This window comes from Lepidochelys olivacea (assembly GCF_965140295.1).
Source record: "Lepidochelys olivacea isolate rLepOli2 genome assembly, chromosome: 2".
Lineage (NCBI taxonomy): Eukaryota > Metazoa > Chordata > Testudines > Cheloniidae > Lepidochelys > Lepidochelys olivacea.
The window spans coordinates 108,437,014-109,590,446 of record NC_140412.1 but is presented as its reverse complement, the minus strand read 5'-3'; the positions used below and the strand labels follow the sequence as shown (position 1 = coordinate 109,590,446).

The 1,153,433-nt window shown below is 41.6% G+C and overlaps 5 protein-coding genes and 3 long non-coding RNA genes across 11 annotated transcripts; 5 read left to right on the top strand and 3 right to left on the bottom strand.

The window, feature by feature from the left end:
* The first annotated feature begins 80,896 nt into the window (after positions 1-80,896).
* LOC311517162 (uncharacterized protein) lies at positions 80,897-82,456 on the top strand. The gene is made up of 2 exons (XM_084621733.1): positions 80,897-81,342; positions 81,919-82,456. The coding sequence occupies exons 1-2, from the start codon at positions 80,937-80,939 to the stop codon at positions 82,437-82,439; spliced, it is 927 nt and encodes a 308-aa protein (XP_084477859.1). The 5' UTR covers positions 80,897-80,936; the 3' UTR covers positions 82,440-82,456.
* Positions 82,457-88,417: 5,961 nt separating this feature from the next.
* Positions 88,418-179,262, bottom strand: MBOAT1 (membrane bound glycerophospholipid O-acyltransferase 1). Its single transcript, XM_084620976.1, has 13 exons — positions 178,774-179,262; positions 140,459-140,604; positions 139,662-139,739; positions 135,443-135,538; positions 117,534-117,589; positions 113,806-113,860; positions 112,377-112,560; positions 110,515-110,707; positions 102,861-102,964; positions 97,604-97,668; positions 95,973-96,105; positions 94,341-94,492; positions 88,418-90,573 (listed from the first exon to the last, which is right to left on the bottom strand). The coding sequence occupies exons 1-13, from the start codon at positions 178,861-178,863 to the stop codon at positions 90,438-90,440; spliced, it is 1,488 nt and encodes a 495-aa protein (XP_084477102.1). The 5' UTR covers positions 178,864-179,262; the 3' UTR covers positions 88,418-90,437.
* Positions 179,263-223,363: 44,101 nt separating this feature from the next.
* Positions 223,364-280,264, top strand: E2F3 (E2F transcription factor 3). Its single transcript, XM_084621996.1, has 7 exons — positions 223,364-224,161; positions 265,065-265,176; positions 271,820-272,039; positions 272,443-272,603; positions 275,317-275,429; positions 277,070-277,208; positions 278,034-280,264. The coding sequence occupies exons 1-7, from the start codon at positions 223,862-223,864 to the stop codon at positions 278,297-278,299; spliced, it is 1,311 nt and encodes a 436-aa protein (XP_084478122.1). The 5' UTR covers positions 223,364-223,861; the 3' UTR covers positions 278,300-280,264.
* A 9,334-nt stretch (positions 280,265-289,598) lies between these two features.
* Positions 289,599-952,957, top strand: CDKAL1 (CDKAL1 threonylcarbamoyladenosine tRNA methylthiotransferase). 3 transcript variants are annotated; one of them, XM_084618214.1, is made up of 16 exons: positions 289,599-289,716; positions 291,715-291,757; positions 308,587-308,753; positions 312,903-313,015; positions 420,860-420,944; positions 517,546-517,642; positions 527,964-528,012; positions 554,139-554,259; positions 583,569-583,672; positions 692,921-693,087; positions 746,586-746,731; positions 785,556-785,736; positions 812,789-812,851; positions 912,719-912,802; positions 917,177-917,341; positions 951,116-952,956. In XM_084618214.1, exons 3-16 carry the CDS (start codon positions 308,587-308,589, stop codon positions 951,308-951,310), a joined length of 1,737 nt encoding a protein of 578 aa, XP_084474340.1. In that variant the 5' UTR covers positions 289,599-289,716; positions 291,715-291,757; the 3' UTR covers positions 951,311-952,956. The 3 variants fall into 3 exon arrangements, with proteins under 3 accessions (XP_084474340.1, XP_084474341.1, XP_084474339.1); XM_084618215.1 differs by lacking the exon at positions 291,715-291,757 and having other exon boundaries at positions 289,614-289,716; positions 951,116-952,957; XM_084618213.1 differs by lacking the exons at positions 289,599-289,716; positions 291,715-291,757 and adding an exon at positions 307,392-307,487 and having other exon boundaries at positions 951,116-952,957.
* Positions 445,088-462,155, bottom strand: LOC311515265. Its single transcript, XR_014710092.1, has 3 exons — positions 461,828-462,155; positions 455,944-456,031; positions 445,088-445,361 (listed from the first exon to the last, which is right to left on the bottom strand). It is a non-coding gene; the product is annotated as an uncharacterized lncRNA (long non-coding RNA).
* A 6,922-nt stretch (positions 952,958-959,879) lies between the features above and the next one.
* On the top strand, positions 959,880-1,100,074 carry LOC311516176. Its single transcript, XR_014710355.1, has 4 exons — positions 959,880-959,954; positions 972,497-972,611; positions 1,066,948-1,067,030; positions 1,099,868-1,100,074. It is a non-coding gene; the product is annotated as an uncharacterized lncRNA (long non-coding RNA).
* On the bottom strand, positions 1,022,517-1,147,185 carry LOC311516175. Of its 2 annotated transcripts, XR_014710353.1 has the most exons (17): positions 1,146,852-1,147,185; positions 1,146,299-1,146,404; positions 1,142,706-1,142,887; positions 1,139,200-1,139,325; positions 1,135,901-1,136,015; positions 1,100,945-1,100,985; positions 1,099,580-1,099,649; positions 1,090,354-1,090,466; positions 1,085,567-1,085,620; positions 1,083,489-1,083,544; positions 1,082,360-1,082,422; positions 1,071,573-1,071,669; positions 1,071,113-1,071,217; positions 1,059,143-1,059,209; positions 1,044,382-1,044,427; positions 1,043,764-1,044,158; positions 1,022,517-1,023,335 (listed from the first exon to the last, which is right to left on the bottom strand). It is a non-coding gene; the product is annotated as an uncharacterized lncRNA (long non-coding RNA). The 2 variants fall into 2 exon arrangements; XR_014710354.1 differs by lacking the exons at positions 1,022,517-1,023,335; positions 1,043,764-1,044,158; positions 1,044,382-1,044,427; positions 1,059,143-1,059,209 and adding exons at positions 1,081,020-1,081,541; positions 1,088,260-1,088,361.
* A 513-nt stretch (positions 1,147,186-1,147,698) lies between these two features.
* Positions 1,147,699-1,152,003, top strand: SOX4 (SRY-box transcription factor 4). The gene has a single exon (XM_084619928.1). The coding sequence runs from the start codon at positions 1,148,231-1,148,233 to the stop codon at positions 1,149,542-1,149,544; it is 1,314 nt and encodes a 437-aa protein (XP_084476054.1). The 5' UTR covers positions 1,147,699-1,148,230; the 3' UTR covers positions 1,149,545-1,152,003.
* The last annotated feature ends 1,430 nt before the right edge of the window (positions 1,152,004-1,153,433 follow it).

Genomic DNA, 1,153,433 nt, shown 5'->3' with positions numbered 1-1,153,433 from the left:
TTTGCGCCTGAGACCTGACATAACCGCAAAAGCACTTTTTTGTGTGTATAAGCTGCACCTACAGTAAGAAGGTTTTACCAGTGTAGTTATGAGGATATAGCTAGCCCTGCAAAACTTTGAAGGGGAGACTAGACCTAAGAGTGATGATTTCTGGTTCCAAACATTACCCAGTTAAATCCTGGACTGCCACTCTCTGCAAGGAGCCCAACGCAGATGCCTGCTTGCTCCCTTTAATATTTTTGTGGTCGTTAATGGAGGAAGTTCAATGAACTTAGATCCATATCAGATTCAGAGTTTAAGTCAGCAGAGGCAAAACAACAGCTTTAAAATGCTGATAACAGCACTTGCTATGTCATTTTCATGGATTTTCTTCACAAATTATCCTGCTGTGTTTTCACAATTCAACTTCATTGACACATGGACCTCTTTCCTTACTAAAACCAATGTTAGAAGTTCACTAAGTACCACCAACCAAATGATGACTTTAAAGCCAACACAGGGTGTTTACCTCAGGATAAACTTTGCTGCCATCAATAATCAGCCATCCTGAGCAAGTCCCACTGTGTCCCATTGTGGTCAAGTATCCATTTCCTATCTAAGAGAATCCTACCTATTGCCACTGCTCTGTAGCATTAAACAATTTTGATCTCTGGCTAGGCTACCAACCAGTGCTTGTAATCCAAACAGAAAGAATCCAGCAGCTTTCATCACCCAAACAGAGGCTTTCGTTTAAAAAGTAATGCCTTTCAATGTCAGCTTGGCCACCAGCTGCTTCTAGAAGATTAGAGCTTTTCTCTGCCTTCCCTGGCAACTGGCATGGATTTGTTTGCCTAGTTTACATTGTAGTGCATTATTCAGCTATCTGTAAGCATGATCAGTGCTGGCTTCCAATATTTCAAAGCCTGTGGCATCATCATCTAACACTGATTATGGAAAAAAGCTTCTTCTAAGAAGCAGCAGTTGAATTTCTAAGAGGTGCATTTTGTACGTATGTACTTCATCAGTGAGGTTCAATGTGTTAAAGCTCCTGGGACACAGTGCTTCTAAATTAAAACAGAGGCATTACTTCTGTCTTATCAATATTAGGTTTTTTCCCTTGTGAAATGGTATCTAAAATGACACCTATGTATCATGGTTATAGAGGCTCCTTAGAAATACCTAAGTTAGAGAGAAATAACATCTCATGGTTGACCTCATTCCTTGGTAGACCCATCTATTATTTCCGATATATCTAGCCATCTTCTGCTCCACAGTGGCTGCAGAAAGTAAATTATTGGAATTGGACTGCTAAAGTGGCATTTAAGAATGGAAAAATCATGCAAACAATATTAGCAACCTTAACATGCTTTAGCTTCACACTCAGAGATATTGCTACCACATGATCACCAGCACTTGGAGCACTCCTGTCACATTCTCCGGGAGGAGTAGGCAGAACAGACTGAGGCACACAAAGTCCCAAACATTTGTGCCTAAGGTTAGGCATCTAAATCTGTATTTAGGGTCTAAGTTATCTGAACTTTGGAGCTGCTGAGTACCCATAACTCCTGTTCACTTCACACACAGCTTTCCCTGCCTGGCTTCTTTCACTAGAGCTTTTACAGTCCCATATTGCCTGGCCTACTTTCCTTAGCTTGTGTGTTAACCTGTGAGTGTTGACATATGTACTTATATAAGGATCACTTCATCTCAAGGGTGGACCGCCAAGTCTAGGTCACCCTGGCAGAAACATGGAATACCACAAATCGCTGTCACTTTACAGTTAGACAAGATACCCACAACAATACAAGCTTCCCTTAAGTCCAGCCTGTGTCACAACAAAGCTTTACAGCAAACCATCTGGCTTACACACAGCTCATTCAAGAAAACATTCCTCAACTTGCAGAAAATGAACAAACCTGTTGAATGTGCTTCTTTGGCAGAGAATTAATGTCAGAATATCAGCTTCGTTGTGATTCTTACAGTTCATCCCCATCTTGGACAGCCATTAAAAGTGGCTAATTTGCAACTACAAGGGGAACATGTTGCGCAGTAGGTATAGCCCATCATGGGGTGTCATGTCATGTGTGGTCAAAAGAAAGGGCAGAGGCGGTACCGCAGCCGGTTGGGTCCTATGCTGATGACTTTTACTATAAAATGTGGTGATATTGTCCAGTGACTGGAGTCAATAAAGTCACCCTTCCCCGCAGGACAGCGTGGCCTAATAGCTGGAGTCAGTAAAGGCAGATCTTCCACTCAGGGCAGCGTGGCCTAAAGGCCAGAGCCAACGCTTCTGGGGTGCCATGTGGCCTATTGGCTCATTGGGGAAGTAGGGCACCACCTAGGAGTGTGTGGCACCGAGGGTAGGGGGACTGAGGCCCTCCATGCTCCTCGAGTCTCAGCCCAAGGCCCTGGGGGTTGTGGGGGGGCTCATCACCAAGTCAGTGGGGAGCCTCCCAAAACACTCTGACTGGTTCACCAGTTCACTCACCAAAGAAAAGTCTAAGTCCTCTGGGCTGCTTCCTACCCATTCTCCCTCAGACATGCTCCATGGTGCCTTTGGATCTCTGGGGTCCCCAGGTGGCATAGCTCCTGCCAGTGAGGTCTCTTCTCTGGGCTCATCAGACAGCCTGGAGTCCATCTGGAGCTCTGCATGCCATGGCTCTGTAGTTGGGGCCTGTAGCAGCTCCCAGGAGACAGTCTGCATCATCCCCCCACTCCCCTTCAGCAGCCTGCCCAGACTGAGTTGGGCTGCTTCCTTTTATACTCTACCTCCAGGCTGAGCATGCCCAGCAGAGTCGGAGGGGCGGGGCTTCCTCAGCCTGAAAAGCACAGTTAACCTTTTTGGGGCTGGTCCTATTGGGAATCCAGGACGTGGGCGGGCAGAGCTCGTCCACTACAAAAGGATCCCCCCCCAGCCTAAGGGGGGAGATCCACAGGGCCTGGAGAACCAACTAATTACGGGGGACAACTAATGAAAAACAGGGACGGGAGTGCGGTCAAAGGGCAAACGAAGGGAACCAGACGGGGACACCGAGCAGAGAACCCCGGACAGCGCCCACCGCTCCTCAAAGGCGTCAAGGGAGTCGGTGGACGCCGCCCAGAGGAACTCCGCTCGGAGGCGTGAACGGACAGAGGATCGGAAATAGGCCCCGCAGTCGCAGGAGACTCCATCGGCCAACCTCCTCACCCTGGTTTTATAGATGGCCACTTTAGCCAGGGCCAGGAGGAGGTTGACCAGGAGGTCCCGCGACTTAGTGGGGCCACGGACAGGGAGTGCGTAGATGAGAAGGTGAGGAGAAAAGTGCAACCAAAACCGTAACAAAAGATTGGTGAGGAGCCGGAATAGGGGCTGCAACCTGGAGCACTCCAGATAGACGTGCGCCAGGCTTTTTGGGGCTGGTGCAAGGTAGATACACCCTGTCACGGAACAGTTACATGTATGTGCATACAAGGTACTATCTATTCTGCACATGCAAAGGCAAGAAGGAAGAAAACACTTCCATGCCCACATTTGAAAAATAGGCCCTATATAATGCCTGGTCCTCCAAAACAGGAATTTTCTTTTTTGGACAGAAATCAAATGACATGTTGGGGTGACATTTGTCCAGAAGTCATAAGGCTCGTCATTCCATTTTCCTTATGCTGTGTGGTACTATATCTGGCTCATGAAGACACCCTGTAAACCATCAGATTCGGACACAGGTGTTGGAATATTGTAAATCAGCCAAGGTCAGCATTAACCAGCTTTAAAGTTAGAATTCTAAAGCCTATCTCCATAGCCCAAAAGGTAATCAAATCCCTTTTCGTATCTCCGTAACCATTTCTATGGCCAGTTGTTACTGTGGTGACAGATGCCTTATCAAAAGCTGAGGTAGATGGTCAGACAAAATGGAGCTCATTCAGGTAGATCTGTGCATCACCACTTCAGAGATCTTTTTACAGCATACAACCTCAGTTCAAAGCAGTGGGAAGAATTAGGGTCTTTTAAACACTTCCTCTAGGAGTCCTCTCCAGGAGAGTTTATTTGGATGCTGAGGCCTGTCACATGTTTTCATAACAGATAATTTTTAGGCTTTTTTTAGGTTGGTTGTTGAAAATTATCAACAGCTGACATATCAGGAAGTGGGCTGTGATGAGCCAGAATAAAATCAGTGTGAATTATCTGATCTCCACCATAACTAAGTGGAGAAACATTATTATTTCCCTAATAAAAAAAAATGATATTCCAAAACCAATCCTATTAGTTTAACAAAAGGTGGAAAAATTACCAAATAATAGCATGCAGACCGTGTCTATTTATCATCTATTTCCATGTGTTTGCAAGGCAGCTGAGATTTTTCTTGTCCTTGCAGTTACTGCATTTGGAGATGTGTCAAGAGTTTATTTAAAATCTAAAATAAGCACTGAAAAGCACAGAAGCAAATGGTGCACGGCCCTCTGTTTTGTCATGTGCTGAAGTAACTGCCAGCAATGGGAAAGAAAGGAGTAGGAATAGAGTCAGGGATGGGAGAACCTGTGGCCCACACTGTTTGGCTGTATTCTACTCTGTAGGGTACATCAATTTGGTATCTAAGATTAAGTGTGCTAATCATTCAGAACCAACCAGGGCTTCTCTACGAGTAAACTGACTTGCAAATGTCCTAAATATTCAGCCAAAAGTTTATCTGACAAGGTGTGATACCCTGGCACAAAGGAAGGATACCTCCTTATAAGGATATGTTAGGATATGTTTTGCACAAAGTATGCCTTGTGAGATATCATTCTAAAAGTTTTAATCTGCTAGACATTAATATCTCATTGGAGTATATGTGCTAATCATTGTCTGTGAAGTTATGAAGTTCAGCTATGTATATGTTACTGAAACATGTTGTGAGGTTGAAAACACCCACAAGCAGCCTTTCAGGTACAACAGTAAAATGGCCAAACAATGTTAATGGCTTATTGAGGAAATGCACACAAGCACAAGGATTGCCCCAGAAACTGTGTACAGTAGAAACCTCTCAGATATAGCACTACACAATGGGAGCTGTTTGATCCAGGGCACAGCAAGTGGGAAGAAGATATAAAAGGGGGAAATGACATCATGATGGTACCTCACTCTCACTACAACAACACACCTGGAAACACCTGAGAAACAACGACTGAACTGGGGGAAGTGACGGTCCCAGGCTAAAGGGATTTCTAGCCTGTGTATGAAAACCTGGGAAACCCAAGCTGCACAGCAAAGGCAGCTTGTGCCTTAAGAAGAAGCCTGCCTGTTTATCACTCAGGGTAAGAATTTGTTAATTCATATCCTACCTATCTAGTATGTTAAGCTCAGTTTGCATTTTTGTTTATTTACTAGGTAATCTGCTTTGATCTGTTTGCTATCACTTAAAATCTATCTTTTTGTAGTTAATAAACTTATTTTATGTTTTAATCCAAACCAGTGAGCTTTGACTGGAGTGCTTGGGGAAAATCTCTGCTTGGTTACCACAAGTGTGCATTGTTCTGTTCACATTGAGGGAGAGGCAGACCGGGTATTAAACCCATATACTGGCCAGATTTGACCAGGGCAGGATGGTACTGCTCTGGGGTCCTAGGCTGGGAAGCTGGTGATTAGAGAGCCTGCATGTAATTGCAGCTACATGTGTCCCTACCTGTGTGAATGCTTGTGAAAGTGCAGGCTGGAGGTTTTTTGCAGCTTGTCACGGCAGCACAGTATGAGAGGGAGTCCAGGCTGGTGGGTCAGACGGCTCAATGGTACCCCAATTCCAGTTAGCACCCTGGGGGGAACCCGTCACACAAGGATTTCACAAATTTGATATTCCAAAGTAAAAATGTCAACATGGCTGAGATAACACCAAGTCAAGCAACTGTCTCAGTCCTGTAGAAGCAAAGTGGTTAACCACCACTTGTTGTTCACAGAGTTACTATGAATTACTGCATGGTACTGCTGCCTCCGTGTAACTAGGCTGTAAGTTTAAGGTCAACAGTGAAAAACAGTGGCAACTAACTACACAGTGCTGTATAGAAATAGTATTCAGTTGTCTCTAAATTGCTGCAAATAATAGTTTGCTAGGAGGCTTCTTCCAGGGCAGCGCACAGTAATTGCTGCCAGACTCAGTGCAGTATCAGAGAACTCCAAAGATAAAAACAGTCAAGTGAGAGGGAGCTCATTGAAGGAGAGCACCCAGCAACAGAATTTTAGGTGTGCTTTATGTCAGTCTTCTGCAAGTATATCCACAGTATGAAGAGAGTAAGCATATTTGATATGCAAGACAAGGGAAAAATTACATTCTGTCCATCACAACTCCTTCTACAGCTGGGAAACAGCAAAATGTACAGTTGCAGACCTCATTTTAAGAGAGAAGGAAACTTTGAAAGATGAGTTAGTTCTTATAGCAAAAAGAGGGAAAGGTTATACTGACGATTGGGGGAAAAGTACCTTGGTAAAAATAACTCACCCTTTGCATTTATAAGTGTCAGTAGAGTTTGGATAAAGGAATGCTTGCTAAAAACAACAACTCTTAAAAGATTATAGGCCAGATTCTGAACTGTAGCCAGCCTCAACAGCAGCCAGCTGAGGAGGTGCTCAAGGGAACTGGTTGCATCTCCCTGAACTTAATTCTATGCAGGCCCTAGCATAGATCAGACAGCCTGGAGACTGCTTTAATCTGCGCCATCTGGCGATGGCCTCCAAGGGGCCATTCGCCAACTAGTAGTGCTCTGACAACATATCCATCACAGTTAGTCATACCCCCTATGCTGTGAGCTGAAAGGAGAAGGTGTAGGAGCCATCTAGGTGTGTCCCACACCCACCCACTGGGGATCCTGCCACACACCAGTGGCAGCTTTTTACTTCCTTTGTGCCATTGAGGGAGTAGAGGTGGCTAGAAGAACTGGCTTTCAGATTTCTATGCACCTAACCAAATGCTCTGTAGCCTAGTAATGCAGGAGCATCCTCTTGACTGAACACTAGTTGTTTAAGGAATAAACCTGCATTTCAAAGTAAAACATTTTGAATTATACAGTCTTCAAAATGATAGAAGGAGCCATTGTTTCCTGCTCTCCTAAAGGGATAAGGTCCCCTTTGAAGGGATTTGGTTTTGCTGATGAGCAAATAGGCATCCCCCCACGGTGAAATATCTTAGTATTGTAGTCAAAAATGCAGTCTGGAATATATCCAAGGATTTTAAACTGTGCCTGTGAGAATACAAGGAAAAGGTTACTTGAAAAATCTTGAATATCACATGTAAAGAGTGAAAGTTGTTCTGTAGATCTAGACGTAAGAACATAGTGTTAGTCATACCATATCAGACCAATGATCCATCTAGTCCTCTGACAGTGACCAGTATCAGCTGCTTTAGAGAAAGGTGTAAGAAATCCTACAGTAGCTAGCAATGGACATAACATCTCTCCTCATTCCCCCACCCCCCTTTCATAAGGCTAAATATTACAACTAGCCAAAAAGAAAGAAGGACTGGGGGAAGGGTATGAGTCAACACAGAGTAAAAATGTAAACTTCTTTAACTTATTTAGCTTAAGTACTCTAGGGATATCTGAATAGTTGGTGACTTTACATACATTACTGTATGTGCTGCAGTACTGAGGCCAAAGGACCTACATCAACAATGGGGTTTCAACCTTCACTCAGAATTGTCCTGGCTTTTAGTGGTTTAAGACAGATCTATAACTTTATTGTAACAGGATTTCTGTATTTAATTTTTACTGTTTTGCAACACTTTTTTGTTAAAAAGGAAAATAAATGGTCTTATAGAAACAAATGCAATGCCTCTAGCTGAAGTTTCATGTGTTGGTTTTGTTCTCATTTGAAAGTCTTACAAAGAGTTGGACAGTTTGAATTCTGTGAGGCTGCCCAGGAACCTCTCTCCAGCTCATGTAGTTAAGTTAAGCTCTTATTAAACTCAGTTGTTATTTTTCTAACGAATTCTTAATTACTACTTTTTGAAACAACAATCATCCTACACTTCACATTCACTTTGTCTTTCCCCCCCCTCTTCCGGCAGTGCATTCCTGCCACATATGGGCAAAGCGTGGGAGGCTCTGAGATGTCAAGCAACTGAAAATTTATGTCACACTTTCAAATAAAGGAATGATCCTTATTATAAAGGGGAAAACAAAGTAACACACTGAGATAAACAAAGAATCACAAAAATGCAAGGAACCTAGTATTAGCAGATGTTGAGCTAGCCATTAATTCTCTGTTTTACATTTAAATCTATTGCTGGAAAGCAAGTGTTGGAGCACCAAGGAACAAGAAGGAAGCAAGGCAGCTTCTTAGCATTTTGTATTATCTCCCTGTATTATAACTTTTGAAAAGGGAACATAGTGCTGGCGGAAATGCTCATTTGATGCCCCAAGAAAGCAAAAGGCTCTGTTTCCAGAACAGGTATGGCCAGGAGTACCAATTTCCTTTTAAGGTGCCACAAGTACTCCTTTTCAATTTCCCTTTGCGGTCACACACCAATGCGCCTCAGACTGAGGCCTGGAAGAAATGACTTGAGGAGAGGGTATTTCCATCTTTGCCCTCATTCATTCCTTAGCCTTTCTACTGAGCATGCCATGAAGAGACAGGTGGGTCCACTCTGGGGAACAGCACTGACACCATCAATTCACAAAAATGGCCCTCTGGTGGTAACTGTTTAGTTGCTGCAGATTTGAAATGGGGCTATAGAGGTGCAATGCTCAATATCCTGGTTATAACCAATCCCAGGAGCCATCTATTCTCCCCAGTTTATCATAATTTACAGAGAGAATATTTTTTGTGGGGATTTCCTGTGAAAATTCAAGTTTCTATAGTGCCTAACATATTTTTATTTGTGAGGTGTGGGGTCTGCTAGTTGCCATTTAGGCTGCACTCTACAGGTAGTGCAATATGCTGTGAGGAAACCTATACTTGTTGCTTGATCTGTGTATAGTTATTTGTTTCTCCATTTATATCTAATATCTGTAGGAGGGTAATACAGTTTTAAAAATGCTCTTGATGTTGTTACTCATTTTTCCCTGCAGAAAGACAGAATTTTCAAAACTGTGAATATGAAAATATTCAAGTAAAATGTGTGTGCCATGCACATCAGGTTCCCTACTGAACAATGATTTTAATAATGCTGGCCTATTCTTGGGACAAGAACCTATCAAACTTTAGAGTGTTAACAGGGTATTCTTAAGTAATCGAGACAATTAATACACAATACACAGATCATGCAACAAGAGTTCTGAAAAATCAAATCCATAGTTACTTGATACATCCTTGGCCATTGTATCTTAGGCACCAATTTTTGCAAATATCTGTGTGTGAACAGAAAGTCATGTAATGTCAAAGGAAACAGAAAGCAGATATGTGCTTTGAATATTGCATTCACCATAATGTAATAATACAGTGTCTGCAAGCCATAGCTGTGAATGTTACAATGTGGTTGTGATAATTAGGATAATAGTGCTGCATCCACGATATATTAATTACAGATGCATTTGTACAGATCCTTTTTTCCCACCACTTTTGCTCCCAATTTTAGAGATAATTAGTGAAAGTACATAAAATTAAAAAATTATACAAGTGAAAAACCAGTAAAGGCACTTAAAATGATGCAAAAAATGATCAACTGTCTAAAAGAAAATGTAAAAATCATTGCTGTTAAAGTTTGCAAATGACACAAATTGGTGGAGTGGTAAATGATTTAGACAGAGCAATCTGGATTGCATGGTAACCTAGGGTCACTTAAACATGTTTTAATATAGCTAAATCTGTCTTGGAGAAACGAATGTAGGTCACACATCGAGAGTGGTGGACCGTATTTTGGAAAGTAGTGACTTGGAAAAGGACTTGGTAGATAATCAACTGAACATGAGCTTCCACTGTGATGCAGCAGCTGAGATAGCAAATGTACTCTTTGGCTGTATAAGCAGGGGAATACTGAGCAGAAGTAGGAAGGTATTATTACCACTGTCTACAGCATTAGCAAGACCAGAAAGCTTCAAAAACAGACTACAATGAGAAATTGCTGAGCTTGAATTAATATGTAAACTAGATACTATTAACTTGGGTTTGAATAGAGACTGGGAGTGGCTGGGTCATTACACATATTGAATCTATTTCCCCATGTTAAGTATCCTCACACCTTCTTGTCAACTGTCTAAATGGGCCATCTTGATTATCACTACAAAAAGTATTTTTTCTCCTGCTGATAATAGCTCATCTTAATTAATTAGCCTCTTACTCCACCTTTTCATATTCTTTGTATGTATATAACTTCTTACTACATGTCCCATTCTATGCATCCGATGAAGTGTAGCTCACGAAAGCTTATGCTCAAATAAATTTGTTAGTCTCTAAGGTTCCACAAGTACTCCTGTTCTTTTTGCGGATACAGACTAACACGGCTGCTACTCTGAAATACTGGAATATAGTGTCCAATTCTGGTGTCCACACTTAAAAAATGATGTTGACAAATTGGAAAGATTTAGAAAAGAGTTACAAGAATAAGCCACGGCCTGGAAAACATGGCTTATGTGAGACTAAAGCTCAATGTATTTTGTTTACCCAAGAGAAAGTTAAATTGTAACTTGATCACAGTCTGTAAGTACCTACACAGGTACTTTCATGTAGGGACTGTCCAGTTTGGCCGATGTACATAGCAGAGGGGCATTGCTGGCACATGATGGCGTATATTACATTGGTGGACGTGCAGGTGAATGAACTGGTGATATTGTGGCTGATCTGGTTAGGTCCTGTGATGGTGTCGCTGGTGTAGATATGTGGGCAGAGTTGGCATCGAGGTTTGTTGCATGGATTGGTTCCTGAGTTAGAGTTACTATGGTGTGGTGTGTAGTTGCTGGTGAGAATATGTTTCAGGTTGGCAGGTTGTCTGTGGGCAAGGACTGGCCTGCCTCCCAAGGCCTGTGAAAGTGAGGGACTGTTATCCAGGATGCGTTGAAGATCACTGATGATGCATTGGAGAGGTTTTAGCTGAGGACTGTATGTGATGGCCAGTGGAGTTCCGTTGGTTTCTTTCTTGGGCTTGCCTTGCAGCAGGAGGCTTCTGGGTACACGTCTGGCTCTGCTGATCTGTTTCCTTATTTCCTCATGTGGGTATCATAGTTTTGAGAATGCTTGGTGAAGATCTTGTAGGTGTTGGTCTCTTTCTGAGGGGTTGGAGCAAATGCGCTTGTACCTCAGCGCTTGGCTGTAGACAATGGATCGTGTGGTGTGTCTGGGGTGGAAGCTGGAGGCATGAAGGTAGGCATAGCGGTTTTCGGTATAGGGTGGTGTTAACGTGACTGTCACTTATTTGCACCATGGTGTCTAGGAAATGGATCTCCCATGTAGATTGGTCCAGGCTGAGGTTGATGGTGGGGTTGAAGCTGTTGAAATCGTGGTGGAATTCTTCCAGGGTTTCCAGGGTTTCCTTCCCATGGGTCCAGATGATGAAGATGTCATCAATGTAATGATTGTGAGTGGAAGAGAGCTGAGGAAGCGTTGTTCCAGGTCAGCCATAAAAATGTTGCCATATTGTGGGGCCATACGGGTGCCCATAGTAGTGCTACTGCTCTGGAGGTATATATTGTCACCAAATTTGAAATAATTGTGCATGAGGATAAAGTTACAGAGCTCAGCAATCAGTTGTGCTGTGGAATCATCAGGGATACTGTTCCTGACAGCTTGTATTCCATCTGTGTGTGGGATGTTTGTGTAGAGAGCCTCTACATCCATTGTGGCTAGAATGGTGTTTTCTGGAAGATCAGCAATGCATTGTAGTTTTCTAAGGAAATCAGTGGTGTCACGGAGATAGCTGGGAGTGCTGGTAGCATAGGGTCTGAGTAGAGAGTCCACATATCCACACAGTCCTTCAGTGAGAGTACCAATGCCCAAGATGATGGGGCGTCCAGGGTTTCCAGGTTTGTTGATCTTGGGTAGTAGATAGAATAACCCCAGTCGGGGCTCTAAGGGTATGTTGATTTGTTCCTGTGTTAGTGTAGGGAGTGTCCTGAGTAGATGGTGCAGTTTCTTAGTGTATTCCTCAGTGAGATCTGAGGAAAGTGGCCTGTAGAATTTGGTATTGGAGAGTTGTCTGGCAGCCTCCTTTTGGTAGTCAGACCTGTTCATGATGACAACAGCACCTCCTTTATCAGCCTCTTTGATTATAATGTCAGGGTTGTTTCTGAGGCTGTGGATGGCATTGCATTCTGCACAACTTAGGTTATGAGGTGAGCAATGTTGTTTTTCGACAATTTCTGCCTGTGAATGTTGGCGGAAGCATTCTATGTATAGGTCCAGACTGTCGCTTAGACCCTCAGGAGGAGTCCATGTGGAGTTCTTCTTCTTGTGCTGTTGGTGGGAGGGTATCTGTGTATCAGTGTGCTGTTCAGTGTTATCTTGAAAGTATTCTTTGAGTCGGAGACGGCGAAAGTAGGCTTCCAGATCACCGCAGAACTGTATCATGTTTGTGGGGGTGGCGGGACAGAAAGAGAGTCCCCGAGATAGGACAGACTCTTCTGCCGGGCTGAGTGTGTAGCTGGATAGATTGACAATATTGCTGGGTGAGTTAGGGGTACCACTGTTGTGGCCTCATGTGGCAGATAGGATTTTAGACAGCTTACAGTCCTTTTTCCTTTTTAGAGAGGTGAAGTGTGTAATGTAGATCTCCTGTCTTATTTTAGTAAAGTCCATTTGTATGGAAGGTTGGTTATTTATGAGAGTCTCCAGGTTGGAGAGCTCCTTTTGGATGTTGGTTTAATGGACACAAATCAGATATTAGGAATGGCAATATACAAAAACCTGTAGGAGAACACTTCAACCTCCCTGATTCTCACTTGCATGTTTATACCTGCCTCTGGAAATTTCCACTACATGCATCCGACGAAGTGGGTATTCACCCACGAAAGCTCATGCTCCAATACATCTGTTAGTCTATAAGGTGCCACAGGACTCTTTGCCGCTTTTACAGATCCAGACTAACACGGCTACCCCTCTGAAGCTTCGTGAAATTGTATGCCCTGTTTTATACAGGTCAGACTAGATAATCATTATCATCCTTTCTGGCCTTAATATCTACACATTTATGACATATGTATCAGTAGAACAAGTGATATGAATTATTCTAAGACATAGGGCCTGATTTCCCTCTCACTTACAATGGTGCCAACCAAGAGAAAATCCTGGAGTTACACCAGTGTAAAACTGGTATAAATAAGAGAAGAATCAGTCTCATATGCTGCATGAGCAAATTAGAAGCCATTGTAAAGGTCTGCAAATCTCCTTCTTACATTTCAGTGGATGGTAAAACACCTGCTAGCAAGCAGGTTTCTCACATTTGAAGGTAGAAGAGCTGTTTTATATAGTCTCTCTCGTTATTTATATTATTATAAAAGTCCTTTGCTTAACTCTCAACATCTTCAGAGCATTGATGTGGAATGAATGGTCAGAATGGCTAGCAATTAGCAGTGCATAGAACTCCCAATGTTGTGGAAATAATGCAAAAAGACTTCTATTTCATGAATCATTTTAGGTACACTATCCCATGTTTCTGAGGTTAATAAAGTACAGTATTAAAAGATGGAACAACACCAACATTACTCTGAGAGATGTAATTTAACTTTCATTATAAAAATGGGCAATTGAAAGAGGAATAGATTTTTATAAAGCTCTGCTATGATAAGTATTAGCCTATTCAATCTCTCTCCTTTTCCTCAGGCCCCACGAACAAATACACATACCTATATTTCCTGTTGGATGAATCGAGGAGCTCCTGGATAAACTGCACACACTGAGGTCTTCAGATCAGTTTAATGAGGGATCATGACTAAATTTGGCAGGACTTCCTGTCTTGCTTCTTTGCTATGTCTCAAACTGTTTTGATCTATGTGTAAGAAATTCAGTTTTGGCAATTGAAAGTCCTTTATCACTGTAACTAATCTCCACGCTGACACATTCATTCAACCAGGATAAATCCAGTATTGACATTTGTATCTTGGAGAAAAGAGGTTAAGTACTAGATGTAAAATAAACTCCTGGACCATGCCAAACACTGTACAATATCTAAATCAGGTGCAGGCTTATTTTAGTCTTTGAGAACACAGATGTTTCTTGATCACATCTGGATTCCACTATTAGTCCACTTAATCAGCCAAATGAACGCTGTTGTTAACATCTATTAGTGTCTGTGATAGTCTAATTCAGCTGTTCCAGCTTTTTTGTGGTCCACGGAGGACTGGCAGTTCACATGCTGCTTACTCTGTTCCTTGTTCCACGAGCTAAATGGCATTAAAAGACAGCTTGAAATACATTAAATACTGTCTTAGTGTTAATTTTCCATGTAAGCATTTACTGTTGTTGCCACAGGGATGGTTTGTAATCACCAGAGGGAGATACAATCATGAATGGGAGGGATGAGGTCCATGAGACAATCTCCTTATTAAAATGTAATCCTCATACGTGTCTCCTCCACCTCTTTTTAATCCATTTATCCAATTTCTAGAGGTGTACTAACAAAGGGCCAAATTTAATTACTGTTGCATACTGAATAGTACCTTCATCCATGGGTAATCCCAATGACTGGGCCTATTCTGCGAGATAAGATATTATTCAGCTTGAGTAAAAGTGGCAGAAACTGGTGCAAAATAAGTAGAGCAAAAACTGTGGAATGTACTTACAGGCTGCTTTTGTTTGAGTTGAAGGGTAAGGGAGGCATATAGGGAGATATTATACTGATGATGACACTATACTAATATCATACTGTTCTAATATAGAATAAGTTAAGACTGTGTTAAGGAATAAGTTTATGTATATCCACACAGGGATGGGAAATTTTTTAGGGGATGGTCACAATATTCAAGGCTAAGTTCCACCATTTCTACCCTTTGTTATGTTTTACTTTGTGAGTGGTCCCATTGAAAGTACCAGGACAACTCAAAGAGTATGGTACTTCTCAACAGGAGCCAACGTCGCAGAATAGGACATTCAGTTATTACCAGTATAGGCTAGATTTGAACCTATTACGAAGCGATGTAAAGGTCTTTATTTCATTTCAAAACATCTGAATGAACCACACACAAGTATTTTATGCCTTGTTTGACATTAGAAAATGAATATATCTAGGGACTTGGTACTGAAAGAACAGTCACTGCTTCAGATTTAACCAGGTATAGACAAAACCTGAAAATAAACCAAAATTGGGGAATATGTCAAGATGCATTGTCACTGCTTGTTCTGACCATCTGATAAATAGAAACCAATCGTCTGCATACAAAGCTAATTTTGTAACATGAAAGCTACCTCTTTACCATAAACCAAGAAGCTCATCTATCATTAATAAGAACATTAGATATGCTATTATATAGACCATCTTTCCACAAGTTGAACTATCCACTCACACTGAACTTGAACTATTTGCCTAACTCCTTTTTTAAACTATTGACACCAGCTGCCCTAAATACTACCTACGTTATGGTTTGTATATTGGACACAAAGGTCTTATCCTAACAGAATGCAGAAGAAAATTAAGTTAGTAATGCTGTTTTGACCACTATACTATCTTGAGTAAATAGGAAGCTGGGTTAGAGAGACAACAAAGAAAATAGCGGTGAGTATAAGAAAAGTCCTAAGATCAGATACAGAATTAATGATAAAGAAAACAAACATCCTCACACCCATAAATTTGATTTCCATAATGGAGAAAATACTGGCAATATAAATTAGAGCTGGAGTAGTGGACTACATATTGAGACTGTCTGATCCAAAATAAGCAGCATATCTTTATTAAAGAAACACTGTGCCTAACAAGACTAATCAATTTGTCAAGGAAATAACACCAAGACTCAACAGGGAAAGCTGTGGGCATTATTTACCTAGCCAGCACCACATTAAAGCTTTTGATCCAGTACCACACAAAAGACTGATTTACAATAGCACATTATGACAATTTACACAAGTGAATTTTTTTAAAATTCTCATGTGAGAGTGATTTAACTGAGTACCCAAAGCATGAGCATGGAAGCCACAGAGTGCCAGCCTTTCAAGATGGAAAGAGGTGACAAGGGGATGCCACAAGGATTTCTATTAAGACTAGTTCATTGCAGCTCATTTGAATATATCTTGGACAATAGGAATGAGGAGAAAGCTGATCACATTTGCAACACACGAAGGGAGTGGAAATCAAAATTTTAAATGATTTAGATAAAATACCATGGAGCCAGGGCAGTTAAGTAGTTTATAGAGATTAATGCATAGGGGGTGTGAGGTAATCCTGATATTAAGGATAAAAAACTAATAGACCACATACTTTTAAGGGTATTTTACTGCTAAACACTAGTGAGGAAATGGAATCAAGGTGAAACTGAACAGAACAATGAAACCTTGGCAAAAAGCTTTAAAAAAATAGTAAAATGTAAAGCACTACATAATATGGTAAGTGGGAGTTATGCTCACGGAAGAACCACAGAGATTGGGCCCAAAGGTCTTCTCTTCATGGACATTAACAATCCCATGACAGTTCTCATAAGAGTAGACGTCTGCCCTGGCGACAATGGCCATACTTCCCCTTGTCCCACACAGCAAATTGTGAATCAGATGATTGCCCCATCCACTGCACAGGGGGTGACTTTTCAGTTATCCTTTATAAATATGTAATTGTAAAGTACTTTGTGATCTTCTGGGGTGAAAAAACCTATATAATTATTATTATAAACAGAAGGTTTGATTTAAAGTCAAAGGAAATTTTTCTAGCACTATAGTAGCAAAGGAATCATGTGTGGTACTTTAATACTGGTCTCCTTTAATGTGAAGGGTATTCCAGAGACAGGGAAGGGCAGGCAGACAGAATTATTCTGAGTCCTTAGTCACTCAAGGCTACTAGAACTATACTCTTTAGAAAGGATGAGAATAAGGCCTATACTGTCCCAGAATTTCCCTTAAATCAGGATGCAACTTTAGCTTTTCTCCACCTTTGATGTACCTTTTTTGTTTGCAATGAGCATTTTCCACTAGCAGTGCCTTCAAAATTCTGGAATGGAGTCCATCTGGGCCTGTTGCCTTCCCAATCTTCATTAACACTAATGTCATTATCACCTATCCTGCAGTGACCCTGAGTTCTTTCAGCATGTCATTTCCCAGGGGAATTTCAGTCTCTGGTCTGCCTTTGTGATCCCAGAGGCAAAGAATTCATGTCAGTAGTGTCCCCTTTATAGGTCACCAACCTGGACACCCCACACTGTCTTAAAAGCCTGACTGACTCCTTCACTCATCTTTTTTTTCCTGACATATGTTTTTAAAAGCTCTTAAATATATGTATTGCTTCTGTACTCTTCATTGTATCCCCTATGCTAGCATTTCTCAGATCTATATACTGCTTAATTTCATCCATTAAACTTCCCAGTCCTCACCCTCCTTTTTCTAAGCTGTTTAGTCTTTCTCAGATGTCTATTTCATGAATCAACAACGGATTTTCCAGTTAATTATTCAAACTCTTCTCATCTCTCTTTCCTTCAAACAAGAGCATCATTCTGATGGGCTCACAATGACAGAATATCACAAGGCAACAAAACAAACTGAACTGAGGCCATTCCAGCTTTACAGGGGTATCTACCAAAAAGCTCAGAGGCCCCACTGGTTGGAAAGAAAAAAGTTTCAAATAAAACCAACTCCCTCTCCTGTCAGCAGTAGGGGATGTTGTCTTCTGATAACATGGCAGGGCAATAACATTTTATTTCTGTCCTGTACCTAACTAATGGGAGTATTTGGCACTAAGCAGAAACAAACTAAGAAAGAAAAGTGGGGGGAGATTCTTTCTTTAGCTCTGGGTCTTTGACAAACATGTGAGGTAATAAACAGGGAGTTTTATGGGCTAATTGCATTTTAATCAATTTGAGCTCTTAACTGCATTGGAGAGGCTGCTAACTTATATTAGCATCATGTGTGGTTTTCCATGAGTCCCCACCAATCACAGGTTTATTATAATGAAGTTACCACTGCTACCATCAACATAGGCTATTACTCCTGAGGAGTGTGCAAGTGAGAAAAACTCCCCTGACCAAAAACAAAAAAATTTTTTATTGCTTAAATAAAATAGAATGATTGTGCTTCTCAACAACATGAGCTCAAAGGGGAAGCACAGCTGCTGCCAGCAATCCCACACCCATAGAGCTCGGGAAAAGAGAACGTGGCAAAACACATTTAGAAAAATATTTATCTGTTAAAATGTAATTGTCCTCCTATATAGTCTTCAAGCAGACTTTCTTTCCAGGCCTTGTTCTTAAGCAGTAGATGCAGGAAACTCTCTCCTCGTGGCTGTGTATGTATGTATGCATCCCTAAGAATATGTTTAGCCTTTGAATGAACAACACTTGGCTGTGAAACAGCAGCTATGGCAATAGTCAGATATCTATAGATATAAATTTGTATACTGTATGTACAAGCAACATAGAAAAACTGTGTCTAAACTGGACTGGCAGCTGCTTGAAATTTTCCCTTCTACTTTCCCTAAGGTCTCAGGTGTGGGATTCATGAGCCAGGGTCTCAGCTAGAACAGGTGTCTATCGCTGTGTAAATAGCAATTAGGCCCAAATTTCAGACTTTTTTCAAATCCCTATCTGAGGAAAAGCCCAGGAATAAATAGTTGCTGTAACGGCCAGGGGTATTGTGTAGCATTATAGCCTCCAGCTGGGCTATTACATACTATAGACGGGTGAAGAATACAAGCACCTGACAGATGTGTTCTGTTAGCTTCATTAGAAAAGAAACAAAGAAACTCCTCAATTAATAGCAGTGGAGCCGAAGGGAAGGGGGGGGGGGGAGAGGAATCATAGCCTGTTATTTAAACAGAGTTAGGGAGCCTTTCACTGGTGGCTTAATATGATTCATTAATAAAAACAGCTTTTTGAATGCCCAGTTTAAGTCAAAAGAAATCACTAGCATTTTTTTCCAGAAAAGGAAGGGCAAAATGACAAACTCCAGTTGTTAAATTCATTTCATATGGGATTGGTCCTTCTCAAAGATCTCTTTGAACAGGAAGGCTGGGTGTTTCTCACATTAAGAGGTAGAGCCGTCCTCAGAAATTGAGTGGGTCACATCAGGCTTCCAGATGAATGGCTTGCAGGGGTAATATAGTCATTTCCCAAGTCTTGACCAGGAAGCATTTACTGTTGCTTATGTGAACAATGGATCTGGAAACCACTGAAATGGAGCTCTTAATATAATGGAAATAAATCTGTCCACAGAGTCAGAGACCCCTTTTTTAAAATTATTGTAATTCCTGCTTTGAGGATTTGGAATACGGGTAAAGTCATATTTAACTGTAGTTCTGGGTAACAGCAATAGACTTCTGAAGCTCTTGTTTATTTAATACAATTTATATTAAAATACAGATAGATGTAGAATGTATTATAATCCCTCCTATACACACACCCCCTTATATTAAGTGGAATGGAGTTCTACAGCCAGATATATAAATTGTCTCTTTTGTTCTTTTCCAAACATGAAATTGGGTAAAGCAGTAAACCTGTTTTTATCATAATGGCCCCAATTTCAAAAGCAATGTAATTCAGCTACAGTGCTTACTGCTATCAGTGAGCTACAAAGAATAATCAGTCCCCTATCCATTTGGAGGAATGCATGTGAGCACATCTTGAATCTATTCAAATGTTGTGAGTGTGAAGTTCAATGCTGACAACACAAATGATGCTGGAGCATTTTCAATACAGAGGAGTCATCCTAGGATTTCTTTAGCTTTATGTATAACAAGAGGAAAAATGATGTTAAATAGGGGAGGAGAGGGGAAGATTTCATAACTCAGTACACATAAAAAGACCACACCCTGAAGCAAGAGAGAACACCCTGTGCAAAGAAGGTAATTTAAGCCCTGATACTGCAAGCTGATCCCACCTGCAGAGCCTCATTACATTTATTGGGACTTCATAAAGGCACGGGGGGCTCTTCACATGAATCTCCCTACAGGAACAGGGTCTTAAAGTATTGGGGGATACATTTAACCAAAGATGCAGCAAATGTAAGTGTGGGTTGATGGGTTATTTTAATACACAGAAATGTAACACTGGAATTATTAGGAAATAGAAAATACCTATTAAAGTAATCTTGTCCTTTTTCCTACCAATTGTTCCCTGCAGTATATTTATTAATATTTTGTCAAGCCTAGCTGTAAATGTACCAAATGATGGGTCTTCCATCACTTCCCTTGGGAGACTCTCCCACAACCTGATAGATCTTACTGTCAAGAAGATTTCCCTTTTATATTCAGCCTAAATTTTACTATTCTTAATTTCATCTCATTAGTCTTTGTTAAAACCCCTTGTATTATCTTAAATAATTCACCTCCCTCTGGAGTTTACACCCTTCACATATTTGTAGACCTTTATTTTGTTCCTCTGCAGTCTTCACTTAGTTAAGCTTTCTATATTTAATTTTTTAAATCTTTTCTCATAAATTAATCCCTCCAGCCAGGAGGAAAAGGACATATTGGAGATGCTAATGCTGGTTAATTAGGATGATCTGTTGGTTTCTAAAGCATGGCAAATGACTGGATAGAGTCCTAAACGTTCAGTTAAAAAACAAGGTCCCTATCCCTTTTCTGTACTATGTAGAGGTGTCAGTGGTATTTCTGAAGAAAAACAAAGAAATAAAATGCACAGCTCATCCACCTCCTTTCCTCCCCACTACTTTGCTGATCCTCTGTATTTTTATCCAATAACCCTATGACACAGAGACCCCTTGGTCTCTGTGTCAGCAACTCTTGTCAGGCCTGACATACTCTCTACACCTAACACGTGGTTGTCATAATATATACCCAAAAGGTATCTATCCTCACCAATGTAATATATCATTGGAAAACTAAAACTACTAACTAATTAGTATTCTTGCATGATGTATCTACGGTCAACCCACAAGGGATTATACAGATGTGCTGGAATTATGACTAAAATTGTTTGAACCAGCTATGTCAGGGGAGTGGATAAACAGGGTTTTTCCAGACAAAGAAATGCAGTTCTGCCTGCTTGGATGTGTCTTTCATGTAAATTGAGCAAGGTGTGCCAAAGAAAAGCATATTTGTATGACAGGCAAACAAAGTCCTCAGAAAAGCAAGTGGGGGAAAAGTGATCACTTTGCAATCTCGAGGAGGAAAGGAAACTGCACCCCCAGGAAGCCTTCCTGCTTCTTGAAGCATGGTCAATGAACTTTGAGAGAGATACTTTTCAATGGCTTGATTATAAAGAGAGAGGCAGAAAACCCCTAAGTGATCCTTCACCTGAGGAGACAAGGCAGACCAGAGCCTGGGACTCTGTGGGGATCCTGACTAAGAGTTAGTCAGTCATTGCTGGAAAAGGAAGATTGGAGAGAAAACTACCTTGAACAAAGAGTGTAGCTTGTTAAATTAGCTCTTAGCCATTAGAAAGCACATTTTTACTTTTGCATGTTTGTAATCCTTTCTGTGTTTATCCCCTATACTTTAACTCGCATGAACCCTCTCTCTTTTTGATTGAATAAATGTCTTACTTTTTATCTAAACCAACCCAGTGCTTTGACTGAATTGAAGTTATTGTTAACACCTGTCAAGATAACAAGCTGCCGTTTCTATCTCTTTAAAGGAGCAGCAAATGTAATAACTTTGGAGTACTCCAGAAGAGGGCTGGACACTGCAGGGAGACAGTTTGGGGAAAATTCAGGACTAGAGAGGTGCTGTTAGGGTCATTCTCCATACTCAGTGGTGGAAACCTGTCTGCTGGCTGTTAGTATCCCAGCTGTGAGTCACAGCAGCATAGCATTTAAGGCACCCAGAGTTTCAGGGCAGGCTGTGACAAAACTCCTTGCTGGTCTGGGTTGAACCCCAAGATGTCACAAAGCAGCAGCCAGAGCTCTTAACTCAGTGACCAGCTCTGCAATTTTTTCCTTCTTCCACACCCCATCAAAGTCCTGTATCAAGGATGAGAGGTAGGATGCAGACCAGTGGAGCTACTTTATACAACAGGCTACTCTAAAAAAAAAACCCAGCACATTATAACCCATACATGGATTGCTTGTGAAGTGTAGCTTTCCCCACTAACATGTCTCCACAATGTTGTGACACAGGCTAAAAAGGTTGTTTAACTCCCATTCATTGCCTGGCTTCTCTGTTGAAACAATTAGTGCTACGTGTAAGGATAGTTTTTCTTATGTGGATAACTGCCCATGGAGCTGGACTGAGACCACTATCTCTTTTCACATAGTCTGCTGTAGAGGCATCAGAAGGTAGCAAGTCTTGGTTATCACTAGCCTGAGCCAGATGTGAAGTAATGAGTTAAAGGCAAAATCTTATGCCAGACTCAATCCCCTGAATTGTGTTTTACCCAACAGAGCCATGTCTTAGGCTCCCTATGTGCTGCTTCATTCATACTGCCTTTTAAATGTGCCTCCTGGAAATGAGAGAAGTGCAGGTAACTAATCAGAGACTGTGTGCTCATATTAAAACTTCTAAAGGACAACGTTAATATGTCACAAGATGACTCGGGCCCCCTGAACAGCATCCCTATGGGGCAATATCAGCAGGAACTTTAAAAGTCGGGCAAAGTCCTGCAATAGAAAGGATTATAACTCTAGAGAAACAGATAGGCTTTTCTTTAGAAAGGAATGCAGATTTGGTTCTAGTGAGCTACCTAACCAAAAAAACCAATCCACCTTCCCATGCACTAATTGGAAGCAAATGGTCTGAAGAGCCTATTTCTAAGAGCAAACAGCTGGAGTGTGCTCAGCTAACTTTGCAACAAAACAAGGATATTATTTGTCTATATTTTTGTTATTTAAACATTCCTTCCTATCAATAGGAATTTGGAGGATGGGTTAGGGGAGACTTCTCTCTTTTATAAAAACAAAGCATGCTTTTTTTCCCTTTATATTCATGTGTTGCATAGCATTGTGGGATCTGGAATGTTATAAAGCCCTGTCTCAAAGGCAACTGAAGTCAATCTAAGTTTACAATCTAAGTTTAAAACGTTAGGACTAGGAGGGGCATGTATGTGCAGTGGAGAGGTGAGAGGTTTTTTAGTGAGCGTGTAGGAGAGTGTTTTAGCAGCTCCTTATGTTGTTTTTCTTGGCTGAGCTTACAAAGGCTTTGCACTCAACTCAGCAGAATTTCTGTCTGTAATGCAATAATTTTTAATACTATATCTGATCAATTCCAAAATGTCAGGGAATGTTGTAGGCAGTAATGGGCAGAACCCTAATGACTTGGGGGAAAATCAGTAAATCTGAAGGGGAAAAATGGGAGACATAGAATATCAGGGTTGGAAGGGACCTCAGGAGGTTATCTAGTCCAACCCCCTGCTCAAAGCAGGACCAATCCCCAATTTTTGCCCCAAATCCCTAAATGGCCCCCTCAAGGATTGAACTCTCAATCCTGGATTTAGCAGGCCAATGCTCAAATCACTGAACTATCCCTCCCTCCTTGAAGCCTCTCATCATCTGATTAGCAGAGCAAAAGCTTTCAGCATCTTTGCGATGATCTATAGATCAAAAAACTGGTGGTTGGCACCCATTAATCCCTTCCAGCACAATAATATCCCATCTCATCCCTGCTTATCCTCCCAAGAGAGTTTAACATGTTGAAACTGTGAATGACACCAAACATGGCTGATTGCTGTTATCTCCAGAGTCCGTTAACACACAAGTTTCAGCCAGAGGACATCACTCAGGAGCTAGGAAAGACAGCCCCTCACATTCAGCACCCCAGGATCAAGTCCCCATTATAGTATCACACAGGATTTGAAATTTTTGTTTCAAGAGAGGGGAAAAGGGTTAAGAGGCAAATTTTCTAGAAAATGCTAATAACAGAGCCTTCGTTCACGTGTTATGTTTATGGGTCAGCTTTGGTGCAAAAAGAGAATTTATATAGCCTGAAAAGTCTATTTTAATCTCTAGGTTTGTTATACTTTCCTCTTTCATCTTTTCATCTTACTGCATTGCAAATGATTCTAGTTCTATTTCTCTGGCGTATTAAACTAGAGCATTGCCAAGTCTCAGCTCTCCAGTCAGGTTCTGGCATCAAAGCCTTAGGCCAATTTTATTTCATTTGTATTTGCTGTCAGAGCAATGTCTTTATTCCAAAATGCCCTTCTCATATCACTTCTCAGGTAGCTCGATGGAAGTTGCAAGCGGGAGGAGGAAAAAACATTTCCCCTCTCCCCTCTTTTGATACACATTATTGCTTTTATGTTTTTCTCTCTGACCATGGAATGCACAACACACTTAGTTAAATGGCATCCTGACCTCCATTTTACAAATGAAGACTATGGGTTTTTTTAAAACCTCTGTAACAGACCTGATTTCATGTAAGCCTTTGTAAGGACTTTTTTATTTTGTGTGTGTGTATTCATGTTATTGCTCTGCTCTACATTTTTAAGAGCATAATTTATTTCAGACTGCCGGTTGACACTTAATGATTCAATTTTATACAAAATTCTAGCAAAATAAAAAGTAAAAATCATTTAGACAGCTGACAAACCTATAGAATTCCATTATATCAAATTAATATCTGTAGCATTAGTACAGTGAAGCTGAGGTTTTTCCTTGGGGTTAGCAAACTGTAAGATCTATACACCAGAGCATTTTTTTAGTGGGTGGGTGGAGAAGAGGTGATATAAGCTTGGTAGCAGGTAGCTCAAAAAGTGTTGTCACAGTAAAGACTGCAAAGAATCCATCTAAGAATGACAGTGATCATTTCTAATACACAGAATTATAAGGAGTATGTCCAGAATTAAGCAAGCCACACTGTTAAGAATCAGAGTAAACTAGAAGTTTAAACCTAAGGATGAGGGGAGACATGGGAAAAGCTATAGTTTGACATTGTGTTTTAATCAATAAGTATGACTGATTATTTTGCTAATACTCTAGTAAAATATCAAACAGAACCAGCAATGAACATTCAAATGCTGCCATCTGTGTCTGTCAAACAAAAGAATGGAAACAAGGTTTCTGATATATACATATGTATATATATATAAAATATCACACACACATCATCACACATTAACTATACACATGCATACACATCTGCAGTATCCGTACATCCATGGCACTATGTACAGTGAAATCTCCCTACTGTCAATGGATCAGTTTATTACTGCTAAGAAAACCTTCATTACTAATAACACAATCCGTGGTGACTTTGCACTTCTCTAAGTCTACAGTTTTCTCAAGCAAGTAATTTATCCTTTTTCCTCTCTGTAATTTGAGCTGTATAGGATATACAGCGAAACACACACTTCCCTAGAACATAATTTACAGCTTAATAAAATTCTTACTGTTGGATGGTTTAGTCTGTAGCCATCACACACCTACAGCAGACTAACGAATACCCAAAATCTGGGATGTGCATATGATGGAATCAGATTAGATTTCTATGCTCTGCACTAAATCTTACCGATGGGCTAAAATTAAATCAAATATGCAGACATCACTGCTGTTCCTACATCTAGGAACCTATCGAGTTTTATGTCATATTTACCAGGACATTTCATAAAGTTACTAAACAACCACATTATACCAGCACCTAAAACCTTAAAACAAGAACTTCCACTGATTATATCAACAACTGAAGCCACAGCATGACTGCTCTTATATAAGCAATTATTCTTATTCGTAGAACTGGTCAGAAAATGGCAACAATCTTTTTGCAAATATTCTCATAATCATTGTTCCTTTTCAAAACCTTTTTGCTTGAAAATTGTTTTAAAAATTTGTGCTTTGGTGGGTTTTTTTTGTTTTTTTTTTTTTTACTTTTTTCAACTTTGTCCTGTTTTTTCTTCTTTCTGCTTGTTTTCTTTGTTCAGTTTTGCTATTAGAAAAAGGTGGAGGGAAAGGAAAAAACAAAAATGGAAGAAAGGAAGGTTTTTTTAAGACTTCAGTCAAAAACTGAAAACTAGAAAAACGAAGTTGGGGGGACATTTTTCATTTTCATTTTCAAAAAGACCACTTTTCAACAGCAAAATGTTTAATATAAATAACACTAAAACATAAATAATGTTAGTAACAAAAAGTTTAGAAGATATAAGCAAAGTTTCCTAGAATCTGAAAAGAGTGAAGAGCAAGAACCTCTATGAAGTCTACTTGGATGTTACCATCCAGATAAAGTTTTACTGTTTATTGTTTAGATGGATATTATAGAAAAAGACAGATCTTTGCAAAGTAATTTATCTTCTGGTATCCTTACATGGAACAAGCTTTGGAAGTGCAAATCATTTATTTATTTAGATTTCTAGAAATACTAAAGTGGCACCTCTTCCTGCTACAATTTATTTATTTAGTATATTACAAAAACTGTATTTTGCTTTGCTGCAAACTGTATGAAACTTGCAATAATAAAAAAATCCATCCACTCATTTGTTTTCATACGTTGATGTGTCAAAAAAAAAAACAACCCCAGACCCTTGTACATTCTGCATACTAATAGAGAAACATCCATCCCTCATTAGTCTCAAGAATTTTTCCAGTGGCCAGCAGAGAGCTTGCTTCTAGCTCTCATACCCTGCAATGTAGAGAATATGCTTCTGAAGATGCTTCTCCAGCCAGCTCCTCACAAATGTAGCACCCTTGGTCACACAGGCTCTGGGCCTGATGGTAAAATTCCTCTGTTCTGTCTTTGGAATTCTCACTTTTCATTTGGAGATATTCTTAAGAGGAAATTTGCATAATCTGAACTGTTTGTGTCCTTAGAAAGATATTACCATAAAAAATTACCTCATAAATAAAACTATTGAACACAGTCGCCATCACTTTAAATGGCTATAGCTGATACATTTTACTGGCATCATTGCATAAATTAGTGGAAACAATATATGGATAATGCAAACTTTCCGTTGTTATGCTGCCAGTCGAAAACCTCATTATGCATACGCTCAGTTTCATGCCTAGCAAACTTTCCTGCCTCCCTAGCAGGTTAGACATAAATTTGATGTACGCAGAACTAAGCTTTGATTGAAAGCTACGTTGTTTGGAACTTTTCAAAGGCCATTTTACATAAAATTCATTGATGCCAGAACCATGGCTTTTCTAGAAGCCAATTTTTATTCAGTTCAAGTGTGACATTTCTTGATTGTAAGCATCACTGCATGCTTGTTCCCGCTCCTTCCATAGGCATTTACACAAGGCCAGATCCTGATCAAGCAAAATGCAGAAGAAACCAACTAATAACGGCAGTCTCCACTGCTAGCTTGTCATTATCATCCTCCTGCTCCTAGTGGGGTAAGTGGGGCCCTGTAACTTGCCTTAGCTCTCCATGTGCTTATTAAGTGCTGCGTGGTGGCTATCCAGTGACACCTTAATGCTAAGCTTTGGAGTCTTCTGCCTCTGAAGAAATGGGTTCCATAGCAGCTATGCCTGGGCCAAGCCTACATCTATTACATTATCTGCTGTAAACAGAGCAGAGAATTGCCCCTTCCGGGCCATGGGAGCCAATATTTGGGAGATAACCTTCTCACCACACAGTTCAGATACATAGAAGGTTTTGGAGGAACCAGAATGTTAAGAACTGTTATAAAGAGCTGCACAAAGGAAGTCATTCGCAGTGCACAATTGGTCCTACAAAACCCATAAAACCAATGTGTGTATTTTCTTGAACGCCCCCTTAATTTTCTATTAAGTATTTACATGCATACAGACATAGAGCATTCTTGCAACAACAGGGAGATCCAGGGTTATTGTGGGAGGTACTCATGGGCCACTGAGGCGGGAAATTATTGTGGGGAAGGAGTCTGGCAGGGGGGTTGCTATGGGTGGCAGAGAGCCTGGAGCAATACTGGACCAATGGGAGAGCTTGGCACAAGCTGGGAGAGTGGCTGAGGGTATAGGGAAGAGCTTACGAGAGTTGCTGAAAAGCAGCTTCCTTCCTTCTGCACCACTCACTATTCTGCCTCTTCCCCTACCCCTTTCCTCTGTCCTCTCATACTGTTCTCTTCCCAACATGCTGAGGCTCCATTTCGGGGAGCAGAGAGAAAGGAAGAAGGGCTGCACTACAGCAGGCCCCAGCAGCTGAGAGGGAGGGAGTGCAGCATTGTGCCTGCAGCCCAAGCAAACGTCTGTAGGAGTAACTGCACTGCCAGATGTGTGTCACATGAGTTGCATGATATTTGGTGGGTAGAAGCTGTCTTATCCACATGTCTGTCAGTGCGAAAAATCTTTCCTCTAACCTGGTGAGGTTACCATGTGCTGTGGTGACAGAACCCACTGTAATCCTACCATGGAGAAGAGACTCTGTTCTGCTCAGGCTACTTACTCTGGATCTGACGAGACAACCGAAGAAAAAGTGTGAGAGAGAAGATGAGGTGGGAGCAGAATGTAAGTGGCAAGTCTCAGCCTTCATTCTTTCACTTGCATCTCTCTAAAAAAGTGAAGTTAATGCTGTTTATGGGATCAAAAAATTCTTCCGTGGCTAGTGTTCTGCAAACCCTCAAAACACTGAGTTTCCACAGCTTTGTTTGTGGCTGCTGCATGGGCTCTCCCCAAATAGCTTGATTTGGCAGGAGACAGGAGTTAACAACTTCCACCCCAATTCAAACATTTTATGTGTTTTGCTGTCTGAAAATTACAGATTTCGAAGCAATTTAGTGACTGTAAATTACTATTGATCTTTTATTAGACTGTGAGCATCTGGAGATGTTTAAGATGGTTTGATACAAGATATTTTACACATTTCTTCAAAAATAAAATATATATACACAAATCTAGCATTAGATTTCTCGAGACATCTTTTGAACTTGTTTCACTCTGTGGAGTATGATGTGTGTAAACCATTAACAGACAATAATCAGTTATCAGTAAATAATCTGGTCCCTAGCCATAAACTGGTGGTGATGATAATTTTCTCCTTAAAGGGGGTGTTTTGAAGATTAATTAATATTTTAATTGACTATAATTAATTGAAATAATGGGAGGATCTGGGTCTCAGATATAACAGTTAGTGAAGCCAAGTCAGTTCTTAGGTAAACTACACACATCATATACATGATTTTTCATCTATGACAGATATAAATATATAGATCATTTTATTTAATTGTTTCAGATGTATTTATACTTCTAATGTGCCCATACCAGGGTGTCTGTGCATCAAATATACAGATTAATGGTATTACTAAACATAAGGGCTTGGGTTCTGAAAAATGTTTAATTTTTAATTCCTGTTGTTTTGTATCCCTTAAGTTTCACTATTAATTTCATTTGCTAATTAAAATGAACCAAAAACTCAAAGCAAAAATCAGCTAGAACCAACAATATTTGTCTGGTTTATTGTTGGAATGTTGCAAAAATCACACAGTTTCTCATGATTGCTACCCAAAAATCACAAATTAGTGACCAGGTTCACTTAGAACTCAACCAAGTCCCACCAAAAGGGTCATGACTCATAGAAAATGTTTTGGGGAATCTTGCCCCAGTTTGGGGTCATAATAAAACCTGAATTTGTTAGCTTTTCTGCTTTGTTGGAAAATTTGCACATTTCTGCTCAAGACAAAAGATAGCCAACAAAGCCTGTTGATCAACAGTACCACAGACAGCAACAGGGCTAAATGAATCGGCATAGACACTGGATCTTCATCAACAAGAGATCATCAGCCAGTGAAATCGCTGTTTTATATTGGAATTGGAAAAGGTTCAGAAAAGGGCAACAAAAATGATAAGGGGTATGGAGCGGCTGCCATATGAGGAATGATTAATAAGACTGGGACTTTTCAGCTTGGAAAAGGGACAACTAAGGCGGGATACGATAGAGGTTTATAAAATCATGACTGGTGTGGAGAGAGTAAATAAGGAAGTGTTATTTACTTCTTTTCATAACATGAGAACTAGGGGCCACCAAATGAAATTAATAGGCAGTGGATTTAAAACCAATAAAAAGGAAGTATTTTTTCACACAACGCACAGTCAACCAGGGGAACTCCTTGCCAGAGGATGTTGTGAAGACCAATACTATAACAGGGTTCAAAAAAGAACTAGATAAGTTCATGAAGGATAGGTCCATCAATAGCTATTAGCCAGGATGGACAGGGATGGTGTCCCTAGCCTCTGTTTGCCAGAAGCTGGGAATGGGTGACAAGGAATGGATCACTTGATGATTGCCTGTTCTGTTCATTCCTTCTGGGGTGCCTGACATTGGCCACTTGCGGAAGACAGGATACTGGGCTGGATGGACCTTTGGTCTGACCCAGTATGGCCATTCTTATGTTCTTATGTACTATTCCCGGACCAAACAACAAACTGACTGACTGGGTTTGTGGGCGACCGGAGGACTCCAGATATGATGGTGTTGCCTGCCCACAATAGGAAGATTAGAGACAGAGTGATAATTGGTGAGTTTGTCAGCAGCAAGAAATGATTTATTGAGAAAGGGTCTAACAATTGCTGCTTTCAAAGAAGCTGGCATCTTGCCCTCCCTAACAGTGAGGCTTACAATCAGCTCCCAAAATAGACCAAGCACATCCCTCCTGGCCTTCACCAGCCAGGAAGAGCACAAATCTAACACATACATGTACCCTGAACGCATAATGCTTGATATAAAGTGACAATTGATAGTTGATAGTATTGACAGACCCCTCGTTGAAGATAATTACTTAACAGGAAACTTCCTATATCAGTGAATCATTGCATAACTTTAATTTTTTGCTACATCAAGGCTCAGATAAATAACTCGTGGGTTTTTTTTTTCAATGAATTAATCCGGCAAATTTCTGTCAACAATTCTGACTATTTTAGTCAAAATGGATAACCTAAAAATTCAAAACTCACAATTAAGCCATATTTGCTCTGCTACATTGGCACACTACTATGATTCAGATAAGTAATAAATAAACAAACCAGGCTTTTTTCTATCCAGGATACTCTGTGGACATACTTTGTACCTTTCAAACTTTGCTCTCATGGTTGGTATCTCCAATACCCTTTGATGAAATCTGTAAGTTTTTTTTCTTAAAATTCGTGATTTGCCTAACATTTGATGTACTTTTTCCCCAATGTGAAAAAGCATTGTTTCCTGTATATCAGATATATTTATCACTATAACCATTTACATACACTTCAAGTTAACTTGCTTTATAGTTACTCTAGTTACCACAGAGAAAGCACAATTCATACCTATCTGGCAGATGGACTGGACAGCCCAATACACTGCTAGCCCTTTTCCTATCTAATCATCCAGAAAATGTGGCCAAGCAATCCACTCCCAGTCTTGTAAAATTTTAATCTGAGGTTACAGCACCTTATAACTCATTGCTTGCCTAAATACCAAAAATGCCTGAGAGTGTATAGAAGGTCAACATAGTTGTGGTGAAACCCAGAAAAGAGGTCACTTGATCCCATGACCACCCTGCTGCCACTAGAAGATAGAGTGAACCCAACCAATTCAGTTGATGGAACTCTGATTCCATCTTCTATGCCAGTACAGTTTAGAACATCTTTGAACTGGAGGAGTTTGGCTGATGGAGCTTACATTTTCCACCACTACAGCTGTATACCAGCTCACCTTCTAAACTCTGCCAGACCTGGGGCCAAATTTATAGATTCAGCTGCGACCTGACTGAGTATTTTTAACATCAAATGTCAATAAGATACAAGTCCTAACATCTCCACCGTAGCCTCGTTTCTGAAGTCCTTTGTACCAGATTTTATCTTATATTCAAGAACAATACAATTTTAAGGTTTCTAGAACAAGCCATTTTTCAGAAATGGATTGAAAATGCAGGGAACCTTTCCCAAATATGAATTGCACTTCATTTTACAAAGTCCAGTCCTATGCAATGCTTTGTCTAATCAACCTCAACCTTTCCAAAACAATTCTACCCTTGTTTGCTAGCAACCACACTGTACATTTTCAGGTAGAAAGGAGTTTTTTCCAGGAAGTTGGACATAAGGAATATCAAAAACAGGCTTAGAATAGAAAGTAACTTACAACCTCAGCTGTGGAGTTACTGCTGTGACTCCATTATACACAGTATAAATATGCTTGTAAACATTCATTTTTGGTAAGAGCTGACGCTATAAATGTTAAGACAAACTTAAATTCAGAGAAGGAGGGGCTTATTGGATTTGGATGGGACCAGATCTATAAAGGTTAGCCTCCACTTTACCAGCCTGTTCAAAATAGATAAGAATAGTGAAACGTGATGGAATTTGTTTCCTGCTTTCAGAATTCTAGCAGCAGAACTCTGCATTAGCTACAGGGTTTGGTTCAGACTTCCCCAGATTGGCTTACAATTGTCATTACAATAGTCCAACCAAGCTGTTTTTCCAAAACCACAAATTAAAGTTTTAATGCCACGTATTCAAAAGGAAGAGAGAGGTACAACAGAACAATATTCGTAGCATGTTTTATTAGGGAGACTGATGCCAAGGTGTTTCTCGAAATGCCACCAAAACATGGTGAGACACACAGACTTCTTGTTACAACAGTAGGTATCTTTGATCAAAAGACTTTTAAATAAATGTATTGGATCTTGATTTAGCTTCCTTATGAACCACAATAAACAAAGCTCAGCCACGTTCCTTACTTCCCCTCCATTTTCTTTTGCATGGTCCAGCATCAGCAACTAACAAAACAGATGAACTGGAGAGTAATATGTATTATATAGAACTGCTGTTTTAGTCACACTATAGTTTTCAGTAATAGTGATGAAGCTATGGTACTTTATCATAATTTCATCCTGAAAGAAAAAGGAGATATTTTCCAATACACTTCACTTCCAGAAAGTGTATTGCTCAGCATTTTGATATTACACTTATGTTGTACTTATTTTATAGAGGAACATCCTTCAGGTACTTTAAAGTGGTCCCAAAAAGTACAAATTAAATACAGAATAATGTCCCGCCACTGATTTTTATGCTGAGTTCTTTATTATCAATTTTAATGGGGAGTGCCACATGGACATCAGTGGCAAAATATGGCTCTAGCAAGTAAAGTGCATGGTAAGTGCATAAGAATGATACATTGATACACTTTTCACATATATTTACAGAACAGAGCACCATGTACCTTTTAATAAAGGTTTGTTTACCGAGAGCCCACTGAGGTTGAAGAACACAGAAACATAGGAACTGCCATGATGAATCAAACTAGTGGTCCATCTTCAGAAGAAGGTGCAAGGAAAACAGTAGTGAACAGTTATAAAATGACATGCCCATTTGGAAAATTTCATCCTAACCCAGGCAGTGGGTGGTTGGGTTATGCCTTGAAGTAGAAGTGTTTATAGCCTTATATATATTTATCCTATCAAATGTAATGGTGAATGTTGTTAGCCATATAAATGTCTGACCCTTTTTTGAAACCTACTGAGTTTTTGCCTTCAATGACACCATGTGGAAATTAGCTCCATACGTGAATTATGTGTTGGGTAAAAAGTATTCCTCTGGTCAGTTTTCAATTGGTTGCTCTTCAGTTTCATTCAATATCCTCTTGTCCTTGGATTATGAGAAAAAGTAGACAGGAGCCCCCATCTACCTTGTCTAACCTATTCATTGTATTTTATACTGCTGATGTCCCTGTTGTTCATCTCCTCTCTAAACAAGAAGGCCTGGTCTTTTCACTCTCTCTTCATATGGAAGTCTTTTCTATGCCTCTAATAATTTTCATCACCCATCTCTGGACCTCTTCATATTCTGATCTTTTTTTGAAATGTGGTGAACTGAACACTGAGGACACCAGAGATCTGTATGACTATTAAAATATTTTCAGTACTATTTTCTATCCATCCTAACATTGTTTGCCTTTTTTTTTTTTTTTTACTACACAGAGTGAGTGGAGGTTTTCATTGAGCTGTCCATAATGTCTTTTTCCTGATGGTTAAAACCCAGTTGTGTGTATGAGTAATTCAAATTATTCCCTGAATTTCATCTGTTCTTGTGTAACCTATTCACTTAGCTTTGTTGGGTCCCTCTGGAGTTCCTCACGGTCTTCACTAGCCCTGAATAACCAAATAATCTGAGTTTGTGAACAGCAGAGAGTTTTCATTTCCCAGTACAAGAGGGCCTCTAAAGCACAGGAGTCTAACAAGAAGATTCCACTAGGTTAAGTGAAACAAACAGACAATCTCAGACCAAGCAAAAACAGGCAAAACTCAAGGGAAGTCACTGGTGTTGATGTTAAGCCCTGCAAAGAGATTCAGTAGGTTGATTTTATGCTTATAGGCCCAATGATTACCCCAGGGATATCTTGTTGCGTGAATTGCTATGGTTCTTATCTGGAGAATCCACTGAATCCAACAGCTTGTAAAGTTACTTCCCCTTTCAAATTGTTCAAATCTACATAAGGGCTTGTCTGACTTACTGCTAAGCACTGAGTAATGGGGGTGACATGGACTGCTGGGCCACCCCAAATGATACCACATAAAATTCAAGGTTACAGGCTTATCTTCAAGGGTGTGGCATATTGCAAAGGTTATCTAAAGCTCCAGGACAAGGACCACAGTTGGCAGCTCTGCTCCTCAGGCACAATGTAACTGTCCAGCACAAGGGCAAAGCTCATCCGTGCGCGACAGAGCTTTCACAGCACCAGTCTGAGACTGTGGGATGAACACGTACAGGAACCACAAATCTCAGCACCTTCCATGCCAAGTGCAAGGCGCACTTCAGCCTTGCTTTTTCTGATATAACCCTAATGTGAACAGTGCGCAGATCATACATCATATTTAAAATTACAGTTTCTCCTTAGGGACAGGAAGCGGGAGAGAACTAATCAGTTTACTCAAGACACTTCTGAAAGGTGCTCAGATACTTCAGTGATGAGGATGGTACAGGAAGCAGAAAAGAATAGAATAAAAGAGAGTAGAACTAACGCTCCTTCTGCCTTCCCACTATACAATTGCTAGACATGGATAAGAGCATGCCAGACAAACAGTTATACTGGACAGACACAGCCTTTAAAATCATGTAGAAAAGAATGGAAAGGAAGTAGTGCAAATTGTCCCATCTGGACAACAAAACAAAAAAAGTACGGATAGAAGCCCTATATCCCTTCTGTCTTTCACCCTGTCCCGCCCAGAAAAATAATTCTATCCTCATTGATACACAGGCAGACACAAAGGGTTCAGTGTGAGCTGCCTGGATATAAATGAGAGCAGAACTTCACCCACAGTATTTATAAGATCTACTGCATTGCAGGTTATTGCCTTGATTTATTATGGCCCATTACAGGTTTTAGCTTCATCCTCTAGACAGTCAAATGATTTCAATGTCATTAATAAAAAATGACCACTAGTTGCACAAGTTCTGAGGAAAATGGGCAATGGAAGAAGATCAGCAAAGGGTTTCTTTTTTCCGCCCACCTATCTGTCTCAAATAGGAAAGCAGCAAAGAAGATAAAAATTGGGTCTGGAAGTTCCTTTTGAATTACAGTGTTCATAGGGATGCAAGTTAAAGCAAAATCAAAAAATACTTCCAAGCCCTTTTTGTGCAATGTTCCTGAGCCCCGGCCGCAATGGGACTGCAACAGAAAGATGACAGTGAAAGAGGCCACACGCGGAGTGACAGCACAAGATCATGAAATCGAAATAGGCAGTAATAACAGCAAGCAACGCAAAATCTCTCTTAGAAAAGCAGTCGGAAAAGCCTTTCTTTCACTCTGCATCAGTAGCCGCACAATTCGGTGTTGATGTTCTCTTTTTTGTCTGGGTGCGCACGTATCCTGATTCCCCCCCGCTTCCTCCTGATAAAAGAATGGATTCAGCACCGGTGGTAGCAGTGTTGGCACCAGCAGCCCGAGGGGTGGAATGATGAATACAGAAATGCAGTATCAGCAGCAAGATTAGGCTGTCAGCCTCCAGAGCACTTCCCTGCAAGAGAGCAGATAAGAGGGAAAAGGTGAATGAGAACACTTGTCACAGCAGATGGTGGGTTCGATTTGAAGAAGAAAGAGGAAAAAAGAGGAAGGGGGAGGTGGCGGGGGGAGGATGCTGCGTTAGACCTGATCTTTGCTGCACCACTGAGTGGCTGAGTCCTTGTCCTTGACTACTTGCATGTTACCTAGGACAGTGGCTCCTGACATGAAGCGTGCATGTATATTCTGTACATGACGGGTCCTTGGAAAACGGCAGAAGCCGTTGGAAGTGGGTATGCTCTGTTGACTACTGTTTAGCACAGACTTTGGTTCCGGGACTATAGCAGCACTGGAGACAGGTGCTCTTTTAAACCAATGGTAACCCTGCATCCGACCTCTCGCCGCTCGGCTGGTGCTTCAGAAGTATTTATTGACCTTTTCTGTTCACTTAATAAGACAAAGTAGAGGGGTTTGGTAATCCTGTCGACATTATACATTTTATTAACATTATGCTAATTAACTGAAAAGCCACCCATTGATTTTCTTGAAAGGATCAAATATCCATGAACAGAGCTAGCAAAACTTAATCTACTAATGGATTTAACTTAAGAGAAATAAAAAGAGAAATATGATTGTTTGGGGGCTACTTAATTAGCACTTATATTTAAAACACTTCTATAGAAGCAAAAGGAAATGTGGCTGTATTTTAAAACACACATTTGGTTAATAGCTCTGAACAATGTGTTTCTATTATTTTTTGTATGCAGTTGATAGAGACTAACTCAAATGTTCTATTACGTGAATACTAGACCCCAAGCAGGGCCATCTTATAGTAGTTGGTATTAGCTACAGGGCATTTCTGTTACGAGTTGGGGGTCAAATTTTCTGTGTTTCCAGTATTTTAATGGTGTTTTGTCTATTTACACCAGCAGAGGATTTGGCCCTTAGTCTTTTCATGCCCAAGGGCAGCATTCAGTTTTTAGGCTACCCCTTCAAACTTAGCAATTCTATCTCAGATTATTATTATTGTTGTTTGTATTACTGTGGCAACTAGAAGAGAGCCCCGGTCATGGACCAGAACTCCATTGTGCTAGGTGCTGTACAAACACAGAATAAAAAGACCATCCCTGCCCCACATTGCTTACCATTTAAGTATAAGACAAGACAGAGCAAGTGGATTCAGACAGATGGGGTAGCACAAGAACATAATCAGATAATATTGGTCAGCATAATAGGCAATAGTCTTAGCACACCAGCTACCTAGACAATGCCAAATTTTTGTAGACATTACATCAAAAGAGTTTTAATGTGGGATTTGAAGGAGGATAAGGCAGTTTTGCCGATGTTTATGGGGAGCTCCTCAGAAGCATGAGGAGCAGTATAAGAGAAAGCACAAGGCACTTATTTGACAATTTAATGAGTGGGCAATGGAGTCTGGCATCACCGGCCAACTGGAGTTCGGAGCTGACATTTTGAGAGCATACAAACAATGATAGGTGGGCTGTGAAGGCCTTGAAAGTGAGGACAATTGGTTTACGTTTGATGCAATGGAAAAAAGAGAAGCCATTGGCAAAATGGGAAGAGAGGGCTGACATGGTCAAAGCAATGAAAAACTGAAATTCTAATGATTTTCAATTCTGGGGGATCCATGCTGATGAACTGATGGGTGACGGAGGGTCCCTCTCTGAAATTCCATGAGGCTGCAGAGTCCCCAAGTTATCAGAATTCTGGGATAAAGAGTGCCAACTCTTGGGAGTACCTCCACTGAAATTATTTCAGTGTAGTTACACTGGAAACAGATTTGGCCTACCAAGGTACAAAACCATGTGAGGTGTGTGTCAAGGGCACTAAATTAAAGTGAAGAGACACTTCAAGTGTGATTCTACCATAAAAAGTGACTGTAAGCATGGCCTTGTGGAGTTCTCTCCCTGTCACTTTCTCTCATTAACTCCAAATAGAATGTGCCTAGTTTACCAGTAAAATGATAATTCTTCTAACTGCCAGTCCTGCAAACTTGGCTTGGGATCAGAAAGTCACACTGAGTTCTTTCTGGTTCATGCATCATCAGCAATTAAAGTTCTGCAACTGGAAATCAATTGACAATCCTGGGGATTATGCCTGTGCCAGAACAGAATCAGTCTCCCAGGGTGTAGAATAAATATGAAATTAAAGAATTAGAGTTATCTTAAATTTGGTTAAGGAAATATAGGTGCTGTAAAGACTAGCAAGTGAAAGAAAGGCCTTGAAAGTAATAAGTTATAAGGCCAAAAGGAATGAAGCAGGGAGGATGTCTGGTTCAAAGAATAACTAATGAGATAAGGGGAAGTTTCTAAAAAGAAGGTCTCTGACCGACTGGGGTGACTGCAGATGGTTTGAAATAAAAGAAAAGAGAATCTATCATAGAAGGAATCAATGTGGACCTTCCCACCCCACATCCGAGTATTATTTTTAAAAGTAAGGCCTATGTGAGCCTAGGTGCAATGAAAAGGCTATTGGTCAGCAGGAAGAAGACGACTTGGGGATAAAGGTGGTCGTAAACCATATCTGAATTAAGACTGGACATAAGGGTGAACTGTCTCAAATCAGTTGTTGGATATAGTAGAAATTGGCTAGGATACCATTTGTTTGTTGAAGGGTATAAAAAGAGGCATGAATTTGAGAGTTCTTTGTCAGACACTACCTGATCATGCTGGAGAATGCCAGGATGAGATGGTTTCCCTTAGGTTTGGCCTATTTGTAAGAATACTGATCATGTGCTTATGAATACTTTGAAACGGTATTGGGTATAGTGACTGCTTATTCTTTAGGCTGTTACGCAAGTTTAGAGCAATTGTATAAAATATCATTTGGATTTTGGACTTAATAAAGGAATTTATGGTTAAATCATTATTGTGGTAATAACTCTGTATTATTAATTAATAATAATAATTAATAATTCCAAATTATTACTAATACTTCCAACACTGGACTGTGTTGGTTTTAGATGTTCTTAGGAGTAAGCGGAGTAGACATTGAATTTTAGTCAGCAAAGTAAGCCAATATGACTGAATACTCACCAGGGAGCAGAACAGTTGGGTAAGTGTAAGAAGGTACCACTTTTTACATTATGGCTTTTCTAGATACAACCCCCCGCCCCATGCAAAAATCCAGAGTACACATGCAAATTGGAGTGCACATGATGCTAATGAGGGAGATAGTATGACTGTTTGGGATGCACTGCCATCAAAATGCTGAAATACTCAGCTCTACAACTCCTGTTTCATTGGACCCAAACTTTATAGTTATTTGGCTTTCCCAGTAGCTATCTGAAGTCTGGGCTTGGAATACAAGTAGCTGATTGAGGCAACCCAGTTTACAGAGCGATGATGGTAGGACAGGAAAAACTACCAGCTGAGATGGCAAATGTTATGTTGACACCCCTGTAGTTGAAGATATATCCCTGCCCTTTGTTGCCAAGATACGCAGTCCAAAGGTCCTGTTGGATTTCCAGCTGCTTTTTGGTGTCCGGGTAGCAAAAATGGCGAAGGGTGCTTTTTTCATCTCATCTGTCCTTGGTGAGGACATCACAGCCTGTCTTCTTGGACTATATCAACAATGTCTATGCTTTTATCAGCTCCAGATTGAATATTATCATATGGTCTGCTTAGCACTGTATCTGAGGACCACTCTGAAACTTCAGCTAATTGCAGAATGCAGCTGTCTGCTTTCTTAGCAGTGTTTCACGTGTAGATCACATAGTACACAGATGGCCCATAGACTGCACCAGTTTGCCATTGATTTCTGGGTGCAGTTTCAGTCTTGGGTTGGATTTCTAACTCTCCTTATGATGTAAGTCCTCCATACCTTAGAGATTGCCTCTCTCTGCATACTTTTTGTTAGGAATTAGGCAATATTGCCTAATGGTCAGAGCAGTGATGGTCAGGCCTAGCGATCAGGGCAGTGGCAGTCAGAAGCCAGGAACAGCAATGAAGCAAAGAGCCTGGAACCAGGCATCCAAGCCGGAGTCAGGAGTAGAGCCAAAAGTCAGAGCCAGACTTGGGAATCAAGCCAAGGGTCAGAGTCAGATGTCAGGAGTGAGGCATAGGGCAGGAACCAGAGATGAGGCAAGAATAGGCACGGAGCAGGGCAGGAACACAGAATGAAGGCAAGAGTGAGACAGGAACCAGGAACAGGTCAGACTCAGAGCAGAAATCAGGATCAGGGTTGGATGTGATCACAGGAGCCAGGCAAAGAGCAGGGTCTGATGCAGCCGCAACAGGAAGTCTGCATGGTTGCTTGGACAGCCCACCCACATCACTTCCTGTCTTAAAAAGTAGATAAGAGGCAATCAAGTGACCCCTCCCCCGCCCAAGCCAACAGGAATTCCTGTAGGGCCTGACCTTCCAGGATTAGGGAGCTGCTGCTTCGTCTGTCTCCCTGGGAGTGTTGGACACCTAGGGCCTCCACAGAGTCACACTGAAGTAATGCATAATACTAGAGTCATGTAGTGGTGAATCAGGCCCTGTTTCTTGAAGAGGTTCCTTGGGATTGCAACCTTCCCAATCTATGAGGTACTGGAGGCAACCTCGTCATAGGCAGAAGTCAAGGATTTTCTGCACCACATATTCTTCATGCTCCTGAAGCTCAACTGGTGGAGGGGGTTGTTGAGACTGAGATGGAAAGGAATTCTCTATGTAAGGCTTGAAGAGCGATGCATGGAATAGTAGGTGGATGTGGAGGAACTGTGAACATTGCAATTTAAATAAAACTAGGCTGACCTGTTTGTAGATTTGGAAAGGACTGCGAAACTGAGGGTCCAAATTCTGAGAAGCCTGCTCATCCTAAGGTGTTTTGCAGTGAACCATACCATGCCCACCGCAAACACTGAACTTTCTCAGTGGAAACAGGGGTAATATCCATAATTTCAAAAGAAGGGTCTCTGCCCTGGGGAGATGTGAGAGGCATTATTGTAAAAGAACTCAGCATATGGTAACAGGGAAACCCAGTTGTCTGGATGGAAGCTAATTAAGCATCACAAGTATTGGACAATACTTGACTGATCCTTTCTGACTGCCTGTCAGTCAGGGAGTGATATGCAGTAGAGACAGACTCATGAACATTCAGTAGGTGGAGTGTCTTCCCCCCAGAAGTGAGACACAAATTGTGGGTCACAGATTATTTGGTCTGGAAGCCTCTGGAGATGGACAATGTGAACCACCAGTAGCTGGGGCATCACTTCAGCCAAAGGCAGATGTTTTCAGGGAATGAAGTGGGCCATCTTAAATGGGTGGGTGAAGTGGGTCTATGACTGTTAGAACTATGTTGTGACCCTCAAAGCTTGGGAGCTCCACAATGAAGTCCAGAGTGAATGAGTTCCAGGGTCAGGAAGAGTATCCGGGAGTTTTAGGGTCTCAAGAGATTTCGCGTGAGGTGTCTTAGTAAGGGTACAGGAATCTACATAGGCCCAGACTTCAGCAAGCATATGGGGCCACCAGAAAAAATGAGCAATAGTGCAAAAAGTCTTGAGGACACCAAAGTGGCCCACAAGATGGGCATCATGGCAAAACATAGCATCTCTAATGGGGCACGCCCTGGCAGGATGTATATGTGTTGACAGTTTTGACAAGATCTGGTGTGCTCTTGGGCTGGGTTGGATGAGGTGTGAACTACCTTGGCAATGATTAAATTGTCTGCAGCCCCAGAATCAATCAGGGCCCATTTGAGGGGAATGGGCATCACCAGATCTAAGATGCACACTGTCTCAAAACCTGGAGATGCGGGGAAATCCCTTGGGTCTCACGTCCCATCTGGGTGGCTGGTCAAGAGGCAGCAGCAGGGCGTGGAGAGTTAGCAATACCCAAGCTGGCTCCCCTTACAATGCCTGGGCCCATTTGTTTCCTGGTGGCTTTCTGATCAAGCGGGGGTAAGGGTGTGTCCAGGTGCCCAGCAATAGAAACACAAATTCTCGCAACATCATCTCTCTCTTTCTTCCAGGATCAGGTGATGGGTGAGGTCAATCTGCATCAGCTCAGGGGCTGGTATGTAGGGCTTTGGTTTAATATACAATCATGTGGACCCGCACTGTTCTTCTCCTCCTTTCTCTCTCATAATCAGGCATCAATGAGGAGGACTAGGTCGATGAAAGCATCCAATCGGGAGGGGCTCTCAAGACAGGTCATCAAATATAGCAGAGAATGCCAGCAAAAAGGCATCCCAGTTGGTCAAAACTAGACTGTCCTGCTCCAAGAGGGGCAAAATCCAGTCCAACACTTCCTCTGTAAGTAGACTCATCACCTTCACCATCACCGGGGTACATGTGAGGATGGCATAAGAAAGGCAAAGAGCACCAATTCAGAAATCCCCTAAACTGCTGGCAATCACCATCAAAGGGTACAGGTAGGGGGACTGCAGGACCCTGCTCAGAAGAGGGAGGTCCTCTCTGAGCCTGGAGTGCAGCCACTTTTCCCTGTGAGCAAGCAAGTTGATTGCAAAGGGACCACACCCCAGCTGCAAGCTGAGCCACCTGTGTCCACAGCACTTGGTTTGGTGTCTGTTAACTTATTCCTGCAGATCTCGTGCCAAGGAAGGCGGGACTGCTAGATACTGGCAAGCCCGCCTCCTCCATTCCAGCCCTGCCAGGAGGAGGTCGTAAGTGGGTCCAAGCAACTGTTAGAAACTGGGATGTAGATGGTCTGGCCTTCTGGTCCGACACCAGAAACAGCACTGAAAGTCCGAGTCAAGAGTTGAACCAAAGTTCATTACTGGAGTTGGAGTCAGGAGTTGAACCAAGGGTCAGGAGTGAGGCATAGGGCAGGAACCATACCTGAGGCAAGGATTAGGCATGGAGTGGGATTAGAACAGGAATAGGGAATGAGGGTAGGCGTGAGACAGGAACCAGGACTGGATGCGATCACAGGAGACAGGCAGAGAGTTGGGTCTACCACAGCAGCAACAGGTAGTCTGTATGGTTGCTCAGACAGCCCATCTGGCTCACTTCTTGGCTTAAGTAACAGGTGCGAGACAATCAGTGACCCCAAACTGACAGGACTTCCTGTGGAACCTGACCATCCAGGATTAGTGAGATGCTCTGTCATCTTTCTCCATTGATGGTGACAAAGGAGGGTCAGAGACCCAGGGCTCCTGCAGCCCTGGATTCTAGACCCACTCTGCTGGATCGTTACACCCTTGGTCAACAGTTAATATCAGCTGCGGCATTTGAGTTGACAGTTCACAGTGGAAGGCCCTAAGCTTTTGTAATATTTCTGCTCTGATCAACCTCCAGAGCATTTTCAAAGCTTGTCTCTTGCATCAAATGTTAGCGTATGATACTACGGTAGTCTAAGTGGGGATCTTTTGAGGGGGATTCTTTTAGTTTTGTTGTCCTTGTGTGGCAATGTAATTTGATGGGCAACATGGGTCTTTAACACTTAGTTAGTTCAATCAGAGATTCTACATAGCGCATAGTCTAAATTAAATCCGATCAATAAATAAAATAACTCCTGGACACTCCTGGATACCTAAGCATGAGATATTAAAGAAGAAAAAGGGTGTTGCTAAAAAAATATGGGAACGCAATGCAAACCACAACAGCATTAGATCCCAAAGACCATGTTGTCACTGAATTATCTTACCTTTCTTTCTCCTTCTCATCTTGGTTTTCCCCCTCCCTTTGTGTGGCTGTCTCAGCTCATTTTCTCAGGTTCTTTTCAACTAGTACATTGTGGATTTGAACTCAGCAGTCAAACTGAATAATGCTTGAGGAGGGGAAGAAATGAAAACACCTAGAGAGAAGAGAGACAGATTGTTAGGAAAAAAATCAAGAATCTCAGATGATATGGAATAAGACAAATTCTCTTTAAAAGCTTAATATATATATATTAAATGGACACTAACCAAAAAAAAAAAAAACCATTCTGCCTAGGCTAGTTGGTTAAAAATACACCCACTCCTTTTGTGGGCAGTTACATCTTCCGAGCTATAGATGTGTGTAGTTTAAAGTAGTCACTTCTCATGTCTACCCATGGGTATTTAATGCAGGATTTAAGTGTCCAGTTTAGACACCCACATGTGAAAGGTTATAGAGCTGACTCCCTGCTTAGAACTCACAAAGGTGTGCATGAATGAACAACAAGGCAGGCCTATCATTGAAACAGTGGTGGAAGCAGTATTATCCTACCTCTGTGTGTATCGCACTTGGGATGCTAGGGGGTCAGTTGGTGCAGGGAGGTCTACACCTTGGGTGAATTTGGCACACATAGTGATATGGAGAGGGATTACATTTTGGAAGTTTCCTAAGCCACTGAGGGGCTTTGCAAATTTGCAAATATTTCATGTTTATTTTCCATGTGACCTGGAATTTTTTAGAGATTGTTTCCGCTTCTCTCTGTTCAGATCTGGAAGTGGAGCCAATTCAAGCTTTCCCAAATTCCAGGAGGGTTTTTTTTGGATCCCTTATATTTTGGGCATTTCGCTTATAATGAATATGTTGCATTTATACAACATTGTTCACCACCAAAGGCTCTCAAAGTGCTTAACAAACATACTGCATATGGATATGTACATAGGGATATGTACATTATCACATGCCCATTTCCCTGGAATCCACCCTAATATTCCAAATCCCTCAGCATCCTCAAACAATCACCATTTTTTATAAAAAGATCTACCCATCAAATAAAAGTTTGTCCCTCTATCCCCATGGACTTTTCCCGCAGGCAAGATTCAGTCTTTGGACCAGTAACAGCTTTTCTAGTCATAAAAATGTCTCAGCATTAAATTTCATTATCTCAGCCTTGCAGGGCTCTAAATGGGACTTTATATCACTGGGCAGGAGAGATTTCCAGTTTCCCAAAGGGATCTAGCACTTGCATTTAGCCCAGGAATGACCTGAGATATCAGACTTTAAAGCTGTGACATTTTTATGTTTGGAAAGTGTCCTGGGTCCTTTGTGCTTAAGTGGCACAATGGGGACTTAAAGCTGCCTTCATGGGCGGTGCGTGAACTTCCCATTGGGGGGAGGCTAGCCACTGGCCCTGCCCCTTCTGCCCGAGGCCCCTCCCCTCCTGAAGCCCAGAGCGCCCCACCCCCATGGCCACTTCCTGTCCATCCCAACCCCCAGGCCACCCGAGTGCCCCCAGCCCCGGACCACCAGCGGCCAGCAAGGCCCCAGCCCACCTGGCCCCAGCGCCCCCAGCAGGCAGCACAGCACTGGCCCTGGCCACCCCAAGTCCCAGCTGTAGGCAGCCCTAGCCCCAGGCAGGGGGGAGAGCAGGAAGCTGGAACGGGCCTGGGGGGTGAAGTGTGAGCGGGGCCACATCAGGCTGTTTGGGAAAGCTTAGCCTCTCCCGGCCTGTGATACCTGCACCCCTGGCTGCCTCAAACAGGAAGCAGAGGTTTCCTCTAGTGTGGAGACCGGGGTAGAGCTGGCAGAACGGGCTTTACACCACCCAGTTCCCACTTTGGATGAAAAGGGTGGGGAAGGAGCATAGCTAGGGCAGCGCAGGCCCAGAGCACCAGCCAGTACAGTGGTCCCTATGATAACACTCTAGCCATCATCATTTAGAACAAGACTTAGGGGTGGGCAAACTTTTTGGACCGAGAGCCACATCGGCATTGCAAAACTGTTTGGAGGGCTGGGTGGGGAAGGCTGTGCCTCCGCAAACAGCCTGGCCCCTGCCCCCTGACTGCCCCCCTCAGAACCCCTGACCCAGTAGGGGAGGGGCCGGGGGCTAGCCTCCCCAGTGGGAGCTCAAGAGCCAGGCCGGGCAGTCCTGCGGGCAGATGTAGCCCATAGGCCGAAGTTTGCCCACCTCTGATGTAGGGGCTGGTTTGGCCCCTGGCATTCCTAGGATTGGGGGAATAGAAAATATATTGGAGGCAATGTTCCATCCCTTCCTCAGCTGTGCCAGGCATAAGCTTGGTGCAGCTGAGGATCAATCATATTGGTTTTAGTTTTTCTCACCTTCTGATCCCCACACATTTAGAATCAGGTGGTACCGAAGACACCTGGATTTATAAGCAAAGAGATTTACGATACAGCCAAAATATAATTTTCAAACATTCTATAAACAGTTTCTCTGTAACATATTGTGACATAGACAGAATACCTAACAGTGTGAAGGTTTTAATTGGCATTCATTTGAGACAGCCTCACCACTCCTGAGTAACGTAACCATCTCAAACTCATACCAATAATCCTTTATGCCGCTTCAACAGGCATTCTCACTAGAACTAAAGTATAATCTGCGTGTAGATGTATCCATGTGTGTGGACATGCATGTATGTATGTATATCAATATGTTTGCTTTCACAGGGTTTCTAACATTTGTGGGTTTTGAGTAAAACCACTATATTTATTTGAAGAGATTTTTGGCTGAAGTAACTGCTCAAGCCTTTGAGCTTATTTCTAAGTTAACATTTTTTTGTCTGAGAATTTCCTTAGGTTTTTAAGTATTCAAAAATTTCTCAGTGGCACTAGTCCGTGTAGGTCTTGCATGATGTATGCGGACTGTGCTGGGCCTTTAAGCTATGCAGAGACTCTAACAGACCTTGCAATCCACTAAGACATGGATCTCACTTTTTTTCAGAAAGTCTCCCATGTTCCTGTCTTGCTCTTCATTTCCCATATCTGACGGCTTCTCCCCTACATGGCATTCCCTCTGCTGCTCCTGCCAGGCCAGATCTACAGGTTCCTACCTTTCCTTTACCATGGCCACCTGCATCTGGGTTATGCATACTTTGAAAAGTTCCCACCTGCTCAGGCACACGTTGTAAACTGGGCATCAGACTGATGAATGTATATAATGCACAGATCAAGATATTTGCTAGGTACACAGTCAGGTTGCACTTTTGTATGCTCATGAAAATAACTTCAATTGACTCAGTATTTCCAACTGGTAACCCCTTAAAAAAACACTCAAAGGCACCTCTGCTTGTTAAGCCTAGTGAGAGAAGTGCACTTTTTTTATTTTACAGCAAAGCTGTTTTGGAGACATAAAGAGACAAATCAACATTAGAAAAATCACTCAAAAATGAACTCAGGATAAATATTTAAGCTTCTATATCGCCAAAAAGCTGTCTCTAGTTTATCCAAAACTTTGTAGATGAATTCTGCCCTGGAGTAGGGTGACCAGATGTCCTGATTTTATAGGGACAGGTTCCGATATTCAGGGCTTTGTCTTATAATAGGTGCTTATTACTCCCCACCCCCGTCCCAGTTTTTCATGTTTGCTATCTGGTCACCCTGCCCTGGAGTGAGTCGTGGTTTGTGACATTCTAGGGTGACTGGTTTGAAATTGGGGTGATGGTGTTGTCAGTCAGGCTTGTTATGGCAGGAGTGGTGCAAACACTTATACAATACGAGTATTTTGTAAGCAGAAATCATATGACCTCTGCAATTCTGTGACCATGCCAGTGCAAAGCCAACAACCAAGGCAAGTGCAGGAAGCATTTACTGTGTGGAGGGGAAATCACAGCCTGCATAACACTGACTACTGCTGCTGCTGCTGGGTGGTTCTCTGTGTTCATACCTGACCGCGCTGCTATGGCTGCTAGTTTAATCAAAGTGGCACATGTCCAACCTAAGCAGAAGTGAATGGCTGTCTCAAAATCATTTCACCATATACATAAAAGATAACAAAGAGCAAGTAAGGAAGCATAACACATAATGGAGGTCTTCCTTGATGACAAAGCAAACTGTTTCCAGCTTATATATACATTTGTGCCACCAAACTTGTCAAAGGTGTATTCTTTTGTGTTGGACCCTTACTGCCTAAATGGAGGGAGAATAAAACAAATCCCCAAGAAACAAGTGAAAGTATTGCAGCTTTGGCAGCCAAGGACCTTGTCTGGAGGTTGATATGCGTCAATCAGAGTTTGGGAGTTTGTTTTGTTTCGTGTGTGTGTGCGTTTTAACAGAGTAGCCTGTCAGCCCTCGATTTTCAATGATTCAAGTCTCCCCTAACTGATAACAGTCTAAATAACAGGTGAGTGACTCCTGGCAGGAAGGAGATTGTCTGACCTCATTGTTTGCCTTTTTCCCCCCCTCTTTGTTCTTCACAAATAAAGGTTTTTTAATAAACTGAAAGGTCCTCCGCTCCTGCTTGATGATAAAATGAAAGGAACCAGTGAGGTATGGTGCAACGTGGCAGCAAAAAAAGAGAAGCTCATCAGAAAATAACAAAGGTGCAAGTTAAAGATAAGGCAGCTGTCAGAGATTAATCCTGCCGGCCTGATTGTTTTCTTTAATACCGAGGCCTGCAATAGCAAGCGATAAGTTTGCTGAGTAATTTGGTTTTTGGTGAGGAAATAAAATTCAGGTAGGCCTCATAATTGATTTCCTTTTCTTTAGGTTTCTAAACATTAAACACCCCCCCCCACTGCCGCCCCCCAAAAAAACCTGCTTCTCTACACTTTCCTTTTTTTCAGGCAGGCTCCCAAGCTGCGTGCGCACTGCTTTCCTGGCTGGGCCTGCATGAAGGTTAGGAAGTTAGATTTGAGGGGGAAAAGCACCCTCTCTTTCAACTGCATTCACATGGGAATAGTTTTGTTTGCTTCTAAAATGAATCCACAGCTTTTAAACGGAATCAATCTCCCTGAAGTCAGTTTCACTTTAGCGTCCAATATGCTCTTCATGAAATGCAAGGTAGAGGAGAGGGTCACAAAGTAAGCATCAAAGAAGCTTTAACTTATCACATGCCATCAGTCGGCTACACATAATTACGACAATAGGCCCAATCCTGCTCCCACTGAAGTCACTAGGAGTTTGGGCATTGCCATTAGTGGAATCGGTACTGCGCCCAACACATACCAAGGAGCCAGTTGTGCAATCCTTATTGAGGTAGGGGAGCAATTACTCTTGCTGGCAGTCCCATTGAGATCACTAGGATTACCCAGGTGAGTAAAATTGGGATTACTCACCTGAGTAAAGCTTGCACAATCAGACCCAAAGAAACTCTCGATCTCTTCACTAGGCTACAGACAGTAGACACTGGCTATACAGAGAGGTAAAGTTTACTGGATGGGATTTTCAAAAGCACTTGGGACAATGGGACTTGTCCTCCAAACTCACTTAGGCACTTTTGAAAATCCTGCCCATTACCTGTAAGTGTCCAAAAGCTATCTACAACAGAACCTCAGAGTTATGAACATGTCGGGAATGGAGGTTGTTCGTAACTCTGAAATGTTTGGTAACTCTGAACAAAACGTTATGGTGGTTTTTTCAAAAGTTTACAAATGAACATTGATGCCATACGGCTTTGAAACTTTACTATGCAGAAGAAAAATGCTGCTTTTAACCATCTTAATTTAAATGAAACAAGCACAGAAACAATTTCTTTACTTTGTCAAATTTTTTTTAAACTTTCCCTTTTTTTTTAGTAGTTTACATTTAACACAGTACTGTACTGTACAGTATTTGCTCCTTTTTTTTTTTTTTTTTGGTCTCTACTGCCTGATGGCATACTTCCGGTTCCAAACAAGCTATGTGCTTGACCGTTCAGTTCGTAACTCTGAGGTTCTACTGTATTTGATTGCTTGCATAGCTACAGCACCACATATGGCCCCGGAAAGTTCAAATGGCTTTGCAATCGTCTAGCAATTAAAACTGACAGAGAAAAAGTTACACAGGGAAAACCTTTTTTTTTTCCATGAGAATCTGTAGCAATGAGGCAGAGCGACTCTCAGCTGGAAAGACTGTGTGTGTGTATGTATATACACACATACACACACACACGAGGCAGCAGCAGAGTCTTATTTATTGTGACAAAATGAACAGCCCCCAGGATGCTCATTGAGCAGCTAATTTCTCATCTTATCTATTATGTGAATGAGATGGGAAAACAGTTTCCTGTTTTTCACAGATATCGCTAACATGAAAGATACAGAATGAATTCCCTTGAAAGCCATGCAGTCAGATCCATCCTCAGACTCATTAGTTTCAGTGGGAAGAATTAATGCAGGCAGGGCTGCTCATTGATGGGAAACAAGTCTATAAACCTGTCTATAGAAGCAAACATGTTAACACCATCTCTAAAACAGCTGAAGAGCTTGGCAGACGCTTCTCTTTATATATATGTACACATATATACGTTTGTTTGTTTGGGGACTGAAAATACTGTTGCTGTTTCGCTAAGGGGAAAAAAAAGTCAGAATGCAGTTACCTTGGTTGAGAAGGGGAATTTACACTGTGGGGTTTCCTCTAGTGAAGGAATCCTTTATTTCAATTTTGTCAGGGGAAGAACTAGTTAGGGGAAAGATAAGAAATTGTGGGCACAATGTTATGAGGTCTCAGCACTCTGGGTGTATAAGCGGGGCTTAAAAAAGCCACATGTCAAGGGCATTTTTTCATGCCATCAACTTCTGCAGAAGCTCAGCTTTCATTAAAAAATCCTTTTGTCTGGTATATATTTAAAAATAAACTTCCTATGTCTGCAGATGGGCAACTGTAATGACTCTGTGGCTGTTCACGGCTCTCCTGAGCTGCAGCAGAATGATAACTAAGTAGAGTCTTGGCAGCTTTTAGGGTATTCAGTCTATATTACTCTGCTTTGCACCTCCTTGCATTTCCCAGAAGAGGGAAGCATTATTATTTATAATTATTTCTATTACCGTACTGCCTCGGAGCCTTTGGGCATGTCTACACTTACCGGCAGATCGGCACTACTGCAATCGAGCGAGTGTCGATTTAGTGGGTCTGGTGAAGACACGCTAAATCGATGGGAGAGCACTCTGCCATCCATTTGTGTACTCTACCTCCCCGAGAAGCATAAGGGAAGTCGACGGGGGACACACTCCCATCAACACAGCGCAACGTAGCCACCACAGTAAGTGGATCTAACTACTTCGAATTCAGTTACATTATTCACGTAACTGAAGTTGCGTAAGTTAGATCGATTTACCACAGTAGTATAGACCAGCCCTTAGTCATGGATCAGGACTCCCCCCCCAATGGATGCTGTGCAAACACAGAACAAAAATATGGACCTAGGGGATACATAAGAGGAGAAGACATCTGTCTTGATGCAGAGAGCAATAAACTTGGAAATATCAGTCTTATGACAACTTCTGTACAGTGATCCCTTTCCCAAAAATAGATATTGTCAGTGACTCACAGTAAATTGTGTAATATAAATGAATTTTTTTGAGTCATGCACAGCATAAGAACAATAGATCCAGAATAAGCAACGGTAACAGGAGAAAAAAGGCAAAGCAGTCACTTCAGAATTATTCAGTAAACTTACATACTGACACAGTAGGCATCCTGTTTATTATTATTTTTCTTAGAGTGGATCGCTTCGGTGCCCCTATCTTATTATTACAGATCTTACATCAACCATCAGAAATAGAGAAGGCCAGATTCTCAGAGAATGCTGAGTGCCAACAGTTTCCATTGACATTACTGTAGCTGTGAATGGCTCTGAAAATCAGGCCTTTTCAGAAGTCCTTTACCCAAGATCTACAGAGGGGAAGTAAACTTTCTTTTTGCCTTCTTTCTGCCTCTAACACTGCTAGGCGGTATTGGAAAAGACTTAAGGGGGAGATTTTCAAAACCACAAATGGGACCGGGACACGCATCTCCTATTGACTTTCAATAAAAGCTGGGCACCTATCTTTCTTAAGCTCCTTTGAAAATCTCAAGCTGAAGCAGAGGCTCAATGGAGGCTGGAACTGAAGCACTGTTCATTCTTTACCATATCAGGTCAAAAAGAAAAGGAGTACTTGTGGCACCTTAGAGACTAACCAATTTATTAGTCTCTAAGGTGCCACAAGTACTCCTTTTCTTTTTGCGAATACAGACTAACACAGCTGTTACTCTGAAACATATCAGGTCAGACGTTGCAGGAAAGTGCCAAGCCAGAATACACATTTTATTTCATGCAGAAATCCACTTCGGGCTCTTTTTCTCAACTGTTTCAAATGGATTCCTAGGGCCAGATCATGGCCTCACTGGAGGAAATGGCTCTGCTCAGTGTCCACATCTAATTCCCTCATTTTAAACTTTTGACCCCCCCACTCGCATTCCTATTTATCATTTGTTATCCTATGAAATCAGTTGTTTTCTGGGCTCTGTGGCCCCTGCCTTGATTGAGGGGCAGGCCTTTTATCCTAGGTGGATACCCTCCCCAAATGCAAATAGGCTGGACGAAATGGCAAAACACCAGTGAGATTAGTATTTGACCCATACACTTGAAAAAGTTATATTGCAAAGCAACCCTACTGCAGCATACTTCCTTAGCTGATACATTTTCATCTTTGACAGTCACTGGACTAATCCCAGGTTATAAACTGTATCTGGTTCTACTTGGTGTCTGGGTAAATATTAGAAACAAATGAAGAGAAGAGGAAGAAGAAAGGGGGAAATAAGGTTAAGGAGATAAAATGAAAATCTCCATTCTGGTACACTAAAAACAGAAACCTCAGTACCATTGCAACAAACCACCCTGCAAATGTAGGAGAAATGAAAATAAATACATCTTCAAAGTCCAATGAAGACAATTCCAGAGTGTGTTGAGACCTTACCTGATATAAATGAGGATCATTATCTTCACTATTCAGCTCAGCATAGGACAAGAAGTGTGGAAAGAGGAGGAGATCACTGGGGATGTAACTGTGTGAAGTACAGCCTTGTCACTGGGAAACTGTCCCTTGACAAAGAGACTTATTTGAATGTCCAGTAATACAATCCTGCATGGACCACGAAAGCTGAGAACATCTGCACACTTCCAGCTGACCCAGTATAAGGAGAAGGCTTTCTGGATCTCACAGTAACAGAAGGAATGGTTCCTCTCTGGAGGAATTAAATTAGAATGGCTTTGTGCTGTTCTCACATACATACTTCCAGATCGCTGGCCAGCTGGACAGCATTAGAGAGCTGCTAAGGAAGCTTGTTCAGCCTCAGTAATCTTCCTCTCCTGTTCCTTACCTACTTATGCCTTTATGGTCTGTCAATGTCTCGGTGGAGTTTTGATTCAGCACTGGTAGCTCAGAAAAAACGAGTAAACAAGGAGCCTCGGGGCTTACAAAACAAAGCACTTATAATTTATTAAAAGTAAGGCTTTATTTATTGCTCAGACTGTGGGGGAATTTGGTGCACATGAAAGTGAAGAATCTATTATACTCCCAGGTCCTTATTTGTAAGAATGACACCACACATCCTGAAAAAGTTCCAACCAGTGCAAAATACAACAGTCCATCTTCTTAACAACACAGGCCTTAACATCATGCCAGCGCTCCACTCTTTGCACAAGCTCCCCACTGAATACAAAAACTAGTTCAAGGTCTCTGTCATTTATGGGATTAATCCCCACCCACCTGAGAGATCACCTCTCCCTCTGTGATTCTCACTTCCCATGACAGTACCGTTCCACTGTCAGTCAACGAGGGAGGCCTGTGATTGCAGTAGACAAAACGACGTCAAACCTTACCGCATTCAGAACGAAAAGCAAACTCTTTTTTTTCTTAGCTTTCCTTCAGGAAGTTCTTTTCACACCCACTGCTAAGATGATGGGCACTGTAACAGGGTGGCAGGGTTTTCCCATTGCTCCACTCTGTCAGTAGATGTTAGAACCCTTTGGCATGGTTCTTTGAGGCAGGTGTGGCTCATTAAACTCCATTCTGGCTATAAGAAGCGTGTAGCCCTTGGCTAAAGGGAGCTGGGCACCAAGACAGACAGAAAAAGTATGTCTTCACTTCAGCGTTAACCTCAGCTCTTACTCGGGTGTAGACTTTAACCCAGCTCCTGTCCACTCAAGACCTGAGTGCAGTGGTTGTGGTACTGTCTCTTTAAAATTAGTCATGTGTAATGTGTACAGTAAAATGGCTACTTTTAAGTGATCTGTTTTTATCTGCTCCTGAGGCTTTCATGTAGATGTGGAAGCATTGCTCCCATCTCCAGTTCTCAGCAGAATTACGAACTAAAGATAAAGGTGGGGGTGGCTTAGCCATGTTCCCATTTATTTTTCTTTTAATGCTGTATTCTAGTTTAACTGTTTACTTTGGGTTTCATTTGTGTGTGCTACTTACGGTGTCCTGTGTCTCACTGCTCTGTTCCTTTGGCTGGGATCCGGCTGGTCTGTTGACTGCAGTTTCTTGTCTGTGTCACGTGTTGCAGTTTGCACCATTCACTGACGCATTGTGCCCCTGGCAAAGCAGCTGCCACTTGCCTCATGCATAATGTGGTCACTTTTGACACCACATCTTGCTGTCTAACACAGCAGCCAAGAGTGTCTTCTCATTAGTATGCTGCAGCCTCTGTGCTTCAGGAACTCAGAAAGAGACCAGGGCCATACATTTCAAACCACAACTCTCTAGATTAATTACATGTCAAGGTGGCTCCTACAGACTGTGCCGACATACTCAGGGTTTGCATGCTCAGAGTCTGTAGGAGCCATCTTGTTATGTAACTCATAAAGAGAGCTATGGTTCAAATTTTATATCCTTGGTCTCATTCTGAGTTCCTGAAGCACAGAGACTGCAGCATACTCAGGAGAAGCCACTGTTGGCTGCCTGTGTTAGAAAGCACGACAGTGGAGCATTACCTGATTTAGCTGGCCCAGCCTGAAGAATAGGCCGAAAGCCCATGTGATGCTTACCCTTAGGCTGGTGACCCATCCACTTTACAGTGCAGCTAAACCACTTGTGTACTGATTGTCCTCCATTGCCTTCCTACAATTCCCCTCCCGTGCCCAACAGGACAGATAAATTTCCCCATAATTCACTGGGAAAGGATCGTAGAGCGGTTCAGTGTTCTGCAGTGCTAAGGACCATACCGCAGTGCTATACCCCCAGATGTCCCAGAGACACACACATGTAAGTGCAGCACCAGCATAGATGCAGTTGAGTGGACACCCTTAGCTATGGCCTTGCAGTACTGCTGTTCACACCCAAGGTAGGACAACCCATGTGCTCACACGGTGCTGATCACCCACATTTAACTGCAGTGAAGAGTACCCTTAATCACAAGGAACAGGGTTAGGCTGGTGTTCATGTTGGATTTTGTTTTAAATACAGTTTTATCAGTAAAGTCAGAACAAAAGAGGAGTGGCTTTTTGTCTTTACAACAAACATAGAGGTTTAATTTGGAGTCTGATGGGGGCTCCTACATTTTACAGGGGTTATATAATTACCTAGACAGTCAGATAACTTGGCTAGAACCAGGTACGGGTCAGGCAAGGCCTATGCAATTTGACTTTCAATGCTACACACAATACTACTGACTCTCCTGAGCAGTAATTGTTCACTATGCCAGGGGGGTTTAGGGAAGTGTGAACAAGTCACCGGGAGGTACTAGGATGAAACCACAAAAGCCATTTGCACTTATGATGCAATCAAGATTATGAACCCAAGTCCCGGGTAACTTGATGTGACCCAGCTTTTGAAGCAATTCAAGAAACTGCCTCGCTAGCAGGCTCACACATCTTTACTACTTGCAATAACCTTTCTGGAGCATATTTCTGAAGAGATTTTCTGTAGGTGCTTGTACAAATCCTATTTACCAGCACTCTGTGGAGCTGTTAGCAGACCTTGAAGATCAAGCCTCTAAAGATCCATGATAATCAGTGCTAAAAGATCACAATGATCCAGAAATACAAGCTTGGAAAAGGAGATCCATGTGGACAAAGCCTTAGCTGGCATAAATCAGCATAGCTCCATTGAAGTCAGTGGAACTATGCTGACTCATAACAATTTACAGTCTGACCCTTCAGACTGGACCTCACAGCCAGCATGTGATGTGAGGCCCTGCAGTGGCAGGAACCAACAGGGCTGCTGAAAGCAGAAGTTCACATTCAGAACAAGGTCTCTACATTCTGACCTCTGTTTGAACGTGACTTTGGTTTAGTTTTAAATAAGTGAAAGGCAAATTTGCAGCCTACTTAATGAGAGCGAACCACACTGAGAAGAAAGGAAGAAGGGAGATGTCCAGTAAAGACCAGAACACGTTATTTTATTAATTATTGATATAGTTCCATACAGGTACATGGTAATTTACAAATATAGGAAGACAAGGTTCCTGCCCTGAGGAGCTTTATGATTTAAATTGGACAGAGACAGCACAAACAGGTCTGGAGAACAAGAACATCAAGAGTTAAAATAGTAAAAATTAGAGTGCGGGAATGAAAGGGATACGAACACTCATGCTTCAGGGCACAAGCCAACCTTTAACTAATGGGTTAGGAAGAAATTTTCCCTGGGGTAGGCTATTTCAGAATTGCTTATTGCAGAAGGTTTTGCATCTGGGACTGGCTAGTGTTGGAGGCAGGACCAGCTGTTCTGATCCGTGATGGCAATTCCTCAATAAGATTCAGGTGTGACTAGACTAGAACAGGGCACTGGACTGGGCTCAGGAGACCTGGATTCTGTTCCCAGCTCTGCCACTGACTTGATGTCTGACCTTGGACAAATCTCTTCACCTTTCTGGGCCTCTGTTTCCCTTCCCATCTTTTGATGGTCTTGTCTGCATAGCTTATGAACTCTTCAGGCCAGGGACTGTCTCTTGCTATGTGTCTGTATAGCATCAATCACAACAGGGAGCTGATCTTGGCTGGATCTCTGGGGCTACTGTAATACAAAATTATAAATACTACCCAGTAAGGATTCAGATATATATAGAGAGAGAGAGAGGCCACTGGACTTCAGCAAAAGATTTCATCCTCAATGTTGCAATCAACCAGTATCAGCAACATGTATAAAACACTCTGGGTGGGTGTTGTGTATAGACAAAAACATTGTACAGACCTTTCAAGCTACCTGTAATACTTGAAGGTTTTTTAAGTTGAAAAATTGCCTTTTTCTAAAAAATTTAAAGTTTTTCATTAAAAATTTTAGATTTTTATCAAAATTTTCCAATTTTTGCAAACTTTCTCACTATATTTTTACTATAATTGTTACTGTAAATTTTTGCTTACTGAACTCTGGGTTTTCAGTAAATGGAAAATTTAAAAAATGATTTTGATACAAATTTCAGTGAAAAATATTGTGGCAAATTCAAAAGAAAATGGAAAAATAGACCATTTTGAACCTTGTAAAATTGGAAATAATATCAAAATTTCAAAGTTTTTCACAAAATCATTTTCCCATTTTTGGTCCAGCTCTGTTTTTCTTGTTGTGCAGATCAGGGTTAGATGAGAAGAAAATTCAGTTTCCATGATCCATCCAATGTCTTGTCTCTCTAAAGATTAACGAGCATGTCACTTATAGTAGCAGGTGGTATGGACACCTGTCCAATAGAAACCGGACTGGAGACTATCAACTCATTTCACATCCAGCCAACAGGTGGTAATAACTATATAAGCATCCTGAGCTATTTTTGGACCAGTGACTTGATTGTAGAGTCTTGCAACCTGACAGGCTTTGGGTCGGAAAACAACCTGATGCTCTCAGGCTGGGCTCGCTTTGACTCTTCTTACCTTCTCCAGCCCGTGTGGTTGACATGGCAGTGGCCGCTTGCCCCACTCCTGCCAGCCCCTGCCACCTTGCTGTGCTGCAGGGTGCACGTGTCAGTGAGTCACCGTGCCTCTCGCTCTGCACCACACACACAGAGCAGCAGGGGGTGATGGACCACGGACGTGAGGCGCACAGCCACCACTACGCCAACCCCAGGGGGAGGAGGCGGCAGCACTGACAGGGTTGGCGGGGAAGGATCGGGGTCGGGTCAGAAAATGGCTCACCCTCTTTGGCGTGGGTCGGTTGGGCTGGAATCCAGACAGGCCTCTGCAGACCTCTGCTTGGAGATGAAAACTTCCATGCCATTATTAAATTCTGAACCCAGTGTAGTCCCTCTGCCTTTTAAAATTGTTCTGTGTAATTTCCAGGGGATTAAGTAGGCTTCCAGGCAATGTAATACAAAGTCATTTCAGAGTGAATCCATCGCTAAGGACAATGGAATTAACCCAGGACTGAATCTGGCCCTCTCTTTCTGCAATATACTTTTTCCAGTGTAGAAAAAAGTTATGGGAGTGAAGTACAATATGTGCTCCTTCATTCGTCTGTCATATTTCATACAATAACATCAATACAAAAACCTTCGCACCCCATGTGAAACTACAGATGAATTTCATGTGTGTACAAATCCCACCCATATTTCCTGGCTACTCTCCAGAATACAAACCTGTCTCACTGTGTAGCAGAAACACAGGATAAACAAGAGTAAATAAGTATTGTGTGACAAATAAGACTAAGATACAGCCACCAATTTTAATGTATCTATGGGACTAATCCCCTCAGACAGTTTCCTCCAGTTTAGGGCTACACCAGCAGTTGACATTGTTGACTTTGGCAGCCATTAGACACAGCATAACAATCAGGAGATTCTAATGTGAAATAAGAGCCACGTTCTTCTTCTGTTATCAACTAGAAACAATCTGCTTGATTTAACAATCATTGCTGTTGTTCAACCAACCACTCCCCCGTCTCCGCTTCCTATCAGCAATCCCCACTTCACTGTTCATAGGACACACAAACTGCTGAGCAACATATAACATGGAGAGACCGAGCCAGCTCACACCTGCTGCTTTTGCCATAGCTCAGTATGGCTACCCCCAATCAAGAAATACTTTAAATCCCAAACTTCTGCATGGTAAACAAAATACTTTCTTAATTTAAATATTATATATCCCTGAGAAACATGAGCAATCATGGTAAAAGTTGAGGGGCTAAATTCAGCTTCTGAAATGCAGATGAGTAAGTTTCTCAACCCAAATCAGAATTTCTTAGCATTGTTCTGATTATTTAAATTTAGATTATTTTACAAAATGTTCTAAGAGAAGACTGGAGAGTCAGGGGATTGGTAATGACTGATATGGGGATGGAACCTTTCATCTCTGAACCTCTGATATGAGTTCAACCTACAATGCTAGTGACAAAAAGCCATTGCCTTCTGATGGCTGGTCAGTGACCTGTATGGAAACAATGGGTGGCCTCAGTCCAGTTCATGACTCTTGTCAGGTAACCGTATCGTTAGGCCACCATTACAATGACACGAACTGGAATCCTTGTTTGTGGTCTCAGCAAAGCGGTCCAGGAATCAATGATCAGGAAGACTAAACTACTTTCTTGTCACCAGTTGTGTGCCCTCCAGGACACATATTTGCCATGCAGTGTGAGGGAGCTTCTATTGCTACTATGCTGGCTTTGAGAATAAATAGAGGGCTTTAGTCTTCAGGGCTACATTCAGCAGGGAGAAAAAAGAGACTATATTAAATGTAGGTTAGGTGGCAAGGTCCTTTCAATCTTGTCTCTCACAGATGTTTGTCATCCTCAAGAAACCTTCTGGAGCAGAATTTACCATGTTTGCGTTACCAACAGACCTGACACTAAGGTAAGAATCACGTAAGCTTATGCTCAAATAAATTTGTTAGTCTCTAAGGTGCCACAAGTACTCCTTTTCTTTTAATCAGAAATTAGGGCATCATCATAGGTGTGCAGAGGAGATTACACAGCCCCCACTCACATTATGCCAGATACCATTATCTAATGCCATCAGCATTTCACTTTCACACGTACAAGTTTCACACACACAAACACACAAACACACACACACACAGAAAAACTGAAATGCAGGAAACTTCCAGGTAAACAATCTTAGAAAAAAATTCCGATACACTAACGTTTTCCAGTGCTGTTGAATAGGAACTCAAATATAGCCTTGGCATTTGAGTATTGCTTGAATGAAGCATTCAGATGTGTTTTGTAATCTAGACAATTTTCACTGTTCTCTTTTTTTTTGCTTCATCTTATTAAAATGCCTCTACCCCCTTTAAGCTTTCTTTTTAACCTTGACTGCACAAACAAAAAAGTAAAGGACAAAAAAAGCACCCAAAATTCACCCCAAAAAAACAAAAAACCAACCCTTTCCACAAAAAATACCATGAGGTTTACATGAAGCTAAACAATCTCTGTGACTGGAGGAATTTACAGAAACAAACACAGTAGCCCCAGTAAATTTACCAGTAAATAAGCCTAGACTTAAAGTGAAGTATTATAAATACCATTTCACAACACCCTCCAAGAAATAGATTGATTGTATTTTATCTCCCTGCCAGTTTGCAACTCTAAGACATTTAAATACATGTTATATCTAATATGTTACTGGGCTGACATTCTGCTAAATAGAAAGATGAAAACTCTTTATTTTATCTGTCAGAACAGGAATAAGAAACAAAAAATGGGGTCCCATGCTCTGCCTTTATTATTTTTTAACTGTATCTTGTCATTTTGTTTCTGAATTTTAGTACTCTTCAAAATTCTTTAGGAAGTACTGCCACCTCCTGGACTACCCGCATAGCAGCAGCATCTAGAATTGTATCAGGGAACACGTAGTCCAATTTACATTGATTAGTACAGATGCAGGTTTGCTGTGGCCTGTTTTTTAATTATGCCTGCACAACATCAATATTTTACAGATATCTTTTACCCAGACAGCATCAAAGTATTAATTAGAAAAATAATGATACTACTAATAAATAATAATAGTAATAGTATAATACGGAGTACTTTGACCCAATTACGTGAGCCCTTCATTAGGAAAATATTTAATCCCCTCTGACAAGGATGGCCAGATGTCTGGTTTTGATTTTTTTTTCCAATCTCAGACTTCCTACAGCCCAGAGTAACTGTTCCAGATTTCACAGTAATATAAGTACGTCTTCCCCTTCCTTCAAGGAGAGACATGTTTCTTCTATCTTTTGTTTCCTTCCTACATGCAATTCTGATTTTGTTAGGTTACATTTCCCCATATTTTCCTTGTTTTCTATGAAGCCTTGAATATCTTTGTAGTGCTTTCTACTGGTGAGAGTAGAACTGATCAGATACTTCTGGGATGGGTCCTGTAAGCACCTAAATAAATATATGAGCTTGAGCATCTGCTGCTGCCGCTGAACCACAGCACCTATAAAATAATATTGTATTATGCCTCCCTTCCAGTCTGTAGGTGACAGAATGGCCCTAATCCAGATTAGGCTTCAGGTTGGGGAACAAAATGTAGGATTGGAAGATTAAGGTTATGTTGGGCCCTATGAAATATAGAGCAAAGCGTGTATGGCAGAGGAATGAGTATAGCTAGGACCCTCTCTTTTACTTTTATCATCCACCTATTCAGCAACGCTCTCTGTTGAAACCCTGAGTGTAGGCTGGCATGCTACTGCATATGCAACTGAATACAATTTTTTTGTTGCCTTGGGGAACATTTCTTAGAGTAGCTAGCAGGTTCTCAATTCCCACCCCCGCAAATCAGCTACTCTGCTAGCTCTCCACATCACACTGCACCACTGGAGTAGATGATGTAACGTCCTGGATGTACGCAGTGTAAATGGATGAGAGAATGATGTTGCTCTGTGGTGGCCGGCCCACAAAGAGGATACTATACCTCCTACAACTTTTAGTTCCCTTTCAGTTCAAGTGGCAGAGGCTTGCATTGGAAGAAGTAGGACAAGAGTTCTAAATCCAGCTTCACGCGTGTGTGTGTTTCGGGGTAGGTAACAGAACAGTCAGTGGCAATATACATTTTGATTATGCTAGCTTCCTAGCTTCACCGTTGATTTATAAACACAACATGAAACATCAACCAGCTAGCACCAACTCAGTGGATTAAATATAAAATGATAGCTGAGATGACTGAAAATAAAATGTATACTTTTTAAAAGCTCTCTTTTTCGGAGTTGTTTAGCCTCTGGTATGGACACACACACACACACATTCGTGCCCCATCGGCACTGCGCTAATCCGGGCCTGGAGGTGCTAAATTGATGCATAGTACTGCAGACGCCCAGGGGCAGATTATCTAAGGAAGGAAGGAATTAATCATTGCTGCACCGCCATGCCAACCTGCATAAAGACTATTGCTCAGAGCAGCGATGATAACATGAACAATTCTAACCTTCCCACTGACCACACACAAAGAATCCCCCAGACACTTCGTGTCATTGTGCACTCTCTGTCTGTGTGTGCGGGTGAGTGTGTATGCACCCACACACATGTGGGTCTTTGAAGCAATCCTGTGTTTCAAAATGGGTGTCAGATAGTTATAGGGTACGCTGAGGAAAGAAAGAGGTCTGCAATCATTATAAACGGACGTTCTCAGCAACAACAACAAAAAAAGCTTTCAGGGAGAAACAGAAAATAATGTTTTGCAATTACAGTCCACAGCTGCTGCAGTTCCAGTTTTCTTGCTATACACAGGTGCAGCCATTATAACAATGAATAGCACACATTAAAGGTGCCATCCATAAGGGAAATAATATGAGGGTTGAAAAGGTGTTTTCATTTGCAGCCTGATATTAGGAGAGGAAAAAAATATCCAATAAAATAAAGCATTTCACAGCCAGCCCTACTGGCTCAGCGGCCACACACCAGACCCATGTCTCAGCCTAATCTCAGGCTCTGGTATATTAGGTGAGCAGGTAAGTGCTGGGAATGGGTCAGAGGTGATTCCTTCAGCAGCTGCGGGAGAGTGAAACCTAATGACTCACTCCCAGCCCAAGGGATGCTTGAGAGGCATTAGCCAGGCTAGACCTACTGGAAATATTTGATGTGAAAACTTGTCCCATTTTTCATCATCAAAAATGTTGAAATTCGGAAGTTTTTCCAATCACTTCTGTGTCAGGCCCTGAGACTCCTGTACCTTGCACCGGTGTTACTTCATTCACAGCTATGGAGTTGCTCCTGGCTAACACAGGGACTAAGGAGAGAATCAGGCCCAAGCCCACCTTCCTGCCTATGGAATGTGCATAGGAAAGAGGGAGGAAACTTACGGAGTGAAAGAAAGGAAAGCCAGTGTATGAAGGGTGCCTGAGAACTCTATAGATCTGGCTCACCATTGTGTAATCACTGACACTGGGCAAAGTGGCTGTGAAACATTGTCATTCTGGTCATTTGCGGATGATACTAAACTGGGAGGAGTGGTAGATACGCTGGAGGGGAGGGATAGGATACAGAAGGACCTAGACCAATTGGAAGATTGGGCCAAAAGGAATCTGATGAGGTTCAATAAGGATAAGTGCAGGGTCCTGCACTTAGGACGGAAGAACCCAATGCACAGCTACAGACTAGGGACCGAATGGCTAGGCAGCAGTTCTGCGGAAAAGGACCTAGGGGTGACAGTGGACGAGAAGCTGGATATGAGTCAGCAGTGTGCCCTTGTTGCCAAGAAGGCCAATGGCATTTTGGGATGTATAAGTAGGGGCATAGCGAGCAGATCGAGGGACGTGATCGTTCCCCTCTATTCGACATTGGTGAGGCCTCATCTGGAGTACTGTGTCCAGTTTTGGGCCCCACACTTCAAGAAGGATGTGGATAAATTGGAGAGAGTCCAGCGAAGGGCAACAAAAATGATTAGGGGACTGGAACACATGAGTTATGAGGAGAGGCTGAGGGAGCTGGGATTGTTTAGCCTGCAGAAGAGAAGAATGAGGGGGGATTTGATAGCTGCTTTCAACTACCTGAAAGGGGGTTCCAAAGAGGATGGCTCTAGACTGTTCTCAATGGTAGCAGATGACAGAACGAGGAGTAATGGTCTCAAGTTGCAGTGGGGGAGGTTTAGATTGGATATTAGGAAAAACTTTTTCACTAAGAGGGTGGTGAAACACTGGAATGCGTTACCTAGGGAGGTGGTAGAATCTCCTTCCTTAGAGGTTTTTAAGGTCAGACTTGACAAAGCCCTGGCTGGGATGGTTTAACTGGGAATTGGTCCTGCTTTGAGCAGGGGGTTGGACTAGATGACCTTCTGGGGTCCCTTCCAACCCTGATATTCTATGATTCTATGGTTTTATATCCATTTGGCTCTGGTGTAAATGGTGACACCAGGGACAAGGCAATGGTGAATTGAGCCTCCTACCTGCAGCTTGTTCTGATTCCTTGAATTCCTGCCTCCCAGGCAGTGGGAGAGTCTTTGATACACATACTAAGGAGGAGGAAAGCCCATGGGCTTCAGCACCACTCTGTCACCAAAAAAATGATTTCCAGACCAGTTTACCTTACATATGGTGGCCTCCATTAGATGCTGGAGACATTAGTAAAGGGCTTACAAGTGTAAACACTAGAAAAAGGGAAGGAAGGGGTTAATCAGCACATTCCTGAAATCTCCGCCCCCTCCCCCCTGCCTTGGTCAGCAGCAATGCAGCCTAAGCTAGATTTCACTGATTTTTTTTTTTTTTTTTTATCATTTAGCATACAACAGAAGCAGTTTTCACACTTCAGGATATATCCACATGTGCAGCTCCTAATAAGACATACTAGTCATGCTTGTGGAAGGGAGAAATAATCAAAGACTTTATTTAACTCCTTACAGCCTGTTTAATAAATCAATCAAGTTTTTTATTCCCCCGTGTTAATTATATCTTTAATTCATGAGTACCTCACAAACATTGACAGGTTTCTCTGAATAACAGCCCTATGAGGTAGGGAACTATTATTGTCCCCATTTTAGACATGCTAGCTGTCCAAAGGCACAGAAAGACTTGCTCAAGGTCATGTAGGAAGTCTGTGGCAGAGCTGAGAACAAATGCCAGTCTCCTGAGTTTCAGAGTAGCAGCCGTGTTAGTCTGTATCCGCAAAAAGAAATGGAGTACTTGTGGCACCTTAGAGACTAACAAATTTATTTGAGCATAAGCTTTCATGAGCCACAGCTCACTTCATCGGATGCATGCAGTGGAAAATACAGTGGGGAGATTTTATATACACAGAGAACATGAAACAATGGGTGTTACCATACACACTGTAACGAGAGTGATCAGGTAAGGTGAGCTATTACCAGCAGGAGAGAGGGGAAAAAAACAAAAACCTTTTGTAGTGATAATCAAGGTGGGCCATTTCCAGCTATTGACAAGAACGTGTGAGGAACAGTAAGGGGGGGAAATAAACATGGGGAAATAGTTTAACTTTATGTAATGACACATCCACTCCCAGTTTTTATTCAAGCCTAATGTAATGGTGTCCAGTTTGCAAATTAATTCCAATTCAGCAGTCTGTTGTTGGAGTCTGTTTGTTAGTCCAGTGTCTGAACTGCAAGACCAACCTATTCAAGACACTGCATAAACATAATTAGGGATAGTGACTTTTGTGAAAGAGACACTGTAAAGCTAAATCTAAAAGCCTGTGGTGCATTTGATTCCCCTTGGGGTTTTGGAGGGGAAGATGGGTTTGAATTTTATTGCAGATAGTTTCAGAAACTATATAAGTAACAACTGAAAGCCCTGGCTCTGGAAGCAAACGGAGGAAACAGTTAACCACACAGCATCAGCCAATCTGCAAAGCTGTATTCTGGACTCATGAACAGGCCCCAGTTCACCAAGGTAGGCAGAATCAATACCTTTTTACAGGCCTTAAAAGTGAGGGAGGCATTAAAATTAATTTGAAATTTCGCAGGAAGCCAGCATAATGAAAACAAAAGTGGACTGATGTGCTGGCTGGCATACCCAAGCCCTGGGAAAGATCTTAGGCAGCTGAGTTCCAGATAGGCCAGTGCCTGCCGGAAAAAATACTGCTCAAGGAAACCTCACAGACAAAGCAGCAACATAGAAGAAATTATAATCATTAATATAGAGCCTGACGTGCCAGGAACTTCACAAAAGATAGAAAAGACTCAGGGCCCAATCTTCCATTGCCCTGCATCGCGTGTAGTTATTTATACCAAGGTGAGCATAAAATGCTACTAAAGCAGAATTGTAGTTTTGTACACCCCCTTTCACTCACTTTGTCCTGGTGCAGATGATAACATACTGCCCAGGGCAATGGCGAATCAAGCCCACAGTCCCTGACCTCAGGAGTTCGCCATCTGTGTTTGGACGTAGACAAATGATAACAGACAAAGGTAGAGTAGGGAGAAGCATGGGACCCTCTTAGAGAAGCAACCACATTTACCTGGATGAACCAAGGTTTGGGAATAAGAATAAATCAGGGGCACAGACCAGCTACCAAAGAAGAGATAGATAAAAGAGTTACGGAAGCTACATTCCAAAACACACGAGTCAGCCACCCAAAAATTATGACTTAAAACAAAAAAGATTATATTGTGGGTTTTTTGGTGTGTCTTTTGATTTTTGTGCCTCCCCTTCCCTCCGCCCATCCTCAGTGTGTGTGAGAAAGAAAGAGACAAATCCAGTTCACCTCATTTTATTGGGTTAGGTGATTCTGAACCCTGCTGCAGGTGTTTTCTCTGGCTGCCTGTCGGTGCCAAGCTTCCAGTCTCCCCAAACCTCAATATTCAAACTAATTATTTCAGTGTCCCCCAAACCCAGATCCGTCCATCCCCCTGCCCAGCAATTAATTCTGCTCCGCCAATTCCCAAATCAGTCCTGCCCCCCGCCCCTCTCAGCACTCATGTCAATTCTGCCCCCACCCCAGCTCTCACTGCAGCTCCTTCAGCTCTTCACCCCCATCTCCCAAGCCAGGGACAGGTCCCTGCTGCTCCTTCCCAGATGGGGTGTGGATGGGGGATGGAAGGGGAGGAGCTGTCCTATTGTTCTTAGGAGGGGAGGGAGCAGAGCTGCTGGGGTCTTCCTGATCCCCGCTCCCGTCCTGTGAGAATGGTGCCTGCTCCTAAGGGACCTCTGCTAGCCTCCTGAAGCAGCTCTGACAGGCTGCTCTACCTGAGGTGGTGGACAGATGGGCAAAGCACCCAAGCAGAGCGGGGTTTGCCCCCAGGCAGGCTTGAAACTTCCCAGAGGACTGGAGATTTGTGTCAGCCCAAGACTGGCTCCAGCCCTGGTCAAACTCAGTCACTTGTGAGAGTTGGCAACACTATCCAGTGGCTCTAGTCCTGCTTTACACTGGTGTATGTTAGAATTGGGCTCGGTGCCTGTTACTTGTTGTCTTGCTTTTATTAACTTGTTTACATGTAATGAAATGATTTGCTGGAGCTAAGTGGGATAAATTTTAGGAAGCTGCTCTAGCTTGTACAAGGTGGCTTCCCAGAGCTACCTGTGTGCTGCTCTGCAGCCTACAATACTCAGAATGCAGAGTTTGTGGGCCACAGCCCCAGCGTTCACCCGACATCTCCCCTCTGACTGGCCTCACATTGGTGGAAGAATCTTTGAGGAATGCCCCGCTGGGGAGCTCCAATTACTCCAGCAGCATAAAGGGCCTGAAATGCAGCAAAGAACTGGGGCCACTGTCTCCACTACTGAGCAAAGAGAAGCGTGTGTCTTCTGTTATAGGCTGGAACTCCGAGAACAAAATAGGTACTGTCTCTACACAGGCAGATTGCTTAGCAATGTAAAGGTGCCGTGTGCAGAAAGCTATGGCATCCATTTCATGGTTCCATACAGCGCAACAACGAAGAGTGGCATTGGCACCAAATTTGGTAAGTTGCCAAAATTTCCGATATATCAGTCAATGAAGTTACCATAGTGTAAGAGAGAGCAGACTCAAACTGAGTAGCCAATAAAGCAGCATTTGATTAGCTAGGAGCTCCTGCCCCACCAGCACAATTGATCCTGTATATGGAAAAAATGAGCTAATGTTGCAAAACACTGAGAGACTTCATGCTGCTTTTCTAACTGACCAGACTTTGGTGCCTTCTAAGATTTTTGTAACATAACATATATATAAATACATTAAATACTTACAAGTTGGATGTTTACCAAAAAGCAATCATAATTACTTTAAAACATCTACATAATCTTATAACCCTTGTCCTTCCATTCATCTACCCTCCTATTGTGTGTTGTCACATGCTAAATCTTCCATTCTCTTAGACACCAGAACGGCAAATGCTTTCACATCTGGTTAACTTTAACCATCTGACTGATTGGCCATTGATTTTGAATTCCTCATATGCTTAAAGTTAAGTATTGACACTGTCAAAATTTAGGTTGCAATATCTTAAGGACGTGGGCCACATTCACCATTGTCCTGTCCCTTTATGCGAGTGTACAGTGGGCCAAAAATGAGGTCCTCCCAAATGAGAATGTAAGCATTCTGTACTGGTAAATGCTTGCACAGTGCTCAGAGCAACAGTAAATTGGGATCAGTCTCTTCTATATGTTCTGTAAGGCACCTCCTATATTTCAAGTGCTGTCATTTCTCCAGAATTTAGGTTGTAACCAGCTTCCATTTTAAAGATTTATTTTACACTCCCTATATATTTTTGCTTTGGAAAACTTGTTTGGCCTGGAAGTTGCCAGATTTGCATTGAATGAAGGGAGACTTTTTCTGCAAGGTCTGATTATTGGATCTTCTTCTCACGGTAGCGCCACTGAAGTCACAGTGTCCATTATTATATTATATACACCAGGTTAGGAAGGTCAAGCTGATTTGCTGACTTAAAACTAAGATGGGCAAATTTCCCTTAGTAAGTGTAAAATCTACTTACATTCTGATTTGTACATGATCTTCGTTTTTATGTGAAGTCCAGAGCAGTTAAGTTTTGCATGTTGAGGTTTATTACCACAACAGATAGGGTTAATCAGAAACAGATCTGGTCAATCTATGGATGGCAAAACCTCCAAGGAAAACACAAGTGCTAGAAGACAGTGGCAAGAGGACCTGACCTCTTCCCTCGGGGTCAGGACTCAGCCAGTGCCCAAACATCATGCTGCTGGATGCACTATTCTTTGGCTGAAATAAAAACCTAAGATCGGATACTGTGCGATCATTAATAATCCCATGGCACTTTTCTCAAGAGGAGGAGAGCTCTGGGGTCCTAGTCAAAGTGTAGTTCTGGTAGCTACATTCTACCTATTCAACTCTTCTGCCTATAGTTTCAGCTAGACATAAGTATTCCTCACTTCTTGTTTTTCAATTGTACTGTAACTTTGTTATGCATTGTTAAACAGATGCCATAGTTCCCTCCAGAGGTGGCTGCCTTCTAATGATGGCAAAGGAATTTCTATATATTTGAAGTCTGGGATTAAAGGTCCGATATAAATATACAGTAAAATGTGTTATCACTCTATAGTAAAGCTATGTCTACACTTAAAATGCTACAGCTGCACTTCTGTAGTGCTTCAGTGTAGCCACTCATGACAACAACGGGAGGGGGTTGTCCCATTACCATAGTTTAATCCACTTCCTTGAGAGGCAGAACCTAGGTCGATGGAAGAATTCTTCCGTCGACCTAGCGCGGTCTACACCAGAAGTTAGGTCAGCTTAACGACGTCACTCAGGGGTGTGGATTTTTCACACCCTTGAACAATGTAACTGGGTCAATTTAACTTTGGAGTTTAGACCTGGCCTAAGATACTATATTATTGCTATGCCCCCTTTGGCCAAAGGTTTATAACAAAATTTAAATGACCAGTGCCTGAGGGAACAAGGTAACCCTCATTCCACTAAAAATACCAAACCAAAAAACCTACATATTGGGACAAAATATTAGACGTGGAATTTTTGAAGTAGAAGTGGGAGGCTTGACATGCACATACCAGCATGCTTTTCCGGCTCAGAAGTGTCTATAGAATCACAGTAATGTAGGGCTGGAAGGGACTTTGAGAGGCCATTTAATTCAGCCCCCCCACACTGAGGCAGGACCAAGTAAACCTTGATAATCCCTGAAGAGGTGTTTGTCTAAATTTTTCTGAAATCGTCAGAATGACAGGGATTCCACAACCTCCCTTGTTAACCTATTCCAGTACTATCCTCATAGTTAGAAAGCTTTTCCCAAGAACTAACAATCTCATTTGCTACAGATGAAGCCACTCGTTTGTTGTCCTACCTTCAGTGGACTTGGAGAACAACTGATCACCACCATCTGCTATGTAACAGCCCTAAACATATTTGAAGACAGTTATTGGGTCCCCGCTGAGTCTTCTTTTCTCAAGACTAAGCATGCCCAGTTTTTTCAACCTTTTCTCATAGGTTAGGTTTTCCAACCTTTTTAGCATTTTTGTTACTCTCTAGATACTTACATGGCTATTTAGCAAGTGTTACTAGCTAGATACGTAAATGGCTCTTGTCACCATAGCATCTGAATGCTTCACAATCATGAGTGAATTTTACCCTCCCTACATCCTTGGGAGGTAGAGAAATATTATCCCCATTTTACAGATGGTAAATTGAGGTATATAATAGACTAAGTAATTTGCCCAAAGTCACACAGCGAATCTTTGGCTATGCTAGGAATTGAACCGTCTCTTGTGTAAAGGCCACTTCCCCATCCATTCATGGCAGATAGACACCAAGTGGGATTTTCAAAAGCACCTAAGTGAGCTAGGTGCCTAACTCTCATTGAAGTCCCAATAGGAGTTAGGCACCTAACTTGTTTATGCACTTTCGTAATCCAACTGGGTGCCGATCTGCATCTTTAAGTGCCTAAATACCATTATACATCTGGCCCCATCCCACCCTTTTGTGCGCTAATTCAGCCTAAAGTTAGTTTCTAAAACCAAGGAGCAACCTGAAAAGCGCACGTGTGCAAGGCTGTTCCTTTGCCCTCACAAAGATGACAAAATTCTATACTATGGCCATGGGAAGCAAATTATTTTTCCATTCTGAGACTATTTTAACATCAAGCATTGGCAACCGGAGTTCTGGGACTGAGGGAATTAGTCTACCTGGACCACGTGTTTACCAGAGAAGAAATTAAGCTCAAGATATGTTCCCTCTCCTTCTCCTAGCCGCCTTGCCCCCCTACCTCATATCTCTTGAATGCAGTTTTTCAAATAATTTAATAATATTCACTGGGACATTAGATTAATTGGATTTTAATTCCAAATGACCGTGAAAGCAGAGAAACGAGTCACCAGTCCATGCTAATGAGAAGATCTATTAAGGACCCTTCTCTGATAGCCACACAGAGCAGGGTTATAAATATTTCATATTCAATTAATTGAATTTGCCCCCGTATATGATGCTGCCTTGGAACATTAATCAACTGGGACCAAAGCTAGAAAGGAAGGAAAAAAATCTAAGAGAAGCTGGAAGACTCTTTAAACAATATCACACACACCCCCCAAAAAAGTCTCCCAATTTCCACACTGCTTGTAGATTACAATGGAGGCTTTAATACTGGGTGCATCCAGTTCCACACAGTGGGTAAATTAATGTTAATTAATCAGACGGTCATTTTATGAAGGGCTGTGTGCAGGTTATTTGAATCCTGCTGCAAATAGATTTATAGGAATAATTGCCATGTTGAATGACCCTTGTATACATAGGCTCATTAAACTGGCCATCAGTCAAAAAGTCTAATTGAAGCAGGCCAGTAGCATGCCATTGGGACTGCATGGCTTTCTGCAAACCAACCTACACTGCAGAAGCTTACTTCCTGCAAGGTTTAGACAGTGCTACTTTCTATCCATTAGGCAATTTGGACCACGCTTTGCTATGCCAATGTAATATCTTTTCATGAAGGAGAAAGGAAAGAAGAGCCCTCCCACCCCCCGCAGCCCATCATTTCTTTCCATCATTTACGAAAGAGAACAGGGGACTGACAGGTTACCAATTCTCATGATTTTTTTAAAGGCTTCTAGCTCTTATGATTGAAAAGAAAAGTTTGAAAACATGTACCCTAAAGGCAAATAAAAAGAACCCAAAGTTTACTGTGTTTTACATTTCAGGATTTCTAAGACAATCTCATAATTTTGGGGGGAGGTGACTCATGTCTTTAAAAACTCTGGGTTGGAAATATTGGAACTGCACATGAGTCACTTTTATAGTGGCAGATGGATCTTTCTGTGGTCAAACAAGAGATGATCTGGTAGTTAGGGTACTGGCCTGGGCCTGCATTCCATTCCTGTCTCTGCTGCAGATTTTGTGCATGACGTTGGGCAAGTCTGTCTTAAGCCTTAAACTTCTGGGTGATAGGAACTGTCTCTTACTCTGAGCATGTACAGTGCCTAGAACAATGGGTGCCTCATCTCAGTAAGGCCTCTACGAGTCAACTAACACAAATAATGGCCAGTTTTCAAAAACACTTGGGACCAAATCCTCAGATAATGTAAATCAGCACCATGAAGTCAGTGGAGACCCTGATTTACACAAGCTGAGACTCTGGCCCACAATTTTCTGAAACCACTGTACACCCAAACATGGAAACTGACATGGAAAACAGAGAGAGAGAGAGAGAGCAGTATTGCCAAGCTGCAGTCACTCAGAATTCATGAGTGAGGCCCCCCACTAAAACATGAGACTGTTTTAAAAATCATGAGATTTTAAAAATAATAGGTAGGAGCTCTGTTTATTTGTTTCTGGCCTTTGAACCTTAACAGGTCACATTTTCAAGCTTTTCTCCACAGCCATGAGGGCTAAAACCTTAGTATTTATTTAAATGACAGCTGACATTCTATTGGAGTCATATGACTCCGGGATCTAAGGCTTTAAAAAAAAAACACAAAATACTGCAAGACTTGTGATAAAAATCACAAGAGTTAGCAACACAGAGAGATTCATTCTCAATAATTATTTTTTAAAAGTGTCAAAAGAGCTGGGAATTAGGGGTACACGACAAAATTCCGCATAGAAAGGAGAGAGAGCGCAAGAATGAGCAACAATATGTAGAGTAAGAGATACAGCTTTGCAATGCAAATTAACTGAGTAAGAGACCATGAACAGATGCACGGAGATCTCTCAAATGCATTTACACACACACACACACACTTTGATGCCCACCAACTTCCTACTTCCAGCTATAAAGAACCATTGGAGATGGAAGTACCAGGTATATTTCTCTAGGATGCCAATAAAGAATATTTCCTCCTGATTTCCCCAAGGAAGCAGCTGGAGTGACTGAGTGAGAAGGAAAGATTAGAAGAACTAATGCAGAGTGTATAACTTGGTTAATAAGGAGAGGTCCAGCAATGCTGTCAGTTCTCATGAGTGTTATGATTTGGGGGAGGCCTATTGTGCTTCTGAGATAAGACAAAGGCAGCTCAGGAATTTCACTCATGTCACTTTCAGTTTTCCCTTTAGGCTGCTAGAGATCGCTGTGCAGCAGGGGGCACAGCCCTGGAGCAGGCATAGCATTTGGGACAGAGGTGGGCAAACTACGGCCTGCAGGCCCCATCCGGCTCACGGGACTCTCCTGCCTGGCCCCTGAGCTCTGGCCGGGGAGGCTAGCCCCCGCTGTCCCCGCTCCCCCACCGCCACGCGGGCAGCGCTCTGGGCGGTGGGGCTGCGCGTTCCTGCAGGGCAGCACGGCGGCGTTTCTAGCTCTGGCTGGGCGGCGCAGCTGCCGGACATGCTGCTCCGAGTGGCGTGGTAAGGGGGCCGGGGCCGGGACCTTGGATAAGGGGTGGGGGATCCCGGGGGACAGTCAGGGGACAGGGAGTAGGAGGTGATTGGATGGGGCAGAGGTTCTGTGGGGGCAAGGCTAGATAGGGGGTGGGGTCCCAGGGGGCGGCGGTCCCAGGAGGGGGCAGTCAGGGGACAAGGAGCGGGGGGGGGGTTAGATTCTGAGGGGGGAAATCAGGGGCCAGGGGCCAGGCTGTTTGGGGAGTCACAGCCTTCCCTACCCGGCCCTCCATACAGTTTTGCACCCCGACCTGGCTCTCGGGCCAAAAAAATTGCCCACCCCTGATTGAGGAGGCACCAAAGCTATTCATGGATTTGCAAAGAGTTTCAGCGAAAAAAAACACTATTCCGACCTTTCTTTTCAAATTAACAGTTCCTGAAGGAAAAGTCCAGTTGATCTGGCCTTTTCAAAATGTTTCATTTTGAACCAAACAAATCTGAGGGGGGGTGGGGGTCATCCTGGCAAGAAAAAACAAAAAGTAAAAATCAGTTTAAGTTCTAAACAAACTGATTTTTTTTGGAGGCGCCAAACCACAAAAATCAGCTGTTTGCTCAGCTCTAAATGGGATGATATTAAGGAAAGGGAAATTTCGGCTAAGTATCTAGGATATTTCAAAAGTGTGTGATGTGCGGTAATTATTTTTTATAATTAAAGCATTTATGTGGAGCTCTAAATGTGCACTGCACTTTACAAGCACATATACCCAACCGTGAAGGACTTTTCCAAAGGAAATAGTGGGTCCTCATAACTTAAAACTATACAGGACACAATACAGCAAACCATATGGTAGGAACCAATCCTTCACTGACAGCTGAAATGGCTTCGATGTCAGTCTACTCTTTTCCATCTTGAACTTCTGCATATTCACCCTAGATGTCGCTGCTCCATACATTTGCAGAGCAAAGACTCAGTAGGACAATAAACCTGATTCATACAACATTAACGCAGTTCAGGTATCAAGAGTTCTAGTGAATCTGCCACATGTTTAGAAGTATAAAAAAGTATCTCCCATGTCAATGACATGTCTACTGCCAGACAATCTAAATCACAATACACACAGAACAGCAGTAAAAAGCCCAGGGTCTGGCCACTGTCAGGGGAGAGTTCACTGCTGGAATGAAAGAAGTGGCGGTTAATGATGGGAGAAGGAGAAGAAAGGCTCTTGACATAGGATGTGGGATGCTGAATGAAAGTACAAAATTAAGAGAAGACAAAGGAAGCAGATGTGAGAGAAGATAAAGAGGGAACATAAGAAAAAAGGGAATCTTAGGGTGATGTGACAGCCAAGGTGTAAGTGGGGCTGGAATGCATGATTTTATTATAAATTGAGACTGTGACTATTTTTTTTTTAAAAATGGCCTACAATCATTATGAAGTGCAGCGTTAATGCAGCAGGATGCAGACACAGAATAGGAGACTGATGGAGGGCATTTTGGTGGTAGCTAGTGGCCCTCAGAAGGTGGCAGTGGCAGATCTTGGAAAGGAGATTATGCAGGCTAGATGCTGCCACGGCAGAGTGGAGACAGGTGATGCTAGTTGTGAAAACTGTGGATTCCCTCGATGGGGACTGTGCTTGTGGTCCTGCACCAGAACTACCAGCATGGTCGGACTGCACTGTCATGCAGAGCTGGGCTGGGCTGGGCCAGAGGATGCACCAGAATTTTTGCATGAGGAAGGCCACCTTCATGGAGCTGTCTGAAGTCCCTTCACCATCTGGACACATAGAGGAGGGAGGCCATGCCAACCCAGAAGCAGGCTGTGATTGCAATCTGGAAGCTGCTGTAGTTCAGAGGCTGACCAATTTGACATTGACACGTCAACTGTCAGTGCTGTGGAGGTTTGTGAGGTGACTATCACTGTGTTTACCCAGCGGTGGTGGACATTGCTAATGTTCCCAAAATAATAGCTGGTTTTGACAGAATAGTGTTTCTGAACTATGCTGGGGACATTGATTGCATTCACATGCCCATTGCTTGCCCACCATAAGGAGCTCATTACTATGTCAACCATAAAGGATACTGCTTCTTAATTGTTATGCAGGCCTTGGTTGACCAAAAAGTTTGGTTCATGGACCTCAAATGTGGGATGCACGGTAGCGTGCACGTTGCTGGAATGTTCAGGAGATCGGTGTTTTCCTGTTTCACCAGGAATGGGCTCAAGACATTGTTCGTTTTCAGGCCTTGTTCAGACAATCAGAAAGTGCACCTCTGATAGCTGGGGCTGGGTCCAGGACAGCAAGAGAAGCCTTGCGTGCCCACATCCTTGGATTACAGGGGGAGACGCATGGGGAAATGTCATGCTGTGATGGGGAAATGGCACGCTGTGTAGTGTTTTAGTACACATCACCATTTGCTATTGCTTTTACGTGGTTGTGGGTGACCTATTAAAAGCTTCGGATAAAATTTCACGCCTCTTCCTTTTTTCCTCAGGCACTCACACATCTGTGCAGTGTACAATCACAACCTTTGTTAAAAATAAATGATCAAAGTAATAAAAAGTACTGTATTAAGAACCAATACAGGCAGCCCAGCTGCCAGGAGGTGAAGTGTGCAAATGGCAACAAAACTGAAAAGTGCTATGTGCAAGAAAAACTAACAGTGGTGCCAATCAGTGCAGTCTCACTGGTAATGGAATTGTACATTGTCAGCATGCCTTGTCGCCTTATCCCACAGTGGCCCAGAAGTTAAGTGAACAGGGTACATCTGCTCAGGCACACTTCCATGCCAGGAGAGCATTGACTGACTCATAGCCCACCCTGCCCCAGAACTGTCCCATGCTTACCATGGCTGCAAGACATGATAGTGTAGAAGAAAATCGACTGATGCTAGATACTTCTGTTGCTGTCAGTCATGCTCAAGGTAGTCCACCACCAGTTTTTGTCTCCCTCTCCTGCTCCAGCTGTTGTGTGTGGAACTCAAGGTGCCTGGCTGGCCTACATCCAAAGTCATTATGCATTTCTTGCAGCAGGTTGTCCATGATCTTGTTTCTTTTCCCTGATAGTTCAGGGTTTTCTCCCCAGTAGGCCTTGGAGACTGAGTCACCCTAGCATAGGTGGAAGGTCCTGCCAAGATAATAAAAGAATAATTTGTAGTTTTGACCCTGGAAAGAAATAAAAAATCGCCCCTTTTACATTCTGTATCACAGCAAGGCCACAAGTTAACGTGTTTATGTACTTGGTTGCCCTTATTTTATCTCAACCCATTTGCCTAGTTAGAAGCAGCTGCATGCCAGGTTACCAGTCCTCAGAGACTATGGTAGGTATTTCATATTTCATCTATTTAAAACATTTTAAGAAATGTTTTGTGGGCCTGATTGGGGGATTATGATCTTAATACTATTTCAGACAGCAGTAGCATTGGAAGGTTGCAGGAGATTCCCCCAGACTGGAAGAGGGAAGAATTTTTCCAGGCTCTGGTTTAAAAAAATAAAATAAAAAATAAACCCATTTAGGAGATAGTCATCACCTGGTGACTGATCAGCAAATCAATGACTGGAGTGGGCTAGTAAGCTACAGGGGCAGGCATGGGAAGTTTGCCGATCAACCACCTTGAATTTCTCAACATGCATTGAAGATGTGACGTGCTATATAAGTATATGCTAAATACTGTTAATGTAATTTTCCCCTCTTCATCCAGCACCATTCATCTCACGCATTAAAGCTGATTGGCTGACTGAGATTGAGTGAACTAGGACTCAAAAGGGTATGTCTACAAGGCAGAAATTGTCTTGAAACTGATTCAGCAAAAACAAGTCAGACCACTTTAAACTGCCTAATCAATTCACTGAAACTTTCATCCATTTTGCATTGCTTCACTCACAGTATTACCACGTACAAGTAACTTAAAAGTTGCTTTAAAAAAAATAGTTGGCTTAAAGCAATTACTTTGCAAGACAAGGTCAGTTTCAAAACACATTTGGTGAAAATTGGAGTCATGCTGCTGTTTTTTTTCAGTCCACCATGTTTATTGACGTACCTTCTGCTGCTGTTTTACTCAGCATATTCATTAATAGATGAGTTCAGGGAAGATGAGGGATCACAGACGAGCAGAATGAAATCACACACCCACATTGAGTGGGGAGTATATTCTCAGCTTTCAGCCAACGGATATGCAATGTCAGTTAAAAGGTCTAAACTAGGAACTATCTGTTAGGTGCTGCTTTCTAAAATGAACCATGCCAGGATGGTACGTGAAGCAATGAAAAATGAATGGGGCTCAAGTATTATAGAATGATGAAAAACATACTGCCCACCATCACATACACTGGAAGTGAACTGCCAAGTGCCTTTTGTCTTTAAGAAGCTAAACTGCACTATCTTAATAAGAAACAAAGCACTTGGTTAGACTCCCCATTAAAGAAAATTGATCAACTGTCACAGCTGTTCACTGTGCTAAGAGCATAACAGGTTCACCCTGTGAATGAAGAAACACACACAAATATTAATATATTGAAGATAGACCTTTGCAACTTTGTTCCTGCTTTCTTCAGTGCATTAAATGAGAAAATCATAAACATATATCTACAAGAGAAGGTTGCTTTGCAGTTTTGGGATTTATTTTAGAAATCTTCTTGAATATATATACCATCTCCAGCAATGGAAGATGTCACTTCAAAATTACATGGCAACAAAACACCTGAATCCCCAAGAAAGGTCAGATGGGGGCAGGGTGGGGGGGAGGTTAGTAAGAAGGAAAATCAGTTATTATTGTTATCCCTTTTTGAACCAAGCCGCTAGTCAAAGTTCAGAACCCTGTAGGTTGGTACAGCTGGGAGTAGAAAATGAGGAGGGAATCTGGTATTTTCTTTGATGCAGTCTTTTTTATTAAAAAGGAACATGGTTTCTCCTGCTTCTCCAAAGCAGGGAGAACTTCTTTGCTTATAGTCCGAAGGCTCTTTAGCCAGCATCAGATCAGAAGATCTTTCTGTAGCTTCTTCCAGGGTCATACATCATGCTTGGTCAGGCTGTTCCTCTGCCTGTCTCAGTCTTGTCTGCGCTATACACACTGCACTCCTGCTTTTCTCTCTCTCTCTCTCTCTCTCACACACACACACACACACACACACACACACACACAGTCAAAAGAATACCCAATGGAACCCTCTGCTCACCTGGTGCTATTTTCTGAGCATTTTGCCTTGTTTTAGTTTACGGCCCTTCGCTGTCTCTTACAGCTGTCTTAAATGAATGTGTTCACGCCCATCAGTTTAACAAGGTTTAACCTAACCTCAAAACAGGCATCTCAGAACATACTGCACAACAGTGAATAGGTTCCTCTGTTGACCTGACACACACACACTATGCCATTTTTTATCTTTAATTAGCATCCACTCACATCGTTTGTTAATCAGATAACAGACAGTTGCACAGATGGTTGTCGTTTTTCTGTAGAACAAAGAAAAAACTGAATAACCAAAGCTAAAATTTTACAATATGGAATCAAGTAAACCTCACTGCTTACAGTACCTTCAGAATACCTTTTGCATATCAATGGAAGTTTTGCCTGGATAAGGGCTGCGAGATTGGGCTCATCTCTGAGCTACCAGGTGACAAACATTTTTTATTCCGAATTCAGTGATCCTCATGAACCTTGCAAATTCAAGCTGTAGAGGGAAATAGGTTAACTTGATCTCCTAACTTCAGAACTGATTAGTTTATCTGATCAAAACTGAATCCAGTGCAAAATCTGCAAGATGTTCTACATTAGCTCATGGAAGATAGGAACTAAGCTCAAAATAAACTTTTTCTTTTAAATAAAACCCAATAAATGTGTTTCAAAGTAGCAAAGTATTCAACATTCAAAAAAATTTCTGGACAAGCATGCCACTAGACGCTTTCCCTCACAATTTGGGCCATTTTAGATGGCCCAGGCTGAGTCTCTCTCTCTCTGTCTCCCTGTCACGTCTCAGTAATGGCTGGTTCAAGCTCAAAACATTCTCAGGTCTGTCCCTGGTGCCTCAAAACACATTGACTCCATTACCACAATGGTAGTCGAGTGAAGCAGAAAATAACCAACACCACAAGTTTCCTGTACAAACTAGACCAATGGTTTTCAACCTATTTATCATTGTGGGCTGCATATGTGGCCCACAATGTGTTATCTAGGCCGCAGGTTGAGAACCACAGCGCGCCCCCTAGAGCCTTATGCGCAGTGCCTCCCGCCCAGAGACCCCTCCACAAAGTGGGGCCAGGAGTGGAGCCCAGGGTGGGAGGGGTCCTGGACCCCACTGCGCAGGGCCAGGCAGCAGTCCCGACACTGAACTCAGCCACTTGGGTCTGGGTAGCAGGGCAGCCCCAAACCCTGCTGGACCCTGCAGGGCTGGCCAGGCAGCAGCCCTGACCCCGCCGCACACCACCACACGGGGCCAGCTCGTGACCCCTGCCGCACTGCACCCTGCCAAACCAGGCAGCCCAGACCCCGCGGCACAGGGCGGCCAGGCAGCCGTTAACCTGGCCCCATGGCTTTTAGCACACAGCTGGGCTGCACCTGTGTGCTAATTGGGCCGCATGCGGCCTACGGGCCACGGGTTGAGAACCACCGAACTAGACAAACACACACTTCCCTTTAGATCAATGGATAAGATTGTGAACATATTCCCTTTTGTGATTACTGGAGTAGCTTTCACATCTAACTGTCCCCCATAGCAAAAGATTGCAAAAATCCTTTACATAGAAAACATATGTGAAAACCACTCTGACTGCACTATTTGCTTGGTTGGATAGCTGCAAAATCATTCCTGCTTGATTTGCTGGGGTCACCCACTAACAACTAGCCAGGGTATTTGAGTTTCCACTTGTACACAAAGGCCCCTATTCACAGAGGTCACTTACAGGCATATTTCCACTTTATTTAATTTCAGCACAAGATTAGATGGGTAGGCAGTTTTTTCCAAGAACAAATTCAAATACTCTATATTATCATTGTCCTCTCTGGGAGGGAAGAGAGCAGTTGTCTGATGGATATATCTGAGAATTCATTTGAAACACATACTGGATTTTTATTGGACTATGACTGGGCCTGTTATTTTTAGCAGTTTTTGAGTTTTATGTAGAGGTAAAAAAATTGGTGGTTTTCAGGGCTCTCTCTTTTATATACTGTAAAGACAATATACATTACATTTATTATATACATTACTCATTACAGCAGTATATACAGTAATGAGTCATCCCGTTGTAATGTTCCCTAAAGTGCTTTAACTTAATACTGTTTCAAAGAGCACTACATTAAAGTGCACTGGGAAACCTTTTGTGTGCACCAGCAGGATCTACCTGAACCAATTAATGTGAAGACATCAGTCCACTTTAGAAATCACACCCTTGTAGAGCGAATTACTGTTTCAGGTAGACAAGATACACATAACAATTTCTGGTGTTTTTCTGGGGTGTATTAGATAAACTCTGATTTGTTTTTTTTTCTTGTTGTTTTGTTTTAAAATTGGGGTGCTTTGGTTAAAACTGAAAACAAAAAGCTCTAACTACAGCTATTGAGAAAATCAGACAGGAACAGCTTTGTGTGAGCCCTGGTCTACACTAGGACTTTAGGTCGAATTTAGCAGCATTAAATCGATTTAAACCTGCACCCGTCCACACAGTGAAGCCCTTTATTTCGACTTAAAGGGCTCTTAAAATCGATTTCCTTACTCCACCCCTGACAAGTGGATTAGCGCTTAAATCGACGTTCCCAGCTCGAATTTGGGGTACTGTGGACACAATTCGATGGTATTGGCCTCCGGGAGCTATCCCAGAGTGCTCCATTCTGACCGCTCTGGACAGCACTCTCAACTCAGATGCACTGGCCAGGTAGACAGGAAAAGAACCGCGAACTTTTGAATCTCATTTCCTGTTTGGCCAGCGTGGCAAGCTGCAGGTGACCATGCAGAGCTCATCAGCACAGGTGACCATGATGGAGTCCCAGAATCGCAAAAGAGCTCCAGCATGGACCGAACGGGAGGTACGGGATCTGATCGCTGTTTGGGGAGAGGAATCCGTGCTATCAGAACTCCGTTCCAGTTTTTGAAATGCCAAAACCTTTGTGAAAATCTCCCAGGGCATGAAGGACAGAGGCCATAACAGGGACCCGAAGCAGTGCCGCGTGAAACTGAAGGAGCTGAGGCAAGCCTACCAGAAAACCAGAGAGGCGAACAGCCGCTCTGGGTCAGAGCCCCAAACATGCCGCTTCTATGATGAGCTGCATGCCATTTTAGGGGGTTCAGCCACCACTACCCCAGCCGTGTTGTTTGACTCCTTCAATGGAGATGGAGGCAATACGGAAGCAGGTTTTGGGGACGAAGAAGATGAGGAGGAGGAGGAGGTTGTAGATAGCTCACAGCAAGCAAGCGGAGAAACCGGTTTTCCCGACAGCCAGGAACTGTTTCTCACCCTAGACCTGGAGCCAGTACCCCCTGAACCCACCCAAGGCTGCCTCCTGGACCCAGCAGGCGGAGAAGGGACCTCTGGTGAGTGTACCTTTTAAAATGCTATACATGGTTTAAAAGCAAGCATGTGAAAGGATTACTTTGCCCTGGCATTTGCAGTTCTCCTAGATGTAGTCCTAAAGCCTTTGCAAAAGGTTTCTGGGGAGGGCAGCCTTATTTCGTCCTTCATGGTAGGACACTTTTATCACTCCAGGCCAGTAACACATACTCGGGAATCACTGTAGAACAAAGCATTGCAGTGTATGTTTGCTGGCATTCAACCAAAATCCGTTCTTTCTCTCTCTGTGTTATCCTCAGGAGAGTGAGATATAATTCATGGTCACCTGGTTGAAATAGGGTGCTTTTCTTCAGGGACACATTCCTGCTGGGCTGTTTGCCTGTGGCTGAACAGAAATGTTCCCCGCTGTTAGCCACGGGGAGGGGGGAGGGTTGAGGGGGTAGTCACGCGGTGGGAGGAGGCAAAATGCGACCTTGTAACGAAAGCACATGTGCTATGTATGTAATGTTAACAGCAAGGTTTACCCTGAAAGAGTGTAGCCACTGTTTTATAAAATGTGTCTTTTTAAATACAGCTGTCCCTTTTTTTTTCTCCACCAGCTGGATGTGTTTCAATGATCACAGGATCTTCTCTTTCCCAGAGGCTAGTGAAGCTTAGAAAGAAAAAAAAACGCACTCGAGATGAAATGTTCTCCGAGCTAATGCTGTCCTCCCACACCGACAGAGCACAGATGAATGCGTGGAGGCAAATAATGTCAGAGTGCAGGAAGGCACAAAATGACCGGGAGGAGAGGTGGAGGGCTGAAGAGAGTAAGTGGCGGGCTGAAGACAGGGCTGAAGCTCAAATGTGGCGGCAGCGTGATGAGAGGAGGCAGGATTCAATGCTGAGGCTGCTGCAGGACCAAACCAGAATGCTCCAGTGTATGGTTGAGCTGCAGCAAAGGCAGCTGGAGCACAGACTGCCACTGCTGCCCCTCTGTAACCAACCGCCCTCCTCCCCAAGTTCCATAGCCTCCACACCCAGACGCCCAAGAACGCGGTGGGGGGGCCTCCGGCCAACCAGCGACTCCACAACAGAGGATTGCCCAAAAAAAAGAAGGCTGTCATTCAATAAATTTTAAAGTTGTAAACTTTTAAAGTGCTGTGCTTAAAGTGCTGTGTGGCATTTTCCTTCCCTCCTCCACCACCCCTCCTGGGATACCTTGGTAGTCATCCCCCTATTTGTGTGATGAATGAATAACGAATGCATGACTGTGAAGCAGCAATGACTTTATTGCCTCTGCAAGCGGTGATTAAAGGGAGGAGGGGACGGTGGTTAGCTTACAGGGAAGTAGAGTGAACCAAGGGGCGGGGGGTTTCATCAAGGAGAAACAAACAGAACTTTCACACTGTAGCCTGGCCAGTCATGAAACTGGTTTTCAAAGCTTCTCTGATGCGTACCGCGCCCTCCTGAGCTCTTCTAACCGCCCTGGTGTCTGGCTGCGCGTAACCAGCAGCCAGACGATTTGCCTCAATCTCCCACCCCGCCATAAACGTCTCCCCCTTACTCTCACAGATATTGTGGAGCACACAGCAAGCAGTAATAACAGTGGGAATATTGGTTTCGCTGAGGTCTAAGCGAGTCAGTAAACTGCGCCAGCGCGCCTTTAAACGTCCAAATGCACATTCTACCACCATTCTGCACTTGCTCAGCCTGTAGTTGAACAGCTCCTGACTACTGTCCAGGCTGCCTGTGTACGGCTTCATGAGCCATGGCATTAAGGGGTAGGCTGGGTCCCCAAGGATACATATAGGCATTTCAACATCCCCAACAGTTATTTTCTGGTCTGGGAATAAAGTCCCTTCCTGCAGCTTTTGAAACAGACCAGAGTTCCTGAAGATGCGAGCGTCATGCACCTTTCCCGGCCATCCCACGTTGATGTTGGTGAAACGTCCCTTGTGATCCACCAGAGCTTGCAGCACTATCGAAAAGTACCCCTTGCGGTTTATGTACTCAGCGGCTTGGTGCTCTGGTGCCAAGATAGGGATATGGGTTCCGTCTATAGCCCCACCACAGTTAGGGAATCCCATTGCAGCAAAGCCATCCACTATGACCTGCACATTTCCCAGGGTCACTACCCTTGATATCAGCAGATCTTTGATTGCGTGAGCTACTTGCATCACAGCAGCCCCCACAGTAGATTTGCCCACTCCAAATTGATTCCCAACTGACCGGTAGCTGTCTGGCGTTGCAAGCTTCCACAGGGCTATCGCCACTCGCTTCTCAACTGTGAGGGCTGCTCTCATCCTGGTATTCATGCGCTTCAGGGCAGGGGAAAGCAAGTCACAAAGTTCCATGAAAGTGCCCTTACGCATGCGAAAGTTTCGCAGCCACTGGGAATCGTCCCAGACCTGCAACACTATGCGGTCCCACCAGTCTGCTTGTTTCCCGAGCCCAGAATCGGCGTTCCACAGCATGAACCTGCCCCATTAGCACCATGATGCATGCATTGGCAGGGCCCATGCTTTCAGAGAAATCTGTGTCCATGTCCTGATCACTCACGGGACCGCGCTGACGTCGCCTCCTCGCCCGGTATCGCGTTGCCATGTTCTGGTGCTGCATATACTGCTGGATAATGCGTGTGGTGGTTGATGTGCTCCTAATTGCCAAAATGAGCTCAGCGGCCTCCATGTTTGCCTTGGTATGGCGTCCGCACAGAAAGAAGGCGCGGAACGATTGTCTGCCGTTGCTCTGACGGAGGGAGGGGCGACTGACGACACGGCTTACAGGGTTGGCTTCAGGGAGCTAAAATCAACAAAGGGTGTGCCTGTACATCAAGGAGTATTTCAGGCAGGACTGCACGGAGGGTTCCAATAAGAAATGGTGCACCAAAGTTATCGTTGTTATTGGAACAAGGAGGTTAGCCTGGCCTCTGATTGATACATGGCTAGATTAACCTCGCTGCGCCTTCTCTGTGACTGACTGCAGTGTGATCTAGACAGGGGAGGAGGAAAATGAGTCCAAAACAAATCTGGTCTATTTCTTGTTCTGACCCACTCCATCGATCCTTTACATCTTTGGCTGGCAGCAGACAAAAAAGGCGCGAAATGATTGTCTGCCCTTGCTTTCACGGGGGGAGGGAGGGTGGGAACGGGGTCCTGACGATATGTACCCAGAACCACCCGCGACAATGTTTTAGCCCCATCAGGCATTGGGATCTCAACCCAGAATTCCAATGGGCAGCGGAGACTGCGGGAACTGTGGGATAGCTACCCACAGTGCAACACTCCAGAAGTCGACGCTTGCCTCGGTACTGTGGAAGCGCTCCGCCGAGTTAATGCACTTAATGCACTTAGAGCATTTTCTGTGGGGACACACACACTCGAATACATAAAACCGATTTCAAAAAAACCGACTTCTATAAATTCGACCTAATTTCATAGTGTAGACATACCCTTAGGGTGGAATGGCTCTCACAACATCCTGTGTAAGTAAGTGTGAGGTGCACTGTTTCAAGTTGCCTTTGGGAAGCTTTAAATACATGCTGTACCACACTACTCAAGCAAATGCATTTCCTTTAATATTCTCTTCAATGTTAGTCAAAAAATTACCAGCAAATCAAGCCAATGTTGAATGGTGCTCACAAATATGAGATACATAGACAGGAAGGTGGTAAGTGCCTGGCCCCATGAAGTTAATGGGAATTTTTCCATTGACTAACTGGTGCCAGGATTTCACTTGATATTTCTAAAATAGAAGATGGATCCATTTCTTAGTTATAGCACCCAGACAGTCGCTGTGTTTCACAAGCACTTATCAGTAGGGTGAAATTTAAAGGATTTTAAAATCTGAAGTACGTGGAGCATACACATGCAGAAAGAAGCACTCAGAACAGGAGAGAAATAAGCATCACTTTTCTCCCACAGCATTCTGCCTTCCTGCCCTGGCATGCTACAAGAGAGCAAACACAAGTGGGGAGGGGAAAAAGGAAACATGCATATTGAATGGTAAATGAAGTACATTCGTGCCTCTAATATAGTGAGGAAATTGTTTCAGAAAAGTTAATTTCTTCCAGAAATGCCAGTTCCACAAGATTTTTATTCATGAGGCTATTTTTTTAATGTTCAGTTTACTGAACTTAAATGTCAGTTTCAGCCTTTTTTCTCCCTCCCCCTCCTAAGCATATCCCAGTTCTGTGCTAGATTTTATGTAGAAGAGCATGTACTGATGAATAGCAGTTGGAATTTGGGCTCCATCTAAGTTATTCATGAATAAGAACACTTGCTCATCCTCTAGGATCTAGTTTCTCTGTCTCCATTTCAGGGCTCCATATTTCTCTTGCTCTCCTACAAGTATCATCTGTCTCTGTCTTGAGGATCTCTTTGCAATATCCATCTCTTTCTGCTTCCAGCACCAAACTGAGCCTAAAGAGTGATTACAGGCTACTAAAATATGACTTAGATCATAAACCTATTTAACAGCAGTATTTTTAAGACCACGCTCAATTTACATCCTTCTAATTAGAGACCAGCAATGCAAAGCCAATAACTACGTTCAACAGATTTTCCAGTATTGTGCATTAATGATCTGATTCTCTACTGCCTTGCATATCATGCAGTAATTTACACTTGTGCAAATGGGGCATGAATTGCTAACTAAATGAGAATTCTCCACTTATTTATACCAGTGGTAGCCTTTTACATTGATTTGGCACAGATGTAAATGACAACAAACTTGCAAGGCAATGGAGAATCGGATCCTAAATCCGTAACCTGAAAAGAAATTAGGGAAGACAGAACGCACTGTATTTTTAAGGCTATTTCCAGGGCCAATAAAAGTTCCTTTCAGCATGTATTAAAAAGGCAGATCTTACAGAACTATAAATCCACAGCTGGGTTAGCCATATCACATTGGTATGCTGAGCCAAGTGATCTGGCTAGTCTAGAGAGAATAACACAGCAGAGAAAAAGTTGTTTAAATGATTTCCAAGACATCATTCTTTTTGCTTTGCAGCTCTTGGACAAAATTCATGCAGCAAGGTTGCTTGCTTGTAATTCAACATTTTGAAAAGAACAATACAATTTTAATTCAGGAAACATATCCGAGGTAATCTCAAACCCACATGAATATTTTTCAGTAGAAGTGAAACCCCAGGGTTCAAGTTTTAGTCATGGTGCTGAATGTCTGAGGATGGACTATGACAGGAGAATGATGGTTTACGCACTAGCAAGAATACAGTGAGAAAGTAGTAGCAGATAAGCATTAGAGTTAAACAGCTTTTGCTTCATGAAGTGCTGAAAAAACCCAATGTGTGGTATATAGCATGCATTGAATGCTGAGTGAGATAAGGAGTATGGAACAGAGACACAGGGCCCTGAAGAGAGAACCCATTGCAAGGAGCATCAAAGGCAAACGAGGCAGTAGGCCAGCTGTCGAACTTCTTATTTATTTTTGAAGGACTTGGGGTGTTAAACTAACCTGTTTGGAAATGTTTACTCTGATCTAAGCCCAGTGCTTCCAAAAACTTTACCGGTTCTGTAAGCGTTTGCATTGATCCCGCCCCAAAGCCTTTCTAGGACTTAAGTGCAGGTGACACGTAATTTACTAAAATACTTCTTCTATATTCCCGTTAGTATAAACATCTCTCAATATGAACACAAAGCTTCAAAAAGGTAGACCCTCATACCAGGTATGTACCTAGGAGGGTCAGGCACGATGGTAAACCTAGGCTGGCTGTGACCCTGCAGCCATGCTGCTATATTTAGCATGCTAGATCAAGCATAGAGAGCATATGTATGTCCACCCATGCTGGGAGCACCCTCCCAGCAGCTGTGTGGACGTATTCAGCCCTGGATCAGCCCTATGTACTTACATCCTCCCTTTCTAGTGGGTCCTGGGCTAAACCCCCTGTAAGCTGCGTGGCCGCGTAGCTGCCTATTAGGCACCGTGCAGGCACTCAGGGCTGCAGTCCCAGACTTGCTGTGGCACCTAAGCTCTCTCCAAACCTGCCACGGCTGAGGGACAGGCACCCCTCTCCAAGCCCCTCCCCAGCCCGGCCTGGAACTGCCGTGGCCAGGGGACAGGTGCCCCCAACCCAGCCCAGCCCCAGACCTGCCACAGCCAGGGGACAGGCACCCCTCCTCCAGCCCTTACCCAGCCCAGCCTGGACCTGCCTTGACTGGGGGACAAATGTCTCTCCCCACAGCCCAGGTGCTGCTGTGGGGAGAGAAAACTAGTGGGGAGGGCGTCCTTTCTCTCCCCACTGTAGCCCCGAGGAGCCCCACTGAACCCCAAACCCCTCATCCTCAGCTCCACCCCAGAGCCCGCCCCCCAGTCGGAGCCCTCACCCCCCCCTGCACCCAACCCTCTGCCCCAGCCCCCTCCTACACTCTGAACCCCTCAGCCCCACCCCACATGTGAATTTTGTTATGTGCACCAATATGGAGGACACATCACCTCCATATTGGCACACATAACAAAATTCATTCCACACTTGGGTGGGAAAAATTAGAGGGAACACTGGTGGGGCCAGCTGCAGCAGCCCTGTCAGTGCAGCAAATTTGGAGTCATACTGCCAAGAAGCAGGAAGGTGAAGATCTGATGGGTATCCAGAAACCACACAAGGACACAGGGCCTCTGTAAGGATTCACCTTGTCTTCCTGCTTACTGGCTGGTTTTTGAGCTAGGACCTTTCTTACTTCCACAAATGTCACCCCCTCCCTGACAGAAGAATGCCGAGGAAACTTTGCAAGGAGAACATCCTAATTCCTGTAGGGGTCTGATCTAGCTATGTAGGAATAGATTCACCACACCACAGAAATGTCACAGCAAGTTCTTAAATAAACAGATGTAATACTGAAAAACAGAACAAAAAAAATGACAAAAAATAAACCAATTTAGGGATGAATCCTGCTCCCATTGAAATAAATGGGAGTTTTTAGCATGGATTTCAATAGCAGCAGCATCTGAACCTCGCTGTGTTTGTAAAATGCGAGACTGAGAGATGTGATTAGTTCCCACCGTATCTGTAATGATCTTTCACCTTGCTCCAGGAGACACAGGCCCATTCTCTCCAGATTTTCATACTTCCCTCCCATTAATAAGGCCACACAGTGACAAAAAACAGTTCGTTTATTCAGACCAATCTTAGTAATCCATCTCTTCTCCAAAAGAAATCACCAAATAAACTTTCCCATGAAATAGACACTATGCTAAAAGGCTGTTGGGGATTTGGAAGATGGTGGTGGAGGGGAGAAAAGCAAAATCAGTCCATCAAGAAACATAAAGTGTAACTGTTTACATTCTTCAGTTTTGGTTTCTGACATTTTTCTCCCCAAAGAAGGGATTCTGCAAAATTTGAATTTATTCTGATACAAAAACTAAAATAAAATAAATGTGGTAGACTCTTTGTTCATTTACACTTCAGACAGATTAAGAAAATCAATGGTATGTAAGGGAACTGTTTCATTTCTAAATGATTCTGAGAAAACCAACTTAGAAAACATTTAAAAATATTTACAGAATTATTTGGTGCACATTTTCATGTGTTCCTTTAAGAGGTCCTCTCTGACTAGATTTAGTTTTTAAACTTACATAGCACTTTTTATCCTGTTCTCTTAAAGCGCTGTGTAAACGTTAATGGAACCTCACAACACTCCTGCGAGGTAGGTAAGTATTATTATCCCCATTTTACAGATGGGGAAACTGAAACATAAGAAGGTTAAGTGACTTGCCCAAGATCACACAGTGAGTCAGAAGCAGAGCTGCTGATTCTCAGTCCCTTGATCATAATCACAATCCTTCTCTTGTATAGTTCTCTTTTAATTTTATTTTTAATGGATTGTTATCCTTGTGTGAACAAAATTCCTACTTGCCAATACATAATATTATGAGAAACAAGTTGATCTATTCCCAACCCTTCCTCCAGCTTTCGATCTGTGACTGACAGTTTTAAAGCACTAAATCTGCAAGGTTTCCCTATTGCTACATTATATTCATGATAAAAGTATCACATCAAAACATATCACTCCAAAGCTGCAGGGTAGTGCTGAACATCAGTCACATCCCAATTATCTTTGTCTCTCAGGCCTGGTCTAAACCTAAAACTTAGGTCAACCTAGCTATGTCACTCAAGGATGTGAAAAATCCACACCCTTGAGAGACGTAATTAAGATGACCTAACCCTGCTGTAGACACCACTATGTTGACAGCAGAATTCTTCTGTCAACCTAGCTACTGCCTCCCAAGGGGCTGTATTCACTACAGCAGTGGAAACCCCCTTCCGTCGCTGTAGCAAGTACCTACACTACAGCGGTTAGCTGCAGTGCTGTAGCTGTGCCATTGGAGCACTTGTAGTATAGACGTAGCCTCAGCTAGAGAAGTTCCAATCTGCATATCATAGGATAGGATATTTTGATTTTTTCTTTTTTTAATATATATAATTTATTTATTTTTTATATTTTAGTTTGGCCAATCCAGTGGTCGATGTTCACAGAAATCTACTTGAATGGTTTCCAAGTCACTAATTTGCCCTCACACCAGCAGGTGTCACTGAGAGCAATTAGGAGTCTCCAAACTGCTGAACTCGGGCAGCAGGTCCCTGGTTCAGGACCACATGGGAAGCACTTGCACCCTGCGCTTTGGCCCTCCTCCTCCGCTGGAGTCAATGCCAACAGTCTCAGGAGCCAAGGTTCTGTGGTTCTACACCCCGGAGCCCCTCTGGCCATAGCCAGGATAGGAAGCCAAAGACTCAGAAGCCTAGAACACCCGTCTGCTAAGCTGCTGAGCTGACTCTTGCTAGGTTTTTTTTTAAATGATTAGTTTCTTAATCTCAAAATTTTTGTTTATCAAATGTACATTTCTGTAAAAGATCAAAAACATCTGTACATGTGAAAAAAATTAAATATATAAAAACACGCCATAAAAATAGTCCCTGTATTTATAAAATCAGAAGCACTGCTCCTCAAGCCTGTAAATCTTTGTTACTGGGTCATCTGGAATACAGTCCACCAAGCTCCAGTCTGTCCTTTCCAAAGCGTTTTAAATTAAGCAATAACAATGCCATTATCTTTTTATTTTCTCCCTTTTGTTTTTGGTATGACACTTCACTTCCCAATATCAGTGGTTTTTCTTTGAGGTATCATTTTTCTTTCTTGTGTTTAACAGAGCTGTGTGTCACTTGATTCTGAAGCTGCCTCATGGCGTGGTCTTGAGGTTTGATTGGTAGGACCAGCAGCAGCAGGAGGCTTAGAATGTGCATGTGAAAGTACATTGACCTAGCAACGAAAAGAGAAAGAGATAACAGGCTTGTTAGTAACATATGAATGCTACAAATTGTATTAGTTCAGCACTACAACCAGCTCCATCTGATTCAAGAGGTTTAGACATAAAACAAAGCACCTGATAGTCATATACATGACAGGCTTTTATGCCCTGGGATTTTACAAGGATTTTACAGCAGTATGTCACACTATAATATGGCGACATCCAACCCACTGAAGTCAATGGAAGTTTGGCATGGATTTCAACAGGGCCAGTATTTTCCCGTATATTGTAACATCAGACAAGGGGCCAAACCAAGAACCCTTTTCCCAATCCCTAGCCCCAAACTTTGACAATTCAGGTGAAATGGACTCAGAGGTGTACTACCCATGATTATGGTTTGAGAAACCCAACCCTGGCCTTCTCAGCTTATCTCCCACTGTTCAAGAATATACAGGGATACATTCTCAGAAAGCCTCCCTTTTGTGCAAGTACAACTTGTGCCTGAAAAAATGGCACCAGCAACTGAAGGACAGAAGAGTTTCCAGCCAAACTTCTGGTTGCTTATCTGAAATTAATTAAAACTCTGAACATTTTTTAGATTTGCTGATCATTAATAAAATAATAAAATATAATCATCATCATAAAATACATCATGATCGGAGAGACAATGGCACAATGTTAAATAAAGTAAAGACATCTTCCCTATATTTACTTCTATAACTGATAGTGTTCAGGGTCAACAGCTAGTTAAAATGGAAAATGGGATACCTATTTTGGTGGGCCCATAGCGTATGGGTTGAGGAAGGCCAGGGAGCTGTGCATGGGTCCAGCACCTGACCACTTAGCACTCAGTACCTGACCATCCTGGAATGGCCTAACTTTTCAGTGCCCCTGCTATGTTCCTTCCCTCATAGTTCTAAAATCCCTGGAAGGTGCCTGAACCCACAGACGTGTCCACAATGTCCTACTCCAAAGGCACACAGTCACCTTGCACTCAGCTCAAGTCGCCTTGTTTGAAAATCCCATGAATTCATACATTACCTTCCTATGCTCAGGCAGTGAAACACACAGAAATCATAGAATCATAGAATATCAGGGTTGGAAGGGACCTCAGGAGGTCATCTTGTCCAACCCCCTGCTCAAAGCAGGAACAATCTCCAGCTAAATCATCCCAGCCAGGGCTTTGTCAAGCCTGACCTTAAAAATATAATAATATGCTTCTCTGGATAATGAATTGAACATGTGGGGGATCCAGTGGGGAGTGCAAGATTTAAAAGACTGTTATACTGGGAGGTGTTAATGGCTACCATCCAGCTGTCTTTGATCCACGGATCAATCACAGACCTGATTAAAGTCAATAGGTGGGTAATTACCCTTCTTCAGGGCTAAAGGAAAGAAGCAATTAAGCCCCTTCATGGAGTGAGATAACTGGAGGCAATAGAAGCTATTTCCCAAGGCAATCTGTTGCATGGCAAAGCTTAAACAGGGTTAAACTGTGTAGTCGGAGGGATTTCCCTTGGACTGATTGCAAATGCAGGATCTAGAGCAGTGGTTTTCAAACTTTTTTTCTGGCAACCCAGCTGAAGAAAATTGTTAATACCCATGACCCAACGGAGCTGGGGATGAGGGGTTTAGGGTGTGGGAGGGGCTCAGGGCTGGGTCTGGGAATGAGTGGTTCAGGGTGTGGGAGGGAGCTCTGGGCTGGGGCAGGGGGTTGGGGTGTGGGAGAGGGTCAGGGCTCTGGGTGCAGACTCTGAGGTGGGGCCAGGGATGAGGGGTTTGGGGTTCAGGAGGGGGCTCTGTGTTTGGGGGGGCTCAAAGCTGGGGCAGGGGATTGGGTCACGGGTTGGGGTGCGGGCTTACCTCAGGCAACTCCCAGTCAGTGGCACAGCAGGGGTGCTAAGGCAGGTTTCCTACCTATCCTGGCACTGCGGACCACTCTGCGCCCCAGAAGCAGCCAGCAGCAAGTCCAGCCCCTAGGTGGAGGCACGCAAGCAGCTCCGTGTGGCTCTCGCCCATAGGCACCGACCCCCTCAGCTCAGTGCAGAGCCAGTGCTCGGGGTAGGGGCAGCACACACAGCCCCGTGCCCCCTTTCCCTCCCCCCCGCCTAGGAGCCGGACCCGCCGCTGGCCACTTCTGGGGCGCAGCACGGTGTCTGAACAGGTAGGAGCTATCCTGCCTTAACTCAGCAGCACCACTGACAGGACTTTAACGGACAGGTTGGTGATGCTGGTCAGAGCCACCGCGACCCAGTGCCTCCATATCATGTTGCCTCTATACAAATCCATGGTACGCCCACATCTTGAATAGTGTGTGCAGATGTAGAAGCCCCATCTAAAAAAAGATATATTGGAGCTGGAAAAGGTTCAGAAAAGGGCAACAAAAATGATTAGGGGTATAGAACAGCTTCCATATGAGGAGAGATTAATCAGACTGGGACTTTTAAGCTTGGAAAAGAGACGGCTAAGGGGAGATACGATTGAGGTCTATAAAATCATGATTGGTGTAGAGAAAGTAGATAACGAAGTGTTGTTTACAACTTCTCATAACACAAGAACTAGGGGTCACCAAATGAAATTAATAGGCAGCAGGTTGTGTAGGTACCATCTATGGTCAGAGCTGTGCTAAACTAAAACTGACAGTTTTTCCTTCGCATGTATTGCATGGTAACTGCGATCTCTTTACAAGTATTTATTAACGGAATTTAGGTTAAGATGTTGGTATTTTGTCACCTCAAATGGCCTTTGGTGGCAAAAAGGGCAAAATTTTGCGCTTTGAGCAAATTCATAAGTGTTCATGAGTTTGTCACATTCAATATTTTTACACTGAGATAGCCCTTATCTTTTTTTATTTGTTGCTGTTGCTAAAGACAGAACAATGAGACATTAAAATGGCAGCCAGAAATGAATCTTGCCAACATTGATACAAGCTTCAGATTGGTGTTGGCATTTTAATAGTTTTGTTTAAGTAAGGAGAAAACTTATCTAAACATTTTCATTTTTTTATAAAAAAAGGACAGCATTCAAAACCCCTCAAACAGACTCACTCACAGCTGCTCTTTTGACTAATAGTTTTCAGTCTTTTATGATCAAGTAATGGAATGTCTCTTTTTTCAGCCAAAAACTGTTATTCTGTGTTAGACAAGGTTGACCATAAAATGGAAGAAAAGTAAAGTAATTTAGTCAAATCTCTCTTTTCAACTCATTTTATGCTTCACTATACATAATCTTCAGAACTACCCTTTTATCTCATTTTTAAAATACTTAGAGAAGTAACTGCACATAAAATAAGAGTGCAAAGCAACAAAATTATTTTAATATACAATGAATCAACCATGTATCTTTATGCCCTGCTGATCAATTCAGAATCCCTTCTCATGAGCATTTTACAACTGGAAGTTAGTTGTTTTCTCACCTAGACATTTCCCAATATAAGGTTAATTTCATTCCTACCCACCCCGTCCTTTGGTCTTGTTAATAATTGGTACTGGGATGCTCTGAACAGGGCAGCAGCCAACGCATGGAAAGTCAGGTCAAACACGAATTTAAAAAAAAACCCCTAAACTAAACTGAGAAAGAAAAGGAAAATTATTCTAGCATGGTTAAATGAATTCATCAAGTTATACAGATGAAATCACTCCTGATGTTATTAAATAACCTGTTGGATTCCCTCCAAATGATGGCAAAATTCTAATCAGCTCCCTTGACAGGTTGGCTTATTAAACAAAGCCCCCTGGCTACAGGTTTAAGGTATAAGAGTTAAAAGGAGGAAACTTACTTGTATAACTTAATCGTGGGCTCAACAGCCAGCATAACAAAAGGTGCAACAGTATAGCAGACAGCCAGTTGAGTGACAAACCATGTGACAATGTCATAGACCACCTTGAGCGACTTTGAAGACAGGAAGTAATGTCTGTAATTGTTCCTTATCTACAAATCAGGGAGAAGAGGATTAAAAAAAACCCCAACCCTAGATTTCTTAGTAAACACACGCAGACTCACTTCACATCTATAAAACTCTTCATCCATTATTATTTATATTGTATTATTTGTATAACAATGATACCTAGAGGCCTCAACATACCACATACTTATGCTCCAAAGAATTTATGGTTTGGATAGACAGGACAGACTAAAAGTGGGAGAGGAAATGGAGGCACACAAATGCTCAAATGACATGCCCAGGGTCCCAAAGCTGGTCAGTGATAGAACTGGGAATAGATCTCAGATCTCCTGAGTTCTATAACTACTGGACCAGGCTGTCTCTCCAATGGGCATCTATTGGCAATTTTGTTCTTTTTTGGATGAATCGGACCACTGCTTATAAAATGTACAACAGAGAGGAGTTACACTCTCTAGCAGTTGCTTATGCCTGCAAGCATTTTGGATTTCTACAGATGCTGTTTTATTTGGAGAGGGTTTTTTTAATATTTTTTTTGGGGGGGTATTTGTTTTAATCTGTGGAATGCATCTTCACAAGGAAGGGTCAAATTAAGTGCAAAGTATTATTGTGGTACAGTATTATGGTAACTATTATTGATTGCCAGCTTTATTCACTTATGGAACTTAGTCAAACTGATATGGATATATACCCAACGTCAGACTATAGGTAAAAGTGATGGTGCTCTCCAATCTCTTCACAGTGGATGTTTCCACTAGAATGACCAGCAGTGATACAGTTAGTAATGCTGTAAAATTAAATTGTCATCATTAGGATCCAAAGTTAACATTCTTCTGCAACAAATGGGGCCAGTTCAAAGTTCTCAGACATACTGTTTTGTGTGATCTATCTGCAGATTTAGTCAACAATGCACTGCGGTCCCATTCAGAATTCTTTTTTTGCAACCATAAAGGTCAGAAGCTTTTCTTTTTTTAAAAAATGAAAGTACATAGTCTGGAGAAACTGGTGTGGTCTACAAAGACATGCCTATACAGCCTGCAGCCAACTGTTGGCTCAATCCAGTCTATGAGGTCTGTACTTTACACAGAATAATCACAATACACAGATGAGATGGAGGCTCTTTCTACCTGACCAGGTCAATTATGAGACAAATGAACCTATGCACAAAGTGTATGACTGACCACTAGCATTTTGCATAGCCCCTCACCTCTCTCTCTAGGACTGTAGCCAAGTCCAGCATCACAGTCCCTGCTCAGCTGAATCAATAGGAACAATGGCTGGTTGTAATTATAGGAAGCACCTACAATTATTGCAGTATAGATCAACATTTCAATGAGGATCATCTCAACAGAAAAAGGTGTTACATGGATTCATCCCTCGTGTACAGTCAACGGTGTTGTACCAGGGATGAAAATGGCTCAGTATGTCAAAGGTATATAAACACCCAGCACTGAAAGCTTTACAGTAATCTAACATAAGCCTCTGAAGAGAACAATAAAGGCTACGTACTGCTCTGGATGCTAATGTCATAAGGATTCCGGTAATGAATGTAAAGTAATATCCAGGATAAACACCATGCCACAGGGCTGACAGGATAAATGTTAAGGCTGTGGGGTACCATGGAGCCCTGTCATAGCAAACACTGGGAAGAAATGAAACAAACAGAAAACAGCAGATTGAACAATACAGATCTCCTTGAATCTTAAAGATACATTTCTGATCTCCTTTATGTATCAGGGGCCCAGTCCTGCAAACCTTCATTTACATGAGGGTCAACTGGATTACTTGCACGAGTAAGGCATTCTCTTGCGATTTAATTAATCATCATGGAATTTAAACTTATATATAGGCATGGTAAATGAGAACCCGCCTTATGCCATATTATTTATGCCCTCTCTATATATCAGAGAGAGCATAAATAATATGGCATAAGGCGGGTTCTCATTTACCATGCCAGCATTTTCCCATCCAGAACTCTGTATGTATCCTGAGAAACTTGACTGATATTCAAGAGTGGGTGGGAGTTTGAAAGCAACATACTCACAGTTCCTTTTCTATTTCAATATTCTTTAGGCAGAATATTATCAGCCACTGCCCGTACCCTACATCACAGCCAGCCAGTTCCTTAGCTAGTGTAAATCAATGGACCTATGCTGACTTAAACTAGCAGCTAAGGAAGACGTAGCTGAATGGTTCCATGTGCGTAGTTCAGAAACACAGCAACAGGACCCTAAGAATCTTGCAACATCTGAGTTTTAACTCAGAATGCAATGGTCCTAAGAAATGATCATGGTAGTTTATTTACCCAAAAACATTGTTTACTTCACTCACGAAAAACAATAGAAACAGATTTTTCAGATCCATATTTTTACACCAAAAACAGTTAGGACAAACAGTATATAAACTCCTGTATTTTGGAGGTCACATCAGTTGACTTGAACCAGACTTTTCACATACCAAAGCATTGTTTTCACAGTACCAGAGACAGGACTGAGCTACAAAATTTGGATTAATATTACTATTTACAGTAAGCCATAGTGATGACAGTCTGAAATCAAATTCCCTAGTGTTGGACAAAATTTACTTTGTGCTTCTCAAGTTGGCATATTATAAAGACAGACCTAAATTGGCACCTGAAGTATGTGGTGACTGGTGCCTGTGCAACAGATTATATTGAGGCTACGAAGTTTGAATCAGGACCCAAGATTTCCCAAAGTTCCAACTGGAGAACGAGTTTAGACCCAATTCAGGCCTATCTCCAATAATAATAAATCAATTTCAAGTGCAAGGGAGAGAGAGATAAAATATGATAAACTCCTAGCAAAATAATACAGATGGGTAACGAAGACAAAATATGGACAGTGAGAGGTGCTATAAAAATGTTATTTAGGAAGACCTGTATAGCTCACTCATGGCTTTGCTGCTCTTGAGTAAATGTGGTCATTCCAAACATGTAGCAATAAGAACTTCAGAGCACCAAAAACATTGTAGCACACAAGTTCTTACAGTCACAGGGAGAAATGAAAGAGACCGAGAGGCTGTTGTACATTTATCAGATTCACCAGTTAGAATTACTAGCCAACAGTACCACCTAAAAGTAACTGCGTCTCATGAGCAATTGACTGTTTTACTGTTCTTACCGCTTTAGCCAGGCAGCTGTCTGAATGTTCCAGTTTTCAATGTACATTTTGAAACTTGTTGCAGTCTAGGAGAGAGAAGAAAGTTAACATCTCACACTGGCTTTGGAATGTACAGGACAATGCCAGTCTCTACCTGGATTTTAAACTGAGAGGTTTACATGCAGTATGCTAGTAGTAGTAGCTAGCTACAGTCAAGGGTGTGTCAACATTTCCATTATAAACATGTTTTGGGGTTTATAACTCAGCCATAAGAACTTACTCATGGCTGACACTTGCCACTCAATTTAAAAATCTCACTTTTTATTATAAAACAAAACAACAGTGTTTGGCTATCTTTCAAATTATGGAAAAAGCCAAAAAAGGTTTTCTAATTTCAGATATTCATACCAACCCAATTCTTCAACTTACAAACAACTGCTTTTTAATCTTTAAACCTTAGGTGGACTGGAAATTAGGTGAACTGGAAATCCCTAGAGTGCTATGAAAACAAAAGGTTTCTAAAATAAATGCCTTCTTGAGGGTAGGGAGACAGATAAATGAACTTGTTCTCAAGAAAAAATGGAAAGTATTTTTAGTACATGAACTTAGGGCCAAATCTTCAGCCCAGAGTGCACCTTGAGAAACTGAGCCGGGCTGTAGGGAGATACCAATGGGGAAAGGGGAGGCAAGCCCACAGAGCAGTTACATAACCACTCTGCAGTGACTACTTCAATCTGTTGACTCAATAAGCCCTTTATGCCCCTCTCATGGTTGGAGGACCACAGGAAATAAGTGGAAATTATATAGTGGAAATTAAACAGAGAGAAACCATACTAGAATGGGTTTAAGGTAAAGAGACGAATTAGGAAAAGCCAGGATATTCAGAGTTAAGACTGAAAAAGTCCAACTGTAACTCACCTTATTGTGATTAGATGTCAGAGAGGTCTCCAAATAATGGGTGATCTAATATACCAGACAGGCTGCCATACTTTAGCAAAACTGGCTGAGTTAAGCATGGCGTTTCAGTTTTGCTTTGTCGTTTAGGTTCATGTCAGAACTTGGAGGTTATTTATTTACTGTAGTTTCCTGGTGGCTTACTGTAATGAGAAGTGTACCCTTAAGGGAAACTCGCTCCAGAAACAACGCTCCAAGTGAATTTTGGATCATTTTAATGTGTGCTATATTCTCAGTCCAGTTTTTCCTTTGTAATAAGTTGATAACCTAACATCCTGAACAAACCTTAAAGGTTTGCTTTGTTAATAAAAAGCACCAGAGAAGTCTCTTTACTGCTCACTGCTTGAATGCACTCTAAAGTGCAGCCCAGACTAAAAGGAGTGAAAGTCTCCCTTAGAAGTAATCCGACAGCACCAATGAAAATGCTGTGAAGTGGTTCTCAATATGGGCTCTCCAAGGGAACTGCTGCTTTCTAGTTGCAAACATAAATCACATGAGGAGGTGGCTTTCTGCACCAGAGCTTCATAGATTCCAAGGCCAAAAGGGACCATTGTGATCATCAAATCTGATCTCCTGTAGAACACAAGCCATAGAATTTCCCTAAAATAATTCCTAGACAGATCTTTTAGAAAAACATCCAGTTTTGATTTAAAAATTGTCAGTGATGGACCATGCCCCTGGTAAATTGTTCCAATGGTTAAGTACTCTCACCGTTAAAAAATTATGCTTTATTTTCAGTCTCAATTTGTCTAGCTTCAATTTCCAGCCATGGAGCTTATTATACGTTTCTCTGCTAGACTGAAGAGCCCATTGTTAAATATTTGTTCCCCATGTAGATAATGAAGTCACCCCTTAACCTTCGTTTTGTTAAACTAAACAGATTGAGCTCTTTGAGTCTATTACTGGAAGGTATGTTTTCTAAACCTTTAATCATTCTTGTGGCTCTTCTCTGAACCCTCTCCAATTTATCAACATCCTTCGTGAACTGTGGGCACCAGAAATGGACACACTATTCCAGCAGCATTTGTACCAATGCCAGTATAGGGTCAAAGGGCTCTTCCAAAGCTCACAAGGTCTTCTAAGAGACCCAAGGGAAGTGTGAACTGGAGTAGGGCAGGAGAGGGGCCCAAAAGTACTTGAGTGCTTTTGCACCTCAGTCCAAAATACTGGAGGTTAGAGCAATCTTCATCAGTGTTCTAAGAGTTAAATTAAAATAACCCTAATTGACAGACACAACTTAATTGCATTATAGTACCAGCTAGAGAAAGGAACTGTATTTCCTTGCTTCTATCAATGTTGTCCTTTTTCACTTGACAAGCGTTGATTTTTTCCCCTCTGTGTTTCCAAGAGAGCAGCCAGTCAAGCTGGCTGTCAAAATGGAAAGCTCCCTGGCAGGGTTCTCCTCAAACCTTCGGTTACAGATATTGCAGCCACAAGCAGTATCTTTTGGGGACTACTGTATTACCTTTGTGAAGGTTATACGGATCATTGTGAGCTAGGAAGTGTATTCCACTCCATGCAGAAAGGTTACAAAAGCGCCTCCAAAAACTAAAAACACTGGGGCATAATTACTGCAGTTCTTCGGACTAGAAATAGCTCCAGAGAAATACCACCCCCGGGAGTGGTTTGCATATACTGGATCAGGCAAATGCCAGAGGCAAGAGACACAGAAAGGGCCTTTGATGTAAAAGACTGAGTTTATCCTGACAGAAGAGCCTTGTTTTTGATTCAACAAACAGACAGGAGCCTTTTGTCCAAAGGGGACCCCGCCCTGCTGAAGGGTTGGAAGGATTCTGATCTGCCAGACTCCCCCCAGGTACCCTTAGTATGTATTAGATCTTTTTATGTTTTCATCCTCAAATGTACTCTGCTGTGAAGGATCCATCTGCAACATATAATCCCTGGCCATAGCCCTTGGAGAGAAATCAAGTGCGGAGGCTGGACCTTTGGTCAGATCTGCTGAAGAGAATCACAGTGACCGCAAGGGGGCTGCTAACCTAAATCCCTGGTCAGAAGGGAGATGGATGTGGGTTTCTGCTCAGAGAGAGGTTCTGGCTACAGCCTGAGCGGGCATTCTTTGGGCAGACCATAGAGGGGATCAGTGATGAAGTTACCTCAAATCTTTGATGGCTTCCACACATACTTAGTCTTTCATTGTGCCTAAAAGACTTCACAACACTTCCTAATTGACAGTCTGCTACCTGCACTGAGTGTATTTTCACCTGGCCATGATCAAATGGTGCCAGCAGCAGCCACATTTAGCACTCGGCTCAAATGCAGAAGTGCTTTACACACGTAGGTGGCTCTTACTATTTGACATGTATTGTACAGTACCTAAAAGAATCCCCCTCAGGAGGGGGTTTCCACGGTGACAGGTGACATACAAATATTCAGGAAAATGCTGTCCCAGCCCTGAAGAGCTCACAGTCCCATTAAAGGCAAGGTGCAACAAGTGAGCATTACAAACCAAAGGCAAGAAGCAAAAGGGAGGACTAGTAATGAGAGGACACTTATTTAGACTAACATCAAGAGCAATTAGGTGTCTTCTGAATCATTTATCTCCTCCCCCACCATAACCCCCAAGTCACCAGCTTATAAAAAAATCAGCCTTTTAAAATTTCCTATTCAACCACAATCCCATGGGCCCGTTTAATATTTAACCCTGCCTGCCCCACTCTGGGGGAAAAAAAATGAGCCTGCACCTTGTGGCCTCCCGTCGTTTCAGACCTCCCTCCATCCACCAGGGCCTCCCCCCGTGGGACTCTTCCTACAGGTTGTGCTCTTAGAGGAGCCTTCTCCATAAGGACAGCCAGACCAGACAGCATCAGTTCAAAGGGAAGTTCAAAATGGAAATGAGGCTGTGGCATCACAGAGGTTCTGGGGCTGATATGGCCTCATTGCTCCTATCCTGCCAAGGGAGTCCCCTCTCCAGACCCTCCCCCATAGCCCATATGACCCAGAGAGGGGAAGGGTGCATGAGGTCTACAGGATAGGCGAATGGGTTAAAGTACTGGGGAACTCACAGCTTCTCTTGCTTAGCGACATTCCTCCCCAGTTTCTCCTCCTCTCTGACTGATACAGTGAGCACTCCCATTCCTGTTTTCAATCTATTTTAGATTCCCCACTCAGGTCCTGGGGGCAAGGGGGAAGCTGAGTGCATTTTCATCTGCAATTGGCTGCGAGTGCTTCTACACTTGAGCTGTGCAGCCACTGTGGGTGCTGCAAAAAAGGAGCAAGGAAAAATACTCCAAGAGTGATGGATGCAAGCTTGGGCAAGGGCTAAGACAAGCATAAAAAAGGGAAGATGAAAGGGAGAGGGTATAGTGATGGTTCTCAACTTTTCCACTGAGAATTATAGGGGCCCCTAAAATTTAGAGATGAGTTACCAGACTGTGTCTTTTGATAGATCACTAAGCTACAATGCAGTTAACTCATTGGTTTCCTCTGCTTTTCCTTCTAAAATAATAAATCATGAATTGTAGATGGAGAGCTCCTGTTATTCTGTGAAAATAAATCTGTAGAAGGAGAAATTGGGAATGGCCTATTCCAGACTCCTAGACATTTTCTCATGCAATTAGCACTCAGAAGATATTTATCCTAGGCGACAAACTAACAGGAAATAAGTTGGTCACACTTTATGGTAAGGGTACCTTTATAAATATTTTGTAAGGGACTAATGCATGTTAAAAGCATGCCACTGACATGAAGAATACATTACAGATGTTCTGAGAAACAGTGTGGTCTAATGGAAGGGAACTGAGGTAGGAGTAATTCTTAATTCTATTTCTGTCTCGTTCCTTGACATATTCTGTGACTTTGGGCAGGTCACCTCACCGTTCTGTATCTGTTTCCTCTTCTGCCCTTTGTCTGTCTTTTCCATTTAGAACATATGCTCTTTGGGGCCTGCCCTGTCTCTTACAGTGTATTTGTACATCACCTAGCACAGACGAGCCCTAATCTCAGGTGCGTCCTCTACCTGCTATTGCAATACAAATACTAAAAACAGTAAAAACAGATTGTTACAAGCGCATAAATAGAAGATGCTATCATGGTTATAAATCATTGTTATAAGCAATCTATTGACCTGCTGAACTCTACAATAATTAATGGTTTATTAAAACATTATTAGCTCTTTAGAAACTATTTACAAATGTAACCTTCCTATGAAGTGTGACCAATACAATTTATATGTCCAAAAGATAAAATTCAAAATCACTAATTCTAGACACACCTTTGGCAGAGAAAAATGTATCCCTGTTACTAATGAACCACATCATAATCATCACTCCATAATTATACCATGATTTTGTTTCTTTTAACTCACCTCAATGTTCCATATATTTAAGTTGGATAGCAGATCCCAATGGAAATTGCCTTGCTCATCAACACCACTGAACCCATAGCCAGCTGCATTGTTGACTGCATCAGCTGTAACATCAATGCAAACTATTCAAATTAGACTGTGGCAGGCGTCATTTATTTTTACATGTCTGTCAGACACTGAACACAATGACAATGCTCAATAAACAATAAGAAAATTCTTAGGGTGGAAAAAAAATCTAGTAAAGAACAATGAATAGAAAGGGTTTTTCTAATTATTATGAAACTAAAACATACACATACCAGGGTTGCATTAAAATTAGGGCTGTCAAGCGATTAAAAAAATTAATCGAGATTAATCGCGCTGTTAAACAATAATAGAATACCATTTATTTAAATGTTTTTGGATGTTTCCCACATTTTCAAATATATTGATTTCAATTTCAACACAGAATACAAAGTGTACAGTGCTCACTTTATGTTTATTTTTATTATAAATATTTGCACTGTAAAAATAAAAGAAATAGTATTAAGTGAACTGAAAAATAGAAGTACTGTAGTACAATCTCTTTGTAAGTTCAACTTTCATGATAAATGTAGAATTATGCACAAAAAATAACTGCACTCAAGAACAAAACAACGTCAAACTTTAAAGCCTACAAGTCCACTCAGTCCTGCTTCTTGTTCAGCCAATCGCTCAGACAAACAAGTTTGTTTACATGTGCAGGAGATAATGCTGCCCAATTCTTGTTTACAGTGTCACCTGAAAGTGAGAACAGGTGTTTGCATGGCACTGTTGTAGCCGGCTTTGCAAGATATTTATGTGCCAGGTGTGCTAAAGATTCATATGTCCCTTCATGCTTCAACCACCATTCCAGAAGACATGCGTCCATGCTGATAATGGGTTCTGCTCAATAAAGATCTAAAGCAGTGTGGACTGATGCATGTTCATTGTCATCATCTGAGTCAGATGCCACCAGCAGAAGGTTGATATTTTCTTTTTTGGTGGTTCGGGTTCCGTAGTTTCTGCATCAGAGTGTTGCTTTTTTAAGACTTCTGAAAGCATGCTCCACACCTCATCCCTCTCAGCTTTTGGAAGGCACTTTAGATTCTTAAACCTTGGGTGGAGTGCTGTAGCCATCTTTAGAAATCTCACATTGCTGATGTGACAAAATGCAAAGAAGGTACCAGTGAAAGTGTTCTTAAAACGAACAACATGCTGAGTCATCATCCGAGCCTGCTCTAACATGAAATATATGGCAAAATGCGGGTAAAACACAGAGCAGGAGACATACAATTCTCTCCCAAGTAGTTCAGTCACAAATTTAATGAACTAATTATTTTTTAACGAGTGTCATCAGTATGGAAGCATGTCCCCTGGAATGGTGGCCAAAGCATGAAGGGGCATATGAATGTTTAGCATATCTGGCATGTAAATACTTTGTGCTGCTGGCTACAAAAGTGCCATGTGAATGCCTGTTCTCATTTTCGGGTGACATTTTAAACAAGAATCAGGCAGCATTATCTCCTATACATGTAAACAAACTTGTTTGTCTGAGAGACTGGCTGAACAAAAAGTAGGACTGAGTGGACTTGTCGGCTCTAAAGTTTGACATTGTTTTGTTTTTGAGTGCAGTTATGTAACAAAAAAAATCTACATTTGTAAGCTGCACTTTCAGAACAAAGAGATTGCACTACAGCACTTGTATGAGGTGAACTGAAAAATACTATTTCTTTTGTTTATTATTTTTACAGTGCAAATATTTGTAATAAACATAATATAAAGTGAGCACTATACACTTTGAATTCTGTGTTATTGAAATCAATATATTTGAAAATGTATACAAACATCCAAAATATTTAATAAATTTCAATTGGTATTCTATTGTTTAACTGTGTGATTAAAATTGCGATTAATCGCGATTACTTTTTTTAATTGCGATTACTTTTTTTGAGTTACTCGTGTGAGTTAACTGCGATTAATCGACATCCCTAATTAACATGTATCAGTATTTGCCACATAGTGCAGTATCACAGATACAACCATTTCCTTATACTTGTGGGGAGGAACTACTGCAGTGTCTCAAATTCAAGTTTCTGGTTTTTTTATTAAGATTTGGTAAACGTTAAGTTTTAGTGATGACTTTTGAACACCCCCTATACAAGGTTCTGTGTTGATCTCACAGCTCAGTGCCTCACTTAATACCAGACTGTCTCTGCACATCAAATACTGAGATGTACAAACAACCTACAGAAATGGAGGCCTGGTTCATGTCAGGTTGGACACTCACCCAGCCCATCTTCACACACTATGCTCTTCCTAGAAGACTCATTGTTCTTCCTTATTCAGGAAGCCCAGTGGAATTCCATGGGCAGCAGCTCTTGCTGCATTCTTTCCCACGGAGCAAATCAGGGTTCTGTCTTGCTCTGGAACCCCTCTGAGAATTGGGTCTGGATTTCAAAGATCCTGCTTTTAATCTGCCTCTGTCAAAAGCCCTTTCTCTGTGCATACTGAGAAGACAGGAAGGACTCATAACCTTTAGGTCTCTAAATACAGCCAAGCCTATAAATATTGGAAGGAAAAAATGAAAGTATAAACACTGCTAGATTTTTCTGCCTAGTTCCATTATAAATGACAAGCCTGATCAAGAAAACTGAAGATAAAGCTGAGCTTTTCATTTTTATAAAATGAAGTCAGCATTTCTGTCTCGAGATTCAAAATTGGTCTTGGTCTCTCTTACAAAGTGTTATGAGATTAGGTACAAATTCAGGGATAACCCTGAAGTACAACTCAGGGATGCAGTCTAATCTAAAAGCAGTATTCTAACCAGAAAAATATGGACCTTTCCCCTAACCTTCCACTTCACTGACAAGCTCCTGGAAACAGAGGCTTCCAAGTCTTGGTTTCTGATCCTAACAATCTAAAAACAACTCTGCTTGTTGTTTTACTTCTTTTATTGAACAAGAAAGTGTCTGCTACTAGATCAATAACAAGTGCTCACTGCTGGTGCCAGATTGCTAGAACTAAATAAGAAAACTTATATTTAGTCCCTTCTTGCCTTAATGTCTACTGCTGTTCGGGCTTTCTACATGCTACAATACCTTTCGGCTGCATGCTACAATACCATAGGCCCAAATCGTGAGATGAACAGCCAGCCCAGGTTGCTGGCTAGGTGTTAAGTATGTCCGCAGGAAGGTCACAAATGTCCTTCCACAGGCTGTGGAGTTGACATGCCTGTAGACAATGGCTGAAGTAGCCTCTTTGCTGCCAGTGTATGCACAGGACCAAGAACTGGAAGATCTGTATAGCCATAAATCTTCTGGCCCCATCCTGCCCTCTACGCTGCAGCCAGGGAACCCCTTAAAGAACTGTGCTCCATGCAATAGGGAATCAACTCCCACACATACACTTCAAACTGCAATGCTACTTCTTGATCCCAACACAATGCTGAGACCTTTAGTCTCCACAGGCTGCAACGCCTAATTAAAGGCAAAGGTGGATAAAACCTGCATTCCAGTGTTTAGTATTAAAACAGGTCTGTTAGCCCCAGTGCAAAAGTGGTTTGGATGCAGCATAAAGTAGTCTGGAGTGCAGAAGAATTGCCACCTTTCAGTCATCAAATTACTGATAAAATCCTGGACCTACTGAAGTCTAATGGGAGGTTTGCCATTAACTCTAGTGGGGCCAGAATTTAACCCTATTTGGTTAGTTGCTTATGTGGGATCCACCCCGTCTATCAGATTGTGGAATTCAGGTCTAAATGGTTTTTAATAATACATATTTTAAGTCTTAGTCAAGTTTACAGCTAAGTTCCAGTGTTTAATGCTCCCAACCAGAATGCTTGAATTTTCTATCTTTTCATGAATCTGGAGGAATTCTGCAATGTGCCTCACACAATAACATGACTGTCCTTTTCTGGAAACAGCAACTGCTTATTGGCAGTTTTAGTAAATGATTATATAATGCCCTATTCCACACAACAGACAGCTTAACTGAAAAGGGTGGGGAGGAATCATGCCATTTTGTTGCTTGGATCTGCAACATAGATAATAGAAGCCTCGCTCACCACTAGACAGAGCATGCTTTCCCAAAACTCACTTACAAGATTTTTCCGCAGTCTCCAAGATTAAGTCACGTCATAAATCCAAAGGCAGTTTTTCTCTCTAATAATGTGTTTCTAGTTTACTACCCACATTTTTCCAGTTTTCTAATAATCTAAATCTATATCCAACTAAAATAAATTATTTCTCTGAATTATTTATTATCCCAAAGCCGTTTCTATTCCACATATACCAATCCCAACTATTTTCTTCCACTTATTATTTTCCTGCACTTTATCACAGCTCTAGTCTGAATGCTCACAGTCCCTTTTCTAGCCCCTTCCATGATGCTCCTCTTCCATGTCCAGGTATTTGTGCCTCTGTGTAGCAGCCTCCAAACACTGGTGTGAGGTGGACAGGAATATGATCCCCACTTTTACATATAAGGAAGCTTTTGGTGATCTTCTCTATTCAGCAAACACAGTCTTTCTCACCCTTTCATTTCAGTATAGCCTGCCAAGGGATCGCCTCTGACACACAAATGAAGAAGATTAAAGAAAAGAAAAGTATATGTGGGGGTGCGGGCAACAGAGTGTCAGTCTGAAGTTATTTTTGGAAGTTACTTTTGGAAGTTATTATTTAAGAAACACATTCCCCACCCTAAAATCCAAGCCATTTACTACTTTCTTTTCTATAGGCCTCTCCAGCCTGCTCCCTTCTGGGAATGTTTGATTCTCCCTTTCCTTGCAGAAGTGTTTTAGATCCCCCTATCTTCTCCTAAGATTTCATCCCTCCCTCTCCCCACACCATTATCCATCCTATGCTTCCTTTGTGTGTGTCCTGCCTCATTTCCATATATATACCTAGCAGCAACACTGAAAGGACTTGTCTGTGCTCTTCCTGTGGCCCACTAGATGTGAAGACTGAAACCCACTGACTGATATCAGTCCCACTTGGGAGCTGTTGTTCCAGTCAATGCTGTTGTTTCTATCCAACCACAGAGAAAGATGGTATCCATTTTTCAGGGGGAAAATAAGAACACTTGTTTCACATTCTCACTCAGTAAGAATGGTCAGAACAGGTTTAACTATCGATACATTAGAAGAGTTGGTAGAGAGTGATCTCAGTATAATGGTGTTTGCATTGCTGCATGGGGATATGAGGATTATTGTAATATTTTGCAACACAGGCTACTTTTCTTTGGTGAACAGTCAGAAAACCCCTTTGCTTTTACTCTGCCTGGGATCTGCCCAATAGCCCTAAAGGCTAATGTCATTTAATAGAAGGAAGTAGTCTGTGGGTTAGAACCAAAATTTAGGTTTTGTTAAAGGAAACAATTTTAGGTGCGTGAATTGGGAGGGGGGTTCTTCTGTGGGCAGTTTACATAAAATTTAATAGAGCTGTTTTTTTATTTCCTTTTAAAATATCATTGGAAATATGGTTTGGTTTCAAACACTCCCTAGCTGTGTTTGCACTTCAGTAGGGTAGCACTGGAATAAGGTTGTAAAAGAACAAGCAAGAACAAATGGTCTATTTTCATCATCCAAGAGTAAAGTGGGGGGGGGGGTGGAGGGAGGAACCAGTATAGTAGTGAAATAGTAAGGATGCTTTACACTTATAAAGTTCTTTCCATCTGAGCATCTCAGTGAGCTTCACTTCACTTAATTTAGCCTCCAAACACTGGTGTGAGGTGGACAGGCATATGATCCCCACTTTTACATATAAGGAAACTTAGCCACAGTAATAAGTGCTTGATTTTAAAAGGCTGAAGCCCAAGGTCTGCACAAATTCTTTGGCTGCACAAATTGCTGTAAATATGCACTAGGGCAAGCAAATGCCCAATTTATAGTAATAACTGGTGTGCACAAACACATGCAGACAATGGGTCTCAACCTTCTGAATAATCATGAGTGACTTGCTCAAGTTTATACAAGAAGTCTCAAGCAGAGCTGGGAACAGAGTCCTCCTGAGTCCAAGTCCAATGCCTGACCTACAGGATCAATCTTCCTCACCCTAATTGTTGGAAATTAAATTGTATTAAATATTCTCCAATTCAACAACTTAAGGTGTTACTAAGTAACACAGAGAGTTTCTTAAAAGCCTTGTATGTTTAGAGTAGCTCAAGGTTTGTAAGTGTATTCAGATACTGTCTCGCACCTATTGTTTGTCCCTATTATTTCCTTCTCTCAGTGTCACCTGATATTTTCCTCTTTGCGGAATTTTCTCTCAATAAAGACAAAACTGGAAGAAATATATTGAATATAGCCTTGCAAAACTGTTACAAGTAGAACAAGTCAGAGTTACGAACACCAGAGTTACTAACTGACTGGTCAACCACACACTTCATTTGGAACTAGAAGTACACAATCAGGCAGCAGAAAAAAGAAAAAGAAAAAGAAAAAAGCTAATACAGTACAGTACTGTGTTAAAAATAAACAGGTGAGTGGATGAGAAGAATTTTACAAGACTGATTAGCCAGGAAGTTTTACACCTGAGCAGCTGACAGTGCTACTCCTCGTCCCATGCAGGAGAGCTCTCTCTTCAGTATAGCGGACCAGACTCTTTTTCTGCCTTATGGCTGCTCTGTACCCAAGTGAATGGGGAGGGCAGGGTTAGGGGTCAATTCACCCAATCCTGACCATCCTTATCTCCGCCCACACCCTGCTTCCCTTTCTCCCTTGCAAGTAAGTGTGTAGGATTGTCATCCACAGGAGATGGGGACTGAATGTGACTAGGACCACTACAGATTTTGTACCAGTATAATTGGCAGTTAGGGGTGTGATTTTTTTTTTTTACCAATATAGTCATACCAGTAATATGGGTGCAGCTATACTGGTATAAGGCGCCTTATGCTGGCATAGCATATTCCCTAGTATAATTAAAGCGGGACAACTTTCTAGTTACAGACAAGTCCATAAGCATGGTTGGACAGAGATTCCCAGCTTTGGATAGGCTGGTTCACATCTACAACGGCCTTGTAACTACTAGGGTGATCACAGGCTCCATAAGCCCCCATCTGCCCCACAAAAGTACAGGACTGGGGCCAGGGAATACAATCAGGGCACAAAGGATACAATCTTTTCTTCTTAAAGTATTAAGAATACCAATAAAAGTAATTTAGGTACAATTAACACGGTGCAAGTGTAAGGGCGAGGTGTTACATACACACACCCATACTCACATCAATGATATTACACATCTAGATTCCAGAGGTCACATCCTCCTCACTGAGTTCAATGGAGTTATAATAATTGACATCAGCTGAAGATCTGCCCCCAGGTACGGGGGAGGAGGGACATTTGCTGCCAACTGACAACAGTTTTAAAGTAGATCAAACTTCTGGCCTACACTATTTGACAGTGTCCTTTTGAGATTTATAGTCAATATACCCACAGCACCCCAAATCTCTTTCCTTGTGCAACTAGCAGGGCACAGACGGACTGTGCACCCACACTGGTTTCAGTGGGGCTCTGCTCACATGCAGGGGTGCTGTGGAAATTGCAGGATTGGGCCCAAAATTAAAAAAAAAAGTAATTGTTTTATGACAATTTCATACACCCCACTGTTTATGTATTAAATTTATCTGGACACAAAATAAGCCATTTAGTCATCCTTACCTAATGTCCATGCAAAGTAATATTTTGGCTTCGATGCTTGCATAACGATATACAGGTAGCCAAGTCTTGACAAGAAGGATGTATTATTGATAAACTGGCTATCAACAATGTATGTAACAGGATAGGTCTTGGTAAGTGTCAAGAACAAAAGGAGAGATACAAATGTGATACACAGTTTGTATATCACAGCCCCCTGAAAAGCATAATGAATAATAAAACATTGATGTGATCATTTATCAGAATAGACTAAAGCAAAATAATGCTTCCCACTTACAAAAATAAATTGACTAAAGACCCAATAAGACTGGTAACAGCTAATTATAGCTTCTTTTTCCTCATAATTAATTTGTAACAAGGACCAGCTTGTATAATGAATCAGCTGATATATTTTCCTAATTAATCTTACAAATAGAAATTAAATAATTATTCAGAACCAAAATGGGCCATGGTCCTTCACCTAAGCACCACACATGAACTGCTGGATGTGCCCTGAGGAGAACACAGAAGTAAGATGGGAAACAGAGAGTTTCCCCATCTGTGCAGTTAAGCACAGGAACTGATTACTGGATTCCTGCTGGAAGCACCAAATATTCTGATTTCCAGTACAATCAGACTGTTATAGATCTAGGTTCTTCCATCACATCCATCAAGGTGTCTGAAAGTGCCTCTCAAAATGACTTAGACAGATACTGTCCTGCACCTAACCTAACAAATATATATTTTAAAAATGTGTAGTTAGTGCCCTAGCACTCCAGAAATCATAATTATAGGTGTAAGCTATGTGAATGCTTTGTAACTGGCTTTCACATATCCATCGTGAGTAAACAGATTCACTCATACGTTCATATTGCAAACAGGTGAATCCATAAGAGTAGACTCCAGATATCAGGAGCATAAAAAATATACCATTTATTATTTAAACACTGATGTAACTAACTCACTTTTAGCTCCTAAATATTTTTTTTCACATGCACTGAATATACACAGAAAAACTTTAATGTTTAATGTCATTTTAAAGCTTAACTTTTTAAAGAAAAATACTAATTTGTCTATCCTGCATATATATATAATTTATGCAAGTGACACAATGTGGGCCTGATTCTGACTTAACTTACACTGTCAGCAGATTACACCAGTGAGAGATCAGGATGAGGCCCTGTATACATACATATTCCACATTACAAAGAGAATATGCAGAACCAAATTCTGCTCTCAGTCAGTTACAAAGGTATAAATCCAGAGTCACTCCAATGTAACAGAGGAATCTGGCCCATGCATTTTTCTGCAATACATGAATGCCACTTGTGGGAGTATCAAGTTAATATTTAATAATACAAAACAAAAATGATAAAGTCCTTGCAATGGATTTATCTTTTTCAGACTTAAAAGATAGCTTCAAAGATACCTTAAGACAGTCACCAAGTTTCCTTGAAATGCATCTGGGCAACTTACAGTATTTAATCAATTATGATTCCTGCATCTAGCATGTCCTCTACAGTACAATAGTTTTTTCAGCTTTTCTCTTTTGTAAAATGTTCTCTCTCTTTTGTCTAAATCTGAATTACAATTCATAATAATCAGAATCTACAGTATGTTCCTACTGTGAACGGAGAGACTTACACATATGGTGTTCACCAACCAATGAGCCACTATGTACTCTTCTGAACAAAGGGATGATGCCAACTCCCTCCCCCCTAGCTTTGTTATCAACACAAACAGCAGAAAACAGATATATTTGCTGGCACAATACCCCAAGCAGTTTTCCTTGTTTGGTTTTAAACCAGGTGCCTTTATAGGAGTCAGACATGCAAAGCAGTATTCTCTAGCCCTTTGCAATAAATACTTGGCTTTTCACAACTTACAGTTGGAGAAGGATCAGGAAGTCTGTCATAACCCTTTTGCTTCCAGTTCACTTCTAAAAGTTTCATATGCACATGCCTCCCTTCAATGAAGGCTATATAGTCCTTGTAATTGCTGCAAGGTCCAGCTATGACACTCATAAAATTGAGGAGATAGCTCAAATACTCCAGTAAGGAAGGTCTTATTCTGTCAAAACATCCACACACAAAACAAAACAAGGTAAAATATAGCAAAAAGTTTCATGAGTACTTTTGATAAGTTTTGGAATTACACAGTGTAACATACTATTTAGCCAGTTCTATCGAGTGTATTTAAAATTTTACATACAACAGAACCTCAATCATGAGTACTCTACATTTTTACAGCCAGCTGTGTACTAAATGATAAATGGAGACACAAAGCAATGGGTCTCTGTAGAAATGTTATATAAACCTCTCTACAAACTTTAGTTTCTCAAGAGATGACAATCATAGTTCCATCATCTAATAATTAGGTAAATTTTCCAATGGCTCACAGTTAAACCTTGAAAACTGAGGAACTAATTATTTTGCCTCTAAGCAAAGTTTCAAATGTATTAAGCTCGAGGATCAAAGTTAGTGACTGCTGTAACTTTCAGCCTATTCAAAAAAGATTTAACTTTCATTCCATAATTAGAGTGGAATTAAAACAAGATTGGGTGGGGGGGAATGCTTGTAATAGATAAGCAGCATCAGTTGTCTTTTGGTAAACAGTATCAAAGTAGTATCAAAGTTTGTACTTGGAAGATTAAGAGTTGGAGGAGAAACATGCATCAGTGTCCAGAAACTGCTGATAGAGGGTTTTTTTTAAAAAAAACAGCAATATTTGAAGTGTCAGGGGCAAACTTCAGCCTTGCAGTTTTAACATGGATTAGTGCTTTGATGTAGTTATTGATGAGGGGCGGGGGGAAGAAGTATTCTAATGTGAAAAATAGCAGACCACAGTGAAAAGGTAGACGAAAACCTGAAGATCCAAAGAGCACAGCTTTATTAAAGGACCTGGTTCAGCAAAACACATAAGCAGTTGCTGAACTATAGGTACCCATTAAAGTTAATGGGATTTAAGCATGTGCTTAAGTACTTTGCTGAAACAGGGTCTAAACCCAGCCTTGGGGAAACGAGGGCTCTCTTGGTGTATGGTTCAGTCAGGGGGAAATGAAGAACTCATGTGTGGATGGTTGGGACGCTAACTTCAGAACAAGAATTACCTTAATAAGTATTACAGTATCCACCTTTGGCACTGGGTGGATTGCAGGCAGTACCTACATTAACAATGATTTTTTTTAAAAAAGTCGCACATGACTGGGGAAAATCTGACTCCTGGTAATGACTCAGGGAGGAATTAAAAACCCCACAGACCATTATTACTTAGATGAGGTTAAAGACACACTGAGTGGGAGAAGTAAATTCTTACTTTACGGCAAGCCGATTTTGCTCAGCAGTGAGGTCCTCAGGTCGTCGGCCTATTCCTAGCAAGAATAAATAATAGGCATGACAGAATAAAATCAAATTAGACTCTTCCAAAAATAACTGCAGAAAAGTATCCCAAGCTCAGAGGTTATATGCTGTCGGCACTTTTTGGAGATTTTAAAGTCACAGGCCTTCCTGTGTTTCATTGTTACCAACAGTAATAATTTTATTCATTTTTCCATCCTTTAAGTCAAGCATGCTCATCCTCAGAAGACTGCACTGAAGTACTGAGAATGGGTACTTTAGGATAGGTTCCTCCCCCCTCTCCCTACAAGGCTCTCCTCCTCCTCTGTATCCATCTCCCTTCCTCATTCTCTCCTCTTCAACATGAGCTCTCCCCCATCTCACCTTCTCTGTACCTATTGAAACAGCTTTCCAAGTAGGCAGTGAGCTGCATAATACCCATCCACCAGCATACATCCCCAGTGACTATTATTATAGCTCTGTACCAGGAAATCCCTGTTCCCAGAAGATGCTGGTCCCCTTTGCCACAAGCTTCCTCCTTATTCCTGTGTGAGGAAAGGGGCAATTCACAGCAAGAAGACTGGCCAAGGGAGAGGAACTGGCTGCTGGCATGGGAAAGAAGGAGTTGCTCAGGTCTCGACTATAGTCGAGAGTTCCAACTGAGTTTCCTTCTGCCCGGGCACTGCACTCTAAACACTCAACTCCTGGGCACTGACTATACCCACCATTGTAAAACAGACACTTGACACTTGAGTAGTGTGCTTAAACTCTCTTTCTTATGTAAAAGCCCTGTGTGATTAACAGAACATTAATTATGTTATTTTGAACACTCAAATGCAAAAGTTAACATTAACTATGTAACATTGTATAGCCTGTATATTTCATAGCATGCATTTAACAACAAACACTGATACATTTAAGTGAACACCCATCATGGATGCACCAGCATATTTACCCTCTTTTTTCCTTCTATTTTTGGAGAGGTTGGGGGCAGGGATTGGTTTCCTTTGGAAGGGAGTTGTATGTATTTTCTACAGATAAAGTCACAACTACTTGAAAATGGAAACTGCATCCATTTTATCCACTCCAATAGTATGACAGGTTTCAGAGTAGCAGCTGTGTTAGTCTGTATCCGCAAAAAGAACAGTAGTACTAGTGGCACCTTAGAGACTAACGAATTTACTAGAGCATAAGCTTTATTCAAGTGACACCATCATAGGACCTAATCTCATCAGCCATGCCATCAGGGGCTCGTTCACCTGCACATCTACCAATGTGATATATGCCATCATGTGCCAGCAATGCCCCTCTGCCATGTACATTGGCCAAATCGGACAGTCTCTACACAAAAGAATAAATGGACACAAATCTGACATCAGGAATCATAACATTCAAAAACCGGTAGGAGAACACTTCAACCTCTCTGGCCACTCAGTAAAAGACTTAAGGGTGGCAATTTTGCAACAGAAAAGCTTCAAAAACAGACTCCAACGATAAACTGCAGAGCTTGGATTAATATGCATATTAGATACCATTAACTTGGGTTTGAATAGAGACTGGGAGTGGCTGGGTCATTACACATATTCAATCTACTTCCCCATGTTAAGTATCCTCACACCTTCTTGTCAACTGTGTAAATGGGCCATCTTGATTGTCACTACAAAAGGTTTTTTCTCCTGCTGATAATAGCTCATCTTAATTAATTAGCCTCTTACAGTTTGTATGGCAACTTCCACCTTCTCTGTGTATATATCTTCTTACTATATGTTCCATTCTATGCAGCCGACGAATTGGGCTGTAGCCCACGAAAGCTTATGCTCTAATAAATTTGTTAATCTCTAAGGTGCCACAAGTACTCCGTTCTTTTTAATAGTATGAAAGCTTGTAAGGTAATAAGCACTTACCACTACAATTAATCTGTAGGACTTTTTAAAAGATTAATTTCAAATTCATCCACCTCTGCTGTTACCAAGTCCTCCCCCGTCATGTGTCTATTTACACTTGTTAGATATTACCTAAATCCTAGATTACTACTCTCCTGAAGCAGAGACTGTCTCTGTGTTATTTGTTTATACAGTGCTTAGCGCAGTGGGGCTCAGATCTCTGCGTGGAGTCCCCAGGTGAGGTTGCCAGGCGTCAGGTTTTCCAACGAAATGCCCAGTCGAAAAGAGACCCTGGTGGGTCTGGTCAGCATGGCTGACTAGGCCATTAAAAATCCGGTAGGCAGTGCAGCGGAGCTAAGGCAGGCTCCCTGCCTGTCCTATCTCCGTGTGGCTCCCGGAAGCAACCAGCATGTCCATGCGGCCTCTAGGCGCAGGGCCGGCTAGGGAAGCTCCATGCGCTGTCCCCGCCCCAAGTGCTGGCTCTGCAGCTCCCATTGGCCAGGAACTGCAGCCAATGGGAGCTGCATGAGCAGGGCATGCAGGCGAAGGCAGCACGCAGAGGCGCTTGGCTATCCCTGTGCCTAGGGCCCACAGGGACATGCTGGCTGCTTCCAGGAGCCGCCTAAGATAAGCGCTCCCTGGAGCCCACATTCCTCACCCCTTCCTGCACCCCAATTCCCTGCCCCAGCCCTGAGCCCCCTCCCACACCCAAACTCTCTCCCAGAGCCCCCTCGCACACCCAAACTCTCTCCCAGAGCCTGCACCCGGCACCCCCTCCCACATCCCAACCTCCTGCCCCAGCCCGGGGCATCCTCCTGCACCCCAAACCCCTCATCCCCAGCCCGGAGACCCCTTCTGCATACCACACCCCTCAACCCCAGCCCCATGCCAGAGCTCACACCCCAGCCAGAACCCTCACCCTAACCCCTTGCCTCAGTCTTGTGAAAATGAGCAAGGTTGAGGGAGAGTGAGTGAGGGAGGGAGGCAGGAGGGAGTGGGGGGGAGCCTTGGAGAAGGGGCAGGGAAGGGCCTCGGGGCAGGGCAGGAGCAAGGCAAAGGTATTCGGCTTTCTGCAATCAGAAAGTTGGCAACCCTAGTCACATATGCAACTGCTATAGAAATAAATAAATAAATAATAAATAATAAAACACTAATTACAATTGCAACATTTGAGCCTTTTATTGTACTGGAGGCAGGCATCTTTCTGGAAAATGATGCCATTTGTGACACTAGCAGTGTCAAAGAGACTTGGGCCAGGTAGGCATGGGCCCAGTTTGGGTCAGGGTCAGGCCAAAAAATTAGGCTCAAGCAGACTTCTGGACTATGCAGACAGTTAGTCTGCAGCAGGCTAGCACAGGGTAGATTCATACCCCAACTTGCCACAAATTAACTGTTTGTATAGACAAGTCCTTAAACTCATGCCTTGATCTCGCAAAGATTCAGGACTGAACATATTAAGTCATTGGGCCTGATTCTGATCTCACATCAGCAAGAATCAAGAGTAACTTGAGGGAAGTCTATGGAGTTACACAGGTGTCAAACAAATATTAAATTTGATCAGACTTAGGCCCATGGACTCCAAACCAGTGTAATTTCCAATGCCCTGGAGGTAATCTTCTCTGAGGTATAAAAGCATCTTTATTATAAAAAGAAGGTTTAGAATCAGGAAAAATGCAGCAAAATCTGTCTGTTTCTCCAAGCAAGGAAGGGCAGTGCTTTGAGAAAAACACACTGAACTAAATTCATCCCTGGGGTAACTCCACTAAAGACAATGGACTGGAATGGAAATACTCCCTTTAGGATATCAGGAGGCTTGTTAGCTTACCATCGTGCACTTGGAATGCAAGAGTTGTGATCTTCTGTGTAATAATCATCAGTGGGCTATAACGTAAAGATATAGAAAGTGATGAATGCCTTTTCATAATACAGTGCAAATCCTTCCTTCTTATTTTTATATGGATTATTGGATTGATTGATTGATAATAATAATGTTACACTTATATAAGGTCTTTCAGCTCAAAGGATCCCAATGCACTTAGTTAGTCAATGAAATGCAACCACCTCTGGGGCAAAAGGTATTGTTGTAACAGTTTAGAACAAAAAGTGGAAAATGCCATATAAACACCAAAATTGCATGAGGAATTTAAGTAGGCAGAACATAATTATCCATGGTAGAAACTGGGCCAAAACAGCAAAGTTAACAACCCTACAGTAGAGTGCTGTGAAACCTTGAATTACCAAATGCAGTCAGAACCTTATTGTAGGTCTCATCCAAAAAACGGTACCTCAACCAGTACAGCGTACACTATACTAAGGGTGTCATTCTGGAATATATAATACCTCAGTATGAAATACCATCACCCTTGCTGCAGCTCATCTGGTTTTAATCTCTTTGGAGTGGGGACTGTGTCTAGCAAACATTTTTAGGCAGAATAAAACTACCACCTAGTTCTTATATGGAGCTTTTCATCAGTAATTCTCAAAGTGATTTATAAAGGAGACAAGCATAATTATTACCATTATCCAAATGGGGAAACTGAGGCACAGAGGGGATGTGACTTTCCCAGGGTCACCCAGTAGGCCAGCGGCAGAACAGAGAACAGAACTCAGGTCTCATGAGTCCCAGTTCATTGCTCTACACCAGGCAACACTGCCTTCCCATATGAATGTAATTACAATAATAATCATCATGGAAGTTGTATGTGACCGTGAAAATATATAATTACTTTAACAGCATTATTTATCATGGATATATATGGTGTTAATGATACAGAAGAAGTCTGGACTTAAGACAACATTCCTAGGTTTTATTGTAAATCAGTATTAACAAAGGACAAGTGTTACAGAGGACAAGTTTCCAGCCCCATTGCAGAGTGCTTCTTTTTGCTACAAAAGTGCAATCTCTCCACACAGTTTCAGACACCATTGCTATATAAATTATGGTTGATGTTAATAGGCAATTGCTATTACCAGATTTTGACTGGTATATAGAACTTTCATACATATCTCAGTCAGTACACAAACATTTCTGGAAAAGAAAAAACCTACATCGAACTAGATGACTACTCTAAACAAAGCTTTTTGCTAGTTTAAAATGTTTCATCATATTTAACTGGATGTAATGAAAGAGGGAACAGCTGAATTTCTTCAGCTCAGTCCCTGCATCTTCCAATCCAATTTCTGCCTGAGGTAGGGAAAATGTTATTTTCCAGTGATATCGTTAGCTAAAATAAGCAAGTATTACTTTTCTCCATGAATTTTCCAAGAGATTCTGGAATGTATTGTTTCAGACTGTGCTGGTAGTTACATTACAAATTAAGTATTCAAAAATCTCCCAACTCAAAATCAGACCTGATGGTTAAGATTAACTATTTGCCTTTTGGTTGCCTCAATATAAAAGTTTGTGATTTCTAAACACTCATTGTGTTGAAAAAAGTGTCTAAGGTACAGTAGAATTCCGATTATCTGAACCACTCAAAAGATTATGTTCACATAATCAGGTTTCAATAGACCAGGGAGTTATGATGGCAGTTCAGTAGACTGAGAGGTTTAGATACTGTAGATTCAGATTTCTGGAATTCAATTGTATTTTAAACCCTAAATGTATATCCATATCACTGTCATAATTTTATACACAAAGAATATGCTTTATCCTCATCCTCATCAGACATTGACATCCAAAGGGAATCCACAAGCAGGCACAGTTATCTGCAGTTAGTGGAAATCATAGAATCATAGGACAAGATTCGAAGGGACCTCGAGAGGTCATCTAGTCCAGTCTGCTGCAGAACTAAATATTATCTAGATCAGGGATCGGAAATCTTTAGCATGCCCACACTGCTTCCCACAGCCCCCATTGGCCTGGAACGGTGAACCGCGGCCAGTGGGAGCTGCGATCGGCCGAATCTGTGGACGCAGCAGGTAAACAAACCGTCCTGGCCCGCCAACGGATTTCCCTGATGGGCCGCTTGCCAAAGGTTGCCAATCCCTGATCTAGACCATTCCTGACAGGTATTTGTCTAACCTGCTCTTAAAAATCTCCAATGATGGAGATTTCCACAACCTCCCTGGGCAATTTATTCCAGTGCTTAACCACTCTGACAGAACGTTTTTCCTAATGTCCAACCTAAACCACCCTTGCTGCAAATTAAGTCCATTGCTTCTTATCCTAGCCTCAGAGGTTAAGAAGAAAATTCTTCTCCCTCCTCCTTGTAACAACCTTTTATGTACTTGAAAACCGTTATCATGTCCCTTCTCAGTCGTCTCTTTTCCACACTAAACAAACCCAGTTTTTTCAATCTTCCCTCATAGGTCATGTTTTCTAGACCTTTAATCATTTTTGTCACTCTTCTCTGGATCTTCTCCAATTTGTCCACATCTTTTCTGAAATGTGGCACCCAGAACTGGACACAATACTCCAGCTGAGGCCTAATCAGCATGGAGTAGAGCAGAAGAATGACTTCTCGTGTCTTGCTTACAACACTCCTGCTTACACATCCCAGAATGATGTTTGCTTTTTTTGCAACAGCTTTATATTGTTGACTCATATTTAGCTTGTGGTCCACTTCCACCAGATCCCTTTCTGCAGTACTCCTTCCTAGGTAGTCATTTCCGATTTTGTATGTGTGTAACTGATTGTTCCTTCTCAGTGGAGTACTTTGCATTTGTCCTTACTGAATTTCAACCTATTTACTTCAGACCATTTCTCCAGTTTGTCCAGATCATTTTTAATTTTAATCCTATCCTCCAAAGCACTTGCAACCCCTCCTAGCTTGATATCAGTCGCAAACTTTATAAGCGTACTCTCTATGCCATTACCTAAATCACTGATGAAGATATTGAACAGAACAGGATCCATGTGGGACCCCACTGGTTATGCCCTTCCAGCATGACTGCGAGCCACTGATAACTACTCTCTGGGAACCAGTAGTGTAAGTAAAATCTATGTCTTACTGATATTGGGGGAGGGAGGGGAGCACATGACCTCCCCATGTGACCCTCCATGTGACTCCTCACTGCCCTGCCCCCAGCCCAGGGCCCCCACGCTCTCCCCGCCCCCTCCGCACATCCATCCCATGTTAGCTGGGGTGGGGGGCTCTGTCCTCCTCCTGCTGCGCCAAAGACAGGGCTGGGGAGGGGGAAGTACAGCTGCCAGAGGAGCTGTCAGCATTCTGCTTCTTTCCCTACTGCTGCCCCTCCCAGCGGAGAAAGGAGCAGAACTCTCAGCCTCAGCCCCACCCCCCAGCCCTCTCCTCCAGCAGGGCTGCTGCTGTGGTACACAGACAGAGTGTACCACAGCTCCATGGAAGGGCAGGAGGCAGGGCTGGGAATTCTGCTCCTTTCCCTGCTGGGAGGGGCAGCGGGAAAAGGAGCAGAACCCCCAGCCCTGATCCCAGCCCTCGTCTCCGGTGGGGCTGCTGCTGTGTCTTTCCAGTATGCCATACCGGCTATAATTAGCTTGCTAGTACGGTGTACTGGAGCGTACCAGCTTACTTGCACGGCTGCTGGGAACGGTTTTCCAACCAGTTTTGCACCCACCTTATAGTAGCTCCATCTAGGTTATATTTCCGTAGTTTGTTTATAAGACGGTCATGCGAGACAGTATCAAAAGCTTTACTAAAGTCAATTTATACCATGTCTACCACTTCCCCCCTATTCAGAAGGCTTGTTACCTTGTCAAAGAAAACGATCAGGTTGGTTTGACACGATTTGTACTTGACAAATCCACGCTGACTGTTACTTATCACCTTATTATCTTCTAGATGTTTGCAAATTGATTGCTTAATTATTTGCTCCATTATCTTTCCAGGTACAGAAGTTAAGATGACTGGTCTGTAATTCCCTGGGTTGTCCTCATTTCCCTTTTTATAGATTGGCACTATATTCGCCCTTTCCAGTCTTCTGGAATCTCTCCTGTCTTCTATGACTTTTCAAAGATAATTGCTAATGGCTCAGATATCTCCTCAGTCAGCTCCTTGAGTATTCTAGGATGTATTTTATCAGGCGCTGGTGACTTGAAGACATCTGATTTGTCGAAGTAATTTTTAACTTGTTTTATTCCTATATTAGCCTCTGATCCTACCTCATTTTCACTGGCATTCACTATGTTAGACATCCAATCACCATCAACCTTCTTGGTGAAAACCGAAACAAAGAAGTCATTAAGCACCTCTGCCATTTCCACATTTTCTGTTATTATTTTTTCCCCTTATTGAGTAACGGTCCTAGCTTGTCCTTGGTCTTCCTCTTCCTTTTAATGTATTGTGGAATGTTTTCTTGTTACCCTTTATGTCGCTAGCTAGTTTAATCTCGTTTTGTGCCTTGGCCTTTCTAATTTTGTCCCTACATACCTGTGTTGTTCATATTTATCTTTTATAATTTGACCTAGTTTCCACTTTTTGTAGGACTATTTTTCTTTTTAGATCATTGAAGATCTCCTGGTTAAGCCAGGGTGGTCTCTTATCATACTTCCTATCTTTCCTACACAGTGGGATACTTTGCTCTTGTGCCCTTAATAATGTGTCTCTGAAAAACTGCCAACTGTCTTCAATTGTTTTTCTCTTTAGACTTGCTTTCCATGGAATCTTACCTACCAACTCCATGAGTTTTTCTATAGTCTGCCCTCTTGAAATCCATTGTCTTGATTTTGCTGTTCTCCCTCCTACCATTCCTTAGAATCATGAACTCTATCATTTCATGATCACTTTCACCCAAGTTGCCTTCCACTTTCAAATTCTCAACCAATTCCTCCCTATCTGTCAAAAGGAAATCTAGAACAGCTTCTCCCCTAGTAACTTCTCCACCTTCTGAAATAAAAAATTGTCTCCAATACATTCCAAGAACTTGTTGGATAATCTGTGCCCTGCTGTGTTATTTTCCCAGCAGATGTAGGAATAGTTGAATTCCCCTATCACCACCAAGTCCTTTGCTTTGGATGATTTTGTTGGTTGTTTAAAAAAATCCTTATTCACCTCTTCTTCCTGGTTAGGTGGTCTGTAGTAGAGCCTACCATGACATCATCCTTGGTTTTTACCCCTTTTATCCTTACCCAGAGACTTTCAACAAGTCTGTCTCCTATTTCCATCTCAGCCTCAGTCCAAGTGTATACATTTTTGATATATAAGGCAACACCTCCTCCCTTTTTTCCCTGCCTGTCCTTCCTGAGCAAGCTGTACCCATCTATAACAATATTCCAGCCATGCCTATTATCCCACCACGTCTCTGTTAAATGTTATCAGAGTAAAAGCAAGTCAAAATGCAAAAAATAAAAATAGGAAAAAGACAGATAATTTCTTTAAAAGTGACATCTGTTTTTAGATAATATGTGGCAGTATCTGGTGCATTTCTGAACAACACATTTAAATGTGCATAAGTGTATGGTTATCTGCATTTTTTTTAACCAAAAAAAGTAAATGTGCAAAAACAACTGTCAACTACATCCTAGGAAGTTATCTTCAGGTATCAGCTAATTTCATTAAAACACCTACACATAAAATGCAAAATAAACCCAGAGTTGGGATCTAATCATGCTAAAGGAATCATGTAGATTTTGCATAATCACTATCATTAAAATATCTAGGCCACTGACTCTACCTAACAGATTGTCATTATGGGATTCTTTCATTTTCAGGAGAGCACTAATGGCCTGAAACACCTCTTATTAAATTTTATTCTATGAAGTTCTCAACGGTATGAAAAGTTTCTCTTCCAATAGGGAGGGGAGTACGTTTTCTTGAACATCCTATGTCTTAGGGTAGTTTTTCCCCTTGTGGCAAAACTGCAGTCTTCCTTTCAAATATATATAAATCCCAGGGCTTTAAGCAGACAAAGCAGCAGACTCCTTAAAAAAAAACTCCTTAGGAGAGGCAGTGATTTGCAATGAAGAAGCAGGTCTACAATCATACAGAATTCTACTGCCATTGTTTGAGCCTTTCATTTTATGTGTGAACTCCACCAATTTGTTCATGTTGGTTCAGCAACAATTTTTCCTTTTAAAAGGCATGATTCTTGCTAATGACAAAACTGATGTGTTTTATTCTAATGTTTAAGTAAGTAACTTTAAACCAGAGAATCAAAGCCAAACTGATGTCCCTTTAATTGCCTGCAGATAGGCACCTGCATTTGAAAATTGTAAGCCAGTGAGTTGTACTGCTGTAAGCCAGTGAGCACTGATATGCAAACAATTCAGATGGACTGATTAGGTCATGCACAAAACCAGCCTGCATTACAACACTACTATGATACATGAATGTAGAGAAAAATAATGATTATTTATATCTATATTAGGTATTTATAGAGTACTCATCATAATATCTAGCAACCAAGTATAATTCTTAAATCTTACATACCATTTAATCTGAAAAAACTAACATTCTCTCCCTTCCTTCCCAAATTTGAACTCTAAATAAGACAGAAAGATTCACAGAAATGACACTCCTGCAGACAAATACAACATATCATAGAATCATAGAATATCAGGGTTGGAAGGGACCTCAGGAGGTCATCTAGTCCAACCCCCTACTCAAAGCAGGACCAATCCCCAATTAAATCATCCCAGCCAGGGTTTTGTCAAGCCTGACCTTAAAAACTTCTAAGGAAGGAGATTCTACCACCTCCCTAGGTAATGCATTCCAGTGTTTCACCACCCTCTTAGTGAAGAAGTTTTTCCTAATATCCAACCTAAACCTCCCCCACTGCAACTTAAGACCATTACTGCTTGTCCTGTCCTCTTCTACCACTGAGACTAGTCTGGAACCATCCTCTCTGGAACCACCTCTCAGGTAGTTGAAAGCAGCTATCAAATCCCCTCTCATTCTTCTCTTCTGCAGACTAAACAATCCCCGTTCCCTCAGCCTCTCCTCATAAGTCATGTGTTCCAGACCCCTAAACATTTTTGTTGCCCTTCGCTGGACTCTCTCCAATTTATCCACATCCTTCTTGTAATGTGGGGCCCAAAACTGGACACAGTACTCCAGATGAGGCCTCACCAATGTCGAATAGAGGGGAACGATCACGTCCCTTGATCTGCTCGCTATGCCCCTACTTATACATCCCAAAATGCCATTGGCCTTCTTGGCAACAAGGGCACACTGCTGACTCATATCCAGCTTCTCGTCCACTGTCACCCCTAGGTCCTTTTCCGCAGAACTGCTGCCTAGCCATTCGGTCCCTAGTCTGTAGCTGTGCATTGGGTTCTTCCGTCCTAAGTGCAGGACCCTGCACTTATCCTTATTGAACTTCATCAGATTTCTTTTGGCCCAATCCTCCAATTTGTCTAGGTCCCTCTGTATCCTATCCCTGCCCTCCAGCGTATCAACCACTCCTCCCAGCTTAGTATCATCCGCAAATTTGCTGAGAGTGCAATCCACACCATCCTCCAGATCATTTATGAAGATATTGAACAAAATGAGCCCCAGGACAGACCCCTGGGGCACTCCACTTGACACCGGCTGCCAACTAGACATGGAGCCATTGATCACTACCCGTTGAGCCCGACAATCTAGCCAATTTTCTACCCACCTTATAGTGCATTCATCCAGCCCGTACTTCTTTAACTTGCTGACAAGAATACTGTGGGAGACCATGTCAAAAGCTTTGCTAAAGTCAAGAAACAATACATCCACTGCTTTCCCTTCATCCACAGAACCAGTAATCTCATCATAGAAGGCGATTAGATTAGTCAGGCATGACCTTCCCTTGGTGAATCCATGCTGACTGTTCCCGATCACTTTCCTCTCATGTAAGTGCTTCAGGATTGATTCCCTGAGGACCTGCTCCATGATTTTTCCGGGGACTGAGGTTAGGCTGACTTGCCTGTAGTTCCCAGGATCCTCCTCCTTCCCTTTTTTAAAGATTGGCACTACATTAGCCTTTTTCCAGTCATCTGGGACTTCCCCTGTTTGCCACGAGTTTTCAAAGATAATGGCCAATGGCTCTGCAATCACAGCCGCCAATTCCTTTAGCACTCTCAGATGCAACTCGTCCGGCCCCATGGATTTGTGCACGTCCAGCTTTTCTAAATAGTCCCTAACCACCTCTTTCTCCACAGGGGGTTGGCCATCTACTCCCCATGTTGTGATGCCCAGCGCAGCAGTCTGGGAGCTGTCCTTGTTAGTGAAGACAGAGGCAAAAAAAGCATTGAGCACATTAGCTTTTTCCACATCCTCTGTCACTAGGTTGCCTCCCTCATTCAGTAAGGGGCCCACCCTTTCCTTGGCTTTCTTCTTGTTGCCAACATACCTGAAGAAACCCTTCTTGTTACTCTTGACATCTCTTGCTAGCTGCAGCTCCAGGTGCAATTTGGCTCTCCTGATTTCATTCCTATATGCCCGAGCAATATTTTTATACTCTTCCCTGGTCATATGTCCAACCTTCCACTTCTTGTGAGCTTTTTTTTTATGTTTAAGATCCGCTAGGATTTCACCGTTAAGCCAAGCTGGTCGCCTGCCATATTTACTATTCTTTCGACTCATCGGGATGGTTTGTCCCTGTAACCTCAACAGAGATTCCTTGAACTACAGCCAGCTCTCCTGGACTCCTTTCCCCTTCATGTTAGTCCCCCAGGGGATCCTACCCATCCATTCCCTGAGGGAGTCGAAGTCTGCTTTTCTGAAGTCCAGGGTCCGTATCCTGCTGCTTACCTTTCTTCCCTGTGTCAGGATCCTGAACTCAACCAACTCATGGTCACTGCCTCCCAGATTCCCGTCCACTTTTGCTTCCCCCACTAATTCTTCCCTGTTTGTGAGCAGCAGGTCAAGAAAAGCTCCCCCCCTAGTTGGCTCCTCTAGCACTTGCACCAGGAAATTGTCCTCTATGCTTTCCAAAAACTTCCTGGATTGTCTATGCACTGCTGTATTGCTCTCCCAGCAGATATCAGGAAGATTAAAGTCACCCATGAGAATCAGGGCGTGCGATCTAGTAGCTTCTGCGAGTTGCCGGAAGAAAGCCTCATCCACCTCATCCCCCTGGTCCGGTGGTCTATAGCAGACTCCCACCACAACATCACTCTTGTTGCTCACACTTCTAAACTTAATCCAGAGACACTCAGGTTTTTCTGCAGTTTCGTACCGGAGCTCTGAGCAGTCATACTGCTCCCTGACATACAGTGCTACTCCCCCACCTTTTCTGCCCTGCCTGTCCTTCCTGAACAGTTTATAACCATCCATGACAGTACTCCAGTCATGTGAGTTATCCCACCAAGTCTCTGTTATTCCGATCACGTCATAATTCCTTGACATCACCAGGACCTCCAGTTCTCCCTGCTTGTTTCCAAGGCTTTGTGCATTCGTATATAAGCACTTGAGATAACCTGCTGATCGCCCCTCATTCTCAGTATGAGGCAGGAGCCCTCCCCTCCCAGACTTTCCTGCCTGTGCTTCCACCCGGTATCCCGCTTTCCCACTTACCTCAGGGCTTTGGTCTCCTTCCCCTGGTGAACCTAGTTTAAAGCCCTCCTCACTAGGTTAGCCAGCCTGCTCGCAAAGATGCTCTTCCCTCTCTTCGTAAGATGGAGCCCGTCTCTGCCCAGCACTCCTCCTTCATGGAACACCATCCCATGGTCAAAGAATCCAAAGCCTTCTCTCCGACACCACCTGCGTAGCCATTCGTTGACTTCCATGATTCGATGGTCCCTGCCCCGGCCTTTTCCTTCCACGGAGAGGATGGACGAGACCACCACTTGCACCTCAAACTCCTTTATCCTTCTTCCCAGAGCCACATAGTCTGCAGTGATCCGCTCAAGCAGTATCATTGGTGCCCACGTGGAGAAGCAGGAAGGGATAGCGATCCGAGGGCTTGATGAGTCTCGGCAGTCTCTCCGTCACATCGCGAATCTTAGCCCCTGGCAAGCAGCAGACTTCTCGGTTTTCCCGGTCAGGGCGGCAGATAGATGACTCAGTCCAAGGGACTGAGTCTATCTATCTATGAGAGGTATCATACAAAGCCAATTTTGAAAAACCAGTAGGAGTCTATTTTCCTCCTGGGTTCAATATGCTTCATATACAATGTCAGCAAGAGTGGGAATTAAGGATGCTAGAGAAGGAAAACAGTGGCATAGAATAACAGCTCAGCTAAAGTCTCCAATATTCAAACAGACTCAAATTGTCTAGTCTATTCTGTAACCTTCCTCAGGAAGGCGGAAAACTGTCTTGCAACGTCCCCTAAGCAGAAATCTGCCTATATCCTGTCCCAGCCAAGAAAAGAATCAGTCACTGTGGGCTCTTATGGGATATCAGCCTTTCCCATACGCACATGTGAAAGCACATGTCCATATTTCTGTAGTGCCTGGTACTGTAATCTCTCCTCTGGCTGTAAAAGTAGGATGAACAGGTCCGTTGTCCCTCTGCCCCTCCCACCCAGCCACCGACTTCATCTTGATGTCAGCTTAGGAAATTTACAGCTAATACAGAGTAACTGGAAACTTGGCATGTTTCACTTTGTGCCCTGAAATCCAAGTGCTTCACCTACATCATATGCTAAACCCTTCTGGCTTCCAACCTTCGAATCCATATGGTGCTCACACATCCTGGTGAGAGGTACCACATAGATTGACACTCAGTTCCCAGAATGAGAAATCCTAACCAGACACCTAACTTGGCATACGGCAGCACATTATGCAACTTCTGTGTTATATGGGTCCACTATAGCACCTGGACAGACACTTCATACCTTCCTCCCACCTAAAATAGTTCTCTGTTTTAAAGCTGAAATGCTGAGTCAGGAGATGCTGGTATATTGAGATTTCAAGCTTAGTAATAAAATAGACAGTACAGCAGAGATCAGCAATCTCTCACTCTTGACACATACAGAGCTCTTTCAATGTGTTCTTGAAGATCAGCTTTGCAGGTAATGCCAGAACATTGTGTCCAATATCTGTCAGCCTCCACTGTGTGTGATTAGTTGCCAAGTTAGATGTATGATTTGGATATTTAAAGTATTAAAAAGAAGCGTTGCCAACTCTCAGGATTTTATTTCAGGTGTTACAAGATTTGATTTTTTTTTAAACCCAGCTCCCTGAATCATGTGATTATATGAGAACCTCAGCTTTTGTTGTTTATTTGGTTTTTTAAATAAATTCCGAGTCCTACTGACTGTAGAGAAAAGTTTGAAAACATGAATCCTCCAAGCTCAAAAAACAGAGCCAAAATAAAAAGAACCAAAAGCTTATTTTTAAAATCCCATGATTACTAAGTCAGACTCAGGATTTTTGAACACTTAGGAGTGGCAATACCGAAGGAATAAATTGCTATTTTTTTAAGCTTTCAGGGAACATCTAATTATAAATGACACAAAAATGTTGACTAAATTAGCCTGTCAAACATGGTGCCCATGTCATGCAAGGTCAAACGTTTCTGACATATAAGTAGTAAAAATGTGGCTCAGTTTGAGAAGGCTGCAGAAGGGTGCACAGAAATAGATCTTAATAAAATCTACTGTATACTCACAAGCCAAAGTCAGAATCTATTATTTTGTTCAAAATGTTGACAAAATGTTGACACAGTTTATTGAAAAGGGACGAAGAAGTAGGTAGACTTTAAAAGAAAATCACAATATTCCATGGGAATAAAGCCTACAGATGATACTTACATTTACAGAGGAAACCTAAAGGAAAAGATTTGAAATAAAGCCATTTATTCCCAAACCCCAGATCATTTGAGTTCTGTTTAACTGTGACTAAAAAGAGCTCCTCATGCTTTGTGGCTGCAAACTAAAGGATATTCACAGATTAGGCATTGTGGAATAATATCATACAAAATAAAACACCAACACTATTGCTAAAACCAGACCAGAGAAACAGAAACTTAATTTCCCCATGCTATGATTTATTTCTAATAATTTTGATACTTGTTGTGAATTCATTTCCTTGGTCTGGACATCAGTGTGGAAAACCTCACATGATTAAAAGCTCTGTCATAAAAATAAAGGGAAGGGTAACCACTTTTCTGTATACAGTGCTATAAAATCCCTCCTGGCCAAAGGCAAACCCCTTTCACCTGTAAAGGGTTAAGAAGCTAAGATAACCTTGCTGGCATCTGACCCAAAATGACCAATGAGGGGACAAGATACTTTCAAATCTGGAGGGGGGGCAGAACAAACGGTTCATCTGTCTGTGTGATGCTTTTGCCTGGAACAGATCAGGAATGCAGCCTTACATCTCCTGTTAAGTTAGTAAGTAATCTAGCTAGAAATACGTTAGATTTCCTTTTGTTTAATGGCTGGTAAAATAAGCTGTGCTGGATGGAATGCATATTCCCGTTTTTGTGTTTTTTTGTAACTTAAGGTTTTGCCTAGAGGGATTCTCTATATTTTGAATCTGAGTACCCTGTAAGGTATCTACCATCCTGATTTTACAGAGGTGATTCTTTTACCTTTTCTTTAATTAAAATTCTTCTTTTAAGAACCTGATTTTTCATTGTTTTTAAGATCCAAGGGTTTGGGTCTGTGTTCACCCGTACAAATTGGTGAGGATCCTTATCAAGCCTTCCCCAGAAAAGGAGGTGTAGGGCTTGGGGGGATATTTTCATAGAATCATAGAACCATAGAATATCAGGGTTGGAAGGGACCTCAGGAGGTCATCTAGTCCAACCCCCTGCTCAAAGCAGGGCCAATCCCCAATTAAATCATCCCAGCCAGGGCTTTGTCAAGCCTGACCTTAAAAACTTCTAGGGAAGGAGATTCCACCGCCTCCCTAGGTAACACATTCCAGCGTTTCACCACACTCCTAGTGAAAAAGTTTTTCCTAATATCCAACCTAAATCTCCCCCACTGCAACTTGAGACCATTACTCCTTGTTCTGTCATCTGCTACCACTGAGAACAGTCTAGAGCCATCCTCTTTGGAACCACCTTTCAGGTAGTTGAAAGCAGCTATCAAATCCCTTCTCATTCTTCTCTTCTGTAGAGTAAACATCCCCAGTTCCCTCAGCCTCTCCTCATAACTCATGTGTTCCAGTCCCCTAATCATTTTTGTTGTCCTCCGCTGGACTCTTTCCAGTTTTTCCACATCCTTCTTGTAGTGTGAAGCCCAAAACTGGACACAGTACTCCAGATGAGGCCTCACCACTGTCGAATAGAGGGGGACGATCCTGTCCCTCGATCTGCTGGCAATGCTCCTACTTATACATCCCAAAATGCCATTGGCCTTCTTGGCAACAAGGGCACACTGTTGACTCATATCCAGCTTCTCGTCCACTGTAACTCCTAGGTCCTTTTCTGCAGAATTGCTGCCGAGCCATTCGGTCCCTAGTCTGTAGCGGTGCATTGGATTCTTCCGTCCTAAGTGCAGCGTATTTACCTCTCCTCCCAGTTTAGTGTCATCTGCAAACTTGCTGAGGGTGCAATACACACCATCCTCCAGATCATTTATGAAGATATTGAACAAAACCAGCCCCAGGACTGACCCTTGGGGCACTCCACTTGATACCAGCTGCCAACTAGACATGGAGCCATTGATCACTACCCGTTGAGCCCGACAATCTAGCCAGCTTTCTATCCACCTTATAGTCCATTCATCCAGCCCATACTTCTTTAACTTGCTGGCAAGAATACTGTGGGAGACCGCGTCAGAAGCTTTGCTAAAGTCAAGGAACAACATGTTCACTGCTTTCCCTTTATCCACAGAGCCAGTTATCTCATCATAGAAGGCAATTAGATTAGTCAGGCATGACTTGCTCTTGGTGAATCCATGCTGACTGTTCCTGATCACTTACCTCTCCTCTAAGTGCTTCAGAATTGATTCCTTGAGGACCCGCTCCATGATTTTTCCAGGGACTGAGGTGAGGCTGACTGGCCTGTAGTTCCCCCAAAAGGGAAGAAGGAAGATCCTGGGAAGACGTCTCCATGTGGTCTCTTTCCCTGTTCTTTGTTTAAAACACTTGATGGTGGCAGCATACAGTTCAAGGAAAAGGCAAAGTTTGTACCTTGGGGAAGTTTTTAACCTAAGCTGGTAAGAATAAGCTTACGGGGTCTTTCATGCAGGTCCCCACATCTGTGCCCTTGAGTTCAGAGTGGGGAGGGAACCTTGACAGGCTCTCATAAAATTATCCAGATTGTCTAAGTTTTTTATTATTGTACTAGAAACTCCATATCTTAACTCTCTTGCTGTATTTTGTTACTTCTGTTTTCAACAGAAACCAGGAAGTGCGGCAGCACACAGAAGAAGATACAAAACTGAAATTTACACACCTCAAATCAGTTTCCAGTTTGTTTCGTGTTTAGGCAGAAATGAAGTCACTTCCTAACTTAAAATCAGAACCACTTGCTTCACCCATCCCCATCTAAACAATATGTTCAGTTGGTGGCGTCATTACATAACTATTCTTTAGTGTTGAAAGTTTTCATTCAGAAAAATGTTTCTTTCTGAGGGAAATGCATGGGATATTAATGGGATATCAAGCTTTTCAACTCTGATTCACTGGTTTGAATTTCAGCTGATTGGTAGTTACCACCACGGTTCTTTATCAGCTTATGTGTAATCAGTTAGGGGTGTCCAGTTTCAAGTGGACAAATACTAAGCAGAGTAGTCAAGCAATGAATGAGTGTGTAGTGAATGAAAAGAGTGCTATCTTCACACTACAGAACAGAGGCTTATTGGCAGAGCCATGTCTTGCTCTACTACTACCCATGTTGTACCTGGTCTGTGGATACACAAAGGACTTCGGTCCCCAGAACTGTCATCCCATCACTTCCATTGCCAAAAAAGAATTTCCTTACTATATTTCCAAGGAAAACAAATGTTTCCATCTAACTCTTTGGAGTGCTTAATACTTCTGACTTTGTTCTGAATTGGTATAACAGTAAAAGAATACATCTAGGTCAGTTTCCATTGTCAAATGTATTTTCTTTTTACAAATTGGCTATTCTACCATTGTTGCTAACTTTGGGGACTGAAATAAAACCACCAGGAGGAAAGAAAACACAGCAAAGCATTAAGCATTAGAAGATAAATCACTGCCTTCAGTGATGCTCCTTGCTAAAAAAATTGCTTATAAAGCTTTTCTAGATTTCACATTTGATTATGTTCATTTTTAGGGTGGTTTGCTAGAAATGATGCCAATTTTCCTTTGGAGTAAAGTTAGTGTTGATGAAATGTTTTAGCCCAACAGCCCTAGAGAATGAAGTGCTCCATTTATCTACAGCAGAAATATGGCACATGCAGTAAAAAGTGCAAGATTGTGTATCTGTCAGCCAAAAGGCCCCGATTTACACATGGAAAACACCACCTTTCAGGGTGAAAAGGTGGGTCAGTCTCCAAGCCAATTCAAGCATTTGCCTCTCATATGAGACTATTAATAAGGGTGGGCAATTGGTGCCAATTTTATGATGATTTTTGTGCTGTGAATTTTTCCACTAGGAAAAGTGCAGAGGACCCTAGCATTTCACATAAGGCATCTGTGTCACCCACAGGCCTTCAGTGAATATTCTTCAAATGGTACTGTTTTTTGCTCATAACAAACTGGCTGAACTCAAACCCATAACCAAAAAATGAGAGGCGCCGTGGCCCCAGTCCAGCAAAGGATTTAAGCTTGTGCATAATTTAATGCACATGAGTCGTCACACTGACTTCAATCATACTGTTTACGTGCACAAAGTTAGGCACACGTTTGAGTGGTTTGCTGGATTGGGACCCATGCCCATTACCAGCCTCCTGAGCTATCACATTCCTTTGATTTTTTCTTTTCAAACTAATCCATTTCTGGTAAAAACTATAATATTACTGCACTGACAGTCTACGTATGCTATAAAAGAAGATGATGTATTATTAGTAGTGCCATTCTTATAAAGTATTAAAAAACACCAAAAATCAACTCACCAGCATAATCCTCTTAGCATCAAGAAGAAGGAAAAAAATATGTAATTGGGGAAGAAAGAATTAAAAAACACTAAATAATCCTAAGAACAGTTTATAAATGCCAAAGCAAAGCAGTCAGAAAAGGACTTATAATAAAACATGCATGTTTCACTCTTTCAAAAATGGGATAAAACAGCTTTGCTGGTAGCTGGCCCTTTAAAGCTGGAAGAAACAACCAGCTACAGCTATTCTGGAAGCTCTCTCCCTTTCAGAGGGAGAGGGGCAGATGAAGGGTGACCAGATGTCCTGATAAAATCGGGACTGTCCCGATATTGAGCAGTTTGTCCTGCGTCCTGACCGAAGTATGGTTGGGATGCCATTTGTCCCGATATTTTGTTTGGGGCGTGTCTTTCCCCGCCCCCCACCTTAGGCGGCAGTGACAGGCAGGGGGCATGCCTTTTTAATTGTTACACTCACCCTGCACATCCAGCTCTTCGGCAGCAGGTCCTTCAGTTGCTGACAGACTTTGGCAGTGGGTACTTCTTTCTTCGGTGGCAAGATTTATTTCCCACCGCCAAACGTGCCAGGTGAGTGTAACAATTGAAAAGGCACTCCCCCTGTGGCGGTCCTGATATTTTGTATTTAGCATCTGGTCACCCTAGCCAGAAGGCTCCTTTCACATTGTTTTCCCAGCTTGGCAAGAAAGGGCTTTGGGATAATCCAAGGACCGTCTCCCCAGAGTAGAATCAGAATGAGGAAAGAGAAGGCTTGGGGCCACTCACCGGGACTGGTCTATTGCACTATCAAGAAAGGAATAAAGAGAGCAACAGTCTACCCCACCCAACCAGACAAACTTAAGGAAGAAGCAGCTTGGGCCAACCTGGCTTGCTGCTTCCTTGGACACTGAGGGATTGGCAGATAGGAAGATAACCTCAGACCCACTCTACCACCAAAGAGTAACTTTAGAACTTACTCCCCCAACCCCACTCAAGGTGAAGAAGGAGATAAGTAGACCCTCCCCACCTCTGGCAAGTTGCTGTTGTGCAAGAACACACACAGGTACACCTCACTGGCTAATGGAAATACTGAGTCATTCTAACATCATGTATTATTTACTTTGAACAAGTACTTCTTGAAAGATTAAGTAAACAAGATTGCAAGACAACCCTTTGTGGCATTCTTTTAATTGTATTAAATTACAGTCCTAAAATAATTTAATAATAAATTATAATAATTGTTAGCCAATACATATATGGTAGGCTTAGTGTTAATATAAGTATTGGGAAGCTATGTCAACTGAATGTATTATACTCTCCCTACAATTCTGTCCACCCATGTCAGGTATCCCATAAGATGATGCACTAGTTGAAGTAAGCTTTGGCTTAAGGAGATAGGAAAACGGTCTGGGTCGGGACATATGAGTATTTTACCATATTAACAGGTAGGGAGTTATTCTCACAACTGAAATTTCCCAAAGGAAAAGGACAAGACATATGAATATTCTACCCTGGCATAAACCTAAGAGGTTCCTTCATGCTCCTTGGTACCTGGAGTGCATGCGTTCAGAACAATGAGATAAGGGGTACATCATGTTACTGAAAAAACAAGGTAGAGGGCAGATTGGTTAAATCTAGTTTCAGATGATGTGCACAGTACCTTTTACTTGTCAACGGTTAGGGGATAAAAAGATGGCTTTAGAAGTATAAATTTGGGAAGCACACCTTCTGTGTAAAGTGAAGGTAACAATACTACATGAGGTGGCTTCCCAGAACCTGGTATCATATTGAAAGTTTTTCCCTGTTCTTTATTATTATTGGCTTATATCGATAAACCTGAGTGATACTAGTTAATTTGCCTCTTGAATATATTTCATAATGAACCAAAGTGTGATCAAACAATTGACTATACAATTTATCAACAGACATAGTATATGAGCTGGATACTCACCCAGAGAAATCTGTAGTGAGAATACCATAATTAAATATGTAAATTCGGCTAATGTGACACAATGTGAGGTATCCCATGGCTACCACAAAGGAGTACCTAAACAGAACATACAAACAAACAGAACAGTTACCCACCGAAGCAGAGTCAAGACTTTACATTCAGTTCATACAGGCAAAACAAAAAACGAGGGTAAATTTATACATCAGAATGATAATCAAAATTGAGACACTCAAAATTACTAGTCACTTTGGAAAATTATGTCCTAGAATTCAAGTATTTGAAGCCAGATAACATTTAACATACTGCTGAGATTATCCATTCTCCTTTCTGTTCTGTGTACACACACACAGACCAGAAATACTTGAGACTCTCATATTGCAAATCTGTAGGAACCAGGGAGAGAGAGAGAATATAATTATGCTTTAAGAGTACATAGTAGCTGTGCATTGTTTTCAGTGACATTTGGAAGACAATTTATTTTGGCTTTACATGCTCAAATAGGCTGTTATGCAAAGCTCTGCACCCAGGAAGTATTCTTTAACTAGGGTTTGAAAAGTCCACTCTCTGGTTTGTGTCCTGAATGAATGTAAAATTAGGTTAGGCAGGATGGCTACTGGCACCCCGTATTCTGACATTCTAATGGTTTAAGGCAGTGATACTCAGACCTCAGTGGTTCAGGAGCCAGATTGGCAATCAGCAGTACCCAAAAGAGTCACAGTAGCATGAATTCATTGTTTCATTAAATATGAATAGTACTATAGTAAAACAGTATGAGAGGGGAAATAGTTCATACTACTGTGGCTCTTTTGGGTACTGCTGATTCCTAATTTGGCTTCCGAACCACAGAGGTCTGCCATATCTATAATTCTTACAGCAAATAAGTTAGTAGCTTAGTGCAAGTTCATAACTTATTGGTTAATAACATAGTAAAAGCATCCTGATTGGTTAACAATTAAATCACACTGTGTTTTGGTATCATGTGCTGCAAAGATATGCAGGAGACACGTTAAAGAGATCATGGGCCACATGGGAATGCGGCTCATGGGCCGCAGTCTGAGTATCACTGGTTTAAGGAGTGCAGTGTTGCAGATCCTTGGTGCAGCACAAGGAGGGGTGATACTCAAATCCTGTTACTTCCTCTACCTCTCCTCATTATCCCCATCCATAACAGAACAGGAAAGAGGCTGCTGGCAGAGGTAGGTTGCCAATGAGAGCCTGGAGACAGAGAAGAGCAGGAAGAAGACCAACAGAACCAAGATTCAGCAGAGCAGAAGGGAGCAGCAGAGCACCAGGAGGCTGAAACACCAAACTGAGAAGAGAACAGCAGGTGATCCTAAGAGCCGATCTAGAACTAAGGTCTTCAGGGTCCAACACCACATCAGCAAAACCAGCCAGCTGGAGACCAGGACCACAGAGCCCAAGGGGGCAGGCAGGAACCTAATGATTGGGAAATCAAGGCCTTCACACCCAAACAGCAGTGGCACAAACTGACCAGCAGAAGACCAGGCAGGCAGACTGGCAAGTGTGAGGCTGTAGCCACCAGGCCCAAGTCAGGATGAACCAGAATGGGGAACAGAACAGAAGATGATATGACAAAAGAACTGGCCAGCTGCGGGGGTGGGGGGGGGGGCAGGCCTTTGTCCATTTAAGGGAGGTGCATTTAGGCTCACCAGTGACTAATTACTTACCACCCAGGTGATGAGTTTCAGGTGAGAGATCAGGTGACAGCCTGCAGGCTCACCTGGTTCTCAAATAAAAGGTCAGCAAGTAGCTTCAATAGGGAGAGAGACCTGCATGTAGCAGGACGGCTCCTGTAGGAGACCCAGTGTTAGGATGAAAGTCCTGGAAGGCGATTCTCCACACCAGCTAATTGTAAAACCTGGCTGGAGACACCTGTTGTATGAGCAGGGCAAGAAACCTTATGTGGAAGAGGCTTTATGAGGAGCCAGGCAGCAGGACCTTATTTATCGGTTTTGAGTATTGATTTTAAAAAATAAACCTGTCCCTGGGTTTGACCCACTACAGCCCTCCTGGCTCAAACCAGTAGAGGAAGGCAGAACACCAGCTGTGTCGGGGTAGGCAGCCTATGCAGAAACTGGACTAATGGGGAATAAGAAGGGTGTAGATTAGATTCATTCATGTATTCATACTTTCGTTATTTCCCTTAGTCTCCTTTTTACCTCACTCCATGAGAAATCTCTCGCCCGAGAAAATATACTTTTTTATATTCCTATTATTAATATTCTTGTACATTGCTGAAGGAATGGGGCAAGGCTTGGGGACCCAATGTATTAAAACTGTATGAATAGGCTCAGTCTTTAAACCAGCCGCTGTTGGCTACATTTTTCAAGCCCGTTTTAATCCATAACATTTATCATTTAAGTTACTTTTCACGTTACCTCAATTAATTTGAACATGCTATGTTTGAGCTACAAAACTATTGCTAAGAGTGGGGAATGGCTCTGTTCCAACTTCCCCAGCCCTGCTAAGATTTTCAGCATGTTCCATCACAATTTCAAACCAATGCAGTTCAAAGTATGACTCACTACTGCACTCCAATAGCCAACAATATTATGTAAACTGCCTTCATTTGTGCTGCAACATATGCTATTTTTTCCATCATGAATAATTGGCTAAACAGTAAGAGTGAGAGGAAAATCCTTTAACTTGAATGTATGCCAATTTCTTCTCATTCTCCTATGCAGGCATGAATAAATATTGAATTTCTAGCTGTAGATTTGGTTTCTACAACTTGGTCCACTGATCCAGAACAATAGATTGCTCCCTTCTTTCCCCAAGACACAGGCACCAGTACTGATCAAGAAAGAAACAAAGCGTATTTTAGCATCTTTTCTCTCTGGTCCCTTTTCACACAGGCAGTGTAGTGCTAGTTATCAACTACATCAGGATTTCTGGGTTCTAGTTCTGGCTCTGCCTTCTGAATGTGCTAGGTAAACCCTCAGAGAGCCCCTACCAAATTATAAGCAAGCACAGGGATTCTGTCTTCAGGTACAACTGCAGTGACCACGGGCGTATGTCTAAGCCAATGAAGGTGAGTTCTAAAACTTGCACAAAGAGAGTAGACAAGAGGATATATATTACAAACCAACACTAGACCTAATGGGAGCATTAATCCAACAGTCTAAGCAATGCCCAAGTCAACCCAAAACAAAAAGGTGGAATAACTCTCAGGCTGCCAGCTGACCTGTTCCTCTGGATTACTTACATAAACCACTTTTCCAGGTAACATTACTACCTCCATATCTTCAACTAAGAGCTCAAAATAACAGCAAGTGAAAAGCAATTCCACATGCAGAGAGAGAAGGGATGAACACTAACAAAGAACTATCACTTGAAGAACTCTGAGACAATACATTATCTGTGATTATGTTTTGCAAAATATTGCAAAGAGAACTACTCTACTGCCCTGTAAATCTCTTCTACTGATGCTTCCTATCTTCGTACAAGAATCAGCTATGGTTTCAACACAGTTTGCCAATTCTGATCAAGGTACCATCTGCCCAATAAGGTTCAGTGAGACACTAAACATACACCTGGCTAAGGTAGTTTCAGAAACTCTAGGTACCTTTCTTTTTGACCCTAGCATAAGGAATAAATAAAATCTGACAGTCTATAACTTTTACTTTTGGGCTGGTGATGGTTCAATGCTCTCTTGTCATCAAGGCAATGGCATTTCCTGTATTTGCAGTTCTGGGAAGCTCTGTGTTCAGTACCAAAATACTGACTTGTTTCACAAAACACAGATTTTGAACTGCCTGTGATCTTATTCTGACTGCCTAACTAACTCAGGGATAAATGGGAAATGCATAAAGGCCAAACAGCAAGAGGGAAAAATTAAAAACAGGTTTTTTTTAAAACCCATCCTCCAGGACACAATACTGAAGAGAGTGTGGCTTGACATAATCTCCAACAACAACTTAAAGACAAGAGGTCTCCATGTAAATTGCTGAAGCTGCAGGAGGCTAAACTGGGCAAAGTACAAAACACCCTCCCTCTCTTTGGTACAGATGTGATACACTAACTAAAAATTCACAAAATTTAGACAATACAGTGGATACTCTAGTTAAATCCATAAAACTGCTGCAACTGAGTGGAGATGGTGAGAACAGACAGATAAGATACAAAAATGAACTTCTGGGTTGCTGCCAGCCTCTGGATGGAACAGGGTAATTGAATTCTTGTCCCCATGTAACTTTACCTGTGGATGTTGGGAATACTCGCAATGTTCATGATGCCATAGCTCATTATCACCAGTACAAAAATATGGATTGAGTACCTTGAAAACAAAAAGATAAACATTTAGATAGTCTAAAAGTAAGACTGCAGGGCTGATGGGAAAAAAAATCCCTTTTCTGCCATGTAACCTAACTAAATTTGAAATACAGCTGGTAAACATGGAACCACCCCACAATGCAGTTTTTACAGAGTGACTAGAACAGTGCTTCGAATAAGAATCCTGTCAACCAGTTTGGGTCTAAAATGTTCTTTTTTTAAAATAATCAAATTGAATACTCAACAATGGATGCATCTCCTCTAATGAAGATATATGTTTATGTCTTCTTAGGCGATGGTGTCTCTTTGATGCCTGCAGTAAACTTGTCATAGATAAATACAACATACATCTACAAGAGAGACAAGGGAATATCTTTTATTGGACCAGCATCTGTTGGTGAGAGAGACAAGCTTTTGAGCTACATAGAGCTCTTCTTCAGCTTGTCTCTCTCACGAACGGAAGTTGGACCAATAGCAGATATTACCTCACCCACCTTGTCTCTCTAATGTCGTGGGACCAACAGGGCTACAACAACACTGCAAATATACATCTGCAAGTCATTACAGTTTGTTCTGGGCTTTGGGGCGGTTAGGTGGTGGTTGTTTTGCAGGACTGCAACACACAAGTTGTCTCAGGACTGAACACAAATGATCTAGGAAAACTGACATGAAATAAAACATAATTGCTAGCATAATTTGTTTATCTGAAAGTTAAATACTCACCATCCAAAACAGAAAACAGCAAAGTATATTCCAAAGAGAGTGGCAAATGCATGACGAACAACAGAACTGACATTGCTGGGGCTCAAATAAATTCGAAACCAAAAAGCAGCGAACAAGGCAAACAGCTGACAGGCTACAAAATTGACCTAAAACAAAAACAAACAAAAAAAGAAATTTGGAATGTTACTTGGCCATAGGCTTCATTGTTGGAGATCACAACAGCTTCCTCTTGTGACTCTGGAAAAAGCTATATAGAATTTCTCACCTATGACAAGAAACCAGGGTAGATCCAGGAGGAAAAAGAATAAAGGAGTTGACCTTGTTTCATGGGCAAAGCTCCCAGTAAAGTCCCTTTGAAATGGGAGCTTTGCTTGACTAAGGCCAAAAGGATCAAACCCTATGGGCCAGAATGTGGGTCATTTAACAGTCCCATCCAGGAGTAACAGCAGCCCCTGCATGGCTGTTTTTTTATCCTTCCACACAGATGGGCAGGGATGGAAGTGGGTAGAATCTTGGTTCTTCCCCCCACTCACCATAATGCACCAACCTCCTTGAGGCCTCTCCTCCCGGTGCATGCCCAAACAGCAGTGGCTGGAAACAATAAGGCCCATAATAAGGAGTTCTGCTAATTAAAACAGAAATTAGCCACGGTAATGGGTACTGCCAACCTCAAGAAAGAGGCTTGTGAGTGCAGGAGACAGAGCCATCAAGTGGAATTCACTCTCAGAATAGCCACAAGCCTCCGTGCATTCAAAGCAAAACACAAAACTTGCTTCTGCCACTGCCCTTCCCCTCAGTTGCCCCCCAAAAACCCCACAGAGTTAAAACAAATAAAGCTCTTTTGTTTTTTCTAATAAATGTGTAAGGTGCTCAGATACCTCAGTGATGGACAGGATATGGAAACCTAGACAGATAAAATTAGATTTACTTTATTTTGCTGCACTCGTTTTCTTGAACATTCACCTCAGGCTCTTTGGCAACGTACTAAGCTGTGAATCTAGACCAAGTTAGCATATCACATTGGGAAATCCTTTAAACTAAGGCTGCCTAAGCACTGCTGGGTCTGACTTATTGTCCACATGAAAGTCACATATTAAATAAATAATTCAGGGATGTCGTTTCTTACGGTATGTCTACACTGTAAAGTAAGCCCAGGGTTAGTAGAACTCAAGTTAGTAGACCCTGGGTTTGTTAACCTAGGGCTTGAGCATCTACACTCATTTGTAACTTCAGATTAGGAATTGTTGAACCCTGAGACCCAACCTGGGGCTCCAATATCTACACCTCATTATGCATGCCCATCTCCAATCACCCATATCCCAGCCTTCCTAGCATCTCCCAAAATGTGGCCACTCTAGCCCTTTCTTTGTGGTACAGTGTGGGGAAACTTGACTGTCCAGAGAACAAAGAAAGTTGGCTTGTGTGGTTGTGAAATAATTTTGACAAACTCCCAGACTCTGAGTCCAATAGGGCTGTATCTACGTTGCAAATTCCTGGCTCGACTCAGGCTCAGACCCTCCACCCCCATGGGGTGCCAGGATCCTGCTCCAAGCCCTGGGCTAACACTATTTGTGTGTATACAGAAGGGGGGTTAGTCCTGAGCCTCAGTTTGAACCCTGGGCTTACACTGCAGTACAGACATATCTTTAAGGTCTTTGGCATGGCAGAGCACATTCATATTCAGCATGGTCCTGTTGCAGTAAAAGCAGTCTGTAAATATTTTTTGGTTCAGTTATTAAACAAAACTATTTATTTCAGTATTGATAAAACGGAAATTGCTGCCGCTCTAAAGTTCAAAACATGTAGGATTTCAGCCTCAAGCTCTTTGGAGCAGAGCCAGTCTCTTCTTGTGTCTTTTGCAACCTCGTAATACAGTCAACACTTAAACAATAAAAGGCATCATATGATTACGACTCAGGAGTAAATAGAGGAGCTTTCTCCCACCATGACAATACTTTAAGCCTGTCTGAATAAGGGAATTACTCCTCCCATCTGTATCAAGCATTAAAAGCAGATGTAAAGAGCATCTCAGAGAAAGCCATTTGCAGTGCACAACAAGATGACTTTATTGGTCGTACAAAACCCAGGAACTATTGTACAATTCTTGAGCACAGGTTGCTGTCACATTATGTATTAACAGACTGTTTAAATTTAGAGCACCAACCTCACATAGTCAGGCTTAGCACAGTGCGGGGGTCCAATGAGATCTGGAAGCAGAGGAGGACATCTGTTCCACAAGTCTGTAAAGTGGCAGTATAGCCACTCCATGGCCACTGCTACAGCCCAAAGGCTCAGGTTGTGCCCCATGTATGTGGGACCACATGGGTATGCCTACTTGGCAATGTACTTGCCCTCAAAGCCTGCCCCAACCCCTCTCGTTTGGGGCTGTACATAGGTAAGCTTTGATGGAGCTAAGCTGCATGGCAGGCTGGAATGCTGAGCCGCTATGCAGGCTTCTCAAAGCCCACCCCACCTACCCACAATGGACAGAGAGGGAGAGAACGTGGACTTTGACCTGCGTATCTGTTTAAAAGACAAAACAACAACACCCTGTTTTGTGGGAGCAGTAGTCATGGAAAACTCACCAGGAAAGGCAACAACAAAAAACATAGTATTTACTTTTCCCCCACTTTACTATTTCATTGACCATTCGATCCAAGATCTTGGTTGTGCCTTAGACCTTCAGAGTCACAATTCCCTCCCTGTGCTGCTTTTGGGGCAGTACAGCTACATGTTGCTCCTTACACTGGGATAAAAGTAAAAGCAAATTCCAGCCCTAACTTTCATTCTACTTTCAATGCTTAAAGGCAATTTCTTTATAAGAAACTCCAGTGCCATAGATCTAATTTACATGGAGAGTGATAATCTTGGAACTGTAATTTTCACTTAACCCTCTTGCCCTGAATTAAACTAACAGTAGCCTCCAGCACCATGGTTACAACATGCCATTAACGCAGGAAATCTAATTTAGAAAGCTAACAATTTAGAAGTAATTTACAGTACCTGAAAAGGAAGGTTAGAGTGAGGGAATCAAAGAAGAACAAATTGAAATAGCAGCGCCCCTGAAAGTCATTTTGAAAGTAAATGACTAAGTACTACTCTAAAGGGAATGAGAAAGCAGTATAAATTGGCATGGTTTTCAAGATCAAACACTGTTTTCTAACTGTTTCACAGAAGCAGAAGGATGTGGTTTACAATGCTAAGAAACTGCCTCTTCACTGACTGAGGGCACACTCACCCCTACCCTGGTCATCTCCTCCTTCTTCTCACCGGCTATGACCCAAACGCTAATGCGCATTCAACATCCTTTCCTCCACATCCTTATCCAACTGATAAAGATACTCCAGCAAGAATATGCTTTATTTATGTATTTTTGTTTCATTTTGTTTAGTGCTAATGGGCATAATTATCTAAAATCTGTTCCTTACAGGTTTTCTATCAACCAAGAAACGAGTGTGCCTAAATTACGCTTGAACCATTTTCTTCTTCTGCATCTTGGGCAATATGTAATGTGATGCCTTAAATATATCCATGGTTTTTCACCCCCTAACTATACCATGATAAGACATAACACTAAGCATTGTTTGCAATTTTATTAGAGAAAACACCCATGCAATTTATATATATATTTAATACAGTAGAACCTCAGAATCACGAATGCCTCTGGAATGGAGGTTGTTTGTAACTCTGAAATATTTGTAACTCTGAACAAAACATTATGCTTGTTCTTTCAAAAGTTTACAACTGAACATTGACTTATTACACCTTTGAAACTTTACTATGCAGAGGAAAAATGCTGCTTTATCCCTCCGCTCCCTTTTTAGTAGTTTATTTTTAACACAGTACTGTACTATATTTGTTTCTCCCCTACCCCACAGCTGCCTGATTGTTTTACTTCCAGTTCCAAATGAGGTGTGTAGTTTACTGGTCAGTTCATAACTCTGGTGTTTGAAACTCTGATGTTCTACTGTACCTACACGAGTATGCACAACATGGTGTGGTATAAAGGTTTTATTCACATTGCAGGATCAGGGCCTTAGTTACCATAAGATTAATTTTCAGAGGTCCTGAATGCTCACAGCTCCCACTGACTGCCAGTGGAGTTGCAGGTGCTCAACACTTCTACAAATCACTACCCATAAGTTCAGCTGTGCAAGGCTCAAAAAAATCTAAACATTTATCCACAAGTCTTTTCTAAACATAAAATTGTCACAGATTTAAAGTCTTTTTTCACAGGATCTTCCAGGGCCTGATGCAAATGCTGGCCTCATTGGAAAGCTTTTCCCAGTGGTATAAAATTCCCATTTCTAACCATGTAGTGTGGTTTAAAGCTGCAGCTTTTTATTGTCGAGAAAAATTGGTTTTCATGACAGACCAAATCTTGTCCATTCTCTGCATCAGGGAAACTAATTCTGAGGGAGGGGAGAATTCTACATCTCAGGAGAAGAGGAAAAGAAACAGTCAACAGTACATAATAAATTATCATATGCATATCATATGTTGTGTGTGTGTGTGTGTGTGTGTGTGTGTGTGTGTGTGTGTGTGTGTGTGTGTGTGTGAGAGAGAGAGAGAGTGAGAGAGAGAGAGAGAGAGAGGGTTATAACACAATAAGCATACTGCAGTTTATTATGCAGATTCCTTTGGGACCTTTTGCTTACCATACATATTTGAGGTAGTTAAGTAAGGTTGCTATGAAGAACAAACATTTCCCCTAATTTTCAAAACTGAGCACATGTCTATGCTTTAAAGTAACTTTATATGATACAATTTGTGTGCACTCAATGCTGGATCACAAAGAAGGAAAGTTCATTCCTTCTCCCTGATCCCAAAATCCCTGGCTGTGGGAATTGCCACATTGGCAGAAGAGCATAAAACCACCCTCCTTTTGATTCATACCATTTCTGTTGTTGGTGTTGCTAACAGCACAGTGGAAATAATGAATTAGGGGATTCTGAATGTTGACTTAGGAAAATAATTATTCACTTATCTTAAAAATGATCCCTTCCGTTTCAAGCCTACAATTATTTGTATATTATATAACCCATCTTTTAACTGCTCATGCCCATTCAATGTTGCCTTCGGATCCTTTCATTTCAAACTTCTTCAGCCTTGACAACATGAAAGAAATGCATTGGCTTTCTACAAAGCCGATTTCTACTGAATAAGATACAATAAATGAACCATCAGAGCACATAGTACGCCGCCAAGGCCAGCCTTGGAAAGATACCACCATCCCCTCAGTTTTCATTATTCAACTTGTCTCTTGGTCCATCAGTCAGCTGGTGAAGGCAGCAATATAATGCAGCAGCAAGGCACTCTGCCACTGAAGAAAGAGAGAAGTTGGGGCAACTCCAACCATGCAGTTAATAAAGGAATGGTACTGGATGGACTGCTACTGAGAGCTCCTCAACCAGAGAACAGTAGCTGCAAAGTTAAGCCTTAAGTCTGGGGAACCAGGTAGCTGACATAAGAACGGCCATACTAGGTCAGATCAAAGGTCCATCTAGCTCAGTATTCTGTCTTCCGACAGTGGCCAATGCCAGGTGCCCCAGAGGGAATGAACAGAACAGGTAATCATCAAGTGATCCATCCCCTTTCACCCATTCCCAGCTTCTGGCAAACAGAGGCTAGGGACACCATCCCTGCCCATCCTAGTTAATAGCCACTGATGGACCTATCCTCCATGAATTTATCTAGTTCTTTTTTGAACCCTGTTATAGTCTTGGTCTTCTCAACATCCTCTGACAAGGAGTTCCACAGGTTGATTGTGCATTATGTGAAAAAATACTTCCTTTTGTTTGTTTTAAACCTGCTGCCTATTAATTTCATTTGGTGACCCCTAGTTTTTGTGCTATGAGAAGGAATAAATAACACTTCCTTATTTACTTTCTCTTTGACAGACCAAGGGAATCCTCACTGCATAGTGTTGTCGGTAGCTACCGGTGTGGGGCTCTGCTCTTGTTTGATGATGATAACAGTTGGCTGCGTGCATGTTCCCTCTGTGTGCTGTCCCAGCTCTGCGCAGATAGCTAATACAGCAGACCCCGAGAGAACCCCCAAAAACCACAGACTCTAGTAAGGTACGAAGGAACCTGAGCCAGGTTTATTGTCAAACGAAGCACAGTAATAGTTCCCTGTAGACTCTACAGGGCATACTACGAATTTGTGCTCCCTGGCAATGGACACAGCTCAGTCAGTGGCGGGACACTCCACTGCCCCCTAGGCTGGAAAACGATGTGTGCTCCCGGACCTATTTCTATACAGTTGCAGGACAGATTACTCATCATAGTTCAAACGAATCTACCCATCATGTTGTCTTTTTGACCCTGACTTTAAGATGCACCTGCCTGTTGCTTGTTATGTCTGTGGAGTGTTCTGATGCTGTCTTGGCGCAAGTTCCTCTCATTAGCACTTATGTGCATGTGCACGTGCTTCTAACAACCTTTTCTTGCCAACTTCTGTGAGTGGGACCTGCCTCTGGCTCACAGCCCAGCTTTGCTTAACACTGCCTGGAAGTACTTTGGTTCAGGCTTCAGGCCTCAGACTGGGCCTCTGATACAAGAGTTTATGTTTCAGGGCCTCCTCTTACTACACATAGCATGGATGGTGAAGAAAGGAATTAAATTTCATGTTTTTTTTCTATAGTCATTCTATTTTTCCTCATGAACAATTACTTATTGCGTTTGTCATAGGGCCCTGAAATCCAAACTGCATCTGAAAACCTCCTAACCAAATCAAACCAAGCGACCAACAGCCCACTGTCTGGACTCTGTGAATGACATTATCTAAACATACTCCTATTGATTATATGATTCTCCTGTACTTACAATACTGTAGGTAGGTCATCATTACCAAAAAGAGGTCACCTTTAAAGGGCCCAGTCATCCCCACTTTATTTTTAATAAGAGGAGACAGTGATCTGGCAGATGTGGCTGATCGGCAAAAGGGGGAGAAGTGATCACTTCCAGGCATCAGCCCCCGACCCCCAGGTTTCAGAGCCCCTACGTGGGCATGTCTGAGAACAGAGAGGGCCTATGATGCAAGAGGGCCACTCCCCACCTTATCATTCCCAGACACTCCGTAAGATAAAGCTGACCCCTTTTGCGCTACCCTGTATGTGTTTCCCTTACATTCAACACCCACAGCAGGACGCTTTTAGGGACAGCAGTCAATGGGCAGGGAGCCAAAAGGAGGGTCCAAGACAGCAATGTGCAAAGACCCTGGCCTCAGACAGGTGTCCCAAGATCTCTACAGACCTCAGGACATTGGAGGATGTAGTAAACGGAACCTGCTGCCTCTCCCACCAAGAAACAAACCCAGCTCGCCCAATGGAATGATGAAATTGAAACAAAGCTAGAGGGAATCCAAAGTTTCCTGTTCCCTGCACAGTTTTTTCCAAAGTAGTGGACAAACTGGCCCCATGACCAGAATATTTAGTGATTCATCACATTCCTACAACAGGAGGAAAGCAACAGAAAGGTATGACAGCTCCACAGAGAAGTAAATAGTGTGTTGTCCTCTCTCTTGAAAACTATCATCGAAACCACAGAAAAACCTATATAGAAGAAGAGAGAAAATACTTTCCCTTGCTCGGAAATTCTTGGAACATTTAGAGTCAGGACACAGATGATTTAGAGCTGGTAATTCCCTGGCTTCACCCTTATAATAAATCACTAAAAATACTCCTGGTCACTGCTTCACCCAGGTTGTATTGGGTTACTCACCTCTCGCTTTAAAAAAAAAAAAAAAAAAAAGAGAGAGTTTCTTTCCATTGATCCTGCAATAATCCTAGCACATGCAAAATCGCCCACAAGTCTGACCACAAAATACCTTGCTTTTCCTTTATTATTCTTTCCCCTTATACTTGCTCAAAAACTGACCTCACTTGCCAAAATGTAGGAGAATGGACTAGATTGACAATAATTCTCTCCAAACTCAAAATGGCAGCACATAGTGGCACGTCTGGATAGAATCTGAACTTCAGTGATCTCTGGCTGCCAAAACAGTCCCAGCTAAACAGTGGCAATTAACTTTCAGGCTGGAGTCTGCTCTGAACTGGCCCAAGATTACAGGAATGCAAAAGTGGCAATAAGTCACTTTTACTTCTTGCCCGAAGGTCCTGTGCTGAGCAGTATTCAGCCAGACCTGAAGATCAGGCTCTAAATCTGTTTTACTTACTAAGCAAGTACAGCACAGTCAGCAGCAGAGCTGCCAGTATGCCTTCATCCTCAGGACAAGCAGGTAATCAAAGCTTCAAGACATATATATTGGCCCTGCCTACAAGGGAGCTATTTAGTCCCAAGTACTATGTTGATACCTGTCAACTGGAACCAGCATTGAATCTAGCAAGTAATTTCTCATAGGCCACCAAACAGATGTTCTCAGCGCTCAGGAAAGCATTAAGGATCAGTGATAGTGAATAAGACTAAAGGTTGCAGGGATTCATTCTTAACTCAAACTCCAGGCAGCATTGTTTGGTTAACATTTTAACAAGTGGCCCCCATAGAAATTTCCCCATTAGTCAGACATGTGTATTTCTGCAGAGGAAAAGAAAGAGATTTGGAAGTGTAATCATTTGTTTTCTCCATAAGGCTTATTATATACATAACCAAGAGTGCCACTTGGCAAACAAATACAATTAAGTGCACTTTGCTGAAAATGTTTATACTTTGATTCTGAAAATTAAACAGAATATTTTGATAGCATCGAACAACAGCCAAATTGTGATGTTTGAAATTGGATGTGTGTGCACATGTCTGTGGAGTTACTATTGGGGGTGAGAGTTGGGAATATACCCAAAAGGAATTTCTGAAATATACCTGACACTTCCTGGAATCTGGGCCATTCCAAAGGCAACATTTTTGCTCTTCTGAAGCATTTTTATGAAGTCAAAGGACAAATTCTCTCCGGCAGGGATGATTTAACTCTATCCAGGGAGAGGGTGAACTCCACCCAAAGCAGGAAAATCACCATATCTGCCCCTGCTACTGGGAGGGGCAATTTTAGGGCTGTGTGCACTAACAGGAGCTGTACAACTTATCTCCATGCACATCTCTCAAGAATATTGAACTGTGATACTGTTTTCATGAGTAAATTCTGCTGATTTCCTACTTACAGGGTAAATAATCTTTGTTGTTTACACTCTAAAGTTGAAACAGATGTTCTTTCTGGATTACCTTTAAGAAGCCATTAAAGGAATAATCACTAGTGGGACATGTGATATAGCTGTGGAATAGATTAAATCTGTAGTCACTGGAAATTTAGAAAGGAAAATAATTAAATGAAAAGTAGTCTTGAAAAATCTAACCTGTAACTTAATTCTAGGTTAGAAATCATGCAAGCCTGTATGCTTACCTTTAACGGCTGATTGATCCACGGCTCTATTTTGCTCTCAGCAACTCTTATACTGAACTGTAACTATTCTGTATACTGCACAGATGTTTAAATAGTGCTCAGTTATGAGCAATGATGTTCTGCCACAACCCAGTTCTCTCAATGGATAATACCAGTAACTTCCTATGATAGATACAAAGGAATTCCGAGATAGCCAGGAGTACTTAGAAAACTTCAGTAATTCAGGGGTTTTCTAATCACAACACCTTAAGAGATTAGCTATGAAGCACATTAGTAGCCCAGACTGTAATAATGCCAATGTTTTATACTGATAATAGAAACTTTCATCTTGAAAAGTGCTTTACAAATAAAATAAAATAATAACAATAATAAAAAAATAATATTAATTCCACGCGTCTCTGAAATGCTGCCACCTCTTATGGCAGATGTTTAAGAGCAATACTACAAGCCAATCCACAACACAGGATAGAAAGTGAACAATACTTGAAGGAATAACATAAGTGAAATATAATTATCCAAACTGGAACTGTGCCAGGAAAACAGGACTAACACCCTTACTTTTGCAAAAAGTGCTATAGGATTGTTAATGACCCCCCCCCAAGTGATTGGGACCTTGATTTCACAAATCACCTGAAAGATGGCATCTCCTGCCTTCCTAACCATGGTGCTGGAACACTGGTTCAATGCTGAATCAGAGGGAAGTGCGCTACCGCCACTGGCTTTTCTCTGTCAGTCTCCTTTTAAAGTACTGATGACCAGACTTACCCTGCTTAAATGATGATGTGTAAATTGAAGTGAAATGGTTTTGGAATTGTGAAAAGGAAAAGAAAGAAGTGACGACTCAAGAGGATGTATCTACTTAGAAACGGCTCAAAGACTGCACCAGTGGCAGTCCTTGTCTTTCCAGAAAAGGAGAAGCTTTAATTTTACCCTCTTGGTAGTCACTTCCCCACCTTGCTAACTTAAAATTCATAAGCACCCACATCTAGCAACCCTGACCAACAAAACACTTGTTATACAATATTTCATTTTACAACATAGTTTAGCTAGGTCATGAAAGCCCTTTCATCACTAGAAATGCATCTGAGTTGCATGAATGGAATTACAATGCCTGCTGAGATAGCCTTTCCCTAAATAACCTGAAGTACCAAATTTGAGTTTTAACCAAATTGTCCATGTTGTATTACAGAAATCCAAATCTGAGCCAAAGATTTAGAGAATATTATAGTAACCAACATACGTCTGAGAATCAGCATTTTTATCTATATACTTGCTTACCAGTAGAGCCCAACCCATGCCTCCTGATTAACAAGGATTAAAATACTACTACCAGGAAGCAATCAAAAGAAACATTGGGAGGTTTACTTTGTGGTATACACCCTGTAAATAATTCCTTTAAGTAAAAGGGCACAGAGCTTGGGTGGTGTGACAGGGCCTCCCAGCTATGTGGATCCTCGGGATTCAGAAGCAAGAGACAGCTGCACTGCCAGCAGCCCATGTGTAGTGCTCTGTTGCCCCTCATCCCCTCCCCGCACCACCAAGGCAGCCTGGAACCCCCTCTTACTGCTCAGTAGCAATGCAGAGGAGATTTGTTCCAAGCTCTAACTTCTAACTGGTGGAAATCTAGGGGCTCGCAAGAGATAGTAACGTGAAGAGCAGTCAACTCTGCCTTGCCCCATCCTCAGTCTTCTCCAAAATCCCCCAGAGAATCCCGTGTGCTGGACAAACAGTGCCACCTTGTTCTTTTCCATGTGGTCAGAGGCAGACTTATGCAGCAGCTGACGCTCTGACCCTTAGGGCTTGACTACACTGGCAAGTTTCTGCACAGTAAAGCAGCTTTTTGCGCTCAAACTGCAGACTTCTACACACTGCCATGCCACTTTGTGCGCAGAAACTCCTCAGTTGCAGCACTGCAAAAAAAACCCACCTTGACGAGAGTCGTAAGGCTATTCGCACAGAGGCTCCAGTGCTCTATTGCCAGTGTAGACACTTGATTGCTTTCTGCGCTGTAATTGGCCTCCAGAGCTGTTCCATAATGCCTCAAGTGACCACTCTGCTCATTGTTTTGAACTCCGCTGCCCTAGAGACATGCACCCCTCCCCTTTCAAAGCACCGTTTCCGACAGCCATTGAGTGCTGTTTAGAGAGATTGGGCAGAGAGCCCAGGGAGGGAGGTGGGGGCTGATGTCATGGTTTCCCCCTTCCCCTGCCTCAGTTGCTTTCTGACACTGTCTGAACTTAGAAAACAGCATGCGGACACACACGGTCCCCCCCACATACACACTCCTGTCACACACTCTCCCCCCACCCACTTCAGTTGAAAAGCAAATGGCAATCTAGTAGGATGCCCATGGAACAATGGGATTGGGAAACCTGCATCATGTGATGCTGTGCCTGCCCCATGAGGCATTGCAAACTGATCCCAAAGCACCCTGCCGCCAGTGACACAGTGGGAGAGCTACCACAGTGCCCTGCTGTCTTTGTCGTTGCAAGAGCTGCTAATGTGGATGCGCTCCAGTGTCACAAGGAGCACAGTGTGGACACGCAACAGTGGTTTAATTGCAGCGTTTTAATAAAAGTGGTATAACTTGTGGCACAGAAACTTGCCAGTGTAGGCATACACTTAAGATTACACAGGTCCTGGCTTGTTATAAAATTAAACAGATTTACCAGGCCATTTCCTATAAGTGAATACCTGGCTGGTAAATACAGTGCCTGAGTGGTCTCTTCACACCTTATAAGGTCTCCAACAAAGCAAAGGGCTTTTATCTTCATAGGAATCCTCAAAAGTGTTTACTTAATCCTGTTTCTCCATCACCACGGCCACAGGAGCCATCGCAACCAGGCAGCATTCAGTCCTGGTCTACACTACACAGATCCAGATTCAACCCAATTATGTCAGTGTACACACTACAGTCTTGTTCCGTCCATGTAAGTGACATCATAACTCCACCTCCATGAGAGGCATAGGGCATATGTCAGTGTACTTAGGGCAATGCAGTGTCTGTGTAGACACTGTATTACTTATAGGGGCTGTTGGCTGTCTTGTCAATTTCACGGCTCCATGCTAGAAATTGACAAGGAAGCCAGGTAGCTAGAGCCCAGCTGCCCCCAGGCTCCCCACTTCAAGCTGGGCTGCTGCCTGGAGGCTCCCCACTAAGGGAGGCAAGAAGCCAGTGGGCAGCTGACCCACAGTTCCAGCTGGGAGTAGGGAGGCAAAAGCTGAAGAGACAAGGCAGCTGGGCTCCCAGCAGGGAGTCCTGGCTCTCAGCCCCCTCTCCCCGCCTCTCATCAGACAGTGGAAGCGCTCCTGGTGAGGACGCACACCACCAACAGAAGAAGGGTAGTGTGGACATCAGCTATTGCAGTAATTAACACAGTGGCTGTACTTAGGGCTGTAGTGTAGTCATGCCCTCAATAATGAAAGGGAAACAGGCAGCCAAGCACTAGCTAGATATCTTGGACAGGTTTTGTCAGGTAAGGGCTTGACACAAGACAAACAGACTGAAGCTTCTTTAACTCCTAGAACCTAGAACTCTTGCCAGCCATACAAGTCCTTGGGAGGATTTTTATCTAAATACAGCCTCCAGAGGATTACCCTCTATGGTTTTTATTTTCTCAAGATTCTTTTATAAACAGTTATAAGTAACAATGCACTAACGTGGTAGTGCAAAAGAGATCTGCAATGTTTGTTCAGTATTAAGGGTTTATTTCGGACAGCAAGTTGGAGTTCGGCAAGTCAAATATTTCCTTGTAATATCTGACTATGCCACTCAGACAAGAATACAGCATACACTTCGATTTTCTTTCAGAAGTGAACAACCAACATGCATTTGCCCCTCCCAGTTGGGGCCCATTCCTTTAGTTATGACTCAAATTAAATTCCCCAGGCACCAATGGGAGATACAGGTAAGGACTGCACAATCTTCCAAGTAATATTAGGCCCCAGTTCAGAAATGTGCCTAATTTTAAGCATATGTATAGTCTTATTGATTTCAATGAGATTATTCACATGCTTAAAAAGTTTAACCATAAAGTACATTCCTCAGCTGGGGCCTAAGTTGGTAAGTCTAAAGTTTTGTCTCCCATTTTCCTGTATTGCATCTGTTTTCAAAGTCAATGTAATTCTATTTGAATTTTTCTTCCTATAACAAATACTTTAATGTTCTTTAAAAAAAAACCCAAGAAACAACCACCAACGACCATCAATACCCAACACAGCAACACTCATTATCCTCCCTGCAACAGCCAACATGTGCACACAGCAGAGAGATCAGTAGAAAAAGCAGCATATTCAAGAGGTTGCTCTAAATCAGAGGTGGGCAAACTATGGCCCGAAGGCCGCATTCAGCCCGCCAGCCATTTTAATCTGGCCCTTGAGCTCCTGCTGGGGAGCAGGGTCTGGGGCTTGCCTTGCTCCAGTGCTCCAGCTGGGGAGCAGGGTCAGGGGCTGCTCTGCATGGCTCCCGAAAGCAGCGGCATGTCCCCCTTCTGGCTCCTATGCGGAGGCGCAGTCAGGGGGCTCCGCATGCTGCCCCTGCCCCAAGTGCTGCCCCTGCAGCTCCCTTTGGCTGGGAGCTGTGGCCAATGGGAACTGCGGGGTGGCGCCTGTGGACAGGGCAGCGCGCAGCAGAGCTGCCTAGCCACACCGCCGTGTAGGAGCCAGAGGGGAGACATGCCGCTGCTTCCAGGAGTCGCTTGAGGTAAGCACTGCCTGGAGCCTGCACCCCTAATTCACCTCCCCCTGAACCCCAAACCCCTGCCCCAGCCCCTGACCCCCCTCCCACACTCCAGATCCCTCAGTCCCAGCCCGTAGCACTGTCCTACTCCCCCAAACCCCTCATCCCCAGCCCCACCCCAGAGCCCACACCCTTAGCCAGAGCCCTCAGCCCCCCGGTCCCAGCCCGGGGCCCCCTCACGCACCCTGAACTCCTCATTTCTGGCCCCACCCTGGAGCCTGCATGCCCAGCCAGAGCCCTCAGCCCCCTCCTGCACCCCGACCCCAATTTTGTGAGCATTCATGGCCCGACATACAATTTCCATACCGAGATGTGGCCCTCGGGCCAAAAAGTTTGCCCACCCCTGCTCTAAACTGTGTAAATGATCTAAAATGATGAAGCTGTTGTCACTGTGTAAAATGTAAGCACACCATTCTGGAAAGAAAGTTATTTGATGAAAAATAAATCTCTGAGATGTGGTAAGGCTAGTAAATATGGATTTGTGAATCTGACTTTGGCTGTTGTTGTTTTCAAACCTTGGTCACAGTACATCAATCAGAAAAATGATGACTTTTAATTACTTAAAACATCAAGGAGAACGTTGCAAGAGTTAGCTGCTTAGAACACATTTTAAAGGGCTCAAGAGGGCTACACTCAAGGAAGGTTATAACACACTGCATGTGTGTGTGAGCATTAACAGAAGCAAGGGAAGCAGCCACATTCTGCAGCATATTTCTTCAACTAAAGTGTGAGAGCAAAGATTTTCAGAAGTGACTGGTGATTTGGGGTGTCTCAATTTGGGGTAGTCAAACTGAGATACCTTAAAGGGGCCTGATTTTTCAGAGGCTGGTACTTTGCGCTTTCTAAAAATCAGGCCCATTTAAGGTATCTAAAAGGGCACCCAAAAATTGAGGAACCAAAATCACTAGTCACTTCTGAAAATCTTATCCAAGATAGCTTTGTCATGTGTTTTAAAATGTTCTGATCTGGTGGGTGTAGTCTACATGATCAACTTCCTGCATCTGCAATGAGGCGGCTTTGGTAAACCTCTAGCCTTCCTGTTCTCTCCACCGTTTCAATAGTCTTACTCCCCCAAAGACACAAACCAACAGAGTTTATGGAAGAAGCAGAGGAGAACTCTCTTAAACAATGGTTTATAATTGAATTTTAAAGGCTGATTCAGAAATATTCCACAAAGAAGAACATTCTTGAAAACAGGGATTAAAATTTTACCAAACACCTTTCTAGCCTCAGAGAGAAAGCTTCTAGCTAGAAGCACATATGGACACAAGGGTATGGAGGAGCCTCCAGAGAGGGCCAGAGATAACATTCTAGTAAGGAGTGCCGCCATCCAGCCACAGGCGTAAGAAAGGTAAGGGCTATTGGTATTTCTGCCAGGGTCTTGTGATTCTGTTCCACCCTCATAATTCTAGTACATACCTTTGCTGCTGATTAGAGCCTTCCCAAAGTAGCAATGGGAAACAAGTGAACCTTGGCAGTTTCAATGAGGCCTTCAAAATGCTGAAAAGCAGCAGTAAAACTAACGTCAGACTTATTAATTTCCCTCTGCTGCACATGGCAAAGCTAAGAGCAAAGGCACCTGAGGTGTCTGGCATGCAAACTCCAAACGTCATACATCAGTTAACGTTTGGAAGGTTATCTTGGCAAACATAAGGGCTAGTAACTTTTTTTTAATAACGGAAGCTTAAATTATCCCTAAATTGATGGTGCAGACCCTCACGCTCACTAAAGAAAGCTGCCTGCTCACCATTGGCAAGTTAATTTTTTCAAGTCTTGAGTGCAAGCTTCTCTCTCAACAGTTTAACCCTCTTTTGAAGGGCCTCTTACATATCCTAGCAGCCATAGCTTTGTTTCATGCTTCCAATGTGATGGTGACTGTTCAGAATTAGTCAGCATCAGATGTCAGTCATAACTGCCAACATCAAGCAAATGTCTACAGAAGTGCTGGATAAAGCATCCAGGGTCTTAAAATATTACCCTTTCCTGTTGTCCTCTGGCTTAAGGATAAAATTATCTTGCTACTGCACTTAAAATGATACATCTTTGTTTATATTTTACTTATGCACCAGAGTTTACTTATGTACCAGTTTAACTATTTTTTTTTTAACTCCTTTAGTACCATAGCGAAAAAGAAACCACTACAGAAGATGTGAACATCTGCAATATCCTGTTGTGGTTGGGGTTGTTTGGTTTTTTTTTTCTTTCCTATTTCTGCTCATGATCTGACATTGCCAGCAGCATACCTTTCTTTTCTGGGCACACTCAGACTTTACAGCAGTTTACTCTAGATCTTGGCCCATCTTAGGGTACATCTACACTACCCGCGGGATTGGCGGGTAGCAATCGATCTATCGGGGATCAATTTATCATGTCTAGTGTAGACACAATAAATCGATCCCCAATCGCTCTGCCATCGACTCCTGTACTCCACCGCAGCAAGAGGCAGAAGCAGAATCGACGAGGGAGCAGTGGCAGTCGACCCCGTGCCATGAGGACGTGAGGTAAGTCGACCTAAGATACGTCGACTTCAGATATTCTCGCAGCTGAAGTTGCGTATCTTAGGCTGATCCCTGCCCCTAGTGTAGACTAGGCCTAAGATTCCTGAGCTAAATTCAGTTAATAACTATAAACACATTTACAATCCATCATTCTACCAAAAAAATAGGACAAAAAAAGAAAGGCTTAAAAAAAAAAAAAAAACAGAAGAAAAGAATTTCAGAAGTGAATAGGGTTCCTCCACTTTTGGGTGCCCAACCTGATACACCTAAAAATAACCGGACTTTCACAGGCAGGTGCTCAGCTCTTTCTGAAAGCCAGGCCTCTTTTATGTATCTCAAGTTGCCCATCTCAGAATTATGAGTTGCTTTTGAAAAATCTTGTCTTAAATTATTTGTAGAATCTTACACAAAAAGATTTGTTGTTGTTGTTGTTTAGGCAAAGAAAAAATCCACACTCTTTTCTGGTTTCAAACTTAGTAACCAAAATCATAGAGAAAAACAGGAAAACACACATCATGGGCAATAATCAGAAGCTGTTGGAGCGCAACAGCATGAAAAAAACAACTTAGAAATCCACATTTTATACTCTAAATTTGAAGGAAAGGGATTATTTTGCTTTTCATTTCTTTGACTACTTTAAAAATATGTTTGCACCTTGATTATCCATTGAATCACAATACAGCACAGGCACTGATTTATAATAAAAAACACCACCACCTATCTCTTGTCTAATATTTTCAATCGGTAGAACTCAAAGGCGGTAAGTATCATGATCCCCATTTTGCAGATAAGGAAACTGAGGCACCGGGACGTGAACCAACACACAGCAGGCCAGCGGCCAAGCCAGGAATAGAATCCAGGTCTCCCAAGTCCCAGTCCAGTGCTCTACCTACTAGATCACACTGCCTCCCTAAAAACAATACTCTGTACTTTTTATTTGTAATATGGCATAGCTTGAAGGTTACAACCCCAATATTGTACTTGTCAAATTAAAAATTGCCATATCAGTAAAAAAATATCAAAAACAAAGGTGTAGGTCTTTGCCTTTAGTGCAGTAGTGTACTTTTTCAAGGGGGACGTTATCTTTGCCACGTTTATCCAGATATAGAAGAAGCTATGCTCTCTTTTCCTTTGTATATGAACCAATCTCATTTTCTATTTCATGACTATTGAAGAGTAAAAGATAACCCTTAAGTTTTAGGAGTACTTTTAAAGTGACCACTCTTAACCATTGAATAAAAACAACCTGTCCTGCCATGAACACACCAACAACATATGTACTAAGAGAAGGGCAGTCTGAGTCTATATTTTAGAAAGAGAAAACGTTGAAGGTAGTATTAGGATTCAACATCACAAACTCAGAACTGTACCTTTCCACTTCTTTCCTCAAACTATATCAAATTTGAACATATTGGAGAGAAAAAAGTATTGGGAGAGGAGTTTGTTATGCTTTAAGTTGCATGAATGATTTTAATGTTTCCTTCAAATAAGTCTTATCCACAATCATAAAAATATGCTTTAGAAGAGCTGGGACATCTCCTTTCTAAATACTTGGGTTGCCAACTTGAATTCTCTCTGTGTTTCCTTGTATAATAAGGCTTTAGACCAGGGATCGGCAACCTTTGGCACACGGCCTGTCAGGGAAACCCGCTAGCGGGCCAGAACAGTTTGTTTACCTGCAGCATCTGCAGGTTTGGCCGATTGCAGCTCCCACTGGCCATGGTTCGCCATTCCAGGCCAATGAAGGCTGTGGGACACAGTGGCTAGCACATCCCTCGGCCCACGCCGCTTCCTGCAGCCCTCATTGGCCTGGAACTGCGAACCGCGGTCAGTGGGAGCTGCGATCGGCCGAACCTGCGGACACAGCAGGTAAACAAACCGGCCCGGCCTGCCAGCGGATTTCCCTGACAGGCTGCGTGCCAAAGGTTGCCAATTCCTGCTTTAGACCAACACCATCCAGTTATGACAAAAATTCCTTTTAATGGAATAATTCAGTTTTGATCTACAGTATAGGAATCTTTTAAAAGAGCCCTAAAATAACATGGACAAAATTTGCCATTGCTGAAAGGCTAACATAAGTATAGATTTGGGCCGCTACTTCAGTTTTTCCTACCATCCCTAAAATCAGTCTGAGCTGATTATATAACTGGTAAAATAGGTTTTTGTCATCAGGTGGAGACAGGAATTTGAGAAGTTCCTGCTTCTAGCTCCAGGATGATAAGCCAAATTTTTGAGTTCACTCTGGCTGCTCTGGGCCATTCCAATGGCACAAAGTAGCTGAGAACTAGATGATCTAGATGAACTTTGAACTTGAGCCGCCCATCCTGCAATCAGCGATCAATAGTCTCCCACACAGCCAGAAAGCAATATATATATAAAAATCAGATGAAGCGGCAAAGATCATCCTACTGTGAGGGATGTGACCTTACTAGAAGGTACACAGAAATAGCCACTGTAAGAACATAAGAGCTGCCATACTGGATCGGACTCATGGTCCAATATCCTGTCTCCAACAGTGACCAGCACAAGAAGCTTCAGGGGAAGGTGCAAGAAATAATCAGCCCTTCATTAAGGTCTCAACCTAATCACCAATATGAAGTTTTATGTCCTTCCCAATACTCTTTTTTTTTTTGCATTAGCTAGTATAACTGGATGGTCTTGTTATCCCTCTTTGAATCCTGATAAGTCCTTAGCCTCAGTGACATCCTGTGGAAATAAGTTCCACATTCTAATGGAGTGTTGTGTGGAAAAAGCACTTCCTTTTATCATGATTGCATTCACAACCTTTCAATTTCATTAAATATCCCCACATTCTTGTGTTATGAGACAGGAAGAACAGAAGTTCCTGGTCTACCTTTTCTACACCATTCATTATTTTATATAATTTCATCCTGTCCCCTTTCATTAGTCCCCCTTCTAAAGTAACAATCCCAATCCTTTCAATCTTTCTTTCTATGGTTAAGTAAAAAAAAAGTTTCCCATGTAATTGTTCCTCTTTTTGTTTACGTTGATTGCCATAAAAATGAAATTTAAAAAATACGAAATAGGATATCAATTATTGTCATCTTTTAACTGACACTTCTGAAGAAAACAGTGACAGCTAGCAAAAATATCACCTTCTGAATAATAATACTGTTTCCATAGCTGACTGGAAAAAACTCTCTCAGAATGTAAAGAATGAGGATGCAAATCAACCCTTGTGTACCAGTTACAGCTCTGTTTGGTTTAATTATTACATCTTGACTTGCTCAACCAAATACTCCCAACTACATGAAGGAGAATTCAGCTGCTCCTTCAGAATGGAATGTCTTTCCTGAGCTGATCAGCAAAACCACCACCCTCTCCTCGTCCAAAATGCTCTGGAAGTCCCACATCTTTTGTGATGCCTATAAAAAATTAGCTAACGAAGTTGTTGTTATAAAGCAACTGGGGATAGTCTCCATGTGTTTAAGTGTTTTCAACTACTACATATGTATGTGTAACCATGCATGGCTAAACAGATATAAAAATAATATCATTGAGACATGCCTAATCCTCAACTTGACCAGTTTCCTTCTATATTGGACCCATTCTTCTTACCCTTTGTCTTATGTCTGTCTGCTATTTGCATTTACTTGTTGCATGAGTGATCCTTTCAAATGTCCTTTTCTTTCTGAACTACTAACCCTACTTCCTTCCCTACATCATGGGTCTGCAAGCAGGAAGTAGAGCCCACAGTGGAAAAAAAGCGTAAAAAGGTTACACTTAAATAAAAACCCCACAAATTATTTAATCTCTTGGAAGCCTATTAAAGTTAACAGTGTAGGTAGGGAATATGACTAAATGTTAATATATTGCTTAGACTGTTAAAAGTACAAAGTAAACATTGAGTATAGTGTGGCCAAGTTAATGTTGTTGTAAGAATATTAGGCCAGATTTTCAAATCAGTGGTCCCAATTTAGCCAGCAGAGAATTATGAGAAAAAAGCATGAATGAGTTGTAGGTGAATAATAGTGCCCCCAATTCATTGTGAGTTCAAAAACTCTGCTATCAAAAATGGAGGCTTCCCTTGAAGACTCAAAAATGGAGGCTTCCCTTGAAGACTAGGCCCTTCAAATTTCCAAATCACCTGACTTTTCTGCATTTAATTTCCTCATCCCTAGTGCTACATTAGTGTACAGTTTTTGCATTTAATGCAGTTTGCAGAGCATTTTGAAAGACTCTTCAGAATGAAAAGTGCTATGTAAAGGTAAGATAATTTAATGAAGTGAGAAGCTGCAGTACCAATGGGAGTTGCAGGGAGGAAAAATAGTGGTGGTAACATATAATCCCGATCGATGAATCACAGCTCCTCAGACTTGGTGTGAATGCTTACTACCAGCCTCAACAGGCTAGTGATAAGAAATAGTATGTATGTGAGAGATAAAGAAAGTCAGCATTGAACTATTCTTTAACACTCCTTGTGTCCATAATGGGGGGACACATATATTGGGGGGGTGGAGGGGAACTACTCTTTAAAAGTACAGTTATCTGAGAAGATTTAAACTGATCATTAACCACATCTGTCTAAAAAAATTTTTTTTAAATACAGTGGAAAAGATATATATGAATGTCAATTCATGGAAGTTGTATTAAAAATGGTTCTTAAAAAATGTCCACTTTCATACCTCCCTACATCTTCCACATTGCTATCCTATGTACACACCAATGCCAAACACAGCCTTGGACAAGAGAATGGAAAAAAGAGCTCAGGTCCGATTAGAGCTTTCATCATGGGTCTCGGACATGCAGCGCATGGAAAATGTACACAACCAGTGGCTGAAGTTCCTTTCTGGGCCTGAATTAGCTACTTTTAATATTTTGTGTTTAAGCCAAACTCTGAAACAAATCCAAACCAGTTTTGTTAGATCATTAATCCAGATTCCTCAATTTCCATTTCAGCAATTTTATTTCCACTTATATAAAAACACCCCCTTCACTAAGAAGCCTGCCACACTGGCAGGCAGTACAGTGCTCAGTTTCACCGAGACCTGGAAATGCTACTGAGGCTCATTCCCAGGGGACAAGGAGCACTTTATTTCACACGTCAGAAACCCTCTCTCCCCAGCAATTAAAGCAGGTTTGACTGGCCCAAGAGGAAATCAGCAGCCCTCCTCAGAAAAAGGGAGAGTGGCCTGAATGTCTGGTCTGGGATACAAAGAATACAAGAGAATGTTTTCCGGGAAGAAAATAAAGACTCACTAGAAAAATAATCCATTATGATGTCACAAAGCTACAAGCCTTCACGTATGGCTTTCAATGTAAAAAGTTTCATTCTCTCGCTAAGAATTCTTTTAAGCTGTTTAAGATCTCAGGCAACCCAGATGTAAAAATGGGCTAAACACAGGAATTCAGTGAAAAATGCAGATATGGAGGACAGGGTTACATTTAAAATGGAACTCTATAGTCAAAGCCCGCACTAGGGTTCAGGGTCTCTCTCTTTTTTCATACCACACGTGTCATAAATATAAAGGGAAGGATAAACCCCTTTGAAATCCCTCCTGGCCAGGGGAAAGCTCCTCTCACCTGTAAAGGGTTAAGAAGCTAAAGGTAACCTCGCTGGCACCTGACCAAAATGACCAATGAGGAGACAAGATACTTTTAAAAGCTGGGAGGAGGGAGAGAAACAAAGGGTCTGTGTGTCTGTCTATATGCTGGTTTCTGCTGGGGATAGACCAGGAATGGAGTCTTAGAACTTTTAGTAAGTAATCTAGCTAGGTATGTGTTAGATTATGATTTCTTTAAATGGCTGAGAAAAGAATTGTGCTGAATAGAATAACTATTTCTGTCTGTGTATCTTTTTTGTAATTTAAGGTTTTGCCTAGAGGGGTTCTCTATGTTTTTGAATCTAATTACCCTGTAAGATATCTACCATCCTGATTTTACAGGGGGGATTTCTTTATTTCTATTTACTTCTATTTTTATTAAAAGTCTTCTTGTAAGAAAACTGAATGCTTTTTCATTGTTCTCAGATCCAAGGGTTTGGGTCTGTGGTCACCTATGCAAATTGGTGAAGCTTTTTATCCAACATTTCCCGGGAAAGGGGGGGGTGCAAGTGTTGGGAGGATTGTTCATTGTTCTTAAGATCCAAGGGTCTGGGTCTGTAGTCACCTAGGCAAACTGGTGAGGCTTTTTACCAAACCTTGTCCAGGAAGTGGGGTGCAAGGTTTTGGGAAGTATTTTGGGGGGAAAGACGCGTCTAAACAGCTCTTCCCCAGTAACCAGTATTAGTTTGGTGGTGGTAGCAGCCAGTCCAAGGACAACGGGTGGAATATTTTGTACCTTGGGGAAGTTTTGACCTAAGCTGGTAAAGATAAGCTTAGGAGGTTTTTCATGCAGGTCCCCACATCTGTACCCTAGAGTTCAGAGTGGGGGAGGAACCTTGACAACACGTAAGAACTGTAATACACAAGGGCATCATGGGTCACGAAGCGCCTAGTAAAACTTCGGAACAAGGGGCGGAGCATTTTCAGCAGAGGTCCCTTGCTCTGGAGTTTCCAGCCACTGGAAGCTAGGATATGTCTATGGGCCCTAAAAGAGAGAAAGCCGAACGAAAGATAAGCGCACAGGCCTCCCTCAAGTAGGAAGAAATAATATGGCCACTGAGTTTCTCTCTCCACCCACCCCAAGATGTCTTCCTCCACAACAACCCACAGATCTTTGATGTAACTGAGTGAAGACTGGAGAGAACAGTCTGATTCAGAACAGCAACGATGCTTTTTATAGTTTCTGTGTTTGGTGCTTAAATGCGTGGTGATGCTCACGGTCACGCTATATATAGACATTCTGATCAACCAACTCAGGGCTCCTCCAGCAAATCAAGCAAACTAAGGACTAGAGCTAGTTTTTCAGCTAAATGTTTTTTAATTGGAAAATGCCAATTAGTTGAAACTGAAACTATGTAAGGAAAAGGTAACTTTCCTGATGCAAAAAAATTATGAACAAAGTTTTGAAATTGTCAAAACACCCTATACTGACATTTTCAAAATGTCAATATTTTTCTCTTTGAAATTACTTTTTATTTTGAAATTTAAGTTAGTTTATACTAAAAAAAATATAAACAAATGTTTAAAGGTCAAAATCAAAATATTTTCTAACGTTTCTATTGACCCAACACAAAACAAAGTTTTGGATTTTTGTGTCATGAAGATGCTTGAGATTTCAAATTTTCATCCCAATTTAGGATGGAAAAAATATTTTAAAATTTTGAAAATTCTTGTAGGATAAGAAAACCATTTCCCCACCTAGCTCTAGTAAGGGCACAACATATTTCAAGTGAGGAAAAAAGTAAAAAAAAAATTTTCTTTTACAGTTTGAGTTTGTCCTTGTAGCTCAGAAGTGGCAAATTCAATTTTTTGTGCCTTCATTTTTGCTTCACACTTCACCTATACGATTGCAGAGCAGTTTAAAAATGTCCTAAGCCACAAAAGCAAGGATTACAGAAACAGAATTTTTCAAACTAAGATCAGCAATAGATTAGAAGAGCATGACTGGATGCCCTCTTGCTCTGGGGCAGGAAACATCTGATCAAGAGATTTCCCTGTAGTCATTTTTCAAAGTGACCCTGCAAATTGACAGTAAATTGCACAAGATGGGTGGACCAAGTGAAACAATTTACAGGAGAGAGACTGAAATCCACCAGGTTGACAGAAGTAAAGTGAAAGATCAGCCAGTGAAATATTCTGAAGAAAGAGCTAAATGAATGTCAGAGGCGTTACTGAAGGACAATGGCAGCTTTCGTGCCAGAATATAATTGAACTTCTAGAATGTTAAGCATGCTCTTACAATTTAAGTACGCTTGATAGACTAGCTGGGCAAGGAGAAAGGGATCTAGTAAGCTTTGCATGTAAATAGTTTCCAGTAATTTTAAAACCGATTAGATCATATGGTACATTAGACATTGAATAGGCTTTCAGTTCCAAAAGAAAATCTAGTTTGTTGACATCAAGTTTGTACCTTGCAGCTGATTTTGTCGTTTTAGATAAGGATGGCGGGCTAGAGTCATCGCTGCACTGGTGGAGACCCTGGTGCAGGACCAGACTTGCACCTCCTTTATCCTGGGACTACTGGGAGCCAGTTTGGCTATGCTATTCTGAGAGCTGCCCATCCATATGGGTCTTGCAGAACCTGGGGATTAGGAGCATAGAAAAGCCACAACCAGGCCTCTTCCTGCACCCAACAAGTCCCCAGTATTGGCATCTCCTGTGGAAGTGGAGTGGGGAGCAGGGAAGGTATAGACAGCACTGTGCTTGTCACAGAGGCCCCTAGACTGAAGTAGGCTGTAGAGTGGCTTTGGGGCTACTTTGCACTGGTGAATCAGTCCCACTATGATTAACGTAGAGAGAAAACTTCAGGAAATTCTATACAAAATCCCTAACGTTTATTTTTCCAGATCTTATATAATACAAATGAGAAGGAAAGGAAAGTGCACAAAGTAGGAAAATTTATGAGAGGCTGTTTCCCAACTGCAATTTTATCCCCTGCCAAATGGAAAATTTATCAGGACAAAAACTTTGTTTTCAGTTAACAAGGAGATGTAGAAATACTTACTGCATAATATCAAGATGCTAAGAACTCTGAGGCCAAAATTGCCATCTGAATGAGAACAATGTAGAGATGGGGCACATATTTCTAAGCCAGAGAGAAGTTTGTAATATTATTACCTTATTATTACATCCTTCTCAAACTCATATTGGTGCACAGAGTGGAAATTAGTCTCTTCCATTCCTCTCTGTCATTTGCTGCTGTTTTCATCACCTCTGTGGTGTTGATATTGACTGTTATGCCCTCCCTGATAAGAGCTCTTCTTAAGGTTTCTCTTAGATGCCTTTGTTTCCTCACACCAGTTGGGTTTCCACTTGACAGGTTCATGCTGGAATCTGTTAATGTGTCTACACTGCAATTAGACACCCTTGGCTGGCCTCTGCAAGCTGATGGGCTCACAGGGCTGAGGCTAAGGGGCAGTTTAATTGCTGTGTAGACAGCTGGGCTCGGGCTAGAGCCGAGGCTCCGGGACCCCATGAGGAGGGAGGGTCCCAGAGCCCAGGCTCCGGGACCCCATGAGGAGGGAGGGTCCCAGAGCCCAGGCTCCAGCTCAAGCCTGAATGTTTACACCGCAATTAAAGAGCCCCTTAGCCTCAGCCCTGCAAGCCCGTCAGCTGGCACAGGCCAGCCGTGGGTTTTTAATTGCATAGACATATCCTGTGTGTTGGCATACAGAATACATAGCTCAAATAAATCCACCTTTTATCTCCGATTCTGGTGGAAATGAGCTTCTAGCTGGTGATTTTTTGTATCTCTTTGATGATGATTAAATCTTTCCAACAAATGCCCAGAATCTTCCATAGGCATTTATTTTTAAAGGCTTCTAGTCTTCTGTATAACATTTTATAACATTACAGAGGATTATATTGGCCTGCATAGGGAATAATGCTCAGGTGGTAACCTCAGTCCATGGCAGGGAACATAGCTTCATTCTTCCTGTAAAATGTTATATACCTTTATGGCATCATATAAACAATTAAACAATACTTCCATTTTAACTACATTAAAATAGCATCAAAAGTTAAAGTTGTCCCATGAATGCTTAGCTGTACCCCTCTGTGAATATACATGCAGGATACAGTCTTTAGATTACATTAGCACAGACTGTTCCTCAAATAACTGAATATCAGACAACTTTTCTATAGCCAGTTCAGTGTGAGTCTTGCAATGAGGCAATAAATCTAACAGGGTGGATTTGATTTAAATCAAATTGATTTAAATCACTAGTCAGGAAGACTTGATTTAATCATGGTTTTCTACATAAAAGTCCATTCTTGTTGGTTGTTATAACCTTAATACATATTCTTCACAACTCAGAGATAGATGTAGGTTTCATTTTTAGAAGATACACACTATACATTTTTAAACAGTGATTTATTTTGAAAACTTTTCAGACTAGTTTTATAGCTATATCAGAAAATGAATGATTGTTTGGTTATTTCATTTACCAAATGTAAGTGAAGCAGGTATTTATGAAGTCATTGGAAGGTGAACTATCATTAATATTAACTATCTTTAGATAGGATTTTTCCTCAAAAAGCATTTTATCAAAAAAATACGATTTAAATTAAAAAAATCTGATTTTTTTTAATCATTGATTTTTATCCTAAAATCTAACAGTGCTACTGCTATTCAAAATAACAAATCAAGTTTTCATTTTCAGAGTGCAGCACATTAAAGAATTAAATGAAATGTAACAGTTCAGGACAGACATTAACAATTATTCCTGTATTTAAAAAAACAGCATTAAAATTTGTGTGTGGGCCATCTCATTCCCACTTGCACCCATTACAAAAATTTAATTTCTAGCCACAAAATGTAGTTGTATGTTTCAGGTTAAAGTCATCTACTAACTCACTTACTTCTCTGTCAAAAATCCTTATCTGTTTAGGATTCTAAAGACACAAGGTGGGTGAGACAATTTTTATTGGACCAACTTCTGTTGGTGAAAGAGAGAAGCTTTCAAGCTACACAGAGCTCTTCTTCAGCTTGTCTCTTTCCCCCAACAGAAGTTGGACCAATAAAAGATATTCCCTCATCTACCTTGTCTGTCTAATATCCTGGGAACAACCCTCCTACAACAAGACTAGAGTCCTAAACTCAGTTAATTTGATCAGTAATAAATTGTTGCATTTTTCTCGATTTACTCCTTGTTATGATACACAGCATCCCAATTAAGATTATTTTAGATTCATTTAGGAAAAAGAATCTCTAGTGGGTCATCTAGTCCATTCCATGGTATTAAGGCAGGATTCATTTCATTCTGCTCTATGCTACACAGCCTGGAAGAAAAATCTAAACAAATTAGTGACCGATGAACCTCAGAATATGGACAGTTCAGCTTGAATTTCAACAAACTTACCAAAGATTCTTACCCGGTCTCTTAGACCTGATTCTTATCTGGTCTCTTAGGGTATGTCTACACTACGAAATTAGGTCGAATTTATAGAAGTCGGTTTTTTAGAAATCGGTTTTATATATTCGAGTGTGTGTGTCCCCACAGAAAATGCTCTAAGTGCATTAAGTGCATTAACTCGGCAGAGCGCTTCCACAGTACCGAGGCAAGCGCCGACTTCCGGAGCGTTGCACTGTGGGTAGCTATCCCACAGTTCCCGCAGTCTCCGCTGCCCATTGGAATTCTGGGTTGAGATCCCAATGCCTGATGGGGCTAAAACATTGTCGCGGGTGGTTCTGGGTACATATCGTCAGGCCCCCGTTCCCTCCCTCCCCCCGTGAAAGCAAGGGTAGACAATCATTTCGCGCCTTTTTTCCTGAGTTACCTGTGCAGACGCCATACCACGGCAAGCATGGAGCCTGCTCAGGTAACCGTCACCCTATGTCTCCTGGGTGCTGGCAGACGCGGTACGGCATTGCTACACAGTAGCAGCAACCCCTTGCCTTGTGGCAGCAGACGGTACAGTACGACTGGTAGCCGTCATCGTCATGTCTGAGGTGCTCCTGGTCGCCTCTGTGAGGTCGATCAGGAGCGCCTGGGCAGACATGGGCGCAGGGACTAAATTTGGAGTGACTTGAGCAGGTCATTCTCTTTAGTCCTGCAGTCAGTCCTATTGAACCGTCTTATGGTGAGCGGGCAGGCGATACGGACTGCTAGCAGTCGTACTGTGCCATCTTCTGCCGAGCAGCCATGAGATGTGGATGGCATGCAGTCCTTCTGCACCGTCTGCTGCCAGCCAAAGATGTAAAAGATAGATGGAGTGGGTCAGAACAAGAAATAGACCAGATTTGTTTTGTACTCATTTGCCTCCTCCCCTGTCTAGATCACACTGCACTCACTCACAGAGAAGGTGCAGCGAGGTAAATCTAGCCATGTATCAATCAGAGGCCAGGCTAACCTCCTTGTTCCAATAACAACGATAACTTAGGTGCACCATTTCTTATTGGAACCCTCCGTGCAGTCCTGCCTGAAATACTCCTTGATGTACAGGCACACCCTTTGTTGATTTTAGCTCCCTGAAGCCAACCCTGTAAGCCGTGTCATCAGTCGCCCCTCCCTCCGTCAGAGCAACGGCAGACAATCGTTCCGCGCCTTTTTTCTGTGCGGAAGCCATACCAAGGCAAGCATGGAGGCCGCTGAGCTCATTTTGGCAATTAGGAGCACATTAACCACCACACGCATTATCCAGCGGTATATGCAGCACCAGAACATGGCAACGCGATACCGGGCGAGGAGGCGACGTCAGCGCGGTCCCGTGAGTGATCAGGACATGGACACAGATTTCTCTGAAAGCATGGGCCCTGACAATGCATGCATCATGGTGCTAATGGGGCAGGTTCATGCTGTGAAACGCCGATTCTGGGCTCGGGAAACAAGCACAGACTGGTGGGACCGCATAGTGTTGCGGGTCTGGGACGATTCCCAGTGGCTGCGAAACTTTCGCATGCATAAGGGCACTTTCATGGAACTTTGTGACTTGCTTTCCCCTGCCCTGAAGCGCATGAATACCAAGATGAGAGCAGCCCTCACAGTTGAGAAGTGAGTGGCGATAGCCCTGTGGAAGCTTGCAACGCCAGACAGCTACCGGTCAGTTGGGAATCAATTTGGAGTGGGCAAATCTACTGTGGGGGCTGCTGTGATGCAAGTAGCTCACGCAATCAAAGATCTGCTGATATCAAGGGTAATGACCCTGGGAAATGTGCAGGTCATAGTGGATGGCTTTGCTGCAATGGGATTCCCTAACTGTGGTGGGGCTATAGACGGAACCCATATCCCTATCTTGGCACCGGAGCACCAAGCCGCCGAGTACATAAACCGCAAGGGGTACTTTTCGATAGTGCTGCAAGCTCTGGTGGATCACAAGGGACGTTTCACCAACATCAACGTGGGATGGCCGGGAAAGGTGCATGATGCTCACATCTTCAGGAACTCTGGTCTGTTTCAAAAGCTGCAGGAAGGGACTTTATTCCCAGACCAGAAAATAACTGTTGGGGATGTTGAAATGCCTATATGTATCCTTGGGGACCCAGCCTACCCCTTAATGCCATGGCTCATGAAGCCGTACACAGGCAGCCTGGACAGTAGTCAGGAGCTGTTCAACTACAGGCTGAGCAAGTGCAGAATGGTGGTAGAATGTGCATTTGGACATTTAAAGGCGCGCTGGCACAGTTTACTGACTCGCTTAGACCTCAGCGAAACCAATATTCCCACTGTTATTACTGCTTGCTGTGTGCTCCACAATATCTGTGAGAGTAAGGGGGAGACGTTTATGGCGGGGTGGGAGGCTGAGGCAAATCGCCTAGCTGCTGGTTACGCGCAGCCAGACACCAGGGCGGTTAGAAGAGCACAGGAGGGCGCGGTACGCATCAGAGAAGCTTTGAAAACCAGTTTCATGACTGGCCAGGCTACGGTGTGAAAGTTCTGTTTGTTTCTCCTTGATGAAACCCCCCGCCCCTTGGTTCACTCTACTTCCCTGTAAGCTAACCACCCTCCCCTCCTCCCTTTAATCATTGCTTGCAGAGGCAATAAAGTCATTGCTGCTTCACAGTCATGCATTCGTTATTCATTCATCACACAAATAGGGAGATGACTACCAAGGTATCCCAGGAGGGGTGGTGGAGGAGGGAAGGAAAATGCCACACAGCACTTTAAGCACAGCACTTTAAAAGTTTACAACTTTAAAATTTATTGAATGACAGCCTTCTTTTTTTTGGGCAATCCTCTGTGGTGGAGTGGCTGGTTGGCCGGAGGCCCCTCCACCGCGTTCTTGGGCGTCTGGGTGTGGAGGCTATGGAACTTGGGGAGGAGGGCGGTTGGTTACAGAGGGGCAGCAGTGGCAGTCTGTGCTCCAGCTGCCTTTGCTGCAGCTCAACCATACACTGGAGCATACTGGTTTGATCCTCCAGCAGCCTCAGCATTGAATCCTGTCTCCTCTCATCACGCTGCTGCCACATTTGAGCTTCAGCCCTGTCTTCAGCCCACCACTTACTCTCTTCAGCCCTCCACCTTTCCTCCCGGTCATTTTGTGCTTTCCTGCACTCTGACATTATTTGCCTCCACGCATTCGTCTGTGCTCTGTCAGTGTGGGAGGACAGCATGAGCTCGGAGAACATTTCATCGCGAGTGCGTTTTTTTTTTCTTTCTAAGCTTCACTAGCCTCTGGGAAAGAGAAGATCCTGTGATCATTGAAACACATGCAGCTGGTGGAGAGAAAAAAAAAGGGACAGCGGTATTTAAAAAGACACATTTTATAAAACAGTCGCTACACTCTTTCAGGGTAAACCTTGCTGTTAACATTACATACATAGCACATGTGCTTTCGTTACAAGGTCGCATTTTGCCTCCTCCCACCGCGTGACTACCCCCTCAACCTTCCCCCCTCCCTGTGGCTAACAGCGGGGAACATTTCTGTTTAGCCACAGGCAAATAGCCCAGCAGGAATGGGCTCCTCTGAGTGTCCCCTGAAGAAAAGCACTCTATTTCAACCAGGTGACCATGAATTATATCTCACTCTCCTGAGGATAACACAGAGAGATAAAGAACGGATTTTGGTTGAATGCCAGCAAACATACACTGCAATGCTTTGTTCTACAGTGATTCCCGAGTACGTGTTACTGGCCTGGAGTGGTAAAGTGTCCTACCATGAAGGACGCAATAAGGCTGCCCTCCCCAGAAACCTTTTGCAAAGGCTTTAGGACTACATCTAGGAGAACCGCAAATGCCAGGGCAAAGTAATCCTTTCACATGCTTGCTTTTAAACCATGTATAGCATTTTAAAAGGTACACTCACCAGAGGTCCCTTCTCCGCCTGCTGGGTCCAGGAGGCAGCCTTGGGTGGGTTCGGGGGGTACTGGCTCCAGGTCTCGGGTGAGAAACAGTTCCTGGCTGTCGGGAAAACCGGTTTCTCCGCTTGCTTGCTGTGAGCTATCTACAACCTCCTCATCATCATCATCTTCTTCGTCCCCAAAACCTACTTCCGTATTGCCTCCATCTCCATTGAAGGAGTCAAACAACACGGCTGGGGTAGTGGTGGCTGAACCCCCTAAAATGGCATGCAGCTCATCATAGAAGCGGCATGTTTGGGGCTCTGACCCAGAGCGGCTGTTCGCCTCTCTGGTTTTCTGGTAGGCTTGCCTCAGCTCCTTCAGTTTCATGCGGCACTGCTTCGGGTCCCTGTTATGGCCTCTGTCCTTCATGCCCTGGGAGATTTTCACAAAGGTTTTGGCATTTCGAAAACTGGAACGGAGTTCTGATAGCACGGATTCCTCTCCCCAAACAGCGATCAGATCCCGTACCTCCCGTTCGGTCCATGCTGGAGCTCTTTTGCGATTCTGGGACTCCATCATGGTCACCTGTGCTGATGAGCTCTGCATGGTCACCTGCAGCTTGCCACGCTGGCCAAACAGGAAATGAGATTCAAAAGTTCGTGGTTCTTTTCCTGTCTACCTGGCCAGTGCATCTGAGTTGAGAGTGCTGTCCAGAGCGGTCAGAATGGAGCACTCTGGGATAGCTCCCGGAGGCCAATACCATCGAATTGTGTCCACAGTACCCCAAATTCGAGCTGGCAACGTCGATTTAAGCGCTAATCCACTTGTCAGGGGTGGAGTAAGGAAATCGATTTAAGAGCCCTTTAAGTCGAAATAAAGGGCTTCATTGTGTTGACGGGTGCAGGTTTAAATCGATTTAACGCTGCTAAATTCGACCTAAAGTCTTAGTGTAGACCAGGGCTTAGACCTTTTCAAAAGCTGGGCTACAAATGTCACATAAACGGGCTTGTGGATGATAATTCAGCTCACTCTCTTCTTCCTGGTTCTTGCCAGGACTAGAATAGGGCAAAACTGAAAACAGATAGCTACAGATTTAACTGAAGTTTTCTGAGCTTCCACAAAGATTTGGTATTACATTTGAGACCAAAGTTTAGGATGATTTATACTTTATCCAAATGGAAAATCTCTATCACACATCCTCCTCACAACTGATGCCTAAGCAGTTTTAGTGCAAAAGCCATTCAAATCACTGTCAGTAAGACGTCCCCAATACATTTTGTTCAGAGACTTAGATGAAAGTGTGCTTGGCCTGTAATCATTTGAGTGAGTGTTCCATTTAAACTGCTGCCAAGACACAAACATGAAGTCCAGCTGCAGTGAATGAATTCAAGTAAAAAATAGGTGTGTTAATAACCATGTATAACACACATAGAAAACATCAATCATTCATAGATACTAAGGTCAGAAGGGACCATTATGATCATCTAGTCCAACCTCCTGCACAACACAGGCCACAGAATCTCACCACCCACTCCTGCGAAAAACCTTTCACCTATGTCGGAGCTACTGAAGTCCTCAAATCGTAATTTAAAGACTTCAAGGAGCAGAGAATCCTCCAGCAAATGACCCGTGCCCCATGCTACAGAGGAAGGCGAAAAACCTCCAGGGCCTCTTCCAATCTGCCCTGGAGGAAAATTCCTTCCCTACCCCAAATATGGCGATCAGCTAAACCCTGAGCATATGGGCAAGATTCACCAGCCAGATACTACAGAAAATTCTTTCCTGGGTAACTCAGATCCCACCCCATCTAACATCCCACCACAGGCCATTAGGCCTATTTACCATGAATATTTAAATTACCAAAATCATGTTATCCCAGTATGTCCCTCGGCCCGCGCTGCTTCCTGCAGCTCCCATTGGCCTGCAGCGGCAAACCGCAGCCAGTGGGAGCCACGATCAGCAGAATCTGCGGACGCGGCAGGTAAACAAACCAGCCCTGCCCACCAGGGGCTTTCCCTGTACAAGCGGCATCCCAAGTTTGGGAAACACCGCCATAGATAAAGGGACACAGTCAAATCCTAAACCGTTTGAACTCTGGCTGAAAGATCATCTTGCTTCCCTTGTGATATCACAGAAATTGCAGATAATGGAGGTACTCAAGCTAAAAGGCCCCTGGTTTAAAAGGGAGGGGAAGCTGTGGGAGTGCATTCTCTCTGAAGAGGCCTTGACACTGTAACTCACTTTGCTAAAAGTCAACAAATCCAGGCACTGTCAAACTAAGTTGGGGGCATGCTAAAACGCTCACCAGGGAGGATTAAACTGAGGTTTTGAGATGGGCATTTATGGTGGGTGGAGGGGGCTGCTGAAAAGGGAATTTGGGTTATCAAATAGACTATGCTGTGAAGGAGCCTTGAGTGGTAACGTTTTTTCTAATTTCAGAGTGGTAGCCATGTTAGTCTGTATCAGCAAAAACAAGGAGTCCAAGGACTCCTCGTTTTTTCTAATAAGATATTTATCTTTTGTTTGTATTTGTAACATTTGTACATGGGTTAAGCATTGTACATGGATAAAAATACACAGTCAAGTCCTTGCAGACATACATTTAACATACTTGTACAGTGCAGTTAAGCACATCTACTTTTATAACTTAATATTGTCTAAAAGATTTCTATTACTCCAAGTCTGCTCTTTAATTTGTTGTATCTGACTCCAATTTACGCTGCGGGGCTGTGGTAGAACTGGTGACTTTGAGCATATCAGGTGGAAGTGTTCTTTTGCCTTATATTACTGGAGGTGTATACTGTGGTGAGCCAATATTTTTAAAACAGAAATCAGCTATTCAAGGCTTGCTTTACTGGCTATAATGATGTCCTAAACACTGTATTATTTTTATCCTCTTTTGCATCTGGTACTCTTGCAGCTAAAGAAGTACTGCCACAGAATCATGCTCCAATTAATGAAAGGTTTGTTAAATAGAAGGATATGTTATCTAATGGAAACTTACAATTAAAAAAAGAATATATACCATTTATGTGGAGACATGGCAACTCTTTACTATGTATGTAAACCAGCAAACCTTGCTAGCATCTCATATTAATATAATGTTTGGTCAGTAATAGTTTTAGTACTGTCTAATTTCTAGATGTGTTGACTAATTAGATGCTCTTTAGAACTCTGCATTATTTTGAAACATGATTCATCTTTTCATTTTTAAAAAGGAGGAAAAAAACTATGTAAAAATGTCATTCTCTTACTCTACACATATGCTCCACGCACTTGTTCAAGATGATTATTTTACCTACATACATTTTTCCCCTATTGTTGTTACAGCAGAGCCAATACAGCTATGAAAGAACATGCCAGATTCTATTTTAACTCAGGCTTCATCAACAGAATGGCCAGCTGAGGGCAGACTGCAGAATCTTTATTAGGAGTCATGTGAAAGTTAGAAAACAAACACATACAGCTTGATTTTTACATCCCCAGCTCAGCTTGTGGTCCTGGCATTTATCGCAGGGTGAAATTCTCCCAGAGGCAGATGGGCCAGGGAAGAGCCGCAATATAAAGAAACTATCACAATTCCATTGTGCTCTGGTGGGTGGATGCACAGCAGGCATGCAGGGTACTCCCAGAGCCCTTTTTAGTAGCAATGCTGAGCTCCAGACAGGCACTAGGGGAGCAGGATGGGTGTGGACAGATTTCAAGATCTGCACTGAACCCATAGCCACAGATGCATGTAGACTAGAGGACACATAAGGTTAATTTCCCTTATAACAGGCAAGAGCCTGATTTAGAAGCCATGGAGGGACCATTAATATTTTAATAAAGGATTCCTACAAGATGTTTCCCTTTATACGCACGATTTATAATAAACGCTATGTTCTTTTAGCCAGAGAGGCAAGTTCTGCATAAAAAAGGGATTAAAAACTGAACAATCCATATTTATTTTTTCATTTAAACAAAAACCCTCTCCCCCACCAAAGGAAGAAGGCAACACCACCTGGCAAACAAGCTTATATTTAGCACAAAGGTTGGAAGTGTTTGCATTTTGTTCCTATCTATATTGACACTATTGCACAGAGCTTAATCTATATCATTTGAAGAGAGGCTAGGTGTGTAAAGCTCTTGTGGGGAGCTCTGGGCATGTCCTACCTCAGGGAAATCTGAAAATCTTTGACACTTGGCACAAGCTGGTGCATTCCAAAGGCAAAAAAAAAAAAAAAAAAAAAAAAACAATCAGATCTTAGAAGTATTCTTATGAGTCCCATGAATCAGTCTTCTTGCAGAAATATTTAAGCAGATTCCATAAGAGGAAGGCACATCACCCCAATCTTTCTGAAAAATTCTGGAGGAATTATAACACAGGGCTTTCATAACTGTCACGAGCCCCTCTCATTACAGCTGACAGGGTGACCACCCAATTCCTTATTTAAAGGGACACTGACCATTTTACACATTCATTTGAAGCTTATGATAACTGCATTGTATTTTTCTGTTGCCCTAAAGTATATGCTTGAGAGACAAGTATATGATATGCTAAGAGAAATAGAGTGAAATAAAGTGGTGTTCCTTATTTTTCATGCGTTTTTTCTCTTATTTCCATCCAACAATTGTGGTCACCCTACCTGCTACCCCACTCCCTCTCGTGTGTATGTGTGTTTCATTATGTCCACTACAATCCCTATAAAGTTCCCTAAACAATGACCATTCAGGCTTTGGGCAATGAGGGGGATAAGTGGTGAATTTTGTCCATAGAGAATATAGTCTTTATGTCATCTTCACTGAAGGGAGGAATATATTTTTGAAAGCTATTCACTTTTCAGTCAGTCTGTCGAATACTCTTTGTACTGTACACTGATGTATGCCGTCCCGGCCAATACGTACTGTTTGTATATGGTTCCTTTAACACTGTTTTAAAAATGTTTCCATCCCATAATACCTTTAAAAATAAGAAAGGAAGAAAAAGAAAAAAACTCTTTGTCCTGCCTCTAAAGTAAGCAGACTGGACTAGCAGATACGTTCACAGATAGGTTTACAGGTAGAATTTACAATAAATCCTGTTTTTTCCTGTAGTTACTAAATACTAGAAATACCAATCTTTTAAAAATATTATTTTTTAGTAAAAAAACCCCACATTATCTGTACGCATGCACAAATTTAAAGTTGCATGTATAGCCTTAGGAGTTTAAGTTGAGGGGGAAGGGAGCAGGGGCTGAAAATTTCTTTTTTATTATTAATTTATAAAAACAATAGCCAAAACGGTGCATAGATCCTGAATGAGTAAAAGAGAACAAGTCAATCTTAATATCCTGGTTTTTGTTGATTTCAACACCTACTCTAAATCTTTGTTGTCTTGGTTTATCTCACAGCACAATCTCAACTACTGAACACATCAGTCTGCTGATATAGCAAACTTCCAGGCTGAACTTCCTCATTGCTGAAAGAATGTAGAAAGGGCAGTAGGTGTGTGTATGCTTGAAAAATGATAAAGAGAAAAGACCAACCGATGTTTTCTCTACCTTTTAGAGGTCAATTTCACAATGAGCCTACAAATGAACATGTGATAGCACAACCCCATATATCATGCCATGCATGAGTGCTCTGAACACTCTTGCATTCCTGTAAGATGCTTTTCTAATATTTTTTTTATTTTGAGAATTGATTACACATCTCAGCACAGGTATTTTGGGGATCAACAGTCCCTTATTATTACGGAAGTCCCTTTTCCTAATCTCCCTTCCAAGGAGGTATAGTCTGGAACAACAGCTGAAGTAATTGGCTACAATTTTATGAGCTACAACACTCAACCCCTGTCCCCTGACACAAAATGTATTCAAATAGCTGCTTTGGTTAGTCAGCTGCTAAGTGACTATGAGGCAAATACCACCATCACCATCCCCCAAAAAAGTGTTAAACTTTCCCTTATTTAGTTCAATATCACTACTTGTAGCAGCATTAATCCCTAAAGAATACTATGACTCTGAACAGTGGGAAGAGCCATGTATAGCTACCTAAGTAATAATAGCTCAAATAAGTGCTAACAAGACAGATAACAGAATTTATTTTTAAATATAAACAAAAATTGTGGAACTAACAAGACACCTGCCAAACTTCAGTGCTTGCTCACTTTGCTTTCTACTACACAGCATCCCCATCTTTCATTCGTACATATCTATTTACCCTGTAAAATCTTCAGCGCAAGGACTTTGTCTTCAGGCTGTCTGTAAAATGCCTTTAACACATTTGATGTCATATAATTATAGTTGTAATTTATAACTAATAAAGCATCCTGAGTTCCTCAAAGTCTACACAGGTTATGCCAGGGTTTTAAAAGTATGTTTTTATGCACGGACAAGAAATATCTTTTAAAATACAAACTGAATTTCAGAATCTAAAGCCATAAGTGGAGAAAAATAGTAGTGTCTGCTCTGCAATCTGTACACATGTTGTGCCCATTTTCCTTTTTTCTTAAAAATAAAATCACAAAGATTCTTGACTTTCTGATCTCTTCTGGCTGCCCTTTCAAATTAACCTTATCTGTCTTTTAACATATATGCCCATTACAAGTTATCTGATCTGTGCATTTTGACCTTGCCTAGGTTTGTTTCTTGAGGTACCGAGACAGACCACCTTTGCAAAATGTCATACGAAATAACTGATCTGTGGCAAACCTCCTCTCTCACATACAGAGCCCTATGTAAAATATCCCATGCAATGTATCTAATAGGTCGCAAATTACTCTTGTACGGCGTGGTCTGACACACATGTACTGATACACATATAAGCTTGCAAAATAAGCCTGGTCTAGCCCAGATCTCCAGTCCCGTCGCATCATACTGAAGGTTATTAGTTCCTCCCAACGTCTTCTCCCTCCCGTTCCCCAGGCACAACCGGCCCCTTGCTGGGGCACCCCTGATCCCCGTCATCTGTGTCGGTTTTACCTGGTCCAGCGGGATGCCCAGCAGCTGGCTGAGCGGGTGCAGCAAGGTGGAGCCCGTGGTTCGGTAGGGGACGCCGGGTGCCTCTGCCATCCTGCATCCCTCCCGCCTGGGCCTCCCTCCGCTCCTAGCCACCGCAGCGCCGGGGCCGGCCGGAGCCCCGCACACACACACACACACACACACACACACACACGTGCGCCCGGCCGATGCAGCGGCGGCGGCGGCGCTTAGGCTCTGCCCCTCCGGCGGCCGCGGGTTGGTTGCGATGCCCGCTCCCGGCTTCCTACTCGGCGGGGGGAACTGGGCGGCGGCCGAAGCAGCATCCTCCAGGCGGAGCCTCAAGACAACCGCCCGGGGCTGGAGGGGGAGCTGGCTGGCGGCCAGACCCCGCCCGCTCGCCCGCCGGAGCCAGCGGGGACGTGCCCATAGGCGGAGCCGCCAGTCACTCGGCGCGCTGGGCGGAGGCCGGAGCGGGCGGGAGCTGGAGTCAGTGGAAGCGCGCGGAGGGCCGCGGGGGCCGCTGGGTGCGCGCGGGAAGCGAGCGGAGCCCCTGGGCGCGGGACACTCGCCGGGCTCCTGCCCGTTACTCCGCCCGCTGAAACGTCACCTGCGCCGGCCCGCTTACTGCTGCGGGGGCTGCGCCCGCCTCTGGGGAAGCACAGACACTCCCGCCCCCCCCCTCCCCCCCGCTGGCAGGGGCTGCCTGGCAGGCGTCTCTGGGCAGCTGGTCCGCACCTCGGCAAAATGATCCTGGAGCAGCGGGTGAGGGGTGAAGCGAGGGGAGCCCTTCACTTGGAAACTGGCATCTAATGCCCCCGCATCCCGTGTGAAACACCGAGTCATTAAAAAAAACCCAAAAACCATTTTCTAGGGCTAATCATGCCCATCACAACTTTATCAAGAATAAAACACTGGGGGAAGAGAGGGGGTGTCCCTGCCATATAAGGTTGTCCCATGCTGTTCGTACAGTTCTCTTTTTTTCTCTTGAAGGGTAAATGCTCACCTTGCAGCTGCCCAGGTTTGTGTCTGGCAAAAATCCCTAGGGAATGTGGGACCTGTAGAAACTGTCACACAATTTAGGTATATACGGCTGAAGAGTAGTCTTTCAGGATGGGAAATTGTACAAAAAATGCCAAGGGATTCCATTTTTTTGAATGGCATGGATAGAATAACCAGGAAGAGCTATCTCCCACTTCTGCAAAAGTTAGTCGTTGTTGGTGTTTATTCATACCTACTGTCAGATGCCACTTCTACTTTTTGGGAAACAGCTGACACATTATGTATTTTTCTTGTTATTTCTTGTTACCCCTGACCTTATTAATGACACTAAGATTGTACTGATAAACAGCATGTGATCCACACATTCAACCCAGAATATAAATACAATTTTCAGCACATCTAGCCTATAGGAATGTAGGGCTGGAAGGGCCCTCAAAAGGTCATCTAGTACACACGCACATGCTGAGGTAGGACCACGTACACATACACACCACCCCTGACGTGTTTTTCTAACCTGTTCTTTAAAACCTCCAGTGATGGGGATTCCACAAGCATCCCTTCTTCAATAAACTTTTCTAGTGCTTAACTATCCTATAGTTAGTAAAAGCTTTCTAAGGAATATAGTTTCCTCTTCAGCTTAAGATAAGCTTTAGTACAGAGGTTCTCAAACTGTGATCCGTGGACCACCAGTGGTCCGCAAGCTGCATTCAGGTGCTCCAGGGATAGTTCCCTCCAAGGTGCACACCTGGGTGGCCGCACACGAGAGAATGAAGGGCCAGCCACCTAATTAGTGGAGCCACACAGGAGTGGTTCCACTAATTAGGTGCCTGGACCCTAGAGAAGACGCACATGTAGGTGAGGTGGTGGCCTTGGGGGGAATAAGGGGTAGGTGTGAGGTGGCAGTAGGGCGAGAAGAGAGGTTGCGGGGGGGGGGGGGGGGGATTTGGGATGTGCAGGGCTGCGGCGGCCAGAGAAAGAGGCAACTTTCCCCAGCTCCGGGGCTGCGGCTGCTGGGGAGAGATGCCCCTCCTTCCCAGCCTCAGCTCTGTGGCTGCTGCACTGGGGGAGAGAGGGAGAAACCCCCCTCCTTCCTTGCCCCAGCTCATGGACTGCCGCAGTGGGGGAGAGAGGCACATTCATTACATTAGAAAGGTAAGACTACTGATATTAAAATATGAGTTGTATGCTTTTATTTGTAGAACAAAAAATGTTAATTACGAAGGGTTTTTTTATATAGCGCTTTTATCCAAAGTGCTTTACAATAGTTAGCTAACAGTACAGACAACATTTCGAAAGATCATTAAGTGGTCTGCCGAGACCCTCAGCAATTTTCAAATTGTCTGCGGAAAAAAAAGTTTGAGAACCACTGCTTTAGTATACTTGGTCAGACATATCAATGTATATATCAAATATCTTCTAAGTGCCTGGTCTCAGCAGCTATTTCCCCAAAGAAATGGCATAGCTTTTCCTCTCAAGTATTGCCTACTCTCCAGTTCTGTTAGCTCTCTAAATCTCAAATGAATCTGTATCAGCCACACTTTAGAATTCTCAAACAGCATATTTGAGGCAAGTCCTGTTAGCATGTTAAATGTGCAGTCACTCCATCTGGTTCCCTAAAACAAGAAGTAACAGCAATGCACACACACTCTAACTGTAATAATAACTATATACATAATAAAATAGTAATATTGTATCGGAAGTATGGTAGGCACATTACGGACATATGAGGAGAGTAATTGAAGGCTGCATAGTTTTGCATTGCTTTGACTGGCCAATGAACTCTTCCAGGCAGTCTCATTAATATATAAACCTTGTCTTTATTCAGACATTTAATCACTTAAACACAATTTGTAACATTCAAGTTAGGTGGTGCAATGTTGATCATAACTGACAGAGAGGCAGGATGATCCAGTCATTAGGGTGCAAGCATTGCACATATAGGGCTTGAGCTAAATTCCTTTCTCAATAAGTCTGTGTGACCTTGGGCAAGTCATTTACTGTCTGTGTGCCTCAGTTCTCCATTTGTAAAATAGGGATACAGTAGAACCTCAGTGTTAAGAATACCAGAGTTACAAACTGACCAGTCAACCACACACCTCATCTGGAACGAGAAGTATACAATCAGGCAGCAGCAGAGACACACAAAAAAAGCAAATAAATACATTGTGTTAAACATAAACTACTGAAAAAAAAAAGGGAAAGCAGCATTTTTTTCTGCATAGCAAAGTTTCAAAGCTGTGTTAAGTCAATGTTCAGTTGTAAACTTTTGAAAGAAAAACCATAATGTTTTGTTCAGAGTTATGAACATTTCAGAGTTACAAACAACCTCCCTTCCCCAAGGTGTTGTTAACTGTAGTAGCACTTCACTATCTCACAGGGATGTTATGAGGATAAATACATTAAAGGTTGTGATGTGCTCAGATACTACGGCGTCGAGGGCCACATAAGTAGTTAAGATAGATAGTCAGATACTGGTCCCAGTAGGATTTACTCACAACTAAGTGATTCAACGCTGAATACAACTTATCCTTGTTAAAACTGGAAATCTTTAAAGGAATTTACCTCTCTGTAATTTTCATAAATCAATCATGATCCACTTATCTGAAAGTGCTGAAAATTCTCTTTCTTAAGACTACAAAGATGGATCTGTTTTACTAGTCTTTTGTCATAAAAAGTTCTTTCAAGTCAAGCTTGACTTTTCCTCTTTAGTACATCTTCTACAATTTTCTGATATCCTCTGCTATGGCTGAACTGGGATGAGCATTTTGTAACAAACCCGAGAATTTAGTATTTGGAATATAAGAACCGTTTTCATGGACTTTTAAAATCAAATATTAATCATTCATACTGAACATTCAGTTTTGCATTTGCTCACTTTACTGTGTATTTTGTTAATGTATCAAAGTATATAATTCCATGTTGTATGTAATACAGACTACAATACATTTCAAGAATAGTAAAGCTCACAAGTAGATGTTTACCACATGCACCCTGTTAATTTCAATTAATACTATAAGCATGGAAGGAATCCTTCTGTAGTTTGTATGTGTATTGTTTGTGACTATCATAATTTCATTACAGATCAGGAGATCACTTTCTCAGTGGGAGGGAAAGAAAAGAGTCTGCAAAATTAACTCAGTCTCCTAGAAGACAAAAGACCTAATGCTTTTAGAGTGAGTCACATGCTATAAAGCCTATGCTCTGCTCAGTGATTTTGGATTTCTTTAATTTGGTATTATTAAATCCTGATTCCAATTCAGTATTATTTGAGAATATTAAAGATTATTCTTTAACCAGGATAAACTGCAGGGTGCAATCCACTTTTTTACACTGGTACAGCCTGTCTATGCTTGGGATTTATGCCTGTGCAACTACACTGATGACTGATGCAAAAAAAAAAAAAAACAGTGTACACAAGACTATCAATCACTTCTCTCAGTTGCTCAACTTTCAGTTTCCTGTGAAGCCACAATCACACCACAAGTTCTGAAGTCATCCATAGGGCTTCAGAGCCAGAATTTCTAATATTAAAAAAGAAGCAAAATTTAGAAACCAAATAAAAACACAGCCTGCTTCATGCATCATAATGAAGCCAAAAAGGGCACCGTTCTTTGCCTGGACTTGTAAATGGTAGCACTCACACATTATAAAACAGGATTTTGAACATTGCATACCACCATTTTTAGGCCATTACTGCAGTTTCAGCTACCATGACTGGTAATTATTTCAAGAGGAGAAAATGATAGCCCATCACAGAGCCTGAAACTGAGTCAGCCAGGAACCTTTGCGGTATGTCAGGTTCTGAAAATGTGTCAGCAGAACAAAAACGAACAGCAAGTTCCCCTTTCAACACAGTACTGCATTGTCTAGTTACAGTGTAAATACTTCTTGTGGCAGTAGCCAATGTTCTTGGTAGCAGTATACTCGGTTGGGTATAAGCCAAACTTACAAGCCAAACACATCAATTATTACTTTTCCTCCTCCTCATACTCTCTCACTTTTTCTCTAAAAAGAAAATATATATCCCCTGGGAAGCTGTTTCCCAAAACCACTTGCTATTTTGAGGTTTCCAGGAAATTAGATCTGCTGATTGATATGGCTATTTTGCATTTATCAACAGATTTGAATATTTTCCTTTAAAACAGCCTATGTAGAATGTTAATTCGGTAGCCAGATCCTCACTAGCCTGCCTGCAAATGAGAATCACTTTCTGGTGGCAGTGATCTGCAGGTGTCCTGCTCAGGGCACACAGTCATTTTTACAGCATGTGCCCACATTGTCCTACAACGCCATGCCCCTAGATATCATTATCCTATGCTAATAACTATTAACATATGCAAATTGTTCCCAGACTTGCAGGAGAGGAATGATGGTCTGAGACTCAGGGTCCAATGCCCCACTCTGTCAAAGATTTCCTGTGTGAGCCTGGCAAGTCACTGAATTTCTGCATGCCTCAGTTTCCCATCTGCAAAATGGGGATAATAGTACTTCCTTTCTTCTTTTTGGTCTTTCTTGTCTATTTAGATTGTGATCTCTTCAAGGCAGGGACAGTCTCTTCCTATGTGTTTTTACACATAGACACTGCTGTAACACAAATAATACTGTAGAGCAAGGGTTGGCAACCTTTGAGAAGTGGCATGCCAAGTCTTCACTAATTTAAGGTTTAGCATGCCAGTAATAAATTTAACATTTACAGGGGCCCCCCGACGGAACCCCACACTGGCAGCGGGCTGAGCAGTGCCAGCGGCCGGGACCCCGGCTGGCAGGGGTCAGCGGCCGGAACCCCAGACCAGCAGCGCGGGCGGCAGATGGAACCCCAGACCAGCAGCAGGCTGAGTGGGGCTGGCGGCCAGGACCCCGGCTGGCAGGGGCCAGCGGACGGAACCCCGACCGGCAGCGTGCTGAGCTGCTCAGCCGACTGCCAGTCTGGGGTTCCGTCCTCCGGCCCCTGCCAGCTGGGGTCCTGGCCGCCAGCCCCACTCAGCCTGCTGCCGGCCCGGGGTTCCGTCCATCCAGGCCAGCAGCAGGCTGAGCGGGGCCAGTGGGCGGGACCCTGGCTGGCAGCAGAGTGCCACTAAAAATCAGCTCACGTGCTGCCTTTGGCATGCGTGATGCAGGTTGCCAACCCATGCTCTAGAAGTTGTTTTTTACTTCTATATCAAACGGAGCAGATAATAAAAAATCTGACAAGATAGCCTGCGGTGATGGTGGTGCTGAAGAGAGCAGCACAGGGGGAAGTGATTTGAAGATTAAAGCCAAACTTCAGCAACAAAGAGCTGAAGTTCTTAAAAACAGACATTTTGGAGAAGGAGCCAGGGTTTTAGAAAACATCTCCCATTAACTGAATGTCCCTCAGAAGGAAAGGATACAGGAGCAATAGAGCCAAAAAAGTCATCACAGAGGGTGATCAGCTCACATATCAGTAACGGTGAAAGTGAAGACATGAGAGGATGTCCACAGGCAGCTCAAAGGCAAGTAAAGGCTGCTCAGACTTGGCTATTCAGAACTGGTGAGGGAAACACACTGAGGGACAGCAAAATGCAGAGAAACTTTAAGATTGTTATTTTTTATTTCTAATTTACTCTCATGTGCACTAAACTGATGCTGGCACCTTCACCCTGGAAAAATGAATCCTGTGAAAAGTGGAATGTATTCTTACTGCATCTCCATTGACGTACACACAACTTTCAACCTCTTCGCATTGTTTTCATAGGTGAAGTTATTCTTCCTCCAGCCACTATGCCATCCTTTAGAAAACAGGCACCTTAGAGTTTGTTCTCTTCTACCATCTAGAGGTGAAACTGTAAAACATACAGGAAATAAATTTGAGCTTTGCAGGGCAAGTTTTCATCTTCACGTAGATGAATAACTCTTGTTCTTTGTAATGTTTATTAAGGGTTTTCTCAAAATGAATGAAAAGAAAGAACTGCATTAATAGAGTTCGTATGTGTGTTTGTGTATTTCTAGTGGCTATTCAGTAGTGGGTTGCATTTTTATTTGTTTTTCTGCAATATTATTTTCCATTGATTCCTTTTGCACCAATAGCAGTGGCTAAAGGATATTGAAATGCCTAAGTTTATATTTAGCAGAAATATATCCTGGTGGTTTTTTAAAATATGTGGTCATGTGAGTTATAGTATAACTTTAGAAAGGAAAACTGAAACTTTGGAAAACCAAATAAGAACAGGTTTCAGAGTAACAGCCGTGTTAGTCTGTATTCGCAAAAAGAAAAGGAGTACTTGTGGCACCTTAGAGACTAACCAATTTATTAGAGCATAAGCTTTCGTGAGCTACAGCTCACTTCCTCAGATGCATATCGTGGAAACTGCAGCAGGCTTTATATATACACACAGAGAATATGAAACAATACCTCCTCCCACCCCACTGTCCTGCTGGTAATAGCTTATCTAAAGTGATCATCAGGTGGGCCATTTCCAGCACAAATCCAGGTTTTCTCACCCTCCACCCCCACACACAAATTCACTCTCCTGCTGGTGATAGCCCATCCAAAGTGACAACTCTTTACACAATGTGCATGACAATCAAGTTGGGCTATTTCCTGCACAAATCCAGGTTTTCTCACATCCCCCCCACCCCCATACACACACAAACTCACTCTCCTGCTGGTAATAGCTCATCCAAACTGACCACTCTTCAAGTTTAAATAAGAACAGGGTGTAACTGATAGCCATATCTGGGGTCGGGAAGGACTTTTCCCCCAGGTCAAATTGGCAGATTCTCCTTCCTCTGCAGCTTGGGGCGTGGGTCACTTTCAGGTTTAAACTGGTGTAAATGGCAGATTCTCTGTAACTTGAAGTCTTTAAACCATAAAGTAACTCAGCCAGAGGTTAGGTGTCTATTACAGGAGTGGGTAGGTGAGGTTCTGTGGCCTGCAATGTGCAGGAGTTCAGAATATAGATTATCACGATAATCTCTTCTGACCTTAAAGTCTATGAGTCTTATTTTCCCCCCACAAGCCCTCTCTCGTATCTTCTTTCTTGATCACTGTAGACAATATCACCATCCTGTCCCTCACTCAGATCCGTAACCTGGCATCTTCGACTCAGACTTCTCTAGTCTAGGTACTCACATCCAAGCTATGGATAAAATTTTCAGATTCTTTCTGCATATCCTCTCTAAAATATAGCCTTTACTACCCATCCACACAGCCAAAACTCTTGTTCAGGCTCTCATTGTATCACATCTCGCTTACTGCAGCGTTCTTCACTCCGGCCTTGATAAATGCAACCATGCCCCCACTTTGCATGCTGATGCAAAGACCATTTTCCTAGCTTGTTGCTTTGGCAATGCTCTCTCTTTGCATCCCTCCACTGACTCCCCCTTTTTAAAAATCACATCACACTCAGAAGTTACTTTTCTTCTCTTTGAAGGTCTTTCGCGGCCTATGCCAATCTCTCGTTCACTATTAAGATATTGATTCCCAGCCTCCATCACCTGCTTGTTAAGTTTTCAAACAAGTGGGCACCTTTGTGCTTTCTTCCGTGCTGCCCTTCACACTTGGGAGGGGCTCCTAGTAAACATCCACAAAACTAACCCATTAACCTCCTTCGTGTCCTTCCTAAAAAACTCTCATTTCACATGATGCCTTTCAAAACGCTTGGCAAAGGGTAGGCTGCTGGCATGCTGAGACCCCCCGAGTACCAGAGTGACCAATACGGTCTCATTTTAATTTGTACTCCCTCATTTGTCTGTAGCCATTTGTCTCTTGTCTTATACGTAGATTGTAAGTTTTTTGGGGTCTTTTTGTGCTGTATTTGTACAGAACCTAGCACAGTAGGGTCCTGGTCCGTGCCTGGGGCTCCTAAGCTCTCTGGAAATACAAATAAATAAATAAATAAAAGATTTAAAGCTTCTCAGGTATACATGAGTGGTGGAAGTCTGATTTTTTGGTTCAACAAACACCATTTGCTTTACTGGAAAGAATACAAGCACTTTAAATGAATTTAAGGCAGGACCTCAGCTGACTGATCTGTAAAATGATGATGTTGGTTTTAAAGGAAACTACTACACACTATCCTGAGCGGATCAATTGACTTTGCTATCTCAGAGAGAGAGCATCAAAAGGAAGATCACAGATATTACAAGAAACAAATTGAAGCCTTCATCTTCAAAGCTTCATATTAATGCTGTCTGTCAGGAGTTGCTCTGAGTTACCATACTAGCTGGCCATTTCTTGACACGTCCTTGGCAGTCTCCTGATGGCATGGTTCTTCCTCTTATATGGGAAAGGACACCTGGCTCAAGAAGTAAGTTTGAAAGAAAATCAGTCAGTCCAATAGCCAGCTGGCCTAGTAGTCAGGAAGTCGCTTCACAGTTCTTTTCAGGCTGCCTGTCCTGGAGGGGGCCCTGCCAGGTTGTATATGGTGGGCCTTAGTCTCTCCTGTGTCCCCCATCATTCCCCATTCAGGATTCTAGCAGGACAGAGAGGACAGGGAGCAGGGGAGGGGCATGCGGGCCCTCCCATTCCACCAAGTTCCAACCCAGGACCTAGGGTGACCAGATAGCAAAATCGGGATGTGGGTGGGGAGTAATAGGTGCCTATGTAAGAAAAAGCCCCAAATATCAGCACTGTCCCTATAAAATCAGGACATGTGGTCACCCTACCAGGGGGCCCTAAAGGGGTGTTGCAGTCTCTAGACCACTTGTTGGTTCATGCCAAGAAACTTACATTCCCTTGGGTCACTTCCTACCAGGCTGTGGCTCCTCCATTTGGGGCATGGTCACAGCCTTAGTAGTATCTGCTTTGTCTGCCACAGAATTATGTACCATTCTTTGGGGCCTGTCATGGGTTCTTGGCTCCAAAGGAAGATGGGGAGAACACAGATTACTGCTCTCGGAGAAATCTTACTGTAACCCTTCTGCCCGTCAGAGTTGGCAGCAACAAGGGCCGGGTTCAATATCTAGGGGTTCCATTCCAATAACACAATGCAAACCGGCTCGAGCCCCCACCCAGTGACCTGGGACCAATATATACCACCCCCGCTGGGCGCCTCCAAGAGGCAATACTTCCCCTCTCGCAAGCACATAGTCTGAGTGTAGCAAAAGTCTTTTAATAACAGAGAGAAACAATGTGGCATTATGTTGGGGAAACACCACCAACAGGATTCATAACACAACCCATGAGCAAAAAACCCACCCCAGGCAAATTGGGGGCATGCCCTTTTCCCTTTGGTTCTTGAGTCCAGCAACCCCAAATCACCCAAAGTCCCAAAAGTCCAATGCCCCAAAAGTCTCTGTCCCTGGTCAGGGCAGCCCCAGAGTTCGAAAGTTTATCGGCGGAGCTTTACCTCCCAACCTGGGTGGAAATGGGACAGGGGTAAGAGGCACCTTACGTGATCTGAAGCTGACCGCCCCATAGCTCCATAGCGGCGCTCCACTCCGCCAGCCGCCCCACAAACTCCTTCGCTTAGCTGCGCTCCGCTCCGCCAGCCGCCCCACGAACTCCTTCACTCAGCTGCGCTCTGCTCCGTCAGCCGCCCCACGTACTCCTTCACTCAGCTCCACGGCCCACAAGCAGCTCCTGCCATCCACACACTGCGCCGCGTTAAACTGCTTCACCAGCCGTCCCGCAAACTGCTCCACAATATATCTTCAGGCTCCCCCACTACTTAACACAACACTCAGTGATTTCAGCTCTTAGGTGAATTCAGCTTATAATAGGGGAGCCCCAGTGCTGGTGCACTGTCAGCCCAAAGTGAGCTCAGCAGCCTATAACTAGACTTCTAATGAAATCAAAATTAGCTCTGATATTCCACAGTGGAGAGAGGAGGAAGTGCAATTAGCATATAAGGCCCTCACCAGGGGGCCCATGCCACCAAGTATTAATACTTGTCCCCAGCCTCTCTCTATTCACACAGTTTTGGAACCCATGACCCTTGCCTAGCGAGTGCTACTTAGTTGATGGTGAATCCCTCCATCATAACAAAAGGCCACGTACAGTTCCAAGCACAGTTCCCATAATCAGGGTAATAACAATTTATTCTTCCTGCCCCAATAACAGAGACACTGGGGATCCCACAGCAGCCAAAGTGACCATTTGGGCAGCTATGGTCTCATTCTAGGCGTGGTGGGTGTGCCTATGCAAATGAGATCGGCCCCTGAAGTTCTTTTCCACAACTTGCCACACCTCACCACCAGATGTCAGGGTGGAGCTCATCCTGACACTGCTTACATTACCATTGCTACAGTTGCTTTGCCTACAGCTCCAGGCATCAGCCTCACTTCCTGGTGCAGCCTGTAACTCCTTTCCCCTCCGATTGGGCTACCAGTGTCCCTTTTAAACTGTCCATGCACCTGGAGCATGCCCTTCAGCGGGTGTGGGGCGGGGCCTCTCCAGCCCAGTATGGCTCTATGCCTTGCTCTACTTTAGTGTGGAGTCTGTAAAAGACATTGTGTATGTTCTACTTCTGCTCTGAGAGAAAATGCAAAAGTTATCAGCACTACCTGCAGCAATAGGTGAGCTGCCTGTGTCTTCTCTTCTAGCAGAGAATACATGTCATTCTTTGGTTTAATTTTTCTGGGGACTGAGCCTCTTTGTGATAGTCCACCAATAACTAGACAGCAAGGTCATGTATCTGTTCCAAGCCTAGAAGCTGCTACACCATTCATTAAACCTGCATTATACCAGCCTGTTATTCATGTAGCAGCGAATGCTTTAAACCAAAGTGTTAAGAGCTGATGCAAAGAGCTGCACAAAGGAAACCATTTGCAGTGCACAACAAGAAGTTTTATTGGTCCTGCAAAACCCAGGAACTACTCTATGTATACTTGTATGTCATCTACTGGCACCTTACCTATTAACTATTTACGATCTATCTCTTGGAACACATTGCAGAGTAATTCATTGATCTAAGGAGAAAGCATCATAGTTTGAGATGTGGTACAGTAGGCAGAAATAATTTCATCTTCTCAGTTATCTATGATCTGATCCAAGATATTTCACATGGTAAAAACAAAGATGCTAGAAAAAGAACAGCCAAGCCGTGTATTTATGTGATAGCTATAAAAACAGCTAAGAGCTAGCTGTAAATTCCACACCAGGGAATTCTCCTTACGTAGGTAGAGCCAGTATAGACAACTTCGCCCTTCCCTGCAATACTTTCCAAAGGGGCCCTGTACAGGGGAATGGGTTTGGCCAGAATATCATTACATGCTGGTTATTCTTGGCCGCTGCAGTGGCCCTTGGGGCCATGGGAAATCACCAAATTTCCCTAACTTATGCTGTGGGCCCAGTAAGTCGCAGAATACGGGCAAGTGCAAATGTAGCTCAAAGTCAACGTCTCTCCCTGCCTTCAGAGCAGAGTTTGGCTGGAATTGCTGATTGCGGGTGTGAAAGGTTCCCCCTGGGGTGCCACCTGGAACTGGGGTAACACTGAGCCATCTGACCCACTGGTCTGGGCTCCCTCTCACACTGTGCTGCTGTGACAAGTTGCAAAGCCCTCCAAGCTTGCACCTTCACCAGCACTCACACTGGTAGGGACACATCCAGCTGCAGTCACATGCAGGCTGTCTAATCACCAGCCTCAGACCCCAGAGCAGTACCATCAAATCTGGCTAGTATATGGGTTTAACACCCGATCTGCCTCTCCCTCAATGTGAAGAGGACCATGCACACTTGTGGTAACCAAGCTGAGATTTTCCCCAGACACATTTGTCAAATGCAGACTGGTTTGGATTAAAACATAAAATAAGTTTATTAACTACAAAAGTACAGATTTTAAATGATTATAAGTGATAGCAAACAGATCAAAGCAGATTACCTAGTAAATAAACAAAAACGCAAACTGAGCTTAACATACTAGATAGGGTGAGAATTTGCTAATTCATATCCTACCTGAGTGATAACAGGCTGGCAGATTCTTAAGGCACAAGCAGCCTTAGTTATGCAGCTTGGGTTTCCCAAGTTTTCATACACAGAAATCCCTTTAACCTGGGACCATCAATTTCCCCCTGTTCAGTCTTTATTCCTCAGGTGTTTCCAGGTCTGCTTTTGTAGGAAGAGTGAGGTCCCCCCATGATGTCATTTTCCCCCTTTTATATCTTCTGACTTGCTGGAAAGCTCTTTTGCTCTTACCTGGGTCAAACAGTTCCCATTGTGTAGCGCTATCTCTGAGAGGTTTCTATTGTACACAGTTCCTGGGCTAATCCTTGTGCTTGTGTGCATCTCCTTAATAAGCCATTAACATTGTTTGGCCTTTTTACTGTTGTACCTGAAAGGCTGCTTGTGGGTGTTTTCAACCTCACAACATGTTTCAGTAACACATACATAGCCAAACTCCATAACTTCATATACGATGATAGCACATATATTCCAACAAGATATTAATGTCTAGCAGATCAAGACTTTTAGAACGATACCTCACAAGGCATACTTTGTGCAAAACATATCCTAATTATTTGACAGTGGTGAATAAGGGCATATCAGGGGGCCCCCCATCAGATTTGAGGGGTGACTAGTCTATCCTGCTGGTCCTCACAAAAAAGCAGTCTGTCCACTCATAATTAACTCTTATTTTATCAAAAACTAGTTCGCTCAACCTTAGCCAAAAGGAACCATCCCTCTGCCCAAGTCAGTAGGAATGCAGTGAGCATTCTTTATTCTTTATTCTGCTCTTTATTTTATAGGATCACCGGAAAAAGGATTGTTGAGTAGTGATGCAGCCTGCTGATTAGCTCCAACTTAACATGTTTCAGCAACTATTGCTTTATTAAAGCCATAATGCTATCACATACTTTGGGAATTAGAGAAATCTAGTGCATGAGAAAAGGGGATGGAACTGTCAAAATACTGACAAAACTGTAATACAGGTGTAGCAAATAAAGCTTTGTTCTGGAATCATTCCAACACTCTGTCTTCCCGTGATAGCATTTTTCACTAAACCACCTTTGGAATTAAGGTAGATTCTGAGAATGGGTGTTCCTTTTCAGTGCATGATCTTCAGCTGAGCTAGATGGTGCTACCCTTGCAGAAGAGGTAAAGTTTTGCAAAGCTTTTCAGTCTACTGTACACATTATTTGGAAAAAACCTGCATACATATATGCACAGACCTTATATTTTTATAGCTATTACTGACAAGCTATGGAGTTTCAGCACGCAACCCTCCCCCGCCACCTCCCAACCATCATCTAGTTTCTTTCTGCAAAGATGCCAAGTCACGAAGGACATCTTAGTGAGAGCTTTCTACAGCAGAAGTTCCCAAGAAGTTCTGGGGAGCACATTCTGTTCACACAGTGATGACCCTCTTTGTTTCCAGCTGAGAAAGTCAGAACAGATTGAAGGGGAAATGAACAACAGAAATAAACAGGCGGCCTGATTCTCTTCTCATGCAGGTGTAAATCAGGAGCTATTCTACTGATGTCAATTGAGTTATATCTATGTAAAATTTGAGAAGAGAATCAGACCCTCTGTGTTTAACTCTTTTCACAAAGGACAGGACGCTTACCACCACCAAGCTGTCAAAAAATACACAAATTCTATCCCAATATAACTTTTCCATGTAAGCAATTGCTGGAGTTGACACAGGAATATTATGCAGCTACATACAAGGAGAGGTGGTCTGAACACTTGTGAATAGAAGGTAGGTAGCCCACGAGACTGGCTTCCTAGAAAGTTGTGGTCCACAACATGAAAGAACTTGAGACCTTCTGTCCTAGAGCTTTTCTTCATCATAATTTTTGCTCCATGATCAAAATTTGTCCATGATAAAGCTGCCCAAATGGCTGACATAATTCTGTCAATTTTAGTCAATGTAATGGTAACAAAAATAAATGTCACAATTAAAAATCTTTTGCCTGAAATAGGCAGTCTTCATATAAGGTCATTGCTTTTATCACTCCGGAGGCAAAACAGCTTCTTCTGAAGTAGATGATCCCATTTCATAGTAACAGATGGCCAGTGCACAGTGCACTTGCCAGCTGACTATTATGAGACAATCTTCTGGGATATCGGAGAGGGTCTGGCTTTCATTTACAATGTGGCTCATAGTTTGGATTGTGGCTATGCCTTACAGATCACTGCTCTGGCTCACTGTTGAGAGTGCCACTGTGGGCAAAACTCCCTCTGGCTAAGTATATTTTCAAAGTGACTAGTGATTTTGGGTGTCCACCCTGAGGCACTATAAAGGTTTTCAGAACATGCTATGCACCCTGTTCCCAGTTGTATTAAGCTAAACAGTTCACAAAGGGGTTTACACCAGTTTAACTGTGTCAGTATAAATCGACACATTAGGTTATAACAGTGCAACTTTCCCATGTAGACAAGGTCAGACATGCCCTGCCTCCTGTGCGGAAACATGCAGAGGGTTGCTGTGACTGGGGTCGCAGTGGGGGCCAGCTGAGGTCACTCAGTTAGGGTGAACTGCAAAGAATGGGGCAGATAATCCCCCAAAGTAACCCAGCCTCAGGCCTCCATCCAGGTACCCAAGTCAAATATGATGAAGATCTCTGAAAATCTTATTTCATCATATAAAAGAAAGGGTTCTACCAATCCTTTGGGATTGGAGACATTACTTCCCAGGCTAATGAATATTCCAGATCTTACCCAAATACATGCTACAGCCAATTCTTATTAATGAAATTTGTTAATTTGTTAAAATTTGTTAAAAAAGAAAAGGGAGAGAGTATGATTAAAAGATCAATATACATACAGACATGAGTTCAGTTCTTGAGGGTCAGATACATAGCAGAGATGGTGAGCTTTGTAGTTGCAGAGTTCCTTTAGAATTTAGTTCATAGGTTATAGTCCAATGTCCAATATCATATCCAGGGTGTACCAGCTTAACTGGGATCTCATCTTGTGACTCAAACTTCCCCTGATGAAGCTTAAGCATATCTGAGATAAAAAGGATCAGGACCCAAGGATCTTTTATACAATTTCAGGTCGTCTTTGACAAGTTGGAGTCTCTCGGGGAACAGTAGGCCCTTATTTCCTAAACATTGTTGTTAATTATTCACAAAGATTAACATAAGGCAGTCTATCACTGGTACTTAGCTTTACGAATTAACATATGACAATAGCCTGTTTCTCCACCATTCACTGATGATTTGCTATACATTTCAAAGAGAGATGAATACAGAGATATCCTGTGCTTGCACTTCATTTAAATGTTAGCATGTTCTTTTGATCTTTGAATTATCAGAATACAGCATAGACAGGGACTGTTGATTACATTGTTAACCACTGCCCAAAGAGATGTAAATACACAAAAACACAAACATTATCTCCCCACGTGTCTTAAGGGTTGAATTTGAGTCATTTATTTTGCAGGATGTTTAACCCTTTCTGGTCATGCGTCACAGGTGCAAACTCTACAGCTCCAGTCTAGCAATTGACTTAGCACATTCTTCTCTCCCACCCAGTCTGTAGAGGACTGGGAGAATAGGGAACAGGTGGGGTCAGGACGTGAAAAACAACAATGGGCATGGATTCTAGATCCTAATTGTAGAAACTCCAGGCAACGATGCAAAGTGCAATCCACAGCCCTCTCCCTAGCCACTGCACAACAGGATCTGTGACCATGTTGTCATTGCCTCACTGCCCCCTTGCGTACTCTGACTCCTAGGAGGGCTGTAAAAGAGCTTGCAGTGAAAAATTAGTGCTGCGCAAGGTACATTAACTCTGAGTTTTCCTACTTAGCAGCCCTGGCTCTTCCCCTATCATTGGTCTTGTCCACTTTTTCCAGCAACTGTAAGCCATTCTCACAAGAAGTGTATGGGGAGGAGGGACCAGAAAGAGCCCAGGAACTCGAGGCAGCTCCGTTCCCTCCTCCTCCCAATATAAGCAATGGAATAGCTCCTCTACTTCTCCTTGCAACACCCAGCCTGTGAAGGGAGCAGGTGGGAGGGGGGTGAAGATGCCCTGGAGCTGCCCCCTCAGCCAAAAAGGGGGGAGAACAGAACCCCTGGGAGGGTGAAGGGCTCCAGGAGGAACAGAGGTGAGGTTGGCCAGCTGAACTGATGGGAGCCTGGGGAGATAGGATTGATTAGGAGGCTGGGGGCCAGAATTAATTGGTGGACAGGGGACAGGAGATGTGGGGTGAGAGCTCCTGCAGCAGGGGCCAAAATCACCTTACCCAATATATTTTGGAACACAAGCAGCACTAGTTGTCTCTCTCACACAGGGATGGGCATGGAGAGTTTAAAACAAAAAAGACAGGCCAAAAGCCACCATTTTTTTAATCTTGTGATTTTTGCGGGGGGACTGACTCATGTTTTTTGAACATCAGGGGTTGACAAATACTGACCTCACAATTTGGTTAACTTGTTTTACACAGTGCAGTGTTCTGTAGCTTGGATAAGATCTCTCTGCCATGCTTAAATTGCTAAGAATGTTTAGCTGCAATCCCCTTCTTGACAATGACATAATTACTGTACTCAGTAGTTCCTGGCTTTACAGAAAAAACTACCTCACCCACATAAAATGTCATGCTCTCACACAGACTCTGGCACATGCAGTACAACGCAAAGACTGTTTATCCAAAGAAACACAGATGCCAACGAAGTTAAGAAAAAAGAATGGGACCTCGTAGAATTATTTACTCCTTTATTTTGATTCGTACATAACATTTAAACCTGCATCTTCAACACAGTGCATCTGACACTGGCAGGCATGCAAAGGTCCCCATGTCTGGACAGTGACGGATATGTAGCTGCAATCAGTCTGGCTCACTTGCAGGTTAATATAGATAAAAAGCATTAGATTTATAAGGAAGTGTTTAATGTTTAGACTTATTTGAATGCTTGTGAGTTGCTGCATGCATTAATCTTACTTATAATAGCTGTGTTCCATACTGTAATGTAATATTTGAGTGGTTGCATTGTGAGCCTCTGTATGAATTGCCATACAGGAGAGGGATGTAATTAGTAGTACAAAGAGCTACTCTTCTGCAGAAATTGCTATGACACTCCCAAAAGAGGAGGCAGGCAATGAGGAGATCTTACAACTGGTAACTCCCTACAGTTGGATTGAGGAATTGCCAACAAAAGGACTAAAGATGCTTATTGTTGTTCTGTTTTCCTTCCTCTGAAGATGATTCACACAAGTGGACTCCTCCCAGCAGTGACTTTGCAGGTCAAAGCACATGGCAGGAGGGGGATTAAAAACAGGAATTAGGTATCTCTATGCTGCTTGGATTCTGATGTGGAGGGGAAGGCACAAGGTGTTTCCAGGCATGAGTAAGAGATCCCCAGCTGCTTAGCTTGGGTTAGCCCTAAAGGTCAAATAGCATTTGTTGATTATAAAGGCCTATAGTTTCTTTTGAAACCTAAGCCTGTAACTAATTCATTTGTCTGTTTGCTTGCTTTAACCTTGTAAATAATTCTCTAATTCCCTTTTCCAATTTAATAAGTCTTCATATAGTTTACTATATGATTAGCTGCAAGCATTGTCTTTGGTGTGAGACCTAAAGTGCACTTGCCCTGGGTTAAGGGACTGGAGCTACATGAATATTGCTGTGATTCTTGCTGTAAGGCCCCCATCTGTCACAGAGATGCACTCAGCTGGGTGGCAAGACAGGCCGGAGTACCCACCCAAGGAGACTGTCTCTCTGCGTTACGGCTGGTAAGTGCCTGAGGAGTTTGCTCTTCATGCAGTTGGTTGATGAAATCTAAGTTTAGAACTCTCAACCAATTAGAGGTTTGTGCCCTGGCTTTTAACAGTCTGCCTTGAGGTTGGTACTCACGTTCCTATGTCACTGTTGGGAGCATCAAAGCTCCAAACAAAAACTCCCCTTTCTTTTAGAAATAGCAAAAAGGGACCGATTATTTTTCTTATCTTTTTTGCTAGTGGAATTAAGATGGTATGTCTGGATTATTACCGATTAAGTAAAATCTAACCAGTAGATGCCACTTAATGTTTATGTTTTCAGAAGCCTGAAAAATGCTGGATTATTCCACCAAAATATAGAAAAAGCTATTTTACAGTTAAAACCCTGGGATGGACACCCTTTACATTAATGGTACATTTATTAACAGTTTATAAAGGGTTAATTAGTATTTAGGCCTCTGTGATATTTTATAGGTCAGCATCACCACTTGCTGCTCCACCACACACCGTTGGTGCTGCCATGAGATTGTCCGTGACTGCTTACTTGTCTGGTTTTCCTGTTTATAGCACAGCTGCCCTCCAGATATAAAGGGCATTCTACTACCCACAACCTGGGGATGCGCTGGTAGGCAGATGATGCTGCTCCTAGGAAGGTGACCCAGAACCCAGAGGTAGGCTGCCATCAAATAAGCCTGCAGAGTACAGGGGCACGTAATTGCCATTCCAGAAGTAACTCTTTAAAGACAGAGAAACCATGAATGGTCAATGGCATCTGCTAGAACAAGGGACTCTGAACCTGAATCCGTGTTTGCTACCCTACTCATTACAGTTTCTACAGCAGCATGGTACCTGGCTTGTGTGGATGAGAGAGTGGACTGGACTGCACACACCTTTCCCACTATGATCCAGCACAGTGAAGGTGATTCAGCAACACAACACTGACTCTGCAACCTCTTAATCCAAGTTTTTTGGAGAGGTGATGGGAATAGGCAGAGGATACTGGTGAAGTCCTTTGTCACAATCCTGCACACAGGAGGCCCAGAATTAATGGTCATTCAGCGTCAACTGGAGCAGATCCCATATTCATATCTGTCAGAGTAGTCCTATCTAGGAACAGTGTTCCTCTTCTCAAATGGGAAAGGGGATGGAAAAAAAAATCCATAAAAAATGCTTACTCCACCCATACTTCTCAGGTGTGGTACTCCGAGTGGTCATTGTGCCTGTCTGCTGTCTAAATAGAAGGAAGACCCAAATACATCTTGCAACTTGGAATTTTCTCACACTCTTCAATGGAGGCAATGGACCTGAGCATAGAACTGCTATATTCTGTAGAGCAGTGATACTCAGACTGAGGCTCAGAAACTGCAGGTGGGTCTTTAACAGGTCTCTTGTGGCTCTGTGCAGCACATGATATTAAAGCACTTTGTGATTTAATTATTAACCAATCTAAGTTATTAAGCAATCAGGATGCTTTTACTATGCTATCAACTCAAGCTAAGTTATTAACTTATTTGCTGTGATATATAAACTATTTCCTGTCATACTGTTTAAATATGAATATATAGTACTAATGTAGAACCTCAGAGTTCCAAACTCCTCTGGAATGGAGGTTGTTTGTGACTCTGAAACGTTCATAACTCAGAACAAAGGGTTATGGTTGTTATTTCAAAAGTTTACAACTGAACAGTGACTTAATACAGCTTAGAAATTTTATGATGCAGAAGAAAAATGCTGATTTTAACCATCTTAATTTAAATGAAACAAGGACAGGAAGGGACATTCCCTTTATTTTTTAGTAGTTTACAATTAACATAGTACTATACTGTATTTGTTTTGTTTTTTTTGGTCTCTGCTGATGCCTGATGGAGTACTTCCAGTTCCAAATGAGGCGTGGGGTTGACTGGTCAGTTCGTAACTCTGTTGTTCATAACTGAGGTTCTACTGTATAGCCAGCTACACTACTGTGGCTCTTTTGGGTAATGTTGATCACTAATTTGGCTCCTAAACCCCTGAGGTCTGAGTACCACTGTTGTGGAGTATTGGTGCGATACAATGTAGATATTGCTGCATTCAGTAAGACAAGACTTACTGGTGAGTCTCAGTTATAAGAAGTGGGTACTAGTAATACTTTACTGCAGTGATCCTCAGACCTCAATGGTTCAGAAGCCAAATTAGTAACCAACATTACCCAAAAGAACCACAGTAGTGTAAATTGTTTTGTTGACTATAATACTATCTACAGCCCTACAACAGCTCTTCATGAGCAGGAGACACGTGATCATAGTAAAAGCATCCTGATTGGTTAATAATTAAATCAAAGTGTTTTAATATGTGCTGCAAAGAGCCGCAGGAGACACATTAAAGAGCCACTTGTGGCTCTCGAGCCTCAGTCTGGGTATCACTGCTTTAGTGGATTAGCAAATCTGAGGATGAACACAGATGCCCTGGTGTGGGGTTTGCCATGCCCTCTTTGATTTCCCACAAACTTGAGTCATGGCCAAAGGGTACCAATGACAGACTTAAGCTCTTCTGCAACCTTTAGCAAGGCCAATGTTATGCTTCCGTCACCAGTGCATAGGCACTGAATGATCCATCCAGATGAGGATAAGGAGGACTTCTATCAAACCTTCAAGAATATCATCTGGTCAGTCCCATATAATAAGCTGACCATTTTAGGTGATTTCAATGCCAGGGTTGGTTGTAACTGTGCATCACGCGGCAATGTAATACAGTTTCCACTACCAACTCCATGACAGCTTAACAGCTTGCTACCACTTTCCAAATGCGCCACATACAATCTAGTCATCACCAGTACAGTGTTTCAATAGGCCAACAAGTATAAGATGATTTGGATTCACCCTCATTCAAAACACTGGTACATCATCGATTATGTTATTGTATGGCAAAGAGATCTCTGCACTGTCAGGTTCAGTCATGTCAGAAGAAACATCCACTGCTGGTCAGACCATAGACTTTTGAGAAGTTAAATGTCCTTCTGTATTGCTTTCCAGCAGCATAGATGGTGACTCAAGACAGTGAAGAAAAAAAAAACCCCCAATATTTAAAGCCTGGAAAACTCCGACAAAATCTGAATTCCAATAGAAACTCATTGAAGTATTTCCCTCACTTACAGAAACCTCAGTGGATGTTCAGATAGCCTGGAAATATTTTTGGGACACAACAAATAATATGGCTGTTGAAGCTCTCTGCTTTGTTGAGAGGAAACGGACGGGTTTGAGGAGAATTACCCCAAAAATATATCAGCTCTCAAACTCACTGCATGCCATGCCTCAAGCTTACAAAGACGACAAGGATTTGGCAGTTAGGAAGGCTGCATATCATTGAGCAAAACAGATGATTCAGACCAGACTTCAGCAAATGAAAAACCAGTGGTGGGAAAAGAAAGCAGCAGCATTACAACTGGCAGCAGACCACAAAGACGCCAAAAGCTTTTCTGCTAACCTTCATGTGTTTATGACCCCAGGTGCAACAGGATAACCACTGTATGCACACTGGACAGGAATCTGCTCGTAACTGACAAAAAAGAAAGACTTGACTGATGGACCAAACATTTCAGTTCACTTCTTAGACACCCTTCCAACATTTCTGAAGCAATTAATTCTCTTCCCCAATGCCCTTTAAAAGAAGAACTTGCACTAAACACCATCTTATGAGAGACCATAACAGCAATCAAGCAGATATCACCAGGGAAAGTACCTGGACTGGACAGCATTCTAGCAGAGATCAATAAGCAGGCTTGCTACCACATTGCAAGGCACCTCACATGGCTCTTCTACATCATCTGGGAGCAAGACCTGATGTCACAGGATTTTAAGTATGCCAATATTGTCCACCTCCATCAATATAAGGGTCATAGGGCAAACTGTGATAGACACTGGAGCATTTCCCTATTCTCTGTTGCTGCAAAAATGCTTGTAGTGGTCATATTGAATGGACTTGACATCTGTCTTGTGGAAGCCAACATCTCAGAGTCTCAATGTGGATTTTCATCTGGACAGGGCACTAAGGCTGTGAGGATCATGTCTAATCAGCTTCAGGAGTAGCAAAACCATGGTCTTTATGTGGTGTTCAACTCAGCTAAAGCTTTTGACTCTGTAAATAGTGAGGGCGCTGGAAACTTGTCAGTCTTTGGATGCCCTGAAAAGTTTATTTTTGTCATTCGGTCCATCTATGATGGGATGATGGCCCAAGTAGTGGAAAATGGCAAGGTATCAGACCCACTTTTCAGTCACCAAACAAAGTTGTGTGCTGGCTCCCATGCTCTGTTCTGCCCTTTTTCCAGCTGTACTCACAACATTTCATGACATTGACAGGCATATTTATCCAGTTCTGCACTGATGGGAAGTTGTTCAATCTGCATTGCTTCTGTGCTCACAGATGTATTTACTCAAGAGCTTTTATTTGCTGAAGACTGCACACTGGTTGCTCACTCAATTGCTGACATTCAATGTACAACTGATTGACAGCCTAAAGAAAACTGAAGTTCTATACCAACCTGGACATGTCTGCCCAATTATTAAGATCAACAAAACTCTTCAAGTTTGTGGAGGAGTTTTGCCAGTTAGGGATTATGCTGTCACAAAATGCCACACTGGATTAGAAGATCACCCCTCACATAGCCAACGCCAGCTCTGAATTTGGAATGCTGTCACACTGCTGATGGAACGATAGCAGCACCAAAACCAGCACTAAGCTACATGTCTGTTGGTCAGTAATCCTTGTAACACTTCTGTGTGGTTGTGAGACATTAACAACATATTGCTGCCACGTTCGGAAACTTGATCAGGTCTCTATGTGCCAGCTTTGGTCTGTTTGCAGGGTCAAATGGTGGGACAAGATTCCCAATATCAAAATCTTTAATTATTGTCAGATGTAAAGTACTGGCCACCATGAAAACAATATAAAGATACACTGAAATCAAACTTCAAAGCCTGTCAGGTTGACCCAAGCAACTGGGAAGCTACAGTCCATGACAGAGCTAGGTAGTTTTAGATTTATTATGTTGCTGTTAACCAACCAGAAGCAAGGTACATTAACACCTTATGCGAAAAACATGAACAGTGCAAAACAAGCCTGCAATGGTCATAAACAATCTTGTCTGTCCCATATCTCACCATATTTGAGATTTTTGCATAGGTCTGACCTCATATATATGTTTTCTCTGCATCTTCATACATGAGACTCCCTCATAAAAGGTAAATAAATGATTAATAGATGTAACTATGTTACATACAAGTAGTATATGTAATAAATGGTTATGAGCTCATCAGTAGAGGATGTTATAGATGGTTAACAGAACCAATTATAAGCAACTTGGATTCTATAATAACCAATAACAGTTGATTAAGTATTTATTTTAAATCTCTATTGATCATTTATTAAACCTTTATAAACTCAGTATAAATACAGCCTTTATATACAGTGTGATCAGCCTGAGTTTATTACATGTTACAAATGCATTCATTCACTCTGATATATGAAGAGTTTTATTTCTGCAGATTGTAGTGCCTTTCCAGCCAGTCATTCACCTACTGATATTTGGTGTAAAGCACTTTTGTTTTATATCACATTGTTTATGGGTATGAGACTGAGGCATCGTTTAAAAAAAGATATCAGTTAGTGGACAGGTAAGGCAAAGCAACAGCAGGCTGTTCACATTTCCAGACTGCTCCCTCTTAAGGCCCAGTTTCATTTAGAGTGAAGCCTGTTCAGGAAGCCACTTTTATTAAGAAACTTCCTGTGTTAAGAAACTGCTTCAACCATAAAGGGGCCAGAACCTCAGCTACTGTAAATCAACTTTAGTGGAGCTACACCAATTTAAAGAAGTTGAGGATCTGGCCCATGGTGTACAATTCTGCACCAGTTGTATGACAAGACCATGTCTGTTAAGCACTGGTCCCTTGTATAGTCACTTAAGGATAAGTTTTGCTGTATAAACTTTAACTAACACATGAACAGAGTAAAAATAGCTTTGGGAGACTGTCACCCTTGAAAGACTTTTTTGGGAGGAGTGGAGGAGAGGCATGAGCTGATCCATTTTTGGAATTCAGTTCCAAAAGAAATGGAGTACAGTAGCATCAAACAGATTAAAATAAAGAGTGTGAGGATGCCTTCCCCAATGGCCCTATTAAATACATGAGAATCAAAAGGAGAAAATTACACAGGTGTAAATGGATTAGTGCAGCACATATGATTATCCCGCTCACAGATCCCGCTTCCCACCCCACCCTTCCTAGTATTGCCTCTAGCCAGAGACACTCATCTCTCGCCAGACAAAATTGTTTCCATCCCCAGTTCCCTCCAAGCCGCAGTTTTCCATTTGTACACCAAAGCTCCTGAGCCTGTTGAAATGCCCTATCTGTTGATACTGGTTCCAATATACTTCAAAGGCATGTAAAATAGTTCTTATATAAGCAGAACACAAGGAACCAGCGTGCCTCAGAAAATCCAAATCAAGAGTTTGTTACCTATTATACACCCACTTCACTGCCTGCTAACATCAGGCTTATTCCTACCATTTCTTTTATTTAAAGCTAAAGGTTGGTCTCCACTACAAAGTTAGGTCAGCTTAACTACATCACTCAAGGCTGTGAAAATGGTCACACCCTGTGTGATGTGTTTGGGGGTTACTTGCTGTGTGCTGAGCTTGTGTTTGTCTGTTTGTTTGTTTGAAGGACCGTTTGCTGTGGCTAGCAGTTGGAAGCTGTGAGCTTCTAAACAAGGTTTGAAATCTAGAAGCCTCTGTTCATTGGCTGAGCCTTAGTCAGCGGGAAGGGCTATCAAGAAAGCCAGGGCTTTATAAAGCAGTGAGCAAGCAACCAGGGAGCTTTGTGACCAGGGACCGCTAACAGGGAGTTTCGAGAGGGAGTTGGGAAGCAGGCGAGGTACCCTTGCCATTCTTTAAAACCTTTAAACTATAATCAAAATGTCTTGAACAAAACCCCTATCATTAACCGAGGTAACTGTAGGAGAAAATGCAGTCAGAAGCCCAGCAGCAGAGTGGGGGACTATCCTGTTTATTGCACTCAGTGTAGCATGTATGATTACCTACCCTGTGGGCAGGTGGCATGTGTGTGCATTCGGTACAAGGAGCTCCTGGCCCTCAGAGACCGTGTACAGGCTTTGGAGGCCAGAGTGGTGGAACTGGAGGAGCTAAGGTATTTTGGTGAGGCTTTCCAGGACACTGTAGATGTGTCCCACCTCTGGTCAGACAGCCCCTGCGCTGATAAGGAGGATGAAAGGCCCGGAGAAGGAGAGCAGTCAATGGGAGCAGAGGGAAACCTTCCCATAATTGGGATCCTCCTTCCAGATGATGTTGGAGTATCCTCTCGCACTGAGGTTACCTCTCCAGGGGAGGGAACTCCAGTCATTAGGAAAAGGCAGCTGTTAGTAATGGGAGATTCGATCATTAGAAACATAGATAGCTGAGTTTGTGATGACCGGGAGAACCGTATGGTGACTTGCCTGTCTGGTGCGAAGGTTGCGGATCTCTTAAGGCATCTAGATAGACTTATATGTAGTGCTGGGCAGGAGCCGCTGGTTGTAGTACATGTAGGTACCAATGACGTAGGGAAGGGTAGGAGAGACGTCCTGGAGGCCAAATTTAGGCTGCTAGGAAAGAGACTGAAATTCAGGACCTCTATGGTGGCATTCTCAGAAATGCTTCCAGTTCTACACGCAGGGCCAGGTAGGCAGGCAGAGCTTCAGAGTCTCAATGCATGGATGAGACGATGGTGTAGAGAGGAGGGGTTTAGATTTATTAGGAACTGGGGAAACTTTTCGGATAGGGGGAGCCTATACAGGGAGGATGGGCTCCACCTAAACCAGAGTGGATCCAGACTGCTGGCACTGAACATTAAAAAGGTTGCAGAGCAGTTTTTAAACTAAGAGATGGGGGAAAGCTGATTACTGCAGAGGAGCACATGGATCGGACAGAGACTTCTCTTAGAGGAGAGTCTATTGATAGAGATTCTCTAGGTTTTAGTCAGGAGGACAGGATGGAAGATGACAAAGTATGGGCCAGATCAGACGAGAAACATTCCCATAAATAATCTGACACATCAGAAAAGAGCAGACAAAAACAGTGACAAGTTTTTAAAGTGCTCGTACAAAAATGCTAGAAGTCTAAATAATAAGATAGGTGAACTAGAGTGCCTCATGTTAAAGGAAGATATTGATATAATAGGCATCACAGAAATCTGGTGGAGGACGATCAATGGGACACAATCATTCTGGGGTACAAAATATATCGGAAGGACAGAACAAGTAGTGCGGGAGGGGAGGGGGAGGAAGAGTGGTACTATTACGTGAAAGAAATGTAGAATCAAATGAAATAAAAATCTTAAATGAATCCACATGTTCCATAGAATCTCTATGGATAGTAATTCCATGCTCAAATAAGAATATAACAGTAGGGATCTATTATCGACCACCTGACCAGGACAGTGATAGTGATGATGAAATGCTAAGGGAGATTAGAGCGGCTATCAAAATAAAAAACTCAATAATAGTGGGGGATTTCAATTATCCCCATATTGACTGGGTACATGTCATCTCAGGACGAAATGCAGAGACAAAATTTCTCGATACTTTAAATGACTGCTTCTTGGAGCAGCTGATACAGGAACCCTTCAGGGGAGAGGCAACTCTTGATCTAGACCTGAGTAGAGCGCAGGATCTGGTCCAAGAGGTAACTATAACAGGACCGCTTGGAAATAGTGACCATTATATAATAACATTTAACATTCCTGTGGTGGGAAGAACACCTCAACAGCTCAACACTGTGGCATTTAATTTCAGAAAGGGGAACTATGCAAAAATGAGGAGGTTAGTTAAACAAAAATTAAAAGGTACAGTGACTAGAGTGAAATCCCTGCAAGCTGCATGGATGGAAAAGTGCATACACTTTTCAAAGACACCATAATAGAGGCTCAACTTAAATGAATACCCCAAATTAAAAAACACAGTAAAGGAACTAAAAAAGAGCCACCGTGGCTTAACAACCATGTAAAAGATGCAGTGAGAGATAAAAAGGCATCTTTTAAAAAGTGTAAGTCAAATCCTAGTGAGGTAAATAGAAAGGAGCATAAACACTGCCAAATTAAATGTAAAAGTGTAATAAGAAAAGCCAAAAAGGAGTTTGAAGAACAGTGAGCCGAAAACTCAAAAGATAATAACAAAATGTTTTTTAAGTATATCAGAAGCCGGAAGCCTGCTAAACAACCAGTGGGGCCCCTGGACGATCGAGATACAAAAGGAGCACAAAGCTCAGTGGTTTGAACATTGGCCTGCTAAACCCAGGGTTGTGAGTTCAATTCTTGAGGGGGCCATTTAGGGATTGGTCCTGCTTTGAGCAGGGTGTTGGACTAGATGATCTCCTGAGGTCCCTTCCAACCCTGATATTGTGTGTGTGTGTGAAAGACGATAAAGTCATCGCGGAGAAACTAAACGAAATCTTTGCTTCAGTCTTCATGGCTGAGGATGTTAGGGAGATTCCCAAGCCTGAGCCATCTTTTGTAGGTGACAAATCTGAAGAATTGTCACAGATTGAAGTGTCACTAGAGGAGGTTTTGGAATTAATTGATAAACTTAACAGTAACAAGTCACTGGGACCAGATGGCATTCACCCAAGAGTTCTGAAAGAACTCAAATGTGAAATTGCAGAACAATTAACTATGGTTTGTGACCTGTCCTTTAAATCAGCTACTGTACCCAATGACTGGAAGATAGCTAATGTAAAGCCAATATTTAAGAAGGGCTCTAGAGGTGATCCTGGCAATTACAGACCAGTAAATCTAAAGTCAGTACCAGGCAGATTAGTTGAGACAATAGTAAATAAAATTGTCATATACATAGAAGAACATAAATTGTTGCACAAAAGTCAACATGGTTTCTGTAAAGGGAGATCGTGTTTTACTAATCTATTAGAGTTCTTTGTGGGGTTCAACAAACATGTGGATTTCCAGAAAGCCTTTGACAAGGTCCTGCACCAATTACGTAAATTAAGTTGTCATGAGATAAGAGGGAAGATCCTTTCATGGATTGAGAACTGGTTAAAAGACAGGGAACAAAGGGTAGGAATAAATGGTAAATCTTCAGAATGGAGATGGGTAACTAGTGGTGTTCCCCAAGGGTCAGTCTTCTGACCAATCCTATTCAACTTATTCATAAATGACCTGGAGAAAGAGGTAAACAGTGAGGCGGCAAAGTTTTCAGATGTTACTAAACTGCTTAATATAGTTAAGACCAAAGCAGACTGAAGAACTTCAAAAAGATCTCACAAAACTAAGCGAATGGGCAACAAAATGGCAAATGAAATTTAATGTGGATAAATGTAAAGTAATACACATTGAAAAAAAACAACCCCAATTATACATACAATATGATGGGGGCTAATTTAGCTACAAGTAATCAGGAGAAAGATCTTGGAGTCATCATGGATAGTTCTCTGAAGACATCCACGCAGTGTGCAGCAGCAGTCTAAAAAGCAAATGGGATGTTAGGAATCATTAAAAAAGGCATAGAGAATGAGACGGAGACTATCTTATTGCCCTTATATAAGCCCATGGTACGCCCACATCTTGAATACTGTGTACAGATGTGGTCCCCTCATCTCAAAAAAAGATATACTGGCATTAAAAAAGGTTCAGAAAAGGGCAACTAAAATGATTAGGGGTTTGGAACGGGTCTCATCTGAGGAGAGATTAAAGAGGCTAGGACTTTTCATCTTGCAAAAGAGGAGACTAAGGGGGGATATGATAGAGGTATATAAAATCATGAGTGGTGTGGAGAAAGTGAATAAGGAAAAGTTATTTACTTGTTCCCATAATATAAGAACTAGGGGCCACCAAATGAAATTAATGGTTAGCAGGTTTAAAACAAATAAAAGGAAGTTCTTCTTCACTCAGTGCACAGTCAACCTGTGAAACTCCTTGCCTGAAGAGGTTGTGAAGGCTCGACTATAACAGGGTTTAAAAGAGAACTGGATACATTTATGGAGGTTAAGTCCATTAATGGCTATTAGCCAGGATGGGTAAGGAATGGTGTCCCTAGCCTCTGTTTGTCAGGGGGTGGAGATGGATGGCAGGAGAGAGATCACTTGATCATTACCCATTAGGTTCACTCCCTCTGGGGCACCTGGCATTGGCCACTGTCCGTAGACAGGATACTGGGCTGGATGGACCTTTGGTCTGACCCAGTATGGCCATTCTTATGTTCTTATGATGTAATTAAGCCTACCTAAGCCCTGGTATAGACTCTGCTTCTGTTAATTTGCCTCTCTGGACTAGTCAACACTAGAAACGCTACAGCACAGTGGCCAGCTGCTCGTGCAGATGCTCTATGCTGGTGGGAGAGCTGTCCACACAGACGCTTAGTTCGGTGTAACTTATGTCACTTGCGGGGAGGTGTATGAGACCTATGTTCAGTGTCTGCTTTTCAGTGAGATTAGTTATATTGAAAGTGAAACAGATGTAAGAAGTGAATTTGAGGGTCAAGACAAGAACACATTTATATCCAGATATGGCTAAGTCAGACAACATACCTTGTTTGTTTAGAGATTTAGGGATTTAAAAGTCGCTTTAGGATAAGAGGAAAATTTCTGTTCTGTTAAGTCTGATGTACGTAAAAGAAGCATCACAAGCCATTGACAATTTTTCAAAGTTCTGCCCAATACTCCTATAATTGTGATGTCCAATTTCTATAAAAATTCACATTAATCAAACAGTGTAGTTATGTAGGATATTTAATAGGATTGATTGTTATTCTAGGGACCAAATCCCAAGATCCTTTTGTAGAACCAGGGCAACCCCTACTGGGCACAGCAAACCCCTCCCCCATGCAGCAAAATTCTGTAAATCTCTGCACTAACTAAACCTCTTTCTTTGGATCATCTACCCCTAGTATCACAAAGCCACTGCTTGTCAGCCAACGTATTACTTGTCATTTTCTCCACTTGTCAATAATTCAGAGGAAAGCCTATGCAGTAGAGCAGTTCAGTTAATGTCATGATGTTGCAGTAGCTTGCTCAAGATCTTACCAACTCCAAAATTTTGGCAGAGCTGCCTGCAATTTTCCTTCTGGCCACTGTTCTGCTTAGAAAGTAAGCAACAGCTGCTGTCTGTAGTTACTTCCCATCCATCCTTAAGCTCAGAAAGTCTGACCAATGGGGCAGAGTCCACCCAGGGCAGACAAGAGCACCAGGGGAGCTGGACCTATAGAACCATGGTAGCAGCAACTTTAAACTCACCTGTCCATTATTGTTCAGTAAAGGGAGAGTAATTCAGGTATTAAAGAACAAATCACACATGACAAATGGTCATCAAGTCATTTAATGCACTTTCTGGAAGGTGCTCATATACTACAGTGATGAAGGTGGTAAATATACCTGAATAAAATAGACTACTGGGTAGAAATTGTGAAGGGGAAAGGGGAAATATCCAAAAAAGGGTATTAAGAATAATATTACACAACAGTGGAAGATCCCAGTCAGGTATATGGATCCTGCACCAGACCACAGTTTTAAAGCCAGCTTTTCCCAGCTGGCTCCTTTAAATTAACCTCACCCAGTGATTAAAAAAGACTTTCACTGCCAAACAGAATTCAACCTTTTTTTAAAAATTAATAGAAATGTCCTTTCCTCTCGACATCTCTGCGAGGGTGCAATCTTCCTCCACTTCTGGAAGGTCAGGTCAAACCATCTCAATCCTTTCTCACCTGGGCTGGGAGAGGCAATCAATCCTTTTCCTGTTAATGTCTCTCCCCACTGTGAAGAAGAGGTAGATTATACATTGCCCTCCTTTACAGAACTTGTCCTGGTCAGCTGAGAGAGAGTGGAGCTTCGTCCCTACACTACAAGGCTTCTGGTTCCAGGCCTTTAAAGAAACAGTAGCCTGTTCCCTTACTCCTCTTACCCCAATTATTACCCCAGGATCACTTCTCTCCCAGTATCTACTTCTGCTATTTCCTAGGCCCTACTCTGCTCCAGAATTTCTGGAATGGGATAGCCTGGCCTCTCAGACTTCCCCCTCTGCCTGGGCCAGTATAGCCCATTACAGATCCCATTTTGGTGCATACTATACATGCACACAATAAAAACCCCAACCCAAAGAGCATACAATCCATTCAAATAAGTGCAACCTCTCTATCCCTTGCCTAAAACAAACCTGTTCCCCAGCAGGCTGCAGATAGGGGGCTAAGGAAGCCAGCCTATTTGCTGAGGAAAGTTATCAAAAAATATTTGAAATTACTATACGTACTTTAGGTATTTCTGAGTACACCCAAAAAATATACCTTGCTGTTACACTATTGTTTGAGATTTGACATGCTGTCATATACAGGAGAACTAGGACTACAGTTACAAAATTGGTATTAACAAAATATATCAAACCAAAGAAAAACACTATAATATTTATATATTTAGACATAAGTAGCAAGAATATAAAGCTATGAAATACTATCACTTCAGTTTACAAACTCATTGCCACATGAAAGTTTGTGGACACAGATTATAAACAGAGTGTAGGAATGCCTATCAACAAGACTTACATGCAAAATCTTATGTGATCCAGACATGAACCTAACAAAATTTCTTGACACAAAATAAGTTTATGAGAGGTCAGAAACATAGAAAACCAAGCAATTCCTCTCCCGAAACTGCAATGGCAACAAAATTCAACTACAGACACTAGAAATTAAGAACTCCTTGCCCAAAAGGAAACCCATTGTAATTGTGGTGATACAACATACCCTCATGCAATTCAACGCCCCTCCAAAGAGCAAAACTATTGGTTGTGGTTACCAGCAATCATTAGTAAATATAACCATTTTGCCAAAGTCTGAAAAATACAGAAGCAGCCTAAGAAGTCTATACAAAGCCATTCAGAGCATTATGAGAAGCAGATTCAGTGTACAGACTCCTCAAGCAATAGTGTACAGGCAACTCTCCAACACCACATTCTACAGGCCACTATCCTCTGACCGCACTGAGGAGTACCAAAAGAAACTACACCATCTGCTCAAGAAATTCCCTGCTACAGCACGGGAACAAATCTACACGGACACACCCTCAGAGCCCCGACCAGGGGTATTCTATCTGCTACCCAAGATCTATAAACCTGGAAACCCTGGACACCCCATCATCTCAGGCATCGGCACTCTTACAGCAGGATCATCTGGCTATTTGGACTCTCTCTTCAGACCCTACACTAACAGCACTCCTAGCTATCTTCGAGACACCATCGACTTTCTGAGGAAACTACAATGCATTGGTGATCTTCCTGAAAACACCATCCTGGCCACCATGGATGTAGAAGCTCCTTATAAAAATATTCCACATGAGGATGGACTACAAGCTGTCAGGAACAGTATCACCTGGTGGCTGAGCTTTGGGACTTTGTCCTCACCCACAACCATTTCAGATTTGGAGACAACTTATACCTTCAAGTCAGGGGCACGGCTATGGGTACCCACATGGCACCACAGTATGCCAACATTTTTATGGCTGAGTTAGCACAATGCTTCCTCAGCTCTCGTCCCCTAGAGCTCCTCCTCTACTTGCGCTACATTGATGACATCTTCATCATATGGACCCACAGGAAGGGGGCCCTTGAAGAATTCCACCTGGATTTCAACAATTTCCACCCACCATCAACCTCAGCCTGGACCAGCCCACATAAGAGATCCACTTCCTGGACACTACAGTGCAAATAAGTGACGGTCACATAAACACCACCCTATACCGGAAACATACTGACTGCTATACCTACCTACATGCCTCCAGCTTCCATCCAGGACACATCACACAATCCATTGTCTACAGCCAAGCCCTAAGATACAACCGAATTTGCTCCAATCCCTCAGACAGAGGCAAACACCTACAAAATCTTTATCAAGCATTCTTAAAACTACAATACCCACCTGGGGAAGTGAGGAAACAAATTGACAGAGCGGGTACCCAAAAATCACCTACTTCAGGACAGGCCCAACAAGGAAAATAACAGAACACCACTGGCCATGACGTACAGCCCCCAGCTAAAACCTCTCCAGCACATTATCAATGTGCTACAACCTATCCTGGAAAACAATCCCTCACTCTCCCAGACCTTGGGAGGCAGGCCAGTCCTCGCTTACAGACAGCCCCCAACCTGAAGCAAATACTCACCAGCAAATACACACCATACCACAGAAACACTAACCCAGGAACCAATCCCTGTAGCAAACCTTGACACCTACTCTGTCCCCATATCTACTCTAGCGACACCATCAGAGGACCCAACCACATCAGCCACACCATCAGAGGCTCATTCACCTGCACGTCTACTAATGTTATATATGCCATCATGTGCCAGCAATACCCCTCTGCCATGTACATTGGCCAAACCGGACAGTCCCTACATAAAAGAATAAATGGACACAAATTGGACATCAGGAATGGTAACATACAAAAGCCAGTAGGAGAACACTTCAATCTCCCTGGACATTCTAGAACAGATTTGAAAGTAGCTATGCTTGAAAAAAAACAAACAAAAAACTTCATAAACACACTTCAAAGAGAAACAGCAGAACTAAAATTCATTTGCAAATTTAACACCATTAATTTGGGCTTGAATAGGGACTGGGAGTGGCTGGCTCATTACAAAAGCAGTTTTGCCTCTCCTGGAATTGACACCTCATCTATTATTGGGACTTCATCCACCCTGACCGAATTGGCCCGGTCAGAACTAGTTCTCCACTTGTGAGGTAACTCCCTTCTCTTCATGTGTCAGTATATTTATGTCTGCATCTGTAATTTTCACTCCATGCATCTGAAGAAGTGGGGTTTTTACCCACGAAAGCTTATGCTCAAATAAATCTCTTAGTCTTTAAGGTGCCACTGGATTCCTTGTTGTTTTTGTGGATACATGGTGTTGGTGTTACAGTACATACTTTATACAACAGAATAGTATAAGCCAGGCAAAGGGTTGTGCACTAATCCAACTGAAGTAACCAATAACATAAAACCTTCATTCCCATCTCCAAAAAACTACAGAAACCTCCCACCATTTCCACTGCATACAGCTCCACAACATTTCCCATAGTTTTTGGGAGAAGAGGATAGACAAATATGACCCAACACTGAATCCTTCAACTGGATCACACATACACCCTTCTTTAGACAATTGGACAGGGTTCCATCTAAACCTGGCATAAGAAGAATACCTGCCTCCCCAATTATCGAGGAAAGGGCTAAATACGCTGCAATAGTGTGGGAAGAACTTTCTACTACAGTGGTTCCCAAACTTGTTCTATCGCTTGTGCAGGGAAAGCCCCTGGCAGGCCGGGACGGGTTGTTTACCTGCTGCATCCGCAGGTTCGGCTGATTGCGGCTCCCAGTGGCCACAGTTCGCTGCTTCAGGCCAATGGGAGCTGCTGGAAGTGGTGGCCAGTACGTCAATTTCAACATTATTAACATAAATTTCACTACAATTTATATATATTATACCCCAAACTAGCTGCTTATGAAAGTGAAGAGAACTCCTATTGTCCATGATTTCAAGACCTAACAGTTTAAAAGAAACCTATGGTTTGAGGATGCCCAGTAATGCAAGCTGATGAAATTATATGAGCACAAGGTCTGCCTGCTCCATATTCTCACATGTATTCAAAGAGATAAATATGACATTAAATTTATAAATGTGACTTTATTTATTACCTGCACAAACAAACAAAGGAAATCTGGCCTCTCTCCCGTAGCAAGTCTGATTACATAAAGAACATCAAAAACATAATTCTTCCAGAAGAAGCTTATTACCCAGCTAGAGAAAATTAAACCCAGTTCACACAGAGATGGAACCCCTCTAACCATACAGCAGGGACAGCATTGGTACCAGCAATGCAAACTTCCTTACACCTCTTGCCAATGTGCTACAACTGTGACAGCATGTCTAGGAGCAAGACAAGAGTTTAGTCTCCATGCCCAATCTTCTGGGACAGCTAACAAGGGTCCCAGTTAGTACCCTGGTGTTTTGAGGTAGTGATTTTTGTGATATGGACATCTGCTGGACAGAGACCACCAGTTCAGTCCACCAGGAACTAAAACAAACTTACTGAATAAAACACTTGTTTTTAAAAACAACATATACTCTCTTACTAGTGTCTAACAAGTGCCACTATAGTTTTGTTGCTGTTAAACATACCATATATACCAGATTTAAGTAGGCATATCAAAGCACACCCTTTTCTGATAGGCCATCTATCAAATAACATGCTTACTAATATATGGAGGTAACCAGGTATAGTAAGTAAACCTTTTTGAAGCTTGTATATACACTTAGTTGATTCTTATCACAGTTACAAGTAGTACAGTGATGAACTAGAGATTGCTATGTTTGACCATATAGAAATGTGAAATCTATAAAATAAGCCACATTAGAGAATAGGTGGCCATTTAAACTGTCAAGTGAAACACTACAATGCACACTTGCTCCCTAATTCAGAGCTGCATGTGTCAGTATATAAGCCTTAGGAGAAAAACCAAGTTAGCTCTCGTTTAACTGTTGATCACTGAAACAATTAACACCTTTCAAAGCATGACATTTAATAGACATCACATCTTTCAGTGATTGTGTTCCCTCCCACCTTTCATTTTATTCTCTCTTTTCCCTTTAAAAAACAAACAAAACATATGAATTGTTTTGGTTCAGTTATTCTATTTTTTTATTTTAGAAATATGTTAAGAATGTATAGTCATATTGCAGGAAAACATTAATAGCAGGGTTAATAGAACTATAACCTTACTGGGATTTAAGCTCACTAACTTTGTATTATGAAGAAAACTATTCATCCTCTAGGCCAGTACTACTCAAAGTGGTGGTGCGCGGACTGGTGCCGGTCTGTGAGCTATCGGCTGCCGGTCTGCGCGCACATTGGAAAAAAAATTGCCGGTCCCCCTCATCAGATAGCTTGAGAAGCACAGCTTTAGGCTACACAGTCCTTGAGAAGGATAATCAGTGATTGCAATACAGGCAAACTGAGAAGAGAAGAGATGCCAACCAAGTGAAGCTCCACTAATTTCCCCCTCCATCCCTCCCTTCATTCAGCTCCATGTAATAGCAATGCTTCTCCTGCACTGGAAAAAGAGTTTTCTTTGAACAATGATGCATCATCATCATCTATACTTCCCCGTCCTTAATGGCCCACTCCTTTCTCTGTATCCTTTTAAGAGCTTTCCCACCGTTGCCATTTAAGTACTAATTACAAATATGAAAATTTTTGACAGCAAAGTGATGACATTTCAGTTGTGACAGCTTTCTGAAACAGATGTTTCCAGCATTTACAAGGTAAATATGCCCAATGACTGAAGTACACACTAAACATAGAATATACAGCTCTGTGTTCTCCAAGTACTAGGCAACATGAGTTCTCAACTATAAAATCAGAAAGTTAGTTTTTATTTGGTCTTTATCCAGGCAAAGCTCACAAGCATTTTACCTGACTAGAACCTGATCAAGGAATTCAGGATTTGTGTCTAAAGGCACTGTTAATTTCTAGGCATTCCCTTCATAGGGGCCCCGCTCTGTAAATCTTACATTGGCCTGTACTTCTTACACAAGTAGTCCCACTGAAAAAATAGTTCTCACTGAATAGTTCACATGCCAGTAAATGATACCCAAAAATATGCAGCATTGTTCATAAGTTTTCTGGGAGTAATAAAAATTGCAGTGTACTACAAATGGCTTTCTTTGTGCAACTCTTAATGCTACATACTTACATCACTACAACCAGAGGTGAATTTCAGGATAAGAGCCCTTCCTAAAGGCAAATGAACTAGATTATCCCATAGTCAGCAATGCTGAAATTTGAGCTCCATGCTTGCTACGCTAAATACAGTATCTCATTTCTTGCTACTCTGGTCTATTTGTTATCACTAAAGTTATGCTCTTGGCCTGCCATTTTAAACTATCATCACCATCTTCCTTCTCAAGCCTTTCTAGTAGTTTCCATGATACTACCTTTAACTACATACTAATATCTCATTGACTTTTACCAAACACTGATAGGGCATCCAGTGCATTAAAAAGAGCCTTCCAGCTACAGCATCCCCTACCTTTATAACCACCTACTCCCTACTAACTCTCTTGATTACAGTGCTACCCACTTATAGGAAATTTTTTCCCAGCATGCCTCTCTGGGACTGACCCCTTAAATTTTGTAAAACTAAACACCTGTAGCTCTAAAAGGTGGTGATTTTACAAATAGCTGCTACTTAATACACTGCTTTCTCTTATAGTTGGTAAGTACCCTTAGTTCTTATTATTCGTGAGGTAATAGTACACTTTTCTAAGTTTTCTTTCTGAATTTATTTCTAGTGCAATTGAAGTGCACCTATTCATACCTCTGAGTGTAACAGGCTTTGCCTGCCTCTTGGAATCTTCTTTGAGTCTACTCTTTATGCTCAGCCTAGCCTTTTCTCTGTTTTTAGCAATCTCCAACTTTTCTTCAAATTCACTCTTTGACCATGATTCTACCACTAACTGCCCAGCCACTCCTATCATTCTGATTCAGACTTCTGATTTTGTTCATTTTATAGAGCAATAAGTTAATAAAAAACCTTGTAGCTAAGAAGCCATGTGTCCAGTTTAACTGCATAATCCCTTTGTGTTTGTTGTGTCCACCCTTTCCATTTGTTGACACTTTAACTATCCAGACTCTAGCCTTCCAACAGGGCTTCATGCAGATATACAGGGTCTGTCCATGCAGTTAAAGTATTAGTTGGTAAGCTCCTGGGGGCCAAGAACTTTTCTCCATATGTGTCTGAAATGCCTACTACACCAAGTGTGCTTTACAAAGAATAAATAGAGTAAAACTAGAAGCCTGAAACAATCCTGTTCTTCACCTCTCTGTTGATATGTGTTGCTCTTCTTTTTTTCCATTTCATTTATCTAGGCTTTTTGTCCTTCTTACTGTTGCTCTTTTCAATTTCTCTGGGCTCCCTCTTCCCTGCCTCTGGTGCCCCTCTCTACATGTGCCAATTTTCTTTTGTTTGCATGCTTTTCTCTTGTTTGTCCCTTTACCCCACTTTCCTCTACTAACACTGTTTTAATTCTTCTGCAGAGCCAGCATTGCTTTTCCCTTCTCCCTTTTGCAGGGCTCCCCAGATCTCTGTTCCTTTTTCAAGCCCCCCATCTCCATTCCAATCCTCTGATACTGTGGCAGGGTGATACTATTGTTAATGCCTCCTCTTAGGTTTTAAAGCCATCTTCATACATGCCCATAAGGACGCTCCTGCTCCCTACCTCCACAAACACATCTCCCCTTCTAGTGCTGGACTTTCTCTTCACACACACCCCTTCCCCTGTCATCTCTCTTTGGAATCTTCATTCCTCAATTTCTGCTCCCAATTCTCTCCTCAACATACATAAGAACAGCCATACTGGGTCAGATCAACAGCCCATCTAGCCCAGTATCGTCTCTTCCAACAGTGACCAATGCCAGGTGTCCCAGAGGGAATGAACAGAACAGGTAATCATCAAATGATCCATCTCCTGTCACCCATCCTCACACTAACCCCACAAAGTCTGCCCCACCTACCCCCATTTCCTGGGCCCTCACTCTGGTCTCCCTTGTTCTCTGCTCCAGCAACTCACTTCCCTCTATTCTCCTAGTCCAAATTATTTCTGCCCCTTCTGGAGCTCCACTTATCTGCTCCATGTGTTGTCACTTCCCTCCTAGTTCTGTTACCCTCACAATCCTCCCCCCACACCTCCTTTTGCCACCTCATGTTCTCTACCCTTCCCACCCTCTTGATTCCCTAGTTCCCTGCTCTCTTAGGAGTGCAGTTCTCTCTCCCCAATCTCTGAGGCTCCCATTTCTTTGCCTGTCTTCTGGTCCCTACACTGTACCCAAGTTCTCTATTCCTCCATCGTAGTTCTATACTTACCCTGTTTTCTGACCTTCATTCTCCGTGTTCCTTCTGACCCCCCTTTTTTTCTGCTATTTGTTTTCCTTTCCATCCTTCTGCCCCTTTAGTTCCTTTTCCCCTCCATGTGGAACTCCAAATTGCCTACCTTTCCTCCCCAGCTTTCTAGAGAGTCTATTGCTAGTCTGTCATTGACAGTGATGCAATCACTGTCCTTGGGTGGGGAAACAGGAGCTTCTTGGAAGAAGCCCAAACAGCAATGTGTGAGACCAAAATGCTGCAGTGGTGACAACAGCTGAAGTAGAGGGGCCCTATTGGTATTTGACAACTAGGTGCCCCTTAGATCTGCCCCGAAATAAAGCTATTTCATTGTAGTGCAAATAACATTCAACATTATCCACATGAAAACCTGGTTACTTAACAGTTAAGGTTGCTCAAGTGCATTTCCTTTCAATCAAATGACTAATAATCAAAGAAAGCATCAGTTCAGGCAACATTAACATGCAGATTAACCACAATTTGTATCTCTAGCCACCCACCGAATTAAAATGCTCAAAACACAATCAGACTGTTCAGCTCCACAAAATACTCCCCAATTTAAGGTAGGGGAATTGGAATTTTTTACTGTCTGTATGGTGTTTAGCACAACTGGGCCCTGATCCTTGATAGGTGCTACTGTAATGCAAAAAAAAATAAATTAGTATTTGATTAACTGGTCATTTCCTTTATTTTTAATAGTTGCACTGACAGGAAATGCAGCTGAGCACTGTGAGCGCTACATTAACCAAGTGTGGTTGGTTGGTTTGACTACTTTTTAAAAAAATGTTGGGGTAGTTTTGGAGCGTCTGAAGGGTGTAGAAGAGCCGGGGATACCAGGAGCTGGTGAGCAAGTCGGGGCGAGGGTAGAAGAAGTGGAGAGACCTGTAGTAGCAGGGAGTTGTGCACAGAGGATGGTTAGCAAGTGGTGTATGGTGGGGAAACATGGGGAAGGATGGCTATACAGGGGGGAGGAGAAGTAGGTTGGGGGATGGTGCATGGGTGGAATCAGTGCTCTGTGAAGCGAGGCATAGGGAGGGAGCTATGAGTTGGGAGTATCAGGAGTGAGAAGCAGTCTTCTGCTGGACAGAAGCATGACAGGAGATAGGAGGCTTATGCTGGTAGAGCCAGAAAGAACCTGGCTTTCCTCTAGTGAACCTCCTAGAGGAAGCTTTCCCAAGAGGAGGTCTACTCCTATGGGGCTTTCTATCATCATCAGTCTGAGATTCCCATTGGCAAAGCTAATGAAGAGTGTGGAGGAAAGCGGCGCTGTGTGAGAGGAAGGGAAGATGTGTGAGGGTGGCAACAGGTCCCCAGTCTGCCACCCTGGCCCCTGAAGCTTAGCCCTACTGTCTATCTGAGCCCTACTGCCTCACCCAGTCTTTTAGCCCTTGCTGGTTAAACATCCCCAGTGACTGCCTTGCTTGGTTCCCTAGTTCCATGCCCCCCCTCAACCTCCTAACTCACTGAATACAGGAAAAATGTTTACATTTGTACGTCTGTGCAATAGGGCAAGGGACTGGGAGCCAGGCTGGGTACTGCAGCTGGGGAAATGGGCCAGGCAATGGGGCTCTGGGAGTTAATGAGGACAATTGCTGTCCAATCCCTGTGCATGTTGCATCCCTGGCTTCCTAACCCTGTTGCTCTCTCTGATTCCAGCCTCTGAGCATATCTCACCGTTTCAGTTCCATCTCCCACTGACAAATTAACCTGGGGCACAAGGACCTCTGGTCCAACAGACCGGGAGTCTGTTTTGGCCAGGGTTTGAATTGGAACGTGGAAAAGCGGTGGATCTTTCCCAAGCACCACCCACAAAATAAGCTTTGTCCAATAGACATGGTAAAATGACATACCACTCGCAACAGATTGTGCACATGTTCAACATATTATTACTGGACTCCCCTGGCTTGGCTGTCCCTCACTGAGGTCCAGATACACCATAGTTACAATAGACTTGTGTCTAGGGCCCTGGATCCTAGAGTCAGGTATTGATATCAGAATCTCATTTGAAATAATAGTTTTGAGTCCTCATGGTTGAGGAGAAAAGCTTGAAAAGGTGAATGGGGTGTGTCAAGGCTAATTTCCCACTCTGGCACTTTGAGCGCAGAAGGTGGGAGCCCGCAAGGATTCTAAAAATGAATACTGGCCACTCCAGGCTTGTATTAAATTCCCAAGGTTACAACTTTTCTCTGACCTTGAATTGGTAAATGCTGATACCACACAGGTGTAGAACCCCTTTGGTAGTCCAGGAAGGCCCCCTTGGGAATTCCTTCCTGTGGGGTACCCTCAAGCCCTTTCACCCCCTCCTCCCGGTAAGAGCCGAGAAAGAAAAAAAGGAAATCAGCTGTTGCCATCAGCTAATTAAACAACATGTGCACAAACCTCTTAAGACACAAAAATCCAATTCTGTTCTTAAAAAAGGTAAATTTTATTTTTTTTAAAAAAAGGAAGAAAATATATCTGGGAACTTAGGCTATTGCTAGATTTTAAAAGAGCAACTACAATGATTAAGCACCAAGAATAGCTTCCTTGAGGTCCAGCTTAAAGGTTACAAGCAAAACAAAAGCACCTGGGGTTAGCACAGAGGTATCCACAAGCTATAAAGAAATAAAAGAGATAAACCTAATTGCGTCTTCCTAGACGTTTCCTGATCTACTTACATATCTGGGGTTTTAAATGAGTAGTTTCTAGGTATGATACTGATGATAGTTTCATACCTGGCCCAAGCTTCTCACAGCATAGTTTCTGCCCTGTCCGCCTCTCCCTGGGAGAACAACAGACAGACAAAAGGGGAGTTGTTTTTCAATTTTAAAAAGTTCTAGCCTTCCCATTGGCTCTTTTGGCCAGGTGCCCACTCACTTCCCTTTTACCTAGGCATAGTAGTGAGACTTTTTAACCCTTTACAGGTAGAGCAATTAGACAACAGCTACTAAGAGGGATTTTAAAGCTACTGGCTGGCTGGGTATCCATAAAAGGGAGTTACTCCACCCCCCTTCATATGTATCTTCAGCAGAGGGAGATGCAGCAGCAGCTAAAACCAAGGAGGAAGCTGTCTGGGCTTACACCCATCACCGGACCCATCCTGCTCTTGTGGTAGAGGAGGAAACTGACTGGTTGAGGTCTTGGGTGTACCTTACTAGGCTGTGTGGGAAGCTTACCAGGGCTTGAATTACCTACTGGGCTCTGAGACATTAGTTTCCCTATAAAGGGACTCAAATGCCCTCAGACTCTACTCCTCTCATCTGGCCTTTTAGCTCCTCAGGTCAGGTGTGTGTAAGTGGGGTGGGGTAAGAAGTGGTGCCCATCTCTTTGTGGTTCCAAAATGATGCCATTTACAATAGAATGTGGAGATCTGACAGCCTCCTTCATTACTACATCCTGTGACTGCAGTGAAATAAATAATGTTGACCTTTAATTCATCATGAGAGATCTGAGTTTCCCATTATTGGGCACTGAGAAGAATGCGGCATTCCCACCTCTGAGTTGCTGTTTCAAGTTCTGCTTTGACTTAGATTGACATTGGTTCATCAGTTTAGATTTCTTTAACATTTTCAGGGTTTTCTCCACAATCATAAGTGAAAGCTGAGATTCTGTAGAACAAGATGGCAGCCTCCTGCCTCCAAAAAAGTACTGGTTTGCAAACCCAGTCCAATTTCAGTCCCTGATTCTGATGAGCCACAAAGGTTCACCAGAGAAAGAAACTAATCTGCTCATCACACCACATCATAATCCTAGACTTTCAACGGAGACAAACTCTTGTGTATACAATGCCTACAACGAGGCCCTTATTGGGGATTCCAGGCACTACTGTAATATAAATAATAAGGCAATATAAATAAGGCCCCCTGCTCACTGTATATGCCTATTATTGATAGGGACAAAGCATGGGGGCAAAATTACTTGACAAACAAAACTAGCAGCTTCCAAATTTATCTGATTTCCTGAGGTTGGCCAAGAGTGTGAGCCCGTTCTGAGAGACTTCACCAGGTCTATTTGAATGGAACTTCTGTTCTTAAAGAGTGACATGCCAGGGAACATGATGTTTTTGTGTATGATGATTAACTCAGCAGGAAGCATAGAGGGAAATCAGATTTGGGGATGGAAAGTGCAGTAGCTAGGATCCCTGGAGGTGGCAGGGCAGAAGGTCCAGTAGTTAACATTAGACAATGGAAATAACTGCTGGACATAGTTCAACTTTTTTTAGTTAAACTAGATCATGATAAATAAAAGGAATATTTTTTTGTTGTTGTGTAAAATTTAGAATGCGGTCTGTTTCTGAGACATTAGGAGATGAGTATAGGTGTGTGAAGTTTGGAGAAAATGGGAAATGTTTCTTTAGCAACAGGGATTTGGAAAAAATTACTGTTTGGGAAAATCTTTTAAAAGGGCTTACTTTTAAACCTCAAACGTTTAAATAGTTAACTGCACAAAGAAGAAAAGTTAGTTGGCCTCTGAAGAGCAGGTAGGTTTAAATTCAAACGCCAAATTTAATCAGTGTGAAACAAGGCAGTTTTAGTCCGTTTTCAATGCAAACCTCAACAGTTACTAGCAATGTCTCCATCACAGGATTTTCTTACTGCTCTTTAAAAGATTCGCCACCCCACTGAGTCCAGATGCGCCAGTTCCCTTCCAACCCAGTTACACTATTCTCCACAAGGATGCTTGCGGTGCCACTGTCCGCTGTGTCCTTTGCACTCATGTATTCCCGGCTGTATTCTTTGGACGGGTCTAGCAGGATTTCTCGTTCTCATCTGCTAGGTGCGCCCTGCGGTCGCCGAAGGAATGCGGTGTTCACCTGCTAGTCTTCCTTGAGTTTAGCCTTCGCCCAGCCCTTTAAGCCGGCCGGACCAGAGCCGCTCCCCTGGCCGGGGTACGACCGCAGAGTCTGCCCTTGTGCCGCAGCAGCCGCGCTCGCGCTGGGGCGGCGGGAGGGGAACACACCGGGAACGGAACCTCCCTGGCCCCCGGGCACTTTCGAGATCGCGCAGACGCCGGCTGTCACTGTCACCGAGACGGCGCACCGGCATCCCGGCGGCTCAGAGGGGAATCCCCGGCCTCGCCTCCACAGCCAATGAATAGACCCTATGCAAATGAGGCAACTCCGCACCGCAGTGGGCCAATGGAAATCAGGCAGGGTGTCAACAGGGTTGGGCATTGGATGGGAGTGAGGAAGTAGCGGGCCAATGGGAGGGCCAGCCTTATGGGACGTACCTGCGGGGCGGAGCTATGCAAATGTAGTTTGAAAAGCGGGCGGGAAATCCGAGTTTCGCGGGAGGCCCTTGGCGCGTAACCCGTCTCCCTTCCCTTCATTCATTGTCAGCAGCCGCCGCTTCCTGGAGCCATTTTCCAGCCGGCCCCACACAGCGGGAGCGGCCCCGCTTCATCCGCCGCATCTGCCCGTCCCGCCGCTTTCATCCCCCCCTGGGACCCCGCATCCTGCAGCCGGATCCCCCCCGGCACCCGCCGCCCCCAGTATTTTGGGTCGGGCCTCGGCATTGAGGAGGAAAGCAGCCGGGAAGGCCGGGGGGGAGGGAGGTAGAGACTCGGCTACGGGGACAGACCCAGAGGGAAGGATGAGAAGGGGACTCCAGCCGGCGGCCCTAGCAGCGCAGCCACCCGCACCTTCCATGGACTCCCGGGTGACCCCCGCCAGCTTCCCAGCCCACTTCGCCGCTGGCACCTTCATCCAGATCCGCAGCGGCGCGGCGGCGGCGTCCTGTGTGTCCTCCTCCTCCCAGGTTCCCGGTGCCTTTGCCCTCACTGCGGAGGGGGGTCAGCCCGCTGGCGGCTCCCTGTACTGCACCCCGCACGGACCCGCCGGCAGGACGGCGCTGCTGCAGCCAGCACTTGGAGGAGGCGGAGGCCGCCCCCCGGTAATTCCCCCCCATCCCAGCGGGAGGGCGAAGGGGACACTCGGGTTGAGCCCCGGGCAGGGCCCCGCTGTCCCATCTCCAGCCGGGGTCGCGGGGCAGGAAGGGCTGGGACAACGTCGTGTTGCAATAAACTTTTGTCTCTTCCCCCCCCTCCCCCCGCCAACTCGGGCCCGCTCCAGGCGGTGCCTCCTCTCTGCAGCTGGGGCAGTGGTGCCCTGCCCCGGGTGCAGAGGATAAGGCGGGGGGAGGGGTGGTTGCAGCCTGTTCCCCTCTCACCGGCAGGGCCAGCGACCCCCACTGATATCTGTGGCTCCAACAAAGAGCCCGCTGAGGCCAGTGCTTGGCGCTGCAGGGAGTTCGCGGCGCTGGGGCATCCCCACTCACTGGGGGCGTCCTCAGCGGGGGGCGGCTGTGGCGACCCCTGCTCCAGGAGCTGGGTAGATGCAGGCTCCGCTGCTCCCCTGCCCGTGTCTGGGGGGAGCGGGGGGCTCTGCCCAGCTGGTGTCTCCGCTTCACCCCCGGACTCGCCGGTGACGTTTCGCACACGTGCGCGGAGGCCGCGTCTGTGACTGGGAGCCGGGCAGGAGGGAGGGGGCGCTGATCCGAGTGGGGGGAGGGGGACACCCGCTTCCTCCTCCTGCCGCTGGCCTGGGACTGTCCGTGTCCCCCCCCCCAGTCACACGCGCGTGCGGCCTCCTCGCCTCCCGGAGGCTGCCCGGGGCGCTGCTGGGCTCGGAAATGCCCCTCCAGCAGGTTAGTGACCGGGCACGCAGGGGCCAGCAGTAAGAGCAACCCTCGCTTCTCCCCCGCCCCATAATGAGGAACCTGGGAGAAGCATCCCCCCACCGCCCTGCAATACCAGGGCGGTCCTCGCCTGCCCTTAGGCTCTGGCACTCCCCGAGCTGCGGTGACCCGGGGGGGGGCACAATGGGGGAATAATTAAGGTTTCTCCTCCCCCCCGCCCTCTTCCTGAGTTTAGCCCCCCTCTTTTATCCCCCAGTCCCTCCCCCCAATAGCTTTCTCAGCCTGGGCCTGATCTCCCAGCCCTCTGCCCGCCTCGTGATGGCCCCCTGGAAGTGATTGGTCAGGTTCCTGCTTCAGGCCACTGGGTGCCTGGCCCATTTAATTTTTAAATCACTTCATCTACTTTGGTAGTTCCAGCTTCATCCCTCCCCTGGCCTGCTCTAGAGGCAGTTTGCCTCGTTCATAGCCTAACCCCCTTTCTGGAGGGAAAGCCGGACCTTGCCCTGCATTTCTAGTACTTGGAGCTGTCATTTCAGATGCGGGGGGGGAGGGAGGGGGGATTTCTGGAGGACTCTGCATAATCAACTAAAAGTGTGGGAAGGTGGATGTTTTGGAATAATTAAACACACTGCACCCTCCTTACTGTCTTGTGAGCACTTCCTGGAGGCAAGCCTCACTTGCTTGTTACAACAAAGACTGGTGGTGTAGTTTGGGAGCCAAGATGAAGAAGTTTGGGTAACCTCATAAAGAGGGGGTCTGTAGTGAGAGAAAAACAGTCTTCTTTGTTTCCATAGATATAAAGGACTTTTGTCCTGCACTGGCTTGACCCAGGCATAAAATGGATGGGCAGGTGCAGTGGCGGAGCAAATTTAAATAAGCTACATGGTTTCTCTAAGGGATTTTAATAGTCCTGGTCCTGGCCCTGCAGGCATTCCAGCACTGGGCCTTGCTCTGGCATTGTGATGTGGGCAAATGTCCACTAGGGTCTCAATGATGAGATTACCAAACTCACTTTCTTCACATGGTCTGAAACAGCAGTTCTCAAACTTCATTGCACTGTGATCTCCTCCTGACAACAAAACTTACTACAACATAACTCCAGTGCCCTGTGTTAATCTAGGATAGTTAATATTTTAAATAAAAAATGCATTGCAAGCAGGGCAATTGCCCAGTGCCCCATGCCACAGGGGGGCCCATGAGGCTTAATTGTTTGGGCTAACATAACAGTTGAGCCCAGCTCTCCAGGCGTGAAATACTGGTGTTTTAAACTGCTGTGCACTACCCATGCACAAACTCCATCCCCCAGATCCATATCTTGTTTGCCCATGTTTTTAAAAGAGTTTTCTATTAAAGTTAGTTGCCAGCCTATGTTAAATTATGAATTTTAAAAGTACAGACTACTGTTATAATTAAAAGAAACACATTCCTCAGGTAAGTGAGCAAGTGCTTAGTGCTGAGTACTGGCTGACACTGTGAAGAATCTAGAATTTCCAGGGAGGGTGGTCTAGATTTATTTTAATGAGATTTGCAATAAAAACTGAAGGAAATATGGGTTTCAATGCCATTATCATCAAGATATTCATACTTTGCACTGTGAAATGACCTAGAAACCGTCTTAAGTGTTGGTCAAAATGTAGCAGTTTTTTAATTAATAAGCTGTTCAGGTCACTGTCTTTAGTGCTACTGGCAAACCACAATGAGGACATAAGCTTCCTTTTTATACAATTGTTGCAGGTGTTCATTGCTGACATGGCGATGGAGGTTTCAGGAAGGTGCAGTATAGTCTCATCAAAAGATTATAATGAAAGTCATAGCCTATATTAAAAAACAAACTTGATTTGCTGTTGTCATATTTGTAAATCTTACTGTACTTTTTAACCCACCAGTTAAGCGTGTGGTTTGGTACAGATTGCTCTGGAAACAGGATATCCAGTCCAGTGCTTTTGTTTTCCAGCATGACTTTGTTAAATGAATTCACTCACAGTCATATCTACAAGCATGATGGCAAGGGAACAATTCTGTGGGGCTTTCTACGTTTTTGGGAGAAAGGGGCATGATGTCATGGCCAGTATTAAACTTATACTTGATTAGTATTAAAAGTATTCAAACTTCAGTCTAGAGCAGCGTTTCTCAAACTGGGGTCCGTGGGCCACACTGATCAATTCCTTCCCCCTCCCTTCCAGCGCCTCCTGCACGCCGGGGAATAGCTGTTCAGCGGCGTGCAGGAGGCGCTGGGAGGGAGGGGGAGGAGCGGGGATGGGGCGTGCTCGGAGAGGGGGCAGAAAGAAGTGGGGAAGAGGAGCAGGGGTGGGAAGGGGTGGAGTTGGGGGCTTGGGGAGTCTGTGAAAAATTTTAAATCAAAATGTGGGTTCTCGGTTGCTAAAGTTTGAGAACTGCTGGTCTAGAGAGTTCTTATAGTCCCATTTATAAATTTGCCCTAAAGAGTTAACAATATACTCACCACCGTCAACAAATAGCACAGTTGGTTGTGCCCGGTGTGTCTCTTTCTTAAACCCAGCCCCTGTTACATGGACTTTCCATCACCAGAGCCCTGTGCTCTGAGTTATAGAGTAATTGGGGGCGTACAGTATCTAAGCTATACCAGTGTCTACAGCACCACTCTATTGTAGTGGGGCCTGGCTTTTGGAGATGCTGAGCACTCAGTATGCCAAGAAATTCAGTGGAAGCTATGGCTGCTCAGCACTTGAAAATCAGTCCTTAGGCCTGGATTTGCACTACTCCTGTGGACTGTCAGAGGACAAAAATTAACCCTTATGGTGGTTATTCCTAATTCCATAAAGTTCATAAAGATTTAAACCTTCAGAAGAAGGTGTTAACTAAGGCTCTTATATTAATAGGGGAGATTATGGTGGGGGAATGGGGTGAGGGGGAAGTAATTCTTTAACATATGGTCCTGCACCCCTCTTACAGCTAACATTCTGTCTAAGACCATCTTCTATTACTTTCTATCTAAATCACAGTACTGGAAGACTGAACTACCATTAGAGACAGATGCTCAAAATATTTCCAGTGAAAATAGTGCAAAAATTCTTAGTGCCTTTTCATTGGAATGAGAAGTCTTTAAATAGAGGGCCATTTTTTTTTTAGCCTTAGAAAATGTTTAAATGGAGACACCACCCACGTGGTAAGTCCCTTTTAAAAGGGGCTAAATCCTCTTAAGAATATTTTGAGAGGACTCCTGTGGCCTTTTGATGACATGAACTCTAGGGAGTCTGGTTCAGCATGCTTTAGAAGGGGGCCGGAGGATTTACATTTCCAAACTCGGTACATACCACTTCTTTCCCCTTCTTGTAGTTAAGAACAGATCTCTTCCGACCCTCAAAAAGTGTGTCTGGAATTGGAACAAAATGGGATAATTGCTTACTCTTAATAGTAGATGCTAGGTAAAGAAAAAGGCCAAATAGGACATACATGGTTGATAGTGAGATGAGGAATAGCAGAAAATGGCTAAAAGATGGACAAGTTACAAAAAGGAACTGGCAGTAAACTAAGGGGTAACTTTTTCTTATTTAAAAAAAAAACAACAACAACAACAACAAAAAACCAAAAAACTTTGTCCATGGAAGCCATGTATGCAAATCAATCACCATCTTAATATTTCTCTGCTTGACTGTTACTGTTAACATGAAGAAATACTTAATAAAGCAGTCTATCTACTTCTTGAATACTTTTTTAAAGGAATATACTCAGTTAAGTACTTCAGATATTCTCCCAGGCTAGGACTCTGAATTTAAGAGTCAGATCTTTTGCTCTTCCATCCTCAAGAACCCTTTATCCCCAGGTTGCTTTCCAAAGAGGACTGGATGTGGTTCACTTTAGAGCCAGTCAGTGCCTTTCCTTGTTTGACCCCCGCTTGTTGATCAAGCAAAAAAAGGCACGTTCTTTCTCTTCACTGTACCCAGGGTTGAGCATGCTTCTGCAGAACTGCTAACCTCCAGGGATCACTCATACGCTTTTTTGGGTTTAAATTAAAAAATATATAAATAAATATTTTAAAATAAATATTTTAAATAAAAATAATAAATTCTTAAAATATAAAATAAAGCTATTGTTAAAATATAGCTTCCTTTTTAAAAAATCCATTGTTGTTACCACTATATTAAAGCTTGAAAACATGTTTCCCTAATAATTTTGTCTTTAACCAAAGCAACAAAAGGGGATTGAGGGGCCTAGTAGATGATGCTTCTTTGAGAATCCATTTGCTGATGCAAAAAAAGCACCGGGCCTTTCTCACAGGGTGCTATTTTTGGTGAGGGGCTCCATTTGTCACATCTGCATTGGCTTGTAGGTTCAAAGCATGAAGCGATCAACCCTTTTCAACCCTGTGGGTTAATTCCACTTTGCATATCTGTCTGGTTGAGTCAGGGACAGACATTCAGCCCTTTAGGGCGGTTAGAGACCCCATGGTGGAGGAGTCTGGCTCCCAAGATCTTAAACCACCTCAGGGGAATCTTGGGAAAGATGGGGCAGGGGTGGGGGTTGGTTGTTCTGAAGTACTGTGCTGATAGACTCTTTAGAAATGCTTAGTGAAATGGAAAAAGAAAAGGAGTACTTAAAGACTAACAAATTTATTTGAGCATAAGCTTTTGTGAGCTACAGCTCACTTCATTGGATGCATTCAGTGGAAAATACAGTGGGGAGATTTGGAGTAAGTCAAAGAAAGGCAGATAAAGTAATACTTAAGCCCTTGGAGCCTCTTGTCCCCGAGAATATGGTGGGGTGGAAGGCTTGTGACAAAAGTGAACATATAAGCCCCCTCATCTCTTCAGAGGCATCTCCTCCCTCGTAGAACCGGAAACGGTACGCTCACAAGTATAACACTCTTCAGCTTATACATCCCACATTACCTAGGTCTTGTCTGCAAGGGGAAATTGACTGGCATAGCTATAGCAGAAATAGCTATGCTGGTCAATTTTCCTGTGCTGCAGACAAGTCCTTACTTTACAGCAGTGCTTCTCAAGCTATCTGATGTGGGGGACCAGCAATTTTTTTTCCAATGTGTGCGCAGACTGGTAGCCGATAGCTCACGGACTGGCAGCGGTCCGCGGACCACCACTTTGAGTAGCACTGCCTTACAGTTCATGTAGGAGGAGTGGTGAGTGAAATTCTGTGGCCTGCGTTGTGCAGGAGGTCAGACTAGATGATCATAATGGTCCCTTCTGACCTAAATATCTATGAATCTATGTACTAGAAAGCTGTCATTTCTGAATCCTGCAGTCTGAAATCTGAGGCAGAAAAACAACTCTGAAATTCATTAAAGTGAAAGGTGAGTGAGCAGGAATTAATCATGGAAGTTGCCAGACAGTCTTGGAGACTGAAGTCTTCCCCAGAACTGTTATAACTGAGACGGCAGCACTGCATGCCTTCTCAGACATCTCTCAGGCTACTACAAGCACTATGGTGGTGTAGCTGGGGTGGTGCAGCCATGCCGTTTTTGCTGTAGCAAGTGTTTATGCGACGGAATTGGGTTTTCTGTCGCTGTAGTAAATCTATGCCCTCAAGAGGCTATTGCTAGGTCGACGGAAGAATTCTTTAGTTGACCTAGCTGTCTCTATGGTGGGGTTAGATCAACCTACTTACCTGGCACAGGGTGTGAAATTTTTTGTGGGCCTGAGCGATGTAGTTAGGTTAACCTAAGTTTTAGGTGTAGACCAGGCCTCAGTTTTGACCTGAAAGGACTACCTCTGGGGTGACAGGGTAGATCATGCTCTATGCCCATACAATTTTTGCCGTGGTGTTGGTGCACCTGTCTGTTGGTAACTAGACTGAGACTGCCAACTCATTTCACTTAGGCTTCTAAGCACCATCAGATGGTAACAACTCTGTTTAATACCAGTGTGGACCAGATTCAAACCAGGACCATATTGGCAAGCAAGCTTGGAGAATAAAAAATGCTCAGCTTATCTTCAATCTTTCTGTGTAGGGTGAACAATGGTGGATTTTGTTGATTTTGTTAGAATATTGCTAATTTACAGCTACAAGTATTCACCATTCATAACTTACAAGGGCATATGAAACTCTCTAGTGACTGAGGTGGGGACTCAATCAGGGCACCTTCAGGTGTCTTTCCAGGATTTAATCTGATTTTTTGTACGACAATGTATAAGTCACTTAGGCCCATACATTTAAGTGTCCACTAGCTTTGATTGTCTCAATTTCTGGGTGCCCAACTTGACGCACCTCTGGGGCCTGATCTTCAGAGAGATGCTATGCATCCACACGCCATTAACTTCAGTTGACTAGTAGATACTTTGGCCCTTGGTGTCTTGATTTGGATATCCAAAATTAGCTAACATTTTTTGAAAATGTGGGCCTTGCTCTCTGTCTTCATTTTCACATCTGTAAAATGGGTCTTATAGTCTCTTCACAAAAGTGTTGCAAGGCTTTATGTTGTGAATCTCTCTCAAATCTTGTAGAACGCAAGTGCAATATATTTTCAGCAACTGAATTACAGTTTCTCTTGGTAAGAATAGTATTAGTGGTTTATTACGTAAGAGGGGGTCCATCTTAGTCTTGATTTTTCAGCTTTAACATTGTCTTATTGAGGAGTTACTGGATATATATATATATGTGTGTGTGTGTATCCAAAACGTTTTTTGCATCATCCTTCTTAATGTCCTATAAAGGAAAGAGTTTCTCTTGCAAGCAACAATAGGATTTGCTTCCTTGTCATACCTTTATTATTGGTTCAAAGGTCTTTTCTGGTATGTATTGCATAGTTTACAACCAGAAGGAAACAATTTTTAATTTAGCATTGGCAAGTTTCCTTTCTGCTTGATGATGTTGGTCCCAGTAAGAGGATTGCTAGAAAAGGGGGTGGTGGTGCTTGCTGCTGCTTTGTTTAGGGTTGTTGGAAGCGAGTAGTTTAAAGTTCTGATGCTTTGAGTGCCTAACTATCATCTTGCAAGAGTAAAATAATGGAACAGACAATAAGAAAAAAGTATATAGAGAGTGAGTGAGTAAGCAATAAGCTTGATTTTTATTTTTAATTTTATTTTTGCTCAAGTTAAAAATTAATAGCAATTAATGTAAGCTCTTTAGAGCAGGGACTAACTTTGTACAGTGCCTTGCACAATGAGGTCCTTCCTAGTCTGTAGGGGCTACAACAATACAAATAATCAGGTGTCTGTCTTTTTACAATGTGTTCAACCTGAGGCAATACTGCTCCTTCATATAATCAATCAAGGGGAGTATGAAGCCGCTAAACTTGAACTTCATGCAAATTATTTTTCTTTTTAATGTGTATTTCAGGTTCATCAAGTAGGTGTGTAATTTTGCAGCTTCGTGGTGGTAAGGTGACAACTAAGGCTTTGTCCATAGATTGATCAGCTATGTCTGAAGGAAGAAAGGACAGCTGTGTAAAAAATATAGGATAGTGCTTTTTATGAGGGACATCCCACTACAGTGTGGTCTCATGACACACATTCATCCCATGTTGACTCATAATGGATGCAAGGCATTAGATATTAAACAAGAAGTTCAGAAAAATACTTAACCTCTGATCGCTCTACCTTGCGTGTGTTCTAAACGGCCAAAGTGCGGATTGTTTTTGCCATTGTTGGGGGGAGGAAATATTTGAGTAAACTTAGAAGAAGCATAACAAAAAGGTGCTGCTTACTTGTTGACTCCTTCCCTTTATATCCAGACAAGCCAGTTCTAGTGTATTCTTTGCTCAGGGGCATGTTCCCTGTTAAATTTGTATATGAGAGAGCAGATATTCTAGGGGTGGCTCTTGAGTGACCAGAGAACCTTGCAAAGTTCTCTGAAACGTGCCTTGGGAATCCAAAGCTCGAAGTCATTCTTTGTGTCAGTATCATTTAGCACATCTATTAGTTGTAAAGCTATTTTTCCTAATCGGGGCACTGCAAACTTATACCTCGAGTGTTGCCAGCAGCCAAATATTCTCCTCATTGTTTTTTTTTTCTACTGTAACTTGAATGAAATCGTAACTAGCATGCATATGTACTGGCTTTATTTTGACTTGCCACTGTTGTAGACAGCATTGATCTCCCACATTGAGAGAGTCAATTTTTGTCCTGAAGCTCCAAATTTAGCATAATTAATGTTTTCACATACAGGAATTGACCTTACAGTTACAGCTCTGAATGTTAAACAAAAGTCTACTTTATCTGAAAGTTGTCTTGGTAGAACATGCTACTATTCTTATCAGGATTATTGCAGTGGAGGCTTTTATCCTGGCTTACGGTGGACATAGTATGCTTTGTAACTTTATAATATTACTTTTTAAGTGTGTCGTTCTGGTAAAGAACGACAGTACTTGAATTATATGGAAATAATGCCAGAGATGGGACCCATATTTGTCATGTACTAGCAGTACTTTATTTCTTGTTACCACACTGAAGGGAAAAAGCCTCTTCAAAACAGAAGGGCTAGGGCAATCAGGCTTATCAGAAACCAGGAATAGTGTCTGGGTGTAAAATCAGCAGAGGAAAGCTTCATCTTCCATAGGAAGTCTTTATCAACCCATACAAAGTAACCCAGTTACCATATACTGTATAATCGTGTGATCCCTCATTTCCTTGTTTAATGCCTTTTTATGTGACAATGGATATGGTGTGAATGCCATGTGGGGAAGTCTGAGGGTTCACAACTATAAAAGGCACTTTAAAGCAGTGTTTCTCAAATGCGGCCACAGTCTCTTGGGCAGTGACTGGAGGGGGGTGACCACGCAAAGCAGTGCTTCACCCCCAGGGCCACCAAAAGGGTTTGGGCCCTACCACCCGCCCCCCCGGAGCCACAAAGGCTGGAAGAGGAGGCAGCCAGTGAGTTCCCCACCTTCCCAGGGGTGGTAAGGTCAGGCTTCACCCCTGAGGCAGTGGGTGGCAGGCTCTGGTTGTTGGGCTTTGGGCTCCAGCCCTGGACTCCAGCAACGTGGCGGCAGATGCCGGCTCTGAGCTCAGCCCTTGCCCGCATTGTCCCTGGCCCCCACAGTGTCCCCAGGCTCTGGTCATGCAGTGGTGGGCTCCGGCCCCGAGCCACAGGGTTTCAGGCTCTGGCCCTGGGGTCACCGACCGCCCCCCATCCATCCACCCCTGACCCCCCACTGTATCCTTACCCACCTCCCCATCCAGGGCTTAATTTGTCCTCTGGCTTGTCAAGGCTGAGTAAGTTGGCTGTGAAAATTGATATTTGTACAGTTGTTAATATCCCTTTTCACAGCCTCCCATTAGCTTTCCTGACTCTCCTATGAAAAGTGATATTAACAAACATACAAATATTACTTTTTGCAGCAGCAGACTTACTAGCTAGCAAGTCTTTTAAAAAAAAGAACAAGCAAAAACAAAAGAAGAAACAACAACGAAGAAGAATGTGCAAAGCACCTTGTTTGTGTTTCTATTCTGTTTTAGGTTGAGTAAAGAATAGAGAACTGCACATTATTTTTATTATTGAGTCTGCAGTAAAACCCTACATAAATAAATTATAATGATTTGGACATGTATATGTGCATATTTATTTGTTTTTCCTAAAGTCAATTGAGTACTTTAAGAAAAATTGTCATAGTGGCCACCAGCAAGAATTGGTGCCCACACTCAGAGGCCACCAAAAAATTTATTGTGAGAGTCCCTGCTTTAAAGTATATAGCTTCATGAACCAATACGAATTACAGCCTACTGATCAACATGCGGGCCATAGAGAAATCTTCATTGTCTCAGTTGTGTCAATAGTAGGCATCTTGGACTGGTGCTGAGGTACATTTCAGGGAAAGGAGGTGAAGAAAGATGAAGTAGTGGTCAGTGTTATAGAAAATCATGATGTTTCAGTTAGGAAACTTAAATACTCTTAATTGAGAGCTGCCTTGTAAGGGCAAGCTTTGAACCTAATTTTGTTCTGGTAGAAGACTTCTCCCACTCACATTAGCAACATATTTATATTATGGTAGTGTCCAATGTCCCCATCAGGACCAGAGCCCTGTTAGGTTGAAGCAATGCAGACATGGAGAATCTGCACCCTAAAAGGATGCAAAGTAGCCGAGGGGATAGAGCACCAGACAGGGTGTCAAGGTTCCTCCCCCACTCTGAACTCTAGGGTACAGATGTGGGGACCTGCATGAAAAACCTCCTAAGCTTATCTTTACCAGCTTAGGTCAAAACTTCCCCAAGGTACAAAATATTACACCCGTTGTCCTTGGATTGGCCGCTACCACCACCAAACTAATACTGGTTACTGGGGAAGAGCTGTTTGGACGCGTCCTTCCCCCCAAAATACTTCCCAAAACCTTGCACCCCACTTCCTGGACAAGGTTTGGTAAAAAGCCTCACCAATTTGCCTAGGTGACTACCGACCCAGACCCTTGGATCTTAAGAACAATGAACAATCCTCCCAACACTTGCACCCCCCCTTTCCTGGGAAATGTTGGATAAAAAGCCTCACCAATTTGCATAGGTGACCACAGACCCAAACCCTTGGATCTGAGAACAATGAAAAAGCATTCAGTTTTCTTACAAGAAGACTTTTAATAAAAAATAGAAGTAAATAGAAATAAAGAAATCCCCCCTGTAAAATCAGGATGGTAGATATCTTACAGGGTAATTAGATTCAAAAACATAGAGAACCCCTCTAGGCAAAACCTTAAGTTACAAAAAAGATACACAGACAGAAATAGTTATTCTATTCAGCACAATTCTTTTCTCAGCCATTTAAAGAAATCATAATCTAACATGTACCTAGCTCGATTACTTACTAAAAGTTCTAAGACTCCATTCCTGTTCTGTCCCTGGCAAGAGCAGCATACAGACAGACCCAGACCCTTTGTTTCTCTCCCTCCTCCCAGCTTTTGAAAGTATCTTGTCTCCTCATTGGTCATTTTGGTCAGGAGCCAGCGAGGTTACCTTTAGCTTCTTAACCCTTTACAGGTGAGAGGAGCTTTCCCCTGGCCAGGAGGGATTTCAAAGGGGTTTACCCTTCCCTTTATTTATGACACAGGGTCTTTGGAGTTCTGGGTTCTAGTTCCAGTTCAGACACTGTTCTGCTGGGCAAAACTTCCCTGCCTCAGTTTCCCTGTCAGCTTTGTATAGCACTTTGAGATTGATTGATGGAAAGTGCTATATAAGAGCTAGGTATTCTTTAAAGAGCTTATACTCTAAAGATATGATGAGTGGGCAGGGGAAGTTTTTAATATTAAAAAGAAGATAAAAGTGGTGATATAGATGTTTTTATTTAGTGTCTCTTTATATAAACTCACCTGAAATTTCTCTCCAGTTCCAATTGCTAATTCTGGTTAACCTTTTTTATTTTTTAAACGTGGACATTGTCCCCATTTGGCATTCTAGCTACCCTTCTGTTCCTGGCTGGCACAATCCCAATAACAAATCTGTTGCTTCACTATCTCCCCATCTAGAATCTTTGACTATAATTCCTTCCTTCCAAGGCCATGAGAATAATCTTTTAACAACCGTGCAGGCTTTACATTCTCTGAAGGAAGTTTCTCTCTGAGGTGGTCGGGGTATTGGGGACGCTCCTGCATGGTTACCCAGCCCTCTCCCTCAGTTTCAGTAGCTCCACCTGCCTGCTTGTGCTCTACAGGGAGTGACAAGGGTGAACATCAAAAGTATTAGTATGCAGAGTAGTTTCTGATGTCAACAGGGCTGAGAAGATAAGCACCAATGTGAGGAGGTAACTCTTCTTCCCACATGCACTGCACTTGACTTGGGGCCATGCAATCTGGGGGTTTCAGTGTCTGGTGTGCAGTAGAGGAGTCCCTAGTATAATGAGACTAGTTGGAAATCCCCTAAGTCAGTGATTCTTAACCTTTTCCATACTGACCATACAAGATCTCTGTCCCACTTAGCAATGTGGGAAGGGCAGAATGGTTGTGACCCCCCCAGGTGTTGAGTACCCCTGCACTGGCAGTTAATTCTGGTAGCCTCCCTCTTGGTCCATTCCATCTACCTCAGTCAATTGCTGAATGTACAGGAAGCAAGAGCAACCTTAATATGCCAGCTGCACATGCTTTTCCAGAAATTAAACACACCAAGATCATTCCATGTTCTGAAAGCAACACCTCTCTTCAGAGCAGAACTCCCCACTGTGAGGTGGTATACAAACAGGGAGCACGTGTGGTGCTGTCTAAAATAAGCATTTTCCCTTATTTAGAGAGAGCCCTGCATGCAGGACTTCCAGGATGTTTTCTCAGTACTAGACAGGAAAATTGCCAGTACAGAAAGGTGTCAGCACTTCAAGCTTCTTAAAGAGCTGTATAAGGCAGATCACATTGCCTCCCCTCCCCGCCATCCCAAAGAATGACAAACCGGGGGGAGGGGAAAGAGTTGGGGTATCCCTATCAGAAGCCAGGTTCTTCCCTGGAGGGCAAACGCAAAGCAAAGCAAGAGCTCCTGCTTTGTCCTCAGGAGATTGGGGTGGGCAGGAATGAGAATATCTTTCTGTGCCACTTTGTCTAGTTTTCTGTTTTGCGCTTTCCTTAATCAACTCTTCGATGATGCTGACTCTATTTTCACACTTCTCCCTGCTCCCTGAAAGCTCTCCTTGCCTCTTTTCTGTCTCCTCCTCAAAGGGGGGAGGTTATCCGCAGACAAGGTTGTGTCCGCTGTTGTTGTACTATTTCAGACCTCTGCTGTCTCCAACCATCCTTCCCAGCTGCTGAAGAACCCACAGGCTTCAGCATTCCTTCGTTCTCCTGTTAGAGATATTGCCCCAAAATTCTGCTTGCCATAGAACTAGCGGTTGAGAGCAAAGGAATTGCTTCAGATGCTCCAAGAATATTTATAGAGGAAGGGCTCTACACCTCTGTACAGTTAGTAAGTATCCACTTACTTTCAGCTAGCTTGTGGGATGAACTGTTACATCAGTGTTGGTACCTTGTTGAAATGAGGAAAATTAACAGCTCTGTGTTTCTTGAATTTTGCATCAATGGCCTTGTGAAGGTGTGTACTAGACCCTTTGAAGCCCCTTGCCGGAGGCACTGTAGTCCTACCACACCTCGCCCCAGAAAAGAAGCAGTGAAGGTGGGTCTTCCAGGCTGCCTAGAATGGCTTCTTCCGTGCAGTCTATCAGAGCTCAGCCAATTCAATTAAAAGCCACTGCAGGGCCCAAGCAGACCATTTGGTGGTTGGGACTAGAAGGGTGGAATAGAGTCATTATGGTCCCTGATGCAAATCTTGTTGAGGTGTCAGGCACACAGGCATGTCCCAAGGGGGCCCAGAAGAGGAAAGAGTGCGGGATTGTACCTGGCCAACTGGAGGCACCCATGGGAGGTGAGTGCACTCTATCAGAGGCTTAGTGTAATTGAGTGAAATACAAATCATGGTGTGAAGATCCAAGAAAACATTTCTTCCCCAGCTAGTGGCAGCCTGTTGATGGCTGAGGCTGTGCAAGAGAAATGGTCCAACTAAAAAGGATTAGTGGACTAATGTGCATCCAACATACCACAGGCTTAATGGCCATGAAGTACTTTCTGTCTTAAAGGGGAGGTGCTATTAAAGACTTTCTGAAATCCCTGTTCAGACGCAAGTCTCAGACTCCTAAGCTATGTCTACACTGTCGCTTTCAGCGCTAAAAGTTTTGTCATTCAGGGGTGTGGAAAAACACCCGCTCGCTCAGGGTTTTTTTTTAATTGCTGGAAGAGCTCTCCCCCGGCGATAAAGTGTGCCTACAACCACGTGTGCGCTGCCACAACCATGCTGTGATGTGGGTAGTGTAGACATACCTCTACTGCAGCGCTGCTTAACAGGTGCAAATGTGTAACACCATTGGTCTGAAGCAATACCTAATTTCTTCCTCAGGTGTTTCCATTTCTATCAGCGGTACTCTCCTTCCACAAGTCACCATAGAGCTGCCTTTTTATGTACTTCCTGTGTCTTGTTTGAATCTCTCTCCACTAGTTATTTCATATTCCAGGGCACTAGACTGGAGATCTTTAACATCTGGAAATAAGCCTCAATCCTGAATTGAGAGGGAAAAATTTCAGGTTTCATAGCCTCCATTTTGTTCAAATTGTAAAACTAGAGCCCAGTTTAGTTTGATTAGCAGTGTGGACAGGAGCAGTGGCAGTCATTGTAGGTGAGGGCTGATAAACTGGCAGAGTTGTGTGAGGAAGTTTTAGTTCCCACTTTCATGAATATTGAATTAATGTTTCAAGAATCTAAAAGTTCCTTTCATAAAGCATTTTCATCTGGAGATGCAAGTTGCATAACAAATTCAGTGTTAAGATCCTTCTGCATGAAGAGAGGTGTGGAAGCGAGATGGTTTTTATCAGATAATTTTAGAGTTGCAATATGGAACTTTTTTCAGAGTAGCAGCCGTGTTAGTCTGTATTCGCAAAAAGAAAAGGAGTACTTGTGGCACCTTAGAGACTAACCAGTTTATTTGAGCATAAGCTTTCGTGAGCTACAGCTCACTTCATCAGAATTGTTAGTCTCTAAGGTGCCACAAGTACTCCTTTTCTTTTTGTGAATATGGAACTTGTGCTTTAAAGAGCTAGTATAGTGGTTCACATATAAACCAAATGCATTTCCATAGCTTTGATACTGCTGAACCACAGTGGAAATCTGGAACCTTAACTACACTACTTGTAGGAAGTTTAACTCCTGCAATTAACCACAATTGTGGTCAATCTTTGGAAAGGCAGTAACAAAAAGGAAGAAAGGTGGTGGTATTTGATCAGCTTTACTCCCTTCATTTGTTAGGGTTTGAGATAGGCAAAACTCTGGCTGTAATAATAGTATGATACTATTAGTGACTACCGCTTCAGTGAGGAGCTACGTATGTATGTGTAACAATGAACAACTTGGAATTTAGGGTAGGAACAGTAAGGAATATTGAGGACTTGTATTTAATATTGATTAAAAATACCGAAATACTCAAATCCAATTAATAAATAGCTAGATTAGTTGGTAAACTTCAAGATAAATATTATTGGATAAATAGACGTACAAATATGAGGCTATGTCTTGGATCCACCAAATCAGAACAAGAGTGCTGCTCAAACCTGTTGATTTAAGGTAGTGTAGCTAGTCCCTCCTCAGGTTATATGCCCTGACAACTAAACTTCAAAAAGGCCTCCAGTTATTGTCAGTACAGTTTTGCATGCATAATTTTTGGGCATAATTTCTGTTCATGCCTGTGCCTATTTAAGTACAAGCTACCTGATCAATCCCTCTGTTCAGGTGGTGAGGGATTTCATCTGAGGGATAAATATCACACCTAAACGTTGTGCCTGCACTTAATTACAGGCACCAAACTGCGTCTAAAATAATGAAAGCTAAAAATTGTGGGGTCAATTAGTGAGTCAACTTCAGTCCTTGTGCACTCCTAGTTAGACATTAGCAGCTGCTCATACTCAGTAACCCAAGCAGGCAACTTTTGTGCTATTGCTTGCTAGTTCTTACATGGCCATCTGTTAGTTTTTTGTTACAGTGAACCCCACGTGTTTGAGATATACTAACACCATTCAGTCAGTTGGGGTCTTTCTACTGCATTCAGAAAGTCCTCAAACATCTTGGTCAGGGTCATGAGAGAAAAGTACGATGCAGCAACAGCCTGCATCTCTGCACTTGTAACGTAAAGCACCTGTGAAACTCTCATAATTCTGTTCCAGGAAATCCTTTCCTGCAAAGGAAGTCTTATCTGGAGTACAGATCTGGTGAAACACTTGTAGCTAGCCATTTTATTCATTTCTTCTTCCTACCGCAACAAGTATTTAGTAGAGCTGGATGAAGTTTTTCAGACTAATAGTTTATTCATCCAAAAATGTAGTTTTAGTCAACTTGAAACTATTCCTGAGTTTGACATAAATTTGACCAATTGTTTTTTCCCCCCCAATTTTTTTTTTTTTTTTGGGACTTAAGTGCCATTCACAAAATGAGGTGACGGTAGCCTCCTAACTTTAGCCTTGTGGTTAGGACACTCCTCGGGTATATGGGAAACCCAGGTTCAATCCTCCCCCCCATGTGGAGAAGGGATTTGAACTTGAGTTGCCTACCTTTCAGGAGAGTGCTCTACTCACTGGGCTATGAGATATTTTGAGACAAGTCTATTTCTGTCTCTCCCATTGAAGCTGTTCCACTATGTATAAAAAAAATTACACATCGAAGCAGTGATTTGAACTTGGGTCTCTCACATTCTGTGAGTGCCTTAACCTCCAGGCTATAAAGACACTTTTTCCCTGGCCCGATGACCATTCATAGTCCTTCATAATTCATTAGTAGTCATTTCATTCCATTATTGGATAGATGCACTCACACAAGTAGAACTTCGATCTGGTGCAAGTTTTTTTTCCTCTCTCTTTCTGCCCTGCCCTCCCCCCCAAGAGATGGTATTAAGTGCTCAGATGGGACCATGGAGTCTGGGCCAGTGAAATAAATTAATTACACTAGGCTGTTATAAGATTGTCTCCTATTACAACGTGTAGCGGATCAAGGACTCAGCGGTGCAGCGCCTCCTGCTGGTTGTCTGGGAATTACCTCTTTTCCAGCATACAGAGCACCCTATGCAGGCCTATACAGAGCACCCTCGCCTGCTGCTGGCTGTCTCTCTCTCCTGGACCCCGGTGCCCTTTATCTTGGGGTTCTGCCCCAGCAGTACCCCCTCACTCTGGGTCTCTCCTCCCAGGGGAACCCCTAAACCCATCTTGCCTCAGTGGCTACTGCCAGTCATCATCTAGCCCCCGCTCACTGGGGCAGACTGCAGTCTGTAATGGCCACTCATTCATTATTGGCAAAGGATTAGGACCTGCTGCCTTTGCCTGTCCTCGGGCTGCCCCTCTGCAGCCCCAGTACCTTTTAGCCTTAAACAAAGCCTGCAGTCTGGAGGCTTCCCAGGCTGGAGCTCCCCAGCTCCCTTTGCCCTTCCCCAGCACTGCTCCACCTCAGGTACCTTGCTCCCAGGTAGCTAGTCCTTTCCACTCCAGGGCTAGAGTGAGACTTCTTGTCTCCTGGCCCCACAACCCTTCTTATCAAGGCTGCCTGGGCCCTAATTGAGCTGGCGACACCTGTGGCTGCTCTTAATCCCTTTTACCCAGCCTCAGCCCTCTCCAGGACTGCTTTTAACTCCTGTTCTGTGGGAGTGGGGCAGCAGCCCCACTACACACATCAATTATGAAAATCCCTTTAAGTCTGAAAATTACCTTGCGGGGGAGGGCAGAAGGATGACAATATTTTGCAAGGAAGCCTGCGCATAAAATTACCATCATGTAAGACTAATAGAGTCTTTGCTTGTGCTTCAGTTCAGCACATCTATTCTAGATCATGCCAGATGAATCCTTTACAGGGTTCAGTTGTCAGTATTGTCCAGACAAGGATAGAGGACTCTGTGCTATCTGCATTGTGTCTAACATTTATTGGAAATACTAGAGCAAGGGTACATTTCAGGGTGAGTCTAGATCCCTGTAGACAGTTAGCAAGTTAAACCCATAAACTGATCCTTCATTATGACCATAACTTGGTATTAAAGAGCTCCTGGAACCCCTCTTCAGACCAGTTTGGGTGTTAGTTTTCAGTCCGTTGCATATTTACTTCACCTGGAGAGTAGAGAAATAGTAAGTTGTATAAAGGCCCTATACATTACTTGTAAGAACACAGCATTATTTGGAACTGGGTATGAATAAAACCAGATTTGGGGGCATCAGGAATGACTTTGAGGTTCTGTCCATTGCCCAAATATTAGTGAGGGTTATTTTTTACAATTTAGGAAGCCCTGCCCTTGCTGCTGTCGTTGGTGTTCAGTTGACTGGACTTTACTGAATGGCCTGTTTCTTCCCCTCCCTCAATTGCTGCCACTGCCAAGGGAAGAGGATGGCGTCTTTATACATCCTTTCTCACTGATATGCTCTGGGGGGAGTACCTTTCTCCTCTTGCCAGCTGTATCCGTACTACCTCCTAATAATGGATTTTTTTTCTTGGAGTTTTCTGGAGGGACAGAACTCAGGTACTATAGGAGGAAGAGTCCTGAAGTTAAGATTGGCCTTTATATCAAAGTGTAAAACTCACTACTTCAGCTGCAGAAGTAGAAGAGGATGGGGAAATCATGACCTACAAAGAAGGTGAAAGGAAAACAGACTTGACAATGGGAAGCATAGGAGTACCTTGAATGGCCATAATGAAAGTGCCCAGTTGCCTCTTGGTCAAATCAAAGTAAGTTATTGAAGATCCATAAGGAAGCTTCATGGCCAATTCATGAATAAGTTGCTGACTGTTAAAGTATAGAAGACTTTTCCAGTTCAGTCTTTGGCAGGTGTCCATTAAAGTGCTAGTCCCTTGTCTGAGAGAGTTCTGTTCACTTTTGGAAAAATCCTATTATGCCATTTATTGCTTATACAGGTAGTTCCAGTAACATTACAGGACACAAAACAGAAAGGGGGTAAGCATGCTTTGCAAATGGCTGCTCAGAGTGATTTTTTTTATTTGATTTGTTTTTGACTGAACTTTAGCTACAAAGAGTAAAACCTGAAATTTGCTAACAAGCCCCTCTGCTTCCCCCTCCACCACATCTTCTTCCTGAGTATTGCCTCTTTCCCTCTTCCACTGGCATTCTGCTATCGAGAGATCTCTCCAGTATCCCGAGTTTCCTGCTGCCCTGTGAAGTCCTGAAGTTCCCAAATAAGTGTTTCTAGTGGCATAGGGTTTGCAAGGCCTCAATGGGCAGCCAGAAGATAGACATTCTTTTACACACCATGTATGGGATACTCACTCTTTTTTAAAGAGTTTGTGGATGGTTCTTTGCCAAAAAATGTTCAAGGACAAAGTTTTGTGATTCATATCTGAGAGTGAGAGAACAAGGACGTTTGACTTAATATCACATGACTTTCTGGATAAAACATTAGCACTACACTATCAGTAGAGCATACATTAAATAGATTCAGAACTGGAAGCTGACATTTTTAAAGTAGTTGTCAGTAGGCACCATCACTGAATCAGGGTGTTCTGCAGGGATGGGTTGTAGGCACATGGCTATTCAAGATTTTCATCAATGATCTGTAAGTAAACATAAAGTCACTGCTGATAAAATTTGTGGATGACACGAAAGTTGGCAATGCAGTAAATAATCAGGATAAGGCAGTCATACAGAGTGATTTGGATTGCTTGGTAAACTGGGCAGCCAAATGCAAAACTACACCGCTAGAAACAAGGAATGCAGGTCATACCTAAAAAATGGGGGATTGTATCTTGGAAAGCAGTGACTCTGAGAAGGATTAAGGAGTCATAGTGGACAAGCAACTGAACATTAGCTCCCAGGGCGAAGCTGTGGCAGAACAGGATAATGCTTGGATCCGCGAATGTGTAAACGGGGAATAGGGAGGGGGGAGGTGATTTTTACCTCCGCATATTTACTCCTGGAAGAATTCTGTGCCAAAAAATTAAAAATTCTGCACACAATATTTGAAAATTCTTCATATTTTAATTGTCAAAATAACCCTATATAATCATACCAGTTTCAATTAGTGTGGTAATTTATCTCAAAATACCTGTCAGCCACTATGTCTGTAACAATACAGACACAAAAAATTCCCCCATGAGTACAGAGTTAAAGAAACCCCTGCAATAACGCTGTTCCTGTTTCTCTGCCCCCTCCCCTCCAGAGCCCAGCTGAGGGGCCAGACACCCACACTGCCTACCCTCCAGAGCCCAGCTGTGGGGTGCCCCCCCAGCCCAGATACCTGCATTGCATACCCCCCAGACTCTACCTGTGGGGGCCCCCCTTCACCCCCTCCCACCCAGAGCCCAGCCACGGGGCACCCCCCAAGCCCAGACATCTGCACCCTCTACTCCCTAGAGCCCAGGGATCCAGAGGGAGAAAACACCAGATGCTGGGTCCTGGGCTTGTATGGTGTTTCCTGCACACTGTCTGCTTCATTCAAGGTGTGCCAGGAACTGCTGCTGCTGGGAATGTTCCAGCTCTCTCCACCTGCCAGTGTCTTCTATCTGTGAGCTGGGGAGCTGGGCTCTGCCAGGTCTAGTGTCCCCTAGTTGTGGCCAGCAGCTCTGCAGTCCATTTGGGGGGGGGAGGAAGGGGGGAGGAAATTCTGTGCAGAACATTAATTCTGTGCAAATACATTGCACAGTGGTGCAGAATTCCCCCAAGAGTAACATATTGCATTCGTGAGACTGATACTGTTCAATTCTGTGCAATTCTGGGTGTCAACATTTAAAAAAGGATGTTGAGACATTGGGGAAGATGCAGAAAGGAGCCACAGAAATGGGTTGGAGAACATACTTTGAACCCTGAGTCTCTGACCATAATCTGTTTAGTTTAGCAAAAAGAAGATTGAGAAGTGACTAGATCACAGTATATAAGTAACTTCACAGGGAGAAAATACTGTGTACTAAACGGCTCTTTAATTTAGCGGAGAACGGTATTACAAGAACCAGTGGCTAGAAGCTGAAGCCAGACAAATTCAAATTAGAAATTAGGCATAAGAACGGCCATACTGGGGCAGACCAAAGGTCCATCTAGCTCAGTATCCTGTCTTCCGACAGTGGCCAATGCCAGGTGCCCCAGAGGGAATGAACAGAACAGGCAATCATCAAGTGATACATTCCTTGTCGCCCATTCCCAGCTTCTGGCAAATGGAGGCTAGGGACACCATCCCTGCCCATCCTGGCTCATAGCCATTGATGGATCTATCCTCCATGAATTTATCTAGTTCTTTTTTGAATCCTATTATAGTCTTGGTCTTCAAAACATCTTCTGGCAAGGAGTTCCACAGGCACGGACTGTGCGTTGTGTGAAAAAATACTTCCTTTTGTTTGTTTTAAACCTGCTGCCTGTTAATTTGTTTTGGTGACCCCTAGTTCTTGTGTTATAACAAGTGTTATAATAACACTTCCTTATTTACTTTCTGCACACCAGTCATGATTTTATAGACCTCTATCGTATGCCCCCTTAGTCGTCTTTTTTCCAAGCTGAAAAGTCCCAGACTTATTAATCTCTCCTCATATGGCAGCCGTTCCATACCCCTAATCATTTTTGTTGCCCTTTTCTGAACCTTTTCCAATTCCAGTATATCTTTTTTGAGATGGAGTGACCTTATCTGCACGCAGTATTCAAGATGTGGGTGTACCATGGATTTATATAGAGGCAATATATTTTCTGTCTTATTATTTATCCCTTTCTTAATGATTCCCAACATTCTGTTCGCTTTTTTGACTGCCGCTGCTCATTGAGTGGATGTTTTCAGAGAATTATCCACAATGACTCCAAGATCTCTTTCTTGAGTGGTCACCCAGTTTTAAGAGATGCTTTTGTAGTTCTTCGCAGTCTATTTGGGACTTAACTATTTTGAGTAGTTTTGTATCATCTGCAACAATTTTTAGTGGTGAGAATGATTAACCACTGGGGGACACGCTCAAGGGAAGTGATGGATTCTCCATGTCTTGATGTCTTCAAATCAAGACTGGATGCCTTTCTGAAAGATACGCTTTAGCCAAACACAACTTACTGGGCTCAATACATGAGTAACTGCGTGAAATGTAATGGCCTGTGAGATACAGGAGGTCCACCTAAACTCATGATGGTGGGGTGGGGGGAAAGGACAGACTCATTTCCTTGAAAAATGTAGGCTGATAGGAGTGGCCCATTTTCAGGCTTACCTATGCAATGATCTGGATTCAAAGCACCAACCGTAATTGCCAAGAAAAAAAAGAATAAACATTCTTACCATTCAAGTTAGCATTTCAGAAAAGAGACACGGTGCCCAGTTTAGAAATAAGTATTAGAGAACATAGAAAGTGGGTTGATTTGATTTTTCTGGGTCTGAGTCATTTTCTGAGTTGTCCTTGCTAATTCTGATGTGAATCTAGTAAGTGTTCTGCTTCATCTTTACAGAAGGAGTAATTTTATAAGTATGCTTCATGGTTCGAAATAAAATGGCCACTTCCAGTTTTCCCCCAAAATGTATGTTCTTTTATGGTGACATCAACCACTTCTGGATATGTCCTGTGAATACGTCCATCCACATCAGTTACTGAGACAGCTCTGTCAATAAGATGCCTGACTATACTCCAGTGTAGCACACAGTTCTCCAGTCTACCTGCACCTGCTCACTTTCCTCATAAGCTGTCCTGTTGTATTTGTCTAGTTCTTGTCTTATTACTCTCTTTCCTTTGCTGGGACTACTATAAATCTTGCCATCTGAGCCAAAATTCTTATCTTTATTTTGTCAGCATCCTAAAACAGTTCAGCTACTTGCCCTGGATGGTAGAATAAGACTATTGGTTTAGAATGTGCATCATGGTGAAAACTTGGTGTTTTATTTATTCTGTGTGACATCACAAAGGAATAAAAACATCAACAGCTTTGCTCTGTATATGTCATTACAGTGATTTAAGCCAGCTATTGCCAAACTACTCAGTAAAGTAAGGCTACATAAAACAATTACTTATTTTGAAGCAGGAAAAAAGTGTTTAGCCTCTCAAATAACTACCCAAGGGGATTAAGCACATTCTAGAAGATCAAGTTAACTTTGTGGTCTAAGAAATCTTCTTATGAATAAATCTGCTGGTTAGCAACATAGTTGTTTTACTGATGACACAAGGTGGATGTGGCTGTCAGCCAAAACTGTCTTCAGGGCCAAAGGTTCTGCTCACTAGAGTTACTTCTGGTTTTATGTGCTTTAGAGGAAAAACTTTATATTCCCTTATTCCCATCAGCATTAACTTCTAGACTGATGATTGTCAAGCCTGCTCTTAGGCTTATTTTGTGTAAGAGCTTCTCCAAGATATATAAATCATATTTCTCATTTCATAGGCACCAGTAATGTATCTTTTGTTTCCCTGGGGTTGATTTTGAGTAGGAGGACTAGGATGGTTGAGTCAGCTCCATCAAGTTTGTATAGTTTCAAATCTTCCTTAATGTAACACTGTAGTAGTTTTAATTTTTAAAATTGCATCCGCTCAATGATCCAAGAGTCATACAGCTCTCTTAGCAAACCCAACTGTACAGTTATTGGAGGTGCAAATTTTGCTTCGTTTTGTTCTAAGTTGTAATGATATGGCTTTCTTGACGCAAAATAACCAATTAGAAACTCTGCTATAACTTGTAAAAAACCTTTCCTACAGCAATTGTCTCAACAACCCTCCACTCTGTCCTCTCCTCTTCTCTAGCTCTGTATTTGAAGTGGGAATCATTCATCTATGCCTAGTCTCCTTCCTGTATGTTTTTGATAAATTGCCCAATGTCCTTTGGAATCTATCATCTTTTTATTACTCTAAATGGATTCAAAGTATCTTTATTACTTTTGTGGAATAGCTGTACATCTTTCTGCTCTTGTGGACGTAGCTGAAGGTGGTATCTCAAAACAAAAAAAAACATACTTTTTGAGCTCTGACTTGTGACAACTATACTGGTTGCACAGGTAGTTAGATATCAGAAAAGGAATTTTTAAAAATACTTGTCTAATTGGGAGTGCAAGGCCGTGACAAACTCACAGTCTTACCTACAAACAATCAGTATGCCTCAGGCAATACATTCTCTGGTCACAGCTTTGACAGAGTATTGTATTTTTACTCTTGGCTTTGAGTCTGGAAGTTTGTGACTTCTCTTAAAAAAGAAAACCCCTCCAACTGAGGGCTTGTCTAGACTAAAAAAAACCTTGAACTCATGTTAACCATATCAGTGTTGCTACAATGGTTCAAACCCCTGCACCAGTGCAAAATGGAACTGGTTGCACAGTGGCTTACCCTGGCAATGTAAATTGTACTGATGCAGGCCCTGTCTTGCACCATTGTAGTGCATCTACAGTGTGTTTACCCTAGTGTAGCTACAAGAGTGCAAAGGACCCAGGTGACAGGGCCATATGTCTTGTAAGTATCAAATGTTGCTACTTCCATCTGTTTAAGTTTTCTGACTTCTACGATGTTAAACCCCAGGCAATAGCTAGCAAGCTAGTGACTATCTTTCCTGAGAGTTCTGCTAAAGTGGTTAAGCGAAGTCACAAAGGGACAAATTCCTGCCTTCAGACTTGAGTGCCTGACCCACCAACTGACTTCAGTAGGAGTTGTGGGTTTATATCATTGGCCAACCAGTCCTCCATGACCTCCCACCATCTTCACAGAATTCCCCTGCATCAGAGGATCACCATCCTAGTAGAAAGTGTTGTAGGCAAGTGTGGGATGGGTTTTTTAAAAAAACTACTCTTAACAGAGTTGTACTAATTTCTATTCATTTAGATAGAAGTCACATAGTGAAACAGATGGCGTTCACAAATTCATTTTGAGTTCACAAGTCCAAGAGGTAAAAATAAACTCACAGACCACTGTTTTGAAAAGGACTACTTCATGAATACAATTATTTTCTTGGGGCAAAACTAGATTAAAATTATGAAGTTAGTTTACCGTTATGAAAGTGTGGAAATATCGGTTGATGATGAATTTTTAAATGAGACATTGTAAGTAGTTGTTAGCCAATTGAGGCAATAGATACCACGTCCATAAAATGTGTAAATTAGTTTAACTATCACTTTCATATTCGGTTAACTTTTTATGTAATTGGGTGGGTTAAATTTAAAGCTAAACTATATCGTACTTTGATAGTTACATATCTCTAGAGTACTCAAATAAACTGCACCCAGTTTTTTTCATCATGCCATCTAATTGAAAGTTCACGGGTAGGGCATGTTTGTTTCAGGGTTGATTCATGGTGATACATTTTTTATATTAATTACATTTGACACTCCTGAACTACTTCTGGAGGTAGCCATCTTTCTAAAGCGGTGTAATTTGGCAATTGCAGTGTGGGAGCTAAAAAAAAATACACATTGCTTCGATATTGGCTCACCTGTTGGAAGAAAAACTTTAATGTTAGCCAATTCCAGCATGCTTTATGATTTAACAGCGTCCTAGGCTTAGCTCTGCCTACCAGTCATCTACAGGAGCTTTGTATCATACGTTATGTCTATGGTACATTGTAAACCTGAGCTCAGACTCCGGTTTGAGCCCAACTGCCCCCCTACTGTCCACACACACACCTGTCTGGCTCAGGTCCTAGGATCCACCTGGGGCATTGGGTCTGAGCCTGAGTTCCACTGAAACTCTTGTCTAAGCCTTGTCATTTTTCAGTGTGGATCATAGGGGCTGGAACTACAGGTGTGGGGGTGCTGCTCCACCGCTTGGCTTGAAGTGGTTTCCATTATATACAGGGTTTATAGTTTGGTTCAATGGCTCTCAGAACCCCCACTATAAAAATTGTTCCAGCACCCCTGGTGCAGATGCAGCTCAAGATGTAGACCCCAGTCAGAAGGTCTGCATAGTTCTGTTTCCACTTGTTAGCACGGTTGTGAGACCTGGGTCCAGCAATTGTAAGCCCATGTTTACAATGCAGTGTAGATGCTTAACTATAGGCTTGGGAAAACTGAGTCCACAAGCCCGGGTCCCACAGATCTGGGTTTACAATGCAGTGTAGACAGACTCATACTGGCCAATGGTCTTGGCTTTGCACTAGGGAATCCTGGGATACTGATATAGCCTTCAGGGAACAGCTGACCACACAGTTTCCCTCCTCCTTCCCAAATTGTCTCCCTGCATTCTTGTTGCCCCGCCCTCAACAATGGTTCATGGGGAGTGGAAAGAGAATGAGTAGTGCTGCTTTTTCCTCTCCCACCAGTAACCCAAGGTTTCTCAGCAAGGTGCTGGTTGGTGGCGTCTCCCCTTCTTTATCAGCCTTGCTATTCTGTGTTGATCAACTTTCTGAAAGCTCTGTCTCTAAGGCTCCCACCTTAATGGTGTCAAACATGATTTCATTGTCAACAAGATTGGCAATAGAACTAGGCTAATATAGCAATTGTAGCATTGAACCATTTTCGTGATTATCCAGGATGACACCTGCTTCTCACCTTGGGCTGTTAGATAGTTGAGAACTGTGTGCAGCTTCCTGAAAACCAATTTTCAAATTTCAACACAGAGTGCTAACTGAAGTCTTTACACTTAGTATAGTGGAGTACCAGGGCTTCCTGTAAGAATTAATTGTCACCCATTCTGTGGGGAAAAAAATGCAGTAGAAAACAGACTTCAGATGATTCATTTCCCGTGCAGCATAGGGTAAGTCCTATATGTGGGCCTGAAGCATTACTAGTACTTTGGTTTATTTATTGCATAACCACAGACTGGTAAGCTACATTGTCCCTCTTATTCTAGTGCTAATAATATTTTAATTGTTTATTACACACCTGCAATACAAGAAGGTACAATATACATTTTAGTAGTTACTACTGCCTGGTGTACACTAGAAAATTAGGTCAGTTTATCTACCTCTGTCAGGGGTATGAAAAATCCACAACCCTGAGCGATGTAGTTAAGCTGATCTAACTCCCAGTGTAGACAGCTCTAGGTCAATGGAAGAACTCTTCCATCAGGTTAGCTGCCACCTCTTGGGGACATTGATTACCTATCCTGATGAGAGAAACTCTTCCATCAGCATAGGTTGTGTCTACACTGAAGCTCTGCAGCGGTGCAGCTGTGCCACTGTAGTTTTAAGTGTAGACAAGGCTTAATATAATCTATCATGTTGGGGCAGAGCTTGCTCCCCTGGGCATCAGGAAGACCCATAAGCCAAAAAGTGGTTGACTTCCAATGAGTTTTCTGGCTACCTAAATGTTTGAGCTCTAGTAGTTGGCATGATCATGGGTGTTAAACTAAGGGAGAGAGACAGCTAAAAGAAGAGGGAGCCGTGCTGGTGCTTGCAGGGGTGGGGAGTGTTGGTGGGACTGGCAGGCTCCCTACCCGGTTCCATGCCTCCCCGGAAGTGGCGACATCCCTCAGCTCCTAGGCGGAGGCATGGTCACGCAGCTCTGCGCACTGCCTTCTCCCTGAGTGCCAGCTCCACAGCTCCCATTGGCCGGGAACTGCGGCAGCGCACAGAACCCCCTGGCCACGCCTCCCCCTAGCAGCCGAGGGATGTCGCCACTCCCGGGGAGCCCCCCTGAGATAAGCACCACCCAGAGCTCTCACCCCCTCCTGTGCCCCAGCCCTGAGCCACCCACCTAAACTCCTGCTGCTGCTGGGATGGGGGTGGGAGGTGGGGCTGGGGGGCAGTGACCGCTGCAGAAGTCACGGAAAGTCATGAAATCCGTGACTTCCATGACAAACTCGCAGCCTTACTCATGAGGCAGGAGAATTGGAAGTGAGAGAAGCTGGTATTGGGGGGAGGGGGGGGTTTCTGGAGCTCCCATCCTTTCCTGCGAGCAGCAGTGTCCCATACAGGAAAGTAGTTACCCCAATAGAAACAAAGGATAGTTCTAGGTGCACGGTGCACATACCAGCTGACAGTACTGCAATCTAGGCAGTGCATTATGCTGGAAATCCAGGGCACATTAGTAGCCTCAGATTACAGAACTATCCAAGAAAATCACCAATTATAGGTCTAAAGTAAATGTAATCTTTTTAACATTCTTCACTACTATATTTCCATTTTAGTTTGCATACTATTCATCCATATTAAAAAAACTAAAATTCCTTTTTAGGCTGTCTTATGATGTGAAAAGTATACACTACCACATCAGGTTGAGATGCATATTGTCAATCTACAACAGAGATGATTACTGTAACTTCCTAGATATGACCAATCTGTATTGTATTGTAACAACTGTTTGACAGGTGGTCCTATCTGAAGCTAACTTATTCACTACTTTAGCGACTATGAAATGGAATTGTGAGGTTCTATGGTTCTGGAGATAATCATACCAGACTTACTCATCTTGAAAGTATAAAGTTTTTTCGGATAGCCACCTCTGTAAATTCAACTTGGGAACCGAATGCCATTGTTGGGTTCTTCTGGCATATGTCTCGTTGCCATGAAGATTCTTTAGCTGAAATTTAGGATAAAATTTTCAAACCTGTGTGCCAGAATTAGATGCCTAATTCCATATTTAGGCACCTACGGGCAGGTCTACACTACAGCCAGGATTGATGCTCTGAGATTGATCCACCAGTGATCGATTTAGTGGGTCTAGTAAAGACCCGCCAAATCAACTGCAGATTGCTCTCCAGTCGACCCCTGTACTCTACCCCCGAAGAGAAGAGTAAGATAAGTAGACAGGAGATTTTCTCTCGTCGATCCTCCGCGGTGTAGACTCCGCAGTAACTTGACCTAAGGTACATCGACTCCAGCTACATCATTCACGTAGCTGGAGTCACGTAGCGTAGGTCGACTTACTGTGGTAGTGTAGACATAGCCTAAGTGGCCTCATTATCAGAGGTATTGTACAACCTTAGTTACTACTGATTTCTAAGATAATTACAGGTGTTAAAATTATGAAAATCAGGCCATTTTATCAGTGTAACTGCATGGATTTTTAGCTATATGAGGGCAACTGAAGATGGGCTGCAGCTGCTCAGTGTGGAATGTATACCAGTGTATCTTAATTTGGTAAATTACCTGTGGTGCCTGTATATGGAATTAGGAGTCTAATTTAGGCACACATGTTTGAAAACTTTGGCCTGAATTAACAGTTCCTTATATACAAGCTACAAAAGAATTCAGTTCAATCCGCCACAGCTGTGGTGACTCTGCAGCGTCAAAAGTAACTGATTGTTGTGAGAAATAAGGAAACGGCTTGGTCAGTACACAAAGGAGTTGTTGGAAGAGCCATTTTTATGGAGTCATGTCTGTGACCACAGTTTTACTTTGAAACACTCAGTTTTGTTTTCTCTTATTACTGAATGTATATTACTGAATGCATCAAAAGGTCTTGACAATTTTGTAAGCTGTATCTCTCTCAAAATATTTATCTTTAAATGCCTAGTGTTTGTCATTAAAACTGTCAGGCAAATCAGGTAGTTTGACTAATGTGTAATGATTTTAGCCTGGCTAGAGATCTGCTCTGTCTTACAAGGCATTTAATTTTGAAGGCACTCATTTTCTGTGGTTACCAGAAGTAACGCTGACTCATACTCATTTTCATGGCTGGACTACCTGCAAACCTTCATTATCAATATGTGATCTTTTTCCTAACTGAAGTGCCGTTTGCAGCTTAAAATAACTGTATCTAGCAAATGTTTGGTAAATATTCCTTTCTCCCTATGCAATTCCTGCATAGACTCTAAATAGATATATTTCAGGACAAACAATTTAGTTTATGGAGTTTCGTGTGAAAACGATTGAGAAGTGTCCCAGCCAATTACATTTTACTTTCTACTTTTCTCATGATCCTTCTTTCTTACATTATCAGAATTGAAATTAAGGATAGCATGGTACCATTTATTTGTTGTACCTGTGACTGTACCTAAACTTGTGATTGTACATGGACCATTGAGAGAAACTCTTTCTGTAGGGGAATTGAAATAAAAATGACCTCTTCCTTCCAAGAGCTTGGAGTGTGAGATTTCAAATTTATCTCATACCTACGGAACAGAGGCCAATACAAAATATGGAGCCACCACTCAAAGGTCAAAGGCAGTAACTTGGTAGTCTTCTCTTGTCTCTCCACTAGCCCCGCAATATCTTTAACAGTTTTCCATTGAGCTTTGCTCATATTGGTTGAACTGTATAGCTAATGGATCACCTTAACTTCTTCTGGCGAAGGCTCCTTTCTCTCTCCCACCTCCCAGTGAACTCCTAAACACCCTGGGCCACTTACATATGTCACTTCTGCTTTTGTCTGTGAAATCAATTTTGCTGTCTGTGGCAGTGGTGGTCCTGCCTTTGTACAGGCTCTATTCTAGCCTGAAAGCTCTATTCTAAGCCCTCTGTTCCCTGTCTTTTCTGCCGCTGCATCTCTGCCCCCCATTTTATTTTCCTCTGTCCTCTTATTTATTTTATGATGCTGTCTAGCTCCAACTTTTCTGTCTTGTCTTTCTCAGTTGCAAGGTGAGCAAGGTCATTCAGCTGTGACTGTGATAGTGTTGAAGACATGTAGTTTTTGACATGTCTTAATGAGTTCATTGCAATTCAGCACTAACCACCTCAATTGCTATGATAGAGAAAGAGTTGACACAACCTTCCATTTCTAATAAAACATCCTCAAAAGAACTTGACACTAAGAAATTCAAGTAGCTCTGGACTCCAAGTGGCAAACTGCCGCACCTCTATGTCCTTTGCAAAACAATACATCTTAAAAGACATAATCTCGTGAACCAAGTCTAAAGAAAATTTTTTATTTTCCAATGAGTTTAAGGACTTTCTCCTTTGGCTCTTGTAAAGTTATATTTTTAAGTTGGCTAGGATGGAGGAAACCAAATAGAGTAGATACCTCCGGGAATCCCTCTCATAAAACTGAATCTTGAAAAGCGACTAATCAGATGGGAACTTCAAACGTACTTCAGCAGGAAGACTGCTTTGACCTGCTTCATTGTTGACCTGCTCATCTAGAGGGCCTTTGGTTTTGCTCCTTTCAAATTCATCCATAGTGTCCTTTGAGTTTTTTTTTGTTTTAAGCTCATCTTTGGCATCTCTGGCTTTCTCTTGAAATACCATCAGCTACTACTACAGGTACAACTTTAGTGGTATGCACAAATCATTTCCCTGACTTAAGTGTGAGTCTGTCATTGTTTGCTGAACCCAGGTGCAATTCTTGACTTTATGCCAGACTTCAGGATTTGATCAGGAAGTTTACAGTATGATAGCTTCTGCTGCTTAGAATCTTTGGAATAGTTTGTTAATAACAATCTTTTTCTTTTCATTTTCTAAAACCAGACTTGCATTTGTGTTTATGGTTTTCATTTTCAAATACCTTCCAGTATGAGAATAACTAAGTTGGAAGTATAGGCCTAAATAAAGTGTATTTTTGTGCTGCTGAATTTTATCCTTCAGCTGTGAGGGTAATCGTAAAAAGGTTGGGTTTTTTTTTCCTGTGCAGAATCTAGTAGAGCTAGGCAGAACTAGAGTGGGGTGGGCTGGGGAGAAGAGCAGGCAGATACCTATCTCGGTGTTCCAGAGCAAGAGGAGGCTATGGAAACAAACTACTTTTCCCAATAGCAGCCCCAGCAGTGCTGGAACATGCCCAGTGGCTATGACCCCTGCAGGATGGGGTAGGAAACTTCCATAGCTACCAGACACTGGGCTGGGCATGCTCAAATGCTGTGCGATTTTGCAAAGGCACTGCAGGACAGGTGGGTGTGGGTCCCCTGAAACTCCTACAGAAATGGGGGCTGATGGCCAGGGGTGATGTTAGACACATGCAGCCTATGCAATTGTATCAACCCTGAGGCAGCGAGGGGACCCCTTGCCATGGTGACTGACTCAGTTACTGGCTTTCAAGGAGGCTGGGAGCGGAGAGGGGTAAGCTGGGAATAGGACTTGGTAAGGGAAATGGGGAGTGGAATAGAAACCAGTTGGTTGGGGGTAACAGATGACAGGGATTCAGTGAGGTGGGGCCCCAGAATCAAGTGGGGGAGGAGATGGCAGTAGCAGGGGAATAGCTGGAGCTGCAGTTGAGGGGCCCATGAACTTTGGAGGGCCCCTGCAGGCTCGGAGCTGCTCAGACACACAATGGCTGCTGCCACCATTGTTTGCAGCCTGCTGCAGTGCACTGGTCCCCCCTGTTCACATTTGAATTTGCCCGGAAGTGGGGGTCTCCAAAACAGTGGTTCTGCCATGAATTCTGATGAGTGAGACCGCCATTGGCAGAGCTTCCGTATAGGTCAGAGGCCACTTCTCCCCTCCCACTGCCCAGGCATATTCCAATGCGGGCAGCAGGAATATGCCTGGGCAGTGGGAGGGGAGAAGGGGGACGGATAGCTCAGTGGTTTGAGCATTGGCATGCTAAACCCAGGGTTGTGAGTTCAATCCTTGAGGGGGCCATTTGAGATCTGGGGCAAAAATTGGGGATTGCCCCTGCTTTGAGCAGGGGGTTGGACTAAATGACCTTCTGAGGTCCCTTCCAACCCTGATATTCTATGATCTATTCTATGAATCGGTGCCCTACTCTTCCTGGCAACTCTGACTCTAGCTTCGGTGGCAGCAGCAGAGATGGTTCGCTGCTCTGCCTCCCGCAACAGCAGTTCTGACTTTGGCGGGAACAGTGGTGATGGCTCTAGTGACAGCAGCAATCGTGCGGGGCCTGGGCCAAAGAGAGCAAAAGCCACGGCCTGGAGCTTGGCTGGGAGGAGTGAGTTTATTTGAATGTGGGGCACTCAGGGGAGCCCATAAATAAAACCTACCCAAGGGCCCATCTTTTTGTTCTTCAGCCACTGGGAGAAGATGGCAGGGCTGTGCGTGGGAACCAGAAGGAACCCAAGTCAGCATTTGCTGACCCTGGTGACTGTTAAATCTGCCACTGCCCGATAGCTCTTGTTGAATCACTGTCTTCTATTTCTCTTCCCATCAACCAACTAGCTTCTGTTCCACTCCCCATTTCCCTTGCCAAGTCCTATTCCCAGCCTACACTCCCAGCTCCCAGCCTTCTTGCCCAGCAAGTTCCAGTATCTCTCCCTGCATCTGTCTCACCACACTCCTAGTCTACTCCTTTCCCTCTCCTTAATCTGGCTTTTGTCCCTTTTCCGATCGCATCAGACTACTAATTTGCTGTCAAACTCGTGGGGTGTATCTAGTGGGGTTTTGCAGGAGTCTGTCCTGAGTTCACTACTATTCAATATTTTCATTAAGGACTTGGGTAATGGAAGGGACAGTATGCTTATAAAATTTGCACATGACACCAAACTGGGAGGGGTTGCTCCACTTTGGAGGACAGGATTAGATTTAAAAATGACCTTGGCAAATTGGAGAATTGGACTGAAATCAACAAGATGAAATTCAGTAAAGACAAGTCTAAAGTGTTACATGTAGGAAGTGCACAACTACAAAATGGGGAATAACTGGCTAGACAATTCTACTATTGAAAAGGATGTGGGGGTTATAATGGTTCACAAAATGAGTCAGTAATGTGATGCAGTTGCTAAAAAGGCGAATAACATTCTGGGTTGAATTAACAAGAATGTCATATGTAAGACACAGGAAGTAATTGCCCCACTCTACTCAGCACTGGCAAGGCTTCTGCTGGAATATGGTTCCAGTTCTGAGCACCACACTTGGAAGACAGATTTGGACAAATTGGAGAGAATCCAGAGGAGAGCAACAAAAGTGAAAAAAGGTTCAGAAAACCTGGTCTATGAGGAAAGGTCAAAACACTTGTCATATGTAGTCTTGAGAAAAGATGCAGCGGGTAGGGCCCTGATAAAGAAGATGGTGATCAGTTGTTCTCCATGTCCACTGGAGGTTGAACAAGAAATAATTTGCAGCAAGAGGGATTAAGGTTAGCCATTTGGAAAATGTTCTAAGTATAAGGATAATTAAGCACTGGAATAGGCTTTCAGGGGAAGTTGTAGAATCCCCATCTTTGGAGGTGTTTAAGAACAGGTTGGACAAACACCTATCACGGATGGTCTGGATATACTTGGTTCTGCCTCAGTGCAAGGGGCTGTTGTAGATGACCTCTCAAGGTCCCTTCCAGCCCTATGTCTCCATGATTCTATTCTATATGATTCTATATTTTCTTGTCCATGCTGCCTGAGTGCCAGTAGTCACTGAAAGCAAAGGAAAGACAAGCTCCCTGCTTTCCGTTCTGATGTCCAGCCTGGAGCAGCAGTTACAGGGAAAATACTTCTGAGCCCTTGTAGCCCTAGGCTGGAGTGTGCTCAGTTGCTCTGTGGGGATGGTATGTGTGCAATACAGGTATATGCAGGAGCTGTGAGGGGATGGAGCATGCTCAGTGAGGGAATGTAGCTGCTAAAATCTGAAGTCTGTACTTAACGTATGTGAACTGCAGTTTTTCAGAGGTTTATAATTTGGCCAAATTTGGGTGGATTTTCAGAGGGATGGCAAAAGGCACATCCCTGACAGAAAGGCCGCGCCCCTGCCAAATTTCATGTCCCTGCTTGAAAGCATGGGGGTATTAGAGCGTCTCTCTCTCTCTCTCTCTCTTTTTTTTTTTAATTTTTTTTATTTAACATGGGCAAAACCTATTTTCCCTTAGCCTAATTCTTGGTAAAGGCTAAATTGTTTTAGCTGAAATTTTCCAAAACAATCCAGCCTTAGGCAGAAATCCCACATGTAAAATTTCAGAGCAAATGGCTAAAATTTGGCAAAGTTATCAATAACTGAAAAGGGGGGCTAATAATGGAAGTGTAAGGCAATTTTAATAATAGATGGTATTTGTGGGCCTGGCTATAATCTGCAGCATGGCACTAGAAATGTATCTTTCAGCTCAGAGTGCTCCTTGTTTTTTACTTTAGATGTATTACTGTACTTGATTTCTGTCCCCAGTGGATGCTGCTACTTTGTTTGCTTTGTTTTAAAAAAAAAAAAGGGGGGGGGGTAATTCCCCTTGCTCTGCCAGAGGCAGCACAGGCCCTTTCACGTATATTAATGCAGTAATATAACTATAACTAAATCCCTGTAATTCATTCTGGTGGATCTTTTTATGATAGAACTCCATGTAATCTCAGCCCCTAATGCCCTATTTCTTTCTGATTGGATCTGATGATGATTTGGAAGGGCTCCACTGATCATTCAGGAACCCCACAGTGTGATAAATCTCAGTACTACCATGAGCCATGGCGGGGCAGGGGGCGGGAGGGATCATTTTACTTGTTTTTGAAAAAAAAGGATACAACCTTAGTCTAGCAGCTCTTCGTGTCTGTTCCCAACCTTAAAAGACCACTATGATGATAGTAACATCTGGAGTTTCTTTACCTAGCATCTTTCATCAGTTCTTTAACATTTCTTCATGTATTTTAATAATAAAATAAAGTATTTTAAGAATATCTAATATAGCAGTACCTCTTTGTGCTTTCCATTTGACTGTCTCAAAGTACCTGCAAAGCAAGCATGAATGATTTAGGGATGTCCGCATGCCTGTGTTATCTTCATTTTACAGATTGGGGAACAAGCATAAATATTAAGTAACTTGTGCAGTGTCACAAATGGAAATCTGTGGTAGAGCTGGGAATAGACCCCAGTGTAGAGATGCAAGTACTGTAGAATGAATATCTGTTGAATTTCTCTCCTGTGTGTTTGAACCACGCCTTAACAAGGACATCAGGGATCCAAATGTCTGTCTTTAACTCTCTTCTCCACCACTTCAATTAATTTCCCTTGATTTAATATATGCAGTTACATCAAGTCTTCCTTGCTTTCACTAGGATTCCTAGGGTGTTTCTTTGGGCTCCTGTACAACTTAAGTAGCACTCTATATACCTTATGTAAGCATCTATCAAAGCTGAAGACTTACTGACCAACTTTCAGAGGCTGATTCCTTTTTTCAAACAAGCAGTCTTTAGTTTATTTGCAGATCGATTAATAAGGTAATTAGAATCTACCTGGCTCTAACTGTGGCTGGAAACTGCTACTTCAAAAAGAGAGGCCTGACTTAAAAAATAAAAATCTGTTCCCTCCGTGTTCTTAGCAGGTCTATCCTATACTGGTTTCTCTGCATGCATGTCTCTTGGGAGAGTTCTCTTCAATAATACTGCTCAAAGAAGCTGACCAGGGTAGACCTTCTATTGTTATCTGTGGATGTGTTGACTGAGACCTGATAAAATTGTGGCTGCTTTTTTACGCTCTGTCAATAGGAAAACTTCCGAGTTAAAAATTGGCCTACACTGAATTAGTAAGAAAGAAATGGGAAAAGCTATATGAAAAACAGTGCAAGAGTATGCGCTTAGTATGATCTTGAAGGAAAACTGCCTTTTTCTAATTAGTCAAATATTATCTTCTTCACTTCTAAAACAAAGGACACAATTCTCGTCCCTTGCACAAAACCCAAGTATACAAGTTTTGTACGGAGGATGGCGGAAACAGTGTGTCCTCTGCCCCGCTGAAGCGAAGGGTAGCTCTGGCGAGCTATGTATTGCTGGTCTTTGTAGTTTGTGAAGTAATGTAACTTCTTTACCAGAACTCCCTTCAATACAGCTTGAGGGAGCACTGCCCCACAGCATGTCCAATAGTGTACAGTGGGGCCAGTGTTTTGTACACATTCTCTTCTTGGCCTGTCCCTTCTTGTAGTGGAACCATAGAGGTTCCCGTGCTCTGTGGACCTTGAATGCCCATGAAAGGATGGCAGGATTTGCCTGTTAACCAGATGAGACACAAAAACAGTTAAGTTTATTTAATTACAAAAAGGAGGTTTTAAGTGAGTACAAGTATAAGGTATGAAAGTCAGAAATGGTTACAAGAAAAATAAGGATAAAACACTTTGTAGCTAAAACTTAACAAACTAGACTTGGTTCAAAGTCCGATCCTTACCAAAGGTTCCCAGCAACATGGACGACCAAATTCTCAGGTCAGGATCTCCACCCAAAGTCAAAGGGCTGGTTTCTTTGTTGTCTTAGGTGAAACAGAGAGAGACTGGGGTGTTTTTGGCCCTCACTTTTGTAGTCCAGTCACCCTTTTAAATGCATTTTCTGGTGGGTTACTCCTTGATAAAGTTAATTCCAGCTGTGAAGAAGGAGGCATGGAGTCTCTCGGTGAAAGAGGTTCCATGTTGTTGTTTGCTAAAATGCAGATCTATCTGTTTCTGCCCCTCTTTTTTGCCAAAGATTGGCCACTTGACTAGTGATTGCCAATTAACTTTAACACCTGACTAGAGGCACCAGCTTGTCCTTTGTTGTTGAGAAATCGGTTTAACTGCTCCCCAGACTTGTCTGGTAAACACATTGTAGTCATAATTTCAGCTCATGTTCATAACTTAATACGCATTTCGTACATACACAACACAAGAATATTGATGATCCGTGTGTTAGCTTTTTCATACTTTACAAACCGTATTTTGCACAAAGATTATTACAGTAATGCATAGGGTGTGAATATAATGGTGCTTTTGGTCACAATAGGTTTAATTTTTTTTTAGAAAAATAAACAGAAGGGAGTCCCTAAATGCTTAAGAAAAATGATTTCTTTTTATATGGAGCAGCTGAGAGGAGTGTCAGACTAATTATTAAAATTGTCTCAAGGTTTCTGATCTGGAAAAATATATGAAGAATCTGATTTTCAAAAGCAACTTCTGAATTAATCTGCCTCAATTGTTGAATGTCAATCTTGAGATTCCTCCAAAGGGCGCTTGATTTCAGAAAATCCTGAATACCTATCCTCTGAAAATTAGACTCCTTTAGGGTGTCTCAAGTTGGGGACACAAAATTGAAGGCATCCAAAATCAGTAGTCAAATGAAATGAGCAATGAAACCCTTGGCCTACAGACTTACTACAATAGAGGAAACTGAGAGAACACACTATTTCTACCATTTTTGGATCTTTATCAAATATGGGATATGCAAAAATAACTTCCCATCTGAAGTGTAATATGTCTGGCTCCCAATTAAAACAGTCTAAAGAGGATTTGCTGAAACTGCTTCTTAAAATACCTATTTACCAAGCTGTTTTACTCTTCTGAATATCCAGAAAATGTTCTTAAATGTCTTATTCCATATCCTATACAAATCTTTTGTGTTCTCCAAAATAACTCTCTGAAGTCGTATCTGTACTAATTGCCAGAGATCCATAGTTCTGCTCTGCCTTTGTATACATACAGTCCGGCTTAATGAAACTGACAAGACCATTCTGCTGTTTCAAACACCTCCTGAAAAACACAAACATGCAGTACTACCGGAAGCAGCTAAAAGATGCTGTTTGAATAATCATGGTTGGTACTTAGTCATATAAAGTTCATAGGAGAAGGTTGTAGGGTGTTAACAGGCAAGTCCTTAAAGAAAGCTCCTATTTGCTATATCTTCTTAGATATGCTTATGTAACCCTCCCGGTGGCTATGACCACTACAAATCTCTCAATTGTTTTTCCAAAAATATTTGCGAAATCTGTGGGGATGGGGAAGGAGAGAGAGGAGGATTAGTTAGCAAATTCATTCCACACAAAACATGTGTTGATGTTTAAAACTATTCAATAATATAATTACGTTATTTCATAAAGTGTTGTCTTTAAAAAAAAAAAAATTCTCCCCACCACATATTCCTGAGATCTTTCATTCTTCTCTTAACACAATCCCTGTGGCCTGGTTTTCCTGTATCCTGAAGTGTCTCCCTTTCTCTCCCTGCCTGCCTCCCTCCATCCCAGAGTCCTTGGATGAAGAAACAAAATTTTTAAAAAACAAGTGAGTTTTATCTCATTTCTGTGTAATATCTTTGTCAAATCAATCCAGTCACACAGGCTAAAGTCTATTAGCGAGATGTTTCTGTTAACAACGACACTTTAAATGGCCAGGCTTGCATTGCAGAGTTAATGCCCTATTGAGATGAAGAGAGGTAACTAAGGGTATGTCTTCACTACCTGCTGGAACGGTGGGCAGCGATCGATCCAGCGGGGATCGATTTATCGCGTCTAGTCTAGACGTGATAAATCGACCCCCGAGCGCTCTTCCTTCGCCTCCTGTACTCCAGCACCGCGAAAGGCGCAGGCAGAGTTTTTGGGGCAGCGGCAGCAGTCAACTCACCACGGTGGAGACACCATGGTAAGTCGATATAAGTACGTCAACTTCAGCTATGTTATTCACGTAGCTGAAGTTGCGTAACTTAGATCGACACTCTTCCCCCCTCCCCAGTGTAGACCGGGCTAAGACTTTTTAGAGAGCTGTTGTTTCAGGATGTCTGGCTGCAGCAGCATAATTTTGTCTGTGCTTGTGAGGAAATGCAGGATAGCTCACTTGCAGTTATGTGATCTGTGAATTAGTCCCCTACCCTCTTAACTCAAAGATAAATATAACTCAGAGCAGCTTGTGAATTGTGGATCTGTGTTGTGGGGTAAGATGAACCTCTGTGCCTTGACTCTAATGTTAATGAGCCTTAGGTTCACAAAGGGAGTCCAACACAAAGATGTCAGTTATCAAAAAGTAAATACAAATTGAATATATTTAGAGCTCTCTGAGACAAACCAGTACAGTAATAAAATGTACACATTAAAAAAAAAACAGAAGAAATATTTCACTGTTTACAGCTCCATACCAGACCGATGTGCTGTCCTGCTTTGGCCCAGAGCAGATCTGACTAGTTCTTTGGTGTTAGATTATTTGTCTGTCTGTTTTAAATAAATAAAATAAAGTCCTCTGAATCATAAAATCTAGTTGCATTAGCCCCATTTTTCGGAAACAGATATGCAGGCAAATTTTGTTAGAAACGGGTTTTACCTTCCCATTTGTGTGTATTCAAGTTAATGCTCCTTTTATTGTTAGGATAATGAATCAACTATCCCCAGGTCCAATTTCAGTGGCTAATGGCATGACATGGAATTGCTTCCAAAATTAATAGTTCAGGTACCTAGGAACAGGATTCACACTGATGATGATGTTTTATGTTGTCTGTCTATCTCTATATTGCTATCTAATTCAGCAGATGAGTCTTGTAAGAGTTTCCGCCATCTCTCATTTCTTGCAAGGCTGTACACAGCTTTACTTCTTCATAAGTGAACACATTGGGTAGACAGTCTTCAAACAGCCTTTTTCTGATGCTGTCGCTGGTCCATTTTCTCCAGCCTGGGTTTCAGAATAAATTTTTATATATTCTAGTTCACTTGGTAGGCTAAACTGAATGGTTCTCTTCTTGATTAAGCCAAAAATAATCCAAGATGATGGCCAGACGCTTCCAAGATGGCCAGATTTCCTTCTTTCTCCCATGCTTGGACATTTTACTTCTTGGTGCCATGTTCATTGTAGCATTGCTGGAAGTTTATAATTGTTATTTATGAACTTCTCACAGCTACCAAGTCAGATGGTGCACATAAAATCTAATTTACACAAATATAACTTGGCGCTGTCTTCTGAAGATACACAGAATCCTAAAAAAATGTTTCACTAAAAATGTAGCTGTACAAGTAAGTCATTGTGTGTATTCGAGAGCTCACCCTTAATGTTACACTGTGTGCTATAACTAGGACTCTTAATACAATGGTAGGTAGAAATGTTTTTAGATCTTTGACATATAGTGCAAGAAAGTCAAATTTCGCTCGGTACTATCCTAGAAATATGTCCCTAACTCAGTTTTCTTTTAAAATTAAAAGATCTACTTGATTATTCAAATGTAGCCATCATTGTGACCTTTAAGTAAAATATTAAAATAATTTTATGGTGCCAGTAGACATTCATACCACAGTGATGAGTGTGGAATAAGAACCGAGATAGATAGGTTGCTGTGTAAAGTTCTCTTCTGTCTGTCCGTCCCCTACACTTCCCCAGTATTCTGTAAAGTGCAATGTATTTTTATGACACTCCATCAATACAAAATTTGGTTTTTAACAGGCAAAGCGAAGGCTGGAGCTAGGAGAAAGTGGTCACCAGTATCTTGCTGAAGGATTAAAAACCCCAAAAGGAAAAGGAAGAGCTGCAACAAGAAGTCCAGATAGTCCAAAAAGTAAGGAAACTTTTGTTATGCTCTGTGGTGTGGGGCTTAAAGCTATTTTGGACTTTCTTTATGATGTCTTTTCCTAAAAACCCAACAGTCAAAGGCCTTGACTGTAGAGGAACATTCAGGAAAATTAATCAAATTAACTAAAGGTGTGCCTTTAAATCAGATTTAGTTAAACCAGTGGCTCTCAACCTTTCCAGACTATTGTACCCCTTTCAGGAGTCTAATTTGTCTTGTATACCCCTAAGTTTCACCTCACTTAAAAACTACTGGGTTACAAAATCAAGGCATAAAAATACAAAAATGTCATAGCACACTGTTACTGAAGAATTGCTGACTTTCTCATTTTTACCGTATCATTATAAAATAAATCAATTGGAATACAAATATTGTACAGTACTTATTTCAATGTATAGAATATAGAGCAGTATAAACAAGTAATTGCCTATATGAAATTTTAGTTTGTACTGCCTTCACTAGTGTTTTTTATATAGCCTGTTGTAAAACTTGGCAAATATCTAGAGAGTTGATGTACTTCCTGGAAGACCTCTGCATACCCCCAATGGTATGCCTACCCCTGGTTGAGAACCACTGAGTTAAACCACATGAAACCTGTTTAGCTTCATTTAAACCAAATGAAGGCCTCTTTAATTCTGAATGAGACTGTCCACAAAGGGGTTTAATGTGGCTTATCTAATTTGCTTTAAATCCACATCTTTAGTTAAGTTGGATTAGCTCTCCCTACTGTCCCTGTGTAGACCCTGAATCTGCCAAGGGATTAGATACAAATTGCCTCCTTTTGTGAGTGGGTGGATGAATATATCTCCATAGGAAAGACACAATATTCTTCAAATTATTTCCGGATACTTCTAGTGCCCACTTCTAGGTTAGATTTCAGATTGACTAAGGGTTTGTCTACACTACCACTTTTGTTGGTAAAACTTCTGTTGGTCAGGGGTGTGAGAAAACACACTCCTGACCGATGTAAGTTTCACCGAAAAAGGTGCCGGTGTGGACAGTGCTATGTTGGCAGGAGAGAGTCTCCTGCAGACATAGATAATGCCGGTCATTGGGGTTTATTTGATTATGCCGTCAGGAGAGCTCTCTCCTGCCGGCGAAGAGCGGCTACAGGAGAGACCTTACAGCAGCAGAGCTGTAGCAGTACGGCTGTTCTGCCATAAGGTCCGTAGTGTAGACACAGCCTGACTTTTACAATTAGATGTGGGAACACAGACACTGCCATACTGAATCAGGCCAGTGATCCTTCTAGTGTAGAGCCTTCTCAGAGAGTAGCTGGTACTAGAAGCTTTGAAAGAACGTGCAAAAAACCCTATAATGGACAAATGTGGTATAATCTGCCCAGAGGGGAATCTTCTTCTTCTTAACCGTTTTTGGTTACTGGCTGGCTTATTGCCCCGATGCAAGAGTTTGAAACGTTTTGTATTCTCTGTATCTTCAAAGATTACAAGACCAACAAAATTAGGGTGTGCAGCACCAAATATTAGAAATAGTTTGGAATACTACTTAGTAGTTCTTCAAGTGCTTGCTCATGTCAATTCCAAAGTAGGTGTGTGCTTGTCCTGAGCATGGCTGCTGGAAAGTTTTTCTCTCAGTGGTGTCTGTCAGCTCGAGCTCTGGTGCCCCCTGGGTTAGCACGCTCATAGTGCCAGTATAAAGGGGCCCGCCAAGCTGCATCCCCCTCAGTTCCTTCTTACCACCTGCGGCAGTTGCTGAAACTACCTCGTCCTTTGTATTTGCAAATATTCCTTCAGTGGACTTTATTTCTACTTGGTGTATATAGTTACCGTTATTGTAGTTGTTAAGTTTTGTTTGTTAGAACAGTTAGTTAATTAGTTAGGTTAACAAACCACACTTTGTGGCACTGAGTACTTCAGCCTCTGTTTGGAGTGCCCTGGTGATTCTTAGAGAGTCTCAGCACCTGTCTTCACCCCCAGCACCGAGAACGGATGTCGCTTCTGCTTCTCAGGAACCTCAGCACCCTATGTCATCTCCGGCACCAAAGAAAAACATTCCAGCCAGGGAGGTTCAGGTCTCCCCTTACCTCGACTGGCTGATCGGAGGTTGGACCAAGACCCAGATGGAGACAAATGTAAAGTTAATGCAGACAATTTTCCAGGACTTAGACCTGTTGATAAATATCCAGAAGTCTACTCTCTCCCCTGGTCAAAGGACAGAATTCTTCCTGGCAATCCTCAACTTGGGTCCAAGCCAGAGCTGGAAGCCCAGTTCTGAGCAATAGGGGTGCTCATAAAAGCCTCAGAAACCACCCCATCACCATGACAAAAAACTGTCTAAAGCTCCTAGCTCATATGGCTTCATGCATCTATGTGGTGTAACCTGTGAGGCCGCAGCTGACTTCTTCAGGCTTGGTTGGCCTATGCACTGGGCCGACCTCACATAGACATGGTCATCACACTTCCTCCACTAGTGATCGCTTCCCTTCTTTAGTGGTTGGTTCCATGGGCAGTGTGTGCAGGGGTCCCATTCTCGAGACCCCCAACTGTGAATGTCTCTCATCACAGACATTTCGGCGATGGGCTGGGGAGTTCATGTGGGGTCCTTTAGAATTCAGGGCCTCTCACTACACATCAACATCAGGGAGCTCAGGGAGCCTCGCCTTCCAGGCGTTCCAACCCCTCCCGAAGGGCAAGTGTGTTTTGGTTCTTACAGACAACGCGGTAGCGATGTTTTATGTAAACAAGCAGGGTAGAGCACATTCCTCTCACCTGTGCCAGGAAGCTCTTTGCTTGTGGGAATTTTCAGTAGCCCACTTGATCCATCTCGAAGCTTCCTATCTCCTGGGGTTGCAGAACTAGCTAGTGGATCACCTCAGCAGATCCTTCTCCAATAGTCATCCGTCCAGATGTCGGGAAAGGCATCTTCCAGAAGTTGGGGACTTTACAGATAGATCTGCTCATGACGAGGCACAACAGGGCTTGGAGAGATTATACCCCCAGGTACAACCGCCACTCCCTCCCCGGACCTCAACTTGGTGTTGGCCAGGCTAATGGAACCTCTGTTTGTACCACTGATAACATGGGTGGCGGGTATAATAGGCCAGGGGAGGTTGCAGGATTTGGCGGGGGGAGTCCAGAGAGATTACTGATGAACCCAGGAAGCTGAGTACCAGATACCGCCTCTTCAGCCACTCTGAAACCTGTATGGGGCATAATAAAAGCACAGGTTCTTCTTTGGGAAGAGACCCTGCGGCTTTTCCCAGGCGGCTTAGGGTCTGGGGAGAAGAGAGGAGGGGAGGCATGGCTGTGGCTGGCTCAGGGCTCCTCCAGGAAAGTGGAGGAGGCGCGCTTGGGGCTTCTCCAGGCGGGAAAGAGGCTCTTTGCTCCGGCTGCAGGGCCTTGAGGCTCCTGATGCAGGAGAGAGTGGGGGCTCAGGGCTATGGCCTGGTGTTTGTGTGTGTGTCAGGGGGGCATGGGCAGAAGAGATGAGCTGGGGTCTAGTGTTCCTGCTCTACCTATCCTGGAAGGTGGCCTTCCTGGTGGCCATTACTTCTTCCCAAAGGGTCATGGAGATCTGAGCCCTTTCATCAGAACCATATACGGTCATCTCTAAGGACAAGGTTCAATTGTGGCCACATATGGCCTTCCTTCCAAAGTGGGGGTCTAACAATTCCATAGTAACCAGGATGTCTCCCTACAAGTCTTCTATCCAAAGCCACAAGCCACAGAGAGGAACAGAGACTCCATTCGCTGGATGTCAGACATGCACTAGCTTTCTACATAGAAGGGACTAAGTCATTCTGGAAATCTACTCAGCTTTTTGCAGCTGTCGCCTTTCATTCCGTCTGCCTTCCAGTCTCAGCCCAGAGAATTTCTTTGTGAATCACTTCCTGTATCTGCACATGCTACAACCTGGCGAAGGTCCCTGCTCCCCTTACCCTGATGGTACATTTTACAAGGGCTCAAGCATCTTCAGCAGCATTTGTGGTTCAAGTTCCAATGCAGGATATTTGTAGAGCGGCAGCATGATCATGTCAGTCCACACCTTTGCCTCTCATTACGCCATCACCCAGCAGGCTAGAGACGACTCAGATTTCGACCGAGCGGTATTATAATCAGCATGCCAATGAACTCCGAACCCTCCACCTATGCAACTTTATCGGACCCTCGCTAGAACGTGGGATTTGGGATCCATGCCAAGTACCGCGTTATAGCTGGGACCGCGTTAAAATGAAATTATATTTTTGTGACCGAAATTTCAGTACAAGTATATGTAGTTGTGTATTTGCAGGTTATAGTGGGCTAACAATAGCATCAAATCTTGGGACTGTCGAGAAAAACGAGTCTACAAGATACAGTACTCACCACGGGCGTCAGTGGAAATTGCATTTTGAAATGGAAGCGTTTTTAATTAATTCAGTTAAATGCTTTGTGTGCTTTGTTTTGATTGTCTGCTTTCAGGTGCCATGAGCTTCCGTCTTCGTGTATGGAATGCCATAGAGAAACTTATATACACTGTATATATACATATGTATATAGAAATTTTTGTAGCGCTAATTACCTTCACATCCATAAAGTATAGGAAACCTTAGAAAATAAACTCCTACTTGAAGGAAACAATAAACGAGAAAAAAAGTGTTGCTTTATTAGAGATTTAAAGTAGACATTATAATAAACTAGTCAAGTTTTTCTTTAAAAAGTCGGTGAGTTGCTTTTGCTTCTTACTGCTGTGCTGCTTCCACTTAGCAAACTGCAAAAGATTATGTAGCTGCATAATTTTTTATAGGCTCAACGTCTTGCGTCTCAAACCATTTCAAAGCAGTCTCTAAGTCGTCTACGGTCGCAGTTGACTTTGGAAACGACGTCCACTTCATCTTCCTCTTCTTTTTCCACGGCAAAGGCCAATTCTTCAGCTTCTGGAATGTTGTTTGGTCATACTGCCTGAAGAATTTGGTCATCCGTTAGACTTTCAGCAACGGGACAAAATTCTTTTGCTTCATCATCGCCTCTTATTCAGGACTCAATATTTTGTGGCAGAACAGTTATCCCGAGCCTGGACAGTTGCTGGGACAGCTCCTGCATCCATTCCATGTCTGTTCTTCCAACTTCCTCCTCTGTAAATCCCTCAGAGTCGAATTCCTCGTCAGACTGTGATATGGTATATGTGTCTTGCCTCCGATGATCTTGCATGAATGATAAGGTAGTGAACACCAAGGTCACCTAAAACTCAAAAAAATTGTACTGTACTTAAATTTGGGATCCATGGCTGCAACCACGTTATATCCGAATTCGCATTCTATCGATGCGCATTTTAGCGAGGGTCCGGTGTACTTGGGAATCACCTACTTAGGCATTGACATGAGCAATCACTCGAAGAAGAAAAAAGTGAATGACCTTCCATAACTTGTTCTTCGATATATGTTGTTCAGATCCATTCCACACACACACCCCACCCCCATGCCTGCCCCTCTGTCAGAGTTAACTGACAAGAAGGAACTAAGGGGGCTACAGGTCAGTGGGCCCCTTTGTACTGGTGCTATGAGTGCATGACCCCAGAGGGCATCAAAAGCTGACCTGACAGATACCATTGGGAGAGAAACTTTCTGGCGGCGATGCTCAGGGCGAGCACACACCTATTTTGGAATGGCCATGAGCAACACTTCTCCAAGAACAACAGTTATGGAAGGTTAGTGACACCTTTTTATTCTGGGCCACATATTTAAACTGGCCTCTGAAAACGCATCTATGAAATGAATAGATGCCGCCATTTGTTCATGGAAGAAACACTTTGTTATGTTCCTGTACAAATATAGATTTGTTTTGCAGTTACGATTGTATGCCACTGCAAAACTTGTCAATCAATAGAAAATATGCCCCTCTCGTTTTCCAGTGAGAGTAAGTTAGTTCCTGATTCATTGTTTAAGACCGGTAAAGTACAGCACTCTTCCCTAGTTTGCCCTCACTACCTTCACATCATTGTGAGGGTAGTGAGGGCAAATTGGGGAAAAACTCTGTACTTTACTGGTTTTAAGGAGTTGTTATAAGGTTAAGGAGAAATAATATACAGCCTTGGATGCATGATTATTAACTGTCTGTTGTGTAAATTTGGTGTAAATCTCATTGATTCATGTGAGTCATCTGTAAATTAGGGAAACTGTCATTTGGTACACCTACTGAGGAGCACCAAAGTTATGGTTAACTTAAGGGTTTCACGGGCAATTATCTGCTACCTTAAAAGAGGGATGATCAACCCATGAAGAAAACTGCCTAGCAGCCTGATTTGGGGTAGGTAATTGGTGTTGCTGCCAAGACAAAAGTATACTGAAATACTGTTAAAAAAATTAGGTTGCCATACTTTGCATAGTCTTAAACTTTCATCATGCATTATCCATTAAGCTAATGGGAAGTACACGTGTGTGTTTTTTTTTAAATTGAGTCCATGTGCCTTGATCTTTGGACAGATGCACTGTGAAACCATATAAATATCCAATGGTAGGTTTTGTGCTAATGCGAAAGTTTAAGAGCTTTCTGTAGTAAAATATGTAAGAAGTTTCTGCAAAACATATTTTGTTGCTTCAAATGCCCGTTTCAAAACTGAAATGGGAAAACTGATTTGAACAGCAGCTAACAAACTCATTTCTTTCCTTTTTTATATTCATTTTCCCTCCAAGCTCCAAAATCTCCTTCAGAAAAGACTCGGTATGATACATCACTTGGTCTTCTCACAAAGAAGTTCATTCAGCTGCTGAGCCAGTCCCCAGATGGGGTCGTGGATTTGAACAGAGCAGCAGAGGTCCTCAAGGTGCAGAAACGGAGGATTTATGATATCACCAATGTACTGGAAGGCATCCATCTCATTAAGAAGAAATCCAAAAACAACATTCAATGGATGTGAGTATTCACCATCCTTCTCCAGCTGATTGCACTGTTATAAAGTGGCAGTGTTTCCCGTCTCTGCTTCCAGTCTCACACTCCTGCTTCCAGCAGTCGTCCAACAGACTTTCCAAAAATAGAAAAGCCTCTTAATGTTATTTATTTAAGATAGTTTTTTAATATCTGAGAGGCCTCTTGTAAGGAAATTCTTGTATTAAATGGTGCCACAATACAAGGTGCCTTCTCTGAGAAGCTTGGTTTATATTGGCATCCTTTAAGCTGCTTTAGGGGATGAAGGCTGCAGTAATCAAGGCTTGTAACTTAAAGACATGCCTCTTTTTTTCCTTGCCCCCCTCCTCCTACAGTGTAGTTTTGAGTTGTAATAATGATTACAAACACCCTGCCTTCTTTGGATTTGTAGGGGCTGCAGTCTATCTGATGATGGGGGCACGCTGGCACAGTGTCAAGGCCTGTCAAAGGAGGTGACTGAACTCAGTCAGGAAGAGAAGAAACTGGATGAATTGATCCAAAGTTGCACCCTGGACCTCAAGTTGCTAACAGAGGATTCAGAGAATCAGAGATATCCTTTATGCCATCATTTCCAAAGGTGGTTAACCTCCCTGCTGCTAGAGTAAGAGTTAGGAAGACTCTTCAAAATAGAGATAAGTGACACACAGCACTGAACATTCATTCCAAAAAGTAACAGTTTACTGTGATTTAATGCAGATGTAGCTAAGAAAGCACTTACACCAATTATCAAATTATACATTTAACATTTCTGGAGTATATAAGAAATATTAATGTATGAAGAGGTCCCAAAATATCCATCTTTAGATAAAGTAGTAGGACCAAGAGTTCAGCAGTTTCATTACAGTGCAGCGAAGACAAAACATTTAATTAAGTTCAGGCATGTCTTTTAAAACATTGTGCTCTTGTTTTACAATTCTGAAGCCAGATCAAAACCCACTTTTTGCAAAAACTCTAGGAAGGCAAGGGCTGAATCTGCTTTTGTTTGCAACTTACTTTATTGTTTCCTAGCCTCTCGATACTATGGGGATAAATACCCAAACTAGATATATTTTAAATATAAGTTACTAATTTTAATAACAATGGTAAGCTGCAGAAGATTAATATATTTTCCAGTATTCATATGGCTGTGAAGAACAGGTTAATCCTAAAAAGTATCGTGGCTTTTACCAGACATCTCACCCATTGATATAGGATGAAAATCTTTATTGCATACTGTAGTTGATTTTTCAAAAGTCAACATTTGATATCAGCGTCATATGAAAAACTGCACTTATTTCCTATCCTTAAAAAAAGGCTATAATGTTTACTGTGTCAATGGTGACTTTTTAACCATGACCACTGTGGAAACATCCACATTTGAATGTATTTGATCTGTGAATTGATAAGTCAGGAAATGTACCATGATATAAAATAGCAGTGCTACTGTAAACTAAATTCATTATTACTTCCAATGGATATTGATGTGAAACCACAGAAACGCTTAACATAGGGTTGATCCTGACTTCGTCGCTGTAAAATCTGTTGCCTACCATGGTGCAGACTGACGAAGAATTACTGTTACTGTCTGCTCCTGCGGCTGAGAAGCTTGTTTTATTAGGTTTTCTCTTTTTGCTCTTAATCTCAGAGAAAAGATTTGTTTGTTTTTATTTTTTTTCTGTGAGGTGGTATCTGGACACCGTTCAAGTCCAGGCTGCATGGGTTCTCTACTTCCGTAGTGATGGCAGTAGAATTGGAGAGTAACTTAGTGTTGTTATTACCTTAGGTTTATTGGAATAAGACCAGCCTTAGTTGGTTTTGTTTCTCCAACAAAGGAAATTGCATTCTTGCTTGTCAACTGTCCAAACTGTAAGAGAATTTTCAGATCTTCTTGAAAGTATTAAGAGGGTCTAGATGGCGTAGAAAATTGCTTAATGTGTTATATAGCCTTTCACCTGTAGGACGCCAGTTCAATTCCAGTCCAAATCTATTGTGAAAGAAAGCTGATTTGGTGCTTTCATTTAAGTTTGCATCTGATACAAAACCACTATGCACTTTGCCTTTCCTGGAAATCTCAGTAGAGAGGCAAAGGATTTGAATGAGCATGATGGCTGACCTACCACCTCACTTCTACAGGTGTTCAGTCCAAGTTAGTTTTGAGATACGTTAGTGGTATGGAGTTGGGACGATTAGTACTGTTCTGCTGTGCTGCACAGTGGTAATAATTTAAGGTTCAGATCTACCAAAAAGTAACACACATTAGTAACTGTCATCATAAGACTTCACTTCTGCGGTACAAAGAGTGTGGCAGGTGCTTCACGGGCAAAAATGAAGACCCTGAAGCACTTGTACGCTGACAGTAGTTATTTCCTATACTGAGCAATGAGTAATATTGAGATATCACAGTGTGGTGACTTAGAAAAATGTATTAATGTTGACCACTGTAATATTCTATATATAAACAGCAAACTTCATTTCCCAGTGCTTAAATATGACACTTTTTATGTGCACTAAATTTAAACAAGTAAAATCAATTGTTTAAGTTATTTCCTTTTTACTTTCCTCCTTTCCAAAGGGGGATTAGATGAGATTGCGCTAAGCATTTTTATGCCTGGGAACACACAAAATGATGTGCACCACTTTATTATAACTTCCATCAACCTGGATGATTGCCTGGAAAACGCAGGATATAAAAACAAAATATATTGTCACAGTAATAAAAGAAAATTATAGATGCAACTCCTTGAGAAATAATTACCAACAAAATTAAATTAAAAAATTAACTGAAATTACAATATGAGTGATTGAATGTTACATTTAAAATTATTGGGGTGGGGAAGGGGGAGAGTGTGTGTGTGTGTCTGTATTTGCAAATTACCTTACATTTCTTTTGACGTTCCCAATTCTATGTAACTAGTTTGCAAGTATTTGAAATTTTCTGTGCGTGTGCATACACACACACAGCTGGAAACAGCAGCACCCAGATCCAAGTGAAAATATCTTTTGTCACTCAATAGTGGCCCCAGCTGTTTGATCGAGGCACAGTACTGACATGCTTTGCTTAGAATCTCAACTGGTCCTTATTTGCCTGAAAGTTAGTGGCTACAAAGAATGGTTTTCAGTGTCGGGGAGAATACTGAAATTAAAATAGGGGTGAGGAGGAACAATATGGAGATTAACTGGGAGCAAAGCTTTGTAGAATCAATTATTTTTTGCAGAAACATTTTTTTTCTTTTAATGGGAATATGCTGCATCTTTGATTGTAAGGACTCCTTAACACTGGTTACATTAGCTTATGTTACATATCAAGATATTCGAAAAATTAATGGCCTTAAAGACCAAACTGTTATAGTTGTGAAAGCACCCCCAGAAACCAGACTTGAAGTGCCTGACCCAGTGGAGGTAAGAGCACCGTAGCGTCTCTTGTTGCATAATGTAATTTTTTAACTACAAATGGAGGATGTGTGTCTGTGCTTGCCTGTGGCACCTGAAATGCTTGTCTTAAATTGGATGATGTTGATATGTCTTGAGCACTTTGGGGACGTTGTCAAAGATGACGAGAACTATATAATCAGAAACTGCCCTTTATATAACTCAGATACTAATCTTATATTTCTCCTCCTCTCCTGCACTCTTGCAGTTGTATCCTTAGATTCTCATACTCTCAAGTCCAACTCCCTCTTCAACTAATTCATGCTACTTTTGAATGCAGAACATGATTAGCATGAGGAACATTTTGTCTAACGGTGTAGTAGGTAACTTTAAAAGAAGGATGTCGAAGTGCATGATTCTGAATGTGCTAATGACCCTCAGCTTGCTAATAATGTACTGCAGCCTTGACCAGCTCCACTTGCCTGAGGGAAGTGATTCTTTTTCTATTGTGGAATTAATATTTGTGTTTTTCATCGTAATAGGAAGCGTGACTGACTAGGTACATTTTCACAAAAAAAAAAAAATCCTAGACTGATGTAATGAAAGAGAAAAATACTAACTTCTCAAGGTGTGGGAATTTTAATCTCAGAAGAAGGTTCCTACAGAATCAGTCTGGTATAAGACAGTGACATTTGCTTTGTTAAGAGGAGCAAGGGAATAGATCAATATGGAGATGAAATACAAGCTGAAAAACTTTTTTAAGATGTGAAAAGGCATCTCTGCCATGTCCTTTGTCAGAACCATTTTAAATAAATCAAACCATAACACACTATTCTGTGACTATTGCACTGTAAATCCCATCCTATCATAAAGCAACAGGTTATAACTATTGGGACAAAGTATTAAGTGTCCAATCCCCTTTATATGTACCTCCTATAACATAACACAGAAATCGGTGAACTTCTAAGGCCTGGTCTACACTATAGTGTTAGGTTGATATAGGGCGGCTTACATCAATCTAACTCTGTAAGTGTCTACACTAAAATGTCCTTCCGCCAATATAAGTTACCCACTAAACCGACCTAATAACTCCACCTCTGCGAGAGGTGTAGCGTTTAAGTCGATATAGTTAGGTTGACGCAGTGTCTGTGTAGACACTGAGTTGTTTATATTGCCTGTTGCTGCCCAGGAGCTGATGGCCGGAGCGCCGCCCGGGGGCTGATGGCTCAGGCTGTCAGTGCCCAACAATTCCCCACTTAAGTCGGTGCAAGCACTCCTGGTGAGGACGTGCACCACCTACAGAAGGAGCATAGTGTGGACCTAAAGAGCCGATTTAGTTACTGCGTTGGCTGTCGGTTGATCTGACTTGAGACGATTTAAATTTGAAGTGTAGACATGCCCTAAGTTTGTTACAAAGAGGTGGGTAGGCTTAAATGCTCTCTTCCTAACTAAGGTTTGTCAGTAAAACCTTTCCCATGTTACAAAAATGAGGTGACATGTAAACACAGGGATTGATGTGGAATATGTAATGCCTCAGATCATTATACCGGAATTCAAACAGTGGCAACCAAAACATACCATATCATACAACCTCCAGTGGTGACAGAAAGGTCACTATTATAGTGCTTGTTAGCACAGAACTTTGCTTAAATTTGAAATCTTTTTGTTAGCAGAATGCGCTGATCCATTTATCTAGTACCGAAGGACCTATTGAGGTTTATCTATGTCCAGAAGAGAATGACAGCCTCAGTCCTATTAAAACATACAATCAGGACCACAACGGAAATATCTCAAAAACAATTTCCAAAGGTAAAATTCTCTTTCTGTTATGATGCACAAGATCTTCAGAGTTTAACATGAAAGTTTAACTAAAAGAAGTAATCTGTACAGGTGCCTGGTTTTTTGGTTGGTTTATTGTCTAAGACAGAAAGATGTAAGGTTTCTAGACTGCATATTAGAAAATGTATTTCCCCTGTTTGTCATTTGCTTATTATCAGGTTTGGTATTCACATGTGGTATGAAACTATGTCCTAATTTATCATAAATATATATAATATCGAAAATATATCTAGTTTATTATCACTTGCTGACATACAACAAAAAGCAGCAAACAAACATAATGTTTCTCATAATCGGAGGCAGAATTTTAAATTCACTTATTGTCATTTGCAGATAACCAATGTCAGACATTGATGACATTTTATATTTATTTAGAAAGCCTTAAACGTACTTAACTTTGAAATGGTCTCAGTCATTCTGTATGGCCTGCTAAGACTTTAATACATTAATAATAGGCTTACTTAGTGGGTCCTATTGAAGAATTAGTGTTTTTAATTTAATTTAAATATAAATAATTGCTGACAAATACCACTTTCTGCAGCATGATTTTGGTAAATTGATTAGTGAATCTTAAACTGCTGTGATCGACTTGTTACTGGACTTTGTGATATTTTTTTCTGACATGCTGTTTATTTTGTATAATCAGGTGGATCTAGAACAAGAGGGCCACTTTTTATTTGCTTTGTGTTTAAAGAACACGGTGAAAAACCCTCTTTGCAGCATTGAGTAACTTTATCTTATCCAGGCATAATATTTCCAATAGGATAAAATATCTTTTATTTTCACATCTTACAGATCTGGCTTCTGGTAACGCAGGACAAGGGGACTGCTCGGTAAATATGGCAAACCTCTCTCCGTTGGCTTCTCCAGCCAACCTTTTGCAGCAAACAGAGGACCAAATTCCCTCTAACTTCGAAGGGCCATTTGTGAACTTGCTGCCTCCTCTGCTTCAGGAAGATTACCTGCTGAGCCTTGGGGAAGAAGAGGGCATCAGTGATCTCTTTGATGCTTATGATTTAGAAAAGCTTCCCTCATTGGTGGATGAATTTATATACAGCTGATTATATTTTGTTAATTATTTTCCATATAAACCATTTTTTTTAAATGGAACCAGAAATCCTGCTGTGATTCTGTGTTGTCCCCTCCCTCCTACCTACTCCCAAGTGTAGCATTACAGAGTCAACTACAGACTCCTGAACAATGCTGACATTTTCATGAAATACTTCCTAGAATAGTATGAACACAACTGTAGGCTCTTGCAACAAAGCCTTGTTTAACCTTAGGCTCCAGGCCTTGTGCATCAGCAAATGGCACATCATGCAGGCAGGTGATCATAAATGGTTCCTCTCTCACCCCTCCCCCAAACTCTGCTTACTGTGTACAGTGGGCTTGTGGAGAAGGGCTCAATGAACTGGTTTAGTCACAAATAGCAATTTTTAAAATTGTATTTCAAGCTGTGCCTTCTGTGGAAAACACATGTCTTCTGAGTCTCACAATATGGATTGTACCTGCAGTAAATGTAAATAGGAAGTAATGCAAGAGTGTGTAATGGGTTTCTTGAACTCTTCCTGGGAATGTTTAAATTACTCTCATAATGCTCAGTTTGAGCAATGTATTTGTCTCAGTATGAGGTCAGATACTAATGTCCTTATAAGTTTTTAATAAAAAAATAAACTTTAAATATAGTGTATATTACAAATATGGACAAAGATTACAGTTCTGCCACTTCTCATAGTAACCACAGATTTTTAAAATGCTTACATATGTGTGTGAAAGTGTTTCTCTTTTTAAAATGAAACAAAGATGCACAGTTCAATTTTACTGCCCCCAGTGTGCACACTAGACCTGATACATAAATTTTTGTGGTACTAAGTGGGGCTTTGTGTTAAGTGCCTACTAGATATGCACTGTGTTATTCTCTCTATGGAAAATAATTTATACCAAGCTTTGTTTGTTCAGTATACCATATTTATAGCAGCGGGTAAGCTGCCTCTGCTTCCAGCTTTTATAATTCTCCTCGCCAGCAATGCAGAGCTTTTTTTCCCCAAAGCAAGAACTACATAACTGTAAGTACCACATTAACTGAATTAAGTTTATTTTTTGAAACTCTTTGGTAGTATAGTAAAGCACCAATATTTATTTTTTGAAAGTGAGAGGAATTCTAATAAGTCTTAAATATACCTTCTGTTTTTGTTTAAAATGTTGCCACTTTATGGGCTAAATGTTGGTGTAGATGATGCCCCATATAAACTTTTTTTTTGTTTGTATTACTGTCGTGATTATCTGACACACATAGTAAATTAGTACTATTTTGTATTGTAGTTTGCATATGATGTATGCAGGTTTTCTGGTACCATTGAGTTGCTGCTATAAAAGCTCACATATGAAATGACTAAAAGTAACAGTACTAGAATAAGAACTATATGACTGAGCTTTAGAATATAACAATGTATAAAGTGCAACACATTAAGAACTGTTAAACAGTGTTAAGTGTGTGTTTATATGTACAAATGTGTGCATAGTTCATTAAGTGGTTATATTTAAGTTGATATATGTTCTGTACTCACACTTTAGTTACGTAGCAGATTTGTACAATAGGAATTAATTTGTAAACACTGCCAGAATATTTTCTAGCTTATTCGTAATTTTTTAAGAGTTTTTTTGTTAAATGATGTGGATCTGTAAATAAAATTGCAGTATTTAAATTTTAGTCTTGTGGAAGAGGAAAGTAAAAGTTGTGTAAGCATGACATTTTCTGAGAGACAAGGGGGCACTTTGTGAGAAGGATAAAATTGAGACTAATAGATTATATTATTGTCCTTTTTGTTATACTGTTTTGTATAAATTAAACACTTGTCCCAATGTGTGTGGGCAAAATACTAATCTAAATTAGCTTTGCATTGTATGCTAGTTGAGAAAAAAGAAACCCTGTAAAATAATGTTTAAAAAAAAAAAGCTTTTATGAGTTTTGTAAATAGATTTATTAAAGGGTGACCTGTTCTCTAGCTGTGATCTTACCACTTTAAATGGATGTAATTTGAATAAATTTTGTATGGTAATGAATCAATAAAAAGGATTTTTTAAAGAGTTTAGATTTGTATACAGGTGTTTATTTTTGAATATTTTTTAAATTCTTGTTACTCTTGGTACTTTTAGATCAATATCATTTGTCTTAAAGAAGTCCTTCATCAGGTATAGAAGTTACTGTTGTTGTTTTTCCCCCCTCTTTTATTTAATGAGAGAAACTTCTTCTATTTATGAAGAATTGCTTATTAATTAGTCAGGTTATACCATTCAACACCAGCAGTATTCCAATAGATTACTTGTCTGTGTAGTGCTGACAACGTGCTCAGTGCTGTACAAGACAGAAAAACAAAGACAGACCTTTACAGTCTAAAGAAAAGGCATGCATACAAGATGTGACACACTAGGAAATCGGGTGGTGGGATGACAATGTTTTATTTAATTTAACTTTAAGCATTAAGAATTCCTATTTATGGGCTTCACAGGAGAAATGTTTTTTAGGAGGTTGGTAACTTAAGGAACTGATGGGAAGACTCCCTGTCTGAATCAAGATTAATTACACTGAAGACATTGGGGGTGTGTTTACACTACAAATGCAAACCCAGGCTTAGTAGAACTTGAGTTAGCAGACCCAGGGTTTGTTAACCTAGGGCTTGAGCATGTACAGCCATTTGTATCCCTGGTTATGAATTGTTGAACCCTGAGTTCCAATTTGGGTGTCTAGAGCATGATGCAGGCGTCAGTCCAATCACCTATATCTCAGATTTCCTAGGGCCCTTCCAAAGTGTGGCCGCTCTAGCCCTCTGTTCATAGTGTAGTGGGGAAGAACTTGACGGTTCACCAACTTGACTGTCCAAAGAACAGAAGGAAAGTTAGCCCACGGGATTGTGAAATATTTTTGGTGGACTCCCAGAGCAAAGTCCATTTGGGCTTCTTCTACACTGCACAGGAATAGGGCTTGAAGCCTGGGTCCTGGCTTGACTCGGGCTCAAACCCTCCATTCCCATGGGGTTCTAGGACCCTGGGTCCAAACCCAGGGTTAGCAAGATTTGTGGGTAGACAGAATGGTGGTTAGGTTTGAGCCTGAGTTCAAACCCCAGGCTTACTGCAGTGTAGACATACGCTGGTGTGACACTGTCATAAAAACAAGGTAACTTAGAAGAGAATCAGGATCTTTGCCTTACCTCCCCAGTCAAGGCAGGATCTGTCTGGATGCTAGAGCTGCACCCAGGCAGCTGATGGGCAGAATCCTGTGCTAAGTCTCTATCTGTGTAAAACAGGTATTTGTTCCTTCTGCCTTCCCCTTATGAGACTCCAGCATGGTGGGCAAAGATGGAAAACTGAGCTTGTTGTCAGGGGAGACTGCCTACTTGACCAGAAGGGATTGCTGACAATCATGAACAGGGTTGGATGCTCCTGATAATGACCTTCTGGTTTCTCCACAGTGGCAGGGAAATGGAGGAAGAATCTTTTCATTCTTTCAGTGTCTGGGTTTAGGGTACCAGCATCTTTCCCTGCCTGCAGCAGTTTATGAATACTATATCTACCAATGGTGGCAGTTTGCATGTTTTTTCCCCCTGATTCTCATAATCTCCTTTCTGGTCCAGAGATACACTATCCCGGAGAGAGGCCAGGACTACTAGCCCTTAAAGTTTGCAGAAGCACCACAAGTGACAGCAAGCAGGAGGAACTGGTTTCCGAACATCAGCACTCAAAATGAAAGGCTCCCTCCCAGTTCTCAGAAAACGCTTTGGAGAAGCCAGTAATCCAGCTAACAGTTACATCCATACTCTTTCCTACTTGAAGCTGTTAATCATCTCTTTCTCTCCTCCCTGGATTCCTAGATCTCTGTTCCTTCTATGTACTCCATGCTGGAGCTCTAGATGAGGGAGACAAAACAGGGAAAAAAGACCTCAGATTGAGGTTCTGCCTTATGTCCCTAAGTGCCATTCCTGTGACAGAAGAGCACCTGGACAAATCCTGCTTCAAGCGGGGTTGTTGGTTAAGCAGAATCTTAATTGCGACTAGCGTTGTTCATGCTCTGGAAGCCAGATTTCTTGGTGAAACATACCCTTTAATTACTTCTGAAGAAAGTGTGCAGTGTGCACTTCAGTGTGTCTTGTGCAGCAAGATTTAAGAAATTTATGAGGCACTACAAAAATGTATGAGGCACTTGCTTTTTTCCATCTGTTTGCAGCACCCCAATTCTGGGAAGTATACTAACAAAATTTCAAGACCAGAAAAGACCATTATGACAAGATGGCTATTGTAGTATAGATGAACCTGAACTAATCCAAAATTCAGATCCAACTTTGTAGATGGATTTGAAACCATCTCTAAAATGGCCTGAATTCATGATCTCATTGAAATTCCAGCGATAGCTACTGATGGTTTACTCCCAGAGTCAGATGAAGGTCTAGCATTTCTCTTGTGGGAGTCACTCTAGATCGTATCTGTCAAACCAATCCTTTCCAAAAGATTTACTAGGACCTTAGTAGGTTCTGAATCCAAACCTTTCAGCTTGGTTCTTTAACCAAGGTGTCCTTGTGTGCTGAAACATCCTTGGCACGGAAACCTTGGAAACTCATTCTCAAAACTCCACTGGGATATCTCTGGAACCCATTCATTCAGTGCTACCCCACTTACTGGCTCTGAAGATGGCTAAGACTTCTAATCTGAGACTAATGCCTGAATTTTTAAAAAAACCCGGGTGTATAATTGATTTAAATCATATAAGGTCCAAACATTGGCATTAATGCTTTGTTTCTGAAGTCTAGCCTAGGGTCTGCTCCACTATCAGCTGCTAATGCTGACTCTCTAGACCTGCAGTCTTGTTCTTTCTCAGCGAAGTCAATTGCACATTGACCTCCCCTGAGCTACCAGGGAACAACAATAAATAACTTTTGGCAGCTGCTCCAGGTACAACATTGTCTTGCCACAAAGGTCTTGGTTCTGATCAGAGTGGGCCCTTTGGTGATCTTCTCCCCCTCCACCCTTCCACCTCCCACCTCCCCGATGCTTTAGTCCTAGAACCTATTCTATTGCAATGCCAGGAAGACCTTGGACTTTCATCCTTCATTTGGGCATAGCAGACAATCTGCTTCAGGAGCAGATCCCTCAGGAGTTACTTACCTGAACCTGAGTACTCAGGTAACAATAATGTCCAATGGGAAAGCACTTAATTGAGAATCCCATATTTACAAGTTGAGATAAACAGCACCAAGTTCTCAAAATTGTTGGTGTGTTAGTTCTATTGCTATGCCACAGCACTGGCTAATTTTCACCTATAAGATGACATGTCCAGACTAGGCCTCTTTATTACCAATGACAATGCCCATTCTCTCCAGTCCAGAGTCAAACAAGACTCACATTATTGACAAACTCTCTTTTCCTTAGACTGGAATTGGGAATTTCTCTCCGTTCCCTCTGATTCCATTGGTTCAGAAGAGCTGCCTGCATGTCAGCTGAGATGCAGCAAGACATTGTCATAGCCAAAATGGGTCTTGGCAGTTTGGTTCAAACATACTCTTTGTCTTCAAGTTGGGGTAAAACTCTCCACCTGATCCTGAATCATTTCAGGTTGACATCCTGACGTCTCAATTGCAACTGTGCATAATGGGGGCATTTTTCAAAAATCTTGTGGTTTCTTATAAAAAACAAAACAGGAGCTTTTGACGAAACATGCTCCTCTTACTTTAAGCATTGCCATCTGTTACACTTCAAACATTCAAAACCATGCTATTAGTTCTTCCAAGTTGCATGGGTTATAACTTCAGCTTCTAGTCTCACATGCTTAGGGCCAACAGTCCTCACTCACCTTGCAATACTCTAGCTGTTAGAAGGATTGCTGCATGTACCATCAGGGCTACTTGAGGCAACTGCTTTGCCTTCATGGCTGCTCCAGAGGAATCTGGATTTCTTTATAGCAGTATGCATGGTTGTGTTGTGAGTGCCATGGGGTGGATGTATTCACTTACCTGGCCAGAGGTCAGGTATTTCCTGTAGTGCCTGTACCACTTTTGATTTAGGGTCAGAGTCTTGTTTCACAAAGCTCTTGGGATCTCTGGTCTGCTAGTTCTCAGAATATCATCTGTACTGTGGTACTGGGCTCTGTACCTTTAAGTACCTTAGGTTCAGAGACAGAAGTCTGTGGGAACGGTGCTGCAGAAGCCCATGTGTAGTTATGCAGAGGCAATTGGAACTGGCATCTGAATAAAGAGTATTTCTTTCAAGCACCTTGGGCTCAGAGTGATTCCTATACCATGTGTACAATACACCCGAGAAGAGGATATTTCTCATAGCCGCAGCTGAGATACAGACTGCATGGCCAGTCCTCTATAAACTTTAGTCCAGTGGCTCTCAAACTTTTGTACTGGTGACCCCTTTCACACAGCAAGCCTCTGAGTGCTAACCCCCTCCCCCGTGCCCATATAAATTAAAAACACTTTTTAATATATTTAACACCATTATAAATGCTGGAGGCAAAGTAGGGTTTGGGGTGGACGCTGACAGCTCACTACCCGCCATGTAATAACCTCGTGACCTCCTGAGAGGTCCTGACCCTCAGTTTGAGAACCCCTGCTTCAGTCCATATGAGAAATGTGATCGGGTCAGTCAGTACCTCAAATATCAATTTTCATTCTCAAATCATCTCTGTTTCCATCTCAAACAGGCCTCTAATTTACATGTATCTCCCCAACTCTCTTTTATACATCTTTCATTACCCGTAGTAAGACTTGGCAAGTGTTGAATCACCTGGCTATATCAAAGAGTTTACAACAAATTTGAAGACAACATCCATTGCAGGCCTTCTGCCTTGGTTGTAGAATTTGAAGAGCTGTTGCTTGAAGATCTGCATTTGTACATATATAGGGAAAAAAAAGAATGTCCCTCACTTAAGTTTGATGTGGGAGAGTGAAATTGTGGTCACTTCCAATATTCTCTTGAACTGCTTTCTGCAGCTGATTGCTTGTTTTGGCAAGCTCTTTCTGGGACTTCAGGCTTTGCAAGCACCTGATGGAACTCAACATGAGGTCTCGGTTGGACCTGAGACCTTCCCACTCCTTGCCTCATCAACTGGAGCTGTCAAGCACTGTCCTGCCAGTACCAACGGAATACTCCAGCACACCCAAGGATATCTCTGAAAAAAGGCATGATGAGGGTAAGGAGAAACACCCTTAGAGGAAGGAGGGCAAAACGACCCTCCTAAGAAGAGGGTGGCTTTCCCCCTTCCCTTGGGATCAAGTGAGACTCTGTTCCCCTGAGATGGCTCATCTGGAACTCATGGGGATCACGGGGCCAGCACTGACAGTACCAAGAGCTTTTAATGCTCTGAAACCATCTGCAAAGGTGTGTCAGGACAGTATGAGCAGATTGCCTTTTGCACCAGTGGTTTCCACACTACACCAAAACAACTACATCCATACCAACATATCCAATTCCAAAGCCAGTTTTCCTCCTGCCTGACCTCAGTACACCCTGCTTGAGGATCTGGCAATTTACACGGATTCGGTGTCACTGATCCCGACAGACTTGGTGATAGAGACTTCCATATGTTGTCCACACGTCACTCTCTATCCTAAGCTCCAGTAGGGCCAGGGACACTCCCACATTGTCGGCATGCTATTCATAAGGCTATGCTTCCAGCTGAGCTACCAAAATGTGGAGCTGGTACCAATGGCTCCACCCTTTGAGTCCAACGATCCTTACTCTGAGGAAGAGCAGGTTCCACTGATGGTCTATACCTGGGCAGGCCAGGCAGTACCAAAAGCTGCTGAGAAGGATTGCTGACATTCTCCAGAGATCCTGCTGCTGGTTTGTGAAACCATTCAATGTCCATTCTCTGCAGACCTGAAACTTATGTAAGGGGACTGTTGCCCCCTTACTAACATTCAGTGGGAGTGTTTTGGTTTTCTAGCTCCCAGTACTAAAAAGCGGAAAGGGTTGATGGGGAATCAGGACCCTGAGACTGACAGTCCCCAGGAACAATGGGGAGAGGCCAATGCTCCAGCTCATCCTGAAAGACAGGGCGAGCAGGCTAATCAGGGAGTCAGGCCAGGGAGGTCCCGTCCTCCGTATGAGCTGGATTTGCCTGGGTCAGACAGACAGAGTGGGGCTGAGCTAAGGAGAAAGCAGGGGCCCAAGCTAAGCTGGGGAGCAGAGCTGTGCCAGATCCAGAGAGAGCAGACTTGCCCTGGGAGCAGAGCTGCAGCAACCAGAGCCAGAGGGGCCAGAAAAGCAGCCCAGGAAGCAGGTCAGTGCTGGGAGCAGAGTCACAGAAGCAGCCTGCAGAGCAGACCTGTCCTGGGAGCAGAGCTGCAGCAACCAGAGCCACAGGGGCCAAAAAAGCAGCCCAGGGAGCTGGAGGCAGAGCAGCAGCAGCAGCAGTGCAGAGACCGAGTGGTGGAGCTGAGGCAGGAGCAGTCCGGAGCTGGGTGCGGTGAGCAGCTGGGGAGAGCGAGGGGGACCCTGGGCAGTGGACCCAGCACAGGGAAACGCCTCAGCCAAGGGGCTCTGCAGGCCAGGCTTGGATCATAACCCTGACAGGGCGGGGGCGATACTGGGAAGAAGGGTCCTACCACTTAGAGCCTGAGAGCGTGTGGCCACCACCAGAGCAAGTGTCCAACCCACAGCATCCCTGCAGCAAAGCCAGGGCCTGAGAAGAAGGCCTGGGATTTACAAGGAATAGACTGTGAACTGCCCTAACATTCCAGAGACACTGTTTGTGATGTTCCCTGCACAGAGCAGGTTGATGTGTTTCCTTTAACCTTTCCCATTTTTCCTTATTCTTTTTAAAATTAATTGTTGATTAAATAACTTGCATTTGCTTTAACTTGTATGTAATGGTCAGTGGGTCAGAGAAGTGCCCAGTGCAGAGAGAGTACCCTGGAGTGGGGACACCCTAGCCCCTGTCCTAGGTGACCACAGCAGGGTTGGGGGTCGAGCCCCCCAGGAATCCTGGGCCCAGCCTTGTTGGGGTTAGGAGGACTCTGCCAGACAGGAGAGTGGAAGGGGAGTCCTCAAGGGCAGGGAGGCCACTGGGTAAAGGAAGTGGGACTCAGATCCTTTCGCTAGCCCACTTCACCAGGGTAGTGCAGAAGCCAGGAAAGTTCCCCACAAGAGCGGGACTATTCCACCGCTTACACTTAGGGAATGAGGATAGATTTTGTTTGCATTGCTTGTCCCTTGGGTGTTGAAGTATTTGGTAGCTGCGATGTGGAGCATTTGAGATATAAAACTATCGTAATGGCCTGTGTCTTGTCTTTTTGTTGCTTTTCTCCAAGCAGTGGTTGCTCCTCCTTAGTTCTCAAGCCTTTTCAGCAGGGCCGGCTCCAGGCACCAGCTTTCCAAGCAGGTGCATGGGGCAGCACCGAGAATGGGGTGGCAATCCGTGCCTCACGGCGGCAATTCTGCGGCAGCTCTGCCGCTCTTCCTGCTGCGGTGGCTTTTGGGCGGAAGCTCTGCCGCTCTTCCGGGCACAGCGGCAATTCAGTGGCAGCTCCGCCGCTGTTGCGGTGGCAGCAATTTGGTGGCGACTGCTTGGGGCGGCAAAATTGGTAGACCCGCCTCTGCTTTTCAGTCTTCCTCTTCAACAAATGCAGAGGCACTAATTGAAAGACATGCTCTATTTCATTTATCAGACATTGGGCTTGATAATGATCACACATAGTATGGAAGAATAAGTTCCCCTACTACAAGAATCACTGAGTGAAATTCTATGGCCTGTGTTATGAAGGAGGTCAGTCTGGGCTTTAAAATCTATCATCATCTAAAGGGACCACTACTAAACAACATCAGTTATGAGGAAGGACATTGGAGAAGAGATTAGTACCACTCACTGCTGCAAGGTAGAGATGGGAGCAGTTAAAACTGACATACTGATGAGTTACTATCATCACTTTATGTTTCATGGGCAGGATCCCTGAACACTGTGTATGTGTTTACCACAGACTTTACATACAGACTCAACACAAACATATATGATATTTTAATCAACAGCAACAATGTTTCAATGTCTGATACCAGATAATGCACGTGATACATACAGGCTCTCAGGAACCTGGCCTACACAGATTAGTTTTTAAAGACCGCTTCAACACTTCATGGTGTATTCTGTTAACTCTTGTCTCTCTTTGTCCTGTTCTAATTTTTCACATCTCTCCCATTACTTTGCTCTCATTGATATCCTATTTTCCTGTGACTGGCCTCAGATAAAAATATTGTATAATTAGTTTAAGTGTAATAATATTCATAGATGGAGGAAGAGACTGCCAGGCTTTATCTGCTGTTAGATAAAAAGCTCCTATTAGTAGACCCATGGCTTTCACAACTTTTTTACTTGCTATAGGGAGAAAATCAGTTATTTTTAGAAAAGGGGATTCTGAGGCCACTGCAAAATGAATCAGCATGACATCCATAATGCAATTACAAAAAACTGTGTTTTTAATGCCCTGAAGGAGATACAGCCTGCTCCAAAATAAAACTGTGAATATATGCACTTTGAGATGTTTCAGATACATTATAATTCTCTTTTCTGCAAGTTAAAAAAAAATCAGCTTTGTTGTTGTTCTTTCCATCTGGTATCAGGAGGGGGTGGTCAGGGGACAAGGGGGGGGTTGGATAGGTCGGGGGTTCTGAGGGGGACAGTCAGAGGTGGGAGGCGGTGAATAGGGGGCAGGGGCCAGGCTGTTTGGAGACCTGTGCACAGCCTTCCCTACCTGGCCCTCCATACAGTTTTGCACCCTAATGTGGCCCTTGGGCCAAAAAGGTTGCCCAACCCGGACCTAAGCCATGTGCTGGGCCTTGGGGCAAACTCTGGACAGATTTATCCTGGAGGCCGCATGTGAACTGGAGCTGTTAGGCATATCACCCATTAAAACGCAGCCTTGGCAGGGCCCCTGGCCAGGTGCCTGTGCAACCCGAAGCGGGCCCTGTTATGGCCTCAGCAGCCCAAGGTGAGTGGCGCTAACTCCGGCGCTTTCAGCGCGAGCCTCCCAGGAGGCGGGGTGGGCTCGGAGCCCAAGCCGCAGGACTCCCTGCAAAGGTGCCACGCGCAGCCGGCAGGCAGGTTGCAGCCCCTGGCGGCGGAGAAAAGCAGGGACACGTGCCCCAGCGTCAGGGAGCGGCTGGGCCGCTAGGGGGCCGCCGGACAACGAACAATCTCCCCACAAACCCGGCCCCACCCTCCCGAGTGGAACGTTCGGCAGCCCCGCCTCCCTCCGCCCTGCGGGAGGGAGGTGGGAGGAGCCCGGGACTCAGAAGGCTCAGCCCAGACCTGGGGGCGGGGCCAGCCTCGCTCTGGTAGGGGGTGTGTTTGTGCGGAGCTGAGGGCCCAAGGTACGGAATAGTTTGGCCGCCCTGGGAGCCCGTCGCGGCTGCGACGTTTTGACGTGTGAAGGGGCGGGGCGGACGGCAGGCATCATGGTGGAGTCCAGCTGAGGGCGCGGGCTGGGAGGTGAGTCGTAACTGCCACCCTTCCCCCTCCCCCTCCCGGAGTCGTTTATTCAGCGTGTAGCCCCATCCCCTAGCGGGTCTCGCGGGGGCACAGCCCCCTCAGGCGCGTTTCTGGGGCTGCCGGGGGGCGCGGGCTGGCCCCTCAAGAGCAGCGCGGGGCGGTAACGCTCCCCCGCCCCGGCGCCTTGTGGTGGCCCATCCCCCCCCCCTTCCCCCGCCTGCGAGCGGCGGCCCCCCGTGTTAACGGGAGGCGGGGGCGGCTTGTGCGGAGCCCCTGGGGTGGCAGTGCCCGGGGCCCTGCGCGGAGCGCGCGGCTGTGCTCTGTCCCCCAGCGTGGGCAGCCCCTTGGCAGTAACGGTAACGTCGTAGCCGGCTCCCGCCTGGCGCTGCTGGTGCGCAGCTCTCCACGTGTGTGTGTGGGAGGGGGCAGGATCATTGTCCCCATTTTACAGATGGAAGAAACCGAGGAGGCACCTGCCCGGCAATCCTGGGGCTCGTGTGGCTTGTGGGGACTCCGTAAGCGAGCGAGCGCGGAGCTGCCTGGCTACCAGGACCGTGGCACCGCTGGCTACCTGTGCGAGGAATCACCCAGTGTCTCCAGCAGGCTCTGCAGCTTGTGCTGTCTTGGCTTTTTTGCTGCCTATACCTGAGCCAGCTAGCTGCAGAGGCGCTCTGTGATTGCAGTGTGCATATCCTGGAGCACAGAGGTGAAATTACTTGCCTGGTCACCCAGTACGCCCGAGGCTACTGGGAATAAACCCAAGACTCCTGAGTTCCAGTCTGTTGTTCTAGCCATTAGGCATCACTGCTGGACCCATGTTCTAAGAATATGTTGGCTAAAGCTCAGCGTCTGGTTTTTTCCTCCCATGGTGTTTCAGTGTTATGAAAGATGACCAGATCTGTTAGTTCAGTCCACCATGATGCATTCAAACCAGAATCTTTTGAATGCCAAGGTTTGTCTATTCTTTCCTTTTAAAATATATATTTTTTTAATATGAAGATGAATCTGTGAGAAGGCCTGATGCAAATACTATCATCTGTGATGTGTTGGAACAGAAGTGACTGAACAGACAGATTTCAGAGTAGCAGCTGTGTTGGTCTGTATCCGTAAAAAGAAAAGGAGTACTTGTGGCACCTTAGAGACTAACAAATTTATTAGAGCATAAGCTTTTGTGAGCTACAGCTCACTTCATTGGATGCATGAAGTTCACAGACAGAAGCTCACATTTACTAATCAGTGATACTTATGTGGTCTCAGCTCAGTTCCTTCTAGGGCATATGTGGATGTCAAAAATCACCACTTTGTTAGCACTCTGCAGCAAGGACTGAATGATCAATAAGAGAAAAGTACTGACTTAATCCCGAGATGTGGTCTCTCTCAATCATTTGCTGCAATGGTAGCGCAGTGTTCAGGAACTTGCATTATTACTGCATGTACTGTATTCTGGTGGATAAATCAGGATCTTCCATTTATAGAGCTCTGAGATTAGTACCTTTCCAAAACACTAACACTAAACACTCTTAAAGAAAATAACGCACTTTAGAGTCAATATGTAGCTCATAGTGGTCATATTGTGCAAACTCATTAGGGTGACCAGACAGCAAGTGTGAAAAATCGGGACAGGTTGGGGGGTAATAGGAGACTATATAAGAAAAAGACCCCAAAATCGGGACTGTCCCTATAAAATTGGGACATCTGGTCACCCTAAAACTCATTAGTAAACAAAACTTTTATCAGTACACTTCTGCCACCTTAGACTTCTCTTTTTACACTGAATATTTATCCTTATCTGGAATAGCTGCCTTACTGCAGGAGTCTGTAAACATGTTCCTCAGGTGCCAAATGCAGAGTGCAAGTACACAGCCAAAATTGAAGTGGTTACTAAGTTATGTATTTAAGAACACATAAATCAAATTCAATAACTGATATTCTATCTATGGCAGACTTGTGAGTATGTTTAGGTGAATCTTGTCTCTAAGAGCCTTTTCTACTTTTCAGATACTTTATTCAAGAGAACTTAAGACACGTTGCATAAATCAAGGTATGTTTTTAGTCTGGTCATGGTGTTTTAGTATGTTGCTTTAGAGCGATCTAATTTTTTTCATTTTATGAACCTGAAAATAGGGTTTGTCTAATTTTAAAATGCTTTGTTCCATAACTTCTCTCACTTCATCTAGACCTTACTTAAGAAAAGAGCAGTAGTGTCTTGGAGCAATTATTGTTTCCAAGGGCCTGTTTACCCCTCTCTTAGCATAAATTTTTGGTTTTCTGTTCATACAAGGTGGACTGGTTTAACTAAATCAATTTAAACATTTGTTTTTAAATTTAGTTAGATTGGTGCAGACTTCTACACAGATACTTAAATCAGTTTAACCCAGGCTTATACTGATTTAGCTAAGATGGTAAGGAATTGATTTAACACAGTCGTCGTAAGACAGGCTTAAATTGAGTTATGAGCGTTCACAGAGGGTTTTGTACCTGTTTGATTTTTAAATCACACGTTTAATTAAACCATTGCAGTATGGTGTGTATATTGGGCCTGTGTGGTGTTTTATTGCATGCTAGAGGAAGAAACTTCAGACTGGGGAAAATGAATAATATAAACTTAATTGATTACCTTTTATAACTTACTTCTGGAGTGTTTCATTCATGGTTAGTTATGTTCTCAGGTTAGCAGTATAAGTTGACTGCTAACATTATGTCCATCTTGTTTTTTATTAATTTATTGACTTGCCAGCTTGAAATATTCATATACATGTGTGCCTGTATAATTTAGGTTTTAAAAGGACTGAGATATTGTTGATGAAACTTTCTGTTGCAGCTGGAAGGTCTCAAACTTGAAACTGAACTTCACTAACAAAATGTTTTGTCTACTGTGTGGAACCATGGATAGTGCATATTAGAATATTGAGCTGCTTGTAAAAAGTAAATAAGATTCCTGAGACACAGACTTAAAGGTGACCTGCAAAGGAAAAAAACAAAGATTCTGGCCCCATTTTAGCTTCTTTGTAATTTAATGCATATGCATACAGTATATCTGAAATGTTTTTGTTAGTGTTTTTTCTGTTTGATTTTGTACAGTAGCTCCTCACTTAAAGTCGTCCCAGTTAACGTTGTTTCGTTGCTATGTTGCTGATCAATTAGGGAACATGCTCGTTTAAAGTTGTGCAATGCTCCCTTCTGATGTTGTTTGGGAGCCACCTGATTTGTCCACTGCTTGCAGGAAGAGCAGCCCATTGCAGCTAGCTGGTGGGGGCTTGGAACCAGGGTGGACCAGAAGCCCTGCTCAGGGGTGGCAGGTTTGTAGAAATTTTGGTGATGCTCTGAACCCGCCCCCCCAAACTCCATCCCCCACCTGCCCAAGGCTCTGGGAAGGAGTTTGGGTGCGGGAGGAGGTCTGGGGTGCAGGCCCTAGGCTGGGGCAGGAGATTGGGGTGCAGGGTGCAGGCCCTGGGAGGGAGTTTGGGGATGGGAAGGGCTCAGGGCAAGAGTAGCGGTGTAAGGGGTGAGGGCTCTGGGGTTGGGAATGAGGGGTTTGGGGTGTGGGAAGGGCTCAGGGTGAGAGTAGGAGTGTGGGGGTGAGGGCTCTGTCTGGGGCTGGTGGGTTTGGGGGGTTAGAGAGGCTCAGGGCTGGGGCAGAGGGTTGGAGTGCAGGGGGATGAGGGCTCTGGCTGGGACGGGATAAGGTGTTTGGGGTGTTAGAGGGGCTCAGGGCTAGGGTTGAGGGTGCGGTGGTGGGGTAAAAGCTCTGGCTGGGGGTGTGGGCTCTAGGGTGCGGCAGGGCTGGGGATGAATTTGGGGTACAGGCAGACTGCTCTGGGACAGGGGCCAGAGAGGAGGACTCCCCCCAGCCCTTTCCCTGCCGGTAGTAGCGAGCTCTGGGGCAGGAGCCTCTCTTTCCTGCCCCCCCAGCAGCACACTCACCCCCACCACTGTCACTGCATGTGCTTCTAGGGCCCCTCTCAGGTCCAGGAATCTCCCTTGCCTCCCCCTTGGTGGGTGCTGGGGGGTGCTGCGTGCGCCTCCTCCCCTGCTGTTGCCCCTGACTGTAGCCTCACTGGGGGGTGAGGGATGGGGCTGCCTCCTTGCCCAGCATGGGGCAGGAGCGGTGACTGTGGGCGGAGGGGTCCCCTCTGCTGGTGGAGGGTCCCGCCGGAAAAGGGAAGGGTCTGAGGTGGAAGGGCAAGCTCAGCCAGTATGCCTCAGGCAGTGGAGATGGGGGGCAATAGGACCCTGCGGCAGCAGTTGCTGCCGGGAGGCAACATAGAGCTTCAGGGAAGAGGCAGAGGCAGGGATGCTCTGCTCCGGGGAGGGGAGTGGGGGCAGCAAGAGAGGGCCGGGGGAACCTGCCCCCTTGTCAAGGTTCCTCCCCCACTCTGAACTCTAGGGTACAGATGTGGGGACCTGCATGAAAAACCTCCTAAGCTTATCTTTACCAGCTTAGGTCAAAACTTCCCCAAGGTACAAAATATTCCACCCTTTGTCCTTGGATTGGCCGCTACCACCACCAAACTAATACTGGTTACTGGGGAAGAGCTGTTTGGATGCGTCTTTCCCCCCAAAATACTTCCCAAAACCTTGCACCCCACTTCCTGGACAAGGTTTGGTAAAAAGCCTCACCAATTTGCCTAGGTGACTACAGACCCAGACCCTTGGATTTTAAGAACAATGAACAATCCTCCCAACACTTGCACCCCCCCTTTCCCGGGAAATGTTGGATAAAAAGCCTCACCAATTTGCATAGGTGACCACAGACCCAAACCCTTGGATCTGAGAACAATGAAAAAGCATTCAGTTTTCTTACAAGAAGACTTTTAATAAAAATAGAAGTAAATAGAAATAAAGAAATCCCCCCTGTAAAATCAGGATGGTAGATATCTTACAGGGTAATTAGATTCAAAAACATAGAGAACCCCTCTAGGCAAAACCTTAAGTTACAAAAAAGATACACAAAAGAAATAGTTATTCTATTCAGCACAATTCTTTTCTCAGCCATTTAAAGAAATCATAATCTAACACATACCTAGCTAGATTACTTACTAAAAGTTCTAAGACTCCATTCCTGGTCTATCCCTGGCAGAAACCAGCATATAGACAGACATACAGACCCTTTGTTTCTCTCCCTCCTCCCAGCTTTTGAAAGTATCTTGTCTCCTCATTGGTCATTTTGGTCAGGTGCCAGCGAGGTTACCTTTAGCTTCTTAACCCTTTACAGGTGAGAGGAGCTTTCCCCTGGCCAGGAGGGATTTCAAAGGGGTTTACCCTTCCCTTTATATTTATGACACCCCCCCAAACTTGGCCCCAAATATTGGTGGAGCTTTGCCCCTGGGCTCTGAATATTGCTGGTGCTAAGCCACCATGTGGAGATATAACTTGCCGCTATCAGCTCCTGGCTCCCCTAAGTTCCCTGTGCAGCAGCCATCCAGCAGGCTACCAATTGCTAGCAGTTCAGCTGTGCCTCCCCCCACAGCCATGTGCTGCTCCTGTTATACCTATAAAATAAAAACCAGCAGGATCTTATGAAAGGGGAAAAGGTAAAATGCCACATTTGTTGTGAATACAAACTGCAAGATTTTTATCATAGTTACCAGCCTTAGAGTTGCTCATGCCAAGCCACTGGCCAGGTGGCCTGGACATGAGGAGGGAGCAGGGCCTTGTCAGTTGCTCATCTGATGCTCCTGGAAGTTGGTTTTCAGAATCAGACCCCAAAGTTCTCACTTTCTAGAGTCCATTTCTATAGGAATTTCTTCCTATGCTAGTTTATGGGAATTGCTTCATCATGCTGCTGCTGAATCAATCAGCAGATGGCACATTCCTGATGGCTCCGTGCTGCCAGATGTTATCTTGTTCTTTGGTTCTCCCATTCTTGAGGCTGTTGAGTGGATTCCAGTCTGCCCTCCGGGGGTCCTCTGGTTATTTCCACTTGACGCCTTCTTCAGCCGATGGACACTGGATTCTTTGGCTGGCACCTCCCTGATCATTCAGTTGTTATCCACACCAAGCATCCATCCACATACATCCTCTATCTCTATTTTAATCACAATTGTTAACAAAGCGAGATGAATACAACAAAAGGGCGTGGGGGAAGAAGGAGGCTAATGTCAGGGTGTCCCTCTCCCCCCTACTCCTGCCCCCCACTTACCCCTTCTCCATATAGAGCAGGGTGGGGACAGGACAGGGCTCAGGACAGAGAGAGCTTGCTGGCCACAGCTGCTGTTTCAACTTCCTGATTTTTTTTAAAGGCAATATACTTAGAATGGGGTCAGCATACTTAAAGGGGCAATGCACATCTCTGTCCCCCACACACAAGGTGTGTGTGTGTCTATCTGCCATGCTGTTTCCCCTCCTTCCATTCGTGCTGCCTTGTAGAGTGTGAGGCTACATTAACAACAGTGTGTTAACCCTTGAGGGCTCAGTCGAATGATAGTTAATCATTTAGCAGTTCATCATTCCCTGGGAAATATCCCACCCTCTGATTTCACCACTTCAACCAAGCTTCACAGTCATCATTGCTGTGTACAGTATTAAATTGTTTGTTTAAAATGTAGTGTGTGTGTGTATATAAAAAAATAGGTTTTTGTCTGGTGAAAAAAATTTCCCTGGAACCTAACCCCCCCCATTTACATTAATTCTTATGGGGAAATTGGATTCACTTAACATCGTTTTGCTTAAAGTTGCATTTTTTCAGAAGATAACTACAACGTTACGTGAGGAGTTATTGTACCTGAGAAATTCAGGTCTTATCTACAATTGGTAACTTGGAAAATAGTGAAATTGGCATCAGGATAGATGGAAAGCTCAGCATATGAGGCTATGTCTACACTACAGCCTATGTCAGCATAACTTTCATTGTTTAAGGTGGTGATTAAGCCTCTCCCTTGAGCAACATAAGTTACACTGACATAAGCACTCATGTGTATAGGGCTAAGTCGGCGGACTTAACTTCTGCTGATCGTGGAGGTGGGGTTTTTATGCTAATAGGCTGCTGGGGTTGGCCGGCCGCCGTGGGACTGCTGGGGGCCGGCTGGCCGACCCGGGGTTAACTGTTAAGGCGGGTTAACTGTTGCTTACTGGTTAACCTTTTACATCTGTTGCTCACCCAGGGAGGGGGCGCGCGCGCGCACACACACACACACACACACACCCCCAACCCATCTGACCTTCTCTACCTGGTGCTCTGTCCTCCACGCCTGGCTGGACCCCCAGGACGGACCTGCCTTTCCTGGTGCTGTGTCTTCCTGAGGCAAGACATTGGCGGGGAAAGAAGGGTCATATGCCCCTCCTCTCCAGATTTCTGCCAGGGTTTGCACCAGAATGTGGCCAGCAGCAGCCTTTCAGCACTGTGTGGGAGGGAAGGGATGGGAGCTGCTTCCAGTGTCAGGGGAAGAGGGGGTGGAAGGGATGACCTGGCCTGTGTGTTTACAGAGCTCATCGCTTCTCCTCCCCACCCCATCCCAGGTTGGAAGCAGCTTGTTCCTGCCTGCCTGCAGTATCAAAAGGCAGCTAACACCTCCAGACTGCTGCTGGCCATTGACAAAACCCAGCCACTTCCTGGCTACAGTGTGGGCAGGAAGGGGTTAAGCCCTCAGAATACATTGTCACCAGGAAACCTGACTGCAGCAAACTCGGCTGGAGAGGTGGCTCAGGAGGGGAGCGTGCCTAGGGGACGGAGCAACCCCTTGCTCCCTGGGGCGAGGGTGTGTGTGGAAAGGGTGCTAAGCCCCTGCTGCAGGAGCTGCTGTGGAGCCTGTAGATTTGGGACATGAACAGGCTGAAAATCGCTTCCACCCCCTGCCACTTTTGAGCTTAGCTGAGAGGCAGAGAGGCTTCCCCATGCCAGTGCTGTGTGGGGCTTTGGCACAGGCAGGGCTTGGCTCCTCCTGGCCAGTGTTCTGGGCTGGAGGGTCTTGGGCTTTCCTGGGGCGCCAGCCCAGCCAGAGGCAGTGGGGGCAGGAAGGAGCCTGCTGGCCGGGCTGTTCGTGAGCTGAGTGCTCCAACCAGGGGCTGGTTCTCTGGGCATGGGATGCACCCTGCCGGGGAGGACATGGAAGAGCAGTGGGTTGCAGGGAGTTGTGAAGGGGCAAAGCAAGGAGAGGACAGCAAGAGGGGGAACGCTTAAAGGGCCGATTGGTGGGCAACATAGATGACATGTTACTGGCCACCATCTGGCGCCTGCCTGCACTCACTAGCCACCGCAGCTTGCAGTGCGCAGCCAGTGTTGGTTGGAAGTGGGATGGGGCTCTGCTGGCTGAGAGCTGGAACACAGCAGGGGCCGTGCTGACAGACCAGCAGGGGAGCGGCTGACCCTGCCAGCTGCATCTTCACCCTGCCACCAGCCTTGCACACCCTTCCCCTATCGTTGGCCACTGGAACCTCCAACTCACCGCTGGTGGACGGGTGGCTGGCAAACAGGGGTCCAGCCAGCAGCTATAGGGGATCCGTCAGTAGTGATGGGGGAGACAGAAAATCTGGGACAGTTTGCCCGTTTTTAAGGAAATGTTGGGACAGTTGCAGGAGGGCTTAAAAACAGGACATCTGGTCACCCTACACTTATCCTGTGACACTCAGCATCCATTTCATCAGTAACAACATTTCCCAGGGTCAAAGATTCTAGTGCCTATAACGTTGCACACCAGTAGCAGATGACAGGTTAGCATGCATCCTAAAACACCAAAATCCCCTCAATAGGTACTCAGCAGGATAACAAGTCTCTTGGGCCGCTATAGTGCATCAGGTAAAGAGAGATCTATGCTGATGGGAGAGAGCTCTCCTGTTGACGTAAGAAAAACCCACCTCCATGAGCAGCATAAGCTATGTTGCAGCAGAAGCTCTCCTGCTGACGTCGTACTGTGCGCATGAATGCTAATGTTGGTATAACTTAATGTTGTTCGCGGGGTGCTGCCATAGGCTGTAGTGTAGACACAGCCTTACTGTATTAGCCCTGCACAACCAAAACCCTCATCTGGGCAAGAAAATTTAAAAGAATATCAACTTAAACCCCACATTTCAGTTGGAATATTTTTTCATTCTCCCTATATCTTTAATGGAGAGTGCTGCTTTGCACTTCTAAAATGTCTTTCAAAGGATATCAAAGTATTTTATAAACATTAAGCTCCATAATTCCACACACACATTAGTATTTTCTCCTCTAAAATGAAGATGTTGAGGGCAGAGTTAGCGTTTGAAAAATGGCATTGTGGGGTTCCATATTTATTGCATCCTGATGATTCCACATCAGATTTGCTCAGTCTAAAAGTAAAAAAATGTTTTTTCTGACACCACTGAAAACTCAACCTGGAATCTTAGAGCCTTGTACTTAGTCTTGAGCATCATCAATAGAAATAAAAGATTCAGTTGTAATGCTGCTGATGTATAAAAAATGATACAGAATCCAGCTTCGTGTCCCATAGCTATGTTGGTTCTACCAGTCTAGCCAGGATACAAAACATGTTATAACTTTTTTTTTTTGTAATGACTGAATACACACACAGTGAAACAGATGTCAAGAAGAACAACATTGTTTTTACTCAGTCACTTTCTTAATCATAACCATACTGACTTGCTCAAAATCAGAGTGAGTTAGAAGCAGAGGCAGGAGTAGTACTAAAAACACTGATTCACAATTCCTTGGTATAACAAATTAGACACATTCCCTAACTCACTTCCAGTAGCAAGGATTCACCTGTAATGTACTCTGATACGAAGTACAGTACACTCCCGTTTATCCAAATGGTCTTGGGGACAGCCTAAACTTTCAGATAGTCGGGCACTCACATAAACGTGAGTGCTACCAACCAACATAAGGAGCATGGGGGATGCACTCTGGATTCAGATAACCTAATTCCTTTTATCTGAAAATCCCAGTTTATTGAAATTATACTGTACTATAAGTGCCAGGTATTATTTTAAAATCATTTTATCTGACCTGCCTCCACCTCCTGATTGATGAACAATACGCCTCCACCTCCTGATTGATGAACAATACCAATGAACAATACAGGCGATGCCAGCTATGCTTAATTGGTTAACCATTTAAATGACATTTTTTAATCGTTTAAATGGTTAACTTTTAAAATGGTATTTACATGCCTAGTGTGAACCCTGAAGTCTTAAAGATAAGAAGGTAAATATAAAGAATCCAACTATGCAGTATTTCTTCCTAAAGGGGGATCAGTCAACTTGATGTTAATTTGAACGATTGTACTGCATAGTTCTGATTGATTACTGTTGAACTCGCTTGAGTACGAGTAATTTTACCAGGTGTCCTATATTCAGCATAGGGAAATATGGTCACCCTATATAAGTGGCATTATAAAATTGTAGTTATCTTTTGAGTTTGTATATAGACTAGTTTTTTGAGGTGTTGAATTTGCTTGTCTGAATTGTATTTACCGAAGGGTTTGATTAATTTGGCAGTTACAGCTTCAATGTCATGTGTTAGTATTGTTGTCCTGAATAGACTAGGTTGCCCGCCACTATGAGCTCTTTCACAGAATTCTTGATGAATGTGTTATTTTCCTTTTGTACTTGTTGATAGCCCATGTGATCGCAGTAGTATAAAAATATGTTAAGAATCAGACATGAGCTTCAAGCCAGAAAACTAGATGTTACTTGGTATGCCCAAGTATTGAATGTATTGCTGAAATGTGGTTGACTTACATTTCTTATGTGCAATACTTAAATACAGTGGGGATAAGATAAGGGTTAGTTTTCACTCTTACCCTTACGTTTTTTGGCTTTAATCTTAAACAAGCAGAAATAAAGGGAGAGAAATCATATGCAGGTTTATGAGTTGATACCATGGACCCCTTGCTGTTCAAGGGTCTGATCTTGCAAATCTTTATATGAGTAGTTTTATGGATTCTAGTGGGACCACTTGCAGGATAAGGTCCAAATTTGTACTTGATCTGTTCAGTTCTATACTGCTGGAATAAATAACCATGCATACCACACGGTGCATTGGAGAAATCTTGTTTCCCATGGCCAGAGACTTAAGGGTTTTTTTGTTTTGTTTGTTTTCGTTGGTTTTTCTTTTTTGACTCAATAGACCAGTGACCCCAAGACTATTTACCTCATGCCCTCCCCAACCCCTCTCTGCATTCCCCCTGAGCTGTGGCTGGGAGTGGAGCCGTGGCTCTGGGGCGCTGGACAGGGTAAGGGGGCTGGCAGCTGGGACCCTGGGCCAGGAGAGGAGCTGGGTGGTGCCTCCCCCGGCGGGAGCTGGCCTGGGCCCCAGCTGCGCCCCCCTGAATATTCTGCCCCACAGTTTGGGGACCTCTGCAATAGACTGATTTATTTAGGAGCATTTATGTTCTGTATCGGTTGGTCTTTGTAAACTACATTGAAAAATCTTTATAAAATGTATTTGGAAGGTGGAAACTGGTAACCATGGACAGTTACTAAAATTACAGTTTCTTTTTAGAGGCACTTGAATATGGTGATGGGCACAGTATAAGATTTTGTATTTAAAGGAGGTAACGATTTTGAGGGTCTTCTAATTGCAGTGGTTAAAACCCATATTTCAGCAGGTGGATGGAGTGAACTTTGTGTTCCTGAACATAGAGATCTGCAATGAAAAAATTGACAGCGGACTCATAACTAGGGCTCTACCAAATTCACAGCCATGAAAAACACGTCACGGACCGTGAAATCTGGTCTTCTGTGTGCTTTTACCCTAAACTATACAGATTTCACAGGGGAGACCAGTATTTCTTAAATTGAGGGGTCCTGATCCAAAAGGGAGTTGTGGGGGAGGGGCGCAAGGTTATTTTATGGGGCCCACGGTATTGCCACCCTTACTTCTGCTCTGCCTTCAGAGCTGGGTGGCTGGAGAACAGCAGCTGAAGAGTGGCAGCTGCTGACTGAGGGCTCGGTTCTGTAAGTAAGGGTGGCAATACCATATCATGCCATCATTACTTCTGCACTGCTGCTGGTCGTGGCTCTGCCTTCAGAGCTGGGTGACTGGCCAGCAGCCGCCGCTCTCCAGCTGCCCAGCTCTGAATGTGGCGCCGCTGCCAGCAGGAGCAAGGGTGGCAGTGCCGCAACCCTCCCCCACGACTCCTTTTTGGGTTAGGACCTCTACAATTACAACACCGTGAAATTTTAGATTTAAATACCTGAAATGTCTTCTTTTTAAAATCTTATGACCGTGAAATTGACCACAATGCACCATGAATTTGGTAGGGCCCTACCCATAACCTGTTGGTGTCCCTCAACATTCCACTGCGATTTGAGAAGTAAGAGTTTGTCCTTTTCTCTTGTTCTTTTGCTCCCTGGCTTGTCAGGATGGGAGAGCACCATGGGGCTGCTGCGATCGATGTGGAGTACTTTCCTGCTAAATGTGGATTGTCCGACTAGCATAATTCTGGTCATTACTGTAGAATGCTACTATGGATCTGTTCTCATTCAGAAAGGAGTTATAATGACCATGCTGGAACACTGTTTCCACATTTTACTTGTCAAGAATAATCCTCAATGTGTATGGGGATGGGTGGGCAGGCAGAGAAAGGGAGAATGAAGATTGTTGTGAAGCTTCAAAGGTAAAGATTCTATGCCAAATTCAGTGCTGTAAATCTGTTCTATAGAACGGCGTCAATTTGTGTAACAGTTAAATGTTTAAATACAAAAATTCCAGGATGCTTCAAGTTGGGGCTGGTGTTGGTTGTGAGCATGGTCGGGTTTTCTTTCTTCTCCTGCGCTATCATAAACATGGGTTAAGAATGCCACTCCATCTTTTTCTCTGGGTTTCTCTGGACTGATACTTTATGTTTAAACATACAGTAGGACTTAGTGGTTTTCTTTTGGACTCTTACATACAAAAAAACCCTGTTAAATTTTATCCTAGTAGATGATAAAACATATTTATCTATAAAGGTTCATAAATGCCAGTTCAGGATTGTTTTTTCCATTAAACGAGACTTCTCTTTTTCCAAGGAACTGTGTAGAGTTTGCTTACAGTTTATGCTAACTCAGTAGATTAAATGACATTAAGCTATTACACTACTAGATTATTACTCCTTAGTTTTTTTTTTAAAAGATAACTGAATATTGGTATGTATGTTTGTTCAAGCCAAACTTACTTCAGGTTGAGGTCTTGTATAACCAGATCATGACTCAGGCCTTGATCCTGAAAAAGCTCTCAAGTGCTAAATTTACATATATGAATCATCCAGTGAAGCCAATGGAACTGTGTATTTGTCTAAGGCCTGGTTTACACTACGAGTTTAGGTCGAATTTAGCAGTGTTACCTCGATTTAACCCTGCACCCATCCACATGATGAAGCCCTTTTTTTCGACTTAAAGGGCTCTTAAAATTGATTTCTTTACTCCACCCCCGACGAGGGGATTAGCGCTGAAATCGGTCTTGCTGGGTCGAATTTGGGATAGTGTGGACGCAATTCGACGGTATTGGCTTCTGGGAGCTATCCCAGAGTGCTCAGTAGTGACCGCTCTGGACAGAGCTCTCAACTCAGATGCACTGGCCAGGTAGACAGGAAAAGGCCTGCGAACTTTTCAGTCTAATTTCCTGTTTGGCCAGCATGGCGAGCTCACCTGCACAGGTCACCATGCAGAGCCCATCAGCGCAGGAAACCATGCAGTCCCAGAATCGCCGAAGAGCTCCAGCATGGACCGAACGGGGGGTACGGGATCTGATTGCTGTATGGGGAGACAAATCTGTGCTGGCAGAACTCAGTTCGAAAAAACGAAATGCCAAAACATTTGAAAAAATCTCCCAAGGGCATGAAGGACAGAGGCTATAACAGGGACCCTCAGCAGTGCTGCATGAAAATTAAGGAGCTCAGGCAAGCCTACCAAAAAACCAGAGAGGCAAACGGCCGCTCCAGTTCAGAGCCCAAGACATGATGCTTCTATGATGAGCTGCATGCCATTCTAGGGGGTTCAGTCACCACTACCCCCAACCCTGTGCTTTGACTCCATCCAAGGACTGGGAGTCAACACGGAAGTGGGTTTTGGGGGCGAGGAAGATGATGATGAGGAGGTTGTAGATAGCTGACAGCAAGGAAGCGGAGAAACTGGTTTCCCTAACAGCCAGGATCTGTTTATCACCCTGGACTGGAGCCACTACCCCCCGAACCCACCCAAGGTGGGCTCCTGGACCCTGAAGGTGGAGAAGGAGCCTCTGATGAGTGTACCTTTGTAAATATTATACATGGTTTAAAAGCAAGCATATTTAATGATTGATTTGCCCTTGAATTTGTGGCCAGTATAGCTACTGGAAAAGTCTGTTAACGTGTCTGGGAATGGAGCGGAAATCCTCCAGGGAACATCTCCATAAAGCTCTCCTGGATGTACTTCCAAAGCCTTTGCAAAAGGTTTCCGGGGAGGGCAGCCTTATTCCGTTCTTCATGGCAGGACACTTTACCACGCCAGGCCAGTAGCACGTAGTCGGGAATCATTGCAGAGCAAAGCATTGCAACGTATGGTCCCGGTGTTTGCTGGCATTCAAACAACATCCGTTCTTTATCTCTCTGTGTTACCCTCAGGAGAGTGATGTCATTCATGGTCACCTGGTTGAAATAGGGTGGTTTTAGTAAGCGGACATTCAGAGTTCCTGCTGGGCTGTTTGCCTGTGGCTGAACAGAAATCTTCCCTGCTTTTAGCCATGCAATGGAGGGAGGGGTGAAGCCATCATCCCAGAGAATTGGGTGTGTGTATGTGCGTGTGTGGTGGGGGGTTAGTTGGGTTTCTGCTGCATGTTAACCCGGAAACCACAACCCCTCCTTTTAAATTGCCAACCTATTTTAAATGGCCAACCCAACGGCTACTTTGTATGGGAAATGGGAGCGCTGCTGTTTGAAACCATTCCCACATGTTATGAAGGTTAAAGAAGCCAAAAGAGCGTGGCTTACCATGGCTGCCTGCAAGCCGAATTCTATTGCACGGCCCTGCATGAGTGATCTCTCACACCAAACTGGCATACCCTCAATAAGAGGCAAAATGCGACCTTGTAATTAAAACACATGTTCTGTGTAATGTTAACAGCAAGGTTTACCATGGAAGAGTGTACCCATAGTTCTATAAAATGTGTCTTTTTAACTACCACTCTCCCTTTTTTTTTTCCCCTCCACCAGCTGCATATGTTTCTCCTTCCCAGAGGCTAGTGAAGATTAGAAGGCGAAAAAAACGCACTTGCGATGAAATGTTCTCTGACCTCATGCTGACCTCCCACACTGACCGAGCACAGCAAAATATGTGGAGGCAGACAGTCTCCGAGTGCAGGAAAGCACAATATGAACGCGAGGAGAGGTGGTGGGCTGAAGATGATAGGTTGCGTCAGCTTGCTGACAGAAGGCAGGAATCAATGCTCAGGCTGCTGGAGGATCAAACTCATATGCTCCAGCGTATGGTTGAGCTGCAGGAGAGGCAGCAGGACCACAGACCTCTGCTACAGCCCCTGTGTAACCAACCGCCCTCCACTCCAAGTTGCATAGCCTCCTCACCCAGACGCCCAAGAATGCAGTGGGGGGCCCTCCGGACACCCAGCCACTCCACCCCAGAGGATTGTCCAAGCAACAGAAGGCTGGCATTCAATAAGTTTTAAGTTTTAAACTTTTGAAGTGCTGTGTGCCCTTGTCCTTCCCTCCTCCACCACCCCACCCGGTGCTTCTCTCCTCCACCACCCCTCCCTGGCTACCTTGGCAGTTATCCCCCTGTTTGTGTGATGAATAAATAAAGAATGCATGAATGTGAAGCAACAATGGTTTATTGCTTCTGCAAGTGGTGATCGAAGGGGGGAGGGCAGGGTACTTAGCTTACAGGAAAGTAGAGTGAACCCGGGGCTGGCGGGGTTTCATCAAGGAGAAACCAACGGAACTTTTACACCGTAGCCGGGCCAGTCATGAAACTGGTTTTCAAAGCTTCTCTGATGCACACCGCACCCTCCTGTGCTCTTCTAAATGCCCTGGTGTCTGGCTGCATTTGTAATCAGTGGCCAGACGATTTGCCTCAACGTCCCACCCCGCCATAAACGTCTCCTCTTTACTCTCACAGATATTGTGGAGCACACAGCAAGCAGTAATAACAATCGGAATATTGGTTTCACTGAGGTCTAAACGACTCAGTAAACTGCTCCAGCGGGCTTTTAAACACCCAAATGCACATTCTACCACCATTCTGCACTTGCTTAGCCTACAGTTGAACAGCTCCTGACTACTGTCCAGGCTGCCTGTGTATGGCTTTATGAGCCATGGCATTAAGGGGTAGGCTGGGACCCCAAGGATAACTATAGGCATTTCAACATCCCCAACGGTTATTTTCTGGTCTGGGAAGTAAATCCCTTCCTGCAAGTGTTCAAAGAGACCAGAGTTCCTGAAGATGCGAGCGTCCTGTATCTTTCCCGGCCGTCCCACTTTGATGTCTGTGAAACGTCCCTTGTGATCCACCAGTGCTTGCAGCACCATTGAAAAGTACCCCTTTCGGTTTATGTACTCGCTGCCTTGGTGCTCCGGTGCCAAGATAGGGATATGGGTTCCGTCTGTCGCCCCACCACAGTTAGGGAATTCCATTGCAGCAAAGCTAGCCGCTATGACCTGCACATTTCCCAGAGTCACTACCCTTGATTTTAGCAGCTCAGTGATTGCGTTGGCTACTTGGATCACAGCAGTCCCCACAGTAGATTTGCCCACTCCAAATTGATTTCTGACTGACCAGTAGCTGTCTGGTGTTGCAAGCTTCCACAGGGCTATCACCACTTGCTTGTGAACTGTGAGGGCTGCTCTCATCTTGGTATTCTTGCGCTTCAGGGCAGGGGAAAGCAAGTCACAAAATTCCATGAAAGTGCCCTTATGCATGCGAAAGTTTCTCAGCTACTGGGAATTGTCCCAGACCCACAACACTATGCGGTTCCACCAGTCTGTGCTTGTTTCCTGGGCCCAAAATCGGCGTTCCATGGCATGAACCTGCCCAATTGATACCATGACATGCACATTGCAGGGGCCCGTACTTTGTGAGAAGTCTATGTCCATGTCCTCATCACTCTCCTCATCACGCTGCAGTCGCGTCCTCGCCTGGTTTCGCTTTTGTTGCAGGTTATGGTTTTGCATATCCTACTGGATAATGCCCGCGGTGTTTATAGTGCTCATAATTGCGGCGGTGATCTGAGCGGGCTCCATGTTCCCTGTGTGATGGCATCTGTGCTGAAAAAAGGCGCAAAACGATTGTCTGCCGTTGCTCTTACAGAGGGAGGGGCGACTGATGACATGGGTTTACAGGGTTGGCTTACAGGGAATTAAAATCAACAAAGGGGGTGGCTTTGTATCAAGGAGAAACAGAATGGCCCCCTCAACAATAGAACTCAAAACCCTGGGTTTAGCAGGCCGTTGATTTCATGGAGGGAAGGAGAGGGGGGAGAAAATGAATACAAATGAATATAAAACAAATCTGGTCTATTTCTTGTTTTGATCCACATCATCTGTCTTTATACATCTTAGGCTGGCAGCAGACGGTGCAGTACTACTGCTAGCCATTGTCATCTCCTGGGTGCTTGCCAGAAGATGGTGCAGTAGGACTGCCGGCAGGACTGAATCTCCATGAGACTAAACTTAAAAAGGGAAATGACCTGGCTGAGTCACTCCCATGTTTGCCCAGGCGCCCCTGACCGACCTCACCAAGGTTAGCTAAAAGAGCACCCAGGAGTACAGAGTTGATGGCTACCGATCATAATGCACCGTCTGCTGCCAAAAGGCAATGAGCTGCTGCTGTGTAGCAATGCAGTACTGCGTCTGCCAGCACTCAGGAGACATACAGTGACGGTGAGCTGAGCGGGCTCCATGCTTGCCGTGGTATGGTGTCTGCACGGGTAATCCAGGAAAAAAGGCGCGAAATGATTGTCTGCTGTTGCTTTCACGGAGGGAGGGAGGGAGGGAAGGGGTGGCCTGACCATATGTACCCAGAACCACCTGCGGCAATGTTTTTGCCCCATCAGGCGTTGGGATTTCAACCCAGAATTCAAATGGGTGGCGGAGACTACAGGAACTGTGGGATAGCTACCCATAGTGCAACGCTCCGGAAGTCGACTGTAGCCTTGGTACTGTGGACACACTCTGCCAACTAAATGCACTTAGAGCATTTGTGTGGGGACACACACAATCGACTGTATAAAAAGGCTTTCTAAAAATCCGACTTCTATAAATTTGACCTAATTTTATAATGTAGACATGGTCTAAGTGTTTGCAGAACTCAAGGCTGAGTTTTCACTTTCTTGAGATTGGTGCTCATAAGAGACGTGGTACTGATAGATTGTTTATTATTCATGGTAGGTACTTTAACCAAGATAATTTTGTTTTCTTTACATGTGTATCTTTACAGTTGTAAACTCAATTAAATGGATGCAATTAATCTATTTGAGTTAATTTTGGGAAATTGTTTTTGTTTTGATATGCATGATAAACTCCTCAGTTTGGCATTTCAAACTTAGATATATGTGGAAGAAGAAAAATGTAAAAGTCATCATCTACTCTTTCTGCTGTCCGAAATAACTAAGTTTAATTTTGTTTATAATAGGTTATTTTCCTAATACAAATACATGATCCTGATTCTACTTTCAGATGTCAAGTGGATCTTATTGTTAACTTAGTCCCATTCTTCAAATTCTGTCTCACCTGAGAATAGTTCCTTTGATTTAATTGGAATTATTTCATTCAGGAAGAGTTTGCAGGATCAGGTCAATAGCTTGTGTAGGGTCTTACACAATAGAGGATTATTAGGTGCACTGTGAGGTCATGTATATCTTTCTCTATTGCATGTGTATCTAGAAAAGTTAGCAGACTTTTCTCCAAAGAGTGCACACGATCAACACTAATATCTGACAATAGAATCTGATTTTGAATTTAAATATTTCTGTTCTTGAAGATGCCTGCTGCTTGTGATTCACTGCTTGAAGATATTGAGGATATTGTGTCAGCACAAGATGTGAAACCACATGACCGACAGTTTGCACGAAAGAATGTTGTTCCTAAAGTGCGAAAACGCAGTTCACAAAAAAATGTTCAGGCAGATGATGATCCACCAAGCGATAGGTAAGTTCTTTTTTTCAAAAAAGCCCTAGTATGTACACACTTCCAGTTTTTTAAAATAAAAATGGAATGTGGCGTTGCCACATAGCTTTTAAGTTGTCTTCAGATTTGGTTGTAATAAAAACGTTGCTGCTTTTATTAAGCATGCTGATAATTTGGGGCCAGAGTTTCAAAAATACTCGGTACTCCCTATTGTGACCTAATTGCTAAAAAGCTCAGCAGCTCCCACTGAAATGCCTGAATGAAGTGACCGGATATACAATATTGGCCAGCACCTTGTATTATTTTCAGAGACAGTTACTGGATACTGAGAAGTTCTGACAATTTGGACTTTTCATTTAGGGTGTGTAAATGGGAGCTGAGCTCTTGAAAATCTTGCTCTTGGATTCTAGTGTTTTTTGGGGGTTTAGGGGTGGGGAAGTAGAATTTAAAATGTTAAAAGTGGTGACAGTTTACTGTTAAGTCTTTCAGATTACCTATTCAGTAATGGAAATAACTGACTGTTAAATGGCATGGAAGAGTATCAGCATCAGATAACATAAAACTGATATTCTGTAGAAAAAATGTTGGTTGCAACAGGAAAGCTGATGCATCTATGGATGTGGATAAATTGGAGAGAGTCCAGCGAAGGGCAACAAAAATGATTAGGGGACTGGAACACATGAGTTATGAGGAGAGGCTGAGGGAGCTGGGATTGTTTAGCCTGCAGAAGAGAAGAATGAGGGGGGATTTGATAGCTGCTTTCAACTACCTGAAAGGGGGTTCCAAAGAGGATGGCTCTAGACTGTTCTCAATGGTAGCAGATGACAGAACGAGGAGTAATGGTCTCAAGTTGCAGTGGGGGAGGTTTAGATTGGATATTAGGAAAAACTTTTTCACTAAGAGGGTGGTGAAACACTGGAATGCGTTACCTAGGGAGGTGGTAGAATCTCCTTCCTTAGAGGTTTTTAAGGTCAGGCTTGACAAAGCCCTGGCTGGGATGATTTAACTGGGAATTGGTCCTGCTTTGAGCAGGGGGTTGGACTAGATGACCTTCTGGGGTCCCTTCCAACCCTGATATTCTATGATATTCTATGATTCTATGCTTCTTCTTTCAAGAATAAAAAGAGGGAGTAGAAGTAGGTCTTTGCATTAAAGTATCCCTTCAAAGTAATTTTGAAATTGAACGTAAGTTTTTAGAAAGTGCTAAAAAGACTTCAAGATATTAGATCTGCCCTCTAGTCCCACTGCCAATTTTTGTGATTGTACATCATTTTCTTTTTTCTTTTCCCTGTTGCTACCTGTGAAGCCCACATAAACAATAGAAACTGAACATATGCAAAGTGCTATCAAATGCACTAAGGAAACAAGAAAATAATCCATTACCAGTCTTTAATCTTTTAATCCTGGAATTCACAGGAAACATCATTTTTGCTGTATGCTTTACAGTCTACTAGAGATCTGCTGAATTTCAGAAGCATAAGAGCATTTTTTTAATCATAAAGTCTGTAGAGTTAGCCCCATTCAAAGACAGTAGACACATTGATTCCATCATATCAAGAACATATTATTTGTTGCTGTATCAAGGATCTGCAGCTATCCATATTTAGTAGTTCTCTCTGTTGGCCACTCACCATTACTGTGTGGTTTTCAGTGTTTTTTACTCTGGTAATTTACGTCCCTACAAAGGATGACCTTTTTGGAGCTTTATGTCTGGGATTTAGCCATGGAGGTTTAAGGACTACACATGTGTGTTTGCTTTTATGCTAGGCCATGACTACACTACAGAGTTTTGTCAGGAAAACCTGCCTTTTTCCTACAAAACAGTTGAGGTATGCACACTTCAGAGCTACTTTTGGCCAAAAACTCTGCTGTTTTCCTGACAAAATAAAACCACCTGGACGAGAGGCATAAAGCATTTTGCAGAAAAGTTAAAGCTACAAGGCATCAGTGTACATACTGCTGTTTGTTTTGTTGACATAACTGATTTCCACCAGTATCCCACAATGCCTGCCCTGACTGCTCTGCTCACTGTTTGATCTCTGCTGCCCTGCAGGCGTGTACTTTCAAAGCGCCTGGAAATATCTGACAGCTGAGCATGCTGCTCTGTTCTGGGAACAAAGAGCAAATCATTAACTTGGAATGCTCCTGTTCTCCCCGGCACTAGGAAAACATGGGCAGGCAGACTTTTGCTGTCGGGAGTGTGGGGGCAGATGGCTGTGCTGCTTTGACATTCCTCAACATGGAGAGCTCACAGAGCTGCTCAGAATGCTGCTCCCGGCAGCTGAGGAGGCTGTGGGAGAACTCGGAGAGAATCACAGAACCATAGGCAGGCAGAGCGGGCTGCTTCTGCCAGGAGTGTAGGGAGAGACTGCTGTGCAGAGCAGAGTCAGGGGCTGATGTGTGTGTGGGGTGTTCCCCTCCCCCTGCCTCAGGATAAGTTGGTCAGCCTGCTGTCTCCCTCTCCCTCCACACACACAACTCTCTTCTTCCTCCCTCCCCACACTTCAGTTGAAAAGTTGACAATCTACTAGGAAGCCCATGGAATGATGGGATTGAGAAACCTGCATCATGTGACACTGCACCTGCCCCATGAGGCATTGCAAATCCTTCCCAAAGCATCCTGCAGCTAGTTGCACAGTGGGAAAGCTACCACCGTGCACTGCTCTCTGAATCGAGTATGGATGCACTCTGCCGACACAAGGAGAATAGTGTGGACACGCAACAGTGGTTTTAATTGAAGCGGCATAACTTTTTCTGACAAAACTTTGTAGTATAGACAAGGCCCTACTAATTTTCTGCAAACGGGCATGATTCTTATCCATTGGCCATTCTTGACTCCTCAGTGTTTCTTAGGGCTTGTCTGCACTTACAGTGCTTCAGTGGCGCAGCTGCAGAGCCTTTTTGAAGACACTACCTAGCCTTCTCCCATCAGTGTCAGTACTCCACCTCCCCAAGAGGTGTTAACTACTTTGACCGGAGAAGCCCACCTTCCTGAGCAATGTACATAGAGCTTCAGAGTTACAAACACCTTGGGAATGGAGGTTGTTTGTAACTCTGAACAAAACGTTGTGGTTCTTTCAAAAATTTACAACTGAACATTGACTTAATACAGCTCTGAAACTTTACTATACGGAAGAAAAATGCTGCAATTAAGGATCTTAATTTAAATGAAACAAGCACAGAAAGAGTTTCCTTACCTTATAAAATCTCTTTTTAAACTTTCCCTTTATTTTTTTAGTAGTTTACGTTTAACACAGTACTGTACTGTTTGCTTTTTTTTTTTTTTTTCTCTTCTGCCTGATTGCATACTTCTGGTTCCAAATCGGGTGTGTGGTTGACCGGGCAGTTCGTAACTCTCAGGGTGTACTGTAGTTATACAGATGTAAATTGGTAGTGTAAGCCAAGCCTTGAGATTTCTGTTCTGTTCTTCTAGTGGGCTCTTTTGTATCATGGCTGTACCTCTGCAGAGGCTTTATTCTGGAGCAACCTTTTTTAGCCCAATTATAAATCTTCAAATAAGCTGGCATGCCCTGTACTACAGTGGTACAAATCTGCCACAATAATACTTTTTTCAAAGTAGCAGCTTTTTAATTCTTTAATTAATTTTTTTCTTTTTAATAATACATTTGTAGCTCAGAAAGATTGGGGTACAGAGCTTTTCATCCCTACCTCACTGGTCAGTAGCGGCTCTGGATTAGTAGTGATGTCTGATAGGTAGCCTGTGTGGAGTGAGTTGAAGGCACATAGGTGAGGCAGCATGAGAAGCTTGCAATTTAGCTGTACCTATTTCATGGATAGATGACTTATTTTTAGTGCTGCCAGTCTCGTATTGTGTATGAACATTGAAATCTCTATCTAAGAAAAAAAAATCGGGTTTGGTTTTTAGGTTTTTGATTCCATGTAGCCACAGAATATAGTCTTCTCTTTCCATATACCCTCTCTATTTTGAAGCTATCATTTCTTTCTTACCTTCCCTGCCCCCCATTAAAATACTGAATCTTTTCTTCCCTCTCCACCTCATTGAGGCTGGGTGGAGGGTTACATGTGTGAGTCATTTAACATTCCAATGTATAAGGACCAAAACCTTTTGTTCCTGAGTGCCTGAAATGACTTCATGTTTTATTTTGTTTTTATCTCTAACTTGCTTTCCTGATTCTGTTCACTCAACAGCATTATTCCCGGTGCGCAAAAAATTTGGATACGCACATGGGGATGTTCTCATAATAATTCAGATGGAGAATACATGGCTGGACAGTTGGCTTCTTATGGGTACAAAATTACAGGTAATGATCTCAGTCAAACTACTTTCAGGTTTTTTGCTGATTTAATATTTAGATTGAACCAGTCTAGTCTTTTTAAATTAGATTTTACTACACCCACTTTCACCTCACCATGTTAGCTAGCTTGTTTGGCATGAGTAAACTGTATTTGGAAGTCCATTCAGTGATGTGAACCATATTTGTGGGCCTCAGAGAATTGTAGGACAGCAAGGGACTGCAAGAGGTCATCTAGTCCAGGCCCATGCATCTTTTGAGGCAGTTCTGATCTGTTATGTCAGATTGATGTTTGTATGTGATGAGTCCTGCTAAAAATTACTGAACTTAAGTTAAAATAGATTTTGGTGCAGATTCAGTAGTTCATTTTTACATCTCACTGTCTTGGGGATTTTTAAATCTCTACTTTAGTTAAAACCTGAACTAAATCTTATGTCAGTAAACTTCTGTGTTTTTCTTATATAACTATAAACAAATTCATTGTCTGTAGTCTTCAGATATATATGTGTGTGTGTGTGTATATATATATGTGTATATGTGTGTGTGTGTATATATATATATATAAAAACTTTGAGATTTTATATGCCAGATTTTAACTTGAACTTTTAAACCTGCTTTTTGAGGATGAATTTTACAGTAGAAACACTAAAAACCTTTAACTGCCTGTTGAGTTTTAGGAGACCTGCAGACTGCATATTATTTTGAATGCAACTGAGATCTAACTGGACAAAGAAAGATTTGGTGTGCTCAGCTGCAATTGGGGACACTAATTTGAAGCCTGTCTTTTTTTCTTTATGTGCTGGCAGATTCTGATCATGGTACAGAAGTAGCACACTTGTCCTTAGGGGCAAGAACACCATGTGACATAAAATAGTGCTCCCTCCTGACAAGTTAAGTACTGCATTGATAGGACCCAAAAGGAGAGTCCTGTTTCATTACCCTCCCCTGGAAAAAAATGGTGATCACTGATAAGAAGAAAAGAGAGAGAGAGACTTTTCCTCTGATCAAACGAAAGTGAATGGCTTCATAACCATTATGGTTGGCTTATAGGTTTCAGAGTAGCAGCCGTGTTAGTCTGTATTCGCAAAAAGAAAAGGAGTACTTGTGGCACCTTAGAGACTAACAAATTTATTTGAGCATAAGCTTTGGTGAGCTACAGCTCACTTCATCGGATGCATTGAGTGGAAAATACAGTGGGGAGATTTATATACATAGAGAACATGAAACAATGGGTTTTACCAATCACACTGTAACCAGAGTGATCACTTAAGGTGAACTATTATAGGGTAACATCTAACAGATAACAGCAAATTCTGTGATAATCTTGTGGGTTTGTTTTACTTCCAGTGGTTTCTGGTAGAGTAAGGTGTTTTGGTTTATTCTATTTTATTTTTGTTAAGCAGAACCCAACCATTGGTCTAAACATAAGGAAGCATACTGTCATTTGAACACCTGGGTGAGGAGTGACTTGGAGGGAATGTCTTTTGTCACTTAACGACTTGTCTGTCAGACTTTGGAGCAGAGTTGACCGACTTTGATGGGCACCATGTCAAGCTCTTTATTTCTGGAGGGGTAACTATTGTGATATGTAGACTTTGGGGCAGGATCTTCTGGATTCCAAGGGATATAAGACCCTACCTTCTCCTGCTTCCCCTTTGAACAAGACTTTTTAACATTCTCATCTGTTTGCCCTCCTCTCCTTTGCCGCAAACAAGCATTACAACATGCCTAATACAGTGATGAAAAGATCACGTAAGAAAACTGAAAACATCTGTAACATACTGAAATTAAAACCGTAGCTCTTAACCAGTCAAAGTTGAGAATGAAGGACACAATGCAAAATAATAGCAAATGAGTTAAATTTTCATAGAGAGAGTTCCCCAGGTGATTGCTTCAGCATGTATCTGGATACTTTAACGCATTTATGCCTAAGGTTAGGCACTCAAATACTACAGTAATGTGTGATATAAAATCCTATATAGAATAGAGTAGGAGCGGGTCTTAATGGATGTTAAATGATGTGTGAACTTTCCCCACTCATCTTTAGTCTCTGCCCACACTCAGATTTGAAACTGTTAGTGACTTAGTGAAGACTATTCAAACATAGTTTTAGTTAGGAAGGTACTAATGTTTTCCCTACCTTGCGTAGATTGAGACTTTTTTGCAAAACTAAGTTAAATCTTGTTTACATAGGCCGTACAGCATTTCCCATCTAGCCAATGTGAAGTGGATCCAATTGTTCAAAAATGTGATTTAGCTCAGACAGAGCCTGCATTATTCATTTGTTGTCATAAATCTGGACTCCAAGAAAAGTGTGTGCAGTTTTGGAGTGTTGGACAAATATATTGGGCAGTAAGAGGTGTCCATCATCATATTTTCTAGTATACTTTGTATGGATTGGATTAAAGAACATATCTCACAAACAATATATGCTTCATGTAGCACCAAGCTCTAACTAGCCAGAGGAGATTGGTGCCAGCTGATTCCAGAGCCTACTGTTAGAGGCAGATCTGGACAAAAATGTTTTTAAATGTGCTCTAAAAGTGGCCACATTTAAAACATTTTTGACAAAATGTATTTTTTCAAAATATGCTCTTTTGACAAAGCTGGGAAGGTTTCTGGGGTCCAGGGTAGACTCTCTGGTCATTTCTGACCAGAGAAAGAACTAGAGATGTTAAAACAGCTGTTTAGAGACAACTTCATTTCATGGAAATGTTTGAAAGGTGGTTTGTGTGTGTGTGTGTGTAAGAAAAACAAATTTCAAAACCTCAAAAGTTTTCACAAAATGGAATTGTTCTCCTGCCTGCTTGAGGACTCAAATGTATTTCCAGTGAGCAAATTCCTGAGTAGAGGACCTGCTACAATGAATACCTTGCTTCCAATTTCCTTGAGCTTTAATGTGGGTCAGACAGTCTGTATTCTCAAGATGCAATTATATGCTGTACTGTATATGCTGTACTGTACTGTGGAATATATCACCTGTCCTTTTGTAACCACGTAACCAGTCCTGTCATTCTAAAATTAGGGCAAATGGCAATCTGCTACCCTGCATGCAGTAATGGAGTGCACTCTGTTATTTGCTAATTGATCATATTGTTTTTGTTTTAAAATTTTGTCAAATATTAAAAAGTCTGCAAACAAAAGTGTCTGAAATTTAACTCTGACTTTAAAACTCTCAGTTGATTCTTGGATTATATGTGAAATCAGCAAAATCAAAAATTGTCATAGAATTCATTGTAATAATCTTTTAAATTGCATGACCCATTAAGAGTGACATATTGGAATACCACGGTAGTTTCATCATGGACAATGTTTAGCTATCTGGAGGTAAGGAACTTGTGGGGTTATTTTTGGCACACAGTATGGTAATAAAATTGACAGACTTTTCAAGAGAACATTTGGGTTTTACATACATCCTTGTTTCAGGGTAAAAAATATAGCTTTGTGGGGAAGTCCTAAGTATTTGCAGTGGGGTCTTAGTGGGCCCCAGGATTGAGTGGCTCAGAAATACCTCTGGTTATGATACAGTTCATTTATTAGACATGTAGGCTCTGGTTATGTGGTGGACATGAAATTGAGTCACGATTGCCAATACATATTTGAAAGGTAGTTGCTCCAGATGGCTTTAATTTTAAAAGATTTTATTCTTTTGCGGTCATCCCTAGCAGCCTGAAAATTCAAGGGAAGGTGAAGGTATGTGAACCTACAGTGGGGAAAACCACTACAATGCATTTAATACCTTTGCTCATAGGAAGCATACCGGGGGATTGCTTTCCAGTACAGGACAAATGGAACTTAAATAATATGGGTCACTCCTCTGCTCAGTTTCCTTTGAAATAGTCAGATGGAGATTTCAAAGGAACAAGACTTTGTGCCCTCATGTCATTTTGCTGTTTGTTATCAAGCCTCCGCTTTCTGATGCCATTGGGGAATAACTGTATTTTCACTTTGTAATGAAAAGAGTAAATCCTGGTTATTTATGCTTGGGATATTGGTAGACTGAGTGGTAAACATTTTAAAAATGAAGGGTGAGAATTTCCTTTTTGCCTGAAATGTTTCAGGCCAGAAGTGATTTTTTTTTTAAGAAGTTTGAAATGCCAAACTGCATCTGTCATAAAGCCATAAAGATGTAATTTGCAGGACTATTTTGGGAAGCCAGGGCTCAAAAGCATTGTTTAAAACTTCTCTGACGCTGAGAACTAATGCATAGACTTTTTATGTAATTATTTGTAGAGCTAGTTTTCAAGTTGAATTCGCAAACTGTTTGGTTCTGTGCCTATTTCTGCGGTGATTGATAGAATTTGCATTAACCTTGTGTATAACTGAATGTCAGCAAATTTGAGGAACGGACTCTCACAATTTTCCACAACTGTCCAATTGTAGTGTATACCACACTTTGGCCCTACTGTTAGAGACATTTTCTGTCATCCTGGAGGAAAGTTCTAGAAGCCTTGTGTTAATGATTCCACTTAATGGAATTGCGGAGGCGGTGGAATAAAAGTATCTTCCAGGAAGTGAAATCTGAGCTCCTTCACTCCACCTTCAGTTTTTGATTTTGCATGACAGAAGCAGGGAATCTTAATTTCTGCCATCCCTCATCTCCAAAGAATCACGAGGGTAAAATTTTACAAAGAGGAAGTGAGAAAAGCCTCATAAGAATGACAGAGATGCATATATTTGATGTCCCTCCACCCTTGGTGCTGATTTGCAGTAATGTAGGAGGCAACAGCTGTTTCAGACAATTTGTCCTGCTGCAGCCTCCTCACCACCAAGTTTTTGATACTAGCAGGCAAAGTGAGCTTTTACCTACAGGCAATCATGCTTCTTTCCTTCAGGGCAGAATTCATCATTTGCTCAATTCTCAAGCTGGGACGTATTCTTATTTACAATGGGAACTAGACAAGCTTTGGATTTTTATCATAGCTAGTCCCCATACCCCTATTCCCAGTTTTTTTGTTATATGACCAAAAAATTGTTGCTTTTCTAAATCAGGTGAATGTATTCCCTTGCTTTAAGTGTCTCTGGACATGGGTGAGTCTGCCTGGTTCTTAACAATTGCCCTTTTGAAGCTTATCTTAACTGGGCCTATATCTTTCTCTGTTCTATGTTACTTTCATAGTTGAAGTTTCTGAGACTTTGGAAGCAGGCCTGAGGGACTGAAAAATCTCACAAGCACATTATCCTCACTGACAGTTGGGTAATGCGTGTAAATCCAGGCATGCACACCTGTTTGGGGTTAATTTTTTTTTAGTAGCAGTCAGTCTGTTCCATACTCTAATGCTTGTGCACCAGACTAAATTCTGGCACTGCTGGCATTCTCAGATTACAGCATAATGGCTTTTAAGTGACACATTGTTCGCAGGTCAGTTCATTTTCTAAGCACCTTGCTTCCTCATCTGAAAGTTGTGCATGCAGTAAAGGGTTAGGTCACTGGTAATTGAACCTGTGGGACTGCACCAGTATAAACTGCCAAGGTGAAATGTGTCTATGATAGCTGTCATCTTCTGGGTGATGTTCTGCTCTTATCCATGCAGAGCATGTTAATCAGCCATTGCAATTGGGCCTATCTCATAGTTCCCAGCATAGCACCCTTAAGCAGTGGTTTATGAGTGATTTTGAAAAGCTTGTGGGAAAACAGACCAGTTCCCATAACTCCCAGAGAAACTCAGGACATTGCTCAGGCATATCCTCAAAATGAAGGCCTGGATTTTCTCAGACTGTTTTCACCTGGAGAGCCTGAAACTCAATCACCAAATGTTTTAAGTGATCCAAGAGAAATAGAGAAGCGTTACTGGAATTTGTGCTATAACTTGGTAACAGTTCCATTTGCTGTCTAAAGATGAAGTTCAGAAAGTGCCACTCGATGTTTAGTATGCAGTTACAGACTAATACAATGGAGTTCTTGAGACCTGCGGTGAGCAGCAGTAGCTATAGAACTTTTGAATCAGGAAGGACTCTTTTCATTAACAGATTGGAAACAGTTGGGTGTTGGAAAGTCCAGAGTGGGTGCTTTTGTGCATGGTAGTACAGTGATTGTTTTAGGGGCTTCTGATCAAGGTAGCAGGTGCAGGAGATGATTGAGAGTTTTGAACAGTTGGCCTCTTTGAACTGTACTGAACCTATAGATGCAGCCCACACACCCGGTCTGTGTTCGCATCATGAAGGCCGGGGTAATGGTTATGCAAACCTTCGTGGATAATTGTGTCTAGTTCCCAAATATTTACAAGTGTTGACCTGGCAAAGTGTGTAATGCTATAATTTTTTTAGGGGCAGGTACAAATGGCATTGTCTTCCCACCCAACAACTCCTTAATTTAATGGTGTGTGTGTCTCCATGACAATTCTCCATGACTACTATGCAACAGTGCATATTCATACAAATCTGGAAACGTATTCTGTCAGCCCCTGCAAAACCAACCCAATCAGTACACAAAACAATAAAAAGCCACACATCTTGTGTAAAGGTTCCCCAGTCTCTGAAGACCGACTCTTCCTAAACTGTGTGTGTCTGCTGTCTCAAGAGTGAGAGACTTTCTTGAAGAGGTTATGGGTTCCTGGCATGGCCTCTATTGTCATCCTGGTTCTTGCCTAATTCCTTCATTTCTGACTAGCCCATGCTTGTGGAGCTCACATCTTGATTCCTCACTAGCCACATGTCTTAGTGTTTGTACAGTAGTGTCACATAATATAATTTAAATACGGTAATATTTAAAATATATATACTTACATGAAATATACTTTTCAAAATTGATATTTCATGCAACCCTAGTTGGCAATTAGTGATTATAAAACTGAAATCTTAATTTACAAAGTAAAGTTTTTTATCACATTGCAATTGGTTGTTGGGTGTAGTGTGCGGATTCTGGACGGCGTTGGTGGCGTGTGACCTAGAACAGGTCAGACTAGGTGCTCTGGAGGTCCCTTCTGGTTTTGAATCCTGATTATTAAAGGGATATGTGCTGTATCTCTGGTAGCCAACAGGTGGCAGTATTGGATAACTAATACTGTACAATACTCTGTGTGTGTGTGTGTGTGTGTGTGTGTGTGTACACATGTACAATGCTGTGTGTGTGTGAGAGACTCGATCAGCTTGGCTACACAATTTAGTAGTGTCAGGTTTTAATCACCTGAAATTGGATTAGTTGACTCTTTTTTGAATAAAAATTTTAATATTTGTTATCAGAATAGTTACAATGTAAATTTTTTGTGTTTGAGTTTCTGGATGATCAAATAAAAAAAGCATATTTGCGCAAAATTAATTTGGGCTTAATTTAAATTGACAGTTACAAACTTAGTTCCTCCATTTAGAAACCCTTCCCCACTTGATTTTTACTGATTTAGGGGAAAATATGTTAATGTTTGGTCTGAAACATTCCTGCAGGGCTGTGGACATATTTCTTTTATAACTAACCCTCCAGGTCTTTTTAATTATGAGTGAATGGATTTGAAGTTATTAAAAAACTTTTAAATCGATGTGTGTGTAAAGATGTGTGTTTTAACCATTTTAATAGTGTCTATAGTTGTAAAATATTTAAAATTGTAGAAATTGCTGAAATGCAGCTACCTGGTGTGGTGGAAATTAACAGCTGTTTGGCAGTACACAGTTGCTTAGGACATATCTTAATATTGCAAAGGGAGGTAGAGTTTAGATAGAGGAAATAATAGTCTCAGTATTTTGGATAGGTTCTTTTTATTGTAGAAAGTAGCATAGGTTCTTGAGTTAGATGGTCAGGATCATGGTTTTATGATTCACTCAGGTAAATTCCATACACCAGGGGTTCTCAAACTTCATTACACCACAACCCCCTTCTGACAACAAAAATTACTACACAGCCCCAGAAGGTGGGACCTGAGCCTGCCCAAGCCCCACCACCCTGGGCAGGGGGGCCAAAGCCCAAGGGCTTCAGCTCCCAGCATGGGGCCTGTAGCCTGAGCCCCACCGCCCAGGGCTGAAGCCAAAGCCTGAGCCCCGTTGCCCAGGGCTTCAGCTTCGGCACTGGGCCACAGCAAGTCATGACCCACAGGTTGAGAACTGCTGCCATACACCCATATTGGAGCTTTGGTTTAGTGCTGATTCAGAAAGAATGCCGCCACCTACTGAATTACCAGCACCATTTCCATCATTTTCCTTTAAATAAAAAATCTATATAGTTGCGCACAATCCTGCAAATGTGAAGAGAACAGGAACTGATACAATGTTGTATTTTTGAATACAGAAGACTGTTTGAAAGAGCAGAGGTGCATAGTGTCCAAGGCCCTAGTGCAAACTTGGAGCACTAAGCCACTCTGGAGCTGGAGGGGAAGGAACTGAAGTGCAGCTGAGCCATTCTGAATCAGCTATTCCAGCCATAGCTGTAATAAACTCCTGTGCTGCTTGTATCTGCCCCCACATGGGATGGAATGACTAGTGGATTTGCAGTCCTTCCATAACTCCCTGCTAGACAGCAATGCTCAGGAGCCCATTTTGAAAGCTTATAGATAGTGCACCTCTGCACAACAGAAATAGAAGCCCACTTGTTCTGCTATGATAGCCTTCCACTGCTGCAGAGATAGGAACAGCATTTGCTCCAAAGAGATGTGAAATGTATTTGCTCTTTTCAGTGAAGCTTTTTTTGACAGCAAAGCCCTGTGTGTGTGTGTGTGTGTGTCTGTTTTACCCTTACTTACATAGCTGGAATGTTTAGGATGCTTCATCCATCTCCCTCCTAGTACCCCAAATCCAGTGCTCCTTTCAGATACTTGTGCCAACTAGCATAAATATTGTGGTTAGTGAATGACTAGACAACTTGTCAAGTGGGGATTACGGATTACAGTTGTCTTTTCAAATACAGTCCATGCTTGTTTGGAGGCTTACCTCCTAGTGGTATGCCTCTGTGGAAAATGCATATCTGTGAACCTTTTTAGCATTTATATGCTACCATTTGGAGCCATTATTAAATGTTATAGCTGAAGTGGAGGCTTCCGCTTTAAGTGGAAGACACTAACATTTGTTTTGTATGTCAAATCTCTGGCACTGAAATCTGCTTACAGAGAGAAACTAAACAGCAACTTTGTTTTGGATGACTATGAATAGGCTTTGACATAATCCAGCCAAAACTGATTTGCTGTTCATTGGTAAAATACATGGGTGTATAGAGAAGTGGTGATCTTTGGCTTGCAGTTTAATGGAAGACAGATCACTTGGCTGTTGATTTTATTAGGAATTTTGGATCTTGAGCTTCATTGGTCAGACTTTAGGGGCAAAAACATGTGTATTACAGTTTCAGAGTAGCAGCCGTGTTAGTCTGTATCCTCAAAAAGAACAGGAGTACTTGTGGCACCTTAGAGACTAACAAATTTATTAGAGCATAAGCTTTCGTGGGCTACAGCCCACTTCATCGGATGCACAGAATGGAACATATACATATTACAGTTCTTTGCCATGCTGTTCCCTAATTTACTTTTGAAATACTGCTGCTTGTTTATGGGCTTGCATAATTCTGTTTGTGTTCTTTGTTGGGGTTTGAAAAATCCACGTGCCCACACTGAAAGTAGAAATATTAAACTGTCAGTTTGTACAGAACTTAAGCTTCCAATTTTTTTAAATAGAGGTTTTAGTCTTTCTGGTTGCAAAGATAAAGGGACGCTGTCAATTTTTTTTTTTTTTTGAGACAGTCACCATGATATGTCCTGAATATTTTACAATATTCCTTTACATTATTTATAAGAGTTTTGTCCCCTGCAGTTAAAAGGATCTTTTTTGTAAGGGAGGAACTGACTATACAGCGGAAAGCTTGAAGCTTATTTAACACAATGCTGTCAAATGCAAAAAGAAAACAAAGTGGAAATCTAGGCAAATATTTTTTTAACTAACTTTCAGTTATAATTATTTTAGATGTTACTTATTAACTATGGAAGGTAAGCTGTATTCAGATAGAAATACGAATTTGCAAGTTGACTTTGGACCTATAAGTCAGTGTAAAAGTATTGTCTTCCTAAGTTGGCATACACCTCCGGTGCCTGTGCTATTGGCTGCTCCTACTTTAACAAAGCAGAAGCAGGATGAAATTAATAAGACCTGTGGCCAGTTTCACTTATGCAGTTTGTACCCCTGCGGGTAGTTTAAACCATCACGAACCATATCAACTTGACACTGCTCTTGCTGCCTAGGGAAGGTCTGAAGAGCAGAGGCAGAAAGTGGAGTTATTCATGGGGGAAGACGTCACCAATAGAGGAGGTTTGGAGGAGGAAGTTAAAATAGCAGAGCTCACTCCCCCTCTCAGCTTCTGGATGTAGGGATGGCTGAGCTTCACATCAGGATGTTGTACCTCACTGGTGCAGCCCCTCCATATTCATCTCATCTGCCTCTGTGTACTGGGTGTAGTTCTGCTAGTGCAGGGGTGGGGCCCTTTTTCTATCAAGGGCCATTGACCCAAAATAAAAATCAGTCGCGGGACACACACAGCACCATAGAGTGGGGAGGGGCACAGAGGCTTGTTCCCCTAGGCTCTGGGGTGGAGCCAGAAAGGAGATGTTCAGGGTGTGGGAGGGGCTGAGGGCTTCAGCTGGGGGTGCAGGCTCTAGTGTGGGGCTGAGGATGAGGGGTTTGGGGCACAGGAGGGGGCTCCAGCCTGGGGCTAAGAGGTTTGGGGTGCAGGAGTGGGCTCTGGGCTGGGGCCAATGGGTTTGGAATGCGGAAGCGGGCTAAGGTCTGGGGGAGGAGGTTGTGGTGCAGGCTCTGGCCAGGCAGTGCTTACCTCAGGTGGCTCCCAGTTGGCAGCCCAGCAGGGCTAAGGCAGGTTCCCTGCCTGCCCTGGCTCCGCGCTGTTCCTGGAAGTGGCTGCCATGTCTGGCCCCTAGGCGGAGGGATCAGAGGGCTCTGCATGATGTGCGCTGCCCACATCCAGAGCTTCCCGATCTCCCTTGCACCTAGGGGCTACAGGGACATGCTGGTCGCTTCCGGGGGCCGGAGCTGACCCTAGCTTCCTCCTGCAGGGGGGCGAGCCAGCGCTTGCGGCTCCAGCCCCTGGGGGGGTGCCGAGGCATGCCCTGGGCTGGATGAAATGAAGCAGTGGGCTGGATCCAGCCTGTGGGCCGTAGGTTCCCGACCCCTGTGCTAGTGGGTAATAGGTGGATTTTTCAAGTGCCATTTCTCATACTTGTATGCAGTACACATTTGAAGTCTTTAGACTTAGGTATCAAGACAGACTAAGACTAGATTTAATTACACTACTGAATTAATTCTGTATTGTGCTTAGTCTTTCATGCTGAGGTTAAACAGTGTTTAAAATTGAGTTGGAAATGTTTGTGTTAACAGTGAGCTTAGTGCTGTATAAATACTGACACTGTCTATGCAGGAGAGCATACAATATTGATTTTTCTTCTGTGGTGCATAGCTGATGTGTAAATTGTGTTGCACCGTTTGCGTTCATAACTTGAACAACATTGATGTAGTAAAAATTAAATTAAATGTGCACTAATACCTTTAACTAGCCAATTTCAACATGTATGACACCCAGAACTATGCAGTGTAGTTGTATTAGAAGGACTAGGTGGCTGAGGTTATATTTTTTATTGGACCAACTTCTGTTGATGAGCGAGACAAGCTTTTGAGCGACTCCGAGCTCTTCAGGTGTGGGAAAGGAACTTCCAGCATCACAGCAAAATGCAAGGTGGAACAGATTGTATAGAATAAGTAGTTCGCACATACTGTAAGGGACCGTTCAAGGTAGAGTAGCCTGTTAACACCTCTGTAGTCATAGGACAGAAAGGGGGGTGGGGTTTACTGATTGTTTTAATAAGCCATAAATCCAGTGTCTCTGCTTAAAAAAGGAGTACTTGTGGCACCTTAGAGACTAACAAATTTAAGCTTATGCTCAATAAATTTGTTAGTCTCTAAGGTGCCACAAGTACTCCTTTTCTTTTTGCGGATACAGACTAACACGGCTGCTACTCTGAAACCTGTCTCTGTTTAGTCCGTGATTTTTGGTGTCTAGCGGAGTAATCAATTTAAGCTCCTAGGCTTTTCTTTTGAAAGTATTGTGCAGGTTTCCTTTGATGAGGACTGATAGGTCAGGTATAGAGTGATCGCTTTGTGAAAAGTGTTCACCCACAACTAGTCAACTTTCAGTGTTTTCTTAAAAGGAGCTCCTATGGCAGAGAGGTGTTTTGGTTCCTGGTATGTGGTTTAGATGAGAACTCTTGAAAAGAACACACAGAATTCAAAGTTGTATACTCAGTTCTGCCACTGACTTGTTGGAGCAAATCATCTCACCTCTCAGTGCATCCATTTTTTCCATCTCTGAAATGGAGGTAGTACTTCCCAATCTGACTGTTTGGAAGCTTAATTGTTTTTGTAAAATATTAGAAGCACGGATGAAAAGTGGAATATTAGCATTAAAAACATTTGAGACTGGGGTAATTGACTTGTGAAGAAAGATTAGAGGAGTTAAACTTGGTCAAATGGCAACTAATAGGGATGTAAACAGTAAACAAAAAAGAGAGTGAAATAGTTCAACTTCTGTTACTCTATGGAATTATCTTCCAGTAGAAGTAGCAGAAGTCTCATTGCTTGAGTAATGTTATTTATTATTAATAAAAATAATAGTAGCAAATTGAGGACAGCCAAGCTGGGGCTCCATTTTGCTGGGCACTGAAAGACATGAGGAAAATAAGTTGGTCCTGAAGAGTATACTGGAGGAAATAATGTAGTGAACAATCTTGAGGCAATGGACTGGGTGTATCTCATAGAAATTGGAGATGAAAGAGACAAGTCCTTCCAATTATTGGTATATTTTTTTCTAATTAAAATTGTTGCACATATCAAATGCCTTACACAAGGTCTTTTCAGAAGTATTTTTCTTTGAAGATAACCTCTGAGCTGAAATCACTGACAATCTAGAAACCTATTAAGGTGTGGCAAATCAATTAACCATTTTGTGAAACGTTTCTTCTGTTATATCTCTTATGGAGGAATGTTACTTAGCTTCACGTTCTTTACTTAGAAAAAAATAGAGTCAATATAATTTACCTTATTCTTGAAGCAGGTTTTCTGCCTTTGCATACGTATGGGTGCATTATTTCTAGGTAGTAACTTAAAGATCAGTTCCTTACATGTTTGTGTTCCTTGCCTCTGTTGTTTTTTTTACACTGAAAGCATCTTGGCTTCATAGTCCATACAATGATTCATGCTTTTCGTAATTTCTTTGAGTTTGTGGTGGATGATATCCATGTAGAAGTCCTGTGACTTTATTGCTGCATAAGAGACACTAGCTTGACCATGTAGTCCTCATTGCTCAAAGAAAGCATCTTGTTACATTAGTTCTTGCATATGAGCAAGCTCAGGTGTATTAGTGAATGTTCTAGCAGATGTCCGAGCAGTTTAGGATAAGAGGCAAACAATGGAACAGATTCTCCTTTTTTATGGCCATGGAGCTCCACTGAACCCTGAAGAAGAGAATTTGGCTAAATGTTACTTAAAATTTAAGTCACTAGTAACTTAGCAAGAATAAAATAATTTTGATTAGTGTCCTATGCAATGATATGAAATACTTGGGTATTTGATTTTAACAAAATTCGTAACTTTTAATTTGTCTAAACAGAATTCCTTAGGATTGTAAATCAATTTTCAATAACTATAAGTACAAAAAAACTTTGGATATTTCTAACCTGTGGTCAGAGGATGTATATACTTGGTCTGTGTTATCTGAATATCATTTAATTTTCAATTAAACTTCTCAGATTTTTAATAGCGAGTATAAAACTGCTTTAAGGTCCCAATCCTGGCACAAGCACTACGTGGAGCTCCATTTACATCACTGAGAAAGCCATTACTGACTTTTACTTGCTGTCTCAGCAAGGGGCTAATGAAGCATAAATGACAGCAATACTAAGAACAGCCTTTCAGTTTCTTGACCTAAATCTTTTAGTCCCCATCTACCCTAAATTTTTTCAGCAGTTTTGCTGCTGCTGGTCTGACACTCATGCTTATGGTGATGGAGGCAGTAATGTCATATGATGTGGTAAAAAGGGCTGTGCACGATTTACACTAGTGCTTTCACCATTGCCAATGTAGATTAAGGGTAGGAGAACTGCAGATGAGTTTGTGTGGACTCAGCCTATGCATGAAAACCTTAAGATTACAATTGTAGAATCTTTAGTTTTTGAGTATCTACTCATGCCAGTAGTTCTATTGACTTAATTGGGATTACTCAAGTGAGTAAAAGTTGCAGAATTGGGCCATTAATGTTTAACATGACAGGTTTAATATTTTTTGTATTCATTTGAAAGGAGTATCTGGACAGTTCTATGACTTGCCAAAAGATGGCACTGTTTAACTATGCTTACACCAAAAATACTGTAAAGGATTTTTTCCTGAAGTCTGGTTAAATACATTAACATTTAAGGTTAAAAAAGTACATCTTATTAGATTTAATTTTGTCACATAAAGGATCACACTACAAAGCTTTGTGGCTCAGGGACTAATTTTTGCTTTCTTTGAGTTCAGAATTTCAAAGGCAACACCTATTATGTGGAAGTAAGATTCTGCTGAGTTTCCCACACAATTAATAAAACAGAAGCATTTCTGTACATTACGCTTGTATAAATATCCTGGAAAATATTGTTGCTTTCTTAAAAACAACTGAACTATTGTTAGTTTAAATATAGTCACCAAGAAAACAAACCAATGATTGATATAGAAGGTCTTCCAAGAGTAGAGAAATTTGTATGACCTTGCTTAGTTACTGATCCCTGTCGATGTGTTTTCATGCTTGTACCCTGACACCTTATTTTTAAAGCCTAAATAAACACTTGAATTGCAGTGGTTGTGGCATTTTTTTTCTTTGAGGAGCTATATACTAAGATGCGGAGAGCATGATGGCTGCCTTGCGTTACATGCAAGCTCAATAATTGTTCATTCATGAAAAAGATGATATCCAAATAAAGCTTGCTGGTGTTAAGACGTTAGCAACGCGATTCAGTTAGGGCTTTTTGTCCAATCAGCGTGGCATACGTTTTTTTTCATAATGATCAGCGTTAGCTAGTGGTTTTTCACTGGCGTACTAGAAGTAGAAAGTACTAAACTGTTCTGTTTTACAAACCATAATGGTTTGATGTCTTTTAACGTTTTTTGGCAAGGCAAATTTTCAGAATTTTCAGGTACGTACATTGTGAAATTTGCGTCTCTGAAGGATATGGTTTCTTCCAGCCAAGACAGGAAGAAAAAGCTGTTGAGCTGCAGCTGCTGCTATTTTTACTTTTACAAATACTCTCTAAAGGGACTATGTATTGCAAAGATGGAGTTTATGCATTTTTGTTACCAGAATGCCTGATTTTGGTGGGCGTGTTTGAATGTTTTGGCATTGTTCAATATATTTTCTTGCTTGCCGGAAGATCCCTGCTACTGCCAAATTTATTTTCTTTCTTACTGTAATGTGTACATGTATTTGTGTAACTGTGTATCAGGCATTCATGTTTTCCTTATTCAAATGCTGCTTGTTTGCATAGCTTTTTTCATATCTGTAATAGTGTGTATATGAGTGAAGTTGGACTCCAGGGGACTCACCACCTAGGCACTAATTGAAATGGCTTAAAGGTAACTAAATGCTGTCTCCTGGAAGATAGCTAGCATGTGTTTAAAATTTTGACTCTTTACTTAGAGCTCCAGGTAATACCCATTTGGAATGAAGAGCAAAAAGAATTGAACACAGCATTTGATTTTCAGCAACTTAAAGTCAGTGGCAGTTGTACAGGGTGTTTTCATATAGGAAGGTGGATGGGAATTTATTCTTTCTAAAGAGGGCTCAGTCTATTACTGTAAATAAAATATCAATTGCTACCTGTATCTCTCAGATGTAGAGGACAATAAAGAAAACTTTCTCTGTATTGAAGAACTACTTTTGCCATCTTTACCAGTAAGAAACACAAAATGGGTGTATAGCAATAAATATCAGGCGTGGAATTACATTGGGCTAAATTCAGCTTTGTCACTTTACACTTGATGGCAAAAGCAAGAGGTTCAAATGTGTGAATTACTTACTAAAATTAAGGAAACTTACTGTTTAAAATCTCATTATTTACCTCTCTAAATCATAGGGTGAGGGATACAGGACACTTTCATAACTACTGCTTATATAGCCAGAAATCCTGATCCCCACACTTGACAATCTAGTGTGTCTTCAAGCTGCAGTTTAAAATTTAAAAGAATTGATTTAATGCAGCATTTTTTTTTTGCTTTTACAGGTTTTCACAGCCTTTGTGTTTGAAACAGAAAGGCAGCTTCTAGGACATTAATAACCTGTAGCTGATTCAAGTTAAGAATTAATTTTTTCATCGTATCTGGATTTGTACAGTTTTACAGGAAAATGGTTTAGTGTCCGGAATTGCATCTTTCCTTTGGACTGGTTTGCCAGTTTTTATTCATTCTTGGTCTACAACACTGGCCATCAAACTACAAAAATGGTGGGAGACCTGCAGGAGAACAATCTGTAGATGGGTCAACTTCTTTTTCGAGGGAAAAAAACCTGTGCTTCAAGAAAGAGTAGTGATTAAATGATTTCCATTCTCCTTAATGTGCCTGTATAATGCTAATAGGACATTAAGGGGAGGAGAATGGACTTCAGTACTGCAAATATTTAAAAAGAAAACACTTCAGTAAGAAAAAATGTTAAATTATCTGCTCTCATAGACTGAGATTGGGTTTGTTTTTTAAATATCGTAAAACACTGAAAAGTTCATGCTAACTAGCAACATCTAGTATTGCTTGTCTGTCTTCTTTCAGTTTGTATTTGATTAGTGTTTGCTGCACAAAAATGTGAGATCACAGAAATGGGAACCGGAAAAAGGAACATACATCCATTGTCTTACTGAACACATGCACAAAAAAAGGAGGTTTTAAACATAAGCCTTTTGTTTAAAATCTTAATGGAAACTGGAAGATTTTCTTAACATTTTGCAGTTAATACAGTTTACCTTTCTAAAAACAAGCACGTCTAACAAGTAAGTTCAGTCACTTAACTCTTACTTCAGACCTCAAGGACTGAATCCCATCTATCAGGAGAATTCTTTCTATTGCTTAAAGCCTGGAACTGTTCAGCCTCTCTCGAACATCCAGGGAGTGTTAATTTCAGAAGCATATTTCCTGTGGTACTTGGTATCAAGTTGGACTCTGTCACTTTATAGTCATAGTACTATTTCCTTCTTGCTGAAAATGGCCATAGCTTGTATAAACTTTCAGCAAGGTTGGTTCAACCCATAATTTCACTAAACAAATTCTTAAAATGAGAGAGAGAGAGAGAGAGATTTTCAGAAACATCAGGGATACAAAATGGGATTCTTCTGTTTGCATTGAAGTAGAAATTGTATAAAGTATCTTTCACAAGCTACAACGTTCTCCTCAATCCTCACAGTACAGCAATAGGGTATATACTGATTTCATTCTTCAGCAGTGGTCTAGGACACTGTTTCCCAAATTTTGTCATAATCATCCCTTAAACATGAGAATAGGAGTTTCGGGAATAAACAGTATAGTGCCTTCTTTGGCAAAGGCACCTAAATGCATTATAAACAAGGGAGAGCAGTCTGATGTTTTTTGCCTATGTCATCGTCCGCTTTGGTGCAGTAAATAAGGGACCATCTACAGAGTATTGAATATTCACTACTAAACTAGACGTTTAGTTTCTAAAACCATAAGCATAAATTTCTTTGTTACCCTGCTTTCTTGAACTTGCTTGAGTCCTCCTTAAGTTAATTAGCCTTGCAATTGTTGGGTTTTTAGTGGTTAATGGTGAGCATGTAAGATATATTTTTAACGAATGCATACAATTAATGTCTTATGTATTTAAAATCAGGCTAGCTTACCAGCGTATCAGGTATCAGCTGACCTTTCAAGTCTGTACCCGTGTTGCTTTGCTGCCTGTAGTTGGACTTGTTGGGAGGTCTTAAGGTGGCAAAACGTTATTTTAGAATTAGTTCGTTGACAACACTGGTCCTTTTAACATTTGTAAAGAATCCTTCTCATTATGGACTATACCATAAAGCCCCTCTGGCTCTCAACTATATTTTAGCACATGAAAACACTTCCTTTCCAGGACGTGCTACAATAAGAATGACACTTAAATCTTTGGATACCCAGAACCACAAAGCAGGAGTATTGTTCTTTGTTGGTTTCATACATATATATAATTTGCTGCTGGTTCCTCCAGGTACCTAATCCTGTGCAATAATCCTCTAGTCAACTGCTGTTGCAGCATGCTGCCTATATTTGGAGAGACATAGCTTTAGGTCAGTGCTACCTGCAGACTAACTGACATATTTTCCTAAAAGGAAACACAATGAGGATTATGGGAAGCCCAAAAGGGCGTGCTGCCAGTCTCTTGTTTCCTGTCTCCAGCATGTTAGTGTTATATGGTGGTGGTCTTAAGGTGCTTCTATGTCTGACTGTGGATGCTCTGTCATTGCCCAGTGTTGCATTTAAATGTACCAGTGATGTCACAATCCATATGTACCTGTTTTTTGTGTCTTGTTTTAATGAAAAAATCTGTTATTCTCCCAAAAATTATATACTGCACAGACTGTAAATGACACTTGCATACTTCAGGAAGTATATTGATTTGGCACTGAACTTGGGAGGACAAGAGAAAACAGTTTTATTATAAACTTTGGTGGGTATGAGGTGCAGACAAAACACCAGTATTACTCTCTGATTTCTCACTAGTTTCACAAAGGAGAGATTTAAACATGGACTGAAGTGCTTTTTTATCAAATAAGCTGAGATCCTGCTTTATTCAGAAAAGGTGCTCATCTAACAAATTAAATATTTGTTTAAATAATTTTTAGTGTTGAAGTTTTGTTGCGCACACACTTTGCATTGGGAACTAAATATCTGTCCTGTCTCATTCGTAATGAAATGAAGCTTCATTTATATTACTGTTGCAGTGAGAGTGAGAAAAACCACAAATCAAAAGAAAACAAAATATTCAAAAATATTTTTCTCTTTTGCTTGTACTTGCCAAAACCAGTTCCTTCTGCAAGAATTGATGACCTGACAAACATCTAAAGCTGAGTAGGGAGTTACCTTACTTGTGCTATCCAAATGAATGGCGATACCATCAACCACTGCAGGAAAATGCAGAATCTTACATTCAGATCCCAGCTGGTGGTCTTTCTTCTTCTTCTTCTAAGTCTTACTTTAAATTTATAATTTGAAAGCTGAACATGTGGTGATTATTTAATATATGCAATGGCACTGTTAATTTTGCTTTGATAACTTATGCATCTGCAGATCTTCCCTGAAAATGCGTTAGTAGATTTGCTCTTAAATGGAGAAGAAATGGATGAGATGGTCTTACAAGAGGGTGGGGACAGCACTGGTGATGTCATATTTCCTGCAGGCCATTGTAAAGTGCCATGTCAACTTGGTCTTTCCCCAGTGATCAGAAATTCTAGGGTACTTGCTACTGGATGGGACTGCATGTGGGGGAGGGGTGGGCCAGTCTCAAGTTCACATAGGGTTGTGCTGGGGCCTTCTTGTGAGTAAAGAGGAATGGATGAACTCTGGAGCAAGGAGAGAAGCCTTTAAAGATAGTCGCTCTACTTTCTTCTCTTTGTGGATAGCTCTTGAGCTTGCTGCAGCCTCACTGCTCTCTCTAGGTGAGTTCAGTGCATCTAAGGGGATGATATCAAAGAGATCCATTGCCTTCTCTCTGCTGACAGTAACAGGATGGCCCACTACTCTGTTTCCTCCCATTCCCTATCCTGTCACTCTTCATATAAGGAGCTAACAGTTTCGCTTCAGTGTCTTCACTGTGGCTATGCTGAACTCAGCTGTGGGTCACAATAGAGGGGCAACAGCAGCCTTGGAAGCCACTGTTACAAAGAGTGGTGTTGTAAGAGTTTCTCTTACAGGCTGTCCTCTCTGTTCCAGAGAGCTGTCCGTTTCCTCTTCACTCCAGCAGCCCTAGCAAATAACCACTTGGATGCGACAAACCTGGCCACTGATCACAACTCCTAGCACCAGCAGGGAGGAGGAACAATGGTTAGTAAGCATTCTATCTTATGTTTTAGGGCATTACTGATTTCTGGTGCTCTCCCATTGTTTGCAAGGAATATGATAACACTATATGGACACTTGATGATCCAAAAACTACACTGATCATTACTGGAGTTCTGTCTATTATCGATAATTTGTAAGGTTCTGTCTTTTTTTTCTTTCAAAAAAAATCCCCAAACATTTCTCCCATTAATAAGGACTGAATTGATTTCTTATAATAGGTGCAGACTTTTGGCCAGATTTTGAGTTTAGTGTATTGTCAGGAGCTCTAATTATGAATAAATCCTATTTTGGCACTGGCAGCTTGGTGAGCTGTATGTTTAAACCCCTTTTTGTCCCTTTTGATTCCATCTCTCAGGTGACAGACCTGGCTTTCTGCATCTCTGGAGGGAATCCTTGTGGTCCAGCCACTCTTACACAGTATCTGCCTTTTTTTCCCCTGGGACCTGTGACAGCAACTGATTTAAAATGACTTGAAAACAGCATATTTAAAACAGTCGCATTTAAGTGCCAAAGGGAACACAGCATTGAGGAAAATGTTTTAACACAGCAGAGTCCTATATATATATTTCTTTACCTTACCTAAGCTTTTTTATCTAGCTCCGGTAGGTCCAGTTTATTCTCATCTCTGGCTTGTTGGAGCCATTCAACTTGCTGCAATTCCTGTGTCTTTGGCTTGGTCTACACTAGAAAATTAAGTCTGCTTATATGTCACTTTGAGGTGTGAAAAATCCATGCTGTTGAGCGGCACACTGATGGTAGGGGTGGTGCAGCTATAGAGTTCTAAGTGCAGACATATCATTTGTTTGTCTCAGGCCTGGACTACACTGGGGGCAGGGGAGGTCGAACTAAGATATGCAACTTCAGCTACGCTATTTGCGTAGCTGAAGTCGAAGTATCTTAGTTCGGCTTACTTGGCCGTCCTCACGGCAGTGAGTTGACCGCAGCAGCTCCCCCATTGACTCTGCTTACTCCTTCTGCCAAGGTGGAGTACAGGCATCGATTCAGGGATCGATTTATCGCGTCTAGACAAGATGTGATAAATCGATCCCCGATAGATTGATCACTACCCGCCGATCTGGTGGGTAGTGAAGACGTACCCTCTGTTGGTGTCAGCCTCAGTCTGTTGACAACCCTCTCAGTCCTCCTTCGTGAAGCCAGCATTTTACAGCTTTAGGATCCCTTTTGATCCTAGGTTTTGGTCTGGGAAGAATACTCATTGACAGACTATCTGGAGCTGGACGGGTGGTGGTGGTATCCCCAGTCAATAGCTTCTACATTGTTTCCACAAGGATCCTTATATTTGTCCATTTTATTTCCCTTTGCGTTCTCCCCTTAGCCACCTTCCTTTGATTTAACTCCTGGCAGTCAGGCGGGTTAAGAACAACAAAAAGAAGAAACCCGAAAAACCCTACGTATAATTCCCTCATTCTGCACAGGCACAAAATAGTTTGTGTAGCCAGTCCTTTTTGAAATGTGGAAGTTCAATCAAACATAGTGTAAAGTGAGATTGGGTGAAATTGTTAATGATCTTGAGGCAATACATAAAGATTGTCTGAAGAAATGTAATGTCCCTAATGGAGAAGCAGTCTTCCTTAGAGCTTCTCAATTGAAATGATAAGGTAAGCTGCCTTGAAAATTGTTGGTGGCAGTCAAGGCTATCTAGGAGTCAAAAGTTATGAGTCCTTCCAAGATGATGATGAAAGTTGCTAAATTAGTTTGTTCTTAGTCGGAGGCTTAGGGCAATTAAAGGTTGGTTCTAGCATATCTGATATTTAGGTTGCAAAGCTATCTCTGTTTGAGAGCTGTTTTTGAGAGAGAACCCATATTGAACCTTATAACATGTACATTTTAATAAGTATATTACTTTTACCACCTGCTGAAGTAGAGTTGGAATGACTACTGCCCTGAAATGAATGCATAGATTTGGTATAAATACTGCATGTCTGGATACAGACAGCAGTCTTTCGTTTTGACATGCCCATAGTCAAAGTAAATTAATGTTTAAAACCTGAATGCTTTAAGTTCAGTGAGAGAGTGCATTCATAGTAATCCTTCAGAAGCAATTTAAATAGAAATGCCGAGTGCTTTTTTATCCTTTATTTACAATATGTATAGATAGTTTTCAATATTAGTGGATAACCAGACTTATTTAAATTGGCAATATCCTTTTTTTCTAGTCTTCTGAAATTTCATTGTGAACGGTATTTGGTGAGGGTCCAGTCGCTAAAGGATGTATGGATTTTGCATGGGACAATTTAGCATCCACTGTGTGTACATTTTTATACATCTCAAATAATTGTTGCAAGAAGTCTGAGTGTCTCCCCCCACCCCCCTTTTACCACAGTGCCTGAGGCTGCATAGTGTACAGTCTCTGTAGTGGGAGATGGCACTAGGGTACCTTGCTTGCTGCTCAGCAGCCTGGAATTAATTCCCCTCCGTCCCCACCAGTTTATCCTTTCACTTGAAACACTGGATTCCTTCAGCCAGGTCCATGTATATATTACCTTTGCTTTGGAGGATGGCCAAAGCCCTGTTGTGTATGTGTTTGGGCCTCAGAGTGTAGGATGCTATGTTTTGATCTTCATCAATAAAACCAACCACACATGTAGAATTCACCCCAATGCTCACTACTTAATGGAGATGCAGGAAGAGTTATAGGTTACCTGATGGCTTGAGTCTGTAGCTTGCAACTTTGCTGTTACCTGGCCGCTTGCATACACTTTTCTTTTCAGAAAATAATTTATAACAGTTGACATTAAAAGAAAGTAGCCTAGGAGTCCCAATTTCTACTTCTTTATTATGAATACTGAGGCCTATTACTGACTGAGGCCACTGCAACCTTTGTATTGTTTTTTCCGAATTGTGGTGTTTGTGTAGCATTTCATCAGGTACCTACCATTCGTGAAGACTTAAGCTATGGAGAACTGTAGAGCACCGTAATACTTCATTATCATGTCATGTTTTAGGTTATGTCGTTATTGGGGGGGAAAAAAAGGCACATTTTTTACATTGTTAGCTTTCTTGACGTAAAATTCTAGTGGAGACAAAGCACATGTAGTTTTTACCTTGATATAGCTAGTTGAGGTCAACCTTATATCCTTCATCAGGGATTTTCCTACATCGAGGTAAAACTACATTGCCTTGTCTCTACTTAAGACTTTACATCTCGCTATCTCAATGTAAAAATGCACCTATTCTGCTGTGAAGAAAAATATTTTCATAGTAGTCTTTTTGTTAAGATTGAAGACAGCTTCCTATTCTAAGATCCATTTCCAAAACACTTGCCTGTAGGGAGGGTAGAGGTTGATGGGGGGAGAAAACAGCAGGAGACCTGCAAGACATGGAGAGGGAATGAAGGAGGTGATGCAGGGGTTGGGAGAGGTAAGGTAAAAAAGGATGGGAGTAGGGAACTGAGGTAAGGATACAGGGACTGGGGAAGGAAAAACAGTGTTTTTAATCTGTATTACACTTCAGCATTTTTTATTTGGAAAATTTCAAATGTTTAAATTCTCTTCAGGTGAAAATCTGGCCCTAGTACCTTTGTTCTTTCTCTCATGCTGCCACTCAGACTTGGGAGGAGCTTCCCAAAAACATAAGCAAAGCTAACATGTTATCCTCCTTCAAATCCCTCCTTTGCTATTAAGCCTACAAAAATCTTGACCAACTAGGCCACCAGTGTGCTAAGATTACTTCTGAGGATGCCAACCAATACTGTCTTATTGTTTCCTTGTGCTCCCCTATCTGTCTGTCTGCATCAGTGTGGCTGTTGTCTTTTATTTAGATTGTAAGCTGTTTGAGGCAGGGAGTGTCTTTTGTTTTATGTTTATACAGCAACTAGCATGGTAATACAAATAAAAATATTGAAGTCAATGGAAGTTTTGCTGTTGACGTCAATGGAATCAAGTTTTCTGTGTGGATTAAAGCTTCTCCCCTTTCCTTTCATTCCCCTTCACTGTTCATGACTTCCACTTCCAACCTATGTAAAACTTCCTTCTCCACAACTGCTGTCATCATGATGAAGTCTGTAGTACTTCACCCTTCTTTGATATCTTTTTATAAGATCTGTTGGAGTTTATACACTAAACTACTTTAAACTTTTGGTGCTCATTCAAAATCTGGGAAATTGACCAACTGTTAAAAAGAAAATGTTAACTGTGGGTGAGTGGATGTTCGTCATCCAGTTAACCAAAAAATCTCAATTTCTTTACCAAAAAAGTACACCTTTAAAACATATATTGGAATATCTGGAAATGAACAATTAGGGAACTGAGTCAGTTCCCCACTTCCACATAATCCTTCATCACTCATTATCATCATATCTGACTTTATGCCCATCCAATTTTAAGGTTTCCCCATAAAATTTGCAGAAATTTATTCATGGCTTAAAAAGCAGATTACCTGGAGATGGTAAAATGTCATTTTTTTAATTCACAAGACCAATTTCCAATATGTTAAGTACTAACAAGGTTTGGAAATAGTTGATACTATTCACTGTACCACCACTTCTCTGAAGGTACTATTTTCTCTAGAGTCTCAACTTTTTTAAATGAAAGTCAGTCTCTCTCTCTCATGGCTGAAAAGAAATTCTCAAAAATGTGAACTGAAACTGAAGCAGTAATGGGTTTGCAGAGAGGCTGGAATGGTAGCACTCTTATGTGTGAACTTCCTGTTCATCTTCATGAGGGGTTAACTCATATGACCAACAGTGTTTTAAATGCGAATGGTATCTATTTCATTCCTCATGTAAGAAAGTAGAGAGAGAGTTGGATTAGGTGCCATTTTAGAGAGATCCCCACTTATTTTTTTTTCCCGATCAAGGAGGAGCCAAACCCAAGGAGTTTCATGGAGCCCAGTTGCAAATTCAAGCCTTATTAAGTGGAGCTGAGCTCAAGTAGCCCTTTTGAGCCACATGGCCACATAATCATATTTTTGATATATATTTGACTGAGGAGTGGAGAGCTTGAGGCTTCTGCCCTGTGGCAGGGTGGTGGGGCTAGGGGCTCTGTGGGGGAGAGGCAGCAGCAAAAGCCGTGGCTCTCCCTGAAGGTCTCACCTGTTTGCCGCTGCCTCTCCCCATGACCGCAGCTCCTAGCTTGCTGGCTCCAGCAGCTGCCGTGCGGAGAGGGGGCCTGGCAGCGCTATGTGACTAAGCAGGGCCAGCAAACCCTGGGAAAAAATCCCTCCTCCCGCCCCTCCCCCCATGTCACCTTTGCTTTTGCTCAGCGGGATAGGGGCCTTGGACTTCAGCCCTGCGGGACAGGCACGTCTGCCGAGTCTCAAGGCTTTAGCCCCACGGGGTGTCCCTGGTGGGATTTGGGGCTTCAGCAGGAGCAGGGCAGAAGCCCCAAGCCCTGGCAGGCGCCTCCTTTGCAGCTGGAGCCCCGAGACCTACCTCCCCTTAGAGCTGAAGCCCGGAGCCCCAGGAGGTGTGCCCTGTGGGGCTGAACCCCAATCTCCGGCAGGCATGTCTCGGCTCAAACTTCTGAAGATTGTCGTATGTGGCTCAGAGGGTCAGTAAGTTTGGCCACCCCTGCTATATAATGTAGTTGAATACAAACTTAAAAAGTCTACATTTACATAAACCTACTGCACCATATAAACAACATGCTTCAGAACAGATCAGTCGTTCATTAAATGTTCTTCTCCATCATTCTACATATTATTTACTCCAGATTTAATGTGCTATTTCGAATCAACAGGCTACAACCAACAGCATAGTTCCATTCATGAACAAAACAAGGGACAGTTTAAACAACCAGGTGGACAGTGTAAATTGGGTGGTGTGTTAATGAGTGACAAGGTTATATCCAAGGGAGAACTGGTTGGATCCTTTAACTTTTAATTTTCAGATGTTCTGATGCTTTATTAAAGACATGGAAGTTTTGTGAAATTGTAATAATATTTTGGGGCATGAGCTTGACTCCAAGACCCTTTTTGGGTTTTAGCTCTTCTAATGAAGTTTTGTGAGTAGGCATTATACTTGTGAGCAGGTTAGTCTGTGTTTTTCTTGTATAGTACTTTTGCTAGGATATTTCTTTTAAATGAAACAGCTATTTTATGTTAACATTCGATTTAATATATCAGACAGAAATAAACTTTCCATCTGTTTATGGAAAATAGGTTACATTTAATTCAAACTGCATCATTGTCTAATTGGGGCTGATGCGCTATGTTGTGTCCTGCAGTTAGTTACACATGCACTACAGGAATTCTTGGAATGATAGAGTATTAGAGACTGGAGCAAGAAATCAGGAGCTAAGAATTCTCCTGATTTTCAGATCTGGCTCTGCCAATGACTCGATTGTGGCCTTCGGCAAGGCACTTAGTTGGAATTTGAAGTGATTTGTTATAATTATTATAAAGTTTCATTTTTAAATGTTGATTTTAAGTCCACTGTTAAATGAACTGAAAATATTGTTTTGAAAAATAAATTTTAACTTGTTTGTGTTTACATGATCTTTCCTTTCAGTGGTATCTACTTGGGCTTGAATTTTCTGGGTTCTAATTTGCTTCATAGAGCCGTCTGTCTTTCAGTTTGTAAATGTTGTTTTATTTACATGTTATAGTGACTTAATCCCTAATCAGTGGTGATCAGTTATGTCTATGGGGCTCTATTTAGGCATGGGGTCCAGGCATGCAAAGCTCATTGCAATATTGAGCTTGTACTATTTTTGTAATTAGATGAAGTGGTTAGGATATCTTGCAAACAACACTGCCATTTTCCTTTGTGCTCTCTGTTTGTCTGTGTAAAACCAAATATAGTTGCTTGCCTCAGAGTTGTTGAGAGGATTAATTAGCTAATATTTGTATAGTGCTTTGAAAAATAGTATTAAATAGTGCTTAGTATTAAAAATGTACACAGTTCAGGTCTTTTAAATGGGATAGTTTAACATATTTTGGAAAAAATATTTTTTTCAAAAACTTAACATTTTTAGCCAATTTCTCCTTTGTTCTGGACATCAAATGTGCTATGCATTTGAACAATTATTTTTCTTTTGTATAATTTTAAAAAACATTACTAAGAGGAAGCATATAAACGGCTGAACAATTGTATTTATCTCATGATAGTTATTTTTGAGTTCACTGCAACTATTTTATGTACTTTTTTCTGAAATGCCAGATAATGGTCATTACAAATACATAATTGTTAATATCTGCCTATGGAATACAATTTCTGCACAATAGTAACTCAGAGTTCTCTGTTTAATAAATGCCACTCACTGTGTCTTTGCCATGGTCTGGCAAGCATGACCTACATTAAAAAAGCCCTGTGGGTCTGTCTGGTGCATCATTATAGGCTTAGTTTCTTGTCAGCTTCCACTTTCTTGGTAAAGTTTTGGTACCATTGTAGTTTGCAAATGAATGGTGGCCAGCTGGAGTAGAATGAGGGAATTAGCTAACCCTGGTTTAAATCCTAGTAAAAGGCTCATCAGTGGTGCATTTTTAGACACACTTCTGTCTTTAGGATTGGGAAATTGGGAGTGTATTTAATTTTATTTTATTGAGGGTTGGCATGCTATGTATTGTTTTAATAGAGTCCATGTAAACGCTCCTGTCCCCACAGTTCATATTCCAAATCCAGTTTAAGGAGTCCAGTGTCAGTAAATTATAAGAGGTTGTCTGCACTGGCACTTTACAGGGCTGCAACTTTCTCGCTCGGGGAAAAAACACACCCCTGAACGCAGCAAGTTTCAGCCCTGTAAAGCGCCAGTGTATACAGTGCCCCAGCGCTGGGAGCCACGCCCCTTGTGGAGGTGGGTTTTTTTTATAGCGCTGGGAGAGCTCTTGTGTTGCAACTACACAAGCCACATTAAAGCGCTGCCGCGGCAATGCTTTAACATTGCCAGTGTAGACTAGCCCTTAGAAACCCTCTCAAGTTCACTTCCCAAGCCAGTAAGGTGAGCGTTTTCCTGGGATTAGGAGTGACTTTCTCCCATTTTCTTCTTCAATGGGAGCAGTTTGCTGTGATTGAAAAAACTTTATTTTCAGTCTAACCAATACTCTTTGAATTTGGAATGCTGCTGAAACAGACTGTGCAGTTTGTCCTGCATAATTCGTATTTACTTTTCTTGATATCTAACTTGCTTAGTAGTTAAAAGGTTAAGTAGTTCAAACAGTAAGAAAAAACAGTGTTGTGTCAATTTTCAACTTCTGCTATCAATAAATCATTGCTGCAGCCTCTTTATCAGTTGTTTGCACCAAAAAATAAAGCCTGTTAGAATTCTGTCTGAGAGGACCATCTGCTACAGTTCCCAGTGTTGTCAGTATGATAAGGGATAAGCTGTGTAAACACTGGTACCACAAAAAAAGGCAGGCCCCATTTAGGGAGGAAAAAGTGTGATTTGGATTTGGGTTGATAACTGCCACAGAGAAGTAGGGGACCTTTTCTCAAAGTCTGTCAGGGCAGAGGAGTAATGTATTTAACTTGAAACACAAGAAGTAGGCTTATTAGCCTGACTTGGTCTTCAGACTAACTTCTACAATTATCTTGATTGTTTGAACACCTACACACAGAAAATATACCCCTCTTTCAGTGGAATTACAAAGTATCATAGATTTTTCATATAGTGGAAACCTTTAAAACAGTGGTTCTCAAACTTTTGTACTGGTGACCCCTTTCACACAGCAAGCCTCTGAGTACAACCCCCCTTATAAGTTAAAAACACTTTTTTTATATTTAACACTATTATAAATGCTGGAGGTGAAGCGGGATTTGGGGTTGAGGCTGACAGCTCGTGACTCTTCACATAACCTTGTGACCCCCTGAGAGGTCATGACCCCCAGTTTGAAAACCCCTGCTTTAAAACATAAAATTTGTTTCAGTTAAACTTACCTCTTTTTGCTGATTAAATACGATTTGAATGAATAATTTTATGGATGTTATATTTCAGTTTTTCCCAAATCAGTCCAGTGGTCAATTTGGCATGACTAGTAGGCCCACATAAACAGAAACTGCCAAGGAGACAAGTTTCCTTTCAAAATCTGTAGCTGTTCCTCCTACCCTATCTAGCCGGTGTCTTGGAACCCTTGAAAGGACCACTGATCTAGATCCCAGGGAGAAGTCCTGAACTTTTTATTATAGTGATCTTCTGAATGAAGACATGAGTTTTATATCTGAACATGGCAAGTTTGAGCTCAGCTATGTATTTTCAGCAGGACTGAATTCCAGATTGAGGGTCTGTCTCCACTACCCTGGCTCAGATTCCTGTAAGCTTCACCCTTGGAATGATTAGCCAGTTCCAGAGTGCATTAGTGAAGGTTGGGGAGTAGGATGTCTCCAGGCTAACTGGAACGCAGATCATTTAGAGCTTTAGTCTCCTGCCCCTTGACTCTCATCTGGAAGTGAACTGGCAACCAGTGCACGGTATGGAGCACATTTGAGATACATCCTCCTTCTCTCTTCCTTGACTAAAAGAGAGACAGCTGGTGCTTTCTGTGTTAGCTGGAGTCTGAGCAGCCACCTGTTTAGCTCTAGGGAGAGCACATGGAAATAGTCCAGCTTTTGAGGTGACTGAGATATTGGGCAAGATCTGTATTGAAAAATGGTTAAAATCTCTTTACCAGCTAAATATTGATTAAGGCCATTGCTGTCATCTGTTAATCTAAGAGAGAGGAATCTACTAACGCCATGAGATTGTGTATTATTTTGACAATAGGTGGTTGAGCTCATTTGACTGAGGAAGCTGTATTTATTTTGGCCATATTTTTAAAATGTTTTCACCGAATGCCATGAAGCATTTGCATCAGTCTTTTATGTGGGTATTTATTTGGCCAATATCTTGGTAGTATGAGTACTTCATGCAGATTTGGGATGTGTTGGTTAGCTTTTTATTAAAATCCATATCTTCAATAGGCATTTGAAGACCAGAAAACAAGGACCACTGAGGAGACAGGACTGAGCATCACTGTATTGATGATACGACAGCCTATGCTTCATACATATATTGAACAAGAGGGGTGATGAGACTTCTCCATAACTGAGAGCTCAAAGACTGGAAGTGCTGTGGCTCAGAACTACTCTGATTTCTCAAAGAATGAATTTAGCCACCCCAAGAAGAATCAGTCTTTGCCTAGATGACTGCCAGATGCTGGGACAGGAGATGAATTATTTGAACATTGCCCTGTTCTGTTCATGCCCTTTGAATCATCTAGCACTGGCCAGTGTCAGAAGACAGGATGCTGGGCTAGGAGGACCATTGGTCTGACCCACTATGACCATTCTTATGTTCTGACTGAAGTCTAAAACATTTGGAGTGGCTGGGTCATTACACATATTGAATCTATTTCCTTAAGTTAAGTATCCTTACACCTTCTTGTCAACTGTCTAAATGGGCCATCTTGATTATCACTACAAGTTTTTTTTCTCCTGCTGATAATAGCTCATCTTAATTAATTAGCCTCTTACAGTTTGTATGGCAAATTCCACCTTCTGTGTGTGTGTATATATATTCTTACTATATGTTCCATTCAGTGCATCCGATGAAGTGGGCTGTAGCCCACGAAAGCTTATGCTCTAATAAATTTGTTAGTCTCTAAGGTGCCACAAGTACTCCTGTTTTGTTTTTCAGAGTAACAGCCGTGTTAGTCTGTATTCGCAAAAAGAAAAGGAGTACTTGTGGCACCTTAGAGACTAACCAATTTATTTTTTTCATGCTTTGTGTGTATATAATAAGATCTTCTAAACTTTCCACAGTATGCATCCGATGAAGTGAGCTGTAGCTCACGAAAGCTTATGCTCAAATAAATTGGTTAGTCTCTAAGGTGCCACGAGTACTCCTTTTCTTTTTGTTTCGTTTTTGTTTATTTGGAGGATATCATGCTTCTGGAATTAGTCGATTATCATGGTTTCATTGAGTTTATGCAGAAAGGGAAGGTTACTGGGTACTAGTTGGAAGGCCCACTGTCTCCACTGCTTCTAATAATCTGTGAGGGGTAAGGATTCATTTCACAGGTAGTTGGGCTCAGCTTTTCCAGGGCATCCAGAATCTCTAATTGTTAAATTTGGTGACATTAGCGGTGAGCTATCCGTTCATTCCACTGTTGACACTGCTGCTTTAGATTCAGCAGAATTACTCAAAATGTGATAATCTTTTCTGAGGTAATGTTGAAAGCTCCTTGCACTGGGAGGCTGAAATGTAGTGTATAGGATCTGGGTTAATCAGGCTGCTCATTCAGATTTGTTCCACTGCTTTGGAGTTTCATCTACTTATAGATCCTTTGTCCTCCTTCATAGATGTGGCATAGGGATTGCACACACTCATTGTGATGCAGTTGATGGAATCAGTCCTTTGCCTGTGGGTTTCTGGTCTCCTCTCATTGTGCAGATCATCTGCAAATGAAGGTGCTTGAGGATTATAGGGAGGGTGAGAGTATTGTTCTTGATCACTTGTGACCTAAGTACTGGTATGATGATTGTAATAGTTCTCTAAGGCATCTATCCTGGTCTGGTTATAGTTGTAATAGCCCTCAGATCCTTCTGGAATCCTGCTAGATAAGGTGGTGAGAGTAGACCTTCTTTACAGATTCTTTGACTAGTTGTGAGGATTGAAATGCTGTGGCCTCCTTTATCAGTAAAGGGTAATTAAGAATTGATATGGTGCATTCATTGTGCCCCAGTCTTCTTTTCCATGCCAAAGATAAGCTCCAGTGTGAGTTCACTTGAATGTGGAAGAGGCAGGAGCTATCCTTAGCTTGACTATGGATCAAGATTGAAGCAATAAAATTTTTGACAGGGATCAGGAGGTTGTGTGAGCCATACACAGGCAGACTTTTCAAGCAGGAACTTTCTATGCCAGGTTTGACTATTTTCCCCACTGCAAATTCAAATGGACTCTGCACTGTCAGTATGTGATAAGAGTGGGGCCAAAACTGGACTTGTGACTCCTTTTGGCTTACTCCTGAGGGCATTCTGCACCAAAAAATAAAAAATTATGCACACAATATTTTAAAATGCAGCAAAATTCTGCAATTTTTTTGTCAATAAATAAATGCAGAGGCTCCAGCATGGCAGTGGGGAGCACAGGCTACTGGCTGCACAAAGGTGGGAGATCACCCTGCAGCCACCTCACCCCGGGGACACAAACTTAGTGGTGAGGCTGCACCCGACCCTGACACAACACTAGGCCTGGGCCTGCCCCAGAAACACCCTGGGCCCCTTCCCCTCCGCGCTAGGCGCACCAGGTGTGGGTCAGGCAGGCTCAACCAGGCAGGATCCAAGTGTGGATGGGCTCAGTATGTGGGGGGATCTAGGTGTGGGGTGAGAGGATTCCATGTGAGACAATCTGTGTACAGGCAGCTCAGTGGGGGCTCTCGGTGTGGGGGGATCTGGTTGCACAGAGGCTCGTTGGGAGGTTCTAGGTGCAGGGGCAATGGGACTCTGGGGCTTCCAGGTAAAAGTGATTGGGGCTCAGGGGGGCGGGGGGGGTTGGGTGTGGGAGTCTCAGCAGGGGGGTCTGGGTGCTGGGGGAGTGGTGCTTGGGGTGGGGTCTGGTTGCGGCTAGTTGGCAGTCAGTGGCCTGGAGATCTGGATGTGCTTGGGGTGGGGTCAGTCAGGGTGGTGCAGGGTGATGGGGCTCATCAGAGTGGGAGTTTGAGTGCAGGGAGCTCAGTGGGGGGTAGTCTGGGTGCAGGGGTGGGGGTCCAGAGGCGGAGGTATGGGTGCACCAGATGCAGGGGTTAAGGTTCAGTGGGGTAGGTTTCAGGTATTGAGAGCTAAGGGGGTTCTGGATGTACAGGGTGGGGCTTGGCAGGGATGTCTGGATATGGGAGGTCCGGATGCAAGGGGGTTGGGCGGATGTGAGAGCAGTTCCCTGCATGGTGACCCCTCCCCACTCAGCTGAGGAGCAATGGGGGCAGGCAGCAGGGGAGGATGCTGAGCTTCCTGCAGCTGGGGGAGGTTTTTGGGGGTGGGTCTGACACAGGCCGAGCCACTCCTTGCAGGGGAAGAGGAAGTCCCTTCCTTTCCTGCCTCCAGCCCAGCTGGGATTAGCAGCTGATCCCGGCTCAGCTGTCCTCAGCCCTGCGGTGATTTACCTCTCTGCTGGCTGCTCCAGGTTCCTGAAACGGCTGTTCCTGTGCAACTAGGGAGTGGTACATGACTGCTCTTGCAGCTTCCCTTTGCTTCCCTGTCAGAAAGTCATTTTTCTGAGGGGAAGCAAAGAAATCTGTGGGGAACATAAATTCTATGCAAGCACAGTGGCGCAGAATTCCCCCAGGAGTATTGGCTCCCTGATATTGCAGAAGATGTTCCCAGTGGAGCGGAGTAGGGCAATTGGGAGGAAAAAGAGGCAGATCAATTTGTTCAGGTGTTTCCTGAAGTAATGAAGCTCTGAACGTAGTGCTGAGACACACAAATTGTTAAAACTTGCCTTTAATGTTTGTGCCTCTTTTTTCTGTCCGTGGATCTGTTTGTTGCTACCACTAGTTAGTAGCCTGTCTCAAACTCTTTGGAAGGGTGTGGGGGGAAGAAGAGATTTGTTTTTTCTGAGGCTATTTCCTTGCATAGAATCCTTTTTGTGCAGCCCTTCCTTGTGAAATTGAAGGAAGTGGGCACATTAACTCAAATTTCATCATACAGAACTCCTTGAACAAAGCTGATTTCAGTCCAGTTAATGGACTATAGCAAAAACTAGGTGTGTCTGACGTATTTCATGGAAACAAAAACTAAGATCAGGACCTGGAAAAAGTGACAGATCAATTGGGGAAAGCTGGATAAGAAACAAGAAAATTACTATTCTCCCGGCTGAAATACTAATTATACACAGTATGTATCTGGGAGACAAGAAAACTTGGCAAGTGTATGTAAGTATTGTAATTATCAAGTGAGTGAACTTTTCAAGAGTTTGAGAGTGACAGTTACTGTTAGGGGGGAGTTCAATTGAAAAAAGTTTTTTCCCCCCAAATGTATGGAGATTGTTTTCTTCCCCCTATGAAGAGCTTTCCCCCCAACCCCCCCCCCCCCATCTGCTTGGAGACCTCCATGATTGATACACTTACTGTTGGGCTGGAGTAATTGGCGGAGATTTGTCATCTCTTAATGCTTTAGCAGGGTAAAAATATATATAAAACCTTTTTTGGGGGAAAGAAATTGGGACCTAGGGGCATACTGTATATGACATTAGTTTTAGTCTGAGTGGAATTGGTTAATAGGATTCTAGCTATACAGTGGAATGTACTGCTTTTTCATGGTTATTGCCAGAAGGAGATATCTAGCATATAAACAACTAGCCTTTGCTATAGTGCAAAGTATGTATGTGTAGGAAGCGATGACAAGTTCATCCTTGATCTAATTCCACTGACATGAAGGGATTTAGATCAGGTGCAGAGAAATTGACCCAGAGAATTTAAGCTCTCGTACCTTGTCAGCATCAGAATAAGAATAGTTTACTTATTCTGTTAAATGGATGCATTTTTAATTTTTTTTTAAATACCCATTTAGTGTATTGTCTTTAACCAATGTCTGGTAAGCTAGAAGACTTGGGATATTGTGAAGATAAATATAAATATGAAAAGTTTATACTCTGGAGCTGTAAATGTAGAGCATTATATGGTGGATAAATTGGTGATTTAGTTAATGATGAAGTCTTAACAATTCTGACAGAATCTGGTTTCATGAGCTAAAGCAGCTGCAACTGAATTATATATGGAAAATATCATAGATTATGCTTGCCTTGTCTACTACGTATATTTCATAATTTAGGACTTAATGTATTTTGGTCCCATTTTCTTTCGTATAGGAATTGAATTACTACTTAAATAATCTCTGGTATGATTTGGTGCAAATTGCATGTGTATATTATGACCGAATGGGGTCTGTTTCTTATCTATAAGAGGAAAGTACCTTGAGTGGTATATCTTTTCTCCTGTATTGCTATACTAAAACATTAAATAGTAGAAGAAAACTTTTATGTTTAAAGTGTAGATTTTTCAATCTGTTCTGTCATCTGAAGTACTAATGGTGAGCTTGAAAGTCTTTCTGCCTGCCACAACCTAAAATAAAAGTTTTTCTTTTGCAATATTTCTGAATGTCCTGAATATGCAGGGAGCTGTGTTACCTTCTTTCTACTGCTTTTCAGGGCAATAAATAAATAAAAAGAAACAGAAGCTTGAGTGCATGTCTTGGCAGGTAAGTGAATGGTGGAGCTAATTTTTCACATATTTTGTTTTTTAAAAAGTTTGCACAGGTCTTAACAAATTGAGACTTCTATAGTTTAAAAGCATTTCACTTCAGCTTTCCCTCCACCTTTCTCCATGGAAGGGAAGGAGATTCTGAAATGCCTTAATGAAATTTGCAATAGTCTATATACAAAACATTGGAACTTCTTAATTTGGGGACATTCTCCACATATTCAATTTCATTCTCTTTTCAAGCTGAATCACGAAATATATTGTGTTTGGAAGTTTTCTTGGTGCAAGATGTTTTTGTAATTTCTTAAAGGCATGGTCGTGATAGACTCTCATATAGATATCGGTAGTCATTAACTAAAACATTACTGACCAGAATATGAACACCAGAATAATCTTGGTTATGAAGGAAGAAGAGATTCAGTAAGCTCTAAATCATATAAAACTCATAAATAGGAAGGCCACATTGTAAGAAAATCAGTTTACTATTGATCAATTTAAGTCCCCTGGAAAATCACTTTTAAAAAAATGAAGGTGTATAGTTTTTTGGTTTTGGTTTTTAAAAAAGCCTTGCTTAAATTAAAGTTGATTTAAAACACTTAGGTTAATAATACATCATAAGAAATAGAAGTTGTCTTAAAGGTGAACTGCAAAATAAAAAAGGAAATTGTTTTATGCACCATGTCTCCATTCAGCTTTGCTGGAATGATTGTGTGTGTGTGGATGGAAATGCAAGTCAGTAAAGAAGTAAATTTCAGCTGACCTATTTATTGTGTTTTCCCCTTTTGAAATATGCTTGGTACTTCCTGACTCTCAGAAGTGATCCTCCAAGTAACAGCACACATACCAGACATCTTCTCATAAAACATGGTTATTTGTGATATCCCAGAATGCAGCATTCTGTGGCAGCTTCAATAAACCAGACAGTATCAATTGGATTTCAGAGAAGGAAGGAGGAATTTTAAACAAGTTAGTTAAAATTTATTTCTTTATTCAATGTCGTCACTGAATTTGGGTGTGAAAGGTACTGGGCACAGAAGTCTTTGCTTAACTCAGGTTTTGTTTTTTCTTGGCACTTGTCCTTTTAAAAGAAAGAGTTTCTAGGGGACTAATTTCTGTTGGTGAAAGAGACAAGCTTTGGACTTACCCAGAGTAGTTCTTCAGGTGTAGGAAAGGTACTCACAGTGTTATAGCTAAATACAAGGTGGAACAGACTTTGGCATAAGAGTCCATTCAAGGTGAAGTGGAAGTTAACGCTTCTGCAGTAGTAGGACAAAGGAGGGTGAGTGGGTTTCAGGTTGTTCTGATAAGCCATAAATCCAGTGTCTTTGAGTCCATGAGTTTTAGTGTCTAACAGCATTATGAATTTAAGCTCCCAGGTTCATCGTGTGCTGTTTTTGTCTTTTATCATTTTTCTGTGTGAGTGCCAATAGGCATTGTTTGACAGGCATTAATATATTGAGCTAAAATGATACTTTATGAAGTTACTGAAAATGAAACTGCTGTTCTAACGCACTTTATTAGCCTTTGGACTAAAAAGAAATTATGCTTTTAAAACACTGAGAAATGGATTGTTCTAGACACAAGTTTGAAATACTAAATATTATCCTTAGCGATAAGTTCATATATTAAGCATATGGGCACAATCGAAAAAGGATAATCAGAGCATATGAACTTAGATTTATGTATGGAGACGTGGGGGGAGCGGTGTTGAATTTCTCTTGCAAACCTGACTTTAGTGTTACTGCATAGCTGAACACACGTCATGATTTCACGTTGAAGAGGGAGAAAAGTTTTAATGAGACTTACTTTTGTAAGAAAAGGAAACAAATCAGAAATAAGTGAAATCTCTGAAAAAAGGCAAAGTGCTTAGCAACCGTTATGTTAACTCCATGAAAGGAACAGATTGCACAGTGGTTGTTCTTTAGACACTTAACAAGACAGATGGGAGGACTACCAAATCTGAAAAAAAAGCCTTTTCTTGAACTACAGTCTTACGTCGACCTAAGTTATTTCGACGTACAGCCACTGCAGTAATTAAATCGCTTTTGCATGTCCACGCTACGGTCCTTGTGTTGGTGGTATGTTTCTTCACTAACAGTGCTCACGTTGATTCAGAGAGCAGTGCACATTGGGTAGTTTATCCTTGCAGGCTGCCTTGTTGAGGGTCACAGAAAAAAATAATTCAAAGTTGTTGGTGGCGTTCACAGAGGAGTTGCAGATGGTGGAGCGCCAGTTCTGGGCCCAAGTAATGAGCACAGAGTAGTGGGATTGCATCGTTATGCAGGTTTGAATGATGAACAATGCTGCAGAACTTTTGGAGGTACAAGGCCACATTCATGCAATTGTGTGCAGAGATTGTACCAGTCCTCCAGTGCATTAACACAAAAATGAGAGCTGCATTCACGGTGGAGAAGCAAGTGGCAATCGTTGTGTGGAAGCTGGTCACTCCAGATTTCTACCGATCAGTTGGGAATCAATTTGGAATTGGGAAATCCACTGTGGGGGTTGCTGTATGCAAGAGTGCAGGGCCATTAATTGCATCCTGCTTGGAAGGACTGTGACTCTTGGCAATGTGCAGGACACTCTGAATGGTTTTGCAGCAATGGGGCTCCTGAATTGAGTTGGGGTGATAGATGGTATGCATATTCCTGTTTTGGCACCAGACTACCTTGAGAAGGAGTACATCAACAGAAAGAGCTAGTTTTCTTTGGCATTGCAAGCGCTGATGGATCACTGGGGACATTTCACCAACATCAATATGGGCTGGTCAGGGAAGGTGCATGATACACACATCTTTAAAAACACAGGCCTGTTCAGAAAGCTGTAAGCAAGGACTTACTTTCCAGACTGATGTATTACTATTTGGGATATGGAAATGCCAGAAGTGCCTTTGGCCGTTTGAAAGGGTGCTGATGCTGTCTACTCATGTGATTAGACTTTAGTGAAAAAGATATCTGTTATAGCTGCCTACTGTGCGCTTCATAATAACTGAAGCAAAGGGGAAAAGTTTGCTGGGGGGGAGCACAGAGGTGGAACACCTGGCTGCTGATTTTGAGCAGTCAGATACAGGGCTGTAAGAAGAGCTCAACGGAAAGCTAAACGGTTCAGGGAGGCTTTGAAAGACCATTTAACTAGTGAGTCACAGTAAAGTGCGGTGTTTGTAGTGTGCTTTGATTAGCATTGTTTTTAGCACCCCCATATGAACCTTGTAATGTGTGCCGTGTGTGGTAATATAACATTGCAAATGCACCTATTGCTATTATCTCTGAATGATGTCATCCCCAGCCACCATATATTTTGAACTAATAAAGATGAATTGTTTCCATGAATAGCTTTTATTCTGAACACATGCAAACAAAAATAATTGTAATTGAATGAAACTGTATAAATACAGAGAAAGGGGGCATCAGTTTCCAGTTCAAACTAGAATGTTCTGGATAGTTCATCAACTGTGCCTTGACTACTTAAGCAACATCTTTAGAGCTCTGACAGTACAAAGGCAGAAAATGTGAAGTGAAGAGGATGTGCAATACGAGTTTTACTTCAATAGCATTTGGAAAATCATGACCTTCTTTCAGACTTATTCATTGTGGGTAAGGAGAAGGGAGAATTTACTTCAGAACAAGGAAAATTAAAGTTTGCACTGCATTTTAAAAGCATGTGGCAGGCCCTAAGAGTTGAATGGACGAGTTTCTCTTTATTTTCATTGCTTGTATACAGTACCAGTGTAGGGAGGTCAGACAATTGTAGCAGCAGATGATAAATAGATCCCCTAATCGATTTCACATTCTGAACATTCTGGAATTCCTCTGAGCCTGTTCGGATTTGGGTTTGAGAGCTAGTTCTGCTAAGGGTATTTCAGTATTCTGTGGTGCTGTGGATCACTTTTTTTCTGCGGGTCTGCACGTGCTCAGCTGCCTGAAAGCTGTGGTAAAACATAAACAATTACTGAGGTAGGCTTCCCATCCATTACTACCTTGGTATTTTCAGCCTCCTAAGGGAATTTCACTCTGCTTACTGTACCTCAAAGATTTATTTTTGTCCTAAAAGTTGGAGTCATTTATGCCCAATCCTGTTCAGGCGCAAAGACCACTAGGTCAAGGCTGTCCTCAGTATCATGTCTGAAGTCAGGCAGTGCCCAAACAGGAAACTTCAAAAGATTTGACTAAAGATTTGACTAGTATTGGCATAGCATTTAAAGCCCAGTCAACCAAGTGAATAGGGTCTTTATGAGAAGAAAGACCAGAGATCTCTTTGGAAATGTATAAAGTGGCCACAAGGCATCAGTGCATATCTTCACCGAGATCTCTTGCACAAGCATCACTGGACACAGAAGAGCAGGGAGCTGTAGTAAGCTAATCCTTTTTGAATATATTTTTGTGATGCTTTCAGAGATCCCAAACATCTAGATTGCTGCAGAAAATCAAAGTGAGATGAGGACATTCTTCTTACCTGTTGTTTTCCTTTTTTTGAGATTTCTATGCCAGTCCAGACCCTCTTTCCTTCAAAGTGCCTTGAACTAGAAGATTACAACGAAATTTAACGATTAAAGAGCAATTTATCATTTTCATTTGAAAGGAGGGATCCAATTGTTATCTGAAAGTATCTCAGAAATTGTGGGCTGTTTGTTTCTATTGGATTTAAACTAAAGTGCTTTTAAAAATTTCTAAGATTACAAATCATTAAATAGGTTTAGTTAAACCTATACAGTTACATTGCTTTACATTTTCAAAATAGCGAACAAACCTTAATTCTCTCACGCCACTGTGATACAGGTATTTGTCCTAGTTTCAGGGATGACCACATGGTGGCATGAAGAGATTGATATCCCAATGCCATGCAGAAAGTCATTAGCATACTAGGCTTAGTATTTGAGTTCAGGTCTCCTGGCCCATTGTCAGAATACTTTACTGTTGCCTTTAAATATTTTAATAAAAAATGTCTGAAGTATTTTCAGACAGAAAGTAGAAAAGCATTTCCTCTTTCATTTACCTTCTGTGAACTGATTAGTGTTCTGTTTCATCTGCTTTAGTGGATTACAGTTGAACTGGTGGGGTGTGGTGATTAACCATTCCCTAACGCAATAGTATACTGAATGACAGAAATTGTCAAGATCATGGGAAACTTTAAATAGTAGTCTTACCAAAGCAACTTAATGTATTAATAGATTTACTTAAGCACATCGATTCTTTTATTCCCTCTCCTTCTATCCAGCCCTCAGTACAAAACATGCTTAAAAATTCAGCTGTAGTTCTGTGGTATGAAGATTAGTACTGCAACTCAATGTGTTTATTATAAAACCATTTAGTATATATGTAAATAAACGTTATTAAACAAACACAAACATTTGAAGCCTTAAGAAAATACTTGCTATTCTTAACACTTTTTATGAATTGCTGTAATGTATGTAGTGTTGTACAGTGGGGAAAAATTTGCTTTACGCTTGAGTTTATAGTCTAAGGCAGTGATACTCAGACTGAGGTGCGGGAGCCACAAGGACTCTTTAATGTGTCTCCTGCGGCTCTTTGCAGCACATAATATTAAAACACTACTGTGGGTCTTTTGGGTAATGTTGATAGTTAATTTGGCTCCTGAACCACTGAGGTCTACGTATCACTGGCTAAGGTATTAATGCAATACAGAACACTTACTGGTTGATGTGTACCTTAAGAGTACATACCACAGCTCAAAAAAGTCTGTAGCGTGATATTTTAGTAATTATTTATTTATATTGTGAATTATATTAACTGTTCATAATAGTGACTGATATTTGTGGTCCAGACTTTTAACATATATTGTTTATACAAGTTTCATGTCCCTTTTTGTGCTCTAATTCTAAACAGTTCTTACATAATAGTTTAAAACATGAATCAAATGTTGTTTCAGCTAAAATAATGTAAGCATACTTTTACTTCCACTTAGATCAGTGTTTAAACCAATTTGCTGGAACCACAGAATTTCAAATCGATTCAGCAGACGTCTAAAATGGGTTGAAATCACTTGACTATTTACCACATACAGAAACAAATTACATCAAGTCATGTTTCATATTCTTTAGTCTTAAATCTATGGTGTTCTATGCAGAGAGGGGTGTGTGAACAAGACACTGGATAAACATATCCAGCTTCAAAAGTGTTGCCAACATAGGCTGGTGATTAGATTGTGAGTTCCTCTGTACAGAGCATAGTAGAGGTAATGGTCTAACTTTTTTACACTAGACTGGAAAAAGAGGCCTTTTAAAAATCAATTATGTGCTGAGTATGAATTCCCCTCTTAGGCCTGATCTACACTGGAGGGGGGGGGGGCAGGGGATCGATCTAAGTTACGCAACTTCAGCTACATGAATAACTTAGCGGAAGTCAACGTACTTAGATCTACTTACTGCGGTGTCTTCACTGTGGTAGGTCGACTGTTGGCTCTCCCCCATCGACTCTGCCTACGCATCTTGCTCCGGTAGAGTACCGGAGTCAACGGGAGAGCGCTTCTCGGTTGATTTATTGCATCTTCATTAGACACGATAAATTGATCCCCGCTGGATCGATCGTTCCGGAGGTAAGTGTAGACTTGCCCTTCATCATCTCTTTGGAGTATTCAGCGTACCACCCTATATCTAGTTGACTTGCAGGCTCCTCCTAGAAATCAACCTTGTTAATTTTAATTTAGAATTTATAGGGGAAATCCCGCTTCTTATATGCGAGTGCAAACAGTGTACTCAGTTCTGTACAAGACATGGAGGAGACATTGTCCCTTACCTAAGAGGCACAGAAGACATCATCCCGCATACATGAATGGGTGTTGACAAGAAAAGAGAATCTGTATGTACAATGCAGCAGTTTTGGGCAATTTTTAAAGTACAGTCATGGGGAAGGTATAACAAATATCAAGAAGTAAAAAAGTGACAGAAGGTAGCATTGAGACACCCATCTTAATATGGTTAAATGTGGAGGTTGCATCTTTTTAACAACTAATACCAAACTGGGGCAAATCACCCCAAACTGCTTTTCCCATCCAGTTCTCAGCTGGCACCAGTGACTCTAGATGTACAATAAACCTGAGAGTGGATGTGAAGGCTGTGCTCCCTCTGCACAGTCAGGCCTGCCACAGGTCCCTCAGTGAAAGCCATTTGGTGGTAGGAGAGAGATGAAATCATGAGAACTACAAGCTGCTCCAAATATACATGTACCCCCTCACCCATGCCATATGAGTGCCCACTGACAATGCCCAAGCAACACACTGGGTTTTAGTTTGTTCATTTGGACCTTCTAAACCCACCAACCACACTGGAATTTACCAAAGTTGGGACAATTGTAATTTAACCCATCCCTTGTTAGCACCAGTCTTCCTGAACACTGAGTGGATGGTGAGAAAACCCACACAGCAGTTCACCAGTTTTGCCACATTTGGGGTGAGGGGTAACTCTTACCAGACCCCAAAACTTGTTGATCAGCTGAACCCCCAGCACCTAGCAGTGCAAGAATTTTGAAAGATTGAGTTGAGATGTTTGTTGGTAATCCTGCATTTTGTAAATTGTATTTTTAATTCCCAAACACATTTAGTGTTTTTTTCTTCCAATACTAGTTCTGATAACATGTCTGTTAAAATATACCAGTTAATGGGGGAAAAGTGTTCAGAAATGATGTTATGTTGTTCATCTTCATGGGTGGGAATTTGGAATCTTACTGAGGACTAGCATTTTCTGTATAAACTAAATATTGTTTGGGAGTGGAGATTTCAATTTTGGAACTTGTGCTAATGTCTTTTCTATAATTCATGACAAAGGTCTTTTGAAACTATGGTTTTTATCCATTATGCGTTAAATAGATTATGCCACAGGATTTACTCCTTTCCAGTAAATGCCTTAGGCAGCTTACTGGGGAGTCTCTCTTTAGCAATTCCACACAAAGGATTGTGTGGTTTTCATAAATATATCATAAATTAGCTTTCTTATTTGAAAAATTACATTACTTAAATAAGAAATCTGCCTTGGAGAGGTCATTTTTAGTGCAGCTTGTCTCGATAGTTCTTTAAGATCTTGGAGTAACTACATTTGAACAAGGTTATAAAATCAAGTAACAATTCTCATGTTATAGATGTTTTTCTTTCTTTCTTTCTTTCTTTCTTTCTTGTTGATGTCACTTTTGCTTTTCAATCGAACTGTCTAAATCTTGAACTCCTTTTCTTAGGAGTGGTCAGATGATGACAGCATATAAGCTACTGCTGGAAATGTTGTACTGATGTCTTTTTAACAACATGCTGTCATATTTTTGACTAATACGTTGCCAGTGCTGTTTAAAGCAACCAAAGTTGTGAGGACTGTGAAGCAATTATAAATTTCCCCTGCACTTTTGGCAATGAGGCATTAATGGCTTTTTTGCTAGAGGGATGCTCTCCTCCCTTGCATCACCACAGCCCAAATTGTTTTATAGATAAATAGCCAATATCCTCATTAATTTTCAGTTGAATAAATATTTATTTAAATTACTAATGTTACTGGCTGTTTGAAGGAATTGCAATGCCCTAGTGAGAAAAGACTGCCACAAAATAATTCTATTAGATTGTTGTTTTAAACACAGTTTAAATATCAAAATGATTAATTGGTTTTAAAATGTAGTTCTTTAATTCCAACCAGATATAGGCTCACATATATTGAACATCTGTGTTTAATAACCCCAAGAATTACTCAATAATATATTGCTTTAACAAGACAAACTTTTATCCCCATAGCTCAATTTCACGACAGCCCCTAGACTTACCCAAGTCTTTTTCCCCCTCAACCATCATCAAATCTTGTGGATTGTTAGGTCCATATCTTGTGTGCAGCAGAGGTTGCTCCTCAAAGTTAAAACACCTGAAATACAAAATAGTAATAATGAGAGCTTTTGCCCACCACTGTCTGACAGCCAGCTGGTTGAATTGTTATGATACACTTTTGATTTAGTTTGATATGGGAAAATTAATATTTGGAATATAAATCTCCAGATGTCTACAGTATGACTTGTCATCTCTCAGCAGCACATATCTTCTGATGTAGCACAAAGGGGTTTAGGAAAATGAATGTTTTGGTTTTTAACTTGATGTTGCTATGTCCTCAAAGAATCAATCCTGAAGCACTTACATGAGAGGAAAGTGATCAGGAACAGTCGGCATGGATTCACCAAGGGAAGGTCATGTCTGACTAAACTAATCGCCTTCTATGATGAAATTACTGGTTCTGTGGATGAAGGGAAAGCAGTGGATGTATTGTTTCTTGACTTTAGCAAAGCTTTTGACACGGTCTCCCACAGTATTCTTGTCAGCAAGTTAAAGAAGTATGGGCTGGATGAATGCACTATGAGGTGGGTAGAAAGTTGGCTAAATTGTCGGGCTCAACGGGTAGTGATCAATGGCTCCATGTCTAGTTGGGAGCCGGTGTCAAGTGGAGTGCCCCAGGGGTCGGTCCTTGGGCCGGTTTTGTTCAATATCTTCATAAATGATCTGGAGGATGGTGTGGATTGCACTCTCAGCAAATTTGCGGATGATACTAAACTGGGAGGAGTGGTAGATACGCTGGAGGGCAGGGATAGGATACAGAGGGACCTAGACAAATTGGAGGATTGGGCCAAAAGAAATCTGATGAGGTTCAATAAGGATAAGTGCAGGGTCCTGCACTTAGGACGGAAGAACCCAATGCACAGCTACAGACTAGGGACCGAATGGCTAGGCAGCAGTTCTGCGGAAAAGGACCTAGGGGTGACAGTGGATGAGAAGCTGGATATGAGTCAGCAGTGTGCCCTTGTTGCCAAGAAGGCCAATGGGATTTTGGGATGTATAAGTAGGGGCATAGCGAGCAGATCGAGGGACGTGATCGTCCCCCTCTAGTCGACATTGGTGAGGCCTCATCTGGAGTACTGTGTCCAGTTTTGGGCCCCACACTACAAGAAGGATGTGGATAAATTGGAGAGAGTCCAGCGAAGGGCAACAAAAATGATTAGGAATCTGGAACACATGACTTATGAGGAGAGGCTGAGGGAACTGGGATTGTTTAGTCTGCAGAAGAGAAGAATGAGGGGGGATTTGATAGCTGCTTTCAACTACCTGAGAGGAGGTTCCAGAGAGGATGGTTCTAGACTATTCTCAGTGGTAGAAGAGAACAGGACAAGGAGTAATGGTCTCAAGTTGCAGTGGGGGAGGTTTAGGTTGGATATTAGGAAAAACTTTTTCACTAGGAGGGTGCTGAAACACTGGAATGCGTTACCTAGGGAGGTGGTGGAATCTCCGTCCTTAGAGGTTTTTAAGGTCAGGCTTGACAAAGCCCTGTCTGGGATGATTTAATTGGGCATTGGTCCTGGTTTGAGCAGGGGGTTGGACTAGATGACCTCCTGAGGTCCCTTCCGACCCTGATATTCTATGATTCTATGTACCAATGCTAGGATCCTGGGTAATAAACAAGAGAAATTGGTAAGGTGAGCTATCACTAGCAGGAGAGTGAGTGGGGGGAACAAGAGAATTTATGAGCATAAATTCAATCTGTGTTTGTATTATTGAACTCTGGTGGGATGATTTACACTATTGGAATGTTAAAATGGATAATTACAAACTATTTAGGTGGGATCAAGTGGACATATGGGGAGGCGGAGCGGCACTTTGTCAAAAATGGCATTACTTGTTTCCGAGTCACTGATAACAAGGAAGAACATTATCTTGAATGCTTATGGGTCAATGTCCTAACAAATAAAGCACAAGATGGTTTATTACTACCAACCACCAAATCATGCAAGGGAAGAGAACCATCACCTCCTTACGCAGTTATCTATAATGTGTGGGAGGGACGAACTGCATGGTCATAGGAGACTTCAATTTGAGGGACAGATGCTGAAGGTCTCATGCAGCCAATACTAAAACATTCTTGGAATTTCTAAAGTTTATAGATAACAATTTCTTAACTCATAAGTGTTGAAGTCAACAAAGGAATTCTTTATTAGACTTTGCCTTCATGGATAAAGAGGAACTGGTAACAGAACTAAAAATTAATGTTAGCTTAGGTACAGGTGAGCATGACTTGATCACATTTATAATGTTTGTGCAAACAGAATAAAGTCCAGACCAGTAATATATATAGTTGGTGCTTTAATAGGGCCAGTTTCACAAAACTGAAAATAATTGATCAGATCAGCTGGGAGGAAGAATTTATTCAGGAAAATGTGATTGGTAATTGGGAATAATTTAAGAACACCTTACTATTGTCCCCAAAAGCCGCAATCCCACAATCGAGAAAGAAGGCCATATTAGTTTAAAAAAGAGACCCAGTTTAGAGAGAGAATGAAGGCAGCTATAAAAAATAATAAAAAAATAACAAATGGAAGAAAGCGGAGGTTGATAGTAATGATTATTAATTAGAAATTGGGAATTTTAGAAATTGATAAGAGAAGCAAAGGGATACGAGGAGTAATCTATGACCAGCAGAGTTAAGGAGAGTAAGAAGTTTTTTAAGTGTATTGGGAACAAAAAGAAAAGGAATACTTGTGGCTCCTTAGAGACTAACATTTATTTGAGCATAAGCTTTCGTGAGCTACAGCTCACTTCATTGGATGCATGTAGTGGAAAATACAGTGGTGAGATTTTATATACACAGAGAACATGAAACAATGGTGTTACCATACAGACTGTAACAAGAGTGATCAGGTAAGGTGAGCTATTACCAGCAGGAGAGCCGGGGGGGGGGGGGGGGGAGGGGATATTTTGTAGTGATAATCAAGGTGGGCCATTTCCAGCAGTTGACAAGAACTTGTGAAGAACAGTGGGGGGGTGGGGTGGGGGGGAGAGGAGAGGAAATAAACATTGGGACATAGTTTTACTTTGTGTAATGACACATCCACTCCCAGTCTTTATTCAAACCTAAGTTAATTGTATCTAGTTTGCAAATTAATTCCAATTCAGCAGTCTCTCGTTGGAGTCTGGTTTTGAAGTTTTTTTTGTTGAAGAATTGCCACTTTTAGCAATTGAGTGACCAAAGAGATTGAAGTGTTCTCTGACTGGTTTTTGAATGTTATCATTCTTGATGTCTGATTTGTGTCCATTTATTCTTTTACGTAGAGACTGTCCAGTTTGGCCAATGGACATGGCAGAGGGGCATTGCTGGCACATGATGGCATATATCTCACAAAGTAAAACTATTTCCCCATGTTTATTCCCCTCCCCCCCCCACTGTTCCTCACATGTTCTTGTCAACTGCTAGAAATGGCCCACCTTGATTATTACTACAAAAGGTTCCCCCCACTCACTCTCCTGCTAGTGATAGCTCACCTTACCTGATCACTCTTGTTACAGTCTGTATGGTAACACCCATTGTTTCATGTTCTCTGTGTACATAAAATCTCCCCACTGTATTTTCCACTACATGTATCCGATGAAGTGAGCTATAGCTCACGAAAGCTTATGCTCAAATAAATTTGTAAGTCTCTAAGGAGCCACAAGTACTCCTTTTCTTTTTGCGGATACAGACTAACACGGCTGCTACTCTGAAACCTGTCATTATGCAAGGCACTGAATTTAGCCGTATGGAGTGGAAATCTATCAACTTCATGAAAAAACTCATACAGATACAGACAGACATCTTCCTTTCCAAATGCAAACAGATGGACATCATACCAAAAGGACAGAAGGTAAAAAATCCATTCCAATCTACATACCACACAGACTATGCTGACAGCTTGTGCTACACACATTCAAAGAAACTTCAGAACCACCTGATCAATATCCTCTACAGCAAACAGGGAAAGATTAAGAATGAGGTCTTATGGATACTCTCATCAAAACCAAGCTTCCCTACAAAATTCCTCGTGACTGGACTTTATAAAAACTAGACAAGCCATTTACAACACACACTTTGCTTCTCTGCAAAAGAAAAAGGACACTAAACTACCTTTACTACTACATGCATAAGGGGCCACAACAGTGGTTCCCTTAACCCACCCAGCAATATTCTTAATCTATCCAACTACACTCTTTAGCCCAGCAGAAGAATCTGTCCTATCTTGGGGCCTCTTCTTCTGCCCCTCCACTCTCACAAACATGATACAGTTCTGTGGTGACCTAGAATCCTATTTTTGACGTCTCCGACTCAAGGAATATTTCCAACGCACCTCTGAACAGCAGAGACCTTCCTACCAACACTACAAAAAGGAGGATTCTGGGTGGACTCCTCCTGAAGGTCGAAACGACAGACTGGACTTCTACATAGAGTGCTTCTGCCGATGTGCACAGGCTGAAATTGTGGAAAAGCAGCATCACTTGCCCCATAACCTCAGCCGTGCAGAACACAATGCCATCCACAGCGTCAGAAACAACTCTGACATCATAATCAAAAAGGCTGCCAAAGGAGATGCTGTCGTCATCATGAATAGGTTGGAATATGAACAAGAAGCTGCTAGGGAGCTCTCCAACACCTCTTTCTACAAGCCATTACCCTGTGATCCCACTGAGGGTTACCAAAAGAAACTACGCCATCTGCTTAAGAAACTCCCTGAAAAAACACAAGAACAAATCTGCACAGACACCCCTAGAACCCCCGACCAGGACGCCCCATCATTTCAGGTATTGGCACCTTGACAGCAGGATTGTCTGGCTATATAGACTCCCTCCTCAGGTCCTACGCTACCAGCACTCCCAGCTATCTTCGAGACACCACTGAATTCTGAGGAAACTACAATCCATCGGTGATCTTCCTGAAAAACACCATCCTAGCCACTATGGATGTAGAAGCCCTCTGCACCAATGTTACAAATGAAGATGGACTACAAGCCATCAGGAACAGTATCCCCGATAATGTCACAGCAAACCTGGTGACTGAACTTTGTGACTTTGTCCTCACCCATAACTATTTCACATTTAGGGACAATGTATACCTTCAAATCACTTCAATCAGCACTGCTATGGGTACTCGCATGGCTCCACAGTATGCCAACATTTTTATGGCTGACTTAAAACAACACTTCCTCAGCTCTCGTCCCCTAATGCCCCTACTCTACTTGCGCTACATTGATGACATCTTCATAATCTGGACCCATGGAAAAGAAGCCCTTGAGGAATTCCACCATGATTTCAACAATTTCCATCCCATCATCAACCTCAGCCTGGACCAGTCCACACAAGAGCAAGATCCACTTCCTGGACACTTCAGTGCTAATAAGCGATGGTCACACCATCCTATACCGGAAACTTACTGACCGCTATGCTTACCTACATGCTTTCATCCAGACCACACCACACAATCCATTGTACGATATAGCCGCATTTGCTCCAACCCCTCAGACAGAGCCAGACACCTACAAGATCTCTATCAAGTGTTCTTACAACTACAGTACCCACCTGCTGAAGTGAAGAAACAGATTGACAGAGCCAGAAGAGTACCCAGAAGTTACCTACTACAGGACAGGCCCAACAAAGAAAATAACAGAAGGCCACTAGCCATCACCTTCAGCCCCCAACTAAAACCTCTCCAACGCATCATCAAGGATCTACAACCTATCCTGAAGGACGACCCATCACTCTCACAGATCTTGGGAGACAGATCAGTCCTTGCTTACATCCAGCCCCCGAACCTGAAGCAAATACTCACCAGCAACCACACAACAAAACCACTAACCCAGAAACCTATCCTTGCAACAAAGCCCGCTGCCAACTATGTCCACATACCTATTCAGAGGACACCATCACAGGGCCTAATCACATCAGCCACACTATCAGAGGCTCGTTCACCTGCGCATCTACCAGTGTGATATGTGCCAGCAGTGCCCCTCAGCCGTGTACATTGGCCAAACTGGACAGTCTCTACGTAAAAGAATAAATGGACACAAATCAGACGTCAAGAATTATAACATTAAAAGCCAGTAGGAGAACACTTCAGTCTCTTTGGTCACTCTGTTACAGATCTAAAAGTGGCAGTTCTTCAACAAAAAAACTTCAAAACCAGACTCCAACGAGAGACTTCTGAATTGGAATTAATTTGCAAACTGGATACAATTAACTTAGGCTTGAATAAAGACTGGGAGTGGATGTGGCATTACACACAGTAAAACTATTTCCCCATGTTTATTCCCCTCCCGCTACTGTTCCTCACAAGTTCTTGTCAACTGCTGGAAATGGCCCACCTTGATTATCACTAGAAAATGTCCCCCTCAACCCCCCCCACTCTCCTGCTGGTAATAGCTCACCTTACCTGATCACTCTTGTTACAGTCTGTATGATAACACCCATTGTTTCATGTTTTCTGTGTATATAAAATCTCTCCACTGTATTTTCCGTTACATGCATCCGAAGAAGTGAGCTGTAGCTCACGAAAGCTTATGCTCAAATAAATGTTAGTCTCTAAGGAGCCACAAGTACTCCTTTTCTTTTTGCGGATACAGACTAACACGGCTGCTACTCTGAAACCTGTCATTATGATGGGAACAAAAATAATCCTGACAATGGTATTGGTCTACTACTAGAAGGAAATGGTAGACTTATCAATAATAATGCAGAAAAGGCACAATAATTCATTAAATATCTACTCTGTGTTTGGGGAAAAAACATTAAATATCTACTCTGTGTTTGGGGATGATATTGTCTCATCATATGTTGATAAATCTTTGCATTTCACAAGTATCTCTAAAGGTTGTTAAACGGGAGCTACCTAAATTAGACAGTTTTAAATCAGCAGGTCCAGATAAATTTATTCCAAGAGTTGTAATAGAGCTGGATGAAGTGTTTGCTGGACTATTAATATTGATTTTCAAGAAGTCTTGTAACACTGTGGAAGTTCCAGAAAGCTGAAAGAAAGCTAATATTATACGTTAGCGTCTGTCCCACAGAAATTGTGAGAGCTGACATTGCTAGTTCACTAACTCAAGTGGTAGAGACCTGTATTTTTGGAATAGAAGGGGACTAGTACAGGCTCTCCAAGTAGTGTGGGATTTATCTTGTAATTCTGTCTTTACAAATCATATTTATTACATCCTCTTACTGTTCTTAGTCATTTTAGCAGTATCTCGCTCTAGTTTATCAGTATATTATTTTAATACATGGGCCACAATAGTTTTGGAATTGTCAGTCATGCCTCTCTACCTTATCAAACTAAAAGGCAAATTCCTGTACCAGTATGCTTACTGTAGGGCCCTTTGTATTCAAACAATACTTTAAAACCAGAAATTCTTCTTAAAATAGCTTTGAAAAGTCTATATTATTCTAAATTTATTTACTCCTTGTGTGCTAGTGTTGAGGCTGTAGCAAATTTTTGTGGTTGACATTGTTGAGAAATGCTTTGTAATCGAAACGCTAACACAATCTTACTGTGGCATGAATGGTATTATTAAAATAAGCATAATTAATGTTAGATTATTCTATCTAATCAGAAGCTTTTGTTCATACAATGCGAAGAAATCAGTTTTGCATGCTTGTCGCTTGAGAAAATGCTTATGGTTTAGTTTCCTTCACAGTGTTCTAAAGGCTTCACAACAAGAAAAGATAAGTTGATCTTCATTATATATTTTTAACCAGTTTTCTGTGCTCATTATGAAACATTCAATAAGCTTGTGAGATGTTAAAATTTCATTGGAGGGAGAGAAATGGACTTTGTTCTAAGGAATAAAATATCCACCCTTATGACTTTGTCACACACACAAATATAGTATATTTTGGTTTATGATTCATAATTTTCTTTTTAGGCTGATTTCAGTTTAACTTTGCTTCTATTTTAATGATTTAGAAGGGCTCACAGCAGAGCTGTGTGGAGAATGGAAATTCCATTTCATGGAGGATTTTGAGTTTTCCAAAGTTGCTTTCATTCTGTTTAGGAATTAAACACACAATTTCTTTACTTCTCCGTAAAATTTATTTTGGGTAGATCAAAGTGTTTTGCTTTGGTTTAGACTTTAAAATATAATACACATTTTTTAAAAAAGTCATTTCTAAAGAAAAGAATCAAAATTTTTCGTTTTGAACATGTCAAAATGGAATGGTTCAACTCTGTGAGAACTTTTCCCCCCTCTTTCTTCAAAATGAAATTTCAGCAACATCAACACGATTTCACAAAGCATTTAGATCTTCACAGAACTGCATTCTCTGATCGAAAATGGTTCGGTTGAAGTTTTTCTGAACATCTCTAGTATCAAACCACATTGATATACATTGATACAGAACTTGTTAATAAAACATATAAAGAATAGAATATGGTTTGGCTTTGTAAAGCACCCTTTTTTCTTTAGACTTCCCCAAAGTACACTGTTTTGCAGAGCAGGTTTATAAATTAGTACCGGAGTGAGGCAAATAAAGTGGAGCTATTGCATACATATTGCATACAGTAAATTATATGCAGTCTTGGATCTTGATTTTGACATGTGATCCTCTAATGGGACCTCTTACACATGGATGGCATACCTTTTGAAGCTCATTGGCATGCCAAATAAGTGAATGGGTAGGTCTTAATTTTCAATTCCTGTTGCAAGATTGGGCTATAGGATGTTAGAATTTGACCATTGAGGGAGACAGTTACATCGTACACTAAACTTATGTCCACTCCTTAAAAAGTGGTAGGAGATTTCTAATTTCCATTTGGCCAGCCACCAGATGCCAAAAGAAGGGTACTTCTATTTGATGCTTAATCTGAATGGCAAAACCTTCAGCAGTGGTGTCAGTCTCATTGCTGAATGAATGGAAGTGGGATACGAATCTATGAATAGCTATTTCAGGTATTTATTGTTGTATGCAGAGCTACCTATGATCTCAAGGGATGGGAACTTGTTTTTCTTAGCTTAGTTTTCCAAAAATGTGTGCAGTTTTTAATGTTCCTAATACAGCATCTTCTGTTTGAGGATTTTCAGATCCTCAGGGTCATCCATTGCTAGAATGATTCACAGCAATATTGGTGATTTAGCTCCAATATGGGCCAATTTACCTAGTATTAGTCAAAGTTCTTTTGCATCTTTGTGAGGTAAAGGAAGCTGCAGTCTTCTGAGAATCTGTGAGGCAGCTGCCTACAAGTGAGTCCTTGTTCCTTTACACAGGCATAAACTTACCTTGGATCATCAACTATGCTGGGTTTGGAAGGTGGTTTGAATATAGCAGTTCACTAAATTGTAATTTCCTTCAGTCTTGGCTCTGACTTACTGCCTGTAAATCCTACAGCCTTTTAGTCCAGATTGCTGGAAGAGAATGAGCAGTGAGAGTTTTCCTACCTCTAAAATGGATTTCTGTGATTTGGCTACAACAATCTTATTGGTAACTCAAATAAATTGTTTTTAATTCTGATTCTTAATACGTTTCTAGTTTTACTACTGGGGAATGCTCTATAAGGCTTGCATGCTACTCCAGGAATTTTAGTTGGGGAAATCAACTGACTTGTCTCTTCGATTGATACTGATTTTCCAGTGACCTTGGGAGAGTGGAACGCTTATTAGGGTATGTCTGCACAGCAAAGTAAGACCCGTGGCAGCGAGTTTCAGACCCCGGGTCAACCGACTTGAGCTCCTGAAGTTCATGCTGCGAAGCTAAAATTAGCAGCATAGGCATTTGGGCTTGGGCTGGAGCCCGGGTTCTGAAACCTAGTGAGGTGGGGCTCTCAGAGCCTGGCTTTCAGCCTGAGCCTGAACTTCTATGCTGATATTTTTAGCTCCATAGCATGAGCCCCAGAAGCCTGAGTCAGTTGAACTGGGCTTTTAGACTCACTGCCATGTTTTGTTTTTGTTTATTTTTGTATATTTTTGTTTTGTTTTGTTTTTGCCTGTGTAGACGTTTCAAACCCTTAGTTTTAATTGTTGCAGCTGAATAGCAGAGAATCCATTTTAGATATACTGTAGGAATAGGCTCCTTTTGCTCTCTCTCTAGTTACAGTTCTTTTGTTCAAATCAGTCACCAAGAAGCAGTTTTTTCTGATTCCATGATTGACACAATCTGAAATCCTTAGAGGGCCTGATAGTACTAATATTACTTTAAAAGTACATTAAAGATCCTTTCAGTCATAACTTTTGATAATGCTGTTTAGATTGTAAGCTGTTCAGGATGGAACCAACTTTCATTGTGTGTATATGTACGGTACCTAATGCAATGAGACCTCACTTCCTGTTTGGGCCCCCTGAGGTGTCACCACAATATAAATAATATGTTGAAAATTTTACAGTAATTAAGTAATTTGTACTTTAGATTGCTCTGGAATGGTGGCTTGGATTTTAAATGGAATTTTTAATTTTTTTCTGTTTAAAAAAAATCAGTAAATTTCCAGTGCAACAAATATCTGAATCTGTATCCCGGATATTGACTTAAAAAAAAGTGCCTGACAAGTCCTCCTCTTACAACGATAATTAATACATCAAGTAAAACAAAAGCATGCACGTTTAGCGCACTTGAAAATAAACTCTGCTCACTTCCAGTCTATTTGGTGACATTATGCAACGGTAACAGAAGGAAAAGCATTAAAAGATTGTTATATATGTGTAAATGCCAGTGCTTTTGACCATAGAAGTTCTAAAATACAACTGAAAATGACACAGGATGCAAGAGAGCCTTTGAGCCATAGGTTATAGCACAGCTCAGTATCCAGTTCTTCTTCAAGTAGTGTCCCTATGGGTTGGCCCACTATAAGTGTGGTAGCGTCCCTGCACTTGGGATTGGAAATCTTTCGTAGCAGTACCCATTGGACGGCACATGCGCTTGCCCCCGTCTCTCACTGTGAGCGGCAACGATATAGTACAGTGCAGTCCAGCTGCCCTCAGTTCTTTCGCATCTGCCCTTGGTCTGGGATGGAATCCTTTGCAGAGCCCTGCATATGCCTTTACTGCCCTTAGTAATACAAAGTTTTTGTTATTATTCTTAGTAGCTGTTTCCTTTCATTTTTCTTCCCTTTACCCACTAAACAAAAACAAAACTTTTTTTTCTTTTTCCTCCCTGTTACTTTTAGATTTGTTTAGGTTTTTTTTCTACACTCTTCCCGACTGAGAAACTCCCTTTATCCGGGAATATGCCTGGATCCCCTGGGTTTGAGGTGCCTCTCCTACTGTGAGGCCATCCCAGTGAGTGAGGGCCACTCACAGTGCATCTATTGCCTGGGTGAGGGGAACATATCTCAAAAGTGCATCCACTGCCTCAAATTAAAGGCATGGTCTCATAAAGATTGGGAGCTGACTAAAACTTTTACTGATGGAGAGCTACTTGCAGCCAGCCTCTGACCCGAGTCTCTCCACCGGAGTGCTCACCATTGGCATGGTAATCCGCCGACCCCCATTCGCTGTGTACCACGAAGAAGAGTTGGGCCCTGAGCTCACCCACCAAGGAGTCACCTTAGAAATGGACATCCCCTGCAATGTCGGTAGCCTTGACATCTTTGGGGCCGAGACCTGGGTCCTGTGACCATCTGGATACCTCCAGTACCTGCACTGTTGAGAGGTCCAAGGACATAAGAGGATGGGACCACACGTAAGCACATAGTCTCTTGGCCGAGTCAGACAGATCAAAAGTTGCAATTTTGGTACTAACTCCCTCAACAACTTCAAGTACATCAGCGCTGACCAAGTCCTCGGCACTATCTACTGTCTGTTCGATGGAATGCACTGTAACAGTGGTACCGTCGATATCCACTAGGTCCGCCTCGCTATATACACACCACCAGTACTGATGATGCTCCTACTGGTACCACAAGAGTTCTGGTACCTGAGAGACCTGATTGCTCTGAGAGAGACCTCTGACAGCTCAGAATCGCTGCTCCTCTGTATTGACCTCCCAACGATCCATGCCTCTCCCCCAGAGACTCAACTTGTCATGCACTGCTCTCCTTCACCATCAAGGACTGCTTCACCTTTCCCCAGCGAGGAAGAAGAGTATTCCACCACACGTCACACCCCATGATCCTCCCAAAGAGCTCCACACAGAGAACCATACTATCGCCCTTGATACAGAGACCAGAGGTGAATTAGGTCATTGGTAGGGGCACCCTTGGATGCAGCCCTACATGCCTGTTCCCCATATTGGCCTTATTGGGATACTTGGGCTGCACACTTTCCCAAACCGCCTGTGGAGCAGAGACAGGGACAAATACACTCTCCATCCTCATCGGTCTCTAGACGTCCCAACCGTTAGCCAGAATTGCTGGAGTAGCAGGAGGAAGAAAAGCAGGAAGAGGTTATACCATCAGCCCACATCTCCTCCTCCGATGAGGCCATCATGCCACCGCCTCCAACATCGGCGGATGACTTTAAACAGTTCTAACAACTGTTCCACAGGATTGTGGGTTCTCTCTAGATACCCCTGGAGGAAGTTAAAGAGCAACAGCACAAGTTGCTTGACATCTTGCAGGACTCCACATCGGCAAAGATTGCACTCCCAATCAATGGGTCCATATTCGATCATGCCAAGGAGATCTGGCAGACCCCAGCATCAATACCACCTACCTGCAAGTGAGTGGACAAGAAGTACTATGTCCCCACTAAGGACATGGCATTCCTTTTTTCCCCACACTACTCCAAACTCCCTCATAGTCAGTGTGGTGCAATGTGGTGACATCATTCCAAGACAACTCCTTATAACAGGGACTGGAAGAGGAAAACATATTCCTCAGCTACACTCCAGTTCCGTATTGCTAATTATGAGGTACTTCTAGCCAAATAGAAACACGTGAACTATTCCAAGTTTCAGGAATTCAGCCAAAGTTTGCCAGAAAATAAACAGGCATTGGTGACAGAAGGACAACTTCTGGCCCATATAGTGCTACAAGCTTCTCTGGTTGCCATGGACACAGTGGCCCACTCTATTGCAACATAGGTGATAAGACAAACCTCGTGTCTTCACCGCTCGGGGTTCCTCAGGGAGGTGCAGACCACTGTGGAAGATCCGCTGTTTGAAGGCTCTAAACTCTTCGCTGAGTGCATGGATGAGTCCCTCTAGTCTTTAGGATTCTATGCGTTCACTCAGCATATGTACACCAGTGCTTAAAGAGAAGACAGGGTAGATATCAACCTATCCCAAGATCTTGACCTCCACATTTCACCCATCAACAGCATTATGATACACAACATAGGTGACAGACACCTCCTCCCAAGCGCAGACAGACATCAGCGCAAGGGACCACGCTCCACCCATCCGCCTCCAAACAGCAATTTTGAGAATTTGGTCAAGGCCCTGAGATGTCTCCACCTGGCCCAGTTGCTGCAACCATCTTCAGTAATCCAGCAGTTTGTCAACCACTTGACCCCATTCTACCCATCATGGTGACAAATCATGTCTGACAAATAAGTCTTGGATATTGTTAGCAAGAGGTATTCTAATCCGTTTCTTTCTCTTCCATCCACTCACCGCCCTCCCACTCCCTCTTCAGGGACCCTTCTCACGAACATCTTCTACGAGAAGAAATAAATGACCTTCTGTGACCGTGAACTGTAGAACTGAGGGAAAGGTTTTTATTCCCACTCTTTTCTTATCTAATAAAGTACGGTGGGTGGAGACCTATACTAGACTTGAATGTCAATACATTCATCAAACTACACCGCTTCAACATGGTCACACTATCAACAATAATCTCAGCACTTGAACAGTGGAACAGGTTCTCTGCCCTCGAACTCCAAGACACATACTTCCATGTCACCATACACCCTCCCCAATACAAGGTATTACCCTTTGGCTTCTCTAAAGCACCCAGGGTATTTTCCAAGATCCTTGTAGTGTTGGCAGCACACCTCCACAAACAAGGGATTGTAATATTCCCATACCTCGATGAGTGCTTCCTCAAGGCCCCTGCCGGAGCTAACACGTTAGAAGCTATAAAAAAAAAAGATTTTTTTCTCAAACCTTGACTTCCAGATAAACAGGCAAAAATTGGTACTGATGCCGGGACAGAATCTGGAATTTATTGCGGTCCACCTGCATGCTATAAAGACCAGAGCCTTTCTCCCTGCTCACAGATTTTCCACAATAGTCAGTCTTGTCTCCACTGTGAGAACCAGCCCACAGATCTCTGCCAAGTCTTGTCTACAGCTGCTTGGTTATATGGCAGTAGCAACGTTTGTCGTAAAACATGCCAGATTATACTTGTGCTGGCTTCAGGGATGGCTACAAACAGTGTATGTACCCCACAGACACAGCCTAAACAAACTAAACTCCTTTTGGTACCAGTTGAGATCAAGAATGTGTTAAGACTGGTGGACTCAATCCTGAAATGTCTGCATGGGGGTCCCCTTCTTCCAACCAACACCGTTGTCTATACTGACGACCAACACCTCACTACTTGGTTGGGGAGCACATTGGTTGGCAAGAGGTCCCCCTGAGAATCAGTGTTGCACATCAACCTCTTAGAATTATGTGCAGTCCTCAACACTGCTGACACTTTCTATTAATAAAGACAGAGGACCATGAGAGTAATGACAGACAACATTGCCTGCATGTTCTGCATGAACAGATGAGGAAGTGAGGTCCCAATCCCTTTGTACAGAAGCTCTGAAATTGTGAAACTGGCGTATCCAACATGGCATTGACATCTGTGCCGCATATCTATCTGAACACTGTGACAGAGTCACTGAGCAGAAGGTTCTCACAAGAACTCTACAACATAAATTCAGTTGCTGGGGATTCCCTGACATAGATCTATTTGCCACTCCCCAAAACACCATGATTCTGCTCAAGAGCAGGTCTGGGTTCCCAATCTCTCTGGGGGATGCCTTCCTCATTATGTGGGATGCACCTCTCCTCTGTTTTCCCACCTTCCCCTAATATTCAAAGTACTCCACAAGATACAAGTGGAACGAGCCAGAGTCATCCTCACAGCACCAAATGCCACAACAGATATGATCTCCTTATCTCTTGCTCATGACAGTCTGTCCACTGATGACCCTGCACTCAATTCCACACCTCCTCTTCGAAGAATCTGGCCAGATTCTCAATCTGAATCTAGAACTTCTCCGTCTGTAGGCTTGGCTCCTTCGTGGTTCAGGGATCCAGAGATGACCCTGGAGTAAAGGAAATTCTTTTAAATAGAAGACATTGACAACAACATTCTATATGTATCTACAAAAATGGAAAAGGTTCTGAACTTGGTGCAACACCAAACATGTTCCATCAATTACTGCTCCTTTACCACTCCTTCTGGATTACATCCTTGAACTCAAGAGATCTGGGCTATCCACAAGCTCTGTTCGCATACATCTAGCTGCCATTATTGCATTCCACTCCAAGATAAAGGTTCAGTCGGTATTTACCCACTCAATGACAAAAAGATTCCTTAAAGGTCTCCAAAACCTTTATTCTGAAGTACGAAACCCCTCTCCCCCTCTTGGGATCTCACCCTTGTTGTATACTGTCTCACCAGCTCCTTGTTTGAACCAATGGCAACCTGCTCCTACATGTACCTATCCATGGAAACTTGTGTTTCTCGTGGTGATTGCATCCACCCGACGGGTAGGAGAAACAGGTGATTTCATAGTATACCCTCCTGTACATCATGTTTTACAAAGATTATGACCACACCCAAAGTTCTTACCCAAGGTACCGTCCTCTTTCCATCTAAATCAAACTATCCAGCTTCCCTCCTTTTTCCTGAAACCACATGGCAGCCAACATGAGGCCACTCTACAAACCTTGGATGTTAGACAAACACTAATCCTTTAACTTGACAGAACTAAATCATTCAGGCAGTCACTATGCTTATTACTTTCTGTTGCTAAAAGATCAAAGGGATTGGCTGTATTCAAATGTCTGTCAAAATGGAGCTCTGAATGCATACACATTGATAGGAATGACATACACAATGACAGGAACTTAGACCTCCACCTGGAAATTGGACATATTCGACTCGCTATCCACCTCAATAGCCTTTTCAAACAATGTTCTGAATACTGACATTTGTAAGGCAGCCACCTGGGTGTCCACAGACACCTTCAGTCATCATCATACAATCACCCACGATGCGGAATCAGCTGCTGTCCTAGAACGCGTGGTCCTATTCTCCTCAGTACCGATCACTCATAAGCCCCAGCCTTCCAACCAGAGGCACTGCTCTAGTCACCTTCAGTGGAGCACCTATAGGGACACTATTCAAAGAAGAAGAGAAGATTACTCACCATGTTCAGTAACTGATGTTCTTCAAGATGTGTCATTTCCCCCCCCAGCAGCGTGAGATGGGGAGAAGTGCATGGGAAGTCCGGGCACTGCTACCAACGATCTCCAATCCCAAGCATAGGAGCGCTACCACACCTACAGTGGAACACCAATAGGGACACACTTCTCGAAGAACCTCAATTACTGCACACAGTTAGCAAGCTTCTCTTTTGTTTAAAAACCTTACAGTCCATTGGATTTTTCCAGAGGGTAATAGTGGCTTCTGCACTGAAACTTCACTTTGCTGTACTTTACATTAGATTTTATGATCTTTACCCCAGGGACTAAAAGTAGGTCATCATTTTAAAAACAGCAGTATGCTTGCATCCTACATTATTTATAGGTTCATAGAACTGCATGCATGACACGACTTGGCAAAACAAAAGTCAGTAATGACTGAAAACTAAAGTGAAGTTGAAATGTGTAAAGAAGACAGCCTAATAGAAGATGCATAATGCTTTTACTTTAAAATTTCTTTTGAGAACACTTGAGTTAAATGTGTCTAAACTGTTCTAAATGATTTTATATAAAATATATTTTTAAATTAGTAGTTTTAGGTTTTATTGATCAGCAATTTTACACCAAACTTAGTACACTTTTTCCTCCTGAACACCATCACATGCCTTCTCAATTTTTGAAATTAATTTAACATCGGGAGGCAACAGCATTATTCCTATGAAGTAGATTAAATTTTACTCATAAGTACAGAAATTCTTCAGTCTTTCTGCTTCTGACATCTTGGTAGCTATGAAATGCTACATAATGTTGCAGTAAAGTACCTCTGTTTTGAAGCTTGTACAGAACTTAACTGTCCCCATACTTCTCTCATTTTGTTACATAGAATACTGTATATTGGTTCTTCTAAAGGTAGAACACTGAAATGGGGCAGTAGGACAACTATTTCCTAAAAAAAGCCCACCTTTGTATATTAAGAACAGAAAGGGGAAAAAACCCCAACCCTTGCTCTTTATTTGAAAATAGTCCTCCTTTCGTGGAAGGATTTTTAAATTTGACAAGAACCACCCATTCTAATTGTTTGTCTGACCCATCCCATGCAAACTTATGTTCATATGCAAACATTCAGTGCTATATACAAATGTGATCTTCTGTATGTTTTATTTGATGTGTTTTTCAAAGCATTTTTATAACTTGGCTTACCTAGAATTTTCTATTGTCAAGAGTTCAGATGTTGTGGATATGAAAAAGATTACACTGTGCACAAATTGAAAAGATTTTGTGACAGCCAGTATTTCCAGATTAAGCTCTTTTACAGATATTTACATGCAGTTTGCATATTGAATTTATTCATACACTTGTTAACCCCACACTGTATTTTCAGTTAAGAAATTTGCATTGTTTGCTTTTTTGCTTTAGTGAAAAGAGCTTTATCTATACAAAGCTCAGCATGTGAACTCCTTTTATTCCTTATCAGTGATTGGTGAGAAAGCAATTAGAAAACTAGATTAAAAATTATCAGCTTTTTTTTTCTTGTATTATAACAAACCTTTAACGTTCAAAAAGGAAATAAAAGCATTAAATATTTCTGACAGTATGACCTTTCCATAACACGTGCATGGTGGAGGGCATGTTTCCAAATTTAACATAACATCTGTATCCTACAAATGACTTCAACTTTGAAGCTTATTCTTGGTGGCAGAGGCAGAAGAGAGGCACAGAGCATGCACTTTTCCCCCGTCAGTTCTTCTTCTGCAAATTATATATTTTTCATTGTGGAGGAAATGTTTTGCCTCATTGTGATGTGGTTGTGTGTGTGTGTTGGGGAGGGTGTTTTTTTTTCCCCCCCAAGTGCATTAATTTGTTGCCATTTACAGGGATTCTGTTTCACCATCTGGTGCCAGGGATACCATGGGCTGTTTGGATTGCTTTATTCCTGGCAATTATTTGCCAGTTCTTTCCCAACTATTTATTAGTGTATCTTTCTGAATGTTTTTCTTTTGAAAGTGCTGCATATATTCATTATTGTCTCATGTCTTTACTCAGATGATTGTTTACCTCTGTGGCTAGTTCACAAAATCCTGCACATTTTCAGAAGCTATTGTACTCAAAGCTTCACTGTTCTGTGGACACTAAGGCCTTGTCTGCATTAGAGAAACTTATGGAGCTAAGAACAATGTGGCTTAACAGCATGTTGTAAAAACCTCACATCCACCTAAGGCTAAGTAAGGGCAGAGTGACTGCAAAATGTTTTGTTAGTAGCTGGACCGGAACTATGGCACTTGTTGCCAGAACTGACCTTGTCATATTCAGAGTTAAATGCAAAGCACCTCTTCACCAACAATAGTACCCTCACTCTCATACGTTACATATTTACAGACAAAAACTGTTAAGATGGTGTTAAGTCTGAGCGTATATATCAGTAATGTAGGATAAACTATACTACAGGGTTCCAAAAACAAGTGTTATAAACCCAGGAAATTCAGAGTTACGATTACATTTAAATAAAAAAAAATCCAAATATGTTAGGGTTTGAAAGTACACAGAGTACCCAAGCAACCTTTACTTTGCTTTGTAGTGATATCATGCAGTAAATAATATGATTATAGTATGTCAGTGTTTGTGGTTCTAGATTACATTCAGCTGTTTGTGACAGAAATTAGATTTTTGATTTTCTTTTTCTCCGCATTGTTTTGCTTTCAAAATGGCCACCAACTTTTTGTTTCTAATAACTGAAGCCAGCAGTCTTCTTTAAAATAGACATGTAGTTTGTCTCATTCAGAACTATAGGGAAATAAACATTCTTCTCAAAGCAGCCACCTAACTGTGGGCAAATTGGGATCTTATTCCCACTGAGAAGGAGATAGCAGCCATTTTGAAAGAGGGAACTCTCTGTAGTAGAATGTTATGTCAATCGCCGCTGAAGGAGAAACTTTCCATTAGGAAGAATAATAGGGAGGAAATGACCATTAATCCTCAAATAGGTCTTCAAATGTAGCCTGTACACTGGTTTTCAGTGAGTTTAAGTATAAGGTAAGTTTGAAGTGTCTGAATTTTGTTAAAATCATTCAGGAGGAAAATGTCTGAAACCAAGTGCTAAATTTCTTTAGGGATCCATTTTATAATTTTGACTGTTCGACGCATTAACAGATTAACTTGTAAATTCTCAGAAAGCTACTTCTGCGCCCAGAGAGTAAGTGCTATACGTTTGGGAAGGATATATTATATTCTTCCACTATAACAGTGGTTGCAAATCTGCAAAATTCAGCCTTAACTGTAGAATCTTGAACAGTGCTTCCATAATAGATGTCCAAAACAACAACAAAAACAAACTAATAAAACCCCCAAATCTTCTGTTTTTCAGTAGGGTATGAAAAGAAAGATCACACTCACTTTTTACTCATGAGAGTTACTCAGATTGTGTATGTAATTAAAAACCAACCCTTGGAAAATACCATTTAGAACATAAGAATGGCCATATTGGGTCAGATTGATAGTCCCTGTAGCCCAGAATCCTGTCTTCTGACAGTGGCTGGTGCCAGATGCTTCAGAGTTGAACAGAACAGGGCAATTATTGAGTGATCCCTCCCCTGTGGTCTAGGGCCAGCTTTTGGCAGTCAAAAACTTAGGGGGCACATCAGAGCCTGGGGTTGCGTCCTTGACCATCTTGTCTAATAGCAATTGATGGACCTATCCTGGGTGAACTTACCTACTTTATGGGTGGAGGGAATCTCTTTTCAACATGGGAGTTTCTACTTATGTGACTCAGTTTAGTCTCTGCTGAGGTGGTCTGTAGGTCAAGATTAGCTGCTGCTGTGCCATGAGAATGGAGCTAAAGATATGCTATCTATATTATCAGTCCCTACTTAACTTGCAATATTGTGGATTTTGCAATATTAGGCTTCCCTGGCAGTCTTGACAGCAGGAGCCCTGCCATGCACAGAGCTGACAGTGGGAGCCCTGGCCACCTGAGTGTTTAAACTGCAATTCTGCTCTGAAAAGTGACTAAGTGCTCCAGTAACTAAAATAAGCACTATTTTCCCTCTTGTTAGTGTGAGAGAGCTAACACATCTGAGAGAATGAGCCGAATTCTGTTTGTCTTCATACAGCAACAGAATTGTTGGCTCAGATCCAGAGAGTTACACCATGCAACCCAATTGAAGGCAGTCAGGTTAAACAGGTGTAATTGAAAGCAAACATTTAGGGTAATGGGATGGGACAATTGTAAATCCAGAGTCTTTTTGAAGGACAGGTTTCAGAGTAGCAGCCATGTTAGTCTGTATTCACAAAAAGAAAAGAAGTACTAGTGGCACCTTAGAGACTAACCAGTTTATTTGAGCAAATAAATTGGTTAGTCTCTAAGGTGCCACTAGTACTCCTTTTCTTTTTTTGAAGGACAGACACCCCTGGCGGTGGGGCTGAAGAGTTGCTGCTGGTCCATGGTAAGAGCCATCTTGGCAGCTGTGGGGAGCGCGAATCCTCCATCTGTCCTATGTGGAGGGGTCTGGGGGATCAGTGAGACGGGGTGGGGAGGTGGAGGGTCTGTGGATCCCCACAGCTGCCTGGGCTCCCCGGGCTGCTCTTACTGGGGCCAGGCTCTAGCTTCCGAGCTGGCCAAGGAGTGGGGCCTTGGGGGAAAGAGGAGGGGCTGGGCGAAAAGTGGGAAGGCCATTTTCAAAAAGTGGGATGACCGTGGCCTCTTGGCCCCCCCTCTGTTCCGGCGCCCCTGACTTAGAGATATCAAGCACAAATTGTGTGTATCATTCTGTTCCATGCTCCAAACTGATCTTCATTCTCTTTGATGTTGATCAGGGATAATGCTTCAGACGGTGGGTGAAGTGCAGTATCTTGATCTGAAATTCTTTTAGAGCTAAGTATGTTCCCAGGTCAGTGTGGTGGTTTTAGCCATCCCAGATCTGCATTCTGATTGTCCCTTACATAATACCTTGTGCTCTTCTTTTAGTGCTTTTGGTACATAAATGTGAAGGAACGCTTATGTGTAAAGTTTTAAGATGAAAGGAACAGAGTTCTGTAGCTATAAATACTGATATCAAAGGCCTTTATTACAATCTGAAACCTGTCCACAGTTGCATGTTTTTAACTTTCCTTACCTCACCAAACATATGGATCCTGTAAGATTTGAGGGGAGGCCTGTGGCTTCTGGATGGAGCACTAACTGCTTTCCCACAATATATAATCAGCTTGCTGTAGCTCCTCAGCTTATTGCTCCTGTAGAAGCTGTGCTGCCAGGGACTGCCAATGGAACCCCATTCAGTGAGGATTCCAAATGATTCAGGGGGAAATCTGTAAAGTTATTACAAATCAGTCTGCAACAAGTGTTGGCTTTCCTTTTGGATTTGGGGAGGAGAGAGTCCAGCTCAGAGATGCTGGCCCAGAAATGACTCTACTTGCAGAGCTGGAACAGTGTGGAGCCCCCTTGGAGGGATTAATGCAGTGTTAGAGGAGGATGAATAGACTTTGAAGTAACATTATCTCATAGTCTGGCCTACAAGACAGGCCACAGGTCTAAAATAAGTAACTTCCATCTTTCATATGACATCTTTAACTGCATAAAGTCTACAAAATTGTACTTTCTCTGCAGGATCTGACATGGATTTGACATATTGCCATTTCCAAAGTGGGTGTAGTAGGCTTCTTATGGGTATCCTGTAAACACCTGTGTGTGTCTCAAGTCCTCCACACAGGGCTGTAACTCTGAGGTTCATCTGATAGAATTGTAGAAGTACTAGGAAATCCTTATATTCATTTAATTTTTAATATGCTGCAGATTTCTTTAAGACCAGTCCAACCCCTCAACCGTTTGTTCTCTTTTGCTGTACCCTCGTTTGTGTGCCTAAAGAGGAAAGAGTACTTGAACTGATTGTTTCCCAATTCTCACAATCCCCAAATAATCTCCTGCAGAAGTTAAGCAAGAAGATGATTGTCTCACACATGATAAAATGGCACATTTTGTGCATTGCCACAGTTTAAAATCCTGCTTGTTGTTCTTACTTTCAGATTTTTTGTCTTTGGTTAGTGGTTCAAATGCTTCAGTTATTTGTAGACAAAAAGAATTTCAAAGGAAAGATTTATCTTTTGCTACATCCTTTAGATCCTGTCATTGCTCCTTCCTTCAATGTCTGCTACTAGATCTAAAGAAAGCAATAGCACTGCCATAGTAATTGCCTCTAAAGTTAAAAAGCACCATTTGACCTTGCCATGTTCCTGATAGTTGGGAGGTGTGAAAAAGACACTGCAGGAAGATGAAATACTGTGGCTTGGTAAATGTTGACTTCTCTTCTTAGTGATGACCACTATCCTGTATCCAACTAGATCAGTGGTCACCAACCGGTCGATTGCGATCGACTGGTCTATCCTAGAGGATCTCCTGGTTGATCACGATCTCTGGCAGTGTAGTGTGGCTGTTGCTAAGGCAGACTCCCTGCCTACCCCGGCCCCACGCCAGTCCCAGAAGTGGCCAGTGCAGGCCTGGGGGCAGAGGTCTCCCTCTGTGCGCTGCTCCGGCCTCCAAGCACCGTCCCTGCAGCTCCTATTGGCCAGGAGAGCTGCGGGGGCGGCTCTTGCAGAGAGGGGCAGTGCCATGTGCCCCCGGCCCGCCCGACGGGCTGCAGGGGCGTGTTGGCCCCTTCCGGGAGTGGTGTGGGGCCGGGGTACACAGGGAGCCTCCCTTAGCCTTGTTGCGCTTGCTGCCGACCAGGAGCTGCCAGAGATAAGTGCTGCCTGGCGGGACGCCGCACCCCAACCCCCATCCGTGAGTATTCTCCTGGAGCCAGCACCCCAAACCCCCTCCTGCAGCTCAAACCCCAGCCCTGACCCCCCCTCTTAGAGCCAGCACCCCATACCCCCTCCTGCACCCCAACACTGTGTCCCAGCTTGGGGCCCTCTTCCAGAGCCAGTACCCCATACTCCCTCCTGCACCCGAACCCCTTGCCCCCCAGCCCTGACTCCCCTCCCAGAGGCAGCACCCTATACCCCCTCGTGCACCCCAATACTCTGGCCCAGCCCGGAGCCCCTCCTGCACCCAAACTCCATCCTAGAGCTTGTACCCCTCACCCCCTCCTGCACCCCAACCTCCTGCCCCAGGCTCAGCCCAGAGCCCCCTCCCACACGGCAAACCCCTCGGCCTCAGCCCAGAGCCCGCAACCCTAGACCCATCCCGGTGAAAGTGAGTGAGGGTGGAGGAGAGCGAGGGAGGGTGTGTGTGGGGGGGGTGGAGTGAGTGAGGCAGGGCTTTGGGGAAGGGGCAGGGCCTCGGGGAAGGGGCGGGGTAGATCCTGGGTTGCCCTTGGATTCAAAAAGTGATCTGGGGTGTAAGAAAGTTGGAGACCATTGAACTAGATTTTACACTTTAGCCCCAGAATTAGTCAATCTATTGATATATTTGGTCAAATAGTAAGGAGGGAAAAGATCTGTTTTCTGTTAAATTAAGGGCTCCATCAAATTCTCAGTCCCATAGTGGATTCAAAAGTTGGATTGGAGAGAAAGTAACATCAAAACCACTCTAAAGAATCATGCTGGAGAAACAGCGTGAAAGGCTACACAGCCACTTGAGTTTACCTGTGTATCCATCATGCCTGTAGCACAATTCTTACTCATTTTATATAGGAGTGGTAGATCAGGAACAGTCAGCATGGATTCACCAAGGGAAGGTCATGCCTGACTAATCTAATCTCCTTCTATGATGAGATTACTGGTTCTGTGGATGAAGGGAAAGCAGTGGATGTATTGTTTCTTGACTTTAGCAAAGCTTTTGACACCGTCTCCCACAGTGTTCTTGTCAGCAAGTTAAAGAAGTATGGGCTGGATGAATGCACTATAAGGTGGGTAGAAAGTTGGCTAGATTGTCGGGCTCAACGGGTAGTGATCAATGGCTCCATGTCTAGTTGGCAGCCGGTGTCAAGTGGAGTGCCCCAGGGGTCGGTCCTTGGGCCGGTTTTGTTCAATATCTTCATAAATGATCTGGAGGATGGTGTGGATTGCATTCTCAGCAAATTTGCGGATGATACTAAACTGGGAGGAGTGGTAGATACGCTGGAGGGCAGGGATAGGATACAGAGGGACCTGGACAAATTAGAGGATTGGGCCAAAAGAAATCTGATGAGGTTCAATAAGGATAAGTGCAGGGTCCTGCACTTAGGACGGAAGAACCCAATGCACAGCTACAGACTAGGGACCCTGAATGGCTAGGCAGCAGTTCTGCAGAAAAGGACTTAGGGGTGACAGTGGACGAGAAGCTGGATATGAGTCAGCAGTGTGCCCTTGTTGCCAAGAAGGCCAGTGGCATTTTGGGATGTATAAGTAGGGGCATAGCGAGCAGATCGAGGGACGTGATCGTGCCCCTCTATTTGACATTGGTGAAGCCTCATCTGGAGTACTGTGTCCAGTTTTGGGCCCCACACCACAAGAAGGATGTGGATAAATTGGAGAGAGTCCAGCGAAGGGCAACAAAAATGATTAGGAATCTGGAACACATGACTTATGAGGAGAGGCTGAGGGAACTGGGATTGTTTAGTCCGCAGAAGAGAAGGATGAGGGGGGATTTGATAGCTGCTTTCAACCACCTGAGAGGAGGTTCCAGAGAGGATGGTTCTAGACTATTCTCAGTGGTAGAAGAGGACAGGACAAGGAGTAATGGTCTCAAGTTGCAGTGGGGGAGGTTTAGGTTGGATATTAGGAAAAACTTTTTCACTAGGAGGGTGCTGAAACACTGGAATGCGTTACGTAGGGAGGTGGTGGAATCTCCTTCCTTAGAAGTTTTTAAGGTCAGGCTTGACAAAGCTCTGTCTGGGATGATTTAATTGGGGATTGGTCCTGGTTTGAGCAGGGGGTTGGACTAGATGACCTCCTGAGGTCCCTTCCGACTCTGATATTCTATGATTCTAAGGTTGCAGCTAATGGAGCCTGAAACGGGAGCATCTTGCCTCAAATCTTTGAATGTAATGACATGATTCTTCACAAGAACTTTATGAAATTTATAGTGCTTTCTGTCCTGTTTCTGTCCTTGCCAGACTGCATGTGAGTTACTACACCTGACAGTACTTCAGAAATTGCTTTAAGTATTGAGTTCATTGGCAGGTAGATTGCCTGCTCTAGATTTCATTATTTTCTGCCATGAACACTACAGTAGACAGCCTTATTGAAAACCATCTATTTAGGGGGAATACATCCACAACTGGAGCATGACTCACTGAATATGAATTATTCCTTGTGCATGTAGTATACAACACACAATTGCCAAATATATTGTATTGTTTGCCTGGCCTCCAGTGTTTATCTTCAGCAGGCTTTCGGCCCTTACTCACACTGAGTAATATCTTATTCATCTCCATGCATCTGAAGAAATGAGGTTTTTACCCACGAAAGCTTATGCTCAAATAAATCTGTTAGTTTTTAAGGTGCCACTGGACTCCTTGTTGTTTTTGTGGATACAGACTAACACAGCTACCCCCTAATACTTGATATCTTATTCATGAGTAGTCATGTTTAAATTAATGATGGAGTTAGGGTACTTATCAACATGAGTAAGTATGACAAATTTTGGCTCTTCATGAAGTCTTCTCCTATTAACTTGCTACAACACCTAACATCCAGGAGTATATGCTAAAAAGGAACCTAAACTCCATAAAAGGGTTTCTAACTTCACCTGGACACTATAGGTAATTATGTCTCCAGTATATAGACCAAATATGCACGGAGCCCTTCTCATGCAAGAGGCCAACTAGATTTTCACTGATGTACATTAGTATATTCTTGGCCTGGAAGAGTGTGTAAATAATCTTCTTTCATTTCTTGTGGTGGCTGAACACCACTTTATGAGTGTTGCAAATCACTTCTGGATATACATGGAGTATTCAAGTTTAGGCTGTCAAAAAATGTGGTTACTTTATATGGTCTTTATCTGCTTCAAGAGACTAAACCACTCTACTTCCCAATGTTAGTATCAGATTTCATCCATTTCTTTGATTTAATTAATCCAAGTAGGATTAAGTAGAAGAAGGTGATTTTCCGAAAAGTGGATTTTACAGTCCCTACACACACAGCTGGTGCTAGGCATAAGAAGACTAAGCAATTGCTTAGGGCCCGAGCAGCTTAAGGCTGCCCCCATTAATTATTAGTCTATGTAATGTGTGTGGGGGGCAAAATATTCCCGTTTAAGGCCCCCAATAGGGTAGCACCTGTACTGCTTACATCGGTAACTGTGAGAGAAGGAAGATCAAAGTCTCTAATTAAATATTTTAGTGAAGACTTAAGTACAGAATAACTCTGCTAAACATTTAAAAAAAATTTATGTATGCCTAAGAAAATAGCTTTTTCTAGCAATGTTTCCCAGTTCTGTTTCTCCAGCACATTTTATCTTTGAGGTTCCACATACTGAACAGATTAACCAAGTAAAAATATTGGTACAGCAGGCTATATCTTCTGTAGTGATAGGCATTCAAAAATTGCCCCATTTTTCAACAACTGAGTTGGTTTTTTAAATGTGCATACTACACTATTTTGGAGATGTTTGGTCATCTAGGACAAACAGCAATTACCAATCACCAACAGATGTTTGGTGCCCTGTACTAATCACTTCTTCCCTGACATTCTGTTTCTAGTTCCTTAATCCTTTACTGGTGGCTCTCTCTGCAGTGGAATGCAGTCATGTTTGTGTAACATGGCAGCTTATCTCAGGGGATGTACTTGATTTATGGGACAGAACTGAAAGTGCCTTTTGCCCATACCAACAGTCATTTGAGGAAACAGGGAAGCTCTTACCTGTAACTGTGTGCCAGTGTTCTGCCACAGTGCAAGTGTTTGAACTCTATACTGGACTGTCAGGCCAATAAGTTTCTCCATAAGGAATGCAGTATCTCGTATGTAGCAGTTACTGTGAACAAACGAGTAAAAGCATCTGACTGGCCAGGAATACTCAGTCCACCCAGAGAGATTTGGAGTTTGTTCACTATGCAAACTGGTATGAATCCAACAATTTAAAACCTTTTTTCTTGACCTCTTTTTCATTTTGTTTTAATATAGGTTAATTCTAAAGTGTGTGAAATGTTCCACTCTGTGTCTAAAAAAGCAGTTTTTAGTCATAAGTATATTTTTCTAGTCCCATCACTATCACTTTTCCCTTTCAGTGGGTGCAGAAATACAAACTTTCTTTCAGTATTCAAGAAGCTATTTACATGGCCAAAAGCTACATCAAGTCAAATTGTGATGTGCCAGGCAGTTAACAGGGCCCTAGCTTACGTGACATAACGTTATATGATGTGATACAATCTGATATGTCAAACATTTGAAAAAAAAATTAGATTACCTAGAGTAAATGCCAAACTGTTCCTGGTGTTCATGAGCTGGTGAATACCATGGTTCATTGATCATCCAAACTGCATTATGGTAATTCAGCTAGTCTAAAATTTATTCCAAAATGCACAGTAGTAGCAAGGATAGCAATGCAGTTGTAACCTCTGTCTGCTGAGGCAGATAACCATTTTCAGGAGTACATATTGACCCTTGTTTTAACCCAGTTGTGGTTTTGTACATTTTTAAAAGACTTTTTATATGCTGTCTACCACAATGAATGATTTCCTTTGTGGTTCTACCCTCACTTCAAACTGTGTTTGCCTTGTGAAGAATCAAGCAGCTAGTTACCTTTTTTGTATTGGCTCTGAGCTAGGTAGTCTCTTCTAAGGTGATGCTTCTCTGTAGGTACAGTCTTTCTAATCAAAAGATTGTAACCAGTGGCAGTGATGTTTTGTTCCTCAATAGAAAGGAAATTCTAGAAAGTTCAGGTCCTAGTGGTAGGATGATGTATTTTTACCTCTAACTTCTGGTATTGAAGTATCTTATCTGTCTTAAGTTAATAAGCTAGTTCAGCTTAATAAGGACAGGGCTTAGAGCTTTACCTTCTTTGTTCTCCCTGATGTGTGGAAGCTTACCACCAGTTTGGCATCATTGTTCCATATTTCTTCAGGAAATTGCTGGAGGTATTATAGTTATGTGCTGGATAATCCAAGCTATAGTAGGCAATTGGTTTTGGGGGATGACTTTGACAGAATCTTCTGGTCTGTAAAGTGGCAGATTTGATAAAAGGTTGTTTTCATACTGAGACTTTTCCTGGTAATTGTATTTTTTGTTTTAAGGAACTGTACCAGTTATTTTCACGCTCCTCCTTACTCCCTCAGGATTGTTTCTGTTCACGGTATAATAAGACTAACATCTTACACAACACATGCCAGAGACTCCAGAAGCCACCGAAGCAGGGACTATTGTGCTGGGGATGGACCCTAAAAAAGTTTGAATGGTGGTATGGACCCCTTTGGAAATCTTAGACATAGTCTGTGGACCTCCAGGGGTCCATGGACCACAGGTTGAAAACCACTGCTGTAGGGCCCCAATGGCGCCGCCTCCTTCTTCCTCAACCTTCCACCGCAATTCCTGCCTCCTTGCTATGTGGCCTTCGGGGAAAACTACACAGAGAAGCCAGCCAGAGACTCCAGCTGGTAGAGGCAGAAGCAGCCAAAGCAGGGACCTTTGGTCTTTTGGAAACCCAGAGAACTGTCTGTGGGTTTGTTTAGACTTTCTTTGCCCTGTATTGTTGGGCTGTTTGATCCAACCCTCCTCCTCTTACCCCTCCCTCACAGTTTCTTCTCCTTAGCTTCACTCCACACCTGCCCTTCTTATCCTGTTGATCTCCCCCTGCCCCCTTTCCTTCCATCTATCTTATCCCCACCTAATTCATTGCCGCCTCCCCCCCCCAAAAAAGAAAACACACAAAACAAAAAAGTTAAACTAACTTGATGTTTGCTGCTACCACATAGTTAACTATACCGGTGTGTTCTACCCTTCCACCACATTGTCTGCTTGATGTATTTAGGTTGTAAGCTCTTCAGGGCAGGGCTGTCTACTGTGTGTTTGTACCGGGTCTGCACAATGGGGTCTTGTTCTTGGTTGGCCCCAGGCACTAGCATAATAAACACGATTAATCATAATATTTGTGTATATCTTGGGTAACGGATGGTCCCCACTGCTGTCGTACCTGAATGTCAGAGTATCTTCAGTGCATTTACCCTCACAGCAACACTCTTTGTGACGTAGCATAGTACTGTTATCTCCATTTTACAAATAGGGAAATGAGACATGAGGGCCCAGATTTTATGGTATTTAGGCATTGCTGCACTTGGCATTGTAATGCCTAACTGATTTAGGAGTGAAAGTGATTTTAGGCACTTAGGATCCAAAATCGCTTTGATGGTATATGGAATTTAGATTTGTAAGTGCCTAAATCCCTTTTGAAAATGATATGTAGGCTCCTAAATGCCAAGCACAGCAACACCTAAATGCCTTTAAATATCTGTGCCTGACAGACTAAATTTGGTGCCCAAGGTCTACCGAAATCTGTTGCCGAGTAGGAAAGTGAACCTGAGACCCAGGCTATTGCCCAACCACTGGACCATCCTTCCGCAAGCCACTAAAACTCAGAGTTCCTAAAATGTGGATGAGATAGTAATGCATCTGGCTTATTTTTAGGCCATTTTTTCTCCTCGTCATTAAGACAGTGCTCTTTAGGGCCCTTTGATTCATCCGGTAAGCTGATGATGGCTGTAAATAAGGGGACAATGCAAGATACTCTGACATTCAGTTAAACAGGGGAAAACGGTTCTAAGTAGCAAAGAGCCCTCTGGTATGACTCTTAACTGACCTCCCTGTTTAAACAGGATGTGTGATTCTTGTCTAGTCTCTTGAGAACTCATCTTTCACTTGTTTTTTTCTGTTGTTTTTTTTCCTGATAGTCCTACCATTTGAGGCATGTAGAAGCTTACCTTGTGAGGAATTTTTGCTTAAATGAATTGCATGTTTCACATCTAAAGCAATGAAATGCAAAGAAATGTTATTACTAAAGCTTTCTCAATCCCAGGACAATTGCATGTGAAGTGTTTTCAGATGTCCATGCATTGGATTTAAGCTGTCTTTTCTACTCATAACGTTTAGTCACTACATCTGTTCTCTTGGATATATGTGGACTTTACGTGCTTAATACACTCTAAATATAGTCATCGGAAGGAGAGTGGACTTCTTGGATATTAATGATTGCACTGAATATAATATTTTGCAGCATTGGTCAAAGATGAAAATAAAAGTACTTCTTGCATTTTTTAAAACAATATCAGCCCTCTGTAATAATGTCATAAGGTAACAGATGCTTCACATAATGTGGGAACTTGAAAACTTTGTAGAACAATTGTGTGTGTTTATCCTGCCTTTGAGATTCCTAGTTTGCAAAGCAATAATTACTTCGAGTGATCATGGTTGTCTGTAAACCATCCTAACATCTGTTAAAAAAATGCATAGCATTTTATATTTTTGACAACACCATTTTTAGAAACATGATGCTGTTAATCATTAGCTGCTTTCAGAGCCCATTTTAACAATACCATCTGTTAATTTAAAACTGTGGATTGATAACAGCATAGAGGAAGGATCTCATTTGACTTCAGTGAGAATCTGCCAGTAGTTGCCAGTAGATAGGTACTTTGCAGCTAGGCAAATTGTTCATGCTAGCGTTTATATTAGAGAGAGAACAAGAATGAAATTGGTATTGCTTGTTAAACTTTATGCACTCTGAACAAGAACAGTACACTGTAAAATTTATAACATAATTACTGTAAGTTATTAAAAAGATTTGCATCCTATATTGTGGATTTTTCAATATAAAAATGCTCTATATATAGTGAATACTTCCAGTGTGGTGATATATGTATGACGAATCTTTTGGAAATCCTCTTGGTTTTTTCTTTTGCTTAAATATGGTGTCTGCTGTCGGAAACTATACGATGTTCAATTCCTCTTTAAATAACATGGTCCCATTCTGATGACTGAAAATTTCACATATATTTGTAGCTGAAGGGTACAATGATTCTGTGGGTTTCAGTTTTATTTACAAGATCTTCATATTCAAACTCTTAATTACCATATTAGTGTGAAATGGGAATTATATACTTAGGTTTTTCATATGTTGGCAAACTGATTTAACCACTTAATTTCCACCAGTTTAAATGCTTATTCCACCAAATAATGCTTGTTTTTCATTGAATAATTCATTCTGAGGGATTTATTGAACATACAGCCATGTAGTTTTATCAGCTTGTACATTTGTTGTACTTCATGCTAGATTGTGTAGAGATGTGTTGTTCCTGTAATTCATTTGTGCAGCTCTGGCTGAAGGTAATAGAAGTGGTATGTATGCTTTGAGAGAAAATTTTACCTTTCTGTTCTATATTGTTTGTGCTCTGTTCTCTAAAACATTGTGTTAAACTCACTAAAGTCTGCTCACTTTAGTTTCATACTTGAGAAGGGGTCACATGAAAATTCTGAATTTGTTTGGAAGACACTGTCTCTGTTGGTGACCAGCTTCACATTTGTTGCTGGTGTGCTCTGTGAGTCAGATGTATGAAATTGGTTCCTTAGTCTGAGAATTACTTTTCAAAAATTATACCTTGTTTGATATGTCTTTTAAAATTCCTTGAGTGACAAATGCCGGTTTAAAAATTATGGAAATCCAGTGGTGTGACCTTCCCTTTTAAATAAAGCATAAAATAACTGTCTTGAGTTTGAATGTATAACTTCAGTCAAGAGTAGAATTTTTGATTGAGCATTGAGCCCCTAAAATAATGTTTAGTAGTGGAAAAGCTGGTAGAGCTGTGATGAATATTGCACAGCAGTACAGTACTAGTAAAAGGGCCCAGAACAGCTACCATAAAATCCCTCTTAAAACCCTCTTGCTTAGCCTTTTCACAAAGTACTAGTGATTTTAGTTATTTTCTTACTTTGTGCTAGCATTGAATTAGCACTTAATTTAATAACTTATTTTTTCAGTTTAATCCTAAAGGCACCATCATCCCTGTCTAAAATGAACAGAAATCCAGGTGTAAATCATACAGTAGAACCTCAGAGTTACGAACTGACCTGTCAACCACGCACCTCATTTGGAACGAGAAGTACACAATCAGGCAGCAGCAGAGACCTCCCCCCCCCCCAAAAAAAGGCAGCAATACAGTACTGTATTAAAGGTAAACTAAAAAAAATAAACGGAAAGCAGCATTTTTCTTGGCTAGAAAGTACCTTGAGGTAACCCCTCTTTGCTAGTGATTTTATTTCCTGAAGTTTCTTTACTACACAGTAAGAAAAGGAGTACTTGTGGCACCTTAGAGACTAACCAATTTATTTGAGCATAAGCTTTCGTGAGCTACAGCTCACTTCATCGGATGCATACCGTGGAAACTGCAGCAGACTTTATATACACACAGAGATCATGAAACAATACCTCCTCCCACCCCACTGTCCTGCTGGTAATAGTTTATCTAAAGTGATCATCAAGTTGGGCCATTTCCAGCACAAATCCAGGTTTTCTCACCCTCCACCCCTCCACACACAAACTCAGTCTCCTGCTGGTAATAGCCCATCCAAAGTGACAACTCTCTACACAATGTGCATGATAATCAAGTTGGGCCATTTCCTGCACAAATCCAGGTTCTCTCAATGAGTTTGTGGTGGTGCTTGTCCCATTTGTTTTTTTACTGCTTGTAATTTAACTCTGTCATTGCATATTTCTCTTTTTAAGATCTCACTCAGTTCCTTCCAAATTTCAACAGCATCAGCAATAAAACAGCCATTTCCCTGCATTTTGTTCAAGGCTACAGAAATAGGCTTCTGGGTACTCAGCATGTGTTCAGCATTTCTCTCAAGCCCAATGTTGAGAACTTTGGCTGTGACAGTGCCATCTATTTTTTCACGATTTTGTTCAAGAAACTGTCATCAGATTAAGCCAGTTCTTGATACAGTGCTCAGAATAGTGCACTACTGAGTTCCATCGCATATCTTGTGGGAGAGTTAGCTTGGCTCCTCCCACTTTTTTCAGAGCGGCTGCTGCAAAGTGGTTGTAATGGAAGTATTTTGCAATTTCAACATTAGCCTTTATTTCTGGAACGCTGAAGTCTTTGGCTAGGAGGTGCATCAAATGAGCACTGCAACCGTATGTTGTTAGCTTGGGACTCTCTTCTAAATAATTTTTTCTCATCTTGGATACATTTGCAGCATTGTCTGTGACGAAGCTGCGTACTAGACATTTTAATTTTTTTTCACAGTTTGTTATAGCTTTTACTGCTGCTACTTGTGAGTATTCTGTGTGTGCATTTCCTGGTGTATCAACAGTTTCTGTAAGGAAGACATTCCTTTCTTCTGTTGTCACACAAGCACATACAACAGGATCATTGTGGACATTGCTCCACCCATCAAGACTCAGGTTAACAATTTTACCCTCTCGACCTTTTGCACACTGCTCAATTTGTCTTTCATACACTTTGTCCAGTAATTTGCATGTGACATCTGCTCTGTTGGGTGGACTGTATCCTGGTCTTAATGACCGAACCATGTTAATGAAGTGTGAGTTCTCAATCATACGGAAAGGAGAGTTTGTTGCATAAACAAACTGAGCAATTTTTTCATCATTTACCTCTTTTTGTAATCTGCTGGTTCTTACTACAAACTTATCTTTGGTTGTTTCTGGATGATGATGATTTTTTTTTCTTTTTGCTACAGGTGATAAACTGTGGCTATGTGACATACATGTGACTGAAACACTATCATTGGCAGATAACTCAAACTATAGAAAATGATGGTAATCTTGAAGGTAGATAGTCTTCAGAATCCTGAATGTTGAGGATGGATTCTCCTAAACAAAATAAGTCAGTTCAGTTATTTAATTATTATTACCATACTGCTGATTTTAGTATTACTCGTTGCATTCACTGACACTCAGTACTACTTTAAAGGTGAAATTGTACAAGGAAGATCTGCCTATTTCAGGTATTTATTTTTTATCACAACTGCATCTAAAATGATAGTACCATAGAGTAACAACTATATTTTTTGCTCAAACATGAGAATTCAAGGATCGTCCAGAAGGAAGACAGGCAGTCCTTAAGAAAGAAGCATGAAATAAAAAAGTTTACCAACATTAAGATCTTGCATGTTCAGACATATTTCTTTCATCATCTTCAATACAGCTTCCTCCTGAGAAGGAACGCTTGTCATGATGATGTTTCATTGGGGCAACCAGGCCTTGCATTTCTTTATTGCACTGTTTGCATTTTGCACACATGCCTGTCTTACCCACAGGTAGAAGAACTTCATTAAAATATTCCCACCTGGGTCTCTTTTATGGCCTGCTGCCATTATAGGTTTTCCCTTCTAGTGAGAGAATGGTATGGTGGATCTCAAATCAATGAAGGCTATATTCAGAAAGAGCTCAAGCTTTCTGGAATATGCTCAGAGAGGTTCACTTTTGTTTCTACTGCCTGTCCCTCCCCTCTCACATTTATCTCCAGACGTCTTTTCCATGTCCAGATCTCTTCTGCCCCCAACAATCTTCTATTCATTGAAGTTTTTGAAACTTTGCACTTTTAGAGAGAGGTAAGGGATTGACTCTGTATACACAAATTTGCAGAGGGACAATAGGGTTGAGGTCTGTTATTTCTCACCTCTATATATTTATTTATTTAAAAACATTTTTGCTGTTAACAAGCATGTTATCTTTGGAGACACAAATCCCCAGTTTGAGAACTGCAAAACTAAGCATCTCTGATGGTATCTTCTAGTCTGAGCACTGAGTCCCATTGGGTAGATAGAAAGATTAACCTAAATAATCAATACAGAAACCTGTGGAACCCCATAAAATTGGGTCCTTAATCCATGAACTATTGGAATTTATTTACAAAACTTTTCTTAAACATTACATGAATATATTATCTCATACTATAGAATTAGAATTTATAATCCCTATTCCATGATGAGATACCTTTGAGCTATAATGTATCTTAATTAAAACTATCTTTAGATAGGTATATTTCCTCAAAAAGCATTTTATAAAAAAAAATGATTTAAATTAAAAACCGATTTTTTAAATTATTTTTTTTAAATAATTGATTTTTATCCACCGTGCTTTTGAGAGAGTGCTTATATTGGTTAAATGTGTTTTAAAATGGTTTTTAAGGGTTTTTCTGTACATTGGCCCATGCGCTGCCTATGGAGAGACCTGTGCTCACACAGAGAGAGCCATTGAAATCATTTGGGTTCCATACAGACAGATCAGCTTGTAGGAAAGGGTCTATAACAGAGGTTCTCAGACTGTGGTCTGTGGACCACCAGTGGTCCGTGGATAGTTGCCTCCAAGGTGTGCACCTGGGTGGCCGCACACAAGAGAATGAAGGGCCACCCACCTAATCAGTGGTGCCACACAGGCGTGGCACCACTAATTAGGTGCCTGGACCCTGGAGAAGATGCACATGTAAGGTGAGGTGGTGGCCTTGGGGGGAATAGGGGGTAGGTGGGAGGGGGTAGTGGGGTGAGAAGAGGGGATGGGGGGATTTTGGGATGTGCAGGGCTGTGGTGGCCAGAGAAAGAGGCATCTTTCCCCCGCTCCAGGGCTGTGGCTTCCAGGGAGAGACGGCCGTCCTTCCCAGCCTCAGCTCTGTGGCTGCTGTGGCGGGGGAGAGACCCTCCCTTCTTCCCAGCTGCAGCCTGGGGGCTGCTGCTGTGGGGGAGAGGGAGAGACCCCCCCTCCTTCCCAGCACCAGTTCAGGGGCTGCCGCAGCGGGGGGAAAAAGGGCACATCCATCGCATTAGAAAGGTAAGACTACTGATATTAAAATATGAGTTGTGTGCTTTTATTTGTAGAACAAATTTTTTAAAATTATTATTAAGGTTTTTTTCATATAGCACTTTTATCCAAAGCGCTTCACAGTAGTTAGCTAACGGTACAAACAACATTTGGAAAGATCATTAAGTGGTCCATTGAGACCCTCAGCAATTTTCAAGTGGTCCACGAGAAGGAACGTTTGAGAACCAGTGGTCTATAATTCATTTATTGCTGTGATAGCTGTCTTGTGTGACATTAGCAAAATTCAGTCACCATATCTGTTATCAATTTAAGATTGTAGAGGCAGAAGAATGCCTTATCCTCCAAATGTCTTAATTGTTTTGATACCGAAATACTTAGTCTTAGACATGCTGGTTCTCCCCTGCCACTGAAGTCTAAAAGTAGTGGTGAAGGAAGGACCAAGCACATTTCAGGGTTCCGAGGTAACTAGGTTCTTTGCTAGTGTATCCTTGATGCACGCAGCAGTTAGTTCCTCCCCATTTGTATGCTGTGAAGCATACAGCAGCAGTCATGTTATAATTGACAGTCACATTGCAGTTTCCTATTAAACTGCACCTCCCCTTTCCTGAGATCACTCCAGTTTGCACCAGTCTCCGATCTCCTCTACCTTCCTGGGGTCACTCTCAGTTGAGGTGCAGAGGTCTTATTCCCTACCCTGGGCTCAAGTTTTAAATTGTCCAGAATGGGGGTGAAGTCAGAGTAAGTAGGCAACGTGGCAAAAAATATTCACCCACTTCACCATCGTGGTTGTCCCCATCCCCACCACCACCACACCTGGGGCTTTCGAAAGACTTACCATTACACTTTTGAGACTTCTTTTCCATAATTCTGAAAGATTGTTTTTCCAGATCCGAAAGAGTAAAGCTGGTGTCTTGTAGAGTTATATGTCTAAGTGAGAGAAGAACCAAAGCAACTTTGGTCAGATGTTTTTCCCATGCTGAGATTTAGGAGTGACTGCTAATCACGTGCTGTGCCTGTGGTCTTCTAGTAGTTAAACTGCAAACATCGAAGACTGAAGATGTAGTTTCTCACCCTTGACTCTTCTTTTTCTCTTCCTCTTTGTGTACATTTAACTTTGTTAAAGACGAAAGACGGTCATATTCTAACAAAAATACCTGTGAGCTACCATATAAAATTGACTTTCTTCCGACAAGGATATTTAGTACCATTTGGGGAACTGTTTCAAACAAGTTGCTTCCGTTTAAGAGATTTGCTATGGATTCCAGACAAAAACAAGTATTAAAGATTTATTTTCTTTCTTTGTGGTATAAAACAGGTGAAACTGTGCACCTGGTAACAGACTGGAACCCAGTGCCGGATTAAGGTATAATCTAACTAAACTACAGTTTAGGGCCTCGCAATATGAGGGGCCTCTAAAAAAGACAAAACTGACTCCATTTCAAATTTTATCAAAATCAGTTGATAAATAGAGGAGATATGGGAAGAAGAAGATTCTCTCTAAATACAGACATTTTCGTACAAACCTGAGAAAAATATACACATCTGGCTATACAAATACCGTTACCCTTCACTAATTGTTCATAATTGACAAGCGCAAGACCAGGGCTGAGAGAAAAATGATAATTGCACTTGTAAAATTAGTATTTCTACAAGTAAGTCTGCTATTAGTTTCCTAAGCCCTGGTCTACGCTACGAGTTTAGGTCGAATTTAGCAGCATTAGATTAATTTAACCCTGCACCCGTCTACCCAATGAAGCCATTTTTGTCGACTTAATGGGCTCTGAAAATTGATTTCAGTACTCCTCCCCAACGAGGGGATTAGCACTGAAATCGATATCGTCGGGTCGAATTTGGGTTAGTGTGGACGCAATTCGATGGTGTTGGCCTCTGGGAGCAACCCCACAGTGCTCCATTATGACTGCTCTGGGCAGCACTCTCAACTCGGATGCACTGGCCAGGTAGACAGGAAAAGCCCCGCAAACTTTTGAATTTCATTTTCTTTTTGGCCACCGTGGCGTGAGCACGCAGAGCTCATCAGCAGAGATGACCATGGAGTCCCAGAATCACAAAAGAGCTCCAGCATCGACCAAACTGGAGGTACTGGATCTGATCGCTGTACGGGGGGGAGATGAATCCATGCTATCAGAACTCAGTTCCAAAAGATAAAATGCCAAAATATTTGAAAAAATCTCCAAGGGCATGAAGGACAGAGGCTATCACAGGGACCCGCAGCAGTGCCGCGTGAAACTTAAGGAGCTCAGGCAAGCCTACCAAAAAACCCAAGAGGCAAACACCTGCTCGGGGTCAGAGCCACAGACATGCCGCTTCTATGATGAGCTGCATGCAATTCTAGGGGGTGCCCCTATAACTACCCCCCACCTGTACATGGACTCTTGCAAGGGAGTCTCACGCAACAGGGATGAGGATTTTGGGGATGAGGAGGAGGGGGAGGTTGAAGATAGTGCACACCAGGCAAGCAAGAAACCGTTCTTCCCGAGAGCCAGGAAACAGTACCCTCCCAACCCGGGCTCCCGTACCTTGAAGGCGGAGAAGGCACCTCTGGTGAGTGTACCTTTGTAAATATAATACACAGTTTAAAAGCAAGCGTGTTTAATTATTAATTTGCCCTGAAGACTTGGGATGCATTTGTGGCCAGTACAGCTACTGGAAAAGTCTGTTAACCTGCCTGGAGATGGAGGGGAAATCCTCCAGGGACATCTCAATTAAGGTGATCTGGAGGTACTCCCAATGCCTTTGCAAAAGTTTCCTGGGGAGGGCAGCCTTATTCCGTCCTCTATGGTAGAACACTTTATCACGGCAGGCCAGTAGCACATAGTCTGGAATCATTGCATAAGAAAGCATGGCAGCATGTAGTCCCGGTGTTTGCTGGCATTCAAGCAACATCCATTCTTTATCTCTCTGTGTTATCCTCAAGAGAGTGATATCATTCATGGTCACCTGGTTGAAATAGGGGAATTTTATTAAGGGGACATTTAGAGGTGGCCGTTCCTGCTGGGCTGTTTGCCTGTGGCTGAAAAGAAATCATCCCCGCTGTTAGCCACGCGGTGGGGGGAGGGGTGAAGCGATCATCCCAGAGAGTTGTGTGTGTTGGGGGGGGGGTTTACTTGGGTTTTTGCTGCACGTTAACCCAAAAACATTAGCCCCTCCTTTTAAATGGCGAATGTGTCTTTTTCAATTTTAATCTCCTTTTTTCCTTCTGCAGCTGCAAATGTTCCAACGCTGCGACTAGCATCTCTATCCCAGAGGCTCGCACAGATAAGAAGGCGAAAAAAACGCACTTGCGATGAAGTGTTCTCTGAGCTCATGCAGTGCACCCAAACTGAAAGAGCCCAGCGGAATGTGTGGAGGCAGACAATGGCAGAGTCCAGGAAAGCACAAAATGAACGTGAGGACAAGTGGAGGGAGCTACAGGAGAGGTGGCAGAATCAAGAGGAAAGGTGGTGACAGCATGATGAAAGGAGGCAGGATGCAATGCTGAGGCTACTGGAGGATCAAACTGATATGCTCCGGCATATGGTTGAGCTGCAGGAAAGGCACAGACTGCCACTGCAGCCCCTGTATAACCAACCGCCCTCCTCCCCAAGTTCCATAGCCGCCTCACCCAGACGCCCAAGAACGTGCGGAGGGAGGGGCGAGGAGCGCTCCACCCCAGAGGATTGCCCAAGCAACAGAAGGCTGGCATTCAATAAGTTTTGAAGTGCAGTGTGGGCTTGTCCTTCCCTCCTCCCCCACCCCACCTTGTGCTTCCCTCCTCTTCCCACCCCTCCCAGGCTACCTTGGCAGCTATCCTCCTATTTGTGTGACAGATTAATAAAGAATGCATGAATTTGAAACAACGATGACTTTATTGCCTCTGCAAGCGGTGATCCATGGGGGGAGGGGGAGAGCGTTCACTTACAGGGAAGTAGAGTGAACCAAGGGGGCGGGTTTTCATCAAGGAGAAACAAACAGAACTGTCGCACTGTAGCCTGGTCAGCCATGAAACTGGTTTTCAAAGCTTCTCTGATGCACAGCGCGCCCTGCTGTGCTCTTCTAACCACTCTGATGTCTGGCTGCGCGTAATCAGCGGCCAGGCGATTTGCCTCAACCTCCCACCCCGCCATAAACGTCTCCCCCTTACTCTCACAGATATTGTGGAGCACACAGCCAGCAGTAATAACAGTGGGAATATTGGTTTCGCTGAGGTCTAAGCGAGTCAGTAAACTGTGCCAGTGCGCTTTTAAATGTCCAAATGCACATTCTACCACCATTCTGCACTTGCTCAGCCTGTAGTTGATCAGTTCCTTACTACCGTCCAGGGTGCCTGTGTATGGCTTCATGAGCCATGGCATTAAGGGGTAGGCTGTGTCCCCAAGGATAACTATCGGCATTTCAACATCTCCAACAGTTATTTTCTGGTCTGGAAAGTAAGTCCCTTGCTGCAGCTGTTCATACAGACCAGAGTTCCTGAAGATATGAGCATCATGTACCTTTCCCGGCCATCCCACATTGATGTTGGTGAAACATCCCTTGTGATCCACCAGTGCTTGCAGCAGCATTGAAAAGTACCCCTTTCGGTTTATGTACTGACTGCCTTGGTGATACGGACCCAAGATAGGGATATGCGTTCCATCTATTGCCCCACCACAGTTAGGGAATCCCATTGCAGCAAAGCCATCCACTATGACCTGCACGTTTCCCAGAGTCACTACCCTTGATGTCAGCAGCTCAGTGATTGTGTTGGCTACTTGGATCACAGCAGCCCCCACAGTAGATTTGCCCACTCCAAATTGATTCCCGACTGACTGGTAGCTGTCTGGTGTTGCAAGCTTCCAGAGGGCTATCACCACTCGCTTGTGAACTGTGATCTCATCTTGGTATTCTTGCACTTCAGGGCAGGGGACAGCAAGTCATGAAGTTCAATGAAAGTACCCTTACTCATGCGAAAGTTTTGCAGCCACTGGGAATTATCCCAGACCCGCAACACTATGCAGTCCCACCAGTCTGTGCTTGTTTCCCGGGCCCAGAATCGGCGTTTCATGGCATGAGCCTGCCCCACTGCCACCAGGATGTTCAAATTGCCGGAGCCCATGCTTTGAGAGAAGTCTGTGTCATGTCGTCATCACTCTCCTCACCGCGCTGCCATCGCCTCCTCGCCTGCTTTTGCAGGTTCTGGTTCTGCATATACTGCATGATAAAGCGCGAGGTGTTTACAATGCTCATAACTGCCGTGGTGATCTGAGTGGGCTCCATGCTTGCCGTGGCGTCTGCAGGACAGCAGAGTTGCAGGGGAAGCGGTGGTTGGATGAGCAGTTTTGCAGACCTACTGGACCGTCTGCTGCCAGGACACAACAGCTGAGCAGGCTGCACCCTTGCCGTCGTATGGCGAGACAAGAGCATCCGAGGAGAGTTGCAGTGGAAGCAGCCCTGTGAGACCACCAGGAGAGCAGAGTGGCAGCGGAAGCGGTGGATGATGATGGTCATATACAGGACCTGCGAGGTGAATTCATAGCATCAGGAGAGCAGAGTTGCAGTGGTAGCAGTGGTTTGATGAAGACGGTTAGCAGTCCTACTGCACCGTCTGCTGAAAGCAGTGTGGCGCCCGCATGGAAAAAAGGCGCGAAACGATTATCTGCCGTTGCTTTCATGGAGGGAGGGGCTACTGACGACGTGTATCCAAAACCACCCACGACAATGTTTTTGCGCCATCAGGCATTGGGAGCTTAACCCAGAATTCCAATGGGCAGCGAAGACTGTGGGAGTTGTGTTATAGCTACCCACAGTGCAATGCTTTGAAAGTCGACGCTAGGCTCGGTACTGTGGACACTCTCTGCCTACTTAAAGTGCTTAGTAGGGACACACAGAATTGACTGTATAAAATCGGTTTCTAAAAAATCGACTTCTGTAAATTCGACCTAATTTCGTAGTGTAGACATACCCTAAGTCAGCGTTTTGTTGGCCAGCTGCTACAGGTAAAATTCTGACTGTGCCTTCATAACTTATTTAAATAGATAAATAATCTCACCGCCGACAAAATTGGGGAAAATGTGAGGTTGGAGACAACAGTGTCGTGAAGCAATCCTACCAAGCTCATACTCGTATATTAGTGTGTTCTTTCTTCTTTTGATCTGTACAATACGTACAATTGTGTATTGTAGTGTGCACATCGCTTTCTGCTTATGCGCTATCCACGCTTCATGTGATTGAGTTTGCAGGTGATCGTCTTATGGACTTGGGTCGAGTGGATCTTAAGGAGGATAAATTTGTGTTGATTTCCCTCCGTCAGTTTTGGGAACCTTCACAGTTAATATCAGTGTGTGTTGATGATAGGATAAATAGAGGGTTTTGAGAGAAGTGAAGGAAGATGTACATATATATCAAAATATTCTGAGTATGTAGGAAGTTATTTCAAACTATGTGCACATATGATTTATAGGCTATTAAAGCTACAGAGAAGGCTGCTGAAAATGAAGATTATTATACAACTTCCTCTCTGTATATATGCAAATATAAAGTTTTCGTGTTTATATATTTAATGTTCTTTCTGTGAAAATAAAAATTTTTTTTATGGTTTGGGGCCTCTTACACTTGACATAGTTTAAGGCCTCAGAATATCATAATCCGGCCCTGCTGGAACCTAAACTATTGTTAAATGTTGTGGCAATGTTAATAGTTATGTGTTGGGTAACTTAAAATTGTAACATTCTAATAACCCTATCCAATTCTCACAACAGGCTTTTGGCCTGGTGTGACACTGTAATTTGTGGGGTCACTTTGACAGTTAAGGATTTTAAGTGGATGGTCCTGTACCTGTGTCTCCTCTCCTTTTAGAGCTCCATCTATGTTCCCTCTGCTGTGGTGCCCCTCCTCCTTTTGTCAATCTCTGCAACTGGGGATTTTTGGAGACCGGACAATTAAATAGCTTTGCAGCATCCAGGACAGAGCGCTCAGCACTGACTGCTGGTTTCCCCAGAGAGTTCAGTCTGCTTTTGATTGGAGCTTAGGAGTTTTTCTGGTACTGCAAAGTTCCGGATGGTTTAGTAAAACTCGAGATAGTCCCAATCAAACTGTAACAGTTCGCCACTATTAGCATTTACTGAAAGTGTTAAACATAGTCAGTTTGTCTTGTAAAACCTTATCGGTTTGGAGTATTATATTGAGAGAACTCTTCTGAAAACATTGTCTGCTTGGCTTTATCTCTCAGAGCTGCTGAGTATCCCAGTCGGACTACAAGACAAAGGCTCTGGAAATATCGCCCACTCTGAACATTAAAAAAAGCATTAGAAATTTGGTGTGTGAAAGTGGTGAGGGAGGCTGTAGTGCATATCCATTTTTCTCCACCTCCGGCCTTGCACCTTAACTCTTCCCTTTCCCATGAATTGACTGTCACCTCTCCTCACGTTAATAAATAGGCATGGAAACTGAGCAACTTTTGCCCTAGGGTGTTGAAGACCAGACATAACTAAAGCTTTTTGGTATTTATTGTGAGTATAAATAGTAAACTTTAATTTCCGGGGCTCTCAGTCTATAACTTTCACAAGCACTAAATTTGCTTAACGCCCTAGATTGCGGGGTGGGAATTAACCACTGCCAAGCTTCTTGTGGCTATTGGGTTATGGTACCTTAAGCTTGTATCTCTGGCTTTGCAGAAGACTGATATAGTAACAAATGGATAGAGTATGAAAGGAGTTTTGTGAAAGTCAATAAATAGCTGGAAGCTACAATTTAATAAGTATTTGGATATATCTGGGTCAGATAGTTTTTATATATTTTAGCTGTCTTAAAAGTGATAGATGGAGTTTAAATTCAGAGTCCTGGGGCATTAGATGTCAGGAGGAATAAGTGGAAGCAAGGCATTTGAAATCAATAAATTGCTTCTGGATCTGACTTAATACAGGCAGAATTTACAGCAGTAAAGATTGTGAAAAAGATATTGGAATAAAATAGTTTTAAATTACACGCTACAATAAAAAACTGTCCCGGACTCTTGTGAAAACGAATGTATGGAAATCAGCGAGAAAGCAAATCACCTTCTAACTGGTAGGCACAAAACAGTCTTATATGGAAAAAAATGTAAATTTATCAAGAATAGCTGTACTTTGCAGTATAACATAAAATACTTTTGTATCTTCGTTATATTGACCAAGGCATTTGAAAAAAAAAATTGGGTTTATGTATTTATGATGGGAGTTAGGTAGATAGCAAATCTGAGATTCCTTTTGATTTGCATGGAATTCATACTACACTTCAGAATCTTGATACATTGTTTTTCCTTCATGCTACCAGTCAGTTTAGGTCTTATCTATGCAGAAGTTTAGCTTTTATACCAGTTTAGATGTATTTTTATGTGAATATTCTTGTATTGGTTTAATCCTGTCTTCTGTTGGTTTAACTGCACAGCAAACTAAACCAGGTTTAAACTGATATGAATGTTCACACACACACAATTGCTCCAGTTTAAGTAAATGGGTATAAAATCACACTGTCAGTTAAACCGATGCAAATTTGTGCGTGGACCAGGCCTTAGGCACCCATCTGCTGTGGATAGGCCCTCGAGCTTTTGTATGGAATGAATGATAATTATTTATATCTCTCCAGATTAAATTTTCTTCTAGGTGAAACAAGAATGGGAAAAACAACCAACTAAGGTCATGTTAATTGGGAAAACAGAAGCACTGATTTGCGTGTGGCTTGTCAAGTGCATTACACAGGAGGGGCTTAAAATGATGATCTTAGATTACATTACAGGAGGGTACTCTTTCATAATTTTTAATAACTCTTCTTATTTACAACTTTGTGGAAGCATGAAAATGAAATGTGCATCCTTACAAACTGTATTTTTCCTTCACACTGTACGTACACTGGTGATTGTATGGTTGCTCAAGACTTGGTTACTGATTGTTTGGGTTTTTTGAGAAAAATGTGTGCATATAAAATTACATGGAGTTTGCAGACAAACTGGATTTATTTGCTCGAAGGTTGGGCCTGCCAGCCTCAATAGTGTCAATTTAAAGAGTGTTTTTGATCAGCCTTTTTAGAATTCTGATGTGTAAAATGTCACACAAAAGCAGAATCACGAGCAGTTTTAAGGAGATTTTCTTAATAAGAAAAGTCCTTCTTTTGTAACCTTATGCAAATCGAGCAGGTAAGTCTAGTTATCAAGAATTAGATCCAGTTGCTGTTCAGTGAGTATGGCATTGTTAAAGTGTGGAGAGGTTTCTAGGATTATCAGCAGCTATAGCACATTAACAAGTACTCCATCAAGGCTGACGGCTGTTTAGTCTGATCTATTATTATGTCAATAGGTTTTGTAAGACATACAGCTGCATTTTTCTGAGTCACATTTGTGCATTAGTAGGGGCTTATTGGAGTTAATTTTTCACTTGTTCTGGAGAAAATGTTTGAAGTGTTTAACTTTGACTCTCATTACTGCTGAGATGGCCAGATGCCTGAAGGGCCAATTTACAATAGTGCTCTAAAAATGTATTATAAACTTTGATAGCTATTGCATATCATTGATATGGCCTTGGAAATGATGATATCAAAAATACTGTGTCCACATGGATTTAAGGAATGTCTTTGTGTTTAAGGAACAAGTTTGGGAGTTGGGAGACCAGAGTTAGAGCCTCAGCTTCTCTACACAGTGACTTCCTCTGTGACCTCTGGCAAGTCACTTCAGTGCTGTGCCACACTTTCTGCATTTATAAGATGAGGTGAAGGGGTATTGAAGATAAAATACATTAATACTTGTAAAGTACTAGCTGGAAAATGTCATACAGGATTAAAATATTATTTTAGATATTTGGATTTCAATCTTACCCTAAACAGGAAATATAAAGGAACTTATACTGAGTACAGTAGAACCTGGAGAAAAAGAAAGCACGAAATCATATTGCATGTAATTTTCCTGGAAATATGAATAGGGGTCAGATTAGGGGGAAAAGGGGGTGGTACTTTTCCAAACTCTGCACATGAGAATTTCCAAAATTCTCATTCAATAGATTGTGCAGATATTCCCAATTAATTGTGTGGCTGCTTGGCTTTACGTGGCTCCTTAAACTTGGCTTCCATTTTGGCGTGGCTAGAACACACCCAAAGTTGGCTCCTTGATGGATGGTAAAAAAAAATAAATGACCCCCAAATATCACCCACTTGTGATACCAAAATGAGACATCACTCACAGTAAATTGCATTAATCTGTGGCCTTCCCTCTCCTTTCTTACATGAAAGATGAAATGTTAACAATATTAAAGTTTAAATCCTCACTGGTCATCTGAGTGAATCCGTCGCTGAGATGAATGGGGCAGTTCACTCTCTCAAACATGTTCCAGTCTCTTTGCAGACTCATCTTTGCATTTGTTACACTTGATTCACATTTTTTAGGTTTTATTCATCGCCTTGATAGCTAGAGACTTACTTTTATTAATGAAGACTGAGATTATAGAGAACAAGTCAATAGCTTCAGAAAATGGCATATGGGTGCCCATTGGCTATTTCTGAGCTCTGAGTATGAGGTATTGGCACTTTTCTGGTGGTATCATTACTCTCAGCAAGTCTTCATTTTGGGGGGGGACCCAAAACAACAACAAAACAAATGGAAGAAAACCTTCTGAAGATAAATTGATGGAATAATCAGAAATAATAGGTCTAAGATATGTGAAGTGGTTCGTTCATCTCACTGGGGTATTAACTTCAAAGTCTGACATATCAGTCATTGACATAGTTAATTTCACTGCTGCTGATTTTTAGCAGAAACACCCAGGTATTGTGGGTGAAGTTCGGGTAGAGTATCAACATTTTCCCCCACACCCTGCCTCCTAATGGTTGCTATGGTGATGCAGTATGGCACAGTGAAAATTACTATGCATGTACTACATCTTGCATCATGCTGACAAATCCAGGAGGGAAGGGAGGGAAAGCTAGATGGACAAGCTAATGATAGTGTGCCATACCCAGGGTACAGTTCAGACTAATGAGTAGTTATGTCACCTCTGCCCTCCAACCTGGGGTGCCCTTTACAATGCTTTGCTTCCATAGCTTCCAGCAGGGCCGTCCCTAGCTATTCTGGAGCCCTACGCAGCCCCCCCAAGGCCTCGGGGGTGGGGGTGGGTTCGGGAGGAACTGTCTCCCCAGCACTCACTGGTGGCGTGGCTGGGGCTGTGTCACTGCATTTCCCTCCACCGGTGAGTGCAGGCCCGGCCCTGCTGCAGTTCTCGGGCAGGAAGGGGCGGAGGCGGAGCAGGTCGGGGGCAGTGGGCTGGGTTGGGGCTTTTGGGAAGGGGTGGAGTGGGGGCGGGGGCCCTGGGGAAGAGGCAGGGAGGGGCTGGAGCAGCATGCAGTGGTGTACTTTGCATATGGGTAAGAATGGCCTTGGCTTCCAGCTTGGATTGCTCACAAACAGTCTCTAGCATGCAAGTCACTCCCGGTTATATCAGCTGTGTACTACAGCCTGCAAGCCACACCTTGGCTCTTACCAGCCTGAATTATACTGCAGAGTGACCCCAACATGCTCCCAGTCTCTCAATGTTTTGCCAGAAATGTATGTCCTATAGTGCTCAGCCCTCTCCTGGACAATACAAATTTATATAGGTCCATTATTTCATCAGTGGAAATAGTATGCATACATTTTTTGTATCCCAAATGGAGTTTCTCAAATACTTCAGTTTAAACACTGAGATAAAACAATAAAACAAGTTTATTTAACCACAGAGAGAGATTTTAAGTGAATACAGATAATGAAGCATAAAAATCAGAAATGGTTACAAGAAAAATAAAAATAAAACGCAACTAATGGCTAACTTAACAAACTATGCTGAATTCAAAGCATAGTTTTTCTCACCACATGCTCTCAACACTCTCACTGGCCAGACTTCGGTTTAATGGCTGCTTCCTTTGTCCCATCTTATCTGTGCTGTGAATCAGTGGACAGGGAGAGAGGGAAAGAGGGGTGTCTTGGGGTGTCTACCCTTTCTTTTTATAGTGCTGTCCCTCCCTTTGAGAAGCATTTTCAGCTGGGAGTAAAGGCAACAGGCAGTCTATGTGGAAGGGAATTCCATGCTGTTTCTTTGCTAATATGTAGATTATTGGCTCATGCCCCTTTTACTGCGAAAGAATGGCCACTTAGCAGGTAATGGGTTTCAGAGTAGTAGCCGTGTTAGTTTGTATCAGCAAAAAGAACGAGGAGTACTTGTGGCACCTTAAAGCTCATGCTCAAATAAATTTGTTAGTCTCTAAGGTGCCACAAGTACTCCTCGTTCTTTTAGCAGGTAATGGTTCATTGGCCTTGTTTACAACTGGTTGAAGCATCAGCCTGCCCTTTGTCTCTGAGGAACTGGTTTGGCCACTCCCCAGACTTGGACCATGTGTTAGTATTCCATACAGTGGAATCTTATAACTGTACTACAATGCTACCATGCACATTTTACCAGGACAATAATGTCCAGCTAATTGAGTTTTCAAATGATACCTCACAAGGCATACTTTGTCCAAAGATTATTACAATAGTGGACATAGGTGTATTCTATCACAGAAGACATGTGAGGTGTGTGAGAAATCTTGAGGCACATTCCTTTTTCAGATAGGAGACTTGAAAGCTATGGTTAGAGCCCTGCAAATCTGCGGATATCCACTTTCTATCCCTGGAACGTTTTTGCGGATAACCGCTTGGATGTGGATAAAAATTTTGTAGCCTCGCAGGGCTCTGATGGTAAGAGCCAGGCGGGCAGCTGTAAGGAACCACGGCATGGCCTCTCCACCTGCCCTGGGCAGGGGTTTTGGGGGGCAGGAACATGCGCCAGGGGCTGCTTGGGCGGGTGGATGGTCCGCTACCGCTCCCCACGGCTGCCCGCCCCGCTCTTATCATGGCCAGGCTGCAGCTCCAAGGACCTGCCCCCGGCCAGAGCTGGATTGGGGAGAGCCGTGCTGGCAGCTGTGGGGACCCTGCATCCCTTCACCTCTCTGGGCGGGAGACCTGGGGGGCAGGGACACAGGTCAGGGCTGCTCGGGCCTCCCGCCCACGTCAGGTAGAGGGTCTGCCACGGCTCCCCACAGCTGCCAGTGCGGCTCTCCCCGACCCAGCTCCAGTGGGGGGAGGGGAGGTGCCTCAGAGCCTCAGTCCAGCCATAGTAAGTAGAGCCCTACAAATGCTCTAATGTCTTCGGATAGAATGAGGATACACATTTTTATATTCACGCAGGGCTCTAGCTATGGTTGGTGCAGTATTAGTTCATTATAAAATATCTAGGTTTATAGGCAAGTAAGGGATTCTTGCGCCATGGGTGTTTGGGATCAAGTCAGGTAATATGCTTTGATTTTTTTAGGGTGTAAGCTATAAGGAAAGGGAAAAAGTTATATAGCTAGGGGAGAGGGAGATGTGCTTTGACTTGAAATGGGGAGTAGATGATATTTGGATACCAAAAGTAAGCAAGAATAAAGGTGAATGTTCACCCTACTTTCTCTTAACTGTAGCAATTTCTTTCCAGGAGCTGCTGGTGACTCAAGTGATTCTTTCAATTGATTGCTTGTGCTGAAACATTGATTGTTATTTAGTGTCTTCAGAACCCGACTATGCCCTTATCTGGGTGGTAAGCCTTAAAATTTAAACATCAGAACTTCAGAAGTCTCCTGCAGATAACTTGGTGTGAAAAGTCTGTATATTTAATAGTGGTGAGTGTTAGGGTAAGTTCAGCTATCCACTGCAGTTTTGTATGTTAAAAGCTGTTTCCAGCAACTGCCTGTTAAACTTATTCAATTCTGTTCCTAGGTTGAGTTCTGTCACCGTTCTTAGATGATCATACCTAAGTCCAATAAGTCCGATTTTTTTCTCTTATTTGTTTTGACCAGTATTTTACTTTGAAGGAATTGTTTTAAGAAACTTACAAACATAAATGCAGAAAATGGCAATGCTTTTCAGGTATTTCATTTGATGTTAGTTTTTTTTTATGAGGCTTATTGTCCCTAGGCACATTTCTGTGGCTTGGAAGGATAGTTGTGCCATCAATTTGGGGAAATAAGTGAGCTTATTATACTAGAGGAGTGGGGGCAAAATTCAAACGGGCCTTCTACACATAACATAGGATACTGTGGTTAGAGAAGGCTGTTGGCATTTCAATCAAAATGAAACAGCCTGGAGTGAAACCCTTTCCCAATCCTATAGGCCTCAGTTGATAATTGAAGATTTCTCCAATTTGATACAGTACAGAAAAAAGATATGTAGCTAAGTGGGATGCATTGCCAGTTGAATCTATGTCTGGAAGCAGTTAGGAAAGTTACTGAAACTCTGGGTTGTAGAGAGAATCTATCACAAATCCTCAGATAATTATGATACTGTACAAAGGACAAAGGTAGGCCCTAACTAGAGTAATGTTGTAGGTAATATTGGGCAGCAAAAATATTGAAGAATTTGATAGGGTACAAAAAAGGGCAATCTCTTACTGGATTGGAAGAGGTACAGGATGTAGTTACGCGAGTAGCTACACTAGTAGCAAGTGTTCTTACAGCTAAGGAATTGTACACTATTTTCTGTGGGAACTAAATGGAACTTCTTGTGATGTTTAAAGTGCAGGAATTTTAGATTTCTATTTAATAGTAGCCCAGTGTGCATCTTTTGTGAGCAGCCATTTTGTATTTTTATTATATTGTGGGATCAAAAAGCCTTGATTTTCCTTTATAAAAAGGAGTGAGGCAATAATAATCCATGCCCTTGTGGCATGTACTTTACAAAATACAACTAATAATCCATCAGTAGCTGCTGTATGTGACATTACTTATCCCTACTTACACACTCAAGCATGTGTTTTTTAAAAGCTTTTTCTTTTCTTAAAAAAAAAAATCACAAAACACTTGCTTGGGCTCCTAATTCAGTAGTAGGAATTGAATGGTGAGTTGCACAGAAATTTTGCAAATTCACATTTTAATTGGGGTGAAAAGATTATGGGAGAAACTAATTTAGTGCATAATAAACAGGTGTTTTATAGTCTGTTTTGATAAGCCTCTATGAAGCAATTTTTTTTTTAATGTTTGCAGAGGGCAATAGGATGCTTTGTTGTTAGATTTAGATCAAGTGGTTTGTTATGAATGGAATAACAAAAAATCAATGAGAAATGAAGTTAAGTTGACCTTTTTTTTTTTAACGTCATATTGCTGCTGATTAGAGACAAGTGGGACTGTATTGGAACATGTGCAATCTCAAATGTTGGTACTTTTGGCATAGGTTTATCTGTGCTTTTGGCATAGTCAAAATGTGTAGTACAACTTTTGAAGTGGAAGCTGACAGCAGTGTTTGAAGATTACAAGAAACTGCAGCCTGGGAGTTCATGATTACTTTTATTTTTAATTTTTAAAGCTGTAGTGGGAGCACAGTACAAAGTGAGAGTGCTGTTTCCCCTCAAGTATATTTTGGTTATTTTCTACATAAAAAGTTGGTGGTTGCTGTATACTGTGTGGAATTCAATCCATCTGAAGCCCAACAAATGTCACCCGTGAAGAAATTCCTGTGCTGAACAAAACGCTATTCAGAACTTCATTTATTTAAGAAAAGTCACTACACCCTCTCTAAAACTGTGTTTGATTTTTTAAAATCATACTCTGTTCTTTCCTCTCTGTCAACTGAAACTTTCAGTCTGGAGAAGAGAAGACAATGTTTGATGCTGCCACACAAGGATGAACCTTATGCCCTTCGGATGCCTCTGTCCTCTTATGTAATGATGTGTGATGGAAAGAATTCTTTCTTGATGCCTGCAGAGATCAGTTTGTACCCAAAAGCATGAGCGATAATATAATTCATATTTACTTTAAATAATCCTGATTTAAGCAAGAGTCACTGTGACAGAGGACCTTAGAAAGTTAGTAGGCATAAAAGGTGTGAAAGCTTTGGGTACTGTTTGAGGGTCTGGCTAGCTTAGTTAATTGGCAATATGAGAAAAAACCTAGATCATCAGTTCTTCAAGTGATTGTCCATGTGGATTCTTCTCTCTTGGTGCTCATGTGTCCTATACATGCAGGATTGGATTTTTGTGTCTAGCAGTGTCTGTTGGGGCAATGCCTGTACTCTAAGTGCCCTCATGCCTGCCCCTGCCCCTTCACCACCAAAAGCATAAATGGTGGAGGGGATACAACTGCCTGTCAGTTCCATCTTACCAGTTGTGGCAGCAAGAAGGAACCTCTACAGTGTCTGCATACTCTGTACACTATAATTCATTTTAGTCTTGTATATATTAGTTTGATAGTATAATTAGTGAATGTGTAGTTAATGTCGTTTTTCTTTTTGTGCCCTCTGGCAAAAAAAAAAATACGTAATTTTCAGTTAAACTAGACCCTACCTCCCTTGAACAGAGGTACTAGAGTGAAGGCAGAAGTTAAATCACTGGGATTTAAAACTTGTCGCTTGTGTGATGGTTTGGAGCCCATCAGTAATGGGTATCCTTTGTGCCTGCTGTGTCTTGGAGAAGAACATGTCCCAGGACAGTTGTTTTGCTTGTTTGTAGAAAGAGCAACCCAGAAAGTGAAGGGTTTCAGAGTAGCAACCGTGTTAGTCTGTATTCGCAAAAAGAAAAGGAGTACTTGTGGCACCTTAGAGACTAACCATTTTATTTGAGCATAAGCTTTCGTGAGCTACAGCTCACTTCATCGGATGCATAAAAGTGGAAAATGCAGTGAGGATGTTTTTATGCACACAGACCATGAAAAAATGGGTGTTTATCACTTCAATAGGTTTTCTCTCCCCCCACCCCACTCTCCTGCTGGTAATAGCTTATCTAAAGTGATCACTCTCTTACAATATATATGATAATCAAGGTGGGCCATTTCCAGCACAAATCCAGGGTTTAACAAGAACGTCCGGGGGAGTGGGGGGTAGGAAGGAAAAAACAAGGGGAAATAGGTTACCTTGCATAATGACTTAGCCACTCCCAGTCTCTATTCAAGCCTAAGTTAATTGTATCCAATTTGCAAATGAATTCCAATTCAGCAGTCTCTCCCTGGAGTCTGGTTTTGAAGTTTTTCTGTTATAATATCACAACTTTCATGTCTGTAATCGCATGACCAGAGAGATTGAAGTGTTCTCTGACTGGTTTATGAATGTTATAATTCTTGACATCTGATTTGTGTCCATTTATTCTTTTACGTAGAGACTGTCCAGTTTGACCAATGTACATGGCAGAGGGGCATTGCTGGCACATGATGGCATATATCACATTGGTAGATGTGCAGGTGAACGAGCCTCTGATAGTGTGGCTGATGTTATTAGGCCCTGTGATGGTGTCCCCTGAATAGATATGTGGGCACAGTTGGCAACAGACTTTGTTGCAAGGATAGGTTCCTGGGTTAGTGGTTCTGTTGTGTGGTATGTAGTTGCTGGTGAGTATTTGCTTCAGGTTGGGGGGCTATCTGTAGGCAAGGACTGGCCTGTCTCCCAAGATTTGTGAGAGTGATGGGTCGTCCTTCAGGATAGGTTGTAGATCCTTGATAATGCGTTGGAGAGGTTTTAGTTGGGGGCTGAAGGTGACGGCTAGTTCTGTTATTTTCTTTGTTAAGCCTGTCCTGTAGTAAGTGACTTCTGGGTACTCTTCTGGCTCTGTCAATCTGTTTCTTCACTTCAGCAGGTGGGTATTGTACTTGTAAGAACGCTTGATAGAGATCTTGTAGGTGTTTGTCTCTGTCTAAGGGGTTGGAGCAAATGCAGTTGTATCGTAGAGCTTGGCTGTAGACAATGGACCGTGTGGTGTGGTCTGGGTGAAAGCTGGAGGCATGTAGGTAGGAATAGCGGTCAGTAGGTTTCCGGTATAGGGTGGTGTTTATGTGACCATTGCTTATTAGCACCGTAGTGTCCAGGAAGTGGATCTCTTGTGTGGACTGGTCCAGGCTGAGGTTGATGGTGGGATGGAAATTGTTGAAATCATGGTGGAATTCCTCAATGGCTTCTTTTCCATGGGTCCAGATGATGAAGATGTCATCAATATAGCGCAAGTAGAATAGGGGTATTAGGGGACGAGAACTGAGGAAGCGTTGTTCTAAGTCAGCCATAAAAATGTTGGCATACTGTGGGGCCATGCGCGTACCCATAGCAGTGCCGCTGATTTGAAGGTATACATTGTCTCCAAATGTGAAATAGTTATGGGTGAGGAAGTGAGACTAAAACTCTTCGTTAGAGAAGTTGATACAGTCCTCAAACTCCAAGAAGAGAGCTACACCAAAGATTTAGCATTGTGTCAGTCGTTCTCGAGCAGTGTCCCAGTGAGCTAAGATACTGCTTCGAGCTTCCAGATCACATCCTCTCATAAGCTCCATTTGTCCACCACTATGTTGATCTTTATGTCTGATGGTCAGAAAGGAGCACCATTCCAAGTGGGAGCCCAGGTGCAGGTGTCTATCCAAAGCACCTAGTAAGAGACTGAAGAGTCATCAGTCACGTGATTTGTCTCAGGCCCATACAGCAAAGTGCCACAAGGCTGAGCGAGTACATTCTGGTGTCCCAGTACTTGATTTCCAAGGTAGCATGTGGTACCTTCTAAATTAGAGGACTGCACACCTTCCATGCTGATCCCAACACAGAGTCCCTCAGTTAGTGTAGTGGTACCTTCCACATTGGTACCAACTACCTCTGAGGTGCCCATTGCCTTGGTACCAACTGTCTTAGTACCAAAACCTTATATGCTCCCAAGTGAGTTATATGTGGGCCTAGTTCAAAGTCACCTCTGAAAGACACAGAGGGGTGATTTGGAAAACCCCAAACTGTCAAATATCTGGTGCCTCAGCCTAGAGAGATGTCCTCTGTATCGACTAAACGTAAATACACACTGGGTATACTGGACACGACATTCCCCTCCGCCCCCTCCCCCTCTCTACCCCCCCCCCGATTATTTAGGAACACCTCCAGAATGTTGGTGGTATTTGTTGATAGAATTAAGGGATAACCTACATCTCTACAGAGGTTATGAGAAGCAAATGGAGGAGATAAAAACACACAAGGGAGAAGAGGCAAAGTGGTGAGTAGAGCTGCTTGACTTCCATGTTCTGTTTCCTGTTCCGTTGGTCTCATGTACTGGGTCTCTGGCTCTTCTGTCAGCAGGCTGGAGATTTTAAAGTGGTTTTGTTCCAGTGTACCTCAAGAGACTGCTGGGCAGGCAGCAGGCTGAGAGCTCCCTCCTTTTCCTGGCCCAGCTACTCTATGGAGAGTGAAGATGCTAGGGGCGAGTTAAAGAAAAGAATGAGCTAGCGGTTCTCAAACTGTGGATCGGGACCTCAAAGTGGTTGCGACCCTGTTTTAATAGGGTCACCAGGCCTGGCGTTAGGCTGAAGCTCAAGCCCCACCTCTGGGGCACGGGGAGGGAGGGCCTCAGGCTTTGACTTCAGCCCTGGGTGGCAGGGCTCAGGTGACAGGTCCCCTGCCCTGGGCTGAAGCCCTTGGGCCCCCTTCCTTGGGCAGCAGGGCTGGGGCTTGGACTTTTGCCTACCTACCCAGGGCAGTGGGGCTCTGGCGGGCTCAGGCTTCCATCCCCCGTCCTGAGATCGTGTAGTAATTTTTGTTGTCAGAAGGGGGTCACACTGCAATGAAGTTTGAGAACCTCTGAGCTAGTCTGAAGGCACCAGTAAGTGGATACACAGCAAGGGGTGTGTCTGTGTCTGCAGAAATGTGGGAGGAAAGTTTGCTGGGAATAGCAGAAATGTAATTAGAGAGATCAGATGTTGGAATGAGAGCTGTGGAGGAACCCATAAATGGGTGACAGCTGTAAAGGGTGGGATCAATGAGCTAGAAGTGGGACCAAGAGTGGGTGAGATCCATACATGGAGGACAGAGAGGGCTGGAGCATGACACACCGAAGCAGGGTAATTTGAAGAGCCTCAACAGGGCAAGAAAATTAGAAATGAGCAGGACAACTGGAGAAACTTGGGATGGGAACAGTAAGAGGAAAAGAAGGGGAGACTCGGGGTGCCCCGGGAAAGAAAGGCAACTACCCCGGAAATTGCCACAGAAGAGTCTCCTCCTGAAATGTGGAAACTTAAAAATATGCCTATTTTCCAGCAGGCCCTAGTTATGCAGATTTGTATAAAGAGTTATAGAAATGTCATGCAGATTTGACTTCAGGATTTTTTAGTGCACAGTGTAGGCAAATCTGGGGGTGAGGCCTCTGCAGAGAGGAGGTGGATTTTGAAGAGGTGAAGCAGAGTTGTTACTTCTCAGTGACAGGCCCATGCTGGTCCTTGCTTCTAGATTCTTTATAGTGATATTCATGTTTTATTTTGGTGGTCTTTTTTTAAAATACCCTTTTATATTGTGCCTGTTTGCCTCTGTAGGCCCAAGCAATTGATTTGATATCTGCAGCTTTATTTTCACATGACACTGTGTTACTGCAGGCTACTTAAGATAGTTGTGCTGATTCATAGTTTATAAAGGAACAATAATATAAACAAATGTTAGAATTTTTTTTTAATTATATTTGTGCTGTTTGTTGGTATATTGATGATTCAGATTTTTACTATGTTACCCTTTTTGCATTGCATAATACTCTCAATTTATGTTTTCCAGAATGTCCCAATTAAGTTAGCTGTATTCAGAGGTTTCCATGACCTTTAGTATTCTTTGTACTCTGTTGTTTTGCAAAGTGTGTGATAGATGTGGTTTACTTCCAGTGTAGCTTTTCTTTCATGGAAAAGATGTCACAATGCAAAAATAAATAAATAAAATAAAAATCAGTGGTTTTGAGTTATGCTTTTGAGCTTAAAAATAAAGCTCATTTGACATTGTTGGTGGGTTATTTGTTACTATTAGAACATAAAAAAGGCTGGTTTTAGGTAGCTGATTACCTATATCTGGTCAGCAGTGAAATATTGATGGGCTGAATTTATTTAAAAAAGAAAAGAATTAAAATGTGGAAAGGTTTGACTTCCTCTTCCCCCCAGCTTAGAGAATGTAACTTTTAAAGCAGCACTGTGTTGGAGACATGACTAGTCAAGTTACTCTGCTCAACCCTCCAAAAAAATCCATGATAGATCAACATCAGACCTGAGTGTCTTGTAATGAATCTGCAAGAAAGCATGGAATGAAAAGCCAAAGAAAGTTCCAGTTCTTTGAGTGATTATCCATATGTATTTCACTCTTGATGCACATGTGCACCTTGTACTCAAGATTGGAATTTTGGGGTCAGCAACTGGGGCTGTGCCTTGAGGATCCTCACCCATCCTCCACAGTGCATTAAGGGCAGAGCAGGGCCAACCATCCATGGCTGTGAGATGGAACTGTGAGAAGTGTCTCTATCTCTTGCCCACTTGTGATCCTAAAACTCATTTTTTGGACATGGTTATCCCTTTAGTGTAGTTTTAGTTGTAGTTAGTTAATGTAGTATAGGTTTTTACATTAAGTTTCAGTTTGGGTAATTGTATCTGTTTGTTTTTTTCAGCCCTTGTGTCTAAACAAAAATCTCCAGGGTTTAAGTATCACCTCTTATATGAGATGGCTCTGTCCCTGAGTGATACTCATATAAGATGTCTGTTCTGCATTGCTGAGGAATGTTCAATTTGCTGTTTGTTTTCTAAACAAACTTAAAAAGTGAGAAGCTCATCTGAAACTTTTTCTGGAGGAAATCTGAGACCTGCTTCTGATATCTGTATAAATAAGACCCCCCCCAGATCTGAGCAGTCCTCCTCCAGAAATGCCTCAGTAAACTCAGTGGTGAGTTCCTGGGCTCCTGCTTCCACAAAGTATTCCTCAGCTGTTCCTGCTCCCAAGTTCTCATTGGCGGCTGCCGGGTAGGACACAGCACTGCTCTTTGAAAGAGTATAAATGCAGATCACTGTCTGAGGGACTTACCAACAAAAAGAGGTAAAGATCAACTCTTTCTACCTCAACCAAGGATAGCACGAGTCCTGAGTTAGGTCTCTGGTGACAGAAAGACCCTCACTTCACTCTACGGTACTGGCTAAAGGTCAGCCTCACGCTGCCTCCAGTGTGAAGACTATAGGATTACATCCAGGGCTCTTGGTACCAGCACCAGGGTTTTCTGTACTGATACCGACTTTTCTATACCAACATAGTCTTCAAAATCTACTTCAGTGCCAATGATTTCTAACTTGTTGATCTGGGTAATGACATTTTAATCAATGGTTTTAGAGTAACAGCCATGTTAGTCTGTATTCGCAAAAAGAAAAGGAGTACTTGTGGCACCTTAGAGACTAACCAATTTATTTGAGCATGAGCTTTCATGAGCTACAGCTCACTTCATTGGATGCATCCGATGAAGTGAGCTGTAGCTCACGAAAGCTCATGCTCAAATAAATTGGTTAGTCTCTAAGGTGCCACAAGTACTCCTCCTCTTATTTTAATCAATGTGATCCATGCTACTGGAAAATCTATCAGTATCCTCCTTCCCAGAGTCGCTGCTGTTATCTTCCGTTGTGAAGATACTCTTGGCACTGACCACCGGTATCTTCATGGTACCGGGTATGTCTGCACTAAAGGCAAGGGATCTCCCTATATCCTGCCCTGAGACTGGAGCAAAGTCTGCTCCTCCTGTGTAAGAGGAATATTTCTTCTAATCTTTTGCTTTAAATAATAATGGGGAGGGATCACCAATGTGTATCCTGAAACCCCATTCACACATCCACTTTGCCCCAGATAGGGATTCTAGGGTTTCAAATCTAGCACAATAAGCACTGGGAATATAAGGAAGGACCTCCTATCTAGTATCCCTCACTGGGGCCATATCTCACTTAACTATGGTTCACACTATTGGGGATACTGGGTATTCTGGGGTGCACAACATGCCAGAAAACTCTCCTCCTCTGTCCTGTCAAGTGTCAGATCACCCTCCACAGTAAGATTCCTAAGAATTCGCCAGTATCAGCCTTCCCAGTTATCTCACGCTGAACGTCTATAAATGCAGGCTTTTGCTGAAGAGCAGCACCAGCCTACTGAACTACACTTAGCTGCCATTTCTTCATCATCACCTGACGTAGTAGTGATCCCATCTACACCATCTCATTCCAGCTGTTATAAGGCCTTTCAGGACTTTCATCTGAGGATGGCAGATGAGGTAGTGAAATGCCAGTGGAGGTAGTGTAAGAAAAATCACACAATCCGAGACCGGTAGGCCACATGACCTCTTACACATTCATAACTCAACATGACAAACTTCCCCTTTGTTGTATGCAAAGTGGTTGAAGCCCATCTACTGCCCAAGCAAGCACCACATAGACATGACAGCCCAAATTCCTCTAGAATTCCTATTGCCATTACATTTGTGGAAGAATCCCAATCAGGTGTGCAAGGCTTCTCCATTTTCTCTGCCTCTACCCATGAAAACATTAGAACAGATGTGTCCAGCCTCAGATGGGGAACATATCTGGACCAACAGCACAATCAGGGCTTGTCCACCTTCATAGCAGTGTCCTAGAATGCAGGTGATTCGTTTGGCTTGTGTTACTTTTTTTTTTTTTTTTTTTTTTGCCCTGTGATTGAGGGCATAACAATTTAGATAGTACAGACAACACTAGTGTGATGTTTTTTGTGAACAGGCAAGGAAGATCCTGGTCTTCCCTTTCTGCCAGGAAGCTGTCCAACTGTGGAATTGGTCCATCCATCACCAAATTATACTCAGTTCTACATGTCTGGGTCTGCAAAACACTGTAGCAGATAACTCATGTAACTATGCTTATCATTCCAAATGTATTTCACAAGTAGGATCACCCATACATAGACTTGCCATTGAGAAGAAAAGAAAGTGTCTCTCCCTTTGCTCCACAGAGTGTTGGAGCCCTGGTTCTTAGACACATTCTTTATCCCTTAATCTCCTGCGTGGCTGTATGCTTACACTGTGAACCCTCAGATACCATTGAGGGGGATCAGATAAGAGTCTGCAGAAATTATTTGTATAGCACCAGCTGGGCCTAGGCATTACTGGTACCCGAAGCTCCATGAAACTCTTGATTCAACCTCCAATAACATTACCTCTGAGTCCCAACATAGTTTCCTAGCACAAAAGGTAAAGTCTCCATCCAGACTGTTGCTATCTCAGAGCCTGGATTCTGGCTAGTTAACACAGAACTTGTTCAATAGATATGTGGAACATTCTGATACAAAGTAGAAAGGATTCTACCAGAACAGCTGGTGCAGCCAAGTGGAAAAGATTTTCTGTTTAGGCGAAACAATGTAACCTCTCTCCCATAGAGTCTGGAACCTTTCTCTCTTAGTTTCTCTCATATTTTGGAGTATCTTGTCATTAAAAGGCACAGTGCTTTCTATAAGCTCTATTAGAGTTCACCGAAGCAGCTCTGTCAGCACACCATCCACCTATATAGGGTCATACTATATTTTCACACCCTACAGTGGCTACATTCCTTGAAGGCCTAATGTATGCTTCCACTGTTACAGGAACACCCTCTGTCCTGGGATCCAGTGTCATCCTAGTTGTATTGATGGCCTTTCCCCTGTGAGCCTACAGGCTAGTTGCCAGCTAGGAAGATATTATTTATAAATATAATTTCTGAAAGTTTATTTTTTCAGGTAAATTTCAAGAGCTATTCAGTAACTTGACACAGGTGTGCACACAATGAATTTCTTCAATATGTATGCGCAATACGATGGAGGGATGAGGGGAAAATACAAGGGCAAAAGTATTTCTAAACTAGGTTGTTGTTTTGATGAGAAATGGCTTCCACTCTTTGTTTAGTATGTACATATAACGTAGCCACATTGCATAACATGAGCATTAACGAGAAATAAGTGAGGGTAAGAAAAGATAGATAAAATAGCATTGTAGGGAGAGGAGAGGCCAAAAACTTTACTTCCCTAAATTAGTTGGTCGCCTCTTCACAGAGCTACCCACTGATTATGTACTGGTAGAATATGAAACCTACATAAGAACTAAGCTGAATATTTTTTAAAATATACAAATCAAACCAACACATTTCCAAAATACAAACTGTAATATTTCACTGTATAGTTAGTTGTAAACCCCAACTAGGAAGTTATAACAGTCCCAGAGTCCAAATGTCTGTCTTAGGGACTTATGTGTGCCTCATGATTTTTAATGTATTTATCCTCACAACACCCCTGTGGGGCAGGGATTATTATCCCCCATTTTATAGATGGGGATCTGAGGCACAGAGAGACTAAATCACTTGCTCAGTCATACAGGAATTCTGTGATTGAGAAGGGATTTGAACCCTGATCTCCCAAGTCCCAGGCAAATGCTCTAACCACTGGACTTTCCTTCCTCTGAATAAAGAATTCTCAGGGGTTTTTTTGCCATGAAATATGGTTACATAATAGTTCTCTTCTGACAGTGTGTGTCAGTTGTCTCCCAAGTGCATTTGTACCCCAAGTGCATGATATTTATTCTGTCAACCTCTTGTTATATAATACCCAATAGTTCTCATGTTCAGAGAAAAGTGTTATGCATTTGGAGATAAGTTATATTCATAGTTTGTACTATTAGACGTAAGCACATTTAAAGTACTTTGAAACAGAGTTGTGGCAATGTTTTATTGCATAAAAACGTTGAATTAATTTTTTAACACATTTGGGCAAAGCATTTTTAAATAACAAAATACTGTTTATTGGCCATTGTAGCTGATGACCTGAAAATGTACTTGAAGTTTGTGGCGACTTCTAAATAGAAAAATATAAATTGCTGTGGAATAGTATTCAAAAGCTATTATGTGTTTTTCAGATGCTCTCTTCAGTTGATGAGAGCCAGGAGTTTTTGTTCATCTTTTCCTTGCTTTCAAAAGTCAGTCCTTCTTTTCCTCCTCCTTTTTTGTTTTTGTTTTTTATTTTTGTTTGTTCAAGTTACTGGCCTTAATACAATTGCAAATGTACTGATATTTACATTTAAGGCAAGGATAGCATGCTCATGAGCACTGAACTGTTGCTCACAGAACAAGTCTAAATGTAAATATTATGTAAACCAGAAGCATTCTGAGTTTGAAGAAAGGTCCGTTAGGGTGTCCCAATATGTTTTTACTTCAGTAATAGACTGCATTTCAGCCTAGTGCTGTTTCCAGTCTGTTAATTGACAGGGTAAATGCTTGCTGCTGGGGCATTTGATTAAGCCTTCACAGATTTCAAACAAACAAAACCCCCAACCCTTGTTGCAGTCCCTTTAGAGATGAGCTTGAATGGGTTATCCTGTGGCCATTTGTTTGATTTCTTGGAATACATTGTATTTGAACCTGAAAAGGATTTTAACATCCCAGAACAACTTAACTATGGAGCCTCTATTAATAACACTGATTAAAACAAAAACCTCTCCTGAATGTTTTCACTCATTTTACACAAATAAAAAACAGTTCCTATTTTACATATTATTTGCGTTTTGGCTACTTCCTGAGGTTGGATGAGTGACAGTTAACTGAAAAGTGGAATAATTCTCTGTAGAGGCAAAGGCAAGATTGCAGATGCCTACATATTTTTAGAGTTTGAGATTGTATTAAGTGTAGCTAGGGGAAGGAAACTTTTTATATACGGACAGGTAAATACAGATATACATATATAGACACATTTTAAAATCATTGCAGGCTTTAATTTTTTGCTTTTTTTTTTTTTTTTTTTTGCTTTTGTGAGCTGTCACTTAAATTAGGTAATCTAAAAACTACACTTTGACTTAAAACAATTTTGCTCCATTCATTACTTGTATTGCTTTAAATCCTTTTACAGTACTTCAGTTTGGCTCAAGATTTGCTGAAAGCTAGTACCAAAGTGTGACACAAGCTTTCTGTGCCTCACTGATACAACACTAAACAGTCCTGATTAGTGCCAGAGCATTGGGAATGTGAAATGGCTTTTCTGATGCTCCCTTGGGCTTGCTCAAGGAGTTTCTTTTAGAAAATGAAGTGTTACTCTCCTAGTGACCTCATATCATTTAGATTCTGTGGTATTTGCCAATCAGTTGAAAACCAGGCGGAGAGAAAACATTCACTGGGTAGAACCTGGAAACCAGTTTCCCAGAAATGCACAGTATTTTTTATTTCCTGCATTTGTTTTGGAAGGCTAAATTTTGTATTAGATGACAAGCTAATTCTCCTTAATTAAAGTTTGTTTAAAATCTTTATTTTAATTGCAGAGGAAAAATACTGTGTTCATGCCACATGTTAGAGTGCCTCGGAGGATAACTTCATGATCCAACACGATGTATTTAGCTATCACAAGGCTGTAAAGAAATGTACCAAGAAATTTAGCTCTGGGCTGAAAACTATAGGCATAACTAAGGGTGTGCTCTTAAACCTTTAGTCTAAAATTTGCTGGAAGTTAATGATAAAATAATTAAAATGTAGCCAATTCTAATAATCAGTGGAGTTTTTCCTAAATAACTCACTCTGAATTTTCTCTCTACTGTAAATATTTATGCTTGCTTAAGCCTAGGTTGTTTACTTTATAGCAATGTTACACAATAAAATTGAGATGACAACTCTTGCCTCCATGCCAGTGATGCTAGTCTCCATGAGCCACTTGTTTACATTTTCAAACAAGCACCTTCCTGATTTCTCTTGTGCTGCCCTCATGCATGGGAAGTGCTTCTAAAAAAACTTCTGTAAAACCACCTCATTGTCTGCCTTCAACTCCCTCCTTTTAAACTCTCTTCTGCTGTGAGTCCTACCAAAAAATTGACAGTGGTTAGACGGTGTATTGAAACCACTGCCTATCATAGTAGCCAATGTTGTCTCATTATTTCCTTGCGCTCCCACTGTCTTTCTGTTTATACCTACATTGTGTGTTTTGTCTTTAACTTGGATTTGTAAGCTCCTTGGGGCAGGGACTTCTTATTTTTTATATAATATAGTACAGTAGTTCATGACTGCAAGAGTAAGCAATATTCATGAAATTTCCAAAACTATATTTATGGCTTGATTATTGAAACCTTATGAGAACAGTCCACTTCTTAACAAAAGGTTAAATCCAATCTCTTTAGTGTGATATAGTTCCAAGTTTGAGCTGCAATTCTTTAATGCACCCTTCTGTCTCTTCTGTCCTCCAGACAATGCCGCAGAAGCAGACTTGTGGCTTCTTAACAGTTGCACGGTAAAAAGCCCAGCTGAAGACCACTTCAGAAACTCAATTAAGTAAGTTGCAATCTTTTTTTCCAAAGAAACCCAGTAATGTTTATCAGTGAAAAGTCTGTGGTTTTAAAGGATACCTATTTTCAATCAAAAAGTAAATCCTCCCTAGTGCAGAGCAGAGGAGAAATGTGAGTTTGAGTTTAATGATGATCTGCACTCATCCAGCTGGAATAGATTTGTGATTGGTAATGTGGTAATTTTCTAATAGCTGTTTTGGGGATTTGTAAATGTTCAATAGTGCACTCACTGGGGGGAGACAACCCTCCCATTACTGCGTAATCCAGGAGTTTCCATATTATTTTTCTAAGAAAGATTTTACAGTGTTTTCTTAAATAATTAATTTTTTTTTAAAGTGGTATGAATGACTAACCATCTTCCTCCACCCCATTTTTTAAAAAATGACCATCAACGTGTTCCTTTAATTAAATAAAATGTGTGCTGCAAAACATTTAGAACTATACATTTTTGTAATACTTGCATGCAGAGGTATTGCATGGCGGGATATGCGGGGTCTCGTGCCCTCCCAAATTTGCTGCTTGGCTTGTACTGAGCATGCTCAGTAATACTGCCGAAGCCAGCTGCCCTCACTCTGCACCATTGCTATTAGCAGGTAAGGGTTGTCTTTGCTTAAATGTATTTATTATTAAAAAGAGTGAACTGAGGGCCTGTGTTTACATACAGAGCTACAGTGGCACTGGTGAAGCTGCATTGCTGTAGCGCTTTAGAGAAGATGCTCCTAAGCCGATGGGAGAACTTCTTCCATCGGTGTAGTTAATCCTCCTCCCCGACAGGCTGTAGCTATGTAAATGGGAGAAGCTCTCCTGTCGACACAGCAGTGTCTACGCTGGGGGTTAGGTTAGTATAAAAAATCCACACCCCTGAGTGATGTAGTTATACCTATATGGGTCTGTAGTGTAGACCTGGCCTGAGTGTACTATAGTTAACATTGAACTAGTCTTCTGAAAGTATATAGTATTGTTGTAGATGTGTTGGTCCCAGGGTAAAGTCAAAAGACAAGCCTGAGAGATTAAATGCCTTAACTTTGCTAGATACTTAAAACCATGGGCTGGATTTATGGTTTATTACACCAATCTATAACCCACTTAAATCCCAACCCCCAGCCTTTTTTTCCTTCCACCCTATGACTGGAGAAGTGTTAACAGACCACTTCACCTTGAATGGTTCCTTGAAATATGTATTAACTGCTTATGCTAAACACTCTGTTCTGCCTTATATTTAGCTCTGTCACTGATGTTTCCCAGACCTGAAGAAGAGCTCTGTGTAAGCTCAAAACTTGTCTCTCTCACCAACAGAAGTTGGTCCAATAAAAGATATTCTCTTGCCCACCTTGTGTCTCTACTCTTCTGAAAGACATTTTATTTCAATATATAGCATGTCCTGTCAGTGATGCAGAAAAGTGGCTTGTGGTAGACGACTTGTTAGCTTTTGAGTTCAGCAGAAGTATAGCTTTGATAAGAATAAATGGAAAACCTGAACAGTCACAATTGTGGTGTGTCCAGTGTAAATAAAATGTGTTGTCCTCTATTATTCATAGATCTTACCTTTACTAAACACTCACGTGGATGCTCATGGAATGATTCGTTAGGTGTGACACGTAGCTGGCTGATGATTGTTGAAAATCTAATTGGCAAGATTTCAGAGTAACAGCCGTGTTAGTCTGTATTTGCAAAAAGAAAAGGAGTACTTGTGGCACTTTAGAGACTAACCAATTTATTTGAGCATACACTTTCGTGAACTACAGCTCACTTCATTCATCCATGATGAAGTGAGCTGTAGCTCATGAAAGCTTATGCTCAAATAAATGTGTTAGTCTCTAAGATGCCACAAGTACTCCTTTTCTAATTGGCAAGAGACCCCTAATTCTTACTAAGCAGCTGGCACATTTTTGGGGAGAGACAGAGAGGGAGTTGTATTGAAACTCTCTGCTAGCAGTAGCAGCTTCCCAGTGCTGTACCCTGGAAGAGAAAAAATTTGCCCATAGTAGGTGGAACAATTAAAATAAAAAGATTCCTCCTGTACCCAACAGAGAAGTTAATTTCCTGACTGCCAATGCAGCGCACTGCAATAAGGTTAGCTTTTTGTGTTGCCAAGAAGAACTCTGTTTCCAGAATACCGGTGGTTAGTGTGCTTTGGGTAATAACTATACCTGAATTTCCCACCATCCCTCCCCCCTGTGGTTCCGTCCAGCAGTTACCAGTCAGGTTTCAGACCTCTAGCCATCACCTGTCTCTGAGCAGGGGCCCTTGTCCCACTCCAGTCTGACCACGGTGTTTTAAGGCTGCACGGCCCCCTTACACTGTGATATCATCAGCATGCCAGTCTGTTTAAAGGCCAGCACCTGTGCTTTGCTTTTGCTCTGGGGGCTATGAAAAGTGTATTGCCAGCAATTACAAGTTGCCACATAGCTCTTTCTAAGTAAGCACATTTATTCGTAAGGTACAAGCATTACAGAGAATACATGTTAAGTAAACAAACAATAAATAGATTTAAACATACACTAAACATACTAGGAGTCACCCATCAGTCTTATGGGGCCCTAGTAGTCCAAAGTCTTTTCAATACTTCAGTAAGGGTTGGGGTCCCTTTGGACAGAAGATCTTGTCTGTTTGGTGAATCAGAAAGTGGGCACTGTCAGTTCAAGATAACTATTTTATACCGAAAGCCCTTCCTTGTCTGTTAAACTCTGAACTAGTATATGCAGACCACCCCAGGGTGTGGTACCTCTATAGAGTTGTTTAGTCTGTGACTTGTTTTAATCACCCCTCACTGTTTTTAGGTCTTGTAGGAGCGGTGGTAAGCCTCCTCTATGGAGTAGGACACAATCATACATAAACCATTATGGTCCCTAAAGATATTGCACGTAATTGCAATATCTGTAACATGGCAGTTAATGTGCATTGGATAATAATCTTGTGTTGGCCAACTAAAGCTAACTAAAGATAACTGATTCTGTGGATGAAGGGAAAGCAGTGGACGTGTTGTTCCTTGACTTTAGCAAAGCTTTTGACACTGTCTCCCACGGTATTCTTGTCAGCAAGTTAAAGAAGTATGGGCTGGATGAATGGACTATAAGGTGGATAGAGAGTTGGCTAGATTGTTAGGCTCAACGGGTAGTGATCAATGGCTCCATGTCTAGTTGGCAGCCAGTATCAAGCGGAGTGCCCCAAGGGTCGGTCCTGGGGCCGGGTTCAGTATCTTCATAAATGATCTGGAGGATGGTGTGGATTGCACCCTCAGCAAGTGTGCAGACGACACTAAACTGGGAGGAGTGGTAGATATGCTGGAGGGTAGGGATAGGTTACAGAGGGACCTAGACAAATTGGAGGATTGGGCCAAAAGAAATCTGATGAGGTTCAACAAGGACAAGTGCAGAGTCCTGTACTTAGGACGGAAGAATCCAATGCACCGCTACAGACTAGGGACCGAATGGCTAGGCAGCAGTTCTGCAGAAAAGGACGTAGGGGTTACAGTGGACGAGAAGCTGGATATGAGTCAACAGTGTACCCTTGTAGCCAAGAAGGCCAATGGCATTTTGGGATGTATAAGTAGGGGCATTGCCAGCAGATCGAGGGATGTGATCGTTCCCCTCTATTCGACATTGGTGAGGCCTCATCTGGAGTACTGTGTCCAGTTTTGGGCCCCACACTACAAGAAGGATGTGGATAAATTGGAGAGAGTCCAGCGAAGGGCAACAAAAATGATTAGGGGTCTGGAACATGTGACTTATGAGGAGAAGCTGAGGGAACTGGGATTGTTTAGTCTACGGAAGAGAAGAATGAGGGGGGATTTGATAGCTGCTTTCAGCTACCTGAAAGGGGGTTCCAAAGAGGATGGATCTAGACTATTCTCAGTGGTAGCGGATGACAGGACAAGGAATAATGGTCTCAAGTTGCAGTGGGGGAGATTTAGGTTGGATATTAGGAAAAACTTTTTCCCTAGGAGGGTGGTAAAACACTGGAATGCATTACCTAGGGAGGTGGTGGAATCTCCTTCCTTAGAAGTTTTTAAGGTCAGGCTTGACAAATCCCTGGCTGGGATGATTTAATTGGGGATCGGTCCTGCTTTGAGCAGGTGGTTGGACTTGACCTCCTGAGGTCCCTTCCAACCCTGATATTCTATGACTCTATGATAAAGCAATGACAGGATCTTTTCCACTTAAGTTGTGGCTATCTTTCTATTCCAATTACCATGTACCAGAATTGACGATACTGAGCGGGTGTGTTACTGAATAAGCTGGTGAAAGAAAGAGGGGCTTAACAAGGATGAACGATAAGAAACATTTCCCGTCGTTTCAGGTTTTTTCTTTGCTATATTAATGAGCTCGATTTTGTTTGTAGCAGCGGCTCCACCCCCACCTCTGATAAACAAAACTAAAAAATTGTCATTCTTAGTTGACTGTGCAGAGAACCATTCTTTTCTTATAGCTTGTTTTCTGCTTTCTGCTTCTCAGTTCTTGACCTTTCCTCATTCTGGGGAAGGAGAACTTCTGCTTCTACAGGATTGTTTTGTGACCACCACAGAAAGTGGGTGAGCCAGCCATGTTTCAGAATTATGATGGGGCTGTTCAATATATTTCTCAGATGCATCTCAGAAATCGTTTTATGGAACTACTTTGTATCTTATGGTGGGAGAATAAAGAAGTGGTGAGAAATTAATGTTTCTAATCATTAGAATCTTTCACAAATAGTCTTCTGAATGTTATAGCAGCAAACTGAGTGAAATTTGGGAGGGTATTTAGACTAGCTGTTTCTCTGTCATGTCAACAATTCTGGCTTCTAGGTTGCGGTCACGGAGACCTTTATTTTTTCAGAGTTGAGTAACGAACAGAACAATGACCAGTCTGTGATCATGATCCTAGAGAGGGTACCTAAAAAGAGTTTCGTCTGCATGAAGTGCCGCCTGATAGAGCTGATGGAAGAAAAGATCCCGGGATTGGAGATGCAGGTGGAAACTCTGGTTGAGTTTAGAAGGTGGTTCCAGCGGATGATGGAGCAAAGACATGAAGAGGCTGAAGGGAAAAGCTCAGACTTGCAGATGGAAGCAGAATCCCAAAGAACTCTGAGGGGAGACTGCTGGGTGAGGAAAGTGTACAGTGGAAGCATGTGACTAAGAGAGCCAGGCAGAGAAAAAGATGGGCTAGTGAAGGAGAAACAGAGCTCAGGAACAGGTTTGCGGAGTTGGAAAATGAAGAAGGGGCACAGCAGGTGATCACTGAAGGTGAGAGGGCAAGGAAGAAGAGAAGAGCAGCTAGTCCAAAATGAAGAGGGCAAGAGTCAATGGAGATAACACCAACTATGAGCCCCAGGAGGATACAGGATGAGTTGCAGAGGATTGCAAGGGACAATAGGAATCGAGAGGACTTGCAGCCAGAGGGAACAGGGGATAGATAGACTGGAGAATTGCACGATGACCAGGAAAAGGCAGGTCTACGTGACTGGGGACTCCTTACTGAGAAGACTAGACAGGCCTGAAACAAGAGCTGATCCAGAGAACAGAAGGGTGTGCTGTCTGCCGGGTGCTAAGATACGGGATGTGGACCTGAGGCTGAAGAGGATCCTAACGGGAGCAGAAAAGAATCCACTGATTGTTCTTCTTGTGGGAACAAATGATATGGCTAGATTCTCGCTGGAACGTATCAAGGGAGACTATGCCAGGCTGGGGAAGACGTTTAAGGAAATCGAGGCTCTGGTGATCTTCAGTGGGATTCTGCTGTTCCTAGAGAAGGGCAACAAAGATGTGACAAGATTATGATGCTCAACAGATGGCTCAGGCACCGGTGCTATAAGGAGGGCTTTGGGATGTATGGCCATTGGGAAGCATTCATGGGCAGAGGACTCGGGATGGACTTCACCTGAGTAAGGATGGAAATAGACTTCTAGGATGGAGGCTGGCACAACTGATTAAGAGAGCTTTAAACTAGGAATTTGGGAGAGATGGTTGGGAGATGTCCAGGTAATCTCCACGCCGGATTTTAACATTGAGAGGGAAGAAAACAAAGTCAGAGAGGATACAGCTGTGGGTAGGAGAATGGACACAAGGAGGAAGGGTAGTGTACATACCAGTCTAATAGGTGATACTGGCAGTAGAATGTCTGTGCTTAATTGGGTAAAGAATGTGAGCGAGGCCTAACAGCAAAAATTAAGATGTTTGTACACTAATGCGAGGAGCCTAGGTAACAAAATGGAGAAACTAGAGTTACTGTGCAGGAAGTGAAACCAGATATTATAGGGAAAACAGAAACATGGTGGAATAGTAGTCATGACTGGACTACAGGTATTGAAGGGTATGTGCTGTTTAGGAAAGACAGAAATAAAGGCAAAGGTAGTGGAGTAGCATTGTATATGAATGATGAGGTAGACTGTAAAGAAATAAGAAGTGATAGAATGGATAAGACAGAGTCTGTCTGGGAAAAAATCACATTGGGGAAGAAAGCTACTAGAGCCTCCCCTGGGATAGTGTTTGGGGTGTACTGTAGACTGCTCGGATCCGATCTGGATATGGATAGAGACCTCTTTAACGTTTTTAATGAAGTAAATACGAATGGGAATTGTGTGATCATGGGAGACTTTAACTTCCCAGATATAGACTGGAGGACAAGTGCTAGTAATAATAATAGGGCTCAGATTTTCCTAGATGCGATAGCTGATGGATTCCTTCACCAAGTAGTTGCTGAACCAATGAGAGGGGATGCCATTTTAGATTTCATTTTGGTGAGTTGTGAGGACTTTTAGAAGAAATGGTTGTAGGGGAAAACCTTGGTTCGAGCGATCATGAGCTAATTCAGTTCAAACTAAATGGAAGGATAAACAAAAATAGATCTGTGACAAGGGTTTTTGATTTCAAAAGGGCTAACTTTAAAAAATTAAGGAAATTAGTTAGGGAAGTGGATTGGACTGAAGAACTTGTGGATCTAAAGGCGGAGGAGGCCTGGAATTACTTCAAGTCAAAGTGATACTGAAGTGCAGAAACTATCGGAAGCCTGCATCACAAGAAAGGGGAAAAAATTCATAGGCAGGAGTTGTAGACCAAGCTGGATGAGCAAGCATCTCAGAGAGGTGATAAAGAAAAAACAGAAAGCATACAGGGAGTGGAAGATGGGAGGGATTAGCAAGGAAAGCTACCTTATTGAGGTCAGAACATGTAGGGATAAAGTGAGACAGGCTAAAAGTCAAGTAGAGTTGGACCTTGCAAAGGGAATTAAAACGAATAGTAACAGGTTCTATCACCATATAAATAAGAAAGCAAAGAAAGAAGAAGTGGGACCGCTAACCACTGAGGATGGAGTGGAGGTCAAGGATAATCTAGGCATGGCCCAATATCTAAACAAATACTTTGCCTCAGTCTTTAATGAGACTAATGAGGAGCTTAGGGATAATGGTAGGATGACAAATGGGAATGAGGATATGGAGGTAGATATTACCACATCTGAGGTAGAAGCCAAACTTGAACTGCTTAATGGGACTAAATCGGGGGGCCCAGATAATCTTCATCCAAGAATATTAAAGGAATGGGCACATGAAATTGCAAGCCAGTTAGCAAAATTTTTTAATGAATCTGTAAACTCAGGGGTTGTACTGTATGACTGGAGATTGCTAACATAGTTCCTATTTTTAAGAAAGGGAAAAAAGGCAATCCGGGTAACTACAGGCTTGTTAGTTTGACATCTGTAGTATGCAAGGTCTTGGAAAAATTTTTGAAGGAGAAAGTAGTTAAGGATATTGAGGTCAGTGGTAATTGGGACAAAATACAGCATGGTTTTACAAAAGGTAGATCTTGTCAAACCAACCTGATCTCCTTCTTTGAGAAAGTAACAGATTTTTTAGACAAAGGTAATTCAATGAATCTAATTTACCTAGATTTCAGTAAGGCGTTTGATACCGTGTCACATGGGGAATTATTAGTTAAATCGGAAAAGATGGGGATCGATATGAAAACTGAAAGGTCAATAAGGAACTGGTTAAAGGGGAGACTACCACGGGTCATACTGAAAGGTGAACTGTCAGGCTGGAAGGAGGTTACTAGTAGAGTTCCTCAGGGATCGGTTTTGGGACCAATCTTATTTAATCTTTTTATTACTGACCTCGGCACAAAAAGCGGGAAGGTGCTAATAAAGTTTGCGGATGACACAAAGCCGGAAGGTATTGCCAATACAGAGAAGGATTGGGATATCCTACAGGAAGATCTGGATGACCTTTTAAACTGGAGTAATAGGATGATATTTAATAGTGAAAAGTGCAAGGTCATGCATTTAGGGATTAGTAACAAGAATTTCTGTTATAAACTGGGGATGCATCACATGGAAGTAACAGAGGACGAGAAGGACCTCGGCATCTTGGTCGATCACAGGTTGACTGTGAGCCGCCAATGTGATATGGCCGTGAAAAAAGCTAATGCGGTCTTGGGATGCATCAGGCGAGGTATTTCCAGTCGAGATAAGGAGGTGTTAGTATCGTTATACAAGGCACTGGTGAGACCTCATCTGGAATATTGTGTGCAATTCTGTTCTCCCATGTTTAAGAAGGATGAATTCAAACTGGAACAGGTACAGAGAAGGGCTACTAGGATGATCCCAGGAATGGAAAACCTGTCTTATGAAAGGAGACTCAAAGAGCTTGGCTTGTTTATCCTAACCAAAAGAAGGCTGAGAGGAGATATGATTGCTCTCTATAAATATATCAGAGGGATAAATACCAGGGAGGGAGAAGAATTATTTCAGCTCAGTACCAGTGTGGGCACAAGAAGAAATGGATATAAACTGGCCATCAGGAAGTTTAGACTTGAAATTAGACCAAGGTTTCTAACCATTAGAGGAGTGAAGTTCTGGAACAGCCTTCCAAGGGAAGCAGTGGGGACAAAAGACATATCTGGCTTCAAGACTAAGCTTGATAAGTTTATGGAAGGGATGATATGATGGGATAGCCTAATTTTGGCAATTAATTGATCTTCGACTGTTAGCGGTAGATATGCCCAATGGCCTGTGATGGGAAGTTAAATGAGGTGGGATCTGAGTTCCTCCAGAGAATTCTTTCCTGGGTGTCTGGCTGGTGAATCGTGCCCACATGCTCAGGATTTAGCTGATCGCCATATTTGGGATCTGGAAGGAATTTTCTTCCAGGGCAGATTGGCAGAGGCCCTGGGGGTTTTTCGTCTTCCTCTGTAGCATGGGTCACGGGTCACTTGCTGGAGGATTCTCTGCACCTTGAAGTCTTTAAACCACAATTTGAGGACTTCAGTAGCTCAGACATAGGTTAGGGGTTTGTTACAGGAGTGGGTGGGTGAGATTCTGTGGCCTGCGTTGTGCAGGAGGTCAGGCTATAGACGATCATAATGGTCCCTTCTGACCTTAAAGTCTATGATTCTATGATGATATACGTTCAGGGAAACAATCACTCTGCTTGATAAGGTTCTTCTGTCACAGGAAAGATTGTGCAGCTTGGAACTGAATATTGGATGCTCGAGTTTCAACTAATACACTGAAGGTTATACAATTGCTAATTTTCATCATACACACACATGGTCAAGTTTTATGGCTTCTGCAACAGTTTCTCCCATCTGTCTTGTCTTTGCATATACAGCTTATTGGGAATGTCATTGATGCTAATCAGTGGCAGCACATTCCCACTTGTGGTTAAAGGAGAAATGACTCAAAAGCAGATAACTGACTAAGATTGTATGTCCAAAGAATATGATAGAAACCACCCATGGCAGTGGCAAGCTGATTACATAAAGGTATCTGTTTTTTTTCTAGGATGCTAATTTGCAGATTTTCTCTGGCAGGCCATATTATTAAGACCAGTTCACTAAGCTCTATGATAAGAGTCACAAAAGATATGCTTACAGGAAAAGGGCAAGAATTTTTTTAAAATGACTAAATGGAAAGGTTGAATGGGTTATTTGAGCCAAACAAAGTATGCTTTGGAAGATGGAAATCCGTCCCAAGAGAAGTCAATAGAAAGGAGCATAAAACAAAGCAGGTAAAATGTAAACTGGAAATTAGGAGGGGCAAGATGGAATTTGAAGAGCAAATTGTCAGACACAGAAAAAAAACAAGCAACAAGAAATTCTTTAAATATATGTAAGGAGATAGCCTGCAAGGAAATTGCTGAATCTGCTTGACGTTGACAGTTAGGGAGAAAGGGAGCAAGAAAGGAGGATAGAGACATTGCAGAGAAGGTAAAACAGTTTGTTTACTTGCAGTACAATGGGAAAGCATTCTGTGGCAATAATCCCTATATTCTGCTGCATTAATTTATTCTGTCACCGTGAAATACCCTTCATTCCCAATCTTTAGTGCTCCCCTCGACTCATGATTGTGTGCATGTGCACACAAAGCTGTGGCTCATAATTGAAAATACTCATTGGTTTAAAATGTATCAATAATTATTTTAGGGAAATTTCCACATTTGGGGGTAGGCGAAGGAAATGTGTATTTGCCATGTAAAACATATGATGCATGTTTGAAATTGTTGAAGGATTTGGAATGGTACAGTAAGTCTGGAGGGGTGCAGTGGGGATGGATTAGTGAGCTGATGAGGTAGTCATAAGAAGGTGATATATTTGTAGGATATCTGTGCAATTTATCACAGGGATATTGCTGCCACATAAACAGAAGTAAATAGAAAGGAATGATGCACCTTTGGCAGCCTCCTCTGCCCATGCTAATTTGAATACATTCAAGTATCTTTTCAAATAGGCTACAGTACTCTATAGCACAGGTACCATGAATCTTGCAAAGAAATATTGTCAATGCCATAATAATTCAATAAAGTGAACTGCAGTGATATCTTCAGTTTATTTAGACGATTGTAACGTATAGTGCGCTTAGTCCTTATGACAGATGACTGTACATTCCACTTTTGTAAAGGGAAACCATACCTCACCAATTTTTTAGAATTCTTTCAGGGGATCCACAAACATGGACAAGGGTGAGTACTTGGATTTTCAGAAAGCCATTGACAAGGTCCATCACCGAAGGCTCTTATGCAGAGTAAGCAATCATGGGATAAGAGGAAAGGTCCTTTCATGGATCAGTAAATGGTTAAAAAGACAGGAAGCAAAAGGTAAGAATAAATGGTCAGTTTTCAGAATGGAGAGAGGTAAATAGTGGTGTCCCCCAGGGACCTGTACTGCGACCAGTGCTCTTCAACATATTCATAAATGATCTGGAAAAAGGGGTAAACAGTGAGGTGACAAAGTTTGCAGACAATACTAAATTCTCAAGATAGGTAAGTCCCAGGGAGACTGCAAAGAGTTACAAAAGGATCTCACAAAACTCGATGACTGGGCAACAAAGTGGCCGATGAAATTAAATGTTAAATGCAAAGTAATGCAGATTGGAAAACATCCCAACTATATGATGAGGTCTAAATGATGAGGTCTAAATGAGCTGTTACTACTCAAGAAAGAGATCTTGGAATCATTGTATATAGTTCTCTGAAAACATTTGCTCAGTGTGCAGCAGCAGTCAAAAAAGCTAGTAGACTGATAAGAACCATTAGGAAAAGGATAGATGATAAAACAGAAAATATCATAATGCCACTGTATAAAATACATGGTATGCCCACACCTGGAATACGATGTGCAGTTCTGGTTGTCGCATCTCAAAAAAGGCATATTAGAAATGGAAAAGATTCAGAAAAAGGAAAAAAAATTATTAGGAGTATGAAACAGCTTCCATATGAGGAGAGGTTAAAAAGACTGGGACTATTCAGTTTAGAAAAGAGATGACGGAGGGGTGGGGGGGAATATGATAGAGGTCTATAAAATCATGAATGGTGTGGAAAAAGTGATTAAGGAAGTGTTATTTACTCCTTCACTTAACACAAGAACCAGGGCTCACCCAATGAAATTAATATGCAGAAGGTTGAAAGCAAACAAAAGGAAGCACTTCTTTAAACAACGCACAGTCAAGCTGTAGAACTTATTGTATGGGGATGTTGTGAAGGCCAAAACTATACCTGGATTCAAAAAAGAATTAGATAAGTTCCTGGAGGATAGGTTCATCAATGGTTATTAGCCAAGATAGTCAAGGATCCAGTCCCATGCTTTGGGTGACCCTAGCCTAGGCCTCTGAGGCCTGAGCTACACTTGGGGGGGTGGGGGAATTGACCTAAGTTACACAACTCCCATAGCTGAAGTCGACGTACTTAGATCTACTTACTGCGTTGTCTTCACTGCGGTAGGTTGAATGCTGATGCTCCCCCCGTCGACTCCGCCTATGCTTCTTGCTCCGGTGGAGTACCAGAGTCGACGGGAGAGTGCTCAGCGGTCAATTTATCGTGTCTTCACTGGACAGGATAAATAGACCCCCCGCTGGATCGGTTGCTCCAAAGGTAAGTGTAGACATGGCGTGACTGTCGGATGCTGGACAACAAGGGATGTATCACTTGATGATTGCCCTGTTTATTTCCTTTGAAGCATCTGGCACTGGCTGCTGTTGGAAGACAGGATACTTGGCTAGATGAATCATTGGTCTGGCCCAGAATGGCCATTTTTATGTTCTTATATTCAAATATTTTCACTAAGCTTAATTTTTAATAAAATAAATCTTAAAATAATTTTTTTTAAATAATTTTTAAGGAAAAATATTTAAATCCCCCCATCTGTAGTATTTTAGTTAGAAATTGGATATTAGATTTAGAACTTATTTTTTAGGCTATGGCTACGCTACGGACCTTACAGCGGCACAGCTGTACCGCTGCAGTTGTGCCACTGTAAGGTCTCCTTTGTAGCTGTTCTGTGCCGGTATAAGAGCTCTTTCCAGTTAAACTACCCGCAACGAGCGGCGGTAGCTATATGGGCAGGAGATGCCCTCCTGTCCACCTCAGCGCTTTGGTAGGTGAAACTTTTACGTCTGGCAGGTTTTTTTGACCAAAAAAGGTTTTGCCGACAAGTGCTAGTGTAGACAAAGCCCTAGTTTGTCTTTGAATAGTATACTACTATTTAGATTCACTGTGTTAATTTAGGTTTCAGAATAACAGCCGTGTTAGTCTGTATTCGCAAAGAGAAAAGGAGTACTTGTGCCACCTTAGAGACTAACCAATTTATTTGAGCATAAGCTTATTTAATTTATTTGAGCTTTGCATCCGATGAAGTGAGCTGTAGCTCACGAAAGCTTATGCTCAAATAAATTGGTTAGTCTCTAAGGTGGCACAAGTTCTCCTTTTCTCTTTGTGTTAATTTATTAATTTATTAATGATTGCATCATTTTACTATCAGGAAAAAAGTCATATATTAAGTTCTAGTTTGCTGAGTTTTAGTTATTCTCTGAAGACCTGATAATCATCAAAAAGCTTCCTCTTTCTGCGCTGTTAAGAAAAAGATTCATTAAATGGCATTTCTTCTTACTGCAGGAACTTTTTATCACATACCATTATCTCAGTAGTGTTAAAATGAGTAATGAAAACCATCAGCCTCTACTAATATTTTCAAATGTCAAAACTTAATTCTGTGGAGTCATTTTCACAGTGTAGTTACTATTGAACCTCTTGACCCAAGTGAAAGATTACTTTTCTGAGAGTTTAGTAAGAAACATTGCCTAGCACATCCATTAATCAGATTATATAGAAAGTAAGCCAATTATGTTGACACATTTTTGGCATTCATTCAGTTTAATGCAATCAAACTGCCTATAGATTTGCATGGCCTTTTGGACATCCAGGTCTCAGCTTGTAAAGAGCTGACCATTTTAGAGTTACTCAAATAGCATGTAGAAGATTGCATAGTAATACATTTCCAGGAAGGACCTGCAGTCCTACAAAAGGAAGTGATAACCTTTTTTGCTTTGTGAAGGACCCATCTGCCAGTCTGTAATGGTTTACTTTCCGTGCTGCAGTCTGGAGCAATTGTTGGATGTAATCAAAAGGGCAGCCTCTTGAATACTCTATATGTTCTAACTCTCCTTCACTGGACAACTACAGTTGGACTGAACTCTTTCTGAAGTATCAAATAGATTTTGGCCACAATTTTCAAATGTGGATGTCTTAAATTAATCCTCTAACTCTACCTTTAGGCACCTAAATAAGTGGTCTGATTTTCAGATGTGCTAAGCATCTACAATTCCCAGTGATTTTAGAGGATGATGTGGGTGCTTAGTACATCAGAAAATCAGGGCAGTAAGTTTTGTGATGTGGATATTAATGACATAATTTTCAAGATTAGATATGCACAATTGTTCACATAATTTGTATATAAATTGGTTAAATGCTCACACAAGTGTCCTGTTATGTGCTGCCTAGTCACTTGAGCATAATTTTGTGTGCTTTTTTACATGTGCTATTTTGAAAATCAAGAGGGTCAATAGCTAGATTTCTGGGTGGTAAGCATTGTAGAAAATGCCTTACCATCTCTCATTGGGTTTCAGTTGTCTCCCATGATGTCCTTTTTTGTCAGGATGGATATGACAGAAAGGATTTTAAAATGTAATGTTTAAAAAAGGCTTTGCAAAATGTTAATTAAAATGTATGTTTGCATTTTGTAGTTTGTTTATATATTAAATGCCTCTGAAAATGTCAATTATAATTGCTATGCTGATCAAAATGGGTACAGTTTCTTTCAAGGCTTAAGTGCCATAATGTCCCAGATGTGGTTTGGTTTTTCTTAAGTTCATTCAGGTAGGCGTGACTGAAACAACTTCATGTTTGGAGGCAGACAGTACTAAATAGGTTGTGATAGTTGATGAATACCTCATGTCTTTGTAACAACTGTCAAGGCTTTTTGCATTTTTTAAAAAGAGGGAACTTGGAAATATCTGACACTTTTTTTTGTATTCTGTTTATCCTGGAAAACCAGACATTATATCTTGAATAAAGATCTGCATGTCATTGTAGGAGCTATCAAATATCATCTAAATAGGTACAGAATTTCTTCTGCCATCCCAACTGATGCTATCAGTGTTTTTTTCATCCTATAATCTGACATCTCAATTAATCATAATTGAAAGACATTTTAGGGAATGGAATTTGTTTTCCCTCACAGACCATTGCATTATAGCCTGGTCTCTTGTGCCGTCTGCTGATTGGGCCTAATAAAGCGTAACTCCTGCCTGGATTAGCTTGCCAGATTGGGACAAATCATTTTATAGACTGGAGTTTATCTGATCGCAGAGACAAACTGAGGCACTGAAAATCACTGGTCACTTTTGAAAAGGCAGGTCTTCGTTGTAGCTTACCCTCACCCTGTCTTTCAGGAGTAGTGACCAGAATGTATCTGAAGTTGTGGGTTGGTATTGTGATAATTCTGATCCTCTTGATTTGTACTTAAATTGTGCCTATATTCACAAAATAGACTGGAATTTGTGGAAAAAATGAATTGGATGAAATGTGTGCATGTGCAACGTGAAATTAACATTAACTGTGTTACGTATGGTATATGATGTCAGTTATTTTCCTGCTGCCAATCCTAGGGGGGAAGTGTCTGGATACTCTTTCTTCTGGCTGTCATTTTGACATCTTTTTTGGGGGAAGATAGATCAGCGGTAATGTTATTTGTATTTCCTCTTTTTTCATAAAAGTTTTTACTTTTGAAAATCTTGTGTTCCTTGAAGAGCTTTCTGTTATACTGTGATGCTTCATTGCAAGTCCTTTCAGAAGGTTATTTGTATTTCTGAATCAAAACCAGAGAATAGTTTAGGATGTTTTTCATTCCTAATAGAAAGTACGTAGGGCAAGACTACCCTACATTCCTTTTTTTCTGCTTAGACTATCTCTTCTATTTTGGGTTGGCTGCAAGACATTACTCTTTATTTTAGTGCACTTTAGAGCAGTCTGTAATAACAATAATATTGATGTAATATGTAGGAATGACAAATGTTCAGAAGAGTATGTGATCTTACATCTTCTGAAGTCATCTTAATTTTCTTTAGAACATAAAATTAAGGGTGCCATTTAAAGGTGACCTAAAAAGGATTTTATAAAACTGAATTTGTGCCCTTGTTTGCTTCCTGTTAATATATAAAAAAGACTAGAGCCCTGTCTATGCTGTTTTTTCTGAAATGAGCTCTAATTTTTTTTTTAAAGGGAAATGCGGTACTGATTTTCTACCTTACAAATTCAAGAAGTGTCTAGTCTTGGGACTCCCTGGTTTTGCTGAAGGATGTTCTTGGTAGCCTTAGAACTTTTGTTGAGATGTTTATACAGAGGAAGAGATGGTCCAGTGTTTAGCCTGGAACTCATGAGACCTGGGTTCAATTCCCCCATTCTACCACAGACTTCCTGTGTGATCTTAGGCCTGGTCTACATGAGGAGGGGGATTGACCTGAGTTACGCAACTTCAGCTACATGAATAACATAGCTGAAGTCTATGTACTTAGATCTACTCACTGTGGTGTCTTCACTGCGGTGCGTTGACTGCTGACGCTCCCCTGTCGACTCTGCCTGCGCCTCTCACTCCCGTGGAGTACAGGAGTCAACAGGAGAGCGCTCGGGGGTCGATTTATTGCATCTAGACTAGATGTGATGAATCGACCCCCTGCTGGATCAATCGCTGCCTGTCGATCCGGCAGGTAGTATAGACATACCCTTACTGTCTCTGTGCCTAAGTTCCCCATCTGTAAAATGTGTATATTTGTACTCACAAGGGTGTTGTGAAGATAAATATATTGGACTCTAGTAGTGCTCATGTACTGGGAATGGTGGACATATAAGTACCGAAGACAGATATCTGTCACTTTATTTGAAGGTGATGAATAATAAAAATGCTTATTAAGCATTGGTGTAAGCTTTAAAACACCATGTGCCCAACCCTGCTCAGAGGAGGTCTCGATAAAATGCTTGAAGCTGTCTGTGCCCTTACTATCCTAGAGCTCATAGCGCTCCTACCACTGGTGAAGGCACCAGTGGGAAATTTTATGGAAAAGTCTAACATAAATGAAGACTCGGTTCTGCTGTCCACTTCTTGACTCAAGTGATGGCATAACTCTTGTACATCATAAAGAAACAAGGGCATAAACCCATTTTTTTAATACTTTATAGATCACCTTTAACAATCATGCAAATGAGTTAAAATATGAATAGGAAAATGTAAGGCATATAAATTATTATTACAGTATTGTTGACGGAGAGCCATCTGATGACTCTTACAGCTTCCACACATGCACACTTTTTCTGTACTTCCACATGAACATATAAAGCAATCGAAACAAGCCATCAGATGGTTCTCTCGGTCATATACATTTATAATGCTTATGTTTTTACTACACCAGCTGTGCCCTGAACTCAGTCTACAATCCAGTCAACAAATTCATAAAATAAATAAATCTTTTCTGTACTGTCAGAGATCCTAGTGAGAGCTCTCTCCCGGCTTCCCATTATCACTGCTGTGAGGGGAAGCCAAACCTCAGTGCTCTGGATCCCTGGGGTGTCTTGAGGTTATGGAGCCTTAGCAGGCTGCAGAAATTCTATTAATCTACTGTGTAACTGTAGTTGGAGGTAGGGAGAGTAAGTATGTTTAGCATTTGAGACCCAAAAACTTGTTCAGAGATAATAGATAAGAATATACTGCTGCTGCTTAGCTTCCTTACAAGTGAAAGTAACTTGGGAAAAGCCTTCTTTATTGTGAATATCTTTGTATGTGTACAATTCATCTGTATACATTTCTATATGGCTCCACCAAGAAAAAAATGAGCCCCACGTGGAATTAGAGTAGCATTACCAATTCTTTTATTAAAAAGTTTGGTGTAATAACTATATTTTGATTTACATTTTTTTACAGTAAATTGTAAGCAGTGGAGAATTGTTAGAAGAGGAAGCATAAACCTTTCAAAGCTTGGTTCCTGTTTGTTATAGCTCAGTTTAGCACAAAAGCATTATTTCCATTGCATTTTTATGAGAAATGCCATGAGCATGCTTTTTATCATATTTCATAGGGATGCAAAATTCCCTTGAGGCTCAGTGTTCAGAGTAGAGATGAACGTTTACATTGATAGAACAGCTCCAAGGATGAGTTGTAGTAATGAGTACTTAGACTCCTCATTCCCGTCCTCCCACCCCAAGGGGAAAAAAGTTCCTCTTCAGATGTCGAAAACACTGTTGGAGGCTCTGAAGCTGGAAAAATCTGCAGGATGAATTTTTTAGAGCAGAAGTCAACCTTAAAATGTTTGTTTTAACTGAAGTTGCTGGCAATGTCATTACAAGTTCTACCCTTTCATTATTTTAGAAGGCCTTGGTTAAAATCCTTGATCCTCCTCCCACTATTAAAGGCACAGGCAGTCCTAAATTCAGAAAGGCTTTGGTAGAACCCCACACCGCATTCTTTGTGGGGGGGGAGAGACTCTTCCCCAGCATACAGGAGTTGACCTAAATCTTTTAAGAGCACCATTGGGCCAGTTCACAAGAACCCTCATAATGTGTCTGTATGCAAAGTTCAGATCAGAACATATCCTAAGAAGCCCTGAGTCTTGAAACTAGAAAAGCCTGTTTGAGTCTTGCATTGTTTGACCTATGAAAAGTCTTGCTTGTAGGATATAATTTACATATAGTAGTTTCATTTTTATGGTCAGAAGAGACTGCAGAGACCTAAGCCCTTATACTTTAATTAGCTAAAATTTAGTTCGGAAATGAAATTCATAATGTAATATGATTGCATCCTTTTTTTTTTTTGAATGAGATATAAGATCTTGGGTATAATCTTATACATGTATCAACTGCTTTTAAACACTTGAGTGTTTCCTTGGTTATCATATGTATCACTATGCAGTAAAGATGTTTCTTACAAACTTTCCAGAAAAAAAAAACAATTTGTGTTTTGCTCCTAAGTTTTCCATTCAGAATAGCTATGATTATCCATAGCACAGAATATGCTAAGGTGAATACTTTTAGGTATTTAGGCTGTTTGTATACTATTTGTTTGGACAGTGAGAACAGACTAGTCAGTTTCACAGGTTTGTAGTTGATTTCTAGCTCAGTTGTAAATATTGCTATGCCTGGGTTGCAAATACTGCAGGGGAAACTTTATTTTAAAACAAATTTCCATTGGACCAAAAAACTTCATAGAAACATTTCTATTGATCTTGTAAAAATTTTGCAAAGAAAAAGTGTTCATGGGACATGAAGACTGTAGATCTTCATGTTAAATTCAGATGAGAAGGACCTTTTAGTGTCATGCTGAAGTGAAATGTAGAGTACTTTTATGACAGGTGAAGCAGGTCATTGAGAGACCAGCAAAACCAAACAAATATCATGTGTTCTGCAGCACAGATGACAGTGGAAGGGAAAGTAGAGTGAGTTTTGATCATGTTTTCTTATTAATCCTGTATGCAGTCTTGTTACTGAATAGATAATTGTCCAAATGGAGGTCAGTTTTATCTTTTGGCTGTTCTACTGTTTGGCAGTGCCTAGAATTGTCTGGGTTACCTTACAAGTAAATAAGAAACTCTGGTTTGCTATGATCACTATTGATGAGTATGAGGAGATTTGTGTCTTTACATTGCATATATAAAGGAAAGGATGCTGGGGAGGAAAACCAAAGTTTTTATTATATTTTGATTAAATGAATTTGTTATCTATATCATTGTTTTCAATGGGTATCTGAAGAGCTATATTCATCAATAAAAGATACTATCATCCAGAAATTAAGTTTCTGGGGTTTGTTAGTTTATTTTAAATTATTCCTTCTCTTACAACCATATCCAGTATATAAAAAAGTTAAAAGTTGCTTAAATGAGGTTGCAAAATGCATGCAAGTGCTTTAAGAGAAGAAAGTAAAGCGTTGAGTGGTTTTTTTCCCTTTTATCTTCTGAACACTGAAATTAAGATGATGATGAACTGCATGGTTAAATGTGCCACATGACTGCCTTTTGAAAAGGAGGTTTGAGCCTATGTTACAGACTTGTGCACTCTTGTTTAATGTTTAACAGAAAAAAATCACTAGGTTGAGTTACAAGAATAGGGCCTTTTAAAACTAGATTTTAAACTCTGTTTTTAGATATGGTAATCGTTAACATGAACACATTGAGTGCTGCTTTTAATAACTAACATTATTGCTGAAGTAATGGTCTTTTGGTGGTGGTGCAATGGTCTTAAAGTTCTATTCCTCAAGCTATTGACACATTAGAAGAACTTGAATTAACCAGTAGAGTTTTTCAAGTTTTCCTTCAGCCACCTGTCTCATATTTAATGGCTAAAGATTTTTCTGACAGATTCTTCAAGAAAAAACAAAATGCAAGGACATCAGAGATCAATTCCACCCCCTGACCTTGTATGGCTCAGTCTGAACATTTGAATTGTGAGCTGAGGCGGTGGTTTCTTAGTTACACAGGCTGTTGGAGCATCAATGTGTTGCAAACATTGTTTACAGATCCTGAAAATCAGATAAGTTTATTGTGTATACAAAATATACTTTTCTTTGAAAATAAATGGAAATAAATTACAATCCGGTAATAACTGGTGCACAGTAACTCTAAACTTTTGACCCTGAAACTTTGGGTTGTTGAGTGAGAATGACTTGTGTAATATTTGATCCTTATTCCTTTTCAGTCCAAATGAAGACAGAAATATACTAATGCTTTCTACAAAATTCTATAACAAAAATACTGTAATAATGAACAGCTACCCTTAAATCATTCTTAAAATTGCATTTTCACAAAATAACTTACAATAAATGAAAACTAAGTAATATTTTTTCTGAATTAACTGTTAAAAGACAGAAACCCCCATGAAGAATAGCATAATTTAATTATTTATGGAATCCTTCCAATAGCAATCAATTTTAAAAAGTACAACAAAAATAGTCAGGTTTCCTCAATGTTTCTCAAACTGTACTCTGCCAAGCACTTACTAGCCATATGTGGAGACCTTGGTGGTCATATATGGTGCTGGCTACTCCTTTTTCTCAGACCAGTGAGAAGGTTGACCAGGAATTGCTGGCAGAGTCAGAGCCAGAAGATGCCAAAGAGGCCAGAGTTACTTCTAGGGAAAGGGGGACAGAGCTGGAAACTGGGCAGAGAGGATGTGTCAGGTGAGTTTAGAGCAGATGTGTGAATGGGAGAATAGTTGAAAGGGGATGGGGGAAAGAGAGAGGAGTGGAATTCTTTTTTTAAAAAATAAACCAATTTGATAATGTTAACTGTACCAAATACACCAGGAATTGTTGCCACCACAAAGATGGTATGGGATTGAGAGTTGAAGGCTTGTGGAAAGGGTAAGCAGTGAGACTCTATTAAGAAGGGGACTGTAACTATGATGAAGTTAGAGGGTCCTTGCTTTAAAAATAATAGTCCAAAGATAATTCAGATTGGTTAGTTAAACTGTGGTGAGTCTCTAAACTGCACCTTACAATCATACAGTGTTTAAGTAAAACCTTTCAGATTTGAGGTGTGGTGCTTAGCCTAAGAAAGCTTCCACTTAAATTTTATTAAATAAAAGGTTTCCTAAAACTATAAAGATGAAACAGTTAATATCCTCACTTAGTTTACAGTATTTACAAAGGATGCAAGTTAAAGCCCTGGATATACATTATCACAAAATAGCTCTTAATATCTATCTTCAGTGACTTAGAAGGATTACGACTCACTCTTTTTTCACAAGAAAACAAGTGAAACATAGCAGATTCTACATTCTTGGTGCTTTTCCTTCTCAAGTAATTTTTCCAACCCTAAAGTCACTCTTCAAATAAAGAGGAAAAAGAAGAAAAAAAATATTTTTACCATTTACATATACTTGAAATCCCATCCTAATAAATTACTGTGTTGACCAGTCCATATCAGCCTGATATGTAAGAAAGACCCGAAGTAATTTCTGTTGTTTCTGCCTCCTCTGATGATGTCTCTTTAAATAGCATATGTTGTCCTGTTATGCCAGTTAAGAGAGGTTTACATACCATTAAACTAGACCTTTTGTTACTCTCCATCTGTCTGTATTTTCAACTTTTTGGCAAGAGTAGGAATTTTTGCCCTAGTACACTGTTCTATCCTATGCGAAATATAATAACAGGTTTCAGAGTAGCAGCCGTGTTAGTCTATATTCGCAAAAAGAAAAGGAGTACTTGTGGCATCTTAGAGACTAACAAATTTATTTGAGCATTCAGTGGAAAATCCGATGAAGTGAGTTGTAGCTCATGAAAGCTTATGCTCAAATAAATTTGAAATATAATAGTCTCTCATACTCTTAGATTTAACTCTGTAACTCCCTATCTTCCTTCAGAGGAGCCAGAGGTGTTATTTATATGCTTTGAGGCAGCCAAGTCAGAAAATGCCAATTCTCAGATCTTGATGGACTTACAGAAAGCAATGGACTGTGCCTCACTCTGGTTTTCAGTCTTCCAGGCAGTTCCTCTAAGCTTTAGAAATCAGCTAAAGAGAGAGCCATAATGTAGACCCTTACTCCTACAGTAGACATGACTGCAGCTGTTAAAAGAAATCTTTACTACTAGAAGGTAATGCACACCCTTGAATAAACACCATTACATAAAGTTCTCAATGTCGGACACATTTGTTTTCTTCCTGCATATATATATATATATATTTTACTTCTTATCCCCTTTTTATTATTGTGAGACCTGTGAGGAACTATTACAGAAAATATGGGTGGGATCAGTTTTGGCACATGCTGTTACTATATCCAGATGGTAAGCATCCTAAAACTAAGAGTCAAATCATCTCAGAAAATGGTTTTGTAAAATTTGGAACAAAATTGTGCACAATGATGCTGAAATACTATGATGATGGGAATACTGGCTGCTTTACTTTGTGTCAGCATTGTTTGCACCCCTAGGTGGTTGCTAAGTTTCTGGCATAGAGCAGAGCCCTTTCTCTCAGCATTCATTGACAGCCTCAGTTTTGAGCTATCTCAGTGTGACTGTGAAGCATGTGGAGTGCCTTCTGTGGCAGGCCCCTTATGCTTCACTTGCCTCATGGAGATGTCACCCTTCACAAGAGGGAGGGGAAGGCCCCCCAAGATGTGGGCAGGCAGCCTGACTCACATGGAATGTGCCAGGGCTTAAGGAATGGGATATGGGTTTCCCAGCCTAATGTTGCTCTGATGGCCTTGCCCAATTCTGAGTAGTTTTTCTGAAGGAGAACCATCTCTATCTTTCTGTGTATACTTTGATGCCATTCTAACAGTAGGCAGACACAGTGGGGGAAATAATAAAACAATGATAAAAACTAGTGCCTTCTTAAACCAAGAAAAGTTATTCCCCAGATTGACTTCCTGAGATGTATCAACTAAATATACAAGCAACTAAAAGTCTGTGAAAGTGAAAGAGTTGTTTACAGCTAACAGATAAGCAAGACCAAAAGGGGAGAAAAATCAAGTGGGGGTTAGGGGAACCATCCCTGGTAAGTGGCCAAGAGAGGCAGCAAGAGCAAGGAGAGTGGAAGGAATTCTCTTTGAGCTCCCAGATATTGCTCCCAGTGGTAGAGGTGGCCATTGTAAGGGCCTCACTAGCAGCAGAAATGTCATTTTAAATACTTTAAAATAATTTTTAAAATAATTTTATAGATTACTACCATGTAAGGGCTAGAAAAACTATATCAACAATTACAGAGATTCTTATGTTTCTCTAAAGAAAAAGTGATTATACAAGAATACAGACAGCAAGTTCTAAGAAAGTTCTAAGAAAGGTAATACGACTTTCAGAACGATCCTCCCCACACATCCTGGGACATGTTGTTTATGGCTGTTTTCTTAAACTGAAATGCAGCTCTGCATTTACTCAGACTTGCTTTGGTTTGTTAATATATCATTCCCATTAATGTTCAAACTCTCTACAGTTCCTTTAAAGCCATTAGCCGTCTATTTTAACTGCCATCTCAGGGAATTTACCTCTTTATTGTTGATTAAATAAAACCTGATAGTGTCATGATTTCGGGCATCTACACCTTTGTATTTCCCCTCAGTGGTCTAGCAAGGGCACCCACTGTCAGGCTTCCAGCTCTCCAGACATTGTTTTTTGTGTGGAGACCACATCTCTTTCCCTTCTGACCTAAGTATTTCCAGGCGCAAAGTTTCCTGCCATCATTGTAGTGATCTCAGCACAAGGACACCAGCTTGCTTTCCCTTAGATATGGTTAACAGGTGCAATTGCTATAACTATAAATTACCACATAGTTCTTTTTATTCAAGCCTATTTTAGTCTTGCAGTAAAAGCAATACACAGAAAACACATTAAAACCAATAAAAGAACCTGCATGCATGGTAATAAGCTTACCACACATTTTCCCAATTCTGACATGAGTTTTGGCAGAAGCCGTCCTTCAGTACCCTTCAAAGGGATTTCCTTTGTGGTCACAGGTTCATCACAGTCCTAGCACAGTCTTAGAGGATCTCAGAAGCTCATGTCCTTCCAATCCTGCCTGAAGTATTGGGGCCCTCCATGAACCAGGGACTTGTCTGTTTTGCTGGATCAGGAAAACCAGGCTATTGGTCGCTGGAGAATCCAGATTGAACTACTATATGTGTACCTCTGTGGGGAATGGACAAGGAGGGGTTGAGTTGCTTCAAAGGAATTATATTTGCATCCCCTTCCTACTAAAGAAGATGCATACAATTCTACTATAACAAATACAAAATTACATTTTTAATACAATGAACATTTTTAATACAATGTATAAGTAGGGGCATAGCGAGCAGATCGAGGGACGTGATCGTTCCCCTCTATTCGACATTGGTGAGGCCTCATCTGGAGTACTGTGTCCAGTTTTGGGCCCCACACTTCAAGAAGGATGTGGATAAATTGGAGAGAGTCCAGCGAAGGGCAACAAAAATGATTAGGGGACTGGAACACATGAGTTATGAGGAGAGGCTGAGGGAGCTGGGATTGTTTAGCCTGCAGAAGAGAAGAATGAGGGGGGATTTGATAGCTGCTTTCAACTACCTGAAAGGGGGTTCCAAAGAGGATGGCTCTAGACTGTTCTCAATGGTAGCAGATGACAGAACGAGGAGTAATGGTCTCAAGTTGCAGTGGGGGAGGTTTAGATTGGATATTAGGAAAAACTTTTTCACTAAGAGGGTAGTGAAACACTGGAATGCGTTACCTAGGGAGGTGGTAGAATCTCCTTCCTTAGAGGTTTTTAAGGTCAGGCTTGACAAAGCGCTGGCTGGGATTATTTAACTGGGAATTGGTCCTGCTTTGAGCAGGGGGTTGGACTAGATGACCTTCTGGGGTCCCTTCCAACCCTTCCAACCCTGATATTCTATGATTCTAACCCCAAAGGTATTAAAACTAATTCAATAAAGTTTAACTTAATTCAGTAAAATTCATTCAGAATATTGTGGGACATTATCAGTCTGTCATAGTGAGATTTGTTTATTGATGCCTTCATTCTTTCTTGAGCAGTGTCTGATAACCCAGCTTTAGTGCTTTTCACATGGCTAAACTATTCAAATTTGTCATCATCAGGGGTGAAGTTCTGATCCTTTGGTGCTAACATGAACCTTGAGTAGTACTTCTGCTGTAGAGGCAGTGTGGTCCAGTGGATAGCATGCAGGCATGTTACTCATATTACCTTGGTTCTCTTCCCAGATGACCTGCATTGTACGTCTGCTGTATGATTTTCCTGTGCTTGTGCTCCACTCCCCCACCCCACTCCACTTTGCCTATCTTGTCTTTTTTAGCTCTCATGAGCAAGATCTTTTTCTTATTATGTGTTTGCTCAGTGTTTTGCATAATAGAACAGTGATTTTGGTTGGGTCCTCTAGGCACTACTGTGATACAAATAAAAATAATAGCAAGCCACTGTGCTCTGCATCGAAGGGAATACTGGACCTTGGGTAAAGAGTCCACAATTCTAGGTTAATGTTCACCTTGATTTTAAAAAAGGTAAACTGTATTTTATTGTAATGTTAAAACCCCATCTTCTGTTTTACTAGTAAATGAAGTTATATTTTTAAGGTTATATTCTTTGATTGCTGACTGAAAAGTTTGCGTAGCCAGTTTTGGCACTTAACCACAAAAATCAAATAGAGAGGTAGGGGCTGTGTTCCTGGCATAGAGCCATTTGTGAAGACATATTCCATTACCTTTAAATTAATTTTCATAAAAGGAATCAACTTTAAAAATTACATAAAAGCATTGAGGACTGTGTTTTTCCAGAAGGCAGATTATACTGTGTGTAATGATGTCACTATGGTTCCTGCAGAATACTACTGAAGGCTCACTATGAAGAAATGAGGTTAGGTTTATTTTATTGCTTAAAATGAAATTCAAACAATGGGTTCACGCTGCATTGTTTTTATAGATTATGTAAGGATAGGATTGGAATTATTTTGCTGCATTTATTGGAAGCTGTTTTATAAGGGCTTAATCCTGCTCCCTTCGATGTTAGTGGTGACATTTCCATTGAATTTAAAGGGAGGATTGAGTCCTGAATGAGTTTTCCATCATTTGTAGGTGTAACTGTCTGAGTGAAAAAGCTTAAGGTAAACAGCAAAATTTGTACTGTTGTTGCTTGGAAAAATCAAGGAAAGGACACTATTATGTCTTTCCTGAAGTCCAGCTGATTCGTGGTTGATTTGTGATTGGACATGCGAGCTGAAGAGTAGAAAGGATAGATAATTGTTAGTTCAGAAAACCGTTGCTTATGTAGCCTTTGTCTAAGCAATTGTCAGCTAGCTGGACTTGTAATATCTTTCAAACAAGTTTGGTAAGTGGTAGATAGCACCATTCCTCTTTTCTCCTCCTGTAGAGTGACCGTCTGGCATTGCATAAAGGAGGCAAGTGGAGGGCAGCTCACAAATTTTGGTGGTAGTGCTGTTAATTTTTTGGGCCTCTCTGGGTTTATAAGATTGTTATTGAAGTTAAACTGGCAAAAGGTGGCAAATACTCATTGTGACCCATACAACTGTTAAGTAAAATCTGTTAAAAGAAAATTCAAAAGAGACCAAAAGGCTGAGGTAGGCCAAGTGTGTTTAAACAAAGGAACTGTTGTTATGACTTCCAAGAACTTGAGGTCAGAGTGGCTGAGGGTTACTGGAAATGGAAGGAACAGTCTTTGGGATACTAAAATTTACTGCATTTGAAATGATAGAGCAGGCAGAAAGTAGTACAGGGCTGTTACTCAGGTGGTGGTATCTTTGGGATCTTGATAGGACCTATAGATCCTTCCTTCATCCTAAGACATTATACTTATGCTTGTGGACACTGGAAAATACTTTAATATATGTAGGCCATAACTAGACCAATGGGAACGTTGGACCACTGCAACTGGACTTTCTATATGCAAGTAAAAGCAACTAGAAATAATCAGGGAAAGTAAATTATTGAGGATTGTCAGAATTGTATCAAAATAATCAAATCTACTTTTGAATCCAAGAGTACAAGGAATGTAAGTGTTAGAACAGGGTTAGAATACTGGGAGATTTGTGATTCAGTAATGTGAAGATCAAGAAAAGAATAAGAGGTTTTTAAAAGGCTGTTCTTACTTCAGTTTTAAGACTTGTAATCTTTACAGGATCAGTGTTTTTCATATTATATGGTTCTTTGTTAACTGTTCACTGTTAACTTAAGTCCCTTTGTTTTGACATTTGAAGACAGCTGAGTGAGCATAAGAGGTTAGTGTTTTGAGCACTGGCAACAGGTGACTTATAGCCTTCAATATTTACTTAATTAAATATGTTGGCTTTTGTCCTAGCAGCTCTGAGCTGTTGTAGGTGGAGGGCCCAAGAAAGCATGTAGAAACTTGCTCTAGCAGGATTAATGCAGAAGTCAACGTGAGCTGCCCCTATAAACTAGAGTGGTTTCTTTTTGTTTTACTGCAAAAGACAGTCTACTAATATTCAACATGAGCATTTATCCAGTAACAAAAATCCTTGTTTATTTGGGAGTGCTTCCGTACAAAAAGCATCCTCTTTATTGCTTCTGAAAATGTCATGACTGTACTAAAACTTAAGTTAGCGACAGCATATAGTAACTCGGGGAATTTCATTTTAGCTTGCAGACAGTAAAGGCTTTACTTCATTTAGCTAGCATATTTTGTGATGGTTCATCACTTTTAATTTCCAGTAAACACTTTTGAGGGGGCTTAAATGTATTAAACTAGAACCTCACAGTATCAAAGTAAGGGAAAATTGGGAGATTGCAGATTACATTCAGTAATTCAAGTTTGTCATCAACTTTCATGTGTATACTACAATATGGGTTGTCTGATGGTCTTGTAACAGACCTTTAGTGGAGGGGACATTAACCTCTTTTAATGATTATAAGAGTTTAGATGGAGAACATTTTTTTAGGTAGTCACCAATTTTAAATTCTTTCATCCAAGATTTCCCTTAATTGAAAACTTCAATTATTTTCCTGAAGGAAACAATACAAATATGAGTACTTCAGTAGGAAACAATTAGCAGTGGAAATAACTTCAGCATAGATATGTACATAAATTTAAAGTCTTCCTTCAAAACTAGCTTTAATAAGTACTTCTAACATGATGAACTGTAAACTTTTCTCTATCTTTGTACAGCTCCCAGCACAATGGGGCCTGATCTTCATTGGTACCACTAGGCACTACCATAATAGCAGTGGCTATACATATTTACTTCTAACAGAAGCTAAGGTTTTGTTGGCTATATTGTGGTTTTATTAGTGTGATTTCCAGGGAAATTCATTATTGAAGATGCAGATGCTCTTTAAATTCCTAAAGGTACACCATCAAAGAGAACTTTTAAAATATAGAAAACAAAATATTTTGCAGAAGCAGCTCATAGTCCATTAATAAATATCCCTTCTCAGACCCCATAATGTGTGTCTCATATAAAAATCAGATACGCCCCAGCTTGCCCCTTCATCTTTGCCTGTGCTTTGTTCCATGGGAAAATAGGTCTTAAGGTTTTCCAGCATTTGTAAAGAAAAACATGAGCTAATTCAAAAATATCCTAGCTCATGCTTTGTCTCATCTAAGAAGCCTGTTTTACAAAAAGGTAAACAGAAAATCTCTCATTTGGAGGTGGGTAAGGGTATAACTCACCTCTGTGTCTTTTAATACTGTTTTGACTTTTTGTCCAGTTCACTCTGGGAAACACAGTACATAGTTTTATCAGAAGCTGAATGCTTTGTGTTATATGTTCAATTTAAAGTCTGAATTAAAACTTTTAACATGTGACTTCTCTGTACAAGTTCACAAATAAATCACCGAAAAATTAAATCCCTAGACCAGTCTGTGGCCTTCAGGGTGGCTGGCCTTCATTCCAGCTCCTGCTGCTAGAGTTTTAGTACCTGAACCCTTCCTTAATCTTGCTCCTTGTGAGATTTCTTGTCTCTTCTGTATTAGCTCTCCCTATTCTGTGGCCACTTGCCCGACTGGTTTTTGACCACCTTCATGTTAGCTCAGCTGTGCAAATTGCATTGCAATTAACCAGCTAAGGCAGCTGGTAAGGGAAGCCATTTCAAGGTTAGGACTCTTTGTACAGTGCTAATTAAAATGGCTTAATTTTCACATTGCAAATGGAGAGTTATGGTTTAAGCCTATTTTCATTTTTATGTATATAATACCTGAAGTGCATACGTGAAAGTTGTGTGGCCTTTTCTGGACCTACTGCACTTAGTGGCCACTTACTACAACGTTAAAAAAATGTGGCGAGACTGTGGTGGCAGTTAGCAGGTTTTACTATGGAACCAGAAATAAATTCATTTTTATCAATTTCTCACATACCCTATGCAAATCTAGACCCTGTTTCTTATGCTCGGTACACTATGACTAATAATGACTTATTTGCACTGTGGTATTGCCTGGGTGCCCCATTCAGAGCTTGCAGTCTAAATAATGGATCTTGCTACTTGCCTTTGTCCTCCACTGTTATTAATGCAGGATCAGTTAAGGTGAGATTGGTGTTGGTCTGCAGTGGATGAAGGTGCATACTCTAGTTTTGATCAGTGGAGCAAAATGTTCTCTACAGCCATCATACATTTTTACTCTCTTTCACAGGAGAACTTGTATGCTGTGCCCTAGAGCAGCCAAGAAAAGAGAGAAGCATGTGTGCTTGCTTCTATCTGCATCTGGCCTTTATAGGGAATAGTCAGCTCTGTGGGTTGGAGGTGGGTGTCCTCTAAAGCATGTGGAAACACTGTATTCTTTGGAGCTGGATTGTCAAACATATTTATACATTGTTTCCACAGGCCTTATTCGGATCTCACTTCCACGTATGTAACTTAGAAGTAACTCCGCTGGAGTCATGCAATTACAGTAGTTTAAACCAATGTGAGATTGAATTAGGCCTTCAAACTGTAATAGCTCCTTGAGCTTTACTGTTAGTTTTAAATCTATAATCAGAATTGTATCAGTTGTAATATGGATGAGTAGAGTCTCAGTTTGGATAGTAGAAAAGTTATGAAAAGCACTGTAGTTAGGCAGTAGCTGATATTTAGAAACACTACTGCAGAAATACTGAGTAATATGAGTAGGAAGAACCCAACTGATATTGCATATTAAGGTCTTTGGAACATTAGATTTTATAAAAGTGTTGTGATAATTCATAAACCTCAACTTAGACAGAGTGGGGATGGAGAAAAAGCTCCTGGACAGAGATGTAGCATATCAACTTTGTCTGGAGCGAAATGTTGTTGCCATGAGGGTGGGGAAAAGGGTTTAGGATTTATTACGGAAATACTGAACAGTCATAAAACTGTGAAGGCTCTGCTATAAATTAGTTGCAGATCTTTAGGGGTTCATAAGACATACTGTAGGTCTTCCTGACCTCTAGTGGACATACAAGATCTGTTGCCAGTCTTATGTCAGAAGCCTGCATGAAATTTATTTCTGTTTTGTGAATACTGCTAATTCTTATATTGTAATGTAAAGATTGAAATGACAGCTCAGTTTTTACTGGCTTTGTTTCTGTATTCCACTGTTAAGAGCACACTGATGCATTTGTGTGAAAGGAATTTATTCTTTTTGGACTGAACGATATTGGTATTCAGTATTTATGGCATAACATGAATTAAATACAGTGTTAAAATATCTCTTGAACATGTTTTCTAAGTCAACGGTTCTTAGTTTTATAGCAACGAGTTGCATGTTCTCCAGTTTGTGGTTTCAATTTCTGCTTCAAGAAAGACCTCAGTTAAACATGTTTGTTCCAAAACTTTAAAGTTAAATGCTTGTGAAATGCCTCAACATTTATACTGTTACTTGAGGAAATACATTTAATTAAAGTGAGCCAAGTCTTGCATACCCATTGTCATCATCTCTGAATGAAGCTGAGGTTAAGATGCTGTATGCTTTGATTGAATTTTCTTAAGGGGTTTCTGAGCAATAATCATAATACAAGGACAGTGTTAGATTTAAGAAAATTGCTATATTCTGAGTAATTTGTTATGGAATAGACAGGCCATAACTGACTTTACCTAATATTCTAAATTATATTACTGAGGTAATAAGGTTCCACTGGAGTCCACTGCTTGGTGAATTCTTCCCATGTGAAAAGAGGAAAATAGGTCAAGTTGCCCCATTTATCTTTTCTTCCTCTAGTCTGTGCTGTAAATCTTCTGATAATGCACCTATTATGAGCTTGATCATATGCCAAAGATATTGTGTTGCTTTGTAACTTCAGAAGTAATTGACACATGGCAGGATGGAGAGTGAGGCTTCGTTTTATCTGCGCAAAATGTTTCATGCAGCCTTATTTGAGTATGATGTCATGCTACCTCCTGTCCTTGCTTTCCCCCAAAAGGAGCAAGCTATCAGAATAATCCAGATTTTGTGCTGTTTGTTAACATGTGATGATCATCCTGGGTTTTTGAACATCTAGTTCAGCTGTTTGAGATTGAGGTAGGGAGGCCCCATGGAATGGTGTGCTGGTTGTATTTGCATTTTTGTTAAGGTTCTGTAGTTCTCTGCTTTTGTAATGTTGTCTGTAAATTTTCTGGACCCTGATTTTATTCTGTTTACTGGCAGCAGGTGAAACAGACTTTCTCAAAGTGACACATTTTCTCTGTTCTTGCCTCAGTTATGTGACAGTCAGCAGCTTCTGGATGTGTTTGAAGAATTACCTTTCCGGTGTTTAACTCTTAGAGACGATAACAGGGTGTTTGTTTGTTCATGTGGTAAACTTGCTTACTGTGGTTATAAAGGAAATCCATGTTTATCCCTTGCAATCACTGCAGCACTCTCTGACATTGTTTCAGTTCAGACCATCAGTGGAGGCTGTCGTCCAAGCTACACAAAGCTTCAGTTCTTCAGGAACATAACCGTTTTGGAATCTTAGTTCAGCACAGTAGACTATAAAGGGTTTATTTATTGTGGAGTCTCTCTTCACTCTTCCAGGCTGGCAAACATTTTATGATGGCTATTTTCTATGAGGAATGCAGATTACTTGATTAGTTTGTGGATTGTTACTTGAGGGAATGAATGGATGGTGACACAATGTTTAGAGATGCATAACAAGTACTTACTTGGACAGAAAATAACTTGTGTGACTCCAAATAGCAAAAATAATAGGAAGGAAGATTACTGGAACAAGAAAAGATCTGTCACTTGTACCTGCATTCTGTTCCCTTAATCTGTAATACCAGGGCACTGAGTTTCTTATAGCCCCTATAAAGGAGCAAGTGCTAGCAGGCCCAAAGAAGGAATAGCTTCCTGCCAAGAACAATGTCTTTGGCACATCCTGAATATAAAAGAGCAGTCAAATGAGTTGTAGTTAATGTAGTTTATATGTAATTTTGTAAGCTTGCTGTAAAACTTCCTCTAGTTCTCATGCTTTCAGATGCAAAGGTTTGGAGTGGTTTAGAACAGTGACTCTCAAGCTTTCCAGACTACTGTACCCCTTTCCAGAGTCTGATTTGTCTTGCATACCCAAGTTTCACCTCACTTAAAAACTATTTGTTTACAAAATCAGACATAAAAATACAAGTGTCACAGTACACTATTACTGAAAAATTGCTTACTTTCTCATTTTTACCATATAATTATAAAATAAAACAATGCACTATAAATATTGTACTTCCATTTCAATGTATCGTATATAACGGAGTATAAACAAGTCATTGACTGTATGAAATTTTAGTTTGTACTGACTTTGCTAGTGCTTTTTATGTAGCCTGTTGTAAAACTAGGCAAATATCTAGATGAGTTGACATATCCCCTGGAAAACCTCTGCGTACCCCCAGGGATACGTATACACGTGGTTGAGAACAACTGGTTTAGAATCATTAGAATGTAGCATTGGCTCTTAAATCTTCTGTTAGCTTCACTTGGTCTGGAACCCATGTTTTATGATTTTAGACTAATGCTTATAAAGTGAGAACTGTGTACTGGTATATGCGTACATACAACTGCAAACACATGGCAACTGATCCCTTAACATTGCAAGATTTCATTCCTTTTTTTATTTCACCCCCTCTCCTGGCAAGTACCTGCAATAAACTGGGTAAGCTTCTTCCTACAGTGTAAATTTCTTTATACTGAGCTAGTATAAAGAAATTTACAGGTAGGAAGAAATCCACTCTTTACACATTCCTGTTTCTCTGCTGAATGATATTCTAGAAGCTGTTAGATTGTAAGAAATGCATAATGTTTTGTCAGTACAAATGCAGGCAGACAGTACATTTTTGGTATTGGTCTAGAGTGATTCCATTACCGTGTACAGGGAAGCCTTATCCTTCTATCTATGATTCATTTTATGAATTAAATAAACATTTTCAATAGTGTGGATTACTGCTAATGGGAAAAGGTCCACCAATTACATAGCTCTGTCACCCATAAATCCTCTAGAAATTAAAGACTAAGACATCTGTCCACTCATTGAAGTTATCTGACTGGATTCCTGCTTGGCATTTATGGAGAAACTCCTTTATATTAGCTTTACTGTCAATAACATCAAAACGCCCTAGTTCTGAGGTGAAACAAGAGAATGATGTTCTATGTCAGTTCAATTTACAGCAACTGAAGGTATAATTCTCTCAGGATGAACTCCTCAGGATGAGGTCCCAATATTTTAGAAGAGGCTAGTCACCTGCAAGTCTCATAGAAGTCATTGAACGTTTCTCCTGGAGTGGAATGTAATTTTATTGGGTAGTGAGTGAATCACTGGAAATTTCATCTCAGTACTCCACTCTTCTTTCTGTCCTCTTCATTACTCACACCATAATCCTATTTACCTTTCATCATAAACTTCATTTGCTGCCTTGATAGTAATTTCAGAACAACAGTGTAATATTTTTCATTCTTTCCAAAGACACCAGCAAGCAAAACTTGTTGCTTTCATTAGAGTGTAACAAGTTATGCCTTCAAGTCCCATCACATTTGCCTTTGAGGCATATATTGTAAAGTCTCACTTTATGTGGAGGAACAAAATCTTTTGCTTTCTATGTTCAGCATGTAAACTAACATTTTTACGCTTTTTTGAACACTTAGAAACCAAAGCATTACTAGTGTAATTTTAGCTTTCTCTCCGGTTATAAAAGGAATAGTTCAGGTACCTCTTTTCTGCTTATTCAGAGCTTGTGTTTGGTGGTTAGTTATGTGGATCAGTTGGAAGTATTTGTCTAGAATCCCACAAAAAGTTTTGAAAATTTTGCAGGAAGTATTGTCGCAAAATTATTTACATACATACTGTCAGTACTAAGCACACCAACACGTTGGCTTGGATTTTAAAAAATAACTAGTGATTTTGAGTGCCTCCATTTTTTTTTGCCTGTAAATACCTTGAAAGGGGCCTTATTTCTATAAATGGATGAGCACTTACTGTCTGAGAAATAGGGCACTTTAAGGTGTCTCAGGCTGGGCACTCAGGCTCATTAGTCCCTTGAACATTAACCCTATGAGTGGCTTCTTGGAACTGGAATCATGATAAACTCAGCTAATTTCAAAACCTCATTTGGAGTGAGCAGAATTATACTGAGGAGGTTTAAATCTTTCCTGTCAGACTAATCCCAAAGGGTTGTAATGAACGGCTCCACAACTGCCTCTAGAGCTCTTAATGCGGACTTCCTCCATCCTATATAATATGTTAGTAAAGCTACAGGGAAAGGTGAGATATCATGGACTTAAATGCATCAGCAAGCACACAACATGTAAAATTACATATTCTTAACAACAAATTCAAACATCATTCACCTGCAATGGTCCCAGTGTTTTAGTGAGTTCAGAGCCTGGGTGAGGAGCAGGAGGCTGGATTTAAATGTGGGCTGTATGGATTTGATATCTGGAAGAGGACACCACAAATACAAACAAGGAAACAGAAAAAACAATTAAAAAAAATAGAACTAAGGCCTTCTTTACACACATAGTTTTTACAGTGTTTTCACACAGATTGGTTTAGTTAAACGTCATGCTGACAGTTGTGTGGACATTTAAAAAAAATCTGTTTATACCAAGATTATATCTGTTTAGTTTAGTTTGGTAGCCAGTCAGGTAAATTATCAAATTAAGCTAATTTGATATAACCCTGGTATAAACAAATTTAAGAGTGTACACACAGGGAGTTTCAGGTTAAACCAGTGCAAGTTGTGTGCGTAGTCTAGGATTAATTTTACAGATATCAGTTGTCACTTGATCACACTATGCTGATATGGTATAGTCCTTTCTCCCTCCCTTTCTTTGTTGTAAACTCTTTGGGACAGGATCTCTCTTACTATGCATGTATACAGTGGTTAGCACAAAGTGGCCCTAATCTTGGTTTGGAGCCTCAAGGTGCTACTGTAATAAAAACAATAAAAAAAAAGTTAAACTGTAGCATCCCTCTGTAAAGAGGCCATCTACTCCCGATCGTTAAGATGGTACTGACCCTCACGATCCTCCTGCACTCCTCACTGCTATTAGATATGCAGGTAGCTTTATGTGTGGTTGGCCAGGCAGTTTTACTTGCCCACTGCTCTTTGTTCTTTCTCCCCTGATAAGTGTGGATTGGTCACAGTGATTCATTTATGACATCCAGATTTAACTACCAGACTGAACTGTGTCTAGGAATAAAAGCTGAAGCTTTAAAAATGCTCCAGCTGGTTCATAATGGCCAGCCAATGTAGTAAACAATGCATCACTATAAATGCATCAGTCTAGTGCTTTGGACATTACAGTGGCTGCCAATATGTATCATATACTTGCTTGGAATCAAGGTCCTAATCATTGAAACCCTCAGTGGGCTGGGATTATGCTATCTCAGATTGTTATGCCTTTCCCTGAGATGAAGACTTTGTAAGAAATGGTACAAAGGTATGGGAAGGGTTAGATTTTTAAAAACAGGGAAAGAAGCTTTTCTCCAGCTGGTTTGTAGTTGATGAGCTTCTTCCTGGGAGAAATGTATCACCATGAATCTTCTTATAATCAGCGCAAAATGTAAAATGTAGCTTTTGACAGGGCCTTCCCCGTAGTAAAGACAACACAGTATATATATATATATAGATTTTTTTAACTCCCTCCGTCCTCTAGGAAGTGTGAAGAGAACCAAAGATACTTGTTGGCTTTATGTAATTTTTAAGGCAGTCGGATACTATGGTGATATGGGTTGTATAAAAAAAAACCCTCCAGGGTGTTGGTTATAATTGTTATTACTGTTTGTTTATGGCAATTTTTAAGGGGAGCCATGCAGAAAAGGGTGAATTATAAATTGAGGTAGTTTAGTTTAATACTCAGAATATCCTTATTTTTCCATGAACATGTGCTTGTGGTGTGTTAACCATGAACAATTTTAATGATAGGAGTTGCAACACTGAATCTTGCATCCAATGAAGTGAGCTGTAGCTCACAAAAGCTCATGCTCAAATAAATTGGTTAGTCTCTAAGGTGCCACAGGTACTCCTGTTCTTTTAACACTGAATCTGACTTTTTAAAATATATTTTAAAGAGAGCCTGGCTGTCAAAAATGGAAAAGTAGCTTTTTACTTAAAAGTGGGGTGGGAACCATTGGGAAAGTAGTTGAAATTGGAGGGAAGAGCTAAAACCATGACCCACTAGGGCAGAGGTGGCCAACCTGTGGCTCCGGAGCCACGTGCGGCTCTTCAGAAGTTAATATACAGCTCCTTGTACAGGCACCGACTCCAGGGCTGGAGCTACAGGTGCCAAGTTTCCAGTGTGCCCGGGGGCGGGGGGCACTCATTGCTCAACCCCGGCTCTGCTACAGGCCCTGCCTCCACTCCATGCTTCCCCTCCCCCTCCTCCTGCACGCCACGAAACAGCTGATGGGGAGATGTGGGGAGGGCTGCTGGTGGATGGGAGGCACAGGGAGGGAGGGAACTGAGGGGAGGGGCTGACGTATTACTGTGGCTCTTTGACAAATTCTGGCTCCTTCTCAGGCTCAGGTTTGCCACCCCTGCACTAGGGAATTGAAGCTCTGACTTTGTGTTGGTCTAGTCTTTGATATTGCTACATACTTATCACTAGCTTCTGCTGTTCTATTAGCCAGCTCTCTGAGGCCACCTACGGTTTAATTGTTTTTTATCCTGTTCATTCACCCATGACAAAATCCCCAAATACCAATTTATTCATTTTAAAAAAAAATCCCAAAACAAACAAACAAAAACCAAGAAAAAACTAATTGAGGCAAGAATCCTGTGGAAAAAAAAGAATATTATCATGTAATTAAAGACTGTATTATAATGATTATGAACAAAGGAGCTGAATTAAGGTTGCACAGGCAACCTTAATTCTGGCATTTCCTAACTTTTGAGTGCTTGACTTTTCAATCTTAATTTTCTTTTAACATTGTTTCTTTGTGTGTCACTTCCAAGATTTTAAACTGAAAAATAGATATTGCATCATGTACCATCATATATATGGACATCCTTCAGATCCTCCACCTAGCATGTTATCTAGACCTCTTCAACTTGAGCTAATGGAGAAACTAATAGCAAGAGCAGGGTGTGGATCAGCGCGAGAGGATGAGACGCAGACTTGGCCAGTGGGTTTCACAGATGTTTGCTGATACAAGAGAAATAGTGAGACTGAGAAATTTTGGATTCCATTTCAGGCTCTGAAAGGGAGTGTGCTGTAGTAGGCACAGATTCTTCTGTCCATTCCCTCCAAGTGTGATCCTGTTCTTCCCCATCCTCTCCAACTTGTCCCAGTCCTGTCTCTTTCCCACCCAGGTTCCTTGTCCCAGTTCCGTTCTCCTCACTAGCCAGTCCAAGTCTCATTTCTTTGCGTATCTAGTTCCCTGCCCCAGTCTCCTTCTCCAGCAGTCACAGTTCCTGTCCAACCCTGGTCGCCTGTGGCTTCTCGTCACAGGCTCCTTGTCTAATCTCAGTGACCCAACCCCTTCCTTCTTATCTGTTTGCCCAACCAGTCTTAGTTCTTCCCCTGCACTCCAGCTCCTCATCAGACTGCTCTCCCCTTCCACCACCTCCTTCTCTTGTCCCACTGGTTCTCAATCCCAGTCATTTTGCCTAGCCAGTCCCAGTCTCTCCCTCAGGATCCTCATCCAATCTCAGTATCTCCTCCCCACCCTCAACTTCTGGTTCCCAGTCACCCTCTCTGTGTCTCCTGCACTTCATCTTCCAGTGTTTCCCTCTTCCACTCCCTTCCAGCCTCCAGTCCTAGTTTCCCAGCCTCTCCGCCACCCCCAGGCTGCTTGTCCCAGTCTACTTCCCCTGAATATCTGGCTCTTGTCTCTCTCTGTTAAAATCAGGCAGCTTCCTCCTCCTCCATCATGCCTGGACCCAATAGGATCACTGAGCGCACAAGAGAGCAGGCCTCCTACTCTCAGTTCAGGTGCCCAGACCCAGCACTGCCCAAAGCTGCAATTGCCAGAGCATTCCCAATGTGGATGGACTCTTTGGGGAATGTTGGTGCTAAATCTAAAGTCTCTACTGGGGTATGTGTGAACTGCGATTTTTTAAAAGGCTTAAACTTGCTCAAATTTTGGGGAGATTTTCACAGAGATTGCAAGAAGAACATCTCTGACACAAAGGCCACTGCCCTGCCAAATTTCAAGACCCTTCTTCCCTTCTTCAAAAGTTTGGATGCACTAAGCTTCTCAAAGAAAAGGTTGTCATAATTTTTAACATGGGCAAAACAAACTATTTTCCCCTATCCTCATTCTTTGATAAGCTGTTTGACTGAATTGGGGGGATTTCCATCTGAGGCAGATACCTGATATGGGAAATTTCAGCACAAATAAATGAAGGTTGGCTGGTTTTTATAAACAACTGAAAATAAGATCTTATAATGGGAAGTGTCAGGCAACCTTAATAATAGGTCTATGAGTCCTGTCTCTTAATTACTAGAACTTTTCCCACAATAGTAGATAAGGGTGCCGAGAAGTTCAGCTGCTGAATAATACCTAATGTAACTGTTACTCTGAGAATATTTTAATCTTCTAAAAAATGGCAAGAAAGGGAATAGTAATGCAGTTGCTGAGATATATGTTAAAGTACGAAGTCCTACCTACTCTGTTATTTTGGTAGATGAAAACAAAAAAAAGTAAATATCATATTCTTAGTGATTGAGGCTCAATGGAATAACTGAAGGGGAAATTTTGGAAAATAACAGTTCCCTTATATATACTTGGTGAATCCAATGGTGTAGGCATGTCTAGTATTGTGAGCTCCAGACTTAATGGGGCAACTGTATAAGGTGTGCCTGTGAGCTAAAGGCAGAGTTAGAGATTTCAAATGTGTTTAGCCTACCACTAACTGTCTTAAGCAGATGTTATGTAGAGTATAGGGACTTAAACATTACCTCAGGCCTTTTTCTCTCTGCCTCTCACCTGCACTCTTCTGAGTGAATTTTGAAATATCTGCTTGACAGATGGTGTAGGAAGGTAATCATAGGAATTGTGTTTTCCTGCAGATGGAGGGGTAGTTACCAGATGAACTTTGTTTACCAAACGGTAGTGGTTTCTTAAAGAAATTAGTCTGTACCTTCTGGAGTGGAATTTCATAACTCAGGAGGGGAGTAGTTAAAGTTCAAGAAACTGTATTTTTAAGTGGTTATTTACTGGATCAGTTATGACTAGTTGATAGTCTGACTAATTCATATTTCACAATAATGGGTACAACTTCAAGTGCTTGAAGAATACATACGTAGCTCATTTTTGTAGGTCTTTGAGTTTACAAAATAGCTTAAAAAGTCCTGATAGCTTTTGTTTATACTCTGAAATCTTCAAAATGTTAATCTGCAAAAGATTAAATTATTTTCAGAAATTGACTAATATGCAAATATGGTATTGCCACATCTTTTTAATGGAATTAGCTAATCTAGTTATGCTGTAACTAAGAAAATGGGCTCTTTTTAATAAACTTAACTCATACTAACAATAGGTGCAACTTTTAATGCATTTCTGCTTCATTTGGAATTTTTTATACGTAGAAAACTGACTGAATTTAAAGGAAAGAAAATCAGCCCAATTTTCTGATGTTAGTGTTTAACTTGAGAGGTATCAGAGGGGTAGCTGTCTGGATCTGTTAAAGTGGCAGAGAGTCCTGTGGCACCTTATAGACTAACAGACGTATTGGAGCATAAGCTTTTGTGGGTGAATACCCCCTTCGTCAGATGCATGCCCACTACATGCATCTGACAAAATGGGTATTCACCCACTAAAGCTTATGCTCCAATACGTCTGTTAGTCTATAAGGTGCCACAGGACTCTTTGCCGCTTAAACTGAGAGGGTTAACTGTCTATAAACCATGCAAACAAAGGAGGTTTTCTTAGAGTTTAGACAGGTGCAAAGCTGCAAATAATTACAGTCCTAAACAAAACCATAACAGCAGTTGTACAGCAGCTGGCAGGCTTGACCTGTGACAGGTATATCCTGATAATGGGACTGAGTTTATGGCACATACAGTTTAGACTTGTTTGTAGTGTGAAAACTACTGCATATAGATGTAGGCAGTTTCCTTCACTTTAGAATAAATCTGAACAAGTTACAAAAAATATTTGGAGTGAACACTGGGTTAGGAGTAAAACTCTGTCCTCAGTGCAGTAGTCTGCAATAACTGTTTAAAGGTTATAGTTGGCTCAGGCTGAATAAAATGCTCTCTTACTGGTAGTAAGAAATTGACTCACCTTGTCACGTAGAGCAGCTATGGAGTAGATAAGTTAATGGCAGTCACTATACCAGCACAGAGGATACCCTCAAAAGGAGCTGTAGCATCTTCAGCCTTTCAAAGGGAGAGCCCAAGGAAACTGAGCAAACAACATTTGCACAACAGTGAAGAACATAAGAACGGCCATACTGTGTCAGACCAAAGGTCCAACTAGCCCAGTAGCCTGTCTTCTGACAGTGGCCAGGTGTTTCAGAGGGAATGAACAGAACAGGTAATCATGAAGTGATTCTTCCTTTGTCGCCCATTCCCAGCTTCTGGGAAACAGGGGCTAGGGACACCAGCCCTAATAAAGTGAAATACTCAGCTAAGTCTCAGGTAATATTTTCTGATGTCCCTCTCCCATTAAGACAAAAATATGTACATTGTCATAGATATCCATAAAAAGAAAAGGAGTACTTGTGGCACCTTAGAGACTAAAAAATTTATTTGAGCATAAGCTTTTGTGAGCTAGAGCTCACTTCATGGGATGCATTCGGTAGAAAATACAGTGGGGAGATTTATATACATAGAGAACATGAAACAATGGGTGTTACCATACACACTGTAACCAGAGTGATCACTAAAGGTGAGCTATTACCAGCAGGAGAGCCGGGGGGGGGGGGCATTTCCAGCAGTTGACAAGAACGTCTGAGGAACAGTGGGGGCGGGGATAAACATGTAATAGCTCACCTTAAGTGATCACTCTGTTTAGAGTGTGTATGGTAACACCCATTGTTTCATGTTCTCTATGTATATAAATCTCCCCACTGTATTTTCTACCGAATGCATCCCATGAAGTGAGCTATAGCTCACAAAAGCTTATGCTCAAATAAATTGGTTAGTCTCTAAGGTGCCACAAGTACTCCTTTTCTTTTTGCAAATGCAGACTAACACGGCTGCTACTCTGAAACCTGTCATGTTAGGTATTCAGTAACGGTGATAACTGATTATCACAGTTAGGCCAACGTGCCCAAATAAATTCAAAGTAAGAATGAAATAAACTGGTTTACATACATCACATACGAGATAGTATAAACTGGCTTCTAATAAACATATTTCATGCCCATTCTGTTTTTTGTAGACTGTTCTTGTCTTAAATCTATCTGGTGGTTGTTGTACTGGCAAAACAGGCTGTCTCATAGATCAAACCTATGTTATGTAGCATTAGAGCTGTGAAAATAATTTTTTTTGTTCACTGGCTAAACAAACAAACAATAATATAATAATATTTTAGTTTGGATGGACTCAAAACTAATTTTTTTTGTTTCCTTGTTAAAACAAAAACTTGTTTTGGGTTGAACAACATGTTTTGTTTTCAGACATTCACAAAGGTGAGGTTATGTTGGTGCCACGCCTCCTCCATTTTACCCAATAGTTCAATGGTTAGAGCACTCACGCACGGTTCAAGTCCCTGCCACACACCAAACTGAGTAGGGATTGGAACGGAGGGCTCCCACATACTGGGTGAATGCTCTAACCACTGAACTTTTGGTAAAAGGGGGACACTGGCATCATCTCCTCCTCCATTTTGTGAATGTCACCTATGTTCCCTTATGAATGTAGCCCTAAAAAAATGTTTGGGAATCAAAAACTGTTCGGTGAATTCATGCAAAATTTGCAAATAGTTTTGGGTCTACTGAAGTTGCACCTTTTGGCAAATAAACAGTTAATCCAGAAAATTTGTCTCAGCTGTACTTAACATCATATAATAACAGGAAGATTTGAAAGTGCAGTTCTTCTCTGAAAGTAATTGTAAATTGGAATTGTGGAATTAATTCCATGTTTGCGTGTCAATTAGAAATTGAACGTGATCCATTTATGAGCAGAAGTGTATTTTCTCTAATTGCTAGACCCAATATTGTAAACAGCAAGCATTCTAAAATCAAGAGTCCTGCCCCACTCTCCAAAATCATGATTATTTTAGAAATCATGAGATTTGTTTTCAAAAAACAAAATTAAGTTCTCTTTATTTACCTTCTTATTTTTGAGCCTTTAGATTACTCTGGTGACATTTTTCAGGCTTTTCTCCACAACCATGAGGTTTAGAAACATAACCGTTAGGTTTTTTTAAATTAAAGCTGACATTCTCAAGTAACCTGAAAGATGGGATTTTATGAAAAGCACCAAATATTGTGAGGTTTGTTGTAAAATCGCAAGGGTAGGGAACAGTACATCCCTAAAAACTTCCTCTGACAGTTGAAAAAGAGAAGGCGCTTTCTTTCTCATGCTACATCACTAATAATAGAGTCTAGTGACCAAATTAACCCTGTTATAACTTGTGCAACCCCATTGTTTTGAAATAATACATTTTTACATCTGTGCAACTGCGAATTGCCTTCAGCTGGGTTATGCAGGTATAACTGATTGGAATTATGCCAACCATTTGGTTATGCTCCAGAAGGAATAAAATCTAGCACCCTCTCTATTCTCTGTATTGGCTCTGCAGGGCTAAAGAGAAATGAAAAGAAACAAAAGCTTATTTTTGTCAATCAGCTGCATATACATGGTCATCGATTTAAAGCATTTAATATCTTCCTTATTTTTTCGATATGGAAACTACAGGAGGCAGTTCACTTACTAAACACTTAGGCCTCAGTTCTCCCTTGACTTGTGTCTTGTAACATCACTTATACCATTGCAAAGTGGGCATAAAACACTACTAAATCAGAATTATAGCATTTTACATTCAAATTGCCAGGTACCTTGTATAATCATTTACATTAGCGCGACAGAGACTAAGGGACCTATTGTATAGTATTGTAAGCTATAAACTAAGCAGGACTGAGGGAGTAATTTGACTAAGATCCCCTATACATACAAATATAAGACAGACACCATATATGTTGGAATTTGTTAGTCGTGTGGTACTTCCTCAGATCATATTTCAAAATACCTAAATTACTGATTAGCTTAAAATGAATGAAGAAAAAAAAAACAAAACAGCCATAGCCCTTAAAGTTCCAGAGCTTACCATGATCATTTTATCTCATCTTAACGAGTAATACATTTTTAAAAGAGAAAATCATTAAAAGTATTCAGGTTTTTATTCTTAATGGAAATATTCTCTCTTTGAAAACAAAACTGTTCAGTTTCTCTGTGTTAAAAACAAATTTCAGTTTTGTAAGTGCAGTAACACATTCCAGGGCTGTGGTATTAGTTGGTCTACAGCCTTGTGCTTCATTATGCTTTTGAGCCATGTGACTCTCGCTCAGCCATACCTCAGTACAGTTCAGTGCTCTATGTTACTGAGGAAAAATATTGATAGGACAATATCGTTTGGTCAAATGTAGTCCCAATCCAGATCTTGTAAAAACCAGCATGATCAGAAACTGAGGTCAATATAAACGTGTTTTGACTTTTAAAAAATTCTAGTTGATGCAGTGTAACAAATAAACATTCCCAAGCATTTGACAACCCAAATATTGTTGTAGTATGGTAGAGCTGAGGGACAATTTGAAACCTAAACTTGTAGTATTGGTGCTAATTTGCTAACATATGTGTGGTGATAGCCGTGTTAATCCTGTGAGCATGGTCAGTGTTTGCAGAACTCCAGCTTTACAGAAGCCTGAGCAGTGTAAGGGTATGTCTACATTTACAGAGTTTTTGAGGTGTAAGTTTCACGCCCTCTGCAATGTAGTTAAACTGACCTAAAACCTGGTGTCGTTCTTCAGTCGACCTAGCTACTGCTGTGGAGAGGTAGATTTACTACAGCAACGGAAGTGTCTGTTGCTGTAGTAAGTGTCTATACTACAGCAGCGCAGCTGCAGTATTTCTAGTGTACATATAGGGCATTGCTACGCTGGAAACTTCAAAGTGCTGTCGCAGGAGCGCTCCCACGGCAGCACTTTGAAGTGCAAGTGTGGTCGTGCGTGAGCACTGGGAGAGAGCTCTCCCAGTGCTCCTGGTAATCCAGCTCCACGAGGGGATTAGCTCTGAGCGCTGGAAGCCTGTTTACCCTAGCATTTTCAAGTGCTCTGACTTGCTGTGCTCAGGGGGGTGATTTTTCACTCCCCTGAGCCAGCAAGTTAGAGCATTATAAAATGCAAGTATACCCAAGCCCATAGCCTTATACTTATTTATACTATTGTAGTTGAACTAGTTTAGTTAAACTGGTATAAACCCCAGTGTGGACAGTACAGTATGTTAGTCTAAAACTGAGTGTATCGGTTTAGCTTACACCTGCACATTTTACAGGGATAGGACTAAACTGACGTGGACTAGGTATAAATAGATTTAGAAGCATCCACACACAAAGATACACCAATTTAACTAAAGAAATTTTAAAATGCATCTTTAGTTAAACTAGTACAACTTCTTTGTGTAGACCAGGCCTAGGAGTACACAGAGACTTGTAGTGTAGCTAGTCTATGTAACCATATGTTCCTATCATTACGGTTCTCCTCCCCCCCCCTCTTTTTTATATCAACTTGTTGTGTTTTATTTCAAATTATGTTGTCAATTTGCCAAAGTGCAGGGACCCTGTGTTTCTATATGTCTGTATATTTTCTAGCACACTGGGGACCTGAAATAGCTAGCTTATTACAAAAAATGTATAAATATTATTATCATAGCAATGTCTCGTTGTGTAAAACCATATAACTCTGTTGTCCAACCACCATCCTTGGTTGACTTTTTCAGCATTTCAAGCACATTCACTTAACATGGGACAAAATACCGTTCTTTGTTTTTTTCCATGTCTGTAGTGTTTCTAAGTTGCTGAGTGATAAGCCATTTGTCTAGGGCTTCTAAGCATTATGGTAATACAAATAATAAATAATTTAATCTACAAAATAGATTTGTACCTTAGAATGGATAATTAGCTAATATTTAATGTTTGGCTATTGCTAGATTATTTAATGAGATAATCCCATGCCTGTATAAACCAGGCATTCTTGTTATTGTATAGGGCAGGAGAGGCCAACCTGTGGCTCCAGAGCCCCATGCGGCTCTTCAGAAGTTAATACGCGGCTCCTTGTACACGCACCAACTCTGGGACTGGAGCTACAGGTGCCAACTTTCCAATGTGCCAGGGGGTGCTCACTGCTCTACCCCTGGCTCTGCCACAGGCCCTGCCCTCACTCCACCCCTTCCCGCCCCCTCCCCTGAGCCTGCCATGCCCTCGCTCCTCTCCCTCCCCCCCGCCCCCCGAGCCTTGTGCATGCCACGAAACAGGTGATTGGGAGGTGAAGGGAGGGAGGGAGGGAGGGGGAAGCACTGATTGGTGGGGCTGCCAGTGGGTGAGAGGCGCTGGGAGCAGGGGGTGGGGAGCTGATGGGGGGCTGCTGATGTATTACCGTGGCTCTTTGGCAATGTACATTGGTAAATTCTTTCTCCTTCTCAGGCTCAGGCTTCCAACACTGTACACTTAGTTAATGATTTCAGATTATAAATAGTCTCCATAGTCTGCTTTTTAATAAGTAATGCAAATAACTCAGTCTCTTCTCTGAAACTAAATTCTTCTCAGAGAAATATAAGTGACTCAAATATGCTTTTAGCCATTTACTTGAATAAGTCAAGGCCCATTTATAGTTTTGATTGCTAGTGAATGAAACCATTATGTACATGTGCGGTATTCCAATAATATAGTATTTGTTTTATCAGTTTTCGAAAGCAGTTTATTTAAAGTGAGCCAAGTCTGCTGAATTGTCAGGTCTGTTAAAACCTTATGTTGTGCTGGGCAATGCTTAGACAATTTGTGTATCAAGGGTCATATAGTTTGCCTGTTAATGAAGGTTGCTTGTAAACAAATTTCATGTAAATCTATTAACCAGTCTTGTGCCAAGGACCTTTATAACAAGGGCTTGATTTTTCAGGTCAGGCAAATGTGCCCTTATTTAGCACAGTGTTCATATGTATTTCTTTAGGGGAAATTTTTGGAGGAAGTGGATTGAATGTGTGTAAGAAGTATTATGTATTTTTTTGGCTTTTGTTCTAATCAGTTTCTGTGGATGTGGGAAGGTTATACCACAGAGTTCAGTTTAAATTTCTTTCCATTGTGTTAAATATTGGATTGTAGATATACTGACAGCAGTGGATGTGTGCATTTCTTGCAAATATAAATACAATGTTACATGATCTTGAGCTGTTTATAAGAGGTCATTGGATAGAACAGAAAACTGCAGGGGCTGCACACAGCCATAGATCCACATGAGAACAAAATTGCTCTAAACTTCATAAATGAGCATATATTTGGAAGACAGTGTCTTTATGTTCAAATTAGGGGAAAAAACTCAGAAAGAATTACCTAACAATAAGTTGGGTAAGATATTCAAAATCACTTAGTGCAGATCTGTCTCTGTTTCCATTGAAGTCAGTGATACTCTTACAATTGACTTTAATAATTAGGCCAGTGATGCCTGCTTCTGAAAATCACATCCTTTAAATAAGTTAAAAAAAAAATCCCCAAAAGTTCCCTAAGACAATCAATAGCTTACTCATGCCTCTTGTTTAAAAATAGTTGTTCCCTTTGGCATTTTACTTTGAAAAGGCATTAGAAAGACTTCACATATTCATGAGTGTTTCTATCCTATGGGGTTTATTTTTTGTAAGCACAATTTTTTAATTTTAAGTGACATAAATATGGAATAGAGGCAGTGATTATGCAATGTATTTAATGCTGTTTGGAAGGCTCACAGAGTGATTAAGTTCTACCAAACCAAGGCACACCTTTAGAGGTATCTGTAAACAGGGTAAGTGCTACCATTCTCAGCTCTATCTATAAACAAATTATGTTTGTACATTAATCAGGTGAGGAGGGGCTTCACATAAAAATGTCACTCATCACTCCAGGTACAATTTCTTTCCATTCCTGCCTCTTGGACTTGTGCTGATTAACGAGAAGTCTGGCTGTACACCTTTCAGTTTTTCAGCTCGTTTCTCCACAGCTGGGGCAGCCGCTTCTAGAAATCAGCTTTGATATCTGAGCAGGAAGGAAGCCAATTTGACCATGGTGTAGGGGAATTCTCTGATATGCAGCCCCTTGCTGCCCTTCCCAAGTCCAGGACTATGCTAACCTGTCCTTGGAATATCCGAAATGGGATTCTGAGAGGTTGCATAAGAAGTGCTTGGAACATTTTTTAGAGATCTCCTCATAATACCCCCTATTTCTCGGCACCTGTTTGTTGCCTCTAGGTTTGTCCAGTCACTCTGTCCTTTGTTCCTCTCTAATTCCTATTTGGAAGAAGTAGAGGTCGTCTCTGAATTTGAGTCGGAAACCTGAACTCCTCAACGACCCAGAAAAGAACAAGGAATACCTGGCATGTTTTCTCTGCTGTGCAGCTTGAGGCTCCATTAGAGGGGGTAGATGGAAAAGGCTTAGCCTTCAACTGGTTTACCACCATAGGAATATGTGCTTCTCCTAATACATGCATTCAGGGTGGATAAAAATCAATGATTTTTTTTTTAATCAGATTTTTTTATTTAAATTGGATTTTTTTTTATAAAATGCTTTTTGAGGAAAAAGCATATTTAAAGATTGTTTTAATTAAGATACATTATAGCTTAAAGATATCTCATCATGGAATAGGGATTATAAATTCTAATTCTTTAGTATGAGACAATATATTCATGTAATGTTTAAGAAAAGTTCTGTAAATGAGTTCCAATAGTTCATGGATTAGGGACCCAATCTTATGGGGTTCCACAGGTTTCTGTATAGATTATTTAAATGAATCCATCTACCCCATGGGACACAGTGCTAGTCTAGAAGATACCATCAGAGATGCTTCGTTTTGCAGTTCCCCTACTGTGGATTTGTTTCTCCAGAGAGAACATGCTTGTTAACAGCAAAAATGTTTTAAAATAAATAAATAATATGTAGAGGTGAGAAATAACAGGCCTCAACTCTATTGTCCCTCTGCAAATTTGTGTACAGAGTCAATCCCTTACCTCTCTCTAAAAGTGCGAAGTTCCAAAAGGTTCAGTGAATAGACGATTTTTGGGGGCAGAATAGATCTGGACATGGAGAAGAAGTCTGGAGATAAATGTGAGAAGCGAGGGACATATGCTTGTTTTGTTAAAATATCATATGTTTGCTATTGAAGAAAAGAAGTCCAGATTACATTGTTGTTTTAGTAAAATAAAACAGTTTAAATGTCTGTCTGGTGATGTTCTCCTCCTAATACAGCATGGCAAGAAAATCCTCCAAATATTAATGATTAACCTGTTGAATTGGAGATAGTTCACCTCCCAGTGACTTCATAAATATCTGCTTCAGTTACCTTTGGTAAATGAAATAACCAAACAATCATTCGTTTTCTGATATAGCTGTAAAACTAGCCTGAAAAGTTTTCAAAATAAATCACTGTTTAAAAATGTATAGCGTGTACATTCTAAAAATGAAACCTACACCTATCTCTGAGTTGTGAAGAATATGTAGTAAGGTTATAACAACCAACAAGAATGCACTTTTATGTAGAAAACCATGATTAAATCAAATCTTCCTGACTAGTAATATAAATCGTGATTTAAATCAAATTGATTTAAACCAAATCCACCCTGCTTATGTTGCTTTAGTAGCTCATTGAAACTGCTTTTGCTTTCCCTCCACTGTCAAGCTGACTTTCTCTAATGCTGCTGGAGATACTGTTCAGGAAATAAGAAAAGGAGGACTTGTGGCACCTTAGAGACTAACACATTTATCTGAGCATAAGCTTTCGTGAGCTACAGCTCACTTCATCGGATGCAGAATGTATCCGATGAAGTGATCTGCATCCGATGAAGTGAGCTGTAGCTCACGAAAGCTTATGCTCAGATAAATGTGTTAGTCTCTAAGGTGCCACAAGTACTCCTTTTCTTTTTGCGAATACAGACTGACACGGTTGCTACTCTGAAACCTGTTCAGGAAATGTGGCAACACTTAAACACAGCCTGAAGGTCTGGCTTAAGAGGGAGAGCTAAGTCAAAGATGAAGCCAAGATTATGGTCAAAGTGATGGCAGGATCGTGAGGTTATCTGCAGTGAAGGAGAAAGTGGGGCTGATAGGTGAGGGATTTCAGAGAAATAAGAGCTCAGTTTTGGCCTTTATTAAGTGGCCAAAATGGAAACACTGCAACATAGATAAAATATGAAACGGATAAATCCTATTTAACTGCAGGCCAGTCAGAACCCTGTGTGAATTAATGCATTAGATTGCCCCTTCATCCATTTGAAATCCAATTAACCAAATGTTTAGGATATTCCTGCAGCTTTTGGGAGATAAATGGATTGTAGTGTTGAGGATGGTTCCAGAATACTTTAAAAGCCTTTACAGAGGGCTGTTCTCAATTAGGCTCTCGTACATCTGGTATACAGTGGCCTGTTTTATCAAATTATACATACCCTGTTATGATTTGACTTTAGTCCAGGAAAATCTTTTTTGAAGGTGCTAACCTAAGAACAGCTTCATTTTAAAATTTGCTTGTCCCAATTTTTTGTAATAAAATTAATTTTAAAAATAACTCAAGTTGTACTGTATGTATGTTGTATATTCCTTCCTTAAGGGCAAGCTGCGGATCTGATTTGACATGCACTTAATGATATAGATGCATTGACTGATGGGCAAGTCTGAGCTCAGGCTGAAAAATGAAAGCTGGCCTCCCACTTCAGTTTCCTTGTAAACACTTCCAAACTGCAGCTGTGCCCCATGCTGCACTGTGGAATGAGCACATACATAATTAGCCATGCACTCTCTCCCCAAAGTGCAGCAGGGCCACAAATCACAGAGCAAAGCCAGAGAAGAAATTGAACAAAGGTGTTAAGGTGAATTGGCAAACAGTCCTTTTCTGTTTTCCTGCCCTGACAAAACATTATTAGAGACACTATCAAATAGTTCATTTTATTTTTCAGTTTATAAAAATGCTCCACCACAAACATCTCTGTATGCACGTACGACTTCTTAAAACAAATACATGCCTCCAGCTTCCATCCAGGACACACCAAATGATCCATTGTCTACAGCCAAGCTCTAAGATACAATTGCGTCTGCTCCAATCCCTCAGACAGAGACAAACACCTACAAGATCTCTATCAAGCATTCTTAAAACTACAATACCCACCTGCTGAGGTGAAAAAACAGATTGACAGAGCCAGAAGAGTACCAAGTAGTCACCTACTACAGGACAAGCCCAACAAAGAAAATAACAGAAGGCCACTAGCCATCACCTTCAGCCCCCAGCTAAAACCTCTCCAGCGCATCATCAAAGATGTACAACCTATCCTGAAAAATGGTCCCTCACTCTCACAGATCTTGGGAGACAGACCAGTCCTCGCTTACAGACAGCCCCCCAAACTGAAGCAAATACTCACCAGCAACCACAAAAACACTAACCCAGGAACCTATCCCTGCAACAAAGCCCGATGCCAACTCTGTCCACATATTTATTCTAGGGACACCATCGAAGGACCTAATCACATTAGCCATGCCATCAGGGGCTCATTCACCTGCACATCTACCAATGTGATATATGCCATCATAGACTATCAGGGTTGGAAGGGACCTCAGGAGGTCATCTAGTCCAACCCCCTGCTCAAAGCAGGACCAATCCCCAATTTTTGCCCCAGATTCCTAAATGTCCCCCTCAACGATTGAACTCACAATCCTGGGTTTAGCAGGCCAATTCTCAAACCACTGAGCTATCCCTCTCCCCCCCCCCCCCAGTGTGCCATCAATGTCCCTCTGCCATGTACATTGGCCAAACCAGACAGTCTCTACGCAAAAGAATAAATGGACACAAATCTGACATCAGGAATCATAACTTTCAAAAACCGGTAGGAGAACACATCAACCTCTCTGGCCACCCAGTAACAGACTTAAAGGTGGCAATTTTGGAACAGACAAGCTTCAAAAACAGACTCCAACGAGAAACTGCTGAGCTTAAATTAATATGCAAACTAGATATCATTAACTTGGGTTTGAATAGAGACTAGGAGTGGCTGGGTCATTACACGTATTGAATCTATTTCCCCATGATAAGTATCCTCACACCTTCTTGTCAACTGTCTAAATGGGCCATCTTGATTATCACTACAAAAGTTTTTTTCTCCTGCTGATAATAGCTCATCTTAATTAATTAGCCTCTTACTCCATCTTTTCATGCTTTCTGTTACTATATGTTCCATTCTATGCATCTGATGAAGTGGGCTGTAGCTCACAAAAGCTTATGCTCAAATAAATTTGTTAGTCTCTAAGGTGCCACCAGTACTCCTGTTCTTCTTACTCAAATATCAGTTAACTTCAGAAACAGGTGAAGATGATATCCCTGTGCCCCTCAGGCTATGGTCTTGGAAATGAGTTTCTTTCAAATTTTACATGCCTCAAAAGCTTTATTTTTTTTTAATGAACAAATGTTCTGTTTTTATCTGCTTAATGCCTTTTTAGTCCTCCAGCCTTGAATAATAAAAGGCTTGATTGTGTTTATCCTGCCCAGGTGTGCAAGTGTGGGAGAAGGCTGCAGTAGTCGTCCTGTTGCCCCTTCTGCCTCACTGTAGCCAGAGTCCTAGTCCTCGCACTCCAAATATTTATTTAAACTAAAAAATTACATTGTGTTAGAACATTTGTGAATTAACATAATGTTAAACATCCCTTATTTTTCACTTTATGTCTTTGCTGAAAGAGGTGTAATAGATAATTAATTTGATATAAACTCCTAGTGGAGACGAGACTCAGGTAGTTTTTACCTCAGTTGGAGCTGGCAGAGGTTTGTAAACCCCAGGAGGAATTATATTGTTGACCTTAGTGAACTACATTAAAGTAAAAACTATGTGTGCCTTGTCTCCATTAGGATTTTATATCGAGTTAATTATCTTGGTTAGTTATCTTGGTGTAAAATCACCTCTTTTTGCATTGATGATTTAGCTTCAGTATTTACAAAGCCTGATGTGGTTACCCATAGGAGTCACTGCTGCCAGCTGACACCATGTTAAACAGAACAGTTTTTGTCAATAGTGAATATTTAACACCTGTTCATTATACTGGAATTTCCCAGTGAAGATGAGGCTTGAGCTGAGAAATCTAGCACCAATAGAAACAACAAAAGGAGTGCATGGGAGCAGAACCATCCTGTTCCTTATCACCCACATAGGCCAGTGGATTTGACATAGTGGGAGGCTATGGAAGACTCTGGTGCTGGGTGTGCTACCCCTCATGTCCTTAAGAACACTGCTTCCAGTTTTTGCCATTAGTGCTGTGTCCATTCTGCCTCCCGTCCACTCCCCACCAATGCTGTGGATTCGAGACATAAAATGTGACAAGAGTGCTATGTCTTTAAATTTCTTATTTTCTTAGGGCTGTTGTGATGGTATGTTGTGTTATAGCATTATTTTAAATTTAATGCAGAACGGACATCAAGACATACACACACAACTCGAATCATGAATGCAGCTGGTAACACAACATGCTAAATTTGGAGATATATACTATCTGTATATCCCACAGAACGATAACATAACTAGTCTTCCAAAAGCTACGCTTATTCTCAACATTAGTGAATGTCAATTTACAACAGAATTTCTACGGTGTTTTCTGTGATACTTGCATAAGTACCAAAGAACTCAGCATGATTATTGCAGTGCATACCAAAGTAATGATTTGCCACTTAAAATATTACCAGAAATTTGTGTGTACCAAATTATAATTGTAAGGTCAGCTAATTTTTTTAAAGGAAGCTAAAATGTGTTCTAGAATCACAGTAAACATGGCCTATGGGTTTGGCTTTGTCATGTGTTGCAACTCAGAGGAGCTGTGATACCATCTTAAAATAGCAAAACCCTTTTGGTATTCTGTTATTTGATTTACTTTATAAGTGTACTATTGTCAAAAGTATTGTTATAACATGAGATTTGGTACATTCATTGGTCTACAAGATTCCTATAAATCATAATAATGTCATAAAATATGTATGAAATAAAAAATATTTTATTCAGGCCTCGTGTGAAGTTGAAATTATAATTTGACATTGTACAACCTTTCCTCTCAGTAATGCTTGTTGTGAGTATATGTGTTTTGTGGTTTAGTCAGTTAAGCGGCCTACTTTATATTTACCAATGATAAAGACTACATTCTCCATCTGAGCTACTGTTGGTTCTGTTTAGGTGCGGAGGTGGAAAGGAAATTAATATTACAGAAGGAAACAAGTTGGAAATACCTGAAAAATGCAAAATGTTCTGAAAAAAAGCGTCTATCTATAGTTTAAACCATATTACATTAAATAATCTCAGTGCATTTTGGTTAAGTCAACTTTATTGTTCCTAAATGTATTCATTCAAATGTAGCTGTATTTACATAATCTGTTTTTCCCCAAATACAGAACAAAAATATTTATTTAACACTTCTGCCTCTTCTGTATTATTATTGATAATTCCACATTTCCATCTAGTAGTGGACTAATACCATTGTTAGGTTTCTTTTTGTTCCTAATACCCTTTATCTTCTGTGTCAGATCATCCAAATTAGCCTAGGAGAAATTAGTTGATTATATTTGTAGGAGTGGAAGGAGAGTATTTTTCTTTGCCCCTGGATTTCCATCCTTTGTTCTTTGTGTCTGTTTCCTAGATTGTGAGCTCTTTAGGACAGGGTCTGTCTTTATTTTTGTGACTTGTAGAGTCATGAAGACTGACAGTGCAAATAAGTAATATCAGCACCCAGTAAAACTGTGGATTAAGAATTTTTTATTCTTTGGTATTTCCATATTAGATTTCTTCTATCACATTGAGTTGGTATTAAAGTGTTTCTGGTAGTGTCACAATGCTAACCCTTACCAAATGAGTTGACAAAATAGTGAACAAGTTGTATTATTAATAGCTGGGTGGGAGGGGAGGATGGTGTGGCATGAATAAGAAATAAAAGACTTGAAATCAGAAGATATTTGTTCTCTCATCATTCCTAAAACTTCTGTTTGAATACACCAGGAATGGTTCAGAAATAATCCCACAATCAAAAGTGGAGGATGGGGGAGAAGGGTATCGAGGCAAAAATGTTCGCTCTTGTCCATTCTGTGCAGCCTTTTCCTTTTTCATCAGCGTATGGTCGCTATCATAGCATATAATATTCAGATGGGAAGTTGCAGTGTTAGATTTATCTTCAGGGCTACGCTCTATGCAAGGGGTGATAAAGACAAGTGATTTTCTGTTATTCATTCAGTAACCTTTCACTCCACCTCTAGCATCTCCCCACAACAAAGATTGAAATGTAGACTTCCCCATGGCTAGAAATTATTTGGCTTTGTGATAATGCTACATCACTACTATCAGGCAGAATTCAAATGTGGTCTGCATGTGAACTCTTGTTTGAGCGCTCAGAAAAATCATCATGTTATGAGTTAAATGTAGAAATGTAGAATTTTATTCCAGTAAACTTTGCAGATTCATATCTAATTTATTTGGATTGGCCCCTTCCCCCTGTTAATTGCTAAATGGTGAGGAGTTTACTTGTTTGTTTATTTTTAATTTATTTGATAGTGGAACTGAAAGTGTTGTGTAGTATTGAATGGATGTTTTCCTTTAACAGTAATTATTTTGCATTAGCTTCCTAATCCTGAAATTTTCAAGGGTCCTGCTTAAAACATGTACAGGAGAGAAAATTGAGGTAAGTGTCTTTGAAAGTCATAAAGATAGGAAGGGTAAAGGAACATATGCATCAATTTTCTACCTTCTGATTAAAGACTCCAATAAAATCAGGTATCTTGGACCTGCCTTGCCAATCCTTTTTTGGTCTTTCAAGTGACAGTTTAAAATAGTTGCTTATTGTTAGTCAGTTACTTGGAAATCATTTTAACATCATTAAGTGAAATGATGTTAATAAGATGATATGGAATTCTATTTATATTTATTGCTAGCAATCAATTAGTGTGCCATTATTTCAAAGCTTTGCCATTTCCTATGTAGGTATAGTTTTTGTCCTTTAGATTCTTCTGAACTATGTTTCTGCAATCTGCCTGTTAGCACTTTCAGACAGATAAGTTGGGTGACAGTAAACATGTAAGAGTAGATATACTATATTATATTTTAATATAGGAGCTGCATGCTGACTCGCACAATTTGAAAACTTGAAATGCAAGTAACTTGATTTTCTGAAGAGTTAACATTTCTAGGCATCCCTGTCTGAAACAGTAAGAGTTGGGTTTTCTGCCACTGGCCCTATCAGTTTCTGCTGCAAGACTTGCATTTTAAAAAAATAAATTAAAAAGAGGTTAAAAAATAATAATCCAGGAATCTGCAGCTGTCCGACCTGCTGCTGCGTTTGCTAGGTGAAGTGCTGGCTCAGGTGAGTGGTTGTGTCATGATTTTGCTAAGTATTTTGGTTGGTATATAAAGAAATACCTGAAAGACTGTTTCACTAGTAGCAATCCTGTGTCAGACAGATGAAAAGTTTGAGCCATCTGTTGCTAGAAAAATCACCCCAGTATACCACCTGGTGTTTCATTGAGCCCAGGGATTTATTCCAGATAAGCACTGGTTTTCTTAATAAATATTGAAGGAGAAAAGGAAAGCAGGAAGAAGATAAGGGGTAAAGGCTTTTTTCTCCATTTTTTCCGGTGCTGAATAATACTATTCAGATCATTGTTGTTTCCTTTAGTGGTTCATCTGTCATTGAAAACAATTTTCTTTTCATTTTGAAAATTGGAGATTGGGAGTAACATTAAACAAAAACAACATTATACAATGATTGCTATAATGTTCTGAGCAGTATGATTCAATTTGGAGCAGTGGATGGCCACCTGCTGTACTTTTGTTCTAGTGGCAATCTGGCAAGTGACTACATTGTTTTAGTTCTTTTTCATGTGTCATGTGTATTTGGAGCCATCTGAGTGAGCCGCAAACTATTAATCTAGCACAGATTGACAGAACATTTGGCTATTGGGTGTTGAATAAAGAAAACAACCCACTTTATAAAGTCATCTTTTGAATAATCACAAAACGCTTTTACCATGTTGATAGAACATCTGAACATTTTAACTTTATCAGAGTCTAGCTTGTATTCTTATCTAAATAATTAAAGTAAAAAGGACTCTGATACTGTTTGGTATTGTGATTACTAACTGTAATCCAGCACCTGCCTCTTGTACCCATTGTGATCGTTTTAGCAGGATAATTGGTGATTGTGGGAAATTACCAACTTCAATTAATAGTTAAATCAGAAATGGCCAGATTGTGGCCCATGGACCAGAGATGACTCTCACCATTGTATAGTGTTGCCCAGTATTGCACAATTGTTCCCTTAATACGGATGATATATTCTGAAGCGAATTCACAGTAGTCGGTCAGTCCATTGGGGCCAACATGAAGGATGCATACTGGGATTTGTAGTAATCCTGTACTTGATTTTCAAATTGTATTATATGACATTTGCAATCTGCTTCACTTTAAACAAATCAGGTATAGTCCGTGGGTTTCTGCCAGTTTAACAACAAGATACACATTTGGTTACGTTTTGTGCCCCTAATAATCCAAGTTATGGTGAAAATGGGGACAATTTCAAAGTGGGTAGGCCTAAAATCTACCTACGGTTACATTTTCTCTTTTAATTCCATCAATATTATGTGTTGGGGACTTAGGAGAAAGGCAGGAGATGGGTGGAGTTGCTGGTTGTGTGATTTGCTGTAAAATTTGCAACAAACAACTTGTGAAATACTGTTTCATAGTACATATTGTGTATTTCCCGGTAAACTTGCTATAGGAATGAAAAAAGCCCTGCTGCAATACAAATCTTTTGGAGGAGAAAACACACACTTGAAATCCTCACAGTGGGACAGCTATCAAGATAATATGGGCCTCATTGTTTGGCTTTAAAACGTTGACAGTGTCCTTCAGTCTGTAGTTCAAATCTTGGTAGTTTAAAATGTGTGATACTCTTTATATGATTTTATATGATTATATTTTCCACTGAATGCATCCGATGAAGTGAGCTGTAGCTCACGAAAGCTTATGCTCAAATAAATTGGTTAGTCTCTAAGGTGCCACTAGGACTCCTTTTCTTTTTGCGAATACAGACTAACACAGCTGCTACTCTGAAACCTGTCTTTATATGATCATTCAAGTTCTGCTGAGTCTGGGAACAATCCAGTTTTTGCTTACAGAGGTTTAGGTCCCTCTCAGAAGAGCTGCAGTCACAGGTAATGAAAAGGGAAGTGTACTTACAAAAAGGGAATTAAGAGAATGCCAGTTTGCTAGTTTGTATTGATCAGCATTTTCCCAGAGACCACGTTTTTTCCAATGATAACTAAGTACGCATCCACAGTAGGAAAAAAGATGTTTTTTTACCACGCATTAGGTTAAGGTAAAATCCTTTAGTGAGCAAGACATTTGTAGTTTTAACCTGTTAGAAGGTGGAGGTAAAGAAAAAGCATCATTTCCCCTAATGAAGGTAAGGCCCTTAGGGTTTGGGGTTTCATTTAAATTATCAGTTGAAAGAAGGCTGCCAGTGTTAAGGACCACTCAAGTCAGACAATGAAATCTGCTAAGTGCAAATGAAGTACAATTGAAGCTGTTAAGTACAGGAGCAAATTGCACCCCTGTTGGTCACAGAGGTGAATCTAGTGGAACACCTTTAACTTTTTCAAAATTAATTGTTTATGCTAATTGATAACTGGCAAAGTGTGTGATTTCTTTAGCTTTCTGTGTCTGATTTAACAAATATATAGTTCGTATTGTCTGTTTTTTCACTCAAAATGGAGGAAAAAAGTGAAAAGGAACATAGAAATACGGTATGGCTAGCATCATTTTATATCTAAGTGCAAGGTATGTTCTCAGCTTGACTTTTTTGTTTTTACTATAGCTCAGTCTCCAATCAATGAGTTGTTCTGACTGAAGTCTATCCATGACCTGTGTGTTAATATTGTGCACGCATTTTCAACAAATACTGTAGAGGCATTGGTTGTGACGACCATTTTAATGACAAAATATGTTCTTATCTCAAAGATGGAGCACTGAGTTAATATATGGCTATAATTTTATTTTGAAAGGGGATTGACAGGGAATTCTTGTATGTTTGTATTACCATAGTACCTAAGGATCCTCAGTAATGGACTGGAACCCCTTTGTGCTGGGCACTGTAAAAACACAGAACAAAAAGATGGCCTTGCCCCAAGGATCTTACAGTTATAGTACGTGGTACTCAGGATGAAAACTGAGTATACAGCAAATAATATTAATTATTATTTTCCTTTGCAATCCAACTATGTAACTATGGTATGAAGAGATTACCAAAATGATAAATTCAACTGGAAATTTTCATAGTCCAAAACTAAATTCAGATTATAACACAGTGATGTTTCTCATCACTGTGTTTTTAAAAAGTGCATGAAATAAAGTTTTAGTTTAAAAATAAGAATAGGATTTTGGAAGAAAAAAGTGTGACGACAAAATCTGTTGTATTGAAGGCATGTGTGCGCATGATGAAATTCTAGAGGGGCAGTAATTCCATTTCTAACTTTAAATATGGTCTTATTTTAAACATTTCCACTTTTTCATTTTTATATGTTGTATCTAACTTGAGGGTCCTCTGTTGAGTTAGGGCTCAAATCTGTCAGCACACTGAAGATCATTTTGGTAACAGCTGTTTACTAGACATTTAATTACAAACCCCCACCCCTTATTTTCTTAAGACTGTACAAGTGTCAGCCGTAGATAACATGTTCTCCATGCACAATCTTGAGATTTATGATCGATAGATAGGTATTGTCTCCATTTTTTAGCTGGAAAAAATGAGGCACAAAAAGGCTAACGGGATTTGACTGAGATCACCCAAATCCGTGGCAGAGCCAGGATGAGAACTCTGGATTTACTGGCTACTAATTTTATGCTCAGCTCACATGTTGCATTCTTGCTTGGAGTGGCAGAAATTATTTTGGTTGAGTGGAATGAGATCACGGTGACATTTAAATGTCAGCATATGAAAGAAAGAGAGGAGCTGGAGTACTTTAACTGATGAAACATTAAAAAAGTATCCCCCCTATCTAGTTTTATGATCAAATGGTTGTATTTCTTTTTTATGCTCCCCTATGATTAACCTAAGCCAGAATTCTGTCTGCTTTCCTCCATACCAATTAAGAAAATTTCTCTGTTATACTAGGCAAAAGACAGATACTCTTATTGTCTCCTGACCTATTGTGTGGATAATGTATTATATGCTATGTTAAACAAAAGTATTAAAATAGAAATCATTTCATACATTTTGTCTGATTTTAAACATTTTTGAGGTGTATTTTGAGGCTATGGGAAGAGGGTAATGGGTAACTGATGTTGAATAAGATCTGCCTATCATGGATATTGTGATTCAAGTCAGATAAAATCATGCTACACTACCTATTCTGTAATGTATAATTTTAATTCTTTGCTTTCTTTTAGTACCACACTTAGAAAGGAAAAATCAAATGTATAAATACAAAATGGAAAATAACTGGTTGGCAGCAATACTGCAGAAAAGGATCTGTGGATTCTTCTTCAAGTGCTTGATCATGTCAATTCCATTCTAGGTGTGCGTGTGTCCACGTGCACGGCTGTCAGAGATTTTTGCCTTAACAGTATCCGCAGGGTCGGCTGTGGTGCCCTCTTGAGTGCCATGCTCATGGAATGGACATGAGCGACACATCTAGAAGAACAACACTTGGTTTAGAAAACATCATCTATGAGGAAAGGTTGGAAAGAGTCGGACATGTTTAGCCTAGAGAAGAAAAGGCTGAAAGAGGGGACACTATAAAAGTCTTCAAATATTTAATAGGTTGTCGTAAAGAGGATGGTGGTCAATTGTTCTCCATGTCCAATAATGGTAGAACAAAAAGTAATCAGCTTAGTTTGCAGCAAGGGAGATTTAGTTTGGGTATTAAGAAAAAGCTTTCTAATATCTATAAGGATAGCTAAGCATTGGAACAGGTTACTTAGGGAGGTTGTGTCATCCCGGTGATGGGAGGTTTAAAGAACAGGTTAGACAACTGCTTGTCATGGCTGGTTAGGTATATTAAATCCTGCCTCAGCATGGAATATGTGTGGACTAGATGACTTCTTGAGGTCCCTTCCAGTCCTACATTTCCTTGATTGTATTATTTTTAACTACATCTTGGCTAAGACCAGTATCTTTCATTGAAAATTACAATCTTAACCAAATGGAAAATATGGTTTTCTTTCCAGTGGTTGTTTGTCATTATTTACCTTTGTATCCTTAACTGTTAGCACAAAGTGATGGATCTGCTGTCATTCAGATGGGAGAGACGCATCTACTTAAGTGCAGACTTTAACATCAGGGACTGATAGCACTTTTTGTGTGTCACGGTTATATGGTGAACATAATCCCAACTATACATATAAAATGATGGGGTCTAAATTAGCTGTTACCACTGAAGAAAGAGATCTTGGAGTCATTGTGGATAGTTCTCTGAAAACATCCACTCAATGTGCAGTGGCAGTCAAAAAGGTGAACAAAATGTTGGGAATCATTAAGAAAGGGATAGGTAATAAGACAGAAAATATTTTGAGTGCATTCCTAAGACCTTGCCTTCTTCCCTGTTCTCAATGGTGGAACCCCACTGTTCAGACACCATTGGAATGGAATTCTTGGTTGCAACTCTTCTGTTTCCCTAGTAGTACAGGCCTAACTATATTTGGAACCTGCAACAAAACTTCTGTCCAGGAGCTGGTGACCTGCAGTTTACTAAAGTGACCCCAACACACCATTTGCAAAATATATGCATTGTTTATTCACCTAAAGGTACATAGCAAGCAGAGAAAAGGGTTAAAAAACAGAAGTCTGTACACATCTGGTCTCACCTAAACTTTATTCTTTCTTTGCATGTTTTTTGTAAGCCCCATGTAGCCTAGCTACTTCCATCTGTGGGCTGGGAGAAACAGACTGCACTTCTGCATTCTCTGTGTATCTCTGTCAGAGTCTCACATTGTACTGGTTTCAGAGTAGCCGCCATGTGAGTCTGTATCCCCAAAAAGAAAAGGAGTACTTGTGGCACCTTAGAGACTAACCAATTTATTTGAGCATAAGCTTTCGTGAGCTTCAGCTCACTTCATCGCATGCATCTGATGAAGTGAGCTGTAGCTCATGAAAGCTCATGCTCAAATAAATTTGTTAGTCTGTAAGGTGCCACAAGTACTCCTTTTCTTTTCACATTGTACTGTAGCTGGGGCTCTTAATAGTTTAGTGTTACTGATCTTAAGCTCAGGCCTTGGGAAGATAAATCTGTTAACCAAGCTGGACCCAGGTAGGTAGACATTTCCTCATTAATAGTCACCTCATGGTTCTCTTAAGAACTCTTTGTATTGTCTCTGGATGTATCTTATCTCTGTCATTGTTTCATTTCCTGTGTGTTTTCCCTAATAGCCTCCTTTCTATTTACCTATGTAAAGGCAGTATAACCTCAAGCAGGAGAATTGAGATACATATAGTATTCCTGAAAAAAATTCCCCTTCATTCTCCAAACTGTATCAAACAGTGCACTTGAAAGAGAATTGGTTTATCCATTAATATGATCATTCTGTATTTGTAGTTTCTCATTTCAAAGTTGAGGGTTTGCCCATGTTAACCTTCCAGCCTGGAAAGTCTGGACATAGCTGTTCTTGAGCTAGGCAGTTCTGTTATTGTTTGACCACGGTTGTTTGCTTGAGTGTTGAGATGTGCTTATTCTCCATAGGACATAAGGGGAACGCTTCTGCTAAACTCTCCACTTCGTCCTTTGTGAAAAGATGATGAAGGTGCAGGCTGCGAAAGCAAAAACAGAACATAGGCAGAGAGTCAGGTTGCGTGGGTTCTCTTTCTGGCTTTGCTGCCTGGGTGACCATCAGCAAGTCAGACTTTTTTCTCAGTATTACAGATTTCTAAAACAGGGATACTTCTTATCTGCCTCACTTGGGGTGATGTTGCTTACAAAAGGGAAATAATTTTGTGATCCTTGGACAAAAAATCATATATAAAATGCAAAGTATTATTATTTTGATACTCAGACTTGTTTTTACACTTGCAAAGCAACAGTAAACGTTATTTTATGCATTCTGGTAGCCAGCTCTCCAATATCATGGCATATTAAAACATCTGTTGTTTTGTATATATGCTTACCAAACATACGCGCCAGAAAATGCTGTTGACAGTGAAGCAGAGCCTTCTGGGGGCCCTACCTTACCAAACTGGAATCAGATTAGTCCCTGATAAAGTGATGCCTCAAAAAAGTGTATCCCTTGTAAATTTTTAAAAGAAAAAGAGAAGACATCTGCTCTTATTTAATGTGCAGCACTAACACTTACAAATGTAGAAATTAATTGAACTTAGTAATATGCTATAGGGATAATTATGGCTGTTTGTTTTGGAACTGCGAAAATAGCCTTCAGAACATGGGACTTTCAGTCACTGACTTAAGTATATTTGCACTTGCCTCTGGCATAGTTTCTAGCAAATTTATCGTTTTTTATTAGTGTGCCAAGCCCCTTTGTTCCCCTCTCTCCCACAAAAAAACCAAATCCTTTGATAAATGCAATTTTATATTAGCTTAGTAGTTTGTGGTAAGGCTTGTCCATCTGTTGTACCAACCAACACCCAATTTCAAATGTAAATTTGTGAACTCCAGTTAAATAAAAGAACACATTCCCCATGAGTTTCCACACTCTGATGCTGAAATATCAAATTGATTAAAAAAATAAAATCAAGAGAATCATCTTGAGTAAGAATTTTGTTAACTCTAAATATGTATAAACTTTGTGATGGCAGTACTTCACAACCTTTATCTGTATGATGTTTCATCTGTTATAAGCGGGTAAGTTGAAGATACTTTCTTTTGACAGTAATGTCATAGGCCAGAGGTTCTCGAACTTGAAAGTGTTTCAGGTTGTGATGACTCCGCCCCCACTCTTGGTACTGGTCATAGCTTTCACAGCATCAGTGCAGATCCCTACAGAACTAAGTAACCATACAACGCCACCCATACTTCTGTGCTGCTGCTGCTGATGGCAGCACTGCTTTCAGAGTTGGGCAGCTGGAGAGCGGCAGCTGCTGGCCAGGCACCGCCATCGCTAGCAGCAGTGCAGAAGTAGTAAGAGTGACAATATCAGGGAATGCCGCCCTTACTTCTGCATCTTGGGATGCTTTGTGTTGTTACATTATGGACTTGCATAGCCCAGTGGAAGAGGTGATATAGTACCTGTAAGAATGTGTGCATGGGGCGGGGGTAATGAATGGGGGGGGGGTTTCAATACTTGGGAGGTACAGAAGTGAATGACATGATGAATTGAAAGGTGATGAAAGAAATTATTGAAGGAATAGTGTTTACTTGGTAACATATAATTGCTCCTCATCATGATGTTTAGCTTTATTATTTCAAATGGTGATTGTATGATGTGATGGATTGAAAGCAACAAACTTTCTTGATGAAAAAACCTATTTTGTCGGACATGTTCACAAAGACAAACTCTTTTGTATTGCATTTTGAAGTATATCTATCTTTGTGAATCTACTGACTATACTATTTTACAGCAATAAATTTTAAACAAAGTATCCAAGATATTACTCATTAAATTTTTAAACATGTTGAGAGTGCTTCCTGCTAACTTCATAACAACTGTCTCATATGCAAACCCTTCAGCCTCAGCTTAGTTAGCCTATGACTGCGTAAATCTATTAAATCAAGCTACAATAATGTTACTTATGACTTAATTTTAAATCTAGTTTAAAAATGTTTATCATTGTGGTTTTAATTCTGTATTGTAACATTTAAAAATGCCATATCCTAAATTTCTACCAATGTTAGATATTTTACAGGGCTGTCAATTAATCGCACTTAACTCACACAATTAACTAAAAAAAAATTAATCGCAATTAAAAAAATTAAGTGCAATTAATGGGTTTTAATTGCACTGTTAAACAGTAGAATTTTATTAAATATTTATTAAATATTTTGGCTGTTTTTATACATTTTCATATATATTGTGTTCTGTTTTGTAATTGAAATCAAAGTAAATTATTTTTGATTATAAATATTAGCATTGTAAAAATGATAAACAAAAATGATATTTTTCAATTCACTTCACACAAGTGCTTTAGTTTCAGAGTAGTAGCCATGTTAGTCTGTTTTTGCAAAAAGAAAAGGAGTACTAGTGGCATCTTAGAGACTAACCAATTTATTTGAGCATAAGCTTTTGTGAGCTACAGCTCACTTCATTGGATTCAGTGGAAAATACAGTGAGGAGATTTATATACACACAGAACATGAAAAAATGGGTGTTATCATACACTGTAAGGAGAGTGATCACTTAAGAGATCACTTAAGATAAGCTATTACCAGTAGGAGAGTGGGGGGGAGGGAGAAAACCTTTTGTAGTGATAATCAAGGTGGGCATTTCCAGCAGTTAACAGGAACGTCGGGGGTGGGGTGGGGTGGGGTGTGCAGTTAACAGGAATGTCCGATGGCCCACTCATGTTCTGTGTGTATATAAATCTCCTCACTGTATTTTCCACTGAATGCATCCTATGAAGTGAGCTGTAGCTCATGAAAGCTTATGCTCAAACAAGTGCTTTAGTGCAATCTCTTTATGGTGGAAGTGCAATTTACAAATGTAGATTTTTATTTTTTGTTGTATAACTGCACTCAAAAATAAAACAATGTAAAACTTCAGAGCCTACAAGTCCAGTCAGTCCAAATTCTTGTTCAGCCAATCGGTAAAACAAACAAGTTTGTTTATATTTCCAGGAGATAATGCTGCCCTCTTCTTATTTACAATGTCACCACAAAGTAAGAACAGGCATTTGCATGGCACTTTTGTAGCCGGCATTGCAAGATATTTACGTGCCAGATATGCTAAACATTTGTATGTCCCTTCATGCTTCACCCACCATTCCAGAGGACATGCTTCCATGCTGATGATGCTTGTTTAAAAAAATAATGCGTAAATCAAATTTGTGACTGAACTCTTTGGGTGGGAGAATTGTATGTCCCCTGCTCTGTTTTAACCGCCTTCTGCCATATACTTGATGTTATAGCAGTCTCAGATGATGACCCAGCACAAGTTTATTTTTAAGAGCACTTTCACTGCAGATTTGACAAAACGCAAAGAAGATACCAATATGAGATTTCTAAAGATAGCTACAAAACTCGACCCAAGGTTTAAGAATCTGAAGTGCCTTCTAAAATCTGATAGGGACAAGGTGTGGAGAAGTCTTAAAAGAGCAACACTCCGATGCAGAAATTACAGAACCCGAACCACCAAAAAAGAAAATCAACCTTCTGCCAGTGGCATCTGACTCAGTTAATAAAAATGAATACGTGTCAATCTGCCTTGCTTTGGATTGTTATCGAGCAGAACTTGTCATCAGCGTGGACGCATGTCCCCTGGAAAGGTGGTTGAAGCAAGAAGAGACATATGAATCTTTAAAGCATCTAGCACGTAAATATTGTGTGACGCCAGCTACAACAGTGCCATAAGAACGCCTGTTCTCACTTTCAGGTGACATTGTAAACAAGAAGCAGGAAGCATTATCTCTTGCAAATGTAAACAAACTTGTTTGTCTGAGCGATTGGCTGAACAAGAAGTAGGACTAAGTGGACTTGCAGGCTCTAAAATTTTACATTGTTTTATTTTTGAATGCAGGTTTTTTTGTACATAATTCTACATTTGTAAGTTCAACTTTCATGATAAAGAGATTGCACTACAGTATTTGTATTAGGTGAATTGAAAAATACTATTTCTTTTGTTTTTTACAGTGCAAATACTTGTAATCAAAAATAAATATAAAGTGAGCACTGTATACTTTGTATTCCGTGTTGTAATTGAAATTAATATGTTTGAAAATGTAGAAAACATCCAAAATATTTAAATAAATGGTATTCTGTTATTGTTTAACAGTGCAATTAATTATGATTAATCTTTTTAATCACTTGACAGCCCTAATATTTTAGTGGGGTTTGAAAATAATATTTTTGCCGTAAGTTGCACTTTGATTTTCTCAGAAGTCTAAAATTGTACAGATCATTATCATATGATTATCAAACAGCAGCCTAAATAAATATATACAGTACAACCCTATATCCGGTCTTCACACCAGAGGGTGACTAGTTAACTAGCTGCCAAGAAAGCAGTGCCATATGAAAAACTAAATACTATAGTGCTAATGCATTTTTAAATTAATTAGATAAGACACTTGACTTATTATATTTAATTAACTTTTATTATATATTAAATTAATGTGTGTAGAATATACTTTTTTAAAAAATACTTCAGTGAGCAAAGGATTGTCGGCTGTCTCTGTCTCTCTCAAAGAAGTGCACAGTAGCCTCTCATTGGTCTCCTGGAGTAGGGGTTAAAACTCATGAAAGTAATCTGTAAATACCAAAAAAAAACCCAACCCCAAAATCCCTTCGAATATTATTTGGGAAATTCAATACATTAAACTAAGAATGGGAAAGACAGTCAAAAGATATTTTTATATTATTACTGTAATTTATAGCCATCTCAGATAATCTTTAATCTTGCCGAGATTGCGGGGAGTGGTTTCCAGTAGGAATCTTGATATTCTTAGGGACACATCCTCAGATGTTATGAATTGTTACAGCTTCTTTGAAGTTAATGGAACTATCACAGTTTTTAACAGCTAAGGATCTGCCCCTTAGTTTTGTTAGATTGTGGAAATTAATGGTGTCATTTTATATCCTGGGTAAATGTATAGGCTACACTTTTCTCAATGCAATGATTGTCCTTAGGAAAACATTTTAGTTTGTCTTACGTAAATATTGTAGGTAAGATTATGTCCCTATTTGTATTATCCCAAATCCTCCCCTATATAAAAAAATCTACAAATGAAGTAAAGTTTACTTCCCAATGTAATTTTTAAAGGGATTTAAGACGTTTAAGCATGATGACTCTACCAGCAGTAAGACGGTCTAGCAAGCATTATTAATTTGAGAAGAAAATAAGCGTTTCTTATTTTTCCCACTCTGAAAAATGTGATGGTAGTCTCAGTTGCTAGGAAAGAGGAAAAGGGGGGAAATGTCAGCCAAGAATGACTTTTAATGTTTAATTGATTTTTAAATGTGCATTTTCCACAGAAAATGACTGAGAAAGGGGAGCTATTGAGTTTAATATTTTGTTTTAATAAATTAGGTAGATTAACAGTCTTTGCTCAATAACAACCTCATCTTTATTGAAACAAGTACAGCAAATAAATGAGTTGAAATGTTGTCTGGTGTCATTCAAGTTCTGGAAGTACCTCTCTGTCAGGTATTTTGGAATGATATGTCATAGTCTATAGAAATGATCATTTATCAGAGCAGCAGTTTCACTGGTTGGCTGGAGGGTAACAATTTACTCTTCTGTGTTTTGATGGTGGAAGCACTCTAGAGGGTAAAAACATTAGAGTTGGGTGGAGGTCAGATATTTGAAAGGAAAAGGAGCATTGTTAAATAGTTAATTAGGGAACTAGGAGTCAGGCCTTCTGGGTTCTATTCCCTCCTCTTTACTGACTTGCTGGTAGCTCTGGACTCACTTAACCTTTCTGTGCCTTAGTTTATCCAGTCGCAAAATGGATATAACAATAATTGTCTCCTGGATGTGGTGAGATTTAATGTTTGTGAAGTGCTGAGAAATACTGGGTGAAAGACATTGTATAAGAACAAAATGTAAAGGTTCCAACCCCCTATTGCTGCAGAATCAAGTCTGTAAGCAGGGGAGAATGGTTTTAGTATTATTGTTGTGTTCCCAGTTCAAGATGGCAATGTTGTGAACTTCAATCTTCAGCGAAAAGATGGTTGATACTTAGACCAACTATCCTTTCTTGTCTTTTATAAAATGAATTGCAAACTCCTTCATGATTTATGTTGCCCACCCACTGAGTTTTCTTTTTTCTTTCCTGAGGCTACTGATGAATCTGTTAGTTTCTTTTAAAGGGAAGGAGGGGGAAGAAGCAAGGATAGATAAAACAGGGGCTCCTCAGTTATTGCAAGGAGAGTTCAAGGTCCCTTCAAATTATGCTAACAAAGTTCTGCAAGCTGACTAATAAATCAAATCGCAGAGTGTTGAAGGGAAGAGACCTTGCTTCCTGGACACAATAGAGGAAACTGAAATAGCCCTTTTATTTTGTTTTCCCAACCAGTAGCAAGCCAAGGTTGATCTTCGAAATTTTTTCTGAGGGCCGTTCATATACACAATGCAATGAAAACAAAGGTTATTTGAAGAGTAGCTAATTCTTCCATTTATCTATAATTCACAGAAATAGTTTTTTACTCCTAGGTGGGAGGTTTATTGTAGGTTCATTCATAGTCCAATATGTTCTAGAGTGACCCACCAGCCTGCCTTCTCCTTTTACATTATGGGCCAAATACTGCCAGTAGCCAATCCTTGTAAGCACAGTTCCATAGACTGTCAGGCCTGGAGGTCAGGACATATGCCTTCTGTCTATTGTAGCTATTCAATAGATTAGCATTTTTAATCCATTTTATTGTGGAGTGAGAGGACTTAAACTTGCAGTGTCTGTTAATGGTAATCATGCTGCTAAGATCTAATCAACTGTAGTGAAAAATTACCCCATAGAGTGTCTAAACTTTCAAAGTATTCAGTTAAAAAGAAAACTAATATACTAGTCTCTTTAATAATAAATTGTAATGTTACTATACCACAACTCCTATTACAAATTCCTGAAATTTTGAGTTTTCAAACTTACCTCACTAATATTTGAAACCTGAATTGAAATAGTCAAATAAATTGTATAAATATGTGAGACAGGTTATTTGGAAAAAAAGAGATGATTCTCGTGAATTTCTGGTAACCACTGGAATATTTATTCTCTATAAGGAGTAGAGCAATCAGGAATTGAACATAATTAATTTTTACAGATTTCAAATAGCCTGTCCAATATTCAGAGAATACAGTTGTATATATAGGTGACTTTTTGGGTAGTGTTTCACATCCATATTTTCAGTAGTGGGAATAACTATATAGAGTGCCAGGCGTTTCACGAGCAAGTCAGATCTCTGTACACTTCTAAATTTGGGCATCCATGTTGTTGTTGTTTTAAGCACTACTAGGTTTCATAACCAGAACTTTAGGGAGTGATTCAAGGTAAAGGGAGTGAAATAGGTACCACATTGTTTTTATATCATTCCTGAATTTTAGCTGAAAATAAATTGCATTTGTATTTCATAAGATTTGCCTTTTAGTGAACCGACATGTACCCCTGGTTGAGAACCACTGCTCTAAACTACAGTTTAATATTATAGAGATAAATGACTATAACGGGACTTCCCAGTTTGGGAGTCGCTATCTGTTTCACTCTGAGTTGTTTCAGGGGAAATGTATGGGATTTTTGCTATTGTAGCCAAAGTAATTTGAAAAGCAATGGCATTGAAAAAAATACCTGACACATGACTAGGGTTGCCAGCTTTCTTACTTCTGAAAACTGAACACCACCTGTCCCGCCTGTCCCGCCTCTTCCCCCCATCACTAACTGCTCTCCCCCCTCAACTCCAGCATAAGCAGCCCCAAGGGACTTGCAAACCCCAGCTCCAGCAGGCCATCTGGGAGTGCAGGTCAAAAGAATGCTGCGGCTGCATGGGAGCAGCCAGCCAGACCGCTGGAGAGCTAGGACACGGCCTTCCTGCACAACAGCCTCCTGTGTCCCTCTTCGTTGCCTGCCCAGCAGCCTGCTTCCTGCTCAAGCCCTCCCCTCTCCAGAGCTGCCTGAGAGCGTGGCCGGGGAAGTGCTGGCTGGCAAGATAGCTTGTATCCTTCCTTCCTGGGGAACATACCATGCCCGCTGGGAGCCCCTTACCCCACTCACCATGGGCAAACTGCCGGACACCTCCAGGTCCCCTTTTCAGCTGCATTTTCCAGTTAAAAACCGGACACCTGGCAACCTAAATTACATCAGACTGATGTAACCTAATGTTTCTGTTCCCCATAAAACATCTTAATTGAAATTTGCTCTTTTTGTTAGTATGATGATGGCCACTGTACAAAACCTTTACCTGGATATATATTAGAAATAATTGGGAAAGTGTAACCTTCTGTCTCTCTCTCAATCACCTGTAAGACACAAATCGGATCTTTATGATAGAGAAAAGATGCAGCCTTGTAACGTGGTCTGAGGGTTACTAAAATGGAAGTACTAAACTAATACTCATTAGTTTGTCAGTTTTGTTGTGTTAATATTTACCAAGAACACATGCTTTGGTACATTGTCAGACTGTTTTCCTCAGAGTCTCAAGTCACACTGTGTAGCAGAAGGTCTAATTAAATAAAACCAAGTAGTTTGATTAGATAACTTGTTAAGCGAGCAGCCATTTGATAGTTACTAAATTTTAATCTAGTCCCTTATGACCTGTTTTGACAAACAAGTATTTTTGTTTTTGTTTTTTGTTTTGTTCTCATGGCATCATAAGAAACATTGGTATTTATTGTTAGTAATACTGAGCAATGCTTTTTCGCCAACAGGTGTGGGGAGGAGTCACTGTTTATAGTAACTTTTACTCTAGTCTTCCAATAAATCTGTCTGTTTATTTAGTGGAAAATGTGAAATAACTCCACCTAATCATAGGATTTGAAGTTTGGTACTTAGCTAGGTAAGTAAACTGAATATATATCTTGTTACTTCCCTCCTACGCCCAGAAATAATTATCTTGTACTAGGAGTGTAAACGTATTGGTTTGACTATTTTCACACCAAATAGATGGGCAACTTCTGCTGCTGTTTGACAAATTGAAGTGTTTTATAACAAGGTGCCTCTCTACACAACCGACTGTCCATATGATCCACTGGGATTGTTCATCCATTTGCTAGCTGAATAGTGTTTTCTAGCATCTTTAAATTCCACATTTAAATAAAAATGTGTCTATTGAATAGTTATCTGTGTATATGAAGCTGAGGAAATAGCAACGGATATTTGACAGTAAAGAGATTCCTATGTTCCAGTCTTTTGTTATTAATTATTATTACAATAGTATCTAGAGGGCCCAGGCAAGATGGCAACCCCATTGTACCAAGCATAGTACATGCCTATATTAAGATGGTAGACAGAGAATTCAGCATGGTATGCCAGGACAAAAGGATGGTATGCCGTCTCTCTGGACTTTAAATACACAACATAACTGCAAGATGGACAGGATTATTAATTCGTCTGGCAAGTCTCCTCTGGAGATGATACACATCAGAAGCAATGACATGGCATTATGTGCAACTATGCAGACTGTAGAGGATTTTTGGGATTTTGGAAGGGAGCTGAAGATGAAAAAAGTCCAAGTGATTTTCTTGGAGTTCCTTCTGGTCCCACAAGCAAGAGAAAAGGCAGAAAGTACTGGAGATGAGCCATTGGCTCCATAACTGAAGCTGAAGGTTTTGCTTTTGTGAAACGTTGGACCACATTCCAGTGTGAGAGGAGGGACAGCCTGCATCTGAGAAAGGGGCTGATCTTTTCGGCTGGAGACTAGCTGAAGCAACTAGGAATGCATTAAACTTAACTGTGTAAGGGGAGGGCAATAAGGAGACAAATACAATTCAAAAGTATTGTGTCACAACAAATAGGATCAGTGAGATAACGAATGTGAAGAGTACCGTTCCCCAATTATTTATATACCAATGCTAGGAGTCTGGGTAACAAACAAAAAGAATTGGAAATTTTCATTGATGAAAATAAACTTGATCCAAGTGATTTTACTGATAGCATGGCTACTACTCTGAAACTTAGTGAGATGGTTCTCATTACTCGAATGTTAAAATCACTGGTTATAACCTGCTAAGGAAGGATAGAGATTGTCACGGGGATAGCATTCTACATTAGGCACCCTTACCTGTTTTAGAGTTCTTGATAATTCAGAATCTCAGGATTTTGAATGCCTATGGATTAATGTGCTATATAATAAAGCCTAGGAGAGAGTACTGGTGGAGGTCTTACAGACCAATGAATCAAATTAGACCGCAAGATGAGTTACTCCTTAAGCACTTGTCTATAATATGTGGAAAGAAAAAATGTGTTCTGGAGTTCAGTTTGAGAGAAACGTGCATAATGATGCAGAAAAGGGAGAAATGTTCAATAAATATTTCTGTTCTGTGTTTGAAAATAAGGTTGTTGTATTCATATGATATGAGAATGACAAAGTACTTTCCAGTTCATTAGCACCCAAGGAAGATGTTAAACATCTACTAGGGATATGAGAGACACAAGGTGGGTGAGGTAGTACTGTATATTTTTAATGGTGAGACAAGCTTTTTCTCTCACCAACAGAGATAAAATAAAAGATATTACCTCACCCACCTTGTCTCTTTAATGTCCTGGGACTGACATGGCTACAACAACCCTACTAGGGGTAAACATTTTTAAATCAGCAGGTCTGGATAACTTGCATGCAAAAATCCTAAAAGAGTAGGCAGGCCTGCTGTGATTAATTTTTAATAAATCTTAGAATACTGGGGAAATTCCAGAAGACTGGAAAGGAGCTAATGTTGTGCCAATATTCAAAAAGGACAACCAGGATGACCTGGGTAATTGTAGTCTGGTTAGCCTGACATCAGTCCTGGATAAAATAATGAGAGAGCTGATTCAGGATTCAAATGATAAAGAATTAAAGGATACAAATGCCAGTCAACATGGTTTTTATTGAAAACAGAAAATTAAACATACGTGATTTCATTCTTTGAGATTACATCTTTGTTTGATAAAGGTAACTACGTAGATGTAACCTACTTAGAGTTCTGCAAGGCATTTGACTTAGTACTGCACAACTTTCTGATTAAATAATTAGCAGTATACAATATCAGACACGTATGTGTTACATGAATTAGGAACTGGCTAACACACAGATCTCAAAAAATGGTTGTCAATGGGGACATCAAATGTGAGTGGTTAAAGTGAGGTTCCTCAGAGATCAGTACTAGATGGACTTTTCTTATGGGAAGTCTCTGGCATTTCTTGGAAGCAAGCCTAGATTTCCTGAATCTCAGTGCAGTGTTTTATCCATTCAACCTTGTCTTTCAGGTTGCATAGGGACCAGAAAAATTAGGAGAATTTAAACTCATGAGAGGACAAGTTCTGGTCTTCCCAGATTATAGACCAATAGATATTGTAACTAGATAGGTATTTATCTGATACCAGAAAGGGGGGGGGGCAAGAGGAGGATGCAGAACTGAAGTCTAAGAGCAACAGGAAGTGGTGTTACCAGTGTTCTTGGGATCTAACAAAAAGTAAGCTTAAGCTAATGCATAGGAAATTTTGATTTACACCTGTCAAGGTTCCTTCCCCACTCTGAACTCTAGGGTACAGATGTGGGGACCTGCATGAAAAGCTTATTTTTACCAGCTTAGGTTAAAACTTCCCCAAGATACAAACTATTTTACCTTTTCTCCCTGGACTTTATTGCTGCCACCACCAAGCGTCTAACAAATATAACAGGGAAAGAGCCCACTTGGAAACGTCTTTCCCCCCAAAATCCCCCCAAGCCCTACACCCCCTTTCCTGGGGAAGGCTTGATAAAAATCCTCACCAATTTGCATAGGTGAACACAGACCCAAACCCTTGGATCTTAAGAATGATGAAAAAGCAATCAGGTTCTTAAAAGAAGAATGTTAATTAAAGAAAAAGTAAAAGAATCACCTCTGTAAAATCAGGATGGTAAATACCTTACAGGGTAATCAGATTCAAAACATAGAGAATCCCTCTAGGCTAAACCTTAAGTTACAAAAAGACCCAAAAACAGGAATATACATTCCATTCAGCACCACTTATTTTATCAGCTATTTAAACAAAACAGAATCTAACGCATATCTAACTAGATTGGTTACTGACTTTTTACAGGAGTTCTGACCTGCATTCCTGCTCTGATCCTGGCAAAAACAACACACAGACAGAGAGAACCCTTTGTTTCCCCCCCTCCAGCTTTGAAAGTATCTTGTCTCCTCACTGGTCATTTTGGTCAGGTGCCAGCGAGGTTGTCTTAGCTTCTTAACCCTTTACAGGTGAAAGGGTTTTTCCTTTGGCCAGGAGGGATTTAAAGGTGTTTACCCTTCTCTTTATATTTATGACAACACCCCTGCAAAAATTGTAGCTGTAAGAAAAATTAGGGAATAGGGTAAGCTGCTAGTGGAAGTTGTAGAGTGAAGACCAGACTGGACTGCTATCTATCAGAGATGCTTTTGTTAACACACCACATAGGGAGTGAGTGACCAGATAACCCACTAAAAGTTAATTAAAGAATATTTTAAAATATGCTGACTAATTTTATTATTATATCTCTGTAAAAATATTAGGAAGCATAGAAAAATTGTATGGAGAGGTGTAGTGTTTCAAAAACAGAAGAAACTGGAAAACCCTTGCTCTAGAAGTTATTGTTTTGGCAGAACTAAAATTAGGGGAGTTAAATGACAATTGTGCACTAGTTAAATAATAAGACCTGAGGTGGACTTGAATGGTTATACTGGTGTTGATTTTAGGGCTGGTTCCTTTTTTCCCCCTGAATGTTTTCCCAAGTCTTATAAATCTGAATGCTAAAACAGAACTGAAGGCAGAGTAATGCACAAACTGGATAGTGACTTGAGCAGATGCAGCCACTCTGATCACAGTCCCACTTCACAGGGTGAGTGCATTAAGTCATCTTATACTGCTTAATGCACTTTTGAGCTTCATACTTTTTAATGGCACTGTGTCCCATTGCATGCTTGAGCATCACAGTGACAATGACTAGGTCAAGGATTTTTCATGCACTATACAAAGAAAAGCAAAATACAACTCTCCATGCCTATCTCCTGGGAATTTCTTTCTTGTATTTCATTTTAGACAATGTAGCAAAAAAGGATTGTTTGAAAAGAAAGAAAATACACAATGAGGTTACTTTTGTTTAGAATTAGGTATTTAGATTATTCTCTACAATTTTTTGTGCTACTAGACATGTAACTAGTGGCTCTAAAGCTTTAATATTCTAAAAAACATGAGTAGTATTGAGCTGTGTATTACTTTAGTTAATCTAAAAAAGTGCTGTGTAAAATAAGACAGGTTTTGCTGGAGGATTTGTCTGGTGCATTAGGGAAGTGTCTCTCAACATTTTGAAGCTACTGTACCCCTTTCTGGAGTCTGATTCGTCTTGTGTACCCCAAGTTTCACCTTCCTTAAAAACTACTTGCTTACAAAATCAGATATAAAAATACAAAAGTGTCAGAGCACACTATTACTGAAAAATAGCTTACTTTCTCATTTTTACCATACAATTATAAAATAAATCAACTGGAATATAAATATTATACTTACATTTCAGTGTATGGTATATAGAGCAGTATAAACAAGTCATTGTATAAAACTTCAGTTTGTACTGACTTAGCTAGTGCTTTTTATGTAGCCCATTTTAAAACTAGGCAAATATGTAGATATGTTGATGTACCCCCTGGAAGAACTCTTCATACTCCAAGGGGTTACACATACCCTGGGTTGAGAACCACTGCAATAGGTAAACAGCAGGGTTGGTTAATTTTGCTTCATAATCTTCTGAGTTGAGTCATATTTTCATAAGGGCTTAGAGGTTTGGGTGGTCAGAGAATGTTAATTTGAGTGAAATTTTTGTACCCTAGCAGTAACTAAAAACATATTCAGTGCACATACCTGCTAGTTTGAAAGCTGTATAATAATTTACACAGTGTAATTTAAAAGTGTTTTCTCAAGGTATGCTTTTAAAACATAACAAAAATCCGTCAACTTGATACTTTTTTTGTAATTCACATTTAGATGTTTGACATTAAAATTATTTTTGGTGAGTCTGATCATTTCCATTTGTCAAACCTATTTTTCTTTACAATTTGTAGCAGCAGCAAGGACTGGTTTAAGGTTTGTGGGGGAGCTGGTAAGACCATTCTTTGAGACCTCCTCCAAAATGACAGGAATTTTAAATAAAAAAAAGACAAACAGAAGGGGGTAAGAAGTAGGTGTTCTGATATTTTACCATCAAAGGTCTGTCCTTCTATTGTCTTTTAGATACCATGATGATGGATGTGGTGTAAGAACTAAATAAAATAGAATTCCCTTCTCCCTTGAAATAGCAGTTCACCATGCCCTCCTCCCCCCATTAATTTCTCCCAGGAGAGTACAACAAAGATGATAATGGAAGTGCACTCATCTCTGTATAAGATAAATTAGCAGAACTGAGATTTGGCCTGAGGTCTGCTACCCAGTGAATAAAGGAGAGGGCTTAGGAACCCATTCCTCACCTGGGGAAACGACAGCTACATTTTAGTTTCTACTACATCTAAGATGTAATTTATTTCTTTGTTCCTAACTTCATGCAGTATCCTTCCTATATGTTGTATAATTTCTATGAAACTTAGACTTTTGCATTTCCTCACCTGTAGCTTTCATAAAGTGAAAAATGAATGTGGCTTCCTTAGTTCTTAACTTCATCCTGCTACCTGATTAAAATGATCATTGCATCTCATTTATTTTACTTAGCCCATGTCCTTCCATTAGGTCCTGGATAACTTCTGACTATGCATATTCTTAAGGGCCTTCTATTAGAGTAATCTTTTATTACTTCCAAGAACACGTTCCTGTCTTTGGCTTTTGTCGTAGTAGTTATAGCCATTTCTGAGTAATTAAAATCTTGAGTGATCAAAGTTTTGGCCCCCTTCCAGGCCTGTAAAATCACTTCCTGATTCAGTCACTCCAATCATCCCAACCCCACAACTGCCCTGGAAGTTGCCAACAATCAACTGACTGTCTTGGTTGTCCCCAACTTTCAGCCAACCTGTCTGTTGTGACTTGTAACCTTGTTCTCAGCAGACTTCATGTAATCTCTTAGCACTATTGACTCTGCATTGTGTGTGTATCTATCGTTCTGTAAATTCTACATCCTGTTTTTGAAACCTCCATCTTCTTACCTGGCTGGAAGAGATCTCTTTGCTGTGTTATACATGGAATCATGCAGTTTCTCTGGAGGAGTCATCATGAATATTCTAGTCTTAAAACTAATATAAAATATATATCAGTTTGTTTCTTAGCTCTCCTTCCTTCCCTTTCTAGGAAGTCTAAAATTCAAAGGTACAGTATATAACCAATTTATTTTTTAAATTGTTCAACAATAATTTCATTTTTAAGCCTATATATTAGCAGGGTTTGATATTTCAACTGTTGACAGTGATGCAGGTAATTTGAAGCCTGCTTGGACTTTAAACCAGGGACAATGTGGTATTTCACAACAACATTAATTGGATCAATAATGTATCTTATGCTAGATTTCTTTTAGTTTCAGAAAGTGATAAACAAAACAATAGGAAAGATGGGAAGAAGAGAGAGGATAAATATGAGAGAGAGATGTCAAAACATAAAGGAAAGAGAAAGTATGAAGATTAGAAGATATAAACAAAGGGAAAGATCGAAGATACAGTTGCATGCATACAAAATGGGAAAAGACTGCATAGGAAGGAGTACTACAGAAAGGTATCTGGGGGTCATAGCGGATCACAAGTGAAATATGAGTCAACAGTTAACACTGTTGCAAAAAAATCGAACATCATTCTGGGATGCATTAGCAGGAGTGTTGTAAGCAAGACATGAGAAATAATTCTTCTGCTGTACTCTGTGCTGATTAGGCCTCAGCTGGAGTATTGTGTGTAGTTCTGGGCGCCTCATTTCAGGAAAGATGTGGACAAATTGCAGAAAGTCCAGAGAAGAGCAACAAAAATGATTAAAGGTCTAGAAAACATTACCTATGAGGAAAGATTGGGAAGTGGGGGGGGGGGGGAGGTTTGTTTAGTCTGGAGAAGAGAAGGTTGAGAGGGGACACACCAGCTTTCAAGTGCACAAAAAAGTTGCTACAGAGAGGAGGGCAAAAAATTATTCTCCTAATACCTGACGTAGGATAAGAGGCAATGGGCTAAAATTGCAGCAAGGGTGGTTTAGGTTGGACATTAGGAAAAAATTCCTAACTGTCAGGGTGGTTAAGCACTGGAATAAATTGCCTAGGGAGGTTATGGGATCTCTATCACTGGAGATTTTTAAGAGCAGGTTAGACAAAAACTTGTCAGGGACGGTCTAGATCAGGGATCGGCAACCTTTGGCACATGGCCTGTCAGGGAAATCCGGTGGCGGGCTGGGACATTTACCTGCAGCATTCGCAGGTTCGGCCGATTGCAGCTTCCACTGGCCGCGGTTCACCATTCCAGGCCAATGGGGGCTTTGGGAAGCGGTGGCCAGCACATCCCATGCCACTTTTCGCAGCCCTCATTGACCTGGAACTGCGAACCGCGGTCAGTGGGAGCTTCGATTGGCCGAACCTGCGGACACTGCAGGTAAACAAACCGTCCCAGCCCGCCAGCCGATTTCCCTGACAGGCCGCGTGCCAAAGGTTGCCAATCCCTGGTCTAGATAATACTTAGTCCTGCCATGAGTGCAGGGGACTGGACTAGATGACCTCTTGAGGTCCCTTCCAGTCCTACAATTCTATGGTAGAATAGAGATTTAAGTAACTAAAATATACAATACATATGAGAGCTATACATAGTGATTTGGCTTATTCTTCCATTAACTCTAAATCAGAATTTGTTTTCCTTCCAAAATGAAACTTTTCTTAACTCATCAGTATGAGGAGCTTTCGTTTTGCCAACTTGGAGTGAGGTACATGTGGTTAAATAGCCCATCTACACATGCAAACATAATTTTGTATTAATTTCAGTATAGCAATAAATATATCTACATTTTTAGCATGGACCATATAACCCAATACATAGCAATCCAAGCTAGAATGGGGGCAGATAATTCTATAGAAATCTTATTTTATTTAAATATTTTTGCGGAGCAAAATAAGACTTTAAAGGTGTGTGTATGTGGGGGGGGGGAATAATTGACACCTACATAGGGAACCAAACTGACAATAGGTATAGAGAGGTGACTAAATAGGGTCTGTTCCTGCTCCCATTGAAGTCAGTGGCAAAGCTTTCATTGACTTCAGGGAGCAGGCTTAGGTCTTGTGAACAATCACTAATATTTAACTTCTGGAGAGAACAGCATGCTACAGATGTGCTAAGAGGCATAGTGCTTTAGAAAAATGTAGAAGTTGGCAATTTTCCCTTTTATGTCTGATCCCTGCTGCCACCACCTGAAGCACTTCACTGGTGGTGTGGTTACTCTCAGCTTTTTTTTTCTTTTAGCAAAGCTGAATCAGCAACAGTTTAATATGCCCAATACTGCAAGCCTATAAGAAATCAAAAGCTAAAGGCATTCATGTGGCCAGCAGGAGGAGCTGGAGACAGGTGAAGGTGGGAGATGACTGAGATTCTGAAGGGTTTGCCATCTGTGCTTTTGAAGTCTGTAATATGTGGTTTAAGAAAACAATAATGCGAGAAGGATTAACAACTATTCCACCTTTTTCCAATCTCATTTATAAACAAGATATAAATTATGGATACCAGTTATCTCACCATATCTTGTTTGCATGGTGCATTTAGACTGCAAGTAGACCAATTGCCAAAGAGATCCAATTCGTGTTCCAAACTCGATTATATTTCTGCTTTGGTCACAGATCCAGTGCATACATGTATATGGCCCTGACATGACCTCCCTGGACTAACACACATTTAACCATGAAAATCTGTGTTGAGGAAAGATCAAGACTGGAATAGTAGGGTGTTGCATATCAGGACTGAGGTGCATTGGTAAAGACTTTTGTGGGGAATCTCATTTTTAGGAAAGGTATTCCTATTCAGTACAACACATAAGCACATGCATGTGCTCAAGTGCTGTCCTGAATTAGGGCCTCAAAGATTTAAACTCAGATAATAAGTGGATATCCACAAGTTTGTTTCCAGATTTGTATTTGAAGACTAGATTGTATTTCCTTTTAATATTAAAAAAATAGTTAATTTTAACTGTATGTATTGATTTGGATAGGCTAGAGAAATTTCAGCAAGCAATAGTGTTTGTAAAATGAATTTCATTATGAAAATTCAGCACAGGAATTCAATAGCAGAACAGTGTATCTTACGAATAACATAAGATATTTTAAAACAAAGTTAATACACATTTTAAATTGCAGAAAAGCAAAAGAAAACACAGGACTATCCAACCCAGAGCAGAACAAGTAGGGGCCCTCTCTATCAGCCTTTAGCAGGGCTTCTCACCCAAGTAATCCCCCAAACAGATTCTTCAAATACTATAAAACAATCTACTTCCTCAGGTAAATTCAGATTCCCACAAATAGGATCTCTCACTTATGGAAGAAATATCTAATTAGTTTGTGGAAACTTGACAATATAAGACAAAACATGGAAGGCTATAATGCTCAGTTAGTGGCAAAAAAATGTAGTTATTGCTATGTATTTGCATGACCCAGAGCCTTAGCGGATTTGGGTCCATTCTGCTATGTACTTTACAGACCTACAGATAGACACAGTCCCTCTCCCAAATTTCTTACAATCTAAGAGGGATGGGGAACTTACTATGACAGGGGGAAAGGGATACAACAAAATATATACAGATTATTATGTAGAAATATATGTATTTGATGATGTCTTCATCTTAAAAATCAACTTGTCTGATTTTTGTTTTACCTGGTATTGTTTGAAATATGTCATTTTGTATATAGTCAATGTCACTCTTTCCTCTGTAAACTCAATCCGTTAGGCAGATTTCCCTGTTTATATTGATCATTCAGATACCTAATGGGAGAGAGAAACATTATTAAAATAGGAAAACATTATAAAACAACAAAAATGGGGTAGTATCTGAAACAAAGCTGTATTTCTTCCAAGAGTTTAGATTCTAATTGATTGTGTACCTATAAAGTTGTAAAACGGTTTCTGTTATAAGTGCCCACTGTCACACTCAAATTTCCAAAAATTTTCTTTCAAATGAAACTTTCTAAGCTTGGCCTACATCTGAAAGTGATTTTTTTTTTTTCTGGAAAGTATGAACAAAAACTGTTGAGCTTCCCTAAGACAGACAAGATGAAAACACACACTCTCCCACATGGTATTTCCTACTTTAAAAAAAAAACAAAACCCAAAAACCTTGAAACCACTTTTTCACAGGTCCTTATCAAAAATAGCTGAACATGCTCTCTTTGCAAGGCCTTTCCATAGTTTTTCCTACATCTTGTGTTCAGTCGAATTGTTGCAGTTCTACTGCTTTTGAGCTTCCATGAACGTGTATATTTTAGGTATGGGAAAAGTTTGCCCTTAAGTGCTAGTTATTTGAATATAAGGTGAAAATGTATCATAAATGTAGATTTCCAAGGAGCTTAACTCAAATAACTCTCGGCCAAAAATTAGGATCCCTAGTCAGAACACTTTTTGCATGGTTGTGTGTGAAGTGGTTGCACTTAAAATATTTCTACTAGTTGTACTGGTTCTGTTGCTACACCCCATTATATGGTAAAGGCTTTCAAATTGACAAATATTTTAAGCATAACTACCACACTAATAGTATAAATAATTATAGAAACTGTTTAGGAAGGCCTGCAGAAGTCAATTCACCTTCAGCCAGAGTGAGTAATCTTTTTTTGGATGAACAAATACAATATCAGTAATTTAACCCTTTCCACTAAAATAGTGACGAGATTTTTGTGTCCAGGTTGGTAAATTTATGTGACTGTTTTTGAAAGCTGGTTCAGGGCTAAAACATTAAATGGAGCTAAACTGAATATATTAATCTGATTGGAGAAGCAGTAGCTGGGTAGCAGTACCCCACTCTTTCCTGACCCAGCCAAATGCTAGAAAGGCAGTGACGAATCTTTATTCCTGCTGAAAGTAGTACCCATTGTGCTGTTGGGGAATTCAGTCTTGCCCATAGCCACAAAAGTCGTCAGCAGAGACCGGATTAAACTCAGGATTTTGATTCTTTGGCCCATGGTGGTTTCAGTGGTTTCAGTTTGCTCTCAGGATTCTGCAAAATTGCCTATCTGGATTTTTTTATGTTGCAAGGTTTGTGCTCCATTATTCTTAAAGCTCTGAGGTAGGAAAGGAACATACAATCAGATTTAACCCATCGCTGAAATTTAGCCAGGCCTCAGGTGGAACTCAGCAGCTGTTTAACAGTGCAATATTCAGCTGAAACTTCCGAGGATAATTTGGTAAGAGAGCATGTTATTATCGGAGTCAAACCTTGGTTGTATCTTTAGGTTTAACAATCCTACTCTTACAAAATGTTCCATGAGATATTCTGTAACCATATGTTTTCAGGACCTCAGTTTCATGTCTCATGAGATGGATGTTTACATGTTTGTTTTGTAATATTTTGGAAAAAGACATGCTTGTTCTTGTAAAGAAGATAAAATGTAATTTATTTTCCCAAGAGGATTTACATGTTAGCTAATGTTTTGAAAGACAAGTTCAAAGGAAGCAGTGTATTAATCCGGGGGCTGCTTTTCTAGAGATTGGTGCTCAAACGCAGTTCTGTAAACTCCAGCGATGTGGGTCAGTGTTCTTAAATAAGCCATCTTCATGTATCTTAAAAGCAAACTGTATGTGAATTATTTAGAAGCAATGGAATTAGAACAAGGCAGCTGACAAAGACACCTGAGTACAGTGTAAATACAACTAAGTTGTTCCCTGACCAGGGTACTACATAGCTCCAATTCGTAATGTTGGTGGGGCTTGTGTTTGTCATATCTTAAAGTCCTAGACTCAGGAGGTTGCAGAGAGTTCAATTGTGGCTGGCCTGTCCCCATAGAGCACAGTAAGAGTGAGGCCTTCTTGCGCCCTTTTCCCCTCCTGGTTCATCCATGCCAGAATCTGACTTTGAGTTTGCATCTGTAATTTTCTTTTGATAACCAGGCGATTTTAAAGATTTTTTCGTTTTTTGTCTTTTATTCTGGACCCCGTTGAAGATGAAGAAGTCCTATTCTTCATCTCTTCATTCCAGGGATGCATCTTTTCCCTTTGAATCCTTTCTGATTAGTTTTTGCAGACTGGTCAGTTGGAAATGTGGGGGGTAGGCCAACTGTCTTTCTTTAGCACACTTTGCCCTTTTACAGAGCAGTGTTTGCTTTTTTTACAAAGATACTTCAGCACTTTTTCTGTCAGTCTGGAAAGTGGAATCCTCATGGTTGCATCCTTTCCTTCTATGACTTTCACCAGACTGGTCTGGTGACATGTACAGGGAGTGATGCAAACCAATGACTGTAGATGCCAGCAAAGTTATTTCCTTGACAGATGTTTTTAAAAAATCTGGTCAGTGCTTTTCTGAGTTTCCTTCATGCCACATTTCCAGTTGATTCACACTTTTGTCTAAGGTCTGTTTTTGGGGTGACATTAAAGTTTTATGTGTACTGTACTAGGGCTTAACAGAATGATACAACTAGAGTGTATTGCAATGTCTGATTAATAACCTGAATCTCTCTTTGGTTCTTAAGCCAGGTCTACACTAGAACCTTTTGTTGCCTAAGGAGTGTGACTTTTTTTTCTTTAATGACATTTCTATACTCGCAAAAACCCTAGTGTAGAAGCAGTTATGTCATAAAAGTGCTTTCTCAGTGTAGTTTATCTTGCTCAGGGAACTGGTATAAACTTTGCTGTTAAAAATCACTTTTTTGGTAAATCTACATTTAGGAGGGTTTAGCAGACTTTTCCTAGTATAGAGCTGGCCTTGGTCTTCTGGGGTTACAACTTTAACATGTCATATGCCTGGTAATATTCACTTAACCACAACCCTCTTCCCAGCTCTTGTTCCTGAAAACAAAGATATTTCCTGACTGTATCAACAGCTGTATTCCTCTTACTCCTATTTTATAACTCCTTTTTTCTATAAAAAGGAGACATCTGCCTTTTTCTGTTTTTCAAAGATTGTTTTAGCTCATCTTAGACTCATTTTTTTTGTTAGGCTGTTCCATAGCCTTTTCCCCAAACTTCCCCTGCTTCCTTTTAGCATGGAACCTGACTTGCTATGATTTCATTTGTGTCTACCTGATTGTATTCCCTGTGGCTTGGCATGCTTCATGTTCATATGAGCTCCTCTTCAGCAGCAATGGAGCATGAAAAAACCTTTCTTACTCATAGTGGTGTTTATATTTTTCTATATTTGTGTGATACTGGTGTGAATATTCATAACTTGATAAAAGCTGTTATCTTATCAATGGCGCAGAAGTGGCAATAACCAATTCATTCATTATGTAAAATTGAGATAACATGATAGCTTAACCCTTTTCAACTGCAAGACTTCGTTATAACAGATCTTTTGAAGTCAGATGCCTGCTTCATGCTGAACAGTCTGTAGTTTACCAACTTCCTCCTCTCTCTGGTGCAATCTGCTTTTAATTTCAGGTGTTTGGCATGGTTGTTGTGCATCTAGAACACTCTGCATGCATACTTGGTAATAATAATGGGACTCTTTAGGGCAAAAGTTCCCAAACTTTTTTTTTTTGCTGTTCTGCCCTTTGGAGATTCCTATCATATGTATGTCCACTCAGCACAGGGGAAAGAGGTTACCCTGGTGGTGCTGAGTTTGGAGCTGCAAGGGGGAAAAAGGGAGAAATCACCATGTGACCAGCTTGTACTGGGAGGAATCTTGCATGCCCTGTTTGAATCCAGCTGCCCTCAGTGGGAACTTGTGTGAATGCCTTAGGGGTTACACCCCCACTTTCCAAGCATGTGTGCATACTGGGTGCAAGGCCATTGCTGTGGGTCCAGGAAACATTAGCATTGCCAGTGCCATGTTGATTCCCAGTTCCTCCATGGGGCAGGAGGGTGGGCGTGTGAGGGAGAGATGTGGGGGTGGAAATAAGTTCTGGTGAGGCTGCGTGGTTCCTGTGGGAGCTAGGTGGCAGCAGGATGGTGACACAGTGCTGAGCTTGCTGGGCAATGGTTAATTCTTAACCACTCAAGTCTTCATGCCCTGTGATAACCTCGTTCTCGCCCACCGGAGGGGGTGAGCCCCACAGTTTGAAAACCGGTGCTCAAGTCTGGGTTAAGAAATTGTTTACTTTAGTGCTGCACATGTTTTTAAATGCACCAATTTGTTATTTAATAACACACCATTCAGGAGAGCATGTATAGATACAAATGTCAAACTTAAGTGATTGATTGCAGTTTTTGCAGTGGTTCTCAGGCTTCCATACCAAAATGCTCATTTGTATAGTCAGATCACGCCAGAGCCCCCATATAAATCTAGTTCTCATTACCAATACGTGGCCAAATCCTGTGGGTTTTGCAGTGTCCCACACCTCTTTACGTTCCAGAGTACTGCCAGGAGGTTCTGAATGGGGGCCCCCAATATGCTGGGTGATAAGGAAGTCACCATTACCACAGTAACTAGAAGCTCCATAGGCTTCTCTCTCTTTCTCTCTCTCTTTTTTTTTAAAAGTGTTTCATTGGGCTTTAGTTGGACAGCCCTTCTTCATATCAGTGTTCAGCTATCTACAAAATCTTTGTTTGCCATACAGTTCTACTTGGATTAATGAGATATTATCTGATCTGAATGTTTCAGTAAATGTGAAAGCTGTATATATAAAAAAGGTTTTTAATAAGATTTAGGAACTAGGCAAAAAAGCCCAAAGGTCCTCGGGCAAGGGACCTATTTCGGCCCGCCCGGCCACTCCGGAGCCACAAGTGTGCACCTCACCAGTTGGGGTTTTTAGCCCCTCAAAAGGTCCGTCACTGACTCAAGGGAGCAGTACAGGTCCCAAGCCGCTGCCGGCACCTGCCCAGGCCTCCCCGGCACAGAGAGAACAAAGGCCTCCACCAGTGCCATCGATGCAGCAGGATGCGGCAAAGGCTCCCCAAGAGGGAAAGTCAGCCACCAAGACCCCTCAGGGAATAGTTGAGCGCCGACGATCCCCTGAAATGAGACAGCACTCCCCACCTCAGTGCTGCAAATCCCCAGAGCCACAGCCCCAATCCTTTGGGGCTCACTCCCAGTCACCGGGACCACGATCGCAGTCCCCGCCACCCAGCTGCGGATCGCCTAGAGAAAGGCGTCAGTCTCCGAATTATCAGAACCCCTTACCCTCTTACCGACTGGCCTCTCATCGCAGATCCCCATCACCTGCCACGTGGGAACGCTCCCTGTCCAGGCTCCAGTCTCCCTAGCGCTACTACTCTTTGCACTGGTACCGGCACCATTCATCGCGCTCTGGTCACCTGCCCTGACGCAGCCATCAACAGGCACACGCAGGCCCCTCCATGGTCGCTGGAAGGGGAATCCTCTGGTATGGAAGGCCAGTTTAGTCCCTCTCCCAGGTCCCACCTACTTGACTGGGGCCCCGAGACCACGTCGATTTCGACAGCGCAGCAATGGCATCAAGGCCAGTGGCCAACCCGGTGGCCTTACTGGGGTGCATGGGGAATGCCTGTCATGGCAATGTCCCCTTCTCAACAGTGTTCAGCCGCTGCCTCGGAACAACAGCCAGTAGAACCAGTGGCACCGGCGGCGCCAGGCTTGGTTCATGCAGATTGTTTGGAGGTCGGGAATGAGGATGCAGCACCCACCCCTAAACCTCCCTTCCCAGTGGTGGATGAAGCCCCGGAACCTCCTCCAATAACCCAGTCATCATCATAGTCCCCGGATGAGGCAGTCACGGGACCCTCAAAGGCCAGCCACCAGATGACTTCAAGGAGCATCAGGCTGTGCTCTGAAGGGTGACAGGAAATTTGGGTTTGGAAGTGGAGGAAATGGACGAGCAGACGGACATGCTGTTTCGCATTTTCTCAGCCACCACCCGTGCCCGGGTCATTCTACCGGTCCACGAAGGGGTCTTAAAGATTGCCACATCCCTGTGGCAAACACCTCTTCCATCCCTCCCACTTCCAAGAGGGCAGAGAAAAGTACGTTGTTCTGGCCAAAGGGTTCGACTATCTGTATACCCACCCAGCTCCTGGCTCGTTGGTCGTCTCTGTGGCCAACGAAAAAGACAAGCAGATACACTCCTCCTCCACCCCAAGAATAGAGGGGCCAAGAGGCTGGATCTCTTTGGAAAAAAAATTGATTTGACTGCCAGCCTGCAATTCCGGGTGGCAAACCACCAGGCCCTACTGGGCAGGTACAATTTTAACTTGTGGGATACCCTCCACAAGTTCCAGGAGTCTCTCTCACAAGGGTTGGCCCAGGAGTTTGGCACCCTGGTGGAGGAGGGCACCGTGGCTGCCAGGCACTCCCTACAAATGGCCTGGGTTGCGGCAGACTCTGCAGCTCGGGTAGTCAAGTTGGCGGTGGTAATGATGCACACCTCATGGCTCCAGACGGCGGGCTTGTTGCAGGAGATGCAAACCTCAGTTCAGGACCTCCCTTTTGACGGGGTTGGTCTCTTCTCTGAGCAGACGGACGCCAGACTGCATGGGGATGAAGGATACCAGGGCCACCCTTCGCTCGTTGGGCATACACACACCACAGTCTGTTTGGAAGCCCTTCCGGCCTCCCCCTGCCGCCAAGGCCCTGGCAACCTTGTCAGGGATCTGTGAGAAGAAGGGATGCTAGTTTCAGCTGATGCTGCCCTTCTTCCCGCTCGCCTGTGTAATCTGGTCCTGCACCTAGGGGTCAGAAGTGCTCATTTTGAGGGTGCGCTCAAGAGCGACGCCCTAGTCAGTTCCCCAGATCCTTCCTGTCCTTTAGTGAACCTTCTGTTTGGCTTGGTTGAGGGTAATCTGGGACCACTGGGACCTGGATGTAATATCCCGGGGCTATACCCTGCAATTTATGGCCGCCTCTCCTTCCCACCGCCCCTCTTTCCTGTCCCTCTTCAGGGACCCTTCTCACGAGCAACTCCTTGTTCAGATGGTCGAAAAGCTCCTGTGCCCGGGGTCGGTGGAGACGGTTCCTCAGGACATGCGAGGAAGAGGGTTCTACTTCCGTTATTTCCTAATCCCGAAATCCAAAGGGGGCCTAAGAGCCATCCTGGACCTCCATCGCCTCAACAAGTCTCTCAAGAAGTTGAAGTTCCACGTGGTCTTCCAGGCCTCCATTATCCCGTCCCTAGAACCAGGAGACTGGTACATTAGTCTCAACTTAAAGGATGCTTACTTTCATGTCTCCATATTCCTGGCACAGGAGTTTCCTCCATTTCATGGTGGGAGGGCACCACTTCCAGTTCACGGCACTACCCTTTGGCCTCTCTTCGGCCCCAAGGGTGTTCACCAAGTGCATGGAACTAGTGGCAGCTTTCCTCAGGCTTTGTGGTATCCACCTGGGGACCAGATGGCATTCACCCAAGAGTTCTGAAAGAACTCAAATGTGAAATTTTGGAACTGTTAACTATGGTTTGTAACCTGTCCTTTAAATCAGCTACTGTACCCAATGTCTGGAAGATAGCTAATGTAACACCAATATTTAAGAAGGGCTCTAGAGGTGATCCTGGCAATTACAGACCAGTAAGTCTAAAGTCAGTACTGGGCAAATTAGTTGAAACAATAGTAAAGAATAAAATTGTCAGACACACAGAAGAGCATAAATTGTTGCACAAAAGTCAACATGGTTTCTGTAAAGGGAGATAGTGTTTTACTAATCTATTAGAGTTCTTTGAGGGGGTCAACAAACATATGGACAAGGGGGATCCACTGGACATAGTGTACTTAGATTTCCAGAAAGCCTTTGACAAAGTCCCTCACCAAAGGCTCTTATGTAAATTAAGCTGTCATGGGATAAGAGGGAAGATCCTTTCATGGATTGAGAACTGGTTAAAAGACGGGGAACAAAGGGTAGGAATAAATGGTAAATCTTCAGAATGGAGACGGATAACTAGTGGTGTTCCCCAAGCGTCAGTCTTAGGACCAATCCTATTCAGCCTATTCATAAATGATCTGGAGGAAGGGATAAACAGTGAGGTGGCAAAGTTTGCAGATGATACTAAACTGCTCAAGATAGTTAAGACCAAAGCAGACTGTGAAGAACTTCAAAAAGATCTCACAAAACTAAGCGATTGGGCAATAAAATGGCAAATGAAATTTAATGTGGATAAATGTAAAGTAATGCACATTGGGAAAAATAGCCCCAACCTATACATACAATATGATGGGGTCTAATTTAGCTACAAGTAATCAGGAGAAAGATCTTGGAGTCACGGTGGATAGTTCTCTGAAGACATCCACGCAGTGTGCAGCTGCAGTCAAAAAAGCAAACGGGATGTTAGGAATCATTAAAAAAGGGATAGAGAATAAAACAGAGAATATCTTATTGCCTTTATATAAATCCATGGTATGCCCACAACTTGAATACTGCGTACAGATGTGGTGTCCTCATCTCAAAAAAGATATACTGGCATTAGAAAAGGTTCAGAAAAGAGCAACTAAAATGATTAGGGGGTTGGAATGGGTCCAATATGAGGAGAGATTAAAGAGGCTGGGACTTTTCATCTTGGAAAAGAGGAGACTAAGGGGGGATAAGTGAATAAGGAAAAGTTATTTACTTGTTCCCATAATATAAGAACTAGGGGCCACCAAATGAAATGAATGGTTAGCAGGTTTAAAACAAAAGAAAGTTCTTCTTCACTCAGTGCACAGTCAACCTGTGGAACTCCTTGCCTGAGGAGGTTGTGAGGGCAAGGACTATAACAGGGTTTAACAGAAAACTGGATAAATTCATGGAGGTTAAGTCCATTAATGGTTATTAGGCAGGATGGGTAAGGAATGGTGTCCCTAGCCTCTGTTTGTCGGAGGGTGGAGATGGATGGCAGGAGAGAGATCAGTGTTAGGTTCACTCCCTCTGGGGCACCTGACACTGGGCACTGTTGGTAGACAGGATACTGGGCTGGATGGACCTTTGGTCTGACCCAGCATGGCCATTCTTATGTTCATCTGTTTCCAGACCTCGACCACTGGCTCATCAAGGGCAGGTCTCCGGATCAGGTGCAAAGCAGCCTTGACCCGGTACATTCCACCTGCCACGACCTGGAGCTGTTAATAAACATGGAAAAGTCCACCTTATTGCCAGTCCAAGGCATAGAGTTCATCGGAGTCGTTCTAGACTCCACCCGAGCCAGAGTCTTCCTTTCGGAAACGTGTTTTCGGGCCAAGTCGGACCTGATCTCACATCTAAGAAACCACCCGCTCACTATGGCCCATCTCTGCAGACGTCTGGTGGGTCAGATGGCTGCGTGCACCTATGTGGTCAGCCATGCTTGGTTCCACCTGCGGCCCCTACAAGTGTGGCTGGCCTTCGTCTACGTTCCTAACAGAGACACCCTGGACGGTGTGGTCAGGATGCCGGACGATGTTCTTTCATCCCTGAATTGGTGGCTGAATCCCCAGTTGGTGCTGCAAGGAGTTCCCTTTGTGACCCTGTCCCTGTTGCTGACCCTAGTCTCTGATGCCTCCGATGGGGAGCCCACCTGGGCGAGCTCAGCAGCCAGGGCAAATGGCTGCGGGACGACCTAGCCCTCCATATCAATGTCAGGGAGCTCAGAGCGGTTCGCCTGACCTGCAGTGTTTATACCCCACCTAAAAGGCAAGGTGGCCCAGGTCCTGACTGATAATATTACTGCAATGTATTACATCAACAGACAGGATGGGACAGGGTCTTCGGCCCTTTGTCGGGAGGCTCTCAGACTATGGACTTTTGCATGCAGCATGCCATTCATCTGGTGGCCTCCCACCTACCTGGGACCAAGAATGTCTTGGCAGGTTGCCTCAGCAGAGCCTTCTTGTCTCACCATCAATGGTTGCTCCATCCAGAGTTGGTCAGCCTAATCTTCCACAGGTGGGGAACTCCCCAAGTGGACTGTTCATGTCCAGGCAGAACAGAAAGTGCCACGTGTTCTGTTCCCTGCAGGGAAAGGACAAGGGATCCCCTTAAGACGCCTTGCTATTTCCGTGGTTGGAAGTGCTGATGTGCGCCTTCGCACCAGTGCTACTTATCCATAAGCTCCTGATAAAGGTGAAGCAATTTAAAGCGAACATCATCTTCATAGTCCCAGTGTGGCCTTGCCAGCACTGATTTGGCATGCTACTCAGTCTTTCGGCAGCTGCCCCGCTGCAGCTGCTTCTTCAACCGGACCTACTGACCCAGAACCATGGCAATCTGCTGCATCCGAACCTGGCGGCGCTGCACCTGACAGCTTGTCTGCTGTGTGGCTCAGTATGGAAGAATGGGTGTGCTCTGTTGGTGTCCAACAGGTCTTGTTGGGCAGCAGGAAGCCATCCACCAGAGCAGCCTACCTGGTGAAGTGGAAGTGGTTAATGTGCTGGGCCTCAGATCAGCAAATTCGGGCTGAGGAGGCCCCACTGCAGGACATCCTAGACTATTTGCTGCACCTCAAGCTCCAGGGCCTGTTGGTTTCTTCAGTAAGAATTCATCTGGTGGCCATTTTGGCATTCCACTCTCCGTTTCAAGGCAGGTCGCTCTTCGCCCATCCTATAACTGCGCAGTTCTTAAAAGGTCTGGAGTGCCTCTACCCGGACGTCCGGGAGACGGTTCCCCCTTGAGACCTGAATCTTGTATTGGCAAGGCCCCTGGGTCCTCCCTTCGAACTCTTGGGTTCATGCTCCCTCCTGCTTCTCTCTTGGAAGGTTTCTTTCTTGGTTGCTATAACTTTGGCTCTCAAGGTGTCTGAGATCAGGGCACTCACCGCGGAGCTGCCCTATACAATCTTCTACAAAGACAAGGTCCAGTTGCGTTCACACCTGGCCTTTCTGCCCAAGGTCGTCTCCTAGTTTCATACAGGTCAAGATATATACTTATTGGTCTTCTGTCCAAAACCTCATGCAATGGATGAGGAACGCAGGCTACATACCCTGGACGTCAGATGGGCTCTGGCCTTCTGCATAGATAAAATGAGGCCATTCCGTAAGTCAGTGCAGTTGTTCGTTGCTGTCGTGGACAGGATGAAGGGTTGCCCAGTGTCTGCCCAGAGAATTCTGTCTTGGATTACGGCCTGTATCCGTTACTGTTATGAACTGGTGAAGGTGCCCCCGCTGGCAATTGTGACATCCCACTCGACTAGGGCGCAGGCATCATCGACAGCCTTCCTGGCGCAGGTGCCAATCCAGGCCTGATACCTGGTCCTCTGTCCACATGTTCGCATCTCATTATGCAATCACCCAGCAAGCGCGGGATGACGCTGCCTTTGGCAGAGCAGTGCTGCAAGACTGTGAACTCTGAGCCCACCTCCAACGATACTGCTTGTGCGTCAGCTAGAATGGAATCGACGTGAGCAAGCACTTGAAGAAGAAAAAACGGTTACCTTCCTTTTGTAACTTTTGTTCTTTGAGATGTGTTGCTCATGTCCATTCCATTACCCGCCCCCCTCCTCTCTGTTGGAGTTACTGGCAAGAAGGAACTGAGAGGGCGTAGGGCTGGTGGCGCCTGAGATACCAACGCATGAGCGTGGCACTCAAGGGGGCGCCACAGCCAGCCCTATGGATACTGCTAAGGCAAAGGTCTCCAACGACTGTGCATGTGGGCACACGCATACTTAGAATGGAATGGACATGAGCAACACATTTTGAAGAACAACAGTTACAAAAGGTAGGTAACCATTTTTTCTGTTACACTGGTACTGCAACAGTATCGGGCTGAGGCCTGTCTTCATTTGTGTCTTGTTCAGGACAGAATTTACTGGAGCCTAGCAAAAAATAATGAACTGTAAAACAATGGCTCCAGTTTGGGCAGGTTCATAGTTACATAAACAAAGTATGATTAAGACAGAATTGTTTATTGTTTCCCAAGCTAGCTATTCTTTCAGGTTTTCAACAAGAAAAAGGAGAATAAAAATATAAATATTTTTATTGTAATCTCTGGTCTTGGCAGATGATTTTTATACTTTATTTTTTAACTTGAAAGTACTGTATTGTATGAAGTACTCTGCTTTTTCCCTAGTTGGAAGAGTGTTTTCCAGGATTCCACCCTTTTAAAAGAAAATTGGACTTAATTACATGTCTACTCAGATGTATGTCTTGTAAATCATTTTCAGATAAGAGTGCACTTCTAGAAAATATGTCCTAATGCAATTAAAGTTGAAGGTTTAAGGTTAAGGTTCATTTAATTGAAGAATATAAAGAATGTCTAAAGAAGATGTTTATTCATGCCACTTTTAGATTCAATGAAGTATTATTCTCATTAGCATTCATGTTTCTGAAGGATAAAAGCTTTTCTAATACTGTTCCTATGCTAGCCAGGTTTCTGAAGAACAATTTTTGTAGGCTTTTGTTAGTCAGAACAGAGCACATTAAACAACATTTGTAGGGGTTTGGTACATATTTTCAGCAAGCAGTTCCTGGAAAAATATAAAACACATATTTAATATACCATTATTGGTCACATTTGTGCTGGGTTTCATGGATAGGACAATATGTTATGGCTTTTAATGAAAATAGGTTGACTGAAAATTTAGTGCGGGCATTACTGCTTAATTATATTTTGAAGCAAAAATTCTCAGAGTATAAAAAAGTCCGTAGGGATCTTTAAATAAAAAGTTATATGAAGCTAATATACTTGCAATGAAATGTGTTCTATCTAACTGTTTTCCTCCTCCATTTACATTCCAAGAAGAACTGCTAAAATGCAAAAGCTGTGAAATAACATTAAAATGCTATTTAATGTGTCATGGGAAATTTTTGTTTACTATTTTCCCAAATGAAAAGACTTTAATAAAAAGCTTTTTCCACTGCAGTTCTTTAGTAGGTCGTGATGGGGTCTATTTCTAGCAGTAGATTACACCAGATTTAGAGTTGCTTAGGGATATATACTCTGGTTACAGGAGACAAGTCTCATTGCCTTACCTTGAGGCATTAGGTTGAGTCAGTTAGGTCATGTGAGTAGTGATTTTTATCCTTCAGGGTTGCAGAGTTTCAAATGATGGTATGTGACATTTTTGCAGGAAGTACAAGAAACAGACATGTTTTTAACTTGGATATGGGGATATAAATGGCTTCTGCTCAAGTTTTGCAAATGGAAAACTTTCTTACAGCTGAAAGACCAAACCTTTCTGATTTCACAAGCATGCTGCTGGGTATAGCCCCCTTTTAAGAAATATATTTAATTACCATTTGAACAACATTTCATATTCATACGATTTTGTTAAATAAAGAGTATGGTATTTTCATATAGATTAATCTAAAACTAAAGCAACTGTTTCCCCTCTCAGGTTGAAATGAGTCCATAATGATTGACATCTGTAGCTTTCCTGTGATGCCTGCTGCAAGTTAAATTGACTTGTATACGGCTACTGAGAGCATCCACTGTTACATTAGGTAGATGAAAAATAAGCATTATAAACTCTTAATTGCTGCATAATTGGCCATTTAGGGGATCTTTAGCCCTGTGTGAAACAATTGGTGCTGGGCACTGTTTTGAGGCAAGATATCTGACTACATGGCCAGTGATCTGATTCGGTATGGCAGTTCCTATGTCATTTACAAGCCAAATGGGCTTGTTCCTAAAAGTGACCTGCAAACTAAATAAAACAAAAGTATCAGTTTTCCATTATGAGGTGAATTCTCACAATTAGCCAGGAGGAAAAGGGGGAGGTAATAAGCACATTTGACTGTCAACCTAAATTTTCTTCGTTAGCAGGTTCAGAAGTCCAGACCTGCCAGGAATTTTCAGCTTCATGAATGGGTGTGCCGGTTTACACTCTTGTGATAACATCACTTCCTCTAAAATACCCTACTGGAGCTAGCCTCCGGAGATCAAATAAGCCTGTATTTCTCCAACAGTGTGTGATTTTTGTAAATGCTACGTTATCTTAGTAAGGAGCACATTGCAAAAAAGGGTGTCATGATACTAGAGTTTTATCCCCAAGGTATAAAGTAATAGCAAACACTGTACAACTCTGTACATTGTTGAAGAAAATACTGACATACTACAGGATGGCTCCAGCTTGCCATACATTTCCATAGAGGGTGTGATGGAGCCAGCTGTGTGTATTGTGGGACATAAGTCTGAGAACAGACAACCCATAGGATGTCTGGGCCAGTAGAACCCGATAAAAAGTTGAATTTCCTTCTCTCTCTGTCCGTTTGGGGTATTTGAATTATTATTTTACCATTAGCAAATCATCAAATTAAGTTTACTAATTATAAACCAGGACTTGAATCCCACTTTGTTGTTTTCAGTACAGTTGGGTATAGCAGGTGCACAGTACTTTCTGTATTTTCAAGTTTCAGGAATAGCTTAAAATTCAATGCTGTATCTAGAATTAATTAAAATATTATTTAAAAGAATGAAAGGATTTAGCTATTTGATCTTTAGTATTTCAGGTTCCCACTAGGTGGCAAGATAGTGCCTGAACTAAGGAATAATATAAATTAATATTCACATAAATATTTAATCTGGCAAAGGTAAACAGTTCAAGCTTGAAAATGTTCAATCCAGTTTTAATAATAGTTTTAAAGACTGGTGCAATTTATCATTTCAGGCTGCATTAAATAGCTGTTAAATTGTGAGTTAATGGTTCTTGTTCACATAGACTGTACCTTTTGTTTTAAATGACTTGTCACGAATCAGGTTTTAGATGTGTGCCTCAACTACATATCCCTCTGCCATAGTTGTGGTAAATAAAGCTTAGCTAAAGTTTATATTAGGACTTTCAGGATTATCCAGTGTGAACGTCACTGCCCTGTCCCTCAGATGAAGGTATAAACTTGGAATTCTGCCCTGTGTGTTGTATTCTCATTGTTGTAAATGGAAAAGGCAGCTCAAATATCGAATTTGTCAGGATTTTCTTTACTCTGTGTTCAAACATAAACCTATCCCATTAACTATGGAACTGTTTGCAGCAGTGTTCACTTTTCTGTGAACAAATAAATCATTCACCTTAATTGATGATGAATGCTATTCCAGGACTCGTAGATACTAGGTGGTTACTTTACAATTCAAAGGGATTAACGTTCAGAAATTAATTCTCACTTTTTAAAAAATCATTTTAGGAAAGCCCAAGAAGACGACAAGAAAGTGGTTCTAGCTGGATGTGTTCCACAAGCCCAGCCTCGTCAAGATTACCTCAAAGGTCTGAGCATTATAGGGGTAAGAACATTTGTCAAATAGAAAAGAACTGTTAAGATTTTCATATTCATTTTTTTGCCCATAAGGGTCATGTAGTGTTGCTGTCTGGAGTTTTATATTAATTTGTTGGCTAGATGAGCCACAGCTTTGGGCAATATCTTGTGTTAAAAAAATCGAGGCTTTTCATACAATTTTTCAATGCCAGCAGCTAGACTTTCCTCCTTTCTTCTATTGGGGAAGCCTACAGTTCAGTCCCTCTCTAAACCTTTCTCGCTTTGTAGTTACATTTCACTATGGTTCAGTGGATGCTTTGTGTCAAATACATTCTTGCAAGTAATTGAAGTTTAGTCTGTTTGCAGAATTTAGTGTCAATGTCCTATTTAGCCTGCAGGAGGTGAAGGCAAGGATTAACTCCCCTATTTTAAATATAATCTTCTATGTTGTTGTTAGATGGAAATACAGCTTGTAAAAGATGAAATGCAAAGGAGACAATAGCGTATAAATTATATAGCTAGCACCTGTTTTTCATCACATGTTTGCGTTTTTTTTACTTCTTGCCTTTGGGCAGAGTGACTGGGGAACATGACAATTTTACTGTCTACTCACAAGAACAGAAAGGGTTAATGCATCAGCATCTGTGAGCTGTGAAACAGTTGGCATGCTTCACCCTGGTTGTAGACAGTGAGGATCCTGTGTATTGTAGTTTTTAAAGTGCTTTTATATCCTTTGGGATGAAAAATACTGTATAATTGCATCAGCACTGAAAAATGGTCATGAAAATCGATAATCTCTGGATCATACAAAATCCAAAGGATTCTTAATCAATTAAGTCTTTAAATAAAGACTAGATGTCTTTCTAAAATGCTTTTGTTGGGCCCGATGCAGTAATTGCAGGGTGAAGTTCTGTGACTTGCATTATACAGGTCAGAGCAAATAGTACTACAGATTCCTTCTGGCATTGAAATATATTAAATGTATTAATTAAAATATACTTATCCTCACTTAGCTATCATGAGGATAAACCAAAACTAATCTTTTAACTTCCTTTTTTTTTTTTAAAGTCATGTTGGGTGAGTAGAAAGAGTTCTTACAAAGCCAAGTAGGAAGTAGGTAGTAGCCAACTTTAGTAGGCTTTTTAATTATAATTTTCCATTAAGATAGTTTCTGTGTTTATTGCACTATTTGAGACAACTGTTTTACAGCTTCCCTCATATTACTGTGTATACTCAAAACATGTTAACCAACCACCCACTCATAGAAATTTAGAGTTGAAAGGGACCTCAAGAGGTCATCTAGTCCATTCCCCCCCCCCCCAACTGAGAGATATATAGGGCTCAACTGAATCTACATACAATCCTACACAGTAGGTCAAGGGGATGTAAAGTGCCCCCTTACTCTCTTTTATAGGCAGGCTGCATTGTGGGTCACAATTTGGTGGGGAGAACCTCTCCAGGGCCACTGTTCTCATATCTGTGCAAATGGATGGGAGTGAAACAACATTTGACTCTGTCACCCTCAGTGTAGCAGCCAGTTTGGTACAGCTTGCTTCCTCCATGCAGCCAGGGAGCAGCAAGGACTGAATTCTGACTGAGTCCCTACTCTGCCCCTGGAGTGCATAGCTGTGTGATCTTTGCCAATCTAGCCTGTAGTAAATGTACAAAAATCTGTACATAAAAATACATAGAATAGTAAGGAAAGCATATACTTGATTTAAAAAAAAAAAAAAAAAAAAAAGAATGTCCCTATATCCTCTGACCTAGATTGGGACTTGTGATATTCTGTGTTCATTTTTGAGCAGTCAGCCTGAGGAACTGATTTCCAGAGGGTGATAAGTGCTTTTCTGAAAATCAGACCTCTTCACTTCAACTTAGGTTGGGCTCCCAGAATTACTAGTTACTAATTAAAATGTTTTCCATTTTGGATTTAAAACAGACAAATGTCTAGTAAAAGTTTACTAAAGAGATTAACACACTGCCCTCAAATCATTGGAATTGGCCTTGGAAACATTGAAATGATGTTCACAATAAAGATCATAATTGTAAAGATAACAGCAGTGTGCATGAAAGTTATAGTACCATAAACATAGGACATAAGTACACAAACCTCGTGTTCTGTAGACATAAATCTTCAAAAGAGAAACCCTGGGTTAGATTCTCCCTTTATCTCTGCTGTATTATGCTTTTGTTCCCCCTTTCCTCCCTCCCCCCCAATTAGGTCACACAGAAAAGTGTGGGTTTTCCCTCCAGCTAGTATACAATATTATTTAGTGTTAGGCTCCTCAAATAGGGGATTAAAAGTGGTATAATATTTATGCAGACTAAGTAACAATATATTTTGACATGATAATGTTTTAAAAAAAGTGAGACTCAGCATCCTAGTATAGTAAAATATTCTTTTAAAAAGGCAATTGTAATGAGACAGAGAAATTGGAAATGTTTTGTTGGCAACTTCATGCTGATTCAACTCTGAAAATGTAAATGTTATAAGGCAGCAGTTGTGAAACCTTTGCTTTACCACCAGGTGTTTTTGCTGGTCTCATCCATGTGTTGAGTAATAGAAATTTGATTTGTCATCAGTTACGTAAGCTGTACTATATTTTAAGCAATGCTGTCTGAGAATGTGGTTTCTTGCTAACAAATATAAGTCTCTTGGGATAACTTTGTAGAGAGACAGTGTGTCAGAGTACAGTTCCCTTGGAAAATGTTGGTCTGGGTATGACGAAGGTTGAATGAGGAAGTTGCAGTATTTGTGTAACTACCAGTAAGACTATGGCAATTGAGAGCTTCTTTTAATCAGTGCCTTGAATGTACAGTACTAGACTTTAAATTCATTTTTTTGGATGATATATTGTATACACACACACACGAGATTAATAGCAATTCTGATAATAGCAGTTTGTGGTTATTGGCAACATAGTAATCAGAAAACAATCCCATCCCATTAATATCAGTGTTAATGGGATTTGGATTATTAGCAACAGGCGTGCTGCTTAAGAACAACTTTATTTAGAGGGAAGGTCCTGCCTGTAATCCATTTCCTGCCTCTGAGCATGCATAATTGAGTGCTTCCACTGTGTGCCATGGCTTCCAAATGCAGGGACCTATCTTTTGCTGATAAAGGTCAGGTGCTGGAGGCCCTACATGAGTCCACTGCTAAGCAATTGAGCGTAGCCAATAGGTTGGTTTTCTCAAAGTGTGTTGTGTGACAGGGTCAGGCCAGATGGCTACAGGAGAGTGATAGAAGGTAGATATATTAGCCCCAGATTAAGTAGGTCCCTTTTCTCTGAGTAAGATAATAGGTTGTTCCAGAACAATCAGGAAGTTGCTGGAACCAATTAAGGCAGGCTAATTAGGACACCTGGAGCCAATTAAGAAGCTACTAGAATCAATTAGGACAGGCAGGCTAATCAGCGCACCTGGTTTTAAAAAGGACCTCACTTCAGTTAGCGAGGTGTGTGTGAGGAGTTGGGAGTGAGAGGCGCACAAGGAGCTGAGAGTGGAAAGACGTACTGCTGGAGGACTGAGTAGTACAAGTGTCATCAGGAGGAAGGTCCTGGGATGAGGATAAAGAAGGTGTTGGGAGGAGGCCATGGGGAAGTAGTCCAGGGAGTTGTAGCTGTCACGCAGCTGTTACAGGAGACACTGTAGACAGCTGCGATCCACAGGGCCCTGGGCTGGAACCCTGAGTAGGGGCGGGCCCGTGTTCCCCTCCATCCCCCAACTCCCTGTTTGATACAAGAAGAGTTGACCTGGACTCTGAGTCCCACCAGAGGAGAAGGTCACTGGCCTGTCCCATGACCCAGTCAGTGGGTCAGCAGAGACTGAGGGGATTGTTCTCCTCCCTTTCTCCATGCTGGCTAGTGATGAGGTTAGCTGAGTGAACGGCAGCTTTGTGCCACTAACAAGGAGCCAGACTGAGGACTGCTGTGAACCTCTGAGGCGAGCAAATCTGCCAGAAAGCATAGGATCCACCAAGGCAGAGGAGGAACTTTGTCACAGTTGTTTTGTGCATTCAGAAGAACAGCCATAATACTTTATAGGAGCACAGGAACAGCACAGAATGAAGCTGTGAGCACCAACGTGAAGGAAAGGAGGTAGATGTTGGTCAAGCCCTGTGGCTCTGGTTTCAGCATATGCTTCGTCTCGGTGCTCAACTCTTTGGGCCAGTGCTGAAAAAGAAAGTGAGTCACTAGTGGTAGAGCCTAGGAAGGACACTAACTCTGCAGATGGCTGGTTTAGAAAGTGGAAAGCCGGGTACAACATGATTCAGCACAAAGAGCATGGCAAGAAAGATAGATGCTGACCTTTTCAGCAGCCAGTGAATGGTGGGCAGACATCCTACCCAGCATTCTCGAGCAGTACCATCCATGTAACATTTTCATTGCTAATGAGACTGGTGCTTTTCTGACAGAGCATTATTTGGAGCATTATTATTATTTATGACAGCATTATTTGGAATGCTGAAAGAAAGGTTTGCAGGAGAGGGGAAAAATCTATGGTCCGTATCACATTGCCATTAATTGGAAGTTGTGCAAACATGGATGGCCTGGAGAAACAGCCTCTCAGGGTGATCAGAAAGAGCAAGTGCTCTTGTTGTTTCCCTAAGGACCACACAGAGCTGTCTGTGATCTACAAAAACTCAGCCAGTGCATGAATGACTAGTTTGTTGTTTGAAGAGTAGCTTAAGAACTAGATTAGAGAGCTGTGGCTATAAGACCAACCCATGTGCCTTTTAATTGACAATTGCCCAGATCATTCAGGTCATGTAAAGCTATCACACATGGTGTTAAAATTCTTGCATCCGAATGCAACCTCAGTTATGCAGCCAATGGGCATGGATGTCATTAAAAACTTCAACGGTCACTACTGTGCTCCTCTTAATGCTCACTTTACTGCCTCTGTGGAAGCTGACCCACCCATAGGAGATATGGATGTTGCGAAAAAAAATCCCAAACCTGTGATTGATGCACTTCATCTTGCTAAGGAGTTCTCACACAGACTGTTCTAAACTGCTTCGGGAAGGGAGGGTTTTCATCAACAGAAATTGATGGTGTGGTGGGCATTCATATGCCGAATGATGTTTCTGTTCCTGAAAATCTTAACTGCAGAGGAATTTGAGGCCATTGTTTAGTTTGAGAGTCATTTGGAGATGAAAAATGAGCTTCGGAAGATAGTAGTGGCTGTAAAGTACCAGCAGGCTTATGAGACACAAGAGGATAGTGCAGCTGATAATAAATCTGAAGAGCTTTTCCTCACAGAGCAGCTATGTGCAGTGGACATTTTTCTCAGGATATTCCAGAGTTGGCTTTGAGAATGGTTTTGTGCCTGCACACAGAACTGAGAAGGATTTACAAGTGGAAGTGGCAAAATGAGGAAAGCGGACAACATTGAACAGATTTTGTTCTTTATTTTTTTTTATTTTTATCTATTTTATTTGTAAAAGTCTCAAGCTGATTTAATTTGTGTGACGCTAACTGTAATTACAGTACTGTTCAGCATACAAAGACTTACACTGTAAGTGCTTTATAAGTTTTCTTTGGGGGTTTTAAAAAACATAATTTTTACACAGTATTGTAAACTTGTGTTCCACTTTACAGTATTTCTTGTGACACACAGCAAGCTGAAATGTCCCAAGAAAAAGGCATGGAAGAGGAGGGGCAGGAGTGGGCGGGGGTGAGACTTCAGGGGAAGAGGTGGAGTGGAGGTGAGACCTGGGGCTGAGCGGGAGGCTTGGGGGTCCGTGAAAATTTTAAAATCAAAATGGGGGTCCCTGGGTTGTTAACGTTTGAGAACCGCTGCTATAATATGAATCCATTACTGTTTGTCATGTTTGGTTTTCTTTAGTACTGAAAGTTAATAAACAGTTTCAGAACTATTGTTCTGGGTAATGTATCATTGTTACATGCTCGTTTTTGTGTGTCTCCCCCTGAAAACAGTGACCTCTGCTTATTGGCAGCTTCTGGATAATAGCAGCTTTTAGCTGGAACCAAGAGGTTGCTATTAAGTAAATCTTAATATGTACACTGGCATCCGTAAAATAAGGATAATATTTCCTTACCTCACAGGGGCTTATAAGAATGCATTAATGTTTGTGAGGCTCACACTCTGTACCATCCTAGATAGAAGCCTTTACAAACATGAATTCCCAATATATATTTCAGGAAAGGTATAAATTGGGTTGAATTTTATGTGGAATGATTTTAAATGGCAAATCTGGTTGGAGATCTGTAAGCCCAGCATATAGGTGCAGATTTGCTTTTCAACACTGTGGAGAAGAGTGGTTTCATGCAGAGAGCTCTCTTAACGAGTGCTGCTCAATTGATCGGCTCTGGTTTAAATATCTGTTACTGCTTATTCAGGTAGATATGCTTGAGTCTGTTAAGCCAGGCTGCAAGATGACTGTATTTCAAACACTGAAGTGTTCAGACTGAACATTTGGCATGTAAATAGAAATCAACACTCTCAAAAGTGTCACTTCTAATAAACATTTCTATTTGTCCTATATCTAGAAGGCCACACAAAACCAGCAATATGATAGAGCAATTTCTTGTTAACGTATTTAATGATACATCAAAATATTTCATAGACATTTCCAACCATGTTCACCTAGCAAGGGATATAAAGACAATAAAAAAAGAGGTTCTTTAAATACATTAGGAGCAAGACAAAGATGAAGGAAAGTGTAGGTCCTTTACTTAACAGGGGAAGAGAACTAATAATGGATGACATCAAGAAGGCTGAGATGTTTAATGCTTCTTTTGCTTCAGTCTTCCCTAAAAAGGTTAATGGTGGCCAGATACTCAACACAATTAATATTACTAACAAGGGAGAGGGGATTCCAAGCCAAAACAGGGAAAAAACAGGTTAAAGAATATTTAGATAAATTAGATATATTCAAGTCAGCAGGGCCTGATGGAGTTCATCCTAGGGCACTTAAGGAACTAGCTGAAGCAATGTCGGAACTGCTAGCAGTTATCTTTTAGAATTTATGGAGGACGGATGAGGTCCCAGTGGACTGGAAAAGGGCAAACGTAATATCTATCTTTAAAAAGATAACTTTGCCTAGCAGCACCTATAGGGATGGATCTTGTGCCTTGTGGCTTTTGCCCTACCTCTGGATGTTCAAGGGCAGTGCTGCTCCAAACCCCCTCAGTTCCTTCTTACTGCCTGCAGCTAGAATTGGAGCATTCTGTGTAGTGATTTTCTTCACACAGTTTTTTCTCAGTTTCTCTGTGAATTTATTCTTAATGGTTCGTTGTTAGCATACTTAGTAGTACCCTTAGGTTTAGTTACAGTAGTTCGGATAGATAGTTGCCCTAGATGATGCCCTCACCAGTGTTTAAACTTTCTGTCTTGTAGTATAGCTATCCCCAATAGTGACCCCCCACATGTGATGTTTGTTGGGAACATTAAAGGTGCTTTATATGCACGTTGTTTAAGAAGAGGACACAGTTGATGATAGACTAGCGGCTGAAACAGCATCTCTTATCGCAGGCCATGAGGTCCATTTTGGCACTGGGGACCTCAGATTATCCATCTTTTCTTCAGAGTCAACATGAAATGTGGCACCTGGCTCAAGATTCAGGGCTTTCCCTTGGAAGAAAGACGGATTGTTCTCCTCCTTCAGGTCCTCTGAGGAAAAGGTCCCATAAGACCAACTGAGACCATTCCAGGACTCAGAGGGACTCCTGTTCGTCACCTCAGAGGAGTGCTGACTGGCACTTTGAGGCCTCTGATATGCATGATGGAGCTGTCTCATCTAACTGCTCCCCAGTATAGTTCTCAGATCAGTTGGACTCTATAATGTTGACTGCGGTTCTCAACATGCAGTGTCCATTGAGTCCTGTAACAATGATCTGGCGGCGTCAGACCTGCTCTGCCTTTACAGTCTTGATTCTACTGTAGTTCAGAGGCTAAACAGTTTCAACTGCTCCTTGATCCTCAGCACCAGTGACGACTTCGTATTGGGTTCCAGATGAGGCTGACCGTTTGTTTGCTTCCTCGGGGGTGGCTCCTCCATTCACACTGGATGACTCCAAGGGCTCCTTAAGATCTTGTTTGGAGACTTCTTCCTCTTCCTTCTCACTGTCAAAGCACCGTTCTCGATCCTTGGATCACCATTGGTACTGGCACCATCACCATTCTAGCAGTAGAGATAGCAGTCCTTTGCCTAATACCTGCTGGCCACCAATGTCCTACCACTATTCCCAGTGGCCTCTTTGGAGTGTGACTCGGTCTGGGAGTTCCTGCTCTTGATTCAGTCCAGGGGAAGATGACCAATAACTTCTCCCTCTACTATACTTGCAGTCAAAGGTTATTCTTCCTGAGCCAGTCCAGTCTGACCGTCTTGTGCAGGTACCTTAACCTCTCCCCTCCCCCTCTGCCTCCATTGGTCCTCCTTTCTTTTCTGATGACACTGCAATACTGGACTCTTCTTCACTAGTGCCTTTTCTTCAGAGCCAACATGAAATTTGGCACCTGGCTCATCAGGTATCTGTATCAGATTTCTGGATCCAGGCCGAGTACATGCAAGAGAACACACACAAGTTGCTGGATATCCGCCAATCAGCCCCAGGGAGAGTAACTCTCCAGATAAATGAAGCCCTTTTGGAGCCTGCTAAATTCCTTTGGAATATCCATTTCATTACTTCTTACCAGCTAAGTGGCTTGAAAAGCAGTGTTATGTCCCCATGCAGGGCTTTGAGGCACAGGGAATGAGTGCTGCCCCTGTGGGTGCTGCTAGGCAGAGTTCTCTGGCTTTGTGCCCTGGGCGTATGCACACCCAGTGGAATACATATCTACACCCACATCACTAAGAGCAATAGTTACAATATAGGTAAGTAACAATCTTATACATTCAAATTTTGAAGTATGGCTGAGGATTAAATTAGGAGAGGGTAAAGTTGTTGTTTTTTTATCTGTACATTGGTAAAAGAGTATGGCCCCTTTTAAAAGTGCTGCATGGGATATTACTGGGAGAGAAATCTTATATCAAGAAGTACTATGTCCCTTACTATGCAGATGTCTCCTGGTTTCTATGTCTCCTGGGGACTTCTGGTTTCTTTGGAGAGGTAAATCACTCAGTCACACAGCAGAACATGATTGATTGATTTCTGGTGCGGAGATTGTCATTGTACATGCAAGTGAGTAGAGGAAAGAAGGCGATGTGTGAGTAATTAAAATAGTAATGATGAAAAAGATATATAGTAGAATGAGTTGTGCTGTAATTACATATGATCATTTTATCTGTGTATTAACAAATTCTTTTCTTTTCTGTGACAACTTAAAGAATATTCCAGTGTAGATATATTTTTCTAGGTTAGGTAAAATGTTTTGTTCCACAGATTTTAAAATTGGAAGTCAACAGCCTTTTCTTCCTAAATGCATGGGACTCCAGCCAAGCAACTCCCTTTAATTTCAGTTAGAGGTACTTCATATTGGAGCCACATAGTGCAATATGCACTTTCAGACTTGCCTTCCTTGTATCTCACTTGTCATCACTGTAGTATTGAAGTTCCAGTAACTCGCATAAATCCTCTGGACACATACTTTCAAGAAATATATTTCTTGACCATATCCCAAAAAAATGGAAGTGGAATGTACTGCGTTTTTTCTTTGAGCTCAATATATTGATTTTAAAGGATTTAAGAACTTTATAAGTGAATTTCCCCATTGCACAATAAGAGAAGGGCAGTGATCACAACTATTTTAGGTTAGGAATCCAGCCAAGCTTCTTTTTTAATGCCCTCTGTTTTAAAATCAGGATTTGCTAAAACCTTTAACTCATGAGCTGAATTTTCCAATTCTTGATCAATTAAACAATTAATTTAAAAAAAGATTAAAATTCATTTTAGACTTTTGAGAGGTGTAGTTATGAAACCCTAATTTGAAATATGTAATCAGGGTATTCTGTAGACTATATTTAGCTTAGAGTGTAATCTTAACTTTTGGAATTTCTTGCCTTTCTCTTTTCTTGCACTTTTTATCCAACTACTGTCCAGGCCTGATCTAGCTTATCTTACTAGCGCTGACACGGTATCCCATATAACATTTCTGCAGACCTTAAAGATGGTGTAAAAGAAGCTCATGGATCCTTTTTTATCCTACTAAAGAGAAGTTATTTTTTCTGCTAGGAAATAGAAACCAAATGTTTCTGTATAGGTGAATAGAATCATCTGTGCTCTGTCCAAGACAAAATAATACTACACAACACTATCCTAAATGGAAATAACCAAAAACTATTTTAATTTCTTCCACACTGCTGAATGAAATGCATGTAAAACAAGAATTTTTCAGATCCATCAAAACAGCTCAGTTTATTGATCTTCTGGTCCTTTTTTCAGGTTCAGCAAATAGATCGTGTAGTAGAAGTTGTGGAGGAAACTATTAAAGGTAAGCCTTACAATTAAAATAACTGCTCTTCTGCTGAATGCTGTGAGCTTTATTTAGTAGACACACTGTGACATGTTCCCCACCATTCTGTCTTTGTTTTGATCAGATAAGTAAATGAAGGATTTTCTGTTTATGTAATTCTGCACTATGCAATGTATGTATCACAAAAGTAATGGTTGCAAAGATAAAATATGATGAGGTCTGTGGGTTACTAGATTTAAAGGTGGAAGATTCTGTGGACACATTTTAAAAATCCTTTTTACCTATCTAAATAGGATAGATGGATTGTGTTTGTGCTGTTTATGATCCCTTGCTCTGTGTAGATCATTTACTTACTGTTACAAACTCATTTTCATATCTTTTCATATCTTATCAAACTCTCACAGTTTCTGATTTTTTTAGATATTGCGTCTCATTTCTATAAGCTTTCTTCAACAGGGCAGCTAAACGATCTACTTGTATAACTATGTTGGTTGTTCGCTCTTGCTGTGTTCATGTATATACACAAAATATTTTGCAGTGAAGAATTGTAAAGATTGCATTGTTTCCTCAGTCTGACTAGTGCACATTCATTATTTAATAAATCAATTTGTCTGGTTCTTTCTGGGCTACATGACATTGTCTCCATTACCAATCAGGTTGTAAAATTACTGTTCCATGAAGCATTCAAACTACATGGCTCAGCCTAAGTGGCTGTGCTTTTAATGTAAACAAGTGGCTGGTCCATGAGATGTTGTCTCTAACTTTTGTTCTTGAGTATGAAAAGTTTTTGGAGCAGAGCATGAAAATGCACAAACCAAACTAAGTAAAGAAGCTGCTTCTATTAAGAGATTATGGAGTGTGGTTTAAAGGTTCTACAAACTATAATTTGAGTGGCTGAATAAGATGACACTTGTACTGCTTTCATCTTGCTTTTAAAATGAAAACTGCCCCCTTACGTACTCCCAACCAAAACACCATACAGTTTGCTATTACTTTAATTGACGTTTGTCATAATATAAGACTTCAAACCAGATTCCCTAAAAAAAAAAAAAAAAAAAAGGATTAGATTCTGTCTGCCTCATTCACCTTGACCTGTACCTTAGTCTGTGAGTACTGCCACTGAAGTCAGTAAAATGACTTGGGACAGTAAAGTACTACTCAAATCAGTGCAACGACCCATGAAATAATGTACTACCCACTGGGAGTAGGGCTGGCAGAATTGGGCCCAGTATGATGGGGTAGAGTGACAGAATAAGCTTTTTATGGAGTTTTTTTGTTCCTGTTTTCTTTCTCATACGATACTGAAAATAGAAACATTATAGTTCTCTGTGGTGATCTTTTGGTACTTGTTGGCATCAGATGAGTCAGTCATTGCCTCAGGAGCATCATGCTGCTCTTGGTAACCTGTTAGGATGTTTAGCTGCTGTGTCATCCAGAATTAGTGTCTTGCATCTTAATGAGATGATCCATCTGCTGGTATAGATAAGACCCTTAAAATGATGATAGGAAGCACCAGGATTTTTGTAAACTGCACATAGCTTCAAATCTCTGATTTTCTGTGTGTGTTTTTGTTTTTAGTTTTGCTTTTTAGGGAGTCAGAATAAGATTATCACTTAAATCAGTGTCTCTTCTCTGTGAGAAAAGGGCTTTACAATGTTTATCCTCATAAATGACAGTGTTGCATTTTGATAACATGATCATTATGAACTATGTTACTGAATAACAGTCTGGCTTGAAAGAAAGCTAGGAGATTTGTGGCAATGGCAAAAATGATTTGATTCTAATTTATTTAAAAATTTTACTTCACTGCTGATATTGCAATTGTGAAGTGTTGTTGTTCATTAAAATAGTAGTTTTGAAGCTTCTTGTAAAAATGTCCATATATAAAATTAAACTTCAAAAAATGAGAATTATGGAAACAGATTATAGATTATACTGTGCATAACCTTGGGACTCAGTTCCCTTGCTGCTTATCCTAATTATGAATTGGATAGAAAGGATTAATTGTGCTGTTGAATTCAATAGATGATGTCAGTCCCTTCTGGGTTTTCTTTCAGAAGGGTGTGGGGTTCAGAGTTTATCAAAGAGTTATTGGAGAATATAAACTGTAAAAGTAAAATGCTTAGCATAAATCTAACGTAAACTAAGGGACATTAAAAGGGACATAGTCAAGTAAATTTAGATGCCAAATATAGGTGATGTAAAAAGCTGTTTTTTGCAAAAGTCTAACACCAATAGAAGTGTTTTCATGTCATTAGAAAAAGCATTTCAAAGGGAAACTATTTTAAAGGAATAATATTCCTCTGCATATTTGAAACCCAAACATTGGAGCATTCTGCTAATATATGAGAATGAATGTGTGAATCTGGTTAGATACTTGTATAAAGAGGGTGAAATTGACTAGGGCATTTTCATTTCCAAGCTAAGTGAAATACAGCAAATAAAAGCATAATTGGTGAAGAGTAACTTAGACTTTTAATAAAAATTAAAATACCTAATAAGTTATAAATAATACAAGCAAATTCAAGTGAAACGTAACTCAAATGTCTTTGTAAGGCTGATGTGCCATCCATTACAACTTTTGGTGCCTTAGCCTTACAGAAAAGTATAGGGGTTGAAAAAAAATGCAACAAAAGTGTGAGGTCCGATTTCTGCACATAAATTAATGTACCAGCCTTGGTTATTGTGATGTAATTTAGCTGGGCTTTTTTAAAAAAGAAAATGAAAAGATTTCATGGATGTTGTGCTCTCTTGCTGAAAATTCATGGAGGAGTGCCTGAATGTTTCATTAAAAAAATCAATGTATATTTACCTGGCTGAACAGATTTTTTTTTAATTTTAATTTGCATTTAATATATTTTGGGGAGGACGGCAAACCTCTCTAGGGTTTATTCACAATTCAGAGAACTCATTGCTAGGTAGGTCCCATCCCACCATCCATAGAGGCTATAAATACTGATGGCTTGAGAGGCTCTGGACACAACTATATAGCTATAGCTGCAACAACCCCATTTGAGCAGCTTCTACCTTCAGAAGTGAATGAGGGATGCTCCTGCTTCTATCTGAGGAATTTTTTTCTCCACAAACTTGAATAATGTTTCCTCTGGGTTTCGAAATTGAATAAACTTATACAACACAGCATCAGGACTCTACATAGATTCATAGATACTAAGGTCAGAAGGGACCATTATGATCATCTGGTCCGACCTCCTGCACAACGCAGGTCACAGAATCTCACCCACCCACTCCTGCGAAAAACCTCTCATGTATGTCTGAGCTATTGAAGTCCTCAAATCAATTTAAAGACTTCAAGGTTTAAAGTTTAAAGACTTCAAGGAGCAGAGAATCCTCCAGCAAGTGACCCATGCCCCATGCTACAGAGGAAGGTGAAAAACCTCCAGGGCCTCTTCCAATCTGCCCTGGAGGAAAATTCCTTCCCGACCCCAAATATGGCGATCAGCTAAACCCTGAGCATATGGGCAAGATTCACCAGCCAGATACCCAGGAAAGAATTTTCTGTAGTAACTCGGATCCTACCCCATCTAACATCCCATCACAGGCCATTGGTCCTATTTACCATGAATATTTAAACATGAATTAATTACCAAAATCATGTTACCCCATCATACCATCTCCTCCATAAACTTATCAAGTTTAATCTTAAAGCCAGATAGGTCTTTTGCCCCCACTGCTTCCCTTGGAAGGCTATTCCAAAAGTTCACTCCTCTGATGGTTAGAAACCTTTGTCTAATTTCAAGTCTAAACTTCCCAATGACCAGTTTATATCCATTTGTTCTTGTGTCCACATTGGTACTGAGCTTAAATAATTCCTCTCCCTCTCCGGTATTTATCCCTCTGATATATTTCTAGAGAGCAATCATATCTCCCCTCAACTGTCTTTTAGTTAGGCTAAACAAACCAAGCTCCTTGAGTCTCCTTTCATAAGACAGGTTTTCCATTCCTCGGATCATCCTAGTATCCCTTCTCTGTACCTGTTCCAGTTTAAATTCATCCTTCTTAAACATGGGAGACCAGAACTGCACACAGTATTCCAAGTGAGTTCTCACCAGTGCCTTGTGTAACTGTACTAAAACCTCCTTATCTCTACTGGAAATACCTCTCCTGATGCATCCCAAGACGGCATTAGCTTTTTTCACGGCCATATCACATTGGCGGCTCATAGTCATCCTATGATCAACCAATACTCCAAGGTCCTTCTCCTCCTCCATTACTTCTAATTGATGCGTCCCCAGCTTATAACTAAAATTCTTGTCATTAATCCCTAAATGCATAAATCCCTAAACCTTATACTTCTCACTATTAAGTTTCATCCTTTTACTATTACTCCAGTTTACAAGGTCATCCAAATCTTCCTGTATGATATCCCTGTCCTTCTCTAAATTGGCAATACCTCCCACCTTTGTATCATCCGCAGACTTTATTAGCACACTTCCACTTTTTGTGCCAAGGTCAGTAATAAAAAGATTAAATAAGATTGGCTGATCCCTGAGGAACTCCACTGGTAACCTCCCTCCAGCCTGACAGTTCACCTTTCAGTAGGACCCACTGTAGTCTCCTTGTTAACCAATTCCTTATCCACCTTTCAATTTTCCTATTGATCCCCATCTTATCCAATTTAACTAATAATTCCCCATGTGGCACGGTATCAAACGCCTTACTGAAATCTAGGTAAATTGGATCCACTGCGTTTCCTTTGTCTAAAAAATCTGTTACTTTTTCAAAGAAGGAGATCAGGTTGGTTTGACACAATCTACCTTTTGTAAAACCATGTTGTATTTTGTCCCATTTACCATTGACCTCAATGTCCTTATCTACTTTCTCCTTCAAAAAGTTTTCCAAGACCTTGCAAACTACAAATGTCAAACTAACAGGCCTGTAGTTACCTGGATCACTTTTTTTCCCTTTCTTAAAAATAGGAACTATGTTAGCAATTCTCCAATCATACGGTGCAACCCCTGAGTTTACAGATTCATTAAAAAATTTTGCTAACAGGCTTGCAATTTCATGTGCCCGTTCAGTATTCTTGGATGAAGATTATCTGGACCCCTCGGTTTAGTCCCATTATGCTGTTCGAATTTCGCTTCTACCTCAGATATGGTAATATCTACCTCCATATCCTCATTCCCGTTTGTCATGCTACCATTATCCCTAAGATCCTCTTTAGCTTTATTAAAGACTGAGGAAAAGTATTTGTTTAGATATTGGGCCATGCCTAGATTATCCTTGACCTCAACTCCATCCTCAGTGTTTAGCAGTCCCACTTCTTTCTTTGTTTTCTTCTTATTTATATGGCTATAAAACCTTTTACTTTTGGTTTTAATTCCCTTTGCAAGGTCCAACTCTACTTGACTTTTAGCCTATCTCACTTTATCCCTACATGTTCTGACCTCAATAAGGTAGCTTTCCTTGCTGATCCCTCCCATCTTCCACTCCCTGTATGCTTTCTGTTTTTTCTTGATCATGTCTCTGAGATGCTTGCTCATCCAGCTTGGTCTACAACTCCTGCCTATGAATTTTTTCCTCTTTCTTGGGATGCAGGTTTCCGTTAGCTTCTGCAGCTTTGATTTAAAGTAATCCCAGGCCTCCTCTGCCTTTAGATCCATAAGTTCTTCAGTCCAATCTACTTCCCTAAACTAATTTCCTTAATTTTTGAAAGTCAGCCCTTTTGAAATAAAAAACCCTAGTTGCAGATTTATTTTTGTTAATCATTCAGTTCAGTTTGAACTGAATTAGCTCATGATCACTTGAACCAAGATTGTCCCCTAGAACTATTTCTTCTATGAGGTCCTCACTTCTCACCAAAACCAAATCTAAAATGGCATCCCCTCTAGTTGGTTCAGGAGCTACTTGATGTGGGAATCCATCAGCTATCACATCTAGGCAAATCTGAGCCCTAGTATTATTATTACTAGCACTTGTCCTCCAGTCTATATCTGGGAAGTTAAAGTCTCCCATGATCACGCAGTTTCCATTAGTATTCACTTCATTGAAAGCATTAAAGAGGGCTCTATCCATACCCAAATTAGATCCCGGTGGTCTATAGCACACCCCAAGCACTATCCCAAGGGAGGCTCTAGTAGTTTTCTTCCCCAATGTAATTTTTGCCCAGACGGACTCTGTCTTATCCATTCCATCGCTTCTTATTTCTTTCCATTCTACCTCATCATTGATATACAATGCTACTCCACCACCTTTACCTTTATTTCTGTCTTTCCTAAACAGCACATACCCTTCAATACCTGTAGTCCAGACATGACTACTATTCCACCATGTTTCTGTTAGCCCTATAATATCTGGTTTCACTTCCTGCACCAGTAGCTCTAGTTCCTCCATTTTGTTACCTAGGCTCCTCGCATTAGTGTACAAACATCTTAATTTTTGCTGTTTGGCCTCTCTCATATTCTGTATCCTATTAGGCACAGTCATTCTACAGCCAGTATAACCTATTAGACTGGTATCCACACTGCCCTTCCTCCTTATATACATTCTCCTACCCACAGCTGTATCCTTTCTTACTTTTTCTTCCCTCTCAATGCTAAAATCCGGTGTGGAGATTACCTGGACATCTCCCAACCATCTCTCCCAAATTCCTAGTTTAAAGCTCTCTTAATCAGTTGTGCCAGCCTCCATCCTAGAACTCTATTTCCTTCCCTACTCAGATGAAGTCCATCCCGAGAGAACTGTCCTCTGTCCATGAATGCCTCCCAATGGCCATACATCCCAAAGCCCTCCTTATAGCACCACTGCCTAAGCCATCTGTTGATAGTCATAATCTTGTCACACCTTTGTTGCCCTTCTCTAGGAACAGGCAGAATCCCACTAAAGATCACCTGAGCCTCTATTTCCTTGAGCGTCTTCCCCAGCCTAGCATAGTCTCCCTTAATACTTTCCAGCGAGAATCTAGCCGTATCATTTGTTCTCACATGAAGGATAATTAGGGGATTCTTTCCCGCTCCCTTTAGGATCCTTTTCAACCTCAGGTCTACATCCCGTATCTTAGCACCTGGAAGACAGCACACCCTTCTATTCTCTGGATCAGCTCTCGTTACAGGCCTGTCTATTGTTCTCAGTAAAGAGTCCCCGATCACATAGACCTGCCTTTTCCTGGTGACGGTGCTACTCTCCAGTCTATCCGCTGTTCCCTCTGGCTGCAAGTTCTTTCCATTCCTACGCTCCCTTGTAATCCTCTTCAACCCATCCTGTATCCTCCTGGGGCTCATATTTGGTGTAGTCTCCATTAACTCTTCCCCTTTTCCTATAGGACTAGCCGCTCTTTTCTTCCTTGTCCTTCCACCTTCAGTGACTACCTGCTGAGCCCCTTCTTCATTTTCCAACTCTGGAAACCTGTTCTTGAGCTCTGTTTCTCCTTCACTAGCCCATCCTTTCCTCTGCCTGGTTCTTTTAGTCACATGCTTCCACTGACCGCTTTCCTCACCCAGTCTCCCCTCAGAATTCCTCAGTCCTGCTTCCGTCTGCAAGTCTGAGCTTTTCCCTTCAGATACCTCATGTCTTTGCTCCATAATCTGCTCGAACCCCTTTCTAAACTCAACCAGACTTTCCACCTGCATCTCCAAACCTCGGATCTTTTCCTCCATCAGCTCTATCAGATGGTATTTCATGCAGACAAAACTCTTACCAGGTACCCCCGCTAGGATCATGTTACATACCAGAGCTTCCACATCCAGTCATCTTCATTGTGTCTTCCACTACATGAGTCATTTCCACTGCTGCCTCTGTATCTGTCATAGCCTCCCCACCTAAATCCTGTTAATGTCGGAAACATAAACCACATCAAAACACCACCACCCACAGCAAAAACAAACCTCAAACAAGTACCACAATACAAACTCCCCTTTCAAACTCCCACTGAAACTCCCCTGTTTACAGTTCTGTTTGCTGGCTCCTGCGCCGCTGCCTGCCTGGCTGGTTACCTTTATAGGACCCATAGTCAGAGAAGCCCCTGCCCCCTAATCAGGACTCAGCTTCTCTTCCAGCACAAAGCCCTTACAAGCCTCTACACATACAAATAATACAAATACAAAACCAAATACAAATACCTTCTCTTCCAACAGAATTCCCACTGAAATTACAGCTCTGTTTGCTAGCTCCTGTGCCAGGACAACATGCTAGAACATCAGCATTCTTATGCAGTCTGAAAATATTTTTCATACAGTTCTCAGAGAGATTGTCCCAGCACCAGTTTCCAGAGTAGTACTCTTCATAGACTGAGTCCATGTTTGCTCAGGTTCCTCTCTGAAGGGGTTATTTCTGAGATTTGTCTTTGACTTCTGAACTGAAATAGTATAAGATACATGGATCCTGAAGATGATATGAAAAGATAAACTAGATAAAATTTCAGCAGTCTCCCCTGACCATCAGCACAATCATGTCCTCTTCAATTAAAGTAAAAAAAAAAGAAAGAAAGAGACTAGCTCTATTAGTGAGTTCAAAACCTACATGAATTAAGAGCAATCACTGTATCCCCAGAAGAGGATCATTTCTGTGGAAATTAGTCAAAATTCTTTCTATTAGATTGGAGGCTTCTATTTTCAGTCTTGTTTCTCACTGTTTAAATCATAGTCAGGGAGTCCAGGTTTAGACATTGTCTACACTACAGAGTTTTGTCAACACCAGTTTTGCCGACATACAGCCACCGCTTTAATTAAACCATTGTTGCATGTCTACGCTATACTCCTTGTGTTGGCAGAACGCATCGACGTTAGCAACTCTTACATCGACACAGAGAGCAGTACGCTGTGGGTAACTATCCCATTGTGCAACTGGCCACATGTTGCTTTGGGAAGGGTTTTCAGTGCCTCATGGAGCAGGTACAGCATCACATGATGTAGGTTTCTCAATCCCATCATTCCATGGGCATCATACTAGATTGCCAGATGCTTTTCAACTGAAATTTGGGGGGTAAAGGGGAAGTGTGTGAGACAGGGAGAGTGTGTGTGTGTGTGTTGGGGGAGAGTGAGTATGTCGGCATGCTGTCTCTTTAAGTTCAGACAGCAGCAGAAGCAACCAGTCTTGAGGCAGGGGAAGGGGGACACCCCCAACATCAGCCCCCACCTCCCTCCCTGGCTGTTTCCCGCCCCAGCAGCAGCCTGCCCTGCCTGCCAGCCACTGCATTTCTAGAGCTGGGGAGAGCAGGATTCCAAATTAATGTTTTGATTCTGTGATTCCTTGTGAGTTCTCCAAGAGCCTCCTCTCTCCACAGACCAATTGTCCAACCCTTCCCTGTAGTCCAGGTAGGAGCTGTGTGAGCTCTCCACGTGGAGCAGTTTCAGAACTTCCTGGAGCTTAAAGGGGAGGGATGCGTGCTTGTGTAGCTGGATGCAGGACAGAAGAGTTCAAAAGAGTGAGCAGAGCAGTCACTGTGGGCATTGTGGGATACCTCCTGGAGGCCAGTTATGGCGACATAATGAATGCAGTGTCTACACTGACACTTTCTCACTGTAACTGCACAAAAATCTCTATGCCTCTCATCAAGCTGAATTTTTTTGTCAGCCAAACAGGAGAGAGTTGCCACCAAAGTAGCATTGAAGTGTGTACACCTCCACTGGTTTGTCGACAAATGCTGCCTTTTGCTGAAAGAATTGTGTAGTGTAGACAAGGCTCACAGGGAAGACTTATCCTAATGATTTGAGAAATAGATCCCTAAAGATGGTCTTTGCTTCACAGACTTGACAGTAATATATTTCCGTGTTCCTAATGGTCGCTTCAGCTTTCTATATTTTAGAAATAGACTCCAAACATTTCTATGATGTAGCTTTACTTTTTGGCTCACCTTCGGTCCCGTCAAGTCTCCAAGATACAAGACAAAAAAATTCATATTTATCTTCCTATCAACAGCCTATTGAGGAAACTATGTTGACAGAGTTGCATTCAAGAGAGAGTGTTGCCTTCAACTCTTACATCACCACGGCTTTTATCACAAATCTTAAGAGTTCCTTAATTCCTTCTATAATCTCTTTCAACTCACTGTAAAATTTCTTACTTCTCATAGTATTATTCTGTTGTGTCTGATAAATTCTAGAAACTTTACCATGTAAAGGACCATTTCCGAAGCATTCCATTAGTACCCTATGGCTGTATCTGCAGCTTCTTGGAATCCGCCTATCCTGTGTGGATACTGTGCAGCAGAATACACTTAAGTTTTGGCAACTCGTGGTTTTTGTATTGCAGAATTGTAATTTTTATCACCAAAGCTTGTATCAAATGATATTTGTACTCAAGCAAAAACCTCTCCCCCTGGAAGAGACCAGTCACTTGAATTTATTCTGATCCCATAAGTAGTAGAAAATTTCTCAGTTACTCGTTTCCAGCAAGATGTAACCAAGATTTGTCAGTCTGCCAGGCACCAGAAATAGTTCCAAGAGTATGCAGATTCAATAGTGAAGGAAATAAAACTTTTTGTCTCCACCACAGCCATATCAGATCATAAGACTCTGAATACTGTCTATGCCACAGCAGTTGAACTTGGAGTACTTTTTACATTATTGACACTCCAACTTCTTTCCTAGACATTTCTCACAGCTCTGTATTCCAAGATGATCTGTGAAGATAATATACTGAAAAGGGTAGAATTACTGTAAGTGATCTAGGACAGAATACGATCATATTATGTTAATACTTTCATGAACGAAATGCCTCTGTTTGCAAGGATTCACCCTTTAGAGACATTTGAAACCCATTTGGTGTCATCAGTTTCAGCTGGTGGACCAATAAAGTAGGCCTTCCACACTGATGAGAGCCACAGGATATCTGTATCTGTGCTGGTCCTATTTTCAAGTCAACATTTTCCGTATGATCGTAAAAACCTAATTTTTGTAATAGTGTGTGTCTGTGTAACGTTTTAAAAAGTATATACAATGGTGGGATAAGGAATAAGCCATACTCGCATTGTAGACTCAAAAGAGAGGCCATAACTGCTAACTCTTACCATAATTTTTAATTTTTAATTTCCACTTTTCACTAATTCAAACCCTTAAAGCCATTGTAGATGTTAGAGGTTGGGATATTTTTTTCCTTAGTCGTCAGCTTACTTTTAAATTTCCTCTTGAAGTTAAATCATTTTGTAGGGGATATTTTCTTTTCTGTAGGGGCTAGAACTGTAGTATTCATACACACTTTATTCCACTCTTGGGACATGGTGAGACTATAAGTGCAGGTTGAATCACATTGTGTCTGTCTGACGTTTTCACAAAATACAGTGTTATAATGGGTCACTGGACTTGATTGTTGAAAACAAGTAAAGGAAATTACTTCAGGCTTGAACCTTTCATACTTCACATAACCTCTCTAGATTTCAGTCACATTGACCTGTCTGGTGAAGTAGCCCATCCATTCCTAGTTTAAATATTAACTAGTGTTTGCCAACTGTTTAATTGACCTCATATGTTAACTAATTATGAATCGCTGATAGTATTTTAGTAGTTCACCTAAAGGTGAGCATAGAAGTGGAGTGTATATTGTATGTGCTAAAATATAGTATTTTTACTTATAAGATTGTCTAAATAATAAGTGTGTGTATTTTACCAGTACATTAAATAATAATTGCATGCATTGTTGATTTCACAGTGCTGATAATGTTTCAAGACTAAAAGTTGAGGACAAGCAGCCTCACATTAAGAGAAATGCTGAAAGAATAAGCGCCAGAATAAAGAATAAAAAGTGTAGGAGTCAGGCTGAGTTAAATGTAATATTTGGTGTACTGTCTAGAAAACTGGCAATTTGTGACTGAAGTTCAGCTTGAGGAGGGATAGAAGCTGTTAGAGGAAGAGAGAGAGGGTGGGAGCTCTGCCAGCCCCCAGAGAGAAATAATCATGAGGGGAGGTAAATTTAGGGGAAATTAGAGAGGCACAGAGCAGGAAGGAAGAGGGACAGAGAAAAGGAGGCGAGGGCAGTGAGCAGTATGAAGGAAGGAATTTTTCTTAGAGCACAAACATAGATAGAGGAGACTAGAAAAATAGAGTAGTGAAGCAGACAATGGGTGAAGAGAGAGACCACATCAGGAAAAACACAGGAGAGGAGATACAACACAGGAAAGAAAAATGGAAACCAAAAGAGGGAGGGGGAAGAGATGGAGGAAAATCCATTCTGCCAGAAATAGCACCTCTTGTCAATTACTAGCAGTAGGTGCTGCTTCAAGGAGAATTGATCCAGGAATTGTTCCATGGGTAAACTTAATAAAAAATAGAGACAAATATGAAGAAGAGGGCAGGATCATGTCATATTGTTTACAATTTAAAATTTCCAGATGTAAAATAGATTTTTATGGGAAAACCCCTGCCTCTCAGTCCCAGATTAGGAGCTCTGAAAATGTTCACCACAATCTTCATCTTTTGGTATCTCTTTCCTCTCTTACTTTGTTTGAATGAGCAGAAATGTACAAATGCCTGATAAGAGCTTTGCTGCTGGAACCTATTGAGACCTAAGACAAGGTAACCTCTCATATTGCTTCTTTCACCATCTCCTCTTGCCTCTTATTTACTTCATAGAATGATCAGTTCTAGAGGTTCTGCACTTACACATTATCACTGTCCCTGTCTTTGTACCCAGCTGGCCAGAAGTGCAACATCTCCCATCATTCTAGCGTCTGACACAGTTCCCTCCATCTACCTCCTTTGCTTCCTTCCCTACCCTTCTGCCTGCCTCTGCAGCCAGTATGAATCCCAACATTGAGGAGCCCTTCACCTAATTTGACTCCTGAGCTTTTCTCTTTAAATCTACTTCTACAACCTACCTTACCTCCCTGTCCCCACCAGCAGCATCACACACAAGTTGAATGGGAAGGATGATGAAATCAAAGGCCTTCAGGTCGAACGCTACCTTGTTAGTCTTTCCAGAAAGAATGGAATCACTAGACAGAAATAGGAAGATTCACTCATCTCAGATAGTTCTGGGATAGATTTGGAAGGATGGTTTTATTTATTTATTTTGACATTATTTCTAGGACTGTCTTTCTGGAAAGCATTGTTAACTCCTTTTTTAAAATTGAGAGTGCAACAGTTGTAGAAATAATCTGTGTATATATAAAGAGATAACACAAACATGAATAAGCAGTGAGGCCAGTGTGTGTATAGAGAAGGAGTACAGGGGATTATGGCTTGATGAGGAACTGTCTAAATGATGATATAAGTTTATAAGATTCAGAGCCATCAAGTTGTACACATTCTTAACCTGGGTCATAGCATTATTATTACTGTTAAACTCATGCCCCCTCCCATTGTTTTACATTTACTTATTATATCTTGAAACTAAATTCAAGGAGTCAGCGACAATTCCTGCTGTTATGCCCCCTACTTCGACTCTGGATTAGACCTTTTCGGAGCTATGCCCATATGAATAATAATAATCTTTCCTGAGATTTTCTGTGAGCAGCTAGAAAACCAGTTTACGGGTTTTCGTAACATAAATCATTTCATTCTTGCATTAGTTTTGGAATTCCTGTAATCATAAATCTTGATTTATAAGGGCGCTGATTAATATTCATCCTGTCCTTTTAAAATTTAAAATACAGACCATTACAGGTGGCTGAATATTCTTCTCACAGCAAAATGACTGACCAAGTTTTATTATTTTATCAACTGCAAGTGGTTAATAACATAGTAAAAGGATCCTGATTGGTTAATAACTTAGATTGGTTAATAATTAAATCACACAGTGTTTTAATATCATGTGCTACAAAGAGACGTATGAAGCATGCTTCATTAAAGAGCCACTTGTGACTCGCAAGCCTCAGTCTGAGTCTCCAGCAGTTTAAGGGGAGAATGAAGTATTGCAAGGAGAATATTAAGAGCAGGAATTTGCACTCAGTGCTACCCGCTATCAGTGGAAGATTATTGTTTTGTCTGCGCCAGTTTCAACTCTTCAGGTGATTGTTTTTCAGTCTGGATGTGATTTAAAGAAGTGTATGCTAGCAAAAAGCAGTCGTGTCCCCTGGGGACTGGGTTGAAATTATGGAACATTTTTCATCTAGCTGTGTCACATTTGAATTCTCCAGTTAAAGAAAACTAAGCAGCATAACTGTTCACAAGTGAGCTGTATCTGCAACCTCTCTTTGTCTCTCGGTCAGCACTTCTTTCAAGTGACAAGCCTATACCTGCCCTTCTCTGAGTGGAATCCTCTCCACTTTTGTCTGGACCACCACATTACAGTACCTCTTATACCATCCATATAGGTTGACCATTTATTTAATTGATCTGTCCCTTAATGTGACCACTTGTCCCTTATTTTAAACATCAAATTGAAGCTCATAATGATTGCATTGTATACTTGAGGGCAGTAGAAACGTACACTTGAGAGAACAATACATGATATGCTAAAGGAAATGGTGTTCCCCTAAAATGTCCCTTAAAATAAAGCATTGTCCCTTAATTTTTATGTGGTTTTCCCTTATTTCCATCCAACAAAAATGGTCACTCTACATCCATCTTACCTCCAGTAGGACCAACTGGTTTTAGCCCCTGTTATATAGAATCCGAGCTGGGAACAGCTGTTAAATGCAGTGACAGAGAACAGCTTGTTCAAATCATAGTATGATTTATTTATCCACAGAAACATTGCATGCAGAAGGTTAGAAATAAATAAAGCCTAAACGCATATGGTCTTACTTCAGCTTAGCCTTTCCTTGCCAGGTTCTACTTGACCCAATCACCCCCCAAACTTTGGGGCAGGGCAAGAAAAGCTACGCCCGGCAACTGCTGACTGTCTGACAATCTGACCATCCCCAGTCAGTGTATTTCTTCCTTAGGATGTAGCTGGTCTTGGAACTGTTTCAAGGTCCTTTTGTTTGAAAATTCCTGCCCAAAGATTTCCTGAGGTTTAGAGCAGGTCTCCTGACCAGATTGGTTTATGCAGTTCTCCAAAGGGGTCAAAGGTAGTCTTCATACAGGGTATTCTTTCTATTATCCATTTGAGCAACAGGCAATTAAATTCTGTCTACAACCATTGTTTTAGGTTTCTGCAGGATTTAACCATTAGTTACCTCTCATCCAGCAATGCAATAACCACAAAACCCACAGATAATTATGAATATAGTATATATATAAATAAATAAAATACAGATACTCCCATGTACTTAACATAACAATGAAACTATTAAATGCTGAAAAAACAATATCCTGTTTTTGTATTTCCAGTTATCAAAAACACAATAAAATTGATGTTATGAAGTTAATCTTTTCTTAAAAATAATAGTTAGTGCCTACCTCCATCTGAAAGCCTTATGTAGACATTAATTCTCTTTCACTTCGTCCCAATGGTAAATAGGTGTCTGTAGATTACTACTGTATTCTTCCTAGCACTGAAGTGCCCCCTCCTGGCTCAGTACCCACAAAGATCATTATGATTTTTGAATGGCATGACAGAAGTACCAGAAAGGAAGAAAAACTCAACCGTCAATGGAGGAAAACAGTGCAAGAGGAAAACTGACACAAGAAAATTTTGCAGACTTATGCCTTTACCTCTGTACTCGGGTGTTAGTTCAGATATTCAGACACCTTCATGAAACTAACCCTGTCTAGCTGAGAGATTACCTTTCCCTCTATGACCTTCACCTCTCATGATAGTTAATTTCCACTGGAACTGTAGAACTGTTGACCAATAGTAAGAGGGTCATGAGCACAGAAGATAGCACTTTTATGGTAGCTGGGACCTAGGTTATGGAACTCCTGCCTGGGAGAGATGGTAATAATCATCAGCCTCACCATATTCAGAACTAAAAGCCAAAGTATTTTTATTTAGCTTTACTTTAATAAATTCTACTTGCATTGACACACAATATGCCTATATGTGCCCAGAAGATCCTGATTATTGTCAAGTAATTTCTTAGTTTTCTAACTGTATTGACACTATAGATTTTTACATCTTTTTAATGGGGAGGGAGAGTTAAATTAACTTAACATTTAAAAACCCACATTCTACCTTCAAATAAAACTAACAATAATATGAAAGCTTATTAAATGCAAACAAATTATATAGTCCTTCGGTTCAGCATAGCTGCACAGCATAAAAATTTGGAGTACTAAAAACTCGCTTAAATTGGCGCCCAAAATTGGTGGTAGGAGTAATAGGTGCACAGAAGTTGATTTTTATAAATGGAACAAATGAATCCTCCCTTCCCCCCAAAATATAATTTTGCCTTATAGTCATTTATAAAATATACTTTTAGAAAACATTTTTTGAATTGCATGGGTACAACAAAATACACTCAAGACTGCAAGCCATTTGTTGTTCCTGTTCTGTAAGTTGGGAATGAACAAATTTAAGAGACATAGTTACTTTAATAAATATTGCTTCTGAGCAGAAATGTTAAGACAACTGTCCATTTCGAAAGATGGTGTAAGTGCCTAAGAAGTTTAGTTACATATGTCATGCTTCAGCATTGTAAGTGGCTACAAAGTCCCATTTTCAGGTGACAGCCCTTGCCACAGATAACACATGTAAGGATCAGGGCCAGAAGATGAAGCCAGCGCACTACTGGTGCTTGAGGCCTGCTGCACATTCCTCTTCACTCTTAGTTTCCTCTCTCTCAACTGCATCTCTTCAGTCTATTTGACTCCCTGGTGTTGCTAGCTGTATCTTCACAGCATTGATGATGGAAGTTTTCAAATTCCTCTTGTAAATATCCTTGTAAAATTAGGTTGACCTAATGGCCTTGGAGCATCCCCAAGTTCTCCATACAGGAGATTCTTTGGAATGCATCCATTGTCCATCCAGTGTAGATAAGCAAGCCAATAGAGATGTCTGTGTTTGAGAATAGTAATTAGACTTGGTAATTTTTCTTTCTAAAGTACTTCGATATCAGGAATTTCAGTTTCCCACATCATTTTTAGGATATGGCGAAGGAAGGAGGAGTGGAAGGTGTTTAGCCTTCTCTCATGCATGTTGTAGGTGGTTCGGGTCTTGCCGTCATACAGCAGTATGCTCAAAATGCACATCCGGTGGATCCGTACTTTGATATTCATTGTCCAACGTGTGCCTGGTCAGTTGGCGAAATGTGGTGGTTGCCTTCCTAATGTGAGACTTTAGCATGTCTAGGGATAAATTATCCAGTACAACTGATTGTGGGTTGCACAACTTATGCACAAATTCTGGTGTGTTGCTAGTATTGATACTTCTGGTGCAGTCAACGTGTTGAGCCATAATCACTGTTTTCTTTAGAGTGATGGTTAGTCCAAATTCATTACAACTTAGCATAAAGCTATTGCAAAGTTACTGATGCTCCTTTTCACTGTGTGCAGTGAACACGATCGTCAGCAAAAATAAATTCTTATGTCAGTAGTTTTGAGATTTGTTTGATTTTGCTTTTTGCGCTTAGACATGCAATCTTGAAGAGTTTTCCACTGTTATAAAAATGTACATCCTCTGTACTACGTGACAAAACATAACAAAGCAGCAGAGAGGAGAATATACCGAAGAGTGCTGATGCCAAAATGCATCCCCGTTTGACACCACAGTGGATTTCAAATCTGTCAGATATCAACCATCAGATTGGATTGTAGTCTTCATGCCATCATGGAATGATTAAACCACACTGACGAAGTTTGGAGGGCAACCAATTATTTCTAGCAATTGGAAAAGACCCGTTCTGCTGATCAGATCAAGAGCCTTTGTAAGATCTGTGAAGGCCGTGTAGAGAAGTTTTCCTTATTCTTGGCCCTTTTCGTTAAGTTGTCTCAGTGCAAGACCATGTTGATAGTTAATCTGACATGGAAGACATACTGACTGTGGTTATACGTGTTCTGCAAGAACTCGCAGTCCTTGAGAGTGACTGATTATCAGCAACACTAAGGAGAGAGATTCGTCTATGGTTCTTACAGTCATTCCAATCTCCTTTTATTTTGTGCAGTATTATGATGTTGGTATCCTTCATGTCTTGTGGTACCTCTCTTTCCCTCCAGCAAGCAATCAAGACATTGTGCAGATGTTTAAGCACAATCTGTCCTTGTTTCAGTACTTAAGCTGCAATTCCATCTTTTCCTGTAGCCTTTCCTGAGGCTAGGGAGGTGATTGCCTTCTCAAGTTCATTTATATAAGGTTCTATATAAAGCTATTTCTTGTGCTACTTCTGCCACCTATTCTTAAAGTTTAATCACCATTTCCTCAAAGAGGGTTTTCTTTCCCCCCCAAACAGGGCTGCCAAGTCTTCCATATTTCATACAAGTGTCTCTTACCCAACTGAGGTTGTGAAAAGGCAGGTGGCTGTCACTCACAGCCACCCAACCAAAAACAACTCAGAAAGACAACTGTAAACTAGAAGCATTTCCAAGCTAGCATAGTTTGACACTTTTTTCGTACTTCTACCCATGCTGGTGGTAGAGAGGTGATCTCCGCACTTTGTCAGAACCATGAAAATCCTTCAGTTTATTCACAGACAGAGATACACAGACTACTTAGATTAGTAGAGTAGGGAAAAGAAGTGACTCTACTAGTAGAGTAGGGAAAAGAAGTGACTTTCATTTTCTTGACACTTAACTCCAAACTGGCTTTTCTGGAAGCAGGATTCCTCTCTGTGATGACAGGAGGCACTGTTCCTGACAGAATGCAATTTCTCTGCCTTACTTCATATTTCACTCTGTACCTCTTAACCTTCAATAGCAGTTTTGTTGTTTTCCTTTTTTGTCTCTACCCCACATCAATTTCTTCTGTCTTTCACTATATTCTTTGGTCTCACTGTTCTAGATTCTCTCCTCCATCTAATTTTTTTTCATCTTTTTTCTATTTAATTGCTTTATATCCCATAACTACTGTCTTTCTCTCCATTCAACCCGCACAGTTTTTCTCTGATTCCCACCCCCTGCGTACACATACAAATACTTTTCTTAAGCCTGTATGACAGCTTTGTGTTCTTTACCACTTTGCCTTTCTCCTTATCTACCCCTTCCTTCAGCCTTTTCTTTGAGGAGATTTCTTCCTATGTCTTCAGCTTGCAGATTCTCTACATCCCCCAACTTCATTGCCTCTTTGTGCCTCTGGGCCAACATTACCATTAGAGAAAAGGAAGCTCTGCACTTAGTAGGCAGGGATGGCAGTGGAAGGCAGTGTGTATATATGCAAGAGTATGTGAGATTAGAGTGTAATGTTGGCTTTTTGAAGATGCAGGGAAAGATTAAAGCAGATGGTTAAGAGACACTTGTGTGAAATATGGAAGACTTGGCAGCGCGGTTGGGGGAAAATAAAATCCTCTTTGCGGAAATGGTGATTAAACTTTAAGAATAGGTGGTGGAAGTAGCACAAGAAAGAGCTAGTAATAAAGCAAAATGAAAACAATATGAACTTGTATTTTCAAGATTTTGGGCTTCCTGCATCTTTGAAGACTTTTCAAAGCTAGTCATGTGTTTTTCAGCTGCTGCAGATAGCTGAACTTTGGTCTATTTTATAGGTAAAATCCTGAAAATATTATTGTGCCCAACCAGAAGTACTCTTTGAGTAGTTATAGGTCTAACAAATAGCGTGTGATGATTTAGGGAATGAACTAATGGTGGACTAGCTGCTCCATCTTCCAATGAATTTATATCTCCTACAGATTCTCATTGGTTGCTCAAATTACTGATAGAATGGAGCTACTTTGGGCTGTTTTTGTAACTTAGTAGGACTGTTAATATCTATTTTATCTGGTAGCACTGATATTCACACGCTGAATTTAGATGTACATGATCCTTCAGTCAAGTTCCTCCACACAAAATCATCATAACATCTCAAACTGGCAAAAATTAGTCAATACAGCTTGAACCCTTTGAATATAATTCCTGTGATTTAAAGGCTTAGGTTATCGTTTCTCAGCCAGTGAGTCCCATCCCCCAGAAGGATCATGATAGGCCACGAGGCTTTGAAAATTTTGTTACAATCTAAAGCTAAGAAAATGTCGCTCCAAACACATCCTTCCCCTTCAAGCTCAAGTATTATCTGTCAGTCTTTTGAAATGAACACTCACAAATAAATTATGCGGGCTTGCCATTTTTCTTGACACTTTTTTTTACTCTTTTATAACATAGTAATAATATAATGTGAAAATATTAACCTTGAATAAGGTGTTACCAACCTGAAAAGGTTGAGAAACTGTGGTTTAGGTGAACAGAAAAGAGATTTGGTTCCTGTTTTGTTTGTTCTAACATTGGGCTCTTTGTGGCTGTTCCAGGTGGAATGAGTTGAGTTTGCTAATTTGTGTGTAAATGTGAATTATGACTGAAACCTTCATCCGTGCACTTTAGTGAACCTTGATTGATTTTAAATTATTTCTAACATGATCCTATTAAGACTTGGTGTGAGTGTTTCTGCCCTGCAGAACTCTTGACTGGATCTGGTTAGTATTATAATAGCATCATAATCTGCATTGATTATTCAGTAATTGTCTAGTTGCTCTGAAGCTTTAGCCAAATCTTTAGTTAAACTTCTTTCAAATATTGCATAAAGTACAGTTGTTGGGTTTTTTTGTCTGCTTATATGATAGTGCAAATAGAAATATATCTCTCTTGCCATCATTATTGTGTAAGAGATTACTACAGCTATAGATAGGTTCTGGACTCTCATACTGCTCACAGAACAAACCTATATCCAAATGTCATAGGGTAGTTTTAAAAAGATGACCCTTGTGTGAATCTAGTCGTCTGATTTAAGGCCGTGAGCTGTGAACAAGCTTTCGGGGATTTTTTGTTTGATAGCTAAAATGGAAGACCATTGCTTATTGTGCTGGGTTGATTAACTCATATTTTATTCAAAATGTTTTGTGCAGAAGCATATGAAAATGCTTGTGTTTTGGTTTAGGAAAACATTCACAAAATTACCGATGGCTTCCGTGCTGTAGCGTCAGAAAGGTAGACAAACTTACTCAGAGGGCCTTGGAAGGAAACCTAATCACAGCTTTTTCCCTTTCATAATCTGATGCTTTGTAAGGTGTTCATAAATGTGATTTTGTGCTACTGTTTTCTGCATCATGTCCGACATTAGTTTGGAGCTGATATTGGTCAATTAATTTACCCTTTTGGGAGATAAAATATTTATTTTTAAGATTTATAACAAAAACAAACAAAAACACAGTGGGAGGAAAGATCTACATTATGTAAAGAGATATAGGGATCAGTTTTATAAAATTCTATTGGTTTCTTAATAGGAACAAAGTAGTAAACAAATTCTTAAGCTATTGTTTAAAACAAAACGATCTTTGTTGTATTTATTGGGGGAGGGATGTTCGAAGGTCACAAATTTATAGCTGAGGTTGAAAAAACAAAAGTTTCAATGTGCCAGGAATTGAGAGTGTTGTAGTTCAAAATACAGGGAGTCCTCTGACTTACGATGCCCAACTTACGTCGGACACCACTTACGACACTTTTCAATTGACTGCCTGTTTCACCCTTAGGATGCTTGTTTCGCCCTTACAATGCTCAATTTGCATAAAGTTTGCTTGAAGTCACTTCCTTGTTGCGTTATACTGTTATGGAGCTGAAAGGAGTCACTTCTGATTGGCTTCAAGGCTGCAGGGTAGCTAGTTGCCGGGTAGGGTTGCCGCTTATTTTGATTGGCTCCCAGCCCTGGGCTCAGTCAGTCAGAAAGCTTGAACAGTGATTGGCTGAGGTTCAGCATTTGTGCCGTTCTCCCTGGCTTTCTGAGCCTGTATTGCTGGCATTCTGAGCAGTATATGGGAGTTTTTATGTTTATTTGAATGCTGTTTACAAAATGCAAAATACATTGATGTTGCAACATTAGTCATCTATAATGCATTTAGTAGAAAAATCTGGGTTATTCTGGTGAAAATAGTGTATCAAGGTTTGGTTCAGGAACCAATCCCCCCTTTATACCATTTATTCCTATGGGAAAAGCGGTTTCGATTTACAATGTTTCGACTTACAATGCGATTTTGAGGAATGAATTGTGTCGTAAGTCTGAGGACTCCCTTTACAAAAGTACAGGCATTCTGTAAATACTAAATTATAGTATCAGTCTTAACACTGGTCCCTTTACCTTTGCTTATCCTGTTCTTATTGCTGGGGGACTTCTGAAAGTTGTCACATGAAAGAAGTTGCCTCCCTTCTTGCATATATGAAGCATCAAAGTGCTGTTTCTTTGACAGTGTCATGAAGGGTCATGTGGACTCTGCCTGTGTCATGAAGGCAAAGGAGAGTCAGGTCTTCTAACCCAGTGGTTCTCAACCAGGGGTATGTGTACACCTGAGGGTACACAGAGGTCTTCCAGGGAGTACATCAACTCATTTAGATATTTGCCTAGTTTTACAATGGATTACATAAAAAGCACTAGCAAAGTCAGTGCAAACTAAAATTTTTATACAATTACTTGTTTATGCTGCTCTATATGCTATACACTGAAATGTAATTACAATATTTATATTCCAATTGATTTATTTTATAATTATATGATAAAAATGCAAAAGTAAGCTATTTAGGGAATAGTGTGCTGTGACACTTTTGTATTTTTATGTCTGATTTTGTAAGCAAGTAGTTTTTAAGTGAGGTAAAACTTGGGGGGTACACAAGACAAATCAGACTCCTGAAAGGGGTATAGTAGCCTGTAAAGATTGAGAGCCACAGTTCTAACCCCTGCTTAGTGAACAGGGTTGTACTTTACATGTAGATATCTTGAGTTTTCTCTCTGATACTCATAGTGATGTGTGGCTCACATCTGAAAGATAGATGGGAAATAGTGCTAATGGGGCTGAGGTAGGATTTATATATTAAAACAGGAATTTTCTAGACTTCCGTGACATAATTTTTTTTACTTCAGAACTTTGGTTTAAACTAGGGCTGTCGATTAATCACAGTTAACTCATGCGATTAACTCAAAAAAATTAACTGCGATCAAAAAAATTAATCATGATTAATCGCACTGTTAAACAATAGAATACCAATTGAAATTTATTAAATATTTTTGGATGTTTTTCTACATTTTCAAATATATTGATTTCTGTTACAACACAGAATACAAAGTGTGCAGTGCTCCCTTTATATTATTGTTTTTATTACAAATATTTGCACTGTAAAAATAAAAGAAATAGCATTTTTCAGTTCACCTCATACAAGTACTGTAGTGCATGCAATCTCTTTATCATGAAAGTGTAACTTACGAATGTAGATTTTTATTTGTTGTATAACTGCACTCAAAAACAAAACAAGGATAGATACAGCACTCGACCCAAGGTTTAAGAATCTGAAGTGCCTTTTAAAATCTGAGAGGAATGAGGTATGGAGCATGCTTTCAGATGTCTTAAAAGAGCAACACTCAGATGCAGAAACTACAGAACCTGAACCATCAAAAAAGAAAATCAACCTTCTTCAGGTGGCATCTGACTCAGATGATGAAAATGAACATGCGTTGATCTGCTCTGCTTTGGATTGTTATTGAGCAGAACCCGTCATCAGCTTGGACACATGTCTTCTGGAATGGTGGTTGAAGCATGAAGAGACATATGAATCTTTAGCACATCTGGCATGTAAATATCTTGCGATATCGGCTACAACAGTGCCATGTGAACGGCTGTTCTCACTTCCAAGTTGCACTGTAAACAAGACATGGGCAGCATTAACTCCTGCAAATTGTAACCAAACTTGTTTGTCTGAGCGATTGGCTGAAGTAGGTGCTAGTACTTTTACATTGTTTTATTTTTGAATGCAGTTATTTTTTGCACATAATTCTACATTTGTAAGTTCAACTTTCATTATAAAGAGATTGCACTGTAGTACTTGTATGAGGTGAATTGAAATATACTGTTTCATTTGTTTTTTACAGTGCAAATATTTGTAATAAAAATAAATATAAAGTGAGCACTGTACACTTTCTATTCTGTTTTGTAATTGAAATCAATATATTTGAAAATGTAGAAAACATCCAAAAATATTTAAATAAATGGTATTCTATCATTTAACAGTGCAATTAATTGCAATTATTTTTTTAATCATGTGACTAATCGCGATTAATTTTTTTAATTGGTTGACAGCCCTACTTTAAACTGAACTCCTGATTTCCCATCTTTCGAATGTTGTTCTGATGACATTGCTATAAATGTATGATCTACACTACTTACTGCCTTTAGTCTTAATTCGTGTTTATGGTTTGGGAAGACCATTTATTGTTGATTTCTGCTTGGAAAAAATAACCCATTCCAAATAAACCACTGTAACAGTAAACTCTCTATCCTTTGTTCACACTAAGTTACTTTTTCCTTCAGTTCAGATTTTTGCAGAGATACAGTATTTATAAGAAATAGAGAAAGGGGGTACACTGCCCACAGTTTCATTTCTATTCATGTCGTACTGCTATACTTCCATTATTATTAAAAATATATAAAATGCATTTTGTAGGTTAGTGACTTCTTAATGAACCATTGGATTGGAAAATAACTAGTTGTATCATTAGACAGAGATATTGCTATTTGTATGGGATAGTGGAGATGAATAATTTAGCAAATGTTATTAGCAAAGGCAGCATATTACTGAATTCACAGCAGGATGTAATGAAATTTCTGTCATGTGCTAGTACAAAAATAATATTCCTTTCTCAGGTATCATTGAACTTTTGATACCTGTTATAGTATTAATTATTATATTATCATGCTAATCTTTCTCACTTCTTCATTAAATAGTTTTTGATTGAAAAAATTTACTTATATTAAGAATTAGAAAAGGAATAGTATGCCAAATGCAGCTGCTTGACTGTGAGTTACTGTTGCCATATTATAGGAAGAATTCACGGTATGAATGCTACATTATTCTTAAATTTCTTAATGTCTGATGAAAACCCTTTGAGAAGAGACATCATGATTAATGGATGGATTATTTAATTTTCTAAGCGGAGCTATTGGTATAGTAGGAATGAGCAAACTTGCTTGGACCTTGTTTTTTATTTGAGTTGAACTTGAAATCCATTTCACTGAAGCAATTTGGACTTAGTTCAGTTGCTACTTCATTGTTTATTTAATGCTTTTCTTTTTTCTCCTAAGGGTAGTTTTATATTTGTAATGGTATATTTAAAAAAATATATTCATGCCAAGTATCATACATTATCAAAGAAGAGCTTCCCACCTTTTCCCATCTTCTACTGAAGAAGATGATTCTAATAGCCTAGAAGAATATTTTATTTTTATTTTTTTTTTTTACTAGTAACCTTTTCCCACCTCTATCAGATGTCCAGCCAAGCCTCTTTCCATCTCTATCAGATATCCAGCCATGAGTTTTATTTGCTTTACATTCTTGTAAGATATGGTGCTTAAGTATTCTCCTGTTTGTCACTCTGGGGTATTACACCCAACCTCTGGCTATTATAAAGACATTGTTTGTGCTCTTCATTGCAATATTTTGCTTCTGAAGGTGAGTGAACCGCTGGCATGTGCGCTTTGTAAGTCCATAGACAGGGGATGTGGAGACAGTGGTGTAGCTGATACACATCTGCATGCAGCATGAAAATATCACTTGTAGACAGCGCTCCTTGTGCTCCACTGGCCTTAGGAAGTAAGTTATGATGAAGTTCATTCTGTGACCTGGGGGCTCTCATCTGAGAGACCGTACAACATATTGTCACCCTGCCAATAGAGATTTAGTAAGCATTTTTGTGCAAATTGACACAACCATAATAAATTAGATCCCAAATTTAGGTTCTGTTATGTAATAAGCCAGTGGTTTTCAGCCCGTGGTCTGACTATGACTAAGATTCCCAAAGGGGTTCACACCTCCATTTGAAATTTTGTAGGGGTCTGCAAAAGAAAAAAAGTTGAAAACCACTGTAATAAAATTTAAGAACAATTAATTAAAATTTAGTTAATTATTTTTAAAAATGAATTTCTATTCATATTTTTAAAAATGTAGAAATAGTGTAAAACCCTGCCATGCTTACAGCTGAAGCATTGCCATGTGTTGCTAGTGCATGAGAACATGAAAGTGAAGCTATTTTCATTGAATAGGCTGCGAAAAGTAAATTAGATTTTTAATGTGATTTATTTTAACTGTCCCTTTATACATTACTCTGTTGGTGGGCAAATGATTACTTTTTCTTTTCATTTTTCAGTTTTATTTTTTTAAATGCAGACCCTTGATATGTGTAAAACAATAAATTAAAGTAAAGTAATGGGATTCATGTTTAATATGTACTGTATTTTTGTGCTTCATTTGAAGGTCACTCTGTGAGACTGCTGGGTCAGAAAAAAGATAATGGAAAACGGTTGGGGGGAGCTCGATTGGATTTGCCAAAAATTAGGAAGAACCCACTGATAGAAATCATTTCCATCAATACCGGGTAAGCATCTTCCAAACTTACTTATAAAATATTCAGCACTGCCTAGGGAATTCAATTTCATTTTTGTCTAGGCCTGGTGTGCACTCCTTTGAATCTTGTAGCGAGGAGGAGGGAAAAAACATTGTAAACCATAAAGGATTTTAAATGGTGTTCTTTCTAAAAAAAAAAAAAAAAGAAATCTTCATTTGCTTGTGTACATTCCAATAACTTTTCTATCAGGAAGACTTGTGTGTTTTTATTAAAATTATTTTCTATAACTTCCCTTTATTATACTACTTAGTGGTTTCTTATACCACTCTGCCCTGAGGTAAGTATATTTAAGAAGATTGTGGTTTATTTTATGGAAATGAAACCCTCTGTTCTTGTTTTAAGTGGGCTTTCAGTACTGTATCTTTTTACTGTTTATTCCTCATCTTTTATATATTTAACTAAAAGTGCATTCTGAAAAGCTACAGTGGAGTGGAGGCCTGATTTTAAACTGACAAAAGTAACTTATTAAGTTAAAAAGGGATCTGATATAAGGAAAAGATTGTTAGGAACAAAATCTGCCTTCAAGTATACACTCTTCTCATTACTCCCATTGATGTCTGAAGTTATTGTATGCATGTATCTGAGTGCCCATTGTGAGCTTTAATGATACTTAGGTCTCCATTTTGACAGTTTTTGTATCATATCTCTGTGACTATATAGCTATTAAATGTAGCTAGGGTGACCCGCTGACGGGCTTCGGCGGCACTTCAGTGGCGGGTACTTCAGACGCTGACGGGCTTCGGCGGCGTTTCGGCGGTGGGTACTTCTTCCTTCGGTGGCAAGATTTATTTCCCGCCGCCGAACGTGCCGGGTGAGTGTAGCCATTGAAAAGGCGCTCCCCCTGCGATGGTCCTGATATTTTGGATTTAGCATCTGGTCACCCTAAATGTAGCAAACATACTTTACAGCCATGAAATACTACGCACTGATCACAGACTCTGTCTAGGAATAATAGGATGAGTCAAGGACCAAATTTCAACTGAAATATTGAATTTCTTGGGTTTTGTCAGTATTTGTCACAATGCTTAGTAGCAATATAGCAGTCCATTTTCAACAACTGATAAGGCTGTAGAACCAGTTCTCCAGTAACCCCTTTTTCTCATGGTTCTGATTTCTGACTCTGACCTACAGATAGTAGAATGGATTGCTATTTCCAGTGGTAGATTATTTTTTAGGATAATTACCAACCTTACAAAAATTGTTAGCTTACTCTTAAACTAAACCTAATTAAGGCCACTTTGATTCTAAATGAGTGTGTCCACACAGGGATTTAATGCAGTTTTTTTCATCTAGTTTAAATTCACACCTTTAGTTAATTTGGATTAATTTTCCTGCATATCCCTGTGTAGATGAGCTCTTAATCCTACTGCTCAAGTCTAAATGAAATGTACAATTATTTTACACATGCTGGGACAATATGGTCAGTCAAATAGATCATTGCAGATAAAAATCAGACATAGGTTGACTTTTTTTGAAGGCAGAAATAAATAAATTGTTTATATATGGGCTACAGAACTTACCAAGGTCATTTCATTGTGGTATGAAATAGGTGGAAGATGGGTGATGGGTGGAAGATGATGGGTGGCACAGTCATAACCTCTGTCTTTCAAGATTTAGGTTACTACTTTTCTCGGGGTTTTTTTACTTGTCTTACCACTGGTGTACTGGTGATGACTCTCGATATTTGTCATCATTTTCAAGGGTGAAAAGTAGTTCCACAATGGCTGCACACAGCAGGTTTCTCAGAATGTAAACACCATATAATCAATGAAGTGTGGGACGCAATTTATCACACTTACATTTTAACTGTGTCCATTTTAGCTGTCTTGCTTTAGAATGCTGTTTGAGATTTATTTTTTTTTTACATCAGTACCTTATTTGATCTATCTGACTTGTTCAAAAGTGGATTGGAAAAAGTGCTGAAATTTAGTTATTGGTACAGTACATTTCACTGAAAATTCAATTTGTGTCAGCTACATCGTGAAAGGAAGAAGTGTTACAGTTACAATTTTTAGTGAACATTTGTGATCCTATATATTGGAAGGAGCTTGGAGAAGGCTACAATTTCAAATGATCAATTAAATTGTTCCTATTTTTAACTTTCCTCTTTCTTCTCTCGTGTCCCGTCCACCCTCTATCCCCCCGCCCAGGGCCCTACCTGGCTCCAAACTCCTGTCTATAGCATTGGTGCATGCAATCCAGTCTCTCCTGTCTCTACTCCTTTGGCTGCTCTACCAGATTAGCCCAGCATGCCCTGTCCAGCCACAAATTTCCCTGTATCTCCTTTTCAGATCTGTACATATAACAGAGAATTGATTAGGTAGGGAATTCATTGAGTATGGAGAATCTGTGATGGCAGCTTCTGCTTCCACCCATTGAGAGTCAGTCCATAACACTATCATAGTAGCATATCTTCTTCTGAAGAGGTGCTGCCTTATCCTTACACAGCCCTGGATCTGGCCCCACCTCTTTTTCTAATGTTGCTTTTGGTACGAATAGCTTCGCGGTGGCCCAATGTTTCCACCTTTACAAGCCCTAAGATTGCCCCCATGTTCACCGCTGCTTTGGATCCGTAATTATTTCTTTCTTGTGATCTTATTAATTTCTGTGTTTACAGTGTAAACACTTGGTGCTTCTACTGGCAACAAACTTTAAACTCCAAAGAAAATATTTCCAGTCCAGGGTCAGATCTTTTCAGATTCCAGAATAAGATCACAGAAACAACCCTTAGTGCATACTGCAATAAGGGCAGAAGAGGTTTCACAGGTTCTTAAGATGTCCAGAAGTAGATTAGTAAATCTAAATTTGTCTTAAGTGTCAGAAACCATGATAGGGATGGTCGGACCTAGTGGTCAGAGCTGTGGAAGTCAGGCTTTTAGGTAGGAGCCAGGGGTCAGAGCCGGAATCAGGAATTCAGAGCCGGGTTAAAATAAGGCTGGAGTAAGAACAAGGCTGGAGCAGGACTGGGAACAGGCCTGGAGCAAGAGCAAGGCTGGAGCAAGCTAAGACTTGTGGAATCTGTCACCACTAACAGGCAGGGGAGAAATGATGTTGAGCAGACTGAGCTGCTGTTTCTCCTTTGAGGCTTATATACCTGCCCTGAGAGTCATCAGAACAACTCCTGGTTTATGGATTGCCTGGAGCCTAGCGCAGGAATGACTCACAACATATGTGGTTTAATCAGGCTCAGTGGGGAGGCATGAGTCGTTGGGATACACAACGTAGTCCTCCTTTCTGTACTACTTACTCCTACTCCTATCACTTACCAGAAATTGTCACTCAGGGAGGCACTAGGGTTAGCTATTCAGACTCTTATATACAACAGGACAGCTATGAAGACCCTATGATTTCAGCAGGACTTGGGCTTTTAGTCTTGGTTCCCCAGGGTATTTCTACACTGCAGTAGAACACCTGCGTCTGGTCCATGTCAGCTGACACAGGCTTATGGGACTGCAGGGCTATAAAATTGCAGTGTAAATGCCCAAACTTGGGATGGGGTGGGGGTGGGATTTCTTGTGTTGAATCAGATTGATTTCCATGTCCTTATCCACATATCTCATTTGGTCCTCTGTTTTTATGTAGGCCTCAGACATGTGTAGTATGTGATTACCATATTTCAGCCCCTCATTTGCATTTTATATGTCTGTTGGGAAAAGGGCCATTGAGCTATTTCACTATCTGCATGATCTCCTGATCTGGTTTCTCTGCCTATCAATTTCAGAAACCCATTCTGTAGCACAGCTTCATTTCCATCTAGGGAAAGATCTTATTTACCCTTTCCATGGTTTAATCAATATTGGTGCCTGTTTTCTGACCTACTTGGCCAGTCAGACTTTCCTCTGAACGATTCAACTGGATCAAAGATGGTCTGGTCCTCTTCCTTCTGGTGAAGTGTTTCTACTTCCTTAGTCTTCTGTTTCCTAGTTTGTGATGCCTCTTGGTACATTATCTAGGGAGCAGCTCTCTATTCAAGATTACAATTAGCCTCCCGGGTTATTGGCTCCTTCGAGTCTGAGACACCACAAGAATCCCATGCAGTCCCTTTTTCTGTCACTTCCGTCTAGTTCATTATTAGGCCACTTACGATTGGGCAACAGGTTGAGTTGTTAGACTTTTCTTCCAAGTAACTAGGGCCGTAGGCTATTTGACTTGTAGATCCGCTGGCTTACTCACCCAGCAGGATTCTGGAAAAATTCTGCTTCTGCCATTAGAAATGATTTGGAGGACTGATGCTTTTTCATTCACCTGCTAAAAGAGGTATAGTTAAATCTAAACTAATCTGTCCCATATAGAAATTTCTATGGCTGCCATCATTGTGGTACTAGAACACGTAAATGAAAAGTGAATAACTCACTTGGTATTTCCAGATAGCTTTAAGACCCATTTTATTTTATTGCAGAAGGATCTGATTCCTCTTACCACTCTTTGTTGTTTCCCAAAACATTCCTTTCAGTTTTGTAGTGTTGTTTCTTCAGCCTGTTTCCATCATCAAGGAGATGAAGAGGCAGAACTCGACAGAAGAATTTCAAAGTGGAGTTTCACTTGTAATACTTGGTATGTCATATGCATCAGCTGGCTTGAAACTCACTGGAAAGAAAATGTTAAGCATGTGTGTGCTTCCAGTCCCGTTCTGTCCTTCTCAAGCAGAATAAACATATTGGTTCTACAGTCTAAAGGAGAGAGTAAGAGTCTTTCATTATTTCACCCAACATTTCATAATTTTCCATCTTAACCAGTTTTAGATTTCTATGGTAACTTTTAATTCACTCACACAGACACTTTATTCAGAGTTCTAGCACATTACACATCTTTATTTAATCATGTGAGAAATACACAGATCTATACAAAACTAATTAACCCTACAACATTTCCCCTTATTCTAGCTCACCCTTCCTTTGTGAGCCCTTGGGGGACTATCTGTTTTCAAGAAGGAGGGTCATCATATCCCTCTCCAGGTTTATCTGGCTCCTGCAGCAGCTTCCCTCATGTTAAGCTGATGGAAAATGGTTGAAGAGAGGGAGAAAATAGAGCGGCTTCTTCCCTTTATAACCTTCTAGTCTTCTCTGTCATGCAGGTTCCAGGTCAGCCTAAGCAGGTGACCACAGAGTCTTACCAGGTGACTTCATTGCTAGGTGACCTCTCCTTTTGCTAAACCAGTTCCTCTGGGTAGGGGCCAGTCTTTTGTCTGGAGTAATTAGATTTCAATGGAGGACCATCCAGAGATAACGACTCTCCTCAAACTCTTTGTGTTGACGACTGATTAGTCATTGCATACCTTGGAGGACTCCAGGACCACTTTGCGATCGCTTGTCATATACACACCTACAAGCAAACATAGATTTAGTAGATCTCAAACTGTGCAGAAATTCTTGGATTTCCAAAGACCGTCTGAGCCACCTAGAAGGAAATCTAGATTTCAAAAAAAGAAACCAGCCCCTACATCTGCTTTGACCCACGGTTCAGCATCTTTGAAGTATCAGTTTTGATAGAGTGGTTGAGAGTCAGGATCAATCCCACATTATGATCTTTTAGCTGCACCAGTTTACCCACCTTGTCTCCCTTTGGGGACTGCTTCTCTCACTTCCAGCTGACATGGGATCAGTTTATATCAGACAGTTGGGTGATGGAAACTTACTCTAGATGTCAGAGTCCAAAACAACTTTGTGAAAGTATAGAAGTACAAGATGATGACTCTTGCAACTATAATTCCATTGTTGGATCCAGGGGATTGTTTTTTGGCCCTGAGCCTTCAGGATGTGCATTTTTATGTCATGATTCATCCATTACACAAGAGATTCCTTTGGTTTCTGGTAGGCCAGGACCACTTGCAATACTAGGTACTCTCGTTTGGATTTTCCTCTGCTTGAAGAGTATATTCACATGTTCTGGCAGTCACTGCAGGTCTTTGTCAAAAGTCAATAAATCTTTCCATACCTCAATGATTGGCTGATCAAAGGCTGGTCTTACAATGAGGTTCTTTCTGCTGCACAGACAATCTTGACCCTATTACTCAGACTAGGTTTCCAGCTCAATATCAAGAAGTCCACGTTGATCCCATACAGTGAATAGAATTCATGGCGGCATGCCTGAAGCAGTAACAGCCAGAGCCTGTCTCCTCATGGACACGTACATGACACTGTCAGACCTTATCACAAGAATTCAAATAAGCCCTCAGACTTTGGCAAGAAATTGTCTCCAACTTTTGGGACATATGGCAGCTTGTACCTTCATAACGTGTCATGCAAAGTGTAACAAAGCAGCCTGTGGCAGGACACTACTGAGAGTATCAATTCAGGACAAATTGCTTAGAGCAGGGAAGTCACAGCCCAAGGCTGGGGGTCCTTTACTACTAAGGCACACCAAACCAGCCAAACAGAGAGGACTTCGGTTTTACTCCACTGGCTAACCAGAAGTCATACAAGCAATTTCCTTAGACACTCCAGTTTCCCAGTATCACTACCAGCGCCACTCCTTATGGGGATGAATGGTTATGAAAACGAATACCCCAGTAAATGAAAAAGTGTTCTCCTGATCCTGAAGGACCAAGCCGCAGACCCAGGTCAATATACCTGTCAGATCTTACCCGCAAATCGTGCTGTTGCCAATCCTTTAGAATCTAAAGGTTTATTCATAAAAAGAAAGAAATATAGATGAGAGTTAAAATTGGTTAAATGGAAAGAATTACATACAGTAATGGCAAAGTTTTTGGTTCATGCTTGTAGCAGTGATGGAATGAACTGCTGGCTTAAGTCAAGTCTCTGGAGTACATCCACAGCTTGGATGGGTCATTTAGTCCATTGTTCAGAGCTTCAGTTTGTAGCAAAGTTCCTCCAGAGGTAAGAAGCAGGATTGAAGGCAAAATGTAGGGGTTTCCATGGCCTTTTATATCCTCTGCCATGTGGAAGGACCTCTTTATTCTTGCTGTGGAAAATTACAGCAGACAAATGGAGTTTGGAATCACATGGGCAAGTCACTTGGCCATGCATGACTCAGTTTGCAGGCGGCAGCCATTGCTCACATGCTACCTTGAACGTTCCCAGGAAGGATCCTCAGATGTGGATTGGAGTCTCCCACGGTCCATTGTCAGCTAAGTGTTTCTTGATTGGGCACTTACTCAGAATAGTCCTTTCACAAGAACCTGACCAAATGCTTCACTGATGCTACTTAGAATCAAACACACTGAGATACAAGTACATAGCCAATATTCATAACTTCAAATACAAAAATGATACATGCATACAGATAGCATGATCATAACCAGCAAAATCATAACCTTTTCATAGTCACATTACTTGACCTCCTTCGTACAGGATTTGGTGCAACTATACGACCTTGGTTGCAACAATGATCTATATGGTCACAGTTCATGTCAATAACTTCACACAAGGTTACACCTTTACTGCTTCCTGGGTTGGCTTGGAACAACTTATTCACTGAACAAACACTGTCTAGCCAGATTGGTGTCAGTCCCTCATCAAGTCAGAGACTCCCTTAATTGATGGAAGGACCCTCAGAACTTCTGTGCAGGCGTCCCCTTTGTCCAGCTGTCTCCAACCATTAGCATAACAGATGGGACGGATGGTCTTTCCAAGAAGCTTGTTTGTACATCAAACTTCTGGAGTTGAGGGCAGTCAGGAATGCCTGTCTTCATTTTCTCCCATTAATCAGAGACAAATCTATCAAAATCATGACAGACAGCATAGCTTGCTTATTTTACATCAACAAGAAGGAGTGAGATCCCCTTCTCTTTTTGCTGAAGCAATCAAGCTATGCAACTAGCATGTAGCCAGTCACATCCTCATTTCAGCACTGTACCTTCCAGGCATACAAAACACCAAGGCTGATGGTGTTAGCAGACTCTAGTCCCAAAAATGTGAGTGGAAATTACTCTAGGGTTCTTCATTACATGTTTCTGACCTCGGGTCTCCAGAGGTGAACTTTATCACCAAGAAGAAATGCAGACAGTTTTGTTCAAGAAGGGTGTTGGGCCTTCCCTTACTGGGAGGTGCTTTCCTCATTCCAGGGAACTTCTGTACACTTTTCTCCCATGCCTCTAATACTAAAAGTGGTGAAAAGATGAAACAAGACAAAGCAAAGGTCATACTAATTGTTCAGTGTGGTCAAGATAGGCCTGGTATCCTTACCAGATTCACGTGGTCATTTGTCAGGCTTTCCATCTATTAGTCATTTCCTATCAAGATGTCAGTTGCACTTTTCACCCCAACCTAAGAATTCTGTCCCTCAAAGATTGGCTCCTCAAGGAAGAGAGACTTTCTTTTGAACAGTACGAAAGACTCCATGTGAAATAACTTCAAAAGTGAAAGAGATTCAACCATTGGCGTGACCAGTAGCGTCTTTCAGCTGCTCATTATTGCTCTTGGTTTTTCTGGGCTACCTTCTGGAATTGAAAAAGACAGGGTTATCTGTGATCTCTATCAGAGTCCTCTTAGCAGCTATAATGGCCTTTTATTGTCCGGGTAAGGGCTTCTCAGTGGCTTCTTCATCCCACGAAAGTGAGGTTTATCAGGGGTTGAGGAACCTTTTCCTTCAGATTAAAGAGTCCATTCCTGTTTGGGATCTGAACTTAATACTTAAATGTTTTATGAGAACTCCCTTTGAGCTGATGGCTACCTTAACCTATCCATGAAGATGGCCTTTTTGGTGGCTATCACTGTGGGCCTTCCCATTTATATTTCCTCCCCTCCCCCACACTGCCGGGAACAAGGTTTCATCACATCCATATCCTAAATTCTTACCTAAGGTGTCATCTGAGTTTTACATCAGCCAAATCATCCATCTCCCAGTCTTCCAGAAACCACATTAGTCCAGGCAGGATGCTGCTTTACACAGTTCGGATGTTAGTTGGTTGTTAGCTTTTTATCTCGACACAACCAAGCCATTCAGGAGGTCGTTCAGACTGTTTGTATCAATCGCTGTTAGGTCCAAAAGGTCTGCAGTCTCCACCCAGGTGGATTTCTGGTTGGATTAAATCTTGTTATGAATCTGCTAATATACAACCTCTCCTTACAGTGCTAAAGTCAAAGAGCTCTATCTATTTAGCTTAATTACAAATACCTTCTTGGGGAACAGGCGTTTAATAATGGTCTCTTCAGTCTAGCAGAGAAAGATTTAACATGATCCAATGGCTGGAAGTTGAAGCTATACAAATTCAGGTTGGAAATAAGCTGTAAGCTTTTAACAGTGTCAGTAATTAACCATTAGAACAATTTCCTTGCAGAATTATTTTTGCTTGTGTTGCCAATTACTCTCTGATAAGAGAATGAAGCTATCTTGAATTGGCATAAACCCTGTCCTAGGTTACTGAATCTCTCTTTCTCTCTCTAATTTACTTAGCTCTTGGTATTTTTTAAACAAATTATATTACAATGGGAATAAAATGACACAGGCCCAAATTTTCCAAATCAAGCACAACTAATTTGTCTACAAAAATGAATGCACACTTTTGGTTCTTGTACATAAACATAAGAACACAAGAATGGCCATACTGGATCAGACCAATGGTCCTTTCAGCCCAGTGTCCTGTCTTCCAACAGTGGCCAATGCCAGGTACTTCAGAGGGAATGAACAGCACAGGTAATCATCAAGTAATTCATCCCCTCACCCATTCCCAGATTCTGGCAAACAGACACTAGGGATGCTTTAGAGCATGGTTTTGCATCACTGCCCATCCTGGCTAGTAGCCATTGATGGACCTATCCTCCATGAACTTATCTAGTTCTTTTTTTGAACGCTGTTTTAGTCTTGGCCTTCACAACATCCTCTGGCAAAGAGTTCCACAGGTTGACTGTGCGTTGTGTGAAGAAATACTTCCTTTTGTTTGTTTTAAACCTGCTGCCTATTAATTTCATTTAATGACCCCTAGTTCTTGCATTATGTAGGAGTAAATGACACTTCCATATTTACTTTCTCTACACTAGTTCTGATTTTATTGATCTCTATTATATCCCCCTTTTGTCATCTCTTTTCCAAGCTGAAAAATGCCAGTCTTATTAATCTCTCCTAAATGGAAGCTGTTCCATACCCCTAATCATTTTTGTTGCCTTTTTCTATATCTTTTCCAATTCCTATATAGCTATTTTGTGATGGGGCTACCAGATCTGCACACAGTATTTAAGATGTGGACGTACCATGGATTTATATAGAGGCAATATGATATGTTCTGTCTTCATTATTTATTCCTTTCCTAATGATTCTGACTGCCGCTGCACATTGAGTGGACATTTTCAGAGAAGAATCCACAATGACTCCAAGATCTTTCTTGAGTGGTAACAGCTAATTTAGACCCCATCATTATATGTATATAGTTAGGATTATGTTTTCCAATGTTCATTACTTTGCATTTATCCACAAAGTCATGCAGTTTTGAGAGATCCCTTTGTAATTCTTCCCAGTCTGCTTTGGACTTAACTATCTGGAAGCTCTTAGGGGACATGTGCATATAAAAAGATCATTCTACTATATGATTTTATTCCTTAATCAAAAACTTTTTTATTCCTGGATGTCCTTTTGTTATCAAAATAGACTTATTTCACTCCCTTTAATCATTGCTAGATCTGAAGAAGAGCTCTAAGTAGCTCAAAAGCTTGTCTCTTTCCCCGGTCCAATAAAAGATATCACCTCACCAACCATGTCTCTCTAATATCCTAGGGCCAACATGGCTACAACAACACTGCTAACAGCTGGTGTTGATGTCAGATGAACAGAAGATACTGTAGGCTTTCTACAGGAGACAGCACACAAGCAGAGGTAGGGGCGTAGTGCCAGAAATCAGGGGGTTTACAAACAAATTGATGTCATGTAAGGGAAGCATGTAACCCATTCACACCTTCTCAGAATTGCTGTTTGTGGATTTTATAGAGCAATAATTATTGCTTTGGAATTATTTGATGCAATTAAACTGCATTAGTCTTGCATGATAACTATTGTGATTTTGGCAATGATTTAGGTTCCTATTAGGGCAATCTTAATTCCTTTGCCAGCATATGATACTTCACAGAGGGATAGCAAGGTCCCAAAGAGCACTTTCAGATGCTCCAGGTTTTTTTGTCAAATTAAGTATGCTATTGGTTAGGAATCAGATGTTATTACAGTGGGGTCAAATTGTTGGCCTAATGTTCATTACTGCTTAAGGAAAAAGTGAAATTATTTCAGAACTAATAGACGTCACAGGAATGACATGTCAGCTCAGAAGAATGAGCACAGTTATACACTGTTTGACTTTCCTGTCTTTTGCTATGGGTTCAAGTCTCCCAGTTGTGCTTTACTTTCCTTCAGTAAAGGTATTTACCAGTTATGTATATATACATAAATACAAGGGGAAATAGATGGAAAATAAATCCATATAGCCAGATGAAAATAAAACCTCCCATAAAATCTAACTTCAGTAAAGTTTTATAACAACTCAGAATCAATTAAACTTGTCTTACTTTGAATATTTCTCCCTCTGAGGTTTGTGCCACTGACTCTCTGTGGCCTGGTGTCACTTTTGGCTTCCTTTGTCCCCTCAGCTGGGAAAACATGTCTTCTGCAGGCTGCTGTTAGACTGTGCTTATCTTATTTGAAGGTTTTGTGTCAAGGGGAGCTGCTGCTGCCTCTTTAATATGGCTGATGAGCAGCCAAGGTTGGTTTCTGGTGCTATGGTGTGACTGCCTGGAAGTTTAGCTACTGGTCTTTTTTAGAGTATAAACAGGCTGAGAATTATCTGGATTCGTTCTTACTGTGGCATGGCTTCCTCTGGAGAAGAATCCAGATTATTGTTGACAATAATCTCTTTTTTCCATACAGATGAAGCTATGGCTTTTGCAGAGAATTGGAAGGCTGCCTTCTCTGCTATTCACTTAGGATTAGCAAAACATGAGGAATTATGGGGAGGTAATTCTATTGACTGTTTGGAACATATGCCATTATTAATGAGAACGAAATCTTTGAATCTTTAAACATCACTGATTCCTGGAGTGGTACAGTAAAAGCTTTGTTATCCGGCATGTTGTGGGAGTGTGGGGCTGCTGGTTAGTCAAAAATTCTGGTTAAGAGTTACCAATGGAGGGAGGGAGTTTGGGTGCGGGAGGGGGCTTAGGGCTGGGGGTTGGGGGTGTGGGAGGGGGCGCGGGCTCTGGGAGGGAGTTTGGGAGTGGGAGGGGGCTCGGGGCAGGGGCTTAGACCATGGGAGGTGTTTCGGGGTGCCGGATCTGGGCGGCTCTCACCTTGGGAGGCTCCCTGCAAGTGGTGACATGTCCTTCCGCCTCCTAAGTGGAGGCGCAGCCAGGGAGCTCTATGCGCTGCCCCTGCAGCTCCCATTGGCCGCGGTTCCCGGCAAATGGGAGCTGCAGAGCCAGCGCACGGAGCCCCCATGGTGGTTCCTCTGCCTAGGAGCAGTAGGGACATGTTGCTGTTTCCGGGGAGCCACGCGAAGCCAGGTAGGGAGTTTGCCAGTCCTGTGCCAAATAGATTTTTAAAGGCTATCAGAAATGCCGGTTTCTAGAGCTTTCCAGTTGGTAAAGTGCCGGATAACACAGTTTTTTTGTATTACATATTGTTTATACTCTGCTGGATTTGGGATCTCACTTCCTGGGTGACAAATGAAGTTTTCCGACCAGCTGTTGGCAAACATTGAATCCCTGTGTTCATCTGATCACTGATGAACCATAAGTTATAATTTGTATATTTTGTAAAAAGAGTTGATTGAATGCCTACATGGTGAGTACTGTGTCTGAGATTTGTGCCTACTATATAGTCGTCTTACTTTTAAATGTTAAAATTAATTTTTAAGGATAAACAGTATACACAGTATACTAATACATCTCATAATTCACAGTAGACACTTGATTTTAGAACATAAAATCCATAAATATTTTTGACTGTAATATAACAGTCTGTACATAGCGACCAAGTAGTACAAGGGTTGCCAACTCTCCAGGATTGGCCTGGAGTCTCCTGGAATTGGCATTGGTCTTCCAGTGACTACTGAAAGCTATCTGGGAGATTTTAATAGTATATTTTAAGAAAATGACATTACGTTATGTCGGGGGTTGGGGAGGAGGTGTGTGTGGCGTGGGGAGAGGAAGTCTCCCAGAATAGCTTCAGTCAGAGTTGGCAACCCTAAGTAGTACACATACTTATGCTGGATTTCCTCAGTTTGTACATCTAATTATAGTTCAGGATAGACACTTAGAGCTGGATCCTTAACAAATGTAAATTGATGTGTAACTACACTATCTGAGGATCTGGTCTTTGATATTAAAATACATACTTTTTATAATTACATGTTTAGTTCTAGCATGTATGACAGGCCGACAGGCTAAAAATCTTTTTGGCCTATTCTTTTCTCTTTTGTTGGTATTTTGTTATTTTCTAATTTTATGTATTTATATATACTATATATATCTGCTCCATTTTAATACAGTACTTAAAAAAATACATATATAGATGCACTAATGTGTGTTTCTGTTGAAAGGTGTGTACATACGAACACAATCTTTGCCTTGTCATTCATTTTTTGTTGTAGCATCAGAAAAGTTAGTATTCTAAAACTTGCAGTAACCACACTGTTGTAGCAGAGAGATGGAAAAAAGTTGTTTACAGTGGAAAGTATAATGATCTATGATTGGGTTTTTGTTTTTTTGTTTTTTTGCCTGTGGTCTCTTTCCAGTGCAACTTACTGTAACTCACAACTAAGGTCAATATTTCCTAATTAGAGAATTTAAATGGAGCCTGGATTATATAGTCATTGAAAAGTGGGTATTTTTAAATTACCATACAAATCCTGTAATGATAGCTTTTCATATTTAAGTAATGGAATATTAAATAATGTTCATGATTTTATTTGCATACCATCGTCCTGCTGAGTTGCTCAAGGTGCTGCATAATAACAATAATTTTCTAAATGATTAAAAAAGCTACTCTTAAAATAAAAAAAATTCTGTCGTATATCAGAAAAAAGGTGTTGGGGGAGAGTGGGACCAATAAGGGTCTTACTGCTCCCCAAAAGAAACAAACAAGAAAACACTCTTGACTGTTGTGGGTGAATATTAAGGTGATGGTTAAAAGGAAGAGTGATATTGAAGAGAAGTGAATTCCACACCACACCTATGTACCACTGCAGCAAAGGCTTCATGTCTGTGAACTTAATACTCCAATGGTGGGAACTTAATACTCCAATGGTGGGAATCTGTAATGAGAAGACATTTTATGTATACAGAATAAATTTGTGTTATATTTATCATGAAGACCGTGGGTCCATCTCATACATGGATAGTCTCGCATCTTCAAGCATACCTAAACCTTGGGTGAAAGAAAATCTATAAGAAAGGTGTGTTTTCTCAAACCCTGCTTCAACCATGTTTCCACGTTAACAATAATCTTAACCTATGTTTTATCAACCTTATCTGAGAAATAAGTAGGCAATGGGACTCACACAGGACTCTGAGAGTATGAATGTAGTAACACTTCTAGTTTTTGTACAGTCTAGCTGCACAGTCAGCTGAGAGTGATCTGCCTAATCTTTTATCAGTTCTAAGCTTGGGAATGCATGCCCGGCTTACCACAGGGAGAAGGTTGGTTAGTTTCTTTTCAGAATATCTGTGCTGTCTGTTCTTTATTACTCTGAGTGGAACGTATCGAGATGTACTAGTTTTGGATGTTGCTGGACCTATGGGAGACTGATCAAGCAGCTTATGTAAAAGAAAAAAGAGCACTTTAAGCAAACCTAAACTTAGTTATTAGTCAGGTTGGGTGGCTCCAGAATGTTAGTGGGAAAAGGAAGCCTATTCCAGAGCTCAGCTACCCTTACAGTCTAACTTCAATCTCCCTTGCTGCAGATTAAGCCCATTACTTCTTGTCATACCTTCAGTGAATGTGGAGAACAATTGATCACTGTCCTCTCTATAACAGCCCCTAACATATTTGAAGACTGTTATCAGGTCCCCCGCTCAGTCATCTTTTCTTAAAACTAAACTATAATATCAGAGGCAGGGCAGCCCACTGTGGAACCCCACTAGATATGTCCTCCCAGTTTGACAGCCAGTCACTGATAACTAATGTTTGAGTATGGTCTTTCACCCAGTTGTGCACCCACTTTATAGTAATTTAATCTAGACTGCATTTTTCTAGTTTGTTTATGAGAATGTCAGGTGGGGACTGTATTAAAAGCCTTACAAAATCAAGATATATCACGTCTACTGCTTTCCCCCATCCAAACACTCTCAAAGAATCAAAATAGATTGGGTTGGGATGATGTGTTCTTGACAAATCCATTCTTGCTATTCCTTATAATCCTGTTATCCTCTAGGTGCTTACAAATTAATGGGCCACTTCATCTTGAATGATCTCTTAGACTACGTGCTAGCTACTTATGCTAAACTATCTCTTTGACCTTGTATTTAGCTGTGACACTATGTGCAGCTCGAAAGCTTGTCTCTCTCATCAATAGATGTTGGTCCAATAAAAATATTTCCTCACTTACATTGTCTCGCTTGTGTAAGAAGGGCCAATTTTATTTTCTTCTTTAATTAACCTCCTGTTTTCATGTCAAGCTGCATATGTCCCACTGTTTCCTATTGAGTATTACTTCTGCCTATTTTTGTGCCAAGCTGTCCCTTATTTAGGAGTTTTTCAGTCCCTAATTCAGACATGGCGGACTCTAACACATGATCTTATGACCAAACTACGTTGGCTCCCCAAAGAATATTGTCCCTCCTGTTTTCATGACAAGCTGCATATGTCCCACTATGCTGTTACCTTTTGAGCATTCTTTTGAAAGCATTTCCTTTGCAATGCTGTAAATCTATTCATCCCCGAGGTAAAAAGAACTGAACTCCCAGTACTCTGATCCCCTGAATGGTGGAATTAAGTTACTCCCATTGGAAATCCCCTGCCCAGCCCTCCACCAGTGTAATTTGATACTGAACTTCATCAATCTGATTTAAAGGGACACTTTCATTCTTTTCTTACTATTTTCTGAATTCCTGCTGCAAGACATGAGTTTCTATTCTTCCTAAAACAGCTGTGCACAAATTTTGGTTTTATTAATTATTTTTAAGTCAATGGAAGCAAACTGATGTCTAGCACTTTTTTAGGCATTTTGTTGATGTGTGTGGACATTAAGAATAATTTAAGCAAAGGTCAAGTATGAAAATTGTCACTCATCACATGTTTATCTAACTTATTTTTAAGCTAATATGCAAGTGTCCAACAATCACATGACTTTTGCATTGTAGATTAGTGCCAGACTTAGTGTCTTGTTTTGTTTTTAAGAAATAAACATTTTGTGGTTTTTGGTTTTGTTGCATAAGTGTGTGAGTCACGAGCATAGTGTGTTCCTTCAAAACTTTGGTTGTTTGGCAGAAAGTAGGTTGTGGCTCAGCATCTAGTGCTGATATCAGACTAAAAATTGCAGCTGGGAAAGTGTTTACAACAGGATTTGTTTAGTCATCTTTATTCTTCTAGTTCTCAGTACTTCTTTGTTGGATAAACTGGCTTTGACATTGATATAGGCTGCGTTTTCGTCAAATTAGATTTTGCTTAATTATTCTGTTGCTTTCCAAAGTTAGGGAACAAATATTCATGCCTGTTCTTAATGTTGGTATCGATTTAGTATTACTCCTCATACGGAAGCCTTTTGTCTTTAATTTTCTAGAGAAATATTTTTTAAAACCTAATGCTGTAAATTTAATTTACATTACTTTTTTACTTCAGCACTCAGACATGTAACCAGGAGCCAAAATGAGAGGTTTCAGAAAAGAAATAGCAGAGCAAAAATTTTAATTGTATGTGAATTAATTTATGCCATAAATAACGCTTTCTAAAACTCCAGCTTCATGATTCAACATTGCTGAGTAAGTTAACTTAGTGATGTAAATTACAGTAATATAATAGCAATTCCTGGCCCTAATTCAGTGGTGATTTAAATGACTGTGGTGTGTTTGGTGTAAATGGTAATGATAACATACACTAGTATGGGCATCCTGTCAGCATGAAGGACAAGTGTAATTAATGCTGTACTGGGTTAGTTTGTGTGTGTCATTTATAAGGGAATCCGAAATTTATAAGGGGACCTAAATTTCAACTTGGCCAGCTGAGCACATGTGAAAGCATCTACTGCATTGTCTGCAGTAGATCCTCAGAACCTATTAGCTAACATCTACCATTACTATTGTACCAAGTTGAACAAATCCAGCAATAGCAAGCTTCCTTATCTCACTCCTATGGAAAAGAATGTCTCCAACCTGCCAACTAAATTTCAAATAAGAAACTGCATAAGAATAAGGCTATTCTTGCTGAGAAATGGTGTGTAGGCAATAGATACCTGGTACAGTTTATGAAAACAGTGATGAAATATAAACAACCAGATTAGGACCTGCTTTCTATGTTTTGGGGAAAATACATCTTTAGAAGAGAAAAAGATATGCACAGTTTCCATCCACAAGTGCTAGGACTGAGGTTTTGGGTAGTAAACATTTTGTGACTCCAAGTATATTTGAGAGCAGTTGAATGGTGTATTTGTGCTTTTACCCACTTGTCTTTTAGGGTTTCCACCATGATGGACTGTGGAAATAAAATTGCTTTTTATTTAAGGAGTACTACTATAAATATTTAAGGAATACAGTGGGTTAATCTTTATGAACTATATAGATCAGATGAAACTGTTTTTATGTTTATCCTCTGACTTACATTTACCTTTTGAGAAATGTATAATTTAATGGAATAGACGCTGCCTCTGTGCATTTCACTGAGATCAAAACACAAAGCTACAAGTTTTATAATCTGCCTTAGGCACTGAACCATACATTTATATCCACATAATGGCCTTTTTCTTTTGGTACTGTGACAGGTGTGATAGTTGAGTTGCTCCACATCTCTGTTGTTAGACACACTGATTTCAGTTTTTTCTCCTTTTTAATTCCTGCTTCAGTTGTGCTTGTGTCACATGGGTTTGTTTCTCTAAGGTTAGCAGTGAATTTTGGGTTCATGAGAATCTAAGTATGACCAAGGGGAAATTCATAACAGAACTTATTCATTTTGCCAGGTTCTCAGTGAGATCTGTTTGCAGTTTGGGTTCTCACAGACACAATTCCAAGGAAACCTCAAGGTGTACAAATCTGCCAAGATGGGCTGACCAAAATCTGTTTGTTTCACACAGTTCTAGTACCAGCGTAACCTTGGTCTTAAACCCTTAGAGGAAAGTTAATGGTGTCTGTGACAGTATTTTTCTTGCCCTGGGAAGGAGCCCTGCCTGATTTATTGAACAACGTGATTCCTTGCCTCATTGGCTTGTACATTCTGTAAGACGTCGTGAAATTCTGGCTTCATTGAAATCAATGGCAAAACCCCCATTGACTTCAGTGTGGCCAGGATTTCCACCCAGTGGTCTAATGCTGAAAGCAATCTAGTGCTGTCTATCAAGTAGTTCCATTCTATAGATTTTGTTCTGCCCCCCTTTTTTTTTTAAGAACAAGAACATAATGCAATACATATTTGTTAAAAAGATGTAAAAAGAACATTAAAATGACAAAGTAAACACTTTAGATATGGCAAAGGTAATTATCCTTGAGAACAACCTTATCTAGGCTCCCATTTGCTTAGTGGGAGTTGTGCTGGGCCCTAAAATAATCTAACTGCCGATCTGCTTTAGCTTGCTCTTTTTCTCCCTTTTTGGTTTTCCTTTTTTTCCACCAATGACTCTTCATTTAGATTAGTACCTCTATTTTTCTGTGTATTCATATTCCTTAATATTCAGGAGCAGGGTATCTTCTGCATTTTCTGGACTATGATGCCTAGAATGCCTGTTAGAGCCTGAATCCCCATTGGACTTTCTGTCCTGGTTTTCTATGCTCCAGTTTGTACATGAAGCAAATGTACATTTGTGGTCTCTTTTATTTTCTTTAAATGTCTGACCCTGTCTATAGCTAATTCTGGGGGGGAAAAAAGGCATTTAAAAAGAAAAAATAGTATCTATGATAACTCTAAATACATAAAAACTATGGTGTTCTTATTTGTTTTAAAAAATAAAAAGGAAAAGAGAAAAAGAAGCAAGCAAGCCACAATTTCTCTGAGAATTGGCAATAATTGACCTGGAATAGTTTCAGACTTGCCACAGACTTGACTGGTTAAAGAGAAAATTAAAGCATAAAAAGCTAATAAGTAACTGGGAAGCAATTAGGCTATTCCAATCAACAAGACACAGGCCACTTCAGGAGAGGCACAGACAGAACTGCATGAATGTAAGACAAAAGGCAGACTTTTTTTTAAGATGGAAAAAAGACATCTCAGTTGAGGACTCATTAGAGCAGGAAAATCCGAGAGAAAGATGGAGCAGTTCAGGATGATCAGTTATTTAATAGCCAACACTTCAGTTTCCTTTTCCTACATGATCCTAGTGCTTTTCACCATTGCTACTGATAGAGCTTAACCAATGGTAGTGGTGGTGGGAAAGTTTTTTGGCAAAAAAAACCTTGCATAGACGAAATAATTGGGAAGGGCTTCTTTTCAAGTGATAAATATTGCATTTCTGTTTTTATTATGCAATTACTTTCGCTATTATTTTGCGCAGACAATTAAGGCCCATTTTCCCACAGACATTTTACAAATGCTTTTTTGGGAAATGTGTCTGATAACTATCTCAAGTGTCTAAATTAAGCTTTTGAGTTTCAACACTGCTGAAATATAACAACACCCCCCACCCCCTGCCCGGATGTTTTGACCAGTGTTAAAACAATACCTTTTATCCCAAGAATCAGAGTTTGGTACCTGTTGTATGTTACAGAATGGACTCTAACCTAATGTTTCCTGTGAGATTTCATCACTCTAAAAGGTTCTGTCCCAAAAGCCATTCAGGAAGTGAAAACAATAGCTCTTATCACAGGCTGTGGTCTACTTTTTAACAGTTTTCTATATACAGTAGCTGGTTCAGTCGCTGCTAATTTTTGCTGATCCATGGTGTACTAAGTGTATTGCTTATATAAAAGTTTGACCGATTGTTTTTCCTTTTCATGTCCCTGCCATTTGCAAAGGATTGCTGAGGCTCTTTTTGTCTATTAAAATACTCAAATGCAGATCTGCCTCCCTTAGAAAGTGGTGAAATATACATTTTCTTAGTTTGTTTTATTTCCTTGAATACTGTTTTAGTTCAGTGTACACATGAATTAAAAAACAAACCATTAGTTTAATTTTAAAACTTTTTGAGTTTAATCATTAGTTATACATAATTGTAGTTGGCAGTAAAGTCAACATTTAATTATATAAATAAAGAAATATCACTTACTGATCCTCCTTAAACACCCCCCTCCAAAAGCCTTAAACATGCTTCAATTCTTACTGTGTGCTTTTGACATGTTGTTGCAGCTCAAATTCATAATAAAATGTGTTCAAGGCAGATTTATAAAACTATGTATAGTTGGGGTTTATAAAGCTATGTATAGTTGAGCACTAAACATGTTTCAATTGCCTTAAAAAGGTAAATAATATAATTTGTAGTATTCCCTATGTATTCCTTATACACAGGGAAATGCACTGAACACTGCATACTCTGAAAAAACATGGAATATTCCGATTAGACAAGCTTTTAGTGGTCTGAGAGGCTGCATCTCTGCCTATTCACTGCTTGAGCAGTCAAGTACATATGTGATATGATAGGAGTCACTAGACTTGAATGGCTGCTGGCAGATTGAACTCAGTATGGGGAAGAAGGGTTAGTCTTCACCTTGGTTTCCCTCATTCTTCCAATAGAGCTCAAATTTGTGAATCTTCGGGGTATTCTGCAAAGAAAGCCTTTCCATTTACCAAGGCCTATGCCTGGAGTGGTGGCTGGGCCAAATTCAGAAGCTGATCAATGGCTATATCTACACTAGGGATTTCTGCTAACACAGCTGTGTTGGGATATTAGATGGAGTACAAGAAGAAAAAAATACTGATTTTGGGCAATGAGTATGGAGCAGTATTTAGCTAGAAAAAATGTGGTCACAGGTTAATTCATGATGTAGTCTCACTGCTTGTTGATATTTTAAATGGCTATGTTTAACTCTTTTAAATACTCTTTTTCCTGATTTTCAACAGTATATTGTAATGAATGTTATGGTGCAGTTTCCTTAAAAGCAGTTACTGTATAGTTAACCAAACTATTATAGTGCATAGCTGCTTTGCTTCTATATGGTTAACTCAGGTTTCAGAGTAACAGCTGTGAAAGAAAAGGAGTACTTGTGGCACCTTAGAGACTAACCAATTTATTTGAGCATGAGCTTTCGTGAGCTACAGCGAAGTGAGCTGTAGCTCACAAAAGCTCATGCTCAAATAAATTGGTTAGTCTCTATGGTTAACTCAGTACACTTACATAGATCCTTTATATTCAAAGTGCTTTACAATCATTATCGGATTGTCTCACAGCCTTTTGAGGTAGTTATAGATGATACACCCATTTTGCAAATAATGAATTAAAACAAAGAGGTTATGTGACTTGCTCAAGGCCAGAGTGTGGAGCTTCTGTCTGAGTTCTAGTTAAAAAATTGGAAGACCCTATTACCCGGTCCTGGTTTCAAAGTACTAGACCATGACTTTTTTTCTTAATGGATGGTTGTATTTATTCTAATTTCCAGGTTGCTAAAATGTCCTGTATCTCCCTTGGGAGCTCTATGACCATTTAAGTAGAAGTGCAAAGAGCCATTATTATTCAGTTGCCACTGTGACACTTACAGGTCTATGTGTGCCTGAATCACCCCCAACTTAAGTGTGGGAGTTGAGTTTCACACAAAATATTCACACATTAAAAATACAAAATACGAATCGTATGATTATAATCTGTCAAACCAATGAAACAACCACCCCCAAATAAAATAGGAGAGTCACCTCATCATAGGTGAGATATGACCAAGTGGAAAAAGCTTGCCCTTAGGCTCTTCTGTAGAAGAAAGCTGTCTTTTCAAAAGTTCATCCTGTTCCCCGGTGATGGGCAAAGGATGGATTATCTACTCCAATAATAGTATCTTATAGTTGCATTGCAATTTGAGAGAAATGTTTGAACCATAAGCATCCCACACTGTGTGGAATTTCTCTGAAGCATGTTGACGTTTCAGTGTTATGTATTCCATTGAGAGACTCTACTTGAGATATACTTCTTTTAAGAAGTATGGTTTGCAAACTCTTTTTTTCAAAGAAGTTTCTGAAGTATTTTGGTTATTTACCTTAAATAGATATTTATATGATAGATCCTAATTTTAGAGAAGTCCTATTTTTATCAGGTACGTTTTCCCACTTAAATAATTGGGGTGTTGCAACATTAATGTTAGGAATACACTTTGAATACAGAGTTAAAAAACAAAGTAATCTATAAAGAAAAAAAGTCGTGCTTATTGTTTAATGGATTGAAATAACCTATTGGGAAATGTCAGAAAGTTAAGGGTAAGAGGACATTCATGTGTAAAATGAAATATATATATATATTTAGCGCCATGGTGTGTGTTTGCACAATGTGCTTAATTTGGTATCCATTGAATCAACTTTAACTCAATTCATTAAAAATTAGAAAATTGTTGAAGTGCAATGCAGCTAGGGTGACCAGGTGTCCCGATTTTATCGGGACACTTCCAATTTTTTGGAGCTTTTTCTTACATAGGCACCTATTATCCCCCACCCCCGTCCCGATTTTTCACACTTGCTATCAGGTCACCCTACATGCAGCATTTTATGGAGATGTAATTTTAGCAAATATACATCGTGTTTAACCCTATTACTGTAATAAATGTTTATAAAGAATTATATTGTTTTGAGTATGGGATTTCACTTCCCTAGAAATCTGGCTGCAAACACATGAGCTTATATTTGTGGAACATCTGTAAGTTCTTCTATTAGTAGTTAGTAGCATTTTTCCCTATTTAGAATACCTATTACTAGCATTTTTACTCAAATGTAATGTGGTTAAAGGGAAAATCTCTTTTTAAGATAACTTTGTTAGAATTTGAATGAAATATAATTTCTTTACAAAAAAAATTGGAATGGGCTCAAGTCTTTTCCGGGAAGAATTAATATTATGTTTTGACACTAGCAAATGTACTTTCCTTTTTGGAAATCCACTACTTTGTTAATGCAAAGTAATTCAGGGTTGGAATTGGTGATTCCTTCCAAGGAAGACTTACAGTGGAAGTGGAAGGTAATGTTGGTAATTCAGTCAAAAGGATGGCGCTTTCTGAGTCTGTACTGTAGCAGTATTCCATTGTGGTATCAAGGGAATAGTTCTGAGACATAAAGTAATCGTTACAAATCCCATACCAGAAAGATAAGTATTAGTACTTGTGTTCTGACTAAATTGAAAAATTGCGTTTTGCCTACCTGACATTTTTATATTACTTCCAAATAGATAAGAGTTCCTTCATTTTTCTCTGTTGTTAATATTGGTTGGCACTGCTAGACATGGGTGAAGTGCATTTTGTAAACTATAAGTGGTTCGTAAAATTTGAGGTCTTTGGTGATCCTTGGATGAAATGCATTTTATACTTTAAATATTTTAGAGTGAAATCTTGGCTCCATAGAAGTCAATGGCAAACCTACCATTAACTTCAGTGGAACCAGGATTTCAGCTTGAATGTGTCTGTTTTCAAGCCTGGTCTACAGGAGGAATTTATATTGATATAGGTTTGTCACTCGGGTGTGAAAAATCCATGCTCCTGGGAAACGTAGCTATATTGACCTAACCCATAGTGTAGACAGTGCTAGGTTGCCTTTTGGGGAGGTAGATTACCTATGCCGATTGGAGAAGCCCTGCTGTTGGCATAGGCAATGTCTCTACACTGAAGCACTACAGCAGTACAGCTGTGCTGCTATAGTGTTTTAAGTATAAACATACCACTATTTTCACCTAATGCAAAAATCCACAGATTAGAGTTGTCTTTATTCCTCTGCTGTCATAAGTTTTATTCCTAATTGGCCCTTCCTTTAAGGGATATCCTTTCATTTTCAGTATATTTTTCTGACAAATATTTAATTTTCAAAAATGAAAAGTCTCCTTTTATAAAATAGGGCACTTAAGCACAAATTCACTTGAGTGGGGTAAAGTCTTATGTTCCCTATCTCTCCATTTCAAAATTGCAGGGACATGAACAAAGTGTCTCATTGACTTAAGCACATTTGAAAATAGGATATAGGCTCATAAGTCACTTGAAGGTTTCTCCCAAAGTAGATTTTTGATGCTCTTGCATTAAGCTAATTAATCTTCATAATTTTCCATCAATGTATGTAATATCTTTTTGTTACGTTTTACTTATATTTATACACAGCAGCATTAAGAGTAGACTTCAGATATTTAAAGTAGGTTTGTAATTCATAAACACAAATTTCTCTTGTGGCTTTAGCATATTGTTTTTGAGTCTCATTCACTAGGTGTGTAGGTCTGGTAGTTTGCTCTAGAGTCATTCTTAAGGTGAGAGATTCACAAGTTGGTTCATTTGAACAAGAAAGGAATTTTAGGTCCTTGGCTATTTTGCTGATGGGTTTCAGTTAATAAGATACATTGCTGGGGTGGCTTACTTGAAAGAAGCACAGATTTTTCTGTGATGCTTATGGTATGTTTTAAATTAACATTTTCAAGGACTGATTGTTTTTGAATCTGTTGAAAAGTGTTTAGGCCAAATTCTTTCTTGTAAATATTTAATGGAAAATTGCATCTATTTCAATCAGCTGCAGCTTGAAAAAAATCGTACTAAAATTCACTTTTTGCCAAGTGAGAGCTAAGACATATATTTCCAAATAGTATTTTAAATTATGGTATGTAAATATTGGCCCTTTTTGTATTTCAGAATGGAATTTTAAAAGTGTATCTTCTTTTGTTTTGCTATATAATTTGATTACCAAAAGAAAGGTATAGACTAGACTACATGAATATCAAAGAATATTTTTATTCTATATTAGTAATGGGTGAATTGGTTCCAATAAAATATGCAAAAAGTGATCCTTTCTTTCCTCTTCCTCAGAACACAGATGTTCTGTTTTTAGACCCAAACCCGGCTTAACGTGAAATGTTTGTAAAGTGGCCTTTCTCTCTTCCTCCCTCCCCCGCCTCCCCATTTGCATCTTCTGGCTGGGACTTCTGAAATATCATGAAAAATGGTGCTGTTATGATATATTTCCAGATGTTCTAGGTTGTGTTGGGAGTCTGTGCCCATTAAACCAAAGTTGTGGAGGGAGAATCAAGGCTATTGGTCTTGCCCTTGAAGATAGGAGGAAGCTAGTTCTTCCATTCAGTCTGTAGAGGAAAGAGGTTGTGCAGGAAGGATTCGATACTAGCAAGGCCTTTTAGGGAAAGAGTGGTTGGGGGAGTGTCACGGGATCCCACCCAAGTTTGGATAATTTTAAACATGAATCATATATGTCTGAACTATTAGATGCTGATTGAAACAGACCCTAAACCTTTGGAGCTTCACCTACTACTAGTCAGGTTTCCTACTAAAGTTAAGGCTTTTTCACATTCAAATATGACTGCTCAAGTGTCAGAATAAAAACATATGAACAATAATATGTATCATACTAACATCGCCATCAATGGTACAGCAAGATGAGAGGGAGAGATTCATTTATTTGGACATTTATGACCTGATGTGCAGACAGCTAAAAAAAAAAATTGAAGTTATTTGCCCTAGTATGCTATTTGTAGTTTTGTTTTATTTTGGAGTTTGGTACATTTGGTTATACTGGATAATCTGGATGCTGCCATTCACTTTCGCACCTTTTTTATTGTTAATATCCAGTCACTTGTTTGGTTGCCTTTATGTGGAATTATTCCATTTGCTTTTTATTTTCTTGCCTTGAGAGTTAAAAATGGAAATATCCTGGTTAATGTCATATTCAGGGCAAAAAAAAAATTATCGTAAAGAAGCTGTGAAATTTTAGGAAGATATTGTAAGGCGAGAGAGACCTCATCTTTTATTACCGTAGTTGAGTCATAGTTTGGCATAGTTTAGAAATAGCTCAGTAGTGGTGCGTGTGGACCCCCCAATACAGATACTTTAAAATTTAATTCCTCTTCCTATTCACGTCTGCTCCTTTAAAAAAAAAAAAAAAAAGAAAGAAAGAAAGAAAAAAAGAGAGAAAAAGAAAAAAGGGGGTCGGGCCTGAAGGTTCAACTGTAAAAATCTTTTGTTTTCACAGAGGGTGATGAAATTGGCACTCTTTCCTTTTTCAAAACAGTAATTTTATGAAATGTAAATAATTTCAGTTCTTTGTATACTTACTTCTAGTTCCTGTTTTTTATGGAAAAGTTGGCATGTCTAAAAGTATTGTTCAGTGTAATTCCTGAGCATGTGAATAGCAACTAGGGATCCTTATACAAGAGTATGATTTGTCCCTCTAGTATCAGAATTGGGCCTTCACTGAGTCCTCACAGAGATCCAAGCGTTCTATTCCGAAGGTGTAATGGTAATCTTGATTAATATGATTAGAGCCTTAGGAGGCAAGCAACTGAAGCTGCAGTTTGTTTCAAAGGGGTGTGCAATGCAAATCAAGTTTTATTATAAGTACTCTGTCTATTATCTTTGTAGCCACTTCATAGATCAGGTGGCAATTGATTTCCATTATATATTTTGCTTTCCCTCCCCCTCACTGTCACCTTAAATCCATAAGAAAGGAAATATTTGAAAAAGTATTCTAACTTTAGCCAAAAACGGAAACAGAGGAGAGAGATGAAATTATACTTATTGCATTCACCTACTTTTGCTCTGTCACACAGGAACGAAGTTTGGTTGATAAAGCTGATTTTAAAAGTTAAGATTTTAAATCGGAGTGCTACTATGGTTCTGCTTTGTCAAGCTTAAAATAGGATGTTGATTCATTACTGGAGACACAAGATTTCTAAAATCTCTTTCCTTTGTGAAGTTGGACCTCAAAATGAGTGCCAATTGTAGGCAATATCAGTTGAAAGAGAAGAATTTTTCCACTAAAATTGAAGTTAATCAGGCAAATATTAAAAGTGGTTGTCACCATAGTTAAAATATTATTCTAGCTCTAACCCCCACCCCAACTTTAGCTTCAGGATGCAGAGCTGTTAGATTTATCCAATACATTGACTTTTAAATGTTATTTGATGTGAGGAAAGGGGATCCCTCCTGCACCCCCAAGTCTCCTTCTCTTTCCTGCAAACCACCTAAGATAGTCACCTCTTGTGGATCTTAGGATGTCTGCAGGAAGGTGTACACTGGTGGGTTGGAGAGCCCCCGGCATTTGGGGGGACATCAACGGAGGGGGAAGCAGAGTGGTTGCACCCCTTCTACAGATGTTTAGCATGGGAATGGAATCTTTGGGCCTCATTTATACATTGTAACAAAGCAAAAAAGGACACAAGCCCAATATAATTTTTTGTTTTGAGCTAGTCATGTCTGGCGTCTGCTCCCTGACTGCCAAGACGTGTACCAGGGCCACAGCTGGTTTCAGAGCATGGCCCTCCTTCTATGCCACCTCAGGATTGCCTTGCCACTGAGACCCAGCTGTAAACCTCCAGAAGACCTGGCAGCCTTATGTGCCTGGTTTTCATTACTTTGCTTGCAGATACATGACACTCCTCACCTGACATGTTGCTTTGTCCTGAAACTGGGGATACAGTAAAATCAGCTATTCAGAATGCCAGACTCTGATTTTCCATCTGGATCCCATAAAAGTCCTGTATTCAATTTGAATGGCATCATTCAATTGCTTGAATTCCCTGTGTCCCTAGACCTAGTTGGGCTGCAGTTGTTGGTGCCCCAATCCTGAATAAGTGGAAACCAAAGACATGTGCAGGTAGCCATGATATTGTTGGGTCCTTTCTTAAAACTGCCACTGGCAACTAGTTTCCCAGTCCATGGGGTTGCAGACATCCTGACAGATGGCAACACAGTTTATGTGCCCAAGTGATAAATGAAATCATGTAGTTGTTTGATGAATTTCTTTATCTTTATTAACATGCTTCAGAAAACTCTTCTGGGCCCTACTATATTTCATTAGTTATTGTTTAAAATGATTTCCATATTCAGACTATTATTTTTCTGGCATCCAAATGCTTTATAATATCGAAGTAGTGGTTTTGTGTTTGTGATAATGAACATTATTTATTTTAACCAAGAACAAGAGTAACATCTTTCTTTCTGTCTTTCTACTTCTGCCTACTAAATGGCTATGGGGAAGTAAGTCAGCTTTTAAAAAATCTGCTGTTAACTTTCTGCCTTACGATGTTCATGGCACTGCCAAGACTAATCCCAGAAAAGCTTGCAGTGAGCATTTTATGATCCTCCTATCCATGCTGCAGTGAACTAATCTGGCTTTAATATATTGTCAGATAAATTAGACACACTGAAGTTCTTGCAGTTTCTTATGGGTGTTTTTTTTAATGCTTCCCATCCACCAATTGGTCATCAAACTCTCTTCTCATTTAATGATTCTGCCCTCACTATTTCATACATTAATATTGTTAAGCCAAATAAGACACAAGAGAGGGGAAAATGTTCTGTTTTTTTCAAGATTTTTAAAGTATACAGAATGGTTTTAAGAGAATGGTAAGAATCTGTCACATTAAATTCTTTTCTAAATTTTATGAAGGCTTATATGCGTATTTGAATATCTTAAGAGAACATAGAGTTGTAATTCTGCCTGTGGAGTTCATGTTTAATTTCTAGACTAAAAGGCTGGAAATTTGTGGCTTAGTCCTTAGATTCTATGCATTTTTGTTTTTTATGGTAACACTGAAGTCTGAATAAGTCTGCACTTGGATTTTTGACTAAAATTGCTCACCCAGCAACAGTGGGAGCACTAATGTAGACAGGTCTGCATAAAACAGTGCTTAAAAGCCAGAAGCAGCAGGTGCTGGGCATTGCACTTGCATCATCCTTGCCATCCCAGGAGCTGAACCTGGAGGTAGCAATGGTGGGAAATATAGCCAAAAGTTCAAACTGTAAAGAGGGCTTTCATGTGAAAATCTTGTGAGCCTGTTACTTTTTAGAAAAACCTTGATTTCTGATCTGTAGTCCTTGCACAAAATTTCCACTGGCTGTAGGGTTTAATCCTTTGGCTTTTAAAGTCTGAGTAAATTACTTTGGTTTTATCTCTCTAAAATAGGGAGGAAGAATAAACTAGACCAATTTATATGGCGGATTTACTAGTGTGAAAATGTTTGGTTTTTTTTTAAATTAAGCTGGTAGTACTCTGCACTTTTACATATAAAATTTGTATTTTTGTTTTGCTACAACTGTGTGTATTAAAGTATTGTGAAGGGTATTTGTTGACAGTAAACTAACGTATTTTAAACTTTTAAATAGGTGTCTCAATGCATGTACCTACTGCAAAACCAAGCATGCCAGAGGAGACCTAGCAAGTTATCCAGTTGAAGAACTAGTGGACAGAGCCAAACAGTCTTTTCAAGGTAAGGTTATTCAAGTTACCTAAATCAACTTTAAGATTACAAGATCTTACTCCCACAGGTAATTTCCTTTTTATAAGATAGACTTGGTGGTAGGTTAATGTATTATTTGTATTACAAAGATGTTGAAAGTGTGCTTGCTGGTGCCCGCTGTAGTTAATTCCTGCATTCATTACATTATGCACCAGTACTTTCAGGAGTTAGTATTTCCACAGAAATATTTCATTGGTCTTAGGCCTGGTCTACACTCAGGGTGAGCAAAGTCGGTCTAAGCTACGCAACTTCAGCTATGAAAATAGCGTAGCTGAAGTTGACATGCTTAGAGCTACTTACCACGGTGTGTTCACTGCAGTAGGTCGACTGCTGCTGCTCCCCCATCGATTCCGCCTACGCTTCTCGCTCCAGTGGAGTACTGGAGTCGATGGGAGAGCGCTCGGCAGTCGATTTATTGCTTCTTCACTAGATGGGATAAATTGATTCCCTCCCTCCCTCCCCCCGCTGGATCGATCGCTGCGGAGGTAAGTGTAGACGTGCCCTTTATCTTGTTTATATAAAGGTCCATCTCAAGGTTTATTGAGGATGATGATTTGAATTTTTTTTTATTTATTTTTTTTTGCCCTTCTTAAAAATAGGAGGGAAGAAAGTTTTCTGATTTCAGATCCTTTTGTGTGACACAGAATAAAAATTGCTTGTGTTTTAAAAGTAATTTTAGAGGCTCTTAATCCTTCACTTTATGTATTGTAAAGTAATAAGAACAATTATTTTCCATAGAATGTATGCTTACAGTAAAAGCAAATTTAATTAAAACCTCATTAGAGTTCTTATGATGCTGTGTTTTTAGGATGTATTGCTGTTCTAAAAATGGGTCTTTTGGAGTTCCTCTAGGATGTTTCTGACTGTGATGCTGGGTTTAAGGATTCATTTTGAAGCAATTAAGATCCACAGTATCTCTTACGAGGAGCTATTATATGCTTAAAATCTAAATGGAAAAATTGTAATGACATCTTTTGATTTATTATTGGAAAACCCCCTAAGCTTATTTTTACCAGCTTCGGTTAAAACTTCCCCAAGGTACAAACTATTTTACCTTTTGCCCTTGGACTTCATTGCTGCCACCACCAAGCGTCTAACAAATATATAACAGGGAAAGAGCCCACTTGGAAACATCTTTCCCCCCAAAATCCTCCCAAACTCTACACCCCCTTTCCTGGGGAAGGCTTGATAAAAATCCTCACCAATTTGCATAGGTGAACACGAACGCAAACCCTTGGATCTTAAGAACGATGAAAAAGCAATCAGGTTCTTAAAAGAAGAATTTTAATAGAAGAAAAAGTAAAATAATCACCTCTGTAAAATCAGGATGGTAAATACCTTACAGAGTAATCAGATTCAAAACATAGAGAATCCCTCTAGGCAAAACCTTAAGTTACAAAAAGACACAAAAACAGGAATATACATCCCATTCAGCACAGCTTATTTTATCAGCCATTTAAACAAAACAGAATCTAATGCATATCTAGCTAGATTACTTACTAAGTTCTAAGACTCCATTCCTTTTCTGTTCCTGGCAAAAGCAGCACACAGACAGAGAGAGCCTTTGCCCCCCACCCCCACCCCCAGCTTTGAAAGTATCTTGTCTCCTCATTGGTCATTTTGGTCAGGTGCCAGCGAGGTTATCCTAGCTTCTTAATCCTTTACAGGTGAAAAGGTTTTTCCTCTGGCCAGGAGGGATTTTAAAGGTGTTTACCGTTCCCTTTATATTTATGACACATTGTGTTACGGTTGGGTACAGACTCACCACTGAGTCCGTGTCCCAGGGGTAAGGGGGAGCTGCACAGTGATCTCTCACCTCTGTGCAGCCAGTGGCTTGTGCTCCCTAATGCCATGCTGGAGCCCCTACATTTATCTGACAAATAAAAATTGCAAAATTTAAAAATATGGTGAATAGAATTATTTTTGGCACAGAATGCCTTCCTGAGAAACATTACCAAACAAAGTATCTATCCAAGATTCTAAATGCTCTTTATATATATTAAATGTAATGCTCTTGTGAGCTAAACAACCTCCTCCTTCAAATCCTCCACAAAGCCTATCAGTAATTCACTACAAGATTTTCTCCCTTTCGTGAAGCATGTGCTATCAACTGCTAGATTTTTTTCCCCCCCATGACTGAACTGGATTGTAAATTCCTGGAGGCAGGAATCCAGTCATATTTTAGAATTGCCTTTTTAATAGATCTATATGGTATAAATGTATAGAGTAACAGTTCTCAGACTTCATTGGTTCATGTATCACTACTTGAAAAAAATCATTGCGAAGTAAATTGATGGCTCATCAAGCTCACTTGCCTCTGGAACCCCCTGTAGAGTCTGCAGTCATTCAGTGATGTTGTGTTAACTAATGTAATGCGGATACCATCACAGGATATTGCAAGAGTTAAGTTCAGTTGCTATTTTTATCTCTTTAGTGCTAGTTGGTGGAATAAATCATGCAGCATCAAGTATAGCTCATTACATTAAGAGAGAGAATAATTTATAACAGTGTTGTCAATCTTATGTCTATCACTATATATTCTCAGTCATGTGTATTAAAAACAGTCTTTTCAAGGGGAGGAGACCTTATCCCCAGTTACACTGTTTGTCTCCAGTTGGAAGTATGTGTTTGTGAAGGTTACAAGTTTTCATCAACAATGAAGTATGAAATTGCAGTTCAGGATAATGTGTTTTAATCTTGATAAATAATTTAGATGATACAGGAATAACCATTGTTTGACATGCTTTTCATCAATGTATATGCAATAAACATTTTAAATAGGAATATATATGACATTATTTATTATTAATATTGTGGTATCTATATCAAATATCCATTTTGAAATTTTATCTAATTTGAAACAACATTGAATAAGTGAATGTGACAAATGAAAAATGTGGTAATGAAGATAACAGCACACTTTTACTGAGGTTAGCTATTTAGATTATCTGGATTTTTTGTCAGTTTGGTGTGGATGATTTTGTCAGGCAAATGCAACTATAGAAGTAGGAGAAGTTAGATTGAAAGAGGGTAATGTTAATATCATATTGAAGCAATTATACTTGTGATTATGCTCTCTTAAAACATTCTTAGTTCTTATGGAAAGCTTGCTCTTATTTGGTTTTGAATTTTTTTGAAGGATAGTGCTAGGTAGCTCACAGCAGGCATGTTCTCAGAGTTGTATTAACAGTTGGCATTACTTCATTACCAGTATTAGAGTGAATTGGGAACGAAGCAAGTAATGAGATGTAATATTCGCAAAAAGAAAAGGAGGACTTGTGGCACCTTAGAGACTAACCAATTTATTAGAGCATAAGCTTTCGTGAGCTACAGCTCACTTCCTCAGATGCATATCGTGGAAACTGCAGCAGGCTTTATATATACACAGAGAATATGAAACAATACCTATTCCCACCCCACTGTCCTGCTGGTAATAGCTTATCTAAAGTGATCATCAGGTGGGCCATTTCCAGCACAAATCCAGGTTTTCTCACCCTCCACCCCCCCACACAAATTCACTCTCCTGCTGGTGATAGCCCATCCAAAGTGACAACTCTTTACACAATGTGCATGACAATCAAGCTGGGCTATTTCCTGCACAAATCCAGGTTTTCTCACATCCCCCCACCCCCATGCACACACAAACTCACTCTCCTGCTGGTAATAGCTCATCCAAACTGACCACTCTTCAAGTTAAAATCCAAGTTAAACCAGAACATCTGGGGGGGGGGGGTAGGAAAAAACAAGAGGAAACAGGCTACCTTGCATAATGACTTAGCCACTCCAAGTCTCTATTTAAGCCTAAATTAATAGTATCCAATTTGCACCACACCACACGATCCATCGTCTACAGCCAAGCTCTGCGATACAACCGCATTTGCTCCAACCCCTCAGACAGAGACAAACACCTACAAGATCTCTGTCAAGCTTTCTTACAACTACAATACCCACCTGCAGAAGTAAAGAAACAGATTGATAGAGCCAGAAGAGTTCCCAGAAGTTACCTACTACAGGACAGGCCTAACAAAGAAAATAACAGAACGCCACTAGCCGTCACCTTCAGCCCCCAACTAAAACCCCTCCAACGCATTATTAAGGATCTACAACCTATCCTAAAGGATGACCCAACACTCTCACAAATCTTGGGAGACAGGCCAGTCCTTGCCTACAGACAGCCCCGCAACCTGAAGCAAATACTCACCAACAACCACATACCACACAACAGAACCACTAACCCAGGAACTTATCCTTGCAACAAAGCCCGTTGCCAATTGTGCCCACATATCTATTCAGGGGACACCATCACAGGGCCTAATAACATCAGCCACACTATCAGAGGCTCGTTCACCTGCACATCCACCAATGTGATATATGCCATCATGTGCCAGCAATGCCCCTCTGCCATGTACATTGGTCAAACTGGACAGTCTCTACGTAAAAGAATAAATGGACACAAATCAGATGTCAAGAATTATAACATTCATAAACCAGTCGGAGAACACTTCAATCTCTCTGGTCACGCGATCACAGACATGAAGGTCGCTATCTTAAAACAAAAAAACTTCAAATCCAGACTCCAGCGAGAAACTGCTGAATTGGAATTCATTTGCAAATTGGATACTATTAATTTAGGCTTAAATAGAGACTTGGAGTGGCTAAGTCATTATGCAAGGTAGCCTGTTTCCTCTTGTTTTTTCCTACCCCCCCCCCCCAGATGTTCTGGTTTAACTTGGATTTTAACTTGAAGAGTGGTCAGTTTGGATGAGCTATTACCAGCAGGAGAGTGAGTTTGTGTGTGTATGGGGGTGGGGGGGATGTGAGAGAACCTGGATTTGTGCAGGAAATAGCCCAGCTTGATTGTCATGCACATTGTGTAAAGAGTTGTCACTTTGGATGGGCTATCACCAGCAGGAGAGTGAATTTGTGTGGCGGGGTGGAGGGTGAGAAAACCTGGATTTGTGCTGGAAATGGCCCACCTGATGATCACTTTAGATAAGCTATTACCAGCAGGACAGTGGGGTGGGAATAGGTATTGTTTCATATTCTCTGTGTATATATAAAGCCTGCTGCAGTTTCCACGATATGCATCTGAGGAAGTGAGCTGTAGCTCACGAAAGCTTATGCTCTAATAAATTGGTTAGTCTCTAAGGTGCCACAAGTCCTCCTTTTCTTTTTGCGAATACAGACTAACACGGCTGTTACTCTGAGAGATGTAATATTGTAACCCTTCAGGATTCATATGTTAAGTAAACAATCATGAAATATGGAATCAAATATACTGTTTGCCACATATTGAGAAGTTACATTATTTTTATATTGTGGAATTATTCATGGGGGAGCTAAAGTATCGTGGAAGAACAACAATAGTATATATTGACTTTCCATAAGTGCACAGTCAAACCATATGAAAGGGAAAAATTAGTATAGCTTACAATTTTTGTTAACCTACAGCTTAATGTCCAATCATTTTCTTATGCTAGAGTGAAAACTGATTATTACAGAACCATAGATACTGGAGATGGGAAGTTCTAATCGTGAACCACATGGGAAGTGCTTATAAAAGTTACATGTAGGGACAGATTGTGACAGGCCCTTACCCTGAGACGGCCCAGATCCTCCTCCTTGTGCTCTAAGGCCTGTCATATATGGAGTCCCTGTGTTGTGGAATGTAGGGTCTACTCTCTTGATGCACTACACAAGGAGGCAGGAGGATGGTCTTGTCCTTTTTGCACCAACCTACACACCTGGCTGTCTGCACCAAGGAGAGTAGGTTGCTGCCTGTACAGTATATCTGCTTGCTAGACTGCTCTGGTTGCTCCCCCTGGGATTTTGTACTTACCCTTAATGTAGTGGAAAAGCTTCAAAATACTAAACAATAGACAAAGCAGCAGTGGAATTGGCATAGATATACACATTATTTTTTCCTGATCAACCCAGTTTGTATTATCTTGATGTTGTATGTTTTGACTCCTAATGGTTAATATGTTTGAAATTGTTTTCTAACTTTGAATTACAGGTTAGTTGTCAAACTTGTGCCCATATTTTGGAGCTGAAATTTCCTCTTTGTTTAAAGAAGTCAGTTGCAAGGTGTTGTAAAAGGAGCAAAATCTGTGAATGTCCAATACTAATTAACAATAATTACTAATTCTGAAAAACCAGCAGCAGGGCTAGAAAAGGTAGGAAAAAATAGGGTTCTAAAACAGTTCATTCTTTAAATATTTCTAAATTTCTTCTGGAAACAAAGGATTTGTCATCCCATATCAGACCATTTGTCTATCAAGTCTAGTTTCATGCAATAACTACAAATTGAGGAGCTTCAGGAGATGGTGAAATCTCTCATAATACATCTAACCATGTGCAATGCTGAATATGCAATGAAAAAAATTTCCAACTCATGCAAACTATCAGTTAACTTGAAGCACAGGATTACTCTCAGCTAAGACTACTGTGACCCAGGGACCACTTTGTGCTAACTAGCAGAGGGCACAGAAGTACATAAGGATTAAAGAGATCCCTTGGGTCTGGTGTCTACATACTGGTCTGTCAAAGAATGGTATGTAATGTCTCTAGTGAAAGCCTGTGTCACACTGGTCATCATAATCATTGTCAGATATATTTGTGGATAATATGTAAGAGGATTGGAAGTTATGTTCTTAAGGCCTTGTAGTTAAAGGCAGGTCTCTCAAAGGTGTGGCATGCCTTGAGACAAACTTCTTCAGACAGGAGGTTGGAGACACTTATCTCCCTAGCCAACCATAGGAGATTGTCTGTGTTACAGTTTAGCATACCAGTCAAGAAGTTTATTAGTATACCAGTCAAGTGCTAATGAAGAACTGGTAGGGAATTCAAAAGAAAACTAACAGGAAGAGATAAACAGCAGGAGGTGGGGCATCCTGTTTTCAGGTGAAGAGCAAAGGTCTGGCCTGATGCACCTGGGCGTGAAAAAGAGATTCACTGGATAAAAGAGATACTTCACTGGGGAAGTAAACCGAGCTCGTTTTGCTTCATGAAAGGCTTGGCTGAAAACTCTGGGAAGAACTTTGAGTAAGATAAACTTCTTTAGAGAGGAAGATAACCTGTTGGTTAAGTTTAGACCATGGGAAGGGTGTTATGGTGGTGTTGTATATGTAACCCTTTGTTTCCAATATTTTGGTTTGCTATCATATTAAGCTCTATTCTTTGTTAAATAAAGAAATATTTGCTTTCCTTATAATCAAATCTAAGTGTTGTGTTAAATGGAGCTGTGTTCTAAGGTGGGCTAGTAAGCTTTATATATTATTGCTTTGGCAACAGTGGGGTCTAGTATTCTGAGAGTGTCCGGTGGATGTGCTCGGGGGTTGGTGTGTGCCTATTGCTTGCCTGCAGAGGGACTGCGGAGCCCGTGGGGACTAAGAGGACATGGTGTGCCAGTGTGTTATGTTCTGAGGCACTCCAGAAGAAGCAATCCCCAAACACAAGGAAATTGAAGCAAGACACGCAGGTAGGTGGTCAGTCAAAACATGTAATAACTATGAACCAGTTAAGTCACAAACAGTCTGAACAAAACATAATAATAGCCCAAATGGCAGCGGGCCCTGAGACACTTCCCACACCTAGTGCTATGTGTACACACATACATAGAGGTACAGACGAGGCTCTCTCATATTATGGGAAGGTGGTAACAAGGTTCCTCACAACCCTGGGTACCTCTGGGAGACCATCACATCTACATAACTGCAATTTTTTATTAATTGTCAATTATTTAGCCCTTCTTAAAATGTAAGTACAACATCAGTTATGCAGCAATAAATGCTATATGTTGGCTACATATATTTTCTTTAGTTTGTTCTAAATGTACCAGCCATTAATTCGAGTACCCCTGTGATGCTGGTAAACCAGATGCCATCTCTCACCAAGTCTGTAGGCATCAGTTGAGCACTGACAAATTCATAGCTGGAAAGGAATGGGAGGGAAAAAATAGCCCAAATAGATGGTTTGATGGGAGCTACCACTTATGTAAACCCTGTTACTCATCTCAGAATTCAGTCAATGTAGATTGGATGTCATGAGATTACTTGTCCGATTAAGACAGTGTTCACATGTTTATCTCCAGATGCTGAGTTGTGGACAAACAGATGGAATGTTCTCTGAGGTGTGCTACTCAGTCCCCAACCCCACTGGTGGTGATAATGTCAGAAGTATCCAACACAGCCCATTTGGCTCAGTTTACAATTGGGATCATTAGGTTTTCCAAGAAAAGAGCTTACACATCAGTGTGTTAGAATTAAGAGCCATCCATCTGGCTCTCCAGATCTTTCTTCCCTCATAAACAAGGGAGTGTGATTCAGGTAGCAATGGACCATTAGACCACTATGTATTATGTGAACAAATGGACAACATGACGGCTGTGTATTATCTGAAGAAACAATGGGGAGCTCACTCATTCGAGTTATGTGCCAAAGTGATCAGACTATGAGATTGGCATATTTTGTACAGTATCTAGCCAGTTGCCCTGCATTTAACAGGGGAAAGCTATGTGCTAGCAGACTATTTCAGCTGGGACAGTTCTCAAATTCACAAGTGGTTCCTGAAGGATTGAGTAGCTCAAGACATCTTTTCCCATTGGTGTTTACCCTGGGTAAACCTGTTTACAATGGAAATCAACAAAAATGTCCCATCTTCTTTTCAAGAGCAGGGATGGCCTGTTAATTCCTGTTGGATCTTTCCTTCTCCATTGGAGAAAGGGCCTGCTTTATTCTTTCCTCCCCTTTCCATTAATTCAGAAAGTGGTAAGAAAATTTGGCAGGACAGGACAAAATTTATTTTGATTTCTCCAGCATGGCTCAGACAGCAATGGTATGTAGACCTTCATTAATTGTCAGATGGATTGCACTTGCGTCTTCCACTGTCAATATTAGATATTTGTCACAGCAACCAGGGAGGATTCTCCAAGAAGACCCACAGTCTCTTCATCTGACAGTGTCAGCCATCAGACTTTAACAAGTCTCGAGCAATCATGTTCTTCCTTGATACAGAATGTACTGTTCAGTTCTAGAAAATTATGAATGAGAAAGTGTTACCAATTAAAATGGACTAGATTTATCACTTGGATGGAAGGAAAATCTAATTCTCTAGCGACAGCTGCTATACTCTGTATTCTGGAGCATTTAATGTACATAAAGTCTGAAGGATAGTCTAATTCTTCTTTAAAAATTCACTCAACTGCTATTTCAGTTTATCACGATTTGGTTGAGGTTAGATCATTATTTGTATATAACTCTGTCAAAAGGTATATGAAGGGGTTATCTAACATATATCCTCCTTTAAAAGTGCCTGTCTCATTTTGGGACCTTAATTTGGTATTATCGATGCTTTTGAGGTCAGCCTTTGAACCCATGGCAGAGTGTTCATTATTTTATATAACTTTTATTTCTTTAACTATTAAATGGTCTTCATCACCACAGCCAGAAGGGTGAGTGACTTCCACATGCTGGTGCCTGACCCACTACTAATTTTCACAAAGATAAAATGGTTCTTAGACTTAATTCCAGGTTTTTTCCAAAAATCATGTGTTTCCCATCAATGAGACATAAAACTGGTAGACTAATTTTCTCAAGCCTCATGCTAGTAAAGTGGAGTCTGTTACATATTTGAGATACTAGAAGAGCTCTTGCTTACTGCTTAGGTAGAACTAAAAATTTTGGGAAGTCATCTAGACTGTTTGTTTCTTATGCTAAGAATCCTATGGGTCACAGTGTGTTCCTCAGACTTTTTCCTCAAGTTTCTGAGCCAACTGTGGTAGCGTCTAATTCTGCTAGAGCTGTATCAGTGTCTTTTGCTTTATTGGTTCCTATTACAGAAATCTGCAAGGCTGATACTTGGAAGTCAGTGCGCACGTTCAGTAAACATTACCTGCTGGATCTTCTCGTTGCCACATTTGGTAGAGCAGAGTTAGTCATTTTTCATTTAGGACTCTGTTCCCATCTCCAAGGTGTTCAACACTGTTTGACAAAGTACCCATAAGTGGGAATACATAGAGACTCAAAGAAATGGATACTTACTTGTCACTGGAATTCTTTGGGATGACTTTGCATATTCGCACTTCCTTCCCATCTTCCCCTCTTTCTCAGTCCTATCATGGTCTTCTGGGTTGGCAGTGGAATGAACTGAGGTGGCAGAGGGAAAAGAATTTTTTTCAAAATCACAGTATTTCCTATGAAACCAAAAATACAGTTCACACTCAGCTTTACTTGGAATATTGTATTCCTCTGTCTGTCTTTTCAATCCAGGGGCAATATTTTTCTAAGATAAATCTTCACCCTGGTCAGAATTCTGAAAACAATATACTCCCTTCTAATACTGTTGCAGTCTGCTTTTGAGCTGCACTCCAGTGATCTTGGACTTCAATATAATTTTTTTAAAAACTTGTCATCTTTACTTTTTTGTGCTTTTGGTATAACTAAAGCTAAAGTAAACAGTAATTTCTTCTGTTAAGATGGTTAAAATTATCTATGGATTGTCCTATAAAATGTTTAAGTCTTGGATGCTGCCTCTGCTAATGCAGAAAATGCTTAGGCCAAGATAAATATTTTGGTCCCACCCTGTCATTTCTCAAAGCTATATGGGGCACCATGACAAATTAGTTTTTTATGACCCTATGTAATGTTTTCTAATGGGCCTTTAAGAAAAAATGATAAATGCTACTATGCAACTGAAGTCTGAAAACACAGAACCACCAACCCAGAAAAGAAGCAGAGTGTCAGTTTAAAAGGAACAAAAAGGTGTATTTTCATTAACATAGTAAATTAATATTAAACTTAATTGTTTTTAAGATTTATCTGAGAATGCTGAGAATTTAGCTGAGAATGCTTATCTGTGCTTGTTTCTGATGTCCTAAAATGAGAGAATATCTAGCTTTTTGTTTTGTTTTTCTTTCATACAGCATAATTTTGCCAAATACTTTATAATTGTTTGCTTTTTCCAGTACATGTCGTCTTCCATAAAAACCATCTTCAGTCAGGAATTTTGTCTCTTATTTTGCTTCCAAAAATGCATGAGATGTTGTGACATTAGGGTGTTAACATTTCACTTGTTAAATTTATTGTATGCTAAACCCACATATTAGAGTAGATTAGCCAGTTGTTCGTATATATAATAATCAGAGATTTTCATATCTCTACTTTGTTGTAATACTTTTAGATGACTTTATTTAGACTTTAAATCATTTACTGTCTAAAAAATAATTAGGAGGCTTTCTGTATTGGATCAAGATGATTCTTCTGGCCTGACTCAGGGTATTCTTTCTGGATTTTAACTTCCTGGAGCTGTATTTGTCTAAGAAGGGTAGTGAAATTCGTCCTTTTAAAAGTATTTTGATAGTTATACTCTCTATTTGCATCTGTTTTTCAAATTGTTTCATATTTGTGGTTGTATTACTGGGCTTCCATTCAAACATATTCCTCGGTTTCCAGTCTGCATTTAACATCAGCAGAGGGAGAATTTCCTTTGTCAGCTGTGCTATTCAATTTTGATTCAGCTTAAAATGTATTTGTGCAGTATGCATAGCTGTTTATTTTGATAGTTTAATACCAGTTCTCATTACTTCTCTATATTGTGACACAAAAAAGAAATCACACACTAAAACAAAAGGGTTCACTAGACTTCAAAAAGATTTCTACTTTTTTTTAATTGATTTTTCTACTTAGTATCACACCAAAGAAAAGAAGACAGCCAAACAGGAGAGAAATAAAACTTAATTACTGGATTCCCTCCACTGACTTTGTTACAGACCCAACTTGTATTGTTGAAAATTTAATTTCAAACTGGTAAAAATAATTTTAACATTCTGAGTGGTAGCCGTGTTAGTCTGTATCAGCAGAAACAACAAGGAGTCCTTGTGGCACCTTAGAGACTAACAAATTTATCTGGGCATAAGCTTTGGTGAGCTAAAACGTCTGATAAAGTGGGTTTTAGCTCACAAAAGCTTACGCCCAAATTAATTTGTTAGTCTCTAAGGTGCCACAAGGACTCCTCATTGTTTTTGCCAATTTCAACATTGTCGACTTTAGGGATCACATCAAATGACTGCTGGACTCCTAAAGTTTCATTAGGGTGTGGGGTAGATGAATGAAATGAAACAGTGATTTGCTGACTAAATAGTTCTTTGAGTTTCACAGAAGAAACTTTCCCATCATAGGCCTGGTCTACACTGAGGGGGGGATTGATCATGAATAACGTAGCTGAAGTCAACGTACTTAGATCTACTTACCGCAGTGTTCTTCACTACAGTAAATTGACTGTTGATGCTCTCCCATCGACTCCGCCTGCGCCTTTCGCTCCGGTGGAGTAGTGGAGTCGACGGGAGAGTGCTCGCTGTCTATTTATTGCATCTTCATTAGATGCAATAAATCGACCCCTGCTGGATTGATCGCTCCAGAGATAAGTGTAAACATGCCCATAGTTTATAGAAAAAACTCTTGCAAATCTGGATTTTATTTTGTTGTTGGTGAATCTTTTGCTTCATGTTTTGCTTAATATATCTGTAAATGTAGCGCACAGACAGAATAGCTAACTCACAGAACTTTTATGTAACTACTGGTAGGTCTCAGATTTTTTCCACCCCAATGAAAGTACGTGATCTGATAGTGACAGTGTGGTATCATAAAAATGTTAATCTACTAATGATGCCAAAATTCCAGAGGCCCAGGCTTCATCTCTGATGTTTGGTAGTGAAGTGACCATTAATGCTTTTAATGCTGTTGGTTGAGCCATTCAGCACTATAAATTAAGATGTTAGTTAAGTTCACCAAAACTTAAATTTGGCAATAGTCTCACTAATTTTTTTTTAATTAATTTTATTGGCTTTCACTTATATGTAGCATTTCTTTTTTTTTTACTGCTATATTTTGATTATGTGAATTATTTTACTACTAAATCATCTCTTAAAATTTACTTTCCTATCTATCCACTAGTTGTTAATCTCCTTTAATAGTATGCTTGCTGGGAAATTTGGGATATACTGTTGCAATTTTTGTTTCTAGGAAGATTTTATTAAGCTATATGGGGGCACTTTCCTATATTTAAAGACTTAAGACTCTATTGCAAACCCATTAAAGTAGTCAGAAGCACACTCCTATTCAGTTACACTAAATAAAGTATTTAAAATGGTTAGGGGATGCATTTTTCATTGTCATCAAACAAACAACAGAGTGCTATTCTACTAAAACAAAACAAACATAAGTAAAGTAATTATTAAACCATTTTTAAAACAAGACTGAAACTAGCATAAGTTCTCTTGCATTGGCCCTTCACTCAGGGGGTGCCTAGCCTGACGTGACCTTTTAACAAGTTGGTGGCTGCAGGGGTGCCATTTGCTTTGCGGCAGCCCCCAGTTTGATTTCTGCCCCCCATTCCCTTGATTTTTCATAGCTCCTCTCTGGCCAGAGTTTTACTGTCTTCCCTGGGTCTGCAAAGGCTGCTGGGGGCTGGGCAAGGTTGGGACTCGTAATTGCTACATTGTCATTGCTACCCCCTCTCTCCCTGCTGGCCAGACAGGAAGCAGCAGCAGTGGCCTGGGCTGGAGCTGAGCTCAGAGCGAGCCAGGCTGCAATCCCTGCCCCAGGCCATCAGTGAGAAAGAGAGAGAGAGACACACGCCACCCCCTGGATAGGATAGGCCTACCACTTCTCTGCCCTTCTTTGGGATGGGATTTTTAGGCTAAGCCCTCACAAGCAGCCACGGCCTCAGTAGGGAGGCAGACGTGGGAATTCACCTGTCCCCAAAATTGTTTTGAAATGATTCACCTGCTCAGAGATGATTAGTTTTTGCTGACATTTTTCATTATCGGTGGAGCTGGTAGCACTACCTATTATCAAGGTTGCCTGACTTTTTCATTGTAAGTCCCTGTTTTCAGTTGCTTATCAGTTGTGTGGTGTGCCATCTATGAATGCACCATGTGCATTGCATGCCCATGAAATCCTTGAATATGACTTCCTGACCAGCTGTATCCCTGGGATGATTGTCTGGCACCATATGTATGTGGTCACGCAGCAAGAAGGATGCCCTTTTGCTCTACAAAATGTCCTCTACACAGCATGACCTCTCATGGACCGTACGTGTGGGGTTACTCCTTGAATGCAAGTGTGGAATTGTTTGTCTGACTAAAAATTTCATAGAACAGCACTTTGCCAAACTTTAACTATTCAGGCTGAAATTTTCCAAGCTGTGTCTCTGTCTCAGGTTGAATTTATTGTGAAAGTTTCAGTTAAAATGGTTCAGCCATTTTCAAGAACAAGATTGGGACAACTTGTGGTCTTTTAAAAATAAAGTATTACAACTATTGTGTTGAGAAGCTCTAGTGCCACTATCCTTTGAATCAGGAACATGACATTTAGTAGGGGAGTTGTCCTGAACTCAGAAGTATGCTTTTTTCCCTCTGTGGCCATGTTTTAGGTCTCTGAAAATCTGTTAGCACATGCTCAGTAGAGACTTGATAGAGTTTGGCAGCTAAATTTTCTGAAGATTCTGATTGCACTCAGCATGCGCCATCTCAGAGCTTCAGCAGCTGAGCAAGACTTGCACTGCAATTGCTTCTCCCAACTGCTGTAGTGTCAGGCACCAGAACTGAGAGCAGAGAGCCCCTCTTTGGCTTTCTGTGGTTCCCCTGCTGACACCCAGACAGTGTGAAGGACTGGATTGTAGAGGGAGTAGGGGTGAGAGAGACATGGGAAAAAGGGATTGGGGAGTAGAGGAGAAGAGGGGGACAGGAGCATTTCTCCATCTTTACTTTTTATTGTCCCATTTCTTGTTTGGAGTTTCTGTACAGGGTTTTAGTCACTTGGTAAACGACTCTGGTTTCCTATCATAGCAGCAGCTTCAGCTGCTAGGTCTCCAACATATCTCCGTTTATCTTTTTTGCATCACTTTTCACTGCCTTGTCTGCTTTTGTGTACTCCTCCTTTGTTTTTTCTAATATGTCATTGGTCTTAGCATTCAGGAGTTTTCCTTTCCACAATAAGATGCCACATCTCTTGACTTATGCAATTCTTGCTCAGTCTATGTTGATATCCAGTTGTGACTGCTGCAGCTTGAATCACATTATTTCTGAGGACAGCCCAGGTTCATGGGAGGAGGAGACCATTACCAGTTCACCATACTATCCTTCGGTGTATAGCAGTGGTAGCAGCCTATCTTTGACTTTGGGATGTCCACATGTATCCTTACCTGGACAATTGATTGATATGGAGTTGCTCCAGTCACTAGGTGGAGAGCAGTGTCCATTGAACTCTCTATCTATTCAACTGCTTAGGCCTGAAAATAAAACAAAAAAATCAATCTTGTTGCCACTCCAAAGGACAGAGTTCATTGGGATGGTCCTGGGAGTTTATTGGGAATAGAGTTAATTGGGACTTGATCTAGCAACAGTGTGTCTCCTGCGTGGTCTACAATTCTAAAGATTATGGACTACCTTTTACATCTCAAAAGTGTCAAGTCTAGCAGTCAGCTCCATTAAGGTGCACAGTTTAACCCCTGTATTGGTGGAAGGTTTGTTTTCTCTAATCCTATAACAGCCAGGTTCCTAAAGGGTCTCGATAGACTTTTCTGTCCTTGTGACTTGAATTTAGTTCTGTCAGCAATTATTGGCCCTCAAATTGAACCCTCAACCTCTTGCTCTCAGTTACACCTCTCAGTGAAGGTAGCCACCACATCTGCAAGGAGGTGCAGGGTGGGGTTACGGGTCCTGAAAATGGATCCTCCTTGGTCTACATTCTACAGTAACAAGGTGCAGCTCGAGCCAGATCCTTAGGTTTTTTTACAAAATAGTATCAGATTTCCACCCCATTCAGTCAATATACCTGCAATTTTTTCCCAAAGCCACATGGTCACAAGGATTAACTCTTTATTTTAGACTACACTTTAGATACGCACCAAGGCCTGAGCCTCTCACCTGTGTAGAACAAAGCGTTATTGGGTTTCTTCTCAGCTCTCTGTATCCTGTGTGGAATGAATGAGAAGTCATCCTGTTCCAGCACAATGGCTCTCCAAATAGATTTCAGCTGCATTGTTATATACCATACTGCCAACAGTATCACATCCTCTGAGAAGGTGTCAGCACACTCAGGTATGGTGCATTTTAACTTTACTGCATTTGTGGGAAACACCGCTATCTTCAGCATCTACAGAGCAGCAACGAGGTCATTGTTTCATATGTTTGCTAGGCACTATACTTTACTACAGCATCATGGGAAGACACAAGAATGGCAAAAGTTCTCCTTCTGAAGAGAATCCTAGCCCGGCCTCCATCAAAAAGAGCTTGGGAGTCCCCTACAGCATAATGGATACATGCAATTGCTCAAAGAAGAAACGACGGTTACTTGCCTTCTCATAACTGTTGTTCTTCAAGATGTTGCATATCTCTGCTACATGACCCAACCTCCTTCCCCAATGCATCTGAGCCTATCATCTACAGTCCAGTACGATGGAACTGAAAAATGGGTGGAGCATGGAGCACAAGGGAGGTCAGGTCATAAGTGAGGCCACTCCTACTGTTACCGCAAGGGAAAACTCTCTGGCACCGGTGCATGCGCCACACACACATCTGCACGGCCTATATAACACATCTTGAAGAATAACAGTTACAAGGAAGTGAATAACTGTTTCTTATTTCCAGTCTGAATTTCTCTAGCTTCAATGTCCAGCCATTGGATCTTATTGTGCCTTTAATCTGGCAAACAAAGTATTCCCCACGATGAGAAATCATGTTCTCACGTGGGCACTTACTGATCATGATCAAGTTTACCTTTTACCCTTGTCTTGGATAAATTACGTAAACTAAGCTTCTTTTGTGTCTTGTGGTAAAGCAGGATTTCCAGACCTCAAATCATTCTTGTTGCTCTTTTCCAAACCTTGTCCAATTTTTCAGCATTGTTTTTGACGTGTGAACACTGGAACTGGAAAGGAGTGCTGGAACAATTTGTATGGTGGGGGTGCTGAGAGCCATTGAACCAAATTGTAAGCCTTGTATATGATGGAAAACACTTCAAGTCAGGGGGGTGCTGCAGCACCCCTTGCATCCTTAGTTCTAGTACCTGTGGAACTGAATGCAGTGTTCCAGTAATGGTCTCACTAATTCCTAATACAGAGGTAATTCCACTTCCCTGCTTCTACTCAATATTCGCATTTATATAACTCTGTCTCATGCTATCAACTATCCACATAGCTGTTTCATTTCTAGCTCTGCTAAAAAAAAAGTTGCAAGATTTTTTTTATAATGGTCAAACTATTTTTAAAAATAAACACCTTTAGACAGAAACCGGCACAGAAAAATTCAGCTGACAGGGAGAAATTCAAAATAATTATGAAGAGCTAAAAATGGGGTGATAATGTAATATTGTGTGTATATAGTTGCATTAATCACACAACACTCATTGGCTGCCCTATTAGATCTTGATCCCTCATTCCTAGGTAAAATTCCTGCTGAAGTAAATGAGTTTCACCCAAGCAAGGCTTGTGGGACCAGGTCATAGAGTCAATTGGTACAATTAAGGATAGACTAACAGATTATGGATTATATAAATTATATTTACATTATGGCATTGTTAGATCTCCACATATTGCTCAGCAACATGTCAAGTCTAAGATTTTGCAAGGACATGATACCTCATGCATGCTTGTAAAATCGGATACTCTCCCTACAAAGGCAACAATTGAGAGGCATTGTTATTAATCTGTGTTATTACAATGCTTGGAGGGTTCCAACATTTAACCAGGGTACCATTGTGCTAGATGTTGTGGACTAGGCCCAAAGGCTGTCTGGTGGAGGCCTCAAGGTTCTCCCACACTCATCCCAGGAAAGGAGCATTGGAGTGGTCCTCCAAGTGGCCTACAGTGGTTGCGAGGAAGGGCTGCTGGAATGTGCAATCAGACGCCAGGCAGGTCTGATAAAAGAAGCTGTAGAACAAAGCAGTAGTTAGTTGCTGCTTGGAGCTGCAGAGAAGAGGACTGCGTGCCTGGCTGGAAGAGCAGCAGGGCCATGGATAGCTCAGTATGGGCAGGGACCAGGGGAGCGAGAGGCTTGGCTGCTAGGACTGAGCCAAAGACAGTTTGCTAGCAGGGACCAGGAGAGCAATGAAAAAGCTCCTGTCTGGCTGCGGGGACTGAGTAGGGACTGAGCCCAGAGAGGGCCACCAGAAGATAATGTCTCCAGGGAAGAAGCCCAGGAGATACTGCCCCATACCAGGGTTAGGAGTTCTTACTGAAAATATGCAGACACACACAACCAAAGGGGGGCACTTGCAAGAGGTGGGTGCCAACCCCATTGCACACTCACAATTAAAAGACAGTTCTGGCCCTGAAGTGCTTACAGTCTAAGCATATGATGGCAGAAATTATATAAGGGAGAATAAGGTAACAGTGTCATTATTATATCTGGTATATTAAACAGCAGGCCAGAATACCCACTGCCTAGCTATTGTCTGCATCACAACAGAGGTGAATTTTAGGAGAGATTTGAAGGCATTTTGAGGAGTATAGGTTATGTACCTACAAATCTAAAGTCCAGGTTTTCCTGAGGTTTGATCCTCCTCCCATTGAAGTCAGTGGGAGCGGAAACAGACCCATAATTGGGATAGTCAAAGTCTAGAGATGCATTGTTGTGGATTTTATAATGTGAACTTCTCTTCTGTAGAGATTGTTCTAATAGGGTTGAGTGGAGTTACATTGTCTGGATGTTTTAGATTGTGATTCATGTTTTGGTTGTACGTTCCAAAATATAAATCCATTTCATGCCATAATGTGAAATAAAATGCATGTATCCTGAAAATCCTGACTTCTTCAGTATAGGGTGCTAACTTTGTGCAAATTGTTGTTGCAACCAATATGCTTTGTTCAAAAGACAGCTAGCCAGATAAGTTAGTGTTGCAACTATAACATCTCTTAGCAAGAGCAGATTCATCTTCATCTTAGTCAAACCTGTTCAGTAATGGTGCCTTTGTGTAAAGTGTCATTTGGTGAATCATTACTGTACATGTATGGATACAGTGCACTATTATGGAAAGAAAATTACAAAAATGGATATGAGCCCTTGTTTTGAGGGCTTGAGCTAAGGACAAGTCTCCACTAATCTTTTAACATTGGCAGTTTAAGGGACCAGAGAGGTCTGCTTGACGAAAGCTGTTTGGGGTGGGGGTGGGGTTTGGCATTTCTCCCCCTCCCTCCCCAAAGCAAGCTGTGGTCAGATTTGTTCTTTGTAATTCAACAGTCTTCTGTAGCATAGCCAGGAATAGAATACAGTTTTCCTAAGTCCTAGTCAATTGGCTTACATGAAGAAAGACATCCTTTCTCTTGCAACATTTTGCTTCATTCACAGTACATGCTGTATGTGGACTGAATGAGGCAAGGTCCTATAGAAGAAATAATATGTGATCATGCAGTGTACATAGGGGGCATGGCTGGTCCAGATAGAATATATTGATATATCCTGGTGATCACTTGCAAAATGTAAGACCACAGGCCAAAGTGGGATTCTCAAGGAATTTGCCACAGTGCAGCAGCATTTTAATTATCTTAAAAAAAAAAATCTATGTTCAAATGAATCTTATAAAGCTTCCAAAACAGCTGCAGGGTCACTCCTCAAGCTGAGAAACACAGAAAGGGCAAACAACATGTAAATACTATATTTGAGCATTTCAAGTATTTTTTCAAAGTAAAAGCAAAACATCTACAGTTTCCAAAACAGCTGTGATAACGTGTTCCTGGATGCCTTTGTTTGTTTTATATTTCAACTTGTCTGTACTTACAGTAGGTCAAGTACTTTTAACTGCTTGATATTAGAAAATAAATTAAAGCTTAAGGCAATTATGTAACCTTTATTAGTATTTTTCATCGTTACTCACTGAGTCAAGTTTTAGTCCACTGTGCAGCGAATTAGCGTTAGCAGTGAAAATGGAATTTATAATGCAAGTGGCAGATAACCCTTAATAATCTAGGTGCCCCAATCATGGAGCTTTGATCCATGATTGGGGCACCTAGATGCTGTCATAATAGAAATAATGAAAGCAAAACTGTAGTTCATATACAAGTCCCCTGGAAGACATTTATGTACATGGCAAGACCATCACACAAAGATCCTCTGGTAAAGGAGAGGCCATGTTTATCATGAGAGGAAAATGAGGTGTTTTAGATTAGGTATGATGGAAGCATCTTTCGAACACCTATCCAGAGTGTGCTTCTCACCAGCTAGTGCTATTAAATTCCTTATTTACAAGAGTATTTACTCTAACTCAGGTTTACTTTAAAATAGTGAAAATGAGTTAGGCACAGTTTTGCTTTTAGATGTAAATCTGTGGAGAAAAGATTAATAATAATAATCAGGTTTATTATTATGCCAAGTTCCGGACCCCATTGTGCCATGTACTGTACAGCGTAGTAGATGGTCTGTATGTTTGTTTATAATATCACGATTGTACGTACAAAAAAGCAAGTTTCTTGCAGTTTTTGCCTGCCTACCTTGTACACATTTGAGACATTATATTTCTTCTGAAGTATGAAAAGTTTTATGTCAATTTGACCTTCACTTGGATTGTAGCAACTTGAAAATGTAATTCACTGTGTAATTAGATTTATTAAGAAAAGAGGGGAAACATTTGGCACTGTGTAAAGTTGGCAACAAATCAAATGAAGATTTTTAATACTTTCTATTAGAATGTTTGGCTGGCTTTTGAGTGTTCCCAGAATAGCAGTTCAGAAGCTGAGCTTTGTTTTAAAGTTGTTTGAAATGCTCTTGTTTGTTTTGTGGTAAGGTATTGTGTATATACTCCTTGCCATGGATATTCAGTGGAGCAGAGGCTGAGAAGTTGTTCCACATTTCACTTGTTTGTTGCATATATTTTGCTTAGTTTGCGTTATTTGAACTAGTGTTATACATAAAGTTGAGAGATGCCACAGCCAGTGGTTGAAGTCTTTACCATGCACGTTAACCTTGGTTTGTTTTGTGTGTGTAGAGTGCTGCATTTAAAAACACTATGCCTTAATTTGAACTATTTCTTCTCAACTGGGGTTTCTTCTGGGAAAAAGAATTCTTATGAAAACAAGAGTTTTGTTTTATGTGGGTTTTGTTAGCCTTAGGGAAACTTAAGTTTTTCCACTATTCCCAGACTGCTTGTAAAGGTTTTTTTTTAATTTTTGGAAGCTCTGTTCTTTTGTTTTGCTCCTACCATAACTGCAATTTTTATAAAATCTTGAAATGAACAGTTTTCAAACCATTCTGAGACGGGTACTATCACTAGCAACCCTGGATTTGAAATAAATGTAGTGTTTCATACATGCTGTATTCTACACGTAGACCTTTTCATCTTTCAGTGAAAATACCACTAAGCATCTGTTAACAAATCTCATTTATAAGACAGTTAAAAATAACCAAAAAGACCAAGTAAGTTTTAGAATCAGGTGAGCTCAGTTACATTATTCACCTCCTGAGTGTACTGCAGGTCATGATTAATATATACTAAACTGATTTATATGCCTGATCATTTATATGCATTGTCTCATGTCTTGATATCAGGATCTGGTGACATCTTCCTTGAAAGCTGGTAGTCTCCCTGTTGTCGGTTGGGTAGTTTAGCCTTCTAGGTATACCAAAATTTCCATCCAGTTCAAATGCCCCAAAGCCAAATCTTCCCATGCACCCTTCAGCTCTTCTTCCTTTGCTACAGGGGAGTGGAGGGAAATGCTTCTTTTTTATGGTCCAGTGTTTTCACCTGTTTCAGCATACAAGTTCACACAGCACCGTTCCAGGTTTCCCTTTGCCAGCTCTCCATGTGACTTTTTCTGACATCTGTCACTTCTGCCCCTGCTCCTTCCAACAGTGAGCAAACCATAGGTAGCTTCTGCTCCTTCCTTCCACAAGAGGAAAAGAGAGACACCCCTTCCCACTTTACCAGCATTTCTTCCTGTCCTTATCTCCAATTCTCAGGTGCCCCTCTGTCCTATAAGTCCCTGAATGCTTCTTGCTTTGGACTGAAATCCATAACTGGCTATGCAAGATCTGGGCCTTGTTTCAGCCAGCACATTGTGTTTGGATTTATTCATATACAATATGTATAATATATATGTATATAAACATACATTCCCCTCACTTGCTGTAAATCAAGCACTTACACTAACACCTTATATCAAGAATATTGGTGTGATTAGCACATCTCATAGGGCTGGCTTATTGACAAGGCATCATAGGTTGATTTTTGCAAAGTTGGTGCTACTTTTAGCATGTTACAATGTGATTTGAAGTAGCATGGCATTTTTCTTCTGTTGATGTACATCTGATGCATTTGAGGCTCTAGCACCTTTCTTGCCTTTATCAGGTACTTGTGTAACGTGCAGGGCCCTACTAAATTTATGGTCCATGTTGGTCAATTTCATGGTAATGAGGTTTTAAAAATTGTAAATTTCAGTATTTTGGCTATTTAAACCTGAAATTTCACAGTGTTGTAATTGTAGGGGTCCTGACGCAAAAAGGAGTTGGGACGGGGGTTATGTTAGGAGGTTAATGGCGGGGGGGAGGGGGTAGCAGTGCTGCTACCCTCACTTCTGCGCTGCTGCTGGCGGTGGCGCTGCCTTCACAGCTGGGCAGCTGGAGAGCGGCGGCTGCTGGCCGGGAGCCCAGCTCTGAAGGCAGAGCCGCCAGCCGCAGCAGCATAGAAGTAAGGATGGTGTGGTATGATCTTGCCACCCTGACTTCTGCGCTACTGCAGAGCTGAGTCTTCAGTCAGCAGCCGCCACTCTCCAGCTGCCCAGCTCTGAAGGCAGCAGCTGAGAAGTAAGGGTGGCCTGGTATGGTGTTGCCACCCTTACTTCTGTGCTGCTGCTGGTGGGGCGCTGCCTCCAGAGCTCGGCACTGGCCAACAGCCATCGCTCTCCAGCCACTCAGCTCTGTAGGCAGCACAGAAGTAAGGGTGGCAATACTGTGGCCCCCCTAAAATAACCTTGTAACCCCCGTGCAACTCCCTTTTGGGTCAGGACCCCCAATTTGAAAAACGCTGGTCTCCCTCATGAAATCTGTATAATATATGGTAAAAGCACACAAAAAAACAGATTTCACTGGGGGAGCGAGATTTCATAGTCTGTGATGCATTTTTCATGGCTGTGAATTTGGTAGCACCCTCATAACGTGGAAGCATTCTTTTAAATGTTTGATTGTTTCAGACTAACGTCACAATCTTGCAAATACCCGTGTGTTTAAATGTTTGCAAGATCAAGGTCTAAATGTTTATTACCTGGACAGTTTGGTATAAAAAGAGGAGGCCTTATCTTGCACTCCATATTCAGGAAAATCTTTAGCTGAAGTCACTGAGCAATGAATGGGTAAGGACTATGTGGTCAGGCCATGGTGCCAAGTTTTATGTAGTAGAAAATTCACAAATTAAACTGCATGTATCTGATGGGGAAAATAAATTAACATGTTTTGTCCCAGAGTTTTGATAAATTGCTGTCCTGTTTAGTATTAATTTTTCCCTTATTGCAGTATTTCTTGTTGCAGTAAGACCAGCAGGAGTCTGTACATATTAAATAACTGCATTTGTGCAATGAGTCTCAGACATAATGCTAAAGTGATGTTGACTGCTTTTGAATTAATGTCAGTGATGGTTATGAGAAAAAGTTATGTAAACTAGTTCCTTGTTCTCTTGCATTTATCAACAGAGTTTTATACAAAGATGGACAGTTCAGTCAATAGCATGTCTTAAAAAACAAACAAACCTGCATTAGCAGTAATATTGTATAGAGCCACTACCACGTTCTCTACAGGGCAAGGAGTCTGTGCTGTTTTGCTGATCATAAAATACTTTCACATGCAAAAGAGCCCACCGCTAATAGCTGATCATTGTAATAAAATATTATGATACTGCAGGCTCATCAAAGCTTTAATTAAAATGTATTTACAAGCTCTGTGGCTTCTCCTCCCAAATTCCAAGAAAAGAATCTTTTAGAAGAGCCTAATACATTCCTGTTACTCATAGTACAAGTTTTCCAGAACTGAAGAAGTCAAGTCCAGTCAAAGATTATTTTTTCAAAATCAGGTTATATGTGAAAATGGACACATAGTAATGATGTTGAATATGGCAGAAACATTAGTTTTGCTCCATCTACCCATTCAAATAGGACCTGGTACAGTTAATTGAAGCTCCTGATGCACGTGCTAGGGTGGCATGATTGCTTAAATTGAAGCTTTTTTAAATGCTATATATTTGTATTAAATTAATTGAAAATTTTAATTTGAAATGTGATTTATAAATCAGATCCTAAAAGACTGAATACGTCTGGGTCCAGTGTGCTCAAAAAATGGCCCAAAAGAGGTCTAGTTCATCTACATCTGCAGGCTGTGTCTGCTTTTAATTTACATTAATTGTAGTTATGACCTAGTCTTAGTTTGCTTTTCATTTACAGACCCAGCGCCCCAAAGAAAAAAAATAAACCCACTTCTGTTCCTAGTTTATTTGCAAACCAGGTCAGACGCCCTTGATTAGCTCTCAGCTGGAGCATAATTTGAATCTTGACAGATTGAACCTAAACAGCAGGCTTTCTCCAGCTCAGCCAAAAGATTGGGAGTGGGGCAATAAAAGCGAATTCCAGTTCACAAGCAGTACAACAGTGCTGAATAAATGTGCAACTGTTAATGAATAGCTATTTCAAATATTTACAAAAGGCAAAAGAAAAGAAGATTGGCATCCTAGGCAGCTGTTCCAGTGAAAAGCTATTAAACATAAACATGATAAATGATGTTCAAGTGCTAATATATCTGTCAAATATCAGATACACTCAAAAGAGAAAACTGTTTAGGCTCCGTCAGGTATCCGTCAGTTATGCTATTCTGGATAGGAATATTTTTTCCTCACAGTTTCACAAACCTGAGATTTAGCAGATGACAAAGGAGGTGCAAATAGAAATATCCCAACTATGTTGTATGCAAATGGCTAGAATATTTTGGACTTCCTGCTATATATTTTGATTCAGGCCGTACTGTCATAAATGTCATTTTAAAGCATTTTGGATGAAATATTGGTTTAATTTTTTGTATGATGTTATTTGAATAAATATGCCCACATTAAAATAGAAAATGTTTTGACGGCAACCAGAAATTGTTAGCTAGATATAGAATTAACTCCCCCATTCATGGAAAGAAAAAAAGCCAATCACAGATGAAAATATTGCCATCAGACTCCAGTAAATTTGAAAATGAAAGTTAAAAAAATCCTAACATTGACATTTTATTGGTGCCAGGTAAGTGATAATGTAATATGTTGTTTTGTTATTGTTTCCTCTTGAATTCTTTAAGCGATTCAAAAATGAAGTGTGTGCTAATTTCATTATTAAAGAAAGGTAAAATTGAACACATTTATTTGATTAACATGTGTAAACACATTTAGCTATTTAAATAAAGAGATTCTTGAAACATCCTCCAAAGTTTTTAACCAAACTGCCAGTTCTACTTCTTGTCAAATTGCAGTGTGGAAAAGGAGGACGTGACAACTGGAAGAGGACTAGAAAAAAAACAATATCAATGTAGCTTCATGATACAACCAAAAGAGTAGGTGGAAAGTATACTGGTGCCTCAACAGGGATTGTGACTACCATTTGATACAGGTGTACACAGTTGCATGTTAGATCATGGGCTGCTCCTGGATGCTATGGATAAGGGTGGGGTTTTTTTTTTTTTTTTTTTCTGCAGCTAAAGTATGCTACCTTTTCTCACCTATGTGGATCTTCCACAGTTATCCAAGATTTTATTATTGTTATGCTGTAATGTGCTCTTCATGGAACAATACCTTCAGTCATTTCAGAAAGAGAAGCTAATGCAGACTATTATGGCCTTCTTATTAAATGGAGTTTTACTGTGGGAACAAATTGAATCACTGCGGTGGAATCTGCAATGCCTGTCAATAAATTTTCAAGAATTCAAGGTGTTCTATTGGTGTCAAACTTTAAAAGTCTAAATTATTTGGGACCTGGTTATCTGAGAAATTGCCTCTCTCCCTGTGGTATGCTGTGCAGTTGAGATAAGGGGAGGGGTTTGCACTGGAACATCCTCTTTCTAAATAGGAGGCTGCTGGTAGGATGTTCTCTTTGAGAGGACTTCCTCTTTGGAACTCATTCCCCTACTGGTTCACCAGTGTCTGATACAAAGTCAATAGTTTTTCCAAGACTTTTTGAGGAAAGGTGTGAGATGGGGTAGAAGATTTGATGGATATTTATGTATGTATGAGTTCTTTATATTGCACTCTACATTATGTATTTCCGTTAATAGGATGATGTCCAGAAGCTGGGATGGGCACCCATGGAATTTTTAATAAATCTTAAGGCGTCTGGCAATATAACTATAATCAACATTGGTTTCCGATTACTGTCAGCTGTATTCAGCTGCCCATAGGAAATCACTTGCCACGTCACTGTAGTAGGAAGCCTGACTGTTCTTTCATGACAAAGGCTATTTTATTTCTATAACCTTTTCCATGCACTGTTAAGATGTGTGTGATATTTTTGTTTGTTTTTGCCCAAGCTCTAGCCAAAAGGCCTAATATTAAGGAAATTATATGGTAGAATCAGAGAGCTCTCTCTGGTTTTAAGATCTTCAACTGCGATGTGTTCTGGGGAAGGGGTGAACAGATATGTGTCATCCAACCTCAAGTCTTGCAGAGAAGCTGCAAAAAAATTAATGCAGACTGAGACACTGGTAAACTTTCCACAACCCCTTTTTGCAGTGTGGAACCCTCCCTTTTTGCCCATTCATGGGATATGGGTTTCCAAGGGCAACTGTGGGCAGGGGAAGCCCACGTTAGCTGTGCTGTCTAAGAGTTGGAGTGTAGGAGACAGGGGTCCCAGACCAGGTGCGGATGCACAATAGATCCGCCCAGATGGCTATGACATCCTGCAGTTCGTTTGAGATCCAGAGTTTCTGGTGGCCTTTCTGAGGTTTTTCCATGGAGAGAAAGTGATCAGGCACTAACATATTTACTATAAACAGTACTATTCTTGACTTTTTTAAAAAAATTACATTTTTACTATAGTCTTATTCAGAATTTTCAAGTTTATGCATTAATAGATCCTGCTCTTGGCAGATTAATATTTCAGTGTCTTCAGTAGATTCATACTAAATGTGGGCATATAAAGTGCTAGCACAGATCTAGACTTTTTAAAAACATGCATAGTTTTTAATCCACAATAAATAGTTTTGATTTGTGGAACAGGACAATCCAGTGTTCAAACATTTTGGCTTCTTCCACCACACACCAGGAGTCCTAGGCTGAGCCTTTTTATTTGACCATGGATGGATAGAGTGTTCTGTAATGGTTTCAGCAAAAGAATAGCATATCACGTATAAGACTTTTGTGCAAGTATAATTTTCTAACTTGCAAAATCTCAATGGAATAAACAGGATCTTTGCAGTACTGATTTCAATGAATATTTGCATATTGAAAGTAATATGAGAGACTGTGCTTACTATGAATAAAGCTATGGGTTGTACATCCTATTGGAATGTAGTTAAGCAACATTTTGTGACTAATTTGGGTAGTATTTCCACCATTTAATATTACACTACAGCGTATTTCTGTTTTAACTGTGCAGGGTACTATTGAAATGAATGAATCACTTGCTGAATTAATGAAGTTTTGAATGCTATAAATATTCCATTATAGCAGGGCTTAAACAAATTAACTAGACATCAGCTAGTCAGAGGACTACATTTTCCCTAGTCTGAAGTAAATGCAAAAGACAGGTGGGAAGAGGAATACCAGCAAGGTCCAGGGGCAGTGCCATGAGAGTTGGGGGCAGTGAGGGCAAGCCCAGCCCCTCCCACTTCCTTAGATTGATAGAAAGACCATGCTCAAAGGCTCCATGTTTTGTATCTGCCTCTAGTCAGTTCACATCTTATGTATTTCAAAGTTCTTGTGTGCACATGCACTTTAGTATTTTTCAGCTAATTACTGAAAATAATTAAATTGTCTACTAAGTTTCTCATATATGAAGTATGCTTAGGTGCTAACAGAAAGAAGGAACTTTGTCTCTTCTTTTCCCTTTCAGTGCCTCCTGGCTGCAGCAAGTAGGAGTAGATTTATTTGCTACTTTACCCCTTCTCCAGGCGTTCCCTTACATCCCTTCCCACCCGTCTGCGTCTGAATGAGAGAAGAAGTTTCTTTTTCTCCTTATTCCTTAGATCCTCCAGTTACTGTGAGGAGACGAAAGATAGTTGTTAATCCCTTGGTGCTTTTTGTTCCTCTGTGAATGCCCCAACACTTGCATCTTGTGCTCTTTATAGGTTTCCCAGCAGAAATAGTAAGATAGTATCTTTAGTCTTGTAAAATTCACTGCTGCTCACAGGATGCTGAACAGGGGCAGGGAAATTGACAAGAATAATGTTAATTTCTCTCTGCTGCTGTTTAGGAAATTTATGAGCAGTAGCAGAGGCAGTGGAGCAGAATATGTAGATTCAGGAAGACAAATGTTCATCAATTTGCACTTAATAACTATTTGGAAGGTTGTCTTTTAGACATTTCTCTGCAGAAATTAATGGCTCAGATGTATGTGCTTGTGAGAGAAAATTTCCTGGGCAAGAAAGAGTGGGTAAGTGGTTTTTTTCAAGCCTGATTAGAGAGCAGTGTTAAAATGAAGTTTGTTTCTTTAAAAGATGGGTAGAAAGAATATGGCTTATGTCATAAAATGTCCCATGCAAATTATGGTGCCATAAAAAGAAATGAAATGTTTATATTTCTAGAACACTGTAAAGAATTTGCTTTAACCTCATAAAAACAAGAAGGCAAAGGAATAAGGTTCTTTAACCTAACTTTGTCTTTGGTTCATCCGATCTTGCTTGGTTATTATAACTCATAAAATCCTCTGTAGAACCCTGATCTTATAAGCGCTTGTGCATGAGTATAACTTTGTGTATGAGTAAACTTAAACACACTTTGTTTGAAGGATTGGTGACTTAGGAAGATAGGTTATCTTACATGTCATAAGAATTCTATTAACTAGTCACAATACAGTAAGTTAGAAATGAAGTTAAAATAATCCCTTTTTCCGAGACCCTTCTAATAGACAACCTCTTCATTCTTAACTTTGATTTTCCTTCTGTAGAGGGGTTCTGTTAGACTCTTAATGTATTTTATTTTTATTTTTTTTTTGGTATTTAATTATTTTAATTTACATGTTGGGTTGGTATAATCATTATGGTCTCCTCAAGATAGTTTTGTTTTATGCCTCCAGCTGCTCCCAAACAGCCATTGTGCTGAACGAGCACTTGTTTCAGTGTGTCCTTGATAAAATTAATGAAAGCATCTGTAGAAGCAGCAGCAGCAGCTGCACTGCCTTATGGAAGCCAACTTCTGCTTAACATTGTGATAAAAGAAATAGTTTGCTGGAAGCTAATGTTGGCTTACTTTTAGCATAAAAAGAGTTGCACCTGCCACAGCTAGACCAGGCACTGAGGTTTGTTGATTACGTGTTCTTATTAGTGTCATTGTTGTTGGTAAAATGGGGGTTATGTCATCCTTATCAAACCCAGTTGGCACCCTGCAGAGTGAGAAATAATTTGCCCACTGCTGTTTATCAGCATGGGCCTTGTTTTAGAAGTAAAGAGAGTGCTGAGTTTTCACAGATGAATGGTGTAGAACTGCAGAGGTGTATGAAAATGAAAGGGATTGATACTTGTAATCAGCATGCATAGTAATGGCTAAGGTGTAATGAAACATAAGTGTGCATTCAGGGTAATTATACTGCTACCAGGTGGGGCCCTGGGGCTTTGCATGTATAGAAACTGTCTGAGGTGGCAGATATGCAGTAAGAAGTACTGCAGCACCATCTGCCACTTTCTCATTTTCTCATTAATTTTTGAGTCCCCTAAGCCTGGACTATATTGACTTTGAACAGCGGCACTTCATCTGTTCAGTATCTCATCTCCTCCTAGTTGGGTCTAACTCCAAACAGTGCTGTTGATGTGATGCAATACAACAGCTTTTCTAACTGGAATATATTATCGCATTGTTCCTTTTTAGTGCTCTCTGTATATTTCTTCTATGTAGTGTCTGTCTCAAATCATCTTGTCATAAGATTTTCTTTAAGGAAATAATTATTCATGTCCTCCTTGAAAGCATCTCCTGACAATAGCTGATTTTATTTGTGGAAAGTCTCAAAAATGGTGATTTCAAAGAAAAATTCCAAGCATTTAGGACTTCAGCTCCTTGAGGTGCTGAGCTGCTTCACTTTCCATTGAAGTCTATAGAAGTTGTGGGTACTCGGGGCTTAGAATTAGGCCTTTAAGGGTAGAGGACTATTTAAAGTGTATCATGGGAGCAAACAATTAATATAAGCAAAATTACTATAGGTCACTTTTGCTATTCAGAATGATTATGTGAACTACAAATCAAAACTAAATTTTGAATAAATTCATTTGCATTTTTTAAGAGGGACAAAATGGGGATTATGGAAACAGGAATAAGAGTCAGCTTTGCTTCTTTCCCAAACTGTAGTCCATATGGTTGAATGTTAACACGAAATATTGTGTAAGACACCTCTTCCAAGATTATTTCACTTGTGGTTCCTAATGGATCGTTATGGACAGATAGATCATAAATTAGGTTGTCTTGGCAAAAGGGTTTTTCATCTTCCAGGAATTTATGTCTGGGTGATATTGTATGCAGTATGTTGTACAGAAAAGGTTGCTGTAAGAATGGTACTGTAAAGTTCAATGACAGTACAAGAGTTCTTGTATAAATGATTAAACAGAATTAAAGGTTTAAACAAGATAATTTAGCTTTAGACAATTGTGTAGTGATTATTTGATTACTGTCCTCTGAACCACTACAGGTACTTTGCATGTTCATTCAATCAAACTTTTAGGTACATTGGCAAGAGATCAATTGTATGAGATAAAAGGTAGTAACTATGTAACAGGAGCCTGTCAGTTTTTTGTTAGTGTATTTGTGGTGAGAAATCTGCCTTTCACTTTCCTACCATTCATGCTTTTGTACTCGTCGATATGACTAATTCTCATACTAATTATTCAGAAAGCTATGCAACAGTATACGTTCAAGATTTGATTTGCTCCTGCTTTTAAAATAAACCTTAAAAGCTACATTCTACATGCAACAAGACTGACATTAGAATGAATGAAAGTGAGTTCAATAGCAAGAGTGGAGTTTGTCCCAAGTTTAAGGTTTTCTTTTCTCTTGGGCCATTCCAAAAGTTCATACCCTAATTCGATTACAAAATTTACTTCAAGTGAATGCTTCTATCATTTTTGTGCACAATGTCATTAAAAAAAAATAAGTACATGGGAAAACTGAACAAATAGTAAGAGAATGTTATGTGACTTGTAGGTATTATTAAGATAACTACTTTTTTTTAATTATTCAGAAGGGGTTAAAGAGAAGTATTTAATTTCTGTAAAATGTAATATTTTTATAATATCTGCAATGCTTTCATGTTCATGATGCACCTTTTTACCAGCAGTCTTGGCATTTTCATGCATCTCAGATTTTCCTCACAGACCATAATTTAGCAGATAACGTGCACTTTTTAGTCTTTATTTACCAACAAACTCCAACCCCCTACTTCCATCCCTAACCCCCTTCCCCTGTGATTCTGACTCCTGTTTGTCATGTGAGTTGGGGCCAAATTCATCCTTGGTGAACCTCATAGATTCCAAGGCCAGAAGGGACCACTGTGATCATCTAGTCTGCCCTCCTGCGTAACACAAACTATAGAACTTCCCCAGAATAATTCCTAGACCAGATCTTTTAGAAAAAACATCCAGTCTTGATTTAAAAATAGTCGGTGATGGCGAATCCACCACAACCCTTGAGACATTGTTCCAGTGGTTAATTACTCTCAGTCAAAGGAGTTACCACCATTGAAGTCAGTGGAGTTGCACCAAGATGTACTAAATAACGAAGTAGTAGTTCAAGCCTGTCACTATATTATGTCAAATAGTTTGTCTGAAATTTGCCTTAGCATAATAATAGTGATTATGCATTTAGATCCCTGCCTGCTAGTTCTTCAGCATCAGCTACATAACAAACCCAGTTCCTAGAACTGTGTTGAGAAAAATAACAAACACAAGAAGACATGCTGTCTCAATTTCCATTGGAAACTGGATAATTTGAAGAGATACACATTAGAGAATTTAGAAAATAAATGAATAAGGAATAAATTACCAGTATTTGGGATATTAGAGAGACAAAGTGGGTGAGGTAATACCTTTTATTGGACCAATTTCTGTGCTGAAAGAGACAAGCTTTTGAATTTACACAGAGCTCTTCTGATCTGGAAAAGGTACTCAGAGTGTCACAGCTAAATATAAGGTGGACCAGATTGTTTAGCATAACTAGTTAGCGAATATTGTGAGAGATCATTCAAAGTGAAGTGGTCAGTTAACACCTCTCCAATCATAGGACAAAAAAAGGGGGTTAGTGGATTACAGATTGTTGGAATAAGCCATAAATCCAATGTCTTTATTAATACCATGATTTTTAGTGTGTAGTAAAGTTATGAATTTAAGCTCCCAGGCTTGTCTTCTGAAGGTGTTGTGCAGGTTTCCTTTGAGCATGAGGACTGAGAGGTCAGATATGGAGTGATCATTTTCTGAAAAGTATTTGCCTACTGGTCATATGGTGTTTTTGTCTTTTACATTTTTCTGGGAGAGTTCATTTGATAGCGTAGTGATTGACTGGTTTCACCCACATAGTCATTATTGGAGTATTTAGTGCATTGAATGAGGCATGTTGTATTGGCAAGGTCTTGTGCCACTTTGATTTAGTGGGTCCTGGTCTGTAAGGAGCTTGCTTCTGATGATGAGCTTGACATACCTTCCCTGGCCATGACATACCTTCCCTGAGGAAGACAGTTACTGCTATACAAAACCCACTAGCCCAACATAAGTCCTTGTCTTATCTGCAGTTCACATTTCTGAGAGTCTCATCTGATCTGCAAAGTCCTGCCCAGCTTCTGATGATGAAGGCCTGACTCGTCCATTCTGTGCATAGTTCAGAAGGTTTTTAGCTGTGTTGTTACAATGTAAACAGAGTTTATTGTTTGGAAAGTTTCAAGTGAAGTGTTGGTGTTATGGGGTGGCTTTGGAGCCAGTGGCCCCACCAGTGGGAGATTCCATTTATGTTACCTGTGGGAGAGGGGGAAAGAGAGCAGCTCAGTAGTTTCAGAAAAGAGCCTAGTATATCTTCACAGGTAATACAGATTCTTCTGTTGTCCTTGCTTTTCTTTATGCACAGTCTCTGTTCCCACTGTTCCTCACCAGTCTCTGTCATATTCACTTATATAGGTGCACACACACCACCAACTTTGGGGTAGGAGCTTATGTTCTCCTTAAGGTTGCCAACTTTCTAATCCAGGCTGGGGCTGAGGGATTCTGAGTGTGGGAGGGGGCTCCGGGCTGGGGCAGGAGGTTGGGGTGCATGAGGTTGAGGGTTCTGACTGGGGGTGCAGGGTCTGGGGTGGGGTCAGGGATGAGGGGGTTGGGGTGCAGGAGTGGGCTGTGCAAAGGGGCCGAGGGGTTTGGAGTGTGGGAAGGGGATCTGGGCTGGGGCAGAGGATTGGGGTACGGGAGGGGTTGAGGGCTCTGGCTCCGGGGGTAGGCTCTGGGGTTCAGGAGGGGGCTCCGAGCTGGGGGTGTGGTTCAGAGGTTTGGAGTGTGGGAAGGCCCCGGGCTGGGGCAGGGGGTTAGGATGTGGGAGGGGGTATGGGCTCTGAGCTGGGGGTGTGGGCTCTGGACTGGGGCCAGAAATGTGGGGTTCAGGATGCAGAAGGGAGCTCCGGGTAGGAGGTTAGAGTACAGGGGGGTGTGGGCTCTGGTGTGGGGCCGGAGATGAGAGGTTTGGAGTGTGAGAGGGGACATCAGGGCTGGTGTGGGACGGGGTTCCGACCTGGGGCCAGCGGTTGGGGCACAGGAGGTGGTTTGGGGTGTGGGCTCCAGGTGGCGCTGACCTCAGGAAGCTCTTGGGAAGCAACCAGCGTGACAAGCTCCACCACCGCAGCTCCCATTGGCGACAGTTTCCTAGGAGCCATGTCCTAAGGACATGCCAGCCGCTTCCTGGGAGCCGGGCATGGAGTCTGGCTGCCCCGCTAGCACTGCGGCCAACCAAACTTTTAGTGGCCCGGTCAGCTGTGCTGAGCGGAGCTGACAGGATCCCTTTTCGACCAGGCATTCCAGTACAAATCTGGATGCTTGGCAACCCTAGTCCTCCTTGCTTCTGCTTCTGATACTCTTTCTGCTAGCCTTTCCCTAGCTAGCGACATATGAAGCAATTCTTAGAAGTAGGGCTGTTGATTAATTGCAGTTAATTCACATGGTTAACTCAAAAAAATGAATAGCACTGTTAAACAATAAAATACCAATTGAAATTTATTAAATATTTTTGGATGTTTTTCTACATTTTCAAATATATTGATTTCAATTACAACACACAATACAAAGCATACAGTGCTCACTTTATATTATTATTTTTGATTACAAATATTTGCACTGTAAAAATAATAAACAAAATAAATAGTATTTTTCAATTCACCTCATAACAAGTAGTGCAATCTCTTTATTGTGAAAGTGCAACTTACAAATGTAGATTTTATTGTTACATAACTACATTCAAAAACAAAACAATGTAAAACTTCAGAGCTTACAAGTACTCAGTTCTACTTCTTGTTCAGCCAATCGCTAAGAGAAATAAGTTTGTTTACATTTAGAGGAGATAATGCTGCCCATTTCTTATTTACAGTGTCACCTGAAAGTGAACAGGCCTTCGTATGGCACTTTTGTAGCCGGCATTATTGCAAGTTATTTAAGTGCCAGATATGCTAAAAATTCGTATGCCTCTTCATGATTTGACCAACTTTCCAGAGGACATGCTTCTATGCTGACAACGCTTGTTAAAAAAAAATGGATTAATTAAATCTATGACTGAACTCCTTGGGGGAGAATTGTATGTTTCCTGCTGTTTTACCCACATTCTGCCATATATATCATGTTATAGCAGTCTTGAATGATGACCCAGCACATGTTCGTTTTAACAACGCTTTCACAGCAGATTTGACAAAATGCAAAGAAGGTAGCGATGTGAAATTTCTAAAGATAGCTACAGCACTCGACCCAAGGTTTAAGAGTCTGAAGTGCCTTCCAAAATCTGAGGGGGACGAAGAGTGGAGTTCAACACTCTCATGCTCAACACTCATGCGCAAAAAGCGCAACACACTCATGCGGAAACTACAGAACCCAAACCACCAAAAAGGAAAATCAGCCTTCTGCTGGTGGCATCTGACTCAGATGATGAAAATGAACTGCTTTGGATCATTATCTAGCAGAATCTGTCATCAGCATGTCCTCTGGAACGGTGGTTGAACATGAAGGGACATATGAATCTTTAGCATGTCTGGCACGTAAATATTTTGCAATGCCGGCTATAATAGTGCCATACGAATGCCTGTTCTCACTTTCAGAAGACATTGTAAACAAGAAGCAGGCAGCATTATCTCTTGCAAATGTAAACAAACTTGTTTGTCTGAGCATTTGGCTGTACAAGACGTAGGACTAAGTGGACTTTCAGGGCTCTAAAGTTTTACACTGTTTTATTTTTGAATGCAGTTATTTTTTTGTACATAATTCTACATTTGTAAGTTCAACTGTCATGATAAAGAGACTGCACTACAGTATTTGTATTAGGTGAATTGAAAAATACTATTTCCTTTGTTTTTTACAATACAAATATTTTTGTAATAAAAATATAAAGTGAGCATTGTACACTTTGTATTTTGTGTTGTAATTGAAATCAAAATATTTGAAAATGTAGAAAACATCCCAAAATATTTAAATAAATGGCATTCTATTATTGTTCTGTTTAATAGCGTGATTAATCATGTGATTAATCATGATTAATTTTTTTAATCGCTTGACAGCCTTACTTAGAAGGAAGGAGCTTTCTGAGGAAAATTGAAAGTAGGGCTTCTGAAATGACCAGACCCCCCCCCACGCCCTCCTTAACACCCACACAACTTAATTTCTTTTTAAAAGGCCAAGACTAATTAATCATTCATTCACCCTAACAGTCACTTTTCAGAGGGCCAGCCAAAAATAAAACAAAACAAAACAAAGAAACCAACCCCAGAACAGCAACAACCAAATCCAGTTCCAGACATGCTTGTATCTGAACTGTGTATATATATGCGCATATATGTAAAAAATAAATAAGGAGCTGGATCTGTTCTTGAATAAACCTGCTGTTGGAAGCTCATTCTTCACGGATAGAAGGTGAAAGATTAGGATGTGCTTGCCAAATCAGCGAGAGGCAAAATGTGAGGGCGGGGGGCAGGAGAAGTGGTGTCAGTGCTAGTAGGTCATGTAAACAGAGCCCTTGGACAGCACATGAACTTCTAATCAGTGTCTTTCTTCTTCAGATTTAGTACTGAAATGTTTGGTGCTTTGTCGGAGGAAGGCAAGGTTGATTTTAAGCCTGCCTGTCTTACTGATTCTGTTCTACACTTGACGGTATGAAAAGTTTATTTGCTTAATTCAGAGTAAAGGCAGTACTTTTGATACATGTTTTGTTAATTATTTCTCTTATCGCATGCATTTCTGAGATGTGAGAGCTGTCTGGTGAATTAATTGTAAGATTGAATCATAGAATCATAGTCTTTAATGTCAGAGGGACCATTATGATCGTCTAGTCTGACCTCCTGCACAGCGCAGGCCACAGAATCTCACCCACCCACTCCTGTAACAAACCCCTAACCTCTGTCTGAGCTACTGAAGTCCTCAAATCGTGGTTTAAAGCCTTCAAGGTGCAGAGAATCCTTTTATTTCCCATCCCCCTCCTGTTTGGGAGTTTTAGGGGGGAGCATTTACTTTTCAGGCTTTCTTCCTTTTTGATTCTAGCATTTTTCTTGAGTTCGACGTTTGCAGCAGCAGTGCTGCTGCCTCTCCTCACTAGATCAACAGTTCTTTTTTTAATGATCACCATTATTCAGTAGATTTAATCCACATCTCTTATAGTTCTGAAAGTCATACATGTCTCTTTCCCTCTGGAAAAGTGTGTGGACTGTGCTAAAATTCCTTTAATAGTTCGGAATATTTCATTATGTGGTGTGATATGATGCTTTAATGATTAATGAATTGATTCATTAGTGTATGGAGTATGGAAGATGGGAGATTTTAAACCAGAAGAGGGCAGCAACACTTAAAAATTTGTTTTAGGTTGGGTTTTTTTGTTCCCTTTTTTGCTTTGCCAGTAAGTCCATGTATATTGTGACAGGGTCAGGCCAGATGGCTACAGGAGAGTAATAGAAGGCAGATATATTAGCCCCAGGCTAAGTAGGTCCCTTATCCCTGGGTAAGGTAACAGGGAAGGTTCCAGAACTACCAGGAACCTTTTGGAGACAATTAAGACAGGCTGATTAGAACACTTGCAGCCAATCAAGAAGCTGCTAGAATCAATTAAGGCAGACTAATCAGGGCACCTGGATTTAAAAAGGAGCTCACTTCAGTTTGTGGTGTGCGTGTGAGGAGTTGGGAACAAGAGGCACTAAGAGCTGAGATTGAGAACGCGGACTGTTGGAGGACTGAGGAGTACAAGCATTATCAGACACCAGGAGGAAGGTCCTGTGGTGAGGATAAAGAAGGTGTTGGGAGGAGGCCATGGGGAAGTAGCCCAGGGAGTTGTAGCTGTCGCACAGCTGTTTCAGGAGGCACTTGAGACAGCTGCATGCCACAGGTCCCTGGGTTGGAACCCGGAGTAGAGGGTGGGCCCGGGTTCACCCCAAATCCTCCCAACTCCTGGTCAGACACAGGAGGAGTCGACCTGGACTGTGAATTCAGAAAAATGGCCAAGCTGAGGGCTGCCGTGAAGCTCCAGGGCGAGCAAATCCGCCAATAAGCGCAGGACCCACCAAGGTAGAGCAGGGACTTTGTCACAATATGTGCTCTGCTTGCTTCTTGGACTGACTCAAATACCATTCACAAAGTGGAAAAAAGAGGAGGTGTCTCCCTTATAACCTTGAGCAAGGGTTGCGAACTCTTACTGAAGCTATTCCAGAAGATTTTTTTCCCCCCCGCAACATGGCAAAATGTCATTTTCTTAAAATATCCTATTAAAATCTCCTGGGTTGCTTTCAGTAGTCACCGGGAGATCAATGCCAATTCCGGGAGACTCCAGGCCAATCCTGGAAGGCTGACTACCCTATCCTTGAGCTCAGTAGCTAGAGCACTCTGCTGGGGTATGGGAGGCCTAGTTTTAATTGCCCTCTCTGCCTAATATGGAGCAGGGGTTTGAACTTGGGAAGAGAGTGCCCTATTCACTGGGCTATGGGTTATTCTCGTGTGGGTCTCTCTGAATCTTTTATGTTGAAGCTGTTCTACTGTGTATAAATAATTAGTTGGAGCAGGAATATGAACTTGGCTCTCCCACTTCCAGGTGAGTGCACTAACTACTGGGCTATTGGGTAATCTAAGGTGTGTTTCTTCAGTCTCTCCTGCTTATGCTGTTCTAAGGTGTATAAAATAGTTGACCAGTCGTTGGGCCAAAAACTGAGTGAGAATGACTGTAGCCTGGTAGGGGGAAGACCCAAGTTCATATCCCAGCTCCTGTTTGTTTATTTATACACAGTGGAACATCTTAAACAGGAGAGATTGAGGGATATTCACCTGAAGTACTCATAGCCCAGTGGCTAGGGCATATTCTGCAATGTGGGAGGCCCAAGTTCAAATCCCTGCTCTACATCAGGTAAAGGGGGAGACTGAACCCTGGTCTCTTACATCTCAGATACATGGCCTAATCACTGTGCTAAAGGTTAGGGAGGCACAACCAACTCCTCCAGTTGTTCTGTGAATCTACCCCTTTGTTTCTTTTAAAAGTGACCAGAAATTAAATTAAACTGTTCATTTCAAGTTGAATGAAATGTTTAGTTCAACATGAAACAAAAATGTTGTCCACTTTTTGTATTCACCATTAAAAAAAAAAATCTAATTCAAGGCCCATCAAACCAGCGTAGGTTTTTTTATTATTTTTTACCCCCAGAACTGTCAGTAAACCAAATAATTACAGTAGTTATTCACTCAGCTGTGCTGCGGAGGACCTGCTGTACTAACAAATAGTAAAAAAAAAAAAATAATAAAAATTGCTTTTGTCACTGAATTGGACAGCTATGACTCTGCGTACTCATAGGGAGCAAATCTGCTGAGTTAAGATTATGACATTTTTATGTATTTCCTTTCCAATAGAACAACTCTCCTAAAAATAGTGGTAATATTCCAAAATGCTTTTGTATGTCTTGTTGCACCCTTATTATTAATAATAAAAAAAGCATGTTGCTTTTTGTGACATTGGAGGGAACGTATGAAAATTAACTGAAGTAATTTACACTTGCTGTGATGAGACATTAGTGATGAGTGGGGTTTCGAGTGCTTTCTTGTGCAATGGTCTTTATTAGATGAACCATCTTTTTCACAGAGCTAATTCAGGCAAGGAATATCTTAACTACAACAGAGTATTAAAGGGTCCATAGTGTTCAGCAATCTAATGAAGTAAATCCAAATGTTCACATATTACAAAAGAGTTGAACTATACCGTAGGTGTTCCTTCACCATCTGTAAATGAAGAATTGACATTTCATTTGTATTCACTGCTGTTGCTCTGGTTTTAGAAGCTGACTCACTCCCTGCACACACTAGGGGGCTTTTCCTAATATATTAGTTTAAAACTGTCAGAGCTGGATTGCTGAGTGCTATGGAAGCCACTGTAATTACATTTCAGAGTAGCAGCCGTGTTAGTCTGTATTCGCAAAAAGAAAAGGAGTACTTGTGGCACCTTACAGACTAACAAATTTATTTGAGCATAAGCTTTCGTGAGCTACAGATGAAGTGAGCTGTAGCTCACGAAAGCTTATGCTCAAATAAATTTGTTAGTCTCTAAGGTGCCACAAGTACTCCTTTTCTTTTTGTAATTACATTAACAGTTTCCTGAACTTCAAGCACAGTGCAGAGGTGTAGCTTTTAAGAACAAAAGTGCTTTGAGCAATAGAATTAATTATGAGAATGGGCTTATTAATGTGTCAGTGATTGGTAACGCTGGTATACCCTTAAGTACATTCTTAATCTATCCAGCTATGCTTTTAGCGCTGCAGAAGAGTCTGTCCTATCTCAGGGCTTCTCCTTCTGCCCCTCCATCCCCACAAACATGATACAGTTCTGCGGTGACCTAGAATCCTACTTTTGACTCAAGGAATATTTCCAACACACCACTGAACAGCACACTAACCTACAGAAACCTTCCTACCAATGCTACAAAAAGAAAGATTCTGCGTGGACGCCTCCTGAAGGTCAAAACAACAGACTGGACTTCTAGAGTGCTTCTGCTGACGTACACGGGCTGAAATTGTGGAAAAGCAGCATCACTTGCCCTATAACTCAGCTATGCAGAACACAATGCCATCCACAGCCTCAGAAACAACTCTGACATCGTAATCAAAAAGGCTGACAAAGGAGGTGCTGTAGTCATCATGAAAAGGTGAGAATATGAATGAGAGGCTGCTAGGCAACTCTCTGACACCACATTCTACAGGCCATTACCTGTGATCCCACTGAGGGTTACCAAAAGAAACTCTATCTGCTACAGAAACTCCCTGAAAAAGCACAGGAACAAATCTCCACAGGCACACCCCTAGAACTCCGACCAGAGGTATTCTATCTGCTACCTAAGATCCATAAACCTGGGAATCCTGGACGCCCCATCATCTCAGGCATTGGCACCCTGACAGCAGGATTGTCTGGCTATGTAGACTCTCTCTTCAGGACCTACGCTACCAGCACTCGCAGCTTTCTTTGAGACACCACTGAATTCCTGAGGAAACTACAATCCTTTGATGATCTTCCAGAAAACACCATCCTAGCCACTTTGGCTGTAGAAGCTCTCTACACCAACGTTCCACACAAAGATGGACTACAGGCATCAGGAACAATATCCTTGAGAATGTCATGGCAAACCTGGTGGCTGAACTTTGTGACTTTGTCCTCACCCACAACTATTTCAGATTTGGGGACAATTTATACCTTCAAGTCAACGGGACTGCTGTGGGTACGCGCATGGCCCCACAGTATGCCAACATTTTTATGGCTGACTTAGAACAATGCTTCGTCAGCTCTCATCCCCTAAAGTCCCTACTCTACTTGTGCTACATTGATGACATCTTCATCATCTGGACCCATGGGAAGGAGGGCCTTGAGGAATTCCACCAGGATTTCAACAATTTCCACCCCACCATCAAACTCAGCCTGGAGCAGTCCACACAAGAGATCCACTTCCTAGACATTACAGTGGAAATAAGCAAAGGTCACATAAACACCACCCTATACAGGAAATCTACTGGCCGCTATACGTACCTACGTGCCTCCAGCTTTCATCCAGACCACATCAAACGATATATTGTCTACAGCCAAGCTGTAAGTTACAACTTCATTTGCACCAATCCCTCAGACAGAGACAAACACCTACAGGATCTCTGTGAAGCGTTGTTAAAACTACAATATCCACCTGCTGAGGTGAAGAAACAGCTTGACAGAGCCAGAAGGGTACCCAAAAGTCACCTACTACAGGATAGGCCCAACAAAGAAAGCAAAAGAATGCCACTAGCTATCACCTACAGCCCCCAACTAAAACCTCTCCAGCGCATCATCAAGGATCTACAACCTATCCTGAAGGACGATCCCTCACTCTCACAGACCTTGGGAGACAGGCCAGTCCTCACTCACAGACAGCCCCCAACCTGAAGCAAATATTCACCAGCAACCACACAACAAAAACACTAATCCAGGAACCAAACCCTGCAACAAAGCCCGGTGTGAACTCTGTCCGCATATCTATTCAAGGGACACCATAATAGGATCTAACCACATCAGCCACACCATCAGGGGCTCGTTCCCCTGCACATCTACCAATGTGATATATGCCAGCAATGCCCCTCTGCCATGTACATTGGCCAAACCGGACAGTCTCTATGCAAAAGAGTAAATGAACACAAATCAGACATCAAGAATTGTAACATTCAAAAACCAGTAGGAGAACACTTCAGTCTCCCTGGACACTCAATAACAGACCTAAAAGTGGCAAGTCTTCAACAAAGAAACTTCAAAAACAGATTCCAACGAGAAACTGCAGAACTGGAATTAATTTGCAAACTGGACACCATCAAATTAGGCCTGAATAAAGACTGGGAGTGGATGGATCACTAGAAAAACTAATTTCCCCCTGCTGATACTCACACTTTCTTGTCAACTGTTTGAAATGGGCCATCTTGATTACGTTGGCCTCACTAGAACTATAAAAGTGATTTCCCCACCCCTTCTTGTCAACTGTTGAGAATTGATTGGACTGGCTCGTTAGCACTGACCCCTCACTTGGTAAGGCAACTCCCATCTTTTCATATGCTGTGTATTTATACCTCTCTACTGTATTTTCCACTCCATAAATCTGATGAAGTGGGTTTTAGCCCACAAAAGCTTGTGTCCAAATAATTTTTTTTGTCTCTAAGGTGCCACAAGGACTGCTTGTTGTTTTTGCAGTGTCCTGCTTATTGTGTCCTGCTGCTATTAGTTGAAGAAAGAGAAGAAAAATCTGGCCAGCTTTTGTATGGATAAACCAGATATGGCTTCTCCTGGGCTAGACTTGCCTAGGAAAAGTTATATATGCAAAGCCTGACTAAGTCATGACTAAGGGAAGGGTGTAAATCTGCAAGTATTAGAAGGTTGTAAAGTTTAGATGGCAGTGTGGTTTAAAAACACCTGATCTCTGGTCTGCTACATTACAGCCGTCGCTATCCCTACTACTGGTGGAGAATTACAGTTTCTAATTTTCCATGTGTAGACGAGACCTCAGAAAGGAAAAATAAGGCTTAATATGCAAGGCTTCCTGGCAAGAAAAACGTTGTTTTTTTTTTAAATCCTGCTAATGATCTCCATAAGATAATCACAATAGGACAGAATGAGGGACATTTCATGAGGTTATTAATACATGTCCTGAACAGTTGAGGCTTCATATCTTATAACATGCCCAAAGTGTATAAATATAATAGTTTAGTAAGATACATCCTCATCCTGGCTTAATGTAAACCTGAAAAATCTCAACCAGACATGCACACAGGGCTTTACAAGAGTTTTATTGTTCCATGAGTTTGTCTCTTCTCAGTGAGTATATTCTGAATCTTGAGGTTCAAACTAGACTTCATGAGGTATTAAATTATCCAAAATGAAGCTGAGAGAGGAAAATAAGTAGTATCAGGTAGATTAAGTCTCATGTTAACAGGGCCAACATTGTAAGTGCCCAGGAGCGTAAGGATTTATTGATAAGAGCTGCAGGCTACAGGTATGGTATTGAATAACTTTTGATTTGTTTGTGTTTATGCCCTCATTTTGCATATGTTTCTTTCTGATATATAGCCTTTATTCAGAAAATCATATATTAAAATAAGAGGTTTCAAACAGTTGCTGGATTTGGGAAGAGTTCTGTAGCTTGCTTTTTTTTTTTCAAATAAGATACTCCCTCACTCCGAGAATGATTGGGGGAAAGGAGAATCTGTTCCTAGCTCCATTTAGCATAATTATGCGCTCAGGTTAACTGTCTAGGACACAGAATAGGCAAGAAACTTTTCTGGTATCGATTTAGAGATAAAAGAGGTAGAATAATGTTTCAGAATAAAATGTTAGTCATTGAAAGGAATGACTCCAGTTTGTTTACTCTTAACACAATTCTATTCCCTCTATTAAGTCCTTAATGGCCTGGGATCTACTTATCTGAAAAAAACATCTTTCTACCCGCTACATATACTGCTGAAGTAGGGTTAAGCTGTGGCACCCAAGATGTTGCTCTGTATAAGGGAGCAGGCAGCTGAAATAAGGATGTTCTCTCTGATGTTCCTCCATGTTTTGGAACTTCTGCCCTTCCCTTGGTCTGAGAAGTCCTGTTTTGTTGACCTACAGGGCAGACTGCAAATCCCATTTGTTTTCCCTAGCTGTGAGAGATTGGGAAGACGCTGGTTGGAGATGATAAAGCTCTTAAATATGTGTTTAGCTGCTGAGTTTGATATATGTTAAGTCGGTGAAAGTGGGGCTTGGGTTAGTCTATTAGAGTTGTATTTTTAAACTGTGTTAAGCAAAGGATAGGCGCTCCGTATTATAGAATGAGTGTATAAATCAAAATAAATACATGTTCCCTAAAATATCTCTCTCTCCTCTCCTCATGCCCCCCAACCCCCAAATAGTTTTCTGTTCGTATTCTGCAGTTTTAATTGTTGAGTATTCACTCTCTCTCCTGCTCTTGTTTTTTCTACCTCTTTGAGTGTGAACTAGAGGAAAAGAAAGAATAAAATCAGATTGTGAGCTCAGGAGAGCAAGAACCTTTGGATGGCTCTAAAATAAAGAATACTGCCACTACTAATACGGAACAAAAATAGATAGTGAAAGTCTAGATCAGAAAAGAGAAATGTCTTGGAGAAAGAGTTCTTTAGAGGGGGGAAAAATGAACAAATTTAATAATTTAAAAATTGTAGAAAATGATGGAAGAAGAGATGAATCAGGCTATTAAAGGCAAAGTGAAAAATGGAAAGAGAAAATGGAAAGGAATAGGAAAAACAAAGGAACATTTTTTACTTTACATAAATTTTCAAATATTAATTAATAGTAGCATGGGTCTTTCTAACCAAAACAAAAAATCCCAAATGTTCTTGGCTTTGAATGAGAAGCGGCAACACCTCTTCCCAGTCCCTTTTGAATACTACAGATCACCCTAATTTGTATTTTTCCTTGAAGAGTTGACAGATATGCTTCCATTGTTGTGCCCTTTTGGACATGGAAATGTCCCTTAATCTTTTTCCTGTTCCAGATTATGACTGAAGAAACTTACTCTCCAGCAACTTACTTTCCTCATTCTGTTCCAAATTCTATGTTTCATGGACAGCCACTGAAGGGATCCAGTAGTTCTCAAACTGTGGGTCGGTACCCCAAAGTGGGTCACTAGGGCTGGCATTAGATTTGCTGGGGCCCTGGGAACGAAGCCCGAGCTCCACTGCCAGAGACCAAAGCTGAAGTCCGAGCCCCACTGTCCAGGACCGAGGGCTTCAGCCCTGGGTGGCAAGTCTCAGATTACATGCTCTCCACATAGGGCTGAAGCCCTTGGAGTTCATTTTTGGCCCCCTTGCCCAGAGTGGTGGGGTTGGGGCTTGGGCACTGGCCACCCAACCCGGGGCGGTGGTGCTCAGGCTTTTGTCCCCGCTCATGGGGTCATGTATTAATTTTTGTTGTCAGAAGGAGGTCACAGTGCAATGACGTTTCAGGACCCTTGGATTAGACAAGCTAAGTAATATCTGTATATCAGTTACAAATGAAAAGTGTGTGCAAGTTCTGTCAGTTATGTAGTTACAGAAGTGTTCAGGTTAAGATGAGACTTGCACATTATCAAAATTCTGGTGGCAAGAATCTGCAAACTTTTAACTGACAAACTTCATCTGATTTTCATAAAGTTCTACTGCATCTTTTACATGGCAGATCTACTTTATTTAACAAGCAAATTGCATCCTACCCATTGCCTTTATGTCAGTCGGTTCAGTTTGTCTAATCAGATTGACTAAGTGGGGCAAAGACCGAGCCAAAGGCAGGTGGGTGTGACCATCTTGGTCTTCCACTGAACATCTGTTGTGGTGACAGACACAGAAAGGTCATTTCTACTGATTTACCTGAGTAGAGTTTGAGGCAGCAGGTGCAGAGTTGTTTGATTCTTTTGTCCTGCACCTGCTGCACCTCAGGTAAGTGTAAACAGCTGTTGCAAGTAGAATAGCATTACCCTGTAGGTGGGCCTGGAATGGTCCCAAATATGCTGCTCTTTGTGCAGCTTCACTTTTAATAGCTGTTTTAGACCACAGTTCACAAAAGTAATCCATATTAGGCCCTATTGGAGGGTGAGGGAAGAGGAGTATTAAAGTCTTTTAGACTTTGACTAGAAGCTGTAATAAGATTTCTTTCAGGGTCATGCCTGGGGTGCACCTTAAACCTAATGTCATCAGGTTGGAAGATTACTAGATTTTATACTTGCCTCAGAGTAAACCAAAAAATGGTTTGCATTTCAGTTTTCTTTCGAGATAAGCAGACGGCACATTTTTTAAATTATATAGCATTAACTTCTGTCTGTAGTGTGCAGCAGCTGCATTTTAATGCGTCGAAAAAGATAGAGAACAGAGAATTATAAGGTTAACATTGATTTTTGTTTAAAGGGACTATTATCACTGTATTGTCAGTACTGTCAATATTTGATTATGAAAGGAGATTTCCTTATACTTTCCTATATGTAAATGAAGAGCATTAACAATAAACATTTGCAATGGGCAATTTACGTAAATATATACATACCTTACTGCATACTAAGTATAGGAAATACCATGGTAATACCAGTACTGTGGCCTGGTAAATATTTATTTTTAAAAGTGCCCATTTTCTATTTTAAAAAAAATAAATAATGGTTATGTACAATGTGTTTATATAAAAATAGTGTTTTAGGATAGAGTTGAGTGCAGAGAGCAGATGTACCACAGCACAGCTCACCTCAGCTCAGGTACACCAACTTCTTGGTTTCTTTTTTTATAATTAAATTTGGGGCATTGTATGCATCATTAATATTGTAAAGAACTAGGGTTTTCTCTTTCTAGCTCCATAGAACTTCTCAGACTACAATCTGAGAATTTTAGAGAGGCAGATTGTCCCTAAATCTAGGCTTGCTATCTATGTAGGATCTCCTTCAAGACTTAAACAAAAGAGAACTTGCGGTACTATGTGGAATGGAGATTAGTGTGGTTGCAAATTAATGAGAAAAGAAGATCCGGTCACAAATCTGGGCAGCCAAACAACTACACTGAAATTTAAAATTGAATCATTTGAAATTAGAGTACAGACATATCAAAACTTTACCACTGTTGAAGGATGACTGGAATTTATCAAAAGATTGATCAGATCTCAGAATATCCATATGATAGCCTTAATGGCTGAAAAGGCGGGTAAAGATCCTATTCCCTTTGTTGAAAAGCTCCTTGCAAGCGCACTGAATATAGGTCTGAGGAACTAATGTATAGCAAAAAATGTATAGGGAGCTCTAAGACATTCAATGACAAAAGAAACAAGTACAGCACTTTGATTTTTACTTTATCAGGGCCCATGATAGAGACAGAATCCTGAGATGGCCTGGAAAAAATGAGAGCAGGAAAATTAAGAGGCTAAACTTTCCCCCTTGGCCATTTATCCAGTTAATCAAATTAAAAAGGAGAGAACTGTCTGAAGTTAAATTGGGTTTTATGAACATAAAAGCAGGTGTGTTTTATACACCTTTTAGATCACATGAAGTCTCTGTAGAAAAGCTGTATTTTTTTTTCTAACTCAAAGAAGTTTTCATGTACACAGTCACAGATGGTCCTCCATTTGGTCAGAGAGAAAGTAAAATATTAACTACAGATGATAAATGTATATGTATGAAGAGACATAAACCTTAGGAAATGAACATTAACATTTAAAAAAAATGTTCAAATTGTGCTCATAGAAGGTTCCAGAGTGACAACCTGGAAGACTGGAGTTCTCTTCTGACCCGCAGATTAGATAGACCACTGGCAGCAGCAATGCAGGCTTTCTCTACACTGCTCCCTATCCATATGTCTCCTTGACTTGGAAGAGTCAGAGGATAGTTCAGTCTCCATGCCCATTTAATTCTTGGTGTGTCTGCTAAAAACAACAGCAAGGGGCCAGATCTTCAACTAGTGTAAATTATTGGAGCTTTGTTGATTTACAATGCTAGGCCCAGGTTCCCAGTTAGTGCATATTGTGGTGGTGGATTTTGTGATATGAATACTTGTTGGTTATAAAGTGAATGCTTGACTGAGATCACCAGTTAAATTCACACGGACAGATGGACGGTCCTCTCAGGATAACTTCTGGTTATTCCTGACCTGGGGTGGGTATGAACTAGTAACGTAAAGATCTAAGTCTTTCTGTGATCTGTATAAGATCAGCTTTCATTCCATCCAATTTAGTGTTTATTAATTTTAAGTTGTTAGACTTGCAAAAACAAAAAACAAACAAAAACAAACATTTGGTCTAAATAGCAAAGCTGATAAAAACAGTTCTTAGGTGAAGCCTCATGATTTACTGCGACCAGAAGTATGAACTGATCACCATTACCTCATGGTTTATCATGTCTTACTGCTTTAAAATGCATATGGCAATACTGTGTGTATAATATGTTTAAGCACTTGAAGGCACAATAAGCAGGAAATTCCAATAACAAAATAACTTGCATATTTAAGTGGAGGGGAAAAAGCAGCTGTTAAATGCCCTGGCATAGTATTATGGTACTATGTGCTTACTTGAATAGTTTCTTTTCAAGCATCTGCTCCCTCACTGAAAATGTGTTTTTGAACACCTGCAGAGCACAGCCATTTCCCACTTCCTTGCCATATAATGGATTTGTACTTGCACATGGTTCAGGATCCTGCATACCCCTAGGGAGAAGGGGAAGGCACTTTTTGTTTTTTATCTTTGTCAGCAGTGCTTCTACAAGGAGAACACTGTACTAAGCTCTATGTGCAAATGCTAAAACTCCTTTTGAGACACATGGAGGGGGGTAAATACAAGGCTTAGCATCTAAAGCATTCCATTTGTAGGTGTAAATTTATTTTTCTCCAAACCTTAAAAACATTAAAACCATCTAAGGATACTGAGCAGTATGTAAGCCAACAGGGAATTTGTTGTTTGCAATATATTGAAGTTCTATTGTAGTGAGCGGCAAATGTCTCCTAGAAACAAATAAGCCCACATATTGAAAGGAAAGGAATTGCTTAATTTTGTATCTGCAGCTGAATTCTGTAACCACTGGAAAGGACTTAGCTAATCAACTTGTTTCCTTTTTGTTTTAGCAGGGAATAGCAGTACCATAAAGAGATTCTGTATTTCATAAGGATAAGTTGTGAATAACTTGATGATGATTAGTATAGCTTGAGTGGCAGAACATTTTACTGGCTTGATTCATGGCTTGACAATATTAAATTAAGCTGCTATATGTTTCAGTGTACTATAAAGTTCATAATAGGTATTTTGCCCTGGTGTATGTTTGAGCCCAGCAATAGGCTGCAGTGTAGACAACTGAACTAATGCAGCGTTGCTCTTGTATCATCTTCTGAGCCTTGATTTTACGAGTATAGAAGTTTTGCTGTGTGTCCATGGTCCTGTATTTGTTATATATTGTGTTGCTTTCAGTGTTGGTAAGTTGCATCTCACAATGTGTAATTTGTTACCATTTGGGGCCTTTTCAGTTTGGTGTGGGGAGGGAGAGTGTATATATACTCTGTAGTTGTCTAAGAATGAGAGAAATAGTTGAGATGCTTCTTCAAGATGTGGCTGATGAATGTGGCAAAAGGAATTGCATCTTGCAGAGGTGTCTATTTACCTTACCTGTTACTATTTTTACTACAGGATGTGATTACTTACCTTGCTTAAAAAACAAAACACTAAAATTGAAATCTTTTGACTCACAAAGAGAGAGCTCCCAACTTTGATCTTAAAGCTCTTCTGAAGACATTAACCTTTGAAATGGTACATCTTTTAATCTTTCCCAAGTGTTTACAGTTGAACTCATTTCAAAGAAATACAGTTCAGAAGCTGTTCTTGGACAAGAGAAGCCTGAATTGGTAAAAGTACATACAGTACTTAATACATAATGCTTCTGTTCACTATCCATTCTCTTTAACAAAATAGATTTGAGAAGCAACTAGTTTTTTTCAGAATCCTCAGGATCTCTTCCTTTACCCACCTTTAGTTTTGCAGGTTTTATGGTTTCCTGTAGACTGGTGTGATGATGCTTTTCAATCCACGTTTACCTCATTTTATTAAAACATTTGCCACGGCTATGAATGCAGTTTTGGTTTCACCATATAGGTGAGGAAGAAAAAAATGTTTAAAACATCAAGAACATTAATTGGTTTCATGGAGTGGGGTAATATATTTGTAAATATAACCACAAATGTATTTGTAAAATAAAAATGAGAATGTTCTGATTGCAGTAGGAACTGGACATTTTAGGGATGATGCAATAGGCATTTAGAGAAGATAGAAATATGAGGCAACTGTAAATGATTATTGAGCACCTTAATCCTGGATGATGTGTGATTAATAAAGTACTTCGAGTCTGCAATGTTGTTCTGCAATTGTTATAATTGACCTAAATTGTCTGCCATAACAGCACTAAAGTAAAGCCAGAATAGTTTGTAATGTAATCAGTACCTTGAAATATCTAATTGTTAATTAAGATAGTACTAAATATAGGCAAATAGAAGGAAAAAGTGGTTACAATGTAAATTAGATAGATCTTTCTATGACAGTTTTCCTTTGTAATCTTTGTATTTAATGAAGTTACGTAAAGATAGATACAGTCTTTAATACTACATTGTCTATTTTGTAACATTTCTTTTACCAGTAGAGGGGCAATTGCAGCTAATATGAAGCTCTTAAACTGCAAGTAGTAATCACCTTGGTTACTTACAATGGAAAGTAACCAAGCACTAGATATTTAAAAGATATTTTAAATAGATAGATTTTTTTTTTTAACAGCCAGAAGGGACCATTACCTTAATCTATTATTTCCTTTTTTGTGCTTGGGCCATAGATTCACCAAGTGATTCTTCCATCAAGCCTATAACTTCTGGTTGAACTAAAGTTATTTGTGATTGTCCTCAAAGGACATTTTGGAATTTTCTCCTATATAGTTTTAACAAGAGATCTTGTTTTCTCCTATATAGTTTTAACAAGAGATCTGAGATCTTGATCTCAGCCATGGGAACTACAAACCCTGCTGCATCTTTTCCTAGCCTGCAGCTTCACCCATATATCTCTCCTCCTGAAAGCAACAACTTTTCAGAGCCACCCCACCCACACATCCCTTCCAGTGCCTAGTGGAATAAAGGAACTTCAGTACAGTATACAATGTAGAAAGCAGACACTGACACACCCTTTCAGCTATTAGGGGCAGCTTCTTTCTGACTTTAAAGATCATCTTCTTTTTGGCCATCTTTTCTGCATGGAGAGTCAGTGAAATTCAGACTTTTTCCATCAAACAGCTTTACTTACTTTTTTTAATAACGTGTTTCTGAAGCCAAACCCCAATTTCATTCCCAAGGAAAATAAACTAGTCAGAAAAACAGTTGCAGACATTAGATGTGGACAGAGTGGTAAGTTCTGTTGGCTTAGGGAAAAAATTGGAGGGTTCTGTTGGTATGTTATAGGAATCCCAAAGCTCTGTTTTCTAAGTGGATTAAGTTGACTGTCTTCCATGCATGCAAGTTGTCTCATCTAGATCCTTTTAAAAGTATAATTGTTCAGTCCACTAGAGGTATAACTGTATAATGAATGGAGAAACACAGAGCTTCTTAGCACAAGATTCTCTGAGTGACTGCCCATTTTTGATCCATTCCATTATTGAACACTACAAAATTGTTGTGCTTTCTCCGTCCAATGCTGCTTTTGTATGTCCTTCAGTAAGGATCGTCTTTAAAAAAAAAAAAAAAGTAATTGTGACTAGATTGTTAACTTTGATATGACCTTAGCATATTTCTAAGCACCTTGCAGAATAGGGTCCTGTGACCACAGTCCATCGACACTACAATAATACAAATAAAGACTATTTTTCATGTTTTTTTTCTCTTGCTTGCTACTTCCTAATCGTCATGCCTGGTGGAGCCTCGGAACATAGGAATTCCCATACTGAATAGATTAGTTGTCCATCTAGTCCAGTATCCTAGCAATGGCTACTGCTTCAGAGGAAGGTCCAATAAACCATGAAGTGGACACATAGGGGAAATTTCTTCCTAAATAGAATGTACTGCTCTATCAGGACCCTCCCTGTATGCAGTGCTCTCAGCAAATCGCTAATTTGCTGCTACATATGGATGGTGACTGGTCAGTTGCATCAGGGGAATACAAATGTTAAATCATTCATTCTCACTTCTTTGACATATATGTAACTTTGATTTAGTTTAGAATAAAATAATGAAACAGTACAGAGGTTGTAATTAAAATTGTGTGTACTTGTATGTTTTGAATATAAATTTCTTGTATGTATTGAATAATTTTTTCCAAAATGTTATATTCATTCAGAATGCAAATCTTAAGAAATGAATGATCTTACATTTACCTTCTTGCAGTTTCTGTTCTTTTTCTATACCACCAGTGCATCACAATAATTTTACATGCTCAGAAATGGTCTTAAGAAATCATTGATTGTCTCTATAAACTAATCTCTGTTATTTATACAGACCTAAAAGGGTCATTTAAATGAATAGATAGCTATTTAAATCTTTGTGTCTCTATCATACATGGTCAATTCTATAAGATTTATTATTCTTTAAAATATTGCTTCCAAATATCTTTAGTAATTGCACAATACTGAACATGTTAAATGGGGGCGTGTATTTAAAATACAGAAATTTCATTAATTAACGTTATCATCTGGGTAACTGCTCAGTTTCACTGACTTCGCTTAGAATTAGATTATTCTTTTGCTAAAATAAAACATAGTGACCTACTGTGTAAGCACGTCTGTTTTGTCTAGGTTTTTTTTAAGTGGGAGAGAGCGCTAACATGGGTGTGAAATCATTAATTGTGCAGTTCTAGGCGTATCAGGTCTTATAAAAACTTTGAAGTTATAACATTTGTGTTTATTTCCACATTTTGTTCATAAGCACATAAGCTGTTAGAAATCCTTAAGATGGCAGAAATAGCATTAAGGCACAGATTTTCAGAAGTGGTGTCCATTTTTTAATTTTTCATCCCAGAAGTAACTGCACTTCCATATTTGCATTCACAGTGAAGTACAGGTATACATATAGTAACTTGATTTATGGCTACCTGTTCGCATGTCGATACCCAACTACTACTATTTGCTCTTGAAATTATTTGTCAGCATAAAATTTCAAGCTCAGTTTTTGTATCCTGGGTAGTTGCTTAGCTGAAAAGCAGCCTCTGAAACTCAAGATTGACCTAATTTGCATAAAATTCCTGAGGAAGTTTGGTCTCTTAGCAGGCATCGAAAACTGCGTGATTCTGAAAAAGCCACTTACAGGCATGAGCAAATAAATTGCTTTTTAACATTTAGTCATGGAGATGCTGTATAGTAGTGTCTATTTACATGTCAAATTTAAGTGTTCAGTAGTTTGAATTTTCTTTTGAGAAAAGTGCAGACAGCATTTTATGGAGGATTTGTATACATTTTCACTCATAATTCAGAAGCATCTGATTTTTCTTTCATCAAACTGAAAAAAATCGACAATTTTGGGCAGGGATAAAACAGAGATAACTGAGAGATGACTCACTCTCAGCGCTGTGATGAATATTGGTAGGGGAGGGGCAGGTTGTCAAGCTCAATTCAGAATCAGACCCAGCTGGGGAGGAGTTTGGTGATTGCCATAAAGGAAGGAGCGCAGAGCAGTAGGGAGAGGAGACCCGAGAGTAAGGAGGCCCTATGTCTTTTTCTGAGGAGAAGGTCCAGGAGAGAGGCAGGATAAAAATCTTTTTCTGGGCAGAGAGGTTGAAGAAGGACTCAGACATTGTGAAGAATAGGAATAAGCTTCTCGATGGACCCCTATGGGAGGGGCAGGACTTGAGGGAAATGGCCCTGTGGTTGATGTCCTGACAGCAGGACGGAGCACAAAGGGGAATCAGAAAAGAGATTGAAATTTCAAACCTCTGCAGGTAAGTTGGTGTTATCATTTTGTTTGATGTCACTTCGTGAAGACTGGAACTGAAGGAAGACCGCAGGTGTGGCAAGAAGAGTATGGTTCACCACATGCATTTCATTACTGGTGATGGGTACTATTTAGGATGTTGAGGGTATTGAGGCCCCAGTAGGGTTGGAATTCCAGAGAGACTTGGCTAAATGGCCAAGAACATAAGAATGGTCATACTGGGTCAGACCACAGGCCTGTCTAGCCTAGTATCCTGTCTTTCGACAGTGGCCAATGCCAGGTGTACCAAAGGATGAACAGAACAGGTAATCATAAAGTGATCCATCCCCTGTCACCCATTCCCAGTTTCTGACAAACGGAGGCTAGGGACACCTTTCCTGCCCATCCTGGCTAATAGCCATTGATGAACCTATCCTCCATAAACTTATCTAGTTCTTTTTTGAACCCTGTTATAGTCTTGGCCTTCACAGAATCCTCTGTCAAGGAGTTCCACAGGTTGTCTGTGCGTTGTGTGAAAAAAATTATTCCTGTTGTTTGTTTTAAACCTGCTCCCTACTCATTTCATTTGGTGACCCCTAGTTCGTGCATTATGAGAAGGAGTAAATAACACTCCCTTATTTACTTTCTCCCAGTCATGATTTTATAGACATCTATCCCCCAGGGCTCAGTCATCTCATTTCCAAGCCAAGTACCCTGCTACATGAGACAGATAACCATGACATAAGTTTATGAAGTAGTGAATGCAAGCTATTGTAATAAAATCATTTTGCAACCTTAACTACAGTGTTCACTACCAAGTGAATGCTATTTAAATGTGTAGACCTACAGCCATGTACAAATGAAACTTGTTATTATTTAGAAATTGGATATTACAGAGATCTAGTATATTGCTTAGTTTCTGTGATCGGAGTCCTGGTGGGCAGCCAGCTGTGGTCACTCAATTAGGGTGAACTGCAAAGAATGGGGCAGATAATCCCCCAAAAGCTGGTGGATATTCCAATTCTTAGATTTACCAAACCAGCATAAAACAGCTTCTTTGTTACCTTACTGGTTATTCAGAAGTCCAAACAACACAGTTCCCTTAAAGTGATCCAGCCTCAGGCCTCCATACAGGTACCTAAGTCAAATATGATGATTTCTGAAAATCTTATTTCATCATATAAAAGAAAAGATTCTGTCAATCAAAAAGGATCGGACATATTGCCTCCCAGGTTAATGAACGTTTCAGATCTTACCCAAATGCACGCTAAAGCCAATTCTTATTAACTAAACTAAAATTTATTAAAAAACAACAGAGTATGGTTAAAAGATTAATATACATACAGACATGAGTTCAATTCATTTAGGTGCAGTTTCATAGCAGAGATGGTGAGCTTTGTAGTTGCAAAGAGTCCTTTCAGAAATAGTTCATAAGTTATACTCCAAAGTCATCCTATGTTTACAATTCATTTAAATAATAGGATGTTCTTTTGACCTCTGAATTATCAGAATACACCATAGATAGGGACTGTTGATTACATTGTGGATCCTACTCATACATATGTAAAAACACAAACATTATCTCCCCACATGTCTTTTGAGGGTTATTTATTTTGCAGGATGTTTAACCCTTTCTAGCCATGCGTCAACAGTTTCATTATTAAAACAATGTTTCTGTTTATTTCCTTAGTCAGACACTATTATATCAGAGCAATGGGATTGTTTTTTTGGTTTGTTTTTACATATAGTGGTCTTGCAGTGTTTATGATCCGGCATTTATCAAGTTAAAGTTCTCACTCTCTAAAAGTGAAAGTGAACATTTTTCACCAGAAATTATTTTCTAGCCTGGAAAGTGGTGTGTGTGACGTTCCCTCTCATGTTATCTAGACCAGTGACCTGCTAGGTCACTCCAATCCTTGATTCTGGAAGCCAGCTTTACCCTGCTGTGCTGTGAGAACCCACAACTCCAGGGCTGTTGACGCACAGCCTCTGGCATGTAAGCTGCTCCCAGCTACTTGCAATAGAATGGCACTAGCCAATATCTCCGGTCCCAGACACAACCCTAGGAACCTCTGTCTTGCAGTGTCCAGTTATTCCCTGCAGCTGGACGCTGCAAGCTTACATGAGTTCATCAATTTAACAAAGAAATTGATATGTACCAGGCGTGTTATCCCAAGGGGAGTCTCTGACACACTTCAACCAAACGCGCTGCTTCAGGTAGGATAAACAAACAGATTTATTAACTATAAAGATAGATTTTAAGTGATTATAAGTCAAAGCATAACGAGTCCCATTTGGTTAAATGAAATAAAAGCAAAACGCATTCTAAACCGATCGTAACACTTTCAATGTCCTTACAAACTTAGATGCTTCTCACCACAGGCTGGCTGGTTGCTCTTCAGCCAGGCTCTCCCCTTTGATCAGCACTTCAGTCACTTGGTGTAGTGTCTATAGATGTAGGTCAAAGAGAGAGGAAGAGCATGGCAAATGTCTCTCCCTTTTATCATGTCCTTTCTTCCCTCTTGGCTTTGCGCCCCTCTCCCCCCTTCAGAATCACCTGAGCATGACCTCACTGCGGTTCCAAACTGACCAAAGGAAGAGGGGTGACTCACTCGAGAGTCTAACAGATGCTTTTGTTGTTGCCTAGGCCAGCATCCTTTGTTCCTGTGAGGCTGGGCTGGGTTTGTCTCATACATGCCCTGATGAACTGTGAACTGCCTCTCTATTCTTGGAGAATTTTTGCCTGGGCTTGCTTTAAGCCATGAGGATACATTTTCAGCCTCATAACCATATAAATGAAATTATATCCTATAACCTTACTATAACATTACTGTAACAATTACTATAACGGCACTAAACAACCATGCTCACTATAACACCCAACATGACAAACTTTGCATTTGATACCACACAATCATTTTATAAAGATGAACATGGGGGTGAGGTACAGAGCGTCAGGGTGTGGCCTTGTAATTTATTATTTTGATAGGGTGGAGAAGTTTTCCTGGGCAGTTTCTGTAAAAGAGATCAAAGTAAAATTGATCTGACTTTATTCCTGTGAGAAAGACCACCATATAGTTGACAGGCTTTGTGTTTTTCTACTTTTTGATGCTTCTGTGATACAGTACCAGGCCTAGGATTTTTTTTTAAAAGGGAGGACAGTGTTAGTACTACATAGAATTTGAAATGACATCGACTAGTCATTTTTATTATAGTTTTACTTTTATTTCTCCCGTTTACAATATCCTTTTCCACCTGAACATAACCCCCCATCTCTATCGTTTTAATACAGTTTGAACAAACATGCTAGATTTTTTAGAAATATATTTCTCTAACTTTCTTTCTAAAATATTTTTCTTTGTGCTCTAGTAGGAGTATTTGTTACCTGCTCCCAATGAAGTAATCAGAGGGAGTATTTAACATGCATATAAGGGACCTATGAAACTAGTGGCTGTTTTGTCTTGGAAGGGGAGTTGTGGGTTTAATATAATAAAATTAAGAAAAGTAAGTTTTGAATAACATTCTCAAAACCATCTTTTCATTACTGATGCTTCTAAATCCCATTACCAAAAATCACATAGGTGCTTCAGAACCCAAGTCACTTAGGCACTTGAAAATTTTACCGATTGTACTTGAATCTTTGGCAGTATCCCTGTAACATAAGTGCAAAGTAATATCAGGAAATGATCAGATACTGAAAACTTAAAACAGTGAGCTGAAAATGCCCACTGCAAAGGCACAAGGTAGACAACCTTAGAATGGAATAAATTTTGCAAACATAATCATGATTCAGTTTTCAGGTGTTTTAGCTATAGCTGAAGTAGGATTTCAGTATTAGTGCATGTTTCCATTTTATTTTAGAGTGTCATTAACTTAAGTTTCTGATAATTGAAATGTAGTAGCTCTAGATAAAAGACTAGCTCTCAACTAGGAAAAATGATTTATCAGGGGAGATGCTGCCTAGAAATGAAGACTGATCAGGAATGCACCTTACATAGGAGACTGGAAGTTAAAAAAGGTAGAAGCTGCTCTTTTTGCTCTCTCTTTAGCCATTTTTGACCAGCTTAACATGAGAAAAGCTGCTGCAGGAGCTAGGTGAGGCTGGAGAAGGGATTAGAAGGGAAGGGAATGGAAGGCGAGACACTGCATACCTGAACACGGGTAGTCCCCAAAGGACTCCCAAGGGGAGGGTGAACTGGAATGTGGGAAAATGCATGTATTATGTTTCTATGGATTTGTGTATTTCACATAAATTAAGAGTAATAATGTGTTAGACATCTGTGCAAAGTGTCTGTGTTGTATACTACTACATGTCTCTGGAGAGTTAAACTATAATCCACAAAGCTCACACCTCCAGTGGGGTTCTTGTGTATTTGAAATACCGGGGTGGTTAGAAAAAGTCAGCTCTGATTCCAGGGGCTGAACACTGGGCTGCATGGTCGCAGCTCTCAGAAAGGAGAGCTATACCGACTATCTGCACTATGAGAACCCAAGGGCCTAGGAATCCAAAACCTGGGACCATGACTGGGCTATATTCAGACTCTGGGAAGCTTAAAATAGCTGGGATCCAGGGGCTGGTGGACCACTGGCACAGAACTATTATTGACTCCTTTACTATAAAGTCTTTTCTCACCCCTTCAAAATCTTGTATTCATTATAGAGGCCATCAAAACTTCACCTTAACTTTGTCATTTTTTCTTATAAGAAACTGGGACTACATACTCTCTCGAGCCACTCCCTATTGATTGGTTTCTTTAGTGATTGGACCAGCTTCAGGCATACCATTTAGGTTGCCCATCTCCATTATCATAGAGTATCAGGGTTGGAAGGGATCTCAGGAGGTCATCTAGTCCAACCCCCCGCTCAAAGCAGGGCCAATCCCCAATTTTTGCCCCACATCCCTAAATGTCCCCCTCAAGGATTAAACTCAAAACTCTGGGTTTAGCAGGCCAATGCTCAAACCACTGAGCTATCGCTGCCTCCCCCATTATGCTCAGTGACACAGGCTTGCGGCTACTGAAGCAATTGAAGTATCTATTTTAATACCTGAAATGTTTGAGAAAGCATTGTAATTTAAAAATATGTAAGACTAAAGATGGTTCAGATAGTATCTGTAGGTGGTGCTCCATCTAGAGGAGCTGCTAAAATTATTGGATGTGCATGGGTGTATCAGGGGGATGTAGGAGAGGTTGATATCGACTGGGGTGGGGTTGGGAGGAAGAAGTGAGACAGCACAAGGGGAGAAGAATTAGTCAACTTGAGTTAGGAGAAATGAGAGGGAGAAAAACATGAGATGAAAATAATAGAAATTCTAAAAGTAAGCAAAATAGAGTTTAAAACAATGGAAGACAAGGAATTTACCTACCATTATTGTCAATCGTATACAGGTACTGATATTTCCAGAAATAGCTTATTGAGATGCGCTAATAATGATAAAAAATCCCAGCTCATCTTTCCAAAAGTAAGAACATTGAACCAAAAACAGGACTGAAAGAAAGGGAGGCTCTTGCTCCACACCCAGACCACTAGATAGTATTGAGAAAACAACAAATACAAACAAATGATAAACGATGATTACAGAATTCCGTTTTTCTCCAGAAGACAAGTGATTGGGCAACAAAATGGCAAATGAAATTTAATGTGGATAAATGTAAAGTAATGCACATTGGAAAAAATAACCCCAACTATACATACAATATGATGGGGGCTAATTTAGCTACAACTAATCAGGAGAAAGATCTTGGAGTCATCGTGGATAGTTCTCTGAAGACATCCACGCAGTGTGCAGTGGCAGTCAAAAAAGCAAGTGGGATGTTAGGAATAATTAAAAAAAGAGATAGAGAATAAGATGGAGAGTATCTTATTGCCCTTATATAAATCCATGGTATGCCCACATCTTGAATACTGCATACAGATGTGGTCCCCTCATCTCAAAAAAGATATACGGGCATTAAAAAAGGTTCAGAAAAGGGCAACTAAAATGATGAGGGGTTTGGAATGGGTCCCATATGAGGAGATTAAAGAGGCTAGGGCTTTTCAGCCTGGAAAGGAGGAGATTAAGGGGGGATATGATAGAGGTATATAAAATCATGAGTGGTGTGGAGAAAGTGAATAAGGAAAAGTTATTTACTTGTTCCCATAATATAAGAACTAGGGGCCACCAAATGAAATTAATGGACAGCAGGTTTAAAACAAATAAAAGGCAGTTCTTCTTCACTCAGCGCACAGTCAACCTGTGGAACTCCTTGCCTGAGGAGGTTGTGAAGGCTAGGACTATAACAGGGTTTAAAAGAGAACTGGATAAATTCATGGAGGTTAAGTCCATTAATGGCTATTAGCCAGGATGGGTAAGGAATGGTGTCCCTAGCCTCTGTTTGTCAGGGGGTGGAGATGGATGGCAGGAGAGAGATCACTTGATCATTACCTGTTAGGTTCACTCCCTCTGGGGCATCTGGCATTGGCCACTGTTGGTAGACAGGATACTGGGCTGGATGGATCTTTGGTCTGACCCAGTATGGTCATTCTTATGTTCTTAAGACAACATATTTTAGTTGCCATTTAGAATGTTTACAGATCCCTTGGTTTCTCTTAGGGAGGTAGAAGAAGTTTACATTTAAATATTTAATTGTATTTACAGGAATGGCATTTGTTTATGGCATGCATTAGAATATTGTGTGTACTGAGAATTTACAGGTCTATTCCATAAACCAGAATAAAAGAAATCCAAAGAAATATAATTTTGTGTACCAACAATAAAGGGGAGGTTTGAACAGATTGTACGTAATGAATATCTCCAACAGTATTTAACAGATATCTTTATCATTTGGCACAAAGGTGCTTCCAGATTGCATGCTTTTTTCCCAGTTTTTTATGAGGTAAAGACTTCATTCCCCCAAACTCCCTCACTTTTTATATTGTTGAAATTAAATCACAACAGGAAATTTTATTTTCTTCTTTGCATTTCACCTTCTTTCTTCCTAGCACCTCCGCAACAGTTTCATTTAGAATCAGCTTTACTGAAGTGTTAGTACTGATTCAGAGTTCCCTGACACAGCCTTGCCACAAGAGCCTTTTAGAAGTCGGAAGTAATGTCTAGTGCAGGGATTCCCAAACTGTGGTATGTGAGCTTAGCATTCTATCAGTTCACTTCACAAACATTTTTTTAAGAAGGTGGTACATGAACTGGTAAAGCTTGGAATTTGCTGGTCTAGTGATCTAAACTGAACATAAGGAATCAGAAACACCTACTTTCTAATCTCAGGTGCATCACTAACTGCATCCTCTTAACCTCTCCCTCAGTTTCCTTGTATGTAAAATAGAGAATTCCCATCTCTCATAGGTGCTGAAGTTTAATTGATGTTTTTAAAGTACTCAGTGTAGATTTATAGGATTATAAATGCTAAATAGTGTTCTTTATTCAGATACTGGCAATGGATTCCTTATATACCAGCAGTCATACAGGTAATTCCAGTGAGACTGACTTTCAAAACAAAACAAAAAACCCTTCATTTTTGGGCATCACCCTACCTTTCAGTTTCTGTTTATGTGCACCACTGATTCCAAGGAGGCCTGTCTTTAACTTGACCCTGCCAACATCAGTAACTCTGCAGGAAGATGCTAAACTTTGACTCATCAAAATCCAGTCCTGAACATATCTTTCTAAACAGAAAATTATTCACCACCAAAAGAGAACCTCATAATATGTCAGTTTAACAAGTCAATTGTTTGGGAACTTATTTTGGGTTGGCAATTATTTAATTTTCTAATCTGCAGTTTAAATACATGAAGCTTGCAAGGGAAAAAAGGACATTAATAATTTATTAGTTTTTTTATTAGTTCCGTTATTTTTTTTATGTGCAGGAGAAAATTTTAATTTTGATATAGGGTCTGGTTTTAAAAAATACAGGCAGAGCCTAAGACCTTCATTTTTGCTGACTCATTGCTTTTCCCTAAAGGAAATGTTGGATCACCAGTTCCAAACCACGTGAGCCTCTGAGTACCAAAAAGCAAGAGTTACCATGACAGCAATATAGATAGTGACAAGTGAAAGGGTCAGAAAAGATAATTTTGGCTATTGTGATTAGGAATATAAAGAATAACATGCTTAAGGGGAAAAGGCAGCATATACCTCATTTAAAAAATAATCTGAGTTTCTGTGGCATTTATTTTTTATTCTTTTCTGTGCTGTTTTTATAAGCAGCCTTGAAAAGGACACAAGGCATATAAATTATGCTACTTGATAGGAAGAAATTTTCAATTCTTGCATAAAAATATTTGTTTCACATATGAAAAAGACATGTGTAGCTGCAGTTAGGAAAAGGGCATATTTTGTAAAGGTTATAGCAGGTTCATATCAAGTGAGGCTTGCTAGATTGTTTAGTTACATCAGGTCATTTGGTTTAAATGATTAATAATCCAGCAAGGCTCCTACTCTTATGCAGGAAAGAAGGCTTCAAGCAGAAAACCTTGTTAAAAAGGTAGTGAGTTGAGTTGTTTTGGATAATTTAGTTGTAAATGAGTTGTCTGTATTTCTGAACCTTGCCTTAATTGTTACAGATGCAGATTAAGCCACTGTTGTCTAAAAATGTAAATCTCTCCCTTCCCTCCCCTCCATCCCCCCGCAGCAATAATCTCCAAGCTTATGGAACCTCTCGAAGTAGTCTGTACTAATCAAGAACAGTTATGTCCAAAGATCTTAATTTTTATGGCTAGCTTCATGGCTTTGAACAGAGATGGGAGAGGCTTTTTGCTCTCAGGGGTCAATAGTTAAATCAGATTTACTACTCTACGTGCCAGTCTGAAACACCAGCACAATGGTTTTCATTACTCTTTGACCTCCACTCTTCATTCCACACTCTGTGTCCTCTCAAATTCTCTGCTGTTCCCTGGTTCTCCCTTACTTTCTTGTCTCCTTCCAGACATTCACGCTTCTTGCCCCCTTCCACCACCTATACCAACTTGATCTTCTGACTGATGTTGTGGGAACAGACTTCACACTCTTCCCAGATTATCGGCATGACATAAAATAAAGATGTGTTGCTTGATTAACCGGTATCTGCTACTGCCCCTGCTGTCTTGAATCAACATCTGGAAATTAATTTAGAGTATGTGCTAGATTAACATCTCATATCATTTGTGGACATGTATGCCACATACTAATCACTGACCAAGAGAGAGCATTATTTTTAGATATATCTAGAAAATCTGCAGGAAGAATTATCTTGGATATGTTACGAATAGGGAATCCAGACTCAAATCCCAAAACTTAACCCCATCCTCCTCACCTACCTTGAGCCAGCAGAAGCTGTGAAATCTGCTAAGTGATCCACTCAGTTTCCAAAGATTGAATTAGATTTGTATCATTGTACAGAGACAACTATTGGGTAGTCAAGAGTACCAGTCACTGAACTCCAGCTAGACAGAAACTGTGTATGTACATGTGCAGGGAGAGAAGAGGAATACATTAAATTAAAATAATGGGTTTATTGAAGTTTCAGGCCTGATTTTCCAAAAATTCCTAGATGCTAGATTTTGAGCTTCAACTGGAGGTAAAATTCTTTACAAAATAGGGTATAATAAAGGATTTGTGGATCATGACAGCAACCATATGCGGTTAGGAAGACTTGGATTTTGTGAGGGTTGGATCCCACATTTAATTGTTTTTTTTTTCATTTTTGCCTTTTTATTATTTTCTCTCTGCTTATATATAGAGCATCAACGTTCTCATAACATAAGTTGTTTTGGTTTTGATTTTTAAAATTAGAACTGGACAATAGACCTTCTCTGGTTTTGTATACACAACACTGTGAAAATGGGTTGGAATCCAGGTATTCAAATCAGAGATCCTCTATCATCCCATAATTCAAAGGGGCTCGGCTTCCAAATTCCTTTTTGGCCCATTTGAAAAACAAATACATAATGTTGAAATCTAAAAAATTAAAACAAAAATAGTAATTTGAACCTGCTTCCCAGGTTATGTGATTTTAATACTGCCCTCTGTAGATTGGTGTGAGCTATGAGTCACCTTCAGAAATGTGCAAGATCGTTTTTCTTGGTATCAGATAATTCCATCTATAAATAGCATTTTTCTCTTCTCATAGCTATGTTCTATTTATTCTTTTAATCACTGGTTTGGATTAAGAAATGTTTGCAAATATTTCTTGTGGCCTCTTTTTTGTGCCAGAGGCGTTCATACTGTCAAAATAAGAGATTTTATCTCTATGTAAAGCATGTTTTCTTGGTATTTAACTATGAACCATTGTATAAAATAATACTTTATTATTTTTATGTGAAAATATGTTGTGGTATTATGTACTAAAGCTTATCATTTAAAAAAATATCCTAAATGTGTAACGTATGAGAAAGTGAAAATCTAGCTGTATATATCCCTCTGTGATTAGATTAATCAGATTTTATAAGGGTTCAAAACAGGGGGGATTTTGCTCGTGGAAAAATTATAATAAACATATCCAAAAGACATAAAGATGGGACACAAACTCTCATAATGAACTTCGTAATTTATTTTTGAATCTGGGAATTTCCTTCACTCCAGCCAAGTGCATTGTCATTAAGCCGCAGCTGTACACAGAGCTGGCATGTGAAGAAAATGTCATAGTGTGGTGTGATGACAGATTTCTGTGCGTAATGCAATTGTCATAAGATGCATTTGTTTCATTTTGGTAACTTTTTCATTGCTAGCTTTAGAATCGCTTAGAACACCCTGCAGAGAACCTGTCATGGTTTTAGTTCTATGAGATACTTAGAACTTTTTCAAAATTGGGTCACTTATTGGGTGCCTAAATATGGGTTTAGGACCCTAACTGTAGGTACCCATTTTAAAAAATTGGGCTATGAACTTTTTTGTTCCTAACTTTATCATTGTAGCTATCTGAAGCCTACAGGGGTCTTGACTATTTTGTTAAAAAAAAAAAATTACTACCTAAGAGTAAAGATTATGTGTGTGTATTCTCTACAACTGAAAAGTTTGTATGTGATACAAGCATGCGTGGTGTGTTCATGCCCTATATCAAGAAGTCCATACAGGCAAGTATATCTTTAATAGTGTCATGAGGCTGACTTTCATGTGCTCAAATTCCTTTCAGATCCTTCTAGCAGATGAAAAGTGTGTAATGCTCTGCCTATGCCTTCTCCACCATTGTTTACAATGTATTATATGGTGTAATCCGTCAGCCAACTTTAATTTCACAAGCTATTCATTGTGTTTAAACAGTGCCTTTCTAATATTAAATATTTATGGAAGTCTTTGGGAAGAATACATTAAAATGGCAGATGGGGGTCATTTCAAGCTTTTTCTTGATTGAAGATTAGGGACCCCTGTGAATTTGTAGTCTGCTTTCAAGGAAAGTTCACAATGTCTGATAACCCAAGGAAGCAAGAATTCCACCAATTCCCAGCACTGTGATTTCAAAAAGCAATGGTTGCCTGCAATCTTCATGCTTCAGCACCTTTCATTTTGAAATCATTCGCAAGTGCAGTGAAGAATGGTGAACAAAAACATTTACAGTTGTATTGCTTATTAATAATTCAGCAGACTTACAAGATTTGCACATTAAGATTACCTTACTCATTGATTTTTTAGCTAGGAAAGCTAAGTGGAAAATCAAGCCTTTGATATCTGTCCAATTGAGAGGTGTACATTCAGGAGCACTCTAATGACCTGGGACTTCCGCTGTGTGGCTGTAGCATACCATGCTGGGAGGGTAGCGGGGAAGCGTGAGTTTACCATGTCATAAATGGGGAGACATGATGAGGATGGCTGTTTCTTCTTCTCTTAGTTTATCTTGTTTTTCATTTTGTTGTCTTGTGTTGTGAGCTATTTTCAACAAAACTGGTGACTATACTCAACTTGGTTTACACACACACACGTACATGTTTTCAAGTGCTTGATGTAAGAGGAAAAATAATTAAGATGTTGTGTTATATACCTAAATGCAAAACATTATTGTTTTTAATCACGTTTCATGAGTGGAGCCTGTCATTGGAAAATTAGACCTTTTTACTGAGAAAGATGTAGTTACCTAAATATGTTACTATCCTCCAGAGGGGACTGTAGCGGGGTGGTCGCCTGCCCCAGCCCTGAAGGGGTTAAAACAGCCCTGGGAACCAAAAGGCTAGGCTGATAGGGGAAGCAGCCGCAGCTGGGGCCATGCTCCATTCAGGCATATTTAGATCCCCTTGACTGTGTCATTTTTTTCCATTTAAACAACATTTTACACTTATTTAATAATCTATGAATGGTAGGTGTTTTATTCTAGGTGAAGGCAATTGAATTTTCTGGCCAAAAAGTGTATTTGGTGATAGTGTTTTCAAGCTTTACATGCCATGTAATGTGCGTGAGTGGTTAGTTATTGTTTTATATATCACCGACAGGTTATGGGCACTTCAAGAGGTAGGAAGGCAAAGCTTCTGCTCCAAAGAGCTTGCAATCTAAACGGACATCCTTAGCAAAGGGTATAGAGTGCAGAAACACAGTGTATTTAAACAGCGAAGGCTGTATAGAAGGGTGCTGAAGAATGGTGTTGCTACTAAGCTGTTAAGGCTGCTTAAGCTGTTACAATTGCTCAGTGCTTCTGTTCTTGGAGCTCTGGTGTTATCAACACTAGCAGAGAGCATAGCCTGCTAATTCAGCAGACCTCAGTGTTGCTCATAGAGAAAGACTCAGAGAGATCATCCCATAGAGAGAGGCCACAAGCATGGTTCAGTGACAAAGGCACTCAGCCAGGTTTATTGCCCTCAAAGCACAGTGCTAACAACTCACACAACTTGCACAAGTACATTAACATAGGAGTTCCCCGTGGCAAAGAGCAGCTCAGTCAGCAGCTGGAGTTTCTGCTGTTCCCTCAGCCACACAAAGGGTTACAGTAAGGTACCCCGGCATTTATAGACTGAGACAAACAAACTATTACAGTGTGCCCCACAGGGCTAAGTACATGAGGAGTTAAACAAAAATGTGGAGTAGTGACATCACAAATGAGGCCTTCATATATAATGTTTTTGTAGTTAATTACTACGCAGTACTATTCATCCATGTTATAGATTGCCCTTATTGCTGGTTGTCACCATCTGATAACCTTTGCTTAGCGAGAGATAGGAGTGGCTAGCTTTTCTGTTCCATTGGATTGGCCTCAATCATTGTGACCACACACTAGAGTTGCGATGTCAACATTACTGGCATAACATGCCACGTGCGGTGCTCTTTAGATTTGCATTGCTCTGTGATACATCAGTAGTTGTAGATTTTGTTGTTGTTTTTTTTATATGCTGCCTTCCAGATAACCTACTGAATGGACAGGAACCAATTATCAAATATAACTGTCAGGATTCAGTATTGGTAATCTGGCACTGGAAAAAGTTGTTTTGAATAAAATGTGCCTTAGTTAGAATGCAGTGTCACTGACCCCAAATTATGACTAGTACTAACAGAAGATGTGTGTATACAAATGGCCGATTACATACAGCAGTGTTACACTGAGTTGATCAGACTCAAATGCAAGGGATATGAATGCAGGGTACATTATGGCTTCAAAGTTAACACAGAAACCTTCTCCCTTTATATACATTACACATAAGGTGATCAGATGTCCCTATTAGTCCTGATATTTGGGGATTTTTCTCAGATAGGTGCCTATTACCCCCCACCCCATCCTGATTTTTCACACTTGCTATTTGGTCACCCTAATTACACATCTCATTGCATTTACTATACATTGCATCACACATTTTTGGATTCTGTCTGTCTTTTTTATATTAGTGTTGGTTTCATTTGCATTGTATTCCTGTCTTTCTGCGCTTTCTTTTTCAAGTTTATTATCCAGAAGCACATTTCCAAGACCACAGTAGTGGTAGTTATTTGAACCACCATTAATATTAGGCTTAAAGTGCAAACCAGGGGATGCAAGCTAACATGCTCTACTAAAGCCCACCACAGTGTTTCCACTGCCTGAACAATGTCATTCACAATTTCTGGTTGCTCGGCTATTAGTTGGACAATGGGCACCAATTGCTCTATTTTCCATTGTACAAAATCAGTGGTTTTAATGGACAAGGGAGGTATGGGTGCAAAGAGATTGGTCACCAGTGACTCCTATTTGGTGTTGTCTGTCACAGCCTCTGATTCATTCTTCATCTGCACACTTGGCCATAGGGCATGGGTCCCAATCTGAATTACTGCGGTGAGGTTTGTACAAAATCCATTCAAGATAACCTGGCATGGTGGTGACTCCACCGAAAAGTTGTGGTATTCCAAAGCGCACACTGTGTCCCCGAGCCATACCACCTTCTTCACTTTCTCTTTAATAACTAGTTGGGTCCAACCTCTCTCCCTTATGGTGAGGTTCATTCTGGCTGAGCACTCACAGAACCATCTATGCTTGATTTGTTTACAGCAGGTTGTGTTTTTCATCTCCTCCTTGTGTTGCTATCTTCACGCTGGGATAATGCTGTTTATAGGTCCCATTTTCTATTGTACCCATATGGTTAACATCGTACTAATTCTTTAGGATTCCCTGTCCATCTAGGAATAGCAATCATAATTGGCAGAGTCAAATTATTAATTTCATTTGGTGCTGAAGATCCAGGACCTTTTAGCCTTGATTACAATGATGCAAATCTGATGAAAATTCTTCAATTCTTCGTTTACTTTGTTCCATCTGTTAATTTTTGCTAGGGCCACCTTTTTCCATTTCTGTTTCCACAGTTCAGGTGCTATGAACGTACCCAAAGTCTGTTATTGCTTCCAAGATTTATACTGGGGGACAGCACCTCTCTTTTTTTCCAGACTTTCTACTGCTGTTTCCAGGTTCCTATTCTCTTGTTTCATTTGCTCAAGCATATCGTGTGCCTGAATTGCCTACTGCCCTGCCAATTTTCTGGCACGTTGTCTAAGCCACCTCACTGCCATGGCCATTAATGCAATACTCTATACCTCTTACTCTTATTACTTTCTTAAGTCTCAGCCTCTGCCATTGCTTTACATATTCCAGTCCATGTTTTCCCACTATCCTTTTTGACTTCATATTAACCTCCTTTTCTGGCTACCCAGCGCATCTATATTTCATCAAACTCTGTGAAGATATTTAGGGAGGGAATTAGGGGATTCCCTAGCTTGGAATTTTCTGCCATCACAGATTGCGTCCCTACGAGTGGACAGCTTGGCACGTACCAAATCAGTGGTCGGGGTCACCAGTGTAGAAGACACTGAAGAATGTTGTTGCAGCTAAGCTGTTAAGGCTGCTTAAGCTGTTACAGCTGCACAGTGCTTCTGTTCTTGGAGCTCCGGTGTTATCAGCAATAGCAGAAAGCATAGCCTGCTAATTCAGCAGACTTCGATGTTACGTACAGTAACTCCGCACTTAACGTCCTCTCACTTAACGTTGTTTTGATCTTATGTCCCTGCTCCATTAAAGAACATACTCGTTTAAAGTTGTGCAATGTTCCGCTATAACATTGTTTGGCTGCCTGCTTTGTCCGTAGCTGGCAGCCCCCCTGTCAGCTCCCCTATGCCTCCTGAATGCCGCAAACCAACTGATTGCCGCAGGCAGGAGTCAGGGGAAGGAGGGGGAGGAGTGAGGACGTGGCGTGCAGAGTAAAGGGGGAGGATGTGGGGGGGAGAAGAGGCGGGTTAAGGGTTGGGGCTTGGGGGAAGGGATGGAGTGCGCGGGTCGAGGATTGAGCCCCCTGCTCCTGGTGCTTGCACAGTAGTGGATGCTGCCGCTGCTGCCCCACAACGTGCTTCTCCTAGCCTATGGCACCTTCAGCCTCCTTGCCTGCCTCATTGTCTGCAGTGCCAGTGGGCTGAGCCTATGTGGGGTAAGGCGGGGGCACCTTCCATTGCTTCATACTCAACAATGATGATTGTAGTATTAAATTGTTTCTTTAAAATTGTTTAAAATGTATATAATGCCTTTTGTCTGGCAAATTTTTTTTTTCCCTGGAACCTAACCGCCTCTATTTACATTAATTCTTATGGGGAAATTGGATTCGCTTAACATCATTTCGTTTAAAGTCGCATTTTTCAGGAACATAACTGCAACATTAAGTGAGGAGTTACTATACAGAGAAAGACTATAGGCACAGTTCGGTGACAAAGGCATCAGCCCGGTTTATTGCCCTCAAGGCACAGTTCTAACGACTCACACAACTTGCACAAGTACATTAACACATGAATGGTCCCGTGGCAAGGAGTGGCACGAAAGTTTCTGCTGTTCCTTCGGTCACACAAAGCGTCAAGGCAAGGTACCCTGCCATGTATAAACTGAGGATAAACAACTTTTGCACCACCTTATGCACTTCATGACATTTGTTTAACTCCCCTTGTTCCTGATATCTTGAACATAACATCTCTATTTGTTGTTTTGTTAAACCATCTTATCTTGTACTAGATTGGTGTGTAGCTAGTCTTCTGAAGTATGTTTACATAAATACCCAGTGCCTAGTACTTCTTACAAATGGCTATGTTTTAACAACGCTAGCAGCAACTTTGCCAAGTATATGTACTGGGCAGTGAACTTGTAAGCATCTTCTTTAATACATGCCGTGTCTCTGGTTCACAGCCTCTGGTTCAGGCCTCAGTTCTTGCATCAGGACCAGCGTTCCAGGCTCTCTCTCTCTGCTACAGGCTAATATGCACATTTTGTTATTTCCACTGTTTCGTTTTGTTTTGCTTGAAATAAAAGTTCTATTTCATCTTTGTTTAATACTTCTGTAAGGGTTCAAGAAGGAATTTTTAAAGAGGGACATGAAGGGAGAAAGGAGTGGGGTCGTGCTGCACTTGGGCAGGAAATGTGTTTCAAATATAGGAGTTGAACAGAAGAAGGTTCAGAGCTGAGTGGGAGATGTGCACATGTTGAAATAAATATCTAGATGAATGTTCAATTAATTACATCATACATTCTCTTAAAATTCTCCACACTCTAGACAGCAATACAAAATTGCAAATGCTAAGAGGTCAGCAGAAGGGCTACCAGATTCGGTTGGTCTGATACTATAGCAGGGGTGGGCAAACTACAGCCCGTGGGCCGGATCTGGCCCCTCAGGGCTTTGGATCTGGCCTGCGGCATTGCCACCCCCATGGCGCCGTGGGCCCCGCACGACTCCCAGAAGTGGCCGGCACCATGTGGCCACGTGGCATTCCCATTGGCTGGGAATGGGGAACTTCGGGGGAAGGTACCCACAGGCAAGGGCAGTGCGCAGAGCTCTCTGCCTCCCCCCCTCCCCTTCCAGGGGCCGCAGGGGGGGAGGACAGGGAGAGCCTGCCCTGGTCCCGGTCCCGGTGCATGCTGCTACCACCCCGGAGCCGCTCCAGGTAAGTGGACTGGGCCGGAGCCCAAACCTCTCCTGCACCCCGCACCAACTCCCTGCCCTGAGTCCCCTGCCTGCACCCCAACCTCCTGCCGCACGCCGCCTGATCCCCTACCCACTCCCACACTCTTCACCCCTCCTGAATCCCAACCCCCTGATGCACCCTGTACCCCTCTGCACCCCAATCCTCTGCCCTGAGCCCCCTCCCTGCACTGTGCTCCCTCGTACACCCCGCACCACTCCTCTACCCCAACCCCTTGCCCTGAGCCCTTTCCTGCACACCACACTCCCTCCCACACCCCAACCCCCTGCCCCAGCCCTACATTCATGGCCCTGCAAGCAATTTCCCCACCCAGATGTGGCCCCCAGGCCAAAAGGTTTGCCCTCCCCTGTACTATAGTGTTTAGGAGATAATTAGGGTTGGAAATGATTTGTTGGGTCCAGTGCCTGTCCTCAGAATGAAGATTTATGTGCAGATATACAGGTATATGCCTAGTTGTGCATCTACATGGATTATCCATGCTTGGGGGCATATCCTGGCCCACCAGTCATTCCACATAGGTTTAGAAAAACCAACAGGCAGCAAATGGGGGCAGTTTCTTTTCCACACCAAAAGAAAGGAATATGGAGGGTAGTAAAAAAGCAAAGAGTTTGTGCAGGGTGAGGAATACTTATCCCTAGTGCTCCATGGGCTTCTGTCTCCAGTAGTATGGATGGTGGGGGGGCCGAGAAGGGTGGATTATAGTGTGCTCTGTGGATCTACTGTTGTCTAGCCAAATATTCTGACCCAAACCAGGACATACTTCCCTAAGAGAGGACTCAGCTACTGCAAATCTGAGGCGTAGCTTCATTGGCATATGGCCAGAACCAGAGACTGTCCCAAGCCCGGTTACCTCCAGTTTGTGGAAACAAGGAAGAATATTTGGTCCTTGATGTGCACTTAAATTAGTCAGAGAAATAGCATACTGTATGTGAACCATAAACTATTTTTACTCATTCATAAATTCTTTATTTCTTCATGAAATTTCCCCCATACATTTATAAAGCTCAAGCATTGCTCTCTGAGGACTCTGTTTTGAATTCAAAACTGAAGTTTTGAATGTTAACAGTTTTCTCAGTTGCCTGAATGCAGTAAAGAATCAATAAAATGTTCTTGAATATTTAAAAAAAAATTTATACTCAGAGAATTTTTTGAAATGGCAGATTGGATATTCTTGAAAAAAATGTGTGTGGGCTGAGATCAAGCCTCAGAAAACTCATCCTCAAAGGTAAATTTTGGAGGGAAGTTGTTCAGAATAAAGTCCTTTTTCAACCACAGTTCTAGCTTTGTTGCTATAATATATTCAACTATAAAATGTAGAAGTGCTGCAAATAAGTGACTGGTAGTTGCCTCAGGCAGAAATTTTTACTGATGCAATGAGATAAAAGTAATTAAGAAACGTGCAGACTGATGGGTAATTAAATCCATTGGAAGCATTTTGTAACTAATTACAATGTTCTAATCACAGATTGCTTTCTATTTGTCAAGGTAAGTGTATATAATTATACAGTTCCTATTTTCTTTCATCTAAAATCATCCCAGTTGGGTGGATATTTTCTTAAGCAAACCAAAGCTTCTGAATTTTTGGCAGTTCATTTTATTGGATAAAGTAGACAAGGTGACGGTCATCTTGTTTCATGATTCCAGGTGGCACAGCTGCCTGCATCTATTGTTCCTCTTTTCTCCTGTGCTTGTTAGTTAATTCTGTGGAATAGATCATTCTTGTTTTGTTTTTTTATCACATTTATACCTTTAGATATCCAACTCTATTCTGATAAATGCCACCATATTGAGTATCTCAATGCATGAATGTCCTTGACAGTCCGCGTAGTCATTTTTGGAGCTGATAAGGATTTTTTTTTTTAACTAGGAAAGGTGGTTTATGATAAACGTAACCTATTTTCAACCTTTTTTCTAATGTATCACTTCAGCTTGATTTTATTTGGTTATATTTTAGCACAGGGAGGGAGCATCGTCTAGAACTTGACCAGCTAAATCAAGCTACAGAATATTACCCTGAGTCTACAATATGTAAACGTCATGTTGAGTTTGGGCTTACCTCGCATGTGTTATCTAAACTCAACCAAAAATTGACCATTTTTCCTAGTTAGCACAATGCAGAATAGTTACTAGCTGGTGGAAATTCTGCCTTCTTATTGAATTCCTGCCACATATGTTACTATTTCATCAGAAGTTCCTGAGATTATGTAAAATGCTTCCTTATCATCCAATTACCATCATAAATTCACTGGATATTTTTTTTCTAAGTGCAAAAGGATTTGGGACTTTTAAAGTAGCTTTTTCCATTTTTTTAAATAGAAAACCTGTGAGATAAGTATTTTTTTTTTAATTTTTTCCCCTTGATGAACTGTTGAAGTGTGTTACTGAAAGCCATATAGGTGTAAGGAGAAGTAATTATGGTTAAGATTTTGCCAATATTATACTTATATTTTGCCCATAGTCATCCTAAATGTGGAAGTGATATTTTTTTATTAAGGATTGGTTAGTACAGTGTAGACAAGTTTTTATTCTGTAACCACTATGAAATCTGTTAGGGTTGCACTACATATATACACCCACAATATTTTAAGATAATATTTGTATGGTATTTAAATATATACATAATTGATTACTGGCCTGTGTTTCTTTTGTTCCATATTGCATGCTATACTTGCCTATCTATTTTAGTCATTCCATTCAAGATGCATTTGGCATGCAGCATTATTGCAAATCTTCTTTCTAGTTGTACTTTTTTCCTTTGCATATCCCATTAAAAACACACTTTAAAAATGTTGTGATAACTGCCATTTTTGAGAAAGTGAACTGGACAGCTGCACGTTTTGTGGCCTCATTTGATCTGGTATAAAATTCTAGTTGGATTTGGTGGATATGAAAGTGAATAGACCAAATATAAAATAGACAAAAAGGCTATGTCTACACTGCACTTGTGTCGGTAAAACTTTTGTCGCTTAGTCCGACAAAAGTTTTACCAACAAAAAGCACCACCCCTCATTGGTGGTGGTTTTATTTTATTGGCAGGAGAGCCCTCTCCTGCTGAAAAAGAGCAGCTACATTGCGTACCTCAAAGCTACGCTGTTGTAGCAGCACAGCAGTGCCGCTGTAATGTGCACAGTGTAGACGTAGCCTAATTCAGTACTTTGGCTGACTAGTTATGGGAAGGAACAACAGCACGTGAAGATCATTGGGACTTCTTGGAGGAGCAAAAGGATGGGGAGAAACATAGACTGATCTAGTACTGCAACTGCTAATTATTTGGTTTTCGTTCTGCAGTGGGGAACGGATTGTTGATAAAGAGATTTTTCTGTCAGTGGTCTAATTCCCACCTTCTGAGTGAAGTGATACCAAGATTACTTGTCAGAATTTCGTTCTAAAAAGACAGCAAGCTAAGAGAGAAAAGACCTCATAGGGAATAAGTAGTCAAGAGCAGTGTGTCTACCTGCAACTATCATGTACTGTAGTTTTTCATTTTTAATGTCTAAGTCTGTGACGTAGTGGTGTGATTTAATAAAAAATGCATAAGGCAGATGTTTTTAAAGGATGTTTTATAAGACAGAATGACCAAATGCCCTCCTCCTAGGTCACAAGCAGATATGGAAAGGAGAAATCTGTCTATTGTGTTTTCAGTAATAGAAATAGAAACAGGGTAAAGTCAATCTATTTTGTAATTCAGTTTGCTGTTCGATCTCTTTATGAATGGAGAAAATCGGTTGAAAAACTTACATTATTGTTTTTAAAATGTGTATGTATTTGATATGTTGTAAAGCGTATCTCCCATAGATGATGTAGCTATTAAATATTTTTAATTTGGAACAAAGCTAATTAAATGATTTTTCTAGCATGAGACAGAGTATATTTATTCTGATCATTCAAGCATCAACAAGTAATATTAGTGCAGCACAGAGTGACTTGACTCATCTCAGTGTGGCACAGATGTTGGGTGGGATTTTCAAAAGTGCCTTAATGACTTCAGAGCACAAGCCCTGTTGAATTTCACTGAGACTTGTGCTCCTAAATCAGTCAGTTGAAAATCCTACTGGTGATGGATAGAAAGAGGAATGAAAATATATATATATCAATCAATCAATCAATCATAGGCCTGCACAGACATGTAGTGGCTGGCCAGAAATTAGTTTTTAGTTCCACTGGTACCTATGACAGGTATTCTAAATGCATAAGTACCAGGAAAAAACAGAGTTTAAATCTGTTGTTTTGGCATAAGTATAATCTTGTTTTTAAAAATTTTAAGTAGAAGGTTCCAGATAGAACTTCATTCTCCAGAATTGGCAGTTTTGCCATAGAATAGATATAGTGGGATGGCAGCAGTGCAAACTTCCTCTCACTGTTGCATCACCATGCCACAACAGTCTTCTGCAACAACTGAAGAGAGAGTAGTTTAACCTCCGTTTAGACTTTAGTGTCTCTTCCAACAAGTTTGTCCATTCAGAACTTGATGCAAACTGCCAGGTGGTTTTATGTAGACCACCAAAAACATTCTTAGGTACATATAGTCATTTATATAATGCACTGAATTCAGGTTGTTGATTTTGAGGTCAAAGGCACAATTTACCAATGCCCTGAGCCAACCAGTCCCCCAGTTGTAGCACTGCCTACAATAAAAAGGTTCACATTTTTTCCCATTGATTTAATTCAGACTGAAATTCCTCTTTTTGACTGTGGCACAGTCTTGTGCAAGTAAAGTGCTGTTTGAACATTTTTTCAGTATACATATTTTAAGCTCTCATGCCAGGATTTTCAAAAATGGGTGGCTGCAATTAGACTCCTAAATCCTTATTTAGGCATCTAAAAAGTCCTCAGTTCCCTGCAACTCCCACTGAAGCCAGAGAGATATCTTTGAAGACCAATGGCTTGCTATAGGTTCTATAGGCTGTACAGTATGTTGGTGATATATAGAGCTTTTTGTGTGTTGAAATATATATTTTTTTTAACATTCTTCCAGGGTATTTTTGCTGGATGGTTGAATAATATTAACACCCTGCAACCCATTTGAAGTGATTGGTGTTAAAAGTAGGAAATGTCACTAATATTGTTAGGTTTGCTCTGTAAACTGCAGCATTAACTTTTTAATTTTTTCTTTTACAAAATTGGCTTGCAGTGCAAGAAACTTTTATGTCCTTTATTGGAAGAAAGATCTTAAAAGCCTTTCAAATGTCAAAATGTATCATTTGTTTATTATGAGGTTTAAGTTAAGCTATATAGAAAGGTGTCTGTACTAGCTGGTCAGTGCTGTTTCTCACATTGACAACATAGGTGGTCCTAAATGTTTCCATTATTGCCATAAATAAATATTCACAGCAGAAAATACTCTGCTGATGGTCAGCACCATGACTAATTGGTGTTGAGGATGGCAAAGGTTAGGTCAGAGCAGCATCCCATTGCTGGTTTCCCAATTACAAACCAGAATTAAAGGCACGCAGCCAGCCAAATAAGTTTAGGCAATGTGTAAGGCACAAAGTCTGTAAGATACCCAAGCATTTCTGAGGATCTTGTAAGCCAAGCCAGATGGTGCTCAGCTATAAAGATGATATTCTAAGAAAAAATATTTATAAAATAATGCTTTTCTTACAGATTCTCTTGCATTTATATGTATCTGATGTGGCTGGCAACATTTCAGCAACTGGGCTCTTGCTGAGACTTGACACTTTGGTAAGACACAGTGCAGTTTTTGTCTAGCATCCCAGACCTTTCTGTTTTGGGATCCTATTTTTAAAAAGGCAAACACTTTAATATGAATTCTCCTTCTCTGAATCAACAGCAATTTTTCATTTTTCTTAGTGAGCAGTGTTACATTGTTTATCCAAACTAGAGTGGAGTGGGTTTTTTGCTCTTACTTTGCATCGGAGTTTCAGTCCATCCCATTGTAAGCTCATGTTGCTCACCAGTATTCACCTGAAAAGCCACCAGAAGTTCTTGTGTAAATAGACAAGAATTAAAATAACCATTTCTTGATGCAAAAATAAATGTGCATTTGCTCCAACCTGTCATCAGGTTTCTGTATGCAAGTCTGGCAGATAAACACATAATCCTCTGGAGCTAGTTTACACTAGTAGCATTACACTGGCACAGCTGCACTGATGCTGCGTTACCACTGTGGTGTGTCTGGTGAAGACGCTCTATGCCAAGAGGAGACAGCTCTCCCATTGGCATAATAAATCCACCTCTGCGAGAAGTAGTAGCTATGTCAATGGAAGGAGCTCTCCTGTCGACAAAGCACTGTCCACACCGGTGCCTAGGTTGGTGTAACATACGTTGCTTGATGGGTGGTTTATTCACACCCCTGAGCAATTTAAGTTATGCTGAAGTGAGTAGTAGTGTAGACCTGGCATTAGGGGTACCATAGAAATTTTGGTTTTCAAGGATAGCTGTTCAAACTATTGACTAACAGACTTCTAAACCAGGGTATTTACAGATGAATTTCATGCATTTTAATTTTATCTGTACTGCTAACTCCACACTGTGTAGCTGACTTTATACTGGGGAGAGAGTTGTTTGGGGGGGGAGGGGGAGAGAACATGAATATACAGTGGTGCTGATTAACGAATAAACCTTTTTTCTGAGTTTGGGAAAATTACACAACTCAGTCACTCACACTGCAGTTTAGGAATTATTTGTTTGAGCTGTGGTGATACAGTAAACTGGGATTTCACTTTCAATCTTTTGATTTAAATCCAACTTCCTGAGGTTGCTAGTGAGCAATTTTCCAAATCCAAACTCCTCTGCACAGTTGTTCAGCACAATTTAAAAAGCTTGCGTGGCTTCTCTCATGAGAGAAGCAGAGGCTGAATTATTTCTCAGCTCTAGAAAAGATGGCTCCTGTAAATGAAGCTGAAGGTTATTGACAAGGCAGGGGGTTTTGGGGTGGGGTGGGGGAGAGGATGAGTATGTGTTGTGGCTAAATTAATTGAAACAGACATGAAAATAAAATGAGGACCATCAAATATTCCTGAATATTTATTCTCTCATGCATGGAAACAAACCCACACAGAATCTATAGAAAAACTAGTACTCTGGAGATATGCATTCAAGCATAATGAATTGTTTGGGGCCTTAGTAATTAAGAATATTAACAGGTTTTAGAAAGTTATGTAACTGTCCATTAATATTGATTATTGCAGCATACTATTTAGATTTAGGAATAATCAAACTAAAATACAGTTTTATAAATAATTATATTTATAAGAAGCAAATTGCTAAGGTCTGTAGTTTAAAATAGTTATTGCATACATTTCATAAGCAAACAAGTTTTATTTAAATAAAAATTAGGTTAAAGACATCTGATTCCATATAGATGTAGACAGGAGGACCCAATTAACCTTATCAGGATCTAAAAGCCCAATTCCTAGTGAGTGGCCATCCTATGCTGTTTAAAAAACAAATGAACAAGTAGGTTTACAGTCTATTCAATAGTTCTCTCCTCTTTCAGAACAAAATGTGACTAATTCAAGTTATTAATACACTGTAACTAAGATTGGTGTTGGAATAATACTTCTAAATCTAAATATATGAGGGGAACCTCATTGTAATCTCAGATTAATTATTGATAATTTGTGCAGCATTAGAAAAGAAATGCACTTCTTTTGAAAGAGGTTTTAAAAGGTTTTGGTATATTTTTCTGTGCCAGTCTCAGGTTAGTACTGAGTGATTTTACATACTACAATCACTTACATCATTTTTCTAATTTCTGTTTGAATTCATGTGTTCCAATAGATATTTTTAAAGGCTTTTTCATTCCTGCACCCAAGACTGAAACATGCAGTACATGGGTTGAGGTGCTGTAGTTAATTCCAGAGGTTTGTAGATTCCAGGGAAGTATTTTCATCCATTCGGTCATAAAAATTTTCACAACAATGCATGATCAGATCCAGTTCATACTTAGTGCATCCCATTTGTTTCTCCTTGGGGGAAAAAGTAGTTAAAAACAACATATAATTGAACTTTTTTATTCTTGTACAAGTTAAAAGAGAGAAGGGGATGTAAGATATGTTAAAAAAATATGTAGAGAAAGATATCTTTAATTAGAATTGTCTCATTTCCATTTTCATGGGCTAACTAAGCACCCCTGAGTTCAAGCTCTGCCACTAGACTTCCTGGCCATCCTAATATTGTTAAACAATTTTTGGACTTAAAAACAATGTACCTGAGATGCATTGGTTCCTTTGCAGCCTTGAACAAATGATTCCATACACTATTTAATTTTTCAGTTGTGTTATTGATCAGGAATTTGGTACAATTATGGTCTGCTATGTAGATCTATATTTAGATTCCTTACCTAGTGGTGGTACACATCATAATAATTAATATAGATATGTGCACTACAGTATTTTAAAGGGTTTGTGCATAATTTCTTATAACAACCCATTCCTATTAGCAAAGATTCAGCCCTTCAAGCAAATCATATACCCTTTTAAAACTGAAGAATATTTTTCTAATGTTTATAAGTATCTGATTTTGACACTTTTTAAAAGTTCAGTGTTTTTTGCTTAAACCTTCTCAGAAATCTACACTGATTGTTTTAAAACTAGGTTATTTTAAGAGTTTATTCATGGGGCTGTGAATGCTACATTTGAACCATGAATTAATTTTCATGTCTAAATTACAAAACCACTAAAAAGTGGATTGACCACAGAAATGCTAACCCAGCATTACTGTTAATGTTGAACGGCCCCAGAAGTTAAGCCTCTGAAAAATTATTTCTTAAAAAAATTACCAATAATGGCTTTGAGGGAGACGTATAATCCAAAAAAAGTCAGTCCGTACTATTGGCTCTTCAACACGATGCTCTGTTTCATGAAAGATCCCCATTGAGTTGTCTTTCTAGTCTTCCTGCCAACTCCAATCTTTGGATTGAAGAAAATTAAACAAAATCCTGCTCTATCAATAGAACTTATCAAGAACAGAATTCTTGTTAATTCACAATCCTTCCTGCCCACAAAGAGCCAAGGTACATTTGCTAGGATGTTTTAAAGTGTCTTCTTAAAATCTCCATGCTTCAGATTATAAAACAGCTACTAGCTTGTGGGAATAAGAAATTTCTCCAGTTCTGTTGTTGTCTAGTATAATGTTTCTTGCATCTTCCCCTGAAACATCTGGTAGACAGAAATCACTGACAGAGATAGGATCCTGGTCTAAATGAGCCATTGATCTGACTCATTATTGCTATTCCATATTTCTGTGTCACTTTCATGCATGCACCCACAATAAACTCAACCCCCTCAGAAGCTGGGAGTCCCTCCCTCCCCCCACCTAACACTCTAGTCACTTATAAATTGGTGCTTGTTACTCTGGTCATGGCAGCTGGGTCATGTCTCCTAAAACAGGGCCATTGTTGAGCGACATGAGGTGCTTTTGGCTAAACAGCATTGCCAGTTCAGGAAGCAACAGAGAAGGTAATGATATCCTGTTTCTGTGCTGGGAAGTGGCATGTGAAGTGTTAAGGGCTAGTTTGGAAGAGGCATCTTTCAGCATTAGGGAATATCTTTTTAAAAGCAGGTTTTAAGGCATGTGTGTTAACTTTTTGTCCTGTCTTCTTTAATGGGGTCCCTGTGGCTGCAGTAATGCATATGTACTGCTGTTATAAAATTAGAATAGCATAATATTGTCTAAATGTTTTTTTCAAAATATAAGTTTTAATGATAATACAAAGGTTCATGTCTACCATGTTTGACTTTCACAGCAAATTGGATGTTGAAGTATTACTAATGGATATGAGAAACAGATTATGGTAATTTTCAACACAGAGTGAGATGGTCCTATGTAACATTGGAAGACATGTAAATAAATTAAAAAAAAAAAAAGCCAACAAAGAAAGAGGTCTATTTTTCCAAGCAATATTATGCTCTTGAGACTTGACTTTGTTGTATAGAATAAACAGGTATTTTTGTCAGTGATTGAATTGTTGTTTGAATTCCACTGTTGAACAGATGAAGCATCTGCACTGTCGATTTTTGTTTAAATGAAGATTTCTAGGTAGAAGTTAATCTTTTAAATTTTGAGTTAATTTGTATTACTATGTTAACACATAAACAGTTCATCAAAAGGTATATTAAAATACAGAACGAGAATTAGTGTCTGTGGAAAAAATACGTTAACACATTTCAAAACCTTAAATAATTTCACTTAGACATCCCTGTGGACTGTGAGGGCTCAACAGAATCTAATTGCATTTTGATCATGATGTAGCTGGCTGATGGGTCATTCAGTGCTCTAAATACAGTTAGGAGGAAATGATTACCTTAACTTGGTTCTGAGTGTGCTTAAACTAAAAATCCAATAGCATATTTTACTAACACATGTTTATGATTTAGAATTAGAGAATGAAATTAGTAAGACTACATGACTTTTTGCCAAGTTAAGGCCCACTTAGAGTTGCATTGGTTCCTCTAATCATTTTAGAACATATTGTAAAACCTTCAACACTCCTTCTTTAAGAGATTTTCTCTGCCTCCAACATGCCACCTGTTTGTTTCTTTCATGACTTCAGCATCTTCTCTTAAGTGTTTCTTTAAACTGAAGGTGAAAAATATTTTCAAAAGATGTGCTTTGTAGTTTCCCTTTAAAGCCACTTATTCCTTCCAGTGTTATCGCCTTACCCAAAATCATCTACACCATTTAAGGTTATTTAGGTTTCAGATACATCTCCTCTAAGTTTTGCATTTCAGGTGTTATGCTTGATTTAGGTCGGTACTGTGCATATTAAGCATGGCATTAGGGCTGTTTTCTGTTGTTTTCCACTGTGTATCACAGCAGTTAAATATTCTTTTTCTTCATCTTTAGAACGTTTCCCCAATTTATAACAACATGGTCTCTCTTTGTAGCCTTCCTTCGTTAGTGCAGAAGAGAAGTCAAGGGGAACTGGTATGATAATGGGGCTCTTCACCCAGCGTAGAAACCCATTTTCTGTTTTTCTTGGAGGCAACCCTCCAGTGCTTTGCTCCTTCCTTACAGAGCATTCTAACAACCAGATGTGGTTCTTCAGAGGAGGAATTATAGAGGGTTCCTCCACTAGTTAAGGTACGATACAAGTTTATTTCACGATTGTCTTGTTCTCCTTCAAATTCTTTACACCTGGATTGGGAGGAGGAGCTACTTACCCAAGGCTCAACAGTTACTAGTTAAATACTTGCGCTGCCTTATAGTTCACGCTGCTGTCCTTTTGGAGTTTTAACTTGTATAGGACTAAATCAAATTAGCGTATCTCTGTTTTTCTAGGCTAACAATCTTTTTCTGTAGTGGTTTCCTACAAGGCCATATTAGCCTAGAGCCTGATGCAGCATTAATACAAATTGCATATGCAGGACAAGATGCCCATAACTGAGTCAAGGATGTTGTGATCAAAGTAGTGAGGAGGTTGCCTTATACAAGGTTTTCAGGGATTATCTTTTCCTGAATCTGTTTTTCCAGATTAGTCAACAATATCCAGGATTTATGTAATTGTGGTGCCTGGGAATATGTTCTGTTTCTAGACTAGCATTTCTTCTATTCAACAACCTTCTTGGTAACTGTTACCTAAGAACTCAATCATTGCCTCTCTTTCTCAGACATGATGATTCTGCTGTCCCCCTCTCACTTTGGTTCCCTTACCTTTGCCTTAACTGTTTCCTAGTATACCAGTCTCTTGGCTTCTCATGCTATTCTTTCCCTATATGTTGTAGATAGATAGTCATGGAAATTCAGTGATTAGACCCTCTGCCTCAGCCCCTTCCCACATACTCTTACACAAACAATACTGAAAGGATCCTCTGAAATTTCCAGTTCTTGCTCCCTTTTCTTCCGCCAAATACTCACTTTCCTTTTCGTCATCGGAAATACTGATTGCTGTGGTCTTCTCCTTTCCCAGTGTTTCCTGAAAATGGACTGTGGGACCACCAAGGGTGTCAGAATATTTCAGGATGCTGTGTGGGGTCAAGGGAGAGGATTAATTTGAATGAGATAAAATTGCAGGATTCTTGATTTCCCTGCTCATACCACGCATACACATACTACAAATGTGCCACACCATGTTTGCACCTAGAGACTCCTCAAAAGCCACCCGTCTTTCCTCCCTGCTCCTGCTCTGCCCCCTGATGCACACATGTACAGGGCTTTGAACCAGCCCAAGTTTGTCCTCAGGTCTCCAGTAGGACTTGGCTTGAGCTTGTTTGAATAAATGGATGTCTTCCACCCACAGTTGAGTATAGCTTTCTTGTGCATGGGGAAAGTGGGAGTGAGAGAGGAGCTACCAGAGAGGAGGTATGGGGAGTGAGAGAGTCAGCAAAACGAGGTGAGAGAGCAAGCCACTATAATGAATAAAAAAAAAGAGAACCCCCCACAAAAATATAGGCAAAAAAGGCGTGAATGAGCAAATGGACAGGAAAAAGGAGAGAGATCAGGTTTCAGGGAAAGGAATGAGGAGGGATGAGATGATCGTACTCCAGTACTCACCCTCCAGTCCACTCCAGCAAAGAAGACTGGGAATTGTCTTTCTGTTCAGTCAGAGAAGGGCAGCAAGCCCTAACACCTGTGTCTTGTTGGGTGCAGTATATGGCCAGGATGTTTTAGCAGGCAGCTGTCAGGCCCAATTGTCCAGTTGAATCTACTAAACTTAGCATCCCCTATACTTTAGGTCTATGCCATGTTCTCTTATTGTCTCTCCCTGTTACCTTGGTCTGTCATAAACTCCTACTTCTCTATCTATAAGGAATTTCCTGGCTTGAGAGACAAACTCGGTCTTCATTTGGGAGACAGAGTTCCTTTCTCCCCCACCCTCCAATCCTCTTTTATATTGTCATCAGCATCTAAGTGCTCTTACCACCTCAAAGTTGTGAGAAAGGATGCTGTTGTAGCTTTAATAGGCCCTTTATGAGAACAATCAGTAGAGGAATTCCCCCAGTTTTCTTGACTGGGGTGAAGGGGGCAGGCTGATCCCTTTACTTGGCCACACTTACTTTCTTGCTTCCTGGGAGAAGGAGCCATAACTCCTATCATAAAGTACATTGCCTTCTAGTATGTGAGAAGAACAGCTATGACATACAGAAGAATTGATAAGAAACTTTCTCTTATCACAAGTACTTTTTCATGCTGCATTGTTTGTATTATTGTACCATACCATGATGCTGTTTGAGTTAAATGCCATTTACCATTTTCATAGCGCACTAAAATACTGCATAGAAACCCCTTGCTATTTTTCATACTATGTCTTTATTATTTTCACCTTTTTGTCGTTATCAGCACATTTAACAAGATCATAATGATTTTTTTTTCCTAAGTCAGTTACAGATAATAGATCAGAAATTGAGCCTGGTTAATTATTCTTATATACTCAAAAAAGTCTCTGTAATCTGTTTTTTGGGTTTTTTTTATTTGATCAAATTTGTCCATTTCCATGGTTTATCCTGACCCAGATTCTTTCAATATAACCAGTCATGGTTTTTAAAAAGAAGTGTTTAAAAATACAAATGTGTCATGTCATTTATATTGTCATTATGATCCTCTCATTTATATTTAAGAAATGTCAAAGGTATTGAGAACTTCGTCCTGCCCCATTCGAGTTAATCAGAATTTTGCCATTAACTTCCATGGGAAATGGATCACATTCTGAAACAGCATCTTCCTTTTAAAATCTGTTAACCCTTTTCTCTAGCTTGTAGTAATACAAATGTACTTCAAGCCACTATAATAGTTAAAAGAATGAGGAGTAAATATTGTGACAAAGTTCCTCCTCTACCTTGGTGGGTCTTGCGCTTATTGGCGGATTTGCTTGCCTTGGAGCTTCACGGCAGCCCTCGGTTTGGCCGTTTTCGTGAACCCACAGTCCAGGTCAACTCCTCCTGTGTCTGACCAGGAGTTGGGAGGTTTGGGGGGAACCCGGGCCTGCCTTCTACTCCGGGTTGTCTAGAGTGCCTTCTGGAACAGCTGTGCGACAGCTACAACTCCCTGGGCTACTTCCCCATGGCCTCCTTCCAACACCTTCTTTATCCTCACCATAGGACCTCCCTCCTGGTGTCTGATAATGCTTGTACTCCTCAGTCCTCCAACAGTCCGCGTTCTCACTCTCAGCTCCTAGTGCCTCTTGTTCCCAGCTCCTTACATGCACACCACAAACTGAAGTGAGCTCCTTTTTAAACCCAGGTGCCCTGATTAGCCTGCCTTAATTGATTCTAGCAGCTTCTTGATTGGCTGCAGGTGTTCTAATCAGCCTATCTGTCTTAATTGTCTCCAGAAGGTTCCTGATTCTTCTGGAACCTTCCCTGTTAACTTACTCAGGGAAAAGGGACCTACTTAACCTGGGGCTAATATATCTGCCTTCTATTACTCTCCTGTAGCCATCCGGCCCGACCCTGTCACAATATATACATAGAACATGAAAAAATGGGGGTTGCCGTAGCAACTCAAATGAGACTAATCAATTAAGGTGGGCTATTATTAGCAGGAGAAAAAAAAACTTTTGTTAATCTATCCAGCTATACTCTGATTCTTCTGCTGAGCTATCTTGGGGCCTCTCCTTCTGCCTCTTCACCCCCACGAACATGATACAGTTCTGTGTTGACCTAGAATCCTACTTTTGACATCTCCGACTCAAGGAATATTTCCAGTACACTTCTGAACAGCATACTAACCCACAGAAACCTTCATACCAACACTACAAAAAAAGGATTCTGCATGGACTCCTCCTGAAGGTCAAAACAACAGACTGGACTTCTACATAGAGTGCATCTGCCAACGTGCATGGGCTGAAATTGTGGAAAAGCAGCATCACTTGCCCCATAACCTCAGCCATGCAGAACACAATGCCTCCACAGCCTCAGGAACAACTCTGGCATCATAATCAAAAAGGCTGACAAAGGAAGTGCTGTTGTCATCATGAATAGGTCGGAATATGCACAAGGGACTGCTAGGCAGCTCTCCAACACCACTTTCTACAAGCCATTACCCTCTGATCCCACTGAGGGTTATCAAAAGAAACTACACCATGCTCAAGAAACTCCCTGAAAAAGCACAGGAACAAATCTCCACAGGCACACCCCTAAAACCCTGACCAGGGGTATTCTGTCCGCTACCCAAGATCTATAAACCTCGGAATCCTGGATGCCCCATTGGCACCCTGGCTATGTAGACTGTCTCCTCAGGACCTATGCTACCAGCACTCCTAGCTATCTTCGAGACACCACTGACTTCCTGAGGAAACTACAGTCCATTGGTGATCTTTCAGAAAACACCATCCTAGCCACTATGGATGTAGAAGCTCTCTACACCAACGTTCCACACAAAGATGAACTACAAGCTGTCAGGAACAGTATCCCCAACAATGTCACGGCAAACCTGGTGGCTGAACTCTGTGACTTTGTTCTCACCCATAACTCTTTCAGATTTGGGGACAATGTATACACTACAGTGCTAATAAGCAATGGTCAAATAAACGCCACCTTTTACCAGAAACCTACTGACCGCTGTACTTACCGGCATGCCTCCAGCTTTCATACAGACCAATTCACACGATCCATTGTCTACAGCCAAGCTGTAAGATACAACCACATTTGCTCCAATCCCTCAGACAGAGACTAACACCTACAAGATCTCTATCAAGCGTTCTTAAAACTACAGTACTCACCTGCTGAAGTGAAGAAACAGATTGACAGAGCCAGAGGAGTACCCAGAAGTCACCTACTACAGGACAGGCCCAACAAAGAAAGTAACAGAACACCACTAGCCGTCACCTTCAGTCCCCAACTAAAACCTCTCCAGCTCATCATCAAGGATCTACAGCCTATCCTGAAGGATGATCCCTCACTCTCACATGTCTTGGGAGACAGACCAGTCCTTGCTTACAGACAGCCCCCCAACCTGAAGCAAATACTCTCCAGCAACCATACAACAAAAACACTGACCCAGGAAACTATCCTTGCAACAAAGCCCGTTGCCAACTGTGCCCACATATCTTTTCAGGGGACACCATCATAGGACCTAATCACATCAGCCACACCATCAGGGGCTTGTTCACTTGCACATCTGCCAAAGTGATATATGCCATGATGTGCCAGCAATGCCCCGCTGCCACGTACATTGGCCAAACCAGACAGTCTCTACACAAAAGAATAAATGGACACAAATCAGACATCAGTCGGAGAACACTTCAACCTCTCTGGACACTAAATTGTAGACCTAAAAGTCGCAATTCTTCAACAAGAAAACTTCAAAAACAGACTCCAACGAGAAACTGCAGAACTGGAATTAATTTGCAAACTGGACACCATTAAATTACAAAGACTGGGAGTGGATGGGTCATTACAAAAACTAAAATCTATTTCCCCTTGCTAATTTTTCCCCTACTGTTACTCACACCTTCTTATCAACTGTTTGAAATAGGCCATCCTGATTATCACTACAAAAGTTTTTTTTTCTTCTGCTGATAATAGCCCACCTTAATTGATTAGTGTCGTTAGGGTTGGTATAGCAACCCCCATTTTTTCATGTTCTCTGTGTGTGTGTGTATCTTCCTACTGTATTTTCCACTGCATGCATCTGATGAAGTGGGTTTTAGCCCAAGAAAGCTTATGCCCAAATAAATTTGCTAGCCTCTAAGGTGCCACAAGTACTCCTGTCATAAATATAAAGGGAAGGGTAAACCCCTTTGAAATCCCTCCTGGCCAGGGGAAAGCTCCTCTCACCTGTAAAGGGTTAAGAAGCTAAAGGTAACCTCGCTGGCACCTGACCAAAATGACCAATGAGGAGACAAGATACTTTCAAAAGCTGGGAGGAGGGAGAGAAACAAAGGGTCTGTGTCTGTCTGTAGTCGTCTTGGCCAGGGACAGAATAGGAATGGAGTCTTAGAACTTTTAGTAAGTAATCTAGCTATGTATGTGTTAGATTATGATTTCTTTAAATGGCTGAGAAAAGAATTGTGCTGAATAGAATAACTATTTCTGTCTGTGTATCTTTTTTGTAACTTAAGGTTTTGCCTAGAGGGGTTCTCTATGGATTTGAATCTAATTACCCTGTAAGATATCTACCATCCTGATTTTACAGGGGGGATTTCTTTATTTCTATTTACTTCTATTTTTTATTAAAAGTCTTCTTGTAAAACACTGAATGCTTTTTCATTGTTCTCAGATCCAAGGGTTTGGGTCTGTGGTCACCTATGCAAATTGGTGAGGCTTTTTATCCAACATTTCCCAGGAAAGGGGGGGTGCAAGTGTTGGGAGGATTGTTCATTGTTCTTAAGATCCAAGGGTCTGGGTCTGTAGTCACCTAGGCAAATTGGTGAGGCTTTTTACCAAACCTTGTCCAGGAAGTGGGGTGCAAGGTTTTGGGAAGTATTTTGGGGGGAAGGACGTGTCCAAACAGCTCTTCCCCAGTAACCAGTATTAGTTTGGTGGTGGTAGCGGCCAGTCCAAGGATAACGGATGTAATATTTTGTACCTTGGGGAAGTTTTGACCTAAGCTGGTAAAGATAAGCTTAGGAGGTTTTTCATGCAGGTCCCCACATCTGTACCCTAGAGTTCAGAGTGGGGGAGGAACCTTGACAACTCCTCATTCTTTTTGCTGATACAGACTAACACTGCTACCACTCTGAAACCTGTCACCATAATATTTAAGGTGTATAAGTTTTTCTCCTCATAAACCAAGATTCTGAGGATTGTTTAACTCAGCTACAAACATTTGCAGTAGATTGAATCTTTGTATACAATGTTACATCCTAGGAATTATTCAGGTAGTTTCCATAAAAACATGTTTTTTTAAATTCACACTCATTAGTTCTACAGTGACGGACATTCAATACAAAACCTTGGTTAATTATCACTGTATCCTGTAATGTGTATACAGCCCATGAACACTTCCTTGAATTCTTTACAGAACATGACCCATTGCACCTGATATTTCACCTACAACAGAACTGTCAGGCCATGGTTTGGTTTTTAAACAGACAGCATACATGATGAACAATGAATATATTACTCAATTTCACTTATGAATTGTTAAATCATAAACCTGGGATTTCTCACCACCCGCACTTAAATTCACAGTTTTAAAGCTGCTGTCTTTAATGTTTATTTGGTAAGTACCGGTAGTTAATAGAAATAATAAATGATAGTTCAATTAGTTTTAAATTTGCTTGTGATTTTGAAGACAGCTGTTAAACAGCTGTCTTGTCCTCCATGCTCTGGAACAAAATTCACATATGTTACATGAATGTAATCAGTTACCTTTTTTTTTATTTTACTTCCCTTGCAAACATCACCAGCTACCTATAACAGGTGTCAAATCTACAAAAAGATATGCAGTTTCTGGAAGTTGTTTCCTTATGAATTATTAAAGGATGTCTGTGCTTAAAATTTTAAACAACATAGTATGGGATTACAGCTAATGGACCCAAACCAAAACATCCCATCAACATTATGGGGATGTTGCAAATCTGACCCTGAATTTGAATGTTACAAGTGGGCCCCCAAAAAGTGTAGATCCAAATTCAGGAGTGTTCAAAACTTGATCTGAACTCTGCTGCTTTTGTCCATAGTGTGCAATGTTGTTATGGTAGTATCCACAATAATCCATAGTTGGGGTGGGGGTGGGGCGGAACAGAGGGTTTTTATGGTAAAGAAAGTTTTCTTTCTATAATTCTCTACTTAGTTTTATATTGGGAGGTAATAGGTTCCGGTTAAACAGGCCTTTAAAAATATGCTGTGACTAAGCTGGATCCAATTCAATAACCATGTAGAGCTACTTACTTAATTTTAATTCATTTAATTGGCAAGTTAATTCTGTTCCCCATGACAGTTCTTTGCACTTTAAACAAAAAAAACAAAACCTATGGGCAGTAAACCAAATGAAATATTGGGACTTTATGTCACCTAGGCTTAAATCATAATGGTGCCAACATAATATATATATATGCGAGTGTGTATGTATATGAGTTGTAGGTTATGTATATACGCAGCTGTTGCAATTAACTTACAACAGACGTAATTGCGTACTTACCACAGCTGAAAACGTGATATTTTTGTTTGTTCTGTCTCTCTCTCTCTCTCTTTTTTTTCTCTATAAGCAATACGTGCATTATGCCTAATTGATAGCCTTGTAGGTTCAGATCCTCTCTTCACAGGAACAACAAGGGCAATGACAGCATAGTCTACCGCACGTTGCCCCCAAGGCATCATTGATAATGGAGGATTTGTGGACAGTAGCATCATCTTGTTAGGAACAGGATTGATGTCAACCAACACATTTCATATAGACTATGGAAGAACTATGTATAAATTAATGACTTTCATTGTTGACCTAGAAGGGGTTTAAACCAGTGAAAGAAAGTTAAGTCTGCATATCCCATTACCTATAGCTATCCAGTCCCCTGTGTATCATCATTAAACTAGCTTCTTGAATGATGGTTTCGATTTAGCAAAGAACTGTAAGCACATGCTTCATTATCAGCACGAATAATCTCTAGTCTACAAGGGACTTACAAATGTACTTGAATCCCCATGAATTCTGCAGTGAGAACTGCAGGTAGTCAGAACCTTTTGAGAATCAGACCACTTCATTTAGGCTGTCTAAATATGCATTTAGAAGTCTACATTCAGGTACCCAGACTTGACAATTTTGGCATTTGTCAGTATAATGATAGAGTTGAATCATTTTCTATATGTTAGAAGAGAGTGGACTTTGAAAAAGGGCTACTGACTATATGTGTCCCATACCCTGTAACAACATAGTCAAAGAACAAGCAGAGCCCTGTCATCTTTCTCTACCCTCAGTTTTTGAGATACCAAAACCAACTCACGAAACTCAGACACATGTCTCCTCTACTCTTCCTGAAATCTTTCTCTGCTGTCTTTTTAGGCTGCCTACAAAACCCAATTCATCATTATAATATATGGTGTTATTAATCCTCCTTGAGAGCATGATGCTTAATGCTGCAGTGTTGGTACTGAGCAGACTTGTGTAACCTATCTTTCTTGGTTCCCTTTTGGATCTTCTCTTGTTTTAGCAGAGCGAAGCTGGACTCATAATGAGTAAAGGAATCATGCTGTTTGCAGCTAGCAAGTGACTAGTTGTAGTGTTCTCTTCTCGCCTCTGATAATGTACTATAGCTCCAAACTGTGCAGGACAGGGCATTTAGTTTATGCTCTAGCATTAGTCCATAGAAGCGGAGGTCCCTATAGGAGTAGAATGACCTCTTTTTAAAGCAAGTACAAGGGTTTTGCATTGTGGGGGACAGAAACCTGTTATGCTCCATTTGGCATTTAATGATCTCCCAGGCCGAACTGCTACACAAATGGAAAATATAGCAAACTTTTTAAAGGGCTTTGTGTAATTTTTTAAACATTCCCTTATTGTTAGTCTCTTAGAAACATGAAAATAGTTTTTACTGATTTTGATCTTCTCTGTTTAGCAACATGTTTTTCTCCTGCTTGAATGAAAGTGGATTTAATATCTTGGTTTTTATTATTTCTGTCTAAGACCAACAGCTTAAAACGATAAATTTATCATGCCAAAACATTTTGGTTTGTTCACCAGTATAGTCGCAGATGCCAGCATAGCTCTAAAAACAGTAGAGCTATCTGTAAAGTGAGCATATAAAAATGTTATATTTATAAATTCAACAAAAATAGCAAATTTTCTTTTTTAAAATCTGGTGGTAGAGCAATTGGCCTGCAAAACAGTCATATATTAAATATTAGTTCTTCTTCAAGTGCTTGTTCACGTCCATTCCACATGAGATGTGCGTGCGCTGCGTGCATGAGTGTTGGAAACTTTTTCCCTTAGCGGCTCCTGGCGGGCCCCCCCGAGTGGCGCCACTGCGCCGTGCATATATACCCCTGCCAGCCCGACCCCCTCCAGTTCCTTCTTACCGTCCATGGCGGCATTGGAACAATCTCTCTCTCTCTCTCTCTCTCTCATAGAAGAGAAGTCCCTTAGCCTTTAGAGTAGCTGTTATCAGTTCGTTTACATACGTATTGTGGACACTTTAGTCATTAGGTGCTTGGAGGCCTCCAGCACCTGCCCCGGGCCGCGGGGCATGCCGCAGGGCCACGGCTTCAAGGCTTGCGCCACGTGCCGCAAACCTATGCCAGTTAGTGACCCCTGTGACTCGTGTCTACGTTGCCTGTGGGACGGACATCAAACTGAACGGTGTAGGATTTGCAAGGCGTTTAAGCCAAGGACAAGGAAAGAGAGACTTTTGCCTAAAGCAGCTGTTGATGGAAGTTGCAATGCAGCCGCCAGGCCTGGAGCACCCATGGACTTCCGTCCTGGCCTGAGCCGGAGGCCCATACCATGGGAAATGGGGAGCAGGGGGACAAACCAGAGTGGGTCTAGCAGCAGCTAACCTCCTCGTCTTCCCCCAGTGAGGCGGTGGCGGGTACAGAGGTGTCCGGTCCTCCGCCGATAGACCATAGAGCCCACCAGGAATTGCTGCGCAGGATCGCCCAAAATTTGGGGTTGCAGGCCAAGGAGACGGTTGAGCAGGAGGACCATGGTGGACATTTTGAGCCCTGAAGGTCCATCCAGAATAGCACTCCCGCTCATTAAGACCATTCAGTCCAACTATGAGACTATATGGCAGACCCCGGCCTCCAGCGATCCAACGGCAAAAGGAATGGAGCATAAATACTTTGCCCCATCTAAGGGCTATGAGTACCTGTTCTGCCACCCGAGTCCATGCTCTCTAGTGGTTTCAGCGGTAAACAAAAGGGAGCGCCATAGACAGGAGGCCCCAGCCCCTAAGGCCAAGGAGGCGAAATGCCTGGACCTTTTTGGCATAAAGGTGTACTCATCTGGGGGCCTTCAGTTGAGGAGTGCAAACCAGCAGGCCATCCTCAACAGGCACAATTTCAACTCCTGGGCGGCGGTGGGGAAGTTTAAGGACAGCCTTCCACAAGGTTCCCAACATGAGTTCATGGCCCTGGTGGACGAGGGCAAGGCAATAGCCAAGACCTCTCTCCAGGCCTCCCTGGATTTGGCAGACGCAGCAGCTAGAACAATCGCGTCAGGGGTGGTCATGAAGCGCTCGGCATGGCTCCAGGAGTCAGGCCTGCCCCCTGAGGTCGAGAATACACTCCAGGACCTCCTCTTCGAAGGGTCCGGGATCTTCTCGGACCAGACAGACGCGAGGCTGCATAGCCTCAAGGACTCGCGAGCTACGCTCAAGTCGCTGGGTATGCACACCCCGGCGGCCCATAGGAAGCCCTTTAAGCTGCAGCCTCCCCCTCAATGCCAGTACCATCCTCACCATAGGCATGAGCCTTACCATAGGCGAGGCAGGGATAACAGATGACGACGCAACAACAATAATAACAATAACGCACCAGGCCAGAACCAAGGCCAGCACAAACCCCAGCTGGGCACTAAGCCAGGCTTTTGAAGGTGCGCTCGAGGACAGCGTACCAGACCAGTCACTGGATCTGTCCCTTTGTTTCCTGAACTGCCTGTCCCGTTTCTCCCATGAGTGGTCCACCATTATGTCAGATCGTTGGGTCTTACGCATGGTGCGGAATGGGTACTCGCTGCAGTTTGCCTCCCTCCCTGCCCCTTCACCATCCTTCTTCAGGGACTCCTCTCACGAGCATCTCCTAGAGAAGGACGTCCGCTCGCTGCTAGAGGTGGTGGGGGTGGAGGGGGTAGAGGCGGTGCCGCACGGCCTAAGGGGAAAGGGGTTCTATTCCCAGTACTTCGTCATCCCCAAGGCCAAAGGGGGCCTTCGCCCCATCTTAGACCTGTGCGGGCTCAACAAATTCCTGGTCAAGGCCTGGTTCTGCATGGTCTCTCTGGGCACCATCATCCCTTCCCTGGATCTGGGGGACTGGTACACCGCCCTCTACATGAAGGACGCGTACTTCCATTTTGCCATCTTCCCAGCACATCGGTGGTTCCTACGCTTCACCGTGGGCCCAGAACATTATCAGTTTGCGGTTCTCCCGTTTGGTATAGCCGCGGCCCCAAGGATATTCACAAAGTGCATGGCAGTTGTGGCGGCCTTCTTACGGAGGCAGAGAATCCGGGTGTACCTGTACCTCAACGACTGGCTCCTGGTGGGCCGATCCGAGGTGGAGGTGCGGGGCCATGTGGAGGTGGCCCTGAGATTGTTCCGCGAGCTGGGGCTCCTGGTCAACATCCCCAAGTCCACGCTCAGACCCGTGCAGAGAGTGGAATTCATCGGGGCGGTCCTGGACGCGGTGCAGGCCAGGGCAAGCCTTCCGGTATCCCGATTCCAGGCTATCCAAAAAGCGGTGGCCTCCGTGCACCAGTTTCCAAAGACAACGGCCAGGTGCTGCCTGCGGCTGCTGGGCCACATTGCAGCATGCACGCACGTGGTCAGGCATGCCAGACTGAGACTCAGGACTCTGCAGGCATGGCTCGCTCGGGTGTACCACCCAGGCAGGGACCCCCTGGACTTGGTGGTGACAGCCCCCAGGGATGTGCTGGATTCCCTGCTGTGGTGGCAGTCCCAGCCTGTGGTTTGTAAAGGTATCCCCTTTGCCGCCCCACTACTGGACCTGACGCTGGTGACAGACACGTCAGACCACGGATGGGGGGCTCACCTGGAGACCTCATGATGCAGGGGTTGTGGTGCGGAGCAGAGCGGTCGCTCCATATCAATGTGAAGGAGTTCAGGGTGGTTCATCTCACCTTTCAGACCTTTCACGCCACTCCGAATGGTCACAGCATGACAGGTCTGACAGACAACACTACTGCCATGTTTTATATAACGGGGCTCATTCCTTGCCACTCTGTCATGAGGCTCTCCTCCTCAGGATGCCTCGAGGTGAATTGCGTGGACTATGCAAAGGTCCCAATCTCCTGGGGGTGCGGAATGAGCTGGCGGCCCTCCTCAGCGGGTCGTACTGCATGCACGAGTGGACGCTCAGGGCAGACATCGTGCTTTCGCTCTTCTGCAGGTGGGGGTTTCCCCAGGTAGATCTGTTTGCCACCAGGGCCAACGCCCAGCACCTGCGGTTCTGCTCGTTCCAGGGCCGCAGCTTGGGTTCGCTCATGGATGCGTTTGCGATCCCGTGGAGAGGGGGCTTGATGTATGCCTTCCCCTCGCTCCCCTTGATGCACAAGGTCCTGCTCAAGGTGCGCAGGGACAGGGCGGCGGTGATTCTCATCGCCCCAGCCTGGGCCCGCCAGCACTGGTATACATCTCTCCTAGAGCTGTCAGTGGAGGCCCCAGTAGTCCTGCTCCTACACCGGGACCTCATTACACAGGACGGCGGATGACTTCTCCACCCTGACCTACAGTCACTGCACCTGACGGCGTGGAGGCTCTGTGGCTAAACGACCTGGAGAGCCAGTGCTGCCTTCCTGGGCAGCAGATTCTGCTTGGCAGTAGAAAGCCCTCTACCAAGGCGGCCTATATGGCCAAGTGGAAAAGGTTCTTGTGTTGGTGTGAACCCCAACAGGTGCGGCCAGGCCAGGCCCTGGTGCAGGCCATTCTGGAGTACCTCTTGCACCTCAAGCAGCAAGGGCTAGCCCTGTCCTCACTCAGAGTGCACCTGGTGGCCATCTCTGCCTTCCATCTGGGGTTCTTGGGGGGCTCAGTGTTTTCCAACCCAATGGTGGGACGGTTCCTTAAAGGGTTGGAGAGGGTGTTCCCGTACTCCTGCCCCCCAGTCCCTCCGTGGAACCTTAACCTGTTCCTTTCTAAACCTTTCGAGCCTCTCGCTACCTGTTCTCTCCTCCACCTTTCCTGGAAGGTGGCATTTCTGGTTGCCATTACCTCAGCCAGAAGGGTGTCCGAACTGAGGGCCCTCACCTCTGAGCCACCGTATACAGTATTTCACAAGGACAAGGTGCTGCTCCGGCCACACCCCAAGTTCCTCCCTAAGGTGGTCTCCCAATTCCATTTGGACCAGGACATTTGTCGGCCGGTGTTCTTCCCGAAACCCAAGTCACTGCAGCTTGCACACTCTAGATGTGCATCGAGCACTGGCGTTCTATTTGGAGCGCACAAAGCCCTTTGCAAATCCGTGCAGCTGTTTGTGGCTGTAGCCGAGAGGATAAAAGCCTCCCTGTGTTGGCGCAGCAGATTTCGTCTTGGATTACAAGCTGCATCCAGGCGTGCTATGAGCTCACAGGTGTTCCGGCCCTGGCAGTCATGGCCCACTCGACCAGGGCGCAGGCGACTTCCACGGAGTTCCTGTCACAGGTCACGATCCAGGAGATCTGCAGAGCAGCCACCTGGTGCTCAGTGCACACCTTCACGACCCACTATATGGTCAACCAGCAGGCCAGAGAGGACGCAGCAGCTGGCAGAGCGGTCCTCCGAGCAGTTGTTCCGTGACTCCTACCCTCCTCCAGAGGTAAGCTTGTAATTCACCTAATGTGGAATGGATGTGAACAAGCACTCGAAGAAGAAAAAACGCTTACTTACTTTCTCGTAACTGTTCTTTGAGATGTGTTGTTCACATCCATTCCACCACCCACCCTCCTACCCCTCTGTCGGAGTCGCCGGCAAGAAGGAACTGGAGGGGGTCGGGCTGGGAGGGGTATATATGCACGGCGCAGTGGCGTCACTCGGGGGACCCACCAGCCCGACAGGAGCCGCTAAGGGAAAAAGTTTCCAACCCTCGTGCACGCAGCGCATGCACACCTAATGTGGAATGGACGTGAACACATCTCGAACAACAGTTACAAGAAAGTAAGTAACCGTTTTTTCCCCCAAATCTTGAAACATTTGTAACTATCATACTCAATGTAAAAATAAAGTAGTTACATAATGTATTTAAGTAAGTGGATGAGTTCAAATGACCTGGTTTCTGAATTAGGTTTTTTTGTCTAAGATGATAACTCTCAAATAAGAAGAAAAGGAGTACTTGTGGCACCTTGGAGACTAACTAACACCTTTAGTCTCTAAGATGCCAAAAGTACTCCTTTTCTTTTTGCAGATACAGATTAACACGGCTGCTACTCTGAAACCTCTCAAATAAGAAGATTCCTGTTGCTCATTTTCAAAAAAATAAACAAAAAGTATTTGCTGAAGTTTTTGTTTTTCACTTTGGGGGAAGATGAATTAAAAATTGAACCAGAAGTTGAAGGGCATGCCTTGCCATTTGCAAAAGCAATTACTGGTGCAGTTAAAGGGACAGAAGCTGTGATTAATGTTTCTGTTTGGAGCCTGTATTAATGGTGTATTTGTCAAACTACCAAAGAGTAAAAAGGTGGGACGCTGTCACTCTGACCTTTTAAAATATATAAGAAATAATCAGACTAATTGTCAGAATAGTCGTTAATCAGAAACTGTGAATGATAAATCTGAATTTTCTCAATCTGTTTTTGAATTCTGAATTTAAAGATGCCGTTACATGCAGTGGCATAACTGTGGGTCTTGAATCAGATAAAATAGGAATTGGACCAAACAACCATTTCCCAAACTGAACTGGAATCCAATAGGTACAAAAATTGTTTCATAAAAGTGTGAGGAAAAACTACTTTCTCTCACAAATTCAAATATATTATTAATTCTCACATAAAAATGTAAATGTCATGTAAATATCAGTATTGTGTTCCAATAATATTTTGACAAATACAGCATTAGGTGTAGGAAGCCAATGAGTGATGTGACTTTCATTTATCTTCAATAACAAAATCACTTAAAGTAAATACCCAGACAAACCAGTCTGTACAAGAAATCCTAAGGTTAAAGTCTAAAGTATGCCTTTTTATGAGGAAAGTATGCCTTAGAACAAACTATAGGTTCTTCTGCGTGGTGAAGGAAACTCACAAATGCTGTCCAAACCTTTCAGATATGTAGTCAATAGTCTGGTGCAAGTGCTAACTCATGTTCCATAGTAAAAGGGTATTAATCCTACCTCTGAAGAGCAGTTTAAAATATCTGACATTTGGATACCATAAATAGATGATATATCCAATAATTAATTCACACTATAAAATGTAAATCACTTCTTTGGACAAGTACTACATATAAAGTAGTCATCTCAGCAAAAAAATACAAAACAGTTTCAGAGTATTTTGTTAATAAGAAATTGAGCGAAATAGATCCTTCTAGGATATCAAATTGCACTGAGTCTGTGTCAGTATCTTCCACAGTAATATTTCTGAACATCTGTTGAGACTTCTACTTTCAGTATAATAAATGGTTCTTGGATGTCCAGAGAATGTGATTTGGGCCAGTGTAATCTATTCTTAGTTTAGTAGGGTGAATGATACCCAAGAAAATTCTGAATTCATGTACTTTTAGTCACTTTTTAAAAAATGGTGCCATTCTTATATGTTCAGTTACACGTTTCCAACACTGTTCTTATGTTAGGAGGCAAATCACTTCTTTCTTTCTGCTACCTTTCTTCTGTAATCTTCTAGTGAGTTTCACTTACATTAGTTCCGAAAATGATTGAACTAAAAAAAAGGTTTGTAGACCAGAAAAATGTTAGTGTTTCTCCATTTTCTGAAGTCTCTGATGCACGTGTAATCTTTCTGAGAAACTTGTCCTCCTTTAGAGACTCTCTTAATCTATCCAAATGCTACCTAGGGCTTTTGAATTTCAGCTTTAACCTATAATCACAGATTAAAATACCCCCGATTTTTTTTTAATTAAATTGGTGTTTATCCAACACTGGAAATGGTTACTTATGCTTAAGGGCTTATCTACATGAAGCAGTAATGTGGATGATGGGGTTGTGAGTCTAAAGCACAGTCGTGCGTTGCACATTAAGTGGTCCGTATAGACCCTGCTGGTGCACACTTAAGGTTCCCTAGTGTGCTTTAACATAGTGCTCTTTGAAGTAAGGTACCATTACTGAGAGATTACTCATTACAGAGATTACATTACAGTAATATAACATACATTACTCTTTACACCATATACAAAGAGAGAGCCCTGTTTTTGGACAGCTACATAAATCTTAAAAAATGCTAAAAATGAAATTAATAAATACCAGAGAACAGTAGCCTTAAACATATCCAGACTTCTTGTAACCCAACATTAACATTCAGAAATAATGACCTCTAAAGTGAAAGTTCCAGCCTTTGATCTAGATACACTAGTGTTCCTGCTGTCCTCACTAACTGCTGGATGAAAGGAAGCTTCTTTAGGAATTTTACAAATTCACTGTCTTTAGTCAGGGCTTTATGTAGTACTAGCTAAACCTTCAAAGAAGTGTATGTGCTTAAAAGATATTTAAACTGCTGTTGATTACGGTCCTGGTAGTGGCGCTTCAGAGAGACTTCTATATTAACACCCTAATTTTCTTCAATCCATTTTGAGGTTTAAAAACAATAGTTCACCCAGCTATCCATCCAACCACAGCTCTTTCCTGTGTGTAGAGGATCTTTATGGATGAATCACTGAACCAGTCTTCTCATTCCTGGTTCTCTTCAGGAGAAAGGACCTGATAACCCCTTTCAGCATCAGGTTTCTTTCAAGAAGCTGCCTACGCACCTGTGATGGGATCTAAAACCCCATATTGGACAGGGCAGAACTGCTAAACCTGCGAGGCATGCACAGGGTGGAGGAGGCGCTTAAAAAGGGAGTAGAGCAGCTCACTTATTGGCAGACCAAGGAAGAGATCAGACCTTCAGCCCTCAATTTCTGAGGAAAGGGCTGACTGAAGGTGGGACCTTTGCAGATGACCGCTGCCGGGTGGCCCCTCCCTGAGGGAAGGGAGGGCTAGATTCTGATACACCTTGAGAGGGAATCATTCCCTTCTATTTCCTATTAACTGAGTTTATTTGCATTATTTGCATTAATGCCTGTTGTTTTTTATTCACGGACTCCCCAAGAAGGGGAAAGGGAGGGCCAGGTCTCAGGAAGAGGCAGACCACCGCAGAGGCAGAGTGATATCAACAGGAGGCACTCTGTGGTGAGAGAGCTGCCACACCATGCCTGGCCACAAGGAGGAGCAGTGGTGAGGCAATCCCTTCATAACCGGTGGAGAATGTGGGCATTCTTCTCACCCTGGACTGACTGACCCAAGTGGTCGAACACTCTAGACCTAAGGGGGATCTAAAGCGTCTTCTCAAATGGATGACTGCAACTCCTGCAGCAGATGGGTGCCCAGCAGCAACAGCTGGCCTGAGGCTTAAGAGCACAACAGCAGGGACAGCAGCAAAGGCTGGTCCAATGAGTAATGACCCTGATGCAGCCTCAGTGTCTCCCCTCCAGGGGCTGTAGGCTCAGGCCTGGTGCCTCACTCCCTTGTGCCAGTGACACGTAAAAAAATGGGCACCGAGGACAACCCTGGGGCCTTCTTGGTAACATTTGAGTGAGTGGCAATGCCATCCAAGTGGCCACTCAACCAGTGGGACATCCTGTTGGCACCTTACCTGATGGGGGCCAGCACAGGCTGTATACTGGAAGCTGGATGCAGCATCTGACCAAGACTACGCCCAGGTGAAAGTGATTATACTCAACCACCTTGACACCACAGAGGAAACCTTCTGATAGAGGTTCCTGAGGGAGAAATAGCCCTGGGGAGCCCAGCCTTGTGCAGAGGCCCAGAAATTGAGACCTATGCTGTAGGTGGTTAAAGCAGGAGACTTGGATTGGAGTCAAGATGGCTGGGCTTATTGTGATGGACCAGTTTACCCATATACTCCCATCTGGGATAGGAACTGGGTGCTCAAACACCAACCGGAGTCCCTAGCCAATGCCATCCAGTGATGGAAAACTATCAGGCTGCTGAAACAGCTTTGGGCATCACACAAGTGACCACCTGAGGCCAACGGTGACCCTTGATACAAGGGAGAACCCACAGAGTGGAATCGGCAATCAGATGGCATGGCTGCATGGCCAGCTTCTGAGGGGACCAAGCAGATCACCAGGCCCTGCACTGGCTCCTGTTGGGAAACCCTGGCATCTTAGACCCGAGTCCGACAAAGGCCCCTAGGACTCCTTCAGTCTCCTCTGCAGGAAAGCCAAGGGTTAGGAACAGATGAACAACATAGGGAAGGGCTATCTCACACTTTTGGCTCAGGGCTGGTACCCGCTCAGCCAGCAGTGTGGTTTACTGTTCATGTGGCTGTCCAGGTCACCAGTATCATGAGTGCACCTATATGGAGTGTGGGTATGGACAGGTATGGATGGCAGAAGCCCATGCCCATAAGTGAGCCCTGGCTAAAGTAACAGTCCCTGTTTGGATAAACGGAGTAGAGGTGACAGGCCTGGTGGATTTCGGGTGTGGGCAGACCCTGGTCCGGGACTACTTGGTCCTAACCATGAGATCCCTGGGGAAATTATTTTTTCTACATTGTATTCACATAGATGTTAAATTCTATCCCAGTACACGTGTGCAATTGACTATAGGGTAAAACACGGCCAAAGGGAAGCTCCCTCAGAAGATCCACCTAGCAATGAAATTATGTTGGCCCCCCCTACAGGAGGGGGATAACCTAAAGAGGGACTGAGTTCATGAAGGATTAGAGGGAATACAAAACCTTGAGCCAGGCCTGTAAGCAACTGTAGGTGGTTAAAAAGAAGGTAATAAACCCACAGTGATCAGTGCCCCCCTCACTCCCCCCTCCTCCCCCCGCCCCATTTCAGCTGCTGGCAGAGTGACTGTACTGGATGGAGAAAGACTAACTTGGTGAAGTTCTTATTCCCTGGTCTCATAGGCATAAGGTCATGTTATTCCATCTGCAGGCCTCAGTCACAGGAAGACCCTGGCCAGGATTCTGAATCACTTGTATTGGCTCGGGAGTCATCAAGAAGTTAAAGACGTCCACTGCTCCTATCCAAAATGCCAACTCATGGGAGCTAAAGGAGTAAGAAAAGCCATTCTGGTCCCACTCCCCATAATAGGCATCCCATTTGAAAGGACAGGGGTGGAAAAAAGTGCAACTGGGTATAAACATATATTAGTTATAGTTTATTATGCCATCCACGATCCCAAAGCAATCCCACTGCGCACCCCCAATGCCAAGACTATTGCAACAGAACTGCTAAAAGTCTTTGCCAGAGTTGGGGTACCTAAGGAGATCTTCACTGATCAAGTCACTAGCTTTGTTTCTGCTGTAGGAGGTGTGTGATCTACTAAAAATAAAATCTGTGTATGTCTATTATCTGCAAACAGGTGGTCTGGTTGAACAATTCAGAGAAGGATGTTAAAAAGTTTATTGCTAAGGACCTCTATCACTGGAGTCAGCTGATTCTTCCCGTTATGTGCTGTTAAAGAAGTTCCCGAATCATGTATTGGATTCTTCCCATTTGAACTCTTATGCTTGAGACAGCCATGGGGGATTCTTGACCTGGTCCATGAAATCTCAGAGGAACAGGCTCCTAAGACTGAGAATGTTGTACAGTATGTACTGAAGCCCTGGGAGAGGCTTGAAACCCTTGGAATCTTTGGCAGAGTACAACCTCCTTGGTGCTCAAAAGGCCCAGGAACAAGCCTAGAACAAAGGTGCGCATATCCACATATTTAAGCCAAGCAGTAGTGTACTACTTCTGCTCCTGAGTGCAGAGTCTAAGTTATTCACTAAATGGTAAGAACCATATGAAATAGTCCACCTAGTCTCTCTGGTAAACTATGAGATCAGGCAGCCTGACAAAAGGAAGCTAACTCAGATCTACCATATTAACTTTCTAAAGCCCTGGAAGGAATGGAGAGCTTATTTATCGCCATGAGCCAGAGCTGGGGTCCCAAGTGCCCACCTCACTGGACACAGACCTTATACAGCTGGAAGTAAACCTCCACCCATAGCAGAGGGCCTAAGTGAGAAGCCTAGTAAAAGCCTTCTCAATGGTGTTTGTCTTCTGGCCAAAGCAGATTCCTCTCATGCAATACTGTATTCAAACAGAGCCTGAGCAACTTGTCTGGGTGAACCCACAGGCACTCCCCAAAAAAAATCAGGATGCCATGAGGTAAGAGATCCATGCCATGTTGGAAGCAGGAAGAATCCTGCAGCAGCTGGCGAAGTCTGGTTGTATTGCTCCCAAAATCGAACAGTACTATCTGGTTTTGCATAGTTTTTGGAAAGGTTAGTGCTTTCAAAGTCAAAGCAAATTCGATGCTTACCCCCTGCCCAGTGTGGATGAACTACTAGACCAGCTGGATAAAGCCTGATGTATCACAGAGTCCACTCATGCCAGAATCACAGGAGAAAACTGCCTTTACTACACCACTTGTCGTATATCATTTTAGGACTATGTCCTTTGGCCTCCATGGTGCCCCAGTGGATTCCAACAGCTCATGGATCAAGTTCTTCAACCACTTGGCTCATATGCGGCAGCCTATGTAGATGTCATGGTCATTGACAGCTGAGATTGAGAAGAACACCTAGTACAAACTGTTACTGAACTTTGGCCCTGCAGATGGCTGGGCTAACTGCATACCCAGCAAGGTGTAAGATGAGAAAAGAAGAGGCCACCTACCAGGGATATACTTTGTGGAAGGGCCAGGTGTGGCCCTTCGTGGATGAAATCCAGGCCCTCGAAATGTGCTCTACCCAACCACAAAAGAAACAGAGGTTCAAAGATTCTTGGTGTTCATGTGTTACTACTGATGATTCATGTCAAATAGCAGCTGCCCTCACTGACCTAATTAAGGACAATAACTCCAAGAAGGTTCATGAGTCAAAAGCCCGCAAAAAGGTTTGTTAGAAGTTGAAAGATCACCTTTCAAAGACCCTGTCCTATTCAATCATGACTATTCAAAAGTCACTTTACAAACTGATTCCTCTGAACTGGGACTAAGCATAATGTTGTCCCAGGAAGCAAACACAGTGTAACAATCCATACTCTGTGTGAGCGGCAAACTATTCCTTCAGGAATGGGCATATTCTGTGATAGGAAAGGAATGACTGGCTGTGAAATGGGCTGTTGAGTCTCTCTGATATTACCTAATGGGAAATCTGTTTAAGCTTTTCACTGATCATGTCCTTTTGGGATGGTTAAACACTATGAAAGACATGAACCCCTAGCTTATGCACTGGTATGTGTCCCTCCAGCTATGCCTTCCAAATTTAGCTTAAAGTGGGAAAAGCTCACCGAATGCTAATTATTCCCTGCAACTTCTTCCCAGAAAAAAAATCGTCTGGCCCTAGTTCCCTAAGTTCCATCCCCCATACATGACAACAAGGCATTGAGGAGCTCCTCTTGGCTCAAGCAGCTGTATCTTGCCACACCTGCAAGTCATGTATAGGCTGGAGGAGGAGCTTAAAAGGGGAGCAGACCAGCTCACTTGTTGGCAGACCAGGGAAGAGAACAGACCTTGAGCCCTCAGCATCTGAGGAAAGGGCTTCGCAGACATGGACTGCCCTGGAGTGACCTGACCAGAGGGCCAGGTCGCAGGAAGAGGCAGAACACAGAGATGGAGTGACTGTCAGCAGGAGACTCCCAGTGGGAAGAGAGCTGCCATGCCATCCTAGGCACAAGGAGGAGGCAGCGGTGAGTCAACCCCTTCATATCTCCCCAGGTTCCCAATACAATCTAGATCACCCTCATCTCCAGGAGGTATAGGCCAGTAGAAGGTGAGAGCAGGCCATTGTGCTCCTCTTCGACAACAGAACAGATAGGTGAAAACACACAGTTGTTGAAGATAAGAGCTGCTGTTGGGCCTGGTAAGAAGCCATAAAATGTTTGGCTATTATTTACCGTAAGTCTCATCGTTTTATAGAAAAAATGGATTGTGATTGTTACTTTGACACTATTCTGTAATACATTATGAGCAGGCCTGCAATAATTTGAAATGCATAGAGGTGTCTTTACATTTTCTACATTAAGGTCTTGATTCAGCAAGGTACTTTAGCACATGCATAGCCTTATACACATGAGTAGTCCCACTGAACTCCAGGCTGAATGAGTGCCTACAATAAGTATGTTGGAAGTAAACTAATGATCCCCCCCCCCCCAGCATTGTCAAGAGGGGTGTTTCAGATAATTGAAAAGAATAAGGAATCTATGTGGTGTAAAATCAACCTGAACAATGAACACATTTAAAGTGAATTTCATTTCACAAGGCTTTCTGTCAATATCTGGCTATAAAAAGTCTGAAGTTCAGCCAATGATGAATTTTAAATGTGTGAGCAGGAATGGCAGCTTCAGATTGATTGATTGTGCTTGAGTCTGCAGACAATTTTTAACAAACATTTAAGTCAGGCCTCTTCTTGGCAAATGGTCTTTGAGATTTCTGTGGTACAGTGAAAGAGGTATTTCTCTGGTCTGGACAGCACTGCAAGCTGCTAAAAGAATTCTCTGTTGGAAAAGGAAGAGCAAGGTCAGGCAGTTATTGAGAAGAGTATGAGGGCTACTGAGAAGGTCAGTGCTAGGGGTCTCCCACTGTGACAACCTGCTGAGAATCACACTGCTGGAAAAACCACTATGGTTCACATTAGAAAAATCTCACAGGAAAGCTTTTAAAAAGAGAGAGATAAGAAAAGTGAGTGCTTTTTGGTACTCTATCGCTTTTCTTACCAGATAACAGTGTAAATCAATGTGAGATTCATTGAAGAATTGTTAACTGATAGCTACAATTTTACAGATCTGATTTTAAGAATGTATCTTTTCAGTTTGAATCTATGGTGTTTTGGGGGGGTGGGGGGAGCTTTGCTAACTATGTCTAATTAGACTAATAATTGGATATCATCCTTACATGACAGAAGAAATAGATAGTGTGAGTGAATAGAAGAATTTCAAAAAAATTATTAGCAGGAATTTTTCCAGTTTAGGCAGATTAGTACAGTGGGAGCAGATGCATTCATTCCACCCCACAATAAAGAGAGAGAGAGAGAGACTTAGGTATAATTTCTTCAAACTGATAATGCTATATATAACAATCAGCACAAAAAGCAAAGTGATGTTTTTAGATCTGGAAAATATGCTGAAGACAGTTCAACTTGTATTATTGGGGAAAGAAGATTTCTGTAAATAAATATATTAAATGGAAAGATATGGCTCATAACAATAACATCATTAGCTATGACAGAGTTCATTTGGACTACTCTAGAGAAAGCAAAGTCAAAACTTATGGCAGACATTTCTGCAGTGCCTATTTTTTATAGTGAAATGTTCTGTTGGGGACAAAACATCTTTCATTTGGTATTCACCTTTCTATGTCCTCATACATTTTCCATTCTCAGTCATCTCCACTTACAGGACACAGAGCTATGAACCCAGCAGTTAAGGTTAATGTTTGTGCTAGGTGCGAGTGGTGAGGCATAGGGGGGGAAGGGGGAAAAGAGCTGTGACCGAAGACTGATTTTTAATTATTTGGGTATAATGATAATGGAGTTCAAGATCTGTAATGTGTTCAAAGAATTTTTTTCTGTGCCCTTTGGATCACATTTCTTTCTTAGAGGTCAGTTTGCTTCTACTAGCACTAAAATTACCCAGATAACGGCATGATGGATGACCTAATGAAGTGAGCATTCAGAAGAGAAAAAAATAAATAATGCACAAGATGAGGCAATGTGTTTAAAAAGAGATCCTGAGCAGCACTGGGGAATGTTGCTTTCACAGAAGATTTATTTTTTGTGGAAAAAAAATAAAGTGTAAGAAACTAATAAATGAGAAGGGACCATATTCTCCACTCCCCCTGTTTGCCGTAAGCTGGGGGACCTGGGAGGAACTTCTGTGTCTTTCTTGAAACAGAGTCTTAGCCTCTGAGTCCAGAGGGCTAGAATGAACATTTTAACAGAGAGATCCTTTTAGTGTTCACTCCAAAGCTGTGACATAGGACCTGAGCTTTAAGTTGATTTACCCAGGTTGTATAGATTTCAAGGCTTAGGACTCATAATAGCCTTCAGGATTTGCTTATCCCTTTTGCAAGGCTGAAATTGGGAAAAGAAGGTTTTCCTATAGTATTTTTTCTACATTATATACATGTTTTTGCAATCTGAGCATGGATTATACCCATTGCCTTTTATTCAGCATCCTGATCGCAGAGCAGTCAAGACAGTTATTCCTGTTGTTGCTGATTTACTGTTACAGCTGCTTCCTTTTCATGTGATTTAATTTGAAGTTTCAGCCCACCAGGGGGCTAATAGTCCCACCTATGCAGCTTTAAGAGCTAGTTGTTGTTTTCCACCTGAATGTTGTTTCCATTCCTATTCATAGACATTCTTTCTTCACATTCATCTGGCAACAGCAAGGCAGTGTTCCAGCAATCCTCTTCAGAGAGTAAAAACATGGAACAATTTGGATGGAAAAATTATAAATTAAAATCAGTCTGATCACTTTAAAGTGTCCACGTTATTGTTTTGGTGAATGCCAGCAACTGGAAAATAATGGCTAATGTCCTGTTTTTGTATCTCGTTTAAGATTTTTATTTATTTATTTAATGTTACATTATTCATTTTTTCCATTGATTGCACCATACATATTTTTTAAACCTTTGCAATAGCGTAGCATTGCTTGATGTGAAGTATGTTGCTAAAAATATTAGCAACTTCTGTAAAACCAATAGTGAGTGTGTATAATATATTCACTCACACTGTAAGACTCTTGAGACATTTGACTATAAGGTTATGCTTGAAAGTGTGATAACACGACTGTGCTATGTAGGTACATGTAATGGAATGTTAGTGGATGATGGCTACATAGCAGTGGAGAAACAGCTGCAAATTAATCAAACTTTTTAATATCTGATACCAAACTTTTAAAGGTGGGCTGTGAACATGTACAGATGCTATTCTGAAGGATGTTTTACAGGATTTTTTGTAAGTGCCTAACTGCATATTTGCATAGAGGACTGTGTTCCAATGGACATTTCAGTATTGTTGTCTGATCATTTTGACTGTGTCCTGCATTATAAAGCATTGTTTATGTTGAACTGAAGTATGCTGGAGAGAACCATCTCAATACTGCTTCCACCAGGACTCTCACAAAAACAAGAAGTCCATCTCATGAAGCTATCCCAGTGGGCAAAATTTTAAATAAAACATTTTTGGTTTATATTGTAAATTGTTTTCGTTTTAAATAATAAATAGTTCTAAAACCTTTTTAAACAATCGGAGTTCAGTTTGACACTCAACAGAGACTGTTGTACCTCCCTTTCAACATAGCGTGAGTTAGAGAGCAGTATTTTGCTTTTTTCTGTTTGCATCATAGTCTTAACATTATTTAAACCAATGTTTTTGTTTGTATTTTCCAAATTAAAATGATTAAAAACATTTAAATTTTATGAGGCTGAGCTTCCTCTGCCAGTCCAGTTGGAGCCACTTAGAAACCAGTCATGTGGCTTCCAATGGATGGAACTGTAGATGTGACTTCTTTTTCTTTTCTTTGTTTCATTTCCTGTAGTAGAAACTTAACTTTGTGCTGAGTTAATCCTAGTCATCTCATTGACTCAAAAGAAAATTTCCCCCCTTTTTAATTGGCTTATTTCTTCAGCAGCTTCATTTCTGCATTATGAAAAGGTTGAGGTCAGGGGCAGACTTATAGTAGTGGCCCATCTGAAATCAACTGTTATTAAAAAGTGGCACAATCTTTACTGCCTTTGGGCAGGAAAATGTTGTTAACAGATTTCAGTGTTCAAGGGTAAGATTTTTGTACAATACAAATTGACTACACTACTTCCGAAGATCTGATTGATGGAAAATAGAATATTAACTGCCAGGAAACAGGTTTTCCAACACTACTATTTAGCCGTCCTGCACTGACTACCCTTTTAATGGAATGATTTAATATGTCCTTGCTAACAGTATAATTGAAAGAATGCAGCTTGTAATAGTTATTGCAGGTTACATGATAATCACCTCATTCGGCAGTTGGTTTGTTAGAGCCTTAACTACCCTTGGCCTTTGCAGGCTGCTAACTGCTAGTAATGGTCATTAGCGTGGACTGATTGCTTGAGCAGTATTGCTTGCTCTGTTTAATAAACTAGATAGCCTCAAAGATGGGAGTGCAGTAAAAGTCCAAATTGAGTTGCTTTAGAGGCAGCACAGTATTAATCATTGGTTGTGAATGTTAATCACTCCACAGCAGTGATAATTTACAGCATTGTTGTAGCACACTGGCACTCATAAAATGAACTTAATAACCCACCACTACCCATGGGATAAGCCTCTTTTTTTCTGCAATTGAATACTCAGCCTGGCTGCATAATAGTCTTGTGAAATACTGCATTTAAAAGGGTGAGCAGCTGTATGATAAAATAAACAGCTCTAAAACAGATTTGTTAATTATCTCTTTCTTTTATTCACAGAGGGTGTTTGTGAGATATGGCTGACCAGTGAAGACACAGGGGCTTATGGCAGAGACATTGGCACAGACCTTCCTACACTTCTGTGGAAGCTGGTTGAAGTTATTCCTGAGGGAGCTATGCTGAGACTTGGCATGACAAATCCTCCCTATATTTTAGAGCATCTGGAGGTAAGTAAAAAGAGAATCATTTACATACTGACATAGATGTTGATAAATCAAGTCAGTGTGGTATCCTGTGTAGAATAAGTGTTTCATTTAAGACTGTTAGTAAATTTCTGTAGCCACAGATTATAAAAAGTAAATTTGTAGAATTAGGCTTTAGATGTTAAACCATTTGTCTGTCATATGAGATTGTCCAATTAATCAAATATCCAAATCTTCTTGAGTGTGATGATAATATTGTGGAGCCTAACCTGAGCAACTTGAGGGTAGTGATGTTTGGATTTTACTTTCATAATCAGCCCTTTCAATAGCTAGTAGAAGAGGTCATAGCAAACTATGGATCATGAGTCAAAAGCTTCCTCCCATTTGTACCTCTCAGAAATGCACCCAGAAAACCTTGTATCGCTCTTAGACTCAACATTGTGTTCTTAAGGTGACACACATCAAGATGAAGAATAAAAGTGAAAATCTTGCCCTGTGAGTGTGCAGGGTTCCCACAGAGACCATTGGGAACTTTAAAGGTTTAGTTAGAAAAGAACATTTTGTAACAAAATAAATCAATGAAGGCAGAGACAATATGTTGGAGAACGGATGTGAACTACAAATATACAAGTAGCAGGAATTGAGAGAATTCTCGAAAGAATTGTACCCGGTAGCAAAATGAATTTCCTGAATCTCTTGTGAATTGATGATGGGAAAAATCTAACATAAGGGAGCAAAAGCAGTGACTTAGAAGTCTTCTGCAGTCTGTATCTCTTCAATACCCAGGTACAGCTACACATATATGAAAATAAATAGCAGGTGAACATCCGGCACTACCTCAAATATTATAAATGAAGTATTTCCACTTGTGATTCCTTAAAGCATTGAAGTCCATGTTTATTTAACATTGTGCCTAGTCAGCTCTTCAAAGTCTTGAGGAATAGAAAGTGAGCCTAACTGCCTTGATTTCTAAAGAAACTGTATACTAGTATGTAGGATCTTTCAAGAAGTGGCTGTTGCCACTAGAATATAAAGGGATAGCTTTGTGTCTAGGAACAATGGTGACTATTGATGCATGAAGGTCGATAGACATAACTGACAGATAAAAGTGCACTCAGTTTAAAATAATGAGTAAAGATGCTACGGTATCACTCAAAACAGGATAATGCCTATCCTGAGGAGCCTCAGCTGTCTAAGCATCATTTTGGGAATACACAGAAACTCTAGAAATACAAGTTTCATCCTTCTTATGTGTACCATGCAAGTGTGGGATAAAACCCTAAAATGAGTCTGATTTGCTGGGCATCTCAAAGATCTGTTGTCAGTTTTAATAGGAGCTGGGATTTGCATTGTTGTTTCTGGCCTAAATCCCTTCTGCCCGTAGTCACTTTTGTGTAGTTATGTGTATGCTGGTGATTGCCACCCTCTCCAGAGGTAGCTGTATTTAAGTGCCGATATATGTATGGTATATTTCAGTTATCTGAATTTCATTTATCCAAAAATCCTCATTATTTGAATCCACATTGTGTCCTCCATGTAGCTCTACAAATCACAAGCAATACATTCACATGAACTTCATGGTACACTACATTTACAAAAAATTCATGATACACCAGTGGAGCTGTGTACTCACTCAATGACTACAACACTATGTCAAGTTCAAAGTGCATCTTGTGTATTAGTTGAATTCATAGCAACATGATAAGTGTTCCACTCCCATCATAGAGACTGGGACATGGCTTCCCAGTGACCAGCGGGAAAGGGATCTCACTGACACCACAGTCAGCACTGAGGGGCCACATCCGGCCACAGCCCGAGACAGGCAACCTGGGACCAGGACAGTCACAGGGTAGCGAGGTCCGTAGGTGAGGGGCTGACACACACACATTGCCATCATTCCCAGCTGTACTGGAAGCTTTACTGCCTCCCAGCTTGCAGCTAGAACCCAGATCAGAATAGCACTTCTGTTTATCCGAACACCTAGTTATATGAAGGATATTTGGCCATTTGGATAAATGAGGGTGTAAAGTAAAAGATTTCTGAAAAACTTTAGAATCCTCCAAGATGAAATATTTCCATAAACATGTACGTTAACATTACTTATGATATTATTACTTTATCTTTATTACAGTATTTCATATTTATTAAATCAGTCGATTGCATTTGCAGAAGGTATGGTCAACATGCCATAGATTTAGAACATCAGAGCTAATAATAAAAGCAATATATTTGATCGAAATAGATCAAAGTTAACAAGGAGTCCTGGTGGCACCTTAAAGACTAACAGATTTATTTGGGCATAAGCTTTTGTGGGTAAAAAAACACTCATGAAAGCTTCTGCCCAAATAAATCTGTTAGTCTTGAAGGTGCCACCAGGACTCCTTGTTGTTTTTGTGGATACAGACTAACATGGCTACCCCCTGATTCTTGACACAGATCAAAGTTATAATATTTCATATTTGTTTTTGGAACGAGCACAGTTTCTAAGAGTACACATTTAACATTTATCAGGCACACTGAAAACTTGTGGTTTGCACATTCAACTTCTAATCTGTTATGGGTATGTAACTAGAAATGACTAAATGGTAGCAGGACACTGTAGGTCAAATGCAGCTTTAGGCAGCATGTTAAGGCAGCTTTGAACACTTGTCAGCTTTACCCTAGGTATCCCTGGCAGGACAGTTAATTGTACATATCAAAGCTGGTAATTATAAAATATATAAATAAATGTTGATAAATGCAAAGTAAAAGAGATTGGCGGGAAACATTTAAATACTCACAAGCTTTACAGGTTCTAAATTAACTGTATCACATCAGGAAAGGTGACCTGAATGTCACTGTGGACAGCTCAATGAAGACTTATAAACAATGTATCAGAAAAGTAAATAAGATGTTCAAATAAATAAGGAATGGGATGGAGAAAAAATCAGAAAATAATATATTGCCATTTTATAAATTAGCAGTATGACCTTAGTGCTGGTCACCCCAGCTCAGAAAGGATATTGCAGAATTGCAGCTGGATCAGAGAAAGGCTACAAAAATTATTAGGGGCATGGAAAAAATCTTATATTAAGAGAAATTGAATAAGAGGGCATATGATTAAAGTATATAAAAAAATGAATGCTATAAAGAAGGTAGGTTGGTAGTTTGTGTTCTCCCTATCCCAAAAAAACAACAACAAGGGACGCGAAAAAATTAAAAGGTGGCAAATTCAAAACTGATGAAAGGAAGTACTTTTTCACAAAACACATAATTAAACTGGAATTTATTATCTCAAGATATTGAGACCAAAAACTTAGCAAGGTTCAAAAAGGAATCTGACATTTATATGTATAACAGGATATTCAGAGTTATCATAGTTAATACTACAAATTTTTGGAAGAGATATTAAACCTCATGCTTCCAGATTTAAGCCTGTGGAGAAGCGGATGATTTTCTGACATCTACCTATGCAAGGTTTCTTGAACCATCCTTTGAAGCATGTGAAGTTGACTTCTTTTGGAGACTGAATACCGAACTATCGAGACCACAATTCTGATCTAGTATGGCAATTCCTATCTCCCTGTGACATACTTTCTAGTACTTTCGGGCAGGTGGCGAAGGAGGGATTAAAAGTGCTTGCACACTCTCATTTTCTGAGGAAAAATATTGGTTTTAATGGAGAGATCCTTCCATGTATATATTTCTCATGTGCTGAATTACCACAAATAATGGGTATATAATTACCTAGATAGAATAAAAATAAAAACACACACTTGGTTTGTATTTCAATTAAAGCTTGCATTCTTTTGTGTAAAATACGTTGACCTCTAATCCGTATGATTCAGTACTGATAAGTACTACTGTAAAGCATCTCGTGACTGTGTGTTTTGGAGGGATTTTGCTTGGGTTTTTTTGTGACTTCTGGTATTGGTTCAGGTAACGCAGCTTACTGTCCATCCTGATACAATTCCCTATAGTTTATATGGGTCAGTTAACACTGCTGCCAGGATACTTACCTTAATATTGGTATCTCAATCTATCAGTGCCACGTAGCACATTGTTCACTTCCTGTTAAGCACTGTATTGATTATACAATTGCTTTATTGATTTATAAGACATCACACAGCTTGGCATTGTTTAGCTAGTGAATTTCTTTTGTTCATGAGATTCATGGATGTGATATTGCTTATGATCCATAAGCATTATTTGAGGCTACAGAGTTAGAGATCCCGTAGTCAGTTTGTTCCCTGTCTTTTGAACTCACTCTCAGACCTCACCAAAAATGTGCTTATTGCTGAAGCTTTAAATGCCCTACAGTAATTATTTTTTTTTATTTGGTATTTTAAATTGTGGATTTTGTGACCTTATTTGTTTTAGCATTAGGTGATGGGATTTTCATGTGGTGTTTTTTTTTTGTGACACAGAACCTTACTCAAAAACCTCCAGTTGGTTGCTGTGTCAATGGAGGTGCTTGAAGATGGATTCTTACCATTACCCAAATTGTATATTCATACTGGCTGAAAGAGCTGAATGTCTGCTAATCCTGTGGCCTTATCTTGACTAGGAAATAAGATGTTTTTTTCCCAAGCCAATTAGTTTGAGAATAAGAATATGTAAATGTGTACACTCTACATAGTCAAAATACTAAGAAGTGATAGATTTTATTATTATTCTTTATTCAATGTGGACAAATGAAAGCTCGTATCCCTGAAAGAAAATAAACTGGAAAGCAGATCTTCAGTAAGAGGTAGAGAATAGGACATCACTGAATTAATTTCTGTTTGAACTAGAAAAACATCCAGTCTTGATTAAAAAAATTAATTTGCAAACTGGATACAATTAACTTAGGCTTGAATAGAGACTGGGAGTGGATGGGTCATTACACAAAGTAAAACTATTTCCCCATGTTTATTCCCCCACCCCACCGCTCCTCGGACGTTCCTGTTAACTGCTGGAAATGGCCCACCTTGATTATCACTACAAAAGGTTTTCTCGCCCCAGCTCTCCTGCTGGTAATAGCTCATCTTAAGTGATCACTCTCCTTACAGTGTGTATGATAACACCCATTTTTTCATGCTTTGTGTGTATATAAAAAGATCTTCTACACTTTCCACAGCATGCATCCGATGAAGTGAGCTGTAGCTCATGAAAGCTTATGCTCAAATAAATTGGTTAGTCTCTAAGGTGCCACAAGTACTCCTTTTCTTTTTGCGAATACAGACTAACACGGCTGCTACTCTAAAACCTGTCAGAATGGAGGAACTAGAACTACTGGTGCAGTAAGGGACCTAGATATTATAGGGATAACAGAAACATGCTGTAATAGTAGTCATAACTGGAATACAGATATTAAAAGTTGTGTGGTATTCAGGAAAGACAACTAAAGGTAAAGGTGATGAAGTAGCATTGAATATTAATGACGAGGTTGACTAAAGAGATCAGAAGTGATGGAATGGATAAAACAGAATCTATTTGGGTCAGAATCACTTTGGGGAAGAAAGGTATCAGAGGCTACACTGGGATAGTGCTTGGGATCTGCTACAGATCCCCAGGATCAAATTTGGACATGGACAGAGATCTCTTTATTTTTAATTAAATAAATACTACTGAGAATCATGTGGTTATGGGAGACTTTGATTTCCGAGATATAGATTAGAGGACAAATGCAATAATTATGGTTGGGCACAGAAATTCCAAGGTATGATAGGTGACAGATTTCTTCACCAAATAGTCACCAAACCAACAAGAGGTGAAGCCATTTTAGATTTAGTATTGGAGAGTAGTGAGGACCTTATAGAAGAACTGGTTGTAGGGGACAAGCTCGGTTCGAGTGACCATGAGCTAATTCAGTTTAAACTAAATGGAAGGATAAACAAAAATAGTTCTGCAACTAGAATCCTTGATTTCAAAAGGGCAAACTTTAAAAAAATAAGCATGTTAGTTAGAGAAGTTGACAGGACTGAAGAAGTCAAGGATCTGAATGTGGGGAAGGCTTGGAACTAGTTTCTGAAGCCTGCATCCCAAGCAAAATTCATGGGGAAGTGTTGCAGATCAAACTGGATGCACAAGCATCTCAAACAAGGTATTAAGAGAAAGCAGAAAGCTTTCTTGGCAGTTGCAAAGTGTAGGGGAAAAGTGACAACTGCCAAAAGCCAAACAGAGTTGGACCTTGCAAAGGAAATTAAAATAGCCATATAAATAAAAAAGAAAACATGGAAAGAAGAACTGGGGCAACTAAGCATTGATGATATGGGGGAGATTAAAGATAATCGAAGTATTGCCCAAAACCTAAATGAATACTTTGCTCAGCTTTTTAAAAGGATAATGAAGAGCTTGGGGTCAGTGGCATGGTGGGTAATGGGAACAAGGATATGGAAGTAAAAGTTACCACATCTGAAGTGGAGCCAAACTCATACAGCTTAATGGATCAAATAGGGGGCCCAGGTGATCTTCATACAATAAACTCAGGGGTCATACCTTATGATGGGAGAGTTGTAAATATAGTACCTGTATTTAAGAAAGGAAAAAACTATAGGGAAACTACAGGTCCATTAGTTTGACCTCAATTTTATGCAAGGTCTTAGAATAAATTGTGAATGCGAAAGTAAAGGATATAGAGGTAAATGATAATTGGGATGAAATACAACATGGTTTGGGGGTTGATTGTGCAGATCAGCCTGATTTTTCTTTGAGAAGATGACCAGTTTTCTAGACAAAGGAAATTCAATAGATCTAATCTACCTGGATTTCAGTAAGGCATTTGATACAGTTCCACATGGGAAAATTATTAGTTAAATTAGAGAAGATGGGGAGTAATATGAGAATCGAAAGATGGATAAGGAACTGGTTAAAGGGGAGACTACAGTTGGGGTCATACTAAAAAATGAACTGTCAGGCTGGAGGGAGGTTATTAATGGAGTTCCTCAAAGATCAGACTTGGGACCTTATTTAACATTTTCATTAATGACCTTGGCACCAAAAGTGGGAGTGTGCGAATAAAATTTGTGGATATAACAAAGTTGGGAGATACTGCCAATATGAGGGAGGACCAGAATATCATACAAGAAGATTTGGATGATCTTGAAAACTGGAGTTATAGAAACGCAAAGTCCTGCACTTCGGGACTAACATGAAGAATTTTTGGTATAATGTGGGGACATGTCAGTTTGAATTGATGGAGGAGGAGAAAGACCTGGATGTATTGGTTGGTCATAGAATGACTGAGCTGCCAATGTGCTGTGGCTTTGAAAAAGTGTAATGCAATCTTAGGATGCATCAGGCAAGGTATTGCCAGTAGATATAAGGAAGTGTTATTACCATAAAACAAGGCACTGGTGAGACCTCTTCTGGAATACTGTGTGCAATTCTGGTCTCCCATGTTTAAGAAAGATTAATTCAAACTGGAATAGGTACAGAGAAAGACTACTCGGATGGTTAGAGGAATGGAGAAACCTACCTTACAAGAGGAGACTTAACATAACAAAGGCTGATGAGGGAGATATGATTACTGTAGATACATCAGAGGGATGAATACCAAGAAGGGAGAGGAGGAGTTTAAGTTATGGGCCAATGTTGCCCCAAGAACATGTGCACTGGCCATCAGCAAGTTTAGGCTTGAAATTAGATAAAGGTTTCTAACCATCAGAGGGGTGAAGTTCTGAAACAGTCTTCCGATGGGAGTAGTGGGGGGCAAAAAACTTAACTTGTTTTAAGACTGAGCTTGATAAATTTATGGAGAGGATGGTGTGATGAGATTGCCCAAAATGGCATATGGCTCATCTGTAACTGCTATTAATCAGTATCTCTAACGGCTGGACATGGGACACTAGATGGGGAGGGCTCTGTGTTACTACTAAGAATTCTCTCCCAGGTGTCTGGGTGGTGGGTCTTGCCCACATGTTCAGGATCTAAGTGATCACCATATTTGGGATCAGCAAGGAGTTTTGTTCTACAGGATAGGTCTGTTTTCTTCTTAGAATAGCCTCTGTCCTTTTCATCATAGATTGCCCACCCCAGCCATCTTTTGTAAATCAGCTGCAAAATATTAGGGCATATATTAATAAACAGTTCACAGCTAAGTATTTGGTATTTATGTGATGTAAAATAAACTTCTTTCTCGTGGACTTTACATTTAAGAGGGTTACATGATATCTCCTCTGCTCTGTGCTGAAGGACAACATAGTAAAAACAGGTAAAAGCACTCCTCAACACCCTTATAAAACCTTAGTGAGTGAACCTAAAAAAAGTATTTAAAGAAAGTTGACATACCCTCTCTGCCTGCTGGATTTCCAAGCATCTCAAGGATTTCAAGAAATCTTGCATCCTACATATCCCCTAATATGTATCCACTGTAATGACATATTCATATGAACAATAACTAAAGTTTACAATACAAACATCTAAAAAAGCAATATTGAATTTTAGAAAAGTGTATGACTTCGGGCAGAGGTCCCCAATCTGTTGGGGGGCCACGGCGGGGCACCACCCAGCTCCGCCCCAGCTCTTGGTCCCTGCCCCCTACCTCGGCCCATAGCTATGACTCCAGACCTGCCCCCAGCTGCAGCCCCAGCCTTGACCCCCTTACCTCTGTTCATGTGCCCCTTCTCCCCTCCTGAGCTGGGGCCCTGCTCCTGGCTGGGGTGGCATGGACAGGGGCAAGTGGGGGTATGGCTCTGAAAAGTTTTGGGACCACTGATTTAGAGAATATTCCAGCCTTTCAGCAGGAATCTCAGAATAGTCTTACATGCTGTATATCTCCCCATAATTTAGGCTCCAATTTATGGCATATAAACTCTTTCTCTTCATTGTAATGAAACATTTAAAACATGTCTCTTAGCCTCTCTTAAAGTCAAACCTTAACTCCAGAACATAAGCCATGTTAAAACACAACTCTTTTCAAAATATCATTTTACACAGACTTCTGCCTATGTCTTATAATAAGTCTAAATGTTTCTAAAAGATAGCAAATTAAAAATAAAACATTCTAGGCAATGGTTAACCTTTAGTCTTTAAAGAGTCTCTACTGACCTTTTCATAAATTACACCTTGACTCACTTTGTAACCAGCCATAATATACAGTTTAAAAGAACAAAATAATATTTGCAAAAGCAGCTGACCTCCATAGCTTAAAGCATCTACACCACACCCATTTGCAGTCTTGTCATTATTGAGCAGAGCATCTGCAGTCTGTGAAATGAAAAGGAAAACATGTATGTATTAGGGCCTGTGATGTCTAATACAAGGACATTGCTTTCATGTAGAAAACGTCAGAAAAAGTTTTCTTATTTGGGCAATTCCATTGGATTTCTTCATTCTTTTTCGAGTCCTGGTCCTTACTGTATTCCACTGCAGGTTTTATGCATATGCCATGCGACCAGAGCCAAAGCTTAAGAAAGTAGTAGTATCAGTTGGTCCGTGCATGCACCCTTACTCTGCTTCTTGGTTTTGGTCCAAGATGATAGAGGGTGGGGCAGCCAAGTGAGCCCTCAGTTCTTTCTCGCCACTGCTACATGGTCCCAGTTGGAGCCTTTTCTGTTCTCTCATCTCTTGCGATGCAATTCTTCAAACTGAGAAAAAAAGACTCTTATTCTTGTACATAGTGAATATTTTTGTAGTAGTTTTAGTGTTAGTAATGATAGTTTTTAGGATTTTAAGGACTTCGGAACACCTTTTCATCAACCCCTTGATTGGGTACTAAATTATGCCGAAGAAGCTGGAGTTCAAGATCTGCACTTCCTGTCCTTGCTTGATCTCTATCAATGACAAGTACTAATTCTGACTTTACTGTTTGGGGGAAGCCCATGTTGCATCCAGGTGCAGTGTCTGCTTCTCCTTTCCTGCCCATACCCAGGGAGGCTGTGCTCTCCCCCTCAAGAAGCACCTCGTGGAGGTTGCTGTGAGGCTGCAGTCAGATCCAGGCAGGGGAACTCCCCCATCCATCAGCCTGACCAATCTAGGAGTGCGCCTCCTACTGTGGAGCCCCAGTCTTGTTATGCTGGTACCAGCACTATGCACCCTGTGTCAGGGCCTACCCGTGAAAGAAGGAAGAATGCACGTAAGCGTGACAGTGTGTCTTCCTCCAGGCCCAAAAAGGATACTGCTCCATCCAAAAGTTCATGGAGAAGTGGTGCGTTCCAAGGTGCACAAACATTATAAGAAGCTGCACAGACTGTTGGATCCATCTGTTCTGTCCATCGAACCTTGTACTCCCTCCAGGTCGGCACCACAGAGGTCAGGGGAATCGGTTCCAATACAGTTTTCCACTCTGGCTCATGTTCTGCCTCCAGTTCCGACTGAAGAGGTATACCACTGGTGCCGGGGAGACTCTGGTCAGTCCCCGAGCCTCATACACTGTTTGTCTTGGCTGAGGAAAGATCCCCACACCTTCATGTACCGTCACCTCCTTGGAAGATGCGTTACACCCCCCTCCCCTCCTCCCGCTAGACTTGCCTCATTTAGAACATGTTCCCACCCATGCCCCTGAGGCTCCTGTGATACCATCGGTTCCAAAGGCACCACCATTCAAACTGGCCTCTTTTCTCAGGCTTGGAGGACTTGGATGGGGCTCAGGGCCTGTCTCTGTCATACTGCCTGTGTGACTACCTCAAAGCCCTGCTGGCTCAATGGCAATATCTTCCCTTTACACAGCATTGGGGTCATTGGTACCCTGCTCCATAGGGCCCTCCCCAGCATCCGACAGAACCACCAAGGTGGCCGTACTGAGGATCATGGCTGCAGTATCCACCATCAGAACCTTCCTGCTTTGCTTATGAAGAATCTCCCATTTTTCCCCTTAAGCCGTCATCCAGCTAGCACTTTTAGAAGATGCACCACTTAGTCCTACTCTGACACTACCACCAGAACCTGAGCGCTTCCCTTTGTCATCCCTGGATATCACGGTGTCTTCAACTCCCTCCTCACCTCTGGATGACTACCAACAATTCTAGGGTCTGCTTCGTAGGGTGGCTGGTGCCCTCGACATCCCACGGGAAGAAGTGCAAGATAAGCAACACCAACTACTTGATATCCTGCATGCCTTGGTACCAGCCCGAGTGTCCCTACTAATTATCGAGGCCATCCTTCAACTGGCCCAAACTGTCTGGCATACTCCAGCCATCTGCACCCCCACCCCCAAAGGGGCAAGGAAGAGGTACTACGTCCCTCCAAAGGGATCTGAGTTTCTCTTCTCTCATCCTCCACCCAAATTCCTCATCATCCAGGCAGCGACAGCATGGACCCATTGACAGCACCAACATTCCACCCCGGCAGATAAAGAGGGCAAACACCTGGACCTTCTGGGCTGCATTTTTCCTCTACCAGTCTCCAGTTTTGTATTTCAAATTACTTGGCTCTGTTCGCAAAATACAACTTCCTTATGTACAGCAAGCTAATGGATTTCACACACAAAAACTGCCCCAGCAACATCAAGCCCGATTCCAGACTATCCTAGAGGAAAGGAAGCTGGTTGTGAGGACATTGCTACAGTCCTTGTTGGACACAGCAGACACTTTTTCACATACAATGGCTACAGGATTGTCATGCAAAGAGAGTCCTGGCTACATTTGTTAGGTTTCCCAAGGGAGGTCCAGGCCACCATAGAAGACCTTCCTTTCTATGAGTGTTTTCAGTCAGAAGTCTGACTCGGTTCACTCCCTCAGGGACTCTAGAGCTACCTTCCAATCGCTGGGCATTTACACACTGGCATCCAAGTGCAAGTTCTACCGCCCACTGCTGACTCAGTGATTCAAAGTTCCCCAGTTCTTTCAACAGCAGTACTATGAGCCTCCTCGCAAATGGTAGAGGACCCAGCAATCCAATCCCATCCCTCAGGTCCTTCATCCTCTCTACCTTCTGTATCTCATGCCCTGACTTCACAGAAACGTTATTTCTGAGTACACTTGGAAAGCTGTCAACCACCGTACCTTATACCGTTCACCCAATCCACCCCCCTTTTGAGGGCGCCTAGCACTCTTCTTACCACCTGGAGTGCAATAACAATGGACAAGTGGGTCCTGGATGTCATTCTGTGTGACTATACAATGGAGTTAAAAATGCTACCTCATCCTGCACCCTGACCCTGCCTCAGGGATTGCTTTGACAACAGTATCCTTGCCCTTGAAATGGACTCCTTGCTGCAAAAGGGGAGTGATAGAACCTGTTCCCACAACCTATCAGGGTTCTACTCCAGGGTTCTACTACTTCCTAGTCCCCAAGAAGGAGGACAGGTGATGACCAAACCTAGACCTCTGCCATCTGAACTACTTCATACGAAAGCCGAAGTTTCATATCGTCACCCGTGCAGCCATCATTTCTTCCTTAGAAAGATGCATGTGATTTACGGATATGCAGGACGCTTACTTTTATGTGGATATCCATCCAATTCTCAGATGTTCTCTGAGATTCATGGCAGGTCTTCTTCACTTCCAGTACAGGGTTTTTCCGTTCTGACACACCGCTGTTCCATGAATCTTCACCAAAGTCGTCTTGGTAGTGGCGGCCCACCTCCGGCATCAAGGGGTCCTTATATTTCCTTATCTTGATGACTGACTGCTGGCAGTCCCATCCCAAGAAAAGAAGCTTGAGCCTCGTCCTCTGTGCTGCTCACACTCCTCTCCTTCCTAGGGGTAAATGTAAGCGTTTAAAAATCATCTTTGGACCCCACTCAATCCCTAGAATTCATTGGGGGGGCACACATTGACACAATCTCGGCTCGTGCATACCTACCAGAGGACAGGTTGCATATCCTGCAGGAGCTAATTTCCAGGGTGATATCTGGCAAGATATCATTCTGTCCCAGCCGAAACCTGCCTTTCTCTTCATGGCCGGATAGCAGCTTGCACTTACATGCCTGCCTTCACACATCTATGCTTTTGCTGCCTACAACTATGGCTCCAGAGGGTCTACTCACCCATGCAACACTCTATGGACTTTCTACTCTCTGTTTCCCCTCCAGTTGTGGACAGATCCAAGTCAGGTCTGTAATGGGATACCATTTCTTCCATCTTCCCCCTTCACAACAATTATCATTGGAAGAGGGATCCACATTGGTGAGCACATGACTCAAGGGACTTCAACTGCTCAAGAGTCCCAAATGAACATCACCATTCTGGAGCTTCGAGCTGTGTGGAGAGCAAGCCACTTGTTTCTCCCATCCATCCATTTCTGTCATGTTGGACAACACCACCACCATCTACTACATCAACAAGCAAGGGGACATGAGATCTCCTGCACTCTGTGGAGAAGCAATTTACCTTTGGGGATTGTTGCATTGTCCACAAGATCCTGTTGTCTGCAGCATACCTTCCTGGGATTCAGAACGTGATTACAGACCCTTTCCGCAAGAAGTTTGTGAACGACCATGAATGGGAACTTCATGATGCTGTGGTCACCAGCATTTTCAAGCAAGCAGGGACCTCTTCACCTGCCACACCAACAGCAAATGCTCCCCGTACTGCTCTGGGGAGGGCTCTGTACCCTTTCCCAGGGCGATGCCCTAGTCCTCCACTTGTAGGATCAGTTCAATTACGCCTTTCCCCGCTTCTGCTTCTGCCACAAGTCCTGCATAAGGTCAGGCAGGAGAGAGTGCCAGTCATTCTGATAGCCCCATTCTGATTTCTCCTTTTTCACCGCATGTCAGCACACTTCTCACTTCTACTGCCACCTCTCCTGGAACAGAGTGGGTGGATCTGGCATCCCAATTCCCAGACTCTTCACTCCAGGCTTGGTTTTTGGATGGGCATCTTCATTAGAATGGGAATGTTTGTTAGCAGTACAGAACATCCTCGCAAGTAGGAGGAAGGAGTCCACAAGGTGATCCTATGAGGCCAAACGGAAGCGTTTCACTTCTTGGGCCCAGCAGAAGGGTCCTGCCCCTGAGGATATGGCTTTTCTTGTAGACTACCTCCTCTCCTTAAAGATGTCTGGCCTTGCTCTCAACTACATCAAGGTCCACATGGCCACTCTCAGTGCCTTCCACTCTCCAGTGGAGGGGCAGTTTGTGTTTAGTCACCCATTGACATCCAGGTTTTGGAAGGGCCTCCTTTGAACCTTCCGTCTCATTCACCCCCTTGCTGCCCAATGAGAAGTCAGCCTTGTCCTCAAGACACTGACGAAGTAACCCTTTGAACCTCTGGCTTAGTTCTCTCTCTCTCTCTCTCTCTCTCTCTCTCTCTCTCTTGCTATCTCTTATGAAAGACTGGTTAGCAAGCTGGGGGCCATGGTGGAAGACCCCCATTTACTACATTTCATAAAGACAGAGTTTCCCTATGCTTGCATCCCAGGTTCCTCCCTAAAGTTGTGTCTTGTTTTCACCTCAACCAACCTATACACTTATCTTCTTTCTTTCCGAAGCCTCATACTTCAGTGGAGGAAAGGCGCCTTCACTCCCTTGACATCCGCAGGGCCCTGGCCTTCTACCTGCAGAGGATGAAACCCTTCAGAAAGTCCCCTAGACTGTTCGTTGCTAAAGCTGAACACATTAAGGGGCAAGCCATTTCCGCTCAGAGGATTTTGAGTTGGGTGTCAACATACATTACACTATGCTACCAGTTGTCAGGGCTGTTTCTGCCCCATGGGATATGGGCCCACTCCACAAGAGCGCAAGCATCAACTGCAACTGTGCTTCATAACCTGCCTCATACAGACATATGGAAGGTGGCTACATGGAGCCTGGTACATACCTTCATTTCCCATTATGCCTTGGTGCAAGACTCTTCTACAGATGTCTCATTGAGAGTGGCTTTTTTCCATTCCACAGTTCTATCTTCCTCACACCCTCCTCCTACCTAGGCACGGCTTGTTAATCACCCTCAGTGGAATACAATAAGAGCCATCACTTGAAGAGGAGGAGGTTACTTCCCTGTAATTGGAGGTTCTTCAAGTGTGTGGTCTCTATATGTATTCCAAACTTGCTCTCCTTCCCTCTGCTGTGAATCTCTGGTTGGTGGTGGAGGAAGAACTGTGGGCGCAGTTGGTCTGTCCTGTCCTTTATTGCCTCGGGCAAAACCATGAGGCAGAGCAAGGGTGCATGAGCAGACCAACGGATACTACTACTTTCAAAAGCTCCGGCTCTGGACGTATGGCACATGTCTATAACCCTCAGTGGAATACAGATAGGAACCATACATCTCAAAGAACCTCCAGTTACAGGTAAGTAACCTCCTTTTACAGCAGCAGAAACAGCAAATACAGTAAATGGCCTCTCCAGATCTTTTGTGATCTGTATTTGTTATTTCTCCAACTATCTGTTATTTATACCCAAAAATGTTATTTTGTTGACTGAGTCAATGTTTTAACCTTAATCTGAGTAAATAATGCTTTTTAATCACACTATGCAAAGAAGTTTTGGTTAATATCATTCAGGATTGTGAAAGCCACAGTTTGTCAAATATCCTGTTGGCAGTCTGAGCACCTTTGCTTGACAAGTAATTTGATCAGTTTTATTTCTCTGGCTCTCAAACATTTATTTTTGTTAGGTTTTCTATAAAGGCCTTCAAAATCAAGTTTAGATGTATATCTGGCTATTTTCCCATGCACACACCCATGTGTTTATGCTTTAAAAAGTAAGAGAACCATATGAAAACCTCTTTAAGTGGAGACCAGACTGAGAGCTTGTGTATACCTAGAGCCGTTTTCTCTACACTTTTATATTAAGAGAACTATCCTGCTTCTTTGTTTGACTGCCAAATAAAATACAGTTTCTAGACTCTTACCTTTAATCTTCATCAAATTAAACTAGAGGATTGCATGCTTGGTTGCTTCTTTAGACCAAGCACATTACACCCACGAGGGACTCCTTGCATCTCTCAATTCCTATAAGCTCCCCTGTGTGCCATCTCCTGTGTTTCAGGGACTCAGGCTATGTCTACACTGCAGCCTATGTTGGCAAAACTTAGGTTGCTTTGCAGTGTGAATATTCCACTCCCCGGAGTGACATAAGTTACACTGACATATGTGCCAGTGTGCGCAGCGCTATGTCAGTGAGAAAGCTTATCCCACCGACATAGCTTCTGCTGCTGGCAGAGATGGGTTTTTATGCCAACAGGAGAGTTTTCTCCCATTGGCATAGAGTGTCTTCGTCAGACACGCTGCAACGGTGCAGCTATATCCATGCAGCTGTGCCATTGGAGTGTTGTACGTATAGACATACCCTCACTGCAACCCCCACTCTTCTCTAATGCCAGGGCCTCCATGTGCCCTGTCCCCCACCCCATGTTCCCTGTTCTCCCTCTGTGTGGGAGGGGCTTCGTGTGCTGTCTCCCCAATGCCACCATTCTCCTTGATACAAAGGTCCCTCATTCCCCACATCCCCCTCCAGGGACTCCCTGTATGCCCACATTCTCCCTTCCACCTATTCCAACAGTTGTGTGTATGCCAGTGAAAATGAGGTAGGATCAGAGTCTAAAATAGAGAAAGAACAAGTCAAAAATTACTTAGGCAAGTTAGATGTCTTCAAATCACCAGGGCCTGATGAAATGCATCCTAGAATACTCAAGGAGCTTACTGAGGAGAATTCTGAGCCATTATCTTTGAAAAATCATGGAAGCCGGGAGACATTCCAGAAGACTGGAAAAGGGCAAATATAGTGACCATCTATAAAAAGGGAAATAAGGACAACCCGGGAAATTACAGACCAGTCAGCTTAACTGTTGTACCCAGAAAGAAAATGGAGCAAATAATTAAGCAATCAATTTGCAAACACCTAGAAGATAATAAGGTGATAAATAACACTCAGCATGGATTTGTCAAGAACAAATCATGTCAAACCAACCTGATAGCATTCTTTGACAGGTTAATAAGCTTTGTGATTCAGGGGGAAGTGGTAGATGTGGTATATCTTGACTTTAGTAAGGCTTTTGATACTGTCTCACATGACCTTCTCATAAACAACTAGGGAAATACAACCTAGATGGAGCTACTATAAGGTGGGTGCATAACTGGTTGGAAAATCATTCTCAGAGAGTAGTTTTCAGTGGTTCACAGTCTTGCTGGAAAGGCATAAGAAGTGAGGACCCGCAGGGATCAGTTCTAGGTCCAGTTCTGTTCAATATTTTCATCAATGATTTAGATAATGGCATAGAGAGTACACTTATAAAGTTTGTGGACGATACCTAGCTTAGAGGGGTTGCAAGTGCTTTGGAGGAGAGGATTAAAATTCAAAATGATCTGGACAAACTAGAGAAATGGTCTGAAGTAAATAGGATGAAATTCAATAACGGCAAATGCAAAGTGCTCCACTTAGGAAGGAACAATCAGTTGCACACATAAAAAATGGGAAATGAATACCCAGGAAGGAGTACTGAAGAAAGGGATCTGGGGGTCATAGTGGATGACAAGCTAAATATGAGTCAACAGTGTAATGCTGCCGCAAAAAAAGTAAACATCATTCTGGCATTTTTAGCAGGAGTGTTATAAGCAAGACTCGAGAAATAATTATTCTGCTCTACCCCGTGCTGATTAGGCCTCAACTGGAGTATTGTGTCCAGTTCTGGGCGCCACATTTCAGGAAGGATGTGGACAAATTGCAGAAAGTCCAGAGAAAAGCAACAAAAATGATAAACGGTCTAGAAAACATGACCTATGAGGGAAGATTGAAAAAATTGGGTTTGTTTAGTCTGGAAAAGAAGACTGAGAGGGGACATAACAGTTTTCAAGTAATAAAAGGTTGTTACAAGGAGGAGGGAGAAAAATTGTTGTTCGTAACCTCTGAGGATAGGACAAGAAGCAATGGGCTTAAATTGCAGCAAGGGAGGTTTAGGTTGGACATTAGGAAAAACTTTCTAACTGTCAGGGTGGTTAAGCACTGGAATAAACTGCCTAGGGAGGTTGTGGAATCTCCATCATTGGGGATTTTTAAGAGCAGGTTGGACAAACACCTGTCTGGGATGATCTAGATAATACTTAGTCCTGCCTTGAGTGCAGGGGGCTGGACTAGATGACCTCTTGAGATCCCTTCCAGTTCTATGATTCTATCTCCTGGCCCCTCATTATCTCTCCCCTCATGCCAGGAGCTTGGTGTGTGTCTCATTTCCTCCATGGTTCCCCCTTTCCCCCCACCATTCTCATATTTCTTTTCCCTTCAGGATGTCTGCATTTTAAAACTATACTGGGAAGATAGGCAGAGCTAAAATAAGAGGTATTTTTGTTATGCTGGAATGTATTAATGGCCGCCATCAGATGGTTCATTGATCTATAGACAATTACAGAGGTGGCTGACCGCATGCTGGAGTTTCGTGTGTCCTGCATTTTCCCCTTTCAGTTTTTCTGATTTTCATCAAAATCAATAGGATCAATAGGATTCTGGCCATTGATGCCTAAAATATTCCCTGAAATGTTTCAATTGATTGGATAAGGCATTCGAAAGTAATTGCAGACAAATAGAGAAATGCTATTGAGTTGACTGTTACACCTCACTTAGTTTGTGCAGTTAGGATCACAGTAGCGTGGAAAACAGACAGAGAGTGTTGTATATGTAACACCTTAGCTAAGTGTTGTGTTCCCTTCTGACGACTGCCCCACAGAGCGGGTAATAATGTATTACCGCCAACAGCAGTAATGGAGTTACTCCTTTCAGCTTTTGTGGTAAAGGCCTATGCTTGTGGTGCTGAAGTTTAAGGTGGGAAGTCTGTATCATTACAGATAGTATCTATTTCAGAAGGTTGTTCTTTGGTCTTAACTGGAATCTAGCTATTTAAAATATTTCCTAAGAAATGTTGCTAGGTTTCTTGCTGTTAGAATCTGTTGAACAGAATTAGTTATGATAATCTAATTCTGTGTCAGACAGGAACATCAGGCAACTTAGCAACACAGACTAAAGGCTTTAAATTAGCAAACTGTATTTAATTCTGCAGCAATACATTTGTAGGCAATTACTATAGGTAATCTTATTTTTTATTTATTTATTTATTATACATGATATAGCAGTGAAATAATTGGCTTTGTGTGACCACAGGTGTGCTGTCCAAACACAACAAAAACGTATTGGAATATTTTGTTGGGAAATGGCAGCTTGATTCCGGGAGACTCTGGCAAGAATGCTCTTTTAAAATAATTTTAACAGCATTTTGTTTGTAGGCTATGGTATGAGTAATACTGGATTTCATATTTGCAAGCAGATGTAGACCTAATTAATGAAGTTACTTAATTTAGGAAGCCTCATAAAAGGATTCTGCAAACCCTTCCACAATATTTCAGGGTCCCTTACTCAGAAGCGCCTTTAAATTGTATGGTTGAATGTGAATTTTGTGGGGAAGGAATTATTGATAGTTTTTAGAAGTTCGTCCTTGAATCTCTTCAGGGATTGGCAAAACCCAGTATAACTTATAATATGGAATCAGTGTTACTGGATTGTGTCTTAATCTAAATACTAAGTATAAGGAATATCATGGTAATGTTAATTAAGCAAAATTTAAAATTGTTCACTATCAGGAGTGAAATAGTTAGGTCTTGTCTACATGGGGAAATTTACAGATATAATTATACTGGTATAGTTATGCTGGTGTAACTTCCTGTGTAGGCACTTTTGTTCTGAAAAAAGAGTGTGCAGATGGGGAGTTACACCAGTATAATTTTATCAGAAAATTTCGCACTGTAGACAAGCCCTTAATCTCGTTTCAGTTATCATCAGATTTTCAAGTTAACATTCCACTGAAATAAATATTTCATTTCAAATCTCTTAGAGCTACTGTTTCAGGCTGTCAGTCTGCAGACTTAGGAAGACAATAATATATCTGTTCACATTCCGGTCTTATGTTGAAACCATAAAGGATAGAAACTTTATTTGTTTTGGTTTTTGAGTCTGTGGTTATTTTTTATGAAAACGTAAATTTTGGTGCACAATTTTGCAGCAAATGCTTTAGCTGTGGTAATCAGAAGGGGCCATAGCAGTAGTTCCAGATTCAATTTTTTCCAATTTTTCTGAATTAAAATAGGCGTGTGTGTGTGTGTATTTCAAATAATAATGATTTTAGTTTCTATCCTCCTCAAATAAAAGTTGGTTGCCCAAATATTGAGATGTCACCTTTGAAATTGTGTACTGTAAGTTTATTATACCTCACTTTCCCAGTGTGTGGTATAGGGATATGAACACCTGCCTCACAGGAGTGTTGAGGCTTAATAAATATAAACAATGTTGAGATCTTCTGGCAAAAGACATTATAAAAGTATTATTTTTCATAGTGGCTATTTTGGTTGCAAAGTTAGCCATAACTATACATCTTGATGTACCTCTTGTCTGCTGAAAACAGAGCAATTCCTCATTTCTTTTCATGGCCCTCTTATTTCATTAATGTTTCTTTGGTATATGATGAAGTTTATTTGTGCTTTCCATCACGCCTCCTGTCTTGCCAATGGGTATACCAAAGGCACAGTGCTGACAGATTTTCTGTGAGTGGTGTAAATGGAATTGAATGTAATCGAATCACTGTTTCCTCTGAGGTCATGGCTTCACCTAACTTCAAGAAAAATGTATATACATACACGAGAGAGAAAAAGAGGGAGAGAATTCAGTCTTAAATGATCATTCAAGATTCCAACAAACAGTGGCAGTTTAACAGAAAGAGTCTGTTAATAAAGGTGGAACAGTAATGAGATTAATAGTTTTTACCCCCACTATATTGTCCAAGAGGTTCCACTGACTTCAACCAGAATGACGTGAGTGAGGCCTTTTTTGATAAACATTCTGGCTCGTCAGAGATGCTTCAATACATGACCTTTGACAGAAACTGTCAAATTTATTCATAAATTTCTGTCAAAAAAAAAAAAGAGGCTCAGAGTAGAAAGAAAAGGAGTACTTGTGGCACCTTAGAGACTAACCAATTTATTTGAGCATAAGCTACAGCTCACTTCATCGGATGCATACTGTGGAAAATACAGAAGATGTTTTTATACACACAAACCATGAAAAAATGGGTGTTTATCACTACAAAAGGTTTTCCCTCCCTCCACCCCACACTCTCCTGCTGGTAATAGCTTATCTAAAGTGATCACTCTCCTTACAACGTGTGTGATAATCAGGGTGGGCCATTTCCAGCACAAATCCAGGATTTAACAAGAATGTCTGGATTTGTGCTGGAAATGGCCCACCTTGATTATCACACACATTGTAAGGAGAGTGATCACTTTAGATAAGCTACTACCAACAGGAGAGTGGGTTTGTTGGGGAGGGTGGGGAGAAAACCTGGATTTGTGCTGGAAATGGCCACCTTGATTGTCATACACATTGTAAGGAGAGTGATCACTTTAGATAAGCTATTACCAGCAGGAGAGTGGGGTGGGGGGAGGGAAAACCTTTTGCAGTGATAAACACCCATTTTTTCATGGTTTGTGTGTATAAAAACATCTTCTGTATTTTCCACAGTATGCATCCAATGAAGTGAGCTGTAGCTTATGCTCAAATAAATTGGTTAGTCTCTAAGGTGCCACAAGTACTCCTTTTCTTTTTGCGAATACAGACTAACACGGCTGTTACTGTGAAACCGCTCAGAGTAGAGAAATTTCCTAATAAACATTCTCTTTCTTTGGACATAGAGTTAACCCAGATAGATTCCTAATACCATACTTTATTAAGAGCCTTACCAAACAAATTGGTTACATTTCATAGTAATTTCCATTCCATTTTGAACTCTTAATATTTGCTTGTCATTAATTCTCTCTCTTCTGTTTGGCATTTTAACTCGCTCAGCATTCTTATCCATAGCAAATCAGATTTCTGTCAATTTTATAGTTGTTTTCTTTGCTTTCATTATCAGGCTTCAGTGTACACTTTTGAACATAGGTTGTTGCTTTTATCACTTCTGTACACCTTATGAATTGCTCCCAAAGGGATTTTTATCAGTTTCTGGAAATCAACTCATTCCAGCTAAAGGGCACCTTAGTCTTTTCAAACTGATGTGATCTGATAAATGGTGAAAGCTCTGAGGAATGGTGAAATCATCTTTACCTTCTTTCAATCAGAAGCAGTCTTAGCAGGCATGAGCATGTCAACTCTGCCTTTTTAATTATTTTAATTTATGTCTGTAATCTTCCTGTTCTCACATTTTCTTCTGCTGCTGTAGGTAATATTATACTTGAAAATAATGTCTACAACTGGTTCATTTGCAGGAATATAGTGCTGCCTTTTCTTTTTATATACTCCTTTCTACTTAGAAAAAAATCCTCATGATGTCATGATAAGGCCAATTCTCCATGAATTCATGACATGTTCTGTAAAGGCCTGGTTTTCATCAGCATGTGCACATTCTTTGTGCTGTTAACAGTACATGAAGGAAATAGACTTCTTCATGCACAAAACCCATCAACTGTGAATGTAAGTGAAGGATTACATCAATGATAGTTTACAAAAAGTGCTCTCACAGGTTGGAGGCTGAGTTGTCCCCTGTTGAAAATTGGTCTCTAAGTTGCCATGTTGGTCTCTAGTTGGCCCCCAATGACTGTGCTTTTCAAAGATGCATGTGCCTCTATTTTAAACAAATAGTTGAAGTTGTTGCTGTATTTTCCTATTCAGTATTTCACAGAATTTCCAATTTATAGATGATCTTTCCATTGACAACTGAATCGCATTTGTAGCAGTACTACAGTTTGCGTCTGAATGAGAATTTTCCAATATGTCTTTCAGTGGTTTGGGAAAGAATTCTAGTCAATTGTCAAACAGGGTTGTCAAACTCTTTTCCTATCTTTTCCTGCCCTTCTGTCCAACACTTTCATCTATAAAAGACCACTGGGTATATTGACAGTCTACAATGTAGGCTTTCATCAGATAAAAATGCATACCTCATCTTAAATTTAAATCTTTAAATTTGGGGGCTGAAGTCACAGAGAAACTTAGGTGCCTAGAAAATCACTGGGATTGACAAAAAGCCTGAATCTGGTGCCTTGGTTCCCTATATAATGACTAGGGAGAGATAGGTGGCTCAAAATGGGATTCACAAAAAGCCAGCATCCTAGGCAGCTGAATGCATAACATAACCAATGGGAGATGCCAAGCTGAGGAGTGTGTGCTAAGTCCCGCCCCTCTTGGAGATAGGCACCTGAGTCTGGGCTGCAGGGAGGTGGCTCCCTCCACTTGCGATCCTCAGCTGCAAACTCTGTCTTGGTGTTAGGTGAATTTTAGCAAGAAACACTGGGTGGAAGGAGAGAAAGACATCCCTCGTAACTTTTAGCTCAGTCGTTAGATACTCACCTGAGAGGTGGAAACCAGAATTCATTCCCCCTACTCCAATAACTATTTTAAATTATTTATGCACAGTGGAACAACTACAACAGGAGAGACTGAGGGAGCCCCACTTCAGAATATCCCATAGTCCAGTGGCAAGGATACTCACCGGAAATGGAGCAGATCCCAGTTCAGATCCCTTCTTAAGAGGGGGACCTTGAACCAGGGATCTTCCACATCCCATCTTAAGGTTAAACCCAACCGCTGGGCTAAAAGTTATGAGGGAGGTCCTACTCCCCATTCCCACCCCCAATTTTGTGTAAGCTTCTTTATAGTGGCTCATTTGGTGATATCTGAGCATGCTTTCCAGATCATGCCCTCAGGTGAGTTAGGCAAAGGAACAATTATCTTCCCTCCATATGTGCATCACTGTGGGTCTTAGTCATCCAGACAGCCGGCATGGAGCTGCAGCGCGCATGCTCAGAGGCAGAAACATAGGCACTAGGGAAATTTTACTGCAAAAATTTAGATGCCAAATGAGTTTAGGCACTTACAGGGTGAAGTGGGGACTTCGTGAATCCTATTGGAACCTGATTTAAGTACCTAAAGTGGCAGTTAGGCACCTGAGTCCTATTGTGAATCTAGTCCTTGATGGAGTACAAATAAGATTCAGTTCCAAAAATTAACAAAAATAATTACTTCATTTCTCTGCATGTACAATTTTTGCACTATAATTGTATAGATATGTCTACATTATTTAAAAGAAAAATAGCTATAAAGTCTACCAAGCTTTTGTATACATTTTGTGTTCTTGTATAATGATGCATTTGATTAATTTCTTTGATTAGATGGCCCGGGGGTTGATAATTGTGAAGACTTCCTGAAATGCTATGGCTTTCTATGAAGAATTATGATCAGATGAAAACTTCTCTGATCTTGTCATTAATCATTTCAACTTTAAAATAAAAAATAAAAAAAATTTATATTACTTTAAAGTAAAAATCCGACAGTGGTTAGAGCCAAATATGCGTACATGGTTGCTGGACAAGTTTATTTATTTCAGCTCGTAGATGCACCTGTTTCTCATAAGCATCAGAGAGAATCAATCATACAAAATTGTGGATTTGTTTTATGATGTGGACAAAGGTTCCCTAGAGTCAGAGACTGTGAGCAACAAATTTATTTCATTTGTCATTTTGGCCATATTTTAACATAGCTTGTGAAAATCTGATGCATGTAAATTCTTTATGTATTTACTGGCTCCCTCAACACAGTTTTTGCCACTTCTGTGGTTGTTTAATTTAGTGGCATCCTTAATGGTAATACCAAATGAACTCCTATGAACTTTGCACTTCAGTTTGCTTTCCTTGATAACGTGCTAATGCATCATTATAAGGTTGGATTTTTAAAAAGTCAAATGCTGTTAAAATGTCATTTTCTAGCACATTATTTCTTTATTTTAAAAATCAAGTTTCTTTAATCTTAATTTGCTGTTATGTCAATTCCTCTATTAGTAGGCCCAGGTGCATAAACACTTGCAAAGATAAGTTTTTTAATATATTTTTAAAAACTTAGTCATTTTTTCATTCAGTGGTTTTAATCCGTGTTTGATAGATAATGGCATAGGCCAAGTGATTGGAATCTTGCTCCTTGAGAGCTTTCATGTTTTTCTTCTGGTCTGTACTGCATTTCATTCCCTCACACAGGCCATGAGGGGCAGCACTACTCAGCTTTCTCTGCAAGAGTTTTCTGCTTTGGCAAAAACGAATTGCAGGAGATGAGATTGAAAAGAAGAAAAATAGGAACATATAGACTGATATTGAGATTTTGTTTAGGTCATGTCTATGCTACAGATGCTACAGTGGCATAGCTCCGGGGCCTGAAATGAAGACAGGGACTACAATGACAGAAGGGGTTTTCTGTTGACCTAGTTTTGCCTATACCAGGAGTTAGATTGACATAGCTATGGCTCTGAAGGGTGTGGATTTTTCATACGCCTGAGCACTGTAGCTATGTTGACCTATGTTTTAAATAGGTAGACCAGATCTTCATTAATGGTCGACATGAATAGTATCTGAGGAAAAAATTATCGCTCTGAATGATCCAAACTAATGACTTAATAAGACTTTAAACCCCCATAAATAAGTGATTTTATTTACAGCTGTAACAATAAGGTATGAATACAGCTCTCATGTCATAAATGGTTGGGTTTTTTCTTCCCTGGCCCTTAGGAATATGCACAATTCATACTGAACATGTTGGTCATATAGGTCATTAAAACTTAAACATTGAGGCACTCAGGATAAATATGATTTGACTGCATTTTAATGAGTATTGTGATGGTTCTAAAGAGTGTGTGTTCTCTCAAGCATCTGGCAATGTGTGGTGCTTTGCTTTATACAGCTCGAACAGCTGATTCCTTCACTGAAAGATTTTAAGCCTCTTTGTGCTATTTAGCAAGTTTGGAAGACCCAAGTTTAACTCCTGAAAAATACTCAAACTCTCTATGAGAGTGAGATTTCTGTGCTACATCTAAAGCATAGCGAATAGATTCTTCAGTTTGACAAAGAGATCATCATAAAAATCATCTTTAGGGATGTTTTATGCTTCGAAAATGTGGTTTAGATGTGATCTTGATTAAAGGTCCATCAAAGATCTATTTCCAGCTGGGTGCTTGTGAGAGTTTCACTCTCTCCCTGTCTCTCCCTCCCTCCTAAGAAAATCTCTTCAAACATTATTGTATGGTGAATGTGACTCTCTCTGCCTCAGAAAATGTTTCTCATTGCACAAAGGCATGAATGCATTGAATGAAATGTATCATTTTAATCTGGGAGCATAATGTAGTAAAATCTCATTCTGGGGGCAAGTTAGTGATAGAAAGGGAAGGGAGGTGTCATTTGATTCATAAGAATCTACAAAATCATAATTTCCATGGTGTCAATCTCTGTGGTGTGACATGGGGGACTTTCTTCCCCTACCTCCAGGTCTTTCAGTGGTGAAAAGTTTGATAATAGTGTCATTGGCAATAAATTGAACTGGGTATCATATGAAATCCCTTTCTCTCACAGACAGAATGGTACCAAACATGACAAACCTAGAACAATTATGTGTATGTATTCAAGAAGATATTTAAAAATCAACTTCTGTAAAAATTATACTTTAACACAAGGGTGCATTGATTAAATAAAAAAAGATATTGATCTTTGGTAGTCCTAGAGAAGTTAGCCTTGATGAGTAGGGCTGAAAATATTTATTCATCAAAGTCATCATCAGTGTTGTCTCTGTCTAAGGAAGCAGTCCCCAAACTTTTGAGGGCCATGCACCCCCTTACCCCTGTCTGCCCCCCCCCTTCCCCAGAGTCAAGCCGGGAGCAGGGCTGTGGCTGTGGGGGAATGTGGACTGAGGTAAAGGGGCCACAGCTTGGGGTGGGAGCAGAGCCCCAGCCGGGCTGTGGTGGGGGTCGGCAGGCAGGTGCAGCTCCTCTCCCAGCCTCGCCCCCAGCCTCCGCTTCGGGCTGGGAATGGGGCCACAGCCAGGGGCTGGCATGGGGCCGGGAGCCATGCCAAGGCTGGAGATGGGGCCAGATGCAGGACTGGGAGCCAGGGACATGGCTGGGGGCAGGACTGTAGCAAAACTGGGGGTGGGGTGGGGCTGGGTGGCACTTCCTCCCCGCTCATGATGGGGGCTGGCCTGGCCCTGCAGCAGCCCCCCTGGTGTTCCTTCATGCCCCCCAGGGGAGCATGTCCCACAGTTTGGGAACCTCTAGTCTAGGGCATCACTGCGAGACACGTTGTCACACTGATCCTCGTTTGTGCCACACTTGCACATCTCGGTACAAACCAGGCTGCCAGCCAAATATTTGCAGGGTGATGATCATCTGATTTTTGCACACAAGCATTTGATTAGCTGAAAGATTGATTCTGGATTCACACAAAACTGGTATGGTCAGTCCCTCCTCCAAAACCCATTCATGCCTTATAAGGAAGGGTAGTTTTGGATGCTCTTGATCATCCTGGAGCCATTTCATTGCTTGATAATTTGCCCTCTTGATAGTAGGTATGAATGCACCCCTTTTCACTGGCAGTTTTTCTCCACTTGCCTGCTTCCTGGAAAATGTCCACCAGTGTAGCTCTGCAAGTGTTGTAATGTTGGTCTTCAAATGGTAAACTCAGCAGATGAATGCCTCCAGTACACTTATGACCTCATCAGTGACTGTCTCAGCCAGTGTTCCCTCTAATTTTTCAGACCCATGTGTGGAATAAATTTTGTTATGTGCACCAATATGGAGGTGGAGGGGGCTCAGGGCTGGGACAGAAGGTTGGGGTGAAGAGGTGTGAGGGCTCCAGCTGGAGGTGAGAGCTCTGCGATGGGGCCGGGGAGGAGGGGCTCAGGGCTGGGGCAGAGGGTTGGGGTGCAGGGGTATTAGGACTTCGGCCTGGGACTAGGCCGGGCCATTCCAGCCGTGCCACCCCAGCCGCAGCTGGGGTCAGGCTGCTCTGGCTGCGCCTGGGGCCTGGCCGCGCCGCCCCAACCGCAGCCGGGCCCGATCTGACCACACCACCCCAGCAGGTCCGAGCGACCTGGCCATGGCTGGGTCCAGGCCACTCCAGCCGCACTTGGGGCCAACCCAGCCTGGGCTGCAGGAGAGTTGGGGCCGGGGAAGGGGCGTCCCGTGTCACGGCCGCAGCAGGGTGGGAGCTGGGGAAGGCATCCCTCCTTCGGCCACGGCAGGTCCCCAGGCAGGTTCTTTGTGTGCCTGCACAGTGCTAAATAGGCTGCTGCGCAGCTTACAGGGAACTTAGGTCTCAGCTGTTATGAGCACCTTCAGAGAGAGAGAGTCTCGTTGGTGCCTGAATCAAATGCCTTCCAGTACGATAATTTGGTTTTTTCAGCTAACCTTCCAGTAGTGTGACACCCTGCAAGGGCATGGAAACCTGGCAGTGCAGCAGCTTTTAACGGTCTGAGTGACAGTAATACATCTCTGAGGGGTTTACAGCAATTCTGTGCCCCAACAGCAGGCACAAAAACAGAATCTTGAGGCAGTCTTGGGTGGCGTCTCACAGAGAACACTAGAACATCTGTGTATTGTGCAAAAATCCAGAGATTAACAGCCCTTCTCATTGATGGCATGCAAGATCATTTCAGTGTCAGCTTCCTCGTGGAAACGACAGAGACACTCCACTGAACAGTGCAGCTTCATGATGTCATGCAATGATGAAATTCTTCGAGCAATTCTTCATATGCTGGAGTATTTTTTCCTGTAAGGGTGTGCGGTTAATTCATCCTTCATAAGACTATGAAACAATAGCTTCTTCATTGTAACATTGGATATGTACATAGAGTCAAAGATTTTTGTATTGGACAGGTGCACTACCATGGAGTCATCTTTTTGGTTAAATTTTCTTGATTTTAAAACACAAGCAAAAACTTGCAGATGCTTAACTCTTAGAGAATCCTCTGCTGTCTAATAAATGTAGTATTACACATGGTAGGCCACAAGGAAGGCTGTATTCTATTCTTTCACATAGGTGACTGTTTCATGGGATTTTATAATTAGATATGGTTGAGGAGATGTGTGAAGCAGAAGCAACCCCATTTAAAAAAAATCACAACTACCGTAGTTGAGTATTGGGTGACTGGCGGTCAGCCAAAAAAGTTTCCTTACTCTTTTTCCTGATACCACAAATAAATGTGAAACATACACTAAATGCCTGCATACTTTAAAAGATTAAGGACTGAATTTGTCTGTGATTTAACTTAATCAAAGTCACTGGAGTTACAATAGACATGAATTTGGTCCTATAAGCTTAAATATTTCACTTGTGGTTCAGAAATTATTTACTTGTTAAATGTTTGTTATGCATTACAATTTATCAAGCTTTACAGGACAGCACATTTTGAGTGTGAAGGGGTACTTCCAAATCTGTATTTAAAGAAGGCAGATCACACCTGCCATTCCCTTAAATGCTTAATTTCACATGACTAGATGAGTAGTGTTCCTTGTCACCTGTCAAAATGAGTCTATTTCAAACTCCACTATATACCATCTGTGGTTCTTTGTTATTAATTCAGAACATTCCAAAGACACATCAACCATTGAGAAGCACCTGCATGGTGTTGTTGCCTTTGAACGCATAGGGAATGCCAAGCGTGCTACAAGTCACAATAGTATTTCCTTGCTTTTTCACTTCAATTCTTTATGGCAGCTCAGTGTTTGTGTTCTTTACCCTTATTGAAGCTGATATGCTACAAATGGCTTCCCCAGACATACCATGACACACCACATGACAATGTACCACAGTACAACTGCTAATTTACTTTCCTTTATTTCGCATTGTTTTTCTACTTGTGGTTCATTAAATATTTTTGAACGCTGTGCAATATTGAACATCAATATTGAACATCAATAAACTCTGATGTTGATTGTTTTGAAATGCATTATTAAAGAATTAATACACATCTCCTCAGAAACAATGGAAAAGGGAGCAGGATTTCAGGAACTGAACACTGTTAGGGCATTTACTGACTCTTTTTTTAGTATTATTTTTGTCATTTCTGTAGATGAACTGTTATTTTCTAATGCAGCAAAATCTGTTGATGTGACCAGAAAAATGAAAACCTTAATACATTTAATTAAATGACTACTTAAGCCTCTAAACTTTTTGTGCCATGAATTTTGTAATCAGTGGGTGTCCCTTACAGGAATCACAAATTTGTCTTTCTTAAATTGATGTTTTTTTCTGGTTACAGTTAATTGAAAGAACTCTCAAATATTTTAAAAATAAAATGATCAGAGAATATAGCAATGGGTATTTGAATCTGGGCTTGTGGAAAAACAAACATAAGCATCTTAAAAAATTAACTATGACATTTCTTGCCTTCGATGTGCTGATCAAACACTTGTTTTCATTTTCATACTCTATATCAGGTGTGGGCAAACTTTTTGGCTCGAGGGCCACATCTAGGTATGGAAATTTTATGGTGGGCCATGAATGCTCACAAAATTGGGCTTGGGGTGCAGGAGGGGGTGAGGGCTCTGGCTGGGGGTGCGGGCTTTGGGGTGGGGCCAGAAATGAGGAGTTTAGGGTGAGGGAGGGAGCTCCGGGCTGGGGCAGGGAGTTTGGATGCTGGGGGGGTCAGGGGGCCTGAGGGCTCTGGCTCGAGGTGCAGGCTCTGGGGTGAACATAAGAACAGCCATACTGGGTCAGACCAAAGGTCCATCAAGCTCAGTATCCTGTCCTCTGACAGTGGCCAATGGCAGGTGCCCCAAAGGGAATGAACAGACAGGTTATCATCAAGTGATCCATTCCCTGTCACCCAATCTCAGCTTCTGGCAAACAGAGGCTAGGGACACCATCCCTGCCCTTCCTGGCTAATAGCCATTGATGGACCTATCTTCCATGAGTCTCTCTAGCTCCCCTTTGAACCCCGTTATAGTATTGGCCTTCATAACACCCTCTGGCAAGGAGTTCCAGAGGTTGACAGTGTGTTGCATGAAAAAATACTTTCTTGTGTTTGTTTTAAACCTGCTACCTATTAATTTCATTTGGTGGCCCCTTGTTCTTGTATTATGAGGAGGAGTAAATGACACTTCCTTATTTACTTTCTCTATACCACTCATGATTTTATAGACTTCTATCATATTCCCCCTTAGTCAACTCTTTTCCAAGCTGAAAAGTCCCAGTCTTATTAATCTCTCCTCATACGGAAGCCGTTCTATACCCCTAATCATTTTTGTTGTCCTTTTCTGAACCTGAACCTTTTCCAATTCCCGTATGTCTTTTTTGAGATGGGGTGACCACATCTGCACGCAGTATTCATGGTGTGAGTGTACTATGTATTTATATAGAGGCAATATGATATTTTCTGTCTTATTATCTATCCCTTTCTTGATGATTCCCAACATTTTGTTCGCTTCTTTGACTGCTGCTGCACACTGAGTGGATGATTTCAAAGAACTATCCACAATGACTCCAAGATCTCTTTCTTGAGTGGTAACAGCTAATTTATACCCCATCATTGTATGTGTATAGTTAGGATTATGTTTTCCAATGTGCATTATTTTGCATTTATCAACATTAAATTACATCTGCCATTTTGTTGCCCAGTCACCCAGTTTTGTGAGATCCTTTTGTAGCTCTTCGCAGGCGGAGATTGGGATGAGGGATTTGGTGTGTAGGATGGTGCTCCAGGCTGGGATGGAGGGGTTCGGATGTGGGAAGGGGATCAGGGCTGGGGCAGCGGGGAGGGGAAGGGGGAGGACTCTGGCTGAGGGGGCGGGCTCTGGGGTGGAGCCAGAAATGTGAAGTTCAGGGTGCAGGAGGTGGCTCCGGGCTGGGGCCAGGGGGTTGGGATGAGGGCTTCGGATGGGGGTGCAGGCTCTCGGGTGGGGCTGGGGAGGAGGGGTTTGGGGTTCAGGGGGGTGCTCTGGGCTGAGATCGAGGGTTCAAAGGGTGGGGGGGATCAGGGCTGGGGCAGGGGTTGGGGTGTGGGAGGGGCTTGGTTGCAAGCTCCGGGTGGCGCTTACCTCAAGCAGCTCCTGGAAGCAGCAACATGTGCCACTCTGGCTCCTACACAGAGGCGTGGCCAGGCACTTCTGTGCACTGCCCCGTCCGCAGGCACCGCCCCTGCAGCTCCTATTGGCCTCAGTTCCCTGCCAATGGGAGCTGTGGAGGTGGAACTTGGGGCGGGGGCAGCGCACAGAGGCCCCTGGCTGCCCCTAAACGTAGGAGCCAGAGAGGGACTTGCTGCTGCTTTCAGGAGCTGCATGGAGCGGTGGCACGCATGCGCCGAACGGTCCCTGCCCCCGCTGCCCAGCTGGGGCGTGGGAGCGGAAGCCCCAGACTCTTATCCCCAACAGGAGCTTGAGGGCTGGATTAAATTGGCTGGTGGGCCAGATGTGGCCCGCAGGCCGTAGTTTGCCTACTTCTCTATATACACCTTCACACTCACTCCCTTTTCTCTAGCCAATTATCCTGTGTCTGCACCACCCTTTGTATACTCTGATTTGATGCCTTGTCTCTTGCTGCCCTTTCTCTTCAAACAGTTTTTCTCTTTGGGTCCCAAACAAATCACTCTTCATTTAAACCACTCCTTACGTTCCATGGAAATTGGGTGTTTTATTATTGTTTATCCACCAGAATTGCTGTGGGTTGTGGTGACTTTTCTTCAGTGCTTTGAAATAGATCTTTCTCTGCTTGCCTCATGTACTGTCTATCTAATCTAAACTGTAAACGCCTTCTGAAAGGGGGCAATGTCAGCAGTTCTCAAACTGTGATATATGTACCATGGGTGGTTTACAGGCAGCAATCAGTGATACATAAGTTAGTTTAATGTATCAGAATAAGACTCCATTATAACTATGCTGATTAAAATTATGAAGGTTGTGTGCCAAGTACTTTAGATGTTCCTAAAGTCTGACTGCTGTTACAGCATCTAGCAGTTTAATAGAGCTAAATACATATATATCTAGGGATAATATACAAACGTAATTTCTGGGGTGGCGATAGAGGAGCTTTTACATTTATTTTTTAAAATGCCAGAACATAATTCTTATTTGTAAATAACACTATACAGAAAATTCATTGGTTTCAAATCTCATCTTTTCTATAAGGCAGAAGACAAGGTGTATTTTATTCATAAATCTAGGGACTATGCAGTACTGTGATGTGTTCAAAAAGCTGTGAATAAAAATTCTTACCACAGAGAAAGCGTTAGAATGAAATAGCACTTTTCTTGATATTAACTTCAGTTTAAGTGATGAATTTGCTAGTATGCGTTATTTTCCCCTCCTGGTTAGATGGCTGGAGAGTGATGCATATTTGAATGCAGACAGATCCACTCATAATCTTGTGTTCGGTGTCAAGTCCTCTGTCAATCACTTGTAATACCATCTGCCCACAGCAAACCTTTTGAGATGGGGCTCATTTCATTAGTCGATTACTAGCAGGGGAAAAATGGCAGCATTAATTGAGTCTTTTGGGTGTCTATTATAAGTCTTGCCACCCCAAGAAAATACAGTTTTGTGCTAAATAAAATGCATATTTTAATACTTGTTGGCTTCAGGACACAGGGCAGAAGAATATCAATAACACACAGCAACTCTAAACATGATAAACTGACTGCCCTTTTTCTTTTAATATTTGCACTTTCATTAATAGCCAAATGAGATATCACTTTCCTAGTTATCTATATTCTAAAAGGTAATTGAAGTTCTACCAGCCACTATACATGCTGTTCCAAAAGCCTCTATTTGGTTTAGATGCATAAAATCCTTTGTTTTTTTTGATAGATGGGCTGTCACATTCTCACTGTGCTTTGCAACCATCATCTGCATAATCTTCAGTAAGACTGCTTGCTTCATTAGAGTTTGGCATTTGTTTAAAAAAAGGTTTGCTTTTTGGTGATCATTCTTTAATTTAGAAAATGAGAAGGAGGAAATTCAAGAAACTTCAATAAAACTACACAGGAATATTGATTTTTGGACATCTGCAATATTGTGAATTGAGGAAAAATGAGTAAAGTCTTCAGTCCGACACATTAAATAAGTTCCTTTGTATTAAATTTAGGAAAGTGAAGCATTGAAGTTACATGGATTATGTTACATAAGCCTGTGCCATTATAGCTTAGAAGAATGTTTTTTATTTTGTGAACTTTGGGTCAGTTCAGTGGATTGAGATGCTCATGGAAGTAAGACACAGCACTTATGTACTCCACTGTAGCTCTGCTGCAGTGAAAGTTACTTTTTTACACTAATATGAAATCAAAATTAGATCCTTATAGTGTGGAGGTGTCCTGGCACTGATCTGCTAGTGTGGCTGAATTCTGATGAGGTGTTCCATTCCTGACCATCTTCAGAGCAGACATCATCAATTCTGCTGTAATGTGCCAGACTCTCTGGAATTTTATGTAGTGGTGATATAGCCATGTTGGTCCCAGGATGTTAGACCTGAAGAAGAGGTGTGTGTAAGCTTGAAAGCTTGTCTCTCTCACCAACAGCAATTGGTCCAATAAAAGACATTACCTCACCCTCCTTGTCTGTCTGGAGTTTTATAATTGTGAAGAAATGTAGGGTATAGACTAGGTTAGGACTACCAAACTCATTTCATTTGTGACCTGATCCATGTTTCTGAAGACAAAAAGGTATTGTATTAAGCCTCTTTGTGCCATCTAGTCCTTGTTACTATAGTACTTTTCTGTAGAAACTGTTTAATGTTAAATTAAACGTTCTTAATTCCTGTGTGTAGACTTTCTTGTTGCAAGAGTTGCTATTATACATTAGCCAACCTATTTTTTAACAGATGTAGATCATGGCAAGAATTTTTTTTTTAATAGAAAAGGTAGGTGTGAAGCTTGGTATTCATTACTAAATGTGTCTTTCTGATGGTATATATTTATATATTTTATTCACAAAGCCTTTTTTGGGTCATGTAAAATATGATAAAGACATGTTAGTTTATTTTAGAGCAGCACTGTACTGTCACAGTAAATGGCCTTTTCGGAAACTTCATTATATTGTTAATTATATTTGTGTTTCTAATATACTCTGTAAATGAGGTGTATTGATTCAGATATGGGAAGATTGCTTTTCTGTATTTCAGTGTTTAGAGATGAAAGTGAGATTTGCTTGAAATAGACTAATAATTTTTATAGCAAAGCAATAACCTCTGCGCAAGGCATTTCATAGAGATTGATGACAGGTTGGGAGTAGCTGATTATTCAAGGTGCAGATGAGGGACTGCAGCAATCAGTAGTTCCCATGAAATGCTCTGCACCCAGCTACTATTACTGTTTAAAAGGGGCATTTTGAAAAACAAATTGAAAAGTGTGTGTGCTTGACATAGACATCAGGATAAGCCATTTAACAGAGAATCCTTACCTAGTGTGGTGACTATTCAGATTGCTGGATATAGTCTATTCACGTTATCTTACTTCCAGCCATGCTACAAAATTCATACTATACCATAAAGTGGTCCAGTTAATAAATCTGGGCAAATATATCTCTGAGGTTTTACAAAGAAAGCTCTTCACCACAGCAATGAAGGCTTGTCACAGAGTGGCACAAGTTTCCTTCCCCTTGTCCCTGCGCCCTATGCTTGGGCTGGCAAAAGAAAGGGTCTCAGACACCTTGCAGGTGCTTCACCCGTGTTCTTTTATTTACAGTGGCTGTACAGTCCCAATTCCCGCAACACCGGTCCCCACTCTGACCCCTCACTGGGTCCTCTGGCCGTTGAGGCTTGTGTCAGCCAGCAGAGACAGAGTCACAATCCTCCTCTCCTCCTGCCTGTCTAGCTGCCCCCACTGAGCTCTTCCCAGGGTTTGTATTTCTTCCCAGTCATCAGCCCAGCTGGTTCCACGTGGCTCAGCAGATTACACTGAGCCTGCCCTCGTTAGGGCCTGCAGCTGGGCTTTCAGCTAAGGATCTTGGCTCATGTACCTGGCCACCCCACGGGGAAGCAGGGGGAAGTCAGGTCTTTAGCAGGGCATCCAAAGGTTTTATACCTCTGCCCTGCGACATGGCTCCAGTGGTAACAAAAATGGGTTATGTCTTCCAAGGTGATAAGCACATCCTGTGTGGTTTTAAGCATACTAAACTTCCATTGGTTTCCATGAGAGTTTAAGATGCTTAGTATGTGACAGGAATGGAATTAGTCGTATGTTGCCAGTATTGAATGTCTCCCCAAGATAGCTGGATTTAGGTGACACAGTACTGACACTGGAATGTTGTATTTATAGTAATGAATCCCAGACCCTGTTCAAATGATAGGACCCTCCCAACTTAAACATTTAAGCAAGTGAATCTTATTTCATTTTTGGCTGAGGGAGCATGGGATTTTTTCCATTTTTGAAGTATTTCAGAAATCCTTGTTAAGATATCTGCAAATGGGAGTTACTTGTATAAAACCCCCCAAAACTCAGGTAGCTACCATATTTGCTCCTTTGGCTTGTGGAAAGAAGTGCAGCCAGTTTCAATTGTAGCTTTTAGTTGAGAACTTTAGTGAGAAACTGTTCTTATGTATAGACAAGCTTGTTGCGAGAATCACTGTTATACATTAGCAAACCTAATTTTTTAATCAGAGTAGATCATGACAAGATTTTTTAATTAAAAAGAAAAGAAAGAGAGTCAGGTGTAAAGCTTAATATGCAGCTAGCTGAAGAACAAATGCTCACCTTACTATCCAGGGTCAGGGTGCATCTTTGATGGGGCCAGGAGCAGTGGAAACACTACTCCGGGGTAGCGGGAGGTCTCAACCGGAAGCAGCTTGGGCAGAGCTACACATGCTTCCCCTGGTTCCCCCTTCTCCCACTAAAAGTACACAGTGAGCATCTATGGGGGATGGGAAGGTATGGCTTCCTTTTTTCTTTTTTTTTTTTTTTTCAAATTATTATTATTTTTTAGAGAAAGAGGGTTAGGATGATCAGCAATCTTTTGGTTGGGGCATGCAAGGAGTTTTTCCCATATGGCAAAATTGACAAACTGTGTGTTGTTTTTCACCTTATATGTAGCAACTTGGAGGTCTGTTTTTGTTTAAATAACATTTGCCACAGTGCAGTTGGGGTTAAAAAGTGTCTCTGTAACCAAATAGGCTGCTTGGGCATGTGTCCAAAGCATGACATTGCATGGTGAGGGGTATGCCTCAATGTCTCATGCAGCATGTGGCTCCCCCATCTCCTTCTGCATGGAGGAGGGAAACACGCTGGGACTTTGGCTTCCAGCCTGGGTCCTTGGGCAGGCCTGAGGGTGTAGAGGAGGCATTGCCCTCATACCTGCCCTCAGATTTGTAGAACCAGGGCCACTAGTGCCCGGCTCCATTCTGAACTAGACCAGCCCTGCTAGATAGCATTGCGGGGGGAGGTCCCTATTGGTTAATAAGTTTAGTAAAGTTGTAGCCTCTCTATTTAACCATACTATGGTCTACATGTCTCATTGTTTCTGTGTCTGCATCAGTGGATCACATTTGTTCCTAGACTGCATTACAGCAGCAATACTTAAATAATAGACCACAGCCTCTTGATTCTCATTCAGATTCTGCTTGTGTTGCTGTTCACCAGCTACTTTAATGTGCATCTGAAAGGCAACTGTCAGCAGAGACCCTTCATTATATGACCCAATCTAACATGTGTCAGAAGGGAAAAAACTGAAAGATTGTCCATATGGGAACATGACAAATAAAACAGCAAGTGTTTCTTTAGATCTGAGTGTTTGAGGAGACGCTATATAGGTGGCAGTTATTAATATCAGTGTTCCTTACATATGACACAAGACCAGAGTAATTGATTGTTTACAGGCTAGGATAGTAGGAAAAAAGTCTATGGATTGCCATATAAGCATTTGTACAGAAGCAGGAATATTGATATTTCATTGTGTGATGTAGTTCTAATATGCAAGCTCTTATTACAGGTTGACTGGTTGATTTCCTGCTTAGGTGATTAGTTTAGTGAAATGTGTGTGTTGTAATTGCTATGACAAAATATACTGACTTGAAAAAAATCTTTGTCAGTGTCCATTTAATGTGCTGCATCTGTTAAGAACTGAATAAAAATGGAAGGACATCCTATGGCCGAAGGAGTCTCCTGTGACTGTGGGCCTATTTCCGATCCTCGGTCCGTTCACGTATCCGGGCAGAGTTCCTCTGGGCGGCGTCCACTGACTCCTTTGATACATTTGAGGAGCCGTGGGTGCTGTCCAGGGTTCTCTGCTCGGTGTCCCCGTCTGGTTCCCTTTGTTTGACCCTTTGACCACACTCCTGTCCCTGTTATTTCATTAGTTGTCCCCTGTATTTATTTGGTGTCCAGGTCCTGTGGATCCCCCTCTTAGGCTGGCGGGGGATCCTTTAGCGGTGGACGGGCTTCGCCCGCCCACTTCCCGGCTCCCAATAGGATCACTCTCCTGTAGCCATCTGGCCTGGAGGGAGAGAGCTGCTGTTAGGCCCTGGGCTCTCCCTGCTGCTACTGCTGCTCCAGCCGCTCCCATGGCTGGGCCAGACACCCCCCCCACCCCCTTCTCTGCTTCCTGGTTGCTGGCCGGCTGCTGGACCCCCACCCTTGGGTGCTGCTACTGCTCCAACTGCAGCCCCTTGGGGGGGCCCTGCTACCCCACTCCCCAGAGGTGGGGAACCCCAGCCATTGCTGCTGTGGACACCACCACCTGAGAGGGGTCCTTTCTGCTGACCTGGACCACCTCCTGGAGTTCCTGGAGGTGCTGCTGCGGAGTCTGCTGCCTGGAGCTGCTGAATCCCCAAGGAGGGGAAGAAGAGGACCATCTACCAGTGCGGGAGCACCGGAAGACTTTGCAGACCACCATGGAGGGGGGCTTTGGAATTGAGTAACTTTCAAACTGTGCTCTCGTGGTGGGGGTCTTGACTGTGTTTGTGGGGACACAGGGGGTGTGGCGTGGAGCTGCCCCCTGATCTATCTGTGTCCCCCCAACCCCCACCACTACCACCACCGCTGCCCCCTCCACCACCCCCGCTGGCCGTTTACCATTTACCTCAGCTCTTGCCTCTGGACTCAGCTGCTTGCTTGGCTTGCCATGCTCTATTCCCACCATTTGGGCCAGAAGCAGCAGCCAGCCCAAACTGACTTTGTGCAAGTGCATGTGGGCACACGTGCCGCCCCCCACCCCCCCCCCCCGGACTGCCCACCTCACAGCTTTGCCCCTTGCTACCTGCCCCATTTGCCCCTTACAGTCCTTTGCCCCCTTACTAGTTTGGTTTGGGTGCCTGCCCCGCCCACTTCCCTCTGCAGCCCTTGTTTGTTTGCCCTGCCCCAGCCTCTGAAGCTAGCCCCTTGGTTTCCCTGCCCTACCTCCAGCCCGCTTAGCCCCTTGCTCCGTGTGCCCATGCCCCCTCCCATGTGCTTGTGCCACTCCCCATTTCAGTTTAAACCCTCTTCACTGCACCCCCAATGCTGTTGTATTCCCCCCCTCCCTTAGTGCAGCTGGAGGAGCCGGAATTCCACCCCGTGTCGGCGACTGACCCCTAGCCCCTGTTTTGTCTCCCCTTCCAGCCCACCCCTTTTGTCGCCATCCTCCTCTGCCTGCAGCCTAGTGGGGAGGAGTGGTCGACTTGCCTCCCCTTTCCCCTCCTCCTTCTGGTGTCTCCCCTTCCCTCCTTGCTCATGATGGCGGGGGACGAGACAGGTAGGGCCCCTTCAGCAGCCCCAGCCCCTCCCCCACCTCAAGCACCCCCTCAAGCCTCTACCTCCGCTGCCGCTGCCAAACCACCTGCCACCACCCACGTTGGGGCGCCAGCAGCGGCGGGAACCGGGGTGACCACCGGGGCCGCCACGTTCCTCGCCTCCTCAGATTCTGGGGGAGCCTCCCCAGCCGGCGGGAAGGGCCAAGGTAAGAAGAAGGGGAAGGGCCCTGCTAAAAAGACCAGGCCCTTCATGGCAGGGGCTGCCCCCACTGCCGCTGCCCCACCACTGGCTGCGGCATCCCTCCCCGCTGTTCCCTCCACCAGCTCTGCGGGTGTCCTTCCCCCGGTCCCCAGGGTGTACGCCCAGGTGGCGGCAGCCCCCCCGCCTGCCACTACATCATCTCTTCCGCCCACCACCTCCGCTACCATCTATAGCAGCCGGGGCCCCTTTCCCACCATGACCAGGAAGCACAGCGTCTGTTGCCTCCTGGTGCCCGCCTCACCCCACGTGGAGACGTACGTGCGGGTGTTGGCGAGGGTGGTGGGGCCCGTGGCCATTGTGGCGACCTCCAAAATGTATTGCAAGGTCGTCGTCTTCTTGGCATCGGAGGCCGCCACCCAGGAGGTGGTGGAGAAGGGCCTGGCAGTGGGGGGGTGTTTGTCCCCCTAGAGCCGCTAGAGGACCTGGGCGTCCGCCTGGACCTGACCTCTGTCCCTTCCTTTCTTCCCAATGCCGCCCTGTTACCCGCCCTCTCCACCCTGGGGAAACCGATCTTTGTCATCAGCCCTCTCCCGTTGGGCTGCAAAGACCCTGCCCTCCGTCACGTCCTCTTGTTCCGCCGGCAAGTGCAGCTTCAACTGCATCCAGCGGCGCGTGACGGAGAGGCGCTCGAGGGGTCCTTCCTGGTCCCCTACCAGGGGGCCCATTACCGGGTGCATTATTCCATAGGGGAGGCCCAGTGCTACCTCTGCCAGGCGATGGGGCATGTCTGGAGGGACTGCCCCCTGGCCCGGCAAGGGGGGCCATCTGGGACCCCCGAGCCCTGGCAGGGTGCCGGCCCCATCATCGCCGGTGCCCCTGGCTGCCCGGCACCCGGAGCCGCCCCTCCTCCTCCTCAGTCCACCAGTGCTCCCGCTCGGGCCCAAGGGGTACCTCCCCCAAACGAGCGGGAGAGCCTCGCCTCTGCTGCCTGCAATCCAGCGGGGCCCAACGAGGAGAGTGCGGCAGGGATACCGCCAAGCATGGGAGAGGGCCCGCCCCAGGGGGAATCTTCCCTCCCTCATGCCACTCCACCGCAGTCTCCCACAGTTCCTGAGCCATCACCCCTGCCCCCCGACCCGACCCCTGTTAGCCGGCCCCCAGATGATGCCATTGAGGGCTGGGCCCTAGTCCAGGGGAAGCGGGGCAAGTGGAAGGCTCGAGCTCCGCTCCTTTCCACCGATGCGGAAGCCCCCCGGAAGACAAGAAAGGGGGGCACCGATGCCGAGCCCTCTGCCTTGCCTGCGGGCACATGCCATCCCCCGGTACGAGCTGGGGAAGACGTGGCAGCACGGGAGGGCAGTACCACCCTTCCATTGGAGTCCCTTCCCTCCAAGGCCCCCGATGGAGCCCCTCCTGCCCCGTTACCATCTGGAGCTCCTGTGAGCCCCGAGGTGAGCGGCACTTCGGGCACTGGCGGGGAGAACTCCAGGGTGGTGGAAGGGAGAGCTCCCTTCCATCTACGAGGAGATCGAGGCCGTGGGTCTGACCCCGGTCACCCAGCGGGAGGACGACCCTCTACCAGCGGGCCTCGATCTGAGTGATCTCACCCTGGCCCCCCCTTTCTCCATGCTCCCTCCCCCTAACCGCTGTTTCCGCTCCCGCCTCTGAGGGTTCCCTGGTTTCCTCCATCTGCCTGGCCGCTGGTGGCACCCTGCTGACGGCCGCTGAGCCAACTGAGGCGACGGCCGGTGCCATGAGGCTGGTACCCGAGCCCTATGGGATGTCCCTTGTGGGCGTGGTACAACTGAGCTCCTTGCCGGGCGGGGACCCCACTGAAGGCTGTCCACCTTTCAATGCTGTGGCTACTACGCCGGCCATGGAGCCAGAGCCCGGCATCGCAGAGGGCCCCCTTCCCACCCCCCAGATTCGTCAGCTTTACTGAGAGGGGCCGTTTCCCAGCGGCCTAGCTACTGGGGCACAGGATCCTGCCTTTGCCCCTCTTGCTGATTCTGCTCCTGATCCCTGCCCTGCTCCTACTCTAGATCCCTGCCCTGCCCCTGATGCCAACCCCGACCCTGTCCCCTCCACTTCCCGAGATAACATTGCCCGCCCCTTGGGCCATCATCTCCTCACTCCCAGAGGATAGACCCCAGGGAGCGGCCTCTGTATTTCACTGTCCCGACTCACCATGGGCTGCTATCTTCCCTTCGCCGCCCCCAATTGAGCTGGGGTTTGAAGGGGGTCGCATGGCACCAGCCCATCGGGCACCATGTCGGGGGTCCCCCCTTGCCTGCCTGTCTCGGTGGGCCACAGGGCTGTGTCAGTGGTCCCTCCGGAGGAAAGCCAGGGGCTAGTGACCCCGGCCCCCCATGCTGTGAGAGGAGCTGCGGGAGTTCCTTGAGGAGCTCCGTGGCTACCATAACAAGGTGCAGCTCGCTCTCCAGCAATGGCGGGATTTCCATCAAATCCTCCGGGCTGCGAGGGCCCTCATAGGGTGAAGGGTTAATGTCTAGCTATTCCACCTGGAAGCAGGCGGGGCACACCCTGACTGTTTCCTAGGAGCAATGCACACATTGCTCTATCCAAGGACAAGGGCTAGATATGAACCCTGAGAACTTGATTGTTTGGACAGCAACTGTGGGAGGTTTCTTTAGCCTGGGCTCAAGGCCTGAGAACCAGGATTGTAGTAGATAGAGGATGGTAACTAAGCATATGAATCAACGTCATACATTCCTTTGTGTAGCAGTGTGTAATGCTTAGGGGGAGAAATATAATAAAAGGAGAAGGTGGAAGGCAGGGGGGCAGAACAGCCCATCTCTGCTGACCAGCCTGTTTGCTTGTATAAAGCTGTGTTCTGTCTCATCACTGAACCGCAACAATAGGGGAGAGTAAAAGGACTGGGAAGCAGGCCGCCGCAGCCTATCAGCGGGTCCGCCTCTTCCGTGACTCCTTACTCACCTGTGGGGTAGGTCACGGACTTTTGCGCGGCCCGTTGGGAGCCGTGAGTGTCCCTGCCAGCGAGGATCCCCCCCAGCCCTCCTTATGGCACCTCTCACCATCGCAACATTGAACACCTGAGGCTGTAGGATGGGTCTCCGCAGGTACCAGGTGCTCTCCTTCCTTCGGGAGGGGGGTACTCTGTGGTCTTCCTGCAGGAGACCCATACGGATCCGGCCGCCGAAGACAGCTGGCAGCTGGACTCAGGGGACAGGGTCTACTTTAGCCATCTCACAGTTCGTATGGCTGGAGTGGCGACCCTGTTCTCCCCTGACCTACGGCCCGAGGTGCTGGGGGTCGCCGAGTCTGTGCCAGGCCGCCTGCTGCACCTCCAGATCCGTATGGAGGGGCTCGTGGTCAACCTCATTAACGTCTATGCCCCAACATCGGGCCCGGAGCGGCTGCAATTCTATCAGCAGGCGTCCACCTTCCTCAGCACCGTAGATCCTCACGAGTGCCTGGTCCTGGGCGGAGACTTTAACACCACCCTCGAGGAGCGGGATCGCTCGGGGACCGAGCAGTGCCCAGCCGCCGCGGATGTCCTCCAGGAGATAGTCGAACACCACTCCCTGGTGGACGTCTGGTGCGACCACCACCCGGCTGACATTTCCACGTTCACCTTTGTCCGGGTGGAGTCCCATGGGTCGTGCCACTCCCAGTTGGACCGCATTCATTTATCACTCTTCCACCTTTCACGAGCCCACTCCTCCAGCATCCGGCCGGCCCCATTTTCTGACCATCATTTAGCCACCGTGACGGCTTCCCTCTGCGTGGAGAGGCCAGGGCCAACCTATTGGCATTTCAACAACAGCTTGTTGGAGGATGTGGGCTTTGTGACGTCCTTCCGGGAGTTCTGGCTGGCCGGGCAAGGGCAGCGGCTTGCCTTTCCCTCGGTGCAGCGGTGCTGGGACCTGGGGAAGGTGCGCGCCCGGCTCTTCTGCCGTGACTACACCCGGGGCACCAGCCGACAGAGGGATGCGGGGATAGAGCAGTTGGAATGGGAGGTCTTAGAGCTGGAGAGGCGTCTGTCCGCCAGCCCCGAGGATCCGCCCCTCTGCAGAGCATGCTGGGAAAAGCGGGAGGAGCTCCGGGCCCTCGAGGACCATTGGGCCCAGGGTGCCTTTGTTCGATCCCGCATCCGTCTCCTTCGGGAGATGGATTGCGGCTCCCGCTTCTTCTGTGCCCTGGAGAAAAGGAGGGGGGCCAAGAACATGTCACCTGCTTTCTGGCAGAAGATGGCACCCCCGTCACAGATCCAGTGGAGATGTGTGGGAGGGGAGAGCCTTCTACGCAAACCCTTTCTCCCCGGATCCGACCGATCCTAACGCTTGCAGAGTGCTCTGGAAGGAGCTCCCTATGGTCAGCACGGGCGACCGAGACCGGCTAGAGCTGCCTCTCACTCTGGCCGAGTTCTCGGAAGCCCTCCGTCGCATGCCCACCAATAAATCTCCGGGCATGGACAGGCTGACCATGGAGTTCTACTGCGTGTTCTGGGACATCCTCGGCCCAGACCTAGTCGCCGTCTGGGCCGAGTCTTTGCAGAGCGGGGTCCTCCCTCTTTCGTGCAGGTGAGCTGTGCTCACCTTATTGCTGAAGAAGGGACCTCCGCGATTTACGAAATTAGCATCCCATCTCCTCGGCACGGACTACAAAGTCATGGCAAAGGCAATCTCGCTGTGGCTAGGGTCCGTGCTGGCGGACGTGGTCCACTCAGACCAGACCTACACTGTCCCGGGCTGCAGCATCTTTGACAACCTATATCTGGTCTGGGACCTTTTGGAACTCGGGTGTAGGGATGGTCTGTCGTTTGCCCTCCTGTCCTTGGATCAGGAGAAGACGTTCGACAGGATGGACCCACAGGTATCTCCTAAGCACTCTGCAAGTGTTTGGCTTCAGACCCCAGTTTGTCTGTTTTCTCCAGGTGCTGTACGCCTCCGCAGAGTGTCTGGCCAGGCTCAACTGGATCCTGACCGAATCGGTCAGCTTCGGGCGAGGAGTACGGCAGGGGTGCCTCCTCTCAGGCCAGCTGTCTGCTCTGGCGATCGATCCCTTCCTCTGTCTCCTCTGCAGGAGGTTGTCGGGGTTGGTGCTGCGGGAGCCTGAACTATGGCTGGTCCTGTCGGCGTACGCCGATGACGTGCTCCTCGTGGTCCAGGACCCGGGTGACTTGGCATGGGTGGAGGCCTGCCGGGCCATCTATTTGGCAGCCTCCTCCACCCGGGTCAGCTGGGTCAAGAGCTCTGGCCTGGTGGTCGGGGACGGCTGGCAGGCGAGCTCCCTCCCACCCGCGCTTCAGGCCATCCGGTGCAGCGTGGGTCCGCTGCTCTATCTCGGCGTTTACCTTTCTGCCACGCATCCCTCTCTGCCGGAGAACTGGCACAATTTAGAGGGGTGGTGATAGAGCAGCTCCGGAAATGGACAGGACTACTCCGGTGTCTCTCCCTTCGAGGGAGAGCGCTGTTGCTTAATCAACTAGTCCTGTCCATGCTCTGGTACCGGCTCAACACCCTGGTCCTGGCCCCGGGTTTCCTGGCCAACCTCCGGACATCGATTCTGGAGTTCTTTTGGTCAGAACTGCACTGGGTCCCTGCAGGGGGTTCTCCATCTACCCCTGGAGGAGGGAGGGCAGGGCCTGAAGTGTCTGTACAGGCCCTGCAGAGGCTCCTTTATGGTGCAGGTAGTCCTGTGTGGAGCATACTGGCGCACGCCTTCCTGCGCCGCTTCCGAGGGCTCCGATACGACCGGCAGCTCCTTTATCTCCATCCAAGAGGTCTTCCATGAGACCTCTCCGGGCTGCCGGTCTTCTACCAGGACCTCCTCCAGATCTGGAAACTGCTTTCAACGACCAGGTCCATGGCGGCCACCAAGGGGGCAGATCTCCTCACGGAGCCCCTGCTACACAACCCCCAGCTTCGCGTGCAGGTGGCGGAGTTCCCCTCGGTGCACCAGAGGTTGGTCCTGGCAGACGTCACAAGAGTCAGAGACCTTCTGGACTACGACTGGGGAGACTGGTGGATCCCCTGACGCTCGCTCAGCGCATGGGGCTCTCCAGACCTCATACTCCCCAGCACGTACTTCAGGAGGTGAAGGCTGCTTTGCTGCCCGCTGCTCAGGTTTACCTCGACCGGGTCCTAGACGAGGGCGCGCCCCACCCACCCTTCACCCAGGCCTGCCGGACCTTTTCATTGGGCTCCTGCCCCGTGGAGCCAACCGACCCCCCACCCCTTCACCGTGAGCCGGCTGCACGAGCTGCAGCCGGTCTGCTTCCAGATATCTATACATGCTCATGCTCCCCACCCTTCACACCCTCACCCTCATGTCCCGCCCCGATACAAAATGGCAGGACCTCCTACCACCTTTGGAGGGTGAGGAGCCCCAGTGGGCCAGCCTATATTCCACCTTGGTCCCGAGGCCCACTGGGGATATCAGTTGGCGGATCCTTCACGTAGCCGTGAGCACGGGCGTGTACTTGGCACGGTTCACCCTATCCCGGATACCTGCCCCTTTTGTGGCATGAGGGAAACCCTGGCACACATATATTTGGAGTGTGCCAGGCTGCAGCCCCTATTCCGGCTCCTCAACAATATTTTATTACGTTTTTGGTTGCACTTTTCCTCTCACCTTCTTATTTATGCCTTCCCTATCCGCGTCCCCACAAAGTTACAGGATCTCCTGGTCAGCCTCCTCCTGGCCCTAGCTAAAATGGCCGTCTATAAAACCAGAGTGAGGAGGTTGGCTGATGGAGTCTCCTGTGACTGTGGGGCCTATTTACAATCCTCGGTCCGTTCATGAATCCGGGCAGAGTTCTTCTGGGCGGCGTCCACTGACTCCCTTGACGCCTTTGAAGAGCCGTGGGCGCTGTCCGGGGTTCTCTGTTCGGTGTCCCCATCTGGTTCCCTTCGTTTGACCCTTTGACCACACTCCTGTCCCTGTTATTTCATTAGTTGTCCCCCGTATTTATTTGGTGTCCAGGTCCTGTGGATCCCCCTCTTAGGCTGCGGGGGGATCCTTTAGCAGTGGGCGGGCAAAGCCCGGATCCCAATAGGATCACTCTCCTGTACCCATCTGGCCCAGCCCTGTCACAGTAGTTATTAGTAGATGCCACACTAGAGGGAAAATTGGCAGTCAGCTGTTTCTGTTATAATTAAAGACAGAAGTTTCCAAATGTGGTTCCTTTACTACGTCCGGATAGGAATCAAATAAGTTGTATATTTTTTTTTCCTACTGGCAGAAATATACAACTAAATCTAGTAATGCAAAATGCTGTGTGAAAATATAAACAGGAAACAGATGTAGAGATGCTGTGAAGTAGAACTCTGTTAGTCCATGGTGTCCTTTTACATCCTCTCTGGGCTACTAGCTAATAGTTTTAATAAGTGATGAAATCTAATATTTTGTATTCAGTGTGTGCTGTGGGAATATCTGTAAGGATTAGCTAAGTATGACTGTTCAATGCAAAGCTGTATTTGAATAAAGCCTGTATTGTAAAGTACCTGGTTGAGTTTTAAGTACATGAAAGATGAGACTTGATAAGACTGGGAAATCTTGTTTATCTTGAAGTTTTGAGGCAGCAATTTCAAGTAACAGGTGAGCTCATATAGGCTGTGAAACCTGACATCCAGGTTTTTTAAGTAATCAAACAAAACATTCTTTTTGTGCATCTGTTCCAGCTCCTTATGGACAACTGCAGACTCCCGGTTTCCTATCTTAATGGACAAATTAAGGAAGTAGCACTAGTGGCACTTATAAGACAAGTGACATAGCTGCTGTGTAAACATAACTTCTGAGAGGATGCTTCCCAGTGCAGATAGACGCGCACTTGCTCTGTTTGGGCTAGCACTCTAAAAATAGCAGTATGGCCATGCCAGCATGGGCAGTGGCTCAGACTAGACACTTGAGTACGTACTCAGGGGGTTGGGCAGGTTTGTACTCAGATAGCTAGTCCCTCCATCCATAGCCACACTGCTATTTTTAGCACACCCGCATGAGCAGAGCTAGCGCATATCTGCCTACCTGCACTGAGAAGCACGCTCTCAGTTGCTGTGTAGGCATACCCAGAGAAATGCCTGACTGGCCAGTATTTCTCTTTTACCTGTTAAGTCCACGATTGTTTTTTAAATGCATTGAAGTTGAGAGTTATGACTTCTGTTATGGGAAGTCACAATATCAGGAAAGATTTGACATCTGAAACTGATGTATAAGCAAGCCCAACAGTGTTGTTGGTATTTTCTTTGGATATGATCTCTTTTCTTCTCTTGCTTTCTTTTTTGTCTCACTGAGTTTTGTGCAGATCACTGAAAAACAGGGAAGGGCACAGTCTAACTGTCTCTGGAGACTGTGTAAACATTTAGTAGTGCAGTAAGAAGACAAACAGATCCAGGAAATCAGACATTCACCTTATATATACAGTGGTTAATGAGCAGTTTGAAAGCCTAAATTGGAATTTAGCATTTTGACTTCGCTGGCTCAGCTATAGGCTATTCAGTGATTTAATATTGCAGGCTGCAATCGTTATTCTGTTTAAAGTGGATACAAACGCATTATACTTGCACAGCTTTTAGAAAGATAATCACGTACGCAGATTGGTACCACTACCTAAAACTCATCATTAGTTTGTCTTATCAGTAAAAAATGTAGCTCGTATGCCTGTTTGCAAGACACAAATAATATTTTACCTATATGCTGTTTGATGGGACAACACTCACTCCAAAATCAAAGTCAAGTCCTTTTATCTTATCACCATTTCTGATAGCTCATTTTTCTTGATAGCTAGTGAAACAGAATAGCATGGGGAATAATACTTTTAAATCAGATTACTTTCCATACCTGGAGTCAAAACCTTGAGGAAATCATGTCTGTCTTTACTAGTTAGGTACCATGGAGCTTTGGATATTAAAGCTGGAAGTCTTTGATTTTTATGAGAATTAATAAACCCTTTCAAGAAACATATTTCAAACAATTTGCACAGGACTCCTTAAAACATTTCAACATTGAAAGTTAACCCTGTGGTGGATGGCCCCAGAGGTAACTGCATCAATACACTATGACCAGTGTATGGATGCAGTTACAAGTTACCACACAGCTCTTTCTAAACCAGCTCATTCATTCATTCATTTATTAAGGTAAAAGCATTACAGAGAATACATTAAAACAATCAGAGAACTTAAACGCACACTTAAAAGGTTACCGGAGATCACTCCCAGCTTCCGCCTATGGCTCTGGTAGGTTTTAGTTTTTCAGAACCCACAGCTGGGTTTTCCACCGGTTGTAATTTATCTGTCTTAGATGCAAAATGAAAACCCCGAATCAGTGTAAGCTTGTGCTATTTATTCAAAAGTCCATTCTTTGTCTGTTGGTCTCTGAAGAATCCAGTTTGAACAGAGAATCCACTGGTACCTCTTGTGGGAGGAGGGGTGCAGGGAGAGGAAGAGGGTTACAGCCTGGCTGGTTTTCTTAATCACCATCCACTGTTTTTAGTTCCTGGAGGAGCTGTGGTAGCCCTCTCTCATGGAGTAGAACAATTACACATAAACCATTCATTTAAAACAATGGACACTAAGGATACTTCATGGGATTGCAGTATCTGACACCATAGTATCACTGTCTGCTCTCCTCATAGCGAATCCATATGACATGCAATTTGTATGCCTGCTCTGAACCTGGCCTTCTTTGTGTATATAATATGTACATCTGTCTCTCACACACATTTCTCTCTCTCTCTCTCTCTCTCTCTCTCAGACACACACACACACACACACAATTAGCTTTTTGAAAGATACATTTGGTTTGATATTGACACCCCCCCCCCGTGTCTTTTCCAAATATAAAACAGTACTGTGAAAATGTCAGTGACATTTATCAACACATAGGTGACCATCTCATGCATTCCCTCAGGATTTTTTGCCTTCTTGATCTTACACTTGTGATTCTTTCTGTGAAAATTCAGGGGCCCATAATGACAGTTGAGGAGCAGTTCAGTTAATTAAAGCTGGGAATCCTCTGACATATTGGCACAGAACTGAGCAAAATGAGTTTATTAACTGAACAACGTCATGTTCGTGTTCCTGATACAAATCTGCAACTCTGATTGCAAGGATCATAGAAGCCCCTGTGTGGTTTCCATGAAAGCTAATTGAAACAAGCAGTTTTGACCAGGGACTTTTTTAATATAGCTGCTGAATGTATTTCATGTTAAGTCTTCCTCTCTTACAATGGACAGAGTTAAGTTTCCTGTTAGTACACTACGCTGCAGTAGGTCAAATGCAAATTGCATTGATTTGCTGCAAGTTACTGTGAGTTAATAGTTATTAGGTTATTCTTGTTTGGAGTAGTCATTGCAGAAAAAATGTCTTCTAGTTTTGGAGCCTTTGAAGCTCACATTTTCACACTTTTCTCTGCAATCATGACAGCTGGAATCTTTCTTTAAAAAAGCAAGCAAGCTGAGTTTCTCATGTAATCACAGGACTCCAGGAGCAGTAAGAAACACAATAAATATTGAGCAACTCGTGATAAAATCATGAGAGTTGGCAACACTGCAGTGTAGTCTCCAATACTGTCCAGTATTCAGTATAACCTTACCAAATGAAGTTACACCTCCTATTCTTTTAATATTTATTCATTTATTTATTTTTATAGAACCTCTCAAGCTATTCAAAAGTTAAAAACAGCATTTGATGTAAAGCTGGGCTCTGTGTCTCAAAGAGAAGCAAGCACTATGCCAAAAAAAGGGGAAGGGGAGCAAAGAAAAGGTAACTTCAGAAATGGATGAATTAAAGAGGGAACACAAAGGACCAAGTCTACCACTATATATTGCTTAACACAGTAAGGCCCGAATTTTGATTGGGGTCGATGGGTGGTATCACACTGGAAATATAAAATAACAATTAAATAATTTACAAAGAAGAATCGAGTCAAATATAAGAGCCTTACACTGAGCCTTAGAACAACTAGATGAAAAATGATGTTTCTTTTATATGTGAGAGCTAGAGAATATAAGTGGGAGCTTAAATCCTTATTTTTTTTTATTTTTTTTTTTTATTCAGTGGTCAGCACAAAAAGATGCAAGTATTCATAGAATCATAGAATATCAGGGTTGGAAGGGACCTCAGGAGGTCATCTAGTCCAACCCCCTGCTCAAAGCAGGACCAATCCCCAACTAAATCATCCCAGACAGGGCTTTGTCAAGCCTGACCTTGAAAACTTCTAAGGAAGTATTGTACAAACGAAGCTGAATAGGAGAATAGCAAAACGAAGCTGAATAGGAGAATAGCAAAACAAAGCTAACGAATGTCACTAGCTGTGTGTGAGGGGATTGATTGGTTGATTTAAAAACTGGACAGGGACACATTTTAAGAAAGTTTCAAAAAATGCTGAGGCAAATTAGTGATTTCTGCCTTACTCCTTATTCCTTACTTACTTGTATCATAAATGCAGTATAGTTTTGAAGGATAATTCAGAGTAAACTGTTTTGAATTAGGAGTAGAGCTGGCGAAAGAGGAAGAGTCTGCTGTGCAAACGAATTCTATACTGGAACAGTATTCAGTTAATCACTCATACTGGAGCTCTTGCCTTGTTTCCCTTATTTGATAAAGGAAAACTAATAATTTTATTAGTGATGGACAAAATAAGGTATTTGGTTTTGAAAACTGGGGTGGTTCATAGCAAATGTTTTTATGGAAATCCCCAAAGTTTGTGGGGAAGAGGTAAAGAGAGATTGGCAAAACTGGGAGTCATTTTATTTGGCAAAACTTTGTGTGTTGGGGTGGGAGGGTTGGATGCAAGTTTTATGTTATTTGAATATCTAAAGTTTAGATAAAAGATTCTATATTTTTTTTTCAGAAATGTTTCAAAAAAATACAGGTCCAATGTGGCACTTTTCTGCCATCAGTGAATGCGCTTGATGTACCTTGAGTTAATCTGTTAGCTTGGTTTAGCTGTATATACCTTGTTGTGCATTAATTGCATTATTTCTGTATTTATTAATATTTGTACTAATGTAATGTTTTAAATTTGGTTTGTCTGGTTACGGTAGTCAAGATGTTTTCACCAAAGAATGTAACTACTTCTCTCCTTCATTTATACACTGTTTTTTAGGCCAAGATTTCCAAAAGTAACTAGAAAAGGAGTACTTGTGGCGCCTTAGAGACTAACCAATTTATTTGAGCATAAGCTTTCGTGAGCTACAGCTCACTTCATCGGATGCATACTGTGGAAACTGCAGAAGACATTATATACACAGAGACCATGATACCTCCTCCCACCCCACTCTCCTGCTGGTAATAGCTTATCTAAAGTGATCACTCTCCTTACAATGTGTATGATAATCAAGTTGGGCCATTTCCAGCACAAATCCAGGTTTTCTCACCCTCCGCCCCCCCCCCCCCCCAAACTCACTTCCTGCTGGTAATAGCACATCCAAAGTGACCACTCTCCTTACAATGTGTATAAAAATCAAGGTGGGCCATTTCCAGCACAAATCCACAAAAACCTTGATTTTCATACACATTGTAAGGAGAGTGGTCACTTTGGATAAGCTTTTACCAGCAGGAGAGTGAGTTTGTGTGTGTGGTTTTTGGAGGGGGGGGGTGGGGGGTGAGAGAACCTGGATTTGTGCTGGAAATGGCCCACCTTGATTATCATACATGTTGTAAAGAGAGTGGTCACTTTGGATGGGCTACTACCAGCAGGAGAGTGAGTTGGGGGGGGGGGGGGCAGAGGGTGAGAAAACCTGGATTTGTGCTGGAAATGGCCCAACTTGATTATCATACACATTGTAAGGAGAGTGATCACTTTAGATAATCTATTACCAGCAGGAGAGTGGGATGGGAAGAGGTATTGTTTCATGGTCTCTGTTTATATAATGTCTTCTGCAGTTTCCACAGTATGCATCCGATGAAGTGAGCTGTAGCTCACGAAAGCTTATGCTCAAATAAATTGGTTAGTCTCTAAGGTGCCACAAGTACTCCTTTTCTTTTTGCAAATACAGACTAACACGGCTGTTACTCTCAAAAGTAACTAGTGAGTTTTGGGGTATTTCAGTTCTTGAGTGCCCAATTTGTGACACATTAAATATGTCTGTTTTTGGAGGATGGTGAGGGGGGTTAGCTTAGCACTTTCTAAAAATCAGACCCCTTTAAGGCACATCATCTTGGGCAGCCAAAAACTTTAACTTAGATTGCATATTCTGCCAATGCAGGCTGTAAAAAGCAAGGAAATAAGCAGTTAAGTCATTCATCTTCCCATATGCTCTCCATTACATTCCAACCATGACCCTGCATGGCCCCCATCCTAAAAAAAGAACGAGGAGTACTTGTGGCACCTTAGAGGCTAACAGGCCCCCATCCTGTTTCCCCACAGTCACGTCCTCTGCTCATCCCATTACATCTTCCATCACTCTTCAAGCCCACCCTTGTGTTTCAAAGTACTCAATAAATGTATTTCCTTTTAAAACTGTCACCTTTTAATTTCCAGTTTCTTCTTGCTCTTGAATTACAGGCTGAAATCTGCTACATAGTAGAGGAGCAAGTCTGCAATTCATTGGCTCTTCCTTAATTAGCAAATGGCCAATCTTAAAGATGCTCAAAATAGAAACTAAAGAGGATGCACTTAGATGCAAATGTGTGTGGGCTGGTTTGTCTCCCACAGAAAAAGACTATTCATTGCTCCCTCATGAAAATCAAAACAGGCGCTCTCTGAGAGCACTGCTAAAGATTTTAATCAGACTAAGTCAGAGTTCTAGAATTCTGTGCTTCCAGTGTTTGCTTTTAAATTATATTCATGTCTCTACCAAACTATACTAGTTAGAGGACAAAACTTTCTTGATACATTCTATTTGAAGTGAAGTATAATCCTAAATTTTTCATCTTATTGCTGAAAAATCCTTGCTAACCTCTCCTCCTGTCCTTGCTGACTCATGAATAGGCAATAAAATTGAGTTTTGTTTGGGCATCAGAAACCCCATTACTGACCCTCATTAGCATGTGTGGTTTTTATGGGATTTCTGTACATTGTTTTAACGATTGGCTAAACATATTTTCTTCTGACTACTTTTTAGGAAATGGCAAAGATTCTCAATCATCCAAGAGTATATGCTTTTCTTCACATACCAGTCCAATCTGCTTCTGACAGCATACTCATGGACATGAAAAGAGAATACTGTGTGGAAGACTTCAAACGGGTAGTGGATTTCCTTAAAGAAAAGTAAGTCTGTTAATACTCAAGAAAATACCACTGTTCTTTTTTTGCAATGTTAAGAACATGTGGCTGAAAATGCAGCTTGCAACCTCATAAATAAGGTATGAAAAAGCTTTCAAAGTCTGAGTTTTCTATAAAACTCTTGATGTCGTTTGCTCATTTGCCTGAGTTTCATAAATACTGTCCATCTCTGCATGACATGCTTTTAAATTGTCAATAGATTCCTAATCTTTTTCAAATAATAGAATTTTAGATAATTTTTATGCCTAAACTACTATATATAGGTTGCTTGAAGTTCACTTTGCTGAAGTCTTTAACTTTAATGTGGCTTTTCGGCATTGTATAATCTGCATACTGGAGATGGTCCAACTCATGATAACATAAATTGACATTTTTTTTACTAAGTAGTATTTTATGTTCTCTAACTGGAATAAATTTACTTTTGTATGTTAGTCCCCTGAGTTGGCTTTAAAGAATTGGGACGACTTATGGAAAGACTTTTTTCCTATAAGGACAGAATATATGTCATACATATATGTCATACATACTTTTTACATAAGTAAAAGACAAATGATGTTATGTTAAGCAGGAAAACATTTTTAACAGCCAGTAATAGTACGTTTAGCATTTGATTAACTAAGTTGGGGTTTTTTAGTTGTTGGGTTTTTTTATTTATGACATCAAGTACTAAGATTGAAGTGCAAAATATGGCACTAAATATCTTACTTACAATTACTTTGTAACTTCTTGGCCTATTTTGAATTAATATTCCCAGGTGGAATGACAGAAAACTCATAGGTTTCAGAGAAGCATCTGTGTTAGTCTGTATCTGCAAAAAGAACAGGAGTACTTGTGGCACCTTAGAGACTAACAAATTTATTAGCCCACGAACGCTTATGCTCTGATAAGTGTGTTAGTCTCTAAGGTGCCACAAGTACTCCTGTTCTTTTTGAGAAAACTCATAAAAATCTGAAAGAATTATTTCTCACTTTCTTTCTTTGGCTTTCTGGGTATTTGTGTGTTAGTTTGTGTTTGACTTAGCTTGGGTGTAGTTTGTCGTTGTTTTGTTTTTGAATGAGTAAAGGTTCTTCACTTTACACCCTGGGTCTGGGATTTCACTCCTTTGTACACACTTAATTTAGAGTGTCAATTTTTCTTATCCAAATCACTATAAAATACCGTGGTTTAACTACATAAAGCATGAAATGCGAAAAACTGCATGGCAGGTGGGAGGCATAACAAAGAGTAACTATTGAAAAATGGAAGGACCTTCTCCTGCAAACTTTACTGAGGTGAGTGGATACTCTGATGCACTCAGGGAAATTGATTGCAATGGGGTTACTTGCAAGAGCAAAGGTTGCATCCATTATTTTTTATTATCATCATCTTCATGTTTACTCGTTCTGAGAAGTTTGATTTTTTTCAAACGATGGTAATGCCTTCGTTGTTGTTGTTTTTTTAATTAAGAGGTTATGTTAGCACATATCTTAGCTAGGAACTATGTCAATTTATATCTGAACTGACGTGAAGCTGATGCATTATTCTCTTCAGTAGTTTGAAACTTGGCAGCTATTATCATAACAGCAGCTGGATTTCAGATAACCTAGTAGAGCTGGCACATATTGGGGCATATGAAAATTTTTTAAAATCATGCAGCCCTTGCACACAAAAAAGAGAGTGAATTACTTAATATCCAAATTCATAGCAGCTGCTCATGTCTATGACATAAGTCATTTTCCACAAACTATTATTACTTGTGTAGTAAATTTAGTTTAAAAAAAGTAATTGATTTGATGTCTTACTTTAAAAAAAACAGTAAAAATAATATTTTATTAGAAATCTAACAGATTATCTAGTGGTTCCTATTAGGGAACAGTCTCCATTTAGCATGGTGGAAAATTCTTTGCAACACCTGGCAGCAGAGTGAGGTAGCTATGCAAGACACAGATATTTTGGATATTTGAACATGTGCACATCTGTTAAACTCATTTGGTTTTTCTTTTGTGCTCAAGAGCATGTGGTCTTTATTTGTAGTCTTTTCTCTCCTGATAGCAGCCAGCTATGACGTTGCCATGTAGACATTCCCATACAGATTTCTCAAAGCAAGAATTGCTGAGACATAACATTGCCACAGACTTCTCCAGAGTCTATACCTCGAATAGCTGGTATTAACTATGTGTGTGCTGAAGTATTTTAGCAGTATAAGGAGTGATGGCCCTCTTCCATGTCACAAAACAGATCAACCACAGCTGTAAAGTTTGAACCCACTTACTGCAAACACTAGCACAGGGCCCAGCCAGTAGATTCAGAATGGCACATACTCCATAAAATCAGGCATCTGCCAAGTAAGCATTTACTCTTAGAATGACATTGGACCCATAACACCATAGGTTGACTCAGTGAAGGAGATACTCCAATACTTGAGATATTCCATTAAGCACTCAGATACCTTGATGAAAAAAACCCAGACAAATAGAAAGAAAGAAATTCTGAAATCGATAGGAGTGGAATGAGAGAAAGTGAACCACGTGGTACCTGATCTGTTCATGCTGGGGCACTAGGCACATAATGACCAAGGAAACCCTCCATTCTCAGAGAGCCAGGGGAAAGGAACATGGGGCCACCTTCTTCACAACCCAAGAGAAGCACCATGAGTCATCTCTTCCCTTTGGAGAGGCAGGAGTGGCAGCAGGGGGAACTCCCTGTACTGTTGGAGTATTTGCTTGGGTGCATGCAGAAGTACTTTTCTCCTTCCAAACCTACAGTCTTCTACTGAGGTGGTGTTGGTGTAGTCCTCCAGAGTGCAGTGGTTTTGGTGTTAAAACTCCATTGAGATGAATGGAGCTGTTCACATCCCTCAGAGCTATTGTTTCAGACTATTTGGGGACTCAGGCAGACATGCATTGTTTATTCACAGTTTGTTTTCAAGGTTTTCTTCACATGCTAGAAACTCTTTTCAAAAATGAAAGCTGATATTCTGGTGCCATCACGTGATTCCAGAAGTTGGTCTACCAGGCATAGGCCTTCCGTGCATCTGTCTAAATCTGGTCCTGTCTGTAACTACTCAACTGAATGACACTGCTGTTAGCCTGGGATGAGGCTTTGCAGCAGTGTTTGCAATAAAAAGAAACCACAAACAAATACTATGGACTCGAGAAACTGGATTAAAGAACTCATATTTCCTAGTTTATGCACTGTAAAAATGTCTGTCTTATACGACCTTGATACCTTTCAGATGCATTCCTTTAACTCTTCGCATACAGACATTTTCTTTAATACAGTATCCAGAAAATGAGTGCTGTGGAGGACATACTGTTACTGTATCTGCTATGAAGTGATCATCTGTCAATACAGAATTATCAGACTTACTCTTTAAACAGAATTTATTTGTAAGTGGCTTCAATTTCACAGAATTGAACATCAGCATAAAGAAGATGAGAATATGTTGATTCCTTTAGGATTAAACTTTTGAAGGATAATTGTTTGTAGTTCTAAAAAAAAGAGGAAGTCTGCTTTAATTATGTCAAAAACTTTCAGTTTAATCCCTTGAAATTTACTTTTAGCAATAAAAGCAAATAATTGGAATATATTTTAGTTAAAGAATATTCGAGATCTGAATGTCACATTTTGCAATTACTCAATAACGAGCAACATGATCATATATTAATGAAAGAACCTTTAAAATGGTGATTCTCTTTTAAAATTCTTGTTTGTTGACTGAGCTTAATTGTGCTACACCCTAATACGTTTCTCCTGTGTGATGAGATTATGTTGTTAATGAAAAGATAAATGACTCTTTCTCTCTCACTTTCTCTATGCAAGCTAAGAGAATTTCAAACCAAAAACTTGACTGATAAAAGAAGGAAAATTCAGAGTTAAAGCTGACAACTTCCAGCCTTAAATCTTGAGAAGGAGCAAAGGAACAACCTTTTCAGAGATGGATTTAATATTTCTCATTAACTTTTTTTGTTCTCGTGAGATTGTGTCACTATTTTAATGTGATTGCCTGCTCCCATCCACTCCTGATTCTTCCCCAGCCCTCAAAACTTAGAAATATAGATAACTTTTGCAATATACTCTGAAGAACAACAAATTTGTACTGTCAGACCAAGAGGAAGCAACTTTCAAAGTCAAAGATCTCTCATTAAAAATACCTTGTCATCAGCCCTCTTCTGCCCTATTTCTCCCTACCCTCACTTCCCCATTAATATCTGGAGACTTAGCTGGAGCACCTGAACCGATCTCCGTTGCTTACAAAAGGTAGCCAAAACTTATATATCTTTTAGCAGCAGAGTGAAAAGCAATTAAGTGAATTAATATTAATATAACGGAAAATGAATTAAAATGTTAGAGGGTGACTAATACTTTATGAAGAATAAACGAGGATCTTAGTTGCCCAGTGATTAGAGTCTTCGGGACAATGATATGAAAGAAAACTAGCTACATTTATAAAAAGGTGCAGAGATACCTTTAAAGTCTGCTGAGGTCAGACAAGGTTTTGGTTTTTACAGTTGAAATTGCCAAACTTGACTAGATCAGTGATTCATTTAATCTCCAGCCACTTCCTCTGACAGCGGCCAGTACCAGATGTCTCAGGGGAAGGTGTAAGAAATCCTGTAGTCCAGGGATTCTCAACCTTTTTCTTTCTGAGGCCCCCTCAACATGCTATAAAAACTCCAGGGCCCCGTGGCAAGGGGCGCCAGGGCTTGGGGTTTCAGCCCCAGGGACCCACAGTTGAGAACTGCTGCTGTAGTCAACAATAATAGAATAACCTGGCCATAAGGGAAGTATCATCTTAGCCCCATCTGTTAGTGATTGACTTATGCCCTGAAGCATGAGAGTTTATATCTCCTGTTGTCAAACCTCTCAATTGTCCCTCAGTCAAGGGACATCATTTATTTTAGCCTCTGAGTTAATTGTTCCATGTAAATTCATTGTCAATCTTATTGTTGAAAATGATTTACATCAGAAAGAATGTAAAACTGAATTTATAGACAGTTATTTACTCTCAATTAATGGATCTCACATCATTTTAATTTTCCTGTATAAAAGACTTGGGTCCATCATTATCTGCATGAGTCATACATTACACTCCACATTTGCACTTTGGCAGAGTGGGAGGCATGATTAGTTGTGTGTGTGTGGATGTTACATTGAGGGAACGGGGCTTGTTTAGTCTGCAGAGGAGAAGAGTGAGGGGGAATTTGATAGCAGCCTTCAACTACCTGAAGGGGGGTTCCAGTGAGGATGGAGCTTGGCTGTTCTTATGCTGGTAGATGACAGAATAAGGAGCAATGGTCTCAAGTTGCAGTGGGGGAGGTCTAGGTTGGATATTAGGAAACACTATTTCACTAGGAGGGTGGTGAAGCACTGGAATGGGTTGCCTAGGGAGGTGGTGAAATCTCCATCCTTAGAGGTTTCTAAGGCCCATCTTGAGAAAGCCCTGGCTGGGATGATTTAGTTGGTGTTGTTCCTGCTTTGAGCAGGGGATTGGACTAGATGACCTCCTGAGGTCTCTTCCAACCCTAATCTTCAATGATTAGATATATAAATTTCTGTACATACATATATATATAGGCATAGTTACATACTGGAACAGATTACCAACGGAGATTGTAGAATCCCCATCACTGGAGATTTTAAAGAACAAGTTAGAGTAACATCTGTCAGGGATGTAAGTTTTTATTATCCATATAAGTGTTCTTGAACTCTACTGTGACAAAGTGGGAATGTTAATGTTTTGTCTGAATAGTGTGTGCGCGCCTCAGTTTCCCTATGTGTTATCAAGTATCTAGGTGGTGGGACAATGGTGTGTGTTCGTTGCAAAGACCCCTAAAGGGCAGGTGTGACTGCCATCTGGCTGCCTGGACACAGCCAATGCCTGACACCCTGTATCCTAGCAACTGATGGCCAGGGCCCATCTCCTGCAAAAGCCAGCTGGAGGTGTTGGAGAACAAAGAAGAAGATGGAGACCAGTTTGATGTTTGCCCAGTAAAGAGACAAAGGATGGAGGAGGGACATCTGAGCATGAGTGAGGGTGGGCTGCTGGAAGTGAGTCAGTCTCATGGTTGGGGACTGAGGGGAGAGAGCCCAAGGCTCTCGGTTCTGGATCCCCCCAAGATGGACATTGCGGAACGCCCCTAATTTCGGTGCTAACAAGATCTGCTCTACACTGTGATCCCAAGGACTAATAAACCCTTCTGTTTTACTTTGCTGGCTGAGAGTCACTGCTGACTGCGAAGTTGGTGTGCATGGTCCCTTTGGGGGCATGTAAGGCTTCCCCAGGTGTCCCATTCAGAGCTCACCGTGTGAACAGGGCTGCTGAACACTCTGAGGTCAGACCCAGGCAGGCGCTGAAGCCAATGAGGCTTGCCCTAGTGAGAATGTGCCCTGAGGAGTTGTCACACTGCACCAGGGTCATGTTTGAACTTCATTCAGTTCCAGAGCACCAAGCCTGTGCACTCCGTGGCATTCACTAAATTCTTGGTGTCAGTATCATCTCATGGTAATAAGTTCCACAGGTTAATCATTGTGTAAAGAACAGTTTCATCTAAAAGATTTCCACATAGCAAACTGCCAGGTATTCAATTAGTCTTCACTGAAAAGATGAAGGTCGGAGTCAATCCCGCTACAATTTGTACTTATGCGTCCAGGAAGTCTGGTATTACAAACATGAGGCTTCTCCAGCTTGGCAATGTTAATACAAACTTTCCCATACTACTACTGAGCTAAGGTTTAAATAAAGAATCGTCAGAGAGCTTTTCTAAACACACATTTTTCAGTTTAAATAAACATGATTTTTTGGGACTATTTTTTGGGATTTTTGCCTATTACAGTATTTACTCAATACATTGTAACAGCTCCCTCACAACCCTTACACCCTATCACATAAATGTGTCTTTTAGATATCTTTCTAAAAAATGTTTTTGAAACACAGAAGAGACTTCTTAAGATTCATTACATTGTATCTTGTAGGTCCTGCTAAGTTTAAAGATCACTGATCCGTAGACTGTAACAGCTATTACAGATTTTATTTTTAAGTAGATTTTTAATTTTTAACAATTTTTAAATAATTTTTAATAATTGTCCTCCTTTTGGAGATTGCTGGTGCTTGCTAAGCTCCTTTAATTGACATCTGCAGAGGAAATTTCATGAGTTAAAAAGAGGATATTTACAGGTAGCTGCAGTTTTTTCAAATGTATTACCTCTGTAGAGCCACACTGATCCTTTCCTCTCTCTTTCTCTTCAGATAGTTTAAACAGACTTCAGTCAGGTTTTGGAAAAGAACTGAAAATAGTTTTGTGGACAAGGCCTTTTGTAAACCAGGGTATGAGCATTTGAATACTTTGTCAATTTGTCAGTTTGGTTGTGTCCCCTTGTGTGTGAGAGATGCACAAGGGAAATGGGAACTGGGTATTGTCCATCTCTCAGCTTGAGAGCTCTCTTTGCTCAAGCTGTAGGGACATGGGTTTTAGCTCTGCAGGACCATGGATCATGTAATCCAAGATGGAACTGTCACAAATGTACACTGTAATTTACTTTTGTACTGCTGCTCTAAATAGTTGCATGGCTTGTTAGGTGTGATTCTGGCCTCCCTGTGGTGTGACTCTGCATAGGGAGTAGATTCAGAAAAACACAAATTAATGGTAGAAACCCCACCTTTGTTAGGTCCGAGTCATGTGTTGCTGTGAGAGGAGTTGGGTTGAGTGCGGAAGCTACACTGGATTTGTTGCTTTAGTCATTATTTTATGGAGTTAACAAATTTAACAAGGCAGACTTTTTTAGTGTTTCAAAATATAATTGTTACCAAAATGTTTAGCTATAGCTTGTCTGTATTAAATGATATTCATCATATCTGTATCATGTCCATCTGTTTCTATTTAGGTATGTAAGTAGATGAAGAAATAATTACTGTCTATGACAGTATGAGTGAGTAACTGGTTCAACCTCATCTACAGTAACTGCAGGTGTACATGATGAGCTTTGTGAAAATAAGTATGATGCAGACAATCTTCTAATGTTAAAGCAGTGATTTAACATGAAGGACATGTTTTTGCTCTCTAAATTCTTAAAGAATAACAGAAAACATATTACCTTAAAAGCTAACTCTTCATTAGATTGTTAGGTTGCAGTGGCTTACTAAACTGGGGGTTCTTTACAACCAAAGGAGGGATGTTGAATACAATTAAATAATTTAAAAAACACCACTGTTTACATTTATACCCTGTCATCCCCACCCTTCAATATCGCCCCTCACAAATAAGAGTGCCCAGAAGAGGCATCACTTTATTATTCTTTGGGGCTAAAGCTTATGAACAGTGGTATTTTAAGGGGTAGATTCTGCCACCTTTAATTTTGTTTAGCAAATTAAAATATAATAGAACAAGTATTTGTTCTTCAATAATTATTCTTTCTAAAAGCTGGTCTTTGTAACCATATCATGCTATCACTATTATCCTTATGCTTTGTTTCCCTTTCCTTCTGTTTGTTTGTTATATCCACTTAATGAGTTTTGTCTTGAATTAGATTGTAACATCTTTGGAACAGGGACTATCTCTTTGTAGAGTGCTCAGGAAAAGGTACTGTAATCTGACTTTGGGGCCTCTTAGTGCTACTGTAGTGTAAACAATAATTAGTGTGAAGAATTATAGTGAGGGCAGAAATGCTTCTTGATGTGGTAAGAGTGTAATGAATGCCCATGTGAGCTTCATCTAGATAGTCTCAGGAGCTGTCATGGTGTTCTCTTTTTGAGGAGTCATCTTTCTAAAACCAGATCATGTACTGTTTGAGCAGGTGAAAAGGGGCTTTCATGTATGACTTCGTAACAGTCCACTCGCCAATAAAATTACCTTTCTCTTCCCTGTACGCATACTACAGCTGTGTTATGACATCCAACTTCACACTAAGAGTATTGGCTGTTATCCCCATCTCTTTATGTCCCAGAGTGTTACTGTCACACCTGCCAGCCAGTTATTTTCATGTGCCTATCACATGGTATGTGGGGGCATATGCTGTCATGTTAATTTAAAACAATCCTTCAATCTGAGACTGCTTTTGAAGGTTAAATGGTACAGTAGAAAATTGTCACATTAACTTTCCACACCACCTACATTTCCACACCACCTATAGATGACTTTAGCCTCCTGATTTTTAGGAATAAAAACTACTTCAGCCTGTGTAATAGCTCAGTTCTATGGCAGTGCGTAACAGCCATCCAGTTATGCAAGAGTTGTGCATTCCTGTGATTTTAGGGAACTTTCTTCTACCCACATTACATTTTCCTGAAAGTCAGAGAGTATCAGTTGAAACTGTAAAATGAGAAATGAAAGCTAGCTCTTTGGAGCAGGACAGTCTTTTTGTTCTGTGTTCATGCAGCGCTTTGCACAGTCCATGACTAGTTTCAGAGTAGCAGCCGTGTTAGTCTGTATTCGCAAAAAGAAAAGGAGTACTTGTGGCACCTTAGAGACTAACCAATTTATTTGAGCATAAGCTTTCATGAGCTACAGCATCAGATGAAGTGAGCTGTAGCTCACGAAAGCTTATGCTCAAATAAATTGGTTAGTCTCTAAGGTGCCACAAGTCCATGACTAGAGTGTCTGTGTGTTACAGTAATACAAATAATAAGCAACACTCATGCCACACACTTCTAGGAAGTTATGCCTGGAATTGTAAGAGGGATAGAACAATCCACAGGCCTAGCAGTCTTTGCAAACTGCTGTATGTGGACACAGTACATTGGAGAACTCAAAAAAGGATAGCTGTTGTTGGCAATGTAAACAGGGCCTATTATAAACAGGGCCTTGGTCAAGAGATTTTTTTCAGTGGTTCCTAAAATGAAAAGCATGTTTTCAGTGCTGTGTTTTCAGGAACAAAAGTATTTCTCATTTCCCTTTCTTTTAGTTTAAACATGGTATGGAACCTGATTACTTTTTACCAACCATAATTAATAAAGTTGTTTGGAGTGGTGCCTTCTGTTTCTGGAAATTCTATACTTAAAGCTTCCATTAGATCAAAGGTGGGCAAACTACAGCCCGTGGGTAACATCCGGCCCACGGGACCGTCCTGCTCGGCCCTTGAGCTTCCAGCTCGGGAGGCTAGCCCCTGGCCCTTCCCCTGCTGTCCCCGCAGCCTCAGCTTACCATGCCACTAGCGCTCTAGGCAGCGCGGCTTTCCTATCCTAGATTGATTTTAAAATATTGACAGTTGTTTAAGTGATAGTTGCTATGATTACATTTAGTTCTTAGTTCTCAAGTTTATTATGTGCATCCAAATATATGTTGATATATTTAAATATTTAACTGCATTTGTACGTCCATTAATTTACAGTAACAGTAGGCATGTCACATATCCCTTACACTGTTTATACATAAATATTCTCGTGAATATAGCAATTTTTAATAAAAAGGAAATATGTTGATTATATGTAACGGAGTGATCAGCTGCCAAAAGCTGAAGAACCAGTTCTTTCAGCGGCTCTGGAGGACCCGCCGCTAAAGTGCCGTCAAAGACCCAGAGCGCCGCTGGGTGAGTAAAAATTGCCTACAGTTAACCATGTGCTTAAGTGTTTTCTTGTTACAGCATTCAAAAGCTTTCCAGTTGCCTCACAGCTCACTGTCTGGTTCCTTGAATTCTTTAACAACAGGTTCTAAACCAGCTTCAAAATTTAACAACTGGTTCGCGCGAAGTGATGCGAACCGGCTCCAGATCACCACTGTATGTATGTATGCGCACGTGTTTGTTAACATATTTGTTTCATTGTGTAGGTGATAAATCAGCTAGATAAACCATGTTATTTTTCAGAGTATGAACCAATAGTTTCTCTCACATAATGTTTTCAATAAAAAATAACAGTTGTCTTGCAAATAGCATAAATAGTAGTTGAAGACACATTTACATTAGTAGAGTCCTCGGAAAATAAATTGGAATGAATAATTTTAAAAATTAGAAATGTAATATTTCTATAGCTAATCATTTTTAAAGAGAACGTCTTGAATCAAACTATTTAACATAAGAGAAAAACTAATAATAGGAGAGTATGTAGAGGTTGTTAAACCTCATTCACATTATCCATACAATTAAAACATCATTACTCACAAGACACATAATAGTTATATCACTAGTGTGGAAATTTTCTGTATATATTCACTTGGGGACTGTAATATAGGTTACCTGCGGTGGGGTGAGGGCCTTGAGGTTCGTTTTGTAACCCACATATATTTTATATTGGTTGTAAATAGTGTGTGCTATTCTTTAGTTGATGTTCTCTCCATCTTGTAATAGAAATTAAATTTACAATGATGAATGTTTCATTTATTACATTTTATGATATTAAGAAGAATACAATTTTAAAAGGTTTCTGCACAGGGTTTGAGTGACTGCACAGGGTCTGAGAAGATTCAATAATATGTTTCCCCATGCCTGTACTGCTTTTCTCTTGTATTTTAAAACATTCTTTGTTGTAAATTCTTTCAACCTTTTTGTTGTCTTTATATTTTGTTTGCCTTAATGATCAGAGGCTTAGAGCTCTCACATTGGTTGGGGAGAAAATGGCTAAATGCTATTACTATATGACCCTCATTTACAGCATCTCTGTACTGATTTAAAAATGAAGACAGCAATACTATAAAGAAGGAGGGAGTAATATAAACTCTGTTCTTGATTCACTTAGCTGAAAATTGCAATTCAGGTGCAATCTCAAGGTAAAGTCCAAATACCTTGCTGGTTACATACATGAGGATGTGGAGCCAGAGCTCCTCCCATTCTTCGAAAATCTGGAGAAAATATTCATCAGTAAACCCCAGAAATCAGAGATGTTAATTTTCTTCTGGGTTGTCTGTGTCAGAAGCATCCTGACATTGCCCCTTTAGTGAGCCTTCTCTCTATTCAGGAGGGAGAATCTCTAAGGACTGTGGCAGATTTGAATTAGTGGCCTAGTAGTAAAAGATTGTGTACCACAATATCAATGCTGTAAGCCACTTATTCTCCCCCCTGTATGATTTTTGTCAACTATAATTTCAGCACAACTACTTCAGCTTATAAACAAAGCTGTCTTGTTTAGGGGAAAAAATGAACTGTTTGGTTGGTTGTAACTGTGTTGCAGGGCCACTTGTGTGTGTGCCCAATCTTAGTTATTTGTTAGCATTAGTTGCTGTGGGTCTGTTGTCTTTAAAGACTTTCAGTGATTGTCTGTTTTCCAAGAGAGTCTTGACAGATGCAATCAGTTTCATTTGTTTTGAACAATAGATTGTGGCGGGAATTCTGTGCAGTGGCGGGATGACTGCACCCACTTTGTTGATTTAAGCTGTCAAGAGAAATTGACTCATGTACCTAATACTCACAACTGCTGGGGCCAGACAGTTCAGCCATAAACTGTGGCCCGCAAACTATTATGTCCACTTAGCCTATTCTCCTAAAATACCTCTCCCATTTTCATTGGTCCCTATACCCAGAAACACTGGGCTATGACTCCATGTATTATTTTGAAAGCCATTAGACTTCTTCTACTTCATTCCATTCATGCCTGTCATTTATTATCTAGCCACCTGTTTGGGTGGAACTGTTAGTGACTCCATGGAAAATACAATCTGAGTTTTACTGTTAATTTCAAGCACATAGTTGCTCATCTCGGTTGGCATTGTTTGTGAAGAAATGTACCTACTTGAGATTCTTGTTTCTCTTTCTATTGTACTGTCCAATATTATTTATTTGTGAAACTACTTCCCTTATACCAGACATCTAGCAAATAGATAAATAAATAACACTGGAAGAAACTGCTCTTTTTTATGGTATAATTTTTAAAACTGTTCATTATTGAAAACCTGGGCAAATAAGTGCACCCCCAAAATCACTTTTAAGAGAGATGATTAATCTGTACTTCCTCATAGTTTCTTACCTATTTAATTTCTTCCTTGAACTATTTCCTTCAGTAATAGAGTATAACCTCAGTATTCTGCTGTTACCTACTTATATTTCATTAAGAATTCTGGCTTGGGAGTTTTGCCACAACCTTGCTTTAACCATGACTGCAGAGTAGGGAGAGTCTGTGAGGCTTATTTTCACATGGCATTTATTAAGATCATCTGCTGATGGTTAGACCAGCTGACAGAATATAGGCAAAGTAAAACTGGAATCTAAATAAAATGTATAAAGGCAAAGTGAAGATGATGGAATGTCTATCCAACTGCAATTTAGCAGGCAAAATAAATATATTATTCACAATTATTTAATACAAAGTACACATAATGAAATGAATTACACATAGATTAAGTGCAGCATTAAACTGTAGTTTAAATATTGCTGTTTTTGCATGTTATAAATGTCACCAGAAAGATGTTTTAATTTTTAAATATGGCATTCTGGGGTAATGCTTTAAGGAAAAAAAACTAAGTTATGGACATGATTTTGAGAGTGGTTTGAATCTGGCCTTCAGTGCCTGCAATTTTGTGGGTTCAGTTAAGGTAGTTTAAACATATAAATCAGTGGTGGGCAAACTGCGGCCCATCAGGGTAATCTGCTGGCGAGCATCAAGACCGTTTGTTTACATTGACCATCCGCAGGCATGGCTGCCCGCAGCTGCCAGTGGCCGCGGTTCACCATTCCCAGCCAATGGGAGCTGCGGGAAGCAGCATGGGCTGGCCGCCACTTTCTGCAGCTCCCATTGGCCGGGAATGGTGAACCGCGGCCACTGGGAGATGCGGGCAGCCGTGCCTGTGGACGGTCAATGTAAACAAACTGTCTTGCGGCCAGCGGATTACGCTGATGGGCCGCAGGTTGCCCACCACTGATCTAAATACTTTCCTGTGGTCACAAATTGAGAACTTAAACATCCAAATAATCTTAAGTGTGCCTGCATTTTTTTGCAAGCTAGTAGAGCGAGGACAACTTGTATAAATCTGGTCCAATATGTTTAATTTATGGCCTGTTTCATAACAAACAGCAAAACTTGATAAACTACATTGAATTGTGTCAAATTTCAGAGTGATATTAAATCAATGAAGTAGATCCAGTACCTAAAGTGATTTGTTGTAGTTCTCTAATAGGGTTGCCAGGCGTCCGGTTTTTGAATGGAACACCCAGTCGAAAAGGGACCCTGGCGGCTCTGGTCAGCACAGCGGACCAGGCTGCTAAAAATCTGTTTGGCCGCAGCACCAGTGGGGTGGGCAGGCAGGCTCTGTGCCTGGCTCCACACAGCTCCTGGGAAGTGGCTGGCATATCCCTCTGCTCTTAGGCGGAGGGATGGCCAGGGCACTCCGCACACTGCCCCTGCCCACAGGTGCTGCCCTTGCAGCTCCCATTGGTCGGGAACCTCCCGGAGCCCTTACCTCTTCTGCACTCCGAACCCCTTGGCCCCAGCCTGGAGGCCCCTCCTACACCCTGAAACCTTCATTCCTGGCCCCAACCTGGAACCCGTACCCCCTCCCACACGCCAGCCCCCTGTCCCATTCTGGAGCCCCCTCCTGTACTCCAAATCCCGGAGCCCCGTCCTGCACCCCATATCCCTCATCCCCAGCCCCACCCCAGAGCCTGAATTCCCAGCTGGAGCTCTCACACCCTGCACCCCAACCCCCTGCCCCTGACCGGAGCTCTCTCCTGCACCATGAACCCCTCGTTTCTGGCCCCATCCTGGAGCTCACACTCCCAGCTCAGAGCCCATACCCCCTCCCACACTCCAACCACCTGCCACAGCCCGGTGAAAATGAACGAGGGTGGGAGAGAGCAAGCGACAGAGGGAGGGGGTATGGAGTGAGCAGGGGTGGAGCAGGGTCAGGGCCTCAGAGAAGGGCACAGCCTGGGCGGGACCTCAGGGAAGGGGGCGGGGCAAGGGTGTTCAGTTTTCTGCAATTAGAAAGTTGGCAGCCCTATTCTCTAATGAGCAAATATGCTTTGTCACCCATTGCATGATTTCAGTTACAGTATTGCCAACCCCAACTGTACAAAAATAATGAGTCAGGCCCCAAAATATCACAATTTGGCTTAAAAATCAAGAGATTAAAAAAAATTGAAGTTCTTTGAGCCTTCAGGGTACACTTGGGTCAAACTTTTTGCCAGAACCATGCAGGCTAGAAACTAACTTTAACAAGAATGAAAGAAAGCTGAGATTCTCATGCAATCACTTGTTCTCACAACTGGGCTTTACATAAAACGTTAAATATTGTGAAATTCATAATAAAATCATGAGAGTTGGCAGCACTGTACTTGCATATCTATTCCTTCCTCCAAAGCAGCTTTATTCATGTACTCTACAGCATAAGAGAAAAACAAAATTTTAAATATTCAAATATTTGTTGTTTTATTTATTTGCTCTTTAACTGAATATTAGTGTGCACTAATTGATATTGATTTCATTTTCCTCTGCCTTTGATCTGTATATCTAAGTGAGTTGTGTGTGTTTGTAGGACAGAATAAAAAGCTGCAGGACTATACACATCAGATAAGACATGTATGTCACATGTCAGAGGGTAACTTTAACCTTTCACTTCTCATCAGTACAAGTCTGTAGTGATCTTCAGGAAATCTTGCAGTAATCTCAGAGGTTAATGGATAGCAATTGCTTGCCTTAGGGATCATTTTGGCACATAATATTTCAGTGGTTGCTTCCTCTCTCTCACATAATTTTTTTCCTCCAAATACTTGTCTAACTCTTACCCAAAACTATTTGTATAAGCAGTTTCATTGATACATTTTGCAGCTTATTCTCTATATTACTCTTTAAAAATTAAAACAGTCCAACCATCACTACATGATTTACTCATCTGTCATAGATTATTTTATTTTCATACTGACTACTCTAGACAAATATGAGCTACAGTGTGTGTGCTTTAAAAAGCACCACTGATCTAAGGACAAAGTCATGCTAGAGTCCAAATGGACCTCAGAGAATCTCAGATCATAATGAGACCTCCTAGGAGGTCTTTCTCTTCAGTCAAACAATTGAAGGCTCATTGCTTTAGTAATTTAAGGAAGGAGGAGACTGTCCCTTTCCTGCATACTGCAGAGTTCAGGAAATTCACCTTGCAGCTCTTTTTGAAGCCTGTATATAGGAAGTTCTGGATATGTTGTAGGGAGAATGACTGACTGCACTGCCACTTTTTTCTCCAGTATATGCAAGATAAAGATGTTCCAGTTTGAGTATCTGTGGTTGTGGCCATTTTTAGATGTGTGTGGGGGAGGGGGGTGTTTTTTTTATTTTACTTCGGGAAGGGCATTCAGCAACATCCCTTGTGAAATACACGATTCAATACCATCTCTTCTCAAACCCCTTCTCTCTGACCATCAAGGCTGAAGAAGCTTACAGGACTTGGGATATAAGTCCCAGCCTAAAATCGGAGAACCAGAGATGATGAGGCTATCCAAGAGCCAGAAGACTCATTTACATACTGCTTAATTTTTCTCAGAACTCTACCAAACAGAGGTGAGGAAACCATATCCCAGTTTCCTGCCTATATCCCAAGCCAAATGCATCAGTCCCCAGAGGTATGAGTCTGAAGTGCCTGCCAGAGCCTGGTTAGCTAGGCCATCTTTTTAGAAGTGAACCAATTGACTATTGGAGACCTAAGCAGCTCGTATGCTTCCTGGCAAATACCCTTCCTGGCATCTGTGCTTTATCATCATTTTCTATGATACTAGAAAGAAGAAGAAAGAAGATAGGATTGAAAGGAATAGAGAGCAGGTAAGGCAACTGGTGCAGAAGACAAAGAACTGATAGGAAGTAGGCAGACTTAGGGCTTACATGCTATCTGTGATTTACAATTTTTTGCCTTGTGCTTCCTGATTGATAGAGCCAAAATGTTCTATGTAAGATCAATTACCGAGTAGCATATAATTAGGTTTCAGTTAAAACTATTTTTTTCTGATAATTTTGTTTTCTACAACCAACATCCTCAGCTGGTTACTAAATCAAGTGCACTAACATCCCTCTATTTTGACACTGACATCAGATTATTCTACCTTGATTTGCTTTTTATTAATTAATTCCAGCCCTCAATAGATGTGTGCCCATAAATCAATTATGTTGGCTAAGATAAGATGAGCAGCTCTCTGCTTGAACAAAAGGGTGAACTAATCTTGTCCATTTAAACAAGCCTTTTATATGCTGAACTCATAAGCTGCTTGTGTTGGTCTGATGATAAAACAGATGTTTTCCTTAGTGACTCTGCTAATTGAGCTTCCATATCACAGGTGCTCGTTTTTCATTTCTTCTCCTCTAACTTTTTTTCATATTTGGTACACAAAAACACCACAGATCAATCTATTTACAAAATAATTTATTGATATTTGGCATTTTACAAGAGTATCTGTAGAAATTTTCTTTTTATTCCTATAAAACTCTGGCATTTCCCCCTCACAGTTATTATTCACATAATAATAAAGTGAATAATTTAGGCCTATCAGAAATATGTTTGACATCATGACTGAAATCACTGGAAGCCGTCTTAATGTTAAAATTAAAAGAAGTATATGAGACAACATTAGCATAAGGATGAATGTAATGATTTCCTTTCAAAACAATAATATATGTTACAGTATATTTATTTTTATATTATGGAGTAATATCTTAAACTAAATGACAGTTATTAGAAAAATGAACAAGGGATATGTAGTGATACATTATTCTTTTTTATGTTTGTTTCCCTTACTCAGTAATTTCCAAAATTCAGTAATTTGCAATGGGTTACCCATATTTACAAGGACTGGACTTCTAGTACTATTTCTTTTGTTTCTCTTTCTTCCTCTCTCCCTCCCACTGCACCAGAACCCCTCCCATCCTATCTCTGTCTCCTTTTCTCTTTCCTTTCAGGGCCAGCCTCTCACTTGCTTAGGAAGAATAGCACTAAACTTTTACACAGATGTATTTTATTCACAGGACTGCTGAAATTTTACACACAAGTGTAAGCCAAGGAAAGCTCAAAAGTCTGTGAAAGTAGCTTGCCTCTGTCTCCTAACAAATATATGGCAGACATTTAATCTAGCCACGCATTACTGAATATAATTTATTTTACAGAACTTCCAATCTGACACTGGCCATTGTCATCCAGTCTTTATCAAACAAAATGTCAATTTCCATTACGGAGTCCCCGTGAAAAGCAACATTGAGGCAATTTTAATAACTTGAAAGCTATAGCAATATTGCTCCTCTGTTGGGGGGTTGTGGTGTCCTAGCTACGGTACACAGTTTCTACATGCCATAGAAATCCTTTTGGAAATGAACTAGCCTGAGGAAGTGTAATACTTTTTTACATACTGCACACTTGCAACAAAAACTGAGATTAGTCCTCAGATAGTACCCAACAAGGTGAAAAATGCTGGAGAATGCTACTATCCTTTTGCTTCAAGACAGTAATAAAACTAAACCAAGGTTGCATTATTGTACAGTTTGTACTTCTAAACCAAGACATTCAGTACAATATTCAGGACCACTGATAAGACAGATCCCAGGGTGGAAGAAATGAATGCCATGTTTACTCACCACTGGCTTGGATTTAGATTTGTCGTTATTGTTTAGGGGCACTGCTTCACCTTTCCCCTGGGACTGGTGCCTAAAGTTTCAGAAACTTACCAAGTGATTGAGCCATAACATTATAAGGGCTATTGCCTGGTGGGACAGGAGAAAAGAGACCTATTACACAGAATCACCCTTCTTTCTAGTAAATGGAAGTGCCCCTGTTGGGGGAAATTCTATGAATTTCGGCCTTTTTATCAATAATAATTCTAGGCAGTCACAAGAACATATAGTTAAATGTTACTCCAGTATTTGAATTCTAAATATGTTTAGAGTCTAACAAAATACTTTAAAAAAGCAGAGTTTACAGTTACATCAGACATTTGTCCTATGTTTATAACAAAGTCCAAATGTCACTATAAAAAAAGATTGAAGAACATCAGCATACAAAGCCCCCTTCACTTAATACTGAAGAATGGATTTGATGGATTTTTAAATTTTGTTAAAAGTTTGAAAAAGAAATTTTTTTAAAATTATACTATTACCTCTCTGGTAGATGGTCTATTGTTTATAACAATATCTGAATTATTGATTTCTTCAGTATGCATTGATTTTAAAACAAATTACAGAAATAATCATTTTTTTTAAATGTGTGTTACATCGATTTCTATTTGCTGAGATCACTCTTCTGTTCTTCGCTTTCTCCATTTTATATATATATAAACTTTTTTGTTTGTATTTTATAATATAATACAATACCTGATATTTAATGAAATTCATAAAAATAGAAAATGCTTACAAACTTAGAATTTTGCAAACACTTACACCCATACTTATATATGTGAATGATCCCTTTGAAGTTGAGCTTGTGCTTAAATGTTTTCAGGATTGAGGCATTAGGTTTTTTTGCTTTTTTTAAACTAAATTAAAGTACTTATAAAAACATGTTTTATATATATATAGGTTGATATATAGATAGATATATTCATAGATTTAATAGAATCATAGAACTGGAAGGGACCTTGAGAGGTCATCTATTCCAGTCTCCTGCACTCATGGCAGGACTAAGTACTATCTAGACCATCTCTGACAGGTGTTTGTCTAACCTGCTCTTAAAAATCTCCAATGATGGAGATTTTACAACCTCCCTAAGCAATTTATTCCAGTGCTTAACCACCCTGATAGTAAGGAACTTTTTCCTAATGTCCAACCTAAACCTCCCTTGCTGCAATTTAAGCCCATTGCTTCTTGTTCTATCCTCAGAGATTAAGAAAAACAATTTTTAGGTTAAGAAAAACAATTTTTCTCCCTCCTCCTTGTAACAACCTTTTACGTACTTGAAAACTGTTCTCATGTCCCCTTTCAGTCTTCTCTTTTCCAGACTAAACAAACCCAGTTTTTTCAATCTTCCCTCATAGGTCATGTTTTCTAGACCTTTAATCACTTTTGTCACTCTTTTATGGGTTCTCTCCAATTTGTCCACATCCTTCCTGAAATGTGACGCCCAGAACTGGACACAATAGTCCAGTTGAGGCTTAATCAGCACGTAGTAGAGCGGAAGAATTACTTACCATATCTTGCTTACATCAGTCCTGCTAATACATGCCAAAAAGATGTTCGCTTTTTTTGCAGCAGCATTACACTCTTGACTCATATTTAGCTTGTGGTCCGCTATGACCTCCAGATCCCTTTCCACAGTACTCCTTCCTAGGCAGTCATTTCCCATTTTGTATGTGTATATATAAAATGACTTAATGGGATCTAAAGCAATTATACATTTCCCTCAAGTCTTCTGTGGCAAAAGCTGTATTACACTAATTACAGAACGAGGAGGAAGAGGTGGCACACAGCAAAGTGTATATATGTAGCTCGTGGAAAGGATTCATATCAATATAGCCAGGCCTCCAGATCAATATCCTTAAGAAACTTACAGTATCTGTGAAAGCAAATACTGGTAAGTATATTTAATGGGGTTACGTGCTTTAATTGCCACATCTCTGAGGTGAGCTGAAATTCTTCGCAGCAGTATTGACAATGGTACGAGAGAAAAGTTTGAAATCTAACAAAACACTCTTTTCCCCCTCCCCCTGATATACTGTGACCATATTTAGTGGTGGGGAAGGGGAAGAATTAAGAATACACTGTTTTCTGCTGCAGAATGAGGAGGTCTATAGTAGGTGGGGTTTTTTTAGAATTTGGCTATGTTCTTGGTAGCTTCAGCATATATATTATGTGCCTGCAGTAACTGATTTCACTATTTCCTTCCTCAATAGAAGCATTTTGCAAATTATTGAAACAGTTATTGTATTTGATGCAGGGGTCTTTTTCATATTACTTCAAATGATTGTTGGTTTATTTCACCAAAGGTGTATCATATAAGAGATGAAGGAAATGCTTCCTTTGTTTATATTACGTTTAAGTTCACAGGGTGCTTTGAAATCTGTCAGGATGAAATGAGATATATAAAGGTATGATCCAGGCATCTTGACCTTAAGAAGATCTTTGTTAACCATTCATTTTTATTTTGAAACAATCCCAACATGCTAAACTGAACACAACTGATCTGAAAACATGCTGGGAATACTGTTACTTTGCCCTTCATCTTTGTTTATTTGTTGTCTCATGGTATTAATCAAGACTGCAAACTTTTGGTACTATATGTTTGTACAGCATCTAGCACAAAGGTGGCTAATCTCTGATTGGGACCTCTAAGCATTACTGTAATATTCAAAATGTGTTATAAAATAATTTCTCTTATTCTGTTCATTTTATTATTAAAATCCAGTCTCTGCTTTTAGCCAAAATTGATTTTAAGTTTTAAAGACCGAAGATTAAAATTTTCAAAAGCACCTAAACCTATGTGACTTAGGAGCCCAAAGTTCCCCCCCCCCCCCAAAAGTGATTTAATGTATTTCTACACTGAAGCAGGAGATGTAATCTCCAGCTTGGATAGACAAACCCGCGCTGTCCCCTTAGACAGACTCAAAAGTATTTAGGTGCCTAATTCCCACTGAAATCAGTGGGAGCTAAGTACTTATATACATTTGAGGATGTGGGCCTAAGCCACTTTTGAAATTGGGATTTTAACAGAAAGTTCCTTTTGCATAAACTGGGTCTAAATTTAGACATTCAGGAACCTAATGATACTTGCACACTTTTATGATGCACTTTAAGAGTTTAATGGATGAAAAACAGTGTTTACGTATAAATTATTATTAATTTATTAAAACTATATCAAGTTCCAAAAGGGTATGCAAAAAGTGGTTTATATATGATTCATTACCAGTGCCTCCAGAACTGTAGACTCTAGTCAATCTTGGGAGTTTGGTGATCCTACTTAGCTATCTGTAGTTTAAAATTACTTGAGAACAAACCTTGTGCTGTTTTCTATTGGAGGCATGCATGGAAAATACTTTGACCTCTTCTTTAGGTGTAAATATGTCAATATGTATTGAAAACAAGTATGACTAATTAACTATTTTTTAAAATGCACTCATTTCTGCAATTAATTTTAACAATCTCGATCCAGAACAGTGGTCTAAATCTCAGTTAGATATAGCTATTTTTTAACAAAAAGGTGTCTTCTTCAGTTGTTTCATTTTTGCAATAGTTATTTATGGCATGTCTATAAAATGGGGTTTACTGATAGCTGATTTTACTCATATTGTTAGGCTTATGGTTTGTAAAAATGAAAGTATCAACTTTCTAGTGTTTTTGAGGGATTACATTTGTCAAAAAGCAGATGGAGGGGTTAAATGAAGCTCACAGAATACAGTACTTTAAATAGTTTGAGTTTGGCTGTGGAATATTGCTGCCAGTATATGTGAATAAGGAGAATAAAAAAAATAATTAAAATGAACTTTAATTTGAAATAATAAGATATACATCTCCTCAGTATTTATCAAGAAGACAACTCTCTAAAGAAAAATAAAGTGGATCAGTTCTTTTTTCCAACTCTTTACTTAGCCATTTTCTTCTCTTTCTTTTCCCTTCTTTTTCTGCTTAGTACTCTTAATTAATCTGTAAGTAAGTAATGCACCAAAGAGCAGCAACGAACACAAAGTCAGTAGTGTGTTGTGTGCTCAAATTGGGTGCATTATTCAAAAAATGCTCAGGGTTGGCCTGAATATTTAAATGGGAGCAGAGTTAAGCCAACACTGAGTCCTTTTGAAAATCTCATCGCTTCCCTAATGCATTAATCTGAGTTACCTCTTGCTTGTATGCATGACCTATTTTATCCTTCCACTATTTTAAGAATGAAATTTTCTTGCTATTAAACATTACTACTGTGCCTGTAACTTCTTAAAATTGAATTTAAAATCAAGAAAAATTCCTATGATAATACTAGGTTATGATAAAAACACATTCATGCAGAAGGTAAGGCAGAGGAGTTGAGGGTTGATTTTTATTGTGTAATGTTTCTAAATTGGCCTGATGATAAATAGAGCTCCAATGGTATGAATGAATTTAAAAACGAGGTGCTTTGAAAACTCAGCAAAGCACTCCATTCATTGTTCACACGGGCAGAATTGCAGATTCCTTGCACACGCTCACTCCTGACAATTTACCCCTTAGTTTCTTAAATGAATGTTATCAAGGTGAGTTCTCAGTCTCTCTGTGATCTGAGTTTTATTCCGTTGTTTTCTTTGGGGACATAATTTATATCATTTTACTGTTCACACGATCATTAATAAAAACACACATTGGGTTTCACTGAAGTTAAACTCATGGGCTTTGGCTTAATGCGGAAATAGCCTTGTTACTGAATCTGAAATGATCTGTTTGAAAATTTAATCCCTAAAACATAAAACTGTGCTTCAGGCATATCACCATGCTCTTGTGCGACTTTTTGTCCTAAAGATGTAGGGCCATATTCTCCTTTTCCCTTATGTAGCCTAGAGGGGAGCTAAGCACCTCAGTCGTGGAATACGGGGCAGGAGAGGCAGTTATGTGGTTCACTCAGAACACATTATTTCCCATCTGACTGGCCAGACTTCTATTATGATTTTTGCCTTAGCTGAACATTGTCATCTTGAGATGATGTCTCTTTGGCAAATAAACAAGTCTACAAAGTTAGTGTCTTTGAAATACTCTTGACCATGTTTTCATCATCATCTATAATAATAATAATTACTATTATTTATTTTATTAAACTGCTTCTTCGCCCAGTCAGTGTGCTTCAATCCTGACCTGTCTGCCAAGGTTATTCATGTACGCTGGCCACTTACAGATAAAGTTAAAAGTACCTATGCATATGAATTTTATTTTATGTACATACCATGAGTACATACCATGTAACTAAAAAAGTTTATTTCAGTAAGTGGCCTTGTATAATGATCTGGCATGTTTAAAAATCCTTGAGGTTTGTCTCTTGAGGATTATTTAAAACACATCTTGTTTTTTTTCATACAGTTTTGTTTCCCTTCTGGCTTCCCTAATTCAAGCTGCGAAAACTGCATTATGCTAGTATAAAAAGAAGTTTAAAAGTGAAGATAAACCTCTTGACTTACTTTCTCATCACATACTTCAGTTGAATCTATGTACGGAATAATGTTTTTAACATTGTGGTTTCATTAAATGTAGAGCTTTAAGAAGAATGTTGAAGAGTTGAAAGGTAGTATGATCCGGTTTTTATCACTGTAATTTGTGGCTTTCCTCAGGTTCTACATTCTCCTTCCTTTGTTTTCACAACAGTAACTTTGTCTTAATAGGTGCAACCATGGAGTGGAGGAGGTGCGGGAGGGAAAGAGGATCATGAGTCTTCTGTTTTTACTCATCTGTTGATGTCAGCTGTAGGACTTGTACAATTTTTTCACCCAGAGCACTAACTCATTTTATTTTTTTGTGGTTACACATTCACTTTCAATGGAAACTATAGCTTTCTCAATTTGTATTGATAAAGTGCAGTGCTGATATCAGTTTGAAGAAAATGTATAGACATAGTTATAATTCCAGTTGCTGTATGTCATTTATATATCACCTTTTAACTAGAGAGTTCATAGTTCATAGATGCTGACCAGAACACTATGAAGTTTTCAGTACAGGTTCTGACCCAGTTAGTATTCTGTTCCTGAATGTAGCATAAATACAGTCAGAGTAACTAAAATGGATGCTCAGCACATTGACGTGTCACAATAGGGCAGAAAATGTAGACTCTCAAGACTTCTATTTAGTAATTCATGTTTTTTCTGTAATGTCCAACAGTAATACAAGTGTTTTTACTGATATCTAATATTGATCAAATTGATTAGCAATTTTTACAGGTCAACATATTTTGCGTAATTGTGAGTCTGTGTTCTCTGTTGTAAATGTATTTCAAACAATTTCAAAGCATAGCAATTTAAAAGTAGCATATTTTAACGACCCTATGGCTGTTGAATTTGTGTAGTTGTGGTATATTTTTCAGACCATTCTTTGCATTGCTTCTACAGACTCTCAACTTTCAGTGACACTTCTCTATTGTCCCTTACATTTGCTTGAGAAATTCATTCTGAAAACACTGGGTTCCCTTGCTTGCTAGTAAGGCCACAGCAGTGGCATTAGTTATAGAGATAATTACTGAGATAATTACAGACTTGTCTTTCTCGCTGGTTGAAAGTCCCCCCGAAATATTAACAATGAATAAGTCATAGCAAAAACAAAAGCAAACACATCAAATGGTTAAAAAAAAATTCTATTTCTGTCTTACTGAACACTGACAAACCGCTAAATGTTACCTACTGAACCTGACTAAATACTAAATGTTAAAATAGATATTTATTCTATTAACAAGAGAACTTCTTGAAGTTCATCAATGAACTTCATCACCATAGAAAACACACGTATTAATTATTCCTTTTTTATGTGATTCCCCTGACTTTGATGTCAATGTGAAGAAGTAAATGACTGTTATTGAAGCAAGAGTCAGGGGTTGGACATTAGAGCCAAGACACTTAGTCTTTGGGATCAGCATAAAAACCATATATTGTTCACAGCTGCTGCTAACTGAGATCCTATTATTTCTGATCATACTTGACAGTTTTAATGTTAAATACTGAGGGGTTATAGAAAATTAGTGTAGTTTCAATGGCTGTTTTAGTGCTACAATCATTAAGTCAGTTCTCATGAACTGTTCCCTGGTGCAACCCTTAATAAATGCAAACTTTATTTTTAGTGATGACCTTTAATAATGTGAGCCTTGATCCGTTGAGATGCTGTTCACTTTTGATGCATTTCCAAATCCCTTTTTTATGCATTTTAAATCAATACGCACTTGCTCTGAATTTATGCATGTGGATAGACAGAGATGTAATTTAAACACATCTGTTCAAATACGCGTTTCAGATCAACTTGGTGCTGGTTCTCATAATCTGGCTGAGTTTTTGACGGGTATTATATCCCTAAAGTACACACCAGATGGTATTTATTAGAGACTGAATAGAAATGAAGTGTAAGGATGTTGAGCTTTTTGTCTTAAGTCACTCATTTTTAAGTCATAAAACAATAATGATTTGAAGTTATAAATCTCTAATGAAGTTCTGTAAAATGTTTCACTTGTATGGGAAGTGCATGGTACCTTAAAGATGAATAAGTTTAGTGGGAGTCCAAGCCTAAACGGTTCCTTCTAGGTAATTGATGATGAAAATTAGACCAGGAAACATTCAGACTACAGCTGATAGGAGGGAAATGTGCATCAAACAACCTATGCTGTAATTGTTAAAACATAATACCGTTATTCTTTTATCTATGGCAATTTCAGGTAGAGAATTACATTAATTATAAAGTGCACCTGTTTTAGAGATCAATATCTAAAAAGGAGATTCCAAATCAAAATGGCCAATCCCAGTCCCCATTAAAATAAAATTCTACTCAACCCAATCTCAGTCTGCACCATCAGTTTGTCTTCGTAGATAGGTTTGGAAATCAGGCCTTGTAGCTCCATCTGAATATCAGCCAATCCAGGTTCTGAAAATTCAAATTGGGAACAAGTTGCGGACCCTTCATGGAAAATATTCAGCTGCCTACCCTTCTCATTTAAACTTAGAGGGCTGTTAGCGCAAGCACCTCAGCTAATCACAACTTCTGCAATAAGAAAAGGAGGACTTGTGGCACCTTAGCATATGCTCAAATAAATTGGTTAGTCTCTAAGGTGCCACAAGTACTCCTTTTCTTTTTGCGGATACAGACTAACACAGCTGCTACTCTGAGACTTCTTCAATGTCACCTTTCTAAGGTAACTTGTTTCAAAACTATTTATGACTCTAAAGGTCAAAACCAGCACTTGAAACTGCAGTCAGAAATCAGATGGAAGCTAGTGCAGAGCACAGATATAATGTGTTTCCTATGAGACTCACTATCAAACATGTAGCTGGCAGAATTCTGCACCAACTGAAATGTATAATTCGCTATACAACTCATATAGTGATTCTGTAGTTCTGAGACGTAGAATTAACGTAGTTTCTGCTGCCCTTCAAGTCTGAAGTGTTTGACAGTGAACCACTACCAAATTAAACAGTAGGATTTAAGGTTTTGCAAGTTATTCTCCCATCCGTATAAACACACCACTCCTGGCGATAACTCAGGGAAACACAGAAGAGTGTATATCTGAATATTGTGAGAATTGCAATGCAGTCACCTCTGTAAAATGCATAGGATAGTATGTCATTACTATCTCCCCCTCTTCCTTATGTGGGGTTTTGAGAATCAGTTCTGAAGAGTCAGGCTAGTGAAAAGAAGGAAAACTCTGCATATAAAAACATATTTTATTTAGATTTTTTTTAAAAATGACCTATTAAAAAGTCTTCTAGTGTTCAGTGTTTCAGTAGTCAAGTGAAGGTTAACACTGGTGAGCCTACTTGTAAATGAAACCATCGTAGACTTTTACAATCTCATGTGGGTGTATTTATTGGAAATATGCACACCATCAGCAGATTTAAATTTGCTAAAAGTAATCAAAATAGAAGATATGAATAATGGCTATGTAACACAGTTTAAAACAATGAGGTCTAAGAATTATAGTTTCCATAAATTGAATTTCTAATTTAGCTTGCTATTGAATGTTAGTTAATAGTTTGTTTTTTTCTCTCTGAGTTACCTTTAATTTGTCACACTGTCTGAAGCTACTTTGCAACTGGATATAGTGCTCACTTTATTTTGTCAGATTTAGTTTTTAGTTACAGATTTAATAAAAATTCAGTTAAAGACAGTGTATCTCTTACTTGCCTGTTCTGATGGACAGTTTGATAAGAGGTACACATAGCATTCCTCATTGAGATTGGTATGATGAATGATTCCTTGGGCCAAATATATTAAATTTCAAACAGTTTAATTGCTTATAATATAGATCATTTTCGTAATTAAGATACCTTATTTGGATGCTACTCTTCAGTTTTGTTTATTTTCACGACTGGCCCTTGGAATGTTGTGTTGCAATTATTTAGTCTCATTTTGTGTTGCCTTAGAAAATCTTGAATGTGGATCATACACTGCCACATCCATTCCTAGGTGTTTAGCTACTTGGGGGCTTGCTGGAACATGTTCAAATATTCTAGGACAGAAGGTACAAAAGAACCCCATGCACCAGCTGTCCCTCAGTTCTTGTTTTTCTCTCTGTATTGCAAGCTACAGAACTTCTGTCTCTTCTTGTCACATTTATTTACAAGTTTGTGGGGGGTTTTCTCTTTTTTCTTATTTATTTTTCAATAATTTAATAATTTTAATTTTTTTAATACCTTTTCCTCTGGAGTATAGGTGCTGATTATCTCCACTTGCCTCCCATGCTTCCTGGTTACCAAAAGCCCCAGCCACCACCTACCTGGCTGTAAAATCTTCCTGTTGTCTCTCCTGTCAACCTCTAGTTATGTTGTCAATGCAAAAAACACACTGAAGGGGTAGGGCAACAATAATAATACTTAGCCTTGTATAACTCTTTTCATCTGTACATTTCAAAGTACCTTACATAAAGGTAAGTATTATTATCCCCATTTTATAGATGTGGAAACTGAGACACAGTGACTCCCAAGGTCACCTCACAGTCCAGTGGCAGAGCTAGGAATTGATCCTAGATGCAATTCAGTATAGAAATAAATAATCAAAGGACTGCTATTGTGGTTGTATTATTAATATTCTTACATTTATTCCTTCAACCTTCTGTTCTTATTTTCACATAGCTGCCTCTGGCTTTCCTGTGTGCTGCTCAAATGGCTGCAGAATTTAGGTCGGGGTTGCCAAAGAAATCTTTGTTGTTCTCTGAGCCAAGTGTTTGTCAGTTCCATTCATTTTATAAACTAGTTGCATAGCTGATCCTGTCAGTCTAAAAGATCTTTTTCCTCTGGAGAATACTCAAATATACTTATCTGGTTCACAGGCTACAAGTGGGTTATGTTTGTGCTTCATCAACTTGTAGGAAAAATGTTGGTGCAACAGCTCTACCTGCTTGGTGTTTCCTTGTGTGGCCTGAGTGACTGAGTCAGTCTTCAGGTTTATGCATGTTTGGTGATGAGACTTGCTTGTACTCAAAACCAAGGAAGTCTGAATCAGTCCTTAAAATGCAGTGATCTCCCTACTGTGTTCACCACCAAAGAAATCTCCAATAATAATTTCTCTTGAGATAACATTTGGAGATGAAAGAGGAGAGGAACCCATAATTGAGGAGACCCACTTCCCTTCCCCTGAGGATATCTACGTTTTGAATAATACTGTAGCATTTCAGAACATGGTCTAGTGCCTGTCTGAAGTCTTGGAAATACCGCTGTCAGCTCTTTATGTAAAAAACCACAAGTTATTTGACATCATACAATTTGAAGAGGAAGGGTAGGTAGCACCACTCCCCTATGAAGTTTTGCAAAGGAGTTTTGATAACTTGCACGAGATAACTTGTATTATTAAAGCCTGAGAGCATATAGCAGATTACACAAAAGGAGTTTGGGGTGCTTTTTGTTTGTTTGATTCCTTTCTTTAACCAGGTTTTTGGTCACAGTAGCCAAAGGAGGGAAGTTCTTCAGATCCCCTCATCTGAACCAGAGGTCCAGAAATCTGGACCAAAGTGCTGGAAAATTGTGTGCAATGTTAATGCCTGTATCTGAAAATTGCCAATGAATGGATTATTTTGGCAGATTATGACTTGCAGAATTGGTTCAATGTACTTCAGTGTGCAAGAGACCAAGATTACTGATCTGAAGCCATCACTTGGGAATGAGTGGGAGTGACTAAAGACCCTCTGGGGCAGCTTTTTGTGTGTCATAGGATATACATCCAGGCGCTTTGCTCTCAAAAGTAATAATATTGAGAAGGTACTTGTGGTTCCCAGGATTTCTGATAGGCCCCCAAGTTCCAAGAAAAAGTTCAAGACCTTTCCCTTTGAGGACCCTGATGACACACTGAGAATTTTAAAGGAGAGCTACCGTCTACTCATGGTATTTCTCTCAATTATCCTTTAAGACAAAAACTGCCATGCAGATGCCTTCAAATGATTTCATCTATGATACCAATCTCATTTGGAGGTTTGCTGGTCACACTGGTTACCAGACTACTAGAGTGAAGATTTCAGAACGCAAAGACATAAATGGGATTGAAATCTTGACGGTTAAAAATATTTCTCAGAAGAAGTGTTGCACCTCCACCAATGTAATCTACACCATCATGTGCCAGCAATGCCCCTCTGCTATGTACATCGGCCAAACTGGACAGTCCCTATGTAAAAGGATAAATGGACACAAATCAGACATTAGGAATGGCAATATACAATAACCTGTAGGAGAACACTTCAACCTCCCTGGACACATACTAACAGATTGAAAGGTAGCCATCCTGCAACAAAAAAAACTTCAGGACCAGACTTCAAGGAGAAACTGTTGAGCTTCAGTTCATTTGCAAATTTGACACCATCAGCTCAAGATTAAACAAAGACTGTGAATGGCTAGCCAACTACAAAAGCAGTTTCTCCTCCCTTGGTGTTCACACCTCAACTGCTAGAAGAGGGCCTCATCCTCCCTGATTGAACTAACCTCGTTATCCCTAGCCTGATTCTTGCTTGCATATTTATACCTGCCTCTGGAAATTTCCACTACATGCATCCGACGAAGTGGGTATTCACCCACGAAAGCTCATGCTCCAATACGTCTGTTAGTCTATAAGGTGCCACAGGACTCTTTGCCGCTTTTACAGAAGCAGACTAACACGGCTACCCCTCTGATACTCTCAGAAGATTATTTTTCATAAGCTTAATATTTTTATGTCCTGGCAACAAGTATCTGTGTGAATTTTTACATTGTGCAATTCTCCTTTTTTCATTTAACTTTGATACGATACATCTCAGAAAAAAGTCCTATAACCCATCCTCATTGGGAGCACTGATCTGTACTCCCAGACCATCTTTATAGTCTGACGTTAGGAACAGGTGTGTTACTGTTCATATTGTTGCTTCTAGGGTTGATTTAAAAAAACAGTATTTTCCTGTTATTGGAAAAAATCTTGTTTAAAAACTCTTGGAGAATGTTAAATCATTGGTAGATTTAGCACATTAAATATGAGGTGCTGAATAGGACATGGAGAAGCAACTTTGTTGTGCAAAGTAGTTTCAGGGAATCACAGGAAATGGTGATGAAGCTGTTAATAAATTGCATTTTATCTCCTAATTTCTCTTCATTTAATTTCTTGATTGGATGTGGATTTTGTGAAAACTGTTTACTGAAGGCAATGTTTGCTGTAATTAAAGCTGCATGAAATGATTTGTGTGGAATCTGAACCTGGACAAATTTCACACATTTGCTGATGATTTACCGTAGATATTGTGCTTTTGTGAAAATTGGTTTGTTTTTCAGGAACCTAAAGTTACATGTGGTCTGTCTTCTTCCCAGTCAAATCACTCATGGGCCTTTCTTCCTTCTGGATATCTCTTTCTAGGTATTTTTTTTATAGTGCCCCTCACTGTAGCATCTAAATGCCTACTATGTTTTTTGGTTGTTGTCTCCCAGAAAGGTAAAGCATTCACCTCTCTCTAAGCAGTCAATTATGAAAAAGACAGAGCTGACCATACAGGTGTCAGAACTGGACAGGCATCAGGAAACCCAACTTCCCAATAAAGGGTCTAATCAGCCCCTGAAATCAGTTTCACCACATTGTCTGAGGTGTTAGAAATATATCCCAATAGTTATGAGCACAAAAGGCCCAATCCACTTTTTGTGATGCTTTTATCTTAGACTATAATGTTAACAATGTAGAATTATTACAGATTTTCAAGTGCAGATGCATTCATTTGTTAAGTGAATCCTTGCCTTCGATAACAGTAAGTGTTAAAATAAATGGCCAAAAGAAGTTAATCTGTGATATTTAGAGATCCCCCAAAGGTCCTTTCTTCAATCCTCCTTTTCATAGGTAAACTCACCCATCCTGTGCTCATGTAGAATCTTAGCACCAATAGGAATCTGATCAGAATTAACAGCAGCTCCTGCCTTAAGAAAACACCTCAAGGAAAAGGAAGGAAAGCTTCTGTACCCCCAAAGAATCTTTGAGCAGTCTTGCTGGATGCTAAAACAAAACTGTTGCCTAAAAATAGAAGGAGAAGGAGTAACCCCCCCCCCAAAATCTTTGGCAAGGATAGAGGAAACACCCCATCCTTACAAAGGCAAAGAAGAGAATTAGTAGGGTTTGGGGGGATGAGTATGGGTCTAAGGAATGTGCCACAGAGATGCTCAGTGGGCTTGTTACAGTGACTGGTAGGTAGTGTAGAGCTCTCTCTGCTGCTGCTGCTTGAGAGCCCAAGCAGCCCATCTCTCCTACTCTTTCAGCAGTCTTTTGACCTGCTGATGGGAAGGAGAAGAAAGCAACGCATCCTGTGTTCTTATCTCCCAAGTTATTTGTGATTAGGCCCTTCCTTCACACCACTTGGGGTTAGGAGACAGTTTCTTTTTTGTTTTTCTCCATCCTGGCTGCAACTTGCAACAAGGCAAACAGAAGCAGTTGTCTGGATCTCTCAGGCAAACAGGAGTGGGGAGCTCAGAGCTTGGAGTCCGTTTCATTGTAATTGGCCTGTTGCAGGATTTACCCACGCCCTGTTCCTATTCCCCCCCTTCTCCTCCCCCCAAGCTCTTTCCTCCACCTTTGGGAGGTGGAAGGCATTTCTGTTTCTGTCCCTGCAGTCTGAAAGGGTTTCTTTCCAGATGAAGGATAAGACACTTGTATTTCTTCCCTGCCCTCGCTCTCCCAAACATCCCTCCACCTCCTTCTCTCTCCCGTCTTTAGATGGATGTTCTCCTTGGCTCCATCGTGACTGCTTCCAGATTCTTCAGTAACCGGAGGTGCTACCACATCAATATAATGGTCTTTGGACTCCGGCTCATTAAAGCAGCAACAGTAACTTCTACCCTTTGGGCAGACACGGATGTCCCAGGTGGTGCTTATGTTGCTGGCCCCAACTCCTCTTCAAACCTACATGAGCAGGTGGAAGAGGTTTAGCTATAGGGAAGAAAGGAGATAGTTAGGGCTTGTCTCCACTAGGAGATAGACGCTGCTGCAATAGATGTAGCAGGGGTTGATTTAGTGGGTCTAGAGAAGATTAAATTGATGGCAGAATGCTCTCTGATTGACCCCGCTCCACCTCTCTGAGAACAGTAAGGTAAGTCAACCGGAGAGTATCTCCCTTTGACGCAGCGCAGTGAAGACACCGGGGTAAGTTGACCTAAGGTACATCGACTCCAGCTACGTTATTCACGTTATTCACATAGCTGGAGTAGCGTAACTTAGGTTGACAAGCCCTTAGTTCAGAAACCCCAAATTAGCAAATTCCCATAGACACAAATATATTTTTCTGTAGATAAAGTGTGCCATTCTTCAACTTCCCCTGATTTCTATAAAAAGTACATTTTCGATGTAAAAGTAAAAGTACATTTTCGATGTAAAAATCCAGCAGAGATTCTTTTGTAAATAAAAAGAAAAGGAGTACTTGTAGCACCTTGGAGACGTGCCACAAGTACTCCTTTTCTTTTTGCAGATACAGACTAACACGGCCGCTACTCTGAAACCTTTTGTAAATAACTATTCTTCCTTTGTTTCTTGAGTCATAGCTGAGTGGGTAGAGATAATAGTACACCCTCTTCACAGCCAAAATATTTACTCCTGGGGAAATTCTGCAGTACTGCGTGTGTGCATAATTAATGAGCCACACATTTTTAATTTTTTGCACAGAAAAAAGCTTCTGCTGAAATGTTGCTGCAGTTCTTCCCTTTGCCAACTGGAAGGCATTGTGGTGATAGAACAAAGCAGCAGCTCCTGGCCAGCTAGGGAAGAGAAAGAACCTACCTTCTTCACAGCACCTGTCAGGCTAGGTCAGGAGACAGGAGCCATGGGGATACAGACAGCGTGGGGTGCTGGGGGGATCAGATAGGAGCTCAAAAGGGCTAATGGGGGAGGACAGCCTGGGGCAGGGGCTGAATGGGAGTGGAGCACAGAGGAATCGGGGGAGGGACGTTCAGGGCCACATGGTGATGGGGAAGGGTGTGCAGAGCTACATAGGGAGAGAGGGTGGCTGAGTGGGGCTACAGAGACACAGGGGGAGGGGGACAGGGACACATATGGGGATGGGGGAAGTGGGTGTCTGGGTGGAGGGACACGTGGACAGAGGGTACAAGGGCACATGGGGGTTAGGAACACATGGGGACAGGGGGCAAATGTACCTGGCTGAATGGGGGAGGCTAGGGGTCAGCCAGGGTCTGCATGGGGGGTGCTCTCTAACAATTCCGCTCCACCCTCCCAGAAAACCTGTTCCATACTTTTCCCACCCATACCCAACAACCCAGGCTTCTTCCCAGCAATTTATTTCCCTCTCCCTCAGCAACTCCATTGCCCCAACTCCCGCAAGCCTTTTCACTGCTTCTGAGAAGTGTAGGAAAAACGGTTCTGTATTGTAGTTTAAATGAAATATTACTCAGAGTTCTGTATTAATATGCCTAGTAAGGAATCCATTTGTCAAAAAACATTTCCTGAATCTTTTTTGTTTTCTTTATTGTTACAGACATACTTGCTGATAGGGTATTTTGAAATAAATGACCAAAAATCATTGAAACTGGTGTGATTATATTGTGTTATTTTGACAAATAAAATATGTAGAATTTTGCAGAATTTTAAAATATTTATGAGCAGAATTTTAAATTTTTTGGTGCAGAATTCCCTTAGGAGTAAATATTGCAGTGCTTTAAAGGTTTATAATTGCAAGATGTAACTGTTGCATTGTGTCTTTTGAGGAATTTGTCAGGATTAAAACTTCCTTTAAATGAACTGGAAAGTCTTTCGTCGGTTTGAGAACAGCAGAGAAGTAATGGTATATGCCAAGTACCCCCAATAACCAATCTGCTGGTCGCATTCAGGGCATAAATACATTTGCAAGTGGTCTTATATATGTTAAAAATTATTTTTATCCTTCATAAAGTCCACTGTGTATTCTGGATTCACCAATGATGCATTCTGGAGCATCTCTACTGACTCTAGAAAGACCCAGCAGATATCAGACTATAAAGAATTTTTAGAACGTTACTAAAAACTCATGTATGTATTAAATACCTGTTACCACAGAATGATTAGTAGTAACATTCAGCACTTAATTCTGTGTAACTTAAAACACCATATCTTTACAGTTCATCTTTAAAAGCAGCTTATTTATTTGGCTGATACATTTGTGAAGAAAAACTGATCTTTGTTGCTTAATTTTATATTTTATTTCATAGTCGGATCTTTACTTCCGAGTAAAGAACCTTTCGTTGCTTTGTTTCAGTCTCTGACACCAAGATACCTTAGTTTTCAAATTTAAATGTTTTTAACCATACCCTCATTGTTGTTCTTCCCTTCTGCTCTGTCATTATGAAAATGATTCTGTGTATGTGGAATAAACTCCATTTATTTGTATTTGTGTGTGTTTGAGAAGCACAGGTAGTTTGATTGTTTCAGGATTGGATTTTCTCTTGAATGGAGTTTACACACACTGTACCTTGTCTCCCTTTTGAAAAACATTTTTCCTTAACATTTTAGTTTGTAGTCAAAAGTGATATAAAAACAGCACACAGCAATGTTGTATTTTAGACAGGCATATTGGATTGGGCTATAATTAATTGCTGTTGCTGAATAGACTCTCTGGTCTTTACTCCATTTCCCAAACCTAGTTTTTCCATTGTGTGTAGCATAATCCCATCCAGGCAGAAATCTAATTACTAAGATAATTAACACCTTATCACCAAACAGAATTCAGACATTTGTGCAGTTTATGAATTTAAAAAATGTTTAATTTCCTTTTCACTCGGGGGGGGGGAGAACACATTTTACTGAATCTAGCTTGATTGAACCTTATAATTCATGTTGCCTTAGAAACAGCCCAGCTGAGATAAAGGATGGTATCACCAGTACTTTAGTCAATAAATGCTTACACTGCTGCCAACAATATCATTAAAATGGCTAAAATAACTAACATATAGTGGTCTTGTCAAACTTAATGAGTGTTTTTATTAATGTTACGAGAAATGTCAGCTGGTGTTATTTGATATTAATTTTGAAGTAATATATTTTGTCTCATGTAAGCCTACCATTATAACTCAAAATATGTGCTGTATGAGCAGGGGAAGTGTCATAGAATGCAAAATTCCTCTATGTTTATTCAGTTCTTAGCTACCGTGGATGTTTACATTACTTCATTTCAAGTAGAACTGTATATCCTGCTGCTTATGTCAGGCTTAGTTAACCAGTGGGAGCCACTCCAGGCTCTTTGGCCCACAGCAGCAGATTGTTTCACATTATACTTACATTTCAGCTATTGGTTCCCACTTAACTTTATTTAGCAAGAGAAAAGTCCTTCCCATCTATTGGGACAAATCTCTCAAAAAATACCTATTTTATGTGTTAGGTCAAATAAATGTTGGGGTTTTTTTAATCTGCCATGGTTTGACTTCAGTCTTAAATCTTAGGTTCTGAACTCATAAATGTAATAAAGAATGGAGGAAAATATTTTTATGTTTTTATTTAAACCTAAGGAGGAGGAATATTGTGACATTAGTATCTAGATGACTTCCATGCAGCTAACTACACTAAAAGATAATGGCATTTGAAAAAGAGAGAGCAAGCAGCATGGCTCACATATGCAAGATTTAAACAAAAATCCTGTCATCCTAAGTGAAAGGGAAACAACCACGTGTTTTCCCATTTTATACCTCCCACTCTGCAAGTCTTGCAGCAGTCTGAGAAATATAAATTAATTTTCTTTCTTTTTCTTATTCATTGGCTTTTCTGTAATTATCATACTATCACCTCTCAAGCATTAATTAATTTAGTCTTTCAGACAAACTTGTCAGAAAGTAGTTGTCCCCATTTTATAGATGGTGGATGAAGACCCAGAAAGACTACGTGACTTTTCAAAGGTAACACAGGAAGTCTGTAGAAGAGCTGGCATTAGAAATCAGATTTCCTGACTCCCAGTTCTGTGTTCTAACTACAAGATCAAACTGACCTTCCTGTCTTGAACTGACCCTTACTTCTGTGGCACATTAGTGCAGCTATTTAATTTGCTGGAGAGATGCCTCTTGATTCAGTGTGTGACATTTTTTGTCAAAGGGTCACTGTCTCTGAATTACTACCAGCAAATGCCATGGTGGAACAGACAGGGAATCAAACCAAGGTCTTGTGAAAGACAACACAGAATAGTCCCATTAGTGGTTTCATTAAACGCATATCCCTTTTTATTGCCCTAGAACAAATAATAGTTCTCTTTGGACATCTAAATATTACACAGATGGTATTCAGATGATAGGTATTTGTTTGTTCATCTATGTTACTAGATACCTGGATAGGGAAAATGAGAGAACCCAGCACCACCAGTGTCCTGTCTGGGGAATCCATCCCAGATTTTGGGAGGAAGCGGTCAGAAAGGAGGAAGATGAGTGTGGGGCAGGGAGCAGATCTGCATCTGCATGCTTGGGGGCCACCATAGAGCTGCAGAGTGGCTTAGGGACCAACTGTTCAACTCAGGACCAGATATCCTTTCTTCTTCTTGGCCTGAGGGAATCAGATAGGACCAGTCTCTACACTACAGCATTCACACACGTAGAGTTTGGGGTTTTTTTACATCCCAACCCTTGCTTTGGTATAAAGAAATCAACCTATTATATACTTATTTAGCTCTGACATTTCCTTAAAAGTCATATTCCTTCCAGTTTGTCGATATGTTTCGTACTGGGGTGCCAAGAAACAACTTAGTATTGTAAGTACCATATTGATGCTTATATAGCACTTTTCATGAGTAGATCTCAAATGGAGATCAGCATTCTTATCTCCATTTTACAGATGGGGAAACCCAGGCGCAGAAAGGTGAAGTGACTTGCCCAAGGTCATCCAGCAGGCCAGTGGCAGAGCTGGGAATAGAATCTAAATCTTCTAGTCCTAGGTCAAGTTCTCTATCCACGAGCAACACTGCTTGAGAAGGGACATTCATTTCTCTTAATTATGAGATGTATCTAGCTGAGGTAAAAAGTTAAGAAAAGTTGCTGTTGCTAAATAAAAGGGTAGTTTTGTGCTAGTGCCTTAGAATAGTGAATTTTTGTAGTGAGACAGAGTGGGTGCGATAAAACCTTTTTTGGACCAACTTCTGTTGGTGACAGAGACAAACTTTCAAGCTTGCACAGAGTTCTTCTCAAAAGCTTCATTTCTCATAAGCTTGTCTCAGTCACCAACAGAAGTCTGTGTAATAAAAGATATTACCTCACACACCTTGTCTCTCTAATATGCTAGGACCAACACGGCTACTACAGCACCACAAACAACAATTTATTTGTTTTTGTCTTTTTTATGGGGAGAGTGGATGATTAGACTTATTTTAGGGAGGAATGAGTTAGAGGGTTGGTTCTGACTAAAGGAAGCTTTTGTTAACTACAAAAGCCAAATTGGACTGGAATTCCTAAACTCTTCAGAATGTCAGGTCCACATCTTTGCCCTACCCTTTCTGCAGTGTTACAGCAGTGCAAGCGATTAACTAATTCTAGTAATAAAGCCCTGGAGCTTATAAACTTTGCAGACTGAGTAACTACAATTAATGAATTTACAAGCTCAGCTGGTAACCTGTGGTTTCAAGTGCCTGAGGAATTAATCCAGGAGGTTTTCATTCTTGTTCTTTTTCAGTTATGGGTCAAATATTTACTGCAACTTCTCTCTTGTTTTCCATTCTTTGGGTTCTCACCTCTGTACCACGTTTTTTATTGTCAAAGAAATGGCCATTAAAAATCCCACTGTACTTTTTCTAGAACTGGTGTTAGGTCTTAGTTCTCTAGCCAAAGGCAAGCTGAGTAATTATTCCTTTCATTTTCAAGGGAATGAGATTTTTATGTAGGGTGAGACTTCATGTACCAGTTCGCTGTTTAACATTTTTTTCCACTTCCATTGCAGAGTGCCTGGAATAACAATTGCTACAGACATCATCTGTGGTTTTCCAGGGGAGACAGATGAAGATTTTCAAGACACCATGAAACTTGTAGAAGAGTACAGGTTTCCAAGCCTCTTTATTAATCAGTTTTACCCACGTCCAGGGACTCCTGCTGCAAAAATGCGTCAGGTTCCAGCCCTAGTGGTAAGATCTATTTTCTTGAACCATTGTACTGGATAGCTCATTTTATGTGGCTTTCATGTTGCGCCAAATGTGAATGTACAGTATGCAGTGTACTGAATTAAAACATAAGAAATGCTTATTGGAGAATATGGTTTTGCAGCAGAATTATGCCATAATTAAAATGCAGTTTTATATATTTCTATACAATAAACTGATAGCCTTTAAGACCTTAGCTAGAACATGGGATGCCTTGCCAGATTTGAAGTTTAAATTACTGCTCAAATTATTAATTGGGTAAAATAGCATCAATAACAGGTTCAGGTGGTTCTTTTCACTTTGACTTTATAGTCATATATTCTTCCTAACGTGTTTTCTGGGTGAGTCTCTTGTTACCAAGACAAAGACAAAGTTACGTTTCATATTTTCTTCCAATTTTTGAAGACTTGTGTGAATCCAGTGATGTGATATACACATTGCAAGTGAGTCTATGCAAAATAGTATGAACTGAATGATAGTTATCTTTGAATTATATACTTTAAGGTCAGATTTGCATGTGACTACTTCCATTCCGTTAACTACTACTTCATAAATATCTTCCATGATTCTGCACAGTTTTAAAATCTAGTTTCTGCCTTTAGCCTATATGGTAAATGTCACTGGTGAAATTTGTGTATGTAATTATAGTTAATCTTCTAGGTTTCAGGATCTTCTATATTTGGCCATTGTGGTTATATAACTCTTTCCAATTATCAAACCATCTCATCTCAAAATCCCCAAGAGAATAAAAGCCACGTTTTAATATGAGGTAGTTGGCTATCAACTGTATTCTAATTGATATAGATACTTTATATTCCCTTTTTGTCATAAGTGATAATAATGACAATTATGTTTAAAGGTTTAGTTTGATAAATAATCTGTTTTGAATATGCAACCGTGTAAATGTGCATACTTGCCTAACCTGAATCTCTGAACAAGAGAATATACCATTCTGATGCTTATAAAACCATTTAAACTTTTTATTGGTGTTTGTACTAGTGTAAATAACATTTGTATGCACTGCATTTCCAATCAGGATAAAATCACAGCCAGCTAATGTTGTAGGCAGATAAGAATATATCACACTTCATTTTGTGAGGTCATCATGACTCACCACTCTTTGAAGAGAAATCAGTATTTTTATTGTTGTATCTCTTCCTCAATAATGTCAAAACCTATGCAAATATAGTCTCTACTTACTGTCAATATATACCATACCTTTAATGAAAATGGAGAATTGGGTTAAATTTGATTCCTTTTATTTTATTGTTCAAAGAAGTAAGCTTTGAGTCATTCATTATTAATCCTTTTTTTTTTTTTAAGAGCAACTTATATAGGAAAGTGTAGAGGATTTGGGCACAAAAGATGTTATTGTGGTGTGGTATGATAGTTTAAGTAAGCAAGCTCACTCAGTTGACTGAATTTTTTCTTTCTAAAATGCCCATCACATTGTCATTGTGGATGCCTATATTTAAAATACAGCAGAGCAATTTTGACAGTCCAGGCAGGTTAAAAATGTCAACATTTCGGATAATTTCTGGTTTTGGTCACACAGATACAACCCCATTATCCTCTGTGGATTGCACTGCAGTAGAGGAATTTGGCTTCTTGTTTTTTTCCTGCAGAAGTGTAGTTAAATACAATTATACTGACACTAAATATTAATCACATATGAACTAACTCATTTTTTTAAAAGCTAGATTTAAACTTAGGGGGCGCTGACATAATTTTAGGGAAGCGTGACATTTTCACTTTGTTCTTTTTTGTATAATTTGCTTCTTTTGGGGAATTAGAACCTTCAAAAAAGCCATTTCTGTTTATGTTCTATTGCTGATGAAAAACTGTAATTAACGGGTATTCTTTTTCTCTCCCACCTTGTTTCTTTTTTGTAATCTTCAGCAACTCTGAGTTATATATTCTTTCATCTCGTTCCGGAAATACAGGATAAACTATCAACTGGAGCAGGAATAGTTTATAGTAATGTCTTGCCTTTTATATTCACAGTGCTTCTGGATAGTAGCTAATGGCCCTCCTTGCAGTGTCAAGAATTCACAGGCATTTCGTTTTTCATTCCTTGTCCAGAGCACCTTATAATTACATATCTTTCTCAGTTGAGAGAAGAGACTATTATCTAACCATGTACTCCTACCCCTTTCCCATTTTTTACAGTGCACGTCATCTTATTGTTAATGAACTGACTTCAGTCTGTTCACATAGAAACAAGCAACACACGAACCTATTACAGTAAAAGAAGATATTGTATATGGTACATCATATCTCTGATCTAATCTCATAAGCTAATTCCTTGACAGGAAGCTCATATGCTATTAGTTATGAGGCGTATAGGTTTCTTTCAGCAGTATTTCTTCTTATAAAGAATTTTTGGACACATTATTTAACTAGGGGCACCAAACCAGTGACTAACTATGATATTACGTTACAGTTGCCAACCTTCTCTTATTGCGCAATATTGACTATGTTGGCTGTTAGTTTTAGCATTGCAGATATCTGCAGTGGGAAAGACAAATTGCTGTTTGTAATCTGCTCCCAGCCTGTACATTGTGTTTCAAGACAACCTCATTGGTCCTAATCAAGTGGTATTTATGGTGGCAACATATTTGCCCTGTCAAATCCTTTAAGTTCACTCTTTTCCAGGGGACCACCTTTCCTCCAGGCACAGTCCATGAAGTAGGCATAGTAATGTTAACACTAAGTTATTTTTGGAGGAAAATCTCACTTGGGAAAATCTCATTTGGACTTGACATAATAGAGTATTCAATAAATTCTACTTGGAATCTTTCTTCCACATAAAATGATATGTTATTGTTGAAATCCATACTGGCACTGATCTGTGTCCAGAAGGGAAGGTGACGCTAATCCACTACTTTTTATGATCAGAGCAGGCTGATCAGGCAGAGAGGCTGTAGTTTTTCCTTATTCTGTTGGAAATCTACCATCCTTGGAAAGTCAAATATATCTAAATGACTCCATCGCCTTACAACCATTAATTTTTCTTCACAAAACACTTGTGAGGCAGGAAAGTGTTGTTATTCCCAGTTTACAGAACTGAAGCATTGTAAGATTGAGTTGCTCAGTGTCACACAAGGCAGAGCCACAAATTGAATCCAGTGCTCCCGAGTCCCAGTCCAGTGCCTTAACCATAAGAGGATCCCTCCTCCCACATCCCCTAACAAAAAGCTAAATAGTTATTTGTTATTTTATTTTATTATTTTTATTGAAAAAGCACCAACTGAGATCTAGGCAGAACGAGGCACCATATAAACACTGAGGCAATTATTTTTTGTATATCTTCACACATCCACATTGGTGAGGCCTCATCTGGAGTACTCTGTGTCCAGTTTTGGGCCCCACACTAGAAGAAGGATGTGGAAAAATTGGAAAGAGTCCAGCGGAGGGCAACAAAAATGATTAGGGGACTGGAACACATGACTTATGAGGAGAGGCTGAGGGAACTGGGGATGTTTAGTCTTCAGAAGAGAAGAATAAGTGATTTGATAGCTGCTTTCAATTACCTGAAAGGGGGTTCCGAAGAGGATGGCTCTAGACTGTTCTCAGTGGTAGCAGATGACAGAACAAGGAGTAATGGTCTCAAGTTGCAGTGGGGGAGATTTAGGTTGGATATTAGGAAAAACTTTTTCACTGTGAGGGTGGTGAAACATTGGAATGCGTTACCTAGGGAGGTGGTGGAATCTCCTTCCCTAGAAGTTTTTAAGGTCAGGCTTAACAGCGCCCTGGCTGGGATGATTTAGTCGGGGATTGGTCCTGCTTTGAGCAGGGGGTTGGACTAGATGACCTTCTGAGGTCCTTCCAACCCTGATATTCTGTGATTCTATGATCCTTTTATTCCCAGAGGTTTAGTCAAAATATGGCACAAAAATCCCTATTGATACTGTGACTTTCAGTCCTTTTTGGCAATCTCTCTGATTTACCTGAAAGAGTCTCTGGCTATGCTGACCAGGTATGTACTGTGATTGGAAACCGGCAAAGAAAACCATTATGTTGATATACTGAGGACGTACCTGGTAGAAATTCATACTTACAGGTACATTTTAAAGTGGCTTTAAAATATGGCATAAATTCCTGTTTTTCCTAAAAGCTAGTGGTCTATCAATGTGAAATTTTACACATGCACCTTGTATTTTCTATGTAGGTTTTCTTTGGATTCTCTATATAATTTTTTAATAAATCGTTGAAATTGGTCTCTGACTGAAATTTGGGCTTGTCGCTGACAACATAAGGAATCACCATCTTCTTAGGGGCATCTTATCTGTATTCCCACTGGGAACAAGGTGAGGGAATGGCCATCTTTGCTCAGGCTCTATTAGCCTCACTTCCATTAAGAATCATAGGAGATGGCAGCCATTTTGAGATGTCAGGTTTTCATGTAATTCTCTGTAGAAAAACATCACTCATCATCCTCTGTTGAAGAAGAAATTTTCAGTTATGAAGAACAGTACAAAAAAAAAATTACTAGTAAGCCTAAAAGTATGTTTTCAAAACATAGGTAGCAGTTCTACTCAAAGGGATGCTGGATCAGGAAACTCATGTGTGGGGCATGTGCCAGTGAGCATGCTCAAAGTCACATAAGTCCTGACACTGCTGAGCTGCGTGGAGCCTAAACATTGTTGGAAATCTCAAATTAACAACACCCCACTCTCCGCCTATTTCACAACCACCACCACCTTCTCTCTTTTTTGTGGGAAAGGGCTGGCCTGACTAGGCATCTAACTCCAGGAAAGGATTTATGGTTGTGAATTCCAGGTGGTGATACGCGCCTCCCTTTGGCCTGGATTAGATGCCTATATCCCTTTGAAGGGTGGGGCTTGTGACCCACTCCCTCCTCAGTGTTTCCTATTGATTAGCCTAGGTAGCTACCCTCTTCTGTGTGCTGGCTTTCATGGATCCCTTAACTCTCCCCATGCATTGTATAAGGAAGCCTGGACACCTAACTTGGGGGGGGTGAATCCCACTGGGTGGTAGGGTGCCTAAAGTTAAGCATTACAGTACTGAGCTTAAGTCCCCTTTGTGGATCTAGCCTCTTGTGACTAAAATAAACAGAATTTGTTGTAATACATAGAGGGGTATTCCTGTAATATACAGCTCTGTACACCTATATTCTCTCTAATGGTAAAATTTGCCAGCTCCAAATCTTAGAAAGGATAAAGTAAATTTTACTTGCTGATAACTAAAGTTCTTTTGCTCAAATCCCATATATAAGTATGCATTCATTCCTATTATTCCCATTTAGAACTGAACTGGAGTTGCAGAAGGCTTCTGTCTCAGTGCAAAAAGCTACTTATGCAGTGTTTATGGTTAATTTTTAAATCTATTAAAACAACTCCAGGGTACTCACAGCTCAGCATGCAACCAAAGATACTGACTCGTGTGATAAAATCAAAGAAGTTAGTTACCTGTGGGTAACCTCAGTCTGCAGTTAAAATGTTGTTATTGAACTCTACCCAAGCTTTCAAAAGGTAGTTATTTTAAAGCCAGTACCAGCTTCAGGTCGTATCACTTTTGTTTGTTTGACCAGGTGCTGAAGTGAAAAACTTGTGTTTGTTGTGGAGACAGTTAAGCTGGTGTGTTGTAAAGCCAGTTTTATTCTATCTGAAAGCAATGAATGGTCTGGCTCTGAAAGTTTCTGAGAGCTCAGTTCAGGCTGAATCTGTGGAATGAGTTAAATTCCACAGTCGCAGCTGGACTTCGCAGAGTCAGACGCATAGGAAGAGAGAAGAATATTTTGACTCTGGCTTGGAGCCATATCTTGTGAAATTCTTGCAGTGGTGTAGTTCAGAGCAACAGGCAGAATGTGAGTCTCTGAATTCTAAAGAGTGTGGGTTGTGACTGTCCTGCTGAAAAAGCAAGTCAGAGTTCAAAGCCGGAGTAGAAATTCACCTGGGAAACCCCGGCTGGCGCTGTACTCCTTTGAATTCAACTTTGTTCTTACAGCAGCAATCTTCAGAGCACTGACTAGAATGAAAATTACTGGCTTCATATTACTTTTACACAAAATGTGGTTTAAAGGTTTTAGCTTCCCAAAGAAAATGTACAGTTGCAGATTTAGAGTGAGCTGTACTGTCAGTAATAGTACACAGCAAAATAAAACAGTTGTGGAAAATACACAACTTCGTTTCTTGCTGATTTTTAAACTTCCCTGTAGTGCCAAAAACACTCGTCTGTACTACATGTAACATTACTGACGTAATTGCTGATGCAACCATTGGTTTTAGCTGCACAATTATTGTCCCTTAAGAATGAAAAAGAAACAAAACCAGGAACTTAACTTTATCCTTTGACAATTCTTTTGTACATGCCACTACAGGTCTGTTGTACTCTTCTGCCACACCTCCCTCCCCTTTGTGATAGGTATACAAATTACTGAAATGGATCAAAGGAGGAGTTATCCAAACAGGAGTTTATAAGAAGAGGCCTACATTACTATTCCATATATATTATCTAACTTCATTCATTTCAGTTTGCAAGATTATAGTGATATTTTTCAAACTAAAGTTATGCCTGAGACAGATGTACAACTAGAAAAGGAATTGAAGGGGGCAGACAGTTCCTAAAAGATGTAATACTGGAGGCTCAACATCAAGCTATTCTGACGCAGAGGAAAGATAAGAAGAGCCACAAGCGGCCAATGTAGCTGCACAAAGAGCTTTTTAGCTATCTAAGATCCAAAAGTGATACATACAGGAAATTGAAGGAGGGGCATGTCACCAAGGAAGTATACATGGGAATAGCGCGAGCGTGTAGGGACAAAATCAGGAAATCCAAGGCAGAGAATGATTTACAGCTGGCAAGGAATGTTAGAGACAACAAGAAGGAGTTTTTCCAATACATCAGATAAAAAAGGAAGATCGAGGAGGGTGTGAGTCCACTGCTCAATGGAGAAGGTGAGCTGCTAACGGAAGATGATAGGAAGGCAGAGCTGTTAAACGCCTGCTTTGTTTTGGTCTTCTCAAAAAAATTACATGTGACCAGATGACTAGCAAAGTTACTACAGACAATAAAACGGAAAGGATGCAGATAGGGATAAGTAAAGAACACATCAGAATTAATTCATATCAGTGGGGCCAGATGCTGTTCATCCCAGGGTACTGAAGGAATTAGCTGAATAAATCTCGAAACTACTGGCAATAATATTTACAAACTCATAGGTAACAGGATAGGCTCCAGGAGCCTGGAGAAGGGCTAACGTATGGCCCGTCTTTTTAAAAAGGGGAAGAAGGAGGAGCCAGGGAACTATAGACCAATCAGCCTGACTTTGATACCTGGGAATCTACTGGAACAACATATAAAGAATTCAATTTGCAAGTACCTGGAGGATGGGGTAATCATTAGCAGCCAACATGGATTTATTAAGAACAAATCATGCCAAACCAGCTTGATTTCCTTCTTTGACAGGGTAACTGGTTTGGTGGATAGGAGGAATACGGTGGACATAATATACCTGGACTTCAGCAAGACTTTTGACGCAGTCCCACATGACATTCTGATAGGTGAACTGGAGAAATGTAGACTTGGTGGAACTACTATTAAGTAGATACATAATTGGTGAAACAACCACAAATAAAGAGTAAATAATGGAATGATGTCAGAGTTGAGAGAGGTCTCAAGTGGGGTTCCACAGGGATCTGTCCTGGGTCCAGTGTTCTTTAACATCTTTATTAATGACCTGGTTGTAGAAATCCAGAGAGCATACTGATGAGAGTTTCAGATGACACAAGGCTGTGGGAAGGGGGGAGGTTGCCTACACTTTGGAGGATAGAGCTAAAATTCAGAGGGATTTTAATAAATTGGAGAACTGGGCTAGAGACAACAACTTGAAATTCAACAAAGTCAAATGTAAGGTGCTACACTTAGGAAGGAAAAACCAAATGCACAAATACAGAATGGGGGATAACTGGCTTGGCAGCAGCAGTTTTGAAAAGGTTCTGGGAGTTGTGGTGAATCACAGCCTCAACATGAGTCAGCAATGCGATCTATTGCAAAAAAATCAAATGCAGTATTAGATTGCATTAACAGGCATAGCATGCCAGTCATGCTCTACTCTACTCAGCTTGGGGCCACTCTACTCAGCTTGGGTTAGGCCTCTGCTTGCAGAACTGTATCTAATTTTGGTCACCAGTGTATAGAAAGGATGTAAACTGGAAAGGTCCAGAGGTGAGCGACAAAGATGATCAAAGGGACGGAGTGCAAGCCATATGAGCAAAGGCTGAAGGAACTGGGTATGTTTAGTTTGGAAAAGAGGAAACTGAAGGGGGACAAGTTAGCAGTCTTCAAATACTTGAACAGGCGCCATAAAAAAGATGGAGAAAAATTGTTCTCTCTTGCTACGGAGGGCAGGACAAGAGGCAATGGGTTCAAACTACAGCACAGCAAATTTAGATTAAATCTCAGGAAACCTAACTGAAAAAACGAGTAGGACAATGGAACAGACTGCCTAAGGGAGTTGTGGAAGCTCCTTCACTGAAGGTTTTTAAAAGGAGGGTAGATTGCCATCTGTCTCGGATGGTTTAGACACGACAAATCCTGCATCTTGGGCGGGGGTTAGACTAGATGATACTTGTGGTACCTTCTATCCCTCTGATTTAAATAAAATGGGGGGTGGGGGAGGGAGTAGGCCCTGTACTTGTTATGAGCTGCATACACAAATACATATCACAGTGCCTGCATGGAGTCCCTTTCAAGTAAATGCAATGAGCTCCTTGCTGGATTGAGGCTTTAAGGGAGACATCAACAAGACAGTATAAAGTTGAGGGTTGTGTGTTCCTCTCATCCCACTGTGGTTGTACTTATGGCCTTGTGTATGTCAATGTGTTCAGATATGGGGGTTTCAGTTCACACCATAATAAGATTTGAGTCCAGGTGTTAAACTTAGATCTCGATTGAGATTATGAAACCTCCCACTCTTACACAAGAAAGACACCGGTTTCATTTGGGCCCATCTCTGTCTTTTACTCATTTTAATTACAGATAACAAACTGCCATAGTAAACAGGACACTGTTTCAGACTGCTAAAATTAATGAAGCAAATAAATATCTTCTCTATTAGTTTTTTTTTATTATTATTATTCTTGGTCTTATGTTTGATGTAAGGCATTAGTCTGATTAGAACTGGTTCATTGATAAGGCTCAGCACCACATTGAAGACTGGTTATAAACTACAGAAGATTTAGAAGTATTGTCCTTAATGTAATTTCTGAAATCAGATGTGTGCATCAGAACAGTAAAACCTGTTTGTTGAGGATTTGGCACTCCTGGAATTCCCATGATAAACCTGAAATACGCTGGCAACTCAAAACAGTCCGTGAAACAAGTCTCCACTCAGGTCTAATATTAAAAATGTTGCTCAAATTGGTAAAGGTGTACTAATTTAATACCTGGCTGCCTAGAGATTTGGAGTTTTTAATTCAGGTTGAGTATGTTGGTTCTGTGTCTATGTATGCTGTTACTGATAGTCATTCCTTTAGATATAATATGGATAAAATCCACTGATGCTTGAATATATTTCTAAAAAGTTAAAACCTTGATAAATTTTAGGCAGAAAAATCCCAAGAATAATTGATTAGTATCTGTAAAAATGGATATTCCCTGTATTTTAACTGATGATTATTTCCAGACAGTGAAATTGCCAGTGCCAGAAGTCTTCTTATAGCTCCTGCAATGTACTTTTTTAAACACTGCAGAACTTTGGATTTAACTCAGGTTTAATTTTTGCTTAACAGATCCATTTTAAAGTGCAGTATTTGCTTTTGGATTTGGTTTTATTTATTTTTTATGTCTCATGGAAGAGAGCGAAGGTATACTATTTGCGTATCATGTTACTGGTCTGATCGTCCTCAAGGGCTCCTTTTGGAAGACAAAGATGACACTAACACAGCCTGATGTGGGCTCTGAATGACACCACCTGCACTTGAACTGTCTTTAGAGCTCCAAGTGCACCCCCTTCAGAGCCATCACAGTTGATCGGGTCACTAGGTGCTTTGGAACTCATATCTTCCACTGTTTTGGTTGCTGAACATGCACGTCAAGTCAACATGCTAAAAATCCATGTGGAATTTGGAATTGATGAAAAACTGGGAGGAGAGAGAGGACGGAATAATAGAGCAGATCATTTGCGATAAAGCAGCAAGACTAGGCAATCCCTTAGGCACAAGACTTTTTTTATTTTTCCGTGGCTCTCTGAAACCTGGCAAACATGGACATTAGCTATTGCCTTCCTCCTTCATTTGGTGATATTATGCCCCCTTGAACCCTCTTTCTCCTTCATGGTGACCACTGTTGTGCCAATCCTTCATCTTTTCAGGATGATAGAAAGCATCCAAGCCCACTGTCAGACAGCTGAACAGATCAGTTTGGGAGCACACCATGAAGAGAGCAAAAGAGAGTATTGTAGCCAAATTGATCCTGGGCTTTGATACTCTGTATAGCAGATAAGTGCTTAATTAACACAACAATATTTAGTTTACTATTCGTTATAGTCCCATACAGATATATATCCCAGTATGGTAGATTGGTAGTCTGAAGAGCAGTTGCTTTATCTGTTACCCAGATGTCAGGCTAATCTGCGATATTCCTGACACACACAAAAAAAACCCCTCATACTAGTCAAATACTTTTCACTCAATGAAACACTAAATGAGACAAGTTTTCTGTTCAGTTACAGCATCATGCTTAGAAAATGCCCTCTTCCAGCAGCCTGAGGTATTCTAGCTGCTTTTTGTATTGAATTCATTTGGAAAAAAAATCCCATGTACACCAGGCATATTACACAAAAAGAAGTGCAAAAATTGCCATGCTAGATGTGGCGGATTGGGTCACAGAAACCCCCTTGGGAACTGCCACCTGCTGTGCTGGGACTACCTCTAAGCCCGTGTCAAGGTTTCTTCGCCACTCTGAACTCTAGGGTACAGATGTGGGGACCTGCATGAAAAACCTCCTAAGCTTATCTTTACCAGCTTAGGTTAAAACTTCCCCAAGGTACAAACTATTTTACCCTTTTGCCCCTGGACTTCCACTGCCACCACCAAACTTTATCTGGGTTCCTGAAAAAACGTAGTTTGGAAACGTCTTTCCCCCCAAAAACCTCCCAACCCTTGCACCCCACTTCCTGGGGAAGGTTTGGTAAAAATCCTCACCAATTTGCATAGGTGATCACAGACCCAAACCCTTGGATCTTAGAACAATGAAAAAGCATTCAGTTTGTTTACAAGTTTTATAGTAACAGCCGTGTGAGTCTGTATTCGCAAAAAGAAAAGGAGTACTTGTGGCACCTTAGAGACTAACCAATTTATATGAGCATAAGCTTTCGTGAGCTACAGCTCACTTCATCGGATGCATACTGTGGAAAATACAGAAGATGTTTTTATACACACAAACCATGAAAAAATGGGTGTTTATCACTACAAAAGGTTTTCTCTCCCCCCACCCCACTCTCCTGCTGGTAATAGCTTATGTAAAGTGATCACTCTCCTTACAATGTGTATGATAATCAAGGTGGGCCATTTCCAGCACAAATCCGGGGGGGGGGGAGAAAACCTGGATTTGTGCTAGAAATGGCCCACCTTGATTATCATACACATTGTAAGGAGAGTGATCACTTTACATAAGCTATTACCAGCAGGAGAGTGGGGTGGGGGGAGAGAAAACCTTTTGTTGTAGTAAACACCCATTTTTTTTATGCTTTGTGTGTATAAAAACATCTTCTGTATTTTCCACAGTATGCATCCGATGAAGTGAGCTGTAGCTCACGAAAGCTTATGCTCAAATAAATTGGTTAGTCTCTAAGGTGCCACAAGTACTCCTTTTCTTTTTTCCTTACAAGAAGACTTTTAATAGAGTAAAAAAAGAATCACCTCTGTAAAATCAGGATGGTGAATACCTTACAGGGTAATTAGATTCAAAACATAGAGAATCCCTCTAGGCAAAACCTTAAGACACAAAAAAGACACACACAGACAGGAATATTCATTCTATTCAGCACAGCTATTTTCTCAGCCACTTAAAGAAATCATAATCTAACGTATATCTAGCTAGATTACTTACTAAGTTCTAAGACTCCATTCCTGTTCTGTCCCCGGCAAAAGCATCATACAGACAGACACAGACCCTTTGTTTTTCTCCCTCCTCCCAGCTTTTGAAAGTATCTTGTCTCCTCATTGATCATTTTGGTCAGGTGCCAGTGAGGTTACGTTTAGCTTCTTAACCCTTTACGGGTGAGAGGATTTTTCCTCTGGCCAGGAGGGATTTTAAAGGGGTTTACCCTTCCCTTTATATTTATGACAGTTTTTCCTGGCAGCTTGGGACTTCATTACCTTGCCTGGTGGTGCTAGACACGCTAGCTTGCTACAAACACAGACCCAGGTCTGAACCACATTCCCCAAAAGCTGCAGGCTTAACTGAAAACAGCTTAAGAAGTGCTCCTGTCTCCAACTCCCAGATACCCAGTTCCCAATGGGATCCAAACCACAAATAAATCCGTTTTACTCTGTATAAAGCTTATACAGGGTAAACTCATAAATTGTTCACCCTCTATAACACTGATAGAGAGATATTCACAGCTGTTTGCTCCCCCAGGAATTAATACTTGCTCTGGGTTAATTAATAAGTAAAAAGTTATTTTATTAAATATAAAAAGTAGGATTTAAGTGGTTCCAAGTAATGACAGACAGAACAAAGTAAATTACCAAGCAAAATAAAACAAAAACACACAAGTCTAAGCCTACTACATGAAGAAACTAAATGCAGGTAAATCTCACCCTCAGAGGTGTTCCAATAAGCTTCTTTTACAGGCTAGACTTCCTCCTAGTCTGGGTCCAGCAATCACTCACACCCCTGTAGTTACTCTCCTTTGTTCCAGTTTCTTTTAGGCATCTCTTTGGGGTCGAGAAGCTATCTCTTGAGCCAGCTGAAGACAAAATGGAGGAGCTTATATAGTCTCTCTCTTGTGGGTGGAAACCCCTCTCTCCCCCTGTGTAGAATCATAGCTACAAGATGGAGTTTTGGAGTCACATGGGCAAGTTACATGTCCATGCATGACTCCGTTCTCTACAGGCCGATGCCATTGCCCACATGTTAGTTTGAACATTCCCAGGAAGGCTCAGATGTGGATTGGCGTCTTCCAATGTTCATTATTAGTAAGTACTCCCAATCACTTGAATAACCCCTTCACACCATGTTGACCAAATCTGTTTTGTGTGCTTCCTACAGAGCAAACACTTTAAATACAAGCTCATAACTTCAGATATTAAAATGATGCATGCATACGAACAGGATGAATACATTCAATAGAACATAACCTTTGCAAAGATATGTTAAATGACATATATAGCATAAAACATATTCTAGTTATGTCATATTTACATTCATAAACATATTTCTATAAAGCATTATGGGGTGGAATGTCACAGTAGATCAGGGATCAGCAACCTTTGGCCCGCGGCCCACGAGAGTAAGCCCCCTAGCGGGCCGGGCCGGTTTGTTTACCTGCCACATCCACAGCTTTGGCCGATCTCAGCTCCCACTGGCCATGGTTCGCCGATCCAGGCCAATGGGGACTGCGGGAAGCAGCGTCCGAGGGACGTGCTGGCTGTCGCATCCCGCAGCCCCCATTGGCCTGGAGCGGCGAACTGCGGCCAGTGAGAGCTGCGATCGGAAGAACCTGCGGACGAGACAGGTAAACAAACCGGCATGGCCCACCAGGGGGCTTACCCTGGTGTGCTGCGGGTCAAAGATTGCCGATCCCTGCACTAGATCAAACCCATGAGTTACCAGTTATTAATCCAAAATCCGCAGAATTATGTTTAAAGCATGCTAGCATTTGTGGATTCAGAGTAGAGTAAATGGATTTTTAAAGACATTAGATTTTTTTCATCCCCTCCCTTCCTCTCATGGTGTCACTACAGGGCAGAGTTAAGGTTTCTGTTGAAGGAGAAACTTAAAATTATGAAGAATAATGGATAGACAGACTATTAATCCTAAAGTACATATGTGAAAATATAGCCTGTGCTCAGGATTTTGGTGAGTCTTGACTAAATGGGAAGTTAGAAGAGGCTGTGACAGACCAGAGTTAAGGGTGTTTGGCTGCTGTAACTGCATTTTTACACCTAACACATTTGGATTTTCTTTTAAATGTTACCTTAATATTGAATTTCCTGTGTTTGTAATGCTTGGTTTTGGGATAATTGCAACATCCTTGATTAGTTTACTCAAATTACTGATACATATTCTCAACCTTAACTTCATTTTAACATACTTTTTGTCTGAGAAAGTCCTTGGTTTTGTTTTAAATAAAAGTTTAATACATGAACTAAACTAAACAAGAAACTTAAAGGGAGTGCTACCGTATTTCTAATTATTTGAAAATATAAAGTATCAACCTTAAATCATTTTTTTTTAATTGTAACTGTCATGGTCAGATTCACCAGTACACTCTGGTTACTTGCTCCCACTCTGGAGCAGCACAAAACAGCCAGAGTATATGGGCCAGTTAAATTGAGTTTACTACTGCTTTGTTTTGCCAGAACATGATAGAGCAGCTGGAATGTACACCACAGTATCCCCCTCTCTCCTGTCCTTCAAATTCCCTCTGCCTCTTTTCCCTCCCTAAATTTTCCCATCCACAAATGCTCCAAATTCCCCCTGCCTCTTGCTCCTCACTCTGGTTATCCTCTCATCCCACTGTCCCCGCAACCCCCGGAGTCATTACACATTTTCAGGAAAAATGACCATTAATCTTAAATTAAAAAACCGACTTCAGTGAGTTTTTAACTATGAGAGTTTAGGCCAACTTTATAATCGCACAAAACCAAACACCCCTTTCCTGCCCCTTCCCCAAGACCCCTTCTCTGAGACCCCGCCCCTCACTCCATCCCCCTTCCTGCTGTCGCTCGCTCTTCCCCACTCTCACTCACTTTCACTGGGCTGGGGCAGGGGGATTGGAGAGGGTAGAATGATCAGATGTCCTGATATTTGGGGCTTTGTCTTATATAGGAGCCTATTATCTCCTACCCCCATCCCGATTTTTCACACTTGTTGTCTGGTCACCCTAGAAGGGGTGTGGGTGCAGGCTTTGCGGTGGAGCCAGGGATTTGGGGTGCAGGAGGGGGCTCCAGGCTGGGGCCAAGGGGTTTGGAGTGTGTTAGGGGACTCAGGGCTGGGGCAGAGGGTTGGAGTGCGGGAGGGGGTGTGGGGTGCAGGGTCCAGGAGGGGGCTTAGGGCTGGGACAAGGGTGCAGGCTGTGGGAGGGACTTATGGTGCAGGAGGTGGTGCAGGGCTGGGGTAGGAGATTGAGGTGTGGGAGGGGGTGTGGGCTCCGGCTGGGGGTGTGGATTCTGGGGTGGGGCCAGGGATGAGGGGTTTGGGGTTCAGGAGGGGGCTCAGGGCTGGGATAGGAGGTTGGGGTGCAGGAAGAGGAGTGGCGTGCAAGCTTCAGGAGGGGGCTCAGGGCTGGGGTAGGGGGGCAGGGTCTGGGAGGGAGTTAGGGTGCAGGAGGGCGGGCAGGGCTGGGGCAGACAGTTCAGGGCACGGGCTCCATCCGAGTGGCACTTACCTCAGGTGGCTCCTGGGTGGCGGTGCAGCAGTACTAAGGCAGGCTCCCTGCCTGCACTGGCTCCACACAGCTCCCGGAAGCAGCTGTCATGTCACTGCAGCCCCTAGGCGGAGGAGTCAGGGGACTCTGCCCAAGCCTGCAAGTGCCACCCCCGCAGCTCCCATTGGTTGTGGTTCCCGGCCAATGGGAGCTGCGGAGCCAGCACTGGGGGCAAGAGCAGTGCGCAGAGCTTCCCTGATCACCCCTGTGCTTCGGGGCCACAGGGTCACGCCGGTCACTTCCGGGAGCTGCGCAGAGCCAGAGCAGGCAGGGAGCCTACCTTAGCCCCACTGCGCCACCAACCGGACTTTTAACAGCCTGGTCAGCGGTGTTGATCAGAGCCGCCATGATCACTTTTCGACTGGGTGTTCCAGTCGAAAATCAGACGCCTGGCCTATGAGAGGTTTGAAGAGCATGTTCTGTTCCTGAGATTATTGTGTGGGGGAGGAAATCTGATACTGGGTGCTAAATTTCTTAACAGACCCATTTTTAATTAATTCTGCTTCATGAACTAATGAATTTATTTGTAGATTTTCAGAAAATTAATTCTGTACTCAAAGAGTAAGTACTGTAATTTTGGGGAGTAAATGCTGTAATTTTAAATAAAGAGGTTAAATCCCTGTTTTAAGTTCAAATCTCAACCTTAACTATGGAGTCACCAATGTTACCATAATCATGAATACATTTTAGTATTTGTGATCTCAAATTAGATCAATGTGATTTTTTTAAAGACACATTGGAGTTTTTTTATCTCCCCCTCTACCCCCTTCCCATGGTGTCACTACATTATATGGGTCCTTGTTTAAACAGTAAACTTAAACTTATTGAGAAAAAAATTAGTGTTTGTAAAAGTATGGCACTGAAAGAACACAGGAAGCATAACATGCAGCTATGTAGCTTTATACTTATGTTGTGAGTTGAAAAAAATGCAGTCTGATATATGAATAAGTAATGCTGAAAATATCGAATTATACATTGTTGTTTGTCTGTCTTGTTATCAGACAAAAACTTTAAAACCGTGTTCTCAGAAAAGCAAAGATGAATAATGAAATGTATGTATATCAATAAATAAACCAGAACAGTAAGTCTGTTTTTGACATAGTAATTCAGAAGTAGATAGGTTAGGTCAAAAACCATAGCCACCCGCTGAAATGAATTTTAGTCTGTTTCGTTATAGGTGTGATCGGCAAGGCAGGAATAATACCACTGGTGGTAGCAATGCTGATAAAAATGATTTATTGCAGTGGTGTCAGAATTGGGTGTAGAAAGTTAGTTGCATTATCACTTCTGCCCTTTCAGACCTTGCAGGGAACAGTCATAGGATCATGGTAAAAATAAATTACAAGCTTATCAAAAACTTCTGTAATCTGACTGGGGCGGAACAGTTTTCTAACCTCTTTTCTACTAGGATGACATATAGAATAATTCAGGGTCAAAAAGGGTAGTTCATTGGTTTTGATCAAATTTCTTGTTCTGTTCTTCACAACAACAGATTATCTGCTGGCCATAGTAATTTGGTTGTTTTGGTGATTTGGTGCATATTTATGGCAAAATATCAGTACAGAATTTGAAGAAATAAACATTCGACTCTGAGTACAAATTATTAAAAATATGTCCTGGCGAGAGTTGCCAACTTCCTAATCACAAAAAAAATACTGTAGGCTCGCCCCATGCCCCACCCCTTCCCTAAGGTCCCGCCCACCACTCACTACATTCCCCCTCCCTCGGTGGCTCGCTCTCCTCCACCCTCACGCACTTTCACTGTACTGGGGCGGAAGGTTGGAGTGTCGGGGGGGGGGGGTGAGGGCTCTAACTGGGGGTGTGGGCTCCAGGGTGGGGCCAGAAATGGGTTCAGGATGTGGGAGGGGACTCCAGGCAGGGGCAGGGAGTTGCGGTGCGGGAGGGGGTGAGGACTCCAGCTGGGGGTGCAGGCTCTGGGGTGGGACCTGGGAGGCGGTTTTGCGGTGCAGGAAGGTGCTCCAGGATGGGGGGGTGGGGATGAGGGATTCGGAGTTCAGGAGGGGGCTGTGGGTTGAAGCAGGGGGTTGGAGTGCAGGAGGGGGTGCGGACTCTGGGGTGGGGCCAGGGATGAGGGGTTTGGAGTGCAGGAGGGGGCTCCAGGCTGGGGGATGGGGCTGAGGGATTCGGAGTGCAGGAGGGGGCTGCGGGTTGAGGCAAGGGACTGGGATGCAGGAGTAGGTATGGGCTCTGGGCTGGGGGTGTGCAGGGTCTAGGGTGGGGCCAAGGATGAGTGGTTCAGGGTGTGGGAGGGGGTTCTGGGCTGCAGGGGGGCTGAGGGCTCTGGCCTTGGGGTGCGGGCTCTGGCCTGGGGTCGGGGATGAGAGGTTTGGGGTGCAGGAGGGGGCTCTGGGTTTGGGGAGGGCTTAGGGCTGGCGTTGGGAGTTGGGGCATGGGCTTACCTCGGGTGGCTCCTGGTCAGCAGCACAGCAGGGCTAAGGCAGGTTATCCCTACCTGTCCTGGCTCCGTGCTGTGCCCTGGAAGCAGCCAGCAGATCCGGCTCCTAGGCAGGGGGTGCTAGGAGGCTCCGCATGCTGCTCTCGCCCGCAAGCAGCATTCCCCTTCTTCCCCACCCCTCACCCCCCATTCACATTGGTCACAGTTTCCGAACAATGGGAGTGCGGAACCGGTGCTCGGGGCGGGGCAGCGCATGGAGCCTAGGAGTCGGACTTGCTGGCCACTTCCAGGGCGCAGCTCGGAGCAAGGAGAGGTAGGGACTAGCCTGCCTTAGCCCTGCAACACCACCAACTGGACTTTTAACGGCCCAGTCGGCGGTGCTGAGAGGAGTCGTTAGGGTCCCTTTTCGACTGGGTGTTCCGGTTGAAAACCGGACACTGGCAACTCTAGTCCTGGCTATAGTGGTTCCAAAGCCTTTCTGAGTTACTTTGTCAATTTACCATACTGTGATTTTGCTTGGAATGTCAGCACCTGTGAGCAATTTAACTTGCAGTGTATCTCAGGCTGCTCCAAACTCCCCTCTCTCAGTTGTTAGGCTGGAGTTTGGAACTGTAGAAGGTCCCTTGCAGGTCTGAGCACACAGGGTAAAATAGGAGGTGGAGCAGCAATACTGCATCACGTCCGAACACAGACTACTTATTAAGGTAAGAGTATACCAATTATGAGTAGAGCTGAGAGAATAATAATTTTGTTTTGAACCATAACTGATTTTTTTAATACAATGATCCAAATGGGAACCTGTAATGGGATTCAAAATGGGGAGTGACCTACTCTTATCATTATTATTTATTCCTAGACAAAAAACTATGTAAAATGAAATTAAGGTTGAGAGTACTTAAAAGGAACTGTGGGTGAAAACATCCAAAGAATGTTGCAGTTATCCCCAAACAAGCATTATAAACCCTATAAACAGGAAATTGAATAAAAGTTATAGTGTAAAGAAATCCAAACATGTTTTGGTATGGAAATGCATTGCTAAGGCATCTGTGATGGGGTACTGGCCCTTTACGGCCAGAGGCAGTAGTTGAGAGGTCAGCTACCCAGTTCCATGTGTCCAGAAAACCAAATGAAATGTCATTGGGCGAAAGTAAGTTGGTCCAGGGAACAGTTAATGTCTGGGAGAGGGGAGGTACGGAAAAACCCAGACAACTGTTCCTCCGAGGCCCTGAAACCAGGAGCCTTGTAAAGTAGGTGAGGCAAGGCTTCCCTCTCACCCAGCCAGGGTGGGGTTTTGGAGTTATTAGACATACCTGTGGATGATTAGTTGATTATTTTATTATTATTATAATGCAGCATTGCTGTGGTTGTGTACATATTATTTCAATCCACAGTGAATTGGGCCTAAAACAATCTATATGTTGGTTTAGATTTGTATAGGTATTTCTCTCTCAAAATTTTAATAATCTGTTTTGCAAATATTTTACTCATATAGCCAGCATCCATAGTATAGCACTGATATTATTATTTTACTGCTTTAAAAATAAAGGCATGCTTTCAAAGAATTATCCAGTATCTTCAGTACATTTCTTATTACTCTATCTATTTTGTTCTATAATAATGTGGTGTTTCTGTAAATAAGAGATAGAGTATACAGGTTTCAATCCCTTCTGATCTAAGCATTACAAAGTGTTTCACTACTGCTCAAAAATGAATATGTGGGGAAAAGTAAAACAAATTAGGATGAAATAGTTCCTTGTATCTTGGCACTATTGTTTTGGATTTCTGGATGGAATCACAAGGATCTTTCCTTTAATATTAAACATACTGTGTGCTGGCTACCGATGCTGTCTGTAGTCATCATTGCAAAAATATTACACAGTTCAAGTTGCTTTGTAGTTCATGTCAGTTCTGTAGGATCATTGTTGAAAACTGCTATTCTTTCTGGAAGCTACTAATTCCTTCAACTAGCATGGGATATTTTAGTGAGAAGGTTGCAGTGGTAATTGCACTACTTGGTCTTCGTGTGGAACAACCCCTCCTTCGCTACCACACACATGCACACACAGTTTTACAGTACATACATCAGGGTGCAGCAACGTTTTAATCCATTTCACAGCAGATGCTTGCATGTTTTTCCCAGCTAAAGAGGGCAATGGAAAATACCTCAGTTGCCGCTGCCAAATAACATGATGTTTATAGTTGGTAGTAAAAGAAAGAAGTGAAGAATTACTCCCCCTCCACCTAGATTTAAAATGGCCCTCATCACTATTGTATCTGAATGCCGCTGTATCTGTACTTTGAAAAGGCATATTGAGTTTACCTCATCATTTCCATAAAACTTGGTCCTTTGAGTACTGTAGACTAAGGACTATAGGATTAAAATTAAATTTGTCCAGGATTCATCAGAATTTCACAGCATACCAAAACCACTCCTTCCCCAGTGGAGAGTACCGCCTTTCATCATGCTTGATTGTCTCGGCAGTCTCATGAGCCTCCAAAATGCTAACCGTTTCGTACGGCACTGAGGCAGAAAGCTCCATAGGGTGAGCTGTTGCTTCCATAGAGAAGGAGACATATTTCCTCTGTGTTCCCCAGGGGGGCCATATATCCTGTTCCACCACTGTTTGTGTGTCTTTCTGATAGAAGATAGCATTAGGTCTGTATTTAGTATGTATTTTTATTTGATGAAAATAGATTTTGAGAACTTATGGAAGGAAGAAGACTGCTCAAAATATGGATTTTTATGAGGCAGGGCAGTGTTTAATATAGTATAATTAGTGTCTAGATGTTTTAATAACATAGCATCCAATGACAGAAGATATATAAAGAGAGTACAGATTTCTTCATATTAATGTTGTAAATGTGCTCCTTGATCTCAAACAATTGCAATTCTACCTTAAACTCACATATTGAAGAGAGCTGTAAACTATACTGTTTAACAGCATTTGGGCAATGGTATTGTTTAATCCTCATAATATCAGGTCATAGGAGATGTATTATTATTCCCTACTGTGCTGATTCATCTACCACAGCTGTTACACTGCTGGGGTAACCTGAATAAATATGCATTAGTGGGATTAAACCAAAAATATGGTTTCATCTAGAGCATCAGTGATGCCTTGAAGGGAGGGGGGAGAGGATATTAGTTAAATATGTTCTAATTGCATTTTGAATTATAAAAAAGCCCACATTAAAATGAAGTTTCATATCTAATTTCTGTAATAAATGGATACTTTCAGAAGCTGCAGAAATATCTCTGAGAGCTGCCTGCTGTGTTTTTCATTTGGTTTTGGGGGAAGCAAAAAACAACCAGAGTTTTAGTTTGAATAATACAGTCTGCGTTAGCTCTGCCTGACATCAGCTATATATATTAGGAAAAATATTCAAACAGCCATTGAGTATCTCAGAGAATGTGTAGTCACTTGAGTGCATGTTTGGGAAATATTTAAAAGCTGCAATATATAATTAATTCTTTCATTTAAAAATATATGTTATAGGAATTTGTGGTTGTCTGAAAATGTTTCTGCTTAAGTGTATAAGGCCCACTGAGCACTGATGAAATATGATTTTGACCATTAAGTATTCTGTGAATATTCTTTTTTGTTCTGGTTTTTACACTGTATTCATCACCAAAGTATCTGAGCACTTTCCAGAAGTGCATTGAGCAATGTGAATAGCATCTGCCATGTGTGGTTTGTTCTCTCTCTCTCTCTCCTTTTCCCCAAGGAGAAATTGTGGTTATTTAAATATATAGGTGGGCTTGATAGAGCTGCCTATCAGTATGGTTGCCCAACACTTTTCATTATAAGACCCTGTGTTTGGTGGCTTATAACTTTGCCAATCTTTCACCGTTTGGGCCAAAAATGTACATTGTGGGTTTCTCAGTCATGCAGATATTTTGTGGGAGTCATGGAGGCGAGAATTTCAACTAAAACAGTTCAGCTGTTTTCAAGAACGAGGCTAGGGAAAAAATATGTTGTTTTGTCCATATTACAAAACTCTGGCAACCTTTTTTTTGAATTGCTCTAATGCCCCCAGACTTTGGAGCAGGGTCTTAAAATGTAGCAAGGGGATGGCATTTTTGTTAGAATTGTGCCTTTTGCTGTCCCTGTGGAAATCTGCCGAAATTTGGCCAAATTATGAGGCTTTAAAATATTACTGTCTGCACATGCTCAGTAGAGACTTCTTAGATTTTAGCAGCTAAAAATCTCTGAAGATTCTGTCCTCACTGAGCATGCTCAAGCCCCTGGCAGTTCCTAGTCCTGACCAAACAGCGCATGTGCCATCCCCACAGAGTGATGGAGCCACAGGAGTAAAGCTGGATTTACCCTGTAATAGCTGCTGAGCAGGAGTTTTGAGAATCTCAGTGGGACATAAATTTTCGGTTTAGGTGCCAAAGATGGGAGCTGAGTACCTAAATCACTGTGCATCTGGGCCATGCTACTGAGACTGTGGGGAGGAGTTGAGAACAGGAATTCTAGATGCCTAGCACAGGCTCATAAGCACTGACACGGGGCGGTGAGGGGGGTAGGGGAATAACCACTATGGAGCAGTATACACCTCTCAGAGCTATTGTTTTAGGCTGTATTCCTCTCCTTGGCGTGTTCTTATTCTGCTGAGAATATTTCATTGAGATGCATGGGCCACTTCACACCTCTCTGAACCTCCTATACTGCAGTTGGGTGTGTAGAACCCCTTTCCTGTACACTAAACCCAGATCTGGGTAGCATCTCCACTCTCCTGTCCCTTGTTGCCTCCAGCTGGTACATGCATGCTGCACAGCCCCACGAAGGTAGCTCTTCTTGGCCTTCCCAGGGGCATAGAGTGACACAGAAGAGGGTGGATCCAGGACAAGGACACCCAAAGCAGCAGGGATGTATGTGTAGAGGGCTTGGAGCAGCAGGGCTGTGTGAAAGGCGACTCAGAACAAGTGTGATGGCAGGAGCATTGGAAGAGCTGGAGCAGTGGTAAGGGAGTCTGAGCAGTTGGGGGTTGGAATATGAGGATCAGAGCATTGAGGGGAAGTGTTGGAATAGTGCAAGGAAGAGCTATGCAGTGGACAATGTTAGGGTGGCTTCAGCTTTGCCCCCTAAAATCCCCACATCAATCGGTCAATGACGGGTACTTATATGGTCCCTATCACTGTCGTAGCTGAGTGCCTCACAGTCTTTAATTTATTTATTCTCAAAGCACCTCTGTGGGTAGGGAAGTAACAATTATTCCCATTTTTACAGATGGGAAAACTGAGACACAGAGAGGCAGTCTTGCACAAGGTCACACAGTCTGTGCTTAAGGTCACACAGAAAATCTGTTGCAGAGCAGGGGATTGAACCCAAGTGTAGGGAGCCAGGGGGGCTTCCCTCCGAACCAGAGGATAAAGAGCCACTCTCTCAGCCTGCATGGGCAGTGCCAGACCAAGCTTACTCCAACCCTCAGAAAGGGAGGGCCCTTAGTCCAGTGAGGGCAGCACCAGGGAGGGAGGGAGACACAGGCTGCTGGCTGTTCCCTCTTGACCCTGCTGTCGAGCCAGGGGAGGCCCTGGACCAGGAGAAACCTGACCTGAAGGAAGGACTGGGGCTACCAGGACTGCCAGCTGCCGAGTACCCAGAGGAACTGGAGGAGCCAGGCAGTAACCCAGGCCAGCGTGAGCCTGATGCAGAGGGGGAGCTGGAGCTGCCAGCAGCTGAATACCTTGACGAGCTGGAGGGACCAGAGGGACCCGCTCGAGAGACCGATTAGGAAGTAGCCCAGGGGCAGAACTCCACAGTGCGGTGGGTCTATTTGGTCAGCGGGGCGCGGATGGTTCCCCGCTGACCCAGTGGCAGGACCCTCTCCTCCCGCCACTGTCAGGGCCCTGAGCGGGAACGCAGAGGAGCCACCCAGCGGCTCGGTGGACCAATTGAAACCTGTCACACCAAGTATCTCAAGTTCCAGTCCCAAACCACTGGACCATTTGTCCTTTTATGTCCCCCCTATATCTGTGACCTCCCTTCAGAAAATGCCCTCACTGACTCAGTGCTCATCCCTGCATTGTTCCTACATTCTCTCCCCAGATCCTCAGCCTGTGGATCTCATTCTGATGCCTGCCTCTCCATGGAAAGGACAGGTGGGAAGGGAGAACCAGGCTGTGCTGGACAGGCAAAGAGACTGGAGACAAGGAGATGATGCAGAGTCAACAAAGGGACTAACATGCAGCCAGTTCATTCTGTGGCCAGGGTAATCATTGCCCAGGTGTCAGAGGTAGTGGAGTGGGACAGCTGAGCTCTAATAAATAGGCCTGTGAAGAAATCATTTTTAAAAAAAAACAAGGAAATTAAATACCCCAAAACTTTGATAATGCAGAGTTAAGGTTGCCCAATGGCTTTCTAGAATGTGAAGAATGGCTAAACGTAAACTTTGAAAATCAGGAAACAAAGAGTTATGGTGACACAAATGTAAACCTCTGAAAAACCAAAAATGCAGAATTAAGTTATTTATTACCCCGTCTGGAGTGGAGGGGACGGTGGTCCAGGGACATAGTTTGGGAGGCATACCTTAACTCTTTATTCCTTGTTTTTCAGACGTTTGAGTTTTGCTGAACTTGATGTTCTGGAAGGGCATGAGATACCATTGAGCAACCGTAACTGCATGAATTAAGTTTTTTGTCAGTGAACCAAGAGCTATCACTACAGGGTAGCACACACCATACTTCTGTAGGCCAAGCACTTTTCACACACCAGGATCTTGTTTCATTCCTCCATCTTCTAACCCCCAAACCTCTGTGTGCCATCCTCCCTTGCCTCTCTCTTTTAGTGACTGTACAGCTCCCTCCACCATCTTTGTAATAACCATTTTGTTTTACGTAGAGGAAAAAAAAATGTCCGTGTTTTGAGAGTGAGGAAAGAAACTTATATATCCTTTAATGAAAGAGTGCTAGATGGCATGTGTACAGGGTATAAGAGAGGGCATCCATGCTTTGCCTGACTGAGGGACACATGGCAGTTTGCCAGGAGTCAAGGGGCTGCAGCTGGCTTCTCTGTCATATAATGTTATTGGTTTTCTTAAAGCAATTACAATAATATAATAAAAAGAACATCATGAGCATTAGAAAAAACGGGCTAAGAAGAGAGGAGGGACGAGCTGTCACGAATATGGACAAATAAGAATTATATCTTCTCCAGATATTTCTATGAAATCTGATAGAAGTTTCCAAGTTTGACTAATCTTTTTTTTGTTTGTTTACTTTTTGCATACTTATGTATTAATATTTTACTAAGGAGCTTAGTAAATTATAATGTACCTATAGTTTTCCAATTTATCATCATATTTCTCTGAATAACTGACAGGGAAGACATTTAGAATGCCTGGTAATCCAGACTGGTGGAGCTGATGAGTTGAAATACCTGAGATAGCCAATGTTTTTATTTAATAATTTGGAAAAAAAACACTTTGGCATACCTGATGCTAAAGATCCCATGCTAAGGAGATCTGTTCTTTGGTGAAGACATACTGTATTGCTGTGCAGCTGGAAGAAGAAACTACAACTAGAAAAATTTATCTTAGAGATCACTAATCTTAGTGATAGAGAAACCAATTAGCTCATTCGCAGTCTCAGAGGAACAACTCTTCTTATTAGGTATTACTTATGCTAATCAGTATCAGCTACACATATGCTCCTTTTTTATACTGAAAACCATCATTTACCCTGCTTGTTTAAAGAGGGAGAGATTATTATTCTTGACTCTTTAGTGCTGGTAACTAAAACAGAAGTACTGACCTCACAGAAAAATAGTTATTCGTCTGATAACTTTAGTGTCCCTAATTATCCTAGCTGCAGGTACCTTCATAAGATTGTATTGGCCTGGAAACTAGAATTACCACATGCAATATGAAGCCATTGTATTTCCACTTTTAAAAGAAAATAAAAGTGGTGCCAAGATGGGAAATAATTAGGGATTTTCCTGTTGCATCATCAAAGATAACCTAAATTGCCTACTACATTCCGGCTGCTTAAAATAAACATTGCAGTCATGCAGCCACCTGTTTAGAGTCCAAAGTGCTATAAACATCAATAGATCCATCTAATTAGATGGTGAACTTGTCTGACTTAAGTGCAGCCTACAGGCCAAAATACAACCTAAGAGTTGAAGAACATAGCATGTAGATGCCCCTGGTTTACTTAAGTTTAGAGCACACAACGATCCATCTTTTTCTAAGCAGCAAGTTTTCTCCTGTAGTCAAAATGGAACTTGTATGGGATTTGTAGCCTCTGTGAGGCACATTTTTATATTAAATATAAAGGCAGCTGCAGTCAGCACTATTTTGTCAAGTTAGATGCAGCTGAAAGGTTGTATTTAATTTTCCCTACAGATGGTCTGATTAACTTCCATTAAACTTAGTGGAAAGTCTTTCATTGATTTCAGTCTAAGTTGGATTCAGCCCACAGTGACTGTTTTCTTCCCATCTCTCTCTGCACCATATCTTCAGTTACAGAAGAATTTGTTAGGGGCATTAAATATCATAGCATTTATTAATTGTCCAGAATCAGGGTTACAGCAGCGTTAACACCAAAAGAATAATACAAATAATAAATGAGGCAACTTTAAACTGCCATTAAACCTATTCTACTGTAAGACTAGACTATGAAAAATGCTTGAATTATAGGTAAATCTTTCCAAATTTTCAGTACGGTATGTTCCAAAACATAGATGATTTCTTCTAAATAACTTAAAATGCATCTCAGATATTCACAGATTCCTATGATATTACAGATGTATATACACGTGCCTTATTTTTATTAAGGTAATGCCTTTAAAATGATTATTTAATAATATGTTAGCTCTTTCTTGTGATATTAAATATCCTTACCATGCATAATCTATACTTCGCACGTGCAGTTCCACTAACAAGTCTGCAGATCGTACATGTGTATACTTGTATAAAGCATTTTAAAATCTGCTGTTCCTTTCTTTTGCCCTTTAATTTCTCTAATACATTTATTTATTTTTATTATTATTCTGCAGAAAAAGCAAAGAACTAAGGATCTATCCCAACTTTTTCATTCATACAATCCTTATGATCCTAAGGTAAGAAAAAAAATACACTAGCAGTATGTTTTGTTTAGAACAATTTAAAACATTTAAGATAACTATCTTGTGTGATAAATATAAAGGTGAAAGAGAATGATGAAGCTCTTGAAGTGTCTCTAAGGCATCTTAACTTTCTTTTAATTGTAATATGTTAAATGTATAAGTGATACATTTGTTCATGCCTAAGCCTGAAACTGTATTTCTGGATTTGATATTTGTGAAACATACAGCTCTGACTGACCTTCCAGAAATATAATTTATGGATTGACAATGAATCTTATAAAATCAACACATGGTATTTGATACATTTTTAAAGCTTGTTACTCTTGAATACATTGGTTAGTTTGTTATGCCCATTAAGCCTTGAAATATGTGACCCTAATGGATTACCTGTTGATTCTGGAGGTATGATTGGAGGGGTTGCTTTGTTAACAGAAATCCTGCTGGGCATTCTAAGGAAGAAAATACACCCAATCATTCATGAGTTTAAGCATGCACAGCTGATTTGTAACTATTTGTCAGCAATATGTGATCTACTTTTGTGGTGTTGCTGTTTTGAGAAGGGCTAAGTATTTGTGCAATTTGGAAAATATTGGAATTTTTAAAAAGTACTAGTGAGTCATCTATCTGTCTTGTCATTCTTACTAGTAAGTTATGCCCCTGTGTGGAAATAAATGTGTGTTGGAAATAGAGAACTCTTTCCTGAATAACTTCATGCAGTTTGTTACTATGATATTTCCATACCAACCAATTATCTCGAGCATTGACAAATTTTCAAAAGCATTAACAGTAGATATATAATTGTTAAAATTATTTTCAAGTTACATCCTTCACTTTAAAATGTCTTTTTTGTAGAGAGACTTGGATAGTCTGATAGTGCAGATGTTAAGGGCTGGTGGCAATTGACAAATGTTATGAGTAAAAGAAATTAGTGACAGGATTTCTGATGGGAATATTGCATTTTGAAGCTGGAGCAGTGTAAGATAAATGTAATAGATCAGTTAAGATCTAATAAAGAGAAGCAACTGAAGAGCCAAAAGCTTTGATACTCTTCTTCTTGTCTAAATTCTCCTGTACTAAACACTTTTTTTAATTCATCACACAAGGAAATTCCATTATTCTTTTATTAGCACTCTTAATGGAGCTTGGCCATTTGTAATTCCTGCTGCCTTCCTGTTCATATCCTTTGTGGCATTATATCAAAGTATCCTCAAATGATTTTGGCTTCAGTTGTGAAGACTTATACACTCCTTTACAAATTAGTCATGAAGCGATGTGGAACTGAATATAAATGCTTAGATATATTTCCTTTTGATCTTTGTTTTAGGACCTTTAATAAATTATTAAAAGTAATAGAATTGCTTGATGAGTGATTTTTAAAGCTAACAAGTTTTACTCTTTTGGCACTTTCATTCTTGCTACATGTATGCATGTGTGTGTCTGAAAGAGTAAAAGGAACAAGAGAAGAAATGTAAGTGTAAGGGGGAACTCCTCCTTCCCCATTTTTTAAAAATTCTGCCTATGAAGGTTTTCCCCAGTGCAATTCTCTCCCCATTGGCAGTGAGCCTAGAGAACCAGCTGCAAGTGTTCTGGCTGCATGCACTTCATTTCCAATTTAACCCTTCATTCTAATATTTACAACTGATAAAATTCCTAGTTTTTAATTTTAATCACATTAATCCAAATTGTATGGATTTTGTATGGAAATTTATCTGAAAAAAGTTCATGTCCGCAAGCAGGTCCTTAGCCAGCCATATAACAAGAGATGTCTGTGTGCAGTAAGTGGTCCCTCCTTCTGATCCTGCATGCCTAGTCTTATGTGTGCCGTTTTTTAGGCTTGATCACTATGGAGAACCTGTATCAATAATAAAGAAAAAAGTTAAAACAGCTGTTCCAGGAGATTTTCCCTCTCAAAATGTGTACATATTCATGCAATTTCCTGCACTGTAAAAGATTTACAGGCATTTCAAAGTCTGTTTGTATATTAACTATCTTTCTCCCTAGAGGGAGAGGCAGTGGAATTGGGGTGCTTGTCTTTTGCAGATGAGAGGAGTCAGTTCTCATTTAGAAAAAATAATAAGAGAATTCGCAGTTGGGACATGTCATCTTTCCCAAACAATTGCCATCTCTGCTCTCATTCTCCTCAGATAACAAGGTGGAATGTAGAGAGACAGGAGATTCCCCCATGCCAGGGAGAAGGAGAGGAGGCACTTTATTATTATTCAGTGGCACTTTCATGCTTACAGTGCCTGCAGCCCTGTGACTCTTGTAACTACTGTACCACCAAGAGCCAGGTTGTAGCAGCCGTCCTGAAGACGTGAGAAATCTATCAAAAACCTGAAATCAGATGCTTGTGAAGTGTTCCCAGCTTTCAAGTGAAAAAATTAATTTCTAAAATGCATCATTTTGTAAAAAAAATAAAATAATTGTATGTGGAGGACTCCCCAAATACTTTGTTTATTAAAAGGCCACTGTGAATGATCCTATTATTTACATGTGCTTAACCTTCTTCCAGAATTTACAATTTTACATAGCTTTTCTAGAAACAGATTTAATCAAACTCTTTTTAAAGCTTCAGAGTAGCAGCCGTGTTAGTCTGTATCTGCAAAAAGAACAGGAGTACTTGTGGCACCTTAGAGACTAACAAATTTATTAGAGCATAAGCTTTCATGGGCTACAGCCCGCTTCATCGGATGCATAGAATGGAACATATAGTAAGATGTATACACACAGATAAGTTGGAAGTTACCATACAAACTGTGAGAGGCTAATTAGTTAAGATGAGCTATTATCAGCAGGAGGAAAAAAAAAACTTGTGTAGTGATAATCAAGATGGCCCATTTAGACACTTTTTAAAGTGCTTTTATAGTCCTCTGTGGAGAAATACAGAGGTCCATTTCTGGGCAATTTATTCCTATTTCTGAAATACTTGCCTTTGTGCCTGTGTTTATATAGGGCATGGGTCTTACAGATTTTAAATCTGAACACTGACTGTTATGTCATCTTTTTGTTTTATGTGCATTATCTTGTTACAGCACTACTATTTCTGCAATAAGATATATGGAAATAAATAGATATAGATAGAGATTCTCCTGAGACCTTCATAAACATGATATGTGTTTCTCAGAAGGCTATCACAGTAAACAAAGCTTTAAATAAATTAAACTTAAATATTAGGGATTTTTCTTTGTTCTTCAGCTACACCATTCTCACTTATCATTTTTTATTGAATTTTAAATCATGTATTGACACAAAAAAATGCCATTGAAGCCTTTGCACTCTGCATTTTAGTGATTCAGTGTTGTACTGAGAGAAATCTTTGTCTTTCCTATCTGTAGAGAATGCTTAGCTTTTCTAATGTTTTTCTCCCAAATCATACTTGTCCTTTAAAGCCAGTAATCTTGTTGTTAAAAGATGTTAATGCAGCTGTGATAATAGTTTGATGGGTCAAACTACTAAAATTTGGCGAGCTTTACATGTTCTTCAGAGCCCAATACACACAGTGTGTCCAGGTTCAGCACAACAGAACCTGGTACAGTCAGTGTCCTTTTTTGTTGTTGCAGGGTAAGCCCAAGTTTCATAGGTCACACCTATGAAATGAGTGATTATCCCCTCATTAGAAAAAGGCATGTGGTTTACAGCTCTTGATATGCAGGACGCCTATTTTCACATCGACATTCATCCAGCCCACAGACATTTCTTGAGGTTCACAGTTGGCTCGCAACATTTCCGATACAGAGTTCTTCCCTTTGGAGTTGCCACCAGAGTTTTCACCAAGGTTTTCTCCATTTTGGCAGCCCACATCAGGCATTATGGCGTGCTTGTGTTCCCATATCTTGACGACTAGCTCCTGGCGGCACAGTCCAGACATGAGGTCCAAGTTTCAACCTCCATGTTGCTCAGCCTCCTTTCTTCCTTCAGAGTCAGTATCAATGCCAAAAAAATCATCTTTAAACCCCACACAATGCCTAGACTTTATAGGGGCCACTATCAGCTCCATCATGGCATGAGCCTACCTACCACGAGACAGGTTCCAGAGTCTGCAAAACTCATAACTCCCGTAGTCAACAATCCTTTGGTCATGGCCAGGACTTGCCTATCCCTCCGGGGCCACATGGCCTTGTGCACACATACATCACTACCTTTGCTCGACTTCACCCTGGCTTCTTCGAAATGTGGCTCCAGACAGTTTACTTGCCCAATCATCACACCATGGACCTCAAGCTAACAGTTCCCCCCAAGGTAATCTCATCCCTCCACTGGTGGAGGGACCCAGGTCAGATCTGCATAGAGATTCCCTTCCTACCCTCCTCCCCGAACAAGACTATTATCACCAACACCTCCCTCCTACGATGGGGAGCGCACATGGCCAAACACATGCCAGAGGGAACATGGACTCCTTGGGAGTCCAGAATACAATTAACATTTTGGAGCTCCAAGCAGTAAGGAAGGCATGCCTAGCTTTTCTCCCACTCATCTGTTCCCATCATATTCTCATCATGTCAGACAATACCATGACTGGTGTGCTACATCAACAGGCGTGACGAGACTGTGCTCAAAAGTTTTGGAACTGGTGCATCCCCTACCAGATTACCGTATTTGGCGCTTATCTTCCAGAGACACACAATGTTATTGCAGATTCGGTCAGCAGATAGTTCGTGATAGACAACAAGTGGGAACTCCATGACACCATGCTACAGGACACCTTCAGCAAATGGGGAACTCTGACCAGAGATGTCTTTGCCTCCCCATTCAACAGAAAATGCAGCACCTGGGACACCACTCTCAGGGCGACTCTCTTATCCTCCCCTGGTCTGACCAACTCTATTACACCTTTCCTCCTCTCCTGCTCCTACCATGAGTGCATCACAAGATCAGATGAGACAAAACAACAGTCATCCTGATCACCCCCTATTAGCCCAGACAGTTTTGGTTTTCCAACCTCCTTTGTATGTCTCTGTCCCCCAATCCCTATTCCTACTCTCCTCGATCTCCTCACACAACACAACAGCAACATCATCCATCCCAATCCACAGGTGCTTCACCTCAGAACCTTGTATTTGGATGGGCATAGTCATCAGACATGCAGAACATCCTCTCCAGCAGCAGAAAGGACTCCATTAGGCACTATTTCCGAGCCAAGTGGAAATGCTTGGGCAAAACACAATGGACTTTCCCTAGAAGCAGTGGGGATTCCCCTGCTCCTGGATTATCTCCTGTCTTTAAAGGCATCGGATCTTGCCTCAGCTCTCTCAAGGCCCACCTACTGGCAATTAGTGCCTTTCGCCCCCTGATGGAAGGATACTCCATCTTTACCTATTCGTTGGCTGCTAGGTTTTGGAAGAGCCTCATCAGAACCTTCCCACCTGTACAACCCATTGCTCCCCAATGGGATCTCAACCTGATTCTATCTGTACTAATCAAACCTTCCTTCAAACCGCTGGTATCATATGCTATGTCACTCCTTTCCATGAAGGTTGCTTTCCTTGTTTCTCTCACATTGGCGAGAAGGGTTGGTGAACTCAGGGCCATGACGTCAGACCTTCCTTCCATGACTTTCTATAAAGATAAAGTATTCATGAGCCTGCGTCCCAAATTTTTGCCAAAGGTCATCTCCCAGTTTCACGTTAATCAATCTGTTCACTTACCTGCTTTCTTCCCGAAGCCACATGCCTCGGAAGAGGAGCAACGACTCCATTCTCTCTATAGGTTTCAGAGTATCAGTCGTGTTAGTCTGTATTCGCAAAAAGAAAAGGAGTACTTGTGGCACCTTAGAGACTAACCAATTTATTTGAGTATAAGCTTTCGTGAGCTACAGCTCACTTCATCGGATGCATACTGTGAAGTGAGCTGTAGCTCACGAAAGCTTATGTTCAAATAAATTGGTTAGTCTCTAAGGTGCAACATTCTCTCTATGGCCATCGGGCCTTGGCCTTCTGCCTGCAGAGGACAAATTGATCAGGAGATTCCCCCAGACTGTTTGTCGCAATAGCTGAACGGTTTAAAGGACAGGCAGTCGCCACACAACATATCTCTTAAGTTGATTTCTGGGTGCATTATCCAGCCTCCGTAGGCCACAGGGGTGCTATACATTCAACGAGAGCCCAGCCTTTGACCATGGCCTCACTCTGTGACATACCACTTCAGGATATTTGTAGAGTGGCCATGTGGAGTTAAGTACACACCTTTGCTACACATTGCACTTTAATGCATGACTCGGCAATGGATGCCTCTTTGGGCATGGCTCTCCACCGCTAATCTCTCCCATCTGCATCCTCGCACTCTCCTCCAACTTAGGTAAAGCTTGTTAGTCACCCTCAGTGGAATATAATAGGGACCATCACTCGAAGAAGAAGAAAAAGAGGAAGTTACTTACCTCTAACTGAAGGTTCTTTGAGATGTGTGATCTCCATTGGTATTCTACTTCTCATCCTCCTTCCCCCTCTGCTGCAGATCTATTGGATTTGCAGTGGAGAAGGAACTGGAGGGGTGATCAGTCTGCCCACCCTTTATCACCATGGACAAAACCATGATGCGTGGATCAAAGGACACTACTTTCAAATTCTCTTGTCTCCAGGCACATGGAGTACATGCATAAACCCCTCAGTGGAATACAGATGGAGCCACATATCTTTAAGAACCTCCTGTTATGCGTAAGTAACCTCCTCTTACACACACACATGCTGTAGCACAGGATATCTGTCTAATCTATCTCACCTAATCATGTCTCTAATAATACCCCAAATGGTTGACCAGTTAGCTAGGCATATAACTAAGCCATTTTAACTCACATGATCCTTTCTCATTAGTTCATTTAGTTATCTGTGGGTCTGATACGGAACCTCTTGAAATCAATGAGAAAACTTCCCTTGATGTCAGTGGACTCTGGATCAGTTCCTATGGCTGGGATCCTGCAAACACTTAATGCCTCATGTAATAGTGATGACAATAATTATAATAAAATGATGTGTATTGCTATGCCGGAAGGTGTAAATGGCTATTATCAACACAGACCTAGTAGAATTCCATGGATGTACTAAGCACCCTTTATTTGGACTAAATGGAGGGACCAGTTAAGACCCTTTTTGTGTTGTAATAGTTGAAACAATAGAAGCGACCACCCAAAGCAGGGCCCATCATGGCAACGCATGAATAGAAGCTAAGCCGTGTGGCCATGTGGGTTTCCCCTGGGACTGATTGCGCACACAGGGGCTGGGGCATTGATTGGTGGTAATGATATGTGTCTGTGCATCAGTGAGAAGCAGAAAGCCAGCAGACAGTGAGAGAAGTTGTACTGAGTATGGCCCTAAGAGGAAGCCAAGTAAACTGCCTCCTGTTGTTTGGTTCTACTGTGTTCAGGGAAACAGGATTTGTGTACTACTTTATACATAAACAGGGTTGCACCAAAGAAACACCTAACTCCATCATCAGTTTCTCCTCCTAACAGAAACAACCCAGCAAGGCCCCAATACTGGCTCACCACTGAGCCTGAAAGGAGCCACACTATCATACTATGATACTACATACTATCGTACTACTTTTTAAAATGTGTGGTTCAGAAACCTGTAATTTTGATTTGTCTACTCTTTCGTATAACTTTGATTGCATGAGAAAATGCCTAAATACTAAAAGAATAACTTAATCTAAGAAAACATTTTCACAAGCATCTTACTGAGAAAGTAACCTCCATATAGTTTCCTTACAAACTGACCCAAAGTACCAAGATTGTTTCTATGATCTATCTTTTTATTTGGGGGGGGGGGGATGTTACATCTGGCATAATTAAAAATATTAACACCAGACTTCATTTTTGAAAGAAGCTTGTGAAAAATAGGAACATAGAGTTGCAGCATTATATATAGCTAACAAGTGAGGCTTGCATCTTTCAATAATCCATGCAGTGCTACAGTTCTAGCATTCCCTGATTCCCCAAGGTTCTGTGTCTTCTCCCTCATTGTTAATTACAGACAATGTTAGGAGTTTCACAGCTTACTAGTCTTAAAGAGTCCTCTGTTTTACATATGAATGCTAGGAGCTGTCTTGTAAAAGAAATGATAGTCATAGTTTGAGTACCCCAAATCAGATGCTTAGGGCTTATCTACACTGACACTGACTACAACTTTCTTGCTCGCGGGGGGGGGTCAAAAAACACCCCCCTGAGTGCAGCAAGTTGCAGAGCTGTAAAGTGCCAGTGTAGACAGTGCCCTAGCGCTGGGAGCTACGTCCCTCATTGAGGTGGTTTTTTTAGAGCACTGGGAGAGCTCTCTCTCAGGGCTGCGCAGCGACCACACAAGGCATGTTAAAGCGCAGCCGCGGCAGCACTTTAGCATTACCAGTGTAGACTAGCCCTGACATTTTTTTAAATGTTAGAAAAGCCCCCTTTCAGAATCGCTGTAAAACAGTAGGCAATGATCCTGTCACATTTAATATTTTTTTCTGACGAGAGAATTGATTTTTCAATGTTAATTGTTTGTTTGTCTGTGAGTATGCATATACAGCACCACTTCCATGTGGATATGCAGATTGCATTTCTAGGCAGAATTTTAAAAAGGCAGTTTCTTTTGAGAGACTTTCTCTTGCTTCAGATTTCTCAGATAATGATTTGGATTGATGACTTTTGAAAACAAAAATCACTGTCCCTGGCTTCCATTAATTCCGAGAACAAGCACTGTACTATATCAGAAGGCTACCACAATTTGTCAGGCCGTAGCTCAAGTTTCCTAATGCAGGAAAGCAGGTGCTTTGAAGTGTTCTGGAAAATGAGACACGTGGGTTATTGTCGACTGGCTTGCACAGAGCTGTGTACTGATGCCTGAAAAGACATTTCAGATTTGATTTAATTTATCATATGTCAAATATGACCAAATATTTGTGGAAAACATGCTTATTGTAACCTCAGAAACAAGGCACTGGATTGATTCATTTTATTTGTTTGTTTTTCATGCTCCGCCCTGAAGCAGGTTACATAAGTCTGTTTGTGCACTTGTGGTATGTGGTGAGGCTTGAAAGAAGACTGAAAGAGAAACACTTGAATGGTCTTGTGCTAATGGCACACTTGAACACTGCTTGATGGAAAAGAAAATCTTAAGGTCTGAAAAGCTGCTACTTTTTCTTCACTTAACTATCAGCTGTATCCAAGTTCATTCTCTCTTACCATCTGAAACCAAAAACAGCAGGCAAATATTTGGGGTTTTAGAAAGAGCTGTTCAGTTTCTAGGAACATACAGAGTTTGGAGGCAGTAAAAAAGGTAACAGAATATTACAATGGAGAGACTTGCTTGTTTATTGAAAGGCTTGCTTAGAAAGAAGAGGACACGTAATGTCCTTAATTCAGTAATTGAAATTTCAATAAATGAACACTTACATAATCCACTCACAGATATGTCTTGCATCCTAAGTTAATGCGGAAAAAATTTGGTTTGCTGTTGCTTTTGTTTTGCAACACTGATGAATACAAATATATTAAAATATGCAGTATATTGCTGTTTAAAGTTTTGGTTTAAGACTTTGCTGTAACAATTGTTAGCACTTAATCAGAAAACATGAAAAAAAAAAAAGACTTCACTACCTCCTGATAACTGAGTTGTTTGGGATTACTGCCTCAGTTTTCAGAGTGAAAAGTGGTTGCATTTTGTTCAAGTATGACAGATTTTCATTACAGAAAAAATGAAACCTTACTAAAAACTGTCTTGTCACCAGACATGCATTAAAAACAGGCAAGACGGTAACCAAAGGTAATAAAGTAACAGAGAAATATTGACTTTGAAGGTGTCTAGTGAGCCACACAGTTAATTATGTCTTATTTAAATATCTTAATGATTTTGAAGAGATAATTCACAGATTTTACTAAATTGGGACTTACCCCAAACCAACCCCTACAGCATGAGAAATAATATAGCGAAATCTAAAAACGATAATAATAATGGGCAAAATATTCATTAAAGAGTTCAATACAGAAAAATATGTGGAAAAATAACCCAGAACACACATTCTTATGGGGTGGGAAAACCTGAAATGTAGTAAGGCTAAAAGAGATCTTTGTGGTGATAGTGGAAAGCAAATTATTAGACATGAATTTGCAGTGTGATACTGTAGCAAAATTATCCTATGCAACTTTTGCTTGCATATTCCCAAGTATAATTTTATATAGCACAGAAGTAATAGTGTTCCTCAGCAAGGTCTTGGTGCAGTTGCTTCCAAAATATTGTCTTCAAATTTGGACAGCCTGTTACCAGAAAGATGTTGACAAATGGGACATCCATCTTCTTGCCTTTCAGTTGTTACCATCAGAAACATTTGATCCCATTTGAGTTTTGTGACCATTATTGCTCTGATGTGCCTTGACGTGGCAGTACCATGGCTGTTGGCCACGGCACCACCTAAGGGAGGAAAGGAAGCACAGTATAGGGAATCAACACAAAATAACTTGCTCTCTCAAGAGAACAGCGCAAATGTAACTTCTATGCCACGTGTCATTGACTAGCAGAAAGACAAGGGGATAATAGTGGTTGTAATGGCCCTGATCTTGCAACATTAAAGTCAATAGGAACTTTGCCATTGACTTCAGTGAGTGTGTGATCAAGCACTAAGGTTTTTTTATACTGGCTTTTTATGTAGATCACCCACCCTAAAAGCCAGCTGTGGGATGTGATAGGCTAATGTTTTATCCATCCCACCCATTTCACTGGAGACTGCAAGCTGACTTTGTTCACAAAATCACTATAAATCTCCCAGTGTTCTTGTGGCAGGTTAAATAACATGTCAAGTTCACTGACATTAGCCGGGTTTTGTATTCCTTTATTGCCAAATCATTTTGCATAGTCATTTTACATCTTACACCGAAGCCACATACTCCATTAACTTTCTAGTTGTCCTGTTTACTCCTTGTTTTTAACATTTTATCATTTTCTTACGTGCGCGTCAAAAAACAGGTGTTTTTCCTCTGACTTTGTGTCTCAGTAATAGGAGTGCTAGAATGGTGATCTCCTCACCTCTCTCAAAGCTCTTCAGCAAACCAGGCCTTTTTCAATAAACCCTGGCTGATATCAAGTAGCAGCACAGAAGATGTCTTGCGGGGCCCTGTGGTGTTTGCAAAATAAGACAAATTTTTGTGCCACGTAGGTTAGCTCAAGCTCCAGAAGCATATTATAAACCCTGTGGAGAACCAGATGTCATAGTTTAACAAATGATTAAACCTTGTGGGGCTTGTTTAAACATTTAAAGTCTTTCCATATGAAATCAAAAACCTTTATACTGTATTGACAATTTTCTTCAGTGTGCTGCTGTTGCTATAGGACTTCATCCAAAAAAAAAGGGTCAAACATATTTTAGTTGAAGGCCCTGATCAGATTTTCCCAAGTTTCAAAAAAATCAAAATTGGGTTTAATTACATCTTCCACTTTTATAGTTTGCATTTTTATCATTTTCATTTTTGTCTTAACTTCCACTATGTGATATATTCCATTACGGACATGAGGAGAGGGTAGAAGAAAGTGTTCATTATCATATAGTAAAACAACAACAAGCCATAATGATTATGAGAAACTATTGGTTTAGTCTTTTTCAGTTAGTCTGTGAAAGGAATGCAGATAAAACTGTTCTACACAGTAAATAAAGTTGTATTACACCCTTTTCTACGCTTCCCTTAGTCCACTATCTTAATATGAGCTCAAATGCTAGACTTTAAATGCTAGACTTTAAAACAATCAGAGGATGTAGAGTCTGAATAGTCCAGCCAGGAAGAGACCTCATCTAGTCCATCTCCCTGTGCTGAAGCAGGATTATGCACACCTAGATTGTCCCTGACAGGTGTTTATCTAACCTCTTCTTAAAAGCTCTAGTGATGAGGATTCCACAGCCTTCCGTGGTAACTTGTTCCATTGTTTATCTGTCCTTGTAGTTAGAAAGTTTTCCCTACTGTCCAGTCTAAATCTCCCTTACTGCAAACTAAACTGATTATTTTTGTCCTATCCTTGGTGAACATGGAGAGCAATTGACCACCCTCCTCTTTGTAACAACCTTTTACGTATTTGAAGACTGCTATCATAGAATCATAGAATATCAGGGTTGGAAGGGACCCCAGAAGGTCATCTAGTCCAACCCCCTGCTCGAAGCAGGACCAATTCCCAGTTAAATCATCCCAGCCAGGGCTTTGTCAAGCCTGACCTTAAAAACCTCTAAGGAAGGAGATTCTACCACCTCCCTAGGTAACGCATTCCAGTGTTTCACCACCCTCTCAGTGAAAAAGTTTTTCCTAATATCCAATCTAAACCTCCCCCACTGCAACTTGAGACCATTACTCCTCGTTCTGTCATCTGCTACCATTGAGAACAGTCTAGAGCCATCCTCTTTGGAACCCCCTTTCAGGTAGTTGAAAGCAGCTATCAAATCCCCCCTCATTCTTCTCTTCTGCAGGCTAAACAATCCCAGCTCCCTCAGCCTCTCCTCATAAGTCATGTGTTCTAGACCCCTAATCATTTTTGTTGCCCTTCGCTGGACCCTCTCCAATTTATCCACATCCTTCTTGTAGTGTGGGGCCCAAAACTGGACACAGTACTCCAGATGAGGCCTCACCAATGTCGAATGCTATGTCCTCCCTCAGCCTTCTTTTCTCTAGACTAAACATGTTCAGTTCTTTCAACCTTTCTTTCTGGGTCATGTATTCTAAACCTCTTATCATTTTTGTTGCTCTCCTTTGGACTATTTCAAATTTGTTCACATCTGTCTTAAAGTGTGGTGCTCAGAATTGGACACAGTACTCTAGCTGAGACTTCACTAGTTAACAGACACTCCCTGTTAATACATCCTAGAATGACATTTGTCTTTTTCTCAACAGCATCACACCATTAACTCGTTCAATTTGTGATCCACTATAATCCCCAGTTCCTTTTCTACAGTACTGATGCCTAGCCAATTATTCCCTATTTTGTATTTGTGCATTTGATTTTACCTAATTGTTGTACTTTAAACTTATCTTTATTAAATTTCATCTTATTGATTTCAGACCAATTCTCCAATTTATCAGGATCATTGAATTCTCCAAAGTGCTAGCAACCCCTTCCAGTTTGGTGTCTTCTACACATTGTATAGACATTCTCTACACTCCATCATCCAAGTCATAAATAAAATAGTTGAACACATGATTAAATTCTTTGCTGAACTGGGGCCTCAGATTGTGACTAGGATGAACAGATTTTATTGACACTTGCTAAGAGATACAAAACCGATATGTGTTTTAATTTAAACATAAGCTGATGAAACCCAGTTTTTCAGATGCATATGCCATCCATTATTTTTTAATTTAATTTCAACCACCACTGAAATGCATCCTCTGGAATGGAAGGTAACAGCTGAACAAGAGCACACAGCAGCTATTCAGGAGAGGAATTTAGGAATACTATATCGATTTAAAACTGCACGGGGATTTCAGATATATAGAGTGCAATTACCCAGCTTGACCAGGGCTAATGCCCCTATGCCTCTGAAAAATAACATGGGATCTTTAACGATCGTGACTGGTCAGCGTGTCATTCAAAACATGAAAACTCCACACAGTCCCTTCATGTGCCTCAGCATGACTAATCCAGTGTTGCTTGAGAAGGAAGCATGTTACTCATTGAAACCACTTCCTGCAGCAGGCTTGTTATTCCTGGGAAGTCTTCTGTTCAAGCAATGACCAAGCCTGGCCGTGCTTTGTTTTTTAATCTGATAAAATAGATGAGGTGGTTGAGGTAATATCTTTTGTTGAACCAAATTCTGGTAGTGAAAGAGACAAGCTTTCGAGCTAACACAGAGCTCTTCTTTAGGTCCAAGTTCAAAAGCATAACTGTTTCACCAACAGAAGTTGGTCCAATAAAAGATATTATATCACCCGCCTTGTCTCTCTAATATCCTGGGGCCAGCACAGCTACAACAACACTGCAAACAATAAATCTGATAACAGTTCCAAAGTACTTCAGTTCTGTTTTGAATGAAACATTAGCAATTCCAGAGTCTATTAAAGGACAGGTATAATGTGCTACAGAAACTAAATTAGTAATCTGTCTTTCCATCTTGCTTTCATTAGAAGTCAGAACTATATTTGTCACCATTTTAATACTGTATATTCAAATATCTTATGTATGTCTTACCCTAGCCTGGGTTTAAACCTGTGTCTTAGAGACCAAAATTATCTGCTCTGCTTGTTAATTTATTAATTTCTATTTTAAATCTTACATCAGTCATAAGGGCAGCAAATTTCTGTTTTGCTACCAGAGGAAGTTGAGGAATAGGATTGGGGGAGGCAACACAGGAAGCCCAGCTCTGGTCAGGGCCAGAGAATTTATTGCTACATGATTTCTCTGATTCTGTTTTTCTCCAGCCCACCCCACGGCTAACTGTCTATGAAGTATAGCCTTTAGGACAAGCTTTTCTCTTTCTTCAGGACCTGTCCTTCCCAGTTACTTCTGCTGGGCCTGGGGAGAAGATTTCACCTATTAGAGGAGGATTATAGTTATTTCATGAACTGTCAGGGCATGACGGGACTAATGTATTACAATTATTTTCTTTGTTGTTGTTGTTTTTGTAAGGATTTTTAGACCATTTATAGAAATACTGCATTGCTCCACCATGTGCTCAGAGAGATAGACACATTTAGATTAGTTGAAGGTGCTTGGTCTTCAACCTCTGATCTTGTGTCTCACTACACACTGCAGGTGTAATATCATGTTGTAGTACATTCTGGGGTATCCTATTGCTTAATTGTGTGCTTGTGGTATTGATAGCCAGACATTCATTCTCAAATCTGGGAACTCCCTTAGGTACCAGCTGTGGAGAGTATCACCCTGTAGCTAAAAGTATATACAACCTTAAAGTAAAATATGAATATCATACTGTTACCAGCAATTTGAGGAGCTTGATTTTTATCATCTGAAAGTGAATTTAGAATAATCTCTGTTAATGTGGGGAACAAGTTTGTGTGTATTTGCTTTCCAATGCAGATCTGAAAAGCATTTGCTCTTGCTTTTTAAATGTAGTGCTTGTTTACGTATGTTTATTTTTTGTTTACATATCTCTTCTCTAGTTTTGGATTGCAGCTAATCCTGCACGATTACTATAGTGTATGCATAAGACATGTGAGGTATGTGGTTGTTTGTATAAAGTGTCTGTGTAGGTGATGCGCACTACACATAATGTAGAGCATATATTATGTATTCCAATTGTTGGCCTCGCCTGCACTCTGCCCGCTAATCTGTCCTCTCCTGGACTTATTCTAACATTTCAAATGTCTGAACAGTTTACAGTTTTAAAATATTAGTCTGCCAAAAATGTATTCTTCTTCAATCTAAATGTAGATTGTGTCTCCCAAAATTACACTGTAGTGAGGTGCACAATGGGAGTTCTGGACTTGTGGCAGGTTTAAATCCAATATTTTCTGTGACCCATCAGGACTAGAAATGGAAGCACTGTATCATTTTAAAGAAGAGAAAGGGAGGTTACCAGCTTCTCAGTGGCAGACATGCATTTTCTAATATCTCGTGAAGGCCCTGAGATATTGATCTTTAAAGATGTCATTTTAATGTAGAGAAGTGCTATTTCAGGTCACCTTTTCAAATATTTTAAATGTATTAGTTTTAATTTTTCTCCCCCTCTTACTCCGGTTTTACAGGGGAAGAAAGCTAGGAAAATAGATTAGTACGATGTTTTTAAAACTCTTGGAAGCATTTTTCTAAAACAGTTTTTCTATAAAATATGATATATGCAAAATGCAAAATAGTTGTGGTGTGATGTGAAATTTTAGTCAGCATGCATGAATAACTCAGCCATGCTAAACTCCTGCTGACAAAACCTTAAAACCTTTATTTCATACCATCATGCATTTTTGCGAAAGTGTGTGTGTATGTATGTGTCAAGGGCTGTTGTACATTTTCACACAAACTGCATCATTTAAGAAGCTCACGTATGTTAAATTATTCTATTTAAGTGCCTTTTATTTTTACAGGATTACTTTTTATTATAAAGCTTGCTTACTACAAAAACTCATCAGATATAAGCCATCATTATTGTATGTAGCAGACCCCAAACTTGTTTTCCTTGGAATGCTTACAGAAAGTGGTTATTATAAAATCAAAGATTTGGGGTTATTCATAAAACCTGTTAAGGTGAATTCAGGTGTCAGAGAGACAGTGGCAGCTGCTTTGTAAATGTACTGCAGTATTCCATATTAAATCAAATGGGAAATGGACAGTTTGACAGATACTGTCATCAGAGAAAACGTTATTAAAATCATTAAAGAGCCCAGTTTAATTTTTTTTTATTGAACATACATAAGGTTTGCCCTGCACAGTCTTCCCCAATCAGAGCCCACGGCAATGAATATTATTTCTCCAGCTTTTTGTCTAACAAAGCATGAACCATGTCTTCCAGTTCCTTGGGGACAGTACAGCTATGTTTATGGCTTCCTTTACATATTATGGGCTAGGATCTGTGAACAGAATTTCCATTTGTGAGCACATCATTGTAGATAGCACTCAGCGGTCTTTTCATTTTGATTGATGGTTCTGGTTTTGCACCATCTGGCTTCTGATAGGCTGCATTAATCATATCCTGAACTAAGAAAGGGTGGGCATAATTGTTTAGTGTGTATGTATTGTAACAACCGTTATTCACACGTCCTGCAATAGAGAACAGTGATCCATATGTGATTTTTTCTGTATACATGTGTGTGTATTTCAGTATTTATTATTCTTAAATCCCATTGTTTTAATTTTCTTTTGCTTTCTAATAGATTTTTATAGTAGTTGCCTTTCTGCAGCCCAACATCGCCACAATTTTAGACATCTGGGCTGCTCTCCTCTCTCTGTAGCTCACAGAGGTGGATCAGTGTTTTGGCACTACATGGTCTGGGCACACCCTGCTTGCTGCTAGATTCTCTGCAGCAGGAGACAGTGGTGGTGCATTGGTGCAAGCAAGCAAGCTGAGTAAATTTTCCCCCTCAAAATCCTCCCCTCCGGCTGCAATACCCCTGCACTCCTCTTTGGAGGAAGTGCTTAGGGATGAATGGAAGAAGCCTGATAAGGACAAGCATATTAACAAGAGTGACCTTTAGCTCTATAACTTTCAGAACCAAAGGGCTCTATTACTGAGACACTGAAGGTTGATGCTGTTGTGGCATCCTTCACCAGAGATATGGTTATCCTCTGAGAAAGGGTGGTCTACCTTAAGGAACCCACAGATAGAAAGACGAAAGCCACTCTCAAAAAGGGCTTTTACAGCCTCCTTTGCCACCCTTCAAGCATACTTGACAGCTACCTGCTTTCCAGAAGCGACTCTTTCCTGTCTGGAAGATCTCAACGCCCTTAACGACAGAGATCACCCTGACTTTGGCTCCCCCTTTTTGAAGAAAGTCTCCCTAGCAATAGCATTTGTAGTTGACGCCTCAATGGAAGCACTGAGCCCGAGCCATGGCTTCCAGCTCTATAGCCAGGTGTCACCTACGACTCCAACCCTGGAAGGTGGATACTCAATCTAAGAAGGTCCGATGTGTGCCCAAATTTACAGACTCCCTCCTTTTTGGAGAAAAGCTGGATAAGGTGGTACCTGACAATGCAGCAAATCTCCTTTCCCCAATAAAGGCCCTCAAGGGAATATAGACTGGCCTTCAGAGAGAGGTGCGCCTTTCACTTCTTGTTCTCCCAGCAGTACCAGCAAAGGGATAAGAGATTTCTGAAGGGAAAAGAGTATAATTGAGATCCAGGGAGAGGGCCCCGAGGGACCTCAGCTCCTCTTACCCCTAACCCACTTTATGACAAAGATTGCATAGGTCTCCACCCAGATCTGAAACTAGGGGGAAGGGCTTCTTATTTCCTAGAGGAATGGTTTTCACCTCAGACAAGTGGGTCTGGGAAATAGTGAGCCAGGGATACTCTTGAGCTGCATGCTCTACTCCATCTATTCTTCATCCTGTCACCCAGCTCCAATGACCCCATAAAAGACAATCTGATCCAGAATGAAATAATTCATCTTCTGGATATAGGAGTGATGGAAAACTTTCCCTCAGAAGAAAGGTTATCTGAGTTCTACTCCATCTTCTTCATTGTATAGAAGGGCACAGAGAGTATCAAGTCAATCTTAACCTCAAAAGGCTCAACAAGTGGATAAAGAAAATGAAGTTTTGGATGGAGACCCTATCCTCTGTGGTGTCATCCCCCCCTATCCTGGGGAGACACCTTGACTTCAGTCGATCTAAGGGATGCACATCTGTATATCCCCATCTGGTCCAGCAACTGATGCTAAGAACTCAATGCAATTCCCAGAAATCCTGGAATTCCAACCATTCTGGACTGTCTCTAAGAAGACGTAGACAGAGGCCTTCAGCCCAGTATAACTGTGCGTCAGGTGTCTGTTCTTAGTAGCATGTGATTTGCAGGATCCTCTGGCTCCCAGGCAGACAATCCACAGGTAGTAGTGGATTCCTTTGAGCAGTTCAATTAGCCAGATCAAAATGGGACCTTCTACTAGTTTTGAGGACCTTGACAAGCCATCCCGTCGGGCCTCTGACTTCAGTGTCAGCCTTTCATTTATCCACTGAGATTTGTTTCTGAGTGGTAGTCACATCTACCAGGCCAATGTTGAAGCTTGCAACCTTATCTCTACCACAGTCTTAATGCATGTTCAAGAAGAGCAAGGTGGTGCTCAGGACACCAAAATCCTTTCTTCCAAAGGTAAATTCTTCCTTCCATTCTTCCCAAGAGAGGTTGTGCTTCCTTCATTCTGTCCAAAACCACAACATCCATCTGAAAAGGTGTGGCACACTTTAGATGTCAGAAAAACATTGAAAATCTATATCAAGCATATAGAATTCATGAGAATATCAGGCTCCTTAATTTGTGTGCTTCTACCCAAAATGCCAGGGACTTAAAACTTCCTAGTTCTCTATTGCTAGGCGATGTATCGTGGAAGCCTACAAATCATCAGAGCTTCCTGTCTTAGAAAGGATCAAGGTGCACTCCATGAGATCTTTATCAGCCTCATTGGAGGAATAAGCAAGTACATCCACTTTGGAAATTTGCAAAGTGGCCACTTGGTCTACAGCAAACACCTTAATTAAGCACTGCAAATTGGGCCTTCTATCTTCTGCAGAGGCTTCCTTTGGCAGGAAGATGCTGGAGGTGGTGGCACAGAAATAATATACACACTTGACAAAAAGGGGGTACTATTTTCCTACCGAACTTCTGTTTCATAACCCTCCCAACATCTGTTCACTGTTCGATACTTTCCAAACATCCAGAATTGTAGGAGACGCTTCGCTGCAGAATGGAAAATTTCTTATCAATAATTTCCTTTCTGCTGTCAGCGTCTCCCACAATTCTACCCACCCTGGATGGCTCATGAGCCAAGGATCAGATATTAAGTGGAATTATTGCCATTTGACTGTCTTCCTTGGTCTAATGTTCATAATTATTTTGTTATCTCTGGAATATTTGTTAATAATAATGTTATGTAAATGTTACAGCCTGGGAGTAACTCATCTGGCAGCAAGAAGGAGCAGAGTGGGCATGGCAGACCATGTGGCTCCAAAACACTAATCCGTCTCTGTGAGCTGCAGAGAGAGGAAAGCAGCCCAGATGTCCAGAATTGTGGGAGACACTGCTAGCAGAAAGGAAATTACGGGTAAGAAATTTTCCATTTGTAGTCACAAATGTCTATTAGGAACTCTGGACTAAACTAAACTTTAAAATAAAATCTCAGGACATTTTATATGCCTTAGAATCTCTATTTCTGCTGCTTTAGTAACTTGCTGAAGGCACTGTAAAGCAAAGTACTTGCCTCTGCTCTTGGTAAATCTGTTCACTTCGTTGCCAAATATTATGGTTTAAGAGACAATAGTTTCTGAAATAGTGTTCACTCGGTGGATGTTACAATATTTTCAATTTGTGTTGCATTCTAGAATGTGTTTGAAATTATTACATGTAAACTCACATTTTGGGAAGCATGGAAGTCTGATTTATATACAGGGATGTACAAAAGTGAGCAATACATCGTGTTCAGGATTTCTGGTTTGTGTCTGACAATAGCACAGTTCACATATTATAATTATTAGACAAGCAAAAAACCCTCTGCTTTTGTTAAAGCTAATAATAACTGATGTAATGCTCAAAATTAACTTTACAAATATGTGGTTTTGACATTACAATCTATAAATAGCTACAGGGCTAAAAGACATGTGTCTTCAGGATAGAGGTATGAAGCAGGTAGCCATAAAGCCATTGTTGGAAGTTTGTGCCCCATCACATATGAAGTTACACAGTGCAAATAATTTATGTTCAGGATTTGTAATATACTAATAAGCTGTCTCCTGCATCCCTTCCAACTTGGTCTCCTCTCTGGTCTTTGCAAAAAGAAAAGGAGTACTTGTGGCACCTTAGAGACTAACAAATTTATTAGTCTCTAAGGTGCCACAAGTACTCCTTTTCTTTTTGCGGATACAGACTAACACGGCTGCTACTCTGAAACCTGTCATTATCTCTGGTCTTTGGCTTCTTTACAGTGCTTGCCTGCTGCAGCCCTTTTCAATACACCTTAATGAGAGACGACATCCCTTTCCATGCCCTGGCTACTGGAGACCATGAGTTGGGGGTTAGACTTCAGAAACTCCTTACTCCAGAATAATTCCTTAGAGGCTGAGGGAGTCTCCCCTCTCTGAGGCCACCTGCATGTAGTTTTGCATTCATGTCTTTTTAAAACAAAATTTATATAAATAGAGAAAGGACAAAAGAAAATATCTGCATGATATACCTCATCTGAATACTTTTCCAAGCCTAGTGAGATAGGCTTTCCTTTGTTTGGTTACAGAGAATAGATTATCTGAATAGATATCAGTTACCTGTGATCTGTATCCCTGATCATCCCAGATACAACCTCCCCTTGCTCGTCCAAAAAAGTCTGTCTCTGTCCGCCACCTGGCACGTTTATCATGTCCCAAGTGTTAGAGACCATTTTATCATATCAGGATGAGGTTACATCAACATTTCCAAAAAGGAGTGGTACTCCTGACCCAACAATCTTGAGAGAAAATTTTTGTCCCTCATAAAAGACCTACCATCTCCCTGTTGTTGTTGTTTTGTATTCCTGTAGCACCCAAGAGCGCTAGACATGGACCAGGGAAATAAGCAGAAAGCTTTTCTGAGTCCCCTGTAAACTAAAATGAAGGTAGCATACCCATACTATTTGTAAATGACTACTGTACGTTTAGACATTCACTGTAGCTTTTAAATGTTGCCACTCCAAGATGTGGATAGCAGCAGTGATCAGAGCAGTCTTCATTTGCAATCATTTCTCTGTAGTTTTCTTTGTTGTTTTTCTAGGGAAGTATATATAGGCATTTTTTTTGCCCCGGTTTCTTATACATTTCCTCAAACTACACTCCCTTATGTAGAATTGTAGATATTTTGAGGATCTTTGCATTGTCCTTCTACTCTGCCTTCTTTTGAAAAGACAAAATGTTGAAGTATGTAAGAATCCTCTTTGGAACATAGCAGACAAGTAGACTGGAAACAAACAAGTAGATACAAAGGAGGGGCAAAATGCACGTGTCCCCGCCAACCAAAACAAAACCGCCTGTTCTAATTTTAGTTCTACCAGCCTTGACAGTGTCTCTTTAGAGTAAATATTTATGAGGTTTATTTTGAGACATTTGGCATGGGTTCCTTATAATTAAATACTGTAGTTGGGGACAAAATTAATGCTGTACTAGGAAGTTGTCTGGCATTAAATTGCAAGAACCAGTTCCTGAGGGAGCAAAACGCAACTCAGATGCTTTAATCATTAACACAACAACAAAACAACAACAAAAACCAAACCCACACGGCAACACCACTTCTAGCACTGCATTGATGTTAAAAGACTTCCCCCAATCTTGCATTTGTCTGTTTTAATTGTTTACCTCAAGCACTTTCTAATGATATCTTCATTTAACATATTGAAGGTCTCCTTACTTTCTTATTTTGAAGACATGCTTTGTTCAGTGTCATAATACTGTTTGTGGGTGAGGGGAGCATGATTCATTGACAGTCTATGTTAAATTAAGTGTATGAGTTGAACTTTAGAATGCCTGTGGAGCAAAACTCACTTAATTCAGTGCAAATAGCTGCTCCCACCCCTGTATGCAGATGTATGCAATAGCCATGGTAGGTGCCAAAAAACAACTTCTTGGCCACAACACTATCCACTCAGAAAGTCATGCCCAGTTTGAGTGTTCTGGTTAGTGAACCAGCTCTGACTGATCCTGAATGCTTTCATCCTTCCATCTTCTTCTCAGGCCCTGGCTGTGCTGCAGGGATGCTGTGGGTTGGACACTTGCTCTGGTGGTGGCCACACGCTCTCAGGCTCTAAGTGGTAGGACCCTTCTTCCCAGCATTGTCCCCGCCCTGTCAGGGTTATGATCCAAGCCTGGCCTGCAGAGCCTCTTGGCTGAGGCGTCTCCCTGTGCTGGGCCTGCTGCCCAGGGTCCCCCTCACTCTTCCCAGCTGTTCACCACACCCAGCTCCGGACTGCTCCAGCCCCAGCTCCACCACTTGGTCTCAGCACGGCTGCTGCTGCTCTGCCTCCAGCTCCCTGGGCTGCTTCTTTGGCACCTCTGCCTGCTACAGCTCTGCTCTCAGGACAGGTCTGCTCTGCAGGCCGCTTCTGTGACTCTGCTCCCAGCACTGACCTACTTCCTGGGCTGCTTTTCTGGCCCCTCTGCCTCTGGTTGCTGCAGCTCTCCTCCCAGGGTAAGTCTGCTCTCTCTGGGCTGTGCCTCTGGCTTTGGAGCTGCAGCTCTGCTGCCAGGACAGGGTCTGCTCTCTCTGGATCTGACACAGCTCTGCTCCCCAGCTCAGCTTGGGCCCCTGCTTTCTCCTTAGCTCGGCCCCTCTCTGTCTGACCCAGGCAATTCCAGCTCACAGGGAGGACGGGACTTCCCTGGCCTCCTGACTCCCTGATTAGCCTGCCCACCCTGTCATTCAGGCTGACCTGGAGCATTGGCCTCTCCCCATTGTTCCTGGGGACTATCAGTCTCAGGGTCCTGATTTCCATAGACCCTTCCCCTTTTAGTACTGGGAGCTAGCCAACCAAAACACCCCCACTGAATGTTAGTAAGGGGGCAACAGTCCCCTTACATTAGCACTAAATTCATGTTGCAAAGGGGGATACTTGAAGGAGCTTTGAAAACCTGGACAATCAAGTTCATCTACTATTCTGAATGTCTGTCGTGAAAGTAGAAGACTATCAATTATAATGACTGGATGAAGAAGATTCTCCTATCTTTTGTAAAGGTATATATAGAAAATACCTTATTACACTTAAAAGAAACTATGAGCACATGATCTTCTGTTTTACCTTTGATTGAAAAAAACCCAAGCATGGTGTAGCCTTTACCTTTCTGTAATTTAACATAGAACATTGCACAATAACTAGAGATGAGTCTGAGCTACAGAATTTGGATACTAATTGAAAAAGTTCAAAAGTTCAGTTTTGGCTCATTCTATTACAGTGCTAAGCATTAGTCACAGATTGGGATCTGGATTCAGACTTCTTTGCAGTTGATTAGCATTTTAACTATAATACTCCTTAAATCAATTGGCTTGGCCCATTTTAACTAAATATTCCTTAAATCAATGTTATGGAATCCTTTGATTCCTTTTTAGTACATACAGACTCCCACCTTTTCACACCACGCCCTCTTTCACCATACTTTTATTTATGCGGGAAGAGGGCGTGGTGTGAAGAGTTAGGAGTCTGTATGTGCTGAATAGGAACCAGAGGAGACCATAACATATGTACATATACAACCTAGCATATACTGTTGGCCTCTATTCAGAGAATACTGTGCTCCATTTATTCTGGGTTTTTTGTGGACTTTACTGAACTCGTGATGTTGCGGGGAGAGGTGAGGGATAATGAATGTAATGAAACAGAGCAAGACTTGATTTTGTTCATGTGTCAACAAGCTCCTAGGTGTGTCCAGAAATAATACAATATTTATTTTTAACCATTGAGAATAAATAGCACAGGAATAAAAGTTGTGTATTCCAAAAGGCACAATAAAATTAAATTTATAATGGGATCCCAAAATATTCAATCACAAATTTTCTCTTAAAACAAATAACAGAAAGAAATATAAATGTTGAAGACATTTTCCTAGGAATTAAGTAATTATTACATTTCCAGCACTTAGGCTGTACTGTTAAGAGGTTTAACTAGGTGTGCATAGAACAGACAATAGCAGTAGAAACAACCTAATACCTGCAGGATACAAAACGTATTTGTATCACAGTTCCCTATTCACCTCTTTTTTCCGGTACATAAAATAGCGAACTTCCATACACCATGAAACACACAAAGTGCTTTTTAACCAATAGGTGGAGTGGTTGAATCCTTTTACTTTCTCTACCTACAACAGCATTACTTCTCCTGTTCAGAAGAATAAGCTGCAACCAAGTCTCATCTTCATTCTGTAGATTCACTTGTTCTAATTTGGCATTAAAAAAAAAGTTTTAGACCAACAAGTTTTCTGTGGGCCTTGTTAAAATATATTCACATCTGTATTTTCACTAGTGGAAAAGACCTACATACTCAGAAGTTCCAGTAGTGTACTTGCATTTTAACTAAAGTGGTCTAACTAAGTAGTTTAATATCTTGGTAGATCCTGTCTTCGATTATCTTTTTTTCTTCCCTTATCTTTTCTTCCCCAATCTTTCCTCATTCATTCTGCAGAACTTTACAGCAATGTAGCCTACATAGCGTATGGTTCCTCCTCACATCAGCACTCTTTTTGGTTCATCCTTTTTACATTTCATTATCACCCTCTGTCTTAAGGGAGTTGTAAGAAGCCAGTCTCTCTAAATTCTTGAAGGACTGCCTGTTTCTGCATGCCTATTTTGTTCTCTGCCAGGCCTTTGTTTACCCTATAACAAACCTGGACCCTATAGAGGAGCTCCTCTTGGACTGAGTAATCATTTAATGGACTCTTGCTTTTCAGCACAATTTCAATAACTGGCATCTTTATTAAATGGCAGTTAATATTAGCATTGCAATTGAAGATGATACTGATTTGTTGTCGGTTTGTTTGAAGGATAGCTGAAGATATTTTGCAAATTCTTTTAAATTCATTTTTAAAAATCCACATAATTTGTCTAATTCGTACTCCAAAGGTGATTATGGTCTGTTGTTAGCTGAGATAGAGAAGAACTTATAAAAATTATTAAAAATATTCAAATTATAAAAGTATATAAAAAACCAACAACAACAAAAAACCTGCATTGTATTTCATGCGCATCGTAGACAGGTTTTTGTAATAACTACATTGTGAATATTGCTTGCTAGTCAGTTCTCTTGTCAAGTGCATTTAAAAAAAAAAAAAAACCTTTACAAAATGTGAAGTATTATCCTGTATGTGGACCTCCATTGAGTGTATTCTCTGAGGGCAAAACATATATATTGCTATTTTATTGGTTTACAACAATCTATATATTTTACAGGGTCTATATACCCAGTGATATAAAAGAAATTATCCAGAAGATGATCAAAATATCACATGGGGGGTGGGAGGGCTTTCATTGTGGAACCTTTATAATTCTTCATTTCATTGTTAAAGCAACATAATTATTCAGATTTGAATACAGGACATTGTTATTGCTGCAAAACTATTTTATCTTTACTAGTAGCTGACGCACCAGTATATTACTACACTTATGAGTTATTTCTATTGAGAGTACTCTCCACTCTCATTCATTGCCTGAGGCAAAATTATCTTTAGAAAGAAAAAGATCTGCTGTTTTTAATTTGTTTTCCTTTCTCAGAACCTAATGTAGTTCTGAAAATTGTTACATGAAGAAACCCAGGAACAATGAACGGAATGAAACTCATAATAAATGTACAGGGTGTTTATCTTGTGGAACAGTCTCTCCTCTTGTGACCTTGCAAAAATCCTACTTCTAAGAAAGCATTTTAAAGAAAATGTCAATTAGTTTTCTTTTCCAAAAGTGGGATGTTTATTGGGATGTAAATGAAAGTTTTCAAATTATTGGAAGAGAAAAATGATGGGCAAATCATTTCTAAAAAGTGGGGAGCTCATTCCAAAAGAAAAATGTCAGACTTATGTGACTGTGTACAGACATGTGGATAAGAATTAGCTGACATAGATTTGTGTGTCTAAGTCAAATATATATATCAGTCAAAAATCATTGTTCTGCTGTATTTCCTCAGCAGTGAACAACTAAATGACAACTGCTGTGGCACACACGTGCACCATCTGTCTCCTGAACTCTGCCATGCTGCTTCTCTTTTGAAATTAATAATTTCTCCCCTTTTTTCCGTTTTAACTAAAAATAGTATTTAATGTGCAATGCCAAGGCTGGTAGAAATCCAAGTCAAACTAGCATCTTTGCAGGCTCTTAGTGTTACTGATCTCTGAGGAGATGAATACATGCTAACAGCTAAATGTATGTATATAAATATTACACATTTATAGCTATGCATGCTATGTAGATACAAATACAGCATATGTATGTACTGATCTATCTGAATATTACAAATAGCTTTCTCAGCAATAGAAATTATTTGCATCCAAAATTAAAGTTATTTTCACTTCATATATATAAAATTGAGGAAAAAATAATGAAATCTGTTATTTATTGGATAATTATGAACTTGTATTTGTTATTATATTTATTATTTTGAATTGTTCCTCCCTGATTTTGTGACATGTTCTGTATATACAGGTAGCTTATGGTTTTGATTTCAAATTAAAATGTCTGGAAAGATTTGAAGCCGCAAAGTAATTTCTTAAATGTACTGCTAAGTTACATTTTTCTCAGTGCATAAGAATTCATACAAAATAGATTTTTCTGTTTCCATAAAGTTTCAGTTAAGTACTTGCTTTTCTGACTCTAACATGGACTCCCCTAGTGCTGCCACCCATCCTTCATGCGCTTTTCCCATCTTCAGTTTCCTTATTCTTAGATATAATTATTTGTAGACTCAGCCCCTGAATTAGTCTTGTACTCCATCTCTTTCACAATAAAACATTGGACTACAACAAAAGTTAGCTGCACAGCAGCTGGCTCTGTGCAGTGCTTTGGTTTTTGAAGAGTCTAATGAATAGGCATGTAAAAATTGTAACTCAAAGGCCCATGTCACAGTGAAAGCTTGATGCACCCGCATTTTAAACAATTTTAGCATTTTTTAAACCTCATATATTCATAGTCATTATCCAGCCCAGAAACATAACACATACAGTATTAATTTTAGGTTGTGTTGTATCCTGACAAAAAGTGACCCCACGTGAAAGATTTAATTATTTTTAAACACTTTAAGTGATATCCACACTGAAGCTGTTTGCAGTGAGCATGCATAATGAAAGCACAGAGTGTGAAATCATGAATCCCAATTATATGGTGCTTGGCTTTATGCACAGAATAAGAGCAAACTGTAACTAAAAACTTAACACAAACGATCACATGAAATTAGATACCCTATGTAACCATGGCAAAGGCAGCTTTCGTAATGTCACACATTTCCAAGATACAGCATTTTTTGCCTTGTCAACCATTCAGAATATTTTCTTTGTCGTCATTTTGCAGATAGTGTTTCATCTTTAAAATGTCCAGTACTTAGTCCAGTTAACCAAATATTTTGCCAAAATGTATCTAAAAATTAAATGAATTAAATCTCTTGTTAATTGTTTTGAGGATTTGCCAGAAGAAGGGTTTCTTTCTGGTTTGCACAATAAATGATGAAACATAAAATTATTATTATTGTATAGACAGAACAAAAAGAGAGTTCCTACACCAAGAGTTATGTACCTGAATTGCATAGGGAGAGAGGGTTTGAAAAGTAAAGGGAGCAAGTCTTTTGAATATATTTGCTTGAATGCTCATTTTGATTATTGCTACAGTATATTGATGACAGCATTAAGGGTTTTAGAGATGAAGCTTCTCTAAAACCTACTAGATCCCACTTAAAGACAATTAAAGACCGGTACTATTGCTTTTCCCTGAAAATATTCTACAAGCTGTGCTCATTTATGAAAAATGCTATCTGTGCAGGGTAATGGAACCTGAAAAATAGCAATGGGGGTAATGGAGAGGGTTCTACATTAAAGGCTAAAAGGAAGCTTTTAAGAATAGTCGCAGTAGCACACAATAAACATTTATTTATTTTAATGTCTGACCCTTCTCCCAGAAAATGGGTGCAAGTGGGGAGTGATAGTGAGTTTATATTGCCCTTTCAAAACAAGAAGTTTGGTGACCCCTGTGAACATCGTTTATGTATACCAGGGTGGAGGTGCCACCAGATATAACTCAAGAGATGTATTTAGAAGAAAACCAGTGTGTGAGGGGTGAAAAAAATCCTGCCAGACATCATGTCTGCTTCATTTGGAGGAGAGACATAAATATTCAATTTGCCACATAACACAGAAGAATGTGTGATGTATGTAACAACTGTAAAACATTTCTCATTGTTTCTCCCTCTAAAACAAATAGAAAGTGTAACTTCTGCCTAATCCTAAATCTAAAAAGATTAAATACTTTTATGAATAAGGCTTCAAGAAAGTCTTGATATTTTTGGTTCAAAAATTGAGGCCACAATGTGTTAAAGTGGTGGTTCATAAGCATGGCACTCAGCAGACTCTCCCCAGAGGTTCTAGTGTCAGGCTTCCCCTCACCTTGTTTCCTCATGAGGAATGAAAATCTCTTTTGGGTTCCCCTACAAGGAGTACCAGTCTAGTGCAGCCACACATAAGCTCCAGCACTTTTGTCTAAGGTATACAATCTGCTTTCCGAAGCAGGGCAGCAGCACAGATGATGTGCCATGTTTCCTGCTTGGCTCTTGAAGGCAAGCATGATGGAGAGGAGTCCAGGCTGTATTTGTGTGGCATTATGACCCTGTGCACCAGGCTGCAATGCCACTTGCTCATATTGGGTGGCCAGGCCAAATTTGAATGAGTGGCATTGTGATGTGTACAGCATCGCAAAACCACTCAAATTTGCCGCAACTGTAAAAAGTTCTATGTATTAAAAGTTGCAATTCTCACAACAAAATTGTGGCTTTTGATTTTATGACAGCCTTAATGATGAATATAGTTTCTACCAGTTGTTTAGTTCAGATACTTACATAGACATATTTCATTTGTTCTCAACTATCTACTTGCATGTTCACATACAACCAAAGCTACATTCAAAGACAGAAAACAGTTACATTAGCGCAACATGCTGCATTAAGATAGATAAAGGGAGATTCCTATTGTGCTTGGATTTGGTTAGCATAAAGAATATATGAGCTGTAACAGTGAGTTTCCGAACTTTTATAGGTTTTTGTCACACCCTTTAACTTTCTCTGAATGCAGGTTTTTTATGGACGAGCTTCCTTGTTAATTTTGTTTTTCTTTTGTGTTTAAGTTGGAAGTTGTTCTAAAGTAATTTGTATCCTGTGAAATAAAATGCAACCAAAGTAAACTAGCGTTCAGGGTAAAATTATATGGCTGTCACATAAGCAAGGTGAGACCTTGTAATTAAAAAGCCATTTTGTGGATACACAGTAACTATCTTTTAAAACAGAGTTACTCAACGTGTGTGTGTGTGTGTGAGAGAGAGAGAGACAGACAGACAGGAATTGCATTAAGCACTAATATCCTATACGCTTTTGTTGAAAAAAAGGAAAGGTTCTTGTGCAGAGAACAATTTTGAAAATGTCTTAATTTTTTCTCATTCTAGAACATTTCTACAAAAATTCATTTTTTATAATTAAAAATAAATGAATACACAGAACTTTATAGCATCAAAAATGCTAAGGGATGATTTATTGACTTCAATAGAGTCACTTTTGCTTTTCTGGTATTATACAAAGTGTGCAGTATGAACAGAGTGGTCCTGATTTTACTCTTAGTAACACCAGTGTAAAGAAGGATTAATGCCACTGAAGTCAATGATCTGAGACCATTGTGGTGATCCTGTGTACTTTATACAGTGCTGAAAAATGGCTTTTCCAAGTGCAAAACAATTTTAAAGACAATATGAAATTTAATCATATTACTGGACACAGCATTCCAGGAAATCTTGAGCCTCATGAGCCAGGTTGTCTCTGAGGAAGATACAGTTGTAGCTGAGGAGGAGGAGGACGACAATATATGTGTCCTTTCCTAACATCCTGCTCATGGAATACTATACTACCATCGGTATTTTAAACTTCAGAATGTTTCATTTGCCCATTCTACTAGTGGACGGATGAACCAATGCATTTGTGGCTGACTAGAAAGAAGCATTGGAAGGTTTAAAGCTTTGGGTACACCAGAGCTGGTATAGTGGTCCAGATGCTTAAGAAATGGAGGGTAGGGCAGGATGAAACAACCAGAAGAAAATATTTGGGAAATAAATTTAGGCAGCAACACCATACATAAAAAAGGGAGAAATGGTTATTTGATAGTTTTATTAGATGTTTTGTTTTGCAGACTTAGGGGACAAAAAGCTGTTCCTGTTCAATTTAAATAAAAGCAAACTTAGCTCTGAGCCCTACAAGTAATATTCTCATTACTGTGTGCTGCAAATTTGTTTAAGCTTATTTAAGTATACAAATAAATTCTCTGTTTTGCTAGGCCAGTGTACTATGTGACCATATTTCCTGAGCCATGCTAGATTGATGAGTATGTTAATATGTCCTTAGGTAGGGTGACCAGGTGTCTGGTTTTTGACCAGAACACCCGGTTGAAAAGGGACTCTGGTGGCTCCAGTTGGCTTGGTGCAGAGGTAGGGTGTTTGGTTTTGTGGGATTAGAAAGTTGGCAACCCTGTCCCTAGGGTTCCTGGCAGCTGGGTGGCATGGTGCTAACTTAGCAGCATGATTCACAGCCTGTGTTTCTGTGCAATCACATTTTCCTTTTGAAATGGATGAATGCAGGCTTCATTCAATTAAAATCCAGGTTTTCTGTTTACTGCTGCACTAGTATTATTAGTTCTTTATAGCAAAGATCAAAGGATATATGAATGTTTTAAATTAAAATGAGAACCACACATCTTAACTCATTAAAATGCATTTTTCCCCTTCTTAATTTTAAACCTGTACTATTGTTCAGTTTTTATTGTGTAATATAGATGTCACTGAGAGCACTTACCTTGATTCAATATGGCCATTCATATACATTTTCAGAAGTACAATTGATTGCATTTAATTAAAGTCCATATATTAGACCAGATGCTCTCCAACATGAGAAAGACCTATATATGGATCAGGAACTTTCCCAGCTTTCAATTTGTGGTATTTTCCTCTCTGTCGTCCCATTTGTGGAGTGGATGGGGCAGTGGCCCTGCAAAGCACACATAGGGAGAGACTTACCAAACCCACTAATATTCTGAGATCTATTGGGAAATCCCAAGGAAATTGCTTTGGTGTTATGGTCTCCCATCAGTACCTCCCATGAAATGCCTTCCTGCCCCTTGCAGTGGGTTTCACTGTGCAGAGGGAAAACCCACTGGAGCTTATGCTATCTTTGGAGGCAGCATTGTCTCCTGTGAGGAAATTCTCACACATTGTAGGGCAATAACACTGTGGACAGTAGCTATCCCCCAGTTCCTGTCTCCTCTGCAACTGTGATGGTTTGGATCCCACAGAGTCCACTTTCTGTGGAGATCTGATTCATCCTTTTGCCCACTTAAAAGTCAGCTTCCACTACATATTGTTCCTTCCACACTTAAAGGATCTGAGTCTATATCACCATGCAGTTGAATTTGGTGGTCTTTGCCTTCTGCCTGGCTGATACTTATCAGTCTCACAAAACCACCTCACAGTTCAATACCCAATGGCAGTCACTGCCCCTGTGAGTTTCTGAACTGGAATAAATTGGTGACTAGCACATTAGGATAGAAGTGTATTGTCCAAGTAGATTGAAGCATTAGCCCTTTTTGACCTTGGCTCTCACCTATTCAGTCTGTCCTTTACTTTCATGAAAATCAAATTCTCACCATCCACACAAAGGAAGGATATATTTTCTAGATCTCTTTGGCCCATCTTTAACTAAGTTGTTAATTTTAACTAAGGGAAAACAAGAACTAATCACCCATTATCCCCCTAGAAACATATTGGATTGTGAGAGATTTTGGTGGACTAGAAGAGAAATGCTTAATAAAAAGGGACTGTTCCTAACTTCCCTCTAAGCTGCGCGGTTGCGCAGCAGCCTATTAAGCAGCGCTCAGGGAGAGACGCCTCTTCTCCAGCCCCGGACCTGCCGTGGCCGGGGGAGAGGCACTTACCCTGCAGCCCCAGCCCCGGAGTAAGCCCAGGTGCTGCTGTGGGGAGAGAGAGCTGGGGGGAGTCCTCTCTCCCTGCTATAGCCCCGGGGCAGCCTGCACCCCAAACTCCTCATCCCTGGCCCCACCAGAGAAGCTGCAGACCCAGCCAGGGCCCTCACACACACCAACCCTCTGCCCCAGCCGTGAGTCTCCTCCCACACTCCAAACCCCTCAGCCCCACCCCGCCACATGAATTTTGTTTTGTGCACCAAAATGGAGGTGAAATGTTACACATCACCTCCATTTTGGTGCACATCACAAAATTCATTCCACACATGTGTGGGAAAAAAACAGAAGAAACGCTGTTCTTATGTTTATACAGTTTGCATGTAACCCTATAGTCCCCATCCTTTTGTTTCAGAACATTGTGAGCATGTTTCTCCAAAGTGTTCTGTTGTTATGGCTCTGCTTGTAGTCCCTTACCTTTTAATCCAGAAAGAATTATAGGGGTAGAGTTCCACCCATGCCTTGGGCTGTGAGATGACACCATTGATATGATCCTTTCTGCCTGTCTTTATCACCTAACAAACCTACGAAGAGAAAGTTAAACGATCCCATGGTGCCTTTTGTGTGGGAGAAAAGGGGATAACTGTGGTACCCTAGCCAAAATTCAGTATCTGTAAAACTGCTTCAGTGAAAGTATTGCTGAGCTTTCAATTATTTCTGAATCTCACTACATTAGCAGTATCTAAAAGTATACAAAAATGTTAAGTAAAATCAGATTCCAAATGCCTAGAGTACTTCTGTGGTGATCTCACCAAGCCTGGTAAGCTTCCGACTATGTTCCCTCAGAAGTTCAGAAGCCACAGAATGGCCTCTTGTAGGCTAATATCACCACCCTGCAAATGAGATGTCTTATTCCATATTTTGTCAGAACTTTTCTCACTACACTAGCTACATATTGTTTGTGACCATATTCCTCTATACTGAAACTAAACCCTACATTGTGGCTGTCTGATATACATTTTACCTTGTTGCTAGCTTTAGCCTTAGGCTCTCTTCATCTTACCCTCATTACCGTGGTATGATAAATAGCAGCAGTGAAAGAGATGGAGAAGAGCTAATAAGGAGTGTCCTTCATGGGGGAGAGTTCTAGGAAGGGGAAGAAATGAGAGGGAGGAGGATAACAGGAATGTGAATAAGCAGAAAGCAAAAGTGAAGTTCCAGACTGCAGTACTGGGAGTTTGAGCCCTGGTCTACACTAGGACTTTAGGTCGAATTTAGCAACGTTAAATCGATGTAAACGTGCACCCATCCACACGATGAAGCCCTTTATTTCGATTTAAAGGGCTCTTAAAATCGATTTCCTTACTCCACCCCGACAAGTGGATTAGCGCTTATATAGGCCTTGCCGGCTCAAATTTGGGGTACTGTGGACACAATTCGACGGTATTGGCCTCCGGGAGCTATCCCAGAGTGCTCCATTGTGACCGCTCTGGACAGAACACTCAACTCAGATGCACTGGCCAGGTAGACAGGGAAAGAACCGCGAACTTTTGAATCTCATTTCCTGTTTGGCCAGCGTGGCAAGCTGCACGTGATCATGCAGAGCTCATCAGCAGAGGTGACCATGATGGAGTCCCAGAATTGCAAAAGAGCTCCAGCATGCACCGAACGGGAGGTATGGGATCTGATCGCTGTTTGGGGAGAGGAATCCGTGCTATCGGAACTCCGTTCCAGTTTTCGAAATGCCAAAACCTTTGTCAAAATCTCCCAGGGCATGAAGGACAGAGGCCATAACAGGGACCCGAAGCAGTGCCACATGAAACTTAAGGAGCTGAGGCAAGCCTACCAGAAAACCAGAGAGACGAAGGGCCGCTCCGGGTCAGAGCCCCAAACATGCCACTTCTATGATGAGCTGCATGCCATTTTAGGGGGTTCAGCCACCACTACCCCAGCCGTGTTGTTTGACTCCTTAAATGGAGATGGAGGCAACACGGAAGCAGGTTTTGGAGGCGAAGAAAATGATGATGATGATGATGAGGTTGTAGATAGCTCACAGCAAGCAAGTGGAGAAACCGGTTTTCCCGACAGCCAGGAACTGTTTCTCACCCTGGACCTGGAGCCAGTACCCCCTGAACCCACCCAAGGCTGCTTCCTGGACCCGGCAGGCGGAGAAGGGACCTCCGGTGAGCGTACCTTTTAAAATACTATACATGGTTTAAAAGCAAGCATGTGAAAGGATTACTTTCCCCTGGCATTCGCGGCTCTCCTGGATGTACTCCCAAAGCCTTTGCAAAAGGTTTCTGGGGAGGGCAGCCTTATTGCGTCCTTCATGGTAGGACACTTTACCACTCCAGGCCAGTAACACGTACTCGGGAATCATTGTACAACAAAGCATTGCAGTGTATGTTTCCTGGCGTTCAAACAACATCCGTTCTTTATCTCTCTGTGTTATCCTCAGGAGAGTGAGATATAATTCATGGTCACTTGGTTGAAATAGAGTGCTTTTCTTCAGGGGACACTCAGAGGAGCCCGTTCCTGCTGGGCTGTTTGCCTGTGGCTAAACAGAAATGTTCCCCGCTGTTAGCCACGGGGAGGGGAGAGGGTTGAGGGGGTAGCCACGCGGTGGGGGGAGGCAAAATGCGACCTTGTAACGAAAGCACATGTGCTATGTATGTAATGTTAACAGCAAGGTTTACCCTGAAAGAGTGTAGCCACTGTTTTATAAAATGTGTCTTTTTAAATACCGCGGTCCCTTTTTTTTCTCCACCAGCTGCATGTGTTTCAATGATCACAGGATCTTCTCCTTCCCAGAGGCTAGTGAAGATTAGAAAGAAAAAAAAACGCACTCGAGATGAAATGTTCTCCGAGCTCATGCTGTCCTCCCACACTGACAGAGCACAGACGAATGCGTGGAGGCAAATAATGTCATAGTGCAGGAAATCACAAAATGACCAGGAGGAGAGGTGGCGGGCTGAAGAGAGTAAGTGGCGGGCTGAAGACAGGGCTGAAGCTCAAATGTGGTGGCAGCGTGATGAGAGGAGGCAGGATTCAATGCTGAGGCTGCTGGAGGACCAAACCAGTATGCTCCAGTGTATGGTTGAGCTGCAGCAAAGGCAGCTGGAGCACAGACTGCCACTACAGCCCCTGTGTAACCAACCGCCCTCCTCCCCAAGTTCCATAGCCTCCACACCCAGATGCCCAAGAACACGGTGGGGGGGCCACCGGCCGGCCAACCAGCCACTCCTCCACAGAGGATTGCCCAAAAAAAAGAAGGCTGGCATTCAATAAATTTTAAAATTGTAAACTTTTAAAGTGCTGTGTGGCATTTTCCTTCCCTCCTCCACCACCCCTCCTGGGATACCTTGGTAGTCATCTCCCTATTTGTGTGATGAATGAATAACGAATGCATGACTGTGAAGCAGCAATGACTTTATTGCCTCTGCAAGCAATGATTAAAGGGAGGAGGGGAGGGTGGTTAGCTTACAGGGAAGTAGAGTGAACCAAGGGACGGGGGGTTTCATCAAGGAGAAACAAACAGAACTTTCACAGCGTAGCCTGGCCAGTCATGAAACTGGTTTTCAAAGCTTCTCTGATGCGTACCGCGCCCTCCTGTGCTCTTCTAACCGCCCTGGTGTCTGGCTGCGTGTAACCAGCAGCCAGGCGATTTGCCTCATCCTCCCACCCCACCATAAACATCTCCCCCTTACTCTCACAGATATTGTGGAGCACACAGCAAGCAGTAATAACAGTGGGAATATTGGTTTCGCTGAGGTCTAAGCGAGTTAATAAACTGCGCCAGCGCGCCTTTAAACATCCAAATGCACATTCTACCACCATTCTGCACTTGCTCAGCCTGTAGTTGAACAGCTCCTGACTACTGTCCACGCTACCTGTGCACGGCTTCATGAGCCATGGCATTAAGGGGTAGGCTGGGTTCCCAAGGATACATATAGGCATTTCAACATCCCCAACAGTTATTTTCTGGTCTGGGAATAAAGTCCCTTCCTGCAGCTTTTGAAACAGACCAGAGTTCCTGAAGATGCGAGCGTCATGTACCTTTCCCGGCCATCCCACGTTGATGTTGGTGAAACATCCCTTGTGATCCACCAGAGCTTGCAGCACTATTGAAAAGTACCCCTTGCGGTTTATGTACTCGGCGGCTTGGTGCTCCGGTGCCAAGATAGGGATATGGGTTCCGTCTATGGCCCCACCACAGTTAGGGAATCCCATTGCAGCAAAGCCATCCACTATGACCTGCACATTTCCCAGGGCCACTACCCTTGATATCAGCAGATCTTTGATTGTGTTGGCTACTTGCATCACAGCAGCAGTAGATTTGCCCACTCCAAATTGATTCCCAACTGACCGGTAGCTGTCTGGCGTTGCAAGCTTCCACAGGGCTATCGCCACTCGCTTCTCAACTGTGAGGGCTGCTCTCATCTTGGTATTCATGCTCTTCAGGGCACGGGAAAGCAAGTCACAAAGTTCCATGAAAGTGCCCTTACGCATGCGAAAGTTTCGCAGCCACTGGGAATCATCCCAGACCTGCAACACTATGCGGTCCCACCAGCCTGTGCTTGTTTCCCGAGCCCAGAATCGGCGTTCCACAGCAGGAACCTGCCCCATTAGCACCATGATGCATGCATTGTCAGGGCCCATGCTTTCAGAGAAATCTGTGTCCATGTCCTGATCACTCACGTGACCACGCTGACGTCGCCTCCTCGCCCGGTATCGCTTTGCCATGTTCTGGTGCTGCATATACTTCTGGATAATGCGTGTGGTGTTTAATGTGCTCCTAATTGCCAAAGTGAGCTGAGCGGCCTCCATGCTTGCGTCGGTATGGCGTCCACACAGAAAAAAGGCGCGGAACGGTTGTCTGCCGTTGCTCTGACGGAGGGAGGGGCGACTGACGACATGGCTTACAGGGTTGGCTTCAGGGAGCTAAAATCAATAAAGAGGGTGGCTTTACATCAAGGAGTATTTCAGGCAGGACTTCACGGAGGGTTCCAATAAGAAATGGTGCACCTAAGTTATTGTTCTTATTGGAACAAGGAGGTTAGTCTGGCCTCTGATTGATACATGGCTAGATTTACCTCGCTGCACCTTCCCTGTGAGTGACTGCAGTGTGACCTAGAGGAATGAGTCCCCTAGATGGGGGAGGAGGCAAATGAGTACAAAACAAATCTGATCTATTTCTTGTTTTGATCCACTCCATCTATCTTTTACATCTTTGGCTGGCAGCAGACGGTGCAGAAGGACTGCATGCCATCCACATCTCATGGCTGCTCAGCAGAAGATGGTACAGTACGACTGCTAGCCATCCTCATCTCTTGCCTGCCCGGCAGAAGATGGTACAGTACGACTGCTAGCCTGCTCACCATAAGACGGTTCAATAGGACTGACTGCAGGACTTAAGAGAATGACCTGGTCAAGTCACTCCAAATTTAGTCCCTGTGCCCATGTCTGCCCAGGCGCTCGTGGCCGACGTGGCCAGGAGCACCTCGGACATGACGATGACGGCTACCAGTCGTACTGTACCGTCTGCTGCCACAAGGCAATGGGTTGCTGCTACTGTGTAGCAATGCAGTACCGCGTCTGCGAGCACCCAGGAGACATACGGTGACGGTTACCTGAGCGGGCTCCATGCTTGCCGTGGTATGGCGTCTGCACAGGTAACTCAGGAAAAAAGGCGTGAAACAATTGTCTGCCCTTGCTTTCACGGAGGGAGGGAGGGAACGGGGGGCTGATGATATGTACCCAGAACCACCCGCGACAATGTTTTAGCCCCATCAGGCATTGGGATCTCAACCCAGAATTCCAATGGGCAGCGGAGACTGTGGGAACTGTGGGATAGCTACCCACAGTGCAACACTCCGGAAGTCGACTCTAGCCTCGGTACTATGGAAGCGCTCCGCCGAGTTAATGCACTTAGAGCATTTTCTGTGGGGACACACACACTCGAATATATAAAACCAATTTCTAAAAACCCGACTTCTATAAATTCGACCTTCTTCCGTAGTGTAGACATACCCTGAGAGGAGTACCCTAATTAGGTTGGCACCAGCTGCAGAGAAGGAATAGGAAGCATTGTGGTGTGCACAGAAGCATTTTATACAGAGTATGCTGTAGAATGAAGCTGACTGTACCCAGCTCTACATAGAAAGTGCTTAGTATGACACTATCACTTCCATACTACAACTGAAAGAGGGAAAGGGTGACAAGTCAGGAATGGAGGATTTGTCAGACAGAGAAAAGAAAATAGGAAGAAAAGAAATAACAGTGATCCCACTGGGCTATGTTGGCACCTTGCAATCTGCTCTGAGCATGGGACACTGCTTCAGGAGCAGTACAAGGACAGAGTCTCACAATCTGATCCCTGCTTCTCTCCTGCTTCATGGAAGAAGCAAGGTTCACTGGCCCTTTTCCAAGTTAGCGTACTGAATCAGCTGGACTGCCTAGCGTATTGGATAGATACAAGAGTCCACCTATGCCTCCCGCCTCTTGTCCACTTCCTGCCCACCTGCAAAGGAGGGGGAGTAGCAATCCTGCGACAGCTACTGTTCTATCATGTTGTGTCCCATAATTTTGGTAACCCAGGCAGGTGAGTTAGGGGTGCCTGACACTCCTTTACGCCTTTGTATGGATGTATATGTTGACTCACAATTGAGCCCAGCATTGGTTTTCCACCGAGTTTCTCTGTCAAAGATGATGTGAGCCACCAAATTTGGTGCATTCCTATATGTTATTGCACTTTCCAATTTGTTTACCATTGGGCTATTAGGAGTAGAGCTATTTATTATTATTATACAATCATATTTTAAAATTCATGACAGATATTCCACACCTTCTAAAAAAGATGCTTCCTTGGCACTCTGGTGATGTAGAACTAACCTGACCCTTGTGTAAAATGGGGGCAGGGGCGGGTCTGGGCAGCTAAAATTCTCTACCAACCAATTGGTTAATCAGTCCAAGTCAATTGGCACTTCCTGCTAATGCACTAACTCAGCCATGTTTCTAGTTGAGAGAAGACCTTTGTGGCAACAAGCAAAATCATGATTTACAGCATAAAGAATTTGCTTTGAAAAGTGAGTGTCAGGGTGCGAGAGAGACTGCTGTACAATAATTGTTTTTCTTCGAACCACAAAGGGCCCCCTGTGTTAAACTCATAAATAATCTGTGATGCTGCAGCAGGCAAAGTCAGGCTTGCCACGTTGAGGCCAGGTTCAAAAAATGTTCCCAAAGGAAGGGATCTTAACAGTTCTGGGAAATCTAATCTTTTCTTTGGTGTAAATCAGGAGCATAATTCTTTTAAAATCAATTTTATTCCATTAGCGTGAAACTAATGTGAGAGAAAGCAGAATCAGACTCTCTGAACTGAAGGCAAGTACACTGTAATACTGTGATGCCTAGCATAATTGTTTGCATTTGTATGATGTAAAGGTTTCTTTAATATGGCTTTCTTTATTTGCAACATCAGCAGGGACACTTCTTTAAGATGGGAAATTCATAGCTCTGTAAAAATAGGGATTTTTTGTTGTCTTTTTATTGTTACTTCTTTGTTTCTCTGAAATTATAGGGTTGACAGCACAGGAAACTGGAACTCTCAATTAACCTTGAGCTCAGGCATCCAGGGGAAGAAACTCGACACACTTTTCTGTCATTTCACCTCAGTTGTAAAAGAGTAGTTCATGTTTCACCTGTATTTATTCCCTTGTTTCTTTATAAGAACATGTCGAGATAGTCTTACTAAAAGACACGATCAGATTGGTTTTAAGACCTGGTTTATTGTAAAGTCTAGACCCCCAAAAGACCTTATTCCTTTTGGGAATGAAGCATCTTTTTATTACAATGTGTCGGTGAAGGCTGAAACTGTAGCTGTATTAAACCATTGTCAGCAGCCATTTTACTTACGCACTGTGGGCAAAATTACCATTCTGGAACAAATTTCAAAGTGTAAGTCATGGTGTTAGAAGATGGTGGCAACTTGAGGCTACTGGAGACTGAAGTCCTTTGCAGGTGTGACACAGGCAGGGATATCACATATTTCTTCTGAGTGCCAACCAGTGTGCCTTTGAAGCCCCCATAATAAAGCTTCTAATCACCCACTTGCCTGGGGCAAGTATTTTGTTGTTGTTGTTTTAACAAATAAGGTAAAATGTCAATGTATTTTTTCATTATTACTCTCACAATAAGAGCGTGTGTGTGAGAAGTTGTGCCTATGCTAGTACCGTTTTTGATACTTTAGCAAGGATCTAATAAAGGATTAACACAAACGTTTTTGTAAAGTAACAAAATATGAATTAAAATTATGTACAGAATAGGACAAAGATGACATTTTGCAAGGCCTGGTTCTCAACTAATTATCTTTCCTTTTTAACTTCATTACTGAACATTGATGACACTTTTTACATTTGAAGATTAAAACATTAGTCACAGTGTTTCAATTTGCTAACCGAGCTTCTCAATTCTGTAGTGTATTAAGATGGTTCCCTAGTTCTTCTGTCACAACTTAACCATTCTTTCACAGAGGAAAAGCATTCAAATATACAAACTGTACCTAAGAAAGAGGAGTGGCATACCTTTAAATGCCATTTTACATTTCAGCATGTGCAACACATATATACTTAACTCTAATATGATTGATTTGTAGACCTCACAGTGCTTTGAAAAGATAGGCAGGCATCAGTATCCCCATTGTTTGCAGCTGGAGAAACTGAAGCACAGAGACTTGAAATGACTTACCAAAGTCACACGGTGCATTTATGGCAAAGGAATAGAACCCAGGTGTCCTGACTCCCAATAGACATCACACTCATGCACATACACACATTTAAATGTCCAGTCTGCTATGCCGTGATTAGAGTATGAGTCCCAAGCTGGTAGGGGGTAACTTGTCTTGCTGAATTTGTGCTTTCAGTTCTGGCAAGGTGAGGAGAAGTAAAAACTCATCCCTTGTAACATCATGGGATGACTGAAAAAAAAAACCATGGATGGACTCTGGAGGGGGCCACGTTCAACCCTCCTCACTGGAATGAAGATAGCTGTGATACATGGGATCTTTGGGGAAGCACAGGGATTATGGAGGATATCCTCTCCCAGAAGCTTCAGTGGAGCCACCTTGAGGAATTTTTCCTGTGTGTCTTGTTGTATAACCATGCCCGTGTCTTCTAGAGTTTGTCCTAATCCTACTATGTTAATTATTTGCTACTCAATTTTTAGTTAAATACTAAGCTTCATAGATTCCTTACTCTCTCCCTTGCTGGTTTTCTTATTTTTCTGGAGGGTGAGGAGAATGAATTGAAAAGTAAGCCCCTTGTATTCTGTGGAAGTGAATCTGATTATTCAGTACAATGGGCTCATGCCATTACAAAATGCTCTTTTTTGAGCAAATGGAACTACATTATATGTAGTATTTGAAAAATGACATGTGCGGAATAGTCTCAATACACTCCAAAATCTACAAGGATTAGAAAGACAGTTGCATCCTGGTCTGATTATTTTAATAAAATCATACTAGTTTTGTTAATATTAATGTTTAACTAATTTATTCTTCATCATAGGTCGTCCAGAAAGGTCTGTTAAATTTAATGACTCTTTCGTCAGTAAGAGGGAGTGAGGGGTTCTTTTTAATTGAAAGATAAAAAGCAAACTAATTAACCCAAAATGTGCTTCCTTAGAGTCATCCAACTAGCCATTTCCAAAGTGAACTTGGGTTACTCAGCTTTTGAATTTTTAATCATATTTTCAGATTGCAGTTTTACACCATCTGTACAACAGAAATGACACCAATTTCTGTCTCAGTTGGAAGCACTAGTTAATAAATGTTTTCTATTTTGGTTGGTGGGGGGAGAAATATTCTTAAACTAATTGGGCTAATTTACAGCATCTTGAGGCATAGTGCAGCAGGGACTGGTTTACTTCTCTCCCCATCCCCTCTTTTCCTAACCCTCGCTCAATTCTTTCTTTTCAATCTTCTTTAAAATGAAGGATTTGATCCTGTCCTCTGATATTCAGTCTAAATAACTGCATGCATGCAAAAATCAGCAACCGTGCACCCATGCTTTTTAGCTGATTTTATAAGATACACAGCAATGCAATGCAGACCATTTATTGGAAGGCAGATTCAAATAATAAATTAGCGTAATAGCATTGGGTACAGGTGTGTTAAGGATCAATGTGTAAGACTGGATATTGCATGTGCATTCTGTGTTCGCAGTTCATGTTAGGATGAGGAATGAAAATGTTGCAGATAGCTGCATTACAGCACACTATTAACCCTCTGCCAAACAAACTGCACAAATCACTTCCATATGGGAAATACACGTCAAATAAAATATATGCATGTATTCAAATAAAAATATCACCACAGATCTATAGAGAGAGTGTATATATATGCTATAGTATGTACACTGTATATGTTACAAACAATACAGTATAGGGGTAGATGATTGTATAGGGTTTTTTTTGTTTTTTCATGTAAAAGACATCTCAGGGATGCTACGTAGGACAAACTTATTTTCCGTAATAGAAATAAAAAATGTGGGTCCTCAGCAGGTTGACAACATTAAGTTAAGATCAGTGCTTTAATATTTTATTCTATTATAATCTGTTTAAATGATTTAGACCTATTTAATTTGTTTGAGTCCTCTGACAAGATACTATCTCATGGCTGTTAATTAACTTACACTTTTCATATATTCGTCACCAGTATATGCGCACATCGTTTATTTTCATGTATGCATTTATTACTTTTATTTTCTATAGAATTCAGTGAGTGGCTAAGTCCTTTTCTATTGTCATACAGTTTTCATGTGGAATTCAAATCTTTCCTTTGTTTAAAATCCCTTGTTTCTATCCCTGTAATAGATGTAGCACAAGTATTTTCTTAGTCTCAAGTTCACGCTTTCGCTGAGGGGGTGTGTGTGTGTGTGTGTGTGTTTTGGACAGCTATTATGTAAAGAATTCAGCAATAGGTCAGCTGGAGAATTTGCGTATATTTGCAATTTATCATGACATAATAGCCAAACCCTCTCTTGCTATCTGATAGAGGGGCAAATCTACTGATTTTAAAATGCTAATGAGATTGAAAGAGAAATAGGATTAGTTTGTCAGCCTCTGCTAATGCACTTGATAGCAGCTGGTCAACACTGCAGACGAGAAGGAGAGAGAGAAAAAAGTAAGCCTAAAAAGAAGTAATTTACTATTGTAAAATATAACTATACCTGCACATCTGTACAGAGCTCTTCTGTCTTTTTCGTATTGATGATTATGAAGATCATCTATGACTTGAATTATTTAAATATATTTTATTCTCATTTGAGTGACCTAGATGGGACGTACTCTTCATTAGAAGAAAAGACCAGAATTAATAAGGACTTTTTTAAAGAAAGAAAAGAAGGAAGAAACAGCAGCCAAAGAAGCATTAAAGTCCATGTTGTATAGATTTATCTAAGGAACGTACCTTCAGAAATAAAATTGGATGGTTGCCATTAAATAAGTCAAATTATACAACAGTGCAATTAAATCAGAAGAAATAATTTTGATGAGTGTTTCACAATTGCAATTTTTAACCATTTCTATTGATTAGAACAGTGGCTCTGAAATTTTTTATACTACAGGGCATTTAGGTGCTGATCCCATTAAAGTCAGTGCAAGGATTTGTGATGATTTCAGAGGCTTTGGATCAGGCCTTTAGTGAAAAGCATCCTTTAATGTCCATCTCCCCTTTCAATGCCACAAGCACACACTCTTGGTTCCCAAAAGATTTTGTTCTGGGGACTACCAGAAAGGCTTTGCAGATCATTGATGGCCTCTGGACAACACTCAGAGAACCACTGGCTTAGAAGATGGATAGAAGATTAACAGTGTGAGTTGACGTCCCGGTGCCCTGGCTAAAGTGATCCACATTAGTCAATGGCACTTAGGGGTTTCTAATTAAGGACACAGAATAACTGAAATATAACAGCGCATATTTATATCTCTTTTATAGAGCACCTTTTTATTTTGACTAGGCAACAAAATGGCAGTTGAAATTCAGTGTTGATAAATGCAAAGTAATGCACATTGGAAATCATAATCTTAACTATACATATAAAATGATGGGCTCTAAATTAACTGTTACCACTCAAGAGAGAGATCTTGGGGTCATTACGGATAGTTCTCTGAAAACATCCACTCAGTGTGCAGCGGCAGTAAAAAAAAACTAACAGAATGTTGGGAATCATTAAGACAGGGATAAATAATAAGACAGAAAATATCATATTGCCTCTATATACTGCATGCAGATGTGGTTGCCTCATCTCAAAAAAGATATATTGGACTTGGAAAAGGTTCAACAAAAAGGGCAACAAAAATTATTAGGTGTATGGAACGGCTGCCATACGAGGAGCAATTAATAAGACTGGGACTTTTCAGCTCAGAAAACAGACAACTACGGCGGGATATGATAGAGGTCTATAAAATCATGTCTGGTGTGGAGAAAGTAAATAAGGAAGTGTTATTTACTCCTTCTAATAAGAGAAGAACTAGGGGTCACCAAATTAAATTAATAGGCAGCAGGTTTAAAACAAATAAAAAGAAGTATTTTTTCATATAACGCAGTCAACCTGTGGAACTCCTTGCCAGAGGATGTTGTGAAGGCCAAGATTATAATAGGGTTCAAAAAAGAACTCGGTAAGTTCATGGAGGATAGGTCCATCAATGGCTATTAGCCAAGTTGGATAGGGATGGTGTCCCTAGCCTCTGTTTGCCAGAATCTTGGAATGGGCGACGGGATGGATCACTTGATGATTATCTGTTCTGTTAATTCCCTCTGGGGCACCTGGCATTGGCCACTGTTGGAAGACAGGATACTAGACTAGACGGACCTTTGGTCTGACCTAGCATGGCCATTCTTGTGTTCTTACTTTCTGGACACAATACAAATATCTCCTATTTTCTTGTATTCTACATATAAAGAAGTATACTGGGTTGTTCTCCTTAACTTTGGTTGGCAAATCAGTTGATTCTGGAAATATATCTTCTCCTTCATGGATGCGTCTGTAATCTGATTCTTGTTGTTACTATAAAAATCATGGTTAATGCACCTCCAGAAATGGATTTTGCATTTAAAGTTGCTTTCTCTTTATGGTTAACTAGCTTTCCTTACCGCAAAGCATGCAATCATGGACAACTTACCACCCCTTAATAGCGTAATAGTGTCATCTCTGAATGCTGAGTTGGTATTCGTATGTTTGCTAGTGTCTTTTTGTAACGTTCAGTTTAGTTATTGTACATCAGTATAAGATTATTTAATACCATATGTTTTATTTATATAAATGAAAAGACAAATGTTAATGCAATGCTAAAGATGAGAAATAAAGCCCACAAAAGACAGGAAATTTCAGAAGTCAGATTCTGCTGCCATGTAAACTAGGTCACATTGAATAGCCTATGTTTTTTATGGTATAAAGTAACAAACAGGAATATTTTAAGATTTGCAATTAAGGAGGAAAACAACAATGGATAAGTATCCCTCTGATAGACCCATGTTCCTGGAATGCACGCATATGTTGGGCATCCAGTCAAACTACATAGAAAGCACTGGGCAAGATACCAAAGGTTTTGGAATTCTTGTCATTGGAGGTTTTTAGGAACAGGTTAGACAAACACCTCTCCTGAACTGTGTAGGTATATTTAATCCTGCCTCAGCATAGGGGGAAGGACTAGATGACCTCTAGAGGACCCTTACAGCCGTATACTACTTTGATTCTGTGAAAGCAGTGATCACTGAGATGCAGTTTTGCACCTTCACAAGCCTGAGGGAATAGGGGGACCAAAGCCCCAACCGCCCCCCTGTTCTTTCTCATGACTCAACTGTATGTTGAACCTCCAGTCTTTCTGTTTTTCCTTTCATCTATACTTTAAATTATGGCTGAAAAATATTAATGTGCAAATCTCCAAATCATATGCACAAATGCTTAGGTTGGCTGGAAAATTGGACTTTTTAATTTTTTCAGATGAGCATACGTTTCACTTTTTCTTACATGTTCAACTATAGAATAAAGCAGGCAAACAATGTATATACACAGTGGTACTATCACTGTGTTCCTTACATATACTGTACATGTGCTAATGGAGAAAGAAAAGATCCTGTTCTGCATAAATGGATGTGACTCTGTGGTCTTTCAGCTTGCTACCTTTGAGTTGACACACCCCAGTGCCACTGAATGCAATGTCATGTATCTGTGCTGCTAAAGAACTGTTGAAATGGATGTCTGCTTCTCTAGGCTAATAAAAAGACAAAATAGGTTATACTTGCCAGTTAGCTCACAGTGGAATAATAAATCCTGGAAGATTTTGAAGTGCATTTCCTAGCCACCTGATTCATTTGTGATTTTGTGGAGACACCGGTTAAGCTTTTTAAGTCAGTTTTGGAAAACTTTGGTTAGATATAAAACCACAATTCTGGAGCAGGTTTGGTACAATTAAATCTCTTTAGAAACCTCCTGGATATTGAACTGAAAAAGTTAATCACCAAGCTATAGATCCGACAAAACAATCACTGTAGTTCTGAACTCAATGTGGGTCAAGGAGATGGGAGTTTGAATTCAGTTCATGTTAGTTACCTCAGCCTTTGCTTTTCTGAAACATTCCTAAAACTGTTTCAAACCATGAAGTTGACAGAATGGATTTCTGTTGAAGAAATACGGTGACATTTGTTAGAACATTTCTCCCGCATAGTCTAAAACTGCTATGTCTCCAAACCACCACCTCAAATAAAACTGTTGATTGGTAAATGACACCCACATAGTCACCTTTTCTCCCCCCTTTTTCTGAAAAGTTTTATTTATCCCCAAGTAACATTGGCATCTCTAGCAAAATAAGATTAAAGGGACAAATCAGTAAATTTTAGTACAGAAGCAGTCTAACAATAAGGCATTTCATTTTCAGAAGCGTGTTTGCCTGGTGTTGCTATCATTTCAACAGCAATCCTCTGACTGACTGTATACTATCTGGGAAATGATGTGCAGTCTGATAGTAATGTGACATTTTATGAGCAGTTTGACTGTTTTCATTACTTGGATTTATACTTTGATTTCTGTGTGGTGAAGAATAAGTGAGCAAGGCAGTAGTGGGAAATAGGAAAGCTGTCAGGATAAAGTTGATAGGACAACCTTGAAATTGTGCCATTGTGTGTAGTAAGATATAGTGACAATTACCCTCCCACATACCTTTTACATACAAAGTCTAATAGGAAGGTCAGTTTGTTTCAAGTATAGTGGTTCTGCAGGGAGAAAAATTAGGTTAATCTGAGATGTTCAGGAAAGACTGGAGCAAACTTTCAGGAGTCTTGTAATTAAGATACCCATTACGGTTATCTACACTACTTCATAATTAATGCTATTTTATTTATAGCAGCAGTGGGAGGTAGGATTTCTGCATTTGCTTGCCAACTGTGCATCCCCAGCAGCAGGTTTCATGGGAAATCCAGTTTTTTATCTCTGGAAGGGAAGCATTTGGAAGCAGATAGTTGTGTTTCTAATTATGAAGAGTGCTATGGTTCATTTACAGCTGAACACTAGTACATTGTTTCTATTGCTTCCAGTGTTTCATATTACTGTTAAAAACTTGACTTGTCCTTTCAGTGTTTTGCATGCCTTTCAGCCATTCCTGATTTTGGTTCCTCTTCCCTGATTTTTAAGTGAGACTTCTATGTTAAAAATTCAAGGGTCCGAATGCTAGGCATTCAAAAACTGGGATCCTTTGTCATGCTGACAAAGTCTGCAGTAGTGCAAAATTCAGCCATTCTGCAGTTTTCATTACTTGTGAGGTTAAAAATATGAAATGATAAACTTCCAGAATTCTTACTGTAAAGTATTATAATCCGATAAGGAAATTCCCCTAGAGGCTGAGATCTTCAGAAGCATTCAGCATTGGCTTAACTGCTCTCCCATTGATATCAATGATAAAACTCCATTGACTTCAATGGGAGCAGGTAGAATGAATCTGAGCACTTTTGAAAATTCCATCCCACCTTGGTCCTACAAAGATTTACACACATGCTTAACTCTGTACACTGCATGTGCGTTGAGGCATTTAGTAACATAAGGTTAAAATTCAGGGTTCAGTAAGAGAATGCAACTCCTCTGAAAGGCTCTTGGACAAATTCTGCAGTGAGGTAAATGGAAATGCCAGTTAAACTTGGGGTGTAAATTGGTGATGAAGTGGTAAATAATGTAACTTGCATTGGTTTGGCTTTCAGGGAGTAAATTAGACACAGAGGAGACATGAAGACGTGGCAGGAAAAGCTACTACTTCAATAGGGAAAACTTGAAGTATGAGAGGAAATCTATACTCTGGTTCCCAACCCGTTCAGTCAAATGAGCGCAAGTTGCACTGCTTAACGAATTACAACAAACTTTGCATCTCCATTTAGATATCAAATTTGACCCATGATTTTTAACCTGATAACATCACTTTATAATATGCTAATTTTGATACACAGTGGTTTGTGAACCTCCGCCTGCCATTATCAGTCCTGTATCCAAAGCTGTAAGGAATCCATGTTAATATTATGCACAAATAAACAGGTTTTAGCAAGATACAGTGCTGTATAGATTAAATATTTTATAACAGAGTGAGCTGTCCTAATTTCAGGATAAAGGAAGAAAGCACAGTGTTCTGTGATAGAAAAGGACCAAACATCCCTTGCTTGTAACATCTGGGGAATGCCAGTGTTTCCCCTTCTTTGTACCATCTTTTTTAACATGGGAAGCAGGAAGGCTGTGCCCCAAGGACCTCTTGATGCAAATTGGCAGAGGGCACAAAGATATATATGGTTTACAGTAATCCCCCGGGTCTGACATCTATCTTCTAGTCTGCCAAAGGATGTCATGTCAGGTCTCTAATGAGAGCTTGTGTCACACTGGTCATCATAGTCATTGTGAGATGTATGGATGGAAAATATGTGAAGAGTTATGTATATACCAAAAATTACGTTCTTGAGGTCTATGAGTTAAGGCAGGTCATTGAAAGGTGATTCACGTCTCTCAGGCAGTTGGGGGGAAGGCTTCTTTCACTCTGGTCATGTGAAAATTAAATATTGCATGGTTCACAGTCTGAGCAAAATGCTAATGAATAGATTGCGGAGATTGCACAGAAAAACAGAACAGCAGTGTTTAGGAGTAACACAATGAACTTTTGAAATAATATCTGGGGTGCAAATGAACCCCTATTACTCATTCACTCTGTGAGGACAAGCCACCAGCAGGCTTGATCTTATGAGAAGGGATCTGAGCCAAACTGGTTGAAAACGCTGGGAAACTGACTTTAGGGTAAGCAGTCTTCTAGGAGATAGGGAAATGCCTTGTTAGCTCTGTTTAAGCTCTAGAAAGCATGTTATGATTTTGGTTTATATGTAAACATTTGTTTCCAATATTCTCACTCTGTCCCTTGAATCTCTGTTCTCTGATAATAAACTTGTTTGCGTTTTCACTACAAATATATGTGCTGCGTGTTACGTAGAGTGGTGATCCTGAGTGGAATCTTACAAGCTGGGAATAGTGGATCTGAGGGTTTAGTGAGGGTTCAGTGGAACAGGGGTTGCGCGCTCCAGGAGAACGCTTGGAGGACTCAGCATTTGGTGTATGCCTATTGTTACCCTGTACAGAGAGAGCGGGGCCTGCAGAGCTTTGGAAGGTAGTGCTTCTGTTGCCAGAGGCTGGTGCATTTAGGGAGCTGATCCGCAGCAGGCACAGACGAGACTTCCTCATGGTAAGGCCAGGTTGTGGCGAGGTGCTTCACAACCCTTAATACACCTGGGAAGAGTCACAGAGGCAAGGCACAGTGTGAAATTCCCTTTGCTGCTTCCTGTATACCACAGGGAAGACAAATGTGGGGTGGTTGGATATTACTTAGTCCTTGGCCAAAAGACCAAAAGTCTAAAGTAGGAATTGAACCCTGCCCTCCATACACGCTGGCCCATAGTAGCCTTTTAAGCATCAACATGACAAGGCTTGCTGGAAACCCTTTTCCTTTCCAAAAGCTCTGTGGCATGGGGGCAGGAGTTGATAATACAGAACTGCAGAGGTTCATGCTAGCAACAGAGAGAAGTGCTAATATGAAATTCCCACGATAAATCAGTCTCAATATGTAATCCTAAAATAGCTTACAATATAACTACTTTTATCTTTTTATCAGTTACTGTTAATGTATCACCTAGCTTCCCAAATCACCATTACTGCTTAACAGTTTTCTCCTCTGCTTTTTTATAACATTGTTGAATATGATATTTCAGGTAAAAGATACAAGATCCAGCAGGTGATTAAGAGATTTGTTGCTGCCTGGCAAAGACAGACAAAAATTGTTTGTATTATGATGGCTAACAGCAGATCTCCCAGGGAGCTGTTGGAGGATATTTTAAACTTTGTACTGATAAATTAACTCTCCCCTTCTTATCATGTGGCTGTACTAGCTAGGCATTGTACAAAATGGGGAGAAAACTCCTTCCTAGTGCAATATGAAATGCAATTCCTCACAATCCATATTTGCCATGGAGACACAGACACTCCAGATCTATTCAGAGAGATCAAACAACAGTGTAAACCTCTTAGCAAGGTTTTTTTTTTCATTCTTATCTAGGTCAGTAGTGAGGCACATCAGGGACCAGCATGGCTAATATCTCCTGGGTGTGGAAAAAGCTTCATAATCTTTGGAGGATAGATTTATGTAAAACTGACAGATTAATCCAAGGAGAGCAACAAGTAATTACAATGGCAGTAGTTACAAATCTAGTGAAAGACAAAAAAGTAGCTAAAGTGAGGTTCACACAGGATTGATGTAGTATGTTGATTGGCTGAGTTTGTGAGGCTTTATAATTGGCTGAGTTTGTGAGGCTTTATACTCAACTTGATGGCATTTCTCTGTTTGGTAGTAATGTGATAACTTTGAAATGCTGCATCTGATCGCTTCCAAAATTTCAAGGAATGTTCTAGGCACCAATGGACAGACCCCTATTGATGTTGATGAAAATTGGCAGTGGGGACACACAGAGCGCCTTGTAAGCCGAGTAAGCAGTTTCAACCCACTCTGTAACTGTCTCTAGATGAAAGAACGTGTTGATTGGAAGCCATTAGCACGTTCCAACATAACAACATCCCTCACTTTAGTTCTGCCCATCCTCCCACTATAGTTAAAAATGATGACACCCTGAAGGAAGAAGAATTGGGGGGAGGGGGTGCGCATACAGAATTCCTGGCAGGGCGAGAAATGGGGGTGCATAAAGAGCCCCTGGAATGGGCAGCACACAGAGCCCTTGGCATGGGGGGAAAGAGAGCATTAGGGGCACATGGAAACCATGTGGGGGGATATGAGATCTTGGCATGGGGGGTGCAAAGCCGCTGGCAGGGGAAAATATGGTGGCATACAGAAACCATGGCAGCAGGGAGAGTAGAGACCTTCATGTGCAACAGACAGGGGAAAGGTGACATGGGGAAAAAGTGGGGAATGGGGTCACCAAGGGCCCTTGGCATGTGGGGGGACGGTTGGAGTGGGGAGCCCACAGAACCCCTGGCATGGGAGGAGAGAGGGGGGACCCTCCTATGCGAAGGGGAGGGGTTAGTGGGCATGCATAGAGGCCCTGGCATTAGGGAGGGTTGGGGGTTTCAGCAAGTCCCTGAAATAGAGGAATGGGAGGGTGGCACACAGGGATCTTGTAGAGAGGGAATGGAGGGATGCAAGGAGCACTTGGTTGACAATGAGCCCAGCCTATGCAAGAAAAAAAGTGTGCGACCCCCTGCTGTATGTATGTTATTACTGAGAGTAAACTTAGATTGAAAGAGTGTTTTTAGGGTTGCAAAGTCAAGCACTCCAAAATTAGAAAATGCCAGATTTATGGTTCCCTGTATAAGTTTAATTCTGCTTACTTGTACATATGCATTTGATACAGTGTTTAAGTACATCATCTCATACTATGCCTTCAGTGTACAGGATGAGCATTGAATGAGGCAGCTGTTCTATGTTTCTTTTTGTCCTCATCATTCAATATATGGCCCCATACCTAATTTTATTAAACACCATCCAAATCCTGTACTGAGTACAGAATTACTAATTTCATGATAGGTTTTTCCATATTGCTTAGCTCCATAATATTTGAGTACCTTACAAACAGGAATTTATCTTCACTATTCCCCTGTGAGATAGGAAAGTAGTAATATTCTGATTTTAGATATAGGGTTCTGAGGCACTGAGAGTTTAAGGCCAAAATTTGTATGTGTTGATTGATTTTGGTTGGCTCAGGGTATGTCTACGCTTTAAGCTGGGTGGTGTGATTTTGAGCCTGAGGAGACATACTCGCACTAGCTTTGATCAAGCTAGTGTGCTAAAAATAGAATGTAGCCACAGTGGTGCAAGCAGCTAGATGGGCTAACTGTCCCAAGTAGGGACTCAGATGGGTAAATATTTGGGGCGGCTTCTATCTCCAACAGCTAGCTCTTCTGCAGCTACATTCTGTTTCTAGTGAGTTAACGCAAACACGAATATGAATCACATCCCCAGATTGAAATGTACGCATACCCTAGTGAATGGGTACTCCACTGAGACGTCTAGGGCCTGATTTTTTATAGGATTTTTTAGCACTTTATATGTTCAGAGATACTGTATAGACATTACCAAGCCTCACAACCGCTCCAGGAGATGGGTAGTATTGTCCCCACTTTACAAATGCAACGGAGATTTAAAGGCAAAGTGACAGTGAGTCACTGTGCACAACAATTTTGCCATTTCCTCACTTTTGAGTGTTTGACTTTGCAACCGTAATAACATTTTTTTTATTGGTTGGCTGGGAGACTTTTTGGTCTAATTTCCTAGTTTAGGCAAAAATAAATTATTTTTTGTGCAACTGTCAGCTAACTCCCTGAGTGATCCTTTGGACCACAGTAGGGAGAAATGGTAGATGGTCTAACTGGGCTTTTCCATCTCTTTCTCTCTCTCTCTCTCTCTCTCTCTCTCTCTCTCTCTCTCTCACTTTACTCTTAGATATGTTGTTTTTATGTTGCTATTTTGTAAGGAGGGGTGGAAGATAGAGATATTTCCTTACTCTGATGTACATCCTTCTAATTTTTCATACAAAAATACGGCATTCAGCAAGCATTTGGCACCTGGGAATGGTCTGTGCATCTTCAAAAGTCTTTTTTTAGTGTTTGTCAGACAGAGGCTGACAGCACTAACCTAAATCTTGCAGATTTCCATTGGACCATGAAAGTGGAATATCACCTCTTGAGACAAAATCTTATTGTATTGTTTCAGTCATAACATGGCAACTTCATCAGTGTATTTGGCTGGAAGTAACTTTGAGAGGTATTTTTAATGTTTCAAAAGACAGCAGGGCAGACCTATAAAAACTGTGATAGTTCTGCAAAAGGACACTAAGATCTCCTATCTACTAGAAGTCAATGGGGAAAGATGTCTGATAGTGTAAGGTAATCTGCTCTCTCATTGGATAATTTGTATTAATGGGACATTGCCTTGGCTAGAATGTTCTTCCTATGAGTAGTTTTTCCAGCCATGGAATTTTACACTGAGGTGATGAAAGAAATGTATCCAGAAAATTATTCCTCCTGTGTAGATGAAATCTCAAGATTTTTCTGACAAATGAGGTGTAAAATGTATTGTCAAATAGTACACTGCTCGGCGTGCTATCTCCCTGTCAATGTTAACTCACTGTTAACACATCTGGAAATACAGATTGTGGATGGATTTCTGATGACACTGCCCTAATGTCAGTTATATAGTTTAATATTTGCTTTATTGCCATCATGCTGCACAGCATGAAAAATATGGATTCTGTCCAGCCTGCAGCCACATACCAGTTTGTGTTTTGATTCCACCAGTTCTCACATTGTACATCGGGTTGGGCTTGGATGGATTTGGATGGTGGGTCTCTCATGAGTACCAGGGTGTTATTACCACGGGCGACACTATTTCTTTTGTGTCAATCCTGAGCTAGTACCTAACAAGAGCATGGTGTTAGAGATCATTGTGGCGCTGTGTTTTGGGTGAAAACTAAAATAGCGGTCCTGACCGCTTGTGATTGTTCATGACTGCGTTATACTCTCGAAGAGAATGAGTGATCTTAGCTATGGTATTCTGGCCAAACTGAAATTTAGGTAATTACATTTTTCCTACTTAAAGTCAATTTAAACTGGATGTGGTATGCTCCACTTCCTCTCCTAAACTTCTCTGTAGCGTGGCTATGTACGTTGAACATCTGACACATTTCATTCCAGAGGCAGCTGTATTTAAGAGAAGAATAAAATTGTCTTTGTGCACAGTTTGTATTTCAGTTTCTTGTAATGTGCTTAGAGATTCTTTAGAATGTAAGTTGCTGTAGAAGATGAATATGGTACTGTTGGTGCTAGATTACTGACAAAGGGAAAGAACATCTTTTATGATACCAATCACCAGGGAAAGATACAGTCAACACCAGCTAGCAAAGTGTAGGGAGTAAGTCAGGGCTGTTCCATCCATGCACAAGACCAGAGAGTCCTGACCAGTCCACACGGGTAACAGCAAGAGCTTAGGAAAAGCTTCCAGGGCTACAGAAATCCCAGGCTACCAGGGTTCATCCCTGAAAGCAGCCAACACAGTGTACACTGGAGAGCACAAAGGATAAGTCAGAGACTTCCAACTCACCCTCTCATTGGACCCAGAAAATGTGCTCATGGCACTGGGATCAGTGGCTTCCATCACAGGGAGTAGTATATTGTAGTATCATAAAATAGCCTTTTAGAAAGGAAATACTTTACACACAATGTAAGCATGTTATTTACCTCTGGAAAGCAAACTGGAAAAGCTCTTGGATAATCCTTGAGTTCTCTCTTCACGCCAATAAACTGTATATTGTACTTCTCTTTTTACTTAAAGGAGCAAATTTTCAAAGCAGCCTCAATTAGCCCTTTAAAATTATGTTTATGATATTATGACTGTGTAGACAGATGCCTGACTACCACATTGACACACACTAATGTAAGGTTTTGCAAAAGTTCAAAAATGCACACAGTCTAAGAGGCCACTTTTGATAATCTCACCTTCAGAGGAAAGTAAAAGGAAGAAACATGGTTACAAGTACATTTAGTACATTTGTAGATCATTTTATTTTTTCATTATCAGGCCAGTCACATAACAATACATGAGTAGAAACTGATTAGAACCATTGATTTCAATCTTCAGGATATCTTACTATTACATGAATTGCCATTAGAGCTGCTGATTAGGAAGGTGTAGAAAAGCACATTTTATGGAACAGGTGGATTATTTTTTCTGTGTGCACAGAGAGGTTCCTTTTTCTTGGTTTCACAGGACCACACTCTGATCAGTGAAATAAATGCTCTCCCCTTATCTCAAATTCCAAGCTGAGTTCAGCATCTGGAGAAGCTTAAGAACTCAATGCATCAAATTACCCTGCTCAAACTGTTGTTTATTGCAGGCCATTTTGTCCTGTCATCTCCATGACAGAATGTCAAAGCTTTGCTTTCCGTTGCCTTCAGCTTGCAGCATCTGCAGGGATCTGATATGCTACCTCTGCATTACACAGGGGAGAAACGTCAAACAGTCGCGATTAAGGCAGCAAACCAGACAACTTGCAGGCATTGGTAACTTCTGCTACTGCACTGCAGAGATGCTCTGTTAGAAACAGGATTTTGCTCCCCATTCTTTTGTTCACTTCTTTTGGATCTTAAACCATTTGATTTCCCATTGGAATGAATTAGTTTTAATGCATGTTTTTCCCGTTTTACTAAAATGTTCCAAAATAAGTTCAGTTGCATGTGAACAAAATTAAGATTATCCTAAAAATATTAAAATGTGCCTATCGGTAACAGTGCAATACATATGTTTGTGCACAGTGATTTTATTTAGATAATATAAACTTTCCTCAACTGTTAGGAATGCTGTAGAGCAGTGGTTCTCAAAGCCGGTCCACCGCTTGTTCAGGGAAAGCCCCTGACGGGTCGAGCCGGTTTGTTTACCTGCCGCGTCCGCAGGTTTAGCCGATCGCGGCTCCCACTGGCCGCGGTTCGCCACTCTAGGCCAATGGGGGCTGCGGGAAGCAGCACGGGCCACGGGACATGCTGGCCGCCCTTCCTGCAGCCCCCATTGGCCTGGAGCGGCGAACTGCAGCCAGTGGGAGCCGCAATCGGTCGAACCTGCGGACGTGGCAGGTAAACAAACGGGTCCAGCCCGCCAGCGGCTTTCCCTGCACAAGTGGCGGACTGACTTTGAGAACCACTGCTGTAGAGAACCTTTTGGAAAAAATTGAATGTAAAATTAAGGAACAAAATACGTATTTGGGCATGAATTTTATTTTATTCTCCTGTTCCTCCTTTTTGTATTTTTAAGGGACAAATCTTTAAAACTGAAAAGGAATTGAAAGATAAATCAAATGTATTTCTCTCAAGATACCACCTGCATAGGATTCTCACTGCTGGGTCTCAGCTTTAGGACAATCCTAGGCACTCTTTCCAGTTGCCTTGTCTTTTGCTTGAAGCTGAGACCCAGCAGAATAATCATCACAGGTGAGTAACTTCCTTTTCTCTGTTTATGAGCTGGTGCATTTTTATTTTATCCTGTAAATAAAAACATATTTTTATTTAAGTCACAGCTTACCCTGACATCTCTTTTTATAAAGTTTCTAACCTAAATAAAAATATTTTGTGTACACATGCCTTGTAGTTATAAACCAAGTCTCTACCTATATGCATCTCTCTCTCATTAAATAGCCCTGTGTTATAGTAAGGTGTCAAGACATAAAAATTATAACCCCTTCATATTCATTCTAATATCATTTTCACACCACGTGCATCTGGTTTGGGTTGTGAAGATACTTTAAGCTGATGAATTTCTGATTGTCCTCACTTAACTGAGGTCCTATTTAAATTCCTCTTTTCAATAGTCTGTAGCTCTTCAGAGTATCAAATTGCCTTGGTTCTACAGATATAGGCAGAATTACCAAACTCAGAAGTTTTTCGGATATGTTGCCATCTTTGTCAGACTGATATGGACTTAGTTGTAGATGAATAAGAGAGAACTACATTTTGAAGGAACTATATGTGTGTTTGATAATACATGCACCAAGAGACATTGCTTTGGGGTAAAAATAAAACTGAAGACCTTCAGAGCCTCATTAAATTTGTCCCTAAATATCCATAGATATTTGGATGGGTTTTGTCATATAACCATGTTTAGTTTCCTGGTCAGTCTTGGTTTAGTCATGAAAAGGCATGCAGTGCTCATTAAGGTTGTTAAATGGACTATTTCTGAGAGGTAGAGTGGTATCTCTAAACAGTTCTGTCTCTATGCCCTTTACTGCAATGTGACAGTCCTTTCATTTATGAAACAGAGTGGAACTACAGTGTGGCAGGTAGTATGGGCAATATTTGCAATAAATATTTCACATTTTATACAGCTGGGGTGTATTAATTTTGTGCTCCAAAAAGTTCAAGGCTTGGATATGAGATCATAGAATGAGATTGCGTTTCATAATAATGAATATTTTGGCTCCAAAATTAAATATGACTCATTCATTTTTGCTTTTAATTTCTACAGTCATTAGGGGGTATCTTATCTTCCTCTCTTAACAACATTTGTTGGTTATCAAATATTGCTACATAGAGTAAATACCTATTATAGCACCGATTATCCTGTGAATTTCAATTATTAATATCTAAAAATCAATGTTCTGATTAATGTACAAGATTCTGGTGTCTGTCTCTAATGCAACACAGAGCCTTTGGCTAGATTTACCTTCTCTGCTCAATTTTAAAAGCAAGATTACTCTAGCCATTCTCCATCAATTAAGTAATTAGCTTTTGGGAACTTCAGTATTTCAAATGAACACATAATATTTCTGGATTAACAGGCAGTAAGATTGTCTTGCCTGCTGCTGGTGAAGAAATGGCAAGGAAGCCTATTTTGTAATTGAGAGCCAAAGCAAGGCACATTGAAAGGACGAAGACATGCAAGCATAGAGCCATATAAGAGCAATGGGTGAAATTCACGTTATGTAAAGGTAGGGTGACCAGGTGTCCGGTTTTCGATTGGAACACCCGGTCGAAAAGGGATCCTGGAGTCTCCAGTCAGTACCGCCAACCAGGCCATTAAAAGTCCAGTCGGTGGAGCTACGGCAGGCTAGCCCCTACCTGTGCTGGCTCCGCACTGCTCCCCGGAAGCGGCCAGCAGGTCTGGCTTCTAGGTGGTGGTGGGGCCACGGGGTTCCATGCGCTGCCCCTGCCCTGAGCACCGACTCTGCACTCTCATTGGCTGGGGACTGCGGCCAATGGGACCTGCGGGGGCGGTGCCTGCAGATGAGAGGCAGACAGTGCACAGAGCTGCCTGCTGCACCTCCACCTAGGAGCCAGACCTGCTGGCCACTTCTGGACTGCAGCATAGAGTCAGGACAGGCAGGAAGCCTGCCTTAGCCCCCCCGCTGCTCTGCTAACTGGGAACTGCTGGAGGTAAGTCCACGCCCCAACCTGCTGCCCCAGGCCTGAGTCCCTCCCACACCCTGAACCTCTCTGCCCCACCCCTCAGCCTGGAGTCCCCTCCTCCACCCCAAACCCCTCATCCCTGGCCCCAACCCAGAGCCCTCATCCCCTCCTTGTAGTGAGCAGGGGGCAGGGCCTCAGGGAAGGGGCAGGGCTAGGGTGTTCGGTTTTGTGCGATTAAAAAGTTGGCAACCCTATATAAAGTGCCAGTATGAGATTTAAGTAATGTATAGTCCTTGTGTGAGGAGCAAGATGCAGCATTGCTACCTTTACTCATCAATACTGGTCTTTTTCTAAATAGAAATGGAAACACAGAAGTTGTGTTTTCACCAACAATCATGACCTTTCCACAAGAATGGAAAGCCATGTTACATGTCTGTGCATGAACAAACTCACATTTTAAATTTAAATATGTTTTCTTCAGCAATCTGCAGTGGAAAAATCTTCATCATTCTGCATATGACACTTTTGGAAGACAAAGAAAAGCCTAACGAGATGCTGACTGGATATGTTTGGATAGAATTTTAAATTAAGCCTGTGTGTATCTGTGTGTGTGTGTGTGTATATACATAGATATTATGAATATCTTATATTTACACTGGAGAGAAGACGATCTTCAAACAAACAAACAAACAAACTTGTGTATATCTAGCTTAAAAATGCTAATCTTACATTGCTTTCTTTATGTGCCTACAGTAATTAAGCAGACATAATGTAACACACAAAAGCATTTTAGACTTTTATTAAGGCTTGATCATTTGATTTTCACATTTTAAATCTCAAATGGCTCATAACTATTGTCATTCTATAGTAAAAGCAACTTTTAGAGAAAAAACACTAAATGTAGGGCTAAGAAAAAAAAGGCCTTTGAATTGAAAGCAATTCCTGAAATGCCTTTTTGACTAATCAAGCACATGAATGCAAGTGTCTATCCTGCCTAACGTGAAGCTTTTAATAAGTCAGACAAGCACTGATTGCACAGATTAATTTATGATGATGTTTTCTTGAAGTACTGTTAATTGTATATTTTTTGCTTCATACTCTAAATGGCTCTAATTTAATAGACTACTTCAAGTCCCTGCAGTCATGCTTTTGGCTTGTTACATTGCGATCAAAACAGATATTAAGTGTTTTTTATTGAATTGTGACCTGGTGATTAGAGAAAGCCTTGCAGTGTGTTAGTTATAACTAAACACTTTGCCGAAAGGTTGCATGATAAATAGCATCTGGCTCAGACTGATTTTAAGATTGCATTTAAGATTGCATAGAAGAAAGTTTGAGGGTAGAGGAGAGAAACCTTGTCAAATCATAATACATGGCTGATGCCAACATGTCAGTTTCTTGTCAACTAAAAGATGATTTAGAACAACAAAGAACAATGAATGTATGTACATACAGCCTGAACATAATAATCCAGGATATCGCATTATCCTGGAGAGCCACATGCCCTATATGTAAACCATTAGTAGTAATTAATTTCCAGCAATCTAACCTGGGACAAATCCAATAATCTTGCAGACCCTGACAAATCAAGTTGTTGTCAGGATGACTGTACATCTTTGCCTGCTGGGGAACACACTCACACTCTCTCCCCCCCCCACACACACACGCACATTGAAAACGCTTACTCTACCATTCTAAACATAAAAAAAAAATTGACACTGTTTACTGAGAACCAAATTTCTGTTGGTTTCAGATGTTTTCAGGGATTGAGTTTAAGGGGATTATAGCCTTCAAATGTTTTAACACTTTTGGAGGATGATGTGGGGGGTGGGGTCTGTCCATCTCTGAGCCTCAGGGATTGCAGAATTTTGATACCATCTGCTGTTGGATTCTAGTGAGGAAAAAGGGATCAGACAAGCCACCAAAAAGCTATTACATGGAAAAGAGAAAGCCCTGGCTATTCAAATCTAGTCAGATTTTGGGGGTTAGAGGTGAGGCATATTTTGGAAAGATTGAAGATAACATTGATCCCTCTGTGTCAGCCACAAGTTGGAGGAACCTTAGTTGTTGTTAATATTTGTATTATCATAGCACCTAGAAGCCCCAATCATGAACCGGGAGCCTGTTGTGTTAGTCACAGTTCAAACATAGAACAAAAAAATGGTCCCTGCACTAAAGACCTTCTAAGTATAAGACAAGAGACAACAGGCAGATACAGACAGATGGAGTGTACAAGGAAATAAGACAGCATAGGTCATCATGATACGCCGTGATCTCAGCACACCAGCAGCCTAGCTGTTGTCATGGTTTTTTGATGCAACACTGCACAGGAGAGTTTTAAGGAGGGATTTGAAGGAGAACAATGAAGTGACTTGGAAGATGTTTAGGGGGAGCTTTTCCCAAATGTGAGGAGCAGCATGGGAGAGGCATGAAGATGCGTGTTTGAGAATTTTACAAGTGGGTGATGGAAGCTGGTATCCTGGGCCGATCAGAGACTGGAGTTAACTTCTCAATACTGATGAGAGATTATATGTAAGCTGGAGATAGGGCATGAAGGGCCTGGAAAGTGAAGACAAGTATCTTATGTGGAAGGATGCAAAGAGAGTGATGATATGGTGGAAAAGTTAAGCTAGAAAATGATCTTTGCAGCAGCATTCTGAGGGGTTATGAAGTGGGCATGATTGCGTTTGTCAAGGCTGGAGAAAAGGATGCTGCAGTTGGCATTCAAATTAACCTTTATAATTGACCTTTAAAGTTATATGTTGGCTGCAGGCCTGGTCACTCAAAAACAAAATAGAGAGAGAGATGTGCAACATTGGGTGATGTCTTTTTCTGTCACCTACCACTCCCAGTTTTCTAAATTATGGTTTGTACAATCCAGGATTTACTCACAAAAGGCTGTTGTTAAAGGTAGAACATTTACTACAGCTTCAATTAGGTACTGGGGTAGTTTTCACTGTTGTAGTACAGGGGCTGGATTTGTGTGGGATTGGATAGACTAAAAGGATTGGTGTTACAAGATGCTCAGGAAAGATTTTCTTTATTTTTCAGGAGTTTCCATGGGACACTGATTTGAGTCTTATGGCCCAGCAGTAAGCCATTATTTAAGGATGGCAAATTGCCATTACAGTTCCATATGTTCAGTATGTGACATATCTCCTCTGATAAAGTGGTGGAAGGAGTCCCTGTGATTAAGGCACATGAGTGGGAGCCAGCTGATTTGGGTTGTATTCATGGATCTTCTGCAAACTTCCTCTGTAATTTTAGGCATACCTCAGTTTTTCCACCAATAAAATGGGAATAATAGCAATTTCCTCACAGAGGTGTTGAGAGTCTCAATATTTGCTAGGTGCTTTGGGATCTTCTGAATGGAAAATGCAGTATATGGAAGGGACAGTATTTATTTATAATCTGGGCCAGTAATCAACTCCTGAATGTTAAGATGGGAAGCACAAACATAGCCAAATGTGTCTTTAGTGACTGCTCAAGGGACCCCTAAAGTAGAACCAAAATTGTACATTGTGGAGCACTTTAAGTCTGTGACTTAAGACAGGCGACTTCTTACTGGAGGTGGCTCATGACATTTTTCATTGTATTTTCAACTGTGACCTGTATTTTCAAGTGTGACCACTCACTTTCTGCTCCCGATACCCCCTGTTGGCTGTTAACGTCGTCAGGTGGGTCTTCAGTGGCTCAGCCCTCTGGCTAAGTCACACAGATTCTAAAATGGATGAACCCCTTCCGAGTTAACACAGGTCCTACAAGGACTACCGCTCTGCCTTTGTTGGAGTCTGCAGCCGTGTCTCTTGGCTCAATTCTCAGCCTCTTCTGGGCTAGCTTTAAGTCCATCCCTACCCTGTTATAGAGCAGTGCCTCCAGGGTGTCCTCCCTGGAGAGACTTTGTCCTCAGCGGTTCTCACTGTCCCAGCACTCCAGCCAGGTCACCTCACACATTCAGTCCCCTTCTGGGGGGGCCATCTAACAAAGTTGAATAAATGGTTGGCCATCTCTTGGGTCTTCAGCCCTGTCCTTGAGCCCTTTAAATTCTAGCCCCTTTCTTGGGTTTCTAAACAACACTTGTTCTTGGGGCTTTGACCACTCTTCCAGTAGTGGGATCCGGGCCCACCCATGGTGACCCTACAAATAGCAGTCATGTGCTGTTTCCTTTAGTAATTACTAGTGCTGTTCCCTGGGCCACTTCCAGGAAGCCCCCTTTGCTTCACCGTAACCTTACGGCTGAAGTTTTCTCTCTTCCCTACTTGAGCAGGGTCTCTCCCAGGGTTCCTTGCCTTGAGAGTTTCACAGTCTTCCTCACCCTTCTGGTCTCAGCCAGCAACTGACCTGCTGAGACCCACCAGCTCCTTTTAACTGAGCCTGCTGTGCTCTGATTGGCTGATTCCATGCAGCCTTTCTATGCAGGCCTGGAGGGACCCACCTTCACTGCTCCTTTCTTGGGGTGGGGTGTGGTAGGACCCCACAGCCTTCAGCAGAGGGCCCCGTCAGAGCAATTTTTTTCTTTCCACTTTTTAATATTTATTTTCCTACATCCCAGTATTTGTGTAGGATAACAAAGTGAATGCATATATGGTTTAAAAGTGGGAACAGTTTGGTTAATCTACATCTTAAATAGTTCTGGGCCCCAGTAGTATATTCGTAATATAGCATAGAATACAAAGCAGCTCTGACTATGGAGCTGCATGGAGAGGGCAAACTTAGGACCTGCCTAGCCTATTTATGTCAAAGCACTGATTAAATGAGAATAGGAGAAATACTAAGATAAAGACCTTCCTTCTCACTTGCTGTCATGTGCTCATATATCTTCAGCTTTTTATTGAAGCCCAAAAGTTTATTGCTTATTATTTTAACATAATGACCTAATATATTTTTAGGTTGTTTTGCTCAACAAAAATTGTGATGATGAACAAGATGGGTCAAGTCCTAAGAAGTGCTGAACACCAGTGGCTCACATAATAGTTAGCACATGTTAGAAATTTGCCCAGTGCATTTTGTTGTTTTTGATGTAGATTTTTGAAGACAAAATAAACCTTCAAAATTAGTCTTGTGTGAATATTTGTAAATGTTCTTTGGCAAGCTCTCTCTTTGACAGAGAGTTCCAGGCTGTAGTCCTGATCTCTTGCACTCACATAAATATGCCAGATACCACACATATCCAATGGCACTCTGGCACACACTGATCAATATACACTAAAATGTAACAACAGATTGAAAGTTGGTTGAAGAATATTTTACCCAAATCTAATCTTAAAAGTGGGAAAGAATCATCACTTGAGTCATGTCAGAACTCTGTGGAACACTGTTCCAACATATTTTGGGGGGAGCAGGGATGCCTTTCTGGTATTTCTGATCATTGGAAATCTAAAAATATGGGAATTTTCATTAAATCCCTTTTTGAAAAATCTTCCACCCCAGCTAATTGTAGGATTCCGGTACTTCTCTTTTGAGGACTCAAGCACCAGGAAAAAAAAGTTACTTTGCCTTGAAAAACACATATTGAAAACAAAACAAATAATAAATATCTAGATACCAGTGTGATAGGTGGATTATAAATAAAACAGGTAGATAGATTTCTGCCTTTCAGTTACCCTGGTTGTGGCTAAAGTTGAAGGTTACAGAGAGAGAAGAGAAGCTTGTGGAATTACTGGGGGGTTTTTTCTTTTGTTTTTTAAAGGGACTTTTAAGTCAATTTGTAACCTTCGGGCTGAAATCAAAGGTGCTCTATAAAAACATCCGTTTTTTCTTTGCTGGAAGTAGCTCCCACACAGAATCTAAGGGCAAAGAGGGGCTGCAGTGAGCCAAAGCTGGGAACCATGACTGCCAGCATCACATGGCACCAGGCACTTGCAGACCTACAGGTTCCAGAAGCCTCCAGAGCTTTTTAATTCATAATTAATTGTACATTAAAAAGTTATTTATTTTTTTAAATATACAGCTAACGGGCCTCTTTTACTTTAAAGGTATAATTCTATTCCAAATTAAAAAGAAAAATCTTAGATTGATGGAAGAGACCAGTGCATCTCACTGACAATGCAGGATTGTTCCGTGCAATAAGTTTTCTAGTGTTTTGCCCAGCCTAGTTTTAAACCTCCCAAATAATGGGACTCCCTTCATTTTCTTTGAGACAATTCTACAGCTAAATATCTCGTTCTATAGGAGCTACTCCTAATATCAGCCTACATTTTCACTTATTTAATTACTCCTAGATGTACTTCCCTGTTCCGTTCTAATTAATTCTTTTCCATCTTTAAGAGAGTGAAATTTGCTTTGGGATACTCCTTCGAGCTGAGCGTGCTGTTTAAGTGTAAGATATTGTTATTAGCCACACACCTCAACATCAGAAGGAATGTTTAGGTTCCAGGGCTGTGTGGCATTCTTTTATGTGATGCCACTGCAAATTCAGCCCCAAATCAGGTTAGTCTTTTTTCTATATCACTTTGCAAATTCGCAGCTAATCTGCTGTCCACCCACCAGGTTTCTTCAGCATTGCTGCTTTACAGATTTCCCAGGGAGCATCTGTGTTTCAGATTCTTTTTTTCTATATAGATCAGCCTGGCATTTTGAGGAAGTGAATCATATTTTTATTACTTTCTGTTCATATTTCTAATCTTTAAAGGTTACACTGATTTACTCATTAGTATTTGCATCTCCTCCTAATTAATCTGGAGATTTCTTTGACATATTGTTTACACCCTTTTTCAGATTGTGTGTGAAAATGTTGAATAAAACTGGTTTTAACACTGATACCTGCAGTTTCCCAACTGACACCTCCATACAGCTCAAAATATTGTAGTTCATCGTTTTTCTTTCTTAACAGCCCTTCAGCCAGTTTTCAGTTTAAGCAAGTGTTCTTGTCCAAGTCTACTTAAAGTATCATGGAATAAGATTTTGTGGTATACTATTGCAAATCATCATCATTTTCTCCTTTTTCCAATGCCAAGATTGAGTGAAGCCAATTTCTGTTGGTTTCTTGGTTTAAGTAAGTATCTGGACTCCCAAATCTAGGCCCATTTTACAGATGCGGAATTGAGACACAGAGAGGCTAAGTGACTTCTCCAAAGTCACACAAGAAGTCTGAGACTGAGCAGGGACAATCCATCAAATGCTTTTCCAAAATGTAGTTATTACATCTGTCGCCTTCCCTTCATATTGTAAAGTTGTCCAAAAAAAAAAAAAAAGGAGAAAAAAAGGATCAGATTTGCCTTGCAAGGTGTATTCATCTAAATGTATGCTGCTTATTGCTCATGCCTCCATAATATTATAATCTTCGCAATTATCTCTCAATAAATTTTCAGTTATTTTATTTCAGATTGAAGTTTGACTTCCAAGAAAATAATTGAGAGGATCACAGTTCTTTAGAATTTTGTGTGGCAAATTGCTAGCACTACCATGATGGGTCTTGCGCTTTCTCTTCTTGGAGGGGGTTCAGGGCACCATTTCTGAACTGGAGTATTAACTGCCCCACTTGTGTCCTAGTGGAGAGGGAGGGACCCGGGCCCACCCTCTACTCCGGGTCCCAGCCCAGGGGCCCTAGGGATAGCGGTAAACCACTTGAACTAGCGGTTCCTTCCCCTGAGCTACTTCCCTCTCCTGCCCTTCAGCTTGTGGGGCTTCCTGCCCTCCCTCTGCACAAACCAGGTGTCCCTTTACCTAGGGTCTTGGTCTTCTTAGCCCACTGCAGCACTTCTCCAAACTCTCCTCTGCTTCCCTCCAACTGTTCTCTGCTCCAACACCAATCCACTCTGCTTCAACTCCTCCAAACTGCTCTCTGTTCCAGCATCGATCTACTCTGCTTCAACTCCTCCACTTGTCTGTTTGAAGCGGGGGGGGGGGGTTTATCAGGTGACTGGCTTCTGGTGCTTTAATTGGCTTCAGGTGCTTTAATTAATCTATAGCAAACTTTCTTCCCTCTTCAAGGAATAAGGCTCCCTTCTAACACTCTCCTGCTGCCCACTGGCCATGCTGTATCACACTTGTTTTAAAAATTAAATCATTAGGTAGAAAGCTAGTGCTTTAGTATCCTAGGGAGTGTGTCATTGCGACTAGCTGTTTTACACTTTTGAATTTTCCAAGTTGAAATGTTTCAGGTATTTCGTTATGGACTATGTATCTATAGCTGTTTTTGCAAAGCCTTCATTTCTTCATTTCCTAATTGCCCAATCTTCTTTTCTTTATTTTTTAAAATTAACTATTTTGAACTGCGTAACAGGTTGTGTGCATGCTGGGATGCTGGCATAGTTTGAGTGCTGAAGACATTTTCCACCTTCATTTGTGTTTTTTGCTGCTCACCCAAGGTTTGCAAATACATCATGAACCATGTATTCTGTCTTGTGATATATGTAATGACCACATGACATATATAATCCAAAGGGCTGGTCAGGCCAATCCTTGGAGAGCTTGAAATGAAGAAAAAGACTACAAGTCACAAAATCAGTTGTCCTGAAAATGCCAAATACTGAGACTAGAAAGGGAAAATTAAGAAAAGGAAAAGAGAAGGAAGACTGGAGAAAATGCAACAGTATTGAGGAAAACTATGCTGCTGCTGTTGATTCCTTCATTCCACTCAAATTCCAGAGATCGTTACTAGAGAGTGTTGCTGCTTATGCTTGTGGCTGAAGAAGACATAGAAATGGTGATGAAGTGCCATAAATGTTTTCGATTTGTCATTTAAACAAATAAGGGACTCATAAGCAACCACCTCATTCTTTCTCCACATTAGCTGCCATTCCTCAATATGAAAGATTTTTGCAATTTTTCCAGTGTGGTTGTATGCTTCACATTGTGCAGTGCGAACCTGGTATCCCCTTTAAGTAAAAAGGAGGCTTTTCGAGCATCAAATACGTGTAATTTGATATTTGGAGAAAGCTTAATCAAATCGATAGCAGTTATCACATTAGTTGTTTTAAACATGTCTGTGAAAGGATGCCTTTTCACATAGGATCAGAGCATATTCCACCACTCAACACTACCAGAGCTATCTCAAGTAAATTAAGACCAATATTATTCAGTCAGGAAGAGCATCTGAAATAGTCTGTTGTGTTTTCCACTGTATGGATATCATGTTGTCTACCCAATTTACCTGGCAAATTTCTCCATATTAGCACCAAATTATAAATAAAAAGAGAATACCAGATTAGTGACATCTCAACGAGAGAGACCCCATTTCTGGGCAAATTGTATGAAAATGCAAGAACTGTGTTTGAGATCTTAATTGAGCTGGTAACTCATTTCTGTCCAATTACTCCCAGAGCCAAATTAACATCTCAAATGAATCCTCCTACAGATTTTATAACCCACCATGGTCTGTCACTTCATAGTGAGTAGTTCTTTTTAAATTACCAAAAACTGTTAATTACCTGGAAAAATAACTTCTAGCAAAATACGGATGGCTTCTATTCCATATGACTGTTCTTGCAATAATCGGCTCTACTGGTCAATTAAACGCTTTGAGGTTTATTCACCAAGCAGGGGACACATCATTGCTGCATGAAGGTATTGCTTAATTATTCCATTTAAGACTGGATGGAAGAGGGGTCATTAAGGGTTTAAAGCTTTCATTTAGATTTATATGGCTTGCAAGTATACTTATGAAAGACAAGAGCTTTTCTCTTTGCATAAATTAGTTTAAAATCATAGATTTTTGAGTGCTCTTCAGAAGGTAAATGAGATCCTGATTAATTTTAGTTCTCCATTTGCAGGACATAATAGTGAACTAAATGTAGACTGAAATCATGAGTAAGTTGAGAGAACCATCATTTGAGAGTTATGGGAATATATCAGATGAATCTGCTGAACATGTGTTTCTTTCATGAGATACAGCCAAATGTTTAGGTTTCCAGTCCATATCATAAACTGTGTACATTGTCCATTCTGCCTTCTGCAGAATGTCCTCAGCGTGTGAAAACCATCATTTTAAAAGCTTTAAGTGGTCAGTGAAATTCCAAGAAAGCAGGGAAATATGTGGTGGTGTTTTTTATACAGAGATAATCTATCACTTTAAAATGTCACATTTTTATGTCTGATTTATTACCATTACATTAATGTGTGGAGCTCTTGTGGGATTCCAAAGCAGTTGCATTTACAGACGTAGAGTTCCTCAAATCAATGCACCCTGCAGAATTTCCTATTTTAGGTATAAAGCTCATTTAACCTTTCGTTATAATACTGCTCTTTTGAGATAACTTAAGAAAATCTAAATTAAAATCATGAATGTTAGGTCCGTCAAGTATAAAATTAATGAATGACAGGGTTTTCTGACCTTAATACAAGTGTTTTCCATCTCTTCTTGTAAAGTGCACAGGCTGAAATTGTGGAAAAGCAGCATCACTTGCCCCACAACCTCAGCCATGCAGAACACAATGCCATCCACAGCCTCAGAAACAACTCTGATATCATAATCAAAAAGGCTGACAAAGGAGGTGCTGTTGTCATCATGAATAGGTCGGAATATGAACAAGAGGCTGCTCGGCAGCTCTCCAACACCACTTTCTACAAGCCATTACCCTCTGATCCCACTGAGAGTTACCAAAAGAAACTACAGCATTTGCTCAAGAAACTCCCTGAAAAAGCACAAGATCAAATCCGCACAGACACACCCCTGGAATCCCGACCTGGGATATTCTATCTACTACTCAAGATCCATAAACCTGGAAATCATGGGCGCCCCATCATCTCAGGCATTGGCACCCTGACAGCAGGATTGTCTGGCTATGTAGACTCCCTCCTCAGGCCCTACGCTACCAGCACTCCCAGCTACCTTCGAGACACCACTGACTTCCTGAGGAAACGACAATCCATCGGTGATCTTCCTTATAACACCATCCTGGCCACTATAGATGTAGAAGTCCTCTACACCAACATTCCACACAAAGATGGACTACAAGCCGTCAAGAACACTATCCCCGATAATGGCACGGCTAACCTGGTAGCTGAACTTTGTGACTTTGTCCTTACCCATAACTATTTTACATTTGGGGACAATGTATACCTTCAAATCAGCGGCACTGCTATGGGTACCCGCATGGCCCCACAATATGCCAACATTTTTATGGCTGACTTAGAACAACGCTTCCTCAGCTCTCGTCCCCTAATGCCCCTACTCTACTTGCGCTATATTGATGACATCTTCATCATCTGGACCCATGGAAAAGAAGCTCTTGAGGAATTCTACCATGATTTCAACAATTTCCATCCCACCATCAACCTCAGTCTGGTCCAGTCCACACAAGAGATCCACTTCCTGGACACTACAGTGCTAATAAACGATGGTCACATAAACGCCACCCTATACCAGAAACCTACTGACCGCTATTCCTACCTACATGCCTCCAGCTTTCACCCTGACCACACCACACGATCCATTGTCTACAGCCAAGCTCTGCTATACAACCGCATTTGCTCCAACCTCTCAGACAGAGACAAACACCTACAAGATCTCTATCAAACATTCTTACAACTGCAATACCCACCTGCAGAAGTGAAGAAACAGATTGACAGAGCCAGAAGAGTTCCCAGAAGTCACCTACTACAGGACAGGCCTAACAAAGAAAATAACAGAACGCCACTAGCCGTCACCTTCAGCCCCCAACTAAAATCCCTCCAACGCATTATCAAGGATCTACAACCTATCCTGAAGGATGACCCAACACTCTCACAAATCTTGGGAGACAGGCCAGTCCTTGCCTACAGATAGCCCCCCAACCTGAAGCGAATACTCACCAGCAACCACATACCACACAACAGAACCACTAACCCAGGAACCTATCCTTGCAACAAAGCCCGTTGCCAACTGTGCCCACATATCTATTCAGGGGACACCATCACAGGGCCTAATAACATCAGCCACACTATCAGAGGCTCATTCACCTGCACATCCACCAATGTGATATATGCCATCATGTGCCAGCAATGCCCCTCTGCCATGTACATTGGTCAAACTGGACAGTCTTTACGTAAAAGAATAAATGGACACAAATCAGATGTCAAGAATTATAACATTCATAAACCAGTCGGAGAACACTTCAGTCTCTCTGGTCACGTGATTACAGACATGAAAGTTGCGATATTATAACAGAAAAACTTCAAATCCAGACTCCAGCGAGAGACTGCTGAATTGGAATTCATTTGCAAATTGGATACAATTAACTTAGGCTTGAATAGAGACTGGGAGTGGCTAAGTCATTATGCAAGGTAACCTATTTCCCCTTGTTTTTTCCTCCCCCCTCCCCCTTTCCTCAGACGTTCTTGTTAAACCCTGGATTTGTGCTGGAAATGGCCCACCTTGATTATCATACACATTGTAAGGAGAGTGATCACTTTAGATAAGCTATTACCAACAGGAGAGTGGGTTTGTGTGTGTGTTGGGGGTGGGGTGGGGGGGGAGAAAACCTGGATTTGTGCTGGAAATGGCCCACCTTGATTATCATACACATTGTAAGGAGAGTGATCACTTTAGATAAGCTATTACCAACAGGAGGGTGGGTTTGTTGGGGGGGGGAGAAAACCTGGATTTGTGCTGGAAATGGCCCACCTTGATTATCAAACACATGGTAAGGAGAGTGATCACTTTACATAAGCTATTACCAGCAGGAGAGTGGGGTGGGGGGAGAGAAAACCTTTTGTAGTGATAATCACCCGTTTTTTCATGGTTTGTGTGTATAAAAACGTCTTCTGTATTTTCCACAGTATGCATCCGATGAAGTGAGCTGTAGTTCACAAAAGCTTATGCTCAAATAAATTGGTTAGTCTCTAAGGTGCCACAAGTACTCCTTTTCTTTTTGCAAATACAGACTAACACGGCTGTTACACAAAAATCTTAGGTTTCAGAGTATGTTATCCATCTTCCTTTGTGCAGCATGCCTACTGTGTAAAATACATCATCTTGAAGGAAAAGAACTCTCAAGAATTTATTCAGGAAGCTTTTTTTTTCCTTTTTGTCAGCTTCCTGAAAATTTATAATATACCCCTTTTTTTAGCCATTAGAAAAAGAATGAAGTTCTGAATTTGTAGTTAATTTAATTTTCTTCCCAAAGGGTTTAATGAAATTAATCATTTATTTTCAACCACCTGAAACTAATGCATGAGGAATGGAAATCAGTTTCAAACCATTACAGGTAGTGAAAACAAGTACATATAAAGAAACGCTTTGATCTTTGTTTAAGCTGGTTTTATGGAAATAGTGGAATAGTTGAGATATCAGTCCCATAAAAGACAGTAAAATTACTTATGCAATTACACTGTATATAAGTAATATACATACAGAAATTTTAAAAAATATTGTTAATGCAATATTAAAGTTGAAATAGGAAACCCTAAATCAGAAAACTCCAATATCTAAGGCAGCTCCCACAACCAGTGTTAACTGAGTCATGTTGTACAGTCTGTTATTTTAGTGTATACATGAACATTGTATCGTGCATTGAGGTTTCCATTAGTTAACAGGAAAAACAGGAATAGAAAATTCTATATGAGTAAAACTTGTCTGAGTGAATGTTGCAAGAATAACTTTGACTTTGAAATTTCCGATTTTAACTGCTTGATAGTTCAGTTCAGTCTTAACATTGCATTAACAATAGTTTTTAAAATTCGATTTACTTGTTTATTTAAATGGGGAAAGAAATCATAGTTGATTATTTTCGCATACTAGTATGTGTGTTACGGTGCAGTGGACAAAAATGCTGATTTACTTTTTGGTGCTGATAGATGCAAAATTAATTTCTGACTTCTAGTGTGTGTCCTTCACTAACAAATCTGGAATCTAAGGGTAGGTCTACACTACCTGCTGGATCGGCGGGTAGCGATCGATATATCGGGGGTCGATTTATTGTGTCTAGTCTAGACGCGATAAATCAATCCCCAGGTGCTCTCCCATCGACTCCGGAACTCCAATGCCATGAGAGGCGCAAGCGGAGTCGACGGGGGAGCGGCGGCAGTCGACTCACCGCCTTGAAGATGCTGTAGTAAGTCGATCTAGGTACGTCGACTTCAGCTACGCTATTCTCGTCTTACATCGACCCCCCTCGCCCCTGCCGGTAGACCAGGGCTAAGTTGGTTTTGGTTAGGAATTGTTCAATAGGAGGAGTTAAAATGATGCTAAGAAGGCATTTATTACTGAATTTGTTTATGGAAATATAAGTGTCAGTACAAAATAAACATTTCTTACTACATTCCAACTGTAAGTAGCTTTTTTGTTTAAAACAATAATTTTGTTTCTTACAGGATTGAAAGGTCACTCATGGTAATAAGCTCTTTCTCTCCATGGTTCTAAAAGTAATTTATAAACATTAATTTTCACAATACTCTTATGAGACAAGTAAAGAGGCAGAGAAATGTTAAGTGACTAACCTAAGATTACATAGTGAGTCAGTGCCCACTATGGCTAGAATTGAGGAGTCCCAGCTCTAAATGTGGGTATTTCCATTAGGCTTGCTACTTGCACATGAGCTGTGCCATCTCCCAAACATTTTGTGAACTTCCTTACTAGCTGATAACTTTTATCCATAACTTTTTCACTCAAGCATCTTTCAGGCCTAAGTTATTTCAGCAGCCTTCTTTGTTTGTCTCTCAGCAACCAGAATTTGAAATCAGATATCCAGTAAAAGCAGAGTTCACAGGTCAAATACAAGGCTAAAATTTGCAAAACCAAGGAAATAGGTCAGTCCCTCTAATTAAAATCGAGTGTTTCCACAAACCTCTGTACACATATAGTGCTAGCAAGAATGAACAAGATTGTTCCTGTTTAATACTACAGTAACTCCACTGAGGTCAAAGAGTTACTTGGTTTTTATGTAGGTTGTAGTGAAATAAGAATCTGGCCCAGCAGGTGCCCTTTAATTTTGTTTACAATATGTTTGCACAGTGAGGGTCTGGTCCGCTTAAGGCCTCTGAGTGCTATGGGAATATAGATGATAATAAGAAATGCAGTTTTATTATTATTTATCTAATACAACATTTGTTAATTTTTGAATGTTATGTGTAATCTGTGTTCACTGTTCTCACATTTAGGAGGACTGGTTTTATTGCGATTCAGTAAATGTGCTGTTTCAGAGGCAAAATGGGCTTTTAGTATATTAGTCTTTCTGGGCATGTTCACATGTTAAAAAAGTGTGCAGGATGAGGCAAGTGTAGATCTCTGTCTGTCTGTGTGGATTTTTATACTACACCACTCACTATTGTGTCTGAGACCCTTACGTTCTGGGTGGGGAGAGGAGGAGCAGCATTAGGAAAGTAAAGAACTGGGATGGGGAATAGATTCCCCTAATCTTTGCCACTGTTTGGTTGAATCTCTGGGATTCTTTGAGCATCCAGTTTAATCTTTCTCTGTCAGCTTCAGATTAAAGGAAAAAAGATAGAGGCAGTGTGGTCTTGTAGTTAAGAGATTGGTCTGGGATTCAGGAGACAGAAGTTCCATTCCTGGTTCTGATATAAACTTTATTGTATAACTTTGGGCATGTCAGTGCCTCTCTCCCTCCTCCTGCACCACCCCATGCCTCAGCATAAAATGGGGATAATAATACTGGAAGTGAAAGCTAGACAAATTTAGACCGGAAAGAAGATTCAAATGTTTAACAGTGAGAGTAATTAACATTGAAACAATTTACTGAGGGATGTGGCAGATTCTCCATCACTCTAAGTTTTTAAATAAAGATGAGATTCCTTTTAAATAAAGATGAGATTCCATAGATTCCTATGTCTACCTACAGCTTATGTCAGCAGGACTTGTATTGCTCAGGGGAAGTGAATAAACAACCCCCCTAAGTGACATAAGTTACACCGACATAAGTGCTGGTGTGGACAGCACTATGTTGGCAGGGAGCTCTCTCCTGTCAGCATAGAACATCTTCACCAGATGCACTGCAGCAGCGAAGTACATGTAGACATGCCTTTTGTAAGAGACATATGATGGCTTGGGCCTGATGCAGGAATTCCTAGGTGAAATGTTATGGCCTGTGTTATGCAGGAGGTCAGACAAGATAATCATAATGTTCCCTTCTGATCTTAAAATCTGTGGAACATTCTAGTGGTTTGATATAGATAGATAAATAGATATTCACATTTTTGATGTAAATTTGGAACAAAGTTTTTTTTAGCTTATGTAATATCTAAAAATATAGGTTAACTTTAGAGATGAGAAAAGGCAGTAATTTGAAATGTTTCAGGTATGCAGTAATGATGTTTTACCCATCTTTGCAAAGGACTTTGAGATGAAAAGTGCTATACATGTGCTAAGTATAATTAATACACTGATTATTGGTGTCAATGTTTTTTTAAGAAAATGTAAAAAGGTTCCTTTATACACATCAGTGTCAAAGTACAGAAATGTGGTCATATATATTAGACTCTACAATGTCCAGTGGTCTAGATAAAGACCTATCCCCACAACACTATTTAAGCTCTCGTTTTTTTGTGAACTTTTTTTTGAGTCAAAAGGGGGAACGGCAGGTTTTCAGTCTGCGGAAGAAAGGAGCAATGGAGCTAAACAGATTGAATCAATTTAATTAAGATCTGCAATGCTCAAGGGACTATTATTTTTCCTTTAAAAGTGTTAGGCCACAGCATAAATAAAATGAAATACTCCATATTCACGAATGCCAAATGGTTTAAAGACCATATATGGCTGTGCTATGCTGTTGAATTTGCTTTGCTAAGTGTGTCATATCACCTAACCTTTATATTTTCACACATTATAGTCTTTCATATGATACCAGCCTAGTACATTTATTTCTGATACTAAGGTGTCAGACATTGAATAAACAGAAACTCTCTTACAAACATCCTTAGATGTCCTGCAATTTTTTAACACATTACACCATTTATAAACAGAGTGTATTATTAAAACAGAGAGGCTAATAACTAATTATTGTAGTAGCAAGATTTGAGCAATCACATCTGTAGTCACTAATAAAAGATCTACAATCTTTTTTTAAAAAAATTATTTTTGTTCCTTGCACTCAAGAGGCTATATCCATTTTGAGTCTGCCCATATGAGCAGAGGAGAGGCACACCATTGTCCCAGGACAATACTCTCCTCTTCCATAATGAAATCCCAATAAGGTGTTCATTTACACACTCCTACAGACCTGTACATTTTTTGCTCTGGGAATACTAACAGAGAAACAAAAAGTCTATGCAATAAATAGATGAAGTACAGCTGTGGTTTCTGGGTGTCCAAAGGGATTAGTTTGTGTAATGCCATATTAATTTTTTTCGAGAAGCTTAGTTGATCTTCACAAATATTTATCAGCTGCTGAAATGCCACATAACAATTGTAACTGAAAATAACTTGCCACTTTTCACAACTCTGTAATTCAGACATCTAAGCATTTCCTATATAGGTGCAGCTTTTTCAGTGCTTTTATGTCCCAGGAAAATATATATTATCTCCATATATATCATACTTGCAGCTTTGCAAGGTAAAAAATAGTCATGATATTTATGAAGTCTCATAAAACTGATGCAATTAAAATTAAATGGAAAGGAAATATATATGTGCCTCACTTTGCCACCAAAATCGACCTTTTTTTCACAAAGTGAGTCTAGAGTTAATATATACAAAGCAAATAAAACTGAATTGTGGACTCTTAGGTGACTCTTTCATGCTATCATTAAAAAAACTACATGGCGTGGCTGTAAAATATTTAATATGAAAACAAAAGAAAGTTTTGAAATGGGTAAGAATTTAGCAGCTTTGAGTATCATATTATCCCTATTTTACAAATGGGGAAACTGAGGCACTGAGATACTAATTAGCTTTACCAACGTGTCACAGTAAATCATTGAGTTGGCAAGACCTAAAACTGGGAAACACTCCTGATTCTCAGTTTAGTGTCCTATCCCTTCTAACAGGGCTGTGCTCCTAAATGTTCTCCTTGGCACTCTTCAAATGTGTTCTCTTTTATGTAATAATTTACATCAACTATAATGTAGGCTCCATTGAGGAATCTAAAGTAAATGCTGATGCATAATATTATTGATTGTACTTTGTATTGTACTTTATGCAAGAATCATCCAGATAGTCCATTCCCACTCCCTGAACTGGGACCATCCCCACCCCCTTTTCCTACAGGGTTTTGATCTGTTCTCTCTGGGCTAAGATTGCATTTGCAGCCAGTTGCACCTTTTCCCAGCAGCTCTCCCTTACCTGTTTTCTGTGTCTTGCCAGCCTGGGGGAAGACCCCCTCTGCTCTGCCAGTTGGGTCATTTGCATTTTCACAGACAACCATTTCCTCAGTGTGGAATGCATCCTGTCTTAAAGAGAGACAGTTAATTTCCACAAGCATATCCATACTGGTGTCTTGAAAAACTGGGACCTGGATTGGGGTACCCTCTGTCACCCCTCTCTCTATCCCCGAGAGGTCAGCTGTGTGACTGCTCCCCTCCAGGAGGTCAGTTACACAGTTCCCTCTCTGGACCTGTGTTTCAGGCTGAGTGCCTGTGTGTACAGATGCTGAATCAGGCACTTTGTTGTGGGCATCTGCTCCCAAGTGACCAGTGAGGAGACATTCATGTACTCCCACTATTCTTTCCCCAGCTTCTTTCTCTGGGCCCCCTCTAAAACATGTTTCTCTATGCTCTCTAGAGTGGGAACTGCCCCTTGTTCAGCTGCAACATGCTGGTAGCTAACAACCTGGACAGTTTTCTCACTGACAGGCACTACACCTCCTTCCCTCCCTCCCAGTTGCATCCAGCTGCAGAGCAGGAGCTGGTCTCAACCACCCCCCACACCTGGAACAATGCTGCTTCCCCCTGCTGCAGAGGAAAATAGGTGATTAGTAACTGCTGATAGTAAGGGGGCACAATGTAAAGGTTATGGTGGGGCAAATTGGACAATAGAATGGGGACTTAGAAGCAAATTAGCAAGGTCTTGCTCAGATGGTGCACAAAAATGTGTCATTGATTTGCAATCTAGCTGGCTTTGAACCCTACTAAAGTAAATGAGAATTTTATGCCCTTGAACTGCTATATGAGACAGCTGATCTATCTTTACTTCTGTATTACCTATTTAAAAAGACCAGTCATGGGCTAAAATGTAAGAGACCGTTTTCCTGTAACAGCTATATAAATGGGGATACCAGGCCAAGATGCTTATTTCAGTAATCCATTACTCTAGTCTATTTCAGAGATTTGGGCTTAATTCTCCACTGTGCCCAAGTGGAAGGATCCCCCAAAGACTTTAAGCCAGCTGAGAACTGGGTATATGAGAGCCTAGCTCTGCCTCCTCCCCTTCCCTCACATGCTGTGTCTCCTCCTTGCCTCCAGTAAGCCTTTGCTTTCCCTTATGCCACGCAGTGGGTTCCAGTGCAGTAGATGGCAGATGCAGAAGGCAGCAGAAACATCATTGCCACTGGGGAGATTCCTTTGTCTGTTTCAAGTTCACTCTCTGCCGCATAAGCAGACAGCTGTCCCTTCTGTCTGTAATACCAGGGACGGATAATGGTGTGATCATCTTAGACCAGGTTTACCTCCTCTGTCATCACTGACCTGCTACATTCTGTTTGGCTTTGGGAGCAGAGCAGATCTATTGCATCTCTCCACCAGACACCTTAGCAGCTCAGCTTTTGGAAACCTATTGCATTGCTCAGTCACTTCAGTTATACATTTGACCTGCTTGCTTTATGGCTGAAGCCTTAAATTTCTCTTTTCATTTTAGTTTTTGTTACACTAAAGTGCAGGGAACAAACAGTAACTAACTGTACGTTTGCTGAGGATTTCTGGAATAACGTAAGCCATAAGATATTTTTGTAGCAGTACAAAAAAAGAATTACATCTACTAGGCCAATTTTACCCCTGGTGTAATTTCACTGCAGTCAGTGGAATTACAACAGATTAATTATACCCCTAGCTTTCAACATGCAACAATATGGCATACCTTCCAATACCCCACTGCACAAAAATATGCCATACTTTCCAACCCAACACTCTATACAATACAGCACACCTTCTAATATCCCACTCTGTATACAGTATTTTCAGAGCTTGTAATTTATAAGCCCCTATTAGGTATCCATGTATTGTTATAGAAATAATATTGAAGTATGTATCCATGTAACACTCAACCACTGCAGGGATGGGTGCAGTAAGGTGACACTCAGGATTACTGCACACCTGTTGTGTACTTTGCACCTGGTGGGAGAGAGCAGCTAATAACACTTTGTCCTTATCCTTTCTTGGCAAACTCTTTGCAGTGAAAACATTGCCATCAGTGCTATTTTCTGAATTTCCAATGTGAGCTGGAAGTGGCTCTCTCGTTACATAGCAAGACCACCAAAATGCTACTCTGGGAATAGGGCGCTTATGCTGTAGACCTACAGAAACCAGAGTGCTAATGCAAACAAACCACCTGACCTGTCCAAACTTCTTCAATCAAAAGACTTTACATATGAAATGAGGCGCCACCTCCGAATGTGCTGCTAAGGGCATAGCGTGAAAGGAGGCCATCAGCTAAACATGCTGTACAGCTCTTCCAGCATTAGATACAAATCACACTCCCAGCAAAAACAGGAGAGGGGTTTGTGGCTCTCTGAGGAGCCTAGGCTCTCAAGGCTATGAGAGAGGGTGAATAATGAAAGCCAAAAGACACGTTGCTGGAAAATACACCCACAGCTCTGCTTAATGTACAATAGAGCAATTTCCCTCTTTAAAGCCTATACCTGAGGGAAGAATGGAATGTGGGGATATGACATTGACCCACCCTGTCTAGACTAGGAAATAGGTTGTATTGAAAAACGTGATAGTTCAAGCATATTAGCAAACATGTTTTTAAACACTGCCTATTTTCCCAGTTTAGACTTGCCCATTCAGAAGAGGGGCAAGGAAACAAGGAAGGGGCACTGGGCATGTTGGAAAGTCCCAGTTCAAATCACTTGAACATCCAACCAGAGAGCTCAAGCAGATACACCTCAGCCTAGAGAACTCAGCTGGCCTTGAACTGCTCTTGTCAACCCCAATAGTAGGAGCCTTAGCAAGGTGAAGTTCACTTGTCTGCAGACATGAAGGCATGAACAGAAAATCCCTGGGAATTGTGGTCCTACCATAATTAATCCTAAGGGATTCATCATGTGAGGGAGGAAAGCCAGGGTATTTTAATTCTGACCTGGGATTCTGGGTGGGAGGGCAATGGAGTGAGACAAACAGACGCCCAGCCAGCCAGCCACATGGCTATTTCCTTGCTGTGGCCACCAGACTCCCAGCGCTGGCCTATGCTGCCCCCTCACATCCCTCCATGATCCCCCACATCATTCCCAGTGTCCCCGGCAGCCCCTCCTTCCTCCCTACTCCCTCCGTCCCCTGAGTCCTCCCATTTTGCCCTGTCACTGCAAGAAAGAAGCTTACCAGGGCAGGGCAAGCAAATGCAGAGCACAGGCAAGGTGGTACTCCTCCTGACCTGAGGCATGTACCAGAGCACAGCTGTAACTCCTCGCCCACTCTGGAATGCGCCCACCCAGGCGCCTGGGGAGGGGCACATGACCATTTCTGCCCCTCCCTAGCGTCGCTCATGAGGGGAATTAAAGAGACTCTCTCACATTCTTAGGACTTTACTCTTTTCCTCAGGGGTCCCAGCATAATACTCCTTCTTGCTGTGGGCAAATATCTTAAAAACCTCAGCTACATGGAAAAAATCATTTCCAAGAAGCATATCAGCCAGGAGGTGTTCAATCTTCCCCACAGTCAAAACACTTTCCAAATCTTCCCACACTACCTGAGTTCTAGCTAGTGGTACAGGGTATCTGGTTCTGTCCACATCTACAGTTTCAGCCATTTGACCAGGTGATATGCTGGCAGCTGGGGTCATGCTCTGCTTAACCAGAGAAATAGGAGCCCCTGTATCCTTCCGTCCTAAGTATTCCCTGCCATTAATCCTGACAAACCTACTGTGTTCCATATCTGGTTCTGTAGAGCTAATCTCACAAAATCAATATGATAAGTGACAAGCACCCAAGGACCTTCTGTGCTCAGCAACAGCATTAATATTGGCTATTTGCTGCCTGCTTCCTCCCAGCACAGGACATTTATTGCTCAGGTGATCAGTAGAATTACAGTGATAACACCTTTTGGGTTCTTCTGTTTTCACAGGAGATTTGGGATGAGGATTAGAGGAATGGTTTTGGGGAGGTGAATCCCCAGCCTCCCAGTCACTCTCTCTTTTTTCCTCAGGGGTAAAACCCTCACCCACTTTCCCATCAAATCTTTCATCTTGTTTACATATCTCCATTACTCATACCAGCACCCCTCTTAAGATCTCTAAATTTCACTCAATATGTTTCAGGAGTAATCTGAAATTATTTCAAAACTATTTTTTTGAATTTACAATAATCTAAAGCATCCTGAATTGGCATTTCATTTAATATATTCAGAGCTTTACGAGTTAACTTTGCAACCAAAGTGGGGATTCTCTTGCCATCAGGAATCTGATGAATCACACACAGCCTAGCAAAAGTAGTGAAATATTCTGCAACGTCATCTATCTTTGTATGCACGGCACAATTGTTCCCATTTGTGGATTTTTGGAGAGGTGGGAATCAGTGGTGTGGGCGGGGTTTGGTTCTGCTTCTCTAGCAAGTCCAACTGGTGCTTTCATTCTCTCTCTTTTTCCTCAGCTTCCTGGACTTTTAGCTATAGGGCCTGCTGATGTGCTAACTTCTGGGCTTCAGCTTCTCTCTCTTTCTCTCTTATCTCTAGATGCTTTAGTTCCAAGATTCTCTGATGTTCTTTCTATTTTTCTGCCACCTGCAGTCTGTACAGTTCCAGCTTTGCAACTGCATTACTCTCACTCATCTTTCTGCTTTTTCTGTCCCTACTTCCCTTTCCTTAAATAAGCAAATAGAAAATAACAGACTTGTAACCTTCTCTTTAACTGTTGTCAGCCACCACACTTAAAGTCTCCCTTAAAATCTCTACACCAGTGGGTGAAGTGCAAATCTCTCTCAGAACAACAAGCTGTGCATTTGACCCTGTTTGCTGCACTACTGTGATGGAGTTCCCGGGGTGCAACCTGGACAGTGGGACTGCTGAGCTCTCTGTCCCACCAACCCGGCATATTGCTCTCACACTGTGATGCTGTTGCTAAGCCACAAAGCTCTGACAGGTACTCCACTTACAGACATCCATAGGCAGGGACACATCCAACTGAGTTACATGAATGCTTTGCCAGCCACTCATGAACCAACAATAGAGATGCTCCAGCCAATTCCCCCCAGCCTTGAACCCCAGAACTATACTGTTTTACACTGGTTAGAAGCTTGAACAATGTAAATTCATTACCCAGTTCGCCCTCAATCTGGAGAGGACACATGCTAGCCTTTGTAAACTGAGCTGAGATTTCTCAAGCACTTCAACCAAAATACACTCTTTAGGTAAAATATAAAACAAATGTATTAACTACAGAAAGAGAGATTTTAAGTGATTCTAAGTAGTACGTGTAGAGATCAAAATTGCTTACTTAAGAAACAAAAATAAATTTGCAGTCTGAGTTCTACAAACTAAACAGGATTTGAATCAAGCAGATGATACAAGCAGGTTACAGATCCTCAACACACAGGTTGGGACTCATTTCCAGCCTGTGACTATCCTCCCCAGTTCAGTCTTTGTCCTCCAGACATTTCTTCCAGGTGTTGCATTGGGATGGGGAGAGATCAAGTGATTATGTCACTTCCCCTCTTTTATAGTTTCTTCCAGCTTGCTGGAAAGATCTATGCCTGTGATGTGGGGGTCCATCGCCATTGGTCAAGCAGTGTCCATTGTCTACGTCAGGGGTCTCAAACTCCCGGCCCGTGGGCCATCTGCAGCCCGTGAATCTCCCCAATGTGTCCCATGGGGCTCCAGCAGTTTTGGGGCCGGGCGTCTCCCTTGGCCCCACCTGCCGCCCCCTGGGCGCTCCCTGCAGGGGCCCCGGCAGCGCAGCTCCAGTGGCTGCTGGCCCCTCCCTGTGGCCCCAGGGCGGGCCGGGGCTGTGCCTCCGCACATTGCCCCGCCCCGAGTGCCCTGGCAGCCAATAAAAATCTGCGGGACCGGTGCCTGGGGGCAGCAGCGCGCAGAGGAGCCCTGCCTTGGAGCCCAGGTAAGTGCCGCACCCCCTAACCCCATCCCAGAGCCTGCACCATCACCCCCTCCCCACATACCCCCTTCTGCCCCCAAATTCCCTCCCAGAGCCTGCACCCCCTCCCTCTCCCCACATACCCCCTCCTGCCTCAAACTCCCTCTCAGAGCCTGCACCCCCTCCCCCTCCCCACACACACCCCAGCCCCCAAACTCCCTCCCAAAGCCCGCACTCCAATCCCCTACCCCAGACCTCCTCCCCCACCCAAACTCCCTCCCAGACCCTTAGGCAGGTGCGGGGCGGAGTTTTGGGGAGTGGGTTATGGGCGGCATAAGTGACATTATTGGCCCTCTGGGAGGATTTGACAACTGGCACTGGCCCTAAGGTAAATTGAGTTTGAGACCCCTGGTCTACATGTTCTCTCTGAGATGTCTTCTGGGATGGCTGCTGGGAGAGTGGATCCCCTTTAATTGGCCATCAGCATGTCTGGCTACTCCATTATTGTACCTGAAAAGGCTGGTTGTGGGTGTTCCCAATCTCACAACATATTTCAGTAACGCACACACAGCAAAACATCATAACTTCACATACAATGATAGCACATACAATCCAACAGGATATTAATGTTCAACAGATCAAGACTTTTAGAATGATACCTCAGAGGGCATACTTTGTACAAAACATATCATAATTATATGTCAGTGGTGAATATGGGGATTCCAGGGTGCTACTCTGAGGTACAGAATGTCACAGTAGATTTTCTTTTCTTTTAAGTTGGCTTTTCTTCCTCACTCAATCCTCTTCCTCAAAAAAAAAAAAAAAGGGGGGGGGGACACAGCTGAAAATGGGCTGCTTTCCTTGTATGAAAGAAACAGCACACTTTCCCCTCCAAGTTCATCATTTGTTTAAAACTCAGTGGGTTTTTTTCACATGGCTTTGTGTCCTGGCTTCTCTGCAAATTCAGTCTCTTTCTCTAGTGAAGCTGAGCCATGCCTATTTTGTAACAGTTAACGAAGGGGAATGTAGCCCATCTTGCCAGGACCAACCATCACAGATGCTATCCTGTGACTGAATAATAAATTGCATATTAACATAGCAACAGCAGTCACTTCAAATTGCAGTGATATGGAGGGCAGAACAAGAAGAGACATGTTTCTACCTATCACTGCCTTTTATGGATATTCCATTTGCCTTACCACTAGCTTGTTGGGTGGGCCTCTGAAGCTGTTTTACTTTGTATGAATAATTAAATATTGATTAGAGCAGGAATGAGACTCCCATGTCATAGATGAATGCCATAACCACTGGGCCATAGGGTATTCTGGGATGGGTGTGTCTCATTCTTTCCTGTTGAAGCTATTCCACTTTGTATAAAATAGTTGAATAATCATTGGGCCATGGAGAGTGAGTGAGTGAGAGAGAATAACTCTATAGCCTGGTAGTTAGGGAACTCACATGTCATGTGGAACACCCAAGTTCAGGTTCCTGCTCCAGTGAATTAATTATCCATACAAAGTGGCAGAGCTTCTACAGGAGAGATTGAGAGAGGTCTACCCCGACAGTTTGGTGATTAGGGCACTCACACAGGAGGAGGGAGCCCTGGCTAGAAGTCCCTGCTCCAGAGCAGGAATCTGAACCTGAGTCTCCCACATCCCGGTAAGCTTTCTAACTGCGGGACTACTGGGTATAAGGTGTGAAGGAAGGGGTGGCAGCATTGCCGGCACGAGCACCATGACCACCTTCTCCTTCTAGCCATTTTTTGTTTGTTTGTTTGTTTTTGGTTTTGTTTTGTTTTTTTAAGATTTAAAATGCCTGGAAATGAAATGTTTAGTTTCAAGTTGAATGAAATAAAATTTGTGTTGACTTTTTCAATTCACTTTGGGTCGAACCAATTTTTTTCCTCCAGAATTACTGGTGAGTCAAAAAATCTGTTATTCACCCAGCACTACTCTGTCAATCTGCCTAACTTCTGGGAGCAGTGCTGCCTCCTTTCTTGTTACCATCATATCTGGATCATCTTGTTGAAATGCAGTAAATTTCACATAGTTGGTGACATTACTTCTGATGGAATTGAAATTAAGGACTGAACTTTGGTATTCAAAAGAATGGATTTATCACATGGCTAACAACTTTTGCTTGGCACATATTATTGTTTCTTTAAATACACTGCATCCTTTAATCAGGGCCACTTAGGCTTAAGATTTATCTCTATGGCTGGCATTGTTTTGGTTTGCCAATCCTTAAGCACCTCGGCTGACTTTACTGTGGTGACTGATATTAGGATTTGCCCTAAAACTCCACAAAGCTAATATGAGGACTTTTTGTTGTATAATTCTGTTAGCAATCTTGTATGCACTCTCTCACTCCCTTGTTGGTGATGGGAACTGGACGTAATGTCTTTGCTATCAAGTTGTATCCCAAAAGCTTGGAATTCAGATCTGAGGACCTTTGGATTATGGTTAGTGGCTTTCATCTAGAAAGAACAAACAATAAAAGATGCTTTTTAACTTTTTCTGCTGATTTGTGGAACTAGAGAAAATTTCTAGAATTTCTAGAAATCTAGAGAAATAGTAAAAGATTGGTCTAATGCTATCAGATTGGTGTAATGCTGTTAATTTCAAAAGCTAGTGCTGTGGTTAAGGGAGGTACTTTCAACTGTCTAGTCATTCCGAGGCAATTTGCATGATTCCATCTTAAATTCCACCTTCTACCATGTCTTTTTGTGCCACCAAACAGGCTTTTGAATTTTGTGAAACTCTAGTGTCCTTCATATGTATCCTTTTCAATCTCTCTGCCTAGAAAGCTTCAATACCATTGTCTGGAGGCCCAACCCTGATAAAATTGCATGTGAAAAATACTGATTATCACTGGACATAGCAGCAACTGAAGATTTTACATAGTTGAAACTGATCAAGGTAATCAGTAAACAAAAAATAGGTGACATCTTCATATGAATTATCACATGCCACTAGCTGAGACGCCACTTACACTTCAGCCTTAGTGAAGAGAGTCAGTTCTGGTGAAGAGCCTTAAAACAATTGAACCGCGATTTGGGAGTTGATAATCCCAGTGAATCCAATGGATGAACCCTCCTCTAGAGCAGAAGATGATCTAATCTGCAGGAGTTTCCTCAGGGCTCAGGAGCTTGAGGGCCTGCTGCTTTGGGCTTCATTCTCATCTCTTCTTAGTAGAGCTTTGATAGAGCCTCTGTCCGCGTGCCCCATGCTGCTTTTCTGGGGTGGCTTACTGATCTCTGCTGCTGCTGCCTTTTGTGAAACACTGTAATGTTCTAAGTAGGCTCACAGCAGCACAGACCTGCACCACAAACATCAGTATAAATTAAAATGGACTTTTAGAGCAACTGAAACTCCTCTCTCACACACTTACAATTATTTTGACAACAATTTTGCTTTATTTACCCATTTCATAGGGATATGGTGGGAATTAATGACTATACAGTATTTGCAGACAGGAAATGCTGTGTAAAGGCTACATATTTATTATTTCTTTCCTGTCTCCTGCTTGCAATGCTGTAATTGTTTTGGAGTGAAGTAGAGAACACCTCTTCCAAAAAAATTACATTGTGTACTTTGTGTTACTCATATAAAAATAAGAAATATATTTTGTGGGGTTTGGCAAATGCCTGATTATGTGGTAATCTGATCCAGAATTGTATTGCTTTGGAATATTAATATTGTGTTGCTAAACTATAAGATGACCAAAGGAAACTTTGGAGTGGCCCATTTTGTGCCTCACAACAAATGGTTTAAAAAGGTCAACGATTAGATTCCTGTTAACAATTACTTAGCCACCAGCATAGCTTTTTTTTTTTTGAAGTGATTTCTCTCACTCAGCTTTGCTGGTTGTACATGAGATCAGTGCAAAAGAGTGCTATAGTGTTTGAATGTCAAAGCGGAAACCAAAAAAACCTCATTTCTTAAATATGAATTTAGCTTTTTTTCTTAATAATCAAAACATCTGAATAAGGTAAAACTGACACTTCAGATTTGTACTGAACTGATTACTCAGCAATGGGAGCAATTGGCTTCTCCCCCATGCACAGAAGGCTCACAAAGCAGATCCATAGTCCTGTCTCAGGAGTTTGCCCTTTGGAAAAAGTCAGTTTATTATTGATCAAGTTTTCCTTTTCTCAATTTTTTACCAAAAACTAAAAGAAAAATAAGGCTCTGAAGAAAGGAAAAGTGAGAGAAAAAAGGAAAAAGATTAAACAAGTAGTAAAATACTATTTAGCGCTGAACTACTGATATTGGGCAAAATCTTCAAGGTTGAATTAATACAAACACCAGATATATATGCACAAATCAGGTATTTGCATGCACTTCTGGTATGTGTGCATATCTGACTTTGAGCATCTGACACATGATATAGTAGGATAAAAATATTGAAAGTAGATTTGGAAATATATCAGCATCATCTCCCAGGCATACCACATCAATTAATTTCTTAAGAGTGTGAGGTGTTTTCATTTGTGTTTTAATTATTCTATCTTGCACTTTTTCTTAGTACACATGAATTAAAATGAATGACAAAAAGACATTGCATGAATGGAATGGATGTTACATGTAATGACATAATGTTTTCTATGATATTTCTTTCTTCTGGGTGTGTGTATGTGGTATTTCTCTCACAGACATAAAAATAAACCACGCCCACTCATGAGTCCCCGTTTCACAGCAAACGTCCTTCCGACTGAGGGTGACTGGGTGAGACGTAAAGATAGGACTGCTCCTTTATTGGCTAAAAGGAGCATGTTGAGCAACACAAGGCCCTCAGCAAATGTCCACTTCCGCCCACCAAACTGAGACACTCGAATCTAGAATCTAATCAGCTCCTCCCAACATGGCCTTGCAGAACACTACAAATGGATTAGCCCCATTCCATAATTAGATGAAGAGACATTTTTCTTCTACTATGTATTTTCTAATATTTGGGACTTTCTTCCCTGCTAAAACAAAGACCTGTTTAGATACTGTGATTTTAATCTATATTTATAACATTGAAATATTGCTGGCAAATAGAATGTTTAGTTGATTATTTATCCAACGTTTTAAATACTGGATTTGAAACCTTTCATAAACATTAAGGTCATATGAGACCACTAGGATCAGCTAGACTGATTTCCTACATAACACAGGCCAGAGAATTTTCACTCACTAATTCCTGAATCAAGTCCAATGACTTGTGGTTGAAGTAGCACATCTTTTACAAAGACATCTAGTTTTGTTTGAAAGACTCCATATGATGAAGAATCTCCTGTATCCTTTGAAGGGATGTTCCAGCAGATAATTATACTCACTGTTAAATATTTCTTTTTTATTCATATAATTTCAGCCTTCAGCCATTGGATCTTATGTCTTTGTCCACTAGATTACAAAGACTTCTAATATCAGATATTATCTTCCTGTGTTAATTATTTATAGATCTTATTGAACTACTGACGATTTTTTTCTGGTAGGGAATGTGTACTATGAAGATGGTATACGATGAAGCAGGCACTGTGGGTAAATGTTGTACATAGTAATCATTTTGATATATTCAATACTGAGAGTTTAACAATGTGAGCAAAGTTCTAAATAATTCTGTTTAACATATGCAAAATGCTTAATATACTTAAGGACTGATGACGGTCCATAAATGAGATTTGTATGATAACTATGCACACATTGTATGAGTTTTGGTCTGCTGGTATCTCAGCTTTATCTTAAAATAGAGTTTTATAAGCACCAACAATTAATTATTAGGTAAATATGTACTACGGTGCATTGTTTTTCTTTTTAAAATAGTGACATACTATTTATCATTTTTTTTCAACTTTAGCCAATCCACAATTAACATATTTTGTTTGGTAAAACAGAATTGTTCAGAATTATAATTCTGTTATGTTAATGAAGAAGTGCTCACTTGCAAATAACTATTTAGTCAACAACTACAATCTGGCAGCTTGTTTTAAAAAAAGATGTTAAAATGCATAGCCACTGGTCTGGTATATTGAATGTGCTATTGCAAAAAAACATTCAGCAGTCGTATCACATTTATCACTTTTATGAATCTTTCGCTTTGGTCCCCCTGTAAACCCTTGATGATATTCCTGTCATTCAACCATATGCCTCCAAAAGCATCAATTGTTCTAAGGTTTTAACATACCTGAGGAAATGGGGGGGAAAAACCAAACCCTCCAGTGTCTAATTTTTGATCATCTATAAGCTGCCTTTAAAATAAAATAAAATCATATTACCATATCTTCAATAACATTATCACCCTCTGACCATGTTCTGATGTTTGTATTAGCAGTCTTGGATTCATGTATTCAAAGGCAGTTCTACTTATCCTTTTGAAAAGAGGGCTGATAAATATTTATACATTTTAACTCTTTCAGGCAGTGTTGCAATTTTCTATTTTTAAAGCCATTAAAATATTTATTGGAGAAATTAGTTGATGTTAATTTTTAGTGGTATTTTTCCAGCTTCTAATATGCTGAATAAGTGGATTCTTGGCAAATTTTGCCTTTAAAAAAAAGTTTTGCTTTCCATGTTATCCATTTTGCTCTGTTCCTCTCTTTTCCATGGGCAGGTAGGAATTTTCACCTAAAATGGAGATATAATTTTTCTACCCTTTCATCACATCAAACTATTGTTTACCAGTTCCTGGTGCCTCTTTACTTAAGTCAATAGAAATGAAGGTGCTCCATTATTGTGGTCTGTGCATTCTATCTAGCCTCCCCGACCTTTGCACTTTCCCTGCTTTCCATCATCTGAAAGTTAATGAGCTTGTTTTCCTGTCTCTGATGCACTGAAGCTGTGTCTACATTAAGGCTGGCTATGTCTATACTTGAAACGTGACAACGGCACAGCTGTAGGGCTTCACTGTAGACATTGGTTTATTTACATAGTATAAACAAGGCTTCAGTAGGAGAACCTTGCTCCTGATGCAAAACATGGAATTTGCTAAAATGTCTACAATGTCTTGTCTACCAACTTTTTTATGTGTTGTGAAGCTGTTAACAAAAGAATTCAATAAAAGAAGACTGAGTATAGTTGCTTTAGGAACTGCCACATCATATAGGACTTACATCACCTCTAGAATATGTAGCACATCTTAAAGAACTGCATTCACTAATACTAGCCATGAATGTGAATAGTTTAAAATATTTTAATAAGGGAAAGTTAAAGGGATATAGTGTTTTTAAGACTGAAATATCTCTAAGCTTGATAGGCTCATTTCACCAGAGGTCGGAGGTTTTTTAAAAAAAGATTGAAAGAACCCACAAAATAAAATCTGTGTTCACCATACAGCTGGAATGCATGTGAAGTTGGAGTATGGGTGTAATTTGCTAATAGTTTACAAGGATTTGTTTAAAACTCCATATTATGTCCGTGGAAATCACCAGAAATGGAAGGTTTCCTATACTTATTTTTGATCGCAAAACTGACATTTCCCCAAAGGCAACCCATTTACCAATGCACACCTTTTTCATGTCTGATGTTTCGGTTTGTGAATCTTGCATCCAAATTTCAAGCATGAAGAGAGGTGGGGAAGAAATGCAGGACCACATAACACCTACTTAAGTTCCTTCCCTTTTCTTTCATGTATACTTCCTCTGCAGAGATTTGTACATAGTTTGGTGTCTTTTGTCAGATGACATGAAGAAATTAGGTAGTGGTTTTAATCAGAATTACATTAAAGTAATGGCTGAGGAGTCAGAGAGTAGATGTTCTAAACATAATACTTCGTATTTCTGTAACAACTTTCATGAGTTAGTATTCACTATACTCTCTGAGCTGTAGAAATATTATGATCCACCTTTACACATGTGGAAACTGAGGTGTGGAGAGGATATCTAATCTACCCAAAGTCCATAGCAAGTCAGTGGCAGAGCTAGGAACAGAACCCAGATCTCCTGCCTCCCTGTCCTGACCTTTAACCACACAGGTCGGGCTTACAACAGAGTGAGCGGAACAAGACAGACCAGAGTAAATTCCACATCTCTGAGGACTTTTTTTCATATGATAATTTCTTATAAGGTTAATCAGACTTGAAAATGTAATTTGGCAGAAATGATAAAAAAATAAACTAAAATTCTGATTCCCTTTTAGAACAGAGGAGCAATGAAAAGGAAAGAGAGCAAAACATAAATTTACAGAATTTAAAAGGAAGCAGTTACTTTGAGGACCGGTTGTCGTTTTTAGGTCACTGCTGACATCTCTGAATATAATTTTCATGTGAAGTGCATGGCAGGGCTTGTATGTGCTTGAAGAATCTACATTTTCACAGCAGGAGACCAAATCAGAATGAAGCAGTCAGATGCAGGTGCACAGTAATAGAAGCAGGCTATTTACCCTGAAGCTGGAGTACTGGGCCAAGAAAGCAGACGCACTCTAGCTCCATCTCTCTCTCTCTCTCTCTGGTAGCTGTGCCAAAAGTATTCATAAGGGGACCAAATAATTCTTGTTGAGTTGTGTTTAATGAGATGCATTGCCCACTGCTGAACAACTGAGGCACTTTCTTTTGTTGTGCTAATTAGATACTATTAGAGCTGTCTGTCTTTAACTTATACCTAATCCTTCCTGCTTGCTCATCCTCAAGCCAGGCTGGCAAAGGGTCGAAAGATGGAGGTTTATACTGTGTGCATCTGTTGCATAGACCTGTTTTAAACTCTTAAATAGTGTAGTGGTAAGAGGCATAGTATGTGTAGCATGTGTGTAAAGTGTATATACACATCACAGAAAATAAAATCATTGCAATTTAACATTTAGAGGCTGATCAGTCTAATAAAGCTAGTCTAAAAGTGCCTTATTTTTCGATCCTAAGCATGTCAGTTTTGTTCATTTGAATTTACAATGAAATAAAATGTGAAAGCTTGGTAAAGTTTGACTGCTTTGTGCTTGGGATTCTAGCTTGTCCTAATGAGAGCTGGTACCTTGACTATGCCCAAAGCTCTTATCAAAATAGCAAACAACCTGAAAAATGTAAGTAAGGAAAAATCACTGACTGATGTAAAGCATAAAATGGCATTATTTAGCACTGCTGGGGCTAACCTGCCAAAATGATCTAATTAGTTTGGTGAGCTCAGTAGTGTCCAGTGTCTCTGTTTTGTTCTTTAAATGCACGTAATAGCTGTATTTGAAATTTGCTTCAAAATACAGCTTTCATTCTCTGTGTAAAAGATTGGTAGTCTGTTTTCCTCAATAATTAAATTGTTGGTTTAGTACATAAGGCAGCATGGTCTGGAGGAGTATGTATGGCAGGGGTGGCCAACCTGAGCCTGAGAAGGAGCCAGAATTTACCAGTGTACATTGCCAAAGAGCCACAGTAATACATCAGCAGCCCCACATCAGCTCCGTGCACCCGCTCCCAGCACCTCCCGTCCACTGGCAACCCCTTCCCCTCCCTCCCTGTATCTCCCGATCAGCTGTTTGGTGGCGTGCAGGAGGCTCAGAGGGGGAGGAGCAAGGGCATGGCAGGCTCAGGGGAGGGGGCGGGAAGGGGTGGAGTGGAGTGGGGGCAGGGCCCATTGCAGAGCCAGGGGTAGAGCAGTGAGCACCCCCTGGCACATTGGAAAATTGGCGCCTGTAGCTCCAGCCCCGGAATTGGTGCCTGTACAAGGAGCCTCATATTAACTTCTGAAGAGCCGCACGTGGCTCCGGAGCCACAGGTTGGCCACCCCTGATGTATGGGACTAGGAAACTCCTGAGTTCTGGTCTTGATTCTAACACTTATTCACTGTGAAGCCTTGGAAGTTTCACTTAATCTCTGTCTGTTTCTTCAATTATAAAATGGATCATAGAGGTGTTGCTAGAATTAACAGGTTAATGTTTGCATGATTCTGAAGATGCAAAGCCCTATGTGGGGTTAATATTTTGGTGTTATGCAAATGTAATTTATAATATAAATATAATGTAGAAAACAGCAACGGGGAAATCCATCCATTCTGCCATCTGGAAGTGGCCAGCATTGATAACACCTCCCCCACACCCTCATTCCAGCAAGATGGAGGTCATCTTATAAGAGTTCTGAAAGGGAGGAAGTAGACACTTGTTGTTCATGTCAGATTTATACACAGTTTTTGTACTAATGTAACTATGTTGGTGAGGGGTGTGATTTTCTCAAAATAGTCACATTTGTACAGCCCCCACAGTTATATTGATAAAAAGGTGCCTTATACTTGTATAGTTTATTTCCCTTCCCATATGGTATTAGTTATACTGCTATAAAGCATCTTTATACTGATATAATCTTTATACTAATATAAGTGCATCCACGCTAGAGGATTGCACCACTTGACCTATTCCACTTTCAAACTGGGATAGTTAAAGCAGTACAAAAATTGTGTGTTGACAAGCCCTAGGAAAAACACTGATGGTCTCTGTTGGAGGTTCTGGTACCAGCTTTATAAATGGAGATGTTGCTATCGTACAAACTGGAGAAGCAGCATTGGATTGCAGAAAACAGAGGACGGCAGTAGAGAGAGTGTGTGGGAAACATGGACTGAAGGAAAAAGGAACTTAATATGTTTGGTCACATATTTCTATGGAGAGAAATTGTTAAGAAATCTTTGACATGTTGCCTTCATTCCTCAGCTTTGTGTACACACTTGCGCTCTCTCTTGTCACACTGCCCTCCACCTGCTGTAATGCGAAGAGTGAGCATTTAAGTTGCTTAAATGATTGCCACAAAATGCTTAATTATAGTTCCTGAGAAATTTGGTCTCTGATGGCTAAAGATAATTTTGGCCCCTAAGAAGTAGATGTAGTAATTTGAAAAACGATTTAGGGGATGGGACGTAAGAATGCTCTTTTTCATGCACATCGTTATTAAAATGTTTATTAATTATTTAAATATTGAGACGTTAGAACAATTTACACTGAAAAGAAGGGGCATTCTAAACTATCAGTTGCTTAAATTAGAGCATGTCTACACTCACCTACAGAGTGATCGATCCAGCGGGGGTCGATTTATCTCGTCTAGTGAAGATGCAATAAATCGACCGCCAAGCACTCTCCCGTCTACTCTGGTACTCCACCGGAGCGAGAAGCATAGGCAGAGTTGACGGGACAGCGTCAGCAGTCGACCTACCGCAGTGAAGATACCGTGGTAAGTAGATCTAAGTACGTCAACTTCAGCTACGTTATTCACATAGCTGAAGTTACGTAACTTAGATACATCCTTGCCCCCCATGTATACGGAGCCTTAGTTTAGGCTTTCTGGTAAAGAGGGCTAAAAATATTCATGCATCTATTTATCAGAATACTTGGTTAGCGCAACAAAAGCTTGCGGTAGAATTTCTGTTGACTGTTAGTATTTCAAAATACCATATAGAAAGGAAACTTTTTTTCTGTCGGGTCTAAACTCTGTCAAAACCATTGCTCTGTAATTTTTGGGATCAAAGGGCCTGATCCAGCCTCCACTGAAGTCAACAGAGAGACATTCACTGACTTCAGCGGAAATTGGATTGAATCCTACCAAGATTTTGTCAGTGTAAGTCACTGGAGACAGCTATCGATAACGTACTTCGCAGTATATTATAAGGCCTTGTTTTATGACAGCATTGTAAAACATACAGAAATGCAGGTGTTCTTAAAACCTTTCTAAAAACTATTTTTAGCCCAGAGAGGCTGTTTAAACATCCCCACCCCCAAAGAAGTGCAGATTTCCGTGAGCCTGAGAAAAGAAGAATGCATAAACAGTCAGGAAAATTACTGTATTCCCTGAAGAGCGTAGATCACATGCTCTGGCTGTTGTGAGTGATTAATCAAAATAGAAAGGTTATAATTTTCATTAACTAAATAAGAATAGGACCATACTTTTTTTCCCAAGGGTAATTACAATGGTTCATTGGTGACATTACACTGCAGTAATTAGTCTAAAGGGGTATATGGGGTCAGTCTTTTGCAGTGACACTAGAAATATGTTTTCATCGTTTAAGGTCGGAACCTTGTATTTAACATATCTGAGCAGCTTTGATAAAAACTAATCTGACTAAAGCCAGAAAAGTTGTTTGACATTTCCCACCATTTATTCGTTTTAGAAAATCTGTCAGCTGAAAAAATTGCATTTTATAATATTCCAAAAAGGAAAAGCTTAGTTACAAAATTATTGTGTCATAATTTATTGTAGGATGAACAAAAATGATACATAAGTTTATTGAAATAATTTGGTTACCTGTTACGAGATTTATAAACTGCCTGGCAATTGTTGTGTGTAGGAAGGGCTTGGAGCAGTTGTGCTTGTTGAACTCTCATTGCATACAGTGTAACTGAGAAATTAGCATTTGTCTCACACAAGATGTGTGGCAAGTCTGCTGCTGCTGCTCTTGCTATTTTTCAAACTGTCTACAGGAAACAGTGAAATCCTGCTCCAGTAAGATTCCTGGAGTCTTTCTAAGCCAAAACTCCAGGGCAAACTTCCATTTAGTTCTAAACACTGGGTAAGAATTGTTCCTGAGTAAGTTGCAGAGTCATTTTCTAGACTTCAGAAGTCAGCTTTCACATATACTTTTGAAAATAGACAAGAGGAGAAAAACAATAATAAAAATACTGGTTTTCATTTATGGGTACATATGTGAAAAGACAGCAAAGATGACTATTATGACTTCTGACTTGTTATCCACATATTTAACTCTTTAACATATTTAACTCTTTCAAAGGAGGGGTAAAACTGAGTATTCGCAGTATGATGGACAAGTTTCAGTTTTGCTAGCTACACTCTGCCTACTTATATTTCTCCAATGCATGTATGAAAAAGCCACGGCTTATTTCAAATTACCAAAACCATTGTGTTCTCTACTTAAATGAAAAAATTTTGTGTTCTCTACAATTATTTTTCACATATGAATGGTGATGCTTTTGTCCCCTCCAACTAACAATGTCTAATGTTTAAGTTGATTTATCATTTTTAATTACAGCAACAAAGATGACTTTCAGTTCCTCCATTCCTCTGCATTTATTCCCAAGAAATCGCCCACTCAAACAACAGCTGCCATCCTGAAGGCTTTGGCTTTTTTTTGGGCTGATGTTATTCACATATGTTATCTTTTGACAGCAGTCTCTTGTCCAATTTCTCTTCTGCTGCTGTCCTTTTTACACTGCACCTGTCCACCCCACTGTCTCGAGGTAGGATAAGAGGGTCCCAGAAGCAGCATTCATATGGCTCCAGCTGGAACTCCTCCAGCTCAGTCTTGTCTTGGACCTAAGGAAGCAGAATGCTTACTAAACCACCTGACATACGTGAGACAGTACAGAGAACGTTAAGCGATTGGACTAGAACTCCCAATATCCAGCTGAAGTTGGAGTAGGTTGATGTTGCTGTGGTGATGTATCAGTATATTTTGACAGTAAATTACAATGTTGGTAAACATTGCAGTACAATGTCAGGACATGAGTGATTGGTCATTTTTGACCTTCTTCAGAGCCATACAATGGCAAAGTGTTGCCCCAAAAAATGAGCAGTGCTGGTCTGAAGCTTCCTCCCACTCTTTGCAAAAAGATGTACCATGGGCCCACTTCCTGCTGTAGTACTGCAAACCCATTCTGAATTCCCCTGGGATCTTAAAATTCATTGCCAGAAATTTCATGGAAACAACAGCTTATGTACCAAATGACTGGAGGATAGCTAATGTGACGCCAATTTTTAAAAAGGATGCCAGAGGTGATCCCGGCAATTACAGGCCAGTAAGCCTAACTTCAGTACTGGGCAAATTGGTTGAAATAATAGTAAAGAACAGAATTGTCAGACACATAGATGAATATTATTTGTTGGGGAAGAGTCAACATGGTTTTTGTAAAGGGAAATCATGTCTCACCAATCTACTAGAATTCTTTGAGGGGGTCAACAAGCATGTGGACAAGGGGAATACAGTGGATATAGTGTACTTAGATTTTCAGAAAGCCTTTGACAAGGTCCCTCACCAAAGGCTCTGAAGCAAAGTAAGCTGTCGTGGGATAAGAGGGAAGGTCCTCTGATGGATCAGCAACTGGTTAAAAGATAGGAAACAAAGGGTAGGAATAAATGATCAGTTTTCAGAATGGAGAGAGGTAAATAGTAGTGTCCGCCACGGGGTCTGTTCGTACTATTCTACATATTCATAATGATCTGGAGAAAGGGGTAAACAGTGAGGTGGCAAAATTTGCAGATGATACGAAACTACTCAAGGTAGTTGAGTGCAAAGTAGACTGCGAAGAGCTACGAAGGGATCTCAAAAACTGGGTGAGTGGGCAACAAAATGGCAGATGAAATTCAGCGTTGATAATGGCAAAGTAAAACACACTAGAAACCATAATCCGAACTACACACATAAAATGATGGGATCTAAATTAGTGGTTACCAAGAGATCTTGGAGTCATTGTGGATAGTTCTCTGAAAACATCCACTCAATGTGCAGCAGCAGTCAAAAAAGCGAACAGAATGTGGGAATCATTAAGAAAGGGATAGATAAATAAGACAGCAAATATTGTATTGCCTCTATATAAACCCATGGTACGTCCACATCTTAAATACTGTGTGCAGATGTGGTCTCCCTATCTCAAAAAAAGATATATTCAAATTGGAAAAAGTACAGAAAAGGGCAAGAAAAATTATTCGGGGTATGGAGCAGTTTCTGTATGAGGAGAGATTAATAAGATTGGGACTTTTCAGAGATGACTAAGGGGGGATTTGATAGAGGTCTATAAAATCATGACTGGTGTGGAGAAAGTAAATAAGGAAGTGTTATTTACTCCTTCTCATAACACAAGAATTAGGGGTCACCCAATGAAATTAATAGGCAGCAGGTTTAAAACAAACAAAAGGAAGTATTTCTTCACAGAGCTTTGGAGCTGTGCTCCAACTCCGCTCCAGCTCCAGGCAAAAACCTGGAGCTCCACTGCTCCGGGGCTGCTCCGGGTTCCATTCCAAAGCCCTGTTTCTTCATACAATGCAGAGTCATCCTGTGGAACTCTTTGCCAGAGGATGTTGTGAAGGCCAAGACTATAACAGGGTTCAAAAAAGAACTAGATACATTCATGGAGGATAGGTCCATCAATGGCTATTAGCCAGGATGGGAAGGGATGTTGTCCCTAGCCTCTGTTTGCCAGAAGCTGGGAACGGGCAACAGGATGGATCACTTGATGATTGCCTGGTTCTGTTCATTCCCTCTGGGGCGCCTGGCATTGCTCGCCGTCGGAAGACAGGATACTGGGCTAGATGGACCTTTGATCTGATCCAGTATGGCCATTCTTAAGTTCTTATGTAAGTAGAAAGCTCTCTGTTCAAGGGAAGTGTTCCCTATAATCTTATTATACTGACAGTTGTTTCTAGTGGCCTTTAGACATGCACTTGCAAAACCCCTCTGGGGATTTGAATTGGATGATTGTTATACTGAGAGAAAAATAGCATGGAAAATTTGGGGACATAGTATTGTTACATTAGATCTGTTTTACTAAAACTTTAATTCTATCATTATTTGTAATTACAGAATTCCCTGAGAACCATTGATAGATACTTAAACTGTGTTATAAATAACTCTCCAACATTAAAATGTGTGCAAACAAGCACAGTTTTCTCCCTGTAGGAGTCTCTCTATCCTAGTCTCTACCAGCTCTTAATCCATAGTTATTTCTACTAATTTTTAAAGAAGATCCAAACATTATGGTTAGTGTGTTTTTTCTTCACTACTTACTACTTGAACTGTGTAAATGCAATCAGTTCATCTGGGTCTTCCTAGCTTTCTCAGAGTGATTGTTTCATAAGACCTCACAGTTTCTGTGTAACAGCCATGTCTCAGATGTGGTGGAAGTGATTTTTCTTTCTTTAAGTGACAGGTGGTCTTTAATGGAGTTTTGTTTACGTATACTAAATGCTTAAAAGCTAGGACATGTTGACGAGTCTCTAAATGGGGGATAAGAATAAAAGCAATAAACAAATTCAGTTTGCTGAGAAGCTGTAATTTGAAGAATGCATTTGTCAAACAAGTCAGAAAAAATCCAGTCTACGTTCAGATAAAATGTTCAGCTACAATTGGCCCAAGCTAAAAACATGGATGTGAATATCCCTGAGCTAGGGAAAAGTCCAGATCTAAACTTCTTAACGTAGCATACGACTGTATCAAACCAAAACCACTCATTCAAACATCTCTGAACTTTTAGAAAATTCAGGTCTTGATCTATACTTGATAACTCAGGCCTATCTCTAAATACACTTGACTCTCCATGCTCAACTTTTTGGCAATGTCATAAAATATGATAGGTGCCTTTTAAAAGATATTCTTCACATTGGGCCATGTTTGGAGATAATAAATATGTTATAGCTTTTTTGTCCCATGTTCATACTCCCTTGAACGTTATTGAATCTGTGTTGTTAAAAGATTTCCTCCTCACAGTCAGTCTTCTTAATCCAGGAGTGAAAATCTGTGATGACTACACCTATTGCCATGGGAACGAATGTGATGTCACAAATACAGCATTGTGATATCGCTGAGGAGGAAGATGGGCTGTAAAGAAATAAACCATTTTTGTTTACACACTGTCTTGTGTAGAAAATGTGGTTAAAGAATTCTGAAAAATGTGAAAGGTGAATGGACTTGTTTTATCCTTCTGTATCTGGAGGTTTTCCACAGTATCACAGTTCCTCATCACTCACAGATGGTTATTACTATTTCATTGTGTCATTATGAAATTTCTACAAATTTGGATCTGACAGCAGCCTGTGTCTAGCTCATTTTTAAAAATTATTGCAAATAATACAGAAAGATGCTGGGGCTTTGTTTGACTTTGTGGGGTTATGGACAAAGGTGTATGTCTAAAATATTTTAATTTCTGACAACCCTATTCATAATGAGTGGAAAAAATCGGATTGACTTTTTGCATTGAAGATTCACATTTGAACAACACGTATATTACACGATGCAATTTCAAACTATGTTAATTTCATGTAATCAAATGGTCAATATTATCTTACAGGCAGTTTAATTCATTTAATTTTCTTGTTTTAGCTGCTAAATTAGCCAAAGGCACTCTGTTAAATTCAAGAGGAAGTTTCTGGAGCATCCTCCTTCAAGGAGTATTTTATGGGTTTTACTCTCAGACTCACTTCTTTACCTTTCTATTTTCCAGGTTGGCGAGAGACAGAGAGTTCTAGTAACAGAAGAATCTTTTGATTCCCAGTTTTATGTTGCTCACAATCAGTTCTACGAGCAGGTACTGTAAATAATAAACAAAATTAAAATCTCAATAATTTTCTCTTTACTTTCTGGTAATATCCCTGAACCAGTCCAACAGTAAAAGTGCTACAGTTCAAAAGACAGGCAAAGGAAAAAATGCTGCCTGCCAAGAGGAGTACAACTATCTAGATTGGGGTCTCAAACACAAGGCCAATGGGAGCTTCAGGGGAGGTACCTGGAGGAGCGGCTAGGGCAACACTCAGAGGCCCGTGCACCTCTCCACACCCCCGGTCCTGGCTGCTTCCCGGAACGGCACAGGGGGAGGGCAGGGAGGGACCCGCCCCCCCCAAACCCCTCCTGCAGCCGAACCCCCTCCTCTGAGCCCCCTGCTGCACCCCAAACCCCTACCCTGAGCCCCCTGCTACATCCTGATCCCCTGCCCCTTCCTGCACCCCAACCCCCTGCCCTGAGTTCCGTGCTGCACCCTGCACCTCTCCTGCAGCCCCTGGGGGCAGGGAGGGGGCAGAGTTGGGGTGGGGATTTCAGGAAAGGGGTGGGAAGAGGCGGGGCAGTGGCAGGGTCTCACGGAAGGGATGGAGTGGGGGCAGGGCCGGGGCAGCGGCAGGGGGGTGGTCAGTGGTGCGGCCCTCGGGCCAATGTACTAGTCCTCATGTGGCCCTTGTGGTCGTTTGAGTATGAGACCCCAATCTAGATTCATTAATGGGGATTCTGCATTGTGGTGTGTTGTAGCTGTCAAAATACCATAAATGAATTTAAAAATATCTAATGGATATTTGTGTACATGGATACACACAAAAACTGATGATTTCCAGTAATCTTTCAGATAGCACTTCTGGACAATGCAATTTGGCAGAGTCTTTGTTAAAAAAGAATAGAAAAAAGGCAAGAAAGATCTTGATTCAGAAGGAGCTTTTGCCTCTCATGTTTAGACTCATAGCACTTCAATCTTAAATGTATGCAGTTTGTTTATGCAATTTGTTTTTAAGTATTTGCTTGCAAATGAAATCCTTCCACGTAGAACACAACCCTTCTGAACTACAATATCTGCCTCACAAAATTATCAGCGTTACTTAAATGCAGATAATTTGCCCCCAGACAATAAGGGTTAAATTAGTTTTCTTGCAATTGTCTGTGTTTCACTTAGTTTTTGAAAAAAAAAAATGTTAAGCAGTATTCCTGAGTATGGTATCTCAACTGCCATGAGAGAGAAACTATTGGTGATGACTGTGTATGCTGCACATAATTTAATGCACTTTCTTTTACTGCCATATAACATTGCAAGCACCCGTCTGATTTTCTGCATAGTGTATGGTAGATCTCTTTCAGCATTGTGTCACCACTTGACCTGCAACCTTGGGTGCCTTACAGTGCTTTGCTGCTGTAGCTCCCAGCCTGGGATGCTCACAGCAAGCCTACAAGCAAGCAGTTCACACCCTGAGTGTCTGTGTGCTAGATAGCCCTGTCTCACCAAAGACTCTTAAGTAAAGAAAAGAATCATGGGATAAGAGGCAAGGATAAGTAACTGGTTAAAGGGTAGGAATAAATGGTCAGTTTTCAGAGTAGAGAGAGCTAAGTAGCAGTGTTCCCCAAGAATCTGTACTGGAACCAGAAATGATCTGGAAAAAGGGGTAAACAGTGAGTTGGCAAAGCTTGCAGACAATACTAAATTACTCAAAATAATTAAGTCCAAAAGCAGATTGCGAAGAGTTACAAAGGGATCTCTCAAAACTGGGTAACTGGCTCACACAATGAGAGATGAAATTCAGTGTTGATAAATGCAAAGGTAATGCAGATTGCAAGACATAATCCAAACTATGCATACAAAATGATGGGATCTGAATTAGCTGTTACTACTTGTGAAAGAGATCTTGGAGTCATCATGGATAGTTGTCTGAAAACATCTGGGCAATATGCAGAGGCAGTCAAAAAAAAAGCTAACAATGTTAGGCACCGTTAGGAAAAGGACAGATAAGACAGAAACTATCATAATGCCACTATATAAATCCATGGTACGCCCACCCTTTGAATACTGCATGCAGTTCTGGTCACCCAATCTCAAAAAAAGGTATATTAGAATGGGAAAAGTACAGAGAAGGACAACAAAAATAATTAGGGGTATGGAACAGCTTTCATATGAGGAGAGATTAAAAAGATTGGGACTTTTCATCTTGGAGAAGAGATGACTGAGGGGAGATATGACAGAGGGCTATAAAATCATGAATGATGTGGAGAATGTGAATAATAAGTATTATTTTTCCCTTCATTAATTATGTTGGGTGAACCAGGGATCACCCAATGTAATTAATAGGCAGCAGGTTTAAAACTAACAAAGGGAAGTACTTCTTCACACAACACACAGCCAACCTGTGAAACTCATTGTCAAAGGATGGTAGAAAGGCCAAAAGTATAACTGGGTTCACAAAAGAATTAGGTAAGTTCATGGAGGATAGATCCATCAATGGCTATTAGCCAAGATAGTCAGGGACGCAATCCATGCTAGAAGCTGGGACTTGACAATGGAGTAGATCATTCGATAAATTGCCCTGTTCTGTTCACTCCCTCTGAAGCATCTGGCACAGTCCTGTTGGAAGACAGGATACTGGGCTAGATGGACCCAGTGTGGCCATTGTTCTGTTCTAACTTTTATGCAAGAATATTAATGATCAGTGAGTTACTGGTTTTTCAATGACACATTACGTGACACCATTTAGATACAGATTATACAAAAATGTGTTGGAGTAGTGAGTATGTCAGGCCTTAGAAGAGTTGCTGACACAGAGTAGTAAATCACAAATAGGCCTCTCTGTCAAAAACACTTTGGGAAATTAGGGCCATGTGTTTAGCAATTTGGATTTAAGTGCTTAAGTAAATATACTTTTCTTCCTGGTTGTTCCTGATACACTTTAGCTCAATTATAGGTTCCCTGTTGTTAAAGTCTTTGCTGTATCATTTGTTCTTGAAGCAAGAAAAACTGTTCCAATGTATTTAGAAAGATCTCATTTCTCTTGCTTTACCAGCAATAGTATAAATTGAGCAGAAGAGTTGGAAGAGTTTATAGTATGTGGTCCATGTTCTGTGACATTCTCAGGAAATTATAAGATCCTGCAGTTTTGTAAGATCAGGAAAGTGTGGCTTTGGCCTCTGTCCTCGGGGCATGCCCATCTCTTCTCAAATGTGCTTGCTATGTATCAGGCACCTCAGCTGCAAAGGCCTTTATGATTATTTTTTGTGTTCTCAGTATATTTTTATGATAATTGGTTATATTGAAAGAATCTGCTTTACAAAGAGAGTGAGGATGTTGTTATGGTTTTAATATTTATTCTATCATAACACCAATGGTATGTCTACACTGCAGTGTAAGCCCAAGGTTAGTAGAACTCAAATTAGCAGGCCCTGGGTTTCTTAACATAGGGTTTCTTAACCTAGGACTTGAGTGTCTACACACATTTGTAACCCAGGTTAGGAGTTGTTGAACCCCGGATCCCAGCCTGGGGCTCCAGAGTCTACACTGAATTATGTGCCCAAATCCAACCACCCATAGCCCAAACTTTCTAGCACCCTCCCAAAATGTGGCTGCTCTAGCCGTTTGTTCATGGTGCAGTGTGGGAAAACTTGATTGTCCAGGGGACAAAGAAGGTTGACCCATGAGATTGTGGAATTATTTTGGCAGACTTGGAGAGCATGAGTCCAGTGGGGCTACACCTACACTGCAAAGCAACAGGGCTTGACTGCTGTGTCCTGGCTTGACTCAAGCTCAGACCCTCCATCTCCATGGGGTCCTGGGACCCTGGGTCTGAGCCCTGAGTTAGTGCAATTTGTGTGTAGATGGAAGGGGGGTTAAGCCTGAGCCTGAGTGCAACCCCTGGGCTTATGTTGAAATGTAGACGTACCCCAAGAGGCCACAATAAAGATAAGGGTGAGGCTCTCTATAAACACCTATGGACATTGTTTATGCCATGAAAATCTTACAGCTGAAGAACCAACAGGTTATCATGTAATAAAGAGATGAAAACAGAAAGATTTAGAGACATCTAGTAGAGTTATCTTGAGCAAGTAACCTTCAGAGGTGTTTGGATCTGATTCCTGATGTAAATTTTGCACCTCACACCCACCTCTTTTGTGTGCCAAAGGCATTACTCAGGCAATTAAGCATAGTTAAAAAGAGCAGACTTAATGCTGAATAGCTCTTTGGGAGTACAAATGGGAGATATTACCCAACAGAGACTTTTAGGAGGAGGTAGAGCATGCAGGTGAATGAGATTTGAGTTTTTCAGGTTTCACACTGACCTCTCACCAAAACTCTGGTTTCTGAATGAAATCTGTGGTGATTTGAGTCCTAAGACATTCAACACAGGAAATGTCTGTACCATCTGAACAATTTCTTTTAAAGGTTCTCGTGCCAAAGAACCCTGAATTCATGGGTAAAATGGTAGAAGTGGACATTTATGAAGCAGGGAAACATTTTATGAAGGGGCGGCCAGTGTCAGATGCCAATGTGTTCACTCCATCCATCACCAGACCGCTAGCAAAAGGACAGGTTTCCGGTATAACAGAGGTGAGTAAAAGACATTTTCTCCTTTACTACACTAGTAAAACAACAGCTGTTCAAGAATAAGGATTCCAGGCTATGTTTCTGTTTTCATCTATAGTTCCCTTTTTATGTATGCATGAAGTTTTAATCTTCTGACAGTTTGAAATCTGAATTTAAAAGATGTTTTTGCTAATGCCCATAGCTTTATTTTTTTGCTCGTAAAGACCATAATAAACTTGTTTCTTCTTCCAGGATGTAACATGGAGAAAGAAATTATTAGCAGGGAAAAGATGCAACACTGGTGATTTATATAGTCTAGTATATCTCTAACCTAGTAAACTTTAGGAAAGAATTGTGTATTTTTCTTTATCAAAATATTTGTAATATAGGATACATGAATTTTAGACCTGTATTAAAATACCTCAATGTACATCATTCCAGAGGTTCAGATTTTACCAGTAGAGAGAAGTATTCTATACTTCTAACATATATGGTCAAAGCTAGACAGCTGATTTAGTCATGCAGAGAACATAAAACTTTTTTTCTTTTTTTAAAGGTAACTTTATCCTGTATTTTATACCTTGGCAAATATGGCAGTTTGCCAAGTGTTCTCTTACATGTCATGGAGCTCCTGTTGTAAAAGCTGATGGAGTGTGAAATGAAAATGTGTATCACATTTCTAGGCATCATTTGATGTCCTTTCTCTAGCAGAATTGTTCGGAGCTCCAAAAATATATGTAGCAGTAGTTTAGTGTATGGAAGAAAGATACCTGACAATTTATTTAGTCATCTTGCTGCTTTTTCCTTTTTACAGTAAATTGTAGACAAATATGAACAAGAAAAAACATTTCAGTCATTGTTACAGTTTGAGATGGTTGTTTTAAAATGGACACTTATGGACTAATACTCATAAGTTAGAATGGTGGTATCTTGAAGGGGTTTGGCTGTGGAAAAACAGTACAACAGTGTAATAAATCTGTACATGCAGTAATGTGTTTGACACATCATAAAACATAAGTAATAACTTCATTGTGTGTGTGTGTGTTGGGTTTTTGGTTTTTGGCCTGGCATAGGACTGTTAAGGGAGTAAGCAGCCAAAATCTCAAAGTGTCTGATTGGACTTTATAACTACTTAAACACGGCTGGTTTTTTCATCATGTTTTTTTAAAATAATCCACTGGAACAGAACCAGAGCTGTCATTAAGCTGAGTATGTGCTGCCAAAAGCTTGTAGCATGGGAATGAGCAGACTGAATGCTGACTGATAGTTTATATATTAAAAGAGAGAGAAAAAATTATTAGAACCAACATGATTCAAGTGGTTTCAAAACAACTATAGAGACAGAGGCAAGGTGCACAGTTCTCAGGTGATGTGCTACTGCCATTTGACCAGCTCCTGTACTGTCCAGATGCAAGGCAACAACAGGGATATGAAACACTAAATGGCTTTCAAAACTTTTCTGGCTGATTGAGTTTGTTCAAGGAGTTGTATTACTTATATTTTCTTTATTGGACATGTTAAAAAAAGACTGCATGACCTAGAGCTGTAGCTACCTGTGTCATCTTCAATAGTGGGAAGCTAAATCTGACGGTTTTGAACCATGCTTCAGTCATTTTATACTTCCTGCAGTTAGTTTCAGCATTTCCCACTAACAGATGTTTCTCTAATACTCAGGAGATGATTCTGGTACATACCCTGCTAGGAAATACATAGGATAGCACTCTGATGGGTTTTTTTCTTTATTGCTTTTACTTGGAAGAAAAGATACTCTTAATATTTATTATTAGGGTTGGGCGTTTGGCAAAATTTTGAGGGACAGTTTTTTGTCCCCTGCGGATCTGCTTGAGAAAACCAATTCTAGCTCAGAATTTTTGTGCAAAAAATGCATGACAGCCATCTTTGATGTCTTTGGCTTATGGAAAGAAAACAGGGAGATGTATGTGTGACTGTATGTTGCTCTTTACATTTATAATATGTTATATTCATATGTATGAACACAACAGATTGGGGGAATGGAGACATCTTGGAAAATATATGTTCTATTTTGCCTCTAGAAGTGAAACAGGGCTCTGCAATATTGCCAACCTCAAGAGATCAAAAATCATGAGATTGGCCCGCAAAATCATGAGATTGGCCCGCAAAATCATGAGGGTTTTTTGTTTTGTTTTTTAAATCAGGTCATGTTTTTAGTGCATCTTTTGTCTCAACTCTCCTCTACTTTTCTGCCAAAATCTGTGATAATTTCTGGTTGAAAAGTCAGCCTTTAATGCACACAGATATGGACACCTCTCTCTGGCTGCTGACATAGAGACTCCACTTACCCTTTCCTCGACCCTAAGATAGAGGAACAGCCATTCATTTCTTATTATTGTTTTGATTCTCTCCCCTTCTAGTTTATTTTCTTTGATAAAAGAAAGATTGGATGGCAAATAGCTTGAGAACCACTGACCTACTTAATGAATCACGACTCTCGCTCACATATAGAAACTTATAATACTTTTTAGGGTTGATGAGTTACAGATATATATATTAAAAAACTTTACATTAATTCCTTCTTTCTGAATTTAGCTGAACAGTGTGTGGATGAGTATGTCAGGAAGGGGTCTTAGAAAAAATGTACATTGTATGCAACAGCAGAAGAGAAATATGCTTCTGCTTATGTTTATGTAGTACTTCAATAAAAGAACAAATGACATTCACAAGTAAGTATGAAATAACTAATCAGTGTTAGCTAACGGGCAGTTGACCAGTAACCAGCCTCCTTGGGGAGCACAGTGTTATGTAATGTCTCTTCATTAAATATTTTTTAAAAGTAAGTGTTGTAAGTACTTATAATATTCCAAAATTGACAGTGTTTCAATGCAAAGACGTATTCATATAAGCGATAATGTCACAGTAAAAACAATGTGGGCTTGGTTTAGCCTTCTGCAATAAGCAGTACTTCCCAGACTTCCCACCCAAACTTTTCTGCCCCTGAGACTGGGCCTCGCACCCCACCCATGCTGCCTCTGCTTCCCTCTGCTCCAGACCCCCCTGCCACAACCCTTTCTTCATGCCTCCCCACGTCCCACTTTACCCTATTCCCCCAAATCTGCCTCCCCACTGCCCTTCCTCCCCCTCATCCTCTCCATCCTTTCAGTATCTCTTCTGCTCCTCACAATTCCCTGTGTTGCCTCCTGAACCATACAGTGGCAGTCATTTTGCCTGTGGCCTGGCTTCAGTCTCAATCAAAAGAGTGGGAGGTAGAAGCTCACTTTATTAAGGACAGCCTCACTTTCACATGCAGCAACACTGTAGGGACCTGGCAGCCATCTTGCTGGCTTTAGCCACATTGACAGTAATAGGAGATAATCGTTATATTGAATAAGAGAAAATTCATGAGTGGACAGCTTTTCATCATGTGTTCATCAGACACATTAAAAAACACCTCAGAGTCTCTACAGTTGCAATAAAATTATGTGAGTTGGCAATACTAGACTGTACCAGTTTTTGAAAGAGGAAATGCAAAACTCATGCAATTTTGATTATTTGTTGTAACTATGGAAAAGCTAAACAGGTTTCAGAGTAACAGCCGTGTTAGTCTGTATTTGCAAAATGAAAAGGAGTACTTGTGGCACCTTAGAGACTAACCAATTTATTTGAGCATAAGCTTTCGTGAGCTACAGCTCACTTCATCGGATGCATACTGTGGAAAATACAGAAGATGTTTTTATACACACAGACCATGAAAAAATGGGTGTTTATCAGTACAAAAGGTTTATCACTACAAAAAGTACAAAACTACTGCTGGGGTGGGGGGGAGAGAAAACCTTTTGTAGTGATGAACACCCATTTTTTCATGGTCTGTGTGTATAAAAACATCTTCTGTATTTTCCACAGTATGCATCCGATGAAGTGAGCTGTAGCTCACGAAAGCTTATGCTCAAATAAATTGGTTAGTCTCTAAGGTGCCACAAGTACTCCTTTTCTTTTAACAAATAAACAGTATGTGGGATGGAGGAGAAATTTTAAATGATGCTTGTACAAAAATTCAAACGTACAGCCCTCTTCCCTCCTGCCTGCCCAACCCCTTCCACATACAAACAGGCTGAGCCAGTTTTGAGGTTCCAAGGAGTTGGCAGCTGTAAGATGGTAACCAGCTGCCAGATGGTTCTTTTATGAGCCATCAGATGTCTGTCACTCAGCATAACTGTCCCTTAGACAGCTAGAAGCTCTTGTACTTAGAAGCCTGTATCTTGCAGCTGGCAATGCAAGCAGCTGAGATACCTAGGGGATTTGAGATAGATTTACATACAGAGTCACCAGTACTGGTCCCTCTTCTGCTTCTGTCAGTGGTCCTCTCATTGCAAATTTCTGTTCTCATCCTTTCGCTGTCCGTTGGGATGGAACAGGTTTTCAAAATGGCAGCCATCTGAAGAGGCATCTGAATTTAAATTTAAATATAGGCAGTCTGGAGCAAGAGGAGTGAATAAGAAGGATATAGGTCCCATCTCAGTGAAGCACTTAAGCATATGCTTATGTCCATTCCTATTCAGCAAAGCACTTAAGCATGTGCTTAACTCCCAATTAAGTCAGTGAGACTTCAGTACATGCCTTAAAGTTAGGTACATGCATAGTGCTTTGCTGAATAGGATGGAGTGTTGACTTAGGGCCATGACAGTGGTGATTGATGGCTACAGATATTACAGTACAGCAGCAAAGTAAATATGTTCTCCATAGTGTACCATAAGCATTATTTAGTGTTAGTGTATGTTTCAGTGGACTCACCAAAAATATGTACTGTTTTGAAAGAGTTTACTGTTTTAAGCAATACTCCCTCTTTCTGCTAGAAACAGAAGAATATTTCAAAATTGTACACATTAAGAGCAAACAATATGATAAAGAATAATTTTTTTACAATTGAAAACCTCAGAATGCACAGTTACATGTAAAGCAAGCTGCAAACCAGCATGAACACAGAAAAACTGCATATAAATTGCATGATGGGAGAAACCTCAAATGGTGCAGAGTGTAGATGACTGTGAAACTGTGTGGAGTGGAGCTGGACTACTCTCATTGGAAAAAGAAATAGAAGCCCATTCCCTGCCTGCTGCATAACCTCCAGCAGTTCTCCATGTTTAGCTCGCAGAGAGCACTCAAATTACAATTCAAAATTAGCCAAAATGGCTTCTGCTGCTCCACTTGACAAACATGGGTGAGACTCAGGCAATCAGGGAACCAGAGTCAGTGTCATGTAAGTTGTGACCAGTCACCGTTGACCATACTTGAACTTCAAAGAGGTAGTGCAAAAATTTCACACAATCTTTCATAAAGATTTTACTGATATCATAAAATCTTCCTAATTTAGTAAATATTTTTGCCAACTCATAAGCAGACAAAGTTTGAAGGAATATTTCACGCAGCTGTTTTTGTTGCTTTTTTAAAAAACGTTTAAAAGTACATCTCATGTATACATAAGTTGAATACATGTTGGTTAAGGATAATAAAAGCTTCTTCTCACAGCTACCTTCCCCATCAAATCCCACCCTCTTAGAAAAAGCCTGAGTAAATAGATGGGCCTGGCAAAATGCCCTGAAGTTCAACCACCTCTGGCTCTGTTGGAAAAAGGGAGGAAGTGAGCCTCAGAATCAAGAGCTCTGAACTTAAGAAAACCCAACCTTCAGGTGAACAGATCTAGGGACTGTAGTAGATGTGTTATATTCTAAAGCACTGCACAGCTGTTGTTTATCTGGACCAAAATTTTGCCTTAAAAGTAGAATTTTCAGTAAGAGCCACTGACAAGTGTACAGTTATATTGATTCATAGGAAGATTAGTTTCAAACAAGTAAACTATGATTACATTCTTCCCAGAAAAAAGAAAAGGAGTACTTGTGGCACCTTATAGACTAACAAATTTATTAGAGCATAAGCTATAAGGTGGACAGAAAGTTGGCTAGATTGTCAGGCTCAACGGGTAGCAATCAATGGCTCCATGTCTATTTGGCAGCCGGTATCAAGTGGAGTGCCCCAAGGGTCGTAAGTTAGTTCCTTCCTTTTCTTCAAGGTGAGAAGGAAGTCTGGGAAGTGCTCCTTCTTGCAGAAGGCTAAATCAAGCCCACATTGTTTTTACTGCATTACCAACAGACCGAGGGACGTGATCATTCCCCTCTATTCGACATTGGTGAGGCCTCATCTGGAGTACTGTGTCCAGTTTTGGGCCCCACACTACAGGAAGGATGTGGAAAAATTGGAAAACGTCCAGCGGAGGGCAACAAAAATTATTAGGGGACTGGAACACATGACTTATGAGGAGGGGCTGAGGGAACTGGGATTGTTTAGTCTGCGGAAGAGAAGAATATGGGGGGATTTGATAGCTGCTTTCAACTACCTGAAAGGGGGTTCTAAAGAGGATGGCTCTAGCCTGTTCTCAGTGGTAGCAGATGACAGAACCAGGAGTAATGGTCTCAAGTTGCAGTGGGGGAGGTTTAGGTTGGATATTAGGAAAAACTTTTTCACTAGGAGGCGTGGTGAAACACTGGAATGCGTTACCTAGGGAGGTGGTGGAATCTCCTTCCTTAGAAGTTTTTAAGGTCAGGCTTGACAAATCCCTGGCTGGGACGATTTAGTCGGGGATTGGTCCTGCTTTGAGCAGGGGGTTGGACTAGATGACCCTGACATTCCAACCCTGACATTCTATGATTCTATGATTCTCACTAAAGCTTATGCTCTAATAAATTTGTTAGTCTCTAAGGTGCCACAAGTACTCCTTTTCTTTTTACCGACACAGACTAACACGGCTGCTACTCTGAAACCATTCTTCCCAGATTCTTCCTCCTGGTTTAGACTGGTGTAAACTCTGCTCCAGCAGTAGAAAGTTGGCCAGTGGGGGATATAGCCATGGTGGGAATTTACATCCCATTGTGCCAGATTACGTGCCATTTCAGCAAAGGCCATAAGCAAGTGCCTAAATCCAGTTAAAATCAATGGGACTTAAGCATATGCTTAAGGGCTTTGCTGAATCACTGTCCTAATGAATCTAGCAAAATGTCTACACGCTTTGGGCATTTGAAAAAAATTGTTGATTATTTTCTAGTTCCAAGCAAACTTGTCATGAATTATTGCTTGCAATCTTTTTTTTTTTAAGCAGATAATGCAAATGTGTATCTTAATTCTACAATTAATTATTAGGCCTGTTGAGTTTCATAAAAGATAAAAATATGAAGTAAAGCTATAGACATGATATCCCTACATGTATGTACATAGGACCTGATTCAGCAAAACACTTAATGTGCATCCCTATTCAAAAGAGCACTTAAGCAAGCATAACCATGTGCTTAAATGATGTGACAAATAGAGATTGACTTAACCATGTCCTTAAATGCTTTGCTGAATTGTTGTTCATGTTATTGCTGTGCATACTGAGTTTACTGTCAATGCTTAATAAATAAAATGGCAGGTTTCAGAGTAACAATTTATTGGTTAGTCTCTAAGGTGCCACAAGTCCTCCTTTTCTTTTTAATAAATAAAATAACTATCAGGAATAAGCATCATAACTGTATGACAATGGTCCGAATGTTATTTACCTTTTAAGTAGCATTTCATGTGCTTCATTAAATTGCATTACGTATGGGTTAAATCTTGTCATAGATCTGTGGGCTTGCTTAAACTCTCTGAGGGCTTTTCAGCATAAAAAAACCAAAGGAAAGCACAAGTTTCCTACTTAACGATTAAACTAAATTAGAGCACCCGTAAGAAAGCAAAAACCTGCAAGAGAACTGCTCTGTTGTTAGAAATTCAAACAGGAGGAGTTAAAACTTATGCACTACAAAAATGATTCCACTTGTTTACACAAGCTCTGTGTCACGAGGAGGACAAGTGAAACAGTTAAGCTGCAAGCTGAGGAATTTATAATAGTAAAGAACAGTGTTAATGGTCTCGGGGAGAAGCTAGGGGCAAGGCTGTCAGTCATAATTGAATATATCACCATATACAGATCCGCTGAGTCTGAGATCCCTTTGGTGGGAAATTTTCACCATATGACAAAATGGTAGAAAGGAAAAAATATTCTTTACAGAAAAAGACTATCTGAATGTATAGGCATGCTGATTTTGGGTTTATCATAACTCTGGTTTTCTTAATATGCCTCAGTTCCCCTTCCTCTTGATACAAATTTAGATATCTCTTCAGTCAGCTGATTTATACACTGTTTCAATTGCTGTCCATGGTAACTTGTTCCACATGTTTTATTACCCTTTGTGTGAACTAGTTCTGCCAGAGTTCCATATTTATAATGTTTCTCATTTCATAATTCTTAGCTTGTTCCCTAGGTTAAGACTTTTAAAAATAAAAAAGGATCTTTGGGAGAAGTGAGCAGCAGCCAGAAGAGAAACCGGGGGAATGAGCCTCCCCAGTGGTTGGTCAGTCAATCTGTCTTTGTCTGTTTATTTCATGGGATCTGGTGACATTTCACCTCAGGATGTCTCTCTAAACTCTAGAAGAGCTTCACTCTCACAGTCAGCAGAGATGTTTTTTCTAGTCACTTAGCAAAAGGTGACCCTTAAACTTAACCAAATCTGATCTCTGCTGTCAGCAAACAGAAAAGCCTTGTTTATAGGCTGCCAAAAAGAACAGTCAACAAAGTATGGCTTAAAGGGGAGTCTCTGATTTTAGGGAGAAAGTGCTCCCTCACAGGCAAAATAATATGGAGATGGGAAAAAATACACTCTCTACTAAAGCAGGAATGAAATAAATAGATCTCTAAAATCTGAAGAGGAGACTTTCTTCAAGGACTTAGGGTTGGTCTATACTAAAAGTTCTACTGGCATAGCTATGTAGGTTGGGGGGGCGGGTGGGAATCACACTGACATTGCTATGCCGGCAAAAGCCCTAGTGTAGATGCAGTTATACCAGCAAAAAAGTCCTTTTGCTGGAATAACATATTTCACTTAAGGAACTGATATGAGCTATTCTTGAAAAAGAACTGTTTTGATACCATGAGCTGCACCTCTATTGAGGGTGTATAATTCTGTGAGTATGTCTATACTGACAAACCTTTTTAAATGTACACAAGGCCTTGGAAAGAGACATGCAAGATCTGTCTGACCAGGAAACTGAAATAGAATCTGGTCAGATACCATTTTTGTAACAGAGAAAAGTTTTGAAACAATTAAAAATGGGAAACAGTACCTAGAACTAAATATTGATGAATTAAAGTGAAAAAAGAACAAGAAAACAAATTAAGGATCAAAGGAGTCCCAGAGAACAATGAGATGGAGAACCTAAAATCATCTGTAGAAACCCTATTTAGAGACTTACTTAGAAAGGATGAGAATTCTCTTATATTAATCAATAGAGCTCACAAAACTCTACCTCCACTGAAGATTATCAGAAACAGAGTGGACCTATTTCACTGTCCTGGGGCAAACATATAAAATTTTATAAGGACCTCTCTTCCCTCACCTTGAAGAAAAGGAAGGAACTAAGTTAGGACTGTAGGGCTACTGTAGAAAATCATTGGGGGGGCAGAGGGGCTTCCCCTTTATGCTATATTTAAAAAAAAAAAAACCACAGCATTTTCTTATGTAGGAGACATAGATCTCTGAAGGACCTGAGGATAGAATTTGATCAGGAAGATTTGGAAGAAAATAGCCATGGTGAGAGATGGAAGCCTAAGAGCACATAGAACCTGGTAAAACTGAAGCTTACCTGAATAAATAGAGAGTGCATCCAAAAGAAATCCTACAGCAAAGAACTTTCTATTATATGTGTCAGTGTAACAGGGTTGGCACCCACGTCTCGCGAGTGCCCCCTTCTGGTTGGGCGTGTCTGCAGTCTTTAGTTCTGGTGTCCCCTTTTGGTAGTTCTCAGGCAGGTTTGTCAGACACAGCATTCCAGCCGAATCACTCTGTATGTTAACCAGCACAACCCCATTCCGGGGTATATAGTCCACCGGGCCTGTCTCTCTCTAGCCCCTTCCCCGGCTTTGGCCTTTAAGTAGTCCAGCTCTGGTATGGGGTTGTATCCCCAGAGCTTCCTCCCTGGAGACACTATCTTCCTACAGCCCTCCTCAGACTCAGTCCCTATTCCGTCCCAGCAACCAGCCAGGAGCTCCCTCAGTGCTACCACAGTCCTTGCTAGGAAACTGTCTGTGGCCCTGCTGCTCTTCCAGGCAGCCAGGCCTGCAGTCCTTTCTGCTCCAAGCAGCAATTAACTAGTGCTCAGCAGCCTTTTATATGGCCCTCTTGGGCCCCGACTGGCTGTTTTGCCAACAGCCACTCTAGCCTACTTGCAGGATCTCTCCACTGCTTCTTCCCTGGAATGGGTGTGGCAGAACCCTGAGGCCTTCAGCAGGGGGCCTTTGAGCCTAGTCCACCCCATCACAGTCAAATTATAAATCAGAAAAGTGTGGTGTAGGGGGTAGGGAGATCCATTTCTATATTGTCTTTGATTTGTTTATTTATGAGTAAATAAATAAAATAATAAATAAAGTAGATTAAGTTGCTTTCCTTTTTTTGTGGCAGGAGAGGACCCCTCAGCTAATAGCTGGAGAGAGGGATAGGAAGGTGAGGGAGATGGATAAAAGGAAAACAGAAAAGACAAATCAGACACAATACTCCGGTTTCAGAGTAACAGCCGTGTTAGTCTGTATTCGCAAAAAGAAAAGGAGTACTTGTGGCACCTTAGAGACTAACCAATTTATTTGAGCATGAGCTCATGAAAGTTTATGCTCAAATAAATTGGTTAGTCTCTAAGGTGCCACAAGTACTCCTTTTCTCTTTACACAATACTCCTTAGCCCTAAGTGGAGGAAAACAATATGTAGAAAGGAAAAACAGCTTAGTTTTAAAAATCGTTGAAAAGGTATAAATCTTACCAACCATAAATAGATTTTTAAGATTGTAGTCTAACATGGGTTATAATCTTGCAGAGAAGATGGGTGGGTAATTTATCCCTGTGAGGGTTTTGGTTTTTTTAACTTTCTGTTCTTCATTTTCTCTCCTTTATGGATGCAAACTGAGGTCTATTAATTTGGTCTGATTGTTCCCAGTAATTGGTAACATTTTAAATTGGACAAGCAGCCAGGCATGTAGTCCTGGAAACCAAATAATTATCTGTTCACAGGATCTATAATGGATACATAATATTATCTTTAAATTTCTGGTTGTGCACAAGCTAGTACTACAAATGTAGCATTAAAGGTTGTGGGTCACCCAACTGTGTGCTTATATTTCATTATGTTGTGAGAATTTTTTTTATAAAGCGCAACATTTGTTTGGAATATGCAGGCTTTCAAAAGTTTGTTTTATGAGAAAATATCACCTTCTCTTAATAGATTATTGGAAACTTAACTCCACATTAATGATGTTTGCTTGTGACTATGGTCGAATAGGTTGTTCAAAAAGCTGATGAGGAGTTTGATAGATCCCATTGCTATAGAGCTGAGCAAAGCTGCTCACCTGTAATGAATGAAGAGCTTCATTTCCCACTCATCTCTACTGACTCTGAACTTCTTTTCTCCATTCCCTTTTCTCTCCAAGTCTGATGTTCTTTGGCTGCGACTAGCACTCAAATCCGTTAATTTTATCAGCTTGGATAGGTTACAAACTGCTGGTTTGGACTCCAAGAAAAATATATCACTGTTACTGCATTAGACTTAAATTTGGCAAAATATCTTAACATGTCTCACTACCCAAGAATGGATGGTTTTCAGTACAACTTAAAAAAAAAAATAAAAGAGAAATTTGTTTTCTTGCTGTATAAAATGCTTATTCAGTGAGTTGCATTATATTTAATAAAAATTGGTACAGTATTCAAAAATGTTTGCATTGAGTGGTGTCGAACATATCATTCTTCTGCTCTTGTGCTATCTCCCTCTTTCTGTACTACAATCTAGTGCAGTGCAAGGCGTCCAGCTGGTTACTGCTTTTGTATGTATTCATCCGCTTTATTTAATGTGTTACTCTTGAACACCCTGCTGATTATAAATAGAGGTCATGTTCTATAGTGTTAAATCCCTATTAATTAATCTTTTTTTCTTCTTGTCTTCCAAATACTGGAACAAAGCCATCTGTGGGTATTTAGAAAAAATATGTTGCCTCAGAATGTCAAAGTGTGGGTCTACTCTGAAAAGTGACTTTGTAAAAATGGCATCATGGTGCTCTCTATATATCGATTTTCAGTGACCTATAGATTACCTGCTCTTGGGTAGGAGGAAAGGAGGATGAGGTTGGTGTGTTTTGGATTTTGCTTTTTCTTATTTGTTTTTTTTTGGAATTGGAAGTGCAGCAAAGCTCAATCTGGGCTCTGAAAGTCAAGATGGATTCTTTCTGGCTAATTTATCACCAGCAGAATAGTTTTTGCCATCAGAATTTAGCTAACAATTCTCTTGATCATGCACAAGATGGAATAGAATATGTCTCACTGCCTCAGAACTGGACAGGTCCTGCTATTGCTAATAGGACTAAAAGGTAGTAGCAGGTTCATATAGTTAAGGGGCCATTTTTATATAATCATTTTCAGAGTAGAACTGTGCTTTGAAGTACGAGGCAAGAACTTTTCTTTCTCGTGTAGTGCCCTGAGCCTACATGTTTTATTTATTCAGAACTCCTAGTGCAGTGGTCCCCAAACTTTTCAGTGTCCCGTCCCCACCTAATCCCTGTCTGCACACCTCCCCTGGGCTGGGAGCAGGGATGTGGCTTGGGGGGTGGGGACACGGACCAGGGCAAGGGGACCGAGGCTGGGGCCAGCAGCCCAGGCCACAGCTGCACCCTCCTCTGTGTCCCCCTGGGGTGGCATGCCCCACAGTTTGGGGACCTCTGTCCTAGTGGCTTCACTAGAGGAAGCCCTGCAGCCTCAGGATCTGAGATTGTAACTTTACTGAAGGAAAGTCAGTTTCAGATGAAAGTGGGTATATTTTGGTTGGTTTCCTCTTTATTTCCAGAAGGATAATGTTATTTGGCTGGATGTCAGCATGTAATCCATTCAGATTACGTAATTATTTTAATCCTATGATGCCCGTGTAGTTAATAGGAATAGAATATGAGTTTGAGGTGATGATTCAGCTGTGGATCAATTTACAGACTATGGAAGGATATGAACACACCAGTCATTTTTTCTTCCCACCTCAAGGGAAGACGTTAGGGCTAAATGTCACTTCTAATTTTGCATTTTATTTCTGTTGCCTGAGTGTATGTCTCATTTTTAGCTTTGTAGCCTACACAAATTCAGTGCCAATTGTATTTTCACATTTCATAGCTGCCTGGTGCCTGCCGGAGCACAGCACTGGGGGCCAGAGGGTGGGGCCTGTCCTTTTCTTCACACGTACAAAATCAAACATTACCTAGCAGTGTATTATCAGTTTCACAAAACACTCTTCAGCTCTCCTACTGACATGCAAGGATGATGTTTAGGTTTTTTGTCCAGTATGAATTTTAACTGGAAGACTCTTTAGATAGAATGTAAAAGGTCTTTTTTTCCTAATTTTCCACTAAATATTCCATTTTATACATTCATCGAGTGTTAATTAGCTTTTAGCATTAAAAATAAAAAGGCAACCGCCGCTAATTTTCTCACTCTGACTGCTCCTTTTGGAGGTCGGTTATTTCCAACCAGCTGTGCCAGAGAAAGGCAGTATGGGTTTGACATGTATACCTCTCCTAAGAATGGGAATTGGTTCTCGGAAAAGACAAAGATTGACCAAGGACATTCAGCAGATGTTTATATTACAGTGCTGCTCATAGTGTACATTCATATCCTCTCCTTTCTCTCTACTGGTTGGTGCTCCAAAATAAGATCTTATAACTAGTATTGCGCTTTTTAAAATACTTCTATATGTTGACTGCATATGTAATGAGAACTACAAATGTGAATCGTGTTTCCACCTTGTCCTCGTCCATCCAGGGCTTTGATCCTAGTAATGGCTTCACATGTATACTTAAGCACTGCAGCACAAAAAAAGCATATTGACCTTTTGAAAGGAAACAGAGTTTTAAAAGGGTTACATAACTTTCTCTCTTAACAGACAAAATGTCAGCAGGAGATTCAGGTGTTCTGGGTATTTTATACACACTGCTGGTCAGTTGAAGTTCTGCCCCTTAAAAAGTACTTTAAGAATTTTTCCTCTCCATTTATTATTAATTTCAAAAACCATTGAAGTGAAAGGGTTTATTACTATGGCAGCCAGTTTTGAAAGCAAGTGAAAATTGCGTTCATGAGGTTAAGAAACAGCTTAATTTAAAACTGTTGAAAGTAGGTCTAATTTCAGACAGGTCAGGAAACCATGTTAGGAGCAAATTAGGGTGTTCCTCAATTCTATTACACCCTGAAGTCATTTGATGAAATGATCAATAGACTGCTAACTGATCCTGATACTCTATTTTTATAACATTGTGGACTCTTGCTGCCTGTTTTTGAAAGGTAACAATGAGAATTATAAATGCAACACTGCATTTATACTTTTTATTTAATATGTATATTATTCTTGTAAATCCGATATAATTTTGCTAGGACAAATCTATTGAAGTAGTTCTAAGATCTAAGATTATAATTACCTTCGTTTTATAGGGATTCTTTATACTTTAGGCTTCATAATTTTTCTTGTTACAGTGATGAAACAATTTAGCTCTTACATGCTGAATGATGTTCCCATAATACTTTACTGTGTCTGTGGCCCTTTGATGGTGACTTATCCAAGTACAAACTAAAGTATAATTAGTGTGATCTGATTGTTGGATATTAGTTTTTGTTTTAACGGCATCATTAATTTTACAATGACTTTCATATCCTAATTATTTCAGATGGTGTATTAATTTACATAGCCCAAAGGGCTTCACGGTGACAATGACATTTTCAGAACAGCATCCCTTCTTTCACATTCTCTCTATCATTATATTGTATCTTCATAACTAATTCATTGAATGGTCGCCTTATCCCATAATGAGTAATCAAACGGTCACATCATTGTATCCTTGTAAGTCAAGATGGAAAAGCAGGTTAACCCAAAAGGTTAGCCCTAATTGAGAACAGTGACAGAGAATTCAGCCCTGACCAATGCAATTTCAGAAGCATAAAGTTCCTCTTCAAGTCTTTTGGTTTGGGTGGTCTGAGTCTGGGTTTTGAATTTTGTTACCAGCAGCTTTAGACAGGAAATCTTTTGTTGTGCCAGGGATGAGAAGGAGGCTGGATGAAAAGAAAGAACCTTTTCAGTAGAAGATAGAGATGGATTTCTAAACAACAGTAGTATTTGCTTTAATTTGAGTGATTAAGTACCTTATATTTCCATGTCATCAAAATGCCATCCTTTGGGTGGCTCTCTGAAAACTAGAGACTTAATTCTGTTGTCTGAGACATATACTCCTAAATGCAGTAGGAACATTCAAAAAATTAGATATGGCCTAATTGAACATATTGGTTATCTATTAATATTAGACATTTCCAAAGTAATGAAGCAAACTTACTGAACCAGGACTCACATCAAGAGGTTTTTTTACATATAGTAACCATGTATACTTGAAGTATATAATGTAATATTAGGCTTTCATGCAGCATCCTCTATCATGTATTCAAACAGATCAAACCATTGCTGTTTCAGGTGAATCAGAATTATAGAAAGACTTGTTTCCCTTCTTAAAACCAAACAATCTCTCCCTAAATCTGAGATCTCTTGAAAGTATTTCTCTCAAATTACAGAACGAGAGAGTTACTTTTAAAACTTGTGTTTTATCTCTGAGAACCTAAGGGTGTTCCTGAGGCCTGACATTTGGATTTATTTGACTTCATATTCAGTTCTCTTCTCTACTTTTGTTTCCAACACAAACTGTTCCTGTGAGGTTTTTTTCGGAGAACTGTAAAAGAAAAGAGAGATTAATGCGCAGTACACCAATCTTGATCTCTTACTCCTAACTTTTCCTCATTAATTGTCTGTAATGCATCACGTGGCAGGATTTCTTTCCCCCTGATTCACTCCTTCAGGTGCTAAAACACTGCATAGAGATGCAGAAATATTTTTGCTGACACACACTGATGCCAGGCCAGGTGGCTCCTATTAGCTCCAATCCAAGAGTATAACTGGAGTTGAAGTGACCTGTGAGCAGAAGGAACTGGAGAAGGAAAACTCTAGGAACAGTCAAGCTTCAGAGAAAACTTAGGCTGAAACTTTCTTGGTGGTGGTTGTTAACAATAAGGGGGTGTATTTGGATCATATCAAGTGTGCAGATACACTGGAGCAGGGTGGGAACTCCATCTGCTTACTGGGTCTTTTAGATAATTGTACCATGGTTGATCTTTCATCACAAAGGATCTCAAAGCACTTTATAAATGATCACAGTTAGAGCTTGCGATACCTTCTGGGATCAGTTCAAAACAGGTTCTCAGGTTTTTATGTCATAACCGATGTGTGAGTTTGTAGGCCCTGATCTTCAGAAGGGGTTGGCTCAAAATTAACATGATTTTCCTGTGTTTGAATATTGGACTTCTCTAAGATTCCATTCTATTCTAAGTCAACAGACAAGCTCCAAGTTCAGTGGGTTCATGCATCTTTGCTTTGGTTCACTGGAAATGGGACTAAGCCTCAGTTTTGATGAACAACAAAACTATGACCTTGGGAAAATATATTTTTCCATATAAAAGTAAATATAAATTGTGAGTCAAAATACAAAATCAGACAATTTCCAGTAACAGGGAATTACAGAGGGTATTATTTTATTAGGCTGTAGCCTGCCAGAGTCCGATAGACACTCGGGCTAAGAGAAAAGGATTTTGTGTGTGCGTTTTTGCTAGATCATGAGAGAGCTCAACTAAAATGCAGCTCCTCTGTCTGAGAAACCAAGTGAAAATGGCTTATATCAGACTGACCCACCCGACAACATGGTGAACAGCAGATAACAGGAGTATAAAAGGTTATATCATTTGACTTTCTTTATGAGCTCAGTGTAAACAAACTCAGCTCGGACTCTAACTCCTCCTTGAACCATCGTCTTGAACAGTTCACAGATAGAGTAAAAAAGCTTTGCTGAGTACTTTGTAGTCAAAAAATGTTCTAAGAAATCAGTGCTTTTAAGTAAACACATGTCAACCTCAAACTGAAGTAGTGAGTACTTTTGGAGTTACCCAAATGCTCTATACTGCATTACAATACAATATATATTAGTAAAAATTAGGGCTGTCAAGCAATTAAAAAAATTAATTGTGCGATTAATCGCACTGTTAAACGATAATAGAATACCATTTATTTAAATATTTTTGGGTGTTTTCTATATTTTGAAATATATTGATTTCAATTACAACACAGAATACAAAGTGTATAGTGCTCGCTTTATATTTATTTTTATTACAAGTATTTGCACTGTAAAAAACAAAAGAAATAGTATTTTACAATTCACCTAATACAAGTACTGTAGTGCAGTCTCTTAATCATGAAAGTTGAACTTACAAATGTAGAATTATATACAAAAAACCTGCATTCAGAAATAAAACAATGTAAAATTTTAGAATCTGCAAGTCCACTCAGTCCTACTTCTTGTTCAGCCAGTCGCTCAGACAGATAAGTTTGTTTACTTTTGCAGGAGATAATGCTGCCCACTTCTTGTTTACAGTGTCACCTGAAATTGACAACAGGCGTTCTCATGGCACTGTTGTAGCCGGCATTGCAAGATATTTATGTGCCAGATGTGCTAAAGTTTCATATGTCCCTTCATGCTTCAGCCACCATTCCAGAGGACATGCGTCCAGGCTGATGATGGACTGTGCTCGATAACAATCCAAAGTAGTGTGGACCGGCACACGTTCATTTTCATTATTTGAGTCAGATGCCACCAGCCAGAGGTTAATTTTCTTTCTTTCTTTTTGGTGGTTCGGGTTCTGTAGTTTCTGCATTGGAGTGTTGCTCTTTTAAGATTTCTGAAAGCATGTTCCACACCTCGTCCCTCTCAGATTTTGGAAGGCACTTTAGCTTCTTAAACCTTGGGCTGAGTGCTGTAACTATTCTCACATTGGTACCTTCTTTGTGTTTTGTCAAATCTGCGGTGAAAGTGTTTTTAAAATGAATTACATGTGCTGGGTCATCATCCGAGACTGCTATAAGATGAAATATATGGCGGAATGCGAGTAAAACAGAGCAGGGGACATTCAATTCTCCCCCAAGGAATTCAGTCACAAATTTAATTAACACATTTTTTTAACAAGCATCATCTGCATGGTAGCATGTCCTCTGGAATGGTGGCCAAAGCTTGAAGAAGCATACGGATGTTTGCATATCTGGCATGTAAATACCATGCAATGCTGGCTACAAAAGTGCCATGCAAATGTCTCTTTTCACTTTGTGGTGACATTGTAAATAAGAAGAGGGCAGCATTATCTCCTGGAAATGTAAACAAACTTGTTTGTCTGAGCGATTGGCTGAACAAGAAGTAGGACCAAGTGGACTTGTAGGTTCTGAAGTTTTATATTGTTTTGTTTTTGATTGCAGTTATGTAACAAAAAAAGTCTACATTTGTAAGTTTCACTTTCACGACAAAGAGATCGCACTACAGTACTTGTATGAGGTGAATTGAAAAATACTATTTCTCTTGTTTACCATTTTTACAGTGCAAATATTTGTAATAAAAAAGTCCATTTTGATTTCAATTAAAACAGAATACAGTATATATAGGAAAATGTAGAAAAACATCCAAAATATTTAATAAATTTCAATTGGTATTCTGTTCTTTGACAGTACGATTAAAACGGTGATGAATCGTGATTAATTTTTTTAAGTTAATCACGTGAGTTAACTGCGATTAATCAACAGCCCTGGTAAAAATAGTTGGAAGTGTAAACAAATCTAAAAGTGTCTGTACTTAAAAATGAAATTTTGTAACATGAAAAATCCATGTACTTTTTTTGTCTAATGCCTCCGATGTTCAGGTTACAGGAACAGCAATATTAATGCTATTTAGTATTTGTATTGATGTGTGTCATCCCTGCTAGTGGAGTTATGTCAGCCCACTATGTACCAGAAAACTGACTAAGTCCCTCGCTACTCTCCCAAGCATAATTAAAAACCTGAGTTTTTGCAATTACAGAGGTGAGAGCTATAAACCTCCCAGCTAAATCTTGTTATTCTGAGAGAGTATAAAGGATGTAAATAAAACAACAGTCTGTGCACATAGGTACTTCTTCCCAAAATTAATAAAGTATGTGAATTTCACCAATTACTGTATTTGTTTTATTAAGAACAAGCTGAAATTGTCACAACTTTTTCTAATGCTACTAGGTTATATGACAGCTTTAATCTATCCTGTTCCTTAGCTAACATTACTGAATGTGCACTCAGTACGTTCTTCAACTTTTTATTATTACTGAGGTCACAAGTGGCCAGTAGTAAGTCATTTTTTAATTAAATACATTAATGCAAAGGCAGAATAAAGGCCACCCAGTTCACAACTATCTTAAGATATAAAGATGCTGAGTGAGAATATAGAACAGGCTTTAAATGCTAAAAGCACTTTAAGGGCTTGTCTACATAGACATTTAGTTCTTCTTTGAGTAAGGTTCTGATGAGTGCTCCACTTCAGGCTCACACCCTTTGTGCCTTTAATTGGAGATTTTTGGTAAAGTAGAACCTGAGAGTTATGAACACCTCGGAAATGGAGGTTATTTGTAATTCTGAAATGTAACTCTGAATAAAACGTTATGGTTGTTCTTTCAAAAGTTTACAGCTGAACACTGACTTAATACAGCTTTGTAACTTTACTATGCAGAAGAAAAATGCTGCTTTCCCTTTATTTTTTAGTAGTGTAGTAGTTTTGGCCCACACATGAGCCCTGCACTTCCTTGTGCCATGCCCCAAGCCTAAATATGGTTACATGGGCAAACCACCCTCAGTTTCTTCTGCCTTGGCTTCAAGATGTGCATTAGCCTGCTTTATTAAAACTGAGACTCTCCAGCAGACCTCAGATCCGAGCCAGAAGACCCATCCCTGCACATCAATCTCTGAGTGAACACAAAAAGAAAAGGAGTACTAGTGGCACCTTAGAGACTAACCAATTTATTTATTAGTCTCTGAGGTGCCACTAGTACTCCTTTTCTTTTTGCGAATACAGGCTAACATGGCTGCTACTCTGAAACCTGAGTGAACAAAATACAGACCTCCATCAACTTTAGCACGTTCATGTGGGTCTACCTAAGGCAAATCCAGAGAAGACCCATAGAAAGTGGAGCCATTCTCTGCAGGAGACTACCTCAAAAAGACCTCAGTCCCCACAAAGCAAGACCACTGCAGAGACCTCTCGATCCACTCTGGATACAGTTGAGGCTCCAGACACTCTTGGTACCGATCCTATGTCTAGAGCTCTGGGCTCATCTGAGAAAAAGAGCAACAAGCATGCGTTGGTACCAAGACCTTTGGTACTGCAGAAGCAGGACACTGCATCAATGAAGCATTCCGTCTCTAAGAGAACAGTACCCACAGCTCCTTCAGTTCTATCTGCATCAAAATCAACCACTAAGAAGGCCTCGGTACTAGGAAGACACACTTCTCATATGGTCTTGATGCCTCTCCAGGCATCCACATCAGTACCAACTACTTTAGCAAGAAGGGACTTTTCAGAATGACTTATATCCTCAATACCAAAAATGGAATGGTGCCCTGTCCTTCAAACCTCCCCCCAGTACACAGAAGTTCAGATTCTCCCAGAACTTGCTTGTTTGGAGGAATCAAAAACTCCCATTTTAGTGGTTACCAAAAGGTTATCAGTATCAAGACAGGCACAGTTTCAGAGATGGGATATTTCCCTGGTACTGCTTGATTCTCCAACACCTTCAGAGAGTTCTAGGGCTCCCTCTCTTCCAATTCACATGTCTCAATCTAAGATTCACCTGCTCTTCAGACAAGGGATTTCCCACCTGAGACTTTTGAAAAGAGGGGAGCGTTACACCAATAATGAACCTGTGTTCCACCGAACTGGTTTGAGCACCAGTGGATGCACCCCCGATTACTTTTGGACCACCCTCCCCCCACAGTAGCTATACTGGGATCCTTTGCCTGCATATCAGCAGTAACTTTTCCATACTCCTAATCTTTCTTCTGGGGACTACCAGGAAAGATGCTCCCATACTCAAACTATCCCTCCTCCTCTACCTCAGGCACGAGAATCCTTTGAGAAGCAAAAGGCCAGGGAAGATAAAGAGGCTACTCTTGAAACAAATACTTCTTCGTCTTCCCCAGATGGATCAGTTATGCCTCCCACACCAACTATGGCAGATGACCTCAGCTATTTCCAGGAATTAATTAAACACATTGCAGATTCCCTTGGAAGATGTCAGGGAGTTGCAACATAAGTTGCTCAATATCCTCAGTGCACTCCCTCTACCTGAGTTGCCCTGCTTATTAATAAGCTCCTGTTGGATCCTGCCAAATCCATCTGGCAGACCCCTGTGATAATACCACCACCGTGTAAAAGGTCCTGGCTAAGAACCCTAAATTTTTGTTCAATACTCATCCAGCACTGAATGCCCTGTTTATGAAAGCAGTGAATGAGTGTGGCAGACAACACCATATGAAGGCCACACCATATGTTAAGAACCAAATATGCCTTGATCTGTTCGGCAGAAAAACCTATTAATCCTTGACTCTTTAATTTAGGATTGTGAACTATTGAGCTGTCGTGGCAACGTACAATCACTCAAATTATGCCAAATTTACCACCTTTATTGAGCATCGGCTGACTGATCAGTGTGACCAGTTTCAGGCTATTATTAACAAAGGTCAACTGTTAGAACATCTCTGCAGGACTCGTTAGATGCAGCTGTCACTGTCACTTGATCTGTCTCTACAGTAGTGGTCATGCAGAGGGCATCCTGGCCCCAGCTGTCTGGATTCCTAAGGGAGGTTTCCAAAACACGGTTGAGGACCTTCCGTTTGATGGCCTCAGGCTATTTGCTGAATCCTTGCCTACCCTTAAGGATCCAGAGCCACGTTGAGATCCCTGGGGATTTACACACCTATAAACAAATGGAAGTTTAGTAGATCCGAAACGGCTCAAAAATCCCACACCACTTAATTCTCAGGATTCCAGAGACCTTATTAACCATCCGGGAAGAAGTCAAGGTTCCGGAAGAAGAGACCACCTGCTTCCTCTACATCTACTACTGAGCCCTTATCATCTAAGTATCAGTTTAGATGGGCTGGCTGAGGGCATGGAACAACTCCACAAGAACAAACTGCATCTACACCATTCTATCCACCTTCCACCTTTTGGAGACCATCTCTCCCACTTTCTATCTGCTTGGGAGAGAATCACATCAAATAAATGGATGTTGGAGGTTATGAGATTGGGGTACACTATCCATTTTACCTCTCTCCCATATACCCACCCACCCCTTTTCCTGTCCCTTTTCAGGGACCCCTCTCATGAGTACCTCTTAATGCAAGAAATTGACTCCCTTGTGTCAATAGGTGCTGTAGAACCACGTCCATGTCAGCATAGAGGGCGGGGTTTTTATTCCAGCTGTTTTTTTGTCCTGAAGAACAATGGAATGGTGAAGACTGATTTAGATCTGAGACTCCGTAACTGTTTTGTGAAGTCACAAAAATTCAGGATGGTGTCTCTTGCAGCTATAATTCCATCATTAGAAGCAGAGGATTAGTTTTTGGGTCTTGACCTTCAGGATGACTGTTTTCATATTGCAATTAATTCATCTCATAAACAGTCCCTTCTTTTTTAAGTAGGTCAGGATCACTTTCAGTATTGAGTGCTCCAGTTCGGCCTTTTGCCTGCCCCAAGAGTGTTCTCAGAAGTGCTGGAGCAGCTTACCTTCGACATCTGGTGATAATCATTTTTTCATAACTCAGCGACTGTCTTCTCAACAACCAGTCTTACAATGTAGCTTTTGATGCCATAAAGATGATGAGATCTCTGTTCTGCGAGCTGTTTGCAGCTCAACATTAAAGAAATCCACTTTGAGCATGGTATGAAGAATAGAGTTAATATTAATGCTATATCAGACAGGGCTTATCTTCCCTACAACAGATTCTCAGTGTTAGCAAATCTCGCCTCAAAGATTTAAATCAGCCCACAAACATCAGTAAGTTGTCTTCATTTACTTAGACTCATGGCAACCTGCACCTTTGTGGAACTATATGCCAGGCTCTGCCTTGGATGTTTCCAAGGCTGACTCAGGACTGTTTATACACGAAACAACCACTGCCTGAGCAAGTTGGTGTCGGTCCCAGATCAGGTATGAGACACACTCAATCAGTGAAAGGACCCAGACATTTTATGTGAGGGTATTCTGTTTGTTCAGCCTCCTCCCTCTATCACTTGTAATTACAGATGCATTCCTGATAGGGTGGAGAGGGCATTTGAGGACCCACACCTCTCAGGGTAAATGGTCTGCCCAGGTGACACACCTGCACATCAGCTTTCTCGAGCTGAGGGCAGTCAGGAATGTCTGTATCCTCTTTTTGCCTATAATCAGAAGCAGGTGCATAAAGATCCTGACAGACAACATAGCTTTCACGTTCTATATCAACGAATAAGGAGGGGCCTCATCTCCTTCCCTTTGTGCTGAAGTATTAAAGCTCTGGAACTGATGAATAGCCCCTTGCATCCATATTTCAACAGCTTACCTTCCAGGGATATAAAACAGGTTAGCAGGCAAACTCAGCAGGTACTTCTCCCAGGACAGCAAATGGAAGTTGGATTATCAGATTCTCAGTCTCTCAGTTTAATCTTTGTGATTTGGGGAATTCCAAAAGTAGACCTCTTTGCCACTGTGACCAGCAGGAAATGCAAACATTTTTGCTCAAGGGGGAATTGAGTTTTCCCTTTTGAAAAGACATTTTCCTTGTTCCATGGACAAGAGGCCTTTTATATGTGTTTCCCCCAATGCCCAGATTCTGAAAGTGATAAACAAGATCAAGCACCACAAAGCCCAGGACAATATTCATAGTCCCAACGTGGTCCAGACAAATATAGTATCCTTACCTGTTTCACATAGCTGTTTGTCAGGCATTCAGCTTTCCATTCATTCCTCATTTTCTTTGCCAAGATACCATTTGAACTCTTCACTCCAACCCGAAGATTCTTTGTCTCAAACTTGGCTCCTTGATGGTTCACAGGACTAGCAACTATTCGTTCTAAGGAGCTACAACAGGATTATTGAACAATAGGAAAGAGTCCATGAGATGCACTTTCCTTCACAAGTGGAAAAGGTTAAGCCTTTGGTGTGTCCAGAGAAATGTTCACCTGCTCACTCTTCCCTCTTGTTTGTCCTTGATTACCTCCTGGAGCTAAAAAAAAACAGGATTGTCTATAAGCTCAATCAGTGTTCACTGATGGTTTTAACAGCCTTTCATTCTCAAGTCTTCATCTTACAACTGTAAGGGTTCTCAGAGGATTGGGGAACCTATTCCCCCAAGTTAAGGAACCCACTCCTATCTAGGATTTGTATTTACTATTTAGATGCCTTATGGTGTGTCCCGTCCCCACCCACCCCCCTTTTGAGTCAATGGCCACCTTTTTCCTCATAAATTTATCTCAGAAGACAATTGTTTTGGTAACTAGCACCTCTGCTCACAGGGTGGGGAAATAGGGATTCTAATGGCAGACCCTCCATTTACAGTATTTTTAAACGACAATGTCTCATTATGCTCATACCCTAAATTTTTGTTGAAGATGTCCAAGTTTCACATCAACCAAGTTATCCATCTTTGGTTTTTTCCTCAAAGCCACATAAGTCCATAGAGGAACCCATTTTACAGACTGCAGATGTTAGCCTTTTATTTGGACAGAACTAAGGCTTAGGAAATCACCCAGCTGGTTTGTGACTGTTGCAGATAGGTGTAAAGGTTCAGTGATTTCCACCCAGAGACTTTCCAGGTAGATTTCTGATTATGTTATATTGTGTATGACACTGCAGACATACAGCCTCCTCCTAGGATGTTGGCCCATTCCACAGGATCTACATCAGTGGCATTACTCAAGAGTGTTCCTATTGTAGAAATTTGTAAGGCTCTCACTCAGACTTCCATACATACCTTTCCAAGCACAATGTAGCAGTCCAGACTTGTAGTTCAGGTGCTGCCATTGGAAATGCACCGTTGTCTTCAGTCTTGGACTTGGCTCCGAAGCCCCCGTCTCCAGGTGAGGGATACTGCTAGTAGCCACTGGAAGTGGAGCACCTATAGGGACAGTACTAGAAGAAGAAGGAGAAGTTATTCACCTTCTTCAGTAACTTGAGTTCTTCGAGATGTGTCCCCCTATGAGTGCTCCACTACTTGCCCTCCTTCCCATCTGCCCAGAGTTTCCTCTAAGGACTTCATGGTAGAGAAGGAACTGAGGGTGGTTCACCCGTGCATCCCTATGTATCCTTGGCGCAGGGCACAAAGAACCATAGAGAGAATGTGTGAGCCAAAAGGGTATTACTACCAAAAAATTCCAATTAAAGGCACAAGGGGCATGAGCTCATCTGAAGTGGAGCACCCATAGAGGGACACATCTCAGACAACTCCAGTTATTGCACAAGGTTATTGCTCTCCTTTGCAGCCAGCTGGAGTCTGACTCTACCCTGCACTAACCTGTGGAACACTAAGTGTCCCTGTGGACCATGCTCACCAAGTTCCTTCATGGGCTTTGATCTGCTTCTGTTTCAAAGTGGGATAGATCAAAGTGCACCAAGGAACTGTTAGGGTGCGTAAGGAACAGTGTGGCAGGTTAATGCAGGGTAGATTCATATCCCAGCTTACTGCAAACTAAATGTTCATGTAGACAAGCCATTGGATTGTACAAGAATCAAAACATGGAGAACCTGATAAAATTGTAAACACACTTTTACAGCATCTGGGGTAAAACATGCAGATGAGCCATTTCCAGAGGTGCACCTCGGTCCCTCCTGTTCTGTCCCTGTGACGCACAATACTTTAGTCTCCTGAGGACTTTAATACTTTGGTCTAATTCCAGTTGTTGGGTTTTGGATGGCGTTGGTGGCCTATGATATACAGGAGGACAGACTAGATGATCTGGTGATCCCTTCTGGCCTTAAACCCTGTCATTCCATATTTCATACCAGACCTGGCAGAGTTCCCCACCCCGTACGGTACAATGCTCTTTCTGCTTCCTTTTCCAAATGAAGTATATTCATTTGTACTTAATCTTCTCTTAACGACACATTCACAATACTCACGGTAAATAGATACTACTGAAGCATAAATGCTAAATCAAAACATAGCACAATACAGGAAAACTGGGTACCTGTGTATGACACCTACTGTATAGATTATTGGTCACCAGGAAAGGAGCTTTGTCTAGTGGTTAAACCGCAGGACTAGGAATTAGGTAATCTGGGTCTTCTTCCTGGTTCTGACACTGACTTGCTGTGTGATCATGGGCAAGTCACTTAACCTTTCTGTGCATTGATTTACTTAGATTTAAGATAACAAGGGTGTTGTGAGACTTAATTTATTCCTGTTTGTAAAATGCTTTGAAATCCTCAAATATAAATTGCCAGATAGGTGCAAAGTAGTAGTAGTATCATGTAGCAAGATCATTTTACAAAAAGGATCTTTATGAATGTATATCTATCAAACTGATAATTCTTTCAAAGTCTGTAATCTGTTCCTTGGAAAGGTGGTAAAAGTGATGCCTTGATTGTCAGGAATTCTTTAACCTTCTGAACCAGTCAACAAGACATTTACCTCATGTTTCTCACAGGAAGGGGCACTGAGGATGCTGTAACACAATCAGAGGTTCTGTCATAGGACGACAGGGGGGAAGGGCCAGATGTATAATTCTCAATAGCCTAAAAGGAACAGATTATACCACTTCTTCTCAGAAAGTGCCTTGTGGAGTGAAAAGAGAAGTGGCTACTGTGATGCCTTTTTAATTTAAATGAAATAACACAAAGGGATATTTAATCCAAACATAGCAATTTCTGAAAGATTAAATCAGCCAAGGTCACGAGGTTGTAATATTCCTTTTCCCTAAAAACACCTCATATGTTTATCATTTTCAGTATCTCTCCTGTGTTTTTCTCTTACTTTCTTCTTTTCTACTCCTGATGAGAAGCTTCAGTATTAACTAATTTCAGTAATATTTCTTCAAAGGGTTTCAAAAAGGTGGGAGAAATGAGTTGAATGAGTAAGCCCCAGAATCCCTGCTAAATTGTAAAACAACAGAAGAGACTCGCATTGATCCAGCTTCTCTGATTTTACAAGGAATTATGTTGCCTAGAACCAGTGAGATTATATGTGTTTGACAGGAACTGATTATGTTTGCACATGAACATTTTTTAAAAGGTCTAATGTGGCCAACCAACAGAGTGGAAGAATTACCTGTGTCAGTCTTAGCAACATATTGATACTAAAAAGCATTTTTGATGAGCTTATTAAGTCTAATCACTGACTGCTACATAATGATAGACTGTGCCACTGTGAGCAGATTCTTCTGCAGTACAGGAGGCTGGGAGGAATGGGACATAGCTTTTTCACAATGGCAGTTTGTTTGTTGGGAGCACTGGTTTCTGTGGCAACCAATATCATCACACTGTTTTCTTACGCTTCTCCCGATTGTGCTTTATCCATCTCTAGTTTATAGTCTTACACTTAGATAGTAAACTCTATAGTGCAGGAACCATATCTTTGGGTGTGTCTGAACATCACCCTGGAGGGGCAAATTCCAGCATAAGGAGATTTACCCATGCTAGCTGTGATTGAGCCAGTCCACTAAAAATAGTGTAGCCATGGTGCTGTGAGTGGGGTTAGCTGCCCTAAGCAAATACCCATCCAAGACGCTACGTACATACTTGGGGCAGGTAGTCCCTCCTGCTACTCTTGCCACTATGGCTACACTCTATTTTTAACAGTAGCTTGATCAGAATTGTGACAGGTATGTCTCCTCAAGCTGGAATTTATACCTCCATCTAGAAGTGAAGACAGACCCTTTGTTACATTTGTAAAGTGAAACTGCAGCCTCTAGGCACTCTCATACTACAAAGAAGAGTAGGATATCAGAAAGGTAGCTTTAGTATTTTAGATTTTGCAGTTTCAGTGTCTATATTCACAGGAAGTTCAGGATTGAGATGAAAAGATTTAAGGTCTGTCCTACCTTGTGAACTCTGGTATGTGTAAAGAAAAAATAAAAATCTAAGAATTTAAAATCCTAACTATATGTACTATAAAAGAATATCTGAGTGAAAAAGTGAATATGGGGGATCACATAAAGGTCAGCACAGGAATAAAAGTGCCAGAGTTAAGGCTGCCTGGGCAAACTCATTTCAGCCCCCTTGTGTGTGTACATTATCAAAACAGAAAAATTGAACAGCTCCTCATTAATTGAGCACCATACGTTCTGTGCACTGAATGAGTTAGAGTTCATGTGGAAAAAAATTATGTGATCATATAATTAAAAACTGTATCATATCATGCATACATACATACAAGGAGTCCAAAATTAATTCTGGCATTTCCTAACTAGCAAAGCTCCCCACCAACATATTCCACATCCCAGTCCCATTCTGCTTACCTTGCCAGTCCCAGTGTTCACCGCTCTGGCTTCTCATTCCAGTCCCAGTCTCTCTGCCCAGTCTTACTCCTCCAGACTCCCCATTCCAGTCTCCTTGTCCAGCCAATCCCAATTCCTCCCCTTACGGCTCCTTATCGAACATGTATTTCTGACCCACTCCCCTCCCCCCCATCCACATTCCTGTTTCCACCAGCTGCTAGTCCCAATCTACCTACTGGGCTCCTTATTCAGTTTCCCACTCTCTTTACCCAGCATGTCCCAGTTCTCTCTTAGCTCCTTATCAGATCTTTTCATTTATTCATAAAAATTCAGCCTGAGGCAGACACACAGCATGGACAATTTCAGAGAGGAGTAGGTTGATGGGAGTTGAGGGCTTAGGAGTGTGGCAGCTATATTGAAAGAAAGAAAAGGCCAGATCTTGGAAATGTTATGGAAGAAGAAGCATCAAGATGTGGCTGCAGTCTTGACGTGTGGGGCTAGGGCAGGGCAGAACAAAAATTGATCTTCATAATGGACAATGAATCTCAGAGAAACTGTTAGATCTGAGAGAAACTGACACACTGTAGCTTAAAATCAGTCTATGCATGACCCCTCATTATCAAATAAACATTTTGTTTGTGTTTGTCCACAGGCAAGCTTCTAGTGGTAGTCATGACCTGAGTTGACCGGGTCAGATTCAGTGATTTGGATGTTATCTATGGATAATAAGACAGGTTTACAGATTGCAGTCTATTTGTACGATGCTTTCATTAATTTATTTTCCTTCTGGAATTGAGTAAGAATCAAAGCATATTACCAAAACGTGGTGAGGCTCCCTCTGTTCCTTCTACTGAGAACAAATATATATTAATTATATATTTTACCCTGTGTCCAATTCTCTCCCCCTGCCCTTCCTACGTACGTAATGAAAAGAATAAACAAAGTGAAATTCCTCTTTCAAAAGGGCCTTGCTGTTTTGGTTATTTTTCAAGACTTCCCATTTCTTGTAATGAATAGGCAAACTTTTACCTAGCTTTGAATGGGCATCTGGAATCAGTCAGTTCTTAGGTTAGAGGATGGTGAGATTTTACAGATGGAAACATATGGCACATCAGCTGCCCCAAACACACTTAAGTTAGGGAACTGAAAAGTTGCAACAGAAACTACTTTTTTTGCATTCATTTTTTTTCTGTTTCCAACTAGATAGTACTGCATGTTACTTGAGATGCACAATGGCAAGGATGCCACATGTTGTTAGCATTGTGAGGATTATGTAATGACATTTGGAAAAAGATAATTTATTTATATGCAGATTATTTTCAACTCTTAAGATCATAACCTGGCCTTAGGGAAAAAGCCTATAGAATTTGGTAGAGATTAAACATGTGGGGCTCTATAAAAATGTGTAATGGGGTTGTATAGAAATTACTTCTATAAATCTATAGAATCAAGTAAGAAATGTTACCCTTTTTATCATTTTTATAACTATCCAGTAGAATTTGATAGCAGGGCTATGATTTTCTAATATATTCTGTAGGACCTTTTTGTAATTGTTTGCTTTGAAAATAATGAAAATGCTTCCAAAATATAAGCGCCACAAACAAGTGTTTGTGGTTCAAATAGCATATGATGCATAATGCATATTTTAACATTTTTTCTTTTAATTTTTCACATATGCTTGTTGTGCTTGATTATATAAGATCTCTATTTTTTGACAAAGTAGTACAAGTGTGTATTAGTACAGCAGCGGTTCTCAAACTGTGGGTTGGGTCCCCAAAGTGAGTCGCGAACTCCTGGCATTAGACTTGATGGGAGTCAGGGCTGAAGCCAAAGTCTGAGCCCCACTTCCCAGGGGTGAAGCCCTCAAGCTTAGGTGCCCCCCAGGGAAGCGGGACTTGGGCTTTGGCCCCCTTGCCTGGGGTCCTGGGCTCAGGCTTCGGTCCCCCTTCCCGGGGTCGTGTAGTAATTTTGGTTGTCAGAAGAGGGTCGCGGTGCAATAAAGTTTGAGAAACCCTATAGTACTGCATGGTTGGAATAAAAAAATCAGCAGTCTAATTTATCTTGAGATATATTCAGTCAAATAATTTTTTACTGTAGTTAGCTAACACTTCAAGTTCTAACAATACCCTGAACCATAAAAGAAATTTGCATATAAGAAATGTTTGGAATCCGTTAAAACCTCAGCTCACAGCTGAAGAGTAGCTATCAGGTCTTTGTTGACAAACATGAAGTGAGATCTTACCCCCCCCCGCCCCCCAAAAAAAAGCTAGGCTGTGACTGACAGATGCCAAACCTTCGGTTTTGATGTATGTATTTCAGTCAGGGACTAGAGCATCAGAAAGACAGCAATCAATGTGGCTGTACAAGAGCATGCAAAATATATTACTCCTGGCAGTTGTCAGGGCAGAATTATTCAGAAAATAATCTGAAATGCATTTGATCATATGCTAGATGGTTTAATAATTTATATTATACCTTATTAGCAAAGTCTTGTGTTTACTTTGCTGTTGCCAAAATAAGATGAAAGACTTAATTCAGTGGAAATACAAGATGCTGGACTCACAGTGGCTGTTTTTGCATTTGTGTTTGATCATTTCTTCCCACTTTTTTCCCCTTCTCTCTCTCATTAGTGGGAGCAATATTTCTATTAATTATGAGCTTACCAACAGTTTTAATTCTGAACTGCTTGTGTCTGGAAAATAATATCAAGACTCAGTTATGGCACACAACTTTTTATACATATGCTACGTGATTATAAAAGCATAATAAAGTTGCCTGTGTATTTGATCCAAATGTTTTTCAGATGAAAAACAGGCTCTTGTCTAGCTTTATTCCTATTGAGTTTCACTTGATTGCATTATACAGTACTTTTTTGCAATTCCTGCAGTTTATGAAAATCCATTCAAACTAGATTTAAGGAAATGTTATACTTCCACTGGATGCAGATTATGTACGGTGAAAGTTAGACCAACTCAGAATCTTACATATGTGCCTTGAAGATTTTCTTGGAAGTAAATCCATGTTTGATCAAGATTCTCACAAACAAGACACTATGGTATATCCCACCATATAAACTTAGTGCAATGCAGGATTGTAAGTGAGCTCAGTAATCAGACTTATTGGAATCGTTCTGTCAAATACAAGTGAGATTCTTATCCCCTTCCAATCCATCCATGCGAGATAAAAGGGCCAGAGTGGCAGGCCTAAAAGGACCCTAATAACCTGGGTTTTGATTGGGGGAGATTTCCCCTCGCAAGTCGTGGTGTTGGGAGTGTGTGGGGGTTGGGGCTGGGAATAGGAGGGATGTGTCTGCGGCCGGCCATCATACACAGCAATGCAGATCATAAATTGTTTTGATTGTTTTCACAATCTACCTAACCGACAGTATGAAAAACACCTAATATTTTATGTGGCCATGAAAAGAAATGATTTGCCTCAGATGAGTAGAATTTTGAACACATGCAGTCTGAGGCGAAGAGAGGTTTTCCTCCAACTTTGACCAATCTTAAAAACGAGTATATTACTGGGTAGCTTGTTTCAGATAAATAAAAACCTTAATAATAGGTTTTCTGTGGTTTCCAGTTTATTTTGCATGTAAAGGTTAAGTAGCTTTGACTCTTGAAATAAAATAGCTGTAGCCAATTATTAGTTTTTTAGATTCCTTAGGAATAGATTTTAATTATTCTACCTATCAGTACAGAGCAATATCCGTCAACACATAAAATATTTTGTGGTGAAAAGTGAACACATTCTTCACAATGTAGTGATGCAGTCCTGGAATCCTTTAGTTTTCATGCTTTAACTGGAAAGCACTATGTCCCAATATACTTGTCGACTTATTTCTGCTTCCTTCCTGACAATCTTTTACCTACTGTACATGTAGCAAGTCATCTTCGTTTCACAGGTTACATGGTCAGTAATCCTCCAACTAGCATTGCGTGCACTCTGAATTAACAACACCTCAGATGTTAAAGCACTTACCTGAGGCTGTCATTTTGCCCCTTTGATATTTGTTTATCTAAGCAGTTATAATAATTTTCATTCCACAAATACTATAACAGTATTTAATCCTGGAGTGGATAAAGGAAGCAGGCTGCAAGTCAACTATTTAGGTTGTGCTGTCCCACTTAGATGTGGGCAGGCACCTTCAGTTGGTAATATTTGTTGTATTGAGTCAGGAGCTACATTAGCCATGGACAAACATGCACACAACCTTGTTACAGCTGCTTAGGAATGTACTGTATGATTGTTCAGACAGGCACTTGGTAGTACAAGTGGAAAGCAAAGGTAATGATGCCCAGGTAGAAAAAGTGAGGGGCAAAAGGTGACTCTCCAAAAATATTTTAAAATGGGAGATTTCAGGAAGTTAAAATCCAAGTGGTTCATTCCAATTTATTAAAGAAATTCTTGAAAGAAAGAAAATGAGTCTAGGAAAAAATGTAACATAAACCAAGCATAAGCCAAAATAAACAGAATGAAAAAATTAAATGTTATGACAACATATTAGTAAACCTTTTTTGTTTTATACTGTTTTCCATCATTTACACCTTCTTGCTGATGTATTCTGATGGCATTTAAACAGACACTGATTTTTAACCATAAAACTCTGTTGAACTAGATATGTGTTGCAGTAGGAACACTTCCGTTAGCTTTACGTCTGAATGGTAAAATTAAGTCTGAAATGGCGACTCAGCGTGCCTAACCATGCTACAGTATAGATCCTGCCGCTAGTGAGAACTGTTGGTGCTTTTAATCACGTTGACAGTGGTAATAGCAGCCCTAGCAGGGGACCTTGAGACTCAATATGAACAAGAAGGTGAGTGTTTTAGCACAGCTGCCTCGTGAGGGTCAGGGGGAAAGTGCTGGGGGAGGACTTCAGAACATCACTGAGATAGCACACCAGGGATAGACACAATGATTGACATTTGCAGGGCCCTGCTGTGGAAAAAATGGCAATGTTGTTGTTTCCCTGTATTGCTAGCTATACAGTCCCATTTGAAGGAACCAAAGAGTGGGAGGGTAGCAAAACAAAAAAAGACACCCTCCCAAACAACTTCTCTTTGACATTGTTGCCAAGCAATTTGTCTGTGCTGTTAACAGTTTTATTGATTTGGAAATTAATTTCACTGAAGAGACTGACTCGGTATGGCATCAGCACAAGTTCTTCACCATATCTGAGAAATGAACGAGATAAACAAGAAGAATTCAAGATGCAGTACAGACTGAAGTATTGTTTGACTTTAAAAGGGACATTATTACTAAGGGGAGATTTCCTTTGTACTTGATATACATCATCAAATGTAATTAGCATGCAAGCTTAATCTAATTCCTGCATTTCTCCACAGGAGTTCAGATATGTGCTGGAAAATGGCTTGAATTTGAAAGCATGCCCTTCTGCTGGAATCCGAGAAAAAGCATCATTGAGTTCCAGGAAGGTGATGCAACTTCCTTGGCAGCAAGAAGGAGGTGGACTGAAGATGCTGTCTGTCAGCCTGGCTTTACTGGCAATTCTTGTTACTTTTTATTATGGAGGTGTTTAAATAGAACACTGAACTGAATGAAGCTTTTGTGAACAAAAATAAAGTGCTGATTAAAATCTTCAGAGGAAATCTATTTAAAAAACAGATGTAAACTGAGCAATAATTTGTACTCACCCTAAGCCTTTCCTTTCATCCACAGTTTAAGTGAGATGCATCCTGCCCCTTTTTGCATGCTGTGGTTATTTTATCAAGAGCAGGAAAATGGGTTGTCACATCAGACTTTTTCTCTTGTAGATTTTTTTTTCTTTTTAAAGAAAAAGCAGGTGTTTGCTTATTTGTCTTTTACGTAGCTTCAGGTAAATGCATATGTAGGAAACCCATTAAATTGTTAAGGAATGTTTTCTCTGAAGAAGTATTGATCTTGGGATGCTGAGCATTTGAAGCTGCCTTAAACCTTTTTCTTGATGCTTGTCTTTGTATATTAAAATCAAATATTCAGTAGTAGAACTGTTCGACCATTGCAGTTTGTCATCTGTCACCGCTGGTGTGTCAGCCATGTCTGAAGTAATTTTTGGCCTACAACAAAGAAACATCAGTAGCTCAGCCTCCTAACTAGGAACATTAAAGAACATACTCACTTTGTTCTAAATATATGAAAAAAGAACTGTTACACAGAAATAATTTGAACACTTTTGTTTGTTATTGTTGAGTGGGAAATTCATGAATTTCTGTAAAAGGCAAATTTAGTGGGATCAGCATAGGCCTGACCCAACGCCCATTTAAATCAATGTGAATCTTCCCGTTCTCTTCAGTGGGCATTAGATCAGGCCTTATATAAGTAATGTGAGAATACTTTGTTATTGGGGAAATAACATTTCACATACACCACAAATTGTTGTTTGTTCTTTTTAACTCTATTCTTTTCAAGGAGGTAGCATTATCTAGTGGATAGAGCACTGGATGTTTTCAGGAAGTCTCCGCTCCATTCCCAGCTCTGCCAGTGAACCTGCTGCATGACCTAGTTCAAGTCAGTTCCCTTCTCTGTGGCCTCACCCAAGCTGTCTATCTTGTTTAAGCTCCTTGGGTCAGGGACAGTCTCTGATTATGTATTTGTACAGTGCCTAGCACACGGGCCTCAGTCCTGGTTGAGTTCCTAGATACTAATGTAGTACAAATAAATAATAACTTGAGTAAAAATGTTGTGTACCTTTCAAAGAAACATAATTAAAGCGAGGATTCATAATAGTTACAGATAATTAAACAGGAAGATCCATCATTAGTCTTTCAGTAAGAAACATGCTTATCTTCAGAAAATATGAATTTGTAATGACTACAAACAAGATCCAAGATTGCCAATTTCAAGGGCTTTAAAATTGTGAGAGGTTTTTTTATAAGTTGGATTGTTATTTGTTTTGCAGACTTGAGCCTCTTGAAATTTTGAGCAGATTTTGAGATTTTGTTTCAGTGAAACGAGCTCTGTTCACCTTTTGAGGCTTTTCTCCACAACTATGAGGGCTAGAAACTTACTTTAAAAAAATGAAAGCTGAAATTCTCACTGAAACACTTGATTCCAGGAGCTGAGGCATGCAGAAAAACACCAGATATTATGAGAATCACAATAAAATTGCAAGAGTATTGCTATCATCAATAAATCAGGAAAAATGTCATCTTGTAGAAATAAGATATACAAATAAATTCTACCCTCTACCCACTTTTAAGAGTCCATTGTATCCATATCTTCTCTCCAGCTCTCCACCAGAGTACCTTGTAAATAAATTGTTATCTTTGTACAGATTTCCAAAAATGCATACCCATAGTTCATGCTGTTTATCCTTAATATGCTTGTGGATAAATTAACAGGGTGGATTCCTGGCCCCATTGACTTAGTTGCAGCCAGAATTTCATCAACAACTTTTTATAATCTCAGAATTTTTGCAAAAAGAAATGCATCTCAGCAGAAGGTAGGAGAAAATGGCTGCATATACTGTGGTTCTCAAATCAAGTCTTCCAAAGTTATTTGGAAGTCCTTAAATAATCAGTATGTTTCCATCTTCCTTTTGACTTTGAGGGGTTTCTCTTACACATTCTATTATAGAACATTCTTTATTTGCCTGATTTGTGGCTGGTAAACTTTGGGTATAGATCAAGGATAGATAACCCAATTCTAATCAAATAAGAACTCAACTGGGCTTTCAGGCAAAACACAAACTGAATCCCAACTGTTTGCTACTTGAGGCTACCATTGTAGATTAATGATAAACTTCAACTAGTGCAACGCTATTTTATGGAGCAGGTCAGTGTGAGTACGTTATATCTGTTATGTGCTCCCAGTGGCTTCCCAGCTGCTTCTGAGTGCCATTCAAGGTGTTAATTTTTAAATTGTACAGCATCATTATGGTTTGAGACCTAGTTAAACAAAAGAGCATCCCTCTATGCACCATCACAGTGCTTGAGAAATCTGATACATTGAGTCTACTCTGAATTTGTATCACCATAGTATCTAGGAACCCCAGTCATAGATCAGGATCCTCTTTTGCTGTCCTAGATGTTGTAGAAACACAGAAATAAAAGGTAGCCTTTGCCCCATGAAGCACACTGCAAAAATATATATATCTATCTATATAGATAGATATCCCTAAAGCCTATGCATCCTCACTCTCTCACACATATATTCATTCACAGTAACCATTTAAGTATGTCTTTGGCTAGTTAGTAATCAACCCCTTTTCTTTTTTAGGGCTGTCAAGAGATTAAAAAATTATCTCGATTAATTGTGCAATTAGAAAAATTAATCGTGCGATTAATCTCACTGTTAATAATAGAATACCATTTATATATTTTGGATGTTTTCTACATTTTGAAATATATTGATTTCAATTACAACACAGAATTCAAAATGTACAATGCTTACTTTATATTTACTTTTGATTACAAGTATTTGGTCTGTAAAAAAAACCAAAAGAAATAGTATTTTACAATTCACCTAATACAAGTACTGTAGTGCAATCTCTATCATGAAAGTTGAACTTACAAATATAGAATTATGTACAAAAAACCCTGCATTCAAAATAAAACAATGTAAAATTTTAGAGCCTGCAAGTCCACTCAGTCCTACTTCTTGTTCAGCCAATCGCTCAGACAAACAAGTTTGTTTACTTTTGTGGGAGATAATGCCTGCTTCTTGTTTACAATGTCACCTGAAGGTGAAAAACAGGTGTTCTCATGACACTGTTGTAGCTGGTGTCCCAAGATATTTACATGCCAGATGCACTAGAGATTCATATGTCCCTTCATGCTTCAACCACCATTCCAGGGGATATGCGTCCATGCTGATGACGGATTCTGCTTGATAACAATCCAAAGCAGTGTGGGCTGATGCATTTTCTTTATCTGAGTCAGATTCCACTGGCAGAAAGTTGATTTTCTTTTTTGGTGGTTCAGGTTCTGTAGTTTCCGCATTATTGTGTTGCTCTTTCAAGACTTCTGAAAGCATGCTCCACACCTCATCCCTCTCAGAGTTTGGAAGGCACTTCAGATTCTTAACCCTGGGGCAAGTGCTGTAGCTATCTTTAGAAATTTCACATTGGTACCTTCTTTGCGTTGTGAAATCTATAGTGAAATGAATTACATATGCTGGGTCATCATCCAAGACTGATATAATGAAATATATGGCAGAATGTGGGTAAAACAGAGCAGGGGACATACAGTTCTCCCCCCAAGGTGTTCAGTCACAAATTTAATTAACACATTATTTTTTTAAAGAGCATCATCAGCACGGAAGCATGTCCTATGACATGGTGGCTGAAGCATGAAGGGGCATACAAATGTTTAACACAGCTGGGCTGTAAATACCTTGCAATGCTGGCTACAAAAGTGCCATGCAAATGCCTATTCTCACTTTCCAGTGACTTGTAAATAAGAAGAGGGCAGCATTATCTCCTGGAAATGTAAACAAACTTGTATGTCTTAGTGATTGGCTGAACAAAAGTAGGACTGAGTGGACTTTTAGGCTCTGAAGTTTTACAATTTTTTTTGAGTGCAGTTATGTTTAACAAAAAAAATCTACATTTGTAAGTTTCACTTTCACGACAGTACTTGTATGAGGTTCATTTAAAATACTATTTATTTTGTTCATCATTTTTACAGTGCAAATATTTGTAATAAAAAATAATGTCTTTGATTTCAGTTACAACACAGAATACAGTATATATGAAAATGTAGAAAAACATCCAAAATATTTAATAAATTTCAATTGGTATTCTATTGTTTAACAGTGTGATTAAAACTGCGATTAATTTTTTAATCATAATTAATTATGAGTTAACTGCGATTAATTGACAACCCTACTTTTTTCCCCAAACAAAAAGGAGCCTCAACTGTGCTTGTTTTTGGATGACTGTGTTAGCTTTGTGCTCTCTACTTCAAACTCTTTTCAGTGAGGAATCTATCACACTACAAAACTTGAATGGCAAGGGCATGTTAAATCTGCTCTAAACACCAACCTGATAACGTTTTTTTCCTGCTGTTTGGGCAGGATTGACATTTAATCCTTCCATTAAACGGCATTCTTTTACTGATGACATCCTCATTTAACAATGAGCATAAAACACAAATTGTCTTTTTGCATAAGCCTTATTTTTAAGAAAGCGAGAAAGAGAAAAGGTACCTTTTGAGGAGAGTTCCTACACCTCTGTCACATCGCTGCCTGCATATTTCTGAACATCTGACAGCTTCTGTTAATTTAGTTTCACTCCCTAGTTCAACTTCCCATATGGAAAGCTGGAATGATTTTTGAATAACAGCCAGTAATATCTGAAGTGGCAGCAACTGGCAACTCTGACACTGATCTTGGCTATGGCCATTACCCAGAATCCCTCTGTTCTTCTTGAGAAGCAATTACAATTTCACAGGTTGGAATTAAAATTCCCTGTGGTATGCAATAGAGTAACTGAAACTGTCAAACTGATTTCAAGCTGCTAATCTTTCACTGTGATATGAGTGAAAATAGAGTCTCTCTTACCCATACACAGGTCTGACAGTTTAAAAGCTCCAATCTTCCAGTTCATTGGAATACATACGGAGGGTGGCTTGCTCTGCCCACACACAGGATGTCTATAAATATGTCTGTGAAAATGTGTGTTAATACTAAGCTTATATTTTAAAATAGCTTGTCATGATAAGTGTTATTTCAGGGACTGACTAAGACAAAGATAAAGTAGCAACATGGAAGAGTTCTGGGGACCTGGAAGGATGGGTATTGTTTTGCTACATATATATAATATATAAAAACAATTTTTTTTCTGAATACGTGATATATTTCAGGGGACAAGGGGATAGTTTGCAAGTGTTCTAAACAGTTTTATTTTAACTGCATTTGTTATATTTATAAACATTAATAAACACTTAACTTTTTAATTTAAAAATTAAAATTATACTTCATGCTCAAGAATAGGAAAAAGTGAGGAAACTTTTGTAAAGCTGTGGCATTGATGTGAGCAGGACAGAAGAAGTCTATGGGAAAGCTAGGGAATACCTATAAAACTGCAGTGCAGGTCTGGGCTGAGGAATAGACTCATGGGAGTTAGTGCCCACTTGCAAAGCCTCCATTGACTTCAATAGTGGCAGGAAAAGCCCTTGGGTTAGATAGTTAAAACAACAGTGATCGCTGCAAAACTGGGCTAGTTAAACACCAGCTAACTGTTGTCTTTCTTTAGCGTTGTATTTCATTCTTTCTGATTTAGGGCAGGTTAAAATGCTGCATTGGTGCAGCTGCGCCAGTGTAGCGCTTAAGTGAAGACGCTCCTACGCTGATTGGTGTAGTTAATCATGACTCAAATTGGCGTAGTTAATCCACCTTCCTGGGCATCTACATGGGGGCGGTTAGCAGCGGTATAACTACATCGCTCTAGAGAGTGGATTTTTCACACATCTCAGTGGCATAGTTATACTGATACATGTCTGTAGTGTAGACCAGGCCCCAGTGTTTTATCATTCAAGTGAAACAAACCTTTTTTCTTAGGGTAAGTGGACCAGCCTCACTCTCTGGTTGGTGAGTGGGGAAATTGTAACCTACTACATGTTAATTTTAAAGGTATCCATACAATACTGAAGCAACATAACCGCAAAGAAAGTGCTGTGTCCCTGACTTCTGCCTGTAATGTACTGCTCCTCCTGGCAAAGCTGTGCAGTGTCTTTGGGCCTTTTGTTCTGGACACGTTGCAGTGTACTACTGCTGTGAATGATTTACCATTGGAAAAATCATGAAAATGCCTGAGCTTCAGCTAAAGACCTACTCAAACTTGTGCCAAAAACAACTCTCACACACCCTTCTTTTCCTATCCAACACCCATTTCCGTGCCTTTTTCCACCTATATGCAGAATCCCCTCCCAATACCCAGTCACTAAGCCACAACCCCAATCCTCATTCAAATCCTCCTAAAATCTCACTACTTCTGTGTCTCTCACAGAGAATTAGCCACCATAAAAAGTTCCTTTAACTGAGCCATTAGGATATATGCTTCCCATAACTCAGTACCCAGATGATTTTATTTTGAGAGGAAGGATAAGACAGGAAGGATGGTCCTGTGGTTCAGGTGGAAAATCTGGGTTGAATTTCCTCCACTGGTACAGACGTCCTATATGACCTTGAGTGGTCTTAGGCCTGAATTCCCCAAGGGACTTGGGTGTTGTGATGCATTCTCTCACTTTCTCTCACCCAGTGACTTTGTGGATCAGAGCCTGAGCTTCTCTGTGCCTCAGTTCCCTATCTGAAAAATCAGAATCATAGGTACTTCCCTACCTCACAACCGTACTTGTGACATCAAAGAGTATAAGGTGCCCAAGTAGTAGTATGATGAGAGTCATACAAGTATCTAAAAATGATATTGTTACTGTCAGTCTTGTGCTTTCTCATCCCTTGCCCTCCCGCACAGTTGTTAGTTACTCTCATTTGCAATCTCTCATATGAAACTGTAAACACCTAAGGAACTGCTTTTAATTTGTCCTCTGGAGCATCTTGTGCACGTTGAGGGCAGTATAAATAGAAAATACATCTCTCCATTCCTGATAGCAGCAGGATGTCTGCAAGTCTTGAATAGCTTTTCACTTCAACATGCATCTTGAAAGGAGGCACTTCATATGCACATCTCAAACCCCCAAAAAGTCCAGAGCAGCTAAATAGCATGTAGAAGGGCAGACTGGGGATAAGGGTAAGTTTGCATAGTGCCATGTTGTGGTGCAGATGAAGATGCAGATGCCTTCCCCTCCCCAAAACCAAAACACAGCAGCATATGCAGCATCAGACACCTTTTTTTTTGGTCATATGGATTGATCTCACGTTAACAGCTGGAATTTTGCACAGAGCTGTAGTTTCATTAACATACTAGTTCCAGGTGTTAGAATTCCCCCCATGTAGAGTGCTAATATAAAAAAAAAAAATCTAGCACACTCATATTAAGGTACAAGAGGCTATTATTTACCAGCTGCATCACATAAGAAATACATTGGCAGCACAGAAGGAAACTAATACCTCACACAGTGACATGCTGTACTGTCATTTGCATCTATGCTTCTTTTTTCTCAGTATTTAATCTTCAGTCCTGCGGTTTCTTTTTCTCCTGACAGTTTAAATGGATTAAAAAGAAAAGAAAAGAAATCTCTTCTATGAAGACAAAAATCATACAACATGAATAGAAAAGTGTAAAAAAAAATTCTGTTCAGAAATCTTTGTTTCCTTGGAACCAAGTTAGCAATGATAACCATTCTCCTGTGGGTATAGTATGAACATGGTACTGTATAGAGAATGATCTGCCTTTCGTATTTACTGGATTTAGGGAGTGGAATAAAGTTCCACGCTAATGGCCAAAGGGTGATTTAGAGGTGTGCCTGCAATGTGCATGCTTTAAATGCTCAGTCTTTCTGTGAGTATGAGAAAAAGCTTAGTTTTGCTCAACTGAGCATGAAACATAATGGCTACTCCCTCCCTTGGTGGTGGTTGTAGGTATGGGTGGGTGGTTGGCCAGGGTTAACCATTTACACCTATGGAATAAAAGGCATTTGTGATTTAAAAAGGGGAGTGGGGGCAGGTTATTTGTCTGTGCATATAATCTGGAAAAGGAAGCCTGTGTTAGGGGAGTGAAGGAAAACTCATTGGTTGAGACCCTGGCCCCACTGAAGTCTATGGGAGTTTTCACTTCAGTGGAGCCATTGTATTCAAGACCTATTGAGAGGGTAAGACCCTTTTGTAATACTCAGAACCTGGCCCTCTGAGCTGTAGAGGGTCCCTCTGAAATATTTGCTCTTAATTGGGTCTAAGATTAGAGCTGAGATGTAGTGTATTATTTTGTGACACTGGTGTGCTTTACACCACCAGTCTGAAAGGAAAGGAAAAATGTCCCTCTAGTGTGGACTCTGGTTGGTGGAAATATAGGGATATGTGCTGTGTGGTTCAGTGTGGAGGACACTTCAGATGATCATAGTGTACCTCAAGGTCTAGTGTGCTTCAGAACAGCAGCAGCCCTGGGAACTACAAGTTGTGGACTACAAACTCCAGCATGTTGAGAGAACTTCCTGGCTCCTGCCAGGAAGTCCCCTCTGCCCCTCCCAGCAGGAAGTTCCATTCAGCAGTGGCTGAAGCTGGGAGCCTGAAGGAAACAAGCAGAGAGGAGGTTGCTGGACTGTAATCCTGTTGCATGTTTCTTTACAGGTAGGACCAAAAAGGGCTTAAAGAGCAGCCAGAGAGGAGTCTAAATGGTGCAAAAGGAGAACACTGGCTTCTTTGGTTTGGGGTTTAGTTATTGTGGGAGGTAGGACATACTGGTAAGGGAGCTGTTACACAAAGAAGTCTCCGCCCCTCCCTGCAGGAAGTTACAGCACTGGCGGAAGCTGGGAGCAGGAGGCAGGCGAGCAGAGGGGAAGCTGCTGGATTGTAATCCTGTTCTGTATTTCTTTCCAGACTAAAACCTTGTTCCTGGTGGTTTGCCTGATTGGGTCTGGTCTGAGGTGAACACACACTGACACACAACACTGAGCACATGGAGGAGCCTCAGGCCCAGTTTCCCAAAGTGGTGTAAAAAGGCCCAAGGCAGACTTACCCTATTTTGGACAACCTCATACTGGGGGCTACAATAGGCTTTCATACTATTTGTCAAAGCACTTACACTTCTGACTCCAAGGCTGGTAAAATTAATGAACAAAAAGTGACAAAGAAATTTGTTCAGTCTCTAGGACATTTCAGCAAACAACGTTTTTAATCACTGCAAACCTGTTGGTTCTTCTTTTCCTTGCAGTCTCTTCTAGGTAACATAGTGCCATTCCTTCACTGTAGAGCTGCATTCCTTCCCGCTACAGACTACTTTTCACGTTTCTACATAGCATCAGTACATCCCACAGTGTGATGGAACACGAGGTGTCTTCTAAGACAGTCATTAAGGGAAATTTGTGAGTCTGATCATAGTGTCTGCTTCCAAGAAAGCAAAAATCTTACCTCTCCAAAGGACCTGATTTACTCTAGGAAACAGTGTCCTAGTATTTTTATTAGGAAATAGTGCCTTGTGGACGTTCCAAAAACCATAAAGTCTCCTGTGTAACAATGTAGTGCCTAGTCACCATAGTCCTTGGGGCATTTCAAAACCTCTAGTTTGCTAATAAGCATTATAGTCCTTTTCTACTGCGACACTTTTAATCCTGCAAACGCCACAGCGTAGTGATACAAAGCAAGAGAGAAAACTAAATCATTAGTGTCAGTACACTGTATTAAATTGGATATTTGCTAGTGGCTTTATGAGCCATAAAAGTCAACATCTAACTTCCATTAACTATAAATTCCTCTGTGTAAGTGATAAGGAAAAGCCAAGATGGTCTGCAGAGGATTAGCATGAGACAGCAGGAGGAACAGTGATCAAGTCACTGAGTCAATCAGCCAGCAGCTAGCAAGAAGGAGAAGAGCATTCTTATTCAAGGCACAGCTTGATCACTTATTATAGTAATATTAAGGAATTGAAGAAGAAGAAGAGTCACAACAACACATGTTCCTGTTCCTGAAGACTTTCCCTGGCCATTTGATGTCTTTTTTTTAAATTTCCAAACTTCTTACATTTTAGAGGATGCACAGTGAGCCTGATTCTGATTTTACACTGTTTTTATTTATTTATTTTACAGTGGTCCACTGATATTAGTTGGGTTACTCCTGATTTATTTGAAGTACCTTAGATCAGAATCAGATGCATAGATTTCATAGCCCTTAACCCATTATTGGGGAGAAATCCTGAGCCCATTGTAGAAGTAGCACTGCAAGAGGTAACTTAACTACTTTAGCATATGCTTTACTCGCCTTAGAGTACATTCAACACAGAGAGGAATATGGGTTTTGCAACATAAGGCACCAAATGGGGGAAGTTCTTTAAAGTATGGGACAATGGCTACCTTAGTACCTTTACGTAGGTATTTAGCCAACACTGCAACCAGTTGTATTTTTTCTGGTCAATGAAATCTTGTTCTTAAAGGGATATCAACTGAACTAGAATACAAGGATGCATCTGTGAGGTGTGGGATGAGGATTTAAATCAAAAGTGAAGTCATAGCCAGACTAACCACTGAGTTCTTGCTCCACTAGAGAGGAAAACTTCTGAAAGATATTTCTCACTTTCTCACATTCACAGTGGTAGTCTAGAAGTGTCTGAGACCTATATGTGAAAGGTGGCGAGGACCTTCGGGGCCAGACTTTTAGCAGTTCCAATTCTGCTAAATGTCCTGTGGAAGAGCATTTGCTATTGTATGATAGGGTTGTCTTAAGGAGGTTTGAAAGCTATTGTGGAGCATGTGCAGCATCCCAGGAGGACTGCAATTATAACCTTATGAATGATGGTGATGAGAATGGACTTTGCTTATTCCAGCTCTATTCACTTTGAAATCTTGGTCATAAGAAAGGATAGATGTGCTATTTCCTGTTTTTGTTACACACAATGTCACGAGAGTTGAGTCATCAGCATCTGAATGCCCCTTTTGACTCAGAATTCTTAATTTTTTGTGTTGACCAGCTGCCCAGTTCATCTCTTCCTCCACAAGTTATTGATTCATCTAAGAGGAATAAAGTGGAGTGACCAGCTATCAGTCTTATTACAAATCAGTGCAAAAATCAGAAAAACACATACTTCTCAAAAATACTACCTTTCAGGGAATCCAGGAGGCTTTGAAATTCTGATTCTTCACATTCACAGCAGCAGCTGGATCAAATGGTTTGAATGTTAAAGTTCAATTATCTAGACACACTCTGTTTCAGTCAAAGAAAGCATGCTCATCTAATGGCACAGACGAGCAGCAGACTTCGCTTCCCTTTCCCTCACCCCTGGAGTTCCTCAGGCATTTAGAGTTAGGTGGTAAGTGAATGCTTAGTCCTTAGAGAGGAAGTGTATTGTATGGTTGGTTCTTTTCCTAGCATGCACTTTATTTGTCAGCATGGGGCAATTTTAAATGACAAAAGGACCTGTTCAAAAGAAGTGTTTAAAAAAGTCCCCTAAACATCTGTAGCAAAATGTGCTTGAAGTGGACTACAGTTCAGGAATTATTTCACTGGAAATGACATTTATATTATCTTTAGTTCACTCTGACAATTTGTGGCAGATTTTAAAATTTTCAAGAGGGTGGGGAGGTGAGATGTAGAGATTAAAAACTGCAGTTTACATGGTGTGAGCTTGGTGGTCTTCAATTGTTTCTATTGGACAGGATCCTTGCCACAAAAACTACTATCAGACCTTGTTAGCACTGTTGGCAGTCACAGAAGAAAGGACAATGGTTACATGGACCTGCAAACAGAACTACCGTTCACCTCTAGAACAAGCCAGGACCTCACTGTGTTCCAACCCCTTTACTCTGCATACAGGGCTGCAGTGGTTCTAAGATTCCCATATCTGGTTGGGGAAGGATTCTTGTAGTATAGGAACTGCAGAAAAACAGCCATACAGCTGCCTTTTGAGGACCCTCTGGTGTAGAGGGTGTGCTGAAGCTGGAGTGGCATGTCAGGGGCAGGGCGTACTATGGAGATTATGGGCAGTCCTAAAGCCCATAGGGCAGGCCAAGGAGGATTCTGCGGTTCCCTAAGGCTGTTTAAGTTATTTCAATGGCCTTTTCAGGATCAGGAGAATGAAGAGAGTTGTCACTTTGGATGGGCTATTACCAGCAGGAGAGTGAGTTTGTGTGTGTGGGGGGGTGGATTTGTGCTGGAAATGGCCCAACTTGATGATCACTTTAGATAAGCTATTACCAGCAGGACAGTGGGGTGGGAGGAGGTATTGTTTCATGATCTCTGTGTGTATATATAATGTCTGCTGCAGTTTCCACGGTATGCATCCGATGAAGTGAGCTGTAGCTCACGAAAGCTCATGCTCAAATAAATTGGTTAGTCTCTAAGATGCCACAAGTACTCCTTTTCTTTTTGAGAATGCAAAGGTGGCTTAAAGCCACTGTAGCCTTCCCCCCAGCACCAATGTATTGGGCTGTGAGTTCTCAGCTGCCTCTCTTTTTTGCTTTTCTTCTGCACGTGCTGCTTTATTTGTATTTGGTAAAGAAATAAAAAGGGAAAAAAGTATATTCTGCTTCATTTCAATTTGGTTTTGTTTAAATTGGGTCAGTCAGCCAAACTCTGGATAGCTGGCAATGTCAGCAGATATAAAGGAGATCAAGCAGATATCGAAAAAGGGGCCAAAGCTTTACAAGGCCTCAAAGAGAGAGCTACAATTTAAAAGCACTGTCTACTCGGCTATTTTTGGCACTTTAGCACAAGCCCAGGGCTCTGAGGCTTAGTGTCACAGGCTACCACTGGCTGTGTAGACATACCCTTAAGAGCTTGCATATTGTGTTCAAGTGAAAAAATCACATAGAAATATATGTTATTGTCATTTCTATTGGTTAGTGCCTGCCAAATCATTGGGACTTAAAACTGGAACCCTAATGTGTCTCCCTAGCAAAAAGTTGCTTCTGTGTTAGGGTTGATTTGGGTATGTTATTGATAGGATAGACCAGGTATGTTTAATTCCAATGTAAATGGATCTCTGTCACCTCTTGGAGGAGGCAAAGGTGCATGTGTTCTTTTTATTCTGAAACTGTATTGCTGAATCGCTCTCTTAGGAACACACGGATTTAAATATTCCTGTTGTGAAGCTGAGGCACTGTGCTATGTGGTATGTTAATTTGTTTGGAAATATTTGGGAGCATCGTAAGCACCCAGAGGTTTTTTTAAATGTAAAATTCACTCTGTCCCATTGATTCTAATGAGGTTGTGTTCATAGATCAGCCCACCACAATCTGATTTCTTTTTAAATGTGGTTTTGTGTGATCTTAGAGGGGCAGCCGTTATGCAAGAGACTAACTTTCCTTCCATTACTGTTGATTCACTTGGCTCATAAGAGCATCTTATTGCTTTGTTTACTTGGAAAGAATACACGTCAGCACATAAATAATCAACTGAGAATTAGATTTCTGAAAGGGAAACATTTTCCTACTCTATTCTCTGTTAATGCAGAGCAATTTCTTTTCAACTGATGTAGTTTAGAGCTTTGTGATTGTACTGTTACTTTCCCTTTGACTAACAGACAAAAGTCTCTGATCAGTTTTCAAACTAGAGAGCAGTTGTCAAGGCAGATACATTGCTTTTCTGTAGGAAAAAGCAGCCCATAGCTCTGAGAGCCATCCTCAATGCCTTGTAACTGCAGTTTTCAAAAGTATCGCTACACCTGGGGATTTCCATGCTAACTTATAAGCAGTACCAGTGGCTCTGCTCTGGGGAAGCAATCTACTGAACATGTGTCCAAAAAGTGCTTTTTCAGGTAGTCTTTCAACTAGCCAAAGTTCGTAACCCTAAAATGCCTTAGTGGGAAGAAGGTAACCATATCATATAGTCTTTCTGATCACATTTTTCCCCTTTCATTCTTGCAAAGACACATAAGCTTACAATACACCAGGGACACCTCCTTCCGTCTGATTGCATTGCACTGGCACAGTTCAAACCTCCTTTTGGAAAACTCTCTCAGGCTAAAATATTGCAATGCCACTTTTTAAGGTTTGTCAACCTTACTGTTCTTGTTAATGGCAGCCCGCAGAATCGGAGCGGTCCCCAGGACAAGTGATGTGTTTCACAACGTTTAGGGATTGCATAATACACAACAGAGGTAAGGAGATTTTTTTGAGATGAAGGCTTTGGCCTCCAGTCTGACCTTGTTCTATAACTCCTTCACCTACTTCATTATCTGTTTCAGCAGCATGGCTTGATTTGAAAGCTTAAACAGAAAATAAGACATGGGCAAATTGTGCCAGTTCACACCATGATAAAATGGTCTCATGGACTGGAGAGGTAATGCTGAGCTTATTCCCTTCCTTCCAATGATGGTAGGAATAAGCTTCTTGGGCGAGGAACTCTCACGTTTTCTGTCTGTACAATGTCTAGCACGATGCAGCTCTGATCCCTCATGGGAGCCATTGGGCAATACCCAATGATTGCGCAATACCCAATGATTGTGCATCAATTAATACAAATTCTTAATTGTAATAATAATGAACTCCCTAGTAATTACAGTCATACAGTGAGACATGTCAGGGCCTACTCACTGTTCTCCAGACACTACAACGTGGCTAGAGTAAGAGGTAGGAAAAAGAAGCCAAGTGCCCCAAAGAAACATCACAAAACTTGGAGAGATTGAGATAGAAACTAGGTTTAAAAATATCACATCTATTGTACTTTTTATATGTTTGGGGAGAGGCTTTTCCCCTCTCATTGTTTGTAATAACTAGATTACATTCCTGTAATGTGTGGCTAGTTCTGGATCATTAGATCTCAGTAACTTTACCAGTATGTAAAACTGTCATCTCTAAATAGTTTCCTTTGTAGCCAGACTCAGTCAAATGCAGAAACACCTAAGGATTTGCAGTAAAATTGCTAAGGTCATTAGCAAATTAAGTTATTGGTTATATTTCTCTAAATTAATAGCATGAGCTCCATCTGATGGTCTGCTGATAGTGCTGTTCATTGCCCTGCTGGAGATCCTTCTTCAGCTAGGTTTTGGAGAAGGCTCATGATATGCTCCTCGACAATGAAAGGAGAGGAAGGAGACTTTGTAGGTGGCTGGCTGGCTGAGTTCCCGTTGAATTGATTATTTAATTCTACTGAATTTTAATTATATTTTTAATGCTGTGTTAGGGCACCTAGAGCTTTGAATAGATGTCTTTTAAATTATTATTTAAATCAAAATTTAAAAAAATCTGGTCTTGGCCTTTAGAGTGCTGAATGGGATAACAGAGGGCTAGGGAGTACTGCAGAGACAATGGGCCTGATTTTTCACGGTCTTGTACTTTGTGTGGTCATTTATACCTGCACAAAGTGAATGTAAAACACTACCAAATGATGAGTAGCAATTTACACCCACTTTGCCCAGCTGTAAATGATAACATTAGGTACAAGGAAATGGAGAATCATGCCCAGTATGCTCAGTCCCTAAGAAAGGGCGTTCAACAGAAGCTTCTTTGGACAAATAAATAAAAGTGTTGATGGATCCTTCCCATGCAGTAGGATTTTGGCAGCAGGGTCCGAGAATTTGGTGGTATTAAGTAGACAGAAATTGGGGTATTTTCAGGGCCCCATAAGATATGAGGAAGACTTCACTTTCACCCACCCAAGGTCCTGAGAAGGTGAGAAAAAGGAACTCTATACATACTGTGACAAAGCTCTGTCCTTGTCTCTGTGGGTCCTGTGTTTCCTGGCGGATTTCGCTAGCCTCAGAGGCTCACTGTGACCCTCCACGTAACCCTTCTCTCTCTAGAGGCAAGGGTCACAGCTTACTGACCATTTTCATCATAAGCCAGCAAGTGAGGTGAGGAGAAGCAACCCTCCCTCACACAGTCTCTGTTGTCTCCCAGTCTCAGTGATTAATCGGGGAAGGAAGGAGGAGCGTGGGCCCACCCTCTACTCTGGGCTCTAGCCCAGGGACCCTAATAGTAGCAGTTACGGTACCTGACTTTTTGGAAATAGGACGTGTATAATTCCCTGGGCCACTTCCCCACAGCAGCCCTCACTCAATATCTCCTTCACCATTACCTCAGGGCCTCCTTCCTTGCACCGGATATGGATTTGTACTGCTTAGTTCCTCCAACAGCACAGCTTCCTCCTACAGCTCTTGACACACATGCCTCACTGACTAACTGGGAGGCTTTTAACTAGTTCCAGCCAGTCCTTATTGGCTTCAGGTGTCCCAATCAACCTAGCTATCCCCACTGCTTTCTAGAAGGATCTTAATTGGCCCCAGGTGTCTTGATTAACCTGGCGCAACCGCCATGTGGTTACCATGGTACCAGGGATTTGTTTAGCCTGGGGCTAACATACCTGTTCCCCACTACTTTACTATAGCCATCTGGCCTTGCCCAGTCACAATATATACTAACTAGCACGTACAACATCAGAAGAGAAGGGGGGAGGGATTTGATAGCTGCCTTCAACTACCTGAAGGGGGGTTTCAAAGAGGATGCAGCTCGGCTGTTCTCAGCGAGAAGTTGCAGTGGGGGGGGGGGGGCGGTCCTAGGTTGGATATTAGGAAAAATTATTTCACTAGGAGGGTGGTGAAGCACTGGAATGGTATTCCTAGGGAGGTGGTGGAATCTCCATCGTTAGAGGTTTTTAAGGCCCAGCTTGACAAAGCCCTGGCTGGGATGATTTAGTTGGGGTTGGTCCTGCTTTGAGCAGGGGGTTGTGTAGGAGCAGGATTTTATAATTTTACTATAAGAATAGAGTTACTAATGTATGTCTTGATTTCATTTTACCAGCTACCCTTTTTGAATAGCAGAAAGGAATGACCCTCTGGGACATTGGTAGGAATGCATCTGACAGACTGCCAGTGTCTGTACTGATGTTAACGCAGGGACAGACCAGAACAATCCTTACAACTGATTATGGTCACCCTTTTGTTTTAGGATAAGTTATAATGTCTACTATGGTTTCCTATATGTATTACAAATTAGGCACTCTAGTTAAATATACATTTCTTTGTTTTAAGGTTTAGTAAGTAAGAGACAGGATCTTGTATTGTATCATGAAAAGATAAGGTGTGAAGGCCATTGTTATAGCCAGATGGTCAAGGACGAAGGAGTGAAGAGACTTAATGACACCAGAGAATCATCAACGCGCATCCATAATGAAGGAAGGGCAGATTGATGACCCTGAGGTGAAGGCTGGCACCCCTAAAGACAGGACAGTTAATTAAATCGGAACCAGGACAGGGTGACCTTCTCGGAGGTGTACTGAAATGTTTACATCAAGAGATACACCAATTAAGAAGTAACTGGTCACAAACTGACACAGCAAAATCCATAGACTTCAACAGAGAAAAAAGACTCTAAGAACAGGGTGCTTGGCCATGGGACTTTGCGTTCGTCTTGCTACACTCCAGGAGCATCGGATCGCGACAGACAGAGCCCTGCTCCCCTCTGCAACCAATCTGGCTGGCCATTAGATTGATCCAGACTCTGGACTGGTAACTATAAACATTGACTGGCAGGACTGTGTGCATGGTGTGCGTGGATGTGTGTGATTGAAAAGCGTATGCTAACTGTTGTATTCTCAATAAATGTGGTGTGCTGCCTTCTCCTCTGTAAAGATCCTGTGTGCTTCTTATAAGTATAACAGTTGGACTAGATGACCTCCTGAGGTCTCTTCCAACCCTAATCTTCTATGGTTCTATGATCTGGTTTTGTTCTTTTTTTTGCAAAGTATTTTGATGGTTCTGCATTTGCACTATAATATGTGTTTTATACAGGCTGCCAAATTTTAATGCACAGATTTTAATTGGACATTAGGTCATAATGGATCTTAATATGTCAGTGGTTCATGGATTATGGCAAATTCACACATTTCTCATTGTCTCAGTGGGCTGAGGAGGCAACAGTATTTACACTGCTAATAATCTACTTGTTAAGGGTTCCAAGTAGTAATAAGCACTGATGCTATACAACACTGTGGGTCTCTGAGAAATACACTGTCAATTACGTGTGGATTAAAGACCAATATAATTTTAAGAGATCCCTTATGACCTTCCTCATACAAAAACTCCATGACACATTTGTTTCTGGATTGTTGGGTTTTTTAAAAAAGGAAAATCGAACTTCAGTAACAGCCTGACTTCCAACGAATTACCTTACAATCATTAGTGTAGACTTTTCTCTTTGTCCATACTGCAGACCTCAGGTTGTGTGCCTAGATATTTCAGGGAGCAGCGTGTGCCAGAAATGATTATCTGTTGCAAAGAGTCTTAAGAATGGAGAGAGACTCCTTTCTCTCTAAATGTCCTGGTTACTTGTGGGTTTAATACAGCTTCCCCATTGTTACTTGTACATATATGTATGCGTTTAATGCAGTGTATATGTAAAGAGGATGATTCTTCATGTCAACACAGCAAGGATTATTTAGAAACACTCTCTCAACATATGTAACCATTAAACTATCGGCAACTGACATCTTTGAGTCATCTTGTTCTGAACTGATATAGCCAGAATAAATTTCTCTTTAGCAGTACAGATGGAGACTAGGAAACCAAGCAGATGCATTGTAGCTAATCAGACAGAGGCTCAGCAGGGTAACTAAAATCTCTACTAGCATTCATATCCCTTCATGGAGTTTAATTAAAGAGCTTTGTGTGCATCCTTTTGTTTTATCTGTTGCCAGTGATTTGTCTCCTATTGTGACTGTTCTTTCAAATAACCATCAATTTGCTGTGATAATCTAATGAGGAGAATGAACAGTGCTGTTTAATTATATAAAAATGATAATGAGCTTTGACTGCGGAAGAGTTAAGGAGCTGCTGCTGGCCATTGGAATACAAAAGAGTCAGCGCCAAAGAGGCCCTGGAATTCTGGGGCACTTTAAGCTTCATTGCTGCACACCATTAAATGGCTTGTGCGAGTAGCAGGCCAGCTGAATTTCCTTTAGGGAGCGAGAACTGAATTATTGAGCAGCCTGTTAACAGCAGGAAAACAGAACAGGCATAGGCAGATTTCTGTTTCACACCCCTGAAATAAATACAAAGCAGCGAGAAGAAAATCTCTTGTCCTAGCAAAGGCGCATGTTGAATAAACACGATGCGTCCGGCAGATTATTCCACTGCTGAACGTCATGGCAGAAAAGGCACTTTGGGTGTAGCCAGATGTCATCTGATGCCATTTTTATGGAGGAAGTAGCAGGAGCAGAGCTCTGGGGGGAACCTGCTGTGGAAATACAAACCAAACTGTGCTAAAGCTCAGAAGCCAGGTAATGTGCTGAGTCCAAATACAGTGGGTGATTGCACCAAGTTAATCAACTGAAAAGGGTAAAAACTTTCACTTTTCCAACTTCTACTCCTTTATTGACGAGAAGTGTCTCAAAGCATTCTTTATATTCTTTACATTTCACACTCAAACTATTTGGTCATTTGATTTTTTTCTTTGCTATTTCTATAGCAAGGATCATATTGAAGTAAAGCTTGAAAACAAAAGCAATACTAGAGAGCAGGAGGAGAAATTGCAATCTGGACTGTTCCTTTAAGCAGAGAGGTAGAGGGGAATGCATGTCCCTGAATTCAGTGTAATGGTGACATCACTGTGTTGCTTGGCAATAATATGTTCTAATCCCTAGGATGTCTGTTAATGCAGCAAGACATGGCAAGGCCTGCATCTCTATTTCCTATGCATATCACAACCACACTTTGGCTGAAGCAAGAGGCATGGGGGGAAACCAAGTATCCCAGAGTAAGAAAACCTAAAGAGAGAGATTACGAGAAGTGAGGTTTAGAAACATTGCCATCCTAGTACTTTGCGCACATTTGGAGATTTTTTTCACTCACTGTAATGACTAGCATTGTGGAAAATGTAGAGGCTTCATTTTGCAAAGGTTCAGGAAAATATTGCGTTCTCTTCTGATCAATGTCGGTTCATCATTCCCTATGTCCCTTGAGTTTTGAGTGTCACATTCAGCTGAATCTCAAAGCAAATTCTGGTTTCACATTGAAACTGCTTAAAGTTTAAGTGTGCTTGGTTTTGACACAAAACACAAAAATTAACCCAGACTTGCTGGTAGAGCTTGTGATAATGAGATGTTTTTGTTAACCTAGTCTGTGTGTCAAGTTTGTAATGAAACCCTAAATCAGCTGAGTTTTATATGGTTTTCTTATGTACATTTTACACAGCTTTAATATAACCCTTTGAAAGTGAAACGTTTCCTTCTGGAAATTTTTTTCTCTCCATTGCATGTGCATACTCATTTGTGGCTGTGTAAGATTGGCTGTCAGGAGATAAAATTCTTCAAGCCAGCAAAGAATCAGTTTGAGGCTTTGATCATGGAGGAACAACTTGTAGTGCTTACACCCCTGCAAGCGGCCTTTGACACTGCAGTCACGGCATCCAGATCCGTCAGTTGCCTTGAGGGGATCCATTTGGCTTCAAACCTCATGAATCCCTAAAAAGGTTACAGTTGCAGGTCTTCCATTTGGACAATGCAAACTTTTTAATATAAAGATCGATGAGGCTTTACATTCCCTAAAGGATTTTTAAGCGCCTCAGAGGTTTTTAGGAGTCTGCACTCCTGCACCAGAAAGAAACCATTTTAGACCTCCACTGCAGCCACATTCCACACAGAATAGACAGCCTGAACTACCCAGAAAACACCCAAAATTTCAAACCATCTGCCTCCACTACGATATCCTCTAACCCAGTGGTTCTCAAAGCCGGTCCGCTGCTTGTTCAGGGAAAGCCCTTGGTGGGCTGGACCGGTTTGTTTACCTGCCGTGTCCGCAGGTTCGGCTGATCGCGGCTCCCACTGGCCACGGTTCGCCACTCCAGGCAATGGGGGCTGTGGGAAGCGGCGCAGGCCAAGGGACATGCTGGCCGCCCTTCCCACAGCCCCCATTGGCCTGGAGCAGCGAACCGCGGCCAGTGGGAGCTGCGATCAGCCGAACGTGCGGACACGGCAGGTAAACAAACCGGTCCGGCCCACCAAGGGGTTTCCCTGAACAAGCAGCGGACAGGCTTTGAGAACCACTGCTCTAACCAGCCCTTATCATCTTCAAGGCACCAAATTTGACTCCTGAGTTCAAAGTGGCATTCAGTCTCCGTTGGACCTCCCTCTTATAGCCCCTCTGGTTGGGACCAGTTGTTATATTTTTGTAGGGTCTGGTACACCACAACTTGCTCCTTCCCTGCTACTACAGAGCTCTGTATAACCTGGATTCTGTGTTGACACAGGTGCGGCCCCAACAGACGCTGCTGGCCAAAAGTCTCCAATGAGTGCATAGGGCTCATGTGCACCAAGAGTGGAATCTGTGGACAGTGCATCTTGAAGAACTACTGTTACTGTTAGGTAAGTAACTGGTTTTTCCATTTTATTTTGCTCCAGCTTCACTTTCGTAACAATTGGGCCATGTTGCCTTTGCATTTATAGTATTTTTATATTGTGATAAAAGCCCAGAGTCTTTAATTTATAGGATGGTAGATGAAAATGAGGTCCTGATCCTGCAATGAAAACCATGCGAGCAGATCCCCATTGACTTCATTATGGTTCCAAATGGTTGCTGGGTGACACTTTTGCAGTTAGTTCTCAGTACAGAATCGGAGCCTTAGTGTGGGGTTGGGGTTGGTTTGGTTTTGGTTGGTTGGTTGGGTTTGTTTTTTTGTCATTCTCTATATCTTACCTTCTCACACAGGGACATCACAAATTTGCTACACTTGGTGGGCTTCAACTGGAAGGGATCCTGACCTAGAAAAGTAGGGGAGGGAGATGAGCAGTTGAGAGGCACTGTCGCTTGGCCTTGAGATGCATTGGCAGGGCTGTGTGTTGGAAATTTGCACAGCATCAGTTTGCACTATGTCTGGCTCTAGCTAGTGTTTATTATCTTATTAATATGTATACTAAATTCACCCAATATTTTTAAAAACATACAATATGTGCAAGATACATGCCAGCAGAAGGGCTGAATGCAGTAGCACCTTGCTGGCTTTAGATGGTTCCTGCACTCTATGTGCACTTATAGCATTTCAGGAAATAAATGCAGTGTATGAAGATAAACTACAAAAGTGGATTTATTTATTTTTCTTCGCTGTTTAAAATCATTCTTACAGCATGGTTAGAAAAAGCTATCAAGTGATGTGATAATGACTTCATTTAATTGCAACTCATTGTTATTCCCACAAGAGCTTTATTCTGCCCCTGCGGAAAGGAGGCCTCACGCTGGTGCGGCCAAGCGTCTCTGTAATGCAGTGGCTCTCAATCTTTCCCCATCTGGCAAGGAGGTCGTGGCCCCCTTATACTTTCTGGTAACCCTTTTGGGGGTCTCCCAGGTTGCGGACTTCTGCTATAATGGACCTAATGTCGCCATATTTGACCTTCAGAGATGACTGATTCTTTACAGGCAAAAACCTCTCATAAAAGTGCAATCAGAGAAACTCCCTACTGTAAGGGAAAGGGAAAGGAATCCTTCCTTCAGCCTGCAATGTGGAATGGGAACTATCTGCACTGAGCCAACCTATCTATGGTCTTAGCCGGCCTCCTGCCTGGGGAAGGAGCAGCCCCACCTCCGCCACTCTTAACACCCAAGCAAGACTTTCCCATGTCCTGGCTCCCCTTAACCTGCACAGCAAAACCAGATTAGACCTGCTCTCAGAGGGCCTTAAGCATTTCCAGAGGGGAAGAGGGAATTCTGAACCAATAATCAATTTATTTTTGCATGCCATAGAACAAACCCAGGAATGGTTATAATATGTATACTATACAGGAAGGGAAGAAATCTTTCCCTAATTGAATTTTATTTGTTTATACATCAACAATCATACATCTACATAATACATTTGTTTATACATCAACAGTTATACATAGCTAAATCTCTATTTCCAGGTTGATGTTGGGTTTTTTATTCCTTAAAAACAGAAGAAAAACCCAGAGCCTGTAATTGGACTTGCCTCTTGGGAGTTTATTTTTCTTTAAATTCAGACTTCTTGGGCTGTTGAAACTTAGTTATAGTAGGGAGGGAAAGAGAAGCCACAGTATTTCAGGCAGAATCTTTTAGAAAACTGTCTAGAAAAAGGAAGATGCTATCTGGGTTCTAATGCATTGTTTTGCATATGAAATGGTTGCTGTCACATTCTGAATATGTAATTTTGAGGTGTCATTGATTGCTCTGGTGCAGAGTGGTCATTTCTAATCTACATATTATCCTCATCTTCGGCCACCAGAGCCCATCAGCTCTTCACCTACACCATTCAGTTTAAGTGGCTGCATCAGCTGCTTTTTGCATAGCTGTATTTTTGACTTAAATGCTTTTGGTTCAATAAAAGAACTGCAGTCCTTCATTGTGGCTTGAGAAGCTTAAGATGGTTTTACCACTGCAGCCCCATTGAGCTGTTTCCCTGCAACACTGGATTTGGTTCTGTGAACTGAGGTTTTTATTTCTAATTCCTGGAAATAGTTTTAAAGCTGAGTGAACATTTTGAAGAAAAGTTTGGAGATGTCTTATGTTGTTTGTATCCCAACTTTGTATTCCAAAGCTGCATATTAGCATGTGTGCTCAACTCCTGGTACTCAAGTGATGGGTTTTAGGATTTGTGAAATCAGAATGAAAAGAAACAGAAATAACACTGTAGCTAATTCTATAGTGTGAGAAGATTATTTCCTCTTCTGACTGCATCAGATTTTTATTGCGAGTTCTGTGATATTTGATGTTTTTCCTGAAGCTCCAGCTCCAGGAGTCATGTAAATAAACAAGAATCTCAGCTTTCATTTTTTAAAATAAGTTTCTCGCCATCATGGTTGCAAAAAAAAAAAAATCAAAATGTTTCCTGCTTGTACCTAGAGATTCAAATAACAAAGGTAAATAAAAAGAACCCAAATGTAATTGTCTTAAAAATTAAAACATTCAAAAAAGCCCCATGATTCTGGGAGACCTGACTGTGATTTTTGAATGCCGTGTACATCAAGTATTAAAATTTCATTCAAATTGGTCCTTGCCATAGGCTTGAGTTCACACAGGATGGCAGAGAAAGGTAGGGAGGTAAGCTAGAAAGGAAACCCACAGAAATGTCTGGCATCTCAAGATGACATCAGTGGTACATCCTTTCTCTGAAATGGTGCTGAGCAGAGTAAATAAATCAATAACCATTCACAGTTACCTTTCAAGATCCAGTTAAAGTTACATTCGGGTGACTTTCAAGATGGTATTATGCTATTCGACCATCGCCCAGTGCAACAACCCAGTATGCTAAAGAATAATAACAGAACTCGAAGGGGTTTGGATCTCACTACACCTGAGCAGCTGCCTCAGAGCATCTTTTCCTATTTTCAGAAATCAAAGGAAATACAGAGGTGTTTTTTAACTTAATGCTGCCCCTTGTGCAGGGTTTTTCACTCCTCCACCTAAGCACACAGGCCTTGATTTTATTTTATGATCCTGTGGTGTTTTGTTCTGGATATTTTCCCCTGTTATTTTACTAGTTTTGCCTTTGTATTTATGATAGTTGTGCCTTATATCATTTTAAATTTGCCTCTGTGGTATCCAAAGTGCTATGGAGAGAGATATTCTAAAATAAAATATATACTGATAAGTTTCTGGTAATTCATTAGCCTATACCTGTTACCTTTTAAACCGCTCAGACAACCCAACAAGTTATGAGGAACCCTTCCTTAAGCCAGCAGTGCAGTCTCCTGCCCCTCAGAACCCAGTGGGAAGAAAAGATGCTGCTTGGTCTTTCTGCCAAAAACTTCCTGTCGAATTCTGTATTGGCCTGTAAATATAACAGATTAAAATTTCTCTTTTTAAAAAATAAATATTGATTCACATACTGTTTGATAGATCTGGACACTGGAGTTTTTCCATAACATTAGACAGTCCTATGGAATTTATCTGTAGTAAACATACTGAAGACACATAGGAAGCAAAAAGGAAATTTTGTGCCATCACCGTGCAGGGGATTTACATGGGTAGTACAGGGTATTAGCTCCCTGGGCATGGAAATTGTTTTATTCTTCAATCTAAGGCAGGTACAGTGCACCCAGCTACCGTGTTGATGGATGCCATATAAATACCTCTCATAAATAAGCTGTAGTTAGCGTTAATGGGAGTTTTAGGTATAATTCTCTCATGTATTTTAATGTATATTAATAAAAAGATTAGATAGTTTAGTAATTGAGTCACCAGTTACTCAAAAATGCCCTGGAAGCACCATCAACGTTAGTAGCAACAATTAGATCGTAGACCTGGGCTTTAAAAACAATGTGATGTAAATGTGTAAATTTCTTTCCTGCTGTACTTAATTTTTTTTAATCCAAAGCTACTGTTAAAAATATCTGTTGGTCTGGCAGGCTTCTGAGCATAGATTCCCAGTACAAGGCAACTGTTATGCATCACTTTTATCTGGGATTGCAGACCTGTGCCATATTTTTTCATAGATTTTAAGGACAGAAGAGTCCATTAGGGTTGTATAGTTTGCCTCCTGCAAAACACAGACTACAGAATTTCAACCAGTGATTGTTTCTCTTGGACTAAGTTCCAACAGTGAGTAAATGGAGAGATTTATCGTTCCTTTTTGATCCTTCAAGAATTGTACATTGAGGTCCCTGGATGCTGCTCTTAGTTCCAGTGAAGGAATAATAACTTTAAAGGAACTGTTCTATGTTCAGATTTAGTAAAGTATGTCTAAATGGGGTTTGTTTTTGTAAAAGATTTTGGCACTACTATAGAGATGACCTAAGATTTAAAAGGATACAAAGACTCTTCTGAAAAATGACAAGCATTGTTTGAGGTAGTGTCGTCCTCCCATGCAACTGGAATTCATCGTACTCTGTGGGACTTGCATTAAAGCAGGTAGGGGAGGGGTTAAAAATCTGCAGTGGGTAAAGTAGGTAGAAAGGACATGTCTTATCCCGGAGAAACTGTATACAGTGCCATTTAGGAGGGAGAGTTCCCAGATGGTGCTGATTAAGACAAAGCAGGCAGAAATAGGTGATCCTCAGTAAGGGAGAAGAAATTTTCTCGCCTGATAGAGTAAAAGGTTGGGAGTCTCCTGGGACAAAGAACCATATCAGAGATACTGAGGAAAAACTGTGTAGCTGACCACTTTGTTACCCACTGAATTTATGCTAGGTTGAAGCCATGAGTCAAAGACTGTGTTTTATCCTTGTGTTTTTGGGGGGTTGGAGGAGGGTGTCCTTCTTGAAAGCGCCATCTTGATTTCTTTACTAGGCTTATCTGAAGGAAACCCATTCTGTTGACATTTATTTAGACTAAGGGTTAGGAAAAAACCCAGATAGGGCTCTGTGGTGGACCTTTAATTCTTTCATTAACGTTTAAACTGATAAACTAAACAGTAATAAGTCACCAGGACCAGATGGCATTCACCCAAGAGTTCTGAAGGAACTCAAATATGAAATTGCAGGACTACTAATTGTTGTCTATAATCTATCATTTAAATCAGCTTCTGTACCAAACGACTGGAGGATAGCTAATGTGACGCCAATTTTTAAAAAGGTTTCCAGAGGAGACCCCGGCAATTACAGGCCAGTAAACCTGACTTCAGTACCGGGCAAACTGGTTGAAACTATAGTAAAGAACAAAATTGTCAGACACATAGATGAACATAATTTATTGGGGAATAGTCAACATGGTTTTTGTAAAGGGAAATCATGCCTCACCAATCTACTAGAATTCTTCGAGGGGGTCAACAAGCATGTGACAAGGGGGATCCAGTGGATATAGTGTATTTAGAGGATATAGTGTATTTAGATTTTCAAAAAACCTTTGACAAGGTCCCTCACCAAAGGCTCTTAAGCAAAGTAACCAGTCATGGGATAAGAGAGAAGGTTCTCTCATGGATTGATAACTGGTTAAAAGTTAGGGAACAAAGGGTAGGAATAAATGGTCAGTTTTCAGAATGGAGAGAGGTAAATAGTAGTGTCCCCCAAGGGGTCTGTACTGGGACCAGTCCTATTTAACATACTCATAAATGATCTAGAGAAAGGGGTAAACAGTGAGGTGGCAAAATTTGCAGATAATACAAATCTACTCAAGATAGTTAAGCCCCAGGCAGACTGCGAAGAGCTACAAAAGGATCTCACAAAACTGGGTGAGTGGGCAACCAAATGGCAGATGAAATTCAACGTTGATAATGGCAAAGTAAAGCACACTGGAAAACATAATCCCAAGTGCACATATAAAATGATGGGCTCTAAATTAGTTGTTACCACTCAAGAGAGAGATCTTGGAGTCATTGTGGATAGTTCTCTGAAAACGTTCACTCAGTGTGTAGCAGCAGTCAAAAAAGCGAACAGAATGTTGGGAATCATTAAGAAAGGGATGATAAGAAGACAGAAAATAACATATTGCCTCTATATAAATCCATGGTACACCCACATCTTGAATACTGCATGTAGATGTGGTTGCCCATCTCAAAAAAGATATGTTGGACTTGGAAAACATTCAGAAAAGGGCAACAAAAATGTTTAGGGGTATGGAATGGCTGTCGTACGAGGAGAGATTAATAAGACTGGGACTTTTCAGCTTTGAAAAGAGACGACTAAGGGGGGATATGATAGAGGTCTATAAAATCATGACTGATGTGGAGAAAGTAAATAAGGAACTGTTCTTTACTCCTTCTCATAACACAAGAACTAGGGGCCACCAAATGAAATGAATAGGCAGCAGGTTTAAAACAAACAAAAGGAAGTATTTTGTTACACAACGCACAGTCAACCTGTGGAACTCCTTTCCAGATGATATTGTAAAGGCCAAGACTATAGCAGGGTTCAAAAAAGAACTAGATAAATTCATGGAGAATACATCCATCAATGACTATTAGCCAGGATGGGCAGGGATGGTGTCCCTAGCCTCTGTTTGCCAGAAGCTGGGAATGGGCGACAGGAGATGGATCACTTGATGATTGCCTGTTCTTTTCATTCCTTCTGGGGCACCCGGCATTGGCCACTGTCAGAAGACAGGATATTGGGCTAGATGGATTTTGGTCTGACCCAGTATGGCCATTCTTATATTCTCATCCCAAATAAAGACCACTGGTCACATTCACACAGACACTCAGTGGAAAATGGTCCATTAAGTGCCACAATCTGATTTATGAACGAGTTAATATTGTCACTAAAATTGTCCTTTTTTATTTTAAGAAAAACTGCAATGAATAGTTTTGATTTCTTAAATAACTAAATGATTAATAAGTAAGACTATATTAAAAATTAATTTTCAAAAGAGCTATTTAGAAATAGTTTACCCCCTTTTACACTGCCTCCATAATAACCATGACCAGTCTGAATGGCCTCCTAGTGAACCTTTTATTGATATTTCCGAGAAGGAGTTTCAATCTGATGAAGTAGGTCAGCATTCAGTAAATCTAATTCCCAGGTGAATGCATGACAAAACAGGAGGTTTTCAAAATTATTGTAAGGAAGGATTTTTTATTTTATGTTTGGATTATTTCACAATTAGAGGACAGGTGCAGGGCCAGAAGAACTACAATGTGGAGAAGCATGGTAAGGAAAAGAAGGCATTAACATTCAATCTTCTCTCTTGGAGAAGTGATTAATGATTTTCTAACCTCCATTCTCCCTTACTACAACAGAGGTGTGCTGCTGCAGATGCTGCTTTATGTTTCAACATATATTTTACCCACCTCTAGTTTGTGAGGTGAACTTCTGCTTACCATCCCAATGACATCCTTTGCTAGGTGAAGAGAGGGTGTGGTTGGCAAATCCTGGCGCCCATAATAATGAAGAGGGTGTGAAGGGCAAAACTGGACTTGCACCTATCATTCTCCAGTTTCTCCACTGAAGAGAGAGTTAGTGCAATTTTCCCAGTGGAGTGAAAGGAAATGTAATCTAATTTACTAATTCACCTGTAGGCTTCTGCTGAGCAGAAAACAGAGAGGAGTGTTGTCTTGTCTGCTAAAGTTCAGGGTGAGCTGGGACCACTGATTGTATTTCAGAAAAGATATCAGGTTGAAATAAGGCCAGGCTCTCTCTAGTGAATTATTAGTCCATTGTTTATTATGACCTCTGTCATAAATATAAAGGGAAGGGTAAACCCCTTTGAAATCCCTCCTGGCCAGGGGAAAGCTCCTCTCACCTGTAAAGGGTTAAGAAGCTAAAGGTAACCTCGCTGGCACCTGACCAAAATGACCAATGAGGAGACAAGATACTTTCAAAAGCTGGGAGGAGGGAGAGAAACAAAGGGTCTGTGTCTGTCTGTATGCTGCGCTTGCCAGGGACAGAACAGGAATGGAGTCTTAGAACTTTTAGTAAGTAATCTAGCTAGGTATGTGTTAGATTATGATTTCTTTAAATGGCTGAGAAAAGAATTGTGCTGAATAGAATAACTATTTCTGTCTGTGTATCTTTTTTGTAACTTAAGGTTTTGCCTAGAGGGGTTCTCTATGTTTTTGAATCTAATTACCCTGTAAGATATATACCATCCTGATTTTACAGGGGGAATTTCTTTATTTCTATTTACTTCTATTTTTTTATTAAAAGTCTTCTTGTAAAACACTGAATGCTTTTTCATTGTTCTCAGATCCAAGGGTTTGGGTTTGTGGTCACCTATGCAAATTGGTGAGGCTTTTTATCCAACATTTCCCAGGAAAGGGGGGGTGCAAGTGTTGGGAGGACTGTTCATTGTTCTTAAGATCCAAGGGTCTGGGTCTGTAGTCACCTAGGCAAATTGGTGAGGCTTTTTACCAAACCTTGTCCAGGAAGTGGGGTGCAAGGTTTTGGGAAGTATTTTGGGGGGAAGGACGCGTCCAAACAGCTCTTCCCCAGTAACCAGTATTAGTTTGGTGGTGGTAGCGGCCTGTCCAAGGTGTAATATTTTGTACCTTGGGGAAGTTTTGACCTAAGCTGGTAAAGATAAGCTTAGGAGGTTTTTCATGCAGGTCCCCACATCTGTACCCTAGAGTTCAGAGTGGGGGAGGAACCTTGACATGGTGGCACAGTGGTGGGATTAACCTGAAATCATTTTGAGATCCAGTTGAGATTTTTTGAACTAGAAATACAGATTTTAAAAAGGAATTTTTAGGAAGTCCAGAAGGCAGCTTTGAAACTGAAAGCAGCTTGGTTTCTCTCTGCTTTGTGGCCAAGCAGAGACAAAAGGGGATTATCTTGTGAATTGCAGGTTTTCTTTGCCTGGAGGCAGGGTACTTAACTCCTGCAGGGAAATTCACAGTCTTCCAACCCAGAGGTTTTTTTTTTTTCTTTTCTTCCTAAAAGTAAATAGGGGGTGTGTGCTCTACCCATTTGCCTGGAGACAAAAGTGGCAGGGTTTTTTTTAGGATTTTGATTTTTTTTTTGTTTTACAAGGAGCACAGGTTTGAAAAGAAATTTTTTTTCTTCTTTGGGCTGGGTAAGCAGGTTTCCAAGTAGTTGGAGGTTTTTTGCTTTAATTTGGGCCCAGAGCAGAGACAAGGGAATTGTCTTTTTCTGTAGGCTGACAATCGCTATCAGAGAATAGGTATTCTATTCCAGCACAGCAAAATTTTACAGCCAAGTTTTGTTTGTTTATTTCGAAACCTCGGGTGTAAAGTTAGTTAAAAACAGAGAGGTTAGAATGGCCAAATCCTCAGCTCGACTACAGCTGGAATTAGCCAAATTTCAGGCTGAGGAAAAACAAAGGGAACATGAAAGACAGATAGAACTCATGCGGCTGAAGGAGGAGGAGAAGGAAAAAGAGAGGAAGCATGTGGAGGAGATGGAGAGGATAAAGGCCCAGCAGAATATACCAACAAACCCTAGCAATCCTTCTCCAGGTACCACTTCCCATCCCAGAAAGTTCCCCACCTACAAGGCAGGTGATGATACTGAGGCCTTCTTAGAAAACTTCGAAAGGGCCTGCCTTGGGTACAACATCTCTACTGACCAATACATGGTAGAGCTGAGGCCGCAGCTCAGTGGACCCTTAGCTGAGGTGGCAGCTGAAATGCCTAAAGAACACATGAACAAGTATGAACTGTTTAAATCCAAGGCGAGAGTCAGAATGGGGATAACACCCGAGCAGTCTCGTCGGAGGTTCAGAGCCCTAAGGTGGAAACCAGACATGTCATTTACCCGACATGCCTACCACATTGTAAAACATTGGGATGCCTGGATATCAGGAGCAAGTGTTGAATCTCCAGTAAATTTGCCCTTCCTAATGCAAATGGAACAATTCTTAGAGGGTGTTCCTGAGGAAATAGAAAGATACATCCTAGATGGGAAACCCAAAACTGTAATTGAGGCAGGAGAGATTGGAGCCAGATGGGTGGAGGTGGCAGAGAAGAAGAAAACTGGTCGCAGTTGGAGCGGAGACCAGAAGGGACCACCCCAGACCACACCCTATTACCGGGGGCCGCCCAAAGCCCCACCTACCTCCCAAAGAACCCTCCAGACCCCTTATCGTCCCACCACCCCGTTCTCCAGCAACCCTCCTCGCCCCAGTGACCCGTCAGCTGGACGATGTTTTAAGTGTAACGAGCTGGGGCATGTAAAGGCCAACTGCCCCAAGAACCCCAACAGATTACAGTTCATTGCACCGGAATCACACCAGAGGTCCACAGGCCCAGATACCTCCCAGATACCCTTGGAGCGGAGGGAAACTGTGAGTGTGGGTGGGAAGAAGGTCACCGCGTGGAGGGACACCGGAGCACAAGTGTCAGCTATCCATGCTTCCTTAGTGGACCCCAATTTAATCAACCCAGAGATCCAAGTGACGATTCAACCCTTCAAGTCCAACTCTTTCAATTTGCCTACAGCCAAGTTGCCTGTCCAGTACAAGGGCTGGTCAGGAATGTGGACTTTTGCAGTCTATGATGATTATCCCATCCCCATGCTGTTGGGGGAAGACTTGGCCAATCATGTGAAGCAGGCCAAGAGGGTGGGAATGGTCACCCGCAACCAGGCTAAACAAGCCGTGAGGCCTAGCTCTGTTCCGGAAACTTCTATCAGGACCCAGTCAGAGGTGATGGACCTGGACCCCAGGCCAATGTCTGCAACAGCAGTAGTGGATCCAGTCCCAGAGACCCAGACGGAACCAGTCCCAGAACCGGAACCAGCCGAACAACCAACACCAGACCCCGTGTCAGCACTGAATCCAGTACTTGCAACCTCAACACCAGAGGGCCCCACCGAACCTGAACTGGCAGCAGCCGATAACCCTACACAAGAGGCTCAGCTGGAGCCTGAATCCCAACATAGTGCACCAGCGGAGAGCAGTTCACAGTCAACAGAAACAGCTCCATCCCCTATATCGCTTCCAGAGGGACCAAGCCTAGGTCCACAATCCCATGAGGAACTGATGTCTCCAGCATCAAGGGAACAGTTCCAGACCTAACAGGAAGCAGATGAAAGCCTCCAGAGAGCTTGGACGGCGGCACGGAGCAACCCACCGCCTCTCAGCTCTTCTAATCGATCCAGGTTTGTTGTAGAAAGAGGACTTTTATACAAGGAAACTCTTTCTGGGGGACACCAGGAAGACTGGCATCCTCAGAGACAGTTGGTAGTTCCAACTAAATACCGGGCCAAGCTCTTGAGCTTAGCCCATGATCACCCTAGTGGCCATGCTGGGGTGAACAGGACCAAAGACCGTTTGGGGGGGTCATTCCACTGGGAGGGAATGGGCAAGGATGTTTCTACCTATGTCCAGTCTTGTGAGGTGTGCCAAAGAGTGGGAAAACCCCAAGACCAGGTCAAAGCTCCTCTCCAGCCACTCCCCATCATTGAAGTTCCATTTCAGCGAGTAGCTGTGGATATTCTGGGTCCTTTTCCGAAAAAGACACCCAGAGGAAAGCAGTACATACTGACTTTCATGGATTTTGCCACCCAATGGCCGGAAGCAGTAGCTCTAAGCAACACCAGGGCTAAAAGTGTGTGCCAGGCACTAGCAGACATTTTTGCCAGGGTAGGTTGGCCCTCCGACATCCTCACAGATGCAGGGACTAATTTCCTGGCAGGAACTATGAAAAACCTTTGGGAAGCTCATGGGGTAAATCACTTGGTTGCCACTCCTTACCATCATCAAACAAATGGCATGGTGGAGAAGTTTAATGGAACTTTGGGGGCCATGATACGTAAATTCGTAAATGAGCACTCCAATGATTGGGACCTAGTATTGCAGCAGTTGCTCTTTGCCTACAGAGCTGTACCACATCCCAGTTTAGGGTTTTCCCCATTTGAACTTGTATATGGCCGTGAGGTTAAGGGGCCATTGCAGTTGGTGAAGCAGCAATGGGAGGGATTTACACCTTCTCCAGGAACTAACATTCTGGACTTTGTAACCAACCTACAAAACACCCTCCGAACCTCTTTAGCCCTTGCTAGAGAAAACTTACAGGATGCTCAAAAAGAGCAAAAAGCCTGGTATGATAAACATGCCAGAGAGCGTTCCTTCAAAGTAGGAGACCAGGTCATGGTCTTAAAGGCGCTCCAGGCCCATAAAATGGAAGCATCGTGGGAAGGGCCATTCGTGGTCCAGGAGCGCCTGGGAGCTGTTAATTATCTCATAGCATTCCCCACCTCCAACCGAAAGCCTAAGGTGTATCATATTAATTCTCTAAAGCCCTTTTATTCCAGAGAATTAAAGGTTTGTCAGTTTACAGCCCAGGGAGGAGACGACGCTGAGTGGCCTGAAGGTGTCTACTACGAAGGGAAATGTGCTGGTGGTGTGGAAGAGGTGAACCTCTCCATGACCCTTGGGCGTATGCAGCGACAGCAGATCCAGGAGCTGTGCACTAGCTACGCGCCAACGTTCTCAGCCACCCCAGGACTGACTGAACGGGCATACCACTCCATTGACACAGGTAATGCTCACCCAATTAGGGTCCAACCTTACCGGGTGTCTCCTCAAGCTAAAACTGCTATAGAACGGGAGATCCAGGATATGTTACAGATGGGTGTAATCCGCCCCTCTGAAAGTGCATGGGCATCTCCAGTGGTTCTAGTTCCCAAACCAGATGGGGAAATACGTTTTTGCGTGGACTACCGTAAGCTAAATGCTGTAACTCGCCCAGACAACTATCCCATGCCACGCACAGATGAACTATTAGAGAAACTGGGAAAGGCCCAGTTCATCTCTACCTTGGACTTAACCAAGGGGTACTGGCAGGTACTGCTAGATGAATCTGCCAAGGAAAGGTCAGCCTTCATCACACATCTCAGGCTGTATGAATTTAATGTACTCCCTTTCGGGCTGCGAAATGCACCCGCCACTTTCCAAAGACTTGTAGATGGTCTCCTAGCGGGATTAGGAGAATATGCAGTCGCCTACCTTGACGATGTGGCCATATTTTCGGATTCCTGGGCAGACCACCTGGAACATCTACAAAAAGTCCTTGAGCGCATAAGGGAGGCAGGACTAACTGTTAAGGCTAAGAAGTGTCAAATAGGCCTAAACAGAGTGACTTACCTTGGACACCAGGTGGGTCAAGGAACTATCAGCCCCCTACAGGCCAAAGTGGATGCTATCCAAAAGTGGCCTGTCCCAAAGTCAAAGAAACAGGTTCAATCCTTCTTAGGCTTGGCCGGTTATTACAGACGATTTGTACCGCACTACAGCCAAATCGCTGCCCCACTGACAGACCTAACCAAAAAGAAACAGCCAAATGCTGTTCAGTGGACCGGAAAGTGTCAGAAGGCCTTTAACAAGCTTAAAGCGACACTCATGTCTGACCCTGTACTAAGGGCCCCAGACTTTGACAAACCGTTCCTAGTAACCACAGATGCATCCGAGCGTGGTGTGGGAGCAGTTTTAATGCAGAAAGGACCTGATCAAGAATTCCACCCTGTAGTGTTTCTCAGCAAAAAACTGTCTGAGAGGGAAAGCAACTGGTCAGTCACTGAAAAAGAATGTTATGCCATTGTCTACGCTCTGGAAAAGCTACGCCCATATGTTTGGGGACGGCGCTTCCACCTGCAAACCAACCATGCTGCACTAAAGTGGCTTCACACCGTCAAAGAAACTAACAAAGAACTTCTTCGGTGGAGTTTAGCTCTCCAAGATTTTGATTTCGACATCCAACACATCTCAGGAGCTTCTAACAAAGTGGCTGATGCACTCTCCCGTGAAAGTTTCCCAGAATCAACTGGTTAAAATCGTCCTTGAGATGTGGAAAATATTGTTAGTCTTTATGTACTTGGTAGTATATTTAGAGATGCATGTGTCTTATTAACTCTGTTTTCCTAGAGCTCCAGGAAGAAATCCCAGCCAGTGTTTCACCCTAGCTGAGATTTGGGGGGCGTGTCATAAATATAAAGGGAAGGGTAAACCCCTTTGAAATCCCTCCTGGCCAGGGGAAAGCTCCTCTCACCTGTAAAGGGTTAAGAAGCTAAAGGTAACCTCGCTGGCACCTGACCAAAATGACCAATGAGGAGACAAGATACTTTCAAAAGCTGGGAGGAGGGAGAGAAACAAAGGGTCTGTGTCTGTCTGTATGCTGCGCTTGCCAGGGACAGAACAGGAATGGAGTCTTAGAACTTTTAGTAAGTAATCTAGCTAGGTATGTGTTAGATTATGATTTCTTTAAATGGCTGAGAAAAGAATTGTGCTGAATAGAATAACTATTTCTGTCTGTGTATCTTTTTTGTAACTTAAGGTTTTGCCTAGAGGGGTTCTCTATGTTTTTGAATCTAATTACCCTGTAAGATATATACCATCCTGATTTTACAGGGGAAATTTCTTTATTTCTATTTACTTCTATTTTTTTATTAAAAGTCTTCTTGTAAAACACTGAATGCTTTTTCATTGTTCTCAGATCCAAGGGTTTGGGTTTGTGGTCACCTATGCAAATTGGTGAGGCTTTTTATCCAACATTTCCCAGGAAAGGGGGGGTGCAAGTGTTGGGAGGACTGTTCATTGTTCTTAAGATCCAAGGGTCTGGGTCTGTAGTCACCTAGGCAAATTGGTGAGGCTTTTTACCAAACCTTGTCCAGGAAGTGGGGTGCAAGGTTTTGGGAAGTATTTTGGGGGGAAGGACGCGTCCAAACAGCTCTTCCCCAGTAACCAGTATTAGTTTGGTGGTGGTAGCGGCCTGTCCAAGGTGTAATATTTTGTACCTTGGGGAAGTTTTGACCTAAGCTGGTAAAGATAAGCTTAGGAGGTTTTTCATGCAGGTCCCCACATCTGTACCCTAGAGTTCAGAGTGGGGGAGGAACCTTGACAACCTCTAACTTCATTCCTAATTAGGTGGAACTGATGTGATAATTACTTTGAACTATAGCATTGTTTTCCAACAAAAAAGTTTACAGTTTGGGATCACTTCATCAAACCCTTTCCTTCGTCTCAAAGATGTGATTAGTTTTCTTTTTAAATGGGCTGTTTGTCTTTTCACTTTTAATTAAAATGGGACAGTGACTGAAGATGTTTGATGTCGATGAGAGGTTTATCTGTACGTGGCTCCTCAAAAAAGGAATGACTAAATGATACTTACTGCCTAGTCTGGTCTTCAGCAACTTTCCGGTGAGAAAATAATGATCTAAGCTAATGAGATCAGCGCATGTCCTTCACCATCCTCTTTGTAATTCATGGAGCTAGCTGGTGCCCTTGTCCAGAAGCTGGATTGCAATGTTTCAAGTGCACAGTCTGAACATGCTAGGGCTCATATTGTCACTGGTCATGAATTTAAGTACTGTAATCAGGACTCAGAATCATAGAAGATTAGGGTTGGAAGAGACCTCAGGAGGTCATCTAGTCCAACCCCCTGCTCAAAGCAGGACCAACCCCAACTAAATCATCCCAGCTAGGGCTTTGTCAAGCCAGGCCTTAAAAACCTCTTAAGGATGGGGATTCCACCACCTCCCTAGGTAACCCATTCCAGTGCTTCACCACCTTCCTAGTGAAATAGTGTTTGCTAATATCCAACCTAGACCTCCCCCACTGCAACTTTAGACCATTGCTCCTTGTTCTGTCATCTGCCATCACTGGGGACAGCCAAGCTCCATCCTCTTTGGAATCCCGCTTCAGGTAGTTGAAGGCTGCCATCAAATCCCTCCTTACTCTTCTCTTCTGCAGACTAAACAAGCCCAGTTACCACAGCCTCTCCTTGTAAGTCATGTGCCCCAGCCCCCTGATCATTTTCATTGCCCTCCGCTGGGTTCTCTTCAATTTGTCCACATCCTTTTTGTAGTGGGGGCCCCAAACTGGACACAATACTCCAGATGTGGCCTCACCAGTGCAGAATAGAGGGGAATAATTACTTCCTTCGATCTGCTGGCAATGCTCCTACTAATGCAGCCCAGTATGCCGTTAGCCTTCCTGACAACAGGGGCACACTGCTGACTCATATCCAGCTTCTCATCCACTGTAATCCTCAGGTCCTTTTCTGCAGAACTGCTGCTTAGCCAGTTGGTCCCCAGCCTGTAGCGGTGCATGGGATTCTTCCGTCCTAAGTGCAGGACTCTGCACTTGTTCTTGTTGAACCTCATCAGATTTCTTTTGGCCCAATCCTCCAATTTGTCTAGGTCACTCTGGACCCTGTCCCTACCCTGCAGCATATCTGCCTCTCCCTCCAGTTTAGTGTCATCTGCAAACTTGCTGAGGGTGCAATCCATTCCTTCATCCAGATAATTAATAAAGATGTTGAACAAAACCGGCCCTAGGACTGACCCCTGGGGCACGCCGCTTGATACCGGCTGCCAACTAGACATCGAGCCGTTGATCACTAGCCATTGAGCCTGACAATCTAGCTATTTTACAGTCCATAGTCTATCCACATTATAGTCCCTTTATCCAATCCATACTTTTATAACTTGCTGGCAAGAATACTGTGGTAGACCGTATCAAAAGCTTTGCTAAAGTCAAGATATATCACATCCACTGCTTTCCCCATATCCACAGAGCCAGTTATCTCATCATAGAAGGCAGTCAGGTTGGTCAGGCATGACTTGCCCTTGGTGAATCCATGTTGAGTGTTCCTGATCACCTTCCTCTCCTCCAAGTGCTTCAGAATGGTTTCCTTGAGGACCTGCTCCATGATTTTTCCAGGGACTGACCGGTCTGTAGTTCTCCAGGTTCTCCTTCCCTTTTTTAAAGATGGACACTATATTTGCCTTTCTCCAATCATCTGGGACTTCCCCTGATCGCCACGAGTTTTCAAAGATAATGGGCAATGGCTCTGCAATTCATTAAGGGTCCCACACTTTCCCTGACCTTTTTCTTGTTACTAACATACCTGTAGAAACCCTTCTTGTTACCCTTCATATCTCCTGCTAGCTGCAACTCCAGTTATGTTTTGGCCTTCCTGATTAAACCCCTGCATGCTCAAGCAATATTTTTATATTTCTCCCTAGTCATCTGTCCAAGTTTCCACTTATAGTAAGTTTCCTTTTTTGTTTAAGCTCACTGAAGATTTCACTGTTAAGCCAAGCTGGTCGCCTGCCATATTTGCTATTCTTTTTGCACATCGGGATGGTTTATTCCTGCACCCTCAATAAGGCTTCTTTAAAATACAGCCAGCTTTCCTGGACTTCTTTCCCCTTCATATTAGCCTCCCAGGGGATCCTGCCCATCAGTTCCCTAAGGGAGTCAAAGTCTGCTTTTCTGAAGTCTAGGGTCCATATTTTGCTACTCTCCTTTCTTCCTTTTGTGAGGATCCTGAACTGAACCATCTCATGGTTCCCTATCTGTGTAGCATCCAGCTCTAACTCTGCTGACCATGTAGCAACAACTTAGATTTTGGAGGTATTTGCCAAATGCCTGCATGTGAGAGTTACTGTATTTTATTCCTTTCACTGTGGTGTAAGACATTTGCAATATTCGGGCAAACAATCCCTCAAAATTCTGTGCTTCTTCAAAAGAAACTGGTTGGCTGAGTGAACTCTTTTCAGGAAGCTGGAACAGGAAGCTCCATATTAGCCAGGTCAGTGCCTTTGTGGGATGAGGAAAGAGGCTGCCTTTGGGTGAGAACATCAGAGGGATCTTTCTACTCTGTGATTCCAGTTTGAGGGAGGGGTCATCATCTTGTGGCTAGAGCATGGGACCAGTAGTCAGGAGCTCCAAGTTCTTTTCTCACTGACTTTCAGGACACTTAATTTCTCTGATCAGAATTTCCCTATATGTAAAATGGGGATGATACAATACCTATCTCTTGGAGGTATCATGAGACTTAATCAACTAATGTTTAAATCCTTGTGGATTCTTAGATGGAAGATGTTACAGAAGAGCTATTTTGTTAATAATAATGAAAGATACTTTGTGGTAAAAGAAAGCGGTTTTGTGATGGTATCCAACTGGGGTAAAATAAGTAAAATAATAGGTTACAGGTTGGAAGTTGGGCAGGAAGTGATTTGTGCAGTTCAGGGAAGGATGTGTGGCTGGTCTGTAATAATTTTTGAATACAATGTGTTCTATATATTTGTCTAATTGTTGTAAGAGGTGAATACGCTGATTTAGTTTAATCGCGGGCTGTTGTGGAAAAAAAGCAGGAAAGCAAAACAATGATTTGAGGTAACATATCCCTCAACAAACACTTCAGGGTGAATAAGAGACAGTGCCTGAGCTATTAACTGTAAAGACCCTATATTCCAGGCTCCAGCCAAAGTGACATGGCTTGTTTTGCTAATCCTGGGAACCAACAGATCCAAAGGACGATATGCAGTCCTATTAACAGTCCTTTAAAAATCTCTCTCTGACCAGAAGTCAGGTAGTTGATGCTGAGAAGCTGTCTTCATCTACCAGAAACCATTTTAAAATAGATATTTTAAAAATGCTTTTCATGTTATGTTTAGTTCCTCCTGTTAAGATTAAACAGTATTTTGGTTTGAGAAGGCTGTTTGTGACCTGAGTTTAATACACTGACCAAGTTTCCAAAGGGAAGAGCTGCAGGTACCTTACCCCAGTTGGACCTGCTGGGTAAGCACAGCACAGTCGATCCACAGGGTACTGTAGCCTCAGACCTGGTCCAAGAGTGGAAGAACTGTGGGATTTCACCCCAAGAAAGGTAAAGGCATGAGGCCTGACATCTGAGGGAGTGCACTCAGAGAGACCAGACCGTGGTCAGAGGTGCAGCTAGCCCTGTAACATTGAAAAGCATTTTTTAAAATCTGTTTTTAAAATGGTTTCAGGTAGAACATTTTTGCCTCCAGTATGGATATAGTGTAATAAACTAGTTAAAATCTGTGACATCATAGCAAAACCCACAGCCTTTGCTTTTTGCTGTTGGATTTAGTATCTTTGTTGATGCAGATCTTTTTTTAAAATACTATTTTGATTGCTTGTTCTGGATGCTCTGATATTGGCTGCAATGAAGAAGCCTCTCTTTCTGTAATCCTGACATTTTTTTTTCATATAAATTTCATTTACTGGTTTTTGCTAGAAATGCTGAAGAAAGATATGGTTTGCTAGTTGCAGGCATGTTGTTAGTGTCTCAGAACTAAACTTCAGTCTGGTGTTAATTAACATCATATTAAAAAGCACTTAATTGAGGATCACAAGTGATATGTTACTGGCTATGCAGATGTGTAGTTGTTAGAGCACAGGACCGTGAACCAGGACTACCAAGTTCCATTCCTAGTTCTGTCACTGAAACACCAACGACTAATATAATTCTAGGTTCATTTATATTCCTCATCTGCTAGCTTTTGTTCCTTCTTGCCTTTGACTACTGGAGTACTATACTATTTAAGCATCTGGGGGAATTGAGTACATTTTCTGGTACAATATTTGATTGTTTAGGTCAGTTTTTATATAACTAGCAGATGCTGGTTAGAGGGGGAGAGATGAATGAAGTTGGTCCACAGGATACTGCAGCCCCAGACCTTCTTAGTTGTGGAGTGCCTCAAGGAATCTTTGTTTAATGTTGGTAATATTATTTTCTGTCACTTGCTGATATTTGATGGCATCATACTAAAGATTTTCATTGTTCTTATGAGAGACAGACTTTCATGGGGAACAACTGAAGTGTGAAGTGTGCACACAGAGCCAGTCTTGAACTAGCTTTATTAACAACAAATAGGAAGAACAGCACTCAAGATAATCCTGTAACTTGCTATATTTAAAAAAACTTTATTAGGGTGACCTCTGTTATTCCAATACTGTACATATATATTTTTACCCATCTCTGTTTTCTGTCATGCCTATAGAGGACCCATTGAGTACCCATGTTATTTTTATATTTTAATTCTGCAAGAACTAATTGTTCTTGAATACATCTCACTTTCTAAATAATCAATGTCTTTTAGAGATGAAAAATGGGGCCATCTGTATTCTACAGTTACACTTCCCCCCAGGGTAAGATAAATATATGGTAAATGTTGTGTTTTCCCATTCACAAGAAAACCATCAGCTTTCAGTTTCTATATGACTTTTTGACAAAGAAAACAACAAAAATTAAAGAACAAATATAAACTCTCTACAAGAAGAAAAGCAGATCTTGCTCTGTAAGAGCTTCACACTTGGACTTCTTCATAGCCCCGCCCTTCTGCAAACCTGCTTCTTACATGTAAAGAATTATAGCACAGAGAAAACAAAATCTTGGTTATATATACCACATCAAAAATCTACAAATATGTTTTAGCATAATTTAAATTCAGATTTAATCTGCTTTGTACCTTTTGTACAATATTACTTGACCCAAACATCTCCTTTCTAATTTTCAGCCAAGTGGCTTAGTCTATGTTCTTTTCATTTCTGGAGTGACCTTCTTTAACCAGCTTCCAAAATGTGAAGTTTATAGCAGGATTCTCTCAGGTACAAAATGGGCCATGGTGCGTATTTTGTTCAAGAGCTCACATGTGTTGCCAGTAATGTTTCAAATCTGTTATATAGGCTACCTCTACACTACCATCTAGGATGTGATTTTTTTCCAGCGTGCATACACATACTTGCGCTAGCTTTCATTGAGCTAATACAGGTATAAATCATATGCTAGCTGCCGTAGCATAGGTAATGGTGGCAGCAGCATGACTTAGCCATGCTGACTGCGTACCCATTTGTTTCCGCCCCATTTTAGTCATCATGACTAAGCCATGGTGTTGCCTGTGCTTCTGTGGCTACATTCCTGTTTGTACTCATGCTAGCTCCGTGAGAGCGAACACAAGTATGTGTATGTGGCCTGGGAATCACACCCCTCGCTCATAGGGTAGACATAGCCATAGTAGATAATTGTTGCCACATTTCCCAGGTAGCTCCAATTTATTTTGACCTTTATGATCTCTTACCGTTTACAAAATATTCTGTGCTGTCAGCCTCTTCTATACCCCAAAACATCAACTTCAAACTGCTGGGAAAAAACAAGCATCTAGTATCACAAGAACTCAAATGTGTGATTCTCCTCCATGCTAATCAGAGTATGAATTCATTTAAAAAAAGAAAAGGAGGACTTGTGGCACCTTAGAGACTAACCAATTTATTTGAGACAAAAGCTTATGCTCAAATAAACAGACTAACACGGCTGTTACTCTGAAACCTGAATTCATTTAGATTCACTCAAGTTAAAATACAGTATATGTCTTTCAGCTGGATTAACCTGGCTGACCGTGATATTCTGGACAAAAATTTTAAAATATAAATCCATAACAGTGTGCCAAAATGAACGTTCAGTTGCATGTTGAATTTATGCAAACAGTTTCCACACGTGAACGTGCAAAATGGCGTACAGGTTCTCCACCTAAATTGCACCTAGCAATGCACTTACCACATTTGCCCTTGCAAATAGATAGCAGTACACACAAATAGACATTGTTGGTGTCCACCTGTCCATGTGCATCTGCAAATACCTGCTTTGTGTGTGCAAATTTCAAGATTCAGTAACTGAATCTTGAAATTAAGTGTATAGTCATGCAGCATTTTGTATGTTTCCCTCAACTTCCTTCCATATAAAATTCCAGGCCCAAAAGGTTATGGTTATGCAGTATCCGAAGATAATTTTTTTGGAGAATACTGCATAAATATTTATTGCATTAAAAACTCAAAATATAGATTTCATTTCCAAAAATGCAAGGACTTAGCTTGTCAAATGGCCTCCTTGTGTTTGCATTCAGCAAAAACAAAATTAATAAGTTAGTATTAAACTTTGGGGGAGAAAACTATTTAGCAGCAACATTTTATAAGGATCTGGAGTGAATATTACCAATTCACAGAGTACACCAAATAAAAGTGCACTCAGTAGACTGGAATGACTTCAAGATCCTTTCAGTAAAATGTATTAATGTGATTTTTCAAATATGGCCTTCTATGTACATACACAAGGCATTTAATAAACAAATGTCTATAAACAAATGTAACAAGGGGATAGAATGGGTTATTTGTGCTATATTAAAAAGTTGTAGAATTTACTTAATAGACCATAATGGGTCTTGTGGAGCTGTCATAGACTATTGTGAAAATACCTATTTAGAGTTTGTATAAGATGGTACAAAAAGCGAAACCACAGAAGAAGTGTTGTCGGTGCTGTGTGTGCCCAGTAACCCCTCTTCTAAGTGAAGTATCTCTGCTGTTTCAAATTATTTTAATTTCGAAATAACAGAAAAAACTACACTTACCTCACAAACACCACCGTGACATTTAGAATTAACCAGCGCCTTGTTGCTAATCTCAGCAGAGCAGGCAAGCACTGAATCAGAGTGAATCAGCAAACACCACTCGCAATACGAGAGGTGATCTTTTCAGCGCACATTGGTGAGATGGCATAAGGATGTTTGTGATGCTGCTGTTTCTGTTGTCCCTGGCCTGTGGCTAAATCAAGGACTTAAGTCTTTCAAAGACATCATTCAGGCACAGTTCAAAAGTGTTTTAAAATTCACTTGTTTTTAAAAGTCTTAGCTATTATTATGGTAATGATGCTGTTTTGAAGACAGATGTTAAAAAAAGGCTTCTTAAAGTCTTAAACTGGTTTATACCTTCTGAGGATTATATGTATATACAGAATATAAAGTTAAAACAGCCAAACTGATTAGGAAGAGAAGTTAAAAAAAAACATTTAGCAAATTTGAGAGGCCAGTGAATTATCCCTAGTAACAATGGTGGATAGAAACAATGGTGCAAAGTTAACTCTTAAAAATGCTGCTGTATGCATCACAAATAATCAAATGAGTCCTTTCCTGTGAAAGAGGAGATACTGTCCTTCCATATGATTGAGAATGCAGCATCCCTTCATCTTAGTTTCAACCTGATGATGCAAGAAACACAGAGCCCCTCCTGTAAGGTGCTGAGCACTGCCATCTCCTGTTGCAGTTGGTGGGAGTTGAAGGTACTCCGTGCTCTGTAGGATTGGGTTCTTTGGGAGTCCTTTGTAACTCTGTGTGGGCCCTATGTTAATCACTGATCAACTTATTCAGTTGCATGTAAGGTGCAAGCTAAAGCCACATGAGGCTCTTCAGGGTGCCGCATACACAAATCTTTACCTCGCAGAGTTTTATTTTATCCTTAAGTTGCAAATGGAGTGGAAAAACCTGTGATGACAAGATATAGCAGAAAAGTGAGTGGATTAAGTTTTATGTCTTAACTACAAGAAATCGTAACATGCATGAGACTGGAGATATTTTCTCCTCTCTCACTGCAATGATTTAAATTATATTTTGTACATTTTGGCTATTGTTTTAAGCCTGTTAATATACTTATTTAAAAACGTCAGTGTTCAGATTATAGACAGTACACTGTTTCTTGCTATCAGTATGAATAGGCTCCATAATGGTGTAAAAATGAATTACCCATGTGCTGGAACCTAATAGTATATTCTGTGTCTCTTCTCCTAATATTGCCAGATTACATTAACATAAATGTCAGCAGTGTCTCCAGATGATTTCCTGACTTTTGACAAAAAGCCTCCATCTCAACCTCTTAAATTCCAGGGTCAAGGAGAATGTAACATTCAGAATAATTATCAGCATTATTTTATGTTGACATTTCAGCCCTGCCTTCAGTTTAGCATTCCACCCGGACAATGAAGACGAATGTCATCTTTCAATTCACTGGAGGGAATTGCCCCAATTAAACCTGACTTTAAGGACATCTGAAACACTGTATTAATTTGCTGCCCTCTTTTTTAGCAAGAAATACTTCATGGAGGAGAGGAACTTTCATTAAAAGCATTATAGATTTACCATGACATGAACAAGCAATTTTTGAATTGCATTTTTCCCCCTAGGCTAGGATACAAATCAGTGCTACTCATTCTTAGTGAAGGGCCCACTTGTCAGTGGCTGCACTGTCCAGAAGATTCTCTTTTCATTTCTGCTGAAAGGTCAGACTTATAATTTTATCGCATCATGAACTGTTAGACGTTCCTTTTCAAAACTTTGTCACATTCATCTTCCAGCTCCCCTCAGACCAGGCTAAAGCCTTTTGTACATAACCATATTTACTTTTTACTTTGGCATCATGTTAGATAAGTGGAACAAAATGCATAGATTTAAAAAAAATCTTTTCCAGCAACTGAAAAATGCAAAACATTCCCCAGCAAGTGACAGATGAGAAGAAATAAGAAGACACAGCCACCACACATATCCCAGCAGCTGTTTGGCCTTGGTTGGGCCGGAGAACTGGGAATCTCTATGTCAAACAGTTTTACATATCCACTTCCTGCAAACTTTTGACAGCCTCAGAGACGCTCTGGAAGTCAATTTAATGGTTTAATGGTAAACTGCATAGTAGTGTAAATTGGTCACAAAACAGGCATATATGGCCAAGTAACAGGCTGCATTTTGGGATTCAATGGGTGAAAAATAGGACTGTAACTCACAGTGATTTGGTATTTTATTTGGGAATACATTTAGTCCCTGACATAAGCAGACACAAGCCCCAGTTGCTTCAAAGTGGAGTTGCACCCATTTAAATCCCAGCCAAGTTTGGACTCAGAAGAATTAGGAGTGGTGCAGAATAAAATAAAATGTGTTTGTGAGGGTGGGTTGCCCTAACTTACACTTTCTTGCTTGTTGCTTTTCTTGCTACACCCCCATTTTGTCTCGTTGGTGTAAGTCCTGTAGCTACTATCATTTTGCGCATTTGAGATGAAATCCTGGCCTCTCTGAAGTCAATGGCAATACTCCCACTCATTTCAGTATAGTCAGGATTTCACTCCTTGAATTCATTTTGAATGCCAGATTAGTGCAAGATGCACTCCTTTTGAATCATCAGAATTGCAAGGTGAATTGGTAGATACATGTGCTCTTCCCTGCCGAACACCCATCCCCATCCATTGCTCCACATGGAATCATTCTTTGAACTAATTTTTGTATTCCACCTCCCCCATCCCCACTTTCTGTGTATGCCATGAATTTTGATTGTTTCCTACAAAAGAAAAAACCCTCTATTTGCAATGTTCTTCCCCAGGAATTTGTCCAAACTCTTATCTTGTCTTCCATTTAATTGCCATACATTTTAGTTTATTATAAGAACCCAATGTATACAATCAGCTTTATGTAAGAAGCTACACTTGGGCTCTAAAGTATTACAGATATCCACAGAATTTAAAACTCCTTTTCTGCAAAAGCGTATACCTGCAGATGGCCATTTCTCTCCCTCCACTCTCCTGTAAGGTATATTCTATAGGTACATGGACTTTAGACAGAGATTGGCCAACTACTCCTGCCCTGTCACTTGTAGAGATCCTTCCATTTCAGATATGTTGTGTTTAATGGTGCTGATAAGATAGGAGGCCTGCTGGTCTGTCCGTCAGTGGTGACAGAAGTAGTCTTTCTGGAGAAGGGCATATAGGTATGTAATTCATTAATATTGAAGTCCATGGAACTTCGCCAATTTACCGCATCTGAGGGTCTGGCCCATTTTCTGATTTACAATAATGTCTTTCAATATATCATCTCACCACATATGTGCAGTAATACACAAATGTGACAAATGCATATCTAAAGTTATAGAAAAAGCTGCTGTCCCTTTCTGTTATGATATTGTGGTATTTGCTGAGTAATATGTCTTATGAATAGACATACTAATAGGCCAGAAGGGACCATTGTGATAATCCAGTCTGACTTCCTGTATAACACAGGCTATAGAACTTCCCCAAAATAATTCCTAGAGCAGATCTTTTAGAAAAACATCCAGTTTTGATTTTGAAATGGTCAGTGATGGAGAATCCACCACGACCTTAGATAAATTGTTCCAGTGATTAATTACTCTCACTGTAAAAACTGTACACCTTATTTCCAGACTCAATTTGTCTAGCTTCAACTTCCAGCCATTAAACCATGTTACTCCTTTCTTCGCTAGGTTGAGGATCCCATTATTAAATATTTGTTCCCCATGTAAATACTTATTGACTGTAATTGTCATCCCATAACTTTCTTTTCATTAAGCTAAATAGATTGAGCTCTTTGGGGTCTATCAGTATAAGGCATGTTTTCTAATTCTTTAATAGTTTTTGTGGCTCTTCTCTGAACCTTTAGTTTATTGACATCCTTCTTGAATTGTGGAAACCAGAACTGGACACAGTATTCCAGCAGTGGTCACACCAGTGCCAAATATGTCCAAAGCTGAAAATCATGCAAAAAGACTCTACTGTAATCTTAACTTTCCTGGTAATTAAAATCTTGACTACAATATTGCATTAATGTAATTTTTAGTATATTAGATTTTACAAAAAAGAAAAAATAGTTAAAGCAGGTGTTGGGGAGAAGTGGGAAGAGATTATTTAAGAGAAGAAATAATAGCACAATGTGTTGTGAAGAAGAGATGTGTAGTCCATTCACTCTTTCTCTGGAGGTTTATCAGTCATCCACTGGCCAGGCCCAGTCTTTCTCCTCTTATGTGATGTGCCAGGATCGTAGTTCATGCAGTTTGGAGATGTCAGGTGAATTTTTGTCACTCTTTATACAAAAACTGGAGCATGATATAGCAGGAATCAAACCCAGCACTAATACTAGGTCACTAGACAAGGCATGAACTATAAAGAAAAGGAGTACTTGTGGCACCTTAGAGACTAACCAATTTATTTGAGCACAAGCTTTCGTGAGCTACAGCTCACTTCATCGGATGCATCCCACCTCCCACTGTGACAAGTCCGTGCTGGGGGAGAGGCATCCTTCCCCGCCGCAACCCTGCGCAGTGCTTAATAGGTAGCTGTGCAGCCAAACTGCCACGCGGCTTAAAGAGAACTTAGATCTCGACCCTCCTCAGTTCCTCCCTACCACACGTGACAATTGTTGGAGTGTGTGTGGTTTTTGATGAGTTCATGGCAAATGGATCCCCTTGCCAATTTGCAGTGCTTCCCTTTAGCCTGTCAGCAGTCCCACATGAATTCACAAAATGCATGTCTGTGGTAGCCGCCTTTCTACGAAGGTCAGGAGTATATGTGTTGCCTTAGCTAGTTGACTGGCTGGTGAGAGGCCAGTCCAGGTCTCAGCTGCTGTCCAGTACACGCATTATCCAGCCCTCCTTCAAAGCACTGGGTCTACTAATCAGTATGAACAAATTGATCCTGACTCCTGTACAGAGAATAGAATTAATTGGAGCGGTCCTGGACTCTACTGAGTCCCAGGCCTTCCTGGCAAAGTTAACATTTCAAACAATGTGGACTGTTGGTCTTGATCTAAAGGCATGTCCTGTCACTACAGTATGAAACTGCCTCAAACTTCTAGGGCACATGGTGGCGTGCGCTATGTGATGCAGCATGCCAGGCTGTGCTTCAGAAAGCAACAAGGTTGGTTAGCTTTGATGTATTCATTGGTCCATCATTATACTGAAATGGTGGTTCAGGTACCAAATCAGGACTTGTCCTCCCTGGTTCGGTGGACAGAACCCTTGAACGTTTGCATGGGAGTCTCCTTTGCTCTTCTGCGACCAATGCTCATCTTGGTTACAGATGTGTCAGCCTTAGGTTGGAAGGCTCACTTGGGACCTTGCAGACGCAAGATCTTTGGTCTACCCAAGATCTGAAGCTACATAAATGTCAGAGAATTGCAAGCTCTCCATTTAGCTTGCATGGCCTTTCTTCCACATATTGAGAGGTAGAATTTGTTGGTGCTAACACAACACAGCAGCCATGTTCTATGTGAACAGACAAGGGGGAATCGGTTGATGCAGTTGTTCCAAGGGGCGATTCTGCTTTGGGATTTCCACATTGCTGACTTCATTGGGGTGCAGAATGCTGTGGCAGACCACCTAAGCAGATCATTCACTGATTACCACAAGTTCAGATGTGACTAAATTTATTTTCCAGCTGTGGAGGACTCCCCAGGTGGACCTGTTTGCAACAGGGGCCAACAGAAAATGTCACCAGTTTTATTTCCAAGTGGTTCCAGCTCGGGTTCTTTGACAGATGCCTTCCTGCTACCCAGGATCAACAGCCTGCTGTATGTCTTCCCTCCAGTACTGCTCTTGCCCAAGGTCTTGTCCAAAATCAAACAAGACCAGGCTCACCTTATACTCACAGCCCCAGTGTGGCCCAGACAACACTGGGTTCTCAGCTTTACTAGTCCTATTGGTCAGACCTCCACTGTCTCTCCTGTTGGAGGCAGATGTAATCTCCGAGGACCAGCCACCACTTCCTTCCCAAATTGCAGGCCCTCCAATGGCCTGGATGCTTCATGGCTGATGCCCTTGGAAGGGATTATTCTAAGGGGGTACAGAAAGTGCTTCTAAATAGTAGAAAGCCTTCTACTAGGGTTAATTACCTCATAAAATGGAAAAGATTCTCCATCAGGTCCCATCAGAAAGGTGAATTCCTGGTCCAGGCTCTCATACATCATGTATTGGCCATTAGTTTCATCAGGGTCCACCTAGAAGCTTTTTCGGCTTTCCACCCTCCTGTGAATAACCACTCGCTCTTTTGCAATTCAGTGTTTGTCAGATTTTTGAAAGATCTGAACAGGTTCTACCCATAGGTAGTAGACCTTGTCCCCCTGTGGAACTTGATGTGTCCCCCCTTTGGCAACCTGTTCACTCCTGCACCTTTCAATGAAAGTGGCTTTTTTTATTGCTATTACCTCAGCCAGGAGAGTGGGGAAATCGTGAGCTCTAGTATCAGAAACTCCCTGTACAGTCTTCTATAGAGACAAAGTTAACCTTTGCCCTCACCTGAAGTTCTTTACTAAAGTAGTTTCCAGTTTTCATATTAATCAAGCAATTTATTTACCAACTTTCTTCCCAAAACCTCATATGCATAAAGATGAGGAAAAGCACCATACTCTGGACATTAGAAGATCTTTGGCTTTTTACCTGGATCAGACTAAGCTGTTTAGGTAAATGTTTAATGTTTCAGCTGAAGACTGGTAAACTTGGGAACAGGAGTTAAATTGAATTTCTTACATAGTGTCTGTTCTTTTTAGTATAATTGTCCTATTGGCCTTAAATGTCTTTTCTCACATTTGGAGTTTCCAGGGAGGGAAATCTGGAGGTTTTTTTCCCCTAGTCAGAATAAATATGGAGAAGGTGTCGGCTGACTTTGCTTCTGGCAACGTCCCAGAATCTAAGTGTATGTTTAGGGCCCTTCTTTTCTCTGTGTTCCATAAAATATCATCTACATTTACAGCTCTATAAATAATAATAATGTACTGATAGTTCAGAAACAGTTCAGTGTATTTCTATGAACACTTAAAAAAAGTGATTTTAAGTTAACAATAAGTTCTGAAAATATGCAGACGACAAGGTAATCTTTCTAATGTTATAAAAGTGACTGAAAATATAACTGTGAGCTACTGCCTCTCTCAACCGAAAGTATTAGGAATTTTACTGTTGTGAAAGCGGAGCTTATTTAGCAGACCTCTCGAAATGCTATTTTCTCTGCATCCAAGTTGGAGTGCACGTTGACATGTGAGATGACTGCAGGCTGTGAATTTTCAAAGGGATTTAAAGTAACAAGACCACCCCAGTTGTTCAGCTAATGCTGCTGCTGCTGTTCGAAAGAACTCTACAAGTGTTTGAATTGCAGAGGCAGAAAAGTAATTGAGGAAATTTTTTCAGGAAATAGCTTATGAACAAACTTTGCCCAAGGAATCTGGTATAGATTTTGATGCATTGCTGTGGGTTTTCTGTTTTGTATTTTTCTGGGGTGGTTTAAATAAATGTCATCTATGGCTTTCCTAACAAACTACAGTGTTCTGTCCATTGCCTAAGAAGTTTCAACAGACTACTAAGTAATTAAACTGATTTCGAGCAGCTTTGGTTATAAAGACACCAGGTTGCATTCAGGATAGGCTAGTAACAAACAAATGATGTAGTTTAATCAAAGGTAGGGCATCCAGCCGGTTTTTGCTGTAAGGGCCACATCAGAAGATGCTTTCATAGATGTCCTCACAACACAGATGTCATGTGATGCCTTGCGTTGAGGCTAATGTATAGGCCCTGATCCCACTCTTGTTTTCTACTCATGTAATTAATTAGAAGAAAATAGAGCTAGAGGACAAGTGACTATGTGGTCTTAGACTTTTCGCCCCTATGTATTAATGACAAGAAAGTTCTTATTGAAATGGGAGAAGGTGACCTTGCATGTAATTGAATGATTCCTTCCTTTAGGATTGAATGTGACCAAAAATCTTTTCCCTTAAACTTAGCATGCTGTTAGAGATGCATTGGGTGAGGAGGTAGTACATAAAGCTCAGATTTGGGTATCTCTTTAAAGGAATAGCGCCCCATCTTTTGTTACAGAAATGGACATTTTGATTCCTAAACTCATGCTTAATTGTAGTGGCTCTTTCATTTTGAGAGAAGCTGCCCTGGAATCCATTAAATGATAATATATGAAGGTATCTCTTTCTACAGAGCTGCAAACACTGATAATCACTGTGATGTGATTCTCAAATGGATGATAAAGCCCACTGAAATGAGTACTTCAAAAAAGAACAGGCCTCTTATTTTCTGAGGACCAAACTGAAACACACTAATAAATAATTACCAATTTCACTGCTGTGCATTACTGCAGTGGTCCATAGAGAAGTTATTTTAAGTGTTAATATTATATGAGCCTACAGGTATCTGAGAGTGGAAACTTGTTAATGTTCCCAGAATAATTGATTTGTTAAGTACATTAATTTAAAAAATGAATTTAACAAATCAGTTATTCTGCATGAAAACCAAAATATCCTCTCTTTTGACTTCCGGGTAAATGTTTGTGTTGGTTTTGACCTATAAATCCTTAATTGGTCTGAAACCTGCCTGCCTGCCTTTCTCCTGTGCCATACTGCCACAGTTGTGATCTATGGAGGTTCTTAAAGTGCACCCCTCATTATAAAAGAGAGCCAGCTGAGCGTTCTCTGTGAAGTCCCCTTTCCTTTGGAATGCTCTCTCAGCTTGGTCAGCTATAACCCACATCTAGGTTGATCTTCCTGGCAAGCCATAAGACCCATCTGCTCAATCACGCAAGTGTGAAGGTATAGGGCTGTTGGGGCAGGGGGCATTTCTGTGGAAGTGTGAAGTGGGAGTTTCAATCTGTATTGGGTTTGTTAATTGGAGAGCATGTGTATGAGGGTAGGGTGGGTTTGAGCTGAGGCTTTTCTGTGCATTGTAATTTTAATCTCTGTCAAGGGTGGATGGACATTCTTTTGTATATGCAATTTTAAAATGACTAAGAATTACAAAGGAGCATAAATCTCTTTAATAACTAAAAAACAGATTGGTGCAGTGAGGTTATCTGTTTAATTAAATCCTTTAGCATTAATCAAAGATACTTCTAAAAGTATCAGAAGCTATTGAAACATCCAGCACATTAATAGGTAGTTAAGGTAAGCAGCTAATCGCTGCTGCTGTAAAAATGCTACTTTTTGCCACTGGTTATGCAATGTCAATGACTAAATTAACTAATATGTTCCACCTCTAAAACGTGACAATTTCCTTGAATCACTGTTCTTTTGGGGACTTTGAAGTAGTCTCGGTAGTAATCACAATTTCATTTCAATGTACACAGTAAAGATACAAAATCATAAAGTTCTAGGGTTCTCCAATCCTCATTTATACTGTTGGCTTTGGATAATTACTTTGTTGCCCTTTGTCCAGTTTGACTGTCTTCTGAGTCCCATACATTTTTCAGGTCTGTTCTTCTGTCGTTTTAGAGAGAACTGGTTTAAGTGGTTTTCTATTATGTTCATACATTTTATTAGGAAACAAAGACATTTTTTTCTTTAACTTCATTAATAAGTGTGTGAATCATTAAGCCCAAAAAATGATGCTATCCAGATAGCTGGATATTGATTATTTATGCTGAAATTGTATATTGTTACTGGAGCCCCCTCTAGAGAACTCTTTGTACCGGTGCTCTTGATAAAATTATAAATAACCCATTAGCCTAAACAGTGAGAGGATGAAAACAGGAATTACACTTTGGGTAGTATGTTTATAATATACAATCTAGTATAAACCATGATAGAATAAGAGCTAGTTAGTTGGCTGACCCTGCTTTATTTGTGAGCATTTGTTTCTGGTTTCTTTAAAAGCATTTCAATTGAATCAGATAATTAAACAATAAAGACCCAGTTCTGCCCTCAGATACACAGGCCCTGCTTGGAATTGTGATGGAAAACTAACTGAGATTGTGCCTGTTTATGTGATGGAGAATGGAGTCTTTATTGTTTAGCAAACTCATTCAGTTAAAGGCAAAATTTTCAAAAAAGGTTCCAACATTGTGCCTGCAAGGTATATTTGCAAAGATAAAAACAAATATTATGAGTAGTACACAATATACAATTACATATGTGAGTGAAGCTGTTGAAATTGTGTACACAGAATGTACAGTTATATGTGATCTGCATGTGCAATTACTTGCTTGTGTCTGAACAAAAACATTTTGCTGATACTACATAGGTACCTATTTTAAAAAAAAAATAAACAAAATTTGGTTGTAGAATTCTGGCCTTACTAGGCCCCAGAGCTGACTGGCTGGGGTTAGAGTCAAAGGCGTAAATAAAAATAGGCATTGTGCTAGGGCATCCACCCCACACTAGATCTGACAGTGGTTAAGGTGGCTAGGCAGGCCAATTAACTGCCCAGGCTACATCTGGAGGAGGAGCCAGGGAGCAGGGATTAATTAGGCAAGGGTCAACTGGACAGGAACAGGAGGGGTCTATATAGAGGTCAGCAGCTGTGGCTGTAGGGAAATAGTCTGCAGTCACTCTCTGGGAGTAGGGAGGTGTGTTTGGGGCTACAGAGGCAAGTCACCTCCAGTCCCTCCCTGGAAGAAAGGAGTTGTGCAGCTGGCAAACCCAGAGATGGGGAAAGCTAGAAAGGTAGGACAGGCTCAGGGGAAAAGAGGCAAGGCATAGGTTAGCGCAGCTCTTAGCTGCTAAAAAGAGGTCCTGTGAGCAGGAATCCAGAGTAGGGAGTTGGCCTGGGTTCCCCTACTAGCCACTGAGGAAGTGGCATGGCCAGGCAGCCTGGGACAGTTCCCCCTGAAAGACTTTGATACCCTTGGCCGGAGGACCAAGTCACAAAGAGGAATCTGCACCTCCTGGAGCGGGAGGGGCTACAGGATGAGAGAGAAAGATGAGTGGAGAGACCACTAGAGGAGGGCCCAGCACCTGGAAGAAGCTAATCCCCAGAGCAGCCAGGAGGAGTAGTGGTGAGTAGAGCCCATGACAGCAACTCTTTTAGAAGAAAACACACAAAATCTTTTTGAAAAGTTTACCATTCTACAGTAATGACCCATTTGTTTACTTTAGAATACAGAGTGTCTTCTTGTACAGGAAGGGTTGATGCAGCCAAGGATCCAAATGTTCTGATGGTTCTTCAAAACTGATTCCAATCTCTGTGTGTGAGGAACCCGACTGAAAACTGAGTGAGATTTTCTATTCATCCTGGTTTTGCTCAAGTTGAAAATATCACAAGAGCAGCTTTTTTCCTTTACTTGTTTCCACTTGTGTTTCCTGCCATACCCAGATGAGTCAGTGAGAAGGACATTGCTGTTGGTGATTAGGAAGTCACATTATTTGTTGTTGTTCAGAGTGCAGTTTTGCAAGAGTGAGAGAATGCTTGACCTGTAGAGATATACAGCCCATTGCTCCAGTCCCTGCATGTTACCATGTCTGCTCCATTACCAGCAGAACTGTGTGGGCTCATAATGCAAGGTACTGAGCTCATCTCCTTCAGTATGAGTGTCCTCCCCTCAGTTGTAGTTTATTGGAATTGACAGTGCTTAGCACTTGCAGGATTTGACCTTATCTCCTGATTTAAAGGAGTCAATATATAAATTGCATTGCTGCTTTTTGCTGCCTTTCTCGACAACCGCTCAACTTCAGAGAAATTCTGATGTGAGAAAAATCCTAAGTGTAAGAGAAACAAAACTGCTCTTAGACCAGCATCCAGCTGCAAGTCAAGGACCAGTACTGCTGCCATATAAAGTCAATCAATTCAAGGGGGAATTTAAGTGCTTTCCACTCACTTAAAACTGTCTCAGGAAGTTTTCTGAAACCCAAGAAAGGCAATTGTGACAGCATCAAGTGGGTTAGAGCTAAGAAACTGGGTGGGGTGGTGAGAAAGTTTTAAAAATAGATGGCAGTTAATCTTAGCTCCTAGAACTTAGGGACTTTCCAGTGCTGGCAGCCTGTGTATTGTTACTTAGGATACACGCCAAGAATTTTTAGTGCTGACTGCTAGGTGTATTGGAGAAAAGTCACTGTGCAGGTTCTCTCATTCAAAGGAAATATACCATACAGTAATACGCTGGTTCAACAGTCATTTTTCAGGCAATGAACACTGACGCTTGGACCGTGAAAAGAGCAGAACAATAAAAAAGATGAAAATGCACACAAAAAACCATGTCTTTTCTTGGTCCTCTGTGTGTACACATGTCCAGCAAATCACAGCTAGAATGCACTGCCACAGTAAGGTATGTGGGCAGTTGGGGCCAGTACTATCTATTGCTATTGGTGTGCATGACGCTTTGAAAGCAAATGAAAAGTTATTATGTCTACAATGAAAAATGTGCTCTAACGTAACCTGCAAATGCAGCAAAAATGGCAAAAGAACAAGGTGAATGGGGTTGGGGGGAATGCTGCTCTAAGGGAAAAACTGACTTCGTGAGTGAAATATCAGCTCCATTGAAGTCAATGGGAGCTTTGCTCTAGATTTGAATATAGCCAGGATTTCCCCCTTTTATCTTGTTTAGTGTATTTCCCGTTAGTTCTGACTGATTTGCCCATATAACTCAAATACCATGGGTGAAGAATCTTTGTAAGTCTTTGTGGAAGAAGTGGGTTTTAAGGAGCTGAGGCGAATGAAGACACTATGATTGACTGGTGCACAAGGAAACTAGTCTTAGCATGAGGCAGTATGGGAAAATGCATGAAGTTGGAAGAGGGAGAAGGATAAAAGGAGTGGTTAGGGGGAAGACTTGTGTCAAACAAAGGAAGTGAATGGTGGATTAAGAAGAAATCAGAGCAGAAGGCATAAACAGGAATGAAGTTGTGCAGAGTCTTGGAAGTCAGAATCAGAAGCTGACCTTGGTATGAAAGATAAGTGGGCAAAGAGGGAAGAGCGGCAGGAGTGGCAATCATGTCATCTGTGTGAGGGACTGGTTGACAGTTTGTTGGCAGTGCAAAAGAAGTAGGTTTTGCTTGAGCTTCCTTTTTACAAGGGTTGGGAAATCAGTGAGGCAGAGGGAAGGGGCACATAGCTGTGATGATGACAGCAAAGAATTATCCACCATCTGAGCCAAGGACTGAGAGAAAGCAATGCAAATATACCGCAGAGGTGTAATAAAAATAGAGGCCTCCAATCTTACAACTAGATACATTTCAGAACAGCAAAATAAGTAGCCTTCATGGACACTCTGGGACTCCAGGCTGTCACCTAATACTCCTTGTACTGCATTAATTTTAAGAAGTTTATGCCTGCAGTGACTTGTTGGTAGTGCATGGTCTAAATCTACCAGAGTTTGTGAAGAGCATGGATTCACCAAGGGAAGGTCATGCCTGACTAATCTAATCGCCTTCTATGGTGAGATTACTGGTTCTGTGGATGAAGGGAAAGCAGTGGATGTATTGTTTCTTGACTTTAGCAAAGCTTTTGACACTGTCTCCCACAGTATTCTTGTCAGCAAGTTAAAGAAGTACAGGCTGGATGAATGCACTATAAGGTGGGTAGAAAGTTGGCTAGATTGTCGGGCTCAACGGGTAGTGATCAATGGCTCCATGTCTAGTTGGCAGCCGGTGTCAAGTGGAGTGCCCCAGGGGTCGGTCCTGGGGCCGGTTTTGTTCAATATCTTCATAAATGATCTGGAGGATGGTGTGGATTGCACTCTCAGCAAATTTGTGGATGATACTAAGCTGGGAGGAGTGGTAGATACGCTGGAGGGCAGGGATAGGATACAGAGGGACCTGGACAAATTGGAGGATTGGGCCAAAAGAAATCTGATGAGGTTCAATAAGGATAAGTGCAGGGTCCTGCACTTAGGACGGAAGAACCCAATGCACAGCTACAGACTAGGGACCGAATGGCGAGGCAGCAGTTCTGCGGAAAAGGACCTAGGGGTGACAGTGGACGAGAAGCTGGATATGAGTCAGCAGTGTGCCCTTGTTGCCAAGAAGGCCAATGGCATTTTGGGATGTATAAGTAGGGGCATAGCGAGCAGATCGAGGGACGTGATTGTCCCCCTCTATTCGACATTGGTGAGGCCTCATCTGGAGTACTGTGTCCAGTTTTGGGCCCCATGCTACAAGAAGGATGTGGATAAATTGGAAAGAGTCCAGCGAAGGGCAACAAAAATGATTAGGGGTCTGGAACACATGACTTATGAGGAGAGGCTGAGGGAACTGGGATTGTTTAGTCTGCAGAAGAGAAGAATGAGGGGGGATTTGATAGCTACTTTCAACTACCTGAGGGGTGGTTCCAGAGAGGATGGTTCTAGACTATTCTCAGTGGTAGAAGAGGACAGGACAAGGAGTAATGGTCTCAAGTTGCAGTGGGGGAGGTTTAGGTTGGATATTAGGAAAAACTTTTTCACTAGGAGGGTGGTGAAACACTGGAATGCGTTGCCTAGGGAGGTGGTGGAATCTCCTTCCTTAGAAGTTTTTAAGGTCAGGCTTGACAAAGCCCTGGCTGGGATGATTTAATTGGGGATTGGTCCTGCTTTTGAGCAGGGGTTGGACTAGATGACCTCCTGAGGTCCCTTCCAACCCTGATATTCTATGATTCTATGAAGAGGAACCCAGTGTCCAACACACACACTATCCTTCTGATAACAACTTCCTGCTTCCTATAGCATATACCGGAGCAAAGATGAAGAGGTGTGAAAATTCAAGTGAGCATCCAAGGTTTGGGTATCAGCTTGGCTCTTTGGTTTTTCAGCAAGGCTGGAGATCTCATACGAATTGGGACTTCTTTCAGTACATCCTTGCAGCAGCTGGAACAGGGATACAGTGCCACAAGAAGTTCTGAAACCAGGAAATCTCAGATGGGTGCAAAACCTAATTTAAAAAATAAGACTGGGATTTTCAGAGGATCCCAAGGGAGATAGACACCCAACTCCCATTGAAAGTCAATAAGATTTTTCAGCTCCTTTGAAAATTCCAGACTTAATCATTTTTTTTTCAAGATTTCATGATCTGGGTCTGAGTTTGGGGTGAAATTTCTGGTCAGTTTATATGTTATCCAAGCTAGTTTGCCCCAATGTCTATGTGGCGTTCACTGAGGACTTGGAGTGTGGCTGTATTCTGTGTCTTCCCACTCTCCAAATACTGTATGGCCTGATTGTGCTGCATAAGTGCTAGGTATTATTATAATCATCATCATAGAGAATTTCCTTTACAATTAAACAGAGTAACACACACAGTCCACATGGTGTAAATAAACAGCCTTGCTTTTATTAACTGCCTCCTTTAAACCTGGTCTTCAAAAATAAATTGCCCTATTTTTTTAATCCAGGACCATGAAAATATACTATTTAGTACAGTTCCATATGTAAATTTGTTTTCAAGTGAAAAGCTGGACCTGACTGGGACAAAGAGCTCTATTAGAGGGAATAACTACTTATACGTTTTGAGTATATAATGTTTTGGGATTAGATATAGATGGCCTCAAAATGTAATAATCAGCTTAAAATTTATACACGTTCTTCAAATATATATTCTAAAAAACCCCAAAAGCTTCATGAGCTATAAAGTGCAAATTGATACCTGTCCAAGTCTGGCTTCAGAGCTTTTGGTGCCACCAGTGAGACAAGATTATAGGTGGTGATGTTGTTAATATTATTGGCATGCAAGAATAAGAAGCAGGAACTGTTTCCCCTGTGTCATGAAAAAATTAAGCACTTGGCAGAGTTAGAGGATAGAGTTTGAGTTACAGTGAAGGGCACAAGAGAATAAGATTTTTTTTTTTAGTTGGTGATACATTTGTGACAGATATGGCAATATCCTTATTGAATTAAGTGTCAGTATCTTTAGAGTTCATCATATTAAAAATGTGTGTGTATTATTATGTTTTGAGCTTCAAAAGGACTCTTTGAAGCAATGTGCTAGACAGACAAAGTTAAGTGGAATTCCTAGGAAATACTTGGAGGAAAGGAAGGCAATGTCTCAGTTGCAAACCCAACCTTCTGAATCTGTGCACTAAGGGGAAACCTATTGTCTGCTGAAGACAAGATCAGGGGGCCCACACTGGAGAAAAAAGAGATCACAGATTCACAGGGGTGTTTGATCTGAGCTTACAGTTGTTATGAACTTGTGACCACAGAAAAACTTTCTGGTGAGGGTTGAAGGACTGTTCACAGACTTGTTGAGTTGTGGTAATCTCTGGTAAGCTTATTAGCATGTGTGTAGGTTTTTTGTTTTTAAACTTTTCTTTCTGATGCTTTTACCTTAAGAATAAATATACGTGCTTGGAAAGAGCTGTGGGGGTAACTTATAATGCTGTTTATACCTCTGAGGAGACGGCAAAACAGTCCTGGGTAGGCAATCTGTCTTGCTGCTGAATTCACTGTGTAGGCAGGGACGGAGTGGGAGAGATGAGAGGTGACAGCTGGGGAGCTGGAAGCTTTAGCTAATTTAGCTACAACTAATCAGGAAAGAGATCTTGGAGTCATCGTGGATAGTTCTCTGAAGACGTCCACGCAGTGTGCAGCGGCAGTCAAAAAAGCTAACAGGATGTTAGGAATCATTAAAAATGGGATAGAGAATAAGACGGAGAATATCTTATTGCCCTTATATAAAACATCTTGAATACTGCGTACAGATGTGGTCCCCTCTTCACAAAAAAGATATACTGGCATTAGAAAAGGTTTAGAGAAGGGCAACTAAAATGATTAGGGGTTTGGAACGGGTCCCATATGAGGAGAGATTAAAGACCTTTCAGCTTGGAAAAGAGGAGACTAAGGGGGGATATGATAGAGGTATGTAAAATCATGAGTGATGTGGAGAAAGTGAATAAGGAAAAGTTATTTACTTGTTCCCATAATATAAGAACTAGGGGCCACCAAATGAAATTAATGGGCAGCAGGTTTAAAACAAATAAAAGGAAGTTCTTCTTCACTCAGCGCACAGTCAACCTGTGGAACTCTTTGCCTGAGGAGGTTGTGAAGGCTAGGACTATAACAGGGTTTAAAAGAGAACTGGATAAATTCATGGAGGTTAAGTCCATTAATGGCTATTAGCCAGGATGGGTAAGGAATGGTGTCCCTAGCCTCTGTCAGAGGGTGGAGATGGATGGCAGGAGAGAGATCACTTGATCATTACCTGTTAGGTTCACTCCCTCTGGGGCACCTGGCATTGGCCACTGTCGGCAGACAGGATACTGGGCTGGATGGACCTTTGGTCTGACCCAGGATGGCCGTTCTTATGTTCTTCGAGTAGGTGCCCTTGCTAGACCATGAGGGGGAACTACAGGTGCAGTTGCCCTGAACTGTGACTCACTTGCAAGTGACTTCTCTTTTAGTTCCTTTCAAGGCTGTTTGTTTGAAATCCCCACAAGCTCGCATCTGGCTATAAACTACACTACACTTCAATGCTAGTTTATATGGGTCCTGCTTATAAACACCCTATATCCTCCTACTGAATTGAAGTTGTGTTTTTGAGTGCATGCAGTAGATGGCAATTGAAGGGGTTAAAGGATTTTACGTATGCTGTTTTGTTCTGAGCCAAAGGGAGAGGCCTCAATGGGTATCTTTAGTTGTAAGTCATAAGCTCAGTTCTCCCCTTACTGCCTGACTTGATACTCTGTGGGGTGGGGGAGAGGGGAACACAATGTTTTACTGGAAAAGTCTTTTCATAAGGACAGAAGGTTAAGAAGTAAACCTTTGCTAATTGAAGATGAAGCCAAACCAAACAAAGACTTGGTTTATATCTGTAACTGAAAATAGCTTAACTTACTATTTTGCTCTGCCAGTTGCGGAGAGAGAGCACATTTTATGGCTCTAAAACACAGCGAGCAGTCAGGAAAGGTGGAAGTGTAACCTCTATTCTGCAAAACTCTGTCCTTCCTTGCTCATCCAGGGGAGAGACATTTCCATCTGAGCTATGCTGTCCTGCTGCGTTTCCTATGACATATTTAACTGCTGAAGGGTTTCTTTGCAATATTTCTTTTGGTAGACAAAAGGGCTGTTTGTTGTTTTTCTGTCTTACTTTCTGTAATAGATAATGAATCTGTATATGTTTTAGGCTAAAATGCCCAATTTTTGTCATTGCATTCTTTTTTAAAGTACAGATTATACGCTTTGGTCTTTACCTTATGTCTATACCAAAAAAAGAGAGAGAGAGAGAGAGTCCTGATCTGCTGTGTAGTGTTAAACATCAACCGTGTTTCATCCAGGAAGTGGCTATATTTCAGTGGCAGAGCAAGTGTTCTTTGGATATAAAGACTTTGGGGATCTTTTGGTACCAACGGTACAATATAAAATAAATAGGGTGTTAGGTGAAGGGGAGATTACAGTATTTCAGGGTTTTCATTGGAAGCATTTGAAAAGACTGGCTGAGTTTGGAAGCCTGTTCTCAACATATGAACAAAGTTTCACTTCCTCTTTTGGTTCAGCAAAGGAGATCTGCATATTCGCACTGAGTACTAAGTGAAATCCTTGCCTCATTGAAGTCACTCAAAATTTTCCTATTGACTTCAGTAGAGCCAGGATTTCACCCTAAGTGTTCATCAATGGGTGCTGCTTTTGAAAAGTCCTAGCCAATAAGAGGACAGACTAGAATACACAGAGTCTTTCACCTATAGATTTGAATCCAGTGGAAACGAGCAAAAGTTGCTTTGTTTGGTGATCCCTGTGAAATAAACTGGTGATTTAAATCAGTTTCCCAATAGATAGAAGTCCACACTACATAAAGCCTCCCCCAAATAGCACTAATTAGAAAATGGTTGATAGCCTCATCTGGGTAACAACGGATTTGAATAGACATAGAGACCTATTAGACTCGACATCTCTTAATGTTTCTCCTGTGCTTTGAAAATATAAAGAACTCTTTAAGGGCTGAGTATTGCTATTACATACCTCACCCTCCAATATGCACATTGGCAAGCCAGTGTGAGGGACCTTGCACTACCACTATGCATGCTATACCTGTCCTGTGCATAAACCAGGGGTGGGCAAACTTTTTGGCCCGAGGGCCACATTGGGTTTGCAAAACTGCATGGAGGGCCGGGTAGGAAAGGCTGTGCCTCCCAAAACAGCCTGGCCCCACTCCCCATCCAACCCCTCCCACTTCCTGCCCCCTGACTGCCCCCCTCAGAACCCCCAACCCATCCAACCCAACCCAAATGCTCCTTGTCCCCTGACCGGGCCCTCCCGGAACCCACCGCCCCTATCCAACCCCCTCTCCCCTGCTCCCTGTCCCCTGACTGCCCCGACCCCTATCCACACCCCGCCCCCTGATAGGCCCCTCCAGGACTCCCATGCCTTTCCAACTCCCCCTGTTCCCCATCCCCTGACTGCCCCCCCAGAACCTCTGCCCCATCCAACCGCCCCCTGATAGGCCCCCCGCGGGACTCCCACACCTATCCAACTGCTCCCTGTCCCCTGACTGCCCCCCGGCACTCCCCGGCCCCCTAACTATGCCGCTCAGAGCAGCATGTCTGGCATCCGCAACACCCGACTGGAGCCAGACACGCAGCCGTGCTGCCTGCTGGAGCGCACAGCTCCGCAGCCCAAAGTACTGCCCCTGTGGTGGCGTGGCTGCAAGGGAGGGGAGACAGCGGGAGAGGGGCCGGGGGCTAGCCTCCCCAGTGGGGAGCTCAAGGGCTGGGCAGGACGGTCCGCAGGCCAGATGTGGCCCGCGGTCCATAGTTTGCCCACCTCTGGCATAAACAGAGGACCCCAGTTTGCAGAACTGTCAGTCTGGCACTTTTCATGAATTCCCACAGGTTTAAGAGAACAAGATTGTTGGAGGAGATCTATCCCTCCCTGGGAAAGCTAGCCTCCCGGTCAGAGAAAACCCAGTCAGAGTATATTAATCTTTAGATATAAAAAACAGTAAAATCAAGTCCAAAAGCATGATTGACAGATCCTGGAGTCAGTGAAAAGACCCTTTGAAACCCCAAACTTAACAGTATCTCTCTGAGTCAGTGGTTTTTATTGCACCTTCTATAATATGATCAGGAATGAAAGCAGTCCAAATTGGCTTCTTTTCCCAAGTTGGCTAATTCCAATTCATTCTCCTTGATCGTGTTCAGAAAAAGGCCTTGATTTTAGAGACCCGCATAAGCTGGAAACTAGATCTGAACATCTGCATCTGATCACTTCATGAAAGATTATGAATAAATGAGGCTGAGGCTTTTTGTTTAAACAGGAAAAGTAAAAATAAAATGGAATAGGCAGGCAGAATGAAGACACTGAAATTAACAAGCAAGAAAAAAACCAAACTTAGCTCTCTCTCTCTCTCTCTCTATATATATATAATATTTAAAATTTAAAAAAAAGAGATCCAGGAGCTAACAAGACATACACTTGCCATAAACCTCATCACTGTAGGCCACACTTGATACCCTTCCAGTGAATAATATGCCTCTCCACAAACAGACCTATCGGAGTCAGTGGGAATTCTTGTGGCATAAGTTTTTCTTTCTTAACGTGTAGGTTACTGTGTGTGTTATGTCATCTGGAGCTTCCACTTTCACTTTGAGGTTGAATGCGCTCCTATGGGTAATGTGACGGGGTCGGGCCGGATGGCTACAGGAGAGTAATAGAAGGCAGATATATTGGCCCCAGGTAAGTAGGTCCCTTTTCCCTGGGTACGGTAACAGGGAAGGTTCCAGAACAATCAGGAACCTTCTGGAGACAATTCATAGAATACCACGGTTGGAAGGAACCTCAGGAGGTCATCTAGTCCAGCCCCCTGCTCAAAGCAGGACGAATCCCCAATTTTTGCCCCAATCCCAAATGGCCCCCTCAAGGGTTGAACTCACAACCCTGGGTTTAGCAGGCCAAAGCTCAAACCACTGAGCTATCCCTCCCCCCAAATTAAGACAGACAGGCTGATTGGAACACCTGCAGCCAATCAAGAAGCTGGTAGAATCTATTAAGGCAGGCTAATCAGGGCACCTGGGTTTAAAAAGGAGCTCACTTCAGTTTGTGGTATGCATGTAAGGAGCTGGGAGCAAGAGGCGCTAGGAACTGAGAGTGAGAACGCATACTGTTGGAGGACTGAGCAGTACAAGCATTATCAGACACCAGGAGGAAGGTCCTATGGTGAGGATAAAGAAGGTGTTGGGAGGAGGCCATGGGGAAGTAGCCCTGGGAGTTGTAGCTGTCGCACAGCTGTTCCAGGAGGCACTCTAGACAGCTGCATTCCACAGGGCCTTGGGCTGGAACCCGGAGTAGAGGGCAGGCCCGGGTTCTCCCAAACCTCCGAAGTCCTGGTCAGACACAGGAAGAGTTGACCTGGACTGTGGGTTCACGAAAACGGCCAAACTGAGGGCTGCCGTGAAGTTCCAAGGCGAGCAAATCCGCCAATAAGCGCAAGACCCACCAAGGTTTAGGAGGAACTTTGTCACAGTAGGTAATGGATGTATGGATCACAATGAATGGATCTTTGTCTAAGTGGAAATGGCATAGTCTCCTGACAATCTGAACATGAAAAAAGGAGTCTTATTCAAGGATAAAAACCCTAGTCCAAGTCTTACCTATGCAAATGGGTGAGGATTTTTATCAAACCTTCCCCAGGAAGGGGGGTGCAAGGTTTTGGTGAGGATTTTGCGGAGAAAGATGTTTCCAAACAACGCTTTCTCAAAAATAAACCCAGTTAGATGTTTGGTGGTGGCAGTGGAAGTCCAAGGGCAAAAGGTAAAATAGTTTGTACCTTGGGGAAGTTTTAACCTAAGCTGGTAAAAGTAAGCTTAGGAGGTTTTCATGCAGGTCCTCACATCTGTACCCTAGAGTTCAGAGTAGGGAAGGAACCTTGACAAGGTCAAACAAATTTTACAGCTTGGGCTTGTGTCTAGAATATGTGAAGCATTAAAGAGTTCATACTACTTATTCTTGAGACAAAGGTTATACTGTGAACAGTGAGTAGGACAACATGAATCCCTTCTCTTGGCAAGGGCAGTAGTTAGTGATGATATGAGTTACTTTGACTTAGCTGGATGGGGCTAAAATATAGCAGTGATTTGCTATATAAATGTTACATTGCAGTGCAGTCCTTGCGGTTGGTCAGAAGTTCCTGGAATGGAGGAATTCTTAAACTTGTATAGTGCTGTTGCCTTACCTTAATAAGAGTGGTGCAAATTGAATCCATTTTCTGAGGACTGTGAACTTCTATCCTTGTTGAGCTGCAGTATCAACAATACCTCAGAATTACGAACTGACCGGTCAACCGCACACCTCATTTGGAACTGGAAGTACACCATCAGGCCGCAGCAGATACCATTCCCGAGGTGTTCATAACTCTGAGGTTCTGCTATATTCTCATCTTCCTCATATACACGCTGTCTCTCTCTGGGGAGTATGTGCTTGATTTGCAGTCGTCTCTTTGCATCAGCTATTATTATATCATTTGCAAAATCCTCTGGCATTGGAGAGTCTCCAAGAAATGCCAGTAACTGAATTTCTCCGTATCTTAGTTTAATTTTGTGGACACACGTGAGGAAAAGGAAAACAGTAACTCCTTTTTAGTATGCAAACTAGATCACATTGCTGGAGAAACAATACATGTCAGCGACAAGCTTTTAATGCTAAATAACACTGTTTCATAAACATGCATCTAGTTCGTCCAAACAAACAGTTTCATCAGAATGTTAAAAACTGTATTGCCCAGTGGGATAATTCTGCCATAGGCAGAGTTTTATTCTCTGTTTTCTTACCTGAGCTGTAAGAAAGCAAAACAAAAGAATCACTTATTTTTTTTTATTAATCAAACATTTGTTTTGGGGCCTGGACATAGAAAATTATTTTTATGCATTATGCAAATTACATCTTAAATAAAAACTCAGACACTACAAAAACCCTTAAGCAACACCTAGCACCTCCTTGGCTGCTGACAAACAACACAAATTAACATAATCAAGATAATTAACTACAGCTCCACACAGTTTTTTCATCCAGTCTACTATAGTTTGAAGGCTGCCTTTTCATCTCACTTCCTTACAGACTGAAGGTGCTGAGAGTAACACCTACAAAGTGTGGAAGTTTGAATGTAGATGGGAAGAAAGACAGCCTGGGCTTTTTTATTTTTCATAATTAAAACATTACATGAATAGTTATTACACTAGTGAAGCAGCATCAGCCTTCTGTTAGAATATTTTTTCCAATTTGCTCATATGTTTGTAACTCCTTTTTTAGTATTATTCTTCCATATGGCAAATTACTGCCATTGAAAATCTTGTACTTCAAGTGAGAACATTTTTGGATGCATTGTGCTGGTGGCCCCAAAGACAGGGTAATTATCTGTGTTGCTGGGGAAAGAAGAACATTATTTCTGGAGACACAGCAGGCATTTTATTAAACAATTGCACCATCTGGAAATAAATTATTGCCTTTATTTTAAACTACCATTTAAAAGTCTGATGCTTTTTGTTTCAATGGGAAACAAATATTTGGGAAGATTAGGTCTCCTGTGTTGTGTTTTACTGGGGTACCCTAGACCCATGTAATTACCAGTGGTGTGGTTATTTGCTTTTGTTTTTTTACCAAGGCTGTTATTACATATAAGTTAGAGACTGATCCTACTGTTTGTTACTCCCCTTCTGTGTGCTGTTACTGACTAACTGTGAAGTCAGGAAGAGCACAGATAACAGGTGGATCATGTTTTTAACAGATAGTTTTGTTAATCATGGTATAAAAAGCATTACCTGCAAAATATTAACTGCATCACTTTGAACCCAGTTTGGCCTTATCTGTGGGAGTACGGAAGGAGATGAGAACAGCAGTTACTGATCCATATTTATCCCTGGTGTTACTCCACTGAAGTCATTACATGTGGATGAATTTGGCCTACTGGTTCCCCATTGTGCCCAAGAGGTTAAAACCTAGGTGCCTGGGACTGGGAAAGTGGGGGAGTGCTAAGTCTCATAAACAGAACGAGATTGCCCCCAAAGACAAGAAGGGTGCTGCAAACAGTTTCAGCATCTTCCCTTCCTGGCTCTTCTGGCATATAAATGCTTTGGATATGTTGCACAAAGAACAGGAGCACTTGGGTAGATCAGGTGTTCTCAGATTGAATGGAAATTTCTTCTGCTCAGCTCTGTTCCCTGCCTGCCTGGCCACAGCAGGGAGGCAGGGTGAAAGCAAAAGTGGTCCAGGTCTGAGTGTTCTCCTTCTGCTTGGCTGGAGAAGGGGCCAATTCAGGTCTGTCTTCCACAACCCAGTAGTAGTATCCTGGTGGAGGGATAATGTGAAACAAGGAGGAAGAGAAGTGTCATGGAGGGAATTGCAAAAAAGTGGAGGAGAAAGACCTGGGAGGAGGAAGGAAAAGATTTGTAAAGGGAGGACAGGAGAGAGAGAGAGGGCTAGTAAAGGTGGTATGAGAGACCTATAGCTAGAGGGTAGTGGTCAGAGAAGGAATGAAAGAGCTGGTAAAGGAAAGAAACCAGCAAAGGAAAGGATGAGAAGAAGAGAAAGGAGCCACTAAGTAAACCAAGAGAGGGAAAGGAAGGAGAGAGATCAGGTGTAAGGGAAAGAATAGAGATCAGGGAGGTGTGCGTGAAAGAGAGGAAAAAGAAAAGCGAGGAAATGGGAAAAGAAAAGGCATAAATTCACACAGCTTTACAGTGCATAACATTTAATTTTTTGTTACCTGTTACCTACATTAGAGTTGGAAATGATGACGAGAGTGTACACGGGGATTAGAGGAACACATATTGGTGCAGTTAGGGCAGCAGAAAAGGACAAGTTGGCCATATATCGGGAAGGGTGCAAACAAGTGACTAGCTGTGTATTGTGGAAACAAGAGGTAATTTGGGAGAGTTGGAGAATCCTAGTTGTGTTGTGTTGTTAGAGATGGACAACACAAGGAGTAATGGTCTCAAGTTGCAGTGGGGGAGGTTTAGGTTGGATATTAAGAAAAACTTTTTCATTAGGAGAGTGGTGAAGCACTGGAATAGGTTTCCTAGGGAGGTGGTGGAATCTCCTTTCTTTGAGGTTTTTAAGGTCAGGCTTGATAAAGCCCTGGCAGGGATGATTTAGTTGGGGATTGGTCCTGCTTTGAGCAGGGGGTTGGACTAGATGACCTCCTGAGGTCCCTTCCAACCCTGATATTCTATGATTCTATGGCACTTGGAGCATTGTAAAGCCAACACAAAGCATTTCCAAGCAGAGACCCAGGCAGATAGGTGATTCATTCCAACCCTGATATTCTATGATTCTATGACAAGCAGAGCCTAGAACAGAAGAGCATATGGAGTGGTTGGTTTAAGGTTTGCTTTTTTTCTCCAGTGTCTGTTCTTAGTTTTAAAAATACTCTCCATTTTTTGAGAAAAAAACATAGATCACATTAAATACATCTCCAAGGGAAGGAGACCTCCAGGTTCCCCAACAATGGCTTTGTCTCTGGAGGTCAGGATCAGGGTAAGAAATAGGCAAGGGAAGAATCTTCTATTTTTTGTAGCATCCCTACCCTGACAATAATTTTACCTGCCACCTATGGTTAGAACACTCCCAAAACAACTGACAGCATCTTCTGTGGCTCCAAAATCTTGGTATGGTTTTGAGGAAGTCAAAACATACTGGGGCCTGCTAGGTTCCAGGAGTAAGTCCCCCTCAAGACGGGAGATCAAGAAGCTGTGGGGAGAAGGTCAAGGAAGGGCCTATTGAACAGCAGGGAAAAAAATAGTTTGAATCTGAAATCAATGCCCCAGGCTTCAACTCGAACCCCACATTCAATATATTCACAGTGTATATGCACAATATAAAATAGGCGTGTAGGTAGCTATGTACCTACACACACAATTCCAATGTCTGCACTATTGTACAGCAATTTGATGGGGTGGATGGATTCCTGATACTACCTGAGAAGCCTAGGATGTACCCCTTTCCTGCTCAGCTAGGCAATTCTGCAGATGTTACCAGGATGCAGCCACCTACCTCATGCTGTTGCAAGAAGCAATTCAGTAGCAAGGCCTAATTGTGCACTAAGAAGTCCATGAGGAAAATGTTAGTGAGTTTAATAGACAGTGAGCACTGGGTTCCCTACGGGAAACATAAACAGGAACAGAGAAGAGGATCAGATAGTCTGAAGGCTTGAGGAGACCAAACCATGCTCCCTCCCACTTTGGACTTTATGGTGTAGGATACATTACGCTGTCCTTCGACACCTAGGACTTCTGCTTGTGGAAGCTTTTTTTTTCATTTTACTGAAGTCTGGATCTGGTACCTGAACTAAAACTAAAAAAAATTGTCTTTCTGTGCCGCTCCTCTGACTCATCACAGTGCAGTTATCACAATGTGGAACAAGAGAGATGAAAATAAAAATACCTCTGGGGGGAACCTGCAATAATCACCTGAAGGTCATGCAAAGTACACTGGGCTTATGCAATAGTGCATGTTGAATTGATTCATTAATCAAAACTCATACTGTGTTCACAAAGAATAACTGACATTAGCAGAACTATGATACTTGGAAATCCAATATTAACCTTTCTGTTTAATTACATCTGAGGTTTAAAGACAGAAAGTAAGCCTTTGTTTATTCAGTGACAAAAATGTCTCCTTTATTAAATGAGGCTACCATTTTAGAGTAATCTACAGGGCACATTTGTATTTTAGCCATGAAATAAATCCCACCTACCCCAAAATGTCACAATTTTGATCTGCTAGGCGACAATGCCAAACCCTGAAATGGAGCAACAATGAGTTCCACTCTGGAGGGATCCTGATGGCAACTAGTAAAGGGAGTCTGGAAGAAGAGTTTAAACATATGATCACCACATTTTCCTGGAAGATTTTTTTTGTGGGGAGGGCGGGGGGGAGGGAATGTATTAAAGATTTATTGAAAATATTGAAAAGTTGAAGGCAACTGAAAAGAAATGGTAAGGACCTGAATTATATATATTAAAAGAAATTAGGGACGTTTCATCATTAAAACGCCTCTGCGATGATTCATACAAAAATCCTGATCCTGGTTGCTACCTTGCTCTGTCCACATATGTCTGCCTGTCACCATCTGTTGTCATTTGTCATGCATAGACAGTAAGCTCTTTGGGGCACGTGCTTTCTTTTTGTTCTGTGTTTGTCCTAGCAAAATGGAACTTTCGCCCATGATTGGGGCTCTTAAATGCCAATGCAATACAATGATTGCTAACTAATGATAACTAATCATCTTCAAGGGTTAGTTTCTGCCATCCTTCCTCATGTTGAGTAGTCATAGAAGTCCCACTGAAATTAATGGGTCTACTTGAAGAGTAAGGTATTACTCGGTTTTGAGTAAGCATGACATCTGGCCCTAAATCACACTTTCTACTGGAGGTATCTTTTGTAGTAACAGATAGCAACAAGAACTGGAGATGTCATAGAGATGATGATTTCCAACAGGAGCTAAAGCACAATTTGTAGAATAGCCAAGTCTCCTCCCCTCACTCTAGTGGATCTTGTCCCAGGTCCATACTCACTCTGAAGAGCCCCTTTCTTTTTATCTTCTTCACAGAGCTAAGATCATCCTACAGATTTTCTTTCCCTTAACCATCAACAACCATGATCACCTCAAAAGTCTTTTCCTTCTCTCCACCAGGCAATGATTGCTTTGATAGTCCTCCTTTATTTGCCTCTCATCCCTGACAAGGCCATGATCAGACAGGATATTTTTTTCCCTTCCCTGCATTCCAAGAAACATGATCAGCCTGGATATTCCCCTCTCTCCCATGCCTAGGCTTATAGTGGGTTGAAATAAACACCAGGCCTGTCACTGACTGACAATGGACACAGAACAGCTTGGAATAATTCTTTTTTTGCAAGAGAAATAAAGTTAAAATAAAATGAAATGAACAACCCATATATATAATATCTTATTATTAATAATGTTTATTACAGTAGTACCAAAGGATTAACAAGAATGAGGCCCATTGTGCTAAGCAATGTACAAACACACAGTAGTAGTAAGCAGTCCGTACCCCAAAGAGCTTACAATCCCAATAGACAGGACAGAGACGGGAGGGGAGGGGATTACACCACCTGTAGAATGAACAATATAGTGGCAGCAAACAGCATGTTGGTCCCATTATTTATTTATTTTTTTGCTTTTGCTTCCGCTTTGTCTTTTTAATTTTCTTCAATCTTCCTTTAATTCTGCCCAATCCTTTCCTCCACTCCTTTCCCTTCCACAGTTCCCCATCTCTCTTTCACATCTCTTTCATTTCCCTAGATAAATCCAGCCTCTCTTCCTTTCCAAGTGGTGTCCAGACTTACATACTCATCATTTCTAATATCCCCTTTGAGAAATCAAGCCATCCACAGATAGCACTATCTTCCTTTTCTTTCCGTGACAGTAATGTTGGCCTGACAGAATCCAGACAGATTTACGGTATTAATACATTGCTTTTCCAGCAAACACTATCATACACTTTTCCAGTGTTCTGGATGCATTACTGAAAACTTCACCAAAATCTCCTTCATTTAATGCATAAGGTCACAGCGCCGTCAATAGCGTCAATGTAGCTTTGACATCTTTCCAGTATCGGTTGCCCAGTCACTTCAAGATTCAGTCGCAGCTCCTCTGTAGGAGCTGAGACTCTGTAGCTATTGGTTTCTCTGACTGCAAGACACTGTGAGACAAACGCCCGTGTTCTTTTAGCTAGTACAAATGCTGGATCCTACTTGAAACTGCTTTTTGGGAAAAGGGCTCATAGCAGACCTGAAACAAGACCAAAAAAAGATGATAGATAATATTTCTGTAGTAATAAACATAATACCCAGCTGTTCCCTAGCACTCTTCATCGTTAGATCTCAAAGTGCTTTAAAAGTAGGGTGTCATTATCCCCTTTTTACAGATGGGGAAATTGAGGTAGAGCTGAGAAAGAAATAGTTGATCATGTTTTTCAACCATCTGTCTATCAGCTAGATATGCTTCCTGCATCTATGGCACATGTGGTAGATGGGGAGACCGGGACAGCTGGAAACACTTACATGGAAGAATAGCTGTCATGTCCTACCAAAGTGGTACAGTAAATACTTCTAGCAACACTTGCACAGAAACATGGAGAATTTGGGGGATTTTTGCACTATAGTGATTCTATGTTAGCAGCTTTTAATTGTTCGGTTTCCATGTTTTAACCTTTTCTTGTATTTGTAATGGTAAATGGTCAGTGACTGGAGAACAATGGGAACTGCTGGTTATGTGCCATTTATGCGGGGCAAGGGGAGGATGTTGTTCCTTATAGTAGTTCTGTCATATGAAGTGTAGGGAACCTGCTGAAAACAGCACCTGTCGGCATATTATGAAAACTGGGACGATGAAGTCTGAGTGTATATTTTGTTCTTCTTTTAAAAATAGTCAGTACTGCCAAACACAACTATAACTTTTGCTTTGTCTAAAGCAAATAAGAGGCTTGATCTTCTGAACATATGACATTAAGTGTTTTAATTCTATTTCCAGACTTGGGGTTCTTATAGCTGCTTTAATTAGTCACTGCAGAACTTGCTGTCAGTCAAACAGCAACACCTGCACTCTCTCACCATAGTAATTATCGATATTCCTTCTCCACTTCATGCATACACAGACACCTCTTCCATAGAACGGGCCAGTTCTAAGCCTTGTTTTGATTAAGAAATTATCCTAACATATGAGGAAAGAATGGCTGAGTGGCTGCAGGATAGGATTTTACCATCATCATAAAACAAATGTGGCCTGGACACTTTCTACTTTGCTGCCAAATACAATGCTGGGGAGCTCCGCAGATGTCCCAAAGGCTTTATCTGTAGATTTGGATAGTGATTTCTTCAAATTATGTAGCTACAGGCCATCAGATGCCTGTTCTAAGGTCAGCTGGAAAACTGTAGTCATGCCAACTTCCCTGTGATAAGATGAATTAAGCCTGTTAAATATTTGGCAGAGAGATGCTTAAAACCCTATCCATAAGTGCTGCAAACCAAGACCAAGAGGGGAATGCCTAGAATGAATCAAAATTCCCCATCCCACTATCAAAATTCCCACTATCCCAATGCTTTTCTGTCCTCTAAGAACTCTTAGGTTTACGAAAGGAAATATATTAATTGAAAGAAAAGTTCTTCCCTGCAGAGAAAAGGATTATCTTTAAAGATTCTCCACCTCCTAAGAGGCTTGGTTCATTAGCAATCTTTTTTTGTCACCAATAAGCTAACATTGTCTGCATGGAACTAATCCTTCAAGCTCTGAATGTGAGTGAGATCAGGAATCCAAGTTAGGCAGTAGTTGACCAAAATAGCACTTTGTATCCTTGCAGTTGCCTCAGGCTTGGTGGTTTCCATTCCTGAGAGATGCATCACCCCTTTGGTTCTGATCTGGTCTTGTATCTGATAGTTAATTATTATGGAAACAGAGTGAAAGCTCTCTCTGCTAAAAGTTAGTGGGATTTTTTTACAACTGGTATTGCAATATATTTAGTGAAGTCCATATAGACAAACAGGTTTTGAGTGAGTTCGTCTCATAGATCTAATGCTCTGTCCCTTTGGTGAATATCAGTCAGATATTACTCTTATTTTCCCCACTTTTAATTACGACTCTGCATATCAGGTGCACAAGTCCTAGGCTGCAGCCACTGTCCTCCTTTATGAAGAATTGTGTACTCCACTGCCACTCTGTACTGACCAAAAGGAAGAGCTATTGATTTGATAAACCCATCCCATAAACCCATCCTCCCATCCCAAGTTCAAAGTGTGCTGCTTTTGAGTAGCTCAGTCTGAGCTACAGTAAAAGATCATACTTCTCTAATTGAGCCAAACAGGGCACTAAAACCAAGTCAATGTGTTGATATCCTGCACATGTTTTACAAACTGAACGGATCAAAGGTTCTGCATAGGATAACTGTGGTCATGCATCCCTTCCAGAACTTCAGTTACACTCAGGAAGATTCATCTGAGCATCATGCCACACGAAGAACCCAGTTCTGCAGAGCGGTAAATGCCTTCGTATAATGTGTGCTCAGCACCATAGGTGCTCAGCTATTTGCTGAGTTCTGGGCAGTACAGATTTTCAATATATTCATTTTAACAACGATCATTTTACCTTCATTACATTCTTTGCAAGGTAAATTATCAGCATTTCAGTCTTTAGGACCTTCTGTCCGACTGCTATGAAATAAGCTGATGCTGTGGTGCTTTTGTTTCGTTTCTTTAAAAGATTTTTTAAAATAGAATTTTGTTTATAGTGAAATAGAATAACAGACATATATTTGATCTTTTCAATTAAGAACCATTTGAATTGCCTATGTTGCCCATGACCAAGTAGTACAAAAAGAAAATGAACAAATAAGTAGCTGTAAACAAAGAGGAAAGCAACAGGTGTAGCAAACAGGTTAATAAAATACTCCCCTTCGAAGCTGTCTGCCAGAATTAATGTTTAAGCACTGTTTGTGATGTGGTGGTTTTAGGAAAACTACCCAGCTTTAAGGTTGCAGTTATATGAAAGTGCTTCACATGAAAACTTTTTTTTTGTTGCTGCTTCTAAAATTAAATATTATCTGATATTCATTAAAAACTATTTTAATTTAAAAAACAAAAGGTTATTTTTAAAATGCATTTCATCTGTTATGGTGGTGTCATACTCTTCTTTCAGTGACCTACCTGCTCCACTAGTATAGAGCTGACCAATCATGAAAAATAGGGATATTCTGTAATATTTCCAGGATTATGTCAGCCCTGTAAGGAAATTTAATGTTGCCAAAATGTAACAAAAAATGTATTGGCTGGTTGCCTCAGGCTGGCTATTGCTAGAATATAGAACTTTGGAGTCTTGATATCCAAAAGGATTATATACTCTTGGCTTTTACATGTACTGTTCAAGAAAAAGGGAGCTATAAATCATACCTTACAAAAGTCACACAAGCTTTGATGCCAGTCAGAGTTGCCAAGTTTGTCTTACTGTGAAGCAGCTGTTTCATACACTAAAATAAATACTTAAAAGTAAGTCTTTGAAACAAAACAAAGGGGGGGGGAGAAAGGAGGGAGCAATAAAACAGTATTCCATTGTGCGTTAGACTGAAGGAATAGTTCCCTGAAGCACCATCTCAAGAATTACCTGTTCTGTCTCATTAAATGAATACGATCAATGTGCAAACTTATGCAAGTTGAAAAATAGTAGTAGCAACCAGGCAAGTTTTTTCTGACTGATAATACACAAAACACATTGTCACTGCCTGGTATGGTTATAGGGCGTCAGTGTGCACTAACCCACATTTTATTTGCTTTGGAACAAAGTGTATTTTAGAAACACAGAGAAATAAGTGGTGGATCCAGATATAATAAAGGTCCTGTGGCTGCAAACTCCTTCTCTCTTTATACTGTAGTTGTTGGCATTCACTCCGATTCTTTGCTTTGCCACAGGGAACCTTCTTAACATTCTGCTTCTTCCATTGGAGATAAACCTCAACTCTTGGAGTAGAAGAAGCTATTCTTGTTTAACATCTCTCTGGTAGCTGTTGCAGAGTGTCCTCTACCTCATTCTCCATTTTTCTGATGTAGCTTTTTGTGATGGGGTGTTGATACCAGTCTAGAAGGGGTTAATGAGGTAGAGGAAAGGCCAGTTAACTGGATATGCTACAGCTGATGGGAATTAGCTGGCCTATGTAACCCCTGAATAATGATGGAACCCAGCTGGGAAGGAACAGGTGGGGCCATGAAACCAGGAAGCTGGCAGTAGAATGGGGTTGCAGGAAAGGGGTCTGTAGCCACTGTCTGGACAGTGGAGAGGGCATAGGAAAAGGCTCAGGGAAAAGGCAGCAAGGTTTAAGAAGATGTAGAGCTTGGCCACTGATTAGAGGGTCCCTGAGCTATAACCTGGAGTAGGGGATGGGCCCGGGTTTCCCTACTAGCCACTGGGGAAGTGGCATAGTTTGGACAGTGAAGGGACGATGTGGAGGAAGGGCAAATGCACAGTAACCTGGGTGGAGGACCAAAGACAGAGCACCCTGAGTCACAGAGAGAGAGTGGCAGCAGGGTGTGCAGTGAACAGTAGAGGGGAGTGTCAAAGAGCAAGTCCCAGATGCAGCCACTAGGAGGCGCCCCAACAATGAGTGGCCCCTGTGACACTTAAGAGCCAGAACTTTGCATGATATCTTTTTGAATATACAAATATTTTTAATTTTTTTTGTTTTTTTAAAGTTGCATTTCATGCAGGCTGAAGTTCTGTTTGTACATAGAAGGTACAACAGATGCAGCAGCAGTACATGCTGCCCCACCAGAGTACCTCAGGGGCTCCACTTGAACTGGTGTTTTCTTATTGACATGGAGGAAGTAACCACCCTCTGCCATGTTAGAGGCCAGTGGCTGAGTGATATTTCCTTTAACAGGGATTTCCCGTATCTTCACACAATCAACTGTGTGTCTAAGTCTGCTTTGAGTCTTTCCTCTGCAGGGAACCTCTTTCCTTTCTCTGGACCCATGTAACAGTAGCATGGGAAGCACTTTCTATAGTATTAGGAAGATTCTCTGTCTGACTAATATGACTGGCAGGAAAGCCTCAAATGAATGTCATGTATCAGCATGGGGAATAGTCAAGCTCCTGGTTTATGCTGTTGGTGGCAGGCTATCTGAGCTCCCCTACCCTGTGCCCAGCAGGATAGCTGAGGGACCGTTTACATGGCCAGCATTGCTCTGCTCCTCCCCAGCATACCTAACTGAAGCAATTTTGGATTTTTCCCTAAGTCTCTAAGCCATTATTTTCAGCACTACTTTGTCCAGATCAGGAATGTTTACAGAAACCATAGCTGATCATGCTTGGATCATGTGATATGAGGAGGTGCGGGGAGGGAGGAGAGCTTGTTGGCCCACTGCTCACTCACTGGTTGAGAGTTGCACCCATTTCAGAAGTTACTTCTGATTCAACTCTGAAGATGATGGCCCTTCTGTTTACACAGGATTTTGTAAGACTGGGGCAAGCTAACCGAAATGTAGATATTGTGTTAAAGATCGTGTAAATCAAAATGACAGGAGTGTGGATGAGTCTCCACTAGATGCAAGTAGGAGCCAGATTCACTCCTGCAGGGAGATAGGATACACTGTGTACGCACACACTGTGTCCTCAGGGGCAACAATAATGGTGGAGGCATTCACTTCCAAAGGAAGACAGGGAGCCTGGCCAGTGATGTCCTCTAAGGCAGTGGTGGGCAGCCTGCAGGCTGCATGTGGCCCATCAGGGTAATCTGATTGCGGGCTGCAAGACATTTCTCTGACATTGACCGTCTACAGGCATGGCCCCCCACAGCTCCCAGTGGCCGCGGTTTGCCGTTCCCAACCAATGGGATCTACGGAAAGTGGCAGGCCCACCACTGCTCTAGGGTATGTCTACACTGGTGATAGAGATGTAATTTCAGGATCAAGGAGACACACCCATACTTGCTGTGATCCAGCTAGTGTGTTAAAAATAAAGGTGTAGCCAGAGCAGTGCAAGTGGCAGGTGGGGCTAGTTGTGCTGAGTACATACCTAGAGTTGTTCGATGGGCTCATACTCAGGGGCTATCCCCTCCCGTCACCACAGCTACACTTCTGTTTTTAGCATGCTAGCTCAGTTGGAGCTAAGGTATGTCTGCTTTAGCTGGAAATTACACCTTCCATCTCCAGTATAGTTGTATTCTTATGTTGTGGTAGTTCGTATCTCAATTTAAGTGCATAACTATCTAGACTAAGCGGTACCATATTGTACTGAAAACAACATAGACGTTTTAATGGTATAGTCCTGGAAAAAAAATGTGTGAGATCTCCAACTATATTAATCTGCTTCAGTCTTAATTTCTTTCCTATAGTTATTTATTTCCAAACATATTACTAAAGAGACATATTAATTGGAGGAAATTACATTAGCAAAATGGAATATCCATACAGTTAGCAGTAACTTGATATAGTCGACTGGACTGTCCTTTTGACTTTCAGCATACTGATGTTCTAACTGGAAGACATTTTTAAGTTGGATTTAAATAAATATGGGTCAAAACTGGCAGGTAAAATTCAATTAGATCACTATGTCAGCTCCTATATTTGCTTTCTGGGAATTGTGTGTAAAGTAGGTGTCAATGCATATATATATATATATTACATGATAATGACATTTCCAGAATCAGCTCCCTAAGAGAAGATAATCAACTGCAATACAAATCTAATGAACTCTCATTTTGAAATGCAAACCAGATCCAATATTTAGCAGAAAATTCAGTTTATCAATAATTTAATTTGATACTTTACGTTCTTTTTCAAGTGATGGTCCCAATATTGATTCGAAACATGGGTGCGCATGTGCTCCATTAGCTGGAGCTGGAACAATTTTGTAGCAGTGTCCATTGATCCACACATGCATAAGAGGCTGTAAGAGGCTGTGTGGGCCGATGCTGCTCCAGTTCCCTCTTACTGCCACATGGCCAGAGTCGGAACTTCTGTTCCTCTGCACTCTTAGCCTAGCTAAGAGAGTTGGTTGTCTGTTCTTCCTTCTTGTATATAGTTGTAGATAGTATTTTCTCTTGTTGTTGTAACGTCTTAGTCTTGTACTTAGTTAGGTTTGCTTTCAGAGTTCTTCCCCCGTTAGGGAGAACTCCCCTCCCGGGGATTATGCCCCGGCAAGTTGGCTTCAAACACTGTTCTTCATGCCCATGGTCCTTCTTGGTGAGCAACGAGCACCGGGCCTGTACTGCCTCAGCAAAGCCCACAATGTCAGCCACTGCTCCATTCATCAATAATTCCTGTCCCATACGTGGGAAGCCAAGGAACTTCGTCTCCGTAAGTTTCTAATGGAAGAGGCTATGCCCCAACGTGTGCAGTCGGATCTGGGACCACTGGATGCCCCTCCATCTTTCTCCCGGACACCAGCTCCATCAGTAGTGCTACAGCCTAACAAGCCGCGGCGTGAGCATAAGAAGCATCGCCATGGGCATAAGGGTTGATCCCCGTCCAGGACTGCCCCTCAATGCAGCTTTGCGTCCCTGAGTCACGCCAGTTCAGGTGAGAAGTTGCACATGGACCCAACTGGTCCAGCTCCCAAGAAGCCCTGGATGGAGCACAAAGAGAAGCACTGATGCAATCCACTGGTGCCACCACCAGCCACAGTCACCATCCTGGCGCCATCATTGCTGAGTCCGCCGCTTGCGCCACCAACACTGTCGGGCTTCTCCGGTTTGCCACGCATGGTCCCCTGAACACCTGGCTGCCTGGAACCACTGCTGCCCATTGCAGAGCTGCTGCTACCATACCTGAGTTCCCCGCTGCTTTTGGGTGCCCTGGGCACCTGGGTCCTGCCTCCTCCAGTGGATGAACCTCTAGTGCTCCTCCCAGAGAGGCACGCTCCTTCCATTCGCCTCAAACTGCCAGTACCATCAGCTCTGCCACTGCCGAACCCATCCTCCAAATCCGATGGCTTCTCAGAGCTGAACCCCTCCTTCTCGCCTGTCCAGTCTCATAGTCTGGATCCTATGTGCAAACCACCCTATCCTCTGGCTTACGACCCCATCGCCGAGCCATGGTACCGATACCCACTGGGTCCACCACATCCCAGAGACCCTTACGCTTGACCCTACTGGCCACCCATACCAGGACTGTGGTGCATTGTTGGTGGCATCATATTGGCCATCCCCGGTCCACAGTGCATCATCCTCAGTTTATGAAAAAGGAGGAAGAGGTGGTGCAGTCGATGGTTCCACTGGTGCCTCATCATCAGCAGATGAGGTGCTGATTCCACCCTCCCTTTCCCCTCCTGATGACCGTGAGTATTACCACAAGCTGCTTCAGCAGGTTGCAGCAGATCTCTGACTCCTGGTGGAAGAGGTCCAGGACATGCACCTTCAGCTCCTCCAACCACAAGGACCCTCCCAGACAGCCCTTCCCATCTGTGAGGCCATTTTGCAACTGACACAGATGTCTGGCACACGCCAGCCTCCTGTGCCCCTACACCCACGCGGACAGGTGATACTTCACCCCGTGTAAAGTGGCGGACTTCCTTTTCACCCTAACTCCAAGGTGGTCCCCACAGCAACAGAACACACTCACCAACAACATCTCAAGTCCACCTCTCTGGCCAGACAGGGCAGCAAAGAAAATGGACATCTTGGGCAGGAAGGTCTACTCTTCAACAGGACTCCAGTTTCGTATCGCCAACTACCAGGCCCAGTTGGCTGAATACAGTTTTCACAAGTACTCCAAGTTCTCAGAGTTTAAAGATTTTCTGCCGTCGGACAAGCAGCAACCATTCCAGGCACTTCTGGATGAGGAGACTTGGGTGGTCAAAGGCCTTCAAGCAGCGGTGAGTGCTACCAACACTGCTTTCCGCTCCCTGGCGACCAGCATCGTACTCTGTTGGGGTTCCTGGTTCCAATCCTCTGGATTCCATAAGAAGGTCCAGATCACTCTTGAGGACCTCCCCTTTCACACCCACAAACTTTTCAGCGACAAGACGGATGAATCTCTCCGTTCTCTCAAGGATTCTTGTGCTACTTTGAGATTACCTGGCATTTACATCACAGCCCTGAGCCATCAGCAAGAGCAGCCGTCCTTCTGCCCATATCCCTATGCCCCCATCCATCCTACTTTCAATGCCAGCAAGAGCCACCCCGAAGCCACCATCACACTCAGCAGCCATTCTACTCCGCCACTGCCACCTTTGCTTCATCGACCCTCCCACACCTCCGGTGTAAGCAGCAGTTTTGACTCCAACGCCAAGACCTGCAAACCTTCTCCTATCCAGTGTTCCGTTGCATCGTTGGGGGCCATTTTGCCCACAGTTGGGGCAAGATCACCACAGACAGTTGGGTACTGGACATTACCCAGGTTTAGTGGTTCTGTGGTTGTCATTCCCTGTCAGGCTCGGAGGGAGGCCACTCTGCCTCACTACATCAAACAGCAAGCAGTCAATTAGCAGGCTAGGGATCTGACCCTATGTTCAGGACAGAGCAGCACACAATCTATTGCCCAGCCTCCTGGCTGGGACAGGCAGTAATTTACCATATGTAGCTCTGGGTCTCTGTGTAGCGCAGAGTAACAGGGAATCTTTAGCCTAAGCCTGCTGCCAGGGGCAGACCACAATTTACAGGCTAGTGGCTCTGATCCTCTGGGTGGGGCAGAGCAACAGTCTTTAGATTTCAGCCTTCGGGCTGGAGCAGACAGCAAACACAGTTTAGGGGCCCAAAGCCTCCTGGCTGGGGCAACCACAAAACAGGGTACAGGCCTGCTGGCCTAGGGTGAGTAGGCTTCCACCCAAGGCTGGGGTTGGCAGCAAGGGGATGGGGGAACCCAGGCCCACCCTACTCCACTGGATTCCAGCCCAGGGCCCTAACAATGGGGAGTGGTCCCGCCACAGGGTTAGTGGGGAAGTGACCGAAACACACTGACTCGTTTCCCAACAACCCAACCAGACTAATGGCCAAATAATTTTGTTAGTCTCTAAGGTGCCACAAGGACCCCTCATTGTTTTTGCTAATACAAACTAACATGGCTACCCCTCTGAAACCTGGTTTCCCTGGGTAACTTCCTCCCACCCTTCCTTGGGGTGGCTCCATAGTCCATGGGTCCTCAGTCTCCTCAGGATAAACTGCTGTACAGCAGTCCCAATAACTCCTCTCCACAGTTGGTCTCCTTCGGGGGCAGGGTGCTGCACCACTCAGTCCCTGATCCGGAGTTCTGCAGTGAAGCAGGGATGTCTGATTCCTCCCCTGGCTCTGACCTGCTCAGTTGTGACCTCTTCGCGAGAACCATAAACTCCCCTTTATTGCTCCAGGAGATGACTTTCTCCTTCCCTGGACCAGTGACCTCAGCTATTCCTTTCTGTCCATTCCCCTACTCCTGCAAGTCCTGCACAAGATTCACTGGGACCGAGGGATGGTCATACTAATAGCTCCCTGTTGGCCTTGCCAGTATTGGTTCAGAGACTTCCTCCACCTCTCTGCTTGCCCCCCAATCTGCTTCCGCACTCATCTGGATCTCCTCACGCAGGCTTAGGGATGACTGGCACCCCAACCTGAGCCCGCTCCACCTCACGGTTTAGTGTTTGGATGGAGCTCACGAGTAGCTAGGGCATGCTCCATCCCAATGTGTGAGATCGTCACGCACATCAGGAGGCTGTCTACCAGGGCCTGCTATCAAGCAAAATGGAAACAATTCACCACCTGGGCTCATCGCCACCATTACCCGTTGGACTCCATAACCATTCCTATTCTCCTTGACTACCTTCTCCAACTCAAACTCTCGGGCCTCACCCACAATTCCATATGGGTCCACCTGGTGGCACTCAGTGCCTTCCTCCCGCCAGTGGAAAGTTGCTCTGTCTTCACTCACCAGACCACCATTTGTATCTTCAAAGGTCTGCTGGTGCTCAAACCTACCCCTTCCTGCGACCTTAACATCGCTTTCTCTGCCCGCCAAGCAACCCCTCACAAAGTTCTCTCTCTCCCAGCTCTCAATGAAGATGATGATCTTGATAGCTGACAGGTTGGCATGACGTGTTTGCAAATTGGTGGCTATGATAGCTGACCTCCCTCCACACCATCTTCCACAAGGATAAGGTCTCCTTACACCTGCACCCCAAATTCATCTCTAATGTGGTGTCCTCATTCCACCTCCTGGCCTTCTATCCCAAACCTCATGCCTCCTGCAGAGACAGCACTTCGCACTCTCTCAACATCCACTGTGCACCAGCCTTCTATCAGCAACGCACCCACGCCTTTCGCACTTCACCCAGGTTCTTCATTGCCATTGCTGAACATTGCAAGGGACAAGCCCTCTCCTTGCAGCGCATCTCCAAATGGATCTCCTGTTGCATTTACAAATGCAACACACACTCTAAGATACTTCCTCCTCCTGGGGTTACAGCTCACTCTACACGGGCACATTCTTCCACGTTGGCCTGCCTTGCGGAGCTCTGTCTACATCTTTATTTCTCGCTACGCCACTGCCCCGGCTGCAGATGCGCCCATTAGCCACGCTGTCTTGCAGACTATAACTTCTTGCAAGTCCTCACACCCACCTCCATGCTGATCACTGCTTGCTACTCACCCACATTTGGAATCCATATAGGGATTCCAAAGAAGAGGGGGTTACTTACCTGTAACTAGAGATTCTTTTAAATGTGTGGTCCCTATTTGGATTCCAATACCCGCCCTCCATCCCCCCTCTGCTACGGATCACGCTGCTTAGTGGTAAGAGGGATACTGGGCAGTGTCAACCCCTTATAGCCTCGGCTGCAGACATGAGGAAGACACATAGGCAGGTCAATGGACACTGGTACAAAATTGTTCCAGTTTCGCGCACCCATATTTTGGAAACCAAATAGGGACCACACATCTCAAAGAACCTCGTTACAGGTAAGTATCCTCCTCTTATCTGTGCATGAGGCTAACATAACTGACTTTGAAACTTCTATGTTGAACATTAATAACATATACATGGGCCAAGTGTTTGTCTACAAATGAGTGAAATATCTGGGCACCTCCAGAGTATTCAACAACAATGTTAATAATAAACTCTCATTTTCTTCCTTCCCAGCCTACAGAAAAAATAGCTTTATTCATCTGTTGGGTTTTTTTGTGTGTGTAGAATGTATTGAATTGAAGCTAAGTTAAAGAAATAAATTTTGCAATTAGTTCTGTAGATGGTGAGGCTTGAGCTTGTTCTTACTACTTTACTTCAGCAGTGAGTTCCATAAGCTAAACCCAGATGCGGTGGAATTTCTTTCTCCCATTGGTTGACATTTTTCGAATGGAACCCGAGTGTCATAGGAAGTCATGGTTGCAGAGCGCAAGACAATCTCTCAGGTGTGCAAGGACAATCCCATGGGTATCAGAGACTCTGAACTAGACTCTGATCAACAAAGAACCAATGCAGGGAGCAGAGTACAGGGTGGGTGATCTAAGCTATTAAGTAGATGAGCTGTTGCTTTTCATACTAATTGGAGATTTTTCAGGCTATCTAGCTTCATAATGGGTTAGATCCTTAGGGGTGTTGAACACTGCTTGGTGTACCCAAAGGGAAAGTGGGTACATAGGCAGATTTCTGCCACTTTTCCGCCTTTCTGATCCAGAGGACAACTGGGGCTTGTTCAAAAGAGAAAATAGAGCAGCCTCAGAACCCTACAAACCATTTTGGTAATGCAGGATTGCCAAAGATTAATGCACTTTGGCAATATTCCGTATGCTAGGGTGAGAGCCAGGTGCAGTTGGCAAAGAGCCACCTATTATGCCAGCTTACCGTCCCCTTACTGCCTCTCCAACAATGCAAAGCGATGGAGCCAGACAAAGGCTCAGGCCCAATGAGTTGCAATATTCAAACATAGAGATCACAGACCTGGTCTGTGACTGACACAATGGGGCACTATCTTCTTGTCAGTTGTGGGTGGAAGTGGACAGTTTTTGCCTTCACAGCTGTTTGACTATCCAGAAGTACTGACCAGTCCAAAAGGACCCCACAGCTGCAGACCAAGTAACAATCATATGACAGATGCCCTTGATAATCGGGTTTGTTACAGAGAAAGAGAATTCTTCATAGTATCTCACCAGCTTCCCCTCCATATTGCCAGTTCAGCATTAGCCAGCTGTTCTACATGCAGGTGTTAATTTTGGCTGGACATTGAGAATGCTGGGTGATGTGCTGTTTACTTTGGACATAAAAGAGCTTTAGAGTTGGGTGTTGTCTGAGCTTCAAACCATGTTTAACCAACTATTCCAGTGACTTTACTTAGATGTTGAATAATATGGGGGAAAAAACTGATCCATTTGGTTTGTAGTATGGATGAGCTATCTTCTATTGATACTCTATTGCACTTCTGGGCTCAGTTATTCTCACTTATAAGGCCATAAGCAATTGCTGGACTGAAAAGACAGTAAGTCCCTGTCCAATACATGTCTTAAATATTCAGCCCCATCTCTCTGTCATTCTCTGTTCTAAATAAAATACTGCTTTGTTTTTGTAACCAATCAATACTATTTTACTTTGGTGGCTGTTCCTGACAAATTATTCTATGTTTGCTACACTGTAGGAAATAATTAGTTATGGTTGATTCTGTTAATTGCTTACATCTTTTGCAGTATTAGGATTGTGACTCACCACATGCACACACCAGATTCTAAATTTAGTCTCAACAACTTGAACAGTTTATCCTTTATAAACTATTCCCTGGTTTAGCAAGGAAGAATCCAGCAAGAGCTTTTCGCTGGTATTCAGTACTTTTATGTTCATATCAATACCCAATAAATATACCAAGGGAGGGGTTAAAGAATGTAAGGTATGACAGGTCAAATAGGCTATTGGAGTAGGGTTAAATGAAAAGGGGTGATATTGGTTCAATCTGAATAGGTTAAAGAACTGATTTTTTGTGGCATATCCAATCTTGTTTTGAGGTTTCTTCCCCATCTGTAGTTTTTCATATAATTCCTCTTTTTGTGACCTTATCACAGCGGTGTCCAATATGTTCACCACTAGCCACATGTGGCTGATAGGCTATTGAATTGTGGCTAATGCATGTGGCTTTTTTATAATGTGGTTAATAAGAAAAATTCAAAACCACAAGTGTGGCCAGCAGTGTGGCTAGCATTGAATTTCTATTGGACACTGTTGCCTTATGGTGTATTGTGTGACGGGGCCTACAGAATTGAAATTTTAAATAAACCACATACTACTTTAACTGGCTCTTCAGTTTTCTTATATCATCTGTATGAACTTGCATTGTCATGTTGCAGCAATACAGTGTAAAGATAACATCATTGTACTCATCATAGTGTCACTAAGAATGTATTGTCCTTCATGACTTTCTCATATTGACAGTGCAGATCCTGCTTTAAATCTCCTAGTGTGTGTAAGTGGTCACTTATGCCCTTCCCCTCTTTTAGTGAATAACAGTGTGTGTCAGCTTATGAACAGAGGTCACTTTGCACACTGGGTGTAGCTCCGAAAATGAGCCAGGGTGGATGGGATATGGGCAGAGGGGAACAGCTTCAGGAACTGTTAGGGAACCACTCCCAGCTAGTTAAAAAATTATTTCCATGTGAGCTAAAGCTCTTAGTGGAAACAGAGTTCAGTATTATCTAGCCACATATGGAAAGATTCTTTTACTCAGAATATTTTTTTTTAATGCAGTGGCTATTCTAAAAAGCAAAAGGGAAGCCCTGATGAGCTCAACCTAATTCCTTTAATGCTCTTATAACTCTGCTCTTTTTTATAGCAGTGCTAGTTTCTGAACTGTAGGAACAAATCAAAGGTTATGGCTGTAGTTGTACATCTACTGCATTCTTCTAGTATGCTTTGAGTGATCATGGTTGGTAAAAGGCTTTTGCCTTTAGCATGAACACCGTGTGTGTATTTTATGCTCAAGATTCCTTTTATGTACATATTTACAGTAGTCTAATGCTTTCACTTCCTATAAGCTTCCCCTTTCATACACACACACACAGTATCTTACTGAATTTTTTTTTTAAATAAGCTGGAGGGAGAGACAAAAGAACAAAAAGGTAAAGGACTGGGAAGGGAAAGGCAAGGAGGATTGACCCAGGATACAATCATGGCTGGGAAGACTTAGAGTTCTGTCCATGGGCATGCCCCTGCATGCCTTGCTGAGTCACAAGGTTTATCCCTTGCCTTCTCTCAATGGGTCAGTTGTGTAGCTGATGGTCCTTAATGGGCCATCAAGCAGGCTAGGCCAGGGGTTCTCAAACTGGGGGTCAGGACCCCTCATGGGGTCATGAGGTTAGTACATGGGGAGGGGGTCACGAGCTGTCAGCCTCCACCCCGACTTTGCTTCCAGCGATTATAATGGTGTTAAATATGTAAAGAAATGTTTTTAATTTAAAAGAGGTTGCACACAGAGGCTTGCTATGTAAAAGGGGTCACCAGTACAAAAGTTTGAGAACCACTAGGCTATGCAATGCTGAAACTGTCTTGGGGTGTTACCCAGAAGCATAGCACAAGTTTTGAAATAGAGACATACATACATATCTATAACCCATAATACAAAGGTGATACAAACATATAAACAAGAGTATCATATTTGGCAAATTATAACAATTTTGCAGATACCTTGCATGGCATATCTGGCACAACTCATTGCAATTTTACAATATTTGATATTCATAATATCCTCAAGTGTCCCCCAGATTCCATACAGCATTACAGGCAGCATGTGGGGAAAATTATAACAGCAGGGTTGGGTTTGTTTTTTCCCCCCTCCAAGCTCTGGGTGTAAAACTCTTCTGCTAAGTGGAATCAGCCTTCAAGGTATTTTGTCTTGTGGCAGAAAACCTTCTAAAGATCCATAGTGGAAATATAACAGGCTTATATAATCCAGTTTAATTTCATAATGTACTGTTCACTCTCAAGCTACAACAGGGTGAAGATCTTAACTATTACTAAAAGAAGGGGGTGTAGGTGTGGACTGTAGGACAGTGTCAGCATTTTTTGATGGTCTTGGTCTCAGAAATTTTACCAAAGGGTTCTGAATGGGACAGGCTATTGGGAGTATTTTAAGAAAGGCAAATTGGCCGAGAGATATGGGAAAGAATGTTGTCATGGTCTTCTGTGGTAGGAACTGGAAGTGAGATACTGGGAAAAGGAAATCCATGTAGTAGGATTTTGTGACACAGGTTGAAAGGTAGTAGGCAGTGGTTAAGGGGCAGGAGTGAGTCCAAGAGGGAGGTCATGAGGTTGAGACTAAAATTAATCAAGGCTAAATTTTATGAAATGGCTGCTTCTAATTCTTCCCACCAAATCTGCATGCATGCATGTCCGCTGCACCTGTAGACCCAGCATTTACCTTCACAAAACAACCAACTGCACATATACCTTTTTGTATGTTCAATTACCCTTTTTGGATGTACAAATGTGAGTGTTGAGGATATGTTTTTTTATTGGCACAACCTAGGCAACTAGTTTTGAAAGTATGGCCGTGACTGTGATTCTAGGATGACCTAAAGGGTTAGGAAAGGAAAAGACTTAGTATTTTCCTTCCAATCTCTGTTTATGTTTTTAATTAAAATTGGATGGTGAAAGTTGTTGAGCACAATCCTATAATGGTGTATCACTTATGAATTATCTCAGCTCAATACTGAAATCAGAAAACTGTGGATAGAAAATCAAATCTCACCTTTTAGTTACCCTTTGGTGCTTTATGTCAATTACAGGAAATATAAATAATCCTCCCTTGCTGCCATGGATGTGGTTTCCTTACACTATGCTCTCCACACTATTAGGAGTATAGTTTGGTTCTGTGAATTCAGTCAGATACAAACTTCAGTAAAATACAGGGTTTTGCATGTCTAAAGCTTTGGTGGAAATTATATTGATTTTTCCTGTTTTTTTAAAAAAGGGTTCACCTTTGCTCTACATGGTTGTTTTATGTAGTTCCTCCAGGTTTGTGCAGTGTAAATGTTTTTATCTTGTGAGAACGTGTTTTTAAAAAATCAGAATGAGCAAAATACTGTTAGATTTGCTTTTGGCATTTGTGTTTTGTATAAACTTTATGCAGCTGTTCAAACTGCTGTGATGAAGCCATAATTTCAAAGATGAGACACACACACACACACACACCAGGAGGCTATAGGTAGGCTATGTGGATTACTTATTTCCATTTCATCACTGGGAAGCCTGATGGAGTTCATCCCTGAACAGAAGGGCTTAATGCATGCCGAAGCTTAACTGTTAGGACAGCATAGCCTATACTATGGAATCTCCACAGTGTGCTCATGCTAAAACTTCCCAGTGGTACAAATCATGGCTGCCCTAGGTTTAACACTTCAAATCCAGATTCTGAGCTACCATCAACTCTCGGGTCCCTCTGTCTAGTATTCAAATTAGGCTGTAACTGCTTCAGAGAGCCTGCCACTCAAGAAGTGTAATTCAGTTCTCATTTTATCTGCTGCTTCTTATGGAAAGTCCACTACCCAGAGAAATATTCCCTCTCTAACAAATTAGAGTAAATGGCAATTGTCTACAGCCAAAGTGTCTTGAAAGGAGAGGAAACAGCAAATATAATTATGGCAAAGAGCCTTCCTTTAAGAGACTACATTAGTTGTACTGATTTTCAGATGGGGGTGTGGGGTGAATGCAGATAATTAAGAGCTATAAACACTGTAAGTAAGCCCTGGGCTGTATGTGTGTGTTTGCTGTTTGTTTTTAAATAAAGTGTCACATTCTGAACCAAACATATTCACTCACATTTTGTCACAGTACCGCTGATACCTAGCTTTGCTGTGAATGGAGAAAACGTAACTATCTAATTTGCATATTGAAATATGGCCCTGTAAAGATTTCATTACACTATCCCTGATTTTTATGGACCTTAGCCCTAAAATTATTAGAGTGAAGGTGATACGAGCTTCTGGGCTGTTTTGTTTACAGTAGTTTGCATGAGTTTTGAAGGGAGGAGATGAGATCAAAGAAAAACAGCAGTGAAGAAATACACGTATTTGGGGAAAATAGCAGATTTCTTAGCAAAAAGATTTTCTAAATGGCCATGAATGTTCCAACAGGCAGCCCACTGCAGCATTGGAATGAAAGTGAATGTAGAGTTTTCTCAGGCTGATGATAGGGTCAACATATTCCATTTTCCTGTTGATGTCAGTATTTTCCAGCATGGGGGAATGCAAATTGCATAGCATATGAGGCACTCAGATGGGAAGGATTTCATCTCATGGAATGGAAAGAGAAAACGCTCACTGTGAGATGCGGGGATATATGTTATTAATCACATTTTCTAGCAAAATGAATGTATTTGCTTATAGGATCTCTCTCTTCTCCAGTTCTCCTCTATATGATCTTGTAAATATGGAGAGAGCAACACTGCAGAATGGGTCGTGTAATGAAAATTTGCTGTTGCCATGGCACAGGAGTTCTGATTTTATATCCTAAGACATTATTTATTAGTTTTCATTTGCATCTCCCATGCTCTCTAAACAGCTACATCAATCATTATGAGTCAAACAATTAAAAATGCTGTATTATTAAGAAGAAATTAAAAGAAGTAATCAGCTTAACACAATTCCAGCTCAAAACCCTTTCTTTGGCAGCTCATATAGAAAACACATTTACATGCTGTTAACATCCCAAATTGGCTTAGATTAAAATATATCAGGACAGGACTGAACCAGAAGCAAATCAGTGGGGGGGAGGGGAGGACTGTTTTCTTTCACGATGAACTGCGTGGATTTCCATCAGTATTTGTCATTAACACTTCAAAGAAAAAACCCACTCCCAAAACTAAAACTTCAAATTAAAAACCCACTAAACTGGTAGCTACACTCTCCTAAGTAGCTCTCTCTGACTTGTCTGAAATACTTATGTTGCCAGACTTGCTCTTTTTCCATCTGCAGTATTCTGATAAGTCAGTGTGTGATTCTTTTATTCTCGATTTTAGTGGATGAATGTAACACTTTATAGAACTGATAGGGCTGACTTGATGTAGGCACAAAAGGGACATATGCTGTGCATCTTTGCCTACTTTGTACTCCCAGGCTGATGTTCAACAGACTCCGCTATTCCTGTGTTGGATTTCTCTGGAGTACAGGGTGCAAAAGATATCAGACCAGACTGTGGTGGTTTTGTGAAGTAGACAAGGGGACGAGGGCAGATATGTCTCTTATATGACCATCAAACCCATTTTAACTTTGATTAGACACAGTGTTTACCGCAACTCCTACATTCAGAAATGCCTAGAACTGTGAGAAAGTTTGGATCCTGATGTGTCCTGTTCCTTTAATGGGCCTGAACTACAATTCCAGATCCAAGCTGAGGGAAAGTTTGGATCTGGATCAAGGCTGTGTGTTTTCATCCCATCTGTTTGTGATGGATTTCAAGCCAGGTCACCAGAGATGGAAGACTAAGACACATCTCAGCAAGGACTAGGAAGTGGAACACGCCTTAAAGCAGGGGTGGGAAGAGGCGGGGCAGGACTGGAGCAGGGGCGGGGGCTATGGGGAAGGGGTGGAGTGGGCGGGAGCAGGGGAGCCGGCCAGGGGATCGGGCTGGCTGCTGGAACAGCAGGCAGCTGCGTAGGGCACCAGGAAATTTGGGGCAATTCGGTGCCCCAAATTTCCTGGTGCACTGCGCAGCTGCGGAGTTTGCATATGGGTAAGGACAATTCACATTTTACAGTGTGCTTGAGAGATTGCTTTGTACTGTATGGTGCAATTCTATTTTTCTAGCCCTGGATACCCCCCTCAGCAGGGCCAGTTTGCATACTTGATGTAATATTATTTTTCTAGCCTGCAGCAATCTGAGGGCTGAGGTTGTTTGGCTGGTATAGTTTATATTTTGTTGAGCCTGCGGTACCTCATGTGAGGCAAGGGAACAAGGAAAAGCTTTTTCATCTCTAATGTTTATTGTAGTTGTGTTATTCTAACCTCCTGCATCCTTCATAGGGGATGTGGAAGGAGGGAAAATAACGTTAGTGGTGTAGTTTCTACTTTTCTGCTTTATAAGTCCTGTGTCTTACCTGCAAGATACATGTGTGTGTTCAGCTAACCATTACAAATATATTCATATGAGTGCTTCATGTTCTTCACTGAGCCCATGGCTAGGGGGGAAAAAAATCCTGTCCGGAGGTGCTGAGTTCCATTTCACTAGGGAGCAAACACTGTACCCATACCTTTAGCTTATTTTGTGAGCATGCACAATAAATCCACGTTTATCTTCTGGGGCCCACCACTAAATCACCTAAGTTAATACTTTTGCACCTTTGACATGCTGGCACCATGTGGTGCCCAAAATGAGTTGTTAATCATAAGTTCAAGAAAATGTTTTCACCACTTCCAGCTTCAAAACAGTGACATTTACATAAAAGATTGTAGCTGGGCCAAGTAAGTGGAGTTAAACATCAAAATACATGTGTACAGCACTGACCCATGTGGTCAGTATTTGATAAATAACAGTTTCACAGAAAGCCTTCAGTGAGAAGAATCATAACTACGCTGTAGAACAGTGGCTCTCAACCTTTCCAGACTACTGTGCCCCTTTCAGGAGTCTGATTTGTCTTGTGTACCCCAAGTTTCACCTCACTTAAAAACTACTTGCTTACAAAATCAGATCTAAAGATCAGATCAAAAGTGTCACAGCACACTATTACAGAAATTGCTGACTTTCTCATTTTTACCATATAATTAGAAATAAATTAATTAGAATATAAATATTGTACTTACATTTCAGGTATAGTATATCGAGCAGTATGTACAAGGCATTGTCCGTATGAAATTTTAGTTTGTACGGACTTCGCGAGTGCTTTTTATGTAACCTGTTGTAAAACTAGGCAAGTATCTAGATGAGTTGATGTACTCCCTGGAAGACCTCTGCGTACCCCCAGAGGAAGACCTCTGAGAACCACTGCAGTAGAGAATAGTAGTAATATTGTTATCACATGAAGAATTAGAGCAGAGAGTCTCCAAACTTTTCCATCTGTGGACCACTTTTTTTAAGAGATCCTCCAATGGGGCGCCTCCCAATACCTCAGTCTCCTTCCCCTCTCAAAATCTTTTGTTCTGCAGATGGATTTGTGGACTACCGGTGATCCAGGGTCCATACTTTTAGAAGCAGTGGTCTAGAAATAGGAAAACTTATTATCAGATTGACAATATTTTTTAATAAGCACTATGAGTAGGATTCACATTGCAACACTCTCTATATTAATTTGGTCTGCCAACACTGTTACTATAGATTTTGAGAAAATGAATGTCTGTCTGAGCAACTAATCTATTCAATGCTTCCCCCACGCTCTTCCCCTCCTACCTATCAAAGAAATCTTAGGAGATCTGGTACTGTACCTTGCAATTCCGTTTTCACCTCATGACTCCATCTCCTCAAGAAGAGCTAAAATTAGATATGGATAGAAAAAGCAAATATTAACAACAAACCTGGATACCTTGGAGAGGATTTGATCTGACATCAGTGCAGGTGAAAAATATCACATTTGCTCTACTGAGAATAGTGTGGAGATTTTTAATTGCACTTCTATAGTTCTACTATTTCCCTTCTTGGGTAAAGGGGAAGGGGAAAATTTGGAGACTTTATGTGGAATTTCTGAAGAGATGCTCAGATTTCTTTCCTAGGTTAAATGAGAACAATCAACACTGTCCTTTTACATACTTGCTATTATGATTACTATAATCCATACAAACTGGTCTAATTAAAGAACATTTTGAAGTAGTAAATGATTAAGGGAGACAATGCATCCAGGGTTCGTAGAAATAAACAAAGGGCTTAATCTTTCCATGTGTTGCTTTAACAAGGAGAGAGCAAGCACTGGGAACCACTTCCTCTGTGCATATGGCAGGGCACAGTCTTTCTCTCTAGTGCACGGCACACAGACACAATTAGACAGCTTTGTACAGCGTTGATACCCACTTGCACTCTAGCCACCTCCTTCTCCATTTTGTATCATAAGTCATCTGTTCCTCAACAAGTCCTCTGAGGATGGCACAGTTTTTTTAGGAGCCAACCTATAGTCAAGGGCCAAATATAATGTTCTAGTTGTGTCCATTTAAATTATACCTTAGAGCAGTGGTTCTCAACCTATTTACCATTGTGGGCCACATACACAGCTCTGTGTGTTTATGTGGATCGCATCCACTCAATATATATGCTACCTGTATGGCTCTGTATGTCACATGGGCCGGAGGTGTGTGCTGATTGAGCTGCAAGCAGGCCACTGGTTGAGAACCAGTGCCTTAGAGAAACCCAAACGCCAGTTGCGGCCATCAGCCCCCATGGGAGGGCAAATGAAATAAGTCCTTTGCAGCAATAGGAGCATGAATGGATTAGAAAGTCTGTCCTTCAATCAGCAAGTGCATATGTTGTTGTCAGAAGCAGATACAAGCTGAGAGACAACTTTGTTCCTACTCAGAGAAATGGTAAAGTGAACTCCACAGTATGTCCTGCAAGACTTCCTTGGGAAATCTTGCCCTTCTTGAAATGAGTCCTTCCTCAGAGGAGGGCACACTGGGTGGGATTACTGCTTTCCCTTATTGGGTTGGCCAGGACAGGATTTAGCTCATAACATTTATTATTAGCAAGAACTTTTAATTGTGTCAAACATCAATTTAGCCTTTGAATTTCTCTTAATTTTGCTTTTTTGGCTATGTCTACCAAAAAGTGGTTTAATGTGGTCATAAGAACATAACATAAGGGAAAGACAATGGTACTTTACACGTAGCCTAGTGCAGTGGTTTTTAAACTGCGGGTCGCAGTCCAGTACTGGGTCGCGGTAGCTGTGGTCAGCACTGCTGACCGGGCCATTAAAAAAGTCTCGTGGACGGTGCTGCCCAGCTAAGGCAGGCTAGTCCCTACCTGTTCTGACACTGTGCTGTGCCCTGGAAGCAGCTAACAGCAGGTCCAGCTCCTAGGCGGGGGGGAGCCACGGGGAACCACCTCCACCTAGGAGCCGGACCTGCTGCTGTCCGATTCCGGGGCGCAGCGCGGTCCACAGTGCCAGGACAGGCAGGAAGCCTGCCTTAGCACCCCCTCTGCACTGGAGCTGCCCAAGGTAATCCCACACCCCAAGCCCACCCCCCAATTGCCTGTCTCAGCCCTGAGCCCCCCCAAACCCAGAGCCCCTTCCTGCAACCCAAACCCCTCATCCCCGGCCCCACCCCAGAGCCTGCCTCCCGACCCCCTGCCCCAGCCCAGAGGCCCCTCCCACACCCTCATTCCTGACCCCACCCTGCAGCCCTCACCCCGCACCCCAACCTTCTGCCCCAGCCCTGAGCCCATCCCACACCCCAAACCCCTCATCCCCAGCTCCATTGGGTCACGGGCATCAACAATTTTCTTCAAGTGGGTTGCCAGAAAGAAAGTTTGAAAACTACTGGCCTAGTGAATGACTAACAGATCATAAGAACAGCCATACTGCATCAGACCAATGGCCCATCTAGCCCAGTATCCTGTCTTCCGACAGTGGCCAATGCCAGGTGCCCCAGAGGGAATGAACAGAACAGGTCATCATCAAGTGATCCAGCCCCTGCTGCCCACTCCCAGCCTCTGTCAAGTTATATCCTACTCCCATCCCAGAAACACAGTAAATAAAATTTAACACAAATAAATATCAACAAGAGTCTTATACCCTCCTTTGGTAAGACCAGCAATGCAGCCAATGGTTAATTATGGCCCTCTTTTTAATTGTCATGCTTTTCCAAGTGATGCATAAACCAGGACATTTCTATAAGATTTGTGTGTGTGTGTAGGGGGGGGGATCTGTTTGTTTTTGGAACAGGCAGTGACACCCAAAAACCGTAGTCAGAACTGAGTCCCCATTGGATGCTGCACAAGCACATTTTAAGTTAGTCCCTTATTTTAATGTTTCCTGGTTAACCAAATAGCTATTTGCATATATTTGACAAGTTATTTTCTTATCATACATTATTGAAATATTGTTGCTTGTCCTCCCTTAGACTTCCAGGAAATGTGCCAATCCATGTGTACCTCTTAGGCACAAAGTTTAGGCTGGTGTCTCACTGTTAGCTTATAATGCTGAAGAACCTAGGGTAACATTAATTTGTTTGGGAAAATATGACTCTTAGGGTATGTCTACACTACGAAATTAGGTCGATTTTATAGAAGTCGATTTTTAGAAATCTATTTTATACAGTCGATTGTGTATGTCCCTGCTAAGTGCATTAAGTCGGCGGAGTGTGTCCTCACTACCGTGGCTAGCATCGACTTACAGAGTGGTGCACTGTGGGTAGCTATCCCACAGTTCCCGCAGTCTTCGCTGCTCATTGGAATTCTGGGTTAAGCTCCCAATGCCTGATGGGGCAAAAACATTATCGCGGGTGGTTTCGGGTTGTCAGTTGCCCCTCCCTCCATGAAAGCAACGGCAGACAATCATTTCGCTTCTTTTTTCCTGGATTACCCGTGCAGACACCATACCATGGCAAGCATGGAGCCCGCTCAGTTCACCATCACCGCTGCTGTTGTGAGCACTGTAAACACCTTGCGCATTATCCTGGAGTATATGCAGAACTGGGCTAAGAAACACCAGCACAAGGAGGATTTTGATGAGGACATGGACACTGACATTCCTGAAAGCACAGGCTGTGGCAACTGGGACATCATGGTGGCAGTGGGGCAGGATGATACTGTGGAACGCCAATGCTGGGCTCGGCAAACAAGCACAGACTGGTGGGACCGCATAGTGTTGCAGGTATGGGATGATTCACAGTGGCTGCGAAACTTTCGCATGCATAAAGCCACTTCCCTTGCACTTTGTGAGTTGCTTTCCCACGCCCTGACTGCTACCGGTCAGTTGGGAATCAATTTGGAATGGGCAAGTCTACTGTGGGGGCTGCTGTGATCCAAGTAGCCAGTGCAATCACTGATGTTCTGTTATCAAGGGTAGTGACTCTGGGAAATGTGCAGTCATACTGGATGGCTTTGCTGCAGTGGTGTTCCCTAACTGTGGTGGGGCGATAGAACGTATATCCCCATCTTAGCACCAGACCACCTTGCAAACCAGGCTTCGGTGTGACAGTTATATGTTTCTCCTTGATGCAAACTCATCCCCTTTGTTGATTTTAATTCCCTATAAGCCAACCACCCTCCCCCCTTCAAAATAAAGTAACTATTGTTTTGAAACCATACATTCTTTCTTTATTAATTAAGAGATAGCGGACAAGGTAGCCCGGGTGGGGTGGGGGAGGAGGGAAGGACAAGGCCACATTGTTTATTGTAGCCACACTAAAAATCAAACTGTTTGAATGACAGCCTTCTGTTGCTTGGACCATCCTCTGGGGTGGAGTGGTTGGGTGCCCAGAGCCTCCCCCACCGCATTCTTGGGCATCTGGGTGAGGAGGCTATGGAACATGGGGAGGAGGGTAGGCAGTTTTACAGTGGATGCAGTGGGGGTCTGTGCTCTTGTTGGCTTTCCTGCAGCTCCAACAGATGCTTCATCATGTCCGTTTGCTCCCCCATTAGCCTCAGCTTAACGTCCTGCCTCCGCTCTTCGTGCTCGCTTAATTTTTTCCTGTCCTCTGCCACTGAATGCCTCCATGCATTAAGCTGTGCCCTATCAGTGCGGGAGGCTTTTCCTGTGTGCATCAGAGTTCAAAGCGCTGTCCAGAGCAGTCACAATGGAGCACTCTGGGATAGCTCCCAGAGGCCAATACCGTCAATTTGCATCCACACTACCCCAAATTCAACCCAGCAAGGTCAATTTTAGCGCTACTCCCCTTGTCGGGGAGGAGTACAGAAGTCGATTTTAAGAGCCCTTTAGGTCGACAGAACGGGGTTGGTTCTGTGGACGCAGTCATTTTTAAATCGACCTATTGTGGCTAAATTCGACCTAACCCCGTAGTGTAGACCAGGCCTTAGGCACTATATGTCTAGTATGAGTTCTTTTTGACAGAATGTTCTGCAGGCAAATTGGGTTTATTAAACTTTTTTATTTCCTCAATAGGTACAGAACAAAATAGCAATGGTAATAGTGTAGGAAGAATTCATGCTATGAGACTTCTAGAATTACTCCCAATCCTCATTTGTTTTACATTCCCATACAAAATGAAATTAACAAAAGATCCACCTATATTTTGAATAATTTGTTTGGGTTATTCAAAAAACAAATATTTAACTTGAGGAAAAAGTCCCTGTATATAGTAGAGAATTTATAACAAATTCATACCTTGTGTATGAAAATAACAAATTTGATAGCTGCAAAATGAAGACATACTATGATAATTAACAAATTAAATAATGAAAAGCTGTTAATAGCATGGAGAGCAATGTTCAGCAGGGATGCAAAGTGAAGGGAAATCTCCTTGCACAGTTTCCCCCTCACCTTTCACAGCACCATTCATAATCTGGCCTTTAGAACAGGAAGTGCATTAAAAGCAGCTAGATGTCCCCAGACAGCTCCTGAAAGGGACTGGGTACTTTGAGACCTGGGGTTAATACAAAACTATCAATTTTTCCCTTTTAGCACCTCTTCTCTTTCTCCTTTCCCCAGCTACCTCTCTTAGCTTTGTCCAGCTGCTAACTTTGCCTTGCTACCCTCTTAACATCACAGGCATAGGGATTTGTTGTTCTTTCCAGTGACAAGCTCCCAGCGCTGCACTGTTGGGAGTTGATATATAGGGTCTAATGTCAACAAAAGGCCCATCGGAATATGGCTTTGGAAAATTTGTGGCCCTGCTAGACTCCTGAGCTCCAGTGGAGGATCTGGCCTAGTACATATTTTTCAGGGTTGCAAGAGACAGCCAAAGAGAGGCAGACTGGTGTTTATTGTTTTAATGCCCTGGCTCAGCCTAGGCCTTCAGGAAATTGTATTTATTTAAAGTAGTCTCTGTCCAGAATATTATTGTAACTGGGATCAGAGGGAGTCAAGTAGAGCAAGTTTCTATCTGGAAGAGGGACCTAGTAGCCCAGAGCTAAAGGCTGGCCAGTGACTAACCCCCCTGGTAGTTTAGGGTTACAGAGCTCGCAAGCATAGTTATTAAATGAGGATCAGTATCAGGGATGAGAATGAGTATCAGTATCAGAATGAGAGCCTCCCTGAAATTGGTTGGAAACTTTAGCTCTGACCCCAGATAGCGTGGGAATTGTGAGAGCTGACAACAAATAGGGCTCTGTGAAGAACAAGTTGCAGGGTCTAAATTAGGTGTAGCATAGCAAGTAAAGAACGGGTGAAAAGTTGTATAGGAAGATGTGTTGTAAGTGTGACAAACTGATATATACTCATTCTTATGTGTCTCTTTTGCTATTTTCTGTATTTTTTATTTGGTTAATAAAACGGGGATCCGTGTCTAGAATAACAGACAAAATGGAGTTCAACAACCAGTATGACTGCAATATAATGCTCTGATCACATCAGAAGTACAACTGGTAATATTTTGTGGACTGGGGATGATGTTAATACTATGTAGTAGTGGCCTAAAAACAAAATGGTTTGAGAGGTCTGTAGGGGATAGTCTACTATGCAAATTCAATGAATGGCATTTAGATAGACTAAAGAATCAGGTCATCTTGTGAACTAAACTGGTACCAATGTAACATCTAGTTAAGCCAGCGGGCATAAGTGCCCTGAAAGGGATAGTGTAAATGACAGCACCTTTCAGATTCCAAGAACAAAACAATCATTTCCAAGTAAGTTCTCTCAGCTGACAATGCAGCTCACCCATGTTACTACTTGTAAAAATATTTGCATTTCTCTTACACCCTGCAGCAAAAGCTGACCTTCTAAAAGCTATTTTAGAAGTAGAAGAGCACCAGTGGTCACATGAGCTTTAGGCCTTTGGGGGTTTACCCTTCCGAAAACTTTAGTGACATGACAGCAGAACATCCGTGTCACCCTAGCTCAGCAACTTCTCTCTTGCATCCTTCTGAAACCCAGAAGTGCCGATTTGAAGCAATTTTACAGCTCTTGAAAGATTTTTGGAACAATCTTTATTTTACACCCAAATAATCTTTTTACCTTATCTTCAAAGTGATTTTAATGCTGTTAAAAGTGTCGGCCTCTCCATACTGAAGTCCTGTATGAACCAGACAGACAATCTTCTCTACCACTGTGAATCAAGACTGATCTAGAGGGACACCTCCCTTCTAGAGGTGAGATAATTAGCCTCTATGTGACATTTATTCACTGGCACATGTACTCAGTCTGCTCCCAAGGGTGCCAATTTTGGAGATGACAATCTCTTTGAAGACCGAAGGACCAAGCTGGCAAACTGTGAATGTGGTGAACATACAATGGACTGTATTTATTGCTTTAACAGGGCTGTAAGGAGAAGAGACTGAGAGACAGAATCCATCCATGGCCATTCTATGGAAGTAGGTGCTCCACCACCCTTTTAAAAGGTGCAGCATTTATTCCCCCTGCCCTGACTCAGCATAGCTGGCTAGTATGGAAAGGGCCGCATCCTCCCTGCCCTATTTAGTGAGTCTAATGCAGTTGCTAATGATAGATTCAAAGCTCAAGAAATTGTGAATGGCTTCTACACACTAACCCAAATGAGGTGAGGGGTGCTGCCTTACCCCTCGTGGATTCATATAGGGCAACACAATCTGGCACCTTTTTTGTTATAAACAGCTAGAATATGGAATTAGGGCAATGCTCCATCCTGGTCTCTGCTGACTTGAATAATCTTAATATTAAAACAACTGAATACACTTTTCTTCTGGCCAGAGTGGCCATACTAATTTTCTCTTTCTGGTTATTGCGTTCCTGAATTTTAGGAAAACTGATGGCTTTGACCATCTTGTGTCATGATGATCAATGTCATATGAAAGAGAGAAGCCAAAGGGTAGATGTGTATAGTACTGTGAGTATTGCCATTTGTGGAAACACTGGAATGGTGATACAGCTTGCTGTCACTCCAGCCTGTCAAAGAAAACTAGACAAAAGTTCCTGATGGAGGGGTACCAGTGGCCTGAAGCTACTCTGTTGGGGAAGAGTAAATTTAGTAGTAGACATAAGATTAAGAACATAAGAATGGCCATACTGGGTCAGACCAAAGGTCCATCCAGCCCAGTATCCTGTCTCCTGACAGTGGCCAATGCCAGGTGCCCCAGAGGGAGTAAACCTAACAGGTAACGATCAAGTGATCTCTCTCCTGCAATCTCATCTCCACTCTCTGACAAACAGAGGCTAGGGACACCATTTCTTACCCATCCTGACTAATAGCCATTAATGGACTTAACCTCCATGAATTTATCCAGTTCTCTTTTAAACCCTGTTATAGTTCTAGCCTTCACAACCTCCTTAGGCAAGGAGTTCCACAGGTTGACTGTGCACTGAGTGAAGAACTTCCTTTTATTTGTTTTAAACCTGCTGTCCATTAATTTCATTTGGTGGCCCCTAGTTCTTATATTATGGGAACAAGTAAATAACTGTTCCTTATTCACTTTCTCCACATCACTCATGATTTTATATACCTCTATCATATCCCCCCTTAGTCTCCTCTTTTCCAAGCTGAAAAGTCCTAGCCTCTTTAATCTCTCCTCAGATGAGACCCGTTCCAAACCCCTAATCATTTTAGTTGCTCTTCTCTGAACCCTTTCTAATGTCAGTATATCTTTTTTGAGAGGAAGAGACCACATCTGTACGCAGTATTCAAGATGTGGGTGTACCATGGTTTTATATAAGGGCAATAAGATATTCTCCGTCTTATTCTCTGCCCCTTTTTTAATGATTCCTAACATCCTGTTTGCTTTTTTGACTGCTGCTTCACACTGCACGGACATCTTCAGAGAACTAGCCACGATGACTCCAAGTTCTTTTTCCTGATTAGTTGTAGCTAAATTAGCCCCCATCATATTGTATGTATAGTTGGGGTTGTTTTTTTTCAATGTGCATTACTTTACATTTATCCACATTAAATTTCATTTGCCATTTTGTTGCCCAATCACTTTAGTTTTTTGAGGTCTTTTTGAAGTTCTTCAAAGTCTGTTTTGGTCTTAACTATCTTGAGCAATTTAGTACCATATGCAAACTTTGCCACCTCACTGTTTACCCCTTTCTCCAGATCATTTATGAATAAGTTGAATAGGATTGGTCTTAGGACTGATCCTTGTGGAACACCACTAGTTACCCGTCTCCATTCTGAAAATTTACCATTTATTCCTACCCTTTGTTCACTGTCTTTTAACCAGTCCTCAATCCATGAGAGGATCTTCCCTCTTATCCCATGACAACTTCATTTACGTAAGAGCCTTTGATGAGGGACTTTGTAAAAGGCTTTCTGGAAATCTAAGTACACCATGTCCACTGGATCCCCCTTGTTCACATGTTTGTTGACCCCCACAATGAACTCTAACAGATTAGTAAGACACGATCTCCCTTTACAGAAACCATGTTGACTTTTGCGCAACAATTTATGTTCTTCTATGTGTCTGACAATTTTATTCTTTACTATTGTCTCAACTAATTTGCCCAGTACTGACGTTAGACTTACCGGTCTGTAATTGCCTGGAATCCCTCTAGAGCCCTTTTTAAATATTGGCATTACATTAGCTATCTTCCAGTCATTGGGCACAGTAGCTGATTTAAAGGACAGGTTACAAACCATAGTTAATAGTTTCACAATTTCACATTTGAGTTCTTTCAGAACTGTTGAGTGAATGCCATCTGGTCCCGGTGACTTGTTACTGTTAAGTTTATCAATTAATTCCAAAACCTCCTCTAGTGACACTTCAATCTGTGACAATTCTTCAATTTTGTCACCTACGAAAGACGGCTCAGGTTTGGGAATCTCCCTAACATCCTCAGCCATGAAGACTGAAGCAAAGAATTCATTTAATTTCTCTGTGATGACTTTATCGTCTTTAAGTGCTCCTTTTGTATCTCGATTGTCCAGGCGCCCCCACTGGTTGTTTAGCAGGCTTTCTGCTTCTGATGTACTTAAAAAACATTTTGTTATTACCTTTTGAGTTTTTGGCTCGCTGTTCTTCAAACTCCTTTTTGGCTTTTCTTATTACATTTTTACATTTAATTTGGCAGTGTTTATGCTCCTTTCTATTTACCTCACTAGGATGTGACTTACACTTTTTAAAAGATGCCTTTTTATCTCTCACTGCATCTTTTACATGGTTGTTAAGCCACGGTGGCTCTTTTTTAGTTCCTTTACTGTGTTTTTTAATTTGGGGTATTCATTTAAGTTGAGCCTCTATTATGGTGTCTTTGAAAAGTGTCCGTGCAACTTGCAGGGATTTCACTCTAGTCACTGTACCTTTTAATTTCTGTTTAACTAACCTCCTCATTTTTGTGTAGTTCACCTTTCTGAAATTAAATGCCATAATGTTGGGCTGTTGAGGCGTTCTTCCCACCTCAGGAATGTTAAACGTTATTATATAATGGTCACTATTTCCAAGCGGTCCTGTTATAGTTACCTCTCGGACCAGATCCTGCACTCCACTCAGGACTAGATCAAGAGTTGCCTCTCCCCTTGAGGGTTCCTGTATCAGCTGCTCCAAGAAGCCGCCATTTAAAGTATCGAGAAATTGTGTCTCTGCATTTCGTCCTGAGGTGACATGTACCCAGTCAATATGGGGATAATTGAAATCCCCCACTATTATTGAGTTTTTTATTTTGATAGCCGCTCTAATCTCCCTTAGCATTTCATCATCACTATCACTGTCCTGGTCAGGTAGTCGATAATAGATCCCTACTGTTATATTCTTATTAGAGCATGGAATTACTATCCATAGAGATTCTATGGAACATGTGGATTCATTTAAGATTATTTCATTTGATTCTACATTTTCTTTCATATATAGTGCCACTCCTTCCCCCCCCTGCCCCGCATGACCTGTTTTGTCCTTCCGATATATTTGTACTCCTGAAATGATTGTGTCCCATTGATCATCCTCCACCAGATTTCTGTGATGCCTATTATATCAATATCCTCCTTTAACACAAGGCACTCTAGTTCACCCATCTTATTATTTAGACTTCTAGCATTTATGTACAAGCACTTAAAAAACCTATCACTATTTATTTGTCTGCCCTTTTCTGATGTGTCAGATTCTTTTTTATGGGAATGTTTCTCGTCTGATCTGGCTCATACTTTATCCACTTCCATCCTCTCCTTTTGACTAAAACCTAGAGAATCTCTATCAATAGACTCTCCTCTAAGAGAAGTCTCTGTCCGATCCACGTGCTCCTCTGCCGTAATCGGCTTTCGCCCAACTCTTAGTTTAAAAACTGCTCTGCAACCTTTTTAATGTTTAGAGCCAGCAGTCTGGATCCACTCTGGTTTAGGTGGAGCCCATCCTCCCTATATAGGCTCCCCCTATCCAAAAAGTTTCCCCAGTTCCTAATAAATCTAAACCCCTCCTCTCTATACCATCGTCTCATCCATGCATTGAGACTCTGAAGCTCTGCCTGCCTACCTGGCCCTGCGTAGAACTGGAAGCATTTCTGAGAATGCCATCATAGAGGCCCTGGATTTCAGTCTCTTTCCTAGCAGCCTAAATTTGGCCTCCAGGACGTCTCTCCTACCCTTCCCTACGTCATTGGTACCTACATGTACCACAACCACCGGCTCCTCCCCAGCACTACACATAAGTCTATCTAGATGCCTTAAGAGATCCGCAACCTTCGCACCAGACAGGCAAGTCACCATACGGTTCTCCCGGTCATTACAAACCCAGCTATCTATGTTTCTAATGATCGAATCTCCCATTACTAACAGCTGCCTTTTCCTCATGACTGGAGTTCCCTCCCCTGGAGAGGTAACCTCAGTGCGAGAGGATACCCCAACATCATCTGGAAGGAGGGTCCCAACTAAAACATGATCAACGTGTTAAGGAGCAGGAAGGGAAGTGGAAATAAACAATGATAAGACAGGAGAGAGATCACTTGATTATTACCTGTTAGGTTCACTCCCTCTGGGGCACCTGGCATTGGCCATTGTTTATAGACAGGATACTGGGCTGGATCGATCTTTGGTCTGACCCAGTGTGGCCATTCTTATGTTCTTATGATTTAAGGTGGTACTGTGAACAATGTCCTTTTTCATTTCTTCTAAAATCCACTGGTAAATATGATTCCACCTCTCCATTTGCTAAAATTGCAACATGATTTTTTGCCTGACCCCTAATTTCAGAATTCATCATTAAATTTAGCTAAATGTTTAGGTCTGGTACTGTTCCCACAGTGAGAAGAGACACAAATACAGAGGATGCAGTGACAAATCCAGTAAAATATTAAAGGTCAAGATTCTGACCTCATTGGGAGCTGGTGTAGTTCACTATCTCTGAAAATCAGGCCACTTTTATTTAGGTGCCTACTAACGTTTGAAACTGTAGGCCTGTTTTGATTCTTTCGCGGTTCCTGAATGTTAGAGGTGAGATCCTGGTAGCAATTTTATATAGCAATGTATATTGTTTATTTCTTTGTTTCTGGTCATCTAGTGCTTTTTGATGGAACAAGTGTTCAGCATAGGAGCATAGGGAAATTATTTGCATTTTAGTAGTCAACAAGCGCCATAGTCAGAATCTGGGCCCCACTTGATAGGTGCTGTACAAACACACTGCAAGACACAGTCACTGCCCACAAGAATTTATAATCTAATTTAGAAAAAGATACAAGAAGTGAATGAAAGAAACAGTCATAATATAGCAGGAAGCCAAATGAAGGTGACAGTAATAAGAACATATGGGTATTTAGATAGCTTAATGCACAACTTGATGTTTTGAGCCATTTAAAGTACAAGTAAGTAAATAAACAAAAGCCCTCAAAACTGGCCCTCTGCCTAGCTGTTTTATGGTTCTGTGTAATCCCGATACTAGCTCACTGCATATTTTAATATTTATGGCACACTAATAGCATGTTATTTTTTAAAAATATGAACACTTTGTTAAAAAAAATCTAATTTTTTGACATTCAAAGCATAGCCCAAGGTGACATGACTTTATAGGAGCAAAAGGACAGCTAGGCAACAGAGCACAAGATTCCCACAAATCGGGAGAAGATAACTTTCCTGGTTTTTCTGTCTGTTTATGCTTTAAATGCTGATGCTGGTGCTCTGAATGTTTTTGTGTATGTCTAATGGGGAAAAGTGCACCACCATTTGGGACGTGTGGCTTTGGTTTTTGGCACTTATCCTAGTCAGAATTCCAAATAAACATCAGGCAGGTACTTACCTTTCAAGCATAAATATTTTTGTTCTGAAATGTCCTAAAATCTTCTAAAATGCAGGAAAATTCACACCTGGTGTTTCAGCTTTCTCCAGGGGAAAAGCCCTGCCCCCTATTAAATAAAACATTGTCTCCTTACATCTTCCCACACTTGTCTAGCTGTGGGCCTGCCCCGATAGACGCAGAAACAGCGCCCAGGAAGAGTGGCCCCAGAGGAGCAGCCCCTGGAAATGAAGGAAGGCGCAAGGACCAGGGCGCAGGAAACAGGAGCTAGACAGGAGAAAAGTCAGGGACACCCCTTCCTATCTCACCTGGGGGCTTTCACTTCTGGAAAGTTCCAAATGCTTGGCCAGGCCTAGGACTTTGGGTCCATGGGACAGAGTGTGAGGGGCAACTCAGTGGGCTCACCCTTATTCCTAATATGACTAAGGAGATAAACACTGATCAAACTCTGTCCCTCCCAACACCCCCCCCCACACACACACACACATCTGGGGTCCCCTGTGACTGCAGATTTGTCAGCCTACCAGAACTGCCCTGGCTCAGCCCCTTTGAAGAAGCTAGGACCAGCAGTGGTATCTAGGCCTTGAGCTGCCACTGTGCCCAGCCCATGCTTAAGGGAAGTGAAGGGAGGCTCCTTGTCCTTTCTCCTTACTTGTGCACCTGCCTAGGGGCGAGGCACAGTTTTGCCGTCACGATGCTTACGGATGTCTGGCAGATCTTTTTCCCTGAAGATAAGGCACTTCAAAGGTCAGATGCAATGAATTTGTAATAAGGAACTCTTTTGTTATATTGAAGGAGAGGCAGGGCTTAAACATTTCGTGTTAAAGAGGCTTTATGCATGGTCCATCCCTGAGCCTTTGGTGCATGTGGGTTGAACTTCCAACTGAGGCAAAAGATCTGGGACCTTTAATTGTTTTCACCCATGAAATTTAGAGGCACGTGAAGACCAGATCAAAGAACAAGTTTATTTAGTGAGGGGGGGAGAGTGACACTTAAGTCTAAAATAACGGCTAGCAGCCAGATTATAGAAAATGTTACACACCCCTTTTCAAATTTTTGAAGTGAAGAGGACTCTGGAGATGGCTGTTTGCCAATATTTCATACAGTGCTTGAGACACTGCATGATTTACCACATGATATTATATTAATTCATAGAATCATAGAATATCAGAGTTGGAAGGGACCTCAGGAGGTCATCTAGTCCAACCCCCTGCTCAAAGCAGGACCAATCCCCAATTAAATCATCCCAGCCAGAGCTTTGTCAAGTCTGACCTTGAAAACTTCTAAGGAAGGAGATTCTACCACCTCCCTAGGCAACGCATTCCAGTGTTTCACCACCCTCCTAGTGAAAAAGTTTTTCCTAATATCCAACCTAAACCTCCCCCACTGCAACTTGAATTAAATTAAAACTGTTTTATTTATTTTAAACGTTTGAATTGGAGGGAGGGCTGATCCAAACCTTTGTGAAGTCAATGGGAGTTTTCCCATTTACTCCAGTGCTCTCTGGATCAGATACAAAGTGACCTCCCATCAGTTTCTGTCAGTGTTTAAATAATGAGATCATCTTTGGCAGCTAATGGTATCTTTTTTTTCTAATACCTGTGTGAAAGTCTGTGTGGTGTTAGTCTGTTGAACATTAGTTTCTATTACTGCAAAGAAACCAGTGTTTCCTGCTCAGTGCACAGTTTTAACTTTCTCTGTCCTAGTGAAGTGCACAAGAAATGGAGCAGAGGAAAATAATGCACAGTTCAAGCATGTGATGCTTTCGCATATCTCTGCAAACAAAGATGCTTGGGGAAAGGGTTTTTCCGAAGGAACAATTCCACACATGCTTACCAAATGTTTCAGAGAGAGAGCCTCTTGTACCAGTAACAAATAAATGGGTAATTTTATTTTCCTTACTAAGAATCCCCCATAGCTCAGTTAAATTCCTTTATCCCCAAGAGATCTGCTACTTACCGAGCAGTTCTTGCTGGCTCCATGCATACTTCAGACCCTCTGTTTTCCTCCTCCTAGCATTGTTTTTCTGTGTGCAAGTAGATTACTTGAAGTCAGTCACCACTTACAATGGCCAATAAAGATTGTTAAATAAACACTGTTAAATAAACTGTAGTTGCAGTCCCAGTGTGGCTGGCAAAACTGGGACTCAACCAGCAGCTAATATGTGCACTGACCTGAACGTGTCCCAGTTCTCTGCAGTAACATATACATTGCATCATGCTGACAGTCATTTGGTTTTTAGCATGGGTAATCACCAATATGGTCTTTTAAGTGAGATTCATAGATGCTGATTACATTTATTGCATAAATTACTTCATTATTAAAATCAGGTCATTTGAGCCCAAAAACCATTAACATGCAATCTATTAGCATAATTTCATAAGCTAATAAATCAAGCACAGGAAAAGAATTAAGCAGGTTCTTAGTGATAAGTGTTTCTTCAGAGATTAAGGAACACAATTTTCTTATGAATATATTAACATTTTAAGAGTGAATTCATGCAAAAGCAGTTTTTCTGCATATATAAAACTTGTGCTAAATTTTCATACTCAACCTCCAGAGCTGTTTCAAAATTAGGGTTTTTTCCAAATCACTGTAAAGCAATTTGATGTTGAACCAATTAACCTGCTGTGATATGCTCTACCTGTAAAATTCTTATCTTTCCACTTTTATCAAACAGCTAAAGCCAGCAATAAAAAATGCCAAGATAATGTTTAAAAAGAAACAAAAAACCATACTTAATGGAGTGTTCATCCAAGGTGAATATAAATGTATTCTTAATGTTAAAATGTACCAGTAAAATTATCTCTCTAATTACTATGAGAGATATATCTAATTAATATCTATAGTTGTCTTATAAAAAAGGTGCATTAAAATGGATTTTATTCCCAGTCCTTCTGTAATAGGCTCTGATACTTGCCAGAATAACATAGAAATGGGCTTTTATTCATTTCACCGATTAGTTTTTGATTGCTTCTGAGTAAAGCAACTGTAATTATTTGGATACAAGAATGTTGCATGGAAACAGTGAATTCAAATGTAAACTAAACCATACTAAGTAGGAGAATGTGCAGAAATTTTACCAAGTTACTAGACAGCCATGATTTTTTTTCACATATAGATAGTGGTGTTTTTCCAGTCCCTCGCCTACTGTTTTAGCATGTTTAATACACTTCATCCTCAATATCAGACTCTCTGCTGTGACACACAGTGACTCAGCTTCAAGGCACACAAACAATCGTATTTGTTGTATAATGCTTGCAATGCTTGGCATTTGTGGCCTCATAATTCCTCAGGACAGTAATAGCAAAGCCTCTTCCTTCTCTTTGGCACTCTAAAAGAAATCAGGTAACTTTATGTGATTGCTTGAGCACACTGCTGTATACTGACTGGCTCAATGGAGGTAATCACAGAACGAGAAATATACTCAGCCACAGGAGGCTGAGAGAATGCCCCAAACACAGTGGAAATGGGTCCACTGAACAAAGATAGTGGGCAAGCACCAGAAAGTCCATGCTGAGAATGGATGTTGCAGAGGGGAGTGCACTAGGATTGCTTTCGCTATGGCAATGCACTCCACTAGTCCTCATAAGTCATACTGCTTTAAGTACAAAACAGAACTCCAACCTTAACTATGGCATTGGTATTATGACACCATAATACCCTATCTGTCTTTTGTCTGCTAATCCACAGAGTTCTGTGCTGAAGGCGGTGGAAGGTAGAAGGCCTTGCTGTCTTCATTGAAGATAATTTACTGTGCAGATATTTTAGGAGAAACATCTAATTCTATATTAATGTCATTCTAAGATTTTGAGCTAAATTGTGGTTTAAAGCCAGAAGCACCAAACTGAAAGCTAATTGGAGTCATCTGAATGACTAAGCAGAATTTCTCCCACAGAAACCATGCTGAATTGGTGAATTCTGCCATCCTGGGAGAGGGTGCAGCACATGTCCAGCTACCCTGTTTATTCACTGATCAGGTATATAGAGCCTGAATACTACAGAAATATCTATATGTAAGTAATATGTGTGGTGCACTCAGGCAATGTGGTTTGATTTAAGAAACAAGCCACCAAATTTATAAAAATCTATCTGACTTGTATTTCACTGAAAACAGATTTTGGCAATCTCTAATTACTATAGCCATAAAGAGTATTTATAGACTAACCGCATGAAGATTGTGGGTGAAATTATTACCATTAGTTATGTCATTATATTGCTGAAACAAATGCATTAGCACCTCAAATGTTTTGGACCAAATTTCAAAATTAGGCATTTGCTCCTGCACCTTGACTTAAATGGGAATAAAATCAGGTCCTATGTTTACAGGGATATCAACAAATAATTACATGCGCATGTAAGTGCTTGCAAATTTTGCAAGCACAGCTAAGAGGCCTATTTTTGAAAATATGACTGTTGTGCTCTGTTTATACAAGTATTCATTTGCATAGTGAAATGACCTTAAAAGGTCAAAAGTAGAATTGAAAATATAGCATCTTTATATCTACAAAGCATACACCATAGGAAGAGGTCTGTCTTATTCAACATGCAAATAGTGTTACAGTATATAACACATGGACACTGTAAACCTTTTTCAAAAGCACTTACCATTCAAATCAAAAATTGTACAATTTTTATGAAATGTAAAGAGAAGATACAGTAAATGGTATTATGAAGACATGGGGTAATTAGAACTGATTGCATATGCATTTAAATTTATTAAATTGATTTTGTTCAAATCTAGCAATTTAAGCCAGATCTAAGAGATACTTACTTTGATTTGTCTTTTCCTTTCTACTTAAACTGATGCGTAAAACTACATAGCTGATTAGTGCTTCCAGGCACCAAGTCACACAAAGGTTCAGATTTGTTTCTGTTATGAGTAAGGTTACATTTTAGTGACACGTATTTTAAATAAAAGTCATGGACAGGTCACGGGCAGTAAACAAAAATTCACAGCCCATGACCTGTCCAAGACTTGTACTATATACCCCTGACTAAATCTCTGAGGGATGGGGGAGCTCTAGGGCAAGGGTCGGCCTGGGACCACTGCTGGTGCTCGGGGGCGGGTGTGCGAGGCCCGGGACTGCTGCTGGTGCTCTGGGGGGGCCTGGTAGCCCAAGACTGCCCCAGAAGTGGCCAGCGCAGCTGGCTCGGGGGCCTCCTGAGCTGCTCGGGCAGCCCTGGGGTCAGTCGTACCAGTCACTGCAGAAGTCCTGGAGGTCCCGGAAAGTCACAGAATCTGTGACACACTCGCAGCCTTAATTATGAGTCACCTCAGTGAATAGTCCTCATCATGGGCAAATAAGAACAATGTAATCAGAAGGAAGGAGAGGATGAATGTTATGTTGGTGTCTATGGAGTTTGGAGATAGACAACAGATGTTCAGTGACATCCAAGCAAATACAATTAATCTGAAATTATGATTTATTCCCCATTAATTTTAAAATTTCTTTTTTCAGCCTATTTATACTAGTAATTGTCTCTATTTGCTGTTACTAGTGAATCTTGCATTGTTGTCCAAGAAAATATGATGATACAAGGTTTGATGCAGGAAGATAGGAAATGGGTTGGCTAGTAATTTTACACTGAAGAATTATCGGCAACGCTGGTAGTTATGCCTACAGTTATGATTGCCCAATGCTTTCCATTATAACAGTGGTCCTCAACCAGGGGACGTAAGCAATTTTTCAGTAATAGTGTGCTGTGACCCTTCTGTATTTTGATTTAGTAAGCAAATAGTTTTTAAGTGAGGTGAAACCTGGAGGAATGTAAAGACAAATCAGACTCTTGAAAGGGGCACAGTAGTCTGGAAAGGTTGAGAGCCAGTGCATTATAAGACCCTGCTTCCAATTACTTACAACTTTGCCAATTTTAACTGTCTGGGCTGAAGTTTTCCATACCCATTGTCTGCCTCAGGCTGAATTTATTTTTGAAAGCTTCAACTACAATAGTTCTTCAGAACAAAGTTAGGGGAAAATGGTTTTCCCATGTTAAAATATTCTTAAAATCATTTATTGTGAAGCCTCCACAATAAGGGGGGGAGAGGGGGAAGGGGCGGGTGTCACTATAATATTATAGATGTGCCTTCCACTGTCTTGTGAAAATCCACTTAAATTCGCCAAGTTAATGAGTCTCCAACCATGTTTGTGTTTTGATGTAATGCAACCACAAACACAACTCTTTTTTTTAAAGATAATTAAAAACAGACAGAATATAACAATAATAAATCACAGAAGATTTCTGTAGTGAAATTTCATCTTTAAACAACTTTGTGTTCTAAGCTGCTTTCCTTTTGCACTGAAAGGTAATTAAGTGGCGTAAATGACACACCTTCTTTATTAGAGCTAGCAATATTTTATTATAATCAAAAACAATGTTATTTAGTGCTGTAAACAAAAGTCTATTGATATAACGGGGAATTTGCTCAAATTTTATAGGCAATATCAGTTGATATTGAAAAACTTGAAAAATGTTGAAATAAACTTCAAAATTGTCATTGGGACTTTTGACATTTTGATTTTGAAATGTAAGCTAAATTATAGTTCAACTTTTAAACAAAATGTAACAGTTTTAAATTCGGGCGGTCAATCGCAGTTAACTCACAAAAATTAATCACACTTTTAAATAACAGAATACCAATTGAAATTTATTAAATATTTTGGGTGTTTTTCTATATTTTCATATACATTGTATTCTGTGTTGTAATTGAAATCAAAGTGTACATTTTTTATTACAAATATTTGCACTGTAAAAATCATAAACAAAAGAATTCCTATTTTTCAATTCACCTCATACTAGTACTATGGTGCAATCTCTTTATCGTGAAAGTGCAACTTACAAATGTATTTTTTTTGTTGCATAACTGCACTCAAAAACAAAACAGTGTAAAACTTCAGAGCCTACAAGTCCACTCAGTCCTACTTCTCATTCAGCCAATCTCTAAGACTAACACGATTGTTTACATTTACAGGAGATAATGCTGCCCTCTTCTTATTTACAATATCACCAGAAAGTAAAAACAGGTATTTGCATGGCACTTTTGTAGCCAGCATTGTAAGGTATTTACGTGCCAGATAAACTAAACATTCGTATGCCCCTTCATGCTTCGGCCACTCATTCCAGAGGACATGCTTTCATGCTGATGACGCTCGTTAAAAAAATGCGTTCATTAAATTTGTGACTGAACTCCTTGGCAGAGAATTTTATGTCCCCTGCTCTGTTTTACCCACATTCTGCCATATATTTCATGATATAGCAGTCTCGGATGATGACCCAGCACATGTTGTTCAGATAATGAAAACGAACATGCGTTGGTCTGCACTGCTTTGGATTGTTATCGAGCAGAACCCATCATCAGCACGGATGCATGTCCCCTGAAATGGTGGTTGAAGCATGAAGGGACATGTGAATCTTTAGTGCATCTGGCATGTAAATATCTTGTGACGCTGGCTACATCAGTGCCATGAGAACACGTGTTCTCACTTTCAGGTGACATTGTAAGCAAGAAGTGGGCAGCATTATCTCCTGCAAATGTAAACAAACTTGTTTGAGTGATTGGCTGAACAAGAAGTAGGACTGAGTGGACTTGCAGAGTCTAAAATTTTACATTGTTTTATTTTTGAATGCAGTCTTTTGTACATAATTCTGTATTTGTAAGTTCAGATTTCATAATATACAGATTGCGCTACAGTATTTGTATTAGGTGAATTGAAAAATACTATTTATTTTATTTTTTTACAGTGCTAATATGGTTGTGCACTTTTAATCAAAAATAAATATAAAGTGAGCACTGTACACTTTGTACTCTGTGTTGTAATTTAAATCAATCTATTTGAAAATGTAGAAAACATCCAAAAATATTTTTAAAAATTGTATTTTATTTAACAGCACAATTAATTGCGATTAGTTTTTTTAAATCGCACGATTAATCGCGATTAATTTTTTAATTGCTTGACAACCGCAGTTTAAATTGAAAAACATTTTGACATTATTAAAATGAAACTTTGATCCAAACTGACTCCCATCCTCCCCCCAGATCTTTGGTTCGTTAAATTTTTTGAGATTTCAATTTTTTCATTCTGATTTGGGACAGGAAAAATATCCAGACTTTTGCATAATGGGATAACCATTTCCTGCTCAGCTATAGTCGCCAGCATAAGAAACTATGCAACTGGAGTCCAAGTTCAGTAACCATGAATAATGACAGCCTGAAGATAATTCTCAATCCCAGGCTTCATGCATACCAGTACAAGGCACTGCTGCCATACCATTCCAGTTAAGTTACTGCCTTGCCTTTAATTATTCATTACCAGGGAGAATTCCTGTAGCTTTCTTAGCAGTTATGTATTCCAGCAGCCAAACAAAGAATATCAATTTAATGAATCTGAATCCATTATTTTAGCTAAATAATTCTAAATGCCTCTTATTCTAAACTTTATTTAAAAATGAATATGTGAATGCAACATATTTTCTTCTTCTTCTATTAATAAGTTATCACATATATATTGTGGGTAAATCAGATATTTTCAAAAGTTTTTCCTTAAAAGTTGGAGAATATGGCAAGTTTAATTATTCAGAGATGTGAAAGTGAGCATCTAAGCATTTCATTCCTCTACTGGGTAAAACAGAGCAGCTGAATTTTCATAGCTCTGGAGGGGGCATGTACCCAGATTTCATTATTCGCAGGAGTCTTACATGATTCCTCAGGCACTGCAATGAAAAATGTATTCCCAGTTGTATTTTTTGTTCAGTGGAGGTTATCTACCTGTAAGGGAGGGTCCCTCTGTATTCCACACATGGATACATATGTGGTGCATGTGCCTGAGACCAGAGTTTTCTAGCAAGTAGTATGTATTGGTCTGCACCAATGCAGTTTCTCCCCTCATGCTGTGTACCATAAGTATAAAGTGGCAGTGTAGACCAGCGATCGGCAACCTTTGGCACACGACCCACCAGGGTAAGCCCCCTGGCGGGCCGGGCCGGTTTGTTTACCTGCCGCATCCTCAGATTCGGCCGATCGCGGCTTTCACTGGCCGTGGGTTGCCGTAGTAGGCCAATGGGGGCTGCGGGAAGCGGTGCAGGCCAAGGGATGTGCTGGCTGCCACTTCCCGCAGCCCCCATTGGCCTCGAGCAGCGACCCACAGCCAGTGAAAGCAGCGATCGGCCAAATCTGAGGACGCGGCAGGTAAACAAACCAGCCCAGCCCGACCCTGGCGGGCCGTGTGCCAAAGGTTGCCGATCCCTGGTGTAGACCAATGCCTCTCCAGTTACTCCTTTTATCCCACAGCAGAGGAGAAGAAGGGTAGATAGTGCACTACAGATAAGGACCACTCATCTCAAAGAACCTCCAGTAAGCAACTTCCATTTCTTCTCCAAGTGCAGGTTCCTGTGTGTATTCAAACAGAAATGGGGTGGAAGAATGCAGTTGGTATAGATGTCTGTAATGCTGCTGTCTCATCAGCTGCATCTGCAGACAAGGCCTGGACTAAGGTGCAGTATTTCATGAAAGTATGGCTGGAACTCCAGATCTTACAAATGTCCAGATATTTTTGAAAGCAGAGAGATGCTATTGAGGTTGCCTATGCTCGAGTGGAATGGGCCCTCACCCCTCCAGGGGAGGAATACACACCAACTAATAAAGCATGATACGGTGGAGATCCACTCAGTCAGTGAGCAGGTAATGCTTGACCTCATGATCATTCTGCTATAGCAGTAAATAGTCTAGGGCGGCATATTCTCCTAATTGATTTCATTCTTTGCAGACCTAATGCTAAAGCCCATCTGATGTTGAGAGAATGAAGTCTCCTCTTCTCATGGAAAGCAAGATGTTTTGGAAAGAACACCGGTAAGAGAATAGGTTCATGTGAAACTCAGAAATTACCATGGAGATGAAGGGGAACCTTCTTATGAAATGTGGAGTAAGGCAGGTCAGCTGTGAGTGTGCCCAGGTTACGCACTCTTCTGGCTGATGTGATGGGGGCTAGGAAGGACACATGGTGCTTTGAACACATGGCGGGGGGAAAAGTACCGAGAAAGGCAAAGATAAAAAAGGCTGGGGCTTACCAGCTTAAAGCGAAGTGACTAAGGAAGCGTTATTTACCCCTTAACATAACACAAGAACCAGGGGTCACCCCATGAATTGTCATGCGTGGCAGATTTAAAACAAACATTAACAAGTACTGCTTCACACAACATACAGTGAAACTGCCAGGAGACGGTCACCCACGTGACCTATTCTTTATGAAGACCCTGGGTGCTGTTACCAGGCCGAATGGAAGTACTCTGAAGTGGTGGTGGTCTTGTCCTAACAGAAATTTGAAGAACCTTCTGTAGGACGGGTTAATGTTAACATGAAAGTAAGCATCTTTCAAGTTGAGAACCACAAATCATATACACCTCTCCAGAGAGTAGAATAACTGAAGCCAATACAACTGTAACCAGATGCACCCCTGTATATGAACCCTACACATTACTGTAGTAATCTTTGTACAAAATATGCCTTGTAAGATATCATTTGAAAACTAACTCCTCACTGGTTAATAACATCATGGTGGCATGTATGTAGCAACATTATATATATAAAGTTATGAATTTCCTGTGTATGATGATGATGATCGCACATGTTCAAACCCACATAGCCCTGACTAGACATAAGTTGTTAAACAGGTCTATCCTAAACAAAGAAATTTGTTAGATGTAAGTTGAGGTGTAAACAGGGTCCAGTGAACCGCGGCCACTGGGAGCCGCGATCGGCCGAACCTGCGGATGCAGCAGGTAAACAAACCGGCCTGGCCCACCCAGGGGCTTTCCCTGCACAAGCGGCGGAACAAGTTTGGGAACCACTGATCTAGGGCTAACCTTCAGGAAGATGCATTTTGAAGGGTGACTGGACTATAAAAGTGAGAGGCAAAAACACCCCAGGTTATCTTTCTTTCTCTCTCTTTCACCTAAGACAACAAAGGAACCAGCCTTTTGACTTTGGAAGGGATCCTAACATGTGAATTGGTCAGCAACATTGCTGGGAACATGTAAGGATTTTACCTTGAACCAAGTTTAGTTTAAGCTTTAGCAACTAGAAACTATTTTATCTTTTTCTCTTGTAACCATATCTGACTTTAATATCGTATACTTGTACTCACTTAGAATCTATCCCTCTGTAGTTAAATAAACTTGTTTTATTTTTTTAATCTAAACTAATCCATTGTTGTGTTTAAACTGAACTTTTGGGGTAATTCCAGTTAAAAGTGTTGCATATTGACCCCTTAAATGTGGAATGGACCTATAATATCTGAACAGCCCAGGAGAAGGCTGGACAGTGCAGGACACACATTTGAGGGAAAATTTGGGAGGGTGTTGGGGTTACCCTGAAGGTAGTAACCAGGGCTGGTGTGGTGCAGGCAGGCTGCTGGACCAGGCCTGTAGCTATACACAGACACTCAGGCTGTGACCTGCATGCTGTTTGCAAGCAGCCCAGCTTGGGGGCTACAACTGCAAAGCAGTATGAGGCACCCAAGGTTGCAAGGCAGTTGGTGACACAATGCCTCACAGGATTGGATCGCACTTGGAATGCGACAGTAACCATGTGGAATTTTGATTTGTGCATAAAGATATTTAGCTGACAAAAGTCAAGAATGGGTCTCAATCCTCTTTTTCCTAGGAACTATGGGGAACAGACCCCTTTTCCTTGAAGTTGGGGTGGTACTTTCTCTATAGCCTCTTACCAAAGGATAGAGTCCATCTCCTGAGGGAAGATTTCTTCATGAGAGTGGTCTTTGAAGAGGGGCTGTGAGAGGCACTTGATGTAACCAGAATAGACGATATCTAGTATTCACCTGTCTGTTGTTAATGTCCTCTAGTTGTGGGTGAAAAAGGCGAAGCGGCCACAAAAGGTTTGGGAGACAGAAAGAGATGCCATGCATGAGGGTTCTCAGGCATCCTGGCAAAAGCTGGTTGGTGAATGGGGTTTAGCAGCTCCAGCTGAGAGAGCTGCAAACCTAGTTCTTGGTACCCTATGGTGTTTGTGCACTAGTTCATAAGGGCGCAGGTGGTAGAATGGCTGAGGAAGAGGTCTTGATTTATACACCTGTTCGTGATGTATTCTCTTTGGAACTGGGGTATGAACGCCCAAACAGCAGAGAATTGTCTTGGAGTCTTTTAGTGCGTGTAGCTACTCATCAGTCTTCTCACTGAAGCGATTAGACTTGTCAAAGGGCAAGGCCTCTATGGTACTTTACACCTCCCTGGGAAACATGGGAGAGTGAAGCCAAGATTCACACCTCATAACTATTGCCATAGTCAAGGGCGGATTAGGGTTTTGTGGGGCTCCGGGCCAGAGCAAGTGGAGGCCCCTCTCCACCTCTTCTGCCACCAGTCCCCCTCTTCCCCGGCATTCCTGTTGGGGAAATGGGTCAGGGCGTGGGGGCTTGCCCCACTCAGCCTGTCCACTCCCCCCATGCCTAATCTGCTACTGGCCTCAGCTATATACCTCTAGACATGTTATCAGCCACATCCATTGCAGCTTGAAGAGAGGTCATGGCTACCAGTTTGCCATTGGGCCCTGTCCTCCTAAGGGAGTTTGTCTTTGAGCTCTAGGACTTTGGAATAGTTTGTAAAATCATATTTTGCTAACAGTCCTGTTAGTTAGCAATACTAAACTGAAGGCTGGTGGATGAAAATACCTTCCTCCCTAGGAAGTCTAGGCATTTAGTGCCTTTGTCTGCAGGGGTTTCCTTGGGGGTGCTGTAGCCTGGATCTCTCTGTGGCTGTTTGCCCTACTAGGGAGTGGGATGCAGCGGGAGTAAACAGACTCTGACTTTTTATCTGGTAAAAAGTATCATCACACCTCAGCCCTCTTTGAGGACAGGGGGCACAGTTAGCAAATGTGTGTCCTACTGTCCTGGCTGGTGCAATGATGACCTTATTTACTGGGAGGGCCACCTGGCTGCGACAAGAAGGCCGCAAGATGTACAGGAGCCTCTCTGCATATCATGAATGTCCTTGCGTGGGCTCTAGAGTTCAGTCAAAACCCTCTGCAAGAGCTCTTGGTATTGCCTGTGGTCATCAGGCAGGGATGGGGTGATTGCCTCATTGGGTGACGAGGATGACATGCCCATCGGAACTGTCGGCACTGGTAAATCCAGTTCAATTTCTTCCTCTGTGTGCTCTAATGGAGCCAGCTAGTGTCAGCTAAGAGGAGAGAGGGCTGGTTGAGATTCCCGTATGAATCCGGAGCGCCGAGCACTGGGTACCATATGTCTCCTGGATAGTCATGTGTCACGGGGTATGCGGTGCAATCCAGACCAGGGAGGGGTTATCAACACCTACCCTGTAACCCTTACAATGCTTTGCTGCTGTAGCTCCCAGCATGGGACACTCAGAACCTGCTTACAAGCATGCAAGTCACTCCCTGTGTGCTTCAGCAGCTCTTACCCCAGCAGCCTCTCTGCAGCCCCATTCTGGATTCCACTAGCCTTGCTTACAGTCAGCCAGGTGACCCGAACATACTCCCAGTTCTGAATTTCCCCAAAACCATGTGTGCTGCCCTCTCCTGGACAGCTCAGAGAAATAATAAGGTTCATTGCTCCTTTAAAGCGACAAAAGCACATTACATCTGATTAATTTAAGTGAGGTAAATATACCCTTTCCTTCAAACACAGCACTTGGTTGGGTGGAATTTACATAGCTTACTATCCACCAAGCTCTTTAGAGACAAGGACTCTCTCTTACAGGGCCTACTACAGTGGGGTCCTCAATCCTAGATGGAGTGGCTGGGTGCCATTGTAATAGACACATAAGGCGGGGTGGGGAGAGCTGTCAGATGGTGCACAGCGGAACCAGGATACTGACCTGTATCAAAACTGCCAAAATGTATCTGCCACTTTTAAAAGTGGGCTTCTAGTGTTCTGAAGCTTTATTCTATGGACTTACCTACATTCCCAGCACCGAAATATTCAGCGGAGCCCCACAAGATTCCAGCACTTCATCAAGGAAGCTAACGTCAGCTAAGGGATTGTCATCAGGAGGACTCAGAACCTGAAGAAGGAGAAAAGGTTTTCATATGACTGAGAGGGTTAAAAAATGCTGCAGTGAAAACCAATTTGCTAAATTCAAAAACTTGGTACAGCTCACAACAGATGTATGGAAAAGTGGATTTGCATCCTGCCAATCCTGGGACTGTGAGGGATGACACAGGAGCAAATACCGTGGTTCTGTGCTACTTTAATGGACTGTAATATCTGACTCTACATCAGCACTGCAGAGGATGTTGTGGTCATAGTATAAAAACATACTGAAACATATACAAATAGTAACAACCATTAATTCATTATCTCAAAACGGTCATCAACACTCAACCCTAAGAGTGGCTGGGATTCCCGCAAACACTTACGATGGTGAAACAATGAGGAGGATGCAAAAACTACACTTGTTTAATAAGGATAATTTCCTCTTCTCCAGTTCTCAACTTGATGGAGTCCATACAGTACCTATGGGCAAGCAGAAGCTTGGGATAAAACATTGTTTCAGTCAAATTTCCTATTTTATTTTTTAACGGATAAGGCACAATCCTTAAAAGCTGCAAGGAACTAAAAAAACCTGCAGACTCAATCTTTTTCTTAAGACTTCAGTGCAGAGCTGACCTGAAAAGTGTGATGGGGTGTATTAACCCCAAACTGGGCCTGAAGGGGTTAATGTGAGGCTGTGGCTGCAATCAGCCTTACCCTGCCTTCTTTGGGAGAGCCTGAAGAGAGGAAATAAGAGGAAGAGCCCGGCTCAGTGATGGCTGACTGAAAAAGGGAGCAGACCTCTTCAGCTAGCCCTGTCAGAGAAGCTTGGCTGTGAATATTCATGAGAGCCATCAGGCCCAACCACCACGTGACTGGTAGACCTTGACTATTGGACTTTCTTGGCATGCCAGACACAGGCTAGGACCCCATGAACTACCACCTGTCTTCCCACCTCTAGGTCTCCACAAGAATTAGTGGAGAATTTAGTCCCTCTAAATAATCAACACAGTCAGAATAAATAAAAGCTCAACAAATCAGGCAACAGAAGGGCATATGCATATTGTAAATCCTGTCGTCCTACCTTCAGAATAAATACACTTAAATGGTCTTTTTCTTATTTGCTGTGTGATTTTATTAAATAATGGCTTGACAGCTCCTGGAACTCCAGGTTTCCTGCCCCTGAGTTCTATGCACAAGCCACACCACCATACTTGTTTCTCTCTAAGGCCTGACAGTAAGAGTTGCTGTTTGCTGGTCGCCTCAGGTGGAGCTGTGGGCACTGAACATCATTCAAGATCACAATAAAAGGCACGTCACTAAAGGCTCAGTCCTTACAGATAATGAGCACCCTCAGCTCCCAACGAAGGCAGGATCAGGCCCTAAGACATGCATGTTTGTTTTCACATCTACTTTAGGATTTTCATTAGAATACAAAACATTTTTCCAGCAGAGCCATGCAGGACACTTGCAGTAATCCACACTCAGGAAAACAATTTAAGTTGGATTTAATATTCTAAAACTGCTTTATTGCAACATCATAGTGCTACTGTCCAAAACTGAGTCTGCATAAAGTGCTGCGTTTGCCAGACTGATGTTAGCATGTATGGTTTAAATGATGACACAAGCAAAACTCTCCTCTGGAATGGACAAATTAAAGATACCAAAATATTATGTTTCCTTTTGCCAATGAGAACAGCTGGCAAGATGGCTTTACTGAACACAATTGCAGCCAGCAGACATAGGTTATAATTTTCACAGGCTTTGTTTCTGAAATATGGAGTTAACAAAACATGCTCTTTTTTTCTTTTGAAATTGGAGGGTTTGTGTCTTTCATCTGGTGAAATTTAGCGTAAAAGTGAAAATAATATCAAGGTTACAAGCACCATAGGGAGGTTGCTAATGTGGGGAAAAAAAGGGCATTTGGCCAGTTAAAATAATAAAAGAATATAGCGCTTTCCCAGTGATGGCTGAAGCCAAGTGAGGTCTTTCCAACTGGAGCCACAATAGTCCTTTTCGGATTATGTGGTTTGGCACAATACAGAATGAGTAAACGTACTTTCCCAGAAGAGAAAACATAATTAACAGAAACAACAAGGTCATGCAGTATTCAGCCTTAGGTAGGCAATAACACACCACAGGGTGTACATTAAACAGCCAATATAGGTACACCTTGGATGTGCTGAAGCATAGCAGAATGGCTCAGCACAGAGTATGCATATATTGTCTGATCAACCCATGTTCTTATTTCATTTAAGAATAGATTTTCTATTAGCAGTATGTAATTTAAAGTTTGGGATCTGTGTTTTCTGGTACTTGAGCTGCTGTGCTGATACCAACAAGAGGAGTGGTTTTGCTCATTTCATCTCAGATAATAATACCTAGCATATTTAGGGCCAGATTCTTATTTACTCTAATGCCACTTTACGCTTCTCTGGCAGTGCTAAAGGGCCCTTAGCACTACCGAGATGGTATAAATCAGCCTGAGAATGAGGCACTTAGTGTCTTACATGTTGAAACATTGTAACAAATTAGCTAATTAATCCTTACAACATTCCTGTGAGATAGGTAAATTAGTAATATTATTGCCTCACCCACACTTCACAAAAAATAGATGAGCAACCTGAGAGAAGTGGAAAAAATTTCCCAAAAGCTTAACAATTTAGTTAGTGTCAAGGCTGGAATTAGAATTTAGGACTTCCAGATTCCCAGTGCGGTGCTCATTCCTCCAGCCTTTTTAATCTTTTTGTTATATCTTCATGTTCCCATCCCAGTCTTCTTTCAAGCCCATTATGCCCCTTTTGTGGACAATTAATTCCATTCTTAAAGTTTGAACTGTTTTCTGGTTTGAGAGTACCCTGCAAAGGAGCTTCACTCCTAGTATCACTTAGCATGCCCTTTCATAGCAATATTGATACAGCCTTCAGTCTTTTAAAGATAGGCTCCTACTTCTCTAATAAGCTACAACTTGGGGTTTTTTTTAAATGGTGATTTATTTTCAGTACTGCTGCCACCTCAGAGCTCTAAGAGGTGAAATGGCTTGGTCCAGTGATAGCAGCAATATTGGAGCTGCAATGTTTGAGTATCAGGCCAAAGGTTCAGGGAACACTTTGGGAACTTGGCTGAAGGCCCAAACGTTACAACTGGTGTGGAGGAAGCGAAGACATGGAGAGAAGGAAATGCATAGTTAGTCTTTTTTCAAGTGACAAATATATATTGCCTCAGATATTTTAGGCTGCAAGATGAGGTACTTAGCCACACATCTTACTGCTAAGGGAATTCTGCCAAAAAATTAAATTCAGCGTACAATATTTTAAAATTCTGCAAATATTATTTGTCAAAATAACACTATATAATTATGCCAGTTTCAATTGTTTTGTTAATTTATTTCAAAATACCTATCAGCAGGTATGTCTGTAACAATACCGACATCAAAAAAGATTCAGGAAATGTTTTTTTACATATAGATTCCTTACTAGGCATATTAATACAGAACTTGGAGTAATAATTCATTTAAACTACAGTACAGAAACTTATTTTTCCTTACCCCTCAGAAACAGTGAAAAGGCTTGGGGGAATCAGGGCTAATGGAGGAGTTGAAGGAGAGGGAAGTAATTGCTGGGCAGAAACCTGAGAGTGAACCTGGAGGGTGGTTGGGTGTGAGTGGTCGAAATATGGAACAGAGTTTTTTTGGGGGGAGGGGGCGGGGTGTTAGGGAGTTTGGGAGCCTCCCCCATGCAGACCCTGGCTGACCCCTAGCCTCTCCTATTCAGTCAGGCACATCTGCCTCTGTCCCTGTGTGTCAATGCACCCTCTCCCTCCCCACATGGCCTGCTCCCCCACTCAGCCACCTCCCTCCCCCCCTGCACGCCTCATTCCCATTCAGCCTCTGGCTCAGTGCTGTTACCCCACTAGTTCCTGTGCCCCTCTGCAGTCTGTCCCCCCCACTAGCCCTTCTGTACCCCAGTCTGTGACCCTTCCAGCAGCCCCATGTGCCCTGCACAATCTGTCCCCATCATATTCTGTGCCTCCTCACGTGACCCTGCAGACAGGGCGCTGTGAGGAAAGCAGCCTCTCCTCCCTCTCCACAGCTGGCTGCGGCAGCCCTGAGCCAGCTACCCTCTCTTCTGGTGCCACAGAAGGTGGGTGGGTGTTGTAATTGCAGTGCCTCCCCAGAAGAATGTATTATTCTGCAGGGGCATGAATTCTGCACATGTTCAGTGGTGCAGAATTCCCTCAAGAGTAATATCTTTTGAACACTGAATGGATATAATTGTTTTTAAACATCTGGTGAGGGAATCATTTATTTCAAATTTCAGCAGCAAAGGGATTTGACTGTGCACATGAGAATTTTTTAATTTAATTTTCATAGTATTATAATAAGATGAGGTAAGCCAATCCAGGAAAAATCAGGAGGTCACATCCCTTCTACAAGCCACCTTCCAATAAAAAGCTGAGAATGATTCCTGAGACTTTGAGAGTCTCAGTGGTCACTTATGCTCTTACTTCACTTTCTCGATCAGGTACATCCCTTGTGCTAAGGGGCACAGATATTGCATGCTGACTATGAGGTATTAGCTACTTACTCTCACAGACTGTACTGCACTATCAAACTTTGCAATGGTTTTCTAGCTGCACCTAACTTGGGTGGGTTTGCATATCATGCTAGCAGTAAAGACCCCAAAAATACCTTTATTGGTGTTCACTTGTTCACAAGGGCGATGCTGGAGTTCTAAAAGTGAAATGTTTGGTGTCTAGCCTGGGCAGAGTAGTGCAGCCATAGCACCATCAGATTAGGGTCAAAATCTCTTCTGGGAGCTAACATCAGAGAGAGAGATGAGAGTTGCACAGTAGGAATAGAGTCTGACAGACAGCTCTGATGCACCAATTCTGCACAGCACTTAACCACATGTTGAAATCCTATTGATTTCAATGGGAGTTAAGCACGTGCTTCAGTGCTTTGCTGAATTTGGGTCTGAAGCAGTAGACCCAGCTCAGGCAGGAGTCAGACCTCAGTCTCCTGAAGGGAGGGGGCAGAGCTTCTGAAGAGATGGGCTCCAGCAAGGTGTGAGGATAAGGTGGACAAACTCTGGTTTGCTAGGCTGCCAACAAATACCTACCTTCAAAATTCTGGTTCCAACCCTGGGAGCCCTTAAGGGTGTTGTAAACATTTCTGAGAGCTGTTGAAAAGCTAGAAGTTAAGGTAGGTGGACTCGAAGCAGGGCTCAGAAAATTGGAGGTGAACCTCTCAATTATTTGCAATAGCCTTTGTTTTTTAAGTAAAAATCTAATACAGAAGGGTAGCACATTCAGTTGAAGTCCAAAAAAAAAAGAAAAACAAATACTATAATGTAAAGGCAAGCATGATGACCGTGGGTAAGCATAGACTGTGGTAGCATTATGAAAATAATCCTGCTGAGACATCTGGTTATTTCTCTTGTAATGAGATCATTCATAAGAAAACTGGGCAACATGCCAGAGGGAAGTCGGAGGCAGAGGTGGGGAGGAAAGAAGAGAGTGCTTTGACTCCCACCAGCAGGTGGACCACACACCTAGAAGAGAGTTACCAATTTATACCCGTATCATCAGATATATTCATTTGACAACAACTATATCTCCCTCGCAAGTCAGCCATTTTGTGACTATATGGAAGGTGTTTATATAGTGGAACTTGCTTATTTATTATTTACTTTACTATTATTATAGCAAACTCTGATATTAGGGGCCCTGATAGGCTGCACCAATCTCCATGCACTAGCCTACTCCTACCACCAGCCCTGACCAGTGGCTTTTCTACTTAAAGCTCCTCATACTGCAATTTGAAACTATAAATCAGAATATACCTCAGTGTAGTACAGTCTATTTTTGTTCAGTATTCTTTATTTATCTCTCTATTTCCACCCCCCCCCCCATCTTGTAAAAATATATATTGGTGCCCAAAACTCTCCTGTCCTTCTAATTGATTAACCTGCTCTGTACTGGTTTATGACTTTTTCATTATAAAAAGATTGCAAAATAAAATTCTAGGTTTTATTTTTATTATTGATCAAATAAAAAAAAACCTCTTACATTTTATTACATATAGTAGTAATAGAAATGGTTTTCACACCTCATCACTACCTAAATATCTCACCTAGAATATTCACAGTCTAACGCAAAAATGCCAAAATTGTCAAGCTTGGCTACCTAAAGTTAGGCACCTAAATTTCTATTTAGTCCCTGATCCTGCAAACAGTTCTGCCCATGAGCAATTATTCATGTGACAAGTCCCCTAATTTCAATGGGACTCCTTTAAAGCACACAGATCCTCAAAGGTGTAAGTGTAAACAAGATTAGGCCCACAGGCACCTAACTAAGGGTATGTCTACACTACGAAATTAGGTTGATATTATAGAAGTCGATCTTTAGAAATCGATTTTATACAGTCAATTGCATATGTCCACACTAAGCGCATTAAGTCGGCGGAGTGTGTCCTCACTACCGTGGCTAGCATCAACTTACAGAGCAATGCACTGTGGGTAGCTATCCCACAGTTCCTGCAGTCTCCGCCGCCCATTGGAATTCTGGGTTTAGCTCCCAATGCCTGATGGGGCAAAAACATTGTCGCGGGTGGTTTTGGGTACATGTCGTCAGTCACCCCTCCCTCCATGAAAGCAATGGCAGACAATCATTTCACGCCTTTTTTACACGCAGACACCATACCACGGCAAGCGTGCAGCCCACTCAGTACAGCTCACCGACACTGTTTTGTCCTGGGTACTGCTGGCAATAGACGGTGCAGTAGGACTGCTAACCATAGTCATACACCGCTTCCACTGCAATTCTGCTCTGCTGCTATTGCCTCACTAGTGAATTTCTCCATGTTGTCTGGCGTGTGTTCTGCCTCAGGAAATGTGCGCGGTGCTAACAGTCGTCCTCCACCGCTTCTGCTGCCACTCTGCTCTCCTGCTCTCATGACTCCACCTCACAGGTCCTCTCGTCGTTCTCTATAAATATTTATTCTCTTGGCATCCGTCGTGAGCCACCGTTTCCGCTGCAACTCTGCTCTCCTGCAGACGCCATACCATGGCAAGCATGGAGCCCGCTCAGATCACCGCGGCAGTTATGAGAATTGTAAACACCGCGCGCATTATCCTGCAGTATGTGCAGAACCAGAACCTGCAAAAGCAGGCGAGGAGGTGACGGCAACGTGGTGACGAGAGTGATCAGGACATGGACACAGACTTCTCTCAAAGCACGGCCCCCAGCAATTTGGACATTCTGGTGGCAGTGGGGCAGGCTCATGCCGTGGAACGCCGATTCTGGGCCCAGGAAACAAGCACAGCCTGGTGGGACCGCATAGTGTTGCAGGTCTGGGATGATTCCCAGTGGCTGTGAAACTTTAAGGGCACTTTCATGGAACTTTGTGACTTGCTTTCCCCTGCCCTAAGTGCAAGAATCCCAAGATGAGAGCAGCCCTCACAGTTCACAGCGAGTGGCGATAGCCCTGTGGAAGCTTGCAACGCCAGACAGCTACCGGTCGATTGGGAATCAATTTGGAGTGGGCAAATCTACTGTGGGGGCTGCTGTGATCCAAGTAGCCAACACAATAACTAAGCTGCTGATATCAAGGGTAGTGACTCTGGGAAATGTGCAGGTCATAGTGGATGGCTTTACTGCAATGGGATTCCCTAACTGTGGTGGGGCAATAGACGGAACCCATATCCCTATCTTGGGATCGGACCACATTGGCAGCCAGAACATAAACCGCAAGGGGTACTTTTCAATGGTGCTGCAAGCACTGGTGGATCACAAGGGACATTTCACTGACATCAACATGGGATGGCCGGGAAAGGTACATGACACTCGCATCTTCAGGAACTTTGGTCTGTTTGAACAGCTGCAGGAAGGGACTTACTTTCCAGACCAGAAAATAACCGTTGGGGATGTTGAAATGCCTATAGTTATCCTTAGGGACCCAGCCTACCCCTTAATGCCATGGCCCATGAAGCCATACACAGGCAACCTGGACAGTAGTAAGGAGCTGTTTAACTATAGGCTGAGCAAGTGCAGAATGGTGGTAGAATGTGCATTTGGACGTTTAAAAGCGCACTGGCGCAGTTTACTGACTCGGTTAGACTTCAGCGAAACCAATATTCCCATTGTTATTGCTGCTTGCTGTGTGCTCCACAATGTCTGTGAGAGTAAAGGGGAGATGTTTATGGCGGGGTGGGAGGTTGAGGCAAATCGCCTGGCCACTGATTATGCGCAGCCAGACACCAGGGCAGTTAGAAGAGCACAGCAGGGCACGCTGCTCATCAGAGCAGCTTTGAAAACCAGTTTCATGACTGGCCAGGTTACGGTGTGACAGTTCTGTTTGTTTCTTCTTGATGAAAACCCGCCCCCTTGGTTCACTCTACTTCCCTGTAAGCCAACCGCCCTCTCCCCTTTGATCACCGCTTGCAGAGGCAATAAAATCATTGTTGTTTCAAATTCATGCATTCTTAATCACACAAATAGGGGATAACTGGCAAGGAGCCCGGGAGGGGTGGGGAAGGAGGTAAGCAGCGGGTGGGGTGGTGGATGACGGGAGGAGGGAAGGACAAGGCCACACTGCACTTTAAAACTTATTGAATGCCAGCCTTCTGTTGCTCTGCAACCAGTCCTCTGGGGTGGAGTGGTTGGGTGTCTGGGTGAGGAGGCTATGGAACTTGGGGAGGAGGGTGGGCAGTTACACAGGGGCTGCAGTGGGGGATCTGTGCTCCTGCTGCCTTTCCTGCAGCTCCACCAGATGCCGGAGCATATCAGTTTGATCCTCCAATAGCCTCAGCATTGCCTCCTGCCTCCTCTCATCATGCTGCCACCACCTCTCATCTTGCTCGTCCCTCCTGTCCTCGCGTTCATTTTCTGCTTTGCCACTGCCTGCCTCCATGCATTCTGCTGAGCTCTTTCAGTGCGGGAGGACTGCATGAGCTCAGAGAACATTTCATCGCAAGTGCGGTGTTTTTGCCTCGTTATCTATGCTAGCCTCTGGGACGGAGATGATGGGGGGGTGTTGAAACATTTGCAGTAGCGGGAGGAAAAAAGGGAGAGTAGTATTTAGAAAGACACATTTTAGAGAACAATGGGTAGACTCTTTCACGGTGAACCAAGCTGTTAATATTACATAGCATATGTGCTTTCGGGACAAGGTCGCATTTTGCCTCTTATATTGAGGGCCTGCCGGTTTGGTATGAGAGATCACACATGCAGGGCTGGGCAACAAAATTCGGCTTGCAAGCAGCCATGGTAAGCCACAGTCTTTTGGCTTCTTCAGCCTTCATAACATGTGGGAATGGTTTCAAACAGCAGCGCTCTCCTTTCCCAAACCAAGCACCCATTGGGTTGGCCATTTAAAAGGAGGGACTGCAGTTTTAGGGTTAACATGCAGCACAAACCCAACTAAACCCCCCACCAACCAATTCTCTGGGATGATCACTCTCCTGAGGATAACACAGAGAGATAAAGAACGGATGTTGCTTAAATGCCAGCAAACACCGGGACCATATGCTGCCCTGCTTTGTTATGCAATTATTCCAAACTACGTGCTACTGGCCTGGCATGGTAAAGTGTCCTACCGTGGAGGACAGAATAAGGCTGCCCTCCCCAGAAACCTTTTGCAAAGGCTTTGGGAGTGCATCCAGGAGAGCTTCACGGAGATGTCCCAGGAGGATTTCCGCTCCATTCCCAAACACATTAACAGACTTTTCCAGTAGCTGTATTGGCTGCGAATGCATCCCAAGTCTTCAGGGCAAATTAATCATTAAACACACTTGCTTTTAAACCATGTATTATATTTACAAAGATACACTCACCAGAGGTGCCTTCTCCAGCTTCATGGTCTGGGAGCCCGCTTTGGGAGGGTATTTGCTCCAGGGAGATAAACAGTTTCTGGTTGTTGGGGAGAACACTTTCTCCGCTTGCCTGCTGTGCGCTATCCTCCTCATCCCTGATGCATGAGACTCCCCCCTTGCAGGTGTCCATGGACAGGGGTGGGGTAGTGGTAGGGCCCCCCCCTAGAATGGCATGAAGCTCATCATAGAAGCGGCATGTCTGGGGCTCTGACCTGGAGCAGCTGTTTGGTTTTTTGGTAGGCTTGCGTGAGCTCCTTAATTTTCATGCAGTACTGCTGCGAGTCCCTGTTATAGCCTCTGTCCATCATGCCCTTGGAGATTTTTGCAAATATTTTGGCATTTCATCTTTTGGAACGGAGTTCTGATAGCACGGATTTGTCTCCCCATACAGCAGTCAGATCCAGTACCTCCCGTTCGGTCCATGCGGGAGCTCTTTTGCGATTCTGGGACTGCCTGGTCACCTGTGCTGATGAGCTCGCCATGCTGGCCAAACAGGAAATGAAATTCAAAAGTTCCCAGAGCTTTTCCCGTGTATCTGGCTAGTGGATTGGAGTTGAAAGTGCTTTCCAGAGCGGTCACAGTGGAGCACTCTGGGATAGCTCCCGGAGGCCAATACCATCGAATTGCGTCCACACTACCCAAAATTCGACCTGGCAATGTCGATTTCAGCGCTAATCCCCTCGTCGGGGAGGAGTACAGAAATCGATTTTAAGTGCCCTTTAAGTCGACAAAAATGGCTTCGTCGTGTGGACGGGTGCAGGGTTAAATCGATCTAACGCTGCTAAATTCGACCTCAACTCGTAGTGTAGACCAAGCCTAAATGTTCTAATTTTCAGTTGTGCTGAGTAACTACAGCCCTCACTGATTTTTGTTTCAGAGTGGTAGCCGTGTAAGTCTGTATCAACAAAAAAAAATGAGGCGTACTTGTGGCAGCACCCCTGAGAATTTATTCAGATGCTCAAATATAGATTTATGTGTCGAGCTTTTTAGGCTCTCAAGTTTTTGGCTTTAATCTCTATATTTCTATGCCAAAAACTTCTCATCTCTGCATCATCAGCTCTGTGCTATCTTCTGTAAATTTCACACAGCAGAGCCACCCTGGGTATATTCAAAAGAGACACACAAAATTGCGAACTGAGAGCAAAATGACTAGAAAAATCTCATCTTAGTTTGCTTACCAGAAAATACCCTCCGTATGTTTCAGCATATATAGATGCCAAACAAAAAGCCTGAATGTTTATACTATCAACTCATTTGCCAATCAGTACTTCCCATTTCCACAGGTAGTAAAGCTTTCTTACCGTGAAAAGTCTCTCTAGTGCTGCATTTAAAAAATTCATTCACAGAATGCTGGTCAGCGAAAGCTGCAGGAGGGGGAAAAGAATTATTTTATATAGGAATTCTCCTTCAATTTCCTTTTTCATAATTGTTGTAAGGTAGTTCACTACTTTGCATTGAAAATTCATTACTCTGCTTTGGAAAACCAGTGATTTACAGTCGTATATCTATGTTTTCATACATTAGCCTTATAAGCAAAGATCATGCTAATTATAATATATAAGTGACCATCTTGTTTACAATTTAGTTGTGAAAATCATCATTCTTGCCTCTACAGTGATTCTGTTCTACTTCTGTTTTGTATAGATACTTGTAATGCCCTTATTCCAGTAGTTTCAGGAGTGCATTCCCATAGTGCATTAAGCAGTATGACGGACTTCAGTAGTGTATTCTCTCAATCATCATTACGCCTTTATCTGATTAAAAGTAATAATACAATATATTCTTCCCATTGCACCTTTCAATTTCTACATGACAAGTAACTTTGTGTAGGTATTTTGCAAGGACCTCTGTTTTAGCACTGTAGAATAAGTCTAACATGTCCAAAAGAAAAGAGACTAATGAGAGAGCTTCAGCTTGACAAATACACAGTCTGACTTAATTAGCAAAGAAGAAGGGGTGGGGGATAGGAAAAGGTGTCATCTTAAGGTAACTCTTGTTAAATTGATAACTTAAGAAAGTCATCCACTTTTAGCTTGGGATTGTTTACTCCTCTGGTAAAATGGAGTTCTGTGAGAGCTATTTGGTTATACTTGTCCCAAGTAGGTCTCAAAAGTTAATGAACCAAGAGTAAAGGTAAATAATATCTTCTGACATGAGTACCAACTCATTTATACTTCTGAAACCACTATTTGCATATGCTTGATTTATTTAAATCAGAGACTTTGGGCCTAATTTTAAAAACAAGGCCTTTCAAACTGAGCTTTATTTTTTAAATTAAAGAGGCTTTCCCACATCCCTAAAGTCACCGTATGACACTTACCTGCTTAGTATTATAATAGCCCTTGCCTTTCAAATCAAGATGTATTCCCAAAAGACAAAGTAGAAAAACCATTAAAAGAGCTGTAGTAAATCAACATTTAATACTCTCACCTTAAACTCTTGCAACAGGTAACCCATATTAAAAAATGAACTGGACCTTCTTTTATCTGAAAAAGCAAAAAGATACCTTATAACATAAGAAACAGCTGTCCTTCAAGGTTACCAACAAATCTGGTAAATTAGCTAGCAATTCATATACTGCTCAACATCAGAAGATTTATAGCAACAATCAAGATAGGATATTAGGTAAAACTAGTTACCAATTTACTAATAAAATTAGCCTGAATTTCTATAAGCAGCTGAATATTCCTGAAGTGAAGCAGAGTCCTACTGACACCAAGGGGTTCCTACAGGAGTTAAAATTCCCCCTTACTAACAGAAAATATACCATACACTTTTCAGAATGCCATAATTTTGAATAAAATCCAAGAAGCTATTAAATAGCACCAATCTGATAAAGTTGCAGGTTCTAATGGCTTCTCCATCAATTTCTGTAAGAAATGTTCTAATCCCATTGTTCTGTTTACGGAAAATACATAACTACAAACAAACAAAAAAGCTCTACCACTTACTTTTAACAAGGCTACAATAATTTATTTCGCCCAGAAAGTAACAACTGGAACTCTGTGCCTCTTACCTTCCTCCTTAGCACAAACATGAAGTTCTCACTAATGTGTTTACCAACAGAATAGCTCTCTGTTCTCTGCTATTATACATATACATTAGTCTGATTTTATACATCACTGCGCATCTAGCAATAGTATAGAAAAACTTAAGCATTAGTCACTTCCTGAAAGATTTAGGCTATCGTAGAGCGCTTTGACACCCTGCTATTTCAAATATCTTGAAGAACCTGCCCCAGCATCTGAAAAAGCAGAAAAGTATATTTTCTGTTTGTTTTTCTTCCATTTCCTCTTTAGCACCTTCCTTCCAGTCAGATCTGTAACTGCTTCTATCATGTGCATGATATTAGCTCAGGGGTGGGCAAACTTTTTGGCCCGAGAGCCACATCTAGTATGGAAATTGTATGGTGGGCCATGAAAGCTCACAAAATTGGGAGTTGGGAGGGGGTGCGGCTCTGGCTGGGGGTGCAGACTCTGGGGTGGGGCTGGGGGTTCAGGAGGATGCTCCAGGTTGGGACCGAGGGGTTCAGAAGGTGGGAGGGGGATCGGGGCTGGGGCAGGGGGTTGGGGCGTGTGAGAGGGTCAGGCTCCAGGTGGTGCTTACCTCAAGCAGCTCCTGGAAGCAGCTCTCCCTTCAGGCTCCTACGCGGAGGCGTGGTTAGGCAGCTCCCATTGGCTGCAGTTCCCGGCTAATGGGAGCTGCAGAGGCGGTGCTTGGTGCAGAGGCAGCGTGCGGAGCCCCTGGCTGCCCCTACATGTAGAAGCCAGAGGGCGGACATGCCACTGCTTCCAGGAGCCATGCGGAGTGGGGCAAGCCCACGACCCCACTCCGTGGCTGAAGTGCCGGAGCGGGGCAAGCCCTGGACCCTGCTCCCTGGCAGGAGCTTGAGGGAGGGATTAAAATGTCTGACTGGCCAGATGTGGCCCCCAGGCCATAGTTTGCCTACCCCTGTATTAGCTGGAAAGTGCAGGTTACTTTCCTACTGCTGACATGATGGTTTGGGTATCATGTCTTTTTCCACTTCTTCAGTGTGCACTGCCTTCCCTGGTGTATGAGTGGCACCTGGGATTTTAAGTGCTTCTTGTTCCAAAGACCTAATTAGCTACTTCTGCAAACATTGGGCCTTGTTTTGTTTGTAACCAGAGAGAGGGAAAATATTAACAGCTTGGCAAAACCCAACCCAATAACCACACTATTTCGGGGAGGGAAAGAACAATAACAACTAGTAGATGCCTCAGAGCACTGTAATCTTGAATAGGGGAATCTTCCAAAAACACAAGATGGAATGTGTTCCAAGAATGCACTACCATCTGTGCCCTGGGAAAATGTAAATAGGATGTAGAAGAAATTAAGCATGAATAGAAAAATGTTTTTCTCCTTGTACTGTCCAAAATAGCTGTTTTGTTTTCTGAAAACATAAGGTAGAAGAACAACAGAAAGAAAATCATTAAGGTTGTTTTGATAAAAACAGTTAAGGTTGTTTTGATAAAATATGCATTTCTTACCTCTTAGAAAAAATAATTCTTGTCCTTAAACAAGCATGGCATATGCATTGAGATCTGCCGATAAAAATCACAATATAAGAGCTAGGAATTATTATTGTTGTTGTTGAAGTGGGGGTTGGGAAGGAATGCACTTAGAGCTTTTCCCCTGTATGCTCCCCATGCAAGGGTTTGGGATAAATACAGCCCCCTGCACTCAAGGGAGGTCCTAGACAACTACTCCTAAGCACAATGCTCCCCAGAGGGAACAAGAAAGAGAACCAAGTCTCTTTCCCTAGCTCATTTTCAAATTGATCAATGTAGCTGACCAGCCACTCAGAGAGAAACAAGCTGCACCATTCAAAGACATGGAGAATCTACACACTTTTCCCCTACATGTCAGAGAGGTATAGTACCTCCAGAGGTATCAACCACCATCAGTGGTCCCCACATCTCTCAGCCTGGGTGATTTGCTAAAATACATAATTTGGCCCTGAACATTCATAGAGCTGAACTGGAGATATGTAGACACACACAACACAAAATTATTGTTTGTTTTTTATTACACGTGTATAAATTTGGAAATTATCTAGAATGGCTTATTTTCTATTTCTTCCACTGAAATGTGCTTCCTCTCTACCTGGAGATTTCAGTATCTTAACTTTTTTTCTAGCAATTAAGAGTACAAATCTTTATTTGGAAAAGAATAGACTTTTTTCGAGATCTACCTAGTGTTTCCCAATTGAAGTCTGGCCAGAAATAATACAAGAACAGCCCTTTGCGTGATATTTTGGTAGTTCTTCTGGCCAAAGCCAAGATGTGCAGAGGGGTATGAAAATTTAAAACAAAAAAAGTTAATTACATTTGTATTAAACTCACATTTTCAGGTTCACTTTAGATCTAGTTTAGTTGTGTGTGCAGCTTCTTGTGTGTGTGCCAGTTCTTATTTTACCTACAATTCTTCATCTCTCCTTTCAAGACTTACTTTTATGTGTGCAACTCCCCACTTAGTTTTTGCAATTGAAAGAAATAAGTGAGTAGACCAGTCAGACATGAAATGTGGTTGAAAACAAGAACTAGCATGATCAGAAGAGCAACAAGTGTTTTTGTTCTTTCCTGATGCGGTCATTCAAATGCCAGACATAACGCTCACTAGCAGCTGAGACTTTTAAGTTTTGCTTTACCGTTTAAAATCTAAATGTGAATTGCTGTTCAATGCTGATTTATAATTTTTCCTTTGGATTTTTCTCTTAAAAGAAAAAATTGAAAACTTAAGCGGTCAGGGAGTCCTGTTGAAGATAATGAAGAATTGCAGTCTGCTCCTTTCTATAGCACTCAGTGGGCAAATGGAATTTTTAAAAAGGTTTTATTTTCACTTGTAAAATTAATAGCTCTTGAATTATCATTTGTAAGTGCAAATACAATTTCAGGCTACAACTTCCTAAGGAGCTGGAGTAAGGAGAAACAAAACAAAGCTGAATGGGGAGGGGAAACCACGAGAAGTCAATATAGGTGTCAGGTTGCAGTATACAGCCAAAGCTTGCAAGTTTACATTGAAAATTCAGCTAAATTAGTACAAAAAAACTTTAACTCAGAGGGTTCAATCCTCAGCATAACTGAAGTGGTGTCAAAGGTGGCTCCAAGGTAGCTTTACTCCTCCCCTGATCCTGGAGGCAGCCAGAGGCTGAGAGACCCCCAGAACAAATCGGAGCAGCCGTATGGCTCCAAGAAAATTCTCTTACTTGCACTGGCTAGAATTAGCTGCTAGGGATTTTTCCACTGACCAGGAATCAGCAAGCACATCAAATTCTAGCCCCAAACCTCTCATGTCACATCCCCTCCTGGAATGCCCCACTTCTAGCTTGCACTGTCCTGCTTCCTTTACACAAGTCCAGGGTTCCTCTACACTGGCAATCCTTAGGTTGGTTTAAGATCTTTTTGTGTTGCTGCAGAGGTCTAAGGGGACCTTATCTGGACCCAAAGTTCTGGCCCAAAAAGTTTTCCTGAAAAGGGTTCATGTTCTTAACGGCATAGAATGTAATATAGCCAATAGCAAGATACAGTTGAGGTCCTCATTTAGGGATATCTCAAAATTGCCCAATATGTTGATAAACGTCAGCATTTCGGCACGTGTTTGAAAACATGCCTGAATATCTCTGCACACAGTTAACTCTCATGTGAAATATGGGTGTGCTCTCAAATATTGTGGGTGAATTTTTGGAGGTGTGTAGAAAATTTGGTCATAAGAATGTGGATTGAGATTATGAGGACTACATTTACAGAGCTCATATTAAGTGCCTCATGACATGTAAAATTGCACAAGCACAGGAATGGAATTATTTTCAGATGAACAACTCAAATACTTAGTGCAACTGAAAATAAGGGATATGTGCTGTCCAAAGGAATATTCAAGTGCTCCCAATGGTCTGCACAACTTATTGATGGATTTTCAACAGTAGCAAGAGGCTTTTTTACATGCAGTTTTACACTGATCAATGTCCTTTGGATTATTAAATATGTCCCCTCCTAGTCGTGCATTCATTTGCGTTATGGTTAACAGCTTATTTCTTGCCATACCGAACAGTGGCAACTAGGAAGAAAATCAGTAGCAGGCGAAGCTAATTTTCAATCCTCTTAAAACCTATTTGCTGTTAATTTCATATCAAAATAATTTAACAGAAAAAATGTCCTAACAGGTTAATTAGGGTTTGTCTTGCCTGTCATTCTGAGATATTTGCTCCTCCAAAAGTGTTGAAAGTCTGAGTTTTTCTTGTACTCCCGAGGTAAAAATGGCATCTCTTTCTTCTCTCCGTTTATACCTCAAAACATCCAGAGGGTCTTATGGTTAAAATACGTCAGGAGACCTGTGCCCACTTTGCCATAGAACTCCTGTATAGCTTTGGGCAAGTCATTTAATCTTTCTGCACCTGGTTTCCAAACAGTAAAATGGAGATATTTACTGACCTCCTACAGTTGTTTACAGTGGCTTAATTAATATTTGTAAAGCACTTTAAAATCCTCAGATTGAGGGGCTATATATATATGCCAAGTATTATGATTATATGCTATGCTGATATGATTCGCTGGGATCTTTGATCATTTTTATAAACTCACAGTTTTTTCTACACTTTCAGTGTCATTTTATTGGCAACTGCTCCAAATTTACTGGGACTCTGAAATATGCCTTGGGTTCTCTGTGCAAGAGCAATTTATTTATTGTCCGAATAAGTATATGTTAGAGGACAAGATATCAATGAGGAATTTCTCCTATATCTCCATTGTGAGGTATTTTTCATTTTGAATGTGTGCTTTTCCTATCTTTTTCACTTGGTCATGTGGCACTGTATGGTAAATTTTTTAACTGACAATACTTTGATTCAAAGGAAATGTAAACAATAGAAGCATTTGCAAAATATATTCACGATCAGATGTCTGAAAAAACTGATTAGTTGGAAATAGTAAACAGATGATTAAAATAGTGCTTTTCAGTATTCATAAGTCCTTAAATGGGGAAATGATGAATCTGCGATAGTACCTAGATACCACAGCAACAGGCACCTTTGAAAATATCGACACAGACAGTCAGATGCCTGTCATCAATGAAAACTGCATCCCTAATTATTCTAAAAAAATACCATGCTGCTTTTCCTAACTCCCAGTACACAGTTTGCCCATGTATTTTACTTTCTTGTTCATGCAAGAAATAGTGTTTGAACTCTGGACTGACACCTGTTGAAAGTGTTCAAGAATTTAAGTGCACTTCTGCTCCTGATTGGGTGCACAATTCAGGCACAGATTAAAAAATATGGCCCTGATTGTCTATAGTTATAACTTTTCTTTTTTCTTATCAGCATAAAAATAATAACCCACAGATTCTGATGGCCTAGGTTGTCTGTCCTTCTATACTTTTTTTTTTTTTTAACAGCTGACAAGGTAGATATATATTGGGGACATTTCCTAAAATCTCTTATCTTGAAAAAAAAATCAACCTTTATGTTTCTCTGTTGTATTATTTATTGTATTTTCTGCAGAAAATGGAATGAACAACTTGTTTGAAAATGTATGTAAACTGTAAATTCTTTAAATGAAAATCTAGACCCATGTCTGACTTGATGACAGGTTACTGTGATGTTAAATGAGGAGAGTATATTTTTGGATATCTCATTTGTAGGATACATTGTGTTTTAGACTAGATTAGCTCTTAGATTCATATAAGCATGAACAAAAAGAACAGGAGTATAAGCATGAACGGAGCCTCTTAAAATTAGTTGCAGTAGATGGGAATAATTTGGGTTTTCTTTTATTATTTGCATGTGAAGTTAAATTTTTCTCTTTGGAAGGGTGTGGAGTTACGTGGGCCCTCCTGCTTAAAATATTTTTTTAATTTAAGTCTTTGATAGATTGTGACACTCGGAGCTCATAAACAAGAGCCTTGGCTGGGAAATCGCAATTCTTAAAGCAAAAATGGGACACACTTCATTAGTTTTGTCTTTAAAATAGCAATCACCAGTTCATCACTCCAAGTGTATTTGCATTTTAGTTGAAAATAGATAATAGAATTACATCAAGCTTTTAGGAAACTGACCTGAAGATACAATGCGGATTTTTTTCCTCTATAGTTAATAGCATTATTAGTAAATTTTTTAACTGAGGCTGGAATGATGATATCTAGAAATGGTATGTTGTTCTCTGAAGTACTGAATGTATATTCTAGAGCAGGATGAAAACTAGGTCCAAAATACAGATTTTGAATTTGCTTTTAGTACAGCGCCTAGCAAATGAAAGAAAACTTCTGAGTGAGGTATGCCTACCTGATGATCCCGTCTTTGTTGATCCAGAGTAAGCGAAAGAACCCACCACAGTCCAAGCCATGCAATGTGGTGGAAATTTCTTCCTGGTCCCAAATTTGTCAACAATTTTAATCCTGTGTAAATGAACAAGAATTATTGTAGTTAAACAGCGAATCTCATTCATATTTTAAGAAACCACTGATATCCAAATCAGTATCATCTTTTCCTTGAATCCAAGAAATGCCTTTGAGGATGGAGGATTGTGTCTTAATTAAATATTGCTAGAAATTGTGTGCTCATGCTATCCTTTAAGAGAAGTTTAAATGACGACTTTGTTTGTATTTATCATACTTATTATACACAGGGCAGGTAGCACTGCCAAACATTAAAGTTACTCAGTATTTCCCATAATAAGACCCTATCAGTTACTTCTAACTTTACCAAACTTTTGAGCTAAAATTTTCCGTGCTGGGTGTGTGCCTCATGCTTACCATTTCTGGAAAATTTCAACAAGAACAACTCAGCTGTTTCTGAGAACGAAGTTAGGGGAAAATATATACTGTGTTCAGTTCTGGGAGGAACTTGAGGAAAGATATGGACAAATTAGAGAAAATCCAGAGGAGAGCAACAAAAACTATTAAAGGTCTAGAAAACACGACCTACAAGGACAGCTTGAAAAAACTGGGTTTGTTTAGTCTGGAGACAACTGAGAGGGGACATGATGACAGGAGGGTGATAAACTGTTCTCCTTAATCACTGAGGACAGGACAAGAAGTAATGGGCTTAAATTGCAGCAAGGGAGATTTAGATTGGATATTAGAAAAAACTGCCTAACTGTAAGGGTAGTTAAGCACTGGAACAAATTATCTAAGGATGTTGTGCAATCTCTGTCATCGGAGATATTTAAGAACAGATTAGACAAACCTCTGTTAAGGATGGTGTAGATAATACTTAGTCCTGCCTCCGTGCAGGGGACTGGACTAGATGACCTCCCTTCCAGTCCTACATTTCTATGATTCTACGTTATTTTGCCCATGTTTAAAAATTCTAGAGACCTTCTCTTTGAAAAACTCTGCTGTCCCCATGCTTTGCAGCAGGGCCTTGAAATTTGGCAGGAGGTGGTCTTTGTGCCAGAGATGTACCTTTTGCCATCCCATGAAAATCTGCCCAAATTTGTCCAAGTTAAAAGCCTCTGAAAAATCAAGTTGGCACTAGGGTTGCCAACTTTCTGATTGCAGAAAACCAAACACCCTTATTCCATTCCCTACCCAACCACGAAGCCCCACCCCTGCTCAAAGGCCCCTCCATCACTCACTCTCCCCTGCCCTCACTCACTCACTTATTTCCACCTAGCTGGGGCAGGAGGTTGGGGTGTAGGAGGGGGTGAGGGCTCTGGGCTGAGGATGAGCGGTTTGGGGTGCAGGCAAGGGCTCTGAGCTGGGGCAGGGGTTGGGGTGTGGGAGGGAGTGTACAAGCGGTGGAGGAGCGGGCTCTGGGAGGGAGTTTGGGTGCGGGAAGGGGTTCTGAGCTAGGGCAGGGGGTTGGGGTATGGGAGGAGATGCAGGCTCTGAGAGGGAGTTTGGGTGCAAGAGGGAGCTCAGGGCTGGGGTATGGGGGTTCCCTGTGGGGAATCTGTGGGGGTTCCCAGCCAATGGGCACTGCGGAGCTGGTCCTCAGGGCAGTGCCTCCACTGCAAGCAGAGGCAGCGTACGGAGCCGCCCTGGCCACACCTGCACCTAGGAGCTGGAGGGACATGCTGGCAGCTTCCATGAGTCGAGCGGAGCCAGCCACTGCGGCCAACCAGACTTTTAGCGGCCCGGTCAGCTGGTAACCAGACACCTGGCAACCCTAGTTGGCACATGTTCAGTAAAGATTTCTTAGATTTGAGCAGCTAAATTCCCTGAAGATTTCATCCACGCTGGGCATGCTCCAGTGTGGGGCTGATTAGGACTTTCCATAAAATTTCAGCCCTGGGACACTTCAGATCATGTTAGGTCTGGGCACCTTAACCGTGAGCAGGGAGACTGTCCTTCTTGTGCTCTCAATAACCCCACTACTGGGCCAAACAGCGGTGATAAGAAACCAGCCTGATCTGAATGAAGAGGGAACAAGAATTAGACCTGTGCGGGGTGTAGATTGGGACAAGGAGCCTGAGAAAGGAGAGGCTGGTGGAGGTGGGGATGGAAACTGGGAGTTAGGGTGGAGGGAGATTGGGACTGGCTGGACAAGGAGACTGGAAGCTGGAGGTGGTGGGTGAGGGTGACTGGATCATCCAGAAGACTTGGAGTCAGGGAAGAAAGTGGTTTGGGGAGGTGATAGGTCACGGGGAGACTGAAATTGGATGAGGATCCAAGAGAGAAACTGGGACTGAGAACCAGTGGGGTGGGGGAAGCGGAACAGATCAGACGATGAGCCAGGGAACAAGGGGAGAACTGGTACTGGCTGGGCAAAGAGACTGGTGAGGAGTGGGGGGCAGACACTGAGACTGGATGAGGCGCTTAGGGAAGGAAACATGAGCTGTGAAGAGAGGGCTGGAAATACATTAAATTATTCCAGAATGGAATATATTACTGAACCCTAAAATACACTTTAAAGGACCTGATTCAAATCCCACTGAAGTTAATGGAAGTCTTTCCATTGACTTCAATGGGATTTGAATCAGGCCCTTAAATCCTTTATTAAAATATTGTAAATAAAAATTGTTAAGGATTGTGAAGATGATGAGCCAAAGAAATAGCAGTACAAGTTATTGACACATGCATCCTGTTTTTTCATAATGCTGTGAAAAGTGTATTTAAATTAGAGCTGTGCAAAACTCAGTTCATTGTAAAGTTTTCTTTACACTACTGGGGCTCAGACCGAGAAGCCTTTCTGTGAGGAGCTCTTAGTCATGTGAACAGTCCCATTGACATCAGTGGGCCTAATGCCATGAAAAGTGACTTAAGGCCAGGATCCACAAGAGGACATAGGTGCCTAAATCTGGGAGTTAGGAGCCTAAGTTGTGTTTTAGATGCCACTGCAATCCACAAAACTCCTGCTCAGCTACCACCCAACCCTGTAGGTGCCTAAAGTCACTCGGCACCTGAGTTTTTGCAATAAAAGTTCCGTAAGAGCCTATGTTCCTGCCTCTGGGCATGCATGCTGCTGCCTCCCTCTAGGTGTCCGGGTTCATAGCTCCTGTCTACTGCCCAGAGTGATCCACAAGCTGGGGAAGATAGGGGCTCCTCTGCCTAACTCGTGTGCAGAGCCCAGTCTGGTAGGTGTACTCAGAGTCTCCTTAACTCCACACAAAACAGCCAGGGGGGACCTCCCTTCAAACTAGGCTTGGAAAAATTAGATTTTTAAATTGGCAAATCTCAGTAAAGACAATTTTGCGGTACACACACAAACTGATGAAAAAGTATTTCTATTGATGATGATTGAAATGTACAATAAGCAAAGTAAGAAAAAGGCTGCTTGAGAACGTAGACTTTGATTTAAGGCTATATGCTTTGTATATTTTGGCATTCGAGGTTGACAATTTGTGTTTTAAATAGTTATAAACCTTTAACTTTTTGAATCTCAATGTCTACTGTCATTAAATAATTATCTGATTCCCGCCCCCCATAATTTCCCGCAACTGTGAAAATTTAAATATATTACAAATTTTTAAAAATGCTTAAAAATAAAGATCAGTATTATCCATTGAAATTATTGGGCGGGGTGGAGGAATATCAAACCTACTTATAAACTTTAGCCCATTGGTTGGCGGTACTTACTTATAATGCAGGAGGTTCAAGTTTTCCCTCTGCCTGATGAGATGGGATTTGAACAGGGATATACCACCTTTTAGGCAAGTGTTCTAACCACTGGGTGATTCTCACTCTCTCTAGCCCAATTAATATTTAATTATTCAATTATTTAATTGAAGTGGAACACCTCAGTAGGAGAGACTGAGGGAGACCCACATCAGAATATCCCATAGCTCAGTGATTGGAGAATTTACTTGGCTTTAATGTAGTCCTTATTTGGGAAAACTGTAACTTCAATAGACGTTTGATTTGAGTAAGCAGATGGAGTCAAAACCTCAAAATACAGACCCTAAAATTTGTGTCACATGCTGAGAACAATAAACCTGATTTAAGCACCTTACTCATAATGAAAATGACATGTCCAATTAAAATATTGTTTAGAGTACAAACTTTTATTAGTACCACTGCATAACATTTTAATTTAATGCCTTGATATTAACTATCCTATGTTACTTATTTACAGTATTAGATATGTAATAAAATATACATTAATATATTTAAATTCCTGTCAGTTATGGGTTGAAGGTTGTCTTTTATATTTGCACAGCAACTGTGAAAGTCAGTGGGATTTTCCTATGTTTCAAAAATTGTGGGATAATGCATAAAATGAATCCTTAATAATTTGAATAGACCTTTTCTGCAGGGCTACATTTACATGCAATAGTTGGTATATGCTGGGCTCAGGAGTTCCTGAATAAACTAAGGTCATCCAGGGAAGAGCGAAGTTATTTATACCAATTTTTTATCTCATGAAAGAAGAAGTTGATTAACTTGCTTTTTGCACAATACTACTACATTTAGATTTTTTAAAGTCTGTTCATGGCTGAAATGTATGGGAGTTGTGAGATGGTAGGAGAATGATGATTTGGACTCATTAAAACAGAAACATCATGCCAGGCAGCTCTGTTGTTTGACCATAACTGAAATGCATGTGAGGTAAGTGACAAATCCTTAATATTTATTACAGTAAAAATAAAATCTGATTCTTGTCTGAAGGGCCATTTATCCATCATGTGTAAAGTGTACCTGGAATTTTTACCTTATGTAGTGATTCATCATAGACACTGATGGCAAATAATTTAGCAATTGTTTTAGTGGAACAGGAACATACTGACACTGTAAGACTCGTTTGATTCAGTGATTTGAGGACTAAAATATAAATGGATATTGCAGACTTTTCAGGAGTTTTTGAGTCAAATCCTTCTCATCTTATGTGAGTAGAGCCGCTGAGTTATAGGGATTATTTGTGTGAGTAAAGCAAGCAGAGATATGGGCCACATTTTGTAATGACTATGGAGAATTAAGTTATGAGGTCAGGATGGCATTTTCTATTTTAGGCCAACAGCTTTGAGGCCTCACTAACATGAGTCTGAGTCTTGTCTGTCTGAACCTTTTTGGATAATGTCTTGACAACTTTGTAAATTATGTAAAGCACATTGTGCTGCTGTTGTCATACTGTTACATGACATGGAGTTTAAACGATATTTGATTGACTTTCTTTCTACACAGAAATCTAGCACCAAAGGGCTTGATCTCAACAGGAACTGAGCAGTTCTGCTCCTACTAACTTCATTGGGAGCTAAGAGTACTAAGCACCCAGCCCTTTGCAGCAATAAAGCCAACAACAGGAGGAGAAATCTGGGTGGAGATGTTTTATTTCTGTCATGCAAGCTAAAGACATTACAAGACAGCCTCTCTCTCCTGATTCAGATCATCAAAGGCATTTGAAGCTGAAGCCCCAATGGTACAAACAAAAACGGGGGGGACTGCTGACAAGGCACTCTCTTTGGGGGCTCTGCCACTCTGGAATTCACCTGATGGTCAGAATAGCCTGAATTTAAGGACTATCAGGGTACAGTGCAAATCTTAGCTTTTTTTACAGGCTTTTGAACATAGTAGAGAATTGTGAGAGTGGTGAGCTGCTGGAGAAGAAGGGTGGTTTCAGCTTTTGATTTGCTTTGGTTTCTGGCTGTGGGTCACACTGAATGTCATTGATCCATGTTAGCTAAGTTGGAGTGTTCTTTGGAGGTTTTGTGTACTTTCAAATTATATCAGGGGAGTGTAGAGCATATGGACAGATACCCTTTTTTAACGTGTGCATATAAATACAAGATATGTAAAGTAAAGGTCTATCTGATTTCCATTTTAGGAACCATGGAAATATAAATGCCGCTGTTAGCAACCAAATATTAATTACCATGACTAGTGCTTAGATAATAATGGCAGCTCAACAGCTACACACAGCTAAGTAAATAACCAGGCTCCTATAGACTTTAGCATATGAAGACATTTATTCTTCTTTAACTATTGATGTGAATTTTGGTCTCTCCCCAATCTCCAAGTACCACTTGGAAACAGCTCTCTGTGGTGAGTATCACTTCCACAGATTTGCAGGGATTGGGACACAGTAACTATGTCCTGGCTTTCCTTTCAGATTGCTTCTATTCCCAAATTACGTGAAGGGCCAGCCAGAACTTGACCCATAAAAAGATCTACTCAGATATGGATCTTTACAAGCCCTGGTATTCATACAGTGATGTTATCAGATTTCCTAAATAATTTTGATTTACTCTACATCAAACAATAAAAAAAATTAAATGGGTGTGTTGATTCTTTTATTTGGACTAAATTATTAAATCAGCAAGCTTTTGATAGACAGGGGAAAAAATGGACCTCTGGCCTGATTCAGTCTTCCTTGAGGTCCATGGAAAGACTCCCAGGGGCATTGGATCAGGCTCCGAATGAAGTTTTCCTTTGAAAGTTCAGTAAAACTTATCAATAATGTGCACAATACCTAACATTGTCCGAAAGAACACTATGGACCAAGCAGGGCTACAGTTGATATGACTGACAACAGAATTTGGCCCAAAATGGATAATCTGGTCACGGATGCACATCTAGAAGTATGTGATCTTGAGGTTGAGGGGACCTTTTGGTGAAGCTTTATGCATCAAGTAGCCATCATGATCTCAAAATTTGCTTTATTAACTGCACCTAAAAATAGGTAACCTAAACTAAAATGTACATGACAGTGAATTTTGTCCAGAACAACAGTGCTATTTTTATGGACAAAGCGAGAAGATTTTTATTGTACATATTACTAGTATGTAAAATACTATGGAGCTGCCGACAGTGACTCCATAGTAAAGACATTTGGCTATAAAGCCTATTCAGCCTCTTTGTTGTGTATGAAAAATACAACCTATCCTCCCAAATTTACAGCACTTATTCTTGAGCACAAGATGAATTTACAAATAAATCTGTTAATTTGTGTATGATTTAAAATAAATTAAAATTTGGGTCCTTTAAGAAACTTAGCATTTTGTCGGTCTTTTCTTTGTCCTGAATGATCTTAACACTGGAATAAAGTAGACTCTTCAATTTTCCATATAGTTAACAGAAATCTTGTGCATAGGCTACATTTGAAGAAATTAATTTGTAATTAAGATAAGTTATTAATGATCATTGTATCTAATTGTTATGAATGGAAATAAATATTTTAAAAATCTAATGTGCCTTTCAAAATCAATTTAATTTAATTTAGAACCACAGATACACTAAGTTGCCTAAATCAGAATCATATGGTCATCCTCTGGAGTTACTGCAGAGTAAAGTTGTTTGGGTACTTTAGCTAGGTACTTCTTATCTTTAAATGCATGGATTTTTTTTCAGTAACTGAATTGTCTGGATTTCTAATGCTTGGTTTTGGGATGCCTACAGCATCCCTGTAATTTGTTTTTAACCTTAATTTGCTATATGATGGAGTTAAAGTTAAGAGCATGTACCATAGTTTTCTGTCGGAAAATAAGAATATATTGGTTTTATATATTATAACAGCCAGAGTTCAGAGGACTCTAGAATTACAATGCATAACTGTACACTCATCAGTTATTCATTTCTCTGCATTCTCAGAGGCTCAGATTTCCATTAGAGTGTATAGTTATTTCTTAGTAACTATACAGTACAAAAATGCCTGTACTCTGAAGGACATTAGCCAAATGGAATAGAGGAATGTACAGTGATTATGACAATCCCTCAGCTTTGATTGGTTACTGTCCTTGGTATTCTCCGTCCATTAACCCACAGCAAACATGGAAGCACAACTTCTGACTTACCTCTCTGCTATGTTACTCAGTACCCTACTTAATTTGTAAAATGGCTCCAGTTCAGAAAGGAACTTGAGCATGCACTTAAATCTATTCGGGAAAGTACTTAAGTACATGCGTAAATCCCATAGGACTTTTCTAACTAGGGATGTTTTCCTGAACTGGGGCCTCTGTGTGTGGAGAGAGAGGAAGGGGAGAGACTATTATCACTGCAACAGTTAGCTTGAGTTACCACATTCAAGCACTCCATTGACTTTAATGGACTTTAGATCAGGGGAGTTCAGAGAGGCAGTGGCCAGTCAGAACCAGCATGTTTTATAGTACCAATAAGAATGCAAGATTGAAAGCCTGGATGGTACATTTCATTATAATAACAGAAATACAATATCTTGCTGTTCCCTGCTAAATGATTAGCCAACATATTCTGGATGTTCATTCTTAGAGTTTGTTTACTCCAGGATATGAGTGTTTGAATATTTTGAATGCAGGAAGCAGAGGAAATTTATTATTTCATCATATATACTGTCACTTATAGCAGAGGAAAGAAACAAAAGCAACTTTCACAAAAAGCAAAAAGGCCATAAACATAAAGCAAATAGGACCAATCATGCTGCCGTTGACATCAATGTTAGAAGAATCGGTCCCAATATTTTGTTATATGTGCTATAGAAGTAGGATCACTACCAAGTGTAGCTTTAGGGCCTGATCCCACAAACATTTACACACAAGTAATTTTACTAAGGTGAGTAGATCCATTTAAGTTACTCATGTGCAAAAGTGTCTGGGACTGTATTTTGCCCGTATTGAAAATTAAATTGTATATAATTGTATGTAATAGTACATCATTGCAAAGGAATAATAAGTACAAAGCCAGAGCTAATCCACCTTATAATACAGGATTTTAGTTAAAAATTTTAACTTTGTAGATTGTACCATTTATTTTATTATGTGTAATTATATTACTCAATGTCAGCCTACTTCAGTTTTGGCTGCATTTTATTAATTGCTTATACAACCATACAGATATTATTGCTATAGTTGCCATTGCTGTATTAATATATAGTTATATTTTAACACTTTTTAATAATGTAACAATGCCAATATTTATTTAATTTTTTAAAATATTTGAATTTGTGTCTCTCCCTCACCCCCATTTACAGTCAGCCATACGTTTAGAGGCACATGACAGTGCTGCTTATTTTTAAATATACAGCAGACCTAAATGTATAGCTTTCTTGCAGTGTTCTGAACCATTTTCATAAAGTGCTTATAACAGAGTGCCTCACAGACCACCTCCCCTCCCACTGGCCATCTCAAAGGAACCTTGTGGCAACTACAGCAGATGCTTACCTAAAAAAGTAATAGTAGACTGGACCAGGTACCGGCATCACTTATTTTGAAGCATGAGGCAGACTTGGAGCTACAGAAGGACGCAATTGGCAGATTAAAGGTGGGACAATTCAAAGAGGATCTGATTCACGTTTATTGTTAATAAGGGCCTGATCCAAAGCCCATGAAATTCAATGGGATTCTTCTAGCTGACTGCCATAGGCTTTGAATCAGACCATAAAAATTTAGGGGAACAAATTAAGACATAGCTAAAAATACATTTTCTTATCTTTTAATACTGTTTTGTAGATGGAAATGAGAACAGCTAGCACCATGTGACCAACCAACTCTCTACAGACCATCACCTCTGTGATGAACCTGGTATAAGGATCTGAACAGAAGGCTCAACGGACTACCAGTGGTCAACTGTAATACTAATATCAGTGTTAACCCATATTTGTATGGCATTTTTCAAAAATTCATGTTCCTATATGCAAAATTCATATTCTATACTAATTATTACAGTATCTATTATATCTGTAAGATGCATACAAATGTAAAGTATCTGTTATAAAGCAGCTAAAGTCCAAAATATACTTATTTTAATTATCTCATGAAAAGTTTGGGTTGAATATTTTGCCTTTTATTACCAAGGTAGCATAACATAGTTTCCACACTTTTACCAAAAGAGTAGCAGTCTTTGCACTGTACAAAGATCTTTCTTTGTTAATTCCTGAATACCACTTTAAAAGTGAAGAACACAAAATAGATTTTCACATCACTGATTACACTAATTAATTCCTGATAGTTTAGCAGCTACAGAATCTGCTGCCTAGGTAAAACTGTTTGCTAAATCACAGTTACTGAATATCAAAAAACCTAAACCTTTTGCATAAGCATATTTAGTGCCTTTTCAAAGCCCTTTGTTTCCACAGCACAAACTGCAAAACCTTCTGCCACTTCCACAGATAGTATGAACACAGACTGGACTCCTATACTGAAAATTCAGAGATATAACACAGTGTAGGACAACGCAGTATCTTAAAATCCAAAATGGTACCATGCAAAGTTTTAAGAACACTCATAATGAAATCTAGTAGATCCTTATTAAACAATGTTTAAGAGGAAAGGTTCATTGTAAAAAAAAGAAGTCTTTTGTCTTGTGTAGCAATTTTTTTTAAATGTATTTTGACTAGAGAACACCAATTTTTATTTTAAAATCTACTTTATTTAGTTTTATTAAAAACAGATACTGAGGATATTTTGTACAGTATGCCAAGAGATACTAATTGCCTATATAAACCTAAAATAGAAAAGTGCATTTTTCCCCAAATGAAATTAGATAGAAAATATTACACAATCATGGAAATAAGTAGAAATACTTACCTTCTTTCCATATGAAAATATCTTTTGAAGATAAAATAGACCTGGTGGTGGAATGAAAAACAAAACTGAGGTATATAATTCAAACACATATCAAAAAACCCCACATCTGCCTCCATAAAGAATGCATATTTCTAAACTTCTGTGCCTCTCTCCCACTCCTACTATTAAATGATAAGGACTCTATCTCAAAATACAAGTTAAAATACTCTCCTGTTTCCTAGCTGTAGGAACCAACATACTGTATAAATGCTAGCTATTGTTTCAGAAGTCATGCATCTCGCTGTACAAAATTATGGCCAGTTCCCAAGTGAAGATTTGATACCAGAAGAGCTTCTCAAGGCGTAATGAGAGCAGATTCAGAAGCACTGTGTTTCCCATCTTGTTAAAAGAAGTTGTTATTTTCAGTAAGAGATTTCCAATGATCAGCACATATTTTTCAGAGCATACACATATCATAATTTAATTGCTAAAGAGGGGGAAAAATCCTGTTAGTGCTACACACAGTTGTTTTTACTGGCAATGGTGTGCATTTTAAAAATCAAATACTTAAGTAACGTAACCATGACCAGCAATTCCTGAAAAGGATTTCTAACCTGAAAACAGGTAACTATTCAAATAAGGCACAAAACCCATATTGGCTTAATCTATGAAAGCACTGCTACTGCTTTCATAGTGCGGATTCTCCACACTGTTAATCATTTGCTGCAGTCTTTGTGCAAAAGTATACGGTATAAACAAACTAGTAACATAATGCCATCCAGTACTCAGGAGCTAAACAAAATCATGGAGAATCATTCATACTTTAAAACACGCTTACAACACATATGTTTTAACACGGTATATAGATTTTCCTGGGTTTTCAAAGTTAAAAGTACCAAAGACTGAGGCATTTACTAAGACATTTTTGTTCCAGTGTGATACTGATCCAATACCAGACATGATGACACACGATGGGCATTAAAACCACACTGTCAGCCTTAGTAAATTAGGAAAATTAGGTATCATTTGATGATATTCTATTGTTGCTATATTGTAATCACAGTAATTTTCACTGGTAATGGTGCTTCGTGATGAAGTGCGGTTCTCACAGGAAAATTGTGAAAGGTATCGAAAGATTCAGAATGTAGCATCTGGTTTTAAAAGCTCTTCAGATTCAAATTGGCATTTTACTTTATCTTGAAAATTTATTAGAGATTCAGATCATGCCAGTTTAAATGGAAAGGTGAAAGCAGGGTAATTTCATTCTATGAATTATTCAGTTTCAGACTGGTGAAATTGCCATCCATGAACTGATTCTCTGACAGTCTCTTTTGCAGAACCTCCATTACGCTTGTCATTTTTATTTCTTTATCTACGATCTTTCTCTCAGTTACTGAGCTTGTCCCTTAGGGCTCTGCTTCACAAACCAAGTATTTCAAATTGGCAATAACCTAAATGTGTTGCTGTCTCAAATCACAGTCTCCATAGGCTGTCTTTTCCAAATCATTAAAAACCACATCCATGATGATTGTCTGTTAGGCTCTTCAATTAGATGAATTTAAAAAAAAACAGAAAAGAAAAAGAGGAAGGCATCATATCAAAAACAAGAGTTATGTTCCTGTAACAGCCCAGAAGATAAAGTGATGCTTTGTGCTTCCTCCTTTGTTGTCAGTGTAACCCATTCTAGCTGCATAGCATCACGCAGAAAGAAACAACTGTTAAAGCAGGCTGACTTAGTGCCCTGATTTCCAGCAAGAGCAGATAAGGACTGCATTACAGACAGACTAATCCACACAAATATACACTTAGAGACCAAGCACAATTAATAGCTGCTGACAGGGAAAGAAAAAAAAAAAGAAGCAACTGGATAACCGAAAGTAGAGTGTTTCATTCTCACAGGCTCCAACTGACACAGATTGCAATCCCAGAGACTCTCCACTTGATGGCTGGTTGTGTCATTGCTAGTCGACTGCTGCCCTGTATCCAGAAGGACTGGGATTGATTTAGGTCAGCGAGTCTGGTTTCTTGTTTGAGCTTTGCTCTAACTGCTGCAGTTTCTTACAATCAATCAATAGTGCCAATATTATATGTGACCCTTGGCTCGTTTAGACAGCTTCAGCAGTGAAGTGGCTGCAAAGGCCCCAATCAGACAGAGAGTGAGAAGTGCCGCCTCCTTTGTCCTATTCTTGCAGGTATATCAACCGTGGTATAAGAAACTATTAGTAAACAAGGTGGGAAACCAGTTGTTCTTCATCAGAGGCAATTTGGGTATCAGGCTCCGAGCAGTAGCTGCTCAGCTGAAAACGCTGCCAAGTTAGAAGCACATCCAGGCTGTATGTCTGCTCTTATGCTAACAAAAGTAAATTTCCCTCATACAAAAAAACCGATCGAAGAATAAAAAAACCTATGTTGCTTTGTGTCTAGTTCTATGCGTCTGCTTTGCCGCACTGCGACTAGAAAACTGCAGCACTAAGAGCTCTGGCAGTTGCGATAATGTAGAAAGCAGCAGCTCTGTGACACAGCAGTCAGCTGACTTGCAGTGTTATCATTCAATGTCCTCTATAGGATAGGGCCAGTTTCTAAGGTAGCACCAGAAGGATGACCTTGCATACAAAAATTGGACTAGAAAAAGTAGCTACACTCAGATACACCTGGCAGTGATTTTTGGTGCCATTTTCCGTCTACATAGTTTTCAGCAGCTTCACAGGGTCTTGAATTTTTTTACAAGAAATTCCTTACAAGAATGGAACATGTCTATTGGATAGTTAACCTCCCATCATCAAAATAGTCAATATGATAAGCTATTGTTAATGACAACAGTTGCTATGACTGAAGTACAGTGTTACAAATGAACTAGAAAATGCTGAATTGTAAGTCATGTGCCTACAAAAAAGGTGAGGTTTATCTATGGAAGTTTCTTGCCTGAATATGAACATGAACATGTCTCTGGCACATATATACTATGGGGTTTAGTGCCTTAGAAATATAAGCCAAGATTTGGGAAGATATGTGTTTGAAGTAGATCCCTATTTAGGCATCTAAATAAATGACCTGATTTTCATAGATGCTGCTGATTATTATGCAGCTCCCAACTGAAGTCAGTTGGAGCTGTTGGGTGCTCAATACTTTTGATAATCAGGACACTTGTCCAGGTACCTAAAGAGGGACTGCCAGGGGAGAATTTCAAAGGTACACATGGCAGCTGGGTGGCTAACTTCCATTCAAACTCAGTTGGAGTCAGGTGCCTAACTGCTGTTTGTGCCTTTGAAATTGTCCCCCTAGGATCCTAGATTTAGACATTTATCTTTGAAAATCTTGGCCACGTATAATTCTAAAATTATTCTTATAGTGATGGCAGTTCCATTAGAAATGGTTAGAACACAATTAACTCATCATCTGTCTTAAATCATAGTGAAGTCCTACAAAAAGGCATGTATATTGTACGGTCTAAACACACTCGCGTAGGCTAAATTTTCCCCTACATTCCTACTGTATGCTGTGCATCTCAGTGAGCCACTAAAGTCAATGAAAAATATTTATAAAGGTGTTACCCTGTGGTTTAACACCACTAAGGGCTTGTCTACATGGTGCCAGCAAAGCGCACTAGAGGCGGTATGGTTTGTAAAGTTGCACTCTTAACACCTGATGTAGACCTGATGGTGCATTCTAAAAAAGGACCCACTTCCCATTAATGTAGTTAGGACTATGTTACTGTGAACTGGGTATCTTTTAGAACAGACCAACAGGGTCTGCACAGTGAAGTTAGAGCGCAGCACGGTAGTGCACTTTACAAATCACATCTCTCTAGAACACTTTGCGGCACCATGTAGACAAGCCCTAAACTAAGCAAAGCAATTGCTATAAACTAGGTTGGTATTAATTGTAATGACTATCATCATACTGAATTACTTCAGTATTTAAGTGGAAGCAATATGGAATTATACTATAAATTAACAATTTGCACCAAAACCAGAATAAACTGTATTAAAATAACAATATTAAAAGCTTTGTTGTGACTTCTAAGCCACAGCTTTATGTTGGGAGAGAAATGGAAAGCGTGATGCCCAGATCTCCCTGATGCACATAGGGCAGACATCCACTGCTATTCTGCTTTGGGGGGCGGGGGGGTCATGAGGCATGTGTCCACATCCATGACCCAGCTAGTGAAGGGAAAATGGGGCCATCGTCCTACTTCCTCCCTAACCATTTTAGGGTGACTAATGTCCCAGAGGGCATTAAGAAAGAACAGTTCTGTACTCAGGAAAATACAAGAACTCCAATAGTAGCCAGCCCCTATACATATTGCAGAAAAGTGGGGAAGTTTCTTGTGCCCCCCACCCTTTCCCCTTGGCAGGGCTAACCTGAATTAGTTTTTGCTGTGTCTCAGCAATGCCACACATGGCATTTAAGATTGCCTTTTCTTTTACTGTTGTGAGACTCCCTAACACACACACTGGAGAAGCATAAAGCAAAAAGCAGCAAGTTAAGGATACCAGTTAGTGGAGCTGTTGGATGACTAGTACACTATGTCAAATGGAGCTTGGTTCCAGGAGTTGGCATCTACACAGTCCCATCTCAGAAGCGTACACCCAAAATTTTAAGCATGTTTGCCTGGCAGCCCCAGACACTATTTGTTCCATGCCCTGAGAAACCCTCTTCTTCTATTTGCTCAGGGGAATCCCTCTTCCGTTGGGCTTCTCCTGGGGCTGAAGTGGCTGCCTTTTGCCCTCTCTTGGCCCTTCCACCATTATGTTAGTGGGAAAAGGGAAGCATGTCTCTCTTCTGCTGCACCCACCAGCTCTACTGAGCTGGCTGCAGATATAGCGTACACTAGCTAAGGAACACTCCGAAGCATAGGCACTAAGTTTTCTTTTTCCCGGGGATGCTTCACCCCAAGACTCCACCCCCTCTGCCTTTTCTCGCCCTTCTCTGCCCCCTCTGCCAAGGTCCCGCCCTTGCTCTGTCTCTTCCTGCCCCGCTCGAACCCCTCCCCAAGGCATCACCCACCTGCTGCTCTCTGCCCTCTCCAAAGCACATCCCCAGCCACCAAGCAACTTTTGCTGGTGGGTGCAAAGCACCCACTATTTTTTTTCCATGGGTGCTCCAGCCCCAGACCACCCATGGCATTGGCGCCTATGCTCTGAAGTGTTTCCCCAATCCTGATGCTTTATTTTGGTGAAAGGATAGGCAGATGCACCCTATTTCCCAAAGATCCCACAGGAATTGAGGATTGATCCTGAAGACCGTGCTGGTGGAATGGTGAAAGAAGTTAGTGGGCCCTAGCACAATGAGGGAACAAGTCCTGGGGAGTCACTGAAAGTGAGATGAGTGTGAAATGCAGGGCTGTACAAATGCCGTCGACCCAGATTCAGGAACCTTTCTGAAACCTATGTTGGCTTATATGGACCTTTCAACCAGCCCTGCTTTCAATTTAGTTATCAATATTGCTGAAGGATAATGAACTTTCCAACAATGTGTACACAGTTCCTTAATCAGGCATGTTAAAAAATAATGTCTTTGGTTGCCTTAAAATACTTTTGCAGAAGGTGCATAGTTCAAACTACAGCAGACCCTCAGATTTCCGAACACTTCAAGAATGGAGGTTGTTCATAACTCTGAACAAAACATTATGGGTGTTCTTTCAAAAGTTTACAGATGAACATTGATTTTATACAGCTTTGAAACTTTACTATGCAGAAGAAAAAATGCTGCTTTTAACAGTCTTAATTTAAATGAAACAAGCATAGAAAGTTTCCTTATGTCAATTTTTTTAGCAGCTTACGTTTAACACAGTACTGTACTACTTTTTTATTTTTTTGCTTTGCTGCTGCCTGTTTGCAACTTGTGGTGCCAAATGATGTGTATGTTGACCGGTCAGTTTGTAACTTGGGTGTTCATAACTCTGAGGTTCTATTGTATTGTCTAGTTCCTGGCCAAATTTTATATTATATATTTAAACTAGGACATTATTGCTCTACAGCTTGGAAACAGTCACTGAAATATGTAAAGTTTCACATTTTTTTGGCCATTCAGCCAGTCAACGAACAGGACAAATCAATTTTTTAAACAAAAAACAGAAAACTGCATCCAGGCTCATAAACTTGTATGCTAAGATTTAGGCAACGAATTTGAAACAACTGAGCTATTATACTGAAAATGTGAGGATCCAATGATGTTAAAGGGAAAGACCTGGCAGGTACTTAACTCTAGTACTGCTGACACAAAGCTATACTATAACTTGTTTTTAAGGCATAACCAAAAAGATTTATATTTTATGTGAAATGATGAACTCGGAACACTTTGCAACTCCTTGTGATGTCCCCACTTCCCCTTCTCCCCTACGAACATATAATTTCATTGTCACGCAGCATTTATGCATCTGCTAGTATTTTGAAGGTTTTTTCAGTGTGATGGAGTATACGCTGAGCCAGCAACAGTTAATGAGCTGCTGTGGGCCCATTCAGCCCTGTCCCGCTACACCTGCACTTACTGTCAGGTAATGAAGGGGCAGTTAAAAGGGGAGGATGACAGCTCAATAGCTGGCTGATCAGGGAGGAAAACAGACCTCCTCTCCTTTGCTCCTTGAAGAAAAGACTAGCCCAGAAACTGATGACTGCTGGAACCCTCTGGAAGAAGGTAGGCCTGCACCAGGACTATTGAGTGGGTTTTTTGTTTTGGAGGTTTTTTTGAGCAAAGCAAAGAAATAGTCCCCAAAACAGCTTTTTGGGCTGTCTAAGACCGCCTTGGGGGCCCAAGGACCTTTGGTGTATCTGTGCTGTCTGGGACAGGCCTGAGAGGCCTAACAAGCCTGTTGTATAGAACCCTTTCCCAAAGATGAGGTGTGGGAAACTGCCTCAATAAATGCAGTGGACTTTGCACCTTACTCAAATCTGCCCTGATGTTTGTCTTGGACCCTGTAAAGCATGGTCACATTTGGATAAAATCTGTGTCAGAAAATGCCTATTAAAACTGAAACTCTTTGTAAGAAAGAGACTATTGCAACACATTTCCCATTTTGAGGGGTTTTTTTAAGTTTTGAAATTGTCAAGATGTCCCTTTTGACATTTTCTAAACTAAAAAGTTCCATTTATTTAGGTCAAAACAACCTGTTTACAGTTTTAAACTAATTTTATGGTAAAATAAAATGTAAAAGGTTGACATCAAAATGAAATGTTTCATTTGGCACAATCAGAAATTTATTTTTTAGCTTTCCAGCTCACAAAATTTGAGATTTTGACTGTGTCCCAATTGAGGAGGAGGAAAATTAAAAAAAAAAAAAAATAAACCAATTTTTCTTATGGAAAGGAAGTCATTTCCCTCCCAGCTCTACTATCCTCACCCAGTTTTGCCATTATCTAGAGTTTCTTCCATAGGTTCTCCCATGTACAATATACCTTGTTTTTCCCTTTTTATAGCTACCCCAAATTGTTTTCTTATTATCTCTTCCACCAGAGCTGTCCTTCTCAGCAAATGTGAATACTGTATTATCCAAAGTGTAAACAAAGGCTGACAAACCAAGGTCCCAGTAGATAATCTTCTATATTACTACATGATTAGTCGTTCTCAGATTTATCAAATGCTGCATCAAAATAAGGTCATAAAATCCCTAATTTGACCCTGTCCCACCATCCTAAGTGAATCCCTGTTTACTGGCACAGGGAGATTAGATTACCCTTCATTCACCTCAAAAAAGCAACATCATGTGGTATATACTGAGCATATCCGAGAAGTCCTATGGATGACATGCCCTGGACAAAGACCTCTCATTTGCCTTTCCTTTCACTGATATTCATGCTACATGACATGTAGCAAACAACACTACAACTTTCTTTCATATTTCAGATCAGCAATTTCCATTTTCTTGCATGCATGGTGTTTTACACAAATATTTGTATTTAGTTTTTATACTAACACTTTTATTTCTAACAGCCAGCTTTGTTTATACTTTAATTACTTACATGAAAGATTATCCACATAATTATCAAAGCTGAAAAAGATACATATTCTGAAGGAGTGTAATCTCTTTATTAGTTTATGAACCCTAGGTCCCACAGGGAGAGTCACAAATTCATTGTCCCGCTAATTTCACATTTAAGTCTCTGCATTAGCTATAAATGTGTAAAACAGAAGTAGAGAGTTCCTACGCATCTGATGTCATGGGCATTATTTTCTTTCACCATATGTCCAAAGAAACGTGCACTCAACCAATTTGATCTTGATGCAATTGTTTCAGAAGGTAGGATATGAAGTGGGATTAAGAAATACACCGCTTCTCTTTCACCTTGGTCACAAGCATTAGGTTTTTGATCAACCCAATTCTGCACTTAAACCTTGATTTCTTCCCCCCCTCCCCCCCCATCAGATACTGAACTGTGCTTTCACACTGCCGTTCTTGTATACACTCTGGGCCAAATTCAGAGGCCCTTACTCTACTTTCATTCAGTTCTTACAAATTCCTCCTCAATGGGAGTAAGTGACCCAGGATTTGTTTACTTTTATTACCTTTGTCTAAGTAAAATTTATGGAAACTCCAGAAAGCACTGGAGGGTGGTATATAGTGTAGTGTGTTGGTGTTCCAGGCAGACCATTTACTAAAGCAGTGCTCTACAACTTCTCCATATATTTTAAAACAACATTTCTCCCTCCCTCACCCCCAACCAGGTCCAAGTTTTGCATAATTTTTACATCAGGCCAGAAAGAAGAGAGGTGGCCTAATATTGAAATGGATATGACATCCCATATACTGCCTCCCGTCCCTGTATGGCTCTGGAGCCCACTCCCATTCAGCCCCTGACTCAGTGCTGTCACCCCATTAGCTTCTGAGCCTGTGCCCCAGTCTGTCCCACCCCCAAAAGCCCTTCTGAACCCCAGTCTGTGACCCCTTCCAGCAGCCCCAGGAGCCCCACTCTTCCTCCAAACCTGGCTCCACAGGCAGGCTGCAGTTACTGCTAGTCAGCCAGCTGTTCTGCTACCACAGCACCTTTGGTTGTGCAAAAGGCAGAACTGCAGCAATTTTTTGGGCAGAATGTATTTTCTGCGGGGGGGGATTCTGCAGTAGACATGAATGCTGCACGTGCTCAGTGGGGTAGAATTCCCTGAGGAGTAAACTAAGTAATGGTAACAAAATGAAGTAGTATACACAAAGTTGCAAAGTGATACTTTAACACTCCTCAGTTGTCTGCCAGTTTTCCACTAAAGATGTACGCTGAACTGAAAAAGCTTGAATAAAATATATTGAAACAATTGTGATTTTTTTGTTTTAAAGAAAAAATGGGGAAAGCAGATTCTCAGAAAAGCAAGGCAAAACTGCATCCAGCCACCAATCATAACCAGAATCTCCAAGTAATAAATGTTTTTGAAAGTGGTGTTTGGTATCAAAATCCAGTTACTTTCATGTTAGCCATTATTACACTGTCATTCATCTCTCAAACTGTATTAAATGTAAATAAAACTAAATATAAATTAATCAAGCAAGATATAAAACCTATAGACATGTTGCAGTACCTGTTCCAGCATATAGTATTTCAGTATTGTGACAGGGTCGGGCCAGATGGCTACAGGAGAGTAATCCTATTGGGATCCGGGAAATGGGTGGGCAAAGCCCTCCCCCACTCCGGCCTAAGGGGGGATCCACAGGACCTGGACACAAATAAATACGGGGGACAACTAATGAAATAACAGGGACAGGAGTGTGGTCAAAGGGTCAAATGAAGGGAACCGGACGGGGACACCGAGCAGAGAACCCCGGACAGCACCCACGGCTCCTCAAAGGCATCAAGGGAGTCAGTGGACGCCGCCCAGAAGAACTCTGCCCGGATACGTGAACGGATCGAGGATCCGAAATAGACCCCACAGTCACAGGAGATTCCATCAGCCAACCTCCTCACTCTGGTTTTATAGATGGCCATTTTAGCTAGGGCCAGGAGGAGGTTGACCAGGAGATCCCGTGACTTTGTGGGGCTGCAGATAGGGAGTGCATAAATAAGAAGGTGAGGGGAAAAGTGCAACCAAAAACATAATAAAATATTGGTGAGGAGCCGGAATAAGGGCTGCAGCCTGGCACACTCCAAATATATGTGTGCCAGGGTTTCCCTCACGCCGCAAAAGGGGCAGGTATCCGGGATAGGGGTGAACCGAGCCAAGTACACGCCCGTGCTCATGGCTCCATGAAGGAGCCACCAACTGATATCCCCAGTGGGCCTCGGGACCCAGGTGGAATATAGGCCAGCCCATCGGGGCTTCTCACCCTCCGAAGGTGGCAGGAGGTCCCACCATTTTGTATCGGGGCAGGACATGAGGGTGAGGGCGTGAAGGGTGTGGAGCACGAGCGTGTATAGATGTTTCCTTGGCGCCGTCTGGAAGCAGACCGGCTGCAGCTCATGCAGCTGGCTCACAGTGAAGGGGTGGGGGGTCAGTTCGGTCCACGGGGCAGAGGCCCAATGAAAAGGTCCGGCGGGCCTGAGGTGGAGGGTGGGCGGGGCGCGCCCTCATGTAGGACCCGGTTGAGGTAAACCCGAGTAGCGGGTGGCAAAGTGGCCTTCACCTCCTGAAGTATGTGCCGGGGAGTACGAGGTCTGGAAAGCCCCATGCGCTGAGCGAGCGCTAGGGAATCCAGCCACTCTCCCCGGTCATAGTCCAGGAGGTCTCCGACTCTTGTGACTTCTGCCAGGACCAACCTTTGGCGCACTGAGGACTCTGCCACCTGCACGCGAAGCCTGGGGTTGTGTAGCATGGGCTCCACGAGGAGGTCTGCCCCCTCGGTGGCCGCCACAGACCTGGTCATTGAAAGCAGTTTCCAGGTCTGGAGGAGGTCCTGGTAGAAGACCGGCAGCCCAGAGAGGTCTCGCGGAAGACCTCTCGGATGGAGATAAAGGAGCTGCCGGTCGTATCGGAGCCCTCGGAAGCGGCGCAGGAAGGCGTGCGCCAGTATGCTCCACACAGGACTACCTGCACCATAAAGGAGCCTCTGCAGGGCCTGGAGGCGGAAGACATGGACGTGAGTGTGCAGACACTTCAGGCCCTGCCCTCCCTCCTCCAGGGGTAGATGGAGAACCCCTGCAGGGACCCAGTGCAGTTCTGACCAAAAGAACTCCAGAATTGATGTCTGGAGGTTAGCCAGGAAACCCGGGGCCGGGACCAGGGTGTTGAGCTGGTACCAGAGCATGGACAGGACTGGTTGATTAAGCACCAGCGCTCTCCCTCAAAGGGAGCGACACCAGAGTAGTCCTGTCCATTTCTGAAGCTGCTCTATCACCCCACCCTCTAAATTGTGCCAGTTCTCCAGCAGCGAGGGATGCGTGGTAGAAAAGTAAATGCCGAGACAGAACAGCAGACCCACACTCTACTGGATGGCCTGAAGCGCGGGTGGGAGGGAGCTCGCCTGCCAGCCACCCCGACCACCAGGCCAGAGCTCTTGACCCAGTTGACCGGGAGGAGGAGGCTGCTGAATAGATGGCCTGGCAAGCCTCCACCCGTGGCAAGTCGCCTGGGTCCTGGACCACAAGGAGCACGTCGTTGGTGTACACTGACAGGACCAGCCGCAGCTCCGGCTCCCGCAGCACCAACCCCGACAACCTCCTGTGGAGGGGACAGAGGAAGGGCTCAATCGCTAGAGCATACAGCTGGCCCAAGAGGGGGCACCCCTGCCGTACTCCTCGCCCGAAGCTGACCAATTCGGTCAGGGTCCAGTTGAGCCTGACCAGACACTCTGCAGAGGCGTACAGCACCTGGAGAAAACCCACAAACTGGAGTCCGAAGCCAAATGCTTGCAGAGGGCTTTGGAGATACCCGTGGCTTGCAGAGGGCTTTGGAGATACTCCTGTTGAACGCCTTCTCCTGATCTAAGGACAGGAGGACGAACGACAGACCATCCCTACACCCGAGTTCCAAAAGGTCCCAGACCAGATATAGGTTGTCAAAGATGCTGCGGCCCGGGACGGTGTAGGTCTGGTCTGGGTGGACCACGTCCGCCAGCATGGACCCTAGCCACAGCGAGATTGCTTTTGCCACAACTTTGTAGTCCATGCTGAGGAGCGAGATGGGACACCAATTTCGTCAATCGCGGAGGTCCCCCTTCTTCGGCAATAAGGCGAGCAAGGCTCACCTGCACGAAAGAGGGAGGACCCCGCTCTGAAAAGACTCGGCCCAGACAGTGACTAGTTCTGGGCCAAGGACGTCCCAGAACACGCAGTAGAACTCCCCGGTCAGCCCATCCATGCTCTGAGATTTATTGGTGGGCATGCGACGGAGGGCTTCCAGGAACTCGGCCAGCGTGAGAGGCAGCTCTTGCTGGTCTCGGTCGCCCGTGCTGACCATAGGGAGCTCCTCCCAGAGCACTCTGCAAGCGTTAGGATCGGTCGGATCCGGGGAGAAAAGGCTTGCATAGAAGTGCAGGAGGGCGAGAGCCATCTCCACCGGATCCGTGAGGGGGTGCCGTCTTCTGCCACAAGGCAGGTGACGTGTTTCTTGGCCCCCTCCTCCTTTTCTCCAGGGCATAGAAGAAGCGGGAGCTGCAATCCATCTCCCGAAGGAGACTGATGCGGGATCGAACAAAGGCAGCCCGGGCCCAATGTTCCTCCAGGGCCCGAGCTCCTCCCGCTTCTCCTGGCGTGCTCCGCAGAGGGGCGGATCCTCAGGGCTGGCAGCCAGATGCTTCTCCAGCTCTAAGACCTCCCGTTCCAACTGCTCTATCGCCACATCCCTCCGTCGGCTGGTGCCCCGGGTGTAGTCACGGCAGAAGAGCCGGGCGCGCACCTTCCCCAGGTCCCACCACCGCCGCGCCCAGGGAAAAACACACCGCTGCCCTCGCCAGACCAGTCAGAACTCCCAGAAGGACGTCATGAAGCCCACATCCTCCAACAAGCTGTTATTAAAATGCCAATAGGCCGGCCCCAGCCTCTCCGCGCAGAGGGAGGCCGTCATGGTGGCTATATGATGGTCAGAAAATGGGGCCAGCCGGATGCTGGAGGACTCGTGAAAGGTGGAAATGTGATAAATAAATGTGGCCAACTGGGAGTGGTACGACCAATGGGCCTCCACCCAGACAAAGGTGAATGTGGAAATGTCATCCGGGTGATGGTCGCGCCAGACATCCACCAGGGAGTGGTGTTCGACTATCTACTGGAGGACGTCCGCTGTGGCCGGGCACTACTCGGTCCCCGAGTGGTCCCGCTCCTCGAGGGTGGTGTTAAACGTCCCCACCCAGGACCAGGTACTCATGAGGTGCCAAGGAAGGCAGAGGCCTACTGATAAAATTTCAGCCGCTCCGGGCCCAATGTCGGGGCATAGATGTTAACGAGGTTGACCACGAGCCCCTTCATATGGACCTGGAGGGGCAGCAGGCGGCCCGGCACAGCCTCGGCGACCCCCAGCACCTCGGGCCATAGGTCGGGAGAGAACAGGGTCGCCACTCCAGCTTTACGAACTGTGATATGGCTAAAGTACACCCTGTCCCCCCAATCCAGCAGCCAGCTGTCTTCGGAGGTCGGCTCCGTATGGGTCTCCTGCAGGAAAACCACAGAGTCCGTCCCCCCCACCAAAGGAAGGAGAGCACCTGGGACCTGCGGAGACCCATCCTACAGCCCCGGGTGTTCAATGGTGAGAGGTGCCATGAGGAGGGCTGTGGGGGGGATCCTCGCCGGCAGGGATGCTCTCGGCTCCCGACAGGCCACACAACAGTCCGTGACCTACCCCCTAGGTGAGCAAGGAGTCATGGACGAGGCGGACCCACTGGTAGGCCGCAGCAGCCCGCTTCCTGGTCCTTTTACCCTCCCCCAGGAGGGCCCTCGCGGCCCGGAGGATTTGATGAAAGTCCCCCCATTGCTGGAGAGCAAGCTGTACCTTGTTGCGGGAGCCACGGATGTCTTCTAAAAACTCCCGCAACTCCTGTCGCAGCACATGGGGGGGTGGGGTTATGGTCTCCTGGTTATCCCCTGACGGGGCCCTTGGTACAGCCCCGTTGTCCACCAAGATGGGCAGACAGGGTGCGGACTCCGAACGGGGCGCCTGATGGGCTGGCGCCACTAGGCCCGCCTCAAACCCTGGGGCAATAGGGGGTGGCGGAGGGAGAATAGCAGCCCTTAGTGGGTCAGGACAGGTAAACACAAAGGCCACTCCCTGGGGGTCAGCTCCTGGAAAAGGGAAGAAGACAGCCCCACGGGCAGCAATAACATCGCAGGAGGTGGACGGGATAGGGACAAGGGCAGGGGTGAGATTCTGGGCTTCAAAAGCCAAGCAGCTGGATGGTGGCACCTCCCGATCAGGCTCAAGGGTTGAGGGGGTGGGGAGGAGGCTCTCAGTGATGCCGGGCGCAGGCTCTATGGTGGGTTTGGCAGCCATGGCGTCAGGAGGTGGACTATCTTCTGTAGGGCCCCTGCCCAGGAAGGAAGTCGATTGCTCCACACCAACAAGGCGTGCCCCTGGTGGCTTGGGTCTCGGCCACATGGCACTGGCTGTCACCTGAACAGGCTCGGTGGCCACCAGCGGGGTGCCTTCTGGGGCCGGGTTGATGGAGGAGTCCAGGGGCTCCTCGGAGGTGGGAGCGAGCATGGGAAAAGGGGGCCTGGAGTGAGGTCGCCCAGATTGAGGCCCGCTGGCATAGGGTCATCCTCCCCCTGGGTGACCGGGGTCACACCTAGGGCCTCGATCTCCTCGTATATGGAGGGGAGATCGCTTTCTGCCACCCCGGGGTTCTCCCCACTGACACCCGACGGTCGCCTCGGGGCTCACAGAGGCTTCAGATGGTACCAGGGCAGAAGGGGCTCCCTCGCGGGCCTCGGAGGGGAGGGACTCCCGTGGAGGGGAGATACTGCCTTCCAGTGCTGCCACCTCTTCCCCAGCCGGCATCGGTGGATGGAATACACTTGTGGGCAAAGCGGAAGGCTCGGCATTGGTGCTCCCCTTCCTGGTCTTCCGGGGGGCCTCCGCACTGGATGGGAGAAGCGGAGCTCGAGCCTTCCACTTGCCCCGCTTCCCCTGTACTAGGGCCCAGCCCTCCATGGCATCATCTGGGGGCTGGCTAGCTGGGGTCAGGTCAGGGGCGATGGCTCAGGGACTCGGGGGGGGTTAACAGTGGGGCAGTGCGAGGGAGGGAAGATTCCCCCTGCGCTGGACCCTCTCCCATGCCCGGCGGTGTCCCTGCAGCACCCTCCTCCACAGGCCCCGCCAGATTGCAAGCAGCGGAGAGGGGCTCTCCCCTCGTCTGGGCATAGTGGGGAAGGTGCCCCTTGGGCCCGAGCGGGAGCAGTGGTGGGCTGGGTAGGAGGAGGGGTGGCTTCAAGGCTGCAGTTGGAGCAGTAGCAGCACCCGAGGGTGGGGGGTCCAGCACCTGGCCAGCAACCAAGTAGCCAAGAAGGGGAATGGTGTCTGGCCCAGGCAGGGGAGCAACTGGAGCAGCGGTAGCAGCAGGGAGAGCACAGGGCCTAGCAGCAGGAGCCCTTTCCCTCCAGGCCAGAGGGCTACAGAAGAGTGATCAAAGGGAGAGCTATTGGTCCCAAGTAAAGCAGGTCCCTTTTCCCTGGGTAAAGGAACAGTGAAGGTTCCAGAACAATCAGGAATTTTCTGGAGATAATTAAGACAGACAGGCTGATTAGAACACCTGCAGCCAATCAAGAAGCTGCTAGAATCCATTAAGGCAGACTAATCAGGGCACCTGGGTTTTAAAAAGGAGCTCATTTCAGTTTGTGGCGTGCATGTGAGGAGTTGGGAGCAAGAGGCATTAGGAGCTGAGGCTGAGAATGTGGACTGTTGGAGAACTGAGGTGTACAAGCATTATCAGACACCAGGAGGAAGGTCCTATGGTGAGGATAAAGAAGGTGTTGGGAGGAGGCCATGGGGAAGTCGCCCAGGGAGTTGTAGCTGTCGCACAGCTGTTTCAGGAGGCACTCGAGACAGCTGCCTGCCACAGGTCCCTGGGCTAGAACCCAGAGTAGAGGGCGGGCCCGGGTTCACCCCAAATCCTCCCAACTCCTGGTCAGACACAGGAAAAGTCAACCTGGACTGTGGGTTCAGAAAAACGGCCAAGCTAAGGGCTCCCGTGAAGCTCCAAGGCGAGCAAATCTGCCAATAAGCACAAGACCCACCAAGGCAGAGGAGGAATGGTGTCAGAGGTGAGATTTGTTGTACACAGCACGGCGGAAGAAGGAGGGTGTTTGGGGGGAAAAAAAAAAAGGGTCTATTTTTATTTTTTTCACCACAATGGAGGAGGTACTGCAGGCACTGATACAAGCCACATCTGCCCAGCAGGAGGCTACCCGTGTCCAGGCAGCCACCCAACAGGAGGCAGTGCGGCTGCAGCAAGAGACTAATCGCCAGCTGATGGACCAGGCTATGTTGCGGGAACTGATAAACCAGGTAAAGGCCCTTACAGAGCTGAATCACGGCCATGATGGGACGCAGATCATGCAGGCCAGCAACTGGCTGCAGAAAATGACGCAGGAGGATGATGTAGAGGCATACCTCCTGGCCTTTGAGAGGACAGCCCTGCTGAAGGCTTGGCCCCGAGAACAGTGGTCTGGCATCCTCACTCCATTCCTGTGTGGGGAGGCCCAGAAGGCCTACTATGATTTGCCTGAAGAGGCTGCAGCAGACTACCCCCAGCTGAAAGCAGAGATCCTGGCCAGATCTAGGGGTAACGACCGCAGTGCGGGCCCAGTGATATCATGAGTGGAGGTATCAGGAAAACAAAACCCCACGCTCCCAATTATATGACATCATCCATCTTGCACGAAAGTGGTTACGAACTGAGTCCCGGAGTCTGGAGGAGATACTAGAGGTTCTTGTCATCAACCGGTACATGAGAGGACTACCGCCAGACCTTTGCGCCTGGGTAAGCCAGAACGAACCTGCCACCTACAACGAGGTTGTGGTGCTGGTAGAAAGGTGAAGGACGGCGAGGGAGCTGACCCGACCAGTTAAGGAAGAAGCACCCTGAGTTAAACTAGCAGCACCAAGCCCTAGAGCTCGGGTGACTGGGCCACCAGGAGAGCCCAGGTGGAAAAAGAGAGGGACTGAAGGCCCACCAGTAGCCACAAAGAGTCGGAGCACTGAGGGGGAAGAGGATCATGATGTTAGACTGCCCAAACCAAGAGACCGGGGAATGCCTAGGGCTCCACACAGATGTTACGCCTGTGGGGAGTGGGGACCCATAACTGCACAGTGTCCCAATGCCGAGGAGCCTATGCAGTGTAACCTGGGGAACTGGGCAGACCCATGCTCCCTAATCCACCTTGTGGGGGTCTCACTAACCCCACATATGTACACCAGACCCATGAAGCTAAATGAGGTAGAGACCACAGCACTGGTTGATTCAGGGAGTGCTATCACGCTTCTCTCGGGGAAGCTCGTGAAGCATAGTCAGCTGCTGTGGGCTAAGCGTACGAGGATAACATGCGTCAGTGGGACAACTGGTTATTACCCCACCATCCCAGTAAAAATCGAGATTCAGGGGAACACTACTGAGGTAGCAGCAGGTCTAGTCACTAAACTCCCATACCTGGTTCTCATAGGGAAGGACTTCCCAGGCTTTGGAGACTTACTCCCAATAGGGGAATTGGAAAAAGGGGGAAGCCCTGAAAGTAGTGAGGCATCCACAGTAGACTGTCAACCCCAAACCTTCTCTGAACGATCCCCAAATTTGTTCTACACTCCCAGACAGCGTAGAAAGACGAAAAGGAAAAGAAGGGCAGCTAAGGCCTTGGAAACCTGAATATTGGCCCAAAGCCAGAGGGTTGCTCTCGTAGGTAGGTGGACACGAGCAGCTGAAAAGGAGGCCACCCAGGAGGGAGAAGCACCCGAGTCTGACCCACACCCGAACACCTCTGAATCAGTAGAGGCAACAGAGAATGGTCCCCTAGACCTTGGGCAGATTAGCCCGGGAGAGGAAATTTTTGGACGGGACCAGGCTGAAGACCCAAGGTATGACAACATTAGGAAAGAGGTGACCGAAATAGATGGGGTCCCCGTGGAAGGGAAAACCCAGGGACCAGGACCTTACTTCATAATGAAGAAGAATCTCTTATACCAGGTTGTACCAGCACAGGGGTGGAAGATACAGCAGATCCTAGTACCTCAAAACCACCAGAATGCTGTATTAAGTCTGGCCCATAGTCCTCTTTTTGGGGGGAATTTAGGGTCCTGCAATGACTCTTCTGGCCCAGAGTACATGAAGAAGTGTGGAGATACTGTGCATCCTGCCTGGAGTGTCAGCTGCACAGTCCCCGTCCCCACTTGAGGGCACCTTTAGTACCCCTTCCCATCATAGAGGTCCCCTTCGAGCAAATAGCCATGGACCTAGCAGGACCCCTGGAGAAGACAGCCCGGGGCCACCAATATATACTTGTCATTCTGGATTATGCTACTCGCTACCCAGAAGCCATCTCCCTGCTGAACACTGCCTCTAAAACGATAGCTAAAGAGTTGGCGGGGATCTTTGCCCGAGTGGGGCTACCAAAGGAGATATTAACAGACCAAGGTACCCCATTTATGTCAAAGCTAATGAAGGACCTCTGTACGCTGCTCCATATACATACCCTGAGAACTTCAGTCTATCATCCGCAGACCGATGGGCTGGTAGAAAGGTTTAACCGAACCCTCAAGGCAATGATATGGAAAGTGGCAAGTCGGGATGGGAAGGATTGGGACACCCTACTACCCTACCTTATGTTTGCAATCCAGGCGGTACCTCAGGCCTCAACTGGGTTTTCCCCCTTTGAATTATTATATGGACGCCACCCCCGTGGCATACTAGATATTGCAAAAGAAATCTGGGAAGAGGAACCCAGTGAAGGGAGAAATATAATTGACCATGTGTTGCAGATGCAAGAACGGATAGCCCGGGTCACCCCTATTGTACGGGAACATTTGGAAAAGGCGCAGGAGGCCCAGCGAACCCATTACAATCGCCAGGCAAAAGTCTGACAGTTCCAGCCAGGGGATTGGGTGATGGTGTTGGTACCCACGGCAGAAAGCAAGCTTTTGGCCCAATGGCAGGGGCCCTATGATGTGGTTGAGCCAGTGGGGGAAGTAACCTACAAGGTGCGGCAGCCAGGACACCGGAAACAAGAACAAATTTATCACAGTAACCTCTTAAAGCCTTGGCACCAACGAGAGGCGTGTGTAGTGGCCCAAGAGACCCCGATCCAGGGAAATAACATGCAGGAGCAGATCAGGATATCCACTGATCTGACACCAAACCAGAAGAAGGAGGTAACTGAGATGATCAACCGATACCAGGACATGTTTTCAACCAAACCAGGCCAGACCACCGAAACATATCACCACATTATCACAGACCCTGGGGCAAAGGTAACTTTAAGGCCCTATCTTTTTCCAGCAGCAAAAAGGGAGGAGATCAAGGCAGAGGTAAAAAGGATGTTGGAACTGGGAGTCATCGAAGAGTCCTTGAAAGACTGGTGATGTAGAGGTGCTGACACCCAGCTACCACAAGACAAATTCCCTCCTGCCAAAGGCAGGAGAAGGCGGGTAACATGGGGACTCTTGGTCCTGGGAACCCTGAGAAACTGTCTTACTGATATGGGTATACTCACTCCACAAAGGGCTACTCATGTAAGGGTGACATGATCAGGCCCAAATCATCAACTGGTGTTAAATTGGAGTAACAATTGTACAATGCTAATTTACACCAGCTGAAGATCTAGCCAGTAGACTGTACCATACTTTCAGGAACTTCTATCTTAAAACATTGCATAAATGTCTGGATTAGTAATTAAATATTTTAAATATTAGCAAAAGCAGAATGGTATGTTTCTTCCCATTCATCATTTTTAAGTGAATGAAAATAGAAATCCAGTGTGACTGAGGAAAACCCCTACTACAAGTCCTGAATCTATGACCACCCAGTAATGAAAGCAAGTGGAAAAAAAAATACCCCGGTGCAGGTTGTTTGCAGATTTAAATTATATTCAGCACTTTTACTCATGGTAGTTTCAGCTTTCTGGTTCCATATTTCTATTTTTAGTTGGGTGGCTTTAATCAAGCAAATTGAATTTATATTATTTTAATAAACCATGTTAGTTTAAACTGGCGCCATAATGAGTGAGACAGTTTTAAGTGTGTGTGTGCGCATGCATGAGTGCACGCGTGCACACACACACGCGCGAGATGCATGCACACACTGACTTAAGGGGCCCCCTGAACGGATGCTTGAGGATCTGGGCAGGGTGTGGATTTTTTTAATTGGAGAATTAGGGCCTTGTAGGAGTTGGATTGGGGGGGGGGGGGAATAGCTCAGTTTTCATGGACGGCCTTTTTCTGTCCAGAAAGACTAATTTGCTACTGCTGTTTCTGGCTCCTAGTGTCCTGCACCTCCAACTACAGTTCCGATGTAATGAATGGTATTAGCTGAATTGGACAAGTTGTGGGTTTCCTGATCCTTGCACTTGACCCTGATGGAGTTAGAGCAGCAAGGGAATCTATTGTAATTTCATCTGACAGCATAAGACAGACTTTATACCAGCAGGGGTTCAGGTGTCTTAAAGCTTGACCCTCCCATGCAGTCCCTTCCCACCCTCAGCACGTTCCAAGTGCACCCACCTCCTCCTATTTACATTAGAGGTTGTGGGGGTGCAGTGGTATAGGAAGTGGCTATGCCATCTCTACCAGGTTTGAAGTGTTAGAGATTCCCCTCACACAAGGGGCAGTTTTCCAGTTCTTTGCAGCTTAATAGTAGGTGTGTCCCAATCTAAGACCATCCTTGAAGAGCAGTCCCCTAATGCATCCAGCCCCTGTCACTGGACACACTCTGTAATTACCAGGTTTGCTACTCTAACATAAATACACCTGCTTCTTTGATTGAGCTGAGTATCCACTCCAACGTAACAACAGAACTCTAATCTATTTTATAGTGAAAACTAAATTATGAAAGTGAACCAGGGTAATAAAAACAGGTTACACATAAAAGTAGACTATGCTTTCTAGAGACTATAACTTAATAGGCTACAATCCTTGTCTAACATAGTCTTACCTCACGTAAGCCTTTCCTGCAACGTTTCAGCCCAGCTCGGTTGAGATCCTGTTTACATGGATGTACCTGCACTGCCCAGTTACCCCACTCAAGTACAGGGTAAGAGAGGGGTCTGGGGCATTGGTTCTTACAAGCTAAAGCTCTCTTCCTCCTCACCCCCAAAAGTCAGGTCAACTTCCTGGGATTCAGACTGTGTGTGCTCTCCCCAGCTGAGTTCACATTTTCCCCCCACCCGTTATCAACCTGTTTTTCCTGTTGACTTTATATGCAAATGGCAAGGAGGACAAGGAGTAATGGTCTCAAGTTGCAGTGGGGGAGGTTTAGGTTGGATATTAGGAAAAACTTTTTCACTAGGAGGGTGGTGAAACACTGGAATGCGTTACCTAGGGAGGTGGTAGAATCTCCTTCCTTAGAAGTTTTTAAGGTCAGGCTTGACAAAGCCCTGGCTGGGATGATTTAATTGGGGATTGGACTAGATGACCTCCTGAGGTCCCTTCCAACCCTGATATTCTATGATTCTATGGCACTTGGAGCATTGTAAAGCCAACACAAAGCATTTCCAAGCAAAGACCCAGGCAGATAGGTGATTCCATCACCTTGTCTGGCAAAGGCTGCTTGCCAACCCTGCCTGGGATACAGATTCTAAACATATTTCCAATACATACTTACATCTTAATATCCCCCATACATACATCACACAACCAGTAGGAGGATCAGTTTGATCTAAGCTTCCATTAGACACTTTGCAGGACTCTTTCTGGGTAAATACTATGAAAGCAGTGTGCGAGTAGTTGCTGTTACAGAAGAGTGACCCCCTTGCCAGTTGGCGCTAAGGCATTCTTAGGGTCACAGGATTCTTAGGAATTGCAGGATCAGGCACTATTATAGTGTTACTGCTTTATATATGACATGGGGCCAGATTCTGACACCTTTACTCATACTGAGCATCACAGCTTGAATGCTAACCAATGTGCATAGGGGTATCCAAATCTTACCCTTCATGTTTTTAAACAAAAAGAATTACACAACAAAAGAAGCCTTTCAAATTGCTATAAACATAGTTTGAGAGGAATTTTGACACTACACCATGTAAGTAGTCCCAGTGACGCTAATGGAGCTACTTGTGGAGTGAGATACTATTCCGTGCAAGTGAATACCACAATCTGTTCCCATGTTTCTGCTAAGTGAACCATTTTTACTGAGGTTTTTAAATTGTGTTGAAGAGTCAGGAAGGGCAGGTCTACACTACGGGGCTAAGTTGATCTACGTTCCGCAGCTCCGGCTACATGAATAACCTAGCTGAAGTTGACATACCTTAGGTCGACCTATTGCAGTGTCTACGCTGCATTGGGTCGACTGGAGAAACTCTCCTGTCCACTTACCTTGTGCTTCTCGTTCTGGTGGAGTACCGGAGTTGACAAGAGAGCAATCAGTGGTCTATTTAGCGGGTCTTCACTAGACTCACTAAAATCAACCTCCCGGTGGATCGATCACCACATGTCAATCCCCCGGTAAGTGGAGACAAGCGCAAAGGAAAAGGAGGCCTTCAAAAACTCCCAATAGTCTATATATATATATATATATATATACACACATACACACACACACACACACACACACACACAGAGTAGACAAATGCGATTTTCAAAGGGGGAGGAGGGTCAAAGAATTTACTGATGAAATTATTGGTGCAACGTGTCATACACATTTGAAAAGACAGCTTGAAATATTGCCACTGAATTCTCAAATGAAGCCCACCAGATCATGCAGGGATATAAAAAGATTGCGCTTGCACAGAATTTTTTACCAACTCAGGGTAACATTGTGCTTTTATGGGTCTCAAATAACTATGCAATTACTCCTTAATTAGTACACGGTAATTATCATGTAATCACAGAACAAGTACATGCCTACCAAGTTACACAGAAGTTACACTTGAAGCAACCATGTAACTTTAAACATAGTCATGTTTTATGTAACTTTTAGATCTTTTGGTACAATAATTTGCAAGAAATGCATAATCAAATTATTATTAAATGAAAGGTAATTACTAATGGACACTTGTTCTAATTTGTGCATGGATATTTGCATGTGTCCAGTTCTGCATACACCAACTTCTTTCCCCAAATGGAACTACATGGTCTCCACATGCAAATATACAAACATAAGTTAGGAATTAAAGGTGTGCATTGGAGTATGCATTTGCACAAGGGTATGCACAAGGCGTGCTCTCACGTTCAATCTGGTCCTTAACCTTCAGTATCTTACTATGTTTTTATGCATGTGGTTATATAGGCCTTGCAAATTAATTGTTAGATTTATAGACTGAAAATAAAGCACTACTGGTGAAAATTGTCACAACTTTGTTTCCCTCAAAGCTGTTTTGGCTGGGAAAAAGAAACTGGCATTTTTGACCACCTCTCAAATCTAATTCTCTGCTGAAACACATGAAGTGAGTCCCACACCCTTCTGAACTCAGTGGGAATTTTGCCATTGATTTCACCCAAGGGTTGGCCAGATTTCTCCCCCTGTGTTTTTGTTCCCTCCATTCTACCAACAGTTTGAAACCTCTTTGGGACAGCAATTGTGTGTGTGAGCGCACAAAGGATCTCTGATCATGTCTGGAAACACTTATGCCCCTTTCTGGGGAAGTCTCTCTGTCTCAAGGGGTAGGAGAACTGATGGAAATATCTCTGAAAGCACCATTGGCTGCTGCTGGCTCCCAAAGTGACATCTCCTTGTGGCCAAGGAGCACAAAACGGTTTGGTTGGTCATAAAGGGAATGCAGTGGCAGTTCTCAAAGAACAAGAGACTATTATTTAACTGCAAGTCTTCTACACTCAGCTGGATCTATGCCAGAGGTTTGTAACCATGAGATCCTTCTCATCGTAATTGTTAGGGCCATGAGCCTGGACGAGGCATCCAATTAACCAGGGCTGACTGCAATGATGTCTTGGCCATAAACGGCCCTCTGCAACAAAAGACTAACTCCTCCCTGAAGGATTCTGGTAGCTGAGCCACAAATCTGGACCGAGCGTCCCAGTTCAGTCATGTTATACAGTAGCACTTTCTGGTTGGCAATACACATCTGCAAGGAAGAAAAGTCTTGTCAGCCTCTTCCTATCACATCCAGCCTTTTTGCCTCTTTCTTTAGGTGCAGATTTATATCTTCCCTGCTGCTCTCTTGTTTGCCTCTGTTACAACCAGGGAATTAGGAGATGGATGTGAGAAGAAACATCTGAAACCCTTGATGAGCCCATAGTACCTCATCAGCATATTTTTCTATGGGTATTAACATAGATGGGGTATTTCATAGGGATTTAGAAGGCTCTAATATTGCTTCATTTATAGGGAGAGCAACTCTCCCAGGAGCTAAGGTCTGGAGGATATCTATTAATTTGAATATTTTGGACAAACTCTGCCTGAATACCCAACACTGAAACCATCTGTCTTAGACAGTCCTGACAGTATTTGAAGTCACACAGCAGTGGAGATGCTTAATTGGGCAATGCAGTGTCCTCTGGCAACAAGGATGACAATGGATGCAGCTTGTCTTGTGATGGTGCTATCAGAGGGGCTAAGGTTTCAGGTTGCCCCAACACAGAAGGAGCTCCCATCTCTCTGTGGCTACAGGATTGGTGGCTCTGGCAGGGGAACTATCCCAGGTATCTTACCCAGGAGTGGACAGATGACCAGGACGTAACCAAATGACAGACTTCCCATTTCACTGAGACCACTGTGGGTAGGGATATAGCACTGATGGGCAGTAGGATCAAGCCAGTAGCCCTTGTCTCTGGTGTGGGAATGGTACTGATCCTGTGACTAAGACTCCCACTGCGTTTCAATGACCTTCAACACCAGAAACCTGAGAGGGAAGGGGAAGGAGCTGCCTCGGAAACTGATCACGAAGACTTTTCAGTGGGGTCATGGGGCTGGGGGAAGCTATTCCTGATGGGGGCCCCATGCACCTCACCTCAGCCATAATCCAACACTTCGATCCAATTGGTACTGAAGGAACAGCTGTTGGCCCTGAGAATAATAGTACTGGCATCTCACTCGCAGTTAGCCCCAGGGCAGGCACTAGTATCAAAACAAGAGTTGGTACAAGGATCCATAAGATGCACACTGCATTGTAAGCAGCATCAGTACTGAAGACCTTATCTGCATTAGCAATCCTCTCTGTGATGAGCAGAAAGTCTACTGCACCTTGGGTAAGCTGTGGCACGGGCAATGGTACTTCTCTTGCCCATCCAGGGATCGCTGAGAACATAGAGGCTAATGCCACTACAGTCGAATGTTTCTCAATCAGTGGCAAGTCAGGAGCAGAGAGGCACAGCAAATCCACTGCTACTTGATATGGTCAGCACTGTGTTTCCACACTGACATCTGTACCAGACTCAACGGATGCCCCTGAGGTAGTAATGGCATCAACAGTACAGTGTCCACCTGGTCCCTCATCAACACCAGAGAGTGGGTTGACAGCCCAGTTCTATCTCACGTACCTGAAGACTCACTGTGCTGGTCACTACTTCCCCTGGAAGGAGAAGAATCTATCCGAGCTCTGGAACAGCCCCAGTTTATTCTGTGGGATCCCTTCCTCAGGGGACCTGAAGGAGAACGATCCCTCTTCCTCTTGGGCAAGGAAACCAAGCCCTGTTGACGCATCCCAGACCATACCAGGACTCTTTTTAATACTCTACATTGGTCCCTGGTGCTGAAGCAGGATCATGGCTTGCTTGAGAAGATGCTGCTTTAACCTCAAGTCTCTAGACACCTGTGTCCTTCCTCCACCCCCCCAAAAAAACCACTTACAGATGGAGTACCTTCCTCAATGTGTCCCTCCCTGAGGCACAAACACTGATTGTGGAGGCTGCTATTGGGGATAGCTACCCCACATGAAGGAAAGCGCTTAACACCTGGTGAGGGCATCCCACTGGGGGCAGGGGATGAGGAGAAAGCCATCACTAAAAGAAAGGATACTGACTGACTAATGTACAGAAAAATCAGAGAAATTGTGAAACAAGCTGAGGTAAAACTACACTGAGCACTCTGCGGGTGGTAAGGAGGAAACGAGGGGTCAGAGCAGCACTGACCCTGGCCCCACCCATTTGTCTTTCCACCAAAGGAGGATCTGTCTCCCTACATGAGTGACTATTTCCAATGAAGAATTCCTGCTGTTGCTACAGTCTTGCCATATACCTCGCTTTGTAATACCAAGTCGTATTCATTACATGCTACATATAAACAAAGGGTAAGATGAGATCAAATCACCCAACTGCCAAGTTCTGAAGGGACTGTTTCACTTGACGGACACAACAAACTAGCCATTCAAACCACATAAAAACCATTGATGGAGAGGTTCCTGCTCTTACACACTATGAGCTTTAGGTTACATCTCCTCCTGTGCCTCCTTAACAGAGCAGAGTTTTCAAACCAGCTTTATTCCAGAAGACAAGCTGAAATAGGAGATCAGAAACTAGATGCCAAGTTAGCTAAAGACCTGAACCATGTGTAGCTAGAAAGCTTGTCTCTTTCACCAACTGAAGCTGGTGCAATAAATGATTACCTCACCCACCTTCTCTCGCAAAACACCTGAAGGCCGTTCAGAAGAGTAAATAAATGATCCAGGGGTGTGAGAAATACACACACACACACACACACTCAGAACCAGTACTATGGAGAACTTGAAGTCTGCAATATTTTATAGATCACTGTTTGAAGGACAGATTTGCCTTTACATACAGCCCTGAGGAGGAGGAGCAGAAGCCTGGGAGTTACGAAGTCTCAAACATGCTACCTCTGAGGGAAAAGTAAGTTACTGCCCTTGAAGAGACAATGCTTGCTTTGCCCTTGCGACTGGCCAGTCTTGCCTGCTGCCCACACTTCTCTGCCATTTCCCAGCCCACTTGCTCACAAGAGCGGTACCTCAAAAACAGGGACTAACCTCCAGACCCAAGATCTGGTCTGTCTTGTCTGAGCAAGGGAAGGAATGGAGGAGGGCCTTACCACTCTCACTCCCCTACTCAGCCCTCCAAGACAAGTGCACAATCCAGCCCTAAAAGTTTCTACGTCATCATCATAGTTCATCGAAGTGGCCCTTAATTCAAAGTGACATTAAGGTTACAAAAGTACCACACACTTGTACTAATCATGTGTGTCTGCAGGAACGTACATTCCAGTACTCTATTAGGGCTTGGGTACTTACATGGTTTCAGACTTCCAGGAACAGATAAGATTTGTCTGCATTTGTTGGTGTTTGAAACTTTTTTTTTTTAAATATATAGAGAGGAATAGTTCCATTCTGAATTGTGAATGGAACAGCCATTAAGAATCCTGTTGAGAGACAGTTTCCATCAGTACAGGGACTTGCATGTGGCAGATACTATATCCTCGGAGAATCAAACAAATTTAAGTCACTTTGTATAATAGATTGGAGGACTAAAACCTTAAGTACAGCATGAGGAAATAGCTACATTAGAAATGTTGTCTGGTTAGACTTCACCCAAAGGACAAGTTGAATCCCCTCTATAAACTGGAAAATGAATATAAGGAATTGGACAATACTGATGTCTAGCTATGACATTTCTAACTGTTTAAAATTACTAAATTTACATCCATAACTTTTATTGTACAATGTACAGTATTCCATACTGGCAAATAAAAATGAGAGATATAAAGAGACTATATATGAATGTCAAAAAAAATTGCCAATTCTAAGCTCCACTAAGATATGTTACAGGAAAAATATTGTATCTAGCTCATCCAATGAGTACTGATGTACTGTCACGTACAGTCTGGTCTGAAATGTTTCAACACAAGATTTTTGTTGGGAGGAGTTTGGTCTAAGAACTCCACACCATAACCACACTATGTATCCTGCACCATTCTTACTAAAATTTACCATAATCAATAGTGCAAGGACTACCATTATATTTCAAAGACTTCTCTATTAGAACACAGCCATTTCTTGGATTGCCAGCAGAAAAAAACAAACCCGAGTTTCTGGCCTTTTTAAATAAGCTATTGAAATTGCAAATATATTTGTAGAGTGGGGACTTTTTTAGAAGCTGTCCATTGAGTCTCCTGCTTATAGGAGTTCATTGCTAGAGGAAGGAAATTAAGAGCAGGATAGGAAAAAAACACCCTAAAATTTAAATTTACACTTCATACTTCTAATTATTCCTGCACACACCAACCTTTTGTAATAAGGGTGAAATGTGATTGTGATAGGTGATTAGAGCTATTAAATTTGTGCATGGCATGTGAAAACTTAAAACTGAAATTTGATGTTACCTTCATTATGCGCTAGGAATGCAAGTACAGAAAAGCATCAGCTTGAGTAGGTTTTGTAAAATATCCGCTGCAATAGCAAAATGCTGAGTCAGGCACTAAAAGTGTGAGTAGGCATGAATTTAATAGCATATAAACTGAAATAGTATATTATTTCTATTGTGGTCAGAACTCAAATGGGGGAGGGAGCAAAGAAGTGGTGGTACTCTCACAAGGTCTGCCCCTTGAGATGCCCCCTCACAGCAAACCACGGATATGTTCAAAATAGGATCATGCAAGCTCCTCTGAGCCCCTCAGGCTTGATTCCTCATCAGTAGTGTTTTTATATATATTTTTTGGGCAGGGCTAGATTAAGGCATTGGCAGAATAAGCACCTTGTGCAGAGTCCTAGTTCCCAGAGTTCTGTAATAGCATCAGAATTTGAGCTTTCATTGACAAAACAAATTTTGTAGCCCTTATTGTGACAGAGGCCCAGTTTGCATTAAAGTATATCTACACTACAACAGAGCAGCTACCGCACTGCAGCTATGCTTCTGTAGTGTTGCAGTGTATACACCAGCTACAGCAACAGAAGAGATTTTTCCATTATTTTTAATCTATCCTTTTAAGAGGCAGTAACTAGGCTGACAGAAGAATTCTTCCATAGAGCCAGTAGTCTCTTTTTCACACCCTGAGCAACCTAGATGAAATTAGCTAAGTTTTAGCTGTACTCCAGGCCTGCGTATAACATCTGTCTGCCTGAGTTTGTGGGCAGCCTCCAGCATATAGAGGAACAGCAGTCATTGAAGCCACTGGCTCCTCAGAATTGGAGCTAACTGGAGGGAGCAAGGGATCTTCTGTGCAACTAGCTCCCCCTTGTTAGGCCTCAGGGCTCTTCTTTCTCTCTTGCCTTTTGGTTCCACAGGTCAAAATTGGTTTAAAAAAAAAGTGGTAGTTTCCAAAACAGTCTACCACTCCCAATAAATTCCACAGGTCTTCATAATGATACTCCCACGCTTCCATGCTTTGATCTGCAGTGAAATAGTTATCAATAGACAGATTTAAATAACGATCACTGGGCAGCTGAGTTAACAGTACATTTCAGGGCTCTTAGAGCTATTATTTCAGGCTCTCTGAAGACTCAGGTAAGCATCACTTGATTTATAGTCACTACAGTTTCAAGGTTACTGCCACAAAAACAAGGGCTAGAGACCTTTTTTTTTTTTTTAATGAAAACTCAAATTCAGGGAAAAAGATGGTAGCCTCAAAAAAAGGGCTGCATCACTGACTTAACATGACCAAGCCCAGTTCAAGCCTTTATTGTGGTAGTAGATTGACGCCTCAGCCCAGTATCAAGGCCCCACTGTTAAGCACTGTGCATGTGCACACAGAAGAGTTCCTTGCCCTACAATGCTAATAATGCTGAACATGTAATAGCTTTAAAGTTTTTTTTTTCCTTTTTAAATTTGTATTGTAGTGGTTGTCTGAAACACTGCCCCCTTAAAAAGTTGCAGCAGTACTTCCCTCAAGGCTAGATGATGCACAGGGAGCAGGCCCCAGGCACATCTCCAGCCTGATTCTTACACCTCTGTTGGTATGTGCATCATTAGCTAAACCTCACTTGCACGCACTGCCAGCATTGTTGTGGTTGCCTCTGGCTTTGGTACACTGGGTGAAAAGGGCTCCCCATGCCCTCTTCCCACTCTATTCACGCACTTAGAAGTAGGCACACGATGGCCCATAATATGGAGTTGATCATATTTAAAAGTAGTTTACCTTACAAGCCAAGTCCCCCGTCCTGCACTGAGAGCTACATACATGGACCCCCAACTCCTGCTAAGCTCCAAGGAAATCAATGGGCTCTGTGCACGATAGTCTGGCCGTGCAGTTTCATGTGGGATTGGGAGCTAACTAAATCTAATGAGTACACAGAACATGGTAAAACTGGAATCTTTACATACGTTAATACCTTCCACATTAAATTCTGAGAAATTGAGCGTCTAATCAAATGTAACATTAAAGAGCACTTAAAAAAATCTTTTTATAAAATATTCAGTAAATGTGAAAGTGAAGAAATAGGCACTCAAGATATGCCCAGTAGAGATGATTAATATGAAAAGTGATTTGAGAATAAAAGCATTGTGTTCACTTTGCTTTTATTTGAGGGCAATATTAGTTCTTATGAAATATGCAGATAGCTGCCAGGTACTTTGTGAAAACGTTTGTGAACCCCCAAATTTAGCACAAACTATTATTCTGAAAATTCACACCAGTAATGCATTTGTTCATCTATTCAAGATTTGTTAGTCCTCATTCTGTTCTTTAAAAAGATTCAATCATGGAACATCAAGTTTTGGGAGCACAAGCAGCCACAAAACAGGGTCTCTCAGTACCAAATTCACCAAATAGTGAACATGAATCCTAATAGTCCTAGCTTGGCGGCTATAGCAAGATCAAGTTGTGGCAGCAAGTTCTAGATTAGTCAGTTATCAGTGTTGTCTGCCCATAAATATGACTTTCGGTCAACTGCATGTATGATTCAAACATGTAGAAGAGCTAGCAGCCGACAATGGAAACTGCCATTGTTTGAAATCACCAATAACAGTGAAGATAGCACCCTACATGAAAGACAGTGGGACAAGGAAGTTAGCACTGTGATTTCACATCCCACCAAGAAGTCCCTTTTATGTGGAAGCATCAAAACTGCTAATGAACTGTTCTTGTTGTCTTCTAATATATCCTCTCCCTCACTGATCAACCAGCATCCTCTCCACTGCACAGCAGGGACAGTGGGAGCGGACATTTCAAGGCCAAAGGCAGCAGCACCATCCCACCAACAATGCTGAGAGCATGAGCAGATAGTCTGAGGCCCACTACAAGCACCATCCTCCCATCAGAACTGGAGAAGCAGGAGTAGGAGGGAGCCAGAACCTGACAGCCAGAGCCTTATGAGTCAGTTGCAGAGGAAGGACAGGTTATAATTTTGGGAACAACATTAATTTTATTGGAATATGTACATTTTTGTACTTTTAGGATTTTAGCAAATAAAAATCATAGAACTAGATTTTGAATGTCCTGTACAGTATTAAGTAAATTGTTAGTATTAACAGAACAAAACAGTGCATTAAAAACCTGAGGAATTAGAGGGAATTACAGTCTGCTCATGGGCATTCTGTCAGCAGAAAGAGTAAATTCTTCACTGTAAATTATTCAAAAATTCACATGTTTAATGGTTCATAATTACGTTGGTACAGAAGAGAATTTGTACAAGACAACACTTCAGGTGAGGCATTACTAAGGCCTGATCAGGATGGAGGGCCTAAAATATTACAGAACTTCTTTCTTCATTCCTCTGTTGGTTAAAAACACTCAGCCTGCAACTTCAGAACTTAGGACCTTACTAGTCCATTCTATAATTAAACCCGACTGCACTGTCTTATTATTGTTTTGGTCGCCAAAACTAGGCACAAAATTATCTAAAAGTAATATGCATTTTAATAGAGTATATGTAGATAAAACTGAATACAACAGTACTAACTTAAGAGTGGAGAATATGGTAGACTATATGTAAGTGGAAACAAAAGTTTGGAATAATTGAGAATTTATTGCTCACTTCTAGAAACTGCAGACAAACAGACATACTCATTAGGAGTGAGTACGTCTGTTTATCTTCAAGTAGCTGCTTCATATTACAGTGAAAGAACACAAGAAAGCTTTAGGGGTCGTCCTGGGTTTTGTAAGTGATTCTACTGACGGAAATAGGGAAAATGCAAATCTCCTAGCTGCTGCCATAGACTCCTGAGCAGAACAAATGCATGTGATGACCACCATAAATGTTTCCATGAAAACAAACCCTTTACTCCAAATTCTTTCCTCGGTATGTGTACCGATCCCATTGTCTGCAATATGTATGCATCTAAGGACAGAATTTGATCCTTAGTTTTCAGGATATTATTTAAAATCAAGTTCATACAGACTGTGATTGTATTTAGGAAACTAAGAGCCCAATCCATCATAGTGCTAAGCACCTCTCAAGAGGTGTTGAGGTACTCTGCACCTGGAAGAATTGGGCCCTACTTAGCAATGACTCATTCTTTTCTACACTCAGCAGCTTTCTTGATCCCCTCTTTACAACACTAAAAGCCCAGAAAGTAAATGTTATGTTTTGAAAATTCCAAATGTTAGATCCAGCGAAAATATATGAAATGGAACATGTTGATCAAAATCTACTTTTGATCACTATAATGGATTCTTCATTAACCATTTTCATTCTAAATCGAGTGCACTAAATAATGAAAAATCCGAAACACTGAAATTCAAATTCAGCAGCTAATATACAAGTTAGGACTGTTTGCAAATAATTTCTGTAACTCTGAGGCAGGATAAATACTAAAAGGAAATAAGGTTACTTGATGGTTAGTAACCTATTAACTGACACCAACTGTTACAGCTGCAAATAAAACAAATGCATGATAAGATTAGGTATGTCGATTGCACCTGGCCATCTATAAATTGTGGTGTGATTTCCACTAATCACTGTGATAAATATGGAGTAACTGCTTTTCACTTTGGTAAACTATGAGGAGAGAACTTTTGTGCCATTTGTACGAACTGATTTATTTTTTTATTTAGCACTAAGTTTTTTGCCTGGTATTAGATCACTGGTTTACAAGAAGAATAAAAGTGCAAGTAGAACAAACATGTTTGTAGCTCACTTGTGTATGTTGATTTACTCATCTAGAGCTGTACTCTTCAGCTAAAGGCAAACAAACAGTTTACATTGAAATTACCTACAAGATTGTTATGAAACCTTCCCATCTTTTTCTTCCTGCAGATTAATAACTTGTTCATGATTTATGCAGGCACAGTGGTCACATTCTTAAAGTTTCTTTTGAGTTAACAGTTCCACAAATAGTACTCTATTTTTGAGTATAGGGAATATCTCCCAAACCAGTAGAATCTTTGAAAACAGAAGAAACTTGTAAAGTGACCAATGTATGCACATAACGTGACCCACACAGGACCAAATCCAACTCCCCACCTCCACAGATGAAGGCTTGTCAAATGCATTAGAATGACAGTGGTTCCACTGCATAGCAGAGTTGAGGAGGTGTAGGACATTGGCAGCCATGGCAGGGTGTCCAAAACCTCCTGCACAACATGGACCACCGCTCCACGGATGCTTCCAGCTGGCTGATACAGGAGGGGTTGGGCCACAGCAGGGGGTACATGGAGGTAGGACTAATGCCTCTGCCACTATGTATTCTTTCCACTGACCACTTTCTCTATGTAGCTATGGTACAGGAGCAGCATGCATGGAGCATCTCTGCTACCACTCATGGTCCTGGAAGGAAGGACTCCTTTCCCTTCTCCAACTGTGGAAGCCTTTTGTTGCCCACCCTGGCTAATTGTCGAAGTACATGGGTGGGGCAGGGGAACTTCCCTTTCAATAAATATTGCTGAAAAATATCAGGATATTCTAAAAGTAGCTTTTTGTCTGGTGCTGCACTTGTAGAATGGGTTCTGCTAAAGATTTGTGTGCTTAAACTTCCTTGCTGACCATTGACTTTACATCAACATCCAGATAGATCTCACAACTACTGGTGTATCTATTTCCTCCACAGAAGCACTATGAATCTGAACCGAAACTGTGAGTCATTAATTTTCTTAAATAACTAGATACCTGGACCAAATTTAGGCACTTTTAGCTTTCTCCACAAAACAGACTCAAAAGGAATATTAACTGTATTCCCATATTATAAATGTCAACTTCTCCCTTCCTCCGGAACAGGAGTAATCTGCATGGTAAAGAGGTGCCTGGAATCATGGCACGTCAGGGCAAGTGTCCTTTATAATGCATGGATCATAGCTTCAGCTCTTGTGGATCAGGAGAGGAATAGCACTCGTGAAAGTTTTAGGAAAGCCAGAATCAAAGTTCTTTCTTTGTCCACCTCACACTTTAGCTTTTCTGGTATACAAGGAGGCACACACACCAGCCAAAATTTAGCTCTAGGGGCTTGCTATACAGGTCTCCAAACTATAGAATAAATTTATCCATTGGGCTAACTGCCGGGAAGGAACTTCTATGTTGAAGTGACAGTTAATGTAAACCGATTCTTCCATCCTTGAAAAGTGCATGTGGTTATAGCCTCAGATCAGCTGCATTTGTGATGGTAGACCTACCAGAATCAGACTGATTTACCCCAAATGCATAATTTTTCTGTTTGCTATCAGTAGATTTTGATCAGTTATAGAGAAACTTCATTACAGCTGAGCTGATGAGTAATTTGCATACAGGATCTGTGTGACTAATAATGACTTTCTGGATCCAATTGTTAAACTTTGGCTCCAAATTGCTTATTGACTGAAATTTAAAATCTGCTTTTCTCATTTCTTTGTAATTGTGGTTTAAAAATAACTGGACCATGGTTGGTTCATTTGCATAATTCCAATAATATTCAACTATTCAAGTCTCCCATTTACCCATCAGTATTTCATATGCAATTAGTCAAGCATACATCTAACAAGATGTCCTATATCCTAACTAAAGCATTGTAGAATATAGCAGTCCTCATTAAATTGTAAGTTCCAGTACTAATGCCAGTTTATAGCCAATGCAGTAATAGTTAGGAATCCCATTTAGCACCTATACCCCAAAACAAGGAAAATATCAGGGGGAAAAATAAAGTAGCTATTTACGTGTATAGACACACAGGTTAAACACTCACCATGTTTGGCAGGTGTACAAATGTCATAACTCCTCCCACAGCCAGATGCTTAGAAATCTGAAAATCCAAAGGGCAAAATCTGATATCCGTTCAGCTGCCCTGATCTGCTATTATTCTGAAGTTAAAAAAAGAAAAAAAATTCAGCTTTTTCAAACTTTTGTTTTAATTGGTTTCTGATGCCTGGTTAGGACAGTTTCTTGCCATAAAGTGTATGAACCGAAGCTATAAGTGTTACGATATATTGAAAGGTTTCACAATGGTAGCTGTGGTAGTCTGTATCAGCAGAAAAAACGAGGAGTACTTGTGGCACCTTAGAACAACAAATGTATTTGGGCATAAGCTTTAGTGGGCTAAAACCCACTTCATCGGATGCATACTGTATTTTCCACTGCATGCATCCGATGAAGTGGGTATTAGTCCACAAAAGCTTATGCCCAAGTAAATTTGTTAGTCTCTAAGGTGCCACAAGTACTCCTTGTTGTAGTTTTTTGCTGATACATTGAAAGTACCCGATTTTTAAGCAGTCTTTAGCAATGTAAAATAGATACTAGAGCTTCCTTCTGTCCTGTCAAGAGGATTTATTACTTCTGGTATCAATTAATCAAAATTAAATACAGTAATTTAAAACACTGATGTAAATTCAAACATCCTACCTCATTTAAGCATACCTGGCACATTAAGATTAATCATACGCACTGCCTGAATGTGACAGGTATCAATATTCTATAGAAAGTGGTACAGAACTCTTCACTTTTACTGGAATTGTGTTAAAAGATATATCATTCTAAGAGCAACAGTAGAAGTAGAAAATACTTATTTGGAAATTTACTTGGAATATTTATTCATAGTTAAAATTTTAGTCTTACTCCACACAAACTCTATAGTCAAGGTAAGATAAGTTACAGGATACACATGTATGGACATAACTGCCATTTAAACAGTTTATGCACGAAAACAGAGTATACTTACTAGTTTTAACACCTTTACTGATCTTTTAGATAAAGAAGAAGAAGGGAAGACACCGTTTTGTTTGCCCTGGACACAAAAATCATAGTAAAGAAACCTACTTTTTTTTTTTTTTTTTTTTTAAACTTCTCCCTCATTTTTGGACTAAAACATATGTTTTGCATCACCCTTCAAAAACTTGCTGTTTTCTTCTTTGGCATTCTAAATTGTACACCAGAAATGCCAAATCAGGAAAATGAAGCTGTGAAGAATATTATTTGTGCCACAGAATCTAGCCCCACATTTTTTAAAGGGGAGGTTTAAATTGTGGAGCACTGAGTAATTTTATCCCGGCAGTTACTACAAGTGTTATAGTCTAGAGCAGGGGTCTCAAACACGTCACCAGCAAAGTTATTTCCTGCGGCCCACCAGAGCTCCCCTCCCCCCCTGCCCCCCCGCCTCCCCCCCACCCCAAGCACGCCGCTCTTCCGTTACCTTCCTGCGCTTCCCACCACCAAACAGCTGTTTGGCAGTGCTTAGGACTTTCCAGGAGGGAGGGGGGAAGAGTGGGGATGCGGCAGGGCTGGGGCTCATGGAAGGGCTGGAGTGCGGGCAGGGCTGGGGCCTTTTGTATCTTTGTACGAAAAGGTGTCAGTGATGCAGCCCTTGGGCCAATGTACTAGTCCTCATGTGGCCCTCGTGGTGATTTGAGTTTGAGATCCCTGGTCTAGAGAGACAAGACATAGTAAGCCAAATCTTAGTAATTGTCTCTTAAGGTCAATGCAGGGATGTGACTCCCACTATTTAGTTACAGGGGGTTCTTTCCATGCAGTTGGGGATCAATATAATTAAAGATAAGCAAAACAATCAGTTATTAGTTGTGTCCATTTTAATATTGAAGGGGGGGGGTGGGGAGGAAAAACTAGCAAAACCAAATCAGAAGACACAAAATAAGCAGCAAGCAATGGTTACTTCACTTACAATCTCTTTTGTATGTTGCTCTGTGGAGAGCTTTCAAAAGAAACTGCACCTTAAGAGTTTGGCCAACCCTGGTGGGTATACTCTTCTCTAGTTAAAACCAAAAGTATATTATTCCCCAAATGTGTAGAGTTCTGTCTTAGTATATCATAAGGAACAAAAACAAAATTCCTTTGTCCAAACAGTTGGTGAATCCTGTTTAGTTTAGCATGAATAAACCAAACAGTTTATAAATGGGCAAAGGTAACCGATCTTAACTGTTTACTCAACAATCCCACAGTTCAGACTATGGGGATGTGAATTCCAGGACGCACTAGAGTGCTGCTCTGTAATTCTCCCATTTGGATGCTGCTGGTGTGAACTAAAAGTTATTCAGTTTGTTTTAATATAGTCCTCTTTCAAAGGAGACTACACTAATGCAAACTAGACACCTTTTAGGCCTGGTTTACACAAGAAAATTAAGTTGGCTTCACTACATCACTCAGGGGTGTGAAAAAGCCTAACCCAAGTGGCATAGTTAAGATGACATATCCCCAGTGTAGACAGTGCTATGTCAACAGAAGAATTCTTCTGTCGACCTAGCTACTGCTTCTCATGGAGGTGGATAACCCCTCCCGTTGGAGTAGGTTGCGCCTGAAGTGCTGCAGCAGCGCAGCTGTGCCGCTGTAGCATTTCATGGGTAGACACATGGAGTTCATGCCAGCAGCATCCAGATGGGGGAATTACAGAGCAACACTCCAATGCATGCTTCAGTTCACACCACCAAAGTCCAAACTGTGGAGCTGTGTAGACAAGCTCAAAGTCCTATGAAACTGAAGGAAGTTTTAACTCGGTTACTTAAAAAAGAAGCCATTCAAGTAACGCTCTTGAGTCAGGCAAATTAACAAATGTTAATCTTAAATTCAAATAAAATTCCACTATTTGTTTACCAAGGTTAGGCTACGTCTATACGATGGACCTTACACTGGCACAGCTGTACCACTGCAGCTCTGCCGCTGGAAGGTCTCCTGTGCAGCTGCTCTATGCCAGGGGGGCGGGCAGGGTGGGGGAAGCTCTCCTGTCGGTGTAATTAAACCACCCCCAACGAGTGGAGGTAGCAATGTCGGTGGGGGACGCTCTCCTGCCAACAGCACTGTCCACATGGGCGCTATTGTTGGTGGAAACTTATGTCAGTTGGGAAGTAGTGGGTTTTTTTCCTCCACACCCCTGGCCAACAAAAGTTTTGCTGACAAGCGCTAGTGTAGACAAAGCCTTAGCTTATGTCTCCTTTCCAGGAGTATGTTATATTACAATAGCATTTCAATATCCCACTGAAATGATTTCAAAAACAAATTTAAATCGAATCAATTGGCAGTACTTTTACACCTCCTTCTCACCAATGATGCTGAAGTCTCAGTGAAGTCCTATTCACAAGCAGTGCTGGGCTGGATATTTGCTGCTGCTTGAGGCTGTATTGTGGCTTTTTCCTTCTTAGCAGTCTTGTTGATGCAGTTTGCTGGCTTCTGGAGATAGGATGAAATGAATAGGTCAAAGTGAGATGTGTGCTGAAAGTGTAGGATTGAGGCATGCATAAAGGTAAGAGTATAAGCATGACTAGGCATTTATGTAAAGAGCCTAAGAGTTCAGAGAAAATTCTTCTTTCCATAGTCTCACTGAAGGTACAAAGCACATCTTTTTCAGGGTACTGACTGGATTCAAAGAGACTCCACTTTTATGACTTAAGTTATGACACGGATAATACATCCTTAAGCATCACTCCTCTCTGATTCTGAATAGAGGGTGTCCTCATTCTTTTATACAGCCAAGTTCCTTTCTCAAACACACCCAACTAATTTTTTTTAGGATTTCTTGAGATAAAGATCACATCTATACCATGCTGGTATCTTGCACAAGGAATAGGGTGGCCATTCACATGTTCCAGTACCCCCAGGAATGGCATGGACCTTCCCCAACCCCAAAACCACATTTGGGGCGCTAGCCATGCAAAAAGATTATTATCCAGTTTATAACTGGACAAATGACCTCCCCCACAAGAAGGATGGGGGTCAGCCACCTCTTGAGCACCTACTCATGGCCAGAGGTCTCTCTGCAGCACCCTGCCTATGTTTCCCCTCTTATTTCTTTAAGAAACTCAAAAACAACCCAAAGTTCATTGAAACACTTCTCCTCTGGGGGGGGGGGCTAATTTATTCAGCTCTCAGGGTACACAATGGTCCTTCAAGGTCACCCAGTTCAGTATTTGTCTCTTTCCCATGGGTAGAGCAGCCCTCTGCTCTCCTTCCCAGAGCTGGGTCCTAATTCAACAGTCATTTTCAGGCTTTACCTGTCTGGAGTTCAGTCTCCTGGCTCTGACTTCTCAACTCCCATGCTATCAATCTCTGCCCTACAGCAGCGTCTCTCACTCCCTATAGTTACCTGAGTTTCCCCCCTTCACTGCAGCTTCCTGCTGCCCTTCATAGGGGAATCACCTGTCCTTCATCAGGCACCATCCATGCTGATAACATGGCACAGGTGGGCTGGAGCAGTTCCTTCAGCAATCAGGGTTGGCTGGCCCAGGCATCCAGCCCTTAAAAGGCAAGCCACCCTATTACTGTTCTGTTCTTTGAGAAAACAATCTTGTGCTTGTTGACCTTTCTGACCAAACGGTTCCCTAACTTACTGCATTTGTAGTATATTTACAACTTGCTGTTGAGGACCCCTATCAAATATTATATGCAAGGCAAAAATCACAAGAGCACTTTTACACCTTTTAAAACATAGTATAAAAGAAAACAGTACAGAATATTAAAGCAATAATAGCTGTATTCCTGTCAGTGTAAACACATTTGCAGGTAATAAATAGGCTTTCTGGACATAAATGTCATCCTTTTTCACATTTTTGGTGCTTGTCATAGGTTGACAAAAAACACAGATTTCTTAGGAATTTCCTTAATTAGATAATTTCATTGCAGTAAATAAGCAACCAGAAACATAAGCAGGTGAAGCAAACTATTCTCCAAGAGTCCCATGTATAAAATATCATCTCCTAAATTCAGTGGTGAAATTAAGAAGGTAATAACTAAAGTGAGAACAACAAATTATAATAATTGTATAACCATATTTGTTAGTTATGAATAACTATATTATTAACCAATATAGAGGCCTATCCCCTACATAAAGCTTGCCTTATTATTTAGTGTTGGTCCCTGTGTGTAGTTTTTGTCTCTGGCAGTGAGACTGATTTGGAATGGGGGGGAAAAGGGGAGGGGGTTAAAAGAGACAGAAAGGGACAATTGGGGAAACAAATCTCTACTCGGATGCTACCCTCCTGTTTGAAGGAAGCAAAGGAACAACCCTGACCATAGAACTACAGAGCCTTTTGAAATGCCATAAAATCAAGATGTTCACACTTCAACCCAGGATACCGGATTACCCTTTGCACCAGGAGTACATCTATACACTGTACCCCAAAGGGGGAGAAATCCGATACAAAATTCGGGCTGCCCCAAGTCTCCCCCTTCAAAGGCTGAGGAATTGTTCCAAAGCCCATGTACAGTCTTTCACCCCAAACAAATATGGAGGTAAAATTCAACTGCGGCTCCTCTCCTCGGCCGCCCCTAACCCCAAGCACTGGTTAAAGTACCTAGAGAGATTTTACGCGCTTGTCTCGCCGCGGGTGGATTTAATTTTGCAAGACTAGACTAACCACTGCCCCTGCAGTCTGGTCCCTTGCTGGGAAATGCGAGATCTGGAGCCCCAGACTGCGGCTGAGCTTGAGCCCCATCTCCCGGGCCAACGCTCGGGTAATTAAAAACAAAAATGTGGCCTGAGCCCAGGGAGGGGTGAATTCAATCCTCGCAGCCCAGCTGAGGCGGGCATGGTAGCCGAGCCAGCACAGAGCGAGGGCGTAGGGAAAGCTCAGGCAGCTGCAGCCGGCACTGAAAGAAAACCACCCGGTGCAGCTGCCCTGGCCCGAGGCGAGGCTGCCCCGCGCGCTCCCTGGCCCGCGTCCCGCCCACTCGCCCCTGTGCCGGGCTGGCTGTCGCCGGGCTAGAGCGGAGGAGCCTGCGCCGCTCCGACTCCAGCCGCCCCGCGCCACCTGCCTGTCTCGCGCCGCCACGCGCCCGGCCCCGGCCCCCCTCCCCCTTCCTTTCCCCCAGACAAGCGTCGCGTGGCAGCTGTTTAAGCGTCCTACTCTCCCCCCCTCCCAGCCATGTCTATGCATCGGATCCCCCCCCCCGAGCCCTCCACAGGCTACAAAAAGGGGGGGAGACGTGCAAGAAAAAGGGATGCAAGTCACAGCGAGAGTTTCCTCCACGTGCAACCCCAGGGGCGCTATACCGAGCGCTGCTGGGAGCGTGCAGTGAGTTGGCGTGTGGTGTGTGCGCCTTGGACTGGAGGTGTGTGAGTCATTGGCACTGGACTGGCGGTTCCTGACTGTGTTTGGGACTGGGAGGGTGCGGGGATTATATGCCTTGGCTTGGAGCGGTTATATGCGCCTCAGAGTAGCGCTTCTTTGTACGCCTTCGATTGGGAAAGCGGGGGCATATTGTGTGCACTGGGTTGGGCGGCTCCATATTCCTCCCCCAGCATCCCGTATTTGCTCTAAAGCGAGTCGGTTGACCTGCCGTTTTTAAACTGTGGAAATAGGGATAATACAACGCGTGGTAAGGGTTTTAAATCCCTCTGTTGGGCGAGTTTCAGCCACGGCGCTAACGGGCTGGCGACAGCGCCTTTCCGCCCAGGAAAGTCGTCGGGGCTCTTGCTGAAGGCTCCCTATTTGCATGCGGTGCGCCTGGCTCTGAGAGCTGTGAACTCAAAGTTCAGCCACACCATGTCAAGCCCTGAAAAGCTTCTCCACACTGACGCCAGAGGTAACCTTCGAAAGCGACCTGTTACCTACCTGCCACCTGGTGCCTCATCTTCTGTTCCTGCTCAAACTTGACCCCTCCTCCTCCCACAGGTGCTTTGATCCGTACAGAAACCAAAGGAGTCTTTTAAACTAAGCGCTGCCTTGTTTTTCTATGAGCAGCAGCATCAGCTTCCTCTGTTTCCAGTTTCTCTCCGTGACCCCGTCACAACCCTCTGGGGAGAAAACAGGAAAAGGAGGGGAGAGAATGGAATAAATGGCTTCAGCGCTTGCTGCTCTGGGGATTCAGGCACAGTCTGCTTTGCTGCCCTTCGCTGTGCATTTATAGTGGGGAGGGGGAAATGGGAGGGTCAGGTTTTTTCCCCAGCAGCTTTCAAGAGACAGGTGATCTGAAAGCTTATAACCGAACTGTCTATTAAATCTTATCCTACGCTCTACTATGGAAAATACACATGATATGCAAGAATCAGGAAAACAACAATTCCGAGTTTGGATGTTTATAAATAAAATACATGATCTATACCATAACACCATAAAGCATACATTTGTAGAGTGAAGTCATACTGCAGTGGAGATGCATGCACTGTATATTTACAATGTACACACTCTACATTCAGTATCTACATTAAGCACTATGTAAAGATACAGCAGTACACTGAACGTTTAAAATATAGGGGTGGTATGGATGTGATATTTACTAGAGTAAATATCTGTACAGCAGTATACTGTATTGTAACTACATAGGGAAATGGTATTCTGTATGCAGGCATTAATAAGAACGCTGACTTCAGAAGGAATCAGCCATTCCCCCATGTTCGGGGATTCACAGAAACTCGTTGAACATTTTGGCACTGTAAGGTGTAATTGACTATATAGCCACTTTTAAGGCCATGATCACTTCTTATTCAGAATTTCTTAGGCTTATTGTCCAGTCATTATACTTGCAAGAGAGAGAAGTTTTTAAATGTGGCTTCCAATTCATTTCTCTCCGTCTACACAATCGGAAAAAAAACACAATCGGAAAAAAAAAATCTTCAGCAGCTGCCATGTAAGGTTGAGCACCATTAATCCTTGTTTTGAGAAAAAGAAAAGATCTGCTGCATTATTAAATCAGCCATTTTAACTGATGGAACCATCTTTGTACCTTGCTAATTCTTAAGTAAAACTTCAGTGTCTTTATTTTTCATATTGTAGCTGTGTCCTGAAGACATTTATATGGATAATTGATTTACTGAATACTCATCTGTTTTATAAGCAAGAGATAATCTAACACAATAAATTGTAAACTCTAGTTTTCAGCTACAAGTATAATAATTGAATTAATAACAATAAAGACAGTGCTTAATTTATGCAAGGGCTGAGCCCTGGCGCCTCTAGGCTTGGCAGCTCAGCACCTCTGGGCTTGCTGCATCAGTTATGAAAGTAAAAACATTGCTTGAGCCTCAGCACCTCTTTCATTGCAAATTAAGCACTGAATAAGACCTTAATTTTCCTTGTCAGTTTGAGATTTTCTGTCAGCTGAAAACTGCTTAACCTGTGTGTGTTATTCCTCATGAGAGGTCCTTTCTAGAAACCCACTGGAGTTCTTTCAGAAACTTTAGAGCTGTAAGCCGCTCAATAAAATGGGGGTGGGGGAGGATAAAACCTTAGATTTGTCAGATCCACGTTTTCCCACGTTTACTTCTTTTACAGAAGAGGCTCAGCTCTGCCACCTAGCGTCCTTTTTTCCACCCCCAGACTTGGAAAACCTACAGCTCCAGTCCTTTTAAGTTATTAAACGTGGAGAGATTTTGACAGCGCTGTTAAAACTGCCTTTTAGCTGAAAGCAGAATGTTCGCACTTTACTTATATGTTAAATTTCTTTGGCCACTCTGAATGGTTCTCAGCCCACATTCAATAATTAAGAATGGAAACCATGATTAACTTAAAGTACACTGCCAAGAAATATAATAAAATATTTTTTAAATGTTCGTTGTGATTACAAGGTTCAAAATTTTATCAACCATTTTGTCTTTTTCCTTTTAGCAAAAATTGATTTTCCCTTCCCACGGGCACATACTCTTTGAATGGGGATAAACTGACATGACTGTTTTCATTAACATAAACATTGATTTATATTGCCACAGTAGTGATAGTGATCAAGACCCTGCTTCTGGTAACAAATTTAGAGGAAAAGGTTCTTTTGGACACATTTTCCTGTAGGTTTATTTGCTACACTTTGTATCTATCTCTACCAATTTCTTTAGGTGTGGTACCTTGATTTCTTCTTTAGCCTATTTAGAAACATGAGGCTATTTTAGATATCTTGCAATTTAAATAAATTTACAGTTAGATTTTAACATACATTGAAATGTCTGTAGATACCCAAGATAACAAGCAAATAGGTGGACTTTGTTACTGGCTCTATTCAGTCACAGCTTTTTCAGGATTTTACACATGGATCGAAATGGTGTGAATAAAGTCAGTAGCACTTTATGACACCAAAACACTTTTGAACCTGTTTAGACTCCCACTGATTGCAATAGATGTAGGTACTTCATGAAGTAATATATTTAATGTCAGCACAGCTGTGAGGGAAATGGGCCAAATTCCTCTCTATACTGGTGTAAATCTGATGTAACTATACTGATGTTACTGGAGTTGCCATTTTAACTGAGAAGAGACTTTGATCCAATGTTTGAAGAAGCTACTCCTGAACAGCCAGCAGACTGAATACAAAATATTAATTGTGTAGGCCCAACAATAAGAGACTACTGTCTTTAAAAAAAACCCAGTGATTTAGTTAGAGGTTTAAAACGACAAACATAGAGAGTAGATACTTAGAATTCACAGGACTTTTCTCAGCACTTCATAGCAGTTTTAGTTTGGTTCAAATTCGGAGCCTAAAAAAATCATAGCTTGTATTCAAACTAAATAGTCTTTGAAAGGACACTATCATAGGCTTTCCATTTTTGAAAAATATATAACTTTCGTATGCTACTTTCTTAGAACCTTGAAAAGTTCTCTACAATTTTTTTTTCTATTTAGTAAACATTATTTTCCCTGCTCTTTTTTCCCACTGGAAGTGAAATTGATGAACAGCCTTTTGGTTACTGGCATAACCACTGATGTCAAGCAAAGTTTGGAGAAGAGTGATTTTTGTTGTTTTTTGGTGGGCCTATGCCTTTAACCCCAGAGTTTATTTAACTGGTGCTGCTACAGAGGATGCAGGAGAGCTCTATAGCACAAATCATTATTACATTTTAGCCTTTTAAAACTTTGATTGATTGATTTTATTTACTGGAGGCAGAATGTTGGATTAAAAATATCCCTAAAATATCTGTTTTCCATCAGGTTATAACAATTATAGCACATAAGAGATTAGAGGCCTAAACTACTCTGACAGTGTTTTTAAAATAGACAAAAAGAATAAAGTACAAATGTGTTTGACAATTTAGATATCTGTCCTAATTAGAAAAAAAAAATCAAAATAGCACCCACCCAATTTATAATCTTGTCTGTGGTGTCTGCAAAACATTCTTTGTTGAATATATTGGTCACAGAGCAGCAACTTCCCACAAGAGATCCCCCTTTCCTTCCCTCATCAGATTAAAAACAAAACAAAACATCTCTGTCACAATACTCACTGTGTACCAGAGGTGCTGCAAGAAGTTCAATGACAGATGTGGAAGACCTCTATCACCTTGCACCAGTGCACCCTGAACCAAGTAGGCTTGCCAGCAGACAGGATGCCTGTAGTACAATGATGAAGCAAACAGAAGGGTGTGAATGGTAAACATTAGCTAAGATAAATGCCTTTTCCTCCCACCCAGCTTCCAGAGGAAAATGAGATAGAAGCTATCCCCTACACAAAAATTACTTATAATTCTATTGTTATAATAACAGAACTGTGTCTCATGGTTGATCCTTAATTTGAGCCCTGGAGAAAATGTGATCTGATTTCAATCATTGCAGCATTCAAAAAGCAATCTGCTTGGGAGGAATGGGAATCTTTGAAATTCCTACAAGCATTGCAAGTATTTTGTGTTAATTATAAGTGAATAAATTGCTGTAAGGAGTGTTATACAATGTATCAGCATCTGTGATATAGGCATGCATGTGAAAATATTTGTGATGACAGGTGTCTACCCACTTTCTCAGTGCCCTTTTAAATCAGTGATTTATGCTTGCTGTCTCTACCTTCCCTTTCCCTTTTCTTCTGGTCCTTTCTCAGAATGAATCCTCTCCCTGAGGAACCGATTTTTTACACCACATGCTGATTTTTTTCCTTTCGGTGCTGAAAGGAACTAATATTCACAGATAATCACTTTTCCCTTCATGCAGAAAGTAAAGCTCCCCGTGTACACTAATTCACTTCTCCCCATCCAACTCATCGAACGTAAAGGATAGAATATATTTCCCCCTTCCCACTCCTCAATAATTTAGTGCATTATCACACACACACACGGGAGTGGGAGGGAAGAGAAGAGGGGAGGAGAAATGCAAAAGGGAAAAAGAGACTCAGAAATCTCAGCTGCACTTCTGGCCCTTTTAAAAAGTTTGCTCTGTAAATTGGAATGAGGTCAGATTTGGAGCTTCTCATTGCACGCGGTGATTATTATTGCATCGGGTTCCAAGCCAATAGCAGCCGGCGGGGTGGGGTTTGGCACGAGGAAGCGTTGGATACAGCGAGTGATTGGCCGGGGCGAGGACTGTGAAAGGATAAAGAGGCGCTAGGCGGAATTTGGGGTCCGCTCTAAGCTGCAGCAAGAGAAACAGTGTGTGAGGGGGAAGAGGCCAATACCAGTAGCCCCGGTCTGTGTATGTGTCTCTCCTCTCTTTGGGGTTGTGCATGCAAAGGAAGGGAAAAGGAGACTATATATATTTATCGCATTAGTCACCGCTCTTCCAACGGGGAAGGTACACATTTATTCATGCTACCCGGTTGCATGAGTGGGGTTTTTTTTTTTTTTTTTTTTTTTGTTCAGTACCTCTCAACAACCAATTAATTAACTGCACAAGCTCCTGATCACTGACTGCACAGCCACGAGTCCTGGAGTCCGGTTTTAATTTTTTTTTTTTTTGATTTTGTGTGTGTGTGAGTGTGTGTTGCCGGGCTCAGTAGTGGGAGGCTTTACCAGCGCGTGTGCTGTTTTCCTGAAACATCTTGGGCAGAGAAAAAGCACTTGTGAACTGGAATCAACTGCTTCGGGAAGGGGAGGGGGGAAACACTGACAAGAAGAGGGGGAATTGCAGCATTTTTTAAAGAAACTCTATGTCTGTTCCACTTTGAGCACTGGCTGCTGCCCCTAAATTAATAGAGAGCAAAGGGGGAAGGACTGCACAGAGCGCTGGAGACGAGCCTGTCTGGAACTACAACTACTTAGCAGAGGGGCTGCGCGCTGGCGAAGGGCTGAACATTTTGCTGTGGTTTGGGACTGTCTGATTCGTTCCCCTTCCTCGTTGTACTTGTTAAAGTTGAGAGCATTTTTTTTTTTTTTTACGTTGCACTGGTGTCGAGCTGAGCCCCGGCGACCTCCCTGCAAGCCGTCGCCGCCGCGTGTGTGTGAGACCCAGAGATGGTGCAGCAGACTAACAACGCGGAGAACACGGAAGCGCTTCTGGCCGGAGAGACCTCGGACTCCGGGGCCGGCATCGAGCTGGGCATCGCCTCCTCTCCCACGCCGGGCTCCACCGCTTCCACCGGGGGCAAGGCGGACGACCCGAGCTGGTGCAAGACCCCCAGCGGGCACATCAAGCGGCCCATGAACGCCTTCATGGTGTGGTCCCAGATCGAGAGGAGGAAGATCATGGAGCAGTCCCCGGACATGCACAACGCCGAAATCTCCAAGCGCCTGGGCAAGCGGTGGAAGCTGCTCAAGGACAGCGACAAGATCCCCTTCATCCGGGAGGCGGAGCGGCTGAGGCTCAAGCACATGGCGGACTATCCCGACTACAAGTACCGGCCCAGGAAGAAGGTGAAATCGGGGAACAGCTCCGGCAAGCCCGGCGAGAAAGGAGACAAGAGTGGCGGGGGCAGCCCTGGCGCCGGCGGGGGCGGCACCGGCAGCGGGGGCAGCACGAACTCCTCCAAGCCCGCCCTGAAGAAGAGCGGCGGCTCCAAGCTCTCCCCCGGCGGCGGCTGCGGGGCCAGCAAGCCGCACGCCAAGGTGATCCTGGGCAGCAAAGCCGCCCCCTTCCCCGCCGAGCCGCCGGCGCAGGCCGCCCTGCTGCCCCCGGACCACCACTCGCTGTACAAATCCCGCGGCGGCGGCGCCGCCGCCAGCTCCTGCTCGGCCGCCGGCAAACACCCCTCGGAGAAGAAGCTCAAGCGGGTCTATGTGTTCGGCACGGGCGGGGGCCACGGGCAGAGCGCGTCCTCCTCCCCCGGGGGCGCCGTGCCGGCCAGCCCGACCCTGAGCTGCTCCACGGAAGCCAGCGACCCCCTGAGCCTGTACGAGGAGGGGGGCGCCGGAGGGTGCCAGCAGGACGGAGACTGCAGCAGCGTCTCCTGCCCTTCCCCGCCGGGCAGCAGCTCCCCTTCGGATCACCGCAGCTACACCAGCCTGAGGGCCTCTTCCCCGGCCCCCTCCACCTCCCATTCCTCCTCGGCTTCCTCCCATTCCTCCTCGTCCTCCTCCTCCTCCGGCTCCTCTTCCTCGGACGACGAGTTTGAAGACGACCTGTTGGACCTGAACCCCAGCCCCGGTTTTGAGAGCATGTCCCTGGGCAGCTTCGGCTCGTCCGTGCTGGACCGGGACCTAGATTTTAACTTCGAGCCTGGCTCGGGCTCGCACTTTGAGTTCCCGGACTACTGCACCCCGGAGGTAAGTGAGATGATCTCAGGGGACTGGCTGGAGTCCAGCATTTCAAACCTGGTCTTCACTTACTGAGGAAAATAAATAAATAAATGCCGGGGGAGACGTAGACACACTATTGAGAGGACTCGCCCACGCTGTTGGGTGTATCTTTTTTCCCCTGGAGGGGCTGATGAAACTGACTTGCTGTGCTTTTAAAAAACCGAGATGATAAAAGGCATCATCCTTTTTTTAAAAAAAAGACACGCTCGCTCCCTTCCTCTGCTTGGAGATAGACACACACACATCCCCCCACGCCCCTTCCGATGCCTGGTGTTAATTTTTAGAGACTGGCGGGAGTGATTTTTTTTTTTTTTTTTTTTTGAGAGAGAGAGAAAGACAGACAGACAGACCGAGAAGGGGAAAAACCACACACAAGCCTCTGGGTTTTTGATTTTTTTATCCACGTTCTGTGAAGAAGGGGGAGTGATACATTGTGCTGAGTGCATTGAAGATCTCGAGTATTTTGTTCTGAGAGAGATGAGAACTGTTTTTTTTTTTTTTTGGTTTTTTTTTTTAAAAAGACTGCAGGGTTTCCATGGTGTGGGGGAAGGGAAGCGAATCCTATTTCAATTTTTTTTCCCTGCAGCAAGAGGAGATGAAGATGATTGGAGGCGGAAAGGGCGAATTGAGCTAGGAACTGAACTGAGATCCTAGTTGGACAGAGAAGAGGAAGGGGTTTAGGGTTTTTTGCCTTTTTTAAAAAAAGATGAACTGGAAACACGACTAGAGGAAGATAATAATAAACTGAAATGCATTTGCACGTATAGAGGAGAAGGTGGCAGCGCTTTTCTCAGTCACCTTATTATATAGAGAGAAAATCAATCAATAAAATGGAACTTCATGAACACGGAAAACTTTTTTTGAAACGGAGACAGATACAAAACAGTTTCTCTAATGATGTGGTACAGGGGGAATGGAGGGAGGGCGATTGCTTTTGCAAACAACAATTTTTTTTCTTCTTACTCAGAATCGTGATGGTGTTGGATTATTTCACTGGTGGGGTTTAATATAGCATGTTATCCTGTCTATCTTTTTAAGATTTCTGTAAGACTGTTGAACAGTTTAAAAAATAGTGTTAGGAAACTATAAAAGCAGATAGATGGCGCTATGTTTGATTCCTACAAAAAAATCACCAGCTTTTTTTTCATTCTTAACTCTTTAAAGGATTCAAACGCAACTCAAATCTGTGCTGGACTTTAAAAAAAAAAAATCAGGACCAAATTTTTTCTCAGAGTATGTATGTGTTTGTTCCTTATAGCTGTAAATGAAAAGACTGTTTTTTCTCACGGATGCGCTATTCCTTTATTGTTTTTTCCTTGTAAATGTAATCGGATGCCATTTTATAAGTGGATGTATTTATACTGGCCAAACATTTTTGACTTGTATTTCTTTGTCCTTTTTTGGTAGTTCTCGTTGTTACTCGCACCATTTTTATGTCTCCTTCACTGAAGGGCTAGAGTTTTAACTTTTAATTTTTTATATTTAAATGTAGACTTTTGACACTTTTAAAAACAAAAGAGAAGAGAGATGAAAACGTTTGATTATTTTCTCAGTGTATTTTTGTAAAAAATATATAAAGGGGGTGTAAATCGGTGTAAATCGCTGTTTGGATTTCCTGATTATAATTACAGGGCCGCTGGTTAATGTCTCACCCATACACACAAAAATCAGCCCCTTTATTTTCTCCATGTTTACACTCCAATCTGCAGGCTTCTTAAAGTGACAGTATCCCTTATACATGCCACCAGTGCCCAGTGTTTAATCTCATTGATTTTTGTGAGGGGGGAAGAATAAACGTAATACACAGTCTCCTAACTTTAAAAAAATCCCATAATTAAGTAAAACCATATATCGTACAGGCGCTTTAAAGCAACTGGTGCATTTACAGAAAAAAGGGATCCTGTACCTTTAACTTGTAAACCACATCTTTTGCACTTTTTTTTTTATGCAAAAAAACGTGCCGTTTAAACCACTGGATCTATCTAAATGCCGATTTGAGTTCGCGACACTATGTACTGCGTTTTTCATTCTTGTATTTGACTATTTAATCCTTTCTACTTGTCGCTAAGTATAATTGTTTTAGTCTCTTATGGCATGATGATAGCATATGTATTCAGGTTTATAGCTGTTGTGTTTAAGATGAAAGAAGTGAAAACACCTTTGTACATTTAAGTCTGTATTATAAGAAGAGAAAAAGAAGATTGTGTGTTTATGTATGTTAATATAACATGACAGGCAGTAGGACGTCTGCCTAATGAGGTGGTTCCCTTAAGGGTTTTTTGTTTTGTTTTTGTTTTTTGGTCATCCATCCTGTGCAATATGCTGTGTAGAATATTTTTGTCTAACGGTCACCCCACAACACAACGTTGGGAAAGAGGAAAAAAATCATGCCAGCTAATCATGTCCAGTTCACTGCCTGTCAGATTGTGGATATACCTTCTGTAAATAATTTTTTTTTTTTTGAGAAGGAAATAAAATCAGCTGGAACTGAACCCTAAACTTTGACTGTTTTGTCATCATTGTCATGCTACAGCTTTTCTGTGTGGTTATTCTGTAATGGTCTTAGACACTGGTACACTCTGTATTAGCAGTTAAATAAAATGTACTTACAGTGACGACTATAAAATACATCTTTTTGCAGGAACATGTACCGTTCCCCGCCCCTCCCCCATCCCCGCGGAGAGACTTGGCAGGCCAAAGCCTCGCAGTAAATGGATGTTAGTCTGAATGTGTGCCATCGCTGAATGCTCTCTAGGAATTTTTGTGCATTAACCAAATGCTAATAACCTTTCGCTGGAAGTAGAAAACTGCAGTGGGAATGGGGGATGGGGAAGCTGCACTCGGGAGCTGGGCGAAGCCAGCTGCCATCCGAGATGAAATCTAGACAGCAGGAATGTGTAGAAGAGGCCTCCTCAACCGTTTTGTTTGACCTTGTGACTTGAATCCTGCCTTTCCATTTCAGATCTATCTTGCAGGAAACCTGCCCGGTGGGAGGATTTGTTGATTTCAGTCTCACCTCTCCAAGGTGAAAGACATTGCTCAGTATCCTAACAAGAGAAAAGAAGGTTTAAGTTTATTAAATATATCTTTTGGAGGGATTTACCTCCAAAGATTTCAAATGCAAATGAAAGATATTTGCTCAGCTGCTGTGCAGTGTTCCCAGCAGATACATTCATTAAGAGAAGTGGACCCTCTTTCCCCCTACACACCTACCCTAGTTGAGATAAGGGGGAGGGCTGCCAAAGTAACCCACAACCTATTTTGCCATTAACTTTGGCTCTGTTCCCCAGCTTGGAACCAGTGAAGCTTTAACATATGCAGATGTCATAGCAACAAGGAGACTGTAGGGAAGGAAAATAATTGTCACCATTTATTTGTACAGTACAGTAGGCATGCTGTTTGCAAACTGAAAGGCCAACTTTCTGGGTGCCTTGGATTTTACAAGATTTCCTCAGGCAGGGTGCTGTTTATATTCCTATGTATCTTTGTCACAACTTCTTAAGCAGAGTGGTAGTGAGTGGCTATCAGTAAAGCTGTCAAGAGTTGAGGAAACTTGGAAATAAAGTAGGTGTGGGGAAGCCTAGTATTTGCATTGTAAACTAGGGGGAGGGGAATGTGAGACCCTAAACTAAGCAGTTCATTGTACTGTACATTTAGTTAAAATTGAGTCATTTGAAAGTAGTTCAGCTACAGTATTTCAGTAAAATTTCTCCTTTGGAAAACCTATGTATCTTTAACTATCCCAGTAGTATATTATTTCCAAATAATCCAAGACTTCTGCTTTTTGCTGTTTATAATTTCTTTACAAATTAACACTATATCCATTAGACTTGTGTAACTTTTTACATAGGCGTTTAGAAGACATCTCCTTTAACTTGAACCTGTGGCATTCTGATTATAGGTGGCCTTTTTGAATCAAGGA

What these genes read in the sequence shown, in the direction of transcription:
- LOC311517162 (XM_084621733.1), top strand. Translation starts at nt 80,937, where the DNA reads ATGAAGGACAGAGGCCATAACAGGGACCCGAAGCAGTGCCGCGTGAAA. An exon ending in AGGCGGAGAAGGGACCTCTG is followed by an intron (nt 81,343 to 81,918) that starts GTGAGTGTACCT and finishes TTTCTCCACCAG; the next exon opens with CTGGATGTGTTTCAATGATC.
- MBOAT1 (XM_084620976.1), bottom strand. Translation starts at nt 178,863, where the DNA reads ATGGCAGAGGCACCCGGCGTCCCCTACCGAACCACGGGCTCCACCTTG. An exon ending in TGGGCATCCCGCTGGACCAG is followed by an intron (nt 140,605 to 178,773) that starts GTAAAACCGACA and finishes TTTTTGTTTTAG; the next exon opens with GTCAATTTTGTAGCCTGTCA. An exon ending in TAAATATATGGAACATTGAG is followed by an intron (nt 97,669 to 102,860) that starts GTGAGTTAAAAG and finishes TCTCTCTCCTAG; the next exon opens with ACTGCAACAAGTTTCAAAAT.
- E2F3 (XM_084621996.1), top strand. Translation starts at nt 223,862, where the DNA reads ATGAGAAGGGGACTCCAGCCGGCGGCCCTAGCAGCGCAGCCACCCGCA. An exon ending in AAAAACAACATTCAATGGAT is followed by an intron (nt 272,040 to 272,442) that starts GTGAGTATTCAC and finishes TTGGATTTGTAG; the next exon opens with GGGCTGCAGTCTATCTGATG. An exon ending in GGATTCAGAGAATCAGAGAT is followed by an intron (nt 272,604 to 275,316) that starts ATCCTTTATGCC and finishes CACTGGTTACAT; the next exon opens with TAGCTTATGTTACATATCAA.
- CDKAL1 (XM_084618213.1), top strand. Translation starts at nt 307,398, where the DNA reads ATGCACCGTCTGCTGCCAAAAGGCAATGAGCTGCTGCTGTGTAGCAAT. An exon ending in TGTGGAGGAAACTATTAAAG is followed by an intron (nt 528,013 to 554,138) that starts GTAAGCCTTACA and finishes CTTCATTTGAAG; the next exon opens with GTCACTCTGTGAGACTGCTG. An exon ending in ATCATTTCCATCAATACCGG is followed by an intron (nt 554,260 to 583,568) that starts GTAAGCATCTTC and finishes ACTTTTAAATAG; the next exon opens with GTGTCTCAATGCATGTACCT.
- SOX4 (XM_084619928.1), top strand. Translation starts at nt 1,148,231, where the DNA reads ATGGTGCAGCAGACTAACAACGCGGAGAACACGGAAGCGCTTCTGGCC.